General features: G+C 40.2%; 6 protein-coding genes across 21 annotated transcripts in view; 2 read left to right on the plus strand and 4 right to left on the minus strand.

The window, feature by feature from the left end:
- Positions 1–30,056: 30,056 nt before the first annotated feature.
- On the minus strand, positions 30,057–582,922 carry DPP10 (dipeptidyl peptidase like 10). 3 transcript variants are annotated; one of them, XM_068949176.1, is made up of 26 exons: positions 334,136–334,190; positions 259,172–259,286; positions 251,765–251,860; positions 180,647–180,741; positions 169,632–169,706; positions 106,400–106,452; positions 106,219–106,300; positions 83,507–83,627; positions 78,710–78,864; positions 76,146–76,243; positions 67,341–67,464; positions 65,158–65,196; positions 63,717–63,824; positions 59,386–59,477; positions 57,767–57,814; positions 56,907–57,028; positions 53,058–53,105; positions 50,828–50,926; positions 50,650–50,719; positions 42,274–42,468; positions 40,692–40,746; positions 36,342–36,441; positions 35,711–35,769; positions 35,550–35,622; positions 33,788–33,861; positions 30,057–32,325 (listed from the first exon to the last, which is right to left on the minus strand). In XM_068949176.1, exons 2-26 carry the CDS (start codon positions 259,194–259,196, stop codon positions 32,188–32,190), a joined length of 2,244 nt encoding a protein of 747 aa, XP_068805277.1. In that variant the 5' UTR covers positions 259,197–259,286; positions 334,136–334,190; the 3' UTR covers positions 30,057–32,187. The 3 variants fall into 3 exon arrangements, with proteins under 3 accessions (XP_068805277.1, XP_068805275.1, XP_068805276.1); XM_068949174.1 differs by lacking the exon at positions 334,136–334,190 and adding an exon at positions 316,015–316,340 and having other exon boundaries at positions 30,367–32,325; XM_068949175.1 differs by lacking the exon at positions 334,136–334,190 and adding an exon at positions 582,818–582,922 and having other exon boundaries at positions 30,371–32,325.
- Positions 582,923–700,345: 117,423 nt separating this feature from the next.
- Positions 700,346–736,475, minus strand: ACTR3 (actin related protein 3). The gene is made up of 12 exons (XM_068949177.1): positions 735,374–736,475; positions 717,154–717,209; positions 712,806–712,930; positions 712,124–712,234; positions 710,387–710,482; positions 708,571–708,678; positions 706,222–706,365; positions 705,404–705,577; positions 704,580–704,672; positions 703,809–703,934; positions 701,701–701,784; positions 700,346–701,266 (listed from the first exon to the last, which is right to left on the minus strand). Exons 1-12 carry the CDS (start codon positions 735,415–735,417, stop codon positions 701,171–701,173), a joined length of 1,257 nt encoding a protein of 418 aa, XP_068805278.1. The 5' UTR covers positions 735,418–736,475; the 3' UTR covers positions 700,346–701,170.
- A 10,092-nt stretch (positions 736,476–746,567) lies between these two features.
- On the plus strand, positions 746,568–778,146 carry SLC35F5 (solute carrier family 35 member F5). Of its 8 annotated transcripts, XM_068949183.1 has the most exons (19): positions 746,925–747,275; positions 748,601–748,740; positions 749,205–749,250; positions 749,422–749,492; positions 751,642–751,714; positions 755,471–755,612; positions 756,777–756,920; positions 759,252–759,314; positions 760,751–760,832; positions 762,177–762,367; positions 763,836–763,917; positions 764,687–764,774; positions 765,398–765,462; positions 765,824–765,928; positions 766,407–766,566; positions 769,970–770,060; positions 773,679–773,833; positions 774,244–774,329; positions 775,218–778,146. In XM_068949183.1, the coding sequence occupies exons 6-18, from the start codon at positions 755,478–755,480 to the stop codon at positions 774,320–774,322; spliced, it is 1,440 nt and encodes a 479-aa protein (XP_068805284.1). In that variant the 5' UTR covers positions 746,925–747,275; positions 748,601–748,740; positions 749,205–749,250; positions 749,422–749,492; positions 751,642–751,714; positions 755,471–755,477; the 3' UTR covers positions 774,323–774,329; positions 775,218–778,146. The 8 variants fall into 8 exon arrangements, with proteins under 8 accessions (XP_068805279.1, XP_068805281.1, XP_068805285.1 ...); XM_068949178.1 differs by lacking the exons at positions 746,925–747,275; positions 748,601–748,740 and adding an exon at positions 746,568–746,707 and having other exon boundaries at positions 775,218–776,180; XM_068949180.1 differs by lacking the exons at positions 746,925–747,275; positions 748,601–748,740 and adding an exon at positions 746,585–746,707 and having other exon boundaries at positions 749,419–749,492.
- A 33,687-nt stretch (positions 778,147–811,833) lies between these two features.
- On the plus strand, positions 811,834–893,187 carry GPR39 (G protein-coupled receptor 39). The gene is made up of 2 exons (XM_068949196.1): positions 811,834–813,108; positions 891,493–893,187. The coding sequence occupies exons 1-2, from the start codon at positions 812,241–812,243 to the stop codon at positions 892,014–892,016; spliced, it is 1,392 nt and encodes a 463-aa protein (XP_068805297.1). The 5' UTR covers positions 811,834–812,240; the 3' UTR covers positions 892,017–893,187.
- On the minus strand, positions 890,140–908,850 carry LYPD1 (LY6/PLAUR domain containing 1). Its single transcript, XM_068949197.1, has 6 exons — positions 908,672–908,850; positions 907,693–907,830; positions 905,324–905,351; positions 904,251–904,353; positions 903,111–903,406; positions 890,140–892,606 (listed from the first exon to the last, which is right to left on the minus strand). Exons 1-5 carry the CDS (start codon positions 908,721–908,723, stop codon positions 903,359–903,361), a joined length of 369 nt encoding a protein of 122 aa, XP_068805298.1. The 5' UTR covers positions 908,724–908,850; the 3' UTR covers positions 890,140–892,606; positions 903,111–903,358.
- A 1,694-nt stretch (positions 908,851–910,544) lies between these two features.
- NCKAP5 (NCK associated protein 5) overlaps positions 910,545–1,153,433 on the minus strand; it is a 416,795-nt gene continuing 173,906 nt past the window's right edge. For 4 of the 7 annotated variants that reach the window (XM_068949189.1, XM_068949188.1, XM_068949187.1 and 1 more), the window contains 17 exons: positions 1,126,043–1,126,106; positions 1,100,594–1,100,727; positions 1,051,339–1,051,429; positions 1,036,861–1,037,010; positions 1,012,159–1,012,227; positions 1,005,950–1,005,988; positions 999,536–999,655; positions 978,763–978,867; positions 975,427–975,618; positions 971,083–974,933; positions 970,203–970,380; positions 965,578–965,656; positions 945,107–945,403; positions 942,588–942,724; positions 940,504–940,633; positions 937,646–937,833; positions 910,545–912,195 (listed from right to left, as the gene is read on the minus strand). In XM_068949189.1, the coding sequence (XP_068805290.1) occupies positions 911,914–912,195; positions 937,646–937,833; positions 940,504–940,633; positions 942,588–942,724; positions 945,107–945,403; positions 965,578–965,656; positions 970,203–970,380; positions 971,083–974,933; positions 975,427–975,618; positions 978,763–978,867; positions 999,536–999,655; positions 1,005,950–1,005,988; positions 1,012,159–1,012,227; positions 1,036,861–1,037,010; positions 1,051,339–1,051,429; positions 1,100,594–1,100,727; positions 1,126,043–1,126,106 (6,106 nt within the window). In that variant the 3' untranslated portion in view covers positions 910,545–911,913. Of the gene's footprint in view, positions 912,196–937,645; positions 937,834–940,503; positions 940,634–942,587; positions 942,725–945,106; positions 945,404–965,577; positions 965,657–970,202; positions 970,381–971,082; positions 974,934–975,426; positions 975,619–978,762; positions 978,868–999,535; positions 999,656–1,005,949; positions 1,005,989–1,012,158; positions 1,012,228–1,036,860; positions 1,037,011–1,051,338; positions 1,051,430–1,051,856; positions 1,051,981–1,059,640; positions 1,059,794–1,100,593; positions 1,100,728–1,126,042; positions 1,126,107–1,153,433 lie in introns of those variants that run through there. The other 3 variants (XM_068949192.1, XM_068949194.1, XM_068949195.1) reach the window with 3 other exon arrangements.

Raw genomic sequence — 1,153,433 nt, forward strand, 5'->3', positions numbered from 1 at the left:
AGTGGATAGGGTGGGTGGTTAGCACAGGCATTTCACTATTTTGATCACTAACACAATGTCATGCATAGCTCAGGTTCAGTAATTAACTAGTTTCCAGCCAGCACCTTTTTGCCTTTCCCTCCTTGTAAAACAGCTTTGCAAGACGACTATAAACAACCTGCTTTGCTGCCCTTTGGCTGCTAAAACAATATTCTCTAAGTCGCAAATACAGTAATAGTTTTCTCCTTTCCTCTGTCATATCATCAATGATTGGGACTGGAGCTAGGTCATTAAATCAGGGAACTTGTTGTGTTTTGGTCTTGTCATCTGCTGACTCTAGAATTGTTTAAGTGAATGAAAGAGAAATATTTTTAATAGCTTGCTCACCTTACGTGTTGGATCTCATAGATTCACAGGAAAACTTAGGCCTACTAGCAAAACAATTCAAACAGAACAATACCTTTTAAAAGTTGCTCTGAGTTTAACTGATGGCTTACTGGTGGCAAGTGCCTTCAAAGGTTTTGTCTTAGGACCTGAGGTTCCCCTGGGGCACTGAGGATTTAGAGAGTGGTATTAAGAAAGTTGTCAGCTTTCGACCTCCACAACTTCCCTTAAAAAAGAAAGTCACGAGACTTTCTTTGTACGAGAAAGTCAGGTGAAATGAGGTAGAGAAAAATAAAAGAAAAAAAATTTTTTTTATTCAAGACAGAAAAGGAAGAAAAATGAAAAAGTGGCTGCAGGGCTTACTGTTTCCCTTTTCTAATAAATTTCTTGGGTCAGTGTTAGCAGAAAGTGATTTTCTGGGATCGTGTGCCATCGTCATGAAAGGCACAGTGGCAGAAGGCGATTCATTTTAGAGCAGCAAAAAAAAGAGGCTGATGATAAAAAAAAAAATTGCCAAAGCTCAGCCCTCAACATGACTTTCAGTTTGAGAACTGCTCACAGGGAACCGTGCAGCAGCGGTGCTTACACCGCTCCTTTCCCAAAGACAACGTAACGCGGAGAGCTGCGAGGATCAGCCCGCTTGTTAACTCAAGCGTATTTTCACCGTCGCATAAATTATTTGCATTTTGAGAGACGGAATAACAATAACCTTGTTATTTAAAAAAAAGAAAAGAAAAAAGAGAGTTTTAGTCCAAATTCAGAAAGCGTCTGTGGAGCTACGAAAGCAGAGGGGAAAGAGCTGTATATGAGTAAATTCTGAATTACTAAATTAAATCCATCTCACACCACAAGCCCCTCAGCCCACTCCCAGCTCCTGCAGCGAGCTCTTTGCCCTGTGCTCCTGCTCTCCTGCTACCGATGGCACCCTGAATCCTCTAATCACTCCCCAAATTCAGCCGCAGCTTCACACAGGACCAGTGGGAAGGCTGTGCCTTTCCAGCACATTCATATCTTTCCCATCGCATTTCTACCAGGCAGCCTTAAGAAGGATTTTTGAAGTAATATTTCTCTTTGCCTCACGAGCCTGGGTTTCTACTCCTTTTCTGCAGCGTGACTGGAGACAGGAGAGGCAATGAGCTGCGCAGCCCCAGCGCTGCTGATTGCATTCGTGCAAACAGGGTGTCTGGGGACATTTCAGGAAGAGAAGTAAAAGTGCTTTACTACGGCCTCGGTCGCAGAGAGAACATTGCGTTGGTTCTCCAAGGAATACTTTGGGATCTTATTACAGAAGCTGCTGGGTACAACCGATGGCACCAATTTTTGTCATTGCCATTCACTGTAAGTGATTGCATTGTAGGTGTTGCGAGCCTCATGGGGTGTTAAGGACAATTAAATGGCAATGGCCCTTCCCAGAAGGACAGGTGGGATCTCCACGCACAAAGAAATGCTCAGACGTATGGGCAGGAGTCCCCAGCGGGAAAGAAATGGGGAATCAATCCTGAACCGCTTCTGTCAGGGGAAATAGGATGGCACAGACTGTCCGTCGTTACTTGTCAGGAGTCAGAGAGCCACACAGGGAAATTCTAGGGTGAAAATCTGGATTTTTCATTCAAAGGAGTTTTATCTGGCACACCTCCTGCCCCTGCACTCCTCCTCTCCCCTGACAGACTAGTTTTTAATTTGCCTTATGCTTCCGGAGATTGAACCACATCCAGGCAACTGATGTGCCCACATTTTTAGCATAAATGAATTTCAATAAAGGTAATGTGAGAAGTTTTATGTCTTTAATGTATGCACAAACACTATATTTGATTTTCAGGCGACAGACCAACGCTCTGTACGACTACCACTAATCAGTCCCAGCAGACTTACCCTGCAGCTCGAGAGGGCACAAGGCGTCCCAGAAGGGCCTTCCAGTAACAGACCAAGCGCAAGCAGCACGAATCTTTATGTGGGATCTCGACCATGACCATGAAAGTTCAATCCACCTCAAAAATCTCCTAGGAGCCTCGTATATTTCAGAAAGCCCACGGAGAACCTTAGCTGCATGCATATTGTCAACTGCTACAGTCCAAGTCCACCAGCAAGCACTGGTATCTTGCTCTCAGACATACTCCACTGATCACATCCTTCACCTGATTTTCTTATGCTTGGCACATAGTAGGATGAACTTCGTTACAGGGGAGGGTATGCATTGCTTTGCCTTGAGAGAAAGAGCCCGGCTCCCTGTGACACCTCCTGCCACATCTACCACCGCTGCACCTGACCCTGGTCCCTGTAACCAGGCCGTCCTCATCTCCTTGGGTGTTCAGATGACCCCGCTGAAGCATCGTCTTGCAGTTCAGCGGGTGGAGGATGGGCACGTGCATGCTGTCTGCTATCCCAGCAGAGCGAGGCAAACGCTTCCATCCAGCACCTCACTTTTAAATATACAATACTATCATCCTTACAATTCTTTATAGTCATTGTCCTAACCAGGAATTTACCGACCGCAGTGTGATCCCACAGCTATGCAATCTGGGGTTAAATGTATAGTGAAGACACAGGGTTGAGGCAGTGCTCAGTCTGCCAAAGCACTGCCCAGGTCCTGGATAAGTGCATATCACCCTGGGTTGAAACCCACATGCCGCTCTCAAGCTTTTGCTTTTGCTCCTCATATTGCCTGAAGACTCATAAGATTTCCCAGAGAAAATGCCTAACTGCTCATACCAAGCATCCTATATTTTTAGCAAGGATAAAGTTAGTGCAGCCCTTTGAAATCACAGGTGATGCTACATAATCTAAATACGCTTTGGTCAGTGCCTCTGTCACAGCCTGCCACAGAACAGCTTTGCCAGTCCTGGAGGTCAGAGAATGTAAAACATTGTCCAATAATATGCTCTTGAATTGGTAAATCAAATCTATTCAACATATTGGTGTTCATTTAGCACAAATATCCGAGTGACCAAGTTTCACTTACAAAACGTGTGCACAGATTCACTCTTGTTGCTACATTTGTGTTTCATACACATAGGACCACGCACGTTCATCTAGTAGGTTTGCACATTCCTTCAGCCAGTGATCAAGAAGTGATCAAGAAGTGATCAAACTTAAGTAAGTGTTAGCAATGGAGCCTATATTTTCGTTTATTTCCATTAACCAACCGGGGAAGGAAAAGAAAAGCAGCCAAAAATATTGAGCACAAGTTAAAAGACTATGATCTACACTTCACTCTTCCCAAGAAACGAGAATTTCATATTCCTCTGGATCACTTATTCCTATATATTATTCCCTCGCATAGGCCCCAACCACTGACAGTCACCGACAGCTAAATTATAGGGAATGTTACAAAATATGCACAGCTATAAAACTTACAGCAAGCACAGAGAAGAAAGCAGAGATTTTATAAATTTGTACTTGCTTGTGTGAGAATTTTCTCCTCCTTTCCCTGCTCTGTGAGCTAATATGATTTGGAGAGATTTTTAAAAATAAATAGCCTGCTGCACATCAAGCTTTGAACAACATTATTCTGTAAATCTCCATTGGAATAAATTAGAGTAGAATAAGTTTTTAGAAATCTGTGACCACTTAAAAAAAGAGGTTCGTGCCTGTGTTTATACAAAATAGCCTATTCCATATCCAGATTATATTGATATGTTGCAAATCAGCTAGCTGAATTAAAATATGCCAATTCCTGAAATTTATTCTTAGGCAAATCTCAGTGCGGCAAATAAGATGGCGATTTTCCCTGGATACTGGTGAAAGAAACTTTTCAGGCCTGCAGTTACGAGCCTAGGAAACCCTGCAAGAAAACTACTCAGTAAAATCGAATGCTGAACCAAAAAATGGAGCGTGCACCCCAGGCTTTAGACTTAGCACCAGAGCCCGATGGGTCCACATCAATTTAGCCATCCCTTGGGCAGCCAGAGCCGTTCCTCTGCACTGCCCCGGCCTTGCCAGTCCCCCCGGGGCCCTGCGGGGCTGGCCAGAGGTCGGCATCAGCATGAATGAATCTCAGGCGTTGCTGCAGCAGGTACGCCAATGTGCAGAAAGTGTCTCGAGATCCAGTGGGGAAGGAGGATGAATAAGGAGTAAGAGGTTATATACATCCTGGTGAGGAGAGATCCCTCAGAAAGATGGAAATCAGCAGCTTTTTTCCGTTTCCCATGCTGCTTTCTTTCATTTATAGTGATTGTTTTAGACATTCCCATTGGCAAGTTTAGAATTCAATTCCATCAGAAAAGGAATTTGTGAGTTTCTGGTACTTCTAGGATTAATTAATCAAAACAAGTCATGGAATAAGAAAGCAACATGGAAATCAGGTATAGTGAAAGAAATCTAGGTCAACTATTTAATTTGTTCAAGTTTAGAACCGGCACGTTGCATCAGAAGCAACCTAGAAAATTAGCTGTGGTTCATACAACTTCTCTTCAATGCCTGTGCAGATTGTTTGTGAAGACCATGCAAGCACATTATGGGAAGCATGGAGACCAAAACTCAGAGAGATAGGTTTTTTGGGTTTTTTTTTTCCCTGACATAGCCATGAGCTCTGCTGACCCAGACACACGCTCCAGCAAGCTGGATGCACAGATGTCCAATGCCTCTGATTCACTGCACTACCAGAAAGCAAAAGGACTAATGCAATTTCTGAATAAAGCAGATAACAGACAATAGGATTGCTGGACTGATTATAGAACTTTGCGATCCAAGCTATCCGTCACTTACTCCTCTTCCTATTCTTGTTACCCTTCACGCTTTCCTTCAGGGAGGCTCTCTGGCAAGAAATGTTGTTAGCAGCTCAGAAGGGAGGACACGGCTCCCAGCTTCGAAGCACAAACAAAACAAAAAGTAAATGCAAAGAGCTGCAGGAAGATTGTAAAATACTTTGTGTGCCACATCCTCAACCATGTTTGACTATGTCAAATACAGATAACAACAGAACATTAAGTCAAATAAGCCAGTTGTTTAATGAAGTCATTTCGCCTTTTTCTTTCTATAAATGTTTCACACACCACAGTTTTCAACAAGGCTGTAAATATCCAGAAGCAGAAATATTGCATGGCGTGGTAAAGTTCAACTCAGTTAGACTTAGGGGAAATGGGAAGAGACATATATGTAAAGGCTCCTGGGCCTGAAAACAATTGTAAGAGTACAACCTGACACAAAACAAAAACAGAAGAGCTAGGCTTGACAGGCCAGATGATGAACCGCAATACTTTCCTGTGGAATTATTCAGGCTAGATAAAGTATTCACAAGTTCATATGAAATCAGGTAATCAACTCACTACAGCCTGACTTCACGAATCACAGCGAAAAACGACAGTAATTCTACAGACAGCTGTATACACACATACAAACCACAGCAAAGTCCAACCGTACTCCACCCCTGGACCTTTCCCTCTGACAGCACCATCTTCCACTGAAACTAATGTTGTGTACTGCAAGAGACACCTCTAATAAAGGAAAAAAGTGTTCTGTACTTGGTTTCCAAGATGGAATAAGGCATGCTAGCAACATGCAAAACGAGCTAATTCAGCCATTGCGAATGAACAGTTTCACAAAACAAAAGATAAACTTTCCACATCTCATTGAATTTATGCTATTATGTTTCCATTCTTCACTGCACTGAGAAAACAGGTTTACCCAGCCCCTAAAGTATTGAAATGTTATAAACTTTAATCATCAAAACAAAAACAAATAAACATTATTAGCTGCTTGAGAGAATATTTTAAATGAGCAAGAGGCTAAAGGAAATATTCCTAATTCACAAGTTTTCACAGCTACTGCACTAGAAGTCTCCCTAAGGATATATCTGGAAAAGCGGGCAGGAACTGGGCTCCGTAGGGGCCGGAGACACAGTGCCGAAGACAGAATTTGTCTTTCTCCACATAAAGACAAATTTTGTTCTTACAAAGGTTCCCAAGGGTATCTAAAACCTTAAAAAAGATTATATTTCTGAGTGTTTGGTTTTGCTACTAGTGATGGATACAGGCTGAGATACAGATCTCCAAAAATGATGCTAAACAGAAAACCAGAGGTTTGAACAATTTAGGTACCAACATCCTCTTCCTGAGGTTCCCTTGCATCTCTTGCTCTTGCTTTCTAGTTTTGTTTGGTAATTTCAGGTTTATCCCCTCCTCGCACCCTTGAGTTACCCTTACCACATTTAATTTAGCTGAACATTCCTCAATTTAGTACAGACCAAGCAGGCTCACAGAGCTTCTTTCTTTGCCCTTTAAGGAAGGAGAAGGCGGGAATTTTTGAAACATAGGCGTTTCACTACAGGTTGCAACCCTGCACCGTAAGAATCATCCTAAACTTCTAAATAATCAAAGACTTGATTCTGTGTCTATTAAAAAAAAAAAGCAATTTTCAATAATTTGTACAGGTCTTGAACTGGGGTGATACCCTCAGACAGTTTAATCTCAGTCATTAAACTGCTGTTAAATAGGAAGCCAACAGCAAAACATAGCAATTTTCACTATTTTCACAGCCATACATTTTGCTGAAAAGTCAAGAAGAAGGGAAAAGTCAAGGGTTTTGTAATCATGCCTTGAATTTTCCCAAGAAGTTGTAGCATTTTCTCATAGCACAGATGCAAAGAAACCAAGATCATTCTCCCATAGTTACAACATAAATAAGGTTTTTCCCCCTTGATTCTAATGTCTTAAATCCAGGCTACATTCTTCACTTTTGATCCATTCAGGAAAATTGTCTGTTTACTTTCATGCATACACTACTATTAGCACTAACTGGCACATCTCTATCTTGAAGCCTACAAAATGCCAAACTCCATTTTCCTTTAAGTACCTCTCAAGAAATGTCTTTCTCTCTTTCCTGACATGTATAAATAGCTATCTAAAGGTGGCAACTTCACAGCATCTTTTTGCTCTTATGTGGGCAGTTACCCACTTACCTAAAAAATTGTTTCTATACTTTGAGGTATGCGTCAGCCCTGGCTTGTCCTTGAGTGTAAATCAGGAGCAGGACACATACAGCGGATGCATTTTCTCTATGGCTTTAGCTAGACATCTTCCTTATTTAGACAGCCTTCTTTTTTTTTTTTTTCAGTAAAAAGGGGATCGCTTCTTTCTTGTGAAGCTTGGGAAAGGACACCAGGCTATGCACACTGTAGCTGTGAGGCCATTTTCTGTCTTCAACTGCAAAGTGCCCCAATGAAGTAATTTGGCAGCTAAGGCATGGTAGCGCAGGGCTGCTGTTGCTTCAGAGGGCATTGCATGCATCGGTCTGTCTCAGGGTGGGGGCTTTAAATCCCTGCAGAGTTGGCCTGAGCACTTCTCGGGAGTGCATTTTACCGCTGGCTTAAATGAGATCAGCATTAGCCCTGTCATCTTCTTCCTGCACAAGCCATCTCCAGCGCACAGCAGCAACAACTTTTCCTGGGTCTCAAAAACCAGGTATCGTGCCACATATTCCTGATCTCCTTCTTCTGCCAGAATTTCAGTTAGAAATCAGAGTGACTTTGGGTACATCTAGAGCGTTTTTTCACCCTGGCCAAAGCTGAGTGCTTTTGAAAAGAGGCTTTTAAATGTCTTTTGCATGATTTCTTTAGTCTCCAAGAAATGATTCAAGCCAAAAATAGGCTCTTGCTCTGTATGTCTGAAGAAACACAGGGTGAAGACAAAAAATCTGGTTTCAAGTGTAAAACCTTCAAAAGCTGGTTGGCTTTATCCATATATAAAAATAAAACCTTCTTTTTGTTCTTGAGCTTCAGTAATTTTTCAAGTTTCTTTCTTAAGACTGATGCAAAGGGTAAACTGGGCACATCTCGCTGATTTTGGCAGCAAAACAAAATAAATTCTTTCAGATGGTGCTTTTTAAGCCAAATCTTTTAAAATGAGATTGCTGTAAATTTTCGGTAGGTCAGTAATGTCCAGTCATCTAACCAACTAACTGCTTCGTTAACAGGAAACTGAATTCTCAACTAGTGCCGCGGTCCCGAGTCAGCCCCATCTCTCTAGTGTTGGGATAATATATGACAAGCTGTGTCTCAGAGAGATACCACAAGAAAGATAGACGATCATAAATTCCTGCATAATGGGCCAGTAGCTGCTAACGGGACCAATGGAAATATCCATGGTGCCTAGAAAGTTTTAGGTGCCGTCATACTTAAAGAGGCAAATATGTCCTTAAATATATTTAAGATTCTTTCTTCAGAGAGAAATATCTTTCTTAAGATATATTTCTGATTCTTGACTGCAAAATGGAAATAATAACCGCTATGTCATGAGGGTTTGCTGAAGTGTTCAGCTGCAGTAGTAATAAGCACCAAAACCTGAGCTGTCTCGCTGTAAGGTCATCTGATTTGAGATGTTTCCAGCAGGGTCTCAAGCAGCCTGGTCTCCCTCAGAAGGTGCTGAATACTTGTGTGCCAGCAAAGCTTCAGTTCAAGAGTGCTAGCAAATTAATAGCACATCACATTTCTAGATGTAGCTATTTTGTCCAAGTGCCACAGACCATGTCTATTTTCCTTTGACTTGTAGTATAAACTGACTTTTTATTGTACTGTATTTTCAAGTCTGTGCTTCTGTAACTTGTTTCCCCTAATTCATTTATCACTCCATAACAGATAGGTGCTATGTTTGAAAAATTCCTACTTTACTCTAATAATGTATTGAGACTGTATAGCAGCATGATGAAAAAGGCAGTTTAAAGCATGCTCCAGCATTTCTCCGTTCTACTTTTATGGAATGGAAAACACCCCCAATTATTTACTGTTATATTAACTTCCAGTTTGCCTCATCCAGCTGTGATTCATTGACAGAGCTTGAGATCATGATTGATTCATGATTCCATGACAGAGCTGGTGATTCCTCATAAATCATACCAGACAAATCAACAAAATGAAATAAACCAAATCATGATATTAAACAAAGCTTAATAACCTATATTTTTTCATTGTTTGATATAAATTTTGATAAAAGTTGAGTTTAATTAATTTCAGTTAGTTTACCTGCCACTGAATAGCAAAATGACTACTCTGCAGCATCTTTTCTACCACAGCTTTATTTTGCTATAAAAACCAGACTTTTGCACAGTACAGTGCTGAAAGGTCTGGAAATTACAGGAGAACATAAAACATCAGGAGAACATCCTTGGATGCCATGGAAGTAGTTTGACATTTACTGTGATGTTACACAAGAGACTCTAACAGTGACACTCCAGAGAGCAGCATCATCGTATCACTTGTCAAGTGCCTGGCGTCGCAGGAGTTCAGAGATAGCATTTGTGGAAACAAACAGCAGTGGAAACAGTGCTGGACGATTAGAAAGTAATGCAAAAAATGCCACAGCCTATAGGGTATGTCATCTGTCAAAGCTAGTCTTTCCTTCTAGCCCTAAAAATTGTCGGCTCTTCAGGTAGGGCCAGGGCTCTTCTTTCACTACATGCACGTATTATCTCTGTCTCAGCAGATCCTTTATATATGATCAGTAAGGGGTACAAACACATGAATCCTACCTGGGACAACCATCAACCTGGTTAGACCAAGTTTCTCCAATTTTCCTCTTAGTTTAGTAACAAATGCAATCCTTGACCTCACAGTGTCAGCCGGTTCTGGTGAATATACGCTCTGGAAAACATTTCTAGCAAATCTGTGTTGACTAAGATCTCAGGACTTAGATGCTGAGAACGTATGCGTTTTTTTGCTCCTCGCGCCATCTTTATAAGGTAGATATTCAAAATTTCTACCTGTCATTGTTTCTAGTTCTACTACATTTTTTTTGTGGGAGGATAGCAAAACTGCACATGGCATTTGAGATTTACGGATGGATTGCTAAAAAACTGATTTCTACAATTGCACAGTAAGATTTTCCTTCTTACTCTTTATGCCTCCTCTATAATCCCCAATGTTTTACCTGCCCTGTTGCTATTGAGCTGTGAGTGATATTCAGAGAACAACGCAGAATGGCTTCATGATCTCTCCCTTGCATAGTAATAGCTGAGTTAGAGCCCATCACGCAGAGAAATAGAATCGTTTTCCCCTTATATGCATTAATTTGCGTTATTGCCACAGAATTTCATCTGCAATTTTATTGAACAGTCATCCAGGATTGCAAGATCCGTCTGTACATGCTGGCAGTCACCTTTAGATTTGTCAGAACTAAGTAATTCTGTATCATCAGCCTCGTTGTTTTGTCGGCTTCATTTTTCATGGTTTTTTTCTGACCATTTAAGAATATCTTGAGTAGTATAGATCCCAACAGAGGTTTTTACTCGGATAAGTAAAACCTGCTAATTTGTTCCTATCTTTGTTTCCTGTCTTTTAACTAGTTTTATTACTCTTATACCACATAAAACTTCTGTTCAGTAAGAAAATTTGGTGAAAGGCTACCCTAAAAACGTTTTGGAAATCCAAGCACACGACATTAACTGTAATAGTCCTGTGCACATACTTTGATCCTTACTACAACAGGGATTTCTGCAAAATTCATGGCACCTCTTCCTCACTGTATCATCTGTACCCATGAGTCTTCCTATTCATATCTTACCATAGCTCCTATTTCCTTGTTGGGTGCAGAAGTCAGGCTTCCCGTTTTGCACCTTTAGCTCCTTATGTCCTTTTAAAGGTTAGTATTACATTTATCACTCCCCCCGCCTCTGGTACCAAGATATATTTAAGCAGTATTACATACCACCAGTAATAGCTCAGCAGTTTTATACTTAAGTTTCTTAGAGAGCTTTTGGGCAAATACCATTTAGGCCCAGCAATTTGTAACTGTAAATTCAATTAATTTGCTTTAAAACCTTTTCTATTGAGGCCTCAATGCGGGACAGTTGCTCAGACTTATCCTAACGTAGCTCTCGCTTCTCCAGTGAACTCGCATGCACAGATTTATTTAACATGTCTACGATGCTCCTTTGCACCTCGATCATGGCCTCACCCCCAGCCCCACAGACCTCCTGCAGGTTCTTTGCCTCTGCCAGGTTTTATAGAAGTTTTATGTCATTAGGCCTTTAGGAAGTTGTGCCCCAAAATCTTTTCTGATGCAACTATTGTGGAAAAAGTGGTAGTATTACAGTAAAAGTGGCTATACTGCGGGCTTTTTGTCTGCAACCTTTCATGTCTTATTTTCGTGTTGAAAAGAAAGGTAGTATTTTCACTGACAGACATGGGCTCATCTACAGTTGCATCATTTGCAAGGTTCAGCAAATCACTCATGATTAAATGAAGAGCTGATTTTCCTCCTTCAGCTTCCCTGATTACTTGAAAAATGAAAGAAGCATTAACAATTCTAAAAATGACACCTCTTCACCCTACCCTACATGGTATTTATCCTCTTTGCTTAAGAGAAACTGGAGCAGAAAGGCTTCTGTCTCCTGATCCCTTCAAATGGACTGATTTCTTTCCAGAAACATACGCTCTAGACGTTATGTTTTAAGCCACCCCAAGTTATTGGGTTAAAGGACAGGTAAATGGATGAAAGATAAGGACCAGGAATAGAAAGAAGGCCAGATTAATGGTTTCTTGTGCCTTAAACTTCAGAAATCTCAGCCACTTGCAGAAGTGCCACAGATGGTGCTGTGCTGGCCCAGACTTTTTAGGCAAAGCAAAATCTTGGGGTACAATTGACTCTGCGGCTTCTGAGTGTTGGAATGAAATGTAACTCTATACCCTATAAGATTAAAATGTTGTTCAAGAAATCTAGGGCCTCATTTGCAAAGGATAATCATTTTGTATGTATAAACCATGGGTGTGCATGTTCAAAGTGAGCTCTTTCTTCCTTTATTTTTGTTGCTTTCCCAAATGGGGATTTGCATTTCCATACATTTTGCATTGCTTTAGAGTGGGTTATTGAGTTCAGACTACTAGAAGCAAGTATGTGCAACACCCTGATCCTGTTACTAATTCACCTATTGTAATTTGTCCATTCAGTTCTGCTGTCACCCTATTTACCCTTGGAAAGACTTCTGCTTTTTAGCAACATCAGAAGATTTCCTATATGTTTCATTTGAGAGCTAATTTAGATTCCTCTGAGTTATAACATAGCACCACTAAGGTGTTTTAGACACTATGGATGAAGTAAGTAGTTTCTGCTTTCAAAAATCTTGCATTCTGCAGTACCTACAACAGATAGCAGAAAAAAAAGAGAATCCAGCTCAGAGCCATCGCTTCCATGCTATTGACTGAGAGCAACCAGGTTTATGGCACTTCCTCAATCAGCAAAACTGTGCCTAACACACGGTTACCCCTTTTTACTTAGCCAATACTGACAGGCTATCTTCAAAACTCATACCATAAGGAGATCTGCAGGTAGAAATTGAGCAATTACACCCTATGAACTAGCTCAGAAAGAATTGTTTCAGAATGGAGGACAGCTAGGAAGAAAGGACAGAAATACACACAGAAGAAGCTGGATTGTATGTGTGACTTCTTCTGCTGGTTCTAGTGTCAGCTCACATCCATGCAAAACACTGAATGAAACTTTAAAAAGATGGAAGCCAAAGGAAATCCATAGGACTGTTACTATTTTTTCATATGAGCAAGCGTGTTATCCCTCTTTCTCCCAAGTCTTCATTGGTGAGGCAGAAAAATTTGCGTAAAAAAATGAAAATTCAAAACGGCTTTGTGCACAGTAGATACAGAATGAATGAGCTATAACAAACTGATGAACGGATCATTCAAACAGAGTGGATGAAGATGCCCCCAAGTGCTCCTGTTACTGTTGTCACAACACTAAATATTGACTCATCTTTGTACTCTCTTTACTGCACCTTCTACCAAGCTGTACTTACACAGCCATGCTTGTTGCACAAAAGACCTTGCTCACATCAGTGCCTACGGGACTCTCAATAAATGCCAAAGCTATTTAACTGGTAGGCCAGACTCTAGAGGAACACACAGGCTCAAGTATCTTCAAGGATCTCTACTAAAAGTCATCACAGACAGAGTAAACTCTGTTCCTGCCCTCCCTCTGTCTCCTTTCAGAGGGCTTCTCTGTAAAGTGGCTGTAATGCCCAGGGAATTTGGCTCACAGTACCAGGTGCTGGCAGGACTGTAAACGAATACAGCAGGAGGCTACGTGTTCAAATGCCCGTCAAACACAAATGGGAGAGCACTAGCATATCTCATTTGTTTTCGTCAGGACAAAGAGCACAAAATATTGCACAAGGATATTTCCCGAAACTAATCTTTTGGCAGGAAACAAAGCTGCCCACAGCAGGAATAAAAAACATGTTCATCAAGAGATGCTTTCCAGAGAGACAGCAGGGATGTCAAAGCAAAGATAAAGGATTAACAGTTCTTGAAAACTTTACTTCATTTTTCATAACACTGATAGTTTCAGAGACCTTTAGAAGTGTTTGAGTCCCTCACAGAAGTGATATTTTCCACATAAATAGCAAGGAAAGGTTTTTTTTTTTTTTTTTTGGATCTCTAGGCTATCTAGAAAAGGTTGACCATGCACAGCAAAGAACAGGGTCCAGACCACTGAATGATCCAGTGATTTTAGTGTATCTCTGCAAGTTTACACCAGTGAGACTTTTGGCCAGTATGATGCTAGATCACTATTGACTTATTAACTTCCTAGACAAGGTAAATCACTCTTGGATCGCTCCAGGTGAAGATTAAGGAGGCAAGACACCAGGCTATCCTAATGAGCCCAGAGAAGTTTGTTCCTACTCATTCTGAAGAAGTGTCCTTTGAAATACCTGTTAAAGCCTTAGTCTGCATAGAACATGAAATTTACCTCATGTAACGGAAAATACGTGGATTAACTCTCTGGCAGAGGAACCGTTCTCTTTCTAGACCAAATCATGGCCAGATCCAATGTTTGTTTTTTAAGTAGAAAGCCTGAAGTATAATGACGTCCACGCTTCCAGTGCACTACAGACAAAGTTCAGCACAAAAGACAATTTAGAGATGAAAGCGTACATACACACTTCAGCCCATATACTAGATTTTCCACATCACTAAGATAATGGACAAATGGTCAGAAGTTGGTCTAAATATTGTGACAGTCAATCAGATATTCTCCAGCTCTCTCCTCACCCTCATCATTCACCTGCTTTAGCCTGACCAAATGTGCCCCAGTTTGACTGGAAAATACTATTCTCTGTCTTTTAAACTTTAGTTACTAGGTTGAAGAGAGGTGGACTGAGGAAAAAGGGCCTTTCTACTCCTGGTAATAGCTCATTCTCCGAGGCGCATATCTTGCTTTTGACATGCACAAAAAATGCTGCAGAAGAAGCTAAGCAGCCTGGTATTAAGCAGTCTGGGATAATTTGTCCTCCAAACCAGACAGCAAAACGAGCCTTTTAAAAATAAGCAGTCACATTTGGCCTGCAGGATCTCTAAACAGGTCCTGTTTGTATACAGGAACAATTTCAGCCTGCAGGAGAACCAAAAGTATGAGTTACGCTTTAAGGTAGCTATGTAGCACATTAGGAGAGACAGGTGGCACCAGTAGTTTTACAAGGAAGTGGTGGCTTTTCATTTTTCTATTTCATTTTTATGTAGCCAGTTTAGTAGTTATTTGTTCATATGCAATAAATACACTTCAGCATCACCTACCAAACAGAATAAATGAGGCAAGGAGATAAAGCATGACCTAGAGACATAGAAGACATGCCGGGGCACACATACAGTAAAATTATTTTTTCTAGAGCATGACATCCAGGGTACATTGTGCAGCTTCATGTAAACACTCATTTTCTTGCAGTTTGAGATCTGCCTTTGTATGGGTTCACCCGCTCCATTTTTATCTCAGTACATGCAGCAGAATCCTGTAGATTCTGCAAAAGCTCCTCTTTATTTACTATTCATTCTTTCCTTTACAGTGTGTGAGCGGTCGCATTCAGCAGGTTGCCCTTATGGAAGGTGAAGTTTGTCCTCTGCCTGAAAAGTCTCCTTCAATGTCTAAATTTCTTTTATTTACATAAAAAATGTATACTTTTCCTTTTGTAGTAGGATGCTTCTCATTTAAGTCGTAAACTAGTTTTATAAATTGTACTTCCCTTTTTGCTGATTTTTCAGCCCTGAAGTTCAGTTATAATTTGTCTGCTACCCTCTGTTGGCTACATAGAACCTGGCATTCTCCACACAGCTGTGACATTTCTCCTTCAAGCTCACTTTCCGTTTTTAAGGAAATAAAATGCACTCACCGCATTAAGGCCACTGAGGTATTAGGTAACATTCCAATGTGACTACTTTGTGCCCTGTTACCCCTTAATTCCCTCTACTCAATTATCAGTACTATCTCCTGGTAAAAATTATTGTGCTCCACCAGACTTTTAATTGCTTGAAGTAACTTGGACTGAGGATTTTCTGACTAAATCTATATCAGATTCATTCTTCCCTGTGATTCCTATTACTACTATTTATTGCTTGTTTATACATAATTAGCAATGCATAATTTCCAGAGAATATTCTGCACCTTTAGAAAGTACTGGAAAATTTGAGGCCAGCAAGCTCCCTGTTTTCTTGGCCACATTCACAAGTCCCGTAAAAGTGTTGATCAGAGACCTAACTGAGCGCCTCTGGTATGCAGCTCACTGGGAGCAGCAACCTCTGCAATTGCAGGTGATACTTTGAGTAGCCAGACAATGAGAAAATAGCCATTGCTAGATGTAACACATAAGTTATTACCAGACAGATCAGATGTGACGCTGGAGATAAAAATATTACACGCTCCCGCTCAGCACGTGAAGCCTGACAACTTGCATTCATACGACACTGTGTGAATACCAAAACTAATTTTGAGAGACAGCTTGATCTTGCCAGAGTGTTAGAAATCACACGTTGGCATCCCAGTTTTATGCATGATACTGAACAGATGGGTTAACTCACCGTGTGGAGTTCAAGAGGAGATTACGCCTCCCATCTACAGAGTCATAGGTATAGTAACAAGCTATGAGCAGAGGTTTTTCTGCAAAAGCAAGCCTTCAGACTTTTACCCAGTCCTTGCAGCTCTCCTCAGTTATTCAGGACTAAAGCGCATGATCTAGGTGATATTTTGATTTAAAGAGAAGCAGCCTGGTTCAGCTTTTGATGCATCTTAGTTCTGGTTTAGGATTGGGGGTGAATTAATCATGGCCTCTTGACAAGTAATTAGGTTTTATTGTCCACCACTTTACACCTACCGTGAGACCGCCCCATTGCTCGCAGCACTGATGGGGTGGGTGAAGCACTTCTGTAGGTCACAGATGCGCTTGGTCTGCCTAGAGGAGAAGACAGGCAAACACGTAGGTTTGCAGTCACCAGATGGTCCCCAGCTTGTTATATCTGAAGACAGGCAATAATTTAGCACTTTTGAGTGTGTTTTAAGCAGAAGTGGCCACAGCTCAGTGCTGGCGGTGTTGGAGGCGTTTGTACTAGGACACTCAGGGGTGCTTCTTCTCTGGACCATGCATGTCTTTCCATACATAGGTGCCAGCAGACCTAATACTGCCATAGTGGAGGATACTTAGGTACCATCAAGACCATTTAAAAATAGTCATGGATTGTACGTAGCAGAGGGAGCTCAAGCCTCCATTTATATCGCACTGGTGCTGCGACGGGTCTCCTGCAAAATGAAGTCCTTTAACCCGCCCTTGTGATTTGTCAAAGTCTGCAAGACCACTGGAGACATCAGCTAGGACTCATTTCTGTTTACTGACAACAAGAGGAGCACAGAGAGGTGGTTTCCGGTAGCAGTTAGGCATCTGTACTCCTGATTATTCTTCCTGTTCATCTTTCAACAGCAAGAACTTGCACATACAGTCTCACAGGAAAAAAAAGGAATTGGGGGAAACGGCCATGGAAACCCCTAGATGTTAGACTGACACCAACACCATGAGTTAGCCGTGTCCTACCGACTCCCATCTGGATGGCAAAGGGAAATATGAGGCACCCAGCTCCTCACTAGTAAATGCCTGGGATGGGTACAACAGGAAAGAGGGAGGTTCGGCAGGGCTCTGCTCCTGCTAAAAATTTGCTATTCCATGCACCACTCAACCTTGCCATCAGTGAGGATGCCTGATTACGATTAACAGTCAGGAGAAAAGCATGTCAGTGCCTTTACTTTCCATCCTGCATTTGAGTTTTAAGAGTCATCAAGGAGCAGATGGTTAGCTGGGAATAGCAAGATAATTGTAAGGTTCACCTCATTTTTATTCTTGCCTTCCCATAAAAAAATAAAACTGCAATCAGCAGTGGTAACGCACTGCACTCCCCCTAAATACAAACACTCTAAGAATCAATGAAAATAATCATTTAACCACACATACAATGCAGAGAGTTTATTTTGCTTAATGCCTTCACCCTTGCCCCCACCAAAACTCTTTTGGCCCAGCATAAATATGTCAGCACATTAGAGGTAAGTATTTAGGGTAAATATATCACTCCTTTTTGTTGCTTTTTAACAGCACTGTGTGCCTATTCTTCTGCTCCACATGTTATAGGCAAATGGAAGTCATAACAGTTAGGTGCTCCTCTTATGGTTTCAAAATGTCAAAAGCTGTAATACATTTGGAATGGTATGATGTAAACTTTTAGTTTTTCCAGGCTAATTTACCTTTATAATTTCACAAGATATAGTAGCTCGGTTTCGGGTTGGAAGAGCTGTGCTTCACTAGGGCCAGAAACATTTGGGAGACTGTTAACACAAGTCAGAAGAACTTCCTAAATACTGCATCAAATCCTAATAACTTGTACCATTCCCCTTCAGCGAGGCTGTTTACGAATGGGCAGGCAAGACCTTGATTCCCACTCTTTATTTTTCTATACCAGCAGAAAGAGCATGTGCAACATAAGGCAAAAAGATCTCCCCGAATCCAAGTGAGAATAACCTGCGTAAGAGGTTACTGTCTCACATATTCAGGTAGTTCATGAGTGAACTATACTTCATCCATCAGCTCCCAGAATCCCCATCACAGTTTGTACTGGCTTCAGCGGAGTGCAGTTCACTAAAATCCTAAACCCCTAGTCTCCTCTAACACACTCAGAAACCAGAAAAAGTACCTTGGCAAACATAATGAGTGGTTTTCTTCTCTCATGGGAAGGGATCTGCTCAGTATTTTGTAAAAGATTGGCATGGTTCCTCCTGCCGCGACGCTGTACATCCTGCACCAGCCCAGGGTAGATCCCACTGAGGCTGGAGACCAGGATGAGCCTGACCCGAAGCCCGCTGGTGGCAGTGGAAATATTCCTGCTGACTGTGCCAGGGTTTGGATCCAGCCCTCTGAAAACCACTGACATTTTGTTCCAAGATTTCTTACAAGGCCTCATACAGTAAGCACAGCTGGATTTATGCTTGCTAAAGAGTCACGTAGTGCTGTAAGTTGTAGAGCCAATGGGGGCGTGCAGCAACGCAGACTGTCCCAGCAGAAAGCAGAGCGCGATGCTAAGCAGGGTTAACGGGGAGGGAGAAGACAGTCGTTTCCATTGTCCTCCTACTAGCTGCTCTAAATACAGGTGCCTTGCTGAATGAGAGGCCCAGAAAGGAGAACTAGCTATGATTAATGTGCAGAAATCCAGCTACAAAGATGCCAAGCCAATCAGGTAGGCAGGGTAGTCTTTTACTTGAACGTGCTTTAAGTACAACTGTGCTGAGAAAATTCAGCCTTAATGTTTTGCATGTTTTTTTCACTAATTCCTACAAAAGCAAAAAAAGTTGCCAAATTGTGGTTTTCCTGAGTTATCCACCAAAGAACTGCTCTATACGTTTTGAATTATAACAGGTTAAGTAGATCATGTCAGAGTCCTCTTTTTTTTTTTAAACCACTCAAGGACAAAAGGAGTGTGCATGTACAGAGAGGGAGACGGTTTGGAGGAATACATTTGTCTGTTTTGAAAGGAGCAGGATACATGATAAGGAAAAGCAGGAACGTCAAATAATAACATTACTAAAATATGGAAAGAAATTTGTGGAGGGAGTAGTGTCAGGGAGGTGGGTGGGAAGCCACTGCAGTCACAGGTTCCTAAAGCACTGAAGGCTGGCCGCTGACTTCAGCTGACCTGCTGCTTGTCTTGCAGCGATTTCAACAGCTTGTCATTTGAAAACTCAGTGTCAGAAGCTGAAAATAGCAGGCCTATTTGTATATTATGTAGCTGGCTACTTGACCTTTTCATCCAGGTATAAGACAGAATTTGAAATCCTTCCTTTCAAAATCTAAGGCATTGCACCCCACAAAAAATTAATTGTATCACTTATCCTTGGTCCTCAAACCCATTTTCAGGACCAGCGTTTCCCCTCTGTTCACTGCAACTGTAGAATTTCTTTTTGCAAACAGAAACATCATTGGCTGCAGGCCAAAAAGAAACCCCCTTCTGAAATTCCGTATTCTGGGGCTTAGTCCTCTGGAATAAGCCTATTGCACTGGGCAAGTCTCATTCACTTCTCCTTCCTTTGCAGACAGTGACCAGCTGGTGCAGAACTGAACCTAGATGTGCCTCTGCTTCTCAGAAGGGAGGGAAAGGGGTGGTGTTTTCACAGCTATCCTCTAGAATCCTCACTTTTCCTATTTTTACCCCTTTTCCACAAGAGGAGATACATTCATTCAAAAAGAAAGATATCTTTCCTATTTCACTCCCTCTGTCTTACCGTGTCACCTAGCCCCTGGCTCCTGAGCACTTTGTGTCCCGTATCTATATACCACAGGGATATATTATGCCCAGAATTAGCTGCAAAAGCAAGATAGAGAGAAGGTGCATAGGGATACAACAGATATCATGGCGTTCTCCATATTTTTATCTAGAGAGAGACCTTAGCATAGCAGAAGAACTAGATCTTCATATCTTTTCAATCAACCTTGCTAAAAGATCATCCAACCTTTTGACTGCTACTTGACAGTTCTTATAACCGTGCCATCAAGTCAAGTACAACCTTCCTCTCTATACATAAAAACCCCACGTTGGTTTTCAATTCTCCAACGGTCCAGCACAGGTTTCTCACCCAGTAACAACCATATAAAATTGCATTCCTTTCATCCTCAGCCATGCTAATCCTTTCTGAACTGGTGGTACCAGCATCATCTGTAGATACAGTCCTGCCTTACCCAGTGGAGTTTATAATTCTGTGGAATACATTTCTTAAAATAGTCATATGTGCCAGTTCATACATTACATTGTATAGTTAGAGATATTAAATGAGACACTGAAAATCTGAATAACCAATTTACTTGGACAATGTGAGAGTCTCCCCCCCCTCCACCACCACTATTAAGTTGGATGTGTTCTTTTAATTTCATGACATTATTATAATTCCTCAAACCACTTCTGTTGGGATATTTTTCCCACCTTAATTACCTTGTCGTCTACAATTAGGGATGTTAATATGGTCATCACATATCAGAAATAGCTTTCAATTTTTGCTCTCTGCAACTCAGTGCCCAGCTATATACATATATTTATGCTTTGACATGTCTTAAACTATGTTTGATACCAAGTTTATTACAGCATTAAATTGATGAACTTGCTATAATAATCAATGTATAAATAATCAATTTAGTGCTATAATAAAGAACTCATAAAACGTGGCCCGCTCTCTGCTGAGGGTGCCGGGCTGCAGTGACATTTTCTGGTCATGCACGGTAACATTTGTACAAGCTTCATTTAGAGAAGGTGACAGGTTAATTGGGACAAAGCCCAAACGCAATACAGCATCCATAATAAGCAGCATGGGCTAGCGCTGAAAAGGAGAGAAAAGGCACTGAAAACCTGCATCTCCAAAATTCAACGGAAGCTGGAACCAGTATCTGAGGGTTAACACACAAATCACATCCGCAGGAAATATGTGTGTGTTACGCTGCGTTCTTTGGTTTTCAAATAATATATATAAATACATTCTCCCTCTTCAACCCCCCCAACAAAGTCTACCACAGAGCAAAACCTAAACCCGGAGTTGATTAAGAACCAAGGGGCTCTATGGCAACAACATCAATATTTATCCGTAGAGATTACAAGCCTCGGCTAGCACTCTAAGACAGCGCCCTTAAATCTGTCTTTCAAATTGCTTGCTATCTGTATTTTATGAAAGGTTTGTTACATCAGTGCCTCTGAGGTGCGTGCTCTCACCTTCCTAGGAGGCCATGCTCGCACCACGGCCGTCACAGCGAAACCAGGACAGATACGCTGAAAAATCCTAATTGAGAATCAGTTAGCTTTTCAGATGGATTAAACTTCAAAAGATTTTGTTTTGTCGAAAAGCAGATGCTTATCACTTGATTTATTTTGTACATCCTCAAGTTGACTGCATTATTCATCCAAAAGCATAATCCTAAATCGAGTTACCGGAAGAGGTTTGCTTTTCATTTTCCATCTGTCACAGACTGAAGGGGCTAGATATGGAAGATACCCTTAATCCATCCGTTCTTTCGAGGGAAAGCATGCGGAGGGTGGCGCGTCCGCTCCAGCACCAGGCAGCTGATGCACTCGGGCACTTGCCAGCAGGGTCTGAGGACCCTTTGCTTTGTACCACTTCAGCTAGGAAGACCCCATGCAGTGCACATGTCACGTACTTGCAGGTTACTGGCCTCACTGGTGAGGGGGGTGGGACTTTACAGTCCTCCCAAGGAGGATTTACTGTTTGCACTCTCTGGAAGGACTAAATAAAAAATTATGAAACAAATGAAGGAGAGCGCAGGGATGGGTATAACGCCGCACAGTGGGGTGGATTGTGCTCCTTTATGCATATGCTCCTTGGCAGCACGCAGTCCCGCTCAGAGCGGGACGTCGTAACACCTGGTGCTTGCGTGCAAACCCTCCCAGAAGCTCGACAAATTCAGTTAAGAAAAAAGGCAATGAGCTGCGGCGGGGACGGTAAGTGCTGTAGAGGTGGGAAGGCATCACTTTCGGCGACTAACCTGCAGGCATCACTCAAGCGTCTGCGCCTACAGTGGGAGGCAGCAACGGAGCATCGTCCTATGTGTAGCGAAGACATCGGGAGCGGGCAGCCTTGTACCCAAGTGATGATACCCACAAAAGGGGTGACATACACTGTTATGGGCCTGCCTGGGTAACCTCTGGCAGCCAGACCTCCAGAAGAGGCCATAAGCACTGTGCTGAATTTGCAAGGCCTCAGCCCTGCGGCTTGTCAGGCTGCTCTGTCTGAACTCGTCCTGGCCTGCCTGCAGCTCTGCTTTACTCCCTTTAGTGGTGACAGCAATTGCTCTAACTGACCAGGTGCCTACGGCTAATCTGCTCTACTTTTGCTTATCTTTGTGCAGTACAACCCCAGCTTTATAGAGACAGCAGGAACAAGCAGTTATTCTATGCAGAATGAGATATTCGCAACTCCAACACCATGATGTCGTGCAGAGACATACCGGCCTGGGGTGACAGCAGAGGCCGTGAGAAGTGCAGATGCAGGATGCGGCGTGGTGGAGCGCAGGCATAGGGTGATATGGGACAGGCACAGGCTGGCATTGGAGACCCCACAGCTACAAACCAGGTGCTTAACCATGGTCAGTTAAAGAAATGCAGACCTGAAGCTGGACAAAATTGGATTTAGGGGTGAAAAAGAGGACAAACAAATACTATTGAGCATATGTAGAAGACATCACGCACAGTAAATTCAGATGTAACACGGAGCTGCAACCAGCGAAGAAAAAGAATGGCCTCAAAGTGTGTTTGCAAACACATAAAAATGACCCAAGCGGATCCTAGAAGGAGGAAGGAGAAAACATCAACATCATATTCCCACGGTGACAGAGCCCAGAGGCCGACAGGTCGCTGTAATGCCCACCCCAGTGGCCTGAGGCTACCGACCTTCAGGCCCAGAGGAGCAGTGCAAGGGTGATGCAATGCTAGAAAAAAGGGCAAAAACTAAGTGTATATGTTATAGTTTTAGTTGTATTATTACTATCATTGAAATGTTTTCTGTACAAAAGTATTCTTTTTTTTCTTTAATAATTAGATCTAGACCAATAATGACTCTTGAATTACACTGTTAAGATTTCACTTACACTAACAATAAGTTCTTGCCTTATACATAAGGTGTATATCCTCTTTGCCTACAAATAAGCCTTTGAGCATAACAGCAGCAAGATTACTTTGAGAGGAGGGAGAGTCTAGCTCTAATGCTATTTACGCAGACTTTGAATGTGATAGGAAATCAATCCTGAATAGAAAAGTTACCATTTATAAACCTGAAATGCTTCTAAAGTATGCTGTATTTATGGGACTTATCCACCGGAACGTTTTATACTCAGAGCACTGTATGCCATTTAAGCACGGAAACCATTTTTCCAAAATGTGTGTTTAGCTCCGAGACAGTTCTGCTATCACAAGGATCACGGGTAAAAGATGCATTGCACTTTTCTTGGGCAAACTGCAAGAGTCAGGCACTGTCCTCCCCCCTCCCCTGTACAGACTCCCCTTTCCCGCTCGGCAGCACCTGGCAGGGAACGGGAAGCCCTGGGTGCTGCTGCGAGTTTTCACATCACACTTCAGGGCAGAGGTGAGGGGATGTGGTTGCTCTTTTGGTTGGAATTATGTACATATAATTCAGTAAGATTTGTTCTCACTGAAAGTGTTATTGAAACAGATAGTAAGCTGTCAGGTGGGTTCTTTAATGCATGTTAGATAGCAAGATCCAAAATACCTGCTACCTCTCTCCATTACCTACTTTCCTTCCATCCTAGGCTTTTTTCTGGTGTGCATAACAGTATTAACAGTTAACGTCAAAATAGCACGGACTGGGATGTATCTTCCACAAGTTCCAGGTTTTGGGTCTTCATATTTAAACAGAAATTTAGTTACTGAAGTCCCCCAGCTCAAAGCTTCCTTTTTTTTTTATTTTTTATTTATTATTTTTTAAAGGGGGGAAACAGAACAGCCATCTGTTCAGCAATGGCTCGGTTCAACTGGGGTTCTTTTTCACCACCCCTCAAATGCAGTTTTTGAGGTTTTGAGCATTTCAGGTACTCCACACGAAGGCTACTTACTGAGCACTCCCAACCACCTAGTCCATCTACTGCAGCTTGCACTTCAGGATCACGCTCCTTTCCTCATCAGAGCGTTGTTTTTTTTTTTTGATACTTTGCCAAAGAATGGTGGATTGGATTTGTGATAGATCAGCTCAACAGCAAGATTGCTGGTGTGTCTCTTTCTATTCCTGTTCTAAAAGAAGTGTCCCGGGGGGTGGGGGGGGGGTGGAGAAAAACAAAAACCTTTTCTTGCAGGAATGTCCTCATTTTACCTACATTTTTAGTCATGTAAAACCTTATTTAAATCAGGTTTGAAGATTTTTTTTTTTGTTTCTTAGGGTTTTTGTTTTTTTAAATTACACTCTATCTGGAATAAAAGGCAGAGTCGAAGTTCTTTGTATCAAGCTTGGAAGCTTCCTTCTTCCAATCAGCTCTATTTGTTCCTATACTGGGTGGTAGGTACCCTACTCTTTATTTTATACAGATTTTGTATATATTGCAGTCTGGGGTGCATTTCTATAGTTCTGTAACCCTACCGATTGCATTTTATATTGCTACAAGTTATTTTTACACACATACACACACAGACCTAGTTAAACAAATGTAAAATTAATTTCAAGGATGGCTTAAAGACTAATAGAAGATACAATTATTGAAAATATGAATTAAGTATGAGAAAAATAAGTGATCCATGCTCAGAGAAAGAGACCTCTACCCTCAGCCAGTAGACAGAGCCCATCCCAAATGGTCTACACCACTTTCTTTCACTGCTCAGCGAGTGAAGCACCAGAGGGATTGCCTTCTCCCACCATCAAGTGCTGCATAGCTAAGCACTCATCTACTTCCCAAATACTTCAGGGTCACAAACACACCCTAAGGCCCATTTCTGCCTCCTCTGCCCTGTCCTTTCCCCTTTTAAAGAGTAGCATTTCACTGCAGCCTGTTAGTCACTCTCCAGAACAACCCTGCAGGTGTCATGAGAGAAGAGCTGGAAACCAACTTTCTCCAACCTGAAATATTGCCCCCATACCCTTCCCTTGAGAGATGCCCCTTTCTCCAAGGAGCGAGAGCAGAGACACAGGCTCTCCTCCTAAACCACGGCTCCCTCCCTTCTTCTCCACTGGCTGCAGGCCCAGGCTGACCTGGCCAAGGAGGCCTCTTGGGCATCTGCTCTCCCACCTGGCTGCACCCTCTCCAACTCCTTCCTCTCTAGCTGCACAGGAAATAAACCCCCAAATTAAGAGAAGACTCCAATATTGTCTTCTAGCCAGATGTTGCATGGTGCAGCTAGAAAGCACAGGATGCGTTTGGCACTCAGCCTCACAATTTTGGTCTCTGCTATAATTAATGAATATTCACTAGTACCCTGAAGGAATTAAGCATTCTCATACTGTTCTCATTACTTGGCGTTGAGACAGGGAAGAGCCTCCTCCTAATGCTGTTTACGAGCCACATTTCAATTTCTTCACTCACAGTAAATCGCACCTCACTCTGTTTTCCCCCTGTGAGGAGGCCTCTTGGTGAAGTAATGAGCTGCTCATGGCAATTAGTTGAATCTCGCGGTCTTCTAGTTTGTTATTGCTAAGCTCTTAGCTTACATTCCAGGCTTCAGTGGTTTTGGGTGAAGAAAAGGCAATGATAGTCACATGGCCTTTCTCATCGGAGTGATCCTTCCCAAAACCTCACTAGAGTGCTGCTTCCAGCTCCAGCTCAGAAGCAAGTTCTTGAACCCAACAATGCAGGATAGAACATAGCTACAAGATTTGGTACAGTTTCACAGTACTCCTTTTCAGCCTGAAAGTTCTGTTTAAATTGATTTTCCGCATTGCTTTTTTCTTTTGTTTTGCTTAATTCTCCTGATTACACCACCAAATGATCTCACTTGTTTCCTCCGTCATGGTCCTCAGCTTCTCTAGGGTAACTTACATTTTGCATGTGATGTTCTGTAAAACCTGCCTCATTTATACTGCCATTATTCAGTGTCATTGTGCTTCCACAAGCAGTTCTTACAGAAGTAGATAAGCCTCTCTGTCCAAGCACACTATAATTTCCATGCCATTCCAATCAAAAAAAATTCAACCCATTAGCCTGAAAAACACAGCATTTAACATACGTAAAAAGAACAGTTAACTTGACAGTGTAAAAAGCATTAAATATAACGCTTTCCACTGTTTTTCAAAACAAAAGCTTTCTCCATAACTGCCTATGTCAAATGTGAAAGTATATTTACCAGTTCCTGTTTTATAATGACTGTCTGAAGTGTAGTATACAAATAAAACTTAAATACTGGACTAAAAGTCTGTAAGAAGCCATATGTAGCTTAATCTTTTTTTTAAACAAAAATAACTGGGTATTATAGCTGACTTGCTGTAGTTGAAAGTTTATTGAATCAAGTGTGGGCTACGTTTGCCTCTAAAGTTACTGGGGTTTTTTGTGGTATACATTTATACCACTTTATTTTAGAATGGAAGCTCTGAGTAAAGCAACAAACTGCAGTAACACATCTCTTTTTCACCTCTCTACACTATTCCTTCTTACCTCTCTCCTAACGGTGGCAGAAACCTTCTCAGGAATGGATCCTATGGGGTTTTCATTTGTCAAATGCCAGGATAAGGCTGGCAGGTGCTGTTGCTGAAACAACCCAATGCACTTCTTGCAGCTTGCTCTACCCTTTGCTAAGAATTTAGAGTAAGATTATCTTAGTGAAATAACTCTTCTGAGACACTGATAGAGACAAAATATTTTGTCCATGCATATATTTCATTTCCTTTTCTTCACAATTGTGTTAGGTCATTTAAAGATGGTGCCTGAGCTGTAATTCCTGCCAGCTGGTCCCTCAGCTGGGAAGTATTTGAGCTAATCATCAAGTGCCTTGTTTAAGCTTCCTACCCTCACCTTTGCCTAACTGGAGAATAGCAAGACTGTAATACTCAAATTTTTCCCCTCTCTTATTCCTTACGTAACAGTTTCCTATCTTTGCCTATCAGCTTGCGTTCTTGTTCCATTTCTCCTCTTCTATCAAACAGGACATTAAAATCAGTGCCAGGTCTGAAAGGGACTTCGGCAGACCAAATCTGCTCACTGTGTTCCTCCTTTACAGAAAACTGCCAAGGCTCTGCCTTGTGGGTAGGACAGGGCTCTCTGTGTGTCCAGGTACCTGCTCTGGAGATCAGCTGTGCATCAACGCCCAAATTCTGCCAGAAGCAACACTGACAGCTGTACTCTGAGCTCATTTAAGACACAACATATATTTTAGCAGAAAATATTTTTCTAATCACTTTCCTCAGGGGAATATTTTCCTACAAATTATAATCCCTCTGCTGGTTTTATCAACCAGAAGCATTCTTTTTTCTTTGGTCCTGAAATATAAAAATACAGGGCTGTTAGCACTTGATGGGATATTTTAATTAAAAAGAATTGTACGTATCATTTCTCTCCTCGTGGGGTATAATCATTACTAAATCAGTTTTGTTGTTGTTGAGTTAGGCTTATGTAAAAGTAGAAAATTCTATTTCTAAATCAATTATACAGGCAAGAAGTCTAGTCCCAAGTTAAATGGAAACTTTGGACCAGATACTCAGGTGGTTTAGATTTCTTCAGTTCTATCCAAACAGCTGAGCTACTTGATCTAACAGCACTGTAATTATAAGGTGTTTCCTTCCATAACATAGGCATTTATTGCAATTACCACTGTAGAATTTTGTGCTTGTTTGGTAGAAACCAGGTTGCGTTAATCCCTGGTGAACAAACTGACAACACTTGTCACCCACCTAACTCCTGAGCAGCCTCTGAACTTTCACCTAGGAAATGCAAGGCACTAGTTTAACTAAATCCTGTCTTTCTTTTTTAGAGCTACAGGCACCTTGGAAGTTGTTTCTCTCCTTAGTCACATCCCCTGAGCTCCCAGTTCCCAGAAGCACTCTTGAAAGCACTCACAGGAGAAAGAGGAGTACTCTTAACAAGACTGAAAGATATTTTGCAGGAGATGCACCAGTAATCAATACCGGTGAGGGTCTTCCTTCCCCAGAGGCGACCGACTTGACAGCAGGAGTTAGTTGAAGTAAATACAAAATGCCAGCACCACTGCACCTTGCCTACGTGTTTCTAGGCCGTGTAAAAGCAGTTGGCGTTCGGTCCCTTCAGACCAGTCTTCTCCATGTTTCAGTTTCTTCAGTAACATCTAATAAACCTGCAAGGAGGAATCCTGGTTTACACCTTGCATCCTCTGCATTGTATTAAATGAGCCCACACCCACCTCTCCCAAGTTTCCATAGAGAATTTTTGGCTACTGATCAAATATAAGCTCTTCTCTCTCGAAAGGCACCATTTCTCAGCTAAATGAACCTAACTGACTGCATACTCAAGCTAAGTGCCGGAGCTGAGAGAACAGAGGTTATCGTCTTCATTTTCAGACGTGGGTAGATCTCCATACGCTGAAAACATAGGAACAATGAGCAGCCGGGTTACAGGAAATCACAGCAAAGGGTAGCAGATGTTGATCAAACTAGGACACAAATAATTCTGTCCTTACTGCAAAAAAAGATTTAAAAACAGATTTAAAAATAATCACCCTTTTTGTACTCAAAAGTTACTCTTAATTGACATGCAGTTACTCCTGATTTTGTAATATAATTGAAATTACAATCTGACCTAGAGGTTTCATAGGTTTTTGCAAGTCCTAATGTCAGAAATAGGAGAGAGGAAATCAAGAACCTATCCTGCAGTAAACGGATATTCTGATTTCCTAGGTCTCCCCCTAAATTAGTAGGTCCAGTCTAAAAAGTGTCAATATTTTAAAGACAGTTGAATCAAAAAACAGTTTTCAGACCTAAAATATCATTATGCTGTTTAGCAAAGGATAAGCTACAGAAAAATCTATGCTTTTCATGCCATTCCTGTGCAATGTGAACTAATTTTTGACTGGCACTATAGATCACATAAACTAATTAATGACTGATAGCCATTAGTTATGCATGTAGAAGCTGACAGATAACAATATTCAGTTGGGCTGGAAGTGGAAGAAATATGTGAACTGGTTAGCCAGAGTGGGGTAGCTCTGGACTTCCCTCTGCCCCAAAATTTTAGTCTAGCTAGAAGCAGAGGCTGCATCTGTAATTACTTTTGCAATATCTGAATTTAAGTAAGTGACACATACACATTTCATTAAAACCAATTAATCTAGGACTGATGCTCACCCACATGTACATGCCTGTATGTAAAAATACATGTATTTGTAGCAGTGTGAAAAACATTAAATATATTAAAAGCATACCAAATTTCTGCACAGGATAACCCACTTTCCAAATAACACACACTTTATAAACGTTACCAGTCCTTGCAAAAGCATTCTTACAGAAGCCATGTCCTCACGTTACCTTCATATTCAGGTACATTGATCAAAACGGGAGATGAGATGCTGGGGCAGAAGGAGCAAGCTGGAGAGGCACGGGGGGAGAGAGGAGCCAGGGTGTGGGCTCAGGCATGAGAGGGATCCTGCAAAATACACTTTCTTCTGAAATAAAGTGGTTTCTGAGCACATCTGTAATCCTACTGCTGAGACGTGAACCTCTGTTTGTTTGCCTTCCCAGGTAACTAAAGGCGATATATGTGAAAGGGAGTAAACGTGAGCAGCGGCGAGCTGTCTCGCGGAGAACGAGCCAGCCCATACTGCGAAGGATTAACCGCTCCACGCAGCCTCCGCAGGCCGAGCTGGTGCCTCCAGCGTATGCTCCACACCTGCGCACCGATCGGGATTTCTTTGCGTGAGTTTGGCTCAAATCAGGAAAAACATCTCATGCAGTCCGACTGGATTAGGACCTCGCTTACTGTGCTCAGTTAGGAAAACCATCCGCATTATCAGGTGAACGTTTATTAAGTAATGGGTGTAATTTATAAAATCACAATCTAGAAGAAGTCCCAGCCAACAGAGGACTCAAAATTTTGCTCCTTTAGTAAAACGCAGGGGGTTGCAGAACCTTGTTCGAATTTTTCTCTTGCATTTTTTTTTTTGTATGATCTTATCCTAGCGCACACAGGCAGCCTCCAGGTTTCATACATACACACTATAATTGCACTATACATATGCACTACACATATGTACTATAAACACCACAAAGTCAAGTCATACTTTGTGGTGACACTGGGACCCAGACGAGATGTCATTGCACATTAAAACTGTATTAAACTAATTGAAAAATAGTTAAACATTGCTAATAAAACAAGATAAATACTAAACATTAAAAGACAGAGACTTTTCAGTGTTCCATAAAACGACATCTTTCAGACAAATTAATTATTTGCATCATAAAAAACGCTAACGGTTAAAGAAAATATTCCAGAGGAAAATAATGAATAAAAAGCTTCAGGTGATTTTCAATTACCTTAAAAACAATTTCCATTCTTCATAAAATATGCAGAACTTTGCATCTCATGTAGTATAAGTTACCTTCCAAAAATTACTTTCTTTTTAATCTTGCAAGAAAGGAGACCTTAACTGAGTAGGAAAGTATTTGGAACATATCCACAAAGAAAAAAATTACAGCTATTCTCATGTAAGTTGCACAGCATCTGTCAAGAGCTTTCACATACCTTCAGGAAAATACCTAAAATTAAGTGAGCACTGCACTTGATTTCAGTGATCAGAGTTAATATTCTGAAGACCGAAACTGGCTGCCTTGTTTATTTCCGAGTTTCAATTTCTATTGCTGTAGTTCGCCTTGGCAAATAAATGGAGGTATGAGGGGCTCCCCTTCTGAATAAATAATCAAATTTCACTTGTCAGGAGCTTCCTTTGCCTTGAATGAGAAACATTTCATCTCTTTTTAATGCAGTTGGATCTAAATCCTGTTGTAAGAGGCTTAATGAGCAGCCATGGAATACCAAATAAAAACTAATGGAGTGTCCCAGCGATGTGGCCACCTTGATGAACATCAGAATCAAATCTGAGACCAGATGGAAGAAAAGGAAGATGCACTATACAAAATATTTCTTCATTTGAAGAGTAAAGTATTACTCAATGGCATTATACATTGTTAATAAATTTTCTTTATCTGAAACTATAATTTAATATTTATGTATCTAATTTACATGTGACAAAGTAGCATATTCTAAAATTAGAGTGTAACCAGCAAACTATTAACTACTATAAACAATACCAAAGCACAACCCAAGGAAACAATAGATACATTTTGGATTGGGGAAAGATTTCAATTGCAGGTATTGTTTTAAATACAGCTGTTAATTATGTCTTGGAAAAAACTGTTCAAGCTCAGAAAGATTTTCTGCTTATGGAGTCTCGTGTATATACATTAAGACCAAGAGTACACTACCAAAAATATCCCCTTATTGGTTACGAGCAGGTACAGTAATAATAGTAAACGCTGAAATTGAAAAAAAAATCATTTTCAATATTGATGTTATATGATGCACTGGACAATATTTCCTCTTTGAGCAGAAACTACAGAAAATATCGTGCCCTTTTTTAACTCCATGGTTTCTTATGTGTAATAGACAGTGAAAGAATTGCACTTATTGTAACATTACAGTAAAGTGTTAGATTGCAGCTCACCTTTTAAAGTATTAGTGGCTGTAATACTGATGATAGGTTGTGCATTATGTAAAGATGAATAAAGATGTGCATTTAAATTAAAAAACGAGCAACCACTTACAGAACCAACAGTGAGGCTTAACATAACAAACATGCACTAACCCTACACTTATGTAAAACTAAGTTCTTCCAGGAAACTGTAACCAACTGTTGACCTTCCACAAAGGTAAAGGTTTTGTCCCTTGGTAGTATGTTTGGACTTTGTATTCGAATTTCAGTTTATTAGCTCATTGTCTCTAAATGTGCTGTTCCGCTGTGATATCCTTTAGCTGCCCTTGAGCTTCTGCAGAATCTGCAATCTTACAGTCACTTTTATTTAAGGTTTTATTGAGCCGCAAAGTAAGTCCCCTTCAGTACTACACAAATAGGCTTCCTTATTCATCCTCTTCAGGTTCCTGTGGTAAAATTGGTGTCTCCTCCTTTAAACAAGCACTAAAAAACCCAAGGATTGTGCTGTAAAGGTGATATTTGCTTTTCTCAGAAGCAATGGTATGACCTTCATCTGGGTAGATCTAGCAGAGGCAAAAGGAAAAAAGTAAACAGTTTTTTAAAGGCTTTTCAAATATTTAGGGCTCTAATTTTCTTTTTCTGCTCTTCAAAATGTTTTAGATGACAACAGGACGATAACGTTAGTTTTATGGCATCAAGGAGAGCTAACAGAACTCAAAGTAAAATTCACTCCCTCGGAATTCAAAACTTACATAAAATAACCACTGCAGTGAGATCTGGAGAAGCAAAAAAATAGATTCTCAGTCATTGTGTTTACTTAGCTGGGATTTTCAGTGGTGTCTAGGCATCCTAACTTCAATGTGGATTAATTTCCTCATGCTTTTAGGTACCTCTCAATATCCCAGCTTCCAAGTGTTAAGCAAAAAACTTTTCTATTAATATTTTTAACTACCTTCCTATCTTATCTAAAACCCATCACCTCTCTTTCCCAGGGCGGATGAGGATGTTGTTATCTGTTAACTCAAAACTCATTGGGACTTTCACCCAGTTGAGGCTGAACAGCAATTTGCAGACCACAGAGTCTGCATGACACTTGCTGTGGTTTGAGGCAAAGGGATTCAGCCCCTTCCTAAAACTAGGGCAATCACAAGATTGTATGAGAATTGTTCAACAGGGTTGTTTCTGCAAGATATCTCTCATTCCTACTTCTTCCTCTCTTTGTAGGCCAAAACATCATCTCAGCTGAAATCACAGGGACCGCTAGAACAGCTCGAACAGCTCCTATGCCATTTGGATTTCACATGTAAACTCTTTCCATTCGTAATTGATACCTACTTCCCTGTTACCACCTCCTCCCTGATGTGACCTTACACATTTCAGTGGAAACTACGGGTTTACCTATATCAGTAAAATCAAGGTTTCCAACGTGTAACATCAGAGATATTTGGAGAAGTGAGCAGAAACCATATTGTCTAAGCTATTCAAGAAACTTTAATGCAACCAGAACCCTCAACCAGTAAAATCTAGTTACTGTCCAGCTGGCCAGGGTCAAAGACACCTTTTCCCCCTCTGCCCCAGCCTGGCCCTCACCATGCTCACCCTCACTGCGACTATGGACAGAAGGGAACTGCGTTCCAACATTTTAGCTATCTTTTAATGGGCTTGAAATGTTGAAAATAAGGGGAAACTAGTCTCATGTGACCCATTACCTTTCTAGATAAAAAAAGACTACAATATTGCTATTTCTGCATTATACAGAGTGCATACAGACAATAAGGCATTTCATATAGTGTTGTAGGATAAACAGATGAAAAAAAGGAGATGTGAGCGAGAAGGAGCCCTGCAGAACAGTGACAAGATCTGGTTCATAACATCCACACTAACAGTAAGTAAAACAGGATTAAACAGTATTCTAACTGGTCATGGTGGTGCACGGTGGTAGAGAGGATCCTTTTCAGGGAAGGAATAGCAATATGAGATTAAATGCTGAACTGCCTTCATAGAAAATACCATAGCTGCACATACCTGCATAGTGTAATTAACTCCAGCTTTTATTAGATGTTTAATTAGTTCTGCTGAATGCTGGAAGTGGACTTTCACTGCAAGACAACGACATTTGACATTATCAAAAAAAGTCAACTTAATATGAAATGTTTATCTGTTAAACAACTTTGACTCACAATGTTTCTTTGTAAATATCAGATTTACCATTGACTAACTTTTTTCCCGGTCAGAAATACACAGCCCATCCAATAATAGTGGCATACTATGAAAGATCAGATTTTTTGGAAAAGTGAGATATGGGATGAAAACACCAAGCTATGCTTTCCAGGCACTCAGTACGGATTCCTCTTGCTATCCTTGATTTTCACAGACTGCAATAGTTTAGAGGTGCATAAAACCGCTGTGTTTAAACATCATGACAGTTTATAATTGTGTTAAAGGAAAGCACAGCAGATTTTCTCTTGCTTGCACGGTATTGTTACAGCCCATGCTTCTTTAGGTAATGAACTTTGTGTAATATATCAGTAACTTAATCTTTGCATGGTGAAAACAGGCAACTTCATTGCCATGTTCTATGCCTATAGAGCTAAGGCTGAAAGTGGGCTGAGCCATGTCACTAGATGTGACGTTAAGTCAGGACAGCAGGCAATAAGAGTCATAGTCTTGAACACATTATATTGCTCAGACATCTATCAGAATCCCAATTCCCTCTACCGTGGAGTTCAAAGGGGTAGAAATTGCTGCTGCCTTTTACAATCAACAAAGTCTGAGACCCTCATGCCTGCTCGGTCACCTAGTACACCTCCTGCTTCCCTCTCCCCGCTCTGGGAAGAACGGTGCACCAGATGGGATTTGTCCCCCTTGGACTGCGCTTGCTGTCCAAATCGCAGCTTTGGACAAGTTATGCCAGGGCAGCAGGTTGGCGGGTGCCAGCCTCGCTGGGCCAGCTGGGCATGTGGACACTCTTCCTGCAGCCCTCATCAGTGTGGGTTATTTATCCTGCTACGCTGAGAAGTAAGCAAACCTGCACTGCCTCACATTCATCAGGAAAGGGCTGGCGAAATAAGCAGTATGTACGTGAGCCAGTACAGAGGAGCTTGCTGCAGCCCTGTAATTATGCCTGCATCAAAGCTCTCTCTTCAGCCCTACGTTGGTTAAGAAAGTTCAAACAAAATATACTGCAGGTACACGTCAAATATCTTATTACGCATCAAATTCTCTATTGATTAAAGCATCTCATAATTGCAACTTAAGTGCCAGATCTTATTCTATTTTTCTATTTGTCTGTGTTAAACTAGTGTTAAAACTACCAGCTCGATTAAAGGGCTCCCCATAGTTCAGCTCCAAATGCTTTGGCAGTAACTTGTAATTAATTAGCTGGGAAGTTTAACTTCCCATTAGGTATTGTACTTCACCAGCTGTACCGGTAATTTTTTCTTCAACTGCAGAAGCTCTAAAAATTTAAAATACCATTAAAAATGCATGTCGTTCTATTAATAATTGATATAATACCTTTTACTAGCACGGTAGTGGTCCACGAGATTTAAACAAATTAGAACATACAGCACCTCAAAGGTACAAATATTCAGCAAAGAAAAGTGTCATCAGCTTAGAGTTAGAATTGACAATTGAAACAGACAATCAAACCTCTTTGGATAGAAAACCCTACCAGAGGGATAACAAAACTAAAAATGTTCTTGCTAGGTGTGTGCTTCATCTGCCTTTGAACATCTGTTTATTAAACCCTTTGACTACAAATGTAATTGCATCTGTAAATACTTACTATCAGCTGTCCCATGAATTATTAGCAAATTTGCTTCTTTTAAACCATGAAGATTGTGTAATACACTGGATGCCTAGTAAACAAACACACACAAAGGTGTAACTGAATTGTATTTTAAAAGTAACACTATAATTTTAAATTACTTGTTTACATTAACTTACCTGATAGGTATTTTCCTCTTTTGAAGGAATACCAAGGTATCTTTCTGAAAAGGCCGATGCTGTGTAAGGAAAAACAAAAACTTCAGAGTTAATCAAAATTAATTCTATTTAAAAAATGCTCAGGTCTGACTTACACTCAGGAGAAGCTATTTAATCTGATCTCCTGCGTACCATAGTCCATAGTATATGCCCAGTATGTCACCTAGAGAGCCAAATACCATGTGACCGAATGAGGACACAGTTGAGATCTCAGGGAATTTTACCACTAACGTTGAAAAATTCATACGTATCTCTCCTTACCATATCTATTAAAAATCTTGACTCAGGCCGATACACTAAAAGAGTCTAAGGGAATGGGACGCCTGATTGAATTTCAGTGTGAAATGGGAAACACAGCTCCTCTGACAAAAATCTGTGGTGTTAATAACAATGCATTTTTTACATGTTTGGGTGAACTGTCCCAATGTGAGCTGCCCTCACCCTCTCATTTAAAGGAGAGAATGAGATAGTAAGGTGAAAACTAGTCAATATTGCTACATTGCCTGCCCTTAGTTAAAATGAATAGTGGCTCCATGAATAAAAGATATTTTGAAATAAGCTGTCGTGCAGCTGAAGGATAGGGAGAACTCACCATACAGCTTCATGTCTGTAATTGGTGCCACCACAGCTCCACATTTGAAAAGCCGTTCACTGGATTTCAGGATCATTGATGTAAGGTAGCCGCCGTATCCCTATGAGTGGAAACGGTATCATGAGATTTGTGTTTGTTCCTTTTTTTTTAATAATAATGAAGTTAAATGGCATTGTGCTAATACAATGGTACTATTTTATAGCATGTATATATATTTTATAGTATGTATTTATATACAACTGCAACAATTGTTTGTAAAGGAAATATAAACATACAGTTAAGAGTGAATAAAGATATCATTTGGCCTGGCTGTGATCTTTAAACTATGCCATTTAACAACAATGAGCATATTTCAATTTAAGGTCCATAGCTCCATCGTGGCACACTAGCCTGTAGCTAGGAAAAGATATGAAAGTTATAGGAAAAAAAAAAAAAAAGGAAAGGCTCTTGGGAATAGAGCCTAGATGGGAGGATTTGTATTCACTTTCTGATAAATTTAACATAGATAATTTCTGGGACACTGAGCACACTGCTGACTGCAGAGAGAGAGAGAGAGAGAGAGAGAATGGGAAGGGGGGAAACCTTGTGAACTGATTGTGCAGTGTCCTCCCTCTGACACTTGGACCTTTACAGATTGAATCCTACCGCTATTTTTTGCTGCAGTGTTGTCAAATATCCCAGAGAGAGGTACAGACCCTTCAGCCTTTTGCAGAAAAAAACCCTGTATATAGACACATTGCTCAGTATCATGCTAATCTCTAGATGCAGTTTCTGACCATCAGGCCGCTGTTACAGTGCAGGAGAACGGACAGCAGGAAGGAGCCAGGAGGCACGGGGCGTAGAGGGCGAGCTCCCTCCTTGCCCCACTGCTCCTGGCTGTCCTCATGGCCGAGCGCTTCATCATCTCCCCAGCCATGTCTACAAAGCACCTCTGATTTGGGAAGGAGCGGCATGTAAGCAAGGACTTTCATTTGAGACCAGAGGTTCCTTTTGAATGACATTGACAATCCATATGTGTACACCTATTTTTTTTCCAGACTCACAGAAAATGAAATTCTGAGTTGTGGAGTCTAGGATCAATGATTTTCTCATATATTATGGGCTCTTCAAATTTCTCTATTTGCCGTCTTTGCTCTTTCTTCATCGGTGCTGGAAATTGATTGTGGCAGGCATTTTGGAGCTTTGTGTTGCTTTGTGTTTGGCATAAACACATTTCAGGAAGAAGAAATTATCCCATGACAGGGAATAGAAAAATGTAAAAAAATACAACCCACCCCCGCTAAAAGAATAAATGTTGTGTCAAATGCTCACACAGGTGTCTTGTGGACTTTTCTACATCTTGTCTTCACGTCTACATATTTATTCAACAGTTGACCTCTCTGGAAGAGCTGGAACACCTGAAAACCTTTTAACCTTACTTAAGAAGCAAACAGGAACGTTCTTTGAAACCGGCCTACAGTAAAGGTGAAGGGGCACACAAAAGCAAATACAGAACTGGATCTTCCAAGGAGTGTGAGGAACTAAGCGGTCCCTTTCCCATGGAAATTCTAGCACAGGAGGCCAAGAAGAGCACAGAATTGTCCATGCGCAGGAGTAGATTTAACCTAAGAATGGATTTCTGAGTGGGCAGCAAAAACTTGTATAATTCAAAGAGTTTAACAGAATAGCAACTTTCCTCTGCCTCTGGGTTCTCCACTTTTTCTTTTATTTAATATTCTCTTTGTGTCTTTCCAAGTATCTCCACAGCACAATTTTAATCCTAGGATAGATATTGCCAGGTTATTTATTATTTATGCCATGTATTCATTAAGAGCTTGGTTTAGCTCTCCTGGGAATTTCTTTCCTTTGTGCTTATGCCCTTGCTTCCAGCCAAGCTTTCCAGGACAAAAACATTACACAGTGAGGTCACATTTTTAGAAGCACCTCACGATGACGATGGAATAAATAGTTTATACATTTCCTGATGCAAGGATCTGGGTGCCTTGCTCATAGGTCTGATTTCTGTTGTTTCATCCTAACTGCGATATTTTCGAGAAGCGATTGGCTGTGAAGTCCTCCTTTTAATTTATTTTCAAGCTCTGTTTCTACTTCCATGACAGGGAAATACAAACTAACCGTAATTTGCTGTGTATCAGTTCAGGAAGGCCCTTGGATCGTACATCACTTGGGCATGTACCTCTCACAGAGACAAGCAAGATGGCATTGGCAGATTGCCTGGCACTAAGAAGTAGGTATTTCCCACACTGTGCCCTCTCGACATTCTTGTTAGTCTTGTCAGCAGTTTACATTACTGATTTTGGCAAGATTTTTATTTCTGAGTTGTTCGAAAACCTCTCCTAGAATTCAAGTAATCTGAAGAGCTCTATGACAGCATGCATGAGTTCAGCTCTATGAGATCAGCATTACGTAATAAAAAACCATCTTATTTTCAAGCAAAAGTATGTTTCCAACAATCAGCACAACTTAATGTATAGGAAGAAAAAAAAGACTTTTTCTATCACACTGTTGTACATAGCAAACAAGAAATGAGTCTAGAAGATGATTCTTAATTGACTAAAATAAGTACAGTGGCAGGAAATGCAATAACCCTAGGAAGCTTTCAAGTGGACTTATTTCCTAATTCTAAAATTGATGTTTACAATTTATGAATTTTTGTTTGTCACTGGAAGCTAGAACTCAGGAAAGCAATGTTGTGAGGTTAAGGGTAAACTCTGAATTCAGCACAGCACTGAAGCTTATTGAATTTCCCAGTTTTTGCTTTTTGCCTTCCCACACTTCAAATACTCATTCCTCAATCCTCTTTCATAAAATAAACGCGGGACAACAACATCAATAACATTCTGGGGAAGACAACATTTTTGCAGGTAACCTTCAGCAGTCATGTAAAAAGGCCTGTTAAAATGTAAGAGTGATGAGCACTTGTCTCATCAAGTCACAGCTAGGAAACAAGATGCTGTCTAATCTCCTATACAAACTTGTGGACATTTTTCAAGTAGCAATGAAATGAATCTCTAAAGAAAGAACTGAGTAATCTGGGAGTGTTTATTGATGGCATTTCAGAAATAACACCTTCAGCCATTTGAGGGGAGAGGGTATGGAGGAACGTACATGCTTATATGCATGTGTACTTTCCTGTATTTTGGTAACCAGCACTAAAACTGAGCAGAAATCTGTGCTGTTATCTGGCGGATGGAATCAGCCCCGTCCATTCGTCCTCAGCTGAATGCAATCCCTGCTTGGTGGCTGCCCTACAAACCAAATACTGCTCTCGATGCTACGGATATGCCTACAATGACAGTTTTTATCTTTAGCTCAAGGAACATGGCAGGCGCTCACGTGGTTTGAGAGGAAGGTCATGCTCACGTGCAACGCTTAAAAGTAGTCAGTACTTCATTTCCACTACACTTTACAAACATTAACTAATCCTCAAAACGCTACCGCGCAGGAGGTGAGCATCACTCTCCTCATTCGCGTTCAGACCGGGACACGAAGGTTAAGTGCCTTGCCTGAGGCGGCGCGGCAAGTTAGAAGCAGAGCAGGGATGGGAAGCGAGGGGCTTCCTAGCGGAAGGCACGCTGCTCCCATCGCTGGCGATCGCGGGGTTTGTCTAGGTACCCCGGTGTGGTTTGTTGTTGCTTTGAGTTGAAAGGCAGAAAATATTATCATTTGCAATGTAACTCTTAAAAAAAGAGGAGGAGGATGCAAATGCTAGTTTGTAAAAGAAGCAGTAATTATGTGCTGTTTCTAACTGCTGTTTTATAATAGAAATCAGTAAAATGCTATTTAGTTCTTTACTAAAGGTTAAACCTTTGCCTGGTTCTTTCTAACACTAGAGGCAATGACACACCACACAGTTAAGCAGCTGATGAAATAGCAAAGGAGAGATTTCTAGCAGATGGCACGAGAAGGAAGTGGTTCTACTACTACAGGCTCATAACTCAGCACATTTGGATGGTCAATAAAGCATTTGGATATAAAATGTGTATTAGAAGGACTTTATCTATTTAACTACAGCCCAAATGTGAAAGTGTAAGAACAAGCTTTTACAGAAACTAAGTCCACACTAAAAATTTCTAATAAAAGAAAAACAGATATTTCTCAGCAAACCCACTTTTTCCTGCAGATTCTCAAATGCAAATACTGCAGTACCAAAAAACTGATCTATCTCAAATATCCATTCTGAAAAAAAAAAAAAGAAAAATATGGACTATACAGTAAATTATGGCAAGCTTTCCCCCTCTTTTAATAACTGAAATTGTCTTAGGAAAGTCAATAAATATATTTGCTTATGAATTTATACGATTCCCTTAAAGAATCATAATGCTACATCCTACAGTTTCTTAACATTACCTTTCCAAATATACTCAGTCTCTTAGGATCAATGAATGGTTGTTTCAGTAAGGATCTGCAAAAAAAAAACGAAGTTTTCTTTTTATTTTGGTGAATCTAATATGTAAAGAAAATTACTCATGCAATAAGGAACTGTCATAGTTGTGAGTGAGGTAAAAGAACAAATAGTGGCAATAAAGTATTATTTCACTGGGAAATGCAACTTGCTTTCTAGTTCCTTCTCGGTACGGCAAACACTTGGTGTTGGATTCATCTCATCTGACTATAGATATCTGAAGTTGAGCAACTTGTCCAAACTGCTCATTTACACTCATTCTTCAGCTAATGGAGAGAAGAGAGGTTCCTCCCGCCCACGCTGGTCACCTCTCGGGCTGGGGAGCACCAGCCTCCCCCCAAGCGCCTGGATTTTCCACTGGCAAGGGAGGGAGCTTAAGTGACTGCCTTTGACCACTGCCGTGGTTTCAGACAGCTAGACAAATGCAACTTCTTGAGTCTAGATAATTAGCCGAATGATTAATTTTCTCATCAAGGCAATTAATCAGCAGTGGTGAATTTTATATGGAAAAGATTTAATAACCCAAGGGCAAAATCCAACTGCTTTTGAACAGACAAAAACAACTGCAGCCCCTCTTCTCAGCCAAAAGCTTTTCCCATGGAGTGTATGCAGAAAGAGGCCAGATGTAATGTAGTCTATAATCCTTTAGTATTTGAGCACAGAGCCCAAAGCACATAAAGCAGGCCATAGCTGCTTTTAACGGCCTTCCCCCAAGAGTCGCTTGGAAGGGAGCAAGAAAAATTGTAGCCCATTCCTGATTGGCCTCAGCACTAGGAGCCCTCTCGCCCACTTCTGCTATGTCAGAGACAGACCTACTCATGCAATGGTTGAAGTATCACCTCCTTTTAATAACTAAATAAATAAATAAATAAATAGATCTGCCTTACAGCCTGCCCTAGCCTTTACTGGAGGAGCCCTAGAAAAAGTCCATCCAAACCTTAACATCAGCTGATTTCAGAGGGGACCCCTTGGTAAAGAGGGCTGTCAAAGCCGCGTGTGACAAATCTACAGTGGGAGATGACTGTCTGCTGCAGCCGCTGGATTTATACCAATATGAGAATGATAATGCAAGTGAGAAATAGTCACTCGTCCAAATTTTGCTCTCATTTACACCATTATGAGCCCATTTGCTGGGTATAATTACCCCAGGAATCTGTGGTGGAAGTGAGAGCAGCATCCTATTCAACAGGCCTAAAATACTGTAACGCAAACGCAATAAAACAATAACATTTTGCACTGTAAGATATTTTTCTGAGAAATCTAAGCAAATATGAGCTAGCTTAGATGGCATATTCAGATTGCATATTTAAAGTGAAGGGCTGCTTTATCAAAGAGAAGCACCAACACAAAAAGAAAGCACCTCTTCGATCTTTAATTTGCTGTTTGCAAAGAAATATTGTTTCAAAATTTGCAACTGCATTAAAAACAAACATTAATGGCATTCACTATGCAAAGAAAACATTCTGGGCAGTGCCAGTTGGAAGGTGGAGGTGGAGTAATAGAGAAGAAAAGTTTGCACATACGTACTCTACGGCTGCTATTTGGTCCTTCACTTCCACTGATCCCAAGCACCGGTGGACTTCCTGCAGGATCTTAAGGCCTTGAAATCCACTCCCTCTGCCATCGAATCGAGCTACGATGACATTATCAGAGTTGACAAGCACTGAGTCCCAGTCAATGTGAAACTTATCTGTAACCAACTGGCTGCCTGGAGCTTCATCACTGCAAATACCAACACACCAGACACAAACGAAGACTATTGACAACGTGAAGCGCTTTGCCGTTCTCCACTATTTCATTTAACCCAGCTGGCAGAGTTCAGTCGGTTATGCCACCCTGCTGAATTATTGGCATTTTCATCGATACCGTCAGTGCTGGTAGCCCTACGGTAACAGCAGGCAAATTAATTTCTTTAACTTTATTAGCACTATGTTGCGGCGTTGCCAGTAGCCGGACTAGCTGAATAGACTTTATAGAAAGAAACAGGAAACTGAAGCCCATAGTGCTTATATGCTAATAAAGTGAACAAAAACCCAGCATTATCTCTAATGACTAGTTCAGTTCTAAGAACTCTCGTGTAGAATTCGTTAAGTCGTACTAAACAGACACAAGGGAAAATTTGTTCAGTACCCTGATTGTGACTTATATAACACTCTTAAGAAGGACGTCATCTCAGAAAACAAAAAATAACTGCATTACTGTATCCTTGAATGGATTTTCTGAAATAGGCTACAAAGAAGACTGAAGTACACACTGGAGAAAATTATATTTTCTCCATCCGAATTCATAGCAGGAAATGGATGCAGACAGCAGTGATAAGTTTATTGTGTGACAAAAAAGGTGGTTTACAGAAGAAAAGGTGGAAAAGAATGGGAATATGCAGAACAATAAGCGTTTTTCATTGAAGGCACATACACTTTTTTTATTCCAAAGAAAACAAAACGTCAATTTTAAAAGGGAAGCTTGTCATTATTTTTCCCCCAAGATAAACACAGAGTAACAGAGCAGGCTACCATGAAGTTGTACAAAATGTAAAACACTTCTATGCAGACTGCATCTGCCAGTTGAATGCAAATTAAAATGTAAAAGTGCTTGTGCTGGCTGTATGGAAATTAGATTGGACAGTGTCTGTGGGAATATCCTGTCTAAGGTGAAAGAAAGATGAAGACAGAAATTATTATTTTGCTGAAGAAGTCTTAGCTTGAGATAGTTACATAAACCTGTGGGAGGAAAAAGAGATAACACCATCTCCTAAAATAACTGCTGTCTTTTACATACAATAAGGTGCTGATTCAGTATCTTTTTTTTAGCTGGGAATAACACGTCATCTTCCCAGGTAATCGTTCTACTAATTAGCAGGCATATGATGCATGCATATGATCTCAATTCAGTAGGACCTAGCACACACAGCTGGTATATCATACACTGAAATCAGGATTACTTAGTTTTAGATTCAGTGGCAATACGTTATGCTTGATTTATCATTTTCTTGTGCATCAAGTTTACACTTGGCTTTATAAAAAGAAAGCAAGGGTATTTTTGTGTCTGCTTAACCAATTCAGTTGTGATTACGCTAACTGTGAAACAATGCAGAGCAATGAATTTGGAGGCACTTATTGTCAAGTGAGCTCGGTGGAAAACACCAGTCTCAGAAGTTTATTGCTGCTATTTTTACAATAGGAGCAGAACAACTCTTTCCATTTATGCTTATTGGACATAGCAAGGTTTTCAGAAGCCCTCTACACTGACAGAGCTATTTTCACAGAACTTTTACCACTGTTTTCAATACTAGCAGCCTCTGTCTAGTTATATATATATATTTTTAAGTTCTTCCAGCTTTCACAATCAGATAATGTCAGAAATACCCTGGCGATGTCTGGCTAGGTATCTTTCCAATAGTTTATTGTTCCCTGCACAAGCAAAAAAGTCACAAGTCAGCCTGTTCCCCTCCCACCTAGTGGAAAAACAAAACAAACACTGTGTCCTCGTTTGTATCTAGGCACTCAGGAAAAGGAGAACAAGGGTTACATTTAGAAGCTTTCCTCTGTGTTTTAAACCAAAAAGGGGTTTAAATGAAACAAAACCTCAGCAACGTTCTCCGTCTGCGGGAAGGGCAACAGCGTTCCTCCCGAGCGCCTTCCCTGGAGGGCATAGCTGGGCTGGTCTTAGGCTCAGACTTTAAACTCCATACTTCCTCCACTCCTTCATGACGGGTTGCTTGACATACTGTTTTGGAAGCAATTTTCCAGTGGCTAGTTTATTTCAAGAATGTCCATTTAAGTAGCCTGTGATAGGCATTTAAAGCCATTTCCATTGAGGTGCATGTCAAAATTCCCATTAGCATCAAAAGGTCTCTTTACTCTTCAGCCACTACTATAACTGTGGCGTTCTGGGATTCCAGCTTTCTCACAGGTCTGAAGTATCTGGATCCAAGAGTTTCTGTTTTACATTCATTGCTATTTATAGCCTACTAATAATTAAATTCTGTTCAGTGTTACCCTGTTCAAAGAAATATTTCTCGACTTCACTAATAAGCCTGCAAGAAAAGCATTTATGCTTAGGTGTAATATAAATGCAGAAATCTTCTTCCCACCTGACTACAGCTATACGTTAGGGAAAAACAGACGAGCCAAAGCACTACAGCAAAACCATAGCCAGCACCGACATGGCACTGCAAAGCTACATACTCTTTGACATCCCCCAGGGTCTCCTTAAGCAGCAGCACTCCGGGGTTGTCCATGGTCACAGAATCACAGAATCACAGAATCGTTTAGGTTGGAAGGGACCTCTGGAGATCATCTACTCCAACCTCCCTGCTCAAAATCCCAGAATCCACAGAATCCCAAACATTTTCTCCCTGTTCATACATCCTGTTTAGATACATGATCCGTTTTCAGGCGTGTGTATTTATAACTCCTCCCTGCGGGCATAGCCAAACCAATTAAAATGCACCATCAGAAAGTGGTTCCGTTACCAGGGCAGAATCCTGTGGCAGATAGGACTGAAGTAGAGATCATAAAACAAGAAATAAAACCTTTATTCTTAAAACATCCCTCCAAACTCCTCAAGGCTGAAGAATTCAAAAATATAGTTTTGAGAACAAGAGATGCAACACTGCCCTGTGTCATAAGAAAAGGAAGAGAGGCTTTCAATCTTTTCTTGGCTTTTTCTAACAAAGATTAGATGAACAATTTAGTCACACAGGGTCTCCTACCATGCCACCCTATTTAAGAGGTGTATTGCTGTGAGAGAAAGGGGAGGCTAAAAGGGGGTGGATTAGTTAGTTCAACTTAGTTCAACTATTCTCCAAGCTTTTTGAAGACTAGACTCAAGAGGAAGGCAGTGAACAGTTCCATCATTCCCCATGCACCCAGACTGCTGCCCAAAACGCAATAGCTGGAGTAATCTTCCAGTTCATCCCTCGTTTAGCCTGAGCTAAACGAATTCACCCTATGGGCCGTGGAAAATATTATGAAGTTCAAAGAACGGGGAAACAATGTAAAGTAGTAAAAAAGAAAAGAATCTCCATTGAATACTTTGATGTAACAGCAACACAAAAAGAGCAGTAAAATACTGCCACACTAGGTAGAGGAAGGAGGAATGAAGGCATTAGATGGATGACACGCAAAACAATTAATGACCCATCTGCATAACTTAGGGATCCCAATGAAATTAAACTTTGCTGTTCTTTTACAGGGGAGGAGCCAACACAGCCAAATGCAAAGGCCTTCAGGGATGTCCTCCTTGCAAGTATATTGCATTAGAAGTAGTGCAATCCACTACATCTTTTTAAACTTCACTATGCAGCTTTGTTCCTTCACTCGCAACAGCTGCCAATTCAAACGAATAAAGTCCTTTACAACAAATAAATAAGATGGCTATTAATATGTAAAGTATTATCACCGCTCAGATCTCTGATATTTCCCAATACTTGCACTACGCCTCTCTCCGTTTCCGCTACTCTATTAATGGATTATTCCTGAAGCTGTGAAAAAGTTTCACTTCCAACCCTACCGTCTTCATCTGGCTATCAGTCCTGAGAGTATATTAACTGGAGGCATAAACAGGTTTGATTGCTTGTGCAAGACCTAAACCTTTCTTCATTTCAATTATAGGTGAAGTGATTCCTGTTAATTACAAAAATCTAAGAAAATAAGTAAACAAACAGATGGACAGAAACCTCTTGGGGACATCTGCTGATTACTTTGGATGAATACCTGCTGGGTTGTTTCTTTGAGGATGAGAATAATCTCTCTACCGATTCAGTTGTACTATATCCACTTACATATCGGACAGTTTTAAATGGTGTTAAATAATAAATGCTGACATTTAAGATATATTATCTACAAATTTTGAAGGAATGAGGTTAATTATGGTCAAGGAAAAATAAAGAATGATTACCACCTTTCATTTTATTACCCAGATGAAATGCCAAAGTCTTTACTTAATCATTTCCTGTGCGTTACTAAGCAGTGTATCTTCCAACTTTTTTAATGAGTAAGGTGAAACATAATGAGAAAAATCAAGGCTCTGAAATTTAAACTTTGATCCTAATTATATAGAAAAGAGAGGATAATCACTCTTTCAGGCAATTACTGTACACCTGCCTAATCTATAGCTACACTGTACGTACTATATCTGAAGGAAACTGAGTGTGAAATGCATTAGTAGTTTAGGAGAACAAATGGAAGAAAGGAGAGTGTTATAATCTATTCAGCATTTTATGGGCTATGCATCACAATTCTAGAAAGAAAAATAGTGCTAGATGATGTAGCTAGCTCCTATTTGAGACCTATGTATCTATTTAGGTAGCCCAGTCATACAGATTAACATACATTTTGACGTAGTGATACAGTGATCTTGTATTTAAGTGTTGCAGCATGCTTTACAACTGCTAATGGAAGAGTCTTCACAAAAGCCTTATGAAGATTACAGCTCGCATTTAAGGATATTTAGGGCCTGCTCCTGAAGCCGAGCTGCAGGAAGCCTGTGTCTACACTGAGCTGTACTGAGCTAACGCCAGGGTTTTGTGCCAGGACCAGAAGCTACCAGCACAGACTATTTCAGCATTCAGAAAACTGGGTGCATTAGGAGTTTAAATTTTCATGTAGGCATCCCTACAGGAATACAGGAGCCTTATTACAGCCACGCATCTTTGATATGGCTATTAGCTTTCAGTGATTTGAAAAAAAACTTACCCAGAACTGTGTGACCATGAGAATAACATAGAACTTTCCCCCAATTATCTATTTCCAGCTTGTGTTATTGGGGTTGTAACACCATATATCCAGAAGGCATATAGACACAACACAAAAGCACTTGCTGTTACTGAAAATTTACAGTACAGATTATGTATCTCAACCATCAAAAGCACTTTAATGTGAGCCAGCGAAAGTGGCCATCAGGGCAAAATCCTGCAAACAGAGGCCAGACTACACAGGCAAAGCAGATCCTGGCAGCATCCATGAAACAGGAAACATGAACCTTCACCAGAGACTGGGAACTACTTGCAAGCAATCACTGTAGCGAATAGCTGGTCACAGGCTGTTAGATCTCATATGCCATATTTACCCTCCAGCTCAGGAGACAAAGCATCAGTAGCCTATACGCACTGATCTGGGCATTTATATTGGACTCCAGAGATAAAATGTATGAGGTGACTTTCACGGTTTAAACTCCTTTTCTCCTTCTCTCATCTTCTTTCCTTCCTGATTATTCCCTTCTTCTTAAGCCCCCGCCTAAGTGCAGTCCTACTGAACTGGAATGTAAAAGCCACTTCATATCTACTAACACTTCACTATTCCAAATATATATTTTCTCTTTTTATCGCTCTCTCTCTCTCTGTGTGTACACGTATATTTATATATATATCTAAAAGCGTATATAGTCTGCATTAAAGTGTTATAAAGAATTTGCACTCCAAAAAGCTGATGTACAATTAAGCCAACATTATTACCAGGAACACTGATAAGTGTTCTTTTTCAAAATTTCACTACTATTTTTCTTCTGCAAGTATTACTTCTGATAATGAAAAAACCCTAAGATGTCAACATGGAGTTGTGTGGGTCAACAAATTAACTGCATGCACACATGTTTCCAAACATACTTTCTCAAGATCTAGAAAGAATTTACGTCATATTACAACTTACAGGCTCAAGTAATCATACCACAAGGAAACTTCTTACAACTTCAATGACAGTTTTAGCCATATATTTCATTTTGGGACATCTGTACCTCATAAAAGGGATTACTAGCGACCTTAGCTTAAAGTTTGTAAAAAGCTGTTGAAGGAATGTAACGTCTTTCTCTTCTAACCTTGAGAATTCAGTGTTGCAAAGGTAAAGATTTGACTAAAAAGAAGCACAGTCTCTGTAATACAAATTATACAATTATAATACACAAAATTATACAAATTATAATTATATAAATTATATTTGTATATATACAAATACCACATATATGTACCACAATTTATATTTGTTAACAAAAGTATTTTTCATCCCACATGCATGTTACAGGAAAAAAAATATTGTAAAACATATCCATACAGAGTGACTTGGTGAAATTATTGGTTCATTGGTTTCTAACTTCAGCAAATTTGAAATTCAGACCCTGCCTCAATACCTTTTTTGTTTATCTGGACTCTTGGTATCTAAAACCATTTCATACCATTTCACCAAACCATTTCCTTAGCTTTTTCTTTTTTTCTTTTTGGCGTTGGCCTGCTTCAGGTTTCTGCTTCCTTTCTTCGCTAGGTTTTACCTGAGTATATAAATTTATATTCTACCAGGAGGAATAGTACCCTAGTGTATTCACTAGGATACTTAAAAGAACAGTGTTACACTGCTAAGACCTTACTGTTTCCTTACGCTCAGAGAAAAGAACAAGTGCAAGCGTTTGCAACTCCTTGTAATGCTGCTGGTGTCAATTAGCAGAGTCTGTTTGCCTTCGGCATACTTAAAAAAGCTGCTCAAAATACAAACGTGTTTCCAGATTCACGCTAGCAAACATTGTAAAGATAAAATAACACACATGTCCTCTTTCTCCACAAGAAAAGAAGAATGTGTTCATGAGCCATGTAAAGCAGAGAGCCTCCACAGCTGCACTTAAATACAAGTGAGTAGACTGAATTTTAAATATAGGTGGACTGGGCTTTGAAATAAATAGTTTTATGCCTCTTTTTCCCATTTCCTAAGAAATGATCGGAGTACAGGACTTCAGAATCACTCAGTCGCTCCAACTTGTGAGTTTGACCTCACATATAGCAAGAAGGACCTCTGATGTCCTTAGAAGGAGGTCTACTCCAGGTGACAGAGCTCATCCAAAGTTATATTTTCAAGAATTTAGCAGCGCACCCCTACATCTGTGTTAGCGAAATTTGCATCAATTCCTTCCATAAGATACTAGGAGAAGATCTATCCAGGGCCATAAGGAGTTCAGGAACACAGAAAACACTTTCTTGGAGATATTAAGCAGAACTGTGAATCCATCTATGGCATTCAGAGGGAACAACAGGAAAGCAGCGTTCTGGGGAACATCAGGATAAATTCCCCAGTTATTCATCCCTTCTGTGACCATTAGGAACCACTGATTTATTGGAGAGGAACAGACAACATTAGGGCCAGAAAGAAGACTGTAGGTAGAGGCCAACCCTTCCACCTGGGGCAGCCTTGCTCAGCTCCGGCAGAGAGTGCCAAGTGCCACCTACGAGCCGGCCACCAGCCGCGCTCTCAGGTAGGCTGCTGGGGTGCTCGTGACTGCTCCTTTCCTCTGCTACACTTTCTCCACATGGAAAAGTTAAAGGCGGACTATCTCTCAAGGAAAAACACTATTTCGTTTTACAGGAATAGCACAGGTGGTCAGGGAGTACCTCCTTCCTCCCACAGAGGTTTTCTATAAACATCAACAGACTTTGGATCATGCCTGTAATGCTTTCAGCCACTGATGCTCAAAAAACATTTTTTTTCTAGTGCTCCCAAAAGCAGTTTTGCTGTATGTGTCTTAACTGAGCCCCTCTTAGAAGCGCTACCCATTCCTATCAGAGAAAAAAAAGAAAAATAACCGCACACTCTCTGAATCAGATTCTCTGTGGGCAGAGATCCGTATGGGGCCACCGAAGGCAGCGGTATTACTCTGCAGCTACATCATCAGAAGGGCTGGTGCCTTGTGTACACGAAAGGACAGCGAACTAGAGCTAGGTTTGACAAGCCCAAAAAACCCAGGCGTGTCTACCAGACAGCACCAAAAACAAAATCTTCCTGAGAACAAGCCTTCTGATGTATCAACTCAGATCTATGAGGTTGTTTTCCTGCACAGGCATTAACTGCATTTTGTAATTACAGAATTAACTGTTTTCTACGAGGCAGTTTTTATTGTTTTTAGTGATTCTACATGGATACTTACATTATTAACAGAAGGGCGTACTGGTTTCGATCCGTGAAATCTTTTGGCAGTGACAACTGTAAAGGGAGTTCTTTTAAGAAAAGAGCAAAACATTAAAGGCTGGTAGTTACACAGATGAAAAATAGTAACATTTCAAGAAAGCTTTTGGTTTGTTAAAATAACATTTTGCTAAATTTACCGTAATCCTCAATGTGAAGCATTTTAATTTCTGTCCTGGAATTCTTCTTCTTTAAAACAGCTTCCTTCAACACAGCGTTATCTTCCAATATGTAAAACTCTGTAGAAAATAGCAAGAAAAAATAAGTTGAAAGGTATGGAGAATCATTACATCAGAGAGGAATCGAGATTCTAAAAAAATAAAAAAGAAGAGACAAATGTGCAATAATAAATCTTGTAAATGAATCCCTTCTTGAAAAAACATGTTTTTAACATAACTGTTTTGTTAGAACAAAACTGTTTTGTTATTCAAAAAGTGAGTAATCAGCTTAATTCAAAACATACCTCTATTCCATTTTCTGGCTTTAACATGCTTTGTTTTTGTTAAAACACTTGCAATGAAATTGCTGATGAACAAGACAAATACTAGTATCCTTGACAAGCACTAACAGCAGATGTGAGAGGGGAAAGGCTCATACGCTGGGCAAGAGCCTCAGCCTCAAGTGGGCACGCTCTCTCAGGCTGCAGGCATGAATACGAAAGACAGCTTGACAGGGAGAACTGATTAAAGACACCTGGAAGAGCAAAATAGGCACTCTTCCACCAGCAGATCCGACGAGCACGTTCCTTTTCACCTTTTTAGTCATATACTCCGTGTCGGGATTTAGCCAGCAAAGCCCTACTTGATCACTGCAAGTCCTTTGTCTTCCACACTTCAACAAAGAGCAAGACTTTGATTTGGTTTAATGCCTCAGACAGATTTGAAGCAGTCCTTTTGCATACGAAAATAAGATTAATTAGTTCTTTTTTTCTTTTCTTTTTTACCTAAATTACCAACCTTGCTTCCAAAATGTAAATTTTTTTTAAACAATATACCCTCCACTTAGGGCCAAAAGGGATAATCTAAGAAGAATGTTTGTTCTGGGCAGTCAACCAAAACGGTATAATAATAGTGTGAGGATGAAATAATTGAAGTAATCCTTAATCATTGTTCTATTAATTGAAGAGGATCATCTAATCTTGCACTGAAACATTATAGATAAATTATCTGTCTCATTATTTGGTTTCTTGTTTTTGTAGCAAACAACCTCCCTGTATCCCGACTTCCTTTGTTTTGCTTTACGATGCTCTACATAAATCCCTTTTTAAAAGGCTTCATTATGAATGGTATTTTAGATACAAATAATGAAGAGCCAAAGTCTACCTTCACAGAACTGAGTAGCTCTGCGGAACTCAATGACTTTACTTTGAGCAATATGTAGCCTTTATTAAGTTGGATAAAAATTCCTTCTGCTCAGTGAACTGTGGTACTGAGTTTTGCAAACACTACAAAAAGTGGGGAGAAAAAAAAACACGAAAAAGGAGTTAACACTGGACAGCATGATACTATTACCAGTAGGCTACTGTAACATGCAAGACCAGATACTTCTGTTGTGGCTGAGCAGCAACTCAGGACAAGAGGGATGTAGACAAGTATAGTTCAGAACTTCAGGATTCTGCAAACAATTCTGGGGATAATCTACTGAACTAAATTAGGACTGCCAAAGGTCAGTCTAGCGTTTTAGAACGCAAGGATGTCCCCTCTGCTCTAATCCATGCCTTCATGCTCTGCTGCTCAAGGATAGTATATGACAAAGCACTTCATGCAGCCAGGAAATAGTATCAGATTTGGCGCCCATATAGAGAAAGTAATGAGCAGAACTTGAAATGCAGAGGTATCAAAAACCCTCTTAAAAAGGCTTTATTCTTGGTTTTGTCATCATTGGAAATGTCAGCGGAGTTGCTCTGATTTGAAAAATGTAAGAGCAGGACTTAGTTCACTGTATGTAGGTCCAATGTGATCATCAGCCCTCCAAGGACTGTATCTTACTTCAAGATAATTGGATTATAACTTTAAAAACATTTCTAAAAATACAGGAGGTGTAACGTAATGGCACCATAATTTACATAGCAAGTGAAAGGGATGAAGAACAACCTGCCATCTAATTAACTCAAGTGTAAATAGAAGAGGGAAGATACACACTCATCATAAAAAGCATATCTGAAAAGCTTACGAAAGTTTTAGTAATTTGATTAACTTCTTTCCTTATCATTTACAGATGTGGATGCTGCTAAAAGGTAGTTAAGAAAACTTCATATAAATGAGCCATCTATTTGTTTTCACTTACTTGTAGCTGTCTTTCCCCTCCTCCATGCTCCCTAAAACAATCAAAGGCCAAAATGAAAAATACCTATTAATAAGAAATACTCACTTCCAGTATTACTTGTACTGTGCACACTAACAACCGGAACCCCTGGCCCTGTTTGAGAAGAGAAAAAATTACAGGAAGTGTAGGGTTGTAAATACTCAATATTTCAACGGATATCAAAGAATGAAAATGCCAGTAACCAAGTAAGGTCATATTCTGCCAGCGCTGCACACATGTTTCATTTCAAATACAGAAGTAAGTCCACTGATGTCTTTTGGGAAGGACATAGGTAAGGTTACAGGACCAAGAAGGTGTGAAACCCATACTGCATCTTGCCTGTTCAGCAGGCTATCTGGCCCCCTGTACCCAGAAGGAGGCTTGTTTATATCTCCTTTTTTAGCAACAGGTGAAAAATAAAAAAATTACAGAGGCCCTTAAAGGGCTGTCTAAAACACAGCAGTTTAACATTCCAAAACACTAACTTTAGGTTGAGTTGCAAATGAATTAACGACAAAATTCACTTATATTTTCTAAGGCAAAGCTACAGAGGTGTCGCAAAATTATCATACATTTCACTTAATTACCTACTTAAAAACTCCTCTGGTACCTCAGCTCTGTAAGAGCAGCTGTACCGTGGCCAAGTCTAAGTGTAATGTAATCCAGTCTTAACTTCATGGTAATGTTAGATACTGTGTCTTCTACTGTACTACTAAGCAACTGAAAGGACCAGAAATAATTCTCCATGTTAAAATGTACTGTGCAAATACGCAAGAGGACATAGGACAGTTACCTTACTGTCCTGCTCTGAGGACTCCCACTAGTATTAACTCGCAAAAGAAAATGCTTTTTTTCCCCCCAAACACGGAATTTATGTACAGAGAACTTAGATTTGTTTCTTGGTAAGACAGTCTGAATTACAAGGCAGGCTGCCACTACTGGGCTGGAAAGGCAGATGAAGGAAAGCTGAGGTTCCTGAGGCCCCAGGGCAGAGGAGGGCATGGACTCTCCTGTGAAATTTGAGTTTAGACTCATACAGCCAGCCAGGACGAAAAGATCCCTTTTGAGAGCAGTCCAGAGACATAGCTTAATTTAGGGTTTTGAGTCATCCCAAAGAGGCTGCCTGGTTGTCTCTCTTCATTAATTACGGCACCAGCCTAGGGAAACTGAAATACCTGAAATAAATAGCATAAATGCCATTCACAGCCTCCGCTGAAGATTTTCATCAATGTTATTCTCTGCCTCAAGAGAGAATACTGACAGAAATCTCACAGGTAGATTGCTGCCAAATCAAAGCTTTGTGCCTCAGCTCTTTAAGAACAGAATTTCTTCAGTGTTTCTTTCTGCTTTTTTTAATCTTTTTTAATTCTTTTTGCTTTTTTGTGCATTTGTCTTTTTGCTTTGAATTCCCGTTTAGGAAAGATAGTTTTTCAGAACATGACATTTTGCCGGGGGAAGCACTGGCATTTTCCAGGCCAGCTCTGCTTACACTCCTACAAGATGGAGTGATGAAGGCAGATATAAAAAGGGAGATTAAAGTAGATTAAAAAGCCAATCAAGAAGGAGGAAGACAGACTTGTGTTAAAGGCGCTGTCTTAGACCTCAGTAGAACTGAGTATGCGCCTTGGATCTGCCATTGACCTCTTGTGACTCACTAACACAAATCCACATTTTATTTCCCCCTGTATAAAATGGGGAAAACAATTACTCCCTTTCTGAAGGATCTTGTTTGAATGGAGAGGAAAAAGCCACAGGCAGTGTGGAAAGTAAAAGGGAAGCTTGCCAAGACTGAGAGGTTGTCAAAGTTGTCCTCCTTCTACCAAGCTAGGAATTAACTCCTCGCTCAAGAAAGTCTCTGGAGATGTTCTGGAGATGGATACAACTGGTATAATGAGACAGATCTCCTGTCTGAAGGTAACTATGGAGAAAAAGTTATCCTAATAAAGGTGCTCATGAGTAAACAGGAGGTGGAAGAATTGAAACTTGCATAGATTGGACTAGTCCAGCATCCCCCAAGGATTTTCTGGGAGAACTGTTTTTTGTTACAATCCAGTCAGGCTCATTTGCTGTTGGAAAACGAGTGTGTATGTACCTACGTGTGGTGTCATCTGTCTCCTCAAGGCAGTTTACCTTGTACTCTTGCAAGCATCTCCAAGCAGAAGAGCTTTAATGCTGCTCTGTGGTGATGTCTCTATCAACTTAAAGATACTGTGACAGATCCTCACCAACACAGGCATTTTGCAGGGCTGTAGTAGTACAGTGGGGCCACACTGCTGCCTTAATCGTCAACTCCAGCTGACACAAGAGAAGAGCAATGAATAAGCCCCAGCTTATTATGGTTATGACAACCATACATTTATGTCAGAGGCATTAAGAAGTTTATGATGGTGTTTTATCATCTCTGTCCACCACTCTCAACTTAGGCTAATCTGGCTGCAATTTAAAGTGTAAATTTAATCCTGGGAGGCTGCTCTACAGACTAATCAGCCTCAAACAGAGAACTGGAATCTCCAAAGTCACTGGAAGTCAGGAATTTGTGAACTATTTCATGTGCAAGCTCTTATTGATATCCACATTTTCATATCAGAGAGACAAATTAAAAATACAGATTGAATATACTTTGCTAAAACAATAAGAGGAGCTATGTTTGGGGGCCCTGGCACAGTGCTGATTCAGTACAAAAAGCTCCTCCTCACTTACCAACACTCCTTCTTGCAGCAGAGACCATGTCAGGCCCAAGGGAGAACTACTTAAATCACAAGGAGCTCATTATTGGTGCAGCCTTTGCTCGGGTAAGGGCCTCAGGATTAGCTCCATAACTTGCGCCGCAGGTTTAACCATGTATAAACCATGTAGTGGATATATTTATTTTTTCTAATCACCTAGGTATTATATGTGCACTTCCACAAAAAAAAAAAACTTATTTTAGCCAATATATATTCATAGTTTGTTTGAGTAGATTCAATTCTCAAGCAGGTAGGTATTTTATTTGTGTGCAAAAAATGTGCAGCTGCAAAAGAAATGGGAAAAATGCATGTGAACAGAATGGGCTATTCACACGTATTTCAGATGACTTTTGTTCTCTTATTTTTAATGTGATGCTGGCTGGGAAAAAAATACTGAAGGAATGTTGTCTGTAAAATATTGCTAGTTTCAAGGTCAGCAGGTCTAGCTATGCATTTTATCATTGGTTGTCTCATGCTTTTCTGAACCTGTTTTTATCATCTTATTTATTTATCAGTATTTATTTCCTGGGTGCATATTACAAAATTTTCAAGGCAGGCTGGAATATTCTGTTTCTACACACCAGCCTACTTAGGGGGCACTGAATCCAGCTGCTGCCAATTGGCTAAATGCTATTTATGGCAATTCTATTGATAAAGGGGATCTGTATATTTGAATTAAACCACACCTGATTTTTGATACATACACACATATTTATATACATGTGTAGGTGTATGTGTGTCTATGTATGCACATATATGTCTATATACACACACATAGTGTTATGGAAACAGGCCCTCATTCTTTTAACTAGATATGATTGCCCGAGATCAGTCCCAACACAAAATACATTCAAGTTGATTATTCCACTCATTATTCTTATGAACCATCACAATAAAATTTCACATTTACTTTGCAAAGGATTTTTATCCAGGATGAATTTAAAAGAGAATGTTCTTTACTAGGACTCAAGGCCCAGGATCGGAGCCGCTTTCTGATTTCACTTGTTTATTTAGCTTTCGTGCATAACCGCTTTACTTACAGTCTGGCAATAAGCTCTGAAGAGAAGTTTTGAGGAATCCACTCCTGAGCCAAACGGTAGACTCTGGCCTAATGCACTTCTCAGGGGAATACATTAATTCAGGAAACACAAATGCTACTAACATAATATAAGCTGTATATCTGACTTACCTCTACAGTGCAGTAAAAAATTCCTGTTCATGGGGCTAAACTTTGCACTGAAGTATGTGCACTGGTCTTTCAAGAAGTCGCACGAGAGACACTGGCGATTCAGTGATCCCACTGTTGATACACTGCGGAAAAAGTTCATCAGAAATACCAGGTTTGCGTTGGAATAAAATACACCACATCAGAAATTAGCTCTTCAGAGAGTGGCAGAATTTGTTCCAGTGCTTAATCTTGCCAAAATATCACTGTCCTATTTCGTGTCTGATGCAAAGTTAATTCAGATGACTCAGTGGACTACTGTGCTGTAAACTGGACAGTGAGGATAGGCACCAAACCGGCTAATGCAGGACCAGGTTCCCAGTAACTAAGAGTGCCCTAGGATAACAAATATTATTAGGGCAACATGGGCAGAAAGGATTCACTGATCTCAGATTTTAACCTCAGATTTAAGCACTAAGGATTTGGTAAGGAGGAGGTATTTTTTCTATGCATCTTAAACCTATGAGTATCCCAGAAATGAATTTTATCTAAATAATTTCACTAGTCTTAAAAATATAGCCTTACTACATGCTTGCATTTAAATGTAATTGTTTTTATACTCTCTTTAAAAGGCTAGTAAAGATATAAGTGGTAAAAGTATTTTGTGTTGAAATATTTTCCCTTTTTTTTTAAATGTCAAATATCATCAACATTTTTAGTTTGCGAAAACTGCAGTTCTTTCTTTCTTACAGCTACAGTACACTCATTTTTATACAATACAAACGATTACCCAGCACCCAAAGCAGCAATGAAGCTCAGAGAATACCTTAGCATTTGTAGCTTGGGATGAAGATGCTGTTAATACAGCCATATGTACTTCTTACCTATGTAGCTGTCTTCCTCTTGGGGATTCTTCAGTGCTTAAAAAATAACTGCACCCAAAAGACAAAGTTAAACTCAGATTGGAAAACTGTCTGATATAGGAGGCATTCTGAGCAGTGGAAAATGTCACAAATTACATTTACTGAATTAAAAATTCCCAAATATACACAAAGAGCAAATACCTGAATTTAAACCTAAACTTCAAGTCTAAAATTTAGACCTAGTGTACAGAGCAGTTATTTCAAAGGCTACATGATTTCATATTCAAACAGTGATAAACATAGTGCTTCATGGCTTCTGTTTAACTCTTGCAATGCCCAGGAGCTCTAGTCAGCAACCAGGACCCATCATGACTTGTACTCACAAATTCACATCAGAAAGCTGCTCTTTCATTCCCAGAGTTCGCAATATAAATCTAAGGGGTGGAACAAGGTCACGAAGAAATCATATTGTGAAGTGCAACAGCCTTCTGAAACCTGGAAGCCTTTTTCAGCTGCAGACCAACTTTCTCTCCTATACAGTGATAGAAGCTAGCACACAAGACAATGTTTTACTGACAAGATACGTGGGTGGAAAGTGGCTTAGTAGAGCTGCTGCGAGAATATCAAGGCAAGTCCCTGGTGGGTCCCACATGCGATCCTCACAAAGTTTCTGCTGGAGAGGTGTAAGGAGGGTGAAGAAGTCCTCTCAGGCAGCTGAGACAACCTACATGCAGTGTACAAGCGTTCTGCAAGCTGACGAACATCCAAACATTTTTTCATGTGTGGCTTCAAGAAGTATCAGGACGGTCTCTTCAGATGCATTTCAAAACCCATGGAAGGACTGATCAGAAAGGGCATCCCATCAGATCTGCTGAAAGTAACACTAAGGACAACAGGCACTGTTCCAGCCTCATAAAGGTCCTTGCTGAAATATCATTTACTTCAAATCAGAATTCAACACATATTTTTCGCTTTATGCAGACATATGTGAAGAGTAACCAAAATCCACTGAAGTCAGCTGGAGCCTTCAGATGTTTTGTGTCAGTTCCTTACTGCTCCAGGAGTCACCAGGTATGTGGCACATCTCCTTCCCATTTCGGAAGCACTGCAGCTCCAGGCTGGGCTTTGAGAAGGTTTCTCCCTCGCTGAGTGATCCGGATGAAACTCAAGGATTCTGAGATGCCGCTATATGTCATCATTGGAACTTACATGTTTGAGTCTGATCCCCAAACAAGGTCCAAGAGACCTCCTGCAGTTACCAAGCAAACTTGAAAGCTGAAGCACTTGGGGTTTTATTAAGCCTAGTAATTTAGTAGGACTTCTTATCTGGAATCCAGTAAAAGGCCACCAAAATTTTGTTGCTGCTGCATCGTGTGATTTCTTTTATTTAAAAAACAGTTGAGTCAACTGATGTCATGGTATACTCCTTTTCCCGCCACATAAAAATGCATGCAGTAATACACTGGCAGATAAATTATCTTACAAATGCATTTTATGTATTCTGAGTGTAGAATTTACGGAGATGCTCAAAAATGAAAGAAATATTGTTACTTAATTTTAGATACACTACTTCCAGTTAAATGGATTCCACATTAGTAATTCAGATATTTTCCTAAACAGACAAAGAGAATACTGCTTACATCTTTTGAGTATTTTCATCATATGCCAGGATTTTGATAACTTCCCAGTTTCCCGATGTTAGGTGTCTCACACTGATTTGTTCACTTTTAGCCTGGGGAGAAATGGAAAATATTTAACTTTCATCTTAGTTCTTATGTTTTTCTTTGCCTAATAGGATTGTCTGTGCACGTCATTACGGATTGCAGCTTTTTAATCTTTAATGTACAATGTAATATCTTTAAATTACAAAACCAATGTTTTGAAAGGCCAGGACTTCAAGTGTCCTTTCCCTCTCATACATAAACTTTTCAAAGCTATTAAATCATCTCAGTTTCCACCACAATTTTTCTTTCAGTTGCCGATACGCAAACAGACAACGGAAGTCCTATGTTTCAAGCTAACAAGCTTGTCACCACATACATTTTGCTTCCTCATAGTGCTTTTTTTCCCTTTACTTACAGCAGTGGCATAGCAAGGGAACCTGACTTGGAGCCCTGCAATCAAACCCTGAACCAGAACGTGTTTGCTGGGCTTTCACGTCTTGTGTGTTTGCACCGAGCCAAGTTTACTGCGAGGTGGCTGTGCGGACAGAGGCTGCAACAGCACCTGCAGCCGAGGAGGCCGGTAAAACTCTCCGAGGAATGCACCGCGCACCCAGGTTTGGCATTTGCTCCAAAACACACTCTGGAGGGGCCTCTCTCCCTCCAGGGGCCATAGGGAGTCTAGGACTAGCCTCTGATTTTTGGCAATTGAACCGAATGCTTACAAGCCGGGAAGTGTCAGCACCCCTTGCTCCCTCTCACAAATTGTTTCTATTCCAGTGAGAGTCTAGGAAAATAACTGCTTACAAGGGGAAGTACAAATCCCCTCCTGAAAAATGTGCTCGTACTTTTCTCAGCCATCGCACCTGGGACTAAGTATGGAAAGTGCAGGCGTTAATGTGCATCTAACCTGAGGCAACATCCGACTCTCTGGCTGCAAGCTGCAGCAGTTTTCTTATCCGATACATACAAGTTAAAAATAATGAAAGCTGAATATTGAGAAGCTCAGTTGAGTGCTTGCTCGCGCAAGAGGTAAAATTTTTGTTTGGGCTGCTGAAGATTAAAACTCCAACCCTTACTATACCACTGCATGAACAGACTCAAAGAACGGTTTGGTGTATTAGGGCTACAACGCTTGGCTTGGCTACAGAAATTCCTAGGATTTCAAATTCAGAACAGATCTTTGCAAAGAAAAGAGGTGACACTTCAGCTTATATTTCACCTTTTGTCAGCACACACTGCTGACTAGGTGAGTGAAGCCAAGCAGTCATAAAGGAAGGTCAGGTGGGGGATCTGATGGTGCCCTTCTGGCCTTTAAGCCCTGAGAATTGGGAACATCAGTTGAATCTCGCGAGAATGGCCCCAAGAGGGATGGAGCTGTGGGCCTACAAAAAGAGGTGTAAAGGCACATGCCTTTTTTTTCATTATTATTTATTTCTAAGCCATACCCTGTACGCTGAGCTCCACATCATCAGCAGCAATGACCAGAAAGCAGAAAGCGGTAACCGACACAGAGCAGATGCATCTGGTAGTGGCAAGATCCATGAGGATGGAGTGATCCAGTGGCCCTATAACAGGTCCTGCAAGTACCAGCTGAAATCAGGACACTGTGCCAGGTATTGTACGGACGTTTACTAAACTCGGCTCCCTTGTTCAGGAAGGTTCTGATATTCAGTGACATCTCAGGGAATGATTAAAATACAAATTAGTAATTTATTAGAAGTGACTGTTTCCTCTCTGGAGAGAGAGAAGAGCTGTGACTATTGAAAGGAATATTTAAATATTGAGATCACAGAATCTAACAAGAAGCAGCAATAAAAAGCCCAGCCAAGCGTTAATAAATATGGTTATTTTTCAAGGTTACGGCCATAATAAATAATTTATGAAGCTTGCAGGAAGTTCTTGCCTTGATCCATTAAAGTTACTTTATAATTCTTATTTTGTGGTTGGAAAAAAGAGACTTTCTGGAGCTGCAAAACCCGAAGTAAGAATTTTCTAGACATGTAACACAATTCAATTCCATTTTGAGATTAATTTCTTTTAAATATTTCAAAAGTTACTAAAAGCATTTGAAAACAAGACACATATCTAGCTCTTAAATTCTGACAGCAAAAAATCTATGATAGACCTTTTATCTTTTTAAACAGTAACTTTCCCCCTCACAAAAGATTTAATTAGATGCTTCTGCTAACCTGCTTCGATTGTATCATTAACACGATCTTCTAAACGATAGTCCAAGAAATGCGGTCCAAGAAAGACTACTGTTTGCCACTGGCTGCGCGGACAAGTAAACCCCCGTGATTAACCGAATCTAAAGCGAGGCATTAACGTTTACTGCCGTGCCAGTCTGCGTTCGCGTTGGGTCAAGACAACGCCTTTAACTTTCCCGCGTTTGGAGGCGCGTTTTGGTTAACGAGCAGAGAGCCACACTGCAGACCGGAGCACCGAGAAGCTCGGCCGACTTCAACTCCCAGTTCCGACGCCAGCGGCACCGGCCCCGCGAGCCGGGCACCGGCGGGCGCCCTGCCGACGGTTTTCAGCTCTGCAGGGCCGCCGCCGTGCCTCTGCGGCTCTCATGAGGTGTGACGAACAGCGGATGGGACAAACCACTTTATGAGCAACGGTTAACACCATTTTTATGCTGATGAATAATGGTTGATACGTGGGATATCATATTTCCTTCACTCCTCAGGAGCAGCTATATACTTAAAGCCAAATTGGCCATGGATGCTGCCGTTCAGACTTCTTTATCTGTGCCATCACTGTCTGGTGCTCCAAACAGTTAAAAGGCTTCGATTTTTGGACCTGTGCATCACCCAAGGTTCTAATTCTGCCGAAGAAGGGCAGAGAGTACTGAATTCTTAATCATAAACTTGACCTTAAAAATTATTCTGGTGGAATTAAAACATGTGTATATAATGAGGTACACATTTAACTGCCTTACTGAAGGAGTGGGCTTCCTCTTTTGTTAAATATTTTCCTGAACGGGAATCAAGTTTCCTGGACTCTTTAACACTGAAAAATGACAGAGCTTGCAGGTTTAAGGTAAATTTTTATCATATATGTATGTATTATCTTTGCTACAGGTCAATTTTTAGATCTACATTTTTATTATTTCATCTATTTTAATGATTTTAATTCATTCTGGGGAAGAAGCCAAACTCAAACTTGATAGACTAAATGGTTTTGTTTTGCTGTGGATTTTTGGGTGGTTATTATATTAATACACCTTTATCAGATTCTCTTCTGAGTTACTGTTCTTTTAGAAAACAGAATTTAATATGCCTTTGTTCCCTTTTTTCTTCTCTGATCCTTTCTTGATATATTTACTTCAGTGACTGAGTATCTTGTTCTTGCTTCTTCAGGTTAAAATTTCATTAAGGTTCTTTTGCTCTTGTGCTGTCTGCAGTACACTCTGAACATATTTCAGACCTAATAATGTTCATACGAGAACACTGCCATAAAGGAGGATAATAGAGTTGCTTGGTACCAAGGCTGTTATTCTGATGTTTTAGGTACCTTGATAATCCCTCCTATGTCACATGGTACCGTTAAAGAACCTGGATTAATGCTCTGCTCATTTAAATAGATGCCTTGGAAGTATTCAATTCTAGGGCATAATTTCCTTTATTAGTTCATCTCAACTTCATACTGGCGACCTTCAAAGTCATAGGGCAAATTCATCTTCTTTCAAATTCTTCTTTGGAAAAAGCAATGACCCTGAGAAGCAGAAGCCACTGGAAAACATTGCACAGGTAATATGAGAGCCCTAGTTTTCACAAAATTTTAATTTTAGGGTATTGCCTCCCCTTGTTCTTGTGTGCAAGCTCAGAATTCTGAATATTCTGAATTGACATCTAAAATTCGACATACACATACATAGTATATATAAAGGATGTAAAATGAGCATTCCATCAGGTCTCTTGAATTTCCGTGGCTATAAAACACTCGTTCATTCACATAGACTGTTATTATTGACAGAAGGGTTTAACAAGAAAACATCTCTGTTTGGCTAGAGAGGCACAAAGTAAACAGGAAATCTTCCAGAGAGCGTACTTCAGACATGTAATTAACAGATTTTATGTGCCACCATAGCACGGGTCTATGGTGAGAGAGACCTCTGTTTACACTGCAAGAGGTTAGAAATATGTCCCTCTGCAGACAGCGACAGTTTGGATATGACGAATAAGCACCTCCCAACACGGGTGCAGAGACTATTTATGTGTCAGCCTTTGCTTGGGTCAGGTATCCTCAGCAAGCATCCTAGATGACTCCTGGGGTACTACAAATACCCTGACCCAAAAACTTACCTGAACAATAAACATGGCTATGTGGTGAAATTCGCCTCGGCCTCCCTGCTTCACGGGGACAGTCATGAAGAACTTACTGCCGTCCTTGGAGAAAATGGGTTCTTCATTCTATAAACAGAAGATTGCGTTAGCCTGTCACATCTTCCAATACACTTTTAAAGGAACATCTGCCTGGGGTTTTGGCCTGTTTGGTTTTGGCACTTCCCGGCCTCATAAGACAAACAGAGAAAAACCCGTAGACTTGAAATATATTCTGCTAAGATTAATAAAAATGTGGTTCCTGTCATTATTCAACGCTGTGGAACCTTGTCCTAAACCAAAGGTGCAGCCTTTGCAAAGGCAACCTTTCCCTGGAAGGGCCGGTGGCCTCACTCCTAACGCAGCTGGGACGTTCCAGGTTACATTCCTTTACAAGTGTACAATTAATGAGAGAAATAAGTCATACTACTGATGGTCAGAGTGCCCTTTTTCTGAGGACAGAAAAAGCTTCCATAGCCTTGACTCAGCAAAATAATTATTAAGTAAATGCTTAAGACTCATTAATTTTGATAAAGCTGTATGCACAACAAATAACAAGCACATTTATGCACTTTTCTGAACCATAGTCTTACCATAAATTGTCGCCTGACGTGATATCACCTTTCCAAGTCCAACTTTACACAGAAATATTATAGGAAAATTGCTTGCTATAAAAGCATAGATTTTTAAAAATGATTTCTCATTTGCTCATTGCAAAATGAAGCCTGAAATGTATTTTAAATAGAACATGTTTCATCCATTTACTGGATAGCTCTTCTGAAGCTATGAAAACGGAACCATTTGCTGACATATTAGTTCAACGTATCATTCTGGGTATGAACATAGTAATATTATTCCCTTGCATTCCAATTATAGCCTGTGTGACCTCTGATCTTTGCACTCCTTTGGGTTTAATTCAGTGAAGTTATTTTTTAATCAGAAAAAATCAGCAGAGTATATAGGACATGCTTGGAATGGGATTTGTCTGACCTGTCTTTAACCATCTAAGAGTAAGGTCGTTAATAAGCTAGTCATCTAAGGTGCCTGCTTTACTTAATGCAGAGAGATTGGAAACAAAAGGGAACATTGCCTCTGAAACCCAGATAGGAGTCTCACATCCCTGGGCTGGACTGTCCTCTGGAAGTGCGTATCTCTTTCCACCAGCTATACAGAGAGCTGGATAAGAGAACACCATATGCGTGAAGTTAAGCAACAGCATTCCCCCTACTAGAGAAATGAGCTGCCATCTGAATGCTCACATAGTCACTTTTACAACCCTCAGATATTAAATGAATTTAGGATCCTAAAAAGCAGTCAATTTTAAAAGTAACAAATTTTTACTGGCTTATAAAATACCATATAATTAAATAAAGATGATAATGAAGTAGCGCATTATATACTGGAAATAGCATTTATACCATACCTGTTTAGGAAGCCACACATCTGACTGCATCTCGTATTTCTAAAAGAGAAGAATTTACTTTTATGGAATAAATGTAGACCAAAAGTATTTCCCGCATTCAGCAAAGGGTCTCTTGCTATTTTGTGTTTTTTCCTACTCTGCTATACTCTTTGCATGTCTTCACTGACATTTACACTGAAACAAATGATAATTTAATTACAAAGTCGGCTGCTTTATTCTGAGTTTTTGGTAGAAAACCACAGGGGATCTGAGAATGCCTTTTTCAGTCCTTTCTGATTAGCAATCAGGAAGCTCTGCACAGGCAGTACTATTTGGGTTTTACCTCTAGGCATCATCTGACAACTGGGCATTTTAGGTCCTTCATCAACACTGGGCAAACAGCCAGCATCAAGCTCATAGTGTGAGACCTTTTCAAATCACAATCCCTTATTTTAATGGGTAGTAATGTGGTATTAGTGAAGAGAAGAAAATAAATGCAAACGACATACTGTTTTGTATTGGCCACAACTATATTCCCCATCATGCTATCTAAAACAAACCCCAGAACCATGCGCGTTGTTGAAAAAAAAATGTAGAGCACATGTCAATTGTTGTAAATTCTCACAATCGCACTGAAGTCATGACATTTATTAGCTATAGAAACACTTGTACAAATATCATCTAAAAACTGAAAAATCAGTATCTATTATAATAGTCATTCTTACCTAGTACTTTTTAGAACTGAAAACACATGTGATAAGGATAAAAAAATCAGGCATTCAGTTGAAATCAAATAACATGATTTATCGTTAAATTCTCACAGTCTGGTCTTTCCTCATCAATTCTTGAATTCAGAGCATCACCTCAGTCCGTTGGATGTGGCGCAGGAACCCCCCGGGGCACAGACAGGGACCAGCGGCGCGCCTAGGATGGCGGCACTGCATTGCTATCCTTTCTCACGTACTTACAAGGTCCTTCTCTGCCCTTTATTTCTGTTGGAGTGGAATTTCACAGTCCCTCTCTCTTACACGATGTCCTGGTTATAGCTCCCTGGACACCTACTTCAGGTAAGTCCAACTGACCTTGGAGCACATAAGGGTCTCCTTTCAGAAGCGACTACTCACAGTAATTCCTGACTGACTGCTTTAAAAAAAAAAGGCTTAAGGCTTGCAGGAACTAGGTACAAAGTGACCGAACCAACATATTTCCACATTTACAGTCTTAATCCATAGTTTGGGGTTTATTCTCTTATTTCTGAGTCAGGAAAACCTGATACTGTCTGCAGCGTATCTTCTCTGTTTAGGTATACCTCAATCATTAAGCAGACAGGACTGGAAAAGGTCTCCAACATTTTAAAATTACTGACTTCAACAGCAGACGCTGATAGGAGCCTTTTGACTCAAAGATCAAACATAGCCCTGAATTCATCACTTATCACTACTTTGACTTCCAAATTATACCTGCTATTGTGGAGTATTTGTTGGTATTGATAATAACATGTATAGATAATATTTACATTTTAGCTAGTTCTAGGAAGACACCATGACTCAGAATGGGAAGGTGGCCAACTGCATTCAGTATGCAAGACTAACTGTGAAAATGGGGAGATGTAACGCAGGAGCGTGAGAAGCAAAGTCTGGGACAAAAGATGAGATGTGGCAGGATTCAGTTGGAAAAATGTATTTAAGCTTGGCTTACTCCTAAAACTGAAAGATCCCTGTTGCCTGTACATTCTAACTTTTTTTTTAAATAGTATTTTCTTATGTTGTCGAATTTGCTCAGATTACCAGAATTTTACACCCCTGCCGTAAATGCATGTAAGCTGTGAAAGACAGAAAGATATGAAATGTATCTGTGTAGGGGGAAGGAAGGCTAGACAGCTGCAAAAATCCGAGGGAACACAAGCTTGTCCCTGCCCTAGCTATATCCGAAGTGCATGATGTTCAGCAACTGCAGTTTCCACTGAAGTTAATGAGTGAACAAAGCTAAGTAATTCTCAAAATGTCACTCAAAGTTACTAATGGCATAAAATCACTTCACGAGAGTTGGAATTTTCTCACTTCAATTTCCTCCCTGTTGACTAATTATATTTAGCTTGCAACTATGAAATCTGCAAACTGATTTCCTAAAATCTTTTTATGAATATGAAAATAAGATGCAGGAAGAAACCTTGAAAACAGTGCTTAGGACGCAATCTGACTTACCCTGCTGCAAGCCCCAGTCGTGGCTTCACAAACCGTGAGGATGGAGATATTCTGAGGTCTGTTCAGCCATCTCACCACAGCCTTGGTGTTGCTTATCCATTTCACCATGGTGATATAATATTCCCTGAGGTAAACGTTTGCAAATAACAGCAGTCAGATCATTCCTTTTTCACATTAGATCATTAAAAAAGATATATACAGTTGATCAAACGCTGAAGAAAAAAGTATAGATGCATTTGCATATTGTATATTGCACCACAGGAAAATATCATTACTGAGGGATGGAGACAAAAACCCAAATGCCCAGCATCTGTGTCCTGGATGCTACCATTAGGAAGGCTGAATCCTAGTGTGCTGTTTTGCTGGGAAATAAGCACTCTGTTAGCAACTCTTCCTCAGCCATTTGTAATAGTAAACTTTTCAAAGTGCAAAACATGTATGACACATGAGTCACGCTCAGTACCAGCGTGTGTCAGCCTCCACAGAGCACCAGACAAATCGTCTGTCCCTCAGCGTCGCTGGCCAAGCAAGGGGCTCTCCTTATGCATGGCCTCTGGTGATGTGGAGCATCCATCTCCTCCTCTCAAAACGCTGCCAGACTGTCCAACTGCGGCGCTGCAGAGGGAGACCTGTTGTGGCTTGTCATCCCATCTAGGCTATTTGCTTCATGCCTCTACCCCTGGCAGCTGGCAGCAGCTTTCACAGTCCAGCTGAGCTACGTGCAACAGTGGAGCGAACTTGTCTGGCAGCTCAGCTCCATTTTAAAGCAAGGATCTTAGCTTGCATTTAATCAGGCTTTTAACATAATACTGATGGAGACTCATTATTCGTTGACAACAGATATTTAATTATACATTCAAAAGACATCTTACTAGATCGAAGATGCTAAGCAGTGCCAACCTCAAAGTTGTGTACAGCTCTGATGCGGCACATGAAGAGACAAGGAGACAGCAGTTCACTGCGGCTTCACCCAGTCTCAGTCTGGGGCCACATTTGAAGCCCATGGCAGAATAACCCAATATGCACAACCTTCACTTTAGCTCTGATGGTTGACTTTTAGCTAGATAAATACTTTCTATACGTGGATACCAGAATAACGACTAGCACAGTGGCTTCAGGTATATTTTAGGTCTAATACGTACATTTTTTATTTAACAAGCTTTTTAACATATCAAGAAGCAAAAATAGGTGCCAAAATAACACAAGATCCAACACAAGATCTGGTGACACAGCAAGGATCCACCAAACACCAACTTGCACAACACCAAATTTCAGGTAATTGGTCCCTCATATCAGAATTCAAGAAACAAGGGATGGAGAACAACTTCCTTTGCTGTTGTGCGTCAGTCTGAAAACACTGCCACGGTGCATGCAGAAGCCTGAAGGTAGCCAAAAGGAAGCAAAACATGTACATCAGAGCTGCCCCCTCTGCCAGTACTTAGGTACCCAGGTCAGTCAGCAGCCAGACTCCAGAGCCCAAATTCTGAGCATTTGCTAGAAGTCTTTATAGAATCAAATTCCATAAAATATAGACTGAGCTGTTCCATTCGAAAAGGTCTGTAATGAGGGATGGAAATGGGAGATTTAATCATTCAGACTCCAGCTGACATAGTAATTAATAGTCCAAATCAAGCCATAACATCATCTTCCATCACTGACATAAACCGCCAGATCATTGAAGTGAAAACAAAAGATCATTTAAAAATCCCTTTTTGGCCCTTCCATCCACTGTGCAAAAAATTTGTTCAAATTTCACTGCATTATGACTTATCAAGAATGAAGTACAGTATACCTATGCATTTTTGAAATCAAATACTGCCTCCAAGTAATGTTCCTTTGTAATTCACAGTTTTGTAGTTAATCAGTTTTACGCATATACCATACAGTGTATGTACACACCCACAGAGTAGTAGTGTTGTTGTAGGTCAACAGACACAACCTAGTCAAAGTCTGTAGGAAAAAAAAATATGTTCTCTTAGATTGCCTGATACAGTTAGATAAAAATAGACAAGCTTTCAGGGCAAAAACTCTGCTAAATCTGATGAAGGTGCTTTCAGTTTGTGTCTCCAATTTTTATTTTTTATTTTTTGCAACTAATCTACTGTTCTAATAAAGAGAATGAACTCTTTCTCTCTCTCCTTCCAGACCCAAACACACAAACGTACAGGAATTACTAAAGTCTCTGCATCTGTACAAACACGAGGTTTTCTCTTAACATCACTGCAAAGAGGAAAGAGTACGATTAATTTCTGGATGCAAGGGCTAATGCAAGATACTGAATAAAAGTTTACACTCATTTTAGATCCCTAATGTGAGGCCTATTTACTAGGTGCTCTACAGCATTTGACTTGTTCAGAGCACAGCTTTCATCTTTGCTCAGGGATATTTCTTCAATCAGCTGTGCATTAACATACATCACACACAAAGAATAAGGAACATACAGTTAGTGATCACCTGTGAAATGTTTAGTTCAAACTCACTATATTACATACGGGCTCTGTGGGAGACACACAATCCATTTTTAGTATTCAGCTGACTTAATTATGAGATGAGTTTTCCCTCTTCCTGTGGCCAGTCTTATATAAGTTATGGCTCCTGACCCCACTCCTAACGTCCTTCTTCCTAGTTTTTGTGTAGCTGGTTCCAGGTTTCTCCTTACTGATCGCGTTTCTCATGAGGGTCACTATAAAACATCTCAGAGGAACCCTAAAACCTGCTCGTTGTTACCAGTCTTCTCTACCCTCACCACCTCTCTGAGGGTTCCCACCAAACCCTTGACTCTCAAGAAAACCTCACTGCATTCATTGCCTCATAAACCTGTCCCATTGTTTTCAGCCAGTCCCAGTTTCATTTCTCCATCCTATTATGGTCTGATTAGACTTTTCATCTCAGTCTTTTAAGGATCTCTTATACATCTCACTTGCTCTAGGTTTTGTTCTTTCCAAATTCAAAAGTTAGCTTTCTTCTTCACTCTGTATAAATGTATATGGAAAATTCTGAAAAGACAGAAAAGATATTCTCCTTCCACAGAACCTGGCGACCAGTCAATACTGAGGGAGCTTGCAAGTGATTCACTTTATTCTAAGCTAGATTAAACCAGGCAATGAAAAAAAACAAGTTTCACAGCTTCTTCACAAGACAGAGACATACCTCTAATTCCAAATTTGATTTTAAAATGGGTTGCTTGGCTTCAAATTGGCCTAAGGCAATTACATAAAGCAATCAGTATAAAGCAGGTGCTGCTTTCCCTTAGACCTGTGAACCAGTAACACGAACTGTGTGCAGCCAGCTCCATAGGAGGAGCTGGAGCATCTCACACATGCTGGGGAGGTGCTGCACACGGAACTATCACATCTTGGGACCTTAAGGGGATAGAAGATATTCAATGCGAAAAAAATCTCCTGCTATAGCTGCTGAGAAAGCAAATATATCTCTCCTGAGTTTATGGCAATGATTTTTTTTTTTTCAAAGACCTGTAACTTGGTGAAAACGTGCTGTTTTTACGGTGCTGTTAAGAGGCACGTGTTTGACATTAAAGGTGTTTATCACCCTTTGTCAAACTTGAAGCCCCAATTTTTACATGGACCTTTCTCATAGAAAGTTTTCCTTTATTTTGATTATCTCAATTGATATACAATTCTCTGGAGGCGTTTTAACGGGTTGCCAACTGCTGACTTATCATCATTTAAGACTGTCCAGCATATCTTTTTTCACTTGTGAGTTTTGGGATGCTTGTGAATGGAAAGATAAATGCATACCTCACTGGGCATTATTTTAAGTGCTTAACAAGGTCAAGAGAGACAAAAATCTGAACAATGAAAAAAGATTTGAATTTTGAATTGCAATGTACTGGAAGCACAGTTACATTCACAATCTAAATTCTTCTTAGGAGTAAATACTTAGATTCGAAATAGACTAGCAATAGGGTAAAAGAACAGTTTTAAACTTTAAAACAAGAAACTGCTCAAGAAAAAAGAAGTCAAATTGTGTAACTTTATACCATTTCCTATAATGGAGATATTCTGCTCTAATTTAAAGCTAATGAACTGACTGTGAAACAAATCTGCTTTTGAGACCAGGAACACATTTGGAAGACATTTAACATTTAAGGTAGTAGAACAAGGAACCTTACTTTTATCAGTGGTATTAATAGATACGGATCTGGATGAATAAATACAAAAGGGGTTGTATTTGGTTGGTTAAGAAAACCAAGCTACTATGCTCTACTAGTTTGCCAGCAGGTTGCCAATCGTGAAGGTAAACACCAGAAACTCGCCCCACGCACAATGCTCCGGAATATTTATTATATTCTTCAACTATTTACATTGTTGCATATCAAAAAGTATAAGACAATTTACAGCTACTAATAGGAAGTTTCATTAACAGAGAGATACATGCAGAACTTAATACAAATAAAGACACGACCTGCAAGGTAACTAAGGTGACTGCAGTTTGTTGGTATTTTTGCACAGTAACCTTATCCTATACAATACTGTATAGTCTCCTGCATTCACACTGATGGATCCCCTGCACACTTGCTCCATGACTTGGAAGCAGAGGCACTTTGGTCAGGAGGGTCATGGGGAGCACATGAGCACAGGCTCTGGCTCGAAGGGGGATGATTGCTAACAGGAGATCGGGGCAGGATGGCTGGGTCCAGCTAAGCTTGGAAAAGCTCCCCAGGCACAGATTTCTCCAGCTCCCTGGTGAGCTCATTCCAGCGGTCCACTTCCCTCCCAGTGAAAAATGCTTTCCTGTCCTGTCTGAACTTCTCAGGTTGTAACTTGTGGCCATTGTCCCTTGTGACATCCCCTGCCACCGCTACAGAAAAGCCCTCATCTCACAAGTTGCGGTCCCTGGCCACAACCACCTCAGCAGCCCCCTGATGGACTCTCATCTTCCCCCTTGAACAGAAGTCCCCAAACTGGGGACCTCAAGGGTGCCACGGAAAGGGGCATAGCAACCTCCCTCACATTGGTGGCCACGCTCCTCATGTGCAGCCCAGCGTGTCGTCCCCCTCGGGCGTGATGAGAGTGCGCTGGTGTGTCGTGTCCTACCACAGCCACATTGTCTGGGAAGGTTTCAATAAAATAAATTCGGGGAAGACCCTGCACTGCTTTGGCTGAATATATTATAACCATTTGCTATAAGGTATGATAGTGAATTAATCCTTCACGTTAACCTTGAGAGGTAAGTACTGTCACCGCAAATTTACAGCAAATGGGAACAACAGAAGCTTAAAAGAATAGATTAGACACACCATATCTAAGAAAAGCTGGGAATGAAACCCTGTTTCCTTAATACCAAATTCTTTGCTTCAGGGTCCCCCTAATCTTTCCCATCTCCAGTTAGAACCAAATAAGTTTTCTATTCCAAAGCAAGCTCAAACAGACTGGCTGCCATAAGTATAAAAGCAACCTTTCTAAATTCAAAAGCTGGTTTAAAACTAGAAGTACATAAATATCTAAATGATTTCAGTGATGCAGAAATACATGCATAATGAAAACATTAGTGGTTTCTAAAAGTGTTATTTGAATTATGCAAACTCAATTTCTTAAGTGTTTCCAGGTCCATTACAAAAATTAATTAAAATCAAGAGAGTCTGTTTCCTTAATACCAAATTCCTCACCAGTTACAAAGATTCCTCAATGGTTCTTCGTTACAGTAGTTTGAACTGACCACCCGCACACTGTATCTGTTTTTTCAAGATTCGCATCAGTAAGCGAGTATTAGCTTTCCAACGGGAACTGGGGCTTGTCCTCCCTTTAAAATCAAAAGCCAAACACTCATGCCATGACAGGAATGATTATGTATATGAATGAACACACATTTCATCTCATACGTACACTGGCTTTTTAGGACTAATGAGAAAGAAACTGTAGTTCAAAATTATGTTTGTCCCTGAAGAAAAAAATGTTCTAACTGTACACATGGAATAGAAACACAGAAGAGAAAAGCAATAGTTTCACAAAATATAACTAAACGCTTAAAGGAAGACCGTCAGTCTTCTTGTGGCATTAATAGTGAACAGTAGCTGGTGAGTTTATCCAAGGAATAAAACCTTCAGGGGTAACTCTGCAAATGTTACTGCTACCTTTACATCCGAATAACCCGAGCAGAACAGGGGGAGTATTTGCAAGCACCCTTGCAGAACCGCTGCAGCCAGGGAGCGGAGGTGGAGCACTGAACTGACTCAAGTCTTGCATCAAGCTCCCAGACGCCCTGAGAATCAGAGGAGCAGCTTTCCACCTTCAGAGGTCCTGCACCGCACACAATTTGGGCAGAGACGAGAATCTGAATATTTGTTCACAGGGTTGTAAATAAAGCTTGGCAGAAGCTCCGTTCCCTACCCCGTTGCATGGTTTCTCTGCATAGGAGGGGATCTCTCCCATAACACTTGTTGGCTATGACTTGTGCAACAGGTATTTCCAAAACGTTTCTACCCCAAAATAGCCATAGAACTATACTTGAGAGTGGCCTGTTCCCGTTCATTCTGAAAGACTCCCATCAGCTATTTACCAGTAACTCCACGATGAATTAATTATAATGGAACTGAAAAAAACCTGACTGCTGAAAGTAGCTACTACCACTTCTTTTGTTTACAAAAAGCTAATACTTTTAAAAAGTCTCACAATCATTATAAGCCCCTCCAAAGATTCCCACTCTAGATCATTCCTCTTACCTGTCTATATTTTACATGCGATTACACGGACTGGTGACCAGTGTGATGATGGTGTGATACCTATGCAAACCCAGAGTTCAAACACAAAATTCGCAGTATACTTGGCTCACATCTATATAAGGTTTATAAATTTTATAACAAGGACATTATTTCTTAATATGTAAAATTAAAATTAAACTAGATTTTTTCTAGGGTTAAACAGTTTTACTCAGGCTCCAGATCCAGCAGCAAAACGGAATTTTTAAGATACGTGTCTGCAAAACAAAGGGAGCAGAGAAAAAAAGTATTTTTTCAATTAAACTGCAGACTTTATCAAAGACTCAAAAATCTGGGGAAAGCACCCCTGTAGGCTCACACAAGAAATTCAATGAATTCAACAACTGCTAGCCTTCGGGTTCAAGACGGAAAAAAGATTATAAGGTATCAATATTCATTCATCTGATGCTACTCCTATTTGCAATCTGTTAGGGAGTAAGACTGAATCTGAAAAATCTACGGTGAAATCATCACGTTTCCAAGATTAGTTTTTTCTTCTTGGGAAACTGCACATTGATTTTTCATTTCACTTTTTCACATATTCTGACAGTCAAAGGACAATTTTCATGCTGTTTGTTTAAGAGAGTGAAGATGCTAATTTTGGTGGTAGGGAATCTCTGCTGGGGCTTACGCTAGCAGTTTAATTAATGAAGGGTTAGCAAACAGCAGGAAGTTTCATTATGTTTTTCAATACAGGCCCATCAACAGAAAGAAAATATTTCAAAAAGCACAATTCATTCAAAATCATTCCTTTTCCTTTCACCAGCACAATCAGTAGTATTCCTGCTGGTATCAATAATTACAAGGCATGATTCACTACTAAATTATTCTTGCACTAAATTAGCGTACCTCAACTTATGTAGAAGGGAGCTAGGCCAGCTAAAAATTGGTAGCAATAGTTCCCAATCACTGCCCTCTGGTAACATCATGACTGTTTTGAGTACAACTACTGTAAAATCTTTTGGATTGTGTAGGAACTGCAAAAATAAAAACCTATACTCAGATTTTTTTTTAGCTGGAGGTAGCTTAATAGTTGCCAATCTTATCAATCTTATTTTCTTTTTTTCCCCCATCTAAAAATGCCTGGAAAAAAAGAGATGAAGCGGAACTTCCCCGGCCCTTACAATGCAGCCAGATCTGGACTGTAGCAACTGTTTTATAATGTTAACTTATATTACGTAACAACTTAAGACTAGAACTGAAGATCATTAGCACAAACTGAAACCACAAAGGGAATTTAACCAAGATGACTATAAAATATAGAGTGCAATATGCGAAAGAGAACGGAACCAAAATTTTCTTGCCCTTAAAAAAAACTTTCAGGGCATCGCAAAGGGGACAGGCAATCGGGACAATCGGGAGCTCAGCTCAGCTTTAGCAGGGGAGTCACTGTTTGTACCCAGACACCCTCACATAAGCCCTGAAGTTGAAGGGTCCGTTAAATCAGCTCCTCAGCTATGAAACACAGGGTTTCTCCTGAAGATTTCACTATCAAGCACAGAGGCAGCGCAGCACTTCTCAGTCTACTTGACCTGGTGGCATCACATCTCACCCTCTGCAACCTTCATGCTGTGGCTGTTAGCTGTGGGCAGAAACTAAACTTTCCGTAATCTACTTGCTTCAAAAAGTTCATAATATTCCTGTCTAAATTACAGGATTGAAATGTTTTCTGTATTTGTAATACACTTCTCCTATCTTCTATAATTTCATTACAGAAACCGAAAGCAACAAGTCGGCACATAGCAAAAAAATGCTATCACTGAATGTCCTATCACCCTTAAAATAAGGGCGGTGTTCAGACCCCTTTACCGTAGCTGGAGATACTTTGTTTAATATATTGCAGGTAAATCTGAGCTCCACAGGACATCAGAAATAGGCAAATTCCAGATCCCTGAGATTTCTACTAGGAGCATCAATCCCTTACAGTTGTATCTTATTTTACCAACAGTATGTTCAGCCACAGGGACTGAGATCAAGTGTGTTCTAGTCAAATATAAGCGTCATGTTGATGTATAAATGCAAAGATTAGCCTCAGAGACTATCAAGTTAATTAAACATGAGTTTCACAAAACAGTGAAATTATATACCTTGATTTAAAGCTGTCAGGCGGCATCAGTTCCAGTGTATGTGCTGGTCCATACAGATTAACTACAAACAGCTTTATTGTTGGGTTTGTTTGACCTGCCTTTGAAAAAAAGAAAACAGGAGCTTTAGAGACACTGAAACAGTGACAGCTAAATAGATTCACTCATTAATATAATTTACTATGCTTATAATAACGAGAAAGCTCTTATAGATTTTTTAAAAATGAATTTCATAGACATATGAATTACACCTATAAGAATATGAATCACTAATGCAGCGATTCTCCCACATTGCCCTTTACTGATGACAGATATCCCCGTGCAGAGCAAGGGACCAACGCCAGAAGGGCTTTGGACCCACCCAGTAAAGTCGGCTGCAAAACCAGGCAGGCCAGCTGCAAGAGAAACAAAATGCCTCCTGTTGCTAGAAGGGGAGGAAAATAGGTGTTTGATACAAATCCACTGGAAAGAGTCTGATACACCCTGAGGATCTCTAGGAAGCTAGGACTCCTGCTTTCCTGGTAACACGGCTCAAACTGGGGGCCTTTCTCGAGATGAAGGAGCAAGGACTGGTAGTAGAAAGCTAAGGCTCTGCAGGGTGGCCCATACCCCTGTCCCAGCCATATCCCAGCTTGTTTCCAGCACAAATCACAGCAACGCTCCCTACACAGAGTCTTTGGGATACCGGGGATAAGGGGTATGTCTTTAAATGGGGTTGACTTCTTAGTACTGGACAATTGGAAGGACAAGATATAATCGCTGGTTCTATGGATTTAATTATAACAAACTACACAGTTGTATATCTGACTTTTTGCATGGACATTCAGAAATGGAAAATGGCTCGGTTAACCTACTGTCACAACTTGCCACTGGAAATCGGACTTACCTGAAAATATAGATAGTGCAAATGCTGCATCCACCTACTTCTGAGTGGTATGGGGGAAAAGACAGCATTATTTGCCTTTTTTCACTAGTGCTAAGCAAAGTTTGAAAACGGATTTGACTAGACGCCTGCAATTTTTTTTTTGTTTATAAACATTGTTGAATTCGCCCTTGCTCTTTCAAATGCATCCTCTGGATGAAAACAGCTTACACAAACGCAAAAAGGAGGAAGAAAATCACTGAAAGATCAAGTCCTTAGGACACGAATGCAATCTCCTCATATCCTTTGAACCTTACGCTGCAGAGTGGTTACTTCATTATTTCACAGATTTCATAGCACCTTATACATTACATTTACATTTATTATTCTTTCATAGTATTTATTACGGTCTAACTTTGCTCCCATTCAAAATAAAGGCTAATCTCCAAAAAGTGGCAGTAACAATATGGTAAGAGTAGTATTTTCTAAAGCCCCTAATGAATTTCCCTTGAAACCTCAAAGGAGTACCCACATATCCCTCCAGGAAGGAACTCAGGCACTTTTGAAATTTATATTCAAATATCTCATTTATATATCCTGAAACACCTTTCAGGGTTTTAACCTTGAACTTGGGTTCAGTTATACACATCATACTTAGATGTACTTATATATATTCATATTTAGTTATATATATTCATACTCAAGTTCACTGTGGCATTTCAGTACCTACCACATCTTTTGCATCAAACAGCCCTCTTGTCACATTTCTGCATATGTGCATGTTACATTGTGTCATATCCTTCCATACTAAAAGGATGCTTTTGATGTACCTCTATGAGCGAGAGAGCCTGGCTAGCTGCTCGCTAACACAGATGTGGCACGGTTTCTTTGAAGCTGAGGTTACACTGGCGGAGAACAAAAGGACTTACTTATTTATTTTGTATAGCATTCTGCTCTTCAACTAGCTTATATTTGGAGGTTACACAATGCATGCAACGTCTGGATGAACTGGGAAGTTGGAAGATAATACCAGCTGTGCAGCTCAGCACATGAATGATGCTTCGGGAAGAAGCTAATCAGAAAATCCCCAGAAAATGACAGACGATTTCAGACATTACCCCTGTCTGGTCTGGTCTGTCGCTTTCCAACATAAATCTAAAAATCCTTATCCAAATGCTCTGAAGCTCAGTGATGGTTTGATTATATATATTTTTTTCATTTTCATGACCAGGAAAAGGTTTTGCTGTGGCTTTTTTTGATCTGAGCCATGTCTTTCAAGTTTATTAATAATGGCATAATTTACTGAGCTGTGATTGCAGTCCACTCGCCTGTATAACTTCAACTGCACACGCCCTGCAGTCTGCGCACAGTGCGCGACTCCAGTGCAGCTGCGACCTTATCTCTTTTCTCCGTGCACTTCTCCAAACATTTCACTCTTCTTTCAGAAGTGGCAGGGTTTTTTTAATCACATCATACACTAATGATGAAATTACTATGAATCTGTCTGCCTGCTGCTCCCTAATCTGAGCAAAAGGTTTTAAAGTCTACTGAAAAAAAGCCATAATAAAACATAATTAATATTTACTGAAAAGCAACATGAACACGATCACGTCCTGTTACTCTCTGGAAATTCTTCTCCCATATGGTTGAATATTATCACTGAACGACACACAGGAGATGCAGACTGCACTCGCACTCATCTTACCTTAGGGTATGGATACTGCTTTCCTTTTGGATACAGACCTCCAGTAAACCGCGGAATAACCATGTTTGGTACCAGAGTGTCATTTATTGTCAGGAATGCCAGCCTTTCACCGTCTGGAGACCACCAGTGGGCAATGTGAGAATGAAGAAGTTCCTCTGCAAAATTAGATAAATTTAGGGGCCATAAAAATATTATCACTTAGTTTCCAGTTCATTCAGTTGGCACCGATTTGTTCTTTCGGTGCCTACTTGAAATGCGCCTGTTGTAATTTTACTATAATTTCATATTAGCCTGGGTTGAATGTCTGAATAACAAGGCATATCAAAAGACCAAACTTTAAAGCATCTTACTCATACAATACTTTCACTGACGTCAATAAACCATCTAAATGCAAAGGATGATTGTAACTGCCATATGCTTAGTTGTACTGCAGGCTATTAAATGCATTTAATTAATTTTTAAATGATTTGTACCATTTTAATAGAAAAGAAATTTTTTTAGGATTACCAGGCCATTTTTTTCATATGAAATTTTTGTACATTGGATTTCTCTGAGCTGTGGCAGCTGGTAATGCGCAGAAACTGACACAGTGATTATTCAGGTAAACGAGAAATTCAGATGATGATTACAATAGGGTTTTCTTACGGTGCGAATGTAGAAGAGAACAATAAAAATAATAATGTCCTGCACAGATTTCTAATAGAAATTGCAGACGTATTTCTATCAAGAGGCAAAAGAAAAAATGAAAGTATGGAATGAAATTAGTTGAAATATTCATTGTGAATAAATGGTCTGAACAGAGCTGCAAGAAGTATTCCAAGGAAACATGTAATTATTTTTGGAGTGAAATATTTTGGCTTCCTTTTCTCAGCCTGATGTTCAGCTTTAATTCTCAGAAAGGTTAATGTTTCTGTAAACTCACTTTTCTAGACTCAAAACAAAACATTTGATTTTTATCTGAACTTTATTTCATTTCCAAATGGAAGTCTTTATCCAAGATGTCACATGATGATTGCTTTCTTGCACTGATTCATTGTATTTCCTAATAGAAAGAAATAAAACAGAAACAAGCACAGAAGCAGCCTCCAGACTCTGGGAACTGCAAAAAAAGTAGCTGCTGACCAATTCTAAATACCACCTGTGAAAGGACTTTGATTTTTCTGTTATGTTTGATATATTTACTTGTTTGGTGAACATTTTGTATTCAAATTTGAAGAATTTGTCTGGAAAGCTAATTGAGAAGGATATACTAACTGGAGCTAAGGGCTAACTTTGCATACCTAACATAAGAGCTTACCTACAAAAACTACTTAAATTGTCAATGGAGAGAGATATGAGTCTCTCCAGGACGCAAATCAGAGTTTGAAAGGTTTGAAGAGGCTGAATGGGTTGAAGTGTGTGAGGTTAGGCGTAACAAAGCTGGGGCCTATATTCAAAGCCATATATTCTGAGTCATGCTTCTGCTCCCTGACTAGGTAACTAAAACCTTTTACACAGGAGAACAGCAGAGAACAAACAGTGAACACCAGATAGCAAAAATCACAGAAAGAAAAGCTATTCCCAAATTCTTGTGTAAGGTAAAATGCTAATAAAAAGCTTACGCAAATCAAAAAAGAAAACAAATGAGGTCAAAACGAGGAACAGTTCTGTTAACTTAATTTGGACAATATGTAACCTGCTCCTCTTCTGATGGTACTAAAAATGGTTCAGTTTTATCTACTGAATGTAGAGGACTGCTCTGAATTAAACAATGGTTAACCAGAAAATAGCAGTACAGACACAGACTGTGGTCCTAAAATTGTGTACAGACAAAATTCCAAATTCTCTTTTACCCTGACTTTAAATATATATATATATATAAAATATATATATAGAGAGAGAGTGGAAATTTACATTTATATATTTACATTTATATATTTAAATATATACATATATATATGTATATATATGTAGTGGAACGGAGCCCGTGGATTGCCCTTCTGAGCAATAATGTCACCCCGGCACCCTGGGCGAGTTCTCTGGAAGAAGGAAAGGCAACAGCTCTTTCGGCCAGAGATTAAGGGGCAAAATCACTTAAGGAAGGCTTTAGGACACATATTACCAGGAATGCAGCGACAAGGAGCAGGGGGCACAAACCGAGGTAATAACTGGTGCGGAGGCATAAGACGTGGATGAACGTGTCTGGCTTTCTTCTCAAAAAGCAGAGGGCTGTGGCCTCGCTGGAAATTGGTCAAGTATGAGACCTACATATCCATATGTTCACAGGCAACAATCACTCGCACACATATGAATACAGCTTTGGGTTTTGCTGTTAACTAAATAAGTTTTGTGAAACTGTAAAGCATTTCAGCCCACAAATATTAATTAAGTGTGTTTGTAGAGAAAGTGAGCACAAACAAAAAAGCAGAAGCAGTGTAACCTCATACAAGTATCGTTGCCACTATTGGGCTAGCTACTGTTGTTCTTCCCAGTTCCTCTTTTTTCTTTTTCTGTTCATTAGGAGATGTTTGCAGGTTAAAGGAAAAGTCATTTGCTTTATCAGCAGCCTCATTTATCTTTAAAACAAAGGAAGTTACAAAAACCCACACTGATCTCTTTCAGATACTATTTCTGAGACTGAAATGGAAATACCATATTGGCATGATTCAAATAACAGAGATTAGTTTCGTTGCTCTTCAGTTCCTAAATACAGATTGTATGAACACAGAGGTCAAAAAGGTAGAGAGAGACTATATTTTTTCGCAGGAATACGTCTTTAACTTGTATCTGCATACTACTTACATGAGATCTGCTCCATCTCTTCCCTACTGCTCAAATAAACGGTGGCAAATACCAGAAGGGACTAGTTGCATTAGATGACCTTCTGTGGTCTCTTCCAACCTGAATTATCCTACGATATCCTTATGATCATTCGAAGACTAGGAAGGAATATATTATGGTCTCTAAATCTAGTACTGCATTTTCTTCTGTGCACTAGAGCTTCTGTGCACTAGGACAGTGATCATTCACTATCCATGGTTCAGTGTCACTCCATATTGCACCCAAAAGAGAATAAAAAACCCATACTACTCTCTTTTCATCAGGGGTCCTCAAAATGCTTGCAGAATTGGGCCCAGAGATGCCTTGTCAAATGTTTAACATCCATGAACGTGACTCATACTAATTCTGCTTTGTTCTAGCAAAAAGTTGATACATGGTGTCAATATTAATTAACTAGATATGCTTAAATAGTTCAATTTATTTGCAGTCATGTTAGACTTGAAGAATATGAAATGCATATAAAATATTATTCCATTGCAGAGACTCCTTTCGTCCTTAAGTTTTGAAATGTGCTGACACATTGAAGTACTTCAAAATATGAACAGAAAGCACCAAAACCTTGGAATTCGGTAATTATCAAATATAGGCACTTACGTGGCTAAGAAATGTAAACCATCATTCTAATTTCAGAGTTTATTTGAGGTGAGATTTTCAAAGGTGCCAAAGTGAGCTATCTTGAAAAGCAATGAGCTCCAGCTAGATCATTTCTAAAGGCCCCACTGAACTTTCTTGCCATGTTGTGTAAAACTCCTAAAAGCACTCTGCTCTGGAAAACTCTACATACAAGGAGTTATATACCTGAGGTAGTTGAATATTTTACACTGGGCTATTTGTCTGTACTACAAAAGAGTACAAATATAGGAAGAATAACTGAAATGTTATGCGTTAACGTAAAGCTCTTGCATTGAATTTGATAATCCGCTCCCTTCTTTTGATTACTATTCTGCTAAATTACTGTGAACTTCATTATTACGCTAAAAGCATTTCAGGTGTGGGGAGCAACATCTTGTGCAAAAGAAAGCTTCAGAAGCCAGGGGACGTCGCAGAAGGAGCTGCGCTCCTCTGCGTTTTGGCATTGCTTGCCAACTACAGCAAGTTTTAAGGGAGTCCAGCCTAGGTAGATCTAATCAAAGGCAGCAGCCATGGCTGAGGTAACCATAGGACACTTTCAGATCTTGGGCTCTCAGCTGGATTCAAGCACGCCCTTAAAGCTGAGCACAATCCTACTGCCTGCCTTGAAGGGCTGGAGTCTCTTGCGAGTCACGTTAATGCACAGCAGAGCAAACACCATCGAGGGTGGAGGAGAGACATGGCTAAAAGAGAGTAAGGCTCCAGGTCATCTTTGATTACCTTTTGATACGTAGCCAGCAGTAAAGAAAGAAAACGTAGCCAATTCTTCTATGCTGTGATTCTTCAATGCATTCTTCTATTAGCGTGTTTTAACTGTAAATGGTTTTATATCTGCACTGTTTTTCATACAAGCAATAAACTGAATTCTTCCTCTCTTTATGTGTGCTGTAAATACTGAATAGTTGCAAAGGTATGAGTGGAGTTATTCTAGATAAGCAAAACATACAGGGCATTTAGCTGTATTTGAACAGCCCTATTTGACAACTCTATTTGAAGTGTTAGCCCCACTGAGGTGGGTGGCAAAATCCTGCTGAACTCAATATACCAAGATTTCACTACTACACAATTTTTGACGTATTACCTAGTGCTCATAATACAGTCGATTCAGTCTGGTTGAAAATACATTCCTCCTTCTCAGAAAACATCGTGATATGCAAACCAGCAGTCAATATAAACGATGAATAGATACTAATGAAAGACTGCAAGACAATCTTGCAAGACAATGGGAAGACAAAAAGCAAAACCAACCTTAGATAGCATTTTTTTTAAATGAACAGATTGCTGCTGCTGGGTCTGTACAAGAACCTCTTATCCGTTTTAACGAACGGATACATTTGTCCGGCTTACCTTCATATAACCAGTCTGCAATTCCATTAAAAATAATTCCTTCTTTTCCTGAAGATGTCAGGCGCAATGAGCTACTCTTTACATCAGGCTGATAGTAGATGTTATTTTCAAAAATATAAATCTGGATAAGGTAAGGTGGGAGAGAGAAAAAAAGAACATTTTGGTAGACAAAAATGCATGTTCAGCAACAAATACTCAATTTCCCCAGGTTCAGAACAGCCCACAGAACAATTCCGCAGGAGTTTCCACTGACATTGTCTTCATATTTTCTTTTATTATCAGTTTGGATAAACTAAGCAAACTTTTACTCTTTGTGCCAGCCCAAATTCTGCCTTCGAAGTTGCTTTCTCAGTTAAATACTTCTATTTCTATTCACTTTAGGAAACATTCTCAATTCCTCAGAATCATATAGGAGCCAAGTTTTAAAACATTTAAATAAATCATGAAATTTTCCATTAACCTTATTTTATTTAATAAAACTATCTGCTTTTCTAGCTATGAAATTAGACACAGCGCTGCAAGTACATACAGCTAAACCGACCACAAATGTAAGTTACTGTTTTATATCATCGTACGGGAACTTACTGAAAACGTGAAAATAAATAACAGACTGCTGTTCACTTCTCAGTTTTCTGACACTATTTCTGACTGTGACATACAAGTGCTTTACCTCAAGGGTTAAAAAAAGGCCGTTTATTTTCAAGTCTAGTCTCCTCCTCCTTTTCCTGCCGGTAACAGAAAGGATAGTCCTTTTCTCCTTCATTGCCATTTCTCAGCTTTGTCTGTTTTTATTCTTCCTACACATTTTTGCCTCAAAGGGTTTCAAGTTCACTCACTTTATGAGGCTAAGCTCCACGCTCCGTGAGAAAGGAAGATAAAGGGAAAAAGAAAAAATGAATGAAAGACTAAGGAGGGGTATGGGGGTGGCGAAAGGGGCAGGAGACAAACACAGTGATGATGAGGCAGCTTTACTGGATGAAAATTCAAATATACCTATTCTAATATATAGAAGTATACTCCAACAGGCTACATGACCGCCTTTCTCCCAGCAGCCAGGGGACCTCCCAGTCCCTCCTGGCGGTGGGACCCGCGTGGTGGGAACGCCCTGGCACGCAGCTCTCCCGCTCGAGGTTAACAGGAAACATACATCAGAGATACTAATCAACTAAATACAGACAGGTATAAAAAGCAGTCCCACAGCTTAATATGGTTCCCTGTAATAACGTTCTTCTTAATCCTTTTTGTGTGTAGTCCTGCACGCCTCAGTTTCGTGAGGTGTCAGAGCTGGTGGCTGGGCTCTTATTTCAGCTATAGTCATTGCAGAGTTGTAGCCTTTTTGTAGTTTAACAATAAAACAAAACAGTGTCTATAAATGTGCTTGCCCAGCTTAACAATGCAATCAACCTAATATCAACACTGCACACCAAACCTGATTCACACTGAGGAAAGTATAGATAACACCTAGTGAAGCAAGGCACAATCGAAATTTCTGTAGCGCAACCTCATCAGTGTACACTGAGATACACACTCTCTGTGGCTGCTAACACGAAGCAAATGTATTTCCACCAAAGAGCATTTTAAAAGCCAGGTCATTTATCATTCTCTCATACTCCTATGATAAACGACTTACGGGAAAATACTTACCAGAGAGCTAAGTATTATTATCAGTATTACTGCTGTTCTCTCTTCTTCTAAATTACCATCTGAAATAGATTTCCCTATGAGCCCCCAAACTAATGGGATTTCTTGATATTTAACAGTAGCCACTTCATGACTTCTACTGAATAAAACGATAAAGCTGAGATTTTTCATCCGATGAGCAACGCAAGGATTTTAACTGTTACTGTGAATGAAGGGTGACTTGGGACAAAGTTATTTTTTGATTGGTTATTCAAAATTCTACACTGAGTTCAAAACCAAAGTAAAACTAATTGATCCAGGTTCAGGAATCCAGAAAGTACTGACGTTACATTTACATATTGATAAATGATGTTTGATATAGTTGATAATTTATGTGAAACTGCCATATGACCCAGAATCAACACTAAGAGAAAAGAGGGATCCAAGAACTCGGACGATATCAACCTTTTGAAAAAAATATCGACAGACACTTTTGGTCAATATATGTTTCCAGAGTAAAAAAGTACTTTTTCTCTAAGACAGAATGAACAAACATAAGTAATAAGGCATAGCTGATTGCTTAACCAAGCAAAATAAAATAATTTTGTCAAGTCCTTGCTATTTAAGTGAACAAAAAAAATTAATATCAGACTAAAGCAGAGACAGAGTAAGTAGTGGAAACCGCTGTACTGACTGTTGCTTACTAAGGAGCCATTTCATACAGCTGGCAATCTCTCATATAAATAAATGTTTTCAGGAGGTTATTAAAAAAGCCAGCTTGATGAAATATTCTATTTTATTTAAGCTTCTTCAAGTAACAAGTTCAATCCAATCCATTTTGGAAGATCAAATGTATCATTTTTGCTTCTCTCCCCTCTTTTTAGGCAGTTTGTATTTTTCATGGTGAAGATACACACAGCGTCTAGACTCTGCAATGAAAAACTGTCATTTAAAGCCATCATTGTCAGTCAAAATACAGGATTAGGAGCTACTTGTTTTACGACTGAACCATGAAAAGATCTTTAATCCTGTTATTACTAGTTAGCAGGCATTGCTAATTCCATTTGACACATTTCAGATAAGTAAATATCTTAGAAGAAATACCCACTGTTGTTCTGCTGAGTGCCGGCTTCCTCGGCTTTATTCACATTCATTTTACAAAGTGTCTCTGTCTCCATCCTCACTTACTGCTCAGCCACCCTCTGAACATCCCCATAATCCTCTTACTCTACTCTGTCATCAAAACTTTCCCATTTCTTTCAGCCTTGAAAGCTACCCAACGAACAAGTTTTGTCTCGAACGCATAGGTTGGAACGCTTGCAAGTTCTTCAAAAACTTTCTGCCCTATGGCTCTCTCCCGCTCACGGCTTGCTGGAAGTCTGCATTAAAAATGATGAATTTACGTTCCCTCACAAAACATTTTGTGAAATACAACCATTCATGTTTCCCCACGTAACTAAAGAGAATGTAAATCCACGTCAACGATTTCGGGTTGGCACGCCAGCAAGCATCATTCTGCACTGCCTGCAGCGCTTCAAAAGATCAATAACCCCATGCTCGAGGCTGTAAAAACATCTTAGAAAGATTCACCACTACAGTTAGTCATTTAATCACATCTGTAACTTTGAATATTTGTTATATTTCTGGAAGTGCCATTTTCCACGTGAAGCCCATAAGCTGCTATTTGTATTGATGAAAACGGCATGCGTTATTGCCTACAGGCGCATTTCCTACCAAAGTGCCATCTGACCCCTGCAGTCAAGGACCGCATTCCCTTCCCTTCTTGATCATGTGGAAGTGCTCATCTGTGATTATTTAGCTCCTTCGCCTCTTGGAATTAAAGATTTGAAGTTAAGCTGGTGAGTTCTGCTAGGGCACTGAAGCAGAGAGCAGAACCGCACCAGAAATGACAATACCATCGTGAAGGTAGGAGCGCTGCCCTGAGAGGCTCTCTACCTCGCTCCCTGTAAATCCAAGCTGCAGATTCAATTAAACACAAGAATTTCAACTGACTTTGCATAGCCACAAACACCCATCTCCCATGAATACCAGAGCTGCATTAGGGTACGTTTTCAAGCTCTCCTTTCAAAGCACAAAGACCAGATGAACAATTCTGTTTTTCAGGCAGCTGCTGCTGCTTACTTCAGCATCGCAATACATAGAGGTTGAACCAGTCAACCATTTTCTTACAGTTTGGTCTTTAAAACTGAAAGAGAGAGCGAGCGACTGGGAGAGCACTCGGCCTCTCACCTTCCCAAGCACAGACACTTGAGCTCTTGAATACTGCAAGGCAGACAGTAAAACCACAGCACTGAGATAAGACTTATTAATCAAAACAAGAAATAATCCTTGGGCCACAATCTTGCAAACACATGTGCCTAAAGCCCTGACTCACATAAGCAAACCTTTAAACACGTGTTTAAAGGTTTTCAGGGTGCAGCTTTCGCATACTTCATCACTTTGTATATCATGTTTTGGCAAATGTCACATAAACCAAAATCTTCTCCTGCTGATCTATCAGCAGTCAGATATCCGGGAAGAGGTAAAAGTGCTTTCCTTAGTATACACTTTTGTCTAATTATTACATCAGGAGTGCTAAAATGTTGACTCTAACTACTGCATCTTCCAAAACTGCTAAAGGAGGGGCTGCTAACCGTGCATCAGACAGGTATTCTCAGGAATACATCAGTGGCTTTGTGCTCAAAATGCTTTCACAGCTTTTAGGTATGACGATAAGAAAATAAATTGAAAAAGGCACGAAGTGGAACCAGGCTATGCTATCTCACATGAAAATTATATTACACTTTTTTTAACCTCTTCTCTTCACCACCTACTTTCCAAGTATTTTGAAAAATATTTTAAATTCTTTTTTAAGCTAAGATCCTTAGTTAATAATGCTGTAACTGGGGATAAATTTTCTATGCCCTCAAAATCATGTGACTTTTTCTTTTCTTACACATTTGGCACAGCTACACCCATCAAGCTTAAAAACAAATAAAAAACCCCAAAGCGTTTCACCATTTATTTTTAAATGATTTTCCAATTAACGAAAAACATCTGTAAGAATGTTTTGGATTAGTGAGAGATTAATTCTCGAAAATGATCACATTTATTGCAACTGGCTGTGAAGAAGTGGAAGCTCTGCTGATCGGCATGTTCTATCTCTGGCACTAATCCCCCTTCCCCTTCTTCCACATCCGACAGCCTCTAAATATTTTTTTAACGAATCTTCGTCTAAATTAATTTCTTCCAAAACACTTATTTATTGCTTGCAACATGCTTCACGATCTCAGACTTTTCTTTCGGGCTGAGACGCTCAGCACAGCATGCAGGCCAAGCAGTTGGCTCCAGAGGGCAGGCAGCTGTGAGCACAGAGACCCCTCCCTGAGCCACAGCGGGAAAGGCTCACCCCATGCCAAGAGCTGCAGTACTCCCCTGTGCGTCTTCCACCATTTCAACTGCTATAGGTGGAGAAAAGCCATTAAATGACAGGAGAAAAAAAAAAAATCCACCAATCCCCTGTTTCCCCTTAGGTGCTCCACGTGAAGCCGCCTGCTTGGGGCATCCACGTGCAGCCTCCCCCTCTGATTGCAGGGCTGCGTGAAGACCGCAGGAGTAGCTTTTCACTTCCCGCGAGGAGCAGTTTGCTCGAAGCCGCACGGAGGACCCGCGCGATCGCTTACCCTGCTCAGCAGCAGCGAGCGCGCGCAGCTCTGCGCTCTGCAAAGGGGGTGCAGCTTCTCTATCAGAAGCTGCCGACGGCCGGTTAGCTCTGGCAGGCAGGACAAATCTACTCTTGGATATTTGCATGTGTCCTAGAAATATGTCCATACAGCAAGGTTCAGGCTTGTAGCTGAAAGCAAAAGCCCAATTTTCCTCAGGTGGAAGAGAAACATATCTCAGAGCTGCAGCCCTTGCTGACAGGACTTCTTTCTTTCCCAGGAACGAGAGACATCAATCTTGCTTGCAGAGTAAAGCTGCAAAACTGAGAGAGGCAAAATTCCCCTCAAAACTGACAACCTAGTTTTAGTTCTTTCTCTAATAAATGCGAGGATAAACTTATTACATATGAATACGACAAGGGAACTTGCCATGCAGTAAGTTCTTAAAACAGATTACAAAATGGATTGCCATTGTTGTTCCTCAACACAAAGGGGGACCCATCTTGGGTCTGGAAGCAGCATAACTCATTTAGGACATCCTTTGTCCAAGCAATATCGACTGAAGCTGATGGTACAGCCCCAGGGCGCTGCTCTGTACTACATCCATGTGCTTCTTTGTGCTTCTTTGTGTGGCAAGCTCCGCATGATCTAAAAGTCGTAAGAAGGCACAACTGTCCTACAAGGCATATGTTTGCACATCCTGATATATTATGTCCACCTTGCCCGATTTGTAACAACAGCAGAAGTCACTAACAACTAACAAATGAAACAAGACAATTAGGTAGCCTAGCCTTTAAAATTGTCTTCATATTTATCATAGTGGGAACTTGGGCACCTATCCCATAATAGTGAATATATCAGGGACTTATTTCCCTGATTTAATGAGCGAGTCTTTCTAGTTAATCCCCCAGAGTCGGAGTATGATCAATGTGTTTGACTTCCTGATTTATCCCAATACTGCAAATATAGCGTGTCATCCAAAACAATAGCAATATGCAATGCAAGCTGCAATGGGGTTTGCAGCCACAACTTAGCCTTATGTAAGTTTTAACCGATCCTGAAATTAACTTTTCGAGATAAAAAGATAATACCAAAAATCCAGTATCTTCTCTTGAAGGACAGGAATAAGACTTTGTGCTTAAAAAAAAGTTGGATCTCTCATATACTCCTGGATAGGAAGTCTGTAAGAGCGTCTTGATTAGCTAGACTGCTAGACTGCAGTCTAGCATCTTGATGAGCTAGACTGCTCAAAAGTGGTGAATCTCCCCAAACTGGAATGTGCTTGGGCTCACTTATGGATTCCTGAGAAACTGTTTTTCAACTACAGCTTTTCATGGAGTGCCAACAGCCATATTCCGATAATTACTGCTATTTCAGGCTTTGGCTGGCAGTATCTTCTCTCAATCTCTGTGCTACAAGATGTATCAAAAGAAGATAAATACAATTGCCCCTCTCACTGACATGTTCTTAGTCCTAACGGCTGTTCAGCACGGTCACAGAGAGGATCTCTGAAGAGCACCATTCTCCAGGTGTTTCAGCGTAGATTTCTGAAGTAAGGGCTGAGAGCATGATATCAGGACTGGGCCTATGCTTGCAAAATATGTGCTTGTATCTTTTGTACCTGAAGACATGTGAACTCCACAGGTAATAAAGCCGGTACATCTGTCTGCTGGCAAGACAGAGCGGCATGGCACAGGGACCCAGTGGAGAGAGCAGACAGAACAAGAATGGTAGAGGGAAAACACAGAATTTGTGACCAGTGGCATGACCAACAGATTTGTAATTATATGGATTCATTCGGACAAACACTCACTTCAAGGAAGGTGGCAACTAAAATCTAAAGCTATTGAGTATATACAGCTGGAGAAATAAAAAAAAAAGATGGTATCTATATCAATATATATGTTTAGTAAAAAAAAAAAAAGTACTGTAAAATCAGCACTGGTGTATTGCTGTTCAGGTGGGTGCCCAAACCACAGACCGAGGAAATGTTCATATTCTTCCACGTTCTCTTCAAGTAACAAAAGTAGTCCAAACTGGAACAATTTCTGTGTTGCCACTTAACACCCGCCAGTACATCCCAGTTTTCCCTATCATTCACATAGGGAATGTGAGATAAAGCAAGACGAAGGAGTTTCTAACTGTGCCCATAGGCAGAAACTGAGGCATCTGGGAAATGTCTCTGCTTGCAGAACAGGCAGTTGCTGATGAGCGCTCTAAAGACTTTGACCTACAGCATCTTTCTGCAGCTCATCTGTGGCTTTACGGCTGTGTGACCTTGCCAAGGACAGACAGTTCATCACCGCTCAGACAAGCACAGGTGTCTTCGGAGTCCAATACATTATTTAACAGATCTCTCAACTTTACTTTTTGCTCTTTGCAGAGGAGTAATTATTTTTAGTGATGTAGAAACGAATGCGGCCCCGTGCATTCCCACAGACCGTCCGGCTAACCAGCTGACTCCCCTATTACCGCTGCTGATAGCTACATCAAGGCACATGATCCATCCGGCTTCGTCATTTCCAAAGCATAAGGCAGAGTCCCATCCCTTCTTCTTGTGAGACTGCCAGCTCATTAGTTGGATAATTAATTCTTCAAAAGCTTCAAGATGTTTTTCCATCTGGGCTTGCCTCTTACCACCATTTGTTCTGTTTCCTGTCTTACCATACATTAACCAGGGCCAAATCCAATTGCCCTGAGTTAGATCAGTCAGCAAAATCTCCAGATGAAATATGTTATCTTGCTAACAACTGTTAATACAAATAGCTATTCACTAGACAGAAAAAAAGTCAGATAAAAAATCACATTCTTAGGCTCTCAGCAAATTTTGTACTTTTGTCTTGCTCTTCAGAGATCAAAGCATGACTTTGCCAACTCCTGGCACAACGTGAAGTCACTGTTGGCACAGCATTGGCTGCTTTGCAGCTCCCGCTCATCCTGGGAAGGGAGAGAAGAACCCGCAGCACAGACAGCAGCTGTATTCCTCCCATTCCTGAGCTCATGTTGGAAGAGGCAGGAAAAAGGCAGAGCTGCGCTCTCCTTTTCTACGCCGCAGCGAAACAAAGCATGCAGCAATGGGTGAATGAGAATATTCGTTATACTATCTATGCCACAGCTGAAGGAGTAGGCTGTGTAAGCACGGTTTAAATAGCTTTGATACAGCCAGCTGAACTACCAGTTAACTAGCAGCTAAAACAAGGATTCAGAGATGCTGCTGCAGGCTGGCCTCACACGTTACTGCTACAGGGAAAAAAAAGCTTGAAGCTAAACGGATCAATCCAAACTTGCTTGGTAGTGCTTATACTGCATACCATATACACATATGTATGTAAATATATACACATACAAAATAAAATACACGTGGGTATATGTATGTGCATGTGTGTACATATACACACATACCTATACGTATATATAATACATATCCAAAAAGCCAGTGTTTCTCAAACTGTGCCTGGAGCTGACAAAAACTTCCTGTTCCATATGCAAAGTTTGGAGTAAACAAGGGACCTAAAATAAAAAAGTAAAAAATAGTATGTGCTATCTTAAATGAAATAATTCATTTTAAAATAATTTTAAGCTATTTTTAGAAGAAAAAGTGGCTTCAATTTCCACATAATTGATCAAGACGAAAAAATGCACATAGGAAATTTCTTTTGATGGGAGGCCGGTTGATCACTATTGAGGTTTCTGAACTAGATTTGCCCATTCCTAACGGCAGTTTTGGCCAAAATTACGGAAAATACACACATACGTACATTTCCTTGGATTTGTAAATAATATTTGAACTAACTGTTGATGCAATTACAGGTAGGAATTAAAATCACACCCTTGCACTGGCACAAAAACCATTTGGTTGTGGTTTTTCAACACTTGCTGTCGAGGTAGCAAGGTTGGTTTTCATTTAAGTAGTTAACATATTCACCACCATTTTCTGGTTCAAAGATCTGAAAAATCATACAAATTGCTCTACTTGAGAAACTTGCAGTTAGTTTTCACCAATTAAAAAAATACTGCAAAGCAGCCACAGTAACCAGACATTACCATTGGAACTAAAGACCTAGCCCCGCATCTTCTGCGCCACTGTGCAACACCCTCCAGAGCCCTGATAGACACATTTATTCTAATAAAGCCTCTGATTATGTTATTTGTAGTCACAGTGCATTGTCTGTTCTCCGCTTCATGTCCAGATTGAACAGACAAATGTTTTCTTACCGTCTATGATTTCACTTACTATACCCAAGGGACTTAATAGACTTAAATTGGGATCACCCGATGATTTTTATACCCACTGCACTACAGATGATGAGTACTTCTTTCTGCCCTTTTCTCCTGGCAAAATCTCATTTAGCTCAAGCACGCTTCCACTGAAGAACAAGGTGTACTTAAGATTACGTGTTTTGTGTGTTGATGCAACTGCACTGTAACTGCTATTTTCTTTTTCCCCTCATATGAAAAAAGAAAGCTCATTTGGGGAAGAAAACACTTTCCGAAGTCATTCAGAACCGGACACAGAGTGCCATATAGGAACAGCTGTTTCTTTTACCCAGTGAGAAGCTCTGTACTGGCTATCCAGACTTCCCAGTCCACAGTAGAGCTTTTCTATGGCCCAGATCCACAGAGCACATGCTGCCAGGAGCCACAGAAAGGGGACCTGCAGGAGCAGACCGCCAGCAGGAGGCCAGGGTCCCTCAGGTCCCTGTTTCATTGCAGGTGGGAGCTGGCTGTCCTGTGATCTGTGATGGACTGGTGTTATGATGCCATTTGGCTTGTTTCTTCCTACAGCTAGAGACCCAAATAATGCCGATTTTCAACAAAACTGGGCTGCATGTAGTGTTGGTGCAGGGGTCACTCGAGCCGCTGCTGGGCTGCGTGTGTTAAGGATGATGGGTAGGAGACCAGGCTGTGTGGGACAATACTGGGTGCTTCCAAGCTATGAGTCAACTTACCCTGCTGTACATGTGAAAGTGTGAACTGTTATATAAAATTACATTGAGGAAACTCATTTCTAGGTAATATTTTGCATGTGTTGAAATTTGTTTCATTAGTAGCAAGATAAAAGGCCACTAGCTACCTTTCTCGTCAGTGGTAACAAGCTGTACCAGAAGCTCCATGGAAACAGCCTGGGACACTGGCACAGTGAGATGCAAGTGAAATGAAAGGTGGCAAACTATTACCCAAAACAGTGATAATGCATTTCACTGGTGTGCCTGATTATTCCGTTAATGCGTTTTTTATAGATCCTGCAGAGATCTCCAGAACCAGAGAGAATTACTGTATTTTGGCTAATATAAAACACAAGGAAGTGGCGTATAAAGATGTAGCAGTGCGAATTTTGAACTACTGGAGTATTCATTAATGATTTTGTCAGTTACGATTACGCAGGCTTTTTCCAAAATCCTGTTCATACGTCTTACCTATTTTCTGTCCAGATCACATATGTTACAGGAGGATAATTTCACAAAAGGTTTTATGGAATTGTATTGCAAAGCAGCTTTCTGTTATAGCCCTTTCCCCCACGTTGTATCTGCTGAGTCTATTTAGACTGTGCGCTCCCGTGGACAGGGACTGCAGGCCACAACATCTGATACACCTTGCAATATAGCTGCTTTGCAAGTCTCCAGTAGTGCAGAAGGGCTCTGATCTCCTCCATGCAGATTTTGTTGTGCAGGCAAAACTATATTTGTAGCAAATTTTCAGGGCAGTTCCGCTCTAACTTGCTCCGGCTCTTACTCCACAGTTGCATGTCTACCACAAACCACTAAATTATGTGCGTACTAGGCACAGCAGGTGCAATCCCAAGGAAACCTAAGGAAACCATGGCTGTAGGCAATAATCTACCCTCATATGATCTTTTATGTTTGAAAACTGCAAATGAGGCAGAAAACACACAACAGTTAATAACAAAATGATAATAATTGTAAGCAATAATAACTACATTGACTCTCACAGATACCAATTTTCTAAAGATTGTGATTGACCTAGACAGGAATTTTCTCAGGGGAAGCTTTCAAACCTTTTGATTATGTTGTAATTAAGGCAGAGGGGAAGTAGCTGTTGATCAGTTTGAAACATGCAGACCTCAAAACACACATATCCTAATGCTATATACCATCATTTTTTCTGTCAGTTACAATAAGTTAATTTTATTTTTGAGGTAATCACCTGACATACATGTTATGAACAACAGAACAAAACACTGAGGCACAGCTACTCTGCTCACTAGATTAAAGCCATCGCATCATGGTAATATGTTAGCACAAATCACATACAAGGCTATTATATTTAATTGCTATTTAGATCATTTATAAATCCACTGTAAACAACAGAGAGGATACATTCATAATGCAGCTACAAGATTAGCTTCTCACGTCATAGAATAAACCAGGGCATAAACTGACAGAGTATCAGCGCTCTGTGATAACTCTGACGTTTATGTTCTTGCTCTCCAGTAAAAGTGAGGAATTATTGCCCTCTTTTTTTTTCTGATACACATTAATTTTTTTGCCTTTCCAGAGATACTGGGGTATGACGTTCACTAAATCCACACCCTGCCTAATCTCATGGCAACTCACTCGTGAGTGCATTTACTCTACAATGTATAACATAAACAAAACCACACATAATATCTGGTTTTGGACTTATGCAAAAAGCTACTTCGTAAATCTCTTTGATTGCAGTGAAGATTGCAGCAGCGCTGCCAGAACCTTGCCCCCAAGTTGACAGTTTGGATCTATTCCTCCCTCCCCGTGGAGCTGTCTGAAGAGCCCTGCTTAAACTGGGCGGCTGCAGGACTGCGCTAAATGTCTTTGAGGGACTGAACTGACCAGCCCTTTGGTCTTTGTCTAAGTGATGTGCTATAACACACTTATTTATAAGCAGGGTATACTCACGCGCCTTTTTCCTCACATTTACTGATAGCTTGTGACTAATGAACCAGCGTGGAGGAGCGAGGACAGAAACGTCACTCTTACATGCCTGGGTTGCTCCAACAGACTTAAAACCTACCCTCGTCATGAAGTCTTTTAAAAATGATCTCCGGTACTTCAAAAGCTCATCTCACAGTGATATCGGCCTTCAGTTTTGCCCAGACTGATCAATCCGTAACTGAACCTAAAATGAAAGGTTCTCAGCCTAGTTACTCCAGAAGAAAAAAGGGAAGGTTAAGGGAAGAAATAACGTCTGAGAAAAGGGTTATAATATCAGTTTGGTGCCAGATGAGGCATTTCTGCTATTTTCTTTGATAAAATGTAAGAATGTAGCACCCTAAAAGCAAGGGCCAGAAAAAAGTCAGAATTGAGAACACTGTGTTAGAGGTGGGGGCGGGGGAATTGTACTTATATTTTCTACTATTCCTACTATGGCAGACAGTTCCTGAAATCCTAGGACATTATTCAAATGCTGAAGCAGATCAAGATGCCTCTGGGAGGCTTTGTCCTTCCACATACCATTACTGAAGCCACCTGTTTTGTTCTGTGGCACGTGCGCCTCGGTGACCTTGCTGAGCGCTGCTCAAGTTGCTAGCTGTCTTCACGACGGGCCGACATTTCAGCAGACAACACCTACCTATAGATCCCACTGCCATGTCCCACTTTATGCAGACAGGGCACTCAGTGAAAGAATGCCAGTTTTTCTAAAAAGCCTCATTATCTGAAGAGACTGACAGGAAGAGAAAATTCTGACTAATTCGTATAATGACAGTCCTGTTTGGGACAGTTCATAGACTGGGGAGCAACTCTTAAAAATAACTGCGTTTGCTTTTTTTCCCACACAAAATTTTTCTCTTCAGTGTCTGCAACCCACTGGCACCTGCCATGAACTGTGAACTGAAAGTATATATGTAGTGTTCTGCCATATTATCTATATGGCCAAATATTACCTATCATTCAACACTGCTCAAGTCCTGCTCATACATATAACATATGTTTGTATGAGCATGTGAATACTATCAGTTCACCCCCGGCCCCCCAAATAACAAACACTTTGATATGCACAGGTTTCTGGTTCCCTCCTTAATGCTGCTTCCATCAGCTTCGATCAGATCTTTCCAACTTCAGTTTGTTCCTGCAAGAATCAGAGCTTTAAGTACTGGCTGACTCCTGGGTCCTTCAGCCTTCTTTCCTCCCCACCAATCAATGCTTCATTTTCTCTTACAGATGAGCAGTGTACGTGACTGACAGTTTAACTGCTTATTCTGCAGGACTGTCCTGGCTTTGAAGCTGTCAGTGAATATACGCTTCCCACAGCTACACATCCATGAGCAATCCACCTTCTGTCTCACGCTGAGTCAGCAGAAAAGCGTAAGCCACGTTTACGCAGCACAGCAGGAGTTTCATCTGCTCTAATCTTTCAGCGCAAACACAGTGGGTAAGGCACAAACCCATTGCAGGGGATAAAACCATGCAAGGACATTTGTGGGTTGGAGATAATGGAGTTAAATGCTTCCTTTGCAAGGGAGTTCTGGCTAAAACCGAGAGAAAGAACCAACAAGAGTTGTGGACACGTCCAAAGCGTGCAGTCATAATCTGTTTTTTCTCCTTACAGCTGCCTTCCTGATAGAGATTCAACAGGGAGTCATGATATCACTATCCATGGTTGAAAAACTGCAGATTTTTAACAAGGACCATCTACTCCATCTTGACTCATATGCAATGGGTAAAATCCTGCTTGACTGAAAGAGTGAAGAGCTCACTGGTCGAAACTGGGCCAAGATTTCATGTCCTGCTCACTGGAACCACAGAGGCACGTGTCACGGGGGGAAAGGAGGCTTAACCCCACTGAAGAGGGAAGTCGCTGTCACTTTCCCCAACAGCAACCTGTCTACATTTTTGTGGGACGATACATGCCAGATGAGAAAATAAATGTCATCATACAGCAAAGAGAATCTCTGCATAGCCAGAAGCCAAGGAACCTTGTCATGCAGGATTCAATTTTTTTTTTTCTACCAAGTTTTCTGCTTTACCCTTTTGACTTACTCCGATCTGAACTCAGTAGGCACTACTACCATCAGAGAGACTCAGCGATGGAACAGGAAAATATCTGCAAGTCTTTTACAGAAATTCTACAAAAGGTTAATAAATACAATTTGTTTACTGTTGGCTAAAATAATCTCTGGTTTAAAGTTTGAATCACAGAGGCAATAGAAATGTTAGTTCTTCACATTCCTCTGTTTTGAGATTTTGGCACCTTACTATATTGAATTTTTCCCTTTCTTTTCACTAGGTAGAAAGGAGGAAATAGAGAATAGAGTAGCACAGAATATCACAGATAAAATCACAGATAAAACTGACATTTGAATGAGTCCTAAAAATACTCATGTGCTGTATCACTTGGGTCTATTTTAATCTAGGAATTGAAGTGAGAAACTTTAAAATGAGATTTTAAGAGGAATACAGGCAAATTTTGCACTCCATGCTGAGGTTCATCATGCCTATTCTTTTGATAGTGAGTATCAGGTAGCTAAATGATTACACAATCTGCAGACATGGTTAAGCCTGCAATGTTTTGGGGTAAGATTTCAGAGTTAAGTAAAAATATGGTCCATAAAAAAATTCTGTTACTTAATCTTTCCCAACTTTGATTTAGCAAAAGGCTAAATCAGATTTTGATTTCTCTTCTCATTGATTGTCTATTTGATTTTCAGGGGTGGCTGCTTCTACAGAATCACAGACTTTTACAGTATAATCTTGTTTCTGCATTACAGAAAGCAGTTCAATTTTCATGCAAGAAGCACAGCAGTCCCATGAGCCACTGGACTTGCAGTTAATATTAGCTAACAGAAGGAAATATGAATATTCAGATATGCTTTGTTACATAGACACATGTTGAACAGCATGATATTCTAGATGAGAGGGGCATATTTCTATTTTCATCACTCCCTGTAGGCTGCTACCAGGAGAAGTCCTGTCTGCTCCCATCAAACCTGTACCTATGCTTGTTGGCATGTGTCCTCACGTGAGCATGTGTATATACATGCACATATACCTATATGAAAAAAGTAACAAACTTAGCACAATGCTATAGCAAATTTTCAACAGCTATTGATACAGAAGTGCACTACCTGTGTGCGTGGTCTACATACCAACTCAAATATTAGCCGCGTGCAAGACTAGCGACAACAGAATAAGAATTAGGGAAACTGGAGAGGAAACATCTTTTATGTTCCCTCTCAATTTACTCACAGTAAAAGTGCTGGGCCTGTCTTTTACTGTTCCACACGGAAAACAGTAGTGGAAGAATAATGCTTTGCTCCTATAAAACATACGATTTTCTCATTATTTCCTGACATCATCTTTCAGATGCAGCAATGTAGATAGTCTCACAAAGGGCTAGCAATAGCTAACCTTTAATACTTAATATTTTTAAGTTACCTATAGGCAATAAAGATCATGTATTGTATTTTACAGTAGATACAGGACTCATCTATTGCACTTCACTAAGCTGAACAAAATGTCATGAATTGATGAAGCAACTTATTCTATGCTTAGCTCAGCCTTCCTCCCATTTGTAAATGTTCCTGCTATCATCCACAAACATTTATTGAATACTTACAATTTGATATGTAAGAATGTATTTTCCCTGTTTTCAAAAACTGCCTGCATTTTTGACAGTAAGACTCCCCATTCCCCCTTTCCAAGAAACAGAAAACGCAAATAGAGTATCATTTCTGAAATTACAGGACACACATTTAATGCTTATCTTCTCCTCCAGTTTCATCTATTTTTAAGTGAAGTGAGCATCTAAAAAATAATAATCGAAAATGGAAATTAATTCAGTGGAATACCTTCAGAGAAACTAATTATTTAACTTTTCATTTGAAGAAGAGTTTGAGTGATTTAGACAGAAAGGAAAAAAACATTTATACTATACAATGCTTGTTTGAGAATTCCAAGAGGATTCATAATAGCAGCTTAGGAGGAATCTAGTTTTACTCCAGACCTTTAGGTAGCTTTAATTCCTATGTGAAGAAAATCATTATATTGCCTGCGCTGACCACTGACCCAGACAAAACACATTTCTACTACCCCCACCCCCCGGAAAAAAAGCACCAGAAAGTTTTCCTAGTATGCTATTAAGTGGTTTCCATATCGGGATTTGACCATTTAGCACATTTTACCTTACACACACACACACACACACACACAAAAAAAATCACAATGACAAGTCTTGAAAAATAGTGCGCAATCTAACTTAAACTGCTGGTTAGAAGTTGCTATTAAAACAGTACTTTTGTGTGCCTGTTCTCTGTAGATAGTCTCACTTTTCTGCTTAGATCCTCAGGCTCTGACCCTGTGAGTTCTCAGCTGAAACGTGGATGAAAACATTTGGAAGAGAATAAAAAAAGTTCAGTGGCCTCATTCATTTCATTCATTGCCTTCAGACAGACTTGGCTGAGGATTTTCTAGAATTATGGTCAAATGCCTTAAAGGTTTAACTAGGCAATGCTGAACCATACAGGTTTCCTTTACTTTGTGGAAACACCCTATGGAAGATAAAGGACCTCCAAAGTCTACTTTGAAGAACAGAAGTTGTGTAAGGAATCCTCCATTTATTTTAACTAAGAAATTATATCTGAGGTTAGCGTCACACTAAAATGTTTTTGTTTATTTCTGCTTTTCAGAATAAATTCAAGCAGACATTTTCCTCCCAGTTTTACTGCCATTTGCCTCATTAGTATTATGATTAAAAGGAAAGATGAAATAAGGCCTTGACATTTCCATATGTAATTTTAAGTTACTCATCTAAAAATACAGCAAGTCAAAGGAGCAGAAGACTTTGAAAAATAAAAACAGCACATCAGATATATTTATTTAGGGCTTACTTCATTAGCATTAATTAAACTCCTACTTGGCTCATGAACCCTGAGAGATCTTTTCTTCTTCATTTGCAAATAGAAGTGTTTTTGCCAGGAGGGGGTGCCAAGTACCCACAGTGTTAATTATGCAAAAGTAAGACACAAGGCAAATACTTTCCAGAAAGGTAAGTTACCAATTTTTATAGGAGTTGTGCTTTGAAACTTAATAGAGAAAACAGCAAATGAAGCTTCCACCAGCTAATGGCTGTTAAAGCATCTGTTCAGCAAGGTATGTGTCTAACATAGTCCTGCTAATTTCTCAGTTACTACAATTAGTCTTGAGCTTTTCTGGGTATTCGGCGAATAATATACCATCAAAGAACTTGTTTGCTGCAGTATTTCTATTATGCGAAACAATACGTCAAAGTCACACAAAAAAAGCTAAAATTTTGAAGAGAAGGTAACTAAAGAAATTCTGTGATTCTGTGAAATATCACATTAATACAGCAATGTAACAAAGTCTGAAAGATATTTGCATTTTTGTGGGGCAGTAGGTGTTAACTGAGTGAAGAAGGAAAAATGAACCTCCAAACAAGACAACCAGGAAAAAAGATGACTGAAAACAAAGTAGAGGAGCAGAGTTTCTTAAAGTGATACATTTATTTATGGAAATAAAGGTAGGTTTTGCTCTGTTTTGTTTCCAGGTTTCTGTTTGTTTGCTTTTTTTTTTTTTTTAGGTATTTTTAATATAACTTAATATAAGTCCTTTTGTGTTGGAGTTTCTGATTCTTTTTATAAAAGCTTTAGCTTTTAAGCTCCATTAGTTCTGAGTACCCTATTCCATTTTCTTTGGAACAAGAGGGCAATTTTATTTTTTCTAACATTTAAAACAGTTTCTAAAATCGATGAAAGCAACTAGAATCCACAATTCAGCTCCAGTCAACAGTTCTTTGTGTATACAGGATAATAGGTAATTCTACATAATGTTGACCTCAATTACTTTTAAGCATAGTAAAAGCTCATCTAACAATCGTACCATTTGATAATGCTGTATTTTGTTGATGGCATCAAATTTTGACAAAGCAAGCTATCAAGCCTCCACAAAATGGTCTTTTTAGTATTCTGGATAGCTGAACCATTTTCTTTATTTCTTCTATATTAAAATATGCAGTTATTTATGCACACAGACACTCATGCATAAGTCAATCGATCATTATTTATGCTGATCCTTCCAAACATATAACTCAAGTTACCTTCAAAACCGCTTAATATATCACAAGAGTAATTCAGTGCAGTAAATAACATAAAATACCTATTATAAATACAAAGGCAAATGACTTATGTGGATATATGTTCACAGAATAAAGTGAAAGTAAAGGACATCATACAAAATAACCCACACATACAACCCAGGCACAACAAACTTAGATTTAAACTGCTTTGAACTTTTAAGAGAAAGCGATGTCAAACTGAAGAGCTTCCAAACATGCTTCAATGGGAGCTACTTGAAATAATCTATCAGATGACTGGTTGGAAGAGCTACCCCTATTGCAGGAGGAGGAACGGTCCATCTTTCATAGACAGTGGGACATACGCTGGAGACCAGAGGCCAATTTTCATATTTGGGCTTCTACTATGATCTCTTTCTGCAGACCACTACCGCCAGAGAAGTCAGCTCCCTTCTCCCTCCTGGCCCCGGTCAACACAAGCCAGGACGAGCGTGGAAACGTGGGGACCTCCATAGCATGGAGCAATCTCTGGAGACAAAGATTGCCTTTAGATCTCCCAGGAACCATAGGAATTTATGGGAGTTGAAGGACATGCCTCTAAAAGTTTCAGCTCTGTCAGCATAAACTGTTGGAGAAGATACGGCCAAAGAAGAAAGTGTTTGGGATGAGAATTGGGTATTTCAACACCAGAACCACTTTAAAATCAACATTCACCTCCTTGGTAAAGCCCTCCTACCAGCTCTGGGATAACTCTTTCTCAGACATATGAAAAGAGGTCCCTAATCAAGTAAACAAGAAGTAGAAAAACGCCCATGAAATCAACTCGGTATCTAGTCGAGCTGGCTTATTTTCCCCGGAAATACGTATTGCTGTGGTAACAGATTCTATAAAAGATATGTAAACAGATAACCAATTGCTCTCTTTCAAAATCTTGATCAAACTTCAGACTGAACAAATATGACAAATATTTAACAAACAAATAAGCAGCTCCCTAACAGATTTAGACCCAGGGAAAGGGTGTCTTTGATCTGGCATAGGTCTAACACAGTTAAACGGTAGCATTCAGAAGAATGCCACCTCGGAAACAGTTCTCAAAAATAACGCCTACGTGACATTAAAATACATTAATTCATTAGATAAAAGTTTGTTCTCCCAAATGGCAAACGTTTTCAAGTTCACCACCAAAATGTCATGACTCAAACAGCAGATGTTTCTCTGAGCTTTTCTCTTAATCTTTACAAAAATCCTCTGCTCTAGGTAAATAGCAAGAAACTGAAATAACTCACAACCACTGTGGTAACTTCAAAACAGCGGTATTACGAGCCAGTCATCTGACATCCAATATATACCTAATTCTGCTCTTCTTCACTAGCACAGGTGGTCTGCTGTCCCATTAGGCAACCCTAGAAATCATTTGTAACAGCGGACAGCTTAGTCTGATGCGTGATTTTCATAAGGACGTAAGGTATTACTGTACACTGATTTCACTGCAGCCATAGTCCTTCCTCTGTGCAATAAACAGTTCCTGGCTTCATATAAACAGTGCTGCTCAAACATTTCACTTTTATTTTTTTCCTCTTCATCTTCTTACATTACCTTTCGGTTTGAAACTTGGACACTTCCCCCTCAATGAGGAACTCAAATTAAGATTCCTGTGTAGGCCCTATATTGTTACGTAGGTCTTCTGCAGAACTAAGGATTGGAAACATCTTAATTTACCCTATGTCTAAGTTATGTAAAGTAGCTGATCCGAGTCCATGTGTTACAGACACTTCATTTTGACTTAATCTAGAACTTTCTGAACAGTTATAGAGTGAAGTTAGGCTCTCTGGGGCAGTCAGACAGGCCTTTTTTCTCACACTTCCTATGACAATTTTGCTGACCAGTCATGGCTGGATATTGCTATTCTGCTCTGCTCTGCACCTGGAAGGGTGCTGTTCATCTTCATTTTACAGATCTACATATGCTTTCTGTACGTGATGGCTGTTGGGTGTGTAGGTCATGAGCCTTTCCAGGTGAAATTTTGGTGCGTATGTACAGTTCTTAGTTTGCTCTCCATCATTTGATATTTTGGGTTTTCAGTTGTAATGAATGACTCTAGGAAGTTACTCAAGTTAACACACCACAATCATTTTATTTACAGTATGTGTAATTATTATTTCCATTATTATATGGAAAAGATGCATAAGTATTGTTTAGGGAGATGATAATAGCTTAGCTTATCTGGCAACATGGAGCTGTAAGACGAAACTTTATTTGAACCCATACATGCACTACAGATAGCTAACCACTGACGGATTACCATGGCTTTACATCTACGAGTTTATGATTGGATCCTCCTTATCCAGGTTGACTGCTGACTGCTTCCGATACTACCTTTAACTCAAAAATTACTGATAAAGTGTCTGTTCTAATGACAAATTGTATAACTGAGAACCATTATGGTGATAAGTCCCCAATTACGCCTGCTTTCTACCTACCCTCTTCTGCTGGAATTATCTATACTATTTTGCTTTGGCTAAAGAGGCAGCTGTTCCTTTGGTCAGCAGCAAAAGCCATTACTCACTACAGTCTTTATTCATTCATGCTCCTTCTACTTTTCTTGGCTGCTGCTGAAGCGGGACGGTAACGTGGCAATGCATTTCTGTCGCTTTAGAAACCTCCTTTTAGCATATAAAAGCTTCACGAGGACATTCTTCTTACTGGTTCTCTAAGACTCTTAGGGAAGTGACTCTTAAGCGTATTCTCACTGCAGGTCTACATCTATGTGATAACACCTGGTACTATTCAGAGCGCACAAAAGATTTTGTGTTTTAATGGAAGTTATTATTTCCTAATTCTGCAGACCATATGGCACCATAAAGCCCTCAGTGGAGAAGATATTTTTAAAGCATGACATTAACTGTGCTACGGACATTAACAAAGATGAGTAATGTTATCCTCATTGAAGTATAAATTATGCTAACATTTTCAAATTTGGATGAGTAAGGTTGCACCTAAAAACAGTGACACAGGAGTCAGCCTGTGCCTGCGTTTGAAAGTATTCATACATATTTCCAGAACGACAATCCAGGTAAGACAGATACAGAGTTGATCTGATTTGTTATTTTTCTGAACCTGGTAATAGTTAGGTTTATCTCTGTCCTTAAGATACATCTCAGGAAAACAAAAAGTTCATTTCTCAGTAATCATAGCATGTAATTTTTGGTTATACTTTAAATTACTAATCAGAGGTACAACACAGACAATCTTTCTATGAACTGCAATTTAATTTAAAATACGTTTAGTTCCGCTCAGTTTTGCAGAGGCATCATCTTTCTGTTACAGCCTAAACAGGTTGTAGCATTTCATAATACTGCCTGGTAAATAACCTATATATTTGTTATCATCAGTTCTATCACTATATTCTTGCTATGGATAAGTTAATGTGGTTAATCATTAAAGTATATCATGCATGTTCCAATTACTTTTTTCTTCCTGCTTCTACTTGCTTAATGCACTACATCCCACACAGGAACATTTTTTACGTTCCCACCATCTTGACGAATGATTTAAGCAACAGGGTATCTTCATCCAACTTATAACCTCTCTGCATGAACAAGTCACATCTGCAAAGATGGGATCACGCCTGCGCGCAGTAATGAGCTTATTAGAACATTGTAACTAGGATTACCAGGATTCCTTACTTAGAGACTTGAAGTTTTTGTTAAGTTTTTTCTTGTATTCATCTACCACCAACACCGGTCTGTTGAAAATTAGCGCTGTTCCTAGAACGAAGATTTTCTTCTTCTCATATTGAGGTTGGTCATAAAGGATGGTAAATGTTCATAAAACATTGCAAGGATGACACATGTTCATAAAACATTGTAAGACTTTTGGTAAAAAAGAACAGATGAAACATAGCTTTGCTGTTTTTATTATTATGAATTTAATGCAGCACAACTGACCTTGGCAGTAATTTTTATACTGAAATGAAAACAACACATTTCATTGAATGTGAATTCATCACATCCACTTTTAGTTGTTAAGCTTCTTGCCTGTGCTCAAGGTTTTCACTGATCTTGCAAATGAAAACTTCGCCTCATCTTCAACCTTCCTTCTCTCACACTAGCTTCCATAGAGATGGTTATTTTGAGAATTACTTGAGTGCATATTGAGATGAATATGTCATTCTTTCCATAATTGTGCAATTAAAGACTTTGCTTATCAGAATTATATTTTAAAATATCTATACCCGCTTTTTCTTAAAGAAAAACCCCTAAAGCCTGTAACAGGACTGTACCATTACACACTTCCCAATGGAAATATACAACAAAACTTAAGGCTTTTGATTTTTATTTCAGACAGACTGAAGCAAATATATTATTAAACTACTTTCACCATAGCACTTTCAACGACTGCACTTACCAGTTGCTGGCCTTGGATGCCCCATGCTGCATACTGTAAAACTGAATCCTCTACTTCTGGAGGGTTTAACTCCCAAACTTCCCTTGAAAAAATGTAAAAATTTTTACTTGAACACACGGGCATCATCTTGTTTCTAGAAACACTGACAATCATATCGTAGTGAAAGAACAATGTGACTTACCTTGTGTGTATGTTATAAATCACATATGAAGCTGTATAAGAATAATGAAAAACCTATGACAAAAAAAGAAAGCATGAGAATTATAAATACTGGCATCAAAGAACATCATTATTACAGTCCCAGTCTTTTAGTATATGTGAACACTGATATCCTTATTATTGAAATATTTCCTGTATTAATTATAAACAATAGGCTTGGACCAGCGTTTGAATGCTGTATGAAGGACATGCACGCTCCTCTAGTAATCTAGCCAGCCACTGAACCTGTGCGATACCTTTGCAGGAAAGGTCTCAACCAGACAAGTCTGCGATCTGGTTTAACAACAGGATTTTTAATAGAATACAGAACTGTATACATTAGGTGAATAAATTATTTTCTTTTGTATTTCTACATCAAGGTATAGTCAAAATCAAAATGCAGGTTAACACAGTTATTTCACTTGCAATGTTGATAGGTGCAGGGTCTGACCACCCTGCTACATACAACCCAACCAAGCGTTTGGACTGCTGCCTCAAGACCAAGAGTACAAAAGCTGGCTGGTTACTGGGGCTCCGTTCGGTGTGGTTTTCCTGAAATGTGTTTTCAGTCTGATTTTGCCTGGACTTCTTTGAAATTCAGGGCAAGTTCGTTACTCTGAGATTTTTCAGATGAAGTAATTTGGGTAAAACAAAGCCATTTGTCAATAAACCTTCCTAATTTGTCAGGAAGTTACCAGCAACCTCTGATCTCAGAAAGCCCAGAAGAGAAAAGCAAATCGGGTGTGGAGTCTTATGTTGCTCTCGTTACTGGTTGAAAATTTCTGTTGAAGTCAACTGAAATCAAAAGAGCTATCATTAAAACACAAAATACCAAGGCCTGACATATGAGGAGCCAAAAGATCAGCGCTGTGGAAGAGTATGAGACAGTATATAACGCGATGTACCAATAACCTGAAGGGCTAAAATCTTTTAAATCTAAGTATCTATTGCACATGTTTTCCCTGAAGTCAAATAGTTTGCGATATACACAGACTTACGGGCGTGTGTGTGTATATATATAGCCATAGTTATACATATATAAAAAGAGCTAATAACAGCCATTTTGCTAGCTTCCAGACTTGGGTGATTTATTTTAACCTAGTTCATTTCTTTAACACTACGGCTCATGTTGTGAAAACAGCATAATCTCACAGTAGTAATTAATTTTATTATAATGTATTGAAATCACTTTATGTTCTTACAATATAAAATATAACTGTGACCAAGTATTACTGTACTAAGAGAAATTCTTCTTTTTAATGAAAAACTACTGTCAGAAAGAAACATTAGGTGACATCCACCAGACTTACAGTAGCTTTACACGTATGGAGTTACAGTATCTCTGCTTGGCACACAGAAGATGCATTTCTGGACAGCATCAGGCTAGTTCCAGTTAGATCAAAACAGATTCTTCTGCAAAGCTAAAACCCTAACGTAGAGTATTTGTTGCAAACTCTTTAGTTTATGTTATCTGTACCATGAATCTTTCAGTATCCTCTCTAAAGAGAAGAGACCAAAGAGACCACACTGTTGTGACTTTGCTTACAAACGTCCATTCAATCATCTAAATCTGCAACCATCACACCCCTGGAGAGGAGCTTCAGAGGCTGTTATTTTGCCTGGAGGTTATTCAGTAACAGTGATCGGAAACATCCCTCCACTGACTCAGTTTCCATTACAACACACACCAAGAAATTTAGCATGCCCCAAATCTTTGCTGGCTGACACTGCAAGTCCACAGAAGCCCGTGAGATTAGGAACTCTGTTATGCTACAGCCAAATTTCCCTTCTATAAAATTTCCCTTTTAGACAAGAATCACTTCCATTCTCCAAGCCTATGGTGATTAACATTGAAAGTGTTGCTTCACTGAAAAGAATCACATACATACTAATAATTATGTCCAAAATTGATTTTTTTTTATTACAGCTTACGATAGAGTGTTTGATCATGCAAGGTACCAGCCTCTTCTGAGAAGTGCTAAGCGTGACAGAAATAGAGCTGAACTGTAATAATGTTATGATTATCGTAGCAGGTACAAAGACACTAAGAAGAATATTCTAAGAACGTTGATAACTGCTTATTTTCTCTAAAAAAAGTGATGATATACCTATCTACTAGAAATATCTTTATACTATATACATATCTACTTATACAGAGAGTAGAGTATTTGCTTAGATATCATAATGTTTAAATTTCAGTAGGATTTGTGGGAAAAATTAATCCGGTAACAAAACAACGACTATCAAGACAGAGTTATTCAAGTACGCACTGGCAAGACAATGAGACAAACTGCTGGCTTCAAAGTTCCTGCTTTCTTTTATAGATCTTATTTTGCTAGAGGCAAGAAAGGGCAGATTAAAGGGCCATAAACAGTTAAATCCTGGTGATTTTTGCGGAGGGCACACATTGCCCAAGGGGCTTTTTGCCAGCAGCTGTGAAAGGGGACAGCCCTGTACAGCCAGTGCCAACGCGGACCTTGGACGAACTGGTCTGCCACCCTTCCAGAAACATGGAAAAGTGTAGCACATATAATTGTTGGAGGGCTGATAGGTATTTAGAAGAGAAACATTTAAAAAGTAAATTGCTAGACAGAGTACGTTTTAACAAGAAATGCTAAAGTAATAAGTCATTTTGATAGCTTTAAAAGAAAATACACCATAACAACAGGAAGGGCACTTTATATCCCATTTAAAATTCTCCTCTTTTCTTGCAATAAAAAATCTATCTAAATGTTTATGTAAAAGTATTAACATCTTTGTGTTAAAAGTATTAACTTTGCAAATGGCTCTTTGCAAGAGCTCCATAACCAGAGGAAACCAACGTTACAGGAGGTTGCTTTCAGACAGAATGCTGACGGTTTTCTCAAATTTATTCAGTTTTATTTTCTAAAAGGAACACTACGAATATATAACAAATAAGAGGTTTCCTAATTCATCCTGCTTACAACAGCCACATAGTGAAACATAATCATTATCTAAATTAAAAAATGTTAGGGTGTACGATCTCTTACTTCCTCAACTCTCAAGTGCAGCCTTGTTAAGGTGCTCTAGCAGTTTTGTATAAAAGCTTACCTGCAGCTTAATTACCCTTTTATGGATATCCACCATTCTGGTGAACCTTCATCTCACACAGAGCCACATCAGTGGCTGGGACCACAAGTCTACCCCTAACGCACTGCACCCGGCAGCACCCAGGCAGGAGCCCAGTTGATGCTAACAGTAAGGAATATCAGTGACCCCCCACATACCCCTCAAAAATACCAGGAGCAAACCTTACCCCATGCCACCAGGGAAGCCCTCTCTGGGAGAGACATACGTAGGCTCTGCCCTACAATTATCTTTTTGAGGAACTTGCACTGATCAGAACAAATCTCGTAATTCATGCTGGAGGTCTGCAAAGAGACTGGGAGCTCAGATGGTCACCGATCCAGATGCATTGTCCCCTCTCGCTGCATTTCTACAGAGAAAGCTCTTTATCTTCTTCAAGACTCAACTCTTAAGTGCTATCATTTCTTTTCTGAAATATTTTCAAACATTTCTTATATTCCATGCCTTTTAACGACTGCTGTACTCAAAGACTAAGCTAAGGTTAGTCTTCTAAGCATGGACAGAAAATTACTTTAGCTGTCAAAGAAGTGTCATATATTTAAGTAGCGTGAAACTGAGGAAAAAGGAGGGAAGTTGTAGCGGAAAAAAGACTAAGTTTTCCAGGTATAAAGAGAATCAATTAAAGAATAAAGAAACAGGGAAAGTCTCTAGGAAGTAGAACAGACCAGGTGAGCTATGCCCTCACTCTTTTTCTCTTTTAAAATATTACATACATTAGAGTAGGAAGAAAGGAATATACCCTGGTATCATTCAATAATATAATACATTTTAAAGTGGGACACTGAAAGGATCCTTACCTCCGTGATTGGCACGGATGCTTGCCAGGGTTCAAGCCTTTCTGACAACTAAATAACTTGCATGTTTCTGCTGTGACAATTTAGAAATTGTTCCACATGCTGTTGATTTAAGAACTGTGAAAATGGCTTTTTAGGTAAGATAGATAGCACACACCCCCCCTCAATATAACTTATTTAATTTTTCTTTTGCCACATATTATAGGTAAGGTAACAACTATTCCATATCACACATTTCTTCTGCATTCAGAGTCTTTCATCAGTTTATAAACTGAAGACAGGCTTTCATGTGACGCTGCTCAACACTGAAAAAAGTTACCTGCATTTGTATATGAAAAAAATCAAATTACAGAACTATATTATAAAGGATCTAAAAGAAAAAAGGTGAAAAAAGTAGCTTCAAGACAAATTGCTCCCATCAAAACACACAGAAATAACAATCTATTATTCAGCTAACAGTCAACAATAAAAAGCCCACACTTATCAATCATGATCTGAACTTTTAGATGACATATTGTTCTGGATTTTATATGTCCTTTATCTTCTGTCTTTCAAGGAATGTCTTTGCCTTTCTGAGGTGTCTAAAAATGAAATATTGTCATGGAACTCAATGCGCAGCCCAGTAAGACGTATGAAAACTAAGTGCACTATATGCTTAGCCAAATATACTCCACTAATCCTGTAATCCACTCCAGGAAATATTCCATTTGCTGTCCTTGGGTGATTTGGAAAACATTCCTCAGCAGAACACCGTTTGTGCTAAAAAGCTGCCAAGAAAACCTTACTAGCAATATTCCACAAGATGATGAGGCCCTCAACACCAGGGACATTGAGACGAGCAGAGGACATTAGAGCCCCATGGCACGACCAATGCCAAATGTTCAGGGATGCCAAACACCTCGATGCATCCTAAATTCATTCCCTGCATTATAAAACAGTTATATTCTTTCATGTGCAATTTATTTAGAGTGATAATGATTGCTCCTTGCTCGCCTGGCTTTTTGCAAGGTTGTAAGCAGTGTGTTCTCTATTTTCATTTTTAGTCACACAGACACCCACGCAAAGTGTGCAGTCACACTCTGAACGAGTCTCTGCAGTTCTCAGTGCTGCTATACTCTAAATTCTCCCTTCAGATTCAAGTGAGACTTCTCGCAGGGCGTGACATCACTCAGTCTGAGCACAGGTGATAAAAACTGTGTATGATACAGATGTTTGCACACGCATCACATTCTCCATTAACAGTTCCAGTCATCCCAAAGCTTACCCGCCATATGGGATATACTTATGATACTCAATATTCCTGCTGTAGACATGTGTTTATTTTTGTACCTAGTAAATAGTAAGAAGACTACTTATCATTCCCTTCCAACGAACTAAAAAAATGCAGTGGTATGTCATTAAATAACTGGAACCGCATACTATACCATAATATAGAATTGCACATTATACTATCATGTCCATCCCACTTACCTCAAAACACACATGTTGACCCGGGAAGAGAGAGGCAGCTTCTCAGATAAGAAGGTTTGAAACCATACTGATCTTTACGATACCTCAGCGAGATACTAGATCTTTTACGGATGACACTTCTGATCACATCAAACATAAATTCTAGGGTTTGAAGAGATAACTAGTCTGAATAAAAATTGATTACGTAATTATTCTAAGAATTAAAAAAGAATGATTGGGTTTAGCTGCAGGGAGTTTTAACCGTTGCAGTATATGCATGCCTCACAAATAGTATTATTCATAAAAACAGACAGATCAAGAAACTGCTTATACCGCTGCACAGGCACAACAGCCAGTTATTAGGCAGTTCAACACTAAGGGAACCTGACCTAAAAAAGGTTTTTGTGTGCCTAAAAGCTTTTCTACTTTTTCCAGCAACATCAGTGGGTCCAATAAAAGATATAACCGCTTCCCACACATCTTGTCTCATTTATCTCCTCAGGCCATCAGTCTGTAACAACAGTGTTTCGTTACTGAGCTCTCTCAGTAAGGCATTCCTTAGCCCAGCTGAAAAAAGAACAATCTAAAACTCGAAATGTTATTTCCTAATTAGCAATCTGTGTTATAGTATTTTACAAAATCAGTGTGAACCGAGAAATCAAGGGAGAGGACACACTGAAGCACGGGAAAATACAGGGCGCTTACTTCATCATTCATCCATGGCCTTTCTCACTTTCAAGATCATCCGTAACATATTAGTGAAAAGCTTGTGCATGTTTTCAAATGGCCTTGGTTACTGCCAGACACCAGAAATATCGGATCCTGTACACAGTTGGCAGAATAGCAACACGTGTAGGATTCTCCCTTCATCTTCTTTTCTATGATTGAACTAAGCATTTGAAGAATTACTGAAAAATTGACTTAGGCTCAAAATCAAGCCAAAGATTTTTCCACGGTAAAATGATTATAAGGCCAAGATAAAAGTTAATCAATCACTCATCATTCAGGCAAGGAACTACTCCCACAGAACTACACACGGAACTTCATCTGCAATTCCAAAATCAAGCCTCTAATAATCCTTCACTAAAACCTCAAAAATTCACTTTTAGAAGAGAAATGCAAAAACTCGTTTCCTCTTTTGCCTTTGGGACAAAAACCCCTTGGAAGAAAAGAGGGAGCCTGCAGAACATGCCACAAACTACAAACATCAAGTGAGGAGCAGAAGCTGAGTGGAGAGAAGATAAGCGGAGCGTCGTGAAACATTGGGCATAGAAGACTTGTATAGAGATACTCGGAAGGAATTACTGAAACGCGTGAACTCCAGCAAAACCCTGGTGACACAGTTGCACCGAGAGCACGTGGTGCAGCAGACACAGCAGACACAGCGAGACTGTGGTAGTAACTTTGGGTAAATCTATACCATGGATGCACACAAGCCATCTAGCGCCACGTGATTTAACCTGTTAAAAGGATGTGCCACAAAGCGCAGCGCTGAACTTGGCTCTGCGCAAGCTATCGGTGCCCTGGCAAAGGCTTCCCAAGCGTGCCCCTGCCCCAGTTCAGACTGCAACTGGTATCTGCACACTGCGCAGCACCATACAAACTTAGGCTGACATGAGGCTGGATGCCTCTACGACATATTCGATTGCACAGTACAGACCTGACTTTTGTTACCTGATTTTCAACTAGCACAAAATGAGTTAGGCAAAAGGAGTAACTGTATTATGTATTATTCACAGTAAGTCGATTCACTATAGATTCAAATACATATTCACTACATATTCAAATTCACTCTCTATACAAATTCAATCTATACAAATTATTACAAATTATCCCAAACTACACAGAATCTATGCATCTTATCTATATAAATTATGCAAGTTACTATCTAAATTATTTCTCTTCTGCCTAGTCATATTTACTCTCAGTTTTGCTCTACATACGCATGAGGACTTCAGATCTGCAGCAATGAAAATACGAACAGACTTTGTGCAGGTAATTAGTGTTATACATCAACTCTATATTTTGACACACACACACAGGGGATGAACCGGAGAGCATCAAATCACATGCGACCAGATTTCGTGCACTGCAATAGCCTCCTCAAAGCAAATGAGTTACAGAGGGGCGAGAGACAGTTTTTGCTTTCTCCAATCACGATTCCAAGCGGCAACTTCCATGTATTCTTGCACTTGCAAAGAATGGATCAGCAAACTCCTGTTCCTTATCTCCGTTTTTACAAGCTTTTACATGTGACTCTGCTGGGACTGCAGGGCAGAGTGGACTCAGTAGCTAACGTGCTGAGACAGAACTTGCGCAAAACAATGAAAACGATATAGTTTTGATTTTCCTTTCCTTTTCTTTCCTTAATATTACAAGATATGTGACTCCTCTGTTAGTCAATACTTGTGATGTAGTTAATAAGCTGAAATTAGTAGCAGCATGACTACTGCCAAAGGCAAAATACGGCTGATGGATGAATCCTCCATCCCTTTTGCAGTTTATTTGCTAAATAAATTAATAATGTAATCGGTATCAGCACTAAAGTTGAAATTCACCTTCCTTCAAACCCGCATTCTCAGTCCTTTACATTTGTGCCACATTTGCTTGTCCAGTCTGACTCCATGTGTTTTCCAGCATAGGAACTGCTTTTAAAGCAGCTTAAACAATTACATTTGGCATGACTGAGTTTGGAGTTTAATAAAATTGGTCTTTTGGGCATGTAACAAGTGAGGAGAGCGCTTTGCAGTATCAACTTCAGAGCCACAGATACATGAAATCAATATGGTTTAACTCTTACACTGCAAATGGAAAGCTCCAAGAAAACACACACTTCATCAGTAAGGGACTAACTGCACATTTATGAAAATAATATTGGTTAAAGATTGGAATTCTGCTGATTTCAGGGGATGCAATCAAATACAGTGAAACTCAGATTGTGTGAATATCCTAAGGCTCAGCTCCCTCCGTGCTGGACTCCAGAAAGGGTCTGCACTGTGCTTCAATAAAGTGGCGCATTTTGCTCTTGTGAGGTGCAGTGTTTGGCTGTTATTTGCCTGGTCCTAGATTCAGCAAAAATATACATACAAGTGTAATCAGATGAACTGATGACTGATTTCATACAGATTGTACCTGGGGTAGACAGAGGCAGGGAATTTAATTCCTTCATCAATTGTGAATTCGCACCACAACCCGTAAATCATACTTTAAGCATACTTTAATTTTAAACTGCAGTAAATGATACATTAATGCATAGCTTATGCAGCTAGAAAGGATTGCTGTGATCATTATGCCTCGCCTCCTACATCTGTACCACGGTTTACAGGATTTCTCATTGCAAGTAGTGGGGGACGCAACTACAGAGATTCCTGATGGATTCTTCAATGAGTTTTAGAGCAAATCCCAGTAAACAAAGAACCAAAGACTCTGTAATAATGAGACAAAAAATGTCTACACATCTTTGAATCCTATTGTTCCTATTCAAATTTTGGAAAACAAAAAAAAAGAGGTAGATTTTGCCAATATTGATGTCTAAATCTCTGTATATTGCTACACAACTTCTGGCCTTGTTTCTCAAAGCTCTGTATCTAATTGCAAAGAGCTAATCTAAACTGGCTTGATGCATTTACGGCACTGAAGTTAAATGACAAGGTTATAACTTTGCAAAGCATCATATTTATTTGTTTCAATCAAAATCAATTACTTGTCATGATTGATAACGACTACTGCATATCATTGGCCATAATTTATGGTTAGTATTAACACTTTTGGATATGAAATATTGCCAGCCATAACAACGACATGCTGCCAAGCTAAAATAAATATGAAGGCGAGACGTTTCTAGACATGTAATTTATCTATAAGAAGAAAGGCTGTCAAGGAAGCCTAAACAAAAAAGCACCTCTAGAAAATCTGCTGGAACTTCAACTGTTCCACATGTAATTTTTCAATAAGATTAATTATCTCAAGAAAAAGACATCTACTGTAGAATGTTAATTAATTCACAATCAATTAAACTCAGTTCATCTAACCAACAGTAATGTGTTACAAACCGTAGTTGAGAATAACTGCAGAAACTTTTTTTTCTTCTGCTACTTCAAGAACTGAGATAGACCATCCTATATTTGGATATGCAACTCAATCATTTTTGAATATATAATCATTTCAGATGAGTGAATTATTCAAAAAAGAAGGTACTGCATTACTACTTCTGAAACTCTCATATATCACTGTCATTTGAAATTCTATTAGTTACACTATCGTGCAAAATATGTTTCTTGAGTATAGTATGAGATGACTTACTACAAAAATTATATGGAATTTTTTTCTGGCTCATTTACCTTCAACATTAAAAAGCAGGTATAGCTTCACTGAAATCATTGTTACCTGACTGCGGAACTGGTAAGCCTCAAGCCTCGTAACGTTACCTGATTATTTTTTATACTGATACACATGTACACACACATAATTCTCACGTGAATATACAGTATGATTAAAATTTTGACTTTATGAATACTTCAGTATTTATAGAAACTTTTCTTTTCCTGAATTGTTTTGCAGTGAGCCTCACAAGATGCATGCACATTTTGATCTGGAAGAGGATAAGGACAAATGGAAGGTATCACTTCTGATGACAAAATCAGAACTTTCTCTCCGAAGAAATATGAGGCTGTTGCTGTTACCTGCTTCTGGTCAGTGCAGCTGGAGATTTTCTGGCTTGGAAAAACACATCTCTAAATATTTCCATACTGTCCGATACTTTAAACATCTGATCTTTTCAAGGGGTCCTTCCAATGCAATTTAACAGAGTCCCATAGATGAGAGGCATCCCTTATGATTTAGTTTGAATATCTCCACACATACCGAAAACTGTTAACTGAGACCAAAACACATTTTAAATTACTGACTTGAAAGCAGAGCTGCATCAGGGCTCCTTAGAGTGTTTTGTGAAGGTTTAATTTAGTTTACTCTTTGGGATACTGCAGAAGAAGAACAGAGCCAAAACTGGGTTATCTTCTCTGCTTTTCTGAGGCAATGTTCTTCACATATTGTATTTATTCAAACAGCTTGCTAAAGAGGAAATTGGCAAACGCAGGAAAAAATACCACCTTGTTTTGAAGAGAAACACATCTACATGTGGTGATGTTTACAGAAAAGTGTCTAAGCAGATCCAAGTGAAACAATATGGGCAAAGAAATAGGTAAAGAAATTTGTGAGAAAATATTTTCTGGGTTAAAATCCCATTCCATATAAAATGGAGCTGAAAATGCCCTGAAATGATGATGAAACAAAAGAAAATCAAAGCATATGCCAGGACAATTTCTGAAAAAAGGCTACAGCTTCAATTTTTTTTCCTTCTCCAGATGACCTAACTCCTTTGGGCAGCAGCGACAAGCAGGTATCAGACGCTCCTCAGCTGCTCACTTGCAAACGACACAGGGAGATGAAAAGACCCTACAGAGCTGGAGAAGGGAGAAGCAATAGGATAGATGGCCTGTAGGGATGAAGAAATGCAATAGGCAAATGGAAAGGACAACAGGGCTGAGGGAAGCAGACAGGGAAACCAGCAAAGAAAGCAAGATGGAATAAGGAAATTGCTACTTATCTGCCTTGACAAAAGTTTGAGTATTCACCAAGAGTTTGAGCTGTGAGCAGGTTTCCAAACTGCTTTCGAAAACCATAAAGTGAACTGCTCTTGTACCACAAGCAAACTGTTGTGAACCACTCATCCAGCACACCTAGGACCCATAGTCACTTCAAAGCACTCCCTAGGATCCCTGATTATACTCTTCAAATGATTTGAACACTGAAAGCCAGATTTCCTTCCTTAGATCAGTTCTGCACTGGAGCGTGAACTCCTGTATCTTCAACGAACCACATCTATGTTAAAACAGCAGGAAAATAGAATTTTGTCCATAGGAATAAGTTTCACAAGTATCATTAAGGCTAAATGTCATCTCTAGTTTTAAACATCCTTTTTGGTCATGCCCTGTTCATCTCCCTATCTCTATGATTTCTTTGGTGCTACTCATCCTGCTAACTGGCTTACAGTGTTCCCCTTCTGTTCCACTTTCTTGCCACAAAACTGAGCAAAATATCACCTCTCTCTGCACTTTGCAACAATTGAGCTCACAGCTAGTTACCTGCTCCAGCACTTCCTATTAACAATCCATGATGCTTCTTGCAGTCTACTAGGCCTACCTTCACTAATTTTCTCGTATTGTACCGTATTTTTGTATTAGTCTCTGTTATGGCTGCTTTATGATATTATAGTTCCTTTGAAGGGGGTAACATGAAGTAGACTCTTCTAGCAAATAAAAGACCTCTTCATGATGAAGTGATTAAAAGGTCACGATAAGAGAGCTATTCATTTAGTACAAGGGACTACTTCACGGTGATCTCAAAGAAGCTGTAACAAAGTGATGAATACCTCACACCAAACTCGGCTCTCCAGGAAACATCTAATCTGGTCCTATATTTGCAGACAATAAATAGAATTAAAAAGGTTAAATTTGTGCAGGTGGTTAACTGCCTTCACTGAAACGTTAATTTATTGCCTAAGACCCCAGGCTAACTACCTTTCACGCTCAAATACCCCAAAAGACTTGTTCTTACTTAAAAAGAACACAAAAAATGGATAATAAAGGGCTACATCTTAATATTTCTCTGAAAAGCAGACCCAACCATTTGATCTGGTAGGTCTGTCACACTACCAAGTGTTCCTCGGGACATGAGACTGAAGCTCGGTTTAAAGCATGATGTGCAACAAAGACAACTCTGCAAAGATGTGCTTAAAACATGTCTCTGGGACAGTTATATAAAGGTCTAGTCTTTGCAATCTACTTCAAGGTATTTCAGCTCTGTCTGTGTACGTATTTTAAAAGATCTTTCACTCTATCTGTACCAAAGTAACTGCTCACTCTCCTTTTGCAGGAATTCACTTATTCAATGCTCATCCTTTCAACACTGTTGAGAGATGCAAATGCGACTAGATTTATCTGCTTTCCTGACTGACCTGTTGGCCTAGTCAAAGAGACAGTCAGCCAATTTTCTTTGATTGAGGAGCCACGAAAGCAGCAAATGCCTCTTCTGAGAAAGGTGGGATCAGTTTCCCATGCATAACATAGACTGGAGATGGCCATGCCATACAACGAGCTACAATAGGAGAACCACGAGACAGGATGATTAAAGCATTTGAAAAATACATAGACCTTTTTGTCATTGGGCATTTGCCCTGGGATAAAGTTTTCAATGACAGGGTTATGTAGAAATTCTCAAAAACTAAAGCAGTGCCAGCCATCCCCATGTATATCCACTTGCACAGCAGCTTCAATTATACCTTTCGATGAAGGCTACCTGCTTCAGTGAGGGAGCAGCAAATCACAGATTCTAACTGAAAAGCAGTGAGCTAGATACTTCACTGCTTTATTTCACTAACTTTTTCTTCTTTGGAGAGGTGACTAGTAAAGATTTTTGCATTCATTTTCTTACTTTCTCTTTGTATCCTCTTCTTACCACATCTTTTTTCTATTTTTAAAGTAATTTACTTCTTTTTTTGTTCTTGATGTTAAATTTCAGAGAACCATTTTCTGCTCTACTTGTACAGTCACAGAATGTGACAAACCACTTGTTAAGTTGCATCAGATATTAGCTCTTTTTAAGCAATGGCAAAACAGCTTTTTTGTCTCTTTAGCGCTCTCACCATTAACGGTATACACAGCCAGGGCTACAGGCAAGTCTGCTTCTTCCAGAATCTCTGAAGCAGAATTTCTTCATTACTGCCACACATCTTCCTTCCATTACCTCCAGGTAACACAGCTTTGGTTCCCCTTGTGTTAACACAGCTTATAAAATGCAGTAGATTGCTTCCTATTTGACACTGTGCTTTTCTAAGACATTTAAAAGGGCACTGGCAAGCGTGCCATTCATCATCTTCACCTACTGCCTTGTCAAAGCAGAGAAAGGCAACTTCAAGAATAAATTCAGCAGAATAGAAAAACTGTCTATATTTTATTCATCTATGTTGGATAGCATTGAATATATCAAGAGTAGGGGTCACAGACATTTCAGCACAACTGATGGTACAGATGGTGTTCCTTGTATTAATATAGCTCCCCTGAGAATGAATTTTGTTGTGCTCGCAGACCTTTGTTCCCTTGTCTTTCAACAGTTTATAATTTTGTTGATGGTATTTATAGAATTCTCCATCTGTCAACTCACTGGTTTCCCTATTTCCATCAAGAGACATCGGTCCAAGTCCTTCATTAAAGTCCTGTTCTAATAATCTGTGGAAACAAGATTTACAAAGTATTGCATGATGCTTCTGAACCGACTAAATTTTGTGGTGGTTGGTAGGCTTGTCATTCCCCACTACAGTGAACAACACGGGTTTCAGGCTGCTTTGGGCACTTGTTTCCGAGATGCATTCTGTCTTGATGCTTCTGTCTTGAGTACAAAGCTGCTTCAGTGATTACATTTCAAAAGTGTTCTTCGAATCATCTCTAAGGTGCAGTAAGTGTACACATCATCTTTCACCTCAGTCATCAGCTAAGTAAGTATCAATAGTGCTAAATATTTTTTTTCTTATGTAGGTTAAATGTTTTTATGAGCCAGTTTCACTACACCGAGTTGGACACTCGGTTTCAGTTGTTCCTTCAGCACTGCTGCATCAGAAGTGAATTCTCAAAACCTTCCAACATCTCATTGTGTATTTTCTGAGATTCTATTCTGATCCCAAAATCTTTATGACAAAAGCTAGTCATTTCAGCTAAACAAAATAATACACTTTGACAAACAAGATAGGTCTTGGCTTTCTGTGTTTTACTAGTGACAAAGACATAAAGGTATTCCAACAACATTTTTTGCTGTGTTTTTTCTGGCAAGCACACTTCACTGAAAAGGCATTCACCATTGCATATACTGAATTTAACGTGACTGTGGAGACTATATATGGAGAGGTCGTCTTCTTTTGTGAGCTTGTATACCTAATGACGAAAACTTGCTTTGTTTTTTTTACCTACCAACTTCATGCAAAAACTGGTGATTTTTCTGATGAAATTTAAATAAAAAGACATGCTTAAATTGTTTTTCAATTAAACCACTTCCTATATAACTTTATTTACAGTCCAGATGCTTTAAAATTTCAGCTGCTCTGCCAGGGACTCCAGTGCCATTGAAAAGAACAGAGGGCTTGGGGCGGGGGGCGGCTTCTTTTTTCTCTTATACACTGTTTTTGGTGGAAACCTGGTTCAAATTCAGAATAAGTATATGAAAGGGAAGATTAACCATAGCCCGATCCTGAATTGACTGATAGGAAAAAAAAATCTGTTGATTTCAGCTCATTTGGCTATATAAATGTGTGAATTATAAAAATTATGCCATTATAGGTACATAACCTGCACAAAACAGTAAGAAAAGCAATACAGTTCAACAATTAAGATTCTGATGGGTTTTGCTAGGGAGAGATTAACAAGCTGAACAACCTCTCTAACTGCAATCAAATTTGTGAAATTCAACATAAATATATCAGATTGTATTTTGAAGCAAGTATTTTAGATTTAGATTTTGGTCATTCATCTAACAAAGCGAAACTGAAAGGAAAAGATTCTTGGCAGAGGAAATCCTATTAAGGAAGCCAAACCTTATCTCAGGTCTTTCAAATCTAAGTTTTGATAAAAATAGTTTACTGCCTGACCCTTTTACTAATTCCACCCGTGAGGTAAAGGTATGTGAAAAGAGTTCACTACCGAAAACATATCTCTGATGAAACTCTTTTTATTAACCTCAGTAAACTTTAAGTGGTCCACTAATGTTTGATTTGCATCCACAAAGAGGAAGTAAATTTAAATATGCACTACTAACGAGTGGAACACATATGCTTATAGTGATTCACTCTGTATAAGAAATAGCAACTAGAGATTTGGGGTTATTTGCTCCTCCGTGAAACCATAAAGAGTGATTCAATCGTGGAAATGAACTAAGTAGTCAGCAGTCCATGGGGATGGGTCATAACTTGGACAGCTGGGGCTCTCTCACTGGGACAACAGTAGTACAGGGGTTTGCTCTGGCCATTTTGGAGGTATTACTCTGTATATTTCTTCTGCGAAAAATATATACAGGGAATAGGCTTCTCAATTTGCTACAGATGGACGGATTGAGGAGTCTAACAATGTCAATGAGGACGTCAATAAGCAAAGAGATGCTTACCTCTAACGTGAACTTCACGTTCTACGGGGCGCTTATCCGCACCTTCAGGAATTCAAATAGCTTTGTGAACCTGACACTTCAGCCCTTGGAAATTGCTACCCCTTGCCATTTCTGCATACTCTAAAGCCTTCATAATCGAAACATAAAGAAATCCAAGAGATTTTGCATCAAATACCGGAAGTAACATGCTTATATTCCTCTCGCATACTCAAGGGGAGCAAATTTCATAATATAATCACTTATTTGACATTTAATTCATCTTCCTTGTAATTCAATGGGCAGAATTAAATGATTAAACCTAAAGTGATTATGTACATAATGAGTAAAAACAGACCGAGTCTTTTTTTTAATTTCAGTAGTGGGGGTTATAAAAACGTTTAAGCACCTTTAATATGAGAAACTACTTAGTGAAATTCACATTTGTGTCCTTTTAAAAATAATAATGGGACTTTAATCAAATTAAGCTTCTTAAGACTTTCAAGTAAGCAATGGCTATTTTACAATCTACTGGTCAGATTCTCAGTTGCTGTACTGATTTCTAACTCTGCCTACTCTACTGAGTTATGTCCATTTTGAACATCTGTATCCTCTTTTAAAATATTTAGTAGTCTTTTTTTAAACAAATGGTTTGTTTGTCAAAAGAGAGGCACAATAGGCTATGTACTCAAGGTTTAGTTTGTGTCTCAATTATCAAGTCCCCTGAAAGCTTCTCAGACAATCCATTTCTTGTCAATTTAACAGGGTCGTTACAGAATCTTTATTACTAATAATGATGCAGCAGTTAGAAGGATCTTCCTCAGATCTCTTAAATTAACTTACAAGATCCTTAAGTTCAACATGGAATTTGAGATAAAAAAAGAAATGGGAACATATATGAGCCAGGCTTTCTGCAAAGATAAACAACCTATGCCAGGTTGACACCAGCAGCAGAGCTTTGCGCACAGCAAGGAGAAGGGATGGGATTCAGAGTAATCTGCACTCTCGGAAAAGCTGAATTTTATTCTAGGTCTGGCTCTGCGGCCTGACACTGAGTAGCTTAATCGTTTTGACCATGCACTCAAAGTCTGGATCTTCTCTGATCGAAATCAACAGCAACATTTCAGTGCCCTCGGTGGTGCAGAGCACGGCTACTCTCACAAACATGAAAAACAGCCATTTCACACCCCTATTTCAAGTGTGTCCCTCAGCTTGCAATTAAACAAAACTGTTTTGTTAGCACCTGTGGAGTGACCTGCCTACGCGCCATCCCCCTTCCAGCTATCGTTAAATGAGCATACAAATACCTGGTTTACACGCAAACACTCTGGCAGTGAGGTTAGCTGTGACCCTCAGAATTACTGCTGGTTAAAAAGAAGTTCATTGCTGCTTCTCTCTTCTAATATTAAGAATGATAATCAGCAAGAGCAGCGCACTTTACAAGCACAGCCCTGCCAATGTAATAAATAGGATACATACAGTTCTCTGTAGACCAATATAATATATAGGATACATACAGCTTTACACAAGGGTGTGAGCTGCATGATTAAGTGCATGTTAACGTTATGGGTTAGGAATTTATAAAGGTCTATTAAGAACTTGCTTCCTTATTAGGTATGACTTCTCCTTTTTTCTTTTGTTCAAGTTAGGTCAGGGGTATCAGTGACAGCTAAGATATCTATAACTAAATGATCCTGACTCCTTTCTGGTAGCAGATACTTCTCTAAGTATTCAGGAAGCAGGTAGAGTTAGGCTGCTAACGACCTGCTTTGGCAGAAGAAGTTTTAACTCTCTCATCATCCATTCCAATTACGAAGTGATAGGGCTTTCTACCGAAGCAGGACCGCTTTCCTTACACACGTATTCTTCTAACAGAGCTGATCTAACAGAATTGCCACCCATGCGCCTATTACTATTTTTATCCCCAAGTACCTGTATTTTTCAGTATTCCCAGGCAGAGCCTTCTAAATCTCCATTTGCATTTGTGGCGTAGCTCCTGATCCTATCTGAACGAATCTCTGTTAGCACACCATTAGCTGTAAAACGTAACCCTGAGATCCTCCAGTCTTCCCGTTGCTGCCAATGCGGCTAGGCTGAGCAGTGCACCTTGAGCGATTACACTTCTGCTGACTGTAACTCTGAACTACTAAGATGAGATAAAGATACTGTAATGCTTTGTCCAGTAAGACTAAAACTAGTGAGGCTAGCCATTTTACTGCATACTGATAATAACATATTTATCTCTTTTAGATCTTCTTGAAGATTTTTATCACACAGCCGTGTTTCGTTACATTCTATAAACACATTTAAAAAACATCAAGGTTTGAACATAGAGTGCTCTGCTTGTAGTGTTTTAAGAGCAAGTTATAAGTTATCATTAACTTCCCCACACTGACAGATGATTTCCTAACGAAATTAGTACACAATTAATTCTGAGTATTAAATTGTTGTGTGCAAACAGACAAAACACCATTTTTGAAACATCAATAAAAATTATCCTGGGATTTGACATTCTTTGAGAGATCGTTTCACATTTAACTTCATTTTCCTTCAGCTAAACATTTGCTAGTAATAAAAAATGAGAATCAATTAAAATAATTTATCTTAATTCACAAATACAAATACTGCATCAATATAGCAAATTACATTACTTTTCAGTAGGACAGACACCACTAAATTTAAAAACTGTCAATAGTTACAGAATACTATTTAAATACAGTTCTCTATTTATATATGAGGGCAAATAGTGCTTGCTTTACAATCTTTTAAATTACTTCTTTTGGCAAAAAGATTAATTTTTCCATTTTTCTTATTTACATTTTTCCAGTCACAAAGTAGTTTTCTACATGCTGTATCAGATTTGGCCTAATATGCATTTCTCTGACTTGCTATTGTAAGCAGAGAGCCCTGTACAGTAAAGAAATAGGAATCTCAGAACCTTCCCTGCTAATGCAGACTTGCTGATCAACAGTCGGATCATACTGAAATTTAAACATCTTTAGCAATCTATAGGGAAGAGGGAATTTGCTAGTCTCAAAGACTGCATAAATAGATTCTCCCTGCTATTGGATGATCCTCTGCGTTAAAACAGTGCGTAGGTGACCGTGTTGCTGGAGAGAACAAGATTAAGTTTTCATCGATGCTTGATGAAAAAATCATAGAAAAATCAGGTGGGAACAGGCACAGTCCCACCTCAGGACAGAGTCAGCCAGTCCGAAAGCATTCAGAAGATACTTGTTTAACCTAGTCAAAAAAATCCCCAAGGGTGGAGACTCTACAATCTTTCAAAGAAATTGATTTCAGTGTTTAATGATCTTTAGAGTTAGAAAGCTTTCTCTTCATTCCAAACCTCAATCTTCTTGGCTACAATTTAATCCTATTACTCCTTCTCCTAGCATAATAGAATATAAAGAAAAAAGTCCATTACCTTACTACGTGCAGGAACATCTTACTTATTTGAAGCTTAGATCTCCTCACTTTTCTCTTATTTCCCACAGAAAACACGTGCTTAAACACTGAAGTGTGATATTTTCCTTTGTTTTTTTTTCTAATTAGCGGGACGTTGTGCATGTGCGTCCTCGTATCTTTTCCTATGATACCGCTGTTTACGGTAGTCACTGCCTATCACATATTTGCTTACTAGATCTATTCCCACCTAATATGGGAGCTTGCCTTTGCAGCTACTGAATTGCATCCTGCATATTCAAACCATCTCTCCAAAACGATTTATAAAGTTTTGAAATCCAACCTTGTTCTCCAGAATGCTGGTAACCCAGCTGGCAAAATCTGTAAATTTAAATAATCTACTCTCTGTTCTATTATCCAAATCATTACGGAAAATTACTGAATTACCACTGGACTCTGGCCAGAGCCCCGTGAACCATAACTCCATCTCTTTTGATAACAAAATTTATTTTGCATCCCTTTATTTGCAAGCTTTTGCTCTAAGCACAGAGTCTCAGTCTGCTTCTACTTACAGCAGTCCTGTTTAGATGGCACCTCCTTAGCTTCCTGGTGCAGGTGCCATCTAAAACAGCAGAGAAAACTCTGCTGGAACAAAGACACCACACCTACCACTTCTCATCTACTCCCCAGGATTTTTATACAATTATAGAAAGAAATTAGATTGATTTGATGATTTGATTGTCACAAATAGGTGTCAGCAGTTACCCAGCAACTTGTTATCTTCTAAGAATTTTGTAGCTGTTAACTGAACTACCAGAAAAATCAAACTTTCTCCCTTCTTCCACCACAATTCTCCAGAGCCTCCTGTTTGGTCTCATTTTGGAGACGACCACTGCTTGCCCTTTTCAGTTTTACGGAATCTTATCTGTCTTCCATATGTCTTCACAGATAACAAATAACCACAATTACATTACCTCAGCTAGTTCCCCATAGCAATTTTTATCAGGGCCAGGACATCAACTCTAACCTTTTTTTCCCTTATCTAAACCAAAGTCCTTACCAGTCTGACGCTGAAGTTAAATGTGTTAACCATCAGATCACAACTAACCTTGTTAACTGAAGACTGGAGCAAAAAAAGGCAATAAAAACTTCAGTCTTCACTGCAGCATCTGTGATCTGCTCCTCCCTTGCTCTGAGAAACAGATTGACTTTTTCCTCCTTTTTCCTCTCATCAGTGCTGAACCGTTTCCTAATAACTCTTCACCTACACCCAGACATCACAGGGGTCCTGTACGCCCAGCCACACCGTAATAAAATCCAAGTGAACTTCTCCCTCCTCTCTGATGCCGTCCCTTCTGCTGTGGGAAACCAGTCACGCGGAGGGGGCTCGCCGTTGTGTCCTCTGGGCTGGCCAGGGGACCGTCTTTTGTGGGGCAATTAAGACACAGCTTCTGCATCCCTGCCTATCTCATTTATTGCTGTGATCTTTCTGATTTCCTCTACTTGTTCCCTTTATTCTATTAAACTTATCCCTGGTAAAGATTACCCCCACATAAAGATCACTGACCTCTTCTATACAAAGCTAGGCATAAGGCATTTGCTTCTTCCTTCGGTTCATATATTTTCTCCAGTCTTTCAGAGGGCCACACAAGAACGAACAAAGCAGATGATACATGAAAACAGGAAACGGAGCAGAGCGGCAACTGCTGGAGTGGAGCTCTGTAAAAGAGCACTGGGAGAAGACAGGAAACCTTAACAGCTATGCATAATTTTGATTTCTAGCTACTGCTCTGACAAACTGTAGAGAAAAGAACCTGGAGAGAAAGAGAATCAGCTATTGGTCTTTACCTACAAATCAATCAGGCAACTTGTGCACAAAGCAATCGTGCCACCTGCGCTGCGGCTCAGCTAAGCACTCCTGCATCAAGATTCAGATTCAATACTTAACTCCATCACCTGGTCAAATTTTTCATTAGTTTCAGCTGGAATCTTATCTGAGTACAGGATGCATTTTTCCGCAGCATTGAAGAGGTGATATCCTTTGGCATGAACCTCTGGTGTAGGATCCAACCTGCCAGGCCCCCAGGCTGCCGCAAGCACCAAGGTGTCCAGGCAGGGCATCTTCTCCCTGCCCTAGAGAGCAGAAGACGCGCTATAGCAGAGAAAGCATGGAGTTAGGGTTGCTAACCTAGCGATGAATGCACTTGCACAAGGACTCAGGGACTCATACACGCGTAAACGTTGTAAAACGCTGTGTTTTACAATATAGCAGGATCCTCGGCCAGAGACGGCAGGCAGAAGCAGCTCATGCAATGATTAGTCCAGACCTAGGAGTTGTGGTTCAGGTATGACACCTCCAGTTCATTTTGAATATACCTCTCCCCAATTTTGGAGCCTAAGAAAAGCTTCTTGAGTCACTTAGGGGACATCTCAAAAATGCAAGTAATTCTAAACTCATAATGACATTTTTTCCATGTGAATTTGCCAGACAATTTACAAAACTGAATGGGAACCCTTTCCTAATAATAAATAACTAAAATCTTGTTTCGTCAGTCCTTACCTGAGAAGAAATTAGCCTGTTCCTGAAGAAGTACTGCTGACACAATGAATATGTTGTATCTTACAGTTAAACAAACATATATGCCCTCAATATGTCAATGCTTCGTGCAGCTCTGGCCCTCATGGCTCTGTTTTGGGTTTTTTTCCAGTGACTTTAAAGTATGGCAACTAATGGGAGGAAAAAAAAATCAGAGGCCTTTTTTATACAAAGATATTCTATATTCTATCTTGTACAGAATATAATGAAGTTAGATTTAAATACATATAACCTTGGGGTTACACACTCTCGAGTTCTTCTAAATGTGCTGTGCTCTGATAATACCTGACATTTAGTGAAACATCTCCCACAGTTACGCAATAAAGTTGACAACATTCCAGAATTAAATCTGCTCAAAGTACAAAGTTTTATATAAAAGAATAGAAAGGGATGTGGGGAAAATAGACTAAGAACAGGATAAAAGAAAAGTCTAAGGGCTTGCCTATAATTGTTTATTTTACATTGTGACTAGAACAATTTGCATGTGATTTCAAATTAAAAGACCTCTCAATTTTAAAAAAGTAAAATAAAGCAAGTATGTTGATCTCCTTATTCTGCACTATGAGGAACAGCTTCATTTCAAATGTAGTTAAATGTTTTATAAAGGCATAGAATTTGTTTTACATAGTAGTTGCCTGCAGCTACGGTTTGCTGGAACCTCCTCAAACATTGCTTTACATGCTTAGGATTGACAAATGTTGAATATTATTGAAATAAGTTAAATGAAAATATCACTATAGGGGCCTTCAATCAACACGCACTGGATTTGCTTTTCCTTATTATTGAAGGCTTGAAGAAAAACACTTGTGCCATTTCTGAGAACAAATCTAGGAAGCTCTTGCTGAAGAGGAGGAGGAGGAAGACAGCTGATGTGTGTGGCCTGGCAGCAAACGCCTTCTCAAAAGCACCAGCAGCAGCATTCATCCTTCAGGCTTAGCTGAACTCGCATTAGAAACCTGCACAGCACTGTGAGCCTGTGCCTCCGAGCTGAACAAAATGAGATTTCAGATTCGCCTGGGCTGGGGCAAGAAACCCATCCTATTTTCCACAGAGGACAGCAGGAACTGCATTTCTGAAGATTCTTATTAAAGCAAGGACAAAGTGGAGAGAGGAGGACTCCCTACACAAACATATGCACACACTCCCCCACCCTATATCTTCTGCAGTCCTTCCCTGGATCTGACTCAAAATGGTTGGCATAATTTTTCTAAGATGATTTAATTTCTGCTTACAAGCCTTCATTTTATTTTGGGCACACCTGAAAATTATGATATAAACAGTTATAAAAAACAAAAGAAAATTGAGAATTTGAACATATATATGTGTATATATAGATTTATACATATATATAGATCCGCATAAATGTTTCATCTTCTAAGAGTAAAGTACTACCAGCTGCAGAGAAACTGAAACTGAAGCTTCATCTTTGATGATATCATACTCATTAAACCAATAATTATATAAAACAGTCTCTGAATATTCTTATGATCTCAGGAAGTCAAAGAGAAAAGTGTGGAGCTGCCATAGGTTACGCACAAGAACCCAGAACGCACCCCACTTTGCAGAAGACGAAAGGAGCATGTAAAAAAATGCAAATGCCATTTTGGGTTTTAAAATATTGTTGTGATAAGCGTGCCTAGCATGCTTGTTTTGATTTGCTTGGTTTCTTTCCACTGTGAACCGGAACATCTTAAATGAAATAATGAACTCTTGGAAAAAGAGAATTACAGAATTTTACTATGAATTTAGGCTCAGGTATGGCCTGACTCTTCCCTGCAGCAGCTACGGGAAAAAACAATAGCATATACGTGAGACACTTTATGTGTATATATCAACTGCACATAACTTTCTGTGCAAGCCTTTCCAATGGCGCAGCAGGGACTAAAACGGAAACTGGGTTAAGACCGTTTTGAGAAAAGTCTGCCTCCTGTATCTTCCATCATCTGCCCAAACATCCTCTTCCTATTCAAGTGCATACCAACAGAGTATACATAATTGCCAGTGCCAGCAAGTTCATGGTAATGATTTCAGTAATCTGAGCTAATTTTATAATTAGGAAAATGTTAGGGAATGCTATTTTAAAACATTAGCAGTTTTTCCTCCCGTACTAGCACTGCAGAGCACTGTGCTCACGTGCGTGACAAAAGCCCTGGCTGATTTACTTCCGTTCTCCTGTTCTGTCAGAGCGTGCAAAGATTTTAAAACCACTCATTTAATATTGAAAAAAAATAAGCTTGTCATATTTAAAATATTTTTAAAAAGCATTGCCATGTTTCTATAATTCCATATTCCACTGTTAAATTCTTACTTTATATATCTGTTATACTGGTTTACAGTTCCTACGAAAGATAGTATGGGATTCTGGCATTGATTGGTTATTTAAAATAAATCTGAAGTCGACTGAGGCGTGTAGAAACGAAAGTTGTATCCATAAAACGTTCTGATTTCATTGCAAGTTAGCGCTGCATTACTATAAGCTCTTCATCTGACAGAAAACGAGTATAAAATGCTGCTATTCAAATACGGTACCACTGTTTGTTTACACTATGATAAAAGACAGCACAAGGTGTTGAACAGTGAAGTATTAGCCCTACGAGTTTTAAAACGTCCCATTTTCAGCCATCGTTTTCTGGCTTTCATTTAATCAACTGTAAGTTCAGGTTACAGTAACCTTGTTCGTACTAAACAGCACCTTAATTAACAAGTAATGCTACTGATTTAGCTGGCTTTACCAGAGAACAAATATACCGCCCAGCGCGAGCACAGACCGCGTATAACCCTCGGCCATCTACAGTATACGTTTGTCCTCCTACGGGCTTTCTTTTTAAATTGCAAAAACGGCCGTGCCGTTTTGCAGAGCTGTGCCCTCCTGCGGTCCCCGGGAGCCGTCCCCAGCGTTTGCGGTACAGCGTGACCGCAACTTAAGGATTAGAAATAAAGGGTACAAACTGTACAAACTGGTTATTTCTGATCTCTAGACGCACTGCTAAGGAGTCCGAAAACGCGCTTTTCCATATGCAGCAAAAGCAACTGAGGAAGGCATCCAGTTCCTGGTACCTTCAAGGCCTAAAAAGAGCTGAGCAATTAGTTACTACACCAAACACGAACGCTGAGCATCGTATTACACTTCCACTTCGGCAGGCCAAAAGCGACCATTATAATCATACGGTCCGAGCGCCTGCCAAACTCGTGCCAGCGGCAGACGTCGGACTCGGAGCTCAATGCAGCGCAGCCACCAGCTCTGCGTGACTTAGCCCGTCTGCTCAGGAAAGGCGGCCAGGCCCCCCCGTGCCGCGGCCAGCCGCCTCCTTCCTACAGCCGGAGCTACAGCGTCACCCAGCGCGCCGCCCCCGCCGAGCCGCTCACGCACCCGCATGCCTGCTTTGAAAAAACCCTCCCCGTTCCTCCCCTATTTGATTAAGCTTTACGAACACCTGAACGCTCGCCGCAGGGTGTTAAGAGCCAGCAGAACTTCTTAAGATCCAAATCATACCTGTTCTTCATCGCTCATTAACACGCTTTCTGGTAACGCTCAAGCACCTGTATCGGTGGAGGAAGAAAACGGCACTTGTAAATGTCTTAACAGCTTCACGCTTAGCTCTCTGGAGAGAGAAAACTACTGTTTTGGTGGGACGTGTACCTAATGACACGTACCTGCTGCTCTCCAGCGGCGGGGAGGAAGGACCGAATCCCTTTCTCCTCACTCTCCGAAGGCAGATGCCCCAAACTTGGCTCCCGGGAGCACGCCTGCCCTCTGCGCCCTCCCTCGCCTCCCCGCCGAGCCCCAGCAGCCTCCCGGGCTTCAACCGAAGCCACAGGGCTACTGGAAAAAGCAGCCCGAGCCCCACGACCAAGAGGCCTCAGGACCGAGGTGTCCGTCGCGCTGCAGGCTGGAGCCATCACGTGGTGCTTTCGTTCGGCTCATTCTCCCATTTTCTTGAAAACGCCTTACGAAGCCTTCAGAAGAAAAACCATGGGGAGCGCCACCGAAGGCAGCCTTCCCTATCGCCTTTTCCACTCACGTTAATACTGCGCTTAAAACACAAAAGCAAACCGCCTCTAGCCAGACCTTTTCTTTTTTTGGAATACCTTGTGAGGGGAAGGTCAGGGCGCCGGCAGCCCCACAGCCCTTCGCTCCACTACGTTGGAAGTTAAGCTCACTGGTCAGATTTTTGAGATTCTTATATCTATTCTCAGCACCAGATGCTTTTACTTCTATCCCCTATCCTGCTATCTTTTCATTTTTTGTACTTATCTTGGTTCCTCACATGTCTAGGTTCAATTTTTTTTCTTTCCTTCAGTTTTTATCTTTCTCGTTTCTCTTAGTCATTGTCCGCACTCTCACAGACCCATCAGTGTGCCTGGTGCTCCCTTCCCTTTCTCTGTTTCTCCTTCTCCTTCCTCACTCCTTCCTTCCCCTCTCCCTTCTTTAGAAATCCCTGGAGAAGGTGGGACTGCTCCCGAACTGACGCCACAGGCCTGCTGAGAGGGGGAAAAATAAATGACAAGAAATTTCTGAGCTCAAGCCAGCTTCTTTTTTGAACAAGCCTTTAGATAAGGCACTTCGGATTCAGGTAGTCTGTTTTGCTCGATTAAAGACCAATCATAGCTCTATACAGTTTTCACGTTTGGTTTAGGCCTGTCAGTGAGACCAAATCATAGCAATATGAGTGGGTTTAGCAAGTACAACAAGGAGCAAAATAACATTTGGATTAGCTGATTATTCAGAATTTCCTGTTTGTTTCTTATTTTACAAATCCTAAAACTGATAGCGTTTCCAAGCCATAACTATTTTTATACTGAAAAAAAAACCTTCTTCTCACTATACCTTCTTGGCTCACTATAATTTGCTAGCTGGATTTTAGGGGAAAGAAGTGAGGATCACTGCTTTTCCTTAAATTTCCAATTATTATTTCCCTGATTTTCGTTTTGCTTGGATTACAAGAATGTTCTGAGTCACTGAGGTGTTCAGAGTTAACTGCAAGTTTCTCAGTAGTTCCCATAATCTTACTTTGACAAGGTCTGCTATCCCACTTCATTTTTTAACCTCATTTTTACTCCAGCTCTTATTCTAGTAATTTCAGAAGAGTTTCTTAGGAACTGTAGGGCTCCTACAGACTACAGAATCAAGATCTCCGATGGAAGAAGAACAGAAAATCAAAGTTACTGTTTTAAATCAGAACGTCAATGTGGTCCAATAGCATCCATTCAATAGATTTAAATTTGTTTCATAAACTTATGTAGGCCTCTTGGGCTAGTTATTAACTTGGAAATTTGAATTAAACTGATTTTTTTTTAATTTACAGTAGCAACTATTACCCCTTTATTATATATGCGCTATTACTGAGGAAAATATAATTACACTGAATTATGTATCTCACTTGTGCCAAAAGAGATAGCACAAGTTTTTATTATTTTTTTTTTTTAACCAAAGTAGCAGTAAATATGCAGGTATATCATCTCCAGTTTATTGTAAGGAAAGCAAAGAAATAAAACAGCTGTCCTAGAAAATTTTTTCTAGTTTTATCTCATTCATAGTTCAAAGCCCGTATTTTCTAGGGTCCTTTTTCTGTAGTTGCTCCACAAACATCAACGCCACTCTCAAAATCAGGGTTCTTTTACACGGGAACTTCTGAGAGCTGGCCCTGACACATGCAGGAGGCAATCGCCAGCTAAAGCGGGCTGCAAAGCTCAGTACAAAGCAGCTGCTTTCTGTCAGAAATTGGTGGGAAAGCAGGTAAAAGACGCTGATGTTTGGCGTTAGGTTACAAAAACGTGAAACAAGAAGCATTCACCAGAAGATCAGGCACTTGCTGGAAACAGAAACATATCTTATGGCTTGCTGGGCAGTGGGCCACCCTCTGTAGCTGGGGGATGGTGGCCTGGAGTGGTTCCTGCGCCAAGACCTCGTGCAGGCACAGCAGCGCGCAGGCAGCAGGTTGGGAGCGGCGGGGAGGCCCTCTGCACTCTTTGCTCCACCACGGCCACCCCCAGAAAGTGCCACGGCCGCGACCTCAGTGAGTGATGCTGTCCACAAGAAAAGATCTCTCTCAAAAATATGCTAGGCACGACTGTTCCATAGTTAAAATACTGAAAGTCTCATTTAAAAAGAAAAGGCAGCATCCCTGGGAATCTCACGCCTTCTTGCGTGTGACCTTCTGCAAGAGAAAAGTCAAGCCTGCCTGTTCAGTGCATTAAGCGGGGCAAAGACCTCAGGCTCGGACTTTGTCTGCCAAGTTGCAGGCTGCACTAAATGTTATTACGAAATAGGTTTTTCCCCAAACCCTCCAAAATGGAGTTTTCATTGAAATACTGACAAAGCCATAATTATAGCGGCAACAGTAGGTACTTCTATAATAAACCGTATTTCTTCCTCTTGAAGATATTAATTTATTTTTTTGAAATGTTCATTGCTAAGATTAAGATTGGGTTTTTGAAATGTGTTCAGAGGCAATTTATGCAGAAGTAAAAATATACTCTATCCTAAATGTACAGAATACTAATTTAAAATGATCTATTTGCCATAATATACGCTCAATCCCCTACTGAAAAGTTCAGAAGCTTCTCCCCCTTCACGTGCCATATCATCAGGCTATTCTTATGCGCTGGGAGTCCAGGCATACATTTCAGATAAATTATGAGGCTTCTATTTCAATTTCTACAGCAAAGAAGTATGAGCTACACGGCTTAGATATAGTGTAGCTATGTAAGTTAGAGCACAAGTTTCCTAAGGTGCAGATTCAAAGCATCATCATTTATCAAAGCACCAAGCAGTGCCAATGCTCCGCTAAATATGTTTATTTCCAGAAATGCTGAGGCTTTGAAGGAAGACCAGTGTTCATTCACAGGCACCAGTCTATGAAGCTGAATAATGCTGCTGAAAATCAAACCCCATTATTTCAAAGTTATCCCTTCTGTGCCTCTTATTCCTTTAATAGTAGAAATTGGATCCCACTCATTTTTTCACCTAATGAGCCAAAAAAACAGGTAACACAGAGCAGCGTGGGATGTAACACATGATCCTACCGCACCACGCTCACGTCTGTAACTGTGGGAGATGCTCGCCCATAGTACTCAGTTAGGTCCATTTCTGGAAGGGAGACTTCCAAGAAAACCTACTTAAGAATTAATTTGGCTATTCAGGAGGATTTCATCTTAGTATTTACATCAATATCTCCTAACAGTTTTGTGAAACCCTCTGCTTTTGGAGAACCATCTTTTATGTGATGCATAAAGCCTAACGCTGACTGCTTCTCATTAAAAGTTACGTACCACATCTGTTTTGCTGGAAGAAGTAGGTTAATTTCACGTTCCTCGCTCAGTGAAGAAGCTATAACATATCTTTTGTCAATGAATGCCCATCTGAACTTTCAGTAATGTTTCAGAGTTTAACTCCTGAACACCAAAATACTAACTAAAGTATCTCTGTCTGTTAAAAACACCCTACACACGCTGAATGTGTCTGTGCAGACATATGAGTTGGCTGGGTGATGTGATGACCACCCGGGTATGGTACGAACCCTGTGCCATAAACGCTTTGCCCATGTATCAGAGAAAAGTACATGTCATTTGGAAGGGGATCATTCGACCCCGTAAGTTGCTAGTTTGTTGGTTCAAAAGCCTGACAAGGAGACACTGGGGATGCCCCAGAGGCTGAAAGGACGCAGCTGACAGCTTTTAGTAATTCCTAATGATGAACTGGATGGTCAAATGGGCAAAAATAATACTTTAAATACCTTTAATCTGAAATAAATTAAGAAAGTTGAGCATACCTTACATATTAAAATCAATTTTGTGCATCATCTGTTCCTCCTTGGTGCATCCCCCAGGGGGATTTACCGAGCTCTCAGTGGTTATTTCTGATTCACGTTATTTTACATAAGCTGTGAATTGGGCCCATTGAGTTTGAAAGCGTTGTGCTTTTATTCCTCAGATAGTTTGAGGAAGGCACAGTGCAAGGGACAAGACTCAGCCTTACAGACAGCAGCATTCAACATTTCAACACGTTTCAACACATTTTAGTTAGTTAAATAAAGCTGTTCTATTGCTCATTTTGGCAGCAGTGTTGTATTCACTAAACTGAAGACAGTATATTGCCAACAAACAGAGTTTGGAGTAAAAGCCTTATGACCTATATCTTGCCTGTCTTAGACTATGCTCTTAAAATCGCATACAGCAGAAATCAAAGCAGCAGGGTCACAGCCCATACTAAGTCACTAGAAATACAGCAAAAGGAAGCACAATTCAGCATCCTACCACATTTTATTAACTGACAGCAGTATTTCCCCATCTTTAACATGGCTGATGTCTAAATTCAAATGTGATATTACCTGCTTCTTTATTATTAATCAAACAGAAATATTCAGTTAAGTTTCCCCTTATAATTAAACTTTCACTTTGCATAATGTGCCATTTATGCAGAATTTGTAATTGCAATCATTGCTAGAGAAAAGAAATGTCAACTTCAAAGTTAATATCGCCTACAAATTAGAAATTCTGTCTTTGTACATGATGGTTATGTGTCATAGAATCTTAAAATAATCTAAATTTGGCTGAACTCTATTTCAAATTCCATCAAGTGCAAATTTTTTTCCTGTAACAGGTGGTGATAAAACAGATCATTTGAAACATTTAAACCAAAAGACTTTAAAAATACATAAACATATAGAAACACAAAAAGTCAGGTAGAAATTCAATTCCTAAGTATAGAGAGTTCATAAAGAATAATGAGAACAGAAGTCATACAGAATTACTATTAAAATTCACACAGTTTTATCTTTAATTCACTTTGAGTATTTTGGGGAAGTCAATTCATCTAGGTGAATTCTAACCTGCATTAGGAAAAAAAAAGTGTATCTATAACCAAGGTATGATTTTTACTGTAGCAGAACGTAATTTGCTTTGTGATTCTTCCTGGATGCCTAATTTCAGCCCAAAGGCCTTTGCTCCTGGGACACAGTACGTGCTTTGTAAAGTATCTTTGATCTTAATAGAACCTTACAAATTAACCTGGCTTTGTCACTAATGAATTGTTGATGCATTTGTTGTTAATAACAGCAATGAACTATTCACATCAAACAGCTTATAGTTGCAAGTACAGGTTATAATCTCTAACTCATATCAAAGCCAATACTGACTGCTTAACATGCACAGGATCAGTCAGAGACCACCGTAGTGGCATCAACTATGATGAACTTGTAGAACTACTTTAATGAAATATAAAATGCGTGCGTAAAAAATGCTGCATGACTTCAGGATCCTGCAGACAGCCAGGTACAACCCCCATAAGCTAGGAAAAGTAAATAAATCAACTGCCCGGCTTAGAAGGATACAGTCAAGGCTATTAGGCCAAATAAATGACTTTTCCTAACAGTGATCTAATCAGGGAGATTTTGTCTTTTTTACGTTCTGCTAAAGCAGTTATGCAGGTTTCTGAGACCAATTCATGCTCAGCTAGATAAAAATTCAGCTAACTAAAGAAGCAATGAAGAAATTAACCCTTTCCACCCACTGCGGAATAACATGACATTCTGTAACTTCTCAATGCTGCAATTTCTTTCAGGGATGTGAGAGCAAATAAACTGGTCAAATAAAAGTCATCTCCTTGGTCTGACGGGGAGACAATTCTACATTACTAAGTAACATCTGCCTTCAGGGCAGAGAGGTTCCTAAAAATACCAAAGTTCAGCAGTAGTATGTTGATTATGCTAACAGATGGCCACAACACAGGTAAGATGCTAAAGTAAATGAAAGAATAGATAGTATAGATACCCTAGGAAGAAACAGTAAAATTGATTTGGCAACAGCTGGAGAAATATTTGACAACAATCAATATAAAACAGTATTTTAAGAGACCCTACGTGGAAAAAGGTAAGAACACGAAAGGCTGAATTGGCATGTGTGCTGAATGTATAACCTATAACTATTTAACAGTTTCTCATCATATCTGATGGTAGCATTCATGAACTCATTACACTTAGTAACAGTACTTGCTAACACCATAAATGAGAAATTGAGGTGCACCCTGACAAGGGGAGGAGAAGGTGAGAGGTTGGAGAGGAAATCAAAGCGCAGACAACAGGAATGATAGGGAGCCCACAGGGGAAGATCTGGCAAACTCTTGAGGCTTAGAAATGCAAAAAAAAAAAAAATTAAATAGAGAAAAGGGGATAGCTTGTGAGCCCCCATAATTAAAAGAGACTAAGCCTTTTTGAATTTTGATGTAACTTCTCATGAATAGCTTTTCCTAGATTTTTTAGGGACTGACTGAAATCTATATAAGAATGCATTTCACAGTATCTGCTCTAGAACTGCTTAATATTTAAATTGTCTGAAGGTGGTAGCGTAGTGATACTACTGCGACCCTACAGTTTTGTGTCCTATGGTCCTTCGAGCCCTTCTGGGCTACAGTCGCTCAGCCTTTCCTCCCGCAGCCGTTCTCAGTGCTGGCCAGGTGGGACGGACATGCGCTGGGGGCTGCCTTGTTCAGGCAGATGCTGACAGCCTGCGTTTTTAGCAGGTACCAATTTACTCAGCTGCTCCAAAGATGGGAAGGGTGTGTGTTCAGATTTCTCAGCAAGGAAAAAGCTGCAAGCTTCGGGACAGGCAAATCCCCACCTTCCTGCTCAGAACAGCCCCACGGCAAGGACTACCTGCCCACGTTGCAACGCAGGATTCAGTACCCGTACAAGGACTAAGCCTTCACTAAGGCCAATTTATCTGAACTGCTTGAGCATACTTAATAAAGGCAAGGGCAGACTCCAGCCCGACAGGATTTACAATCATTTACCCTTTACCCACTTTACACATTTTGATTTTGCTCAGTTATAAACTACACTATTTTAAAGTAAGTCATCCTCGCAATTTATTTATGTCAAAGACCACTGTTAATCAAAATGTAGAGTAACACTCTAGTAATATTGATTAATCTTATTTATTTCTTCCACTCTGCCAACATCTGCCTTTGGGAGTCAAGACAGCTCCCTCAAGGAACCTGATGAATCACACTAACAGAAGCTTTTCCACTTAAAAACTTAGCATGCTTTAAACTTCCTACATATTGAGCGCTACACACTGTTTCTGTGCATAGTTAACTTAAAAGAAGCGTATGTAGTACCATTTTCTTAGTTTCCAGTTCTAGCAAAGCATCTCTGAAATTTTAACTCTGGGGACCTGCACTTCTTATTAGTTGATAAGCCACAACTTTCAAATTAGGATTTAAGATTCTCAGCTCTACAATAAGAGTGCAGTACCTTGGAAACGAAAGCAACGGCTGCCCTGTCAACAAACTTCCGATTAAAAACATCTGATGGAAATTTCCCCTGCCTCCCCAATCATCCAAGTTCTTTTAGTACTCAGGCTCTTCTACACGAAACTGTTCTACAACTCACTGTAACATGACCCAGCTCTACAACGTGGGGGAAACACGGATTCCCAAGCTTGCGCCACTAGCAGCTCCTGCACTTGTCAGGACGTCCACGTGACAGAAGACCACAGAGGGCGTTTGGCTAGAGTTTAGAAAGCCAACAGCTCTTCAGCATCACCACCTCACTGTGCAGAAGCTGATTTTAAACACTGACGTTGCCTTTCGAAAAATAATTTCAGAAAATGTGAGGTACGGGACCTGCTGCTCTGTTGACTTCCACTTTATACAGTCATTTATAACCGGCCAGCTGGCTTTAAAATGCTTTCACAGGAGATTGAAGGATTGCAGGCATACTCAATCAAACCTGCTATATTAGCAGGTTTGTTAGCTCTTCCTATTTGATACTCTTCAATTTCTCACTTGTCCCTCAGTCTTCCCCTCAAGAAAATTTAGACTCAGAACGATCCCAATTAACTGAGAAGATATAACGGTTTTAAAGTGTCTAGTTCACTGTTGTATGCTATACGTACATGAAAGGCTTGATCTATCACAACTGAAGTCAAGTCAATGAAGACAACAAGATCATGAGCTCTTAATCATATTATTTCTTAAGAGCTTAGAAGCTAAGAAGTCAAGCACTGAAACAATCCCAGATTTCAAGGACAAAGTATGACACTGGATGGAGTACTAAAAAGAATAATATTTGCTCAAGTCAAAGATATTTATGCCATCCTTTAGCCTGAAAGTCAGTGTCCAGTATCCACAGCAGATTATGCAGACACTAATTTAAAAAAGAAGCATCAGATGAATAGAGATCTTTGATGCCAAAACATAAAAGCTGCCTAGAGGACCATTAGAAGAAATATGAAAATCTGACTCACTGAAACACAGAATTGATTCTCCTTGCATCATCTTCAAGTTCACTTCCCATCACACACTGGTTTCCTTCAACTGAGAGCTTAGAAGCAAGTTATAACTTTAAAAGACTATGTAGTACACTGATTGCGTGGTACAATATATATAATACATTGTGTAAGAATTTTCCCCAGTTCCGTAGTCTAGGCTCTGTCTCCTCTCTCCAAAAGTACTCAGGAAGCAAAAGTTTGGCAATATGAAATAGTTCTTTCATGTTATTATGCACTCATGAAACCCGAGGATACTATACATCAGAAGAGACAGAATGTACAAATAGCCTATAAGTGTCCAGGGGTTAGTCCAGAGAGGAAATATGGAAAGCTTTCCTGTGTTGCTGTATTGGCGCTGAGGAGGATAATTGGGGCTAACGGTGAAAGGACCAAAAGCTCTGCCAGCTTGAAATCTTTCCCAAGTGCAAGCCATATTCACAAACACAGCTGAAACAAATTGTACCCATCCTTTCATACACACATATTTCTTCTTTCACCCTTCATTTATTTGGGCACGTCTGTGCATTCAACGTCTTTGACTTCACTGCTAAAAGCTCATCTGCTAACCTCTCCTGTATGACATTTGAAATTCTGCCAGTTACAGTAAATGCCAAACCTGCAATGTTGCTGCGAAACAAAAACAAAACAACAAGATTTGAGAATAACAACCCCCCAAGTGAACGTATTCATGCTATGTTGGTTTAAATGTAAGAGGGAGAGGGGAAAAAAAAATAGCCTCTGTCATTCTCTTGTATCTGCTGTCTACAGGATGAGGCAGAGAAAACTCATGCTGTTGCACTCACATCGCTGCTGAAGGTCTAGATTAAATACAGGTTATGTGCCATCAGTCCATTTCCCCCATGTATCACAGCACAGACGGACATAAATGGGCTGGATGAAAATACTCACTGAAAAATTGTGTAAAAACTATTTTCCACTACTGAAAACAAATTTATCATAAATGCTTGATGTTTCAGCAAGAAATACACTGTAAAGTCACATTTCCCAATGAGCCTGTTTTTCCAAGTCTTGCCTAGCTTGCATATACCAGTGCCTCTGAAGGGACTCCGAAGTTTTTGCTCAAAGGAAAAAAAAAGAATAAAGCTACATTTAAAGTGTGAGCTAATCAGAAGCAATTCCAGTTCAGCATTTTAGGTAATTAAACTTGAAAGTCACTCCAATATTTTCTAGATTGGCTGAAGGCAGGGGTTGGCCTGGACGGAGGGAGCCAGTATTTCTCTTTGAAGTTCAGCCACCGCATTCGCTCAGAGCCCGCAGGCAGAAGGAGCGCTTTGAAGGGAAAGGAGGACGGATCTTTTAAGTCTAATTACACTGAGGTCCTGATTTTTTATTTTATTTTTTTTAATGAAACCTAGGAATAACATGCTGCACTAAACATGCACCAAAATCATAGCTATCTAATAAGTAAGAAACATAGTAAAGGAAAAAGTAATACTATTATATTTATGTGAAGTGACATTGAAACTATGAAAACTTCCTTATACTGTCTTTAAAAAAACTGGGGGGGGGGGGGCATTTCAGGTGTGGCTTACCAAGTCTTCATGCTCCCAGACTAAAATGATACAAAGTCAATGGCACATTAGCGAAACAGGGAAATATCACAGTTAAGTCTTTGATGTTAAAATATTGTATGGTTTTCCTAACAGAACTTCTTGGAATAAGGGTGGAGAGGGTAAAAGGGACTGTGAAGGGCAACAGCCTTTAAACTGCAACAGACAAAGGGATTTGACCTGCAAACTGGAAACGTCTGCCGTTCCCCCGGGCAATACGGCTGATCTGAGCAGCAGGAACCAAGTTCCTCTGTCCTCATTTCATTGCCTCTTGTCTGCAAAGCCCAGAAGCTGAGGGTTATTGCTACTGATTCCCTTGATGTGTCATCCCTAAAAGTGAAAAGAAATCTACAACCATTATCTTATGCAATGGTGATTAATCCCTGTGAGCTATAAAAAGGGATACTACTGGAGCACGTGGTCCTTTGGCATCTGCTATCCACAGGTTTCTGAAGTGTATGGATTCGAGGGGAAGAGACAACACTTTTATCTGCTTAAATTTTATATTATTCTTGCTTTCCACTGGATTGGCAAGTGTAATATGACCACATTGAGTGTCTCAAAACGACAACTGTCTGACCAGCAACTAAATGACAGCAGTGAGGGGGGAAAAAAGTCCAGGCATCGGAAATGTCTAAAAATTAAAGGACATAGTGTAGAGAAACATAACTTTTAACATATAAATAAAAAATCCATTCTGGTAAAAATATAAAGGTCTCTTCAGTGCCCTGCCCTGCCTAATGTTATCCAAACCTTTAATCTTCCTTGATTTGGTGCGAAACAAATCTTTTCATTAATCTTAGCAAAGTCTAATTCAGGACCTTTAACAACAGCGGTACACAAATGCTCTTCTACTGTCCTGAGCAACAACCAACCAAGCAACTGCCTCTTCCCTCTCAAACGCAAACACGTCCAGTCAAAGTTGACTACAGAAATGAGCTATAACCCTGTGGGACCAGGAACGTTAGGTAACAATCACAGCTGAACAGCATGGTTTCCTTGGTAAAATGCACTAGAATGAGGGTCTGACACCTGGGTTGTTTTTTTAACATTACCTCCCATCCAACTGTAGGCACATGTTAGACCAGTCTCACGTTCAAAGTTTTAAGGGTGCAATGTTCACCCCGCTGAAATCTATGGCATTTTGCTTGAGTAAGATCAAGATTTCAGTATGCACAGGCCACAGCCTAGCTACGCCTAGCTAAGTAAAGCTCTCACTTATTTCTTTGTCTCTTTGGCTGGCAGAGAATACCAAGATTAATAGAGATTATATGGCTGACAGTCTGATAGTACTCAGCCTATCTTAATTCTAAGGAGTTTCCATTCCCAACCAAACTTTCTGCATTTCTTTTTTAGAGCACAATGTAAAAAGTACATTTTTAAATTTAGCTTCCTGAGCAGTATAAGCAAGGGAAAATTCAGGAAAATAGAGTTCATTTATGCTTCTCGCATATATTATATAAATGCATTTACTTTTTTTTGTTTGTTTGATCGCCACACCAATTAAGCTTCCTTCTACCAAGGAGGCCCAATGAGCAACCTTTGTTATCATCAGGTATCTTCCTCTCAAAATGACTAAAGCTTAAAGCAATCCTTAAAATATGCCTAAACTTCACGGTATCCGAAATTTGGGTTCATATTCTTGCCCATACAACTCTCTCACCCACACAGAAAATATATATCGTTTCATTCAAAGCTGCCAGGTCTGTTCATGTCCTGGGTTTGTGCCCACCTCTGTCACTATTCATCTCCCTCCATAAACCAGTAGGGTTACGACACAAAGGAGAGCTACAGAGGTCAAACAGTTTTCCACTTTTCTTCTTGTTCCTATTTTCCTATGTTTCTGTCCACCTCATCCTTAATTTTCTCGCAGTTCAGGAGGAGAACATCTGTCTTCCCCTTCATTTTCCTTCCTATGAGCACAGCCCCTTTTGACTTCTGGCTGCACTCTCGGGGTTGGTAGGAAGCCAGAGGAAGGTGGTACTTCATGGGGAGGCAATATCCAGACCCCCATCCACTCTCTGCACAGCTTTCCTGCCCTCCCCCCCCACCAAATTCAGGTAGATCAGACCAAGGACTGCAATCCTCAAGAGGTGAGAGAGGTAGGAGTGTAAGTCACGCCTAAATAAGACTTTGCAACTCGTCTTCTTGCAGTGAGGCCACTTCTCAGCATTTCTTCAGGGCACTTCTTTCCTCTGTGTGAAATGACGGCTTTTGTCTCCCAAAGCATCCAGAACCAAGAAGTGAATTCCTGGGCATGCTCACGGAGGGAGCAGCGTCAAAAATGGTGCTTCAACCTAGAAAGTGCTGTCTGCCACGTTTGCTATTATCTTAAAGGAAGTGAAAGCATTGAAGTGTTTTCCTGGTAGTCATTCAATTAAGGAGGATGATGGGTATGATCCAATAAGGGTAGAAACCATGTAAGGGATTTATGCTGCAACTTGGTACCTTTTCCTTCTTAAAATACTCCCGCATGCTCACACGGCTCCAAACGGCTGCCAGGCAGAGGAAAACAGTGATTGCGTGCACGCAAGCCAAACCGCAAAGACACAACTAATTTGCCTTTTTGAATTTTCCTGTGCTGTCGTTGTTACGGGCCTACCAGAAGCTGTTATGAACACTGAGAGAGTGTCCTTTTTCTCAGCGCATTGTCACAGAGAACACACAAAAACGGAGCTGTAACATTATCTTTAAGCAAGCACGTCCCATCTATGGACAACATTTGCCAAGTCTGACCTTGCAAACCGCTGCCCTGGGGAGAAGGATGGGGTGCTGTTTGGGGCAAAAGGCTACTGTCCGCACTTTCTGAGACAAGTTTCTGGCCAAGTCCAAAGCGTTAGCTTTCCCCCTTTCCCGCTGCGGTGGCTCTTTGGGGAGCGATGCTGGCAGCAACGGCTACGAGCCAGCAGCACGCGCAGCTCCTACCAGCGTCTCCCCGCTCCGGGAAGGTGACGCAGCGATGCCTCACTCAGCCCAAAAACACGAATAGCTGGGCCAGGCAATAAGGAGCTTCTCCAAAGAAACTACAGCTTCCTTCCCAGACTATACACTCAGAAAACAGGACTTTTTCTGTAGTATATGACGATAGGCTGCAGCACCCTTTTGTACTGGGGCCATAAGGAAAACTGCATTATCCCAAGGGGCTGCTAAAGGTCAAAGAAAAAAGAAAATAAAAAAAAAAAAGACAGCACCTAGGAAGGCAGGTTATGCCCTCGGAAACCTGGCAGGCAAAGACGAGGAAGCGGCACCTGGCGCCCAGCAGCCAGCGAGGCTGGAGGAAGGCTCGTGGTCTGCTCCGCACCTGCAGACAAGCGCGCAGACGCCCCACAGCGCCAGGGGCACCGCTGACAGCAGCGATGCTGCCTCCTCTTTTTGACTCCGAATCCTATACGCTAGGAGAACATTAGCTATTTTGGAGCAGCTCTGTGGGGGCTGGAGACACTAGTCACAACAGAAAAAAATATTTCAAGGCTTCTTCCTCTTTTTTTTTTTTTTTGAAGTTTACTTAACGTTTGACAAATAAAATGATTGCCATAGCAACATGCATATTCTGTTGAATAAATATCTGTGTAAATACCACAGGCATAAGGGTATAATTAGCCTACATTGGTTTACATTACTTCAAAAAATAAATCAATGCATTTTATCGGATACCCTTTTCGCATACGCATTTTTGCCTGTACCAAATAGGTTTTTTTGGCCTTGCTTCTTTATTCATTAACTGTTCTGTGCACTAAATGTTTCCCTGCCGTTGCAGGGAGAGGAGCAGGGCACTCAAGACAACTCTGTGCTGTGCTCGGGGGAAGCCACGACCGAAAAAAGCTCAGCTGTACACCTTTAGAGATGCACTACACGGCTGCAGCTCCTTTCTGAAGTTTGTATACCATACAAGAAATTAGTGTTTCCAATTTTTTTAATCTGCAGTGAAGGAATCAGAGATCTGAAACACGTAAGTCTCAAAACCACCGAACACTCCCAGCTCTAAGGGTGCCTGTTTCCACCTCGGTGCAGCTTAATTCTTCCCCCTCTTCAGCACCTCTAGTTCCCGTCTGCTTGCCACCCTTACAGCTCCTTTTGTGGTGAGCACAAGGCTACTACAGAACGATTTCTAAATACATTATTTTGATAAACAAAGAAAAGCACCACCTCCTCGCTCCTGAAAACTCCAGCATTTTGTGAAGCCTGGAAGTTCTTCTCATTATTTTGGAAATAAAGATACAATAGGTAAAACAGTGAAGAATATTTAAACAACAACTAAATGAACCTTGGTCACCTGAGAGCTCCTACCTATTGCAAAGGTTAAGGAGGGTTCATACGTACTTTGGAACTAACCTCTGAATCTTCCCGAGGTTCACTTGCACTTAAAATCGTTTTCTTGCACAGCTATGTGGAGGTGCACTCCAAAAATGAATGTGCAACCACAGAGAACAGCCACATGCAAAAGCAAAATACTTTCTGCATTAAAGTCTGATAACGTTCTGAATTTACAGAGAGGAGGGAAACGGAGCAGCTTTCTTGGCATGTTCATAAATTGGAAAATGAGAGTGACAGCTCCTGAAAGCTCTGCAGCCAGCAGAGATAGCGTGATTTCAGTTGTAATTAAAGCAAACGAAAAGGCTTTCTGGCAGGGCAGATAACCTGAAAAACAAGTGCTAGATGAGAAATATATAAGCCTTTACTTTCTGGAGTGGGTAAAGACTTGAGAACTCCAGCACTTTCTTCCTAAAAACACTGTCCAGATTTCTGAAATACAATGTCATGTGAATGCATAATAACGTTACATGTCTCTGTATTAGTATTTTCTGCGTAGTATTTCAGTATTCTTTCTATCTTCGTATTTCTGCAGTCCAGAATTTGGATGTTTCTGACAATTCTCTTACATTCAGTGAAACAATTAAAAATTTACTGGCATGTTTGTGTGTCCTCACAATTGCTTTCTGTTTTAAGCTAGCACAATTTAATCTTTTGCAATTGCTAATAAAATGGTTATATCTATCTACCACAGATATTTATTTGCCTGCAGATAGTTTATCTAATTTTTAGTTTTAAAAAATAAGAAGAATAAAAAAAAAGTGTTTCACTTCAGTTATCTGACTTTGGTTATATAAGCACAGTTAGTCAGTTTTAATAGTTCAACCAGATCCATTTGCTTCATGCAATAAACTTGAGAAGTGTTTTTAGACTCCTCCTTCCTGTTCTAATCTCACTTTCGAAGGGGTTAGTAAGACAAGGGTACAAGTCTCAACATACCTTCTTTGGCTAAAGAGTAAGGTATCAAGAGCTTAACACATATTATTTAAGTGAAAACTGAAAGAGAACAGCTGTAATAGGATGTAAGGCTAATACCAGTTCTGGGAGGCTCCATAAGAGGGGAAAAACATTATGCAAATCTGGGCTTATTACAAATGCTGCCACATATTCCCATTCAGGAATAACCAAAGGGTTTAAGTTTGAGGCACCACTGGGAATCTTATGTTTTATTTCGTAACTGCAGTCTTCAATCAACAACTAATTTACAGACTAGTATATTCTAAAAACTCCAAATAAAGAAGATTTTCAGCCGTTATGCTCAATCTGACCATCTCAATCTGCAGATCACAGGTCAGATTTCAGAGGATAATGCCATTTGTTAATATTCCAGAGCAGGCTTTGATTTAGGGTTTTAGGTTCTTTTCTTTTTCATTTAGAGAACAGGAAAAATAAGATTCATCATATTAAACCCAAGTTACATTTTATTTAGCGGTTCCTTTTAAAAATGCTCTTGCTCTCGTTAGGCATACATTTAAGCTGTTAGGACAAGAATATTCCTAATTTAAAGGTTCTAACATTGGGAACCTTCATTCTCTCTTGCCATTGTTTTTTTATTTGTAACTTTTGGCATTTCTCTTCACATTCTGCATTATTTTCTGTCTGAATAAGCATTAGCAACGCGTATCTGAGTTGTCTGACAGCTTTATGCGTTTAGTATAGCCATAGTTAAGATCTCTGTGGATCTAATTATTGTGTCTGATATGTAGGGTATGCAGTACTGTGCCTGATAGCTTTGCAAAAAGTATAATGCTGAATCATTTAATGGTTCTTTATGTCTTAATCCCACATTCCCCTTTTCTTGCATCCCTGCCTCGCTCTTGCTCTTTTGACTCAGACAATAAAACACTTTGTATAACTGGAGGTTTTGATCCAATGATGAAAGCCGCAATATTCCTGTTTTAGAGATATATATATTCCCCCCCCCCCTTCCCTATTTCTTTTCAAAATGGCTGGATTCCCAAAGGAGAGATTATTATGTGCAAGGACACGACAAATTATACCCCAATCAGCACCATACAAGAAGACTAAAGCCTACATAAAACTTTTTCTTTAAGGATGCATCAGTCTAATAACTTCAATAAGGAGGGAGAAAGGGAAAAAATGCCCTCCTGCTGCAATTGATGAGCATGCTTCAAATATCATGGTTCAGATATATAGTAGAGGTAAAGCACGGATAAATAAAGCCATTTTAATCTACTGAAAGGCACTTGGTAGCTTCTACTGCTTTGTAGTAAAAGAATGGCTACGAGCCCAAAAGCTGTGCTTACACGTTTGTCATTTTTTCACTCCCTGATTCTCTGTGCTGGCCCTACGTAGTAGTGGGTAAAGAGCCGTCCAGAGCAGACAAAGCCACGCACCCTCAAACCTCACTCAAAACCCAGTTTTCCAGTTTGAAAGGTTTTTATATTAGCCCTGTTCATAATGAGTGATTCTTTACCTTCAGTAAAACCTGAAATAAATCAAGTCAATGAAAACCCAGGGCTACCCATATAAACTCCTTTGGTTGTAACTACAGAATAATATTTCTTTTTAAGTATAAAGGAGTTCTCAGGAAGCCTGACACGGCAAAATTGTAATGATCTTCAGCTGTGAACTTCAGTATACCATATAATCTTCAATCAAATGCAAATTCTTGATTTACCTAGTGTATTAACTGACTTAACCTTTTTATAGAATCATAAATATGTGTCATGCAGCTTCAGTCTTACAGAAACAATTTAGCGAATATGCTCCACAGACTGGCAGAGGAGATCCTAACTCTTATATTCTGTTGTCCTTAAATTCTTCCAACCCTTACGCACGTTTATAGATGCTCCACGCTTTCAGGGACAGCAGAACATTCAAAAGTAACAGGAGCATTTTGCTTCCTCTCTAATACGGAACCAAGGAGTGTTTTGCTCTTTATGTAGGATGCTATCATAATATCCAGTGAGTAAGAGGTCACGTGTGAAGTGAAAAAAAGATGCAGAAATGGACAAAAATTATGACTGTGGTTTCCCAATCATCAGCCAAATACGTTGGCCACAAAGAGCTCCAAAATGGCTTTAAAGTGGATCACTGGCTCCAGCTATAGTCTTCTTTACCTAATCCTGCCTTCAGTTATGCTAGTCTAGATTTCAGACACCTTAAGGTTTACCAGTGTATTATGCAAACAGCTATTTTAACTGGTTTAGTATCTGCTTCACTCCACCCAAGTACCACAAAGCAGCTTTAGTAAAGCCCAGTGCCAGTTAATTTAGTAGCCTTTATTGCAGCCACTGAATCAATGAGAGCTGGGAAGTATGAGAAGAAGACTAGACTCATGAAAAGCAGAACAGATATGAAGAATATGTTTTAGGATTTCCTTGAAAGATTCTGCTTCCTATCTGACACCTCTCTAAATCATATAGATCACTTTTATGGGCTATGCCCATGAGAATAGGAAGAGTCCCACAATAAAGATAGAACTTCAGTACTAAGAAAGTTCTCCATATCATAAGTTTGTCATTCATAATGATGTAGTCAACACTGCTTGATTACTTACATATATTGCTGTATTTAAGGTTTTATTATTTCTCCCAATAACATCCATGAAGATGGTAATATAATCCCCTCTTGTGCCAACTTATTGTTATTTATTGATTTAGTGAGTAAAATCAATACAAAATATTGTCTTTTACAATATTATATTTGCCACTCCAGAGCAAGTGAATGAAAGGCAAAGCAGATATGGTGCATCAGTGCATTAAGAAGCCCTTACCTTGTTAAAATTGCTGTGCTGCTACAAGTTTTAATTACCATATACAGAACCAGTGATGCCACATTTAATCAATAAGCAGGAAATGAAGAGGGGGAAAAAATACCCTGAACAATCCAAAGATCTACAGCACTCTGTAATAACACTTAATGGAGCCTGCGATAATACCGAATAATACAAGTGAGGGGTGTGGGGGAATTAGCCAGGAGCGCAGCGAAGGTGTGCATGGAGCAGGGTTTCTGGACAGCCCCCCTGCGCAAGAGGCACACGTTAACCCGAGGGGCTAATCCCTGCCCCTTCGCTGGGCGATAGCGCCTGGCTGTTAACACTTGCACTGCCCTGTGCCCAGGACCACACCTGCCCAGCTAGGGAATTTTTTACTTTACCCTAAAGCAGAGGCTGAGCGCTAAGGAGAGAAAGTAGGATCTCAGGGAGAAACTGAGAGTATGCCAAAACAACAACGTAATATGCTTCAGTCACTCTAATAAGGATTATGAGAGTAAATAACTATGCATCCCAATGATTTCTCATTATATTCTTACAACACTGTGAAATCTCTCATTAGAAGATACTACAGAAATGCAACATTTATTACTGATTAAGTATTTAGAATGAGAGATGGCTTCTAATGCCACTCGCTTCTGTGGATGAATGTCTTTTCTTATTTAAACACAAGATCTAGATGACAGTTTTCAGTATATTCTTAGGATACGACACTTCACTGTCTACGCTAAAGTTTGTTACCGATTCAGCTTTGATTTCAGACTTATTTAATCTGCTTCGGTATCTTTGTGCATTTTGAATCTATTCACTGGATTCAACTCTCCATCATATGGCCTCTTTTATCAAATGCCAAAACAACGAGCTGGAGGAAAAAAATCTTTAGCACAGACTTCACACTACTATTTGTTACTTTTGTCTCATTTAAGCTATTAAATCTTTTCCTTTAGCTAACATGGTGAAGTTGAAAAGAACTGGAGGATGCTTCTTCCTCTGAAATCCCCCCCGAAGCGAGAGCTTCCAGTCTGTGACGCTGGCAACAGCAGGATAGGGCAGGAATTCACTAAACAGAGATGCCCGTTTCTTCAGAAAATGTATTCCACTCCCAGATGACTTTACTCCCAAACGTTTCTTTGTTAATTCTCTTAGCTGGTAAATGCTTCTGGGTGAAAAATATTTTGCAGATGACGATTGGAAAAAAAAAAAAAAGGTAAGAGAAGACAGTTGAATGGTGCAGAGGTGGTCAAGAATATACTGTGTAGGCCTAGAAGCAAATGAAGGCAAGCTGGATGGAAGCAGGAAATCATCAGGGAGAAATATATCAGAGAGTTTGAGGATCAAAGGGATCAAATGCAACTACATATGGCAATCTCCTCATATTTCACCCAGTCCACCTACTTCATAGTATAGGATTGTTCAACTTCCATTATTGCTATTTTTCTTTCAATTATGTTCAATTTAGTTCCAAAAGTACTTGCAGATCAGCTTCTCCTACTTTTTAAAATTCTACATAATAAATTTTCTTCCACTGGAACTGTTTGCTGTAAGCTACACCCCAGATACTGAGCAATAAGATTAAAAAAGGACCTTCTTTCCCTCAAATATATCCCAGTGCTATCATAAGCAAAACTGTCACAGAAACTCATGCATAACTGCCCCCCTCAAATTGAGTAGGTTATTGCCCCTGCTCTACTATTGGAAGACTAGCCCAAGACCCTGCTCCTCTGGAGGTTCAAACTTTTCCATTATTCTCTGAATTGGTAGTCTACATTTACTTATTTTCCCCATGGCAACACTTTCCTTTAGCTTACAAAGTACTTTCCCTCATGTGGCCAACCCTATCCTTTCCTCCTCCTTTTGCCATCATTTGAATTTGTAAAACCAATCAAGCCTTTATAGCTTTTCTGATGAGCTTGTCTGTCAACCTCCCTGGTCCTTTTCATGGTCTTCCTCTGCGCTTCTTGAGTCGAGGTGACTAGTATTGCTGAGAGCATTCCAGAGAAGTCAGGAAGAGTGCTATGTATCGAATGCAAACTAATAGTCAGGAGAGAGACAGATTGACACAGCTGCTGCTGCCTCTCCCTCAGGATCTCTGTTACCACTTCTGCACGCTGCTGTGCAAGGCCATGCCAACGTACTGGCAGACCGCTAGCCTATATTGATTTATATAGTGCAGGCGAGCAAAGGCTTTAGGGTTATCACTCTTTTTCATCCTTTCTCAGGATACTTTCATTTAATTTTCCACTAAGTCTGGACAAAGAGTGATTTCTTCTTTTTCTATCCTTTTTATTAAAGCAAAACCCCTCCGATATAACACTGGCATTTAATATGCTATTCGAAACAACGCAAGGGGAGTGTCATTCATGTCAACTGAGTTGTTCTTAAGTATGCAGAAAGCTAGCTGGTAGAACATTGTATTCCAAAAAGGGAAGTCGATTAAGCTGAAAATACTACTTTCACACATGCTATGACACTTTCTAAATAAAGGCTTCCCAGTGAATTAATTTTTTGTCATATTTGAATTTACACCTTACAGGGGTAGCACAGAAAGAAAATGCATTGTGTAAATAAATGAGAAACATGTCAGAAACACAAGTCTCAGCGAATCTGTTCACATACAGCATGTTCATTCTGTTTTCCTTGGATGACAACAACAAAATCATTGTTTGCAAAAAATTTAGAAACATATGAGATCAGTGTACCACTTCCAAGAGGTTTCCTTTATTTCATCCCCATTTGGGTGGGAATATCTAACACCAAATAGGTAAGCTTAATCACTTCTTTTGCATACCGTATGAATAGGCCATTTACATAGGACTGGCTACTTGCAACTCTCCACGATCCTCTGCAACTTAAAGAAGTGACAGCAAAAGATCTGTTTTCACTAAAATCATCCATGGATAAGTCTTTTGGAGATGTTAAAATATCGCTTCAATGATCTCTCTGACCAAAGGATTTTTTCCATAGTTTGACTGCATAGTTATATGAAGTGTTTAATATAAACACTAAGTGCTATATACATCAGCCATACTTTCATAAAATGTTTTCACTTTAGACTAATAAAGTGGCAAGTACACAGAGATGAAATTTGATATGCCATTTATGTAGTAAACTACATTTCCAAATTACTCAATAGCTCCTTAATCAATGTCCTGAACCGATTACCGCTCATTATTCTTGACGCAATGTAAAGGAGCACATGCCCATATATCACTCTCAATGACCATAATGTTTTATGCTAATTTAATATACTATCACACATATCATCTCAAGGTTAAAAAGAAAAAAAAAAAGGTTTCAAACATTTCTGAAAGAGATATAGCTCATCAATTGACTTTCATGTCCATTATTTAACATAAGTAGATGTATAGATTGATAGATATGTTAGCTATTATTGGCAATAATTATCCATTCGGAGTACTTTATCAGATATAGAAGAGTGGAAATGAGCATCAAATTTAGCTGACTGCATTTGTCACCTATTGTATTCGTTTTTTACTCTGCATATTATTTAAAACTCATTTCCATCCATGGGAATTTTTTGTAGTCCCAGGATTTTTGATCAAACATCACAACGACAAGCACAGTATGGGAATCTGAACGGACTGGGCAACTCTTCCAGTTTACACTCTCCAGCTGGACTGGGCACGAACAACAGCATCTGCCCAGTTCATGAGAAGATATACCCAATTTGGGTCATCCTAACACCTTGGAGCCTGAGACACAGCCAGCAAAACGAGCACCTAAGTTCTGGAATCGCAGCTCTTTCCATGTGTTTAGTCACTTCCTAAGCATCCTCATGGGGTAGCCAAATTATAAGAAATTCCAGGGAGTGTGGCTGCTCTGAATCCCCCTCCTCCTTTTTTTTTTTTTTGCTGGAAAATACTTACCTGTCATTTCCTAAGATTGCTATGATGGATTTTATCCACAAAACTGTCAAATATGAGACGAGGAATAAGGAAATTGGACACTATTAACTGTGAGAAGAGGGAAAATAATAAAGTAGATAGATTTTGGATTAAATGCAGATTTTTTGAAATCAAGAAATACAAATTACATTTGAAAAGGGAATTTAAATTAGTGAGTGACAGAAAGTAAAGGAAAATGAAGGGACTAAGAGTGAATACCTGTTATCTGGGAGGGGATGGAATTAAGAGAGAAAAAAGAAAGTCTCATGCACAGTAAAGGAGGTGGAAGAAAGAGAGGCAAAAAGAGAATGGCCAGAGAAGGGGAGCAGAAAGAAAAGAAAGAGGAACTAAATTTGTCAGGCAATTTGGTTTTAAAAGGTGCTCATTATGGAAGCATTCACAGAAAACAGCAAGAATTTGGAATGCTCCCTGGCAATATGTAACAACAAATTATTACGATAAATACAAATGCCTAGAAGCTTAAGACTGTCAAAGTCTATAACGAAAAAAAGAGTTAACAAGGGGATTGCTGCATGCTAGGGAAGTGAGTAGGACAGAAAACCAATGTGTTCCTCATTATGACTCTTTGGCTGATTTTATGTTTCTCCTCATACATTTGCCTGTGAAATCTACAATAAGTTTTAAAATTGTATTTCTCTGGAAGGTTGCAAAAGTTACCAGAATGCTAATATGGGCAAGATCACCCAAACAGACAGCCTCTTCCTGAATATTCAAAAACGTTGGATGTTTGTCTTCTATTTTTAAGATACTATATAAATAGAACATATATTGCAATGAGCTACAATAACTTTAATGGCAAGCTCATATTTAGGTTTTTAACTTTCTTAGCAGTGTTCGCTCTACGATAATTTTAATTTCATCTGAGATACTGAAAGGGAAATTATGCCACTTCCAAAGCAGATGGCTACTGAAAAGAATACCACAGCTGAGAATCACAGTGAAATTCTGCTGATGACAAATAATATCAATATTAAAGTTTCCTTTCTGAACCATCAAAACTTACTCAACAGTCTGTCCTTTAGTTTTTCGCATCTCCCAAGGCGCTACAAATCAAATTTTCAATGTAATCCTGATATATATATATATATATATATATGAATATATGCTTAATTGTATATATACTTACAACATGTATGTCTTACCAACAATCCACTCCAAATCCTCTTGATTTTTTTTTAATAAATTAAATAATTAGACCTAATAATTACATTGTAAAGTAGCCCAAGAGGAGTGTTTTTCATGAAAGGATCCAACTGGGCTGACATTTTTTTTGCTTTCAAAAAAATTTAATATGAAATAGATACACTACCAATAGAAAAAAGCCTATTTTATATTTTAAATGATACAAAAAGTTAAGTATATGCATATGTTCAAATATGAAAACTTCTTTGTAGGACTCTCGAGAGGAATAACTTATGAATACTTTTACGTCACTTGGCGATGCCTGGATGAAAAAAGCTACCATACAAAGTATCTCTACGAACAGAGTAACATCTCGTTTTTTACATCACTAAGACTCCTGAATCCTAAGCACGGCTCATCGCAGAAGAACACGTGGTTTGAGACCGAAGCACGTGGAAAAATTAATGACTGCCTCAATGTTAAAACTGATCTAAGTGCCCTACTATTCATACAAAAGCCTTATTTTAAAAGATGTGAGATCAGGTCATAGAAAATGTGACAAAGAAACAGCCGTACGTTCCCTACTAAAATGATTACTGTGAGATTATTATACACTTGCTAATTTAAATATGACTACAGCTTATCTATACTATTTCAGTAAGTTTTGCAACCATTATGCTAAGCTGAGCCTACCTGGTACGATGCCACGTTAGGATAGAGGAGATAGTATTTTTCCAAAAACCAAAAAAAAAATTTTTTTTGTTTTTCAGGTTTATGTGTATTCACATAAACACATACACATAATATACACATAAACGTCATTACCTGAAAAACAAAAATTGCATTAAAATGTATAACAGCCTGTACAATAAATTAAATTATTAACATGATACAATATGTGAAAGAAGCCTCTATTACATTAGTAGCGTTGACCTGCCTTTAACCTTAAGGACATTTTGATGAGCTAAAAAGCCATTTAACACCATGTTTTGGGGGATCTTCATTACATCGCCATACCAAAACTTCCATTACTAAAAGCGTTGCCGAGTCAAAAAGACATCTGAGCCAAAAATAAAATAGCGCAGACATCACGTGCTAGAGAGGGAGAGACTCACAAATTCCCTTCTGTAAACTTGATCTTCTATGTCTTCCTAAGGACAGAAAATCAAAGGGTTAAAGGAAACTGAAAAAGAAAGATGCACCTTCAGAGCACGCAAGGACTACACGATAGCGGTAAGGACTAGTCAGCAGTAAGGTCGCTGCAGTTATGTGTTACCAAAGTGCCTCAGCAAATCAGGTTGTACAACTTGTATTACTGATACAGGTAGAAAATGAGATTTTGTGCAAGCAAACCTTTCTTCAGTTGATCTAGTGAAAGGCACAACTTTCCCCTACTAACCCTTCTTCGACAGGTTTAGGAAAAAGTGAGTTTTAGCAAGAACGAACAACACGTAAGTCATAAACCCTCCACCAGAACTGGGTTGGTTGTTGTTTGCATTTCTCTCCAGTCACTAACTCCCAGGAGAGCGAAGACCTGATGTCGGTGAGCACTGGCACCAGCCCAACCCCAGGTTGCCAGGAGGGCAAACAAGAAGCAAGAACAAACTCGCTTTCGCTCCCTTAGGCAGACAGTTCGTCTAAAACGCATCACATTCATGTATGTGTCAGCAAGAAGAACGGAAAGAAGAGGCTCAAAAGAAACTAAGGAGAGATGAAGTTGACAGTGACAGTAACTTGAATATATTCTTGCCTCAGCATCCACAAGCAGCAGCTGAAGGTCACATTCAAAAAGCTTTCCACTAGAGGAAAACGCACTTTTAAAAAACCCTCCCGATAATGACACTGCAGACAGCAATTATAACCACTACAAGCGGACGATGCGCCAGGGCCACGGGAACCGCACCCAAAATGCTACTGAAAGTATATATAGCGAGCCGTCAAAAAGTCACAGCTGTCCCTAAAGAGAGCACGCCACGGAAAGCAAGATGACTAATGTTCACCAAGGTGCAAGAAACTACAGACCTAAAGGCTAACTCACAGCACAGATTAGCCACTGAAAACATTGATAAATTTATCCTCTATGAGATAACTACAGAAAATCCCCTCGGCCCACTGTGCTTTATTCATTACCCACCCGGCAGTAGTCGCTGTCGCACTACAGCCACAACTTTACTACATCTATGTGACAGACGGACAAGACCTGATCCAAAAGTCCATTTTAAAGTCAATGGAAAAAGTTCCACTGCCTTTAATGGCCTTTTCATCAAGTTTAGAAGAGATAAGTACTTAGGTGCCCGCTAGATAAAGGTTGCTACTTAAATACAAAGTTTATGATATTGCCTGTGCAGCGAAAGTCAAAGATCGTGGAAGAAAATTAAAATTCTGATGTTTGCATTGTTTCTCTGAAATGCAACAAGCAGTTTTCCCCCCGCCCACCCCCCCCCCCCCCCCCCCCCAGTACCAAATACCTTCCAGCTCCCAGATCATTTCTGTATGGGCATTTGAGAAGGACACTTATTCCTTAGGGGACAGAATTTAAACATGCGTCTTCTTCATTGGCCCATTTGCTGTTGCTGCACGCTGTCCTTACCACATGTATTGATGCTGCTTTTGTCTCTGAAGTAAGCTATGTTTTTCAAAATGCTTATGGAGGGTGCCAGAATATTAAGATTTCACCCTACTTTTTGTTGTTGTATCTTCTCCTCATCCCAGGCAATTTAAGTGAGCGCAAGATATGAAAGGGCTTGCTCTCTTTACAAACTAAAAACAATAAATTGGAGTGTATAAAAACAGAACTGTCTAGGGGATTTATTTAGCTCATTGTGAAAGAACTCAGGTCTGGCACCACCACAGGTGGTGGAAATTATGCGCTAACGAGAGCCAAGCTCTATGAGAGACAAGCCCACTGAAGACAACAGCCAAAGTCATGAACATTGAGGTGGAATAGAACCACATCTGTGAATTAGAACAACCAGGGCTGAGGACCTGATTTCCCAACCATACACACTGCAGGAATTTTTTTGGACTTGTTCTGATCCAGCCTAAACCCCGATGGGGGACTGGACACCCACTAGAGGCTGAGGCACGAGGAGCCTCCTGGAACGCACCCTCTGCCGTGGTTGCCTTTCTCTCAGTCCTGCCTCCCGTATTGCAGTTTTTGGGCTCTGAGCCTGCGCTGGCGGTGACCCACCTCTCCCCATTTCTTACCGTCTCAGTAAGTGGAGACAATCATGACAGTTGCTTCAAAAACACACTGCTCATCTGAAATAAAATGCTGGTGTAGATGCATCCACCCTTTTCCAACTTTGATGAGGAGCCCAAGACGACCCGGGAAACAATGCATCTTCCAGGCTTCTCCAAGGACAGCTTTACAATACTTATAATACTCTGTTCTTCTACCACAGATTTATGTATATCTGTCTTCAGATACTCACTACAGTGTCATATATGAAAAACTGTGGTGTAATAGCATAACAACCTTGCATATTTGTAAACCTTTCAAGAAAAAGTAATTTTGACAGTTACATGCATAAGACAGGCTATGCAACAAAAATGTGATTAGATCACATTCAACTTTATTCATAAAAAATAAGATACAGATGAGTATTCTGTGAAGTGTTAACTTGGAAGTTGCAATGAAAGAAAGCACTTTGGAGAAAAAGGGAATTGTATTTCTTATCTTCTTATCATTGGGTGATGGGACATATACTGCAACTGTTGTCAAACAAACGGTCTCAATTTTCTTTTCTACCTTCATGGCCTTGATCTGATGATCAGTTTCAGGCAAGTACAACTGAGGAAAAAAACTGTGGTCACACCAGATGCAAGCAGGCTTTATATATCCTAAATACTTAGTTAAGACGACTGAGGTTGCTACTGAGAAGAACATCTGCATATTAAAGCCAGTATCAGAGGAATACAGTTTGGAAATTTCTGTTTCCACTCCTGGTATTATATATGGAGTCAGCTCTGAGAGAGCAAAACGCAAGCTGCCACAAAAGATAGAGAAGCACAAACAACAAATTATGTGGTGCCGTTGCTGTGCAAAATACTTCACTAAACGATGGATGGGGAAGTTCACTACAGCCTTGAACAACTGCTCTGACAGAAACCACCAATTTCTGCTACTATTTCCATATAAACGTTCTTTAAAAGCATCTGAGTTTAGATAGAGTATAATGCCTTCCATGTATAAAAGACTTTGCATTTAAACAGAAAGCAAGATAGATTCTTTTAATTCAAAAAATGTTGACTCTGATCATTGGCTTTATTCGTACAGCTTATTCCATTCACATACAAATAATCAACAAATAGTACTTGCCCAGCTTCAGAAAAACAAATAATTGCCAAAGTAGCAAATCAGCATTATTATTGAAGATAATGTTTCTCAATACCCGAAAACTGATTTATTAGAAAATTTACAATGCAACAGTTGTGCTTGTAGTCTGTGAATTAGATTTCTAATCTAGGAATAGGACCAGTAAATTACAATTTGGAATTAAAAAGCAGTTGTAATTCCTCCCCACTCTTGAAATTTTTTTGTTTTAAGTCACTCTTAATCTTTTCCTACTTGTCTATTTTAAGCACAATTTAATTACTATTCAACGTGCATTGCTGATACAGACAGAATTATGCAGAAAAACTGAACAAGCAGATATATTCTAAAATGTGAGAGGAAAAAAGTAATTGGTTTCCAAATCTGGCCAGACTGTTTGACTATTTAATCATAATAGGAAGTAATTGTGAATCGTCATTCAGAACTTAGGTTTTTTCCTAATCTTACTTTCCTCATTTTGCAGAGTACGAACATTTCAGAACTTCTTCTAGTCAAATCCGATTGTTGAAATGAAAGTTTTATCTGTTCGTGTATCTGGAGAGGCAGAAGATGAGATCTCTCATATACACTAAAGTATAGAAATATTTGAGGATTAAGAATCTAAGTGAACATAAAAGAAAATGATGAATCATACTCATGAAAATGATTTAAAGAATATTTATGTATGTTTTGGCATTTTCTGAATATAAAACTGTGCAATCTGGGCACCGTACTCCAATGTTTAATTACTCATGACTGTATTTAACCAATCAAATAATATATGCATGCAAAGTCTGGAGTTTTAATTTCAAGTTAGCATCAGCCAAAAGATGTATGACAACACTGACAACAATAGAGAATTATTGGGGTTTTTTTTTGCATATGATTCTACTTTGTCTGTATTGCTATTTAAACTATAGGTATTAGATGCATAAACATTTCAATCTATATTGATTTAAATGTGTATACATTTAAATATATGTGTATTTAAATACACATACATACATTTAAAACATGAAAAATAGCAGTGCTCTGCTATGCAGAGATTTGGTTTTGTTTCTTCAGATATTCAGAAAACTAGTACCTGTTTGCTTTTAATGTGAGTTAAACACACACTAGAACATAGCACAATCAATATCCTGAAAAAACACCACCTCTTAAAAATAATTTGTAAAAGACAAATTAACAGTCAAAGACAAAATATTTCAAAAGTTGAAAAACTCTGCGATTTTAGGTTGTGCTTAGGCATTCCATTTCACATATCAGATGGATTTGAAAAGACCTGTTAGCAAACATTTCTGCATTTAGAAAAAAAGTAAACTCACTAAGTCATCACTAGTTTGTGCATCTAATTCATACCACTGCAGACAAAAGAGATGTTAATTCCCTCTGGTATAAGATTCATGACTACTAACAACATATACTAGTTTGGCTGCAAAACTAAAACCCTGAATGTGTGTTCAATGGCTATTTTAAGATTAAGTGACCATTTGGGATTATATTGATCAATAATAATGACATCTTATTTAAAAGTTTAATGAGAAAATTATAATGCATTTCACATTTCTCAGTAAGATATATTATTGAATTTCAGATAGATGGCATTACAAGAAATGAAATAAATGCAAAAGAAAAGAATACTCTTTACAACAGATTTTTTAAGTGTGTTGAACAAAAAAAACCACCTACAAACCGGATTGTAACAGAGCTATTATTTAAATAATTCAACTATGCTTATATTCATTACACACGGAAAAGAGTAGGTCTTCAAAGTTAAGTTAAATGAGTGATTATGGAACTTGCTAATATCTACATCATAAAGAACATATATAGCATTTTCAGCAAAATGTTTTAACATAATGGGTCAGATCCATGAAGTGATTTGGCTGCTCAGAAGTCATTCATTCCCTATAGTTGAAGATTTGAGCCAGCACTTGTATTTGAGAAATCAATAAGCGTAGAAGTTGAACTAGCAATGATTCACGCTCAGGGTAAAAACCTGTCAAAATTGAGAGATGTGCAAAATATTCTTTTAGCCAGTATTCTTTTGGAAGCAAGAAAGAGAATTTTTTTTTTCTCTTGGGAGCACGGAGGAAAGAATTTTTAAAACCAGATAGGGACGCCTGTTTGACTACAGTTGCTTGCGGTGAACTTCGGCAGATGTTAATGAAGTCAAATTAAAGCTTTCAAGCTACTAACATCGTACAGTAACAGACAAATGTATGACACTGCACTGCAGTACATAATTACAGAACATGCAGAACACAGCCCAGTTATAACACTTCATGCTTAATTTTTACAACGTATGCATTTGCAATAGAAATTAATTCAAGCAGGGAGTCACCCGGCAACTTTTCTCCCCAGAAAATGAGACTGCAGCTGCACATGTCTATAGGGTAGTCAGCGATGAAAAAGCACTGTAACGCATACCCATACACAACAGTCCTTAAGGTATCTCCCTGTTCTGCTTTAAAGACAGAGACGCTACAAACCATCCTGTATTATCTGCTCTGCCTAAATTTAGCTTAGTACGATGAACAAGTCCATAACACATACACTACCTCAGACAAACACAAAACGTTGAAGGTCACTTCGGGCTCAGTAAGAATAGCAATACGCTACCACTCTGGAATTCGGGCACCAGTAAAGGCAAGAGCAAAAGTGAGTAAAATTATTTGATGCAGTGAACATGGGAAAATTCATCGTGGGAAAATTTACTGTATATACAATCATTTAATAGTCTCCAAATTAGGACTCCTAATAGTACATGTCTTGTTATTTATTCAGGCTGTCCCTTTTTTTTTTTTTTCTTCCGTCTCCTCCAAATAACCTTATTTCTCTAGTCAGCCTTGCTGAGGAAGAGTTACTCTCACAGGTATCTATTTGGTAAAAACATCAGTAGCACCTCATCTTCTAAGAAATATGCAATTACAATGTAATTGTAAAATTAGGTTTATATAGAATCCTATTTCTGGTGAAATCATTAGTATGTACACTAGATTGTAGCAGGAGATAAGTGGAATTAATTTTAAAAAATCCCTCAAACTCTGCTTTTTTTTTGTCTACGGGCTCTGATGGACAGACTCTTCACTTGCAGTGGGCATTTCTGGACATTACCTATGCACCGAAAAGAGACAGGGAGGACACGACAGGGTTGGCAGCTCCACATCAGAAGCTACGACACACGTTGTATAAAATAAATTGTTCACAGCTGAAGGGAGCTGCTGAATTAAACAGTGTAATGTTGCCTATTTATATAGCATTAGCGCCCAGGGACTCCAGCCACCGCCGAGCATTACGAGCTGCAGCAGTGTGACCACAAGACGATCACAGCTGGGTTAAGACTGAGTTTTTACATTGTTAGTTCTCAGAAACTCAGCTGGACACTACCGGAGTACTCCTGAAATAACAGTATTCTTGCCTGGTAGCAATGACAGTATTACTGAAAACAAACACTTTTTCTGTCAATAAACATTTTGCTTGGGAAGCCAAATGTCCTAGAATTCATTTTTTCCTGAACAATAGCAAAGGGCAAGGCTCTTCTTTCAAGGTGGTCTGTGAACAACAAGTTAAAGACATGAACTCTCATTTTTCAACTCTGATGATTCCAAATGAGAAAAAAGAGCCATCTTATGCTCAGAGTAGAACTATCTTTGTTTACTTACAGAACTTGAGGCTGAACTGCACTCCTGGAAATAAAAATGCAACAGAACCCCGGTAGGTTATTGGAATGACAGCAAAATCTTGCCTCATGTGGTTTCCTACAAAAAGTAGAATCTGATCTATTTTTCAGCTGTTAGATAGGGCTGAACCTGCATATACGGATACATATCAGCTAACGAAAGTAAGCACTTTTTGGAATAAGTTAAAAAACCTGCATCTCCAATGATATCATTTATCCTTTGTTCAGACAACAAAAACAGGTAGGTGGACGCGTATGCGCAGACGCGTCACGTGACGGCTTACACACGAGATCCAAAAAATTAACGGAAGCATCCAAATAATAGCTGAGTTTCCCTACCTTTTTAATTCAAACGTTTGTAAAGGAGCAACTGTGACACCGTGCCCCCGTTCTGCAGGGGCTCATGGACAGAGCAAGTCCCATTACCCCATCACCAAAAAAGTCAAGCTGGCTTCGTTTACAGTTTAAACAATGCAAGAGATCTGCAGGTACTCAAGGTATAACTCTGCTATTTTTAATGAGCAGTAAGGTGTCTAATGAATTGAACGCAAGTACTTCCAATGCAACGTGGATGAAACGAGAAAAGGCTGTACATAAGCTAAACGCTAAGCAAAGAATTGCCCATGATACGCTCTGTGTATAAAATGTTCCCTCATGTTTCCCCATCTTCTGTGTAGCAGGACCTGTGGCTGTTACACTTTGCCATGTAATTCAGATGCAACCCTGGATATATAATACGTATTTGCATGAATATTCCAATGGGAAAAATTCATGACAGCAGATACTGTGACAAATTAATTTTGCTAGATTTTCTACAAGGCATGCTACCTCCTTAGGCAAAGCTTTGTCTTTTTAGATCTATAAAATGCCACACATATCTGTCAATCCATTTAAATTAAAGAAAGAAAAAAGTATAAATAACAGGTAAGCACCGTGCCAAGATTACCTACAGCCTAGCGATTCTGCTGTAAGAAATTCTGCTCTGTCCATTTAAAACTTTAACCCAAAGCAGAACAATAGCCTTTAAAGGGGTTAAATTTGAAGTTGTCTTCTTCCATGGGTTGCTTAATACCTGACCTTTTAAAAACCTGTTGCTGTTGTATCTAGTAGAGGAATAAAATATATCACAAAACTATTTACAAGAAATAATTTAGAATTTTGGGAGTGGAGCTAACTAAAAATTCCCTTCTTGATTTTTTCCTCACTGCCCTAAAGTTGATAAAAACTGGTCTTTTCATGTTCTTGAAATAAAGATGAATGGGAAAAGTCATGTCTGGATCCGACTTAAGATCTCCTAAGTTCAGGATTGTGCGCATGCATGATTTTCTTTAGGACTCATTTCAAAATTAAGAAATGAGTAGATAAAGAATGACTCTAAGGACCAACAAAAATTCACAAGAAAAACCTGAAGATTAGCACATTTCTAGAGGAAAAAAAATTAACAATGTGAATTTCACAGTGGATCTTTACTTCATACATAGCGCTACATAAAATGAAGTTGTGCTGGGGTAAGAAGCCTTTCTTATTATCTTGTAGAGAGAGATCTTGCTGAGCAAATTTGTATTGTTTCCATGTGGTAACAGGCAGATTTCATTTCTTCGTTGTTGTAGGTGTTATTGTCCAGAAAAGTACTCCAGAAAATGCTCTTCAAGGTCAGGTATTCACAAGCACTGTTTGAACCACCTTGTTCCACACACCTGCGCATGTTTTGATATTTCACTTTAATGCTGAACGGTCTCTTGATTAAAAATAAGAAATAATGCAAGGCCATTTCTTTGCTCTTCAATTTTTTTGCAGAAACAAATCCAATAATTAATTTCACTGACCAAGAAGATTACTGACAACTGAACATTTCGTTTCAACGTAATTGGTAGGAAGACAATCTCCCAACGCAGCACAGATAATCATGATTTAAGACTTCAGTGAATTTTTCCCCCTCGTGGATTCTTTTAATCTGCAGACAAACTCCTGTAGATCCCGTCAGCGCACTCGCGTAAGCCACTATCAGAGGCGATCTCAGAAAGCTCGAGGAGGGCAGCACCTCTGCGGTCAGCATTCCCTGTCGTGAGCCTCTAAAAATAGACGGTAGAGCAGCAAAGCGACGACCGGCATCAGCACACAGCAGACAAGCAACTTCCTTCTCTTTGGGCTTCTTGACTTCAGGTATCGTGTTGGGCCCTCACCTTTCCTTTGATAATGTTGAGCTACTAACATTCAGAAACGCTGCCGAAATATTTGTCATTCGCTACTCATTGATGAATTCCAAAAACGTTAAGCTCCGTAACTCAGCTTCTCTCCCACCTTTCTGAAGGGGCTTACTCTTCACCCTAATCTTCCCCACAAGGATTATTAGAAGTTGCTCTCACAGTGCTATAAGCTAAATACACGGTTCCATTAAAATCCTTTCGCCAGCAGGAATTACAGTTTGAAGTCCGAATTCAGGAAAACATCTGTGATTTTACAGGGTGCAAATACACCTTCTGTTGCTTATGCTTCTAGACTAGAGATGAACCTTAATTTGCCTTTTTAAGTACGTTTCTGAACAAAGAGGTAAAAATACACACATAATGCAGCTTGTATTGAAAGAGGAAAATCATGCCTTACTAATGGCAAAAAGAGGAAAGTAGGAAAGACTGCTATAAGTTGGTATTCAAAAGGGATCTGAAAGAAGGGAGAAAGAAAGGGCAGTTGGCAGGGAAAGACTGGAATCACAAGCAAGGGATTACTATGTCAAGTAAAAAAAAAAGGGGGGGGGGAAGTTGCAAAGAAAAAGAGGAATTGCTCTTATTTACTTTTTCACATGCTCTTTGGGGTATATCTGGCAAGAACATGGGGAGAACATGCCTGTAATGCCTCAGCAAAAAGCCTACCGATATCCTTTTTCTAATCAAAGCTATAAATCACTGTTTTTGGCAGTTGTGAACGTCACCACTAGCAGAGCGAGAAAAACTTTAAACGGCGTTTTAACACAGCCCTTATTAAAAGCAATAGCAGAACAGCCTTTCCTCTGGAAACCTCAACTGCTCGAGCGGCTCTGCCCTTTGGAGCATCACCTTCTCCGCTCGTACCTTGACAAACGTCAGAGCAAAAGCACAACCAGAGCAGCACCATTGCAGAACGGCAGGCAGGGCGCACGGCGGCTTCCCGGCTGCTGCGATCGCGCTGTCCCGGGAGCGCGCGGACAGCGGCGCGCGCGCCGTTCTCCAATTAGCTCCTGCTCATCGATTTGTTGCCTTGCAAAAGCGAGAGGCTTCCAGCAACGCTGATCAAATTAGGGTGAGTGACAGCGAAGAAAGTCGGAACGGCATAAAATTGATCCAGGCAAGTTTTGGCAAAGTCAAGCAAACTCGGAGAACTGCTGAAAGTATTTCAGAAGTGTGGAGCGCTGTGGCAGATAACACTCAGAAAGCACCTCTACCATTGCCACAGCCTTCGATTGCTTATGCCACCGACGCTGGCTGCTCTCTCTAACCTGCTACAATAAAGACGGAGGGAATTCAAGGTCCAGAAAAAAATAAATTTACAACACTTTCACTTCTTTAGCAAAGGAATTTTCTTCCGCATGAAGTTTATAGAGCTATACTAAAACAGCTGCTATGCCACACAAAATGGTTTTGTTCCTTCTATTAAGCATGATTTAAATGATTCATTTAATTATTACTTTTGTATCCAAAGATGGCTTATTTTCATGCAGATTTATGTCCCGTTATGCATAGAGGACATTCTTAATTGTGCTGAAACAACTGCAAATTTAATTAAAGTTTGCCATTCCAAGCATAAAATAGATTAAAGAAAATGCTGACAACACTAAAATAAATATTCAACTATTTAATTTAACTCAACATTTATTTTTAATCCAAACATCAAAATAACCTTGTTTCTAATTACAATTTCATGACAAAATGTCTTAAAGAAACATTTGTCTCTATTTTTCCTCAATCTGTTCAGCTGAACCACACTAGCTTATTTATAAAACTGTTGATTAATAAATCTGTTCCAGCTGTATTACTGTATGCTACAAAGAACACAGATTAATATATGTAAACATCCATTATCATTTTAAAAACCCCAAAGCCTTATTATTCCGCAAGAGCAGAAATCCAGTCAAATATCTTACAGTGCAACACAGCACCTAAACCCATAACAAATTAGGGAAAACAAGGACAGACACAGCTAGTAAAGTCCAGAGATCTGTGCCAATTTACATGAGGTGGTAAGACCAGCTAAAAGTTTGCAAAAGGTTATTTGCAGTTCCTTGCACCGGTTATTATTAAAAACTCCACCTACATCTGCTGTGTTGTAATACACGACAAAAGCAAAATCTCACTTTGGGGAATGGATACGTTTAAGCAGGATGGCCTTCTGGAGATAGAACCCGGCCCAATTCTACTGCAACCAATTTGAAAATCTCTAATTAATTTGTGGAGGTGGAGTTTATACCTGATGGTTAACAGCTGGGAGGAGGAAGAAGCTGGACAGGAGGCTTCCCCCTTCTGCAGACCTAGCAAGTCAAGCTCTGACTGAGAAAAAAAATGGTAAGAGAAGGCTCAAGAAGAACAAACATTACTTAACCATTGACAACATGAAGAAGTATTAGTTCGCAGAAAGAAAAGGGCGCTCCGCGGCACTGCGTGTCTGTGCCTGCAAACCTGCTGAGCAAACATCAAAGCACCCTGGCAGCCTAACAAGTATGTCAAAAATCATACAATTGGGAGAAAAACTGGCTTTTTACCACATGTGCACCATAATAACTTTTTTTAAGTTATGAAAGAATTATGTCACACACGTTGCCTCCCCACCCTGCGAGATTTTCACTTCTACCCTAAAGAACAGATTCTTACGGCACCACTCCATACTTATATAAACGGCACTGTTATGACTTGCATCAACTGAAGATCTAGCTGACAGCAGCCAGCTATTAATATTAGCACCATCACTGTCACTTCTAGAGGATGCCGCAAGTGTAGTATTTTTCTAATTTGACAGCTGTGAGCACAGCCGGAGCGCTCGCGAGGTGGTGGTGCAAGCCTCACCCAAAGCCAACCAGCACTACCACCACAAACTGCTTGCCAAACCGTCTCTCTTCCTCATTTCAGTTACTTCGTGTCAACATACTTGAGCACGAGGCATGGCTAGATGCAGAAGGTACCCTCGGAGGATCTAGCGGTACGTGGACTGTACAATAGCGTACTGTACGCACCAACTCCATGAAACGGAATTGGAAAGGCAGTTCTCCTGCAAAGCGATATATTCAGTAGGGATGGAGAGAGCTCTTGGCACTTTGGTGGCTCTCTCTTTACTGAGGGGTAAGGATTCATCCCGGATGTTACCTCATTTAGATTCTCTGTATAAGAAACAATAATAGATACTTTCTTTCTCCCATTTTTCTATATCAGCTATATACGCAATCACAAAAAAAAAATTCCAAGCAATCCATTCAAAACAAAAATTGCAGCATTTCAAGCAAGGAAATTAAATCTATATAAGGATAATTAAACTTTTTCACAGAATAAGAAAAAACAAAGAAGGCGAACCGCAAGGAGCAAGTATTTTCCAGCCAGGAATCAAACTGGAATCCTCCATATCAAAAACAGGGAATTGAGTGTTGATTTAGCAGCATTGTTTCCTTTTTATTTGTCAATACATATTGTAAAAAGAGATCCAAAATCCACTGGAATCAGTAGGAAAAATGCTAGTGATTTGGATTAAGCCTCAAAGAAATGAATCATTTTACATCAACATCTTTAGAATATTTCAGATTAGCTTCCAGCATATTTTCCAGATATTTGCAGATACTACCATTAAAATTACATGTATGCAATGTTACCAGAAGTCCTGAAAGGCTCCTGTACTCACCTGCAAATATATATTTCATTTTCTGAGAAATTCAGCACACAACACATAGGTATTATATCATCAGTTACCAATATGAAACATTAATTATTCTACACTATGGTAGTTTACTTAAAGTAATAGTGTTAATCTCTTCTCATATCTGAGCACTGATTTATGATATTAAGGCAACTAATACATATTTTTACAGTTCCAAAATTTTTAAAAAAATACTGTTTCAATATTCACTTAGTCTATCAGTCTAGAACTATTCTGTAACACTGTGTTGTAATATTACACACAATCACTGAGTTCACAGAGGGAGTTTTTAAAATCTTTTTCAGTTTTGTGTTCAAAGATTTATGATTTTAGAAAACTGTATTATGGCATCATTGACTGAAACTCTTTTTGACAAAATAATAACCTACAAAATCTCTGTTACCTACATGCTGTGAGAAACAACGAACACACTGGATTATACAGTCCAAGAGACTTTCAGACTACCAAGTTTCAGACTATTCAAGTAAACGATAAAACTTCTGTGACTTGAATCAGCCTAGATTTTCATGCAAGACAGTTCATGAACGAGAGATCCAGCTGCTTAAGACAGGAAGGCTTACTGAAAGATAGGCTTGCACCTAACCCAGACAGAGTCGTGTAAGAGTTAGGGAAGCTCTGCTATGGAAGCGGCACGACGTTTCCACGGAGCCACGTCGATTCTCACCCACGGAGAGTCTCGCGATATTTCCCCACACAATTAAACACCATCATTTCATCACAAAGTTTTGTCCAGAGAAATTAAGTACCTGAATCAAAGTATACTATGCGGAATCACAGACAAAACACACCAAACAGCAAGTGCTTCTGAGTTTTCATTAAGCGGCTCTGCTGACTGTATGAGTAGTTGGCTTACCTGTTTAACGTCGTATGCAAGAAGAACAAATCTTAAGTCTGGTGAAACTGAGTATCTTGACGCTTTGAAAGTTACCTAAAAGGAATTAACAATACAAGTGAGTTTAGAATAGGGAAGGATTTTGTTTTCCCAATTTTCTTACAGTTAATTTAAGAATTTCCCATTCATAAGGTCGTTCTGATTAAGAACACCTATACAGTTTTCCCAAAAGAAGGATGAAAATAATTCTTAGTGATATCAGCCAATTGGACTACAAGGAGAGCAACTATAACCAATTCACTTACAGAGGATGACGGAGGACACTTCGGTTGGTGTGTACTTCATGAATAATTATGAGGGAGATTCATCACTAGGTTAAGCTTAAAGATAATGTACAAGAAAAAGAATAGCTGTGCACTATGTCTCTATTGCTTTTCTATTAAGGCCATGTATATAAATATTTTGTAAGACAACTTGCACTATAGAAAATCTCTTTCTTATACGTAAAACACTTAGTGGAAAGAAAAGTGAAACATAAGGTAGCATTATAAAAATAATATTGCTTTATATCTAGCTAAGACTACATGACACCCAATTGAATTCAGGGCTGTAATTTAATCAAGGGGTAATGTTGATGTCGGAAAGAATTTAATGCATCTAATGTAAGAGGAAGATAAGAGCACGTTCTAAAGGGCATTGAAGGAAATAATTTTAAATGAATCTGGAGGCATCTATTTGCAGAATGAAAGGGAAAGGGAGAAGTAGTGAAAAACATAGATAAGAGCACAAGAAACAGGTTGGGAAAACTAACAGAATCACAAAACTACAGGATGAAAGAAAAGAAATGAATAGCTATGCAGCAATACATTTATCCAGTACTCAAAGGCTTTCCCCGATTTTGTTTCTTATGCATTCTGTTCGGTTTAGTCTAATCCCACTGCTAAACTAATGAATTCAATAGAGGTTTAAGGTACACAAACCAGAAATCACAAGCCAATATCTTCAGAGTAGCTAAGGAGTCATTCCTCCAAATAAGGAAGCTGATATTCCAAGAAACTGAGAATACGCTATATTTTGACATACAGGTTAAACTCAAGTCCCTAGATAATATAATCAGAATCAAGTTATCCAAAGAAATCAAAGGGGGGGGGGGGGGGAGTTTCGATGAGAAGTTGTATTGTAAGAGCATGACACTACCCCAAGTTCAGAAAAAAAAATTGCAGTCTTAAGGAAAGAAGACAATAGAAAAAGGATGGTTTTAGAATTATTTTTTTGTTTTAACTACAAAGTATGCAGCTTAGATTTCTGCTGTGTGATAACTAGCTTTTATGAGATAACCACCTTTCAGCAGAGACCAACCACATGAACCACACTCCCTTTGCTTGGCAAATCACTGAAACATTTTTAGAAGTGATATTCCTCTGCTTTTCGACAATTTGTTCATTATCGCCCCACTACCTCAGTCTTCAGCAACGTATAACCCAGGCAGCCTTCCAAATTCATTTTCAGGGAGTAAAGTACTTACCATTTCCTGTATTTAGTAAGAAACTTCAGGCCCTAGTTGTGCCACTACAAAAATAATGAGGCACTTAATGCAAAACACCTAAGTAGCTCAGCTGCAAAGTATTGGCAGTGTTAGGCATCACCAGCAAGAGCTAGCCTCATGTTCTGTATCCAAGTAGAGTGTTGTGGATTTGGGATTTAAAATTATTTGAATCCTACTGAAGATGACCTTGTTCATTCAGTTTATGCTCACCTGCAAAATTTTGCCTGGTTCCAGCAATGTCTCAGACACATGGTGCAAGTGGAATGCCAATGAGCTATAAACTCTTGATTGCAGGTAATGGTTTTGGCAAAATACTTTTCTCTTTGCTGGTATGATAGGATTATTCTTGCTAAAAGGAGTATAAACTTATGCTATACTTTTTAATGTTCTGCTTAAGAAACAATAAATATGAGATCAACAGAAACCATGTGTTCATTGCCAGTGTTGACAGCTATGCTGATTTCTTCAAAACATCCTAAAAATATTATTAGCCTGTTTCTTGAGGTTGGGTTTATAATCAAGGCTGTAAGAAAACAAATTCTAATTGAATTTCAAAGGGATTTAAGTAACTAAAATTTTCTTAGATTTTTTTTTTTTTTGATACAAGCCAAGTTTTGGCGATAAATTCAGAAACTCTGCACTTGCACGTGCAAAACAAAGCCTTCTAGATTAAAACCAGGAAAAACAAAAAAAATCACCTGACTCGTTCCTCCTGTCTAACACAGGAAGTAAGCTCAGAATCTGCTAATTCAGTAAAATAAAAGACAGACAGACTTCATTTTTCCCCATAAACACTTCTAAGGTGTTTCCTCAAGCAACAAACCCCTGACTCCATGCCTGAGGGGAGAAGATCAGCTGGTGATGGGTTTAAAAGAAGGTAGGCTGGATGTATGCCACTGAAGCCTCTGGGACACTGTACAGCTATTGATGATTCTAATTTCCATATGAAATTTATCTCTCTTCTTTTTGTTTGTTTTGTTTTGTTTAAGCTGAAGCCAAGACAAAAATACATGATATTCACTGCAGGGATAAGATATATTTATTTATCACAAAGAAATTCATGAAGGCTTTAACCTGAGGGATATGTTCCCTTCTCAGGAGAACTCATTTTCAAGTTTAAAAGAGAATGCTGGAAAAATATCATATTGCAAACAGTGGGAATTAAAAAACCTCAAAATATCTCATGATGAAAAATCTGGAAAAGTCCTGCTTGTTCCCCTATCAACTCTGCATATCTGCAACTTTTCAAGCTTTGTTGGGAGCTGTCGAGCCTTTTTCAGCAAGACAGACTTTAATGCTGCCCTTATGGATATGCCTCTAGGGTTAATCTCTTCTTGACCTGTAAGACATGCAGCTCTGGACAAATAAGCTCTGAAACAGGGAGAAATCCAGCTCGCTAATTAGGCACGGTCCCTTGATACAGAAGTTTCCTTCTGCATCACTGCAGAGGACCAGCTGGTTAGGAGGCTCAGGGTAATCCTGAGCGGCGCTGCCCTGTGCGCTCTGTACATGCCCGTGTCCCCTTTCAAACAGACACAGAGAAAAGGCAGAAGGGAAGGAAGAAGATACAGAAACTTCCTTATATCCCTCAGCTTTGTCAGTTCTATGTAGCCACATCAAGACTTCAAATCCCTTTGAAAAACCATCAGCTACATTCAAGCAGAAAACACTTTTGACTAGATAAACTGTTCTTGTCCTTAAAATAGTTGCATTTCACACTGTTGCATAATTAGGAGCCAAAACACGGCCTTTTAAATACTGGTACACTGTCTTCCCTTCTTAATTCACAAATCTGTCATCAGTTTTAGCTACAGTGCTGAATTTGACACCACTTCAACTGTTCAGTCATAAAAGCAAGCTCCTAGATCTGATTTTGCGTTTCTCACCCAAACAAAACCCCCACCGACTATATAATTAGATCTAACCATATTAAACATTGTATTTCTAGGCTCCTTTGAAAGAAAAGCCTCACGTGATAAGGGTTTGGGTTCTTTTCCTGACAGTGATCCAGGACGTGAGGATGCACGGATAAGCAATGACTGCCAGTATCATGGCTAGAGACAAAAGTAAAAGTCGAACAGAGGCAAAACGAGACAGTGTATTTGAACAACCTTTCGCCCTTTAGCTTTCTAGCTTCCTTCTCTTCTCCAAATTCCTGGTATTTTTTGCTAAACACAGTTTTGCACGGAAAGAAAAAAAGATGAGAATAGTTTGAAAGAGTGTGAGAGAAAGCAAAAGAATGAGATTCTGCAATACAAGGGGAACCCACCCTCCCAGCAATCAGCTTTTTCTTCCACCTTTCCTTATGGATTATTAAAATGGATACCAAAAAAATTGGATGAACAGCATTTTCTCAAGTTTGATTTCCGAGGTCACTGTTTTGCATGGGCGAATCCTGTCATTTCGCATCTTATGTATTTTTGCGGTCAACCGAAACACCTGTTGCAATTGTGCCTATGAGAATTTAAGACAATATTACGCTTAACGTTGCCAAGTGTCATAGGTGTCAAAAGAATAACTACCTATGGGAATCAGACAGGAGATGCTCATTCTGCCTCAGCCTTAATCTGATTTCCATTGCCAGTGAGGGCCCCGCAGCACCAGCTCCCCTTTATTTCTTCCATTTTCTTACACCTTGGTCCTGACGTTCTAGCTCAATATTTTCCATCCACTAGAAAATGTTGTCTTCATAATTTGGGTGAATTTTCATTGCTGTTGCATTTAAATTGGTGTCTTATTTGTAGTCTTTCAAAACTATACCATAGAGTAAACAGATGGAAACGCACTGTAAGACAGTCTAGCCTACAGCTATAGGAATGCATCCCTATCCTGTCAAACTAATTTTAGTGCTTTTTTATAGTTTCAATGGGATAGTTTAAAGTGAAATAATAAATTACAGTTCAAGTCAATTAACTAGAGGAAATTTCCTCTTCTGAGGAGTTTACTCAACCTATTTGTTTGGTATTTTTCTCCTTTAGTTTTACCCCTTCTTCTATTTCAGTTTCTTAACCTTTACTTTTCTTACATACTTACATCATCCACACTCTTGTTATTATCCTTCTCTAATTATTGTTTAGTAGCCACTTTATACATATTTAGGCTTTTAGTACTTCTGTCACTCATCAAGGATAAAATACTTCCAAGACTTGAATCCATTTCTAGACTGTCACTTTAAACCTGTTAGGAATACTACTAACTATAGCAAATTATACTGCTCTCTGCATCACATACCTACATCTATATCAGAATTTTAACTAACTGGTACAACCAAACATCCACGCTCATTAGCATTCACAGGTATTCAGCTCAACTTAGCAGACAGGCCCCGGCCAAATGGCAAGGCGTAAGAGGAATTGGATGGGACAGAATTACACCAGTTGAAAAATGACAAGGTATTTGGTGTTCAGTTTTTTTCCCGTGATGCCAGCTATCAGTGGGATCGGTTTTTGATCACCGCTGCCGTGACTGGAAGCAGAATACCTGGGAGGACCGCTGGGAGGTCAGAAGCGAGAACAGTTCCGTGTGCAAGAGCAGAAGAGCAAATACTGTAGCCATAAAAACATGGGACCTCTGAGAAGAGAGTCAGGTTGTAATTAGGAAAATGCATGGTAATTAGTAGGCTGAAGAACGTGGGTTTCCTAGGTTACGTTCCTTACTGTGCGATTGCCCGTGCCACCCGGAGCGCTTAGTCTAGATCCAAAAATGCTGCAGTGCTATGTGCCATAACACCTAACTCTTAACCCCTGGGTTCCCTATCCAGTGTAAAAGAAGTTATGCGCTTAACAACATCATCCAAACTAAACCGTACATGATGGTGGGGGGTGTCCTGGACTGGCAGCTCTCAGAAACACAAACCAGTCCTCCTGCTACAGCCCTCCTACAGGTCCTCACGGAGCCCCACGATACAGTCCACGCACGGGAGGAGGCGATGGTGGGATACAAAGCATGAACCGCCCTGTGAATCTCAGTGGAGTCTGGCACTATCGCTCTTCTGGCAGAAAATAACCTCTAACCAACAAACCACAGAATTTTCTCCCTCCCATTTGCCATCTTCAGCAGAGCTAGCCCTAACTGTACTCTGCACCAAGAAATGATTTCATCAGTAGTAATAACTGGAGAGACGCAGAACGGCCCCTAACCTGACAGTTCAGCGTGCTCTCCGCTGCGTTTTGTAGGCGGAAACCTCCTCCACTTGGTCAAAAACCAATGGCCACCACCAAACCACAGCAGCTGCAGCCCCTCCATCTGTCAGGCTGTGCTGTCTCTACTCGCGCTGTCACACTGCAACAATAAACCTTCACTCATAAAAACCCCTCTGCCGGAAAGGTTTTGCTGAGGGGGTTATTCAACCTTTAGAGGAGCATGGGAGAGGAGATAACGTTACAATGATCATAACAACCTATTTGCAACATGTGCAGGTCATTACAATGTCCGCTATTGCAAAAATTACTAATATTTATGTGGGTATATAATGTTGTTTAATGTATTTACCATTATTCACCCTTTCATTAAATCTCTTGTGCAAGACTCTTGAAGTATAAGCACATAAACTACTCTTGCAATTAAAGCCCCATTAACCAACAAAGGAACCATAATTGCATTAAGATGCCTGCACTGAGTTTCCTGTCGGAAGAGGAAGGGGGTGTGGTATGGAAAAAAAATAGAGCAAAACAAAAAAATCAGGAAAAGAGAATTATCAGCAAGAAGGGCTGTTTATGAACAATGCTCTGTGAAACAGCAGAAAAAAAGCTGCCTGCCAAAGCTCTGTTCAGACAAAAACTCTAATTCTCCACTTTTGGCTGGAGGCCGCTATAGGGTTTTCACAGCTGGGCTGCCACAGCCTAATCATGATTCATGAGCCAAGACTACTTCTGCTCTGCTCACCCTTCTGATGCCATCCCCTAATTAGCAAGCAGCAAAAAGTAATCCTCCTCTCTCCATCCTTGTGTAAAAGACGGCCCACAGTAATGCAGTAACGCAACGTACTCGACGGTATATTCCAGGCAAGCCCCGGGAAACAGGTTTGCAACTTAACAAGATTTGTTTGCTGTGGGCCAGGATGAACTTTCCCCTGAGCTTGAAATGCAAGCCTTCTTGGAAAGGCACAGAAATGAAGGGGGAGAGCAGGTCAGCGATTGCTGGAGTTGAGAAGAGTCCAAAGCGTACGGCTAGGGGGAAGCTGTTGTAAATACCTTATTCTAAAATCTAAATTTCCAAACTGAAAACAATTATACGTGTATTGCCTGGCATCACATTCAAATCAAAAGCCCCTCATTCTAGGACTCGAAGTACATCCTATCATCTAGGATGGAAGGAAGGTTTAAGCAGGCATGCTGGATTCGCTTCTGACCTAGGATTTTGGATCAAGTGTTTGCTAGGGTATACGCATGACATCTGTGAATTTTTATATACGTCTACCCTAAAAGCAATGGAATTGATGGCTAACAAATAACAGCTTTTACCTTTTTCATAGCTATTGTTTTTTTTAAAGGAGGAAATCAAGGCAAAATTTCTAATAGCCTCTTTCAGAGATTCTAGTTTGGATAGCGTTACAACAGAACACACAGTCCCTATGCATGCTTTGCCTCCTCTCTCATTTTCCTTTTTTATTTTGTTTTGGGCTTAAACAAAGCAGGGAGCCAGAGCTGGTAGGCTGATAAGGGATCCGACGGACAGCCTCCCATACGCAAAACAGACCTCCAGACTTCCTCTCCACATCGTGTGGCTGGGCTGTGCATGAGCTGGTAACCTGCTTTTAGTCACTGCCTATTTATGTAGTAAGTGATAAGCAAAAGGCATTTAAAAAAGCTTTTTAAATGCTAGAAGCGCTTATATGAGCACGGTATAACATCATTTTATTTTGGAACTGTGGTGTGCAATAAAGCACTGCTAAATGCCGAATACCTGGTAGGCATGTCACTGCCAATCGTGGTGATAGGCACCTCAGCTGTGATAGAGGACATATTGTAATCGCGTATCGAGGCAGCATCACAAACATCAGGATGCCACACAGTGATTAATGTCTGGGGCTTTTTTGGCTCCATTTGATAAAGAAGTCGCCCAGCCTCCAGCTGTTAACATTTATGTGCCACTGGCTTAGGATATTAACTGTTTACTAGGCAGCTTAGACAGGATGCACTACATGAATAAATTCAGAGGGCGGGTATAGCTTGGAAACCTGACTTTAAACTATGCCCTCCGGAGATGCTAACAGATATTCCTGGTGCTTTAGAAGCCACTGTTTTCTCTTATATCATTCTATTTGGTTATCCATTGAACTGCTTTGCTGATAGCTTTATTTTATAAGGCTAGATTGTTTTACTAATAGGGTATTTACAGAAAAGGATTTCATTTGAAGAGGACAAACGGCTTAATTAGACTGAAGTGCAGTAATTTACTCCACTGTCTGAATAAATCCTAGTGAAACCGGGAAAAGATATTTTAATTCAGGAACTTCGGGCAGACATTTCTCTATGGAAGAGAAAAAGTCACCTTAAAATAACAAAACACTAGCTTTTTGTCTTTCCAGGTCAACTTCATGGCTTAAAACCCAGCTATTCTTAGAAAATCTTTTATATATAACACATATGTTTTTAATAAAACTGCAGGCTGCTTTTTGTGCTGATACACATATTGAAAAGGGAACACAGCAGAAAAAGACAGAAGAAACGCAGATAGAAGAAACATACTTTGTACAAGCATGGCACGCTCTGAGATGCAAAACAAGACCCAGTGATCTGTACCCAGCAGAAGACTGCTTCAGGGGATTAGCATCGAGGAAAAAAGAAAATCACTTCTAAGCCACTGGTTCAAATACAGCCAGTAGTGACAGAGCCATTACCAGCCGCTTGTCTCTGTGCAAAAAGTTTATCATGGTAGTTCAATTTTCAATAGACAATTATCAACATTACAAAGAAAAACTCCTCCACTTCTGCTGGTTACTTGAGCAGAGAAGCAAACAGGAGAGGGGATGCATATTCAAAGGGACTAATAACGCCCATCTAAAGGTGACTCTTCCATGAGAGGGAGAACGCGGGAACTTGCACTGCCATGGCATATCTTGGATCCCTGCTATATTTTTTATTAATATAAGACAGCTCTGCAGAGTCATTAAACCAGCACCGTTCTAATTATACACTAGTGATTAAGCAGATGTGACATTGAGCGGGGAAAATGTTTGATTAACGATCCAGGTGTCTAACTTTGGACAAGTACATTTAGCAGTGTGAAGCTGGGGACAACGGTGCTTAGAGGAATAGGACAGCTTTTGCTTTCAGCCGTAGAGCTTGCCTCCATAATGTTATGATCTCCTGTTAGGACTGCTGGCCCCCTTTCAACGGAGACAGACACTCGGGCACAGCAACATTTCCATTGCTCTCTCTGCCAAATACGTGCCAACAATCTTACTGAGACTTCTGCTCTGTTTGCAGCTTTTTATTCTAATTCTACGCAAATAGTTGTGGCTGGAATTCACTTTGCTTCTAGCACTCTTAGCTTTTGTCTGTGTCACATGTGGTACAGAGAGGAGCCCCTCAGGAGAACAGCACAGAATCACAGAATCGTTTAGGTTGGAAGGGACCTCTGGAGATCATCTAGTCCAACCTCCCTGCTCAAGCAGGGTCACCTAGAGCATATTGCCCAGGATCACATCCAGACAGGTTTTGAATATCTCCAGCGAAGGAGACTCCACACCTGTATCTCTGTTTTCCTCTGTTCCATACATAATTATTAAATGGTTGCTCGAATATTATCCGTCTTGGATCAGTTTCCCATGCCTAATAAAGAGTAGATATCTAGTGTCTCTGTCAATCTGCATGACTTATGGATGCATCGGTCACTTTTTAAGAAAGCCCAAAGAGGAGCAACTTTCTTTACAGAGGATACACTTACAGCGTGAAGCAGCCTGTCCACACTGATCCATCATTACTTGGCACGAGTGGTTTAGTGTAACGGCCTGAAAAACTTGTCATGCTGCCGTTACACTTGACATCACATGGGCCTAATACTGGCAGCCAAAGGGGTATGAATTTATCTATGAGGAAGCTCAAGCCTTGTCATTAAAGTCAAGTTTTATAGCCAGGAACGTCCAAATAGCTGCTCGCACTCAAGTTATACACAAAAGGTAACACACATGGGTCTGACACAGTTCATCCTCTGCTTACCGCACACACATGTGCACACCTACACACACCCAGAGAAGAGGTAAAATGCTTCTGCAATACTCTGTGGTTGGCACTTCACAGAAATTCAGCTTTTCACCCGCTCTTAACTGGGTCTGCGTCTTTTTTGGGTTGGAGGTACAGCGAGGCGCATCCCTGCAGACGGGAGGGCGCAGCTGAGAGAAAGGGAACCTCACAGAAACTCCCTTAAAACACAACTCTGTTCTCCCTTCTCCTTCACTTCCTCTTTACACTGGATTGGGAAGTCAGCCTCAGGTTCACTCCTCTGACCTTCTGCTCCCCTCTTTCTAGTTTCTAGGAGTTAGAAGAAAAGATCACCAGGGGCTTAATGCTTTGAAATGAGGGATCTGTATCAGCAAAGGCCAGGAACAGACCAGGAGCAAAATCAGCCTTTGCCAAAGACCCCTGCTGAAAATGAATCCTCATTTTGGGTCTGCCGGTGCAAAAGATGTTAATAAATTGAAAATACAGGGATTAACAAAAACAGCCAGCAGTCTGTATGGTGTACTTATGAGGAAAGACTGATGAGCAACATTTATGCTACAAAACCCTGATAAATGAGAATTACAGGATACGATATAAGAAGGTTCACTGAGAATAACAGCACTAAGCCAAACAAGGGAAAACGCAGAGTAAGTATTAAAACATTTCTTAGCAATTACCGCTAGTCAGTAACATATGAAAGCCACTCACGTACGTACCATTTACTGGTCAACAGGAATAATCCCCAACCAATTAGATGGCCATTAAAGTACAGAAGAACAGGTAAGCAGGAAATTAGTAGGACTAGAAGACATACTTTTCTTCATATACTTAACTGCTTTGCTTCTTAAAGGAAAATCTTAATATGACTTTGAACATTTGCCCCTGCTTCCTCAATTACTTCTCCTTTGCTTTGTTGAAATGCTACAATTTTGACTAAAATAAGGAAAAGTTCTCATCGTTTTGAGTAGTATTCCCCCATTTTATGAAATCTCTTACTATAACAGACATCCTCTAGATTCTCTAGCACATATGCCAGGAGGGAGCCTTCAAACGGCCTGAACAAAGCATGGACTACTGCCAACAATAGGGCCTCCAACATCTTGTTTTTTTACAGGTAGGTTGAATAAAATGACAAACAACTTCAGCTGGATATATTGCACTGACAGAGGAATGGATTATACTTTCCATTTATATATAATCTATTCCGGGTTATAAACATTTTTTCTGTATTATACTCTGCCTCTGCTGTTACAGGAAAAAAACGTTTGCAGACTTCCACTGAGAAGTGAAATATTTTAAATGAGTAAATAATGTATATTACTTACAAAAGTTGTATTTTCCAATAACAATGTAGTTGTATTTGTTTCTACATTCAGTTCAATAACATGTCCATTCCTATTTTTATACACCACTTCTGTATCTGCAACAACAAAGGCATTGACAGTTAGCAAATGCACTGAGTATTTAATACATCACCTGTAGAAAGAAACCAGCATATTAAAGTAGCTTTATTAAAATTAGCAAAAAGGACTGAGAGAAAAATTGCACCTGTAATATGCAGTTTTGTTGATTTATCTCATGACCTTCAAAAATATCAGTTTATGCCCTAGAGGATGTTCACCTCCCTCAAAAAGAGGATCGCATTTAAAAGGGAACACTTTACGTGGCAACAGCGTATGCAATGGGACCACTGCGAACTAAATGAACCTCAAAACTCTCTCCTGGAGTATCACTCTGCCACTCTGACACCTTAAGATCCAAGTATATCTACTACAAGAAAGTGCTGTTCGCTGGAGTAAAGGTTTGCCAAGCAGAAGGACATCCATTTTGCGAGACATCTCCTTAGGAATACTTCTAACAAAACATCAGTACTATTCTGTAGCTCTGGTAACCGTATGGATAAAGGCATGCACTAACTATATCTTAAGACAGTCTGTGCACTGTGTGGTTAGTGCTGCACCACAGAATGCCAGACAGTTTGACAAACTGCATTATGTTATTAAAGGATTAAAGCTAAATAGGTCTATTTGGGAAACATTTACAACACTGCAGGATGAATTCTGTCCTATTTTTTTCTTTCTACCACTTAACTGATTCATAAGTTTTCAAAACAAAAAAGAACAAAGGAAATACATGGGAACTAAAGAAAAAATCCAAATTATAAAATTAACTGCGGTTCCTATGAAAAAGGCTTTATACCTGTTTGTAGTAATAGCTTTACCAAGAAATATACAACAAATACGTAAGCCTCAATTCAGTGAAAGATTTTGTTTCCAATGTCCCACTATTTCTAGTAAGAGATTGAGCACTGATTCCTTGGTTTTACTTAAAATCAGGTTAGAGAGTTGTGTTTAATCAAGAGAAACTATTTTGTTATAAAAAGCCGGAAAGTATAAGGAAAGTTCTGAATTAAGCCTAAAGGAAACACGGAAGAACTTTACTAATCCCCAGTAATGTCTGAGAAATTCATTGCAGTTCCCTGAATTTTATGAAGTAGTAAGCAAACAGAGAAAGGAGAAAAAGGTTATGCTACTATAAAACATGCTTCACTTATTCAGAAAAATGTAGCTAAATTTTAACTGACTACATAGAAATTCTGGATATATAGCACTAGTGAATGTCCTCTGGTATATTCTGTACAACTAATGAAGCCTCGTTTCAACATTACCAAGCTACGTTAGGTCTTGGCTAGGAAGGGGGGTGGGGATTGATGAGTTTGGGACAGGATTATCAGACCTGTTGTTTAGGAAGAAAAATTAGTAAGATTGTGAAGTGTGGAATTAACAACTTACTTTTTTTTTTCAAAAAAAAAAAGATGTCAACTATTCATTTTGAATAAAAAGCAAAAACTTTTTCTAGAAAGTTGTTTTGCTTTCAGGTTATTTACTACTACAGGACATTAAAGATTTTGCAACTTCTTTGGGGTTTTTTTTTGGTATATATTTTCATGTACTTTTTGTATGTATTTTTATGCACTGAAAATCCCCAAGGATGCTGTAATACAGTGTTAAGCAGTATTACGCAAAAACCAAAGTTTTCTGGCCAAAGAACTGTCTCCATTTATTAATAAACCAGCACGTGAGAAATGATGTGTCAGTACAAGTCCTGTATTCCAGAGACGTTAACAACCATCAACAACTATTTATGTTCATGCTCTCGGCTTGTACAGATCCCTGCACATTATATTTTTGGACTACAGATGAGATTAATATGCTACCCAACTCTAAACAACAATATTAGGATGTAAATCCTTCTCAATGATCTACTTTTCTGGTTGTCCAACATGCCACGTGCATTCGGTCAAGAGGACGTGGAGCTTCGGCAAACCCTACCAAGGCAGTTTCACCTGCACGAAGACCTTTCTCTTAAAATTACTTGTAGGATCAACAGCAAAATGCCCAGTCCTAGGGCTCTTTTTGCATGATGCGAAACAACTTTTAGTATAGCGAGTACTGTGAAATGACATAAACTAAAGTCTTTGTTCTCAAATTGGAAGAATACTTTAGCCTAATGACTAGAACAGAAAACTGAAAGTCTGACCTCTTCAAAAGGCAGATTTTACTGGACAGTAATTACACCTTTCAATGAACCCAGGCTTTCACCTGTATATTAGGTGCAGCAGTTAACTCCTGAAGTGCATAAATTAAATGACTGCTTGCAAAATGCATGGAGATTCTCAGACAAAGTTTACATCAAAATACGATGCAAGTTCTGAATATATATACATCTTCAAAAGTAATCACACTAACTTATACAGAAGTCTCATTCCAGCTTGCTGTGTGACGAAGAGCTCTTCTCAGGCTGGATAATCGGTAGTTAGTCGATGGCCCCTGAACATAATGATGATTTTTTTATTGATAGCTCAGATGTAAATAAGTGCCATAAACACACTTTTTTTTTTCAATTTTTGTTATGTAGAGTGAATAAGTCCTTAACATCATCCACTCGTGCAACTGATCGATTTATTTTATTATCTTGGCACCTTTCTCCCAAGGACGCTCAGGGATCCCTGACACTTCACAAACCCATTCACCAAAGCAAAGTTCCTGCTCCAAAGAAAGTCTGGTCTAATTTGAAACAAGGATAACACATGAATAAGATGGAAAGTAAAAGTAGTGTCACTTTAAAAAATCTAGGATGGTCACAAATCTCAGCACTAAACGTAGGTGGTTAATTTCTAAAGAATGCTTTGGAAAAGGTAGAGATCTTTAATAACCGTGTGTTTCTGGAATTTGGATTGAAGAGCCATGTTATCCATCCTTTCTGAGGATGTCACTAAAACAGAAAGCATACAATAAAGCAGAATGTGAGGAAGCCTCTATTAAGACTGCATACTTTCAAGTCTGCTGCCCTGGATGACTTACACAAAATAGTCTTTAAAACAATTCACTGAAAATTTCTTACGTGTAATAGTTCTCAAGTTTCTGAAAACTTGGGAAACTCCAGAGCGTGGGAGGTCTGTTAATATCATCCCATGCTTCTAACAGGTGAAAGACGACAGCTGACAATCTATGAAGAAGTTATCCTGACATCTCTCCCAAATAAAATAGTGTTACAGTAAATCTGGGATTCTACCTACAAAATACTGGCTAGCAATATAATTAATACCTGTCAGCAATTTATGGAACATAGCTCTTGTCAAACAAAGTTTGACAGAGTTATGTTTGATAGAGGCAACTATGCTGAAATGTATATTGGGATTTCTTGTAGACATCAGATTTATTACCCCAGGACACTGTGATTCCAGAGCTTACACTATAGAGAATTAGCAGGAAACACATTACGTGGATTAAAAATGGTATTGCTAAGAAAAATAACGAGGAAGACAAGGTACTCAGTAACTACTAAGTGATCTGTTTCACCTGGCTAACTCATCGTAACTGTAGATGAAAGATTGTAATTGGAAAGCAGAATGGAGAGAAAAGTTTATGGGCTTATATAAACAAACACTGTACTATGAGCTCTCAGTGCAATACGGTAGAAAGGGTTGATGCAATTCATCAGCACAAAAGGATCACCAGTAAAAGAAGCAGGGTGATCTTGCCTCTGCTCACACCAGTGGTAAGACTGCCACTATTATGAAATGAGCAGTTCTTGGAAGGCACACCATGAAATGAGTAAATTAGAGTGCTAAGAAAGCCTCAGTATTACTTGGAATCAGAAGGCAAACATTACAATGCAAGGTTAGAATAGCCAAAGTTATTCAGGTTAACAAAGAGAAAGTTCAAAGACACCTACGCCATATAGAAAGAGAGAGTTAAGGAGAGGTTGATGCCAGGTATGGTGGTTGGGGTGCGTGGAAGAGCTCAGCGAAGGAGATGACAGAACCGCCAGCCCCGAGAGTCTTCTCTTTAAAGGTATGCCTTAGATCTTTGTGATGAGAATTAATTTAGGCTGAACAGGAGTAAAGATATAGGAGGTTCAGCTGAGATGGCTGCTGTGATCTCTCCTGGCCTGGAATCTGTGGATTTAACTCCCTCTGTTCATTCCCTCATACCCTTCTGTGATGCATCTTTGGGAACATCGGATTGCCTGCACTATTCCCAATACAACTCATGTCTGTAGCTGTATGAAGGCAATTTTAATAAAAATCTCAAACTTTGGGTTTTTTTTCTTTAGTTGACTGCCTGTGGGATCAAGGGATATTTATTTTTCCTTCTGATTCATAATTCATCTCCTGCTTGTGCCTTCTACTCCACTACAAATTATCAAATATTGATCTCAGCTGCGGATGGGATACTGGGGTTGGGTAGTGCTACAAACTCAAAGAATCCTCTTGGATGTATGCCTAGTAGGATGCTCAAAGGTACAGCATGCAAATTCCATGAGTTTCTGAATAATAATTTTTCCCCAGACACACACATGGACTAACGCTCTTCCATCCTCCCACTGCCTTCCTCTGCAGCGTGTGGTTTAGTTTACCCACTGGGATGGTGCGGGGATGGCTTACCAAATCTATTCGTTCCATTGCAGGCGTTTCAACAAGCAGTGCTGTACGTCATTCCTGTTCTCTGCCTATACTGCGTAGTTAAGGTTTTTCACCAGGGCTGCAATATCTAGTTTAACTACATTCACTAGGTTTGTTAGGAAAAGAACTTATGAACTTAATGATTGTGCATATAAGGTAACAAACTAAATAATTTAACAGTCATTCTGGTGACAGACAGACAGATAGATAGATGAAGATATGGTAGGTTCAGAGCTGTTATTATGGATAATTATGTTCAGGAAGAATTTATTCCATCTTATTTTCAGCTTATTTCTAAGGTTGACTCTGAGGGAGACCGCCTAGGGGACGTACAGCTCCATTAGCCGAATCAGCTGCTGAAGAGGATCTCTGCAACTTCTTTGGCTTTCACAAAGAACGCAACAATTAAATGAAGATGCACTTAAAAAAAAAAAAAAACCTCTTTTGTGATCATCCCAGTATAATAATGTCATCTGAGTTAGCAGAGTAAATATTACATCTGCTCACAGAGTTCTGTCAGCTGTAGAACAACTGATCAATTTGCTTTATCAACATGAGGCTAAAATGTCTATATTCATACTCGCATTACTATCTGTTTTTAAAAGATAACACTTTTCCTCACTTGGCCTATCTCTGAGTGAAGAATCTGGAACACAAATGTTCTCCCTCTTTCTACATTTGCACCAATAATATCTAGATAAATAGAAAATTTCACATATAGAACACTTTGTAAAAACTACTTAGTAATCTCTCGCATTCCTGATAAATGGAGTAAATCTTCTCTTATGTAAGCAAGAGCACTTTACTATGCCCAACAAGAAGTGATATTTTTAAAAGTCATGAAACTACAAATAGGGTAAGTTTAAAAAGTGATACGAAAAATAGGCAATAGTAATGGTAAAGTTAGTATTATATGATGGTCAATTAAACTCTTGCATTCACAATTCATAATCTATTCATCCCGTTGCAGTTTTGATACTTTTTCAAGTTTTCCCTCCTTAAATAACTACCTGTTCTCTGTTTTCCTATATTTTTAATATCATTTTTCCCTTTTCTTTCGCAGAATCTGCCCAGTTTTCCCATTACCTAGTACCACTTCATTTATACATGTAAAATAAAAAAAATACACAAATACACATACATATACACCCGGTTCTTTCAGGAGATAATCCACAGTCTTTCTTTATCAGCTCTGGAATTTCTTTCCTAATTCAGCCTAAAAGACCCCGAAACTTCTCAATCTTTCTCTCAGGTGCTTCCAGGAGCGTGGAGAAGTCTCTCAGAGTATCTCCAGCAAGAAATCTGGAAATGTATCTGTTGGTTTTGCAGTTCAGCTGCCCTGAATTATGAAGGAGCTGTCAAGGCTTACACAGTGCCTAATTCCCTCTTTCCTAACCCGCCCCCACTGCACACACCATTCCCACTCCGCAAGGAGCACGGAGGGTCCAGGCCTCCCAGCAGCATCCCCAAGGCTCCTGCGCTCCACCGACATGATGAGCAGCATCCCTTTCCCTGAAGCACTCTTAGGAAAGAGAAGAGCCCAAGGGAAATAAACTGGAGAGAGATTCTTATTTCTGCTGGTCCTCGAGTATCACTTAGAGGATGATTTAAAATTACTTGTCTGACGATCAGTGACATGCTGCAGCCATCCTACCAGCAAAAGAAATCAGTTCCCAACCAGTTTTGGGAATCTCCTGCTTCCGATCTCAGCACAGCTCACGTTCATCATCGCAAAAGAACCCACGGCCTAAACATTTCTGGAGAATTTCCAGCCTCTCCTCTCTGGTGTTACCCTAACAAGAAAGTGCGATATAGTCTCCTAGTACCACTGAAACAAGTTACCTAAAACACGGGTATAATGAAGACGACGGTATATGACCGTGAAGGCTCATTCCACAAAAGCTGGAGTGAAAAAGCTCTGAGAGGGAGAAGCGGTGACCGTAAAAGCCTGCCAGGACCTGGTGGCTCAGTGTATATATGCAGAGTATACTGTGCTACCGACCCCGAATGGTAATAGGACGGTAGCAGCCTCAGTCCAGATGCAGTTTGAAATCACACCACAAAATTTCCATTAATGTCACTGATCCAGGAGATAACCTGGAATATTTGCTTTGTGCCAATTTTAGGCTCTTAGTTTCAATTCATTTCAGTGTAAGAGAAGGGGAGAGACATCAATAAAATCACTGTCCCCATGGCAAGACGGACAGCTCAGTTGCTGGTGTCAATACCGCATTTAAGAGAAGGTAATAGAAGATGTTCACACAAGATGTGTTTGGTAACTGTGCATTCATTTGAAAACGAAGGTCTTTGATGATATATAATGCTGTGGACAGACAGAAGAATTTAAACTAATATGAATGATGTGTAGTGAAAACTGACACTCACTGATTCCAGTCCTTATGTTAGAAGAATAGGTTGCACAATGGGATAGGGAACAGAGATAAGAAAGGCTTAAATGATTAAATTCATATAATTTAAATATTTTGGATGCATATAGCAATTACATAAATATATCCCTTAGTGACACAACTATTATATAAGTCTAGCATCGTCATAGTTCCAGGTGCTTTTACTACAATATAAGTATTATATATTAATAGTTTTACTAAGGCTATTGCTCACATTTTAGGTTCACCAATTCTAAAAGTTCTGTTCAGAAAATGTGTTGCTGGCAGAGAGGCAGCTCTGCACTGTGCCTGGTCTAGCGTATATTCTTCCGGAAAACATCAAAGTTACAGGCAAAACATCACAAAATGCAATGAAAACAATGTAAAAACTTTCCATGTTTGACCAACAGCTTAACCCCCATCCTTGACAACTCTACAGTAACTTCTTTACTCTCATTTATTGAACAGACAGTACTCTGCCACATTCTAAATGATACAGAATTTATTTGCGTCACTCATTGCTCTGACGAACCTCACCTGAAATCACATATGGTCACATTACCTAAAAAAATTCAAATCCTTTTCATTAAAACAATGTGCTATTTGTGAAAAAAATGGACCAAATCCCACTCTGAATTGCAATGCCATCGTTAAAAATGAAGTCTTGAATTGCACTAGTGCAAGAATTTGGCCTAGTAACTATGCTGCCTTTAAGGCTTTAGCATTCTGAAAGCAGGATACTGAACGGTGGTAGGTTTTTTGATGAGTATTATCTGTGATTTCACACGTCACTGAACTTAAGCAACTCTTCCTGTAATTTAAACCACACAGTCTAGGTTAAAAGGGCAAGTTCTTATATGCTCCAAAGCAAACCTACTGAACTACGGCTAAACTTCCATATTCCAAACACTGAATAACTTACTAACATTTGGAATCAGCCTCTATAATCTTTAATCACAATGACTATGTCTGTAAGGAAGGCTATGAGAATCAGTATTTAGATTGTAATTGTTTTGCCAAATAAATCATGTAATTATTTGAAACAGGAGTTGTGTGACGTTAGTCCATTGTGTTCTTTTTTTTTTTTTTTTTGTCTTTTTACCAGTGTTTCCCAAATTAACATTAATTGCAATTTCAACAACTTGGAAAAAAAAAAGATTTACGTACAGGTAGCAATTGCACGTTATTTCACAAGGACGCAATTAATTAAGGCAACTACTTCCTCAGAGCCCAACCTTTTCCTTGTTTCATTTTAAAGATGTATGCCTTTGATGTGTTAGAAACTGTATGATGCATCATCAGAGTTTCCTGGTCTGAGGAATTCAAAACAAAAAAGCAATACAGAAGGTAATAGATAAAGAAGATATACAAAGAGCTGCAGTGATTTGCCTCAGGTCACGCAGGACATCAATAGCATGATGAGGAACTCTAGTCTCTCGAGTTTTAGTCCAGTGCCCTATTCACTTGCATCTCAATATTGATCTAACTTTTTACTACTTAGAAGTTTTCTTCTTTTATTGGTTGTATCTGTGTATTTTGACCTGTGGCTGACACAAAAAGCTTCAGGCTAATGAACAAATAAATGTAACAATTTTTCAAAGAACTTGGAGATTCCTCATGTGTCATAAACTGTTAGGAGAGAGTTACTAACTCCAGATTTCAGCTAGTCATGTCTGAAATGTGAACGAACAAAGGTGATGGGAAATGTTTTGACATTTCTGTAGGACTCTAAGTCTGGGCTACGTAACAAGAGATCCCAGACCAGTGGGGATATGAGATATGACCGGTCAACTAAGTATTAAGCTTTGAGGCAGAGTCCTCAGTGTTGTACTGTAAAGATGCAACAGCTTCAGTAACAAGTGGAGAGTCGCAGATAAAGCATAAAATCATGCTGCCCTGCATGGACTCTGAGAATTTACAAAAACTTAAGAGACAGTTTTAACACGCTAAAACCGCAGGACTTAGGAGACTGCTGAATCTGAGCCTCCAAATCTTCTGCTCATGCTGAATTTGAGTCAGGCTAACGTTGCGTTGCTTCCAGTAGGTTTACTCTATTGAATGCTATTATTCTTCTGAATATTATTCTATTATTCTATTCCCCTTGGAGGGTTTTTAACCTAATGCATACCTTTCACATTGTACTTTTCCTCTAGCCTTTCATAGTCATCAGAGCAACCCAAGCTTATCAGAAAACCAAAATCTCTCTAGTTTGTTAATCTACATTTCTACCGCATGTACTGAGATTGCCTTGAATAACCTTTCCAGATGCTAATGGTGAGAAGGAATAATGGAGTCAATAGTACTCCTTCAGGGAAAAAGAAATATTTCCTAGTAAATCCACATTACTGTTGATGTAAATTTTCTTTACAAAAGTATGTTGATATAATATGTGCTAAATTTGGATTATTTCTTGGCAACAAGGTTTATTTCAGCATAACTCCTGATGTAAACTTGTGTGGATCCATTGACTCCAATGGCAACGTGACAGTTTCCTACTTGTTAGGACTTGGCTCAATAGTGTATTAGAATTTACTAATATTGCAATAGAATAGCTGGAAGAAAGAACTGATTTGTAAACCCAGAGCGTAGACAGCTAATTCCTGGCTTTGTTTACTAGTTTGAACATAGTACCGAAAACCTTTGCCTAAGATAGTTGCCTAAAAGAGCATAAAAAGCACTAGCCCCTGACATTTTTTAAGCAATCACGTTCCAACCTCTCCTCACTTACAACAGTTGGATATTGCAGAAACCTGGTGTGCTTTTTGTCCCTGTTGTTTTGGTTATGACAGGGAGCACCAGCCCAGGGCTTCCCCAGACCCAGTGAGTGGAGAGGCAGGAGGAGCAGACACATCTCTCCCACGGTTCGCCACCCGCAGCAGCCTCCGCTGTCTCCCACCGAGGACCCAGGAGTTCGCTGGCAAAACAGCAGCGTCAGCACTGGGGCAATTTTGGGCAAGGCCACCGCCAGAAACCAAGGCGCCTCTCCAGCAGTTTTGAGAGCGGAGGTAGCACCTACACAGAGAAGCAGAGGGATGGAGAGACACCCAAGCAATGCTGAAAACCCAGCCCACAATATCCAAAGCAAGGAGGCCTCAGGGCAGTCTTTGGAAATTACAGATAGTTTTAACCTGAAGACTGTAAATGGTTATATTCCCCTTAGGAAATTTCCTGCTTACTGAGGTTTTGTTTGTTTAAATAAAATTCTGCTTTGCAGCACACACAAGCAGTGTCAGGGTCCTTTTTTCCCTTATATTTTACATTTTTTTAAAAATAAGAACATAAGAGAAGGTTGATACCTTGCTGTCAACACATATGTCAATCAACCTTTGCTGTATACAATATTATTAGAACTGCAGATGGCATTTCATTAAATTGATTATAGAAAATGTCACGCTAATTAAAATAGAGAATGCTTTCTGATTTAATGAACAGGAGGTGCTAGACAAATCTTTGTCTAATTAAGTGTTTTCTAATTAAATAAAATAGTCATTTACAAAGATATTACAGATACAGACAAAATTTCAATACGCCACAGATGTCATATTTCAGCTGAGCTACACTTCCACTGCTTCTCTAAAAGCTTAGGTTCTTGTTGGCACTTTCACGAAAACGTTTATTCTGCACTAGTTTTAAAATGCAACTGTGGCATTTTTAGAGGAGAATGAATCTTTCATCGGCTGGAAGATTCCCTATTTGGAAATCTTGTTGTAAGCACAGCTATTGCTATACATGGTAGCTGTCTCACTGGTGTCAAGCCCCATCCTAACTTTGCCCAAGAAAGAAGGCTAACATACACCCCAAAAAATCTTTTACTTCCCTTTCCTTCGTCCTCCCCAACATGAACAGAAACTAACCCAAACCAGTCTGGGCTCTTGCACCTTGCCCTCATGGGACATTAGCTACAGAAGCGGCAGCAGCAGAGCCCCACTAGCATCCCACTCGACATAAGCCAAGTAGCTCAGCTCAGCAGTTCCACTTCTTAGTTATTACAGAGCTGCAATAACGGGAAGGAACAACCTGAGCCAGCAGGTCTGGAGTGTGAAGTTGTAATTAATTCACCTATTCAGAAACAACCTGGAGTATTTTCAGTCACGCTCTATTGTATGTTGTATATTTGTGAAGCAAGGGGCAACTACCACAAGCTGAAAGTGCAGGTGTTTGCACAAAGTCTCTCCTCCCACCTTCTTGAATGCCAGCACAGAGTGACCAGGCACCCTGGCTTGGTCTGAAAAGCTAAAATCTCCTTTCTTTATTGTGCTCTCCTCCTTTTTTTCCAATCTTGTCGCCAGACGTCATTCTAAGTCACGCTCAACTCATGCTGGACTTTCAGTGGTCCCACTTACTCCTGTATCTCAATACATGAAAGTCTCTAACTCTCCCAACAGTCACTATTAATTTCAAAAATAATAGTTTTCTTTTCTATCATGCAATTGCACAGGCTTCTGCACCATTATTAGAACCACTGACATGCCCAGAGGACAGAGGAAGCGACAGCTCCAAAACCTGAACAAACCTGTTGTGGGACTGATTTATAAGAAAAAATGCAATTGTGAAATACACAGCGCAGTTAAACTAAGCCTTCCACAAGACCTTACTATGTAGACAGCTATGTCCTGGCACAGCCACTACTGGCCGAAGCGCTTGTTACCAGCTCTTTACTGGAGGTTAATCCAGGAGGCAAAATAGTTAGTGGGAGCTTTGCTTAACCACTTCAGGCAAAATCAGTGAGTCTAGGCAGACGGTCTTAACAGCAGTCTGAGCTGAAGGAGATCAGGAAATACTCACTGCAGAGCTGTGGGAGGCAGTAAGGTGGAGAGTGACCACCAGCTGCAGGTGGTGAAATGGGTGACCAGTTCAGCTGGAGCTAGAAGAGCCTGACGGCATGTCTACAGCCTAAGCAAGTAATTTCGTCTGTACGTGTTGGGGAGACGTAAACACACGGAAAGGAGCTGAGTCACTTCACAAAGATATCAAAGATATAGCTAGACAGTATGAAATGCACATAGTCACAGAAAACATAACTGAACACCACTCCCAGTGACTTTACTGGGCTCAGACCAGTCACGCTGAGGAATCGAGATGCTCCGTCATCCTTGCTGTCACAGCAAAACTGAACCATCACAACCATTTTTTTCACAGATACATTTCTGCTCTATGTGCTGCTATCACAACACAAGCAGTTCAATTTAGAAATTCCCAAACTCTTCCTACAGGCTTACCAATCTGCGATAACCCTCCGGGCCCAGCAACTCACCTCAATCCCCTTGAAGGCTTTGGGCCTGCCACCCACAGCAGATAGCTCCAGCAAAGTATTTCTTCCCTGGTCTTTCTGGATGGGGAAAGTCCTCTCTTTCTCCTCAGGTAAGGAGTAAGCAGGGCATCTCTACACAGATCCGCTTGCTCAGAAGACCTCCTGAATCCAGGCTGCCCTAGCAGAGTCTGCCTCATTTTCTCCTTTTCAAGAGCACACGCAGGCTCATAGATGTAGAGCTGAGCTCCAACTTTCTTAAATCGTCAGTTCACCACGTGAAAGCAAAACATTAACTTACACCATTTGAAGAGGTGTCTAATAAGAAGAGTTAAAGAAAAACAGTAGTTAGGCTATAATTAATCTTCTACCAGAAGTATAAGAAGTCTCCTTCACTTTCAGAACACAGCCGGACAAAGTACTACAAAAGCAAATGAATAAATAAAAATGAAAATACAAAGATCTAATTGTGCACTAGCATAAATGGGAAGCAGTTATCTAACCCAATCAGCAATCAGCTGATGGATTAAAGCACAAGGTTCGATTATTTCTGCCATCCTTCCTCACCCTTTACCCACTCCACTTTTTTTAATGCACAAATCTTCATCTGTATTTGTCATTACTGGGAAGAAAACGTTAGTGATATTCATTTCCCACTACGGAGGAAAGCACTGAACATGATTTCATGGTGTTAAAAGCTAGGATAATAGACTTGAATCTATTAGTTCATTCCAGTTCGTCTGAAACCTAATAAACAGTAAATGAGCACCATGAAAAAGAATACTGCCCCTTCCCCTCCTCTTTTTCCTGTATGTTTTTACCTGTTTGTGCCCAGGCAGAAGGATAAAAGGGGGCAGATGCTGTTTGGAGGACTCTGGGGAAATGGATGGAGGAAGTTTGCTACACCTAGCCTACTGGTCTGCCTGGAAACATTTTTGGGGAGGAATAGGGTCTTTGATTGTCCTCTTGAAAAGCACTAAGGAACATTCCCAAGTCCGCCTGGCAGTGGAGCCGGCCGGCTCTCGCCCAAATAACGTGCGTGTCCCTGGCCTACGGAGAAAATCAGAGAACAAATTCTGTTCTCAGTCGCACAACCTCTCCCACCCTCTTCCCTGGAGAAATAACGAGCTATCTCAGTACAAGAGCACTCCTCTGACATCCTTGGCGGTTGACCTTTCTACAAGACCATCAGGAGGATGGCCAAGCAGGACGCAGACGCACTCTGTGGGAGTACGCGGCATGGCCCAGGCCGGACTTCATACAGATTACAGAATAAGTAAGGCTGCATTATGCATAAGAAATAATTATTTAAAAGTAGTTAGATTTATATGCTTCTCTACTCCTATATAGTTACAATTCTCAAATAAAACTGAGTACTCCACCCTGCAATACGAGTGCGCACTTCCCTTGCCTCAAGCGCTCCTCAGAGCTCCGCGTTGCTCCCACCTCTGCAGAGCTCCAGGTGCAGTCGGCATTGCACAGATAAGCAAGTGAGAAAATTCAGATTCGAAGGCAATGTACGTACAACTGTAAAAGAGGAGCTCCTGGAGCAGCTGTAGGTCTGCAGCTCATCCACCACTCTCCTTTTGTCCACACTGATGAGTCTGAGATAGCTGATTCAGCTGCAGTTGGTGGCCCAGTGCCTCTCGATGGTGCTTAGCCTGCAGGCTCCTAGCCCAAAGGATCAGCGAACACAGGGTCCTAAGTGGCCTCAGGGCTGTCCTTAACAAGCTATAATGCAGCCCTCGATAGTCTGGTAATAACAGCAGAGCATGTGAAAGGAAAATGAAGTTACAGGATTTTTGGATTTAAACTCACAGGGAGGATGGTTATTATTTACCACTCTAGCTAATTTGTACAGATTTCAGAGCACATGGAAATTGTGCTAGGTGCAGTATGGCCAGTAGCGAACTTCATCTTGCAGGCTTTATAATCAAAATAAAGGATACAGAGTATGTGATTGTACAATGGGACACCTATGCATGAAGTGAGAGCAAGGACAGCCCAAGAGCCAGACTATCTGCTACAGAAAAAGCTTGCAGATGGTTTTCTGAAAAATAAGTATACATAGGCACTTGAAAGGGGAAATAAATATTGTACACAATCAAAGTAGCTTTGTCCAGATCTCATCATATGTCTTATCCAAGGCTGGACTATCTGTTACCAATGTATCATAACTCTCCAAATTCACTCAATGAAACTAGAAGACAATACATTATGCCCCAGAATGAAAATTTATATCAATCCAATTAAATATCAATTTTCAGAGTAAGATGGTGGCAAATAACATTCCAGTTAGTGCTCCAATTTCCTTAATCTTTAATGATTATTCACTTCCTCAGAACAAGCTCTCTACTGTAATGAAAACAGCAATCACCAAATTTACCACACCTGGTCTTCCTATTATAAAACTGCAACATTAAAAAAAAAAAAAAAAGATATCATTAGCAAAGCACAAGTAAACATTAGCAAATCGTTAGCAGAACGCAAACAAACCCTCCCCTGACCCAACAGGTTTATGTCTTGAACCTTGGCCCACGGTCAATACAGGGAGAGAATAATGAAGGAAAGAAAGATCTCTTGAGCCTCCGTTGGAGTGCATTATCAGCAATTATTATCTCCTGGCACGAATCACCAGGAGACTATTTAATTCTGTCAAGGCTAATTTGAATGGCTCTCTACTGTTTTTCCCATTAGTGAGACAGCGCAGATTTCAATCTCCTTTGCAAATGGTCCAGACTCTCCTGTCATCGTCAGAACCAGATGATTCAGAAGACAAAACAGCTTTGGGTATATTTATTAGTATCAAAAATATTCCCTCACCCTTGTTATCCAACTGTCACAGAGAAGTTTCACAAACGTACGCATAGTCCCCTCCTCAATATTCTGGTCCTGGAGCCTCGTGGACACGAGCCTGCTCCAATGCACCAAATACATTGCCACTTGCTGTAAATTTTTGCCAGCGTAACTGCTATTTTGGCTAGGAATGAATCAGGAATCTTCACAGCTCAAAGTCTGAGCCTCTGCCTCAAGAAATAGCACTCCATTAGTGGATTAATATCACATAACTCACCGCATAGTAAATGACTCCTTATTGTAAGGAAATTCAGCATTGATCACTTGACTAGGGCAAGAGGATACAGAATGAAACATGCAATTAAAACTGTGAGGTATCTGCAGAGTAACCTATTTAATATTACCTTTACACTTACGTATCAACCGCATGGTGATAATACTTTTTGAGATGGAGCCTGAGGTGGAAAAGACTGCTAACTCTTTGCAAAAAATAATCCTCTCAGTTTTTAACTACATTACGTGCAGTTTTGGTAGCAAATATCTGCTAGCTGTTAGGTAGTAATAGGAAAATGCTTGAAATCTTGGGCATTTACTGGAAACATACTCTGAAATTTTTACTTGTAGATAACAGTAAGACTTAAATTTTGCTGCCATTAATTCTCTGTCACTGACAATGAAATTTAAAAAATCCAATTTTCAATCAGTTAAAATATTGCTGTGCAATATAAATGCTTCTTTCTTTAAAACATTTTCTTCACTATGGCACTAGGTGAAAAAGATTCAATAAGCTGTTACTGCATTTCCTCTCAGGCCTTTTGGCAAGATATTTACCATGCACTTCCATTTCACTGCACTGAATCCAACAGCTTTGCTAGAGTTCAGACATTTCTAAAAACCTGACGCTACTGAGTTAATAAAAGCTTTGCTTCACAGTGCAGCGGACCCAGAATTTTGCAGGTGCAGCTAAATGTCACAGAATTATGTGATTGACAGGACTCGCTTTTTTATTGTATGCTACCAAAGGATAAACAAAATACTCTAAGTTATTATTAAAACAAACAAAGGTAGGCAATTTTCTGCTCACACTTAATTATATAACCTGCAAAATAGCAGGTGTCTCATTCTGATTTAGGAGAAAAACATGTTGATTAAATGAAGATCATTAGTTCTTGAAAAATATCATGCAAGCAGAAATATATAAATCACATCAAGGCACTGTTTAGTGGAATAGTTTGTATCTTTTTCTGAACCTAAAATATTTGTCTCCATTACATTATTGCTACTGAACGTTCACCTAGGCTTTGAATAAAAATCAAGACAGCTAAAAGTCACACATGCCATTAAAAATTTTGCCCAGGAGTACTCAATTCTGTGCATCTAAGTTTAGCTTACAAAACAGAAGCACTTAACAGAGTGCTTGCTTTCAGATGTAGTCATTATTTTCCAACACTACTGGAGTCCTCGGGAAATACCCATGCTCAGTAATTTGAAAATTAAATGGTGAGCGTTTAGGTCTCTAATCAACACGGATATGGAAACACAGATTTGGCGCTGACATCTGTGAGCGCTGGCAGATCTGCCGTTGGCCTTCACGCCGCATGAGTGTCGTTTTCCAGACTGGACACGTCCAGGTCTGCTGGAGCAGGGGGACTGGAAAGAGGCAGGCGGTAACCGCCTAGCAGCAAAGCCCCCGTCCCCAGGACAGCGCGTGTCTTGGCGCTGCAGGTCCCATCCTGTCCTGTCCTGTCCTGCCCGCCACGCTCGGCGCAAGCTCCACAGAAATGGGAAGCAGGTCTGGAGGGGCAAATGGCATCCAAAAAAGCAGTCCTATCTTCAGGACACAAAGAGAAAACTCCGTCCTGTACCTCAAACTCATACGCAGGACCCTTCGACACAAGCAGCCTCCCCACGCAGTTTGGAGAGCTTTCTGTTTGTATTTTGGAGCACGCACTCACCCATTTTACATAGCTCAGTCATGAAGTCTTAACTCCAAAGGGTAAGAAAAGTAAGCAATTAAGTTTCTATCCTAACATTATCTTGATGTACTTTATTTTACTTCCCTCAAAATTGCAAAGGTGACACTTCAGTTAGGGACATCTTGTGCAGCTAATTTACGCAATTAATTTAATTTAAAATCAAACGTAGCTGAACTGCAATATTGCAACAAGAAAAAAAAACAAGGAAAGGTTGAACAATGGCACTCTTTTTGCAAGCTAACAACTGTTCTTTAATAGTAGGAACATCTGGTGGCAACTTGATTGCCCGTTCCCCACAAGGGAGGAGCAGGGACCTGCTCCAGGTGCAACGTGTAAGCCAAACAACAGAACTTTTCTCCACACTGTAGTCACACATTAGCTTCAAAGAACAAATATTCAAATTATGACTCCAAATTTATCCTACTGATTATTCCTGGGAATTACACGACCTAGAAAATTCAGAGGAGATCATTCAGGCAATTCACCTTTTATCTTGCATTTGAGTTACTTGCCCCTTTCAGATTAACATTACTATTGACTTTATTACAGACTTCATCAAATAGTTTCTGGTTTTCCCTAAGTCAAAGCGTAGGCACACTGCCATAAGATCATTTAAAAACTAACTCCATTAGAAAACATATACTCCTTCAATAACACTTTTAGACACTCAGAAATTACTAATTTAAAAATTTCACACACCTTTTTGGGGTATCTCTTAATTTTGCACTCAAAAGTAGAGATGGCAGGAACACTATATAGAGACAGAGCGAGACAGAGGTGGCAGTAATAGACTGGGGAGGGGAGAGAGACAGACAGATAAAAACGGAAGAATAGATGGAAAGATTTAATGAAGTAGAGAATGAAAGGTGAAAATTATTTATTATATAACTAGTGCTCCCAATCTATAATAATCAAAATAAATAGATCCAGAATAAGCATTATTATGTCAAGCAGACACCCTCAACAGAAACACCCTTGTTCTTCCTCCTCTAACTCCATCACCAAAGACATACTACTGTGCATATCAGAAGGGCTGATCCAGAAAGATTAAGTGAAATTAAATGAAATTTGTTTTGGTGTAACTGCTATTTTGGCAGAATTTCTGTATAATACTTCCAGTACCTTCCAATCTAGATATTTTGCTTTAGAAGAACATTAAGTAGTTTACGAAATGAAAGATGTTAAAATTGTTTGTTTACTTCATTTTCAGTATTTATTAAACATTTGTTCCGACGTTGAATTTTTCAAACAGATTTTGTCCTATTATTTTTATTTCATTTGCAATTAAAAAAAAGTTCTTGTACTACTGAACTGAAACACGGTTAGAAAACACTGCAATTTTCCACAAACGCAAATCACTTTTAGTAGTTCTGAACATGAACTTTATTTTAGCTTACAAGTTGAAATTGAAGTCACTGCAGGGAAGCTACTTAGCAGTTCCATGTACTAGTCCTCAGTCCACAAAGTGGATTTTGTCTTCCAAATTGTTCGGTATTCAAACTACATAAATGCTGGACACTCAGGACGGATGTAAATAGAATAAATTGCATTCATTATACACAGTAGATTCAGAGATTTTGAGGCCAGAAGGGCCCATAATGGTCTTCTATCCTGAATTCCTTGAGAGCCCATATGATATGATTTTAACCTGCAATTCCTACATGAAGCCTGTAATTTCCTGTTGGGCTATCTTTTATAAAAGACACGTAGGCTTGATTTAAACACTTTAACGTAGAATCCGCTGTACCTCTTGATACTATAATATGAGCTGACAAAGGAGAAAAGCAAATCCTATCATGACATAGTTAACGTTTTACCGAAAGACAGATCTTCCTCTATTACAATATGTTGAGGAACCATCAGTAAAAGAAAACCAAATAATTTATACAGCGTAATGTGAGATGCAATGAGTAAATACAGGGACTTTGGATCCATTCTCATCTGCTCTGCTCAAGCACACCGCTTTGTACCACTTCACCCGTCCAAACCCAGTTGGTGTCACGGAAGCAATTTGCTATTAAGGTAACAATCCAAAAATATGTCCAAACTTCTCCAGGAGACTGTGAACAGATACGTGGGGACCAGCCCTACAGTGCGAGTTAAATTGCTGTTTGCTTCAACACCACCTGACAAGAACTCAGCAAAGAGCTTCAAGCATCTCCTCCGCACCCACTATAGGAAACAGCCTCAAGTATCACCCCTTCACGCGCGGATCCACCCGTTCAGGTCCCTGCCCTGTACACAGCCCGCACACGTTTGGGATTCACAAGCTACAGCGAACGCGGGTTCAGCTGAGGGCTGTAACCAACCACCGGCAGCACCCAGCTCTGCATCCAGCTGCCAGCCCATGGCCAGCCACCATGAGCACTAGCTGTGTGAAACGGATGCTAAGAAGTAAAAAGTGCCCTGTACTACCTTATAGCCTTCTGTCTCCCATCAAAACACCCTACAGGAACCCACCATTGTAGGTCAGACTTAAAGGATTCGTCATATTTTGTAGTGAAACAATTACACTGTACTTATTAAGATGTACTGGTGCCAGAGGTACATATTTCTGCACAATGAAGAAAATAGGGTTTTTTTAATGCACTGGAATTGTTTTTCTATGCCGAGAGATAGAAAGGGCAGCACATCTTGTAAGCTTGCATCCATTTTCCCAACATCCTTTTTGAGTTCCAAAATTTTCAGTAGCAATGATGTACTTTTTAGCAAGGCCCATTTAGTGACGCTACTGAAGTTGTCAGGGCTAAATCTGAGCGTTGGAGACAGTTTGTTATGACTTTGAAAATACATTTTGGACTTAGGCTGCTGGAAAAAGGAAGGAAGGGAGAGAGACAAGGACGGAGGGAGGGAGGGAGGGAGGGAAAGCAACTAGCTCTCGCCAAGAGCAAGAGCAGGTTACTTGCTCCGTGCAGCAAGGAGAGTAGCTGGGAGAAAACTGCGACTTTCAAAATATTTAAAGCTCATCATTGACAAAGTTTGGCACAGCTGGGCTCTGGCTCTTACTGCAAGACTTGCAATGGTTCTTCCTACCTCTGTGAATAGTACTGAGCATATCCACCAAATAATTCAAAGAAAAATAAATTCAGTAGTTTTCATAAATATACAATGATTATAGGCCTATGTATGGGAGATAAGTTTATCTGTAGACTAAAAAAATTACCAATCATGTTTCTGCAGCCTATAGTGGATTAAACCCTCCTCTTCTGAAATACCATAAAGTAATGGAAAAATTACAATGCAATAAATAGTCTGCGCTTCGGTTCTTTACTATGTTAGCTTTTTAAGACGAAACGTCTTCAGAGTCTTTCAGCATAGGGATATTTCTAAGTATTGGGTTTCTAAATAATACCTCTAATTAGTATCTGAGATTCTATTACATATATTTTTCACTTGCAAAACAGAGGGCTAATTATACACATACCTGAGGGTGGGGTAAGCAGCATACTAATAGCATATCCTAACATAGCTAAATGTTAAAGTGATTTGGCATCGCATATTATACAATATTTTCTTAGAATGCTGCATTTTACCAGATAATCTGCACGCATAATTTTAAGCTCAATAAAAAGAGAAAGTCCTATGGATGATTAACAAAATGGTAAATATTAGTTACCTTGTGTAGACTACACATCAGGACTCCCCATGTCCTTTTAGAAGAGGCAATATTTCAAAACATTCATCCTCTTTAAACTACTGCAGCTCAGAAATGGAATTCAATAAAGACATTTGGGGAAATAACCACTTTTTGGGGAAAAAAAAAAACATATTACAAGCAATAGAGACAAGGAGAAGCCCTGGGCAAGGCACAAGCCTCTGGGAAGGGGCAGATCCTGAACCCTTACTTCCTCGGCAGAGCACCTGTCACTTAATTCATGATTTCACCTGGACTGACGCATGAGTTGGAGATCATGGACAAACTATATATGTAGTTCATGAATAACAGGTTTCCAAAAGAGCAAGAACAGTGATTTTTTTTCTTTTAGCTATGTTTTTCTTTTACAATTATACTTTAATGATTCTCTGTTCAAGTTCAGTGAATCATTTCAATAATACGTGGCTTTAGAGGAAACGTTAAAATATTTAAAAGATTAATATATCAAGAGGCCTTTTCTGGTAAGCCACAGCAGCAAAACACGGAGCAAACCCCCACACAGAGAAGCGCTGTACTTTCTGCCTCACTTATACTATCATCCTCCCATTCAGAATAATTTGCCTCTCACAGAGGGCAACTTCAGCTATAAGAGCACCCTGCCTAGCTTTCATCTGTTGAGTCAGAAAAAAACTCCATCACCAGCTTGGGCACAGAAGTAGATCTCTCTGCATCGTCCTTCACCCTGCGATGGCTCGCGGTGCCGTTAGCAGTGATGGAAGTGCACTCTGAGGACACCTTTGTCAGATGGCAGTAAAAATTCTGGTGGCCAGGAAGATTAAAACAAGACATAATTTTCAGCTGGACAGCAAATAAGATGACCAATATTTCTAATCCAGTTATTATGATAGGTTTATTCATGCCTCTGTGCTATTACATTGGTAATATACTGTAATAAAGCTTGACATATGCAAAATATTTGAGCTCAGATACTCAGCTGAAGGAGGAACAAGTCATTCCGTCCCAGGAAAGGGGCAACAGGGAAGGCTTCTTGGGTTCTGCATTGCTTTTTATTGGAGAAACTGCTGTCACGTCTTAGAAGAAAGCAGACACGCTGCAGTATTAAGGATCACGTTTTTCAAGTTTTATCCCCACAGACGTTCTTGCTGTAAGAGATGCTCTTCTTTCCAATAGCCTGAAGTTTCATCAGTCAGATAATAAAAAGGGAGGAGTCCAAGGGTGGCTAATAGCAGACCTTTTAATTATTTGTTTGTTCTTTTTCCATTAGGTTTGGTTCGATTTATATCAAACTTTTTCCAGCTAAACTGAAGGTTGACCAACAATAGCTTTTTGAATTCAGTTACCCGAAGATTTTCAAGAGCAATTCAGGCAGTCAGACACCAGACTCATTGACATTGATGCCAAAAGAGACTGCTAAAGACATCTAGCAGGCCTGATCTCTTATACATTGTAATATTAATAAAATATTATCAAAAAGCCAGAAGGTCTTCTAAGAAGGCAGTAACAAGTTTAAAGATATACATACGCAAATGCTGGCAGTACTTAGAGTAGAATATGCCAAACAGCAGTAAAAGATGGGCATGTTTCTATACCTCAATATCTTATTAATACTGTATGAAGATGCTCATAGATTGGACTTTGTTTGGAGAGGAACATACAAGTTCATTAAAGATGACAGAAGAACTGACATAGGAAAATTTAAATCAGTGTTTTTTAGACATTGCAATAAAGAATTTGTACAAATTTTCAATTTCTCTCTAAAGGTTATAGTTTAAAGGAAATGAATTACAATGACACACAAAATAAAAAAGCCTACAGATACCCAAATACAAAGTAGGAGAACTGGCAGTTGCATCATGTTATACAACCACAAAAGAAAAGATGAAAAGAAGGAGGTGCCGATATACTGAAGGACATTAAGTACACAGAATACATTTCCAAGTGTACTTCATCTTGATGGAAATCATCTTCTAGAGGGAGCAATAGATGCAATCTGTTATTTATGTGCAAAGTAGGAAAGATTTAGGGACTATGCTGAAGAAGATAATTAGCGTTACCAGGGAGAGAACGAGAACGGACTGAATCATTTACAATCCATATTAAAAAAACACCGCTTGGATATTTTCACTTGCTCATACGCACAGAATTGCAAAACTCTTAATTAAATTTGGCTGTAAAGCTCACCAGTGAATTTCTTCAACAAATATTTCCCCCTCACAGGAAACGATTGTAGAGTAACACTGAGACAGAGTTTTCCTCTCATTACAGGAGACATAAGAAACTGTTTCAGTTCACCAACTGGTGACTTCTGTAATTAAGCAACATAGCGAGACATATGAATTAAAAATGTTTCAGCAGAATGTAATGTTCAAAATCCGCATTCAGGCAACACTTAAGTGTTACTGCTGCTTAGGGAAGATCCACCCAGGTAGTATGTTTGAGGCACTAAAGCAAAAAGTCAGTTCACTCTATTTCAAAATCAAATACATATTTACAGGCAAACATTTCACAGCCTCTTCATATCTAGAGGAAATAAAGTGAGCTGACAAACCTTTCCTTTCTCCTACTGCCATTTTTCAACAGCTGGAAAGGGTATCAGAGAAAGGTGGGCTTCTTCTACATATTCACAGGGACTGATCCTGCAACAGATCCCAGCAAACCTTCAGGAAGGATGAAGGTGTTGGAGTCTGCATGCAAAACCAAGGACTTAGCCATAAATGCGCTTCGGTGGGTGGCTGCACAAGGACAGCATTTGTATGGGGAGTACAAATAAATGGGAGGGGAGCAAAGCGCTCTCCTGAACCACGCAACGGTGGCTCTGACGGAATGACGTTGGCAGATGACGGGAAGGAAAGCATAGGGGAAGCTGTGCTGCTAAAGGCTAGAAAATGAAAACATGTGCTTCCTGAAGAAGTAACAACATATCAGTTGTGTGACTTTTATTACTGGCTTTTTGTAATCTTGCAATGACTTGAGCCTCATTATTTTCTATATGCAGCATTTTGTATAGTGCTACATGTAATGTTTTTGTTGTATTTTTTATCTTTTAAAGATACATACTCATCAACTTAATATGGTACACGATATCGCCAGGGAGACTTCCCATTAAATAAGCCCATTTGGAGGGTTTTAAAACGTGCCTTTATCGCTTGGTGTCTAGTTCTTAACTGCACGTTGTATTTCTTAGCATAGATTACCCAAGTACTGATGTAAGCTTGCAGCACAGGCTATAATAATTAAATTAAAAGGATCAGGACACTAAGATTAAACTTGCCTTGAGACAGAATACTACACCTAGCTTAACAAAGTACCCTCGTTCCAAGACGAGGCACTTCCTGAGGCACAGTCAACAAGCTCTTGGGTAGTGGTGGTAGCCCAAGACAGGCAAATAAGAGCTTTAGCCTTGCAATTCAGCTTGGGCACTCTGAAATGCTAAGGACTTTATCTGACACCTTCTGGTATCCCCAGTATTTAGTTTTATTCTCCGTATACTGTAATTTGCATGATATTATTCATTATGCTAGCCTATAATTTTTCTTTTTAATGGGATGAAATACCTGTTATGATACATACAGCAGATATACTGGTATCACTTCCTTCCCAGATCTGAAAAAGAGAGCGCTTAGCATTGACTATAACAGGAGCAGTACCGTTATAAGGTACTCTTTAAACTCCTGCCTTTATTTTTAATGATGCCCTAAAAACACAGATAAAGGAACAGATACCTGACCTTTACCCTAGACATACACTGATGACTGTAGATTCTTATACCTTCAAATTCCATTAATATTGACTCCAAGCGTGAAGAGAGAAGTCTGAAAAAGCTACACAAATGCTACAACAGTAACAAACTCCAAGGTGGAAAGAAAAAAAGAAATGTGGTATGTCACAGTTGCGCACAGTAAAGAATCTTCATAGGTTTCCCATAGGATTACTCCATCGTAAAGGTCAACAAAATTTGCCTGAATGGTAGAAGCTAGAGGTACCTTGGAATCGGGTGAACCACACTAAGAGTTTGAGCATTACCAGAGTAAGTATTTTGCATACAAGAAAAGGGGGGGAAAAAACTTTTTAAATTAGCTTTTTAAAAATAAAGACTTCTAACAGTTTGTTTCAACTGGAGATGAGAATGTTTTAACACCCAGCTACACCTTCGAACGTAGCAGGTAGGACAGACACTCGGTGAGCATGAAATTCAGGTTCAAATATCCTTGCTGTCATCTTCAGTGCTTAGCTTTAATTCATGTTGTCCTACTTCTTACAAGACTGACAGATAATCTGTCTCTCTCCCAAGCTTTGGGTGGGTTGGTCCTAACTTTTCAGACTGATTAACTGATCTGAAAAGATTTAAGTGATATTAACCACATCTCCAACAAATATCCCAAACACTAGATTACAAGATAAAAAGCAACGGCATCTCCTTTGCTGCTTCATGATTTGTTCCTAAAACCATTTCTGAATCAGACCTTTACAGCTGGTGGAAATAACTAAAAGCCTCATTTACCTCAAGTAAATTTTCCACTTTGTTGAAAATTCTTAAGCACCTTGATCTTTCAGCTGATCCACAGTCGTCCTCTTTCATATAAATGCACACACACATCCCTCTGTCCTTCTTTAATGCAGCCACTGCAGCAAAATATCCACTGGTTGCACAACCAGTTTGTCAGTGAAAAAAGAGGAACTTCCATACCAGTATCAGAGAAGACAGAATAGTCACTCCTGCATCCACAACGGCCAAACCAGGCTTTAATCACACAAATCCCTTGAAAAAGAACGATGAGCACTGCTAGTACTTCTCAAATCAATTAATCCCCTCTGGAAGGAGAAGTAGAAAGGACTCCAGATGTGCTCCAGACATATTGGTGCTGGAGCAACAGTACTTTTCACCATAGCTTTCTCAATTTCATCCAAGAGGAACAATTAATTCATGCAGATGGCAACATCTTATATACAGTGAATGGGAAAATGTAATATACCTGCTTCTCTGAAGATACACTAAAAGAAAACCTAAGATGAAGAAGCTTAATATTAGCTTAAGATAAAAAAAAAAAGTATATTTCCCTAGGCACCATAAATACATATGGTACTGTAAATAGAGTTGGTATTAATATCCTTCTATTAGAGGGAGTTCTATATGCGACTCTATTTCCTTGTTAAACTGGATGATTAAAAAAACCTTGCACCAGTGACATTTTCCTTAATAAGCCTGAGAAAGGCTAACTGTGGAAGTAAGAGAATGAAGATCAACTCTTTTCTCAAAAATGTCAAGGGTTCTCGCGGGAGTAGAAAAAATTAAGGCAATCATCAAAAATTAAATGCTGTTTAGATTTTTTCCATTCTCTCCCTGGGACATAGGGACTACTTCTTCCACTCCCCTATTCTTTTCCCTCATAAACCAGCTTGACTGACTGACTTGTCCTGACGTGAAGGAATCTTGGCCACAAAGCAGAGAAAACCTACCTGGCAGAAAACTCCACCTACTTCGTTAGCTAAAAATATAGTTTTTTAAAGTGTAATTTCCAGCACCACAAGTCAGATGAATTTGTTTATCAAATGCTATCAAATCTAGTGTCAGATCTGTGCTACAAATAGATGTATTTATCTGCCATCCACAAACAGATTTTGCCTGTTGTATACCTTTTATTAAATCTATATTTGAAAAGAGCAATCTTCCTGAGAAATCTATCTTACCACTAGAGCTTTTACAAGACGACGCAATGTGAACGAAACACCCTGTAATCATACCTGCTGGATTATATATCTTTCACAGAATGAGCTGTTCTGAAATTAGACTGCCTTCAAATAGATTCAAGTGTTTTCTCGGTGTGCTTCCTTTCCATAACTACCATAGGTCTACGAGCTGGTCTCACGATGTCATTGTGATCTATCCTACCTCTGCCGCTCATGGCAAATAGTAGTTATAACTCTTCTTTGATCGGGGAGAGAAGAACTCTTACTGAAAATGGAGAGGTTTTGATATTTCTAGGGCTTATCTTCTACTCCTCAAATCCAGCTCTGATTCCTTTATTTTTGCCTTATATTTCCATGTTTCCCTTAAAAGAGTATTACAAAAGGGATGTTATTCATGTAAATGAAACAGCATCTGACTTTGATTCATAACGGCAGTCAAACGCTATGAGATAGAGCCACATGATAGGCCACGTGAGCTCACATATATATATAAACAGACATTGGCAGTAACTCTGCAAGACGGGGGCACAGCCATCAAAAGGGCTTACAGAGAGCTCAGTGGGCGCTGATTCACTACCTCAGGCCCTCGTTACCATTTGCTTAGAAAGGAAAAGCCAAAGTCTTAATACTTGTTGGCACATTTCTGTACAAACAGCACTCCAGAAGGCAGCACTGACTTAGGAGGAAAAGCCCTATCGCCCCCAGCAACACCACAGCACGTAACAAGCGTTTGCAGTGAAGTTCCAAAGCAACTCATTATTTTTCCGTTTTTTCTTACGTCAGTATTACTTTCTGACTTCAAAACTGTTAAATATTTAAAAGATCCAAGTAGGTTATTAGAAGCTCACTTCTGAACTTTATCAAATCAGCAGTAGCTGATGCATCTCCAAATTTTAACTGTGTAAATATGCATACATATGATAACATTTTTCAGCAATATTTTTTATAAGATCTTCTGAGTAAGAACTAAAGCAAGTATATGAAAGCACTTTTTCTTTTTAAATCATAATAAAATATCAGCAACAGTTAAGAACCAGCCTGACGCATTTTTTCTAGTGCCTGTTATAAATAACACTTGTGATGTGACTGTGGCTCTAAAAGCCTAATCTGGATCCTATATAAATGAACGGAAAGACTCCAGCATGGATTAAGCCTTATTACTAAAATAGCACGTTGCAACGCATTTTCTAAGCAAGTACGCGTGTAGCCATGACAGTTAATTTAGAAGAAAACAGAGTATCCGGAGCTCTGAGGCCTGATTATCCTGCGTGTGCTTCGGTCCTCACACCGGCATGGAATAACCTCTGGAACTGCTGGCAAAAGACGGTTGACACAAACAGCTTTGCACTACCAAGGAAAGAGATGAGATACGTTTCAAGTGGCTCTTTAATAAAATCCCTATATATGAACAGCAACATTATTTTAAAGGTTGTGCAAAGCAAGCAGAGAAGATAATGACCTACTTGTGGGAGCTGCTGAGCAAACCTTAAAAGGAGCTAAAGACCACACTATCCTGGGGTTAAGGTATTCAGGTACCACCTCTTCCAGAATCTGCCAAAATGAGGCGAAGTACACGATCAGACAGGAACTGTAACATACCTCCTTTTCCCTCCCCAAACCCCGTGCCTCTTTCTGTACCTTCTTACTTGTGGTAAAAGCAAACAGGTACTCAGGAGCGAGCATAACATTATAACTTTACTCATTAGACTCTCCTTAGAAAAATATATATTTTTTAAAATCACCTATTTATGAGTAGAATGAAAACATACAGCAACACCTTGAAAGTTATAAAATAGCATTCACTAATCTGCGAAGACGGAACGAAGGCTGCGTTAAACGAAGCTTCGTGAACGGTTCACAAGGCCGAGCGTTCCCTCTATTTGCAGCAGCGTTCTCAAGCCAGGTTGGTATTTCTAGGTAAATAATTTATGCTACTTTTGTCTCTAGGCGTAACGCGATCTCTCCCCTCAAAGACAGAAGCGCAGGCCGCACAGTATGCCGGGTTGTTTCCCGGACTTGGGAGGCTGCACTGTCTGAAAGGCCACCACGCGCTCGACGCCGCTTCCAGGAGTGATCTGTTTTTTAAGCCTGAACAAAGAAGAATGAATAAACAAGCGTTAAGATGAAGAGATGAATACACAAAACAGACCAACCTTTTCAGATCTAGCTTCAAATCCAGTGTGCGACAAGAACCGCAAACACGGAAAAGAAAAGCTGGTGTCTGTGTACCCGACGCACAGTTTCCACAAACGCAGAATACCTCTCCGGGTCGACGGCGAGTGAGAACCGAGCGGTCAGTACTGCCACAGGCAGTCCTGCTGCCTCGAGCAAGGGTACAGCCAGACTGGAACTGATGTTTGTGCTAAGGCACGGTCTGCCACACACATACTGCTCTGTTAGCCATTGCAAGACTGAGATTTGCAGCCACTGATACGCTTTCCTTCTCAAAAAAAAAAAAAATGTCACTGTATGCCACGTTCAGACTTGCTATGAGGAAAACATTTATTTTATAAAGATTGTTATTTAGCGGGTTTTACTTTCATGCTGGAAATCTACCTATATAACATACTGTAGTTGTATCCTACAGCAGAGTAGCTGTGATAGAGCTGTAAAGAAAAAAAAAAAAAAGAGCTACCAGCTTATAGCTATTAAAACAGACAATTTCAGGACATGAAAAAGGTAACAGTTTTATGCATGGATTCTTAAGTATAATTAGCCTGTGCAAGTTCAACTACCAGAACAACCAAGGAAGAATCCTTTTTCTGAGTTACCTACACGATTATCTTTAACTTCTACTGAAACGGTGGGAGACTCGAAATCTAAGGGTCGTATAGTGGGAGGAGGTTTTGGGCCATCATGCATACCAGTGATTATCCCAATCACTGCAGCGATTTATACCAGCCTCACAAATGTGCTGGAACACGGGAGAGAAAGGAATCATGCTGTTTCTTGCTATTTGTTTCCAGAAGAGCACAGCAGTTGCTCCCAATGACTACTATAGTTATGTTTCTCCCTACTAGTTTTATGTCACAAAACAAAGATGCAAACCCATTATGCGGTATCCAGGATTACGCTCTCCGAACAACAGTGTGCTTGCATAATGCAGACGTCTTGTCATTCAAACGTGCACAAAATCACAAACCGGGAGGGAATACAACTATTCTGAAGACAATTTAAATCTTGTTCATTATGATCAATACGGATAAGTGTGCTGAGATCAATTAAAAAAAGTCGGTATTGAGCAACAACATTAGGACTGCAGCAATCTAGCGCACACACGGAAACAAGAAAACTTGTGATGGGAGCTCAGGCTGAGGGTTAGTTTCAGTATATTTGAGAGACAATCAAAGCACAGACAAAGAAAAAAAGTGTATTTGGATAATACTACCCTAAATGTTATTTATTTCTACTGGTAATCTTCTTAAAGCGTACTCTATTAATCACATATTTTATTGCTGTCAGCTTTGTTAGCAGAATTGTTATGTTATTGTTACACTTTATCATCACTAATGGTGGCATTTTCCAGTTCAGACAGAAACCATTTGTGACGGACCTGTCTCAGCAACAAATAGAATAGAAAAATAGAGTTTTCAGCATTTGGAACTGGGCTGAATCCTATGGTAAATTCAGTCAATGAGCAAAGACTGATTCAAGGCTCAATGCAGTTATTGATTTTGCTTTGCATTACAAAAAAATAAAAGTGTAAAGTTTTCTGCTTCCAAACATTTCTGTAACTGGCATGTTTAAAGCTTTAGACTTTGTCATATTTACGTATTTATGATGGTCTAAGATGATGATCTCATGTTATTAGGTGCTTTGTTATTTAAGAACCTCTCCAATCACACTGAAAAAATCTCTCTCTTTACCAACTTAAAAATACAAAAGTAATACAAAATATAAAAACAAAGTAAGAAATAAAATACAGAGTTAGATCTCCAGTGGCACAATTCACTATAATTCTATCATTAACTTCACTGGCACTATGCTCTGGATATGCGCTCACCTCTGCTCTTTTTATTTTAAAGATACAACCAGTAACAACTTCAGAAGTAATGCTGCAGTTTGACTGTTTTTAATTAATGACTTTAAAGTACAAGATGTACTTTAAAGTAAGAACCTGGTGAAAAACTGCCAGGACTTTCCTTTGAAAGACAGGTGACGCTTACCTACATGCTAGTAGCTGGCAGAAGTGCTATGCAGCATTTATACGCAGCTGTTCAACTCTAGTTTAAGCAGAGTTTTTGTACAGCTATCTACCTAGAAGTGAATTTTGCTCTTCAGAATAGAAGATTTTCTAAGCACCAGTATTAAATTCTCATGCATGTTCTCAACCTAGTCATATTTACGGGTATTTCTCTTTGACAATTGTTACGCTAGTTCCCCACAAGAGGTTGTAAGCCCATACAGCTCCATCTCTCCAGTGCCTGCTCAGCACCTCAAAGGAGGCAGAAGAACTTTGCAACAGGGAAATTTCCAATATGCAGATTTCAGCCTGGTCTCTCTAAATTCACGAGTGGCACCACAGTTGAATTATAACATTGTGTATTTCTTTCAATTTTAAATAACTTATTTTATCCACTGTGGGAGCCTTTGATCTCTACAAAAATGTCCAGTCTGCTCCTCAATCCAGTTACACATTCATGTTAATCTGAAAAAATTTCCATACAGAGTACAAAAATAAAGTTTATCACAGACGGAAGTGATACTTTTCTTTTTTTCTTCGCAACTGCTTTAGACACCTACTGTCTTCAAGAGAGCCCCACTAACCCATGTGGGGTTCCTGGCTCGCAAACAGTGACTTTGACATCTGGGTTAGCAGACCAGCCCAAGAGAACCAAGCCGACAGGGCAGCCTCCGCAAACGATGAAACAGTACTTTCCCCAGCAGCGTTAGGAGCACTGACGTTATCTTGCAACCAAGCAGACAGTAAAAGTTCCTGTGCGCTCACTGACACTTGATGTCCTTTTTGTTTTCTAGTTTGGCTGGTGAACAAAACCAGCTCTACACTGGCTGTTTGCTACCACAGCAGGGCTTTAACACTCCAGGATGCAGAGACTGGGCCTAAAGAGAAAAAACACTTCCCCAGCTATGGGGAAGACGGGGAGGGGGGAGGTCATCCTGTGAAGATGGAAGAAAAAGAGCAGCATTTCAGTGGGAAAGTTTTAGTTACTTACTCTATAAAAGTCAAACTGCACCTTCAACTCCCTTCAACACTCCCAAGTGTTCCTTGTCTTAAAAAAGAAAAAAAAAAACGTTCACAGATATAGAAAACTATTCAGGTTACAAGCTTCTCCTTATTCTCCTTCATCCAGTCATGTGAACTCTTCAGATCAGACACATACAGTGTATGAGCCTTTACTTAAGTGTACGCATAGAAAACATGCAAAAAGAACATGAAGTACTCTGGCATCAGCAAAACACACCTTAGTACTAGACATTCTGCATTAACCTACAGTTTCGTTAATGAACCTGGGGATTTATGATACAAATATTAAATTATCATTCCTTTAATCCATGTGGAATATATTTAAAGATATAGTTAAAATCCTTGGTCCTCATTTATTCTCGAGAGGAAGCAGGGACCCACTGTCTATCTTTAGAGTTCGTATTAGCAAAAGGGAGCTCAGTGTACTTCAGAGTTCAGTCATTAACAATTAGTCTGCCCAGTCTTCAGGAACTGTCAAGAAAATAAAGTCAATGGCAGATCACATAAGCAAGGTTACACAGCTGGTCAAGCTATTCAGAAGCTAAGTACATTTAAGGCCTTCCACCACGCTGAATCATCTGAACCACTGGCCTCATTCTCTGAATGAATCTTCTACTTTCCATAGCTTGTTGAAAAGTTATCTCCCGTTTTAATGTGTTCTACATTTAATAGATAGCAAGCTGTCAATCATTCTGAGATAGTTCCTCTTCTATTTTGGGAGAATGGTGTTCAGAATTATTTAGTTGTCAAAATGTGACACAATAATGGGGGGGAAAAAAAGGTTTCACTTTTGGATGATATGGATGAATAATAAGGAAAGTATAATCAACTTCTTTTGGGCCATCAGAACAAAACACTGAGCCACCATTCTTCTAAATAAATACTCTCAAGTCCCCAGTGCACGAAGCCAAAATTTTAGTCTTGAAAGCCCCAATTTAATTACTGCCTGAACGTGGGGACTCCTAAATGCCACAGCACTTTATTTGATAAAGTCACATTCCTGCAGGTGCTTTCAGTTCGGTGTCTGTGCACCCCTCACATTAGCAGGGCTTAGCATCCCAATGCCTACCTGCACGCAAGCCCCAGTCTGCATCAATGAACTAGTTGTCCTGCTGCCAGTGTCCTCTGCAGGTCTCAATCCAGGCACTCGCAAACACACAGCAACAGGATAGAGATCCTGCCGAATTCAGTAGCAGGAGCTTCTTTTCACAGTCATTTTCAGAGAAACACTGTTGATCCAATAGCTGAGTAACATTCAGCCAGGATATGGAAAACCCTGGAAGCATGCAATTCCTTGAAGGAGAGACCGGAGCAAAGGTTTACTGATCTATTTTAACCAAAAGCTGTTCAACTCAAACACATCATCTTCTATATCTGTAACTAGCCTGAGGCATTTTCTCAAGCTCTCAAATCCACATGTGGCTCTTCCCTTGTCTAAAATTTTGCAATATGATTTGAAAACTAGGGACTTTTCAAAAGAAAAAGAGTACTCCTATACTGATTTTGCCAATTCCACATCCTGAGATGAGAGTCATCTCCCTACTTTTGCTCCCGGTTCAAGAGTTGTAGGAGCTGTCCGACAATCACCTTTCCCCCTTCCCCACCCCCCCCTTTTTTTTTTTTTTTTTAAAAACAGAACATCACATCAGGAACTCAAGTTACCTTGTTTATTGTAACAACCAAACCTTTCTCAGGTTCACAACTTCCTAGAATACAATTGTGTCACAACAGTGATGCTCTGCAATTTTTTCTTTCCTAGGCATATATCTTTTTCAGCTTGCTGTCCCAAAAGAAATACAAAATCATCTTGTCTGTGCGCACGCAGTTCCATATTGCTGCTGTATATGATACAGACAGATGTAGAGAACATTTTTACTAGTGTGAAGAGCTCTGCATCATTTGCAAATGTTAGCAGTGGCATTTTACTTTGAGTTCACTAATGAACATACCAAGTAGCGCGGGACCTAAAACTCACCCATGTGGAACCTCATTAGAACCATCTTCATGACATTATAACTTCCCCCTGACAACCACGTTTTAAGGTCTGTCAATCAGCCAATCCTTTTAAAAAAGGATTAAGCCTTTTAAAAGGCACTCTACTAGCATTCTCTACTGCTGTTTTAAATGTGATAAGTGATATTAAGTGAAATAACGCACGATTCTCAGCTACAGTATTTTATTGAAAAATAGCCATGGCCTCAGGCCTCCAATTTGCCTCTACCTTCTCTACTACAGAATACATTAACAGCCCAAAATTAGATGGAATTTAAACTTTTGAGAATAAGCCTTGGGATAGCACAAGCCTTTAATGCTAATGAAGGTTTGTGTCCCATTCTCTCAGAACTAAGGACTAAGAACTGTAGGCAAAATCCTCCATCTCAAGTAAGGGAAACAAAAATGCGCGAAACAAAGACGGGATGGTTGGAAAAGCTCTTCGAAAAGAAAAACAACAGCATGCGGCTAAATGGCTGTCCAGAACCAGACACACTTGTCAGAGAGGCTGGGAAGAAATTGTGTTCCTGGAGGCTACCATAGCCCTGAACTTCACACACCAGCCACTCAAAAACCCTCGCCATGGAAGAGGGAGATCCACTTCCTTCTGACCTCCAAGAAATGGATCTGGACTATCCTCATCAATGATTTTATGCTGGGATGGAAATTAATGCTTGGAATTTTGAACATTTTTATATGCTTACAAACAAATTAACCATAAAATATGCCTCCAAATACATAAAGAGACAATTGGCATCCCTGTTCTCAATTAAATATACATTACAGCAAACATTCCGACTGTGTGAAGATTTGATTTCCGTTCTTTTCACAATGCAAAACAAACGCTCACATAACCACAGACAACTGCAACTGCATTTCTCTATGAAATGCTATACAACACTCCTGACGGAAAAAGCTGATTTCATTCCACAGAATTCATAACTAATTTAAATTTCAACAAAACTAGTGCACACCTGTCCACACATTTTATTCCTCTAAACCTATCACATCTAAAGTCTTCAGTGCCAAACTAGCTAAACTTCCAAGACAAAAAAAAAAAAACCATTGTGCATTTTAGGAGTTATAGATCACATTTTAATTTAACAGCCATTGTTGAATTCTGTATTAGCATCTGGTTTATACATTATGTTCTGTAATAGTTTTATTGACATTAAGGAACATAGTACAGTAAAATTTGTAAGAGCCAATTTCATATGATGAACATTTTTAAAATCACAACAGCCTATCATTCACTGTGTTCTGTTCTGCCATTAATATGGCACTGACAAACATATGCCCAAGGAAGGAGAAGAGACCTCACTTTTGAAAAACTTTAATCTATTGTTCATTAAACACAGATCAAAATATTTTTTTTTACTGCACATCCCAAGATCAAGGCGTTGACTTTGGCCAATAATGGTATTTCATCAAGTAACAGACACAACTTGGCTTTGTATGGCTTTGTGAGGAGATGAAGCAGAGACACTTATGTATTGTTTTTAACCCAACACTACTTCAGATATTAGGTGGCCGTGGTAATAGCAGTCAGTTATTTTGATTAATTCCCTGGGCAAGCTTTGCTATGCCTGTCCCCATCTAAAATATATATATTATAATCAGATGTAGCATAGTGGCTTATATAAAGTTTTTCTTTAGAAGTAAATTTTTAATATTGGATAAAGGGAGATCTCTTGAAACTATGTAAGCTGAGTCAAGTGCATTGCTAAAAAAACTGCTGAGCTGCAGAAGCTATGTTCATCTGGCAGGAAGACGTCAAATTGACCATAATCACAAGGTCCAAGATCTTCATGATTTCTGCAAAGGGACAGAATGAACAAATGTGCTCATGACCATAAAACACAAAACAGAGAGGAAGGAAGAAAAAGACATGGAAGTCTTTCAAGTCAATCTTTAGACCTAGAGGATGTAGAGAAGATATCTAAAAATGTAATCTTCCTACAAATCTGTTTCTTTTTTTTTTTTTTTTAAACAAGTTGTTGTTAACCCTGTTAGCCCTGATCCAAAGCCAGCTGAAGTCAATAGTACTCTCTTCAAAGTAATTCAAAGGAACTCCCTGGGGAGTTTGGATCAGGTGGCTCCAAGTAACTTAAGACTCTTAAAATGAGGGCACAAAGTAATCAAAAGATTTTGATTGTACAAATCTCTTTTCATGAGCAGAACACTATTGAATGCAATGTTTCTTTAAAAGATTATTTGTATGACATTTACTCAAAATTAAGGTCTAATTCTTCACATATTGCTAAGGTCCTGAGTTATAAGATGAATGCAGTTCATGAAGTTTATAATCAAAAGATTATAATTCCAGGGGTATAAGAGCTTTCAAACTAAGCCTGAACTTGCCATAAAGCCATGCTCCTCAATATGCAAAAAATGCAAATCTCCCTTTCTTACTAGCTTATTACTCCTCTACAGGAAAAAAAACAATCAAAAGCTATTTATATATTAGCAAGTACTGCAGCGAGTAGGAGCTGATCTGTAGAGAGAAGCAGTGCTGAAGATCTGACATCCATCAACAACAACTGTATCTTAGCGGTTTTAGTAGAGATCTGCTCTAGACTGGTTCCATGTACTGAACCTCCACTAGTGACTGGAGCACATTTGGGGTAACTCCTGGATCGCACCTATCAAGCGAGCTTCATCTGAAAGAAACCCCTTTCATATGCTTTGCAACCAAACCACAATGCAAACCAAAGTATAATAAATGGGAACAATGGGGCCGTGCATTTCTTTGAAAGCACAAACTTGATCCAAACAAAAACCCTGTGGAGATGCACCCAAAAAGATACTACCATCCCAAAAAACTCCCACAGATCCACACAACCAACCAGTAGGCTGAAGATTGTCCCTGTGCCTTCACAAAGCAAAACTAATTTAGTACATGCTGCACCACGTCCCCTAGGAACATTCCACAAGTGATCCTTGTTGGGGAAACATCTGGAGTCTTTCGGCCCAATGGAAAGGCCCCTTCCAACAGCAGCTGTACTATGATCCTCAGTGTTGCAAAAGGGCTGCAATGTTTCATCTAAATCGGCTCACAAATATCAACATGGTGATTCATATGAAAAGTTATGCCTCTGCTTAAAGGGTCTGCAAGCCTGAGCCTTTAGTCCAAATGTTTGCAGAGTGCTGTATTAGAAAATGTCCACAAATCTGTTCACAGGTGTTTTGTAATGTACAATATACATTATTATTCATCAAGAATAACTCTACTAAAATCAAAGCTAGACAGGGCTAGAACTGGTAGAATTGAATACAAATCAAGCTGTAGAAGTCTTGCTTTGCTGAATCTTTTTCTTATGCCCTACTGGTAGGCAGAAATAATAATAATTATGCATAAGCAAAAGATTTTACTGTGACTTTGGAATCACATAATTAATAACAAATGAACTTCTGACATCTAGCAATAATGCTTTAACTGCTATCGTATTATACATCTCTGGTCACAAAGAGGTTACTAATCAGCTTTGTTATGTGGGCAACCACTTGACTCCTAAATAACGGCCTTTCAGTTAACAATAAGGAAAGTAAATTATTGGAGTTTTGAGACTGCCCTTTAACCTTGTCACGTAAAGGAGAAAAAGCTATCATTAAATTAAAAAGCTTCCAGATTTCAGACTCATCTTTTACTGTGGTGTTCACAACTCACGCTTCATGTAAAGGTGAATGCAAATCTGACTGTGGGATGATGATGAAAGGAAACCGGTGTTGCTCTGACCTCTGTGGTCACAACCAACGATAATGGTTCTGGGAACTGAAATTTTTATTGCTTTCTTTAAACACTCTGAAATCTATCACAAAACAGTTCTCAGTGTTAACTTTTGTATCACCAGTACTATATTTATGCAGCGCTTTTTCATAAGCGGCTTGGCAATAAATGCAATCCGCATAAAGAGTCAAGTAATGTGTGAATACTCAGTTCTCCGTAGCTGTATCATTCCTGCAATGTGCCAGTGAGACAAAATTTGGATGAAAAATAGTGAAGCCAAGCTGTCTGTGCATGCAGACTAGGAATGTTATCCGAATCTAGCTGGAAATTTTTTCCCCATTCAGACAGGGAACACAAATGCCATATAGTCTATCTGGCATTTCTAAAGTATTGTTCCTGGTGGGGGAGGAGGCAGTAGTAAATAAGTAGAGTATGTGCTGTTTCTGCTGTAGGAGAGTATATACGCACATAGGCTTAACTCTATTTAAGTGTCACGGTAAGCCTGTGTGCTTACAAGCTTTCCTGAACTGTAGCAGGAGAGTCGTAAGTTGTGCCCTTCCAAAGGCCAAAGAGCCAATTCAAGATGAGCAGTCCTCCAGGGCAAAGGCATAAGTTTGGGATATAAGAAACAATTGTTTAATTTTCTACTTTACTGTACAGATCCTGCCTGATACATCATAGACTATTCTGTCTCGCTTCCTCATCTACCAGATGGGGAAAAAAAAGCATTTTCACATCCCTCCAAGGGTAAATATATGGCAATGGAGCACACATCATAACATAAAGCCAAACAAATCGTAAAGCTGGTATCCAGCTTGATCCTTGATTGCAGAGGTGGTGAAGGAACTCCTGTATGATGGGACTGGATCATGACCACCCCAAATTGCTCTGAGTAGTGTCTTCTGTGCTTCTTCCAGGTCAAACAACAATGAGGATCCAATTTCTGGACTAGGCAGGAGGGTGACCCTTCTCCATCCAATAATTCAAAACCATCAGCAGATCCATCATCTTGTAACCAATGCCTCATGCTTCTAAACCAACTCTACAGAGTAGTTTTACTCATTCAGTTTGGTTACATTGATTTTCTATTACGGTTTTTTGGTTCTTCTATTAAAATAATCAATGAGAGGAGGTTTTACAGGAGTTATTTGTTGAGAAAGGATTATCAAAGTAGCTGAATGTTTTCTTGTCAGTATTTTTTTTTTTTTTATAATTTAACCTGTTTGTAAGGGTTTAAAAGCCAGCAGTAAAAGAAAATCATTCCTTCGAGTCACTGAAATTTGCTCTCTAGGGTCTCTCAGTTGGTAAGCAAATTATTATCAAATGAGTTAAAATGAGTTCTGGTCAAAATGTGAAATGTTTTGCGTGCCTAATGCAAACTCATGCCATCTATTTTTTTTTATAAGGGTTTTTGTTAGTAAGCAGCTTACAATGCATGCAATCATTTACAGTTCACACAAAATAATGTTATTTAAAAAAAGATACAGGCAGGCAGGCAGACAGATTGCAGTCATTCCAAATCACTTCCCACAGGAGATCACTCCAATAACCTCATAACAAATGGCCCTCCCAGTGTACAGCTGGGATCCCTGCTCTGGAGCTGCCATTTTCCAGAGTTGAAGTGGAACAGCTATGAGGCTGAACAACGTTCAACGCCGCTTTCAGCGATTTAAGAACTAAGAAAAACAGGAACGGCCATAAAAAATAAAGATCAATATCCTTGTTTTCCGATTGCTCTATTAAAATAATCTATTTTCATTTGGTTTTGCATAGTTACGAATTCTCTTGGCCTATTTTTACTGTCAGAAAAAAAAAATACACCTATAAACATAGGATATTGTTTGCGCTAGTGATTTTTTCCAGGGCAGACCGTAGCCAACGATTCCAATAACAGAAGGTGCACAGCGTCCTCATGCACCTTGGCCAAATCGCAGCACAAGGCCAGTGGGACGCGTGAAGCAGCCCAACGATGCGTCGGTGCTACGGCCCTCAGCTGCAGGGAGCAGCTCTGGGGGGTGACCCACACATCCCCCTGCCAGACACGGTCACATTTTCCAAGCCCAAGTGTAACAGGAGGCAGGTGAGGAAGAGAGGAGGACCGTACTTCCTCTCTGGTGAGACCTTGCTGCTCAGATACTGCTGCAGACAAAAATCCTGGCTGCCTATAGCTGTGATATCCAACAGGGCAATTTCTGTGTGTGTGTGTGAGAGAACTGACTACCCTGACTACTTGTTGCATTGTTTCAGCAGATGCAGGATATAGGGACAGGAAATTCCATATTTGCTGTTTATCTACCCGGAGGGAAAAAAAAACACTACACTTCCATTCCACTATTTTTCTTACCTCTGAGTCTTTCTAGAAGACTCAGTCTGTCAGCTCTCTAGGGACATCCCAAAAAGCTGATGTGTGTATTGTAGCTGAACCAGGCAGGACTCCCCTGATATGAAATTGTGCCAGACTTGTCAGAAGCTGACTGGCACATTCATTCATCACTTTCAGAAACGGCACTTGGTTAAAGGCTTTTCCCCCCCTCAGAAACCTTGAATGCTTGTGCTTTCAATACGACATAAACAGCTGATGTACCACAGCATTAATAGCCTGATGATGCAACTAAAAACATTAGAAGAATCTCATGTAAAGCATTTTAATAATCACAGCTCTACAAAATCAATTGAGAAAAATAATAATAAAGGAAGTGTTTCATCCAAGGGATCATTTCAACAAATTACTTAATTCGTTAAATTCAAAATGGCTAGTAGGAGAAATGCAAGTTTACTAAGTTTTAACTATTTGACATTCCTACCTGGATTCTAGAAACACTTTATTTGCTATTAGTGTTTAGAACTTTACATATACAAATCACTTCACCCTTTCCTGTCTTTTATCTCCCACTGTCCTTTCTTCTATATGTAATGAGCTTCTAAATTTCAAGCCACTTAATCATACCTAATCTTTACAGCATTTTTTGATGGATGTATTCTTACAAAATGGAAGTTGTTCTATAATATTAGGAGATTTTTCAATAAAGTACTACTTGTTACGCAACAAGAAAATACTAATCCCATGAACAGTTTTTCCATTGCATTTATTAGTATAATATTTAATAATTTGGGTTCATGAATCACAACATTTCACTAAATGATATAAAATTCACTAATGTAATATAGAACTCACTCATCTAGTTATTTAAAGTTATTGTCTTTCATCAGTCTTGCATTTTAACTTTTAAATTACAGCAATAGGAAATGTTCTTAAATATAACCTAGAGGGCTGCTTTGTATGGGTTTTAAGTTTCTTATCGTTAGTAAAGGGTTGGGAAGCGTGGCTGTCCAATTTTTTCTTTTCCTTATTTATCTGGGAGTTACTTTTGAGGGTTTTAATTAGTTTAAATCTCCTGTGCTCTGGAAGAGGAACAGGCAAAGAAAATAACATATTCATTGGTGGTGTTGTACTTCCCTGGATCAACAAACACAAAAATCTCTAATAATTCAACTCTCTAAAAATCTCTAACTGGCATTCTCTCACAGAAATGAAATCAAAAGCAACACCACCTTAGGTGACTTTCCCAACCTCTCAGCCAGAAGTTGCACGTTTTCACCTCAATTTTCATAGCAGCCCAGAGGTGCCATCACAGTGGCAGGCCAAGCACCCGCTTCTCTTAAACCCCACCATTCCCGCACCAGACTGGCGCAACTCAGATGACACAGCAGACAGGCGGTAACAGGCACTAAATTAAATACAGGAAACTCCATTTAAGCAGAACAAAACACCTCTGCACTGCGAGGGTGACTGAGCACGGAAACAGGTTGCCCAGAGAGGTTGCAAAGTCTCCATCCTTGGAGATATTCAAAACCCAATGGGACATGGTCCTAGGCAACTCACTCGAGCTGACCCTGCTTGAGTAAAACCACGAACAAAGATACAGCAGCATAAAATGTTACTGAATCACAAATGTCTGCACTCAGAAAATAATTACTGCTAGGCTGAAGAAGAATCCAAGACCAAACATTTCATCAGAGTCTTCTAAAACTTTACAAATTCATGCACCCTTCCACTGTTTTCTCACTGCCATTAGGACATCGGGACTTTGACACTAATAATCAAGACGTTGCAAAAGTATCAAAAAATTTCTCCCCCCTCCCATACACCATAGGACTGAGTTGCCAGTATTTACGTAGCCAACAGTATTTACAAGTCAGTGGTATCCATGGCGGTGACCACACGCTGTCTGTCAAAGAGGAGCACTGTTAGCATCATACACTCTAATAATTCAACTCTCCAAAACGTTCCTCCTTCAAATGAAGGGGTTATTTATTCTAGAACCACTCTGGCCAGAGCAGCACACAACTTCTAAGAGCTATTGCACACGGTATTAAACAACAGAAAGGGAGTCACATCGGCATAGTGCTAGTTCAGCTAAGACTGCACTTCTTTAAACCTCCTTCTGCAGAGCAGAGGGAAGAAAGTTTATATTACAGAATACCGAATATGGAAAACTGTGCACCAAATGAATTCTGCCATATTCTTTTGGATTTATGAATAGATCAGCAGTAAAATTTCCCCTCTGAACCTGAACACTGTTCATCCACTTTCAGTGCTACAGTGAATACTAGAAGAGTCAGAAAAGCTGACAGCATGATGCTAGATTCCTTTTCCCCTCTATACGCTGGATGGCATCACCACTGACTTCCAGAGGGAAAGCGAGCCCTCAAGGAACTAACGTGGACACAGCACAGCAACGGATCCCAAAGACGACTAAGAACACTCCTGTTTTGGATATCCTTTTTTCCCCACAGACAATGCTAGAAATTACATTTAGTCAGAAAAAAATTTTCTGTCAAAAGCTTCCTCCTCACTCAGGCAATGCTGAATAAACTTGAGAACTAGAGAATACCCTGAAAAGATCTTAAGTTCTAAATAAGTTTTCACTGGAATAATAAGCACATGCTTATTAATGAAGCAATCAGTAAAACAAAGCTAAAAAATAATTCTTCCCGCAGCAGATCAAGAGTCACTGAATCCAGTGGTCTACCTACAGCAGTGGCTGTGCTGGAGAAGGGGAGAAGGTAAAGGAAAAACAAAGCTCAGGCCAATTGTCTGCTGTCCTATGTGCTGAAAAAACTTCCTTACTCATACACGAAAGATATTTGATGATCCTTTTCCCTGTGTTAAAATGGAAATGCTACTGGGGTCACACAAGAGCCTAGTCACTTAAAATCCAGTTTTGCTATTTGATTTTGGGAGCTCTTGCAGTAGCAAATCCTACAAACCCACCGCTCCAAAGAACGTACATCCTTTAGGCCAGGGGAGCCTGACAAAAAAGCGCCCTCAGCAGCACTGTCCATCCCAAGGCATCGTGCCCTTGTCTCTACCCTGCTAACGTTGAGCAACACACTGCTTCAGTCCCTCTCAAGCGCATCCAGAGGTATCCTTTCCCTGACAATCTTGGCATCTTACGCACCAGGCAAGTTAAACACTGGGACACTCGCTCTGCCCCACAACTATACCACACTCCTCAAGCACTGCAACAGACCCAAAGTTGCGTGGTACTTGTTGCCTCTTTCAGTTGGACAACCTGTGAGTCAAAAGATCAGTAAAACCACTTCAAAATATCCTTCCAAAACAAATTGCTAGGTATTGATTCACCTAGAAATATAAGCCATGTACAACAGCAACAGGAAAAATAAATGTATATCTGTCTGCCTCTTAGGTGGAATGCCACCACCTAAACCAGACATGCAGACTCATTCAAGAGAGCTGGTAGAAAGAGCTGCTAGCCGGGGAGTTCATTCTCCCTCCCTCCCTCAAATTGACAGCTCCCATCCCAGTTTTCCTCGAGTGTCAACTGAAACATTTCAGCCACCCCAGTTATTTCCATCTGCAGGTCTGAATAACTTGAATCCTTCTACTGTACTTTTTGCCTCTTTCTCCATCTCCTGCTAGTCCTTATGCACCCTGGTCACAAAAGGAAAATCTACAGAAAGCCTCTGAGTGCAGCAGTGCCCAATTTTCAGAAATTTCACCCCCTACTGCAATTTAAATCCCTGGTCCACTTAAACAGTCCCATCTTGTCTGAGGCTGATGGTTTCCTTCTGCTTAATATCTTCCTCAATATCCTAGCTTTAGTTTTGGGAGGAGGATGCTAGTAGTCTGACTGAAGCCATCCAGGAGTTATTCAGTAATCAGTTTAAACGGATTATTTCCTCACAGATTTATCTGGTTGTAACCTTCTTGTGCTTCCTTCAGCAACTCCCTTTAATAATCAAGTAAACCACTAAAAGAGTACAAAGTTTTATTCAAAGAGCTACTTTTCCCTGCCATTACATATAAACAAGCTATAAGGCTATTAGCAAGGACAGCGAAGAAACGAACATTACTCTAATTTGTGCAATTATTCATGAATCCCTGTGGCTGTTCTGATCCTGTGGCTGCTCAGATTCCTTGCACATACGTCTTTCCCAATCCCTGGTCCTTGCCAAAAATGTCACTGATGCAAAGCTACATTGCATGAGATTTCCTGTAGGATGAGGAACTTAACTGGATCCCAGCACCATCAGAGAAGTAGAAAGAGATCCTGATATGAAATTTACTAATATTTATTAATAATTCTCTAGTGATTGTTGTCAGAATCAGAAAAACATTTGTGACTATTTTTGCCAAAATAATGTATATGGATGTAAAATTCAGGCTAGAAGGATAACAGGACAAAAAAGAAAATTTGAAATATTTTGTCTTAAAATCATTGTCAAGATTACAATTAATAAAATTAAAAACTTCACTTGACTAAAATAATTTATCTTTTATACTTTTGTTCTGATAGAAAGAACTAGATTTAAAAGTCAACACTGTTTCCACTTCTGTGGTAAGCATGTACAAATGTATTAATTTTTACTCAAGACAAAAGTTAATAAAAAGTGATGTTATGTTTAAAAAGCTATGTTTAAAATTGAAAAAACTGAGTGTTTTCAATGACTTTCACTTTCTGTGATAAGGAAGAATTAAAAAAAAATTAAAAAGTCAGGACAGAGAAATAATACTTCATGAGTATCTTTCTAAGTGGTAATTGGTGGAAATCCAATTTCCAATGGAGCTAAAAGGAAACAACCACACAAAAGCACTCCACAACCATTTTTTCAGAAGGGCAAATGGAATGTTATTTCAACATAAAACTGAATTTGTATTTTTGGTATAACTTTTCTGCTACAGTTAAAGCTTTTCTTCATCTTTGACATTTAATTTCTGTATACTTCTCTGCTACAGACAAACATTACTGTATGAATCTTCATCGTATCTTTACCCATATATGGATCTTTATCCATTTTCTCAATAACAGTGTAATTTTCTGTAGAAGGAGGGGAAAAAAAAAAAGGAAGAGGACAGGAAAACACAAATGGGCCGGCCTATAAGTGGATGAAGCTTTGATTCCAAAGAAGTCCATGGTAAAACTTTAGATGACTTCTGCAGGCTCAGTGATCATTACGTGACATAAAATCTTTACTGATTATTAGTTGTGACATACCTATCACTCACTGGAAGCATGTCAAAAATTGATGCTGAATATGTCCCAGTGTTTAGTCACCAAGTACAAGAACTTATACAACAGATCAAAGAAAAACAGTTCAGGGTTTTAACCAGGTCATCAGAAGTTCTGCTCTTCTTGAAAGAGATATAACCTCGTATTATAAATATCATTAAAAAAATTCATAAGTTAGAAACAAAACAAAAAAAAATATCAAGCACTACTATCAATAACTGTAAACTCAACCAGGAATAAGACAACATAGCAATCCAATCAAGGTCAAACCAAAGAGCTAACTTCAATATTGTATTTGAATTAAATAACCAAGTTACTCAAATTGTGGGATTAATATGAAGATAATCAATCCTTTTAAACCCTAAGATCAATCTAAGGAGGCTTTTGTCCGTTTGACTATAGGCTACAACTAAAGGCTTAAAATTCAGCCTAATCAAGTCTTTAATTTAGAGGCCAATAAGTATTTTAACACCAAAATTCTTATCTCAAATCTGAGCAGATGCCTTAGGACCACCACTTTTTTGGTCACATAGATCTCCTATATTATAGGTGTTTCCTCATCCAGCTATTGAGAAATTGCTGTGCAGCCTTGAAGAAGAAAATCTGATAATCTAAAGCCATAAAGTATCTGTATAAGAAAATGTACAAATGATAATTAACATTTGAGCATGTCAGATTTTTCAGGGCTCCAACCCAAACAGCACAGCGCACACTGAGGAGCATGTTCCTCAAGCTAAGCTTCAGAGCTGTTTCAAGCTGAAGAATTTTCTTCCTCCCTAATATTTTTTGGGGATTTCACGGGTACTCATATGCATACATACAGCAAGTATGATCCCACTTTTTACCCACATCCATTAAAAGAATGTTGCTGATAAAGGATTAAAATAGAAATAAAACAATTGATATGAAAAAGCATACAAACTGCTGCAAATCAGTACGTTGCCCTGGGGAACGAGCCTGAAGCTGGGATGAGTGGGACGCACAGCTCCGCTCGTCAGAGAGCCTGTGGCTGTAGGGACCTGCCAAAGGCTACCGGACATTAATCTTCCCTGTTGTGGCTTCCCGTCGTAGTTCGCCTTGGGATTAATGTTCTTGTAAGTGCTCTGCTCACCAGGAGAAAGCACATATCTGCCTTTTCCTTGTCTCTTATAAGCTTTCTCAGCTTTGCTCACACAGCCTGCCAGTGCCTCCTTCACACCAATCAGGCACGAAGCCCCTCTCCAGCACATCCAAACCCATCCACTTGGATTTGTGAGCTCTTCTCTTCCTAGCATCAAACTGGAAAAGTAAAAAGCTTAAAAATTCTGATTAGGTACCACAGATACACCAAAGAATTTAGGAGGATATCTAAAAATATGCATGCAGTATGGGAGGGTCTCCTCACCTCTGGAGACGCCTGCTGAAGTCAAGTCCAGAGCAACGTGTCCCTTCCAGAGCCGGCCTGCAGCACCCCCAGATCATCAGCTGGAGGAGCCTCTTTCATTCGAGGAGAAAGAACAAAACCAAGGCAATTTATCTCAACGCTTTAACATCAGCCTCCGAGAAGATCCCTTTCTTCTCCCATCTACACCTCCCTGACACCTCACAGTCCGTGAATCCTAGAAACTGAAAACAAACAAAAAAAAACCGCACGCTTGTTTTGGAGGAATCTGGCACAACCTCGTCTAGGTGAAGAAATCCTGCACCAACACACTTGTCACCGATTTCCACAACACTCGCCCCACAAATTTATAGGAATAGCTGACTGAAAGGAACTGACAACCGCAGCTACTCAGCATTCATCCACTGCAACATTGAAAATAAATGTGAACTCCTTATGACTAGATGTCACCATTCCTCTCGCAAACAATTTTAGTGGGAACTAGGCCATAAGTCAGAGAGCCAACCTTTGAAAGTTTTAGTCTGAAAACGGAACAGGTATTTAAGAGCTTTACAAAACAGGATCCGTTTTAGAACAGAAATCAAACTACGTGAAAGGACTGCGTTACCACGCACACTGTATTTCATGTATATGTAATTACAGAACAATAATACCGGGAGATAGTGCTGTAATCAAAACATTCCAGCACACAAAAACCCTGGAAGCTTTCTCTGCTTCAGCGTCCTATTGCTCTTTTTTATTAAATTGCATAAAAGCTTCTTACTAACCACCTCCTATTCAAGCATGCAAGCACTTAAGCTCCCAGAACTTAGGGGAACTAGACAAGAAAGAAGAGCATTTCTCAAAAGCTGCAGTCATGGAGACTCTTCTGCTTTCAGTAATTTTTGTTTGAATTGTTTTCCTCTTGTTCCTCTTTCAACTCAAGAGCATTTTGTTCTGCTACTTGTCTGAAACGTGGAAACAAACAAGGCTCTCTGGATCACCACAGATAATCACTCTCAATATACTAAAAACCCCTCAAAGATCCCATCTTATCCATGTTTACTTGTTATTTCAGATGATTAAATAACTGTTATTAGGATCCCTGCCCAAATTATGCGAATTTTGAACTATAAAGCGGCAGGCTGCATAAAACATAAAGCAGACTGACATCCAGCATGGAGGTCAACCTCCTTATTCCTAGTCAAGTGCTCTGCCTAGCATTACCTGTGCAGCATTCAGGATCAATGAATAATTACTTAGTCGGGGCAAAATTAAACCACTTCAACACGAAGCACTGAAAAACGCCCACTCCAGAACACCACAGAGGGTGGTACCTCTGTTATTTGTCTGGGAAACAGAAGATTCGGGATCAAATCCCCTACAGGCAGAGCAGTTCCCTGTGTCATTTCAAGCACGTGCCCTACCACCTCCATGCTACCACAGACACGTCAGAGCCTGGAGAAGGAGAAACTCTGCAGAAAGACGTGGAGGATACATTATAACGTCCTACCTAGCAAGCTTGCTACTCCCCGGACATAACCTCATTGGACACAACTTTGAGCCAAATTGATTTTGCAGTTTCCAAGGAGGGGCAAAATACTGGACCTACACAAAAGTGACGAGGGGGAATGACTGTAGAAACTATCAATAAAACAAAAGAGGAGACATCTGAGTGTTAATCAAAAGATCCTGCTATTTCCTCCTGACAAATGGCTAGAGTAAAGATAGAGAAACCTTGGAAGAAATTCAGAAGTTAATGACAATGAATGGATATTACTTGCATCATCTTGGACAGAGGATGCTCAAAGATTCAGGACTGCCTGATCTTTTCTTGAATTCTGCAACACAATAATTATTTATCCAAATTATATGGTGAAAGTTATAGATCTTGGCATTGCCAAAGTGAAATAACAAAGCAGATGTAGTAGCAAATAGAAGCATATAAAAGTTAATATAATTAAAAAGAGGAGATTGACCTTCACAAGCATACTGAATGACCTTCCCATATTTAGTAATTCAGATCTTTTAGGACTACAACCTTTAGCAAACTATATTTATGTAATCTTAATCACTGACAACATTTCACTTTTAAAAGTCAAACTCCAAGAACTAATGATGGATGAAACAAGGTGATAGTCCATCATCGCCAATATTACAGCACTTGCTCTTTTGCAATAAAGTGGTTATTTTAATAATTTAAAAAAAAAAACAGCATTAAACTCCTGAACAGAGCCTAGATTTCCTGAATCTCATTATTTTAAGTCAGAGATATAATTTGTGAAAATTCTTCTAAATACTTGTTATAGCTGTTTGAGGGTTTTGCATCCCCGCACTTCACTGCAATATTCAAGTAATATAATAAATTTGTTTGACAACAGAGAAAACCCTAGCAGACTTTCAGAATTCCCCTGCTCTTTGTTCATTTGGGAGTTCGACTTTTAGCAGTGTCCACAGGACAGGCTGCATTTAGTTTGTGGGTTTTTTTTTTTTTTTCAAAAAGAATAAAGGAAAAGACTTAGGTTCCAGAAGTTTTTTCCCTATTAGGGCCAGCGCATATATATGTCACTGCACAGGGGAGCTGGTAGCCCACAGATGAACCTATCAGAACTTGCCTCCTTTTCCTCTGTTTCCTACCTGTATATTGATTCCCATTTCTCAACGATGTCTTCTCTTTTACTCTCTACACAATTAGAGCAAGGCAGCTTGCTCGCCATCTCTAGTGGGATTCCTTCTCACACAATCCAGAGCACAAGCTTTGGCAATGACTAGTCTCTGTGATGCCACTAGGGAAGTTCAGGTGCATTGATAAAAAAAAACATGTGTTTGCCAGATGCATCTGTGGCAGTGTCAAAGAGGCAGCATTGTCTGCTTATCTCCCCAAGGGCAGTAAGAGGGCCAGCAGGGAAACGCTACCCAAAAGGGGAATAAGAGTATTTTGCACGAAATTAGTTCATCATTTCATTAACTAAGTCCAAATAAGCTTCTTCTCCCAAGGTGATTGGAGGAAGAGTTCAACAGCTCAGGCAGCAAAATGAAAACGTCCAGAAACAAGTGCAAGGTTATTGGAGTCACTGAAAGATTTGTGGGACTAGTCTGTTACTTAAGAGAACAGACACCAGAAAGAAGGCGGTCCGGGCTATAATGAAGGCAAAAACCCATGCTATCACTGCCTTTGCCCCTCATTCTCACAGTGGCTTTTCAAAGTCACTACTTCCTTCTAATTTAAATGGGGACCACTCCAGAAGCTTTGCACTGTTGTCATGGAGCCGACCAAGCCCACATCCATGAAACTGGCCTTGGAGTTTTTCTTCAGGTGAAACCACAAATTTGCATCCAAACTTGATATCCTAACACCTGAGAGTTCTGTCCAGACAATAGATTATATTAAGATACCAACAATGCATTTCAACTCTCCCCTCTAACTCCTAGTAGAGGGCTAAAACACTTCCACAAACCCAGGAACAAAACACTGCCAGCACAGAGAAACCCAAGCGGGTGCACAGACCTTTTGGGTTGTCTGTGTATGTGGGGCATCCTGAGCTAATTATACCAGTTGAGCAAAAGGAAAATGAATGGGATAAATGGTGTTTTCAGGGCAATACCAGATCCAGCTATGACAGTCAAAATAGATAAGGGGAAGAGATGTATTAAAAAAAAAATGTATGTTAAAAAGCCACTTCATAGAGGCAAATTTTCAACTCATTTTCTATACCTAGGACACAAAAGATCCACAGAAAGCAGCAGAATACAGTTAGAAACATTTTCCAGTTACAAAAAATTACAGACAAACTAATTCAGAAGACAGACGACAGAATAATACCCCAGGTACAGTAACAAACAATGGAGACAGCAATTCATACTGCTTTCCATCCGTAAGACAAGTGCTTCCTTGATTACATTAAAATGGAGACAGAATAGGGACGGAATAAAGATTTTCACAGAGCATGTAATGAACCTGTTGGTCTTGCTGCCACAGGAAATCTTGAGGTAAGTAGTCATTAGACTCAGCAAAGATTTGACAGTACAAAGTTTGATTTATGGTGAAAGCATAACCTTGCATAAAATGGCAAAAGTCCTCCCAGCTTTAATAAGGCTAGCGTATAAATAATAATAGCATCAGGATCAAAGTGAAACAGCATTTCCCAGAAACAAAGGGGTTTGCCTAATTATAGTACTCTAGTAGATCAGAACAGACCACCCATCTTTGTTTTTGATAAATTTAAAAAATTAACCGTCACAAGTCTAAAGATTTTTTTTTTTAATTTGATATGTTTTGCATAAACTTTTTAAAGATCTACCTTAGACAAAGGCCCCTAATTCCCCAGATGACACCTTGACCCTCTTGAGCTATATACATTTTATATTATTTTTATATTACATACTACACATGTATTATACATTTTATCATGCTACACATATATTTCTTTTTAATCTAAGAAAATGTATTTTTTCTTCAACAGCTTTTGTAGTACTAATTGCTCATGCAAGACAGAATCACCATGCTTCAAGTGTCTAGAATTAAGCTGCGTTTAGGTTTCACTAGATGTTTCAGTCTGGACTGAAACCCACTACTTTCAAGTTTGACATATCCTGACGAAAGCTAGAAACACTTCTGTAGGGCTCTGATTTATAAGTGACTTCTAGCAAGTGACTTATTAGGTAATCATCAAACTTGCAGAAGAAAGAAAAATGCTTGCCCAAAAGTCTGTCCAGGGAGAGCTGAAATGTTCATTAAAAAAATCTGCAGAGTAAGTCCCCGTCAGACACCTGTTACACCTTATGTCATGGAAGACCTGTTCTTAGTACGAGAAATTGCACTTCTCAAACAGAAAACTCTCTAAGCACCTTCAGGAGATCTGACTGTGCAGCCTGTCACTCTTCTCATTTGTTACGCACAGACTGAGGAAAATCACAGAAGTAGAGATATTTACTGGCATTTTTCTTTGCCTAGTCAAGTATTCTTCCTCCTAACCCCAACAGTAACCATTTATCTTACTCATTAGTGCTCGTGGGTGAAACCACTTCTGACTTTCATCCAAATTTAGGTTGCAAAGCTTTTAAGACAAGGATCATTTTTGCAGGTGTCTCTACAAGCTGCAGACTGCTATAGGGGGTTGTGACAATAAAAACTGAACTGAATTTTCTTCTACTCCCCATGCTTCTTAGTGTTATATGCTATGCCTAAAATCATCCTGCAGGAAAGAAAGAAAAAGACTGTTTTTCTTGCCTTTCTCTGGAAACCCTTGGTTGTGCAAGTGCCTTCGAGTTTTGATGTACCCATACAACTGGTGTTACTAGAGCTAACTTCAATAGGCAAAATAGTCTCCCAAAGTCTAATAAATTTAATAAGTTCATCCTTTTTTGTTCTCAGATCATTAGAAAACAGATTATATTCCCCCCTTGTGGGTTGGGAAAGAGACAAAAATAAGTTTTAGTTTTTTTGATTTACAGACATCTCTTGAACTCCAGCCATGACTGACATCCTGCTGTCCCACCACGAAAATCACATCTGGCTGATGGACTGCAGCCTCTCAATCTCTGCTGTGCAAGACCACACACAACACACACAGATTTCTGAATTAAGAATTTACCGCAACACTAACAGTTTCACCTTAGCCATTTTATCAACTGGTTTCCTTCTGTCAGGAAACACTATTACCTCCCCAGCAAAATAATACTTAACGATTCCCACTGTAAAGAGTAAGGCTAAAAAAACAAATAACCTCTGGGAGAATCACCTACCATGAAACACCTCACTAATCCTGTATCTCGACAGGATACTCACCTAAGGGGTTTCCACACTTCTCCCCGCCACATTAAATATGATGGAGCGAGGCTGTCGGCGCAGTAGTTCTCAACAGTCAGGCGTGCAGCACGCCTTAGTAGGCTTCGAGGAAGAGATTGGAGCTCCTCACAAGCAGCTATAGGCACAAGCTCTACAGCTGACCCCGCTCACCTCCTTGCCCTGCTCGCACTAGCACGGCTCTGATCCTGCGGCTGCACGCAACTAAGCAGGATTTCTACCCGCGGCGTTTCGGATACGTGCACTCGAACACATCCGAACAGAGACTTTCCTGCAGAGAAAAGCCTCACAAAAGGCAAAGCTACGGCAGGAGGTTCATGCTCAGGTCTGAGTTGCCTGTGACACCAGCCTCCAGGAAGGAAGGAGCTGCCTCTCTCTCGACTTTTTCACTTCACCACGTAGCTTCGTAATTAAGAATTGCCCAGCTGACCTGGCCAGGCTCACTGTCGTGCCGCTTGGCAGGTAAGAATGAGATCATGCACAGGGAAGATTTTAGTCTAAGTAAATTTATTGCTACAGGGGGAAAAAAAGGTTGCTTTTTGAGCAACAAGAAAAAAAATCAAGACAATGCCAACGACCGTGATTCTGCAGGTAAAACCAGAGTAACATTTAAAATCCCTGGAGGTGCGCTGCTATGAAACCAATGCAAGTGAGACAACGTAGGTATCTATCCTCCAAACTATTAACAGAGCTGAGTAATAAAAGGCAGCCCAGTTCCAAACACCTCATCCTTTGGTTTTACATTTGTGCGTGTTCCCACGTGGATACACGTGCATCAGACTGCTCTGAACTTGTGATCCTTCCCGCCGACGGGGTGAGGTGTTTGCCTGGTACTACCTCCCCCGGGGCAAGCGACGTTTTCTGCAAAACAGCTCTCTGGGATTACACGTCACGTTCATTGAAAGACTTAACGCGTTTCCTGGAAGTACTGCTTACCCCGGCAGATAGGGCAGGGAGCAGGGCACAGGCAGCGAGCGTTTCGGCACTGCTCTGCTAACGTCGTGTTGTGTTTGAGCAGCTCTGCCTCACTGGGTGCTTTAATGCGTGTAAAAACTTCTGGCTTTTCAGGAAGAAAGCCCTTTCCTTGAATAACACAGAAGGATCCCAAGCTCCGGTGGCTTTTATTGATTTCTACAGCTTTGGCACATTTCTTCTTTTTTTTTTTTAATGCCTGACTTAAGGCAGCGCGCTGGGGCAGGGCAACGTACAGAGGTGCAGCACAGTCCCTGAAACTCGTTTGCTAGAGCAACGTACTTCAGTCTTTGTCACTTCACTTCCCTCAACCTTTTGGCCATTAGTTGGCACAATCACTTTTTTCGGGGCGGGGGAAGAGCACGGTGGCAATAAGGGGCTAAACATTGGCATTTAGACACTGAACCCCAGCTATACGTGAAAATAAAGTGCTAGGTCACTTTAGAGATACTTTGGTACGAAAACAGAATTGCAGGTATAAATAGATGAACTTCAAATTTTTTTGCCTTGGACTTTTCGGAGAATTCCCTATTTAAAAGTGCCATACAACAGAAAAACTACTATGCATCAATGCTAGATTAAGAAGCAGCTCTCATCCAGCAACATATATTTAATCCTTAAAAATCTCCATTCAATAGAAATGTGTGTGTGAGTGCATCCTTTGTAAAAATACCATAATAATCCACACTTTCCAAGCAATTCAAGTTAAAAATATCTGTCAATTACTGTGTATACTTCATGAAATAACTTTCTACTTATATGTTAATTTAAAGAAAATTAATCAAATAAAAATAAACTTTCATGCAGAGTTATGAGCATATGCAAAAATAAAGTGCGGTACCTAAGAAGCAAAACCTAGCAACTTATAACAAAAAGTCTTTCTCCATTAGGCAGTTGAGTATACCTCCTCTTTTGCATTCAATCCTGAAAAAGCAAAGACAGAAAAATATGCTTTGCAACCTGTCCCGTAAATCAGAATATTCAAGCTTTATCACGCAAGGTTACGCAGGCCAAATCTTTCATCCCGCTTCATGAAAACCATCTAGCTCAAGTGTCCGCGTGATTAACGGCGTGGCTTCAGATTAAACACCTTGACACCTCAGTGCTATCAGGAGAGCAAGTGGGAAAAGACCATTCGGCACAAGCTCCCATTTTAACTCAAATTAATTAAATAGTCATTACACTGAGTTACACACACAACTGTAAATGTTTGTCTAGACATATCACAAACAGTTGTGGATTACTCTTGGTAATCCATTAAGACCAATTAAAACAGAATAGCAGTCTAGGCATGTCCTTAGGATTTAATATGTATATTATGTAAATTACATCATGAGATTTCAAAAAAAAATTTAAGTGCTACCCTTAATTGCTACCCAAGAGCTTTGGGTAAAGTCACTATTGTCTTGCTGAAAAATTTTTCAACCTTGGAATACATTTTTTTGAAGGTCTGATATTGCAAGGTACTCATCACCATAACACACAAGAAGTGTGCAGATAAATCACCATAACAAGGTTCCTGACGGGCTTCATAGGATACTCAATGCTCCTGAGGAGGAGAACCCTCCTGAGATAATAAAATCATAGGAAAGCGAGCAAAGGATCCGAGTTCACTTCCCAGAAACACTCATTTCTTCTGTGATATTAGGAAAAGTCTCTGAACATTAAAAAAAAAAAAAAAAAAAAAATCAGAGAAGAGAGACTGGAAGAGGTCTCAAGAAAGAGTTTATTCCGCTCCCTCAAATCACTTCTCCTGTCACTCTCCTCCTTCAACTTCTCATGACCTGGTTAGAAACAACTACACTTACACAAGCCCTTGCAGATGCTTGTCTAATATGATTTTAAAAGTTCCCAGGAAGACAGCCCACAACATGCCTGGGTGACCCATTTTAGCACTTAACTCTCCTTTGCCTTTTTAGAAAATGTGTTTCCTAATATTTAGCCATGCAGAAATACAAAGATGCTTCTAAAAAAATCAGTATTCTAGCTCAGATCAGAAAGCACTTTTGAAATGAAAGTCCCCATTACCCTCTTCTGTGGCATTTTTTTTTTTTCCCCCAGTATCTCACAGCAATGTCGGAGCGTGCAGACGTGATTCCTGTGGGTGAAACTAAACACAGGATGCTCTCTCTCCAGGGCGCACCCAATGCTCTTCAGCTGCAGACACCGGCACCCATGGGGCCAGGCTGCAGTGGATCTGAAATCCCTCAACCCGGGCAGTGCAGGGCGGCAGGACAGGTCCCAGCACCAGCTCTGCGAGCCCCATCCTATTGGCCACACTGCTCACTAGCCCCGACAGAGCCAAAAACTGAGAATCTCTTGCCATCTGGATCGAAAATTTTATAGTTTTCTTCTCTTCAACTACCATTTTCAGCTCTTCAGTGCTCTGCCTTAATTTCCTTGCATCAGACTAGGGATAGTGATTCTGCTTCACATTGATAAAGCACCTGAACATCTGTGGAGGAAAATGTGCTATCTAGATGATGCATATCTTTATTGAGGTCATTATTTCTAAGCTTCCAGAAATAAGAGACTCCTGCTCAAAGGAAGGAGGTCTGTTTGCATTGCAGGAAAGGGCGGTACAGCAACCTGCTACTAGGTAATGACTTACTAGTTCGCATAAACTTCATTCCACCGAATAATTTTTTTTAATGAAAATATCCATTGTAACACCCAAGTGCTCTTTAAGGAGTAGAGATGATAGCAGCATAAGGCACGCAATGAAGAACCAAACAGAGATTTACATCGTGCTCATTTCTTCATTTAAAATAAAAGTTTCAGTGTACATGCACAGAAAAAAGGCTGGCTTAGCTCAGGATTGCCAGTCAGATTTGCAGAAGAAAAGGGACTTTAACTATGTCACAGGTCTGAGAAAAGCACCTATCAGAAGCAGAGGTTGCTTCACAAAGTGTCAAAAACTGTTTCACTTAAATATAGTACCTGTAAGCAAAACCAAGTATATTTGAAATTAATATATGCAATATGTATACTTAATAAATCAGCCACATCACAGGTTAGTGTATAAGCTTAGCCAATCTGTTCCCATTTAAAATAAAACCACTTTAATCCACTCTCTAGTTTCATTAAAGTACAATAAAAGCAAGAAAAATCACAAAATAAATGGCGTCCTAACAGTCCAATTGATATATCGTAGCCAAATGCAAAACCAGAAATTCGCAGTTAGGGCCGACAGCCCATCCTTTTCAACCAAACTCATGCCACTGAGACAGTCTTTTTCCTTCTCACAGCTGTGTTAAGGATGGCATTTTGTCTTATTTTAAATTACACAGTTTCTTCCCTTTGTCAGCTCATCACAGCTTTAATTTTATTTAAACATCCTCCTCTGTTGCGATTTTATCTCTCAATTTGTTACAATACAAATTACAAAGATACGTGCCAGCTTTTACCCTTATCAGCCTAGTTTTCTCACTGTGTCTTGATTAATTGCCCATTGTAATAGATAAAACAAGAAAACTTACATTTTGAGAGTGTCTTTTGTTTGCATTATGGAAGGAAATCTAAATCCCCACAGAGACGTGCTCTCTTGCCATTGCGATAATTACATGTTTTCGAACTGAAGCCTCGTATCGGCACGTTCACAGCGCTGCGGCGAAGGATCCGGCAGCGTTTTCACCATCTACTCTGCAGCCAAGCAATCGCCCGACTTCAGCCACTGCAAGAGAACGATCCCCTCGCGTGAAAGCGGAGATACACACCCAGGTAGACAAACAAAACTCTCGGCACGCAGAAAGCACGTGCTCTGGGGAGCCAGAGCGAGCGGACAGAAGGAATCGACGACACCCACCAACGGGGCTCAAGGCGTCAGCCACAACGAGCACGCAGCAGGGAAAGGCAATCCCTGCTCAACACGCAAGAACGCATCCGAAAGCGGCATCAACAAGGACGACGGACGTAACGATCCTTCCGATCCGAGAGCCACGACCGAAGCTTGAACGGCGTTTTTGTCCCTCCACCCCCAAAAGAGGCCCTGCGGTCGGCAGGATTTGGATTTGTCCGATGCCTCCAAGGCGGACTCGCCCAGTCAGACTCTGGGGAGAAGTGACGGAGACTAATATTAATATGCTACTACTTCTGAGGGGGGGGGAAAAAAATAATCAGGTCTCTCTGGTCTACCTGATTCACATACCTAGAGCTGCTCTCACGTTTTCTTTCACCATGTGCTGATCTTCTACCATTTAGATACCTGTTCAGACAGTAGGACGGCCAACCCGCGTTCAGCTTGCCCCCATCAGACGGTTCAGTACCCGTCGGCCCTGCGGCGAAGGAGGGCCGGCGCCAGCCCAGCCGCCCCGTCCTCAACGCCAGCCTGCCTCCTCGGCCGCCCCGGCCTCCCTGCCGCCCCACGCTCGCCCGTTCCCAAGCGGAAAATTAAGGGAAGGCGCCGGGACCGCAGCTCACCCGCCTGTCGCGGCGTCAAGTCAGATAAGACCTGATGCGAGGTTAACCTTGAACCGATAACTTGAATGGAGCAGTTATTCAGCTGTCAGGTAAACGGCAGGGGAGGAGGGAAAAAATAAAATAAAACAAAACCCAGACAGACAGGAGGCAGGCTCGATATCTCAGGGAGAACTAGACGCGAGATGACTTTAACTATCGATATGTCACAATGTAATTCCGACTAAACACCATACTAGTATTTACAAGATTTCATGACAATGTGTCAGTCAACGTCATTCACAGGAGAACAGGACAGAAATTCAAGGGAAAAAAAAAAACACATTTAAACACCATGGAATCTCTACCTTTAATAACATCTCACATTTTCTTTAAAGTGTTATAATTAATTGGAGTGCAGACTCTTCAAAGCACAAATGCATAACTCCCATTAGCACTAATGGAAGTTAGACACACTCAAAGGGAGAATATACTTCTATCTTTATGAAAGTAATCAGTGTGTCACAAAGCTGTATTTTGCTTAAGTTATCACCCTCACGCTATGCAAGCTGAGTACAAAGGTTTGCATTCATTTAAATTCAAATTACGCACTCAGAAAAGATTTTTCCTTCACTGGAAAGACTGAATGCAAGAAGCCAGTTTGCTATTATGTTAGAAAAATACATCGTAAAATGCAATAAAAATAATTACCCTTATAATTAAAGGTTATCATTTCAAAGTGCTTTTAAAATTCCCATTACTGAAGTAACTTTTCACTGCTGTTCTGATGAAGATGTGATCAGATGATTTTTGTCTATGGTCCTTCATTTAATACTCTCCTAGGTAAGAATCAAGATTTTGTACCAAAAGCAGTTTGCTGGCAGACATCTAGATTACCTAAACTGAACCTGCAGTTACTCATGTTATTTATTAAGATGGTGAACTGATGGCATTTCTGAAACAAAAACAAATTCATATTTTCTTTCTTCATTTCAGCAGATACTTTGACACAGCAGTAGTAACATCCCTTCTCCCCTGAGGGTGCGCGCGGGCCACGACCGACTCCTTGGCTGTGACCAACACAAACACGTTTATCCCCTTTTCCTGGCACAAGTGTTTCAGGAAGGCTAACCACCCTCAAAATGAAAAAAGAAAGAGACATTTTTCCTAAGTAAAGGATCTGGGGAAGGGCAACCTCACGGATCAGATCCCGTTTCTTATTCTGGCCTAATTCGTATTTTTCGACAAAGTGACTCATTGTCTTCCACGTGGCGTCCAGAAACTCTCACAAAGCGGCCAGGGGAAGTCAGGCTACTTACAACGCTGTTTTCCTGAGAACACCTCTGGAAAGTCTTCTCCTCAAGTGAAAACAAACCAGATGGAGCCTTTAGTAAATTATAATATGGTTTAGCACCTCCTTCTCTAACTTGCATAGAGAGGATCAGAAAATACAATAATGGTCATTGCATGCCTTTCTATTCCAAATTAGGATAAACTGAAAAACTTCCATTTATTTTCCTCAGAATTTCAAAAAGTATGTATTGAAATACTTGCTTTACAATATTGAGGCATATTTTGGCATACTCTCTTAATGCCAAAACAGGGCATTTTGGTATTTATAAAACACCGCTCACAAGTAATATAAACTTTACTATAACAAGAGGGAAATGTCAAAATGAAGTCACTGTACTAAAGAGAGGATTTCAGCATTTAAAAAAAAGAAACCATTATCCAAAACATGAGAAAGCTGAAGCGAACCATTTAAAACTTTTCCACGAAGCTTCCATAGAAATCATCTTTCTTACAAAAGTAAAACTGTAAGAAAAAAATTAGAAAAGTTTTCCAATGAAAATACCTTCAGCCAACCATATTTGCCACTCGGACTCTCACGCATGCCACTAGTACCTGGAAAGTCAGCAACATCTGACAGCTGCCCAGCGACCCTTAGAGAGGAGCTGTCTCACTCCAGATCTCCACAATAAATACCTATATATAATTCTGTAATGATAATTCATATATAACAGACACATTTCAGCAGACAAGTCTTAGCTGTCTTCTCGATGGCTGCTCCAGGATAGGGCCAACAACTATTACTTTTGAAGCTGTTATTACTAATTCCCATATAATACCTCACCCTGCGATAAAACAAACTAACTTATCTGCTTGATGTTCACTTTACTATGACTTACAGTGAGGCGCCTGGCTGACTCCTGGCTTTTCACAACCATATTTTTACGCTTTCAAGTACTTTCAATTTTTACTTTTGAATTCCAATTCACAGATCTACAGTAAATTTTACGTTTCCAAGTAGCTCTGGCTACAGCATTTAAAAAAAAAAAAATCAGTATTCCAAATGCAGGAGAAAGCTGGTCAGCCATATGCTTGAAGTAGGCTGTAAGCACAGAAAATGCACTCTACGTTTCCCTTTAAAGCACTTGTAAAATAAGATGGTCTTCATCCATCAACGAGTAGGTTGTCAACTATGGATAAAAACCATCTCAAAACTAAAGATTTCCTTTTTTTCCTGGAGGGTTGTACACGAAAAAAATACCATGGAAAATATAAGCAAAAAAATGGATAAAACTGAAGCTCCCTCAACATGGAAAGCTAATATTTAAATTCAGGCAAAAATCTGATTGTTTTTCTCAGTTCCATGTTTTAGTGATTTTATTTTAATAAAGTGCCTAGAATTTAATTATCTCACTAGAGAGGCTATGGGTTTGTATAGCCTTATTAATGGATCAAAATCAATCTATGTTTACTGATTTGGCAAAGAGATACACGGTTGCTATAATGATTACTAGTTGGCAAATATCTCACACAAATTGCCTGGAAACTTTGTCATATTAGATAAACAAACAAACATCAGTTGCCTCTGGTTCATCAGAACTACACTGCCTTGTACAAACAGTATGTGGGCCACATTCGATTTCTGCAACAATAAATTAAAAATGTAATTAAGTCAGATCGTCAGAAATGTAGCCATCTAAAGTTCATGGCAATTTTGTTCTCATTGCACTTAGCACATGCCTAGATAAAGACATAATCGCGGCTGCAAGGCACAACTCCCAGCTTCAAAGTGGGCCACGCACCCGTGCCTTGCCCAAACACTTTCTCAAACGTACCAACAAAAACAGTCTTTTTGCATCACACAGAAAGAGACAACTAGCAAAACTCTTCAAGTACCAACTGCGTTTTCACATGAAAAACAACCTCAGGCTGGTAGTCACCTCTGGGCATCTGACTCTCCTCGGTAGGAGATGAGTTCATACATTCAAGGAGGAGAACGCACCGCACAGAAAGCAAAGCGGACTAGGGAAACAGCTGAAGGATCAGCAAATATAATTCAACGTCACTGAAATCTGGCATTTGAACAGAAAAAAAGAAATCAAATACACAACACAATGAAGTAAAAGAGAGTAAAGAAAAAAGGACTAAAGGTGTAATAAATGCATGTGTGTGTGTGTATAGATATGAATGTAATTTTTACGGGGCCAAGCAATAAGCATTTGAGCAATACAGAACAGTATACAAAGCACTGATTTTACCGTGTCTCAATATAAGAAAAATGGAACAGATGACAAAACGTAAGGACTAGAAATTTAATTTTTTTTTTTAAAGGTACCTTTTTTAAATAACGTACAGTTTACTGAAAAAGAAGTCAGCCAACAGCGTTGCTGCGTGCACCCGCGGCTGGCTGCGTATCGCCCTCCCACATGGCGCCCCTTCGCGCACAATCCAGTTGTCGAGGAGCAGATTAGAGCTGCCGTCAACCAGCCTGGAAGGAGGACCATAAAACTAAGTGCACGTATAAAGCAGCAGCTTCCAAAACAGCAGTTAACAGGACACTACGAGCCCAACTCTCACAGGGGTAAGGATTTCCACTCCAGCAGGGGCGCAGGTCCCCTTCTGCTCAGGATCCGTCATGATAAGCGAGGGAAAACACAGCAAGGGGCCACAAAAAAGGAAGGATACAATGCCTGCCTTGCATGCCTGTTTAGCGTGGTGATAGGCACACAGGTGTGCACAAACATGCACAGCGAACAGCCAGTTTAGATGCTTGAGTTTTCAGTTATATTTTAACTACAGGCATAAGGTAACGGGGATGAACAAGATCTGACATCAATACGTGTTGCTTTTCCCGTTAAGAGTGAAGAGGAGTGGCGCGAGAGTCCTGGAGAAAATGTTCACGTAGAAGCTACACAGTAATTTCAGTTGCACTATTTAGCTTATTGAACTAGCTAAAACTTCATGTCTATATAAACCTGTATGAACACATTTACCTCTGAAGTCAATGCATAGAGAAAAATGGGGCATTCTGGAAGGAATTTGCAGACCTGTTCAGCAGCCCCCATTCATCTCTGTTATTGCCCCAATACTCTCAGTCCTCCAGTCAGATTTTCCCATATAACAAATATATTTGCCTAAAGGAAAGCATCCTAAGGGTAGTATCCTGAAGAGTAGTATCCTAAGAGTAATGATGTAGTATATCCAGTTTATATTTGTTTACATTAAAGGCTACTTTCTTAGTCAAAAATTTAGTTCTAAGAAAAAGAAAGTCTCCCTCTTTCATGGACAATGCTATGGTAACTGGAGTTGTAACACTAATATGCGTACTACGCTCGGGAGACTTTTGCTTCAACCAAAAGGATGAACTAGAGAACTAAGATTTATTAAGTGTATGGTCCACTTTCCTAGGGGTTCACGTACAGAACTACTGTACTTACCCCTTGAACATTAGGTTGTTCTCTATAAAGATTGCTTGGAAAATGTAAACCACTCTGCTAACCTCTTCTGAAATACAATACATAAGACAGATACACTGCTGCCTGTGTAAACCATTTGTAAGTAAGTATATTGATCTCTTTGTTAAATTCTTAATGCTTTGGGCTGCGGAATAAGTCTAAAATCAATATGGTCATAAATTTTAAGAAGGATTGCAATGATTAGTTGTATCTTTGGCTAAAGGTAGCAAGAGGTAGTTTGATCTTCCACAAGTTGGAATAGCTGATTTCATATTTCCTAAATTACGTGCCAGGTTGTGGATTCTACCCCATCCCCACAGATTTCGCTGAGCATGGAATCAGTCTATGTCGCAGTGAATACAAATAGAAATAAGTTGTGACAAGAAATACAGACTCTTTAGAAAAATAAATTTCAAGTACTCTGTGGAGGAAGCATAACGTGTCTAGCAGAAAACTTGTTAGAAAACAAATGCCCAGGGAAAACTTTTGCAGTCAATAATGGTAATGATCAAGTGAAGAAGAGAGGTACAAGACAGCGTGGAGGTCACCTCTAATATGATGCTGCATTCGTGTAGAAGAACATGAGTGAAGGAAGGGAGATTTCTGAAGAGGTGGACTAAGAAGTCATTTACAAAAATGCAATGGTGACACAAGTTAATGGACCTGAATACACAGCACTGTTTAATGCTTGTTAACAATCATTAACACTGGCACCAGTATCGATGCAGCAGTGGGGCCCTACACCGTTGATATGAGCAGAAATTACCCAAGATCTACTTTTAAGCAAGTCATGAGGCCCCTTAGAGACATCAATAACACGGGAGCAGAAAAAAGAACTGTGCATGCAGCAGATGGTAATAGTGTGGTCAGAGAGGAAGCTCAGTAAAAATAGCCACTAAGGAATACTATCTAAAGACTAGACTGCATACCGTCTAGAGTAAAAAAAAAAAAAACAACTAGGAAAAAGTGTATTTCACCAGCTGCAACACAATAAAGAATTATAATGAGGAACACTGAGTGCCTTTGTGAGCAATAGGCTCTACAATTGCTTGTCTTCAGGGTGGAGAACTAGAGGATGGCAGGAACCATAACCCACAGCCTCTTGCCCCAAAGGGGAACTTTCTTCCGCCAACTTTGCCAGCGTCTCATGGCCGCAGAGACCACAGCCTCAGAACTGGCAGGGTTCACTCCCAAGGACGAGTCTGAACGTGAAGCATAAAAGCGTCTCTGCATCATGAAAGAAAACATTTGTTTTATGATAAGAGTTACTGATGAGAGACCATTTGTTCTATGATAAATCACTACAGAAATGAGGTGAAAACCCCAAATCTAAGCAAAAAAAGGATCTTCTCCATCCCTTTAAGGTGGGAGATCAGTTCACACACAGCTGCAAACCAAGTAATCTCATGCCATCTCATTCGCAATCCTCCTTAGAATATAAAACCATGCCTTTCAGTTTCTATTTTCTGTTCACATTAATATTTTTGTAGCTTTATACACCTCCTACTCTATCTTCTGCTTTATATGCTTTCTGCATCTAGAGTATTTAGGAATAAACTCTTTTTGCAACTAGAGACATGCAGAGAAAACTAAATCAAGAAACTGCTGCACATAAACTTCAGTCTAATACAAAAACGTTAAAAAGATCAGCATTCTCCTTAAATCTAAATGGCCCATTGTTGGAGATGCCACAATTGCTGCCTCAAGGCACACAGAAAGGAACAAAGTGCCTAAGGCCAGCTGTGGGTACCTCCCCATCCCTTGCCTGACTGACCAGTTACACATCTACAACTGACTTGTAGCCAAGTTTTCAGCATGAGTGCAAATAAGCACCCAACTGCTACAGTTAACTTCCTAATGAGATAACTGAATCATTCTGCTATCTCATGCCAGTTTACTATAATCTAGTTCTAATTTTTAGTAAGTTAGATTAACAAATCAGTGCAACAATACCAAATAAAACTTGTATTCTCCTATTCAGGAGATGCTGACAGAGGCTTCAGTCACTCTGTAGACACTCTGCCTGGCTTTTCAGATTTTCTGGGGATTTTCCACAGCTTTAAGAGTTGGCAAAAATTCTTGCAGTAACTCGTGACTGCTGGAGTTTTACGAAAGATGAGTTTTAGTTAAAAGCTTCCGAAGACTGGAGACCTATCTTGGATCTTTTACTTGCTCCTCTATGCACAGCTTTTCCCCACCTAGGGGATCAAGGTTCAAGCACCTCCACGGCCTTCAGAAATGAACTTCACACTGAACCACAGACACGACAACCATCCCTCAGCCGGGCTCCCAGTGCCAGACTCCGCACATACGTTCAGAGAAATAACAAAAGCTGTATCTAGAACAGGCAACCATCTCTCTCCATTTCTGTCTAGGCCCTTGCCAGAACATTAATGCATCATATCGAAGCCTAAATATCTGAATGCCAAACTCAGCTCCTACGATACTGAGAAGGCACTTGTACACAATGGCTACATTCCAGCCTGGCCACTTCTGACTCATTTCATTTAGGAAAGAAAGGGACTTCACTTTCAATAACATCCATTATCAATTACAAGAGTAATACCTACATATATAGATATATAATTCAAATAGAGAGATTTGTCTGTTTATTGATTCCAGCTCAGCAGCAAGTTTCTGGAGCAGAGTCCGTGCTGCTCAGTGATCGACTGACTTCTTGCCCTTGACCCGTATCCATTGGCAAAGAACGGTGCAGGCTCATCTCTGGTACAGGCCACATCTCCTTCATGGGCATGGGAAAAAGCTTCCTTTAAAAAGTGCTAACTGGCTTAAATCTGCTTCCTGCACAGAACTGGCATGTTGTACCGTGCAATCTATGTGCCATGCTTCCCAAGCCACTTTCATTTCTATGCGTCGCAGTTTAAAAAGCAAATCCAACAATCTTCTTGCATGGCTCACTTTCTATTTAACTTTTCAGGGTAGACCACAGCCAACAGACTCAAGCACAGCATCAGCTCAAGCAAAGGCCAGCATCTACATGTTTGACTCCCTGGGTGATAAGGACAGTAGTTTATAGCCAGAGTGGGGTGCTAGGGACAAGTCACAAATAAAGGTATGGGAAGCCACTGTCTCACTCTCTCTTTAAGGAGACTAAAGAGGTAATGAGAACCAGTACTATTTTTTCAGCCAGGTAATATCCGACTGTGCCGATACAGTCTACAAAACACTGCTGTGAAGTGCCTGTTCATCTGTAAAGCACAAGCGTTTAATCTTTAAATAGAAAAGAGACTACACTGTTCAACACAGTAAGTGTGCAAAATAAAGTGTGAAGGGGGGAAGGTGAAGACTGCAGAAACCAGTCCTTTCATTTCACTGTTTCCAAGGGTAAGCATCACCCATTCTTCTTTCCCCATGGTGATAAGATTGACCTGTGAAACTAAGCAAGGATCTTCATGTCAGAACTAGTAAAGATTACCTGGAAAATATCATGCCTCTGCTGAGGCTACTACAGGAAATTCAAAAACAACGTAAAAACAAAGTCAAGGCAAGAAAACACATGAGTGAGGTGGAACACACCCAAACACACCAAAACCTTGATCCTGCTCGCAAAGCAAAGGGAAAGTATTTCTGACTTGGAATGGAATGGCCTATCATTAAAGAAACATTAAAAAACCTAAAGGAAAGTACTGGAGCGCCTCTGCCGTGAAAACGTGTATGGAAAATGATTTGCTTTAGAAATTAATTCTGAACAGGTTTTCTATTCCCAACACCTTTTTTTATTCCTGCTGAGACTGCAGGCATAACCTGGGTATTTACACTGGGTAAGCAGCTGAGAAGCTGCATTTCAAACACTAGGCTTTGCAGTAAAAGAGGTATGAGGAGATGTTTTCTCCAGAAATCTCATATCCAAATGGCACATTTTAATTCCTCTCGGTTAGTCAGAGAAGAGCGTTTGCAAAGCTAACATGGAAGGACAAACCTGTCCATCTCTTATAGCTTTCTGCACCACCTACGAGCAGCGGATGGGAACGCCGGCTGCCCAGCTGCCTCCTGCCCCACTTCTGCTGGGGCGCAGGGCCCTGCCACAGCCCCAGCAGGCCACCAAGATTAACAGGGCTAATGGCAGGGAGGGATAAGAAAAGCATCATGACCACGCTGACCCATGCAACCAGAAGGAACACAAACAAGGAGCCAGTGCTTTCTATCCCATACCTATATACCACCCAATTAATAGCCAAGGTCCCTAATGACAATAAGAGATGTAAGGACACCAGCAAAGATCTAGAGATTAGACTATAAACCCTTTGGACCCATAAACCCATTGCTCACAGACCAGCGTATGTATTTTTAAGTAACTTCTTAACAGAAATGAAGAAAATATACTGAAAACATTCTTACGTATGGTTCCAAGATCCTGCTGCAGACTGCTGATGGTGGCAGATAAGCGACGTTACAGACATCACTATGAATCTTTATGAACAACTAATATAGTGATTATATAGTAGTTGACATTGATACAGCTAGTTTAAAAACATGCAGAAATATATCACATACCAGCTCCTTCCTTTAAACGTACTCTGCTAGCACCTAGGAGAAACCTGCAATCACGAGACAAGATGCAATGCCAGACCTGAAGCAGAGAATGGCGCCTGTTTCAAAATACTTAAAATCTAAGGCAAAAAGTAGTATGATGGTAAATAAGCCTTTTAACTTTTCTGGGGGGTGGAGGGGAGGGCAGCAATGGAAAGTATAGGGAAAGTTTAACTACAGTGCTTTCTTAAATTTAATTATGTATTTTAAACTACATCACAGTGCTGGTGTTAGACCTTAGTAAACCAAGCTGGTTTTGTTATCTAATGTGAAGTCCTTTTCAGTAGCAGCGTGTTTTTATTAGTCACTCACAGCATTTTAAATTTTCACTTCTTAAAAAAAAAAAAAAATGATCAATAACGCTAAGGGAAGATGTACTCTCATTTAAAATCTTCAAAACTATGCCAAGCAACTGGAATGCTTTCATGTATTCTGTCAGATAACACTGACTGAACTGATGGTTGTGTATGCTTTCCATGGTGCCTTTTCAAATATAGTTGAAGTGATCAGATTTATAATTGGGAAAAAAAAAAGCTTAGTCAACTATTGAGTGGTTATTTTCAGGCAAAACACCAGCCATCATCTGCAGAGCAGGAAAGAACCAGGAGGATGTACAAATATGCAGGCATTCCTAGTGCTAAAAATGTCATGGGTAGTAAGAATTAGGGAAATAAGATGGTAGGGAAGGCATTTCTTTTCTTTGTAAGTTCTTAACAGAAGGACAGAAATCCATAAAGGATATTTGCATATGTACATCTTAAAATTACAATCAATGTGAAAACATTTCCTCACTTTCAGATCTATGGTTCTTTTTTTCATTTTTTGTAACAGCTGATTATCTCATGAGAAACAAACAGGGTAAAGAACAGTGCTCCCTATGCAGCTTTAAATGTTTGCACAATTAACTTTAGCGGCAAGAAAAAATTGCAGACTCAGTTTCAAGCAGAAGAGGAAATGGAATGTAAATACTTGGGGTTTTTTAAGACCTTTTCTTATCTAAGACTAAAACCTATGAAAGCACTCTGAGTATCTACATCAGGACAATTTCTGCAGTGGAGAGCTCCGATTTCCAAACAAGCGCTAGACAAATTTTTCATACATCAACATGGAAAGCATTTTTAAATAGGCGCAATTAAACATTAGACCTTAGCTAAGAACACAGTAATTCATCCAGCATTTGAAATCCTTGAATCAAGATTGGACATTTTTCTATGAAATCTAACCTAGCCACTGCAGATACTGCTTACAGCAGGAACCACTTTTTCAATTTCTATGCCTGTTCTTCCCTAGGAGGTCAAGATGATAAAACTTTCAGATGGATACAAATTATTCTGTCCCAAGAGGAATAAAGAGCAGCAGTAAGTACCTACTCGTTTTCCACAAAAATCTTCCTGTGCAAAGTCCAGGAGGAACTTACCCCTGCCAATATCCAAAGAAAGTGCCAAATGCCCCCCTACAGCTCCACAATGACGAATGCTGAATATTAAGTTATGTATTTCACTCTCCATGCATATAAAGCCACCATGGCAATGTTACCATACCAGGAAATAAAATATAATCTTACCCTAAGTCTTAAGACTAAGACTAGAAGCAGAAGACAGATATGCTACTTGGTAAGACTCCTCTTGTTTTGGTTTATTTATTTAAGATACTGATCTCATTGATTACATTGGGGATTTTTAAAGAAAATACAGAAAACACCTCTATGCAAAATTCTTCATTCATCAGAAATGCTAAACAATCAGTAAAATCTAGAAGTAGTCCCAAATTTTTTCTTCAATTCCCCCCCCCAAAATATTCTAATGAGGAAAAAAAAATCCATTCTTTCCTTCTTGCTTATCACTTAGCTAGACTTAGTCACTACTTTGGCAAACAAATGCAGGAAACACCTGCTTACTGGTATTCACACTGGCTGAGAAAAACAGCACTGAAGAAACACAGAATATTAGCACAACCATAGTGATGGCAAAACAGAGCACCTATCTTTATCATATAATATTTCTAATATTATTTCCAATAGATAGAAGAGTTAAGAACCGTATGATGTCACAGCTTTAAAGAAGATTGCCCACAAACTGTTTTCCAAATGATACTAGTAAAATTATCTTCCATTGTGGAAGGTAATTATCTTCCATCATGGAGCTTCTTAAGATGGATTTTGAGAGTCACAAAAAAACCCACCAAAAGCAGGTGTTTATCAGTAAATTCTATGTTTCTTTTTAACACAACTGCAAAATTAGTAGAAATAATTTATCTTTATCTTATCACAGACCATAAGAGAGAGTTCAAAAATACAATAAAGTGCATGTTTTATACGACACTATATTTAACAGAACTTGAAGTCAATCCATAGCCCGTTAGGAAGTTAGGTCATCCTGGTTTTTAAAATTTTAAATATTTCTACACATAGAATATTCTACCCATTCTATTAATGCCCACCAGGGTTCCTAGAGGAGCAATCTAACCTAATTTTTGAGTAGGGTGTATATTATATACAACTTCCATAAGGATCTTCTTCCAGTACGTACCTGCCTGCCTCTAGTGAACGCTTTTATTGACAATACTGGGTCCACTGTAACTTTACTGAACAATTAGGATCTGTATTTTTCATGTGGGGCAGAGACAAAGGCAATTGCTGAACTGTGCATTTAGCAGATAACAACAAATTCATTAAAAACTACTTTAGAATTTAATTAGCCAAATAGTCTTAAATGGAAAAGTAGTTTCTGCTGAGCACAGAAAAGTGTTATTCTTGGCAGTTGCATTGTTCTGATTTTAACCAGAAACTCAGAGTTTTTGCACTGATTCCAAAGGGAACCCAGTCCAAAGACGAAGCCAACAGCACCGCAGGGACTGCACGGCCACTGCGGGAAAGGCAGTGGTAGGAAATTGAATTGAGCTTTCCCCTCCCTAACCATTACACGGTTGGATAACAGACAAGTTAGCACTTTTGCTATTCTTATTTTTGTTACTAGGGCTCTTCATTCTTCTTTTACAGCCATTAAAACCAAAACGGTTTGCTTCAGGGCTCACAGAATGTTGTGTGTCAAATAAAAAACAAATTTTCACATTTGCCTCTTTCTTTCCTTTTTGCCCCCCAAAGCAAACAAAGAATCATATTTTTAGCTGACCAAAACTTGTTTTATTTAACTGCCAACCTAGAAAATTTATTATTTACTGTGGATTTACTTCCAGGTTCAAATAAAGGAGTAGGAGTAAAGGAGTAGATAGAACTACTAGCGTGCATTTGTTTTTCTGGCCTTCAAAACCCTGGTTTCTTTTGTTTTGTGAGCTTGCCATCGCCTGTCCAATAGCTGGGCAGTTTGGGAATCCTTGCACCGTTATGAACACAGATGCTCTAGAAGAGTGACAGTACTGTACTTATTCTAGCCAACCCATAAATGAAGATGCAACAAACTAGGACCCACCAACAAATAAAATATAACGAAAATTTTACTGGAAAAAAAAAAAAAGAGACTGCTATGTTTCACCCTTTTTATTCTCATTTGAAATGCTCATACCCTGGTTATGCCCCTTTCATTCTGTAGAGTGTATCATAAAGCAACAATCTAATTAAAACATATAGCTTCCTACAAATGAAAACCATTTCCAATGATCACTGAATGCCAAAGTTGATTAGTATAATTGAATCATTATTCCCCCTGCAAAGTTATTCTGAATTTACATACACAGTCAGAGTCCCAGACTCCTGCCTTCCACAGAACATTCCTTAACAATACACGATTTTGCACAAAGCCTGTTGTTATTCCTCTGATCATGCCACCTGGAATAACACACAAAAACACGCATCCAACTGTAATGACATGAAACTGATGGTCACTACTGTGCTATCTGTACACTTCTTGCTCAGAAAAAGAATGTGAATAACCCATTTCATCAAGAGAAAAGGAGTTGAAAAAACCTTTTTTTAAACATTAAAAGTGAGCATTATTCATTAGGAATTTGCATATCACTTATAAATCATTTAATAAAACAGAGCCTTAGATACAATTTGTAGGCTTCAGGAAATGACTGAGAGCTGTACAAGTATACTGAAATAGCTTGAAATATTTAAGAATCCATTCCAGATGTGAAGCATCAGAACCACCTTGCAAATCCTGAAGTGCAGATATTAAAAGAATAACTTCATTTAATTTTCTGAACTGATCTTTTTGCAAACTTAAAAACAACATCCAGATTTTTCATCACTGCCTCCAACTCAGTCAGCAGCATAAACAGAAAATTTTAGTGGGTTTCTACTAGACAAGGCTTTAAAATTAGAAAATCAGTTAAAAAATTAATGAAACAGACATGATTCAGAACTACAAATAAAACCAGGACGCTGGCCAATTTCAAGAGAGTCTGAGGTTTTAACTGATTCCTTCTCAATGCCTGCATAGTGACACTCAAAATTCAACGTGCGAGACTCAAAATGACAACCGACTTTCAAACTCTGTGAGATATTATACACTTACCATTAATCCATTTAGCTTCCGGGTTATGAACTATAAACTCTTTCCTGAAGAGATCTTCCAAGGACAATCTGGTTTCTGATGAATTTGCAAGCTCATCTAAAATAAAAGGGGACCATTTCAGATAGTTACTAAAACAATATATTCAGCGTAGTTTGCAAAACATCGCGATTACAGAATCGGATTAAATAGTTGAAAGGTCCTGCTGAAATCAGTAATAATAGCCTACTCTTATTTTTTCACTAGAAGAAAAATTCTCACTTTTCTTCAGTAAAGCCTTAAAAAAAAAAGAGAGCGCTGGTAGCCCACGGACAGGACAGCCAAAGCACAAAGCGCTTGGCTATTTCCCATGCTGGTAGCAGAGCGGCAGCAGCTCCCCACTCCCAGAGCTCTTGTCCACGAACAGAAAGTTGTACTTCAAACCAATACAACTATTTCCTGACAGCCACAGGAAGAAGGCCAGACTGATCACCTCAGACAGATAGAAAACAGGTAAAATACTCCTTCAAGTAATCAATTTACAACAAATCTTACCTTCTGCACATTAGAAGTTAAATATATATGTATATTCCATATACATATTTTATAGTCTATGCTTGCTCTGTAGTGATAAGCACAGTGTAGCATTTGGCTTAATAATTTGGATCATTGTGCTTCTAAATGTTAGCCAATATGGAGCTTCAAATTCTGCTTCTCTTGTGCTACAAGGTTAAATAAATAATAAGTAGTGGAGATCTCAGTAGGTGAACTGCCACACCAATGCGTGAAAGGAGAGGCACTATTAAAGCAAAGCCACAATTTGCTGTCAAAAATACACATTTTCTGATGAATATTCATATACCGCCCCTACGCACCTAACCTAACTGCTTTAGGCTATTTAGCAGAACAGCAGTTGCTAAAAGATGTCTTATATGTTGCTTGTGCTCTAGTAAAAGTGGGCATCTATTTGCCCAGTCAGCTCTTTTCATCATTTTATTGACCTTAGGCCAGGATTTCGGGAGGTTACAGCAGTATTTCCCTGTTCTGGGGTTCTTCCCTTCCCACCTAACAGGCGCTCAAGAAGGATCTTCTGAGTCGGGCCTTTTTGTTAGTGTCAAATTTTGTCTTTTCCAATTGCTAATATTAAATAGCTCCGTTGATGATAGGCACACAAAAAAGAGCATCTTGAATCCCAGCAGCCAAGGACCACTCTTGTCACCTTTATGTTTACCCAATACGTTACCAGTACGTTTTTAAACAGAACTTAAAATTTTAAGTGCTTTGTAAAGGTCATATCCTGCAATGTATTTTAGATGAAAACGTGACCTCTTCACAGTGAGTAAAGTCAATCATAGTTTAGCTACTCGTCTTTATTCAGCCAGGTTTCAAAAGTAGAGGCTGAAAGTCTCTGAAAGCATACAGGCATCAACACCAACACGGGTTTTTTTGTCCTTTTAAATGTCAGCACTCCCTGCTCCAGCCACTTCTTTTAGTATTAAAAAAAGGTGCATTCTTGCCGCGTTGAAGAGCAACTTCAACGCACTTCACAAATGAAGGCTTAACCTGAGGCCAACACAGCAGCTTCCCACATGGCGTTTCGCTGTCACAATTTGCTCGGCCGCCACAGCCCTGGGAAGCATCTACTCACGCTCCTCAACTTCTCTTACACCTCACCTTCCCATGCCTATGCATGCAGATGGGTTCAAATCTGGTCTCATAAAACAAATGTCCTAATCCTTAAGTTTTTTTTTTTTTTTAAACCAGTTTCCTACCTTCCGGGGATCAAAATTGCCAGTTTGGGGTTTTCTTTCAGTCTCCTAGTCCAGCATAGGACACAATATCCCACTTGCAGTCGTATCAGCGCTTTATAAAGAGTAATATTTCCTCTCTTGATTTATACCTAATCCCTCTGCTTACACGTCATGGGACCTCGTTAGCTCTTGCTCCCGCCAAACACCAAGTTTTTACCTTCAAGGTAAGCGTTGTTACACAGACTCTGCTCAGCTCCACAAATACATTTCCTGTCTTCAAAACACTCCTTGACTTCACGGCATCATCTGCCTGTTTTCCCCCATCCTCCACAAACTTGCTCTACCCTGCTTCCTGTCCCCTATTTTGATACAACACACCATGGTCCTGATGCTGTTCGCAATCCCGAAAGGACTCCCCTTCTCACCTCTCCTGAGGCTCTGCTTCCATTTATTACGACCCTTCATATCCTGCCAGTTTGCCAACTATCAATCAAGCTCACACAAGCTGTTATTTTGCAAAAAATTGTCCTCCTGAAGACATTTTAGTTTTTCTTTTTGTATTAACTATTTCAGTAAAATTCCCTAGAACTGTGCATTGGAGGGATATCAGAAAAGAAAGGCACATCTGCTTTGTTCTTCTGTCTTACAAGTCACAGCCTGCCGGGTAGTCTTGAAATAAACTGGATTTTAAAATAACTTTTTAATTTGTAGTTAGCATCTGCAAGCTGAAAAAAGGGCATCTCCAAGCAACTTTGCTATACATTTGAAGAGTAATTTTTTTCTAACGCTAATCCATTACCAGAGTAGAATCGTGTTTGTGATCTTTGACACCAGCTTTCTACTCTGTCAATATCACATATTGTATTATTTTTGAGCAAAACATTGATTTGACAGCAAAAGAATCTAAAATAGTACTTTTAGTTTGCATATAGCAAGACGAATTTCCTAACATGTTAGCTCTCAAAGCACTGTAATGGGTGAATCTTTCTTGAGCATAAGAACAAATTGGTAAGCACTCTACTTTTAAACACTGCCTTTTTCTGCTTTATGTTTATTATCACATTACAAAATAGTCTCTCTTTCATTTCCATTTAAAAATTTATTGCATTATTCCTTGAAGGAATCATACTTCAAATGTCCTCACACTATTTCATGGGTTTCTATATTTCAATCTGAAGTTATATAAATTATGCATAGAAAAGGAACAGAGACTACAAGAGAGAAACAAAATCAGATGTTAAAAACTAATGGCTATACTTCCTAATTGTACTTTAAATGAACAGCTTAACAGTTCAACAACTGATGCACGTTTATTCAAAACAACAAATGAGTTTGTATTAAGCAAACTAGAAGACTACAAAAGCAGAAATTAATAGTCTCATTACTTTTCATGAGTTTATAGGATATTATTTTTGGATATGAGTAGTTAAATATATTCCAAACCCCTCAAAATTTACTTTCCAACTTTGCAAATAAAACTAATAATTATGTGGTACAGCATATGATTAACTCAGACTCCTTACTGGACTTTCTTAGGGGGCAGGAGGAGAGGCTAACAGTAGAAACTGGGATAAAAGCTTGATGTTTAATGTCTGAAAAGTGGAAAAACATCAGTAGTTAACTGAGTGTAAGCTACTGGGAATTATTATAATCTTTATCATGTTTGTATGAGAAAGGAAAAACAAGTTTTGATAGTCTACTGCGTTCTATCAAGTTGTTTGCTAATTTCCAGTGATTACACAGAGCCTAAGCAGTTTTAAACAAAAACTTCAAATCTTGTCGATAATAAATATCTACTTCAGTAAAAATCATCACTGGTTCCCTTTCTATTAATTTAAAAAGGGACATGAGACACACTGTGAGGGGGTGAGTCCCAACCCTGTTCTGAACAAAACATTCATCCATTGGACACAATCCAAATGGATCCTCTTCCTGGAGCTCCATTTTATTCAAAGCAATTTCACAAAAAGCATTTTCTGTCAGTTTGGCCGACCTAAAAGTTCCCTAAGGAATTTTTCTGCAAAGCTGTCCATTTTCTTTGCATCAAGAGAGAGCAAAATTGACTATGTTTTGCTGCATAGTTCACATGCCGCCCTGCTCAACAGTAATTACCATACATCAGCATGCACGGCTTAAATGCTGACAGCAATACATATATATATATATATATATATATATATATCAGTAAAGGAGTCCCATGTATAGAGTTAGAATCTGCTGGGCCTCTCCAAAGTGTAAGTTAACCTGAAGTGAGAACTACTGTCACCCCCAAAGAGAGCAGTCCTAAACGCTGAGGCAAAATAGCTGCACCAAAATGGCAACTCTTAAGCTCTTCTTAGGTCGTTTTTAACATAGATGCTTTTGCTTTCAGTTTTACTGCCAAGGTATTTTCTGCTTTTATTCTTTCTTCTTGAACACTCTTCCCATAATCATCTCCAGATCTTACACACACACACAAAAAAAAAAAAAAATCACTGGATTCGTAATTTATATCCTGGAAGGATAGACAGGCTCCTTCGCTGAAACCCCAAGCTCTTCCACACTCCACTCCTTTACTGCCTCCAGCAAGAGGTAATCTCATTTGTTGCTGTCCTCCTGCCCTTCACTTTATCAATACATTCACCTAATTGTGTAGAAAAGTGGTGGGGACACTTGTCCGCAAGCCTCCTACAACACAGAGTATCCAATTGGATTTGGTGGATGCAAATTTTTTTTTTTTTTTTTTTAAGACCTCCCTCAACCCACACAGAGAGCTGCTGAGCCCCAGCAAGAGGGACTGGGTTGAGAGGACATTCAAACTCTCCCACTGATCCATCATTCGACTGAAATGGTCTTTTCCATTTCTCCATCGCTATGTTGACAATAGTAATTCCTCTGCAAAGCTCCTGAATATTAGCACAGATGATAAGCAATATATAGGGGACCAAAATACTACTGCTGTTGCTACTGCTTACTAGGATCACAACCATAATCGTGACACAAATATTTTATTTCATATCAATAAAGCTACATCCCCTACTTCAAAATAGTTCTTAAGTAGTGTTGTATATTCAAGATACAATTCATGTGATAATGAGAAAAAAAACAGTAAAAATAGACATCAAGAATTTCTATTTAGCTTTAACATTGCTTGTATCTTTAACAGAAGCAACTGAAAAGAAAGCCTCTTTGAAGACTTTTGCATATAACTTGCACAGAAGTTTTTTGTTGTAAAAGCTTCTCATACAAAAGCGTTGATGCCTTATTAGAACAGCCAAGAAAGTTGTTGCTCAAAGTTGAAGAAGTCCAATGGCACTGTTAAAGTGTACATGGACCCCAGTTTTATATACCCTGTTGTCTAAAATGGAATAAAATAATTGTAAGCAAAAGTGATTATTTCTGTTGGACTTAGCATTAATAAATACATTTTTGCCTTCATATAACTTCCATTAAAATGCTTTATAAAGACTGATTAAGCTCCGGCCACCACCTGTAAGTGTCAAAATTCCCACTAAAAAATAAAAGCAGCATGATGCACAGTGCTTAAGGGAATTGATGTGAAGTCTAAAAAGCACCCGTCAGCAGAGACGGAACTAAACGGGGAAACAAACTCCCGATGCTCAAAACAGTAATATTGGAAATGAAAAGTAATGCACTCTGAACTACCCCAAGGAGACATACGACATAACTCTCACTACTGCATTGACCATCTTAATTCATATCTGCCATGTTTTGAGAAGAATCTGCAAAAACAAAAATGTTTTAAACAATTGATTTGGAGCACCCTAGCACCAATAGCCAGTTTCCAAACCTATGAGACTGTCTCTGACTTTTCTTCTCTCCTTGAAGACTAGACATCATAACTTCAGCTGCAGTGCTTCGCACCCACCAAAAAACCAGCAGAGCATTAGAATATTTTCTTTCAAAAGTCTATTAATCAATCATGAAAGCGAAGGGGAAAGAGCACTGACTAGGATCACAGATAGGTGAAGTAGATATCCTACAGTATACCCCCCAAAACCTTACTGCTCAACCTGCAAAAAGCCCTAGTTTTACAGATGTAGATCACTTTTGAAAAAAGTGCTCTTAATTATACCAAACTCTTCATTCTCTTTTGGATACCTTAGAGCATCTGAGCTGACAGAACTAGTTTTCACTTGCAGGACTTGAACTCAAATGTAGGTCCCAGCTTACATAAGAGTTTCAAAGCAAGCTCTCTGGATTTTGCAGCAGCCCCAGAGATATTTTAATTAACCGAGCTTTTTTAGCATATTAAAAAAAAAATTAACATTTCTCTGGGTTGTTTATTCTTTTTTACACAAGTGCCTTCAAGGACTTCAATTTCCGTTTTTCCATCATTAATAATGGTATCTAGATACAAGAGCCAGAACTGATGTTCATTATTGTCAATTCCAGCATAATGCTTCTGAGATTTTACAAGCCTTAAAACCAAAGGAATCTCTCCTTGAAAAGAACAATAGCCTTCTGTCTCAAAGTGCACGGTGCATGCCACCATTTGCCCTCACATTTGTCTTTTATAACCCCCTGGAGAAACTCCTGTACACTGAGACTGGAGCAGCACAATTTTATTTTTATCAAAATCTTCTAAGTGGAAATAAGCAAATAATCATTTCTTTATCATTCCCTGGGTAGCACCATGCATATGTAGCAGATATTTCTGCAAAACAGGGGAAGCAGAGAAGTCTGTAGTATGCCTACAGACTCTCTACTCCGACAGTAAACTTTCTGGTCCTTTTCCATTCATTCCCAGCACCTTCCTTCCAGGGCACTGGTAAGCCATTACTGCACTTTCTCACGCACAGACCCACCCAGCTTCCCTTGGTGATTCTGTCTGGTGGCCAGATAATTTGGAACTGTTGTTTGCCTAAAAAACACTTCAGTTGCCCTTTTGGTTTATATAGACTAGGCATTTGCGTGGCAGAACATTTGCAGACCAGTACTTATTACCTAGATATACCATTCCAATCAGGTACTTTTCATTACAACTTTAAATCTGACAAGAAGAAATCAAATAAATATTCATTTTACAGCTTGTGCAGCGTTTCCTTCTCTCAGGTTTCTAGATGTAGTTAAATGGTTGCTGCCCCAGCAATAAAATCTTTGGAAAAATCATGCAGATCAAATTTATTAGAATAAAGAAAGCATTAGGCATAATTAATTTTCTATGTGCAATTGCTTTTTTTCCATTAACTGCCCACTTTTTTTTGGGGGGGAGGGGGATTGAACTGTTAAAAAGTTTCCTCTCTCTTTGCTTTTGAGAGAAAGAAAAGAAAAGAAGCTTGCACATGTATGTATGGAAGATATATGCTTCCAGTTCACCAAGAAGTTTCATTCTCCATATTAGATTTATATGACACATGGCCTTCTCTTAGCTCAACACCGAATCTGAAATTACGCTGGGAGACAAAAATCTTAAACTCAACTCTCACGTGCTGAGGCTAACAAGGACTGCTTGCAGCCATCTCAAGGACGGCACAAGCCTTGGGACCTACTGCTAAAGCCAAATACTTGTGCTCCACGAGGCCTCCGGTAACTCTGAGTCACTACGGGCACCAAATTTATAGTAGCCAGAAGTTAAAAATGCTTAAGGGCAAGAGATATTTTCACATTTATATGTCATTTTAATGACTGCATCATGAATCATATACCCTCAGTAAGATAAAATAAAGAAGTAGGTTACCTGGGGTTAAAAGAATGACAGACATAGTGATGAGTGAACAAACAACTAGAATCACCAGCAGCGCAATAGCAATTCCCTTCCAGTTCCTCTGCGGAGGGCTGTTACTTCCAAGTTCCTACAGGAATGGAAAAGAATAAAATAAAAGGAAAAGACCATGTTTCACAATCATATATTTCTAGAAGTATTATCGACAGAAAAAGTGCTCTGTGCATACTTATAATCACAGCATGGGAGCCGAGCACCATCCCACCCCTCACAGTAGCTCACGTTGTCATCCAAAGGTGCATGATTCTTACACCTTTTAATACAGATGCCTTTTTTTTTTTTTAAAGTATACATGAAATTTGATTGTCTTTTAGGGAAATGAAAAGGAGCTTATACAAGCTGTCCAAAATATGACTAGTGTTAAAATGTGCTGAACATAAACTTCAGGACAACATCAACTAGCAATTTACATGATAATTATAGAAATGAAACATAGCAATTTACTGTAATTCCACCTAAAGTGGTATGGACCATAAAGGTTTAAATACACATCCTTTTTAATGTACGCTATTAAACTTATTTGTAATAGAAAACATTTACAAAACTGCCTGAGGCTCAAAATACTCCACACTAAACCAAACAGCTCTTCTTTCTCCATACAGCAGTTCAACTGTAAACTGCTCCCCTACTACTCATAAAAAATAAACCGTAGCTTATAACAAATGCTAACCAAGTGCTTCTGCAGCTACTAATATACTTAAACGGATACTCTCTGTACGTACATGTTTAACTCCTATTAACACTAGTCAGATGAGATTTAGGTTTGTCAACAGTAGCGATGCATTGCTTCTATTCTTAGCATAATGTTAGACCAAAGCACCACCCAAGCATCTAACAACTTAACAGAATTAGAAAAGCAGTAAGAGAGCTGTTTCAGAAGAACTTAACTTTCTCTCACAGGAAAACAAATTTTTTCTATCTCCATCTGGCACGCGTGAGTGCTTCTCTGCCACAATTATCCACACCTTTATCATCCCAAAATTAAATTGCTGTGACATTACGAGAAAAAAGCGTGGGTCTTTACCGAAGATGCAGTTGTAGCCTACTTACAAAGTTGAGTTATGCTATACAAGCGCTACACGGTCTGCAGAAGCTTCCCCTAAGCGCCAGGTAAACACGGGATGTGGTTCCCCCATACATGCCCTGTCTTGAAGATACGGCTGCAGAAGAGCCAGTCTCCCCTGCTGCAGGACCTACTGCCATGGTGCATCAGCACAGCCAGGTACAGGAGGGACTCGCCAAGAAAGACGAGAGATTATTTAGACTCACTCCTATTTGCTCCAGGGATCCCGGGTTGGTTAATCTTGTAAGTACACAGCAAAGACGCTCTTTGATCACTCGCCTTTCTGAAGGCCGAGCGGATGGAGGCCGGGGCAGCTCTGCGACGGGCAGCCCTTTCAAGCCTCAGGTGCTTTATCCCATGGTGAGGGCTAAGATACAGGAAGGCACCTCCAGCTATGCTGTGTAAGCTTTCAAAGACATACCTTTCCACATACAGATTATTTCGTTTGGGTTTTCTGAACAGTAAATGGGTGAGAAATGAAGCTGCTCTGACTGCTGAGCTTCTTTGGCAATGACAAACAGGAGAGAAAGGCAGCTGAGAGCAGCCAACAGCACCCACCCGAGACAGCCCCCGAGCTCACACCTTCTCCCACCTCACACACAGAAGGGCAGGCTATTCTACACTCTTCCAGGTCAAACAAGCTCCTACCATGCATTTAAAGTCTGTAAGAGGAAATAACCACATTTGCATGTTTTCTGAACTGACAGACATCACTGCTCCAGGATACGTACCCAGAACAGCACACAGACCAGGCAGCAAGTGAGGGAAACACCTTTCTCCTGGCCTTATGAGAAAGCCTGCACTGCCTGTCTGCTGAGTCTGCAGAGCCAACTAAAAGCCCTCACATCCTTTTTTTCCCCCCCCCTCCTTTTTTTGCTTGCCCTTATCCAGTTATTTCTGCCTGTAGAGGATGTTCCCTTTCCTTGGCTCTGTTTTTCACAACCTCATCCTCTCACCCTCCCTAGCCCTGGCTGCACTTCCTCCCAGGCTTTTAGCCTCACCAGGGACACACAGCAGCAGCAGCAGTCTGTCCATCCACTTAAACCCTAGGCCACAGCTGGTCTGGGTAGAGTCACCTCTTTCACCTGACTGGCATTAACCTTCCCCTCCCCACAGCTGAAGGGCAACTGGGGCTTAACGGCAAGTGGCTCCCGGTCAGCCTGGCAGCTTCTCAGCCCCTTCCCGCCTTGAGGATGTAGCAAACAGCAATTGTACTTCTTTTTTACTATTATACAAATCTCCCCTTTGATACTGATGGAATTGTAGGTACTAAATGCTGTTCAATTACAACCTATAAAAAGAAAATGTTGAGGACAGCGCAATACTAGCGGACAGCCTGTTTAGGACTAAATTCCAGCACGCCCAGCATTCCTGGGCATTAGGATACAGCTGTACAGAAGAAGCCTGATTAGCCTTAACTAGTATTGCTGTAGCACCAATCAAAGCAATCCTCCACACCCCCACAGATCAGTCTAACCCAAGTAGACATCCCAGCCCGGCACCTCTGATGCCTTTATTTTGTTTCTAAAGTTCAGGACTCCCATTCTCCATAGGCAAGAGAAAAAGTAAAACAGGCTAAGAAGCAACTCCTGGCACCCTGTGTCCTTTCTCTACCCACTCACCCCCTGCTTCCAAAAGCTCCTGCAGTCCTGTCTGCCTCCCTGATTGTCTCCAGCTCTTTCTGATTCCCTCTCACCTTGTTAAATACTACTCAGCACCCTAATTTCCTGACTAGCCATAAAGACCTGGGTCAGCTCCCCCTTTTTGTGTTCCTTAGGATATGAGGATTGCATGGGTTAATTCTTTCTGGACAGTCCTGGCCCTACTGACCAAGCCCGGGTCATCTTTTCATAACAATACAAAACTTCCATGTCCTGCATACAAACTGGGATCTACTCACTTATTTTTACATGAGTAAGAATTCTTTTGATGTTAAATAACACAGTCTAAGAAAATAAGGACTTAATCTGAACATAATGGCATAAGCTTCATTCAAATGACATTTAACAGAGTGCAATTGTAACAGAGGGACCAGTGGTTCATATAAGCGAGTTATGGCAAGAAAACAGTAGCCATGCTCAGCGAATCATGAAATCCCATTCCAAAGGACTGGCTTAAAGGCAAGACAACTTGATGAATGTTCTCTGCACCGAAGCCTCTAAAAATTGTACCAGGTTCCCATTATTCAGAAGGTTCTCCTCTACAGAAATGAATATTGTTCTGTTGCTAAAAATAAAACCCTTATTCTAAACACTACCACAAATTTTTACAAGGGAAAGGCCAAACAGACGTATCTAACGTAGAACGCACACGGCTTACTGGTACCCCTGGTGAGAAAGAAGGGGGCTTCTAGCTAGCTGAAAACTTTGAAGACTGGCATAAAAAGGACTGCTCTCTGACTAAGCAGAAAGTACTTGGTTTTAATAATTAGATGGAATTCATGAGGTGTTCCAATTTATTAGAAGTTATTTAGAAGGTCATGAAGAAGTTTTGATATCGGGTGACAACATTTTGGTAAGACATTGGTGAGATCAATATACACTAACACAAAAGATTTGCTAAAACAGTAGAAAAAATACTATAACGTGAATTATTAATATGATCAATATCAAGGATATCTTCAATGAGTTTTCTCGACATCAACCAATACAACTCTGGGAGTACATCCCACTAAGTTTTAAAATAGACTAAGTTGCTATGCTTCAAAAATAAAGTATTTTCAGCCTAGCACTGCTTTACAACATGGTCATAAACAAAAGGCAGTTAAATGGATTTTTAGACCGTGTATCATCGCCAAAGCAGAAGTCATCATTTTGAGTATGACAAGGCTAGAGATATTCAAGAGGAAGCATCACAAAAAGCTGTATGATGCAAAGCTCCTGACATCAGAAAGTTTTCCCATAACTAACTGCTAACTGGCACATAATAGCAGTGAACATGCAGATGGAGATTTAAGGATGCAATCTTCTAAACAGGCTGTTATTTTAAAGTGGTTTGAAAAAATATCAACTTTTGAAGAGGGTGTTTTATATATAATACTACTATAATGCTATTATAGATTTTACAATCTAACTCAAATGAATCAGAAAATGGCTGCTCACACCGTAATACAATTGCAAGTATTCTCATTATTTAAAGTACCTTTTTCTACGAACCATTTAATTGCATTGTTGCCAAACACAATCCTTAAGCAATATATATTTCTGAATGTAATTTGTGATCGAGTCGCACGCTACTAAAACCCAGCCACAAAGACAAAAATCCATTACAGTGAATGAAAAAAAAAAAAAAACAGTGCCCAGGAAAAAAAAAATACTATGCCAACATTATAGGACCTAGTGCTTTTGGCCACCAATCCCTCCCAAATGCTAAAGACCACATTTTACTATTAGTTTTAAATCACTGTCATCAGTGAACTTAATGTATGTAACCAAAGGGAGGTTTTAGCCTAAGAGCCCAAGGATTACGTAACACGGCTGAACTTACATCAGTAAGAAAGCTGAATTAACCTTACAGAACCGCTAAATATTTTAACTTCAGCTGCTGAGCTGTGGTGTAAGAGACAGAGCCGAGCGCAGCAGGGGACACGGGGCGGTGAGGCGGCCTTCGGGGAGGCTGCTGAGAAGAAAAGGGACCGTCGCGTGCCTGTGAGACCGGCTGACTGCAGCCAGCCCGCCGTGCATAAGATCAAGTCAGAAGAAAAGTCACTTTAAACGTTACATCACACTAACCCAGGAGAGAGAAATCTGCTCTCTCTGCAGCACCAAAGAGGTGGAACGTTTTTAAAAATTTACCCTCCGCGCAAGGTTTAGGCCTTGGGCTGCTGAACTGCAGACGTTGCCTAGACAGAAGCTAATCACGGAAGTTTTTCTGGGCGGATTTGTGACAGGCAGAGCCGACACTCGTGCAGGACTTCAGCGTAACGCCGTGGACGAGACTGGGTGAAGGCAGAGCGGGGCCGGCAGCAGGCAGGCCGCCGCGGGGCCCGCGGCCGAGGGGCGCCGCCGGAGCCAAGGCATCTGGCTTTGCAAGAGAAGCGGGGATCGCCCCTCTCGAGCGGATTCCCCAAAGGGAAACGGCACAGCTTGCTGTCAGCCTGGTTTTATGGAAAGAGGTAGGTATTGCATGGCATTACAGAAGTTTCGCAGCAAGCGTTTCAGCAAGGCCAAGAAAGAGCAGCGCGTTTCTGGCGCGCGCGGTCCCAGCCGGCGTGCAGACTCAGGATGCCAATAATCCCCCTTGGCAAATTCCGGCGGACTGATGTAACCACACCAAACCTTTACAACGGTGACCTAAAGAAGAGCTAAGACTAAAATCCCCAGAGCCTGGACAGGACACAGATGACAGGCTGAGGCTGTCACAGGAGAACGTGAGTCATTTCAACCCTTCAGTATCCCTCCAGGCTAAATCCCACTTGCCACGGCGAAACAGGATAGCCCAGAGGACAACGCTGGATAACATAATCCTGAAAATAGACACAGCAAATATAAATCAAATATGCTGAGGCTCTTTCTCTCCCCTTTACTTGACTGCTTTCTATATATACAGATATACCCCCTCCCAAACACAATTTACGGACTGATGAACTGATTCACTATAAGAATGAAGATCCTTTAAGCCCCAGCAGGTTGCGGCTTTGAATTTCGGAAACCACGGCATGAAACCTCATCCAACAGTGACAAGGGGTTGTTCTCTGTTTTGGAATGAAATACGGAGTCTGACATGGATGTTTCATTTTGCAAATGAAAAGCTACACAGTTACCACCACCATGTACTACGCTTCAGACCACTTCAATCTAACAAGAAGATATAACCCAGGGTCCTATTGCAATAGAAATAGTAACAGGCAACTAATTTCCATTAAATTCAATTCATATAGAGATATTTTGTTACCATTGGACACACAAATGTAAATGCTTATAATTTAAGAGAGCTGTTTTCTTTTGAGTAGCATTGAGAATAGAGATTTGGGGAAAAGAATCCTTTAAAATTAACAGATATATTGCCCTATGCAGGGAAAAAAAAAAAAAAAAAAGCTCAAATATTTTCACCTCAATAAACTTACACTTCTTCTTGTGAGCACCATAACCAGAAAAAAAATCACCCGTTCCTTCCCAAAGCTTATCAAGCTGCACAGCTTTACTGTTAATCAATGAGGATAAAATGCCTTTAAGATATAATTTTTCTAACAAGCGCGCGTGCAACTGAGGCAACAAATGACAGAAAATATTGCCTTAACATGCTGAATTAATAAGTCACTCTTTTGAATCATTTTAATAGTATTTTCCTGATTTCTTGGAAAACTTTTTTATGTAAACCACAACATAGCGTATCTTCCTCTAGGACGGTAATAACGACGGCAGCAGGGAACTGCCGGGTGGAAGCAAGTCGTGCTGAAGGGCACTGGCAGGAGACTGGGGCCTGAAGAGTGCCTCTCCCAGGCTTTTCCAGATGAGGTTAAGTTAGATAAAACCTAGCAATCCCTTTCGGAGAAGGAATGAAAAATAATCTTTTGCAGATACGCTAACCCTTCCCGAGCGCTGGAGTTTAACTAAACCACTTTTTCTCACAGAACTACCTACTCATGCGATCACAGACCTAAACTCTATGAACCTAACAGCAATGCTGAACAGCTAGTTGCTAAATGGCGAGATGATCTAAATATAGAAAATATGCTTATATCTACAAAATTACAAATCAGAATGTCACCAAGTTTAACTATGTCTGCTGTGTTTATGGGTGCAGATCAAAACTAAAGCTGAGACTCTGCCATTAGTTCTTCAGTCCTGAGCGAGCTCTCCCAGGGTTACATGCTCAGTGGTACAAAGATGCTGATGGGCATTGTGTTTACCCCTAGACTGCAGGTATTTGAAGCAAAAAACGCACCAGCACAGAACTGCAGCAGTACTTGCTGGCTGCTTGGCTGTATGCTGTGAGACGCTAAGGGCAGACACAGGCTCTGGGTTAGAGCAGACGGGGTTACGGTGATGTAAGATTTCTCACTGTAGTTTCTGCCAGCATAGCATCTTTGGAAGCCTTGAATGAATTGTCTTTTTCGTGGGTGCTTTGCTTTTTTTTTTTTTTTTTTAAACTGTTTCTATGCTGTCACCAGGACAAAACCTTCAAAGGAAAGCTCTGAGAAGAATCACAGCCTTCTCCGATTTGGGGAAGAACTTCTGGGGCAAAGCGCAGCAGGCGAGGAAAAGCAAACGTGATCTGCTTTGCCAGCAGGAATGAGTCTCACTCTGTAGCTTAGACGCAATCATGACAATAACACTTAATGACTCCTCCAGCACCCACTTCATTAAATACTACCATTTGCATTCCTTAAACATGAAGAAAAGGTGATAAACATAAAAAGACAAACATGTTCTTGCTGTATCTCAGGTGTTTTAAAACACCCGAGACCCTGGATACTTATAATAAAGAGTTCAGTCTTTCTAGAGTTTTTTCTAGAGTTCTTTATTTAGCTGCTCCTGCAACCAGCACTAAATACTACCTGCCTTGATTTTTCAGTATACTACATGCAGGAAAATTACCATAGCCAGCATTTCAAATTTGTGATTAAATGATTGCATCTATTCCTTCCCAGCTGTTTTTGAGTAATCCCGTAGCCTAGATTTCAAGAGAGACTGAAAAACAGATCCACAAAGTGGCACACGATAGTTACAATCCATTTGCCTAAGTACTATCATTTTCAAACCCCATGCCCCCTTTACAATTCACCATGTTATAAGATCCTATTGCTGCAGTTCTTCTCTGAATGCTGATGGTCATACAATTATTTCCCCAGTCAATATCTTTATTCATCCAAACAGCGGCGCTTTCTTCCAGAGTCATTGTGAAATGCCACCTTCACAAGAATCCATCATTCTCTGTCAGCTTTTGGACAACTGAGAAAGAGAGCAGCTTGTTAGCAATTACCTGCTTAGAACAGGTGTGGGATTTGGACATGGGAACAATTTGTCTTCATATCATTGTTTCTCTAAGTTTGTCCTGGCAAGAGAAACCTCTCTTTGCTGAGCCAAACTTAAAAAAAAAAAAAAACCTCAAAAATCAAAAGAAAAATAATACTCTTCCCTGCCTCAGTAGAAATAAACTAAAAGAACAAATGTGCACATGTAAGTCATTTTGAGTATTAATCAATTGCCCACACTGCTTATGTATTTTCTAAACCTGGCAAAACATTTTGTGCTTTTTCCAGCATGGATTCTTTTTGTTCTAACCTGCTATGTTTTCCTCCCAGAACCGCAAGCAACCATTCAGGAGCTCCATGATATTTCAGAAGAGCTATGTCAACACCTTTAGTTCTGATTACTCACAAAAATGACCAGAGAAATTTCTGGACGCTAATGCAGAATGGCCAACATTAAGAATGCATTTCACATTTTCAACTCTCTTTGCAGTCAACCTTGTAACATTTATTCAAACACAGTGAACTAGCTATAGTACTAGACAAACAAAGTAAAGCAAAACTTTTAAACCCTCTTATCAAAATCACTGTTCAAGATCTAGTCACAGTAGGCGAGTTGAAAGTTTTGGTTATTACTTTTATATATATGAGAAATGCAAAAATAGGGACAAAATGGGGAACTGTATCAGCACAATGAATCAAAGCAGTATGGTACATGCACAAGTCAGAATCACTAAGACACTACAACTTGTGACTATCCGCTTTTTTTGGGGGGGGAGGGGGTGGAGGGGAGAGAACACAAGAATATTCACATTCCCAGAGCAGAAAAGCATATGGAAAAAAAAATATCAAGCTTCATATTGCACAATATCACAAAATGTGTAAAACAGGTTCCACAGGTCACAGAAGATAGTGCCATTAGGAGTGTTGAGTAGTTGGAGCAGGGGGAAGTTGGATAAAATAACAACGGATGACAAAACTCATTTAAATTTAAAATAAAATCATGTCAAGAGGGGGAGAAAAGCTACATCAGGCAAGAGAAATTGTTTGTCTTTTGGGAGCTGAGTTGAATATAACACATTTCTGTGAACAGGTATAATCCCACATTGAGTTATTGCTGCATCAAGGTCAACTCTGTTGAGGCTCACTACTTTGAAGAAGTGCTCCTTTTTCATCCTGGGTTCACAGTTTTCTACGCTTTGTTTCTAACAAAGTTTTAGAAGGAGAAATATTACTGTATTTCCAGCCTAGCAGAAATACTTGGAGAGCTAAGGAGAATCACAATGTTCTGGCAAGATCTGAGTAAGTATCTTGAGACTATCAAAAGTACTTACAAACATGAAAGCTACTTACAGCCACAGACCAGGTTCTTCTAAAGATCCTAAGCAGAACAGCTACTAAACAAGGGGTTTATAAAATACATCCGCTTGCAACCGTACTCATGCCATTTCCTCTGAAAATCTCACCTCTGGGCAGCTGGTTGCCACGAGCAGTCACACACCCTCCTGATGGGCTGAGGCCCATTGCTAGCACGGGGGTGACACCAGCTTTTGTTCTGTCTCCTTGTCGGACCACAGCTCCTATATTCATGCTATGCTATGCTTCTCCCCTACACACACACAGACATGCGTCTCATCTTGAAGCTAATGAGATTTTTATCTAAGTAAAAAAAAAAAAAAAACACCTCTGTATCTTAAAGACAGCCTACAAGAATACAGAAGAGGAGAACAAGTGGCTCATTTCCAGCGAGCCCATGCCTCATTAGTATCTACAGGAAATCAACAATTCATTTGCCGCAATTTAAGAAAATTCTTATTGTATTAAAGAAAGTAATGCCATGAACAGAAAAGGAAGACAAAGCAGCAGGCACAAAGATGATTTTACTGCAGGTGACTATGATGTAAAGGAACACTTGCACAGTCTTTTATGGCTACAAAGGTATTTTCTCAAACTCCTATTGATCCAAACTTTAATGAAATGTCACAAGACAGCAACATATTTCTTCCATTGCTATTGATTATGTTGAAGAAAAATCAACCAATCATGTAAAATAAGGTATCATTAAAAAGAGATATATAAAAACTAATGAACACAGGCTACACGTGTTGCATACCTACAGATGTTTCAACAGGTATAACATAGTTTTTTGCTAGAATTTGCCCTTTTCATCATCCAGAAACTGAAATGTACTTTCCCTGATTTGCTGTGGAAAAAAATTGCTTTTTAATGTGTTTTTATTTCTTAGTTATATATGCAAGGTCCTATAATAGCGGGCTTTTAAATCTGACACAGTCAATTTTGGCATTAATCAGGGGATCTGTCTGACAGCATAACATTACGTTCCACTAAAGGTTAGAAAAACAGGAAAGGTTACTATACCACAGTAATGTGACATTAAGTCAAAGTCAGGTTTATGCCACATCATTTTACAATTTGAACTGAAGACAGTGCCTCTGTATATAATGGTATAACACGGAGCTATGCACTGGAGTGTAACTCCAAATTAAGACTATCACCAAACCTGAAGAACCAAAACTTCGGGAGTTTCTGCAGTTCTTATTGTTCAGGTGTTTATAATATGCTTAATTTTATGCCATTCAATAGTCCCTTGAGAATAGATGAGACAAAAACGTTTTGGAGACCAGTCATGTTAAATCAGGAGTTGTCAAAATACTGAACCAATTTGTACAAGTTATTTTGCAAATTTCCCCCAATATTTTTCTACTTGTTTTCCAATACCCCAGAGGTATTTTCAAATAAAACAAGTAATTTACATCCAAGTGTGCCTTAACAGCCCTTTGTGTGTGTGTGTGTGCATGTATATCAACATACATATACATTATTATTTACATATATGCATATGTTGTTCAAGGCAATATTACTGTAAATAGATTAAAATGTAAATAAGCCAAAGAGTGTCAGTACCAGAAAAGGGAACACGGTAATCTGTGCTGTTAAGGAGACCTAAGGTAGCAGGAAGATAGATGAGTTTCCTAAGGTCATGTGGGAATGGCAAACCAGCATCTCTTTATATAAATATTTGTGAATAAAACTGTAACAGACTAAATTCTTTGGCCAGCGTCACTAGACTCTGATTAGGAGTTTATCATTTACTTTTCCACAGTCCTCTTCATCATTAAGTTACTCGCTTTTCAGAAAAATTGAATTTTATGAGATACAGAGGAATATTATGCTTCATCAGAAATACAAGTAATGTGTTTCTCCTGTATATTGTTAGGGGAAGAAGACTAGATAGATTTGCAAATTAGATACCTACAACCATGCTGTTTAAAGGAAAAAAAAAAAGGAAAACAAAAAAGACTAATATATGTATTAACCTCGCAGAACTAAGATCACAGTTCATTTAAAAGAAACCCAAGCCCTGACAGCACTACATGACTAAATTACATTTTTCAGACACACCCCCACACACGTAGCCTACAAAGAGGCATTTGTAGACAGAGTATGGGTCACCAAATCTTCTCCTTACATATACTCTACTCATTTAAAAAGGAAAGACAGCTCTAGGAGAAAAAAGAAATTATCAGGAATTTCTTGGCTGTTTTACAGGGTTCATTGACTTCAACAGTACACTGCAGGATACTGTGAAAATCCAGCTTCACACTCTTCTACTTTCATGGCCAACACTATATAAAACCTTTTAAAGGCCTCTTTAGCCATTACATTTCACAGGGGAACGTGAGCAACCCAATAATTCAGTACAACCCGATTGATTTAAGGGTAACGGGGATGCTTCGCAGCGGGGCAGAGGCAGAGCACACCTCCTCACGGGGTTCAGAGCCAGCGCTGTCCCTCCCGAGGCGTCAGGGCAGTCCTGGCATGCCTAGAGCAAGCTTCACTAAAGGAAATGGAGAAAACGAATTCAGATGTTTAAAATATTATTTTTTGGCTCAACTAGAGTCAGTTGGACTCTCACAACGCTCTCCTGCATCTGTGCTTGCGTCCCGAACCACACGCACACGCAGTCTTCGGTTCCCCTTCCACGGGATCACACTGCAGCCACCCCGAACACAACACGCAGCTGCAGTCTCTCCTAAACAGAAAGTGGATTAAGAGTCAAGATGCCCCCGTTGCCTGTATTTTCCAGATGCTGCTTTTACTGCAAGCCATATAAATGAGTAGATACAGGAAGGTCCGCTCAAACAAATCTTAGACCTTCTGAGAAACAACTCAATGAACCTTTGGTCATGAGGATAAAGTATCGCTCGTGATCTGACTCTTGGTTAAAGCTCCTACTGCTGCAATAGCTGGGAAGTTTCAGTCCTACAAGGGGTCTCCAGAACACAACACGTTCAGACCTGGTATTTTGTGGAATCAACAGAGAGAAAGCAGGACGGAAAAGATAATTAGGGGATGGCTGAGAAATGAGCACGGTATTACTCTACATGGAGTTCCTACTTTGCACCATCGAGCTGTGCGTTGAAATGCTGTGGCATGGCAGCAAGAACAACAAACTGTATTGCTGCAGTTAGTGGAAGGGTGCCCAAAGCCTTCAGTGGCTCCGGGTTAGGTAGTATTATTTCAAGCAGTATCAAATCACAGTGGTTGAGTTATGTCTCACTGCTAATTTAACCCAAGAAGTTTATGTCTGTGCAGTACACACACACGCACGCAGAGCAATATCCCACCTGAGCCTCACCACATATTTTGGGGGAAAATAAAAACGTCAACAACAACAATGTATGTGATTAGAACTGGCAAAACTTAAAATACAAACCAGTAATTACTGTAGCAATCACAGCTTCCTTTGAAGTGTACAGTTATTTTTTAGACAATGTTACATATAATGCAACATACACATTTCTCACTGACCCTTGCAAACGCCACCGCTGGCAGGAACATAACCTTTTCTAAAAAACACCCCTGTGTAGCAATCACAGTACTCTAAAGACATATCTGTTGAAAACAATCTCTCAAATGAGAAAGACAAACAGCAAACAGAGCAGGTCTAGAAGTTTTTTTGTAAAATCCTCCTAACAGTAAGCATTGCGATTAAAAAGGAGACTGGGCAGTACTAAACGAAGAACATTTTTAGAGGCTCTGCCATTTTCTTAACAAGAATGATAGATAGTGTCGTGAAAGGCAGCGATATTGCCAGACTTCCCATGCCTGCCTTAATACTTGCACTAATAAAGGCGAGAACGTATCACTGGGCATCTTACAAGTTTTGGCAGAAATCCATCAAACTAGGAGTTTTGCCTACGGGCAAGAAGTGAATGGCATTGTTAATCTTCTGCAGACTGAAATCTTCTTCCTAGCTAATATACCTGGGCCTCACAACATATAAGACAGAGATGATTTTTTTTTTAATGTACCATAGATATTTGATTTAGGTTTCTTGCCATTTTGAGAGGTAAGAATATATAATCAGAAGTTTGTTAAACAATTCCAGAGAAAGAAGACCAACATCTTACCAATGCAGAGGTGGCTACTTGGCTGTTGGCAGAGTTGTTACACTGAATTGGATAGAAAGTGCAAAATAGTCTTGTCATTGAGTTTTCCATTAATGCACTGAAGGTAATTTGCTGTCTATGGATTCAGTACTCACAACAGATATTCAGCTCAAAATCTCTCCTTGGCTCTGAGCTTTAACATTAGAGCCAAATAATTCCTTCAGATCTACTTTAACAATTCCCACTGAAATCTCCGAAAGTTTTAGATGAGCACAGGAAAGGACAATATTTGACTCAAATAAAGGAGCTGAGCTACAAGACAGAAGTCTCTGGGTTTTTTTTATTATCATCACAAATTTTACAAGACTTTTTTTAGTATACATAAGTTATAAAGGAAATGGATTATTGGGATACTTACACTATGACATCCAGATTAATATATAAGAAATGCAAAATTTATTTCTTCTTCCTAAAGGCTGATACTTGTCAGAAGTTGCTTACTTTTTATGGACACATAATCTGAATAGTTTATTAAATAAGCTACAGAAGAAGATTGTTTCCAGATTCATGCTAAAGATTAGCAAAAATGGGTTCTCACAGGTGATCTTGAATGTTCATAACATATAGAAGACTTTTTAGAGTAGAAAAAGATAAAAACAAAACAAACAAACCACCCACAGAACTGGCTGTGGATGTTCTTCCCATGTAAGTGGCAACGATTACCAGACATCTTTTCAAGTAAGTGGAAACCTGCCAAGAATTATTTTTAAGCTAACTCACAGTGTATCACAAGTGCTGCTGTAGTGAATATCTGACTTCTGCAGAATTTTTTTCCATATTTTCTGCTTATTTTAGACCTGTGGGGTTTCTTCCTGTTTTTCACAGCTCATAATATCATCAGCTCCTTATTCCCTGCTGTGTAACTGAATAATTCTTTATAACCTTGTCTCCGTTGTGTAAAATTTTTATTAACTTTTCTGGGGGCAGCTATACTACAATTGATGAGGTTACAACTTTAGATGTTCCTAGAGGGTCAACTTTTTGAAAAATAGCAAAATTAGCTCAAAGACATTAGATCCTTGAAGCTGACCTGACATACCAAGTGATGACGTAAACGGCTGGCAACATCATGCCGGACCAATGATTTCTGGCTGCGGCGCCCGCTCAGGGAAGCCAGTCCTCAACAGGAGCATCTAGAAGGATGCAGCCAAACCCCCTCGCCCCTCTACCGGATGCATAAGATTGAGAACAGATCTCATCTGTTCTTAAAGACTACTCGTCTACGACAGAATCATCTTGCAAAACAGCATATTTTAATCGTGTAATGTTCCAGCATGACACAGGAAAAGAAACTGAGGCAATGCACCTTGCAGGAAAAGTTTTTAATGTTTCTAATTCAGTATAATACTAACTACCGATCTCGCTTGCTGATGCTATTCTTAATTAAAATATATCAAAATGGCTGCATGTCACAATTTGTTGGAACGCAGTAAGCTGGAGCAATTTTTATAACGATCATTTTTCTGACCTAGCAAAACAGTTGTTCTTGGTAATTATTCCATTATTTCCACTAGGAGAGGAGCAGATATATATACTGTATTACAATTATATAAAGTATTAAATAAAACAATCTGAAAGCATACTGTACACAAGATTTTGCAACAAAATTAAACCAGGACCTTTTGACTTTGTATTTTTACAACCTGCATACTTTTACCCTGCCTAGTGATCAGCAGTATTAACAACTTACTCCAAGCAAAAAGCCAGATTGTTCTTTAAGAAATGAAAAAACTGAGCTTAAAAAAAAATACAGCTGAAAACATCCATGAAAATAATGAAGAGTCTTGCAAAACAGAGTGGCACCAGCAGTAACTCTACATGTCAGCTTCTGAAACAAACAGCTACTAAAAATACGTGCGTTAACTATTTTGGGTGCCTTTACCAAAGAGGCAACCAAAAACTGCAGTTCCCCCAAAAGCTGTCTGTACACAAGTCAGCATGTACCAACAGCTGTGCCTCCCTCCCGCTTACCCTCCTCTCCCTCGATGCATCTATGCCAACAGTGACTGCCCTGCAAGACACTGCAGTAAGAACGCTTTATTTGCTGTTTTCTGTGCATTCCCAGAGGTTATTAGTTGCACGTTTAGGCAATCCTGCACAGCGAAAGATGAAAGAAAACCTTGGTACTTTTGTCAAGTAATTTATTTTAAGACTGCACCTTCAGATATTTTAAGCAGAGCAAGCTAGAAAAGGGCATAAACTCTTAAAGGAGGAGACCGGGAATTTGCCATACCGTAATTACTGCATTAACGGGGAGGCTACAAAGAAAAGGAAAACATATTATTCCGATTACAAGTCAAGCTGGCGTTGCAGGACAAAGGAGAAGCAGCAAATCAATGCTTTACCAGCCGCTGCTTCACCAGGGAGGGCCCACAAACAGCACCCAGCACCTCCCTCCCCGGCCGTGCACGAAGGCTGCGAATTTGAGCCCTCCCAGCTGAGGGTGCAGTCAGTTGCGCGCTGAGGGCAGCCAAGCTCGTTTGCGGGCTCCGCCAGCTAATTAGGCATGTGAATGGAAGGAGCCACGGGTAGGGCGGATCGTGCTCGAAACGTAGGCGAGTGCCTCTGAAAACGCCCCTCGGATAGGCACACCGAGCGGCGACGAGGAACTTGCCGTCTCCGACAAGCAGCCCACGGAGCCGGGGGCACCACCGCTCTCCTAGCGTTGCCAGAGGACTTCACTTCCTCCAGTAAATATAAATGACAACAAGGCCGCTATCATCTCACAGCAGAATATCTCCCTGGCCCATAATTATCCAGATACCTTTGACTGATCCGCCCGTTAACGACAGCTAAATGAAGGGCAGACCCAGACATTGCCAGGTATCACTACCGCATACATGTATATTTAACGCAGTAGTACCCAAAACGTCAGCTACTCTCTCTTCCCTTCAGTTTGTTTTATGTTCTGCCAAACCACCCCAATTGCCAAAACTGAAGTACTCTCTCAGCTACAACAGGGGCTCTGCCCCGACCGGACTGTCATATACCACGTCCCAGAGACCATGCAAGGGCAGAGGAAAACAAAACGTTACTCAGAGACAGTATGAAAACTTTCCATTAGAGAAACTACATGCTCCTCTCAGCCTGAAGACCAAGCTTCAAATGCGACTACATAGTGCACTGCCACTATTCTTCTTCATTTACAGGTCTTCTCTTTCCTTTCAGTTGTCAGCTCTGTGCGTGTGAGTGTGTGTGTATATGCATGCATAGATAGACAAATACAGATATTCAAACAGGAATCATGGGTTTGTTATACCAAAACAAAAAGTCTTGTAAGATAAAACAGGGAAGTTCAGAAATTCAAAGTTTTCTATCTGGATGCCTAAAGTTTCATATAAACATATTAGTTAGCATAGTTATCTTACGGCAATCAGAAAACCTCAGTAGGCTTAGTTGCCTTAATAGGTAACTTAGAAACAAGAATAAGGCAAGATGATACAAATATCTTAATATTGGGGATAGACAGAAGTCTTCAGTAGATTGAGAACAGCAGCATTCTTGCAGTGTAATTCAGAGTATTACAAGATTTTTGTTTGAATAACGAGTCCTCGTCCATTTAAGAATAAAACGAATGGAGTAAAATTCATCAGACAGTATTCCGAGCACTTCATTTCCTAAAAAGTCCTTACGATATTTTTCTCTTTTTTTATTGCACTCTGGAAGAAATCACCAGGTTTGAAGGACTGAGGAAAACCAAAACCCTCGTCTACTCAGCCATTCACAAATGAGATGTTAAAAATGACCACCTGAGGCTGCAATTACTTCCAGCACTTCTTTAAAAAATCTTGGATTTATACTATCTGCCTTGCTGCTCTACAACATATTAGCCAAATTCAGTCTTCAGGTATAGCTACTCGAACCTTTTGAACTTAGTCACTACTTTTTGAAGCTTTTGCTTCAAATTGCTGATATCCTCATTAGCATTCAGCTGAACAGGAAAATCATCTTCCTTAATCTGTTTTTGAAAACTTCAAGTACAATTAGAGAATTGTTGCTGTAATAACTGCTTGAATTTTGATTCCTCTTCCCATTTAGCCCATTATTCTGCACTCTTACTCTCATTTTTGTTACCCCTAATACAGACAGAGCTTAAATTACCTCCACTTCCTTGAAAGCTCTCCACTCCCTCATTTTCATCTTTGCACATTTTGCAGACACTATATAACTCTTATCATTTCCCTTCCACTATTCTCATTTTCTCTACATTACAGTTTTACTATCTACAAGTAGTCCTGTTATCTCTAGTGACCATTAAAAATAGGAAACATAAAACCAAATCATACTGCTTTATCAAAAGTTTGTGGTAATAAGAATAATTTCTAACCATTTCTAACATTTTGGATCATGCATAAGCGCTTAAGGTAAGTTTTAAGTAAAAATCATATTTATGAGCAATATTGTGTTACCAAGTTAATTCATAGTCAAATGACTGTACTTTACCAAAAATCTTTAAAAGTCATATTGGAACATCATTTTGATGATCTTTAAAGTTACAATGCCTATGAGTCTGCTCAAACTGTTTCAACTGCAACAGTGGAGAGAGGCAAAGCTGACTATTATCTCTTTAATTACTGAAAATGTTACCACAACTTAAAAAAGGAGGTCCACCAGTTAAGTTCATACTGATGTGTCTGTAATGATTACTGGGTGCTAGAATCCTAGGACTAATCCGAGGAATTCATATATAAGCTTCAGTATTATCTGCATTTCTACAACAATTTTAGCATACAGCGCACAATGCAAAGAGAGTTTACATCCTCTCCAAATACCTGCTAATCTGCAGGATTTAATGCTACAGTATTTATTAGCTCACATCAAAATGGATTTGTCAAAAATAAGTAGCACTGCCAATCAAACAACATCCGCACAAGTTATTTGCTGTCCTACAACAAAATCATATCTGAACGACACTTCTTCCTTTTGAGATAAAACAGTATTTTTAAACGAAAGCAGCACGTTACCTGCATTTGCAGTATTTTCAAGAAAATGCTATATAATATTAATACTTCACTGATAGACAGTGAACATCTGAGTACCTAAAAAACAGCAGAAGAAACCTGGAAGGACAGTGATACTTCGACACCTCCATATAGCAACAAGTGGTACTTTAGAACAACAGAAAATAAAATGAATAATTACCGATTATAAAAAATTAAATAATCAACCGTCAATCAGCCATCACTCAGCTGCCGTGGGGACAAATTAAAAGTATAAAACATACCTAAATGCAAGCCACTCATTTTAAAAATGCAGTGAATTTTGATGATGCTTTTTATTGCCATTTTTCAGGTTTGGGTACGGACTCCACTCTAACCCATCACTGTAACTTGAGCTTTTATAGATTTATTTTGAATTTGATTTTTGAGAAGTATAAGAAAACAGAATTCCATTGTTATGGCAGTTATGAGTTAGAGGAGCGTGAGAAAAATTACGCTTTTCTCTAAAATAGGTTTTAAAGTTTGAGGTTTAAGAATTCAATCCTCCCCCCACCCCGCCAAAAGGTCAAAAAACTAGAGCTTTCACAGAAACTTCAGAGTTGCTTCACTTTAGAATCATCAAAGAGGAAGTAAAACAATTCATGTTTACAAACTGTCAACTCTAGTTTTGTGGTTTTTGAATGCTTTGCGTTAATAATTTTGAGTGTTTACCCTTCAATTGTATTTGGCTTGTCTATAGTTTGTAAGGGCTCATTCATTATGAATGGCTCACGTAAAAACAAGGACTTCAGACCTGATCTGAAGTCCTCAACAGTCTCTCAGGGTCAGGCTTTTAATGGCACCTATATTAAGTCGTTTCAATGCAATGGAGATGACTTAATTTACCTTAGTACAAATAGTCTCACTTAAATTCTAATCAAGTTAAAGTACTACAAAAAGCACTGCATTATAACTTCTCTGTACTTTAATATTCCCTCCTAGCAAATGCAAACCTACTCTACATCGCATGGACACTCCTTCAAAAACTAAAAAAGAAAAGTAAACGTAAGTATTAGTTAAAAATAGTTTATGAACTGACGGATTTCTGTATTCATTGTCCCAGGGCGTAACTGGAGTAAACCTTCTACTTGGCCAAATCACTCCTTCTTTCCAAAGCTCAGCTGAGAAACACATCAGGATCCGCGATTCTGCACATCCGGAAATGAGTCATTAAAATCGCAGCGCAGAAAGCCTAGCTGAGGCAGTGATGGACACAGCAACGGCACGCCACTGTTTAAGTGGAAAGCCCACAGGACCCCAAAAGCAGCCGGGGAGAGCCGTGCGGCCAAGAGAGATGAAGAAAGGGTTCATTCGTCCCAAAGACGGGCTCCTAAGAAGAACGGCAGTGTACTTCAGGACTGAAAAGTGCCTTCCCTCAGCGGGAATCCTCAGGAAAGGGGGGGGTTATCCAAATACCACATTTCTTCCATCAGAGGAAGTATGTTTTGCTGTTGCAGCGAATCTTATTTAATGGGCATATAAATACTGTTTACACATCAAAGGTAAATATCTATTGTAAGCTGCTGGGGGAAAAAAAAACCTTAGAACCACAGTGTTAAGGTATTTAAAGAAGGTATTTAAAGGTACTTGAAGAAGTTTAGAAAAGGACTTTAGAAAGGATGCCATTTTGCCGAAAGACTTGACCTCAGAGTTTCAATGTATATAGCATTTTTTGCTCAGCAAGCATTTTTTGAGGCAAAAACCCAATTGTAGAGAGTCTACTTTTTTTAGAATGATGCTTCTACCTCTTATATAAGAATTTATAGTGTACAGGGACCGTGCTTTAGGTATGATAATTATACTTTGATGGAATGGTTGGAGGCACTCTCAACCTACTTGGTTGGGATTTCTCTAACTCCATAAAGGAAAAAGTATCAGAGTTGCTTCTTTCAATACATTTACACTAGCAAGGCCATTTCAAGGATGAAATCTAATTATAATTTTGACATAGTTTTACCTTCAAAACTAAACATGAAAGTAATAATATAATACGCCTCACTTCCCTTGCCTATTTTTTCTATTTTAATTTTCTAATTTTAATGAACAAAGGCACTCCAGAAGAGGATCCATTATACATAAAAACAGACTTCAGTCTTCAAATATGACCTTTTAATTAAAATATAACAGATCATTTAAAAAAATTATTTCAGCAGTTAAGAACTCTGAAAATACAATTCTCTTAAAACTCTAGGAAGAGAAAAGTAACGGCCAAAGCTAAGGACACGCTGCAAAGCGCGTGCCGAAGCGATGCCGCAGCAGGCACGTGGAAAAGCAGCTGCAAAAGGGAGCGGCGGAGGGCAGGTCACCAGCGCCTTGTCCCGCACCCACGGACGAGGCCGTGCCAGCCTCCAGCCAGTGAGGAAATTTGTGTTCATTTCTCTCAAGGGGTGGAAAGTCACATTGCCAAACGTGCCTCCTACTCCCAGATATTCCACTGACCTCTTTTAAAAAAAACTCACACTTCAAATGCAAACACAGCAACAGGACCCCCAACAAACCCAGAATATCATCTTTAAAAGGGCCAACTGCAAGCACTGAAACTCTCTGCAATGGAAATATAATGACATACAGGTGGATCCGTAGCAAAACATCAGTCTATTCCTATTACATCACTGAAAAACGACATTACTGTGCTTTAAGTGCTGAAGGAAGTGCAATAAACTGATAATATGATTGCACTGGAACCAGGAAGAAATCTAAAGTCAATCTTCAACATAGCCTACACCAGCGTATGTAAGAGGCATGCTCCTCATTCAAGGAGCATGCCTTAAATTGCAACAAGTGTTTTGGGTTTTACACACTTCTAAATACATCATTGTTACTTGCCGGTGGTATAATGAGTAACAAATGATTTAAGTGAGAATCAAAGCTGCTATGAGAGCAAGTCAAACAGATGTTCAGCTAATACAGAGCAGCAAGGAGGCAAATCGGCTAGGGCCGTAGCCCTAGATTTTGGTTCAAAGTCAAAATTGTTAGAGTGACCTTTTCCAAAAGGCAGATCAGCCTGAGATGCTGGGAGGAGCTGTTAGGTAATAAGAAAGGGATCCTAGTGTGAATGGAAACAGTTCTGGGGAACAACCACGCGGGTTTGGGGTTTTGGGGGGAGAAGGGGTGTTTAATAAACCATCTCACACAAAGAACAACACGGCAGGATACGACAGAAAGAACAAGCGAGAAAAACGATACGTAACAGATAACCGTCTGGCTTGAGGGAGGACCCAGCTAGGACAGCGTCAGACTTTGTCCCAGTGGAAAGTCTCGAGAGCGCAACCGCAGGAGGAGAAGCGTTGAAGGTCCTCTCCGAGCACCCACGTGGGGCACCGGAGCCGGCCAGCTGCAGGACCCACGCGGCACCGACCACCCGTGAGAAAGCTGAGGCACCTGCTGCTGGCAGCTCTGGAAATGACAGTTTCCTCCGACGAGCTTCCCTGGGGCAGTTTGTTTCTGCACTCCTCCCGACATCGAGCACTATTTAACAGGAACAGACAAAATGGGGCAGCAACTGTAGAAACGAGTAATCAGCAGTGCTCCTTTTCCGCCATTAAACTCCCAGCATACGGAGCCAGGTGACTGGATGGGAAAGGGGGAAACTGTGCTTTTCTAGTAGAGGGTGAGGAGCACACCCTGTACCTCCTGAGCGCTCCTGCAGAAGTTTACACACCAGCAGCTCATGTTATTGATTTTTTTTTGAAATGAGGCCATTTGCACTGTCTGCACACAGACTACTACACCATTTTAAATCTAAACCAATGTATGTACGAATCAGTTTACCAGAAAGAATGATCCTTCATCTTCCTCAACAGCTTCTGCTGGAGGAAGATCTCTTTTTTCTTTTGCAGAAGAGGAGCCAGTTCCTAATCAGAAATGCTCTTCTACAGCTAAGCCAGTAAAATTCTCTACCTCATACCACAGGACAGCGCATATCACTGAAAAGAGCGTAATAAAATTCAGCTCTCTCAAACCTTCCTCCCCTTAAGAAAGATCCTTTTATAAACTTTTTAACTTCAGTTCTACAAAAGATACAATTACTCATTTGCCACATGTCCATCATGACTATCTTTCCTGAACAGACATTTTTTCTCCTTTAGTTCTTATCTAAAAGATATTTTTTCTCCCACTGTTGATGAGAGAGATAGATAATGCCCACCTTTTTATTAAAAATGTTACGTGAACGGGCACAAATTACTTCCCAAACAGTGTTGTGACAGATAGTTGCAAGAAAACTTTCTGGGAGCTTCCCAGGCAAACAGGCACCACATGTTTTAAAATGAAGTGTTTTCCACTGGCTGCATAGTCTCTCTTCAGCCTGCCGAAGCCAAGAGTCTTATTATTAGGCAGAAGTTAACAATTCATAGGGCATTTCAGGTTTCACTGTCGCTGCCTGGTGCCTTGCTCCATCACTCAGCGGAGCTCTGCTCTCTGCACTTCAGATGCCAACGCGGATCAGAGCCAGCCTTAAAAGCATGTACATTTGAGCTGCCAGAGAAGTAATGATTAATTAAAGACACAAGAAGTTGATTCAAAAAATTCACACTAATTTAAGAACTTAAGAATTTAAGAACTGTCCGGATTAGCATTCCACACACACGCCTAAGATTTTATATACTGCCAAATAGTAAGGAGAAACAGAGACTTTTGAGAAAGATTATGAACAGTCCAAGTTTTCACAATGGTCTCTCTCATTTTCTGACTGTAGAAAAATAGCATATACAAGGGTGGGAAGGGGGTTCCCCATTCGGAAATGTTTCTTGGAATTTCCTGGAAATAATTTGCTTCCTGCAGGTTACCATAAATCAGTCCCCTGTTTCAGAGTTAACAGCCAATTTTGATAGAAAGTAAAGACAAAAAGAGACAAAGCTGAAGATCAGGGTTTATCCTGCTTCAGGAAGCTATGTGTTATATAGTGTGCATTTTCACAAGAGTATTACCCAAGTTGTCCCTTTTACAGCTTCTTAAACAACAGAGTAGGCCAGATTCCAATTCCAGTTAAAGCCCTGGAGTATCACTGTCAAAATTAAGGGAAGTAATTCAGTAACCATCATTTACACTACCAAATGAAACCTGAACTGAGGCCATTTCTTCCTTAAGCAGGACACAGAGGCGCACTATGTATTGCCAGATTGAAGAAAGCCAGTCAAAAAGAAGTTTCCGAGACAAGGACAATTTCCCCTTTGGCAGCAACCCTCATACCCGTATCAAGATTTTGCAGATTGAAAACTTCACATTTTAAAGAAAAGAGGGAATGGGCCCTATTGATGGGATTGTTACAAAAGGCTTTCCTTCGCAACAAGGGCTTTGCTGATGGTGAGCCACGCTGATGACCTCAGGCAGAGAAGATGGGGACTGAATCTGAAGTTAGGACTCTATATAAATCATTGTTTGAAGCTGTGCCCTTGATGATCCCTCAAAGCTGCTACTGCTTTGCTTGAGTAAGCCCTGAAACCTTCTAGGACTGAAGACTTATACCTCTATAAGCTCTTTTTATACAGGACTTGAACAAAGAAAGTTTTTGAAGCAGTCAATTATTTATTGACTTCTCCAAACATTCTAAAACACTCTCTTAAGTTCTGTAGATCTCTCAAGATAAATGAACTGCCCCTCTGGAATTTAGGCAATGGAAAATCCCTTACAATGTCTTGGATCCTTCTGAAATTTAACTTCGAAATTAACGCATCCTCATTTGACCAAACAACCGTTACTGTGTGGTAAACCTAGAGAGGCATTACTAGCTGCTCATCATATTGATGAACTGAGGAAACCAAATTTTTATCCAAAATTGTAGGTTTTTTTGCAAATAAGTTTGGTTAACCTTTAGTTTTTCATCTGAATACTTGTGCATTCAAACTTTGCTTAGGGCATGAATGCAGCTCTTAAGCCCCTTGTTAAACACTTACAGAATGATGCTTTCCATTAATGTACCACTAATCTGAACTACTACTGTCAATGCTTATACTCATCACTTCCTATTGATTTTAAATGATGATCTGTCTGATATGTGACATCTAAAGAGTTGCCTTGGCAATCACCTCTGATGGTTTCTATGGCTGTTGTTTGGACCATGAATAGTTTTCCTTCCAAGCTTTTATTCAGGTAATTGTTGAAGATCAGACCTTCTTGATGACACTCAGCCTGCAGACATCATACAGAGAAAGTTCTCTGACAGCCGTACACTGCCTGTCTGCACACTTTATGTTTTCTCTTCCTTAATCTCTCCTTGCTCTTTCTCTGTCCTTTGGTTTACTATTTTTTCCCATGTCTTAATATTTCAATACTTCTTGTGGCAAACTGTTTCTGTTCTTGTCCACAGAATATCCCTAAATCTCTAAGTACTGCCTAATCAAGTCATTTTTTCCTAAGAATGTGCCACATTTGCCTGAACTATTAAATATCGTCTGGTTTCCTATTCAGGATTTACCTTTCTTACCCAAGTTTTCTTCTCTACTGGCCATACTATCAGCGTTTGTAAATCATCATCGACTTTTCTAGATCCACGTGAATTATTGGTTATATGCTGAGGACTCCATAGGGCAGAACAAACATCATTGCAGCATGGTACAAATAGAAATGCTTTATGTTCCTCTGCCTTACAGCACGAGTCAACGTGCACAACCAACCTGTGCCTGCTCCAGCACAACCTCCACACTACGTAGGGTATGGGAAACCAAACCACTGCCTTACCCTGGGCACTTCATGGGCTAAGCTAAGTGACAGAGAACTCTTCTGAACTCTTTTCTTCAGCTGTATTATCTCCTTGTAATATCTGTTAATGACTTTTTACCCTTTCCCCTCATGTGTTAGTAATGCATCACTGGCAAATGCATTTTAGATGCCATCCTCAGTCTTCAAACTAACAGAGAAGATGTGCTATTTCTAACCCCAGATACAGAGCTCTTTCCTTCATGCTTCAGTGTCTCTATTGGTCATGCTCGTTATGGAAGTCCCCAGTTCAGTCTTGAATATTCAGCTCAAATTATACTTACAGGTTTTAAGAAGAATGGCAGCAAAATAAATAAATAAATACAAATAAATACAAAACCTAAACTGCAAGTAGGTAGTATTGTCCTGATCCTTCAAAACAGATTAATACAAAACCCAGCAAAAATGAACAGCATCAGTAGAACAGAACGGTGAAGTTAACAAAAATCTTTTTATCATTATGAATAACAAACTGGAAAAAAAAGGTATAGTTTTTTTTTCCCTCTCACTTATTTAGAAGCATTTAGTATATCACATAAGTGTTTAAAATGCATATTAAATTATTGACCAAACCAAATTAATCTCTCTAGTCCATACAAATTCTGGAATTGTAGAGAATGGCTTTGCCCACACTGCTCAAAGTCAGGCTAGCTGTATCTGCACCGTCTCCTTTGGGTCCCACGAGGCACCTTTGTTGCCTTAAAACAAAGTTATTTATTTGTGTGCTTTTTCAGAAGTTCAAAATGCCTGAAATAGGCCTGTGTTGCTTTAGCAAAAGACTGCTTTAATAGCATGGCACCAAGAGTATACACAGCAAGTCCTGGAAGGCCTGGCTCCCTTGCGCGTGCAAAGCCTTCTGGAATAGCACTGGAGAAGTACACGGATGCTGGAGAAGGAACGGCAGGGAAGGAAACTTGATGCAGTCTCAGACACACTGCCTAGGACGAGCAGCTCCTGGACCAAGCCGAACCCAAAACCACACCTGAATATGCTGGGTCATGCCAGGAGAGAAGCCAGAGTGAACTAACAGAAAAGCAGTTTGGGTGACTGGAGTACCAGGACCTCAGGGTGAGGCAGGGGGTAACATAATTTTGTAGGGTGCTCTATGCCCAGCGTACTGATGGTGAAAGAACACACGCTTATCAACTATGTATCTTTGCAAGCCTTATACTTCATTTTTAAATATCTAGATTTATGTGTATTTTAAATATCAATACCTACCCTATATTTTCAGTCATATTTAATTATCTTTAAAAATCAGAATATTTAATTAGGGATGTTGTCAACATTTACAGAAAATAAAATTATATTATGCGCATATAGACAAATAGCAGCTAAAATTAGAAAATAATGAGAGATTTTTTCATAGGACTAGAACACAAGACATAATTCATATGTCAAAGATGCAAGTACCATTTCCTGGGGCAGAGGACAAGAAAGCTCATTAAAATGACTTCAATTATAAGAAAGCACTGTGTTTTTTTTTTAAATTTGGTACAGCATAGCAAATGATTTTATCAGTCCAGCATGACGACAGAATGGAAATTTTATGCTGTCCACATCTTGTCTTAGAGCTAGGAACTAATAGTAACAAGCAGATTTGTTAAGGAAAAACTGCTTAAAGTTTTTAACTGTTAATTTAAATCTGTTTTGTAACAGATACAGCGATACAAACAGCAGATACTGAATAAAGGAGTACTCAGTAGGAGATCATTATACTTCCACAGCAAATCAGCTAGACTTATCTTTGGGATGGGTTTATTTCTGTCACATGCTATAGAGCAAATAACAGAGTTCAACCTATTCCAGAACAACCTAAGGTCAGGAAAGGTGGCCTGAATAGGCTGTGCTTTTGGCAGAAATTTTCCAGTTGTGGGGGGTCATCCTCCCCGCAGTGGTTTTGGCAAGAAAATCTCTCCTAGCGCTCTGCCCCACTCCACCTGGCACAAGGAGGGACAGATGGATTCGGTGCTTGCACCAGGGTGTTGCTGCTCCCATCCCCGGCAAAATACCCTGGCAGGGCACTGAGCACCCCTTGGCCACACCACACTGGCTCCAGCAGAAGGAGCATCACCTGGTCATCCGTCAGGTCTTCTCCCCTATCTTCAGATTTTTCTCTTTCGCATATGATCTGCCAGTGAAACTTCTTCAGAGATGCCTTGCTTATTTATCAAGCAGCTCTTGCATCATACGACTGGAATAATATTCCTATTCCTTCTCCACCCTCAAGATCAAAGCTCCTTCTAAACATTCAAGCCCACATATGGAGACTGCCTGCCTTCTCTTTCTGGAAATACGCTTCTTTTTCTATAATCGTAGCAGAAAAGACAAATCAAGTCATTAAGTCATTCATAAGCCACTAGGAAAAAAAAATACATTTTCATGAGCAACATATCCAAAATGTTCAAAAATGAATGGATTCATGCTGAGTATTATACCCAGTATCTTTGTACAAAAAAAGACCATAAAGTTGGAAAAGTTGTCTAAGAATCATCTTCAGTCTGTCAAACTGAAATATTCCACTAACTCAAAACAAGCCGCAGGCACCCCAAGCAGTTCTGAACGATCACATCTGCCTAGATACGTCCCACTGGAGCTTAGCACAGAAAATGGTGCAGCAAAGGTGCTATGCATAATCACATCTCAATTATGACTTCAAAAAGTACAAAGTATGAAAGTTTGCTCAAATCATTCATTTACAATAACCATTGTTTATTATGTACAGTTATTCCTCAGTTTAAACTGAACAACATTAAGTAAATATTCTTGATAAATACTAATATTTAATTCATCAACATGTCCTGAGAAGTCCCATTAAATAATACATGTGTCAAAGTCACTGAGCAGGACCGGAACAAAAAAACCTGCCAATCTGAAACCAACAAGCTGCATTTGCCAGTTTGCAGCAAGGACAGTTTTGCCCTTCCCTACCACTGTAGAGATTACATATGCATTGATAATACCAGGAAACAGAGCAAAAACAAATACTGTAATATCATCTATCCAGTGTGATGTTGAGCTACGCTGCATTGCACTTTGCTACTTTACAAATTGTGTCTTGTGCAATGAGTCTACTACATGATCCTACAAAACGAAACAACAAAACACACCTGAGTTTTGCCTTTAAAAGAATGAGCTGGGTCACTCCAAGCAAGTAAAGTGATCCTTCAGGTAAGTGTTCAGAGTTCCCATTGTTCATAAGAAAGCATAGGCAAAATTTTTCATTTACAATTTTTTTTCCCTACTATTCTTTCACTTACTGTGATACTTAACTTTACACAACATACTTGGGAGTTCCACAGTGCAAACATAGCACTGGTTGAAGGGCCAAAATAGTTATGAAAATGATGAATCTACAGGATGTTAAGTACGTTCTTTTTTAAAAATCAAGTCAATAGTATCACATTTGCATAGATTCTCCTTCGCCTTTTAAGAAGGGGGAAAACATCCGTTTCAGTAAACCAGCATGCTACGTTATTTTTGCAAAGGGTTTTTGGGTAGTGAAGCTCTAAATCAGTATGTAGCCTTCCAGCACAGGCTGCGTACAGGTATAATAAAATACACTACTGACCTACCCTGCTTCACTCGCTGTGGGCCTACTTCTGCTCCTATCCTGACAACAAAATCCGGTATCCTGCAAGTGTTTAGGCTGATGCAATGTTCAGAATATTCACTGACTTTGCTGAGATGAAAATAAGCGCAAGCCTTCCTGGCAGCAGCTGAACAGTAAACGTCTTCCCACTGGCTGATGAAAGCGTCAAGAGGAGTGAGCTCTAGTGGGATAAACGAGGTCACTGTTTGCAATTCCCTGCCAGCTTGCTGGTTGAAGAAAACACCGTTTGTCAGTAAACCTAAAGCAAAACACACTATACCGCAAGCTAATCTTAAGTCATTACTTATCTCCTCCAGAACAAACAAAAATAATTGTTTTTAATCCTGAAACACACCCTATATACCATTATTAAAAACGTGAGATTCATTTAACCATTGAATACAATGAAAAATTTATTAGCAGCTTCCAGGTAATCAGGATCAATTCAAAAATGCACTCAGATAAACGCAAAAGCAATGGCTGTACCACTGCCTCCTAAACAGATTCTCTATAGACACGCTACCAACTCTTGGAGGTCCAGTATTTATAGGGTGTCATTAATTCCTACACATCATGTTCATCATGTTAACCAGCCTTAATAAATAGGTCTACCACAAGGCTTTGGGCAATGCTTTGATGCTCCATCTGGCTGCACTGAGGAACTGCTCCAGGAAATGCACTGAAGATTTTTAGACAGAATACATACAGAGACAGCAGCTGTGCTAAAGGGCTTGGCAGCGTCGCTCATGGAAATGCTGTGTTCGAAACCATGGTTTTTCTTAGTCGCTAGAGAAGAGAGATATTGGCATCAAAGCCTTTTACCAACTTGTGGCTTAACGTCCATGGTGTTACTGCAAGAACACCGCCACGAGATGGTTCCTGTTACGACATCTGACAACAATAAAAAAATCTTTAACTTTATCCATTTTTAAGGTTGGTCATTAAGAAACCCTGGCTGAGCTGCGCACAGGTACCCACTACTGCTGTATGTTAAGGCTGGCACTGTTTACCCTCATCCCTTCTAATCCCCGTTTGAAAAACAAAGTCTCAGCATCAGGAATTAAATGCATAAAAAATGAACGTAGGAAAGATCACACAGGGCATTTGCTCCTTTTTAAATACAGTTTATATAGAAAGAGATGAAAGAAGTCTTGCAGAGATAACTAAGGAACGATTTTCACAGGCCAGATACGTCCTGGTAGGGCACTGGATTGAATGCCAAAACAAACGGTGTTAGCGAGGTTGCACCCGCCTGCTATCGGGAAGACAATGCTCTCTACCACCAATATGCAGTATTTCCAATAAACTAAGCAACGTTATTCTTTAACATTCAGTAACGATCCTAACGCCTGTGGGGTTTTATGGAGCAAGCGTAGCGCGTGGACGCAGGACCGCGCGGCTCTGCTGCGCCGTCGTGCCCAGGCCTCGCAGGGGGCCAGCACCCGAGCGAGCTCGGCGGCAGCCCACAGCTAAGCTCGGAGGGTTTCTTCCTTCTTTTTTGTAACAGAACAACTCAAATCCAGGACACACTGAACAAAACAATATACAAGACATGATGCCTCACTTTCCAGTTGCTCATCTTTCTACCGGGAGGGAGGGAAGCAGCCGTGTTTGAATTCTTCATGTAAGAATGACAGCTTCCACAGGCTCGGAAATCACCCGTCATGATTGCCGTCGTGACGCAGAACAGGTACTTTACACCTTCCCTTCTTCCCCTTGCTCCTCCAGCACTCACAGACGCTCTCTGCTGCCTCAAAATCCCTGCCACCGCCTGCTTCATCCCCTCTGCTGCTACAGTCACCCACGACACCTGGGGCTGGGGCCTATCCCACTCTCATCTACCCCTTGATAAATTATTACAGGCATATATAAGTGGACATCCCATCTGCCTGCAGATACACATGTGAATGCATGCGCAATCATAGAAAAATACTGCAGTTTATGGAGCCAGGCACTTTCTCAGCCTCACATACTGTGCCGTAACTTCAGTTACTCCATCGCGACAAGAGAAGAGTCTGACGTGCAGCGCGGGAGGCCAGGCGATCTGCACCACATCCGACAGGCCAGAGCTTGCAGTCGACTTAACCTTCACTCCTACACCCTTCGGCTCCATAAAACGCACGGGAAGAGATGATTTCATCATCACCTTCCCTGACATAGCTGGGCTCAGTCACACACAGAGCGTCCTGCAAGACCCAGGATGAGAAGCCAGGGCCCGTGCAGGCCTGCAGTCCTCTATGCTGGTGAAAGTAAAGACTAATCAGATCCACAGAGAGAAGTCGTCATCAGCAAGCTTCCTAAACTGGCTAAAATAACTGAGAATCTTGACAGCAATTCTCTCTGCACTCAGGTTCTCTCACTTTTCTTTCCCTTCCAAAGCAAGATCACAAAGACTTCTTGGCCAAATCCTTGCTGCTTTCAAGAAACTAAGTAACTACAGAAAACCATGAGTGCCCCAAAAAAGGTTGGCAATGCAAAATTTGCTGTATGCATCTATATATGTCTATTAATTTTTGTAGATGAAAACTTTCAGGCCAAAAAAATATACAGTGATATCTAAAATAAGTTTTATCATTGCTTCCAGTATGATTTCAAATACTGTCTCTCTCTCTCACTGGGAAAACATACCACTGAGCACAAATTTTTAGCATTAAGTGTGCCTCAGTAACATGCAAATTATGAGCGTTACTAATTTTTGCAGGTCTGCAAGTGACAGCAGAATCAGGCTCAAAGTGTCTGTTCGTAACCTCTGTTCAAAGAGGCTTTAGCTACGGAGCTCAGCTGTAGTGTCAGCGGGTGCTCACTCTGACTGCAGGCCTTGTTTCTGGTTGCAAATGAAAGACAGACAATTTTACTCTGGGCAAATAACTTCATATCATGAGTATGCACAGATTTAAACATAAATCATCCACCATAGAATCGAATATTAAGAACAGACTAAAGATTCAAAGTTTAATTTATTTTAAGTAATTTCCTTATTTACTTCAGATAAATTTTCCTTGAATCTTTCCATGTTGCCCTTACTGAAATTACTCAAAATGCCATTGACAATCCAAATTCGTTCCAACCTTCGGGTACGTGCAGTAGCAGGGGTGGGCTGGTCATGTGTGGCCTTCACAGCACGTGCCGCCTTCCAGCAGTCAAAGCGCCCCTCGCGTCCATGCCTCAGTCATATGACTGCCCACGTGCTGACGTGAGCATTGCTGGACCCCCAAAATCCTATCCCTGGCAGCCAGGTAGGCAACAGGGGCCTGGAAGTCTGAATCTGCTGAGTTTCCATGCAACCCAGCTTCATGCCCAGCCACGCAGCTGTGAATTATTCTACAAATACCCTAACTTTCAGTAGGATACTATCTGCATCTTAGGGCTCCTGCCTTTTCATAAAAACAGCTACACATAGCTCAAAGGCATGCTGGCCACCCCTGTGCTTTGGGATAGCTGGTCATTAGTGAAAGAGATATTTATTTTCAAGGAAGAGGAAAAAAAATAAAAAGATACTGGGGAGATACGGGGAAGATGAAAACTTTTCCAGAGGCAAACTAAATAGAACCAAACCATAGGAAGATTTTTTTTTAAACAACAAAGCCTTTTTTCCACATTTTCTTTCCAAAACAAAGACAAGATTTACAGCATTTCACCTTCTTAACACATTAATCCAGAAGCAGGACAGGTAGGAAGCTATACAGAATTGGGACCTCTTAGAAAAGAGCGGTTGATGAAAAAAGAACAACTCAAATAACAGCTTTGGTCTGAAGCTTACTTGACATCATACTGTGTCAGCTGAGACTACCCTGCAGGCTCAACTGCTGAGAAAAAGGTTTTTTACATGTACATTTTTGCAAATATCTTCCATCAGAATTTCCTTTATCTCATATAAAGATGAAAAAAGCTGTTCTGGTAAAGTGACTTTTGGTGTGACAAGATGATATTTAGAGTTCTGTGAGACACGTTTTTCAAAAAAGCCGCAACAACAACAATATAAAAGTTCATAAAATTGGACTGCATTTGATTATTATCACTCTTTATTAGAGAACACTGTACTAAGAAAAGGGCGATACGTTTGCAAATCCTGGAAAACGATCAAGCACTTATCTAACTACAAACCTAATCTTTCTCTTCTTTTGCGAGAAGACTATTGAAAGCTTGTGCCTTGAAGATGTACTCAAACGAGGACCCAACAATGATCAAAGACCCATTACAGGAAAGAAGAAATCATTCCCTAACTTCCTCCTGGTGTTGACAGCATCTGAGCTATATTCTCTGCTAGGTTTTATCCCATGTCGTCTCTGCTCAGTTACAGACCTCCACGGAGCAGAAATAATCATTCTTCCAACTATTTCTCCAAACAAATTTTCATCACCTACTTCAAGCCGGTGCCAGCTACGCCACAACGAGGGCAAACAAGGACAAGTGCCCCTCCAGCTTGACCAAACGCAGGGAAACACAGTGTGGAAGGAAAGGAAAATTGAGAGAATTCAGTAATAGAGCTCCTTCTCTGCTCCTTCTGTAGAAAATATAGTCTTTTTGATAATACGAGCTTCAGAGAAACGTCACCTCTGCCACCTCCTTCCTTTAAGGCTGCCCTGAGTTTCACGCACAGCAACGCAAAACCGGAAGCAGCTGAGCAAAATGAAGCCTGCAAAGATTTGAATGGTCCCAAGCAGCAACAAGTGAAGCCATTCAGACAATATCAGAGTTTGGGGAAATTGGGTTGGAGATCTTCACTGATGAACGGTATTTTTGTCCTATCTCCTTCAGGTTTTGCATTATGCTTGTAAAGCTGAAAAACAGCTTAATCTCAGAGCTCTACACTGGCCTGTGCAACTTACCTGTGACACTACAGGTACTTTAGCAGACTCTCTCACCTTCCCGCTGCCAAGGTGCGGGCAGGCCCGACTCTGCACGCGGTTGCCTCACCACGGTCTGTATGCATGAGTTTTATGGACTTCAGCCAGCCTAAGAGTAGATTTGGCTTTGAGCCTCAATGAAAAGCGCACAGACATAACAGAAGAATTTTCTACTACAGGTTGATGAGAACACTGGGGAAAAAACCCTGTCCTGTAGCTAGTGCTTCAAGGAGAGCTATAATCCCTTTTTCTTTCCCTTCTAAAGCCACTGAATTGCTGCACTGATGATTACAACTCTTTTCATGTGACAGCTAAAATGTAAAACAAGATGGTTAGCATGTAATTTTTCAACAACAGCTTGGGCTACGCTGCATAAGGAACAAATTATTCCTATAAATTTCAGGAAAAAAAGATCTCAGTAGCAAAAATATGATCTTTGTACCACAAAATTTAGCTTTGGATCTCAAAGCATATCCAGGGACTTGGACTAAGCCTCAGAGGTGTTTGTGTGCTGTATGTTCTCGGCGCTCACCATAGCAAAATGTTCTCATGAACGAGGCCAGTAAAAGAATCAAAGTAAAGTGACATTTTTACTCTTTACTAAGGCTATTTTCCATAGAGAGGTAAATTTTTATGCAGATCCACGTATGCACTTTTCTGAACAGCTTGCTAGTTGTTTTTAAAATACACAGTACAAAGGTCTTTAGCTTCCTTTTCTTGCTCACAATTGCAAAACATTAATCTTTTTGTCAACTGCCTTTGTATAAAGTTTACATTTTGTGACATCAGAACACACCGATACAATTCTGCTTCCTCTCTTGGGAAACGGCAGCTTGAGTCTATTCTGAAATAACGACATAACTCTAAGAGGTCACTGCAATCACTCCAACACCATTGGGGTATAAACGAGACCTGAAGTAGATCCTAAGGTTTTTATTCAGCATTCTTACACCATCGCAGCAGTGGTTCAACGGTACCGCAGACCAGCGCCTTTTCTTCAATGGCTACGACTGTCGTGCATATTTTCTCTTTGAACTGAAGTTTCTTCCGTTTGCTCTCCATTTCAGAAGGAAATGTATGGAAACATCTGAAGAAAATCCAGCCCAGACATAGTTATTTTTTTTATGCCTAGGAAAAGTTTATAGAAGTCGACACTGAGAATGTGTTTTTAATAGCAGTCATCACCAACAATAAAATCTGTACCTGTATTTCAGATCTGACCTGCATACACTGTGGTCTGAAAATCATTTTACCATGCTAAGATCCAGATTCATTTCATCTTCATTGTAAGCATCTAATTTAAGAGAGCAGTCACCCAGGCTTTCCTCTGTAATTATCAGCGAAAACCAGATGACCTGAATTGTTCTATTGGAATACCTAAAATTTGTCTCATCTTCCCTGCTGATTCAAGAACTTCATCTAATGACTTAAAGTCAAGTAAGGGGGCAAATTTTTAAATTAAAAAAAAAATTAAGAAACAAAAATTAAAAGAAAGCAATTAAAAATTAAAATAAACTCCAAAGAACAAAAAGCAACCCAGAAACCAACAATACTGATTATTAAGTCTACTTCAAACAAACAAAAGCCAGGCAACTACTCAAGGTCCACAAAGCATTTAACACCTATGCATTAAAATATGTTAAAAAATTGAATCAATTTTACACTTTACTGAAGCAGATGGCCATAGTCTGTACCGTTTTCTATGCATAAGAGTCCCAGAACAAAATAGTATTTCTCCTGATGTGCACATTTTGGAAAACTCTAGGGATTAGTAACAATACAGTCAGCACAGTAGTGTTTTGTTTGAAAGAAATTTGTAGATGAAGATGAATTTTAACAACTTGATGCTTATCTGATAAACAGCACTAGAAATGCAGAAAATACCTGTTTCAAAGCTGTATTTTCAAGCAATTATTTGAAAAGGCTTTGTCACAGCGGCGTAAAAATTGGTTACTGTCTACTGGTTTGTAATCTCTTATGCCTCTAGAGTAGTTTTCAGGTGCTCAACTACTCCGGGCTTCAGCTGGATGTGTCGAGGCTCGGTGCTTCTGAGTATTTATCTGAGTCATACTGCACGCCAGCCAAATGAGCCTGCAAAACCCTGTGGGTCTTCCTCCTCAGAGGAGAGAAAGCCAAAAGAGGGGAAACCGCACTTGAGAATCTGCATCTCCAAACCGCTACGCTCCCGCCTGGAAACAAGGGCAGCGAGAAATCGCTGTGCCAGCCATACGCTGCCCATGCCGCAGCACGTGGACACCACACCGGTATCGCGACCGACTGCGCGCTGAGTCAGGCCAGGCCAAAATTAGCGGCGCGGATGCCGGCGTATCTGTGATGTTACGCTGCAGAGCCGCTGCTCGTGCATTTGTCTCCTTCCCCAGCCTTCCCCACCCGGGGCGCTCGAGACGCGCAGGGCCGGCGCAGCAGCACGGTTAGGGGCTGGCGGGACCCGGGCACCACCGCTGCTGCAGGCACCGCCGAGCGCGGCGCCGCGGAGCCAGGCTCCCTGGTCCCACCAGGCAGCATCTCTCTTCCAGCGCTCAAACTACCCAATACCTGGTCTGAAATCTGTGATTATAAGAGAATAAAAATACCACAGACTGTTACGGCATCTGTTTTGGTAGCAATACTGCATGGTGCCCAGTACCATACGCCGCTGCAGGAGCCCCCCATACTGGCCAGCAACAAGGAAGCAAGGGTAGATTACTTCAGGAAAATTGTGGTTCTATGATGTAACATTTCTAAACAGGAAAATACGATTTGGAGCTTTAGCTTAACGTTCAGGGATTTGCCAGCTGGATTACAGCTCACTCCTCCTTTGCTCCTCTCAAGACCAGTACTATTGCTGAAGAGACTACGTATCGCTTAGAGTAAAGGGTTATTTATTGTCAGCTATATTGCTCAGAGTAAAGGGTTACTACACACCACACCCATCTTTTCCAGTTCAATATCTTGCAAACAAGGAGAAACTTCTGCTTCCTCAAAGCCTCAGCACAATGAATTAGAATAAGACCATTCTCTGAGCAGCAGGGCTACTTGTAGCTTCATTAATTTCTAAGAAAAATATCAATAAAATCTCCAGCTGAATTTACACAGCACATATCCCAAGATGAAGACTTAAGTAAATCTCAACAGTAACAGTAACATGTTTATGAGCACTTCTAGTGGGAAGCCTTGTGTTTGGGGGAATAATAATAACATTTTGCATTTTCAAAGCACCTACCAATGTAGCATCTCAAACTGTTTCACAAATGTTAACTACCCAAAACGTACACTGTCCTGGGATGCAGGTATCATTATATCCAATTACACCTTGGTTTAATGTCACAAACGACTTGGTGGTCCAGAACATCTAAACTCAGCTGTAAGTGCCAGGATATCCCCCAGGGACATAAGTGCATTTTGAAAGAAAAAAAAAAACAAATCAGGACAAGAAGGGCAGACAATCGCTTTTATACATGTTTCAGAAATCCATGCATGAAAAAAATAGTCTTGGTCAGTGATAAAACAATAAAACTCAGAATGAACAACACTCTTTCAGAGGTCGCTGTGGGTCTCTGGAAGTATTGATGAGGGGCATAACCTAAAAGGATGAGAGAAAGGCAGTACTACAGCTGTGAAATGGGACTGATTCACTCAGTCACTGCAGAAATGATAACTGGTTTCTCTCTCAATTACCGTTTCCAAGGGCTCGCTCTCTTTGTAGCCTCTAGATTTGGCTGTTCATCCTCACGCCCCCAAAACAGGTTTCTAGGCGATAAGAGAGAGCACAGCCAGGCAGCACCTGAACACTTAGTATGGCCCAAACGGCAGGAATTTACCATGAGGTTCAAAATACCCTCTGTGAGCAGAGGTGAAATCTTCTACAGCAAGTGAGCTGAATACAGAAACCTTCCACCACTTCCCCACAGCCGATTTGTTTCGGGAGAGCTTCCCTCCCTTCCTCTGCCATCTCCGCCTGGTGCCTTGGCCTTTTCCCCATACTTTGGGGAAAGTATAGGGTTTTTTGGTTCCTCAGTCACCACGTTCTGGGCGTAGGTACAAATAGCATCTTCCTCCCTTCACAACTGACTATTCACTCTGACTACTGGCAACGTGAGCAAAGCTAGTCAGTACTTAAAAATAATTGTAACACGGATTGCAGTGGATCAAGTTCCCACCACCTGGTACGCTAAAGATATCTATTTAAGGGAATTCATTGCATGTATAACATTTTTAATATTCACCAAGTGTCCTTGAGCAAGAAAGGTCCCCATGAAAACAATTCTAAATTTTTAGTTAAAGGTTTTCAGCTAAGCCACACTGGTATCTTGTAGTTACCTCTTTTCTAATATAGAAATATACCATCTCTTTTTCCGCTCTGTTGTGATCATTTTTAAAATTCTATTTAGTGCCTTTTTTTTTAACTTTATCTGCTGATATTTTTTCAAGTGACCAAAACACTCCTCCCTCCCTACTTTTCCTCTGTAGGAAAAGACACTGTCCCATTTCAGAGAGAGCCAACTGAACTACTCGTAGGTTGGTCCTACCACAGTAAGTCCCTTCCATTCCAGGGAAACTGAAGCGGAAAAGTGGAAATGGAGATAACAGCATTACCTTTCACCCACACGCTACTTATCTTAAGTATTCAGATTTCAGAAAAGTGCTTTTGCTTCCCTTGATGTTAGTACTGTAGTCCAGTCACGGATGAGGATTGAAGCCCTGTCACAATATAAATAAACTTGCAGAAATGCTGACCAGCAATCTGTTTTCGCAGAATTAAACTGGAATTGTTGATGTACAGAATTTCAGAAATGCAGTCTGAGGTGCCAGGTATTTGAAGAACAGAGCCCTCAAAAAAAAAAAAAAAACCAACAGCTGCTTTGAAGGGAAATAATGAAAGGTCCTACAAACTTGCAGAAAACCTTTCATTCCTCACTGAGAAAGATGGAGTATTTCAGCAAGTTTGACAGATCCTGAGCTATGCACACCTGTACCAAAAGCCCTGGTTCAGAGATCCATAAAGGAATGTGCTTTTATCAGTGAGAACAACTCACCCTCACCCACATTAACCTCATGGCAGCCTCCAAATTCTGTTTTTACTTAGAAGTTTTATACTTGAGGTGAACTTCTGGAGAGTCTTAAATTTCATGCTTCACTGGCATCAGAGAATACTGCATCCAGAATGCAATGCCTTTGGGCAATATCTTAAAAGCCGACTAACTTCTGATTTTTCCCAAGTGATCTTAAATCTTCATAACAGGGAGTTACCTTCAAATACTTCAAGGTAAGGTGTAGACACCTCTGAGCCTCCGAAGAAGTTCGTAACATGATCAGAAAGTAGATATATCTTCCAGATATAAAATATGGAAAACTTAATCCCTAAGGCTTTTGACACTGTCTCCCATCACATCCGCATAGGCAAGCTCAGGAAGTGTGGGCTGGATGAGTGGATGGTGAGGTAGATTGAGAACTGGCTGGATGGCCGAGCTCAGAAGGTTGTGGTCAGTGGTGCAGTCTAGTTGGAGGCCTATAGCTAGCGGTGTCCCCCAGGGGTCAGTGCTGGGTCCAATCTTGTTCAACATACTCATCAGTGACCTGGATGAAGGGACAGAGGGCACCCTCAGCAAGGTTGCTGAGGATACAAAACTGGGAGGAGCAGCTGATACACCAGAGGGCTGTGCTGCCATTCACAGGGACCTGGACAGGCTGGAGAGATGGGCAGAGAGGAACCTCCTGAAGTTCAACAAAGGCAAGTGCAGGGTCCTGCACCTGGGGAGGAATAACCCCATGCACCAGTACAGGCTGGGGGTTGACCTGCTGGAAAGGTCCACCAGGGAGTCCAGCTGGGAGTCCTGGTGGACAACTTGAGCATGAGCCAGCAATATGCCCTTGGGGCCAAGAAGGCCAATGGTCTCCTGGGGTGCATTAGGCAGAGTGTTGCCAGCAGGTCGAGGGAGGGGATCCTGTCCCTCTTCTACTCAGCCCTGGTGAGGCCTCACCTGGAGTACTGTGTCCAGCTCTGGGCTCCCCAGCACAAGAGACATGGCACTACTGGAGAGAGTCCAGAGAAGGGGTACTAAGATGAGTAAGGGACTGGAACATCTCTCCTATGAGGAAAGGCTGCAAGAGCTGGGCCTGTTCAGCCTGGAGAAGAGAAGACTGATGGGAGATCTTATCAATATGTACAAGTATCTGAAGAGAGGGTGTCAAGAGGATGGGGCCAGACTCTTCTCTGTGGTGCCCAGTGACAGGACGAGAGCCAACAGGCACAAACTGAAACACAAGAAGGTCCATCTGAATATGAGGAAAAACTTCTTTCCTGTGAGGGTGACAGAGCACTGGAAGAGGCTGCCCAGAGAGGTAGTGGAGCCTCCTTCCCTGGACACATTCAAAACCCATCTGGATGCGATCCTGGGAAACATGCTCTAGAAGACCCTGCTTGAGCAGGGAGGTTGGACTAGATGATCTCCAGAGGTCCCTTCCAACCTAAACCATTCTGTGATTCTGTGAAATGAAGGAAGGGCTCAAATGCTAATGGGCAGGAAATTTTTTGGTAGCAAAAACAGTAACAGGGATGGCCATAAAATATAGCACACAGTAAAAAGAGAAAAAAAAAATAAAACATTTTGGGATGTTGCTGCTGGTTCATCAAGCAGGACTTGCAAGGGAATTCATATGGAAAATGCCTTCATAACATGAAAAGATTTTCCCCATCACTAACCTCACCTTCTTCAATGTACACTGACCAAAAAATCTTTCTGCAAGTGAGAGCAAAACCATTCAAAAGCCAGAGTCTTTTCCTGTGCAGAAGAATCTGTTAATATCACCTGGAATCATCCATCCTAGTGGAAAGAAAATGAGAAACATCAGCTGTTTAAGGAGTAACTATTACATTTTTTCTATAGAACTTGTTGAAATGGATGACATATTCAACATATTTCCCCTCAAGATATTTCCCAGCGCTAACTAGTTTACTCCATATAGTTTGCAAACCCATCAAGTGTCCGTGAATTTTTAAGGATTTACACTCTTCATGCGTCTTCCAACAATTAGGCCTCTTACTTCTAGCCTAGAATGATACATCCCATATTCCAGACTTTGCATAAATTCATGTGGTAACACTCTCTGGTGACTTTGCTTTTTGCAGAAATGATTAGGAGATGCATAATACCTACCTGGATGTTATTAAAAGAGATACACTGAGGAGGAACCATACCTTCTCTAAGCAATATCTGCTAAGTACACCACAGAGCATGAGGATAATTCAGCCAGTAGTTATTTCTGCCCTAATGATAGGAACAGACTTAGCTGATCCCCCTAAGGATAGATAGCTTCTATTAGATGAAAATATTTCTTTAGGAAATGGGGTACCAGGCAGTCCTGGGCAGCTGACCTGATCCCCAGAAGACGGGATCAGGCTGTTAGAATAAAAGGCCAAAAAGACCAACCCTCTCCCTCTGTTCAGCTGGGAAGGTGGACAGAGGGGGAAGTCCTGCCAGGGAAAGCACTGGGAAATCCAGAGGGCTGCAAAATCTATTGCATAATAAACATTTTAATTTACGTGACGGTTTTAATGACCATCCACATGGTCACATAATCCCACTGTGGCAAAACGCCCTCCCTCCTATTTTTAGGATACAGAATGGAAGTGTCTTCATGAAACATCTTAGGGAACAATTTTCACCAGATAATGACAAGACCTGCAGTCCTCACTGAGTCAGTGTGTAGCAGCGTGCATGCAAGTGCGCGTTTTCACACACCCCGGCACGTGCAGCAGTGAGGTTTTATTTTGTCAGAATTCAAAGATGACTATTGACTATTCTGAAAAGCAGGTATAGGTATTCAAATAATGAGATACTCAATCCAGAGAAAATAGCCAAGCAGAAATTTTAAAGGGCTAAAAGAGTTTACATGTTGAAACTCTAAAATTACTGGGGGGGGGGAACCAGCAGTAAAATAGAGCAAGTTCCTGTAGCCCAGCAAGCCACAGAAACTCATGCACAGATAATTTATGTAATGTACATTTCACATTCCTACTGTTCTGCACCACGCTGTAAAACCTGCTGTTACTACATGGTATATTGGCATGTCTATTACTTTCCAACAAGAAAATCACTACTTGACCCGCTTCTTGATACTGCTGAGTTTTGTATGCCTTACCTGGCCATTTTAAAAACACAACCTGAAAAATTGTCCACAAATCAGATACTTGACAGAAAAAGAAGCACTCTGCACCACTTAAAGCCAGAACCTTATTGCATCAAACTCTACCACCCACGTTTTAACTATGCAGGCACATAAGAAAAATTGCACTAATATAACAGATTCAATATTCCACATAATGAAGTAGGCTCAACAGTGCTCCACCGGTCACAAAAGAGACATTGCTGTCTGCTGTTTGTGAATAAACTTCCCTTTGTCGTGATTTAATCAGCCTTCATTTTTAATCTGCATACATAAAAGATTAAATGCTAGAAGCTTTAATTACTTTGAAAAACATTTGCTGAATAATTTAATCTCAAAGCACGGTTTTCTCTAGATCAAGAACCTCGAGAAAGTCCTTAAGGGCAAAATCCTCCCAGTAATCTATCAGCCAAATCTAAGAGCCTCCGTAGAAATAGTTATTTTCAATGAATAAACACTCCTTCTACAAATACTCTTAAGTACAGAATTTGTCCGCACCTTTTGCGCAGTGTCTGGAAGATAGGTACAATATGGCAAAACATTTCAGACTTGACCCAGTTTCAAAATCAAGTCCCAGTACACCAGATGTAAAACAAGATTTTCTTGTTGGGAGGAAAACACCTCCCCAGTGTAGCGCATAACTGATACACAGAACAGAAAGAGCTCCTCCACTAGACTGAGATGGACATTACTCATTTGCACGCCGAGCATGCATCTGCTAAAGCAACGAAAACAAGTGTTTCAGGCCTGCTTTAATTGAACCATCATTGTGCATATTTACAAGGAAGATACACATTCAGTCTCTTGCCTTGCAGCAGTGCATGCAAGAAAAAAAAGCAGCAATTTCCTCAGCATGCATATAGTAAGTGAGACCTGGTATAATTAAAATTCTTGAGCTGTCAGAGAGGAAAAAGAAAATAAGAGGCTTGCATAGTACTGCCAACCAGATTGGCGTTCTAGAGCCACAGTTAATAGCAGGTCATGGATGACACTAACCACCTGCAGCAAAAATACAGACTTCAAAATCCTTTTCATAGTCTCAGCTGCAGTGTTTAGATCCCAGAGTAAATACATACAAAGTTTTGCAAAAATGCCGCATGCAAACTTTCCCAAAAATACCATTTCATATTTAAAACTGTATTTTCTCAGGAGAAGTTCTTCTCTTTAGATCAGATATGAAATAGCCTATTATTCTTTTGCTATTATGAGAAAGATTTACAATAGCATATAAAAAGGAGGAAGGAACTTTCTATCATTGTCAAGCAGCAGAAGGAAAAAAAGAGAGATGACTGGTAAGGAAGGTTTTTTTTTTTCCTCCTAGGAGTTCATTTATACCAACTACCAACGATGGCAAAACCACTAACAATTCATAGATTCACCAAGGCATGAAAAGGGACCACCATCATCTGGCCTCTTGTACAATGCAAGCCATTAAATTTAATTCAGATACCTCTGTCCTGAGGCCAGTAATCTTTGCTTACGAATATTTCTGGAAACCTTTCTTAGCTCAAATACATCAAAAGGTGGAGAGTTCAAAACTTACTTTGGCAAAGGTTAAACTTTTTGTGCCCCTTATTTCACATTTATTTTTTTCTGGATGTAGCTACTGGTTGCTGTTACCATTTCTGCAAGATGAGAAATCTGAACATAACCCAGACCAGGACCTGAAAGATAAGTTTTCATCACATATCTGTCTCCTACCTCAACTGGTCCAAGTGAGGGACTGCAATTTCTTCCCTCACTCCTATTTGTATCCCTTGTCGCCACTGAGCTCTGACCAGCACAAGGTTTAGCTGGTGACTGGGCTGGACTCCTTGCTTTTAATGGAAAGCCCCTGTAGTTAAAGAGACAACTCAAGCCATGTCCGATAGCAGCCTCCAGTCATTTTCTAGTTGTCTGCACATTCATCTGAGTCTCCCAACCTGCTTTCTCCATAGGTGTAGAAATAAATAATTGAACTAAAGTTCATTGCAGTCCTATTGCCTGCATTTATCTTTTAGAGCAAAAAAAAAAGTCAATTGTAACAACACAAGCAGCAGGTTTATGCTGCTTTTTTAATCATGCAGAAACTCAGCCAGCACTGAGCAAAATGAACTTTCAACTGCTTATTACTTCTATCCAGTAATTATTATCAAGCTTGTACACCAAAGAATGTGTGATACAATTTATTTTCCATAAACTGATGTTAACTAAGCATCCCTCCACCATCAATTGAGCTCTTACATTAGCTTGCCCAGGACATTGATGCCAGACGAACTGGCTGGATTCTCCTAAATGAATTGGCTCCAGTGCTCTTCCAGTTTGCTTGAATTTCCCTGATACTCTAGAATTCACTCAGGTTAGAATAAGCTGGCTAAATATCACTCAGCCCTTTGGGTACCTGTGTGAAAGTTTTCTGGGTCTCTTTATTCTTGCTGAGGGCCAGTATGTCCCTCAGTTATTAACAAACCAAAAGTTCTCCACTGTCCTCCTACAGTGAGTCCATTATCTTATTACTATTTCAGCAACTACATTAGCACCAAGTACCAAATGCTGAATACACTGTTAAAATCTATTCCATCCGACTATAGATACGCTATATACGATATACGCCACAAACCGTGCTTCTGCTCTGCTCTGCAGGCATCTCCCTCCACAGCTATTTTCCTTGAAAGCAGTAGACCATTCGCTTCCTCTGGCACAGGGCAACTGGAAACAGCCTTCCCTAGGCCTGATATTTCCAGCGATGAAATGCCTCGTATAAGGCTATTTGCCTTGTTAAAGGTATGGGAAGAAATGTACCCTGCTGCGTTTTTTAAAAGGTGTTTTTCCACACGGGGAATCTCAGCAGAAGGCTAAGATAACCTCAGCTAAATGCTGGTCCCTCAGTAAGGGAGATGGTTTCCACATCAGTGCGACTGTTTCTGGGCACACTGTCCAAGAGCAATGTGGACAGACTGACACAAGAAAAGCTAGTTTTCATGGATATTTTACAATTTGCTGACAGGTTTGTGTGCTGCTTTCCTCACTGCTATTACCGGTCCCAATTCCTTTAAGTGACGGAAAGACTCGCTGACATAAAAGCAACCCAGTCCTAAAATTGGGTCCTCAGCAGCTACAGATGGCTGAAAAACAGGCGCGTGGTTGGGGCTCCACGCGGCTCAACGGAGTCACGCGGGATTTTGCTGACAGCAAGACCCGACCGTGAACTTACCGCCCTCCTCTGGGGGGCCAGGCAAAGAGAGATTTCTAATTCTGCTCAAAAATACAGAATTATTCACCTAAAAAACGGCCTTAAAGTTAGCCATATGAACCACTTTATAGCCAATCACTGAAAGATATGCTGGATCGTCTCTTGCTTTATATTTATATTTTGCTTTAAACCAAAAGTTAGCATTGCGCTTGCCTAGCTGACATTTCAGAAAAGGATGTTTACCCACTCAGAGATAAATTCGAAACTACTCTCATTATTTACAATTTAAGAGTATTTTCCTAGAATAATGGATGGAGAATGGACAGTACAGGAAAAACAGATCAAATTAATTTTCATTCCCATTACTGTATTTTTAATATCTTCTTCTAAGATATCAAAAGAAGATATCAGCTTCCCAAATTTTCTCATGGGAAACTTCACGCACAGAAGCAATCTTTCCCGAAATCAGTGATAATCTTGCACACGGTGTTTCCAGGATCAGCCCACATACATGGTTTTGAAAGCAGGTATTATGGCACCGTGCCGTAATCCCTTGGTGGGGAGCCCCGCTTCAGCGGCAGTGACGGGGCCTTTCCGGCAACCGCTGCGATCACCAGATTTCATACTGTCTCCATGGCCAAAAGCCCGAGCCCTGGAACAACCTGCCAATAACGCTAGCTTTCTGCAACGCTTCTGGACTGCCAGCGTACTAATATGTCCAGGTCCTCAAATGGATACATAAACGTCCATTTGGATAGTTCTCAAATGATTACATAAAGATCAACTATTTTAAACTCACATCACTTCTGGCTGTGAGATATCTGCTCCCTTTTATTGCCGGATAACAACACTTAAAAAAAAGACAATCAAGTTTTCCCAAATATTAACTAATCTTGAATTTATTAGGGGTTGGGGGGGGGCACGTCCAATATAGGCTATTCTGACATTTCAAATTTCTAGAGCAACAACACACCTCAAAATCTGCACACACATTTGAAATTGCAGCCTTCAAACCCTTACCCGAGTCGCACAGAAATTCAGCAACAACCCAAGAAGAGAACAAGTTTGTAAACTTCTAGTTTCCTAATCCTCTTCATCTCTCAAGACAGCGGTACCTTTTCAAATGCATCCCCATACATGCCCACTACGGCAAACCTTGTATGACCCCTCACCACTAGTAAATTCTCATGCCAAACAAACAAACATACAGTCAGCTACAAAATGTTATGTGATCTATAAATGTATATTCAATTTTAAAACTTCCAGCAAGATTTAGACGTGCTTTCTTATCTCTGTGTCTGTTTTCTCTCTCTTTCATTTCCAGACTCTGAGCTGCTCTTACGAGCATCTCTCTAGCACAGTTGACACTTTTCCACCACCTGCACCCCATTCAGGCCTGCCAGTGTATTTCCATCTTAATTGGGGAGGCATCAAACATTGTTATGTGTGGAAAAGCAGCGATCAAATACGTCTAAGTATGTAAGAAAAAAATATCCAGTGCTGCAATTAAAAAAAAGTCTCAGAAAGTAATTGAGTCTTGCATGAAAACCCAATGAAAAAAAATACAAAAGCATACAATGCTTTTAAATATATGCACTTATGATCGGCTTCCACACGTGTTCGAGCTACAACTATATTAGCAAAAAGTGAGGAGCAGAGCTGGGGAGAGAAACCCCTAGTGCTGAGGAGCTGGTGCCCGCAGCCCGCGTGTTTCGCGGGGTTTGGCAGGGACCAGCCCCGGGGGTCCTGGGGACCGACCCCCGTCAGCAGCCGCAGCACGTGCTCCTTGAGTGCGGCATCTTGCTCCACGACACCCGAAACTTCACCCACTCTCGAAACCGCTGTGAGATGCCAGCCACGGCTCTGTAAGTACAGTCAGGAGATTTGTGTCAGAGGCGCGCTTTTAATCCAAACTAAAATGCTACCACGGGCTTACCCAAAAATTCTTGCACTAGAAGACTGACATTTGCTTCAGACCAAAGGAACCTCTACGCACGCACTTACTTGCATGCAAACACTCAGCGTACGTTATTTCCCGGGGAGGATTTCCTCCCCTGGAGGGGAGCACACGGGCAAACACGTTCAGCATCTCCCCTGCACTGAACGCCAGTTCCCGCGGCAGGGGAGGCGAGAGGAAAAAGCCTGACACATAGAAATGCAATAGGTAATTAAGAGCTAAGAGAATTCAACCTTTTTAAACTACAGCAGCAAGTAAGCACATTTATTTACTTAACACTTGCAACACTTTATTGTGGCAGGAACTGTTCCACCTTATTACACGGAAGAGAAAGAGTCCTGTACTGAGGCCCCTAAGTCCATTTAGTCTGGCAACCCTGAGCTCAGCTGAAGTAAAGCTAGCATGGCGCGTGCCTAGCTGACAGCTGAGAGAGGCAAGTTTACCTGCTCAGCAAAGACACAAGGTTTTTGAAGACTGTAACTGATAGTTTCCTAGATATGAATAACACATTTAATAAAGCACAACCTGAATGATGGGGAGGGATAAATGAAGGATAAATGGGAAGCCCCTGTAGTTAGAGAGACAACTCTGAAAAGTTGTCTGAAAGCTCCTTCTGGAGCACTTGGTTTGCTTTGGCTTGATTTTTGGTTTTTAAGACAAAAGAAGACACAGCCTAAGCTGTATACCAGCTAGGCTAGCTACCCCAGCCCCAAGTGAAAGAAATACAAGGAGGTGGCAGGAGTGAGGGAGGGAAAAGACAGAGAAACATGAAAATATTTTCAGTTAAGAAGGTTACTTTTTCTCAATGCACGGCATATATTCCCATGTTGACATGACACACACAGCCCTGTACGCGCTTCTTTCTTCCAGCTCGTATCCATCATCTCACCGTACGTGTTGTACCATAGGAGACCGCTCTAGCAGATTCTTGGTTTTAGTGTACAAGGATGTAAACAAAGTGAGAGGATACACCCAGAGATGACACGCAAGACAGTGCTGCTCACAGAATTAGCGCGCTAAGCCTGCTCTCCTTCAGCTTCTCCTTCGCTTGAGTAAGCAGGGGAGGTTTATTCCACAGCTAGATCTACTAGCAGCAGAGGAGAAATCTCTCCCCAAATTCTTGCAGGAAGATGCCATCCCTTACCATGAAAGCCAAAACATGCTGTTAGTATCTGTTTATGTTTACAGGCATAACTATAGAGTCCAGAAAGAAGAAGAAATCAAATTTCCTCTGATATATCAATATATTTTGCCCTAGGATTATTTCATTTTCATTCGCTGACTAGTGCACATTTTAAATCGCAAGCTTAATATACGTTCAAGTTATGGGAGGGGAAACTAAAGCGCAAAGTTATTTCAATAGAAACTAATGTTTTAAACATTTGCTTCAAGTCTTTGGAATACCAACACTGTGAACCAGAAAATAAAACTGACTATAACTGAAGAGAAGAAACTAAATTATTCAACTTTCATTTTTCAGCCTCACAGAAAAAGATAAAGCAATTGTCTGATCTTACCATTAACTGCAGGCAGGGACCTGCCTTCTCAGATCACGTGTGGCAGGAAATCACTTTTTAGAACTATCCACATAAGCTTTCAATGCATTATAATGTGCATTACTGCGAATAAAACCCTGTCTTCCATTGCTTTGACTAAAGACAATTCTGGAAGCTGAGACAGAAGATCACGACGACACTGCTATTTACCACGAATATAATATTTTCTATGCCCTCAAACCCAACCACTTCTCAGTACATAATGAAGGGGCTAAATTACAATGGAAGTATCAAAACACATACATTCATTATGTATTTTACTGTCCTCTGTTCTGAGATTCCCTTTATACTGTTGATGAAAGACAGTATGACACTTAAGCAAATGAGATAATATCCTTCAAATGATTAGACATCAGGGAAGAAGAATAAGGAGACAGAGATCACAAAGATTTTGCTTAGCTTACAAGGAGGAATATGACACTGGTAAAGAAAGGCAGAAGGGCTGTTGCAAGAAAAATGTTAGGAAAACTTTATGTATAGAAGATTAAAGGCAGGAAGCTCAAAAAACAGTACATGAGAGAATCACCTGGAGATATAAGAAAACTGAAGACAGAAAGTACTGAGACAGCCTTGAGAACTGCTCATGCAGAATACATCGTTTTACTGAATAAGATAACGTCTCTAAAAAAAGAGTATAGAGGGAGAAAAGAAAATAGCTAGGGATGCGATCCAGATAGTCACCAACAAAAAGAGACTTCACGAATCCAGCCAGATCAGCTTTTACCCTCTACAATGCCGAGACTGTGTGCTCCTTCCTCCAGTCTTTGCTCGTTATGCCATTATGAAATCAGAAATGTAGGGTCTTAATACTGCTACTTAAGACTACAGCATCCAGCCTCTTTTCTACCTTCAGTGACAGGACACAAAAAGGGACACATCTGCTTTTCAGTACAGAATTGCATGTAGAGACCCTGCAAGAAACACATGAAAAAGTATAAAACTGTATATAGGTCCCTGCTCATAACGAGCGAGCAAACAACTTGCATAAATTGACAGGTGACTTTAGTTAACTTCTCAGCATCTGGCTCACAACACCAGCATTACAATCCTGCTCTTCAACATTAGAAGACATGACACAACACTGAACATTTCCTACCAAACACTGTGGAAAACACCGGTGGCAGAAGTTCAGTAACTGCCCTTCATACAGTTTGAGTACTGCAGCTTGATCCATCTTCACTGCATCCTAAAGGACTCTTCCCCCAAGATATAATGAAAATGATTACGGTGCAAATTATATAACTAGTCCTGTAGCCATCATACATGTCAGTAGTCCCACTGACGTTACTGGGAAAATTCATGTAAATAAGGGCATTAGGAATAGGCTATGATACAGAAAGTTTTTCAGCCTCCTCAGGGGCTGAAAGGTATACACATATACACAATAAAGTTTTGACCTAAAGATGAAACAGGAAGCTTTTGCAACTGATTTCCTTGCATAGCTACCCCCTCATTTCAAAGGCTTTGACTTTGTGGCTTACTGCCTTGAGCAGATTTAAATTTATATTTATGCCTGATGGCATCTAATTACCCGATACAATCATCTTTGCCCTAGAACAAGCAGGCCCTTGACTAAACAAGCCAGTAGGATTTTTATTGTGTTGCTATTCACAGCAGGGTATTACAAAATTCTTCACAAGTAGAGTAGGATTTCCTCAAAGGAGACTTCCAGCAAGAACTACCAAGAAGATATTCTTGAACTAAACATTTTATTATTAAAGGCCGGTAATTTTTATAGTTGTTTTGTATGTAGAACTTTGGGGTTTTTGTCCAGTTTACATAGCTCTTCCATAACATGCAAAATTGCAGCAAATCATTATCCTCATTAACTACACTGAAGCTCAAATGCTTTCTCTGAAAGACTTCTCTGCCATATATCAGATGCACTAGTCAGGCTCTGAATAGGGCGCACGGTCAGGAGCAGAAGGAACAAGGACCTGGACTGAACACGCACTTGCACTGGCAGCGTTCGTCCGATTTTGTTTCTTGCATCCATCCAGCATTTCAAACAAGTTGAATGGTTTTCCCACTACCATTTCCAGTTCTCTCATTATTTCCAGTAGAAGCTAATTTTTGCCCAGTTTGCTTTCTGGAAAGCTACAAAACACTTTTCTTTCTCCCCAGAAGGAATGGAAATTGCAAATACTGCCCCAGGCAGGCCAAAATAACCCCAAAAAGCCTTTCAAGAATCTTTATTTTCTTTAAATTTTCACATTGTTTAATACTTCCTAATTGATTTTCTTAGACAACATCCTCAAAGCGTCAGAGTGCTTTTTATCTTGGTTTAGAATCATTCAAAACTATTTACAGCATCTCTACACAAATAACACATCATCAGTTATGTGACTGTTCCCAGCAGTGCTGAGAACGATCAGGAAAGGTCTTTTAGCTTCAGCCTCAGATCTGTAGGTCATGCAATGTCCTTCCTAATGGATAAATACAGTAATTTATCATCATCAGTCACCATCAGCATTGTTCTTTTTACTGTCATATATTCATGAACATTATCCGATGCAGCTGAGCGGAGCATAAAACAAGTGTATGATTAAAGTGGAAAGGTACAGAGTTTGAGACAGCTTAGATTTCATGCCTAATGCATGGACTTGAGAAACAGCACAGGTCTTGTAAGTTAGGAAAACGGCACCAACAAATTATAGCGCCTGCTGGCAGAATACAGCTATTCGTGGCAGCAGGTGCGACTGCAGCTATTTGCCTATGTCTCCCGGTACAGCGTTAAAGTATAGCACTGAGCAACATGAACTGGGACCTGCTACAGCCATGCGCGCCCAAGAGATTTTTCACAGCTCTGTTAGTAAAAACAAAACAAAACGAAACACTCAGATACTCGTTCAGGGATTACATGCGTCCTTATCACCACTATAAAAAGCTTGTGTTCATGTTTGTAACACATGCATGAAAGTCTCTGAACGCTTTAAGAAAAAAATGCCAAGATGATGACTTTCAGACTCTAAAATATACCAAGTACCAATTCAGTTGGCTTAAAGAGTTCTTGCCTCTTGTTAATTATCAGAATAGCTTACCCTAAGCACTACCCGGAAAGGAATGTACAGATTCTGTTCTAAAATAACCAATGCAATATATATGTTCAAATATCTGAGGCTACCATGTAACTTACGACATGTCTGAAATTTACTTTAAGACAGAATGGACAAAAAAAAATTAGGCTGGTTCAGAGGTTTTGAATTATTGCATTTAGCTATCCCATTAATCCCAACGCAAAGAATTGCTGGACTCTAAATGCTGAAAATTAGGTGCTGCATCATGTTGCACAGGAGATTCCTGCACGTTGTTTTGAATGCAAAACACAAATAACCTGCGTAAAGGCACGGGTACCATAAGGGGAGAGTATACAGAGTAAGAGAAAGGGCTCATTATTCCCTTGTTCTATGTCCGCTGAAAGGGACTTCTTCACAGTTTTGTTCTTTTAAAAGTTGCCAGGGCAGAGGGTGGAGCGAGTACTGGAAAGTTCTTTGCAAAGTTTTTTGCATTAGGTAAATGAATTTCTCAAGTGAAATTTGTAACTTCTGATTTCCTATAAACACACATGCGTGCTATACAGACACTTGAAATAAAAATCTCACATGACTGTGCTCTCTCACGCCAAATGATGCTCCTCAACTGAAGGGAGAAATGTTTCCGTCACTAAAACGAGATCCCGCTTGCCCCTTCTCCACAGGAATCAGATCAGCAGACTAGAAACGCAATGAAACGGAAGACAAACTCAGGTTTCTCATGGTAATCACCGCAATCAGGTACGTCAACAAGCTGCCTCTAATCAGTCCCACGGGAAAGAGAAAGCGAATCAAGGTGATGCAAGCTTCCCAACACTAGATCCGTTCCACGCGCTCCCCTAGAACCCGAGTCCCGGCTGATACTCTGCACCTCCGCTGTCGCTACGTTTTCCCGCAAGCTTCTTGTGCTGCTACTTGTATACCCACAGGTATTGCAGGTCTGTAATATTTCTTTCTGGATCCAGCATGGGTATCGTACGGCACATATATAGTCTAGGAAACAGAATTTAAATGCTGAAACTTAAACGTTAACTATTCATGAAATATCCTGAGCACAAGATGACTTTCTTTCTCCACTTTTATTGGCTTTTTTACCTGATGTTTCTAACTTTGTATTGAACGCCACAAATGAACAGGTCTGATATATTGCCGCAATATCACAAGTAAAGCTAGGTAACAAGATAAAAACGTGAAATCCCTTTGGATTACATACTAGAACAGAACTGCTCATTTCATCTTGAGGCTGACTCTGAACACGATCTAGAACAGCGGGTGGAAAGAGTTTCTAAGACATGAGGTTGACTACCTAAGTCAACCTTTCAAGGTACTGGAACTGTTGTAAGAGTTCAAGCTTCTCACTGACCCGCTGAGTTCAAAATGACCTGGGCGGGGGGTGGCAGATAGCCCTTTTCCCTTGATGAAACCCCATTAAGATGAATACGGCTGTAGACAGACACAGTCATCCATCAACAATTGCAAAAACTGCAAGATCGGGTTCTACTTTTGGGAAAAGGAAGTAATGCAATGAAGGAAGACATGAAAATACATTAACAACATTTTCAGTGACGGACATTTTTAGTCACTGAAACAAAAAACAAAGATTATTCTTTTATTTAGATGTAGTTTTAGACTATGCCCCTTGCGTGGTGACTACAGAAACCGGTCCTGAGACAGCAGAAAATTCAGTTCTTCCAAAAAAGGTAGTCAAATGAACAGCAGTCAGTTCCGCTTGTATGTATACTGAATATATAATTGAAATTCTAACCAAATAATAATTTCCCCATTTAGTGCAACAGAATGCAATCTTATTTCACATTTGCTTACCTGTTTTTTTCAAGTAGAATTATTTACTTGTTTCTAAATGGCACACAGTAAAGAAAAATTCTGGGTTTGGTATTTTAAAATCAATTTTTAAAAGTCCTTAAGTTGCAAGAATGAGAGAGGCTCAGGAGAGAATGATTATAAATTTCAAAGGTCTGTCTTCTATACACACAAAGAACAGCAAGCAGCACCAGGTGCTGTAGATCATCTGTTTTTTTGTAAACAGACCGAAGCCTCACAGAGGTAATACCTAAAGGAATTATCTTAGTTTTTCATCTGCAAAGACAGCAAGATTCATCAACCTGCGAGTCATACAGGTACATTATATTTTTCAGATTTGTTGTGTCCATTGACTACTGAATGGTTGTGCCTTTTTAAAACGATCACGAAACATTATTGTCTAAGACGCTGGGACACTTCTTAAGAACTGAAAATGAAAAACATCATTTTTTTAATAAAGTCTGAGAGTAACTAAGGGAGCTACATTGACTTCTAACACAAGTTTTCAAGCAACAGAATTCTGAGCATTTCGATAGAGCATTCCAGAAATGAGGAGAAATACAAGTAATTTACAGCTATTTTCTTCTCTATACATACATCATCTGAACATAAAACTGTAATTTTAGCAATAAATATGAGTCATCATTTAGCAGGGAGTTGAGAATAAATCTAGCTAATTTATCAAACCAATCACTGAAACATCAATAGCGCTGTTAATGGAAGTTGTTATTAGATGCCTTGGCCCAGGGGAGAGCTGGTTTAAAAATACCATCAAGGGAAGTGTTGGATATGAAGTTGTATCCAATTTATTTATAAGCTGATGGCTACGGATGCTTCAGTCAGTTGATCCAAGCTTTTATTTAAGTGGAGAGTCCCAGTATTAGCCTGCTGTAATTTGAAATTACAGCTCAGGTCCCAAGCCTATAAATTTGCTGCAAATGCATTCAGCATGCCTATTCGCAAGAGTATTTGTAAAACTGGACTTGACTGAAAACAGTAAAGAGATCTGAAAATTCCTGACGTAATTCCTTGCTCCTTCTTAGACTTCCTCTGTGGCTCACCCCAACTCCGACCACTTCTGCATCACAACAGATTTGCTGCTCCTGCTATCCCAGGAAACCGTCTCAGCACGGATGCATTTTATTAAGTGATGAATTTCTTGATGTCTTCCACGTTGGCAAGCCAGTCACAGTGCTACGGGACATGCAGAACTAAAGGGAACGTGTATGATCGCCTGGTTCTTCATCTTCCCTTGCCCACGACAACATCCATCAGAGCTGCAGCCAACTCAGATGATGCAACTGCAACCACAGAAAGCCACTGAAAAGCTTCTCGCCCTTAATATCACTCTGTTAACATCATATCCACATCACGCCGCTGTGCTAATAAAAGTTTCCAGGGCAAACCTAGCCTCAGACAGCCTGGGTGCCAGTCCTCCCTTGGGCTGAGCTATGATGCGTGGATCTCGGCCACCGTGTTACCCAAGACAGGCGATCCCATACGAGTGGGCCTTTGTATTCGTAGAGGTCCGCACCGGCATCAGCCTGACCCCCTATGAAGCTCATGAAGCGTTCAGGCCTGCATCATTATTAGCACCATTTAAAGCTACTGAAAGAGCTGGCATTTGGTAAGAACAGATTTCATATGTGATGTCATTATACACTGCATCAAAATGACTTCCCCAGCATCTATATCTGTGGTAAAAGTTGGTACCAAATCAACTTTTATTGACTAAGAAAAAGAAACCTGATCTGAAAAAAACGGATGCAAATACATGGGACTGAACATTTAGACTTTATGCAAACAGGCGCAGTCGAGAGAAGAGCGGTCTTTCCATTCACAGCTTAGAGAGATGGAGAACTCTAGGGCAGCATGATAGTAATATTCCTATATTTAGGATAAATTCCTAATCTTTAGAGTATTTTAAATGCAGAAATTACTACTCTTTTTCATTATGACCTAAAAGAGCAGTCAAACCCAGTAAACGCTGGTACCTAATAATCCTACTTTGAAAAAAAATTCCAGCTCCAACCACAAGAAGCCATTCTGGCAATTCGAAATGTCTGAATCAAAAATAAAGAAATAAAGATTGGTTAAGTTCAACTACTTTTTATTATGTCTAAAAGCAATAACCCTCTAAAGTAAAACAATGTTACTGAAATTTCTGAGCGCTGCAAACCTCAGACTGTCTGAAGTGATCTTGACTGTTCCACAAATTCTACTATTTGCATGAAAAATTTAAGTACTGATGGAAGTTACCCATCTTTCTTTTTTAGGTAAGTTATGCAATTAATTTATTCAAGATATCATACGGCTCTTCAAACAAACTCAAATATAACACTTTATTCAGTGCTACATGGAAATTTGTCATAATGCATATACTTCTCAGCAAAAAGCACATCTAGTTAAATCTATCTAAATGAATAGTTTCACTGGTATCCTAAGGACTGCCCACAAGCTTAACGCGAAGCCTGGGTGTGCACGCAGGACTGGATACTTGGATGCAGACTATTTAAAACATAACTGGGCGCAGCAGCTTTTACCGTTAACGTTTTCACCCAAACATTAGTGCATCGGAGGAAAATTAAGCTCTTTAAACTAGTCTAGCGGACAAGGAAAATACGAACACAGGCATCCGTGTTCTGAGGTTTCGAAGCAGACAAACTGCGAGCCTCGACAACGCGCAGAAAAGGCAGCCTCGGAAGCGACACCGGGGTTCGCCCGCTGGGCGCTGGGGCGCGGGTGGGCTGCGGGGCGCTGCGGGGCGCGGGCCTCCACCCCACCCCACCCCACCCGCACCCCCGTTTCCAGCTCTGCAGCACCAGCAGTCACCAGCTGGTGTCACAGGTTAGCGATCAGAGATTTCAGACGGGAGGGCGCACCAGCGCCGTCCTTCCTCAGGCATCCGCGCTGTCCCCCAGCGGCAACGGAGACAGCAGCCCGCGGAGGAAAACTTCGACGTCGCGCGGCCGCAAAGGCAACTTCAGCTGCTTCCCCCTCATCCCCCCTTTACCTCCTCTGCCGCTTTCAACGCAACCCGACGCGGAGGCACACGAGTTATTTCGGACAGCCCGATTTACTAGCAGCCAGGCCTGCCGTGCCACGAGTCGGAGGAAACTACGCGCCCGCCCGCTGCGCACCGCGCCCGAGCAGCGCCCGCCCGGCGCGCAGCACCCCCCGCGGCGGCCGCCCCCGCTCCGCGCCGCCGCCTGATGCAGAGGCGGCACCTCCCGGCCGGGCTGGACTCCCTCCCGGCGGTCACTCCGGCCCGAACGAGCTCTCCTTCCCCGCGAGTTGCAAACTCCTGCGGGAGCGCCCCGCCGGCCCCCGCTGCCCGCTCCCGGCTGCGGCCGGGGGTACCGCAAAGCTGCGCCCCCGCGGAGCGACTCGCCGGGGCTCCCGTGCCCGCCTCCCCCGGGGGCGAAACCGCCCCCCGCACTTATACCCGGGCTCGGCACAACTTCGCCGGGACGGCGGCGGGGCGGGCGGCCGCCCGCGGCCCCTGCGCGCATCCCCGCCGCGGCTCCCACCTGGTCGGGCTGCGGCGGCGGCGGCGGCGGCGGCGGGTTCCCCCTGCCGCCCGGGTGCGCCGGCTGCTCCTTCATGGCTGTCATCGCACGGGGCTCGGCTCGGCTCGGCTCGGCTCGGCCGCCTCTCAGTGCCGCTGCGGCCCCGGGGACCTCTCCCTCGGCACCAGCCGCATGACACCAGCCTCCCTGGAAGTGGCGCGGCGGCGGCAGCGGCGGAGGAGGAGGAGGAGGAAGAGGAGGAGGAGGAGGAGAAAGAGGAGGACGGGCGGGGGGGGCGCGGAGCAGCCGCCGCCGCCGCGGCAGCGCCGCTACCGCAGTGCCCCGCCGTGCCGCGCCGCGCCGAGCCGCGCCGGGCGCTCAGGGGGAGCGCGGCCCCGCGGCGCCGGCCAGGGCAGCGCCTCGCATCACCGCCGGGCGCCCGGCCCTGCCCCGCGGCGCCGGCCGGCGGAGCCCCCCGCGGCGGGCTCGGTCCGCCCGCCCGGGGTCCCGCTGCCGCCGCCGCCCGCGGGCTGAGCAGCCAGCAGGTGTCACATCGGGTTTCCCTCCTCGCCCGGGAGAGACCATTCGGCGCCCGGCGCGGGGGCGGCCCCGGCTCCGGCCCCGGCTCCGGCTCCGGTCCTGGCCGCGGCTCCGGCTCCTCCGCTGCTTCCACGAGCAGGAGACGCCGAACTCGCAGAAACAGCGAGGAAATAAAGGGGAGGGAGGGAATAACGAAAAAAAAAAAGGGAGAAAGCACAGTGTTGGCGAGGGATTTTTTTTTCCCCCGTCTCCAAGCGTCTGCAGTCGGAGGGGAGCTGTGCGGCGGCTCCCCGCACGGCCCCGGCCGCTGCTGGCCCCCGGTTCGCCAAGGTGCGGCGGGTCCCCCCGAGATGCCCCTCTCTGGCATTTTTTATAAAGACCAATAAAGGAGACTTCCCAAAATTTGTTTCTAACCACTAAGAAGGAAACAGTTGGAAATGTGAAGGTAGATGGTATCTCTAGTGACTCGTGAGCCTCTATACGGAAGGAGAACCTCAAACATAAAGAAACGATGGACTTCACTTCGACTAGGGTTTGTTTGCTAGCTCAGATGTTTCCTGATCCAGTTCACAGAAGGCCCCAACGGACTAGGATTGCCCCAGTGCAGAATACGGTGTGCTAGGACAGCGACGCGTGCCTGAAGGGAGCAGCCTCAGCCTGCCTTAGCTAACCTGGCTCTCTGAGACTGGAAGGTAGGAGGAAAGCTAACAGCAAATAGCACAAGGAGCGTTTGCTTTTTTATATTATTTTTGCATGAAACTTCACAAGAAGTGAGTCCTGAGCAGACAGTGAGCATAATTAACAGCACTGACAAAGATGTAAGGTTTCAGTCTACAGTAGGGACAGGTTAGAAAGCACTTAGGCAAGTTAAATGTTTTCTTATCACTAGATTTGACGGACTTCATCTTTAAAGAACTGTCTAGAACAATGTCAGAGACACTAACAATTATCTCTGAAAACTTGATGGGTGAGTTCCCAGCTGAGCAGAAGAGGCAAGGACAACAGCACACCTTCAGAAGGAGCAGGAATTTAGGAATTACAGACCAATCAGCATCGCTGCAGCCACAAAATATATGGAAACGTTGGCTGGAGATCAGCTAGTCGAGCCTCCCCCTCAGACCAGGGCCATCGCTGACACTACATCAGGGCAGTGCAGCCAAAGCAGCCCAGTCCGAGAAACCCCCATGGATGGGGGGATTCCACCGTCCCTCGAGGCAACCGGGTCCAGCGTTGTGCTAGTCTCCTAGAGAAACATTTTTCCTTGTGTCCAGTCTGGACCCTCCAAGCTGAAATACGCGGCTGCTGCTCCTTATTTTACAATCTGCTGCTACTAGGAAGGGTTTGGTTCGCTCATCTTTGTAATTTCCCTTCAAGAAGTTGTAGCCTACCCTTAAGCCTTCTCTTCACCAGCCTGAAGACGAAACACCATGTCCCTCAACTGTTCCTCAAAGGCTGTGTGCTCTAGGCCCCTAACCATCTTGGTAGCCCTCCATTGGCTCCCCTCCAGTTTCTTAGCATGCCTCTCGAACTAGACAGCCGAAAAACTGGACATTGTTTTGACCAGCTGTGGTCAAAACATTGCCTAGTAGAGGGGAATACTAACTTTTCTCCAGCTTCTGGCTGCAGTTCTCCTAACGTGCTCCAGTTTGCCATCCTCATGATTAGTGCACTGTTGGTTTATATGCAACCTAGTGCTCACCATAACCCCCATGGCCTTTTCATTGGGACTGCTCTGCAGCCAGGCTGTGTTGACACATGGTGCAGGTACACAGCTTTGCACTTCTCATTACCGAACTTGATGAGATTTCTGTTGGTCCATTCCTCAGGTTTATCAAAGTCTCTCTGAACTGAAGCCCTACAGCATGGTGCTCCCTCTCCCCACCCATTTATTATCATCAGCAAACATGCCGACATGGCATTCTGTCTCATTAGCCTCCTTATTGAGGAAGATGCTGAACAATGTAGGCCCCAGTATCAACTCCTGGGATTCTCCGCCTGCTACTGGCCACCAACTAGATCAAGCCCGTGTCCTCCTTCACTGTGCCGTTCAAAAATCTGTGCACAATGTCAGCCTTTCTCCAGCCATCAGGAACCTCGCACCGTAAACACTGGCCTCACAATCCCATCTACCAGCTCTGATGAGGGAATCCAGTCCAGCTGCGTGAACACATCCACTTTCCCTAAGCAGCCCCTAAGCTGTTGCATACTCACATTTGACTGTCCCTCTCTTTTCCAAACCATGCTCGTACACAAGCCTGCTTTGCCTGTAAAAAAGGCATTGAATATTTCCACCTTTCTGTGTCATCCATCACTATGTTGACTCCCCCACCAATCAACAGACCCACATTTTCTCTGGACGTCCCAATAAAAGTTCTAGGAAAAATAATCAAATAAACTCTGCAAGCACCTAGAAGAAAACTAGATGACGACTAATAGACACCATTAATTTGTCAGGAACAGATCACGTCAAACAAATCTAATTTCTTTCTTTAATAGGGTAACAGGCCTTGTGGATAGGAGAGCTGTAAATGTAATCTATCTTGATTTAGAAAGGTTTCCAACACTGTCTTACTTGACAGTTTCATGAGGCAGAGAGAAACCTGATCTAAATAAAACTAAAAAATATCTATGAAACTGACTCCACTGAGTAGTTTCCAATGGTTCCCTGCCAGAACACATGGCAAGAGGGTCCCACGATGGTCAGTCTTGGTGTGGTTTGTCACCATTTCCATCAGCACTAGGAATACAGAGTATGCTCATCAAGTTTGCAGACAGTTTGAAGCAGGGGAAGATGCAAAATATGTTGGAGGAGATGATCAACGTTGAAAACGATCTTGGAGAAATGATCTTAAACGTTCATGTGCAGTTCAGTAAGGACGTGTGCAAAGCACTATACATGGCTGGAGAACAACTAGTTAGACAGTTTTCCAGAAGAGGATGTGGGCATTGTAGGGGATCTCAAACTGAACCTAAGGCAGTGTCATGCTGTTGTGGGAATGACAACGTGCTGTGATAAATGCGTAGCACTACAGCCATCGAGATGCGTACAACCATCGAGATGCGTGAAGAAATCCTGCCCTTATCAGTACTGGGAAGGCATCATACAAAGTACAAGGGCCAACGTAAGTTAACAGGCTTCAAGACAGACATCTAGCAAGGATAATCAGAGGTGTAGCAAACACACTCTCTGAAGAGAAGCTGGAAATCATTGGGTTTACTTAGCCTAAAGGAGAAAAAACTGAGGGCAGATACGGAAACAAGGTTCAAATGCTCTTAAAGGGTACCACAAAAGGGCGAAATAATCTTTTGTGTGGATGCCGGATAGGATAAATAGCGATCAGTTTAAAAAGCAGCAAGATAGATTCAAGTTAAACATCAGGAAAAAAAATTCCCAAAGTAAAGAGAGCAAAGAAGTGGACTGGATTGCTTCAGAGGTTTTGGGACCTCCATCCCTGGAGGCTAGATAAACACCTCTCAGGGGTGATATGAGTGTGGTTGGTTCTGTCTAGAATAGAAGGACAGTTTAAATTAAGTAACTGAATCCTTTTTTTGTTGACTTTATGACTCCTTTCCAATATGGCACCGAGGTCCAACCACCACTGACTGCATGAGACCCAGCTGCAAGGGCCTGCGGTGAAAACATATATTGCTCACTCCAGGTTTCAATCTGACCATTTGTTTTGTTTCAGCTCAGGAATCCGTCATTCCTGCACTTACCTTCACACTATCTCTGCCCTTATTCACCTCACCATTTCATATTACTGTTTTCTCTCTTACAATTCATTATTTCCCTGGCTTCTCTACCCTTGCTCCTGTCAACTCTGCCCCCTTACTTTCTTGCCCTTTACTGCTGTTGCTTTTAGTATAACAACTGCTATGCGAAGAAAAAGGGGAACTGAGAAGACATCTTTTGCACACCAATACCTATTGCTTTGCTTTACCTTTCATGGAGCATCCTTTGCTGCCAGTCCTTCATTTGCATTGGCTGTGTTCTGTAGGACTCAGTATCTTATTTTTCGGGGCAAAGCATAACATGCAGCCACACAGATTTTACCTGTGGCCTCTAGGTGCTACAGTAATACAAATAATAAATCTTAAAATCAGAGCTATTCTGAATCATTCTGTTTATGGCACAGTTCTATTGTGACTAGACTAATTACCGAACCCCTATCAGAACTGAAGAATTCTAATAATTTAGGCTATGAATGGGCAAGTTTCAAATAAAAATTACTTTCAGCTTGTTTTTGATGAGCTCCATTGTGTTGGAGTTCCACTGTTAATCAAGAACTAAGAAGACATTAGCAGTCAGTTTTAGCTGAAGCTTGGTGTTTCACAATATATTCATTGTGATGTTTTATCACTCTAATGGACTAAAATATGCAGCATGAGTTTTATTGAAGGTCATTCATGGTGGTCATTGGGTATGCATAAGACAATTAGAATTATGTGAATCTTGAGTATTTTTGGAGTAGGGGTTTTGGGACTGGTTCTCTATACATGCAGTCTTATCTAAAGTTCCTTAAAATCAATACCAAAACTCTTATTAATACCACTGGATCATCCCTTTTATCATTTTTGAATGCTGGTTCATTGGTTCATAGTATTGATGCTTTGGGAATATGAAATGATTTCACCAAGTTTCAGTACTGCCCACATCAACTCTTATTTGTTTGCTTCCTTTTGTAAACTGCTGTGCAAAAATCATTTGACTGGGTTGTTCAGAAGAACAGTTGTTTTATAGTCAGTAATAGGACACGTCTCTGAAACTGGAGCCTGGTACTAAAACCGATGCCATATGGGTGAAAGCCATTAAGGTGCACAATATTTATGGTAATTTCTTGTACCATTTTCACCAAAACACTTGTACCATTTCACCATGATACTTCATTAGGGAAAGCATTAATGTGCCTTCTAATAGCCTGGGTAAAATAGGTGCAGAAAAAATGGAATTTTGCTCTTGGCAAGTTCTTTACAAGTCAGTAGCCTAATTCATCTATCTTTCAACTGAAACGTTATGTTTCAGAAGGCTTGTAATTTCCTTCATGTTCCCTATCACAGACAATGTCTGGGTGCAGGAGTCAAGAAGGTACATGATTATTTTACCTTCCGCATAAAGTGAATATCAAATCCATCAGAGTACTGTTAGACAGTTGCAAATTCTATCACATTGTGACTCAACAGTGTGTAAAAGTTTTGCTGATATCGCAGCCTAATACATAGAGCCTACTCTGGAGAGCCAGCAAGTAAGCCATGAACCTGGTAAGGGAGCAAAAAGGCCGTGCGTGTGTTCAGAAATAATATAGCAGAGGGTGCTCCAATGAAGAAAATTCTCCCTTTTTTCTCTTAAGAAACCCTGTCATCTACATTGTTTGCTACTATCTCTTCTGGCCAGCTACCAGGTCAGGCTAGAGTAGAGTTACCAGCATCGCCTGTCCATGTCAAACACGGCACGGTGAGTTTGTGCCACACATTAATCACACCGGTGCCTTCGGGAGGTGGGCCGGGAGGTGTAGTATCTGAGCTGAAGCAAGTAAAGATACAAAAACTATTGTTAAATGACGTCCTGCTTATCAAGTTATTGAACTGCAGAACTGCCTTGTGTCAGATGCCCTTGTGTCATATAGATGCTGTAGCTGTACAGATCACCGTAAAAACACGCAGTCCTTATTAAAACAGCAAACACCTTGTCCTTTCCTTTGTGAGTGAGTTTATTTTGTAAGTCTGCTGCTGCTCCGATGGCAGCGTTTCCAAGGGCAAAACTGGAACAGGTAAAACAGGTAGTTTTGTTTTCTATATATTTTAGATGGCCCTCATCACTAAGTAATTAATATCTGTGCAGCTCAGGAAAGATGTAAGGACTACATGATCGCTAATTATAAGCATTCGCATGTAAATAAGAGGCCTATTAAATCTTTAACGTTTAGCTGACCCGTTCCTACCACAGCTTCTGCTTTTTTTTTGCAGTGAAGTCAATTGATTGAGATGAAAAGATTCTCAATCAGGTCTCACCAACACTTCAGCTTTATGTCCCATTTGTCAGCAATGTTACCACTCAGCATTTTACAACCTGAGAAAAAGTCTCCAGTCACAGTATACCTGCCCATATGCAGCCCAGTCCTGATGAGTTTATGACATCTGTAAGGTCATGGCTTCAGAGTTTATCTGGGGCTTTTATAAATCAGGTCTTAGGAACATACACTGACTCTGGACTTCGGAGTCCTGTAAAACTTCAGCTACTGGGCTACAAAAATCTTTGAAGTTATAAAGGTGAAATTAAAAATCCAATCGATGTGACTAAAAAAACAACAACAAAAAAAAATTGTTCTTCACTGATGTTTTAACTGTGGGCTTACAAAAGCTAAAAATACTTGTTCAGAGCAGAGCCACTGTGAGGCACATAGACAGAAAAACAGAATATGTTTTTGTACAAGGTGCTTTTTCAGTGATGATTCTAAATGACAGAATATTTGAACTTTGCTGCTTAAGAAATGCTCTGATAGAGGGAAAAATTCCAGTCACCGTCTGCACTCACAAACACATTATATTATTTTTTTTGTTTCACTGAAAGGCTGTTTTCTCTGTGAACAGATTGTACTCATGTTTTTCTCTTCTTGCCTTGTTGTAGAAAAACAATCAATGCAAAGATTGAGTTAATACAAATAAATGCAAATATATTCCAGTAGTAAAGCTGCAGGTCTTATTAAAATACATATGCAAACATTTCGGCTAAAGTAAACAGAGCAAAGCTGTATTTCCAAAAATACCTCTCGTTCACCAATAAAATGCACAGCCAGTGTTTGAAGGAACAGGCCATCACAAAAGCACACAGGAATCACAGTTTCACATCTATGACATCCACTTCTGATTATCGAAACAATGTATAGATTCATAAATCACCTTACAACAGTTTCCAAGAGAAACAGAGCTATGCAAAAACGCAATATGCCAAATACCACAGCCCGAGACTGGGGCTCAGGTAGCCAGTGCAGTCACCAAGTGTCACTGCCGGTGTCCTAAGGTATCCATGCCACCCGCGCAGCCCTGGCAGAGGGTCCTGCAGGACCTTCCCCTCCACCTCTTTGCAAACAATAGCTGGCAGCCAGCCTCTTTACTGCTGCTCAGAGAAATTTCGCACATTCACAGGAAAGGTTCTGAATTGAAATTTGTAAGTAATTCTAACGTCTTACAGCTTGCTTGATTGTATTTACGAAACATTTCTTCTTCTGAATGTAGCAAGGAGCAAATTTGCAACACATAACTATGCAGTGAAAATTGCAATAATAGGTATATGCTGACAGGTGTTTGGAGAGTTCAAAGGGAATGCATGCCCTGCTGCCTTAAAGACTGATTCAGGAGAACGATCCAGCCTGCAATTAACTCAGGGTTTGTTTTTGTTTTTGTTTTTTGGCTGTTTTACTTCCCTTTCGTAACAATTCTCATCCAAACATCTTCAGGATCTTAACAACTGTAAAATCCATTCTGGACAGCTCGTTTGAGCAGAAAAGGAGTGAAAGATACAAATATCCCTGTTGGACACAACGGGAAACGGCAAGCTAGGGCTGGGGCACCAGCAGCCGATTTCAGCCATGTATTGGAAGCAACTACTTTCAGGAGGCAACTGACTACTTTCAAAGCAACTACTTTCAGGAGGTGGTGACTGTCTGACAGCCTTTTCTCCTCTAATCCACCTCTCTCCATTTGCCCAGATGAGAACTCCCTGTTACTAACAGGAGGCAATCTTGCTTACTTCAGATGTCTCTATGAAGTAATTCTATACGAAATTTATTAGTGGATTTTAAATCCTTATTGTAGCTCACCACAAACCTTCTAATTTGTATTTCACAGACAGTTCACTAACAAGCATCACTATTTGTCATTGTCACTACAGTTATCCCTATTCAAGAAAGCAGTCAAACAAGCTATGAATTAGGCAGGGAAGAAGGAAAACTAGATCTTGTATTTTGAAACATATATTTTCTAGTTCCTAGCCGTTACACCATGTCTCTAATATGGCAACGTTACTGTAGGAACCCTTCACGCGTGAAGATCAGTTCTAACACAGTTCATGTATACTGCTTTTTGATTCGCTTTATAATGGTTAAGAAGAACACCTGAAATGGATACAACGTTTTTTAAATGCTTAGTATTTCGTTGCTGAAAAGGTATTTATCCACTCATAAGTAAAAGTAGTTTTAAAAGGCGTTATTTCTTCAACTTGACCAACAGAAATATTTGTGCATCAGCGAAGCGTCTGATCACATTTTTACACAGAAGGGAAAAAACAGCACATTCTGCATGTTCAAAAGGTTAAGAATTGCCCTTCACACTAACAACATTTTAAGATTCAGATCTTCAAAATTTGCTTGCAGCACATTTGTAGTAAAATACACAAAGCTAGAAATATAAATATACTGCATTCATATATTGACAAATCTGTCAGCTTTGTATAGATTACATCAGGTCAGCTTTGGTCAACAGAGGACTGAAACCTGTTGGCCTGGGAACTCAAGGGTCTCACACTGAAACAGTTGTAAATCAGAAGCATGTCTGGTAAAATCAAAGAGATTACTAGTGTCACCCCATGGTGCACAGCCACGATGAGCGATGAGACTGATTTCTTCTTTTTGGTGGTTGTCATACAGCAGCTCTTCAAAGAACTTCACGTGGCATGAGTGGCTCCAGAAACATGACACGCTTCACTGAGGAGCTCCTTGCAACAATCAATAATTGATAAAGAATTCAGACTAAGATTCCAACACGTTTCATGACCTGAACCACAGTTTACAAAAATGAAACTAGCATTCACGAATCTAGGATCTCCTCGTGCTACTTATGGAAGGCATGTCAGATTCGCACAGACGTTTAAGCCCAAGGGATGCAACCGAGAAGTAAATGGGATATTAAAAAGAACCTCAATAGATTAGGCACTTTATTTATTACTAAAAAACAGCCAGACTGAACACCTAACTCAATTATGCAGTTTTGAAAAGGTTGCCCTTATACATCAAGTAAATCAATAGGGCTGGACTAGGCATCCCAGATTTCATTCTGTAATATTTTTTTATGGAGAGGAAAGGAAGAGAGGAGAAGGAGAGGAGGTAAGAATCAGAACCAAATCAGAATAAAATGTCATAATCTACAATAAAACGAAATTGGGAAAGAAATCTAAATTAAATGTTTTAATTACATTGAAACACTTTCTCGCCACTGAAGCAAAATGATATATTTTGACTATTATGTTGTTTAATTCAATTTCATTTTCATATTACATAGAAATAGTATGTTAATTTTAATACAGTGCAAGTTGTAATTAATTAAACAGAATATTTCAATACCAACACAAATTATTCTCTTCCCCCTTTCTAAAATTTAGTAAAAATCAGCATAATCCCACAGAACGTTTGGTTAGACTTCATTCTTGAAGGACAATTGTGCTGTGAAATATTTTCCATCCAGCTGTAATTTAGCCAGCAACTAAACTGGCAAAAGTTGTGATGCTAACAATGAATAAAAATCAATTTTCTATTGACAATTGTATTTTCCTTTGAAACAGAGATATGATTATGTACATTTACTTTATATTGACAATTATAAAAAGCATCTAACACTGCATAATTTGTTTAAAAAGCACTAACTCTGGCCACCGTAATTTTAAGATGCCTACAGTATTGGTGAGGGAAAAGAGGTGAACACTGGGGCTCGTTCTCCATTCAATACCCTTAAGTCTGATTAGCAGTCATTGAATAGAGTAGGCCTTATACTCGTGAAAGTCTTATTCCTACATCAAAGGGAAGGAGAAAAGATTTTGTATAAAATTATACTGAGTTTTATTCCATCATGTTATTACAATGGAGCTGTCATAGAACTATACGATAAAAGCCTTTTCATCCATAACACACATTATATAATGAAAGGTATCAAACATTTGTATAATAATATATACATATATTATCCAAGATTTGTGTAATACCTTTTTTCCCAAAGGTTCTGAAAATGTTTTACAAACTGATACACAAATTATCCATGCAGAAAGCTATTCATCCACCATGCAAACACAACTACAGCCCAAGGCAAAACACAGCAACTATATAATACACATGACAAACTCTACTAAATGAAGAAAGTATTCTCTAGTCAAGACCACGAGGAAGATGTTAAGCAAACAGGATTCAGCGACATGGGATTTAGGAAGAACCTTGCTTTCAGAATCCTGATTCTTGGACAGAATACAAGGATGTCTCCTGAACACTGGTAATCATAATATTAAGCCAAATAAGTATATTCTTAAGATTATTAGGTTTAGTATTAAGAATAAGTATACATAATATTAAATGTTAAGAATTAATAAGAATGCTATCCAAACACAGCAGTGCAACGAATCCAGCCTCATACTGGAGAACTGCTTTAGAAAGAAGCATGTTAGTGCCTCCTGACAGAATAGGAAACGGACCACATTTTAGGACCAAAAGCAAGTAAAATCAAGAGGATGACTGTGAAGTCTAACACTAATTAACGGCTTGGATAAGCTATCCACGCTAATTTATTCAAGCATAATTTCACATGGTTATCCAGCATGATTTCCTAATATGTATGTCTTGCAATTCTAGGGCTAATTTACTGTCTGTCTTCATACACATTTCACAATATTGCTGTTACATTAAAAAAAGTTCCATCCAAGAAAGAGGAGTATCTACAAGATCTAGAAAGGAATAAACAAATATAGCACCTTACTCAGCAATACTATTTCTTTAGGCATTGAAATCTATGCAATCTGTGTTTGCAAAGTAAGAAACGCGGTGGCCCAGACTGAACACCCTGGCGTTTGGAATGCAAATGCCTGAACTCTCAGTTTGGTCTGAGTTGCAATTATGGTGATTAGACATTTTCTTTGAATAACATCCTGTGATTTTTCAGTGTTTTCAGCTTAGCAGTCATTGCACCACTTCTGCTCGATAAAGATGATGGCAGAGATACTTAAGAGTGCTTACAAAAGTCAGACAGAGTGTGATTTGAGGCAGAAGAGAGCTCTTTTTCAATATAATTATCAAGAATCTCTAATTAGAAGCAAACTGTTCAAGAAAAAATGCAGGCAGTGGAGAAATTAATATTGTTGGAGTTTTAAAAGGCCACATTGAGAAGAAATGTTACAGAAACTTTGGGACTATTTTTAACCTTGAGAGCTGGGCACAAACCTCAAACTTGAAAATTGTGTTGCCGCTGTCCCCTCAGGAGACTTAGAGGGGACCAAATATTGGCACAAGGGTACTTTGATTCTAAATAACTATCTAAAACTGGCCCTAGCATCATTACTCATCAGGGAGCTACATTCAGAAACCCTCATGAGGATTTCAACAGGCTATTGGGCAAGAGAAGCAGACAGATAAAGAATTGCTGATGGCTCTAACCGTGGAGATTCCCGTAGGTTTGAGAAAAAATGCTATTAAGGAGAACAGCTATCCTTCACATCCCTCCCCTAAGCTAAGCTGATACAATGAAAAAATCACACAATGAGCAAAAAAAGAGTTGGTATTATGAAAGTCTGAAACTCTCAGGATGGCTGTTTGGCTGGGAAATTGGCGCAGAAGGATAGGAGAGAAAATAATGGAGCCACCAATTAAGTATCGAAGATAGTGACATGCAAATGCCGGGAGAATGAGAAATAGCAGCAGGAAGCTGAAGTTTTAGTACTCAGTCAACAACATAAACAGCACTAGAGCATTAATGGGATGCGTCACAGGATGGGGATTTTGCTATAAAAGGGTTATAAATTGTTCAAGAAGAGCAGGAAGAGAGAAAAAAGGAAGCTTTGCCTCTATATCAATAACATGTCTCCTTGCTCTGAAGCCTGCAGCTCAACAAGTTAAAAGGAATTACTTCCTTCTTCAATGACTCCAGGTAAAGATAAAAAGAACCAAGAGTAAGGGTGGTGCAATGTAAGGCGTCATCCTTACTCATTTAACCATGAAAAATGAGCACAAACCTTAGTCTTCACCAATATCCCGAATTCATGTCTTTGTATTGAAGGGAGTAACACACAGAAACATCTTCGGGAAGGACCGGGCAGCAAGCAGAATTTTTATTACACAGATGTCTGATGGAAAAGCAATGCAGGTGGACAAAGATGATATGTTAATTTTCTGAATATGGGGGGGACATTGTTTGATTTTCAAAAAAAAAAGGAGAAGCCACAAGGTAAATTGAGGGAATGGGGAAAAACTGGTTAAGAATCTAAAACTGGAAAATTATTTGGATAATGAGGAAAAAAGGAAGAGAAAAAGGTACAAAGGATAAAAGACTTTAGCAAAAGCACACATCAAACGAAGAAGAAAGAGAAAAAGAATAAGGCTGATATTTCTAATGTCTTCTTTACACAAAAATGTTAAGACCAGATACTTAGTTAGATATGTACTAATTATGAAGGCCTGAATATGAAAATAAAAGAGGTAAATAATTAGATAAATCAATTCAAATCAACAAACCAATCTCACTCAAAAACATTCAAAGTATTAGGCATCTTTGAACCATTTAAGAGAACTCTGTGAGCTTCAAAAGGGTTGGATAATACTGGAGGACTGCAGAATAGCAAGAATTGTACTCGCCTTTAACAAGGAAGAAAAGGAAAAAAACCACACAAGTAGTTTTATTTTTAGTTCTCAGAAAACCATATAAACAAATAAGTTTACAGAAGATAAGGTGATTAAAATAACAGCCATCATTAATTTATCCAGACCAGATAATATCTAACCAATCTACTTTTCTTCTTTAATAGGGTAACTGCGGGCAATCAGGAGAAGGCACTTTTAAGACTTCAGACATAGTATCACATGATTTTCTTATAAGAAAACTATGGAAATGAGTCCTAGATGAAGTTATTTCACAGCTGGTTGACAAACTACATGAAACATTATTTCTTAGTAGTTAATTGCCAAAAGGGGAAGTGTTTTCAATTAGGACCTTTCATGGAATTGTGTGCAAGTCCATTATGATTCAGTGTTTCATTATGATTTATTAGAGAATATTCTTATAAACGATTACAAGTGCAAAACTAAGACTTTGGAACATGTAGAAAGGTGGATTATGCACAATATTGAGGATGGAAGCAGAATTCAAAACAATCTTAATAAACTGGAGAGATGCTCCAAAATCGACAATGTGAAATGCAGTCAAAACCCGTAAAGTGCTACACTTAGCAAGAACAAGTGCACAAAAGCAGTAAGACAATGATCTACAGTCCAAAAGTAACACAAAGAAAGAGCTCCACATTGCAGTGAGCCATGAGCTAAATGTGCCTCAGCCATTCAATGCTGCTCCAAAAAAAAGCATGTTTCATTCCCAAGACAGCTGCAGAGCAGGGTTTGTATACATATGGCAGCAAAGACTTGTTTGATCCGTTCAGTCTGAGTGAGAGATCTCATGGGATTCTGTGGCTCATTTTGGTCACTGCACTAAGGAAAACATGAAGAAGGGGAGGAATAAGACAAGTAGTTAAGGAAGGCTGAGATCTGAGGAGCAGTTCAGGAAATTGGATTTGTTTAATGTAAAGAAAAAAAGATGAGATTTCATTTGCCCAGATTTGGTAAGTCTTTCAGTATGTGAAAAGGTGTTATAAAGACAGTGGACACCTGTTTCGAGAAGTCAGTTATGGGAAAAGACAAGCATCCATCCATCAGGCATCAGGAATGTGTTTCCAGTGAGAAGGACCACGAGGCACTTCACAACCTAGCAAAGGAGGTTATGGAGTTTCTCTCATTACCAGTCTGATCTCAGCTAGCCAGGTATTGTCAGAGGGGGTTTACATGCACTTGAGGAATGCACAAGAGGATTTTGAGGAGTTCCTCCAGACGGTACATTTCCATGATTCCTGGTGCCCCCTTCCCTCCCGTGCTCCCCACCCTCCCTGAGACACAAGTTGCTCACTAAGAGCTAGACACGGTTTACATGGTTTCAGGACAGACATGTGGCAAGGCTTCTCTCACAGAAAACCTGCATCCAGCCATCAGCAATTTAGTCCTGCTTAGCAGAGGCCAATGCTTACTGCTGGACACGTGCATCACCCCCAGAGAGCACTGCTGCTACACTTGCACCAAGCAAACCACGAAGGAGCCCTCAGCGAGGACAGGAGCTGCTGAGGCCCAAGCGCGCTGCACCCTCACCTCGCTCCACGTTCCTCAGCTCTATGGGCTCCTGAATTAATTTTTCAGCCCTCCTTAGCTTGCAAGATAAATAAATCCAATGACACTTTACCCACATACCTGAAATTAAGCACATGCTTAAGTGCTTAGCTCAACAGCAATATACTTTAAGGACATACTTTAAAACTCTGCAGACTGTGTCTTTATAGCTTTCCAAAGTCATTATGATGGTGACATGGGTCTAAATTATTACTATATGGGAATGTAATTGCCTGCTCTAAGAAAGAAACCCAGAAAGAAGTATAAAAAGAATACTGCATTTTGTATGTTCACATTTATTTCAGGGCAAACTGAAGAAAATGATAGTCTTCCGAACAGTCCTGCTGTTAGGGAGTTACTTTCTGAAATCAATTGGCATGCAAATTTTATGTTCAATAATATTCACCTCACATACACGTGACGGCAGGCCATAGCATTCAATTCACGCATTCGCGAATTTAAGAACAAGCTCTGCAGCAGGTCAAAGTAAGCAGCTTTACCCAATAAACTGAAACACGATTTTAAAACGGAAGGGAAAGCAGGGGCTCTCTAAATACATGAGGGCTTGAAACCTAAAAAAAAAATTAGACAGTTACCTTATAGCTACCAAACATGACTGGTCTCATAATGACTTTTTGAGGAAAAAAAATCTATAAAAATCTATAAGCTTTTCATCCTTCATTTTCTGGCACTCTCTTTCACTCCTACTACACATATCCTTATTTTGACTCTTGGGTTTTAACACTGACAGTTACTTCAGTGTAGTCAATATTTATCTGTCTGATCAAAAGACCTTCAGCAAAAGTCAATATCTGTATTTTCTTATACGGCAGCGAGCAAAAGAAACTGCAGCATTGTAATTTACTGTATGACCTGTCAGCATGCACAGTCTTTTTTTTTTTTTAATTGCATATTTTATGGTACACTTAACTATACTTAATTACTTGACGTAAAATGAAATCTTTACAAGGGTATTCCATATCGCATCTTTCAGCTTGATTTTATTTAAAGAATGAGATTTAGCATCTTCCTAATCTTGGAGCACACTCTTCCACGTATTTAAACACAAAGATTTAAACACCATTTCTCAAACAATCTGTTACCGTGAGACTTTCACAGAAAAAGGGTAGGAAGAAAGGGGGACAGGAAACGCTTCTAAAAAACAGAGCAGCAGAAAATTATTAGTAATTCTCAGCGCTCATACAGTCACTGCTAAAAGCGGCACTATCAGTGACGTGTCATTGAGAGAACAACTGCAAAGCCAAGAGGAAGACAAAGTAATTTGCAAAAGTCCAGTAGGTCATCACAATGGTGCCAAGATAGGTTTAAGTGACAGAAATTCTACGTACGCTCGTGTACTAAACACGCTAAAGCAACGTTTAACCACTGAGGTCAGGTCACAATTTGACATCTTTTTTAAAATGTACTAACGACGATTAGAGATCAGAAGTAACTGTTTAATGATACATCCAAAATGTGACTTTTTCCCCACTAAGGACTTGTCTGTGTTTATTGCTTCTTGTCCTTTAATTTAAAAAAAAAAAAAAGGCTCTAATTGAAGAAAACAAAAGTAACCATCCAGTGCTTCATTAAAAAATAACAGCTTGAACGCACACTTTGTGAGGTGGTTAATGAAAGTTTCATTAGGGCTTACACTATCTTATTTAGTAGCCACAGTCAATGTTCTGTAACATTTACCCCTTAATATGAGAAAGAAAACTGTGCATATGTTGACATTCAGGAATAATTTTTTTCCTAATGTCTGCTCTAGACAAAATTCACCCAAGTTAAAGCCTTTTAGAGACTCTTGGATTTATGTAGAGTAACTCTGTGTGCTCCACTCATTTAGTGCAACTCTGGCAGCGACATGTAAATATTCAAGCGCTGGCACCTGAACAGCCTGAATCCCACCAGCAACGGGGTTTTTGCTGCAGCAGGGCTGATCTGAGCCTCCAGCTGCAGAACTGGGTACCTTATTCCAGCAGAAACTGTAAGGCTGTGAATCTTAATTGACTGAAATTATTCAGATTAAAGGGGCCTCTAGCTCTTCACAGGTTTGGTTTAGCAATGCAGTATTTCAGTGTACAAGACTGAAGTGCTAACTTTTAGCACTTAACCCGAAACCTGAAGTACACGTCAAAAGTGCAATAGATAGATTGTTTAAGTAAGAAAATAAGACTTCAGGCTCAGTCTTCAAGTGAAGCTCAGCAGTCATTGACTATGGAAGACCAAACTGGCTTCACGCCCTCTTGAAATGCTGGCATCTCTGGGACTCTAAGAGCATTTCACAGCATTAACGTACAGTTGCACATCTAAAACTATTGTACGACTGCTTTAACCAATCACCTCTTTGTGCCAGATTTTTGACTTTTCTACCTTAACAAGAACAGAACAGGTGGTGTAAAATATGATGTTTTCCCAGCATGAGGAAAAATCATTGATTACTTATTTACAGTGATAAAAGGGGACTTATTGCAGGACAAACTTGAGCTGACAGCTTGAAAAAAAGTGAAGAAGAAACTCTGAAGCTCTTTTGTCTTCCTAATCTTCACACGTGAATTTCTATCCTTCCTAACAAGAGGAGAAAAGAGAGGGGGAAAAGCATTCTGAATCCCCATCCTCTGCACCCGAGAATGACTGAAAGAGCAGTAACATTTGAAACTCTTCTTACGAGCTTGTCAACTGGAGCAGTAATCAAATTAGAAAATGCACCTGCACATTTCAGAGGCAACTGCTCAAGTTTTGTCCTGTGTCTAACTTGACAAGTTGTCTGCTAGGTTTGCCTCGGTGGCATTGCAAGTAGCCCACTTTTGCTAAAACTTAATCATTTCTCATTTCTGGAAAAAAGCTATGCTTCTCTTCAACCTGTTATTTCCAGTGTATTCATTCTATGGCATTACAAAGGCCAAATATTGAACCTACTTTGCCACTGCGGTATATTTTTTGCAATCATTTACACCTCTAAACCAAAAAACATATATGTTTTATGCTAATGCACTCATTGTGCCAGTTACAAAAGACGAAAACCAGATATAAGCAAGCCCACAAGGTATGTTCATCATTCTTTCTAAATCTGCTCTTTTAACTCCTAACTTTCTTTTATCCTTGTTATTTCCTGGCAGAGAACATCATTTCCGAATTGAAAAGGGAGAAAGAAAGAAGAGGAAGCCATTCTTTGGGCAGCATGTCCAAAAGGTCAATCCTTTTTGTATTTGCAGATACAAGACTGATTAACGCAGCTCAAGCTTTAGGAAAGCACGCCTGCCTTGGAGGAACCAGCATGAATCACCAGAAAAACAGCAATTCCTAACACAGAATGCAGCTAATAATTTGGATACACAACATATTATAAAATGTACACTGCAGAATGAGTCTTAAAGCATTAGACCGAGATAAAAGAAAAGCATAAATATTAGGAAATGCAGATTTACCCCCGGTATCAGCTGCTTGCTCTGCTTTCAACTTGCCTTTTCTGAGGCAAGCCTCAGCTCCAGAAGCTGAAACGATCTAAGCAGACAGCGCTGCTGAGGGTGGCACTGTCTTCCAGCATGGGACTACACTGAGTTTTTAGCTTGTGCTAACATTATTATCTTAACTCAGTAGCATATGGCCTTCTATACAATAAATGTCCAGAGCTGGCACAAAAAGATAGAAATGGCAGAATATATAACTTTCCTTTTTTTGCCTTTTGAAGCTCTTTGAGATATTGTTTCTCCATTTTCATTCAAGATAGATTCCTTTTCTTTCTCCCTTTTTTTCTCATCTCTTTAGACCTCCTTTCCTTCTCTACAGTCGAAACACTCTTTCTCCGTTTATGACAACAGCAGCCGTGACGACACAGTATTCCTTCTCCACAGGCTCAGGACTGACACCCCAACATACAAATACAGTAAATGAGACACCCTCTCCACCCTGGGAGTATTTCTAAATTTACTTTCCTATGTATTCTTTAACAACAACACGCCTTCCAAGTTACAACTATAGTGTTGAAAATAATGTTCACCCTCTAAAAAGAAAATCATCTGTGTATTGCAATGAGTGCTAATAACATCTTGTAATAATGGTAACCAGCACCTAGTAAATAATCACTTAAACTAGACAGAACTAAGCAGACAATGGGTTAAAAATTTTGAGGTTTTCATAATGGAAAAAAAAAAAGAAAGAAAAAGCTGCGGAGTCATAAAAGATCATGAACTTCCTGTAGATACATACAGCACCTTAGCTGTAAATACCTAATAGCTTTGGTCATTAGAGACCCTTACTTTCCAAGGAGGGAACAGGGAAACAAAGCCACACGTACCTTGACTCCCATACACCGACCTGTGTTTCACAATATAGTAAAGAATTTCGCTGCATTTTTAGAGAAATGGAAAATATTCTAGAATAAGAAGTGGATTCAGAAGCTGTTCTGAAGGACTAATGTTAAAAGCAAGTACTTATCTCTGTGATAATTCAGTGCTTGCCATGTTATTAGAGAAAACCCTCTGAAGAAAAACAGGTTGAATGCTTGCTAATACTAGCAGGCAAGACTTAAAAATTTTTATTATACTGCAATAACTCTCACATTTTACCTTTTTTGAATGAATTCAGTTAATCTTCATTTTTTCTCTTTTACATTAATAACCCAGGCTACGTTTTCACATACCAATTACACTCCTTTTACATATTTGTTCATCGCTCAAAAGCCTTCCAGAAACTCATGCACCTCTTGACTTCAGCATGGAGCTTGGCAGGCGTAGGTGTGTTTGCAGCAAGGAGCAACATTCATGCCGGCGTTTTATCCAAGGAAAAACGGGGCAGCTGCAGCAAGCTGGCCTTGTATTTACCTGCTTCACTGTTTTAACAACGCAAAGTCTCACGTTTCATGGGCTCCCAACCCCACTCGGCAGCTTTCTCTCCGGGAGAGATGCGGCCGCCCCGGCAGGGCATGCAGGGTGTTGGAGCAGAGAAAAGCTGTGGTCCGGAGCTGCCAGACAGCATGCGTGCCGTCTCACGGACCGCGGCCTGGCCCTCCTTCACTGCCCGGGCTGGTGGAGGGTTTGTAGCCGCTTGCCGTTAGGCCCCAGCACGCTGAGCCTCAGACGTGATGCCGGAAACGGCACCGCTCGGAAGCAAGGCTCCTAAACCGAGCCCAGACCAGCACCGCTCCCTGCAGGTGCTTCATCCTTCATAGCACGGTCCGTGTTTTCTTTAGGTTCCTGGCCTTGGTCTTTACCAGGCAATGTGACCAAAAATTACGTGGAATCAGTCCCTAAAATCATAGCAGCAGAGGGACTGATTCCTCCAAGAGCGCGTACGACCAAAGTGCGTACATTAACCTATAAAGACCCGGAAACTTTGCAAAGCATCAGCAGAGGTATCTTGAGTAGAAATAATGAAAAATGAGTCACTAGGAGTCACTCGTTACAACAGGCCTCTAAAGCACCGTTCAATCCTCAAAAAGAATGACAATGCCAAAATACTTAATTTGAAAGCTATTCTAACTCCTTAAGACATTGGCTTTTGACAACCAGATGAAGCGAGTGAATGTATCGCAACATTTAAGTAAACCTGCCAAACAGTCGTAAGGTTCTAATATTACTGTATGAAGAAATGCCCTTTGGGATATCTAAAGTGTGCAGTATTTTTTCCTTTTTTTTAATGGAAACAGCACTCTCTCTGTGGACTTCATTATGGACAGAGATGTGTTATACACCAGGCCCCACAAGTGTTGTTTTTAACCCTGCTTTCAACTCTGGGGAAAAAAAAAAAGATTCATTCAAGAATCTTTTGAATGAAAAAAAGATTTTCATTCAAACTTTCAAGAGACGGGGGGAAAAAAGAGAAAACACAGAAAAATTGAAAGATAGAATACTAGATCAAGCAATGAATCTGGTGGACCATTGTTTCATATCAAAATACTAACAATCATAGACTTCTGGATCAGTAAAACCTGCTGCAGGAAACCAGTCTGTAACTGCCACTGTTGTCAAAAACATTTGTCTGCAGCCAAAACTAAGAATTTTGTATTTATTGATAGTGACACTCTAAATAGCTACTGAGCGCTCAGAACATGGGAAGAAGTTGTGTTCAGTTTTCTTGCTCCAAGCCCAGAAGATATAACATGTACGATTCATGTGATATATATAATCATATAGATGTATGTATATTTTCCTTTTATGAAGAAAAATACTCTCATCCATGAGCCTAAACAAACAGGTACGCTTCAGAGTTTTATAGCAATGAGCAAAAATCATTATTAATAGAACTACTGATACCAGGAATAATTTCTGACTATTTTTTAGTCTGAGGGAAAAAAAACCAGAGAACATTACGTTTCTTCAGACACAACCAAAACTATTTGTAGCGCCTGTGGCTGCAGCAGCTTGTCAACGAACTGGCATGTTCCTGCGTAAGAACCATCCCAGACGGTAAACTCCATTTTCCTCGCGAGAAATCCCAGGTGATCCCACTGAAACCCCAAAATCGTGCAGAAAAGGCCCACACCTTATACACTGCAGATCTGTGAATGATTCAAGCAATGAAGGTGCTTTAGCTAAATACCGTGCCGTTAAGTGCATGAACACAACGTGACAACTCCACGCGCCTTTGCTTTCTCTCTTTATTTTTGGAAAGGACTCCTACCCGCCGCGATTCATGACTGAAGACATCAGAGAGCATTTACTAGAGATTAAACCGAATGCCCCATTTTCATCCACACCCAGAATCACAAATACAACTATTTCACGTTACGTTAACATCCGCTGCAGCTCTGACGCCGTATGCTAGAGGCAGGTAACAGGCCAAAGAGAAACCTGAGACACTCTATGCAAAAGGTCATTTTCAGATAGCCGTTAATGTTAAAGTAAAACCCTTACTCCTTTTCCAAGTGTAATCATCCCAATCAGCTGATTAAAATTTCTCCATTCAGAAGGTAACAGTTTACCCACAGTGGCAGAACGAACATGAAGAACTGCCTCACGCGTTTCACTTTTCAAAGAAAACATGTAGAGCAGCGGTGATTGTAACGCCGGGTACAAATGCTAGTTCCCGACCTAGCCAACAAATAGTTTTGTTAAAACCAGCTGCGGCATCAAAACAGATGTCACACCCTGAAACTACACAGAAGGGCCTTAGCCACCAAGTCTAGCTTTTCAGCTGTCCCTCTCTCTCCTTATTTTTCTCTCATATGCTCAAGCACAAGCGCTCCATTTAACATTCCTCTACATACATCTCTTTTTTGGAGGCAAGAGTTTTCCAAACCAAGGTTTTAATACGTGTTATAACATAGAAATTCTGAAGCAACACTCTAAGCAATAGGGTAACACGAGATAATAGAGATGTGCAAAAGAGCACGTTTTCTTATCTCCATCTACTGTGTCGATAAAATCTTTCAGTCATATTTGCTGTGATGAGTTTGAAAATTATCACCAAAAGTTCTTTTAGTTTGTTTAACTGAATTTAGCCCATGCATCTCTTCCTAGAAACTGGACATGATACTTGCCCAGTTTTTTTGTGTCAGACAAGAGGAAAAAAGTTACTAAATTGAGTGAAAGAGTTCTCTCAAAAATAATATAAAACAACTGAAAAAAAGCAATCTATCGTGTTTTAAAATAAGAAATATAACTAGATTCTGTAAATGTAAAGACCAAAACAGAATGAGCAAAAAAGTCAAATAAAATGTTTTGTCTTTAGCAGTATTTTTTTACTTAAGTGAAATAGATCACTAAATTTGAAATAATTTATTTACACTTTCCTTCAGAATTGTTACTGAAAGGACATATTCATACTGAAATTATTCCATTTCAAAAAAACTGCATTTTCTGATTAAAATCTGTTATTTTGGATATACTTCAATCCACTATCAATAGTTCAAAATGAAGAACAGCTTCTACTTCATCATCTTCTAAATGTTTTGTCTACTTACCGAGTCAGAGCTCTACTTCATTGAGCAAAGTTAATCCTAGGAATGTTTCATAGTAGTAACAATGAGGAATTAACTTATCACGCCTTTTCTATGTCAGTATCACATACATATTTCCAATTGTTCTAGCAGCTTAGCAATCATTAACAGACATCAAAAAGATGCTATTAATTAATCTTGGACATCTTCCATTATTTATACATTTATACATATACATTTGTCAAAAGCAAATGCCTCTTTAAATGAATTTTCAAAGTTGTTTAATATCTCTTATTATTAGGGACTCATTCAGGAAACTCTTCAACAAAGGTTAAAACTCCTTTTATGTTTAATTGCATCTTTGATCATTAATTACCTCTGCCGACAAACATAATTTTTTAAATCTTATTTTTCCCATTTAAGTTTGAAATGGAGTTTGTTGCCCAATACATTTTATTTTAATGCAAATGCAAGGCCCATGTATTGCTGAACCTTTTAACAGAAACCTCCAGCTCAAGCAAATAAAATTGCATTTATCTACCACATCATCATACGAGGACGAGAAAGTCCACTTTGCAGCTGAAATTTAGAGTTCCATGGAAACACGTTTAATTAAAACTTATTATTTATCACTTTCATAACATAAGCTAAAAGATGAAGAGTTTTTTATTTATAAATTCCCTACTATAAAGTAAGGTCCCATATCTTTCACAACGCACCTGACATCCCTTCTAAAAAAAGGATTTCCCATATGCCTAAAAGATCTCAGAGCCAATCAGGCTGATCAATGCATTGCATTTCTTTTCTGTCTTACATTTAGGATTGTATATTCTCGGCGTAGGAAATTTGTTGTTGTTTCTCTGCAACCCTCAGCACAAGGGGGTCCTGCTCCATGACTGAATCTCCTGTTTGCTGTGGGATTACCGTATCATGATGCTGATAAGAGCTTTTTTTTGGAATACTACGTTAAACATCCAGCAAACTTCACACGAAGCTGCAAAGATATTTTATTTTAGAGTAACCACTGAACTTGCTAGTGAAATAAGAAAAGAAGTTATTGTTTTATTTGTCTAATCAGAAAAAAAAAGTCTGTCTAAATATGTAAGGATTTATTTAAGTCGATAGCACCTCATTTTATACATCTTAGCTTCTATGAGACAATTGTTCCTTTTCAGTTTCAGCATGCATGAAGATTTATACAACGCACTATCTAAAGGTAAAAACATTGGCATTCTGTGTCTCCTACATTGAAATAAACACATTTCTCTTCTGGCTTAAATTATATCTGCCGTGTCCTCGTAGACACATTGCTACTGAAGAAAAATGATCCTCAAGTTATTAGGTCTTGGAAGGGTGAAAAAGTGACTGATCTGACTGAGTGGCAGAACAAGCTCGTGAACTCTTTGTTTATGAATATATAACTCATTCGGGAATGGATCTTTTAAATTGCATTGTGGGGCTCTTTCTGAGACATCTAACAATATTTTGTTCAAGCCAGTGACTCAAGGAACAAACAAAAATTAAGATTTTTTACCAAAGGCATTTACCGTGGAAATTTTTTTTACTAGTACCACTCACAAGAACCTATCGCATTTCACTCTTTCCTTCCTTTCTTACCTCTATCTTTTCAACTTGATATAATTTAAATAGACTTATCTGCTACTTGAGTATTTTCTGTTTCTTTACTTCCAGAACTATGATATTTTTCTAATATCATTTATTTAGGAAGTTCAGGGAGGCTTACAAAAAACAGATATGAAAGTATTAGAAGTCAGGTGATTATGGAGCTTCATTTTCTTTAAGGGAGAAGGCAAATCTTGTTTATGATAGAGATCATCCTGTCTATTAAAGTTAGCTGAAAAGGTAAGACGTATGATGTTTTGCTCAAACCAACCATGAGATGGAGAAGGAGGAGACAGAGCTGCCTATGTTATTTCTGGAGAAGGAGAGAAACGGGCAGCCAATTGTATATATTCCACTTTCTAGTCTTTGAAATTTCTGGCTATGGTTTGGGTGAAAGACTTAACTATTTGCATTATGCATCGCCAGGGAAGGAAAATTACATATCACATTTCTGCTAATCTTGGGCAATGCAGAGTACTAGGCAGGCCCTGCTCTGCATGCGTGGTTTTCACATGCCTACTTAGGTGGCATAAAGTGACGTAACGTTCAAGGCTGCACATTTGCACTTTGGGGATTTTTTTATTATTCCTATTCCTAACAAATTCTAGCAATATTTTCAGTGTTCCTACTAGAGTTTAACCTGAGAAGGCAGCAGGATGAATCTGGAATAATAAAGATATCCTTCACTAAATATTCCTCTGCCTGTTGCTTTATTTTTATTTTTAATAATGAAGCTGCACATGAGCCCTCCTATCCCTTTTCATTTATGGATACAATAATCTCCTGCCCAGTTGTTAACAAAACATTTTTGGAAAGACATCTTCTTCTAGTCAGACAGTCATACAGCTAACACTTCAGGTTTGACAGGAATTAGTCTGAAGACAGACACAAAAATTTTCTTTAGATAGTAACCTTAAAAAACTGTTCAGAGTTAGATAAAAATATGGTAAACATTGCAAACCCTTCCAGATTATTTCTGAAACAGATTTATTCCTTATTCTCTGTGCAAAAGGCTCCATGGGTGACAAGAAAAATGGAGGAGACCATGGATATCTCTGCTCAATCATAAATCTTCTCCTCCTGCTAGCAGTACCTGTAAGGATTTTTTCTGCTATTACTTTATCCAAAAGTACCTTGGAAAATTTCATATATTTTTGGCAAATCTGCTATTTCCAGATTTTTTTTTGTAACTTCAGAGCTCAGATATCTCAAGATTTTAACAGAAATAGTAAATAGTTCATTGAGAAATATAAAAATCTTTGATTTTTTTAAATTGCTAAATCCTCATTTTTCTTGAAGACCTTGTAGCTCTTGAACCAAACCCTATCACTCCCTGTTCTTTTATTTACACTGTGTACCTCGGGACGCACGGAAAGGACTCTCTCATCTATGCCCTCCTTCCTCCTCCAGTACTCTGATTTTAGAGGCCTCTTTAAGTGAGCGGTTTTATGATTCTCATGTGTTGTTTCTTCCTTGACTTCGCTTTTCAAATGAGGAAGACCAATTAAAAGCTTCCAAACTGCTGATTTACCTAATAGACAGCCTTACCTATACCACTTGTATCACTTATCTGCAGGCATTAAACCATAGAGTTTCCAGCTGCTGCAGTAGTGCTTTGTCCTGGAGAAGGAGACAGTCTCTTTTCAAAACTAGCAGTGAGTGGGACCTGCCCTGACTAACAAATGGCATTTCCTTTGAGGTGGCATCTCACAATTAAACCGTGCTAATTTCTTAAGATCTGCCTTGCTTCATTAAGGATTATTAAGAGATTAACATTTAATCCATTCTAGTATATAAATGATGTGGGCGTGGATAAAATGTTGAATCTTGTTCCTCTGGGTACAATTCACTTCAGCACTTGGGGAGAATAAATTGCTGGCAAAAGAAAAAGGTTAACATTGCACCTGCTTGCTTATCTATCTTTTCTTTTTGTCTCAGACTTGTCCCAGTAAGGAGTCTGTGTACAACTACAATCTTCTCACAGGTTCCTGATCTTTTTCACACAACAGCGTTTATGATGATCTTGGATTTTCAGACCTTTTTGCTTTTACATGGGAACATATCCTGCACTCAGTATAACTAATAATTTGACAATTTAAAGCCATCTTTCTTTATCTTTAAATTGAGTTTTAACACGATATGTTAGGCATTTGGAAATGTTGTGTCTGATACTCTTTGCTTTATGAAAGTAAAATGAAGCACTGAAGTAATGCTCATACCCTTGATTCCCCTTCCTTTTCAAAATAAGATTGTAAGGGAAGAATAATATGAGTTTGAATTCTTTCTGATGGTCTTGTTCAGCCTTGGGCACACAGAGATTATACTTTAAAGAGAAGAGACAATGGTAATGATTTAGTTTGCTGAGGAATCTTAATGTTATTCGAAAGCATGAATATTTCTAAATACACTCTAATCATGATTCTGTGCTCACATTCAACATTTCCATAGTTGTGCTCTGCTTTAAAACTCCCTTCCGTCAGAAATTTTCTCCATCCTTTCCTTCCTACCTATTCTCCTTATTTAAATAGCCCACAGTGATAGATGAATCAAACCCCAGATGGCTACGGTAAGACTAAACCCCAGCAGACACTAAACAAACATCTACTCTATTTACATAGAAAGGGACGTGCGCTTGGAGCCCTTACAGGCATTCAAACACTAGCTTTGGGATAGGTAGCACAAGAACCAGTAGCTGTGAAGACCCGCTGGCATAGCTTACTAGGCTATCATGAAGCCTAAAGACAAACCTAGGAGCTCCAGCTGCCTGCACAAATACCATTTAAGGATGTACCAGCATGTCCTCATTACTGATATCCTGCTGAACAGGCTGAAAAATCAGCAGCAGCACGCCTACTAGCAATGCTGCAGCCACATCATCATTTGCTGTGTGCGTATGCTCTTGCGCTCACGGGAAGCACACTCAGCACTTAGAGAATCTCAGCTCTTACCATCAGGAATAAACTAGCACTGGATTCCCTTTGCTGTGTAAGAATACTTCACTTAGCATCCCCAAGGACCCTTCAGCATCTCCTTTCTTTTCTCCGGTATCTTCTGTCACCAAGATCTTCTATCTGCTCACCTTGCACTCACTATTCTTCACTCTCTATTTTAAAAAATATGTAAAAGCATGCATTTGAATTTCACCATCTTCTAATGAAAACAGCTTGAAGTACGTTTCAGTTGTTTCACGTTGCCATTGTCCTACAGCTCATTTTTGCCAACTTCCTATTTAGGGTAATTAGTTGATCTCCAGATTACTTTTTTGGTATCTGCATTCTTTTTAAGATACATTTTTGTTATCCCCCAGTACACTTTCTAAAGTCTTTTGTACATATTTGGTTTACCTTCATTTTCTTGGTATTTCTCTTTTATGTCTTTCCTCCCTCAGCCAAGATTTTTGAGCTCCTTATCTTTCTTTTCTGTCTCTAGAGTATTCTCGTATTTACCTGGAGTCTGGCCATTAATTTCAAATATATCTGGAGTGCATTTTCCCCTTGTTCAAAATCTTACTTGCACAATACAGATATCAGAAGCTGAAGGAGCATCCAGCGGGAGTCTCTGTTCAGTAGCTGCTTCCTGCCCTCCTGCATGTATCTGTCATTTCTCGTGGCTTGCTTCTCCTTTGGACAGGAAGGCCTTGGAAAAAAATCAGCTTGTTCTTTGAGTATAAGCTCTAAATATTGCCCGAAAAATTTCTGCTGATAATGATAAAATTTTACAGTTCGATCTCTAGGTCTAGCATGAGACCCGGGGGGAAGAATGGGAGAGTATTCCGTACAATTTCACCTCTTCCAGAAAACTCACATTTGACAACCCTTCAATTACAGCTTCCAGCCTTCTTTTCAAGCAACTCGGGCACAGTATTTTTCTACTGTACTTTCCTTCACTCAGTTTTCTGTAAAATGGATTTTCCTCTTTCCACATTAGCAGTGCCACATTGTTCTGCACCTTTCTCTCTGCTTTTTCTAGGTTAGTTTCTAACCTATGGGCTCTTTCCTCCAATTCGATAACTTTAGTAAACAATAACTTAGTATATTTATTCTAATTATTAAAAATAATTTATAGTTGTAAGAAGTTCCAAATATTTGATCTTCCCTCAGGAAACAAAAAGACTAGTGAAACTTTTTTTTTTTAATAAATTCAATAATGACTGTGTTTTTAATTCACCCAAAATAGTTGGGCTTGAGAGAGTTCAACTAAGTATTGAAATATATTTCCAAGAAATGATCAGATGGTTAAACCATACCTGGAGTTAGCTGTTCTATCAAGAATTACTTGTTTTGTGTCCTTACCTACTTAGGAGAATGTCACTTGAAAATTACAGTAAGACATTTATTTCCTGTGTTATTAGAATTAAAACTAAAAAAAAAAGTAAATCTATATTCCATGATTTCATTACTCAGGATGTACATTTCTCTGCATTTCTCTCATCTCAATGTCATTAACAGTAGACACACCTTTAATTAAGTGTAACATTTGTCAGCCACGTTACTTTATACTGCCATGCGCATTTGGGAAATTGCTTAGGTATGCATATATTTTGTAAAATGTACGCATATCTCAGCATGGATTCACCAAACACGAGTAACTAACACGAGACTGGAGCATCTCTCCTATGAGGAAAGGCTGCGAGAGCTGGGCCTGTTTAGCCTGGAGAAGAGAAGTCTGAGAGGCAAGCTCATCAATGTGTACGAGCATCTGAAGAGAGGGTGCCAAGAGGATGGGGCCAGACTCTTCTCCATGGTGCCCAGGGACAGGACGAGAGGCAACGGGCACAAACTGAAACACAGGCAGTTCCATCTGAACATGAAGAAAAACTTCTTTCCTGGGAGGGTGACAGAGCACTGGCACGGGTTGCCCAGAGAGGCTGTGGAGCCTCCTTCCCTGGAGATACTCAAAACCCACCTGGACGCGATCCTGAGCGGCATGTTCTAGAGGACCCTGCTTGAGCAGGGAGGTTGGACTAGATGATCTCCAGAGGTCCCTGCCAACCTCAACCACTCTGTGATTCTGTGAAAACAGCATTCTGCTGGGCACTCACAAAAGCTCCAGAATATTCTGGGATATGGTGGAGAAGAGGGGGGTTTGTTGTTGTTGTTTGTTTTAATAAAGATAAAGGTAGATATCTTGGAAAATTTTTATACAGCTTCAGTGTTTGAAATGTGGTTGTGCAGCCAAAGGCTCTTAAATGTAGAAGCACATATACCCTATCAGGAAGGATCTTTAAGCTGTGAATAAGAATATTCACAATTCAATTTCTTGTTGTGTAGGGTTCTCTTTTTCTAGGTCATAGCCACCGGCAGGTATTACTGCTCCATTTCTCACCAGATATGGATTTCAACCACAAACTTTCCTTATGTGCTCATTTCCTGAAAATTGGTAACCCGTTCAGACCTCAAAGTCAAAGGCAGGCATGCAGCTAGCAGGGGATTACCATCAACTGATAACAAAATACTTTGGATGCTAACACTTCAGATACAAAGTTTACTCACTTACTTAGTCTAGCACTCACATTTAGGAAGATTTTTAGCATCCTTTAATGCTGTTGTAATATATACACTGGTTATCTGGATCAGGAAACTCAGCAGAAAGGAGAGGAGATCAGCAGCAACCTAAGCACAGAAAGGAAGGAAGCTCCCTTTTTATTTTAGGAGCAGAGCAGCTATGCCTGCTCCTCTCCTTTACTGTAACCCCTAATAGCACCCTCCCAAATTCCTGGCACCTGCCAGGAACCACACCTCTCTCTCCACTTTGCAGGTCTAATTCTTACACACGAACGTACTGAAAAATAATGGAAAAAGAATTTAGGCCTTAAACCTAGTGCTAGATCCCTTTCTTCTGTATAATTTGCTCACTGAGTAAAGCAATTGCATAATTTCCATTATCTGATATAAATACCATCCAGTAATTAAAATGACGAGTTTCTCAATTTTGGACAAAAATATGAGGGGGCATTTGAGAGGTAGAGTCAAAAGAATTCTGAACAGAACATCTTCATACAAATATGCCATTTCAGCTGCTGCATTTCAAAGGAGAAGGAATATTTTCCCTGTTCAAGTATTAGACAAGGTGTAGGAGTAGAAGGAAGGAGACCTTTCAAATGAGAACAATCTCAGTGAGTCACCGCTATCATAGGAGGTACAGTAAATCTTACTCCTTTTCAAAGACTTTAGGAAAGAATTTGGGTGTTCTGATTGCATTTATCTGCTGGCAGGATCCAGAGAAAGATGAGCAATGGTGGGAAAAGAAAGATCGATGGACTTTCAGGATATTTTCAAACCACCCACTCTTGTACAGCTCACAACACTTAAAATATTCTTTACTAGATGCTCTTATTTATTTTGCCAGTGCTAGCTAATAAACTTCAGTCCTTTTCTCAAATGACTGTCTAGCAAGATGGAGAACAGTAAAAGCCTACAGAGACACTGACAGACTCTGACTGAATAGGTGGAAAAATGGTAATGTTTTTAACAGAGTTGAATTCAAGCTTCTAGTAAATCTGAAATTTCAGGTGAAATGTTGGGATCATTTTCTGAAGTCCTTTTTCTCCTACACCAACAGACCAATCAGCTGTGCTGACAGGCAATAAATCCCACATCAGGAAGCACCCAGCCCTGGTACCACTGTAGTGTTTTTGTCTAGCCAGGTATAACCCTCTCATACAAGACAAGCCAGGAAAATCATCTGATTACCCCACACTTTTTTAGGCCTGTTAATTACCTGATTTATCTCCTGTTTGCTCTCCTCAGCTGAGAATGGCATCTTCAAATAACTTACCTGGCATTTTTAAGGATTTTAAGTGACCAAATCAGGTTTGGGGGAAACAAATCAGGTATCAGAAAATACACAGTGTAACTCCAAAGAGTCAAAACAGATTTTATTTTGAATTGATCTCATTGGAGATCTCAGACCCTGACCTGGTCTAAATTCATCCTCTACCTTGGAATTTCTTATGCTTGTTGCTAACATATAAACATACTAGTACTTTGTTACTGACATACTATTATATAAACTGCATATAGGAGGTAATTCAACTTTGGATAGTGCCTTAAGTTTTTCTCTGAGATTTTCTGAAGTTCTTTCTAGCCCAAAGACACCAACATCCCTTATATTTTAGACATATATATTAAGTATCCTAAATTCTCTCACATGAAATGGCAGTTTGCCACAAAAATAATAATGGGTGGTGCAAAGGCCAAGTTGCACGAATCATGCAAACTCACTAGTGGATCATAAAAGCAGGCAAAGAACAAATTCTCACACATGGGCAGTATATAAGAAAAATAATATGATTCAAGAGATAAATTATTTTAAATAATGAAATGCTGAAATATAAGGTAAACCATGAACATGCTTGTGCCTAAGGTGCTCTATTAAGATATATAATTATAACTCCATTTTTACTGTCCTTTGTAGTGTAGTATTTGCAACACAGATTACGGCAAGGTGTTAGCAAAGAAAAGTTTCTACCTTGCAATGATATACAAACAGCATATTACCATTTTAAAATGCTTCTTGAACAAAACAGTGTATTAATTGAACATTAAATTTCTGGATTTGGCACTTGGAGGTTTTGACAGGACTGGAATGAATGGTAGCCCACTGGGAAGCAGGAAAATAATAGCTATCATAATACTGCTAAGTGTACTGCAGACTGCTGATTCAAGGACATATGCAGCAGTCAGGTGAATTTAAAGCCACTATATTCACATCTGTACGCAGCAGGAATCACACAAGGCAATGGAGTAGGGAATGTCTCTATGAATAAAATATAGGTTGTTTCTTAAAGAAAGGGATCTGCCTGTGCTACAATCTGAAAAACCTGATGAACGGCCACAGCTAAAGTTCTGTACTGCTTTATAGATTTGCTTTTCTTTAAATGATTTGGCTATTGCTCAATTTATATATCATGCAGATAAGGGACATTGCTTTAAAGTACGTTGCCTGGGTTAGCTGTAACTAGAACTGCAGGATCACTGAATTTAGAGAAACCTAATTCCAAGCAAGAACACCCCTCTTGGAAACGTGCTGGCAAAAGATGTCTTAACAACATGCTCCAGACCAAACTCACATGCAGATTTCCAGTGCTCTGTAACTTTACTGAATCCAGTCACATTATTCCATATTACACTATCCCAGTAATTCGCCTTAAGCATATGCAGTCGTGTTTGTACAGCGGTGCTCCTCTGTTTTCTGTGTGAGGAGCAGACTGACAGCAGTCCCTTGATCCGGAGTCTCTGTGCGCTCAGGGACAAACGCAAGGCAACGCACGTGTTTAGGCTGACTTTTGAAAGCGCAGTTGAGTTGCTGAAGGCGGCTGTGTATGGCAAGGCTCTGAGGATGTCTGTACGGCAAATACAGCAGTAGCAAGGTCTTGCACAGGTAGTTAGGTAGTAAGCACAGCTACAAAAGCAATGCCAGATTACCTGCTACCATGCAGAAGGTATACACGGGGCACTCGGCTATACATACTCAGCAGGGTTTTTACAGCTGCTAGCTAGATGGAGGAAGCAGGGGGAAACTATAGCACGTGCCAATATGACAGCTTTGCTCTGGGGTGTAGTCATGCCGTCAGTGCAGCATCTGTCTCCACAAGTGGTATTCCAAACCTCTTCCATGACGTTATTTTAGCAGTTTCGTTCCTTTACTAATTGAGAGATTACAGAAACTATGACAAAAAAACAGCGATACAGATGAGTTTGGACATGTTACTCTGGGATCAGTGACAAGCAAGGTTTCAAGGGAAAAAAAAAAGTAAAGCAAGATAACGATATAAAAGATATAAAAAGAGAAATGTACAAATCTAAGCTAGTCTACCAGAAGGAGACTGTTCTAGACTGGCCAGATACAAAAAGCACCTAACAAATTTTCCTAAAAAGGACAACACAGCAGATTTCACTTTTCAGAGCTTCAGTAATTCACTTGTTACGTAAAAGGTGAAAGAGATTTAAAGAAAGACTAAGAGACGGCCAAGGAACTGTCTGAAGAAGAGATCACAGGAAGACATGGCGTCAATGGGGGAAACTGGCAGCTGGGGGAAGTCACTAGGAGAATTAGGACACAGTTTTTATTTTCATGAATGACTTTGGCATCCAAAGGAGAGGTCCTAATGGAGTTTGCTGCTGATACAAATTCTGAAATGCCATTGATAGGTAAGTGAATGGGGGTATCGAATAGGATGAATAGCATGACTTTAAAAACGGGAGTAAGGGGTGCTCAACAGAATTTAAAATCATGCATTTAGGGACTAGCAAAAATATCAGTTACAAACTGGGTGTCCTAAAGTTAGAAACTGCATGGGAAGCAAAGGATAAAAATACAGTTGTCAGCTGCAGAAAAAGTAGGAAAAAGGAAAAAAAAAAAAAAAAGTAAATGCATGAGTGGGCAGAGAGATACTGCCAAGGAGATACGGCAAGTACTACACCGCATTGTACAAGGCACTAGTCCTTGTCTTGAAGGCTCTGAAAAATTCCCTTCACCTCTATTAAAATATAAAGAAGAATTAAAACCTGAAGAGAAGCAAAAAGGCATCATAATCAGGAAAAGGCTTCGATGCTAACAGAAAGGGCTAAAACAACCTGCTTTGCTTAGCTTAACTAAACAAGGGCTAGGAGAAAGTATGATTGCTCTCAGGAAATACTTCAGGGACACACCAGGAAGATAAAAGACAGTTTTAAGTTAAAGGACAATACTGGCACAAGAACAAATGGGTATAAATCACCTTGAATACATTTTGGCAGGACATTAGAGAAAGATTCTGAACAGTTAGAAGAGAGAGATGCTGTAAAAGCCTCCCAGGGGAGTAGGCTGTGCAAAAAAATAAAAAATAAAAAATTTTGCTTTGGATGACCCAGAAGCTGCTGGAATTCGGTCTCCCCTGTAACTGTGTTTGAAATCAGGACTTGCATTTCATCTTTAAGCTGGAAGCTTTTAAACAATGTCTGCTCAGCCTTAAGAAAATATATGCCTGATTCTCTTCCAGCCCACACTATAAAGCCAAAGCCATATCAATTTTCAGGCAAAGAGAACAGGACACCATGTATTTTCACTGTTGAAAAATACTGCTGCAAGATACCCTTGAACTCATTGAAACCAAACAAACGAAAGACCCCCATGCTACGCCTTCCTCATGCCAATCCACAGGTACGTTAAGTCTCAGAAATATTTGTACTATTAACATGATAAAGGTGAACAGACAACACGATTTTAGAAATGTTGAACAAATCCTACCATGCATTCTTATTTATTCTTTGAAGTACTTTATGTAGTTTAACATTGCATTAAAAAAACCTACTGCCACTTTACAGAAGAACACTGGAAATAAGGACTAATAGTTTCCTGTTAGTCTGAACATTGATCAAAGACAAGAATGTAATCTAGCTCTTTATTTTCTCTGAAAAATGCTAAACCATAGAACTGGAGCTAATGTTTCCTCATACTGATTGAACAGCAGAAAACATTTACAAAAAATGAATATTTGCATAACCAATGATCGTATAATAATAAGCAGTAAGACATGTTATGTCAAATTTATATGAGATATTGTCTTTTACAAACAGCTAATGTCTCTCTCATTATCCCCTTTATGAGTCTGTTGTTGAGGGCTTTTTTTTTTTTTAAGAGCCTCATAATTTTCATTTGATAGGTTATAAAAATGACAACCTAATTTGGATATTAGCTTAAAATGTTAATCATATGTCTACAGTTCACATTGCATATGATATAAATCCATGCTATGAGCATTTCTATACACTGCAATAAGGCACCTTCCATTTCAAAGCAACATTGTTTAGTAAGAAAAAATTTGATCTGAAACTGTTTGGATGAACTGATGCCACTAAACTTACTCAATCCATAAGGATTGTATCTGAGCTGTAGGGTGACTTTTGGATACCTACTAGCAGTCAGGAGGACGAGCAGATGTCTAACTGTGCATTGTCTTTACCTACATACCACAAAGAATCATCAAAAGCCATTGTGAAAAGGTTAACTTTTAATGAGAGCTTCTAGTATTTGTTATTTGTTACTCGCGTTTGTTTCAGATAGAATAATTTGTTTGTGATTAACGGTAATTAACTTTATACTCTGGGTTACTTTTTCCTGTACAGGAATAAGTGTCATTACTTGAATTCTCAGGCTCACGTTTACTGGAGTTTTGTAATCTCATCTGATTTTGTGAATAGAAACTGGCAGTTTTCACATCATACAGTTTTGCAGATTTACAGTGAGCAGTCCATTTTTCTTTATCTATTTGAAAACTGAGCAAGATAGTTGCTCACAGTCATAAACGATGAGTGAACAGAGAGGGCTCTATTCTGTCCACGCTCACCAGGTTCAGGCTCGTGTAACTTGGCATTAATACAGTAACTTCTAATTTACCCTTTTGTTCTGGAAGTAGGATACCGAGTTCTGAAGCTGGATGAAGTATACACAAAACAGTTTGCATAAAATGAATGGTTTCAGTAGTCAGCCTTAATTATTACCTGGAAGACTGAATTGAGATCACCCCAGTTGCTTACTATATTTCAGATATTTCCTATAGAAGTGTAGAGATGCCTTTATTCACTTAAACTTGTTATATATGGTAATCTAAGCAGCTGCTAAAAGCATGCATTAAACGTATACAAGCTGTAATAATAGACTATCCTGAAACCTATGTATTACTGCTAATGTTGAACTGACATAAAGCTAAAACAATGTCCTCTTTGCAAGAATCCCACTTCTGTTCTTCCACTAGTTCCACTGATATAATTAAAACAATTTTAGTACAGTCTTTCCTGGAATAACTATGAGACAGCAGATTTAAGGCTATGGCGCAGAAAAAGAACACGCAAAATTCTAAAAATTAAAATATTTTTAGGCTTTGCAATTAAATCGCCAGTCTCATGGACTCAACAAGCCAAGTCTGCCATTCCACCAGCAATCTGTCAGATTTGGGATATTTAGAAAGGCCACTGCTCATATGCAAATTGATTCAACACTGTGAGTTTTCCCCACACTCTTTGTGCAAACTACTATTTTGAGGTTAATGCTGATGCTTCATTTACGTTTTATCTCTGAACTGACTATAAAACTTTCCTCCTGGTTGAACATATAAATAGCCATACATGCATAATTTTAATAAGTGGTTATTTCTAATAACTATTTGAAATCAGAAATTCAGTAAATCAGTTGTATCCCTTAATTTTCAAGCTCCAGTTGAACAGTTATAAAGGAGAAACTGATACTGCTCTTTCAAGCTGATATAGTATTTTTTTTCCTTCATTTCTATTTAAGTCATTTCACCTCACTGCTGTTGCCTGAGGTGCACAGATCATTCAGGTACCAAATCATCGTAACAGAGACCAAAATATGTGTTATGAAGCTAGGAAGCCCTCAAGGAGAGAACAAGGTTTAAATGACTTCTTTTGTTACGCTGGTGGCTTTGACACCCCAGGGATTTTCCCTGTTGACTCTGACAGCGGATGATGCAAATGTTTCATGAACTAGCTTACCTACCTAGCTTGGTAGAAAGCAAGCAGCAAAATTTCATACAGCTTCAGATGATGTTTAAGTAAGAAGGATAGACAGGAACCAAATGTCAGTAACAGTAGAAGGGAAGGAGGAATAGCTCCACATACATATCAGCTGAACCTTTCTAATTCTGACCCCAGATCTGGGAGTTAGAGTAGAGCCACGCTTTGTAAGCAGCTGTGACCACTGCTCCAGGAGTAATCCTTTCTCTGTAGAAGAAAGGATTGTTTCTCTCCTAGATGGTCTCCCCTTCCCAGAGCAAGCTATGACATGGTTCAGTACACACTGAGGATAAAAAAACAAACTTTTGCAGTTTGGTAGCTAGCACAAGTACTCCTTGCACAGTGGCCAGCTAGAGTTGGAGGCAACTTAAAGGAAGACTCTACTAAAGCTGGAAGTACAGAGCCTTTTGATATCTGGTACAGCAGGAAGAGGGACAACTTTTCACCACCTAGCTGCCCCATACACCCCCCATGATCCCTTCCCTAGCTCTTACGTAGGAGATGGTGCATACATCCTTGCCTCTAATACGAAGAGAGAACACTGCAACGGAAACAGGTGAGACTGCAGAAGAACAGATGGACAACAACAATGAAAGGCAGATTGATCAGGAAGAGACTGTTGAGTCAGGCTGCGCAATTTACTGTCAAATAACATTCCTAGGTAAACTGACAAACTTGCAGCCTAACTCAACCACACCTTACACAACTCCTTTTCCTGCTCATTTGACTGGGAAATTTTGCATGAACCACAGAAAGTCTGACTGTGCATGTGTGAGTCTAAAAGGCAGCGTCCTCTTTGCTCATGGCCTTCAGAAGAAGAAGAAGTCAGGGGGATTACAGCCCCCTGTAAGAGGGCTTCGATTTTTTCAGAGGGACTAATGAACGTTAGATGCCACGTTATGGCTAGTACATTTTATAATCTTGAGGAAGAAAGGTGAGATCTGTCTGGGCAGATCCTCCAGCTGACCCACAGGGAGCTTCATGCCGCTCCTGAGACGGTATCTACAGACAACAGCAGAACTCTCCAGTTTTACCTTCTCCTCTGCATCCTCTAAGTTTTATGATGAAAGATGCTTGATTTAAGTCCCCACTTGTTAACAGCTTAAAAAACGAAACACAATAATACTTATCACACAAAGCTATGCTGCATTTTACCTTCTGCTGGAAACACCACATGGAACACTAATTCTGAGAGCTGCCTCCCTGTGACAAAAATGAGATAGGCAACAAAAGAACTGTTATTAAAACAGGTCTTAAATACACAAAACATATGGGACTGGTTTGTATTTTTTAAAGCTTTGGCAGATGTACTTTTATTCTGAGTAAATGATGGATCTGCATATATTTCAGGCAAAATGAGGATCAGAAGAGAACATCAGTATTTATTTTGACTCTGTCAGTATTCCTAGTTATTAAAGTGACTACTATGGCAGTGACTCAAAGCCTTTAAATCTTATCTGTGTAAATTTAAGTTTACAAGTCTTCTTTACCAATGATAAACTAAACCTTGAAGGCACCAATAAGGTGCAGTGATACAGAAAGAAGCAAATGAACTGCTGGAAAAGCACTGTAGAAAGCAATCTGTGCAGTGTGAGCACACTTTTTTTAATCATAGGCAGTAAAAGTGAAGGTAAAAATGGAAGCCAAAAGTCTGCAAACACTAATTAGCAATGATCAGCTCAGTCCTTCACAGGCATGCACACATGTGTAACTTCAGCTGCATAGAGGTCATTGTGACTCCCCAGCTCCCACTGTGCTTGCACACAGGCTGGAGTCAATCTGTACCATTTAGGACTTTCAGCATTCTGAACGACTTTAAAATAAAACCTCACATGAGTAAATGTGCTCTAATCTAAGTCGTAGAGAAGCCAATGGAAAGCTCCTACTGAAACTTCTCCTTCAAGCTGATGGTTTCCAGATTGAGCCAATTGCTTATTCACGTTTACATCATAGGACCACATTTTCAGGCTTTTTTTTTTCCCCTCTTATATATATAGATTTTTTTTTCTCTGTCTTCAACAGATGGCTCCTATAACTAGCTTCAGTGAAGGCAAAGTGGTTCACATGAGGTGATATAGTCACAGGACTAAGCTAATCATTTTGGTATCCTGTTTGGAATTTTATACTCTCAATTTCTATTAAGAAGTTCTTAAAGGTATTTTTTAACTATAGAGATGAAAAGAAAAAACTAAATTAGCAAGACATGCAATTACATCATTGCTGAGTTCACAATAACCTGCTGTCAATTCTTCCAGCATGTGCAAAACAGAAGAGGGTTTTTACAGCTTGTCACCATCTACTGACAGGTAGGCAAGTGACTGGTAACCATCAAAAGAAGACTCCTTCCTCGGATCTAACTTCTCTCAAGGAAACTCGGCAAGATGACAGTCTGCAGTTAATTCACGACTAGAATATGTTTTCTCTCCCAGCATGAAAGTTGTTCTCCCTTCCCAGCAACAACCAAAAGAGCTAGATTTTCTCCTTTTAATTGTTCTTTCCAAGCCTGACATGTAAGACAGGGACATCTGAGCAGTTTGACATGGCTAAGGTTTGCACATCTCATTCCATAGAGATTTTTACCCACAATTGTTACTAGGAAGTAGCCACTTCACTGCCTACTAGAAGCATCTCACTAGCAGGCTCACTTTTACGGTCAGTATTTGAGAATTGTTCCTGAAGAGGTAACAGAAAACTTGGACGTATCATCTCTCCTTACCCCTAAATTTTTACTACAGTAATAGTCAAGTGGTACCCGAAACACAGACATAGGTGTGTACATATGAGATGTTTGCCTCAGTCTGGAGCACACGTTTAAATTGCTGGGAAACAACAAATGAAAACAATGGACCACCTAGCCACAGTCCTAAGGTAGCTAAATGAGGCAGATTGAAAGTGAGGGCTTCAGACACATTTAATGAGTGAATGTTGATGCTTCCAGACCTACAGGCCAGATGGTCCTATTTCTACAAAGCCCAAGGATAGAGGAAAGCAAAAGCCTCCAGGTGTCTACTGTACATTTCAATCTGTGATAATATTCAAGAAATGACAAGTCTGATAAATTAAAATCCCAGGAGGCAAAGCCAAAACCAAAGAGAATTTACAGAGAAGATAAAATTTATGCAGTGACTTATGGAAACAAACCAGCTTCCTACAAAAGAATTGTTGTCAATTTATTTAATCCAAAGTATTTTCGTTTTTCTTTTATTGTTAAACTGGAAGAAACTGTTATTTGTTAGCCTTCGCCACTACTAAAAGTTTTCTTTCTCCTTTGGACTTACACCACCTGGCTTCTCTGTTTCAGCTGCTAATGTCTGTTAAGTTGCATGCTAATATATTATTTACACTTCACCCTAATATTATGTATAGCTTTGCTGCTACTGTAAGTTTCATGCAGATGGATCCTTTGCTTCTGCAAAGTCCTACTGAAATAGAACTGCATGCATGCCACGCTGACTTAGAAAAAACCTGTTGTGTGATGATCTTTGATCATAAAGTTGGGTGAACCATAATTTGGGCATATAACATTTTAAACACTATTTTAGACTGGTGTGATTCTCTGATTTCAGTCTAGCTGAACCGCTTTTCATCAGGAATGGTTTTACATTGGAAATTTTTTTAAATTTTCAAGGAAAAAAGGCTATTGCTTTCTTGATTGAAGAAGATGTTGCTTGAGCTATGACATATCTTATTCCAAGTAATGTAAGTAAGGTGCTCTGAAAGCAAGAAGTTTATTTTATTTTCTCAACCAGGAAGGGAAACACACTGTTGAACTTATTAAAAATAGCCGTGTGGGTAATCTGATTCCAATTTCACTGCTTTCAGTAGAACAAGGTTTTACAGCATATCACTTTTGTACCATGCAATCTTTAGTTAAAATTCCAAGTTCTTAGAGAACAGGAGGTTCTTTATTTTTCAATTTAGCTATATTTCAATATACTGAAATCCTTTATCATCAGGAAGCATAGGTATTGTCATACAAATATTCCCCAAAGGCATGAATTCTGCAATGGATAGCCATCCAGGTAAGACATCTGAAACGGAAGCTCCACTGAATTTGTGCAATGCTATTGCAAAATCAAGGTGAAGTAAAAAAAAAACTCAGTGCTCAACTCAACATGTGTGAACTCAGAAGACTTGACATAGGCAAGACATGAATCTAAAAGTTACTAGTTACCAGTACTATCAGGGAGGAAAACTAATTTTTTGACAAATGAAACAAACACTCAAAGGAACAGAAGGGGGGGGGGGTCAAATTACAGTATACAGGACCCCGTTTCAAGGAATGATCTCCAAAGGAAAACAACTAGGTTTTGTGTGCACCCAGTGGTATAAAAGCAATATGAAAAAAAGGGGAAAATAGATTTGATGGTTTCAGGAAACAACAGCCAAAGGAAACAGATTATGGGAGACATCATCTTATGTACTTCCCTAGGAAAGACTGTTCTGAATCGTGGACCTAGGATTGAGACCACACCAAAAACTACGACTGACTCTGGACACAGCAACCTGCCAGAGTAGCAGCATGAGAGGTGGGATACCTTCCCCCAGTCCTGGCTGCTCACTGCAGACAGTAATTAAAGTCTGTATCCAGAAATCAAACTGCTCCATAAGATTGGATGAGGTAACAACTTCCCCAATGCTTGGAGTTTTGTTTGAGGGGTTTTTTTTCCTCCTTTTTAGCAATACTAACTTGTACTGGATGGATTTTCCAGCCCTGCCATCACTTTGCACACACAAATAACAAACTCTATCTCGACTCTGCTGAGACCAGCCGAGGAAGGGTCCCCTGCAGTGCAAACCTGCAGGCTAAGCTAAAAGTGCTGGAAACAGTTGATAGGCACCACACAGGCAAGCATGGGACTCAGGATGGTGCAGCCCATAGAAGAGGGGTTTGCGCTGTGGTGCTCCCCAAGAGTTTAGGAACCCCAGGTGCACCATGGCCACAGCCACCACACTGTGGAATTGCTGTAGCCCTCCAGTGACCCCATAAGTGCTGAGCAAACCTAGTCAGCAAAGAAGTGACACCGCAGACTCACACCCTAAGCATCTAGGTACTGTGAAATTTCACACTGGGTTATCTCTTGAACATCTGTACTGATATCTGTTGATATGTATACTGTTATCTGTTGACCATCCTGTAGGTATCCATACTGTTATCAACTGAGGTCATTTGTTCTATTGACTAACTGTGGTCTGGCACTGATTGATTGGGTAATGAACTAAACCTGGGAAGGAAAAAAGGAAGTAAGTCACATACCTCTGGTGTGGACTCGGACTCACCATCAGCTGGCCTGCAGACCTGGCAACCCATCAGCGGGGTTGGCCCTGATGCCAACTGCCAGGGAGAACCTGAATCATCTTGGCACAGCTTGAGCATGGTGAGAACAATCCAGAGAGAACTGTACTGCAGGGATGGCCCATAAGGACAAGGAAAGGGCGACAGCAGTCATTATACTGTGTATCTGAGAACGGTCATTGTATCGTCCATCCATGGCTTAACTACAGAGCTCTGATATGTGTATTCTATTTTTAGTTCTTTACCATACTTTTCAGCTTTGTTATACTTGTAGATTGTCTGGTGTCAACTGTTTAGTGTTGTCTAGTGTCCATCATATGCGCAGAACCATTTAGCTCTAATAAATTCTTATATCTGACAAATGCTGATCTCTCAAGTTCAGTGCAACTAATCCTGGAATCCCAAAGAATCCCAGATGCCCCCCCTAGAGGCACCTTACAACAGTGAAGTGGCTTCCAGTACTTGTAACACCCGCAACAAGGAGACCTTTGCTCCAAGGTTCAAGGCAGAAGGCATGGCAAAGCATGCTCCCAGCACCCTGATTAGCCCTGACTAGCACACTCAGCTCATAGACGGCAGGCAGGCAGGGGACCACAGCACCTCCTGGGATGCTCCCCTCTCTTTCCTCTGCTTCAGGCAGGACATGGCAGCAGAGGAAGACAGAGCCATTCAAACATTTGTTTTGTATTATTTTATACCTAGTGTCATTTTCCTTTGACCTTCTTCTCATCACTGTTTGTCATCTTGCTGCACATAAAGGAAGGTCCCATAACAATTAACTGCGGTGAGGAAGACACACATACAAGGAAAGAATGACATGGAAAGGGGAAAAAAGTGCTGGATTTCCTACATTATCAGAAAAATCCAGTACCTAGAAGTTCAGCACACTCTCATAGCCTGCTCTTGGGAATTAGGATATTTACATATTCTGTCAGGAGGGAAGTTATAAAAGTAGCATCTATTTACCATATAATGAACTTCCGTGAAGGTAGCTGTCACTGCAGAGAGGTCTTACATCAATAGGAACCTTGTAAATTGAGACTCACATAGTAAAGGCACATATATATCATTTCCATAGCTGTCACTAGCAGTGAGGAGACGCTCTCCCACAGGTCTTAAGTCTTCTTTCTACTGCTGACTGGAGGCATGCATTACATTTAGCAGTTAGCCCTGATCCGTATCTGTAGGTCCACAAACACGATCGCTCTGTAGGTCTACAAATATGATTGCTCTCATTTACTTTCCCTCTAGACCTATAACGTCTCTGATCAGGGAGACAAAGGAAGAAGCTGTCCTCTCCCACAGTCTCTCTCTATAGGAGATGCAGTTCTCACACTGCTTTCACTGTTCCTGTTCTCCCACATTGATGCCCTAATGACACCAAACCCCACTTGCCTCGTTTTGGGTCTTATTCATGGCTGTTGTTGTCATTTTTTCCTTTTTATGACTCTTTTTGCTTTTATATATGGTTTTCCAGTGGCATTCCTCCCTTCCAGAGCAGAAATTTTCCCTTCTAGGTGGTGCTTTGGTGATGCCATTGAATGTGCTAGCAGCTGCTTCCACTGAAAACAGTTATCAGTGACGATGTTGATAGTCCCCTTAAAACTCCTCCAGCAGCCCATAGTGGAATGATTACAGCAAGTTCAATGTCACAGGCAGGGAGAGTTTCACTTGTTTCAAATCATCAGATAGGGAGCAGTTAAACCCAAGTCCTGCTGAAACAAAAGCATTCCTTCCTACTGTCTGGCAGTCTTCCATTTATCTTTCTTCATCAGGAAAATGAGGAGTGGCAGAAAAAGTCTCACAACAGGCAAAAGATTAGGGAACATAGCATTTTATCACTATCACTTTCTTTTCTTGTTAAAAAAATTCCATTTTTCAGAAGAACACAACAGTCACAAATGACAAAAACTACTTAAATTCATCCCACTTATTTTAGAAGAAAAAAGTTATTTAAGAATATGGATGTTTTCAATTGCAGAATAGGACTTCTGAGGTCAGGATATGACATCAGTAAAACTGAGTATTGGCACTGATTTTTAATTACCTTATTTCTGAACTTCCGAGGCTTAAAAATAAAACCAGCATCTAGTTAAATAACCAACAGAAAAAGATTTGGTTGGCTAGAGGAAATTATTAAAGGGAAATTACTATAAGAAAATTATTAGCTTCAGTTGTAAACACATGAAAGAGTTGATGGGACAAAAAAATAAAAAAAATCACAGATCGCAAGTAGAAAATGCTGATCTATGACACACAACAGATTTACAGCATGATCAACTATATGCACTTCATTCCTGCCTAATCTCTCCTTAAAGATCTCCAGTGAGGAATACACCACAGCCTCTTCAGGCAATCTCTTCCTATGCTTCACCATCTGAATCATTAGAAGGTTCTTCCCCACATCGACGACTCACAGCTTCACATAATGCTACATAATGAGACTCTCAGCCCCATAACCACATAAGCAATGTGAGAATAATTAGGAGGAACACACACAACCCCTGTGAAGTACCTAAGCTACTGAAAGATAGCAATCAGCAACTGAAAGAAAAGGCTATGCATAAGGAGAAATCCAGGACTACGACGTCATTTCCCCCACGGTAACACCGAGCTGCAAATCAGCCCACTGAAACTGGTGTTATTGGGCCTGAGTGCTGCCAGACTGTGATACCGTGTTCAAAGTCAAACCCAGTACAACAACAGGGCAACAGGAGCTACCTTTGCTGCTATCTCAGCTGAAGTAGAGGATCTGGGTCACTGTGATTTTGTAACTCATGCAGAACTAGCAAGATGATTTAGAAGATGAGAAAAAAAGATGCAGAAATGTCTCTGAGCTGCGTGAAATCTGTCCAAGGCTCTTCCCTGGAAAAACGTATAAAAGAAACAAAAAATAGCGTACTGCTGCACATCTTAACTCAGATCACAAATGATCTTTAAACTTGGTTCAGATTATCCCAGAATCCACTTATTCATTTCAGAAAATCCCAAAGCATTTTGATGCTGCCTCACAGAACATGAAAACTCTATCTAAGAAATGCCAAGAAGCTGTAAAGTACAGAAACTGCAAAGCTTCATGGGCAAACTTGCACAGTTCAATTGGATTAAGCATAATTCACATGAATGCTACTACCTCTTTGAAAAGGTACATACAGATATGGTACATACAGGGGGGTAACTCTTAAAGACATGTAAATATCTAATTATCTATGTAATAAAAATGAAAATTTAACAAAAGTCAAAGGATCAATGCATCCAGGCAAAAAATGTAACTTAACGTGACTTTGCCCCAAAACATATGGTCACCAGCACTGGGGTGTTTTCAAATTCCCCGCTTCTGTGAAATGCTGTTATTTTTATTAGTAGTGGCTTGACCTAAACCTTAATTTAACATGACTTTTTTTCCAAATACTGTCACAATCCTGAAACTGCTTGTGGAGGCAATTAACTTTCCTTTCACAGGTGGCAGCATTCTGGAAGATTTTTTTCACATGATGGACTTTGTGGGGTCCAAAAGCTGATAATTAAGTAATTCTTATGTCTTGACAGGCATATTTACTGTTAATTTAAAGTCATTAGCATATTTACAGAAAACTGGGCCTCATTTTGCTTGAAGTCAAGATAAATACAATCATAAAAGCCATTGATTTTTGAGAACCACAAGCCATTTCAAATCGTTAACAGTATCTTACATCCACATTCTTGAAAAGTTGTTCCTTTTCAAGCTAGATAAATAGCTTAAATGCATAGAATCAAATTCTTTTCCCCTTATTTATGCTGCAAAACACCTTATTTTACAGTTTAGTTCACAATTGCCAAGTTAGATGGCTCACTGCCTTCCCAAAATTAAATGCAAACAAAAAAAGTCCACAAAAGGGATATCATCTCTTTAGGCCTTCCTTGTTTCAAGGTCTCAAAAAAATGAAAACTAGAGGATGGTATACGTTGTGAAGACACTATGCAGACTACAGATTTTCCGCTGTCGTTAATGCTTCAATAATATATCTCCTTCTCCTTTATGTATCTATAATCTTTATAGACCAATAAGATACAGAGCTTTCGTTTTGGCATTCCCTAATGAGCAGAAGCATCTGCTTGAGAACCTTGTAAACAAGCCTCTCAAATGCTTTCTAAAATCTCAGTTTTCACTAAAATATTGCTACTAATAAAATTTTTAAAAGTTGGAGCTCTGCTATGTTTGTTCTGGAAACGTTCTAATCATGCGTGGTGTAATGTCCACAAATGCATCTACTTGCATTTGCTGAAAATCTGAAGCTACACCTGATGTGACCTTTCACTAGCAGCTATCCTTAATATCACTGGTGATTGTTTAAACAGCATCATTATTGGCTATTCTATTGCACATCAAAGCATAGAATAAACCTCAGCAAGTTCTTCCTTAAACCATTACTCTAACGGTCCAGTCACAGCAATATCAAATGGATACAATGCAGTACAAACAACCTGCAATCCTTATCCCAAAGCAGTATTCTCAGTCAGAAAGAAGGGGAGGCATGCAAGAGCTTTCAGCAGTTCCCCAAGGGATTCTGCATGCTGTCTACTGATTTTACATGACCATATAAACATATATACAACACTTTGACGTGGTCCCTTATTTTGGTCTGATTTTAACCAGTGAAAGGTGCAGTATAACTTTGAATATACAACACCTGTGTTCTGATTGCTCATCTTGCAATTGAGTCAGGTAAGGAAAAAGCCTTTGGGAGTCTCAAGTAGCTGCATATGCTCAGAGAACTATTGACTAGAAAAAAAGATAATGGCCACAGCTGCTCAAAGAAGTTTTCACAGATCATGGCACCTACTGAATAGCTGCAATAGATTACATAGACCCATCATGTATAAACATCAGCTAACAACTGACTGTACTGCAGAAGTTCCTTGCAGTTTTTGTGCCTAATTCTAGCCTGTTTCAAGAGAATAAGTTCGGAGGCACATGGCATAGAAGTCCTCAGCCAGGGCAACCTTCATGTTGCATATTAGCTGAAAAAACTAAATATTTAGCACATATCAACACATTTTATCAGCGAACTTCAACATGTTTAATAAAGGTATATAAGTATTATTAGGCAGTTAGAACTTAAGCTACTTGCTATGAACAGCACAAACCAGAGATAGTATTGTGAACTAAATATGTCTGCAGTCACAGTGGGAATAGAGAGGAAGGGGCTTGCAATCCCTGAACAGTGAATTATTGGGCTATATGGTAATAAACTTAGCACTTAGTTGTAAAAGCAGCTGTAAACGGAACCACAAGACCCTGATTTATATCCTTGATAGATTCTGGTTTGAGATTTAGATTAATCCTTTAATAAAGATGCTATCTATCATGGAAAAAGACCTGTCTTTGTTGTTTGTTTGCCTATCATGAACAAAGAGCGTTAATTACGTTGTTTCAAATAGACTAGTTCTTCCCTAAAGTTTACAGTCTGCCACACTGCAGTATGTCTTAGTTAGGAATACATTATATCTTCAATTGAAACCAACTTACCAAATTGAAAACATAATTTTTTGTCATTCTGTGCCATATATTGTATTCCTGTTTAAATTGAATTGCTATGAAATTGGAAATGGAAAAAAAAATCTAATGCCGTGCCCATTTTTACTATAAAAAATAAAGTTGGGTACTCTTTCAATTATCAGTAAAATGAATGTCACTGGAGATGAAATGAAGCTAAGGATTAGTTTCAAGAACACCAAAACGTCAGTAACTGTTCTAAAAACATTTCTGCATAAAAAGATGTAAACGTCATAAGATCAGGTATTCTGGCCAGCTTTCTATCACCTTGAGGAGAATTGTCATCAGGACAGCAGATCTTCCACAATCCTATCTGACATTTATTTTGGTTATGGCCCTCTTCTAGGACAAAACCAAAACTGAACAAAGTTACATTAAGAGAAAAAGATTCCTCTAATCATAGCCAAAACGATATTTGTTTGGCTCCAGCTGACATGATCTGTTGCTGCTTTTGATTTTAACCACACCACATGGCAATGCTACAAAATAAAAATTTCCCTAAAACCAATGCTTTCAAACCAAAATGAACAGTTCTAACAAAGCCTCCAGGTATTTACCTGCTCCAAATTCAGATACAACTTTAAAACAGTTTCAGTTTTCTCATTATTGCCCACTTATACAATTCGTTTCAATCTACTATCATCACGAAACTGAAACATATGAAGAGGTGTGTTGAAAATTAATGACAATTAATTCTAGCTAAGATTTTAATTTCCAACTTGTACATCCATTTGGTTTAAAAAAAACCCAAAATGCTCTGGCTAAAACATTGCCATCCAGAAATGAAAGAAAAGATTCTCATCCTAAAACCAGTTATTTCTAGCTTGAAATGTAGAATAAGTTTGCTCAAAAGCATAACCTTATTTTTTTTAATGAATACTTTATTTTAATCCTCTGTTTTGTTCCAGCAATTAAGTATCAGTACAATTTGTTCAATTAAATAGCAGTCAGGAGCCTAATTATGTAACATTACCCCAAGCTCACACTGAGCCTTACCCAAGCATCTCAGAAACAAGTGAGAGTACTACATGGATTTCAGCGAGTTTTGCATAAGATCCATAATCATTTCCTTCCAACCAATACAATTTTAGCATTTTCTCAGTATCCTTTTGCAGGCTTCTTTATTTGCTTCCCTGGTGGTGGCTACCACCTCTAAATAAAGATAATGGTTTTAATTTGCAATTGAAAACAAATAGGCAGTTATTTTTGCAATAATTCCATATCCTTTAATCCAAATTCTGACAATTACCTATATAACATGGCCATTTTATTCTTGTATTGGAGCTACAGGAACCTTAAGGGCTGCTAACTTTATCTGATGTTTCTGGATTAGAAATACTGGAAAGATGTCAAAAATGAGGATTCTTGCAATTCTTGGGTTTAGAGAGTGGGTTTAGAATTTTTGCTTCCATTCCATCTGCAATGCAAGCACTCTATCTTATTAAAAAATAAACATGAAAATCTAAACTTTCATTACTCTCAGCAGCTCAACTTGGGCTTAAAATAGTGTTTTGGACAAATGTTCAGATAAGTTGTCTTTTCATTACTCCATCTTGTAATCCTAACAGTTACATTTCTTTATCACTGCATTGCTAGTTTCATCTAAAAAGTTTTACTCCTATCCCTTCCAGGTTGTCAAGATTAGGTCCTAATTTTTTTTTTATTCTTTTGGCTTCAAATCTACAGCACATCTTTGTGCCCTCCCCCTTCCCACTTATTTTTTGGTAGAGGTTTCAGTAAATCCTTCCCAGACAGTTAATTATACTTCGGGTTTACTCTTTAAAAGCCCTAAAACCAGCATTTTTTTCTGAATATATTGGAATAACCATTATAATTTGATTGCCTACTCATATCAGAAGCGCTTCCATTCCTTTCAGAGCTTCTGTCTTCCTCTGAAGAAAATTCCAGTCTGTGGCCATGTAGTCCTGATTGAAACATGCACCAGTTTGACCTTTTAATTTCGTTTTCATTTATTTTAGAGATAACAGAAGACTAATGTTAATATTTTGTAGCTGGGACACCTGTATGTTGTCAAATCTCCTTTAATACATGGTGGTAAAAAATGCCTATCTGATGCTCAGCCTATACTCACACTACCTAAATGTTTTTTTCTCCTGATGTACATGATTAACTTATTTAATGAGGCAGAAAGAAGGTCTCATCCATTGTTATTAGTCACAAGCAATGCAGTACTGAATAAACAGTAACAGCACATTAATCTCTCTGACTTTTCATTATTATCCACTAACAGGAATACATTTGTACCTGCTTTCATGGTTAAATGCATTTGCTGTTTTCTGGCTTTAAGAGCAAAAGAAAAAAGCAACCCCAAAATTATGACATGGTATATTAAGAAATGCATTTCAAATATTGAAGTAAATGCATTAGAGCCCAAGAGGTGCAGTTTATGCCCAGCCGTCTGTTGGAGGTCACACAGACAGCTGACACCATTAGCAAAGTTTTGGGAAGGCTGATGTAGCAAATCACTCTCACAGGGGGAGGGGAAGGAGAGCATCACTGCTCTACCTATTCCCCTTGGAGTGGGGGAGGTAGTCAGAGGTGAATGAAAGACTCTGGAGGACCAGAACAGCCAAGTCCACCTGTGACACCATGGTGTTGCAGTTCACCAAAAATCTCTATAGTGTTTTCAGGCTAGTGATGATTACACACAGCTGGTGTAACATACTTGAACTGGCCCTGTCGAGCGTTCACGGCCATCCGGATAAAGCCTCCTGGAAACATATCCATGAATATCAGCATCTGACTTCTGCAAAAGCAGAAGCGCAAGCCCCACGGCATGCCAACAGCTGATCCTAACCCCATACCTCACACGGCACCCTCTGAGTGTCAAGTGTGATGGGAACCTTGACAAGAAAAGACACTTCAACGCACAAGCAAGCAGACAAAAAAGATCAGGGTATGGCCAAAAGTCAGGATTGTATAAGTCAATTGCTTTGGTGATCAGGCCTTTCACCTAAACTGGAAAATTTGGCTTCCTACCGCACAGTACGTCTGCTAGAGCACGACAGTTGTCTCAAACCCGCTCTGAACATCAGACTTCCTTGGCTGCGCTCCTCCGGCCACCGATACTCATATTCACACCTTGATAAACAGGAAGATCCCCCAAAGCATAATCAGCACTTTTCAACCCCCACAGAGGCTGCGTCTCCCTAGATCCTCGCGTGTGACCGTGTGCCCAGACCGGTTTGCAGTCAGCCCCGTTCTCCCACGACTCCATGCAGTGCGCGCGTGTTTAAAGCAGCAGACCTGCGGGTAACCTGCCAGAGCAGCAGAGAGAAGCTTCAGAAATGTGTCTGTGTGTGTCACTGATAGCGTACTTTTCCATTTGATAAAATTGTCTTTGTAAATCCTTTTCCATAACACCTCCACGCCTCTGTCATTTGGAAAAAAAGCAACAGAATCAAAGATATCAGAAATGCAAGAAACCTTTTCAAATCATCTACTATAGCCTCAGGCTAATTCAGAAGTCACCCCTCCGGAATATTTTTCGGTGTTTTATCCTATCCAATTTTAATGCACTAAGTTTCTGGGTGGTGTTTTTGTTGTTTATTTGTGTTTTTAAACACACCAGAATTCTGATTCAGAAATTATGTTAATATAGTAATACATAACATATAATTATAGTTTTATCTTTGGATTTGTAATTTTGTTCTTTCAGAAGATATGAGTATCATCAGTCATAAGTTTGTCTTACTCATTATACAAATAGCCTTGTATCCTAGGAATGCAATTTTAGCTAGATCTAACCTTGTGTGGAACAAAAAGGGAAAAAGGACTCTACTGACCAGCAACATTTTGAAGACGCTGACAACTATAGATCAGAATCTCTCAACACAACGGTATTTTTTTACACTTTTTTTTCTAATGAAACCACAGACAAACCTTGAAGGAAGGATTACAAAAATAAAGGAGGAAAATGAGCAAACACAGTTTCCTGTCCATTTTTGTCTTTGTGGAGGGATGAAAAAAATCTGGCTGGTTAGTCCAGATGTTGCACTAGCCTGCACTGCCATGGATGCTATCTGTTCAGATCCAAAGGAGCAGGATCACAATCTTCCTACTCCACTGTATTGGTGTAAAGAAAGTGATATGTTTTTGAAAAGTGGAGGAGCTGTTTTAGGCAAAAAAGAGAAGTAGTAACTCATAGGAAATAGCAATCTCTAAATGTAGAAAACTGATAACAAAAACTGAAGACCCAGGGAAAAATTCAGGCATGGCAATGCAAAGAAGGGCTGAGATTTGCTTTTGTTTTCTAAACACATTTGAATGAAAAAATACTGCAATAACCTAAGTTATTATGAGGCAGGATGATAACACTGTCAACAGTACCACAGAAAAGGAACAAGAGTTCAATAATTATTTCTCATCTATATTAGGAGACAAGATGAGCACACCTCTCACTTCACTACTAAGGAAAGTTCATAACAGACAACATCCACCTTGGATCACATGTAAGCCACTAATACTCCCGATTCCCAGCTTAATAAATCTTGGGGCTTCACATACACTCCAGAAGATGGGAAAATTGTGTAATTGTAGTAAGAGTTTTGTAAAACATTTGACCTAAGCTTATAGCAAATATCCCAGAGACAAAGAACTGCCCGGCTATTTGGTTAACACAAAAAGAAGTTAGCTGCCAGGAATTGTCCTTGAGGGGAGGGGGGACTTGAATAGGGGTTCTACAAGGGAAAGCAGTGGATGGTCCTAACCAAGATATTCTTAAATGATTTAGAAATAGAAACTAAAATCAATGCTAAAAAAATTTGCACATGACAAAAACGAATGACCAGATGATAAACACCACAGCCAGGGCAGTCATAAGAGTAAATACAGATTGCTTGATAAGGTGGGAACATTCAAGCAAGATGCATCTTAACACCAAATGCCAAATTGTGCCACATACACCGAAGACACTAACAAAATGAGAGATGATGCCCCTGAATGGGAGAAGGGTTATATTGCATTAAGAAGTCAACATGAGCTGCCATCATGATAACATGGTTTAAAAATGGTGGTTCCTAAAAGTTTGTGAATAGGGAACTATTTTTGATTCTGGTGAAACCGGAAACAACTGTCTACTATTTTTCATTATAAATACTGAGAATGCTGAAAGAACTATAAATTATCCTTATGCAAGAAAGAATGTCTTATAGTTGAAGGCAGAGCTTTAATGCTTATCAAAAAGAAGACAAAGGTGACTTGATTAGAAGGTGTATGTATGGCTGAAGAAGAAAAACATGTTGGTATTAAAAAACTGATAATCCAGCCGCAAAGTCAGAGTAATAACCAAACCTTGGAAGCTAAGCCAGGCAAACTGAAATGATGCATAAGTTTTTTTAAAGTGAGAGATGGGCCAGTTGCGCAAACTGAGAGACAGATCGATTCTCTGTCAATTCATTTGGGACTGTCTGTTATTGGGATCTTTCTTTCTCTGACCACAAATTCCATTCTGGAACTAGGAAATGATGTTGATAAATTTTTATTTTCCAGTGGAAACTGTTTATTCAAGAAGTTCCTAACCATCAGTAATCAATTCAGGGATTGTGTTATCTCTAAATTTTCCCCAAATTAAACACAAGACTGTTTATAATAAAAAATAATAGACATGTTAAAATATTCAAAAATACATAAAATATATGGCATATACCCTAGAGACTCAGAAGATAGCAACCAATCAGTATTACTAGCCTCTGTTCCTGCTCTTTTTGTTCAAGAAATACAACATATGTCACTGTCTTGAACTTCTAAATTCTTTCTCTATGGATGATGGGAGGAAAGGGTTATTCATGAAATTAACAGACAAAAAAACCATGCACACTGCACAATAAGGCTGACTATAGTAGATAATAATAAATCTAAATTAACCTTAACTTCACAGAATTCCAACAGAATCACATATTAATTTCTGGTTTGGAAGAGCTTTACCTGTCACTTTATGTATCTTACACATTCCTGCTCAACCATTCAAAACAAAACTATTTCCCAGCTCTAATATTCCATCATATTAGAACAGTGTTAGAGAGAGAAGAGATTTCATATACTGGAGTTTTTCAATATTTTTGCAGTATTCATAGAAGAGACTAGAGTCAGAAAAAGATTGAATGGAATAATTTTCCGTAAGAGAATGCATTTTCATCTTATTCAAAAATATTTTGCAGTGAAAATGTAGATAATGAATAATTTTGATCTTATCAGCTGAAGAAGGTAAAAAGGTTTCATTTCAACTAATTTCATTTAGTGTATGAATGAATAATTTCATTTCGATTCTATTTCTGTTTATACTTACATATAAACCGAATAAACACAAATGAAAGGAGTTAACACATAAAAATGAAAGGAACTTGACCCCAAAACACTTCACAATATCTCTTATTTCTAAAGAAATTTCAGGACAACATTATTTGTTAGCAAAATATTCTTCTTGTGACCTTTCTAGATGCAGAAAAAATACATAAGGTAATATTTGAAAAAAATACATACAGATCACGCTTATATCACAGATTTGAATGAAATGTGATATCCTCCTACATGTATCTTCCTTTCTGTCTATGCTAATCTGATCAGGTGATGCCACTACTCTGGTAAACAATCATAGGAGTGACATGCAAGCGTTTAAATGTAGCTGTCCTCTTTGTCACTCCCATAGTAACATTCCCCCTCACCTGGCAGGGCAGACAATCCCCTCTATCCAGATGTGCTAGCAAGGACACAGTGGGTAAAATGCAATGCACACCCACACTACCAAGTTAGACATTTCCCCCCAAATCATCCATTTCTTCAAAACCTGGACAAATTATTTATGGACAGAAATGCAATACTAGAAAGAATTTCGCAAGGCTGATGTGTGGATAGACCATGTGCAACTGTAAGGTCTAGCAGAGTTTCAGTACAGGGATCCTTATCTCGGCCTTCCTGGTATTTATGAAAAGGTAAGAACTATTATGCTGGGATTGTGGTGTCAACAATCCACTGTTAGTTCCCGGGACACAAAATTTCCCTGGGAAATTTTGGTAATTGCCTACTATTACTTTACTCTCTGACAGCTACAGGAGCAAATCAGCCTACAGAAAATAATGTAATTCAACAAACACAAACTAGTACTGTGCTAGTACCAACTATTTAATACTACAGCACACAAATTCAGTTAAAATAAAGCACTGCACATGTTCTGTGTTTTGCTCCAATAGTCCATTTGGCTCCAATACACAAGGAGAGGGAGAGTTTTTTTCAATATGGGGAGTTCTTTTGAAATAATGTAGAAACAGGACAGAAAAAGATGATGTGTAATGTAGTAAGGTGCAATCAATAGAAATAGGCATGAACAGAAAATACTCTTAAAAATTAGAGGTGAAGCTGAGAATAGAACAGTCCACAAACTCTATTTCTATAGACTGCAGTATCTACGGAGCAGGCTCACTCTTCGGTTAATAAAAGCAGCGTTATTGCAAACACTGTCTAGCTAGGAAAGAAGATTTTACCATGTTGCTCATGCTTGTGATAAACATCTTACTTGCTCCTTACATCTTGTACAAAACTGAGATATTATGGACTGAATCAGAGCTATAGCTTTGTGTTGCATAAATACATAAAAAAAAATATATATTTACTTACATATACATATACTAAATTGTAGAACTTTCCACCAGCCATGTCATTTTTATACTCAAAACTATATACATTTAGTAAAATCCAGCCAAATTTGATTTACAGTTTAAAAGATCAAACAGTATTTTAGCAGTGAAAGAATATGACTTGATGGAACAATGACTGGTGATTACAGCCTGCTTCAAGCCACCTGTGATATTCCAAAAAAATTAAACATCTCTTATTAAAAGCAAACCCGTTTCAACATACATGTTAGCTGTTAATTTCTCACCATTAGCCTACCACCTTACAGAACTATGCCGCAAAGACTGATGGCAGTAGTCCCTGGAGAAAAAGACACCTACCGAAGAGATTGCAATCCCTGCTCCACAATAAAACAGCACACCAAGTGCCTAACATCGATTCACACCCCTCTCCCAAAGCTGTTCGATTCCTCCTCTTTCTGTCAGAGGTCTCACTTTTCCTCATAAGGATGCAGATCTGCTGCATGGTCCTTTGCTTTTGATGGCTTACAGACATTACTATCAAGAGATTTGTCCTGAAAAAGGCTCACTGAATAACATAGGCATTTGAATGTATACACTAGCTAGAACAGCTTATAAATCAACCACAACTATAGCCATAAACTGACAGTTCAGCAGTACTCCATTTACTTCTCCAGCAATAAACAATAGGAACTATAATCCATACAATGAATCTTTCAGGTAATGGGTTTTTTTTTTCAGGGCTGTCAGTTAACACTGAAGTATCAAGGGGTAATCAGCTACGTTATGTTCAACAGGTATGACGTTTCCATAAGTTCTTGAAAGGCACATAGCAACATAACCATGGAAAGAATAAAGTCTGAATCGCCTCCTGGCCCCAGGCTCAGCCTGTTGAACTCAGAGGCATCTGCCAGAGCTGCAACACCCAATGGAGTGTGCTTCATGTTCATGTTTTGCTGCAGATGTCTATTTTAAAAGCAAAACCGCAAGAGGATACTCAAATTTGTTTGACACTTTGTATGACGTTTCAGCATATATAAACACAGAAACTGTACTGCTAAACAGAGCTGTCACCTCCCAAAATCCATACGTTCTCTACAGTTGGGCCTAACATACCCTAACAACTCCTGAAAGCTTACTCCAGGAAAGGAGCACTGAAAACTACAGAGCTTTGTCCAGATACTTCAAAGTACACCACAGATTAATATGTGGTCATGAAATGCCTTAATGCTAAATGGAAATCCAGCTATGAGTTCAATCTAATTCACCTTAGGCCACCTCAGGCTTATTCTTTCACTAGAATAATTGTCAAGTAACAACTGCAGTACCCATAAACCGAGCCAACAACCTGTTTAGTAACGCGGACGGTGACCAGACTTTGCTGACCCCACACTCTGTATCACATACTTCTGATCCTGAAAGTCTTTGCCCTAACCACCTTTGTTCAAGAACTATTTGCCAATATTTTTAAACCTTTTAAAAGGGCTCAGCTGACAAACTACTGATGTCTAAATGAAAAAACGAGGAAAGAGGGCTTGAAACATACGGAAATAATACTCAAAACAAAGCAGGCTGTTGTCCAAATTACTCTAGAGAATCGTTAGAGTTTTTCTGTTATTCAAACTTACCAAGCCCCTCTCCATCTCCACTGCTACAGGAAAAGGTTTTTTTCACCTTTATCTTGACAAGCACAGACTGGAGACTTTAAGTTGCTGTTGTCACTAAGAATGTGAAAAATTGCATCATTGACTGTACTGCCAAATACCGTAGAGTATTAATATAGGCCTAATGAAGTAATTTGATGTCATAATGCTGCAGTCTATAGAACAACTCCCTAAGGAGGGCAAGATTATGTTTGTATTGGAATTTGACTTCATGATTTTATTCTTTATTCCTCTGAGTGTGAACTGTTTGAGGCAAATTTTCCTGTAAATAGCTCATCTACTTGTAGGCAATGAGAAATGGTTAAGTTCCAGATTTGCATTGTTTCCCATTAATCAGGTCTTTTGGCTGAGCTGCACTCACACTTTACTTTTGTTGGTCAACAGAGTCAGTGAATGAGAGGGGCTTACTCTTTCTAAACATCTTCATTTCAGCTGAACTTTAGGAGCTATGTGAAGGAAGTCTCTTTCCTCACCACGTTCTCACGGACTATAGTCTGGGTTTCTCAGAAAGCAATAAAGCAAGCAGTCACTGCATGAGGAGACAAAACGAGGAATCCATCTTTCAGAATTACGGTGGTAATTCAGCAAATAAGGTTTGTAATTCCTTTCCTCAGGTCTTTCGAGGTCAACTTATTTATCTTGTCTACATGGCAACATATATACAGGAAGAAGAAAACTACTTAAGGTTTCTATCACTTTCCTCTGTAAAAGAAGGAGTATTTTGAAAAAGCCTCCCATGAAAATCTGTTGTCCTGATGCTCCACAGAAATAGTGTTTCTCCTGAAACACGCTCATGCTCCCAAAATTTTGGCTTTACTCCATGTGCGCTGCCAGGGAATGTTTTAGTCGCTCCTGCAGCACGACCCACTCGAAGCAGCAGCACACAGCATAAACAGGCTCCAGTAGGAGTTACTGATTTTCTTTCCTGATCCTACTGGGATACCAGAGAGATGATTATCATTGCACTGCTCCCCTATCCCTCCCATTTCTACCTCTCTTTCTCTGAAGACTGACCACACATGTGCGAAACTCCTCTTTCTCACAGGTACTTCTGCATGCCATGCCAGAGGGTCCCCTCTGCCACACAGTCTGAGACATCAGGCACAGGGCTGTCACTGATGGTATAGCCACTGCTCAGGCACTTTTACATTTCACACTTAATTACAATGTTCCATTGCCTGTTAGAGACCAAGAACTGTCCAATAAAGAAGTACTTCTGCTTATTCATAAGAGCTGCCCCAGGTCTACCTCAAGAGTATTTCACCTATCTGCTATTTTGGAATAAATTTCTCAGACTTGAAACAAAAATAAATTCCTAAAAATACCCAAAGACTACCAAGCAAGAACAAGAAAACTTTATGAGGCTTACTGGAAGTGTAACGTTCCACGTCTTTGCAATTATTGTAGCGGTCAAGTAAAGCACAATAAATTGTGTTCAGGAAAATGTACAGGAAAATCAAAATTCATGCCAGCGCTGCATTAGATGCAGACTACCCAGACATGATACAGTTATTATGCGCAACCATTTCAATTACAACGACTGCTAAACCATGTCATTTGACATCCACTTCATACAGTATCTCTTTAGTTGATCTGACAATAAGGATCAGGGTTTGCAGACTAAGTGTCAGCTCCCCCGTCACCTGTGAGTGCTAGCGTTTATTTAAAAAACTATTTTCCCATTTTAATTGCGGTTGCATTGTGCCCACACACTCAACCGGAGCTGCTTTCGATGACAAGCATCATAACCCAAAGAAAAAGAGATGAGTTGCTGAAAACATACACTATCTGCAATGTGTTTTCAGGCCTATGTTTATGTTCTCTACAATGCTTGATCATCTTTTTACTTTCCAACACGCTGTATGTTACTTAAGAATTAATGTATATTATGACAGCAAAACTGTTATCATAAGAAGTGTTTGCTCTTTGGAATTTTAAGATTATTCAGCAGCCTGGTTAGCATTAGTTTTTGTAAATTAATTTTGAACTCTGCTAGTAACAGTCAAGGGGCACAGCAGAAGAGCTCTCATGATTTGACACCTAACAATAACACAGTCTGAAATATCAAGTGTATAAAACCTGTGTCAGAAATCCCAACAAATGTGTCTAATTAAATGAGTCCAAAGGGGAAAATGGAATCACTCAGTAGCCTTAATTTATAATATTACTCAAATAAAAATAATCCATATTTTTCTTTTTTGTCATAGTTTCCCAAATATTTCTTGCTTTGAGATGCATGGAGTATCTCAGCGGACCCCTGGAAGTAATATTAGACAGTAGCAGCCTGAAATACTAGCCATATATTCTCCATGGAAATCACATTCCCAATATAAGATCACACAATGCAACATTTTATTTTCCAAAATACTTTCTTCAAGAGACTTTTATTACAGTATTTTCAGCAGAAATTTCTCATTTAATCAGGGGCTCGACACTGGGGATTTTTTTCTCCATATATTTAATGGAAAAATACAGCTGTTCATAATTGTTATAACTAAGGTCACATTTACCAAGCAATACCATATTCTTGGCATAAGTCAAATTATCGTAGCTATGAAATGCCTCGCCTCTCAACTACTAAGATACAGCATTGGTCCTTCTCCGTTGACCTCAATGGACCCCTCTGATTATGCCAGCGTAACTAAAGGGAGAACCAATGCATTTTGACTCCATTTTAATTTTGCTGATTTTACAGAATAGTAGGAAAGCACTTACCAGATGAATCATTATGTGGAGAAAACATAAAGATGCAAATTAAATAAGCTGCTATCATGTTTGTATAATTATGAGTATCAAATGCTTTCTGCATTAGTAACTGGTGAGAATTTAAACCTCAATTTGGTGAAATAAACAGTCGAATCCTAGAACAAACAACGAAGATAATGCAATAGGTTCTTCCTCTGTTCAAGTTTTGCCCAAAGAAAGCATGGGACAGGAGCAGATTTCAAGTCTGCTCCTTTTCTATCATTACTTGAAAGCTCTGTTAAGTGTCCAAAGACCCTCAATCAAGTAATTGAAGGACTTTCTATTTGTATTATGCAAGTACTGATAATTTACTGCAAGCTGTGCAATCATTCCTCATTCACTAGGAATAGCACAGGCAGTATCACGTGAACTCAGTCTAGTGACCGTAATTGCAGTAACAGGTGGTGCAAGGAAGCACTCTTCTGGGCTCACTCTTCTGCTTATCTCTAAGATTGCTCTGTGGCATGTCCTCACTGTTCCCCTTTTGCTAGGCCTGGCTTTATCCTTCCTGTCTATTCTTCCTCTCCTCTATCTCAACAAACCTTTAATGCTTTATTGCTGTCTCCCATCTTACATATGGTCTATTCTAATCTTCTTCAGAGCTCAGTTTTTGATACTTCTCCCCTCCTCATTCTCTTGGCAACTTTATTCACCCTCACTGTTTTAGTTATCCTAACAAGCATTATCCTAATGTCAAGCACTCACAAGCCAAGCAGCCTCTTTCAGCATGTCAAAACCTCAACAGTTCCTTCTCTTTCCTTAAAGTTTCTTTGCTTGCTCCTTCCTCACAACTGGAAATTACACTATTTTCCGTACTGTTCAGACTTAGAATCTCAGCTGTCTTTCCGATGTTTGGCTCCCCCCTCTCATCCCCACGTGCCTCCTCTCCCTAGGTGTGTCGCCGTGCACCACAGGCACCTGTGTACCTCCACGCTGCAGCTTCAAGGCGCAGGGTGACTGTTCATTTTTCCCAAATGAGCACTGGTGAGAAGAATTCAGCTGTTTTCATCCAATCCTAAGCTACCAACCGACTGCAGAAGCTGGAGTCCTAGCAGGCACTTCCATTTGTTTTTTGTCTTCCCCAGCTGCAAGCACCCTGCTCGAATTTCCAGCCACTTACACGTCTAAGGAACTAGAAAATCTTCTCCTTGCCACTGCCATAAAAGAGCTCAATTTAGTAACTACGCATGCTGCCTCCAAACTGTACCCTGGACACTGCCCAATTTCAAGGTGTCGAGGCGCTGGCAGCTATTATTTGACACTGAAGATTTGGCTGTTATTACCATCAGTTAAGAGACAGCTGGTACCCTTTTCTGCCTTATCCTGGAGACGGCATCAGTTATTGCTACTGCTGGGAAAACAGAGGGACTGTAATAACTGTTTTGTGTCAGCTTTCACTAGCTCTGAATACGAACCCAAATGTTTCATGGCGTTCAGAGAGCATGAAGGGCCACGTTCTTTGGCAGGCCGGTTAATAGCATCTAAGTCAAGTTAAGGATCTCTGATTCAGTGATTTTCATTTGTATTCAACTGATCTTTTCAGCAAAGGATAACAACATCACCTTTTAGCTCAAGTCTACTGTTTGGCTAAGGAAGCTACACTTAGTAGCTTGTTGCTATGCAGAATAACCATGCCAGCAATGATGTTGTGGTGGCTACAGGTTTGTTCTCCCTTTATTGAACTGAGATTCACATTTTAAATTTTCAAGCTGCAAATTGCTTACTTGGTGAATTATTTGTCCAAGGTGTCACCGTTTCAAACAAATCCCCCAAATAACCCCAATACTCACTAAAATTTGATTTGCAATTATTATTCCTATCAGTATTAACTTTTCAAATAACTTTTTAAATTAGAATATGGTCCATTATCCTCCATTGTTTCAAACCTAGCATGCTTTCCTAAAATACTACTACTTTCTTAAATGCTGACAATTTGCTCTCGAAACACATGAAGCGATCCAGTTTGGCTAATATAATATGCAACTGCTAAAACTAGCCTTTTTCAATTTAGGGAAGTCATTTGAAACTTATTCTTTCAGTGTTAGATCTATTTCTAAATCCCTTTAAGTGAAAGTTGGAAGAATATAAGCTAATATTAAGTGGTATCCTTTCTCCTTTGCTTAACATCTCAACTAATGTTGCACCTGACTACACACCTCCAAGTTTGTTTAATTTTCTTAAAGAAAGGATAGCTATAAATTTTGCTGCTCCCTCAATACATATAAAACTCTAGAAAATGATATTATAGATGAGTGATCCAGTTTCTCCAGTGTTCTCCTTATGTAACAGCTATAAGCAGATCACTAATTGGTATGTTACAGGTATTCATTTCTTACTAAATAACACAATCAAGTCACTACTTAAAACACAGAGAAAGTAAATATACGGTGGGATATTTTTTTTCAGTCTGACCCTGGCCAACTTTCTTATATGCACTGAACCTAATATAGTTTGTGCGGTGAAGAAGAGAACAGCTCCTATCAGCCTGTTTTCACCTCTGCTTGCCATAAACACCATTAGGTGTTTAATGGAGCTTGCTTTCCATGGAAGGAAAGCAGGCAGTGAGCAGTTAATGAGACTGAGCACTGCATAATTTACTTGGAAATGGTCACTTCTGTATGTTTGGGAATAAGCACGTAAAAATCTTAATGCGCAAAGGTTATATGCCAAATGCATAAATGGCTATCCATATTTAAATCCCATTCTTTACCATTTGTTGATCCCACTTGCTGCAAGATGATGTTACAACGGAGCTCTGGTGCAAGTTATCTTAGAGGTCAATAGGAATACACAAAACATCAAGAGTTTGCCTTGCGCTGGTAAGTTCTAGCTGTATGTATATACGCTGCTACTTTGAAAGGACGGTGTCACGATGCCTGTTCAAAGAGATGTTGCTTCGTTTCTACATACAGTACGTCAGCATCAGCCTTATGATACAGCAACTAGCTACTTAGCAGCTGGAGAAAAGCACCAGCTTGATGAACTCTGCGCAGTCTTCCATACAAATACAGCGCTCTGCTGGCAGTTCCCCAGGAAGGCCAAGGACTCTGTAAGAAAAGTGAAAGTTTCTTTCAACAATTACAGACGGTCCACACTAGTGCCGTGATGAGGATCACGGCAAATGAATGAAAACTCACCTTTCCGTCATTTGTGTGGACAAATACTGTGTAGAGAAGTTTCCATTTTACAAGGCATGAAAATACGTAAATATAAAAAGCCATTTTTAACATTTGCATTCCTCCTAAAGAATACCATCTTCTTTTATCCTGTATTTTGTATTTTATAACACGTAGCCCAGCGGAGCAAAATTTTTCAATATAAAAAGATTAAAGGAAACAAATATCTTCATAAAAATGTTGCTGCTGAACTATTTTCACTAGACAAAAAAAAATCCACATTGTACAGATAATAAATGCTGTATTTGCAGTCTCCCCTGTCTCAACAAAAATTTAATTTTAAACAGCATTCTGAAAATCCCAGGAAAAAACATTTTTGTGAATTAAAATATTTGAATTTTCAGATAACCTCAGTTTGTCTGGTCTAACAAAAAACTAATAAAGGTCTTCATGTATGCCTCTAATTCAAATGGTAATGGTCAATAACCTCATACAAAATGCTTGTATTTATACAAATGCCTCTTAGAAGGCATCAGTCTTCTTCCAGTGATTACTGCCTAACTGAAGTCCAGCACTGGACTGAACTGAATGTTCTCACTAATTTCAGTAAATCAAGACTTAGATGAATGATTAAGTACAGTCATCTGCACTATCACAGAGGAAAAAACAAGATACAGTCTCACAAGCTAGCTCTTTTAGTCAGATGACATTTACAATAAATTGTATCAATTCCACGGCAGGTAGACCTCCCAGTAAAGGACTAAGATCCCGTACAGCCAGTCCCATGTAATCCCAAAGCAGACAGAGCCTTCGGATTCTACCTGCAGGTATGTTCTACCTGTATTCTACCTCCATAGGCCGTATTTCTAAAGTGTACACTGCCTCTGAAGGTTATAGTAAAATCAACTTATGATATTTTACTTTCCTGAGGCAGTTAAATATATTTCCAAATCACTCCGTCACACTTGGCTACACTGAGGCAATGCAACAGCACTAATGTATATGCCCACATAGGAAGCTACAGCTGACTCCTTCATGTGAGGACACACATTGTCAATTGATCTAAAGCACAAAGACTGAAGAAACAAGAAGATAAATAGTAAACGTCAGCATAACCCGGATATGCTGTGATTTTCTAAATATGCTTATTACTTTTTTTTAGTATGCTTCAATATGCTTTTTACTTTTTTGTTTTAGTTTTAGTGTCTTTCTAATACCACCCAAAATCTTAATCTCTTCACACACTGGCTAATATTATAAAAATATTAACTGTATAGTACATCTTTTTACCTTCATGCTTGCATTTTAGATAAGCAACTAATTTAACTATCTGAAAAAACACAGAAAAAAAACAAAATAAAATAAAACCTCAAGTGGCTGCCAAACTTAGCAGGGGACTACTAGGAAAGAGGTGTTCATATTTATATTCATCTGTGCAAATGGAAGGTATAACACTGGGACACAGTGGCTGTTCATTCCAGATAATTATATTTTGGTATTGCAATGAAGCAAACAGATTCTCTACACTGCGCTGAATTTCTTACAGCTAAAGATACTTCATTTTACTGGTACTAGCAGATAGCATAGTCTAGGGGCTAGAAAACTCGTGTGCACTGAAAAACTGCCTTTGAGTGTTCCTTAGTGCTGCTTCCTACATACGAAACAATCATCTGGAAGCAATCCATAATGCTGACCTTTGGACTATCTGTAAAGAACTAGCTTTCTTTCAAGACTCACAGTTCTCATTCCTAAAAAAAGAAGAGCCCAGATGGCAGCTATATTGAAGATGGTGGGTTCAATGTTCTGGGCGGTATTTGCTTCATCTATGTGGTCTTTCACTTTTGAGATACCTCATGACAGAAGTTCTGTCTGTCTTCCCAACGTTTTTTTGTAGAAGGCTTTTGGTCTAATTTTAATGATGAAGAAAAAAAAACAAAGTATATCAAATGTAAAGACTTGAAAAACAAGCACGGGTCCTACATATGCTGTAATGATTAGAAAGCAATCACAAACAAAAGAAAATTAGATTGACATTTAACCTTCTCCAAGCCTGAAAACACAGGCTCCTGTGGATTTTTGTTTAAAAATAGAACAGAAATAAAATCATTCTCAAATGTGCTCTGAAGAATATACTAACTTTTGCCTCATTTCATTACTGGAAAACATTACTGATTTTGTTCATTACCAGAAGTCTCAGTTTTGAGTTGCATCTTGAGGGCATTTTACAAGATTTGCCTATAAATGCAGTACAGTACTTACTTTTTTGAAGTGCCCTGGAAAAAGGAAATGAAGTCAGCAGGTTTATGATCTCAGAGCTTTTTGATTTAATTAAAAATCATTAAAAGCAACCCCCACTATTCAGTTGCTGAACACACCCAAATAGAGATCTTAAACCAGAAGCTCCAAGCTCCCAGCTCTACAGCTGGCTCAGGTGGAATAAATGGCAAAATATAAGGTTGCTATAAAGTGCAGAGCACTCTGCAGAGCAAACATGAGAATAACATGAGGATCATTAGAAAAAATTAAACAGGGAGCCTAATATGATTGAAGGTTACACTTAACAGAGGTAAAGCATGTGTATTTGCACTATATTCCCTTCATGAATGTGTTGTGTATTAAATCTTTTCTTGATTTATGGCATTAGAAACTTTCTAAGTCACCCATTTTAATGCACACACTCAGACACAGCTGAATCACTCACTAATGTACTATATTCCCTGATGAGCTGGCCAATTTAATATCCAGGCTGATGCCAGAATCTGAATACAATGAGAGCCCCTTCATTGACATTCTGGCGCAATATCTAATAACAATTAGATTTCTTTTCCTTGGTATTGTATCTTGCTATTGTCATTCCAACAACAGATGCTTTTCTTATAAACCACTGAATTTACTCAAATTTAAATGTCAGGCGGACCAAGTGAATGCACAGTCCATGAACCTGCACTAGGGAAAACGAGCTCACATCTGCCTCATTATAATGTATTGTATTTCCATTTCATTTACTTTCAATTCTTAGCATAGTTTCAAGCAATTTTTCAATTTCCAAACCAGCAGCATCTTTGAAAAAGTTAGGCGATTTTTTTTCCTTGCCGTATCAGAAAATATATTGCTCATTCGTATATTTTTATGGTGTCACATGAGATCCCAGCACAACACTGCTCTCACAAAAACATTGTTTAACCAGATAGCAATATTACACAAGAAACCACTATGCAAAGGTTACTGATGCAGAAATTGTGTAGACGGTTTCCTAATGAACACCGGTGCATAATTCCAGGCATCATGTACATAAATGAGTATAAATTTTATACAATACATAATTAATGGGATTTCACAGGTGAAAGTAAGAACACAGCAGGCTCTGGAATCTACAATTATAAGCGTTGTAGTGCTGGAGTTTTACAGATATTAGTGATGCAGATAATGTCTCAAGGAGTTTCTAAAGTACTTGAGTATTTAGGGAATTAGGTCATTAGATGTTTTCTGATATATCTCATTAGTTGCACCTTTAGGTATCGCAGTACATTAAAAAAGTCTTGTTACTGAATTCAATATCTGCAAATGAAAGTAATGACTTGTAGGTGGATACCAAGCTTGCAGACCAGTCTGCAACAAATAATTTAATGTAAGCACTATTACATTTTAAGAGCATGATCAGTGATCGGTTTGTCTGATATTCTCAAAAATACACAGAAAAAAAAAGTCAAATCTGAGGAATTCTAAAATTAGGCTAATGTGGTGTGAAGAGCAACTCCATTCCTCCTGAAGCGTAAGGCAGTCTGTCAGTTGTTATGGTTTTACCATTATTTCAACGTGATGGCCATGCTTTTGCATGTTTAGAAAATACAGAATTTTCAGACTGTTCTCAGACACCTGTTTCATCAAAGGTTAATCTGTTTATTCACAGCCTTTCAATATTTTCTTTATTGTTCAGAATTTTAAACGAACATTTTATCGTCAAGTTTCTTGGCAGCAGTCCATGTGAGCTGGGAGTGTAGTTAGAATATGAATGAGAAAATTAATTAGTTGGTGACAGTTTGGAATATTAGTTTTCAGCTGCCACTTTTTATTAAGTCTCTCTCTTCCCGGATGTGTGTGAAGTGACTGACAGTCTATTTCAGAAATACGTAGGATGTTTTAAAAAATTTCACACCATAGAACAATTTATTCTATCTCACTCTTTGGGGGAAAAAAACTAAAATACTATATTGTGTGAAGTTGAATGAGTAAACTGCATTTTATACTTGAGTTTATCTGTCCTCTGGTCTGTTAGATTTCATGACAAATCCCAAGTCTCACGCACTATGGAGAATTTTTGAGATCGCAACAGAAAAGGTGTTTTGTTTTTGCCAAAAGGTCAGTTGCTATACAGCATTACTGCCCAAACGTTGGCCTACAGGTGTTTTTGTATCTCTTTGGGACTCCTAAAACCCAGTGGCTGTTGATATGAAAGGTAGCTAGAGGAAGAAACCATGATGGAAGAACAGATGGCAAAAGAAATTGATGGGAAGGAATAGACAACGTTCAAGACTGGGCAGGAAACCACGGGAAGAGAATGCAGGAGTAATTCCACATATTAGTAGGAATCCATGGATATTAGAGACCCTTAAATCATAAAAATGAAGCTTTATGTCCACAGCTAGGATGTACTGTCATGGGAGGGGGATCGAGGGGGGCTAATGTTTACATTAAAAATGAATTTTATTACCTAAGGAATAAGAGTTTTATGAAAAAAGAAAATACTAATAACTTTGAAGAACTTCTTAAATTGAAGCATGTTTTTAAAAAAAATAAACTTAATAGAATTACTAGAACTCTGGATAAGAATAACATTTTAAACTTGTGGAACTTAACACAAGTCAATACAAGGTTAATATGATACTGTAACGGCTTTCTCATCACTGTGCTTCATCTTGTTATTATTTTTTATTATTGAACCTTGGCATTTTAATTTATCTCCTTTATATTTCCCTGACATATGACAAAATCAACTTTCAGTTCTTAACAGAGCATTTGTAGCTCTACTATGTTGCTGCACAAATGTGAACACGCAGATCTTATTAAAATGTCACTGTTTCAGAGACGGCTTTAGTGGAAATGTTTTTATTTAGATGATAACTGATTGTCACAGCACTAGCAGCTCTTACGCTGTAAAATTTCTCTTTAGTCCAGCCTGTTTTAGAAGTCTACAGCTGTCAAACCTTGTCTCTTTCTCTCTGATCCCTCAAACAAATGCACTTGTTTGTTCTTATAATAAAACACGTGTCTGTCCTTTAGCTGATTAGTGCATCAGTGAGAACATAACAAGATATTCAGTGTTTCCAAAGGTCTGCACATCAAAGGGAACTTTAAGCAGCTTTGTGAAATGAACTCGATTTGTTAAAACCTCAAAACTATAAAAGCATGGAGCTGGAGGAGGTTGTCGATGCCTTGAATCTTGCATAATTAGTGTATGTAAGTGTTCCAGATACGCATCTTTGTCTACAAAATTCTTGTGTTTTATGTGTGTGGAAACGCTGCCATTCAGGCTTTTCTAAATCATTTCTATCATCTTATTTCAGAATCAATTATTAAAATAGACACAGAAATTAAAAAAAATCTTACTTGCAATTAAAGGAAACAAATCTTTGCAATAACTCTCCATAGCTATACAAAGATAAAGAACATTAAGTGAACAGGCACAGTAATGGCTCTTTACCACACCAATCTCTCCACCACGGTTGTGCGGCGTACAGCCCTTGCCATGCTCATACCATGGAGGCTTCTTGGAAAGTTTTTGCTTAGGGTAGTCACGAATGCAGTGCACTTGGCTGGACACTCCTGGTCAACGCCAGAACGCCATATGCATTTTCAAAATTACTTAAAATATTGCTCCTATAGTGCTTAAAGAGTATCTGAATTGTCATAGCTAGATTTACAGTGGAAGAGAGGTATTTCTGCTTAATCCTGGGAAACGGACTTAGCTCTCAGACTGGCACTTTGTTTTAGCTTACAGAACTATGAGACCTGATTTTGACCCTTCACGTACCGTTTAAAGTCAAGAATTCAGATTTCAGTAATAGGTATTCACCTATGATAAAACCTGAGACCACAATCAGCCTGAATGACACAGAAAAATATGATTTTAAAAAAGAGTTGCAAATGTCATTTTCATTTATTGGACATATTTCATTTGTATAAATCCCTTGATATGAAATATTAAGTGTAATAATTACTCTTTAAAATGTTATCCATTCATCTGCAGTATTGAAAAGAAAATTTCTTTCATAAAAATAGATTCAGCAGGTACTCTAAATATTCACTAATGAAACGGTGAGTTGCAGTCTATTAGGTATAAACAATATTGGGTGGAAATAACGCATATTACAGCTACAATAGCTTGTCAAGCGCACGTGGAAGGCTTGCATTCCATTTTCACAGCTGACAGAAGCTCTAAAGGAAATATTTTTCCCATTTTAAACAAATCTTACAAAATGTGCATGACAAAAATGACTTTTAATCACTAAACACTTTGGAAAATTTTTCAGCATTACGCAATTGCATGCTTTGCATAAAACATACCTATCAGCCTTTCCTTACTTGCAAAGACATATTGTACACCCAACTGAAAAGCTCAAAAGGCCAGAAAAGAGTTTCGTGCCCCAGAACCATGATCCCTTCCAGACTAAGTATTAGATCACTGAAGTGACTTAGGTGCCTGTGTTTAGATTGGCATATAGAAGGGTATATGAGAACGATGTTTAGGAACATACCTAGAGATGCCTGGGTATATTCTCCTCCTGTAGGATTGCTGTGGGATCTAGCAAAAGCCTCTGGAGAGACCCCCTCTGCTGTTCCTAGAGGCTAGAGGAGGCTGGTGCTTACAGTGCTGGTTCTTTCTGTGATCTCCAGCCATCCTGTCTGCCTTTGCAGGGATCACATCAGACAGGGGAGGGGAAAAAAAAAAGTCTTCAGAAGTCTGTCCAATAAAAGATCCAGAAGTCATTTCCAAGTGGTCTTGACACTGTCTGCTGCAAGACAGGCAGGATCTGTTAGCAAGCTGAACTCAGTGTCCAGCAGGGGAAGTACCAGGACACCAGGCGACGGGCCTCAGAGCTGCCCATTCCTTGGGAGGTCTGGTAGCCTGTGCAGACCTCACGTTGGTAAACTTCTAAATCTCCTGGTTTCTTCAGAAAATTTGCCCCATTCAATTTCAGGACTTCAAGGGAAGAAGTTAGCAGCTACATATGTTCACAAATTCCCGGTTCCAAGAAGGGTTGGGGAAGGGGAAGTGGGCAAAAGCACACCCCATCAGCAGAGCTCCCTCTGCTCTTAGCGGACAACGCTCACTCCGTGCACACGCAGACGTGTGAGATGGCTGGCAAGGTAGAAAGAAGAGAGATGTACTGATGCTTTTCCTGCTAGCTAGATTTCCTTATTCAGATGGTATATGCACATGCTCACAAGTGTAAAAATCAATTTAATATGTCTTAGGTTATCTATCTTATCCATATACTTTTGAAGCAAATATATTGGAATTGCTGCAGTCTCCTGCTAGCTTAGTCAAGAAAATATTTAGGACAGCAGGCAAGCAGTAAGAGAAAACACGTGCAGATGTCTACACACAACAACAGCATCTTCAGTGATGGCTGCTCAACCCCTAATCTCACAATATACTCAAGTATGACAGATCCTCACGGACTCTTCTATGAAATCAAGGAGAATTTTCTATTCAAAATAACCAGAAATAATAAAATGTGTATCTACATATGCACCAATATATAAGAAAAATTATTATGTAGATTAAAATTAGTAACAGTCAGACATTTTAAGTTGGTCCTCAGACAGGATCCCCTCAAATCATACTGGCAGAGTTTTATCCATGCAGCCAAATAATTCCTGAATCAAAAGACAGACATACAGCCTACCAAATCTGCACTATAGGGAACAGAGGGCTTATGTTAAAGGTCAATAGTGTTAATTCTCTGTAAGTAACTTTTGCTCAAGCATAGCTCCTTAACCAATTCACATTTCATAACAATCTCCTTTGCTTCCTAAAATTCTTGTCCCACTCTTATCGGGAAATCAAAATATTATCTCTAAAGTTTATCTAGTCCCCTTCTCCAAGCAGGTCTAGTTAGATCAGACTGTTCAGGACTTGCCAGACAAGTCACCATAACCACAGGAGGGAAACAAACAACACCTCCTGATATAAACTCAGGTTTATATATCTGGACTCTGCATTTCTAAAATCATACTTTAGACACCTACTTCTCCATGTCAAAGGACACAGTAAGGCATCCTCTATGTGACTTGTCAAAGCCTCAGCTGAACTGAACAAAGTCTTTAAATAAAAAACACCATCTGCATGGGATTTACCTTCTTTTGCCAAAAGGGTATTTTGAAACTTTAAAAGAAGGACCACGTTCCTTTCAGGTTTTTCCCCTCTCCCTTATCTATATTCTGCTGCATCACAACACTGACCTAACAGGTCAAAGGACTAACAGTATTCGCTAAAGCAGTAACTCAACTTTAAATCAACTGCTGTTGGTGTATGGAAACACTGCCTCTCTGCTCCTCCTGGAGGAAAAAGCGACCTCTGCAAATCTCTGATTTGCACTGGATTGACATGTGTCTAGCCTTTTTAGCCATTTTAGTATTGAATCTGTTACATACTCTAATTGTCCCTGTTCCTTCACAACTTCGCCATCTGATTAGAAAAATTACAAATGCAAACTCTGCATTCTGATTATTGAGTCATGAACATCACAAGAAGACGACGAGTGACCTTTTTTGTTCTTTTCTTGCAAGACTTCCTGTAATCAGCACCACAAATATTTGGGCAGAGCTTGTTTATTGAATCTGCAGGGGAACAAAATCTATTTTGGAATGCTGTTTTCTTCCTATTTTGGTTCTTCTAGAGGAAACACAGTAGTGTTATTGGAGTTTAGACCCTAATAGCTGTGTGCCATGATTCAAACTCTGTGCAGTCATCTAACGCAAGCTGGTCAACCTAATCAGATTGGGGGAAGGACTGAAAAATAAAAAATAGAATTAGAGTTCTGGAATGTAAAAATACTTGGGGAAAAAAAATAAAACTCAGAAACTAAAATCCAGAAGACAGATAATTAAAGATCTGTTACATAAAGTAAGTTAATGCAGAGCTGCAGGATTTTCCCAGATCATTTCCCAGGCCATTGCGAAGAGCTGCGATGCTGTTAAAAAAGCTAGGATGGAGATGAAAATGATGACGCAGAACAGATGAAAAGCACCACATCTCTGCTTATCCTGCTTTCCAGATGGTACTGTGGCTAATGGAGAAAGGAAGTCCTCAAAGGATCCTCTTTAGGGTTTTAAACACATGCTGCTAAGTGATATTGCTTTAGGTTTCATATAAATTTTCCGAATAGCACCAAAGCACAAAAGTTCTCTACAACTAAGGCTGAGCTGGTCTGTTCATTACTGGAGAGTTTAAGCAGCCCTGGACACAATCCCTCCGATGCTGTTACTTAGCATAGTAGGCAGCAGCCATTAGGAGTAACCCAAGGATGTCAAAGGCAAAAAGTTATGTCTTAAGACCAGAAACAAGGAACTGATTCTATAAGCTCAGATTAAATCTAGACACTGGATCTGGGATCTGCAGAGGAAAAGGGCAGTACTTCAGCAGCCAAGAGCTCTTTTTCCCCGGCAATGGGTAGTGCCAGGGAATATTATCAGTACCAAAACCACGAATGCATTCCTTAACCAGAGGAAACCATCAAGAAGGCAACAAGAAGAGGTCAGAGCCACACTTTACCAACCTCTGCTAGGGCACCCACTCCTTCACTAGCCTTCCAGATTGACCTCCCTCATGGACTTTGCAGAAGATTGCAGCAGAAGTAAACTGTCTTTGCTTAAACCATAGCATCAGTGAGAAGACAAAACCCTTCTACAGCTGATGACCTAGTACCAAGTTTTTACTAACACTGGCTCATTCCAAATACCATTTTATGACCTTACACTGTAAACAAGAAGTAATTCCATCAGACACTTAGAAACAAAGCGTTTTTCTGAATTTTTTAGTTGTGGCAGGTAGAAGAAGGAAGGACAGGATTTGCAGGAAAGTTGCTCAGCATATTAACAGAAATAAGTAACATGAAAGTTACAGCAGATGAGATTTGACTAAGAAAATACTTTAATTATGGGAAGAGGCTACAGTATATAGCAGCAAGCAGCAGAGGACTGAGAGTTGTTCTGTACAAAGTTTTTCTGATAGTCCGTGGAAGTCATCATTACAGCTGGTTTTGGGAATGAAGAAATAGTGCTGTGCTTAAATCTAGCACATATCTCCCAAGAGATGATATATGGAAATGGCTATCCTAACTGACCTCCCCAGAAACTAGAAAAATGGCCGCCTAGAAGAACTGTAATAGATTTTGATCTCAGGGAAGTCAAGATAAATCTGAGGCTATTCAGGATACAGGGCATATATACCTTTGTAAACAGAAAACAGAATGTGACCTGTGTCTTTTAAAAAACAAGTGGATCTGAATGGGAATCTCATGAAGTCTTACTTTAAGTGGTCTCTTAAGAGATTGCATGCTGCTTCTGGTGATTATGGAATTTTACAATATTTACAATAGCCATATAGCCATGACCAAACAATGATCATGTAAATCACCTGCGCACACAGAAATACCCTAATTTAAACATTTAAGAGGCAGAAGTCAGTCATGTAGCAGAATTTTTCATGGTACTTTAGAAGACTTAGAAACAAAATCTATTAGTATTCTTCTGCATACAAAAGGTTGACTTAGGGGAGACTTGAAGAATTAATAATCAAATATGGTGACGCATATTAACTACAGAAAAATCTGCTATAGCAAATACAGAGACTGGTAAGAGAGCTCAGTTAAAATAAAAACAGACCCAAGTGCTGAGGTTTTTTTAAAAGGAAAGAGGTCATCCTTGCAAAATTCTATTTGTGCATTCATCCAGAGCATGTAATCTTTATTCATTCATTTTGTATTATGAGAAGATAACATCTCAGGGTCTGTTTCCATCACTAGCAAATACATGAATGAACTAGCTTTTTGCCTCAGCTGATATTTTCTGAATGAATAAGAACATTGGCTCTAAGCAAGACACATTGCAGCAGCAGCATGCTGCACAAGACTCTTCTGTCTGCTATCCTATGCCAGCAGAAAAAATAGGTTTCCCTATTTTGCTACTCCATTTCTTTTCTCAGGGATCTATTGTGCTTATAAAAGCTTGGCAATGGTAAAGACAGTTGTGTGTTGGATGGGAACAATTGTGAGTGCCATCATCATTTGTGTGAGGAAGGTATAATGTGAAGCAGCAGCACTGCAGGGCTCCCTCTCCCTCTCTCCTTGCTGTCACAGAGCCCACTCTCAGCCTTGTTCTTAGCTAACGAATCTCTCCTCCAATGGTGGAATATGTCATTTCGTCACTGCCTAGCAGGAAATCTCTTAACAATGAATAAGATAATAATAGGTCAGGACTGCAGAAAACATCTTTGTTTCAGGAGCTGAGTGAAGAGAAGTCTAGAAAGTATGCCCAAATGTACCTCTTCTTTCTTTCAAAGACAGCAAGTTCTCAGACAAGAAGGCTCATTATCAAATGCGTTAATAGTGCTGGCACCCCTCAATAGACCTGCAGAGCTAATTGCCCTCTCCAGTTCAGTATTTGATGTCAACTCCTCAGAGCTTAGGGAAACTGGGTACAGGAATGAGGAGGCTGCATTCATGCAGTTATTACTGCCCAGACTGCACAAATACTTTGAGTAAAAAGGAACTTTAATCATCAGTCATCTTAAGATAGCTTCTCTCTCAAATGCTGGCTGCGCTAGTAATGACTACTTTTTGCGAAGACAACATAACGTACGTTTCTCGCAGAGGTTCTAAGTAAAGCCACTATGTCTCCCAACTTGAATTCTTGACCAGCTCAGCATCGCACTGTTATAAACAGCTTTTCAGAAAAACAGTACAATCCTATATCATAGTGTCGTTTCAATTGTTGATGAAAAAGAAGAGTATTTCTCTTAAAGAGGGTTTGGGGATTATCTGAGAGAGCAGATATGACAGCCTTCATTACTTGCCTCCAGGTTTTGCCCTCTCCGGTTGAGAGAAAGGACAGCTGCAAGTCAGCATTCTCCCTTGTCCACCCTGTGTCCTGACATGCAGCAACTCCCTCTGCTCTAGGATACTGGTCTCATTAGATAAGGGAGTGGGGTGAGGAAAGACAAGTAGCTACCTGGGAAATGCCGGCAGTGTAGCGAGTAATGCAAGAGACTTTGCCCAGACCAGTGGAAGGAAGGAGGTCGAAGAAGGGGACAGGACATACTATGGAGTCATAAGTCTTGAAACCTCTTGGAGGAAAACGGTGAAATTATGTCAGTTTGCAGAAACACAAATCAAAAGACCTATCAAGAACAAAAACTTGTTAATGACCATGGCAACGGATTCTGAGTCCTTAGGTTATTGGAATATCAACTTCACAAGTATCAAATGGGAGATGTTTTCAGTTACTTTCTGTACTGAATGCAAACCAAAGTCTAGAGATTAAATGTCAACAAATGAAGGCAAAGCATTAATCTATTGTGCCATATTACCTCACTCCCAAATCACTAGCAAGCCACTATCTATCTTATCTCCGTTTCACTTATTGACAACCTCCATTTGTTTCTTCAAGAAAAGGGATATTGCCAATCCATTCAGGACACTCTGCATACTGCATCCTAAGTAGAAAGAAATATTTTGCCATAAATGGGAGCAAAGGGATTGACTTTGATTGGATGCCACAGGCAGGCAGCGTCTTGCTTTAACACAGAAGTACTTAGAAAAAAAGCACAAAAAGTATTAGTATCCTGTGTACACATCTCTAATGTATATTATCTCTCAAACACACATACAATAAGCTCCTCCTCTTTAGAGAAATGCAGGAACTGTTCCTTTTTCATACCTCTAGAGAAGAGAACCAAGTCCTAAAACACTTTTTCTGTCCACACCAACACAGTGGACTGTTCACATTAGCTGTTAGGAGTAGGCTTGACTGTCAAGAGCTTTGAGTAAAATTACGCAACCTCTCAGTCAGCTCTCCTGACCACTTTGCTGCTTATTACAAGATCTTATTTAATGGTACTTGCTTTTTGTGGAGAATGGGCTTTCAAGCAGATCACAGTGTCATATAGACCTAAAGAGCTGTATTTAAGAGCTCCTCAAGACATCAAATTCTCCAGAGGAACCCAGTACCAACATCAGATTCCTCATGGGAAATCAAGAGATATTGTTCTTTAAAATCATGGCATTTTAGGGGTAGCAGAGACACCTTTCCATTTATTCATTTCACAGTTCTATCTCATGTTTTGTAAAAAGGCCTAGTAACAACTAAGACATCTGCTCTCACAGACAGAAGGTCATAAAATAAACAATCTCAATAAAACTTTTTACTTTCTCCAAATTAAGCTTTGCCTTACTGTGTAACATGTAACACAATAAGCACATACAGCAGGACGGCAGAAAAGTTTTGTCTGCAAGAGCTCGCAAGGTACCTGCACATCGATTATATGCAGGTGACCTCAACAATTTTAAATGAAGAGCTGCGAGAATTCTGCTCTCTTGGTCACTGTCACTGTGGTAGGCGTGAGGTTCTTGAATAGGAAACATTAGCTATTAAAACTCAAATAAAAGAGTTAGATGTTGTGGTCATGGTGATACTTATATCACAACCATTAGATTGTAACCTGCCTGTAGAGTAAAGGATGTTTTTGTTGCTTTACAATACCAGCAGACTCAGGCACCCAGAGCTGCGACAATACACCTTCAGTTTGTATTCAAAAGCGTTTCTCTGCAATTGAAAGGTTCAAAACCCTTTTCTAAATTGAAAGATAAGAATTCTTAATGCATTTGTGTAACGCAAGTGGATTCTTCAGCAAATATCAAGGCCAAAAACAAAAGTACACAAGACTTCAGGTACAGGTCACTGTCAGAGAAGGATAACAGACCTGATAGACCATTAGTCTGTTCCAGTATGACCGTACTCAGAGCCAGCAGGGAAGAAGTAGGTAGTAAAAGAAGCAGGCTGTAGATTAGAAAGGAAAGAGATAAAATTATTTAGGGAAATCAGTGAAAAGGAGAAGCTTCTCAGGGAGCTTCCCACTAACATTTTATCTCAACATCCATGGCAGAAGAGAAACACTTATGCCTTACCAGATTAACTACTCTGCAAACAAATATATTGCAAGTTGGGATGAAGAGAAGTAAAATCAATGTTATAAACATGTGTCAATGCTAATATTTGCCCATATTTCTACTGTTTACACCACATAACTGGCACTTCAGGGAAGTGAATAGTTGTTACACCAATAATGAACATGAAGGTCATTGTGACAACAGCAAGACAGAAGACTTTTGTAATTTCTTCATGATAAAATGTGAAAAAGCCTGAGACTAAACCAAAACTGGACAGTTTGGCCAAAATTCTCCTTCTACACTCTTATCAAGTCTAATTTTTGTATTGCATTTATTGCTGTAACTAGAACTACAGGGTTACTGAATTTAGAAAGAAGAGTCATAGACTGGGATGGCAGAAAGCTGACTAATAGTAAAGTTTAGATAAAAGCATTAGTCAAAACAAAATAATCAGATAAAATCAGAAGGTGAATAAGCTCACTGTTAAATCTGAGGAAACATAACATTCCCAATGCTGAAGAAACTACATAAATTATTGCAATTGCAAATTATTATAATGCAATACAGCATTCACTCTGTAATGCATGACTGTACCTTCTAATACAAATGCCCTATAATTACTTAAAAAAATAAAGTTGAAGTGACAAATCCTATGTGTGTATTGGAGACTATATTAAAAAAGACAGATAAAAGTGCCTTCATAGGGTAACATTTCAGAATTGTTCCAATGGGTTACAGACATCTACAACAGGTTACATTCATGGAGAAGGGATGGACTGTGTTGATAAGCACAAAATCAGAATGATATGAGCCCTGGCTTAGTCCTTACTGCTAAACTTTCTGTAAATGTGAAAGCTGGACTCTGGAGATAACAGACAAATGTCATGTTTGAACAAATGATATTGGGAAAAACTAACTGAAGGTCCTAGAAAAAGAATTACAGTGAGGGAGCAAGACTACAAGGGTAGTTACCACCCAGATAATATCTATACTTTATTCAGGACAAGATGGAGGAACACAGATTAGAGACATCTCTATATTGCTCAAATCACAGAGAGGAAACCACTTTTAATGGCTGAAGATGCAGTAGGCATATTTATGTCACCTAGGCCATCCTCCATCACTTTGGGACTTGAACTACACCATATGACAATGTCTCAGTAGCTTATAGCTTAGTTTTAACTCATTGGGAGCTGGGAGTATGCAAGAAGGCAATACTATTGCTCCTTCCACTGGCTTACATGGAATAATAATAAGTATAGCCAATAATAGCTGTATTAGCCAAGATAGCAAATGACTTCTGTAGAGCATGGCCAGTACGCTTTAATGCCTAATAGGATCTGGTAGCTCATATCACATTTAATTGTACTCAAACAGTTTGTTCTTCATATTATATTTTCCTACATTATTCCAGGCTTTATTTTCTTGTATGCAATATTTTATTACTTAACATAGTATCTTGCTAGGTAAAGGATTGATCTATTACTGAAAGCTAGTCCTGCTTTTTTTCCATTTAACCAAAGTTATTGCCATTTAAACCTTTCCCATAATTAGAAAAAGAATTGCCAAAAAAAACCAGCATAGCTTATTTCCTACTGAACCCCACCAGTGATATCCTGATCATTGCTGCTGTCATCTTGACGTGCAAACATTTCAGTTTTTCAGTTTTCTTTGCATTAAAAAGGTTCTCATTATTTCAGAATCATCAATATCTTCTCCATATTTTCTGTGCAATTTATCCACACTGCCAACTGCAAACTGTATTAATTTCATCTGTCTTCATCTGGTAAATGAGTCTGCTTCCTTTTGAGTAATGTTTGATTTTCAGTACTAGTTAAAACATACTAGAAAGTCATATATACACACATATATGCAAATATATACATAAATGTATATGCACACATATATAGTGCATATACATACATACACACATATGCATATACACACACAAATCATTCATCTGCCTTCCTGTGCAGTATATTTTTTAAAACTCTCAGTTAAATTTTAATTCACATTTTGGTATTTTGCTGTTTTTGACCTTTCCTTTTCAAGTCTTAATTCAGGTCCTGCTTAATTTTGTTTAATACTTTCTCTTCTGTTACCAACAGATGAATTTTAAGGGACCATTATAAAATGTTTTGTGGATAAAGCCTAAAAAATCACACAGGTTAAACTTAAGCAAACCTGGGCTTGCTCTGGAAACAGACAACAGCCAGAACATCTTTTGTCTACAAATGTTTTCCAGTAACTACTGGAAGTGCAAATCAGCCCTAGCAGTCATCATATCTTGACAATTCCTTAATTAACAGTTTTGGGAAGTACCATAGATTCTGCACAGTCTTGGAAAGCCCTGTTTTGAGGAAAGGAAAATAATTTGGAACGTGAAACCACACCTGCTAACGCGCAAAAAATGGCATCTATTAGAGCGATAATTAGCGCTGTTGACGAAACTTTTTGCAGACACATAGACAAGCACGCGCAGTGGTGTTTTCTCTTTCTCTCCTCCAGCCGAGTGCGGGAGCACAGCACAACTCGACCCGCCATGCAGGAAGTCCAGCAAGTGCTGCAGAGCTGCTCAGCGACATATGGCAACTCTTGAAGAGGGAATTTAAAAAGAAGCAAGAATATCTGAAGAGAAATATTCAGCAATACTCAGCACAGGTGTTCTGGAGTAAATGATGTCTCAATTTTTTTTTTTTAAGAGAAGTCACACTATGTGCAGATTCCAAGTCCTGATTCAAAACAAAGGATTTTCTGTTATCCCCTACACCTGTGAAAAGCATTTCCCTTTATAGCACATAATAACTCTTCCTGAGAGCTTAAGTAGATCTACAGCTTAATATAGCCTCATTTATTACTACACATTTATTATTACGCAGTCCCTATACAGGGTAATCTGTTTGGGGTCACTATTTGAGAAAATGGCTTGTAAAAGTTTCTTATATTTCATTGCTTTACAGAGTTCTGCAATATCTAATTTAACCTAGGACACAAGACTATTTTGCTATTGTGAACAACAGAGCAGTGAGCATACGGTATGATTTATGAAATCTCCACAATGTCAAGGCTGGGTGTTGTCGTTAACCCCACTTCCCTCACTTTCTTCCTACTCCCCCTGTTTAATTTGGCTCCCTTAAGTATTTGTAATAGAAGTGGAACAGCAGTCTTCACAAGAGATCGATTTTTAAGGACAAAAGCAGATAAATCTTTATAGCAGCTCTAAATATCGCCACGCTAAGCACCCTTAAATTTACACAGTAGAGAAACTGCAGCCATTCCTTTAGAACAAGCATGAATGTCACAAGTTCGGTTTTCCATTTGCTATAAACGTCATTAAATATTAAGCAGACTAAAATCTTGAAACCACAGCCCACGGAAGAATAAGGTCCCAGAGGGAAAAAAACAGAGAAATGGAGTGCCACGGGAAATTTGTGCGTGTTCTGATTGGAAGACCATCACGTCTTTAGGCTGCACAGTCAGCTGCTAATAACGTAACATCACATCAAAGTGTGGTGAAACTGCAAAACAAAAAGCAAGAACGCTGTAATTGCTTTTTGCTAGACAAGGTTACAGTCAGGACACGCCACGGTACTGTGTTTTAAAGCCAAATTCCAGAAATGACTGAACTTCAAAGTAAAGTATGGTCAATCTCAAAGTTAATAAATCAAAGCTGTAGTTTGCACTTGCATAGCTGATTTACAGAAATGAGTACACCTACACTAATCAAGATGATCTTTGACAGCAATAAATATGATTTAGAAAGCATTACTCCTCACATTCACGTTCCCAGTATTGTACCTCACTTTGCATTGCTTCAGAGACTGAAGTGACAGCAAAAGCCTAACTTGGAATAATACCAGGAAAAATATTGCAAATTTTTGAACTACTTTTTACAAAGGTATATTTAGTCTATATTTTTTCAGGTTTTAAAAATATAGTACTGCCAATTCCAACTCTTTCATTTAGTGATGCTAACAGAAAACAAGACAAATTCACTGATTTTCTCCCTTTCAAGCAGTTTATAGAACTCCTCCCCCATAATTTAAGCTCAAATCCTACCTTGCGAAAAAAAAAATCACTGAAATGGTGGAACGATAGACAAAAATGACACTACTCTGTAGGATGCATTATGTGTAAACGAGCTCTTGCTGTGGTACCATTCCCACCTCACTTCCCAGCTTTCCCAGCGCAGACTGTAGTAAAAGAGGGAACACAACAGCCACAGCCAAAATGCTGCAGTTTTTCAGATACTTCTTGTTTCCAAAAAAGCCTCTGTAACTATATGAAGTATCACATATACTGTTAGACCAGCATTGCAAAGCTGTTATAACTTAAGCCGGGAAGCAGGTCCAGAATGCAAACCGGGTTTAAACCAGTTTTCTGTCACTATCAGTTTCAGTATTAGATATCTCTTAACAATAACTATGCAACCTGGAGCTGGGTAGAGGACAGGATGGGGATTAACTTTACCTTCCTTCTTGTGCCTCTCTTGGATCCTTTAGGTATGAAAATTAAGAGAGTAGTACTCAGCATCTCTCATTTTCCTTCTTTCTCCTAACAACTCCACATCATTTGTAAGTTTAATACTGTATTTCTAACTTCAGTAGAATAATGCTGCTACTGGGTTAGTGAAAGAAATGGGAAAGCCGGTAAAAAAAGATGGTACTGCAGGGGGAAAAATAAAATGCTCCCTTGGCCTTTTTCCATTCTGTGAGCCAAGTCAAACCGTTCACCATCACTGTATCTCTTCAACTTCCACAGCTAAGGTTCAGGACATGCCGGGCGGTCCTCTCCTGGGACAGGCTGTGTCGCTCCTCCAGTCCCCGATAGGTGACCGCAGTCGCCTCCGTATTATGCTTCTCAACCTGAAGTGTTGTGTCATTCCGGTTCCTTGCCACAGAGCACACCACAAATGTATAATATCCTGGAGTAGCTTATTGCTTTTCCTGAACTGGCAAAACCTTGAACTCCTTTGAAGTTTTCGTTTAACATAATGAAAAGGTAGACGTTGTCACATGTTTAACCAAGTGCTCCTCAGCTAACTGCAGATCCTATCAGACCAACAGGAACGGTTGCCTTAGAACGTGTCCTTCTAGCACCTAGCTTTTTTAAAATGAGGGGAATGTGAACAAGGTTGCCTCAAATGATGCAAGAGGATCCCAAGAAGATTAAGTTATTATAAAAACACTTACTACGTTCTCAAAGTCAACAAAACTTCGTAAGGATCATGCTCTGTTGCACTCATGATGAAGCTCTTACTAAGAAAAAACAAATGAATTTTATATGTACGTAGGTTTATCTCAAAGCTGACGACTTAGCTTGCAGAAAAGAAGTCTTCAGAGCTTTTGCGCAGTGGGGTTTTCCATTTTTAAGTAATCAGGATTAATTTCAAATACAGCCAAGAACCAAGGAGATATTGTTAGTCTTAATTATTACCCTGAGTTTTTGCTTAACCATCAAGTACTCATAAACTTCCATTTCTAACTCTTCTGGGTCTGAAGAAAATTATTCCTATTCACATTTTTTGTGTTTACCATAGTTAGGAAGTAGAAATAATACTAAGGGATGTGAGTGATCAACAATACCTTACAAACAGAGCAACATGAGCCTACTGCACACCAACTATTACCATTTTACCTCAAGGACTTTTGGATAAGGATCCCAGAGAACATTAAGGCAAACATTTTGTTACCAGCCTATATTTTTTAATGTATTTAATGAAGAAGAATTAGAAATAGAAGATATATATAAAGAAAAAAAAAAGAAAACCTTGGTTAAATTCAGACAATATCCAAAATTAGCATAGATAGTTATTGCTTCTTCTCCAAGGTGAGAGCACATACTGCCAGGAAATTGCAAATGTTGTGGAGGCAGAAGTTTAGCTCAAGCTAATGGTGGGATGTGAGAAACAAGAGCATGAAGTGGTGTTGCAGTTGAGCAGCATTATAGTTATGATGTTCTCTGCACCTCTTTTGCAAGCGAATACACTACATGATACATTTTGACCTTGTGGTGTGAGGCCGCGTGTTCAGTGCCACCTGTTAATTCATACACCATTCACCCTGGGGTGGGGAAGGCTGAAGTGTCTATGCCAGTCACGCACCAAAGGACAGCAAGGAGGCAGTCCCTTACTAGCCGGGAGGCAGGCTGCTCCCAAGGGAGCTGCACCCGTGCCTTTGGCAAGTCTCCTTCCGTCTACTGGGTGCAACAGGCTACGTGGGGAAATAGAGCAAAAAAGCCTTTTACCATGGGCCTTCTACTGTAGGGAAAGATGTTTGAGGAGGTCAGCACTGACACCTAATAACAATAAAACATTCTAAAGGAATAAAAGAAAGAAAGATGAAATCTACATTTGTTTTTAAATGTATAAACTGCAGCTAAATTACTGAAAGTTGCAGTCTGCATTGCTGTTTTCTTTGTGCTGAATTTTTCTAGAGAAACCCCTCTGAGCAACAATGCATAAAAATATATATTTAAAATCCATGGGACTACGTTCCTTGAGGAAACAATTCATCAATAATAAGCAATAAAACAGCAACATTTACTGTTTTAATAATAAATTACCATTTGCTTTGTTTTGTTTTGTTTCCAAGATGCTTATTTTCTGTTAAAGGCACATTTGCATTAATCTTATCCGACATTCCATCGTTTTTATTCTGCAGTTAGCTAAACTTCTCGTGCGCTTGATAGTGTTACTGAAATTATATATGACAGTGCTGATACAGCTATTCAGTGGCATGTTCAAGCCTGCATCATTAATGAATATTTCTCAAGCTGCTTTGAGGCTTTGGTTATGAAATTACAATGAAAGCATGATTCCTGTCACAGAAATACCACTAGATTTCTTAATGAGACAATGTTCTTTATTTTGTCTCAGACAAAACGTTACAAATAATACAAAAACATGATTAACACTTAAATTAGGCTTTGCTATACTACAATATAGATCAAATTTATGCAAATGTGTCTTCTTCCTCATTTTTCACAAAAAACTCTCTTCAGATATTATCACTATATTAATCTTCGTGCTGATCCAGGAGACAAAATAAATAAAAAAATAAACAGATACTAATGAAGCACTGAGTTGACGGGGTAGATTTCTCCTCTCTCTATCCTTAATCTTCCCCTCCCTTTTCCCCCTTACCCTCCCTCCAGGAAATTAGCCAGACCTTCCTGTAGCATCTTTTCTTTAAGTAGATATTAACCCAAACTGAAACACTGGATCTGAACATTCATGAAATTTTGGCAAGTTTGGAGTAGAATTTGAATTTGTATTTAATTACATCAAATATGTTACAAAAAAAAGAGACATTAGTCTTGTGCAGAAAGACTAAGGTTGCCGTAGCAAACAGGGCACAGTTCAGGACTGAGGGGCACCACCAGAAATCCAGGTGTAGAGTAAATTGCGTCCACCTCCACCACGCCACGTTTAATATATAATCCTAGATCTATTTCATGAGTGCAAAATTCTCTCACAACCTCCTTTTAAATGATACCATGATATTCCAGAGATTCAAAGGGCTCCCTAAATCTCCCTTTTTTTAAAAAAAGGGAGAGAAAGCAGAACATACTGGCCCCCGAACCCTTATCTACCCACCCTTCCGAGTTCTATGCATCTGTTAGAAAATCCGTAGAAATACAGTGTATGTTAACACCATGACTGTCAGGTATTTTATTTTGTATCACCTATACAAAATAACAACATTTCTCAAGGGAAAAAAAGGAGACGTGGGTCCACATTTGTGTGTATATGCATGCATATATACCGAAAAGGTTAAGGATTATCTTGCAGAAAATCCCCTGACATACAATGCATGTCCAACATGTCATGTTTCTTACTGTGTTAATCAGTGCAGCTTTGTCCTCAAATCATTTGAACCGATTCATTTTCATTTAATATTTGTTTAAATTTTACTTTAATTTTCTGAGACAATAGGAAACATGAATCGCATGCCTTAATGGTTACTTCATAACACAGTAAATGCAAAATGCCTGAGAAGAGACGAAGGAGGTAAAGAAAAATAGGTTCTGGCCTAGCCAGCCACGTGACACCTCGCTGAGCTGCTCTCAAAGGACCGATGCAGCACTGGCAAAAGTATGTGGATCTGACAAAAACATGCAGGCCTTATTTTAGCTACGCTATTAACAACCACACAATTTTTATAATGAAAATTTTACTCAGTCTAGTAAAAATATTGTAATATACTGACAACTGTTTAAATGCATTTATTTCTGCATAGGGCATTTGTAGTAACAGCTATCAGTTGCCAAGTTAAGCTCTTTGACCCTACCAACAAGCCGACTACCAACATGTGCAAGTTTACCTGTCCATGTTCAGGATTCTCCAAAAAGCAGGGCTTAGACTTTGCTTAAATAAGCAGAGGTGACGACAGACTCTCCTTCGCCAGTCTCCCAGTGTTAAGCTTATTCACTGGTGCAGAAAAAACAAAGAACTCAAGTTCATGGCTCCCATTCCTCAGTAGAGTAGTATACATCAGTAACATATACTGTTTTCACTTTCTACTAGTTATCCAGATGAAGCTGGCGAGAGCCTTCATCACTAGGATAGGAGTATCTGACTTGTTACCAACAGTAATTGGTTTCAAGAACAGACTCACAGATCCTACTCCAGTGTTCAAGGCACAGTTCTAAGAGGTCATCTGAATTCTGATTAATTTTTGTGGGTACAGCTATTTTTCTGGCCAACAGGTTACTTGTCACACCGCAGTACCTTGGAATATCTATTACATTCTTTCCACTTATTTGCAATATGTTAAGTCAGAGATGTTCAGTAATAATAAATTCCACTGTCATGGTTCAGTGCTATTTGCTTGGAAGGGGTGTGGGAAGACAGCAGACAAAGGCGAGAGATGACAAAGGTGAGACAGGCCTAATAATGCAAGCTAAAGTTACAGTTTAAAAGTCAACCTGGTCTTGGGGCTGTGTCCCAGGATATGTTTTCTGGAGATGATATGTCTGAAGCTTGTAAGGGCAGGGATCTCATATGAACGCCCCAAAATATTTCCTTCTATGAATAGGAAGCTGCCTTCTTTTTTTCTTTTTAATATTTCACCCTTTAGGAGTAGCACAGTAATCACAATGCTCCTGCTTTGTTTTTCTTTCATCCGCTTGCTATACTGTGGTTTCATTCTCTTTCTTATTTGCTAAGTATTTACACATGTGGGCATCCTATAACTTATGGTTTTTCTTTTTTGGTTTTACGAATCACTGTATTGCATTTCAACAAGCATGGAGACGATTGACCTGGGTAATCTGCCTGAGTTTCAACGAAAAGTTGATCCTAATGATATGGCTCAAATTTCTGTTATTTACATTCCTCCTTAGACAATTTACAAACAAATCTCACGAAATTAAAATAAAATTATTTTCTAAAGCTATGTCAGATTTATGATAGGATATGTGAAGGATGGACATTCAAGGCTGCTAGATTTCTGTTTAAATTACTACAATTTCTTCCGTTAGCCTCAGAAATCAAATCAGAGTTCACACAGTTTTCAGGTGATGAGGTAATCATGACTATGTGGTCATTTGCAGGTACTTTTCCTTCATAATGATAATGAAAAGCAGCATTATCAGCCCTTGCATTCAACTTGAATTCACATGAATTACAGTCCAAGACTACAGTCAGTACCTGTTGGTGACTGAGGTAACATGGACATCATCTGCCCACATATCAGAATAAATCACCATCACCTTCACCTCTCTGCCTCAAAATGATACCACCATACTTTACAGTAGGTGTCCCTATGGCGGAAAAGTTCAGTTTATTACATGGCACTGAAAGAATGAGGAAAAGATCAAAACCAAAAATAACAGCCAACGTGCAGTGGTCAAAACCACGGCACCCTATAAACTCTACTAAATATTTAAAGAAAAATTCTCATCCTTTTTCTCAAAATGTTTGATATTAAGTTCTGATTATTAAACTTCTTGACAGTGACTGGAGGCAGATGGCTTATTACATTAATTGCTATCATCTCACTGTTACCTTGGGTTCCTTGCATCTGTTGGTTTTATCCACCTATTGTCTCATCCTAAACATAGACGGTAAGCCATTTGGTGAAGAACATATGTTCTTCTGATGTGTACAGACAGTAGCTAGAATAGTAAAGTCATGTTTTCTAACTGGCCTTCAGGTATCACCGCAGTGCAAATAGTAATAAAACCTAGGGAGAAAAAAAAAGGAATCTGACCAATTATGGGAACTAGCTCATCAAAGGAAGGAAGATTTTCATGGACAGAAAGGCTGCTGTTACAGCTGGTGTCAGCAGTCTTAGGAAATTGAGGGACAAAATGTTAGCTGGGACATTCCAAATGAACACTGAACTATAAACCAAGCGGTAATAAACAAAGCTATTTGTCAGCTGACCCCCCTTGGATGTTGTTAACAGGCAAGCAGCATGCCCGTAGCCTGTGGCAACCTGCAGACTCCCAGTGATAAAACCATGACAGTTAACAGATGAATCCTTTCTGAATTCTATTAAATAAATTAATAATCTTAGCAACATCATTACAGCAAAACATCCATCTTCTGCAACAGCTGTTCTCCCATTGCTTATTGCATTTATTTTCTGTGCTCTTGCCCTGCCTGGCGCAGTATAACTTACTCACAGAGACTGAACTTCAGTAAATCTATGAATGATGATAAACCTATCCAAATAGTTTATTTGCATTTTTGATGCATTTCCACCAGTTTGTGCAAAACGCAAGTTTTTGTTTTGACAGAAAAATAATTCTAGCTGTTCCATCTTTAAAGTATGCAACAATAAAAGTCGGTACTGTCCAGTGAGAAGCAAATGCAAACCCCAAAAAAATAGTTTCATCAATTCAGCAAATATGGGACAGCTGAATTTCTCAATTCAGCAACCAAGCTATAAAGCAAATCTAATCTGTTCTTGTTCTTTAACCAACTACCTAGAAGATTTGCTAGAAGTTAAAATAAGCCTTAAAATGCTATCTACTGCTATCAAGTTGCTCCTGAGTTTGTTTCAGAGTTACAAGTTCCACCTCTGTAACCAGAAAAGAAAATTGCTCATAGCGGTCTTGGGAGTGTTTCCAGGAGGAGGCACACCGAAGATAAGCTACTCACAGCTTAGCAAAGAGAAACGATGAACGAAAAATTTCATTCTGCATGTTAAGCACAATGATTATTTCTCCAAGCCGCCACTCCTGTGCGAATGCGCAGATCCATAGTTCATTACTATCTGTAATACCTGAATTCTGGCCCTGTCTTGTAAGACAGTAATATCCTTCTCAGGATTTTTTTTTTTTTTTTGCTTTATCCATTACACGCTCTTTCTAAAACTGCCTGGAGCCTTTAATTAAGCACTTATGTTCTTCCAGCTCAGATTAAATGATCATTCATACAAACTTTACTATCCTTTGAATCATTAAAAGCACACTTTATTTTCTGGTGACACCTCATCTGCTGTATACAACCCAGATAACACTCTGCAGAAAAAGTTTCTCAAAGGAAATGAAAGCACAAACACCACAGGTAATGTTTTTTCTAAGAGCTCTAGCAATCTCATTTGAGGCCTGTGGTACACAAAAATATTTAGCATTGAATAAATACACTTAGCATCAGAGAGTCCCCTCTAATTTCTCTTACATGGAAAATAATGCTTTTCTCATGTGTATTTAATCTTGCAAATTAATGAAGAAGAATGACCAGTGAGTTCACTTGCCCTGCTAATTCTTCTGCTCTCCGGTCTCCCACTGCTGTAGGAACAATACTTTTTACTTGTTCTTTTAGATCCCATTTTTTATTAAAAGTCTCTTGTAATAGCATAACTGGTGGGGCCTTTCTATCTCTGATCAGTCAAAAGCTCTTGCCTAGTTCAGCTTTCCTCTTAAACACTTGCATTGCACCAGACACTTCATTCCTATGCAATGTAGTATTTGCCCCATATTTTCCTAACAGAATTTACATGTAAACCTCATTTCCTAAACTGGCTGGAGTATCCTTCAGAACCTAGTTTTCTCCCCAAAAAAATTATTTTAAGACTAACTTCAAGTACTATATGTAGCTTACACCTACATAGCGGTAAGCAGGTCTCAAGGTTTACAGAAAGTTCCAGCTAAACAGATTTTTGCCCAATTTTTTTATTAATTTCTTCAACCTCTTTCTACTCTAACACAAAATTTGCTTAAATTACCTAAAAAGAACTATTCTCTGTATTGCAGACATCCTATCAGTGGTATGCTTACAACAGCACTAACCATTGTATAAGAAGCATCTCAGAGCTTTGCAGCTCTGTAAGAACTTCAGCAACTGTATCAAAATGAGAACCTAAATGCAGAAAACAAACATGTATTCTAGGTCTGGTTCTGCTACTGATTCGCTGTATGAGATTGAATTCAATTCCTCTCTGTCACGTGTGGGTGTAAAATGAGGATAACAGTTCTAATTCATCAGCCACAGAACGTTTTGAAGAACATGGCTGACAAAAATACTTGCCCTGTAAATCTGCAGTAAGCCTAATTTAAATTCACATTTAAAAAGTAACCCTTTACATGTCCTTGAAAATCAGACAATACAACCACTACATCATTATTTAATTTACGTTCTCCTTATGTTGTTCAAGTCCTTCTCACATAGAAGGAAAAAAGGGTGGAAATAATGTTTTGTGAAAAATGGAATTTTGTATAGGAAGACACTTCTACAAAACATATTCCAGGAAGCCAAGAAAACGTCGGGTTAGTATGCTGTGACTAGACTATCTACATCTATCTCTGTTCAGTGATGGTCACTGCTTAGGTTTTCTTCCTGTGATTAATTGTCACCAGAGGTCTTGTATCACAGTATTTGGCATGTAATGGACACTTTCGACAAACTTTTTTCTCGGAGCACCCTACAAGAATGTTTAACAAATTTTCCACTCAATGCCCATACCATAGAACTGAAGGAAGAGATAAAATTTACTGTACCTAATCATTTTTAAGTGAGATACTATGCCTACAAAGCACTTTCTCAGTAAAGAGCTTCAATGATCATATAACTGAAAAAATAAATTTTAAGTAGGGTATGATGCTGTGAAAATACAGGTAAGCCTAGTCAGTTCCTATCTGCTTTAATTTATATTTATCAGAGTATCTATTTTTATTTCTGTAAGATGATTCTTGTCATACACAAGGGGAAGGGTTCCCAAGGGCTTATTTTTCCTCCATTTGGTGATCCAATGTGACATTGGCTGTCAAGAGGACTTCCCAACAAAGCAAGTCTTATCATATTTAAATATTGAGCCCAACTCTCCTTCCATTAATTCTGAAATACTCCTTACCCACCCTTTTTGGCTTCCTACCAACATCTAAGTGAATTCCTACGCCACAGCAGAAAAATACATTACTAGTTTATTCCTCCAATTCCCCATACCTTTATTACTATGAAATCATTAGAAAAAGACATCAACTCAGTCAAATGCAAAACCTATGACAGGCCTAAGTGGAACCTAAATACACTTCATACAAACACAGATAGAGGATTTTAGTCAACTGTTGTTTAGCATTAAAGAATTCCAAGGCAACATACATGAAAAAGAGGACATTTGGCCCTCAAATCATATAAATATTTCATTATCACATCAAGGTTTCATGAAAAGGACACTCAGACCACAATCTGAAAAATAAACTTTGAAGAATTGAGACAGGCTTCTAAAAATTAAGGAATTCTTCCTGACAAAGACCATTGGCTGGAAAAATACTGCTAAGAAACCTAGCTTAGAGATGTATTTTTAGCAAAAATGTAACCATGCAATTGTTTAAGAAAGGCAGTCACACACCTAAAGTGGGACTTGGATGTAATGTAGGGACCTAAAACCAAAATTATATGACTAAAAAGTGAGTCTCCACCTCACACAAATGTCATGGTACTTTAATTTTTTAGCTAAAACATACTTACATCCCCCTTCAGGCTGTACCACCAAGTGAAAAAGATACCACGTGCCATAGTGCCCAAGCAGGAGCATAGGGGAAGAAGGTCACTCCATTGCCTGGGAAAAATCATTCCAGGTCCTGCTTCCAGAACACTTCCATATATGATGGTTCAATGTTCATTATATGCAAAATATAAAAATAGGGCTGCGAAGCTCCTTGTATGAGTAAGAGGCAGCTGCCTACACCTTGTCTTCTTTCTCCAGTCTCATTTAAAAGCAAGGACAAAGCCCTCTTTAGTTCTTTAGTGTGGGTATGTTCAGGAAGGGGTTTAGGATATTAATCACTACCAAATAGATCAGCTGGCTGCACACCAAGCCGGTGGCTTCGAGCCCTCTTCTATGTACCTGATAATGGAGTGTTCCTTCCAGAGCCATCAGACTTTCCTTCAGAGGCAGAGCAGGTTTCAGTGGCCCTTTACTCTCTGCCCCCCCCCCCATGTTTTTGCCCCCCATTACCTCACTTAGATGTATGTATATTGCTTTGTGCATAGCCACATGATGAACATGGTCAGGAGCTGATGCATTAAATGTGAGCAGGAGAGAGGCAGGATCAAACAGCATCAACAGGGCTGCTTAAATCAGGATGTTTGAGAATAATGTTCCAGCTGCAGCCTAATTCTTCCCAACTCTTTTCAAGATGGGCTTAGAGAAACAAATTGCTTAACACAGGGTCATGCAACCCACTTGAGATGCCAGGGACCTAGAAGGGAGGCATTAGTGCTCAAGTTCTTCTTGGATCTCTCCCAGAATATTTTATATTGGAAGATAAAATTTAATTAAGTTTCATAGGTTAAAAACATTTCCTCGCTGTTGTTGTCTGTCATAATGGTTTAGAAATGCATAATCAAGTCTCCTTTTCCCTTTCATCCACACATTTGTTATTAGATCATTGCCCTTGAGAGCTCAGCTGCAGACACTAATTTTTTGTATTTTTAAGTGAATATTGAAACAATTATTCTGAGTAAGAAACAGACAAATGTATGGCACCAACAAAACAAAAAATCACACAGAATATGTATCTATGGAAACAGAAGACATTGTATAGTTTGTGCAGGTGCCCAGTGAAAACCAGACTGGGGAGTAAGATGACCAGGAGCCATAAACCAGTCTTTGCCTCAGAGTGCTTGGTTATCCTCATGTCCGGTCTCACATGACAACCAGCACAGAGTAAACTTCGTTCATCCCAGTTATGCATGTCCACGTATATAGTTCTGACCGGTGTGGTATCTGTGCAGGGAATATGAGCCTTTGTGTAGGAGAAGAGTTCTATATGATCTGGGCACCTGTTCACCCCTGGGAAGGCGTATCGTACCTTATAAACGTCAGTATGTGTGACCTTTCCACTTAAGAAACTAAATTCCTGTAAAAATTTGGAGGAAAGAGAAATCAGCTAAAATTTTTGCCAGCACAAGACATCCTGAGAGCTAGTCTGAGAGCTATTCAGTTCTGTTTTCCATGTTAACCTCCCTGCTGAACTCCTGATTCCATGTCCATACAGCTGCCACGATGCCACAGCCTCACGAATGGAGCCAGGAGGGTGTACTAAGGAGATTTTTGTAAGCATGAAGCATCTCAACTATTGTTTCCATGAAACAAGGTGGCAAGATTTCAAAATACAATTTTCTAATTTTCACCTGAACCATTTTTCACTTACATGATCTTTTATTTCACTGAGTGAATATGTTTTTCAATCAAAGCTAGTAACACATAACACCAGCCAGAAAATTATCTGTTAAAGGCTGCTAATACTAAAAACAAAGGTATATTTTTTTCAAATAGTATTTGTAAGATACAGAATCATAGAAATGTTATATAAATCTGCAAATTGATCATTTAGTATTTTAAACAGAGATACAAACTCTCATTTCAGAGACACCTTCTTAGACACACAAGTAAGCAAGCGAAGTGCACAAATTATTCATTCTCTTATCAGTACTCTGAGAACATATTTGGTATAATTAAAAACCAGATACATAACAAATTATACTCAATTAAAAAACCCTCTGTAAGTAAATAAATGTCCAGTAGTTTTACAGATTTATTTCTTTCTCTTACCCTGTAGGGAAATTGGGGTCTACTAGTCTATTTTCCAAATGAAAAATATTTCACCAAATTTTGACAGTGGCGACTTCAACGAGTATAAAAAACAGAAATGTCAGGTTTCACCAAATGGATACTGAACACACTCATAATGGAAGTGATTTCTTAATCTCTTCCCTATAACCCATTTCCCACCATTACTCGCACCAGCAATATTTATACTGTAAAGTAACTGATACTAAAAGGATTTCAAAAGTGATTCTACAACTATTAAAGCATTAAGTACTGTAACATTATTATGAGCTGAAGAAGCAGTATTATTCCTGGTTTATAGACTGAGAAGCTAGCTGGGGAAAGAAGCCCATCAATCAGCATGTCTGCATGGCTGACTGCAGAGTGCTGTAGCAATCTCCAGGCTCCCGTTGACCTAAGCTGTGATGTATGCATAGCTCAGCACAACACTGCACAGGACACCAGTTTGGGATGGGAACCAGTAGAGCTCTGTACCACGATAGCGGGGCAATACTGTGATAACGGAAAGTACATCATAATTCTCACTTCCACTGCGGACTCTCATTTCATTGTAACTCTCGTTTCCATTGCACTGCAGCACTATATGAAACTGGTATTTCCAACCTATCTGAATTACCAAGAGACTGCAATTCTGGTGGCAACATTTTGTTAGGCCATTTAATCATCATCCCAACCCCGGAATGGCTTCTTAGAAGACGAGGAGATTCTTCCACAGATTTAACTCTGTTTAATAACAAAGCTAAGATGTTATCTCAAAATAACAGCCTAGTCGGAGAGCCAAAACAGCCACATATATTCCATATGTAACCCTGTATAAAAGGCAGATAGCCCATATGGAGCCCGTAGCTCCATAACAGCCTTGGGCAACAGATACAACCTACAAACCTTCACTGCAGCTCCATTTTCTGAGTCACACTACAGAACGACTGTTTGCGTGGTACACAGACAGCATGACCTACATGAGTCCATCATTCACATCTACCCTCTCTCTTGACATGCCCTTGTGACAAGGCACGTTAACAAAGAGGAGGAGGATAGGTATTGTAGTTTTCTTTAAATAGACTCCATATTATTCCTCCACTGCAAAATTCTTACCCAGCCCAGTACAGCCCCTTTACAGGATGTGCTACACAGCATCCAGAACAAGGTCACCAGGTCTCCAAGGTCTCTGTAGAAACCACTTTATTTATTCAGAAGCCAAGTTTTAAAGGGGCCCCCTAAAGTTTAAGAATGCTTCTGGAAGAGAGCATAGTTTCTCAAAGTGTGTTATGTCAGTCCTCAATTCAACTTGTTTTCACTCCCTGTGATGTTTGCCCACCCTTTTAAAAAAAAAGAAAAACGAGAGTGACACAAAGGAATTTATTTAATTCAGAATTGGTCAGTATTCACTAGAAAGAATCAAAAATCTCCATATAAAAACCCAGGAGATAACAGTTTCACTACTGAAAGCATCAGTGGAAGTAACTAGAACAGTCATTACTAAATCACAGATGCCAACTGAGGATTAAAGTAAACTTTCCATGAAATACTGTTCTCTTGCTCTTATATACACATACACAGTTTTCCTCTTTTCTTTTTCTAGTCTACTTTACCATAATCCTTGAGCTAAGCTTTTCCAATATCATTTGCATGCTAGTCTCCTCTCTAAGTCTTTTGGTATTATTTTTCTATAAAGTTTCTAGCTAGCAAGACATACTCCCTGCTGTTCAGTCTTCCTTTCCTTTGGTATTCTCTGCCACTGCTTTTTCTTCTCTTCTTTCCTTCTCTTTGTACCCAAATCATGCTTTCATCTCTCCTTTCCCGTCTCCATCTCAAACTTTCAACTCTGCTTCCACCTCACAGGCCGTCGTGCCGTTCTACCATTCCATTCTCCCTTCTCTTCACACCATTGTGTCCCCTAATATCTTGCAATCAGAGTCACCCTCCACATGCAGCAGATAGCAACACAAATGATAAGTGGATGATAGAGTGAACTGCAAGTCTTGTCCTTCAAATACCTGTGAACTGACAACCCTTCTAAAGATCCTATGCAACCTTTTATTTGGGGGCAGGAGGTCTGGCTTCCACTGTTTGAGATTTTAAAAGCAGCACTGGTTACACACCGGTTTGTTGAGCCATGACTGTAGTACGGAACAAAACAAAGATGAATCAAGAGGACCTTAACTAACCTGGGAGCGTGTCATTCCTTTTGGTCCATTGCTCTGCTCCCTACTGGATAGCCTCTGCTGTACATAGAACAGAGAACAGAAGCTGACCTTATTCATCAAGAGATCTGGGAACAAAAGTTAAGAAATGGTGCACGCCAGTAATCCTGCCCTCTGCTTTAGAGAGTTTGCTCTCACCTGGTGCGTAACTGCTCAAAAGGTAGTTTCTGCCAACCCTCCCCCCATTGTTATTGTAATACGCTACAAAGTTTCCTGAAGTCCTTTCAATTCACTGGTCTTTGGACCCAGCTTCTCATTCTGAAGAGATGAAAGTGGAAGAGTAAACCATTCAGCTCAGAAAGTGAGGTCTAAGTGGCCTAAACAGCAGGAGTTAATTAAATTCAAGATACATCCAACCCAATTTGAAGTTCTATGCTGAATGACCTGTCCTGGTGATCAGGTCATACCATGCAAGAGCTAGCCATTCAGACTAGACTGGGAAACAGAAAAGAAATCTGACTGCAATCTAACGTAGCATCCAAAGCATTTACTCAAGAGACACTTTATAATCCATAAGGTAGAGTGCTAAATGAAAGAGATTGGAGGTAATTGATGATTGCTACGTTATTTATATCAATGAGGCTCACTGTTAGCACACTTAAGCATGGTAACGCTTAGGAAGAAGATTACTATTCAGTATTGTACGAAGGTGAAGTATTCAACTCACTTTCACGTACCAGGCAAAGCATGTCCCCAGCTGTGCTACTGTCGCACACCAGCTAGCGCTCAGATGTCTGAACCAGGCATGAGAAGGATGGTTGAACCAGACTGAACTGTAGTGGCCCTCGAGCAGCTAGAAGCCCAAGGACACTCTCATGACCTGTTTCCATGTATCCACTTTGCTGATTTAGGCAGTCTAAACTCAGAAGGAGCTTCACGCTTATCATAAACCTCATCTTTCCTTGTGGCGGGTGATTTGGGGGCTCTTATGGATCCAAATGGGAAGGCCTTGTAGCCTCTTCTGCCCAGTATCATCCATGTGCCATCACCACAAGGCTGAAATGGGTTATACCAGAGGTTGCCCCCACTGCAGATAAATGTGCCCTTGGGCAAGCTTTGCAGTACTGGCTCGCTTGCCGTGGAGCTCTGAGGCCTCTATTAAGCAGAAAGAGTAGGAGAATAGCAAAGTTGGCTTTGGGTCTGACTTCAGAACAATTCCTGCACTATAGGTTAGATACAACCCCTGCTTCCAAGGTTTCATTCCTTCTGCATCAAATAAATCTAGGGTGGAAGTGCCTTATGCAATATTTCCAACTACATATTTTTAAAACCCCTGATTTTTGGTGTCAGCTGCTCAAGAATCCCAGAATTTAAAAAATCCATTAGAAGTTTCACACTGTCGTGGTCTTCAAGAAGTTTGAAATGTAATACCTAAAGTCCTTATCAGAAAATGTTCTTGTTATTCCAAGCTCAAAGACATTATAGTTCAATGTTTAGAGTTACCAGGACTCTGTACACTGCAGTGTACAAAGGTAAACATGCTGAGGTCCTCCCTTCTTGAGAGCCCTTGTCAATTTGCCTCCTGACTTCACAGCTGCTCTTTTCTAGACACACACCAATGCTTCCAAGGACATACATGAGAGAATCTACTTCCTAACAAGGGTAGCTGTTCCTCTGAAGAATATAATACGGAGTGTGCAGTTGCGTTGTCTCCCATGCAGAAATCAGGTTCCTCAAAAATTTGGTATCCACCACTCCAAACTGTGCAGAGAGATGCACCAATATTTTCTTTATTCTTGTAGTAAGAAAACACAGAAAATAAAGGAGAGAGACTAAGCCACTGCCTATACCCATTTGGAAATAAGTGATGTTACCCACTTCTATTGAACACATCTTTGAAACCTTCTGCACTGCCAATACAGCCTATTGGACTCTCTAAAATTAGATCAAAGGGACATTCTGCTCCCACCATTTCACTTGCTGCCCAGTAACTCCAGAATACTTGTCAGTGGAACTGTACTTAAAAGTTTTTGGAACAGACTCCCTGAAAAAGATGAGATTGCTACAAGCAGCAGATTATCCCTAACCTCTTGCAGTTGCCCAGTGCCACATTCTAAAGGGTAAGAGTAAAACATACTAATGGCGTTTCCAAACCCCTACGCAGCACTAATTCTTTGCAGAGGCAACATGACTGCCCATGAACATCGATTCCTTTTCCACTGTGAAACCTCTGTTTAGGACCACATTTTCAACAATCTTCAGCCTAATTTTCTCTTTAGTACCTGCAATATTGCACAGGCATTCAACCATAGGTGTACATTCTGTTGCCCTTTGTGCCTGCAGATCTAACCTCTGTTTCGTGTACCTCCAATTTATTGCATCCACAAAGTTTTGGGCATGATATTAGAAGCAAGGTTGAGGCCCTTGAGGTAAACTCTGTTCAGTCAGGCTTTTATAAACTTCAGTAATTTAACATCTTTTGTGCAAGTCATGTAATAAATTAGTAATTTCTGTCATGGTTTAATCCACAGCAGATAGGATGCACCTATTAACATTACAGTTATAGCCCTTATAATTTTTTTTCCTTCAAATATTTTAGAAGCTTGTCCAATTGTGATGCAAAATACAGGTATTTCAGAGTTAGTGTCACACGCATCCCCCACTACTACAGAACTCTGTCAGAAGCTACATGCCTCTCAGCTACTGCTTAAATTTTAGTGCTATTAATTCTGGAAATGTCCAAATTCATAATAATTCTGCAGCTTAAATATTTTTCCTCACTACACTTCAGTAAGGAGCAAATTTCTTACACTTTTTTTGAAAACAGTGAGAAAATGTACAGCTCTGACGGAAAGATTAGTATGCTTTCTTCAAAACCATTGCATTCTCCTGACTATCACTGGACAGAAAAGACATGGAATTAAAATACTCAGATAGAGTATGAGGAATACATACGCATTTTCTGATTAGAAACAGAAAAGCTTACTGGTCCTTATGATCACAGCTGACAAAAACTAAGTCGCACACAAAACAGTAATTCTAAAATAGATGATACCACAGAATAATTTAGGATCCTATATTATTTCTAATTTGCATGCAACAAAAAATGTTTCCCTAAATAATCACAAAACAACATGATAGACTTTAAAAAAAAGATGTTTAAGAATTTAACAAAGTTTACAGATCAGGAAAAAAATTTCTCTCAGGAAAAAGGCTACTAGATTCTTTCCAGTTGTGTTGGACAGGCGTCCAACCCATAAAGGCTACTTATAAGCCAAGTATAAAAAGAGCTCAGGCTATTTTGGGGGGGAAATATTGAAGAGTCACCCTTTACATAATTCACTACATCTTTAAGTCAAAGATACAATTTCTTTCTTCTCCAATTCCTTGTTCTTATGTTTATTCTCGTCGTTTTAATCCCCAAGGGAAAAAAAAAAAGCATATATTTCACTGACACACCACTATGCAGTTATCAAAAAAGTTTTAAGGCAAAACTCAGACTTTTCTCTAAATCTTGTTTATGTTACTTGTTACCTCATGGCTGCTGATAAATACACTTTTGTGCTTATTTTGATCAGACTTACATAGCAATCTGCTTCTTTTTTTCACTCGGATGGAAAAGTAATAAATGCCATGAACGTGATATACAATTTATCCCTCAGGCAATTCCAGCAGTTCTGCTGGGTAATTACACAGAGCAATCTACATCTTTTCAGCTACAGTCAATAAAGAACCATTGAGTAAAGTCTTGGAAACACAAAGGTGTTACATCGGGTCTCTGTGGTGCTGACCCTCTATGCAGAATAGAATACAAATGTGCCTGAACGTACGTATTGGAGTCAGGTACCACACTCTCATAAACGTGAAAAGGTTTGAATTCCTCTCCAAACCATTTAAAACATTTGGAGCTCCAAAAATAACCTTCCGACATCATCTATACCTACAAAGTCTTACTGCTTTCAGCGTGCCTCGCTCCATCATAAAGACCTCGGCCCAAAAATGGGGCAAGTCTGAAGTAAAAAACCCTGAAATGAATATAGTGTAGACAAGTGCTGCACTACTTGCTCACGTGCACATAGCCATAGTTCAACACTCAATTTTAAAATAAGACTTCAATGTTTTTCAGGTGAACGTATTAAATAAATTAGCAGAAGGAAGGCAAAGGAAAGGAGAGCAACAAAATGTAATAAACCTTTTCCGAAATTCAAAAATGGATTACGCTTAACTGTAGAGTAAAGGTATATGTAGAACTGAACTTCATACTACTTGATCTGCTTCTACTGCAGAGGAAAATGTCACAGTGTCTGAGATGTAACCACTTTTTGGGGAGGGTTAAATTTGCTTCACAGATTCTGTACAAGTTGCCCTGTAACACTAGGTCTGTACTGGGTAATCTATTGTTCATGTCAGAGATTAAAAAACGTCAAGATTGCAAAGGAAAATGATTGAAAACAAAGTATGGCAGTCACTGCACCTTTCAGAATGCCTTTTAAAAATGTTTCTTTATAGTATCTGATCCCTTTTTCAGACCCAATAATTTGTAATAAATTACTTTAATCACAGCAACATTAACAACATGCCTAGGGCAGACAGGTAGATACACGTATCTAATGGCCTAATTCTTGTGGCAACTGATTGCAAAGAGGAGGAGGAATTTCATCGGCTCAGATTCTAATCAAAGAAAAGGTCAAGTTTCCTGCAGCTGGGAGTCAATTGCAGGAATGATTAAGGGTGCATACACCTGTTTGGCAGCCTCTTCTAACCTGGCCCATCACAGCCCTCCCCAGCCTGGCTTCTCTCCTTCTCATCTAAGGGAATCAGGTGCCTGCCAGCAATTAGCCTTAATGAGCCAGTAGTACTTTCCTGAGAGAGATGTTGACAAGCTTAATTGCAGAAAGCAACTGTAGGGGCTCTTTCTTTCTGAGACGGAGTGGTAACCCCTGATTTGCCAGGTAGTCTGCAAGGCTCATGCAAGTGTACAAGTCTGTCTCCGGAAAGTAAAAATAGGTGAGGATCCCAAATTTAAACAAGCTTCCTGGAAACTCAGGAGCAGATTTTTTAGCACCTGCAAAATGGTATATATCCTTCATGCATCTTTGTTCACAGTTTGAGCACTGAAGGCTGTTCCAAGTTTTGACTCGCTAGCTCTCCAGTCAAAACAGCAAAGTTTACAGTGAAACAAACACCTTACATTTCATTTTTGTCAATGAAATATTTAGATACTCAGAGGTAGGTACATTAATTACACTGTAGTTACTCTGATTACAATATGGTTCTAATTTCAATGCCTGTAATTACCACCACTTCATATAGCTAGAAGCTTAATTTAACGCCTGAATTACTTTTAATTACCTCTTAAGTTCCTTACTTCCATATCTAATACATTCACTTACTGCAAAATTCCACTATCAAGATTAACTTAATTACCTTATTTTCAAGTGAACCTTTTATTCTTAGGCAATTCCTAGTGATCTGTGTGTTTACGTCTTTAATTAGTGTCTAGTACGTTATATATTTCTATGTTGGGAGTGCACTACTTCAATTGCCTTCTCCATTCTGTGTCCAGGAATTGCATAAAATTTTCAAGCTTCCTGGAGTTAACACATGTAAATAAATAGTTCCAGCTTTGCTGCTGTCCATCTTGGGACCTCCCAGCTCCCCAACTCTTGGGCTGCCTAACTTCTTAGATTCTGACAAATCTACAAAGCTGACATAATCCTGAGTTCGTTCTTTTGATTTAGTATGCCTCTTGGCTCACCAGTCCACTTGCTAGTCTGCTGAAGAGCTGGTTTGCTCACCGAAAACAAATGGATTACAAAATTAACTTCACTTTCTCCAGTGTTTTCATTTATGATTCATAAAAATATTTGTATGGAAATGCAAAATTTCTCACAGGACAGTCCTATCTTTGATCGAGTCTTCTCTCAGGCTAGCAAGATGGCAGTGATTCAGTTTTACACATGGTACATTGCATAATACAACCTGACCAAAGATCATCGGTAAAATGCATCCAGAGATTACATCAATCTCTTATTTCACCGAAGTTCTGTAAAGGATACAGTTAAGAAACAATAGTCTTACAAAAATAGTTCCACCAGGAGATGCTTAGTGACGCTGTATGGTTTTCTTGTAACTTTATAAACACCATTCATATTCATTGGTTTCCATTATACCAGTGTGAAGCTTTTATGTCCCATAATCGCTCCAGTAAATCACAGAAAAAACAGATTTACTCCCGTCTCTAAACATTTATCAGAGATCAGGGGCCAAATCCATGTCTAACACATTTCATTTCATTTGAGCGGACCTGAATGCACTCACTCCAGAGCTGAATTAGTTTAAAAACTAACAGGGTCACTAATGAGTACTAAATGAAAGTCCTTGCTATGCCTCCAATACAATAGACAGTAATCTTTCATTGCTTCAGTGATGGCTCTCCCAATACTTATTGTACAAACTTGCGTGATAATCATGTTATCCAGTCATTAGAAATTTTGAGCAGATAACAGAATAATTAGATGTGAAACTCGCCCATTGTTATCTTTCTGAATAGGAAAGGGAATATTATATCATTTTGGACATGACACAAAATAATTTGCAAAAGTTAATGTGCTACAGGTGAAAATACTCAGGCACCTTTGAGTAATTAGAAGCATTAGCTTATATTCAGTTCAATGAAATGCTTTTCGTTCATGGGGTTTGGATTTACCTTGCAGTTTCTGAAAGTGGAACCTGACACCAAATGACTAAACTAGATTTTAAAACGTTCCAAGTCCTCCATGATGAGGGCTAGTGAGTACAATGCATTTTTACTGTCCATATAGTATGAAGGCTCCTGTTTCTGACCAGACCCTAGAATCAACCATAAAATACATAATTATTTTTAATATAGTGATTAAAATAGCAATTAAAACAGCCAGGAAAAAACAAAAGTAATGCATTTTTTCTAGGAGTTTTCTGGGATGTACACATCTAAAAATGTCGAAATTCTGAAGAGTAATCGGTGCATCTAATCTCTTCTTGTCAGTTAACTGCTAGAAAACAGATTATACTCATTAGCCACTTTCTCTGCATGTCTGGGTAACAGCTTCTACTCCCCAGCGATGAAGCAACTCAATACAAATGTAAGCTTTCTATATGAGTAGTTCCATTGACTATAACAACACTGTTCAAGCGTGTGAAGTTAAGCACTGTTTTAGAACCGTATTTTAATGATAACTACTGATAACAGGTATGATAATGTGTAATATAAAGAAGAAATCACATGTTACAAACTATTACTAAACCAAATGAGATGGGCTTCTTTAGGTAGAGATCACCAGAAATTCTGAATGAAGTCAGGCACAGAAAGTAACTTTCCCTTAACAAAAATCTCCTAAATCCTGTGAGACAATAACATGCAGATAATAATGCAAAATCTCAGAGAAAAGCAACGTTCTCAATCCTTTTGTTTCCTTTTCCATTTGATACCCAGCATTATGTGAGCACAGTGAAGAAATGCGTCTGATGACAAGTTTTGCTCTGTTATTCAAATCCCTTGCATACAGCTTTCCTGGTAAGTTAAGGATCTAAAATTGTTGTACAAATGTTAATGTACAAGTTAATTGAAGGTCCTATATGAATCCATATACACTACTAAAGATTGATTAAAATAGCCGTATGAAAAGTACTCTAAGCCAATGCTCTTTTACTCCGTCAATTAGTTTCTTGATGAGATTCCACAGTGAAAGAAAGAAATTATGCACAGGGGCAAATGGCCTTGGAAAAAAAAATCAAATGATGTAATTTAACAACGCACAAATGCTCCTCTGCACAGTGCGTATTTTCTCTTTCTATCTACATATTATATATATATTTATATCTGTGCGTATACGGACAAACCAACGCATCCCTTGTGACCCTTCACCCAGCCTCCGCGTTTCATTCATCTCGCATTCAACACCTCTCGCATTGCATTCTGCAGCGGCTGCCAAAGCAAACACAGAAGGACGACACCACCGGACGCCAAGGGCTATAACTGTGTGTTCTGTTGATTTTTTTGATTATCGATATGTAGATTTTTAGACTGTCGATATTGAGAGTTACTTAGTGCTACTAATCTATTGTATACAAACAATGCATTTTCCACATGCTGGATGTGTTCTGTGGCATCAGAAACTTGGGCTTCTTATAGGATTTGTTTTTTAAACAGTATTCTGTTTCTTTGGTGGGGGGTGGGGGAGAGCCAAGTGTTTTCTTTTTGTGGAAACTTTATTGGAGTATCAACAAACGATGGGAGGATGTTTGGGAGCGAAGGGGTGTCAAACAACAAATGCGCTGACTGCCTTTTTTTGGTTTAAGCTTAACCGCCTAACCAGCACCTTGCATAGCTCGTAATCACACGCACCAAAGGCACACTCTCCATTTAAGGTGAGAAATAGTTACAGAATTCACCAGGCAGAATTTGCCTGGTGTTTATTTGAAATGTTTAGGAATGTCAGTTTGCTCAGTTGTAAAAATAACAGTTTATGTATTTGTTCAAGTGTAGTTTAAATGACTCTAATTTCACGTGGGATAGCTGAAACGTTAGTGGACTGTCTTTACTGCAGAGCACCTCCTCACGGGAAAAACAGCTATATGACTATGAGTGGTCAAAGCTGTATGCTGGGTTCAGCCCTTAAGAGCTTGAACCACCGAACGGATTTTTCTTTAGAAAACGATGAAGGTGAGAGATGGATGTGCCCCCAGACATAAGTCTGCTTTATTACAAATCCAGCCTGTGCCAGTCTAAAAGACATACTGATCTTTGCTCAAAGCTCCTGGGCCCCATTGTAAATAAACGATAATAGCAGGAATAGAAAAGGGACAGATCTGTAAAGGTGTCTGATCGTCCAGGTATTCGTGGAACCCAGTTTCAAGCGTCAGCCTTTCCAGGGCGCCGCTCCTTCCTGTTCTTATTGGCGGCGCCCTGGGAGGTGAGAGAAACACCAGGGCAAGGCCAACATGCTTTTACGCACCCCCTCCCTTCCATACACAAACACTCAGACGTACTGATCCGATAATTTCTTCTTCTGTTTGTTCATTTCCAAATAAATACAGGCAAATAAATATCAACAATCCTTGCTGGCACCTATATCAATTTTTAACTGTGAGCTACGTTTCAAATATATTTACATAGCTGTTTGAGATTATTTTCCGTGGGGCTTTTTTCTGGATATAAGCTTCAGAGCCTACTGAAAAATAATCAGTGGGAGACTTTAAAACACACATAGGATTAGGCAAAAAAAAAAAAAATTATCACCAGGCATTTCATTAACTTAACAGAGAGCATTAAACAAACAGTATTAATGGAAAAGCTACTATTTGCAGGAGTACAGTTATCATGAAAACATTTCCCTCATTTTTAATGTGGTATGGTGCTTTTAATTAAGTCTGAATCCTTAACTATACTCTGCAAATCCTTTTACTTAGGCAGTCTATGAATCTTTAAATTAGATTTGATTTTTTTTAGTTAACTACTTTCTGTAAATCCCATTTATATCCAAATTTAAACTCAGTAAATGAATAATGAACCAAGATGATGTATTTTGTTTGATGCTACCTTGCCATCTAAAATTTTCTGAGAATTCATGCAAATTTTTAAATCTCCAGACAAGACAAGCAAATATTTGAGATATTCTTGTACACGCAAATAGATGGTTTTCCAATCCACCTAATAAAAACAAATTGAAAAAGGAAATCTTGTACTGTGATTACATATAACACACCACTGCATGAATTTATTGCAAAAATTTGTAATGTAAAATTCAGGAATCATTGCTTTGCAAAGGCCAATTTTGTCATCCATTCACATGGTGAGTAGTAGTTCATTGACTACTGATCCTCCAAATAATTATTCACATGCTTAATAAGCATTTTGAAGCATCTCTGAGGCATGTGTTAGTTTTCAGAATGAAATCTTCCCTTTGCAAGTAAATCCATGTTGTTTGTAGGTGAGCCCCCCATTGAAATGAACTGTATTTAAGTCTCCAAGATCACACTGCTGTTTCTTATAATGTTTGGACAAACATTCATGTGAAAAACACAATTCAATGGGAAAATGAGGGTGTTTCACCTGTGAAAAATGACATTTTTTCCAAAGCATATTTTTAAAGGGAAAAAATACTTTGCTTCATAAATTAAGTCATCACATTTCTTTAAACACAAGACCAAACGTACTTGATTGTCCCTCTCTCTAGTCTGCTGTTGGCAACTATTTCAATTTGCCAGTTCTTAAACTACTACTACCTAAGATTTTCTTAACTCAGTGACAGATGGAGTTATGTTTTTGATGCTCATAGTGTCAGAACTCATGATACCAATTTAAAATACAGCATTATTTATGGACGTTGCACATAGCTTATTTTCAATAACCTTCAGATAGTATTTGAAGTGTGGGACTTTGACACTTTCAGCTACCATAGACAATCTGGGAGGGAAGTATACATTACATCCTCATTTAATGTAAATGACTGAATATCCCTTTTCCCCGTTACTAAAAATGTCAACTGTTTTCTTGCAACTACAAGAGCCTGTATATCCATGGGGTCAACCCCTCTTAATGATCGTATCTATATAGAGAAATACATTTTCAGATATGCATTTTCAGTTACTATTCCACATTTCTTATTTGATAGACTCAACACGATAATGCTAAGCTCAAAAGGTAATTACAGAATGGCAAATTTCATGTTTTTGTGATTGAAAGAGTATGTTCAAGTGCTGGTTTATCCAATTATTTCTACAGCCATCTTAGGCATACATTTTATATCTAAAACACATCAGATTGTGTGGTTTGCTCTCCTAGTACGCTCAGATATATGCTAAGACACTAATCTTTTCCATCTCTCAGTTGATGAGATGGCTTACATGATATATTTATCAAGCTAAAGAATCTTGTATTAGATAATTTAACATAATGAAGCCTGGTTGCATGCTAGTTTATCATTAGGGTTACACCATGCCAATGATGTATTACACTGCAAAAAATTCAGATAGTTCAAGGTAATGATGCATTTCGCTGATACATCAGACAATTCAGAGTAATGATGTATTTCATTGATGTATGATCAGAAGAACATTATATCGGTGATATATTACACTTAATACATTATTGCAATGATATGTCCTTAATGATATTCTAAACATTAATGTCAGCACATCATCAATTGAGGGGGTTAGAATGTAAAAATCTACATTTGAAATCAAGCCAGAGAAAGCAATTTTAAAGATGCAGCTATCTCCTTAAATATCTCGGTATGCTCAAACAGAAAACACAGTAAAGAAATTTTGCATTTAATAACCTATAGCCTGCTGCATATTGCAAGGAATGAATAAGTCCCATACCTAACAATTAGACCGTGTGGTGCCAACATGGATTAGCTAAAAGAAATTTTTTTTTTTTGCCAGTTCCCTTTTTTAAAGTGCGTCCTTTAACCATCCGGTAATACACTCGTTACTGTGCTATTCCACCTTTAGAGGTCTAATAGCATACTTTCACCAATCTTTAGGCTGCTTATCTGCTGATGAACTCCATTTTGCAATGCCTTCATCCCAAGAGCAGGGCAGACAATCACACTGTACAACCAAAAGTTATGGGAGACAACAACTAGAATATAAATGAAGACCTACTTGGAACTGGGAGACAAGTTCTCCTTGCTTGAGGGAACAGTAGATTCCCAGAGCAGGAAAATGGCTTAAGGTAGGAATGATGGGAAGAAATTCATATTCAAATAATCATATTCAAACTCAAACTTATTCCTTCATCAGAAGGATGACTGCTAAGAGCCTTAACAGTGCCTCAGCAAGTCTACAGCAGCAGCAGACTTGGAAACGTTCACGCACGAAATGCTGTCTTAAGGCATGGACACAGGAGGGTCAGTGTCTTGCACACTGAGTACAAAATGGGTCTGTAACCAGCGTTCAGAAGGTCCAACATCAGATGCAACACATCTATGGCACCTGCCCTTAAGAGCCTCCACTATAGGCACAGTGAGGCTGTCTCCTTGGGTACAGGCTACAAAATCCTGTGTGTTATGCTCTGACAGCTGAGTATGGAGCTCCACACACAGAGTGGTCTGCTGCAAAGAGACTGCCCAGACCTCAAAGCAGAGGAAAGGGTCACCAGGGCAAAAAGAGGCAGAAATAAAGATCATATGAAAATTAAGGGATGATTAGTCTGATTATATGGCAGAGTAAGCAAAAAAAAAAAAGTTTTCAGAAGTGGCAGTAAAATGATGTTGTGTGAAATGCATCTGAATTTCAGGTGAGTTTCAGCCTTAACTAATACAGCGTGGGATGGGGAAAAATCAATTGCTTATATAGTGTAAATTAAAAATCTGAGTAATATCAGAACAGAATTGAATATTCTCACTGATTAAAAGAAATTTGATATAAATGGTCTTATTGAAACCTGCTGGGATAATTTATTGCTTCAAGTGGTAACTTGTTTACATAAGCAGGAGGAGGGAGGAAGGAAAACACTCTCCACTGAAGATCCCCTGCTTTATTGACAATTCAGAATCACGGGACAATGAATACATGTGAACTAGACCACTAGCCCTTAAATCTCATGTTGGGCTCGCTCTAGTGCTTAAATCTAAACAGCGATCATTTCTAACTTTTGCAAAAAACATTTTGTTATGGACAACTTCATTTTGCAATATGCACGGGAATTCTCACACGTCCAGTAATAAAATGATATTTTTTTTCTGAAAAATTATATAGGGTAAAATTTTAAAACCAAAGATACTGCAGTTAATGCAGTGTAACATCATTTTGGCCTTCTGTGCTGTTTGAATTTCTGGAAATAATGAATACAGGAAATAAATACTTTACTGAGGAATAAGTGATCTTAGATTAAATCCAATGTAAGCAACCAGTGGACATCCTAGACAGAATAAGCATCTGAACAGAAGAAAATTACAAGCAAACTGAAGTGAAAGAAGAACAGTAGACAGTGAAATATTCACCAAAATTGGGAGATAGAAAGAGATTATTGGATGGTCCCAAAAAACAATTTCATGAAAAGGCAAAGTGAGAATATCATGAAGAATTTTCCTGAAGCAATTCATAAGAAATGAGGGGAAATACATTTAGAAAATACAGGAAAGACAACAGCAGAAGGATTCACCGCAAGAGGTAATAATAATAAAGTCCGTTGTCGACAATTCTAGGCAGAAGAGAAATCTTAATATTTAAACAAATTATTCTATGAAAATAATATATTCTTAATAATGATTCAGAGAAGATAAATTTATTCCATAATTACTTCCCGTCCATCTTTGGTAAGAAGTGGGACAATGCACAAATAACATAAATATTATACCGTATCAAGTAGGGTAAATATTTTAAAATAAGCTGATCTAAATAACTTGAATACAAGATTCCTCAAATTCTTCCTTACTGATTTCTTTCTTTCCCCCTCTCTTCCTCCCCCCCCTTTTCTTTTAGATAACCTGGACTAAAACATTAAGAAGATTACAGATTGCAGAATTTCAAGTAAATATTCAAAAAGTCAAAAGGAATGACTTAATAACTAGAACCACGTGAAGTTTACTGCAGTTCTACTCGAAATTATGGAAAACTTGATATTAGATTGACTTTTATAAAAATTACAGAATGATGAACAAAGTACAAGCAAACACGGTTTTTAAAGAAAACAAATCTTACAGAACAAAGCTTATAGCCTGACAGATAATAAAACTTACTAGTTGAAAAGGGTAATCTCATAGATGTAATCTTCTTAGGCTTTCTAACTCCACACAGTAGCTCCACATAGTAAAAACACACATCTGCTAATCTTATCAAAGAGATGAAGAGATGATTAGTACATATTTACCAGCAGAGAAGAAAGTACATTGCAGGACTGAAGCCTTCCCACTCAGCTTTAGTTTTTCTCAAAGAGCACACAGTGACATCGCTAACAGTATATCCCAGTATCTGCTTAAAACTGGTTGTTTTATCTGGGACAACCCACAGATTTATCACTCTGGACCTGTAGCCAAAGGCCTCAACTGCTAGGTCAACAAACTGCAACAGCTACTAAAGAGATTCGGGGCTACTTCTTTATTAGCAAAATGGAACAGCGCATTAAAGAGAACCAGTAAGAGCAAGGTATAGTCAGATAAATTCATCTTGGAAACGGAACACACTTTTTTAAAAGCAAAACAGCAAGCAAAAAGGAAAAACGTCCTTGCTGTCTCTGAATCTAAACTGGATGTCTTTTGAGAAAATATGCTTTAGGAGGGGGGAAAAAAAGCAAGATATTCACTTAAAACAGGGTGAGATGTTAACAGTATGTGACATACTGGCAATCGGGTGAGATGATCTGATAAGACCTTTTGGACTCAATCACTACAAATCTGTAAGTGCTCACCTCTTACTGTGGTCAATATGAGTTTCGAAATCATCTGAAAGGCAGCGTTAAGCTTCTTTGTTCCAAGTTAGTTCCAAACAGTGTCCCAAGACTAGCTGTAGAAAGAAAAGATCTGGAGGAGAACAAGAGCAATAAATGGAGTTGGAGGGGCTGTTTGGGAAAATACTGGAAAATTGATACTAAATTTAAAAGAGAATATAAAAATAAGAGAATTGGAGCAACTGAAATCTTCAAGATGCATAGAGAAAAAGCAAGGATCGAACAAACAAGCTTTCTGAACTGATAGCAAATGCCAGGATTGAAAATTCCCGTGCCGGGGCAGCAGGCGAGAAGGCAGCATGCCTTTATATTCTCTTCATGATCTAATGGAACTTGTACACACCTTTTATCTTTGTGAAGTTAGGTAGCCATTCCTAATTAGCGTCAAGAAAAAAAACAATCCTCAAGAAAGCTCTATTAAATTTCATTTTTGAAGATATTGTTTAATTTAAAGGTAACCGCATAGTTAATGAAAATGAAATGCCAGCTTTCATAATTACTGTACAAAAATCTCCTCCCGTCCAACCCAGGACATGATCTGGTGTGAAGTAAGGTCTGGGCCAACTCTCCCTGAAGTCCTTCACTGACAAACACAGAGCAAGAGGGACCCACAGTTACTAGGATTCTGTTCAAATTTATCTCTATTTGTTGCAGTATATGCTTTTTCAGTTTTTCTCGACGCCTTTCCTCCTTAATTTCTTCATCTCTTCTCCATTATTCCTCCTGTTTCACATTCCATTATCTCCATAATTTTCATATATAACCAGATCCAAATGCCCCATTTAAGTCAATAAAACCTCCAGCACTTACAAAGTCAGATACATGACCATGTTCCTCTTCATTCATTATATCATCTGTATCAGCTTTCTTTCTCTCAATTGTTGAGGAAAACTATTTATAAACTTTTCAAACTCTGACCATTTTGTTTATCTGAAAGACATTTCATTTTCTAAGTCATGAAATGACTTTCTCATAGGAAATTAAAACTGCAATGCCTCATATATCTGCAGAACTAAGTAAATTCAGGGGGAGAGAGTCTGCATTTGTGTAAGCAGGTGCATCGAAGGAATTCCTGCCAGGTTACTCCTCTGGAAGTACCAGCGAATGGTGCAAATCGTGCCTGGCAAACGCTCTGCTTCCTTACAGCTGATCAGCATATCAGATAACCCCATCTTTCAAAAGGGCCTACAGGACTGGCGGGGTTGGACTACATGATCTCCAGAGGTCCCTTCCAACCTCGGCCGTTTTGTGACTCAGTGATTAAGGAGCATTTGAAAACTTGTGCGATTGTGGGCCAGGTAACAGAGAAGCTGAAGAACGTATTTTAAAACTCAAGTATAATTTTACTATAGTAAGGAGAGCATTTTCAAAAAGGACATAAGAGTTCTTTAGGAAACAAGTAAAAGCCACTAAGCTCAGCAAAGTTCAATTCCTTCTTAGTATTACCCTGCACTATGAACATTTATAATTATTTCCTAAATGGTCCCACTGTTTTTACCTGCAATCCACCTGGCTAGAGTAGCACATCTGTAACTTTTTTAAAATACAGTCTCCATGAACGTCTTATTATCCTATTATCTGTTTTAGGCTGAAAGCACTAATTTGTAAAGCCATTACCTGTAACATTTAAGATTTCATACAATTAACTGAACTCTCTTAAAGTAACTACATTTTTCCAGATGAATACACACTTTTTATTTTTCATCTTTAAAATCTGGAATCAATGTAATTACTACTCTTTCCATTTTTCAATTACCATAAGATATTTTTATAATCTGCTGATATACTCTAAAGTGGAACACTACCAAAGACAGCTAATCTCAAAATCAAACCTATGTTCTTCCCTTTCAATTGCATATTCTAGAATAATGCTTGCTCTAAGTAGCTCTCCTTTTGTGAACTTTTAAAAGAAATTTCCTGTCCTGTTTTCTAGTGAATTTGATTTCTTTTTCCAAATTGCTTGTTTTCCAAAGAATGGTCTGAGATAATAAGAGCTTTACAAGGATTTCACATGGTTTACAGAACGCTTGCAACATTTAGAATAAGATAGAAGTCCTGTATATCACTTATTATAGAAATAATATATAGAAATAGAGTCTAGTACTGAAAAAAGTATATGCGTGCTTTGTTTTACACGCTACTGGAGGTGGTTGGAAAAGTTAGACTGCGACATCCTCTGAAACATTGATATACATCAGTTTTTGCTAAAACTGCTTGTTTTGTAGCTTTAACAAGATGACAATAGCGATAAGGCCAGAACGCAAAATCAGTGTCTACGTAATACTATTTCTGACCTACGAAATTGCTTTACTGCTTGAGGGCAGCTTCTGAATAAACAAAATGTCTTTTTCTCTGATTCACTTAGCAGGTATAGATATTTAAATATAAATAAATAGTAGCAAATACTTAAATATATATACATGGTTTATATATTTATTAATTTTCAGTATATACACACACATATATATATAAAAAAAATATTTTATATGTAAGCATCCACCATTACTTATTTACTACCAAGGAAGTAATTCCACTGACTCCTGATTCCAGTGCCTACTTAAGTCTACATTGGACCAATGATAGCATATGGAAGGGCACAGCTGAATTTGTGAGAAACCTTACTAATTTCAATTACTCTGCAAATTTCAGGACACAGCTCTAGATTGCAACCTAATTAACGCAAGAAGCTCCTCTTTCTAGAGTAGTTTTAAACCCAGAAAGGCAGAGAAAGTAAAAGGTAACCAGGATAAAACTTATATTGTCTTCATGGCCTCCGATACTCTTTTATTTTCTTACACTGAGGTACTGTCCACATTCAACCGATCCCATGGTACATGAATAATTTTTCTACACTAAACAACACCAGACAGTCTATATAAAACTACAGTGAGTATTAATTTATGGCAGTTAACCATAAAATGCTAGCTGTGGCTGGATTTACTCTTTTTCCCCCGTGAGTTTGCGGAAGCAATGCATGCAATCTATGCAACCATGTAGAACTTATTTAATCAGACTTACTTAGGCACAATTGCTACGTCTTTGCCAGTCTCTGCGCACTCCACAATTCCTAAGCACACTAAGCTCTTAGGATACGCATTCAGCATTATATAGGGCAACAGCCACGGACACCCAAGATTCCACGGTTGTCACACCATAGCCGCTTGGATTTTCAAAGACACATCAAGGACTGCAGATAAATCCTCTTCTAAAAATGCCAGTTTCAACCACTTGAAATAACAAGAATATCCGTGAGAAAAGCTGGCAACTGTCACCAAATCAAGCAGTCCGGTTCACTGCAGGAAAAGCAACAAAGTAAACATCCATGGAGGGCTTGCATTAAAACTCCTGCCCTTGAGTGCATCTTCCAGTCTCATGTGGCTGGTCATAAACCTGCACTAGGTAATTAAAAAATGTTTAATAGGGATATAAAGATGTGATATTTTGGATGAAAATGGCTACATATTCCTCCATCTTCTAAATCACTTCTATTCTTCCCTTCACTTTATTCTGAACAAAGTAACAGTAAAGGCTTCTAGAAAGTGGAATAGGAGGATACTTTTCAATCACCCTCCAAATCCAGCAGCTGCTGCAGCAACTGGGAGCGAGTGTAACCCGTCCAGGTTAAGAGCATAGGTGTCATTCAAGTGACTTTGGGACCTTTCTGGTCCATTTTGCTGTTCCTTTAGGCTGTCAAAGAGACCTAAAGGTAGCGCAGTGTTATGTAACTACAGTGACGGCCTTTAGGGGACCATGGGCTCCAGCTCCTAAAAGGTCTAAGTGATGGGCTTCCTATCTCCCGGATCTTTCTGCTTCCTAAGAACTAACAGAACGTTTCTGCAACAATCGAAATTATCGTATCACTACAAATATACAAAAACATGTTTAACCACAGCTCTTTTTCAAGGAACAGTATCACCAGACCCTCAAGGACTGACATTCAAGCTACTATTTAAGTACAAACGAGGGCTTGATTGTATTACTCCCACCCAAGCATGCATATCTCTCTACTTCAGCAAAATTTAGGGGAAGTCCATAAATTAGTTCTTTGATGTTTATATTCCCATGATTTATCACCAACAGGGTTAGAAACAGCAGCACTGTGAAAACCTGTATCAAAGCAAACTTCTTTCTTAACTAACATTTTCAAGCAACATATTAAATGCTTTGAAACTTATGAGAATATCTGGTCACAGAAACGACAGAAATAGGTTTCTGGTTTTTCAAGGTTTGGTGCTTTGGATTTCTACTATTGGAAAAAAAGGACCTAAGAATTTAAATTTAAAAACTTGCCCTTTAAACAGATAAAAATAATAGATTTAAATGAACCATCAGATTGCTCTTGGAGCCTCTGCCTTCTCCTAGATTTCTCTGTTTTAACCTGAGCCACAGAACTCCAAGAATGTACCAGGCGGAAACGAGGCTTTGCCCATGCTTCAGCAAATCCCTCAAGTCTTACAACAGTACATGAAAGACTAAGACCACAAAGAAAGAAGCTAGTATAACTCAGGACACTTCACAAATCGAAGTCTGATGCAATTAAGAAGTGATGTGTTTGTGCATACTGCATAATTACGCTCCTTATATACAGTTGTTTTCTATACTGCTTCTTCATGTAGCAAATATTTTGTGTGAGGGAGCATGCAGGGTATTTCTGAGTAAGGGCTTTTAACTTGAGAAAATAATGCAAAAAAAGTAAATCCTTGGGTATTTGGCTTGTGCAAAGTAGGCACAAAAAAACCAGGAGACCTAGAATCTCTTTTGAGAAATGGTGACTATTATGCCAACAGAGTGCCATTAGCTGAGAAGTTTGAGGGGGAATGGGAAGGAAGGATTTGAAATAGGAAGAGGCTCTATCTTCTCTTAATGTCCTCTCATCTTCATTTGAAAGGCAACAGTCACTCAGTTTCTAATGATGTGGCCTACAGGAGCATCCAGATTTATACTCTTGAAGAGAGAAAACAAACAAAAACACTGACAAGTGTGTGAGGATTATGGTCAGTGGAAAGAGGAAAGTTCATACAATCTCATTAAAATTATGAAAAAAATATAAAATTGATCTGTTTAAACTTTTTAAACTTTCATACATTACCAAATCCAGACATTCTAAGTGCAAATAGAAAATAGATTACCATCAACAATTCTTAAAGCATAAGAAAGCAATGATTTTGAACAAGAGAGGCTTCTAAAATGAGTTTCTCACATCTCTGCGTTCTTAAAAAGTTGAAGGATTCTAGAGATGAGACAGACAATGAGAAGTAAAGCAATCAAAACAGCACAGGCAAAAAAGGCCTAGTACCCTTCTCTTATTAAAGTTTTTTTAATATGATATGAATTAAACAACATTCTGAAAGCCTTATCAAGATATATTGCCAGCTCAGTTTTAGAGTTTTCTCTGATAAATTATTTGAAGCGTTATTTAGTATTAGTATTTTAGTGACTTTGTATTCCTCTGTAACTTAATTTCCTCCTCTACTAAACAGCATTCTGATTTTGTTCTTTGATGAAATCTTGTGCCTTCGCATTGTTGGAAAAAGCATATAAGTAAAATAACTAATACTCTATTTCTTGTATCTTCCAGAGTTTTATCCCTTAACTTTCGAAATTATAAAATGCACTCAAACAACAACACTCCTTTTTGTCAGAAACATGGTGCCTACAATTAAAACTAAGTATGAAAGGAATTTCATGAAAACGTGAACAACTCTATAAAAGAATAGAGTTTCTTCACACTAGGTGCCTACAACACAAGTCTCAACAGAATTATAAATTAGAGCATGTTGTAAGTATGAATAAGCAAAAAATAGCTTTGAAACTGATTTCATAAATTGAAATACTGGAATGCTGTATATATGACCAATGTGTCTGCATTTGGGTTTTTCCACCTATCATATAGCTAATAAATGCACTGTAAATGTCTCCTTTTGAGGAAAGTTAAGAAAACATTATGGAAAAGAAAGACTGAAAAATCAGTATTGGAAATCTTTGCAATAAATGAGGATGGTTACTTTCAGCAGCAAATACCTTGTACTCAGTGCAGGTCAAAATATCAGTAACAATGATTTACAATAATATAGTTTTCTAATTGACTATTATCTGTTTCTCTCCTCTCAATCTAATAGTGTAATTAAAGAGCTTATTATTACTCATTAAGAGAACACTAGAAAAACACGAGTTCCCTGTTTGTGAAGACTGAATAATCAGGAGAGGAACAAGAAACTCAGGAAAAACAAAACCTATAGTATTATAGTATAGTATTATAGTAAAGCATTAGTATTATAGTATAGTATAGTATAGTATTATAGTAAATAATCATTAAATAGGCTTCAAAGGATCATGAGAATGACTTAAAAATTCTTAAGATTTAAAAACACCAACTTGTAATTCTTTACTTTGACTTCTAAATTATATAAACCTGAGATTCATTCATTTTGAAGCCTCCATGTACAATCAGAGTACTTTCAGAAAAGCACAAAATACTGTAAAACTCATGATAACATCCCCAAAGTGGTCACCACAAATTTCAGCTAAGACAACGCCCCGAAAGAACTCTTTTGTCTGCTAGTGCTATTTTTGTGTCATCACTATTAAGGCATGTATAGCATCTTCATGTTTCTCTCCAACATATTTCTGCCATTGCATCAACCCACTTTACAGACGTTCCTATCGGACACTGTAGCCCCGATCTATCAGTCTGAGACAACCCTTAAATCAAGGAAATCTTTTATATCTGTTTGTTAGGAGAACACTATTCGTAGCAAAATGAAATCACTGTGCATATTCAAGACCTTAAACACTTACTACTAAAAAGTATTTGCACCAAAATTAGTTAAGTAGTTTAAAAAAAATGAAACAACAACAAAAGGGGTTGCATTGCAAATGTTTTGAGTTGGCTCTCAAAAACAAGCACCAAAAGCCCAATACACATGCACACAAAGAAAAATTGTTTAAATGTTCCTTTAGCCTTCACAGTAAATCAGAAATATTCGTTCTGCCATGACTTGTGCAATTTGACTGGCACAATAAAATGATTTTGCAAGTGAAAACAGCTTTCTGTTTTACAAAACGGAAAGTTGCCTCATCAAAATGAGGAGAGAGAGAACTGAAGGTCAGAACTGTGATTCATCTTCCTAAGGCAGAGTCACATCGAAGAGACCTTGAAAAAGTCAAGTAGTTACTTACGGGCATTTGAAAGAAAGAAAAAAAAGAAAAATCATATAAATGAAAATTGTCTGAAAATAAGCACCAATTGTCTGTCTGTTCTTGGAGCTATTGTGCCTTCTGCAATGTATCAGTAAGATGGGGTGATTATAGCAAATTATTGTAAAAGACAGTCTTCTAGGGAAGTTCTGAGACATTGATTAGTTAGTAAGTGTACAAAAGATGAGGAAAAGACAGAAAATGAATAGCAATAAAGAGAAGGAACACATAAAAAAAAGAAAAGAATAAACTGAAGACAAAGAAAGAAGTTCCTAAAGTTTTTGTTTAACGTTAATCCTAAGTGAATGAAGCTGTAACACACCCTTCTTACCCCAGGGGGAAAAAAAATATATTATATATATATATGTACACACACTTTTTTTTTTTCTTCTAGTTATAGGGCAAAAAATAATCTCTCCCCTCCTCTGATTCAGCCCCTGCAAATAGTAGTGCTGAGTATAACTTTCAGTCAAATCTATGAGGAGAGTCCCACTGATTGCAGGAAAAATGCTTGTGCATCAATCAAGTAGGTCATCTCTTTTTCAAACCTTCTGTGTCCATAACATCCATAAAAACAAAAGAAGCTGACACATAACAGGAATTATTATCCACATGCAGAGTGCAGAGACACCAAAGAGTAACTGGAGGATTATTAATTCTCACAAGGCTGCAGCAGCGTCCATCCTGTACGGTACATTTGGAGTGGACTTGGGGCTTTCCTGCTCTGCAGGCAAACCCTCCACCCATGTTTATGGTGACAATACAGCAAATTCCTGGGGAGGGCTGAGAATGCAGTAGATAGTAGTAAGGTTTGGGGGTGGTTGGCCTGGAGGGGCAGTGAGCTGTAGTTGGGGAATCGAGGTGGTAAGGGCAGTGGAGTTTCAGAGGCTAACCCTGGGTTCTCTCTAGCAGATTCCTCCCATCTCTTGTCCCAGCATGTCCCTTCTTTTTTCTCCCTAACACTTCTGGGGGTAAGGAAATTTCTCCCTCGCTATTTCCATTTGAACCAGACCAAAACCCTCTTCTGTAAGCAATAAGGTTTAATTTAAAAATAACTGTCTAGATAAAAATTATTTTTCAATATGAAAACTTCCTTCTTTCTCTATCTTTTAAGGATAGATATATGCTTCCACAGAAAGACTACACTCCAGGATTGTCCTTAACACTAAACTGAGCAGAAAAATAAACAGCATTTATGCTTCTCATTGTTCTCCCTTCTCAGCAGGGAATTTCATTGTTAGGGTTTGGTGGTGTTTGATTACCTGTATTTGGGATTGTATGTAATCAGGCTCACCAGGGATCCTCCACAAGGCATTGATTGGTACACACACAGGCTTCACAAAACCCTCTGAAAGAGCTGGGGTTTTTTTCCTTGAAATTTGACTGGGACAGGGACTGGGGCAAGCACATTTGCTGAATTTTAGGAACAAAGGGGCTTCTATTTGTGCACAGACACCCCCTGAGAAGTAGGGGGAAGGCTTTTTGGTTGTTTTGTTCCTCCACCAGTTGGGGATATAGCTTGAAAAATAGAGTTCTCCCAAAGTCAAGCATATCATAGCCAGTGGCATACCTGAGTTCAGCTGACAGCAGATCTCCTTTATCACTAAGTACTGGGGAATGTCAAAAGGACCCTCTGGCAAGGACCTTGCCTGCACTGTCTAACACACATCAGTAGGTAGTGTGCTTGCAGTGGTACGTGCTGTAAATGGAGGATGCAGCCCATGGATAGAGTGCTAGGGGCCATTCCTAAAGCATGTCATTCAAATTTAAAATACTATCTGAAGCAAGGTTGCACATGGGCTTTTCAATCAATTTCAGTGATGAAGCAGCTCCCCCGAGCCAACCCCGAAGGCTGTCCTACATGTACTGTGTGTTCTCCTACTTTCCACCGCATGGGATGGAAAGGGCCATGCCACAGGGCTGGCTCCTACACCACCAATCAACTTCCTCTGCATATTATTCAACAGCAAGGTTTTATAGATGCTCTGGTCCAGAGGCATGACTGTTAGCCTAAGAGCCAAGAACATGTCAATTCTTTTTCAGTGCTAACATATGTGGACAATAGCAACTCACTAACTTTCATTATTATTTCCTGTCTGCAAAAGGAGTACCAACAAAATACTTGTTGCAAAGCAGCTGAAAATCTTTTATTTTTTTTGCTAGGAAGATTAAGGATGGATGGGTATTTAATTGTAAGCATTCTCCTGCATTTATTTCCATTTACAGAACTTACTCTTTCCTTTTTACCGGCTTCATCTTTTCCTCTCAAATCCCTCTGCATCACCACATATCATGTTCTGATTTCTTAATGCTTACCACAGGATCTTCACTGAAACTGGAGATTGGTCTACTGGCTCACATGCAGCACATGCAAGTTTCATTACTGCTAGAAGACTATGGTTGGTAGGGATTGATCCCTTAAAACAGAATGAATTAGAAACCAGAGAGATACTTTCCAACTCCCATTAAAGTGAAAAGTGCATTTCTTGGAATTTTTGTTTTTTATTTCTCACTGCTTAAAAACTAACCTCAGTAAGCTAACCAGGTTAATGTTATTTAAATTTTAAGTGTATTTAGTTTGCAAAATTTTCAAAGCAGCAATTGCCTTTTCACAAAAATACGTATAGCATAATAAGGCCAGCATCACCTGGTAAACCTTTAATAGAGTCGATGATATCTATTTTATAATATAGCACAGGCATCAAATTTCGTAGAATTAGCTACAGAAAGTTTGTGTAATGCACATGACAGGACAGACCACTATATGCACAGTATATTTTAACTCGATTGTGTCCCAAATGTATTGTAATAGATCCGCTCTCCAGCAAAGGTTTCCAAAGTTTTTTTGCACACAAATCTAAATTTTCACTAGATTAATTGTATGTCTTACATCTCAAAGACCCACCATCAAGAAAGCTTTTATGGCCTCTGTTGCACAAAAGAGCATACTGTACTCAAGGGCTTCCAAGATAAGATCAGAAAGATGGAAAGCACAAGGAAAAGAAAAAGCATAGAGGTGAAGAGACTTCTCTAAAGTCACTCAACAGCGGAACTGAAAGGCAAATGTTTCCCTCTACTGTAATCATTTTTGTTGTTGACACTTTAAAATATTTGCTGTTCCAAAGTTGGGTGAAAAGTCAGAAATACTTTCCTGAATTTTGAAATATTTTGACTTAATTTCCATAGTACACACATATGTAAGTTTTTATTATGAGTTAATTTAAAATTAAAAGTCATTTCAAACTTTTTATGTGATGAAAGCACAGTATGGTTTGACAACTTTGATTCTGAGAGTCAACTGCATTAATAAGATAAGTATGTGCAGCAATACTGGCTGACTTCTAGAGAAATAGACTTTTTGAAAAATGCTGACATGCATATAACTGGAGATACTACACATATAATCACACAGGATTAAAAGCTTTATTTTATTATTGTGTCTGCCTGTCAACCCACATAACCTTCTGCCAATAGCAATGTCTTTAGACTTCTGCAATCTCCTTCTCATTCTCTTATCAGTGATAGAAGAGAAACTGGCTCTTTCTTCATAGAGTATCGTCTAAAATGCAACTCCCTAAAATTAGGTGTCAATTAGCTGTAGCTGGTGAGCACATGGGCAAAGACACAGCCATATCCCTTTGCCTTCTTCACAATTGCTGTCTCTCCTGGTTATCTGTCTGTTTTTATAACGATGGCCCTAGTTGTAAACTCCAGCTTATGTCCCATTAATCACCATCTAAAATCCAGTAGTTCCTTATTCTAAATTCTACTTCAGAATATCTCCCAGTTAGAAATCTTTTCCCTTATTTACCTATACCTTATTTCTTTAATTCATTCATTGCACAAAGTCTTAATATGACCATTGTCTATAATTTATACCATATTCCATGCTGTAATGCTTAACCCTTCAGAACACTTGCATCCAATTTCCACTCCTTACTCAGAAAAGCATTCTTACTCAGAATGGCTTATCAAAACACGATTAAGAGTTAAGCACATTTACTGAATCAGAGATTACCAGAAAAAAAAAAAATCAAATACAACTTTGTGATCATTCCACTGACCACAGATTTTACAAGCTGATGCAGTGATACAACTGCATATTATCAAATGCAGAATAGCAGAACAGACATCTAGTCCACTTGATAACGTATACCTTAAGATAAAATGCAACAGCTCGGCAACTGTTAACAAGAGTATTATCAACAGTCTGAACTTAATATTTTTATTTGGTCTCTTGGATAACTGACAGTGATATACTTGCCTAAGTAATCTGAAACAAGGAATGCGATCAACTTAGTAATAGTGTACAGGTGCATGCCAATGGACACCGATACAGTTAATGAACTAGGGGGATAGTAACGTAAACTGAAGAAAAAAGATCCAAGAAGAAACTTTCCATCACTACAAACGTTTTCTTGGAGTATTATGTACTACTGAAAAGAGCTCAGTAAACATGACATAATAAATATTCTAAGCTACCATAGCTTAACCACAGTGTTGGCCAAAACAAATCATCCTCACAGATATGAGAATTACAGCTACCATCATGGATGTAATCTTTCTGATTCTTCCTGCTTGGGGCAGCGTAAATTTAGGTTCATAAAAATTTTAGCCGTAAGTTTCTTGGGCTCATTCAATAAATAAATAGTTTTCATCTGGTCACACTTTAGCATACGTTGTATTGCACTGCTATCTCCACTTTTCAAAACGAGTTTCTCCTTAGCAGTAACTAATTCTTGTTTCCGAACCCCATTTCACAGAATCACAGAATTCCACCATTCTAACGGTTTTCATTCAAAGTCTGCAGTAAGAGCGCAGTAACTTTTGTACAGTAAAACTTGAGGAAGTTGAATATGAGGACAAAGGACACCTAAAGTACCTTGCAGAACTGCTGCAACTCATAACATGTGCCAGAGAATAAGCTTTTGTGAAGCAGAATGACATAAAAGTCCACAATGACAAGAGAAATAAAATCACTTCACTCTCACGATGAGCCTTCAAATGAAAAAGGTGTAAAATAGTGTAAAATGAAATCAGTCTTCTTATAGTTTTAATACTTGCATCTCATATTCAGCCACAGATGCAGTTTTGATAACAATGCAATATTATTTCTGTGTCCCTTTGAAATGTAATGTCTGGTACTATCTCCCATTTATCATCACTTCATTCCTTCAAAGGTCTCTTTTTGTAAGAAATTCCTCGATAAGACTGCTTCCCTTTTAGATACCAATTAATGAATATGAAGCTTGAGTAACAACCCTGTAAAGGAATGAAAAGGCTGACAGTTGATGTCAAAATGAGGGCGGAGTGTATTCTGAATGTCTGCCTAGTCCACACGTTCCCTGCAGGATAATAAAGCAGTTAAAAAAGACAGCAACGGAATGGCTATTCAATCAAATTACAGCATGTAGAAAAGGTCAAAGCAGTAGAGCACAATGATATAATTCACAGATTATACAAGACATTAAAATTCTGATATGACATTATTCGGGAAAAAAAATTATAACAAGGGCAGAAAATGGCAGGACATTAATCCATTCCCATAGCAACATTTGTACCCAAACTGGAAAACATACAACTGCAACCACTGTTCAGTCTTTGCCAAGACGCGTCACATGGCTTAATTTTGGATACGACCTATTGAATCCTTGTCAACAAGTTCTGCTTATGCTTCCCAGTTCTTACTGGAACTGGGAGAGGGGATAAAACCGAATCACACAAGTTATATTTATAAGAATATGCCTAATTTCTTCATATTAGAGGCTCCTGTTTTGACAAGCAATTGTGTGTCTAGTATAACTGTGAACAGAGATATAGATTCAAAATATATGTAGTACACATGTGAACAAGCATACTAAAATATATTAAAAATACGTTAATTAAATTACTGTTATTTGTATTGCAGTAGGACCCACATTTTCCAATCAAATTTAAGCATCGTTTTTACTATCTACAGAACCATAAAGGAAGACAAGGTCACCTTCACCCCAAGAGTTTACAGATCTAATGTAAACATGACATGACAAGTGAGTGGAGCAGATGGTAGCAACAACAGTAAAGACAATATAAATACCAGGTCCCAACCACTAGTGAGGAACCTGATCGATAGTAGACACAAATCAGCAGGACAATTCCCACTACTTCAATGGGCTTCATATCAAGCCTTTGACAACACCAATTATTTTCATTTCATTTACATATTTTTATTTTTATAACTCAGTAAATGAATAGTATCAACTACACCAAACTGTGGCTCACTCTAGCCATTCAACACGTTTCTCATGTGTGACAACAGAAAAACGTTTTGAGAAATAACCAGAGAGAAAAGTACTGGCTGCAGTCCAACGTGAAACAAGGCTTGAGAAGACATTTGCAAGAGCAGCATATATTGAAAGCTCACTCTACCAGAGGCAAACAGGGGAATCATTTTGCTAAGATCGGTTGTTAAAACAGAAGAGAGCAGTGAGTTTTAATAGCAAAATTTACCTAAAGCTACTTTGATTTTTAATGCAGCTGTAATTCTCACAATAGTTACATGGAAATTCCTAAAGTCCAACTTTTCATTAACATTAAACCACGTACCTTCATCTTTGACAAAGCAGCAGCATTAAAGCTGGTTATAAAATTTTAAGTTAGAAAGGACATCAGCTACAGAGGAGCTCCTTTTTTCTACTGGTATGACATTCTTAATACAAATGTAATTTTATATTCCATTACCTTTGGTGATAAAAGGTCATTTTTGTACATATAGAAAGTACACTTTTCAAGTGCTTTGAGTTCATGCCTTTACATCCTGAAAACTTCACTTTGGGGGGAGAAAAAAGGCAAGAATATAACCATAAAAAGTGTTGCCTTTCATGAGGTAACATGCTAGCTTTATCATTTCTTTCATATTTTTAGAGCCACAGCAGGAGAAATGGTTAACAGTGTTTTGCAGTCAAATCTCATGGAGGCCGGATTTCTTGTGCTAAACTTTCCACTTAATTCACAGCTGAGGTTTATTTGCCTTTACTTCTTGCTTTCTTCTTGTAGTTTAGAGTCAAATGAGTTTGCACCATAACTCAAATTTTTAGGCTGCTAGCTTCAAAGATACACTCTGCTAAACACTGAACTGTGGCTTAGCCTTTACAAGGATGTACTGTTGTAATATCAGTAAAATTATATTTCCAGGTTAAATATTTAAATTTTTTTTCCTACAATTTTTAAACATTTAAAACCTGCTTGCTCATATTAAACATTCAAGAGAGACCGGGAACCTTAGAACAACCTTTATCGTAAAAGCATCTAATCAGAGTAATTTGTTCTACTCTTCCAGCTTGTGTCCCTACTTATTAACAGTGTTAGGTGGTGGAGTTGCCCTTTATGTGAGGGAGCAACTAGAATGTATGGAGCTCTGCCTCGGGGTGGATGAAGAGCAAGTTGAGAGCCTATGGGTAAGGATTAAAGGGCAGGCTAACATGGGTGACACGGTTGTGGGGGTCTACTACAGGCCACCTGACCAGGAGGAAGTCATCGATGAGGCCTTCTACAGACAGCTGGAAGTAGCCTCACGATCACAGGCCCTGGTTCTCATGGGAGACTTCAACCACCCTGACATCTGTTGGGAAGACAGCACAGCTAGGCACAAACAGTCAAAGAGGTTCCTGCAAAGCATTGATGATAATTTCTTGACCCAGGTGGTGGAGACGCCGACGAGGAGAGGTGCAATGCTAGACCTTGTACTAACGAACAAAGAAGGTCTAGTTGGAGAGGTGAAGGTTGGGGGCAGCCTTGGCTGCAGTGACCATGAGATGGAGGAGTTCAGGATCCTACGAGGAGGGAGCAGGGCAATGAGTAGGATTGCAACCCTGAACTTCAGGAGAGCTGACTTTGGCCTCTTCAGGGACCTACTTAGGGGAATCTCAAGGGGTAGGGCCCTAGAAGGAAGAGGGGTCCAAGAAAGCTGGTTAATATTCAAGCGTCACTTCCTCCAGGCTCAAGAGCAGTGCATCCCTCTGAGGAAGAAGTCGAGCAAAGCGGGCAGGAGACCTGCCTGGATGAGCAAGGAACTCCTGGCCAAACTCCAGCAGAAGAAGGAAGTGTACAGAATGTGGAAAAGGGGACAGGCCACCTGGGAGGAATACAGGGACGTTGTCAGAGCGTGCAGGGATGTGACAAGGAAGGCTAAGGCCCAGTTGGAATTCAATCTGGCAAGGGATGTCAAGGACAACAAGAAGGCCTTCTTCAAATACATCAATAGCAAAAGGAAGACTAGGGAAAACGTGGGCCCGCTGCTGAATGGGGCGGGTGCCCTGGTAACAAAGGATACAGAGAAGGCAGAGTTATTGAATGCCGCCTTTGCTTCCGTCTTCACTGCTAAGGCCAGTCCTCAGGAATTCCAGACCTTGGAGACAAGAGAGGAAGGCTGGAGAAAGGAAGACTCTCCCTTGGTGGAGGAGGATCGGGTTAGAGATCTTTTGTCCAGACTCGGCATCCATAAATCCACGGGCCCCAATGGGATGCACCCACGAGTGCTGAGGGAGCTGGCGGATGTTATCGCTAGGCCACTCTCCATCATCTTGGAAAGGTCCTGGAGATCAGGAGAGGTGCCTGAGGACTGGAAGCAAGCCAATGTCACGCCAGTCTTCCAAAAGGGCAAGAAGGAGGAGCCAGGAAACTCCAGGCTTGTCAGCCTCACCTCCATCCTGGGAAAGGTGATGGAACAGCTCCTCCTGGAGGTCATCACTAAGCATCTGGAGGACAAGAAGGTGATCAGGAGTAGTCAGCATGGATTCACCAAAGGGAAATCATGCTTGACCAATCTGATAGCCTTCTATGATGGGATGACTGGCTGGGTAGATGAGGGCAGAGCAGTGGATGTTGTCTTTCTGGACTTCAGCAAGGCTTTTGACACTGTCTCCCACCACATCCTCCTAGGTAAGCTCAGGAAGTGTGGGCTAGACGAGGGGACGGTGAGGTGGATGGAGAACTGGCTGGATGGCCGAGCTCAGAGGGTTGTGGTGAATGGCGCAGAGCCTAGTTGGAGGCCTGTGGCTAGTGGTGTCCCCCAGGGGTCAGTCCTGGGTCCAGTCTTGTTCAATATATTCATCAATGACCCGGAAGAAGGGACAGCAAGTTTGCTGATGGTACTAAACTGGGGGGAGAGGCTAACACACCAGAAGGCTGTGCTGCCATTCCGAGGGACCTGGACAGGCTGGAGAGCTGGGCGGAGAGGAACCTCATGAAGTTCAACAAAGGCAAGTGCAAGGTCCTGCACCTAGGCAGGAATAACCCCATGCACCAGGACAGGCTGGGGGTTGACCTGCTGGAAAGTAGCTCTACAGAGAAGGACCTGGGAGTGCTGGTGGACAACAAGTTAAACATGAGCCAGCAGTGTGCCCTTGTGGCCAAGAAGGCCAATGGGATCCTAGGGTGCATTAGGCAGAGTGTTGCCAGCAGGTCGAGGGAGGTGATCCTGCCCCTCTCCTCAGCCCTGGTGAGGCCTCCCCTGGAGTACTGTGTCCAGTTCTGGGCTCCCCAGTACAAGAGAGACATGGCACTCCTGGAGAGAGTCCAGCGGAGGGCTACCAAGATGATTAGAGGGCTGGAGCACCTCTCCTGTGAAGAAAGACTGCAAGAGCTGGGCCTGTTCAGCCTGGAGAAGAGAAGATTGAGAGGGGATCTCATCAACGTGTACAAGTATCTGAAGGGGGAGTGTCAAGAGGATGAGGCCAGCCTCTTCTCCGTGGTGCCCAGCAACAGGACGAGAGGCAATGGGCACAAACTGAACCACAGGAAGTTCCACCTGAACCTGAGAAAAAACTTCTTCCCTGTGAGGGTGACAGAGCATTGGAACAGGTTGCCCAGAGAGGTGGTGGAGTCTCCTTCCCTGGAGATATCCAAAACCCATCTGGATGTGATCCTGGGCAATATGCTCTAGGTGACCCTGCTTGAGCAGGGAGGTTGGACTAGATGATCTCCAGAGGTCCCTTCCAACCTAAACGATTCTGTGATAGCATACTCCAGTAACTCTGGTTACAGTACTGAAGAACTGAATTAGTGAATAGTCTGATCTAACCACTAACTATTTAAAAACAAAATCACAGAATCATGGGCAAATTTAGGTTAGAAGAGATCTGCGGAGGTTACTTAGCCCAACCTCCCGCTCAAAGCAGGGCTAACTTCAGAGCTACAGATGCGGTTACCCAGGATGTGAATGAAATATAAATAGTACCCTAGACTTCATTTTCAGGTAAATATTAGGCTAGAGTCTTACATCCCCTGTTACATTCATCTCTGGCCCTATGGTTTTTTTAGATGGTAAATCAACCTCAAAAACTGCCTTAGCTGGTTAAACATGCTGGTCAGATCTGCTTCCCGTTTAGCAAAATAGGGGCTGGAAGCTGATTAGCATTTCTACTGGCAATCATAGTACACTTTGTTAATATTGATAAAACAATGTTGTAACATCATCAAAATACTCATTCTAAAATCAGCCCACCAAATTTAAAAGCCAACAGATTCATCAAATCATCCATGTACATTCATGCAGGCAGCAGTACAAATACTATCTGGAAAAGCAGTCAGAGTTTTTACTTCAAAACAGCTATATTTCTCCAGATGATCATCATACACTCAGCAATAAACATAAGTCTCTGTGAAATATTTTCCCAAATCCTCATCAGAAAGTAAGAATGCTAGTTAAAATCTCACACTTATGACACAATGCCCCACAAAACAAGAATTCTGGGGTATATTTACATAGGAAAAAAAATCCTTATTGCGCTATTAAGCTTTAATCCAACAGACATTCCAATGAATGAGCATCAGTTTACACCAGGTGTTTATATTCTTTTTATTTCTGCAGCTCTCCAGAGTCTTGTTCCATGCCTCACAAGATATGAAAACGTGGGCTCTTGCTCACTCAAGACCTCTGCTTGTAAAACATTAACACAAACTCTTCTCAGTGCTGAAGTACCACTGAAATGGACGTGCAGAGATCACATACCTTTGTACACTTGTTATTTAAAGTACCTAATAAAGTTATAAATGTTCTTACTGGCTAAATCTTGTAGTTAGAATTATAGTGTTCACACACTGTTGGTTGTTTACTCTTAGTCTGTTATTTGCAATGAAAAATACCAAAGCTTCTTTTTCATACCTGCCTTTATTCCTTACATTTTGAAGCCAGCATTCTTCTGGAATAACCTGTCATAATATATACTTCCTTCCTTCCAGCAAGTAAGGAGGAAAGGATAGTAATTTGAGCTTTCATGTAAAATACATAAAGCTATTAAAGTCAAAAGATTTACGCCGGGGATAAATTATTCTGGTGATATTTTACAATTTGATGTCATTACAACACAAGGTTTTGGCTCATCTCTCTGTCACACAGTGCAATGTTCTTTAGAGAGGTAAACTGCTCATTGCAAAATGTTTCAGATGGGACTCTCTTTCCTGTCTTTTCCCATTCCATTTTAAATCTGTTTGATACACATGTCTTCAGGGAAAGACCTCTGGCTTTGCAGTGTCTTTGATTCAAAGATTTTGCCACCTTCTTCATTTAAGAAGTATTGAAAACATGTATTTTATTACCAGGAAATTTGTGAGCTGGGATGTGTTGTACCTCCTAACCAATATGCTAGGCAAAAAGCAGCACATAGCATTTAGTGCCTTACTAATAAAAGAAGAGTTCTCAACGACCTTGCACAGTAGAATAGAAAATACACTTCTAGCATTAACTAAGCCAAAGCTTCTGGGACATGTGAGATGGCATCATCATTTCTTTTCTACCACTGGTATTGATAAGGGCACTGCTGCAGTGAAGAGTAGGAAGAATAGAAAGGCTAAGATTTAATAATAAAAAGAATAAACAATGAGGAAAATTACAAGCACACTGCATTATTTAAAATTATATCACAAAACAGCATTCCATTCAAATGGTTGATCATGATCAACTAATTCTTGAGAAGCCACAGTACAACGAAGAACCATAATACTAAATTTATTTACCTCTAAAGAGATGAAACAGAAAAGACTGTCAGAAAGAAATAAGCACAGGATATACTGTGGATTTTATTTTCTTTTAGCATTTCATATGTAAGAAAGCACAATATAGAGAAAAGTTAGCTCTTAGATGACCACATGACAATAAAACTACTGTAAAATGTTTTCTACAGAAACAAATACTACATCTTTTGCTCAAGTCTACTATTCCTATCATATATAAAAACATAGTCTAATTTAGGGTGGCCAACACAAAGCAACATCCAAGGTACTTTACATTTTACAAAGCTTCTAAGTATCAGTTCGTATCACGCAGCATCCTAACATCCTTTAAATAGATCAGTTCCTTACCAATGAGATCCACCTCCTTCTGGGATGAAACATAGCAGTTGTACGAGGATATATCAGTATCATGCCACAGTGCCGTAGCCACAGGCCCAGTGATATTCCGTTTCAAACAAACTGGGAATCCCAGCTCTGTTGATGAGTGACAGACACCTGGTATTGACTGAGCATTAGCTGCCACAGCTGATACCGAGATCAGGAACACAGAAAGGGGGCACTACTCAAGACCTCTCCTCCTCCCCTTCCATTCCTGGCTTAAAGGATCCTTCACATTGGATGTCACTCAAGGGTGACACCAGAGATGACATTTCAGGGCTCAGACCAGGAGGCGATCCGGCCTTCGTTTTAACAGATTGAGTAGGAAGCAAACACGTACATTGGAAGAGGGAGAGCACTTGAATTCACTATTGAGACCCGGGTTTTAACACAATGCACCTCCATGCCGGGAATCGGTTAGGAATGGCATTGAAGGACACTAGACCAAATAAACACTTGTGGAAAGCCACGGGGTGATCCTTGATGAAAATAAGCACCAAAAACCAAGTGTTATGCCTGTACCAAGAAAGAGCATCACTGAAATAGAAGCTAATTCTAGGAGAATTCTCAAAATGGCATCTCTCAAAGGGGAATGCCATTTACTTGATCTGCAACAATTCAAACACACACACTGTATGTTATCTCAGTATGCCCAGTGTCACATTAAGACTATGCTTGCCCTGGAAAAGCTATCAAGATACCAGCTCCGAGAAATATACCTTTTAAATTGGAAACTTACAGAGACTGACAACGATGGCACAGTACAACCAAAACTAGTATTAGACACTAGCTTCAAAAGAAGAAATTTCATGACTTTCATTTAGAGTGAAAGAAAATCTAATACTAAAACACATGTTAATTCTACCTACTCGGTCATTTAACAGAGCTGAAGGAAACATCGCTGTCCTGAATGGGATCTGGCTGGACCACACTCTGCCCAACACAGATGATGTTAACGTTGTCTGAGCACTAAGACAGACGAAAGTTTCACCAAGTGTCCTCTGTTATCACCCTCTGTAATTTGGTCTATAAGCAAGTTTTGTGTAGAAAATGGGATGATCAGTAAGCCTTAGGTCTATTTGGAATGTTTCACGTTTTTGAATATCTAGTTTATCTTTATCCCTACTTTTGTTACCTAGAAGTTTCATTTTTTTATTAAATTAGTTTATTTTTAAATTTTAGATTGTGACCGATTTCAAAAAAAGGGGGGGGGGGGGACATATTCACGTATTCCAGCTCCCAGGGGACACCCCTGTTCTCATTATTATATCTGTTGTTAAAATAATAACAGATTACAGTCAGGTGACCTCATTCTACCAAATGATAATAATAGTAATTAATAAAGTAAACTTGAAATAGCCTGTACTTATCTGGATGAAACAATACTTGGTTGCACAGATTTCCATCGAAAAATCATGGCATTCATTCATATGATGCCAGGTATAGGAATGTGTACTTGAATATTATGCCACGCACACCCAAAAACTCAATCTTTTTGACTCTGGCTTAGCCACATCCGTAGAAAGACTCAACACTGTATCAGGCACTGAATCTTAAAAATGAATGACAGCATGGTCTCTTTATTATTTCTAGAGTTTTATCATCACTTAGTTCCCTATGTTTAATATATCTTGCTACAAAGTGCCTCAGCGCTGACACTCGGAGCCAGTCATGCTCCACCTGTTCTGCATAGCCCTTTCCCATTTGGCCATGTAATGACTCTTTCTAATTTACTTCAAGACATACAGAGTTCTAAAGAAAGTCATTTAATTATCACATGTAAAATAATAATTATTGACAATAGAACTGAAGGGAGGAACATAATCACATTTATAGCTTATTTTTCCTGATGAACATGTTAATAAAAATGCATTACCTAACTAAGCAAATGTGAGAGGAAAATTCAGTTATATATGCTGTTATATATATACATTAGAAGTAACAATTTTTTTTTCTATACTACTTATTGTGCCTTCAATTTGCAAAAGCTGAGCAACCAAAAAATCCTTGCATCAGCCTTAATTCCTCAGACATCCAGTATATAAGTGCTTACGTAGTAATTCTTTTGCTACACATTTTAAAACTGTCAGTTTCCTCATTTTTTAAAGTAGTTAACATAGACCTCACATAATCTTCTTAAGTCATTATCAACACAGCATTGTTCTTTTTTTAAAATACGTAAGCGTTATTTTATGGCATATGTCTATGTACTTGTAAAAGAGATCTGCTTTTATAGCATTAAATCGTCTTTTTTTCTTTAACTTGTATCAGTCAGACCTGTTAGGAACAGGGATAGGTTCTGTGAAAACAGAAAATACAGTCTAGAAAAGTTGAATACATTCTCTAATGCATAAAAGATATTGTGTGTCTTTTCTATTTCAAAGCTCACAATGTCAAAAAGTAAACTTTTCAACTTTTCGCAACTTTGACCTTCTGTATACAACATTAAAGTCTTTGTCACAGAAGGTTAAATGGTGACAATACAAATACAATATTTTTATAACCGTATCAGCTAAATTGATTTTAAGTTATAGAATCTTCTTTTTGGTGCATCAGTGATTTTTATGAGGATGATGATGATATGATAACCTGAGTTATTAGAAAAAGTAATTTCCCAGTTATTGTATTGAAAGACAGTAATTACTTTTTCAATAAAGAAAGTGAAAATAATAGAATGGCTAAAGAGATATAAATTAGCTTTATACCCTGCACTCAATTAAACTAAGCAAGAAGGCAATGAATTAAGGTAATTTGAGGGAAAGTTTGGGTTTTTACATAAAAGAGTCCTTAAACTATTCCGTTAAAATCCAACATAAAAGCAGCAAAACTATACTAACAGCTCCTAAGACCCAATGTAAAAACACACTTATAAATTACAACTAAACTATGTGTATTTTTAAACCTAAACGTTTACTACTCTGCCTGCAAAGAAAGTTCACGGCATGTGGCTGTGGCATTGGGAATACACAAAGATGCTCTGCAGGGATGTTCTGCTGAGCTATTCTCATCCACTGTAAACTCAAGTAAATAGGGGCAGCACAAATAAAGTTACATTTCCAACATTTAAAGACCTAGAATGAACAAACATGACACTAAAATTTTCCAAAATCTTTTATGAACTTCTTGTAACAGGGCTAAACCACTATTTACATGATTGAATTTCACTCATTTCGAATGTACAAAACACTGTTTCCAAGATGATTTTTTTAACTTAAATAAGTTCAGAGTCAGAACTGTTTATGAAATTTCTTTGCACATTTTGAAACATTTCAATTACTCAGTGTTCACCTCTTTTTAACGATTTTTCTTTGATCTTTGTGTGATTTAATCATTTTGAATCAAGCATGTTTCTACTCCATAGCAAATACTTCCATAGTTGTTCATGGAAAATATTTGTCCGTCTCAAATTTTACTTCTCCAATCTCAAAAAACAATGCAAGTGAGAAATCTGAAACCTCAGCTATGGAATTGTTCTATTAATAACACCACAACACAATAATTAAAAATTTAGGCTAACTGTAAGCTCTGGAAGAGCTTTCCAGGTCTGCATCTGATCTTCTCTTGCATCCCAGCTCCATATCAGAACATCTGGGTGAACACTGTTGCCCTTTTACCCACGTGCCCCAATTTCCAACAGCATGGGAAAGCTGAATACACAGATCGCAAAGCTGTGACTGTAACCCTTACACAGGCATTACTGGGGGGCAGCAATGGCAGGGAATACTGTGCAGTTCATCCAACAGTCCAAACACTCTTAAGTCACCTTTGGTTCCCTTCCTGTTCTGTGAAGAATGACAGGAAAATAGAGAGATCTTATTCTTGTTCAAGTCTTTAAGTTGAACAAGTGCTCATCCCTCTGTTGATTATAGACAGGCTAGGGTGCCTAGACTCTTAACTTCAGTATCTCAGGTGCCTGCAGTAAGCCAAAACAAAAACAGGTCTTGAAAGTGCTTTATAAATGAGAGAAAATTTAACTCCTTCACCATCCCTCCCCCATAAAGTCCTATTAAAGCTCCTGTTTATGATTCACATCAGTTCTATGCTAAAGAAGTTTTATTTGTAATTTTTACTTTCCAAATTATTATGTTGCTCTACAGCATGTTGCTATGAACAAGATTTAAAGAAAATGAAATACTCTTTCAAGTCACAACATGCAGCAACATGAATTTAGCCAACACCTGCCAAATATAAGAGCACTGGAAGAAAACTGATTAGTGGTGATCCTCAAACAAGAGGTCAAGATAACAAAGATGGCTGTTAGGGTATAAACTGTGATCTTCATAAATTTAAACCAGAGAATTCTGTCTTTTCTGAGTCACAAAACATTGTATCTTCTAACCTGACAACCACCACAAGAAGGAAGTCACATCCTAACTATGTTTAGCTATTAATATTTAACACACTACCAAACAGTTCTGCAAAATATGCACTGGGATTTTAGTATTTGAACTTCTGCATGTAGCAACTTTATTGTACTCAAGCATGCGAGTTCACAGTTTGGGTGCACCTTATTTCTTTTTAAGATTCGGCCTCATCTGGCATAGCGCCACATTAAAGTTACTGAGTTAGTAATTCTGACTGCATTTTCTCCTCAGGAGCGATAGGTAACAGAACATTTCACATACCGGTACAGTATGGATAGAATGCCATTTAAAAAATTAAATACAATTTCTTTTAGTGAAACTGACATAAGAACTTGTCATCTCCACTCCCCCAGGGGATGTGGGAAAAATTAATTCTATGTTTCCGAATATCTGAGGTTAGTGTAATTCAAGTAATTAAACCAATCTTTGAGCTTCTTAGCAGAAGAGCAAGGCAGTATGACTTTTCAGGCTAAAATTCTGGAACTTATTACACACTCTTCGCTTCAGACACAAATCTCAAGTATGTACAAGGCAAATACAAAGTCGATCTTTATTTTAAGTGGGGGGATGATGATGAAAATAGAGAATATTTCCGCTGTGAAGTTGGTTTAATTTCCTTTTTCCATTGGTTATCAAGTAGTGTTTTCTTTTAGCTTCTGGCCTCTAATGCAGTTTCATATCATGAAATGTCCACCTATTAACGCATGAAGTTAGGAAAAACAATACATCTCCCAGACCAGATTTGCAGGATTTTACCCTGTAAACTTCATAGTTGTTAAATTCTGGGGATTTTTCCTTCAAATTTTAATAAAACAAAACATAACCCAGGTAGGTTTAATACAGATATGGATAATAGCGACTTATCTCAGTACCTCATCTTTAATAACGTGTGTCATTACTGCATACATATATGGAACATTTCAGGTTGAAAACATGCAAAATGAAGACTTTACAGTCCTAGGAAGTATAGAAGTTGCACCTCTTTGATGTTACAATCAGAATTTCTTTAATTATCCCGCTTACAGCATACACAAGCAGTTGAGCCAGCCCTTCTTGAGTCACTGTGTATTTTGCTAAAGTGTTAATACTGTATCTACTAAAGTAGATCTTAAAAATTCAGTGTTGAAGCTTCTCAGAAATGCAACATGAACTCCTATTAAAAAGAAAATTCAAGAACAACTCTGAAATATTATACTATACAGCAAAATCTCTGCATTTAGTTGATATAGATAAGCCAATTAAATATTTACTGTTCTTGGCTTCCTGTTTATTACTTAAACCTAATACGATAAAATAAAGCTGTGGTTTATTCACTGTAATAAAATGGCTTTACCCAGAAAATATCAAATACATATTAAGTTGTAAATCAGCCGATTTCTTTTTTTTCCTGAATATCTTTTTTTTTTCTAAACTAGTAATTTTATTGATTGCAATTATAATTGTGCTGAACTACCCTGGCAGAAAAGAAATAGCTGAAGATCTCTAATGCCATTATAGGAAGGGTGATAAGCTCACTGATTTCCCACAATATGAACGGAAACGTTGCTATTATATCTTAAAAACCCTGTGATATTGAGAATGCTAACACAGATCCCTGCTCTGTACCATTTGACATGGTGCATGCCAGGGCTATTATAGTCCAGATTTAATCATGACTACAGGTTTTTTGTTTTTTTTTTTTTACCTGGACCTGCTTAAGACTATCTTCCTTCAGCTTCTTCCCCTTGCACGTGCAAAGAAACTGAAAAGTGGATGAGTAGAAAATAAATATCTTTAGTGATGGTAAATGACTGTACAAGATAGGATAGAATTAGTTACGTTAGTGCCTACTAGTTGTTTGCTGTTTACCTACCGAACATCCAGATGTTTTCAGGTCTCATTCTAACACTAACTCTTCTTCTTTGCAAGTGCTGCAACTCTGAACAAATCTCCTTGGGGATCTAGCCTTGCAACCTACTGCCTACTGAAGTAGCAAATAAATAATCTATTTTTAAATCTAAAAATAGCTAAATTTGTTCAATAATTTGTTTTAAGAATTGTAAGTATTTCATGAGACCAATGAAAGACTGAGGGTTAACTCCTTTACAACACACACACCACTGAAAAGACAACAATCGAAAATACATTCAGCGTTAGCGTTGCTGTAACATTCTGCTGAAGCAAGAGGGGGCTCGTTACTTTTCAGGGATCAAATTGAAATGAACTCAGATTTTTTCATTTATTTCATATGCATAGAGGTATAGGTGAAATCACAGCGTAATATAATGCTATTTAATTTATTGAATCAGCATTTAAATTTTAAAGCTTGTCTTGTGATACAGAATGAAGCTACAAATTTGTCTGTCTTCTTTATCAAGTCACTTGTTATTATGATGATGGGTTATCCTGAGAGGATTCTTGCAAGTGAATTTGAAAGCAATGCAGAGAACCTGATGAGCAAAACAATGAGCTGTAGTTAGACATCCTTCTCCGCCATGGAAATCCCCACAGACAAGCCTCCATCTACATGCCTAAAGTGTCTGATGTACCCCTCAATATAGCATAAATCAAACAGGTCACCCTATCATAAATGTTCATATTTATTTCATGTTATTATCATCTTAACTGACAAGACAACCAAAGGTATTACAAATTCCCAGTGATCAGCTGGTTTACATTCATTTCATATACAGTTGATCTTTTTATGAAAGTTTAATAGTTCAGTAATCCTCATTGCCTTTCTAATAATAATACTTCCAAATTTTTCTAGGCAGAGAGAGCTGGAGAGTGACATTTGCTAACCACAATCATTGTATATTTAGGAAGCATTTGGGCAAAAATGCACATTATACTCTTATCTGGGCAACCTGGTATATCTGAAATGCTATTAAAAAAGCCTTTCCTCTGCAACCATATATTTTCATTTTATATTGTAACTGTGGGTATAGTGCTACAGGCAATCATGACATAAGGCTGAGGAATAGGAAAGGTTTTGTGCTCTTTCATGCAGTGGCGCGATATAGTAGTACAACAAAATGCTGATTGATGTTTTGAGGATAATGCCTCTAAAGTACAACAGAAACACTGAAAAATAAATTTTCCCTGGGGTAATCTGCACAAAGTCTATATACAATCCTGGAAGGAATTAAAGGAATTTTTGGAGGAAGTATTCATGAAAACACACATTTTATACAGTCTTCTGCAATAAAAGACAGAAGAGATATGTAGATGATGTGTGTTAAAAATCCACATTCTGTTTCAGAACATAATAATCTTCCCAAGTTCCCATGTCTGTCTTTTTCTGCTGATGGTGTCATTGAATCACCAGCTAAACGCATGGCCTGCTTCATAAATATTCACAATAGCCTTTTCTGAACTGCAGTAGGTGACCAGAGCCATAACTGTTCAATCACCAAAGCTAACATTAATAAATTTAAATTTTAATATAATACTTACACATTAGCTATTACAGATATATTACTTATTTGTAGTTAAATCACAGGGTCACCTGCTCTGTAGCACATCTGCTTATATAGACTCAAAGTAATAGTATGTGCTAATGCCCAAATTATATCTTGCTTCATGTGGTCCTACATGTACACTAGCTATACTAGGTATTATAAAATAGACCCAACTTAAACCAGCACATTCTTTTCATATAACTCTCCGGAGCCTGGAAAAAAAATTATGTAGGTTTTCAGAGAATTTAAGAGCTAGATATAAAAAGGAAATATATCATAGTAGAAGAGGTGCTGTACAGTCTGTTAATGCATTTGTATTGCACTGTACTTTCTATCTGCACATGTATTTGAAAATTTTCAAAAATGTCAGGAAACTGAACTCACATATATTACATATATACACATATATATCACAGTAGCCAAGACTGCACAAAGAAAATGTAATTCTTCCATGTATAAGCTAAATTCCAAGACTATGCAGAATTGATATTAAAGTGTGCCACAAATTTAAGCACAAAAATTAAATTTTGTTCTCTCAGGACTATCACTTCCACCCTACTGACTTTGGATGAATTATGCAGTTGTCGCTGAGAATATTTCCGACCTCTGCCTTAAGAGATTCCTTTATAGAGAAAGGCAAAACACTTGGTTCATCCAGAACTAAGGAAAAAGTAACAATACTTTGATTCCTTCTATGTTACTCCAGTTTTTCCAAAACACTAGAAGTTATAAACCGTGTAGAAGCTAATGAGATCAGCTGACTTTGTGAAGTTCTTCTACCCAGACACTAGCACACGTCACTCCTGCCCTCAGAAGTACAAGGAAGATCCAGGGAACTACAGACCAGTCAGCCTCACCTCAGTGCCTGGGAAAGTGATGGAGCAACAAACCTGGATGCTAGTTCCAAGCATATAAAGGACAAGAAGGTGACTGGGAGCAGTCAGCATGGATTTCTGGAGAAGGAAGAGTGGGCTTCTGTAGGTGTTTATATTTTATTTTTAAGATATGCATATACACATGTATATATAAAATATATACATATATATAAAAAATAGAAAAATACATTTACTTACGGGTTCTAAGCAGCATTACAGAGCTAAGGTTACTTAAACTGGCATTCTCCCCCTCCCCCTTTTACTTATCAAATATTTATTTTAAAAATATTTTGTCTAGCAAGAAAAACAGGGTAGGCAATAATCCTTAGTTAATTACTACCAGTATTTCCTCCTGCAGTAAGCTGTTTATAAGCAACATGAGTTGTATGATTGATGTAAAATGAGCTCTGTGGAGTATTGTCATTTGCAACAAATGGCTAGGTTTTAGCAGTTAGCAACATCACATGTAATAAAAACATGCATTCAAGGACATAGCACCAGGTTTAACTGCAAACAAAACAAACAGTTTCTTTGGCATCAACTCCTTTGGGACTCACCATTCCAAATAAGTTCCAAAACGCGCAACTGGATTTTATCCCATTCAACCTAAATACGTTGTAGTGGAACACTAAATAGCTCACCTTCTTTCTCCTCATGCATCTTTGGGTGAAATGTGGTGAATGAGTTCATAATTAATTCATAAAATCATTTCAAAATTCATAAAATAAGTATCTTACTGCCCAAGACCAAAGGGTCATCAGGTAGCTGGACTCTGATACACGTACCAGGGTTGCTCAGAAATCAGTGTTAAAACTTGCTGCTTCACAACAGGCTAACACAATAGGAAAAAAGACACTGCACTCGCATACAGCAATGCTTTCTTAATTGGAATTTAGCAAGTTCTCTTAATGAGAGATGAGTTACCTGGCAAGTCAGGGAAGAAGAAAGGGGTATTAATTAGACCTGAATTATTGGTGAAAATGACTAATGTGATTTTCCTCCATCTTTATCTCCAGCAATTATTCACACACCTCGGATTAAGACTGAGCACTTGCAGCCCAGCTAGTCTTCTCTATGAAACCCACAATTTTATACCACTGCCCATTACCACAGAGGCCAAACATCTTCCATTAAGTTCAACAGCACTAGTAAAGTCCTGTCCGTGAATTGCAAGGAGTCTTCTTTTCAGGATGACATGATTTGAATATAGTAACTTACAAAAGAACTGTCATTCTAATTTCAGAAGCAGAGAGAAACACCACAACACCTAATCTGGAATACAGTTACTGTTATGCAACTGCATCAAACTGAGCACAATTACTTTAGTTTATGCCATTCCAGTAGAGCAGAATCCGGTTAATTTATTACAGGTGATGTTAGAAGCATCTGGAGGTGCTGTGGCTTTGTGTGACGCTAAGATGAAAAGGGAAACACACATGTACTATCTAAAACAATTTCAAATGGAATTTACCATACAATGGCAGATATCTACTATTTCAAACAATTTAAGACACTTGCCGTTCATTCTGCCTCAAGACCTAGACTCAAGCCCTCCACTAAGTGAGTCTGCACTGTGAGCAAATACGACTAATCAACGTCAAGGCCATATAACACCACAAAAGTGCACAAAACAGCTTGAAATTCTCTTTCTTACCCTGGAAATAAACATACAAATATTCTAGAGTTGTTTATTATTTCCTAGTCAACACATACAATTTAAATACATTACCAACAGAATGTGGATAATGATTTAAGTTTAAAAATAGATATTCACTTTATTTTTTGTGATTAAGGTAGCGAAGTTAGAAGTCTCTCTATACATAAGATGCAGAGGCAGAGAAATACAGAGAGAGACCTCAGAAAGACAATTCAGATTCGAGGCTCACTCATTCCTCCTCTGGTGATACCTACTATCCAAATTACCCTGCAGAGAGTATAATATGTCCTGAGAGTTACAAGATTCCTAAATTGAGATTGCTGGTAAAGAGATGCAAGTAGGTTGATTTGGGGCCAGAGTAACCAACTAAGCTGTTTCCTAGGCACATATACTGGACAAATCAGCCCTTTTGTATTTCTAAGGCAGAAAAACTAGCTGCTGTGTAATTCACTATTTTTGCCTGTTACGATTAATTACTGAATTGGGGCATCAAAAGTCAAGTGTTGAGCATGTGTTTCAGTCCCTATTATTTCAAAGCTAAATAAAAGACATAACATTGAGTCCACAGATGCATGTGCAGTTGTGCAGACACCTGTAAGTTGATACGGGCTATATGATTCTCAGTAGTGAAACTAGATCAAAGATTTTGCATTATTTGTGCAGCATTCACATAGCCACAAAAGCATACCACGTAGTACATGAAGAAACTCAACCTGTTACAAATGGCAATACTGTAAGCTCATTGTTTGTGTTTTGGGATTTCCCTCCCCCCTTTTCTTTTAAGTAGTAAAAATAAGGATCTGTACTTTTCAACAGAAAAGCACACACAACTGCAAAGTGAACAGGCTAAGCAAACTGAACAGTAAGCTTAAAGTCTGAAAAATAACATAATTAACAACTTGGAAGAGAGTGAAAACCAAAAATCAAATAGTAAGATATTTGAAGCACTACAGTGACAATAATGTGGAAATATGAATCTTTAAGTTAAATGAAGTGTCATTCAAAATTTATGTTTTCACTCTGAAAGCACTTAATGAGGTAGCTTCGCTTTGAGAAACTAAATAGCATTCAGGAAAGCAGCCTGCACAAACTGCAGGCCTTTGCCTCTCACATAAAGAAAGCAGGAGCAGGCTTAGTAAACAGTCGAAATGCTTCTTTCCTTCAATTATACAGCAAAGCTTGTTTTGCAGGGCCAGTTTTAAAATGAAACATCAAGTATGTAAGTGTTGCAATGATTACTGCAAACACTACTTTGTTCTGGTAAATACCTAAATTATACATACTCTTCCTAAATCAAGGTAGTGTTACCAGTATTAAAACTCCTGGTATTTCACTAAGAAAAAAAGACCAAATCCTCATATACAAGGAATACTCAACAGGTAGCCTTTCAAAGTGTGTAATTACCTTATACTAGTTAAAAAATTACTTGCAATAAGAGAGTTTGCTGTTCATTGTTAATATATATTGTAAGACTTCCTGATTTCTTCTTCCCTCCCCTTTTTTCTTAAACTAATTCCACTTTTTTGTGTTTTATTTGTATCCAATTATAATGGTAAATATATACAAAAACTCTAAAATTTACTTATTTCTTAGGCACAGTGCTAATGCAGTACTGATTCTTTCAATACTAAATCACTTTTTTTTTTAATATAGTGTTAACTGTATTGAGGTGTTTGGGTAATTACACAGGGAGTCAATTATTCTTATGCGAGGATACTATTTGTTTGAGACAAACAATTTTATTTACCCTAGGATTATCTCTGTTAACATATAAGTATATTCTTGAGTAAGAGACCATATGGCAATCTATCGTCAGTCCCAAGCTCATAGATGACAGTATTAAGTATAGCTACCTAAGCAGTGTTACTTTGCTCTTGGTCTCAGAGTAGACAGTCATCTTTTGTCTTGGAGGAACGTCTCAAATCAACGACGTGTTTTGCTCTGTGGCAAAAGCTGGGATACTCAGGGCAGTTTTCAACCTGGTCAGTATTGACCTGCACTTCACCTTGATACAGCTTTTTGCAAATACAACTGGATTTCATAAGCTGTGCACAGTACGCTTGATAGATTTCTGGCAGGGCTTTGCTTTAGGGTATTGAACAAGACATCCGATCAGGTGTCCTTGAAACAATAACATTCTTGACAGAAGAGCTTTAAAATGGGCTAAAGAGCTCCATTTGAGTCAGTAACATGGTAGGCTACTTCTACAGTCCTCTCTCTTCCATTTACACACACACGAGCAGACAAATAGAAAGGTTCATTAACATTTCAGACACAATTAAGACCAAAGTAAGCCCTTCTCTATAAAGGACTGCTCCATAAATCTACTGCTTCAGAGCATAACCAGTCCCCAAATCTAGATTATGAAAATTTCAGTATGATTACTGGATGTAACACAGGCATGTAGTAATTGCTCGACCCAGGTATCACCATAAGCTACGTCTACACTGATAAAGGTTCTTGTCAGAAAATTTAAACACGGGATCTCTGATCAGCCAACACTGCTCAATTCTTAGCTTGCTCCCTCATTCTGTTCCAACAGATTCATCTTTCTCTGTCCAAGACAAACTTGCTATAAAAGGGCCTAGTCCTAAGCAGTACGGATAAGCCCAGTCCATGCCACTTAACTTCAGGGATCCGTCCTCTTTCACTTACCAGTATAAATATAGCAAAAGAGAGAATTGTTAAAAGGAGCAGACCCTTTCATAAAAACTGTCAACATTATGTTTGAGCCCCATCAGTGTCTGTTCGGGATGATATGACACCAAACCAAGCACAGGCTGCAGCTCTACCTATCATTTATGCCACATTACTGAAAGGGGGCTATTCAGGAGGAATGAAGAACTGAACAGAGATATTTTTGTTTCTGACTGTATCTGTCAATTCAGTTCCGGTGAAATTAAGGTAAGTAGTGAAGCTATTGATTAATTCATCAAGTAATGGCAGCCCACACTGGCTCTTGTTCAGTTTTGGTGACCTAGTTTCAGAAATATTCAGCTAAATACATTTTCAACTCAGTAGCAACTGAGTAGCAACTTCAATAGCAACTCAGTGTCCAACTGCAGCCTACTGCGTTGTTGCTAGAAGGTTTGGTGAAAAATTAATTTTGTTACTGATGACATGGAGTCAGCTCATTCTAAGGCAGTTGTAATGAAAGTTCAGCTCTGCTGCATCCAATTTTTAAGAAACTGCCTTTTTACTATGATTTTTACATTGTTATGGGCTGCTGTAGGTTAGTTTCAGAGCTAAATCTAAAATCTCTTATTTATGATGAGATTAAAAGATGTTGGTAATTAAATTGAAAATTAATGAGTTTTGTAGATGTTAGACAATTCTACTCCCTGCTGGATTTGCTCAACTAATCACATAGATACAGGCAGCTAACATAATATTCACCCTGAGACCAAATATTTGGAGTAATGCCAACAATTTTGAGACTATTATAGAGTTTTGTTAAAAAAAAGAAAAACTTATGTTTCTTGGGTTTTCAAATCAGGGCAGTCTATAAGCGCTAAAAATCACTGCTTCTTCTTCCAGGATAAGTTATAGCATTGCTGTCATATTACTGTTCACCATCATCATATTACTTCTGTCCTTAACTAGACATTTACCTCAAAGCACTTCAGAAGCGTGGTGCTTGGCTGGACATTCTACTTTCTGTTCGAGAGTTCCCGTTACTCTCTCCTTCCTGTTCGCTTTGTTATTTTCAAATTAGTTGTCTTGCATTAAGTGTAAATTTCCCGAATTTCTGAAGCTCTTTTGAGAAGGCCTGTCCTCTATGTTTACAGAAATTAAACTACACGAACTGGGATAGGAAGAAAGCTCCTCTAATGGATTAATTGGTTAGAAGTCACGTACAAAGTGTTAGAACAACATATATAAATTATTAGAACTGCAAAAAAATATAGAGAATATCATGATAATGAGCAACAAAATGGGAGGAGCAAATGACAGAAGAAATTCAATGTTGGACTTTGCAAAACTGTTCACATAAAAATATTCCTAACAATGCAGTCATGATGATTCCTAATCCATTACTGCTCAGAAGTACTAAAGTCATTTTGGATTCTTCTTAAAATATCAGCTTGATCCTTAGTTGCAGTCAAGTCCCTTCCAATCACCTCAGTTGGTCTAGTAAAATGTATCGCATCTCACTATAAGCCTCATCAGAGATGTTTAAGAAAAAAAACCAAGAACAAAACCACCCCCCCATCACTATGCCATTAAAAAAAATCCATTGTGTTCTAACCGCCTGAACATGACAGTTAAAGTAATCACTTCCCCAAAACAGTAATAGTGAACAAGACAGACAAAGATGATCACATCTACAGAATGACTTTCATGCAACTTAAAATAAAGTCTTAAAATAAAGACTTTGGCTTGAAGATGACACAATGCAATGGGGGGAGACCAGGAATTAATTCTCATAGCACAAAAATAAAAGTCACTAAATGAAACAAATCAGATAAAAAGTTTAAGTAAAAGGAAGCTTTTGTTCTTTTAAGCACAATGCACAATTAAATATTTTGTGGCAAAAATGAAAAATATTTTTAAAAAACAATTGGACAAATTCATTCACACAGGCAAGATATGAATTTCAGGCATAGAGTCCAAGTCCTTGCAAAACACAGTTAACAGGCTACATACTTTCTTTGCTCAAAGTCGACTTGTGAACAAGCATCACAGGGTCACAGTAATTCAAACTCTGGACTAACCTTTACAGCCAACTTCTTGCCCACCAAAGTGAAAAAAAAAAACACACAACTTCTCAGTCAGAGAATCTTTGCATTTTCTACTAAGCAGGAACATGTTCATGGCAGAGGAGAGGGAGAGGAGAGCCTAAAGAACTATGCTCTGTTGCAGGTTAAGGAATAGGCATTTTTAAGCTCTTGGAAGGAAAAGAATATTGCTAAGTTATTGAAATATCTTTTGTTTTACCTTAAGATGAGCAATTATATTTCAGAGACTAAGCTATGATGCTTGTGGTATGGCAACAAAAAGCCTGAAAGCCCGTATTTATGAGCTTGGAGCAGTCTGCTACCCTAAAGGGAGCTGACCAAGCCAGCTGCCAAGTCAGGAGAAGAAAGCAGAGGGGTAAAGCAGGCCAGAGTTGTAGTTCACAAAAGAGGACAGGACGATCACTCAACCGTTTACCAGTCTGCCTTTGGTAGCCTACAGAGTTTAGAAGACATTTTAAAGGAATGAGCAACTTAAGACAAGAAATAGACAGTGAAATAAAAACCAATGTGAATTTGGCAAATGTAGATTTGCCAGATTAACTTACCTTCTCTGAAAGATAACTGACTTGCTTGATAAAACGTATACAGTAGATACAATCTCTCTGGATTTCAGGAAAGTATTTTATAAGGCATTACCTAGGAGATACTGGTTGAAGTAGAGAATTTATAGTGGTATACATACAAGGACAGATAGAAAACTCCTCTGACTGAACTCCAAGCTGCTGAGCAGCAAGCCAGCTCTGGAATAGGAACTTCATTCTGGCACCGTACAGGTCGATGTTCTGAAAATGCAACCACTAAGCTATTTTTCACTAGTTTTATTATGAGTTGTGCTGGACTTACTGAGATAGCTATATATATTTATATATAGTATATATGAATAGATCTAGATACCCACAGTATCCGTGTAGCTAAGTAACAACATTATTTCAACTGGAAAACAGGAGAAAGAAAACGAACTAGTTTCAAGGTGATACGTTTGTTTCTAACAGCTGAAGATAAAATCTAAATCTAAGGTTCCCAGTTCCAAGTCTTCTAGCCCTGTGAAGTTATGGAACAAAGTTAAGTAATATTATTTATCCTAGCACTTGATGTAGATTTTTGTGAGGAAGACATTGGAGGCTTTTCATACCTCCATTGTTCCTGCAGAGCTGCCACCCACCAGTCTGCAATGAAACTTCGTTTGCAGGCAAACAGTGAAGTAGAATTTCTCAGCTTTAGCTAGCAAAAAGTGAGGGATGATACAAAGAGACAAGAGGAAAAATATTTCAAGGAAGTTACCTTACAGCAAGAAGAAATAATGTGCCTTAGAGGGAAGATTGGTATGGACTCTTTAAAAAAGTTAAGCAAGCTAATGATATGTGGAGATGAAAAAGAGATAGTATAAAAATGTAGAGAGGCAACACAGAGGGTAGAGAAACTAGGAAAGAGACGCACAGGATTAATACAGAGTTCAGGTACAAGCGAAATAGTAAAAGACAGAAAAACAAAAAAGAGAAAGCTCATATTCTTAGTAAAGGGGCAAAAGCAGTACAAGAATTTTGAATTCTAAAACACAGTGCAAAGTATAGCTAGAAATGAGCAAAGGATTGGCTAGGAAATAGGCTGTTTGTGTTGTACAGATATTTAACAAGGCTTTGCACAGTTTCCTGTGTATGGCATCACTATAAGTACATCTCTTTAAAATGATGGATTGACAGTGGTTCTCTCTAAGATTATTAGTCATTATGTAGATAGATGCTCCTTAATAAAGTCATGTTAGTTCCTGGGGCAGCAAAAATTCCACATTTAACAGATGATTACAAGGGTAAGAAGAGAAAGAAGGGAAAAGTTCTTACACTAGTGTTAAGTCAGAGGAAACTTGAACTGAAATTCAGTGACAAAATGCACGTGTGAAAGAGGTGAATGAAGCCCTACTGATAAATAATAGTAGAAATGAAGACAGACTAAATATAATTAGAAAAAACATTATATATTTCCAATCACAGGAAGGATTATTAGCAACAACCACTCATAACTGCAGCAGACTGGAAATATAGTTTATATTGTTCCTCTAAAGCAAGCCTTAAAAGCCAGGGGCATAGATTTGACAGAGAAGGGCATGCATTATACCTTGAAATGTTATATAGCCTTGCATGTGTAGAGGGGAAAAAGAGAAAGAAAGAAAAAATCCTCAGTAGTCCCTCCCCAATTTTCAAGCCTAAGTCATATAAAATGTGTTGAAGTCTACTGCAGAGTAACAAGTAGCTAGCGAAACATTACTGCCTAAAGTAACATTTAAAAAAGCTAGGCTCCTAAACATCTCTAATTGGTTTGAGATAGCAGCGTTACCTCTTTTTAAAATGGATGGGAGCACGCAGGAAAATAAATCTGAAACCTGTAAAGCTTTATTGGCTTGATTTTTTATTTTTATGGAGCTAAACCTTCTTTCAAGGTTTGCATTCTGAGTGCAGGAAGCAAGTATTTTTGGCGGTAAGCGTATTGCAACAAGACACAGTCTAGTGCTCTTATAGTTGCACATAACATGCATAAAATGAACCATGGAAAACTGGGGCTTGATAAAGCATGAAAAAGAAGAGACGGCCATGAAGTCTTAAGAGATAACATGCTTTGTAGCACCACAGTAAAGAGAGAACACACACCTGTGACTGCAGCAGAAGAAAGCTGACAAAGAAGAATAAGCAAGTGGGACTGGCATCTACAGAAAGGAATGAGTGAGAAGCATGTAGAAGAGAGATAGTAACAGAGGAATATAAAAAAAGAATATGACCCAATTAAGAAAAGCTTGAAACCTAGTCAGAAAAAGACGACTAAAAACCAAGAAAAATTGCAACCATGGAGAACCTGTAATAGAGAAAAGATTCCTACAAAGGTATTGATTACTGCAGACTGCATTATCTTATACACCTGGAAACACCGGGCATAAAAGTAGATGAGGGATTTAGTGTCAGTTCCCTAGTTCTCAATTTATCAGAGTCTCAAATCAAACTGTTAGATACAACTGCCCAGAAATGACGCAAAAAATGGAGCTTTCTCCTTCCATCACATCCAAACTCTATACAGCCTGCATGAGAAAGAGTACAAGTACATAAATATTATACAGCCTTCAAGGAAAAGAGTGCAAGTACACAAGCAAGCTGCCAGATTTGGCAATTCCTCTCTCTTTGGGGCTGCTCCAGGAATTCTAGTAGTCCGAGGAGGCCCAAGCTATCTAATAAATGTGATGACCACACACTAGGACTTGAACTGAAGATGCTTTAAAGTAAGGTCTCAGCCTTTGTGCTACACAGCCATGCCAGAGAAAAGCATTAGCAGCCATTTATAGACCATGAATCTTTCATGTAGGAAATATGAAGTAAAAAGGGATGCAGGAAATAGAGAAATGTGAGGAGCTCCTAAAACAACTCAACTGCAAAGTATTAGTAAGCAGTATTGTGATAAGTAAGCTTCTGGTGTTCCACAGGTACAATAATCCAACTGAGGTGTCAAGCAGAAGCAATGTTATTAAAGGTGGAACTAAGCTACACAATCAGTGTTTAGTCATCTACCTTCATACTGAGCTCCTCACCCATCAGAAGAGTTTGGAGCTCAGAGATCAGCTGAAATATACAGTATTGGTATTTATGGCCATATTTGAGACAATCAGATATTAGCCATTGTCTTTCCCTGATTGCAGTCTTTCCCTTCAGCACAGTCTTTTTTCCTGTCATTTGCCGCTGTGAGATCTGCTTCTTCATCCCTACAGTTGCACATACTTAGAAATATATGCATCTTACTCTTACGTATGCATGATGCTTAGCAGAATAAAAGGAAGGAAAATATTTCCCTTCACATTTAAAAGCTGGTTTTTCATTACATAACTCTACCAACTTCTGTGAAACACTTTGAAAAGCATTCACCATATATACAACTGTGTACGGCTTTTTGATTGAAGACATTCTGAAATGTTTGACCTGAAGAAGTGAGTTTGATTTAGGATTCATATGCAACAGTGTAAACACAGTTAAAGTCCTTAAATATACTTCTGCCTTTTTAAATTCACCACTAATTTACATCAGCATGAGCTTAACACAATTTCTTACATGAATGGGTTAAAATCTCTTCCAATTCAAACTACCAAGATACAGGGCTATGGAGACACTGAACAGGGAAATGTAACTGTTATTCAGACTGCCAAAAGCTTCCCAGTAGTTCTTCCTGAATTGGGCATTACACCATTGTCTGATGAATAAAGGCAAAAATTCTTATTTCAGCTCAGCCAGTATATTTTTAGAAGAGTAGTCCTGGCTCTTATCTTAGAACAACACTATTCTCTGTCCTACTTCTAAGGGACTTCCTGAAACATGTTTTGCAAGCAAATGTCCTCTTATATATATAGTAATGGAAAAGACATGGTATTGACCTAAGCAGCAAGGTGAAGTTGGTACTGTCAACTACATACTGATTTTAATGGGGCTAATATCTTAGAATTTAACATAATTTATACTGTTACACTACTGAAACACTTTATGCATCTGCATCCATCAAGCCAGCAGCTTTCATTTAGAGAGTCCAAAGCTAACACTGTTTTATGTCTTTGCTTGATAAAAAAATAAAGAGAAGCGAGTTTGCTACCAACTTTTTTTTTGTTTTTTAAGAAATCTTTCTTTAAAAGTTAAATATTTCAGTGGATTGAGAATAAGGAGCTTAAGAAATTAAAACAAGGTCAGGTAGCAACTATGAGCTCTGTAACTAGCACGAGTGCAAGTACATATTTGCCATTTCACTGAACCTTCAGGCTTAGTTTGATTAGTTATTAAAATTATGGTTAGCCTACAGGGAGAATCGCAATAATTGGCATAGGTCATAGATAATCAAAAGTTTCTCTCCCAGGGGGATGAAACCCTATTAAAATCAGATATTTAAATCTCTTCACACTCAAATATTCCACTCACGTGCAAAATTACTTGTCCCAAATCTTAGTCTCCAAGGAAGACTGCAGACATTTTTCATTGTTCTTTATTTGGTGCTAATTAACATTTTCAAGAGGTTTGAGACAGACTAAACTCAGTACACCCCAAAGAAATAATCCTTTCTAGATGCCACATCTTCGCTTTATCTTGTTGAAAGAATTAACTTTAAAGCTCTGAATGTTTAGATTACTTTAACTGACATCTCAAAGGCTAGTATCTAAAAAAGAATATTAAATACAGCCCATTATTTCTATTGTGAAGATCTGAATGTAAAATGAATGTTAATCAGACCAGTTTTAATTACTGAAAAGAATAGCTTTGCCATTGAGACTGCTATTGCAGTTTTCCCAGATTAATATTTGTTATGACATAATTATGACATAAAAAACCAAATGAAATCAAGAGTTATTTTGGCTAGTAAAGTTAAACGAGAACACAAATAGACAAGCATTAAGCAGCAGCACATGAAAAGTAACTGGTTAATATATATTATGTCATAATCTCTATCAGTGCAAATTTGAAACATTACTGTAAGTGCCTGGTAAAATCTTTTCAAAATCAATGCATGTTTATCACAGATTTCAGAAGAGACAGGACTGAATGCTCAGAATTGTGCATACTTTAGAGTTTCTTAGAGGTACGATATTTGAGGGTAGATTTTACTTTTACTCTCATCTAAAATTAGAAGTAATCAGATCTTTGGCTATACTTCATACATTTAAAAAAAAATCAGCAACTGGCAACACACAACTTTACAAAATTCTTTGTTTTTAGCCCTAATGCAAAATGGACCCTTAACATGCAATTTAAAAAAAGTACAGATTTATCACTCAGAGCACTGTATTTGCTGGTGCCTAATTTAGAAATAAAAAGTTAAACTTCTCTTTTCCACTAGCCAAAATTCAACAAGACAACAGAAAGGAGTACTGAATAACAGCTACATACTTACAGCCTTTGCTAGCTTGCATAAAGTTCAAGTCCTAGCTTTAATGCTTTAGCTTTCTGGCATCATTTTAAGTTCCAGATGTCAGCGTGCCTGCCTTCTTGCCCCTAGTAATGTCACTCCAATCCTAGATGGGATAAAAACTCCTGAGAGTAATTATACAGTCTTTTTGCAACTCATTCACAATTCATGTTGCCATTCAGTCATTGGGAATGCTTTGCTTTGATTCTCTTTCCTCATATTGTAAAAACAATTTCTTTCCTGCAGTCCACAGTATTTATCCACTAAATGAAAGTGTGTGAAGGTGGAGGGGCAGGAAGAAAGGTGGAAACCATGGTTACTTGCCAAAAAAGTCAATGTGTTAAAACAGGTCTTACTCACCTTGACAGCATTCCTGCACATACAACGCAGTTGTACTATTATTCCTAATAGTCGCACTATTATTCATTGATTGAAATCCATTCCTCATTTTCATATTCATGAAAACGCAATGAGAAGGGTGTTAGATCTTTAAAGACTGTTCTCAATCAAAACTAAACGTGAATTCAGTGCACGTACAAGGAGGACATGTGAGAAAGTATTCAGAAATATTTATGAGCTATTACTAGTGATATAATTTTTATCTACCTTTAGTGGGATATTGTAGAATTAAACATTTCAGTTATCACCCAGAGAGCGTTCTTTTGTGTATCAATATAAGCTTCGTTATAGACTGTACAACAACCGAATTCATCTCTACCACAAGAAAGATAAAATCTCCGCATCAGGTCAGGTCAGCAAAATGACTGTTCCAAAGGCACTTGCAATAATATAAATTAAGCAGGGCCTGATTTGGCCAACCGTATAAACGCAGCCCTCACTCCCCACCATGGCACCTATTAAGAAAATGTGTTGCCATGACTATCTGTATTGGTTTTTAAAGAAATCAATGCTGATGTAAGCAAAGTCCGGGGTGAGAGCATAGCCCTGCTACTGTGTTGTTAAAGCATCAGCTAGCGTATAGAACAATCATTTGACATTTTTACTTTATGACTCAAAAAGTGAAGATCGAAGGTAAAAGAATGAGCAGTGGGAATGAAAGCGTGCAGTCAGACCTGTTTGAACGTGTGGGAGCTCAGGACCACAAGCTGGAGAGCAGGAAACTTGAGAGTGTTTCTTTTTTTTTGGGGGGGGGGTACACATTTAAAAACTTTTTTTGTGTGATAAAAAAATAAAATGGAAAAGGAAATATAAGCCTCATCTTCATTTTGTCATGCTCTCCTTTAGGGGGAGGGGGGCATCTTCACTCATTTCCTATGTCACTTCTTACCTCTGACTTTTACCCTGTCTTCCACTCTTTGATTGACCACAGTTTTCCATTCTTTCTCACAGTCATGTTCATTTATTGATCCTCTCTGCTGACAGCTTGCTCTCATGCAAGGCTCAATCTTGACAAAGAAGAACAAACCAAATCAATTCACTTAGCTTTCTGTACCAAAATTCACTTCAGATACATACTGAACTGTGGACTGAAAGAACATGAGGAACTCTCCAAGAAGATCTCCTCAGAACGGTGAACAGTTGTGAAATCAAATCAGGAAAGAAAAAACAGAAGCCCACTTAGGATATACCTTCTACTCAGGCAAGCTCTTTCATTTTAATCAGGTGTTAAGAGTGTCCCAGTACTTCAGTGAAAATATTTTTTCAGTATTTTGCCTACCGGTTTGTAACTTAGTTAGAGAATCATTAGTTAATGATTGTGTTAGAAGTCCTCACATTAAGTTTGCATTATGATTAGTTTAGTAGCAAAGTAATTTTAGTGGTAGGAAAAGATGCCCGATATTATCACTCAGCAGGAATATCTGACATTGTCTGCCATCGCCCTGAGGAGATTATTGAGCAATGCAATGCTTAAACAGAACTACGTTTGTCACGATCAAAAATGAGATTGAAATTGAAGAGCTTCCAGGAAACCAGACTTCTGTGTAACATTTGCCATGATTTTCTCAACAACGTTCTCTAAAAGAAAATCACAGACAAGGTGATTTGACATTACTGTCAGTATGAAGCAGTATTTTTTATGCTAGGAACTAACAGCTGTTAATTCCAAGGAATCTGCAACTCTTAATTTCTACAAAAAGCCATTACAAATCTTACCCATCAATAGCTTGGTAACACTATCACATACTTTAACAACCTATAAAGGTGAAGGGTTTATTATTACCAGAGATCCTCTAATAGCACTACACTCTTGTAGCTGAAATTCAGTGGAAAATATTCCTTGCTGCTGTCAGACAAAGTCTGTTTTCATTCAGCAGTCAACCTCTCCCAAATCCAAGCAGGCCTTCCTGTGAAGTACACAGGAAATTCCTCATTTCCTGAAAACTCTGACACAAGTTTTGTGGCAAGATACGATTTTGTGGATGCTTAGGGCGCAAAAGGATAAAAAATTCTATTCACCTCCTTAGCAGAGGGCATTATATATGGATGAATCACAGAATCACAAAATAATTGCTGTCAGAAGGCACGTCTGGAGGTCATCTAGTCGAATGCCCCTGCTCAAGTAAGGTCAGCTAGAGCAGGCTGCCCAGGGCCATGTCCAGTCAAGCTTTGAACACCTGCAAGGTTGGAGACTCCACAATCTCTCTGGGTAACCTGTTCTAGCGTTCAACCATCCTCGCAGTAAAAAAAAGTTTTCTCTTAGGTTTAAATGGAATTTCCTGTATTTCAGCTTACACCCATTGCCTCTTCTCTGTTCACCGGATACCACCAAGAAGAGTCTGGCTCTGTCTCCTTTACTTCTCCCTTCAGATACTTATAAGCATAAAATCCTTCTGAGCAATCTCTTCTTCAGGATAAACAGTCTCAGTTCTCTCAAGCTCTCCTCTTTGCTCCAGCTCCTTAACAATCTTTGTGGCCCTTCACCAGACTTGTTCCAGTACATCCATGTCCTTCTAGTACTGGGGTGCCCAGAATTGGACCCAGCACTCCAGATGCGGCCTCATCAGTACTGAGCAGAGGGGAAGGATCACCTTCCCTTGACCTGCTAGCAGCGCTCTTCCTAATGCAGCCGATGGTGCCGTTGACCTTTTTTGCCATCAGGGTGCATTGCTGACCCATGTTCAATTTCTTGTCCACAGGATCCCCAGGTCCTTCTCTGCAAAGCCGCTCTCCAGTTGGTTCATCCTCTGCCTGCACTGGTGCTTGGGGTTATTTCTCCCCTGAAGGGATGGGCCATTCTTGAGCTTGGAGGAGCTGATCCTTGAAAATCAAATAGCTCTCCTAGACCCCTCTTTTCTCCAGAATTGTATCCCATGGGATGCTCCCAAGCAGATTCCTGAACAGGCCAAAGTCTGTTCTCCTGAAGACTAGGATTGTGAACATCCTCTTTGCCTTGTTGTCTCCTCTCAGAATCCTGAACCCCACTATCTCTCTGTAACTACAGCCAGGGCTGACCCCAACATTCACACCTCTGACCAGTTCTTCCTTGTTTGTAAGTATCAGATGCAGCAGAGCACCTCTCTTGTTGGTTCCTATAGCACCTATGCCAGAAGTTGTCATCAATACACTCCAGAAAACTCCTAGATTGCTTGTACCCTGCCAAGTTGCCCCTGCAGCAGATAGAAGAGTAGTTAAAATCCTCACGGGCCTGTGAACAGAAGGCTTCTTCCAGTTGTCTGAAGAAGGCCTCATCTACTTTTTGTTCCTGATCAGGGGTTCTGCAGCAGACACCTACAGATGTTCTGCAGATGTTATAACATCACCTACGTTGTTCTGACACCTCAGCTGGCTCATCACCTGTCCCAAGGCAGAGCTTCATGCATTGCCACTGCTCTCTCACATAAAAGGAAACTCCCCCTCCTCACCTTCTTGCCTGTCCTTCCTAAACAGCTTGTACCCATTCATTGCAGTAATTTTCATGAAAGCAAGCCTACAGCCAAATAAAACAAATTAAGTGTAACAAGTACTACAGAACTCCCATGGATTTTAATTGCCTACACAAAGGAAAAAAAAAGGATAGTGCAAGTGAAATACAACTAACCAGCACGTAGAGATGGTGAAATGTTAAGGGAGACTACAGAAGAAGCATCTTTAAACACACAAATAATGATTCTTTTGAAGCAACTTGTCAAAGAATCTCAAGAATTGGAGCAAGTCTTGATTTAGACATAAGCATTGTGCAAAACACTGTTCCAAATCTAATCACCAAAATACCACTCTGATACTGACCTCATAGTATTCAAACTCAACATCCTTGAAATGAAAAGCCTGAAAAAAATCTAGTAGAGAAAGGTTTCATTTCAAAAGGATGAAATATGTAATAGTGTCAAAATTCATTAATAGCAAATTACAAGTAGCCAAGGGACTAAAATATTGTGAGCCGCACAGAACACCCTTTCAGAGATACACAGTAAACGAACTACTTTTACAGCTATAACTTTAAAAGCCTTTTTCCTACTTTATGTCCACCTGCCCCGAGCTGGAAAGAACGAACAGCAGAGTAGTAGAGAACAGCAGAAGTAACAGACATGCTTCAAAACGTGGAGGTCATGTTCACACCTTTGCAGAGGAACCTAGGCTATTCAACACATCCATAAGTACTCAGGAAAGAGGACGAACTGAGAGGTGATAGTATCTGCTGGTAATACAAAGTTATTCAGAGTAGTAGGACCGACAACGACAACGAATTGCAAAAGGATTTCATAATATTGAGAGACTAGGTAATAAGGGGCCAAATGAAATTCAGCATTGGCAAATACAAAACATTAAGTGGAGAAAGGAGTAACCATATTATACCCACTCAGGACTGGGCTTTAGGCTAACTCATACAGCTCAGGAAGGTATCTTGAGTTTACTGCAGATCATTCTCTGAAACATCAGTACATCATTCAGAAGTCATCAAGATAACTAGAATGCAAGGAATTCTTAGTAAAGGAACAGAGAACAGAACAAAAATAATATCATTATTCAACCACATAAAATCCATGTTGTTCATGCATCCTGAATAGTACATGTAGTTCCGATTGTCCCTCTCAGAAGTGACATGATAAAAGGGAAAAGCAACAAGAATCATTAGAGGTAATAAACTCTCATTTTGAAGTCGTTATAAGTAGAATGAGACTCCTGAGCTGGGAAAAAAACGATGACTGAGAAAAGATGAATAGCACAGATAAAGTGAATAGGGAATGATTAGTAACTACTTCTCATAAAACAAGAACTAATGGACACCAAAAGAATTTTTCAGGTAGCATGTTTGGAAAAAAAAGGACGATCATTTTCACACATATGTAAATACATTATTGGACTGATTGCCACAGCCAAAAAATGAAGATGGATTCAAAAACTGATTACACAAATTCAAAGGTTATTAACAGAATGAGCCAGATACAACCTCCAGTTTAGGAAGCTCTGGAACAGCAGCCTACCAGAAGCTGTGGGATATCTGGGGTTTTGACTGCTATTTTTTCTGATGTTCATTTTTAACCTTTGAACCAGCCTTCATTGAGTTCCATGATACAGTTTCAGTTATGGTCCCAATCATAGCTGAATCAGCACAACTGGAGGAGCAGTTTCACTACTGGAATGGATGTAAGTGTAAAGGGCTTAATTCATGTTTTAGGACTTGCCATAGCAATGTGAACCTTGCCCGCTGACTTAAAGAGACCCAAGCCTGCCTCCAAAAAGGAAGGTCTCACCCTTGTCTCCATTTCCTACCCTGAAGGCCGGGGGTGGGGGGGCGGGGAGAAAAGATCAATTTTCATCTAGATCCACTCCCTGATCTGCATCACTATGTAGTCATGCAAGAGCCAGTAGCGAATGCACAACAGAGGTGACTGAGTGCAAAGAGGCCTGGTGCAGGGGAAATTAGAATGACTTTGTCTGCTGGTTGCTGTATGTTTGACTGGTGCACACTGCTCATTAAATTGCTTCTTCAGTGTGCTATCCTCCTGCTCAGTGACAGAAAGATGTCACAGACTATTATTCAATAATGTCAGTTTTTAATGGGATAACGTGTGTTTTTCTTTGGAAAGGCAAAGTTGTTCATGATCTTAAGGACAGTTAATATTCTTAGAATTATGGGTAATTAGACATAAACATATTTTGTCCTTACACAGAGTCTCAATAACTTTGAACTTTCGCATGTCAGTAGTTTCTTTTCCACAGAGGCAAAAAAAACCAGCACAGCTTCATTTATTCATTAGTTCTACTTTATATGCTACTGTATAATATTTATTGTTAAATTATATTTTCACTACTAAAACATAACTCCACTTTCTCAGAAATTTACTTCCTTTGACTTCATAAAAAGAGTGAATTTTTTCCCCCTTTGGGACACTTCAAAGCATTTAAATTGTGATTTGCCTTCAAAATAAATTTCAGGTATCAGATGCACAGTGAAGGAAGTCAAAGATAATTCCCAATGCACAGAACACACGTGGATACTTTGAACACAGAAGAAGAGCTTCCCTTTTCATTATCTTATAGAATGAGTTCAAGCACTTATTTCTGACATAGGAAAAAAGAAAAGTCACACACTCCATAAAATTAAATGGCTATACATAAAGGAGTATAGTTTTGCTTCTAAGACGAAGAGATTATTGTTTCATGTAGTACCTGTTAAAAGCTAGTACCCTAATGTTTTAACCTTTCAAGAGACATGAATGATAAATTTGGATAAGGACAAAATCTAGTACTCCTTCTATAAAGTTTTTCAAAGTCTTGGTATTGATACAATCAATAAACAAACACTGCAGCTTTCAATGCTTTTGAATAGAAAATTATAAATTATTTATTAGGCATACCAAATAGTCAATAAAATTCACAATTAAAATAGGATGATTGTATATAGTTCTAAAAAACTAAAATACTGTTATCTGCTTTAGCAAACTTACAAAATGGCTTTTTTTAATTTCTGGGGTTTTCTCCCCAATTTCCAGTTCAGCAAGCACTACTGCCATCTCCTGATGTTCAGCTGTATATATCAGAATGCACCTTCAGATTTTGCAGTGAGTGTTGTTAAAGCTCTCTGGAACTCAGCATTCAATGACTCAGCCATTTACTGTGTCAGCTTTTGAAATCAATTTTTCTAGCAGGTCCACTTTATGAAATATTTTTACTGTTACAGAAATAAAGTATTTTCTTATCATATCTTATTTCTTGTATCGTTGACACTGATGTTATCTGAATGACATAATAGGTTTTATCTTCACATGAAGTTGTTTTAGTGCTAAAATGACTCCTTGTCCAGCAGGGTCAACTTGAAACATAATACATTTGGTACTGAAAAAAACAGTGAAGTTTCTCATCTAGAAGAGGATGAGATCAAGAGCTCCCCCAAGCAGTGTCCTGATCACAGATTTGAAGTCCCATGGCACTGTGTCTATTTTTCAGTTTCTCCTCCAGCTTGCCATGTAAGTTATATACAGGAAGGTAGAGAGTGGAAAGAGAAACAGAAGAGACCCTTCAGTGATTAGGAATGTGGCAAACGGGCGTAACCAGGATTCAGGTCACAGCTTCAACAAAAATAGAGCTTCACTAAGTAGGACAGCTCCTGCAGGAGAGATTTATTAGGCTCTATATATTCTACACAGATGACCTATCAGCTTATTGGCTAATACAGGTGAATCTCACATTTTAATCAGAAATGCCAGCCAAGACCCAAAAACCTTTCTTGACAAAGGTTCACTAGGACTTGCAAACATAAAGTTTCTTTTAACAAACTGATATATTCCAAGAAACATCTAATTACACTATTTCCAACCAGTCCCCATAATACAGACGTAAGCCAGAAGAGGGAAGAAGTAAAGATGAATACTGAGCTACTGAGACACAGCCCAAAGTACCAGTTGTGGACAAAATCACACCACTGAGCCACAGCTCTGCACCCTCACTGACAAACAGCCATTAAGTACATTAAAGGATGGACCCTGTCCCATGACTCTTCACTTTGGGGAAGAGCAGAGGGTAAGAGAAATCTAATGAAGGGAAGAGGTCAATGGAAGACAATCTTATATACCGTTCTCTTGCCTTGCACAGATCTCATTGCCCTCTTCTAAAGAATTCAATCACATAACTAGTCCTGCAGCTCTCACCACAACTCCTCATCTGATTTAAGAATACAGTTAAATATTTACCAGATCAGATCACAGTTCTCAGTCGTCTTCAGCATCACATCTCTATGGACTGCTATGTACTAGCCAAGCACCACCACTTCATATAGTTACCAAACAAAACATCATTTTAATAAACAAATCATGAGACTTGTTTCTGTTATAGCAATTTTACAATAGCATAAATTCACTGAAATTTGCAGTTACTCTGATACGCAAACGTGAATCAGACTTGCAAAACTCTGTTTTATCATTTAGCTCATTACATTGTCAGTATGGCACACTTACCACAACACTAGTTGCATCTATTTTCAAGGTTTTTCAGTGCAGTCACTGTTGCTGATCTTTTTTTTCCAAATTACTATTATTTTAAAAGAAACAGACACTTCAGAATAGCCACACTGTTTCTGCGATGTAGGACAGGATGGTATTACACTGCTCTGATATCACTACTTAACCATTTTATTCTGCTTTGGATGTCACCCCCAAAAATTCTTATTTATCTATATTAACTCTAAACTAAGTGAGGAGCCTGGAGTTTTAACCAAAAGTGATACCCAGAGTATTACTTGAGTACTGGCTTGATGTGATTGCAAGGCTTTTTAAAAGTCTCTCTCTTTGGAGTAAGATCTTACTCGTGCAATGTAAACATGCCATTTACCCAGATAAATTGTATTACATAGCAATACATATACATGCATATTATGTAATAATACATATGTAGATATATAATACATATATAATAATCTGGCCTCTAATTGTATAATACCTTTTCTCAGACTATCTCAGACTTTTTTTTTAGATTCCCTACCTACACCACAGTTACTTCACAAGATACTATACTTTTAATAAATTAAATAGCAAGTAACATCAATCACAGCATATATGTAAATTAGTGACAAAAAGTCTATTTAGATACACGATGCATCACAGTTCATGAACTGGAGAAGTACAACACTGAAATTGCATTTTTGCTCAGTATCTGCAGCCTGATTTTTGGCACAAAATCATATTTTTCTACTTTAGTGCTGGCTGATATCCATGTTGAGGTTTTTCTATTAGCACAGCCTATTTCCCCTAGCATTTCAGAGGGCTGCATTCAATTTCCTTTCAGGGAGTTTGAGCAGAAAGGGGGATTGGCTCTGCGTTCTTCTTAAATTTTGAAGCTAGTTTCAGCTAGCTATTTCATCATTATCTTTTTTTCTTCCTTGAATTGCATTGCTGCACTTTTCCTATCCTCCTCTATGACTAAATTGTTTCATTTCCTTCCATACCCTTTTAATTGGCAACCATATTCATCATCTTGAAGGATTCCAATCTAAGACATGTCACCCTGATAATAAAAAAGTCCTTGGCCTCATGTGTTAGAAATCACCTTGGTTTTGTGTAGTTTGAAAACAAATACAATCAAAAAAAATGTATTTAGCCCAAGTTTCTACTCAACACTGAAAGTTCAAATATAATTTTTTTCCCTAAGGTGTAAATTTAGTTATAGTTAACCAAGCAGAAGAATAAACACCAGCATGTGATTTCCTTGGCTGTTGCAATGTTCCCTAGTACCTAATGCTGAATAGTTTCATCCCAAACAAGGAAGCCCGTTCCCCTTGTGCCCTGGCTGGAACTGACAAATATTTACTAGTCAAAACAGAGCAGCAGTGCTTAGTCTTACACAAGCAAAAACGATCCACACAGGTGATCAAAAGTAGGCTCAGCTCATCACTTCACAGCCTGAGTACGATACAGCAGCACTGTCTCCTAGACAGGTGAAGCATAACTATCCCTTGTCACCCTGCAGTTCATTTAAAAAAAAAAACCTGCAGAAGCAGCTAGGGTTAGCTGTAACAGATGGAGGACTGTTAAAGTGTGAAATTTTTGGAGCTGGCAAAAGTGTCAGAAAGACATTGTAGGGACTTCAGATATGGAAAATTAGTGCTGATAGTGGTGCAATTTCATTGCCATCTCCTGAATGCAATGTATGATTAGATTGTGAATATATGCAGGTAAACACAAGCTAGCTGTCTTTCAAAAAGGTTGCAGGACGCATATTAAATAGCTATGGCCTCAATATTGTATGTATTTCTGTGGTGTTAAAAGGTGTTAATATAGGACAAGTCCCTGTCTAAAGCACATGCAATCTTGAAAGAGAACACAAACAAAGAAATGTGGACATGATGCATGCATAAGTTTTTTTAATTTAACTTTTTGTCCAACCCAAGACAACTATTTAATTCCTTTTAAAATACAAAGTTATCAATGTCTATTAACATATCTATCACTTTTGAGGTACAGTTTTCACATAAGCATATAAGAAGGACTTGTCTTTCTCAGCCAGTTGGTTATTAAAGCTGCTACTTCCAGCGCTAGGTCAAAATCCTGTTTGCCTACAACTAGCAAAATCAATGTTTCCACCATGATTATGGAACCATCAAGATCTAAACTACAGTAAGAAACACATTTATCTGGATGATAGCAACCAGAAGCTTTAATGAAAAAAGAGCAAAGTACAAATATATAGCAAGATACAGTGCCTGGGTCTGTTACTCTTCAAATCTCAAGTTTCCTACCTCCACTCAATGTGATGTGAGGGATGGAGAAGAGAAACTCTTACATCTATATGCACCACACAGATTTCTTCGAGAAACAGAAATTATGATGTTGCAGGATTTATTTATTGTTTCTGTTTAAAAAGAATTAAGAACTCCTAGTGAGTTAAGCCATTTCCCACTGTATTCACCCAGCATCTGGGTGTTATCAGTAATAAGACCGATTGTGAACAGAACAGCAAAACTGTTATATATGCACACTTGCTTAAACATATGCTTCTTCCCTAAATGAACCAGTTTTCCCTATTAAGGTAAGTTTGAATTAAGGTAAGGTTGAATTTCAACTCATTAATATTGAATTCCTCCTTCTTAACCTGATTTGATGCTAATCCTCTTAGAAACACAATTATTAAAAGCATTTACTTTGTTAAATGGCAACTTCCTAGTTTATATCCTTTCATTCTCTACAAAAAAATGCTATCAAGTGTTACTTATAGCAGAGTGAATTCAATTATTTGCTGTTATCCATAAGAGTACTTATTTTCTTTCCAGCCGTTGGATTTATTCTTGTGGTTAATTAGTCAACCAACAGTTTTTCATAATTTTAAATGGGCTCTTATGATCACTGCTACAAAATGCAACAGATATCTTCCTTCTAACCAGGAATACAAGACTTACAGTTCTGCAGCTTTCTTCACTGTCAAGCATCTATTATGTGATTCTCAGGGGCCTGAATATTTAGTGGATTGTAGAAATGTTGTAACTTTAAACATACAATTTCAAAATCCAGTAAGACTTTTGCAATAAGTTTTCTCTCTCTTTGGAGGCATTACTGTTATCAGAAGTAAAAGATTACTGATAATGACAGCCGTGTTCATTTTTAGTGGTATTTCCACCTAATTGCTTTGTTCTCTCTGTAATCTGTAAATGACATTTACATGATAGGAATTTAATTCCTATGTTTGACAAACAGGCAGAAAGGCATTGAGCCCATGCATAGTAAATTCTTTGCTCAGTAATTTTTTTTTCTTTTATATATAAACTGGACTGATAACTGCACATTCAGGAAATCATTCACATCCACATTTGACTTTTCCAGGACATATTACATGGTCAAATGTGTGCACCATGTGTTTGCAAACAAAATCAGATAGAAGTACAATACATGCATTTGATCTTTTCAAATACAAAGAGGCAAACATGCAAACGTATCTAACTGCTTGACACAAAGCTCACTACAAACAGTGAAAGGAATCCCACAGGTTTCATTGTGCTTTTGACCAGGGTCTTGAAACAGAGGCTGTCTATTCCTTGATAAATAAAACCCCAGACCCACGTCGCCATTTCCCCTTCCCCTGCCCAGAGTAAAGAGATTTCATAACTCCAACCTATTTTCTAGATAATATCTAGAAATGATCTGAACACACTCCCTTGCTGCTCCTCCTATACATAGGTATGATCTTGCTCTAGTAAGCCTTGCAGACCACAAATACTAGCAATCCCACCTTCAGTGGTGTCACTACTATTCTAGCACATTTGTCAAATTATTTCATTGCCACTAACCCCATCCCCTGCCAGGCTTGGTTTTTTTTTTCCTTCTGTGACAAAACCACAACGTTGCCCTAAAACACCATGAAATGAAAAATTTTTTAAAATTTTTTAAGAGCATTTGCGAATCTTGTGTTTTCATCATCTTTGCCCGAGAACTGCTACAAACTGTTGCAAGAGCTCCAACACAGGTTTGACAGTCGGAAAATTAGTCCATCCATTTTAAGACGGCACTGGGTTGGGGTGGGGGCGGTTAAGGTTGCCCTATCCTGCTTCTGTCTTTACAACTTCATAGCTGCAAACCAACAGTGCCATCCACTGTTTCTCAGAATAATCTTTCTCAAGGGATTTTCCCCATTGTTAGCTTAAATAAAAGAAGATAAGGTATTTTAGAATCTCAGTGCTTGCACACAGTGTAATCCTAGTATAGGCAAGAATTTAACACTTTTAAAGAAAAAAAGTCAAACTAATTGCGGCGGTTTGCATGAAGGATAATCAAAAATCCTGACCGAGTTCTACAGAAAATATTATAGGCAATTCAGATTTCCTCCTATGACTGTAGTCTTTTATTTAAATATGCTGGATATGATTGATTAAACAAAGAAAGGGCTCTTTCACATCCAAATCACAAATGGGGCAAATTCTCTTTGCACGAAATTGCTGTTAGCACAACGAACTCTGGAACTGATGGTTCCCTCAGAGCAGTGAAGCTGCCTGCTCTAAGCAGGGAAGCTGGGTACAACATTTACAGACTATGCTCAAAAAAGGTACTACAATTGTACAACATTGTGCTGTTTTTCAATCATTTCCTTTTCTCTATGAAACTAAATGGAGATATATTGCTAGATGTACAGTTCTAAAGATAATTCCTACTGATCAATGAGGGAATCAGGTTTACAGTGAAATCTGAACATGAGGCTAGCAGAAAATATTCCTAACATAGGCAGAAAAAGTAACAAGTAACAAGCCAGTCAGTAATAGATAGGATGTGAGAAAGAAGCGTAACATTTTCAGTATAGAATCAGCACATTTTCAATTTGTTTGAGGGATTCTGGCACATAGAACATTTCAAGTTGATTTCTGGAAGTAAGGATGCAGGCAAATGCATCTTTTAAGTTTCCTTTCCCCAAATGAACACAGTTATTTGAACTGTGATGATATAAAAGCCATAATTATAGACTTAGCAACTAATGTAATGCAGCCTACACACTCCAGACCAAAACATACAGGTGTACACAGTCTCAGCATAAATGAAGAGACTACAAACAGATATGTACAAATAGATGTGAACGTAATAAGCATTTCATTATTACCTTTTCTACAAGTTATATCTTTAGAGGACAGTGGAAGAAAAGTGTTATATAAAAGTAGAAATTATGATCTGTATAGCTCTAATTCATGCAAAAAACTTAAGTTCATGTGCATTTTTAGTCTGTAAATAATGTTACAGATTTCAAAAGCCCTACTTAAGGGCTTAAAATACCTAAGTAGTTTGCTATATCACTGTGTTGCAACAACATAACATGGGTTCACATCACGTTCAACCTTCCTTTCCTACAATTAAGTCTGTTACTGGTATTGTGATATTTCTTAGTTATTTCTTCCAGCATAAAACACCAAAAAAAAATTTTTCAGTATAAATTGCTATGTCTCTAAAATTTGGTATCTATCTGGGCACCCAAAAGGTAATACAGGACAGTGCATTTCTATAATTGTATTGAAGTATTTTCCCTTCTTACCACATATGGAAGTGGACTTACTTTTAAAGGCAAAGAAAAGATGTTACCTATATAGTTTTTGTTTTTCTCATATTCTTCCTAAAATGAAGCATCTCTTCCTGAAACAGAAGTAAAACATGCAGGATTCTCTGCTGAGGAATAGGAATATTTCTGTGGAATGTACATAGTTTACTCCTTATGCAAAGATTTAATCTTTTATACTCTATCAGCTATACAAGTATTTTTTGTTAAGTAAAATAAAATGTTCCATACTTTTGTTATAATACCTCATAACAAGCTTGTGAAGAATAATTGCTTGACCTTCTGTAGTTTTCCAGTGATTACTCCTTTTTCACTGAAACATAACTCTAATCAGTAAACTACCACTTGCAGTATCTATTGACTGTTTATTGTTAAACAATGTTTTCTAGTGTAGATGTAAACTGATGTGTTCTCGAAGAACACTGAAGCACCATCTTTCAACATAAATTCAGATCTTATTTTTAAATAGGAAAGATATTATACTAACCTTTTAAATGTACGTTTAAATTAAAGTAATAGTCAAATCACTTGTAGCGTATCTGGATGCTCCTTTCTTGAAAAGTGCCTAGTTGTAAGTTTGGGGGATAATTTTGCCGTGATCTCCTTGGCCAGAGAGCAGCCCAAGTTTTCCAAACTGAAAACTACTATATACTATAGTATATAGACTATATACTATAGCCTGTCTTGTAATCTCTGCTTCACTCCTTAAGAATAAAAAGATTTTTGATGCCATTCCAGGATGCAGGACCATATGCTCATAGCATGTATGATAAAATAAGCAGTGAATGAACATGCGTTTTTTAAGCACCATAAGTAATCTTCAGTTTTAAGGCAAAGGATGCAGGAAAAAAAAAAAGTACTTGGATTGACCTACACAAGTTTTTCCTGATATGACAAAAAAACAACAGTATTTGCATACTTCCAGGAGGAATAAAGATGACCAATAGCATTTGTAAAGCAACTACATAGGTAAATTGATTGAATACAAAGGAGCCCTGTCTGTGAGGAAAATCAAGAGTAGATTGCATCAGTTAAGGCTCCCGAAAAGAACGTATCACATACTCTTTTCAGGAAATTCAAGCAAGACAAATACACTGTAGTAGGTTCTGTTCTCTTAAAAACTCCAAAAAGCATACACGGACATAATCAGCTATCAAGTTTTCATGATGAGCTGTTCAGGAGAAGCAAGGTAACTTTAACGAACCACGCCTTATTGCAAAGTCATACTCAGTTCAACATGAGGTTCACAAAAACATTGCATAGACAATCCAATTGTACATACAAAGCTAAACAGCAGTAAACATAAGCTAGAAAATATGCATATAAATACCATAAAAAACCATTGCTAAAGCAGCATCACCCGTATCAAACTAAATAGCATGCAACAAACATCATAATTCAGTTCACAAAATTAAGATTAAGGAAGTTACTGTGGTGCTAGCCTAATAATTTCTCAAAAACACTCTGATGAGGAGTCCAAAAAATCACATACAATAAAAATAGTTAAATTAAGGCTTGTTGCACTTCTCATAGACATTTAAATTAAGCAGGAATTTTAAAAATACTCTAAACGTTTTCTCGAGATACATTACCACACAACACTAGTTGAAAATAAAAATCAGTCTTGGACAAAATACTTTTTTTTTCTTTTAAAAAAAGATTTCAATTCTCTGGTGCAATTATGGAACTTGAAGCATAATTCTCTTTAGAACTGCAAAGTAATTAGACTAGAGAAGTCCTGTTAAGAATAAAGCATAATATAAAGAAACAGCTTCAAAGACCATTCATATATTGCTGTTGCCTCATGTCATGTTATATTCTAAGCCTAATCTGAGTTGTGTTAATGTCTGTGAAGGAACAATGAGAAAAATCAGAAAGGAAAGAAATTTGTGTCGCTTAGCATTTCAAATACTCTCAGCTACACAAAAACATTTGCTGTTGTCCTTATTACAATTTAAAATTCTATGTAGGGCTGTATCTTTGAAATGCAATAGTTACTTTCTAGGATGCTGACAGAATCATCATTAATTATCATTTAACCAAACGCTAGAAGAAGGCAGAGAGAAAACTTAAAGCCTCTACTCTGATGTCACACAGTGAGTAATTGAAATTGTCATTTACAGAACTGCTGTGAAAGTTGTATCTTATCTCGAGCATTTCACGTGAACCAAAACGCTGAGAGCAGGTCCTGAGAAGCCACAGAAGAGGGAAAAAAAATTAAACTCTACACATCTATAATATATAAACGGTCTAGAGAGACCTGCTTCTGCAACAGAGCAGCTCACATCACAGCCCGCAAGAGGCCAGGACAGAGATAGCTCTGTCCTGCCCTTCCTAGCCAGCTCAGAAAGTACGTCTCCAATTCCATTTGAACCATAAAATGAAACAAAAAGCAAGCAAGTCTGTAAGCTGAACAAACATCCAGTGACCTGGATGAAGGGACAGAGGGCACCCTCAGCAAGGTTGCTGATGATACTAAACTGGGAGGAGCAGCTGATACACCAGAAGACTGTGCTGCCATTCAGAGGCAGGCTGTACAGGCTGGAGAGCTCTCCAGGCTGGACAGGCTAGAGAGCTGGGAAGAGAGGAACCTCCTGAAGTTCAACAAAGGCAAGTGCAAGGTCCTGCACCTAGGCAGGAATAACCCCATGCACCAGGACAGGCTGGGGGTTGACCTGCTGGAAAGCAGCTCTGCCGAGAAGGACCTGGGAGTCCTGGTGGACAACAAGTTAAACATGAGCCAGCAGTGTGCCCTTGTGGCCAAGAAGGCCAATGGTCTCCTGGGGTGCATTAGGCAGAGTGTTGCCAGCAGGACGAGGGAGGTGATCCTGCCCCTCTCCTCAGCCCTGGTGAGGCCTCACCTGGAGTACTGTGTCCAGCTCTGGGCTCCCCAGTACAAGAGAGACATGGCACTCCTGGAGAGAGTCCAGCAGAGGGCTACCAAGATGATTAGAGGGCTGGAGCACCTCTCCTATGAGGAAAGACTGCAAGAGCTGGGCCTGTTCAGCCTGGAGAAGAGAAGATTGAGAGGGGATCTCATCAACATGTACAAGTATCTGAAGGGGGAGTGTCAAGAGGATGAGGCCAGCCTCTTCTCCACGGTGCCCAGCAACAGGACAAGAGGCAATGGGCAGAAACTGAACCACAGGAAGTTCCATCTGAACCTGAGAAAAAACTTCTTCACTGTGAGGGTGACAGAGCACTGGAACAGGTTGCCCAGAGAGGTGGTGGAGTCTCCTTCGCTGGAGATATCCAAAACCCATCTGGATGTGATCCTGGGCAATATGCTCTAGGTGACCCTGCTTGAGCAGGGAGGTTGGACTAGATGATCTCCAGAGGTCCCTTCCAACCTCAACCATTCTGTGATTACCTCAAATTAACCACCCAAAAAAAGCCTTGTTATACAGGGAAAAATATATGTACTTCCTTTTCACTCATTAGGCACCTGCCCAGTCATTGTGTGACCAGCCCAGTGAAACAAAGGTTGTGGCTCAGGACCTTTCCTGTTTGTGAGCTGCAGTGCGGGTCCGGTCCGGGAGGCTACGGCTTGAACCTAACAGGGCTGAAACCGGGAAGGAAGGTCTCAAATTTGAAATTCTTGTTTGGGCCACAAAGTTAAGGTGGCATTCATCTGATTTGTCACCTTGTTATCACTGCCTCGATTGGCAGAAGCATCAGACTTCACACAGCTGCCCCTCCCCGGAGGGGCTGCGCTGCGACCAGCCGGAACCGGCCGTGACCAGCCCAGGGCAGTTCGCGCCCCCCTCACACGCAGGGCGGCCGCGCAGCCCTCGGCACCCACGTCAGGCCATTTGGACGCTCCTGCTCCTTGGGGCCATTAGGCATTTTTAGCCAAGAAGTTGCAAAATCCCTCAGCCACTGTATCTATGAGTGGACCAGATTTAATGTGAGCAGTGATAATACTCAATGCGTTTCCTGCCCTTCACGAATGTTCAGTCGATCCAGTTTATAAAGACAGATACAATACTTTATGGCAGGCCTTATTTATCTTTTCAGCAGGGACCGAATAGAATATTTGAGTTCATTTTTATCAGCTTCATATAAATTACTTTTAAAATAGTTAAATAAAAGAAGAAACTACAGGTGATAGGCAGCTGCTGCATAAAATATTCTAGAGTTCTCTTCGAAATTTATTGTTTTAAGGTTTTCATATAGGTCATCTTTTTTACTAGGCTGCATATAGACCCTTCCCCCCCAATTACTGCAAACTACAAGATTCATCCTGCTTCTAAAAATGTAACCACATCTATTTTTAAAAAAGTTAGATTGCTAATGATTAGTAGAAGGAAAAATATTTTAACTGGCACAACCATCCTTTGACCTTTCAAAAGTGTCTTAATCCTACTTCCACAGAGAGCACCATGTCTGTGTTGCAGGTTTCCTTCACACGCTGCAAACCTCGCTGAAGGGAAGGGTCAGTCTTTCCCTCTCCCTCCAAAGGGCTGCACCTGGTGCTGTCATCTCTTAAAGCAATACAAAGTATAAACTAAGAACAAATAAATAAAACACTCTCCCTCATTTAAGGCTATAAAAGGCACTATGGGATGCCTAAGGTTTCAGGTCCTTCCGCTCCATCCCAATGTCTCCAACTACCTGCACTCCAAGAAAGAAGTGGAAGCAAGCAAAAATGTAAATAACAGAATCCATCTCAAAAGACTTATTAAATGGGTGAATAGCTCTCATTTGTCACTAGGAAGGCACCTGCATATTCCTATATTAGTTTAGCAGGAAAGGATGGTGGGACAGCAAGGACCAAAGAGCACTTCTCAAATTAGGATCTGCTTGGGGTACCAAATCCAAGGAATAATAGTCAAAATGTGAAAACGTTACTATAAATCTAGGCCTACATAATTATATTCTACATAACACATTCACTTATATTCTACATAACACATTCACTTTCTTAAATAAGGTAACAGCAGCATGATGTTTTTAGTTTAACCAGATTAGGCTTTAATTAGAAAAAGGCATAATTAACTTTTGTGACTTCTAGAAATAAAATCTCTCTGTAACATTACTTTAATTGCCTGATTAAGAAAAAAAAAGATTCAGGGTATGCATAAAGTTTAATCTCATCAATATATTAGTCAGACTTTACATACATAATCCTAATTTACCTGAATAACTATATGATCAAGGAAAAAACAGTAGATTGATAGTTGGATTAATATGGGATAAATTAACATAATTAGGTAGAAAGTTCAGACGAAGGTGTAAGACTATCTTCACTTTAATGAAAACCTCTCACTGAGATTCAGGTGCTAATTCTTGCAACTTATACACCTTACCAAAGATATAGCAAACTTGAAAGCTATCTAGATAGATTAAGGAAAACGCTAACATTGGCCTCTAGAGCCTGGTGGCCATTTCACAAATTTCCGCATCAAAATTGAGGACTCAATACTAGTTTACATTTAGTTGGTTGATAAAATTAGATAAATCCTTAGAAACTGAAGCTAGGACTTAAACAATGATATGATTTATTATTAATACGCAGATGATACACAGATAGAAAAAAATTCCAAAGGTAGTCTGTATGTTTTAGAAATTAGAAAAACTTCCAATGCTGATTCAGTTCATTTAACATGGAACAATCTTGCTTGCCCTTAGAAGTCTTTTCCATTTAGCAGAAATATACATGCGTGGATTTTCTTCTAGCATTACATAGAATATTTTGTCTTTAAAGTTCTGTTGTATGTACCATAAGGCGAAGCAAACTAAGCCTAGAGTAGTAAATCTATCTTTCTTGATTGAGTATTTCCAAATTTAGGGAATGAAGGATGTCCCTGGCTGCATGTGTTTGCTGACATCCTAAGATGTTCCTATATAGGAGCAATTAATATCAGCTTTGTTCTGTCCTCCTACATCTTGTTTATTACTCTCTGAATCAGCAAAAAGGGAGGAAAAACATCAAGCACATCCCAATCCCTCTTCATCAGTAAAGCTTTAAAAATTAACTTCTTCTGTACTTGAAGAAAAAGCATGTTGCAGTTGGAAGCAAGTCAGTTTATGTCTGGCCATCACCTAAAAACTGAAATTTGTCTCCATGACTAAAGAATTCAGTAACCACTGATACCTCTCAGACAGAAGTCTTATGTTTGATTGTATTTTTAAAAGTCTATCCTGTGCCAGTTAGTGGAATTAGATCTACGTGAAAGAAGTCATCTTAAAACCCCATACTGCCTTATTCAAAATTAGGAAGTACTCAAGTAAAATCTATTTTTGAGCCTCTCCTGTCTCTTAGTTTTAGGTGGCTCAGCTCCAATTTTAACAGTTGTTCCTGAGAAAGGATCTTGAAAACAACGGTATAAATGGACCCTCAGATAGTCTCTGTCAGAATACGATAACTCTTCCAACTAATTTCAGAAGTTCATCTATCTGAAGTTAAAGACTTCCAGTTCTGGTAAAAGAGAGAGAGAGTTCTAGAAAACAAGAAAAAGGAACTCGAAAGATTATATTGACACAGATACAAATGCTGTCACGTTGCATGTGAAGATGGATATTTGCTTTCTCTTACATCCTTCCTCCATTGATGTTATTTTTCTTCCTCCATTTAAGTTATGTTTCAGAAGGATTTTACTTCTTATAGGAGCCATAATATATTGAAAATTACTGGAAAAAGAGAATGGCAGTGTTTGCCTGATTGCCTGATGGAGTGGGTCTGTGGTCATTCTGTGTTATACACAGACGTGTGATAAAAGCACGAAGGATCATGAGACACTCATGGGAGTGAGAGAGAATGATGCAGAGAAGATGCCAGTACCATATCAAAAACATGGAAAGGAAATAGATTACAATGGTTTGCTTTACTGCGCTATGATATCTCAATAATTCAGAATTTCACTATCTCAAGGTAGTATCTAAAAATACACCAAAGGAAGGAATTGCCTCAACCACAAGACATAGAACTTAAACAGCCAGAGTGGCACATATGCTCTTACAGGACTTTGTGCTTCCTTTTCATCTTTAGCCTCTTTGAACTGAGGGAAAGCTAGGGATTGGTAGGGGTTGGTCCAATATTGTCAGTGCAATTCTATGCGTGGGAGAAAAGCAGAAAATATCTGGAGAATATTATATTATTCACTAGAGTTTACCATACAAAGCAGGAAATTCCAAATAAGACAAACTTCAAATAGGCTAACATTTTGTACAAAAAGTCACAGATTTTTGATTTATTAAATGCATTCTGTGGAATCAGAAAAATGAATAAGTAAGATGTGACAGAAGCCTATGGGATATGTAAGAGAATTAAAATATTTATCTTTAATAATCATACTCTGTAGATTATGTAAAACATCCTGCCATGTGGCTAGGATGGACCTCCAGAGATCATCTAGTCCAATACCCACACTCAAAGCAGGGCCAACTAGATTAGGTGGCTCTGGGCTTTATCCAGCTGAGTTCTGAATATCCACAAGAGGTTTCACAACCTCCCTCTGACTTCCTTTTTCAATGTTTGACCGTCTTCACTGTGAAAAGTAGAATTTCCTATCTTGCAATCTGGGTCCATTGTTTCTAGTTCTACCCTCTCTGCAGATTAGTTAGAGAGGAAAAAACTTATTTCTAACAATTTCTTGTTCAGTTTTGCATTGTTACTACTTAAGCTTGCTTCTCATGACTGCACTTCCAATTTTATAAACAACATAATTCCTTGAAGTATTGTAGTAATTAAGTTTAGCCAAAGTGCAGCTGTGCAAGTCCTGAAATGTCTCTACCTTGGGATAATCCCACAGCTATTTTTAAATAGCTTCATTTTAGTCCTTTACTATCCAGATCACTTCCCTTAATCATGCTCCAGTACCATTGCCATCCTTTTTTTCAAACAGAAAAATCCTGAAGTGGGAAAAATTGCATTTAAATTCTCAGCATTTTGGAATTGCAAGAGCAACAGGTATACAAGTAAAGTGAAATCAGGCAAAAATGGGAATTATGAACAACATAGCAGTGCCCTAAGTACCAAATGAAACATCATTTCAAGCGTGAACATGCTCCTGCTGGAAAGCAACGTTCATCACTCACTTCAGGTTATTTAGGGTTAAGCGTAGGAGAGACAGAACACCACCAAGGATGATAAGGATTTCCTACTGCATCTGAATCTAAATGTGAAGATGTTGCAAATGATTAGCTGTATAATGTGTTATCACCCACATTCTCTGTCATCCAAGCTACTACAGATAGTCCAAGTCGGTCTACAAATGGGCTTTCCAGCTTGTCCCAAACGTCAGTTAAGGACCTTCACTGTAACCAAAGAAATGAATGGGCTAAGCCCCAACTACATGAAAAAAGACTGATTTGTTCTATGAAGTGCTGAGGCAATTGCACTTTCTTATAATAAAAGTAGGATCTGGGAGCCAAAGGGATAGGAAGAAAAGAAAAAATCTTCCTGTCAGAGTTAGTTACAAAGGGCAATTTTGCTATGGAGTGTATTTCTAAGGGAGATTATGCGAATCTAGAGTCTGAGTATCCATGTAAAATCTTCCTCTTTGAAAAATGCATCCTACTATAACAAAGACAACAGTTATCAAGTTATTTTATCTCTGTTTACCTAAGCACATCATCTCTCTTTAATAAATCAACCAGTAACAACCAACTCTGGTGCTGTTTTCAACTACAAAAGGAGAAGAGCCAGAAACTTCATAGACTTCACTAGGAACTTGCCATTGATAATGATTTTTTTTTTTTTTTTTTTTAACACAAAGATTGTCTTCAAATACAACAGTGAAAACTTAGCAACAAATAGTTTACTCTCTGTGATTAGATGTTGAACAATTATTTAGTTGCATGTCAAAGAAACAGCCCATATTCTGACTCCAAGTGTTCTTTGGAAACACAAAAATTTGCTTGCTAAAACAGTCATTCCTTCCCTAGTTTGTGAAGGTTGCAATATGCATTCCACTGCAAAGCTTATGCTTCTGTGATCTACACGTAACTAACTTTGTCTTCTTCATACACTGCCATAATCAAGTATGTGACCTGGGCCCATATGCCCTTCTAACATGGAACTTAGACATCCTGATGACTACAGTCATATAAATACTATAAACGGGGAAAGAACGATTAATAAAAAAAAGTAAGCAAACAAAAAGACTTTTCCAATACAAGTTCTCATCTGGTACACAAAAAGGCTCAGACTAATTCAGTCATGACATATTGGCCATACAAAGCTAATTTAATAAGATCAAAGGTACCTGCAGAGTTTTTTTTTTTATTGTTGATAAATGGCAATTTCCTCAAAACGTCTTCCGAGTCTGAATTCCAAAGCAGTAACTTAACATGAATCTCAGTTGTAGAGGAAAAGTCATAGGCATGGTTACATATCCCACACGGGGACTGCAATAGTGGAGTTGAAGGGATAGAGAAGGTGCAATGCACAAAGCTCAGACACCTACGGGAGTCTTCAGCTCAGCCGGAAGGGCTTCTGCTGGGCCCTATGACGGTGCTGCGGCTCTCTGCAACGTGCTATTTTTTCCACAGTGAAATGTCTCACGTGAGTTGGCATTTTTGCAGAGATAAGGTTTGAAAGGGACGAGTAATGCTTAGTGCACTAACTAAGTGCAACACCTTTCAGATGTTGCCTTTTCCCAGTACTGGGATTACCCATGGCCATAAACCTGGACAAGATGTTGTTCTAGCACTATGCTCTGGATAAAACACTGCCAGCTCTCTTCAGCGTATGTTTCAACAGGACTCGCACAACGTAACAAGAGGTGAAATACAGTTAGATCCTGTAGCTCAGTTCTTATATATGTAACACACTAGTTCTGACTTCTTGTAAGCCCTTTAGAATTACTATAATCATCTCTAACAACTATTTGTTCAGATTCTATAAGAATTAATCTCTTCCTACTAAGAAAGGAAAAAATGAAAAAGAAATTAATTATTCTTGTATGAGATGCCTAAAATGTGTCATCTAAAACATATATAATGCTTGACATGCCAAAAGTTGGAACTTCAGTTACATATCTTTGTATGAGAAAGCGTGGCAAAATATTAGCTCCCACAAAGTCAACATTCAGCTATACAGATGGTAACAACATTACAGTTTGTTGATGTAATTTATAGCAGTAGTTTAAATTTAAATATGCAGCTATTAGTACATCATATTCTTGTTATTCTTTCATTTTCAGTCCAGTATTCAGTCAATCTTTGTTTTCATATAACAGAAGCTACCATTAGTAAATGCCTGCTCACTTAATAGATGTGAGAAAACTATAATGAGGTTTGAACAATAATTTCAAAATAAAAGTACGCAAGCAAAGAAAAAACCCAAGTGAAATCATTTAACTGTCAGCTTCTTAATTTTCATCAGAACATTGAAAAGAACAGTAGCTCACAAACCAACAGTTTTAATGACTACCTAATAGTAACAGGCTACCTAAACATACTGCCACATACTACCGATAGCTCATTAGGCTATAAATTTGCAGCTGATGCAGTTAGATTAGTATGGGGATGCTGGGTGAGATTTTTAAACATTAAGTGGTGTTTAACAACATCTTATTTCACTTTCATATAAATATATACGTAAATATTTAACTTTCTTATATAAAAACCCCTTATGCTGGGATAAGGGTTTGAATCAGAAGAGAAGGATCAGAGACATGATGCATATAACAAAGTAATAATGGATGTGAACAAATATGGCCAAAAGGAAGACAATAATACAAAAAGCACACAATCAAAACATAAAGCCAAGTCACCACTGAACGCAACAACACTCAAAAATGGCTAACCCAAAGGTCATTAAAAGCAACAGTGAAATTAGCTCTAAACCCAAATGTGACACACTAGCTGTAGCACAACATCCAACGTCCCTGTCATTGAAAGGGACATCGACTGATGATCAGACATCCTGTCTGATGCTGCTGTGCTGACGAGTTCTATACAATTTTTAAAATTATGGCGATGCTTTTAGGAAACTCATACCAGTAGCAGTAGTATTCCCTTATATGTAGATAACAGAAAATCTCTAAATGATTTAACCATCATAAGGTTGGTAAGCAACAGAAATCATCTGAAAGAAAATCTACTTTGGGAAAATTGAGCAAACGCCAAATAACAATGTTATAAAAAAGTTTCTATTTAGCCACTGCAAAAGTCCAATTTAGTTGTCCTCCAATATGCCTTAAAAATAATCACATATCCACAAGCACCCTGACAAATACATTGATCGCTAAGCAGACCAGGTAGCATCCTGTGCTGATTTAAGAGCAACTTGTCTTTATTTAGGGTTACGATACTCTTAATAGCCTGATCTGTTATCCTCTACTGCCCTCTAAACACCCTCTGTGTTTCCTGCAGGTTCACAGAATCTCACTTAGTATCTTTTTAAACGATAATACCTAAAAGGAGTTTAGATCTCAGAAAATAGTACTGTTGTCCAGTCATTTAACTGACAGTACGGAATTAAAGTACTTCAGATGCTTCAGAATAGCTGAGGAACTAACCGGAGCAGCAGCAGTTGTTAACTGCAGAAACAACTCCTGCTAGGAGGCTGACCTACAATATATAGATAACATACTCTGTACTTTTAATTTGTAGCAAAAAATCCTGATCTGCAAGAGCTTCACATGTGGAGAACATTAGTAAATGATTAATTGATATCACATGCACATTACATGTTACAGAAACGCATACTAGAGAAATGCAGGAAGAGTGTTATAGCTGGTGATAAGGCACACCAGTCACAGGTATAAGCAACCTACTAATTATTTAGCCCCAACAACAGTTATGCTAGTATAAGTAGGAACATCATCTCAGCAACAATTTTTTCCCCTTTACAATTTAATTAGAACCTCCATAAAGAAATCACACTGCAAGTAACAACAAACCTTTCCAATATTTTCTTTGTAGAAATTCAGCTTCCACACTCTGTGCATTAGAGTGGCAGAAAAGACAGTTAGCAAAGAGTTAATCACCTTTCAGTAGTTGCTAAGTAACATACTCTGCCATCAGCATGTTCCTATCCCAGAGCCTTCAACTAGTGAAAGTCTACCCAGAACCACTATTGCTTCATCTCATATTTCGTTACTTGAACATTCGTCCCTCTCCTCTCTACTCATCCCACTAGCATCCAGAGTTAATGCTGAACAAGTGCCATTCTAGAATAAAACAGACCTCATCTTCTTGATTTAATCTACATTAAAAACCCTGCTGTTTTTTTCCTTTCCTTGTATCCTGAGCTTCAGCCCTGACTGATTAGCCTCCCTGCGGTGCCAGTGGTGCTGATAGCTCACGGGAGTAAGAGCAACAGGAGGTGGTTCCCAAAAAGTGCAACAGAAAAACACCTCTGGCTGCAACTAGCAGAACCTCTTTTCTCCCTGTGCACTGCCAGAGTCTTAATTCCCACCTATTGTCCTCAGCTAGCTTATACCCTGGAGAAAACCACATTTCAGTCATATACTTCTGAACTCACTATTTTTTGTGAAATCGCTTTCAATCCAATTTAAGAGGAGAGAGTTTTTAATCAAGGAAAAACACCAGCGTTATCACAGACCAGAATGAACTCAAAGCACAGAAAGCCAATGTCATTTCAACAAAAGCTGAATGGGTGTATTAAATAGCTATTTCTGAATTCTATTACAGAGAAAAGTGAACAACCTGCTACTCATTTTTATCACTAGTTGAGTTTTCCACACCAAAAATTCAGCTGCTACATTTCATAGCTCTTCTCCTGTTAGAGTGACTTTCAGCTCTTTAACAAAGAGCCTGTAAAAGAGATGTGAAGCTATGGAAGACCTTAATGTGAGGTCTCCTGTGGTAGACTAAATGTCACCCTTGGTATTTTCGTCTGTTCCAAGCTAATGTATTTTAAAATATGCTGATTCCAAAATCAAAAGCTTTCAATCTCTCTTGGATTTGAATTGCAGGTGCTGCAGAGATAATCACGTATAGAACAAATTCGGTGTTCTGACATATGCAGTATGTTAACGTATGCTGTAGAAGGCATTACCAGAAGATAGAAAATCTGTGCACCATGCAAAAGGAAACTCACCAAATTATTACTGTGCTAAACAAACACTCTGTTGGAATTAAGTTCTATAACATGTTTTTGTTATTAGATAGCTTTATAGAAAATCCAGCTGTAAGAATAAAATACTAGAAAGGATGTGGGCCTACCGCTATGGACATCCCATTAACTTCTAAAGGATTCAGCTGGTTTTTAACTTGTTTTTAAAAAAAAGATTAGATACAGGCTGGTCATGGAGGCTATCAGTAAAAGGAAAGTCCTTCTAGAAAGTCCATCTAGATTAGTATTATAAATAAAATCACAAACTATGCAGTTTTAGTTTTGGGTAAACCTCCTTAATTCCCTATAACTAGATGTTTCCAATAATTTTGTTACAATTAAACTGTCAGTGTTTCATTTAAAGTCTTCACAAAATGTCCAATTCTTTAAAAGTCATAGTAAACTGGTTAAATAGATGGTATTTTAGTTAACTGAGGAAAAATTAAAAATCTTAGCAAAACAGATTAATGTTATTTTTTAGAGACTGGTTAAGAAACAAACATCACCATCTTTCATCACTTCACATTTCCAATGACAAGCCATTGGACCTTACCACTTTAAACCCTCTATCTTTATTGTTAGTAGATACTGATTGAAGGGGATATTTCCCCATGTTCTAATTAAACCATTTTTAAATTCCTACTCTAAGGACATAAAAGCTTAAGAAACAAAATGATTACTGACTGGTGCAGCCGTTCGATCGATACAGCACTATTCATTCATTCATCATGTTGTCTTGTAATCCAAATAGAATGCTCATTACATATTACAGAGCAAATAAAACAACCAGTATGTTACTGTCAGGCTACAAGCGCAGCAACACTAATTACTGCTACTCTTGTCCGTACCAATCTTTGTATATAATAAACTTCACATGTTCCAAACATGAGCTATTGTTTCCTCACTTAAGATTACCTTGAAAGTGCTTAGGGTGCTTGATAATGCTTAGCATCAAGATTTTTTTTTTTTTAAATATTAACCTAATGATGGCTTTAGGCATAAGCAAAGTAGGCATTTGCCTAGGACTGCAGATTGCTGAGGACAGCAAAATGAGCACAGCACAGCTGCCTGCTTTCTCTGTGCCAGAGCCCAGGAGCCAAGCTGAAGGCTGCTCTTTCTGGGTGCTTGGGATAGCATGGAAACACTCAGAGTGCTTGTCAACATGTAGGGCACAGGAGAGGCAGGTCTGAATTTTCTGTTCTCTCCATCCTTCCCCTCTTCATTACTGTTCTCTTCTCCTTCCCATAGCAACCTCTTTCTCAGCTCTCTGGCTCAGAGCAGCAAAATCCAGCACCTCCAGCACCGCTGAAGAGCCAGGAGTGAGTTCTAGCTAAGCCTACCCTCCCCCCTAGATTGTTGAAAACTGTATATAAACCTTAATGAAGGTTTATCTGCTGAAGCTAAAACCAGATCTAACCATCTTAAGGGTAGCTCAGATACACCTAAAATTCCACAGTAATGCAGACTGTTTATATGTTGAGAAACATTATCCCAGGGACTGTTTTGCTAAATTTAAGAGAAGATGGCAAAGTGCTGTAAGATCTTCAGAGGAGAGATTAGAAAATAAAACTTTATTTTTTTAAGCAAGGGCCTGTTTTGAAGTAAGGAGACATGTCTCCTGCATGCCTACTTTGTCCTAGCTGCTGCACGCTGGGGGAAAGAGGGGAGCAGGCACCTTGCCTGACCAAACTGCAGCTGTCTTAGAGTAAGGCTGGAGCAGGCAGGCTGAAAAAGATAGAGCCAGCAGGGAACCTAATTAACTTTATGTCCTTATAAGATATTGCAAGTCAAGAGCAAACCCCCTAACATGTACTGTGCCTTAGGAGAATGTCTTTTTATTTCATCTGCTGCTCTACAATGATTTCCTCAATGATTGTCATTTTGACTGGTATCAGTATTTCTGCTGTGCTAGTCCTAATGCCAAAACATGAAAATGATGAAGAGCAATTAGATGCAGCTTTGAGATGACAAACCTGTAAAAAGAGGTATAGTTTTGAGTTAGGGTGGTAGTTTTATCTATAATTTTTTTCAGAATTGTGCTGTATTCTTTTAGACATTATAGAAAGAGATAACGATAGTCATCGTCCTAAAACGTTTGCAACCTATTTAGAAACAATAAACAGGACAATGGATAGCAGGACACTGCACATAAGCAAAGTAGCTTAGTTCAGTTATTTTTTCCTGTTAATATTGTCATTATATTAGAAAAGAACATTCCAGTCAAGTTGGAAAATCTCACTTTAATGAGTTCTGCAGAAATAAGTAAAACTGACAAAGGCACATATCTTGTTAACACTACAACTCTTACAGTTATTTTCCCCAAAGGAAAAGAGAAATAATGACATTCAGTTCAGTTTTTACAGAGCGTTGCTATATGCAGGTTTTACATATGTTTTAAAACATGTATATATGTATCCACACACATAAGTTCTAGTAACTACTTGCCAGCCTGATCATTATTAGTTACCTAATTTCTTACAGCTGTCAAACAAAGGTCCTAGGGAACCCAGACTGGTTAAATAATCTCTTTCCAAGCCTGAAGTGCAACATTACCTCTAACATGCCATTCTGTTTTAGAGATCATATTCAGAAAGGTATTGATGAACTGAAAGTGCAGTGAATACCAACAAAAATTCTACAGCAGTCAACTTAAGAGGCAGATTAACTAATCAAATTATCATCCATAGTTTCATGAATCATGCTTTACTCTCCAAGTAGTTGCAGTGCCTTAGTTGCTCGGAGACAGGTATTGTTTCTCAGGACATGCTGATCACTCCCCTTTGAAAATTATACTCTGGGGGATTCTCAGTTTAGCCTTTCAGAAACTGAAGTATTCCTATTTTGAACATTCTAGACAGGCATAGTAGTTTTTGAAGCTTATGTTTGTTTGCATTTTTAGAATATTTTTGTCTTCATAGACTTTATCCCCTTATAGACTTTAGATCTTTATTGTCAAATTTCAGTGTGTGCAAAATTTCCATACTAGAACTACACAATTCTAAACCAGCTATCTGAAATGGAAAACAGAGCCAGACCGTCATTTATATTTTTGTTCTCCAGCACAGATATGAGTATGATAGGCCAATAAATCATTGGCAAGAGAAGAAACACCACGATCACTAGACAACTTAGGGGTCAGGGTAGCAAAAGAGGTACTAACAGGCTGAGAGAAGAGGACAGGTATTTAAACCACATACACATCATTAACCAATTGTAAAAAGGAGAGAAAATAAGCCCTCAGAGTTACAAGGTCAGCTGACAGGCTGCAATATCTCAACCAAATTACTGAGGCACAACAAAATGGATAAAACAAAGCAATTTTTTGGCTATACACCCATTCCTATTGCATCACAATCTTGCAACCAGATGACAAAATACTCATGGAACAGGATGGCATTAAGAGAAGAGATGTTGCTATAGATGTCAAGGGAGTTTCTAAATACAGGAATCCATGTGAGACTAGATGAGTTTTTTTTGTCATCATTTCTTGATTTATCAGTTGAGAAAGCACTAATTACTGCTCAGTCTATCCACAGACATTCACACATCTGCTGTGTGTTTAGATTCCCTGAACCAGTCCCACCACAAGCAGGTGCCCAGGGAATAGGTTGCCCACAGAGGTTGTGGAGTCTCCTTCCCCAGAAATAGTCAAAAACCATCCGGACACAATCCTGCGTAACACGCTCTAGGTGACCCTGCTTGAGCCCCAGTGCGCGGGAAGCGGAATAGACGATCTCCAGAAGTTCCTGCCAACCCCAACTATTCTGTCACAGCAGCAGTAGGGTTGGGCAAAGAACAAGAACTCCATTTCACACAAAAGACAGCTTTTGACATTCATTTTCATTCAGATTTGGAACAGAGATTTATATATTTTTACCAAATTCCAGAAAAAGGAGACTGACTAGAGAGTGTTATTTCCAGACTATCCAACACGGAGTGTAGAAAGGAAGTCCCTATGCTGCTGAGAAAGAAAACCTCAAGAAAAGTCTTGACCTCCCTCATAGTGTAGTCTGCCTACTTAAGTGTATTAAGTAGCTCTGTTTCTCTCATGTGTTTTAAACATTAATAGGAGGAAAAAAGACAGACACTGGAATTGACATACCCCTCAAAGTTTCAAGTTTTAAAAATACTATTCCTTTCTCTTTGTTGACAAGCTATAATCAGCTAGCACTTAGTTATTCTGTGCAAACATTATGGGTAGTTAACAGGAAAGACGGGTCAAATTCAACGCAGAAGTTATTTATTAATATAAATTAAGTTTATCATATAGGGCACATACTTAATCAGCTCATTTCTGTTGGGAGTTATTCTTCCAATAATGTTCTTAATATAACTCCTTTCTTTAAAGAAGAAATAAGAATATAAACATGCAGCTGATAAGAATGTATTCTTGTATTGATTCATATATGTAACTTAAAGCAAATCTTGATTTTTAGGTACTACAGTTTCTACTGAAAGATAAATTTTCAGGTAGTGATCAGCTGTATGCTACTACTATTGTAAAAAGATACTTAAACACAACTCTGAGCAGATGAAAATAACTTACTTCCATGCAAAGCCAATTACTATCTTCTTGGGATATGCTTAGAGATTAGCCAAAAGATTCCATAGGAGTCTAGGCAATTCCTAAATACATAATACCCAATACAGTTCATTTAAAAACAAATCCAGAAACCTCTCAACTCTGATGTTTGCTTAATTCTGAACATAAACTTAAGTTACAGTTTTGGGAGCAGAAAGCAAAAAAATGAAAAGGCCAGATTGTTCTCATAGTATATCAGGTGAAGGAGTCACCAAAACTGTGATATTCCTTGCAGTGGTGACATCCTTCAAAACCTCCATGAGCCTCTTCCAAATCTAAACGAAGCCATGAGCATAGGATACTGCAAAGCTGAAGGTTATTTGGACTTGTCTAGATTCTCCCCACTAAAAAAAAAACACCCAATAAAAAACTCAGTATGTGAAGCTAGGATAAGTTATTGAAGAGGGAATGTGCTCTATTTATGCTATTTCTACCTTCAGTTTCCAAACACTCCCTGGAGGAGAGTTCCAAGGGCAGCTATTCATCACAGAGACCCTGGCAGCATGGCTCTTTCACGAAGAATATTTACAGCTGCAGTAATCCATAGACTACATTAAGAAACTCTAATCCAATAATGATTAGCTTCCTTTTTTCTCTGGATCTCTATGGCTAGATGCCACTTCCACACCTATTTTAATCATTGTTTGTCTGCAAAAGGCCCTGCACTGTGTTGCTTGTGTTTCACTATGCCATTCTACTCAGCACAGCTAAACTGCACAGCACAAGGTCACTACTAAATCAACATAAATTTCTTGTTTCATAAAGGTTTTCTTGATGTCAGCCAAGGGCCAGCCCTTGAATTCAGGATTTCGCATGATAATCAGCATTGTTCTCCAAAGTTTAGAATAATACATTTGGTACAGTGGCATATTCGTTCTTTGCAAAACTGGTCAAAAAAATCTCTGCTTTTACTCGGTGTTTGCTTTAGATCCTTTTCTAGGTTTAAGTTACAAGATTGGTTGCTAATGTAAACTACCTATAGAAGTATATGATTTTAAAGCAATTAAAAATTCCAGCTCTACACTACTTAACTAATTTCATTTTATCCTAAGAAAGGCTAAGTAGAACAGCTGAGAAATAAGAATGCTTCTTTTTACTGATAATCCTGATTAAAAATCTATTTTATTCTTAATGTAATGGTGCAACTTTCTCAGAAAAGTGCACACAATTTGTTTACACATTTATTTTCTTCAGTCTTATCACCTCAACTCCAGCATTTACTTAACACCCACTGGGTTCCGTTTAGAGAATAATAGTGCATAGACTGGTATTTACTGAGCATGAACGTTCTGTAAGGTGCTTAGGGATGACTTTCCTGTCATTGAAATAGCATTTCTTCATTTATTTTTAATATTCATACATATATTCACCCAGGTCTTCCTTTTTCTCTGCAACTACTATCAACATTTTGGGGGAGATAACATATGCCACAAAGAGAAGGAAAAACTGAAGGCAACATTTCCAACAAGAGCACAATAGCATCCTAGACTTAAAAGGCCATGCTCTTCAAATTGTCAACATATGCAGGAGAAACTACGTAACTAGGCCAGTCCCAAGGACAACCTGTTGTTCCAAGCAAGAAACCTACTGGGTTGCCAAAAGGAATTCTAATGAGTTTCTGAAGCTTGACAGGGATCAGAATTACATGGGGTGTAAAAGAGACAGAATTTCTAATAAAATGGCTTCAAAGAAAAAGTTTCTGGGGACTTTTAAATTTAGGGGGCTGGCATTGCAGTGATTCAGAGTTGTCTAAGGCATATTTGTCAGTGCAGATCAGCCTGCTTTTGCAGGGATTGTCAGTTCAAGGGATTCTTTAGGGGTTCCCAGTCCCTCTGAAGAACCTAAAACTTAATGGACATGGCAGGAGAAGAATTGAGCCACCAGTCTCTTCTTGCAGTGCACTTGGACATGATTAGTGGATTTGCTATTGTTAAACAACAGGATCATGTTTGCATACAGTAGATTAGAAAAAGGCAAAATTCAGACTAAAAGGTTAATCATTAATAATATTATTTCCACTAGATTTAATACACTTCTGATTCCTGTGAAGACATTTAAAGGAATTACTCTGGAAGAGGAGTACACTAGCACACGTAATGTGATTGAAAGCCAGTTTGAAAAATTGGAGGTGTCCGGAGAAATGTTACATACATACAATGAGAACTTGGCATTTTAAATTAGGATGCATTGTCTTTTTCAATAACATTATGAAATAAAATCTCTGTAATATGAATTAGTATCAGTCACATTACTCATAAGTAATAACCACTTTATACATTTCAGACAATAAATGCATGGAAAAATCAGCTTCATGCACAGATTTAGGAACATCATTTCTGACTTTCTCAAGCAAATTTTAAGAATAGATCAAGTGTATTATGTACTATAACGCTGTCACTGAGGTTTGCTACTGCATCTCCTTTAGGTACCTGCACTTAACAGAAGTTGTTCATTTCAAGAGTCATGGCTGTATAGTTCTGATATTTGCATATAGCCCCTGTTTAAAAAGTGTTACAGGTTGGTTATTAGCACTAAATTAGAAGAGAGGAACCTCCCGTTACCATTCAACAAGAACCAATTTGATTAAACAGACCCCATCATTTCAACTCTACTTGAACTCTGAAAAATCCAACTGAGCATTCCAATCTTCATTTTATTATGATGCTTTGATTTAAACACTCATGAAGGAAAAATACAGAGGAATGTCATTCAAAACAAAGTAACAGCATACACAGACTGTACAGATAACATCATTTGTCATACAGCAATTTGTTTGTATTTTTCCTTTATGATTGTGCTGAATCAACCTCTTTCCACCACTACACTTAAAACTAACATCTATTCATACTATGATCACGATTAAGTGTCCACTTATATCTGAAAACAAACGGTAAAATTTATGTTGTCATGCACAAAAAACACACTGCCGGTTAAATATTTGAAGTGCTATGCATCTGTCATGCAACTGTCAACAAGCAGCTAGGTACAAATGTTGATTTTTGATATTCTTGCACAAGCATTTATGGATGCAGTATGTATTTATAGAGTATACTAAACATGAACCATCACCTATCTAGATTAGTATTATAAATAAAATCACAAGCTGTGCAGTTTTAATACACAATATACACAAGCCCTTTCCGACTCCAGGAGAATGAATACTACCATAGAACTGCAAGAGACAAAGACAGACATGTTGCTTTGACAGGATGTCATTAAGTTACATAAATTACAGATTATCCAGATCCTATTAATATTTTCTGTAAGAACTTTCCCATTGAATCCTAGGAATTAAATTAGGCTATACTTTAAAAAAAGTTTTGTAAAGACGTTGATTCTTTTCCCGAGTCCACCTTCAGCAGCCTGGTCTCACAGCTCTTAAATTTAAGAGCTCATTGAAAAGAACAGGAACAGTACACAGACAGGAAGTGCAGAATTGGTCTTTTAAGATTTGTTACAGTAATTGCATCTGCTTTTCTATATTCCTTGCTGTATATCAGGTATTACATTAAAATAAAAACAAAAAAAGAACTGTGAAATGTTAAGTCTAAGTATGGACATCTACTAATGATTTCCATTTCAATTAAGCAAGCAAACAACAAGCACCCCCCTCCCCCCAAGAAATCTATAAGTTAACTATAGAGATCTTCCTTCTAGAATTTTGGTAAAAGACAAAGATTGTGCCCATATTTGCTAAACTAATTCTTCCTTTCTCATAACTTTCCTTAAATTAAATCCATTGGGAAATTTGTAAGTTTTTGATATATTTCTCATTTCTAAAAAATGGTTCCCTCAGAATCACAAGGGAATGACAGCAGAACTATGGAAGGGGACACATGGTGCAGTTTCCTTCGTCCCATTTTGCTACAAATTCAAATACATCCACTATTTTTCTGATGATTGCTTTGTAAGTGTTTCAAAGCAGAAACAAAATGTAGAATGCCAGTATGATTTAATATTTCTTATGCAGATTAGTCATTAAACATAATTAGGAACAATACAATTATGGTTTTTGCCAGATTTAAAATACAGTTGATAACTGTACTTAAGCTACACACATCACCTAATACTTGTTAATGGGTAGCAGAATTGTTTCACTCTGACTTTCTAGATGTCAGACCCCCTTGGTTTGCTGAACCCCCAATGTTTGCTGAAAACTGGAGTGTTGCTTGTCCGAATGAGGCTGAAAAATACTTCCCCGCCAATTTTCATTAAATTACTGAAAAGGCAAGTAAATGTAGTCTCAGTTATTTCATTGCCACTCTAATAGAAGTACAGAATGCTATATTTTATGAGAACATTAATTAGAGCCAACTATAGCTTGACTGACCTACCTTTAAATGAGTTAAAAGGCAATCATTCTTCCTCAATAAATTGTATATTTTCTTGTATGCAACTCTCTTAAAGAAATTCATTTTCATACATATCTACATCTAGTTATGGCTCCTAGGCTACATCAGATGAAACAGCCTTTCTGTTTTGGTCTTTAACAGACTCATTCCACAAAAATCACTGTACAAACACCCTCTCAAATATGTAACTCCCCTAGTTTCAGAACTAGGATCTTCTCTTTCCTATGGTATATCTATGCAGGCAATTAAAGGCTTGTGGGGAGATACTAGTACCAACTAAGCATTGTTAATAGCACAGTTTTACTATCTTGGAGTACACAGGCTTATTTACTCTATTTCTTGATATAAATCTGAAAAGGAATTCAGAAATATGTTACCTTACAAGCAATTTTAATTGTTACTACTACAAAATAATGTACTATTACATTAACACTGGAAATGGGTATTTTCAGTGACAATGACAGAGTGACAACTTTATTATTACACTCATGTAATTGAGCATCCGTAAATTCTAAAGTAATACAGTTGAATAAACCTCATATTCCTCCCTCTTTTGCCTAGAATCTATGAAAAACAGCATTTTACGCCTCATAAAAGGGGAAAAGGTTGAAAGTGAAGACAAGCAAGAACTTTTCCTTTCTCACGCAGGAACTCCTGAAGGCTTTTTTTATCATAAATACATTAAGACTTTAGAATTAAGGTGTAACTTATTATTTGATTATGCATCAAAAAGTTATATTTGATTTGTCCGTTGCCATGAATAAGGATTTTTGATGACTGAAGAGTAAAACTGAGAAGTAAAACAAATATGTTGTAGGATTTGCACATATACAAAAGTTTTGGAGCATGACTGTTTCCTTGTTAAAACAATCATAACAAGGTATCAATAACAGTCTGCGATGCCCATCTGTTCTGACAAGAAGAGCAGAATGGTGACTCTTAAGTCAATGTCTACATTTCCATAGAGAAAACAGTTGGTACTGAGAATCCAGCATCCACAAAAAGGCTTAATTTGGGCTACACTCTGTTGCTGTGAATGAGTGTCCTGTAGAGGCTGGAACTGTAGCTCCACTCCCGGAGAACATCTTTCAATTTAACTTTATCTGAAAGGAAGCCAGTTCATGAGCTCCAAGGTCACATCATAAGTGGGGACAACTGGGTGCCATGCTTCAAAACTAAAGTTCAAAACACCGATGTAGACACCCCAGGACAGATCAAGAAGCAGGTCAAGGCTGAATAGGGAGCTTGTACTACCTCTCTGAAAAACACAGCTGTGAACTAGTTTCCTCTGAGTATTCCCAAATTATTTGCCAACTCTTGTTACATTATGATGTTTTATAGCATCACTCCTGAGATACATGCAACTTCTATTACCATACAGAATTAAACAGACATAACTAAAAGCAAACAGAAAGAACTAACTTTGATTAGGTCTAATTTTGCCTTTTTTGTAACATTTATCAGTTATTGAGAAGCATCTGTATTCTACAGACTTATGTACTGATTTCAGGTCTTTTCAAGAGCCTCCCTTTTCAAGGTTAGGGGTTAACTTAAAAGGAATGAATCCAAAACCAGAAGAGTTTTCAGGATCAGAATGTTACATTACCAGGTGTTATTACAAAGCCAGTACGAGTATTCACTGTACCTTACAGCATATCAAAATAGTGTAAGAGATACCACTTTTAGAAACAACATTTTTGACCATCACCTGCCTGTGCTCCACAGATACTGTTGTGGGTTGATTCTACCAATAATTGCTTCTGACTTGGACAGAAAGCATCATTTCTGATAAGTTCTAGTCCTGACGTGTTCCAATTTAGAAACAAATATGAAAGACAATTTCTGACAAAATGACAATTATGTTCAGTCTGCTTTAGGTTGAGAAGGAATTAAAGATAGATGTGTTGTCTCTACATACTCTGCTATATATTAGAAGAGGAATTAGTAAGCAGAAGAATAGATACAGGGAAAGGAAATTTTTATCATGAGCTTAGAAGATTACAGATTTGCTTGAAGTTGAAAGAATAGAACACCTGTGTCCTGGGAAATAAAACTGCTTTTTTATCTAAAAATATACTGCTATAGTTTTGCTTTTGGTCTTTACCTACTTCGAGGTATTTGCATGAAAACCATCATGTATGCCAAATAAAAACATAGCGTTACAGGTAATCAGCTATATTAATTGTCATCACAGAAACAAATTACAAAACTGACTTTTTTGAGATAGGCAGTGCTGCCAATTTAATTACAGTTTGATTCTACTGTTAAAAACCAATGAGATCCCAAAGTACTTCAGTATCTTAACTGATGTCTAAAGCTACAGATAGGAAGAGATAATAATAATGATAATATCAGCTTCAGTGACTATGCTAGATTAAGTAGGACTTGAGCTCGATGCTTAAGCAGCACTTGAGATTCCACACAAGTGTTATACAGCCCTTGGTATAAGCTCTAATACTGAGGTTTGTGTTGCAGTTATCTGTACCTGAAAGATTAACTCCAACTGTGGTATACCTGTATATGCTGCAATAATGCCTCTGATTGCAACAGAAAGTACCCCTAAACAAGAAAAAAATAGAATAGTAAATGCATCCCACTTGAAACGCTTTGTACTTTACCTTAGCATCTGCTTAAGTAGCATGATGAGTCAGATGTTTTAGAGACAGTCTACTCAAAACAGAAAGGGAAGTCACTTTCTATATTTTCATTTCAGTCACAGAGCATCATCTGTAACACAAATCTTCGCGCATATTTCACTGAAAAGTGCATGAATCAAGGACCTTAATCTATTTCTACCAAAACATAGAGAAGCTTTGCTATATATTTTAAGAGCTCAATCAGCATCAGACCTCACTTTTCTTGAATTGTCATTAAACTGTTGACCTACATTTAGTTTGTTTTCTGCTATACTCAAATTTCTGCTGTATTGCTGCCTAGCAAGTTCTCCCCATCTTTTTGGCCATTTAATTTCACCTTTCCAGATACAATGTTATACAATTGCACTTACTGTGTTTTTCATCTTTCCGATTTTGGGCTCTTTCTCTACTCTATCAAGAGTATTTTATATTCTGCCTGGTTTCTCAGGAGATTCTCCCAACTAAGTGAATTCAGTTCAAATATTGCCTACAAATGTAATAACTACATTTGCTATTCCACTACCCAACTTACTATAAAAATATTGAATAGGGCTGGATCCAGAAATCCCTGGAGGACCAAACCTTCTCAGTTGACAGCAAATACTGTTAGAGTGTTTCTTCATCCTCTTGTGAGCTCACCACCTTACAGTGATTTCATCTAGATTAGATCTGCCTAGTCAACTAATGAAATTGCCATATAGGACAGTGTCAAAGCTTTACTAAAGTCAATATATATTATTACATTACTGCTTGCACCTTAACCACAAAACACAAAGGAAATTACATTGATTTGATGCACTTTCTTCTTGAAAGATCTCTAACTTTTTTACTGTCTTACCACTCCCTGTTTACAGCTTGATAGTTTCATAATTACTCCAGCAACTCTCTAGAGATTGAATTTAGGGGTAACACGGATAGTTTCCCAAGGTCTTTTTGTTCTCCATTTCAGATGGATATTGTTTGCTTTTTTTGAATCCTCAGAGACTTCCCCTACCTTCCAGCTGTTTTTAAATATGTTCTCTAGACAGTAAGATGGTGATTACAAAATTCATGCTTCTAAAATACTCTATGGAGAATTTAATCAAGAAATGTTGATTTGAAAGCTTTTTTTTTTAAATCTAAGTGTAGTTTAACTTCTTTTCCTGTTCACACCTATGTTTTCTTACCCTTTTCAGAACTATATAATTATCTCCTCAAAATTACCCTTCTTTCTGTGTAAAGGCAGCTGTTTCAGTCTTACCCAGCCCTTTTTGCATCATCTCTTACTGCAGTTCTCCCAGTTCCTGAGGTAAGGTTTGTTATTTTAAGGCTGGACTGAAAGTTATAAATCAGATACCCATCTGAGTGTGTAATGATCTAGCTATCTTCTCTGTACAATCTGAATCATTAAAAAGATATTACAGACAGGGCTGATGGAGTGCCTGCTTCGGCACTTATTATAAAGCTGTGTTTTCAGTTGATTGTAACTTTTCCAAAGCAACTGTCTACACTGAAACATAGGCATTAATTCTGCTTCAAGGTGTTTATAGTCTCAGTCACAAATAATTCAGCTGTTTCCCAGAGCAAGGGGAAAAAATTGTGGTGTTTGTTGCTTTGCTTCAAAAACTTTAATATCCTTATGCTGGGTGAGGGAACTTGACATTTAGCAGAAAGCAGTTGTCTGTCAAGGATTTACCTATTGCTGCTCCTAGGAAATGCCATCAAATCAGAGCATGATGGTGCGAGGGGAGGGAGAAGGGCAGCCACATGGGGCAGAGGTGGCCACATGTCATGCTGAAGGAGCCATCCGTCCTTCTTGCACCGCACAGGACACGGGAGACAACTCAGAGCAGGACATGTGCCCAGCCACAGCCCTTGGCTGCTGCAGCTCCTCTCCTGAGCCCACATGTGAGCCATGAGTGCCCATCAGCAGCACAAACTCCTGCAGAAATGTTATAAATCAGCAGGGAAGCTACAGAGTTTAAAGAGAAAAGGGCACCTGCTTTAACTTCCTCTATTTAGCCAGAGTTTATACTGGCCCCAAATTAAAAACCTCTGACAAAAATTCAGTTTGCAGAATTGGCTCTTATTTGAGTTGGGTCCCCACACACTTCTCCAAGAGCAGGTCTGACCAGTGCAGAGGCCAGCCAGTTCACCCACTGTCAGTGGATCTGGGCTGATCCTGGCTCCCCACAGTCTGGACAGAAAACTGGTGCTGAGCTCTCACAACCACCGTAACCAGAGGGCTAGTGCATAAAAGCCAGAGGCACCACATCATCAATTCTATTACCCTAGACACTAACAAATAAACTAGAAATCTCTAATAAATGTGGCTTAAGTTTCAGCAAATACCTTGTGTGTCCAAAAAGACAAAGCCAAAAAGGTTGATCAGATTCACAGGTATGTCCATTTTATAGCCATATCCTTACTCTAATAAGGCATTGTAAAGGAGGAACAGGTGTTATAAGAAATAAAGAAGCAGATCTGCAAGGAACTGAAGTCTCCCTTCCCCTCAGGGCAGAAGCTAAGGCTCAGTGCTTATTTGCAATGGTGCAATTGCATTGGATCCCCGATAGATTCAGTACAGCACAACAACGTGCTACTCCCTGCTATGAAGCAGGCAAGTACTTGCAGGATCTAGACATGATGCTGTGTTAATGGTAAATTTACCTGCGGTATCTTGGTATTTTGCATCCTGCCCAAGATAGCCGTCACATGATTTTACACATTTATAAGCTAATTCAGAAACTGAACACAAAAATGCAGCATTAGGGAACATTATGCATATTGTAACACTCCCAAGAGGTATTCAGATTGGCAGAAAGATGATGATGTTACCATTTTATTTAGTGTAAAGCTTTCCTGGAAATTATGTTTTATTATTGTGAATTTTCCATGCAATTTCTTCTCTAAAACAGACCACTTAGAAAGTGATATACAAATATTCTGGTCTAACAAAGTTAATGCTAAAGAAAAAAGAAATAGAAAATTATTTTTCAGACCTTGACTCTTAGATATCACCTGTGGGGATAGACTAGAACCCTATGAGGCAATTTCTTTAACCCTACTAATCTTTGTTACCAAATTCAGGCCGTTAGTCATATGCCTCTGGCTACTGAAGTTTAACAAGCTTCTCCGCATCAACAGAATTATGTCTTGTTCTCTGCAGAATCAGATATAATGAAGTTGCTCATTAAAAATAATGAGCTGCTTTAGTAATGAGCCCTGATCTACAGCTTCAGTCTGTGGAATATCTTCTTTTCAATTGAAGCATAATTAGATTCAATTGAGGTCCCCAAGTTGGGATATTAAAGGTAACTGCAAAAGTCATACTTAATTGTGAAAGCTTTCAAAGACTCCCATCTAGTATATATAGTATTGAAATATTGGTAAATATTAGTTAAACTAATAATGCCAGAACTATTGAGTAATAATAGTCCTTGATTGGTTATGAAACTAGTGTTACAAAATTCAAGCCATTATGTTTACATTCAATTGCCCAAGGACAATTGTTTACATATTTAAAGCTAATGGCTTGAAATTCAGTGGTGGTAAGCTCAAGTGATTTCAACTGACATCAGTTGGAACTGAGGAAGTCTGACACTGAAAATCCAGACCATTAATTTATGCATATAGTTAAAAATTACTTTGGTGCCAAGTACACAAAGTTAAAAATATTCCAGCTACAGCATGAAAACAAAAGATCTATATACATATACACGCATATCAAAGCAAGGAGGTTTTATCAAAAGCTGATGTAAACCAAGCTTATATCAGTATCTGGAGTAGCAGTCAATAAAAGATACTAATACAGCTCAGAGGCTCTAAACTGCTGCTCATCACAGTGCACACTGTGAAGATCAAAATGAGTTTTCTGTGAATAACAAATTTATTTAAGAGCAGTTAGCTCTTAAAAGAAATAGTCTGGCCCACCAAGTTACTGCTCCAGCTGACTTTGGGGTGTCTCTCCACTGCTGCCCCATCTGGCAGAGTCTAACCAAGAGTCCCTTTCCATGCTGTTCTATTCACTCCCGCAACAAATCATTGTAGCATTGTTTTGATATCATGCAGAGAGTTCTGGGGGGGGGGGGGGGGGTCGTCCCTCCCTTCCATTCTTCAAATATCTTCTCTGCAAAACATCAGGGCTAAACATGGCTATAAAATGCCTTACTGTGGCCTGTGAACCTAACTGTAGATGTTTGTTTCAGTGCACATGTAAGATAACGAATTAGCACTCCCACAGATAAAAAGTTCCTATTAAAGAAAACTGATCAGAATAGATTACCTCTAAAGTCCAAGCTCCTCTGCTGGGATAGCCAACAAAGCTGCAAATTAGTGCCAAGTATATTGATAAGTTTGCTATGAAGACATCCTATCCACTTTGGAAGAAACAGACTGAGGCTATTTTCACACTCACAAATGCTCAGGAGAACTCAAAATGGATGCAGCTATGACAAAAATGGGAAAACTGTTGTTAAACCATGTTGCACAAAGTGCATTCTACATCAGAAAGTGCTAATGAGCAGATACAAAAGCACCTCCCAGTATATTGGGAAGAACACATCAGATGTAAGAGGTATATTTATTATTAAAACATACAAAAATTTTATTCTACAGTTCTTAGCATCTAGCATCTGTGACTTAAGTTCTGCTCTGCTAAGATGTTAAATGAGAGGTCCATGTCCACCAGAAAGCTCTCAGCACATCTAGGGGTTGGCTGCAAAAACATTAGTCCTGGCTAAGGTTAACACACCCCTGCAAGCACAAAACGTGCTGTGCACTTCTTTGTAAGACCTTGCAAGATCAAAAGATTCTCTGATTACTTACTAATCTTATGGATTACCCAATTATGAAGACCCAGCTTTCAAGAGAAACCAGAGGGATTCTTTCATCCCTATGTGGCTTTGCAGAAGTTGTTCAGGAGCTGTCTCAACCATGGGACCCAGAAGCTCTCCTCAGATCCCAGGTACAGGCACATGCCCTGAGCACATTCTGGCTCAATCTCTCTGTTCCAGGACAATAAAAAAGACAGCAACCTTGAGTTTACCAGCCACAAGGTAGCCACTACATGCTCCCAAGATGTCCCTGAGCTATATGATCCAAAAATTAGACGTAATCTCGGTTACACTATACTAGAGTCCCCTCATTTTAAGATAATCCTGTCCTATTGCACAATGTTATGAAACTTCCCCAAACTAGAAAGTAGTTTTACAATGATGATTTTTAGGCTGGAACAGCTGCTTAAGTCCACTTCTATCATTTATTTTCCCTGGTTTGCAGATTGTCTTGCACACTTTCTAAACCTTGTAATCCTCTTCGCATGTGAGCATGAAAAGTGAGCAGGTGTTCTAGCTAATGTACTTTTATTTTAAATTAAGTATACAAATTGTCCAAACTCAAAGTGCTCATCAGAAATAAGAGATTAAAGCCACTGACAAACACAGGTGCATATCTATTTTGTAGCAATGGAAGCAGAGATGAATTATTAATTCTTGTTATATATGCTGCATAAAGATAGCAAAACACCTACATAATTTGATGCTGTTGACAAAAATATAAGCACCTCTACATACTTTTGCACATTTTGAAAGGGTGCTTTTACTTTTTGTGCAGGGGTTTTAATTATGACCTACAAAATCTTCAGTAATGGAAAATGCAATTTTATCCCTTTTTAATCTTCATTTTTCATTCCTCTGCTTTTTAATCATTTGCTTCATTGACCACTTACTTGGTTAATTTCACTGAATTATTATACTGAGCCACAGAATATTATACTTTTATCTGTGAGCTTAGAAAGGTAGCTCATTACAGAACTTTAATAACTTTAAAATAGACTTTTGCTTTAGCCAGGAAGCCTTATAAAAATGTTCTACAACATTTACCATGGATTTGGTGGCAGAGCTTACTTTTGGAGGGGAGACTGAAATGCTCAAATTTTTTAAAAAGTGTATTCTTACGGTCACATACCTATTCATTATAGCATAGAAAGAAAAGATCCCTCAGACTGTGACCCTCAGACATCTAAAAGTTTTAAACGTGCTCAGAGATTTTAATGTTTTGGGGCGTCTCCTTTACCCTTATATCTGGCTGTGCCTGGCCTCAGCTACAGCCCCGAGTACTCAGTTACATGTACTCATGCAACTCAAAGAAAAAGCAGTTGCAAAGAGAGATTACAAGGTGAACATTGACACTGGACAGCAAGAATGTCAGCAGGAACCAGGGAAATAGCTGCACAGAGCAGGCAGGCAAAGTAGAGGTGCAGTAAGAAGCAGAGAAAGACAGTTTGGGGGGCAAAAAGGGAAGAGCACAGATTAAAAGGACCTACAAACACTGCAACAAGGGAAAAAGACAAAAGCTTTGGGCAGCTGAGGGAAAACAGATCTATCAAGACAACAACAGATCAAGTGAAAAACACCGGAAGAAGATAAAAGCCGACAACACATTAGAAAGACGGACAACTTTTGTGCATTGCAAAGAAATGATCAGAGCTTAGGGCTGATTTACCAACACAATTTTGAAAGTTTAAACTCCTCCTTTGCAAGAAATAATCTGCCACCTCAGATTTGTTTGGTTTTCACAAGGGTTAAATAGCCCTTTACAAGGGGACCTAGAGGAATTTCTAATTTACCACAATTTCCAAATTTACCACTATTGAGTATTACCAGTTATCCTCAATTCATAAACTGAGATATGTTATCCATTGAGGTGGTCAGGGCTTTACACGTCCAAAACTATTTTATACAGCTATAAGATTTTGCTGTTACAAGTATGTGAAAATAACAATAAGTAAACACAGAGGCCCCAGAATAATCATAACTTGAAACACGTGTGTATATTTTAACATTTATGTCATGATATACATATCCTGCATGGTAGTTGGCTGAAATTAAAAATTCCACAAGACATGAGACAAATCACTGTTACAGTATTAAATATTCCAAACATTATTGTTAATTATATAAGCTAGTTCTCAGATAAATCATATACTTTAAAGGCCACTAGTTGTTTTGGAGTGTTGCATGCATTGTCATTGTTTCCTTATCTAGAGAGAAGTGAGGGAGCGATAATTCATGGCAGGGTTGGTTTGCTTGTTTTTAAATGGAGCTTCTCCTTTGGGCAAACAACTTCCCCATGTTTTGGAAAATAGAAAGTACTAAAACTTCAGACTATCTTTAAAGAGAAAAGAATAAAAGGGGAATTCACTTCAGTGAAAGCTGCTTTAAAGGCAATGCAGAATACTGCTAGACTTCTGACCCCAAACTTCAGGCCAGAGAAACAAGTGACCACGACCAAGAAATAAAGTCTGCACTTTATGGGAGCTAAAACTTGTTCACAGATAAAAGTACAAATTCAGAGTTTTATCAATACTGTACCACGACACCACCTTTTATATGTAACTGCAGCTTTTCTTAAAAAACTGAAAACACCCTGACAGTCTTTGAAAAGTTCATACATTTATACAATTATGAAAACCTCAGCATTGATCTGAAAAATTAGTGCAAAAACACTAGTTTTCTGGTAACTTGGTAATAGAATAACCAACCCAATCCTCAGGATGCAGGAGTATTAGAATTTAGTTAGTGACCAATCCTTGAGGATGGGAAAAGTCTCCTTTTCTGTGTTCAAACACTGAAAACACAAGTCCCCACTCACGCGGTACTAATTTAACAGCCTTGTTAATAAATAGCTATCTGAGGAAGGGTCACATGGGATTATCACTGAAGCAAATTCAGATTTGTCTGTGTCAGTTCTGTAAAGATTTTTTTATTGTATGCAGTATCTTTACCTAAAGCACTACGCTAGCAGCAGGATCCTCTTATCCATCCAGATTTAGCGCTATTAGAGCGGTGACAAAGTAGGTTTTCAAGGTGTCACTAGCACAAGAGCACAGGAGATAAGAGCACTCAAAATCCTGAAGGTTCAAATATATGTCCTGACATTAGCTATTGACACCAGCTATTTCAGAGGATGGCTATGTGACTGTGAGAAGCAAAATAGAAACCAAAGAAAAAAAATATTTGGGTCTTTTGAGCAGGTTAAGCAACTCACTCTTTTAAATAGCCCCACTTATTTGTCCAGGGGTTTATTGCTAAACCATACAGATCACTGCAGCTGTTCTTTAAATATATACTGTTATTCAATTGCTTAGCAAACATGAAAGCATTTTCAGCAGGGTTACAGTCTAACAGTGAAATTCTACCTTCCCTGCAGTTTCCTCACTAAATACAGCCAGAGCAGCTTTGCACTGAACAACAGAGACAGAATTTGGAAATCCAAAGGACGCAGATATGCTGAAGAGCAACAAAATCCAGTGGCCCCATTTACCAGCGAAGAGAACGCCGTGCTGTACGCTGGGAGCATACTCCAGCCCAAAGGCATTCCCATAGCAATATATCAGTTTTCAGTTATTTGAAAATAGTAGAAAATAGAAGCTACTTAGTCCATCCTCTGCTATTACATCTGTGTCACTTCTAACAGTCCCTAACAACAGAGGCTCTGCAACCTACTTAGTCTACCTGAGTGCTTACCTAGCCTCACTGTTGATGGAAAGTTGTTCAGAGCATCACATCTAGTTCTCCCTTGTTTAAATTTAATCCCATGGGATTTCTGTCCCATCCAGGTTATATGGCTTGGTTCTCTCCTCCTGGCAGCTACATTTTAAGTTTGAGGACTGGAAACATGGCTTGCTTCACTTTTTTCCCTCCTTTTTGTGGAGGGGAGGAGAAAAAAAAAGAATTCTTTCATGGCTTCAAAACTTCTGGTCTTCACATTGGCCTCACCTGAATTCTCTCAATTTCCTCATGCCTTTCAGGGAACAACACTCAAATGAATGCAGCCTCTTACCACGGCTGAGTATAACAGAACTCTTCACGCATCTCCGGCAGCGCATGCCAACTCACACATTGTATTAGGTAACATGCCGCAGGGAATTTGGAATTGAATAATAATATAAAAGCTTCCAAGACAAAAGTTCAAATATTTTCTCAACCAATAATAACGACAAGATGTTATCAACTGCAGAGATGCTGGTTTCTGTCCCATGAGTTAACAGAGATTCATATCACAAAGGCTAGTTGTCAAGACCTTCCTCTCCCTCCCCCCACCACATAAAAAGAGAGATTCAGCATTTTAAAATATGGTATGTTTGGGGAAGCATACAGAGATGTTTATCTGCCCAAGCACTTCACCATAGGACTTCAGAGGAACTGCTCATATGCTTAAAGTTAGGCATGTGTATAAATATTTTGTCAGAAGGATGCCAGAAGTACCACCAAGGAGCACAATGCACTTCCAACATCTGTTACATCATTCTGTGCCTCAGTCAGAAGTCTCAATTCTGGGAAAGTATCAATTTGTTAATAGTCATTTTAAATAACACACTGACATAGCATCTCTGTTGTGTGAATAGGTTACTAGACGGCTTAAAAATACCACCAACTAAATTACAATACTTCTTGTGATAGACTACAACAGACATGGTGTGACCAGTTACAGGCACTGATAACTGCACAGTACTAATTTATCCAGGTACTATTATAGGTGTTTCTAGTCTCAGGAAAAAAAATTTGTGGAATCTTACCTATAAAATATGATTCTTCACACTTACTCAATTATAGGACTATTAACATATATTAACATAACAATATTCATATATAAATAGTATGTCTCACTCACCATGCATCAAAATTGATAATCCCTTCGATAAAATTAGACCTAATTTTCATTCATGTAATATTCTAAGCAATATCTATTTAGGATATCTCTTATGTTGACCAGAAGTGCTATACTAGACTTTCTATTCAATTAAATTAGCATTATATGAATGTAATAGCTATATTATCAGGCAATGCTATTGAAAGCATTTTAAACCAATTAAAAAACAAACAAAAGCAACCCACAAACCCTGCATATTCTGACTTTGTGTCTATGCCTGAAGGGGGAGCTTTGTAATACACAATTCACCTAGTACAGTCCTACCAGTATAATCCTACTATTGATGAAAAAGTTGGAAATGTAGAAGTAGAGAAAAGCACTGTTTGCAAAGGTACAATGATCAAGAATAACTTTAACAAAACTACAACTCACGCAAATTGGTACGTACGAGTAGGACCATCTCTTGGCTGTTCCTCCCACTACCTTCATGTGGGCATGGGGCCTTAGAAACTACCAGGCTTTTCACATTCCCATCATTTATGTAACCCATTTAAATCTGATCTCTCTTTTCAAGTAATAATGGCAAGATAATAGGTGTTTTTTGCTGTCTAGTTGCAAAGCTTAATTTTCCAGTGCTATATTTCCAGATTAACTCATCCAATGCATTTTTCTAATTGAGCAAATTCAATTAGATTCTGATCACTGCCAGTTTATTAAGCCTTTTCACTGCTGAATTAAAGAACATATTCCTTTGAGATACCGATATAAAAGTAGACCTGCACTTCAACAGCTGTTCTTTGAAGTAAGACCACAAGCTAATAAGATCAGGATAAAGCACTTATCATAACACGTAAATAAATCCACAGTGCCATCCAGTTGGCACTGAGAGTGGTGATATGGTGAAGCTAAGAGGCATTTTTCAGTAAATTTTACTACAATTAGAGCAACACAGTCAGTGGCCATTCTCAGAACAGAAGGATGCAACACAGTCACCATTACAGAGCACATATTCCCTTCTTAGGGAAACTGCTTCTGGAAGAAAGCACGTTCCAGCCGTACGGTGAAGCTGTAGCTCCCAAGACTAGCTGAGACAGGCAGCAGGTCAGGGCTGGCCAGGCTAAGGGGAAACATTTTGGACAGAAACAAGGAGCAGCAAGGAACCTCTAGACCCCTGTCTGTCACTACAGCAGGGTCTCTTCTGGGACCAGACAACGCACAGCAGCTGCTTGAAGCCCTAAGCATCAAGGGCTTCCCCACCACACTGCTGGAAAGTGCCTGGTGTGGAAGCAGATTTTACTGATGACCCATTACAGCTAGAGGGCAGCAAGGTCCAGGCATCCTTACCTATCTCTAAAGCTACTGAATTAGGAAGCTAATTGCCTACGGTTTCTTCCCATTGTCACTGGAGAGAGACAGGCACTTTTAGAGGAGGACTTGGCACGCATGTGTCTATATACAGCAGAGTGCCTAGGTTCCCAATTTAGGCACCCCAGCTAACTTCTCGAAGTTAGGGGAGACAAATCCAGGCTGCAACATGCCTGTGGATATGCCCTAGTCAAATGCTTAAAAAATAAAAATAACCCACTTTTTCCAGGAATTTTAATTCCCTCCCAGTCTCATATTGCATTCACAATCTGTAAATTATTCTCAAAGGCTTTGCACACCTCTGCAATACCTTAGCCTGTCCTCGAACCTGAAAATACTTTGTCTATATGAAAGAGTCTCTACCTCTCTTAAAAGTTCGGTCATTTGGTTGAGCTCTGTTCTTCTGAGACAAGTGGGTGAATATTAGCAATTGCTCGTGCCCAGCAATGACTTTTAGACAAAAAAACACTACACCCCACCACCCACACTACAGCCCTGGTCCAGGATCTCTCAAAAAACAGTTTACCCAGCTGAATTTCACATGAATAAACAGACATACTGCCTCATTTCCTACCCCTGAATTTAGGGACTAATAAGATAAGCAAGCAAAACTTCCTGAAACACTGCAAACTTCACATCAAATTAATCCCTAGTTCCCAATTACAGTGCAAACTATTTTTCATTTAAAAACATTTGTACTAATTTCTTTGCATCTTAAACCATCTCTTGCTGGATCTGGACTTGGATCAGGGCTGCGACTGTGGAGCTTTTCTGTGGGTTGGGGCAGAGGACTCTGAGCCTGGCCAGTGCACCAGGCAGGACCCTTGCCTCACAACGCCCAGCTCTGCACCAAGGCAGGAGAAAACCCCTCCCTTATCTTACCTCTTTAGGCTAAAGCATGTTGAGCATCTTGTTATTATAGCGCTCAGCAATGAAATGACTCCTGATTCAAAACTTAAACTCTAACCAAAAATAAACAAGTCAAAATATTTCTTGCTAGATCTTGTTGGCAAGAAAAATAAAGCTGAAGCAATGTTTTTTTTCCCCTCTTGTCAGAGAATAGGATTAATAATGTGATATCTTCCTGATCTGGCCCCTGGGACTTTAAATTGCATATCGCACAAGGGGAACAGGAAAAGATGGGTTTCTGAGACATAGAATGAATTATGCATTTGCAATGGGTACATTTTACTAGTCTAACAAAACCTAGAGATCTCAGAAATCACCTAGTGTATTAACTACTCCATATCTGCTAGCTGTTTATGGTTGGACAGACATCTTTTAGTCCGAGATCACCTATTATGCTTTCCCCTTATCCCTACTTTATCACTTTCCAGTTTGACATGCTGTAGAAAGTTGTCCAAAGTCAATAACATTATCCACAGAACCTGGCCTTGTTAACCAGTACTAACCCTTGCAACTATTTCTGATCTCCTGTCAGAAGGTTAAAGACATTTCCCCAGTAATGAATGCCATGATCTTAGTGTAGGCCCTCCACATCTTTGCTCATGTTACAGTAAAAATACAAGTTTGGGTATAGCTGTAGCCTGAAGAAAACCAAAGAATTTATGTAAAAAGGTAACATTAATATCAAGATTATGATGTTTCTAATAACTATGATATACCTGTTTATTATTTTAATGAATCATTGTAGTGTAAAGTGAATTTTAAAGACACTAAAAGTCATGTGTGACCTATTCAACATCCTTAGAACAAGAACACACATTGAGTGTGATTAAAGAGAAGCAATTGGGAAGCCACACCTGGAAAGCACACTCAGGAAACTATATCTTGGGGGCAATTAAAGAAAAACATTAGGAAGCTGCATCTGGAAAGCATTATTAGGAAACTGTATCTTAATTAAGAAAAAACAGGAGCCTCCTATTAGGAAATGAATCAACCATTCAAACAAGGTCACCTAACCCAACTGCACAGAGAATAGTGCAAAGCTCTTGGTGCCCTCCGTAGCAACAGCTTCAGCAAAGGCAGATTTAGGCTGTGAGCAAAAACCCTCCTTGTCACATGGACACCACTGCTTCAGACTCAAAAATGGAGTACTGATCTCTCTGGCATCCCATAATGCTAGATATTTTAGTATTATCTTGTTAGCACTGAAGGGAAATAAAATGCCACTGCCTGGTTGTAATCTGCTATCTCACCCTTATAGCTTGGTGGCAATTTGGATGCAACAGTATTTGCATCGGAAGGGGGAATGAGGGAGTCTATTCTGTAATGAACACGCTTACAGCACTCACTAAAGGATAAGGTCCACTAGCCTTTAGTTCTTTCTGAGAAAGCTTGCTTACATAATTTTCCCAACCTATTTATACCTCTTCTGTTAGATAATTTATTATGTTCCATTCAATTGTCATTTGCAACTTCATTTTTTCTTCCTCTAAACACAGCTATTACACTAAAACCATGACTTTTGATGTCAGAAAGATTTCTGCCCTTGTTTTAGTCACATGAAGAAAGGGGCTTTGAATTTAGATTTGATATGCCATATTGAAGACACATCTACTTCATGCTTTTCACATATGCTAGATGCAGCTATGGCCTCCTAGAGCGGAAACACAGACCAGACAAACTGACCTTTCAGTGTCACTCAGGGTAGAGGACTGAACCCAGATTGCCAGGCATTATTTTAACCTTTAGACCATACTTCATCTCCTACCTGTTATAGTTACTAGAAGTGACTAATGAGAGAGGGGAACAAAAACATACACACACACCCCACACACACACACTTTCCTCCCTCTGCTGCCACATTAATTCTGAGCATGCAGCACCCTCATTGCGCTTACTGTTATAAAACCCTGTGGCCTGCAATGCGGATTATCAGACACCCACAAATACCAGGACTTGTGTTAAACCCTATCACTTCAAAGATCCTTCTCATGATCCACCTACCAGCATGGCCTGAAATATTTAAGATGTGAATTTTTAAAGTTCTCTAGTATTTCATTTCCAGCTTGTGCACTGCCCAAGTAGCAGCTCACATTTGAAACAGAAGCAAGCTGTCTTCAGGTCCCAGAGGTGGTCCCCAGTGCTGCAACCAGAGACACACGCCCAAACATTAGTCCTCAGGTTCATCTCTGCCTGTCTAACATAGCACTCCCATACAGCTGACTGAACCGCAGCATGCAAGCAAGGGTGATGAAAAAGCCGAGGAGGGAAGAGGTATCTGTTATTTACCCCGAGGCCCTGTTGCATTAAGTGCTTGCTAAACACAGAAGAGGCAGATGGTCTTTTACCTTAGATGTTCTAAGCCCTGGGTGAGGCAAAGCATGACTGGAGAAGGTATCACGGTGCAGAACAAGTCAGGAAAGGATCTGTACCCGCAGTCAATCAGAAATGCTCCTTTCCTGTTCTTGCTCCCATTAATTTTCACCACTGTCACAGCATTAGCCCAACACTGAGCTCTTTGCACCACGTAACACCATGCAAGGAAGAGCGCTTCCACAATACGTTTTTTCTGGCATAAAAGCTATTGAAAGCTATGAAGTTTATCAGGTAAAAACAGGCCAATGGATTCATGTGAATGGGCTTAAAAGCTAAGTGCATCCCATGTGTCTCAAGTTTATAGTCCAAGGTATAAATAAAAGGGCAAGTTATTGGTAGAAAAGTATACAGAAGCTGTGAACATATTACTTACCAATGTAATAGTTTCAGGAAAAAAATCTTTGTATTGCTTTTTGATCTATTACTTATGTGTTTTAGCAGAAACTATTTCAAAAAACAATCTTTATGTTGTAAGAGATTAATACTTCCACTGTGCACTGGTATTCATTTACTTTCAGAAGTACCATATATACTTAAATATACATAAATACTACAAACACTACATGCATGTTTAAGTGTGTCAATATATTAAGTAGTTTGTCTGTAACATGAAAATATATTGCTGCCTAAAAACCACAATTAAGAGGAGAGTTCTGGTTAAAACAGTGTGTTCTAACCAAAGGACTGGTTTGGCTGTAATCCGAAATTATATCATTGTTGCAAATGAGTTGAGACCAACCCTTCAAACAATTTTAATTTGAATTTTTGGGAAACACTTATAAATTCATCCAGACTGGTCCTATCTAACCAGGAACTGATAGCAGTTCTCTTTCTCTCTCTGAAAAGGCATTACAATAGGAGAAATAATGGAAAACACGTTCCATGAGAAGAAATTGATGGCATAAACTTTTTTCGGTTGAGGTCAATTAGCTAACTTAATTCCTCCAAGAAAGATTCTTACTATTTTAATCCACTGTTTTCTACTTTTAAGGACATAGAGCTACTTATACAGTGTAGTGTAAAAGTACCTACAATTAAAATTTACAATTATTTGTTTTACTGTAAAAAATGCTTGGTAAAATAAATTCCAAAGTCTGTAGCTTAATTTTTTAATACAGGTTAATTTTAAGAAATGGGTTTCTTTTTCACCCTGCCATGGTGTTGACTATGCTGATACTGTGAAGTACAGCAGGTAAACTGCCCTGAGAAAGGAGCAGAAGGAGCAATATCAGCAACGGGTTGGACTGGACCAGTCCACAACAGAAAGCAGAAATACCAAGAATTTCAGAAGATCAGGAGAGAGAGAGAAAATAACAATCAGACTTTAAGTGGATACCCTCACTTTGCCATCAAAGCATACCTGCCTTGTCAGTCACTTTGACATTAAAAACCTCAAACCAGACTAATATACAAGAGAGAACAATGATTCACTCTTGACAAAGAGATGGACTGGATAGCACAATAAGTCTTCCTCAGCTCCAATTTCTATTTATGATACTGGAAAGTTTCTTACAATAGATATTGTTAGGTATGCATCAGCCACCAGAAAAAATCATCCTCCAAAAAGAATGAATCCTCCACATGTCTCTTGCAGAAAATCCAGGTGTTTGTAAGCAAAACTAATTTTATTATGTTCCACTATCAGAAGCAATACAATGAGGGAAGACAATAGCATCTGTTTGGGCAGTGCAGCCACAACTGCCAGTTTCTGGAAGCATCAGCACATAAAGCAGCAACGTCATTTGCTCCAATTTTGGAGTGTTTGAATTCCCAGGTACCTGCTCCCATCTAACTCCAAGGAAAGGGCTTTTGACTTGAATCTGGACTGTCTCAAGCTCCCTCCTCTCGAATTTTGGCAGCAGGACACCACCATTCTTCTGCCACATCCTTGTGATGAGCTAGACTCAGACTACTCCAAGAGAACACTCTTCAAGGAGCTGATGTTTTCTTACCAATTTCAACAGTAGTAAAGGCACAGATGAAGAGTTTGATCAAAATACATTATTCTTCCACATTAAAGATTGCTCATGAACATAGTTTACAAATGGAAAACATGGTCTTCAAGAGAACCCTAGCTGACTTGCCATGTCTCTCACACTCATTCATCCACAGTACAGAGACTTCTACAGCCTTCCCCAGCTGTAATTTAATATTCTTTGTTACTTACATTTTGGAAATAATAATCTAGCAAAATAAGTGCATTAGAGTAGTTTTGATATCAATATTTTAATATGAATCTATTTCTCTTTTTATATTTTCATTGAAGAGACTTCAGTCTACTTTTTGCTAAATTACACTTAAGAATAGGAGTCTTACTGAAAAGACAGAGCCTTTGATCTTTCCTCAAATTTACTCAGATTTGTCTTTTGGGTTTCATTTTCTTATAACATACTGCAAAAGAACAGAACTGCCTGAAGTCATGAAGGTGGATTATAAAGGGGGTGAGAAAACAGTCTTGGTATCTCAGGTCTTTTATTTCCTCTTACCATTGCTAACAGACACACACAAGCAAAAAATTTTCTCCAAAATCCCTTCAAGTCTTCCACAAAGCTGTGTAAAACAATTTGCTCTGCTAAATATTAGAAATTAGACTATTCTATACTTCAGAACAAAGAAGAATTCAAGATTTGCTTTTGACACAATCCCTAATTTTATTACATTTGAACTTTTAGATGTGGAGTTAAATTAAGAACATTAAGGCTCAGAGCATCCATAATTAAATTAACAGCTAATTGGATACATCTCTTTCCTTTTCCCTTGGAAAAAAAATATGCTGTTTAAATTGGCTGTACAGAAGTGTAGTGTGCATCTCTCCCCTTCAGAGTCTCCTTTCCTCCCTGGGCCACCTCTGTCACAAGTGTTTCTTTCCAGCTCTGCCTCTGCTTCCCCTTCCAGCTGGCGTCCAACAGCTGCTCCCCTTTCCTTCTTCCCTACACCACCCTCCAGTTTAAGAGCTTATTTTGGAAGAGACTGTAAAAGACTTGAGGCAGTTGCAATAGACACCTACAGACAGCACCAAAATAAATGCCAACTGCTTGTAATTTGGTGATGAAATCTAGAACTGGCTTTATAAGGTTGGAAGACAGTGGAACAGTTTTAGCAGCTCAGTAGAATCAGACATTCCACTACTCCAGGAAAAAATAATAAGAAACAAAACTCATTCCAAAACTGCTTTCCCATTGCAGATGCTGAAAAACCAAACAGAAACAGAACACTAATGTTTGCTGTATATTGTGCAATACTCTGCTACGGACAATGCTCCTACATTCACTTGATAGGTTGCTTTTTCTGCAACTCTTGAAGACCTTAAAGCATCCTTGTGGAGCAACAGACAATGCTTCTCTCACTTTCCACAGCACGGACCCAACATGCAACCACAGCATGGTTCAGCTTCCTGTTTTTCCCTCCGGGCTCCCAAGCATGATATGCTCCATCTAGCAGAATGTGGCTGCAAGCCTCCCTCCCCGAGCCTGCATACTGCAATGCTGCACAGTGAGGCAGCACATGCATGAGATCATACACATACAGGAAGCACCTCCACAGCCAGTTATCATTTGTGCACCAGAAGAACAGCTCAGAAAAGTGAACTTAAAGTCATAAAAGCAGAGCCAGGCCCACACAGGCCTGGCTGACATTTGACAGCCCATTCAGCCTCATGTGCAGACACTCCTTCCCCAGGGAAAGGGCTGCAAAAGCAGCTCCATAACATAGGTGGGAGAGTGCCAGGCTGGAGGCATGTTTGAGGCTGCACATAGGAAGTTTAAGTGACCAAGCGTCTAATAACACTGCCCGATACTGAGCACAGCCCGCTGAGTGGCATCCAGTGTTTAGAGGTTGAATTTTGTCATTCCTCACTGCAGGAGGAATGCTGTCTCCAGGGCCCTCTGACATTGCGCGGAGTCAGGAGAGGAAAAAAGTTCTCATGCTAAAGTTCAGAAAGGTAACAAAAAGAGCTGAAAAAGATACAAGAACCATATTTCAATAATACATAGAAACCTGCACCATCTCAGCTATGCAGCTGGAGGCTGGAAGAGACACTGATAGCTCACCAGCACTCCTCCCATTTCCAGTTCATCTCAGACCAGTCAGTCTACCTGCTGTGCAAGCTTTGTCATAGCCTCAGCCATATGTGTAATGAAAGTAAACCTGCAGTGAAAAAAATATCTGCATTCAAATAAAATGTGAAACTACATATTTTACTCTCTCCAAGCACTTTGGCCCAGATGTCTCCCACATAAGATGAAAAGAAACCTTAAAATTAGAACTTGACTATTATAGGCTCTTTCACTTTTTTCTGGCTCCTCCTCCATCACATTTAACTAATTCTTCCTTGCGCAAGTTGTGTACAACACCGCTCAAAAGCGAGCAATTTCAGCTGGCAAATAAAACAGTATAAACAGGCATATCCCTGTTTTGCTTATACCTGTTGGATCCCCGACTTCATTTTTCAGCCAACACACTGGTTACCAGCTTAAAATAACAAGTGGATAATGAATTGCAAGTCTGTGCAACCAGCACTGTAACACTGCACTCTGAACTCCCATCCCTCCCCTTACTTGCAGGCTGGCCTTGATGTTCAGGTACCTCAGTGTGACTAATTAAATTACAAAATTGCTGGTGGAAAAGCAGGTGTATTATGTTTCAGTATTCTCATTTCTAAACAGCTTTGAAGTGTTTGGGCCACACACCAGTGCAGACTCTGAATGTGCTAAGTTAGGTCACGCAACAAGGGATAGGTATTTTCAGTTCACTGAAGTTGGCATTCAAGGTATTTAGGCTGAGAAATCAGAAGAGAAAAGCCCAGTAGGTCTGGCCATAGGGCACAGAAAACAGCCTTCCATGCACAAGGATTTTCTCAAACAAGCAAGTAGACTGTAAAGCTGAACTTTTAAAGTTAAGCTTGTACTCTTTCCTCCTCTCCCAATTCTGTTCTAACACTCCATTTTCCCCATCAGCTTCGGTCTTATTTTTCTGACCCATATCCTCACCATCTCAGGGCTCAGGTGTTCTGCATATCACCACATGCAGCCACAAAGGTGACAAAACATTCATGCTCCTGATGCCATGCACCAGCATACAAGGGCCAAGACAGTCTGGGTGCTAAATGGGAGCAATAATTCAACTTACCCTGTAACAGCAGCCTGCCTACGGGCTTCCCAATAAAGGTACTGAGAGCAAGTACATGGGAAAGACAGCCAGAAGACCTGGCCTCCCCCTTCATGAAGGATGAATTCCTCCTAGAGCACAGCATGCAGTGACATACAAGATCACAGCTATATTCCTAAGGGGCTAGTGGTTCAAGTCAGAAAATGAAAAATAAGGAACCTCCAGAAAAAATAAGCTTTTAAAGATGCCTTAAGCTGGAAAAGTAAAAATGCAAATTATCAAATCAGTGGGCACCTGTGAGAACTTCACTTAATCTAAGCCTGCACAGTCTAGCTTATGTTTCTTATCCTGCATCATTAAAGTACTACAGTTGACTCCAGTACAAGAGTAGAGATTGGCATTCTTTCATATATATAGACATATGTGTATGCATACACATATTTCAAAGTATCCTACTTAACATGTTCAAGGGACCCAGTCAAAATAGATTTGAGATTCTCTGATGTTCTTGCTCCTTTAATTTTGCCATAATAGATGGTAGCTCTCCAGAGATCTGAAACACATGGTAACATTTACAATACATCAAGTTTCCAAGGGTTGCAGACTGAAAAGCATACTTTAATTTACTCTGAAATACAATGTTTTCTACATTTTGAGCAATTCCTGCTTCAGAAACCAACATCTTTCCACCTGCTTGCTTTTTTTTTTTTTAAATAGAATAATGATTAATTTGGTCCAGCTTGTTACTATAGAAATTTATGCAGCACTGAGATCATGTTTAGCTCATCCCTTGGAGTTGCATAGGTGGTTTGTACACCCTAGTGGAGAAAGGTGGCCAGTGCAGTCTTCTGCACAAAGCCTACCAAATAAGCAGCTGTTTTATTAATAAGCAAATATAAAAAGTATAGTACAGACCACAGAATGGAGTGAAATATCCCCTGAGGCAGACCTGCAAGATCAGGCCATTAACTCCCAAACTGTAGTGGGCTGGTTTAGATGAAGTGAGGCCCAAAGACTGTAGAGATCCAAGAATGCTCAACTTCAGAAAGCAGCATCTAAGGCTACAGAGACAGTGATTATTTTGCATTTGAAAATGCACACAATTGTCATCCTTTAACACTTTCTTGCATCTCTGACAATGCCTGCAGAAAATTTGATCCTAAGTAGGCAGCAGCACAGTATGATTTCTGATCTTATTGCCAGTATAGTCATTTGTTCATCATCTCAGTCTGTTGCTCTATTTCCTCAAAACCTGCTGAACTTGAAAACAACATATACTTATGTGAGCATAATAATCTACCATTATGTTCCCTGCAAACAAAGAGAAGTTGTACATAGTTGGATACCTGTAGAAGCATAAATTAACATTAACTGGAATTCCAGTTAATATTTAGTCACTCCATTTTCATTCAAATCAAGTTACAGAACAGTTAATTACAGAAAAACTACTAAAATAACTTCAAATTGAAAGTTTGCTTTTCTATACTTCGCCATCAAAACACAGGTCACAATAACAAGCTTTGACATGGCAATTTTCCTCTTCAACTCTTACACCATTCTAACAAAAAAAGGACATGTTTCTCATTTTCATGTAATAAATTTTAAAATTTAAGAACCCATTCCACCCTAATATAGGTTTTAAACTTATGATAGTACTAACACACACAAGACATGCCTCATTTAGTTTACTCAAATTGAAGTTTAATCAAATCTTTGTATTAACAGACACTTATTCCATCATAATTGCAGTTTTTAATAATCTCATGTTAATATTATATTCTTATACATTATCTGTAGTATTAGATCTGATATCCAAGACACTCCTCCCATTTTTTCCCCCCATATGTACTACTTTCTTTTGCACCTGAATATTTTTGACTAGTGTTTTGTTTACTGCGTAACCTGAACAGTCATTGGACAAAGCAGCATATGAGTTCATATTTTGCCATGCAGAAGATATTGGAAGTTTGTCTTTTTGAAACGCATTTCAAAAGTAATTAAAAAGCCCAAGAACTAGAATTTCTGAATGCCTGCAACTTCCTCTGGAAGATGGAACTACAGGCTGATAGTGCCTGGGATGTCAGTCATTTTGTCCTTTGTCCATTCCTCCCACAACCTTGGCACCTACATAAACCTCAACGAAATTTGACAGATTTCCCCCCCTCTTTTGTGGGAACACTCCTGCTGGGTGAAAGGCTGTAGCTTAGGTTTACTCTGCAAAGATCAGGAAATCTGCACACACACTCATTCCTTTACATATATAACTTCCACTGAGGTCAACAGAACTTCTGTGCATATGTAGAAGTCAGATTTTTCTGATGTTTCTAAATATCAGTCAAGACAACATTTTAAAAATAACTTTTGCTTTCAAACCAAAAATAAGTACTTGTCACCAACTCATCTTTCTCTGTTTATGCACATACAAGCTCCACAGAATGGGTGCTCCTCTAAAGGAGTAGAGCATTATCAAGGATTGATGATCTGCTAGAATTTTTCTATATTCAAGCCTTAGAAGAACAAAAAGACAAATAGGAAAGAAAATTTTCCATGTGACCCATAACAAGGCTCAAAAGAAAAGTTAAGAAAAAATTTTTATTCTACTGGGTTTTACTTTAGCTATGCTGTAAAAGAGCAAGGAGACAAATTGAGAAGGCTTAAATGATCTTTTATTCCAGCTGAAATAAAATCTGGAGGTGGCTTAAATGAAGATTTATGGAAAAATGATTAGATAATGCAGAAAATCTGAGAACCCATTCCCCTTCCCTGTAACTCAATCAGTGGGGCTCAACACAGAACTTATCTCAATCATCAAACTGATACATGGACACACTTTCCTAAAGTGATTTTTGAAGTACAGAATGTTGCCATATTTTGTCATATAAGATAGCATTTCAAAGGAAACATTTTTTGTGCAAACTGAATCTTTAATCTGTCCTTTGTAATGGTTCCTAACATAGGAAATGTGAACATCAGCTCTCAAGCTTTTGTCCAATTCCACAAAAGAAAAGCACTCTTGCAATGTTTTAGGCAAAAGAAACTCAGATCTAACTACAGTTTTAAGTAAACTAGTAGAATTGCTATCTGGTCTGCTATTTCTCTTGCTTTCCATGCAATATAATAATCAATTGATCTTACAACTCAAATCAATTTAGAAAGGAACTAAATTAGAATCATGAAGCTGAAGACTGAAAGCATAGATGACTTTTCTGTTTTGAAACTACCTTTAGACAAAATATGATTTTTTGATGCCTCATGAAGATTTCCTGAAGTATTTAGTACTTAGGAATTTTCTCTGTTGAAGATGACTGAAATTTTGCTTGTTGATAGCAGAGGAAACTGTTCAGGACTTGAATTCATTGGAAATAAACATCTTAAAGCTGTTTTAGGCTTTATCTGAATATAACTTTCTCTTATCCAATTTCTGTTCACAGTCAATTCAGTGTATGTGCTATTATTATTAGACTTGCTAATTGCATACAGCTAACTATACTAATAAGATTAAAATTTCTCTTAAAAACAGTCACTTACTCAAAAATGCTTTTTTGTTACTGAAACATTTGAACATCTGATAAACATCAAACATTTAACAGCTGAGCTCCATTTCTGGATTGCAGACTAAGTCCAAGTGTTTCTACTTGCTCCATTTGCAGCAAGTTTCCCCCCCACAAGAGTCTCTTGAAATCCAGAAAAGAAATACGCATGTCCTTTTCCAAACACACCATCTGCCCATTCTGGATCAAACAACCCCAAAAGTCACATCAGAGCTACTTCTCTAAGCACTGGGTACACGGTGCATCTCCAAACTTTGGGTCCCTTTCTGCAACAGTGCAGCCCTGGAAGCCAATATTTTTCCAGAGCTGGGTACCTTTTCCAAAGGGATAATCCTTTCCTGTCAGATAGGAACTAAACCCAGCTTTTTTTTTTTTTAAATAATTAGGCTTTCTTAATGTTTCATGTAGTGTTTTATTTGCCATCACGATTTCTCTCACAACTTCATTTAGACAGGCGCTTTTTCAAATCTACCCTATCCTTCAAAGCTCAAACAGTTGCCCTCCCTCCATTGGCCTTGCTGCACAGTAATATGTCGAAAATAGAGATCCATTTTTCTTGCTAGACAGGGTGGATGGTTATCTGAAGTGAAAAGTTTCATTTCCCAGCATCTTTCATTGAAACTATCGCCTGATAATTATACTGAATAGAAAGTAACCATTCATCAAATCTATAATATATCAATTTATCACAGTGGTTCTCTCCTTCGATTGAAGCAGGAGAACCAAAATGAATCAGTCAAACCAAGCTCCATCACATCAGAAAGTTTAAAAAAATTAAATGGACAAAATGCCTTTTCCTCACATAGCAGAATGATTGAGGCCCTATAAATGTTAAACTGCCTTCTGTCACTATAGGAGATTAAAATAATCTCATATCCTGACAATTCAAGTCAGGGTAAATTTACTGGCAATTTAAAATTATTAAATGTTATCTGACTCAAGCATGGGTAACAAATAAAATTTTCATTCCCATACTACCATAAGCAATTGTGTTAAAGTAACATTTAAAAAGGAAAACACACACATTTCACAAATTTACCTAAATGGCCGCTGTTAGCTGCAAATATACATGAATACGTTTGCTTTAGTAATATCTGTAACCTTCAGCATCTCCTCAACATAAAAGTTATTAAAAAATGAATTACTGGGATTTGTCACTTCTGGTTGGCCTAACATAACTTGACTCATACAATCATACATTAAAGCAGCTAAAAAAATTGAAATGCATTTCCCATTTCTTGATTTGCCACTGGTCCCTGTTGGAATGATGTCTGCAGAGCATTTACCACTGCATGCAACAGGTGCCTACACAGGGTGTGCATAACCACCACCATGTCATCTCTGTCCAGGACACAGGTTTTTCCCTAACCTACGCCTTTCCCACAGCTTGTTTTTTATCACAGGACCAAGCAAAATGCAACTACAAAAGCTCAAGGTACACAACTATGAGATCTTATAACCATTTGGATTATATAGAGGTCCATAACCCCCAAATACTGCCCCCACTGGGAATTTACAGCAAATTGAGGAAACAATAGCAAGATTTTCTTAGGCATGAATTGCATTTAGTAAGCACACAGAACTGTTTTGATTATTTAGTCAAATGTTGAGCACTCATGCTGGCCCCCTTCCTCCGGCTCTGAACAGAGAGGCAGCTTTCTTGTACGGAGGATGCTGACATCTGAACCTACCTGAAACACTGGGTGAGAAGTTCTTGATTTTCTGACCTTAACCCGTTCTATAAAAACATGCAGCTTCCCAAAGCTTCCTCCCATTCCTTCAGACAAGACTTCTGATCTGTTATGACCTGGAAGACCATACGCACACAGAGACAATGATACAGTATGCATGATTTCTGCCCAAACCCCTACTACTGAGGTATAGGAGAGTTTAAGAAAGCGGAAGTAACTTTAAGAACTGCATTAACAGTACTTACGTTAGAACACAATCCAAAACTCTCATGTCAAATTCCTTCGCTTCCAGTGCTTTGTTGTTTGGCTCTAATCCCTCAGAGTAATAGGGCAAATGCTCAGAGATACTAATTTTTTGGAGAATTAAAAGTTAATGACAAGAATTCAACAATCATAATTTTTGCCCAAGGCTTTTTAAGTCAATTTATATGCTAAGTATTCAATAACTTATTAGAAAAAATATATTTTTAGTGGCACATCTTGTAAAAGCAATTATTATATGGATAAATAATATAGTTAATGATATCAATCCTTTTTCTAATAAAGGAGAGATTGTAGCACAGTAAATATTTGCTGCAAAAATTTTAAATTAAATTTCCAAATACATCTATATGGAATAAAGATACCCACACTTAAGCACATACCAGTCTTGATTGTATACATCAGCAAGCAATTACTCAATTGGGTAGATCCACTGATTGCTTACAGATATAAGTATAGACATTGACCATGTAGTGAAACTAACACAAGAGGGGTATTTCTCCATACCCCCTTTCTTTTTAACCCAAGTCCTCCTCTGTGGTCTTTCAGCCTCCACATTTGCTATGCTTTAAACAATTTCCACCCCCATGGGCCTTCACCCTGGGGTCCCTTCAAACACAAGGCAGATGTTTCCTGCTGCTTGTACGTCAATATTTTTGGCATCTTCGTGGCATGCGCTGTTTTACCAGGCGCTGCAGCCCTGCGCCGCTGATGCCCTAAACAGAGCTCTGGGTTCACGAGGCAGGAGAGTGCAGTGATTTATTTCAGCTCCCTTAGTTATAGGAGCTCTTTGCGTTCTTTTTAAAAGAGCTCCTGCTTCAATGTTTTAAGACCACGTCAAAGTTCCATTTGTCTGTTCAACACAGATGAAAGTCCTGCTCTCAGAAAGCCTTGTTTGGGATCTGTGCGAAGGGAGGACAGCAGACAGATTACTCCGACACGCTCTTGACATCCCAGAAACGTAACCAGAACAGTCTTTGAACAACGCCGGGGCCTTGGAAGGCTCAGCTTAGGGCATTGTTAAACAACTCAAGAACTCCTCACTAACGGACATTTTAAGTAGCAGCTTCTTATGAAAAAGTAAAGTACATTTTTGCTTGTCAGAATCACTTTGAAAAACTGAAATAAGGTTTTTTACCATGAAGGGAAATGCAGCTGCAAAATCAGTGCAGAAATGTCTTTGCCAGTTGAGGAATTGGGAATGCAACAAAAAGTAGATAGTAACACCCAAAGACTTTTCCAGCCATTTTTAAAGCAAAATAATCAGTCTTCATCGCATGCTTAATTTCATCTGATGACCTAAGCCAAAAGTCAATGTATAAGCAAGACAGCAGCTGGACAAGTCTCCCTCTACTGCAAAACATACATGTAACAGTGGTTCCCCCTACCCCATACTCCATGAACAAGCATATGCTTTTAATCCAAAATGGCTTATTTTAAGCTAAGCAAGATGCCTAGAAGGAATAGTCTTCAAAAAAGCAAAGTCTTCAAAGTTAATTGTGAATGAGTAGCTTGCATCTCACTGACTGCTTGCATCTACAAGATGAAAAATGATCTTTAACTCTTCACTGGCACAAATTTATTTTGAAATCTTTCAAAATATAAAAGTAGAAAACATAGGCACATCAGTTTTACAGCTGCAGACAGCACATGGAAAAAAAACACAGTTGAGCTTTTTGGATGCATTATTTCGTGCCAGTAATGCCACAAGGAACAAAGATACACAGCTCCTCTCTTCACCTCTTAGCTGTATGAACACAGCATGAAGCAAACACTAAAAAATGCCAATCTCTTGAGCCCAAATGCAAGTCTCTTTTGGGCCCAGAGCACAAAACTATTAGCATCTATCCAGCAATATACTACTGTCCAGGACAGAAAAGTGGTACACACAGAGAAGAACATACAGATACATAATGTAGACATGCTATAGAGTGAGACATGTATTACCAAATAAAAATTACTGCTGCTCATTACACAGGCTGTTTTTACAGCCCTGCGAAAACAAAGCTGCATTACACAGGGGCAGGTCATGAGGTCAGAGCCAAAGCCCTGCTGAAGACACAGCAGGGTCCCACCATCCTAAAGGAGTTCCAATACATCTTCAGGACTGCAAGGAACAGCATGCAGGCCCCCAAATTAACAGCAACCCATGCTGGCTCTGAAGATACAACTTACATTGCAGCTTATCGAGCCAATAAAGAGTTATTTGCATGAAAGAACATGTCATTTCTATAGGAGTTTTTATTGGCCAGCTAGAGACAGTACTTTTATATGCCTTTTTAGTTTGCATTTGTGATTAGGGACAGTTAAAACTGAAGTTACTGGTGCTTTGGCACTCTAGAATAACCATCAGATCAAAAAATAAGCTTGAGTGAAAAATATACTTTTACAGCTTATGGAGTCTTAAATTCAAAGGATTTTGCTCTAGGTACAGTTTTCATTTGCCAGGACCAGGGAAGTCTGGGAGGCTATTGCATGGGTTAGATACTTTTACTTGGAAATTGATGCTCTGAGCACTCAACCGCCAATCTGTGCTGCCTTTAAATGAAAAAAAGTCTTAACTTATGGCAATTTGAAGTCAAGCAAACGACACATTGACTTCAAGGGACATTTGAGCAGATATTCTGCCTAGCCTCAAAGCATTTATTCAAATAAGTCCTCTTAAAGCTGAATGAAGTACAGGTTCAAGTGATTTACTGACCTGGAGCTTAGTCACAAAACTCAGAATAGCATGTCTTTAAGGCCTTAGGCATTCAAGTCATGGGAATCCTTACAACTTTTTAGGACACTTACTGGCTCCTAAACATTACTATACTGAAAACCCATGGTAACCTTCTTAGTAAAGCACTGGGCTACTTCAAACTTTTTTCTGAGATACAGAGCACTAATATAGCAAAATCTCATTGATTCTGTTCGTCAGAATGTTCTGTATCTAATCTTCTAAAAATTGTTTTGACAGCTTATTTCTTTTATCCTTCAGCAATTTGATTTATAGCTCTTTCCCCTTTGGCAGTATTCTTCATATCTATTTATACATGTAAAAACAAAAACTCTGTAGCTGCATATATGTTTAATTTACAAATACTTAAAGATAGACTTTAATCTGATGAAGTCTCAGTCATTTCCTTATTATTTTAATATTCTATCCAAAGTATTGCCATCTTCAGTCCATGTGAATAGCCATGTTTGAAATTGATATTAGATCTCACATCTTAATTTCTTCTCTCCTCAATGTGTAAAGGTAATTGAACAATCTATGTAGGTTTTCTTTCTTCTTGAGGTGAGGTGCTTGTTTTTATTTTGTTTAAAAATAGCAGCATCTGCCTTACTGAAACTTCCAGAACTACAACTGTAAAGATTTAATAAAAATTGGAAAATTTGCAGACACTAATGACTCATAATTTAAAGTAGGCTCTGGGGGATGGGAATTGTTGTCCCTAGACAAGGTTACATTTCCTATGACAAGATTCCTCACATCGTTCTCTAAAAGAGATAAATGTAACTCAGCCACAGGCAGAATTAGTGATTACAGCTACTATAGCTACAGTTACTATACGTCAGATACAACTCCTATACAAAACATTTTCCAAAGCAGGTATTTAGTTTTCAAAAACACTGCATTGCATCATTTCCAAACTTTGACACTGTGACCTAACCATAGCAATTCAATGATATATTAGCCTTTTTTAGTATTGTGACAGCAACCATTGCAGAAACCTTTCTCCTGGATCGCTATAACAGCATTAGGCAAACTTGCTATGTTCTCCTTAAACAGAACTGAATTGAAAGGGTTTTGTGCTGCTGTTAACACCAGCCCAAGCCAATGCTACCCCAGAGGTGAAAGGTTACACCTGGAAGTGACACACTGTTAGAAGCTGATTTTGTCAGGGACCAAACAAACTGTTCTACTCTAGGAAGCAACAACGTAATTGCAGCCAAAGTTTACTTTTCATTTGGGAACTATACAGACACAAAAATATTCCATACAAACTATAATTAGGTGATATTGTGCAAGTCAAGCTATTCAGGGAATAACTTAGCAAAAACACACAGATTTTGTTAGCCTTATTACATTGTTTAATAAGCCGTGAGGTATCAAGTCTAATATTGGTTCAGTTTTCCACCTGTTCTACACAGCTAGAAAAATACTTGCCAATGCATTTTCATTTAATGCAAAAAAATAAACTTCAAATACTGTAACTGTAATCTGGCTGTTCAATACTAGCTAATAAGACTACCAGTCTACTAAAACATTGTTTTGCGGAATAGAAGGATGCAGTCTAGATTTTAATAAGTTTTCAAAAGTTTCATACAACTTTACCCTTGTAAATATTTATATCATATTAAATGAAAACAGAAATAGAGTTTCAGTAATATGGACTTAATTTCCTTGATAAAGATGCAGAGTGTACCTGAATCATTCACTTACAAATTGAGTAGTTATTAGCAGACAGCACAGAAATTTCATAAATTCAATGAAAGATGCAAACATATTCCAAACAGACAATGAATCAAATTCATTGTTGATTAAATTAAGACAGTTTGTCCTATTGTTGGAGATCGTACACAAGTAATATAGATTTCAGTATATTTGCAGCAACTAATTTCATATGCCTTTTACATATGAGTAAGGTTTACTGTATTTCTAATAGAATAGGCATGCCATAATTGATCAGAATACAGATAGATGTAGGGAAATCAGAATAATTTCTATGTAGGGAAGTTGTGAGATTTAATTCTCCTTCCATTATGCTGAAAAAGAATTTCCATTTGAATTTAAGCTCCAATTCACAATGCATCAACTATAGCTATTTATTACAGTGTTGTGTCATTTGTCACGTTGATAGAATTCACCATTTCCTAGGCTATAAAATGACTTAAAATTATGCAGCAGTGATGTATGTTATCGTTATTTCTCATCGCCAATGTCTGGATTATATTCAGCAGCACAAAACAGGGCTGATTTATAAAACTGAATAAAGAACAACATCCTTCAACTGCATGCATCTATTGAAGCTTCATTTACTTCATGATTTTAAATATTACATTCAAAACAAATATTTGATCAAATTAAATTTGCAACATCTCACTGCACTGGATTGGTACAAGCAACTGCAGAGAACACTGAAAGTACAAAACCTCCCAGACAACATTGAAATGGGAACACCGCTGTCAGGACAGGCAACCAAATCCACCTACAAACACTTTCTCATTCAGAAGGTAGCACTAGCCAACATTTAAAAAATAAAATTAAAAATCTGTTTAATTTCATAGGTTCAGAACCTATGAGTTTCTAAAGAAAAGTAACAAAGTTCTTAGGAAAAAACTTTCCTTTAGTAGTAAATCTACAATTCAGTCACTTTAAGGAAAGCCTGGATATTTCTTCAGACTTGCCTTGATGGCTTTAGTAGGCTCAAATTTGTGAACCTGGTTTCACTTCATTAACCTGGAGGGTCACCTTTATGGTGAAAATCTTTTGGATTGTCATAAGGATGACATCAATGAGGCTCTAGAGAAATAATCTTACAGCCAATGGAAAAAAGTTCTTAGGAGAAAAATGCATGTTACCAGAAAGAGTTCAACAGAGACTTGTAGGCCTATTATAAATTTCTATACGATGCAATTACAATCCCACAGAAGGGTTATCATAATCTATTTAATAGCCCTGTTTTTCCTTCAGGAATGAAGTAACAGAAACCAACTTAAATTCCTACTTATATTCATTGGCCTCAGGGCACGTTGATATCACTGGATTTAAGAGTTTGGGGGTTTTTTTGGTGGCAATGAAGCAAATTTCTTCTACAAACTCCAAATTACACCTCAATGCCTAGAAAGCACTTGGTGGTGCTCAAAATTGGGATTCATCTACCTCCAGGCATCCACAAATGAGAGCACAGCTCAATGTGACCATTTTATACTCCATTTTCCTTGAGAACCAGCTGCTGTTTTTTATTTGAAATAGCACCATGCACATCAGATAGCAGGACAAAAGTAAATAAAATAATCTCTAAAAATAATTGAGACTGATTTTAAATGCCACTAAACTCCTTTACAGAACTACCAAACTGAGAAAGGAAGAAAGTAGACCTACAGAGGGAAGGGATAAGCCCCACAATAAAACATGGTCAGGGTGGTGTGCACTGTCTCACAGAGAGACGACCAAATTCCCCTGGGGTGAGGGGGCAAAAATCAGGCATTAGTCAGGCTTTCCAGCCCAGTTTTCTTGGAACAAAAGTGTTGAGGCAAGTTCAGAAAGAAAAGAGTGATGCAATTCATATTACCTATCTCTTCATACAGGTGCTTGCTAAATTCATTCTTGTACATCAAGGTAAAAGGCAATTCAAATTAATTCCAGCACATTAAAGCCCGTTTCTCAACCTCACTGTTCAACATTTCCATTTAATGACCATGCCCTTGCTTTGCCTTCTGCTTTCTTGCTTACATGCTGGTTTTCAACTACTAGGGTGTCTGAAGGGGGTTTCCAAAGTGCCACCCACTTGTTCCCAATAGTGCCAGAGGGGAAGAGGGCCGAAAGACAAAGATGGGAAAAAGGCAAGTGTGGGCCACATGGAGGAGACCCACACATAGGGACATTGTCCCTGAGGGACACCACTGGCACGGTGACAAGGGGGTATGGGGACATTAGGGAGGAACTATGAGAATAACGTGGGGAGAAATAAGTAGGAAGATTAAAATGAAGGAATTTAGACAGAAGTGGGGAAAAAAGAAGTACCACCACCACCAGGGGTCTCTGCAAGATTCTAAGAAAGGGGGGAGCCAAAAGACCAAGCCAAAACAACCAGCAGCACCCTCAGCCCACCTAGGAGGATCACACAGGGCCATGTCAGCACAAAACCAGCAACCAGCACCTTCACATTTCAGGGCAGCTGTACTGCAGTTGGCTCCAGGATGCAGTACAGTTATCCCAGCATCTCCTTATTTTGCTTAAGCTCCCTTCAGACCTCATTAAAAATTGAGGGGGGAACCTAAGCCCTCTATCCCACTGAAAAAAGAAAGTGTCTAGAAGTGGGTCAAAGTAAAAGATGCTGCTCTGAAAAAACAACGAGGGCTGTGCAGTAATTCAAACTTGTGAAGAATTTAAGCAGCAGATGAATATAGCAGAGAAAATACTTCAAATGATAGCAAGAGGACAAGTTCAGTTTACAACTGGAAGCCAAATTTAAAGGATTTAATGAGATATAGTGAACACTGTATATGAGGACAGCTGACAGAGTTGGCAAGATTCAACCAGTAGGAGCAAGCAGTATGTAGAAAGTGACAAGACTAAACAAAAACACAAACTGAAAAACCATGAAAATGCTAAGAAACTTTGAGGTTTGCTTCATAGATTTTGGTGATGGATACAGAGCCTGATTTGCTGCCACTGAAATTTAGAGTTAGATTTGTACTTAACATTAAAGGAAGAGGATCCAACACGCAACCAAAGGCTACTGTCATAGTCTGCCTTCCTGTTAAATAATCCCAGCCTTCCTGGTGTGTCTGTAATCATCCCCAGCCAAAAGTAGTCTTTTAATTAGTAAAGGTTCTGCCTCCCCAACCCAGAGCCTGACCCAAAGTCCAATAACCCAAGTGGAAAGCCTCCACGTGACAGCAGCCGCCATTGTATTAAGTGGCGAAAGCAATACTAATTTTCATTTCTGCAATTACACAGCCCATTGCTGTTATACCTTAAAATATTTTTTACTCTAATTGTCTGATGTAGTCACAGTTAGAGACACCTGCAAGTATTCAGATTGATCCTCATCATTTATCTGTGCCCACAAAAGAGAAGGTAAATCTTTGGGAATTTGCCCCTTAGTACCTCACCTTCAGTTAGATCAAGAACTATTTTCCTGTCCAAACCGAGACATCTACAACACCTTCTAAACCTATGTTACCTTCCATGTCAGCCTTCTGAAATTACTCTAAGCCCTGGAAAAGCTAATCTTTACTCTTGAAAAAAGATTGTGCAAGGTAAGTGACAGAATAGCCATTTTCACATCAAATAACAAATCCCGTAAAGTATATACCAAAATTGTTTAGAGCATTTTGTGATGCAGCACAATGAATCTGTTAAAGAAAGGCAAACAGCTGGATGTTTGTTTTGCATCAGTAATACTAACAAGACAGCCATTCTTTCCAAAAATAGTGATTTTGGATTTTCCCTCTTGCAAGGTTTCTTTTGCTATGTAGCCTGACAAGAACTACTCAAATGGGTCCTGGAAATCCCAAAAGCTGTGAAAGGAAGATGTGACAGCAACTACCCCTTCAATTCCCTTTTTCCCACTGGGTAATTCAGTCAGTTTATGACCAAACTGCTATCACAAAATAGAAAATGTATATGCATTTTTTCCACCTTAAAATTAACTTCTGGATGCTTTTTTGCCTGCACTGACAGTTACTTTCTTCATAATTTAACTGATGTAAACCAGAGAACAAAATAAAAGATAGCTGTCCAGAAGCTGAAATAAAGGATTTGACCTGCAGAATACACGAGAGGCAAACTAAGACGGATGAACACTCCTAAGAAGAAAGTGGACATGAGCTTCTCTTCCCCGACAGACACAAGAGGAGCCCCAAGGCCAAGGGGTTTCTAGAGCTGTAGGGCCCCCATGCAGAAGTTAAGGGACCCGGTCTACCACCCCTCACCAAAACACAGGCAGCTATTTCTGCATAAGACAACTAGCTTATTGCCTGTATTAGCTGTCGCAGTGAGAAATTCAGCAGCACATTCAAGAGGAAATGTCTTCCATCCTTTTTAAGACAAGCAGAGAAGAAACTTGTAATTCTGGGAACACACAATAATAAAAATGTCAATTAGTCAAGAAGTAGCAAGTATTTCCCATGCCCAGAGTCTGATATTCTTTAGATACAAAAGGCCTTACTTTTCAGATAGGGACTTTTTACACATAATTGAGTGCACACTCTGGGGGGGGGGGGGGAAGTCACTATAGATCTGGTGACCACTATTTCAACTACCCATAGCAACTGAAATCACAACTACAGAAGTCAACAACAAACTTCCACCACACCAGCTGTCCCTTATAAATAACTGCAGTTTCACAAAGCAGGCCTCTCAGCTGAAGACCACACTTCATTATGGCAGGAAAGAGACTCATTTCTTTCCCTTATGTACATATTCTGCTTTAGGCAACTTGGAAGACAAAACGTAACTCAAATCACAGCCTTCATCTGAACAGCAGGCAAAAGTAGATGATGTCACATGCCATAATTTTGTGATAAAACCCGGCTTGAATTTCAAAACATGAAGACTGATGAAGTTCTGTATTTATACTCATGGAAACCGCATGTGGTTTTTGTACCTAACGCTAAGTGGAAGAGATGCTGATTTGTTATCTAGAGGTATTTGTGTTGGATTTTTCTCTACTCTAAAAGCAACCAAGTTTCACACAGCAAAATATACTCTCCATAACCTATTACTCCCACCTGAGCTGCAGTCAGGACTCAAGACCTTCAACAGACAGGAAAATTGAATTACACCTTAATACCACCAGGAGGTGCAGTGAGTTCTACAGTATTTTCTTACTCTGTTTCTTCATTTCAGAAGTAGCCTGTCTTAGTAAGACTATGACCAGAAAATATGTTGCTTTGGAACAAAATATATTGTTCCAGCAGCTGATTTCATGCAAAGAAATTACAATGTTTAATCATTTACCAAATTCCTAATTTCTATTAGCATAAAACTATGGCAGTGATCCTCTGTGGGAGTGCAATTTTTAAAGCTTACAGTCAGTTAACTATTTGCAAGGAAAGAGGAAGAAGTTTTCCTATTAAGGAGGAATACAAGGATATTCTATTAATTTGAGAATGGAAGGTGAATAACTAATTGAATAAAAGAAAGTAGTGGGTTTTTTAATTGCAATTCTATTACTGTAGGCCATAAGTAGATCTGAATTCAATGGCAGCAATTAGTTGCTTGCTGCCATGAATTGACTTCAGTCATGTTTTATCCACTCAGAAGCCAAATCATTACTTGATAAAAATAAAGTGACTTGGTGCTTCTTTTTGCAAGTTGCAGCCCCTTCAATATTAATCCTTTCACATGATTAAGTCCTTTCCTTTCCACAGTATGATATTGAGAAGGAAAAAGATTTTAATAACAAAAATATTTGCATACAGAATAATTTTAATAAAAAATTAATAAAATTAATAACAATTAAGAGTGCCCTCAGGAACTGATCTCATTTTGAGGAAGCTCCATTTTTACAAGTGGGAGTTACAGATATTAAAGAAACACAGAATTTTAATTGCATTATCTTTGCGTTAGATCAGTAAGCCCAACAAGCCATGCCGGGTATACGAAGGCTGGCACACACAGCCAAGGGGACAGACCCAGCCACCTCCTGCCCAATTACCAGGTGCTACAGCTTTGCCTGCAGTAAAACCACCATTAACCAGCCTGAAGGCAATATCCATAACTGCTTTTTAGCCCTTACCCACTAGAAGACGCAGCCCCAGACTCACCCCAGTCCAAAGCAAAGGCCACATCCTAGGAAGAGGCTTACAAAGGTCCAAAACCTTGCAACATGGGGGTAAAAATAGTAACCCAAACCTTAAGTGATCTAATTTATGAGTTACAATACAGCTGTTATATTTTATCAACTATTATTAGCATCTAAAAACACAGAAAATGAACCTTGCTTTTATCCATAAACCTAAGTATCAGTGCACATTCCCATCCCTATCTATTCTATTATCTAGTGAATAAGTACACCAGGCATTTAAATGTAATGGCTCCAAAAATGCTTTGATGCCGTTAAGGAAAATAGATGGCTTAGCATTTAAATACCCTAAACATGATTCCATTTAAGTGTACAGTAGCTAAATTTAAGCAACTTGATAGTTGAAGTATTACATTTATAATATTTCAGGATAAGACATTACAAATGATCTTAGAAACAGAAAGATCAAACCACCAACACAAAATTGAAAAGCCTAAGAAGTCAATAGAAAAAGCGGACAATGGTTAACAGGGTATCAGTTGGGAATCTCCCTGTGCAGTGTAGTGTAAGTCATCTAGGAGTCTTCTAGGCTTGTGTTTTCAAATATTTATCCGCCTAAGTATAGAGAGAGATAGATTGGCATCCATCTTTTTCAGCAATGTCCAGATGAGTTAGGTACTTAACTTCCATTGCAGTCTGCAGGAATTAGACACTTAACGTACTCAGATGCTTTAGAAAAATCACATTAGGTGCTTTACACATTTAGGTGCCTAAATTTCTTTCAGAATATGGCCTTCAGTTTATAAGTGCCTCAGTCCACTATTTGTGGAGCGAGGATAATTGTGTTTGCCTAATTCATTGGGGAACTGGAAACAGCAGTAAAGATGGTGAGCTGCTTGGATATTATGACCATGATATATAAATGCCATGGAGTATGAGTAGAGCGAGGGCAAAAGAAGAAGAGTAGATGTTGGGATGCTATCAATAACAACACACTGGTTGTGCAAGCATCAGTGAGACAGAAGAGTCTGGGACGTAAATACACAAGCATTAGGCAGCTTATTCAGAACAGAAAGCTATTTATTCATAGAAAATCAGCAAGTGGAGGGGAAAAATCCACCACAAAAAGGTAGAATATCTCACCTAGGCTGTCACCTCCTATCCCATTTCATGAAAATATGTGGAAGATACAGCTACTTCAACATTCTTCATTGTGTCAAATCTGTGAAACCCTCTTCATGCTCCCCCTTGTCTTTTCTATGGATTCAAGTTTCTTGTCTTTTGCTTCAAGACCTGTATAACTTTTCCATTTTAATAGCACTCTCACAATGATGGTCATTAGACTCCCACACCCCCTTTCTCATAAAAACTAGGAGAAAACAAAAGTATAACCAAGACTCTTTAAGTACCAGAAAAATTATCCTGGCTAAAGGCTAAGTTGAGTCCCAAGGGAAGCAGATATTACTCCACTGGAAGTTTCATGTTAAGTACTGAACTTAGTCCATTTACTGGTACCTTAGGGGCATGTGCGCACACACACACAACCTATTGAGAGAAGTTGAAAGAGTCACATCCCTGGGAAAGTTCAGTCTGGGACTGTGGAGGAAATTGGAGGAAGCTAGTAATAAATATTTAATAGCAAAATGCCTATCCAGTCAGGAGAAAGACTAGAGGAGTTAAGAGGTCTTTTACATTTCTAGATTCTGTAATTGTCATGATAAATAAGCCCAAAGGTTTAGCTCACCACAGTAGATCAAGTAAAATACCTGGGAGATCACAGTAACTTATACACTTAATTGTCCAATACTATCTTAAGTGCAAAATCAATCCAATCAGTAATTTGCAAAAAATCAATTTTGCATACCTTCAATAAAGCAGATAGCCATTATTCAATAATTGTTGCACAGCTGCTGTAAATGTACAATAAAGAAAAATGACCTTGAAAGCCATCAGATATGCTCTCCACACTTGCCAAAGCATATCTATTGCACAGCAGTGAAGCCTCACTTTTTTTTTTTTTTTTTTTTTTGAAGTGGAAGATGCATAAAGGCTATAACACTATTTCAGGGTACTCCCTAGGTAGCACATATCATGGATGCCAGCCTGGCTCTGCAGACCCCAAGAGCAGCCAAGCAGAAGATACGCTGCTCACAAGCTCAGGGGAACATAGAGCCATCAGCAAGCATCAATCCCAACTTGACTTCTCACACCATGCCTGAAACCACAGTCCCACACACTTCTAGGAACCAGGTGAGACATCTCAGCATAAATATGACCTGCCAGATGTTACTCCTGCTGCTCTGTCCATTCCCTCAGGGATGTCACCACTGTCATGCGTGCCCAGCATCGGTGCTATGTGCACCTGATGCCCTACCAGGCCACACTGCCATCCTAGGTCATATATATGCTTCTGCCTAAAACTGTCCCTTCTCCATACTTCCAGGATGTGAGGAGTCTGCAGCATTTCTGCCAGCTGGTAGTCCTCTTGGTAGGCCTGACATGGCCTCACTAGTAAAGAAAGATTCACACATGGTGCCTTGCCTACTGAAGAACAGCTCTGAATATGGAGAGGACAACATGTCTCAGCTTTGTCTAAACTTGTGCAGACATCTACTGGAGGAAACAGGGTGGTCCAGGTATCAATAGTGGCAACCTCACTGATAAGCTATCCATAACATTCATTGTACTGCTCCAGAGGGTGCTTCCTAGGAACAGAGGCTGGACCTAGGCAATACAAACAGTCCTATCACATGTCACTTCAGAAAACTTAGCTTGTGTATGAATAGCCACGATGCCAACCTCAACAGCAAAGAGGTGCCATTCTGAGTCAGAGGAAGCTGAACAGAGGGAATGTCGCTGTACTGCTTGCCTCTTTAATTCCAGTTGTGTCCATCTTTGTTCAAGATACTGCATCTACGCATTCAGTGAACTCCTCTGAGGAAATAGCGAGGACAGACTACATATGGTATAGTTTTGGCTTTAATCCCCTCCTGCTGGCCACAATGGCCAAGCTGAAGCAGAGTTTACCACTGGTATTAAATTGAACCCACACCACCCAGTTTTGCACTTGAATAATTTCAAAGTTTCCACTTGACATCTGAAATTATTACAGTAAAATCCACATCTACATGTGGTCTAGACTTTTTTCTTCTGTGTCTATAAAGATCTTGTTAGAAGTTTAAGAAAGCTGACCTCCCCCCCCACACAGGTAATTCTCCACTGTGACAAATCAATATGGGGATGCTTTAGTGAAGCACACAATGTTTTCCCCCATGGTGTTCACTCTTCACTAGCTGGAACATACCATTTCTTTTGCTCCCATGATTTCTTCCCAGAAATAGACAAACATCTGTGCTGATCTTTCCTCTCTTCTAACACCACTATAGGAAAGGACATCACAAATGAATGCTATTACTGGAACTGTGCGAAAAACAGTTTCGGCTCAATGATTAAAAAGAGACAGAGAAAGAGAGATAAAATTAATTTCAGGTCATCCCAGACTGAACAAGGCCTCCTGGGCCAGCAGGTTTATTTCTCTAAAGCTTCTTAGTTTTGCATCTTCAGCAAGTTTCATAAGTATGCTCATAATATTTATGTAAAGGCCATTAACGAACACATTAAACAAGTCTGAAGCATAACCATTTGGGTTTTTCTAACATCTTAGTCACCAGCTGGATTAGTTAAGCACACTGGCTCACCACATAGTTGGAAGAACATCAGTGGTGGTACAAGAGGACAATGGGTGGCTTTCCAGACTTATGCCATAGAAATAGCACTATACATATAACTGCAACTTTAGTTGCATACCTATTTTGTTATTTTTTTCCCATTAAGCATGAGCTAGAACAAGCCCTGTTGTCAGTGGTACTACACAAAATGTAATCGCTTTTGTAACAAGCTCTGGCTAAAAGTAGCTTGAGTAGTAGAGGAAAAATATCTAACCAACTTCTAACACGTTCTTTGTTAATACAACATTTTATTTCTAGCCTAAATTTATTCAAGATCAGTTTATACCCATTTGTTCTTTTGCAACAGCATCTTTCAGGTTAAAGTATTTGCTCTGATGTTTACTGGCCTACTTTAAAGATACAAATTAATATCTCTTCAGACTAAATATGCCACACATTCTTGCCCCTTCCATATAGATATTCTGTCACACTTCATATCTTTCCTAGCTGGAGTTCATCTTTTTTCAAAATGAATGACCAATAATATTGGTAAAAATTGTGAAGATGGCTCATTGTTGCTCAAAAACAGCACTTATCTCTACTAGGAGAGTCTTACCCAAGTGATATTTGCCTTTTTCCCCCCCACAGTAACATCACAACAGTGACCAGATATCCTGTGACTAAGTAAAAATCTATGCATGCCTCATTAATCACTTCCAGTTGATAAATTTGAGAGGATTGTATTTTGAGTCACAAATCACTTTTTATCCCCCTGTGATTTGCCAGAAGTGTTTTGGCCTTTGACATTCTTGTCTACAGCTATATATCACCATCCCTTGCATAGCTAGATAACGCTATAACAACTGGCTCTTGAAGGATGACGTAAGGCATATCCATCAGTCCCAGGGACTTCCCAAGCTCCTGACATCTGCTAGCATGTCAGAAGATGACCATGGCTCTGGTAGGTGCCTCAGTGTCTTCACAGGAGCAGCAGGCCCAAAGCACAGGGCAGGTTTTCACACAGATAGCATCCATTACCAGATAAGACTAAAGAATGAATAATTAATCTACTTTATTCTAAGTTAAGGATAAAGCATATATTGCTGGGTAGGGGGGGAAAAAAAGAGCTTAGGTAAACCATAGCTATGGTCTGGCTTTGATTTTTCAACAGTACATCCTTGTTTATGCACATGAAGTGTTTGGGGACTGCAACATTAAAGTGAAACTTCAAAGCTTTCCTCAGGATTCCTTTACTTTCTTGAGCTCTTATAGGAACCCTCTGATCATGCAGGAAAAAACACTAATTCAGCTAATACGCAAACGAGCTGCTGAGCAAGGTTGAGCATACACCATGGAGAACACTGCTTCTTCTCCCTTTCTTCCCCCTCCCCATCTCATATGTAAACACAAGGGGGAAGCTTCTTTGTGTTGATCACCCCATCAGATAGAAATAGATACCTTAGTTACAACAGCTCACAAATCAGAAAAGCCAGGCAACTAAAAGCTGTCATTAGAAAAATTTAGAACAAAAACCATCAATGATTCATAATCACAAATCCTGCTTTACAAACTTAATAGAAAACTGGAAGAATAAAAAGGCTCAGTTGTACCTACTATACATTAAAAGCCTGATCCCACAGCAAAACTAGCTCCCAACCTATAGGAAAAATTTTTCCTATTTCCTAAGGCCCTCAGAGTAGGGCCTTCCATTTTGTACTATTGAATTTCACTTCAACTACTATAATCAAGGTCATCCAATTTTCTTTCTGTTGGGTATCTCAGTCCTTATTGATGATGCCTTTTAGCTTTGCATCCTCAGCAAATGTTATAGGCACGCACATCATATCAGTGCTAAGGTCATTAATGACTATATTAAATAGGATTGATCTCAAGACTAATATATGGAAGCTCCATTAAGAAAACAAAAAAACCACAAAGCAAACACACTGTCACCTGTTGCTAGGTCTCCATAACCAGCTGCCACCAGCCATCAATGGTTCCTGAGATCTCCTGCACTGCTCAGCATTGGGGTTTTTCAGTCCCGCTAGTTTTTGACGGCTCAGCTCTCACTGACCTGCCTCACTCTGCACCTACACAAGTGTCAGTGCCAGCTACAATACAAGTTACACTCTAGCTTCAGTTAGCCCTTCCTTGTGAATTCAGTTCATATAGGAATTAAACTTATTTTCTGTCAAAACAAAAAAAAGTTATTCTAGAACAAACCTCTTATTTTCCTGAAAGCATTTAACTCAATTTTTCAACTTTTATAAAACTGCGTTAAATCTTTTCTCCAAAGTCATTAGTCATTTTCAACTTAAAGTAATACTTCAGCAACCAAAAAAATCCATTAAATCATTTTTAAATACATTCACCAAACTCATTCTTTATAATTGTTGCAATTCTGAATAAGATATATACATATAAGGTATATCAGCATAGATCTTACTACAGAACTATACTGATTCCTACTGCAGAACAGAGCTTTGGCCCTCCTTGGCTCCTAGTAACATGACCCAGAGGAAACTTGTTCTCTTTAACCTCAGGCAGGAAGAGCTGCAGAGAGCTTTATCCATTAGCTGGATTTGCAGAGACCAGGTCACAAGCTGCACCTGCTCCAGGAGTAGAAAGCACTGACATCTGTGCCTGCTCAACAGGAGCCTCCTCAGCATTGGGGTCTGTTTTCCCATGCTTTAGGTTAAGGGCCAAAATGATACACTGAAAGTGGATGGCACATATACCCTGAAACTTGCAAATAGAGCATATTTAAGCAAATTGGTAAAAGAAAGGTCCCAGCCTTAAGAAATAAGACATCTTGATGTGACTTTAATGGAATTTTGAACTAAAAAGTATTTTATGTTTAGAAGATACCCCAGACCACAAAAAGAATATTAAAAAGTCTGTTGAAAAGGAATATTGAAACAGAAGCTCTCAGCTTCTGAACTAGAACGCATTTTAGAGTTTTCAGTAGATAACATTCATTTCCATTGTTAGATGTTAGCTGACCTAAAGAACATCTGCAGCCAAAAGCCATGCATCCCATCCATTCAGCAACAAGATAACCTTACTTAATTTCCCATAGTTTTTTTTCTGAGCTAAAAGCAGCAAATTCTTAATTGTCTTTATTATCTTCCTTACCAAAGGCCTTTCTAACATGCAATAGGAAAAATCCAGTTACCCACTATATCTTAATTACACCAGTATCAGAGACAGAAATTTGGCTTATCTACCAGAGCCCACATACCCCTATCATTGCACTTCTTAAATTGCATCCATCCTCCACAAGCTACAGTCACAGAGTTCTAACCATATATATATATATATATGTCATTTGCCTAACTGCATTTTTAACTAGTTATTTTTAATCCCTCTGTTAGTACAGTACCAATGGATAAAACCAACCAAACAAGCCTCAAGAAACATGATTACTATCTCTTTCATGCATGTCCTGTGTTACAGCAGCACATATCTCAAGCAGGTCCACACTAACAATACCATACAAGCAGCCAGAGAAGAAAATCAGAGCAAGAAACACTGGATTCTCCAGGCCACAGTTTGTGGAGTATTTTACTTGAACATGACCAAATAATAAACACAAGCTCCACTTTCCCAAAGTTGGTCTGCAAGTGCAAAAAAAAGTCAGAATCTGGTCCTACCTGCAGCACTGTGACTCAGGTACCTTCACTCATACCAGCTAAATTATATCAGAAAACAGCCTAACACAAGAACCAACCCAGGTCCTATGTATCTTTGTTCTGTACCTTAGATGATCTTGAGTGAACAGGTCCAACCCAGCCAGCAGCAAGTACCAACAGATCACCAAGGAGGCTTCTGCTTCACAAGCAGTGATCATATAACCTGCTTCTTGAGCCAATTTGTGTAATTACTACCAGCTGCATAGTTGTAACTCACGGAAGCGAAGACAATATTAGCAAAACTGCCTTTGGAGGGAAGCACTGCCCTCAGTGCTTGGAGAGGGACAGCGAGCGGGGGAGCCCCACCTGGGAGCAACACGTATAGGTCCCAGGAGGGACTGCTCGTTAGCAACAGAAACTAATTAAACTGATAATGGGGAACAAGGCTGTGAGCAATTTTCAGATGGGCTTTCCCTGATTAGGCAAAGACACCAGAAGGAGATAACAACTAGTAAATTATGGTGCAAACATCTGAATACTGCAGATGATATGCAGTCAGGATGTTAGCTGTTATTTTTATGGATAGTCTAACGGAAGAGAAGACAAATGTTTGTTGTGAGTGGAGAGAGCACGCAGGTATTCTCTGTGGATCAAAAGTATCTTTCAGTACCTTCTTAGCCTGCCATCTGGCAAATTAAAATATTTTTCAAAACACAATCAAGTCCCCTAAATGTTGAGTAATAACTTAGTCTGTCCATGCACCTGGATGAAAGATTTAAATAAAATATTAGAAGTGGGCCAAATGTTATAGTGACACCACTGACTCTTCAGCCACTGGTTTTGTTTTCATCATTTGGCCATGCATGGATCTGAATGAAAAGTTGTGGTTGTCAGATTCTTTTTAACTATTTAAAGCAAAGCATGTGCTCTGCTTTCAAAATTAACCTGAGTAAACTGAGCAAATTCAGCACGCTGTTTTTGGCAGTCTTAGGCTAATGGTTTTGACCTTACCTTGTCATATTTATTCTCAGTATAGCATAAAAGGGTGATGTTATTTTTTCACCTTTTAGAGCATTCTTGCGCAAGTTTATCAGGGCATCACTCTAACTTTCCAGGTACAAATTACTTAGAATCTTACAAAGTAATTTAGTGAAAAGAAACTATTTAATATTCAGTTACACAGTACAAAGAAAAAGGTTTTAAATTTAGACTAACACTAAATTCTTCTATAAAATTCCAGAACTAAATAATTGTATTTATTTATTGAGAAAGCATTACATGGAGGTACTAGCTCCAATGTGATATGATGCATTAAAATATTTTTAACAGCTCTAAATCTATTTGTACAATTTCCATAATTTTGTCAATAGAAAAAACATGTTTTTTATTAGAAAAAAAGCAATTTGCCTTTTTCAATCTACATGAAAGCAAACAGCAAACGTATTCCCTTGTTGCCATAGTCACCAGACTACTAACTTGCCCTTACAAACTTATTCTGCAGAAATAAAATAGTTATTCTCTCCCCCTTGAACTGCTTTGATGTGTGTTCAAAGGCGGGTGAGCAAGTGGTAAGACTATTAAGTGGTCTTCCCTGCTCATTTTTTTTTCCAGTGGATGGAACTACAGAGGCATCCACAGCAAAGCAGACGCTGTCCTGCATGGTGATAAAGAGATGCTCCAGCTATCAGAGCAAGAGCTCATCTTCCCACGTGCGATTCCCCAAACTAACACAGGTAAATCATTTCACAGAATCAAAAAACGCACCCAAATACATGAAAAATAACGGGGCAGCAAAGGCAAAGCATCATAGCTGCCTTTACAGATTTACAGACTTTCACACAAAGGTAAAAACTGCCTGCAGAGAAGCCTACTTAAGCAAACGCCGTCCTGCTGAGACTCAAGCAGGCTCTCTTGCTCTTCTCAAAAAATAGCAAGCATATTAATTTCCCGGCTAGTGTTTCCCCTGAAGCTGTTGGGCCAGTAACTCCTGTGCATCTCCTATCTCCCGACGCTCGTGTGACACCAGCCACGTCAACCAGGAGACCACTGCCAGGTACCCAGCCAGCCTTGGCATAGACAATGTTGGCGTCTCTAAAAAGTAAATTCCTGTGTCAGTTTTGGGAAAAAAAATCTATTTATTTTTTTCTAAATACAACAGAGTTGTCAGTGACATGCAAAACCGAAGGATGCCAGCATTAGGGAAGGGACAGGGAAGTACCTCGGCACCACCGGAAAGCAGAGAGCCGGCAGTCCCCCAAACCCTGCCGCCACGCGCTCTCCTGCCCCAACGGCGAGCACCTCTTTGTTGCACTGTTCTTTGCCTTCAGTCATGGCTAGGGGAGAAACATAATAATTACAGCGAGCTATAATCAACTCTTCTTGCTTTTTAAAAGGATATGCTTTTCTACCTAATAGATAATAACTCTTTATGTCACATAATGATAAAATAGGTCAGGGAGTTATCATAAGGTAGTACGGGAAGTGAATTACACAATACTTCATTTTTTTGTCTCCCTCTCTCATTTAAAGTCTTTCATAATATTTCCTCACTTAAGTCTCTTTCTATTGATTACAAATATCTATTTGTCTTTTACCAATATCTCACTAAATCAAAATCCATACATTTGCGAGCAGGAAACGGTCATTTACCAACTTAAGGCTAGTGGATGTTCTAAACATGAACAGATCAGATAAATTATACTAAAATATCTATGACTGATCGCAGAATCTGTCTCGACCTGAGAGTGGTAAGATAACCTGCTGGCATGTTCAACTTCTTCTATCAAACACTTGCCATTAGACCTTCCAATACTGTGACCAGCTTGAAAGAGCTGCCATGAAAAATGGGCCAAAATTAGCATTTGCAATCTCTGTAGGGAGGAAAAAATGAAATATATTAAGAGAGGGAGAAAAGCAAATCCACAACTCTGCCTTTTCGCATTATGATGGCTTTAAATCAAGTTAAAACCCAGAAAGGAACGTTCTAACGTAATTTTGCTAGAAGAGGTGAATTCATGAGAATTTTATCCTGGAAACTGTAATTCAACCCAGACTCATTGACTTTTACTTGACTCATTAACCTGATTCCTCAAACAAAATTCAGAGAGGCTGAGACTATGTCTACCCTCATCTCTTCCACTGCATGACTTATCCTTTCATTCTGTACTGAGAACTGCACTCTTTAATGTAAATTCAGTTTGAATCCCCTGCCACCAGCCATCAATGGTTCCTGAGATCTCCTGCACTGCTCAGCATTGGGGTTTTTCAGTCCCGCTAGTTTTTGACGGCTCAGCTCTCACTGACCTGCCTCACTCTGCACCTACACAAGTGTCAGTGCCAGCTACAATACTAGTTACACTCTAATGTGCATTGCAAAATGCAGTGGAAGATTTGATACTACAGTATCTAGTATCACTAAATGTGTTTAAAATATTGGAAAATAGGGCTGGTAGTCTTATACATAAAGGCTATTGTCATTATTTTGGTCTCCTTTGCCTTGCCAAAATGACCTTCACAAGCAAGTACAAATTGGTTTTCTGGAGGCCTATTTAACTGCAGTCTTGCCCTTATTTTGCCCATCCTGCTTTTGCCCTGATTTACACCGAGTAGGGGTAGTACCATCTTTTAGCTTTTTTCTCCCACTTGCTGAATCCTATTTCTATTTCAGGAGGAGTAAAAAATTAATTATCTGCATGAAGGGAAGCTGGTAATGATACACAAAGACCTTTGTGATTTACTAGGATGACTAAATTCTAGGCACAAAAAAAGAAGGATTGTGACCAATGAATACTTCTAACAACACTGGAAGGTTTTGTTTGCCTGATTTTTAAATAATCAAGCTGCATCAGAGTGAAGAGGTAAGGATAATTGTAGTTCAATAACTTGTAGACAAAGGCAGAATTGCTGGGTTACTAATCATATCTTTTAAATGTTATGCATATTTAAAAAACTTTGCAACCAGTTTACTGTTAAATTTGGTAAACGTGATGTGTGGTGCATTTGGAAAACAAGTAAATTGCTTTTTTTTTTTACTTTATTTCTTACTTGTATGACTTTCCTTCCAAATGAAAATTCGTTTGCCTAAAAAGGGACAGTACCGTCTCCGCAATTTCTCTTCCAGAGTCTGTAAACCATCCATCACGCAGCACTTTTCAGCTGCTGCTTTTCAGAAGGGAAATACAGCATTTTTTCAGTCAAGTGCAGTAAATATCACAGGCTTGTCTTCTGGATATTTCCATTATGGAAGAGAAAAAGGGCATTTAAACTACAGGCAGTGCTTACTAGGAAACCTGGGGAAACGAAATCCTTGCAAGGTCATCGCTAAAAGCTCACAACGCACCAGTGATTTAACAAGGCAGGAGACCTGAGAGGGACTCTTGGGCAGACGGAGAACGGTGGCCTTTTTTTAGCTCAACAGCATTTCAAGGAAATCCATATTCCAGCCTTGTTTCGTGGTGAGGCTTTATGCTTCTGTGTATAGTAAGGTGGCAAATTCAAGTGCTTTTGGATATTATCTGTGTACTGAATTGCTGTAATTTTAAGAGGTCTAGGAAGAGCTAAAGGCGACAAATTTTTCCTATCCTGAACCTGGATGGAAAGTTTTTAAAATAGCAAAAAAGATGCAAGGTATGCAAGTATTCTTCTTCAATATTTTGTAAATGTTTTGACTTCAATCTATTTTTGAAATATATTAATCTCTAAACTGAATTATGAAAGGATGCTAATCTTCATTTTTTTCTCCAAAATTGTTGAAATAAAATGTTCTCACAATTTCAAAGCTTTTTTTTTTTTTCCATATTCTATGAGCAAGGCAACACACAGAAATTGAACCTTCCCCGTTTTGGCAAATAAGTATTTTTCAATGAAAAAAGTTTGCAACAAATGTTTTCCCTGACTCTCAGAAGCATCCAATGCATGAATTTTAGTGAGATATTCAGGCACTTAAAAGCGGGTAAAATTATGTTATCAGCTGTTCAATTATATTTCTGGAAAGAATCTGCCACTTAAGAAAAAAATGGTTTCAGTAGACACAAAAAACTCTCCAAGTTTTATCTTACTCTCTCCCGCGGCCTTGGTCATATCACCTAGGATAAAACTATGCTCTGACAGAAGAGGTAAAACAGGCACTGCCTCCATTTGAATCCCGGATGGACAAACGTGTAAACAGCAGTGTCCTTCACGTCTTTAGATCAGCAGTGCGAAGTGTCAAAGACTGATTAATGCATTTACCCACACATCTTCTCCCACCAAATGCTGGGTCACTAAAACCTCCTGTCAGATATGGAAAGCTAACTAATAAACTAAATTTTCTCATCCATTTAGCAAGCAAGATATTCATCTAAAAAAGATGTTATAATTCAAAGTAACTGAAATACTACCTTAGCATCCGTGGAAGCCTGCATCCTTGGTGGGATTTTCAAAAGCACATCAGTGATTTAAACACATCCCACTGATATTCAGTAGAGTGTAAATCACATTCATGATTTTTAAAACTCCACACAAGTAATTGTTTTAAGAACTGTCTCTCTGCATTATGGAAGAGCCATTTTTAAAAAACATATCGTTAGGCTTAATGCATCATTTTAAACCAGAATTGTAGAATTTCACACTTGCTAGCAATAAACACTTACACTCAATTACTCTCCCAGAATTTCATCCTTTTCATTTCCTTTTATTTGAAATGGCAGACAGAAGAAATCTAAAAATATGGTGGGAATAAATTGTCTGATCTACTCCTTTTATCTTGTTAAGAGAGAAAATAAATGTTAGTACAGAGCAGATTAAGCTACTGTAAAGACAGCTCCGCGACAGAAACTTGAGCAGACCCTCACGCCAAGGCAGCACCACAGTAGGTAAGGCAGTCTGCCATTACGCCAACAAATACTGCTGCCGTTTGACTCCAACACACTGTGGGATGACCGCTCAGGATCGCCTTGACGTGGTGTTTAATTAACAACCTTTCAAGCTTGATTGCCACATCCCAGAGGAAGCGTAGCGTGGCCAGGCCAAACAACCAGAGAGGAGAAAAAATGAAGGTTTAATTTCACATTTTTGAGAAGGATTGTTTCCAATTATCCTGTAGGGAGGCCGGTGGGAAGAAGGGGCTGTCCACCCCACGAGGCTGAGCTAGGGCCTAGTGACATGACTTCTACCCAACTCTGTTACGCTGCCTTTCCCATTGCTCTCAGAAGACGTGGAGGGATGATATGTGTACCTGCACATCCGTTTAGGCATGGACACCAACCCTTACTTAGTCCATCCTACCAAGAAAAAGGATCTGTGGCCAATTGCACAGCTCTGCCCCGCTTTGAGGACCAGGCAAGGTCTCTGCGTGGATCAAAGCTGAGCAGTGTGATTGCAGTGGTTACCAAGGCCTGGGGATTTTGAAGGCAAAACTGTTTTCAAAATTAAAATAAATGTCTCCATCCTATCACAATGTCTAAAGAAACATACCATACACAGACAGTGCCAGCCCATTTAAGCTATAGTTAAGTTATCTGCACTTCCTTTCTCAAAAGTATCTCCCAAGTAGTTAAGTCTTTCATCTCATCCTGTTCATGAGATCACTCTGTGCTGACAGGACTGTTTTGGAGTGATCTTAAACTGCTTTTAAAGGATAACATGTGGAAATAAATAATTCAACATTTTCTTGAGTGTTTCTTTAGTGTCTCATCTTATGTAGAGTGAGTGCTTTTACGGAGTGCTCACCTGTAGAATGAGTTGTGCTCTCTGCTAAGTGTTTTGCCCAAATGTCTTTTGAACGGTGGTCCTCTAACACAAAGATATTAGGCTTTTATATCCTGCATGTGCTCACATTCCTGTTAGACAAGGGATATTTGTACAAAATACCACACACGCTTACTGGCGTTGTTTCTAGCAAAACCACGCATGCTTCACAACGTACCATGTAATATTTTACGGGGTTTTAATAAACTGTATAAAAACAGGAATAGTATGAATATGAGAATAACATATTTTGGAGAATTTTTGAAACAATCAGACAAAAATTATTAATGACAAAACAGAGGATAATAGAACTAACTTTAAGAAGAACATAACAGTTGGAATCATATCCCATAGCAGCAACAAGTAATGACAACAATGTGCTTAACTGGTCATAAATGATGAAAATTATTTATAAAAAAATACGATATGATAGTGAGTGAATACATTTTCTGATTTTCCCTCATTGCTAACAGATGATTGACATCAAAAGAAATGTACATTTCTTCCTGAAAGTGCTAAATTTTCTGCTGCCAATTTTTTGTTAAAATATTCATTTAACAACTGCATGTACGCTCATGATCATACAGTAAGAGAAAGCCACAGTTGGCACATTCTGTGATGTTTTTCTGACATTTTCTCCAAAAAATGCTTGTGGCTAAAGATTTCAGTAGCTACTGATATGGTTTATAATCCCTTAAAGTTTCATAGGCCTGCAATCTTAAAAAAAAGTTTTAAATCTCTTTTTCTCTTTTTTCTTTATAGCATGGTCTAGGATCCCAGCCCTTAGGAGGGAACTCTGGCTCTTGGCTTGAAATTAAAGCTTTCCCGATGCGTTAACGCGTCTTGGAGGGCACGGGGTACTGTACAGCTGAGATAAAATTAAACCTCTTGACTCAGGGATGGTGAGCGGTTTCATTGGAGTTGAAACAAAGCACAGGTTTTATCAAGTATTATTTTTATCTCTCAGCTAGCACCCCGCTCCAGTACGTTACCCCAGCCACCGCCTCCAGCCCGGGCTCCTTCTCCGCACCAGGCGTAAGAAGCTTTTCCACCTCCCAGCACGTCCCCGCTCTTGCCTAACCCAGCTCACCAGGCTCAATGCAAAAGCAATTAAATGAAATGTAAAAGTCAGCTACATGCAGGAGATCAGGCTAGATGAGCCTCCCGGCATAAACTTTATGACACTATAAAAGGACAATTCCGAATAAAGCAAATATTTAGTTTTGAAAAGGTGGACAGGAGATATAAAATAATGAATATTGTAGCAAAGCTATGTCAGGTGGTTTTATTCTCAGAATACAAAATGGATCAGAAAGGCAGCAAATTAGTCTCTCGGCATCATTAACGCCAATCTGTCCAGGCCAGGGCAGGACAGGTTGCTTGGAAAAAGCCTTGTAACACCCAGAGATTGGCTTTCCTGCAGGGGAAACCTGACATCTTTTCTCCAAAGGTTTCAAGTGATTTTAGTTGAATATGCTAAGGCTATCTTCTCGCTGCCTTGTAAGCTGCAGTCGGTTACAACCTGCATCGCCTCCTTTTCTGTGCAGCGCTGCTCCTGTCAACCTAAGGCACATTCCCCCTATTCAGCCTTCTTGAATTTCACTGATACATGTGGCAAGTGCAACCCAGTGATAAGATGAGCAGTCGGAGTCTATTAAATGTATCTTGAAAACAACTTTTAACCGAGCTAATGAACTTCCACTTCCACCTAGTTTTACAATTTACATACTCAAAAATCCTATTTAACCATATGTTAGAGCACAGGAGATTCTGGCATAATATCAGAGCAAAGTAAAAGACTGAAAATGGAGAATTATGTTGTACCACATTGTTCCTCCACTGTAGCACCAAAGCAATGAAAATGTCAATTCCTGCAGAAAAAGTTATTTCATATATGCAGGATGTATTTGCAGGTGGTGGGGTAACTCTCTACCTTATTGATAATATGTTGTACTTTTTGCTTCCACCAAAAGCGGCTGAAAACACTAGCTAACTTCAAGGCAGAACTGATTTATAGTATGTTGCAGTGCCAGATTGTCAGCTGACCCTTGCTGAAATACCTGATCTACGCCACCAATTCTCGATCACCGATCTTGGCACCGATTCTCCCACTTCAGCTCTCTCCCTGAGGCTCACAGACTGCATTTTTCATGCTCTCCTGCTTCTTCTGCTGTTGCTGCTGACAGTAACCAAAAGGTGTGGTGCAAGCCAGCTTTTTCAGGTTCTGGTTTTGGAAAACGTGGGACTAATTTCTATACTGGACCAATCTATTTATACAGAGAGTAACCACGCTGTATGCAGGTAACTGTGGTTAGCTCCCATGAGAGAATATTTTCTGGTGATACACAATTATTACAGGATTCCCCATAGGTGTTACGTGTAGGACTGCTTGTCCTAGCGCTTCGCCCTTGCCCACCCTGGGAGAGTGGAGAAGGTGAGGAAATGGCTCAGCTGGGGTAAACTGGAAGCCCAGAGAGACACATCAGTTTGGGAGCCGTCACTCACCTGCTGTTCAGTCCCTGGGGCACTGGGCTCACAGGGCAAGCAGCCCACGCTGCTCTCCTGGGCCAGCCCAGAGCTGCCAAATGCCCACCTCAAACCTGTGGGGTCTCTCACGGGGACCTGCGAAGCACACTCAGATAGGCACATCATGCACAAAAAACGTTTTGAGCCCCTAGGAAAGGAAGCTGCAGACGGTTCTTCTTCAGAACTCGTTTGCTGAGGTAAAACAGGTGGCAACGGTCTGGCTTGTCCTCAGGAGATCAAAGTCTCTGGGTGACAAATGAGTGGGTCCTCCCACAAGCTCTAAAAGGATGGCGAAAGTTCACATAAAATCTGTTTTTTTCTAGTATACCTCATTAGCTAGCTGTAGGTCACCCCTCACTCCAGGCATAATTTTGATTTCTCAGTCTTCTGAAGTACCTCAGGAAGCTTAGATTTCCCTCTTGAAGCAAGTCCTTCGAATGACCTGAATCCGCAAATACCCTTCATATTTTATATATCAGTTTCTTGGAGTTTTCCAGCAAGCCCATCCATCATTGTTTCTCCATTTTGCCTGAAAGGTGCAACAGGGATGCAGAGTATAGCATCACTGTTAAGCAGAATAAAGAATATCTGGGTATTTAATTGGCTTATTCTGTAATTATGTTAAGTTTCTTTGCATTTCAAAGCTAAGCCCCTATACTTTAAGGAAAAGTAAATATACGTTCCTAAGGGTTCCGTCAAGGATATTTCTTTAAGCAATTTACAGACTCCAGATAAGCACCTCTTTCTTTCTCAAAATGCTTAACTAATAGGAAGAGTTATACTAGTCACTTAACTCAGTGCTGTTCTTTATCTGGCTCCTACTACTGTGTTAGATCAATACTGAATGCTGCAAGGCAAAAGGAAGATAATCTGATTGTTATTTTGCATTAGTTGCCCTACATGATAATGTCATTCAACTGTGTTCAGGGAAATCCTTTTTTGCTTATATGCATTAAGACGGCACACTTAAATTGGTACTGTCTCCCTAGCCAGACAGCCATCTATCAACATTTAGAAAGCTAAGTTTGAAGGACAAATCGTTCTTTAAAACTTTACCCTGTGGTAATGTCTACTAGAAACTTGACAATAGTTAATTTACTTATATTCAGGGACATCTTTGCTTCCTTGCAAACACCTCCCTCTGACTGTATCCCTATGATATGCCTGCAGTAAACCAGGTGCTTAAACATACATCTCTAGGATCATTTTAGACACTCCGCAGTCTCATGCTTGACCTCCAGCTGATGCTCCAGAAGGACATGGGTCTTATCAGGTACGGTGTCGTATGTGCCATCCTACACGGATATTTCGGATACCTAAGGCTATCCTAAATGACACTAGATACCTATGTTTAGGCAGCTCAGTCCTACCCCTCTGGTCTTTGATTGCAAGCTCTTTCGGAGCAGGGACCATCTTTTCTTTCCTTTTTTAATGTGCAGTGCCTGTACAGTGGAGTCCTATACCTACATACCTGTATGTGCTGCTACAACAAGGCAGGATAATAGTGAGTCCTACTTCTATTGGACTGCTCTCAATATAACAGTACTCTTATGTTACAAACATATTTATACACTGCACATCAGCAGTGCTTAAACTCATGTGAATCAAGAGACAGGCAGGCAGGCTGAGTGAGGGCTTTGGACTGGAAGGGGCAGAGGAGGAAATCATGAAATGCTCAGTAGTATTTTTGGTCTTACCATCAACCCACTTCATAAATCACTCACCTCTCTGGGTTTCTACTGCCTGTGCTGTTTTTCACTGTCTAGAAGGTGGATACAGTTGGAGGGCTCTTATGGACAGAATCAAATATTGTCTTGGGCCTCCTAACGCTCCTATAGTAGAAAAAAATAATAGTAACCCAAAAAGATGAATATCCCAGGGGCTTTCCCTTCTAACTCAAAATAACTGAGTATGAGGAAACTCCTGAAAAACCTAAAATGTTCTTGTGATTTCCCAGAAAGTCATAAATCGGCTTGTTCAAAACTGCGCCCAAACTCATTGACAGTTAAAAAAACTTCTAGAAATTTCACAGTGAACTAAATTTCAGGCTCCATTATGAAACTGTGTTTTAAAAAAAGCTTGAGTCAGAATCCACAGAGCCTTGAGTTCATTTTAAATCAGATTGAATTAAAGTATCTCAGTAATTAAAGATATGAAAGTTGTAATCACTAATGACAGCCTTCCACTGAGCAGTGTGGGGGGAGCGAACGAGCAAGTCTCCTCGATTCTCTGTGAGCAGACCGTTTTGGGACAAAAGACACAGTTTGGTGACCTGGATGCTAATCCCTCATGGAAAGCTAATGTACTATTTGCATGTATTCCAACGTTAGGGGGATTTGTGAGGCTGCGGTTTCTGTCTGCCTCCGGCTCATCCTCTTTGGCTGTCCGTGCTACTCATGCATAAGCAGATAGTCCAGAACATGGTTTTGCCTTTTTTGTTAAGGCTGTAAATGCAGTCACATTTCTAATTAATAGCCTGTTAAAGACTATGCATATGTCATTATTAATCAGCTCGAGAAATGTGCCTCCAGTTCTGCCACCTTGGACACCTATGCAATAGCAACACAGGACAGCCCCGAAATGTGTCCGGTACAGCCACGGCTGTATTAACTGCTGCTTTACAAATCCTACTGCTTCTGTAAATTTTTGCTACTTCCAATGGACTACTCCAACCATGTGCATTTCACTGCACTAACACAGTGCTAGGTAGCTTAGGTAATTCTTTTTTTTCTAAAACTAACTTAGATCTACAGGTGAATTTTCTTATCACAGAAGAGCAAATTCAAGATCAAAACATGTGATTTTTTTTCCTAATTTTTCTTAGACTTTACATATTTCTCCAAAAAACCCAATTAATTTACTGTACATTACTTCAACCAGGGCTCTTAAATTGGCACCCGATAAGCCACATTCAGCCCACAAAATAAGTGCTTGCTGACAGCCTTGGTGGCACATTCTCTGCATCCTATTCTGTGTGCACCACAGAGGAGGTACCAAACGAATTTTGGGATGAATGGGCTGACACCACCTGAGAGCAGCACACGGACAGGCTGTCACCCCTGAATATAAGAAATGCGATGGACAAGACACGCAGGGATAAATCACGGCTGCATCGTGGGACACGGAGGTTGGCCGGAGCTGGTACAGCTGGAGTGAGACCTGGCATCGGCTCCTAGCATAAATCCAGTTTGGCCATCTCGAGTAGCCAGCTGAAGGGGAAAAACTTCGACTCAAGCCATCCCACAGTGATTTCAGTTCCTCCGTGGAAGCTGGAAATAATGACAGTTTAATAAGAGGAAGAGTAATTGCTGTTTCCAGTTTTTAGTCTCCAGTCTCTAATGAGAAACCAACCAAATATATCTTCAGGGCTGCCATGGATGAACCAAAAGAAAACATCATTTTTATCTCCGTGAAAAATCCTCAGAGAGGCTCCCAGGAGGTCACAGTGCCTGTGAACGGTGCCGTAAGGCAGCAACACGTGTTTCAGAAGTTAGATTCATAAAACTCTGATCATCCCAGCTGTGGAAGGAAACAGGCAGACCTTTAACACTTTGCAGTGCCCTACAATTTCCTGGTATTTTGATTTACGTGTATTCCTTAATGTCAAAACTAGCTGCTTTGCACACTGTGTACTAGCTGTTTTACCACCATTTTCAGTAAAATAAACTTTAATAAGGCTGCTTGTCTTCTTTTTAGAAGGTACTTGGCATTTCCAAAGCTTCAAAGAGGTTTTTGCCTGCAGTACCCTTCTGGTCCTCATCCGCAAAGGCTTTTAAGCCTTCTGCTGCTCACCTGTTTAATCCTACAAACTGTAACAAATGAGCGAATAGCAAGAGAATGAATATTTATTTGTTTACTCATAAAATGTCTCAACATCCCCCACTGCTGTAGGTGGGGGGAACAGGCTGTCAGGTTTGGTTCTGTAACCTCTTGAGGTTCCTTATTCCTTATAGATGAAAAAGTGTAAAATTTACAGCACTTTCATCTCTAAGTCTTAAAAAATGGAAAGTTTACAGAATAACCTTATTTTGAAGTCTTAGTAGGATAATCCACACTCAAAACAATTGCTGTTTTTTCTCCCCTAGGATTTTCTTTGCATACCTCTATTTAGATTGCATTTTATACTTCTTCCAGGTCTGCAGATAAGCACAAGTTTCGGAAGTCCCGTGACTCTGAACCTTAGCAGCGAGCTGTAAGGAGAGGGAAGCCGAAGTGGCATCACTGCTGCAGAGAAAGCTGATGAGCTGACGGCAGTGCAAACACTAACATTTGAGAAGGTTATGCAGACCCCATCAGCTGCATTGCGCAATGTGCTTTACACTCAAGGTGAATTATATCGCACCTAATTCCCATTTGCAGGCATGCCTATTAGCAATTGATTTGCAGAAATTACTCTTCTTTGTTGCTTTTTCCCAAGAATAAGTTAAATTATTCTTAAATGTGAGCTAGACAAATGTGGCTTTGTGACTGACTTTATGTAGGATACTTTAATCCTATGGACCAATAGTTTAACATCTAAAAGAGCATATAACGAAGAAGAATCATTCCTGCTTCTTGTACTGTTCTGAAATAATAACACAGTTCTAATGCCTTCACTTGGTTAACCAAGATCAGCAGTTACTTATCGTCTTCTTCACCCCACAGTCTGAATATGCAATCTTACATTCATCACCTGCATGTGAAAGTTGACCTCAGTATATTGTTGTGCAAAATACGAGTGCCTCTACTTAAAGATCTATTTCCATATTAGAGAAAAAGAAAGTCTTACGGTTCAATACAAAAGAGACTAGTATGCTAAAATACCTTTCATTAACATCTATCGTAAACACTTTAAATACCTTTAAATATCTTTAAATCTAGACAAGCTGGGAAATACTGCTTAGTCTTTGAACTCTCAGGCCCAAGATGAGTCAAAGTAACATTGTTTTCCGTTAAATGCTTCAGAAGGACATGTATGACAGAACCCAGTGGGACGGGACTTGCTCATACAGAGTGTAACTCGCTCATACAGAGTGTAAAAGCTTGCATCATTTTTTAAATTTTTTATGTTTTTTGGCATATGCCCTGTCAGGAGAAGGAAGGCATGCCGCAAGCTGGCTCGCTGACTGGTTGAGCGTGTTAGCTATGCTGTTTCATACTGCAGCCAACAACCCAGAATCTAAAAACCACAGAGAAGACGGTCTTGCTGTAAAAAGCTAAAGCTCCTTTTAAAAATGAAGCAATGTGCATCACTTAAGTATATTTTTATATTGTTAAATTATAGGGAATGATACATCGTAACATCTAGGGGGGAAAAATAAAAAAGGAAGGCAAAAGAAAGAAAGGAAGCCTATTACCACGTAATAGAGAATTCTCATAGCAATTTCTACTGTATGAATTCCTGAGCTGAACGAGGAGTTTTCATTTCTGAAGATTTTTATCTAGCAACAACAAAACGCCCAAACAGCGAGCCACAGCTCTACACCAGCTTTGATATGACCTCAGTTTTTCAAGCTAATTTAGCCTTCTGTAAGACTATGCCTAGAATTTGCATTGCATAAAATTTAAATAACCCGAAACATCAAGGAAATGTCTTCTGTGTCTCAAAAAAACATCTGATATAGAAACTTTATTTTGCTTATGAACTGGCAAACCTAATTAAAGGATTTAGGATGTTATAGTGACAGATTTGGACACTAACACACATCTAAGAAACAGTCTGGCTTCAAAGTACAACACAGAAGCTTCTATTTATAAATATTTAACTGAAGTATTAATACAAAAAAAGGAAAACACTCCTTCATTTTGTTCCCAAAGGAACTTCTTCAGAACAAAACAACCACAGATTGCTTAATTCTCACAGATAAGGGGGGGAGCTTTAATATAAATTTAATAGGAATATCTGTTTTACAAAAGTTTCTGGAAATTTCTGGTTAAGCAACAGAGAAATGACATTGGAGTCCAGTGGTCTCTTTTCCCCCAAGAGCCTGTGGCTGCCCCTTCAGCCCTGATGCACGGCTGCCCCACCTACAAGCTAGCCGTCTCCAGCCGGGCAGGAGACGTCCTCCAGCCAGGAGGAGGTTGGGGCTCCAGGGGCCGGGGTCCCAGAGGGACGTCTGCACGACCTGCTTTGGCTGGAGTTTGTAGCCACAAGGAGCAGAGCCACTTCATTGCATTGGCTCCACCCCAATTTCCTTTGCTCCCAACACTGGTCAAGGTTAACAGTGAAACCAACACACGCCTGTTGTGTTGGTTTCTAAGGCAAGTTTCTAAGTACACAACTGAAAGCAAAAGACTGCCATTAGAACAGATACAGATATTGTTTTAGTACCCAGTGAACTCTTGGACACTTCTGTATTTGGCTTCTCTAATCCCAAGACATGTGACCAGGACCATCACAAGCACTGGGTCCAGTCTCCCTGCCTGCGGTGGGATGCGCTCCAAAAGCCAGCTCTGGAGCAGCCCCTCAAGGCACATGCCAGCTCTCCCCGCCCACACGGATAACTACTTTTCGCTTTCATTGGCGGTGTAAATGCCCTTGATGGCTCTCCAAGGACCTGTCTTGGGTACCTTCCCATGATCCCAGCCCTAGGAGACCTCCACTCAGCCAGGGGATAGGTAAATCTCATCAGTTACTCTTTAAGGGGCTGAAGCTCTTGCATGCTCAGGGGCAACTGCCCTGTCTCTTTAGCTAGCTTGCAACCTGTCCCTCTAGAAGACCAACCTGGCTGCCCTACCTGCACGTGTCTACAGAGGCAAAAATCTTCTCTCTTCCACCGCCTCTACCAGTCCTCCATTTTTATAGTCACACATAACTACAGCAAAAGGGCCTGGCATGGTTTTAACCAACAAAACTAGTAATAAAAATGACTGCTACAGTACTACATGTCTGTTAGGCAACTAATTACTCAAATGTTATTGGATTGGAAAGCTGACGTGAATCTCACAGTAATTTAAAAAATTTATAAGCTGGGATTCAAACTGATGCAAGTATTGGCAGGCTACTAGTCTTAACGGTCCAACGGCCACCTACTCAAATGTGAGTTAAGAGTAGAAGATCAGTGGGAGCTGCCTATCATCACACTCTGTCATAAAGTCACCCATTATTTTGTATTGCTTTAAAGCGGTGAAACACTCCAGATATTTTCTCCCATACAGGAGACCACCTCAAACTTGATTTCAGTGTAATCATTATTGTGCAACGACAATCTGCAAATACAGATTTAAAATCAAATACTGTAGGGTACAAACCCAGAAGCAGAAGTGACCAAGCTCCAGGAGCCGACGGAGCTGCCAGGCATTGGCCAAGCCATGGGAGCTCTGTGTGCGTTCCCACCCCGTCCCGAACAGCCCAGCTCACCAGAGCACAAAGCAGCTGCACACCGTCTCCCCTTTCCAGCTTCACCTCATCAGGCTGCTGCAGAAGCAAAAGGCACTGCAAAGCAGCTGCAGTGCAACTCAGACTTTGAAACTTGAGTAACGTTCAGACATACTTGAACTTCTCTTCAAAACACAAGCTTCGTCTGCACATATGCCTAGCAAAACTCTTATTACTCTAATTACTAGTACTTATTTATCAATTATACACAGCATCTGCAGCAGATTTCAACAATTACTCTCGCTTTACTATTTGATTCCATCCATATTTCATCAATGTGCTACTAAGGCATACATACATTATACACGCTGTATATTCCTCCAGCATATTCGCTATTCTGCAGAGAATTGATGTATCCAATAAGCCCTAGAGTCAGTCTCAAGAAAGTTGTGAGTATTATCAAATTTCCTAATAATATCATTTGATATAGTTACATTCAACAACACTGGCTTTCATTTGATCAGGCAACTTCGATCATATCTTGCCTTCAGGGAAAGATGGGCAAAATCTTTGTAAGTCACCACTAAATATAAAGCTACGTTATTAAGAAACATAACTCAAACTCTTCCAGCAGAGACCTAGCTAGACAGATTTTTCAAACTTGGTAGCATTTCTCACTGAAAGACAAACAAGTCAATCAAATACAGTTGCACAGGGAAGATTTTTCATTAGATGTCTTGATTATTTTTTTAATCCTCTGTTCTTCACACAGCAATGAAGACCATAACTAAAACAACAGCTCATTATTTTGACAACGCAAAGATAATTAAAAAATATTCATACTCATAATATTTTATACTCAGTATATTTCCTCCAAGTTTAAGAACATTTTATATATTCAGGAAAGATGAATGTAAATAGTATAAATTCTGGCTGAAACGTAAAAAAAAACCAGTTATTTGAATATAGAACTGCCACAGTGATTTTTCTGCTCATCTCTCAGGAAGGTAGGCAAAAAATGCTAAACATTATTCAATGGAATATAACTTTTTAAAAATGCAAGTCATAAAAAGTAGCGAGGGAAATAAAGTGTAATAGTCTGATCTACAAAATCTTTTAGAATTCCACATAGCACCATTATTAAGGAAGATCAGAAATAAATTCAAAAAGGAAATTAGAAGAAAGTGGTAATTTTAAAGTGGACTGTAGTAAGCAAATCTCAATAAAGTGGTAAATAAAAAGTATGTGATCTCAAAGGGAATTTAGTCTGGCTTCTCCTATCCTCAAATATGGGGCTTCCCTTGCACCCTTGGCAGAACCAAGCGCTCTTGCAAAGAATGAGATGGGGAGGAAATTCAGCTGGGAGCGATCCTGCTCCTCGCCGGGGCTGTTGCACTGGAACAAAGGACGGATATCTTTGGCAACAGAAATAGGGAGAAATGCACTAGTTGCATTATTCTGCACCTCGTCTGAGATGCTCATGGCAGACCAATAGCTCTTCGGAGACCTGAAAACTGTGGCAGCAAATATATATATAGGAAGCTTTAGAGGCCATTCGGGTTTGAACTTTGGAGTGTTTTGATACATTCTGCCCACCAGTGGCTATTCTCTGGTCAGCTATAATTTATCGTCAATGCAGCTGCATTACTTAAAAAACATAACTGTATTTTAATATGAAAACGCAAAACCTACCTATCCAATCAATCTATCCTCTTAAAACCAATGGAATTTTTGCCACCGGATTTAAAAATGAACACGACTGTGGCCCCTGAGACTGATTGTGCAAAGATATGTAGCGCAACTTTGCTGGGTCACTTTGTTCAGGCACCTTTTGCTCTGAGCAAAGAGACTCCATAAGCCAGACATGCAGTGTAAGAGGACAAAGCGGTATTTTATCAGCTAACGCATACAACCAATAGCTAGTGCCAATCAGCAATTATGCTAAGATTAAAACGCTCCTGACCCTGATGAGACACCCAGTAGGTCTCTGCTGACCAGGGAATTGTCACTCGGTGAGGAAGGATGGGTCTCTGCTGCTCCCTGAAACGGGGTGATCCGTCATTTCGCTGTTTCCACCCTCTGAATCTCTTTTTTTTTTTTCTTAGAGTTTTATAAACTTTTCTGTCTGTACTTTTCCTTTTACCTTTTTCCCTTCCTATTACCAGCTCTACAACTACACTTTGGTGTTTTCACTTAATTTGTATGAGCGTAGCTTGCATATTGTCTCTAAACATCAATTTTTGCAGAAAAAAGGCGACCAGGTCAAAGAGCCGTGCTGCGCCAAATTGTATCACAGAGGACCAAACCCCCAGGCTGAGGGTTACTGGTGCATTTCAGTAACCTGATTCTGCTGTTTTCCTTTTGATTTAATTACAAAGCTAAGCTGTGCTTGCACACAGCCACAAATGTATTTTCAAGTTTAGCAACCAACTTTTAATTCCACTATGTTTTATTCTGTTACTTCTTTTGTCTTCTCTGTTTTCTCTTGAATGACAAAGTATAAATTATGACAATCCATTAATGAGCAAAAAACTGTGACGTATTATTGTATTTCAGTTGGGCATTGAAATGAGACAAGAATCCTCAAAGTCTAGCAATTTTTAGCGCTATTTCCTTGCAGCCCCGTGCAAACCATTTAAGTTTCTTTTGCCTCGATGCCCCACTGTAAAAGGGAATTAATAGTTTTAAATTGTTCATCATGTTGACATGTGGCAAGAATTTGTTGATTTATTAATGCATTTTTTTGAAATGCAAATTGTCACCTATTCAAGATTCTAATATCACAGATCTGACTCAGGAAACTACGTGCAAGAAAACCCTTGAAAAGAAGCTTTGATTAAATAATGATTGTGGGGTTAGGTCTGTTACTAAAAAGATAAAACCAGGCTGTTCTCTAGCTTTCATAGCCATCAATATTCCCCATAAATCGTAATGAATAAATTAGTTACATAAAATAGTATTGAAATTAGAAAAGTTGTTACTATCTTCATTCTCTTGGAAGCTTTGTGGGTTTTTAAACATCATTTTGAGAAAACGCTAGCAAACAGAAATTTTGTATTTACAAGTAGGCCCCCTGACTGTGCATAGTTACATCATTATAGATGCTTTCCTCCCCTTTTCTTTTGAAAGTTTCATCACCTCAGCTCGTTACCGCTACTTCTTCATCTAGACGACAGCTCTCCCCTGGAAATAGGATGAAAAATACAATAGGAAGAGAAAAAGTTAGCACAAAGTAACACATGATCCCACAGGACATAAAGCTTCTTCAATCCCTTCCAGGCCACCTTGGTTAGCGAGGAGGAGAAATTATTGAGGACACTGCTGCCGCCACTAGTGCTTCTAACGATCACCTTTTTCTGTCCTACAAAGTAAATAAGCCTTTATTTTACAATGTTGAAATCTCAGCTCTCTCTTGCTGATGGCACTTAGCCCCTGGTTGGCAGCCGATGTTGGCTGCCTGGTTGTCTGCTTCCACAAACACCTTTTGGCATAAAACCATATATTTGACATCTTCAGCCTTGGAGGTGCAGGGAAATTCGTCTCAGTCTTGGAAACACAAAATATTCAAAATAACGAAAAAGAAATGCCATTTGGGCAGTATTCAGAACCTGCCGGTGAATCAACCCTATGCTGCCTTGGGCTCACGAATAAAACAGAAACATCTAGGAGCTCTGATTTCTTTCTCTGTTATGCATTAACAGAGCTTATAACTGATTAATCAGGTATACAGTCTCAACATTTTGCTTTTACTGAACATTTTCATATTGCAACGCACAGAAATCTTTCCATTACAACTCTTCAAAGGCAGAAATACATTGTATCCATGTTATATTGACTGTCATCTGCTATGATTTACTCCACATCACCGGGAATATTCATTACTGTTCAACAACATCAACTTTATTAGACAGATGGCCAAGAAAACCTACACATCACAGAAGAATTTGCCATCCAGCCTTTTTCCTTTATGTATTTACATTCTGCATGTATCTTTTTACTCTTCAAACAGGCAACTTTTCTGAGATATTTCCTCCAAGACATCTTATCGTTTGTTTACAGTAATCTGGCTACTTTATCAACCACTTAGATGATCTATTTACTCAGCTACTTCATCTGTAACATGTTTTCTTCTATGTCTAATAATCTGTGTTGGACTTGCTACAGCAGAATTGCAGCTATTTAATAATTTAAGTCTTGACATTCCAAGACTTTGTCAGCCTGCATTCCACGCAGTAATATTCTGGAGAACTCTGCCAACATCACATGTGGCTCCACATACTCTATACCTGTAGGTAATCACCTTCTTATTTTAAAAAGTTAAAATATAAATGCAAATTGTGTCGGTGTGCATGATCACACAGGTCATCATTAGAAGCGGTTTTAAATAAAAGGCAAAATTTGTGCAAATCTGTAATACTAGTAATTGCACTCCTACTCTCTAAATTTAGGCATTATCAAAGACGGACCTGCAAGGTTTCAGATACACAGTCTGCTTTTTCCACAGTAACAATATAGAAGAAACAGTGGGAAACCATGAGCACACCACACTGCTCTTCAAAAAATAATTCAGCTGATCAAGACGAACGCTTGAGAATTATTAGTGTTTTTAAAAATATTGTGCCATAAAAAAATAAGATTCTGTCCAAAAACTACTGTATCAGTTGCAGGCACATTTCCAAAGTCTTGCAATGCATTTTTTCTGCAGTGTGTGCAACATTCATCACAGGAGAGTATATAGTGCCTTTTAGATTATAGTTTAACAATGAAACATACAAATCTTGAGTCTGAAACGCTTTTTCATTCAAACTCTTTCTTTTTTGTTTTTACGACATGTAATCCATGCCAGCCTTATTTTGCAGGGCTTTGTACATGCAGTACTTAGAGAATGACACATGCAGAAGAAAACATAAATTTTGATAAGTCTTACTCAACCTGAGAAATAAGTTTTTGAAAATCCTAAGTGATGATTTTTTCCTGTAACAGAATTGGGTGTGAAATGATTTTAAACTTTAGATCTGGAGATATTTTTATTTGTACTCATATAAAAATGTGTTTCAGAGGGAAAGGGAATGGATCAGTTGAAACTTAAAAGCTGTTTCAAATATTCCATGCAAAAAAAATGCAGATATGCTCTACAAAAATAGTCTGAAGTACAGAAATCTTCTTAGGCGTGGTGACCCAAATTCTCTCTTGGCCTAGCTCTTCTGCAGTATCAGCAGAGTTGCTGCAGCAAACTATTTGAGGCATAACACTCATTCTGCGTATTTTTCTCAGGGTTGTAAACACGTCTACTTTGTACAGCTCCAGCCTTGGTGTAGAAGGCGAGGTGGAGAACTGGAGATCTCACTTGCAAAGCTACCACATAAAACAGAGAAGTGCTCTAATGATCTTCACCGCATCCCTCTGCTGCGCCATCGCAATCGTCGCTTCCTTGGGGCTCCACTCGGCTCGGCACTTTAAGTGTACAGAGAGCTCGAGTCTGTGTCACTGAAGCTCACTCGAAATTTGACTTTTGTGGCTCAGGATCAGTACACTGACCCTTGATAATTTTTGGTCAGCTAGTATGACAACAAACAATGGACAAATCAAAAATTCTCACAGAAAGTCAGGAAAAAAACAATTCAGTTATAATTCATGAAATACATATCTTTCACATCATAACCACCAAATCACTGACTATGAATTTAGTACTGGGTGTTGAAAATCACAGGCCCAGGCTGTCCACTAATAACCAACGGACTTAAAATCAATGTCTTTAGAACTAAACTGTGCTCAGTGTCATAATTCTATTTATGCTAATAATGTTATTCAGAACTACAAAATATTGCAAAATAGCTTATATCCTAAAATGGCATCAGCCGCTTGATGGGAGTTCTTCAATAAATACGATCTCACTTGGGATGCAACCAGTCTCTCCAGAAACTTCTATAAATCACTGAGGAGAAATAAACATCCAGAGAGTTTGGGAAATGTTTAGAGAGAAGCAAATACTGCAAAAACAGAAAAACACCAATATTTTCTTAATTATTCTATGGATTTGCTTTCACTGAGCTTTTGTTTGCCCTCTGCAAACATTTGCATAATCAAGTTTCAGAGACACTAGCGTTCCCAGAAAACACATTACAGCTGCTGAATTTTAAAGCTGAGATTTTTCAAACTCCAGACGAAATCTATTAAAAAAAAACAGTACTCACGGATGTAAACTGAAGACAACTGTAGGAAATTCACACAGTACAAAACTATCACAGGAAAAGAAAGTCAAGGGGAGGATGCGCCAACAACAGCCAAATCTTTGGTTATGTTGACTTCCAAAAGCCAGATACCTTCTTCTGAAAAATCAAAGCTGAAAATATTTCTCCTATGGGCACAGTCCTATCATCTGCAGACTGGAAGCAAAAACCAACCTTAGTTTAACAGTGCACTTTCAAAACAAATCATTTGGAGAAGAGTACGATATTCCATTAACAAACATGCCTCTTCTCAGGTCCCAGGAGTAACTTTGAGGGTTTCGCTTATTTTCCTCTTCTCCTTATAACTGACTTGGTGTTTTCCTGCCACTTGTCGTCCTTTCTCCTCTTTCTCCCTTTCTCCTTAACACTAAGGCTACACCAGCCAGCCAGCCCGCTGGGGCCAGTCTCCTCTCCAGCTGGACACCCAAGGAAACCCTTGCACTTCAAAAAAATTGAAGCACAGCACCAGGTCTTAAATACACCTGGTGTCGAATCAGGAGCATCCGCAAGCAGGGGGGAGGGCGTCTCACCTCCTGCATCCTCTTCCCATCCAGGGAATGAGTACAGCAAAGACCCAAGAGCATTAAAGTGATGCTGCACATGAGACAGTCCCCTCTACTGCCAAACAGGTCAGACTGCCGAATTTCATAGGCACCTGGCTACTGGCACAGAGTGTAAAGCCATAGAGGGATGCTCACTGTCACCCTCCGTGGCCAGGAAAACTTTATATAGTCAAGAAACACACAATCCATGTAAGCAAGAAATTGCATTCAGTCTTCTGAGAAAAAAACTTCTTCAAAAAACCTGAGAAAAAACTTCTTCACTGTGAGGGTGACAGAGCATTGGAACAGGTTGCCCAGAGAGGTGGTGGAGTCTCCTTCGCTGGAGATATTCAAAACCCGTCTGGATGTGATCCTGGGCAATATGCTCTAGGTGACCCTGCTTGAGCAGGGAGGTTGGACTAGATGATCTCCAGAGGTCCCTTCCAACCTAAACGATTCTGTGATTCTGTGATTCTGTGATTCTCTTCCTAAAAAAAATACAGCTTCTACCATTAGGATTTAATGACTGATGTGGCCACAAGCCTCTAGAAATGCCACCGCCATCCCGGAGCACATCGACAGGAACGGTAGCATCCAGGATGCTTGTAAGCCGTCTGTACACTGCTATTTTATTTTCCCTTCCCAGGTACCATCCATTATAAGATATAAACACTGCTGGTCATAAAGGTAAACCACGTGATCTGAACTAACTGGGGACCCACTGGAAAAGTCTACAAAAATTAACTCGGGGCAAATAAATCCTGGCTCTGAAAGCGAGGCCTGAGCAGCAACAGAGCGTATCTGGCCGACCTCGGGTGGTCTGGTTCAGTTTGGAAAGTCAGCAGGAAGTTTTCTCCCACCTCCAGAAGAGAAAGAGCCAGCAGAAAGGGGCTGTCTTAATTCCACAGAAAAGCTCGGCAAAAATAAGCAGAAAGAGAATCTCTCTCTGGATGAATGTTGTTGCCATCAGATGTAATCGAGCTTGTGATCCTACCTCGATTTCCAATTTTCCAGTTTTGAGTTCCCACCATTAGGCTTTGTGCCTTGTACAAAAAAGGGGCAGCTAAGTAATTATTGACATGTGTATAAATTACAGCAGAAAAACCTTCCTTCAATCTCTTCAGAGCTGCTAACATGCTTTAATGGGTTTGGATTAGCAGGAGAAGGGAAGAAAGGAGCCTTACAAGTACCAGAAACTAATACTTCCCCCGAGGGGCAAACACAGAAGTAGCAGGCTCCCTCCGACCTCGGAGGGGAGCAAGGTTAAGATACAGATTCAATAAACAGCGTATTCTGCCTCCCAGAGAGTCACACGCGCTGGAATCGTGGTTTGCTCGTGTGGGGAAAACGTGAGTGACGGGCAAAGCTCCTGAGCCTGGCGGATTGAGTCCTCCCGGCGTTCAGGAGCTGAGCTGGTAATCGCAAAACGTGCTCCAACTTAGTCATACTGACAATAGGCAAGCAGGCTAAAGAAAACAAAAACCCAAAAAGCACATTTTCCCCCCCTCCCTTGAGTCATCCCCAAACCTAAAGTAAGGCCAAAGTCTTCCTTCCCGCAGCTTCAACATCAGGACCAGCCTCGGCACAGATTTCCGGGCTCGAGGTTTTGGGGGCTGGTAAGTGACGAACGCAGAGTAACAGCATTTCGCAGGGAGGGAGCCCAAACCTGCTGCTGTTCTCTAAAGACCAGCGGTTGGACTGATTTTATTAATCCCTTTTTATTTATTTCTTACTTTTATTAATTGGGAAACTGAGGCACGTATCAGCAAAGCAAGGTGTGCTGAAAAGGAACTAGATCCCAACCCTTATTCTAATCATCAGATATCACTGTCTCTGCACGGAAGAAACAGAGGAAAACAGAGGCAGGTTTTGGCTACCAGTTATCACACGCAAGGAATTATAAAAGCTATTTTTTAAAATGATGCTCATGTCTGCAGGTCATCACTGCAGCAAATATGAAGAAAAATGTTTGTGGCATTAATCCCACACTGGCAGACAGATGCAGCTTTCAAGTTGAGTAAGTGTTTAATGCTCTAAAAGGAAGGAAAAAAGATTTCTTTTAGATAAATTGCTTAATTGGGAAGTCAGGAATTTTCCTGCCTAAGCAATTGATTTTACAAAAGAAAAAAAAAGTTTATTTCAAAACATAAACCTGCTATTTATCTCCAATGCCCAGGGAGAACTAGGCAGAGACGCTTGCCTTTATATTGCTGAAACCTCAACTTTTAAAACTTAAATAAGGCTGATAAATCAATAGTATTTAAGCAAAGTTTTTCACGCCTAGGTTGTCATTGTACTGCAGAGTAAAGCCAGTGTGGGACACCTCGAGCTGCCAGACTGCCGGCAGGTCATTGCTCCTGAATGAAGGTTGCTTCTCTGCACGGGCAGGTAGCACCCAGCACCGGGAGCTAAGTGTTTCGGAAGCCAGTTTGCCTTAAGCTTAATACATTTGGTGTATCAAGTCCCATAGCTTGGAAAATCCCAAACCAAAGCTTAAGGGAAATTCCCCAGCCAGGGCAATGCCCGGCAAGTTAAGCAGGATATCGTATGGAGCATCTACCACCTCAGTACTGTCATCACAAAATGTTTACATCTCACTTATAAAAGGGGCAAGAAAACGCTTTCCCTGCCCACCGCACCTGCAGATGAGAACCGGGACTCCACAGCCACCGACCCCTGTCACCAGCTGGGCTTTTCCCCCTATGGGATCAAACACTGCGACTGATCAGGAGTCACCAACAGGAGTCCAGTCTAGCCTGTGAAGCCAAAGTCCATCTTTTTAAATTATACAAATTTTGAAGCAAATTTGATACTAAGTGCTGCCATGTGGTGGCTCTTTAATTCTCAAGCTACAGGAAAATAAAACAACTTAAATGCTGCCCTTTGGTATAACAGCATCAATTTGCCCATGCTTAGAAACCGATTAAGCACCCCTGAAGTTAACTACTGTAAATCACAGGAGCCTGCACATTTGTTAAGCAAATAGCTTTAAACTGGCTTTCTCCACAATTGTGTTAAAGTAAGAATTCTTAGAAATTGGTTAGCAGAAATGTCACTGAATGACTATATCTGACATCTTTTACAGGCAAATGTTTCTCAGGCTTTACAAGAGATAATAGGTTTACTGCTATTATTGGAATACTAACTTTCATAAGCTACATCAATATACAAGTTTTAATAAGTTATAATTTTGAGGAGATTAAGAATTTAGCACCTACATACTGTCCTTGCCTTCAACTACTGCACAAGTAGCCAAACTTCAGTGAAGACTGCCAAAACAATCTTTGTAGGCTGACGAAACATTTTTAAAGGGGGGGGGGGGGGAAAGCTGTGCAATTATTGCCATAACTCTTCTAACAAACATATGGTTTTGACTCTTTTTTTGTTACTACTGCTGTTCCTGTGTTAGTGCACAAATCAAGGGACCTAGTTGTGACTAGTACTGTGTTTTTCTAGATTTCCTCCCCTTATTGATTGGTCCAGAAACTTCATCTTCCGATATTTGGAAACTTCCTTCTCATCTGCAGCCTAAACGTACTTAGAGCCAGAAGACATGTTTGTTCTAATACAAATCTTATAAATCAGAAGGCAATCTGCCCCCTTTCCTCCCAGAGGAGATGGAGGAAGCCACTCATGTGATGAGACATTTTCTCTTCCACCTACTCACAGACCGGCCCGGATGCCACTGCAGCCGGGTGAGAGCCATTTGCTCACATCAAGTACATGAGGATGGTGAAACAACGTGGCTGTCAGGGCCAACCTGCTCTAAGCAGCTCTTCATGTGCTCCAGTATTTAACCTTCCTCCCTATATGACATAGGAAGCAAGCTCCTCCTCGCTCAGATTTTGCATTGCTACAATAAGGCAAATTCCAGCAGATTCATCCCAGGAGAGTCACGTCTTTCCTTTCCATCAACACTTCTATCTGTTCCTTACAATCTCTCTCCACCTCAACCTCTGTTACCCTGCTACCAGCACAAATTTAGGACTCACATAGGGCTCGCTCTCTTTGTCTTTCCGATTTTAAGCCCCAGCTTGCCCTCCTCCTCTCTTTGCAGTCTCCTGTATGCCCATGATGCCTGCAGCATGTATCGCTGCACAACTGACACTTCAACCTCACGTCTTCTGCAGCAATCCCACCCAGCTACACTCCCCACTCTGCTCTTCCCCTCACCAAAGACACCAATCACTCGACGTTCACGCACTATGTTCCTGAGATGCTCTTCTCTGACCATCCTTCTCAGCTGTGCCGTTAAGCATCTTTCACACTATTATTCATCATTTCTGTGATTGCCAGCAATGAAAATGTTACGTTTATCCTCAGCTTTCTCCTCCTTGCTGCCTTCCTATGTACAATTATTCATTCTCCCCTTTCTCCTCATCTCCAAGTCTGATTCTTGCCAACCAGTGTGGTTTTACCGCTTCCTTGCCACTGCTCTCGAACACAGGAACGTCTGTGGTGGATCCCCATCGATCAGACAGATCAGTTCTGCTGTGCTGTCTTAAATGGATACCTCTACTTCAGCTTGCTGGACTCCATCATTACAATCTTGACCACCTTTGCTTCACTCAGATCTTTCCTTCCTTCAGTTTTCACCTCCTTTCTTGAGATCTTGCCGATTTCTTTCCAAAGAGAAAATAGTAAAATATATCATAAAGTCTGTGGTCACCTTTCTACAACATTGTCTTCTGTTTCAAAGGTAGATGTACTCCTCTAAACCTAACCCATCCTGTCTCTTCATCTTCCTTGTTCCTACTGCCATATTCTCCCTTTTTCATTCCTTAACATCTTAGAGACATTCGTAACATAAGCATACTCTCTTTAAAATAATCCGCCTTTGATACTCCTTCGGCTACTTCTCCATCTGCCTTTTGCCATGCACCTCGCAGAACACATTGCTCAGGGTCACTGTCTGACTCCCTCCTCCCTCTTCCCGTAGGCCCTTGCAACAGTACTGTTTCCAAAGTCTCCACTGACCTTCCTGAGGCTTTTTTGCTTTGTTAGAGTGCAATCAAGAAAGAAATACTGTCCTGAAAATTTGGCTTGATGTAAGTCAACTGCATTCCAGTTATGTAGATAGATGAAACCTACTCTATGATTCAGAAAACTTACAGAAACCTTGCTGTTGGTTAACTAGAAAGTTTGGGCCATGTTGAGATAACTCCGAGTATCACCTCCACCATCTAGTAATGGAAGAAAGTTACTCTGCCTCGCAGCTTCTCTTTAAGGCTGAGACTTTGTACAGCGATTTTAGTGTGACTGGCCAGAAACAAATCTAACAATGTAATTTAATCTAACAGCCAATATCTCTAGTAATATTTCCTTAGCTGAAGCTAAGATACAATACTCCATCCTCATCTTTTTTGACTTGCCAATTGCCTCTGACAGTAAGTCACATTCTTTGAAATCCCTTTTTCCCTTGAGTCCAATGCCTCTGCTCTCTCCTACCATCCTGTCAAGCTGCTAATCGCCTCCGCGGCGTGTCCTTCAGATGATCGTCTCTATTCCTTCTCCACTTTCTGTAAAATTGTCATGGGGCTCACCCTCCCGTTCCTCTTCCCTCTGTACCTTCGCCCTGGGTAATGCCATTCACACACTCAAATTCAACAGCCGTCTCTGTGCTGTGGATGCACAGATTTATTCAGTTCCAGTCTCCCTCTTTCCAAACTAAAATTTCAGCCAGTTTCTCTGACGTGTCCTCTGGGAAGAGGTCAACAGCTGCACACCAGCATCGCTGACTTTAAACCTCCTGCAGCTCTAGTCCACTTCCCTTAAGGACCTGCAATTATGCCAGCACCTTCTCTGCTCTGGCATTCCTAAAAGAGGGGCAAGGTGCCTTTTTCATAGCGTTAGATGTTCACAACATGAGCTTGTGCTCCTTTTGTGAACAGAGAAAAAACAATTTACTCAGACTATTTTATACATCAGCGTGAAGATGAGCTGGCTCATGCTCTGGTCTGCTGCACTTGCATTAACTTCATCTCTTAGATGAAGAGAGCCCTGGTAATAGTCAAGCAGATGAACTGGATTCTAGGTGCTGCCTTTTGTTACGCACCTTGGGTCGGGGCATATCGTGAATCATTCTTAACTCTCCTCATTCGCCGTGTAACAAATGTGTATGTCTAACTCTCTCTCTTTGAAATAAAAAGCCCTGGAGGCATTCTGCTAGTATCAGGTACCTCATTCATAGGCATTATAAAGGATAATCTGTAAGTACATAAGATGCCTCTTTGATCCTGGCGCGTAGTGCCAGTAACACTGAGTGCTGTCAACATCCATGAGGAGTCAAAGCCACTGATCCAAAAAACTATGAAACAATTAACACAGCAGAATCACTAACCCGGAGGCTGCGTAATTTAACAATTATAAAACTCTTGAAGAGAGTTTTAAAGAAGAAAGATAAAAATCTTTAAACAGGAATGTTTCTAATTAATTTCTGGAACAATTTTTAGTTGGTGGATCATATGCAAGTCTTTCCATAGTATGTTTCAGTATGAACTAAGAAACAAAATAAGCGCAAAACTCTCTTTAAATGTGTTTAATAAAACAGTTTTGGATTAAAGGCTGAGAAAGATTAAATTCCTCATGATGAGGTATCCTTTCAGGAAAGTGTTATCTAACATTCACAGACCCATATCTTTAGTTCAAAGAGAAACAAAGTTAACGTCATATTTCTTAAAGTAATGATTTGCAGTAGGAAAACTCTTATATGATTACAACCCAGGAAAGTACTAACCTATTACTAAATATAATTTATCATAATGTTCATGCATATTTGTGTATATTAGCTTTAAAGTAACTGGCTTGTCTAAACTTAGCACTATCATTAAAAGGAAAGTTATAAACTGCAAATGTATCAGAATATGCTGGTGTGAGTGTGTGTTTGTGTCTATATCTAGATACATAAAATCTATAGCACAGAAGCAGTATATACACTTAAATATATGGAGGTATCAAACATTTTAGGTTTTTTTGCTGATTGCTTTGTAAGCTTTTATGAAAAGAGCATGATATTAGGAATGGAAGGTTTTGAAAGTATATTAACAATTTGTATGCGCAGGGAACAGCCAACAAATGTAACCCATCGGCAAGTTAAGGGCAGGCAGTGAAACCACATTCCCCTAGTCAGGAACGACTCCGCTCACGTCTGTGTTGGCTGAAGAGTTTGCTGGGCAATTGCAGCTGGAACATGCTGTGGACTACAGGTCACAACCGTGCTGACACGGTACTATTCCTTACCAACATTTAATAGCATATCTTCCTCTTTTTGCCCCTATTTTCCATTTTCCACTAGTATTACATTTTAATGATTTGTTTTTCTTCCAACAGGTACCAATCAAAAGTGATCTAAAATAGAACTGATCCTGATGTTACCTTTGACATAGAGCAATTGCTTTTTAATAGATTGGGAGGGGAAAATGTAAGTATTTCAAATGTTTGTTTCATTCCTTCAGCTTTTTATTTGAAACTGTGCTTCTTCCCATTATGTTGAAAGGGGCTTTTTAAAAGGAGACAGCACTGGTTCTTCTCTGCTAGCACAGCTTGTTGACAGGGAGACTAAAACAATACAGGGAAGTAAAATGTGTGGAAATATGTGAAAGATTTAAAGGTTGCAGTTAATTCTTCAAATTTCCAGAGGTCTGCAGTACGTGACTATACTGGAAAGCCTGCTCGCCGCATACATATGTGCGCATGGCTGTATTTTTGTTCCACAAAATACAAATGAAACACACCAGCAACTCTGTTCAACCCAAACTTGACAAAAAATAATTTACCAGAATGGTAGAAAAGCAATTGCACATGATAAGGATGCAAAAGAGCCCAAAATGCTTTCAGGGAAGACAATTCGAGGCATCTCTAGCATGCTCCAGGCTCTTTGACTACTCCTATAATCACTTAGTGTCCCCTAATTGCTCACTATGCTCCTTCAGATCCCTTCTGAGGAATAAGATAACACAGTGGCACTGTACATCTGCTTAGCATTTACAAAAATAAAAGTATTATCTTTCTTCTTGACCTCTATTTGGAGATGGACGTTTCCTCGCCAGTGCCCTGCCGCCCACGTGAGCCACTTGCCTCCTCCACCCGACCGGCACCGCTGCGCGGTGCTCCAGCAGGAACCGCGGCTCCTCGCGGCGCGGTACAAATATGTGTCCACCTGGCATGGAAATGCTCCAACCACCTAAAGCCTTAAACATGGAGAGAAAAATAGCATGCAGACCTATGAGTTTTAAACGCATTAAATTTTTCTTTTTGCGCCGTTATGCCGCCACAGGCTGCATTCCCAATAACGACCTAATCCTGTATTACTTGTGACTCTTGTTGGATATTATCCTGGATACTTCATAATTGAACGTTCACTCAGATTATCTGTCAGCAACCTGGTTTTGATGGAGTTCAGAAATGCTGTTCTCATGTTAAGGGATTTTTTTTTCCCAAATAGCTGATAGATTTGAATTATTCCCATATATGCACAAAGTCTGTTCTGTGCACATTCTCTAAGCGTTGAAACATACAATATACCTGTAGTGTAAACTTGCAAAATATTACCAAGCGGCCTTTATTAGTAGGAACAGCTACATGTTAGTACCTCTCTTTCTCTGGCAGGAGGTGCATGTATAGCATTTTGCAGGAGCAGGCACATGTTTGCTGCTAAGGTGCAGTTTTGGTATAAAAGTCTTAGTTGCTGCATACACACAGGTAAGTCCATTAGGAATACAGAGAAACTCCTTTAAATATGTGCTCCTCAACCTAACTGTAGGTAAGAAGACTACTAGTAAACCACCATTCATCAATGAGTGTGTGTTAAAAGACTGCTAAAATAAGTGTCAAATGTCATAATTCCTAATACTTGTTAGTAACATTTGTTGCAGAATTTTTGTTAAAAGACATATCTGCACTCGCCCTTTACAGTTCACAATCTAAAAGCTAATAAATAAATAAAAACGAAAGGACGACAGGGAAGAAGGACGAGTAGAGTAAAAGGGTATAACATACATATTGTATTACACAGTAATTATGTGCTTCTGAAATGCCAATTAGTAACCCTGTCCATGATCCAGCTCATAGTCAGATCAATATTGGGTTGATAAAGACAAAGAGTAATGATCTGGCAGAGAATGCTTTATTATTAAACAATGTGGAAAAGCACAGAAACATTAGCTTAACTCCTTCCTTTTTTAAGTGCAAGTTGTAGTCCTGACTCTGTAAACAGCAAGACGTTAGCGTATTTCTGTTTTGGAGTACCTGTAATTTCTGCACAAATTTTTGGTTTCAAAGAATTTATAAAGGTAGACCTTGGCCTGCCAAGATAATTCTTTTCTTTGTCTTTTTTTTTTTCTCCAGAAAGGCAAACAATTCCTTAACAGACCTTTTCTCTGTGGCAAAAAAAAAAAATCGTTTGGCTATTAGTACAACATAAAAGTGCACAACAGCAGAAGGATTCTCCTAGAAGATCTAATTTACTTGCAGCGTTGACAAGATGAGTCAAGAGGGTAAAGAATGAAAACAGGTTCATTGCCCGGGGGGGGGGGGGGGGGGGGGGCTTCTGAAGTCAAGGTTGTAATGATACGGAAACAAGGTAAGTATTTAGCATTCACAGATAGACCGTAAAAGTTTTTGTTACAGATCTCACAGTGAAAGATCATTATTCACAGTACTGCTAGCAAGGTGGTAAGATCTGCAGTCCCTTCAGAAACGCTGTAAAAAGGCTTAGAGCTAAAAGACAGCTTTATAAGAAGATTTTGCATTTTATTCAAGGGGTTTGGTATCTTTGGGCTTTTTTTTTTCCCTGCAAAATTAGACTTCCTATGGCAACATGTTTCTGCCTCACTGAAACTGTTTAGGGTAACGCAAGCAAATCTCCAGGCGCTGTATGTAGATGCAGCACCTTCTTCCCAACAAGGGAGGATCCGGGGAGGGGTGAGATGCCCCCAAGTACAAGCATCAGACTCCCTAAAGTAGCAAAGTGACTTCAGATAGGAATCAGAGCCGCTAGGCTCATATTTAGAGCAAGTTTTCATCTGACGAAGTCCTACTGGTCATTTGTCCGGCACCTCCTCTTTGGCCTGCAACGTCACCGGTGACTACCTCTCGAACGTCCCACAGATTTCAGTCCAACTCCATGGCTTCCTTGGCCTGGGGACTGCTTTGCTCATTATTCCCATGTGTACTCGTCCTTCTGTCAAACACTTTCCCTCCATTATTCCTTTTATTCATTTCTGTTACGAGACTGTTAAAGAACAAGTAAATCAGTTTTTCAGGGAGCGTCCGTGGTCCGTTGCAAGAGCGAGGACACAAAGGCGCCTCGCAACATCTCATCAGAGCAGGAACAGTGTCAGTGGTAAAGTTTCAAGATACAATTTACCAGACAAGTGGACTGCTCCACTTGTTGCTACATGGTTTATACTATGTTTCAGAGCAAACACAAAACTTACACAAAAATACTTCACCTAAGCACTGTGAAGTAACATTATATTAAGCGTAAGACAGAGGAGCTGAGATGTAATGGGTCTACGTATTGGAGAGAAATGTACAGAATAATTAAAAAAAAGAAGAAAGACTGGCTTACATAGATATCCTTACAGCAGGTGTAAAGCTTTTCTGTAACTTTGATTTTTGGCACTTTCATAATTGTTGGAATTAACAATGCTTCTTGGCAAGATAGGGTTAATATGCAACTTATATTTAACTGGTCACTAATGGTGCATTTTAGAAATAGTTTTCAATATTTGTTCCTCATTACCACAGGGCAATTACTACCTGTCTAATGTCATAGATACTTTATGATGGATCCATCTGCGTAGCGTGGAAGCACTTGAAACTATTTATAAAGTACGTTTTACACCTGACACATAAAATTAAGATTAGAAAAATGAGACAGTTTTCTAATGGCATCAGTATTACTATGTTGGATGTATAATGGACCCATGTCTAGAAGGCTCTGAATCATATTCTCTCTTCTTGAAGACTATTGACTTGTCTGGGCCTCTTTTTTTAATGGCATATTGACGTTTGTTGTTGTTGTTGTTTTGGCTTAGAAGTCCAGTCAAATTTAATAAACGTCGCTGTCAGTGAAAAATTAGCATCAGCTGTACTAGCTGTAACAGAGGAATACTTCCCTGAGCAAGCACCACACTGCCTCTGCTTCCCAGTATTTTCTGAGATAGAGCTGCGAAGGATGAAATGGTTTTATGTGGTTTAATATTATATATGCTGACTCGTTGAAGTGGGCCAGGGCAATTGCAATTCATCACTTCCTATGACCTTGCACATCTGAGCATGAAATAACTGGCTGTTTATGGTCGGATGGATATCGTTATCCACGGCACGACCGGTCGTTAAGAGCCGCAGGTCAGTCCCCACCTCATCCCCAAGCATAGCGACGCTGTGCATTACGGACGGTACGCTGGGAATTGCAATGCAGCCTATAAAAAATGACAGCTTTAACAGAAGATTTATACCTTTTATCCCCTCCTGTCTCAGCTCTAAGTCATGATTTTTATTTCCAGCAGTTAATTGTATAAATCCTAATTGACAATTTGCTAACACGGTGTGCAGTCCACCTATTTCTTTTGAAAATAAAAACATGCAGAAAACAACCCCTCCAACTTTTTCTTTTAACGGAGAGAAGTCCCAGGAGCTCAGCACTGCGTGTCTCTGCATCACGTACCACAGCAAAACACCAAAGTGAACTTTTCGGCTTTCATGTTATTTTGTGAAACAAAATACCCAGTGTAAAATCTCTTTCCGTTGTATTTTCAGAACTAAGAATGGAAAATCAAATAGAGGGACACTGACTGCATTATTATGTTATTTCAGGAAAAAGTGCTTACTTCTACAGAGATACTTCCTAGTGAATACAAATCTGTTTAGGGATTACATTTGATCATTACAGGGACCGGTACCTCAGCTAGAGCTGAGGCAGCTGTTGCTCGATGAAACGGCAGGGTTTTGTCAGAGGCCGGGGGACAAGGCAATGAAGGAGCGAGCGGACAAGTTCCCACAGCATCACACGAGCTGCCCCGCGGCACCACGCGCATCTCCCGCGCGTGGGAACAACACAGCCCCCGACGCGACCTCCTCATGTTTTCAGCCGTTCCGGCTGGACAACCACCGTGAGGGCTAAATCGCAAAAGGCAAACCAGCGCCGGGCCACCACGAGCTTGCAACCCCCCGCCCCGGCAGCGCGCTGCCCTGCGCGGCGCGCGGCGCCCCCGGCCCCGCCGCCCGCCTTCTCCGCGCAGCGCCGAGCACCTTGCGCCGGCGGAGCGCGGGCGGCCCCGGCAGCAGCGCCCTACCTTGGTGGCCGCGGGCGGCTGGCACGGGACGTGGTGGGACACGGTCGCCGTCTGGTTCATGTTTCCGCCGCCCGCGGGGCGCTCCCGGGCCGGCGCGGTGCGGCCGCGGCTCCGGGCGCCTCCGCGCGGCTCCGCACCCCGCGGCGCTGCCGCCCGCCGCTCCGCCCGCCCCGTCCCGTCCCGTCCCTCCCCGCCGGCCCCGCGCAGCGCGGGCGGCTCCGCCTCGCAGCGCGCTGCGGCGGCACCCCCCCCCCCCCGCCTTTTCTTTCTTTTTAACCCTCTTTTGGTTTGTTTTCGGCGTCCCCCTCCCCCCTCCCGCGCACCCCGCTGCCTTATCGGCCGCTTTGCCGCATGGCGTGCCGCGGGCGGGACACGCACACGCGTGCGGCGAGCGCGCGCAGCCCTAACCCGCCCCGCGCCACCCGCGACCCGCGTGGGTCTGCAAGGACCGGGCGCGACGCAGCCTGGGCTGCGTTTCCAGCTAATAACTTGTGTGCGTGGGTTTTGTTGGTGGCACGGTCCGAAAGGGGGGCTTGCCAGAAACACGTAAAAGGCTGCGGCCGCGGGGCTGCCCCGGAGCGGGTGTCGGTACGGCCGGTTTGGGGATAACACTTGGCAAGTTCTGTGAGCTGAATGCCATCAGCCCAGGCCGATATGAACAAGCAAGACGTAATTTTATATATATATATATATATATATATATATATATATATATATATATATATATATATCCTGGCAATAGATAGATAGATAGATAGATAGATAGATAGATATCCTGGCAATCCTGGGCAATACGCTCTAGGTGACCCTGCTTGAGCAGGGAGGTTGGACTAGATGATCTCCAGAGGTCCCTTCCAACCTAAACGATTCTGTGATTCTGTGATATATATATATATTTGTGTATATATATATACACACACACCCACGCACACCCACACGTATATATATGTATACACATACATATACATATATTACAAACACATAATGATATCTTAAATATTATCTTAGAGACACCTCCCAGCAAGGCATTCCTGGGATATCTTGGGGCGGAGGGAGGGAAATCACTGCGTGGGCAAGTGCACTAGGTTCAGGATGGAGCGAAGAAGGAAAAAGGACAGACGACAGCCAGCAACCATGGCACAAATCTTGCAGAGAAATTGCTGATTAGGTGTCTCTTAGTGCACGAGACTGCAGCTTCAGATATCTTCAAAGCATCTGCTTTTTCCAGAGGGAGGCTGCTGAGCACTACTGGATGCCATACCAAAAGCTACACTCCCAGCACAGGAAGTTATTGCTTGAAAATAAAATAGCTTTTAAAAATTCAGGCCCTAGGTTCTCATTCTCTGGTTCTCTCCCTCTCTCCCTCTCTCTCTCTCTCTCTCGTTTTTTTAAAGGAAGTTCAGCAGACTGTACAAAGCACATGTCCAAAATATAGGGATGCAACTCTGCAAAGAAAACAAGAAAGTTTTGTAAAAGACTTCAGATAGTGATTTCAACAGCACAAGGAGACACATGGTAGACATCCATCTCTTCCAAGCACCTGCCAGAAAGCGCTTGCATCGGGGTGTAACAGCCAGGCCTGGTAGCAGGAATTTAGGGTAAGCTTCACATTGCAAGGAAAGACAAATAGAAGAGAAAAGGCTACGAATTCGCTCTACTGTGCAAAGCAGTACAGTCAAATAGCCATCAATACCTCAAAGTCAAAATCCACGTTACACATCTTAACTGAAACTCAAAGTCAAACACTGCTGCAAGAAGGCAAAAGAGATTTAACTGGGTAGGAAAAGGCTCAGCTAGACCGAGGACCGTGCAAAAAAATGCTGAGGAGCCCCGACATAGGAATAAGCCCTCGGTACAAACTGCCCACAAGCCTAGCATCCTCCGCAATACAGCTAAACGCTGCCAGACTCCTAAAGAGAAAGCAGGAAAATGTGCAGAAAAGCATCGTCTCGAATGGGATCCCCACCTGGATGACCTGGGTGCCTCCCGTGGGGTGCTCGGCCCCCGCACAGAGCAGCACCGGGGCTGGCCGCCCGCCCGCGGGGCTCGCTCGCGTTAGCCTCCTTCACCTCATCGGATTTATTGGATTTTGAGCAATAAAAAAAGCATTTAGCAAGCATATCAGGGGCTCAGCAGTGCTCTTTCACCTCCCTTCCTCACACCCAGGCAGGATGGAAACCTAATGGATCCAGATGGAAAAAAAAACCTCACAGAAAAATGAGACTTACGATTTGGCTCAAAGGTTCTCAATTTGCTATTGAGGGGGTGGAAGAGAGAGGAATGGACTAAACTGCTATTTGGAAAAAAAGTTAAGAATTTGACTTTCCCCATGCTAGCACTCGTACCCAAACGTTCATTCTGAACAGAAAATGCCAGTTCATGGGTGCTTTGGAGTTATCAGGCACCAAGAGCTGAAGTAAGCAGACACGCCCTGGAGGATTCAAAGACACACATTTTCTTCTTTATCTTGAAATATATTTATGTTGAACAACTTCACATAGGAACTACTTTAAGCCAAAAGAATGAACTACCGATATTTTCAGTTGAACTAGGTATCCGTGGATTTTTACAAGCTCCTGTGAGAACTTTGTGTAAAGTTTCTATGCTTGATTTTATGCTTTGCAGTGGCTGACCTTCTATGCAAGCCATCAAAAACACCTTTAAGCTAACACATAAAACTCTTCCTTATAATAATAAAAAGAAAGCAGCTTGGGCAAAAAGCTGCCAAAGACAGAGAGAAGATCAATAATTTCCTGGTGTTGTTTTTAAATGAACTTCCACAATTTTTAATTTATCTGTTCCTAGAAAGTACACATTTTGCTGATTAACATCCTGCTCTTACTAGAGGTAACCTAATTACAGTATGAAGCTAACAAGGGTGCTTAGGGGTGCTAATGACACTATAAGTGCATCGTTGATCATTATAAAAAATATCAGGAACAATTAGGATCAATAGAGGGGGATTCCACACAAGGCTGATGGAAACCCCCTAGAGAGGGCTCCGTCGATTCCTTCCCAGGGACATCATTCCCCGCCATCCCTCGGTTTCCCCTCTGCGGCCGGCAATCCCCTGTCGTGTGTAACGCTCTTTGGTGACCGGCTGCTCATCAAAACGCAGCTCTTGGATGCGCCTTGGATGCCGGCTGCTCATGCAAGTATCCGCGTCAGCCCAGCGAGGAGGTTTTCAAACGTTTCACTGCCTTTAGGGTGCAATTAAATAGCAGCGAGATTACCAAAAGATGTTGGAGAATATTAAATCCGTGAGCAGATGCCTCTGTTGCATATTGCAGGAGCGCAGGTGGTACCTGCTCGAGTCGGAGCCGCCCGTCGGCACGCCGGACGAGCCTCCTTCCTGAAATATTTAAAACGATTAAGAAATCAATATGATTAGCCAGGCAAAGTGATATAACTCTCCAGCAAGCTTAAAGGAAAAGCAACTCCCTGCTCACGCTAGGCAGCTCTGACAGCACCAGCCCTGCTGTCAGAGGTGGCGTTCCCGGCAGCCCCTGATCACTATTCAGGTCCTGCAGTAACCTACTGTTAGTAACTCCTGCTACAGTTCCCTGGCCAGACATTTCCCTGCCTCTCGCTTTTTGTTTTTTCCCCTCAAGTCTTATGTGCTTTCTTAACAAAAAGACCACCAAAATGCTTTATTTTTCAAGTTAGACCTCCTGAATTAAATTGTGTAATTGCTGTCCTAAGAAATAAAAAAATAAAATGTCTACTGGTGCTTGCACGTACTTCATGAAAAGATGTTTTCTGTAGCTACTTGCTGTCTTGTGTTTGTATGCAAGCACATACTATTTTACTTCTACTGCTGTTCTGCACAGCCAGGGCCTGATTTTGCGCTCGCACGCGCTGGCAACTATCGGCACGAGCGGGTTCACTTTCTGCCTCGCGCTGCTTCCTAAGCGGCTTACAGCCCTTTCCGTTTATGGACCAAGACGTTTTTCACGCCACAAGGGAGACTAGTGCTGGACCACTGCGAGCTTGCCATCTTCTTAAGAGTTTTTTGTGCAGAACAGGCTGGTTTTGCATCAACATCAGGCTTAAGTGAGACGACGTGGCACGTCCTCTCTTGCAGCAGGCTCCACAAGACTCTCCCTTTCTTTCCTGCTGCCCTAAACGGCTGTCGACAAAAAGGCCAGCAGTACCCATAGACGTCCCAATTTGTCCAGAAGGCAACATCTATAGAGGTATGCAGATGAACCTGTTATGATTACTTTCTATTGTTATTCATTTATTTTAACAAGAAATATTTAGGTGAAATGTTTGTACCTCTTTTTAGGAATGACAGGTGTGCTAAAATACTGATACATGTACAATGATTCCTTTAGTCAATTCTCTGTAAAGATGAAGGTGGACAGTATTAAGTTACAGCCAGAAGAGGAAGACATCCTCCACGTCACAGTAACAGTGAAGTGTCCTGACTGGGTTTTGCCTGTGAACATGTGATGTCATGAAAATGTGATTGGCAACACCTACGGATCCGTGACTCAGTACAGGGCACGCGTCGCCAGAACTGATGGAAAGGAAAAACAGACTGGGAACAACTGTGCTGTTACTGGGGAAGAAGCAGCAAGCAGTTTTTGAGGCAGAAAACCATGAACAGATGCAAGAGAAAAAGCTCTGTGTATGAACGAACTAACCGGCGATGCGCATTGCCTGCAAAAACCGAAGCAGAAAGTGGGTGACTTTATGAACACCACGTAGCAGCACGGCACTTAGCAGGTCTCTTAAGGGTCGCTGAATGAATTTGGATGAATTGCCAAGCAGCGGTGGAAGCAGAGAGCATCTGGAGGATCCCGTTAAGTCCGCTTTGTGCAAGTCTATTCCCAGACTTGAGCAGGGAATGAGAAAAGCTTTTGGTCCTTCTCATCTTCGAACAAGGCTTCAGAGTAATAGGCAATACTATTTAAGAATACGGAAAAAAAAATGATGGCCAAACTATATTAATTTGCCCTAGCATGCTGATGCACAAAAAAAACCACAAGAGTGTTACGTTTTGATGGCATATCGACATTGTGGTTGTTCCTTAAAGGCAGAGGCCAAAACTGCACCCTGCTCAGTGTGGATGTACCAGCCACACACCATGCACAAACTAGCTGGAAAATACTGAAAAAGGGTAAGAGAAAGAAAAAAAATTAGACAGATGCATATATTAGACGGACAGATACATGAGGAACTTCAGCAAAGAAGAACAAATTCTTTTGCTTTGATCTCACACGAAGCCCACTGAAAACCCCAGGGGCACTAAGCTCCATCTTACTGTTTTAGCAAAGAATTTTCTCATTCATTTAGCCTTCTATCTGTGGGAGCCGTTGCATTATAAAAAGAAAAAGATAAACCTGAATGATCTGAGAAGTTGATTTAATTTCATGCATAACTATTACTCACACTGCTAACAGGATTCAATATATCTACCACTGGAGAATTATAAAGTGAGTAACATTTTTGCACACCTGAAGACATACAGGAATGCCTAGCTAGCAGTCTCCTTAATTTTGAGCACAGCAATATTCCTGTTCTCGTTGCACAGCACTCAGGAGCTATCACAAAATACCGGAGACATAGCAGGCGTCACGTAAGGGTCTTTCTGTACAAATTTATGCTTCTTTAAGCATGAAAAACTTGCTTGTCGTGGAGAACACTGAAACCCATGCAGCATACTTAGTCTGGAAGAACATTATTTCTGCATCTTGTCCACCTCTAATCTTCCAGGGACGTTCTCGCTGGCTGAAGGTAGGCCTGAGCCTCAGATTTCTGAGTCGAGTCTATATCCAAAATCCACAGTCTAGAGGTGCTGGATTGCAGATTAGGACACCTGTTTGAATGAAATGTCAAGCAAGACCAGATATATTGTCTAAGCAGCACGTACTCCCTTATTTTCAGTATATGTAACAAACCACTCCGAGGCAGCCTCCCCTTTAAAGATCAGGCCCCAGCCAGCAGTTAAACTTCAGAAACATTATAACCAAGCACAATTTGCCCCCTGAGGATCAGTCCAGCTTCCCAAGCCTTAACACCCCGTGTAGACAGCCATGCAAACTTGCCAAGGCTTTGCCAAGCTTCTTGCAACGGGAAACCACGATCTGATCAAATTGTTAGTCCCCTCAACGGGAAGTTACCCCACAAGTCTTTTTGCACCTGGCTTGAACAAGCAGGTTAGCTCCGAGTCATTGGATCTGGTTGAGAAGTTTTACCCTGAGCTGTTCGTATCTCAAGGGAGCATCCTAAAATCAGCTGGCAGTAAAGTTAGGGGGGGAAAAAAAAAAAAAAAGCACACATCTATAAAGGATTTGGAGTTTTAATTAATCATTTGTAGCTATGGAGACTGAAGTGGAGGAGGAATATTTTTTATGTTAGCTCTCAGAGGCTGCAAGAAATAAAGATGTTTTTCAAATTAAACAAAAACAGAAAAATGCAGTGACAACAGCAGAAAAAAAAAAAGCAAATTGGCTACTACAGACGCTCTTCCTTCATCTGTGTGGGTTAATATACGCTTAAGAGAAATTTTAGAGTCATGCTATCACCTGTGGGCATGAGAAAGAAAACTTTAGAAGAACAATACTGACACTATAATTATTCCCAACATTATACTGGAGCGTTACCGCATAGTGGAGCAAGAGTCTCCCTTCCTTCACTCAGGGTAAATCTTGCAACATCTAGCATGAGGGGCTTTGTACAGATGCAAGATACGGGTACGTTCCCTGAAACATCGCTTGGGAAAGGAGCTACAGGGAGTGGTTACCATCGGAAGTGAAAAGATGCTTTTCTCACCCTTTAAGCCAAGTCAAAGTCTCTTCCACCTATGAGACAGGTATTCCTGTCACCTCACTTTTAAAGTGTTTTTACAAGACTCTGAGTGCTAGAGAAGGCTTTAATTCATCACCACATGTACAAAACAGCAGATGCGTGATTCATCTTCTGTCTCACTCTTCTCCAGCCTCACAGTATTAACGTATTGGTTGGGCATACTTTGTATACGTGTTTCCCCGTCGGGACAGAAGCCCGCATTTTAATTAAAAGGGCTGAAAGATGGGGTAGCAAACAACACTTCTCGCAGGAATGGGGCTCAGCTTTCCCAGCCGGGGGAACAAAGCTGCCCTGAGGGTTTATTGCTTTGTGTCCCCAGCTCTGGGGCAAGGCAAAGCGACCTGAAAACAGCACGAGCCTCGTGCAAGCTGCCGGCAGTCCTTCTGGCAGTGCTGATATCTGAGAGGGAACCTACCTGGTAAAATAAGGGTTCTGTATGGTTTAAATCTCTAATCATTGCTCCAGTAAAGGAAAAAGAGACATGGTGCAAGGAAAGCACTAATGAGGAAAAATCATAAACAGCTGCAATGACAAAGCTGGCAATAGACAAAGAATAGAAATTAGGAGGAAGAGCTTACTCAAAGCGCAATAATTAGGTAGGTAATAAAACCTACATCTTAGAAGTAATCCTTGCCATCAGGTTATGAAGATTAGGGTGGAGCTGGGATCCAGGACTGGACTTTTCCATGCTATGCCCTTTGCAGCTTGTGCTTGCAGCTGTAAATGCTGCTGTTGGGCTGGTTCTTGGAAGAGACTCTTCTTCTTCACTACGTGCAATGTTTCTCAGTCTCTTCAGACTGGTAATGCCTTGTCAATAGGAAAACATTTGACATCTCCGTATCTTTCTTTTTAATCACGAGTGTGTCAGTCACAAGCTCACGTGATCCAGCCACCACGGTAGCAGCTGTGCTTCAGCTGACAAGCTGTGAAAGTTTCAGCTGCCCAAAATCACTGAGAGCATTTTTATTTCCTATTGTTAGAATTACAATGAGATGTTCACAACTCATGGCCGTACACCAAGATACCTTCACACACGCACCACAGTGCATTTCAGTGACCTCAACTATCACGCTTGACTAGTTAGAAAATGCTACCTTGCTAATAAGACCCAGCATTGCTGCCAGATGCTCATTCAAATATCACTTAAAGATGCATATAAATCATTTCTTTATACTTTAGCATTCTTTCTGTAGCCCAGTTTAAAAAAAAAAAGTAAAGCACTGCAGGGAAAACCAGTGCGGGTTCCCCACTCCTGTGCATTGCAATGAACTGTGGCCTATTGCAGTGGAAATTACAGTCAGTGTTGCAATGCCTAAAATAACCAAGGAGCTAGGTGTGAGATTAGAGCTGTCTCTTCTCTCCTCTGGGCCGAGAAGCTTTTAGTGAATTCTAGAGAGATACCGAGAACCTGGGGCACTCAGATGGTGCGGAGGGATTTGTCTGGGAACGACCAAGTCCTACACGCCATTATGTGTTCTCCAGCAACCGTGCAATCTTTTAATAGCTAAGCCCAGAAAATATAGCAGCCTGTTCTCAGCTTTGGTGATATAGTAAAGTATGTGCTTATTGTGATGCTGACGGCTTCAAATGCAAGTTCATTGTACTCACTTATAACTTCCGTGATAAATGTGAAATAGTTGTCCTGTATTCACAAATAAAGGACACTAGCTCCTCTAAATACCTAAAAATCTAGCCATTATTTTGATGGCAGCATCTTTTCTAAACCATTCCACAAGTACGTTTTTATTTAAGTGCGTGATTTGTCAGAAGTGATTCCAACAGCTGTAAGAACAGAGAAATTGGAGCTTGCTTAACCAGTCTATAAACCTGCTGTTTCAGTCTCAAAGATAAGTTACACCACATGAGCACATTCACTAAACATTCATGTTCTTCTTCTTGACCTCCTATTTATCTTCAAAGAGGAGAAAAGAAAAACATAAATCAAAGTCTCAGAACATATTTCTTCTCCAATTCCAAAGCTGCCATATCTCTATGATAAAATCACAGTCCCCCACCACAGAAATAAAAACTGTGGCCTAGTAATCAGCGCTTCAAAAATAGTTACACTACACAATAGCTTATACTTACCTAAAGCCTTTCACCCCAAGGATCCCAAAGCAATTTATACATAATATAGATTTGGCTGATACCAAAACACTAGTGGTGAAGACTTATTTGGGAGTCAAGGGGTTCTATAAACCATGCAGTTCTTCGCAATCCCAAATTTGGCATACACCAGCTATCTGCTTAGCAGTGTAAACCAAATCTATTACAATTTTCTGTCCCAAATTTAGGAATATTCCAAGTCCATATTGGAACGTGGGTTCTAAACCTCTCTTTAATTTCAGTCAATGATTTTGGTGCATTAACAAAGGAAAGGACTTGATATAACAGTGCCCATCAGTCATACCCAAGCTTCACTAGATGCTTATCCAAAATACTACCAGTTTTAACACATCCTTCCAAAGAGAAGGAACACCTTGGGTTCTCTGCTTACTTTTCCTTTCCTTTATCAAATTTATTTCCAAGCCATCCTGACCCTGGGTAGATACCTGTCTGCAGGCTGAGCCTTGGCTCCTTTGCATGCTAGCTCTGAAATACTATCATTTCCCTACCAGCTGCTCAGCAAAGCCAAGCGGAGGGTCTAAGGGTGCTTGCCGGACTCCCAGCACCATCAGGACATAATGGTATGAACTGATATCTAAACACGGTTCTGAAACTGCTGCCAGTTTCCTACAGCCCAAACTACACCTCTGGGGCACTGTGTGAAAGGAAACTTGGGGAACTCTATGAATATGTATTTCCTAAAAATTAACTGGTAACTCATTTGTATTTCCAAGGCAATTTTCACATGGAAAAGGGCTGTTTTCTCTCTCTACATTATAAAGCATGAGTTTTTGCTTTGGCTTTCCTCAGTCTTCAAAGCATTGGCATGCACACTTTGCAAGCATTAGCTATTTGCTTTATAAGATCCCCAAAAGGCAAATTTAGGTGTGTGGGGGAATGACTCTGTTGTAGCACGTGTTACAGACGCTAGCTACAGCACAGTGCCCTGGCGTTCTGCAGAAAGAGCAAATCCCTGCAATACTCAACATTTCAAGCTTTAGCTAAAAACTGGCACATTTTAAAACTGGGAAACTGGATCAGAACACCTTAACACCACACAGACCTCTTCAGTCTCAAGAGCAGGATTAGAAATCTTACTCAGGTCCCATGCTTAGCCCTCTGCAGCATATTTTCCCCACCAAAACTCATGCACACAGGCCTGCCAGGGAAACACTGGGCTTTTATACCGGCTTGCAAGACAGCAGCACCTGCCGCCGAACTGATCTGCACCCCATCGGCACCTGCAGCCAGCCTCATCCACAGAAAGCACCAGCTGCTCATCAGGAAGGAGGAAAAGTTACCTGTGGCTTCTGGAGGCAGGTGTTTGGTGAGTGGTTTTTTGGTTTTTGGTTTTTAGTGGTTTTTAAGTAAAATAGCATTGCCTGAGGAGAAATCTTACAGTTTGTGCTACCTGCGTGGCACATCTGAGCTTCACTTCTGGGTGGCAACTGCAGCATCTGTTAGCTAAGAGACAGGAATGCCCGTTTGCTAGGAAAGAAGAGAAAAAGAAGTGATTGGGTGGGAGTTTTCTGTCCTTCCTCACAATTCCTGGTGCACTGACAGCTGATCTGCTAGCAACACTCAAGTCTACTGAATTATTCAAGCAGTTTTCACACTGACATGCTGGAGAGGGTTGATTGCACTGCCTCACACTGGATTTCTTTTTTTTTTTAATATTACTTTTGGGGGGGAATGGCAACAAAATAGTCATTTCTCTTTAATTAAAGCAGCTTCAGAAATGCAAGCATTCAATTTTGTCTGTTAAGAGATAGCTGCCAAAGAAAAACATAAGAATAAAAGGCTGACCTCCTAATGAGACTGGTTTGAGTTAAACTCTGAAACTAAACCAGTGATTATATGGGGGTTATTTATTTCACAGTCTTTATACTGCTTCAGTCCTTGGCTCAAATCTTCAAGAGGTGAAAAACAATTTATTTTCCTAGAAAGGCTACCCAAAGAAGCTACACTGAGTGGTACCACCTGGGAATCTCACCCAGTGCTGATCTGTTTCATGCATCCCCACTTCTTGGCACATAACCACCAAGGGACTAGCCTGCATCTGTCTGCTAGTGTGTTACCCGGAGATGGCCAGGAACACTCTCTCTTTCTCACCCACCCTCCTCAAAGCATCCAAACCCAAACAGACTTCAAAGCTTATTTTGTGAAAGTAAATGGGGGCATGGACGAAAAAAAAGAGAAGTCGGACTGAAAGACCACGATTCTGCAGTAAATTCTGGATGCAGCTGGTTCTGTGGTCATCTTTACTGCATATAGGAATTAATTCTACAGTCCAGTTTTGTCTTCTGTGGCCATATATTAATGAAAAGGATTTATAACATGGCACTTGTAACTGCAAAGAAGTGCATTTGGCGACCCTAGATGTCCTACAAAGTTTCATCTGCTGTTTCCCTGCTCTGGTGGACTGCAGCTGTTGCAAGATGTTGTTCTGGAAATAGCCAAGCTTTTGATTATTGGGACAATAGGTCTTGCACCGACTTTTGAGTTCAATAAAGAATCATTGCAGAAACTCGATTACAGAAACTGTATATTTGCAGTTTCCTGTGTTTCTAATCATAGCATATAGGACTGGAAAGTCTTTTGGGGGCATTCAGTCCCGTCCCTTGCTACTGCAGGTGATCATAAAATAAAATCCATCTTATAAACTGATGGATTGCTTTGTTCTGTCATAAGGCATTTCATGTCATGCCGCTTCATTTCTAGTTACAGAAGCTTTCAGTTGGTGAATGGAAAGTGCCAGGCATACTGTTGATGGAAGTGTCTTTTACATTCCCAGGGTATAAAAGCATTAGGAAGGCGAGAAAAAAGAGAGAGGTCCAGGGAGGATCCTGAAGGTAAGAGACAACTTTACTACATTGGATTCCCTTGAGAGAGGGGTGTTTAAAGATGAATTCTGATCAAATCGAATTCTTCAAAATATTTCTACCGTTTCCAGGAGCATCATTTTCTCCTTGCCCAATTTCAGAACCAGCAAATCTTTGAAAAACGTCTGATCTCAGTTAAACGCAGGAAAAAATATATTCTTCATATATATCTAACTTGGATCTGAGCCTTCTGTGTACTGATGTAATCACAGTGTTTTGCCTCATCAGTTCCCCCAGTGGCTTTGTATACTTACTAAGGTGAGACCAGGGCAGAGCCCGTGGGATGCTGCAGGTGCTTTGGGAAAAAGCTAACAATGCAGTATCAAAAAATAGGATATGATCAGTAAAGAATTAGGAGCATGCTTATTCCCAGGGTACATGGCTGTATGGAAATCAGGCTCTTCTCAAACAAACTTGACATTGTCTTACCAGGAAAGAACAACTCTGTTTGTAAAATCAGCTGTGCTAACGTACGAAAATATGGTATCATTTGATTTCCTTCCATAAAATGCTCTAACTGAAAAGAACCCAACAGAGCTCATAGTAAATGGATTAAAATTAGATAACTGATAGATCTTAAAGCATAAAGTTAAATGTCAGTATCGTTTGTTAGTTCAGTGCTACTGTACAGCTAGCACTTAGAAGAAGATGAAAGTGGTCATTAATAACATTTGTACTAATATAAAAAAAAGTGATGTAGTCAATAACATTGGGAAGCGCTCACTTATCAATCAGTAGTGTAACATGGACTTTAAAACTGCAAAATCTCAAGTGCAGAAGATTCTTTAAAAAAAATGGAGATGGAAAATGGAAATGGATGCTGGCCACCGTGGCAGTGCAGGAGACGTGTAACGGAAAATACCCAGCGCAACACGACCTCCACAACGGAGAAGCTGCGACGAGAGGGCAAGCCAAATATCTGGCTGCATGAAAAGCCAAACCCCAAGCTGCCAGAGGGGCTTTTTGTTCACATTTCTAAAAGGAACTGTTGAAAACGCTGGAGAAGGGTAAGAGGAGAGCTACAACAATGGCGGAAGGAGCAGAAAATGCAGCTGGTAGTGAGGTACTCAGGAAAGTTAACCTCTTTAGCTGAAGTACCTACATAAGAAAAGTATGTTCAATAACAAAAAAAACTGTAATTTAGTGAGGTTCTGTGTCTCATCTCAGGAAGATCAGTCTAAATAATAGACTCATAAATGTCCTTTTGACCTGAAGAGCCACTGCTAAGCGGGTCCAGCTGGTCTCTTTGTTCACCCTGTGCCACGGAGGGGCTGGAGCATAGGAAGGAGGGGGGTGAGGATGAGGAGCAGATGAAGGCAGAATGGGACAGGATGCAAGTAGCTGTGTAACAGACATGGAAATAATAACAGCATTTAATAACTCTGAGATCACCTGCTATCACAGACATTTGCAATCGGGACATGAGCGTGACAGGTATAATTCCCATCACAACCCCTGCTGGAGAGAGACTTTTTCACCTCCTTTTGTGTTCAGAGGCCTATAAGAATGTGAATGTCTTAGGGCTTCTGCATTGCTTGACAAAGGGCTTTCTAGTTTATTGTATAGTGCTTCCCTAAAGTAATACTCTTTCATTCCCTGTTAACTTTGCATCTAGCTTTACACAATTAATTAGGGAAGTTGTTCAAAGGCCTAGATTTTAAACCACTTAATTAATAAGGAATGAGTGTTTAATGGCTATTCCTCTCAGACTGTTTAGTTTAATGAGAGAATTTGCAAGAAAAAGAAGCAAGAAAAATCAATTTAGTACACAACAAATTGCAACAGAAAACAGAAGTGTCTGGGATGGGCATATGTATCTATTTATTATGCAAATGTATAAACGCATCCCTATGCGGAGCTCAGGGTGTTGCATTTTTTTCCAATAATGATTACACAGCTCATCACATCAAAGAAACCCCCCCACTCAGGCAAAGAAACACCTCTTCTTCCACCATATTATAGAGCATTACTATTTCCGTCCCACCTCCTAAAAGCAAAAGCCAGAAAACACATAATAGACAAGCCTTATGGTTTATCCCAGATGCAAGTGGGGGCAGGAGAGGAGAGCAAGGAGCTCTGGAGGTGCAGGACGCCCTCTCCGCGTACGTCGCACCACCGATCGTGCTAAGCTCAGCCTCATACTGTTATATTTTGGATGCTGAAAACACCCGCTGCCATATAGCGGGAGGAGGGAGATAGCGTTCAAAAGAAGACAGGACACGTAAAGCTCAGTAAGCACCCAAGCAGGAAAATCGTCGCTGAGTCCTCATCCTGACAAGCACACCGAGCAACGTGAACGCATGTAGGACGCAGGTATTTCAATTAAATCTTTCTATCGCTGAGGAAAAATCATGCAGCAGCAGCATATCACAGTTTTATGTTGTCAGAGCTGTCACACTGACCTCTCTCCAAAAGCAAAATTTCTTTTTGTGTCAACAGAGGGTCTGAATGCCAACTGATGGGAACGTGCCCTTCGAAGTCACTTAAATGCGTTTAGCTCAGCTTCGTTCCCTGAGCTATCTGCCACAAACAAGAGGAACCAAGACTGAAGACAGGCTGACTTGGTCAGGGATACTGAAGCACTTCTAACAATATAAGTCACACCTGGAGAAAACATCAGTGCTGCTGTTACTTTGAGCTTTGTAAAAACCATAAAGGATACTGCCTCTCTACAAAGACATTTCAAGTCTAAGCTCTGCTTCAAAAAAAAAAAAACTACTTCAGTATATACAAAACAAGGCTTTGAGTTGGGGATAGATATTGCATTGTTCCTTTGTTTTAAGAACTTGGAATTTGGTCAGATCTACATATAAATGTTGGAAAAAAACCAATGAAATTTGAAAAAAGGTCTTATTCATCAGTACTAGCAAGACTGAATGATTTATGTTAAGATGAGACTCCGACATGCATAACATTTGAAAATAAATAGTGGCACATAGCTTTGCTATGATTTTGCCAAACATTTGCATGACTCATCCTCTTATGTTGGTTTAGCTGCCTATCTGTTTTTGCCAAGGCATTTGGAGTATAGGCTTGATGATACAAAGCACAACATATTTTTCCCCTCAAATATGGCTAATTAACACTACTACTGTAATTTTAATCAATCTAATCAATCTATTCAGAAATCACTAAGGATCTAGGTGGTCAGAGCTGGTTTTCTGCAGAATCGGGCCTCTCTTCTAAAGTTCACACAGAAAAGGCATATAAACTAATCAGTACTGGGAATTGCTTTCCTAAAAAATAAGGGGCCCTCAATCAAAAAGAAAAGGAGAGGGGGAAAAAAATAGGGAAAGCTTTTTGACCTTCAAAGTCCAATTCCCTAAACAGATACAAGAAATCCAAGGAGTAAGGAATAATTATCACGTTAGTCAAAAAGGGGCAAAACCGAACACTTAAGCGAGCGTACGGCAAAGAGAAGAACAAAACACGTTCCTCGGCAACCCCCCAGCCCACCCCACGAAACGTCGGTCTGGCCAGCTGGAGCCTCCGTGCCGAAGATGCAGTTTGGCTTTTTGTTCTCTGCTCTAGCCAGGAAAGGATTTAGCTCTAAACGCATTTGAAAAATCATTCAAACCTCAAAATTTACGCAATCACTTATGACTAATTACTCATAATAACATAAGTTATAGTATCTGCAATTATCTCTTTCATTTGGGTTTTAAATTAATATGAGTCACTCGCCTTCCATTTAAAACCTCATTTTCCGTATGTACAACACTTCCAAGCAGCTTTGGAAGAGAAATATGGAAGGGGCTAATTCATCCCTGGTTTAATTTAACTGCAGAGAATAGAGTTCCATAAAGGACATATCTGAACCGTTATAGTGTGTCTGGGTTTTCCCAAGGAAAAGAGAAAGCAATGGCCAAACTATGTGCATGCACACACACACACACACAATAATCCGTTTCTTTTGCTGAGTTTTAACGATGGTTGGTTGTTTTTTACTGAGGGCAGGGCAGGGCAAGAGGAAGAGGAAAGCATATTTGCAGTACTATACCAAACAGCACGGCCCAAGGCTTGTCCTCTTCGCTGACCCCTATTATGCTCCTGAAGTTGCTTACAAAACCAAACGTAACCAATATGGTTGTCAAATCCCCTTTCTCCAAACTCCATAATAACTTCCCGCACCCCAAATACCACTGCCCTTTGGGTGGAACAGAAGAACGCTCTCAACTTTCTCCAGGAAGTGACACTTTCCTAGTACAGCCGTTCGTTTTCAGCAACGTAATCTAATCTATACGCTAAATTATTCCCGCAGTTACAGCCCCACAGCTGCCACGCAGCCGCTCCTGGGCTGCCCCGGCAGCTATTGCTCTGCACTTTGGGACGTTTTGCAAGGCGGCGTGCACGAAGCCTGAAGGCGCGCGCTGTGCCCGCAGCGCGTGGAGCGTGGGAACGGGCTCCCGGCCACCGCCTGTTCCCCTGAGTCGCATCTGAAACATGCGCCTTGGAACAGGGATCGATTATTTTTTCCAAAGATCTCAATTCATCCCAGCCTAGAGACATCTTGGGAGCTTACTAAGGACAAATTTCTCTCTTCTCGTAAGTCCAGGCCATGTTTGACCATAGAAAATAGCTGGCATTTAATAAGTAGTTGCCTTAAAGATATACTACTAGCTCTGATTTTGAGTGGCAAATGGATATAGACAGGTAAAATAATTCAGTTTGGTGTAGTGAACCTGAGAAAAATCAACTCTTCCCCTCCCATATATGTCCAGTTTGCTTATATATTTTGCCAAATTCATTGCAGGTTCTAGGCCAGCTTCTGTAGTATGAATTCCCCTCAATAATAAGAAATTTATAATTGGGTGGAATTGGGCCTCCTTTCTGTTCCCGTCTTAGACAAGCACAAGGATTTACAGTAATAATATCTGCGTACACAAATATAAAATCTTGTTTCTTAGAGTCGTCACTTTAAAATTCACTTTCAGTATAAAGTTTGTGTGCTCTTAAATAAGCCAGGGGAATGGCCAAAGAAAACTGGGAAGACTTACTTCACAATATTTGAGAATATTAGCAAGCAGGTTTTTGCTGTATTGGTTTGGCTCCATCTTTCCATGGGAGTGATTCAAGCAAACTAAGAGGGCTATTAAAATGCATCCTTCCTTTGCATGAAAAATGGAAATTCTCTGGCAAATTTCTTGAAAAGGAGCATATTCAAGTCCATTCCAGGAGATAACATTTTGTGTTGAGAAAAGACAGATCCGCAAATGTTTGTGATCCGTATGCGCCGAAGTATATAAATTGGTAACATCAGAACTTAAATTTGTGCAGTGCATAATTTAGAAAACGTCTCCTGAAAAACGGAGTTGCTACTTTTCGTCCAGCTGGAAGACGACAGTTCGGCAGAGAGAGCGGAGTGCACAGCTCGTCCTTCTCGCGTCCGAAAAGGAAGGAATCCTTCAGCAAACCCCCGTCCCAGGAAGGCAGCCCGGCAGCGGGCGGCCCAGCGCGCACGCAGGCGGTGCCAGCCCGAGGAGCAGCTGCAGCCGCTGAATAAAAACTTGTGCTAAAATAACAGCAACCAGTAGCAGAGAGTCCTAAACTCGTGGTACCGTTGCTCCAAATGGAAGCGTTTCCAGACAAAAGCATTCAGTTTTGGACTGAAAGTTTTCATTTTCAAAATGAAAAAAATCAAAAAAATCCACTTAGTTTTGGCAGAAAGCAGGTGATTCTCACAAAAAAAGGGTTCATTTAACTAGCAAACTAATTTGCCGGTAAAAGACAATTCTGACAGAAAACACTGACCTACTCCACCCTGCTCCGAGCAGTGTGAAAATGGATTTCTGAAATCCTGCAACACCTGCAGGGTGATACAAATTCGCCTTTGCCCATGCTGAGTGTGGTACCGGCACGTGAATCCCAAATCTCTAGAAAATTCATCGGGTTTGGGCGATGCCATGTACAAGAGAGCCATTACGTTTGAAAATACAGTGATCGTGTAAGCGCATTAGATGAATGACTAACACTTTACAGAGACGACAGAGAGGAAAGTCACGGGAGAAGCAAACGTCTACAAATGCTACATTAGGATCTGGCTGTGATTTCTAGTGGCTCAGTACACATTTTCTGTGAAATCATTTTTGTCAGCATTCTTAAAATATTACTGCTAACTGGTAAGAAATACTCCTCATTAATTTAGACAAGATTATATGTGAATCTTATCCAGAGATGACATCGAAGGGGCTAATCTCAAACTTTCCCGTGCCGATGTTAATTTGTTTGCAGTCGGTGAAGTAAGCTCTGTGTGCTGACTTAAATTTCACAGTAGCTTAAATGACTTTATACTGTTGAGGTCTCTTTCTTAAGGAATATTCACAATTTTAACGCCAAGAATGGGAGCTAAGTAATCTGTAATCGACATTTATACACATACGATCATACGCAATGTATTAACCCCGTGTTTATGACTCCGCATGCAACTACCAGCCCTGCAATTTAGTTCTGGCAAACACCGCGTTTCAGGTGGCGAGCAAAAGGATGGGAATAGAGCGAAGCAGCAGAAACAAGTCCTTTATCGTTGTGTTTTCCCTTGGGTGGGCTGCGTCCTTAAAAGAGGACTCGCAAGCACCGGGGCTGTGCTGGGCGTTTGCGATATTCAGTAATGAGGTAGTTTATCACAGGAGCGCTGGGAAGGCTCCGGCTCGGGCTTTCCGCTCTGGAAAAGCAAGAAGCAAGGCGTGAGTCACTCGCCCCGCTATCCAATCATACACCCAGACTAGATAACAGAAAAAAACAGTGGTTTGCTAAGTGACCAGCCGGTTAACGCTGCAGTTTTACTCCTGGTGAGGAATCCGGTTGCAAACGCTGTTGTTCACAGAAACATCTGTAGTTATGAAGATACCCGAATAGCGCCGCAGCATGGGTCTCCTCGCCTTGGAGGGGTGCTGCGGGGTCCGCCCGTGCGCTGCTCGCCGCCCAGGCCGAGGGACGCCGCGTGTTTGGCGACTGCTCCCCTTCGAACCTGCCTGCTGGTCCCAGCCCTCACGTCAAAGGCATTTCTGTTACAGCTGGGCACGAAGTTTCCAACAAAACAGCTTTCTGTAAGAAAATGCCGGTCTGCAGAAAATCTCTCCTGTCTTGCAACGTGTTGTTTCTCACTTACCAGCAGTGATTTCTGGCTTTGCAGTGGGATTCCTGGTGAGGAGGCAGCGGCACATTTCCCCCGCGCAGCCCAGGGCGCACTGCCCTCGGCCCAGCTCGGACCCCAGGCTTTCTCACATCTCCGATAGGCTCTTGAAGCATCTCCAGGTTGCCTCAGGAAAAAAAAAAAAAACCACACCATCTTTATGAGCTGCTTCAGTTTCCATGTACTTGCAAAATGTTTAATTCTGTTCCATGGTTTATGACATTTTCTGACAAATTTGCTATAGAGAACAGGGAGGAATATTATGTGCGGTTCACGTGTCACCACCACAAGGCAACAACTGCACAGGGATTTTCAGGAAGGCAGGTCTGGATTTAGAGACCGTGTATGGCACGCTGTGACACTAGAGTCTTTATTATTTTGACCCTAGAAACAGTCCTGATCCTTCGCTCATGCACTTGGTGTAAACTGCAAAGGGCATGAACCAGATACCGAGCTAAATAATGCTACTGTTCTCTCAAACCTTTGTCGTATGACATGTTTTCTCACACTAGTTCATGGACATAATGCAGATAATGCATATATATATATTGGGAAGGTCCCACATTATTAACAATCATACTACTCTATTGCCTGGAGAGATTAGAAATACTGCTAAACGTGGCTGTACAGAACGCTCTTCGTTTGGGAGACACAGAACACGTAGAAGCTGATTTGTTTTTCTACTGCTACTTCTCAAGTTGGCAAGAGTTTCCTAAATTGAATCCTATTTTATTTATAAACATTATACAGCACTTTCAATAAAACGGTTGGTAGCTACCAGTCATTCTATTTTTCAAAGCTGAAGAACTAATTCAGTCTATTTGGTCATCCAATTAGTGCTTGTTGCTGTCCCTTGGTAAAGCATTAAATCAGGTTAATGAATGGAAATTGCTCATAGTGTAATATCGCTCTGGCTGCTTTGACACTAAGCAGATTTAGCACTGATTGCCAACACAAGTTTGTTTTTTCATACAGTTTGTCTGGTCTCTTTTTAATGGTCTGTGAAGTGAGTTAGTTGTCCACGGTCAGTTGTTGAGAAGTGTCCCTTATGATCTTTAAGGAGCAGAAAATGGTTGGGTAAAAAAAGTTAAAACTCAGTGTTTGCAGCACTGTCAGACAAGGCAACCCAAGGCACACGTTGGAAATCACGAGCAGGCTATAGTGGCCCAAAAGCTTCATCGGTGCCGCGCAATAGAGCACCGACTAATACAGCCACGCTCTCCTTCCGGCTATCCTCGTAAGCTCCCTGGAGATATAGAAGTAATTTATATTACCTCGAGTAGAGCTTATTTCCAAACTGTACTTCTAGCTGTAGTATTTTTATCCCATCTCTCCTGTATTCTAAGATTTCTTTAATAGAATCAGGCGCATTTTTGAAATGAAGACTGCAGAGTCTGGCAGAAGCCAAACCAAGAGGTCTGGAGCACAGCATTTCTCATTTTAGTCCTTATCTAACAGTGAGCCTCGTCATAAATTTGGCAAAAAAACCCAAAATCTATTCGACAGTATTTATTAAAAATACTGCATATAGCTGCTCCAGTCACACCTCTCAGTAACCCAGAAGATATAAACACTCCACAGGATACATAAAACAGGCTAGTCCAAAGCCAATACAGAACTAAAAGTTATTTTGGAGCATTTCTTGAGAAAAAAAGTGTTCTTTCTTTCTTTTGCCATTTTGGTGTTTTAACTTAAAAAGCCAAGACTAAGTGAATATACCTTTTAAAAGTCCTTTTGGAGATAAGCATTTGAGAAAGTTTTTGGAGCTATAGGGATTTTTATAAAGCTAAATAATCTCCATACTATACTTTATATGCTTTTGAGTTTGAAGTTCCAGCAGTGATGAACTTACTGTGCAGATTATGATGAGAAAAGACTGCTTTGCAAGGGCTAAAAATATAAACTCAGATGTCAAATCCTCCTTTTTACTATTTTATTTGATCCAGTCAATACAGGCAGCATTTACTTTCTTCCTTGAGGCATAGGTGAGCTCAACTTGAGCAAAACTTATATTGTGGAAAAGTTGTCATTGACAGTCATTACATTCTTCTATTTCTACTGATAAAAACAGGTTATGATAATATTTTCCTGCGTTATCTTTGTAGAGTCATAGGATTTATTTCATTTAGACATGTTGCGTAACTTATTGCTTTGATAGTTACCTGAATTCTTCCTGCGTCCATTAAACTCCCAAAACCAAACTAAACTTACTTTTTACAGGTTATAATGATGAAAAAAATATGTCTATTGAACAGCACCTATCAACCTATCAGAAACTTCAAAGAAACAGAGTTTTAAAAGTCTTTCACTATCTCTAACTTGTTGAATATCTGACTAGGACTGAAATATTAAAATATGAGAAAATCAATTATTGAACCACTTCCTTTATTCACTGACACTTTTTGTCAATTTAGCCGGGCTTCGCTTTCTCGGGCTCCCTACAGCGTATTTTATCATAGCAGTTCTTCTTTTTGCGTTTTTCCTCCAAGTTTGGCAGTTTTGTTTTAACTCCTGGTTCCCCGAGGTAGACTGCTTCACAAGGCTCTGTTACACCATCATGTTATAAAAACTCTGTAAGAGGGAGTTTTCTTAATGGCCTTCTATTTCAGTGATGTACGCGGTTTTCCTCAGGTAGACCTTCCTTTAGTTTCCCTTCCCAAAACAACTCCCTTCCCAATTTTTCGTCTAGCGCCCCAAGGAAACGATGCCCATTCCCCGCTCTCGCTCCCAGGAGGCCCCTCACGCCGGCCCGACCGTGCGGCCCGCTTCAACCACAAGCCTGTGCCAACGGGACAAGGGACGGATGTCCTCGTGGTGCCTCGTCCTTACGTAGCTCTCAGCTCCAACCAGTCAGCAATAGTTTTCTACTTTCCCGTTATTTTCTAAGCTGCAGCATTGGCACAGTCACCCCGTTAAACTCTCTTTTCAGCAGTGACGCAGCATCACCAGCTCTCTCCGGTGTACCGCAGTGCCCGTTTTGGGGGTGTTCTGCCTGTTTTATGGAGTTGCAAAGCAAGGCTAGCTCTCAGCACCACCCCCTTGCTCCACATAGCCTCTAACTCTGCATACGCCTCCCCTACAGCTACAGGGTAGTTAAGAAAGAAAATAAAACTGCAAGACGTTTGTTATTCCAGAGCACTTCTCGATTTTTCGAGCCAGTTTCACTACTTCTCGTAATGACGTGGGGCTGGCCATACAGCAGACGTCCTGCAGATGCAGCAGGGAGGGCGCCCCTGGGCTGCCCTCCTGAGATATTTCGGTAGGAAGCACAAATGGAGGAAACGAGGCAAGCCCAAAGCCCTGGGGGACGGGACATCCCTCTCCCTCCAGGCTGCGCTTTGAAAATCCCTTCCCTTAGATAACACCCAGCAGCACACTCAAAAGTAAATCAGCTATTGACTCAGGATTAACAGGCTCCTCTCACAGTTGTCTATAATTCATTGATAGCACTTGAAATGCCGGAGAGAGGCACTTGAGCACGTGAGGAGGTTGAAGCAGATGCAGCCCCTGATTGTGCACCCGCTCGTTCAGCAAACGCAAAGCGCCGCTCGGCAGCCACTTGCGGGGAGCTGGGCTGATCTAGCTCAATACCACTGCTAGCTTCTCAGCCCTAAGTGCGTTATAATTATTAGTGGATTTTAATCCTACAAGACATAGGAGAAAGGAGAAGCCTTTTTGTCCCTTGCTTGTAGACAGGAAAACAAAAGAGAAAATAATTTGATTTCCCCCCAGAGATCAGGATTCATAGCCCTGCCTACTGGCCCATGCTTCTGACTCCTGCAATTCCTATGAACAGAAATTTTTAAGAATTAAGATGTTTTTTGTTTCCTAAACCCAGAAGAGTTTTACATTCAAACTTACCTGGGTTCACTGATGTACAGGGCCTCCAGAATAACTCAAAACATATGAATCTGCTAGTGAGAAATGAATAAGCAGTTAGCAATAACGAAGATGAAATGCTGAACCGGTATACAGTCATTCCTGTTATGTCGCGTACAGCTTTTTCATCAAAAAACAAAAAGGCAGAAGGACACATCAGCTTTAACTTCCTCACTTGTGAAGTTCATTCTCCAAATCACAACACTTACGGTAGCAATATTTAGCATTTGCGCAGTTACAGGTTCTGCCTTCTGACTTCTTTGTTAATCCTTACCTAAATTAGGGCAGTAATCCAAAAATATCTACCTGACTGCCACTTCTGACAATTGCTAGCAGCCAGTGATGATCGGGACACACAAAGAATAATTTTCTGGTATACGGCCCCAGGAGAAAGGCTTCCAGAGTCCGTGTCTTCACAAAGACCACTGTGTTTAATGGCATATTTAATAAAACTTTGGCTACCAGTAGCATCCTGAGGAAACAAGTTCAACAGTGTAATTGTGAGCTATGTGAGAAGTAACTTTTTTTTTTTTTTTTTAAATTAAAATATGCTATTTGCTAGCCTGATTTACAGGGGTGGGCAACTCTTGCCTTGACAAGAACGGCTCTTGCCAGCGCAGGCACGTGGCGGTCGCTCTCACAGGGGGAAATCCGGGGAACAGACCCTGCGGAGAGCAAACGAGAAGTAGGATCAGCATCGTCCTACATGCAAGAGGGTAATGGGTTGGCAGGCACTGACAAACATCGAGAAAAAAAAATCATTAACAAATGGAAACTTTCTGACAAGAATTAGCATAGATTATTTCTGCTGCTTCTCCAACACCATCCGCATCAGTAAAACTGTGTTTGCCTTAATGCTTATGGAGCCTGCTGCAGAGATTTGTCTGCATTTCAGTAAATACAAATCCACTTCACCAAGCTGGAGAACACACAAACAAATGCACAAAGGCTCCTGTCACCTCAGTTAACCCGACTTAAAGGCTGCAGTGCCAGTTCTCAAACTCATTTAGTCACCTGCCTCCCAGTCTAATCATAGTTTCCAATCTGGGCTCAAATGAAAAATAGATCATCCAAGCAGGCTGGTTGTTTGCAGAAACCGTTCCAGCGATTTCACCTGCAGAATTTCTTAGAAGCTGTCAGCAACGGACTGATCATAACTCCTGGAATATAGTGTTTGTAAGCTGTTCATTGAGCTCCTAGAGAGAAACTATTTTTCTTCCTTTTTTGTTTGCAAAGTTGCTCGCTAACTTATAACTCAACAAGGAACTGCCAGCCAGGTCATTCAATAACTAGCAGCAGGTACTTGCCCTCTGGTGTCTCTCTTCCAGACTGAATGATCACCCAGTCCTGCCACACGTTTCAGGGGCATATTTATTTTCTCTTCTACAGAGCTTCTTTCATCTGCCTTTTCACCACAATGTCTGAACGCTTCCCTGAAACACACTAAGCGGAAGGAGTATTATACGTCGTCTGTATGGCTCTCTTTCTCATGTTCATGCAGGCAGTGAGAGAAATATATTCGTGTTAATGGTAGTGTTATGCCTTTTTTTTTTTTTTTTTTTTTTTTTTTAAATACTTAGGCTGCTTCCAGCTTTTCAGGGCAGGAGCTCTTTCCAGCTGCCCAGACCTGCTCAGCTGTAGCTGTTTCTCAGCACTTGAGAGCAACCCCTTCCAAAGCTTCATCTCATTTCTGAAAGTTGTTCTCTCCGATTCCGCGAGTGCCTGAGCCAATATTTCATCCTCCGTTGCTGTTTACGCTTAGTGTTTCCACATATGCGATAACCGTCAGCGAAATGGTCTGTAGCGTTTTTATCTGCAGGATGTGACGTCCAGGTGCGTACAAGCACGCCAGCAGATCAGGTGCCGAGTGGGGCACGAGACTCCCGGCACCACCTCCGTTCATCGGCTCAATCTCTGCTCAGTGTCTCTCTGCAGCCAGCTGCTCCTCTAAGCGGCCATGCCTCCTCCAGAAATAATTTCTGAAAAACTCTATCACGATGTTTAAAAAACAAATCTCCTATTAGTACTTATCTTTCTGCTAACGTGATTCCCAGTTGTTTGTAGGCTGTGTTTAATAGCATCTTTTCAATTTAAACGTTCTTATTCCAAGATAAGAAAAACAATTCACTGGCTTGCATTTCTTTTATCCATTCCAATTAGTTTTCTAATTAATTCATAACTCCAAATCCCTTAGTTTATTTCATGTTTCAATTTAACTTCCGAGCTGCCGTAATCAGATTAGCAATCAAACCAATTCTGAAAATATTTCTTCTCGCAGGAAGCTGGGAAAACGTGTACAAAATTGCCTCTTTGAATCCAATAAGCTTACAGTTTCTGCTTTGGTCTCCCCTAGTCTGATTCTCAAGTCTGCAGGCATCGCACTCAATCTGATGCAGACTTACCCCTGCAAGGACGGTCCTTCCCCCAGCAGCAGCGCTGTTGTTATTAGTTATTTGCATCAGAGCACTTGGAGAGGAAACACAGGGAGGGAGAAGTGGATTACATGAAGCCGCACGAGGCATCGCAGGCACAGCTACTCAGGAGCACCCAGGCCCTGTTTCCCGAGCTATTGCTCTGGCAGCAACGACAAGTGAAATTTCATTGACCCATTCGGGAAGAAGGCAGACCACTAAAGAAATAAGGACAGTTGCAAATCAAAAAAAGATTTGCTCTAGCAGAAGCAATTGGCAGAGAATTGTAACCGTCTCCAAAACAATTTCACTACGTGCCGCTCTGATGCAGTAAAGCATCACTCTTCGGAAAAGCGCTTGCACTTCAAATATACGCTCAGCCCTGCGGAGGGCTCTGAAAGATAAGCATCCTGAGTAACATCCTGAATAAAGATGGACTTAGCATGTGATTACACTCTTTAGCTGATTTGGGATCTGGAAAATGTAACCCAAAAGCACAAAGTCATTGTCACAGCAGATTTACAGAGCGTCATTACCCTGTCGGGGACTATCGCTCAGCATGCGAGGCAGCGGTACCAAGGCTTCTTGTTCAACCACTGCTGTCATTCTTGCCAGTTTTCCCTTGGAAACAGAGAAACTGTACAACATTTCCCACAGCATTCGCTCTTATCTTACTGTTATCAAACTTTGGAGGTATTCAGACCCTTCTCCCTCGTGCCAATATTTATAACCGTTTTCTAATAATTCTAATAAATCGAGCCTCAATTTTGTGCTCTCCTTCAAACATCACTCGACGCAACAGAGGACTGATTCAAAAGAACCCAAACCAACCACACGTTCACAGGACAAGTCATACTCTCGATACTTTCAAAAATCAAAATAAGAAATAAAGAGCATGCTATTCTCTTTCATATACAGGTGAAGATCCAGAGAAGTGTTAAGAAATGACATAAATAAAGAACTTCTCAGTTCACATGAGCTCACATGAAGAATCAACTGAGAGAATCGCGTTACAATAACGTTAGCTCGGTCACTGCAAATGGAAATTTAAAACTCTTTTGACACATCAAAACCAAAAAGATTTTAAAAATCAAACTAAACATTTACCCTCTGCCCCAAAACAAACAAACAAAAAAACCCTGTAGTATCTGAGCACGCTTAATGCACATTCGTGTGATTAAAATATGGACACGTATAGAAAGAGAGAAATAATGCTCAGAAGAGGTGTGCTGTAAGAAAGAGAGAAACAGTGCTTGTAACAGTGTGCTCTACTGTGTTACACTAAGGACAAGTTTAGTTGGATAAAAGCTATTACGTGAGAGTTTTACCAAGGATAACAGGTTCATGCATACAGATGAAGAAAGCATTGAAGACGACAGTTATAAGAAAGAATTTAAAGTACATATAAATGGCCATATATTTGTGCAATATTGATGTTTCTCTGGCTTTTAAAATTATTCAGAAGAAATCTAAATGACGTGACAATTCAAATTAAGTCACCCATATTAATCAATATTTATTTCTTCTTATTGCAAGCAAGATAGCAGTGTTGTCAACATTTCATCTGTAAAAAAAGGATTAACTACATTAGAAACAGCTCTCAGGATGAGTGAAAACTAGATGTACGTTCATTCTAGCTGACAAACACAACTCCTGCTCCCTCTTACGTTTTGATATTAGCTTTCAGGGGATTCACAGTATTTGCACGTTTGCACATTAAACATTTGTGCTCCTGGACTGCAGATTCAGTGCAGAAATGGCTAATTGTGCAACTGCGTTGAAGTTTAAAAAAAAAAAAAAAGCCAGAAAGACTTTTTCTGCTCTTAAAACTACTCTGTACACGCTCCCGTGTGAACCCTTGCCAGCTCCCCAGCAGCTGACAGCACACAGATTAGGATGCCTGTGTGGGCTGAGGTGGAAATAATCTTCCGCTAATTTTCATACAACTTCTGGGTGTCATGAGTGGCATGAAGTTCAGTGTCGTGTTTTTCTTGTTTTTCTTTGACAGCTGAAGCCCATTCAGCATTTATTTGCTTATAAAAGGCTCCTGAAGAGCCGCGAGGACGAGGAGGCAAGGAGACGGAGCTGTACCTGGCAGGCGCTCCGGGCTCACTCGTCTCACGTTACCTCTCTGCCACCCCCTCGAGAAGCTGCTGCTCTAAAGAGCAACAAAGCACTTTTTAAAATGGATATTGCAAAGGCGAAGGATCAGTGAACGCAGTGTGACGGCAGCCGAGTTCCCCCCTAGCACGCCCCACCACCAGGCGCGGTATACCAGGGTGAGATTCGGGGGGCTTTTAGCCTCCGCCACTGCTCTCATGCTGCAAACAGGTGATCAGCCAGATTTGGACCCGTTCCCAGCCGCCCAGGTAGCCGTTCAGAAGACCCCATATGAAGCTATTCAATACTCATGTAAAGTGCTGGAGCCGTACACCATCACCTACTGACCCATCCCATCGCACGTGTCCCCTGCCCGGGAGCGTGAAAGCTTGCCAAGGGAGAAATCAGAGTTGGCAGCAGAGCAGCTGAGGGCTTTAACCTTTTTGCAGTTGTCGACTACTGTGCAGTTCATGCGTTACAGACGCACAGGGTCAGTCAGGTCCGGCAGCTCTCAGGGACGTTAAAACGCAAGGCAGAGGTGCAACGGCTGCAGACAGCTCCCGTCAGCTTTTCCCACAAGGGCCGTTATGCAGCTCCTAAATAGTCACAGGCAGGGTAAACGATGCAGCATTAAAAGATTATTATCTGTAAAAGCCACAATTGGAAAAGTAACCCCAATTAGTGGGTATTGCTGGAAGTGAGCCCATACAGGGAAATCAGGGGGGCAGCAGAGCATCACGGCCCGGCCTTGGGCACACGGGTAATGCAGCGCGATACCACACTTGGTGAAACGCTCCTCTATATATAATCCATTAAGGGAGGAAGGACACGACAGTTGACAGGATGTGACACTTTTTAACACTTTCCCAGAGCGTGCATTAGGCGTACTTAAAACGCCCCGACTGCAGCGAAAGTGCCGTGGGTGCTCCTGGAGCTCTCGCACTACGGCGTAGCGCTCCAGCCGCTGTTAGCCCTTCCTTCATGCTTTCCTGAGCATCTTCCTCAAAGGGTTTAATACTTCCCATCGCTTCCTTTTGCTACACATCCCTCTGCCTGACAAGTAAATAACGGAAGTGCAGTGTACTTATTTTGGTACCTGACACCAACAGTTGCTGAGAAAAGCGAGTCAGTCAGGATTTGAACTGAACGAAGGAAAAAGCATGCTGAATTTGACTGATGCAATGAGTTTCAAAGGCAATCCCATCAGCTCCCTTCGGAAAGTCTAGAGTCCAGCAGTAACAGCTCTCAGAGACGCTCGCCCCGTTTCAAAAATCCCTGGATCAGACAGCAATAGCTGCAGCCTCAATCATATCTTTCTGTGCACGTAACAGCTCTGAAAAGCATGTGACTCTTCACACGGCTCCTGTGCGAAGAAGGCTTGTGAACTTCGCTAGGACACGTTGAACACGCACCTGAATACCCGGAGGCTTGAGATCCCAAGAGATGTTTGCCGTGGGTTTCTCCAGTTCACATTCAGGAGGGAGAAGCGTTGGCAGCCTGGATCACGCACAGTGGAAACGTCCCTCTGCCAAACCTGTCAAGACGTGACGAGCATTTCACTCTTTTAATATTTCTGAAGCTGAAATTAATCTGATGGCAAGACCAGGTTTTCTGAGCTGTGAAGCTGGTTTTAATATTGATCTTTTTTTGTATTCTCTTACATCAACTGCTACTTGCAACTGCATGGAAATCTTCCAGGAATATCCTAGAGAATAAATGGTTTGATAAAAGCAGAAATATTTTATCCACACAGATGCCCCTTATATTGGAAGAAATAATCACCCTTCACTAAGCACCTGGGAAATATTTATTATTTATACAACCAAAACCCATTCTCAGTTCTCTATTTATGTACTTTGTCAAAAGCTTTTATGTTACTCTCATAAGCACCAGAGCTTTGCTTTTTTGATACTAAAATTTCATATCCTTATTGAATGCTGAGGCTTCCCACCCCACCGTGCTGGAGTCTATCCACTACTGCCACGTCTCCTGCTCAGCATTAAACCTACACTCATGTCAGGCAGTCAAACTCTGGTGTATCTGAACCTTTCCCAGGGCCTCTGCACAGTCATTCTCGTAACTCATTAAAGAGGAAAGCTCCGTACTTTATTTTCAAACTGTGTATTTCACCCAGGACATTTCCTCCCCCCGTAAGATTTTTAACCCAGGGAAAATTTTTATTATGGAATTCCTGAAATTGGGCATTCATACCTGAGCCTTCAACTGCTTCAGTTAAGTAGTACATAATACTATTTGTAAATAACACTACTGAGCACCAAGACTTTTATCTATCTTTGGGCACTTTGAGTACTTAGGTAGAAATATGGTGGCTGATGACCCCATATAATCCATGGAAAAACATCATTCCTGGCACGGAGCCTCTCTGTCTTCCCACTGACCGTGCAGAGGTCCTGAGGCAATTATGGTCCTAATCCGGATGCCTCAGGTGAGGGAAATCCAGGTCCCTTAATGTAAATAATAAAATTTTTGCACTAAAACGCCCTGAATTGCTACTCTCTTGCCTTCATGCTTATCATCTTCCTTTACATTGCAACAGATGCCCAAAAAGCAGCTGGTCCTTCCCATTCAGTCCCCTAAAAAAATCATAAGCACTATCACTGTGTCTTGTCCCTGACATCCCAGGTTCAGGAAGGAGTGTCTGTACCCAAGCGACACAGGTATCAAAATCACAATGGAGTGAATAAGTAGATACAAATATTTTGCTTTAGCTCTAAGAAATAATGACAGCAGAGAACACCAAAATAAGTCTTTGAGACATTTCCTTACTGGAGGGAGAATAAATTAAAATATGCAATAAAAGTTTTATAGCAGTTAGTGATTTCACTTTGGGAAACCTGCTACGAACAAAGTTAATGGCATAATAAATTCTTTTTTTTTTTTTTTTTTTGGTGAGGAATGATTATTTAGGGGTTTAAGGTTTGACAACTTCTTGTAAATCTAATCAGTCAGCTAGCAGTTAATAAGGTTAAATTGCTTCACATTGTTCTGCACGAACGCCATCATGCCGTGTCAACGCACACACCTTCAAACGTTGGAATTCCTTTACAGGCAAGTTCATGTAAGCTCGGTACACACAAAAGAAAGCATTTCTAAAATTATTAAATACCTATCAGCACAGCCTCAGTGGGAAGTGGCCAGAAGGACCAAGATTTCTACCAGCATAGTTGAAAGACCTTTTCTTCCACTTTCCATTCTGCCTGACCCATCTTTTGTGCTTCATTTTAACTAGAAGAAAGAAGCAGGCAATTTGAGCCTGACACATCTCAAATCATCATTCAAAACCTCTAACTTATTGTGTTTTCATCTATTACGTTTTTGATCTGTGAAGGGAACCAGATCTGTTTGAACAAATTATTTTCCCCATTGTGGATGACACAACAATTATTAGCTGTGGGCTAAGTTCAGAAGAGGAATAAGGCAGTGCCAGTATGTCAAGGTGAGGGAGCTAAAGATTTCTTGGGTAATTTGGTTAATTTGGGTCCAAGAGGATATACTGAACCACAGGGTACAAAAGGAGTTTAGGCTTGCAATAAACATTAAAAAGATATGCGAGATGACCAGAGTTCAAACACAAAATTCAAGAGGTCCACCCCCATTATAACCCCTCCTTCAGAGGGCTGCTTTAAAACTGAACTCACGTGGAGTTTAATGGCGAAAGATGATGTAAAGATGAATCAGTGGTTAGCAGCCTAAAGGGACAGAAAATTCATAGTATCATTGCACAGGAAAGGAGATAGCACAGAGCTGAGTAAGACTTAAAACCTGTATTTGTCCATTATAATACTTTATCTAAATTACATATTCCTAAGAAAAATGAATGTGCTGAAGTGGTTTTATTTAAATCTCAGTGGAGTTTGAAGTGATTTAGATTTTGTCTTTGCACATTTTCATCTACCGCTCTTATGGTTTCCCACCAGCAGCCACAGCAGCCAAAATCCTGTTACAAAATCAAGTAGCTCTTCATCTTCAAACATTAATTACCACAAACTCTCTGTGAAGCTGCCGAATATCACTGCTCTCCATTTTTCAAATAAGGAGACAGACAGCAGCAAAGCAGCTTCCCTGAAGCCCCAGAGAAATCCTATCAGAACCCAAAACACAATTAACTTCTGCCCATGCGTTTATAAACGAAGCAGTGGGAGCACCCGTGCCCCATGTTGAGCTTCATTGTGCATTAAGTCAGCTAAAGTTTTAAATCACCCTTTAGGAGGTCTACAGAAGACTGAGCCTCATCATGACAGACCTGTCCTAGGGAACGTATTAAGCTCAGGTGAAAATTTTCCTAGGCTGGTATCTAGGCATCTATTAGACAGGCATAATTAGCACAGACCAGCTGATCCATCCAAAGTAGGAACTGTAGGCAAATATTAGCAATATTATAACTCCAAGAAGTTTGCAATAGTTGGGTCTCCACTCCAGAGGTGAGCACTGTCCATGAAAGCTCACCCCGAGGCACGTGTGCAAGGCAACGCTCATGGCACAGGCCGGGCGAAAACACACAGAAAGGGGTTAAAACAGGCTGAGCGACGTGGCGTGTTACCCAAAGTGCCTATGGCAGAACACACAACCTGTTCTTCACCAAGTTTCACATCCTGCCACACAGGAGAGCATGAATATATGCAAGCTTATGGGTTTTTTTGCTTTACATTTCCCAACCTTTTAACCCACAGACACATGCATTTGCCATTTTGAAAAGACACATCCTTTCCAGTGCGGTTTTGATCGCCAACCAGCCACAGATGAGAGAAAAACATAGCAGCAGAGGCTCAAGTTAACAGCAGCGCTTTTGAGACCCGTCCCCTGAAGCTGAAATGGCAGCAGGTGACGCGGTGACCCCCGGGCAGCAGCGCCCCCAAACACCTGGCTTTCCCAAGGCACGCAAGCTCAGTGCCTCTGCAAGAAGGTCCCTGCAGTCCAGGGGCACCTCAAAAACCTTTTCAGGGCAAAAATCTGTTTAAAGGCAATAGTCACCTCCCATGCACATGCCTACGGTGGCAGGTGAGCCAGCCGGTGGCCGTCCCCACAGGGAACGCTCCCCTGCAGTGCTCCGCTGTGCAGCTGCAAACCACCTTTTTCTCTTCAGAGCGTCCAACCGACTACTGCGAGCCCTGCTCCTGCCACTGCTGCCTTCCCATTTCCTTTCCCCAGCTGCCTGGTATGGTTGCTGGGATCCCTGCTAGGCCACAGAGGAAAGGCATCAGAACAGATAAACTCGACACATTAAGAGCTCTTTGAAAGTGCAGTGGCCCTTAAGCGCAAGGTGTGTTTTCTGTTTGAGCAAGGGGTTATTGCAATTGGCACAGCTTGGAGGTCCCTCGGGACAGAGTCCGTACCGCTCTGTCTGCGGGGACTTGGGCAACAAGCTCTGTATCCTTGGCTGAGACATATCGCATCTTACCACAGCATAAATCCTGCTCCAAGCATAAGGGGCGTCACTTTTTTCAAAACTCTCCCACTTCAAAGGCAAACCGCAACGGAGCGCAGCATCCGGCAGATTAAAACCCTCATGGTTCATCTTTGCAGGTAAAAAAAGATGCAGTTAAACTTTTTTTTTTTTCCAGATGCTGAAACACACTGCAATGTTAGCGAGCTATCCAAAGCACACAACAGAGCTAACTCAGGCATCTTGGACATTCACAGGTGCAGACTCCAGCGCTGAAGACCATCCAAACCTGCTCCCTCAGCACCTCGCCGACACTGCTGAGCAGCCCTGAGAGCAGGTGACAGGCAGCTGGGCAATTTGACTGATTACTGTGGGCTCCTTGCAAATGCTTATTATTGGATAATTAATCATGAGTGCTAATTCACCCTCAGCCTCCCCTGCGAAATGCAACGTGACAGCTCCCATGCAAGGAGGTAGCACATGGAAATTGCAAAAAGCTGGTGCCTCTAGGCAAAACCAGGCCTCCAAGGCAGCAGTTTACTAGGGCCAAACACAAATGAAACGCACAGACCTGCGCGACAGGACCCTGGGTGCACCACTGCATAGCCTCTTATCAGCTATTCCCTGCTTTTTGGTCTTTTCTTTATGAAAATGAGTAAAATTAGACTTACAAAAAATCCTATTGCACGTGAAGAATTTGATAGCAAAGAATGTGGTTGGCATGGAAAATTTAGGATACCTTTTCCTATAAAAATAATGTTTGAAAGCTGCTATTCAATTAGTGCTGCCAGTGCAAATTGTTTTCACTGGTAATGACACGACAGAACGTTAAGCAGCAGGTGGGAGCTCCATTACTAAATGCCCAGGAGGAAGCCAGATGAAGGATCTTTTTTTTTAATTTGCTGAGATTTGACCATTATTATAATTGAGTAACCTTTTTTAAAATGAGATACTAAGCTACGTTTTCATGACCTTAATTGCTTCACATAACTTCACACATCGTACGTTATTGCTGTTCATATCGTGTCACCTGGTATTCACGACAATCCATAAAGTCCATAGTATATCTCCATAACTGATGTCACTAATATATGTTCTTTGAAGGCCTTTCTGTAATCGTTAGCTAACCACATGGGATGTAAAATCAATGATCTGAACTATGTCATTAATAATAAGTTAGGTGTGAATGAGTTTTTCTCAAAATATGAATTCTGCAGGTTATTTACATTATTGCTATAATGAAGCAATAATCTTGACACATACGAAAATTTCCACATGGCACAACGCTGTTATTTAGTGCTTGCTCCTGTTTTTAAGTAAAAAAAAAAAAAAAAAGTTATTTTCTACACTCCATGTAAAACATTAGTAGCAGATAAATGAAAAATTTCCAGCAGAAACACTGCGAATCAAATCTCTTCTAATGTAATTATTATTTAAATAAAGTGTCTGAACACTGAAAACAGTCCTTTGGTCGGAAAGAGGAAGGAAATAGTGAAATTCTGCCACGTTATAACACAAGTGCATGGACATTGCAGTATTTTCTTTATTTTCTCTTCTCCATAAAAATTTGGGGAACTTTGTGCACTGTAGAATTTTTCTGCACAGGGCAGAAGCTTCAAGTTACAGGGAAAAAAGTGATAAAAAAAATACTTGAGTGAAATCTTCCAGGATGACAGTTTTATAAGACCAATGTTCCTGACTGACCGACAACATCTTTACAAACGAGGCGCTGTCAAGAGGAATGCCCTTTGATTTGTGGATTTTCAAGGAGAACAGTTTAAAACGTTTACTCAAACTAAGCAAATTTGCTGCAAGAAATAAAAGCCTAATTTGCTAAAAGAAATAAAAGCCTAGAGGAGTTTAGTACCATTTTGTGGGAATTACTTTGCCACTGCACTACCTGGATAACACTTTGCTGTTTAAAACTGAGTAATTCTCAACGGAGAAAATATCAGTCTGGCCGTGAATGCTTGAAAAATCACCAGTTTTGACACCATAGATAAATGGGCTGTGTCTGCTCTTACCCTGCAGGAATATACTTGTGAAGCCCATTTCTGCGTTATTCGTCTCAGAGCGGTTAAACGTGCCCAGTGACACCTCTGCAGAAACGCTCGCTTGCAGCAGAAAGTTTCTGTTTCAGAAAACTTCCCAGTGGAAGAAGTCCACTTGTGGTCACACAAGTCCCAGCCGTCCCCAGCCCCTGCCATGTGTTTACTCAATCAGCCAGAGTCTCTCCTCTCACCAGAGATCGAGATAGCTCCTATTCGGCTATTTTTCTTTTGTATTACCTTTTTTTTTTTTTTTGCAGCTTGATCCCCTCTTCTTGCCTTAAACCAGACCGCAGTGAGTTATCTTCCCATTTTCAATCACCCATTCTTTGGGAAAAAGAAAACAAGGCAATCGCACCGCAGCGACAGCAGCGTCTTTTTTTATAAAGATCTTCTGGGTGTTTTGTCAGGGAGGCTGGGTTTTATTTTCGTCCCGAGGTCAGAAGGGGAACATCCTCGAGGGGCTAAACTGGCATTTGGGCGACTGTCAGATCCGGCTTCCACTACAGCTCATTTTCTTGCAGTCTCCTCAAATTAATCCTGGTGGCTGACACATGCCTGTCCTGGCTGGCTGTAAAATTCAGGTCAGATCTCATAGAAACAGTATTCCTGGAGCCGTCTTTGAAAGGTATTTGTTCTCATTCTAAATTTAATTATTTTAATTGCCAGCCGTAAGAACTGGCTTTCGTTATGTTAACGTAAAGCATGTAATTTCCCCGCTCCTACAATCACTAACCCACATAAAAGAAAATACATTAAATTGATTTTCTTCCATAGGAAATACATCAGGGAAAGGAAGGGATTGATTTCCCTCCATAAGAAACAAGATAAGAATGTTTTTAATCCAGCTGCTGCGTTTAGTTATCATGTACTGTATGAAAAACAGTGCCATAAAAATGGAATTAAATGCATAATAGCACAGACCACTGTTCTCTCAAATTATCTTAAAGTAGCCAATATTTTGGCTGGTCACAACATAAACCTTTAAACATTACCAGCACCCATCTATTTTCCTAGGAGGATCCAGTACCTATTTATTCACCTTTCTAATATGCTCTTTACAAGAGACTATATTTCACCATCTGTCTCCGATTTCAGCAGACAGACCCTGAACGCAATGTTACTCACTAAATTTGAGTAAGAGTTGCAAATTTCACCCTGTGCTACTGCAGACCACGCTCTTGTATCTTATATCAGGCCCACAAAGATTTATAACTCAGAATATAATTCACTGGCAGCTAAAAAGATTTTATTTCAGGGGCTGCACCATCCTTGACTTCAGAATCATCTGTGCAGATTTCCACAGGCCAAGGGCATGATTACATCAAATTTAAATAAATTTTGTGCCTAGTATAAAACAGAAAAAAGCTACAGCTAAAAATACCAGATCTAGGCACTGCAAAAGCTTGTAGGTGGATTGCAACGTTGAAGCTTGGTCTTATCTCTGGGGAAAACTGGGACTAGATCATTAGTCAGCATGTCCCTCTGAGGTCAGTATGGACAACCCGCTGCTGTGCAGGCTTCCTCTGTATTTTACATTTCAAAAAATGCTTCCAAACATCACTTCTTTTCTGTTACGTATGCCTAAGTACGAAAAACATTTTTCGGTGCTCTGAATGCCCATGGGAGGCACTGACCGCTACACACGGGATGTTGTCTGCTGCTCCTGCAAAAAGCATCCACGTCCCACCACGTTGCTGCCTCGGTGCGGCAGCAGGACCCAGGCACTGACGTGGCTAGACCACCCAAGACGTGGCAGTGACCCGCACCACCAGAAAAGAGGGGATATTTGCTTGCTGACTCGCTTCTGAGCACGCTGCTCCTCAAATACATTCACGTTTCTTTTCAAGCCAGCTTTCCCTCCTTGACAAATGCTAGGCCTGCTTTGATCAGTATTCGGAAAAAGCCGGGCAGATGTAATCCTTTCGGATGGCATTTTCTGTATCTGTAAACAAAATATCAGCAAAAGGTTGATTCTGTTCTGTCTTCCAAACTGAGAGAGACACGGTTATTGACCTGGACATGAGGCTGCCATTTTATTGAAAGAAAGACGGATTATCTTTGTATCTAAGCTGGCAGAAGATATCAATAAGAAAGTTCCTACACTTAGCCAATGCACGCAGCTCCTGTTTTAAGGATAGTATGTTGGCCATTAGCAGAGACATGACTGCCCTCGTTGTTCTTTAATTATCTCGTATTAAAAAAAGATAAACAGTTTTAGCTCAATATATCTGAAATTTGAGCAAATACCTGCAGTGTCATAAACAACACTGAAGATTAAATGCAGCTTTTAGGGTCTCCTTAAATGTTTAATGAAATAAGCAACCCGATTTCTTCTAATTGCCCTGTGCCATCCATTTACCAGAAGTGCCCCAAAGTCTAATAACTATCTCTAGTTTGGATTCGCATATGAAGTTCCTTTTAACTCCATGAGAATTGTACACGCTAAGGTTAAAAATAACTAGAAAAATAAAAACAGTATACTAGCTTTGGTTGTGCATTCATCACATCCGAGTTGTGCCAGTGATATGACCAAAAAAAAAAAAAACTACAAAGGGTAGAAAATGTAGGCTTAAAGCCACTCTGCAAAGGCAACCAGAAATACCAGTGATCATTTGCTATGTGTAGGAGGCAGCCGTGGTATAGCTGTTAGGAACGGGTTCGTAGTAACTAGGTGAAGACACTGGTCCCAGAGATGCAGGTACCAGCCTGGGATCTGCCTAAGGCTTTTCCTCAGTCCTATATCCATAGTAATTCGCTACACTACGTTTTCTACCTAGCTCAGACAGAATTTTATTCACTTGCCTTTCTAATATTTTTCTCAAAGGATTTGAACTCCTTTGTGTCTTTAACCAAAGCTCAAATAGGGTTCCTTGACAGGCTTTAATAATAGCTACTCAAGTGATGTGGAGTGTCTCTTACAAGAGCACCACGCTTGTTTGATGTTCATTTATAGACCAAAGAGTGAATAAATCCACAAAAGGCATTCAGGGATACACTATCAGCCATGCTGGGAAAATACCCCAGACTCGTCATCCTGAGAGATTTCAACAGTAACTTTGGCAAGTTCCCACATGAAAGAAAAGAAAAACTTTGAAAATGAGAAAACTTCCTTTTCCTAAGATTTTTTGAAGTCCTTAAGGCTATGGGGAGACTACTCTACAGCCCTGAACGCTTCGCCCTCATAGTAAGTGAACAGTTTAAGTTTCCGCAGGTGACAGGCCAGGCCCACAGTATTCATCAGACATTCACTGCATTGAGGCTCTTCTTCTGCCTATCCATGCTGCTGGCCAGGAGATACTGCAGCCCCTCCTGAGAACAGCTCAGCTCCAAGGGAATGGGCTAATTTCTTCAATGATTCCTAATTTTAAAGATGCCTTCCTAGGAATAGTGAAGGGAAACTGCACTTATGCTGCAATCACTTGGTTTTTGGAGACCTAGTCAGCATCTTCACAGAAAGCAAATCCAATACCTGAATTCTTCTGTCAGCAAGATGTGGATGATACGCTCTCCAGTCCCACGAGGAGCTGCCAAAGATCAATCCACCAATACAGATTACGTGATTAAGGCTGGATCCACACCAGGACAGAATCTGGCAAGAGAAGGAATTGTGAAACATTGCAGACATCGATCCGTTTCTCCTGTGGTTAAAGGTACCTGCCCATCGCTGGTCACCTAGTCCAACAAGAGAGGCAGGACCAGGTGAGTAACTGTCCCTGTAATTCCCAATAGATTAGAAAGGTTTAGTTTGTCAGCAGACACGGTCTTAGCAAGAATAGACATATATTATTCTCTGTACAACAGTACAGCAATGTATGTGGACTTGCAGCCGTCAATGTTTAGAAGGTGAAGAGTACAGGATACAACCACGTGGGCTGTGTCAAGCCATGCTGGATGTCCTCCATCCTCCAGTGGTTCCCAAAAAGCGTGCTGGCTGCTCTGAGGGCCCTGTCCTAATCTTCAAGTTATCAATGGTTTTGGCCTGGGATGTCTCAGAGATTTCCCATTGCTTCAGGAGAAAGGCCAGTGTCAAAATCTGTTTCTCAGGTAACTTGGCACCTTTGGGGGCAAGAGCTATCTGTGCAAGAGGTGATACTTCCTCGCTGGTGTGGGCAAGATGTTCAAACTTGTCCTCGCTGCAGTTAAAAGCCTTGTTCCAAATAGGGGGCAAGAATGATGTTTTGTCATTCTTTTAGTGCACATATTCGGATATCCATTATCAGATACTTAGAGATTATACCATAATAATGTATGCAAAACTTAGCAATAAGAAAGCTGTTTAATAGCGAAATGTCGCCTCATATTTGAGAACAATTCATTGCAAAGGTGTCATAAGCAGCTGCCAGCTTATTTGATTCTATTAAGTCATTTCTGTGGCAAATGTCACCTTTAGTTCCTTGCTTGTCCACATATGGCATCTGGTAATAAACCCTGACCAGACTTCCAGAAAAGCAGTGATTATTGTCAATTATTCATTCTGGATCCTGATCCCCGGCTGAGGTTCTCTAGCCACTGCTGACTTATAAATAAATACAACTTCAGATAAATTAAAGGAGAAAGATAAAGTTCTCTTATTCTGCCCCGGTGCCTCTGCTGCCTCTGTTCATTTCAAGAAATAACATTCCTACTCCATAGTTCAGCAGAGGCTGAAAATTAACCAGCACTGAACTAGATATATTCACAGTTTCCATTTGCCATTGCCATGCGCCTATAGATTTCCAATAAACAGGTCTCATTCATTGTGAAAATTAGATAATTGAAACAATCTATTTGCTCCAAGGCTGTGGTCTCGGAGGTGATGCTTGCCTGTTGCCATGACAAGTAGGAGCTAGCTGCTGTAATTCACCTCCACACTACCCTGTTGCCCATTTTGTTTGTCCATAATGGGAGCATTTTGTGAAATATTAGAGATTATTAGTCAGCTCCTACCAATTGCTATTCTGCCTGCAAAATGCCTTTTTCCCCTATTACCATCATTATCTCCGCAGAGATATTTTAAAATGATAGAAGGAAGTTATCCCGTCAAAAACAGCAATCTCGAATAATTCTTGTTATCTTTTCCATGATTCTGATTGCTAACTATTGATTATTATGCAGGCTCTGAAGCGATTACATTGGAGCAAGTGGGAAATGCAAACCCTGCCTAATAAATCTGCATGCAACAGTTTCCATTTCCAGTAACATGCCTGCTGAAGGATTAATTGAAATTTCCTTGCCTTTCTGATTAAAATCTTAGGGGTAGAAATGAAGGCAATTCAAGGGGAATATTTTGTATTAATCTGGGTGGTGAGTAGGGGAATATAGGAAGACCCTCCTGGTTAAAAAAAACACATCTATGAGCAGGAAGTACAATCCAGTGAGCTGTACATTTATAACTCCATGTCCAAAAAGAAAAAAACTCAAAATTGAGGGGCTTCGCACTCACAAAATCCCCCTTTATAATTTTCACACTATTTTCTTCAGCCAGCGCTGCAACATTTTAGCTGACACTCTTCTCTCCAGTGCGAGTCCACTTCATTACTGATTGTTCAAACCCCGTATTCAGCTGTGACATGTCTCACTAGGGTGGATCTTTCTCACTGCTCTATGTTATGCTATTTTTTTTTCCCAGAACAATTATGAGCATCAGATTAGATGCTCCCTACACTGAAAAATCACTTAAAAACATATAGTAGCAGATAACTTGGTAGTTCGGGGCACTGGTGATTGGATGATCCATCACCTATTTGCCAGACACAGAGCTAGTCACAAGCCACCGCACCTTGTCATCTGACAGACTGCTGCTTGGATCCCTGCGAGGCAACTTACACACTCTTCATTCATTACTGTTTGCATATGAAGTCACTTTTCTTTTTATGAAATAATGTGGCGATATGCGACATTACTTTAAATCCTGAATCGTGAACTCACAAACTTATGTTTAAGAGGGTTTAATAAAAAGGTGGCTCGGTGGAGTGGTGGACTTGATTCGCATTTGTACAAAAGCAGAAGAAACATCAATACCGAGTTACTATAACTTATTCATCATTTTATTACTCTTAGCAAGAGAAATGTAAAAGTATGTCCAATTTTAGCACAAGAACCTAAATCAAAGCTGGTTGGGATTTTTTAAAGGAAACTTTTTATTTTGTTTTGATTCATGAGCTGCTGATGGCTGGACCAGAAAGGGCTGGTGAGTGAGAATATTTTCTGCTCAAAGAGAGACCCTGAGTGCCAGCAGCAGCAGTGTCACGGCTCTCACGCGGAAGCCGGGAGATGCAGAAGAAGCAGGTTTGTGAACCTGCGCAGCCCAGCTCCGCAGATATTTCTTCTTGCCCTCCCCAGAATCACAGGCGAACAAACTCGTCTGCAGAGCACATAGCAGCCCAGATTTAAGTGTTGTACATGGGTGAAGCGTGCTGAGCGAAAAGCCTGCAGCAAAGGCGTACCCGGAGCAGAGGAGGAGGGAGGCAGCAGCAGCCCCCGCGGGACACAGCGAGCGTTGTCCCTCCTGACACGGGACTCGCTGCAGAGGCATGTGGTGGCATGTGTTCGTAAACAGGACTGCACTAAAGGAGTACTTAACCCATATTATTAATTCTTCTCCCAGTGGAGGAGAATAAACAGGAGTAAGGCTGGCATCTGCCCAGGCTGGAAAGTCAATATTGCTCAGGAGATGCTGTCATAAACCGCAATGGAAACACTTGCCTGAGTAACTCAGCAGCATCAAGGCCTCTGCCTTTAAAATTACACTGTATTTCACACACAACTTCAAGCTACGGTCTGTATCATTCATTTCATAATCAAGAAATTACATTTTTACTCTTATTCACAATATTTTAACTATGATATACCTGCAGGAAAATATATGCTTGCTCTACAAGATAGCGCTTCAAAAATTGAAATTAGCAAGTCCTTTACCCTTGCTTTCCCTTGACATACTATATAAGCCAAGAGATTTGTTGTGCTTGCTAAAATAGAAATACGCAATACTGAGGAAGGATATAATTCTAATTTATGGAGAGACAGTATTCAGTCAACAGTTTGATTCAAGTTATTTGCATGTGCTGCTTTAAATAACCATCCTCTGCGTAAAGGAAACTATGAGTTCAAACAGAACAAATAAAGGACTGGAATTCAAGTTGGTGCTTTATGCCATACAATGACCATTCAAATAGAAAAATCTCTACTGATTACATTCATTTATGGGCCTTGGTAAGGATAAAAACTATCTTAGCAAATCTATGGAGATGACAATAGTCATGACTTATAGGAAACAATTTATATAAGCATTTCCAAAATATACGTTTAGATCATGAAAGAGCTAAAATTCTGGCAGTGGCTGCATTAGCAAAGAGAAGATACACAATAGTATTGATTAAAATTTGCATAATATCTGCCTAATTAAACATGTAGCGTTATATATTACAGCCAATAGATTAATCCACTTTTCAACCACTTTTAAGAGAGAAACATAATTCTAGTTCGGAAATATTTTTTCCTCCAAGCCATTTGCCAAATAAGGGGCTAAAATGTAAAATATTTTTTCCATTAGTTTTAGGTAATTGAAATGCAAAGTGCTGAGCACTTAATCTTTCCAGGCAGGAAAAGCTGCCTGCTGTCAGATTTTATTAAGTCTTTTTGCTGCTCTTTGTATAGTCAATAACAAGTATCTAAACCCAGGAAATGATGTAGAGGTAGTGTTCAAAGGTAAGGATATGATAAGGTGGTGTTTGCATTCAGGATAATATGAAAAAGTCCAGCATGTACCCAGGAAGATTTTTCTGCATGTCAACTAATTAGCATGTTTATTGGAAGCATTAATTATTCTGACAGCCTCAGAGATTTTTAAGCGAGTTAACTCCTTATGCGCTCCCTTCCTCCACGCCTTTCCAAGCAGACTCTTTATATGCCAGCTACCACAGGTAGATTTACGTATCTTAGTAAAGCTACATGAAATGATTGTTCCCAGTTTTAGCATATGTTAGGAAAAATAAATTTTACCAGAACTAAATGACCCTGACCTCATTTTCAAAACAAACCCAAGATACAAATACAGTTTTGACAAAAAATTGAAAAAACTTGAACGATTTTCCCAGAGGTAGCCTTGCGTTTGATCGCACGGTGCTATCTGAGCCTCAGAAAGATAAATCAGAGCTAAACCTATAGGTGGAAAAGAAAGTAGCAGTTTACATGAGCCTGAAAGCAGAGCAGCCACCAAAGAGGGGCACAGGTTGGACATCTGGAGCGCTGAATGGAGCATTGTCGCTCCAAAGAGAGCTGAAGTAGTTCAACGTGTTTACAAAATACCTAGATAGTAACGAATTTGCACACTGGAGGGGAATTTGGCCCACGGTGCTTCAATTGCTCAGTATGTTTGTACCCTGATTGCTGTTGATGGGCAATTACTGTACAAACCCTGCATCTCCCAAAATGCAGTCCTTGGAGGCCCAAAATGCAATCCCTGGAAGCACTGGGGTGAGGGTTTCCCGTTGAAAGCCTGCACCTCCCCATCGCACTGCTGGGACAGCCAAAAGTGCTTAAGAACAGGTGCCTCGCCCCAAAAGATCCCTAAATAGATGAACTGAGGCAGTGGCAGGTTTGATTGTTCAGTCCCATATGCAGCACTAAATAAGGGTTTAGTGCTTCGTCTCTTCACACATGAAATGTGTTTAAAGGCAACGTTGCTATGTAGAGCAGCAGCTTGCATTACTAGGATCACGCTCTTCCACTAGCCTTTTCCACTGTGTCACTTCTACTCACATCTATGTTTTTAGGGCCAAATAATCATTTTGCCCAGACCTGAAGTCACTGTTCAAAACAGTGTTTTCCAGCCTCAGTCTCACAAAGCCGTTTCCTGATGAAGAGAAAAAAGATTTGTTTTTAATCTTTGTAGTGTACAAGGGTACAGCTTTTTTTTGGCAGCAACACAAATATGTCCTATTTTCTCCTCTCTCTCTTCTTTCTTTTTTTTTTCCATTTTTCTTTACAATTTTTCTTTCGTTCATCTCCTCTACTGCTATTTTCCTTGTCTGCCTTTCCTCAACTCTAAACTTCCTGTTTCCAGTTCTGTCTCTTCACACCTGTATCCAGCTTGATCTTTCTTTTCTCTGACTTCTCTTTGCTTCTCTTCTGCTTCTCTCATCTCCAACTTTTCATCTTCAGCTCTGAATCCAGAGGCCTTTCAGCATTCACTTGTTTCACACATTATCCTTCTGCCAAATACGTGCATGAAAGTTGCTCTTATTAGAATGAATGTATATGAAATGAGAATTGAGTGCTGATTAATAGGTTGCACTTGCTGAGCCCTTGAGACTGTTGTATCCCAGTAAATATTTTTCTAACTATTTTCTATTACTCTCCTGTCTGCATTATAGACCAGCAAGATAGGACCTGTGTCTACATCTGCTTTGCTATATCTCAAATCTAAGGACATCGTGTAGATTTTTTTCCCCCCGGATCAGCTTTCCTCTTCCTCTGAAAAACTAAATTGACACAGATCTAATTATTAATATCTCCGACCCTCATTAGCAAAGGAGACACAGCGTGAATTTAACATCACTTCAGGGAGATCGTTACTTTTACAATCCTGCAAAGCTTTTTAATGCACCTTTCATTAAAACTGCACCCCCAAGCACTTTGAAAAACTCAGTAATACGCTTTTGAGTGATGAATAATTTGGGGTAAGAAGGGAAAATTTAAGAATCTCCATAAAAAGTAAAAGTATTAAGTCAGGATAAAATCCAAAGAACAGCAAAGTCGCTGTGGTGTGTTTGTAGTGGTGGTTGCAGGCAGATCTGAGCTCAGTCTGCTGATATTAACCCAATATTAGCTGATATGGCAGAAACGTGTTTGTCACGGACAGATGTAATGGCCTGTAGACAGGTATATAGAGAGAGAGATTCTTGAAAATTCAGAGTTTGCTTTACAGCTGTGGTATTTCAAGAAGCAAATAAAAAGCAATGTTGCTTTCACGCCTCAGATGATGAACAATTGCACTACTCTTATGGGAAAGGACAAAAACAAGTAGGAAAATAGAGCAAGAGAAAATTTGGGGCGCTCAGTGCTTGTCTAGAGGAAAACAACAGCCAGTCTGTTCCTACCACTACTGAGGCTAAAACAGAAAAGTTTCTATCAAGAAACAAAATCTCAGAACTTTTAACTGTCTGCGCACACCCCCACACGTTAAGACCTCTCCTAACCTGGAGCAGGGCAGGAGCACGGGCAGGACCTCAGGACTTGGGTCATTTTTTGTAAAAGGTTACAACTCAAGGGTCAGATTTTTACAATCATTTAGGAGCACAGAGGTGTAGATAACCATGCTTCAGTAACGAACTAGAGACTCTTCTGTCTTTTTAGGTGCAACTCTGATCTTAAATACTTACATTTTTTAAATATTTTCTACAGTTACTCAGACAAATTCAGTTAATCACCTTCATATATTAAGAGGAGAAACCTTGTCATTTAGAAAGCCGGAGCATCATAAAAGTGAAAGGTACATGAACTCTCACTTGCCTCTCCAAAATACTATTTTGCCGTAGCCATCCTTTCCTTCCTTTCCGTATGTTCCTAGAAAGGAGCATATGCTGTATCACAAACATTGCCCCTCTAAAATTTCAGATACATGTTCAGTTGATATATGAAAAACCTTCAGTATTTTGTTGCACCAAAGGTGTTCTGGAACAATTCTCGCTGCAGCCACAAATGCTGCCACACATGACATACAGTAACCCAGGCATCTTCCAACCATATTTATATGTCACAGCACAAATAAGTAAAAAGGAAAAAATAACTGAAAATTGTGATTAAAAAAGAGGAACAAAGATAAAGAGACAAGGAGCAATACCTGTGGAATAATGCATCCAAGTGTAGCTGACAGAATTCTTACATATTATGGTGATTAAGATAATTTATTCTAGAGCATTAAAACACACCTTTCAGATGAGATACCGAAGTCGGCTAGAAAGTTCTTTCCCATGGGAAGAAAAGGGGATCTAAGCCAATGATGAATATGTAAAGCCAAAATACTGTTTCATAAAAGACTAGAAAAATCCAAGGATAAAATAAACTTGCTGAAAAACTTATTGGTTTGATATTTAAAATTGCTGAGCATTGTCATGTCCCATCTAAGTCATGAGGAGCTGGAGGCATTGACAGCCTTTGTAAATCAGGCTGGGCAAGTGGAAGGACCGATAACTGGGTAGGCTCACCAAAGAGATTTCGGAAGGCTAACGATGTGAAATCAAGAGTTTTCGCTAGTGTTGTTGTAAAAAAAAAAAAAAAAGCTTAAGAAGAAAGCTCTCAGAATTTATGAAACAAACATTTACCAATTTACTTTTTTGTGTTTTCTTTTAAACAAGACTCATTTGCTCTATAGTGTTTCTGGTAAGCAAAGCATTTCAGTGACAAGTACAGGATTATAAGTAAGCCTATACTAACAAATCAGCATTCAAGACACAGAAATTTTGGTGAGAATATACATATGTCAAAACGTACCGCAGTGATCTTTTAGCTTTGTTTTTCAAGAATATACTGAAAATGAAGGGGAAAAAATCATCAAAATGCTTTGACATTGACACATTTAGGCTTATAAACAGTACATAGATAGCAGAACATTCCTTTATTTTAATCTATTTCAAACTAGAAAACAATATCAAAGATTTTCAGTTGTCACAGGAATAAAGGACCAGAGCGTACCATTTCATATTATTTTTAAGTTTAGGATACATCGGTTGCAGCCTTCACGAGAAGTTTTTAAAACCTGCATACTAGAGGCCACACTGGCTTTTTAACAGGTACTTACAGTTCTTTTCGGGAGCTAATGGGGAAATTTGTATCATTATTTAAGTAATTCTTCCCTTTGGTAAGTAGATGGGAGATATTTCCTAGATTAAGTCCTCAGCTGGCAAGAGTCACCTCCAAGAGTGATGCTGGTTAGCCTGCAAATGCACATATTCCAAAAACAAGTCATAGTTTTACCCTCAAGACACTCCATAAGCTGCTCTCCTGAAACCAGCAATCTCCTTTCTGACAAGTCTGTTCATTTTTAAATTAATCTAATTTGATGCTTCTCAGTTTCCTTCAGAAGAATCACAAAGCTGTTACACGTGCTTTCCTCTTCTCAGAAAAAATAAATGGACCCATCCGCATCTCAGTTCTTTCAGAGCTTAGACTAGAGGAAGGTGCCTTCACCTTGGATGCAATCACCATGCATTGGCTCAGTTAGTTAGCGAAGGGCTTAACAGTTCACCTGAGTGTCACTATTTTCCACAGAAATACTTCTCTTTTGCTCTCGTTTCTGCTGCCGGTATTGACAACAGCCAGACAACATCCCCATCCCCTGCCTCACGCGCTCCTGGCTGGAGGAGAGGTGTCAGCACAGGGATGTTGGTGCCTCCAGGAGAGGCTCTGTTGTCCACCCTGATCAAAGGTGGGTCTCAACAGGGGCAGCAGCATCCCCAAGTGCTGGCCGTGAGCATAACAGATGAAAATAGCATTTCTAACACCACCCACAAAATCCCACTTGCCAAGTTTCAGCTGAGCGCATGAGCAAAGTCACCTGGGAAGCATAGGGTGGGAACGGGCCACCCTGTCCACTGACGTGCAGAAGTCTGGAGAAACACAAACTGTTTTGGAAGAATACTGTAAGCTCTTGAAACATCTGGTCACACTGAAATAAGAATTTTAGTGTTTTCTGAAATAAAATCCAAGGTAACTGCTCTGAAAATTGTTGCAGTCTTAGTGAAGAATGATTTTAGGAGCATTAATCAGGAAGACTAAATATGTTCAATTTCTTTAATGACAGAAAGGCCACTGCAAATGGTTGCGTGCTGTGTCATAGGATACACTTTAAAAAGATCTGACTACTGAGATGCCATTAAATTAGAACTAATCTTGGTGAAAAGTGTCTCAAATTGCCCTATTTTTAGTAAGAAAAAAATGTTTTTATTCCTTGCTGTAATTTGTCCTAGCCACACAAATCTATTACATGGCTTGACACTTTTTTGGAGAGTAATTTCTAAGAGAACTCATCAGAGAAAGATGAATCCACATTTCAAGATTCAAAAAGACATCTCAGTGAAATAATATACAGATCAGCAGCAGAAGCACCCTTTTCCCCTGTTCTGTAAAAAGGATTTGTACCACCTCTGCACCGCTCCATTTCCTGAGCCCTCAGGACCCCTTAGAAGAACCAACAGGGGAGTAGGAGGATTTACTGCCAGCAGTAGTTTGTCTTCCAAAATGCCTGCCCTGCCCCACATGATTCGACCTACCGCCCCGTGCTATGGGGAACCAGCTTGGGTAGGAATAGCTGAGGCAGACTTTGGTGCAAGATGCCACCAGTTTTCAGAAATGACTCCCTGGCTGCAGAAAACCCCAGAAAAATGAAGACTGAATAAGTTACTAACAGACCAGAAATCTTCACCTCCAGTGAAGTGATGCAGGGCACCTAAATTGACACTTTCACCCATTTCAGAGGCGAGTAGTTCAGCTAAGCATTCCCCTATTCTCAAGTTCAATATTTTTCAAGTGATCAGTAAAGGAGAAATCTAACCCAGCAAATGATCACACTTGATAATCAGGATGTAGAAGTGAGGACTCCATGCAAATCACAACTGGAAGATACATCTGTAAGACCATTTGAAAGTGTTGCATCACCAATACATACATACTGCAGTGTGCAACACTTGTCAATAGAGAAAAGATGAGTTCATCCAGAAATCAATGACCTTTGGACCCCTGTTAGTATGGATTCACCAGCTGAAAGAGATACTACCTGGAAATACTGTGGAGTTATACCACTCAGAGAGATCCAAGTCTGACCCTTCCGTGCTAAAGAGAACTTACATCCTCCTCTACTTTTTGGGTAGCTAAATAGTTTCATCCAATCTTCTTAAAGACAATCCGACAAAGATTACTACTCTGAAATTCATTGAAGAGAATGATTCGTAGAGTAATATGTCTAAAAATATTCTGTTGTTTTTCTCTATACAGCTCCCTGAAGCCCCCCCCTTCATAGATGCATTGAAAAATTGCCTTTGTTTTCCTAAATCCTTTTAAAATGTAAAAATTACACTAAGGTCCTTCATAGATTAACATATATTTAATGGTGCCGTTTTCTTTTATCTTAGGATCTTAATCTTAGCTGAATGCGGGAGGGAAAATAACAATGATGCATTAAAATATGAATGCAGTTAATATTTTTTTTCTTCTGAGGAAAAAGAAACACAGTGTATTTTCTAGGATTTCTCTGCTAAAAACCACTTTTATGGATTTCCTCCCTTTTTTCCCTATAGACCCATTTACCAGAGAGGAACCACGATTAGGCATTTGTAACTGGATTCTGCATTCAGCCTCTCATTCTGCCCTTTCTTGTATTTACGTAGCAAATCCATATTATACTCAATGCCTCAGTTTCCCTTTTTCAGAAGACAGCAATATTTCCCACCTGAGCCCTTGCATCTGTCCAGATTTGGATTTAGCCCCAGGAGGATATGCTGCACCAGACCTCCAAAACAGAACTTCGCTGCATGATTCTTACATCTTGCCCTTAAAATCTGACTGAAGGAGGAAGTGCGCTTTAGAGGAAAAGACATACAAATCTGCCTATGGGAGAAAGGGATGTCTGTAATTTTGCTTATAGACAGCTTAGTGCAATGGGGCTCTGATCTCAGGTGCTTTGCCATGCGAATTATAAAGAATAACATTTTCCCTGTAAAGTTAACCCGTCTTCTAAGACGCTAGGCCTTTTTCCAGTCGTGTTACCATTTCAGATTAAGATACAAACACTTTCATGGATCTATATGTGTGTACAAGAGCATTGCTTTAGCTTAAACACTGCACTGGTGAAAGTCGCTTGAGTGCACACAGAAGCCAACTGACTCATGAGATTTTACATATCCTTGAGTATTAGCTGTATATTCTTTGCAGCTTGGAGAACACCTGAGTGGATAATGAGAAGCAGTCCCTTTTTTCATTCTTATGTAGTGTGTCTCTTGTCTCATTTATTCATATATCAGCCGCCATCGCTATGCAGTATAGACAGGTTGCTAAGCCCCAGAAACAGACTGTAATAAGCTGTTCAAGCACCTGATGTGGAAATAAGAAGTTATTTATGTATTCTAGGTTTCGCAAATACGGGTTAAATATATGAGTATATAGCATAGTATATAGATTGTGAGCATTTTATTTTATAACATCAGCAGGAGACCTATATTTTATAGGTCTTTATAACAGTGCAAGAATTTTTGCTTTATTTTGTATCATAGCAACTAACGAAGCCATTACTCATTTCTGAATTCAGCTCAGTAATAATTTCAGTGCAAAACTTATTCAAAACACTTCACTAGAGGCACCCTGATGTTCCACCAGTAAATAGCATATTTCGTTTATAAACCCTTTTTCTGTCCTACTTGGCTAGTCCTTTAGAAGTCTGTCAATAGAATAAGGAAATCCGGCTTTTTAATTCAGCTAAATCTCATTTTCAAAAGTGGCTTAGGTGCTCAGACCACGTCTTCAGTCTGAAGATGTGAGTGCAATCCAGGTAGGCATCTCTGAGCTGGACAGCTATGCAAGGTGCTGGCAGCCAGGCTCCTGCTGCCCTGCAGGTTTCAGCTGCAAAGCACTCACCCAAAATCCCAAGGGGTTTTCTGACCCCTGCCTGGACTGCCGTGGTGAAAACTCTGCTGGATGCTCAATGCAAGCTTTAGTTTTACCATGCAAGCTGCAGTCTCAGCTTTGCATTTGGTGGACAAAGGCTTGGGCAATGGATCCTGCCCTGCGAGCATCCTCAGCCTGCAGCAAGCACAAGGTTTAATGCAGCAGTGGGAGCCTGCTGTGGAAATACAGTTAACTTTTTATGCTGATGCGTTTTTTCTCCTCATGCTTACAAAGGGCTAAAAATGATTACATTAGCCAGGATCTTATGGCAAGTCAAGCAGACCTACGTCCAGAAGGCCAGGCCCACTTTAAAAACGTTAAATAAAGACCCTTTCTGCAATCATAATCTTTAATCCCTTTTTTTTAAGTATGCAAAATAAACCTTAAGGAGCTAATAACACCATCATTAAAAAGGGAGGAGGAATCCAGCTATTCAGTCGAAATTGGTTAGACCAAACACGCCTCTAGCATATATTTAGGATGTTTTGCTTTTCAGTATGGGCATCAAGCAAGGAGCTGAGATTGGTGCTAAGCAAGGTGCATGTTGCTAGAGCAGCTACAGTAAAGCGTAGCCCCGGCACCGCTGGCCGCCTTAGTCAGCCAGAGTAGCACTCGCTCTGGCTCACCGAGGGCTGAGTACGAGTAGGTGCTTATACTTACAGCAATAGCTAGAACTGAAAAAACACACATATAATACAAATCTACCCCTCATTTTGGTCAGGAAAACATGTAAGCATGTGAGGTTCGGCGCACTGAAACACACAGCTAACTGAAAAACTTTTAGACCAACAATCGAAGAAGCAACAAGCTCTCCACAACCTGCCTCATCCTATTAGTTAGTGACTCCTCATTCTCCGCTCACCCCCTTCTCAGCAGCACACAGGGACAAGAGTGCAAAAAATCTTTGTATAACAACATTTCTCTTCGAAAAAGAAAGATCCTGTCTTCTCCAGCTACAGGAAGAGGCAGCAGGGTTAAATCTGGCTCACTGAAGTCTTTGTGGGCACAGACAAACCAGCAGAGTCCAGGGGGCCAGTAGACCTTAACTGATAACGCAGGTAAAGTGGCTTTAGAAATTCCTTAAAGAAGCACTTTCTCTTATTTAGCAACTGAAAAATTTTCAGAAAAGCAAGTATGATATGAACAGCAATAATAAGTCATGAAGAAATCTGTAACCAAAGACAGAGTTTATTTGGAGGTGACAGCTGCTGAAGATTGTTATGAGCATGTGGGTGATGTCCGCGTTTCAGGAAGAGCCCATCGTAGAAGCAAGACACCAAAAAGCAGCAAATGCAATTCCCCAGCAGAATCTTATTAACAGATGCCACAAAAAGCTATCTAACCCCACTTGCCGTTTTCTGTACTTTGCAGTGAACATTCAGCCAATCAAACTTTTGAAATCGATTTCCAATTTAATCACTTGAATTTCTGATTCTCAGAACACTCCTACATACAGTGAAATGAAAAGCAAAGAGCCTCATGGCTGGGTATTAGAACACGAATGTACGAAAAAAAACTGTAGCACTTGAACTTGCTGGATACTGCCTACTGAACTAAGAAAACCAGTAAATTTACTGAATTGTTTTGGAAGTACTCACTGATAGCACATTTAGCTAGCTTTTCTACTATAAACTTTTAAGTGATACTGCCAAGGTACCATATACTTCCTAAATTTCAGAGCTATGTTTCCTCCCAGTCTTAATTTCTAAAACTCTCTGGAAGTATGAGGCTAAAGAATGCTTCCTTAACCTAACAGAAAAAAAAAATATATATATATATATATACACACACTTTTTTTTTTTTTTTTTGCTTTTTAATACATGTGCATGGTGATTTATTATTGTAGGTGTACTAAGTAGCAAAGTTATAAAAGAGAAGGACAGGTTGACAGCAGTTTCCCCAGTTTTATGAAATAATTTAATTTCAGAATTTCCAAGGTAGTACCAGCTTTAAAACTCATTTTTCCATATATCTAGGCAGTATTTTCAACAATTATTTCTAAGTGATTCTTTCCTTATTGCATAAAGCAGTAAGTTATGGTCAAGCTGATGGGTATCATAGCTGCTACTCTTATTATTTTAACTAATCTCATGCTACAAAAAATGATGTTATTAGATATTAGTTATCGTACAGGACAGAACCATCTTTCAGTAAATCACTGCTTTCCCTCTAATCAGAAAAAATACATTATTAAAAAAAGAAAAAGAAGGGAAAAATAAACCTCCTCATGAGCTTAGTGATAAAAAAAGTTCATCTGCTCCAATCTTTCCAGCAGGGAGGCATTAAGACAAGGTCCCTTCCACTCCCTTCTGCCTGACTGCTTGGGCTTTAGCAGAAGCTGGTGCATTTGCTTTGGAACCATCTCAAGAAGCTGAAAACCTGTCTCTATGAAGGAAATTTCATCGCCCTCTTTCAAGAACAACTATGTCAACATGCAGCATAGTGAGGAACTAAAAAGAAGCAAGAGAAGGCAGCTGAAGGTTTGACATGTATTTTAATGTTGCTGCTCAGCGCAGTATCGAGCCAGAAAAAGATAGACTTTTCTCATTCTTAGTGCCTTAGACTGTCAAAGCTAAATATCAGCTCTTTACAAAGAATATAAGAACCCGCCAGCACCTTACAGCTTGGCTAGAGACTTTTGACATGATAAATTTGAGTGATGCACGTTGTTTTTAGATTGCCGAATCTTTGGGGGGTCCCAGGCCCCTGTTGATAAGCGGTGCTTGTTTTGATTTTTAAGATCAGAGGAGATATGTTTATTTACACCCTTTCAACTGCCTTAGAAATACCATCAGAAGTGCTAAGAGAATCAGGGCAGGCTTCTTTTAGAAAATTCAATGCCTGTTGTAAGAATGAAAGGAGACAGACAAGTCTCCAGTGAACCACATTTAATGTAAATTGAGAGAACTGCTGGCTGAAGTGGTATACAGCCTTGTCTCTGAGCTTGATGGCATAGGATTTATAAAACAGTCAGCTGCTCCCTGTGCACTTGCCTTTGATGTTCCGGTGCCTCAGTTATGGTGATGGAGCTCAACAAAGATAAAGGCAATGGTCAGTCCCCTGCCAGATCCACGAGACAGGGATGCCAACCAACAGCTTTCTCAAAGGGCAGTTTTCTCTAAAGCCTTGCTAGACAGCCTCTGCCACCTTCAGCATATACCCTCCAATATCAACAGCATTAAAACTTGCCTGAATTTCAGTCATGAACATGACCGGCTCATAAGTTCTGCCAAACCTACACACGAAGTAGGCTGTGCAGACCATCTGCAGTCCCTGTCCCCTTGGGACAAGCTGAAACACCACTGCGGTGTTCATACAGCAAAGCCCTGTGAACACAAAATTCCTTTACAGATATTGAATTATTCTGGTAGTACTTTAGATAATTCAGATGTCTGGCTTGTGAGAACATGTTGCACCATGCTCCTCAATATACCAAGAACAGCCTGTGCACATTCATGTTTACCAGTGTTGGACATTTTTGTTATTAGGGGAGACTGAAAGAGAAGCCAGAAAGTGTCACGTAGTAACAGGACTGGCTCTTGAAAAGAACCGATTTAAAGATTTTATGCTCTTGCCCTTTCAGGAAGATGATCCTTTTTGTTTCACTGAATAATCAATCTGCTTGTTTTCTATCGTTATTTATGTGTTAATGTTTCAGACTGATGCAAGGAGAATGGGAGTTGAGAGTTTTCTTTTTAGTGATAACCAGCAAATTGTTTTAGCTGCTGGGAAAGCTGCAGACATACCGCGGTGTCAAATACCTCCAAATCTGACAGTATTTTTTTCAGTTTGTTTCTAAAAGGTACAGAAATTGAGAAGGTTCTTCCACTGAGCTGACTTGCACTGACTTCAATGATCCAAGTGACATTAAACTGGGAAAAACATCTACTGCCACTTAAGATATTTACAATAAGTGTGCAAATTTTCTGATGTCTGAGCGTTTTCCCTCACTCAAGGGGAACAGAAGTTGGATGTCCTCCACTGACAACCAAGAAAAGTTAGCAGACTTTCTAATGAAACAAAACAAAACAGAGGTAAAGCTATCAGCAGGACCAATTAATTTCTGCTTTATATGTTTTCTGCTTTGCCAAAAGAGACAGAATGGTTGATACAGAAAGCCCAAAAGATTACTTAAAACTTATTTTGAAGGTATTTGTATCCGAAGAAACTTTTGTCAAGCTTGTAAGTTGCCAAGTCCAACTCTCCTTGCAAGATCATCCAAGAAAACTTACCCTTGGCAAGCAAGAAAAAGCCTTCATAAATTTCTTCTAGCTAAAAACTGTAATGTCAGCCTCTCCCTCACATTTAATTTAAATAATTATGGAAAACATCAGGTGAGAGTTGTCATTTATGAAATACGTGCAGACTAGCATAACAAAAGGCTTTATGCTTCCTATTAATTGTATGACATACAGTGCCACATGTCTGATCTTCCCTCAAAATTTACATCAGTGCAGGCACTTGGATATTGCAAACTGCCAGTAGGTCAATAAGCACCACAAGGAGTCAAATGATTTGTCTTACAGAAAGGCTTACAGAAAGGGATTTTTTTTTTTTTTTTTTTAAATGAACGCTCTTCTGTAGAGAGGTCACTCAGCAGGCTTTCCCCTTCCTTTCTTCTCATCGACAGGATCTGCGTCTGCCAGTGCTCTACCAAAATACTCACGTTTGTGATGCTTGTTGGAAAGCATGCATGTTTGGGGGGGATTTGGAGGGTTCTTTTCAGTTTTAGAGAGGCGCCCAAGAGCGTTCTAAGATTTCCGACGATCAGTTTGGTTTGCGACAAACCTTTGTGAAGCATTGCTGGAGGCATGTGAATTTTAGAACTGCATATTTTCACTCGTTTTAAGATCAGATGCAGAAGTCCTTACTGAGTTCCAGCCTGTGAGTAATATCTGGACACACAAGAGCAACCTGACAATGAGAAATCAGTCAGTTTCTGTCTACCCAAACTCTCACTCTTAACCTTGCCAGATATGGCTGGTTTCTCACAAAACCTAATGCAAGGCCTTCCTTAGAGTATATTCCCACATCTCTCTTATTCGTATGCTGCTCTTCAGTATTGAACAGTAGGTATTATTTTCCACACTCTCCAGTTTGGACAGTATTCCTGAACCCAAACTACCTGATGAACCAATACAATAAATAAATGTGCAGACCATGCTTGATTAACATCGAAAGGGTAGGCTGTGTGAAGGTGCCTGGGCTGCCCTTCCTTTGCATTTGCAGCAGCCTGCAGATGCTGATCTTCATAGCTTGTGGCAAGAGTAGCCTATTTCACAGGGCTGCTGCTGAGGGCAAAGGTAGAGGCCTGTAAGGGGCATGGGCTAGGCTTTCTTCTAGAATATTTATCTTCACCAGATGGTAGGCTAATGGTACCCAGCGGAGCTAAATTTTGTAATTGTTAATTAGATAGCGTAAACATGCCTGGAGTCTGTTATTTGGGCAATCTTTTTTAAAGAAGAGGAACCTAAAGTTAATAGTATTCTATATATTTGAAATACTTATAATAGTACCGAGTTAATGAGTTTAAATTAAACATATTTTAAAGCTAGAAAAGTGTGCATTTTGATATTTAGAAAACAAAAAATCTAGTTAGTTAGAAGTACAGACTCTTGAGTTTGAACAGAATATTCACCTTCTTCAAATCACTGCCAATGCCTCATATTCTGTTATGATGATGAAATCATCATGAACAATTTTTGCATTGTTTTATTCTACTATATCTCAGTCTCAAATAACTTTAGCCTTTTATTAACTGCACAACTGAGTCCTATTCATCAGCTAGGCAGGTGTATTGCCTGATAATACAATAAGCTTTCCTGAATGTATGAGTTGCTTTATTTCTTTTACACCAGTAATCAGTTCTGAAAGCATAATAAAAACAAAAGGTTTATTTCTTTTTTACTGGTAGCAAAGTTGTAAATTATCATCCATCAGCAATAACTGTTGCCATTTAATAAAAAAAAAAAAAAAACTGTCCTTAATCTTGCCTGGGACATAATAGATAAAAAATATAAACAATAATATTAAAGTTGGTGCTAAAATGAAGGATTGCTGCTACTGAGGATGTGCAGTGAAGTTATTTAAGTAGATAACAGTTTAGTAACAAAAAGGAACTAATTTAGTTGTAGTGAAATAGACAATTCAAACTTTTCTGAAATATAAATAGCTGCTATAGTCCATACTTACTTTCCAAGTACTTCAAAGCCTCCCCCTGCAAAAAAGTCATTAAGAAAAGGTAACTACATACAAAACGCAATAAAATCAAGGCTGAATATTTTCAATGCTTCAACTGAAAAATAGTCACAAGCTGTTCACCCGAATAACGACAAGGATCTCCAAAGAAGCATTGCTCTAAGTTCAGCTCAGACCAGACTATTGTCAGAGCTCTCTTCTTCTGGCTTTCCCCTACCCGCTTTAAACTACTGCGGAGCTAAATGTTGACTTTAAACAACTAACAAGACGACTGCTACTTCAAAGCCTGCAGGCCTTGTGACCACAACCAGACATGCACCATGTCCGTAAAAACACGTACAAGGTGAAAAGTCAGTCTTGAATGGCAGGGGGGAAAAAAAAATCTGAAGAGCAAGGTTTTCAGGTAAGGTTCACAAGAACTGTTGGATATAAGCCTCTCCAAGACACAGCTTGTATTTAGATTGAATGATAAAGCATTTACGCAGATAAATGCACACATACAGTCTTTAGGAATAACCAGGACCAACGGAAAAGAAATGAAAAGTCTTAACCAAAATCACTACCTTTCCCCCTGCTCAAGGTAGGTTACACCTTTTGGCTCTCTACCCTGGGTAGACCACTCCTGAGTTTCACCTGGCTTAGGGAACTTCATGCATTATTTAATCACTTTCCAACTTCAACATTTCAAAGTGATAAACACCATATTTCTGTATTTGTAATATAGCAGGGCTCTGTAAGCATTTTGTAATTTCTCATAGCATATCTTTTTGCAAAAAAAGGCTGAGGGGCACAATCTGCAGAACTGTCCCTGAAGCCCTTCCTACACCAGGCTGTGGGAAAGACTGCCCCTGGGTACTCACCCTGCTCCTCAGACATCAGGGGTAGCAAAAGTAACAGACAAGCAGCTCAATAAGCTGCCAATATGGAGGCAAGCAAGAAATCAGATTCCCAGTAGGATTTTGACTGGCAGGTGGATGTATTTCAGCTGCTAACCTGGGAAGACAGTAATTAGCCCTTTATCTTCCAGCCCTTTTCCATCAGCACACAGGTGAGGTGATAGTTAGATGGTCACCTCTGTTCTTCAGAGTGGAGAAGACCATTACTTCACTTGCATGGGGGACAGGGAGGGTAACTCAAGCCCATGGGAGCTCTTTCACCTTAACTAGTTACGGAGCTAGGGGAAGCTGAGCGCAGGATCGGACTGTGCTTACGAGCCAGTCACTGAACGAACGCTGACCATCCCAGAGATGCCATCCCAGTATGCGGCTGCAAGCTGAGGTGGTTAGCAGAGTGTCCACAGCTTTCCATAAATTCTGGAATTCAGTACTGGCTTCTCTAAATATAGAAATATGTTAATAACTACAAAAAATTCATTATGACCCTGCAATGAAACTCATGTGGATGCCTCTAAGATTTAAAAATTGAAAGTATCTTCCCTTTATCTGTTTTCTTAATGTATGAGTTTTATAAATCACTGGCACTCCGTTAGTCTACCATGGGAAACTAATTTATGCTGTGAGCAAATAATGCGGTTTCACTACTTCTTATTTCCTCAGAGAGCAGACCAACTTGAGGCCAGGGAAGGTGCAGATGCAGGGCTCCAAGGAGAGATAAATAAAGACAATAAAGATACATGGGCCAGAGGATTCAAAGGATGTCTGAGTGCAAGTGAGGATGTGTGGGACAGTGAATACAAAATGGGATGCTCTCAGGCAGCAGCTGAATCTCCACTCTCGTTCAAAGACCAGAACAGAGCATTACAACCTCCCTAGGTGTCACAGCTTTACATTTCATACATCTACACCTATAAGCAGCTCAACTAGCAGCTTGACTTTCTGTGAAAACAAAAAAGGAACAACAACAAAAAAAATCAAGGGATAGCAATGAATAAAAAAGTCAGTCTGCATAAGCAACTGGGTCACTATCTAATTCATGCATTGGATAAAGCCTAATATAGAGCTTGCATGTCAACTTCCACCTTTGCCTTTATGGGAACTTTGCTTTCAGGTTGTTTCTCATCCTCCCCGCTTCCCCTTAGAGCAGCGTCCCACTGCAGCCAGCCAAGTGAAGAGCGTGCAGATACCTCAAACAGCTGCTAAAGCTCGGCCTTTGGGCAGCTGCCCTTGGGCAGCCTTCACAAAAGGAGCCCCATGAGCAGCAAACCTGCTTCTTTTCCCCCAAACCAGCCCTTGCAGACAAGGGCAGGGAGCAGGTGGTGGGGACAGGGCTTCGGTGAAGGTCAGGTTTGCCATGCAATGAGACAGCTATACAATTCAAACTTCCCAAGGTACCCACCCACGTCACAGTGAGGAAATGATTCACAAAATGTTGATGGAGTCTCTGGCCTGGTTTGTGAATCACAGCTAGGGCCTAGGCACAGTAGTCTAAAACTCAACTCTGAAAGTGCACACAGACTTTGCAGCCACCCTCTTGGCTGCTGGCAGGGAATTATATTTGACTTTCCTGCCACCAGGACCAAGCAAGCTGCATGTGAGAAAGGGTTGCTTGAAGAATTGTTAATAAAAAAAAAAAAAAATCTTCTTTTCCTATCCCTAGCCACTTGACATGGATTAGGGTTAAATTTCAAGCAGTTACATTTCACTTCACTGGCAAAAGTATTACACTTAGTAATGAGTAATAATTTTTTTTTCTTAATAAAGAAAACAGTAGCACTGTTTTCTCTTCTATCCCATTCTGTAATAAATTTTCTCTCATTCCTCCAGTCTTTTGTGTTCTCCTTTGTTGCCACACTTTCCAGCAAAAAATTCAAAGAAAAAAATTTGTAGTTATTGTAAACACATTAAGGGCTGAGTGTGTCATTTGGCCTCTGCAAAGAGAGAAAGGCTCCAAACCGCTCTTCTAACGGGCAGGTTATTCAGACTTCATATAACTAGTGCAATGTACAAAGGCATCAATTCGTACGAAGAGGAAGAGAAATTAACTGCACACATTTGCTACTACAGTGAGTTCAGCAACACAGCCAGTGTAACATTATAGGTTTCAGTATTTAGGCATAAAATGTCATACTTCAACTCACTTATTACACACCTTAGGAAAATCACAACTTTCTTACTGAAGATTAAAAGAGAATTTTTTAAGTAGTTTCCAAAAATGATACTATATGATTCAAAGATTAGCAACATAAAACTTCCTTCACTTAGCTCTAGTAATTCTGCTATGCTGTAATAGCTTAACAAATACACTTGGGATTTTTTTACAATAAAAAGAAAGGGATAAGGCAATCAGCTACCCTCCACAAAGAGCTTTGAGAGAATTTATTCAACATACCACCAAAATTACACATTAGATTAGCAGGTTGTGAATTATAATCTAGCACAAGCCTCAAATGATGGCTTTTGCATCCCAGAGTGATAATATTATTCCCATCTAGATGGGAATAAAAATACAAATTTTTTTCCATTTTGACACTGAAAACTTTGCAGTTACAATTCACATGCAATTCAGTATTTTATGCACAAGTGAAGGCAACAAGAAACATTTAAATGACAGAGTTATCAGTCTTTTTTGTATATTGCAGCTGTTTGGAAAGCCACAGGGCAAAGGCATTTATATATGAGATAAGCTCTGTCTGTAGAACAAATTAATGCTCGATTGTGAATTAAATGGCATGTCTTCGGACAGCTAATTAGCTCGGTGCTGCTCAATTAAGCTTTGAAAGGCCACGTTGTGTTTCTTGATGGAAGAGAAATCATTTCCAGGCTTTTTCATGTTCTCAGTGTTTTCTGTTTCTCTGACTGAGAAGTCCAGGAAGAAATAAAGAAAAATCCAGCAGAATTACCAAAAGGTATCAGAGTCTAATCCACAAAGACTACAAAGTTATTTTCAATGCTCCCAGAAGTCTTTGATTTGATGTCAAATGGCTTAAAAATAAGCTAGCTTGGGATAGCAAGGAACTATAAATCCATGTCTGCAATGTTTTTTTAAACTCGAAAAGCAGCAAGACCAATCCAAGGAGAGGATAAGGAGGCTGTAGAAGAGCTTCCAATGATTAGTTAACACTGCCTCTTTCTTCAGTTAATCTAAAATTTTCTACCTCTCCTTTTCTTACCTGACAGCATCCTAAGCATGTGTATCTACCAATAAGCACTAAAATGTCATGGGGTTCCTCATCAAGACTATGAAAGAGATGCTAAAAAGGTTTAAGTCTTAACTCATTAAGAATCATGTTTCTCTTATCATTATGAAAAGCCTTTGGGACTTAGACCCTGAGCAAAGACCTATGGATCAGATTTCTCAGAACTTAAGCACCGTTCTCTCTGCTGGTGTCATCCTAACAGAGATCGATTTCTTGCTTCTCTTGTTCTACTTGCCAGCCTTAGAGTACAAAAGCCTGGTAACACTGGCATGGAGAGGGCATAAAACTAAATGAGATTCCTGGCAAGGAGTTAGATTTCTGGATCCAAGAAGTGATTCAGGCTGAGCTCAGTTCTAGTCATGCGATCTCAAGTAGGATGAGAGATCAAACTCTTTTTCACAGCTAATTTTTCACTGCTCTGCACATTAATCCACGGCTGAGCTGCGGACTGGACAAGAAGTATTTATTCAATGTGAGACAATAATCACCAAAAAGTAAAAGCCCATGATCAAATGCTGGCCTTCAGCAGAGCAGGCATAATGGCTCAGCAATCTCTCATCAGATTTCTTCCCTTAGGTATCTTCTTCAGCCTGAATCTTAAAGTTATGAACATTTAATAATTAAGCATTGTGAGTTATGAAGTGAACAGACATTTGACATTTCTACCATAAATCATTGAAGGTCACACTAACAAACAAGGCTCAAAATCTGAGAAATTTTTATACGAGTACATAAATATATATTCTAGATACAAAATATTTCATGTACACTCATCTGTAAGACCATAGCAAGGAACCTCCTTTATATATAACATACTTTTTTTACTTTATTTTCTTGCTTGAATTTGTTTCATCTGAAGAAAATACCAAACCTTGCTGGTCTTGCAACTCTTGTTCAGGGAGGAAAAAAGATTCCTCAGGGTTAAGTAGGAAAATCTTTGAAACCAAATGTTAAATCCACAGGCAGCAATATCAAAAAGGAGAGGTTGTATACTCAAACGAAAACCTATCCAGAAGCCACCAGGAAATATCAGCATAGTCTCAACAAGCGGGTTGGACCTTACCAAAGGGTTGGTTGATTTGCTTTTCATAGATGTTCCAGGATAACACACCTTGAAAATTTAAGCTATACATGCTGTTAACGGCTTCATCATGGCTTTTCTCATCAACATTAACACAAATTACCTCTTGATGCTTCCCTCCTCGCCTTGGAAGAGGAAAGCCAGAAAAAATAACTGAGGCAACATGACTGCAAACATACAACTGTCATTTCATTATAATCTGGGAAACAACACATTACACCTACATCTGACAGGCACAGATCACCACACTGATGGACAAAAGCGATACCAGAAACAGTGCAAAGACCTTTCTGAAGCTAATTTTATATGGAGAGTGGAGCCTGTTTTCACCTAGTGTGGACAGTAGTTCTCCCTAAAATACATGATTTCCCCAAACAGTATTTTCATTACAAAATCTAATTAATAAGGGATATCTATCACGTATCAGTAGCAAAAAAAAAAGTTTTCTTACATAAATAACAAAAAGAGGACAAAATAAATGACTTTTTTCTTAAAGTCACTTCTCTTTATGTGAACCAGACCTCAGTAACAAGCAAAGGTTTGAGATTTTCAAAGTGAAATAGAGGAGTTAGATCTGCAGTTCTGACTACCTGCAGAACGGTTAAAATGCTTACATTGCACAAAGGCCTTGAAAATTTTACAAGTTATTGCTATTATGCAAATATTTTCAGTACTTCAGTTACTTCAAAATTATATCTGCTTTTTTGAAGGCGCCACTAGTTTTATTTCAGCCTGGATTCTCTCTCAACTTTCATACCACCATCTTTAATTACGCAAACTCCGAACACACTTCAAATATGCCAGGCATCATAAGCCTGTATATAAGACAGAAGTGCTTCATATAGAAAGCTGTCAGAATTGAAAAATCGCATTTGTTTGAATCATATTTAGCATTCTCCAAGCGAACCTGACATTGTGTCAGGAGTGGAGCATCAGTGAGAGCCGACCATGGAAGGAAGGGAGCTCGCTTTGTTCTGAGGCCAAGAAAACATTCGGCATCACTACTTTCCAAAATATGTATGAACCCTGCCCCACTTCTTTATTCAAAACTCTAAATATGCTGAGTGGAAAGCAGTAATACTTCAAACTGCACCAGCAATAGATCTGCAACTCTTGAGCACTGTGTTATATTACCTCCACAAATTCTGTATTGCTGGTTTTCAAACTAACATTACTAAGCCAGCACAGGCTGCTGCAGCAGCAGGTCCTTGAACGCTGGTTTCTAAGGCTATGTATAAGCTAAGGTCACATGGCAGCACACCAAGACTCACGCAAAGGGAAAGCGTGGAAGAACTAGACAAAAAACCCACACTAACCAAAACCCAATAGCTGGACAAAAATTTTCAGTAATGCAAAAATTAATTTGGGATGAAGTGCTTCTCCTGCAGGAATCTATCAGTCTTGCAGGATGCAGTCCCCAAGGTCTTAGCCTTGTGGGGCAGCCCTGGGATGGGGTGGGCTCCCCTGTGCCAGCGGGGCTCTGCACAGCGAAGGTGCCCGCAGCTGGCCGGCGTGGGGGCTCATCCATCCCAGGGAGCCCACTTACACGCCCCAGAGGCTGCTGAGCAGCGCCCTGACCAGCTTGCTTCCACCAGCTGCCTCTCCCTTTGCATTCCCAGCAGAGCACCTTAGGGCTGGAAAACCTCCCTCTATGGGAAATGCAGGGCTGCAAGAAAGTCCCAATAGAAATTTCAACCTTAGCACCTCTCACTCAAAGATTAATGCCAGCAGAAACCTAGATAAAAGCTTGACTGCGTCTAATGCCAGAAACACTCCTTATTTCCTCTTTTATTACGAAAAATGATTTTACCTTGACTTTTCAGAAGGCAGTGCAATTGCTCTTTCAATTAACTTAGTGTGCTAAGTTTTCATTAGCACCGCAGAGAATAGCCATAACCCATTGTGCCATCCTGTGGCTCTTTTCAAAGACGCTGATTTACAACAGAAGAGGGATTTTGTGTTTCTTGCCGGCTTTGGCATTGCTAAGGTAAAGCAGGGAAGCAGACACGTTAGCATTCATTTCATCTGCAGCACTTTCTATTTCCCCAAGAAAGCTGCAGCAAGCAGGTCAACATAAAAGAGTTATTAAGAATTCCACATCCTTGAAGCAATCTTCATAAAATTGATAATAAATTCAATTTTCAAGTTGCTTAATACAGTCTTCTCTCAACTAACACAGTTCTCCTAACTTAAGGACCTTTTAAACTAATGACCTGGAAGAAATAGGGAATATTTCATGTGAATCTACACAAAATTTGAAGAACGGCTAAGCACTCTGATTTTCTGCATCTCTGAGTACTATTAGTAGTCCTTGTGCATCCTTCTCTGCCATGGAAACTTACAGGAAAGAATAGCGTGATTCATAATGCAACACAAGTGATTAGGTGCATTTGAAGTCAGAAATATTAATAAGCTGGTTGTCATATATTTAAAACAGTCGTGCATAAGCAATGCCTTAACAACCCCCATTCATATAATGCAAAAGGTTAAATAATTAAAGTTCACTTAACACCTAGGACCAGGACATGCAATAGATGAATTTTAAACTTGGTTTCTGAATTGGAGTTATGATCATTTACATCTTACAGCTCTTTCTCAAACACAGTACTTGGTTAAAATAAGATATACCTTTATAGCAGATAAAGGGCCTGAGCTTACATTAAAGACTAGATTTTCAAATATGTCCAGCTTAGTGAATTTGAGATACATTGCTGAGAAGAGTTTCTAAAAAAGGTTTTCCACTGTAAGAAAACACTTGTAAATCAATCTACAGCAAGTCCGAACACGAAATGGAAGCTAAACATTTATCTCCATCAGTTCCACTTGAAGATAGTGGCCTACCTTTCACAAAATTTTTTAGAAAAATCATCGTGCATAGGAAAGAAGAGACCAGTCATACTTGGTCCGAGGCACTGCAAACCAGCCTTTTGGTCATCTTTAGCCCTCTGCAGTCCCAAGGACTTGTGCCCTTGGAGAGCAGCACTTTACCATGCAGATGTTTGTTTTCTGAGCTAAATGAGCATCTCTATCAGCTGCTGGCATATTTACACAGGCTTTACTACCCCAAAGGGTCCACAAAAATAATTCACTTGGTCAAGACTTGTACATAGAGGCCCACGTGCACAGGAAATGACACTCAGGAAAGCACAATTTACAGTCCAAGTTCAACTTCCTCCTTGAAGACCTCAGATTGCTCGGTTTTGTCAAATGTTTGGATTCCCCTCTACCGCTTGGTGACCGCAGTTAGAGCACCTGCTCCTTGACACGTGGCCAGCCGGCTTTGGGAAGGAACATGGGTGGTTTAAAAACAAACATGAAGTTAGTATTTTGCAGCATAGCGTTTCCACAGTCTCCAAAGCCTTTCACAGGGATGAACCCTTCTTTATCTAATGCACCTAAACTATTCCTTTTGAACTGCTGAGGTTTTATTTCTTATGTATGGCGCACAAGCTGGTGCACTGATTAACAAAAGAAAGCGGAAAAAAATAGCTTTGAAATTGTTATTTTGCAGATATTATCTTCTAGCTTCGTGTAAATACCCAATGAATTTAGAAAATATTTTCAACTTCATTAAAGCAGCTGGAAATGATCTTTAAAAGACATGCAGATGTTTCTGATCAGATGCTACTGACTATCATAGAGATTCAGATGAGTGAGTATCCCACTTGGACTCCCATTCTCTCTCTAAGAGTTACTTTTTTTAGAACAAATTGGCAGATCAAAACTAGCCCATTTTTAAAACAACTTCAAAATGAGTTCCCTTCAAGTACTCCCTTTTAGAAATCGTGATTGTAACTTCTGTTTAAGTACAGTGCCTGTTACCAAATTCAGAAAGCAATACATTCCTACATTAACTGAGAATGTTTTTATGAACAGGTTTTGTGACTGTTGAAATTCTCAACATACAGGATTGGGACATTACGTAGTATCTGGGTAGCTTTTGCTCTAGCAGTTTCTGAAATCCAATTAATCAAAACATCTTAAAAGCAAAATTTGTTACTACCAAGCCTCCTTTAACCCCGGGAAAAAAGATCAAGCACCTTACCTAGACGTAATAACAGATCGTAAACTCTTCTCTCAGAAAGGGAGACTTTCTCACTTTCCAAAGCCACCCGTGTCACACCGGAGGCCACTTTGGGGGAGTATTTATTGTTGACCTCTCTCTGCTCCCACAAAATCAATGGCAAAGCTCCTACAGACTTTAATGACAGCGCAGACAAGCCAACGGGAAGAGACTTTTAAGATCTGCCCCATAATGCACACAGTGAGGAAGCAATTTTACTTGCATCATTAGTCTGAACAAAGCATTATCGGGCTTTGAGCACACCTATTTTCTAGCAAGCTACAGTAGTTGTTGAAGCATAAGCACAATCTGCCATCACGTAATAAAGTCAACACATTAGAGTTTAATTGGATGGAGTCATTTACACAGTAATAACAAGGATTAAGGCACAACAACCCATTTTCTTAGGACTGTAACCAGCTGGTTTCACTGCAGGAGTAGGAGGTACGTGCCTCACTCACCTCTTATTAGTCTGCATGTTTTGCCAGGTAGTTTAAGAAATGTCTATGAAACAAGTCCACCTTTTTCAAACCGAGATATTCAACCACCTAGATGCTCGTAGGGGAGTCGTTCAGCACAAGAGTAAGGATGGTCCCCTTCAACTCTTACAAAGCTGAGCTACTCCAAGATACAGAAAGCAACAATCCCAAAGGCAAACGGGCTCCTTTGGCAGAAGGAATAGACCCTAGTGATAAGTGAAAGCAAACACTTTTGAGAGCAGCTGTGTTGCGCTCAGCTGAATGCTCCTGGAAAAACCCCGGGCAGTGGCTAGAGGCCCTTGCTAGGACCCTGACCTGTGTTTTCTCCAGGATGCAACTGCCAGCCACAGGCAAAGATGAATTTGTTTGGAGACCGTTTTCTCCATCATAAGCTTCATCCACCCAAGAGAGCAATGGCAGCTACGCCCAGCACCAATGCGTACTGCCGTCATCCTCCCCGGTGAGGGGAAGCGGGATAACGCAGCTCCACGGATAAGCCAAGCTAACAGCTTGCTTTTGGGGTAAAGTGTCATTCTTAGAGCGGCTTTTTGCATTGTTTGATATTCGTGTGAGCTGACTGACGGGAAGCGATGTGAGGCTCTCAGTGTCACCAGCTGACGTAGAGCGACTACAGGAGATGACAGCCCTACACTGCAACGTGCAAAGCTTCCCCAGCGTGCCTGCGAGCAGCTACCAAGTAGACAGCAGTAATGACATGGTGCTTATTGCAGAAATACAGCTTAATTCAATAAGCTGACAGAGACAAGGATTGTACAGTGACATTTGAGGAGATGCTGTTATGGAAAGAGAAATATGAAAGTAACTATAAGAGATTAACTAATTGTTTCTTTGAAGTTATTTGCCAAATTACATCTCGACATTTCTTTTAATATATTTACAGCTCATACTTTGTTCTAAATTGAAAGTAACTTAAAACTACACCTTGCTAACTCACCCTTGCTGGCTCGATTAGCACAGTGCAGATGAATTATTTGGTTGGATAAACACACTAGTGTTTTCTCTTCAGCTGCAAACCTTGTACTGTTGGTGTCACTTATGCCAAAGAGTGGAGCAGTCAGCTTTGGAAACCACTTTCCGGTAATATCTTGCCAGGAAACTGTTGTGAATCATCTTAGAAAATAAATTCTGAAGTTATGCTGCCATTGACAAACCTAACTCATTTTCACATCAAACGAGTTATTTCGATAAGTTCTACGGCATAATTCATCTGAATCTGGCAGTTATGTCATTTTCGCTCCCAGTGTTTGTTTGAAGAGCTTAATTTCCAGCAATAGTCAATAGTAAATGCTGCTCAATAGCAAAGTCGGTATAAAACAGATAATCCAATATGAGAACTGTCTGTATCCAGGGTCTGCGTCTCTGGTCATCTGCTGCACGAATCAGGACAAACAAGTCAGACTTTTCCCAAAAATCTGTTTTCTCCGAGGAGTTTTATATTAGAATTGTCTGGAAACCAAAACGGAGATGAAAAGCCAAAAAGCTCAAAATTCTGAGAGATTTTGACACTTGCACAAATAAAGCAACATATCTAGAAGAAAGAAAATATCCTCCCAAGCAAATTTCTTTCCAGATAAAAGATATCCCCTACTCCCGCGAGCAGCGGCCACGGGGGCTCCCCAGTGCAGCCCCACACACCCACCTGCCCCGGCACCCTGGCACTCCTGGGCCGTGGCCGAAGCAGCCCCTCAGACAGGCTGGCAAGAAACCAGGCAGGTTTCCAATAACATCTGCTTCTGCTCTGCTCAAAGATTAATCAAATCCAACGTATTTCCAGAAAACATTTTGCTTATGACAAATTGTCATATTCTGAGAAACATACCTTCAAAAAAACGTCCAAGTGGCTTCCCTTGGTGTGATTTTGCTACGCAAACAGATCTTGACAGTGTTTATTGCCATCCACCAGGTCTCTGTTAGAAGAATGAAAATTTATCACAAGCTGCTTCTTGCAAAAAGTTGTCATCTTTTAAAGTTTCATCTTCAGGCATGATTTTATATCTTTGCTCCTGTTTCTCTCCTCAAGACTTATTTTACACATTTTTCTATTGTATTATATTTCCCTGAGTAATCTCTTCAGCTGGAATTTTTTTGGTAAGAATTCAGTATGCAGACCAAGCTAAATATAGACTTTTCACATGTTTAATGCTATCTGCTTAAACAAATACACTTAAATGCATTTTTGGGAGTAAAGGTAATTACCCAGGGGGATCCTTCCCCACTGCACCGCAGGCCGGAGCAGCTCCCTCATCTGTAACACCAGGACAGGGACAGAGCGAGGCACCAAGCGAGACAACCTGCCGCCACTGCCGTTCCCCACGAGGGCCTCTAGCAGCCCTTCATCCTCTCTCACTACATAGGCCAGATCTGGTCTTGTGTTAAACCTATCCGTCAAATTCGGGCAAAGAAAAGTGTGAAAATAACACACAAAACTTTCTTTTAATGGGGGATCGGAAACAGCTGTAGTATACATAGTAGGTCAGTATTTCTAAAAAGTGAGGGATGTGTAACATGGGGTGTCCCAACTAAAGGTGCTCATGACCTGGTTTTAACTGGGAGCGGCTAACATGCCTAACGTTAAGTGCTCCAATAGCAAAGTATGAAAACTGGGACACATTCTGTCTTGTTTTTGCTCTAATACATAATACAAGAACTGAAATTTACTTAATACATAACGAAACAGTCCCTTTTCTCTCTGCATTTGTTATGTATGGAAATCCATGAAGATGCATTTATAGTAAGAGCAAATACCACAGTCTGTTGTTAAGAAGCTAAACTGCCTCCAGCTAACTTGAAAGTTTCCTCGGAACAAAAATTAGAAAAACTAAGTCACATATGGGATTAATTCTCTTAATTTAAATCCATATATGAAAATTACTCCGGTTCTGAGGAAAAAAATGGAAGTTTGAAGCACTTCTCTCCAAATCATTGAGAAAAAAAAAAAAAGAAAAAATCCATCAATGCTCAGTATTAGCAATTACAACACATCCGTTTAGGTTTCCCAGAGGCTGTGGCAAAGTAGTATTACCTTCCAGGCTTACCAGAATAAAGCACATACTTTTGATGCCGGTTATTGCCTTGCCACACTGCATGGGAGAAACCTACTTGTAGCAGGGAGGGCTGCAGTGCTGAGGCACCAGGCAGGACTCCCGAAATGCAGGTGCAGCCTCTCACCCCTCTGGTCTGTACTGGGAGAGGGCCGTCTCCCACAGGCATCGCAGATTTGCAGCATTTCCCTTAGATGCCGGACGAGTGAGGCCTTACAGTCAGGGAGCAGAAGGCGAGAACCTCGCTTCCCTAGCGCACCCCGGTGCGCTGCTCGGATGGCAGCCTCTCTCAGTCAGCTGCTGTCCCCCGCTGGTGCCGCTGCCATTATAATGTCAGTCACTTCTCTTTGCAAACAAAATATCCCTACACATGGCTCTCCTTATCTCTGTAAATGAAAGTACCCAAGCAAACATGAGTTAAGGTTAGGCTGAGTATACTCTGGGTTTGACTACGAATCTTGTAAAGGTTGTAGTGACATCTGCTGCTCCCCTCACCCTAGCTTACCCGCTTAATAGGCTTGCTGCGGCTCAGAAACAGTCTGTTAGATGACCTTATCCTGGTAATAATGGAAAATCAGACACTTCCTATTTCTAAGGGCCTAATTAAAGACACACATCCTGGGCTTCTGGTGTGCTCTCAGGGACTGCTGAAAAGTCAAGCAACTACTACAGTCAAGTCAAGTCAAGCTGTTCCCAGCCACGGTCAGAAAAAGATCTTGGCACTTCAACTTGCAAAGGACAGTCCGAACAATAAACACTCGTGCCTTTAGCATCTTAAAATAGTTATTAAACACATCTAGGAGCGATTCTGAAGAACCAACCTGGTAGCCCATGCGGTATAACCCTGCTTTCTACATGTTTCCAAATAGTTTAGAGATGTTGATGAGCTGAGCACCACCAGTATTTAAAAAAAAAAAAAAAAAGTCAAGCTGTCTCCTTTAGGAAAGGAGACCAACACACCTTCAAGGCACACTTGCCAAACTTAACTTTATACACCTTCCCTGAAAGGGGGTTGCTGGGGCACTGGACAGTAAGCAGTTCTGGGAATTATTTTGGTGTATACATTTGCAGAGTGCTATTTGATTTGGGGCAGAGGTGACAAGAATTAATAATGGTCTGATTTGATAATTGATAAAGACTTCAGAGATTTTTCAAACACATGCGTGGTGCTGGATCTTTCAAAAAAATCCAGAGAGGTAAACAAAACGTAGGTCTTGTCTGACAAGACTAAAACAATCCAGAAGTTAAGGTTCTCTACCCTCAGTGAGAGGGTAAGATATCAAAATAAACAAAAAAGTAAAACTGTAGAGTTGTTTGTTCCTGTCTTTTCCGCCGGTATGTCCTTTAGCTCCTGATACCCTGCAAATATTTTTTACTGGCTGCTACTGTAGAGGGACATACATTATTTATGCACTGCGCATACTTACAGAAGGCCAGATCTTTGCCACGCTCACATCTCTTAACAACGTAAGAAGTGCTGGGTTGCACAGAGGACCCCTGACACAAGCCCTGTGGAGACTCTTCCAAGGCCATTTGCTTGCAGACTAGAGCACGGGGATGTGCCAGGAACAAGACCAGCAGAGAGGCTGCAGCAGAAGCAGAAGCATCATTGCCCAGTGGCCAGACTCACATGGCCCCCAGAGCAGCGGGTAACCAGAGGGCAGCAGAGTGGTCAAAGCCATTTTAATCCCTCTTTCCCTGGGCTGCATGTGCTATACGTTGCCTCCTATATACCTCTGAATCCTACTGTGCTGTGTTAAATACCTTGAAGTAATGCGAGATAAGTGCTGCAGACTGCAGAGTATTATAATTCCCTTAATACCTTGTGCAGAAGAGATGCAATCCCTATTAGGGACTTAACATAGCCAAAGCTGCCATGAAAACTGATTATCTCCATTTACCTTCATAAGCAAAAGGCTGCTTAGACTAGCCCTTGGAGGAACTGTGAATGTTTTAACACACCGAGCTCCAAACCAGAGCCCTGCAGGGCTTAGTGCTGCCTAAAAAGCAAATGGAGAGTATATACACAGACCTTGGCCTTGAGATGATTTTGGTGCCCCTGGTTATGGCTGGAAGGCAGCGGGGGAGCGCGAGGGAGATACCAACTACGACAAGATTCTACATGAAGTCAAACACAACACAAGTTTGAAAGCCTAGCTATGCAGCCATAGTTTCCTTGGTTTTCATTAAGCCTGTAGCAATTTCACCTAAAACTTAAGCCAATAAAGTTGTCCAGTACTCGCCTTTTGCAAAGTGAAATACTAAACCATCTTTCCAGAGAGCTGATGGGAATATATTAAAGACGCAAGCTGTAGTGCCTTCAGGATACGCTATACGTTTCTCCAAAGGCCTTTGCTCAATTAATCAGCGTTTAGCAGTATCGCCATCTGCATATTGGCAGCGAGGACATCACCCATGTGTCACTGCTGTAATCAACCCACTTTGCTAACCTCCTTACCACAGCCTCCAGTCTCCAGAAGATGAGACTGAAGCCCACTTGTTAATCATGAGGATAATGAGTTTTGCTGTAATCGACAGCGACAGAAGTAAAAATAAATTGCCTTGGGTAAACAAGGAACAAAAGCCTGAGCAGCAGCCAACTATGAGCTACGTTTCTGAAAGAGCAAAAACTGCACAGGTGATGCTAAAAGACAAACAGACATGCGCACTTTTAAGTCATCTGTTTCCATAGGTAATAATTTTATGCAGAACAGTAGGGGCCTGAGGTATCTCGGGGAATGGAAAACCTCAGGAGGTATAGGTAGAGTGGGATGCCCTGGGAAACAGGAGACATGCACTCCCATGAGCTGACCCAAACTCTGCACCCCGTCCCCAGTATTTGAGGAATTCACCAACTTAGAGCTCAACCCAGGGTGACAGCAGCAGATGAATCCTACCAGCAGCTACCCCAGCATGCACCCATCCAGCAGCGAGGTAAGCCGAGCTGCAGAAACCCCAGTGGGTGCAAGGTGCCAGGTGGGATCAGCACAGCCCTCCCCAGGGCTCCTGCCCGGGGCGATGCAGCAGGAACCACTGCATGCGATGGGGCCACCAGGCAACGCAGCCAGGTTTGCACAGGGAAGGCCCAAAATAATAATACATCATGCTTGGCCCAAGGTACCCCCACACAGGTGTGTGTTTGGATATATGGCATGGTTTGATATACAATCAGTCCAGCTAGCCTGGATAAGCCACTTGGAGATCATCAGGAGCTGCCCTTGCGTTATAGTCCACACAACTGAAGAGCGCAAAACATCACCCGCACACCCGCCTTAAACAAGATAGGATGTTTTATTGTTTCTGTCTCAACAGTACTAACGTGCCACGGTCAATGCCAAGAGACGCGCTGCGCCAGATGCAGTGTGTACGCGTAGCACGGGGCTGCTCCTCTCTCGGTAAGAGTTTAGTCTGGACACATAGAAAAGGCAAAGTGTGAGAGCATAGTACTGCTAGCCTGGTACTACCGATAGGACCAGGGTGAAGAGCAGGTAAACCTGAATACTAGACTGCCAGGTTACCTTTTCCGAGCGTCTTTTATTTGGAGTATTCAGCAACACAAGCCGCTACTGGTCTATCATAACTTAAGGTATTTAAACACCTCTGTAAAAGTGAGGAAGGAAAAGCTATTTCTGTTACAGTTGTATCACTCAAAGCCACAGCAATAATTGAAATCAGTGCTCCTATTTCATTTGTAAATACTGAAGAGTGCAAAACCTCTAGCCCATCCCACACGATGCAGAAATAAACCATTCAAAAGCAGTGAAGGCCAGGATTTACGAGCAAAACTTTTCCAAAAAAAAGCTTAATAATGGTCGTTTTTATTTACATCCTGCTGTCACTCCAGTGGGTGCAGTCCAACAACAGATGTCCGTTTTGACAGCACTCTCTACTTTAGGATTATTAAAAAGCTACCAATTCATCATAGCATTTCAGAAAAACATATCAATTCTAGAGCTATCAGCTCCCTGGTTGCAGATCACAGATTTAAAGAGCTACCAGGAGAGCGAGATGGGAAATTGTTACTTTGAAAAGGCAGTAGATTCAGACGTAGCAGGGCAATACAATAATCAAAAAGCAGGATGTGCCTTGATAAAGCCTGTTTGTTTCCAGCCTTATAGCCGGCCTGGGAGCTGGGGAGAGCGCTCGCTGTTTGCAGACATAACTTTTCACTCTGTAAACTTGCCATATAGCCTGGTTGCTTTGTACAAATAAGACAACATATAGGCACAGTAGTTATCTGAAAACTTCATTTCACCTAATTTAGCTTCTTTTGGCCCCAGGAGGCAAAAGATTTTGTAGCCATTTTACAGAAGAAACTGAATAATAGTGAAATCAAGCAACTGGGCAAAGGATACTTAGTGACTTAAGGAAACAAGTGACGCTACCAAAAATAGGATTGAGTCTCAAGATACTTACTCCTCCCACCATGAGCCGTTACTGCTTCACTAACAGCGAAGGACATGGGAATAAACACGTGTGGATTGATACTGCTCACCTCTTGTGAAAATCTCTTCCCTTCCTTGTTCCCTCAAAGTCTCCCGTAGCAGACACCTGCAATCCTGGCCACGCTTTAACGGAGGGTGACGGCTGCAGCTATATCTTTTAACAGCCAGGCTGGACAGGCGGTGGCCAGGCTGCAGCCTGGGCTGCCAGGTTTTTAGGTATTTCCCGTTCACGGGCGAGCGCTGAGCTCCTGCAGCGCTATTCCCAGGAGCGCCGCCCTCAGCTCAGCCCCATGGGGCATCCCGGCCATGCCACGCTGCCAAAAATCAAACAGCGCAGGCAGTCTCTTTGCAAGTAATAAAGTTTTTCATTTACTGTACCCTCAGTATCTGAAGGAGCTCTTACTAGGCGTATGACAAATAAGACTGGTTCTTTTGCAGTATCACACAGGCTATGTATTTCTGTAAAGCTCTACACAAAGGAGTCCAACACGTACAAAGCAGTATTGACATGCTGACAGGTCATCAATACTCCATATTCCTACTGGTCTGTTACTTCACATTTCTGAATCTCTCAAATTTAAGAGGTTCTTTGCAACAAATATACAAAGTTCCAGACTTTGTAACCTCTCCTGGTTTTGTTTTTGCTTTAGCTCTTTCCATCTCAAGCGTTGCAGACACCACATTTGCAGCCCTGACATACCACATCACACTTACACGTGCCTTATAGCGCTCAGCACATACCGTCAAACAGATCCAACAACTCACAGGCTGTTCTTATATGTATCATAGGTACAATATGAATGCAGAGAACCTGAAAGAGCAGTAACTGTCAAACAGCAGTATAAAAATCCTTTAGAGCCAAGTTCTTTAAACATTTATGGCCAACTGCTATGCAAGTCAATTGCACTGTTTATATTACCAAATGTCATATCTAATTCCCTGTTATAAACCCTTGAAATAAAATTATGTGATAATTACACAATCTGTTTGAAACCTGACAAATATATTCCCAGTACAAAAGATTTATGAAGATAATGTGTTGCTATAGCATAATGGTACTTCTTAATGGAAGCAGTAAAGCCGTTTCCTATGCTCCGATAACCACAGTGATTTCTTACACAGCTACTGATTAAGCAATAGATAATGTAGGCATGTCGGAAACTATAAATGCTACAGATTTGTTCCAGGCTGCTCAAAAGTTATGGTCTGTCTATCTCACCAGCCTGTTAACAAGGTAGGAACTTAATTTAGACTTTCTCTAGTTCCTACCAAATTTAGTGCCACTGCAAAAGATTTATGTTTGGAGTAATGCAGAGTTTAGTCTTTTTTGTAAGCATTGCTCTTAATCAGAAAATTAATGACTTGGCTGGTCTGGTGTGAGACATCAGTGATTTAGTTACCCTTAAATACCTTCTTCAAGGACCTCTGAGAAACTTTTCTGTATATGCTCAGTGCTCCTGCTTTTCCTCCCAGCCCTCGCTCAGTAGAGCTGTACAGGGAGACCGAGGGATCCTTTGACCACTAGTATTAAAAAAAATAATAAATTAAATTAATAATTAAATTATTTATTGCTCCTTATTCCACATTTGGTCTTCCCTAGTCTTAATTTCACTTTCCTGCACTTGTCCCCCCTTCCGCCTTTTCAATGTCGAAAAACATCTTTGAAACAGAGATACCAATGTGAGCGCTGAGCCCATTGGATCAAGAGGCAATAGGTCTTGGTCTGTACCTTAATTTCATTATCTAAAGCATTACTGAAGTAGAAATGACTCGTACAAGTTAGGCATGTTTAGACAAACCCCTGAAAGGTTTGTCCAAGCAAAACATTGCACTGAACATACCTGGGCAAAGCATCCCTGCTTTGTCTTCCAGGAGAAAATGTCTGTAGGATATTGACAGCTGCTACTGCAGAGCAATAGATAAAATAGAAAAGAGACTTTGATAGAGAGCAGGATAAATAGCTTATATTAGCAACTTATAAGATAAACCAGAATGAAAAGGCAGGAAGTTGCTCAAAGGAGGAAAAAAGTGATTCAATACCTTTTTCCAAGTTTCAGAGCAGCCTTACCAGCTTTACATGGCATTATTTTCCTACCTCTTTCCTTCTGTTTATGCACCCTTGAAACAGAAGCATCTTCTCATTTGTTTCAGCACCAGTATAATTAATATGTATAGCAAATGATCAAATTAATTGTTTCTAGGTTGAAATCTAATACTGGTGAAATGTTAACGATTTAAATGAGGCCCTCAATTTTCTACACATTTCTGCAGAGACTTTAGTAATTGCTTTAGCTTTATTCATTCTGCCAATCTGCTTCATAGCACTGATTTCATTAATGCGCAGCTAAACATGACTGCCCTGCTGATGATTTGTCCCTGCACTACCTGTGAAATGTCATTTTAAATGGCCTAAGCTCAGCAAAAGGGCACTGAAAACACTTTACGTGACAGTATTTTTTTTAATTCCAAAATTGTCATGTGAAGCAGAAAAGTTACATCTGTATACCGCCACATTCAAAAAGACAATCACAAATGATTGACACACATTTTAAAAATACATCTCTGGAGTGAAAAAAGAGAGCTTTCACTATGACAATTTTCCCTTCAGTTAAATAATTAGCATAAATGTATATTCTTTGAGTGCATCCCTGCTGTAATGATGATCTACTTAAGGAGGGGCTCTTCGTGGTTTTTTCTTCCCTTAACTATCATCTTGCAAGTAATGCTAGATCTGTAAAGCTTGAGCATTCAATACTTAAGTCCATCTGACTTTAGTTCTTAAAGTGGTGGAAGAGGAAGCGATTTGAGACCTAGCGCTCAGAAGCACAAAGGCTGTGCATGAAATCATCATCTTTGGAAGAAACAGATGACTGGAAACAGATTCAAAAAAAGTGAAGCCTTATAGGTTGATACACTTGGGCTGACCTATTGAAAAGCAATAGCACAGACATCAACACAGAAGAATTTCCCACTAAAATGAAAAGCAAATTTGTAGAGTTAAATACTGCTTCTGGGAGGTCTCACCAAGATCTTTTTCTATATTGTACTTTCCTCTGTAAGATCTTTTATGTATTTACTTGCTTAAAGGATGCACAGCTCGTCTGTTTTTACTGACATTTTTACTGTGATACTTTCCAGTTACTTAAGGAGACTCTTTTTTTGATGCCTAGTTCTCCTGGCTTCTTCTGCAACATCTCCTGGGCGCTTCCCACGTTCAGAGCCTGTGAGCAACAGTCACGGGGCCAGGGACTGAAATCAGGGATCCCATTGACTCTGAAATTGTGCATTCATCCCAGAATAGTCACAATCTCACCCTTGATCCGTCTTCAGCTATAATTACATAATCTCTATTATGCTTGCTTTTTCCATCTAACTGGTTTAAAAAAAAAAAAAAAAAAAAAAAGTCTGTGAAGGCTGGTGTATGGAGAGAACAGCTTCATTACAAGGAATCCTGCCTGAAATGAAGTAGAAAAACATTACCAAAACCCAGAGGGTAGGGGGAAGAACTTTCCTCCATACTCCTTGCATTGGCTTCCTTATGTGTGGGGTGGGTTGTTGTTGTTGTTGTTAATTTTTCTGTGCCTTCACTGGTAGCATACAGCAGATATTTACAAGTCTACAGTCATGCGAAAGATTATATCAAGGTAAAATACTGCTGGGAATTGAATTATTCATATTAAAATTCACTATAGGCTTTTTAACAACAAAAGAGGATTGAAAGTTTCTTATGCATGTGATCTTTGACTCCTCAGGATAGGTCTTTTGGTATACATCACAGATTAATCATCACTTTTTCAAAGATGTCAGGAGACCAATCCTGAAAATTCAACATAGACAAGGCTGAAAAATGGGCTGTAATTATTAGTTCTGTCACATTATTCCCAGTGACAGCATCAGGGGAAAAAAAACTTATTTCAGGCAGAAACAGTCAACATCCAGCTTTTCCATTTCAATGAGCAAGTATTTCACTGAATCTTTGGGGTGAAGTAGACAGCGTCACCGTTCCCAGTTCCCTGCGTGGTTTCACTGCTCATCTCCCAAGGAGGAGATGGTAACTAGAGCCCAAGCAACTCTTACACACAGCTGAAAGCCTCCCTTTTGGAGTACCATTCAGGTCACCGTCAGATAAACTAATGGAGAAAAAACACCAGTTACCAGCATCCAAAGCTGAGCTCACCAACACGAGCGCCAGCATGCCATGGGCCTGGGCACCGTTTGCACCAGTCTTGGAGCATCGTGCCTGGTTCCCCTTCAGGAAAACGTATCCACGCAGATGAAACTGAACAGTGTTACTCATTTTTATATTGACTGGTAGAAGACGGGGGCAACTCCGCTGAAAGACACCGCTTAGTGCCAGCATAAAAATAGAAAACTAAACTGCTGACTGAAGCAATAAGTAGCTTTGTGGGGAAAGTTCTGGGAAAAGTGAAGAATTATCTCCACACTCCTAAATAAGCTGTCTGGTAAATATTTAATTCATTAAACAGAATTTCTAGTCAGTATATTGTATTCCGCATCCTTACTTTATACTGAGCAGATTAGCATAAAAGCCACTGCGACAGCTTAAATTTAGCACATCTTTCTGATTACATCACAAGTGTTATTTGGAATAATGCTCTGACTGTTAATTAAAGCATTTCTACTCTATGTGTTGGTATAAATGACATGTTAAAGGCACATCTTATTGGTTAAGACACTTTTGGGGGGCAAGAATTAGAAATTTTGCAGCTTCAGTATATCAAGTTTCAACTCAGTGCAGATGACAAACTTGAAGGTAACTCTGCAATAAAATTTGGAAAGGATCCTTAACAGGAGGCGAAAAAAATAATATTTCAGTAGACTTAAACTTCAGACACTTGTTTATAAATTGCTTTTGTTGTAAGCAAATGTTAGCAAAAGATTGCTTTTTATTTCTCCTTTGTCTGCCAGGGGTGACTGGGAAGAATATCCACACAGGTTTGAAAAGAGGTAATGCATAAAACTCTGAAAGTCATTTTTCCACTGAAGCCTCATCTCTTATGGGACAGACACCTGTTAACTCTGATAATTAGAAAAGAAGCACTCATGAACCCCCAAAATTTTCTCCTCCTTTACAATACCATTGCTAAACAAATTCTGCAAGCAGCCGTGGGGTGAAGAGCTCCGCTTCAGCGCCCTGGAAACCATCAGAGCCTCCCCCAGGAGCAAGGCCACCACCTTGCTATCCATCCAAACAAGTTAAATGCCTTTAAAGGAGTCTCTATATAAAGGGACATATATAAAGGGGGACTCAGTGTTCCCCCTTTCTGACTGGATTTGGCATTTTTAATTCCCATACGCTTGGCTGCGGTTAATACGAACTTTTCCCTTGCTCCTCCACTGTATTCAGGACCCCAATAGGGCTGCAGCGAGCAGCATGAGAGGCACGAGGAGGCAGGAAGAGCACAACTAGGAGCCCTGTTCCCCCTTCCTGGGGGTACGGAGGCTTTACTCCACCTCACCCCGTGCCCTTTCCCTCCGGCAGCCGGCCCTCATCCCCTCACGTCGCCAAGGTGCAGAACATTTCAGGTCAGCGCTCCATCGAGATCTTTTGCATCTATGAAACCCAAATCAGTGAAAGATTAGTTTTATATCCTTCTCCCTGCACACAGGGCTCAAAACACTATTTCACCTCTTTCACTTCCCATCTGAGACTGCATCAGCCCACCTAAAGGTTCTCAGTGCATTCAGAAATACACATTTTCTGTTCTATCTTTGCTGGATATTTATTTCCCTTCCAATCTTTTCCTTTCTCCAGCTGCAATTCAGCTAAGATTGCATTCGGTCTAAGTTGCTATTTATTGCTCAGCAATAACTCACTTCCTATTGACTGACAACAAATACAGTCTTATCCTCTTGTGTAAGCCATGCAACATACATAAACAATTTCAAGAATAATATAGGCGCATAGGAAGGATGTTGTTGCATAGCAGAGGAGCTTGACTCATTTACTTCATGTCTGGAAATGAAACAATTGTCAAACTAAGTCACAACGCATAGATCCTCATAAAAAAGAGCTTGTAGCTAGAAGAATCAGCATTACAGGTTTGTTTTCAGGTTGCCTGAAAAGCAGTGTTGAGGGATCTTTCAAAAAAACTTCTGCTCCAGGCACTCAACACCACACCACTATACATTAAGATTTAAAATCTGCTTCCGGGAAAAAACATTGTGTGCAAAGTTTCATGAAGCCAGCCCCTTTTTTCTGCAATGGATAGATCAATCAATTGTTAGACAAGGCTTTTATAAAGCAGTAAGGACACCAAAAAGTGTCTACAGTGTTGACATGAGTTAAATTTAAGTAGCTTGTATGAAATATCATCTTTCCTTATTGCTAGCATACCCCAAAAAAAGAATGTAAGCACATTCACTATTAGGAATCTAGGTTTCAAGTTTTTAGCTGCCCTCTCTATTCCTATGGAGCAGAAAAATATCAATGCTGAGTAATACCAGCTGATTCAGCTTGCAGGAATTACCCATGCACATTGCGAGGTCGAAATTCCCAAAGCATCTTCACAAGTAGCTCAATGAAATCTCTGCTGAAGGCACAGCGATGGTCAAAAAATCTAATCAAACAATTAGATGCCTAGCAAACGAGACAGAAAATACTGAAATTAGAATAACGTGCTCAGATCAATATTACGCTTTTGGAATGTAAAGAGAGACTGAACAGCCTAACTGCAAAGAAAGGCAAAGCTCTGAGCTTCAATTTTTGCCAAGCCTGCAGAAAGACACGTAGCTTACAGAAAAAAAAAAAAGTGCAAATCGACAGTGCCCTAATTTTAAAATTGCTTAGTCCCCTTATTCCAGCAATCAGCGTGAACCTACACAGGGAACAAACAACCTGGGATTTGTCAGCATCTGCAAGGTCTGCCCAAGCCCTAAATCTTACAGGCAGAGAGCATACTATAGCTCAAAACGTCTGAAAGGGATGCTGCGGACAGCAGCACGAACGCTGGATTTGTCAGGAGAGCTGACAGCGCGCTCGGCGCATCTGTAATTGCAATCTGGCCCCTGCTCGAACTAATTTCGAGCCACCACTTAGGAACAACATTTCCCCCCACCCCATCTATTGTTAAAGAAACTCTGAGGAAGCTTCTTCAGTCGACTCAGCACTCCCCGGTACCGCATCCCAGCTGGGAAGCCGCACAACCACGCACACCTGGAGGAGGCAACAGCTGCTTCTCCATCACCCGGCCGGGCCAAGGAGCTGCCCATGGACCTCCACGAGGCACCTGGGGAGCAACTTCACAAAGAAAATATTTCAGCCCACCAGAGCTGCAGGGCTCGTCGGGCTGTACAGATACTCAGGTCATCACTTTCACTTAAATCAAGAAATAAAAGCGTTTACAGCTGCGTTTATCACCAGTCTCTGAAAGCGCAGGGAGAAGCTGTCAGAAGCTTTTCTTTCCAGAGCTGCATCTGCATGAATACGCCACTCTCATTTAAGGAAGAGAGGTCTCACAGGAAAGAGTACTTTTCCTGTCACACCCTGCTGGCACACAATATGCATTTATCTTTTAAGATACAGAATTTTAGTATGGGTAACTTAACCCCGGGTTATTGAAAGACAGACAAGCCCAGGCTGTTGTGCCTCAAACTGCCAGAGACCCGCTAGCTATAAGTATGTGCTTAAATCCTACATTTCTCAGTGGGAGGTAGAGGCAAGTATCTGCTGCACTGAGGTCCTCGGTGTAATAGCATCAAATGATACAAAACACCGAACACTTCTATTCATTTTAGGATAGCAAAGAATTTTGTAACACCTAAACTTAAAATCCTTGCTTTCCTTTGACCACTGAAATTCTAATTTCTAGCATGCATACGTCTAGATTCATGCATTCTGCAGCTTGATTTTAGTATTTTACTTCTCCATAGTGGTTTCCCTCTGCCCCCCCCCCCTTTTTTTTTTTTTGCTGTGTTTTTCTTCCACCTCACTGCATAAGATCACAACTGGAGCTAAAACAGAAGCTTGAAAAAGCTACAGTTATTTTGTAGGCAATGACAGGAATTTTCACAGATTTAAAGCATTTAAAGAGGAATAAATTTACCCAATAAAACAAAACAAAAAAGTATAAGCTAGAAATTTGTTACTGTTTGATAACCTTTTATATTTGAATTGCATCCCACTTGTTATTTTCAGCTTTATGAAACAAATTACTGCACCAGCCTATGCAAAGCTATGGCCACACTACAGACACTTAAACCCAAGAACTGCTTGTACTGCAACTGCCACCTTATTATAGAGGTGTTTTTTTTTTAATCTAAATTGTTTCCAGGTAAATTGTTTTGTCAATGTTTTTATTTTTTAAACAAATACTACAAGTTCTATACAGAAAGAAATCAATGCCTACTATAGTGAGTTTCAGTGTAGCAAATCCAATACCAAGAAGTAATTATGATTTATTAGATTTGCTATTTTACTGGAAATGCCCACTGATGATAAATTGTTAGACTACTCAGTTTGGATGCTAGACCACATCTTACATTAGAAGAAATGATGAGTTCAGCTATACTAGTTGTGACATGATGCCGACTCCTCACGCTCAACAGTACTGTCTTTCTCATGATAAGAGAGGAAATATCTGGAAGTTTTGATTCCACACAACTAATGAAATAAATCAAGGTCTAAATTTGGCCATAGAGAATCTTATTAATACTGGTTGAAAGTTAAAGACTTAAACCATACTTCCTCCATAACCATTTTAACTGTGTAACTCTTGTAGTTATGGACAAAGGTATTTGCCTAGCAAAGATACTCTTTAATCACTTCATGGGTTATTTTTTTTCTGATTGGGGTATTTGCCTCAGTGAGAAGCACTGCAGCACACAAGGTCCATGAGCTATTTATTTTGAGACAAATTGAACAAAACTGACATGGCCACCTCTTCCATGACTTGCAAGCTTTTTCTTCTTATTATAATGTAGAGATCTATTTGAACAGCAGAATAGGAAAGGAAAAGAGTAACTGAGCTTCCTCAAGCACTATTTTTCTAGTAAACTAAGATCTGAAGTCTTTTTCAGATGTGTTCAGATTTATCAAGTTGATAGGTTATCTAGGCTCCACAACAGTATGCACATTTAAAGAAAGGAGAGACATATGGAGAAGGAACATGGAATAGCAGCTAATAATTTACTTTGCAATGCCACAAAAGCACCAACAGGAGCAACCCTCATCCCAGGGCAGAGCCAATGTAGTGATTTCTCTATAGCACATTGGGCACCAGAAGGGTGCGAGCCCTGCAGTCATCCTGCATCGCTTGACTTTCAGAAGCGTGGAGATGGGTATTTGCCAAGTTACTACCTGCAGTTACACCTCTTTCTCCCAGAAGAGGTGCAGTTTTTAGCTATGTCAGAACGCCACTGGAGCAGCTCAGTTCAACATTTCCTCAGAGGTTTTATATAATAGAAAAACAATTTTTTTTCTCTTTCTCTTACCCCCTGCTGAGTCTGGCTCTGCACAACCAGCACACAATGCATGGCACTTTCCTCCATGGTAGATAAAGATTCACCTAATGCACACAAACTCACACCTCCATTTCTCCAAACTCCCACTTTCCCAACCTCCACCCCTGCACATAGGGCTGGCTTTCCACACTGAGCAGTCACCTGGCTCAGCCTCAGCTGCTAATTCCTCAAGGGGCTCACAGCAAAAAACCAATTGTGGGCTGAGACAGACTTATAACACCCTCCAGCCCTCCCCACTGCTGCCGTTGCCTGCAGCTGCCCTACAATCTCCAGGGTTGTAGGAGGGGAACTACTGACCCAATTGGGAACAGCCCCAAGGGCAATCATCCCAGCAGGTCATTAAAGGACAGCAGGCTCAATAGGGACAACCCAGGAATAAGAATCCTAAACCATTCACACCTTCAGGCACAGCCAGGAAATAAAGGTTGGTTTCTTAAACTCCATTCCCAAAGGTCTGAGAGTCATTGAAGAAACAAAAGAAATAAAATAAAAAGAAAGGAAGGCCAGAAGAAAGAAAAGAAAAAAAGCACTTTAAGTCAAAGGACAGGGGAACAAGGGGAAGTGGTTACCTACAGCCAGGCTGCTTGCTCTCTGGCAAGGTTACTCCAGGAGAACCATGGCTGCTGGCTCTCTAAGCTGACATATATCACCAAGATAAGAGCGAGTGATATCAGAGCTTACTTCCCAGAGTGAAGTGACCCAGTAGAGGTTAACAGCTTTCCAGGCTGGATTTAGATTCAAATGGAGATCTGTATCCGGAAGACAAAGCGTTGAGCTATTCCGTGAATCTTCACTCCACTGGCAGGGACATGATTTAGGGACCACAGGCTAAGCAACTAGAAACTTATCAGCTTGTTAAATCTCAGCTGAGATTGCACTTCTATTTGTTTGCCTATAACCCTTTGTTTTTAAACTTACAACTAAAAACTTGATCTTAAGTCTTTTTTAGTAAATCTTCTCCGCGTTAGATCATTCAGCCTGTGTATGGGGCAAAGCAGAATAAATGAGTCTGACAAAGGTAGAGCTCACCAATCTTCTCTAGAAACAGTCAATCCAAATGAAGCGATTCATGGGTGTTGCGCAGACACTTCCGGACAGACTGTTTGCTAAAAAAGAAAAGTTTATTGGGACCTTTGCCTGGGGTCTTGCTCACGTGGGGAGCTGCATCTCCTGAGCAGGACAGCTGGCTGCTGTGCCAGCAGCAGTCTCCGTTGCAAGGGTCAGTGCCACAGTATTGCCAGCTGGATCAGGTGAGACCCATGGAACCACCATTCTGCTCAGTTTTTATATCCCAGGTGATCCTGCGTGACCACCCCAGCCTGCTTATCATTTATTGCTGTTGGGTATCTTCAGCCACCCACAGAACATGGCTAACTATCTCAGCTACCTACAGAAGGCTACCAGGAACAGCTTTTCCTGACCATTGACATGGTGTCTACGCACTGCTTGGCCAGTTCTGCCACAGGAGCTGCTGAGGGAGTCTGGGACAGGCAGGGTCTCTGCCCAGGGTGTTGATTAATGTAATGAAATGCGCAAACTGGCCCAGCCGTGGCGGGAGCTGCCTGGGGGAATCTGTAGGGCACTGGCAGAGCTCCTGCACCAAAACATTGAATGCTTTGTTGTGGCTGGGGGGGTTCAGGTAATCTCCTGGTCTCCAGCTCACCTATTGTCTCCTGTCAGTCCATTGTCTCGTCTATGCAGAACAGTCTAGACAGGGGAGTTCCTGGACCACCTAGGGAGGTAATGACTGAAGTGCATTGGGTATGCATGCCAGCACAGCCCTGAGACCCCTCTACTCCATGTTTATAACTGTAGGACCAACCTGATGCCACTTATCCAAGGAAAAAGAAGTGAACCACAGGCCAGCACAAGAGGGATCATGGAGATTTTATGTTTGGACCCCCACAACCAGGAGCACATTGTCGAATCTTCTGTGTTCCCACCCACTGCGGAGACACAACCCACCCAGCAGTCATGACCACCTCATGCACAATCAGCCTGACACACTGCAATGCAAACACCTTCCAACTCCACCACTGCTAGTGTAGGCAAGCCCTAAGTAGGCAAAGTACGTTTTTAAGATGCTGAAATGGTAGATATCCTACTGCAATTCATTTGCTGAATTATTTACAGCATGATTTGCTTCATACTTCCACCTTCCCTGCCATTAGAGACACACTGTTTAGGTTTATCAGCCCTTCTGTCTTTACAATATGTCCTTATTGATAACACCTCAGGCTGCCATTCTGGCATAATTCACAATGCATAGAAGCTGTGTAAAGAGTGTTTGCATGGGAAACCTCTGAGGAATACACAAGTTTTAGTGCTTCAGGGAGCAGGAGTCTTTCCTCCTATCAAAAACCCCAGTCAATTCCTAGGGAATTCAATGCTATTAAATAATGCATTTCTGAGATCAGAGGCAAGAAACAGCTACTGCCATAAACTGGTCAAATTTAATCAGAAACATTCATCAGAAGATAGCTATGGCCAGGGAGACTGAAATATTTCTCTCTAAATAGCCTGAGCTCAACAAACTTTTACTGAATCTTCGGCACGGTTCCCGGAGCAGAGCTGAACTCCAGGCAGACGCTGCTGGGATCCTTAGATCTCAGACAGATCTAGCACAAGGCAGATTTCCTCTGAAAAGGGACATTATCTCCAAGTTCTGGCGGCCATTCCAGAACTTCCACATTTCTGCCATATACTCAGGAAAATTTGCTTCCAGCCTTGCAAGTTAGAAAGCCCCACAAGCGCTGTCTGGAGCTTGCGCTCTTACAGTTTCCAAATTCTTGCTGCAGAGGTAGGACAGAACGGAATTGGAGCTTTCTTTGGTTTTGTTTTTTTTTTTCCCTGAATTTCCACTTGGTAGGTAATTTTGAATATTTGCAATTTTACTTCACTTAGGATTGAAATCACATATTAGACCCACAAAGTTTTAAGCAAACTGAAAATCTGAATTTTTTAGCAAGCTTTTTACCTGAATTTAAGCATTAGAAACATCATGTGACTACTTTTTTCTTCTTTAAAGCAGCACACGCACATGTGCAATCATTAATCCTGCTTTTGAGGCAGAATAATTCCTGGAAAATGTCTGCCTAACCTGTTCTTCAAATCCTAGAGGTGGAAGTCCTATAGCCTCCCCGGTTCAAACAGAAAAGAGATATGGAGAAAGAAGAAAACCCTTGCGTGCAACCCCTTTGCCCACTATACAGACCCAAGGGCAAGTGACAGACTAACCAGCTGACAATCCAAGAAGTGCTAGCATGGCCTATATTTTAACACTTTGTGACATATTTTGAGCGTTCCTCTAGAATTAGAGCATTTCCATGCTTAGCTGGTCCAGAAGTACTGATGTCTTCCTAGTGCCTAAGTCCAGCTTGCTAAAATTTAAGTCTAGCACTTCTTGCTTTACCTGCAGTAGTCATGGAAACAGTTTTTTTCTCTTTGCAATGCCTTTCTCAACTACCTTTGAGGCCTGAGATCTTCCCTTGGTCTTCTAGCCTCTAGAAGACACAAGTGCAGCACTTCAGGCTTTGCTCATACCTCTCACTTTCAATAAAGCTGAAGGTGTCCACATCTTTTCCTAAGTACAGCACCAACTACACCAGCTGAGAGCAGTGTGTAAAGACTACTTCAAACATTTTAAATACCACAATCCTCCTTATTTATCGCGGTACAGCATTTTCTATTATTATTTTGGTGGGGAAGGAGAGGAGCTGAAGTATGATGTTCATGATTTCCTTGACATAGGAGAGCTGCTGCTGAAGGTGGCTCAAAGATCTTTTTACAAGCATCTTCTGTAGCCTGCACTACACTTTCTATAACAATTCCTTTTTAAATTTCAGGTCACCAAAAAGCTCACAATTTAACCAAAAATGTCTTTTAACATACTCCCTACCCCCTTTCCACAGCAGGATACTTTGCTCTCACATTGCTTAAGAAACGGCCAACTCTCCTTTTTCCCTGCGGATCTGTTTCCCATGAGGAAATCCTACCAGTTATCAGAGGGAAGCGAAGCATGCTATCCTGAATTCTTCCTCTTTACTCTGTTCTTCCTCTTTGCCTTCTCAAGGGTCCCAGCCGCTGTCATTTCATGATCGCCAACTCACCTTTCCCCATCGTATTCTCAGGAATTCCCTCTCTGCTGACCAGATTCAAAGCTGGATGAGCCCTTCTGCTCCCTGCTTTCCCTGCTTCTCTACCAGAAATTGTCTCCAGACACCTGTGGGTCCTTCTGTGTCCTGCAGTATCTTGATTGACCCATAGTTAGTTAAATTCTCCATCAATCCCAGCTCTACCTTTTGGATGCTGCTGTTCAGTGACACATGAAGCCTTCTCCACTTGATCTGCTTCCCTTGGCCCCTATCACTATCATCCTTATTCTTTGTCCTTTTACATTTAACCAGAGACTTTCAACGGCTTTATTACCTCCTACGTTCTGGGCCTCAGAGCAATTACACATTTCCTTCCTCGGTAAATATCCTCCTTATTCCAGCCTTTCTACCCTAAACCACTGCATGCATCTACATATATATTCCACCAATGAATTACCTGAGTTAAACCATACATCTGACTATGCATGAAAATGTCAATAGCTTCCTGTTTATCCCCCACATTAACATTTACGCAGCTGAGATGCTTATAAAAATAAACCTTGGTTTTTCTTCTTGTCCTTCCCAAGGCCAAGACCTCAACTGCGTAAATTCCCGCCAGCATTGCTCTTCCTGTCATGTCTTTGTCCAAGGATTGGTGATGTATATCAGCTTCTCAGTCCCAAACTTCCTTTACTCGTTAGCCACTGTACAACCCAAGATACCCTTTCCAGCATTCAGATTTTAGAAAATATTTTGATTTTCACACCACTTTCTTTCCACAGGCTGAATCACTCTACTGCAAATATTTGATGTAAGACGTAGGGTTGTCACAAAATTATTGGTAATAATTATTATTACTACAATATTCTGAGACCAGGATAACATACAGTAATAAATCACTATTTTTCTTGAACATTGACAGAGGAAAAATGAAAAACATCTATCTATATCTGTACCTATAGATGTTGGTGTGTATATATAGACAGAGAGAATGAGAGCAAACAGAAAAACTCATTAGATCTTGTGCTGCTGCTGAAATCTTGCAAAAACTGAATGCGTGCTTACATAAACTAGATAGATAAAAAACAGCCTGAAAGCGAATGCTCAGTGACACCAAAGGCCCTCGTGTGACAAGGGGGAAGGTGACACGCTCTGCACACTTTGCAGGACCGAGACTCGCGCTGCAACTGCTGCCAGCCCTGGAAAGTAGCTGGGAACATCAGAAATTTTTTCTCTGCTCTTTCAGTAAGAAATACCTATGTCTGTCTGTGTGACAGGCGCAGGCATTTCTCCGAGGGTCGGCAAAGCACCTCCACTCTTGGCCCGGACCAGCGAGCAGCAAGGTCCAGGTTACATCCTCTTAAAGAAACGAATAACACCAAATTAATGAGATTTTTCATTTCATTAGGAAGCAAATACTCTTCCTTTTTATTCTGCATCGTTGAAACTATACAGACAGCCCCCGCGGAAGGGGAAGAGTCATCTGGAAACCTGATTTCAGCTTGATCCATTATCTTCCTAAAAGCAGCGTCTCAGCGCTCGGTGCCTCAAGTGCTCTCTGGAGAGCCGGCGGCATTTCATAACGGACTCCAAGCTGGGCTGTGGGAGGATCATGCTGGGATTTATTTCCTCGCATAGCTTCACCTAATATTATAAATGTAGCACTGCAGCTGAGGAGAGATGGAAGCTGTCAGTTATTGCCCAGTACGTGGGAATTTCTCTCTTCAGGGCATTCGGGTGAGTTTTGTGCCAGAGCAAGCCCCAGTGCACATTTCTGTATAATATTTAAATCATAAATGTGTTTAACAAAACCAATAAAAAGTGGAAAGCAGGGCAACAGAGATATAAAGCGCCGACTTGTTTCCATGGATAAGTCCTCCACTTAGGCACTTCTGTGGAAAATTAGTCATGCTTAAAACTTGGGCTTAGGAGGTTTGAATGCATTTTTTAGGAAGTTTTTGTCGGGGAGGCCAGCTGCGACGCCTTGTCCCTTCCTGCAGGGAAACATCATGTCTGTGTTACCTCTCTATTAAACCCAGTAATTTTTGCGCAACTAGAGACATCCGCTTGTGACTTAAGACAACTAGCTCTGATTTGAAGGCATTAGGGCGCTGTGAATCAACTGCTTCACTTGGTAACTTGTTCCAGTGATTAATCATCCCCACCTCTCAAAACTGTGCTGGATTTCTCGTGTGAATTTATTTGGCTTCAGCTTTCAGCTATTCGTTCTTTTTAATGCCTTTTTTCCGGGAGCCACTTAACTCTATAGTAACCATTACTTTTTCCCTATGGATTTATGTAAATGCCATAATCAAGTCACCTCTCTGTCTCCTTTTTGGCAATCTAAACAATTTAAACTCTTCACGGCTGTCACTTCTAGATTTTTTTTGCAGCCCAAAATTCTTCTTCATTCTCTACCCCCACTAGTGCTCCTAGTCATCCTTTTTAAAACAGATCAGCCTCATTAGAGTCATATTAAAAGGCATTTTGCCGAAATAAGCCCCACTTCCCAAGCCATCTACATAGTTTTAATAGACTTCTCCTTCTTCATAACAACTTCTCGCTTTGCCTCCATGCACAGCTCCATAACCCATGTCTTCATATTCACCCTGGAGAAATGTAGCTGTATCGGGGCTGCCCAGGGCTGGTGGTGGCTCTGCAAGGGGCTCTGCGGGGCTGCTCCCTCTCTGCCCCTGTAAAATTTGGTCAAATTTGGAGCAGCAGGCTGGGCGAGGCGCAGGGGGGCCATCTCGGCGCTTCTCGTCCTGCTCCGCAGGGGCGCTTGCACCTTCCCGCGCGGCACGCAAGAGCCTCTCGGGAAACGTATTGCAATGGCACCTGCACCTTTTCTCAACCGACAGATGTAGCGCATCTTCTCATTATGGGGCTTCCACAGGTGGCCTCATCCTTTTTTTCTTTCGAGCACTATTAGTGTGTCCGTCTTGTTAAAGATGAAAAGATCAAAAATAATACATTGATTAATTTTAATAGCTTCGCTAAACTTGCCATTGACTATAGGCGAGCAGCCCCACGGGAGAGGGGAGGGCGAGCCTGGCCGAGGGGTGCTGTCGGCTGCCTGCGCCTGCCTGACTCTGCCGAAATCTCCGCTGCGTCGCCGCTGCGATCCCGCCCAGCCCACCTGGGCGCAGCGTTGGCAGAGCCTGCCATGGCCGTGGCTGCAAGCTCTGTATTTTGGGCTTCAAATACTGAAAAAAGGAACCATGGATTTGGCGCTTGGCTGCCTCTGGGCCTCTGACCCTATCGCAGGGGGATTCGTACTCTTAATTCAGTGAAATTCTGGTCACTTCTACGGGAATTAGGGAAAATAGGATTACAATGAAAGATCTGTTTGCATTTTTGGGGTGCCTGGGAAAGCCCCCCTCCTTCTCCGGGACACTTGCAGGATGCACCTTCCTGCATTCCCCGAGACAGGAACGAGTAACGTGCTTTAGCGCTCACGTGTTATGGGACCCGCCGTTGCAAAAAGCCTCCGGGATTAGAAAGCAGAGCCAAAATAAACAAGAAAAACAGAACAAATGCCAGAAGGACACCGTTCCCATTCTGAGCAGGAGGTGGGTGCCGTCGGCGGGACTGCCCGGCCGAGCGTGCTGGGCTTCCTCGGGGAATAAGGGGACAGGCGCTTCCCACCACCGCAGGCGTCGGGAGACGGGCTCCGCAGCAGGCTCTCCGCTTCTGCTGGCTTCTCCCCTGGGCTTAAGCTAAGGCAGCCGCTAGTTAGGGGGCTGGTATGGCTTATAATGACGGCAAATAAAGGATTGGCACCCCGGGGTCCACGCTAGGCAAAGCGTGAGTCAGTATCTAGATAACTTCAGTCATGTTTCCTTTTTTTCCTTATAAGCACAGGTAACAGAAGCAGCGCTTCAGCTGACCTTTCAAGCTCTGGAAGGAAGGTAGCTAATACTTTAAGAGGGTTTTTTTTTTTTTGGAGGCTAGCTTAATTTTGGGAAAACAGTGGCCAAACAAAGGGTTTGCTTCACGGCCTCTTTGGCAGCTGGTGCCGGAGTGGTGCCGGTGACCCCCAGCACCGACGTGGTGCCCGGGCAGTACCCGATACGGCCACCTCAGCCTGCAATTTTACACCCTGAAAACCTGTACCATATTAATGCATTTTAACTCGCTTTCCCTCCCTCCCCCACCACCCACACGTCTGTAATAACTGCACTGTTTTTTATTTTCCTTTTTTATTTTCCTCTTCCCTATCACTTCACACTAACAGCCTGAGCAGTTTTATTCTTTCAAATACCGATGAGACACATTTTTGAGCAGTTCAGAAACTTCTAAAGCTCTTCCTGGTTTTATTCTTTTTCCTGGACGAGGACTCTTCCTCCGCCTGGTACTTACTGGAATTGATTTTTAATTCAAACTGCTCCACTTCGAGGTCACGCTGTCAGCTCGCGAGGGGCAGCCGCTCCGTTTCTGCCTTCTCAAGTTTGGAGCGTATTTTTTCATTTTGCAGCTACAGAGATCATCCCTCTGTTGCTCCTATAAGCAACAGTGACAAGAAACACATCTCCGGAGCAGCAGCAAAGCAACCTGTGGCCCTGGTTGCCTTGCGCGTTTTGGGGCATCTAGGTTGTTCGTAGCTAATCAAGACGAAACTCAGGGGGTTCCTTGGGCTGGAGAGAGGGATGCAGAAGGCACCGGGCTCCTTGCCATTTCGCTGCTGTTGGGGCTTTTAAAACCTCTGCTACTCCTGCTATTATTATTAAATGGTACAATGGAGTCCCGACTCCGGACGGGCAGATTTGGGCATTGCCGTGATGTGGTGAATAGTGCAGGGACGCTTATTAATTGCAGTACTTGCGGCCTGTTTCCTTAGCTGAGGAGAAGGCCCTCGGAGGGGAACGGCACTGTTTGCGGAGGGATCCAGAGTTTCCCCTTGATTTTAATGGCAGGAAACAGATATATGCAGGAAGTGAGCATACACAGTCTAAAACGGGCTTTCAGGATCTCCCAAAACTGCATGTGTTCCCAAGCCCGGTCTGCTTCAGAAAAGGCACCATTAGCAATGAACCCTTTTATGTTTTAAATTAAGTCATATATTTTTCCATTAGCCATGAATTATTTATGCGGGAACAGCAAAGGGATGAGCTTCATGCACATTTTTAAAGGAAAAATCGTAACTTACCTGTGTCTTCACAAAAAAAGAATTAAAAAAAAAAAAGCACGTGGCTCTATGTTAGGGCCCCCCGGGGACCCAAAACGGCCAACCTGTGTGACCCTGCTTGGTTTCAGCCTGTAAATTCAGTGGGTTACCTATTCCCTGAACGTGCCAAGGGGTCGACTCCAAAAACCCTGGCACTTCAAACGGGACTTCAGTGGGTTTTAGACGTTTATAATTAGTTCTGTGACTTAGTAGAATTTTTATTTTTGTATTTACCCAGCCCAGTTCAGATTCTTCATGACTTTCACAGCTTAACTGATGAACCTGGTGTTTCCTTTTTGTTGGTTAAAACGTGGCCAGGATGCTGTCTCTCTGCAGTACAGGCTGTATTTTCCTGTCTAGCTTCCATTTGCTCTTTTATCTCTGTGCCCGCTGGCCACCTTTCACACTTCGGAAATTGCTTTGGACACAAATACATCCATTTGTGGTTCTGCACCCAGGATTTTAAAAGTTACTAGAAAATTAGAAGTAACATATAAGAGATCTGCGCCTCTGCTGCTGATTCACAGAATTGTTTTTAAGGGGGTTGTTTTTCTCATTTTCTTCTTCTGTTAACTGACGTTCTCTTCCATTTTAAAGGGCCTCAAAATGTTAATTGTTTAAAATACCAAGCCCTGATCATTCTTTATCTTCTCTATGTTTTCCTGCTTTTTCTTTCAGCAAGAATGCCAGCCTACACACGGCATATTTAATTCACCCTGTAGACTTCAGTTATAAATTAGTAGACCGATGCCTCTCACGCAGCATGCTGAGATTTAGAGAAACACAAGTAAGCACAAAATATTGGACTTGAGCTAGGGCTTCAGGCACAAAAACAAGTTACCGCAGCTCAGAAAGGGTACGAGGAGCAGCTGCGCTGCAGTAACTGTCTCCAGTCACGCTTGTCGCATCAGCCAAACAGGAGGGTATTTGATTTAGTTTTATCTGCGAGAGGGAAGGATAAGCAAAGCCCAACTCCTTTATGTTTAAGATGGAATAAGATCATGCCCGTAAGCAACAAATACAGCTCTGCTTGAGCATAGTAACTTCTTAAATTACTGTCCCCTGTTCCTGCACTTGACCCCTACATGGTCTTTTGCTCAAAGGGAACGTTTTGGACAGGCTATGTGGGATATTGCTTTATTTGTATTTTGTAATTAAATGCATAATAGACTTTCATTCTTGAGGTTTCTCTGAACATCCAGAAGTTACACCAAGGAGAAAGGCTCAAAGGCCAGCGCCTGGCACTGACGCTTTGCTCCTGCTGGCTCCCCCCCGTCTGGGCCGGCCTGCTCACCGCTCTGCCCTCCAAAGCATCTGAAGATGAAGATGTTTTCTCCTACTCCACAGGAGTGGAGTGTTTCGGATGCTTAAATAAAGATTTTTGCAATGGGAAGTACCAGAGAAATGCAGCATGTTGTCACTGCGGAGATGACGTACAGCCACGGGCTCCCGCCGGGAAGCGTTTCCTTGCACCTGCTTGCTCCAGCGTCTCTTTACCAATGCAGCAGCACTGGTGATGAGCCCCAGGATAGGCAGGACTCAGGTCTTTTATGACCCAGCTTATGGCTGGCTGGCGAAAAAAGGAATCTTCTGCAGGTTTTCCATTTCCAGCGGTGTTTTTCCTCTGTTTTTCCACGAAAGTGAGGAGCAGAAGCAGGGCGGATGTCTCCATGGGGGACAGCAGGGCGGTTCTGGTGGTGGCAAGAGGCTCAGTCAAAGCACCAGGAAACCCAATGCTACATTGGACAGCGAGTGGCAAGGAGGCAGCAGTGGGGCTTGGGCCTCTTTTAGGATTTCAGCAACGGGGCTAACCGCCAACATTTCTTGACACGTTTTTCTAAGCTGAGACATTCTCGGGTAAGCTAAGTCTCCTTGCAAAGACATGAGCTGTAACCTAATCAGAGACACAGCCCTCCTTTTCTTCTGAAATGGTGGCAGTTTGCTTATTTCTGAAGGAAAAACAGCGAGAACTATAACATGATATATTTTTAATTGCTATTTATTTTAGACATATTATTTAAACAGATTCCTGAACTTATTCTATCTATTGGAGTTTTTTTATTAGCTGGAATCATTTTCACTATTTAAGAAAAATTGCGAGTTGAACTGTTATTATTTCCTAGTTATTTAAACTCCAGGTGAACTTTACTGTTAACTTTCATGATACCCATTTGCTTAGTATGAATAAATGACGCAGATGTCTTGTGGAACTGTTCCCTACTGCTATAAAAATACATGCAACTTCTTTATAACCTGTACCAACTCTCTGCCTTGAGGATAAAGAGACACCCACAAGAGGATATGTCTAAGGGAGTGAAAGTCAAAAGTAATTGCATTGGAATTGTTCAGTGCAGAGCTGGAAAAGTCAGATAATAAGGAAAAGGGGACTCACGCTGAGACGCCTGGTTTCAGGTCTAGGCTTTCCTTGAGCGCGGACTTCTCTCCATGCTTGACTTTTCAACAAAATTGCATAGAGCAAAACCTGGAGGCAGAATAGGAATTACTAAAAATGCCGCCATAAAACATCCTGTCCGTTGCTTACACTAGCAAGTGAGTCAGCCCACTTCATGAGAAGCAGCATCAAAAGCTATAGCCTCTCCCTGGGGTTTTTAGAATATTATTTCAGCTGGTTGTAGAGAGAGGAGCTCAGAAATAGCTTTTCCAAAGTCTAGAGATGATCAGATGTGAAGTTTGTTTCACATCTGGAAGAGGGCAGAATAACATACCACTTTTCATGTAATTCTTCATAATGTCATTTTTCTATTTCATTTTGCCAGGCACAGCACCACTCTTAATTATCACTAGAGTCTGAGAGTAACTCTTTAAATCCTCCCCCTGCCACTCTTCTCTATCTTGTCTACACCACCGTACACGTTATTGTCTCTTTAAGTTTGCTAGGTATGACTTCCTCCCACCTTATACTCTCCTACACACCCTCACTCACGTTATCCTATCATTCTCTTTCACAGCATTTATTTTGTATTTCCAGGCAGTTAATATTTCTGTTAGTTCCTTTGTTTTACCTTATCGATGATCATCTCATCAATTACGTTTCACCTTGCACTTTCTTCAAGTTATGCTTGTCGCCGTTTTAACTTATTTTGCACACAAGGTTTTAGTGTCAAAATGCTAAATAATTCTACAGCTACCGCTGTTGACCTGGGTGAGGTGCCTAGAGACCTTTGAGAACTTGGGCCCTCCTTTCCACTGATTTCAAGGGGAGGCTCCATGCCCCTCAGCCAGCTGGGGAACCCCGATGTCTCTCAAAGGCAGCTATACCTGATGGGGCAATAGAAATCTGCGGTATCATGAATAAGGAGAAGAATGGAAAGAGCAAACACATCACATTTATTACAACAGTAACGATATCACAGCCAGCATGTGTTGCTTTATTCCAGATTTATAGCTCGGATCGGCGAACACGCCGGGGCTCAGCATACAATCCCAAAGACACTATATTTGCATGTACTTCACATTCTATAAATAAAAAAATGGAAGTGTCAGAGAAGCACTTAAAAACACTCTGTTATTAAGCAGTTACCAGCAGATCTTGTGCGCTACGGCCATTCGTCTTCTACAAGCTCCCTCTGTACGTTGTGACAAGCCGTAGGTGTTCTAGCTTTGGTGCCGGACTGAAAACCAAAGCAAAAGAAAAAGAGGTGGGGTGGAAAAGTTATCTTTAAATCTTTGTGTCTTAAGATAATTTCTTGCCTGGAGACAGGCCCAGCCTGGCAGGCAGAGTGACTGCAAAACCCCATTTCCTCCTGCAAACAGCCAGTTCACCGACAGCCCTCCACACACAGACCTACGCACCGAGGGACACTGATGATCCATGAAATTTGGGTTTCTAGCAATGGCACATTTAATTTCCCATACTTCAGTCCAAAGCAGTGAGTTCTAGACAGATGTAATTCCTAAAGGACAGATCTTGCAGTTTGCAAGTAGAGACAAAGCTGCAACATTCAGGTGACCAGTCGCTTGCTGTGGAGGTAAAGCACACGTATCAACGGCTCAGAGGAATAAGGAAACTATCTGCAAAAACTTTGTATAAAACATATGGCCCCACATTTTTGTGTACATGAACAATTTAGTCTAAAAACATTTATTAAGGAAGAAATGAGAAAATTCTCATTTCATTTATAAAGAAAGATGGCAAAGTCAACTATAAAATTACTCCTTTCAGTTTTCCATCCATTTATTTTGGTAAGTGCAAGGGAACAAAGAGACTGTCTTGCCATAAGGCATAATATCATTTTACTTAGTTGCCACTCAAAAGACAATACTTAACATATTCGAAGCTAACCGGGTCTCTCACTTCACAAACAGCTCGTTTCCCATAGCGAGTTCTGGCCATAACTGCTTACCAGGTGACTCTGACAGCTGCTATATTTTTGAAGGACTATGCGTTTCGCTCAGATTTAGTCATATTTTGAACTAGGTTGTCCCATGGTGTGTGCATATGTCTTAAAAGTGATTTCAGGCCTACAAGCCTATGACCTCTATAAAAAGTCACATACCAAAGCAAAGATACTAGACATAGAAATCTAGAGTTTCTCAAGGAATAAAAAGTCTCCAAGCCCAAACATCCCAAGAGGAGATCCCTGCCACCGTGGACGGCAGCGCCTGTAGCACACCTGAGACGTTCCCCTCAAACGATCTGGGGTGAGGACTGGACTCCTTGGCTTTAAATTTGAGCCAGGTTCAGAGAGTCCTTTCCTTTTCAAGGATCCAGCATGCCAAATACATCACTTAAGAAAGGTTAACAGGTTTTCACTTGTGAACTATTGATTTTGTACATGATCTTGAACTGGAAATCAACATTACTGAGGTAAGCGCAAAAGCAATCCTTGCCCTGACCTCAACATAGCCTGGTGAATCCTGGCACGCTTCCCTTGTAGTTTTGCTCTGTTTTGTGTGTACTTTGGGCAGAGTTCAGCAGGTCCAACGTAGTGGGCACTTTCCAAGACCCACTGTGTTGTGTCTCCTGTCCTGAAAGCATGGCTTAGGCAAAGACTTTAATTGGGATGCATCAGCCTGTGTACAGCGTTAACAAAAATGGCTAAAGTTGAGCTTTTACCCACCCATGTTTTTCCTACAGAAATTGAGACCCCCGAGAGATGATTAGAGCAAAGCAGGAATAATACTCAGGACCAAAGCAGGGGGTATTCATTTGTCCAAGGTCTAAAGCATGCAGAGGGCAGGGTTCATCAACATCAAGGGCTGGTGAAGATCAGATGAACATCAAGCCTGGCTGGATGCTACCGCTGGCCAGGAGAAACACAGTCATCAGTCTGGCAGTACGTCGCCCTCTCCCCAAAAGCCAGAGCAGACAACCCCTTTACCTTCCCTCTTCCCTGTCACCAAGGATATTAAAGTTTAACATCCCCTTTCATCCCTGGCTGTCAGCCCAAAGGAGGAAATCAGCCAGCCTGGAGGGAGCCAGCAGATCACCACTTTCCACTGATGTTTTGCACGTGGTTATCTGAGCTCCCTTGAAGCTGCTCACCCCACATGCCCTGTCCTCTACTTTATGGGCTCTTTTTCTATTGATTTCACCCTTATCAGGATCTTCGGATTTCAGTGCTGCCACTGCAGGTTAATGTCAACTGGATAACCCAAGGACGTGTGATGTGCTTCATTACTACAATCAGCTCCCTCGCTCTCCAGTCTCTAGGATATTTTATTTGTCTTTAAAACAGAAGAAAGAGCATTCTCAGTTAGAGATGAGTAAGTTTCTAGCTCTCGTCCCTGCAAAGGCAAAAGCAAAAATTTAATTTGCCTTAGTAAAGCAGCACTCTCCCCGCTCCATCATGTTATCACTTAACCATTGGCAGGTCTATTCTGCACTGCATGAAAGAAAGAAAAGCAATTTCAGAGTCAAAAGCAAATAAAATAATTTGCATGGCAAGGTACTTCAGTCATTAAGTAATTAATCTGAGTTATTTTTGGGTTTGGTTAGAGTGGAAGGATGAACGAAAAAAGAATATTTTTATATCCCAGCTTTATTACCCTTTCCTGCTTGCGAATCACCACCAAGGGTCACGCATGACACCTGCTAAGGTAACAACAACCACAAGCCCATACCTCTCCTTGGCCAACCTGGTGCTGCCGGACTTCACCGCTCTCCCCGAGATCTTGTTCGTGACACGTTCCTTGAAGCCGCTGCTCCCAAAGTCAAGCTGCCAACAGGGAAACCAAAGACAGGAAGAAAACCATTGCTATTAAGCTTATGCTGGAAATCTATCCTCAGCCAATTCCTGTCTCGGAGCGTTTCCATGACCCAAAGCCTTCACAGGTTGTTCCTCTGCTCTCACCAAGGGACAGGAAACTGCAGCTTATAAGCTCAGTCCTTGCTGGGCAAGAAGGAGGCTGAGGGCCAACTCCCCCATTCCCCAAAATAAGAAAGCAAGGGTTCTCTTCACAGAAGCAATTTCAGGATCCGATTCACAAAGCAACCCTGAAAAAGACTGCACGAACAGGGCCAAGGGATCACAGAATGGTTTAGGTTGGAAGGGACCTCTGGAGATCATCTAGTCCAACCCCCCCTGCTCAAGCAGGGTCACCTAGAGCATATTGCCCAGGATCACATCCAGACGGGTTTTGAATATCTCCAGCGAAGGAGACTCCACCACCTCTCTGGGCAACCTGTTCCAATGCTCTGTCACCCTCACAGTGAAGAAGTTTTTTCTCAGGTTCAGGTGGAACTTCCTGTGGTTCAGTTCCTGCCCGTTGTCTCTTGTCCTGTTGCTGGGCACCACGGAGAAGAGGCTGGCCTCATCCTCTTGACACTCCCCCTTCAGATACTTACACACGTTGATGAGATCGTCTCTCATTCTTCTCTTCTCCAGGCTGAACATCGTGCTCTGCAGCGAGGAGGCCAGGAAGGGGATCCAGGGGGGTTCTGCAAACTGCCTTTGCCTCTCACACAAGTCTTTGCACAGTTTTTTCACTTGTCAGTAGAGGGTCCCATTGCAAGTGAAATTATCTGCACCTTCACTATCATTTTGCTAATTAGTATTGGGTCATCCCAGAAAAAGCACTATCGCAGATGCAGCTGTGAGTTTGAAAATCGCTGACCTAGACTTTTTTATTATTATTCTGTTCTCTCTTTGAGAGATGAGGTGCACTGCCAGCTCTGTGTTCTTTATTTGCAGGTGATTTTTGTTTAACTGCACTATTGATCCCAAGATGGAGAGGAAGCCCTGCAGCTTAAGCCCTGTCTCTAAAGGCATGAAAGCTTCGTTAGATTTATGGAATTCTCCGGGATACGCCAAGGCTCTACAGTCCATCTAGCAAAAGGCTTTATGCTTTACTCACGTTCCCAAGATTTGTATTCCCTGTTGAAAGATTATTTTATTATTATTGTTTAGACTCAAGGTTTCTCTTGCAGCTCAACTGCACATGAAATTCAGTTAATAGATTCATGCAGACAACAGCAACCCACCTCCCCATGAGTCTTTCAGATACCCCAGCTCTTAACCTTATCTTAATGCTATACCCTTCACAGCCTTTTTCTCTAGGCAGGTGTGGGAGCGCTTGGTCACCTCGCAAGGACACCAACCCCTTCCACCAATTTAGGCAGGAAGTAGGACTTGTGCCGGCTCTGCTGCCTCCTCTCCCTAGCCCCAAAAAGCAGGAACTGATGCTCTTATCCAGCCTCCAAAACCTACTGAGTTCCCACAGAGGGCAAGAACTCCCCAGGTTGTTTCATTGCTTCTTATTTAATGCCATAAAACTAGATAAAGCATTAGGGGGTACTGAAGGGAGCTTTTTAGAACCAGGATAATCTAATACTTTCCTTAGCAATGGGGCTAGGGGAGTAAATGACAAGTTCATAACATCTGTAGAAGAGACGGTATCAGGAGATGACAGCTCCAGAGAGGATAATGAAGTTAGATGAATATAAGCTAAATGAGAGTGGACAAATGTAGGTTTGTAAGTCTAGGAAATATAATCCAAAATGTGGGATCTTTATGCAGAAAAAAAGATGACGCTTGGAAAACCATAATGCAGAAAAAGCCCAAGAACAAGAATGAATAACAAATAAGTCCTGAGTAAGAGCTGATAGATGTCACCAAAAAGTGATGAGAACTTGGGCTTGGGTCTATTCCCTGGAAAAGCTGCGGGTGCCGCCACACCAGGAGGATTGTGATGAGAAGGTCCCAAAAGCACATGGACAAACTGGCTGGACTGTGGAGAAGGATGACAATAACTGTGAAGGGCAGGAGAGAATGTGGAGAATGAAAGAACGTGCCCCTCCGAGGGGAGGAGCACGAGACAACAGCTGCATGTTCAAACTTTGCAGAACGTGGACTATCTAGAGAAGAATAGCCAGCAGGGTTCAAAATAGCTGCACGCGGAAAGAATTTAAAATAGATAGTTTGAAGGGCATGAAAAGCTCCCAACAGCAAGATCGATTCGCCTGTGAGACCTCGCAGCCTCAGAGAGCTGGGAGCGTCAGCTTTGGGTCTGGAAAAACCATCGCCCGCCGTGTCGGTCGCCACCCGCGGACTTGGCCGCCCCGTCCCACTGGTTCCCCCAGGATAACACCCAGCCGCCAAAGGTGACAGACCCTTCTGCAGCCTCACGTTTATCTCACCAGCTGTGGAAGGGTGCTGCGAGAGGCCAATTAAGCAGGTGGAAAGTTCATCAAGCTCCTCAGATAAAAAGCATGATTAAATGGGCAAAATGTTATTGTAATTAAAACTGCAGCTGCAAAACCATTGCAGGAGGCAACCCTGAGCTGAACGACTGCTTTTGAATGCAAGCCCCCAAGTAAAATTTCGTCTGACCTTTAAAGAGCCTTTCTGGCGTGCTGCTAATTTTCACTGGTCCCTTAGGTGGACTCCTTGGAGAGTTTTCGCTCTTTTCACTCCATCCTTACAGGGTTATTCCATTCCCAAACATTGCAGCCAAAGACGAGCATGTTTGCTTCAGTGCCTACTTTTATACATCCTTTTAATCAAATATTTCATTTTGATTAATGAATGTGAGCAGGATCCCTCCATGCTCAATGATGGGGTCTTTCTCTTCATTTCACACCCACATCACACCGGTCCCCTTTTATTACAGGGACCAAAGTACCTGGCAGCCTGTCACATTCTAATTTATTATTTCCAAGAAAACCTCCTAGAATTTATTATTTTCTTGAACTAGAATCTGAGGTAGTGAATTATTTTGCTTTAAAGTAGGCTACCTAAATATGGGACAACGTTGTTTATTTAAACATACTATTTTTAGAAGCTATTGAAAAAGTCCACCTCTCCAAGACTACTAACTGATTTTTCAGTCCTGCTTTATATAAAGTATAACCCTTAAAAAACTACAAAGAAAAAAGTGAAACGTATTTCAAAGCTGTCCAAGAGTTATTTGGACTGATTTAACAATGTCAATGTATTATACTTAATCAACAAGTGTGTTAGAGGGACAAAGACAGGCCAGACAGATTAAGGTCCTGCTTTGTAAAGTGACCTAGCAAATACCAGTCACGGTCCCCAGAAGAGCTCACGGTAGCTGCAGCCTCACAAGACACATAACGGGACTTAGTCCGGAGCAGTTTGCAAAGTTCAAAGTACCTCTTTGGTACATTACAATTCTAAAAACATGTATGATAAACATGGTATAGCTTTTATTTGGGAACTAGGTCAAATTATACACGTGGGGACTGGAAATCTATTAAAGTATTCAGCAGGTAATAATTCCTGCCAAATTAGGCAGTTACGGTAAATGCTTATAAGCTGTATTAGATACCCCCAGAGAGAAGGCGTCTGTCAAGTCTGCAGCCCAGAATTATCCTTTGATTTGTTTCAGGCCACCTGTATTTGTCAGTCCCTCCTCAGGAAGCCAGCAGCTGAAATGGGTTAGTTATAGGCTCCTACTCTATAAATTGATCTTTTTTGAATTATGGCAGTACAAGCTGTGGGCTGAATTACACCCTGCTCTTTATGAGTGAGTTTGTTTTAAGAGAAAGTTGTACTTGAAACTCAGGTGAGCTGAGGAAAAGCATTACGGAAGTCTTGCTCCTGTAGCTCATCATATCCTTAAAATTTCGTGGACCTACCCAAAACGGTGCTGCAGGACGAACGCAGAGAAACAAGTGATCTGAGCAATAGCAAGCCACCAACCCAAAAATACATATTAGGATGCACATCCAACAGATAAAACAGTCCATGCTGTTGCAAGGTAAGAGCAAAGATGTAGCAAGAGATGTTTCATAGAAACAGAGGATGAAAGTTAGGTTTCCGTAAGGTATGTGGCTTCTGCACCAAATACTGGGTACTGACCTTGGCTAGCAGCTAAACCTCAATTTTTATCTTTTCTCTCATTTTATAGCCACTAAGAACAAGAGCAGCCGTTGCTGCCGACTGCCACCCTGATTTTACTGTGTAGTCGCTTCCCGAGAGCTGCTCATCCCCTTCACGCCAGCAAGCGGCACCTCACTCTGGCAGGAGAGAGAGGACGTGCAAGCAAGGAGGACCCGCGTTGGCTCTCCCCTAGCACCAGCGCACACTGCTAGCAACGTACTCTGCTTTTTTTGTTAAAAACGTCCTAATCCAAAGTGATAATGTGAAACTATATGAAGCGCTGGCACCGATAACACGTTCTAGTTGGACAGATCTTCCTCAGGGTTTCTTGGCCAAAAAAATCTAAAATCTGGTTGTGTTGCAGCATAAGATGTATTACAGAAGCTACCATCAACGTTGCTGCGACGCGGGAAAAGTGTGTTATTTTTGCAGAAACAGACATCGCTTGGAAGCCCTGAAGAAACGCAACATCACTGCCTAACCTTTATATCAAACAACCAAAAAGTAAAAATAGACCCAAAAAAGCCAGCTAAAAATCCTATTGAAAAATCCTAAACAGAAATAAGCAGTGACTTTATTTTCACCTTTTTTTTTTGTTCTGCTTTTTAAGCATACGGCCAAACAGAGCAACTGCTATAACAACACAGCCAAAAATAAATAAATAAATAGATACACCTAATAACACTTTATGCTTTATTCTTCAGTAATCAGTACAACCTTTTCACACACAGCAGCTCCTCCAAAAAGACCTCGAGGTGCTGTTTGCTCCCAGGGATGGGACACGCTCCAAGCCCTGCCGATCTGCACCTTTTTAAATCGTTGGACCAAGTCCCCTCTCGGTCCCTAGACATTTCCCCCCGATGCAGGCACCTACGCTGGGCAGCGAAGCCTCAGGCTTCCCCGCGGACACCAGCTTTCGCCCCCGAAATGCAGCCTTGCCACCGCGGACCCGACCCACGGCTGCACCCAGCCCCGCCGGGATGGAGGGCAGTGAGGGTGCAGCCACGGAGGCTGCGCCCGGACACGAGGGTTTGAATTACCGGTCTCATGACTTACTCAAAAACTGCACCTGATTTTAATTATCGCTTTATTTATGTAACACCTGAAAAAACACAGTAGAGAGGCAGCACGTAAATAAACATATTACGCAGCAAGGCAAAAGACTTACGATCGTCATATAAAGAGCCGGCTGTTTAACAGCCTTTGCCGCTCCATCTTCAGGTTTTTTAACTTAAAAAGGATGGGTAGACAGTTGTTAGAATCACTGCTATCTATTCTCTGATATATATGATCTATTTTCAGGATGTGTGATCCAGCCATGAACAAGTCAAGCGTCCTTTCACTTCAATACCACCTGTACACAGTTTTGTTCTCTTATCAATACAGAAATATTAAAAAGCCAATTTTGTTTATCTAGTTAACAAGAGCATTTTATATGCCCGCTTAAGTCAGCATGCCATTTCACTGGCAATCCAAAGCTGCTATTAAGATAAATACAACTACTATAAAAAACTTAATTTAGTTTTTATGTCTTTGCCTGTTTTTGGTATTCCCTTGCTCCTTTTTATTCACTGTGTGAAGCTTCAAGCACCTATTCCTCTGCTGAAATACAGAGGCTTTTGGTTATAATCTTACCGCAGCAAAGGCAAAAACCCCACAACACGTGCTGTGGATGCAGATATTAAAGAACTGTCGCTGATAGAGATGACAGAAGGCCACGGCATCCGTTACAGGTTGATGGACACCATCCTAGTGTCCTGTCCAATACCTTGGTTTGGGCACTTAGGACGGAAAAGTCTCTCTAGGCTGTGTACCTTTCGCCTCGTGTTTCCTTCAGTGGCCGCTGATGGATTTCCAGGTACTGGAAACGGCCTCTCTTGATCCTCCATCCCAGTCGGGATAAGCAGGAGCTGCCCTGCTGTTGGGATCTTCCTCTTCACATTTGTTTGCTCCTTCAGGACAGTTGGTGGGAAATTCTGGTCTCCCTTTCTTCTCCTCTGCTGCTCAAAGGCAGCCAAGAAAAAATATGTTAAGTCACCCCTTGGGCGAACAGCAGAAACCAAAATAACCAAAACCGATTTCTCTGTTGGCTTCTTTAAAGCCCTGGCATGTTAAACTCCCTTTTCTTGGATCTCATTTTGCAAAGCCCTTTCTGGAAGACCTGCCAGACATACGCACGCGGGTTCAAGTGTTGCCCTGGCAACTGCTTATGCCACCGACCCGCTACTATCATTTCTTGCAACTTCTCAACTTCGCTAAAGCCGCTGCGCAAATACCACTGGGGCTAAACGGATTTGTCATTTAAACGATAATTAACCTTTGGGGTGAAATCCAAGCTGCCCGTCTGTCTCCGAGCCCAGCTGCACGTCCGGTTTGCTGACGGGAGGCTGGGCTGGGAGCTGCTCCCTGCAGCCGGGTTTGGAGGCCGAAACGTGGACCGGGAGGACACCCACAGCACCGGCACGGGCTACGCTGCAGGAAACCGACCTGCTCCGGCACCACATACCCGCATTTCCCACCCGTCCGCTCCATAATTCCCTGTTTTTCTTAGCGCTGTGCAGCCCCCGTGGCTCTGCGCTGCTGGATGGATACCCCAACCCGAGCTCACCTCCATCTTCAAAACCAGCCTCTCCTGATTTGGGTAGATTTCAGCCGCTGCCACCGTGGCGTAGTGAGCTTCACTCCTGCAAAAATTAACAGATGGAAGATGTGGCCACTAATGCAATTTATGCATTAGCGGCCATGGCCACGCTCAAAATGAGTTGAAAACAAGATTCCGGCACCAAACTTTACAGGCAGAGTGCAGGGCGAGCGGGGGAAAAGGGAGCAGGAAGGCTGTCGGTTAGATGCGGTTACACAGAGGCAACTAGATCACAGTTGCTGCTAGGTGCTTTATAGCTGAGGGCACACGTATTTTATGGTTTTGGATGTTGCTGGTAGCTTACACAGTTTGGTAAATAAACCACGTTTGACGTTGTGTAAGTCTGATGAGGTAACGGAGGTAGGAGAGGAGCTGAAGATTGTAAGGTCACAGCAGTGATAAAAATCAAAGTGCATTAGGCAGCAATTACAGAAATTCTTCTAAAAATTCTCCTAAATCCATTAAAGCAAAGGGAAGCACATGTTACTGCAGCCCGGCCCCAGCGTAGGCTCCGCAGCACTACCTCCCATCCAGGTTTTGCGTAGTTTTAAAAATCACTTCAAAACCAAGTCTCCTAAACTGCGAAATTTCTTGACTGCTTTCTGCTCTGGAACTGAAGTATAATATGCAAATAAAACACTTGGACTTTCCAAGTAGAAAACAAATGACTTTTTCTCTCCTCCCCATTTACACTACATGACTTTATGATTTTCATTAATAGAAGCACAAAGAGAGAATGACCAGTTTATGCCTAGTGATTGCCCAGCATAACTAAATCATCCTTGCATATATTTTACTTATTGTTTTGGTGTTGGATTTTTCTCTGCAGCACACTGATGCATGTTATTAGAAATTCTGGAGGCCTGCCCTGCCCAAAATCTTGCTTAAAAGGAGTTGCTTGGCCATATTTCTTCCTCAGGACAGTCAGTACCTGCTGTCCATATACCTAATCCAGCTACTTCAAAAGCATTTTCCTCGCTCTCCCAAATGGTCTTGAATGCACCACAGGCAGAGAGCGGTTGCTGAGGGAAAACTCAAGGCAAGTTCTACTGGCAAAGCTTCAGAGGCGAGAGAAACCTTCCCGACAAAAATAACACAGTAAAGGTAAATTTCTGCAAAAATGTTCTACTTTTCCAAATCAACAGTCAGGTGAAAACATGCTTTGTTCAGAAAAGCCTGAGTAGCAAAATTGCCGTGACATCAATGCAGTAAGTATCATCGCATTAGGATAACGTTGTCATTATCTACACTTTGTGGCCGACAGAAGTAAAACGCACTAATGGCACCTTGCTACAGGAAACCCCTATCAAACCTCCCTTCGCATGGCTCAGCCTAGCTTTCTGCTTCCTTTCAAGGGCTCAGGCGCTCTCACCCGCTCCTCGGTGCAGCTTGCATGGGCGCTGAGCCCTAGGACACGTCGGCATTGCTCACGCTGTCCGCAAGGCCCTTTCACGCCCTAAGACCAGATGCAACAGAAAGGTCAATTTAATTCAAAAAAGTGAATCACAGTTAGAGGAAAACAACCTCCTCGTGGTTATCTCCTGCAGCGACTTCGCATACTGTAAGTGACATCTTCTTCTGCATTAATTCACTTCCAAACACCTGCGTCTGAGGTTCAGCTCTCCAGCGCCCGCTGCGTTAAACCAAAGCATATCACAGAGGCACTTGGTCCAGCTGGAGATTTCTAGGTAATTTCACACTGCTTCTGCCACCTGTAGCATCTCGCAAGCACCTGAGTGCCCCCACCTGCAAGGGGGCTCTTACGTATTGGCTCCAAATGGGACGTTGAGGCTACGACCCCCTCCCAGGTGCGCACGATTAAAGGGGCAGTGGGCTTTCCGAGCGGGTTTTCCATGGGTGCTCCGTCAACGAGCTGCTTCCTCCGGAGGGGTGATGCTGAAGGGCGCCTGGCTGCCGTGGGACTCCCCCGCTCCGCCGCCTTTCCAAACGGGGTGGCACCTAATTTCTTGTCAGAAAGTGCCACCCGGTGGTGACGGGTGAAACTGTTCCTGCCTCGTATCTGAAAACTAACGTCAAGCAAAGCCGCCTCGAGCACTTATAATCCATCCGTCCCCAGGAGTGCTGTGGGGAGGGTGCGTCCAAGCCTGAAGAGGCCTCGGGTTGCTCCTACCTGCCCGGCGTAGCGCGGCAGTGGGGCACCCGAGAGCAGGTCGTCTGCTCTTCAGAGCTGCCGCTTCCTGGGCTTTCACCCAGTGCTTCTCAGCCACGGTGGGATTTTACCCCGGGCAGCAAACATTGGGAACCCCCCTGGCGCTGGCTCCGGGCTGCAGGCCGGGCTCTGGAGGGAAGGACGTCTCTGGGGCGCCAGCCCAGGGCAGGAGGGACGGCGAGGAGTTGTGCCCGCTCTGCATTACGGTCTCGTCCTCAGGTAATACTTTAATGCACAAAGTGCCCATGCTGTGAGGGAGCTGTTAAATCTGTTTAGTTTATGGGTGGTTTTTTTTTTGTTTTTTTTTTTTAATGCACTGAGATCCATGTTTTGTCTGTCAGTAAGTAAATGCACTGTGTTTTGGGCTTTTTCTTTGCTTTTACCTTACTATTATTAAGGCCCCTCTGGTGAACCTGGTTCTGTTAGACCAGACAACTACTAAATTCTAGACATCAGTATATCATTAAAAAAAAAATTCATAAAACAGGATAGCTTTACACTGCTGCAGAGTATTAATCCACTCTCTATGGGATTTCCATCAAAAAGTAGCCGAGAGGAGATCAAGAGAATACCTCAGATTAATCTGACCTCCGAGTTTATTTAAATCTCACAGCTACCTGTGCGTGAAACATTTCAACAAGTAAAACGTACCAAACTGAACCAACAATGAACAGCACAGGCAAAACAAGCGTCTGGCAAGGTCTGTATCAGAGGCTGGCGGGACTTGCTGAAACCCTGGGTTTCCAGCAGCGCGCGGCAGCGGAGGGAGACAGCAATATGCTGAGAGAAGGTCCCAAGCTCAGGCGCAGGGCCGGGGGCGGCTGGGACGGCGGCTCGACACAAGGAGAGGGCGCAGCGCAGGAACGGTACAGCTGCGAAAGCAGGAAAGGTTTCTGTGGTGGAAAAGGGCCGGTTGCGCAGGGGAGGAGGGTACGGGGTAGCTCCATTCGTCTCCACGTTTCAAGCAAGCGAGCGACTGCAGCGGCAGCGGCGATCGCTCCGTACGTGCACGCACGCACCTGTGATGGGACTCACCACGAGGGAGTGCCCAGACATCTCTCCTCCGCTCTTCAAGCGGCCGGAGCAAACTACAGCAACAGCCTTTGCCTGCCCGTCCGACGCAGCAGGTTCACACAGCAAACAGCATTTGCTTTTTTCAAAGTGCAAAAGGGGCCTAACGGAACCCTATTTCCGTCAATTACTTCTGTTGCAGCTTCGCTGGTAACGACCACGTGCACGAGTCCTTCTCGGCGCTTATTACCCATTACGACAAACACAAATACGTGTAACCATTGACCTTTAGGAGGCTCTGCATACGTGCACACATAAAATATTTAAATTGCCTAGCTGCTCCATCTGGAGACCGCTTTGCCAAGGAGAGAGAGTGAATAGTTTCAGAACAGAGCTAGGCAAAGCAGCCCAGAAATTATCCTGCTCGAAGCTCCGTTCTCCAGGAAGGGAAAACTTGGGAAGTAAAACACACTCACAACATGCCCCAGAAAGTTTTGTGCCAGTGTTTTTGCCTCCTTTGTTTCAGAGGTAAACCTATTTGGTTTTGCTTAAAATGTTTTTTTGTTTAGGGTTTTTTTTTCCTCCCCAGCATCCTCAGACCTGCCCCTGCAGCAGTCTAGCTATGCCACTGCCACCTCCTTCCGTTAAGTCCATTTCCACATGTATCTGAGGAGGGTATCAAAAAGACTGAGTGTGGCTAATTGGAAAACAAAGAGCGTTTCTTCCTACTACTGTTACCGAGGGTTAGCATACATCCCAGAAACAGGACAGCAGTTTTGCCTCATCTAAAGATGAGAGTTACTCACATTAGCTGATGAGCGCTTTAAACGGCTCCTCAGCCAGGAACAACTGTGCATTTTGCACGACTTGAGTTTTTAGACGCTGCTGCTGCTCAGCGCAGATCGGACCTCCACGTACCTGCCTGGGTCCATCGCGTATTGGGCTCCAAGCTGGGGCCTAGAGAGCAGAGCCCGAGAGGCCAGCGAGCCCAGCAGGGAGCTGCCGCCACCAGCCCGCTGGAAAGTGCCCAAGGAGCAGCGAGTCCTCCACTCTGGCAGGGAAAAGAGGTTAAACACCTACCTTGAAACAGGGGGAGGATGCAAGCCTGGGCTCTCAATCCTGAGGTGTAAACTTTCTCCCAGCATCACTCACCCAAACCCAAAGAACAAAGACCTGGGCGGGAATGCTAAGCACATAGCTTAGTAGTTAGGACGTTTAGCTGGGAGGAAGGAAAAATGCGTTTAAGCCCCTGCTCCAGTCAATGTTTATTTACCAAAACTGGCACAACTTCAACAAGAGATGTTAAAAAAAGCTTTGTCCTGGATGCCCATGAAACAGGGCGTCTCCCAGGCCTTGGAGAACTGAAAATTGCTTCTTCTATACTGGTCTTTCAAATGATACACCTTTACCTTTCTAGTTATTTATTTCAGTTCCTGAAACCAAGAGAAGTTTAATTACTTGACTCTTTCTTTTCTGAACAACGTCAGTGTTACTTGTTTCGTACTAAGCACTACTCATGCCAGGTTCTTAGCAAATAGTTACTGCTCCACCCTTTGCGTCTCTCTCCAGTACTAAATGCATTTACACTAATAACCTTGTAAGGTTGGGGAAATTACTGTAGCTGCTCTGTATGTGACCATGAATCAGAGCAGATGACGCGGCTTTCCCAAACTACAGGGAAATGCTGCAGTAATACAGAAAACCCAAGAAACATCTTTAATCCTAATCCAAAGCATTGCTCACAGTTCCTCTAGTCCAGCTTCAGAAAAGACGCAGATGTTTGCCAATTTGAGTAACACAGCACAGGAAACATTTCGGAATAGTTCACACCAACGTTACCAGAGAACCTATGCAACCAGTTCCTCTCTCTACTATGGGGAAAAGAAGCTGCGGTGCCGAGAGCAAAAAAATCTAGAAACCGCAATCTAGATGAGAGTATGGGAATTCATTACAGAGCAAGATGCCGATACATACAACGCGCTGCACGCTATGCGAGCGCACTCACAGCAGTCAAAGGTCAGCCCGCCCCTTCCCTTTGGTGAAGGGATTTTTAATAAAATTTTAAGATTGAAGAAACAGCTGCAAGACACACAGAGTACAGAGCTATTTTGGATTGCCCAGCTTCTGTTAGAAACGTGAAACTCAGAGGCATATATTGCAACAGGGAGGGTTACTGGCACTCAGAGTCACTTATTCCATCTTTTCTCCATCGTTAAATCAGAAGTAAAATCTGGCCTGCAGAACCACTACTCTACATCATTTGCTTCTTCAGGAAGAAGAAAAAAAGTGACTGGTTGATGATAACACCTGACATTTTTCCCTTAATTTTACCACCAAAAAAAATTTTGCAAAGGATTTTTTTTCAATCACGCCCAAATAACAAAACGGCTATCAGAAAGTAAGCTCAAAGTATACTTTCCCGTCAGCTGGCAGCAACATACTCAGCTCAGTAAGCCCAGCAGCGGCCTGTGGCCAGTCTAGCTTCCTTCCATTAAGAAAAGGTTCTATTTCAAGGGGACCCTTCAGGCATTCAGACCTCCAGAGAATTATCACACTTTTGACATGGTTTGTATACTGGTGCTTTCGGTAAGAGAGTGATAGACACATTTAATTGCCAGACTTATTTTTTTATTCCCTAAATAATTATATTGGGTCATGTCAAAACTAAGTCATTAGAATAAAATTGTTACATCAAAATGATTTTTAAAACCAACTTTTCTGCGGATTACATCGATTATTTGCTGTCAGCTCTTCAAGTAATAAATTATTCATCTTAACAATACTTTAATGTTTGGATCACAGACGTTCAAAGGAAGAATGTTTCAGTCTAAACACCCGGGTTTTCATGAAGATGCCTTCAGATACAATTTTAATGAAAACCTTTCAAACAGCCAAGGATTTCAGAAGGAAAGCAAAAGTTTTCACAGAAGGTAAAACGAGCTAGAGTGACTTGGCAGTGACCTGTCATTTCCTCTAAATTCAACTGCATGTAAATAAAAGCTTTTAATCACAGTGTCAATTACACCTGGATTTCTGCTTCTTCCAGCAGAATAAATCAGAGTCTCAGAAATTAGCAGTAGTTCAGGTAGCCCAGTCCTAAAACTTTCCATGAAATATTCTGTGTGTAAAGTAACCGCTCCAGATTATTGATCAGTCACTAAAATAATAAAGGCATGATTCTCCTTCCTCACACGTCGGTCCAGTTAAATCCTTGATGATACAATAAGCACAGTATCTTTGTGATATACTTGGTGGTCATGGAGAAACACCGACTTAGAGTTTTTGCTGTCTCATACTTCTCAGATCTATTTGTTCGGGAGGAAGCCGCCTTGAATGCTCGCTGCCAGAGGCCACCGCCGTGCCTGCTTGGGGCGGAAGAGCAGCCAGCCGGCTGCGTGCCACGGCCATGCCTCTCCCCCGCAGTCTGCACGTGAAGCTCTCGTTAGGTAGTGAAAAGATTTAAGTTAAAACTGTGCGCTGCATCCACGCACAGTGAAGTTACCCGTTGTTACTTTACCTGAGAAATGTGAAGTGGAGGGATTACGTCAAGAAGTTTGTCTGTTCTTGGGATGTTAATTACCAACGCAACAGGATTTTGAGACCAGGAATCAAAGCTAAAATTCATACAAAGGTGCAAATTATAATTGACTTCTCTATGTAGTCTCCCCTGACAGCAAATCGTAGAACAAAGTATGTTATTTCATTATAACTTTTTAAAACAGTTGCCTTTGCAACTAACCTGTTGGATGCTTTAAGCACAGAACAAGAGAAGGTACAAGTTTAAAAAGAGCAGAGCTTTTTTCAAAATTGCCTTTTATCCCACTTGTACAGTATCTGTATAACACGATCTTAGGGATTACTTACAGGCTACTGAACCCTTCAATTATCCTGCTAGCAGCGATAAGCCAGTTTCTGATTCAGTGTTACAGTGGCAGGACACTGATGTAAACTGCTTTCAAGGAGTCATGCCCAATTTAGAATACTGTAATCAAGTGTTATGCCTACAACATTAAGTATTGATAACTCTTCATGTTCAGTCCAAGTCGTTAATGAAAGCTGTCTAAAGATTTTTAGTTCACCAGGGCAGCAAAAAATCAGAGATGCCTGCTGGCCTTCTCCGGGTTATCATCCATGGCATAAAAATTAGAAATACATGCTTCAAAACCTCACGCTTACTCCATTCTATGAGAGGCTTAATGTTCTTTCCAGTTACAACCACAAGAAAATGACTGTTGCATAGGAGATAAGAGTACTTTCCCCTCCTTCCTTCTCTTCCACACAAATGACTAATAAAAGTTTAAAGCACCTTTCTCGGACCCATGCAAAGACGTATACATGTTGGACTAAACCAGTATAGCGAAAGACTAAACTTCTGTGTGTCCGATTTTGTAATTAATGTGCGTGCAGCTAGGTGAAATTGTACGCTTTTGCCACCACCAAGTCAGGCAATGCTGGCGTTGCTAAGCAATGCTGAGGGCACATGCGTCACCTTCGTTTCTCAGAGCTGAACTCCATCATCGGCAGTGAAATAACGTAGCTTCCCCCGGGACATGAGAATTCTAGGTCTGTACACAGGAGTAAGAGTTTGGTGCAGGAATTGCCTAAAACCACATTGTCCTTGACCTTACTGTTGCACGAATCAAAGTCACGATTAAAACTCAACAGTGCCTGCACTCCCCCACCCCCGAAAATACTACCAAAATGCAAAATATATTCCATTTTTACATATCGCAGGAATGCCCATTCTCAGCCTGAAAGCTTTCAGGCTCAAGTGTAAACCCGTTCTCCTGCCAAAAAAGCTCATAAAATTTAACAAGCCAAGTCATTTATCTGATATGAAAGTTATTTCTTAATCTAGTTATTATTGTGCCAGATACATAATCCAGCTCTAGAGGGCTCCCTACTACTTCAGAGCGTGTATTTGATAAAATACCAACCTAAGAGAACTGCTTGAAGCAAAGAATCTATCTGTGCCTGCAGAGACAATATCACCTCTCAGTGCAGCCTATTCTTTCTTATCCTCCCCTCCCCATCTCCTGTGAAATCGTCGTTGATGTAACATGTAAGAATTTCCCTCTTCCCTTGTTACCCATCATAGCCAAGAGCAGCCGAATTCCGAGCATTTGGATGCCACTGCTTTCTAATCCAGGCAGCTGCTTATGGATCAGATCCATGTAACACCTACCTATCAGCTCAGCCAGTATCCAACGCCAACCCGTTGTGTGATGCTTCACTTGACGCAATCATCTGTCCCAGAACTTGCTCAGGTGCACACCACAGGGTTCAAGAGGCTCAGCAAGAACCCACCTGACTCCAGGGATAAGAGCAGGAGCCAAACCTAGTAAACCCTCTTCCTAAGGACATCAGGCAGAAGCCAGCCCAGATCTGGGCCCATCAGAAGTGCTCCAAGCCTGCAGGATCCTGTTGCCTGTTTTTGGTTCTGCAGCTAATGCTGCCTTTAAACACTCCAATGAAGTGCTCAAATCACTTTTTCCACCAGCAGGAAATACTTGCATCAACCAGCAGAGCTGTTTGCAAAATGAACAACTGGCCTAAAGGCTTTGCTGTCTGGCTGAGGGATGGTTTAACTTTCCAAAGTAGGACAAGTAGCATCTCTTCTCTTTTGACACTTAAACTAGCTAGTATTGTAGCATACAGGGGTCTTTCATTTGCACTTTAGAGTCCGCGTGTGTGTGTGTATGCATGTGTGACATAAGTAAGCAGCAGCAGGACATAACAAATCCTATTAAGATTTAAATATAGCACCTGTTGGTTCTGCTTTAAAATACAGGTTGAGCTCATCTATTATACAACTCCCAAGATCTATTTAACTCCCAAGATCAAGTCAAAAACCCTCACGATTATGGATGTTTTCTCCCATTTACTACTATTTCAAAAAAATCTGTAAAATGCAGCAGCAACTAAGGCTGTCTGCATATTACTTCCAAGCCACTCACCATTTACAGTACAACTTATTGGCCTGTAAAGGATCCATATAAAATCAAATTTAAGAGTCTCACTTCCACTGCCTTTCAAATTTTCCTCAAATCATCCATGACCTCTTCCTCAACTCTTGCCCTGCAACTCCCGTCCCTCAAATTCCTTGCACATCACCAACTTAATTCTGCTGCTGCCATTCACAGACTCAGCCCCTCAGAGGGGCAACCGTGGAGGCCTAAATGTAACAGTGGAGAAAAGAGGAGAAAACAGAGCAACCGAGGAAGAAATAGCAGCAAACAGGGAATTGCCAAGTCAAGCCCAAAGGCTTATGCCACACCTCATTTTTAATTAACATCAGGATGCTACTTTAGTGAGGCACCCACGTGCTAGGAAGTGAGGTAACTTTTATCAGTAAAACATAAAAGATCTGTACGCTGAATGATCCACAAATTACATCTACATACAAGACTAACTGCAATACAACTATCAGCCAATTTACAGACAAGTCTGTTTTTCATCTACGAGGATACATTCATATCCATACATTGTTTGTTTCTCTGTACATAGGACTAAAGATGTACATATAACTGTGTGACAGGAATCAGCATTTCTTCACATTTTTTCATTACTAAATCAAAGTGCTAATTCAGTTCACTTAAGTTGCACTTTTAGGCAGACAAATATTTTACACTGTAGTGCTTTCAGGAGCTCATGTGTTTGAACTGAGGTTTAAGTACAGAATACTTTTGAAACTATTCATCACCAAATATCCTTGTGCCTCTGTACTAGAAGGACTGTACTAAAGGTTAATAAAAATATCTCCAAACCAGGATTATAAAGTGCTCCTAGAAAAGGCAGAGGAAGTTTTATCTACAATGAAAATGTATTCTCTTGTCAATTGATTGCAAGTTAATATCTAGCAATGCAGTAAGTCATATCTACAGGTTACGAAGGCAGCAGCTACAACACATTTAAGTTAATTCAGAACACTTCAGCAATAAACAGTGTCTTTTAAAGAGGTCTTTTTTCTTCATTTAGAAAAAACTAAATAATAATCAATAAACTAGCTCCTTTCAAATAGCTTATTTTAACAGCTGAATATGGAACAGATTCCACAATTACTAAAAGGACAGAGTAGAAGGCTGGTATTTTTGCTTCAATCCATGCACTCAGTAATAGCAGAGGAGAAAAGACAATACAGAAAACTTCTGAAGAAGTTTCTCATCTGCTTTTTAATGGGGAAAAAAAAATGATAGCCTAGAAAATATAAATATAATAAACGCTAATCCTCGGCTTAAGGGAAATTAAACACATTACCAGAACAGCATCTTACACATATTGCAAAAGTTATCATACAGGTCAATTACAAACCATTCCGTATTTACTTCACTTCCAAGAGACCAGGAAAGACAGGTAGGGTTTATATTAAAAAATGTATGTTCACGCACCACTCCTTAGACACCTAATCGCAGTCCCACTCTCCCAACTCCAAAGAGATGCCGCCAGATGGCAAGTGAAGTGGCTCATTTGCCAGTCATGTCATTTTCTCAAAGTTCTGTCACAAAATGCAAGGCACCTAGGAGCACCCAAAAGTATTTTCCACGTTTGTGCAGCTAATGGAAAAGATACACCCTAACCTGCTGTTTGAGGCATAAGATTACCAGAGGAGGTAGATGATGCCCTGCAGGAGCACCTCAAACTGTCCTTGCGTGGGATTCTCCTGCAATACTACCCAAAGAATTTGCCACATGCTCTATTTAAACTATGAGCTTATGCACCAGGAATGAATTTTTTCAATGGCACTTTTAAGACCCTAATTTCTGGGGAAAAAAAATAATAATAATAATAAAAAAAATCCTTGCCCTACATACAGGCCTTTGCAGTATAGCAGGAAATCCAGTCACTAGATCATGATACAGCTGCAGAACTAGAGGGTTCTTGGAAAAACTATAGCGCAAATTAACCTCTATTTTACACCTATTTTGCCTATACATCTCATCATATGGATCTGTCAGCTTTACTCATGACTCAGAAAGTCACTATTTGGAAAACCTCTCAAAGCTAGGCACACAAAAACATATATACATACCATTAGTCAGGAGAGATTAATAACATAATTCAGTAATAAAATTATTTAACATTTTCTTGTTTGCACCAAGGTTTTATTCAATTCCAGCATGTGAAGTTTTATAATGCTTGCTGTAAAAATAACCTTCCATATTTATCCTTGTTTTGGAGTCTCATTTATCATGCTTTGAAGTAACTGAAAGCTCTGGCAATTAATAAGCTTCTCTCTTCGTTAAAAAAAAAAAAAAAAAAAACCTGAGGAATCTGTTTTCAATTCAGGAGAAGAAACCAAGAAATCTCCCTCTTGTAGTCTTCTGTGTAAACAAATTTAACTACATTTGTGAGCTCAGAAGAAAAGTCTGAAGAAGAGATTGCTATCATCAAATATTAACAGAAATTGCAAATAATTCCATTCAATAAATGAAGCTTTCTTCCTAGAAAGAATGAAAGGGCACATTCTCACTTTACTTTTTATCTACATGGTATTTTCTTGCAGAAGAAACCAAAGATTTAAAAATTCAATGCTGTCTCCTCTATACCACCACTTGAAAAGAAAGTGGGAAAAAAAAACCCAAAGTTACAGAAGGAAGTAGGAGATGAACAAACCTAACAATTGAGAGGTGGTCAGGTTTATGCTGATAAGTGCGATAGTGCTATCTAGATGAACATATAAACTGCAGTTCCAAAACATATCACACTTCAGTTTATACAATGCACATAATATCTTACAAACCAATCTTACTGTTCAAAAACCATAGTAGGTATGTAGGAAATTTCCATGTAATGAGATTAACAAGTCTGACACAAATATAAAAAGAAATTTTGTGCCTTTATTGGAATGGTGTTAGGCTTTAGATACACCAATTTTGATAATCTGATTATCTGGTTTTAATTAGAAATGACACTACAGAACTGCAATACTGGTCCAACAGTCTTGTCTTTACTGTTTTTTGTTGGGTTTTTTTGTTTTTTTAAAGCAAGAGATAGAATGAAAATGCACCGAGTAATCAGAAAGCACTAGCAGGCATTGGTTAATCCAAGATACTAGCTTCTCAGTTCCAAAAGCACTCGCGTTGTATGGAACCCAGGATTTAGATTGGTCTTAATTTGCAAGAACTAGTTGTATGAGTTATATGACTTGTTTTTAAATTTACTTTTAAGTTGGTGACTGGTAATTTTTTCTTCCTCAAATATTACAGTTTCTTTAATTCATATTTTTCCTCAAAGTATAAAAAAGTATGAAATATAAACAAGCTCCTAATTGCACCCATGAAAGGATACAACTGAAGCGTTAGAGAACTGACTATCTACACACCGCCAAATCCCATCAAATCTTGGATAATTCATTAATATACAAAATATCAGGGCACAGAAAGAACTAAAATCCACTTTTTTGTTTTGTTACGCACAGGCTCAAATAATCAATCTAAAGAAAAAACATAATCATTTTGGCTTTCCACTACATCCGCATGTTGAGACACTTATTAATATAATCCTGTTTAATTGCGTTTGGTCTTTTTCTTATTGTCAAGTCATGTTTGTTATCTTAATACCGGCCATCAGACAAACAAGTAATCAGAAAGACTCCTCCTTCTCCTCCCCACCTCCCTAGCCCTGACCCCTCCAAGGTCAGCTTTAAGACATGACTCCAAACACAGGGTTGTGACGACAGATGCTAGGACCAATTTCTTCATAATCTTTTTTGGTATGGCATACTTGGTAGAACTCAGGCTGTAAAAGGAAAGAGAAAATAAATTAGTCAGTGCTGTGCTTCCAATATTCCCATTTTTCAATATTCCCATTTGCTTATTTTAACAATATAAATGTTTACGCTGCAAATGGAAAAAAAAGACAAAGGTAAACAGATAATTAGAAAACCCTGAAAGTAGTATTATATCACAGCTAAACACCAATGCAAACAATGTATATTGCTACAAAACTAAAATGCTACATTTAAGAATTCTCACACAGGAAAACGCAGTTCTGCTTTCATTTGCTTATTCAAGTTTTTTAAATCCATTAGAAAAACTTCAAGGGGGAGGGCTATATTTGATATCTGAAGACTGTCAGAGATTCTCCAATTGCATTTAAAGCAAAAGAGAGATGAAAACTCCAAAAGCATACTCAGAAGGACTAACACACATTCAGCTTTATAGCCAACTTACTGTGGAAGCCAGCATTGATCCTCCAAACCAAACTGCATATCTCTGCATATGGTGTGTAATGACCTGAACATCAATGGGCTTAGGCTATTTAAAAAAAGAAAAAAGAAAAAAGAAAAACGAAAAAAGAGCGAGAGAGACAGGAAAAAAAGAAATATATTAAAATTCACTTTTGCTGGTAACGTTTACTAAATTAGGTATATATTCCAAGCCTTATTTTCACAATTTAATATTGTCTTAAATGTCAGATATGTAAATACAGAATCACAGAATCGTTTAGGTTGGAAGGGACCTCTGGAGATCATCTAGAGATCATCTGTATGATGATCATCATCATACACACTTTTACTACCAAAATTTCACTTGTCCAACGCAGACTGAGAATTAAGTGATTTATCAGCAAGTAAGAGCTACCTGCTTGAGCAGGTATTAAAAGGGTAAACCTGCATTCATGCTACTTTTCTCTCAAGAGCTCCCCTGCCCTGTTCTCTAATTATTCACCTTCATTTTTCTGCTGAGTTTCTTGAGGAACTGTTTATATAGCCTTAAGAATAGACGCACACTCACCCCTTTCCAAACTTAATACGCTTTTAAATTTCACAATAAAGCATTAGTTGCAGATTGATTGAGAATTTAGCTAGATTCAACACAGCCACAGTTTTGCTTTTCCAAACTACAACGCTCATTCTAGTTAGCCCCTTTCCTTCCATATCCACACAAACTCTCATTCCTACCAACCGGAATGGTTACAAAAGGCTATATCCTAACTTGTGCTTATCGAAAAAATGGGACCGTATGCAACAGTTTCAGCAAAAAATAATTCATCTGTTTCAGTACAACCTGCTCAAACATATTAAATAATTTGAATCAATAACTAAAAATCACTTGCAATACATCTACAAAATTCAAGACAGTGATTACTTACAATATCTAGTACTCTTAAGAGGGAAGAGCCACATCAGAGTTCCTTATTCATACCCTATTTTCTTACTAAACGGTAAGGGACTATCTGCTAAGGAGAACTGAGACTAAATAATGTTATTTGAACCAGGGAATTGTATACAACTTTGAAATTTCAGAGTTATCAATATGACATACGAGAACTGTTGGAGCTTGTCCTAGCTAGACTACTATGTAAAAATAAATGAGGAAATCGATTCAGTCTTGCCTTAAAAAAAAACTACAACATGAAAGATAGCAGAGATACCTATGCAGTCCCCCCCCCAAAAAAAAAAAAACCCACACTCCACAAAAATTAAATCAGAGGTCAAAAGTAGAAAGAATATAACAATCATGCAGCTCAGTGAAAGTCTGAAATCATTTCACAGGATAATTCACATTTATGCAGAGTTTTATCCAGTTAGGTCTTTAAAACCTCCAAGGATGGAGGCTGCACGACTTCTCTGGGCAACCTGTTTCAATGCTTAACAATGCCCACGGTGAAGTGTTTTTCCCTATATCCAGGGTGAACCTCTCTTATTTCAATTTATATCCATTGATTCTCATGCTCCACCATGCACCCTGTGAAGGGCCTGGTTCCATCTTCTCAAAATTCTCCCCCCAGGTGGTAGGGCTGTTATTAGATCCCCCCCAAAGTCCTCTCTTCTCTAAACAAGTCCAGTGCCCTCAGCCTCTCCTCACAGGGCAAGGGCTCCTATCCCCTGACTATCCTGGTGGCTCAGACACTGAACTTGCTCTGGCTTACCCACGTCTTTTTGAAGTAATAAAAAAAAACCTGAAATCAAAGATTTGCAACTAGTGCTTTTTTCTTTTTTGAAAAAAAAAAATTGGAAATTCACCAACTGTTTTTACATCGTAAGTCCTATCCTTTTATTAGGTAAGATTTTTGCAGTTCATATCAATAATAGTGGGTCAGCAGCACAAGAGCACATTTTGGTAAAGAGTATGGTAGCTTCCTACAATGAAAGAATCATATTTTAGTGAAATGAACACTAGCAGACATTTATACATGAATTCTGTAAAGCTTCGAGAACTTTGAATGAAAATGAAGTTTCACGCAAATAAGAATGTCACTGCAATATGTTATTTTTATGTTTTCCAATTAAGGCAGAGAATGATGCTTATTAAATGCACCGGCTGCAAGAACTCACCTTCAGTCTGCCACCACTAAGTTCTTCACTAAGTTTCAGTCTGGCATCAACAGTCCTTTTTAAGTCTCGCTGTAAACGGCGACCAAAGTCCCTGAACATGGTTGAGCCTCCAGAGAGGACAATATTCTGTTTTAAATAAATACATAAATTTTTAAAAAAAGGTTAAAATTAATTACCAGTTAATTTTGTCAAAGGCAATAGCTATTCATATCAGTAGCACATTCAACTTTAAAATAGTCCAGGACACATGTTTATCGCTCCCAAATACCATACCTCTCTAAAAGAGATCAAGGCAGTTACAAAAACTATTGATCACTTCTGAAAATGTAGGTTTCCAACCTTATCCAGTTCTTAAATTCTAAATATAGATCTTAAAATTACAGTTAACAGGAATGTTTCTACTCTAAGTTTTAAATTATCCAACACTTAAAAGTGACAGAATATGAATTCACAAAGAAGTTGACATTAAAATTGACTGCGCTTTAAAATCCATTTACATCGTACCACATCCCCCTCACTTCACTTAGATTTTATTTAAAAGAAATAAAGGAAAAAGGATAAATCTGAGTAATGAAACACCACATTCTGAAAAGAGAGTACATGGACAACATAAAGCCTTTTGCATATTGGAATCATTTCCAGAAAAAGTTAGTGAAGACTTCTGTTTTTAGAAGTTCTTTTGTTTTCTGAATTTCCAGTATCTATTTCAATATAAAGCAGAATCCTTCTAAAACAAGCGTTAAAACAATTTATGTCGTTGTAACTACTGACCTTATACAGAGGACGTCTAACATCAATGGGACAATTCTGAATAACTTCATCTACTACTTCTGAGATTGGTTGCGTAAAGTCAGGATTAGCAAACTAAGATAAAGAACAAAAACAGAAAAGTCAAAATGTTAGGATTAAAAAGAGAAGGGGGAAGAGCAGGAACTTTCCTATTATGCTAGAGATTTAGCAAAAACTAATAGGTTAGATATTTTTGCTACCATTTAGAAAAGGTTTTAAAGGATAATACACTTAAAGTACCTATTTTGCCAGCTAGTCTTACAGGTTTTCTTAACTGCAACCGATCAAAGAATGCACATCCTTCTCAGACAGTGAGTACTAGCACAAAACAGTCCAACATAATATGAAGGAAAAGGTGTGACAGCAGAATGTACAGAGATTCAAAAAAGACAGCATTATTCCCATTTACTTGAGTTTCTCAACATTGGAGACAAGAGCAAGACCAACCGTACAAAGAGGTAAGAGGACAGCATATTTAGAAACTTGAACTTAAACAGACAAGCAGAAACAGGAAATAATGTGGCGAGATCTAAAAATTTGTTTTAAAAAAGCAAGAAGAAAATATACTCTAAGTAATCCATTTAAGAGTTCCAAACACAGCACTGTGTTTCGTTATAAATTTGTATAAAGATTTATTAACAATCAAGAACCGAAAACACACTGACTTATAACAATAGCTGGCATCTATTTATAACCAAAGATGAATTTAAATTGTAACTTTCTGAAGAAGTAGCTATCCCAAATACAATTTGTATGTTACCATCTAAAATGTAAAACAAAAAGTGAAAACACTCAAATCAACTTACCTCAGGATGAAAGAAAATCTCTGGCCCCAGGAATCTCTCGTAGCCAACATCAATGGTAAATTCTTTCTTTGAGATAGCATTAATTCCGGTATACTGTTTAATCCACTTTGTACCATCTGTGTCATACTTGTTAAATTCTTTTACTAAGTCAGGGCACACATAACTAAAGCGTTCCTGAAATTAAATATGTGCAGTTACAAGTATCTTCTTAAGTACAGCCAAAAACATCGTATGAACTTTAAATACGTGTAGTAACTTGAATCTTTAAGAATAAAAGTTTGAAATTGGCAGATACAGAATAGGCCTCAAAAATGGCTGAACTCACATTTACTATATACAGTTAGATAATGGCTCTGCTACTATATCTCATTTCTTTGCAACACTGAAAGCAGCACATCTTGCTGAGCTAAATTGCTTCTATTTTTCCTCTAAAGTTCTGTGGTAATGAGTTTTAAAGTATATTGAAGAATTGCCATAGAAACAGGGATTAAGCATACTTTAAGCTGAATACCTTTCAGAATAGCTTTGTACTACAAAAAAAAGAAAGTATAAAAGAGTAATCATAGCTCTTTACATTACACATCCCACCAAATAGCACAAAAATCATAATAATGGGAGGAAAACAAGGGAAGGTTGAAATTCTAGGCTAATATGAGCATAACTCAACAGCATGACCAGAAATTTAAATGTCAACATTTTTATATTATTTAGAAACACAACAACGTTACTTTAAAAGGTAACGATTTTAAGAGATCACTGCATTTTAGAAACAAAGCTCTACTCTGAGACAACCTAAACACTTGCAACATTCATGTTACCTTCACTGCTTTAGCTGTTTCCAAGGATTGTTCAGGAGGAATTCCTACTTCTCGCTCTCTCAACAACTGCTGAATGAAGTATGTTATATCTCGCCCTGCAATTGGAATGTGTTTGATACAGCTGCCAATCACATATCCTTCAGCCTGTAAATAAAATTAATTGGGAGAAAGACATTGACAGGAATTCCATTCAATAAAACTCAGAAGGAACAAAGACGAAGAGACAGAGCCTGTAAACTCTTATTCGCTACCTAGGACTATGAGGTTGAAGCCTTTTAGCACTGGCTCACTTAACCGCCACAACTCCAATTCATCAGTAGCCTTATTTTACTTGTTTCTTTTACTTATCTTGTTTATTTGTTTACTTATTTTAAGTGTGTCTCAGTAGTACGTCTGCTAATAGAACTATAAGGATGTTCCTGTTGTTACTTTCTTCCACCCTTCTTTTTTGAAGCTTTGCATTCGGTTCACAACTGTTACAAGGTTAGAAGGACGAGAAAGGTCACTCGTACATAATAAAGACAAACAGCCATACTCACTAGTGTTTGGCCCTAATTTTCTTTTTTAAATGAGGTTACTTCTAACCAAAAGGCCGAGGAACTTTGTATCATGCAATATGATTTTAGAATAAATGATGTACAGTAACAGCCACTTAGGACATTACAATCCATATGAACCTAAATGAAACTTCTGAAAGCAAGGAGAAAATGCACTACTTCAGCACACAAACTGAGATGGCTTAGAACATCAGACTGGCCCATACACATTTGGCAGTCTTGCAAGTCATACTCATCTCAGAGGCTAGTATCTGGGCATTAAAAGTATCTGGTCTAAATGCAGAAACCAGGAGTATTCAAGACTGGCATCCAACCTCAACCTCACCAGATCAGCTACAGGAACATCCAAACAGATGAATCCAGATACTGCACTAATATTAAATGCTTAAATTCCCTATGTACCTTACATGCACAAAGTCCTTTGTTTCCTAACTTAGAAAATAGTTCACAAAATCATAAAGAATTACTATTGTTAGCCTCATTACACAGATATGCGTTTGTTAATTCCTCTTTAGTTGCTTTATAACTACTAAAGTGGTATACTACCGTGGTTAATTTGTTCAACACGCTGAAAAATAAAAACAAAGAAGACTGTTACTCTAACAGAGGAGCTTAATGCTTCAACTGATATAAAATAAACGCTCATTAATCAATTTTTAAAAATTACACATTCAGGAAAAGTTCAACTGTTTTAAATAGCAATTTGAACCACTATGTGCAACTAAAAACAACCCCACAGTTTAATTTTACAAGGTTTGAAATTTCATCCGTTTACTAAGCCTTAATTAAAAGAAAACAGCCATCTCAGACGAACAGCCACTATGTTTCACCGACATTAACAGGAAATTGCTACACTATAACATAGTTTCCATCATCACCAACACTACTGTTTGGTATAATAAATCACTGAGAAATTGAGGTCATTATGGCATAATAAAGCTTTACAAAGTTTTTGATCTGTAAAAACTGCAGTCTAACTTGTGTCTTTGAGGAGAAAGATACGTCTGGTCCCTAGCCATGCATTCTCGTCCTCAAGGAAGGATGGGCAGAAACACGTATTTCCAACTACTTAGAGTAAGAACACTATTAAATGTTCCATTTGTAAAATTTTAACTGTACAGCTTTGTAAATGGGAACTCTTAAATACAAGGAAAAAAAGTAATTTTACAGTTAAGAAAGTACAAATATAAATGTTAATTATTTAATAACGTACTGTTTGCTTTATGATCTTGTTGTACTGGAACAGACATTCAACATTAACAACCTCATTTTTCCGAGTCAGGTAAAAAAATTTTTTTTTGCTTGCATCACTGATGCATGATAGTATACTACTAAACTGAGCAAAGACGGAAGAAAACCCTAAACTTAAGGCAGGTATCTGAGGGCAGATGCATTATTATTTTATTTTACATATGAATTAAACAGTAATTCCTAAACTTTTTGGACTGCCCGTTATGAAGAGCTTATCCACTCCTATCAATAAAACGATCCAAAAACACTACAAGGCAATATAATTTCCTGAACTACTTAGCATGGCCTTGCAAATCATCTCTTTTAAGAATCACTGGAAGACAACGTGCCAACCTCAGAAGGCAGACGAGTTCATCAAAAGTCTCGGTACTAGGAAACAAACAAATAGCTACCACACCCCCAGCCCCAGATATTTTTGATGATTCCTAGCCATAATTTAGTCACAAAATACCTTCCTTCTATATAAATGTAAACTTCAGAAAAATTACAGGACAAACCGTCCTACAGGTAAGCTGTTTCTATAATTTTGATGTATACTTACCACAGGAATAACATGAGTGACACCATCACCACTGTCTATAACTGTGCCGGTCAGCGTTCGTTCTCCTACCTGTCTTGACGTCCAAGAGGCAGCTAAGGCAAGGACAGCCTTGCGAAAGAACACACACAACAAAGAATCTTAACAGCAGCATTGGATTGCACATCCCATCATCACTCTCAACAGTATCTGAACGGACAATATTTTAAGTTCAATGAAATTCAAATGTAATCCCAACATTTGGATTTTTTTTAATTGTATATATATGCAGAAATTAATACACCAAGAACAGAATGTGCTTTCCTTAATCAGGAAAAAAGCAAAGATCAGGGTAAAAAGAAAAAAAAAAAATACTACCACGCACAACAGATTACACTCACTATCTAAATGTCCTGACAACAGAATTATTTGATTGAAATTGGTATTATATTGATAACAGAATTATTAATTAATTACAACAGATTATTATGTTTTAAGCAAAGATACCAAAACCATTGGAGCTTACTAGCAGTCTCCTTTCACAGATAAAATCCAGTCATAAAAACTGAGCAGAACATCCTGTAACCTGATAGTGCTGTAAAAGCAATCGCTAAGTACGTTAGCTGAGGATACAAGCGCTACCCAATCCAAAACCCAGTTGCCATCCAAGCTTTCTTCCAACATTGGAAATAACACTGAATTTCAAGCTGGTAGATACTTTGATAGCATCAAATTACAGAGGAAAGACCAACATGACAGTTCTATGAAGGATTAGGATTAAATCTGTTTTTATACTGAGGGGAAACAAAAACAAGAAAAAATACACTCTGGCACTTCCCATGTAACGGGGGGGGGGGGGGGAGGGGGGAAGACATTATGACAAATATGACCTTTTTGATAGCCCACCTTTTTTTTATTAAAGCTTGGTAAACAGACTGGAAAAAAAAACCACACACACAAGTCACCTTGAAGAGTAATCAGAGGTCTTTCCCTGTAGAAAGGATGCACGCAAGGATGAAGGGGCTATGCGTGCGGGGGGGGGCGGGGGGGGGGCGGAGAAGAACACACTCCTCCTAGGTATTTGCTAGTATTTTATTTTGCACTAATTAATACTTTCACCTTTTCTCCAAATCACACAAAGTTTCCAGTGAAAATCTGATTCTAGGCCATTCTGGAAATTATGAATAAATATAATTGTGAAGTATATTATACTCTCAAAACTGGAGTTCCACGAAAACAAATGTTTTCTTAAACTAAAATGATTTAAGTATATCCCAAGAAATATCTTTTTCTTCAGTGCTGTTTACAAAAAAGTTTACAGTTTGCTTCCAATTTTGTTACCTGTTGACAAACACCTGTTGTCAGAATTATCCTCTTAAAAGGTGCTTATAAAAAGTATTTAATTCACTCATGCGGTAATTTATGGCATGGCAACCGATTTAATAATTTTACATGAACGCACACAACAGTTTACAAAAAAACGCTACATAAATGTAGTTTTTGGTTCCTGATGCTTTCTAGCCCTGTTCAACCAACCACTTCTTGACTTACTTCATAGCGAGAGGAATTCAATTCTTGTCCTAGCACCGTTATTGCAGTGCCCTGTATTTATAATGCAAAGGATTTTATGTACTACTGTTTAGAGTGTTCTTTTATATACCCAGCTGAGGAACAAACCCTAAATAACACACTATTGAGTTAACACATATCAATCATCTAGTGGTGAAACTGCTGACAGACGTTTCATGAAAGTATTCCAAACATCACTCATACTGAAATTTTTCTCCCTTGAGCTTTCTAGTTCAACACGTAGCCCTTCTTTCTATAGTCCTGCTCTTACCTGAACAGCAATATACAGCCCTGGAACATTGAAAGACTCAAACATGATTTCAGCAGTATATTCCCTATTTTCTGGAGTATTTAATGGAGGTTCAGTCTGTGGGACAAAGAACAAAACTTTGCTTACATTCAAACCAAACGTTTGACATTTCTCAAAAACTACCAAGATTCGAAATTACTAAATTTTGAAAGATGAGTCATTGAATGACTATACTGTGTAAAAATAGTAATGTGCAAAGGGTGCTTTTAAAAGCAGATAGCAAATGATGTAATTCAGAAAATCTAGCAACTCCTATGACAATAGCAGAATTTATGCAGACTACACTGCAGAAGTATGATGATTTACATGAAAACAAGAAAATAGAAGTGAGATAAAACGTAAGTTATTACTGTTTAAGAATATATCCCGATCGTCTCCTTTGTGCCTCAGCTCATTACAACTTTTGCTTTCACTGAAAAAAATCAAGCCCTATCAACCTAAAATGTCAAAAGTTGCAGTTCACCATATTTGAGGAATATCAATTATTTAAAAATAATTCTCAGTCATTCTTTAAAAATTAAGAACAAAACAAAACAAAAAAAACAGGCTTTTTTTCAGAAGGCAATCACTACAAAACAAGAGCGTATGACCAGCTGCAGAAATTTACTTAACTGAGAAGAGCTAGCCACAGCATGTAACGTGTAATAATAGTTTGTTGTCGTTTTCGTAAGAATACCAAGCATACTATTAACCCTCCTCCGAAGGAGCATTTTGAATAGCGTTACAGAACATTTGAGAAAATTTATCAGTCTTTCATTGCATCAACTGTGTAACAGAAGGGTACAGAGAAGACAGAGCCAGACTCTTTATTCAGGTGACAGGACAAGAGGCCACGGATACACATTACAATGTGTGAAGTCCTAATTAGATATTAAGGGAAAAAGTTACCATGAGATGGTCAAATACTGGAAAAGGGGCCAGGGACATTATGGAACCTGCATCCTTGGAGACACTAAAAACTCATCTAAACAAGACCCCAAGCAACCTGATCTAATTAGACCTGCTTTGAGCAGTGGGTTACGTTAGATGACCTCCAGAGATCCCTTCCAACCTATTTTGGGATTCTATTTGCGTGCTTTAATAAGAACAGTCAAGACATCCAATTCCAAATTTCCTCTATAAACTTCACATTAAAAAACATCACCTATTGCAACATCTTAGATAAAATACTGAGGAACAGCAGTGGCTTCAGAATAACATTGGCCTTGATTCAATCTAAGCTGCCCAAATATGACACTCAAACCCTTTGAATTTCATGAAAAACGGGAAATAAAATTCATTCTTTAGACACATCATGCAGGTGGCAGCACTGTTAAACAAAGTAACTGCAATTATATAAAGTCAAAAAGCACAGGTACCTGTTCATTCAGGAATACTGACTTTTAAGTTTTAATAATGATGTATAACATCAGTATTAAATTCAGTGGTTAACTAAAAAAGGGAGAGGTACATAGGCATTTGGTGGGGAAATAAGAAAAAAGGGAAAAGTTTGCAGTTCAGATACTCTGGCTGTTGGCATCTTTAGATAATTAAACAAACAATCTGGAAGGGATAAGCCAGGCCAGGAAAGTTTCTGAGAATTTATATTTACTTCAGTTTTCAAAATAAGCATGTTTATATTTAAGAATTATTACATACACAACACAACATTCTTACTAGTCTTCAGCAATTTCAAAAGCAAGCCACGCTTTTACCTACCAAAAGAAAATAATGATCCTCGGGTTCCGCCCTTAGATATTTAAAGATTACTTGTTCCATAAACCTCTCCATCAAGTCCCAGTCTTCAACTATACCATGGCGGATGGGCCACTGTTGCAGGAAAATATCAAAACACAAATTGAAATAACTTAAAAAGAAAAATCCACTTTTTTAACTGCAGTAAAAGCATCTGATCTACATCTAAAAACCCTGTGTTATTTTTTCCTTACTCTTATGTGATACCTACTTGAAATTCAGATTCTCTTGCTGACCCTGAATAGCAGGTACTGGGTAGAGTGCAATGCTGCTGTCCAAAAAAACAACGTTGGTACTAGGCAAGCCAAAGTTTCCCCCAGCCCAGTATCCTGACTCAGACATGGCTGATAGGGGATGCTTAGGAACAAGAACGAACCCAATTACCTTCCCATTACACTCTTCCACCTTCCAGCTCTTCTGACTTCACCTTTAAAGAAATGTATATTCACATACTTTTTTGCAAATTCCCACGGGCTCCTGGAGGTTGACAAAACTGATATAATACCAAACTCCGTTCCAATAAGATACAGTTAATAATAAAAGAAGATTAAAGTTAGCTTCTGAAGGATACTTTTTGGATATTTACTGCACAGCTCATGTTTTCTAAAGAGTATTAGAAAATTATTTAAAATATTTCTCTTAATACCTTGGTTGCATAAGTTGGTTTTTCTATTGCTTCATCCCCAATAAAGAAGTCTAAATCATCAACACCTTTCAAAACCCTCCTTTGTGCTTGATCAACCACTTTTGCTGATTCTTTGATAGCAATGCCTTTAATAGAGAACAGAAACAATATTGTAGATTATATATCCGCCACTAAAGAAAAACTATTTATTCTGAATTAAAATAGGTAAACACTGCAATTGTACTCATCCTTTGTTCCAGGCATAAACACAACAAAGCTAAATAAAACACAAATAATTTGAATTCCAATAATAAATAAACAAAGTAACATAATACAGCCTTAACTACAGATTTACTTGTTAGATGCCCAACACGCAACCAGGGAGATAAAAACATAAAAAGAATCGCTAAGGTAGCATATCCCTATAGCTCTCAATTTATTTGGCAACTGGGCTAGTTTTCTGCACACTCGGCAAATACCTGAAGAAGGAGGAATTTGGTGGTAGAAGCTGTATAAAGAGCAAGAAACAAAACATGTTGCCATCATATAAACGGATGTTCCGCTCCACTTACACCAACCTGGTTTCTGGACACTTTAAAGTGAGATATGGCACACAGAGAAGGGATCGAAAAGCAATCAAATAAGAAAAAAAAACCACAGACAAGAAGGAAGAAGTACGAAAGAACATGAGACATACGTTACTATTTCAGAAAGGAAATAAAGGGATTTTTTTAAAGGATAGAAATCAATATGGCTACCTGACGCATCTTTGGATGCTTTAATTCACATTTTCCACAAAGTCTTACAGATGTTTAATTTCCTCCTTTTAACCCTATTTGTAGCTTATTTTTGGGAACAGATTGGAGGATTTTGTTTAAGAAAGCTTATAAATCTCTCCTTCGCTTTAAGAAATAACTGGCAAAAATCAAGAGCTTGTATCTCGATAGTTTACTCCATCCAGGACAATTATCCATCATAAATAAAGAAAAAAGTTTATCAGAAAAATACCGGCTAAGGCTAAACATAGGATCTTGGAAACATAACTCAATGATTAGGTATCACAGAAACACAGATATTCCCTTCCCTCATTGCTTGCATCTGCCCCAACTCCAGGCCATCAGAAAGACAGTGCCAGCAATACCTCCCATATATTTTTTCAAACTTTACTAATTACCTTTAAATACTATCTGTTACACAAATAATAAAATTCACATATGTAAGAACTATAAGCATTAATATTAGGTTTAAATATTCAAAGGTCATGATCTGAAAGATTCCTCAAAGGCAGAATTCTTTTGCTAATTCTTACCTTAAGTGAGAAGTTGTATTCACTTAGTTCTAAGATAAACATTATTAAAATGGCTTTTGCAGCCTCAAGTTGACTGGGTAGGGGACTGCACAGCTACCTGATTTGGATATTTATAGCATTCTAGCTCAAAGTACCATTATTTCACTCAGAATCACCATCCTTCTCTCCCCACAAAGAACAACAAGAGATGAGCTGCACAGCCAGAAAAATTATATATAAATAGTCAAATGATGTGAAAGAGTGAGCAGAATAAAACAGAAAAAGTTATTTTGCGCTCTTCAGGAGGAAAACCGAATCACACTGTAACTTCTGCAGCAGCTTACATATTACGAGAGAGGAAGCAAAAGGGCTGGAAGCTGAAAGTGGGGGGAGAAGTAGAAGCCAAAGAGAAGCTAATCTTGCCAAGTATTTTTCCAGTCATCATTATAGAACTTCTACGTTTCTAGGAAATTTGTCTGCCCAGATGTGTGTTACCTTCAAGAAATTTTAAGTAAGATACCATCACTTGTGACATTATTCCACAGACTTTCAAGTCAAAGTGATTATGTGCTGTTACAAGCTCAAAATAAGGTGATGGCTCTAAATGTATTGCTGAATTGGAAGTGAGCCTCTTTGGTGCTGTTTCTGAAAGTCAGAGATGAAGAAAAGAAAACAACCTGAATCAAGAACCATATTGTGAAGATACAAACAGGAAAATAAATCTTGCTAAAACAAGAACTAGGTTACCAAGAGGTCTGAAGATGGGACGCATTCCAGCAGTATCACATAATGTTTGGCTTTGGTTTGCTCAACACAAGAATAAAAGGTTTTAGAAGAAAGAGGACATGCTCGTATCAAACCAATTTTTGTTCTTAACCACTAGTCAGGTCATTTTTTTAAATGCAGAGAAAAGGCCATCTAATATTTAAACTATTACAGATAATCTGAAATAGATGACTGATCAGGAGAGCTCCTGTGTAATAGAAATAAATTGATTCCTGTTTTAACATAAGCCAGGAAAGGATCTAAAATAAGTGAATAACAATCTCAGAAGATGAATGGTGCACTAGATCTAAAAAGCAGCCAGGAAAGAAAGCAGTGAACACGACAGTGGAAGTGAACCTGTCTCTGGAGAGAATTGGCTGTATATATTCTCATCTACTCCATTCTCCAAGCAAGCACTTGCTATTTCTGTAGAAGCGTGTTCAGAATTAAAACAAGAATACACTATTAGAGGAGTGTTAAGAGTAGGAGTGAATAAGGTAAGAAACAAGTGAACAAGAGAGAAGGAATGCTGCTTGAACCTGTTCAACAGCAAACATTTCTTTTAGAGAATCAGAATGATAAAAATTCAACCACCATTGCTGATAATAAAAGGAGAAATGAAAACATTAATTTGAAGTGTGGATAATACTAAGAAAAATTAAACATACAGAACTTGTTTTAAAGAGAACTCCATTTCTTTGTCCTATTTGACTTTGAAACTAACTACTGCTGTGCTCTATTCTTAATTTCTCTAATGTGGGTTACAACAGTGCTTTTTATTTCATTTGAGGCAGAGGATTAATGTAAATTCATGCAGTTAGTGTAATTATCTAAGCCGGATTACAGTATACATGGGAAAAATGCCTCCTTTCATCAGGTAAGAGAGTTGCAGGCATGAACCCACTTCAGCTGCCGTAGCATTTAGACTAGGACGTTGTGTGGTTAGTTTTTCTGATTTTGTTTTTTTCTTAAACTATACCACACTATATCAAATAGCTAACAAAAATTTATTTCCTTCTCTTCTCTACTATTTTAATAGCACACCTCCTACATAAATATCTCTGCTTAATGATCTGATAGGTCATTTCCCAAATGTGTTCAAATTGTCCTTATCTCTTTTTTATTATAAAAAGGAGAAAAAGTGTTTTAAAACTAAAGTAAACCAAATCTGAATACGTGGAAAGTACAAAAATTAGTTATCTGAAATTGAATAAACCATTTACCTACTTTAGAACTAAATTTGGCTCTAAGTATAAAGAGCAATGTAAAATTTTTTTCAGCTATTCAGTTAACTTTTTTAAATCTAACACATTAAAGCTAGAGTTTTTAATGTGAAAAACAAGACTGTAAAGTATATATATAAAATAAGCAAAAGGGAGAGGCAAATCAAATGATATTCATTCGGAAAACAAAATGAAGAACTACATGTTAAAAGCCAATACAGAAGACAGTAACAGGATTTGCAGTTGTACAAAAATAGGGGAATGTATTAACTGAGCTAACCCCAGCTTTCCAGGCAAATTGTTTTTGAAATAAGTTTTAAGAAATTAACACAGAGCCTGATCTATCAAATTTTACTTTGCAGCAACTATGCTTAATTACCACTATGTATAGCTTGCTTTTCATGTTGTATTTACAAGGAAAATTGGGTGTATTAATTATTCCTTTTTACCAGGACATAACACTTACTTACTTTGGCCCAGCTGAACAACGATAAAATGCTAAGTTATGCATAAGGTCAAAAAATGAGGTATTTCTAAAGGAAGTTGATTGAATTCTACTCCCTTGTCTGCAGCTGTATTGCTTCAAGCAGCAGGAACATTTCAGAAAACAGCAAATGAATATATATACAATTTTACATGGGGAAAAAAATAAATAGAAAAGTTCCATTTGCAAAACTTAGTAAAGTAAGTAACATAGCTGTAATACTGAAAGTATCTGATAAGTGTAAGATTTTAAGCCCTAAAGATATCAAAACATCCATTTTATTATTTTTATAATTAGAGTGAAACAAAGTTTTATCTGATGAATCACTTACAGGGAAGGAAATCTTCTAAAAAGTAAATATATCCATGCTACTGTATATTAACATGGTCTCAACTTCAAGAAATAAACTTCAAAGACTCCTTTTTACTTTAGTGAATCTACATTTCTAAAGTTATTACTTAAAACAAAATAGAATAGAGCTATGCTACCGCTCTGTCACAACTCAAAGGACTTTTGAAGTCACTCATTTTTAACTGCTTCTTTTACATAGCAAATTACAGAAACACTAAGCGTAATCTCAGTGCTCATATACAAATAACAAGTACTTACATGAAGGAATGATGAACTGTGGTTCAGTATTACCAGCATATCCGAGCTTTGTATACCTATTAAAACAAAAAATGCTAGGTTATAATACATAATACCACAAATAACAAATATCTATTTATTTTTTTTTAATGAACACAGAACATACCCCTCTTCCACACATGAAAAAAATTCCTCTGTTTTTAATTTTTCTCTTTTTAAAAAAGTAACAGCAATGCTTCCTACTACAAAACAGATATCAGTGCTAATTTGTACTCAAGCGAAATATTCCTACAGAACATAGGAAACATAATTCAATTTATCAGTGTTTAGGAGTAAAGTTTAGAGTTAGAGCAGATGTTCTTCCCTGCTCAGCAGTTAGCAGTTCTGTAGAAACTTTTCTACACAATAAGAGTCAGTGGTAGAAGTGTTTCCTTAACTGCTATTTATAGGAAAAAATTCCCTTGCCTATGGGCTGTCAGCTTGACTTAAGCAAGGACTGATAATGATAATTTCAGAAATATACTTCCCAAGATGTGCTGTCACAGGTGGAAACTATAGATGGCTCTTAATGACAGTAGTAGCAACAGAAATTCCATTTAATAAATGGAAAAAGAGTTTAGAAAATGTTTAATAAGGCTAAGGAGAGTAAAAGAACTACACACCTCCACCCATCAAATTTCCAGAATTTAGTATGGATACATATATCACTTTTATTGGGATGAAGTTAAAAAAGAAAAAAAAAAAAGAACGAACGAACCAATGTATTCATGAAAAATTACTACAGAAACTGCAGTACTGAAACAATTGTTGTAGCTCAAACATACAAAATATGTTCTCAGTAAAAGAATTAATTGGAATATTTTCTCTTTTTCTGCAGAGGGTGGAATAGTAAAAGTGAGGGTAAGGTTAAGAGTTAACAATAACACAGACAAATTTTAAAATACGTAAACCGAAATGCATACTACATTTAAAGAGTTACGTCCACGTACAGGTTTTTAACAAACATGAATGTGGCAGCGTTCTCGTTTTCTTTATGTAGCCAGACAGTTGTAGTGACTGCATTAACACCATCAACAAAAACATGAAACACTGTAGTTGCGCTTCTATGATTTTCAGCACTCAAATATTTAAATCTGGAAAGCTATAAACAATATAATGTAGCACTAACTTCAGTAAAAGCCAGAATCTGTATCAGTAGCACAGCAACATGCCTGGCAACTCATACAGTAACAGGTTGGTTTGTTACAGGCTAGAACAGGGGTGCTGCTGCAGTAGGCTTTGCTGCGATGCTAATGATGCAGCAGTTCACAATTCACATACATACATGCTCACTAATGTCTACACAACTTCTGTTGCTGACACTAATTGCACACAATAATTCTGGGCCAGGAGAAATGCTATCTTCAATGAAAAGGAAGACAAATTTCTCTTTAAATAACAAAGCAATTAGCACAGAACCTCATCTAACACCAAATATACTTTGCAAGAGAAGCCTTAAAAAAAAAAACTATAAAACCCATCTTGCCTATAGCACGCTGTAACAGTTGAGAGGAACCGTGCAAAAAACTTTCTTTATGTTGATCATCATTAATGTTTGCTGAAAAAGAAAACTTCACAGGCAAAATACGATACATGCTGAGAAAGGAGAAAAATTCAATACAAGAAAGAAATTAATACCTGGCGAGGAGATCAGCATCATGTACTACATGTGCCTAAATCCAGGACAGTCAGACTTTGCAGACTCAAGCCAATGAGGAACACAATTTTACAATTTTGTTCTTAAATACCTAGTTCCTAAAATAAATCTCAAATATGAATTTGACATTTGAAATATGAAGTATTGCATACTTCCATAACCTGTTGCTGCAGAATAAAGCTGTTTAGCACAACTCTATTGTTCTTAGAGGTTTATAATTCCACAAGAAAAGTCATTGGAAAAACAGTAACTATAGACTCACTCTGTCTACCTTCCCATACAAATCAGGAACTGTGGCATGTATGATTTTAAGAGCTGGCTCTACAGAGGGACTTTGGAACCAGAAGGCTAGCTACGTATACCTACAATCATGAATCTCTGAACCCTTTCATTAGGTTTGCTGTTCAGGGTAGTTCTGATATGTATAGTTAATCCACATGATATTTATTACAGAGCCTACTTACATCTTTTATATGACACACCCACTGGAGAGGCTCCAAAAAACAGTCCCTGGGATTATTGATGCAAATCTAGATCTCCTTCTTACAGATGAAGGAGAGGATCTAACCTGTTGGACTCTACCATACATAAAAGTTCAGTTAATCATTTCTGAAAATTAAGCATCTGCATTCCTTATAATCCATTCCACCATATTCCGCCTCTGGTAACAACAATGCACTTCCATTTACTTCCCTCTCCCCTCCCTACCACCAAATACAGTCTTGATTCCCCGAATCAAGCTTCTGACTTCAGTTTAAAAAATACAATTGTCTGCAGGGCTAACACCTGTTCTGTATTTTGCCTATGTAAAATGAAGTCACACATGTAACACTAAGCTAAGCAACAAGTCTCAAGAGAAGCAGTAAGTTTCACTCTCCTTTAGGTTGCAAAAAATGGACTTGTGCTTAATGTAACAACTTAAGCCTCACAACTTGTTCCTGTAAATCTCAGGTCCTGTAAATCTTCAGATAGCACTGCACCTCAGTTCTAACATCAGAAAATTAAGAAAACATCTATTTGAATAGTTAGGACTATGCACACCGTAAGACATTCTGAAAGTATTATCAAATAAATCAGAAGTGCCTAACAAGCAAAAAAGTTAAAATCATTTGGCTAGTCAACTCAGTATTTCAAAGAAAACAAAAGCTAAACTGTTGCAGGTAACATGCTGCTGAGCTGCTTGCGGTGTGGGAAGTGGTCCAGCATACACACAGGAAACCAGCAGACTGAAGAAAAAAAAAAACACAGCCAAATGAAAGATGCATTTTAAATAAAAAGGCTGTATTCAGACATAAAATCAGCATATCTAAAAATACTATGGCTTACTCGGGGGAAAAAAACCAAAAAACACTCTTCAGAAAGGAATTAAAAGTATCATTTTTAGAAGGTAAAGAACATGATTTCGGTCAAGATCATGAAGGCACATGATTTCGGTCTCTGAATATTAAAGGATTATAGCAGCAACTCCAATCTACTCTCCAAAGCAAGGATTCGCATTTCTACTACGTCAAAATTTCCTTACCACATTCTTTCTTCCACATTAGGAATGACAACACCATTTGCCCATCAGGCAGGAAAATAATCTGGTATTACCTCCTCCTCAGACCCTTCCTTACAACTCTAAGTTTCTGCAGCACAGACAATCTTTTTCTAGTATTCATACAGTGACACGCACTACAGGATTCTGAACAATATCTAGGGCTGCTAAGGACTATGATAATATACATAATAAACAGTAAACTAAGCATATATTCAGCAACTCTGGAGTTAAAATGAAGTGTTTTTTTTTTTTAAAAAAGAGTAAGATTAAAAAAAACAGTTTAATACATTAATAAAAAATTGATACAAATCTTCAGCTCTCCAGAGGCACCACCCAAAAGAAATTTGTTTTAAAACCAGTAACTTTTGGAAAGGTAAGGCTTATTCAGATTGATCGGTCTACCCAACTACTGCCACATAAAACAAACAATATTTAAATCACTAGGAAAAAAAAAAGTGATACCTTGGGCAAGCTGGATTTTACAAGCGTAGGACTTCCACAAAGCAGTTCACATGAAGCAAAATGTGTCTGACTAATGCGTGATTCATAGGGGGAATAAGACACACCCAGTCTTTTCAGAGTAGCAATTAAGTCTCTTCTGTCACTACAGAAAATAATTCTGATATTAAAGATATCATATATCATATTGGCGGTACCAATGCAGAATCACATTTTACCAGTAAATCACATCTTCTGCTTGCTACATTGAAAAGTCAAAGGAGTGACTTAAATAGAGAAAGGCAGGCACACATTACTTAACGAGACATAAACTTAACTTTCTCCACGCAGAACTTAGGGCACTTGGCAAGAGCAAGGCAGTGTACAGATGGGCGTAAAATTTAGCTAAGCATAAGATTTCTATTAAGATTTGTAACAGAGTATTGATTTACAAAATCCCAAAAGACAAAAAACAGCATTCAACCCTGATCATTCTGATTCTGGTTTTCCATTTTGGTTATTTCTCCACACCCAGCTACTCTAAGGTGTTTCTGTAGCCCCAATTGCTTATTAAAGTAAAAAAGGCGGGGGGAAAGCCCTATGGGAAAAACTGTCTTCTGTTCAGTAATCTATCTTTGAATTTATTTTGCAAGGTGAATTACAAAGTATCCAAAAGCAGTCCACAATATCTTGATAGATTTGAGACCGAATGAGAGAGAATACATACACACACATGTGGGCACACACACAAACGTATGTATGTGTAAACTAAGCGCTGATTTTCCCAGGGACTTCCCTGCAACTTCTCCAAAAGGCAGATTAGTTCTCAAAACTGGTCCCTCCACTGGCTTGTGCAGATGTAGTGAGGCGACAAACACAAACAGGATTTTGTCTGAGACATTCATACCACAAACCAAGGGGGCAAAGAAGGTTCCTACTATCTAAGTTAACTCTACCAAACCACATCTTAACTATCAATGAAGCAGCATCTCCACAAAGTCACATCTATCTCAAATCCACACCGTGAAATTAAAAAGTAGTTCTGTACTAACATGCATGAGAAGAGATTTCTGGAAGGACATCCAAAAGGCTCTGCTTTCAACTGCACTAATGTGATTTCTTATATATGCTCTCTTACCTAGAATAGATGTTTCTAAAGCAATGACATGAGAGCAATAATAAATTCCCTTGAAGGTCACTTACCAGGCAGGCATACAATTTTAAAGCCAAAAGGAAATAGCGTTTATAGCAAGAACTTTTAATGACAATGTCATTAAAGAACTCAGTCTGCAAACCACGAGCCATGAACACTGTTCCTTTTCTCCTTTTCTTTCCTGTCCAAAATAAACGTCATTCTGTACACATTCTCCCAAATTATGCCTCCTAATTCTAGCAAACTACTATTTTAACAAAAGGCTAAGGAATAGGGGTAAAACTGTTTCTTGGATACTCTGTCTGTTGAGCTGCTCTAAAAGGTACAACAGAAATGAGGGGGCCTACTGAGCAGTAACCTATCCATTCTGCTGATGATCCCATGCAAAGTCACAATGAGTTAGCCACCCACAAGCAGAGAAGCACACCATATGGCAAATATCATCTGATCTTCATTAACTTCTGCAAAGCAAATCCCCTCAGCTACACCTGATGACCTAACTAAGAGCAATTTCATTCACAAGAGACATTTTTGAATGCACCAAGACAGGAATAAGATGCAACTCCAAGGCTGGCCACATAGTAAGGATGCAAAGCAGCTCCAAAAGAAGAAGGGACTTTTCTGGGTTTGGAAAAAGGAGGTATAAACAACCTGAAACCCTGGAAAGAAAGTCAGGACTAGACTGAAATTTAAACAGCCTCTTTCTTGATTAATTTTAAGTTGTATGAAGTTAGAAAAAGAACAGATATATATATAGGAGGGTTTTTTTCCTAGGGTTTTTGGTGTTTTTGTTCAGAGCCATCATCAGAAGACAACAACTTGATGAACAAAGTCCACCAGCTGAGCCACAACAATCCTTCTGTGCATGTTCTCAATCAGTCTCAAAATACAAGACAGATTCATTAGCTTGCACATACAATGGGCTTCCTGATGTACGGTAAACCTTAGAGCACACACTTTAGCTTGTGTGTATGAGTCCTAAAATTCTGCTTCTGTGTGTACAAGAGGCAGGGTTGGACAACTTAGCGCTTGTTCACCATGCTCACATCAAGGATTTTCAAACTAAACACACCACTGCAAAGTCCTATACAAAACCCATTCAAGTAGTCATGCTCCAAGCACGTCTAACATTCACTGAGTAGGCTTAGGCTTTACACAAACTTCACCTATAGTTATTCTTAAAAATAAGCCGATATTGCCTTTTTGCAATAGGTAAGTACATGAAGCACTTCCTCAGGAGGTACTCCACATCCTCTTCCATTCAAACGGGATCAGAGCCACATGTCCCATTTCCCACAAGTGTCTCATGCCATTTGCTTATTAACTCTTCTTAGGCAAGAGCATTCTGCGTTTCTTTCCTGAAACTGCAAAAAGACTTCAAGACTCACAGGGCCAGAGACAGGAAGTCCAGTAATCAGAATGCTCAGCTAGAAGAGGGAAGAAGGGAGTTTTGATCCCTACTCCAAAGACTGCTCACTCACTTTATTCCATGACCTAAACATACAGATACTTTACAAGTGCATGGTATCTATTTGCTTCCTGGAAGAGATTTTGAATTTTTCCAAGAAATACAGTGCCAATGAGAGTCAAAATGATCACAAGTTGACAATTGCACACAACAGTATATCGGCTATTTAAAATAAATAAGCCCTGCTATTTTCTGAAATGCAACACAGACACCCAAGTCCAGCAGTTTGAGGCCTGTGAATCGTTATTCGATTAAACTGTTTCCCTGTGGTTTAAAGTCAGATGCTCAAGACCAGGAAACTTTAAATGCATCTTAGCATTTCTGTTGTCCTGCTTAGTCAATTCCTACTTACTATGCTAGCCTCTCTGAATCCTGCGCTGAGCAGACTAACCTACTGTACTGTCCTGCGTTCCACTCCACAGATAAGGTGCATCAAGGTCACAGCACTGAAGTTCCTCTATGGGTCTAATCCAGAGAATATAATTGAAAAAACGGCTGCATGCGGCCATTTCTTTGGTTCAACAAAGAGAAACGGAAAAAAAGTCTCAATTATGCAAAACAGAACAGTGAGTAACGTGAAGTTTGTTGCCTTTACACTTGAATTGTCTTCGTTAGCATGGTCTACAAACCATTTCTGTATTTAAAGCCAATCTAACAACCTCACTTCTCTGAGCACACCATAGACTTAATTAATTTTCTGCACATGCTACATAAACACCAGCGAGGACCATTATAATATCTGCACACAAATCTGACAGCAAAAATAAACTTTATTTATGTAGATCTTTGCCATCACAAACACACTTTGCTGCTTAACTAACTTTACAGAGAAATTTACAAACTTTGTAATAAGATCTTGATTAAAGTTCGTATGCCATACAGAATATCACGATCAGGCAAAAAAGGCACTGTTAGTAAGGTACTCTGTATGTAACTGGATAAAGCATGCCAGATAGTGTAGATGCTACTTAAGTTAGTTGAAGTCTGTAAATTCTTTGATGCAGGAGTGCAAACAACAGCAAAATTCAGTTCTGGCTAAGTTAACCTAATTCTAGAAAATCTGTAATTAAATAAGCCTGTTGAATAAGGCACTATAGAAAATTTCAGAAGGGGAGAAGATTCTAAGGGGGACACACACACATATACTAACATATTCAAAATCATATGACATAATCCAAATTGTATTATTTTTTTTTTTTTAAACAGAATGGAAAAGGATTCTGCTCTTCAGTCCTCACCTACTGAAGGATAGTCTGTTCATTCAACCAAACAAGCTGCTATCACTTGGGTAACTGTTAGATGAATAAACAGATCTCATGCTTGTGTATTCTGTCAGAAATAAAAAAAAACAAAACCCACATTCTGCTTAAGCAGAAGAGAGAAGAGACAACTTCAAAAAACTAATGAGGGTAACAGCTTCAGCAAAGAGGAGTTAATATCTTTTCCTGTATTAACATGATAAATTCTAGGTAGACAGAACGTATAAGATAGGTATGGTGGTTTTACTGTCTCAGGTCTTTTCATAGCGTAACTGCTTTAAAAAGAAGTGAAAACTTGTCAAATCTGGATTAGCCCTCAGTGTTTACACATGTATTCTCATGTGACCAGAAAAGCTTGCATAAAAATGTGAAGGTTTGTTGCTTTTCTTCTATTATCCTTCTTGAAAACCAGGTAAGACTGGAAAGCCCAGGGAACATTCACTTTCCAATTCCCCATGAAGAGAAATAATGGGAAAATTATGATGAAAAGGAGTAAAGACATCCTGCCCCTTTAAGAAAGGTTCTAGGCTCTAATACCAGGTGAAAACTGGTTAAGTAGCAGCAGATCATCAAAAGTCCCTGAAGTAAAGGAAGTGATTATATGAGGAAAGTGGAACTTGCATAATAAATTAGTTTACTATCTCTTCTCAAGTGTCCTTGAAAAACCACACCATAGCAAGAGACTTTTAAGTGGGTCGCATCTTTCACATTATTTTATACCTTCAGTAAACATATTTATCTTCTATACATAACTAGCTTGCATTTTTTTTAAATAGCAACTGCTTATATCAATTTTTAAAACATTTTTCATCAACAACTGTTTTGCACAACCAACAGTAAAAATCAAAGACACAGCTCTACAAATGGAAAAAGCACACAAGACTAGAGTTTCCCATAAGACAAAGAACCTTGCTAAGGTGTAGACAAGACACGTTAGGGGATGATGAGAAGGGATGTTTCAAAGACACATGGGACGCCTAGACACGAGAGAGTTTACAAATCTTGCAGTCTACAACCTTGGCCATGGAATCTACTCCATTACCATATACCTGAAACTATTTCCTTAAAACACTTCACCTGAAGAATATCACTTGAACAAAAATGTTCACCTTGACAAGTACTTTGTCATATGCTATAACTGTCAGGGTAAAGCAAAATATAAGCAGAATGAAGTATTGCTTTCCTAAAAAGGAAAAACTTGGAAAAAAAGAAAAAAGAAAAAGGTTAACTTACCTTTAAAAGTATCTATATTTGATCAAAGATTACTTATCCAGCTCTGTTTTTTATGAGCAAACACCTCTGCAACTCAAAGCACAGACATGACTGTAATGTTTGCTAGCAAATTTTAGCTAAAACGGGTAATGAAAGCAGATACATCATGGCTGCAAATAACAGAGTAAAACTCTCCAGGTATGTGACTAACGAGAATACATAGGCAATAGTGGCACATACTACAGAGTACTACAGAAAATTCAGTAAAATGAATTGAAATAAAGTTTTCTAGGTGACAGTTTTTACACCAGTCTGGAGAACATAGGAAGCTATGAACTTTAATAGCATATAGGTGGACTCTAGAGGAGCATCTACCTTCAAATGTGCTCTGATTTATGTTCACTTACACCAAAGATTTAAAGTAGTAATTGCATCGATAACTCGACCCTGGAAAAGTTCTCCTCTCCCAAAAGTAAACCAGAATATAGTATGCTATTTCTTGTCAGAAGAACTTGGTACCACTGAGTCATTATGAAAAATCCACCTGGAAAAGTCCCATTTGTAAATGTTTATAGTAAGCAGACTAACAATATCCAAGTTAAGGTATTAGTATCATCACAACGCATTAAATTGTAATCTGTCAATTTTACTTGTATTTGTGAAGTCCATTTCAAATATTTAATGCTGGACTGCTGAACACAGAAAATAAAGATGCCTCGCTTTGAACATATCTTTCTCAAAGTAACAGAAGCAAACGATTTGGACATTATCTTTGTATAATGAAAGCAGTTTGTGTTGGCAAAAGCAGAATGCTTTTTACTTACTACTTCCTTTGAGACTTTTACACTAATTCATTTCAACAAGTGTCTTAGCAGCGCCTCTGTGTTACACCATACCCACGCAATACTAAGCTATACTTCTATTACTTAAAATAAATTCACATTTTATTTCTACGCAAGTTTTTTGAGCATTTTGGCAGTCTAACTACTCCACGTGATAATATTTCCAAATAAGGAAACTATGCTCCACAAGTTTGAAGTCATCCCAACTAATTCTATATGGTATAAGTTGTAATAAGGAAGAGATTAATTTGGCTACTTTCTGTATGCATTTGCCCAAAATAAGCTGAACACTGTTCAGACATTTATCAAAAAGAAAGAAAAAAAAAATCTCAAGAGACTAGATTAGCCATACATAATTTTCCATAGCTGAAACAAGGAGGGTTCAGTTGAATCAAAAAATACAAAACATCCAAGTAAACACAATCTCGCACTTCAAAATCCTTATTACCAACTCCTCACAAAAGTGGGCCTATGAGTATAAAATAGGTAAACGCTTTGAGTCATATGATGCAGAAAGAGGCATAGCTTATTTAACTTGAGGTTAAAGTTAATTAACTTGACTTTAGCCTGATTTAACTTGAGGTTTTTCCGTAACAAATGCAACATAGTAAAGAGATACTCCACACTAAAAAACGCACACACAGATGATCGTTTGTGCTTGCCATTTGTACTATTTTCATCCTTGAGAGCTCCAGCCATCAATCAGTGGCTACTCTGCTATGGCAGCCGCACCCCCTTGCCCACATCACCCCATTGCAAGCTAAGCAGAAGGCAAGATGAAACCAAATAGACAGACAATGGATCAGGAGACAAGGAACCAACAGCAAGTACAACAGGAAACTATCTTGGCATACTTCCAGTCTACCCAGTACACTGACTGACAGTTTAGCATTTCAGCAGGTAACCAAATGTTTTCTATCAAAAACGGGCTTGCATTAAAATACCAGTTTACACATGTACCATGTTTCACCATACTTCTAATAAATTTTAAAAAAGCTTCAAATTAGAATCAGTTGTCATGTAGAAAAAAAGCGTACTATTAAACTGTGGACAGAAACATATCACTGAATTTTGTTCCTTAAAAAAAAGCAGGTTTCATTTAATAAAATCACATAGGTTCCGAAGCTTGACTATAAATATGCAAGGAGTCAGACTGGGAAAGTTCTTGCAGATGATAAACAGCACGATAAATCTAAGGCAAACCATGACAAATAAAACGCTAATATTCCCTGAAAAAAAAGGATAAATAAGATTTACTGCATTAACTAGAGAATTAAAATTTGGATTCATTCATTGAAATTCTATTTTGATTATACTCTGCTATCAACAGACATCCTCCTGTCCGCAGCTTGCTCTCTACAGACTGATCATGCCAAAATACATCATGCACACAGCTGCAAATATTTGCAATGACCACAAGAGAATAATAAAGAGAAAAAGGAAGCCTCAGGAAAAAAAGGATATTTAAATTAAACTAGAGTTTTTCAGGGTCTAGTCTTAAAAATATAAACTCATGTTCAGATCAGAAAGATGAATGATTGAATGATGTTCTACCATACAGAAAGTCGGTGGCTGGAATGACGACTATTTTCAATTTTGGATCTAATCCTCCTTGACGACTGATTTTTTTTTTTCCAATTTTCAAAAAAAAAAAAAAAAAGAAGGCAATATATAAGTGCTAACACTCTGAAAGGACAGGGGCTTAATCTGAGAGGTAAAACAATCCTGATGTGGACACTTACAAGTTTGCACTCAAAATTATGTTTTTAAGCATTTACCTATGGATGATTTTGTTAAGAGCTATACAACAAAATGTACTTATTTTAGTTCAGTGATTAAAGCACACCAAAAAATGAAAATATTTAAGCAAATTGAGAAGTTATTTTCCCAATGAGAAGAGAACTCAAGAATTTCATTGGGGAGAAAGCAAAAATATATTTTTAGCTCCTCTACCTTTGAATTTAACATTTTCTCTTTAAAGTCTTTATTTAAAGAATGTTTTCTAAAAAATGAAGCAGAAAAAAAATTGTTTGAAACTGTCAAAACAAAGCCTTTGGGATTTCCTAAAGAAAGTCTAAAAAGACGAAACTAAATGTTCAAACATTTCTCATGGGGGCCCTTCCTCTCAAAATTCAGTTTGAATTCATAAATTATTATAGTATTAGCTTCACTCCTCCTTCTTGAGTAACAACAAACTCACCATCACTTTTTTTGCCTACTTCCAATTCTCAGATACCCTGACTTTGTTTTAATATACAGACTTGGCAAAAGGACATATCACATCCTGATGGTAGGTTCTAAAGAACACGATCTTTGGTTAAGAATTCCAAGATCTTTTCACAGTTCTGATGGAAGGGGGGAAATGTGTAAGTTATAGAATTATTTTAAGAATATACATCCACTTGACACTTCCAATACTCGTCTCATGGGCACTTAAATTGCATGAATTAAACGATCAATCATGAAGTTTCTCATGTGTGCCTGTAAAATAATACACTGCATGGATCCTCAGCACTTCTGTATTTCTGAATTCCTAGAAGCTATATTTTCAGCTAACGTAGGTGGTCAAACGTGCATTACGGTCGTGCATTCAACATACTTCCTGTGTAGAACGTTCATGTCAAGTAATAAGTGACCAAGAAACAAGAAGAAAATATGCATTATATCACCCCCCACACACAACCAAACCTTCCCCTCAAACATTTAATCGCTCCCAGGGCCATATTCTATTCTCAATTATTGTTCAAGTTTCCCACGCATACCTGAGTAGGGGCTCTACTGTACATAAAAGGTGGTTCCTTTATCATTAACTTTACAGATTTTGCCCGTGGATGGAAGTGTTTTTGTCCTCCACTCAGAAGTGTCTTTTTTTAAAGAGAAAAAAAAAAAAAGAAAATAATCATAAGTGGGAAACGGAGGAAAAGAAAAGCAGAAACAGAAGGACAGGAACGTGGCATGCATCCTGGATGGCTTCTGACATGCATTTGAATAAGATGTTAACCGACTCCGATAATATCATGCTGTAGGCTGCGTGCATTTACAGCATTACAATCTGGGTTATGATGTATTAGAGCCATTTAAGAGATGTCTATAGGTCATCATGGGTCCTCAGAATTTATTTTCTATTATTAAATTATTTTTTTTTTCTTTTTAGTCAAACTCAAAATCTAGCAAAACTCCTTTTTCATTTTAAGAACAAAGCCAATAACTGAAATGATTGGAGAGGGATGGGGAAATGCAAGCAAAAAATATTTTTAAAATCCTGGAACAATACTTTTTCCATATTCCATTAAGGAATGAGCTAGGAGATTTTTGTTCATGTTTTTCTTAACGCAAAATTACTTCTGGGATGACATAAATACAGAAAACTCAACCCAAAAGAGAATGTTTTCATGAAGACTAGAATGCATGAATGGAAGTCATAACAAAAAGTCTGATTGACATATTAACTGTTAAAACATCACAGGGCTGAAATAGCTAATATTAAACAGGAGTTATGGTTTGAATAATCCCATGTTTGGAAAGTTAGTGAAAAAAAAACATTTCAGATGCAATGCAAGATAAATTTAAAAAATTATGTTGAACAGGTAAGACTAGGACTACTGAAATGGCAGAGCATACAAAATGCAGGCTGTTACTTCCCCTTACTATGTTTTTATAACACTGGATTTCTTATCTCATGTATCTTTACTGCCTAATGAAGATTATTAGCTTTTCAAGGATCTTGTACTCATTTACACTGCCAGGTTAAAACCCGAAAGAGAAACAGAACAATATAATCCTGTAATAATTTTTCACATCAAAAGGCCTATAAATACTGTGCTCTACTTAAAAGCATGAAGACATTCAGGTGTTGCAAAGATCAAGTAGATAGTAAGATCAGTTGAGGAGTTCCCAAATGCAATGTTTGCCCTGTTGCACACACAACGTCAGCACTCAGAATGAAGAGCTGGACAGAATTTCAGTTTTCCTGAAGTTTAGCATTTTGACATTTATCTTTACAACATTTACAGCAAATCTGGTTACAGAAACTAAACAGCCAGGAAATTCTCAATGATATGATTAGTTGCAAAGGATATTTTGCAACTTCACGTCAAGAAAGCTTGGAAATCCTGAGCAGCCTTAATTTTCCAGGCTCTCAGCTCAGAGGAAATCTAGACATCTTCAAAGCCTTGGACTGCCGTTAGGTTCCTAGGGGCCGTTAGGCTCCCACCATGACCAGGGAGGGCTTTCTCAAGTCAATTCCGAAACCTTGAATTCCTCCCTATTATTCAGGGAGAGAAAACAAAAAACAAAACAAACAAACTTATCCAGGTTACAAAAAGGAAATGGAAAAGGAACATAACTTGACAGGTAAGGGGAGATACTAGAAAAAGCAACAAGAGAGACCAAAGACTTTTCGATATAACCAATTTACTCAACAGAAGGCTAATCAACATATTTGACCCTACTAACAAAAAAAAAAAAATCTAGTGTACATTACAGAAGTCACTGACAACATTCAAGTATCAACAGGTAATGAACCCAGCTGATAACCACAGAAAAGCAGCACACAAGCCTACAGAAATTGCAAAGCTCAAGTACAAAAAACACAAATACATTGCTTTGAAATATTTTTATTATTAAAATTAAGTTCTTATTTTGGAGCTGAAGTAGGTTAGGAACACACAGCCACTTATTTCGGCTCAACTGAAGAGCCATTAATTTGAACACTGATTACCTGTCATCCCAAGTGAGCTAATTCCATGTTATACAAGTTTCTCCCAAGGAAAAAAAGCATTCACAACCATTCCCGAAAGACACAGCTAAGGTGTAGCTGTCAAGCTAATCAAGCTACGTTTTGAAGTGGCGTAGGAAGAGGGTTTAATTGTGACTTTTAGGCTGTCCTACATTCACCTGTAGGAGAGACAGAAAGAACTATTCCATTACCTAAAAGGGTACAGAGTAAAAGATTGCAGCCTATTGAGATTAAAAAATGAGTAAGAGGCTTTTTCTTTCTTTTGTGTGCTATACATACACTTAGCGTGGAATTATTTCCATTATTTTTCTTTTTCTGTATTTTTGTTTTGAAGTACACGCAATCCTTAAATACTCCATGGTTTGAAGTAAGTATCTCTCATGGTATACGTACTTAGTTAGTGAGCATCATAAAAAGTAGCATAAAGTTACTATTGTAGATTTCTTTTTTGAGGGGACACAGCATCTGAATTTTGTGGGAAGAAGGGAAAGAAAAGAGAGGAGAGCACAACAGCAGAGTGAAAGCAAATTAAGTATTAACACTGATGAAGACTTCCTGACAAGAGAGTCTACTACATTGTTTAACAAATTCCTCAAAGCAGCAGCAGGACACCTAAAAATAATTGGACAACACTATTAATTATAAAACCGAATAATCCTGCTGTCAACAAGAGCATTCCACTAACTTCAGATTTTTTTCATTTCTACATCTGTACCTTTATTATGTAATTAAGAGGAAGTTACTTCAAAAACAAATAGTTCTTTTTTTAAAAATTTCAATTAAAGATTTAAGTCCCTTTTAGAGTACCCACTAGCTTACGTTCTAGATAAGCAAAGAACACACAAGAATTTTTCAAGAACGCAGATTTCAGAATAACAAAGGTCACACTGGAGGAATCCTTGCCATACCCATAATCTGACTGCCATGTCACTGACTCTGCCCATTTTACACTGGGGGATTGTCCAGGTATTACACATACCTGGACAACCCCTAAAACGTTGTACTAACCTGTTGTTAAAGCTTTAACTGGGAAGGCATTACCCAGTTGCCCTAACCTTTTCCAGTGCTTTGTTACCCTTATACTTTGAAAGTTCTTAAAATAAGTCTCATCTGATTAAGGGCAGACTGATGCTGAAAAGTGTAACTTGGCCATCCGCCGTTTTTCTCATTCATCTCCTTCCCCTTTAAAAAAAAAAAAGGTCAAATCAACAAACTGAATCAACTCAACCTGTGGTTATGTGTGCAAGACACATAGGAAGACACCCTTCTTATCTCTTCTACTTGTCCCCTTTCACTGATTAAGATAATTAATTTATGCTCCACAGATAATATACCTAAAATCCTCCCTCTAAAAAATTTTACTTATTGGAAAACTTGTGCACTTTTATAGTCTTGCCTAAACAACCTTTCTTTACTGGCTTTATTTTCTAAACCTCTAACTTTCCTTTGCTGCTTTCAGAGGCTACCTCCAATTTGTCTGCTTTCTTAAATTTTGGTACACAGAACAGTATTCAGTAACTGAAGCCTCAACAGATCTGCTCAGAGCACAGGAGTTACAGAAACTATATGTAGTGTTCTTGCTCATACACACAAAATCAGATTTAAGGGATGAAGGGGGAAGAAGCTGCTCTGGGGGAAAAAAAAAAAAAAAAAAGAAAGAAAAAGCAGCTATGAATACAATTGCGCTATCACCTTCCACCACACTGCACCCTAGCTGTTTCCTAGTTATCCATGATTATTAGATTTTTCCTTTGTAAATTCACCACTTTATGCCTTCATAAACTGGAAAAAAAAAAAAAAGAAAAAAAGAATAGCAACAACCCCAACTCTCTACTGTACTGCCAACACTAAAAATTCTGTCCACAATTTTGTGAACTGGAACTTAAGGAAAGAACTTCAGACTGTCAAGTGCATCAGAAAGGAAAACCTAGAGAACAGAAGAGTTGGGATTATTTTCAAAAGAAACACAGATTCACAACAAAACAATCTCTTAGAGAGATCTTTGAAGACTGAAGAAAACAGAAGCAAGAAGAGTTGGTCAGCATCACAGGAAAGAGCATTACAGCATATGCCCTTGGGCACCGAAATTGATTACTGGAATACTTATAAGCCCATCTTCTTCAGGAAGATTTATTTTAATACAAAGGTCCCTTGGTATACCTCTCACATTAAAACGACAAAATGGTTTCATATTCAGCTATATTCTACGATGCTGTTTCTGCCTGGCATCACTGAAAGCTCTGAGTGAGCTACACCTGTGGTCAGAAGCTATAGTTTGCAAACCTATAAAGACACAATCACTGACTTTAATGGGACTACCTACAACGCACAAACTTCTAGGATGGGAGAAAGCTGCTTATGCGTGTGGCAGAGCGCACTCAAAATTTCAAGTAATCTTTTTTTAAAAGGAAAGTAAATAGCATGTATAGACATCACGTTACTTCTGTTACACTCAGTTACACACACACATTCCTACTGGGCTAACTTCCCCTTCACTCCACAAAATTCAAAGTTTTAGTTCTTGCTGTAACTGCAGGCAGGACATTTTCATAGAACTATTAAGCATACAGCCATTATAGACACATATATACCTGCTCATTTAAAAAAAGACCAATTTATTAACGCCCTAGACCAAGTGGATACTTTTGGAGGGAAGACAAGCATAGCAAATCCCTGGGTTCCAAAAGAACATGCCCTCCCCAAAGTCATCTATGAATACTGTAAATACCCATATCTGTTCTGCACCTACTGAGAAATTTCTTCAACTATTTTTAGCAAATGATGAGAAGTACAACAAAAAAGAGAAGTTTAAGAATTAGTACATTAACTGTGCTAGCTCAAGACACAGAACTTTGAAATATAACAGTCCTTTCTTTCCAACGAAAACCCGATACATAATATTCAAAAAAATACATTCCATCTGTAAAACCATACTGCAGACAGGAGCTCAGGGAGAGGTTTTCACTTCCTCGGTGTGTTGTTGTAAGCGGTACAGTGTAACCCTGCCAGGTTGGCTTCCCACGGGCACCTACGGGTTTGCTACCTAAGTCTCCTAAGGGCTATGAAAGCCATGCAACAACAACAAAAAAGGATTCTGAATCCCAAAAGCCTTCTACCGAAGCACATTTCATGTTATACATCACTAGGACTTCATTCTCTTCATCATCTGGTAGCCGCCAAACACAAAAAACGGTTTCTAAAAAGGATTTGGTTCAGGTTTGACACTGAAAACTGCCTTATAAGGTATAAAAGCCTGAAAGCAGGAAGAGGCTTTGACAAAACTAAGGAAGTTACTCTGCGCTTGCTCACTAGAGGGGGAGGGGTTTTTTTCCCCCTTTCTCCTTTCCCAGACAGAGAAATAATACTGAATAAATGACATTATGCACATCTGACAAAAACACCCAAAGCGGCACGCTCTTTAGGCGAGGACTCCCTTGAGGACGGAGCGCTGCTGACAAGCCGGCGCCTAGTTACCCGCGGGAACGACACCAGGGTGTCTGGCACGCTTGCTAGCCCGCCCGGCTCCGGCGTTAGCCCACCGGCCGCCCCTCACCCTGGGCAGGCGGCGGAGCGGCAGGGCGAGCCTGCGGCTCCCAACGCCCCTGGCGGGGGGGGGGGCGGGGGGGGGGAGCCCGGCCGGCAGCAAGGCTCCGCGGGAGGCGAGAAGCACCGACCGGCTCGCGGGGGGGGGCGGGGGGGATACAGGACACCCCTCCGCACCCCGGCGCGGCCCGCGGATGCGGCGCGGGGAGGGGAGAGGAAGGAAAGGTACCGGGTTGCCGCCGCGACCCCCGCCGCCATCTGCGGCAGCCGGCGGGGAACACGCCCAGCCCCTCCCCCCCCACGCCGCCGCCGCCGTGCCGGTACCCAACTGTCAACGGCCGCCCCAGCTCACCCCGTGCCGCAGTCCACCACGCAGGCTGGGAGCCGGCCTGCCATGCTGCTCGGCTAGCGGCGGTGCTGGGGAAAGGCGGGCGGCCCCTGGGCTCGCTGCTGCGGCGGCTGGCTCCGCTCCGGGGGAGTGAAGGCACTTCCGCAAGCCGGCCGCTCCTTCCCTCCCCCGCCCGGCCGCTCGCTCACTCGCACGCACGGCCCAAGATGGCTGACCCGTCCCCTCCCTGCGCGCGGCGGCGGAGGGCGGGCGCGCCAACCCGAGCGTTCCGTGACGCCCGATCTCGCGGCCTCGCCCATGCGAGGGGGTGCGAAGCGGAGCGGGCGGGAGGGTTTTTTTTCCCCTCCGCCTTGGCTGCATCCCCGGCGGAAATAAGGTTTTAACGCTGAAAATCTGAGAGAAGACGCGGGGACGAGCGTGAGGAAGTGTGCTGGCCACGAAGAAGGCAAGGGAACTTCCCGCAGGGCGATGGTGGGCCCGAGGAGGCCGCGCGGGCCCCGAAAGCCCTCTCCAGGAAAAGCGCGACCACGAGGCAAAGGCAGAAGTAGATACTTCTCGTTCTGGTTTTTTGAACGTTTTTTCAGACGTGCCTGGGCCTGGCCGCGGACCCTGCTGGTGCACGGGCCCATGTCCAGCCTGCCCTCAGAGCTGCCCGGCAGCTGCGGGGTCTGTCGGACCCGGGTCGCCCTGACCCTCATCCGCAGGCGGACGTTGAGCCGGTCGCGTCGCCGTGAACGTGCCCGACGGTCTGGGCTGGTCCAACCTGGCCGCCGAGGTCCTGCCTCGCCGGTCGGGCGGCGTGCCCTCGGCGGCTCGCCGACCCCTTCGCCTCGCTCGCTTCTCAGGCGCCGTCATAAAGCATAACTGACTAGAAAATATTCAACCGGCAAGCTCTGGTCTAATGTACTCTACAGAAAGCATCCCACAGCTGGATTCCTTACAGATATTTTTTTCCCCCTTGTGAGTCCAAGCGTCTTCTCTGAGCTGGTAGGACACGGAGTTGGAGAAGATATGGAAAGTGAAACAAATCTAGTAAACAACTCTATTGTGATCTCTTCTATCAGGTTGTGTTCTTCCTGAGACCGGAGTCTATTAATAAAGACTGATACTGAAAAAGAGCAATAATGATGCATTTTGTTTTATTAAATTACAGCAGAATTTGCGAGAAAGCATAGGATTTCTCCCAATACAGAGATGCCAAGTCAATTAAGGTTTTGCGAGGAAGAAATTGAAAGTCTAAACTCACTAGCCATGAGGTCTCATGTTTCATTTTTAATAGGCCTGCCAGATGCAGTTCTCCAAGGTGCTGCGGACCCAGGCTCCGATCCAAAAAAGTAAAGGTGCAAGATTCCTCTTTAAGTGATATTGTCCCCCGTGGTTGTACCATAAATGCACGTTTGGGGTTGTATCATAAATGCACGTTGGGGTTTCCTCATCAAAATTCAAATAGCTCAAACACTTTACCAACTGATTATGCAATAGATCCGTTGTAGCTTCGTGCAGTGGCATACAGATTGTCTTGGTGGATATTATCGGCATACAAGTCTTGCACTTAAATTACAAAATGGAGCCTATAAAGTTAAAACGCAGCCAGATCCAGAGGGACTGCAGTGCCAAATAATATATTTTAAGGCTTCTTGGTATTCAAATGTTTTCCAACTCATTTATTTCTTCAGTACAGCAGTTAAAGAAAAAGCCATTTTTCTTGTTTTTCATGGTTAATTTTCTGACAATTTTTCTGAAGGGCCTAATTTAGCCAGATATCAGTCCCGAACTCCTGCGATGCTTTTCAGTGTTTTGAGGGTATACCTGAATTGAGTCTTTAAAGCGTAAAGGCAATTGCTTAGTAGTCTTCCTATCTCTGCAGTGGAGCTGGAATGAATAAAACTCCAAACTGCCTATATCTGGTACCATCCTGTGGCAATAATCCAGCAATATCAGTCTGTGATGCCTCACAGTCCAGTTTTTATTAGCAAACTTGGGTTGCAGGTGATCTTTTTCTGAACAGCCATGATAATAATTACCGTGGTGGATTACCTTTATGTTGTTGTTTCCTGGTTCATATTTACATTGCAAACTGCCTGAAGGCCAACAATGCAGATGGATGCGGATGTGAGGAGTGAAAGGATAAATAAAATTCAAGAGGAAAGTATTAGTATTGGTCAACAAGTAAACACAGGAGCAGTCTCCTGGTTTGGGATGGAGGTAGTTTTCTGACACCTTTCTGCCATTTTGTAGAAAAAAGCCTTGGGGCCCCAAGCTTTTCCATGATGCAGGTATGATTTACTAGCTCTAGGCAACATTACACATAGGAGATTCTCTAGTCCTTTGACCTTCTCTAGCGCGTACATAGAGAAAAAGTGCTCCAGATCACTTGCTAAGATACACAGAAAGGTTTTCATAATCCTGCTCATTCTGGATTGTTTGCATGCAGGTAGTGGCCTGCTGTTGAGCACACAAAGAACAACTTTGTGACTCCGTTTATAGCTCAAGGCCCAGGAAGCACAGTAAAGTGCAACAACCAAGAAAAATAAAAGGCAGTAAAAATTGCAAGGGTGCAGAGATGTTGGAAATGCCCAGGAGAGAAAGAGTAAAACAGGCTGAGAACCTGATCTTGCCTGAGTCAATGTATTGCAGTTTAGACTGGTATAAGCTATCTTTAAAAGACGGGTAAACTTCCACTGTATCGCATTGGTCACCCCTTATGCACAGGTATAAACAACAGTAAAAGCCAGAGGAACAATGGCCAAGGAAAACTGGGTCTAGATCATTTTCTTTATTACAAGTGTTTATAAAGTACCTAGATTTATCCATCATTTACCAAGATTTATCCATCATTTTCTGAATGTTTGTTATAAAAGGAACTTGTTTGAATACTGCACACAACAGAGCTAAACAAGAAGAGATTATATCTACCCCGGTATTTGACATATGTAGATTTTTCCAAGAAGGACAAGAAGACGATTATAATGTTACTGGTTGATTTTGGCATAGCTATAGCCACAGCCATATGGGAGGCATGTAATTTCCTGGACTTGCACACGGTGAAATCACGGCAAATTACCAGGATCTCATTTGGTGTGGCATCTCTCCAAGAGCTCTGATTTAGATCAACAAAAAACATTAACTCTCTAAATATAATTGGTCCAACCCCATTTCTCAAAATAATGAACAAGGAAACAAGGAAAAAATAACAACTGTCATCCCTTGTATGCTGAAGCAAGGTTTGTAAGGGGAGAGAAATTTATAAATGAGGGCTTCTTTATATTCTTAGACTGTTATCATCCATTATATTTGTTAGGAACAATAGAACGGCAAGAAAAAAAATATATAAAGCAAGAATTTGACTGAAAACTTCATAGCTTTAAAAAGAATTTGATGCTGTTCTGGACAGGGGCAAAATTTAGAACAGGTATGTCATGCTGCCCAGAGAAACACTGAATCCTGCGTAAAGCTCACTGAACGACATGTTGTTTCTTTACAAAGTTTTTGTGAGTAAATTAATAGAATGATGGCAGCAGTATTCCTAGAACAGCAAAATGGCCTGCTATTCTTTGCCTTGGCCTTGTGTGTGCCATTTGATACTGTCGCAACTGGGAGCCAAGTCACAGTAATAACAATTTGGTCATGATCAGAAAATCCATGCTTTCTTGTGTGTCATATATCCTTAAATGTTCTGAGATGTATCTGTTTACTTCCTTGGCTGGAACAAATTTGTATTACCTTTTTCATAAATCTTCTAGATACTATACAGCTACAGTCGATTTAGGTTCTCAGGTAAGTTCAAGTGTAAGTAAAAATCTAACTTGCTTAGTGCTTGTACTTCGGGTTTCAACTTTCATGTTCACCATGTCACGAACCTTGCATAGGACTAAGCCCCACGATATCCTGCAAGCATATGTAAAAACACCTTTTAATTTAGTGGATCTTTTCCTATTATTTAAAAATGCATGCTATTCGATGTGCTACATCAAATCAGTAGGCCTCTACCTTATGGTTTAGCAGCTGTTGCATGTATCCGTAACCATGGGATATCTAGCTGAGCAGGGAAACTCACAGAGGTAAAACAAAGTCTTAAAAAATGGCAAATACAAATGCAAGAAAAGTGGCAGATCACAGATGCTTAGAACAGAGAATAAAAGTATCAAAGTGGGTCATTTCACAAAAGTAATAGCATGATGCACAGAGCATGAAATGATGACATGGATTTTTGAGCAAAAACCATGCTGCAACAGTTTGAACTCTTCAAATATTTAAAGCTGAAATAAATTGAATCTGTGATAGGTAAACAAGTGAAAAAAAAAGTCTAAAGTCAGAACAAGTGTCTCAGAAGACATATTTATCAACTTTTGAAGGGGGTTTGCTGCTCATGTTCCACTTGCCATTCTGGATAATCTTCCTATGAAAAGTCATTTAGAAACACTTGCATTGCACCTTTTTTGGATGAACTGAGAAGAATATACTTTTTCAAAAGTCCAAAAGAAAAATGCAAACTGTTGACTCCTCAGACTAGTTTTTAGCAGACAAGACAACAATGTTAAGTGCTAAGAAATCCCAAATACTGTCATACTGCCACATTATTCTTTTGGCATATATTTCATGATGACATGGGAAGGTGAAATTGGAACTTAATCTTAGACGAATGTCTCTTCTGCATCAAGCGGAGTGGTGGTTGAAGATGGTACTAGCCTTAACGATCAGCTGGATATTACAGCATCCCCACTTCTATTGGCAGAAGCATGAATAAGCACTCCGTAATTTGCTCCAGACAAAATGACACAGATAACTAAAAATATCCTCTTTCATGGTTTAGAAAACATGGTTGCCTTCCCTCTAGCAGAATAAGGAATGTTCCCTAGCAGAGCTGTAGCACAGCAATGAACAGCTGGTGCAGGTTCTTTCTCAATTACCACAGCTATCTGGAGCCCAAGTTTCTTCTAAGATGCATGATTTGTTTAGAAATCATGAACTTTAGTAGGTCAAACTAGTCAACAGTGGAAATATTTAAAAATATTGCTCTCCTTAAGAATTCTATTTCTAGTGACAATGCTTTCTGCGTGACAAAAATGGAAACAATCTCAAAGCACTATTTCTGTTGGGCACATGACGTCTGCACTGGGTTTATTCAGTTCCTTTGGCAATATATAGAGAAAAAAATGATTTAACTAATTTCTCTGTCAAGCTGGGGGTTCTTCCTTGCCCTGCTGGAAAACTACAAGAAAATTTCCTGAAATAATACCTTCATTCTTCATCAAGAAGTATAAAAGCACACTGGAATCTCCAGCATGTCCTGTCACCTGTTAAGTTGATGTAAGTAAGGAGTATGTGGCAGTTTTAGAAGAGCACAACGTTCTGAGAATACGCTATCCTCATGTGTAGTACCAGAAATACATGCATAAGCAGCAAAACACTTTATTCATAAAGTGTTTCACTCAACTCCTATTGCTTTCAAAAAAGTAATAAAAGCAACTACTCTGGCAAGTGATCCTGATGTATACGTAAGTTGGGCCAAATCTTGACTTTTATGAGTAAATATTTCAAAGCCTTAATATTTGAAGACAATGCACTAGCAAAAGCCAAAATCGATAACTTTGTCAGTGCAATTTCCAATTTGATAAACCTTGATTTTTCTGGTGTGACTTAAAAGAGATCATATTGAAAAGACTATAGGTACTTTTATAGGATGAGAAAAACAGTATTATCTTAAAGAAACTTTCCCTCTGCATTTCCCTGCAGAAGAGCTTAACTTCAATCCATTTCCATGTTCTATATATAGAAACCTATATAGAGAGTATGTCTCTCCTGCTAATACTGTAAGAATCAATCTGGGAACATTTATTTCTTTGCTTTAGGCCTTTCTTACGAGGTTAGCTGACTTATCTTGAATATTATTTGCAGCTAGGGCTAGGGATCAGTTAACTATTACCATATTGGGCAATACTGCAATTCAGTTTGAATAGCACCTTATGTTGCAATTAGCCTCAGTGAATCATTGTGATTATTCATACAGTAATGTACCCAAGCACAAATAGCTGTTCCATGTTCTCCTGGCTATACAGGATCAGACTACATCCATTACTAATTTAGGCCTGTACTGAGCAAACTCCCTGACCTGACCTTTAGGAAGTTGCTTTTACAGGACTATTCAGTATAAGTAAAAATTATGTCGCACACTGCATTGAGGCCTAATTTTTTGACTGAATCTCAAGACAGAGAGCAGTTACTCACACAAGCAATTCTGCTAGCTACAGTATTCAAATGATTACTGCTTTGGCAACATGCATGAAGATTACAAGTGCAGTCCCCTCTTAGGCTTATGATTGTTCTCAGTAGCATGGTAAATCTGGGATTCAGAATGCTTTTGAAGGTTTTTTATCTACTTTTAGTTTTGCGTAGATTGGCTTCCATTTTTTTAAAATTCTTTTTAAGAAATTGTGATCATTATTTATCTACTGAAAATAATTTAGTGATAGCAATTCAGTCATATCTTCAGCCTGGGAAATCCCACTGCCAGTTGAGATTCCTGTTTTCTTGAGTATGGTAAATCAGCAGAGTCTACGTCTGATACATCTGCAGCATAACGTTTTTTCCTATAAGTACTGGCTGTTTTCATACTACTGAGCATGAATTTCATTCATAATAATATAAAGTGCTGAAGTTTCCCAGAACCATTTCATGTAAGGTAAAACAGGTAACAACACCCATTTATCGAGCTCAGCTTGAGTCAGAAAGTGGAGACTTGATTCTGAGGTGGACGGACTTCTGGTCTAACTCAATACAATAGAGAAACTTTTGCCATCATGCATGCTACAACAAATGTAGTCCTGAACATTTAGATTAGATCCTTCCCCTAGGGAGTAAAGATGCTGATCAAAGCTGACTCTTTTGTCAGTTTAACTTTCAATACATTCTCTTCGGCTTTGCTGTTTACTTCTCGCTCGTTAAAGATCTGATCCACGTCCTTCTGAAGGAAGCATTTCTCTAAGCAGATTCAGTTCCTCTGTAGAGATCTACTATGAGGCCTGTAGAGTATTAAATTTCTTGCTTGAGATCTCATCTATTTCATCCAAAACAGCTATTTTATTATCATAAATGAAATATAGGTGAGCAGAAACCAAATTCTCATTTTATTAATACAAATTCATAATAACATTTGTGAAATACAACTAAGGAGGTTTTCTTTCATGAAAATATTACCAGTGGTGTTGGGAACTGGATATAGTTTTGCCTTGCCTAGAAATTTAGCATCCAAAATTACTCTATTATTTGCAGCAACAAAAGTAAAATACGCAATATGTATATACTTGCAATATACATAGATAGTAATTTTATTTCAACATGCGATACACTCAAACCCTAATTCTGAAAAAAGTAACAGTACAAAAAGGGGAAAAAAGAACTCCTACAGCAGTTTCTTTCAGAGAAGACAAAAGATAATCACGTGAACTTTTACAACAGGAAGCAAACTAGTTAGTCAAGAGCTAAAAATACAAGATATTTTTAAGTTTAAAAAGCACAAGCTTGTGGTCTTTTTACAATGTTGACCCATTTTCTTCAAATGCCTCAAGAACCACAGCATAAGTGCCTCATCCTGTGAAGAAGAAAAGTTTGGCACTCCACCTTAAGAACAGCAGTTTTCTGTTTGCCTGCCTCTGAGTGAAAATGTTTTAAATCAAAACTTTAACACGTTGGATATAGCTGTGCTGCTGCATCGAGATGCAAACTGCCTCATAAAATACAGAGAAGAAAGTTCACGTAAAGGAGAGGACATATGGAACTACCCTTAGAAAGACAATTTTAATTCATGTTTGGATTTCATATGCTTTCCAGGGTGAAAGGAGACTGAGAGAAAATATGAAAAAATCTGTGCACCTTCAGCTGCTTTGCCATCCCACACGCTAGGCAGTGCCACTCATTTTTGGGTGGCACTTGCTGAATGCAGTAAACCTAAGCTGAGCTCTATTATGCTAGGCTCTGAAAGGTGAATTCACCTTTTCCAGAGTTTTTCTACCTCTGCGTGATGAGTTACAGCAGCTTAAGACAGTTTTAGAAGAGGCTGAGGATCTGCACCTTCCTTCTTGCCTTATTTCTTCTCCCTGTTCACACAAATATATGCAGCTTGATTTTAATATAGGTTGAACAATCATCCTATTTTCATATAAATAATGGATATGAATTTTCAAAATATTTATTGTTCTGTAAAAGCACCATTAGCTATCACTATAAACAGGTGTTATGTGTACTTTCTAGACCAGAGTACTGTAGTAATAACTCTTTGGCTTTGCTACTTATTAACTGACTGACCTTGGATAAGCCATGAAAGTTTGCCAAGTCCTAGTATAAATACTTAAAGGAAGGATGTGCAAGACCAGAGAAAACTCGATGCTGTAAGGTGCATACATATTTTTGTAGTTTCATTTTCTTTAACTTTCAGCGCCTTCAAATCAACGCAAAGTACCATTTCAAGAGCAGTGCTATTTTCCTGCAGTTTTGTCTGACAAACTCATTTAACCTAGAACCTCTTTACAAAGCTGCAAGGTCAAAATTTTATACAAAAGCATCGTATTGCATATTTTGACTTGAAGGCAGAAGACAGTGAGGACAGAGGCACCCTAAACCAATATAAAATAATGTATAATATAGGCTCAGATTACATCAAAAAAGAGCACAATTCACTGCATTTCCTTGTATTGTTTAGACTATAAACACTCAAGGCCTGGGATTGCGTTTTACTACTTCTCATAACCAGTTTATGAGGAAGTTTATGAGTTTATATAGGAAATAATTCAAGTCAAAGAGTAACACTCACCTCAGAGACTTAAAATAGGTTATGTCTGATTATTTTATGCAACAGATCATAGATCTCTTTAATCACTAACTTGCAGGCAGCACAAAATATCGTGCTTTATTTCAACAGTTCATAGGGGTGAATAGCACATATATATAACCTAATTGCAATTAAATGTTATTGATCATTCCACTCAGCTGTATACATGGCTTACTCTCATTTCCTAGCAGCTTTCACTCTCAGATTCCCCAGACATGTAACAGTTGAATTTTGCAATAAGTTTTATTTATGTTAGTTTTTTTTTTTTAACTGAATCATTGCCAAAGTGTTAGTTGTTATAACCAGTTATAATTGTGTTGCTATTACAAGCTCAATTCTTAAATACTAATCCATAGCAACTACGAGGAGTTAACATGGACTACAAAACCAAAATAAACAATAACCTCACTTTACAAACCCATCTAAGCCTAGGCTAGTTTACCTTAAAATGCAGGATGGTTAGACAACAATTCATGCCTCTCAAAATTAAGCTTAAGGTAACTGTGCTTTAATGAAGTTCATATGCTTAAAAATTAAAAAAAATGCAATTCTAAAAAGTGTGTTGATAAAGTAGTTGTCTATTTTGAGAATTAATTGCTACTACTTCCTGAATCTGTGAGATTTTGCATCACAGACTGCAAAGATTACTGCAATTATGAAACAAAAATTCCACCATCTCAGTGTATTTTAGGACATTTCTTAAGGTTCTTCATCACTTCTTTTTTTCCTTTGTTCCCTCTTTATGACATGCTAGTTTTGAGCTCCATCTCACTTCTCCATTCTCTAGTTCCTTAGTGTGTATGCCGTTCCTCTGTTTTCTTTTTTCCCTTTCTTTTTTGACCAGCTTATCTCCCTCACCTCACACTGCTTTGAAAGAGACTGTATACACGGTCAGTAATGACTCTGCTGTCCAAGGAAATTCCCTTCCATCAAAGCTATTCTATGCCTTCTCTTGTTAAAAGATGGACAATTTAGATCTTAAAGACTGCTTCTGCTGAGGACCATAATTAGTCTTATTCTGCCTGGGGTAACAAAGAACTACCCAGCCACAGGGAGATGACCATTAGATCTGACAAAACAAAACAAAACAAAAAGCTGTTTTACTACCACTTGTTTTTCCAAAGGCAAGAGGTTCTTGATACACTGAATTCAGCCATCCTAACCACGAGGGTTCACAGAAAGAGTTTGGATTCTTTTTATTTTTTCCAAAATCTGGCCTGCTGAGGTCTTTTGTCCCATGTGTTATAAACTGCCTTTAAAGAGCTGACCCAAACAAATAAATGGAAGTTCCCCCTGCCCTTTATAGGGGAATTACGCCAGCAGAACTTGAGAGAGGCACCTGCACTGTCTCTGGTATCAAGCTACCATCCATAACTGGCCCACGTCATTTAACGCTACTGCAGTTAGCAAAAGCAGAAAGGCAAAGCTCTGCTGAACCTTCCTTACCCAAACACTAGCATCATACAACTAATATTTGTCGAGATTAGATGTCCGCACATCAGGAAGCCACCTGCCTCCTCGTCAGCCTCCCTCCGCCAGGCTTCGAGCAAGGCCCCGAGACTCGTGCTGTGCCAGGTGGGATCCTCCTGGGCTCTCCCCGGACTCCCCACAACTCGGGCCCGACACCGACTTTACACTACGACTTTGCAGGCCTGCGAGTCATTCCTCGCCCAGCTCAGCTTCACCTTCCCTACTCGCAGATCACAGCCTGGAAGAAAACGACTCTACAATTTTTAAAAGCTTTTTATGGTGAATGAAAGTCGCAAGAAATGTTAAAAGCTACTTTTTTGTTGTTTGTTTTGGCCTCCAAGGGTCTACCACACATTTTGCCTGCTTGAGCTGAAAACTCCAACGTAGCTGCTGAAACATCACTGAAATGGAAAAAAGAAAAGAGAGCAGATACATCAGCGTTGTAGGAAGCGCTACACCGCTGCGCGTAGACGGATCCCGCTATTTACGCTCTTTCCCTCCGGCTAGGGCTCCGCGCACCGCTCCTCCCCCCGCTACGGGAGACACCCACTTCCCGGGGGGAAACGGTAATTCCTGAGGTGAGGCGTCCCCCCCGCCCCGGTATTTTAAACCCCCAAGGGGGCTCCCCGCGCCCGCAGGGGGAAGGCGCCGAGGGGGCGTTTGGCCCCGTCAGCCCCTCAGGAAACGCGGCCGTTACTGGCTCCGCGCAACTGCCGCCTGGCCGTGACGTCACGCGGCGCCCGCCCCCCCGCGGCGGCCGCGGGACCCCGCCCCCCCCGCCACGGCCGCAGCCGCCAGGGGTGGCGAGCGGCTCCCCGAAAGGCTCGATGGCGAGCCGGCCCGCCGGCGGCGCCGAGCCGCGGGGCGGGGGGAAGGGAGGGAAGGAGGGAGGAAGGGGGCGGTGCCGGCTCCCGCTCGCAGCCTCGGGGATGGATTCTCCGCGCGCGGCGCACGCCTCCATCTTAGAGGGCGGGGCGGGGCGGGTAGCGGGCGGCGCCACCGCCGCCGGACGGAGCTGCGGGCCCCAGCGCGGCGCTCAGGTACCTCCGCCGCGGCGGGGCCGGCGCCGCTGCCCCCGTGGCGCCTGTCAGCCCTGGCCCGGGGTGTGGCGGCAGGGGGGCTGCGGCGGCGGCCCCGGGTCCGGTCCCGCCCTACCCCGCCTGGGCGGTGCGCGGCCTGCCCCGGGGCGCTGCGGCCCTGCGCCGTGAGGGGGAGCTGCGCCGCGGGCGGTGTCGGCGCCTGGAGAGGGCTGTGGGCGGGGGGGGGGCAGCTTGTGCCGCTCCTTGTCCTCTCCTTCCCCCGCCAGGCCTCGGTCCCCTCCCCGCGCGCGTCTGTGTCCGGCGCGGGGGCTCCTGCCCGCGGCCGGGGCGGAGGGAGGGGGCCCCGAGGCGCCGCTCTCCTGCGGCGCCCTCGCGGGTGGCGGACTCGCCGCTGCCCCGTGTCGGTCCCCCACGCGTTCGTGTCGTCCCCTCCGCCGTCTGCAGCGCTTAGCGTGTGTTTTTACCTAGAGTTTACGTTTTCCGTGTGGCTGCGGGGAGGGGACCCGTTCTTCCTCCCTCGGGCTGAAGAGTCACGTTGCTTTTTCCTCAGGCATCCACTTCTCCCGAGGTTTGTCGACTTCCTGTTCTTGCACTGTTCCTGCTGCTCTGCCCCGAGTGTATATGCTCTAAATATAGTATATTCCCCTTTTCTCCTGTCTGTAGGCAGGCAGGAAGGAGAAGATCCCGTTTAGGCTCTGAAAGCGTGTTTGTGAATGCAGGTCTCTTGTGTATTTCTGGCGTGCCTGGAAGGCTCAGTTTTCAGATGCGAGTGTGACGCGCAGCTATAAAGGCTGTTGTGTCTGCTCTTATCAGAGATCAGTGGCTGCTTATCCTGTGACAAAGTGCAATCGGTTTAGATGTTGCATTAGGTGGATGACATCTGTAAATAGGTGGTGCCTGTAATTCTTAGCCAACGTTAAATGTGTCAGCTATGCATGTCTGTGAGGTGTCTGTTGCTCTGTACGTGATGGCGTGTAAAGAGATTTTTTGGAAGCTTATCAATAGAAATTTTCTTCTAATGTTGTTGGAGGAACATGGGAAGGAGGGCAAGGTCAAGCTCAGTTGTCAACTTTCACTCTGCCAGCTTGAAGCTACTGTGTTTCTAATTTGTTGTGGTATTAGGTGTTGATGTCGAAAAGGGTTGCAGTTGTACTGGGATACTGTATGAATGAACCTGAGAAGTCTGTGGTTAGGTTCTGTACTGCCTGGTAAATGTTAACAAGTTTGTAACAGATTAATGTTAAACATTTCTATTTCTGCATAAGAAAACTATATTTTTAAAGAAAACCTTCTGAGCCACTGCTGAATGGGAACTTCTCAAGTGTTCCTATTATTCCTTAGATACCAGAATTCAGTTGTGCCATGGCAGTTTGATGTTATGACTGTAATGTTTTCAAGTAAGTATTGTATATTAGTGGATTACTAGAGCATCTCTTTATGTGAAGCTAAAGTTTCTTATTTTGTTGCTAAAATAAGTGTTTTGTATGCATATTTTGGTCTTGCATAACTTTTTATTTACTTAGGAATGGTGATCTCTGCCGGCAGTACTCAGTACTGGCGTGAAAAATTTGTCTTCAGTTTCCTTCCTTGCATCCTTTGCTGCGTTATGTAGGATTCTACAGGAAACTTTCTGTGAATAAAGATTACAGGGCTTTAGCGACTATGATTGTCGTGTTGCGTAAGGCTCACCTTTCCATCTGTTTCAAAGATTTTCGTGTTTATACTCATCTAGCGATACTTCTTGAAAGTTGAGTGGAAATCGGAGTTGTGTTAAACTAGCATTGCTTGAATGTACGTTTCTAGATTTGGAAGGATGGCTCTAAAAATGATCCGTCAGTTTACTTTCGGTCTTTTTCCAATTAGAGTTGAGACAACCTCTGTTTATCTTATCAGTAATCACATATGAAATGCAAATCACCTGCTGACAATATATGTTAAAGGAGGGGGTTTGTGCTCTAGAACTTGTCTTATTGGAGCAGCTGGTATAACTGGAAGAAGTAAAGCTATTTCTTCTACGTACAAACCTTGTCTTGGTATGTTTCTTTCAAATCGTATGTGAAATAGTCTAGAGTAAACATAAGGAAGGATTTCAAGTTGATTAACTTGCACCACAGTGGGTTTTCACTGAGCTGCTGTTCAGGGCCTCTTGTTATGAGGTAGATTTTTTTATTATTGTTTTGTTTTGTTTTTTTCTCCTTCCTTCGCATGAAGGAGCTAGAGGCAATGACCCTATGTTGCAATGATTTGGTAGTTCCTTTACTCATAGCGATAGTTCCCTAATCATCAATGCAGCAAAAGTTATTTCATATTTTTTGAACTTATTATAATTTTCCCTTTTAGTGTTAAACTTTTAAAATGAAAAGGTGATAATCTGTAAAGAAACATTTGCTACAGAAATAGGATTGTACATTAAGTATCAACTGTGGAATTGTACATCCTGTCCTCAGAAGTAACTTCTTGCATGCTCGTTATACTAAAATAAAGTTTTATCTTTCAGAGTTGGAGAATCAACTCAGCCTGTTGACTACACTGTCATCAGCTAGGTGAGCACACGTTCTAGACAACTAGTGAGACTTTTTAATTTATGCTACTCCAAAAAGATAAAAATGGTGACTCAAAATGATCTAGAATATGGTAATTTTTTTAAAAAAAAATACAATGTCATGAAAAGGAATGTTAAGAGTTTTTCTTGTTTGTTTGTTTATTTTCAGCAGAAGATCTTCACGTAACTGGCTGAAAAATGGTTCTACAAGATGACAGCCCCAACTCTAACACAGTTAAAATGGTAAAACAAAAAAAAGGCAAAAAAAAAAACCACTCCATGCTATTTATTGACAATTTTAATGGTGCTGAGAAACACCTTTTAAATTAATATTCCTCCAAATGTCTAATTTCAACCTATATGTTAAAAGTTTCAATATGTGGAAAGCATGTTTCCAAATAATGGAAACAAAAGGCAAACATAGGTAAACTTTCTACTATGTTTAGTAGAAGGTTGTATTGACTTGAAAATCGACATTTTTATTTTGGCATGCGTGTCTTCTCATAGCTTAAATTTACCATAGATCTGTGTGTACTTGATGAATTACATGTCTGTAATTATAAAGCCATGTTCTTTGAGGGAAATGTCTTGCGTAATTGGAATTTCTTATCCTGAAATTGGTTTATTATTGACAATAAGGATTGAGCAGAGTTCTGTCTGGGCAGCTCCACTGAGGGCTATAGGCCACAGTAAGTCCATACCCTGATAGATGGTAACATCATGTTTTGCCTAATAACTGAATTTAGATGCAAATTCTACACCTAGTTACGTGAATATAGCTAATGTGAATTAAGTAGGGCTGAAAATTGAGTATCTTAGTGATACTCAGTTTAGTATGGACAGTGAGAAGAATTTTAACGAACTTTTTGCCTTTTATTTATTAACATATTATGGTTTCATCTTCTGGGTGTCTACATTAGGCATGCACAAACTGATCAAGCTATGCATGGTCTTGATTTTCTGAAGTACGGATCTTAATCTCCAATTATGTTGTTAATGTGAGGAAAATATAACAGCAGCTACTATATATATATAAGGACACTGAGCTGAATAAACTGAAGCAGAATGTGCAGTGAGCATAGGGTATGTGATGTACAAAACGGATAAGCACATCTGTGTTTTCAAACTGAGTTTTCAAAATCTTCATACCTACCTTTAGTTGTTCACTAAACTCTGCGTGGCAAAGGGCTGGAACTAAGCAATGCATAAACTTTGACAAGTTCAGTCGGGGGTGAATTTGTTATAACTTTAGGTCTGAATCATAGGCTTACATGATCCATCTTTATAATCCACCTCTTAAACCGATACTTTTCACTTATTTTAAATTAGATTAACTTTCACCTCCTATTCACAGTGTATAAACTTTTAACCATGATTGACAGGTAATCAGAGGCAAAATTTAGGAAAAACATTTATTTTTTGTCCTTGCTGCTACCTCTGTACAATTAATTTGTGACTTATTAATATAGCATATGACTCCTGTTGATACAGCATAGCCTTAAAACAACACGCTTAGCAGAGTTCAAAAGGATTAGAGACTTTCATGAGTAAGAAAGAAGAGAGAGAACTTCTAGCCCTTCTGAGCAATAAACTTATGGCTTTATTACTCTTGGTCATCAGTTGCAGGGTTTTTGTACCTCTTTTTAGAGCCTTATATATTTACCAGTATCTGAACTGACAAATAGTGGCTGATTAGATGGATGCCTGATTGGTCTAATGTAATGATTTTTCTCATTTCCTCATGTGTAGTGTTTATTCCCCTGTATAACAATTAAGAAATGGAGGTGGGGGTGTTGAGTGTCTTTACAGCATCTGAGTCTTTAAAAAACAGTTTTATATAAGTCGTTGGGTTTTTTTGTTTGTTTTTTGATACTGCATCAAATTAAGGAAAGGTATTGGACTTGCACCAGGAATAATATAGAAGTATTTCATCTTTCTAGGTTATTCTAAGGGCAAAGAGCCTAAATGCTCTATCCTCTATTCTTATTAACATTTACATTGTTTACTTAGGAATGCAGGCTTAAGAAAACGGTTATTTCTGTTTTATTAGGAAGGCTGCATACCTTTTCTTCCTTCCTATAGCTTTAAAAAAATAAGTATGTAACTTCATCAGCTTCTGCATTTCCATGTGAGCCTCTTCTATTTAATTAATGAGAAAAGGACTGTGTTCTTTGACATAGCAAGGAGATAGATAAATGATCCTGTTCCCTTGGACTTCAGTGTTGTCCTGCTAGCATTTTTGACGTGGACCACTTTGTTAAGGTTCTATATCTGTATGTCTTTAACATCTAGGACTTGAGCTGTAGAAGATGCTCTTTGCTTTTGAAATTTAAAAAAACGTTTTGCAAAGATAAATGTGATATGTTTATATATCACTTTTTTTTTTTTTTAGGAGATTGTCTTCACTTTGACATGAGGTGTGAAGTTTGCTAGATTTTTTTTTTGTTTTGAAATTATTGTGGAAGGTATGTATAAGAAAAATAAGTCCTGTTCCTTCTATGTTCATTTTTATCAGAGCATATTGCTATCAATGTGCAGGAGCCATATATAAAGAACTGTGGGGTTTATTTTGTTACAAGTTAATTATACTGGCATTTTATCAGTAAGTGGGATGGCATGGCTGTTTAAAACTTCCCAAAATATAGTTTCTGTCGGTCTCTACGTTCTGCACGAACTTTTACAAGCTTTAGTTTTGTCTTAAAACTTACTATATTACTACATAAGCTTCAATAGGGTTCTGTTGCTTTGCATTGCTTTATTTTGGTAAATTGTGAGTTAGATGTGAAAGATCAGATATTTAAAAAAAGACTTTCTTATGAAAGAACACCAATTCAAAGTAACATTATAGGCATTTAGTATTACTACTTTAGTAATTTTTTTTTTTTTGAGTCAACTAATAACTTGAAGGTACTTCTTGCCGCCTGTACAAGTCCCCCTTTTGTTGTAAGCTTTTTTCCCTTGTTGTGGAAAAAACAAGAAATAGGCTATATTAGGCACGTAGAAACATTAACCGGACGCTTTGCAGTCAGATGAGCAAATAATAGCAGATGTTACTGTAATGCTTTTTTTAAGTTCTGAGGCATGAGTATGGCCTTTTTAATTGTTTTTTTTAATCTGCTGATCATAGATAAAAAAGAAACAGTGCAACATGTACATTGTACGCTGAACAACTTCATATATAAACTCTTATCTGTGAAGTACTTGAGATTCTGTCGTCCTTTACTTCCCTCCCACTGAGGGATCCTAATGCAAGGAATTTGTAGGAGTCTAACGTAGACAGGTTGAATACAGTCTTAAGTAACTACAAAATGTACAAAATCTTCATGAACAGTCTGTATGTGCTGTATGCTTTGAAGCAGTATATGGTGTGAAAAGAGGAGTTGGGCATGTAATGCAGAAAAGTCAAACAGATCAGGCCGCTATGATTCCTTCCCTGTCTCTATCTACCGCTACCCTCTCTTACCTCACAACGCATCAGTGATGAAAGGCTAGAGCAGTTTCCATTTCTAGTGTACCTTACATCTGTTCGTATATCACACTGCAGTCTGAGAAGGAAGGAGATTTCTTCCTTCTCGTTCCTTTGGAACTTTCCCGTGTACAAATTCTGTTTGGGCTGTGCATCACGCAAATGTGTGATTGGCTTGTAGGGTGTATAGGTAACATAACTTAGTAGTCTGTAGTAACATAATAAATCATAGTATTAGTAATCATAATAAAATGGAGGCAAAGTTTGTACAGAGAAATGTGTGGTATCTGTTAGACCAACTTACAAAAACTGGAAAAAAACCCACACAAGCTTTCAAGTACTACAACCTTTTGCTAGCTTATTCAAGCTCAAGATAATATCCGTAATTATTCTTTGAGAGCAAGTGTTTTCTTCTTTCCTCCATATCAAATAAAAATTACTATTCCTTGCCAAATCTTTCATAACCTTGTTCCTACCTACTTACAAGCCTTTCTTTTGTCAAGCGCCCCATTTTATAAGCAAAGTGGATTAATTATCCAGAACTGAGGCCCACACATGGAAAAAATCAGCATAGCTCTAGTGATACCATTATACTTCAATAGCTCTGTCTGTTGATCTTTGGAAAGAAGCTGTTTGAAATGCAGAGAAGGAAAAGGTGGCAAGATTTGTATATGAAAGAGACTGTACAGCAAAGGAGAGGAATGAGTCAAAGGTAGAAAACAGTGTGGTGATCTCTAAAGCACTTGTGCATATCTAAAAATTTGAATCGTTAGTCTAAAGAGCGAGCTGGTCTGTACTGAAAAAAATCATGCAACGACTTCCTCTCCGAAGACATTGCAGGACAGTCTCCTTCATAAATAGTTTGTAAATAATGACAGGATAATAAATGATTGCATATTGGTGTGTGCAGCAGAAATTATAAGTGTAATTTAAATTGACCTAACTGTATTAGCAAAGCAAGTCTCTCACCTGTCTAAATTTATAAATATAAATGAATTTATAAATATAAATTTCAAATGAAACTTTTTTAATCATAAAACTGAAGGTCTTCCTGAATTTAGGTTTTCTAAAGAGCAGCCTTAAAGACATGAGACTATAGATTCTAGCTGTATCATGAATTTGAATCCCCTTCTAGTAGCCATAGTGAATGTGAGCATGCCAGACCTACATGCATTCTTATGATTAGCAGTTGTTTGGAATAGAACTAATTAGTCTTTGAAAAAATCTTGCTAGTGTTTTAAGTCCTGCCCCTCCATTTAAAAAAAAAAAAAAACGAAAACAAAAAAAATAAGATAGTTTGCCTTTCCTTTCTTGTTTTTTTGGAAAGTCCTTTAATGATCTCGTAGCATAACTTCAGTGCTTTCAGTAAATGTTAATACCTGTTTTTAGTACAGGTGTTGCTGTTGCCTCTAAAGTCAAGATGTGCCTTTTTTTTAGGCCGACACAAACAATATCAAGTCTATTCTCTTTTATTTACTGTGTTCATTGAATAAAGCAGAGGTACTGTGCCTACTGAAAGAGAGGGAAGGAAAATTGGTCATGATCTTTTTGCACGCTGCTATAATGCACATCTCCTTTGTACATTTTTACTAGTAACTGTAGATAGTCTTCTACCTCATTTGCATTTTTGCAGTATAAGTCATATTTTCAGATTTTTTTTTGAACAGTGTACTCTTTCAGTATGTAAGATCAGAGTTTGCTCTAAGCCTTTAAATCTAGCCATGCTTTTCTGATAATTCGCCAGAATTGCTTAAATTGAGACCTTTCTAGTACTGCCTTGAACAAGGACTTCTAAAGGCTGTGAGGTGCATATATGAAAATGGTGATGGGGGGTGTGCATGTCAGAATCTGAGTTTGTTTATGCTGTAATTTCTGGCGAGTGTGCATGACTTCTGTAAGACTGCTATAAGATACTCTTGTACAAAGATACCCTAGGTACAAACCTACTTTTCTGTTTTAGTTTCTCAGAATGTGAAGTGTTCTTAACTGATTATGCCTATGTAACATACCAGGTGCACAGTCACATTTATGATCGGATTGTTTGGGATTTTTTTAATAGGCAAAGCTTTCTGTTGCATATATTGTGTCTTACTGTTAGCTTAAAAGACTTTTCATTAGAATCGATGCATGCCGGTGCTTCATAAATTACCAGATAGATATATAAATCTTGTGGTATAAGTTCAAGGGCACATGCAGTGTAATTTCGTAAGGTTACAGTTAAATATTCTTTGCTGTTGAGAGGGAAAGGGGTGTTTTGCCCAACGCTTGTAGTGATAGTAAATTACCCAAATGCGTTGCTATGTCTTCAGAAATATTTGACTAATGCTGAAGTTTAAACATGTAAGTTTCTGATTGCCTTTAGTGGAGTTGTGTTCAACACAACACATCAGACTAATTCCTGCTGTAGGCTCAGAGTATCTGAATTTACTGAAATGCAGTAATCTCAAAATTTACCAAACTTACAGTATGGAATTTCCAAAAAGGCATTGCATGCTTTACCTAGTTTTGCTTATTTCAATGGCAATCTTGCTTCGAAGTTGATATACTTCTGAAAAGTCTAGATTTACTTTTTAGTCATCGCTAATGTCTCTGAAAATCTCATGCCGGCTCAATTAAAGATCTGCTTTTAACAAACGTAAGTGTATGTTTCTTGGCATGTTGGGTCCATTTTTAATATGTGAAACACTTGATCCTTCCTACCCTCACTGTTTCTCTTTTAATCTTTTGTTTTTATTCCTTTTTTAATATTGAATAGGTCACAAATGGTGTGGGTTTTTATCATGAATCGAATGAGCTCCCAGAGCAATTCATCCACTCAACGTAGGCGAATGGCTCTTGGAATTGTCATTCTTCTTCTTGTTGATGTGATATGGGTTGCCTCTTCAGAACTCACTTCTGTAAGTATTGTTCTATGCATCTTGAAAGAAAATAAAAGCCTGTATAAGAGAAAATCCGGGAGGATTATAGTATTTCAAAAACTCAGTAAGTATTTAGGGTAGCGTTCAGCGTTCTTTTCAGTATGGGAGGGGAGGAGGAGGAAAACAACATCCTTCAGATTACGGAAGTAACCTGTGTACGCTAGAAGTTACGGACAAGCACAACCCAGTGACTGTTGCTTCAAGATGGAAGGAGTCACTGGTTTATTAGCTTCAAGTATTTATTAGCTTTCAAGTGTTTACTATAGTTAGCGAGGTCCCTTGCTTATTGCCATATTGATTAAAATAACGCACAGGCTTTTCCCAAGAAGTAGTAAATGAGTGGTAGCATTAAAGCTAGGTAGTATGGTAGATTGTAGTTCAGAACACTTGCAAATCCAGGACCAGAGGACTAAGGAGTCATTGGGTTAATCCATGTAATTGCAGACAAGTTTATGTTATAATCTGATTTGTATATTTACCATCATAAAACTAATCTAGTATTTACTTCATGTTAAATTTTAGGTCTTAAAGCAGAGCTTTGGCAAGGAAAATTGAGGGGTTTTGATACATTTTTGTCAAGTTCAGATTTCTGAACTGTCATTAAGTAGCTATGTTCTATATCAGTCAGCGTGTAAAAATGTTTGTGTAACATGCTACCATTACATTAGCTTTTTTCTCAGTGAGTTAGTGGAAATACTACCTATCCTGAAATGCTATTTAATCAAGAACTAAACCCCTTTTTTACTTTCAGTTATGACTACTATGCTATTGCTTACAAAAGTGGTCTTTTATGTGTAATATTTGTATGTAAATGTAGTCTGCATGTAAGTGAACGCTTTTAGTTCTATAGCGTATCAATATGTTGCCTGTTTAAATAGAAGTGAAAAATAGTTTTTCCCTGGTGGCAGAATATCTTAAAAAATGGTTCAGTGCCTTCTTGTTGGTGTTGAAGATGGCTTGGGAGAGGGCACCAGCAGAATAGGTGGGGCCGCTTGTCTCTTTTGGTCATACATGCCAATAATTGTGGCGTCCTGATTTTAGGAACCAGGCTATTCTGGACTGTGTACTTAAATAAAACTGTTCATTTTTTGAATTCTCACCTAATTGGTAATTTTGGATACTGTAATTATTTTCTTTCCGCAGTATGTTTTTACAAAGTACAACAAACCTTTTTTCAGTACTTTTGCAAAAACATCCATGTTTGTTCTATATCTCTTGGGATTTATTGTTTGGAAACCATGGAGGCAACAGTGTACACGTGGGTTTCGTGGAAGGCATGCAGCTTTTGTAAGTATTTTAACTTCATAAATGTTATGATCTTTGTGGAAGCACGTATAGAATAATTTAAAATGAAGTAGGAGGGAATAGAGACAGATGAACTTCAGATACTTGTGAAATAATGGTTTCATAAAGGCTGAATCACAACACAGGCAAAGGTGATTGTTGTAGTAGTCTTGTGAGGGAGAGAAAATGGAAAAGCAATATGAAATACAGCAGGAATCATAATAAATGCTCTACTGGGCCAGGCCTTGACCCATCTAGACCTATAGTTTATCTTGGACAGTTGCCGAAGAAGCCTCTGAGCCTTACTGCTGCCTGTGGTCTGTTTTCTTTTACCTCACCAACACCTGTAAGCAGTGGAATTGGCATGCAAACATTTTAGTTGGTGACTTTTTTTGTCTGTGGAAGAACTCTGCATTGCGTGCTGAGAGGTTTTGATCTTTTTTAAAATCATATTTAGGAAAGGGTGATAGAATTATATTTTTGCTGTTCATATTGTATTTTTGATGGACTTCATGCGCATGAATGGCTTTAAATTGTCCATCCTAGACCTAGGCATGTTTTGTGCTGGTGCCTGGAATTATTGCCATGTCACAGAAGTAGATACTTTTTCCAAGTAACTTAGAGATGTCCGGAAGAGTACTTGTTCTGTGCCAGTGTTTTGGAATGCTAAACAGCAGGGCTCAGGAAGCAGTAAGGCATTTAGTCTGATACTAATCCCACATTAAAATAACTAAAGAGATGATCCAAGAGCATGCTGTTAATCAGCATGTCTTTATAGAAAATAGCTTATATGGAAGGAACTGGCTTTACTCCTTCTGTATCTCGTGTTTCATTGATAGTGACAGTCGTAGGTATAACATGCTCAAAAATCATTTGGCTTAATGTCGTGTAACATTGCAGTTATAAAGTAGCACGCAGCCTTCTGTATTAAAAACAAAAGAGTCTTATATCACACACAAAATGTTATTTCAAATTTACTGACATCTCAGAATAATTTTTAGTCATTCAGTCTTTGATATCAAATGTCTGTGGGTGGCATGGCCCGTGTGTTAGGCTTGACACTCTTTAGGAGTTGGATAGGTAATCTGGAAATAAACGGAATTTACAGATTCTTTATCGGCAATAATGACAAACGGTAGCTAAAGGGAAGTGCTAAAGGATGATGAGTTATACAGAGCAGTTAAATTGATCAGCTTTACTAAACTAATGCCATGTAAGCCAAATACATGCAGATGTAGCTGTCAGTGAACTAGGGAGAATCAATCTGAGCAGACTGGTAGAATGAGGGGCTATTGCTGAGAGCAGAGGTAGGGATTACATTGACCAGCTGAATCCAGTACAGTGCTGTCGCAAAGAGGTAATGTGATCCTCTGTATTAACTGGCCAGCTGTGAATAAGAGTGCTGTATCTGTCACGTGCGTGTGTGGCGCTTATGAGGCTAATATTGGAATCCTATTTCTTTCTAATGCTGTAAAAAAATATATATATATATTTTTTTCAATAATTTTTCTAATTCCATGGGAAATAGCCATTAATTCTGATGCCAGCATATTTTGAAAGAACGATGCAAGAAAGGGCTGTTGTGTGCATTTTGAAATAAGGCAGAGATTTTCTTTTTTAAAGAGCTTAGTTAAATACTCAGCTGTATAATTATTATATCTGCTTTTAAAATGCATTATGTTTGTTAGCCTAGAGCAAAGATGATATGTTTATAATTTTTTTGTTGCTGTTTCGATAATGGTTGTGTATTTGAATTCTCTTACCTTAGTTTAATCCCCTTTAATTAAGCTTTATTTAATAGCTTTCCTACAAGCATGGCAGAACAGCAAGCTGCCGGTCAGGGAATAGGGCTGGCCGTGCTTGTTAGGATGCAGAAAGTAAGAAGAAAAGTACGGTACTTGAACTCACCCTAATTTAAGCCTTGTTAAAACTAAGGCAGAGTTCCAGGTTTTTGTATGAAGGAACCTTTCCTCAATTAAATGAACAATCAAGAGTGCTGTTGTAATACGTGCACAATAGTTTAGTGAAGTGTATTTCTAGCATGTATTGCTAAGGCTGCATTTTACATTTTTTGGCATTCCAGCAGCCTGATCCTGCACTGAGACATGGATAGGCAGTTGAAGCCACTGGGATTCTTCAAGAGGGACAGGGAATTACTTAATTGAAGTTATTTACTGAACTTCTAAGCCTTCTTGTTTTTTGAGGATATGTTGGGGGGCAGATGGCGACAGAATTATGGCAAAAGGTATTAAAGAAGGCATGTTCTCGAAAATGTTTCAGTTACTAATAACTGTTTGTCTTAATAGATCATTACATTTAAGGTTCTATAATTAGTTTGCAGATGCTGAAGGTTATTTTGCTGCCTGTGCAACAGACAACGCTGTAAACAGTTCTCTGGTAAGTTCCGTAGTTTGCAAATGTTAATGCTTTGTAGTGATATAACACACCGTTATACCTACCACCTTCTTGTTTTAAAAATATTGTCCACTTAAATGTAACAGCTTTCAGCAAATGGGATTAGTTTAGCTTTGCTTTCAACACAATGACTGAAAATAATTAACTTCTATAGTAGTAATAAGCGTTGTGAATAATGTCATTACTTAATATTAGAAATAGAAGTTCTCAGCTCAATAACATATTTACTTGAATGTTTCTGTCATGGTTTGACTGTGGGAGGGAAAAAAAAATTATGTCATACAAAGGAAGCCTTTACATGTTCAGCTGCCAAGGCAAAATGTGGGGAGCTAGTGGTAAAGCCAGGCATCTTTCAAGACTAAGGCATACAGCAGAATCATTCAGTTAGCTGACTATCTTGTATACTGTGATCCTGTGTTGTAATTTGAATGAGAAATGAACTGCCTTCTTCCTTCCAGTGGATGGGGAGGGATTGTAGTTTACTGAATCAAGTGTCAGTGCTGGCATTTTGCTGATAAGATGGATTGCCGGATTGCATTTTTGCCATGCTTCTCATTATCCATGAATCACAGCTTGTTATGCCCTTGTCAGTCAGACTGCTGCTCAGTCTGGATAACCTAAACCAGAGGCTACACTCAGAAATGGATCCAAAATAGAGAACTTCTGTTGAAGTTTGCATTACCTGCAGCTGTGGAAACACAATTCACTGTCAACCTTGGACAACATTGCATTAATTTAAACATCAAAAAAATATATTATCTTACCAAAAAAGTCTCTAATTCCTAATAAAAATGTAGCTAACAGAACTCTCCTATTATTTCAGTCTCCTACAGCTTATTTTAATTTAAATAAGCAGCTTAGCACTTGTCTTGTTGGAAGTATTTAAGCTATTAAAACTTCTGCCAAGAATCTCTGTATGCTGGAGTTCCTTTCCCAAAGTTTGTATGACATTTAGCTGTAGTCGATCAGCTTCTTGGGGTCATGGGAGGAAAATTAATGTTTGTTTTTTTCTTTTGTATGCATACTCTGTATTGTATGTTTTTAATTTAGTTTTTGAACAAAAGCTATGCATCTACTGAATTTTCTGTGATTTTTTGTATGTTTTTCTTTTTTAATTCACATTTTGAATCTTGGGGCGTTGAGCTTTGTGTTCCTGAGGATAGGCGTGCAAGCACACAGTTAATTATGTCTGAGTGCTCCATGTCACCAATATATTTAACATGAAATATAGATAATGTATGAGCATTTGTGACAAGCCTATCCACAGTGTGCTGAAACACTCCTTAGTTTTTTGATTCTGTTAATATTTCACTAAACTTTTCTTTTGTTTTTAGTTTTATAATATGCTAAATTAATTTTACTGCTTATAATTTAAATATCCTGCTTAACTGTATTTTACTTATACTGATTCATTTCAGAGTGAACCTTTGTATGTTCCTGTAAAGTTTCATGATTTGCCAGCTGAAAAAAGTAGCAGTAATAATAGTGATGCAGAGAAAAGTGAGTAAACGTTTTTGGAATGCTGAAATGCCAGTTCTTTGAAAGGGTTGTTCTCCTGTTTTTTCGTATAGCCCCTATCATGTTGCAGGACTCGTTTTGTGTCTCTTTCTTCTCCCCCTACCCCTCCACCCTCAACCCCTTAAATCTCTTATCAGAAGCATTGTGGTTATGTGTAGAGAAAACATAGGCCTCTTGTTCAGTTTACCTTTCTTGGTCACTACAGATCCAGCCTATGTTTATCTCAAGGGACCAACTGGGTTCAGTACTTGTGATTCTTTCCTTCTGGGCTTGTATGACCAGCAGCAGTGAGTCAGCCTCTGGAAAAACAAACTATTGTCCCTTTTAGAGCAGGAGCAAAGCAGTCAAAGTAAGAATTTTAACAGTCTATGTGCATTCCGATTTTATTTAAGCCTCCCTATCTTGTGATAGTAGCTGAAATGGGCCTAACTGTCCGAGATGACTAACGATAAGTTGGCTATCCAAAAGACCCGTTACCTAATTGTCTGCAAAAAAAGTCCCTGCTTATGGAGGGGAAGGTCTTTGTGTTTATGTTAATGTCTAGGTGACAGCTTGCTTGTTCAAAGCCATTCTGAAAGGCTCTGCTATCCTCCTGTGAGATAACATGCACCAAACACTTGAGGGTTATTTGAGCTAGAACTTTTCCTCTTTTCCTTTTTAGGAAATGAGGTATTGTTTCATATTAAATTAGGCTAATATTTGTAAGTGACATGTAACTTTCTTCACATAGGATACTAATAACACTACGATACCCCAATAAATAAAATCTGAAGCAGTTCAATCCTGATATGCAGATTAATTGTACACAGAGGTTGGATTCCAATTAGGGAAGTGACCTCATAGTCTCTGCTAAGCTTCGAGGTCTGTTGGGCACTCTGATCCTCTGAATCAAACACAGTCCTTGCAGTTAACTTTAGCTGTGTGCAGTTTTTGGTTGCTTGTCTTTAACTGGTCGATAGTCAATCTTATATGCAGAATTTATCAATACAGAATAATTCCTGCCTAAAAGTTTGTTGTTGCCTTGCAGGGATTTTTTTTGTTGTTGTTTGGCAGGGGGCTAGGGGAGATGGCACTTTTCAGTGAGGTTTTTGTGGATGGACAGCAGTACTGATTTAAAACAATAATTGTGCTCCATCTTATTAGCAGCCTATAAAATAGCAAAATACTGCCTTAATAAAGGCAGTATTTTATTTTTATAAAAACTTGTTACGGTTTCTGAAGTATTGTAATCAGTGCAATATTAAAACATCATAGTTTTATTTTTTGTTGTTTTGGCTTAAAAAGTTTAAAGATCATGTGTGACTTTGTTTTGTTTTGTTTTTTAAGCTCCCAAAAAGCCTCGTGTACGGTTCAGTAATATTATGGAGATTCGACAACTCCCATCAAGCCATGCGTTGGAAGCAAAGCTGTCTCGCATGTCATATCCAACTGTTAAGGAGCAGGAATCAATATTAAAAACTGTAGGGAAACTCACTGCAACTCAAGTAGCAAAAATCAGCTTTTTCTTTTGCTTTGTGGTATGTGCTCTGTTGTCTCAGAAAACTAAGTAATTTAGTTGAAGCTTGTATAATAATAGTGAAAACTATCTTGTTTGTACAATATTGAGATGTCTTGTATTCTTTATGCCTCATTTTGTAAACGTAGTATAAGACGTAAACTCAAGAATAAGAAGTAAAATAAAAAGATCTTGGATGTGTAAGTTAACTGTAAGTTCAGTTTTAAGTTATGCCATGCTTTCGTGCCATGCTGTCCAATATAGGTATGTTTGGTGCAGCAAAATTTAGGGTTACATGAATGAGAGCTCTTACATCACTATGCTTGAATGTCACTGTGGGCTATCATAGAGTGACATCTTATGCCTCGCTCTATGGCGTTGTGCCCTCAAATGCTATGAAGGGAAAATACTTACCTGTCCTTACCAGTCCACTGAGGGCTGCACAATTTAGGAATCTGTTGGTGGTTTGTGTTTCTACATTATGGCTTAATTCTAAGGGGAGAAAGACAATGATGGCAGGATTTTTAAGAGACAGTAAAAATGTAGGAAGCAGAACAGTGATAACCTTTCTAATGGTAGTGTCACTGATATTGCTGAACAGGCTACGTGCTATGTGGATGTACTGCAGCTTTTCACCAGCAAGAGGTGCTCCATAAAAATAAAATAATTAGTGCTCTTGATGGGTTGACCAGAAAAAGATGATCTGATTTGTTATGTATACACACAGAAAAAAATGTATTCACAGCATCAAGAGAAAAATAGTCACTTATTAGCGATTTGGGATGGATCAAATGGCATTTTAAAAATAACCTAAAATTCTGTGTGTCTGAATATCTTCTCTCTCCCCCCCCCCCCCCCAAGTGCACACTCAATTTCTAGGGTAGAATCATTATTTTGTGTTCAAAACAGATCCTCTTCATGCTTTTCATGGATGCTCCTGTTACTAGCGTGTATGTGTGTTTTTTGGGCATCATAATCCTGTTTTAAGACTACAGAGAGTGGTAGCTTCCCTTAGAATATACCTGAGATCTTCATAATGAGATCTTTACCAAGACATGATTTAAAAAAAAAACAGTTGCTGCTTTTTATATTTTTAAAGGAATTCACAGGCATGAATCTTTCCAAAACGTCTTGGGAAATATATAATGGAAGTTTTTTTTTTTTAGAGTGGAGAACAGAGCCTGTTTTAAGTACAAACTCATTAGATTGATTTAATATCCCATGTTTCTCTAGACATTTCTTTATAACCCCAGTGTAGTAATCATCTCAAAGCACTTCCAAAACAAGTTGTACCTTTAGTTACTACTGAATAGCTATTATCATTTCATTTGAATTATTTAATTATGTTTCAGTTCTGAAATGTGTTATTTCATTGCTGTGTTTTGGTTTTGGAGAGACAGTTTCTCCTTTAAATAAGATTTTAAAGCGCTGACAAACGTGAATTATATTGCTGTCCATATAGTCATTAAATTATTTTTCTTATCCTCCAGTGGTTCTTGGCAAATTTCTCTTACCAAGAAGCTCTATCAGATACCCAGGTTGCCATAGTTAATATCTTGTCTTCGACCTCTGGTGAGTCTTATTTACTCCATCAGATGTGCGTTATAAGGCTGTTTATGTTAGCTTCTAGCTTATGATGGACTTATATAATGTCTTACCTGAGTTTTGAAGGGATGGCAAGGCTTAGAACTATTGAATATGTGTGTTTTAAAATTTCACTATATTGTTGGAATCTGTGCCATCCTTTTTGCTGCTCAGATTCTTTTGGTATACTTCTGTGATTATGTCTGAATATTAAAGAGCTGTACCAGGAGCGTAATAGGATTGAAATAAACGTGGTATTATGGATATAATTTAGAGTAAAAGTCTTCTTGCTAGCTATTCGTAAAAATAAGTTTATGTTTAGAGGTAAAGAACTTAGACCACCTAAATATTATGCGTTACAGCCCTTGCTTTGCAGGTTTCGTTAAAGTCCCAAATACTGGCTTTAAAGTCTGTAATTATGAAGCAGTCCATGTTTGGAGGAGAAATTTCTGTTGTTTAAAAAAAAAAAAACAGTTTTAAAAGTACACTTATGTGATTTGGACTGACTTTTCAGGCTTCTTGCAGTTTATTTGGTTAGTAAGTAAATGATGGCCTTTCTTGGAGTTGAGTTTGTATTTGCTCATTTAAACCTTCAAATCCTAAGGTGTTAGTTTCATGATAGTTCAGATTAAAATTATGAATGCTGAGATGAAATAGTTAAATATGTAAAACATGAATAACAAAATGTCAGTGCAGTTTACTAAACAAAATAGTAGCCAAGTTTGATTGTATAAACTCTTCTTATTTTCTCTCGCAGGACTTTTTACTTTAATCCTAGCTGCAGTCTTTCCCAGTAACAGTGGAGATAGGTTTACCCTTTCCAAATTGTTAGCTGTTATTTTAAGGTAAGAATATGGAATGGAACATTTGATTAAAATCTTGCTGATGTAGTGAGGGGACAAATTTGCCTACAAATTTACCTACAAATTTACCTACGTGGCAATATGCGGTATGCTTCAGTGATTTTTTATTTTTATTTTTATTTTTTTAATCCTTGCTCCATAAATAAGTTGAGCAAGCGCATTAAGTCTTTTTAAACGCTTCGTGTAGTGAACAATTGCCAAATCTCACACTGCTGTAGTAAATAAGAGTAATAAAGTTTCTGTAGGAAGTACTTGGACTTATTTTCTTGTTGTTTAATTATGGTTTCTTTTTTCTATACAAATGGAAAGAAAGAGGGTTGACGTTTAGTGACTTGTCGGCCTGTTTCATTAAAAGCCTGATGTATTCATTGTTCAGAGAAGTCAATAAAGACTTTTCTTTTCTTTTTTCTCCCCCTCTTTTGTAAGCTTTGGATCAGGCCTTAAAAATAGAGAACTCCCTTTGGCATTGCCAAAAGTGAGTTTAGGGTAATTAAAAATATCAGAAGATTTAACTCTTTTTGTGAGGTTTTCTCCCTCCCCCCCCTTTTATTTCATCTTCGTAAAATTTTATATTTAAGTAGTGTTTTGTGTTTCTTTTTTGCTAGCATTGGTGGTGTAGTACTTGTTAACCTTTCTGGATCTGAGAGGTCTTCTGGAAGAGACACAATAGGTATTTTGTTTGTTTATTTTTTACCCTGGAATATGCTGTGATGAGTACCACTATAAACTCTTGACAATAATCAGAAGGTCATATAGCAAGATATATATTTCTTACCCACTGGCCTCATAGTTTCAGCTCCTGAAACCGGACACTTATGATGATGGATTTTTATGCATACAGCTTACTTAAGACTATTTACGTAGTCAAGCTTTGTGCCTTTTTTTAACACTTTTCATATAGTAAAGGATTCTGTAATAAGCAATTATGAACTTGTCAAGTGGAGATTTAAAGAGTTATGTTTAAAAGAATGTGATCTTAATATGTATGATGTATTTGGCATGTCTTAAGTCAGTATTTCTCGTCTTTACAGGTTCCCTTTGGTCTCTTATAGGAGCAATGCTGTATGCTGTGTACATAGTAATGATAAAAAGGAAAGTGGACAGAGAAGATAAGCTTGATATACCAATGTTCTTTGGTAAGACTAAAAATAAGGCTAATGAAGAAAGTTTTAGTTCAGTGCGTGATTAAAGTGCTTGCTTGCAGGTGGTTAGCTGTATGCAAGGGTTTAAGGGGCCCGGAAAAGGCATGGAAGTAGAGAAAAAGTATTTGTTCCCATGATTGTCACTGTTTTGGAGACTGGCTGTATGAATTGTTTCTCATTTATAGTTTTGAAAATGAAAAATAACATTATCTGTTGGAATTTAGACAGTCCTTCTAGACTCAAAGGACCTTTTAAATCTCAAAACTGTAAATATCTGACCTAAGTGTTGCTTATCAGTTTCAGGTACAGTTTCTTATATTTCTTTCCTCTAAAAGACTTAAAAGCAGCAACAGAACAACATTTTATGTATATATGTTGTCAGAATAGCAGAGTTTAGCAAAGATTTTAGTTTTGAAGAAGCTGAAAGGTCTTTGTTGAGATTTACTTCTGTTAATATTGTTTTCACGTTCAGGTTTTGTAGGGCTGTTTAATCTGTTGCTGCTATGGCCAGGATTTTTCCTGCTTCACTATACTGGATTTGAAGCGTTTGAGTTTCCCAACAAACTCATATGGATGTGCATTGTCATTAATGGCCTTATCGGAACAGTTCTATCAGAGTTCCTCTGGTTGTGGTACGTGCCTTTTGCTTTGCATATATGTCACATCAATTGTCTTACCTATATTTTCAGATGTTGAGATGACAGAATATCTAGGTAGTCTTTTTGCAGCCTAGCTCTCTGTAAGTGCAGTTTAAGTCGGAGGATGTTATCCATCACGTCCCAATAGTACTGTTTAAGAGTAACAGATAATTTTAAAGAACGGGTGATGCGGTCTTACAGGATTAGGTTATATATTTATTAAGATACTATGCACTTAGCTTATTACAGAATTAACATTTGAGATGAAAAGACTTTGTGGTGTGGAGTTGTAGTGGTAACAGGAGAGCATAAGCTTATGTTGTAACAGTTCTCTAGTTTCTAAGGTTTTCTGTATACTGGATATACTTGAGTCAGAATCCAGCAAATAAAGTGTTCTGTAGTTGATATCTTCAAATTTTAAAAGACTTTAAGACTTCTAAGACTTCATAGACTTGCAGTAAATTTCATTGGAGATTGTCACTGCATCACTAAGATAGGGGAATTCAAACATTATCCTAGCTTTTGTTTATTAATTTAATAATACTCTGGATAGGTCAGCAGCAGAGAGGACTGAATATGCGAATCCTAGATGAACAGTTTAAAAATAGCAGACTTCAGCATTTGTGTGTAGGTCTTAGAAGGACTGAGCATTATTAGAGAACTTGTCAATAAGGCAGGGTTCCCAGCTTGAGAGAATTTTGAGAGTCTAAATTTGTTTGGGACAAGAATTACATTAAAATAAGGGTAGAACAGAAAATTGTACAAGTTGGAAAGTCTGTTTTATTCCAGAAACCCTAAGGAAGAGTTTCCAAAGAGAAATGTGCTTACTATGCTGTACAGCTCTCAGTGAACTAGATCCCAATTTGAACGCTACATTCTGAATAAGTGTGGCAGTTCATGAGCTTTTGTGTGGGAACCCTTGGCTTTCAGCCTCCGAATTTCATGGTAGAGAGTCTGGAAAACCTAATGGAGTAGCTAGTCTGAAACTGAGACATCCGTGATCCTAAGTTCTGGCACAATGCTACAACAAAAAATCCAGGTGGAGTTCCATGAAAACATTTCTTCTGTGTGTTCAGCAGAAGTTTAAAACTATAGAGGAAACTTTATCAGGACATTTTGTGTTTATTGACAAATTTTTAACCAGTCTTAGTTATAAATGCATTGCAGAATATGTTTCTTTGTAATTAGTTTAGTTTAATAATTTGTTGGTGGAAAATGTTTGCACTGTTCCCGGAAATTGTACATTTCTTACCCGGATAGGGTTAAGTAGCGTGCACACACACTTCTTTTATACACATACTGCTTAAGTAACTATTCAAAAATGATAATCTAGTCAATTAAAGAGTTATTTTTATTTCCAGTTTCTTTTTCCCTAGAATTTTTGGCTTAGACTAATTTCAGGGCTCATGTGGAGTTCATCTTTCTCCCTCTCCAGTTTGTGCCTAGTATGGTTCTCTATTCTTTGTTGGAATGCTAATATTATCATTTAACCCATTTGTTTACCTTACCCACCCGAAGGCTACCAACTCAATAATGTAGTGGCAGACTAAACTCCTAATTCATCATTTTTCCTTCCTCATAAGTTTGCGTTAAATTCTGTACTGTTTAATCATTGGCAATGTTCTGATAGTCAGATTGATTCTGATTCAGAAATCGTTTAATGCTGAGGTTCAAAGAAGTTCCTAGTGATATAAAAGGGGATTTAGAATGGAGGAAAGGTTTACAAAAATTAAAAGTTTCTAAATCTAAAATGTGTTGTTTCCTTTCTGTTCCTTTCTCATCTGCATACAATTGCCTTTATTTTAAAGGCGCAAACAAACCTCAGGCGATTATGAATATCTAAACTGGTCATTATTGTCTGGCTGAAAGTTAAGTCTTACAGGAGGACCTAATGGCTTGGTTTGGGAATACTCTTCTAGTTTAATTGGAGAAATAAGTGCCTGAAATCATGGTTTAGAAAATGTTTTCCGAATGTTTCCTCAAATATTTGTGTTTAAAAGATGTTAAACAAACTCAAACAATTTTATAAAATGAATGGAAATAGCTTCTTCAGTAAATCATGTTTCATGAGCATAGTTTCTGTGGTGGTTTACCTGCTAATTTTACCATCTCCAGAATAAAGATCTGGTATGGGAAAAAACAAGTTTTAGAATTTTAACAAATTTTTGAATTCCAAAAAAAATTGCAACTTAAGATTTTCCTCCTTCAAAATTAATTGTTGGTAGAAATAATGGCTATCCTGCAAAAAAAATGCAGCTAACATTGGTTTCAGTCCTTGCTAAGAATGAAAATAATTGCCTTTAAAAAAAAAAAACTAGCTGAATACTTTTGAAAATAAGAGGTTGACTCAATAGTGACCGTTATTAATTTGAGTTGGGTCGATAAACACTACAAAATTATCAAGTAGGTATTTTCTTCATATGGTAGAATAGACTATTTCGTAGAGACAAACTTGCTAACAGACTTTACTTGATGCTGAGGAGCTTTTGACTTGGTTGATCGTAATGTGGGAGTTGCAGCTTTTTGGTTTGGATTTTATGCTATTCACCTCACAATGAAATGGCTTAGGCTAGTCAAGTTTTACTTGTAGATCCTTGGTTCATTTTTTTTTTGAAGTGCAAAAGGTCTCCGGTGCTCAGATATTCACTTAGATGTATACTGCATATACTTCTAGGTTCTCTCTTGGCCACTTGCAAATTAAGTGTGACTTGCAAAGCAATTTGGAAAAGTTCAGTTCTCATTTGCCATTAATAAGTTCTACTTCGAAAGATATGTGCTTTTTTTTTTTTTATTTTTTAGATGCCACAGAAATAAATTTGAATGTATTCATGTTTCAGTGGTTTAGAAAGGTCTTGTAACTTTATTCCTGCTTAGATATCCATTTAATAGGATGACTAAAACACTTCCAGAATGCAGGGGCGTCTTACTGAGACTCTGAAGAATGATTTCACAGATGTATTTTAGAGTGAGACCTAAGAAGCACAGTCTGTTTAAATTAAAACTTCCTCTATTTATCAAAAATATTTCTTTTCTTGTGTAGGGAATTCTAGACATAAGTAACCTTTTATTTTTAATTAACCAGACTATGGCAAGCCAGACTTAATTGCTGAAAGCTATCATTAAACTACTTTAAACTATAAACAAATGCTAGTTTTTTCTAAGTGAGGTCACTACGCAGTAGTAAATTCTCAGTCATCTTGAAAGGTTTGCATAGGAATTAAAGCTCACTTCAGGAGACTTCAGCAGTCTGAGAACTATAGGCAGTTTTAAAATTTTTTGTCCAAATGTGGATATCACAATTTTTGATTCATGAAATGTATTCTGCAGTTTGATGTATTATTTCAGCTGTCTTTTAACCTTTAAATAAGACTACTGCTATTTCTTTTTCTCCTCCCAGGGGCTGCTTTCTTACCTCATCGTTGATAGGCACACTTGCGCTAAGCCTTACAATACCTCTGTCCATAATAGCTGACATGTGCATGCAGAAGGTAACGTACTAAATTTGAGCATTAATAACAGGCTAGAGCTGGCGTTTCTTTTAGTTCAATGACAATGTTAATTTTAACAGTGTATACAATGAACTGTACTTTGCCACCACTGTTACTTGTTAATAATTATTGAACATTGTAATTCATCCTCTCTTAATATTTGCAGGTATGATGGTTTTTAAGTGCACACTTAACTATATTTGATTGAGATGCAGCTTGGATGACAAGTACTTAAGTCATCAAAAATTCCTGGTCATATGCTTTATCTTGACCATGCACTCTTCAGAATTACAGAACAGTTCTAAGTACAGCACATCTTAATTTAAGACTCTTAGAAGGATAGAATTGCTGCTTACTGCATTTCTTGAACGTAGTCAGTGATAAGGAAAAACCTAAAAATCTGTAGGCTTATGACAAAGGAAAGTAGAAACTGCAAGGCTTAGTTGCACGTTATTAGGTTAGTGTGGACGCTAGGCTTCCACTTAGAACTGTTCTCCTTTAAGTTATTCTAATTTCATTGTTATTGAGTTAATAGCTGTGGAAAAACCCTGTGTGTGGAGAAGGCCAAGAATCAGACAACGTGAGTTTAGAACAGAAACTGTATGTTGTTAGTTTATATTACTCTTCAAGCTAAATAGATAGTTTTCTTTTTATGCTGGTGATTTCAGTTTTGGGTATTTAATGATATGTGAACTGCAGCTCTGGCTCTGAGTATTTGAGTTTCATACTTAAGCAGTGGCAAGGAACATCAAATCTTTAATTTCATATGGATGATGTTAATTTATAATGTAATACATATATTCAATTAGAGGTTTTTTTCTCTGTTTTTTCTTTAAATAGAGGTCACACAACTTTCAATTTCTGTTTTCTGAAATCAGGACTACTTTCTTGTTTCTGCTTTCGCCTGTGTGTGTGTGTGGTTTTTTTGTTTTTTGTTTTTTTTTTTAAATGCATCTATTAAGGCAAGTTTATTCTTTCCTACAGTGCCCCTCTTCCCTCTGCTCTTTTTTTCCCTCCCCCCGGTTTAGCAGGGCATTCCCACATAACCCATTATGGATAAACCTTCTTCTGAAAGTATCTAAAAACCTTGATGTGTCTCGGTGGAGACAGAAGTATATCTGTCATGCGGCTAAAGTATAAGGAGTTCCTGTCACATGGCTGTTTGCGTTTCCAGCATTGGTGACACCTGTATTTTGCAGATGTAAATATAGTCACATGATATGGAGAGGCTGCAGAAGTGTTAGAAAGCAGGGAGTAAAATTATGAGCCAGTTAGTATTTTCTGGGCTGAAAATGGTGCATTAGTCAGTATTTGAGCACCTTGACCTGAGTACAGTTTGTTACTGAAATACTGAAGGTTCTCTACTGAGATGTCAGTCTTTATGTGACTTAGGAAGCAGTGCAGTCATTTAATAGTTTATGTGAAGAGGGTAGAAATAAAAATGGGCAAAACTGTCTGAGCTGAGAACCAACTACACCTTCAAAGTCTATTTACTATACAAAATAGCTTCTGATATTTTGAACAGAATGATGGCCTTGCTCTGCCTATTAGTGCTTGCTTAGGCTGCATTGATGCTTTTTGGGGTCGTTTAGCAAATACAGTTTTGCTTAATTTGTAAGCTCTGTGCAAAGAGAAATGCAAAAACATATGAGGGGGAGAAATCTTACTATAGCTGGAAAATAGCTTAAACTGAGCATTCTCTGAGTAATTTCTTCACCAAAGCGAACAGTTGATCTCTGTTCAATTTATGACTCCTTTTCAATCATTATATCTGAGTTTCCTTTTGTTTCTCTTGAGGTTTGTGCTTGTTATACAGAACTTGACTAATTTCTTGTACGTAAGTCTTACGTTGAGAATATTTTCTGCCAAAAAGGAGCTTTACATGGAGAAAGGTTTTCACAGCAAAACGTAAATTCTAATGAAAGCCTCTGAATTCTGAAATTTTCCCACAGACATGTAATGAAAAAAGAGAACAGAAGTGCATAACTTCCCTTCCCCCCTCCAATTTGGACTTCATGTCAGTGTGAATTTTGGAAGACAAAATTAGGGGGGAAAATACTTACAATAAAAGGAAAGTTAAATTGGAAAATACAAGGAGATTCAAACACTGAATAAATACTCGTGTAACAAATAACATACGTTTCATACTTAGTATTAATTGATATTCCAGCACTGAAATACAGCAAGACTTTGGAGTGATTCCACCTATAATAAAGCATTGGTTAGGTAACTATTTATGTTGCTCTTAAAGTAAATGCAGTGTATACATGGGACAAATTATAGCAAGAGTGTAAACACCTACTGAGAGCTTTTAAGAAAATAAGGAAAAGATCACTAGTCTTCTCCCAAAAAGTTCACTTCAGTGATAAACGTTTGTGTAATGTTTTATTTATATAGATATAAGTGTATATATATGCATGTGTATATTCTCTTCTGAAGTGATTCATCTAAACTTTCTACTGGACAATGCTGAAAAATTGAATATGCTTTTCTTATTCTCTGAAAGCAATTCCTTCTCTAAACTGTTTAGTCTGAGTCGACAGAGAGCCCCTATCTTTTAACGGAATTTATTCTTCATGTAATCGTGCAATAGTGAGGCATTTGAAGTAGCAGAGCTTTGTTGGATGACTGTCAGTCCATGTTGAAAACACCAGTGCAGCTTAGGTTTTTAACGCGCGTTTACAGTTTATTGCTGTGATTCAGTTATTCACTTTGATTTGTATTTGATATTTACAAAAGTACAAATGAATGTAACTATTAATCTGACTTCTTGTATGCTTTGTATTACATTTGCTCTTTTCCTATTCCTGATCTTAAATTTTCACCTTCTTTGCTGTCTCAGCTTATGTGCTGGCAACATCTTTCATAATCTTCTTCATGCCTTTTCCTTTTCACCTACCATTCTTCAACCTTGGGTGTTTTTCTTCCACAAGGGGGGAACCTTGCTTGTGGTTAATTGATCTGTTAGCCTTAGAGAAGTTGCAAAGGGAGAGTAGGTTTTGCAACCTTGATTTCTCTGACCTTTTATAGTTTTGTTTTAAACTAGCTTGGATGATCAGTTCTGAATACTGTTAGTGTAGATACAGGAAGAATTTCATTCATTTAAATTGGGCAAATAACATTTTTTAATGCAGAAAAGAAAATTACTGTATGTTTTGAGTAGCATTTTTTTTCCTATGTGCATTAATTTCTGCAGTTACCATTCAGTGACACAATGTTCATAGTACATATAAACAGGTGCACAAATATTTCAGGTTGGACTTTTATCTGTACTTAACTCTTTGGAGTGTTTCTTATTTGTATCAGTCACAGGGCAAAACCCTAAAAATGAAATTTAGAATTTGAAAAGAGCTGTCTTTATCTATACTACAGCAGAAACAGTATGTTGTGAAGGAAATATTAGTAAAGAACAGGTTGTTTGTTTTAGCAGCAGCAGTGGCTATAGAAGTTGTGCCAGATACTTTGCAAAAAATAATTGTGCTAATATTTCACTCAATTCAAAAGAACTGCATCTCAAACTTACAGATTATTTTTATAATAATTATTTCGAGTATACAGTGTATCATTATTTTTTTTTTTTTTGCTAGTGAATGAATGATAATTGTGTTTTAATTCCAGGTGCAGTTTTCCTGGTTATTTTTTGCAGGGGCAATCCCTGTATTTTTTTCTTTTTTCATTGCAACTCTCTTGTGTCATTATAACAACTGGGATCCAGTAATGGTGGGAATCAGAAGAATTTTTGCCTTTATCTGTAGAAAACATCGCATTCAGAGGTAGGGCAGTCACAAAGTATAATTCCATCTCTCCTTTTGCCTTCTTTTGCCTAAACATCTAATTTGAATAAAGATGACCTCTGGCTAACTTCTTAATAATAATAGTTGTCAGTCCATTCTTGAACCTATAGAATGCTCAAAAAATGCAAAGATTTGAAGTTTGTTCATCTCTTGGAAGCAATTCCCTAGTGGCTGTCATTTTTTTCCTCAGTACTTATATGGTAGTTACTATACTCGGACCATGCACTGGAAGCTCTGCAAACTTGAGTATCCCTTATGAAGTTAAGTTGTTTTTGTTTGAACTGTAGCAATTTAAAAAACAGAATTAGCATCCTTAATACTTATGTACTTCATAACAACCAATTTACTATTACTGTGTAGTTTTAAAAAAAATATCTGTTTCTTTTAAGAATGCCAGAAGAAAGCGAGCAGTGTGAAAGTCTCATTCCTATGCATAATGTTTCTCAAGATGGAGAAAGTTGCTCATAGGCAAAAGGTATGTTTAACAAACAAACTTGAAACAATATGATGAAAGGTCAGCGGTAGTTTTCATGCTGATATTTAAGTACATTTTAACAGAGCCTGCAGTTCATCTTGTTCTGCATGGATGGATATAATTTTGAAGAGTATTTTCAAAATTATTTAAATTAACACCACATAGAAAGCATTATTCTTACCTTGATATAGTTCTTCCCTTGTCTTCCCAAGTCTGCAAGACTTGTGAAGTTCACTCTGTTTAACGCTATTGAGGTTTCAGTTCAAGGTACTGCAGTTCATAGAAAATGTGGGCCACATAATAAAGTTTAGAGGAGATCAATAGACTCCATCATTATAGATCTCAAAAACATGATTTATCAAGAAGGTGTCCTCGTGTTTGTGGTTGACAGACCAATAATTAAGGTGTTTAAATTCTATTAGACATTAGGGAAAGTATTTCCCATGATAAGGACAAGGAAACTAGAGTAGAATACCTGGAGAGTTTGCAGCATCTCCTTTTCTAAGAGGAGGTTACCCAAACTTCTAATAGGAACATTACACATAGTTTGTTGATGCTATCTTGAAGCATGGAGATGGACTTAGTTTCGGTCCCCCTCAGCCCTGTGCTTTATGGGGACTTTAGTTGTCAAGTAATGTATGCAAAATTTTTAAGAATTACCTAATCAGAAGTGGGTGTTTATGTTCCAATGCTGCCTAAATCTAATAAGGAAATTTAAAATATCCTAACCAAATAGTAATTATGGTATATTTTTAAACTTTGGCATGTAAGCAATTTCCTTTACATTTATTAATAAGATGGTAACAAATAGTAAAACTGTTTCTATAGTCTTTAGTTTTTTAGCACCAGTAATTCTTTTTTCTCTCCCTCCTTTTTTTTCCCTCTTAGTTTAAAAATGGAATGATGCCCAGCGAAGAGACAATCTCCTGGAAAGTCCCTAAGGAATCATGTTTGAGTGCCTATTTTGAATTTGTAGTAAAAATGAGAAGTTTCAGTTCTTTTGAAACTCTACACTTTTTCTCTTTTCATCTGGTTTTATAAATGAACAACTCTACTACATGCATATTGCCATAGGGAATCTTAGTCCATCTGAGCAACCAACCTGCCTTATAACACTGAGCTGGTGAAGTTACTTGACAAAATCAAAAAATGAATGCTGTTAGGTGATTTCTTTTTTTAACTCACAATTTTGTTAAATGCTGGACAATATTATTTTTAAAAATACTTTCAAATGGGTTATGTAAATAAGTTTGCAGGTCATCATTTCTTACAGGCTTTCAGATGAAAAGCGAAATAGATATGTTACCTGTAGTAGGTACAAATTAACTTTTTTATGTTGTATAAACTCTATTTGCATATTAATAGAAGAAAATAGAAAAATAATTTATTAAGTACATTCTTGTAATTATTGAGGCAGGATCTTTGTTCATTTCTGGAACACTACATATATACACTGTCTTACTCCATTTTGAGAAGACTTGTAATTACAGTGGGTGCCCATGTTTAAAAATCTTTTGTTACCTAACAATCTGGAATGTTTAAAATTTTAGTGACTAGTAAAATGTTTCTAATTACAGTACATCTGGTGTAGATTCTCCAAATCAACGCTTACTTTAAACAGACTCATTATGTGACTCATCATTCATCCAAATTATCTAATATGGAAAACTAGATTAAAAAATGAAAGCTTTCATGGACATATTTGTCTACTTAAGAGAGAGAATAAATTAATTGCTAAAGTTTTCAGTTAGTAGATTGCCCCACAGTGTAATCTGCTAAACAATATGAAAGGTAAAGATGTTTGCATTGATTTTTTTTCCAATTGCATTAATAAATATATTCTAAAACTTATTCATGTCTTTATAAAACTTATCTTTCTTCCACTGCAGTACTTCTGTCCTATTTGAGTCTGAAAAGCTATGAATAATTAAATTCAAGAATATTTGTTGTTAGTCAGTGCCATTTTTCAACTTCTGGCCTATAAGACACTTTAAAAAAAAAAAAAAAAAAAAAGTTGATTTTTGGATTTGGATGAATTTGAATTTTTTTATAGTAAATGTAAGATGGGTTTTCAGCTAACAGCATTATCTTCCACATAACAAGACTATTAATTATGTAGAGTACTTCTGCTGTCCTTCCACCCAAACATGAAAAGGTGACATACTGCAAATGCGTTTTCAAGTTTTGACCCTCAGTAATGATCTTAAGAAGAACAACAGTATGTTTGGTGATACAACTACTAGTCTAGAGGGAATGCAGGAAAGCAACATGCTTAGCTATACCTTTAGAAGGATTGGTTAAGCAATAGCTAGAATTTAATGTAAAATTCTGTAGGGAGAGAAGGAAAAATGCTGGAAAAATGAACATGGGGATGATTCTGGTTAGAGGGAAACACTACAACTTCATGATTTTTTTCCACAATTTTTAATACTGGAGTACACTACAAATCTCAGTTGTTACTGAGATGAACAGGAGGCTTTAAGGTGAGATAGTAAATCCCTCCTTGAACACCTGAAATAGGGATTAAAAAAACCCAAAACCCAAAAGTCATAATCTCATTAAAGTTACCTAGACATCTTGAAAAAATCTCAGATTTTAATTCCCTAAACCCACAAGTAGAGGGGTTTCAATGGTGCTATGTAGAATGAATTGTATATTTGGAATTTTCAGGATTTTTCTGGTAAGAGGAGTTTCTAATATGATTTTTTTTTCTAAATTATGACAAATTGGAGGATGTTAGCTTTGCTTTTTTGTTTGTTTTTGTTAAGAAACACTATTAAGACATCCTGGCAAGTGTCAATGTCTTGTTTTCTTTTACAGTTCTGTTTGAATGAGATCTATCCTGAATATACGATACCAGGCATTAAGTAAGCAAACCTGAATGTATTCCCTTATAGCAACCAAGCAGTAAGGATTTGTGGCATCTGCAAGCTAAGGCTGTCAAAGCTTTCGGTTTGCTTTCAGACAGGCAATCACAGTATTTTTAGGGGAATGTCACCATACAGTTTTTTGAAATCAGTCATACTGATCAATAGAATTGGAGCTGTAATATATAAGGGCAGTTGCTATCCATATTTGTCCTTATGTCCATGTTACAAAGTTAAAGATTGTCGTAGTATTCTCTCTATATAATTCTTGTTTAGTGGCATTATTGCATTAGGTAGAGTTTTAGAAGTGAAACATTAGAAAATATTCTCCTATCTCAGACTCCAGGAATGTTGAATCCTCTCAGTGTTCAGTTTAACTCAAAAAGTTAGGGCTTGCCCACTGTATTTTAAGTTTTTGTTTTTGTTTTTGTTTTTTTTTGATAAAACATGTTGAAGTCTTTAAGAAATTTAATGGCACTAAGTGATTTTGCCAGTCTTTTTGCATTAAACTACAGTGTTTTAAAGAATAAAAACCAAATCAAATTGTCCTTCCTGAGAGGCCATGGATTTTTGAACAGTGGTGCCCCTGTGGTTACAAGAAATGTGTGACAGTTTTAATTACTGAAGTTATGACATGTAACATTGTTCCTGCATTTAATAGAATGTGATGAGATTTTTCTATTAAATCTTGTGATTTTTTTAGTACAATAATATTTTATAAATATATTGTCTTATTGGAAATGTAATTTGTGTAGCTCTCTAATGGGTGCTTGATAAATGCACAAGAGATTTAGCTTTGATTCTCAGGTACTGGTGATGTAGTGGTGAACCCCTTCCCCTTGCCCCTACACCCCCACCCCAAGACACAACTGGAATGTGAAGGAGCTCTCTCTTGTGAAAACTTTCATTACCCCTGTGTGCTAGCATAAAATGTCATTGCTTTTATTTCACTTTGGGAATGTCTTGATTCTGACTTATTTCTTGTCAAAAGTGCATACATCTACAAAACAAAACAGGCATTTCTTTGAATGTTATTAGATGCTTAAAGAGCAGTGATTTCCCATGCCTACAAAATAAGAGAATCAATGCTACATGTGGTGTTCTGTCCAACAGTTTAACTAATTCCTGCAATCCTATGAGACAACCAAGATTTTTTTTTTTCCTGTGTTTGGGCAGTATGGATTTTTTTCAAGTTTTGGAGTTGTTTGGTTTTTATATATGGAGGAAATGATAGTAACTTGCTGAATGCCATGTAGCAAGCCTTAGCTTTCAGGGTACTGATGCATCTCACATAGTTCAATGTACTGTATTCTGCAGTCCAGAAAAAAGGAAAACAAGGACTTCAGTTTTTCTAGCTACCTTGTACTAGGTTTTAGTCATAGCAAAAATGTGTTCACTACTAGGGGCTGCTGTAGACTTAATACTGAGTGAGCAAAGGGGTTAAGTACATGTGATATTCAGTACTCAAGAACTACCTGTAAAATATGGGGCCCCTGCATGCCACTGCAGACCCTGAGGGCCCGGTCTGGTGTTGCCCAGGGTGCACTGCATGGCTCTTGCATGCTCGCGTTCCGCCCTTGAGAATCGGCGTGGAGAGCAGAGGGTGTTGTACCTATCAGACCTGGTGTCGTGTGGGATATAGTGGACTGCATGCTTAAATTCAGAACCTGGGAGGCTGATCTCGCTGCGTTGCCCACGCTGAGGTACTTTGCTGAAGTAGGGTGTTCAGCAGTGGCGATCTTCAAATGACAAATTGTGGTGCTGCATGTGATACTTGACACTGTACGCTGCTACATGCGTTGCATACCTCCGTGTAACATACTGGCAACAACAGAAGAGCCTGTGAATTACTTTTCCTGGTGTGTGCTATTGTAATTGCCACTCTCACCTTTGTTATGCCCATTGTGCCTAGGTACTGCTATTTAGTGTTCTGATTGCTTTTAAATAAGGTGGTAAAGTGATTTCTTTAATTCTTGGTTCTATCTGTCTTCATCCTGAACACTATCATTCCTACTCCCTACTAAAAAGATCCTATTATCTTGGGAAAATTAAGTTATTGAACTTAATTTAAGGCTATGAGGAGAGGAAAAACGAGTTAAAGCTCAGATGTACAGTGAGTTCATGGACACGCTTTCCAATTTCACATGGAAATGTGCCGCAGTAAGGCAGAGTATTTGTGTGTGTGCGTGTGTGTTAATAAAGTGGTAAGAAATAGCATAATCAAAAATTAAGAAACATGAACTAATACTAATATCGTGGTGTGGAGTGATAAGGTTAACTACAGGATGGTACTTCTAATCCATTTTCTTTATTCGTTAGAAATTTCTAATTAGTTACCATTTCTGTTACAGCTGTATGTCATAACATACTTAGTGTCTGCAATTTAATAGCTAGAACTGCATTTAAATGTTGATGGTTCTTAAACAGTTTGTGCATGATTTTTTTTTCTTATTTTAATCCAGGATTGCATTAATGCTTTTTTTCTGTTTTATAGTTATCTCATGGCATGATTTCTCAGGGAATATGGATGATACTATGTGATGTATGAGTTGATAACTAATTTGTGACTTTAAAATCAAGTTAAAACAATCTTCAAGTTTCACTCAAACATTTTTGCGCCACATGACTTACACGTTGAATTTCCTCTGATTTATTCAGTGAATCATGACGAGGGTGCTGGAGCATTTAAAGGTGGCAATAAAATACACATTGCCCAATACTTCATTACTTTTCAGACAAACCTCCATTTACAATTGACGTTGCAATTTGTGCATTTTTTTTTCCTGCTTTATTGTACCATGCACCATATAAATTCATAGTTGCCCTGCAGATTTCAAAGCTGCACTCATATGTCATGACATTAACTTTCATGGTTAGACAATGCTGTAGTAAAAGATAATCTGATTCTGGGGTAGAGTGCCGATATAAACCTGCCAACATAAATATATTCATTTATATCATTAAATTTTTATGAAGCCTGTTAACTTAGGGGGTTTTAGTTTGTTTTTCCAGTGAAGTTACTTTATTGGCTAGATGAGGATTTGATTGAAAGCCCACCAGAGTCATAAACAGCATTAATAAAGTAAAATTATTGAAATGAAGATCTGCAGTCAGTTTGATCTCTATGCCTTGACAGTGTTTCCATCTGCAGTATATGTTTGCTTTGTTAAGACTTTCAGTAATACAAATTTGGGGATTTAGTGCTGTAAAACAAGTTAAGCTGTAACTGGTCACAAAAGGTATTTCCCTATAGCCAACATGCAGCTTAGTTATTTAGATGGCAAATTTGTCTTGCTGCATAATTCCTTCAGAATCAGCAGTATGAGGAATGTTAATGACTTCACTTAGTTGTAATACTTCTAGGGGAATTTATTTATCAGTAGTGACATTGATGCATGCGATTGTAGCCTTGAGGATCAACTTCCTCTTCACAATTTCTTATTTGACATTTCCATTTACTTTCATTTAGCCAAGAATGCAGCAGGGCATGTCCTCTCTAGCTAAAGCTACTGTGATTGTATTTTGACTGCTCTGATTCTCTGAGTTGTTGTTATAAATCTGGCTTAAAAAAAAGTCTGTGGCCGTACTGTCTGTTAAAAATTACAGGCGTGATGTTCCACGTTGCCATGTTTAGACCTGTCCAGTTAGGTGTTCTCATACTACCCTCAGTTAAGGTATTGCACCATTACATTTAGTGTTAGTAGGTGGCCAGACTCCTTCTGGAACGCCTGCCATGATGTGGCCAGCCATATCCAGAATTTAATCTAGTTTTCATTTCCTACTTCTTGAAAGCACTAGATTAAATTCTTAAACTTTTCTCTTACAAAAAAAAAAAATCTGTAGAAAGCAGCTGTTTCCTTCTGCAAGTGCTACGTTCTTTAATTGTTATTGCAACTTAACTTCTGAAGTTGAATACAATTCTCTTCTCCTTTTTTAATGAACTTCAGAGTGTTTTGTCTGGGAACGTGCACATATCTTGTATATGTTCCACAGAAGAAATACAACTAGATATTGGATGGCCTGTATCATAGTGCAGGGATTTTTTTTTTTTTGTTATGGTTCTTGAGATATATTCCTAAAGGTGTTCCACAGTTTTTAAAAGCACTTTTTATCAAGCTGAGGGGCAGTAGCCATTTAGTATAGATCTAACTTTATAATATGCAAATTACTGTGTTGCCGGTAGAGATACCCTTCAATGTTTTACTGATGTTGCCTGCCTACAAGTCTCTTCTTCCTTGGCCCTGCTATTATAGGTGCTGCCTCTCTCTATCCAAATCTGACCCTTTGCATGTCAGTTAAACTACATCCTCCACTGCAATGAGAAATTAATAAAATATTTTTAGAACCTCCTCCTTTTTCCTTTAGTTATGAGAGCAGCAGGGGCTATCCGGACAGGCAGTATCCTTTTCCTATGGGACAAGGTGGGGGGGGGGGGGGAACTATTAAAAAATTCTTAATTGGAAATGAAGAGTCTTACTGGATAGCATTGTAGGATCAGCTGAAAAATCATAAGGGTAATTCTTATAGCACAATTACATATAGGAAATGCTTGCTTTTAACTTGGCAATAATTGTATATTGGATTGATCTCTGTAGCTGATCTTGATTTAATACAGAATGTAGATATTTTAAATGTCATTTCATATTGAAGCTGAATCAAGCTCTGTGATGGGTAAAAATTAAGGGAAAAATTGTGTTTGGAGAAGTAGTGTACACGCTAAGTAGTTTTTTGTTTAAATTTTTGACTTTTTTGTGAAGTCTTAAAATCCATACAATCCAGTTGCAAATAAATGGTCTTCCTATTAATTGAATATCATGAGTCCATTTACACAAAGCTATATTGAAAGTTTAGCCACTTACTCAGATTGACGTTATCTGGGTAGAATTAGAAAAGTGTATGGAGTATGTGATATGGACATTAGCATTGTACAGCTAAGTGAATCTATATTGTAATGATTTTAAAATTTGTTTCTCACGTTCTCTTTGGGATGGATATTAGTAAAGCAAAACTGTTCCTGAAACATCTTTATTTAGATGTTTATACTGATTGTTTTGTTCAACTTTTAAATCTTTTTGTGCACTAGAAGATGCCCCAAAACAAGTTAACTGTTGTAACGGTCTTTGTGGTATTAACGTTTTCTACTAAACTTACAGCTCTGCAATTTGAAATGAATTGTGAATAACATCTGTAAAGCAGAAGCTACTCTTGAGATTGTATTTTAATAATTAAGAGAAAACTGAAGAAAATCTTTGTGTGCATGAAGTGCTTAGGGTTTCCTGATAATTCAGCTATTTTAAGAGCACAGCACAGCACGTTCCAGGTATACATCCTCTATGACATGTTTATGCATAATCTTTTAACCATTTTCCTTAGTGAGACCAGAACCTGAATTACTGATGCGTATTGCATTTGCACTTAAATTCCTCATTTCAGAGTGTTTTGAATCTTGATCTATTACTGATTAAAAAAGAAGCATTTTTATCTGATTTCCATTTAATGATAAATATATTCAGGGAGAGAAAAACATATAATCATGGCTTGACGCAATGATTTAAACCAAGAAAACAGCAGGATGGCAGTAGTAACTCTGAAATGAAGGTGTGTGTCTATTCAGAAACTGTGGCTTCTGATTCCTTCCTTTCTTCATACTAAATTGGCGTCTCTGTTATTCCAGATTTATACTGGTGAAGTGAAGACCAGAGCTTCTATGCTTTGTTTTTAATAGTAAACCTTCTTTTTTTGCATGGAGTTTCTTTGTCCTGTCACTTCATTTTCTGAGGGGTTTCAGTTAAATGAAAAGTATAGAATAAGTATTTTTAATTAAAATCAGATTTAAGCTATCAATTATTTTGAAATTGACACTATGAATAGAGGTCTAAAGAATAGAAAATAGAGGCATATATTGCAGATATCAAACATTGCTTATATATTTTTAACAAAATCAGTATGTGTGTGATTATTTGAAACATGTATAAAGATGAAAGTATGAAGATTGTTCTTGTGTTGATAGATTTAAATTCTCTTAATATCCAATACCAAAACCCTATAAAAGGGCTAATGGGGGGGAAAAAAAAAAAGTAATGTATTCTGATGAACAGCTTGTGTAATTCAATCAATGGGCGTGATGTGATGGTTTTTGTTCTGTATCATATTTATTACATGTCAGTGAAACAATAAAGATTACAAATCTTGCTTTCATAACAGGAATAAGTATTTGGTTGGGCTTAATGTTTAATGTATTTTTATATCATTGATAAAGAAAAATATAATGGTCGCTAAGGGCAGGCTACCTTGGGAGACTAGCATAGTGGTGAAAAGAATTTGCCTGCCTAATTCCCTCCTTCCACCCTCAAAAACGGGTCTAAGGATGTCTCATTTTACCTCAAGTCAGCTAGGATGCCAGATGTATATAATCTGGTCTCATACTGGTCTTCTCATTCAAGTAATTGGTAAAAAGTAAGTTTTTAAACTGTTTTCTGACTGCAGATGATTTTACTTGCTAACGTACAAAACAGGAAATACACAAGAGAAATGTTACGTTTTTTTCAGCAGGGGGAGCTACTGTAGTAGCTATCTATCCATTGCATTCCTGAACTCCAGTTTAAGAAATTATATAAGCAGTGAAAAGACCTTAACTCATCTGTTCATCATCCTTGATTCTTAGAATAAACCCAGGACCAGGTACTGACCTTTTTTGCAGTTGAACTTTGTGTTTTAAAGTATTTATTGAAAATCTCATGGGGATCGTAAGCATTCACCTAAATATTTAAGAGAAAAATTAGAAAAGTATTTTGCTTCCACAAGCCTTTCTGAATTTTTTAAATTACCTACAGCTGATCTATGTACTGATATAATTGTTTTAACAATTTTGATAAGCACTGTTGCTGCACTGAGTAGTAAGAAGCAGGTTTTTTACATCAAAACATGGATACTTGCTGTGACATATCTAAAACATGCAAAATGTGACAATTTACTGACACTGCAGGTAACAATCCATTAATCTAAAGTTTTAGACAAGAATTTGTTACAAAGAATTATAAGCATAGGCATAAAAACTTCATGCCAAATGTCAATCACAATGTGCAGAAGCATATAAAAGAAATGGTAGTTTGGCTGAAGGCTTGGGACTGCATCATACAAAGGAGGGTTTCAGTTTGAGCCATCTTCACCTTCCCAAATCCACTTGCAAGAGCCATAGGTTTACCTGCCACTGCCATATCCTAATGCCTAAAAGGAAAACTTAAAAATGAGCAAGCGTGACATAATCAAAGCAAGTATTTCATGGAAGCTGCTGTTACTGTAACTGCATTATCCTGTGTATGTTTCATGGCTTGGTAGAACTATGAAATTGGAAATAGTAGGCTTGTATGTGTGCGGTGGGTTTGGAGGATTTTTCTGCCTTCTTGGGGGTTTTTTTGTTTGCTTTTTTGGAGGGTGTTTTTAACAATAGGCTAATAATTTAGTTGAGAAACTTGCTTTCTTGGCTGCCTTTGGTAACATTTCTGCTCGAAGAAGGTTTGTAAGATTCCACTGAAATTGTCGCTTTCATGCAACAGTTTATACTTCCTGCCAAAGAGGCAAGTATGATATGTTCCATTTTTGCAGTATGGGAAGGTCTTTGTGCTATCTGTCAGCATTTGGGGAAGAACCTTGAAAGATACCTAATATAGCAAAAATTCTTAGTCAAGATTGTAGTGTATTTCATTATATGTATTTTTGAGGAGACCTTTTTTAGCTAATTAAGACATAGTTCATCTCTTGTTGCCTGACAAACAATAGGAGTTCTGGAACTCAAATTAAGGAACTGAAGCAAGCTTACTCTAAAAATTTCTATATACTTGCAAAAGGAACTTGGCAACAATCTATCTGTTCAGCTTTCTGGAGGCCTAATTAATGGTTGTGAACCCTACATTTTAAGTCATGCAGATATAAATACTTAGATTTCCTCTTCTATTGTTTGTTGGTTCTCTCCCAAAAACATAAACTGTTAACTACCTAAAATTTAACACATTTTTAGGCTATATCAGTGGTTCATGAATTGTGTTGGGTGGACAGCTGGCTGCCTAAATGGCCAGGGCAACTGGTCACAGAATCGCATTAAAAAGCCTTCTGAACGGAAGTTTTGATGAAGATGTGCAGAGGTCTGTAAGGAATGCTTGGGGGTTTGTTGTTGTCCACTAGTCCAGAGTGTGTGGGAGCTACTGGGCTAAATGACGGAGGTGAATCAGTGTATCAGAAAAAAATGTTCCAAGTCTGGGATTTGTATTCCATGAGACTAATAAGATCTAAACTTTTTTCCATGATATCTTGACATTCAGTACTTTTCTGTATATGATGAGAATATCTTTAAAGGTAACAGACTGAATAAAAACCAAGATTCGCTCAAAAGCTAGTACAGGCTATCTAAACTGCTTTTAATTCTCTAGGACGTATTTCAGTGACGTAGTAACATATTCTATTCTATATCCCCTTATTTTTAGGAGACACGTTCCATACATGAAACTGCCTCTTGTCAGAAGCTCAGTGTCACTTCTTGCTAGGTGAGGCTTAAAGCTTCTGAGAAAGAAGACACAAACTCCCTTTTCAAACATAGTACTGATCTTTGGAGAAAGAAAGAATGTGGAAGACATTATGCTTGGTTTCAGTTTACCTCTGCAACCTAAGAATATACCATTTATATTGGTTAGAAGAACTTGACAAAGCTTAAGGTTGCCAAGAAACCATCATTGTTTACCTCAAAGTGGACTCTTCTTTTTTCCCCAACCCCCTACTACAAGCTTAGGTAAAAGAAAAGCCCGTTCTAGTTTGTGAGGATTGCAGGCTTTAGGGTTTTTTTTGACAGTGTTATTTACTGTGCTACAAATCACTGTGACATGAAGATGTTCATACCATAAAGATTCCTTAATTACCTAAATTGGCTATTTTTTGTGGGGAACCTTCCAATGCTTTGTCTTTTACTAGGCTTCTTTGATTTAATTAACTAGAATCATACTGTTGATGATGATGAAAAACCCACGTTTACATTGCAAGTATATGTGTTTACACAATGCAAAGGAAGCTTCATAAACATTTAAAGGAGTATTCTGGCTCTCTGTAACAGCGCTCCAATCAAAGTATGTCTAAAAACTCCTCTGCCAGTAGATTTTGTTTGTTTGTTTTGTTTTTTGTTAAATACGCAGTTTGCTTGGGGAGGGGGAAAGACTCCACGCTATGTGCAGATGGCTTCTGGGGCTTTTTTTTGGAGCGTTAAAATTCATGGTGTTGCAGGCAACATTGGATTATTGTAGCAAAAGCTGTCGTGAATCCCACAAGATAGGTTTCCCAGGTTTCTGGCTATCGGGTATGCTATGACTTGAGAGGACTGAAAGAGGAGGAGGAAGTTTTATGGAAGGAACCACTAATATATGAAGTTTTGTCTTACACATACACACAGCTTTCCTCAAGCCCTTTCTTGCCTTTTTAATTTCCCTACTCCCAGTGGAACGTACAGAAAACTCCTTTCACTAATTGAGGGGACATCATTAGTTCATAGTGTAAATACTCAAAAGTATTCTGTAAGTGTATTAGTAATTAAACAAATGTATTCTGTTAAACATTTTAACAGAAGTGCCGGCATTCACTTCTACCACACCTGTTCATTGGTGGGTAAAAGCTGATGTGTCTCCATCTGTCTCGGCTTCTTTTGTGACTGTCTTTCCGATAGAAAATTAGCAGCCACCAATGAATGGAAATAAGTCTTGACTTACATAGCCAGTCCTATTTAATTGCAAGTGGCTCGCTCTTGTAAGCAAGATGTGCTTACAAATGAAGTTGGATTGATTCCCATATTCATACAGGAGTATGTCAACCACAGTGGCTTTCAACTGTAGGAAAATAACGATCCGGAATAATCTGTTTCTAGGATAGGGGGAAAGAAAGAGATTCCCCTCAAAGTAATTTTCTCAAGGCAATGGTCACCACTCCTAAGCCAGTCTTCATTCTCATGGATGCTGCAAAGAAAAGCTGCAAAACACCCAAAAACTTAAATGGTAAAAATGTTTCATTATTTGAAAAAATTACTCACTTGGTTTGGTGATGCATGCATTCTACTCTAAAACAATACTAACGTTGCCTTGGCTCTCTGCCAGAGTAATTCCTCAAAAACAACAAATTAATGCTTCTAATGATATGTCTGTTGGCTGGTACCGGACTGCCATTATACCTGCTGATCTACCTCCTCCCTTTGCATATCCTTCCTAAAATATCTGCACCTTATGTCTCCTTTTATGAACTTTTCTGTTCTCTGCCCCCCCCCCCCCCTTTTTTTCCTCTCAGGTTTGAGGAAAGATTGTTCAGTGTCTAATTGTGTGCAAAGCTGGTAATGGAGGCATCCTAGCAGTAATATACAGGCACAAGTACAGAGGATTTGGGGATACTAGCTTTGACTATTTCTCTTGATGTATCAGACTTAAAATCTAAACGTGTACATTAGTCTGGAGGAAGTATATCTTCAGCAAAGCTCCTAATAAAGCTTCTTGTTTTCACATAACAGTATTTGGGAGCTTGTTATTCTGTTTTTACAGAATATTGTACTTTTTACCTAGTTTTGCTTTCAGTAAAGGATAATAGGTTCAGTTTAAAGGTTGTGCTGGTATGTAAACTCAGCACAAAAAGTACTCTAAGGAAACTCTGTAATCTTAACAATAAATTCCATATTATTCCTTTTGTGCTGGGCACAGACCAAGAACCAGATCTTTTGTACGGATGTTTGGAATGCACAGGGTGGACACAGTACTACCTTCTCCCCTTTAATCATACAATATGTGCACAAAAAACTCTCTGTATTTTTCTTCTCCTCACCTTTATATGCACCAACACAAGCCCTGGAGATAGCTTAGCCTCTGAAAGTTGGAAGTCTGAAGTGTCTTTCAAAGAAATGATAATTACTGGTAGGTAAGTTGTGGCTCCCTGAATATACATCTCAAAAACCACCCCTTGCCCACGCACCTCCCCACCGAGCTAAGATTTCTCTGCTGTTTATGGACCTTAAAAATAGGGTGTCCCACTCTCTCCCCCACACCCTACCCCCACCTTTTTTTAATTTGCTGCTGTGTTGGAAGGGTTTTTTTACTTTCTTTTGCAGACAGTGGGGACTTTTGGAGAATTCAGGAGAGTTGAAACATCTCAGCAGGTGTGTCACAAAACTCTACTTACTGTGAACGATGACCTACAACTTTGAGCTCAGAGGTATCCCACTGAGTCTCTGTTCAGATGAACAAAATCCCCCTATAACTTTCCAAGAGTGTTATAGAATGGATCATCAACTAGTACAAAAAGACACGGCCTCATTTATTTGAATGGTGCTGTGATATTTTTACATCAATTAAAAATCTGATTTCAAGGGATAATCCTTAGTTAAGCCCTACAGTGGGTAAGTAACTATCTCTAGTACTGCGTTTATGCCTATTTTCTGTAAGATTGATTTCTCAACTTTTCTGTAGACTTTTGTCTTAGCAAATAAAAATTTATCTGATTGGAAGGGAGAAATGTAAACTGGGCTCAGTGTTACAGTGAAAATGAGAGAGTATCAGCAACAGAGATTATTTTGTCCTTCTCCTTGCTGATTGCCTCATTGCATGAGGCAATGTAGATCATAGGAATTCGTTCTTTACATTCAGTTTGACTTCTTTGTCCACCCACCAAAAGTAACACAAGGTTTTAATTTTTATCCTTGAATTTCTATATGTCTTAATTACGGCCTCAGTTATCTGCACTGTATTTGAAGTGGTGTCTTTTAATATCTATTTCCAAAAATGTTGTTTTGTCAGTGACACTTGTATTAACAGTAATGGTATCATTGCTAATAATTTAGTAACTAAAGTATACAACTTCTTTTTTTTTTTTTAGCAGTTTTATGGCCTACCTGCTTGTTCTTAACAAAACACACCAGGAGAACAGAAGGGCAGAGTACACTTCACCTGTAATAATATTATGTCACTTTTCCTGTAGGGGCTTGTTCTTAAGTCATTGGTCTCAATCTTTTTGCAAAGTAGGTAGATATTTGCTACTATTTTAATTCTTCTATCTGCAGAACTTCTATTTAAGAATCAGTTACATACACTGGAATAATTATTTACTCTTAATTAATGTGCTACTACAACAAAGTAAGGCCACAGAAGCAATACCTATATAGGTATTCCTTACAGCCATTGAGATTTCTAGCACCTAAGCTTGTGCCTATGTCATCGAGTTTATCACGTACTAATAACTCGATATTCTTGTTGACCGTTGTGATGTTAGTCTAAGTAGCACCAATGAATGCTATCTTTGCCAAGAAACAAGGGAAAAAAACCTTAGCTTTTAGACTCTATCACCTTTTCTAATCACTTTGAGCAACTAGTTCAGAAGGCTTTTTCACTAAATTTGCATTAATATGTCCTTCTGTCTTAGTCCCAGTTTCGTGTCCTGGCTGTCTTTTCTTAAAGATGGCAGGCAACATGCAGATAACAGCAAGCAAGCTGTGCCTCATACCGGCACTCAAGAAAATTGAGGAAGGAACAAGATTCTGTGCTCTAGCTTCATTAAGCCTCTTTATGAAACCATGGATGGAGAGCTTCTGGGAACTGATAATCCTTGTATATTAGGTTCTGCTTTGAATAAGTAAATGAAGAGAAAATTACTTCTGTATGCATCACAGAATGATTGAGGTTGGCAGGGACCTCTGGAGATCATCTTGTCCAACCCCCCTGCTCAAGCGCGGTCATCTAGAGTACGTTGCGCAGGATCGTGTCCACATGGCTTTTGAATATCTCCAAGGAAGGAGAGTCCACAACCTCTCTGCACAATCTGTTCCAGTGCTCAGTCTCCCTCCCAGGAAAGAAGTGTTTCCTCATGTTCAGATGGACCTTCCTGTGTTTCAGTTTGTGCCTGTTGCCTCTTGTCCTGTCCCTGGGCACCGCTGAGAAGAGTCTGGCCCCATCCTCTTGACACTCTCTCTTTAGATATTTGTATCCATTGATGAGATGCCCTCTCAGTCTTCTCTTCTCCAGGCTGAACAGGCCCAGCTCTCTCAGCCTTTCTCCATAGGAGAGATGCTCCAGTCCCCTCGTCATCTTCGTAGCCCTCCACTGGACTCTCTCCAGTAGTGCCATGTCTCTCTTGTACTGGGGAGCCCAGAACTGGACACAGTACCCCAGGTGAGGCCTCACCAGGGCTGGGTAGAGGGGGAGGATCACCTCCGTTGACCTGCTGGCAATAGTCTTTCTAATACAACCCAAGATACCATTGGTCTCCTTGACCACAAGGACACATTGCTGACTCATGGTCAACTTATTGTCCCCCAGGACTTCCAGGTCCTTCTCTGCAGAGCTGCTTTCCAGCAGGGGAGCCCCCAGCCTGTCCTGGTGCATGGGGTTATTCTCCCCAGGTGCAGGACCCTGCACTTGCCTTTGTTGAACTTCAGGAGGTTCCTCTCCACCAATCTCTCCCGCCTGTCCAGGTCCCTGTGAATGGCAGCACAGTCTTCTGGTGTATCAGCTGCTCCTCCCAGTTTTGTATCCTCAGCAACCTTGCTGAGGGTGCCCTCTGTCCCTTCATCCAGGTCACTGATGAATAGGTTAAACACTACTGGACCCAGGACTGAGCCCTGGGGGACACCACTAGCTACGTATAAAGCCAGAGATGAATTGTTTTGTTGTTATTTTTTGGTTTTAGTATGACAGCTGTCTCTTCATTATGATTTGAGCGATATGCGTATTTTGCCTTCATGCAGTACAATGTAGTATTTCAGGAATCTAGTCTTGAGTCACCGCTAAGCCTAACTTCTGGAACTGAGTTTGGCATCGTGCTCAGGGGATATTAATACTTGGAGTCAGCCTGATCTGTGGAGATGAGATTCAGCGCCTGAGAATGTTTGACCCTCATATTCCCGGAGGGTCAGGTTAATTTTTGAGACTCCTGTTACAGACTTAAGTGTGTAGATACAAGGTGGTTTATAGTACAGTTTGGAGTTAAGAAGCTGGCTAAGCCATTGAATAGATACCGGTTTTGTTAGTATGTTTTTCCTCATGAGGTAGGTATTACTCTTTCTGTAACCTTGTTCTATGACCCTGTAGTCACAACTGCGTATCTACAGATTCTTATGGGCAATGTATTTTACTTGCTGCCTTAATGACATAAAGGAGTTCTCAAGGACCTGCCAAAATATTGCCTTGAAATCATTATCTTATTAACATAAGCTCATATTGATGCTGCCTCATTTTGATCTACTTATGTGCTCCCTACAGGCTTGCTTTGACAGTGTCTTTATTTCATCTGGACATTATAACGTGGCTGATGTAAATGCCTACTAAATTCATTTTACCACTGACTTTAGTGTAATACCGTCCCATACAGCTGACATGCTGCAATTGTTTTGACAATCAACATAAGCATGTAAATAAGCAGACTTAATTGACAAAACATAAAAATTACTAGCTTGCTTTATATGTGTGCTTTTACAGACCAGGAACTATATTCCTTCCTTAAGTCCTGTGGTGTATGGCTTGGCTTTAGTTTCATGACATAGGGGAGTTTGCAAGCATGTACCTCCTTTGAGAAGTCTAAGAACCCACCTTCAGGGTATTCTCCAGAACCTATTATTGTAGCATTGGTAGCATGTCTTTGCTTGGCTTGTTTAAATGTTTAGCAAGCAATGGGTTGTTGACAGGATTGAGTTTGGCCCTGCGCTTGAAAGCTTTCGAGACTCAGACTGGAAGCTGCAGGTAGATATTCCAACAACTGAGGTTGCCTGTGTCCCAAAATGCATGAGTCTGAATCTGAGTCAATCAATGGTACCTTACTAAATTAAGCTTCAGTATAGGGATATCAAAAGAAGGGCATTCCTTGGGGTAGACATGCTGCAGCCCACTACCTTGCTAGTAATCCGTCCAACTCTAGGTTCAAAGAAGTACACAGACAAATGCATGGCAGATCTCTGTTTTGTATAGTTGCTCCTGCTTGTTTATTCATGTTCTCTGACTGCCTGGATAGAACTCAGCGTCCCAAAGCAAGCATTTTTGTAACAACAAACAGTTAATCTCTTTTCTGTTGATGCTCTCTGATTTGAAATTTAATTTATAAAAATGTAAACTCAAAATCTCTTCCTTGTCCTTTCTGCAGGACACTTTGTTGTCTTGCAGGCCAGGCCTGAGGTGATTGAATCTGTGAGCGTTTTGTAAATTTTGACTGAAGAAGTAGATTCAAAGTGAAAGAAACCTAATGACTCCAGTTAAAGGTGGATCATGATTTCCTGAGCAAGAGAACTTGGCTTATTTGTCCAAAAGCAACAATGGCTAGTTTAGTAAAAGGTTTTGAAGGTATAAAAAAGGAGGATATTTAAAGGATCTGAAATACAAAGTATTAAATACAAACATAGTACAAAGTATTAAATACAAAGCTGAGGCCCCCCTTAGACCTCAGTTATGAAAGTGTACAAACAGTGAAATCATAACCATACTGAAGCCAACAGGGAAACACTTTCCTCAAAGGCAGGGATAAAAGACCACCACTCTGGAAAATGTTGGGCATCCATAAATATAAGTGCATATATTATATCTCTTTTTCTACATCACCTTGAGAACTAAGAAGCTATCTATTAAGAGAGGCTATAGTACCTGTTAATGTCCTCATGGGTTTTCTCCCTTTCCACCCTCCCAGTCTGGTGCCTATGAACAAGTTCTGTAATGCGGATGAGTTCCTTACTCTTTAGAAACTCCATAATGTATTCCAAAAGCTGCTATATTCAGCTTGCCTCTGTAGTATAATTACTCCAAGTTAATGTGTAGGCTATCCTTGTGAATGGATCATCAGGCATTAAATAACAAACATAAGCACGCACTTAAAGGCTGTGGATTTCATACAGATAAATGAATATGCACTACTCACTGTCAGACAGTGTGAACACAGCAGATAGATAACTATACACTAGTTGTTGTCCTACAGCGTGAACATGGCTTTTCTGTATTTTTAAGTTTTTTTTTTTTATTAAGCATCCTGCTTGTCTTAATTATTCAGTACCTATTATGAGCCTCCAAGAGTGAAACTAGAAGTGTATTTCCTAGAAATGAAACATGGAAGTGTTCCCAAGGCTATTTTAATGCTAATTCTTGTTCCTTTTTTCAGAGCTTGAGCTTTAAACACCGCAACTGTGAAAAGACCGGACCCAATTGAGAAATGTATCAGGGCTACAGAGATGAAATTGTGAATTGCCATTTAATCATGGAAAGTGATTCTGTAACAGATCGTTTTAGTTTTTTAAATTGGTGTGAGTCAGTGAGCTTTTATGGTAACAAAATTGCACAGTAGGTTTTAATTGTGCATAATTATTGCACTGCATGGTGCAGAGTACTATATTCTAGGCATTCAGTTGCATTCTGTTAATTTTTTTTATTGAATTTTGTGAAGAAGTGTACCTGGTGGCATTTGAAATATGATTGTTTAATCTGCTCGTGCTTTGTTGCATTAGGAAAATGAAAATTATTATAATAGAGTATTCCCCTCCCCACTTTTTTTCCTTCAATTTCTATATGATTCATGTATTGTATGGGCTACCTATGGGCTTCTGCTAAAATTAACTGGGGTCTTATTTTTCATTTTAGCTGCACAAATGTTATTAGAAGCCTTTGGGGTTTAGGTATGCAACCTTAATTAAGATAGGGTTGAGGCTTTTTACATTCATCTGTGTATTCTTAAGGCTGAATGACATTTGATGGCCTTTCAACTTGTTATTTCAGTAATCTGTAGCCATTTCCAAATTGATTACCTCCCTTTCCTCTCTAGTTTGTCTGGATCTGACCAGTGTATCCAGCTAAAACACAGCCCGTGATTCAGGACTAGGAAAACAATTTCCTCCCCTATAGTTAAGTAAAACTTTTTCATCACTGTAGCCCTAGTGATTGTACAATAGAGCACTAGGATTTTACTTTTTTCCTTCTACAGACAAAGCCTCCTGCTAAGCTTTCAAGTCTTCAAGAGTGATCTGATTGTTTCTCATCTTTTCACCAGTAATGGAGCCCAGGCCAGTACTGTATTGATCTCATGAATTCAGCATCACAGCTCTCATTCATCATGAAGCGTAATTATTATGTTTGTGGGATGTGACATTTCTGTGGAAAAACAGCTTTGGGTTTGGGGTTTTGGGGGTTTGGGGATGAGTAAAGAGAGTCTGACATTATTGTAATTACTCTCCCACAAGATTCTGTAGTCCTCTTTCCCTGACAGAGATGAAAGTACTGTACAATAAACAGCAGCTCCAGCAAATCTTTCTCCTATCTGTATTGATGAACTTGCCATTGTTATAATATAGATAATAAACCTTACAATAGTCCTCTTTCTTGTCAGCATCTTCCAGCATGGGAACGTCTGTAGCTAGCCTCAAAGAACAAACTACAGGAAGAATGAATTTTGATTGCACTGCTGCAAAGCCTTTGTTCTTGTTGTTCATATAGTAAAAATGAAGTAGCAGGATGAGGCTTTGTTTTCTTGAATCATCTATTTGGTATTATTCCAAGAAGAATATTATTCAGAAGATTATTGTTACAGGTGAGCTTAAGCAAGGGAAGGCTTTTTCCCCTTCCAGCCTATCTGCCTACACTTATACCCACTGATTCCTGTAATTCAAAGGGAACACATGTACAAAATTTTCCAATTACTTTCAGTCCTTCCCCTAAGGATATGAGCATTAAGGAGCGGTACAGGTATCCCACCCTGCTCTGAATTGTTGAATTTCACTAGGAAGTTGAGCAGTCTCTCTAGCTTTTATCATTTCTGCCTCACTACTTGTATCAATGGGAAGCAATTGTATGAAGTCCTGTCTGACACCTTCCTTCCTGCAGTGGTGGGTGAACAGTGCAGAGAACAGACATGTTGGCGGGAGGGTGAGAGACAGATGTTGATAGGAATTGTGAAAGGAAACATTCAAACTCTTTAAAGACCCTTCTTTTCTTTATAAACACTAGTCATTAACTGGGGTCTGATCCTTAGTTAACTAAGCAACATGGCTAGTGTAAGTCAGTTTATTTACGTGTACTTCAAAAGCCTTTGCGCCTCAGAGGCAATCAAGTCTTTGACTATGTGCCATAGAACTGAATCAACTGCGATGCCTCAGTCTGTTTGTTGTTGTTGTTTGGGTTTTTTAAGCTTCTTGTTGTATTTCTTTATTCTTGCTTTAGTTTTTTAACGGGCAGGAGGAGCAATGAGCAACTACAGAAAGGAAGAAAATGTTACTGATTAGCTTGTTGTCTTGGAAGAGAATATGGAAATTCCCAGATTGTACATCTGCTCCTCTAATGTACATCTGAAACAATATTAACCCTAATAGAAGACAGCCTGAGCTTGCTCATATACTTAGCAAGGAATGCCAGTACAAAAGAGCAGGCTTCGTGCCTGTGCTCACCCACCCAGTTCAGAAAGGTCTGTTTGTTCCATCACTATTAAGTTTTCATCTTGCTTACTCTAATAGCCATAACATCCTCCAGCTCACATCCAGAGTCAGAGTTATGCTTCAGAATTATAAAAGCAATTTTAAAAAGTGTTTTCTCAATATACTGTTAACTGGACAGAAGTTAGCAGCAAGGTCCTTCCTGATGGATCCTTCTCCAATGTGAGGTAAAGACAAACTGGCAGTTTCCTATGATGTCTTCCTAGGCTGGGGTTAATGCTTGAAATGGAGAAAATTGCAATGGCCCTACCTGCTTCAAGGTCTCAGGCTTACTCCTCTAACTGTTCTTAGCCAGTACTGTTACATTAAATAAGTTTACTTAAATATTTCCAGCCTTTGAAAGAGAACTGAAGCTTCTCTCAAATTAGTGCAGTGTGACAGCCTAGGACAGGATAGTGAAAAACGTTTACCGTCTTTATTCACATAAACATATTTATATTTCTATTTTTTACTAGTACCTCTGACTAAAATAGTCTCCGAGTGGAAAGACCCATTTATATTCAACGTGATTTGTGAAATATGTTCATTTACAATGTAGAAAGAACACTGATACTCAATAGGTCCCTCCTTTCTGGTTCCTTTTCCAAAAGACTTCATTTATAGGTTGCCAGGTAACCAGAAGTCTTTGACTTTTAAATAATACCTCATACAGGTACAAAAAGTGAGATTTCTCCAGAGCTGAAATGGCAAGAACTGTCTCAAATGAACAGTAGTCTTAGCTAATGCCTACAGAGCTGACCACGGGTATTACGCCTGTACAAAATGTGAAAGAAGCAATTTGCTGAACTCTTTAGTGGCTGTATAGATCTAATTTCAAATACAGATAGCATGAATTTTCCTACCTGATTATTAAATTGAATCTGCATATTCTTACTTAAAGTCAAATTGCTGTTCAATAGGTAAATCATATTCTTCATCTCTTTCAGAAAATCGGGTGTGTGCTGTTTCCCAGTCCACTTTTGATGCTCTGCTGAGTTGACTGGGGTTTCTGCAGTCAGGAGGAGAAGGGTGGCAGGGAAATAAGGGTAATTAAAATTGACAGCATCGACATGACCAGCCAAATATCCTTAGAGGACGGAGACAGCTGTTCCTTCATCCTTCTTTTATCTTCATGTTAGAAGAAGGAGCCTCGTGCTGTGGCTTACCCAGATTCACCCACTGAGCTGGAAGAAACGTGGAGCGTCCCAGAAATAGCTTAGTCAGGGATCTGCCAGTTTTTCAGCCGTTCACTAGGCTATGGTTCAATTAATGCTTAAGTAGCTGCGTTATTCTACGGATCTAATCCAATGTAAGTCAGAGTTAAACGTGTGCTTAATTACTGTCCTATGCTAACGGGCATCAGTGAGCAGATACAGCTTTAGTTATCTCGTGTAACTAAAGCCCCCAAGCCCTGACTCCAGGCGGAGGCAGGAGAGGACAAGCCTGGGCCTGGTGGACTGGGGAACAGTCACTAGGGCAGCGAGTGTCACTGTCCCAGCCGGCATCTGTTGAGTTCATCCTGTTCTCTCTAACCAGCATAGGTTCGGCAGCAGGCTTCAGCAGGGGTTTGCAGGCAGAGGCTGAAAGCTAGGAGGAGACAGTTAAGGTTGGAGGGCACGCAGGAAATGTCTGTTTGAGCAGCGCGTGTTGCTTCCCCCGAAACTCTGCTAAAGCTATCAGTGTCAGCTGCAGGACTGCCACTTTTATAAGCAGAGAAAGTTCGTGGCAGAAAGAAGAGGATGCTACCCTCTTCCATTCCTGCCAGAGAGGGCACTGGTAGCTCACAGCAGTAGGCTTTTGCCTCTGAGCAGATACAAAAAGCAACAGGGCAGCATGAAGCCCTGAAATCCCTTTTCCTATCTCCCTAGTAGACCAAATACAGCAAGGTTGTGAGACATGCTGCTTGAGAGGTGGGCAGTCTGTTGGCGCATGGTTAGGTGCTAAGAAATACATGAGCGTAGTTCAGTGGTAAGGAGATGTCTGTAAATATATTATTGAATTCTGATAATTGAGATTTATAACCACCCATGACGTATCTGTATTAAATGGAGTAATCTTTGACAATGCGTACATCGAATTTCAGATTACAAAAGAAGCCAGCTTCACAATGACCCACAAGGATGCTTGGCCAGCTTCAGGAGGGGAGCTGGTGAGGGTACCTGAATGAGGTAGTTTCACTATCTTACCATACCTTTATGGATCTCAGAGTTCTTGGTGCTGCCAAAGACAGAACCAGCTTTTACAGCAGTTTGAGCTAGGCCCGTGCTGTTACAACTTGCTTTAACAGGGAGCAGCTCAAGCAACTCAGGACTGCATGAAAATTCCTCCTGCCCAAGCCAGGTTCACGATGAATCTTGCGTGAAGGCAGGGTCTACATTTTGCTGCTGTGAGTCTGAGGGGCTGTTGGCATGATTCAGGGTGGTCACATCTAATTCTTGACTGTCTCTGATGTTCACCAACAGGGTGCCAGTTGTGATGCAGTCCTGTCAGCAGGGAGCTGGACTGACACCAGTACCTTATTTCATATAGTTTCCAGAGGGTCCTAGTGCAGCAACAAGTTGCAGTCCTTACTTGACCAGCTTTGATTTTAAGCTCTCGCCCCACAACAACATGTTTCCTTTCCCTTTAAAGTCTGGTTTTGAAAGTAAAGTTGTCTTAATTTACCAATATTTTTGCTGCTAAGATATTTCTAAGATCATTATCAGATATTTCTTACTTAAACATTCAAGCCAAAGCACTTTTTTTTCCCCGAGCTTTGTCATGGCAGCAGTGTATTAGAACAATTTAATGAAATGATTATACCAATGTCTGAAGTTCAGCGAATCACAAAATGGCCAAGGTTGGCAGGGACCTCTGGAGATCATCTAGTCCAACCTAGTTCTTTGCATTCCTCCCACAAAAAACCCCAAACTACCAAAATGCCCACAAGAACAAGAAAACCTAGCTCAATCCTAATATGTCAATTTGCTAAAATTGCAAATGGAAGTGATTCATCTCCTGTAGATACTGGCTTCCTACTATTAATTTAGAAAAGTAAAATGGTAAGGAGGTGTGGGGGAGCTGGGAAAGCTCATTTCAACAGCTGTTTTCATTCATAATTCATTTGGGGTTGGACTTAAACCTGTCAAAGAATTATTGCAGTTGATTGCAAGAGGATTGTACTGTTCAGCCCTTTACTACACAGGCAGAGAAACAAAGGAACTTAAAGTGAAATGCAGCCACTTGATGCAATGGAATATGCCAATCAGATCATAGCCACATCCTTCAGATCCTCTTCAAGCACTAGGCTGATTCCAGATTTAGACAGTAAAGTTGTTTGAAATGATTCAGAAACGTTCAATAAAGGTCATTGATCGATACCACCTAAGGATAACTAACACATTTAAATCAGCTGACTTGGATATCTTACACTCCACAAAACTAAAAAGGGCTTTCTTTAAAAACACATCTCTGCCCTTATGATGAGTGTACACACACGCACATATATATGTGTGTGTGTGTATATATATATATATATGTGTATGTGTGTTTGTATATGTATGTTTGTATGTACGTATTTGTTTTAAATCTTGAAATGTGAGGTAGAATAGCTAGTGTAATAACATATTCCAAAAGCTTAAAAAACCTGACATGAGTAACAACAGGGCTCTTAGCCTGATGTCAGTCCTTGGCAAAATAATGGGAAAGTTAATAAGGGATTTAAATGATAGAGATTTAAAGGACAGAAATATAATAAATGCTAATCAGCACCTTTTTTTCCTGAAAACTATAGCTTAACCAGCAAACCTGATTTTAAATGAGATTGTAAATGTGGTTGATGATGGTGGCTATGTAGATTTTGCAAAACTGTATTCCTTACAGTTTGATGAAAATTTTGCTTTCTACAACTTCAGTAAAACATGCATTAAAAATGAGCTAATGGATAGATCTTAAAAATGAGGTATCAATGGCAATTATTACAGTATTCTTAAAGTGCTCTAGCAAGGTTGGTTCAGAGAATCTTAAACAAAATGTGGCAGATAGATAGATCTAACAGCTACAGCTAATCAAGGGTTTGCAGCCTGGCATCCCAGCTGGCAAACAGAAAAGCTTGGATGGATATTAAACCAAGGAGATGGGAGAGAAACGTTCACAGGTTTAGCTTCAGGTCAAAGTGAGAGTGGGGCCAGAGGCCAAAAATAAATGTCCAAAAGCCATGGAATGTCTCCTGCAAGAGAATGCTTGCAGCAAGGGCAGTGTCAGGAACGGAAAGCAGCAGAGGAACAGCTGGGAGCAGGCAGCAGTGTTAAGCAGAGCAGAGGTAGGAGCAGTAAACAGGATTAAGAATCAAGCACTATGGCTGAGGAGATATGATCAGGAGCCAGGACTAGACATCAGAAGACAGATCAGGTACTGGGACTGGAAAGCCAGAAGCGGACAGGACACAGGATCAAGAAGCACTACACAGAGAAAAGCAAATCATGTGGTTTGACTGCCTTAGTTGCTCAGAAAGCCACCTCTCAGCCTCTGGAAAGCTGACTGTGGCTAAGAGGCGAGCAGCAGAGTGACTGTTCAAGCAGGCTAACATCTGACTCAGCTGAACACTTTCATCAGTAATCCAAGCATAAATCAACTCCGATGAATCAAAGCTGGGGCAGTGATGTCGGATGAGGGTAGGATCTTCTGGTTTGCTGTCTAGGTCACTGGATAAGCTGAGCCCACTCACAACATGCAATCAATGCAAAAGGAAGAGGGGTAAAGGCCACATCTACAGAATGGGAGACTACCTCCTGGAGAGCAGCATTTCTAAAGATGTTTTAGGAGTTTTGGTGAAATTCAATGCAAGTTGTCAAGGCAGTACTGTGGCAGAAAGGGACATACAAGCTACGGAACAGCTGATAGGACTAAGAAGGTACCACCTGTATGTACAACATTGGTGAGACTCATCATGTAATGATGCTTTTTGATGTGAGACCCATGACTTAAAAGATGTAAAGAGTTGGAGTCCATGTGGAAAAAAGACAAACATGAATAGAGGGCTGGAAGTAACACCTTGATGTAAGAAGTCTAGTGAGCTCAAACTGAAGAAATAATCAGAAAGACCACACAGAGGCGACAATATGTAGGTGACTAGACTATAAGTAGTTTTTCAAGTGCTGTTTAACTTAAGAGTCACATCAAGAACTAGAGTCGGGAGGCAAAAGAAAAAAAAAAACAAGTGCAAAAAGTAAGCTGTACTCATGTTTTCAAGAAACTACAAAAAGAGATGTTGATGTCTCCACTCTTGAGGTCTTCAGCTCAAGACTGGAATAGGTGTTTTAGCTAAACACGAGTTAATTCACTCAGTGCAGAGGGACTTGGTGATTGTCACGGGATCCAGCCTGTTCACTACTGACCTTAAATTTAATGAACCTATGAATGAAAAAGCAGAGCTTTCACTGAAGACAGTTAAATTTTGCCTAGAGAAGTTCTACAGCATAATTCCAGTGTTTTGAAAACTGAACAAAGATCGTGGTTCTGGATGCAAATTCTGCCTTACGGTGTTGCTGTGCACACACCTCATAGAATTCCTGAGCTAGCTCATCCTCATTAGCACAGCATTTCACTTCATTATTAATCTGCAACACAGAAGGACAGAAGGTATATTTAGAGAAATCCTTATGGGAAGAGTGTTGTAGCAGATGAAATGGAATTAGTCTTTCTATAGATTAAGACAAATCATAGCATTCTTATGCAGTTATTTTTTAATGCTGTAAATTTAGAAATCACGGAAAAAAATTTGGTTTCAGATTGATGCTATAGAGTTAAGGAGTAATTTTCATTTTTCACCTGTGTTATAGCTAACCTTGGTCTATTGAATTTGCATCTTTTGTGTTCTGTAAGGCTTTCTGGTACCGGAAGGTGTTAGAGAATCACTGAACTGTTCACTGTTTTGGGATTGTTTTATTTTATACTTACCAGTAGTTTAACCCATCAAAAACAATTGTTAAGCAGTTTATAACACAGTAGAGACATAAATGGTCTCAAAAAATTTATGACTGAAAGAAGAGGGAAGACTTGCAAGAGCTCCCACATCTGTAAAAATCCACAACAGTTTGCTTCCTGAAGGTTAGAACGTTTGGAAATTACCCACTTAGGTTTTTAAGAGCATTTATCCTCTACTGGGATAAATGTTGCCATCTTGTGAAACGGACGCTTTGCTGTAGAGAAGGTGCAGTTTTGCCTAGACTAACGTCCTTGGCAAAGACACTATTGACTTCAGTTGTGAGAACTGGTATCGAACGGAGTTGTCAGTCCTGGTCGGCGTATTCAGGGCACAGCCGTATTAGATAAAAGTGATCTTAACTCAAGGTTGTACTAACAGCCAGATGCACACTGAAAAACAGTACAGCCTTATCAGTGTGGCACTGCAGAGAGGCAGTTTTTTTTGTTTTTTGTTTTGTTTTTTGCTAGTGAGCAGCTCCCAGTTAATGCTGCTCTCAGGGTCTGAGTTTTGTGGGTGCTGTGCTGCAGCATGTAAATCCAGGAGCTGAGCTAGTGGGAAGATGTCCGTGGAAGGTGTCCCCGTGAGCACCTTGGAACAACTGCTCTCAGCTTCTTCTAGCTCCAGGTACATCTTCCTGTCTCTCCGCATCTGAAAACTGAGTTGACGCATCCCATCGCACATCCCAGCAGAAAGGCAGAAGAGCTTCATGGCCACCTGCTCAGAAAGAGAGAAATCCCTCTGTCCATAGGAGTCTCGTAGGAGATCAAGAGTTACTTCCCAGGTTTCTAGTGGGCAATGTGGAGAGGGCCATTTCTCAGGGATACATCCCCAGTCCACTGGGAAGGACATGCCTCCCCTCAGTTTGAGGTGCGCTTGGGCTGGATGTGTCATTTTTCACAGCACAAGAGATGCAATGCCTTGGAAACAGCAGTCTCCATGAGCGATGCTGCAATCACAGTGGAAATGAAACAATGGTGCTTTACACAGCACAGTAAGGAAAAGAGTATAGGCGTGATACTATACTCCAAAATGTTTCAGTGTGGGAGGCAAATTATCTCAGTCAATAACAGCAAAGTGAGCAAATAAAAGAGCTTGTATTTTCACTTAACAAAAAGAAATGGCTGTTTTGACCACATTTCGTGTTTCTTCAACTCCTTCTCACTTGGTTCTTCCCACAGTGGTGTTAAAGACATAAAGTACTTACATTAAATACTGACATTTATTTTCACTGCAGCACTACATAACTTCCAGAACAGCAACCTTCTGTCTGGTGCTTCCTACAGCTCCTGCAGTCAGGCTTGACCTCGGTGTTGGTAATGTGAGACTTCACAGTTCCAGGACTCTAAATGCCAGGCAGAACCCAAAGCAGGAGAGAAACCACAGCACCGCCTGGCACCCTTGGCAATTTACGAGAGATGAAGGCCAAATGCCTGAGTCCCTTACTAGTAAGTCTGCTGAGCATGGTCTAAAATAGAAGATAAAAATCTCTGCCACTCACCCAGCTCCATTTCTGTGTCTCTCTCATTTTGCTCATTTCTTATATCCTTTCCTTCACCAAATTACGTGAGTACTGCCTTTTACATATGTCTCGCTTAGGAGATGATGCTCATGAAACTGCAGTATCCTACCTATGTTATGTTTTCTGTTTAAAAAAACAAAAAGTCTTAGGGACTATCTCTCTGAGAATAGTCTTGCATACAGATCACCTACCTAGCACTTCTCCTTGACACAGATCCTGAAAACTGGAAAGCAGTTTGCTGGAAGTCCTACAGGCTCTCAAGAACTGCACTGTGGCTGTAGGGTCCCTGAGTCTATCATTCATTTGGAGAGTTCAAGTTTCAGGCAGATTTTGCAAATGCATTTTTTACTTACATGTAGACAAAACCCAGGAGTGACTCTACCTAACCCCCTGTACACAAACCACTTCCTACGATATCTTCCCGATTCTTAGACCTTTTAAGGATTTTGATTGAGGTTTTATGGCCCCAGGTTTCTTTCTTCCTAGACAGTCTTTTCTTCTTCTTCTAGGTAGTATACAAGTCTGAGTTAAAGCTTTTTATTTTTATGAATTCCAGTCCCTGCTTGCCCAGTACTATCTGGAGATACTGTCTGGAGATACTGCCTTTCTGGGATGGTATCTCTGGACAACTTCTATTCCTGAACCACAGATTATTTAGGACCAATCCAGGCAAAGTGCATCCTGGAAGAATTATTGCCTTTAGCCTAGAGCCAAGTCTTTTATCTATTTGAATGATTGTCCTGTAAGGCTAATGACTCTTGAGTAGTCTGTATTGCTAGCTCTTTTCTAGGTGCAATGATTCTTCCTGGTAGCTCTTAGGTCAAAGTGAAGTTAAGAATGGAAGCCACAGTAACAAAGAAAAGCCACCCAACAGTTTGGCAATCAAAATAACCTTCACAAAACATGTGGGATTTGTCAACTGATATATACACAAAGACTGGATTTATCTCATTTACCTTTTCCTGCTGTCTCTACAGTGTAGATATCTACAGCTGTTGTTTATGCTAGGGGCCCTTTTTGTCAACAGAGAAAAATAGGTACTCCTAGGGCTTCAGGCATATTTTACACATCTTCTTTAGGTATCAGTCAGGCCTTGGTTCCCCTGAGCAAGATCTTCCCTGACATCAGGCAATCCTAGCGTGATTATGTCAGATGCCAAACCAGTCCTTGTGGCAGGAAGTTTGCATCTACAACTGTTTAAAGCACGTATTTCCTTAGTAGGAATAGTACACCAAGGAACAAAGATAGAAACTTGGGAAGAGGGGAGGGAATGAGGGGGAGAGACTTAGGAATTCAGAGAGCAAAAAGCGGTAACTAAAAATATTTCCACATTGATTTTATATAATTTATACTTCAAAAATTGTATAATAGCAGTTGCTGTGCTCCAGAGTTGCTGTATTTTTCCTAAATAAAGTTAGGAGAACTCTACTTTCCTGGTACAGGAAGTCACTACAATTTGTTGATTGCATATTTGTACTAAAAGGTAGTTCTGTTTGTACATTAACAACCACTGGGTCAGAATATGGCACGAAAGAAATATAGATGAAAACATTATTGAAAAAACAATTTGCGATCCCATTTGCTATTTATTTATGCATTCAGCTTCAGGATTCTAGTTTGTAGGATAGTGAGCAACCTGCTTCCTATATCAACATTTAGTAGAAGAATTTCCAAAGTAAAGGAAATTGCACAAGAAAGAACACCTACCTACATGCCCAGAGCAGATGACGAAACCCTCCACACACACTTTGCAGGGACATAGGAAATAAGCATCGCAAACAACATAAATGTCAGCTCCTAGATAAAGACTGTGCTCTAAATTGAGACCAACTCACTTCCATGTTTGCTTACTGTGTATTTTCTTTGCTTGACTTGCAGTTACCAAGATACTGCTAAACTGCCAAATAGTCTCGTTACTCTGTTTATATTTGCCTCTGCATTTCAATGACAGCTTAAACGTTGTAAAGAAAAAATGCCTTCTTCCGGTGAGTCAAATACGGAGCCAGTGGAGGCACGTCACCACCCCAGAGTTCATTCAGGACGTCGCTCCCTTCAGCGGAGGCTGAACCAGCGCATGGCAAGGAGCATTTAGCTCTGAACCAAGCCCAGGCGCCTTGCTGAGCGCCAGCCTGTTGCTTTGCGTGCCGTCCTGGGCTCATGCTGCTTTGCTGCTTGTCGCTCCCGAGCCAGCACCTCCTTCCAGAGCAGGGCTGCACGCACCACGTGGAGGTACCCAACCAGGTCAACACGGCTCAGGAGCCCTACACCGTCTCCCATGTCCCACTGCAGATGTCCTCAGGCTTTAATTCGACTGCCCTCCTGGCTCACTTCCCAGTACACCTACACAGGGATGCTTTTGCTGTGACTGACTGGTGCACGTGGGGCTTTGCAGTAGACCCAACGTGCTGCTTCTACGCAAGCTGGCAGTCCACTGAGCTGCAGTGAGGATGCAGTCTAAACTGTTCAAGTATAGGTTTGTCATCTAATGCTTTCGCAGATTTCCCCAGCTACTGTGTGCCCAGACGGAGAACACAGCTCAGCATAGAGCAGCACAAGAAAACCTGCCTGAAGAAGTCCAACCAGACACACCAGCATGAGAACAGCAGGAATGACAGTACCTCAGGTCAGTAATTGGAGTCTGGCATTTCAGCAGGGCTGCAACTACTGGACAAATGAGCTGGGGGTTCAATGCTTAAGAAACCCTATGGTGATGACATCCTGGAGCTAAAACTCCTGAAGTTCTTAGTGTTTTCCTTGAGCGCAAGAAGTGAAGCCTTCCGTTTTGGTCAAATTTAAATTCTGATGTGTTCTGTGTCTTTTACTTAGAAATCAGATGTGGTATCCTGTACATCTATAAATTGCTATGTAATGTTAATTGGCCCACTCCCCCTAGAAGTAGCTGCATCATTTCAGCAGTAGGTGAAGCATTCGTTACTTTTTTTTTTACAAACTGTTCTTGTTAAAGCTTCTGCAAGGAAAGGAGCTATGTAATGGTAAAATACAATTTTCTTTAAGTGAGAACTTGAATATTTTAAGACTTGGCATTATGTATATATCATAAATGAGAATGAACAAGGTGATAGAAGGGCCCTTGCTGAGGCGACATGCTGCTAGGACTCCTTAGAAGCAGGTCAAAAAGCCTTCTCATTAGCTTGCTTAAGGTTAAAACCCATCAGGTGAGTTCTGAAGAGAGGCAAAATGATGCTGTAATTGCTCAGCTGGGCACACGAGTGCAAGTCCTGATGGTGCTGAGATGGCAAACACAAGAAGGAAGCGAAGGGAGCAAGGAGTAATTTTTTTGCTTCGCCTGGCAATAGTAGAGCTTAATACTGCAATAAATATCATTTTCAGCATACCAGCAGTGAAGCACCAACAGTTCTGAGAACATCCCTAGTTGGTTTGTTAGCAAACAAAGAAGAGCATGTACTCTGAATTGCAGTGTTTTGGTGCCTGGGTATAATAGCCATTTCCATAGATTATTAGCCTTAGACATTCATAACAAAAATTATGGAGGATTCCCACTGTGAGATGATGTATTTTCATGGAGTTTCTTCAAATGTTGCATGTTTAAGTAAGTAGCTACCTTCAGAGAAAGAAATCTGAAGTTTTTCCTAGAGCACTAGCATGACAACATGCAGAAGGAACCTCTGTTAAAAGATGGGTTGGAAAAGTAAACTGCGTATAAGAGCTTAACCTGACAGCTTAAAAATACAGCATAAGAAACTAAGCACGACCTTAAACAGGAGTTTTGACATCTCTTTTAAAGCCATTAACATCTATTTGGACAGAACAGTTCAAAAGCTACACCGAGAAAAATGAGATTTGTTTCAACATGCTAGAGGTTGTGCCCCCAGGCTAAAGGTGGTAATTTCTTAAGCCAGATGTTGTGCTCTGATGCCAGTGTTGCAGGCAAAGGGGATTCGGAATGGATTATTTCACGAAGAAAACATTCAGTGCAGTCAGTTCATGATCATAGACACATGGACTTACAGTATGTGTTAATTTTGTTTTTAAGTTACAGCTCCTTTTGTTAAGCCAGGGATAGAAATAAAATCGGTTCCTTCGGTTCCTCATTCCACAAGGATGCAAAAAGGACCAGCTCATTTCAGAAGAGACTTGCTTTTCTCAGTGAGTGACCAAACCCAGCCTTTCTAATGAGATTCTCTCAGTTTGGGGCCGCAGCTGCCTACTGTTTTTGGCCTTCTAGCAGCTACTGCAGTATCAGGGGAAAGTGCATCTCTTTCCTTGCTCCAGAAGTGGGGAATTAACCCTTTCACTTTCTTGCCAGGCAAAGTGCACTCCCAACTAATCACAGCAATCCACACGCGTTGCAGTGTGTTTGGTTTGCTTCAGACAACATTGTATTGGAGTGAAGGCTTCGGATGGATTTAATGTCTTTAATTCTACAAAGATAAAAAAACAGATGGCGTATTGTTCAGAAATTCCAGCTAGTCTTAGTACAATTTTTCTCTGTTTTGCTGTTGTGAATGTATTTTATTTATGAATTAACATCAGATAAAACCACCAGGGCAACTAATGAAGAGCTGTGTAAACACACTTCTTTCACTGTAGTTTTTTCTGCTGTGGGTTATGCGAGGAAGTTAGCTGAAATCCAGGATATCAGTGGGAAGGCTCAGGTGTTCACAGCTTTGCTGAATCTTGGATAAATCATTCTGCCAATGTTCCTTGTTTCTTCTCTCGTTGCATCTAAGGCTTGCCAATTTGTAAAATACATTGGAAGAAGTGAAGTACTTGATCAATTTATTTGGACCGAATGATTTGGAACAGAGATCGCCTTATACATCTTACTGTGTATCCTAGAAGTGCATGTGAAAACCCCATCGCTACGCTCCAGACCAGCAAATACAATATGATTTTCCAAGAGGATGACATTGCAGCAGGTAACACTACACCCAAAAGACAGCAGCTTTCCATACGTGAGCCTACTAGAGGTAATCTAAATAGATCAGAATTAATTACGGATATGCAGGCTACATGGCACATCCCTGTCGAGATTGCCTAGCCCAGTATCTCCTGCCTCCAGAAGAAAAAGAACCTAGCAGGTTACAGCATGCTAGTTGTGATATCATATTGCTCAAGCCCCAACTCTCAGGGAAATTAAGAAGAAAAACATTTACAAATGACTTATACTCATTTATTTTAGTAACTATAATAATAATCTTCTTAAGAAAAACAACACTCAAGAATAACTCACTAGAAAAATACAAAGGGATCTTAAATCTAGCAAGCCTATTCTTTTCTATAGAGAAGACAGAACGAAACCTTCAGTTAGTTGAATGCAGTCTTTAATTATTTAAATTTTTAATGAAAAATAATTTTAAAAGCCAACATGAACTGTCTCAGGCAAATTGATTTTTCAAAAAGTTTTAAAGCGTTTGGGCTCTTCGCTGTTATCTATACTACTTTTTCCCTTTTATTCCTGTGCAGATCACAGTAGCTGCCTTCCGCAGAACAGCAATCTCATTTTGTTTACCTTGTGTTTCAAAGAGAATTGAACGAGCCCAGGATTCTCCCTCTCTAAACAAATACCAGCAAGACAAAGGTGTGACAGCTATTCTAGGGGACAAGAGGTTTGTTGGGATGGAGAATGGCAAGGACTGGCATCTGAAAAAAAAGTTAATCCTTTTTACAGCCCTATTTTCTTTGCTTTTGACATGGCTCTCCTTTTTCATTTAAGTTTTAGAATTTTTCAGCCAAAGGAAGCAAGAAACCAACGTATTTTCTTTGTTGCTGTCAAGTAGCTTGCACAGTTTGAGAAAAGAAACCCATCAGAACAGCGTGATTAGCGTAGCCAATTAGAGTGGATTTGCATATTCACAACATGGCTATCGAGACACAATTCTGCAGAGATAGGCACGTGTAGTAATGCCTGTCTGCCAATCAGAGCACACCAGCTTGTGTGCTATAAGGTATTCGAGAAATATCCATATAATGGTTATGCACATTGGGCACCCTGAACCAATCAGTGTGAGTGGAATTACCCAGCTGGGGAAAAAAGGGTATTTGCAAGGCAGGAACTAGATGATGTCCCTGTACACTGAAAAAGGTTAATCTACAGCCGATTTACACAAAACACAATGGCATCTGTCAAATGAGTTTGTTGTTCTGAGATTAGTTCCAGCTACAGCGTGGGCTGTCTGCTGCTTTTGCAGGCTTAGCCTGGTCACAGTTTCTGGGGACGTGGTTTTGGTTAGCCAGCGGGCAGCCCATGCTGTCCTCTCCCCACCAGCTGCGGTCCCTCTGGGCTACAGGGGGTGCTCACCGGTGGCACCGTGCAAGGCTAGGTGCAGAAGGCACACTTTTTGCAATAGCCTAAGGGATGGGAGGTACAACTATGTTTTCTTCGGCCATCACAGGCCTTTCACCAGAGTGTTAAGCAAGGATTAGACCAGAAAGCTAAGTGAACCACTCAGGAAACTGCAGCTTCTGTTGCCTAACGACCAGAGCAGGTAATCACAGCAACTTTATTATCTCTGAAAGTGAAAAATCACCTTATGAGCTATAGCAACAATAATCTGTGTCACATATCTCTGTTTCTCTGGCTCCCACCACTTGCAGCGTCTCACCAACGATCGCACCATGGCAGTTCAGGTTAATCGGGCTGCGGGTGGCTGCTGGAGCCCGCTGCCATCCTCTGCCCCTGTAACCTGCATCTTCAGGGACTCCGTATTTTCTTATTGAGCGTCTGACAAGTCACTGACTGCAGAATACAGCATCCATGTGTGCTCATTTTAGAAAGAAATACTGTAACCTCTACACTTAATGCTCTGACTGCTCTTAAGTGCTGGGAGCTGAAAGGTCGTGATGACCAGATGCAACAAACTGGGTCAGAAGGGGCTCCCAGAAGCGTCCTTCCAGCTGCAACCACATAGGCCAAATTAACTTCAAAAAACTGCTAAGAGAGCAACATAAAAATTAGCCTTTGGTACTCACTGCTACGAGATATCAAGCAAAATGTAATGAAATCCTAAAGTTAGACAGTTATACAAATCATAAGATTATAAAATGCTGTCATAACACTAGGATAACTATGAGCTCCCAACCTTCATGCCACAACAAGTCATTATGCACATTTAGTTGGGGAGAAATGTCTCCCTCCAGAAAAATACATTTTTATAATCATCCATGATAGGGATTTTATACCTACCTCTGGAATACTTGCTGCTGGTTTATCTAGCCCAGTAACCTAAGTAAGATATTTTTTTAAAATGGCCTCAGTTCATTAGTATCCAAAATTGTCCCTTTCCTCCCTATCCCCTCCATGGCACCAGCTCTTTATTAGAAACTTAATAAACTTTGTGTACGTTCTAAAGATAATACCGAAAACTCCAAAATTGTGTTCTGCATTTTATAATTGGTGTGGAAAAAAGGGAGAGATCTAATCCTATTGGGCCTTCTTCTTTCTCTTTTGCTCTCTCTCTCTCCCTTTTTCCCCTTTGATGGTAAGCAGCAAATTTTAATTAGCTTCATTTCCACAATTCAGTCATGCATATGTAATCTTTGTTCACACTTTTATAAAGTAAAATTAAGTGAAAGAAATTGGGTAATAATAGAAAGCTTGTCTGAGCAGAACAAATGTGAATTATCAAACATAGGGAATGATGACTGGGACTACAGGACTTGAAGTCGTGCAAGATTTGAGGTGATTTTTCTGAAACCGGACTGCATAAATAATGCATTGAAACAGGTGCTGATTATCCTGTTTTGGGCATCTTTTGTTCCTTATGTACTCGGGCTGCTGAGATACAGTGATAACCACTGAATGTGAGGAGACTGCTTAATAACAGCTCTCTAATGTTTCTATTTTATCATGAGCTGAAAGTGTCACGCGAGCTTGTCTACTTAATAAAAATCACTTTGTGAACCCACTGTTCTTAGATTTGGTATTGGAGCAGATCACGGCACTGGGCCCCTCTCTGATTATCACTCCAAAAGCTGCTCTGCCATTTTGCATTGTAATTTAAAGGTTTCCTAATCTAGATACACACCCTCTAATTAAATGTTTCCAGGGGTTACCTTGGGAGCCTTCAGTGCTATGGTTTGAAACTAAAACTAAAGAGTGTATTAAATTCAGTCCCCCGGGGGGTGAGACGCAGGAGGGGGAAGTACATTTTCATCCCCTGCTAGTCCTGATTATTAGAAAGGATCAGCATGATTAGGATTACTAACCTCATTATTTTTGTTATCTAACATAAGGAGATGGAAATTTAAAGGGAGACTACCAATGTGTCTAAATCTAGAGTTCAGCTTGTTCTGTAACGCCTGGTAAGATTCTTTACGGTCTAAGCAGGTGTTTTAAGAAGCCACCAGTTCATCACCAGCAACTGAAAACCAGAACCTCCCACTGATGTAACGGCCAGTACAGGGCCACAGAAGCTGCTGAACCGTCACCACTGCAGCAGATGTGGAGGTGTTGGTGAAGGGAAACATAAAGTAACAAAGCACCTTGGCCTGAGCGCATGTAGAACTAAAGCCTGACGCCGGGTTAACCTTAAACACATGAACAGATACTTCCCTTCAGCCTCCGCTCAGCTCACTTAATCGGCCTCACCCTAACCTAAGTGCTCTAGGAGAAACACCTTCTTTTGTCCCTGGAAAGGAGATCTTATTACAGGAAGTGAGGTTCAGACTCGGGCTTCCCCCCCCCCCCCCCCCAAACCTGCTCTGCTGTCAGTGACTAGGGATAGCAAAGATTTAGGTTAATGGTTAACAGAGCAGCTATAACCACACAGAAACGCTTACTTCCTCCTGGCAAGGCTAGGACTGAAAGCCGTCTTTGCTCAGAGAGGAAGTAGCAAAGAGTGAAAGAAGACCAGTTCGCAGCACAACATGTTTGAAACCAGCACCTTGACTTAGTACAGAAAAAAGAAGGAAAACAGTAAAGGAGCGAGGCTCACTCGTCATAAAAACAGGTAGGAGCTGGAACGCGTTCTCTCGTCCTCAGCGTATTGACTCAGCCGCCGTAACTAATGAAACCTTCAGGTGTGGCTAGTTGAGAGATTTTCCTCGTACCTGCCTGCATTCAGCCTCTGTGAGAGGGGCAAAGAAAGAAAGGATCCCTTTGCTGTGAACCCGAGTGTCAGAGACCGTAGGGGGCTTGCTCATGGCAGAACAAACATCCCCTTCAGACTGTTCTCACGTCATTGATCACAGCCACATCCCCGAGTTCGAGGTTTCTCCTTGGATCAAGATCACTCTGGCCTCCCTCTACGTCCTTGTCTTTGTGGCGGGGATCTTGGGCAACAGCATCACTATCAAGACCACCAGAATCCTGCAGAGGAAAGGCTACCTGCAGAAGGAGGTCACAGATCATATGGTGAGCCTGGCCTGCTCCGACCTGCTGGTCATCCTGCTCGGCATGCCTGGCGAGTTCCTCAGCGCCATATGGAGCCCCTTCTCTATGCCCAACGGCAACGTGGTTTGCAAGCTCTACTGGTTCCTTTTTGAAGCCTGCAGCTATGCCACTGTGCTGCACGTGGCCACTCTCAGTTTTGAGAGGTACGTTGCTATCTGCCACCCCTTCAAGTTCAAGGCAGTCTCCGGACCTCGCAAGGTGAAACTGCTCATCGCCTTTGTCTGGGTGACGTCTGTCATCGTGGCTCTGCCCCTGCTCTTTGCTATGGGCACAGAATATCCCCTGGAAATCATTGAGGGCTACCGAGGTGTGACTGCCTGCATCAAGCCTACACCCAGGCACCACCTCCCTGAGCTGAGGCACAATATGACCGTCTGTACCAGCCTCTCCTCCAAATGGCGTGTCTTTCAGGCCAGTATCTTCAGCGCATTCGTTGTGTACATCATCGTGCTGGGGTCTGTGGCCTTCATGTGCCGCAGTATGATGAAAACCCTGATGATCCACAAGAAAGGGACTATTGCAGTGAAGGGGGAGTTAGGATACCAGGAGCAGCATTTAAGGAAAAGTGAAAGTTCGGACAGCAAGAGCTCCAGGAGACAGATCATTTTATTCCTTGGTAAGACCTATGTCCTTCTCTGCTTCCCTTTCCCCTCCCCCTGTTCCCCTTCCCAGAATGGAAGGAAACCCAGAGTCTGCCATCTTACCTTATCAAGCCCCCCAAATAGGGGCTGCAGGGTTCGAAACTGAGCCAAAATGAGCATGAGGGATGCTTTTGTTTGCAACAATATATTTTAAGCAACCTGATTTCCCTGCATGTGTTTGGCTAACTCTTTCTGTCATTAGAACAGGTGGGAGGGAAAGCAGGAGGAAAAATGCAGTTTGCTTTCTGCTATTTACGTTGTCCGATCATCCTCCTGCACGTCTGTTCCTCCAAACAAATGAAAATGGGTAATAGGGTATTGCTGCTTGACCTCTGGGATATCAGTAGGCACAGTAGCCTGATTATAAAGTAGCTCTATTGGCATTTTTTCCCATTAAATTACAAATACGTGCATATTGGGTAAGGCTTTTGCTGGGAAAGAAAATACCGAGCAAGATCTCAAGCTTGTCCCATTCTGAAGGCATGTCCCTGTTAATTCCCTGGAGGGTACTTACTCAGCTTCAGTTGTGGCTGCGTTGCATTCAAGTATTAAGAAAGCTGGGCTGGAGAGTTGATTCAGTCTGGCAGATTGCTGCTGCCCTGTGATTTTTTTTTTTCCTTCCTGTTTTTATTTGGAGGCCTATAACCTTGGAATTATGTTTGATTCTGATCTCTCTCACCACATTTGTCAGACAAAAACCAATCAAGTTGTCATTTCACCAACTTGGAATCTTTCCGGGCTGTGATCCATGTAGTCTCTGCATTTGTTGATGCTCTTAGAGGTACCCTTAATCATGTCTTGGCTGAATTACAGCTAGTTCGTGTTTTGTTGGGTTGCTTAACATGATACTGGATATAACAAATGAACCAGCTTGTGTGTGAATGCACAGTAGACCTAGGATTTCTGTGTAGCTTTTAGGTGCTCTGCTTCATATTCCAGAGGGTGAGTTGAAACTTGTGGGTCTGTCCACTTGTAGGACTTTCCACAGACTGATTTGAGCATCCTGCGCTTCCTCAGCTAGCCCTGCTTTAGCCATGGTCTGTGGCTGGGACGTGAAGCTGCCGGGTAAGGAGTCCCGGTGCATCTGGCCCCTTTTCCACTGTACGTGTATCCAAGCAGGGAACACAGTGAAAACCAGTCAGACTGACATGGTTTATGACGGAAAAGTTCAGGGAAAAAGGTAGGGCTGCATGCTGTACCGGCAGAGAGGGCAACAAGGGATTCACATGGGAGATGAGACGCTTCAGGCTGCATGGAGCTCTTCCTTGTGTCCTGGCTGTGCTGCTGAAGAAGAAACCTGCTCCTTGTGCAAGCCGTCTGCTGGTAATGCAGATCACATGGGGATGGTTTGGAACAGGAGACTCGTGTCAGTGTGATTAAAAGGGCTCTTGATAGTATTACTCCACTGAAATGTACTGACTTCTGGGGTAGAAGCTTAATAAATGCTAAATAAAGCATGTTGCGCAGAGCAGAGAAAGAGATAAGGCTCTGCTCTTTTAAGTTAAGAGCTACTGTGGGATCCTTAAATGTCTGTGGAACTCGCTACCCTTGTAAATGATCACCCCCAACGACATTAAAGCACAGTCTAAGATCCCAAACCTGTAGCAAGTTCTAGGTGGGTTGAGAGGGGATGGTAAAATACTGTGGTGTTTCTTTCTTTCCTTCATTATTGTTCTTATTTGGTGGTGGTCTAGTGTGCAATAAGTCAGACCAGACTGCTTGCAGAAGTGTTAACAAGCTAAATGAAAGCCACTGGTTCATCCTTTACCTTAAGGGAATTAAACACCAATATCTGATGCTTTCTGTGTGCTCTCAGCTTTCTGGAGCCGGTAGATACTTTTGTGAATTCCCCAAAATGATTTCTGTGGCATATTTCAAATGGCACTTAATATAAGCCTTGCTAATTAACTTGGATTGGGAAATAAATTAATAAACTGAAGAGTAGGAAACTGTGGCCTATATCCAGGAGAACAGTGTAAAGCAATTTAATTTGTAGATTTCATAAGAGTGATGCTTTAGGGCAGTTTTAACCTAGAAGAAATGAACATATAAATTGTTTACAAATCGCTGAATTTAAATATAGTGATTTAGAAATCCTCTTTGTTTCTCATTTAACAGATGGGTCAAATTAAAACAAATATTTGCTCATTTCCAACATATTTTACATTTAATGTGAAATGTAAATGACAGCACATAGCAAGATGTCTTTGAACATCTAACAGCAATAAAAACAGTTTAGCATTTTCTTCTTCTAGTTGTTGAAAGTGGTAAGTTCTATAAAACAGAGATTAAATTCATAAATCTCCTGACGATGAGAAAAAGCTAAATAGAAAGAGACACAAGTAGGAACTGGTGCTTTTTTAGTGTCATGTTGTTTTGCAGCACTGGAGAAAATTTATGAAAATGAATTGTGAATGTTGACAATGGTAGACTACTTACGGAATTGCTGTGGAAGGTAGTATGAAACTTGGGGGACGGACTCGAGGCGAGGGTGACACCACAGCCGTGAAGGAGGGAGCGAGGCGAAGAGGGACCAAGCGAGGGGGAGCACCACTGCGCTGGGGCAGCCTGAGGTCGCCCAGGGAAGGGCTTTCATCTGAGGAAGGTAGCTGGGAGGGTCAAATCCTTCTCTGTTATTCTCTGTGCCCCCAGATTTGCTCTGTTTTCCGTGCAAGTATCGGACACCCAGCAGCGTGTCCGTTCAACTTGGGGCCATGACTGAGGAACATGGTTGGGATTGCCTGGGAACTGATTGCATGGTTGGGATGGTTGTTGGATGTTTTTGCTCTTGCCCGGTAAAGTGAGCTTGTGCTCACTTTATTCCTAGGCCTTATCATTATCCTGTTTGCATAAAGCCCAGAGAGACTGGTTGGGGATTGGAAATCCTTGGTGTGGACATGTCTGTTCCTCCTGTCTCTGGATACCTCACTGTGCTCATGGTGGAGAAGAGGGACTGGTCTAGCGGCTGCATCAGCACTTCTGCACTTTGGGGAGAAGGGACTTCCAGGTGCTGTTCAGCTCAAATTTTGGCAGATTTGCCCCAGTGCAGCAATGCTGATTTGTCCCAGTATTTTGGAGAAAATCAGTTCTGCTTTTATATACTAGGCTGCCCAGTGTTATGCCTTCATATAGAATGGCTGTTGGCTTCAAGAAAGATGTAATAGCACGTGTAAGTCTCTGCTTAATGCTCCTGCTCCTGAAATTGGGCATTTTGTGGTTTTGAATAGGCTGTGGCATTCTTCCTGCTATCTCTGTCCGTGTGATTTACTTAAACCTCTTCTGAGACATGTGGAGAAACTCAACTACCTCCAGCAGGTCAGTCCATATGAATGGAGCAGATCCGACTCTGACTGATACCATGTGGATTATCTTCGTCATTGATAAGGCTGTTTTGCTCATGCTGGGACAGCAGACCTCTTTCTCTACTGAGGCGCTACATGGGTCTGGATGAGTGTGTGCTGTCATGAATAGCAAGGGAAATATAGCTAGACATAATCTTGTTGTGTGGTTTATGTCAGTCAGCATTTGTTAATAAGTTTCTTCATCTCCAGCAGCAGAACCTAGGTAGCTTACAGGGCTTATGAAAATATTGGGCTGATGGCCCTTTGATTAAGTGCAAGGTTTTAACCTTGATCAGAGAGCTAGCCAAATGGTTATGAGGTGGCACTGGTGGCTTCTTGCTGCTCCAGTACCTGCCCTGAGCAACAAGAGCTGAAGGACCCTGTCATCCCAATAGTTATAAACATTAATAAAAGAAGGCACTTTCACAGCTGAAACTGTGTAAATTAAAAATCTTAAGGAAGCTTTAAGAGGTGGCCAGCTTTTGGGGGGGGGGAAAGCTGCATGGGGCACACCTTCTTGCAGTCTGTGGCAGGGGTACGCCTTGGTGCGGACAGCTCTGTGCCAGGAGCTTGGGCTCTCCAGCCAAGGCTTCCTTCTTAATCTAGTCACTAGCGTAAAGCCACGTTTATACAAAAGCAACTGTATGGCTTGTCATTAAACTCGATCTGAGTGACCTAAACTTACACTCTGTGATGAAGCAAGTTATGACTAACCCACATGAAAAATTCATTGCTTCTAAAGCTTCTGTGGTATTTCCCTTGGCAGCTTCAGTTTTGTGCTTCTGCTAAAAGCCTTAATTATTCTGTATACAGCAGCCTCAGGCCTACTATAGTAAATAAGTTGAAATAAAAATGTCCTTTAGCATTGCTACATCACCTCAGCTTTTCTTTGTATACACTTCCAAATTGCCCTTTGGAGCAATGATTTTCTTCTGTTTGTACAGCAGAAGGAGCCCTGCTAAGAGGGGCTGCTAGGTACCGTTGCGTGATTTATGGTGTGCCTGCTGGCATACAGGCTGTGTTTTTTCTGTCTCCTGAACATGATGAGGCTTCTGCCCATCCTGCTCTCTTGTTTCCAGAAGAAAGAACAAAGTATTCCAGCTGCTAAGAAAGCTGCGCATCATGGTAGGTGCATGAAAGCGCTGCTGGAGCAGCAGCAGCCAGCAAGAACTGGAGTTGGAGCTGGAGCTACCTAACTGGGACCCTGCTGGTCCTATCCCATCCTAACCTGGCAGAGCCAGCTCCCCTGTACCAAGCGATGCAGATCTCCGCTATCTCCCTCCAGTCACAAATGAACTGGAGCTGTTCTCCTGCTTTTGGGACCTTCTGCTGTAAGATGACTTTTACCTACGTGCCTGGACAGCAAATAGCCTTCAGCTTCTTGAGCAGGAAGCTCAAGAAAGCTGAAATGAGCAGGAAAGGGAATTGCCCATCATAATCTGTGTGCAGTGCCTTCATCTTTCTTGAAAAGTACTGTGTGGTGGTTTTTCACTTTTGGTTTGATATAACATTTAAGCATGTTTGTCAAACATGCAGGGTGAGTCTCAGCCTGAAGACAGCAGCGGTGTTCATTGCATGTGATTTGATATGGTACGGGTAGCTTCTTCTCTGGTCTTATTAGGAAGACAGTAGCAGCTGGAGACTTTGCTGAGACTGTAGAAAGTGCAACAGAAGAGAAGACAGTCCCTGTCTCTAAATTCAAATAAAATAGGCAAAGAGAAGAGCTGGAAAGGCAGAAAGAGGTGCAGTAACCTGACCAAAGCCACAAAGGCCATGAATGAAATGCCATGAAAGCCGTGAATGCATCTGCAGAATCTTGTGCTCGTGCCCTTCTACTGGGCTGCCTGGCCCCTTTTGTGCCACTGTTTGGCAGTGACTGTTAAAATGGTGCCAAGCTATTCTTTGATAATACCAAATGCCACTGTAAACACCATGAACACAGCTAAACCTGGCTATACGTTAAAGTTAGATAAAACTTTGAGTGGACCATGCAAGAATCTTTCTTTAAATCAGAAATTACAAAGACTTCATAGAACAAGCTAGAACACCTTTTTTTTTTTTTTTTTTTAAATGCACTAGTGCTGGCAGATTAATGTTTTGCTCAGAATAAATGTGTAGAAATAGCTTTTCCAAAGATCACTAAGGAAATGTATTTCGTAAGGCACTTGGCAAATAGATTATCAAGAGGACAGATTACTTCAAGTAGTCTGCTAAAAATATGTGGTTGTCATCTGGAGATGACTCAGGCACAGTGTAATTTGACAATGGTAGGATTTCTGTTACAGGAAAATTAGATGCTTCTTCATAGGCTGGAAATTGGCTGTGGTTTTCTGTTGTGGTTGTTGTTACTGAAAAAGGTAAAGCTTGAGGATAGAACAAAAATCGAAAGAGCAACCTAACTGATTAGATTCCCGAAGTATACAACTCCAACCCATGTACTTTAAACTGGGCTTCATTGACTCCTTTTGGTTCATTTCTTTAATCATTCCACTCAGCTGCATTTCTTCAGAGGCTTTGCTGGAAGGGTGCCTGAAGATACATCTCTCGTAGTCTGGCTGTTACGTTCATCTCTGCGTTTTATATGGTGTCTCCATCCACATGTTTCCTTGAGTAGGGTTTCTAATTACACAAGGCAATCAGTAGTCTGAATGCACTGAAACAGATAGCAGAGACTGAGTCGGGAACTTAAAACACTTAGGCAGGCAGACAGGTAGGTCTGGGCATGCAGTTGATAGCATCCACCCCAAGCCTCCCTGCGTAAGATTTTTCCTTTCGGTGTCGCTTTCTGGAAAAGCGACAAAAGCAAAGGATGTTCCTGCTGGTGTTCAGTAAAATTTGCCTTCCCCTTCTTCACAGAAGTATTAACCTGGTGTCAATGACAAAACCGATCAATGCTACTGAATGCTGGTAGCACAAAACTTAAGCTCAGCAATTCAACAGAAGACAACGCCAAAACTGCAGTTAGGGATACACAGCTTCTGAGGATGATTGTGTACAAACAACCTCTGCTGAAGAGCTCCAGGACTTATGTTGATTAACAAAACTCAAAACATAGTCGCAGTAAATTAGACTCAAGGCAAACTTCCAAAGTTCAGATATCTGTATGGTCAGTTTTCCCACCCTGTCATTTAAAAATGAACATAACCAGAAACCAGCATAATTTTCCTTCCTATTGTACAGAAAGCAATTTATCTACAGCTGCTTTTGCCTGGACTCATGTAATAGAAGATTGTACTTTTTTGCCTAAACAGACAGTCTGCATTTCCTCTTACACTGAGGGATGGCAAAATGGTAGAGAGAAAAAGAATGGACAAACAGGGACTAATTGAAGCCAGCACCCCTAGGGTATGTAAGACTTTTGTAGTTTTAATGGAAAAATCAATGTGTGATTACACTTTGCATTAGAATACTTAAAAATTGCTTCGAAATGAGAAGTCTGCAGCATTAGAAACAACCTAACCCTGCAAATACTGTAGTCAGAAAACCAAATGCACCACTGGCATAGTCCACATAATTCTCCATTTATGATATCCTGGCAGATTCTGCATGTTCTCTGTAGACATATGACCACTGTCTTTCACTTTGCCACACACGAAGCCTGATGCGTAGTGAAAATCTCAGCCATGCTTTTATCTTTCGGTTGATGCATAGAAGGAAATTAGTATTTCACCTGGGCTGATGGTTGAGCTATAGGTGTTGGTGCACTGCTTCATCCTAGCTCATCCTGCAGCATGTGCCACATGAGCATCTTTCCAGCTCTTTGTGTTCTGTTATCTGCAATTTGTCCAGAGGCTGAGTGGACAGCTGGGATATCTTAAGTACTTCTGCTGTATACTCACCTCTACCCAAAGTCTCTAAGAGCACTACCCCATCAAGAGCTGTTATTAGTGTTGGCCTTAAACTTTCTATTTTTAATCTCTCTCTCCCTCTTTCAAGCTGTAAATAATGCAATCCTCCTTCTATTCACTTATCTTCTCCCCACATCTTTTGGCCCTTGAGTCTGCTGGCAGCCCTGGATGTACATCAAGAGAAGGAAGGAGGGAGAGCGCAGCAGTTTCCCTGGCCGTGGCAGCGTGATCCAAAGCCTGACGAAGGAAACTGGCAGGGGGCTGCTGCGTTTGAGGAGCTGAGGTCTGGCTGTGTAAACTCAACTTCGAAAAAACACATCGGCTCACAGCAAACCCCTCCTAAGACATGTTTTCCCTCAAACAGAAACCTTGGAAGCTGTCTGTTTCTCTAAAGAGGGGATAAGAAAGCAAGAAGATTTATTTCCATTGAAGCGGAGAACTACAGGTGTTGTTCCAAGTATGAAATGAGTTGACAGAGACAGTCCCCAGCTAAAATTCAGCCCACCTCCATTTGATAACTGCATCCCCTCAATTTTGGAGTGCCGCCTTCATCCTTTGGTCAAGAGACATTAATCTTAAGCATTAATCTTCCACTTTATCTATGTTTTCTTGACATCTGTTCTGAGTTGTGCACCACCTGAAATGCAGACTGCTCTTACAGCTCCCCGGTCTCAGTAAACAGGACTCGTTTGTGGCAGGTTCACAGGTGATTTATTAAAGTCTTCACCTGTGGAAAATTAAATGCATTATCTATTCCTGTATTGTTTCATATTCCAATTATACCACATTTCACAAAATTAAATCTTTTGTTTTTCTAGCTGATGTTAAGACTATTATCTTTAAACAATGATTGCTATCTGTGAATTTTAATGGAAGAGAGCTTTAATAGCTGAGTATTTATTAGTAATGTGAAGCTTTCAATTTTATTCTATGTAATAACGTAGAAACATCTTCTCGGTTTCCTGCAGGCAAAATTTGTCTTAGAAACTGAGTACCAACTACCCTGCCAACTAACAGCCTAAGATTATTTTCTTCTCTTTCTTTTTCACAAGTGAATTCCTAAACTTGCAGTTTTACAGGATAGGTAACACAGTTGAAAAACTAGTAAGCAGGAATTTTAAAAATGATACTGTCCATACCAGATAAACAGTTATGATTTTAGCTTTTATTTGGCACAGCTAGCTTCTCCTAGACACAACAAGCTGTAGCACCTTCTTAGCCTTCTTTGAGGGCATCCTAAGTATGTTTGTGCTGCTAGACATCAGCCCTGTACTCAAATGGTGAAGAGGTTATCTTTCTGATCTCTTATGGAGGCATGAGTGATAACAACATCAAATCATTATGGACTGACTGAGTCTGCTGATAATCTCTTAATCCTATAAATAGTAATCTACAAAGAAAGTTGAAACTGAGAAGAAGGTCTAGTATTGCTATGAGCTAACTTTGTCTTGCTTTCCTCAAATTATTTTCAGGTCTGTGGTTGTTGAATTTAATCCTCTCTTAAAACCACTTACCATCTTTATTTCTTTGAATTTTTAGGGGAAGGTGTTTAAGTTTAAAGGGTAGTTTAAGGGGTTAGAGTTGGAGGTCTCTCTGCAAGCAGATGTTTGCTTATTAGGCAAATATATACAGAGTTAATTCTATTGCCCCTCAAAAAACACTTGACATCCAAATGCAGACAGGTGCACATACATAATACTTACTGTGGAACTAAACTATACTCACGAGTAGAAAGAAACCCAGACACAGGGATGCGTTAGATCACATAGTTTGGATGTCCCTCCTGGTACCCCCCAGCCTAAATTTTTTTTATTTTCTTGAGTTTTATTAAGTAGCATCTGCATGGATATTTCAGGAAGTGTTACTGCTCCAACCTCTAGCGGAAACCTGGAAAACAGCTTCTCGGATACAGCCCCTGCTGTGAGATGACGCTCTCAGTTTCTCCCCAAAGCACCGGTAGGCTTCTAAATGTTTTGGCCCTGTTAATATATCATTGCTGTAAATCTACATTGCTTTTCTCTTCCATGTAGTATTTCCAGCTTGCTATTTGTTGAACATAATGGTTTTCTTACGTAACTAAAGGAGTTATAAAAGGAGTAACACAAAGTTTGATTGGACGAGAACAAATTGTTTAAAATTCTCTGTCCCAGACTTTGGTTATTGAAAGGTCATTTTTCCTTCCCTTCCTTAACCTCCTCTAAACCGTAAACTTTTCAAAAATAAAATATATTTATTGCTGAATGTATTTTTTATCCAGGGGAGGAGTGAAGATGTGTGTTTTCTGATTGGCTCTAGTTTTTCTTCTGGTGCCTCACTTTCTGCATGTCCAGTCATGACATCTTTTGACCTCCCCAATTCTGAAAAGAAAACTGAACTAAGATTTGTCCCCTAAGCATGCATAATGAAGGTGCTCAAGAATTGAGTCTCACGAGAATGGTTAAGGATATTTATAGAAGAAAAATGACTTACTCTGACTGGGCCAATGATCAGAATTAGACTTCTAAGGTGTCTAAAGATTGCAGTACCTCAGCAATAACGTACACAGCAATTCAAACAGTCTTTATCGTAGGTACAGCTTTAATGTCTCGGGTTTTTAACTGTCAGATAAGAAATAAAGTGGTGTCGTGAAGGACAAGCAGAAGTCAAAAGCAGGCACTGTGGTCAAGTGGAAGTGTTTACCCTTGTGCTTTAGATACTGAAGTATTGCTAAAAGAATCTTCTGACTTTTTGTTTTTCTTTCCTCATCTGCTTGAAACAAACACAGGTCTAACATGGTTGAGATGGGTTGTGTCAGAGGTCTTCAAAGGAAGAGAGGGTATTTAAGTAGTCTTTTTGTCTTGAAGGCTAGTCAGATACCTAAATTCTAGCGGTAGTGATGATAATGTCATTACTGACTCCTGCCAAAGTTTGGAAAAGCATCTGTTGGTACTTGCAGGCATACACGTACCTTTGAAAATCTTGGACATGAATTCTAGAGGGGCAACTTGGCTACCAAGGTATAATGGGTTAAAATATATCCTTGTTTAAACTTGAGCTTTTGATAAAATGCAATGACTAACGACCCATATTCATGTTGGAGAAAAGGTCTACTACTAAGATGACGGGGGAATGGGGAGCTGCACCTTTAACAGAAGCTAACATGAGCCTGGCTTGTATAATGTAGCAAAGTGAAGAATGCAGCTGGTTATGAGTTGTCCATAAGCAGGCTGGGGCAGTAAAGAGAAAAGAAAGAATGAAGAAAGAGAAAGTCTAGTTTGTGCCCTGGTTTAAAAATGTTGCTGAACTGATTCCGTAACAGGCATCTGCAGAGTGACTCCAAGTACAGTAAATCTGATCTCACTGTGCATGTGCAACAAGTTAAACCTAGCAGTCTTGCTGTACATCTTTAGAAACTGCCCAGGGCCCCAGACCTATTTAAGTTAGGCCTTATATCAAGGAATTTGCAGCCGACCTTGTTTCGGTTGTAGAGCCAAGGATGTTCTCTCTGCCATGCATAAGGTCTGCTCTTCAGCCTGAAAGAGTCATAGGTAGCCTCGGTTAGCTCTGAAGGTATAGAGGTTTAAATTCATGCTAAATGTGTTTTTGCTGATTTGGTCTATAAGAAAAATAACCAACAGTAGAACAGCTAAAAAAGGTAGTTCATTTGAAGCCACCCCTCAGTCAGAGCGGCCTTTGAGCAAAGCCAGAGCAGGTCTGATCGGTCTGTCCCTGTTGAGGTTTACAAATGTGTACTCCATGTCCCGCTGAGTGTTTCTCTTTTGCCCTTTCTTAAAAGATTTTCCCTACCTTGTTTACTCTGAGCCAGCCTTGGGAGCTCATTGTTAAAAATTAATGTCTGGAGATTGAAACTTTCCATTGTCTGGATTCTCTTGCATGGTCCTATTCCTTCACGTATACGCTTTTACTGAATTCTGAAAGACCTTCTAATAGTGACTTGAAATTCAAATGTCGAATTTCTGTTTGTCTTCTGGTCCAAGCCAACATTTAAATGCAATCTTCTCCTTTATAAGGAGCATATTGACAATTTGGGAAACATTGTCCTGCAGTGCAAATGCTCTGATATCACAAAATATTGCCATGTTCTCCACATTGATCTCGATGATGGCGTTGGCACAAGAACTAATAGGTCTATGGGGACCATGAATGAGTACAGTCAGAAATTAGAGACTTTCTAATCGTGGGAAGGACATGTTCAAGGACAACCTTCAAAGTGGAGAGTTGCACCAAACTCATTCGGTTCCTGGGGTACTTGATCATTTCTGCAAGCCTGTGACGTGGTTGCCTGTGACAGCTGTGGAGGGTACATCTCTGGTCACAAAGCCCAGGTCTCCACTGGCTTGCGAGGACGTGGTTACGTTTCTCGCTTTGTGGTTTGGCACTGTGTCCTGTAGGAGGGTGCTGATCTTGCAGAGAAGGTGCAGCCAGTTTACCCGAGCTGAACATTTTCTTGGCAAATAACCTGCTGCTGAAAAGAAACCTTCAGAAGGCTGGAATAGGGCTGCACAACCTGTGCACGCACCATTTCCCTGCCTGTTAAGGAAGGATCAGTTTCCTGCGGGTTGTGATCTGTGAACCAAAGGGAGGGCAAGGTGTCCCCTGTGCTGTTTTTGTTCTTTGCTCGCACGGAGCTAGCTCCCCGCAGCAGAGCTGAGACCCAGCTCTACCGAGCCTGCCTCGGATACCCTCGCTGGCGACCTACGCGGCTGTCAGCCTCCTCGTGCCCAGTGACTAGAATTCAAAAGTCTGCCTTCTGAGTGCCTTTCTGCAAGAGAGAATTGCTTTAACCTTATCAAATGGAAGTGAAATTTAAAATGACTTAATGTTTATTTGCTGACAGGCAGAAATGTCCTCTAAATTGACTGTCAGAGTGCGAAAGCAGCGCTGTAAGACCACATCATAACCTCTTGTTGGCCTTCAATCAAACGATGTTAAGTCTGGGGAGTGGGGATTTTATTTTGGCCTCCCTGGATGCATGGACAGCATTCTCATTTTGAAGTTTTATACAATGAAGTTATATTTGATATTTGCATAATTCAAATAGATGAAATCCTCAAACAGGCACAGGAGACCGGATTTCATTAACTTGGGATGCAGCCATTCCCATCTCTCATGCAAATGGCAAATACCTTTCCTGTAAGTATACTTTAAAGATTCATTTCTTTCTCTAATCAAGTGGTGAAATCCTACCCCAGGGAACCAGAATTGATTTCTTTTCCCTTCAGACTGAATAGCATAGACCTTATTTGGGTTAATTCTGTCATGAAATGTAGGTTAACCCTTCAGTGTGCTGCAAATCAGCTGAAAAGAGTTCATGTTTTCTGCTCTAACACACTGAAAACGTACATGTTGTTGTCATCCTGCAAACGTAGCCGTCGGCTCCACGAAGCGCAGGGAAGCTCTGCCTATTGGCAGGAAGGATCTATTTCTGCTGAAACCCTGGCCCTGAAAGCGAGTTTTTAAATTTCCTCCTGAGCCTTGAATGCTGTAATTGATTGTCCTCGTTGTGCTTTTAGTCTTTAACAATCAAGGTGAAGAATTGCTCAAAAACAGTTAAGATGTTAGAGCTGTCTGAGAAGGAAGGCCGGATTCTCACCCCGGCTGCAGCTTCCCTTCCACAAAGCGGTGGATTTTTCTAGTTGTAAATCCCATCTTGGAGCCAGGGCCCGTGCCTCCCTCTCTGTGGGGGACCTGTTGGGGAATGGGAGAGCTCCGCCACGTTTAAGCAGTTTAATAGGAGATCAGCAGAGAATTAAAACAATTTCACCTTCGGTCTTTATTCTCGCTCGAAGTGGTCTTGGGGAATGCTCCCTCAGGCTGTGCAGCCCTAGCCGCAGGGCTGGGACTCCTATGCATAGCGGCGCCGAGTGAATTTCTCCCTCTCCTTCCTGCTGAATTGTTCACATATCTTTGTTTGCTATTTTCTGGTTCACCCTCTTGGTAATAGAGCTGTACATTTTATTTTCTCTCTTTCAAATATATCATTTTTCACTTCAATTTTCTTATATTAGCTTAAACTGATAGCCTGACCCCTTGGCCATTCTGCCGCTCTGAAACATTTCCCAGTGCTTTCATCAACAGGATGGTCTGCTACATTCTAATGGAGGACGGCTTTAAAGAAAACGGGAGGGGAAAAAAAGAAGAAAAATACATTTTTCTTGGTAATTTGGGATGCGTAGTTTTCTGCTTCTCTTTGTCTTGGAACACAAAGTATTCATTGGGGAGGGTTTTCTTCTCTGCATTACTGGTGAATTTATGAGGTGCGCTCTGCCTCTCCTGCCAGCCAGCCCCCCTGTTAAAGAAAGCAGTACAAAGTAAGCTGCACTGAAAAGCTCAAGAATAGCCAGGAAGTCCGAGGTTTTCCTCTTGTAATAAAGGAAGATTTTCTCCGTATTTAGTAGTAATTAGTAAACCTTCATGTACGTGTATACACATTTTGTTATTTGACCTCTAAAATTCCTGGTGTGAGGGTGCACACTGGGTAGCAAGCACTAAGCTTGTGTTCCTACATCAAATGTCAGTTGCCTTTCTCTAATGAGTTTAAAGTTCAGCCCTGTGGTCCTCAGGAGCTTTTGATAAGTCTAATTTTACCGGTTCGTTTGGTCAAACCTTGCACTGCCCCTTCAGACCTCCGAGTTGTTTGTGTTGCGAGGGCATGTGAGGTCCAATATCCTGAGGATGTTTTCAGGTCCTGCTGAAGAAGCCGTAGGCTGAGAGATACCCTGGCTCTGCTTTTCTGTGGCGCTGAGAGGTGTAGCTCTGAAATTAGGAAATGCTGAGATGGTCTATAGGTATATACACCTACACATATGTGCGTGTGCGTGTGTGTGTGTGTATATATACATACATATATCTATATATACACACACATACATACACAGGGTCCAGTCCCTGTAGTATGGGAAGGTCATCAGAAAATCAGTTGCACTGATGGTTTTCCTTGTGCAGGGACAGAGAAGTTGGTCTTCCTTTCAGTCTGCAGGCAAAGAAACCTTCATCTGGGGTGACTGGAGTCCTGAGCAGCCTTATATGGGCTGTAATTTGGGAAAGTTCTTCATACCACCTCTCTCTCTGTCTTCCTCCTCTCCCTCCTTCCCAGTCTCCCTTCTTGAGTATCAAATCCATCAACCATCAATCTAGGAGGAATAAATGACATTCTATCAGTTATAATGGCTAATTAAGAGAAACCATTGTTACTAAACCATTCATCAACTGTCGCAAAGTAGTAATGCTGTGCTCTTTATGCTGAGCAGGTTCCTCACGCTTAGGAATTACAGCAGCCCAGAGCCCTCTTGGTTGACAGCCAAGCAGCCCAAAGTAATTGGGCCTGAAATAATTGCCTTTTCTTCATGTATCTGGAACTTTTTGAGGTTTGTTTTGAGTATATGGCATTTTATTATTATTATTACTTTATTTAAGGAGGCTCAGCTCAGGGGCTCTAGCTCCAATCCTGAGTTGCCACCTTTTGGAAAGGCAGCCTCTTTCAACAAAAGCCCCAACAGCCTAGAAAGTGAGGCATACGCAGTGCTTGGCAGTGTGCAGTGGAGGTCTTAACACAGAATTCACTAGGAGCCAAAAGCATTTCATCTTTTTGATGTCAAAAATCTTGTGTACAAGTCCCTGGATTTTGACTTTCAAGTCGTTTCAGGTCAGGAATAATAGCCATCTTTACACCACCATTTTCAAATTCTTTATCCTTTGAAGCAACACTGAGAAAGTTAGTGTCCCCAAGGTGCAAATCTTCTTTAATTTATGTAACATTTTAATATATCAACAATTCTGATCATGCTTGCTCAATATGGTTTTGAGGGAAAAATTCAGAGCTGGGAAAAGGTCTGTTTGAAGTGAGACATGATGCATTTGATCCAAGGACTGACGTTCTGCAGGAGGAATAGAAACAATAATCTCGTGATAACCCTTCAGCTTTCCTAAAACGGAAAAGCTGCCTAGTTAATGAATATAAATGAACATACATTCACTTCCTTTTTTTGAGGTTACTAAAGCTGATTAACATTAGGTACCACAATTTATTTAAAGAGGTTGAATAATTATTCTGCTTCCTATCCCATGAACATGCAACTTATTTATTACTGAGAATTGTGGGGTTTTGGGTTTTTTTTTGTTTTTTTTTAAAAGTATATCCTTGAAATCACATTGGGGCCACAGTTTTCTCATCATCAGAGTTTTAAAGTGAGTACGGTAGGTAACTTTGGTATACAAACAGAGAAGAAAAATTGCGCAATGCTATAGAAATTCAATAAACTCTGATGCATTGTCTTACAGGAAAGGACCTGAAATGCTTAGGAGTGAAATAATGTATTGACAATTTGGGGTTACACAAGTAGAATTCAATATTCAGCATAATTGCATTAGAAATTGATAGCTTCAGGAAAACAAAAAGGTTTTTTATACAGACTTTAAAATGGGTGAACCTGCTTTGCTTTGTTGTGACGCTGTGTGGATCAGGGTGCTTTGGCTGAGAGTTATTTTCCAGCAGTTCATCATAAAGCGTGACTTGTATGCGTAGGCCTTTCCTGTTATGTTAGTCTAATGAGAATTTATTCTCTGCTTGCTTCTCTCCTATTGTTAGTTATGCCAGCCAGATTAAGTTACTCTGCCTAAGCCTGTCTGCTAAAATTGCATCTTCCCTTCGCTCTATCCATCCATTCATCCATCCTTGGGACGGAGAAAGGCAGAGAAGCGAGCAAACATCGGCTGCAGTTGCAGGTTGCCAGGACCTATGCAGTTGTGAAGATTTTGAGGGCTTGTTCCTTGCTGCCCCCTTAGTTAATTTTTACAAAATAGCTGTTGAACAGAAATCCCTTTAACTTGGCTAAGAGTTGTTCTCCGGGTTTGTTTAGCTGTTTAGATAGTTTAAGATATTATCAGTAGCAGTCTGCATTGTGCTGGGAGCACTTTAATTCCCCATGCGTGGTAATCGGCTGTCAGGTCGTGTAAAATTGTGCATGAGGGAAAGTAACACTGAGATTCTTAAACACGATGTTATTATTTTAAACTCAATAACACCACTTTATATTAATTATCACTTCAGTATGAAAACTATATTTGAGGATTAATAACTAGATTATAGGCACCTCTGGCCAAAATAAATGAAACTGTCAACGTGAGCAACGTAACAGAGCAGAGAGTTTCAGTTTTAAGTCTGTCTTCCCATAGGAAGACATGCATAGCTCTCATTAATATTTGCAAGCCCTGTGTATGCTCCGATGGAGGAACATACGCTGCTTAAAGACAAGCTGGGGGAAAATAAAAAAAAAAATCTTGAAGTTTTCCCACCAAGGCACTTGAACCTCATCTAAGGAGTATTATGGGACGGAAAAGAGTTCTGCAGCTGGTGAACTTTATGGTAAAGCGGCATTTCATCCCAGACCAGTTGTAAAAAAAACAAGTTAAAATGAATCTACGCTCTGCAGACAATTCATGAATAAAATGTAACTCTGCAAGCAGCCTATTATAGCTATACTAGCGACTTAAAAAATCCAAAGCAGCTGGATGCTGCTCATTTAAAATCACTACCTTCTAGTAAAGGCTTTGATATTGAGTAGCCTATCCTGACTTGACACGGTAAGTACTGATTTATACAAATATGCCAAAGCATATACAATCTACATAGTTAGAACTAGAAAGAATGATGGAAAGGAAATTTTCTGATGAAGCTGATCCCCCTTGGTTTTTATTAACACAATTGTTGTATATTAAGCGCATATATCAAATATTTTGAAACTAGTTAAGAAATATCTCTATTTACAGAAGAAAAATGGCCTAGCTCCTTCTGAGAAGTACAGACTGTTTGCAACAACTGTGTAGCATGTTTTCGGTCATCCAGGTTTTTTTTAAGTCGTTCATGCAAGAATCTTTGTTTCAAGAACAATTATTTTTCTTCGGAGAGTTCACCATTATCTGTTTCCTCTCGGGAGCTGCAACACGTGTTTAATTTTTCAAGTTGTTCGTTGTGGTTTAGTAAATGAAAATGAACTGCAGTCAGCTGTCAAGGGCAGAGGGCTTTGAGGAGCAAGAATTGGTGCTAGTAGGCATTAACTGTCGGCCCCCTGCAACGCTGATGTTGGAAGATGAGGTGGGTTATTTACGCTGGTTAGTAGCTGCTCACAGGGAAAGCAACTTCGGCATGTTTGCAGATCAGGCTAAACACAGGCCTTGCCTCTCTGACAGCCGGTAGTGGCTTGCTTGTTCGTAGTCCTAAGCATTCACTTTGCTGGTGCATTAAATATCCACACTTCATGCATTTAACATGGCAGGTTTCCCGTGATGCGTAGGGTGTAGACTTATAATTTCTAATAAATCTGCAATGTCACGTGCAAAAGAATTATATGGAGTGTAGAAAAAATTAAGAGAGCAATGAAACTGTACAGTTTAATTCAGGCACGCATCACTCCACAGGAACAGTCATTTGCATGAGTGATGTGGGTGTCACTTTAATGCTTGCGGCACAAGCGAATATTTTGGACTTCTGAAAAGACCGTATCTGATGCTAATAGCACAGGTTTTCTGAGTACATGGTATGAAGACGTGAAGAAATGATGCTGAAACCTCTCCTTCCCTTCCTCCTCTTCTCACCTCACAATTATGGTGCACAAGTTAGAAGCTTTGCAATTTGAGTCATCCCAAACGTTTCCTATACCCTGAGCGAGGAAAGCTTTGCTATTCAGTAACCTTAAAATCATTTTCAATACAGCTCAAATTAAAATGCACGCAAGCAGGACGCTGTCAAGTCATCTTTCTGGGTGGAGTTTGGTGGCTTAAATTGGCAAACTGCAGCCTTCCTGGAGCCCAGACAGGTACAAATGCAATGCTGAAACTCATCCTATTTCCTCCTCATCGAGGAAGGTCCACGGCGTGACCTTCCTAGTGAAATTTTTCTCGGAGATTCAGGTGCCTCTGCTAGCCATCTGCCCGGCAGTTGAGCACAGGGAAAAATCCCGTACCTCTGGAAAGGGGAAATTCTTTTTCCCCTTTGGTGACTCACGGGCACACTTCACCTCAATAATACCTTTACATATTACATACAGTCAGCACTGAACAAACATGCGGGATCTCTAAATGGGATAAATGTGTGCAGCTTGCTGCTGGTACTTGATTTGAGACCAAACGTGGCTAATTAACTAGCCTGTGGGGCCCGCTTTTCCTTTTTGCCTTACCTGCAATCCCTTTCTCCGCAGCCTGCTGAAACAGCAGGCTGTGAGGATGTACCTGCAGATAATATAAGAAACTCACTTTGGAGCCTTCTGTCCCTGAGTGTCTCCCGTGCCTTCAATTTAGTGGTTTATATATGTGGAAAACAGGATTATATAGGTTGTGATTTCAGAGAGGGTGTTTTCCCCTTGAATTCCTTAAGACCTTGCTTAGCTTGACCACAAGCAATTGTGATGTGCCCAGCACTTTACTCTTCAAGACAACTTCCTCTTTATAGCTCCAATAATCCTATAGGCCCCGAAATGTCTCATGCTCATAAAACCTATATCCCCCTCTCAAGACCTAAGCATACCTAATAGGCTTTTTACAGCTTCCCTCATCTTTGTGCTCTTCCTCACGTGGGCAGGAGAATCGCTTGAAGGCAAGTGCCAGTCTGCTGACCAGAGGTGTATGCACCGTCTGATGGAGGAGAGCTAATCCTGCCTCCTGTCCTCTTTTCGAGCCTGATCTAGTAAGACTTTTCAATACTCTGGTTGGAGAAAAAGGTGGCAGCTTCATTATGCCGTATTACTTGTTAACTATTACGGATGAAGATAATCTGAAACACAGGAACTGTTACTGACAGAAGGCACTGGGCAGGAGAAGATTTTCTGCGTAGGAAATCGCCCGTCCACAGCGTACTAAAGGTTTTATTCCTTTCGTAAGTCAAGATTCTGACTTCACCCAAAAGCTTTTATGATTTTAAAATTTCATCCTACTGTCTAGCTGGCTTTTCTTTTCTTTGGAGAACCAGTGAAGGCTTTTCTTTTTAAAATACTGTTTCCTTGCCCCAGTACCTGCTGTGCATACACTTTGCTAACAGTCTGGCCAGGGTTCATTATTTAAACTGCTTGCAATTAGGTTTCTAAAACTGATAGTAGTTTTAGCCTTCTGCAATTACTGAGCAAACAGCAACTTTCTCAGTGCTCAGTGGTAGCCATCTCTCTCCCTCTTTCTCTCTCTTTCTTCCCCCAAATCAAAAGTAAAAAGACCTTTAACTACATCTCCCCCTCCGCCATCTACAGTTGTCCTGGCTCAATGGCACCGTCACAGTGGTTTTGTTTAATAAGCGCAGTTCTTTATGCCGTTTGAAATAAACGGTGTTTACTAGCAAAAACCACTGAGTTTGTAACCCTTACACTCAGGGACTTTCCCTGTGCCCTCAGGTCCTCTCTTTGCAGTAGGAAAAAACTGGACAAGGACTTCAGAGGGTGTAGTTAGAAGCAGGGGAATCTCTCTTACAACCTTATCTTCTTTTCTTTTAAAAAGCAGCAGAAGAGAAACTATTTAAATGGCGCACACAAATTTGTGTCGCAGGATAGCTGGAAAGAGCATTCCCCCCCATTGGTATTCGTTACAGCTTCTGCAAACCTAACTATTAAGACCTATTATGAAGATCTCTATTGCAGTGCAGGTAGATTCATATGCTTGTCATAATACAGATGCATTGGTGAATCCAGTACTGATACATCCACTGTCAAATTGCTGTGTTTGGTACAGGAAATATTTTTAATGATAACTGCCAAGTTAGATATCCTAAGCGCATAGGTCTGAGTTAATTTTATTGCTTAGTTGTATGAAAAATGGGTTAAGCTAACATTTTTTTTCAGTTTGGAGCAAATTAGGAAATACAACATTTAAACCAAAAGTAATTTGCTGGGCTAGTTACTTTCTATATCCAATTTTTAATAAGGCGTGCATGGTCCAGCAAGCTTCTTTCTGTGACTTGCAGTGCCGGATTATTCCTTCTCCTCATTTACAAGTGACTTGTCCAGCCCGTGTTAGCATCTCGTTCTGGAATGAGATTTGGCAAGCTGATGAAAAATCAGCCCTCCTTGACTCCAGTTTTGAAGTGAGGAGTTGTTTGAGCTCTAGAGTTGCATTTTCTAGATTAAAAAAAGAAAATCCTGTGTGTGTGTGCTTTTGTTAGAATTCCCAATGAAAGCATAATCTCCTTTTCTTCAGTTGTTTAGTGCTTTTTCTTGCCCTCCCTCCCTCATTTCTCCATTCCCTTTTATTAGCAGCAGTGAGGGTGAGGATGGGGTGGCCATGAGGGAGGGAGGAGTGAGGGGGAAGACAACAGTATGGGGGGAAAAAGGCCACCCACCGTGTTTCAGAACTGAAGCCCAGTTAAAATATGTTAACTTATCAAGAGTGCATTTGGGGAGCCACCCAGAAAGTGCCTTTGCTTGAGGTATGAGACGAAACAGGACAGCTGCTCTCCCATTCACCCTGTGATTTTCTGGAGCCTGGGAGCCGAATGGGGTAACCTTTTTCTGCAGTGATTTACAAGGCCTGGTTTTCAAAGCGAGGGGTATTTGCTTGAAGTTTATGCATGGGCACTACATTTTGCACATACAAAGAGCCAGCGAGGTACCTCCTCACAGTGTTTTGGCAGTAGTGTCTTGGATCTGCCCATGAGGACGGGCATGCTGAACATGAAGTTCCTGCACTTGTTTCTGGGCTCATTTTTTTCCCCCTGACCGCTCCCTGTCGTTGCAGGTGCTGTCTTTGCTTCTGGTTTAGGTTGTGAGCACATGCAAAAGTTTGCAAATTAGCTAATTTCTGAAAGAGGACGTGTGGTTTCCCTGCTGAGGAACTCCTGCTCCAAAGAAACAAGTATATATATCTAGCGAGAGGAACTTTTCTGGTTTGATTTTACTGTGATTCTTATGTATTTTTTTCAAATTTCCCTGTAGGTTAAACTATTAGTCCATATTCCCTGTTGTTCGTCCCCCAGATATGGTACGTACCATGGCAATAGCATTCAGGCTTTTAAAGGAGAATAACGATGAACCCAAATTAGGTCTGTGTCTGCTTGGGGAACAAAATAAAAGACCAAAGTAGCCTAATTACTCTCCATTCAGACGTAATTCGGTCGCATTGCACTAAGAAAAATAAATGCTGCTGGGATGTTATGAGACAATCAGTAAGATAACGGAAAATAGTTAATACCTCTCATGTCTGTAAAAGAGTGCTTTCCCTGCTGGTTCAAAGCAGTCTTGAAAGGGGTTTCTGAATTGTATTTCTAAGCAAGAAAATCTTTTTCCTTTGGAAGTATAACAAAATCCCGTCACAGTCCAAAATGGTTATTTAAAGTTTGGAAATCATGCCGTTCAAAGAAATCACCTTGGTCTTGAGCCAACCACATGGCACGGTTCCAGTCACTTTCTGAGTATGTGTCCTTTGTGAATTGGGAGTGACAGATATAGTTTCCTTACCCTGCAGTTTTTATTGCACCCTGTGTTTCCTAGCAGATTCATCTAAATGCATCATTGGGCCTTTCATATAGCTATTCAAAACATTTCACAAATACCTTGCTTTATTATATTCAAGCTGGAGACTTCTTCCTCTTTCACTATGACAGCAAAGTTACAACAGCAAATCTGACAATTTCTTGTCAGCTTATTTTTCCCAGTGTCCATCAGCCTTAAGTGAGGTTGCCCGTAGGCTACTGGGTCTAAGCCCTGGGCTCTGATCCCAGCTCCTCCATGGTCCTGCTGAGTGACCTTGTTCAAACCATATGGCTTCACTGTGCCTCTGACACATCGGTACAGTAGGGATAATGATTTCTGACTCCTTTGTAAATGTGTTTTATTTGCCAGTGTAGAGGGTCTGATTATGCTGGCTTCTGCCACTGCCTGAATTACCAGCTACCAGCACCAATGGGCACAGCAGGGTGAGCCTGAGCACATGTGTAGGCATTAATGCAGATTTCCTCCCTTCTCTTGTCTTGAAGTTGTTCTCTTGGGGTAAAGAGTTTGGGGATTTTTTTCTGTGTGTTAGTCTCCGAGCTGTGCAGCTCCCATTAGAAGTCAACCTCCCTGTGCATCCTGATGGAAAAAAAAATACTATTTAATGTGAGATTAGTTTAGGCTTTCGTACTTTGTTTCCTTGGGACTCTAATGGTAGTCTGAAAGAGCAAATCACTCCAGAGAATGTCTAGCACTTGGGTTTCACATAAATGTAATCCAGTTACCCCGGTCTAGGCCATACAGAACTATTTGGTCTGAGGTATACATCAATCTAGGAAAAGTACAATATACTGAACTGAAAAGAAGGCAGATTGGGCATATTTCTTAACAGCATAACACAATGCAATTGCCAAAGGAAAGGCATATGCTTCTGTCCTGCATTACTCAGTGTCTGAACGGAGTAATTTGCAGGGGGATAAGGAGTGAAGTCCTTGCAGGGAGGGATTTTAGAGGTATCTTCCCTGGAGGCCTGTTTTGTAAAGGCATACCATCTGGTGCATTGAAAATGCAAAAAGATTTGTTCTTCAGAAGTCTGAGCCAGGGATAAAAGTCCATCCCTGGCAGGGATGGCTTAACGGTATCCAGAGAGAAGGATGAGTTTTATCACAAGCAGTGAAATTCTCCTTTTCCTCCGCCCTTAACCTCTAATTCGAACATCAAATAGAGTGATCTTACTGTAGCTGGTAGCTTCTGTGATGAAAGTTTCTGATGTCCTTGCTTACTGTGAGTCAAGCAATGAGCTGTTTCCATTTCTATTTCTGCTGCGCTTCCAGGCCCCTTTATTCTGCAGAGGTCAGAAGGGTGTTAAACAGAAACACTGGCTTTATCCAAAGCAGGGCCTCTGGTGGGACTAAACTGGAGGCTCTGGGCTGTGTGTGTCATGCTCCACCCGGGCATGCTTTGAGCAGCAGTCAGACAACTACTGTTGTGCGTCAGCTTGTAGTTGCTTTAAGTTCCAGCCTGAATACTGGCGTCTCTCTCAGGCCTCAGCTAATGATTCAGGCTCTGCAGAACTGAGCATTTTCTGTCTCCAGCCGTCAAGGGTAGGTTCCAAATTACCTTTTAAAGGAACAGCTGGATGTTTAGCCTACCTTGGAGACACTATTTTTGGTGCTGGAAACTCTAAATGCATCATTGTCACAAATGAAACTCTTTGCAGGGGCCTGGAGGATGTAGCTGCTGGTTTATGCCATCTCTAAGCACAGGCTATTAGGGGCTATAGTGTGCTCAACGCTCCTATCTGATGAGCTCAAATTATTCACAGGATGACAACAGAATATGTCGTTTAAGTAGAAGTGAAGATTTTACAATCAAAGATGACATAACCACTACTTAAAAAGACATTGCATGGTGCCTGAAAACCGAGGAATGCCACCGTTGCTCCTCAGCTCGTGACACAGTTAATTGCTGCGGGGGTGAGTTTCCCTCTGGGTGCTGGGTCTGGGGGCTGCGAGGCAAGAGTCTTGAAATGATGCTAACCCCTATCTATTAGCGTGGCGTGCTTCTGTGCCTATACTAAACCTGCTAGGGAGGTGTTGTGATTTGTGCCTGCTTGAAACTGAAGCAAACTTGAGCGGTGGAGACTCGCAGTGATGCATTGCATTAATACAGGACACCACCGATGGTCAAACTAGGGGGTGAGTGAGTAAGGCCAGGCCAACAAGCAAATGTAATCAGAGGCCTGAAGAAGTCCTCTGCCAGGACAGCTCTTAAGGCTGGTGATGGTTGCTGTGGCCATGCCTTGGCTGTTGCTGTTGCTTCAGAGCCAGCCCATAGCTCCGACGGAGCACAATGTCCACACTGCTCTCCAGTGCTCAGGACTGCTGCTTGCGCACTGGAGAGAGATCCCCATTGATTTCTCTCCTAGAGGTGAGGTCTGTGTCCTGGAAGCTCTGCTCCTCTCTGTCCAAATGCTGAGAACAGCCAAGTGTCAGTCTTGTCTTTTGTTAACTTTAAACTTCTCCTTAACATGCAACAGCTGACATGCTAGTGGTGTCTGAGTGCTGTAGAACCTCTTTTGGATGTGGCTTTTCTGGTCTAAGCAGGTATAGAAGAAAAGCTAAAGCACGTCTTACACTGGCTGCTCTCACACTACAAAAAAACTACAATCTCTCGAACAGAAGCCGCCTACGCAATCTCATCTTTCAACACAAAGTTTCCACAGATACTTCTGCAAGTGAGAAACTAGTAGAAAATAACTTCTGGTCTATTCCTTTTAATTACTTCTGCTCTTCCTCCAGATTTGTGGATAGACTTCCCTGTGTCTCTGAAGCGTAATAACCTTAATCTAATTCCAGCTCCCCTTCAATCTGGGCATCTACTGTATGATAATGTGGGACTCGCAGGGTTGATTACAACAAAAGGAATCAGGCGTCTTCCTGGTGGCCTATCACTAATGAGTGCTTCCGTGTCAAGCAAGCAAGCTGAGTATTTGCAGTGACATTTACTTTGCTTTCTGATCCTCTGTTTGTTCCTTATTGATCTCTGAAATCTATTGGGTAATATATTATTGAGGTCTAACAACTTCCATGTGAAACCTGGTTATATTAACCAAAGGGAATTTGTGTCTCTGATTTCGTGAAGTTTGCTTGGTTAAGCAGTTACTGGGGTATAACTAAACCTTTTAACATCAACCACAGCTTCTGCTGTGCCTATTTAATCTTGTCAATTGAAGGAGAAGAGGCAGCACAAGGGCAAAACCTGTTTTCTTATTATCATTACTTATGTGATCAGGCAAATTCATGCAAAATAAATGTGTTGTGGAGAAGCAGTGATAACAGAGCCCTTTCATTATCCTTTTTGTGGTCCATCTAGGGCTGGCTATTATGAATAAATTAAATTCTTTAATCTGGGGCTTTTTTTCTGTGGAGTTATCATTTCCTACCTACTCTGTCTGTCTTTTCTCTTCCTTGGAGGATCTTCATGAACTTGACAGCTCAGGAGAGCTGGGGAAAGCTTATTCAAATGTAATTTGTATGCTAGGGTTAAACATTGCTCTTTGAAAGCATACCCCATGGGTATGTTCCCCTTAACACCTAGCTCAAGTGACGGAGCATTGTGTCAGTGAGGCCAAAGGAGTGTAGTTGCTATCCAACCTGGGAGAATATATTAAAGCCCTCTGAAAGCCAATTAAAGGTCAAGTAAGAAGCGGCGTTACTCTTCACTTGCCTATTCCTTTTAGGCTCTTTTCTAAGCATTCAAGCTGGAAATGATGCAGAAAAGTGTTGCAGGTGGAAGCCAGCGCAAAACAAAAAACGTGGTTTAATTTAAACCTTAAGCAATAATGTGTTGACCATTAGCGCAAAATGCCAAAGCATCATTGACTGCTGTAAAAATCCTATTTGTAAAACATGATTTAGAGTAGTTAGTAGTAATTTACCGTGCTGCACAAGGGATGCCTGGTTTAAAAAGATTCTTTTTCTGTATCATCTGGAGCAAGAAGGATGTTTAACAGTGAGATGGTGAAAGGAAGAACAGGTGAGAGAAGATGTTGCTAGGATGAATTATCCTGAGTTTCTCACTTCAAAAGTCAGTAAGTACTTCCTGTTACGGCACCCTTTGCTCCTTAGCACTAAGAAGCTGTCTCTAGAGGCTTGTGAGTATTGGTACAGAAGGGGAAGCTGGTTTTGTTCTTTACGTGCATGGCATCCTTTTTGCACGCTACGTGGGGCCTTGAGGCACTCCAGTCGTGAGGGTCAAATTTCCCTTCTGTCAAACAGTGAGTAGCGCTACTAAAAGTCACTGAGCCGCTGTTGGCAACGAGCGCGAAAGGTGCTTGATGTGGACTGGAGCGAACACCGAGGGTGTAATGATACTGCTTTCCTTCTGTCTCATTCCTCCCTGAAAATGCTCGAGACAGGCAGGACGATTCACAGGGCGCTGTAATTGGAGGTATTAAGGTTTTACTCAGCTCTGCTTGAATTGGCGGTCTCAAGCATATAGGCTGCTGCAATTATATATTGCTCCATGCCTGATTTTATGGTTCTGCACGCATAAACTTCTGCTGGAGCTTATTCAGGCGTAAGTAAACCTTAAATGTACAGATCATTAGAGGAGGTATTGAACCATTTGCTTGTAGAACAGACATAGAGTAACTTGGAACGGATCAGCGTGCTTTTATCACATAGCATCAATAGTAAGACTGAAAATTTCTTTGGGATAAAAAAAAAGATTGTTTGCAGTTACGGGGAGGTGGAGGACAGCCCGAGAGAGCTTGGTGGGAGGTGCGTTACAGCTTGTGTCCTCTAAGCGGAAGTAAATATTTGTAAGCAGGCTTCAGTACTAACTTAACTGAAATTAAGGAAATTTAAAAAAAAAAAAAAACTGAGGGGAAGCATAGGGGAAAGCAATTGGTACTGAGCAGCGCCTGGGGGCCACCTCGTGCCTCCTTCTCCAAGCAGATGGGCTCCAGGCCGCAGGGAGGCAAACGATGTCAGCGAGAGAGAAGCGTCTCCGCTTGCCGTCATATGGTGCCACGCTCTGAAAGTGGCTTTTCTCTTCCTTTCCTCACCTGCCTTGTTGCTGATAATTTGCTTACCGTTCCCCGAATCTCCTAACCGCTGCTGTGGCGAAGGGAAGGTATTGCTGCTCTCTCGTGCTGTAATTCAAGCAGCAGTCAATTCATCAGGAAAGTCCTGTGGCTTGTGTGGATCGAGCAGGTCAGACTAGGAGATTGTAGTGGCCTCTATAATCTAATAATATGCTCTTACCCTGTTACCCTCTGGACCTTAATTGGAACAACTATTCGATCAGAGTACAAGTGAGTGATAGAAACCCTCAGTGACAGCATGCCAGAGGAAATGCTACAAAAATAGAATTAATTGAAAATACATATTCCAAGAGTGAGATATGGACCCTTTTTCTAATAGACTTAGACTTGGATATTATTACTGAAATACTGGCAAATTCACGCATTAGTGTAAATTGTCTTGCTGCATCTGTCAACAGGCACCTAAAGCAATAATAAAGGCAGAATAGCTCCTCATAAATATCCAATATCCTAATTATCAGAGCTTGACTTAACCAATGGCAGGGTAATAAAAAATGAGATTTTTTTGATCTTTTGCCATGAAAAATGCATACTTTATTCTTTGAAGACTGACTGCAGTGTCACAACTTTTGTGGCAAATAGAGCATGAAGCACATTGTCAGAAATATGGTTAGGGAATATGAAGCCACTAAATATTTTATCTTCCTGGCAATGTACTAGAAGAAAAGTATAAACCTTAAATCTATCAGGTTCCTCCTCCCACCTTCCAAACTGTTTTAATGAGATAGAAATTCAGGTTCCTGAGAGAAACGCAACACATCCATTTTCCAATGTGCTTAGATATAGTGAGTATCATGAATTATGTAGTGTTTGCATTGGGGTTTAAAATGTCATCAGCGTATATCTCTTAAGAATTGTTTAGCCGTCATGCGCTGTGAAGTTCCCTTTTTTTTTTCTTTTCTTTTTAACAATGAATCATGATACATTGGCTAGATGTGAACCTCCTCTGAATCGGGAGGGATTTAGAATTAGAAGTTGCCTTAAACCTGCAGCTCCGGCTCTTTTACCGAGCTGGATTTGCACTGCCTCGGCTCACGTGAGCCAAAGCATGAAGCGCGCTGTGGGCCTCAGCAGCAGTATCTCACTCCGTCCTCATGACACAAACGCTGCTCCACCCCACTATTTGCAGAGTAGAAGGTGTCCTGGAACGCGCGGCCGTTGTGTGCTTTGTGGGCACGGGCAGCTCCTGTCGTTCCTCCTTCTGGCATCGTGGTGTGCCCAGATGTAGCAAATGGTCTCATCTACCCCTCAGGACTTCATAACACTGTTAGAGAAAAAGGATGTGGGGGAAGAAATATGGGTTCCCATTTTTCCAGGTAGGGAATTAAGATGTCAGGTAAGCATCTAGACGTGCGGTTCCTTTGGGAACTGAATCCGCATCCCTCTCCAGTGCTTTGGTCACCACCACGTTTCTTCTCCGTGATTAATCAGGTTTGCATGTTTATATGGTACAATAAGCGTGTGAAGGGCATGCTGTAGAAAAAAGTAGTGAGCGAGCTTGCAGGATGGAGAGGCACATTAAGATGAGAGGATTGGAGCAACAGGGAGCGGATGAATGACAGGATGACGTGTGCTGCTCAGTGAAGGGCATGGTTTTGCACTGATAGATTCCAGTTGGATGTTCCTCCTGCTCCCCTTGCACTGGATCTGGCTCCAGGATGGGTCCCTTCGCCTCACTGCTCCAGGAGGAAGGTGCTCCACCAAAGCCAGAAGGAATGATTTTCTCAGAAAAAAAAACTCTGAGTGACTCATGCAGCAGGAAGGGGCAGCAGGACTGCTCCTTCAGGCATATTGCTAAACTGCTTCTTTAATGACTAGGCATCCTCGGGGGCTGTGGGAGATGGTAGGACAGGGTGGGGGGTGGACAAGAGGTCACATCTGCTGTCAGAAAGTCTCCTTCCTTCTGGCAGGGTGAGGCTTCAGCAGGCCGTCCTTTTCACACAGTGGTTTCCAACCATTTTGTCACTGAATGTCATTCTTAAAACATTGGCAAAGTGTCCTGCCTCCTGGGGTCCTGAGGAGCCAGCACAGGCCCAGCTCTTCATCACGGGCTTTGACGCTCCACCTGAGTTTTTAAAGGGTGCTGATCTTGTGCTTGAGAATTTCAGCCATGAAGTTCACTCTCTAGCAAGGATCGAGCCACACTCTTCTCTGTAACTTGCATGCCACGAACAGTAAGCTTGGCTAAATTAGTCTTCCCCCTCCTCAGTACTCTGTTATGTGAATAGAAGTCCTAGAACCTGTTATTCTGGTGGGGTTTGTGGCGTGGTGCTAGACTTTAAGTGTAGAGACCCTGTGTTCAATTGCCAGCTTGGCCTTCGACTTCATGTGAGCAAGCAGATGATCTGCTCTGCCTCCGTTCCTCATTAGTAACCCTGTCTTATCTTGTGCTGACACGACTTTGTCATTAGTGAGAATTTGTCTTTAGGTGCTGTTAGGGAGAAGGTAGGAACCGTGACACAGAGTAGGAGAAATAGTCCTGCAGCTGTCGGCTCAAAGGTCCCTGCAGCATAACAGCTGAATAGATAAAGTTGCAATTTAAAGGGAGATGGATGGATAAGCGCCAAGAGGTAAGGGGCCTTCTGAAGTTCTGCCTTGGTCCTACCTTTGGTCACGTGAACGGTAGCCCTGTAGCTTCTGCTGCCTTCTGTGAGGCAGCCGTCAACTCCGGCTCTGGCTGATGTTTTATTCTCTTTGCACATATAAGAGGGGACCAGTAAAGATTTTTGTTGTGCACGCAAGGGCAGTGGGGGAGGTTTCTTGCAGGGAGGTGTGAGACGTGGACAGAGACTAGGGGGACTCTTTCTCAGGGCAAACTGGCACGCGGAGAACAAACCAAATGAAGATACATGCAATATTTTTCCTCCTTTGGCCCCGGTTATGGTTGGGAACACTTGACTTGCTCAGTGAATTGGTGAAAATCAATAGTAAAAACATGAAATCATCTATACTGAGCAACTGGATAGAGGCTGTAGTTCACAATGTATTAAAACGAAGCAGTTTTTCACAGTCTAATGATGATGTTATTAGCTGTGTGACAGAGATACTTAGGGCCCTTGACTGACCGCTGATGTTCACCTGGGCCTTGTGAAAAGGGTGTGGTGACTGAGGAAGCTGATGGGTCGTAAAATAGTTTTCAGTTGTTCTTCACTATGTAAAGTAAAGATAAAAAAGGCATGCAGTGCGCAGAGTCAAATGTCCTGAGGACTCGAGTTACACAGCTAAATAACCCACGCTCTCTTTAGTCCAGGAGATTGGATTTTTCATTATACTGCCGATGCAGGTTGAGATGATTTCAGGGAGAGAAATCAATTCCTGCTTTATAAGTTGGGAACTCTAGGCTTAATGGCTGCTTTTTCTCGCCTTGGTTTCCTTGAAAGTGCTAAATGGGAGTTGCACAGACTTTCCCCAGCGGTGGGTAAGCCTGCAGCATTCATCAGCGATACGGGGTGAGACACGGGCCTTGCTTCCAGGGAGTGCAAAGGGAGGCAGTTGTCCACCTCTTGTCCGGGTTACAGCCTCGGTGAAAGCTCTGGTGATCACTCTAAGTGCCGTCGTCCTCAGTATCAGGCTATTTCTTGAAGAGACCTGGAAATGGAAATACATTATATACTTACCTTTTTGGTGAACTCTGCTCCTCTGGTGTAAGAATTTAAGTGCTCTATACTACGGTGCTGGCATAAAAATTTTGCATTCACTAAATTCCATATAGTTTGAAGGAAAAAAGACTTTGAGTATGAAGTATGGCAGGAAAAATTCTCCTTTGTAACACATCACTCATGTTACAAGTATGTTCACCTCTCTATTTTGAAGGCTGAGAATGGGTAACAGGCGGGACATAACACTGAGAGTACATCCTTTGGAAAGGATAGTCCATCATCTTATCTCCAGCTTTATGCTCCCCGTTGAACAAATCTGCCAACATGACGCTGGATACTGATTAGCAATTTGTATGGTTATAAAAATATTGGCAGAACTCCATTGTTTTGCTATTTAATTCTTAATTTACATTTTTAATGTGCTGTGTCCTCATTCATATTACAGGTTTTACTCTTCTGTGTACATCCGTAATAGAATGATTTTTTCTAAAAAATAATTATGAATACTAAAGAACTGTTACAACTTGTACTGTGTTTAATTTATGGACTATGCCTGCCTTTTACGATATACTTCCTCAGGACGGGAGTACATTTGGAAAGGAGAGGGGAAAGTAGAGAAGGTAGGTGGTTTAGGTTAATTTTTTTTTCAGTGTTCTGCTTGAGCTACCGTTTGCCTTTCAATAATCAGACTGGCAAAATGTAATAAACAATGGGAACTGGAGACCCATCCTCTGGAAGGCTTGTCTCAATGTATTTTTTTCCCCCCTCCTCCCTCCCTCCCTCCCTCCTCCTTAACTCTTGTTTTTTAAATGAAAAGGATGACATGTTTTTTGCCAACCCAAGAAAATAAGAGCTTAGCAGTAATACCTTCACTCTCTGTATCCAGGCTGTGTTTTTAAAAAGCTGTTTCCAGTAAAAATTTTTTACTGGACTATTCTTTGTGCCAGAACTAAACTGCTGGTAATTGGATTGATTTTTCACCTCCCGAACGACTCGCCCACAGAAGGCCTCCTAGTACGAGTGTGTTTTTGTGCTGCATTCACACAACACTTGAACCTAGATGTTATGGGAGGCAGAGAAATATTATATCTATTTGCTGACACAGAGAGCACCTGCTGAATAACCGTTGCCTCTGGGGCAATAGGACTGGTCTCCGAAAGCGGGCGTTCACCCTTCCCAAGGATGCTTTCGGCTGGTGTTCAAGACACGGGGCCGTCGATGCTCGTCAGGAGGAGAGCGCGAGAAGAGGCCGAGCAGGCAGGAATCGCCTGCAGCACCCAGGTCCTTCTCTCTTCCTTCTCTCCGAGACTGGGAGCTTAGCACGAGCCGCTGCCTTTGGGCTCTTGTTAGCTGGCACCGGGGGCTCTTCCAGAGGTCTGCTGTGGGCAGGACAGATGTGACCCCCCGCGTGGAGAAATCAGAGGTGTATGCTGCCGTGGAGAGAACCATGTACAGCGTTTTATTCCATTAAACAGACTGTTATCCCCGGTAATTAATGATTTAAGGAACAGCAACACAGTCATAACATTGATGGCAATTTTAAAGTGTGGTTTAAAGACTGAATACAGAGAAAGACAGCAAATCAACTTTAAGTGGCACAGGCTTAGAAACTTGCTGCTGTAAGAAACTAGTGCAAACCGTAGGAAAAGAGAATGCACGTTACTGAGTGCCGTATGGGTCCTGCACACTTCAGCCCTCAGACCATTGGCGTGGTTCCTGCACCCTGCAAAAGCAGTGGAGAGGACGCGTTATTTACAATGCTTTGCTCCAGCAAAGAGCTATACAGTTGCCGTGAAGTCTGGCAACTTTGGGGCACTTATTGCATCGTTGTGCTTCTTGGCCCCTTTCCTTAGTGCACGCTTTCCCCCAGAAGGGAACGGGTGCTGTGCCCGTGCTGGGAGCGGGCTGCAGCCAGTGAGAGTACAAGAGAAGCAATTTTTGCTGCGTAGTCACAGATGGACTGCAGGAAGACTTAGGGCAATTTGACAAGATCAAGAATTAGACTGGAAACAAGTTTTTACATATGTATGGGAACCCATGCATTTTTACGAGGACTCATTAAGTTATGGTCAAGATAAAAGGGCTACGGGGAATGGGAACCAAGCTGCTCAATGGAAGAAATAGGATATTGATTTATCTAGGGCATATAATGAACGCTGCTGGAGCAGACTGGCTCCTCTTTGAGAGGAGCTCCTGGGAGAGCTTTCATGAGGTGCAAGGCATGAATTTGTTAGGGGAACCTGGAAAATACAGAAGTACATTTAGAGAAGCTCTTCACTGGGCTGCTCAGGAGCTGGAGACACACAGGGGTCAAGCAGGGGAAACGGAAATGGGGGAGCAGGGTGGGATCGTTAGAGAAGTTACGTTTCTGCTATGCCTGGCCAACAGCCTGTTCGTCTGGCTTAGCTCTTGCTGAGTCCCAGGGTTACGTATTTATACATAGCCCTCTTTCCTTCATGATCTCTTCACTTTGGACTGGGCATGTCGGCCTGTGGGAAGGGTAGGAGCTGGGCAGAAGAAGCACCTCCAGCACGGGCTGGGGAGCAGAGCCAAACCTGGCCTGGCGGGTCCCTTGCTTGCGACCACAGAGCAAGAAATCTCACAGGGTGAAACGAAGAGGTGTTTCGGGGCAGATGATCAAAAGGGCATGCACCCCTTGGGGCTTTTGTTCCTGTTGCTCTCCGTGTGCTGCTCTGAGGGCAGGTTGACCGTGTTCGAGTGCTGACGTACTGGAGCGAGGAAATGCTCAATTAGGAGTGGTCACCTTGCCAAATAAGAGAGTCCTGAGTGCTCAGTGCTCTCCCCTGTTTGGCACTTACATGCCAAAAGTTAGATGAAGCCTTAGGGGGTAGGGGGGGGATGCACAGATGCATGTTTAAAATGAAATAAAATCATTAAGGAAAGCTCTATGTTGAATGCAATGACTAATTTGTGCCATCAATAAAATGCATCTGCACCCTGTGCATTAAGGTATCACTCTCTGAGCTTTCAAGGCAGAAGAATGTTGGCAGAGACTTTTTGTTTGACCCCTGGCTTATTCCATACCTGTAATATTTTATGGCCCAAAGGTCTGTGGTGAGTGTCTGTGGTGAGTGAGTGTACTGTGTGGGTTTATTTCATTAGCCTTGTTCTCAGAAAAGCTACAGTTTGGAAAAAATGCTACTGTGCCATTCAGTGGCTTTTCCTGTTAAACATTGTGTATGTGAGACTTATTATTTTAAGAGCTTTACTTTACAAGTCTCTTGTTCTGAACAAATACTAAAAGCTGATGTATGATTTAGGAGCCCAGGCAACCGGTTTCTATTATTGGAAAATATTGAGGCTGGATGCAAAATTTGCAAGCTAGAATAAAGTTTGCTCTTGGGAGTAGTCTCACTGGTAGGAAGCTTTCTGCATGGCACTAAACGTTTTCTAGAGCTTACTGAACAGCTCCTTTGAAAAGAGACGACTGTCTTTAGATCTGCCTCAAAGGTACCTGCGCAGTTTTTAAGGTGATGTGTTTACTTAAGAGACATGCAAAAATTTAATTAATCTATTCAGTCTTGAATGGATAAGACTAGACAACTTTACTTGGATCACTGGAGATCTGTGATGTATACCTTGGACCCTAACTTCTCATTTTATAAATCTATATTTTTAACTAATCATTTGATAATTTATTTTCCTTTGCAACAAACAACACTGAAAATATATCCATATATCTTCTCGGACTTGGTATTCTCTTGGGTCTACCAGCCTTCCAAAGGCATTGATGGGGAAGGACTAGGGCATCCTCTTACTTGCAAGTGAGAGGAGTTTGCCATCTCAGTGGCGCTTTAGTTTTATTTTATCAGTAAACACATGTGAATGAAATGTTCATAAAAGAAAAGCTATTATCGAAGAGGAATTATACAAGCCCCAGTGCATGTCTGTTCTCTCTTGTGTAATTTCATATGGTGGTACTGGATTGCTTAGATTCCTAAGCAATCGATTAGTGTCAGAAACACTAATAGATTGCTTAGGAATTTTTTTAAAGATTGTCTCCTGCAATAGTTTTCCTCTTAAAAGTGGAGCAAGAGAGCAAGTCAGCGCACGTGAGAATGTTTGGTAAGATATTTGAAAACAACTCCCTGAAGACACCGTATTTTGCAACATCCCCTGGTTTATTAACCACGGTCTTCCTGTGTAATTTTACACTTTCACCTAATGGCTGTGGCTCAATTTTGTTAATGCAGCTACTTCCAGTGTGCTACATCTTGCTAAATTTACCAGCCTGAGATTTTCTGATACGTCAGGTAGAGAAGGAAGTACAGTCAGTGCAAGGAACGCTTGCTTGCTTCGGCTCTATTAGGTGAGACATGGGGAAGGGCAAAATTTAGAGTAGCAGGGACTGAAATTTGCTCCTAGACGCGTTGAAGGCTATCGATCCTCGCCGGCAGAAGGGGGCAGCAGTATACAGAGGGAGCCAGGAGCTGTCACGCCAAATACAAATTTAGAAGGTACCCGAGGCGAGGAGGTAGGATAAACTGGGAAGGGGTTATACCTGCTGTGCATGCCTTCTCCAAGGAAATATATTGCAAATGCCACCCTCTGTTCCCTGGACAAACACTCTTTTGCTTCTTCCAAGCTGCATAGGGTGTAATAAACTGTTACTGCAGGGAGTCTGCCGAGTTCTTTAGTTTTAATTCAAAAGGTGTCTTTAATCTTTCTGTTGCTTTGTGTAAGTTGTAAATTACACAACCCTGCAGAAAATTATATGTAAAGTAGGATTATGGTCCTCATTTTTATTATGCGACTGGCTCTGCATGGTGAAAACCGATTCTCCTGATCACTTAATATTTCATTTAGTCTTTGATTTACATTTCGTGTATTGAATTCCCTGAAACCTGGGTGCAGTATTGTAACTTGGACGACGTTCCAAATTTATTTATGAGTGAACTTGCAGAGCACATGTTGTAGAGATGAAATACGTCCTATAGATGACCATAATAGTCGGAGCGGATGTGTACGTTCAGTAGCGCGGCCGCGGTGCGGGACCTGCCCAGCCTCGGCGGGCCGTGCCCATGGGGCTGCCTGGGGCAAGAGCCGGAGGAGCAGAGCACGGCGGCGGATGCGCAGGGCAGCGGGTACCAGCCATCGGACCACCGCGAGCGGCAGCTTGCCAGGCTTTTGGGGAGCCCGGTGAGTGGCGAGGGAGGTTTTCAGGGAAGGTCAGGAGTCCGATTTTGAAGCAGCTCTGCAGACTGGTTTGGGAAGGTTTCCCAGTGAGTAAAGGGGGAGCAACAGCAGGGGAACATCTCAGAAGCGCGTTAGTTCGCGGGAACAGCTGCTGCTGGTGGCACTTCTGGAGGAGGGGCGGTGGCTTGACAGCATGTAGACTTTCTTTGAGATCTGTGCCAAAACCCTCCTTTTCATGTGGTTTAGGCTTAAATGAATCATGAAACTAAGCTTAATCCTGTGTCCAGCACCTAGTTTTAAAATTCTCCCTTTCTCATCCATCTGCTACCTCTTCCCATAGATGCTGCCCTCCACTTGAGCTAGCGGGCCGGTGTCTGCGTGTCTCTGGACGACACTGTTTCCTTGCCCGGCGCTGGGGTTTGCTGTGGCTGCAGCGCGCAAGAGAGGGTGCACAGGGTGGGCCGAACCCTACAGGTGCTTCCCGAGGGTGAGCTTGAGCTGGAAGCTGAAACATGGCATCAACAGCCCAAAGGGAGAAGAGGCAGGTGGTCAGCTATGGCAGGGCACCTGGAAGAGGGGAAGGAGAACTGAAAGTCCTCATTGGACTTTCTCTCCTTGAGGATCCCCCTGGGGATCGCCCAGCAGGGGGGAGGAGGGATCTTCCATGGAGAGCAAGTGGTCCCAGGTGAGACCTGGCAGATGCTGCGTTTAACAGTACCGTAGCCGTACTCTCAGCTCTCTGTGCCATGTGCCATACCCACCGCTGCCTTTGAGCCGCGTCGCGTTGCCTGATACCCAGCACAGGCAGGTGGCCAGGATGGGACAGGGTCCCCCTCACTTCTGCATTGCCTAGCACCTCCCTGTCCCTCTGTGCTCCCTGTCTTATCCCGTGCTACCCTCTCCACATGCCTAATAGTCACGGACATCCCCTCTGTTGTCTGGTTTGCAGCTGTGGACCCCATGGGTGGTCCTGGAGCGCTTTCCCTCCCTTAGGGGTGAGGAGCAGTGTGATCGGGTAGGATATGCCTCTCTGCAGCATGCTGGGAGCGCTGCACCCGGAGACTTGGAGCAGTTGTGAGCAAAGGTGAAGTCCGTAGAGGTCTCTTGAGTCGGAGGTTCCCCAACAGTGCTCACAGCCTCTGCCAGGGGCTGTTCCTGCAGAGGCTCCCGGGCTGAGCCCCAGCCCAGCCCGAAGTGCTGCTCAAGCCGGGGAGAGGAGGGCAGTGGCTCACAGCATCACGGCAGGACAATGAGACAGAGCTGCTGCCACGGGGAGCTGGAGAGGGGAGGAATCACCACGTGTCCCAGCTGGGGCAAGCCAGGGCTGCGGCCAGAGCAGCACCTCCGGCCACTGCAGGAGTGAGTCCCGGTGCCGTCTTCCAGCAGGAGTGAGGAACTAACAAGGCTAATGAGGTCCTTCCGTACGCTTATACATGATAGGGATACATGGGACTGGATCTGCCTGGACTGGCAGGGATAGAGTGGGCTTTTGTATCTGAGTCATGGGTATAAAGCGTCATAATGAAAGGGAAGGAAGAGTGGAAGAGCTGGAGAGAGGCAAGGAGGCTCAGTAGGAACAGGGAATAAATGGGGGAAATGAGGAGGAAATAACTAAATGCAATAGGAGAAGATTTAGTATAGCACATTAGGCAATAGCTCATGTAATGTGAAGAAAGCCTGAAGATTCTCAATGACTTTCTGAAATGTTAACCCTATAATAAAACAATAAAAAGCAGTGCATTATTTCACTGTTGCTATTAAGCGCTCCTTGAATGTTTCCTGACTGTTACATATTTCTTTTTTTCACAGGTTGCAGTTTTTGTACTTAGCCTTTTCCTTGCTCTTCCTCCCTCTTCCTTGCTCTTCCTCTTTCTCTTTGCTTAATTTAAGCAAAATTGGTTCAGCTGTTTTTGATTTATGCAAGCGTGGGGAAAATATGTTTTTCCCATATCTTCAGAATAAAAAATGTGCACACTCATAAGTCTAAGCTGGCTGGAACTAGCAATGTCAAATTAGCTTGTTTATAGCCCTCACTGGGGAGTTCCAAGTTTTGGAGAAAATTGGTTCCATGTTTTTAAGTTCTGAATGCTTTGGAAGTCAGTATTTTCATGTGTGTGCATTAGGTGGTTTATGTTTGTTTGCTTTTTTTCCCCTTCCCCTAATGCTTTTAACCTGAATCAGCTTTGAGTATTTAAGGATGCATTGCTAGGAGACTCTTACATTCAGTTACAGTTGTCTTGCTAAAGCACTTTGGTTACACATGGGTGAAGAAAGTAGCATACTTTCCTTCCTTTTAAATAAATGTATATGAGAAGCAAGATGCAGTGGGGAATCTTGAATGATGCAAGCCTAGCGTTATTAATGCGGAGTTAACTATGGGAAATATTTAGTTTTCAGAATCATTTGATTTGTTTTAAAGGCTTCTGCCACAAGGTCTAGGGCAGCTGCTGAACGCTACATTGTGCAACAGAGGGTATCAAAAAGGTGTGCAGTGATCTGTAATGGCTTTGAACGCACCCATGCGTGCTGCCCCGTTAGGCCAGCGCGTTGCTCTGGGTAAAGCCCGGTAGGCACCAGGCCTCCTTACTCTCTCAGGGGTGCAATTTGTCCCCCCGTCCCAGCCATGCCCTCAGCAGCCCTGCTGGCGTTTGCACCCTCCTGCAAACCCCGCACCGTTAACACAGCTCCTTCGTTAGATGAGCGTTGGCTAACGTTTGCACTGGGAATAGAGCGTTCAGAGGCAACAGCTAAAAATAACCAGCAAATTAACCTAACCATAAAGTTCTTGCCCAGCCTTTGAGCAGTTCCTGGCCTAGATGCTTAGGAAGAGCTTTGCCGCTGGAAACCTCGTCTCCTTTTGGAGGCTGCGTGTCCCTGAGAGCGTGCAAGCGCCGCCTGCCCCTTCCCAGCGGGGAGGCCTCTCCCCGGTCGGGGCTGTTGTCTCTAGGACCGTAACCTTGCGAGTGTGAGCGTTTCCCCATGATTCCCCCCGAGCTTTGAATGCGGGCATCTGTCTTCGTTGTACTCCTTAGTCTAGTTTGTACGGGCTACTTTTTTTCCTTCTGCTTTCTAAGCTGATCCCTGTCTGCCTTCAAGTGCAAGCAGGTGGCAGTATGAAATTTAGCAGGGAACCCCATTTGCCCAAAATAATTCACTCCCCAGAGCTGTCCTCATTGGAGAGAGGAGGAAAGAAAGGGCGTGAGAGGCTGGCGATCCCTACTTCGCTACCCTTCTGCAGCTGACGGGTTTGGCTCCTCGTGCCTCCGCTTTCCCCTTTCGCTCCCAGCAGGCAGCCAGGGGAGGAAGGAGGAGACCGAGGGAGCAGGGCAGCGGGAAGGAAACGTTAGTCCGTGGTGCAAATCTCCGTAAAAGCAAAGGTGAAGCCCGGGAGGGACAGCGGGACGTCACTACCACTACCGGGGCAGGGCAGCCCACCCGCTGTCCCCGAGCTCCCGTCAAGTGGCTTCGTGCTGCAGCTTTGATCCAAGAAGCAGCTGCGTTTGCACGGCTGGAAAAAAGTGATCCACGTCTCTCGCGTAAAATGCGAGAGTTAAACTTCGGTTCGCAAAGACAGTTCCTTAACTCCTAGTGGACGTGTTCGACTCATACACACGGGGGGTTATTGGTAGCCCTTCAGCTTAACCCGCCTCAGCGTAAATGCACCTGAAATCCCTCTCTGTCATTGTTAACATTTATCATCGTTAATAAAATTACTTAGGCATCTTAACCTTGATGTTACCCTAGATAAAAGACCTATGATATATCTGTAAAGGAATAACTACACATTTGATACAGTTGAAAAGATAGCACTAATTTATTTTAGTCTGATTTATGATTAGTACTGCACAGCATGAGGCACTGCATTTGTGCGGCTGTGTACATCGCTGATGGTCCATGGGTAAATAATTACTGTACTCGGCATCCCGTCAGTTGTGCGTGTGGCATGCTTTTACAGGAAGGTTGGTGAGATATGATCCTGCTCCTGCTGACAGGTATCAGTGGTAGCGTTCCTGGGTTATTAGCTCCAGAAGGCTTCGTGATTTTGTTTTCATAAAAATACAAGTGTTTGAGCAATAAAAAGGCAGCTACGTTCACAGCAACAGCTGTTTGAGTTCTCGTCCCTGTTGCATGTGCATGTATAAGCAGTACCTGCTGCGGGATATGGCGGATATCGTTATTAAAGCCTCTGAGAGTCCCCGCTCGCGAGTCTGCCTTGGGAAGGTGCTGAGGTGAGATCGTACTATGTTCAACCTGAGGGTGTGAGTTATGGGGCGGGAGAAGAAGACCAAGGGGTTTCTGGAGTGCCAGATAGCAACCCCATCAGTATCACACAGGAGGCTGATTCAGAATTTTATGCGCTTCTCTTTTAACAGAAGTCACCTCTGAAGTCTTTCCCCTTTGGCCAACAGAGTGACTATTCAGTGCTCGGATTTTCGAGACAAAGAGACTCGGGAGTTGAAAGCTGCCTTTGCAATTATGCGGGCTAGCCTCACGGTGAAGCAAGCTACAGCATGTTATTTTTTGGTTCTTAATTTTAATTTAAGATGGCTTTTTCAGCCATACCTTGATCATGTAGTGCATCTCCAGTCTACAGAGAGAACTGGATCATTAGGATAATTAGAAACCATTAAGAGGATAGGATAGCACCACTTACAAAGCTGTACAGATGTTCTGTAGTCTTTAGGTCTCCATCAGAGGAGGAAATTTAACATATGTCAAGTCCTTTCCGTGATGTCTGTTTTATTCCTGTGCCATAGAGGAAGCTTAGGGGGATTCATCATGCTAGGCTCGGGATATTTTTTCCTTCCTTGTTTTCTGGTAAAAATATTTTTTTCTTAAAATCAGCAAAGATACTGTTCTCTCCCTTGAGATACTTACCTTCCCTCCCCCTAATATATACCCAGAGGTATAAAAGAGACAGCTGAGACAGCTCGTGCTGCTTGTTATGCTTCTCTCTGAGTTTAGGCTTGCCTTTTCATCTCTTGCATTTATTCATTCTGTGATCATCAGTTCTGCATTATATGAACCTGTTGAACCTGTCATATTTTACTACAGTAAACTAAGGGATGGCTATATCTAACCATTCTTTTCTGTGATCGACATTGGGAGTGGACCTCCTACCTCCACGTGTGAGGACTGGGACAACTGTCCCCACAATATGGTCATGCTTTGAATTAGACTTGCACTCGGGGGGCCATGATATTTCTGTGGGTGAGTCCAGGTCTTGGTGATTTTATTAACTGTTTTTGATTTTTGTTTATTGTTAGTTTTTTTTAGGAAATGTAGTTGCTTTTTCATGAGCAAATACATAATTTTAGTCTAATTTAGGCTTTGCCTCCCATTCTGAAAATTATGTTTTAAGGCTGCTTTTATTTTAGATAGGCATTTCTGAAATAGATTTCCAGATAATTTGAATGGATACCAAAAGGTATTTTAAGTCTTTGTGTTAGATTTGGGTCATATCCTTCACTCACTCTTCTCTGCTTGAAAGATGTTTTCAAAAGGCAGAGCTCTGGTCCTGTATCTGAATGATTGGCACAAAGATTTAATAATCTCCCTTGTCTTTGTGGCAGTTCCATTTGTAGCAATTTAAGTATCAGTCTCCAGTGAGCCTGAGTCAAAAACTTTATTTAATATGAGCCAGCTAAATATCATTTCCCATTTCTTTGATCTCCACTTTTTTAATTTGCTTCTTATCAGATACCTGTAGGGCTAATAGATAGAGCTGATGGTTTGCTACTTACTGAAAGATGTAGTTTAAGCTGCATGGATTGTTGGTGGTGAGATATTGCAGTTTTCTTCTTATTAATGATGTAATAGAATAGATTATAGATGTTGTTGCTAACAAACGCCCTGCAGCTGTGGGTAAGGGCTTTGCTTTCTGACTCTCCTTCCAGAAACTTGAATATAGGGTGGGGAATTTGATGATCAACATCTGAAGCAAGCACCTCTTGGTTAGCACTGTGGCTCCCTACCTAAATCACCCAACGTGGCTTAGATGTGTCCTGGGTAATGAGAGGCAAGTCAAGCTGTCTGGATCATTAGGAAGACGTGGACGTGAATACAGGTTTCCCCTTTCCCCAACGGCAGCAACTGCGTTAGGACTGGTTTTATCAGGCTCTCAAGCGCCTTGTGTGCAGCGCACGGGCCGAGCTGTCTGAGCACAGCTCTGTGGTGCAGTCTCCTCTCACGTTATGCCCTAGGGGTTTTTGTGGTACCTAGTTGTCATTGCTGTTGGAGAAGATGCGAGGAGAGCGCCCCTTCTCAAATAGTGTCAAATTCAGGTGTGAGCAAAACAAGGATGAAAGAAACGCAAACAAGAACTGAGTGGAAGTCAGGTATCGGGACTCCTAAACGCTCAGTCTGGGGGTATCCTCAGCCAGGGCCCCTTCAGCCAGCAGGTTGTGTGCCCAAACACCTTTTTTGGAGGCAGCTGGGGAAGACCAGAACATCTGAACCCTCGATATTTCTTTTGCTGCATCACTCATTACTCTGAGCAGCAAGATGAGAATAGCTCTCCAAAATCCCTGGAGAAACATGTCTGAGGAACAAGCGCGAAATACAGGAAGGAAGACCTGGGCTCCATTGATGTTTCATGCTATTGAGTTCGCTCCATTGAAGATTCAACCTGCTGTTCATATTTCTCTTTGTTGGAAGATGTGTATTGAGAATTGGTGAGGGTGAGTAACTCACTCTCTGTGTCCTCTTTTTTCCTCTTTGCCTCACCTGTGGAGACCACCTGAGCATGTATTTATAGAAGAAAAAAGCAGCCAGTCTTTCATGTTCTGGATTTTGGCACTTCTGTTCAATAATCTGATAGAGACCTCGGTGCTTGTGAAGTAGAGATCAGGTGCGCGCATGCACACACAAGTACATTATACTAATTAGAGGCAATTTAAAAACCAAACTCTTCTGCACTATTTAAAACACAATAAACAGCTTTGCTCCCTAAGTGTTAATCATCTCCTGCTGTTCGCCCTCTGAAGCTAAAACCCTCTACTCACTTCAAAACACTCTCTCAGTAACCAAGTGTGACATTGCAAAAAGGATTTTGAGGACTTCAGTCTGGAAATAAGCAGATGTGTTTAGGAGAATAAAATCACCAAGGTCTTTGGATCTACAAAGAAACTCCAGGCAAGAGGAGGATAAGAGAAGAAAAAAAAAGGAAAAAGAAATAAATAGTCAGCATAAATGGAACTACTCTATAAATAAGTTTCTCGGGTCTTTCTGGAGGATGGAGTGAAAGGACTGACTGCTCTGTGGGTGCATGAAGCGAGGAGCGGAGAAGACGAGGGACGAAGAAGGAGAGTTGGTTGGTGTGTGTGGTTGAGGAGCCCCATCTCTGTGCCAGGAGTGCTTCGGGGAAGGACTCAGCGAGGGGTGGCTGTTAAAGCCCACCTTGCTCTGCTGGGGGCTTCCAAGAGCACTGCAGTTAATGGGGAAGTTAAACCAAGATGTATCTTCCACCTCTGCTTTTCCTCCAACTCCCGACTCAAGAGCAAGAAAATCACGCTTTAGATCAATTTTGTGCAAGGTGCACAGTCCAGATACGTTCCATCGTTGGAAGGCAATGAGTTATCTGGCTGACAAACGCCCGTAATCCTTTCTCCCAGCAGAGATGAAGGATGCGGCAGGAGCGGGTGTGGAGCACTTCAAGTAGGAGACCTTAGGCTCACTTCGGGGCGAAGCGTGCCAGATGGGCATGGCTCCCACTGGGCAGAGGGAGCTGGTCCCCCCCACTTGGCTCTGTTTCCTCCTTCTTTCTGAACCGCTTGGAAAATCCAATTCTGCCGTACTAACGCTAATGTAGATGGAGTGTGTTATTAAGTTGCACCTAGAAAGAAAAAGGATTGAGAAATCACTACAGTCACTGACCCATGCATTTATTATAATTGAGTCCATTAGCCTTAATTTTATAATATCTAAATTAACTTTGCACATTTACAAATGGCCTTAATTGCTTGATGGAGGGAGTTAGACTTTAACAAAGCTAAGTACATAAAAACTGTATCAGTTACATCAGTATCAGTGGGTTGATTTGTAATATAATGCTGCCAATTTAGATCAATTTAGAAATTGTTTAGAAAACAAACTGTTGAAGCATCAACGTTACTTTAAGTCATTGTAGATAGTCAAAAAAGAAAAAAACCCAAAACTGATGTTTCTCCCTATGCTAAAGCCTTTGTGCATGTGCAGTGCTTAAAATAGTGCTTTCAAAACGTGTTAGCATGAAAACATGAAATTTGAAATTGCCTCTTTGACTAACTGTAGCCTCACTATATCAAAACCCTCATGCAGAATTTGGGTCAGTTATCTGGATAGTGACACAAGTTTGTGAAGGAAGTTCAGCTTTTATATTATGATCATAAATGTGGCTTTCCTGTGGACCCTGGAAGGAAATTCCCATTTCTAATCCCAAAGCCTGGTGAGAGAAGGACATCTAGGCAGGAGCTGTTTAATCTGTGCATGCATATTACAGGCTATGGAGACAAAGTTCTTAGGGGACAGTGCTGGAGAGTAACCCAATCTCTAATCTTTATTTGTAGCAAATCTGGTGAACAGAAGAAGGTTCCTCCAGTCCATTAAGAGATGTAACGTTGTAAGCGGTGTCAGAGGGCTTACAAGTTATGCTTAATCAACACAGCTGTAAGGAAGTAGATGATAAAACAGCTGTTGCCTTTCAACTTTTTTTTAAATTAATATAAATGCTAAAGAGTGTAAAACTTTTAAAAACTTTGCTTTACTTTTGAGTATATTGCTAGGACTTGAATTCAGATTTAGCTGAAACCTAATTGGCCTATTACCCCAAATGCCAGTTCCTGGTGTCCTTCTCCTGACATGAAGCTTTTCAGGTTGTTATCCTGATTATTGAGAAATGTTGGACTCTGATGCTGAAGTGCCTCTGTTTTCAATGACTGCAATGTGAATATTTTAATGTTTTCTCTGAAACGATGTTTAGCCTTCCTCACAGGCAGCGTTTCCTGAAGGCACTGTGAAGCGTAACCAACTGTATGAAGGATCAGTCTGTCCTACTGCAGCCACGAAACTGCTGCTGTACGAAGCTCTTGAGAGCAAGGTGCTAAAAATGAAATTTTACTTTAGCTTACTTTTATTCAAAGTAAGAAGGGGTAAGAGTTAGAAGTTGTAGTTCTGTCCTCTTTGTCTAAAGGAAGTGAAATAGGGGGAGTAAAAAAACAAGGGCTGGAAAGTAATTCATTCAAAAGAAAAGAGAATCTTATATATTTGGGGTTATTAATATGCAGAAGTGACATCTGTGCTCCAGAAGAAAGTGAAGATAGAGACTCAGGCAGACAGATCTGGTACAATGCACGGCGTAGCAGTATGATTGATTGTCAGTAGTACTCAGTGACTAACATCAAGTTGGGACAGGCAAGACAAACGTACACATGTTTTTATTTGAAGATGGCACATGTTTCCTTGTAGATGGGGATGCTTTGACTGAAGCTTAGAAACCAAAGACTCTTATGAAGTAGCAGCAACAAGAGGTATAGCTAAATGAAATTTTTTTTCTTCCATCTTCCATTTCAAAATATCAGTGCTTTTCTCCTATTCTGCGCTAGAATGAACTCCCTCCACCTTTCCTCCCCCTGCTCCCTCAAAAGAAATCCCTTATTTTGATAGTAATGGTGAAGACAAACAGCCGAGCCAGGACTACAGTCTAGTCTGAACTGCCAGATTGTTGCCTGTTTTGAGGCTGAGTCTCTCTGGTTGTATCAGAAATTTCCCCTGTGACTGGATGATTTTTTCCTGTGGAAAGTTTTGTTTAAAGCTATATATATTTATATATTCCTATAAGCCTTAGGTTTAATAAATTTTTTTTTGGGAGCGGGGCGGGGGGGGGGGGGCATGGAAGGAAGATCCTGACAAGTTCTAAGACTTTTTCAGCAGAAAAGATGTCTTTTCCCCATAAAATAATCCCTGCTATAAAATCTTCTGGTGTTCTGGTTCCAAAGGGACCGATCTAAGTTATTTTCTGAAAATATGGACAACAGACTTTGCCTGTTCAGTGCTATTTTTATTATAATATTTTAAGCCACTTGCTTTGTTGCTTGCTAACTTGGTTATCAATCTGTAATAGCACTGAGAAAAGGGGAAAAATTAAAAACAAATTCAAGAGTGTATGGGGAACAGCTATTATTTCAGATGGCGATGATTTTAAAGATGCCACTCATGAATTGTAGCATTCAGGTCTAGGTGAGTTCGGGTGCTCTTCACATTTATAGTGCTACGTTACCAGTAACAGGAAGCGGAGAAGAATTGAGGAAATCTTCACAGAAGCAGCTTGCTCTGCTGTCACTCTACCAATCCTCCTGTATAATCTTCTACCTCCAAGGCCTCTATCAGATGCTACAATCCTCTTATATGGAGAATAGCATATGTTTCCCAGCATGTAAGGATGCATCCCAAACCCATTCAGTTTTTCAGCTTGATTCTTTCGTTGGAGTACCTGGCCTGGAGGTTACGGTTGGAGTTTTTTCTAAGGCCACAAAAGGCCTCTTCAGTTGCCAGTACTGGAAGGAGTCTGAGAGTGAATTTAAATCAAGTGTTTTGTCTTGATCACTGTCTGACTTCATTGGGCCTGAGTTTTCCTCTCTGTTTTTGTTAAAAGTTGTAATGCTAAAGACTACAAATGTTAGAAGTTTAGAGAAGAGGGAAAGGGACAAACTGCCAAGGGTCTCTTTGAGGATCTGCGAAGTTCAGAGAGGCAGTTTCCTCCTAATGTATCTCTGCTCAGAAGCAAATGAGCAATAAGAGATAAACGAGCAAAAGGGGATAAATAAGAGATAAATAAGCAATAAGAGACTTCTTAAAGTCTTAAGGCTGCATGTGCAGTTACAGGAATCTGAGCTTTCTGAATAAGACCGATGGAGAGCATTGTTTTTTCCTCGCAAAACGCCTTTCTCGGTGATGACCTTATCTGTTTCTCAGGGATCTTAATTTTGATGGGGGGAAGGAAGGTAGGTTCAAACTAAGACGTGGGTGAAAGATGGGAAGTTGGGGGAGAGAAGTGTATATTCTTCATGCCTCATTTTAATATGTTAAATGAGGACCTAAGGAGAGAATGAATCAGTAGGAACATGGGCGGAAAGAAGATTTGTAAATATTGCCTTTACTTGCAAAGAAGATGGATGATTTGTTTTGCCAGTCTAGCAAGGCTCACTGCCAAACCCAGTCCTCTTATTCCTCAGGACAGGCCTTTGGGAGGATAACCCAAGCGCGTTTGCTGTGTCCACTCCTGGGTGCTCCTTCCCGCAGCGCCGGTACTCAGGGCCTTCGCCATGTCCCTCCCTTTCTCCGAAACAAGCTCAGTTAAAAAGTGAATATATGGTGTTCACCAGCTCGTCACATCATGGAACAAGACAGTCAAGCTTCCAGATGTTTATCCTTTTAAACTAACCTGGTTTTGATGGGACTAGTATACTGTGTCTGTAGAACACAAATGACTTTGATCGTGTGAACAGCACATCAAAATGCTCTGAGAAACTGTGGCAACTAGTTCATTCAGCTTGGGGCTTGGACTCTTAAATGCAGACGTGGTAAAAAGCCATTTGGGACCTCTTTCACTAAACAAGAAAGATAAATTTGTCAGGGACCTCAGAAAGGTATAAGAGAACAAATCCTACAAGGACCAGAAGGAGAGTCTACTCAACAGAGAGGTATGTTTCAGAAACGAAAGTGTAACAGCTCTGCAGATGTTAAGTGGGAATAAGTCTGTTGATTTGCAAAGGAAACTGAAGGATGTAGGGGGAGAAGTTAGTCATACCAAAAAAAAAAAAAAAAAAACCCGAGAGAGAAAAATGCAGGAAGGAGTTGCTATTGTGTGAAGATGAGGTAGAAATTATTATAGGTGCAGTCATGACTTAAGTGAAAACTACCTTTTTGATGTGGAGGGGGAAGGGTTCAGTAAGGATGAAAATATTGAGATTGGAGGCAATAATGGGGTGATTTGTACTGCATCCTTTGATGTTTGACAATAGTAAACATCCTTTAATGTTTAATAATACAGAAATAGCAGTCAGGAGCTGTGGTTGAACCCCAGGTTAGTCCTGAGCCATAGGGCTGGGCTCATCCTCCTCTCTACAGCCTTCATTGCCTGCTGAATCTCACTGCAAGACGCCTCGTTCGTTAAGAGGCTTGTTCATTAAGTAGCCCAGAACAGCTCATAGGTGCGTAAGTTCAGTCTCTCCATGAGTCATTGATGTGAGCCAGAAACCCCACAATTAAATGAGGCAATTTTGTACCCAATCTGGCGCTATAGCCGTAAGAAGAGACAAAATGCCTTTCTCTTCAGTGGGGCTTGGCAAGGAAGAGGCTAGCACTGTCTTTCTTGAGGCCCAGGAGGGGAGATGCTCTCTGAGAATCCCTCGCTGGGCGTCTGTGAGATTAAGCTCCCCGGAGGATTGTTTGGGTGGAGGGAAGGTCGCTTCCTCGCTCCCCAAGGGGTCCAGTCCAGGGCTATGACCCCAGTTCATTTCAGATCGGGGAATCAGAAGTAGCCACATGATGCTCCCATGCCCATGAGGTTCCACATGACCCTCTGTGCTATGCTTGGGCACTCATGCTTGGAGGGGCTTTGTGGCTCCTGAGTGACACCGGCATCGAGCATCCCAGGCCTGAGAGGCCTTCATAAGCTGAATGTGTCCTAGGTCCTTTTGGATAAGCGTCAGCCAGCCTCTTTGAGACTAAAAATTTTGGATTTACATGGGATTTAGGCACATAGTGCTCATATCCACAAAAGAGAGATGTCCACAACAAATACATCTACGGTAAGCTGGAGACTCCTGGCTGGCAAATGGCAGAGGTGTAGATGAGCAACCTACATCTACGGGAGGTTCCTTCAGGCTTCTTAGCAATGAGGAAAATGTGATCCAAGGTAAAAGTTCCAATAAAGTCAGGGAAAATTGACACATTTTTGGCAGTAAGATCTCCTCTGGAAAAGTGTGGGGACTTTAGAGGTCCCTGGTGATCAAGAAGGGGACTCCAGCAGAAAGGATGTTGGGATGAACAGCAGGATGGAGCAGTTCTGCTGCAAGAAGATATCAGAATAGCCTGCTTATTTATCCCAGCATAATGAAAGTTGAGAGGGGATGTGAATTGCTGTCTATAAATACATCAGAGTAGTAAACACCAGGGAGAGGAAGGAGCTAGTTCAGCTAAAGGACAGCACTGGCACAAGAACAAATTGGTAATAAACTGGCCATGAATAAATTTCAGATGGAAATTAGAAGAAGCTTTTTAATCAGTAAAGAGGTGAGGTTCTGGAACAGCCTTTCACTGGGATTGTGGGGGAAAAAACCTAACTAGTTTGCGGATGGATCTTCATCAGTTTATTAAAGGGATTATGTGATGTGGTTGTCTCCAATATCAAGGGACTGGGCTCCTTGACCTATATGTCCCTTTAGTGCCATGTTCCTACGTATTATATTTAGTAATTCTCTCTGAATTGCCACAGTACACTGAGGACAGAGAAATGCTTATTCTTCTGATGCAATGTTATTTTTCAAATAGCATATTAAACTGTAAGTGTGCAGGGATAAGGATAGTGCTGGGGACCTTTTTATTTAACTACTTTAAAATGAAACCTGTGAACTATATGGCTGTAGTCACTAATAGGACATCGGCCGTATCTCTCCCCACTCCATAACTTTTCATTTCTGAAATTTGCGCTTCCAAAAATTATTGGCTTCTTGGAACTGGAAGTGTTGGAGGATATATAATATTCAAGGTTACTGTATGATTAAGGACAGCAAGCTGCCATCACATACACTAGGTGTTAGCGTAGCCTTGTCCACAAAAAGACCAGAAACTAATCATTACTGCTTGCCACTTTCCATAGTGGTAGACACTTCAAGCAGCAGAGAAAGCAATTTCTTACTTACAAATTGTTTTACCCTTTTTCCTTTGAACATCTAGAGCCATCACTCGAAGGTCCCTCCCTTCTTATTGATTGAGTGACAGTTTCAATGGAAAAAGCAGTTGGCTGCTAAAAAACAAAAACAAAAACAAAAACCAACCACCTTTAGTTTTAGACTTGGGAATGTGAGCCTTAAAATCAGTCCTATGAGACTAATTGAATGTGATTGGCATCTGCCACTGATATAGTGATGAAAGACCTCCATGCCAAACCGGGGGATATCAGATGCCTACAGAAAGCTGATACCTTGTAAAGCAGCTTTTTTTTTCCCTTCATTCGTCATCTCTTAGAGTTGACAGCACTAGCTAGATAACAGAAGACAAGTTTTTGATTCTGTCTGCTATTTGAAATGCAAAAAATCATATCAACAGCCTAGTTCTTTCTAGAGGTCTCAGAAATTAAGTCAAGCTATCATGAATGTACTATAGTGCTGAAATTCCAAAAATAATTACTGTATAAATATTGTAAAACAAGCTATTCTTTCGAACTAGTTGCATATTTTACACTGAATAGAGTGCTGTGGTAGCCACTGTCAGGAGAACCCAGCACTGGTCCCAAAACTCATTTTTATTTTAGAAAAGGTGCAATAAGCAGATCAAAGAATGTGTGAGAAGAAAGAAATCTAAATACAACAGCCACAGATGAGCTTAGAAAATATCCTCTACACAAAGGATGTGCCTTTATAAAATGCTGCATGTTTCTGGAGGTTTTAGAAGATTTTGTGTATCTTATTGTCTGTTGTGTAACAAAGCTTTTTGCATTTGAGCACAATGTCGGGCAGAGCTACTCGTGTCGGCAGGGGTAAAGTGAAGGCTTTCATTCACGTGCCTCAGATCTACTTTATGACCACAGCTGATAATTGCATCAAATTTGACACAAGTCTGATATGCCAAATTTGCTGCATGTGTGCAGGTTGCCTCTACAACACATACAGGGGAGCTGCACTGCACGTGCAAAATGGATGCTAGTTTTGGATGGCATCTGCCGACACGGTCGATCGTTGCTCAGAGCACTATGGAATTAGTGATTCAGTTACTGGGAAGAAAATGGTAATCTGCTATCAAAAGGCATTGAATTGGCAGGTCTGGTGATAAGACTGGAGAAGAGCCCTCAGATTTCCCAAATGTTCTAGTCCCCTTAACCAAGTTACTACTTATTGATTTTGGAGACTGTTTTCCTTCTAGCCAAAGAGGAAGCGTGAGGAGGGAAAACCTGAATTAAGTGATGTTTTGCAGGACTCGACATTCTGAGTACTTTCCCATCCAATCTCTTATTCTTATTTTCTCTCTTACTCTTTGAACTGGATGGCCAAATTCTTCTTCATATTTAGTTTGTTGGGAATTATATGCAAATGAAGATTAAAAATAAGTATTTTGTTCCTTATGTTTCCAGGGGAAGAAAGGAAATATGGTCCAGTGCAGTCCTTAGGACTCAAGCTGGAAAGCAGTCTCTCAAAACATACATTTTTTTTTTAATAGAGGTACATCTCTTCAGCATTTTCATCACTGACTAGAGCAAAAGAGTGTGGTTTGAGCATTTTAGTTTGAAGCTGGTAGCACCCCAGGGTGCTTTAGTATCTACTTTGTGCCCTTTGATGCCTGAGCATGCAGTGACAGTAAACTGGGCTTGTAGAAGAGAGGTGGAGGGATGGCAGCTCCTGCCACACCAAGAGCTCTGCCCCTTGTGTGCCCATTCCTGGGACAGGAATTCATCCTGGAAAACTGCGAGGAATGACTGAGGCTTTGCTGGCCCTTTTGGTGTTCAGAGTGAGGAGGAGCAGTGAGGGGCTGAGATTTCCCCCCGTCACAGGCCGCTGGAAATGAACACTTTTGCAAGTGCAGCAAACTCTGTGAAGCTCACAGCGTTGGAGGCACCGTCTTGGGGTTCCCATGGCTCTGTACAAGCCTCAGGTTCTTGAAGTATGTTTATTCTGGTTTCCACATAGGTCTCATTTCAATCAGAAAGAGTGGCGGTATTACTAACGTGCATTGCTGAAGTTTGTAGCCGCCCTGGCCATGTAACCAGCTGCCACATCGCGGGTACAGCGATGGATTTTAAAGATACATAAACAAGTGAACGCTAAAAATTTCTGCAGGGATTTGAAAGGAATCTAGTGGAGGCTGAGCTCAGTTTTGCAGATGTTTACAGTGTGAAGTGTAGCCTGGGACACAGCACAAACTGCTGCTGATTAAAGTCCAGAGTTGGATAAAGAAGCCTGATGCCATGGACAGAGGAGAAATGGAAGCCAATATCTCATTAGCTAGTGAGGAGTCGATGCTGAGTAAGGAGAGGCTGCAGAATATGTCGCAGCTTGCCATGACTTCTTTTATTTGGCGTGACAGAGAAGCAGGAACGTGAGGGGTGAGGCGTTCACGTCAGCAGCCTGGGAAAAAATCTGTCAAGTGCTCTAACGGATGCAGAACAGAAGGGCGTTTGTTAAGGCCGAAGATGAAAACAGCACAGTATGTGCAATATGCTGAGAGTTCAGGTCTGCAGGTGAAAAGAAGACCATGTTCCAGATTTTCTGCAAGAAGTAGGCCTGGGCGGGTGGACCTAGCAGGAGGGCAGGACGGGCACGGGGGCTGCGGGCTGGAGTGACGGGCGGCAAGATGACAGTGGCGGTGGTGATCAAGGGAAAGAGGTGGTGGCAAGAGGGTGACTTCAGTCTTTGCTCTAGCCAAGCTGATCCTGAGCTGACAACTAGACGTCCAGGGGTGCGTCAGAGAGATGGGCTGGCTCTCGTTTGGACACATCGAGACAGGTCTGCAATGGAGAGGCAGATCTGAGTTGTCACCATGGAAATAGTAGCTGAATTTGAGCTGGCAGCAGAGAGAGGGGACCCAGGGCTGATGTGTGGGATCCTACAGGAAGGAGAAAGAGGAATTGATGTTTCCTGTGATTAGAAGAAACAAAGATAAAATCAGAGTCTGAGCTGCTTTGGGGTATGGACTATTTTCCATCTCCAGCAAAACTCTGTAAGATTGAAAATATTCGTTTTGCTTTCTTAGATTTTTAGAATTTTAGGGGGAAACAGATATCCCAGAAAACCAACAGCCTCACGCTTGCTAGGGTGCAGCACCCAGAGGGTGTGCCCTGACCTGAAACGCCACCCTGCACCTGAAGACCTCTTGCCTGTCATATTTTCACCAAAACCAGTAAGGCACAGCTAGGAGCACCACTGACAAAACTTTTTTTTTTTTTTCAACAACCGTATTTACTGGAAAATTCCCCACCTGCTCTAACGATCGCTTGTCTTCATTTCTCTTGGGTGAGGGGGCCCCAAGCAAGCTTGGCGGCCACCCTCCGGGACTGTTTATGCCCTTGCAGTAGGAGAGATTTTCTTTTCATTTAACAGGAGATAGAAAAGTGGAGGAGAGAAAACTAGCGTGAGAGCCGCGATGGGTAAAACACCTAGCCTGCACCGGGCCGCCAGTTCGGTAGTCAGACGTCAAAGCCCGTGGCCGTATTAATGGAGAGGCAAAGACCAAGGAGAACTGGCAGAGCAAACAGCGCTGCAGCAGCCGTACGCAAGCAAGCGGGCTGCTCTGCTGAAAGCAGTCATCTAAAAACCTGAGAGGCATGCCCCTGCCTTGGCAGGAGGTGTGTTTGTCACCGTGCAGCAGCGTGAGGCCACTTACATCAGCGGCACCTTGTGCTTGCGGCTCTTCAAGATGCACTGGCTTGTCTTGCCACCAGCTACGTCCTTCTGCGTCTGCGCCCTCAGATCCCGCTCGCTTTGGCAAGCGGAGCAATTGCCCAGCGCCAGCACACGCTTGAATTGTCTGCACGCGTGGGCTGAGCGCTAAACCCCGCGTCTGCCTTTCGGAGGGCTGCCACGTTCCTCTGCCGTATCCACGCAGGACGGCCCAGCACGCGATGCGGTGGCCACACGCAGGTCCGGTAGCGCATCCCAAGTCCCCAGGTGCCAACTTTGAGGCGTGAACAGGGCGAACCAGTGGCCAGATGTCCAAGACGACGGGGGGCCACGTGCAGGATCCCTTGCTTAACAGCAGTTTCCCAAAGCAAGGGAAAAGCTGCCTTGCATGGAGTCTTCTTCTGCCACTTCACTTTAGTGTTTTTTTAACTTTTGGGGTAACTTATGATAGCTGTGTGAACAATTACAGGCAATTAATCCAGAGGGCCTGCTGGCAGTGACATGGAAAGGGACAGAATAGGTGCTGCCGCCTCCCTCTTTGCTCAGCGATAAGAGCTGCCTTTGGCTTCAACGTCTTGGTGCAAAGCAAACCACGGAGGAAGAAGTAGCCAAGCCGAGCGGGATTTCCCCCTTAAACCTTCCAGCTGGGAAACTTTGCTCGCATCAAAAGGGAGGTAAGGGAGATCGATAGCAGGCAGAGACTGCAAATGAGTTTGGAGACCAAATCCTATGGCTCGGGGAGCTTTGTCATCTTTGCAAAGCTGCTTCGTAGAAGAAGGAATTTGCAGGACGTGTCCCGTGCTTCAGCAGCGGGAAGAGCTGCGCCTACAGAAGAGGGGCGAAGCTGTGCTTATTAACCTAGCGGTTGCATTGCTCGACGGTTACAGGGTTTTCCTGTCGTGACGCCAACTGCTGCTTTTATTTACGCTCTCACATATGAGGCTCCCGGTGGCGGTATGTCTCATATGTGGACAGTCTTTTTTATATTTCCAGTCTGCAGTTGCAGACTGCCATGGAAACAATTCCTGCTCCAACTGGAGGACGTTTTTTTTTTTTAAATAACTTTTTCCTAAGTCCGCGGTTATTTTTATTTTGAAATGTTTCGATGCGTGGGAGACATTTTTGTAAAAAGAGGCAGCAATTGATTTATGAAATGTAGTTTTAATTAAATTGCAGAAACAATATCTGCTACAGTACTAACAAAACTATGCTATTAAAGTAATAAAAGTGAAAGAAACAACTTACTGAGGACAAAACAGAGGAACGGGCGAGCAGAAAGACACTTAATGAAAGGCAAGTAAGGGTTTGGCAGCCCTCTACAGGGCAGAGTGGAGCCGGCAGAAGTCCAGCTGGAATATGGTTCCTGATTAACTTGAATTCGCTGCTTTTGAATTCAAAACGGATTGCAATATTGTCATTTCTCCGTCACGTGCATTTCTCCTGGTGAATGTTTCTCCCGAGCAGGAACGTTGCACTGAACAGCAAGCAAGAAAATAAATAAATAAAATCAAGCGCCGGGTACTGTTCTAGCTTTCCAGGCTATGGGAGATGCTTTTAACACCCCTCTCTCAGCTCCCCGTTCCACTGTGGGAACTTCATTAACACGCTCATTAGTGTTATCTGATTCACTGCTGCAGCCGCTCATTGGGAGCTGGGAACGGCAGCTGGGAGAGCGGATCAGCTTGAGCTAATGCATATGTTAATAACACTAATGTGGTAGCATTTGGTGTTGCTAAAAGAGAGAGACAGTAAAATATCTGTGCTGTCTTCTGCAACACTTAAAAAGTAAAAAAAAAGAAAGAAAGAAAGAAAAAGACCAATGCAACATAAAATAAAGCTATCTGCTCGCAACATTTATAGTCAGTATTTATGGATTAGTGCAGCGCGTTAGAGACTCGAACAGCGCCGTACTCGCGTGCAGACCCGTGCAATGAATTATTCAGGAGGGTTGCGAAGTGCTGCACCGCCGAGGGGAGCAAAGCGCAAGCTGAACTGAACCTGCTGCCTCTGCCCCCAGCCTGGCGGGCTGCCGCGGCCGGCCCAAGCGCCGTCCTGCCCGGACCGCCGTGCCGGGCAGCGATCGAGGAGGCGGGCAGGTTGGGGAGACAAGGCGGCCAGCAGCCCGGGCCAGTGAGCGGGATAGAGGGCCTGCCCGTGTCTCAGCAGCGCCCGCGGCGTTGGCAGGTGCGTGGTCCGCGCCGCCTTGTGCCCCGCTTCGCTCCGGGTTTCGGGGTCTGCGGCGCGAAGGGGAGAGCTCGCTCCGTAGTACACGCTGGTGAAGGGCGCCCGGTTAACCAGGCTGGATGGTTTGTGATGGCAGGTTGCCTTCTGCACAAGACGCTGCCCGCTAAGCGTCAACGCCGGGGCGAAAGGCGCGCTGGGTGCCGCCGGACAGCCGCCACGGCCCAGGGGCGGCGGATGCCGGAGCTCTCGGCTCAGGGATACGCCAAACCGTAGTTTCTCGTGGACTAAAGGTTCCTCATGGCTTAACGTTAAAATAGGTTTGTACCCCTCGCAGCCAGGCTGCAGGACAGGCAGCTGGTTCCTCTTATTCACGGCGGGGAGAAGCCTTCCGGTCTGGCCCTGAGTGCGCGCTCCAGCTGGAGCATTTTGTCTCGCCACTCGCTGCGGTTTTGTTTTCCTGTATATGGTCCCTGTGAGATGCTGATACGATTTCAGTTATTTTTGAATCCGCTAAAGCTTGCGGCTAGTTTCATTTGAGCTAATAAGCGGTTCACCCTGCTAAACGGTTGTTTTCGGATGTTTTATGTGGAACTGGGAGCTCCGCTGCGGTCGGATCACCCGCCGGGGCTTCGCGCGCCGGCCGGACGTGCAGCGCGCTGCAGTGCTTGGTCCAGCGCTGTGCGTCGTTTCCCCCCCCCCCCCGTTTATCTTCCATATCTGAACGTACCTGAGTGCTGCGTTGCTACCGCCGCGATATCATCCTGGTATGCACCAAGTCTTTTATTGCTGCGGATGAAGGGCGCCTTCCAAGCTGCGGCGACAAGATCCCAGATGAACTGTAGAGCTGCAGCGCGGGAGGAGGACTGGGGTGAGAGCCTCAGCTCCTTCCTCTGGTAAGCTGATGCCCGGTCTGGGCATCGTTTGGGTCCTAACCTTTCAGGAGAAGGCTTAGCCGGAGACGGCTCTGACCGAGGCAACAGCAAAACCCCCAGGGACCTGGCTATACTTTTATGGGTGTTGGGTGAACGACCATTGTGCTCAAGGGCAATTAAGCGTGGGAAAATTTTGCCCTCCGTCTTACAAACTGTGGATGCTTTCCGTTTCCTTCCTGCGCTCTTTCTTTTAATTACCAAGCTGAGACACGCGCCACGTGCTCCCACTCGGCCCTGGGAGGAGCGAGAGTATTTACGATATGACGGTTGACATCGTGCCCGCTGGCCTCCAGGAAGGGGCGGGTGGCAACGCCGGGCTGCGTCGTCCCGATCCGTCGGAGCCGGCGCGAACCTGCCGCCCTCCTGCCTGCCGCCGCCTGCTCCGCAGTTGGTTTTATCGCGCCCCGTCCTGCACGCGTAGCGCTGCTGCTCCAACCGGCAGGACCGCAGCGTGTCATGAGTTGCCCACTGGTTTTGACCCGTGCGGAGAGACCTTGCATACCAAGTATCATCACGGAGCCAGTTTCTACTGTTGAATCCAATCCCTCAGAAGCTACTTTCTAATGGAAATGATAATGAAACTTTAATTATAACTGTGCTAGTTCGTTCCCCGAGCGTACACATCCCATTAGATGGTTTCTGCTAAGATAGTGACATCTTTCAAGCTCATTTCCAGGCATGCTGGAAAGAAAAGGAAGATATTTTACCTGTGACATGTTACAACTGTTGGTATTTTTCTGGGTTCATCAGAATCTCATTAGCATTAATCAGAGATGTGACCAGAGAATAATGTAGCCCCTCGAATTGCAGAGCGAGCAGAAATACCTGCATGAACCAGAAACAGTGGTTTTGGTGACGTTTTAAATTAAAAAAAAATTTCTTTTTTAATTTCCGTACAGCACGAAGGCTTGTAGATATAGTTGTGCAATAGAGGTTTTATTAATGTGATTATGCGCGATGTTCCCACCTGACTAGCGGAAGAAAAACATGCCGCCGCCTTGCCTTCCCTCGCTTGCCTCCCGGTCGTCGTCACAGGCGCTAGCGCTGCGTCGAGCGATGCGCAGCAGCTCACTTCGTAGAAGTGAGTGGTCAACCCATTAGCTTGAGCTGCGGGTAGGGCCAGCCGCTGGCGCAGCTCAGAAACGCGCCGCCGCAACTCGCCTCCGTTGCCCTGTTTGTTCCTGGAGGAGCAGCTAGCAAAACCCCAGGCCCTTTCCTTCGCGAGATGCGGCGGGCAGGGGAGCGCTCGGTGGCTGGAATGGGGGCCGCCGGCTGCTGCCAGGGCGGTGGGCAGGGGCCAGCGAGGACGCCCGCCCCCCGCGCTGGATTTCGGGTTTTAGACGGCAAGTCTTTGTACTCGCCTATGTGGACTTCAAAAAAAAAAAAAAGAAAGAAAAGAAAGGCCGTGCAATCTTTCTGATATTGCTGGCTAATGGGGGCGGGAGAGGCCTTTGCAGTATTACAATGCCGAAAAGTTAGGAGAGATTTTTTTCACGGTTGATTTTTTTAAAAAGGGGAAGGAAAAAAAGGCGGCCACTGCAGCGCAGGAAACGTAAGAAAGGCCAACGTTCGTAGTTTAAAATAGCCCCAAAAAGCAATTACTCTTCTTGAGCGAAGTGCAGGAGCCTGTCCTGCAGGTACCAATGTGCCTTTCAAGGTTTAACCTGCTCTGTGAGTCCTGCTGGGAGCTCTGTTTGCTCTGCCCGGCTTTGCTGCTCTGTCCCCAGTCTGCCGGCGCGAGCGATGCCGGACTGCAGCGAAGAAAAGTGGACGGTGCAGCTCGGAATAAAGCCGCCTTCCCTTTGCGGCCCGGGGGGGTTTTAGAGATAAGGTTAGCGCCCTGGGCTCCGGCAGTACCCTCAAGGTAACCATTACCATATCCCAAACGCGGGACTCGGGGGACGAGGGCGGCGCCGGCAGAGGACAGATGCTGGAGGGAGGGCTGCAGCGCCTTTGACACAACCACGTATACTAGCGGCGAGCTGGGGGCTTACCCACCCTTTAGTGCCTACGGTGTCACCCTGACCGCTTCCTTCTGCTTCCAGTTCAGAGCTGTATACCAGCTATTGATTTTTTAAAGCTGCGGGGATCAGGGACAGCAAGGGGAGCCCAACAACGGAGGAGTTCATGAACGAGCGGTGGGAGGAGGTAGATCCAGCGCTTCCAGATGTGCATTGCCTTTCTGCACCTACCAAAACCCCCCAGCCAGCGCATAAGCCTACCTCTCTGCATTTAAAAAAATGGAAGGGGGAAAAAAAAAAAAAGAAATCTGTGCATGCTGTTCAGCAGAGGATTTTAACATCTGGAATAACCAACCTATTCAGTTCCGGTTCATCATCTTCCTAATAAGAAGTCCTTTCCTTAATGAGCTAACGGATTGTAACAAAAAGAGTGGCTGCATGAAAAACGGCATAGCAGGCTGCTGCCGCGGCGCCCAGGCGAACGTTACGCTCGCAGCTGCTTAAATCACCGTTAAGGCGGCGTGGTGCGTTGCCTCGAGGTGTCGGAGCCCGTGGGGGGGCCCTGCGGAGCCCCTCGCCCCTCTGCCCGCGGCGGGGGCTGCGTTTAGGGCAGCCCTTTCCTAATTTTGTCCTCAGCATGCTACTGTTCCTGTCTACTTTGCGATGTCCTGGTTTGGCGCGAACGCGCCGTACGGAGCACCGATTCCCACGGGAATCTTTACGGGAAATCTGGAAACCGATAGCTGCGTTTTGACTTTCTACTCCAGAAACTTTCTTCAAGCACAAGTGTGTGTCCTTTCAGGAAAAGGAAAGGGAAAAAAAGAAAAAATCTCTGGCACATGGATTTTTGTTTTAAATTAGACCCTGGGGGGTCCAACCCTTAGAACGGAGTCCGACCAGGGTCTTTCAGGTCTCGGTGCTGGATGCTATGGGCCTGCCTGGATGGTTAGTGTGATAGTGTGGGAATAACAGAGAAGAACATCTGCCTGTGAGGGAGGAACGTGGGCAAAGCTGCCTAGCTTTCCTGGGAGGCTCTGCGGAGGGCTACAGGAGCTCGTTTGGGAAGTGCTGGGAAAGTGGAAGCCTTTTAACTGGAAGGGGAAGGAGATTACAAGTCAGACAGGTCCAAGACTTTGAATTAGAAGAAAAGTGTGTATGGGTACGCGAGCACAGATACGAATAACCTAAACCTTTTCATCTGAGGACTTGCAGAGGTATACTTTTCTGAGGCGCGCTGTTATAAGCATTAAACGCAGGTTTTGGCATGCAGGATATTCACGAGGTCCAAAAAAACCAAGATAGAAAATTGCCTTTTTCTGAGAAAGAGCGCTGTTAATACTGAAATCATTAAAGCAGCCAAACTGTGTGAACGGCATCTTTATTTCCCTTTTGGCACATCGTGACTACACCTCGATCAATGCAAGACGCCTCTCCATGGCTTTCTTGTCTAAACCAGCTTTAATCAACTCAATTGCACAAATTTCCTCAGGCCGCCTCCTTGGTAGATACATGTGCGTTAGACCGGTCCTGCATGAGCTATCCTTACAAGTGTGACCTGTCTGATGAAGGAATAACATTTTTGGACGTCGGTGGGTCCAGCGGAAGAGCGCGACTCCGAATTGTGGCCTCTAACGGGAGCTGCTGGTGTTTATTTCAGCCACTGATATTGGGTACTGCTCCCTTACGTTAGCCATTGGCAAAATATTAAAACTTTTGAAAAGGAGAAGAGAAGGAGGTTCGGGGGGGCAGTAGTTACGGCAGCTCTTTTGCTCGTGGCCGAGCTTCCTCCGACTCTCTGCCCGGCTGGCGAAGAAGCGAAGAAAGGGGGAAGGACGCAGAAGCCGGGCAAAACCAGCACGCACGGAGCGTAAATGGGGCTGCGAAACAAGCCGCCCGCCCTCGGCTGGCTAGGGTTTCAAAGGGAGGAAGCGCTGCCAACGCGAGCGGGCTCGTGCAGTTAGCCGGTGATGCAATTACACGGCTGCGAGCTGTAGAAACTCTTTCAGTGCGGCACATGTTAAACCTTTCAGAGGTACTGCTTTGATTTTTAATTTTACGCTGTTGGCAGGCAATCAGGGTCTTTAATAGTATGGGGGCCAGAGGGAAAATGTTTCAAAACAGCAAGGATCTTATCATAGTGTGCAATTAATGAATAATTATTAAAACCCAGAAATAGCTGGAAGAGCAAGCACGAGCTCGTAATGCGTTTCTCTGGTTTCAGGCCTCTAATGAAATCTCAAGAGAGGGAAATATGATACGCAGCTTTGTGCAATTAAAGCTGGGATTTTTTTTCCCCCCTAGTTGAAAGATCAGTGATCTTGAAAAAATATACCTGTCACTTAGTTTTGTTTTCAAGTCATTTAATTGTCGTGGTAAGGCATTTAACATAAAATCCAGCTGCATAAAGACATTCTTCTGAAAATTATGGAAGAGGTTTTTATTATTATTATTATTATCAAAAGGCAAGATTTTGCTTTTGCTTTTTTAAAGATGTTTGAAAGGAAGTCTGTCAGCATAGTCTGCAAGGCTGAACCAGAGCACAGGGCGGCAGCAACGCGTTCCCGTCGCTCACAGGTGAGTACGTCAAGGCAGACACCTAAGTTGAGAGGGCAGGGACGGTGAGCTCGGCGCGCCCCGACCGCGCGTGCGGTCGAGGAGCCGGCGGCGCCTGAAGCGCTGCCGCGCTCGGCCAAGCAACGCAGCGCTGCCGTGGAGCGTGCTTAGCTCTGTCCCTTTGACCAAACCTAACTCACAGCCTAGCAAAGTAACCAGAAATAGCTAACACCTCCACGGAGCAGTCCTCTGGCCGGAGTAGCGGTGACTGTCAGGTGCAAGGCTCGCTCCCCCCCCCACCCTGCTAAAATGCAGCTAGATAAAACATGGCTTTGTGTTACTGCTGGTCTCGTTTTCCTAATGAAAGGTGAAGTTTTATTTTGCATTTCCACTTGGTGAGAACAGCGACTTTCTGCTCGGACTCGGGAGCAACGCTTGTTTTGCTTTTAGAGCTGTATAGCAAGTGTCGTAGTTAAGGACGTAACGCCGCGGTTGGTCACTGAAACCCGCTCGGCTGCGGCGCGCCGAGAACGCCTGCCGTGGAAACTTGGAGATGCGTTTGCTTGAGCATCCTCTTCTTTCGAGTACTGAATCGCGTTTGCTCACCGCTGTTTCGTTATGTATGAACTGAACGCAGGAAAAAAGTTATTTGCAACTGTCAGGCATTCCCGTGTGCAATATTAAGAGCGATTTCCCATTAGCTTCGGGATAGAACAGTTTAGATTGCGTCTGTGTGTGTGCGTATATATACATACATATATATATTGCTGGCCACCGATGTCTTGCATTGTTTCCTTGGCGTGCAGCAAGAGCGCGAAAGCTTGCCCCCTTCCGCACCAGTGTGCGTCTCCTGGGTCCTGACTGGTGTGCACAGAACCAGATTGTGCACCGCTTGGGTCCGCCCTGGATGGGAAAACAGCCTGCTGGTTTCTCTGGAAAGCTTTCTGGCTTGAGCACACTTCTCCGTATCTATTTAGACACTTTGGTTGCCACAGAGCATGGAGGACTGCACCCGCGAGGAGGCGCTTCAAGAAACAATTAGATTTCCCAGCCACGTCACTCGGAAGGACGAGGCCACCCAGGCACGAAGGGAGGCCGGGTCGCCGGCGGGGGTGAAGAAGCCCAGGTTGGATCAGCGGCAACTAGACATGGCGTTTTGGCCAAGCTGTTACTAGGAGACGGAGCTCGCTCCTCCTGCCTGCGTCTCATTCCTCTGTGGCCGTGTTTTGTTTTCTGCCCTCGGGGTTTCTTCCTGCTTCTCCTTTCTCCCAGCTTTCTTTCCTCCGGCGGGATCTCCGCCGCCTCCCACCGAGCGTCTTCGGTCCTTTCCCTCCCGTCGGCCTCCTTCCCCTCCCGCCCGTGCGCGCGCCGCTGGCGAGTCGGGGAGCTTAACGTTTCTCCCCAGCAGCCGTGGGCGGTTTTCACTAAGAAAGATGGGTTTTGGACAAACCTCGCAGCCTCTCCGGCGGGTGGGGAGGCTCCACCGTCCCCCTCGGCACCGGTAACCCGCTCAGGAGCGCGGTTGTTTCAAGAGACCGGGTTATTTCTCCTTTAATGGGCTTTAATATCCGTCCTGTCTTAAGTGAACGATACAAGACGTTTCGGGCCTTTCTCTCCGCGGTCAGGAGACGCCAAGGCCAGGCGCCCCTAAACTGTCACTGTAAATCACTCATTCAAACAGAGCAAGAAGACCAGCGCGCCAGTTGCGTATTTCGATACCTCTTAATTGGGGGGAGAGGAAAAAAAATCCCTTGTTCTGTACAAATGTACAATGCAAATTCTTTCTCTTAACGCTTTGGATGGGGAAAATGCCCTTTTGAGTCCCACATGTCTGACGCTGCTGCTCGTCTTGTTACAACAGACTCTTAATTTTGCCCTCGGGACCAGACAGCGGAGTAGCTTTTTTTTCAAAGCCCAAAACCAGCGTGTGTCTCAATCTGTGAAACAGTCCGTGTCTGCTTCTCGAACATAAAACAGCACGAATGCCTCTTAACCCAAGGCTGATTCTGCTGACCCCTTTTCTTAAAAAATAAAAAAAAAAAGGGGTGGGGGGGGGGAGGGAGGAGAAGCCTTTTGCACTTGCTAATTGCGGCTGCCATCTTCTGTCCTAGCAGTCCTAGGGGAAGTTGAACGACACGTCTTCCCCAAAGGTGTTCCCATCTGCCGCCTGTTCAAAACCACCTTCTGACTGCACGTTGTTCTTTTCTGCGTCTAGCCGTTCTTCTCCACAAGCCCCTTATTTTCTTGAAGCCACCTCCACGGAAAACAGAGTCATTTGCTCAAACAAGCGGAATAAAATTTAGGAAAAGAAGCGATTCTTGATGCGATCATTGCCTCCGACCCTCCTATCATGTCGTCGCCCTCTCTCCTTGCATTATCTTTTAAAGCCCCGTTGTGCTCCTGGATGACTGCACCTCCAGCGTTTACATCTTGTCCTTCCCTCTGCTCTTCGCCTCGGCGTTTTAAATTGCTCTGGCAGCCTCCTAATTGTGAGCTGAAATCATCTTGCTGCGCTCGCTTACGTCAGTGCCCAAACCACCCGCTTTTTAGACCAGGGTAACTCAAATCCTGGTCCTGGAGTGTCTTTGGAGCTTAGAGATTCTTCAAGTGCTCCAAAATGTGGACAAAAACGTAAAAATCAGAGGATGAGAAGGAGATAACATCCCTTTCAAAAAAACTTCCAACATTTCTGTTCCTGTCTTTTTTTTTTCTAGGTCTGGCCTTTTCAGTTGCTGCTTAAACACAAACCTATAAACACCTTATCCCATTATAAAATGAAATATCCTGCTTTAGAAGAATGAGCAAACAAACAGTAACATCATCTTCTGATTTATTGGTGTGATTTTTTTTTTCCCAAAGGTAGTATCTAACAGGCTTTTCTTTTGTGGCTATGAACATTGCATTGTACATAAGATTTCCCTGTTCAGATCAATTTGCTAAATTCTCATTTAGTTTCAAAGTGGTTCATTTTGTTGAGGCTTCATTTTGTTCAGACTGGCAACTCAAGAGGTTTCCTGTAGCTTAGAGAGATTGCTTTTGAATTGGTACATTATTCAGTCATGAATTGTTTCTTTAGTGTATGAGCAGCTGAGTGGGGTTTTTATGACAAACATGAGTTTGAGGGCAGAACAAATACTATTTTGGCCAAATAAAAAATGTAAAATTAAGCATGAGTCTTCATAATATGCTGTGATGCTTTTCTATACTGCATGCATGGGAGTTTTTTGTAAGTACTTAGTGAGAACCTCCTATAGGGCATAGTAATATGATTGACTGCGTGCTAAATTTTAAGAATAGTACAGTACATGGTAGAAATACGGGTGCGCCAGTCAGAAACGAAACCACTTCCTACGAGCAGAAGATACAAGCAAATAATTTTTGTCTTCTTGATCAGCTACTAATTAAATACATCTTCAGTTGCATTCAGGCTCTGATCCCATTGCAGTGCTCCGAGTGGATGTAACGAGGTTACAGCAATAACTGGGGTGACGAGGTAGCAGCGAGGAGCCAGGGAAGGGCAGCGCCGGTGCCCTGCACCAGCCTTTCGAAATGGTTCTCCTCCGTGTTGTCCCTTGCGGTTTATCAGCCTACACTGATTGCTTGTGCCTAACTTGGATTAGTTTCCATCTCTGCAGGGTTTTTTTTTTTTTTGTCCAATAAAGTTAACTTGGGTAAATGGAAAGCAGTGGGAGAGAAACGTCTGTTTTTCACAGATGTCGTCTCTGAACGTCAGATTCTGCAGATGGGAGATGCCTGTAGCAAATCAGATGAAAATGTGTGCTTAGCATGCGGCAGAAAATTGGAGGACCTTGTGTATTCCAGTGTATTAATACAGAGATTTTAGAGCCTGTCTGTACCCAAAAGCAGATCACCTGCCTTGTTTTGCTGCAGTAGCCTTTGCCAGTGCAGCCACTGCAAGAGGCTTCCCTGATTTTAGTGGTGGGAGGCTTGGTTTGTACGGGCAGCGCAACTGCCCAGGGTTCACCGTAGCGTCACACCAAGGTCATTAGCTCCCTTTTATCAAGGAGATACGGTGTCTCTTCTTGTTCTGATACCCTCAAAGAGAAAAGTCTCTCTTAATCTTGAATATTTTAAGAAAATTTCCTTCCATTAGCTGTTGGCAGTTAAGAGTTTTGCTCTCCAGTAGGTGAAAACCTTACAACCCTAAAGAAAAAGGAACCTAAAGCACCTCTCGCCCCAGCAGAGCGGACAAATTTATTTCAAAGTAAGAGCGAATTCTGGAAAGGGGGTGAGAAATGAAGGTCCAGTGGATATAGCTGTGTGAATCAGGTGGGGCAGAGCAGCTACTTGATTCTGTAGCAACGTCAAACACAGTTGGATTATTTATTGCCATCATGGTACAGGTCCAACTGAAAACCAGCAATTAAATGTAAAGTGCTATTTAAATACATAGGTAAGCCCTCAAACATTTGTAATTGTAGAATAGATTAAACGAAAAAAGGAACCAAAAGAGGGGATTCTGAACAAAGCAACAGCATTACTCCTTTTTTAATTTTAGTTGCTTTTTTATGAACGTTAATCCATAATGTAATCTAAAACGCACCTACTGGCCTTTCAGTTGCTGTAGATAATGACATTTAGGCATTTTTTCCCTCTTGTTCATAGTCACATATTTATTATATGTGAAAGAGTTATTGTAAAAGTCTCTTCTCCATCCCTGTAGTCTAGTGTGCCCAAAGCTGGAGCAGCTGCATGAGGCTGGAAGAGGAAATGTGTTTTGTGACTTAACGTAGTGTACATTCAGCACAGGGAATATTTAAGAGTGTCGTGTTCTTGCTAAAATCTTGCACTTCACTGTGCTCTGGAAATCATCGTAATTATCACAAGGTTCCGGAATTTCCATTAAAAAATGGCATAATTGAATCAAATGCCCGGTTACATCTTGACATGTCTTCCCCATTAATAGGATTTACTCTAAAACACACTGTCTTGCTCCTGTATTTTCTAGGATGGCAGGGAGAGCGAGCTGCTGGATAGCTGGAGCTCTGGTTTAATTAGTTTTCTCAAGTCTTCGGTAATATCTAACAGTTCTTAGCCTTTCTTGGAAAGGTGCTGCAAAAGATAGGGAAAGCAACATGCTCCAGCTCCACCTGGAGTACTCTAGTTCACTGTGGATCCACACTCAGGAAACAAGAGAGAGTTAAAAGGCGAGCAAAAATGTACCCTGTAAGGCTCGGATAAAGAAAGGAACAGCGACTGCTTTTTCTAAAGTTGCAAATTATTATAAGGGGGTTTGCCTTAAATAAATTAGTTAAAAATTATTAAGCAAATCAGCAAACTGAACTGATGTCTTCGAATACTGAGATGCAAGACCTCCTTGAGTACAAGAGTCAGAAGTGCTGTCTCACATCTGCTGCGAGATGTTGCTGCAGTGGGGACAGCTGAGACATTTAGAAAGTTCCCAACCGCTATCTCAAAGCAAAGTGCAAATATCAGAGCATAGACACAAGGCTCCCAAGCGAACGATGCCCGCGCGCTCGCTCAGGTGTTCATTTGAATGCCATTTCATCGAGCCCTCCTTACCTGACGCGGGGAGCGTCGACTTTGAATTAGGCTCCTGCCGCGGTTGTGGCGAGGGGGAGGAATACTCTTTGTCTTGCATCTATTCCTGGAAAAGGTTTGAGAAAGGAGGTTTTTGACATATTTGCGCTCGTTACGATTCTCTGGATAGCTCTGAAATGTAAATAAAAGGAGATACAGGTGTTAGCGGAGGAGAGACTTTGCTGAAATGGAAATAGGGCTGCTTCCTGAATGAGCTTCTACTTGGGAAGCTGGAAGCCAAGCAAGGTTTGGTCTGGGCATTTTTCTGAGCATGAGTTTGGGTAGCTTCACTGCTCGAAGATCTTTGTCTGTTTTATCAAAGGATAAATCTAATTTAAAGAATAAAACTGTCTTCTTTTTTAATAGTTACTTTATGTTTCCTCCATTAATATGCTTGCTGGTACCACTTCAGGGGATCAGACTGGGATTTAGACTTCATTCACCTGCAGCTTTGAAATTGCCAGCGTAACTATATTGGAGATGCCTGAATCAGCTTCCCCTGTTTCCCTTCTCTTTGTGAAAGATAGCTATCTTCTGCTGTGAAATATTTCATTTCTCGTGGCAGCGTTTCCAGGCAAGAACGGCTTCATAACTCTCCTACAGATTATGATCTTCCTTAAATCTTAAAACAAATTGGTTCTGAAGATGTGTGAAACTTCACATTTTATTTTTACCACATTTGTTTGCTTATTTCCCTCTGAAAAGATGAAGAATCTATTCAGATCAGGAAAATACTCACTGTTGTCAGGAAAAGAAGTTTATCTGTGTGGTTAGAAGAACGTAAGAGTCCTTCGTGCCCTGTTTGCCAGACGGCTCCATCCACCCCTGCTGCCTTCTGGCCGCAACACTGCCGTCGCCTCCCTTACCTTCAGGATAAACACAACTTCTTAATAATGTAGATAGCCGTACCAACAGGAATAAATATATAAAATGTATATACCTTATCTTATAACGGTTGTAAAAGCAAGCCATTTGAGTGTGGGGTTAGCTCCAGAACCTCTTTTGGTTGTGCACGTGAGTGTTGGGGCCAGGCTGCAAACCGAGGGTGGACGAAGAACAGGGAGGGCTGGTGGGACTGACGCTGTGGACGCAGTATGGGAACTCTTCATTTTCCTCTCACTAAGGGAAACTGAGGTATCACTGTCTTACAGGACTGCCGTAGTCGCCCTTCATCAGTGACAGAGGAGAAGAGTAAATTGCACGTTAGTTCCAAAGTGCAACCACCCAACTGCCAGCCTTTGCATCTCTCGTGCCGCAGCTGCCTTTGCATGTTTCTGCTCTCCGCTCTCGGGGCGTTGTTTCCTGGTTGAGGCTTTTGTTGTAGGATTTCAATAGCTGCACATAATTTTTATGGCAATTTGCTTTGGTTTCTCTTCTCACTTAGTTAGACTGCTGAACACAAACGCCAATTGCTTTTGCTTTCTAAAGCAGCTGGCGATCATGATCTTGCTACCACTTATGCATCAGTAATTCCATTTTCAACTTGCTAGCTATGGAGCAGCAAGTTTTCTTCAGCTGATGGTTTTCAGTACAGAAATCTGACTTGGAGATTGATAATGTCTCTGCAGTCTAGGAGGAGCTTTGCCGATTCCCACTATAACAATTGGTTCCACATAACACATAGCTCAAGCTTGTCTTCCTGGCAGAGCCCTCAAGTATCCTGTGTATCTGCTGATCTAATATTTTGGCTCCCTGTATTTGTATTCTGCTGCTGATTGTTCAATGATTTCTCCTGCTGAATTGCAATAGATGAGCTGTTTAATGTTGCAACGGCTGATTTTGTAATTTAGAAACAAAAAAACCCTTAATTCCAAATTGTGTTTGCTAGTTAGAACTCTGAATTTAAATGAGATTTTATATAGAAAATGTATTTTTTCCATTTTTTTTTCTCCAATGCAGAAAGAAAACAAGTCTTCATTCTTTTTAAAAGGAAAGGAAAGCAACCAGTGCAAGAAGTTATTTAGCAGGGAAGAAGCATCAATAAAAACTACACCTATTCCCTTGTACCCATTTGTGTCCATATTAGTGCTTTTAAAGATACTTTCTCAATGCAGAAATAACCATTTCTGATAAACGTGTGTTTTCTGACAGTTGCAACATTAACATTTATAAAGAAGACCAATTTAAAATGTACTGATTATACCACAGTATGCCTTCAGGTGATGATTATATATGTATTTCTGCAATATATTTGATCTTCTTTTCCCTCAAAGCAGCCTTGAATTAAATCTTTTTTTGTGTGTATATTTACTGGAGTATTTGCTATAGCGAATGGAGATGGGTGACTCAAAAGCTGATGATGTATTTTGTAGCTTTTATTGACAAACCACCGGGGACGGGCACCTGAATGAAACAGAGCCGATCTTTGCTTCAAATACCAGGCTGATATTTACTGTCAGGCATTACGATTTCATGACTGTTTACCTACCTATGTGAAGGAAAGCATCAAATTGGACAAGGGAATATATCAAGTTCGCAGCACGAACGGCTTCGTTTCCCCTCGAGCTGCGGTCGCTGCAGAGCAGGGCTCGAGGCACGTCCGCAGCATCACCCGAAAGGCAGCCCGCTGCGCCCTGGGCTCGCCGCCTCTGCGGCGAGGCTTAATCTGGCACTCCACGTCAAAAATGAATTATCCGGTTAAAATATCATGTATGAAACCATCAATTGTTTAAAGTTGTGCCCATTTAAAATTGAATTACAGCTGATGATGAGCGTGAAGAGGAGGTTTGCAATTAGAACGGTGAAGCCGAGTTGCAAGATAAACTCGTATTTGAAGTATAAATTCTGACTTAATGAGCAGAAGAGAGAACTGGCCATTAAAAGGTCAGTCTTACTCTTTTCAGAAGGAACGTGTGTGGGGGAGATTTTCAAAGGTGCTGGTGTGGCTGTGCAATGGTGGCAGTAAATGGGTTATCTTGCCCATAATTATTTTTAAGTATTATGTTTTCCACTAGTAATGTATGATCATGTATGTCTTTCAAAAGCGTATCAGGACTTTAATAAGTCTTTCTACAAGGCTGCTTATGTTCAGTAACAATACTTCTGTCCTGAAACTTCCTTGAGTGTTTTTAGCTGTTCTATTAGTGCTTGCACTGTGAAATGGCAGTATTTAAAAATATTTGAGAAGTAAAACTTGATCCTGTTAAGAACTGAAGATAATTGTCAGGTATTTTAACTTGCTGAGAAGTAAAACTGTAAACACTTGTGTCCTGATTAATTATATTCTGCCTATCTACATTCCCCTGACAACTTCAGGTGCATCCGATATCACTCTACCTAAGGGCTGAGGGCTTTTGAGTGACAGAGCAAAGCAAAAATAGCGTCCTCCTCTGAAGAGCTCTGTTTGTCATTGGTTAGGGAAGTGTGTGAAGGGATCCCTAGAAGCTGTTATATTTTAACGCTGCAGTCAGAAAAGATTTTACTGCATGCGGAGTGTCCTGTGAGCCCCAGCTGGAAAGATGGGTTTGTGGTACATGTTCTTGAAACATGACTTGAAACTTTGGCTTGGCTCCATGGAAGTCTCTCATGATGTTCTCCTTGTTTAGTGGCAGTGTTTGTATTTCTCAGCCCAGTATGCAATCTATCAGAAATGTTTACAGAAATTAGAATCTAGAAGTTTTTATAACGCCTAGAGCAAGAATTGTAGATGACTAAAGCACGATGGAGAGTGAAGAATCCTCCCTCTGCAAGGCAGCTCACAGGCTTCTGGGCAAGTATTAGAGAGGGGGGTTGCTGGCAACGCAAATGAGTCTCGCCTTTGCCCTTGAGCAGCTGATTCGATATTGCTATGCTGCTTCCAGCCTCGAGCTGCTCCTTCTTGCCAGTCAAGGAGAAGGAAGATGCGCAACCAAGCAGGGAGGACAGCGGCTGAGCAAGCGGTAGGTGATACAGGGATTGCTGGCAGAGAGGCGTTGTCTGCACTCTGTTGCTTAGGTGTGTCATTGATTTGACCAAAGATTGGTCCAAACCTCTGACAAGCCAATTTGGATCTCCTAGTAGCATCCTCCAGGGTACTTGGGGGGGAGCAGAGTCTAATCCAAGTGAGCAAGTAAACTTCAGGCTGTGCTAACATCTCCTGGGCTTAGCGATGACTTATATTGGCATCTAGATACCTCTGTGAAATGAAGAATCAAAAGCAGCTGCGGGTGATTTTCAGATTGCCAAGGGTGGCAAATGCTTCCGCGATATTCTTCTCAATACCCCTGATGACTCCACTTATCTGTGGAAGCTTTGAATAGGGATAAAAATAAATTCCCTGTGTTTTCACTTCTGCACACTTGAACACATTGCTGCTTTGAGAAAAGAGCTGCTGTTTACAGGAAGAATGCAATGCGTCTCCTTAACATTTATGATTTAGCCAGACCCTTAATGGTGTCTTCAGCTGGGAGAAAGACAACTTTATGTGCAACAGAACAGCAGCATATTTATTAAAACCTAGCAGTGTTGTTTCATTTATTGCACCAAGAGGCAATTCGGTGCCTCTCAGTGCCTTTCACTTATTGCATCGCTTTGCAGGACAGCGCTGTCCTCACCGCCAAACTGTGCGCTCTAATGAGATGTATCGTTGCTGTAGAGCTACCACAGAGCCCAGGATGAGCTAATCGCCACCAAATGTACCCAGATCCCTCTGAAGGCTGTGGGAATTGCTGGTCCATTGATTTTTTTGCTGGAAGCTGTTGACAGGATCAGATGTACTTGGAGCTGGTTTTCAACTGTTTGTCCCAGGCCATATGGTTAATTCTTCCAGCAGTATTTATAAAGATAACTAGTTCGTTACTGGCTTCTGTTCAGCTTTAACCCATTCTGAGAAGGTCAACGTCTTATTTGCTAGAGCTGCTCCTGGAGCGCTTGGAGATTCATCTGCTTGCGCTGGTGACAAGAATGTCTTGTGACCTTGTTATTCTGGCAATATCAGCACAGATGGGAGAAGGAGCTGGCTTTTTATCTAAGTTTTACGTTGCTACCTGAACCCCATGGCACATGGTCTATAGGCACGGCGGCATGCACAGCAAGGGCAACAGGTAACGGCTGTGCAGAGATGGGGAAGCTCCCATTTGCTGTGGAGGGTGGACATGTAGCAGCCAGTCCAGATCCAGTTTCAGATCCCAAACTGAGCCAGCAGATCTGTTTGGTGGTTAGAACAGGTCCAATATGGAAACGACGGGGAGACATGCACTGACCAGCTTCTGCTCAGTGCTGCCTCTGTAGTTACTGCTGGGAGAGTTTACTTATTGCCTCCTTCCCTTCTAGAGTAGTATTTTTGAAAAGCAAATCTGTAATTCTGAAAGCTGAGGGTTCAAGGAGCAGAGTTGCCAAATAACTTGAGCTCATACAAAATGTATGTAGCAATGCACATAGCGACTAGTTTCAGGGAACATCAAAATTTACTGTCCTTTGAACTGAATATTGACACAGACAAAGCAGCGTCAATATTTATCTCTCAGGTTAATACATTTTTATAGTCGCCTCAACATACATCAATATGTGCTTATTATTATTATTATGTTCGTCCTTCAGCAGAGGAAACTTGCATTGTGGGTGAAAGAGGGAAAAGGGAGACTTACATTAGTATTCTTTTCCCGTTTTAAACTTCATCAGATACTTTATCCTGTACTTGGAGCGCATTGCAGTCCTCATTCAAGCAAAACTCTTATTGATGGCTGTGACACTCTACGCACTAAGGAGTACAGGATTGAGTAATTGGTTTTTGGGAAATGTAAAGTTAACTGTCACCAGTACAAGGAGCAGTGTACCTATCACTTCTGTTTTTATAGACTAGTTATTTGGTGGCGCTTTCTGCAGTAACCGTGTAACTAAAAAGGATGTACTTAACTGCTTATAGAAACTGAGACATACAGCAGAGTACAAGACATAAATTGACAAATCTTTGATTCGCAGATCTATCTGTGACTCACTACTACGAAATGATGCTGTTAAAGTTTAACAGAGTGACATCGCAAATTTGTTAGGCGCTTTGTGTTAAGTTTGTCTCTTTGCCTGTGCTTTCTGAGGCGCTCTGCGTCTGATTTCCATCTGAAATTTTATTTATGGGCATTCTTTAATACCACAGCGACTACAGTGGCATATGTGGTCTACCTGCAGTTGGTCCAGGAAGCAAGTGTGGGTGGGCAAGAAAAGGGAGTGTGGCCATTCCTTCATGTCATATCCTTCCTGTCCTCTCTCCATCATGGTCCTGGTTCTAGGGCTTGGAGAACAAGACAACAGAGATTTCCTAGATAAATGAAGGCAGGATACCCAAAAAGGACATAGGCATGGTGGCACTGAATGTCATTAGACTTACTAGGGCCCTACAAAGGCCTTTTAGCACGTACTTTGTCCTAGAGGAGCCTGTTTAGGTGGAGATATCAGCTGTGAGATCATCCCAGGAGTTAGGCAGAATCATTGTTAAATTCCACAGAAACACTGAAGAAATGCTTCTGCTCCACTGTGCTTTTAAGCCTCCTGGCCTCAAACAGAGGAGAGGTGAAGGGTTAGGAAATAAAGAGATCAGGAGTATTAGGAAAAGGTACGTTCCTCTCTCCCAACCCCTTCCACGCACTCCTTCCTGCTCATCAAGACATTTGTTTGCTGTTTGTCAGAGATGAAGAGAGGGCTTTGATTCACACGTTGATCTGGATAGTGGCCGAACATCAGGTATTCCCCAGAGGCTGTTAAAGGCTGAAAGTTTGAATCTGAAGTTGTACCCAGTTGCTGGTGGAGCAGAGAAACTTCTCCAAACTCTTCCCTATGAGAATAAATGTCAGGAAATCACAGAGCACAGAGAAGATAAGTCCCCTCCTTGAGGTGCTGCAGCCTTGCTAGCCCCTGAAGAAGTGTGGGCTCCATCGCTCCTGCTCACTATAGCATGGCCAAGCAGAGTCAACATCCCTTCGGTGTTACTCTGGTTGGTTTCCTTGCTGCACTTAGGAATCAGAATCACAGCAGTGAAAGCAACATCTGTGCGTGAGCTGACATTTAAATGACAGTTGTTGGTAGAAAATAGGCGCGTGGTAGCTGAGGTGTCACATGCAGATGCGGGCAGCAGCAGAGGCACGCCAAACAGCTGCGGAGGCTGCGGGCAGCGCAGCAGTCGCAGCAGGCATAGTGCCTGTTGCGGCTGGGCTTGGCTAGGAGCCTGCCCTGACAAAACAATAAACCAATGACTTAGGTCCCTACTTACAGTGAAAGGCAAGTTTACTTTTTTGAGTGCTGGTTAAAACAGTAACTAACCCATCTCCTGAGAATAACATTCTTAGTACTAGCTTCAGTGCTTTTTTTCCTTCTCCTGGGTTAGTTAGTAGTGATTGCGTTTTATGACCATCAGGAACCTGATGAGAGAGAAGTTGCATTTGCTTGTGTTTCTGCAGTTATTTTTAGCAGAGCCAAAGAGGGACCTAGTGCCGCCTTTGGCACTGGTTTGGTATTGGTTTATGATGGCAAAGTTAATAATGAGGGATAGTCTCGGTACTTTCCTCATCTGGGAGCTGATAAAGCGAGTGTGTGGCGGGAGACTTGGTGAGGCACAGGGCATTAGTGTCATGGTGTAACATTGAGTACAAAGTCAGGCCAAGGATGCGAATGTGTAATGAGAGGTTTAAAAAAAAATAAAAGGCAGCTCCTCCTGAACTAACTGCATTGCTGCCTGCACTTGACTCATAACTCGGCTAACCATATGCTTGTATTCCACTGACAATTGCCATTTAAATGTCAGTTTACAAGCAGATGTTGAGAACCCTCTTTTGTGCCATTAATTTAATCACAGAAAAACAAAGTTTGAGATTTAACCCTGCTTAAGCTAACTGTGATTAGTGCCGCAGCAGAAGCCGTGCGAGGGGCACGGACAAGGAGCGGGGCAGCGGGTCCTCGACGGCACCACCGCACACTCGGTTAATAGGCTGTGGCATCCAAATAAAGCGCGTTGTTGGCGCTTCCTAGTGACAATTATAGTTTTGGAGATGATTCCAAGTTTTCTGGGTTGGCTCTTGGTAGCCAGGATAGAGTGTGAAAATGTTAAGACTATAAAAGGAGACAGATGTAAATGCTCAGATGCAGGGAAGAAAGAAAGAAAAAAAAAAAAAAGAGATTCAACATCTATTTGATAGAACTAGCAAAATCTGAAAGGGTGAATGAAGCCTTCTGTACTCAACAAGACATTAGCATGTATTTAAAATCCTTCCCAATAAAGTTCGTAATGAATTTAATTCAGTCCCCTATGGCCCAGAAGAATGAGCTGAGTAATAAAAAAGTATTGTTAAGGGAGAGATGACTGCCAAACTCCTATTCTGTGCCAGTGATGCATATTCATACTATTGGCATTTAAACACTAGGTTTACTTCACTACCTAAATGATCCTTTGTTGCATATTAAGAATTAATACTGTAAGACCCACTTTCAAGAAGTTGCAATAACAATTCCCAGTTTAAATTGCTGTTAAATTTGTATGGCTTTTTCTTTTTAAAGAGCTGTGTGGTTTTGGTTTGGGGTTTTTTGTTGGTTTTGGGGTGGGTTTTTTTTGCAGATTAAATAATAACTGAATGTGCCATTTCCCATTTGGGGTGAACTACTTTTGTTGCTGGCTTATGGCTTACCTCTTTGAAGTGATTTTAATCAATCTATCTCATAACACTCTTCATGTCTTTTTTTTTTTTTTAAATTGTCTTGAACTATCTGCATCAATGTATCAATGTTAAGTGCATTATAAGCTCAAATGCTTACTTAAAGGTTGGGATGTATTCACTTACACGTAATCAGCTAGGTAAAATAAGGTCTCCTGGCTTTGGCTTGCATAGTCTAATGCACTTTTGAAGCTTAAACCAAGCATGGTGACTCAAAAGTGTGCTGGAGCTTTCAAGCACCAGTGATGGGGTTGCTGGACCTCAGTGTTTGTTACTGTGTTTATAAACATCATTATTACGAGGCGGATAAATCTGGGCTCTCATCTAATAGCTTGTGTCACTTCAGTGCATTAGTCAGGCAAACTGAAAAAAACAGCGCTATTTTTTTCAGTTTTAGAAGAAGTGGAAGGGAAAGTTGGATATGGGACAAAATGTGTAGGAGTTTAATTCCTAGCAGACAGCAAGGTCTAGGGGAAAATGCTGATAGAAGATGCAGTCTGGTTTCGCATTCAAGTGGATACAAAGTTGTTTAAGCATCTTCTGCATATTACATTACAAAAACTAAGATTTCAAGAACCTGTGTACAAGTTCAAATTGATTGCAGGAATAATTCAGTCAAAATATTGAATATGTTACAGTCTGAATAAGAATATAAAAAGATCTTTCTTTGCTATGCTTAGACTTATGTCATACTACCGTGTCAAGAGTGAGGTTAGAAAAAAAAAATCTGAACTTTTTTTTTTGGTCCGCATGTTTATTTACATGGTGCAGCTCCTTTAAAATAATGAGCATTTTTCCAAGTGTGAAAATTAACAATTATTCGTCTCTGGGAAAAAAAAAATGACAAAGTTCATGAAGACAACTACTCCCCTCCCTCCCGCCCCAAAGACTAACCGCCACCATACTATGCAAGGGCACAAGCAGCTCATTTTTTTCCACTTGCTGTACACAGCAAAATAGCAAATTCTCCAGAACAAAAATGCCTCAAGAATATAAGGAGAAATCTTAAACATTTGGTAGCTTGAACTGAAAAGAAGGGTCAGTGGCACAGAATTAAGCTACAAGAGAAAAAAAATTAGACATCTCAGAGCACTATATTGGGCTTAAAATGAATGCATGCACTGTTTACTCACAATTTTTCACCACAGCATTTGTAATTTAGGAAGCTATGTTAATCAGCACGATGGAATTATCTTTTTTCTAATTAAGACTGAAAAATTATTGTTAAAATAGAGCTTATTATTTTCCCTGAAAGAGATCAGAGGGTAAAAATTTGACAAGAATTTTGCAGGCCTGGTTTTGTATTTAAATTGCTCAGGGGGAAAGGGCCCAACAAAACCGCACCGCACCTTGGCTGTCTTTTCTCAGGTGGATCACGCTGTTCAGGGCTCCTTATTTTCTGTTGTTCTTTGCCAGGACTACTATCCCTACATTTATTTTACTGGCAGCAGAAAAAAAGAACAAACACTGGAGGCTGGAAAATTTGCAGGACTCAGCACTCAGATCAGCTTATGACAGAAAGAGGCATACACAGCCCAGGAGCTGGAAAAAAAAAAAGAGGCAAGAAGGCAGCAAAAGAGGAGTGCAGCTAAAGCAAAGGGGCGCAGCATTGGCTTGGGGGCAGACTACAAAGACTGTGGCTTAGGAGGCTTATGGGAGGTAAAGAGCAGAAAATGGCCAAGATAACTGCATTTATCACTTTCCCTGCTAAAACAGGCTTCCGAATCTTTTTTTTTCCCCCCTCCAAGTCTGACGCTCTAGTGTTGTATGTTTGTATGCTACTTTCCCAGCCTTAAAGAGCATGCTGTCAAAATTCAATGGGATTCAAAAGTAAATGTGATATTAAGTGATGAGGGAGGCAAGGGATCAAAAAGAAGTCTTCGATTTGGTATTATGACAGTGACATCATAAATTTGTTAAAAAAATCAATTATGACTTTCATGAAGAAAATTAATTTCTTAAAAAAACATAACTGAGGTTTCACATCTTTTTCCTTGATTTTTGGGGGGGACTGGAGGGAACTTCAGCTTATCCTGTTTAAGCCCTGGTAGTTTCAAAGTTATATTTTTGTGTCTGTTTTCTCCCCCACACCCTTCTTTACACTCATTACTATACCATTTTCTGGCTTGGAAAAACAGGAAACACACCATGTCAGAATTGCATTGCTACAATGATCTGTTTAATGGGGTTGTAGATATGAAATCTGACTTATTCTAGACCAGGAAGTATTACTATGTTTTTGTGCTTCTGTTAAGACAGCTAGACTTTGGAGGAGATTAACAAGGTAACAAAAGTCTGCTGAAATTGTAAACCGTGCACAGTGAAGACACGCTCTACTGTTCTGTAGATCTGCTGCAGGGAAGCCAACCTGCAACTGCTGTTCCCCCTATGTGTTCATATAAGGCACACTTGCTGCAAGAGAGAAAAATAAAGTGGAAAGAGTAAACTCTTGAATGTGTTTTTGTTTTAGAAGTAATGCTTTTTGGCGGGCACTGAGGAGGACTTATTTGTACACCTTGTAGTTTTTGTAAGAGGTCAGAATTTCCAGCACTTACTCTAGACGCATTGGAGGCAGCAGCTGCCAGTGAGCATTTGCTTGCCTTTCCCCCGCTCTGTTTTCTGCCTCGGACTAGAGCCTCCTGAAGTCCACCGCCACGCTTCTGCAGTGCTGCAGTCCCGACGGTGGCGTCACTGCTGCGACCTCCCTGCATGCCTGTTCAGAGAGGCAGAATTTTTCAGCCAACACTTAAGTCACCCTCTTTTCAATGCAGTTAGCGATGCAGCAACATGTATTTATATTGCATATATAAATACAAAATGGTCAGATATCACATTTTTAAGCCGACTTTATAATCTGAAACTGCTTACACTTCCATGGCTAGGCTTGGCTTTTTCTCATTTACATTCATTATTTAATTCCACTGGAATTTGATTTTTAAGAAAGCCCAACATCTCTTAATTACCTTAAAAAGATCCATACATGTTTTACTTAAAAATATTTTCTGTAAGAGGAAAGTTACCAAAAATAACAGCAAATATATTATTATGCATACATTTTTTTTTGTAAAGTACAAACAAGAATCTGATCTCTTCTGGGTATTGCCAGATCTAATATGGCTATAGGTTGCTATTTATTTTGTTTGTTTTTTTAAATAAAGGGAAAAATATAAGAAATGCAAGAACACAGAACAAAATAAAAATCCATTCTTTCCAAAGATACAAGTATCGATGAAGGAACACTGTGAAAATTAACAAATGATGGTAGGTACAAACAAACACTATCCAAGCACTATGTAGTCTGTATCAGAGCAAATGCTGCACTGACCTTGAAACAGGTATTAAAAAAACAAACAAAAAAATGCTACTGGCAGAAAAAGCTGTCAAGCAAAACACTGAAAAATCGGTACTATCTCCTAACAAGTAAGTGCAGAACTGATGCTAAATATTTTATGATTTTTTTTTTCCCCACACGTGCACACTCTTTCTTCCTCTTTTTGTACCCAGGACTGATTGTTGCAACTCTAGCAATATGCTGGCTGCCAAACCAGGTTAGAAGGATCATGGCTGCTGTTAAACCGAAGCAGGACTGGACTGTCCCCTACTTCCGAGCATACATCACTCTTCTTCCCATTGCTGACACTTTCTTCTACCTGAGCTCGGTGGTGAACCCCCTCCTGTACAACGTCTCGTCGCAGCAGTTCCGCAGCGTGTTTCTGCAGGTCCTTCGCTGCCACCTGACAATAGAGCACGCCAACAAAGAGAAGTTTCGGAGAGCCAATCTCAACTCCAGAGCAAGCAGCGGCCGGTCTCTACGCCCGTTGATCTTCAGAGCATCGAAGCGTGCTTCTTCTACAAAGAGCACTAGCAAAGTTTTCTTAAGTACTTTTCAGAATGAAACCAAGCCTGACTGCAGTCTACAGAAACCACGTCTTGAATTCCTGGAGCCCAGTGTGGAAGCAGTGCCACTAGAGACTAGCTTAGAGCCCAGTTCAGATGCACAAAATGGCCTTTGTGAACATGAAATATGACTTTATAAAGCTAAGTTAATGATTAGCAATGAACTTAAAAACACAGAAAATGACCGAGGAACTGACTACATCTTAAAAGTAATATCACAGATAGATTTGTTTCCAAATATGCAAAAAGAGCAAGCGTTCTGTATGCTACTGTTGGGTTTTTTTTATTTTTAAGTGCACACTGGAAATTCAGTCTGCTAACTGCATTCATTAGCTGCCAAAAATATCAGCCCCTCTCTTCCTACAACCACTGAACTTCCCTCTCTTTTGATAGGGATTTGGAAGCAAATAGAAAATAATTGCAGTGTCTTTGAAGAAAGGAGGAGATAGAACAAACTCTGTCAGAGCAAACACTTTGCTCAAAGTTTAGCAATACAAAGATATAAGAGCCAATTTAAGGAGCAGAATGGTGGTGATCACATGCGCCCTCGGCGCCACGCCAGAATTCCCTCTCTTCTTAGGCCGGGGCCCGTTGCAGAGTGGAGTGTTGCAGCAGCTGATACAAACAGAGTTCACTTTCCCTGGAGAACAAAAAGACTGGTATCCAGCAGAGGCTATCAGACATGCCGCTGAAGACGCGCAGGATTTGCGATACATGATTCCTGTGACACAGAACAAAGGTTCCTTAGCTTGATAAAAACCAGTTTTTCATTACAATAGGTTTCATGTTTGAAAACGACTGGGTATTTCAGAAGATCGGTTTCTACTTTCATAGCAGTCCTGGTGATTTAGCCATACACCTTAGTTACAATCTGACTAAAAGCTCTGCGCTGCTAGGAGAACCACTCTTGTTTTGGATTTTCCTTTTTCTGAGTTTGGTTGCGACCAAAACAAATTATAAACCTGATTCACACACCCTATATCCCACCAAGCATTTTATAAAGAGAAATTCTTATCTTTGGAATAACCTGAATAGCTAAAACTTAAATGGAATTAGTCTGAAAAGGAGTTTGGTTTCTGTTGCTGAACATGTCTGAGCTATCTAAGGTATGTCCACGCAATTACAGTTTTCTGTGCTGTTAATTTATATTTTGATGGGTTTTTTCTTCCCCCTTTTCTTGTTCCTTTGCCACAAAGACAAGTAACCAAGAGTAAAAGGAGAATGACTATCAGCAAAACTTAAAAAAACTTGAAGGAAAAGCACTTTTCCAGGAAATGTCAGTTCTTGCTACCTTTAGAGTTTAAAAAAAAAAAAAAAAAAAAACACCCTCAATTACAAAAATTTCCATTTAGACAGAAACAGCTTTTTAAAGTTGAATGTATCCCTTTAAAATCTAATTTCTCAAACGGTTCTTATCTGAAGAAACTGAGTACTTTCTGATGCACAAAGCTATTGTTTCAAAATGTTTCATAAAGGCTGTAAAATACACTGTTGCATTTTTCCCCCTTCTCAGTGGGAACTAGCTGTGGCAGTTCCACCTCTCGTTACTCTAAAATTTTCCTGCAAGTGATACGCTAGAAATTGGGTGTTGGAAAACAGTACATAATACATACATACATAGTGGAGCTTCGCCCATATTACCTTGGGGGTACAAAAAGAGGTAAATATTTCTGTGCATGATAAAATCACTATTGCTTTAGAACATGGATTCTCAAAAGTTTTATTCCTTCTAAAGGGCACGGCACTAGGATTCCCGTGAAGAATAACGCCTCTATATCCTGAAGCATAGTTCCGCCGCGTTTTTAAATACACAGTTATCAACACTTTTTTAGAGGGAATGAGGCAGGAATACGACCTGTCAGTACTGAACTTACAGCACACGCATATACTTGTCAAATCCCCAGGGACTTCAGGAAGTAAGCATTATAGCACCCACAGAGTCTAGTAGATATCCTGCAGCAGCAACTGCACTACAAATGGCTGGGTACAGCCACAGAGCACTGTTTATTTGGGTTACACTCAGAAAAAAGGATTTCCTGTCTTCATGTGATTTTAATTAAAGCAGTTCTTTTATACCGTCACAACGTTGCTGCCATACCAGCAATGCCAGGGTTTCCAAATCTGAACTCTGAAAACGTATTTTAAGACTACTTGTCTAGTTAAACTTAAGAAAAGAAGCCCTAAAGTCAGTTTTAAATCTTCCTCTGGCTCCAGGGAGCTTCAATCACCACAGCAGGTAGAGCCTTTTCTCAAGGAGGAGGAGGAGCAGGAGCTACAGACTGTTCTAACCCTAACAGCAAAGGCATGCAGATCAAGAGGCCCAATCTTTAGTTTGCAAAAAGGGGAGAGCCCTGTCGCTCCTGTCCAACCACTGCTGTCAAGAGGCCGCAACTGTGTTGCCACCAATAGGTTTATGACACTGAAATCCCAGCTTGTTTCCTACAAAGATCTAGGCCTTTGTCCATGTTTCTTCTCCAGTCTTCCAAGGGCAGAAGCAAACGTGACCCTTCCCATGGGCTGGATTAACTTTTTGCCTTCCCTTTCTTTCTTGAGAAAGACCTCTTGTATTTAGTGAAACTAAGTGCAGTGATTGGTTCTCCATCTCTAATCTGGCACACCTCCTCATCATACAGAGTCCTCTCTCTGCAGGTGCAGACAACTAGCTCAGCCCTTCCTCAGTCTTCCATACGAACAGCAGAGAATCTGGCTGTTCCCCTCAAACACCAAGCCTCTGAAATGCTTTTGACATTGGTGGACTTTCTTAGAGGACTTTCTTCCTAAAATTTCTTCTTAACAGGATTCTTGCAAGCTCCCGTTCACAATTTGTACTAGTAAGTGATTTGTTAGTTTAGATTCCTTAAGTATCATATACTTTGTAATACTCCTTTAGAAAAAGGGGCTGGAATTGTTCACAGTGCTGTGAGCAATTAGATACTGCCCTCCGAGGCACGCTTAACCAAAGAGCTCCAGGACGCTCTTACGCAGATCAGAGTCCTGCAGCTTAACTCCACCTGCCTACAATGGCTTTCTGCTCTCCAGGATAAATTCCACAGAATAATCCTGAGCTCCTTTAGAAATCAAAACGCAATATTCCTGCACAGCCTGGAATTTTATAACTTCAGCATTGTAGTTTCATGCACAGATGGACCATGTTCATGCCTAAATAGAAAGAATAATCTGACAAGTAATAAAATCCTATTGTAATGCTTCTCCCGTGGCTTTTCTGTAAATATTTTTTCCAATAGGAAATTCCACTCCCAAATGATTTTTTATTCCCATTCCCAGCTGCAGTAATCTGAATTGTAATAAGATTCTTCACATAATTAAAAAAAAAAGTCAGCACTTTTACCAGGTTTGTGATAGCTACTTGGCTAAGGACATGTTCTCTGCATCCAAGGGGCTTTTTTTCTTTAAGTACTGATGCATCCTTTTGAGCTTGCAAATCAGCTGCTATTATACACTAATTACATTTCCAAGATTATAAGAACCATCACATATGAACTAAATTTGATCAGGATAAAAAGGCTGTGCTTTTTTCCTATACCTGCCATTTCTTTATGGCAAGATCTAATGAAGAAGGGCATAGAAGATGAATGGAAAAACCAGAATGTTATCACCAGAGGAGCATCTTACTGATTTTTTAAACATATCGGCCATGTTTTCACATGTCTTTACTGTGAGTGTCAAAAAGGCAAAACTCCAGCTAATGTGAATTAAATAGTCAGGAGAAGGCTCAAACCTTCTTCCCACCATCCTATGATTCTAGTGTAATTGTGGTAGGAAATAAATTAGTACAAGTGACATCCATGGTTTGATGCCAGGGACAGTACTCATCTTGCTCCACTAAACAGAATAATATACCCTAGCTACTGCAGTTCACTTGCTGAGTTTGCTAGGGCACTAGGCAAGCGGCATCCTTTCTTGGATTTTCTGTGTCTAGAAGATTAATTTCCTGGACGTCTCAAGGATGTCTTTCCTCAGACTCCTTGCTTAAGTGATAGAGATGGAAGTGGTTTATTGTACTGCGGAGCTAGTTCTGAAATTATTTCTGAGATCTTCCTGGACTATTTGCCACTAGCAGACCAAACCGCAGGCAATGCTTTGAAGTTGCTATCTGCCTCATAAGACATATACCAGAGATGTAACTGCTAATTACTGGATGTTCTTGCTTGTGCAATCAACTTGATATATTCATTAATGCATCACCTAGAAATATAGTTGCCAAACTTTCTCGGGAGCTTTTCTTCTACCTCAGCTTGTTCCAAGCTGCTTGCTAGATAAGGAGACTATATACTTTCACACTATGATTTTATTGGGACAGAACTAGTCCCACCTCCCTATCCTCAACAGTGCTCAGCTGGTATTTTTATTGCCCAATCTCTTGATGGATGAGTACCAAGTAAATAATTCAGCCCTTTTCACTGATTCAGCAGAGCCCCGACAGCACTGTGGGTTATGCCTATGTGTAAGGTACTATAAAGAAGTTTTACTATGAAGTTCTTCCTACTGACCACTTGCTTTTTCTTCATTTTGACTCCAGATTTGTGGGGTTGGCTGAGGATTTAGTTCAAATACTAGTACTTTTAACAAAGAAAGAGGATTAGACAAAGGTAGGACATCTGTGTGAAAATACAGTAGTATTCTACCTCTTCCCCATGCACCTAGCATATTATTAAAAAAAGCCTGGGGCTTAAAGTAAGCATTGAAAATCTACGCTTAGACTGAGCAACTCGACCATCCTTACACCTCTCTCTGCCCCATATGTGATCTTACAGTTAGAGAGCACCAAGGCCTGAAGACTACTATTTCTGCAGGACTTCTGCCTCATTCCATGCAATGAAATGCTGAAGGTAGAAATCTTAAGGCTTTTCTATTAAAAGGGGGAAAAAAAGTGTCACCTAGAGCCATTCCACACATAGAACCCAGAACTGCCAAACTCCAAATCTCTGCTTAGCTACTGTCTACTCTTGTGCATCCGTACTCTGACACTCAGCTTTAGGCACATGCAGATGCATTCACTCTTGACAGCAATGAGCAATTCATGCCATGATTTATTCAAACCCAAAACCTAAGACTTCTTCCAGCCTACCCTGTCTTCAGAGCCCAGTACATGTTCTCCACACATTTAGTAACAGCTTGTTACTGGAACAACCAAAAAAAGGTGACATCACAGATGCTTCTTACACTGTATGCGAACAGAAAGCACCAGCAGATCCAGCCTGTTTTTCCTATTGCTTGAAAAGGGCCCTATTAAGCACCTCAAATTCCTCTGGTTGTAGCAGGTACAGAGAGAAAAGAGCAAGTTTAGGCATGACTCCAACCTAAGAGCCAACTGTAATGCTAAGCAGTGGGTAACTTTAGTTCACACCTGTACTCTCAAGACTCCTTCAGTAAAATACATGAAGAGTATTTGAAGCTGAAGTAGGCAACTAAGATACCAGCTCCTAAGTTAGTGAGCTGATTACCAAAATATATGGTCTTCTGGGTTGACTTTATGACCCAATTATTCTTGAACTGTTTGCTGCAACGGTACACCTCAACGGGAGACTGCAGCTCTCTGCTTCACCCTAAAATAGTCTGTGACCTCATGGCTGCAAAACTCTTAGCTGTAAGTTTGACTCCCTTCAAGAAGAGGATGGAGCTTAGCCCAACACTAACTTTCAGGCCAAATGCTCTGTCTAGTGGGCTATGACTGATACCGCCATTTACATTAAAACAAACAAAAAAAACCCTCTACATATTTGTATTTCATACATTTCCAAATTTGCAGGCAGACATTGAATCAGATTTGCTTTCTGTAACTCACTGCACAAAAAAGAACTGCTTCTGCAAAGTCTTCTGCATGCACTCCGAGTATGCCTGTTCCATCAAACCTTTCAAGAGCATTAGAAGAAAGTCTCATGTCTAACTGGAGTCCAGAATCTAGGCATCCCTGAGCAGTTACAAAATAGCCTTGTCAAAATTGGAACACAAGTTGTGGATACGCGCAGGGGCATAGCTTTGGGCTTGTAGCAAACTTTTATTTTTTAAAGTAAGAAAGTTAGCTGGCAGACCATTGCAAGTTTTGAGGATCACAGTTATTGATTTTGGCAGAATTTCTACATTAAAGCCTTTCAGATTTAGTGCTTATTCAAGAAGAGCATTACACACTTCAGTGTGTGCCTTCCTTCAAGAAGTACTGTGGCCTTCTTGTCTTCACCTACAGATGAAGGTTTTTGTTCAGAAAAGGACATTTTACTGCCCACAAATCACTGTCACTTAGGGAATTCCAGTGAGCAAAGACCGGGACTTATTTTCATAACTTTACTGAATGTGACCCAGTGCCGTGCTTTTAGGAAAAAGCCCTGTTTTGGAGGCCTGAGCTGTAGGACGAGCTGCTGCAGTTGCTGCTATTGTACAGGCTCTTCGGGGCTTCTCAGTCAGAAACAGTAACAGCTCCTAGATCTAGCCATACTCTCGTTATTTAGTGTTTGCTACAGAAACACTTCTTGCTCCTCTTCTCCAAGCAAAAGGCAGAAAACTCACCAACAGGTGACAGTTTTAGCCCACAGAGGATGAAGGGTGAAAGCATAGGTCATGGAAAGACTTATTTTGCTAAATATCCTCCTATATGGCTTATTTTGCTAGATCTACAAATATCTTGCAGGGAATTCCACAAGGCACCTACAGGTGAGACAATGGAACAGAGCCCAAGTTTCTATGGATTCAGTTCTCAGTCCATTTGTGGCTTTTCCATCCCCTTCCTCCCTGCTTAAATTTCCTCAGAAAATCTGTTATGTATCTGTTGCAATTCAATGTGGAACACACAACTCACGTGAAGCATGTAATAGCTTTCCTAGCTTTAGTATGCTTTCATGATTTGTATGTTGCTTGTCCTGGATGTTATTTTAATGTTGTTCATAAAAACAAGACTGAACGCCACGGGTATGAAGTGATACTCCATCTTTGTTACAATACCCTGAATAGTTCCATTTATCTTGTTTCACTGAACCCTTCAATTTTCAAGTCTTCACAAGTCTGCAAGTTTTCCTTTTTGATGTGCTCAGACTTGATGGCTTGTCTGTCTATCCATATTTCCTTTGCAGTTTCAATAATGTGTGTCATTCTTTATTTCTTGTCCTAAACTGTGTCACTTGCTAACCCTCCACTTCAGTGAAATACAGCACCCATTAGGGGTTAAGCAAAGCTTTTTGCGATGTCTGCTGAAATATAAAATGAGAACTTATTCCAAGGCTGGAACACTAGATAAACATTCAGTATCCCCTTCTGAGGTATATAAAATATACCATGTGATTATGTTCAGATTTTACTGTATCAGTAATGTTAAAAATTGGGCTGCAAGCCACACATGAAGAGGATTTTAAGTTCTGTTTTCTAGTTTTCTTATTAGGTTCTAGAGTATGGCTTTGACCAACTAGGTGGACTTCTGTAACACATCTTTTTATGCCTTTACTGGTTTGGCTCTGATAACTGTCTATTCCTTAGCTAGTACCTGTTTACATACGTCATTATGTGGTGAGAGCATGCAACAGGTCCTATTGGGATTTGCTCTCTGTCTTCTGGAGAAAAAAGTGATTATAAACATTTTATCCAATAAGATCCTAACTATCTTATAAAGTGATTGAATGTTGAAAAGGAATGATTCCTCTTACACAATGCTTCCAGAAATGGCCATGTTTGTAGTCAGATCTTGTTTATATTGGTTTAAAATATAATTAGGCTTTCTCAGCACAAATCCTTTGATATAGATTGTAAATGCACCGTTTAAAAAAAAAAGTTTAAGCCAATGTAAAGTATAACCACATCCAACTAGATCCTCTATATTTTGTTTTACACTAATTCTTCCCATCCTTATTTCTTCAACATTATCTCTGGAGCTGTCATTTAAAGAATTTGTACTCTGCTAGAAATGCTTGTGAGATTTACTAATTGCTTTCTAAACAGCTAATTAACAAATAAGCAACAATGAACAGTGTTTTCTACATGAAGAAACTGAGGCACACAAGTTAAGTGTACTGAAATCTATTGCTAAGCTAGGTGACAGACTTCCTGATTTTGAATCCTGTGTTTTAGGACCGCAGCTATTTCATCCCTATCTGCTCCCTTTGATGCATTCAGTAGATCAGATAAAAGCATATCCATGCAATTAGGCTCTAACGGAGTATATAATTCTAGGGGAAAAAACAAACAAAAAACCTACCTTGTCATATTAGCATATTTTCTTCATAAATCTCTATGAAAATCTAATCAACATGATCACAACAACCCCATATATTTGTCACTTTTTTAAAATTGCATTTTGCAGAAACTAATAAGACAGCTTTTGTCAATGCAAGACTGGCTTCAGCATTCTCCTTCTGACCCTAACTGCTATGACATCTTGCGGAAATTAAATTATCTTAGAAAACTGGACAATTGCTGTACAATAGCATGTACAGCACCCTGTTGTTAACGACAAGGGTTTGGATTACTTCATGATGTTGAAGAATGAGGCATCAAGTCATTCCTTCTAGTTCTTGTACTGGAAATCAGAAGGAAAACTGCATTGTTAATGATGTAAACAGCACAGGGAAGTCTATGTTGCTGCTTGCAGCATCACAAAACACAAGCAAGGTGTTAAACTGCTTAAAAATGCACAGGTTAAGAAAATTAAGTACACCTGCTAATGCTTGTATTATCAGACAATTTTCTTTAAGGCCACAGGAAGCTACAAACTAAAAGCCAAACTCAACTTTCACCTGCATGTCTAATTGTCTTATTTTCTACTATCCTCACCCATACCTGCTCACTAACCTCACCCATACCTGCTCACTAACCTCACCCATACCTGCTCACTAACCTCACCCATACCTGCTCACTAACCTCACCCATACCTGCTCACTAACCTGGACTGACAGCCAAGCAGTAAAACATACAACCTTTCAAGCAAAGCTGGTTCACAGGCTTCCGTCCTCTGTGCTTTCCTGCTACGAAGGTAGGTGAATGCCTTGGATATCAAGATCAAAACACTTTATATTCTAGCAAGAGAGGTGAACTTAGACTTAACATTCAGTACCAGATATTAGTGTTTTTCTTGACATAATCTTATCTGCTGAAATGATTTGGGAAGCCACAGTCCTTATGCCTCTAGAAATGATAAAATGCCATACCCTTGTAGCAAGTCCCATAAATAATTTTATGCATGATAGTCTCATTGCAGCCTACTAATTAATATGCTTACCAAGTTCAGTGGAATGGCTCACATGTTTAAACCTGCATGCCAGTATCTTTGAAGCTCATCCAGCTTTTATAATATTAAAACAAAAAATCTTAACCTGTTTTCATGCTTACCATTTTATAGCCTGATCAACTTCAGAACAGGATTACTTTTTTTTTTTTTTTAAATATTATTACATTTTTTTCATGTTGAAAAAAACATTGGTAATTTGGCAAAAAAGGTTCTCTCAAATTTTCCAACAAATGTCCAGACCACAGAGGAAAAATGGAGATGAAAACAATTTTGATTTAATTAAAATATACTTGCCAATGTTTTGATAACGTCCCTAGGAGCTAAGACGAGGTACGATCAGGTCACAGAGAACAGTTTTTGGAAATGCAGATTCATTTGTGTGTGAAACAAAGGACAACAGACAGTCTTAAAGGAGGTTTAAGAGACAACTGGCTGCGGGCACTATCCCTGCAAAATACATTTGTATACCTTTCATACAAGTCCAAGAAATGGAAAAACATAAAAAGCTATTGTCCATGTCCTGTGAGAAATGAAATTCACTGGACCAGATATCACAACTTCCTTAAAATAATACAACCCTTCATCACTTCTGCATTTGGATCTTTGTCATGACTTTCAAGTTGTAAACTGCATGAAGTCAGCTGTTAACTCCACTGTTGCTTTTCTGTATTTAAAGGTGCTCAAACTAGCAATCTATTACATACTGTCCCTAATTTCACTTTAGCTAATGCATTTAACTCAGTTCATCCCCTATTTGACAGAAGTTTTGTGAGCAATGCAAAGATTGGAAGCAATTTATTAGTAATAAAATATGCCCTACAGCTTGGCACCTGAAAATAGTTTATAAATTCTAATATATCCACAGCTCCAAGTTTTCAGTATACAGTGCAAATTAATGACATATATCATAAGTCTTTTATTCACACTAGCATCAAAAATGAACTGCATGTTTGGGTATTGGTTACTACGTCTTCATTTCAATGGACACCTAACAGCGCAAAATACAATGCTGTTTGTAACCATCACAGGCTTTTTTTTTTTTTTTAATTTGGCAATAAATATCTATTGCGTTATGCTTTACTTTGATTTAAAGACAAACGAACAAAACAACCCCACTCTGACGTTCTTCCGAATTATTTTAATAGGCTTTGACCAAAAGAGGCAGTGTCAAGGGGCAGGGGAACCCAGACACAGCAGGCTTGGAGGATGTTTCTTACTGTTTCTAAATGGATACTGAGGATACAGCTACTATCTATAAAACTTTAATGCCTACAGTAATTCTAAAGACATTAAACTTTGTTTGCCGCTTTAATCATTTTGTCAAGAAACGTACACCGGAGTATAGTTTCCCCTTGATGCAAGTGTGCAATTAGTAGTAGTACTAATGGAAGCTCTACATGTAAACGGAGAAGAATATGTGGTCCTGTAATCCTTAACTATCATGTATGAAGCAACCTGAGCTTCAAAACATCAGAGGTAAAGGATTTAATATAGAGCAAATCACGGCACAACTTAGACGCTGCTTTCCTCTGCCTGATAAAACAAATAACTAGGAAATCAATACTGAAAAGTCTTAAAATTTTAAGGCCAAAAGACACTATTAAAATTCACCATTGAGACAGTCATCCAGTTCCTGATGTTCCTATGCACTGCTTTTAAGTGTGCCATTACAGTAATTGCTTTAATTACATTGCAGGATTTTATACAATGTGAATACATGAGAAAGGCCATTGTAAACCAAACAAGTAAGAGAAGTTTCTTATTGCAGATTAATAGAAATGAGATTGCTTTCCAATTGAATTGCAAAGGAAAATTCATAAACAATCATGGTTTTATATAGGCAGACATTTTAAAATGTCTTGCTATGATGGACACCCACCCCCCCCCCTCAAAGATAAAAATACTTTATAAAAGTAAGTTCACAACTACATTAGAGGGAGATAACCAGAGAATTAAGTGTACTGTTTAAAGTGTTTACATGGACAGGTATACTTACAGTGAGGTCTCTGAAATTTGTGTTTGCTACCTTTCTGCTTTGATCCTCTCACCCTTCATGGTTGACATCTTTGTGAGCTACTCATACTGCAAGTTTCATTTTGTCTTCAGTGGGTTTTAGATCAGCCTTAAGGCTCAGGTTGCTCTTGTCCTCAGTAAAAGGTAGGCTTCATTATCAGTATGGTTTCTATGATATATGTATAAAACCATATATACAATATATATTCATATATGCATCATCAAGATGTTTCATTTGATTCCAATACACAGTGGGATTTCTTTGTTCCTACGTTCACTCTGAAAAGCAGAAGTGGAGTTTCAGAGTTGAAAGTTCATAGAGGGGAAGGACAGAGGCAAGTGGGACAAGGGAATCTGCCATTTGTATTTCCACAAGGTATTTTCAAGTGGCTTTCTTATAAGACAGAATTCTGGTCCTTCATTAAACATTTCATGTATTCAAACAGTTTTCAAACACCTGATTATTCAGCTGTAGCATGAACTAAAAATATATCCCTTGTGCTAGTTTCTATGGGACCAAAATTATTTGGTGCAGTCTTCAGTGCCACGTCCCATGCCAGCCATTCTTCCATATAAAGGAAGAAAGCACTCATGTTTTTTTAAAGATTAAATGAACAAATTACAATGCAAGATGTTGCACTGCAGACAAAATACTGTCCTCCTGTACCTCTCACTGGTACAGAACGTTAATATAACTGCATAAAACTTATTTCACAAAATTGTTAAGCTCTACTTGAAGTGAGAAAAGGAATATTTTGTCATTGATCTGACAAAGTCTCCAATTCTGTGTACTGATAGATCCCCAAAGTGCAACTGAAATATAAATTGCCATAACAAAGTGCACACATGCAAGGGAGGCAGAATTGTACTAGTTCCACATAATCATTTAGTCAGATACATGCCTAAGTACTTCTCATTTCTCAGTTCATTTTCTTTTAAGTTGTGCAATGGAGCTAGTTTCTATCTGATATTACAAACAGCTGGGATAACATACCTGCTGATCTAATTCAAAACATTAATGACTAATACCTGCATTCTTGGCTACTCACATCAGGGGCTGTCACAATAACAGCTGCTTTCTAACTTAGGTTAGTAACATTTCTGCTCTGCTGGAATTTCTCACCTGAAGCTGATATGTGCTTCTTAAGACTGACTCTCCATAAACTGTGATAATGTTCTGAGACAGCACAGTGATGTTTGGAGCACTAATTCTAATTCTGTAGTAACTGCAAAGAAGTAAAAAGAAGTGGTTTGCTTAGCTATGGTCAGGCATAAGAAACTATTTACAACCTAAGTGAAAAAAGCTGCTTATAGTTCACCACCGTACCATTTACAGAAGATCTAATACAGAAATGAAGCTGAATTTAGAGCCGTCCTTGCACAGCCAAATAAACGCTGACAAATAGATAAGAAAAAAGTCACTGGCTACACACTGCTGACTATACTGTAGGCACACCACAGAATGTGAATCGGTGACCCCCTTCATTGCAAAACAGACAAATAGATTAATGTATATTGCAAAGGATGGGAGACTAGATCAATGAGGTTACTGACTCAGATCATGAACTTTATCTCAATATACTGCATTTAACTTTTAAATGAGGTTTAGGAGAACTTGTAACATTTTGCTCACTGACACAGCTATATTTTATTAAGGGCAAAAATGGGTTAGTCTATAAAAATTAAATTATATTCCTTTGACTGTATCTAGTCAAGAGGAAAAAACTCTAATTATGAGATTGCACTGTCAAATAAATGCAAATTCACATCTTTCATATTCTGAGTTAAAAATTCAAACTCAAGTCTATTATAAATTAAAATCAATATTTGAAACACTTAGCTTTCAGTGATAAGCAACAACCAGAAGAACCAAGTTATGAAATGTTCTGGTAGAAGCAGAATGAATTATTAAATAAAGTTTGTGAGAGTAAGGCATTTATATTACACACATTTAAATATCAATTAGGAAAAAAACCAATAAAGGATAATGAACTGAATTGTCTATGTTTTACAACCGATCCTCTCTAGAATTGACTGAGGGTAGGAGAGAAACTAAGCTTGCAATGTAAATTTCACTCAATTTGAAATAGTTAAGTTAAAAATTTTAATTTATTCTCTAGCTGGATTTTACAATCTCTCAGCTTAAAAGGAATAAGAACTGCATTTATAGAATTAAATTAAATAAAATAGTAGTACCTGCTATGCACGGCAAGATAATTATCTCCTAAAGGGAAAAATCCAAATATCAGTCCAGAGCCAATACAAAAGTTGCACAGGTCAAAAAAAAAAAAAAAAAGAGATAAAAAATTTCTTTTAAAAGAAGCTCCTCATTTACTATATTGCAAATCAATTTCTTCATAGGAGTAAGCACACATTACACAGCCCTGTATGTCTCACATCTATTAGAATGGCTCCAATTAGAATTTTCAGTGCGTCATGGTCACATTGGCCAGTCTGCAATCTTGTTTTCTTAGACTAGCAAACATGCCTGACTGACTAAACCCATGGTACATATCTAGGCTGTTTCTTAATATATTCACAGGTGTATATGTGCACACGTACATACATACTTATTCAGAAGACTGGCACTTCTTTATGAGTGGTTTAATTGACTGAAAACACTCTTCTAACAGTCACCTGAAGGGAAGATTACAGGTATGTTGCTGGAAGGCGGATGCAGTCTGAGTTGTATTGAAATAAAAATGTTAAGGTATGAGGGAAGAGGTTAAAACAAAAACTGTTAAGACTGAAGAGAACAATCAAATTTAAAAAAAAAAACAGGGAAATATTTACATTTGTCTATATATCATTTTGAGAACACTTCAAACTGCCACATCATCCATCCAAACCTATTAAAATTACTGCAGAAGATCTGGTGTGCAGGTGGCAAAGCCCTTACACTTGCCTTCAAACATTCATTTAGAAGCACTCAAGAGTTTGAAAGTACTTTACAAGGTATAACTATCTCACATCACCCCTACCTTCTCTGAGTAAACTTGAAATAAAATACTCAAGTAATATACAGCTCAAAGGAGACTGATCTTCCCTTTAAAGAAAAAAAAATATATATATATATATATATCTTTCTCCACCCTGGAGAGCTTCTAAGTATTTTACAGAAGAAGCATAGTCAGGCTAGATAACACCATGCACAGTGAGGCAAAGTGCCAGCAGTTCAGCTGCTGTTGATAGGTACCTAACAACAATTGTTAGGATTTGTCCATGATTTGCAACCTAGTGATCTGTAACTACCAACACAAGTGGAACCAGCTGGTTGATAAGCAACTTGAAGATACTAATGAATGGCTTTTCTAACACAAAAAACAATGTTACAGTTCAAGACCCACGGGCACACACATTTCCTACCAACAGGGGAAATCTGCTGTTACTGAAGGACTGAGTGAAGGACAGGCTACAGCTTGATTTATATAAACATCATAACAGTCCTATACATCTGCAAATGCTATGCTCTAAAGCATTATCCTCAGTTGCGAGTTACCCTGTAACAGAGAGCAGTTTCACCTCAATTCAGGGTTCTGAAGTCCAAAGCTTCTGCCTTTGGCTCCTGAAGTCTACCACTTGGTAGACTCCTGGTCTACCACATCTAAATTGAGGTATACCACTGAGTTACTATCTTACCCTTTTTACATTTAAAAACATCTTAAGAGCCATCTCCAGTAAGAGCTGGAAGCCAAATCAACTAGAAACCGCACAAACATGGTTTCTTCTTACTTCATCCAGCCCAGAAGTCTCTAATATACAGTTGTACTCTTCACTTAGATGCTTACAGAGCAACTTGGTGTTTAAAAACCCAAGACAATTCTCTCAAAATCCCAAATGCCTTCCATCGCGTGATGGATAAAAATAATAATAAGAAAATCAATGTATAGCACAGCTCAAAAGACAATAGGGGAGAGAAGCAGAATCATCACTTGCTTCCTCTTAAAAACATTGATCTCTAGATATGCTAACTTAAAATTAATTACAGTAAAGGAAAAGCCCTTAGACTTAAGAAGACTTAGAAAATCAATATAGCCCAGCTGTGCCCCCTGAACTCCAAAAAGTGTTCTTTACAGCCCTCTCCCCCTTGATGTTTCTTTCATAGCTGAAAGCATAGACTACACTTTCCTTCCCTTATGATGAACCTTTAGAGTATGCGAATTGCTAGAGTAAATAACAGAAAGGAGGGAATTACTAATTTAATGCTCTTGCCTTCCATCCCTTGGGGAAAAAGCCCATGTAATTAACTGTAATGAGATTAAACTAACTTGTTGTTATTAATTTCCCAGTGCTGGGAAACTAAATCTGAGACCCATAAGACTGTGTATTAACAGCTTTATCAACATTTGCTTTGGATACTTCATTTTTTTAATCAGTTTTAAAGGGAAACGATTAACCTTATTGGGTTGCAAAGTTGCTCCAAGTTTGAGAAACTGAACTGGAAGTCCCTTTCAGTGGGACTACACTGACATACCTTCCTAGGTAGAAACCACAAAAACATAGAGCCAAAAGCAGCAAACATTACCCAGTACAAGTCAACAGGAGTATAATCATTAAATTCTTACCAAAACTTTTTTCCATTACTTCTTTCTGACACATGTCTTGAACATTGACTGTACAATTCACAATGAACTCTGGAGCAGAGCAGTCGTTATTTAGCTGGAACTCTTCACACTGGTAGCACTGTATTTGCAGACCAAAGCCTGGAACAGACAGTTTTGCACAGGAAAACAAAAATAACAAAAAAGATGATCTTGCAGAATCAACACGTGCCCGAAACGCTGCTTATCCTTTCCTCTTCTCGTTTTTGCTGGTGCTAAATATTTAGCAGCTCAGCAATGATGGGGGAGGAGGGGGGAAAGGTGTGTGCGTGCGTTGGGGGGAGCGTGGCTACCGCAGCCCGCTCGGCTGCGGCTGTGCCTGAGGTACTGAGCACCTCGGAGGACGCTGCCTCGCTCGGGGCAGCCGGGCCGCCGGCGGGGGCGGCGCCGCCAGCAGGCGGCGGGGCAGCAGCGGCAGCAGCGGGGTCCCCCGCCCCCCGCCCGCCCCGCTCCGGCCACGGCGGTGCCCTCGGCGCCGCGGGCTGCGACCGATCCGTCCTCGGGCGAGAGCGCAACCCGCCTAATAGCCGCGCTTCGCCTCTTATCCGTGCCGACGGGTTTACTTAGCTGCTAATTAATGACAAACGATTTAATTACTGTTTTGCCATGCGCAATTACAGCTGCGGAGCATCCTTCACCTCCTTCTTTTATCGCGCAAACGAGGCGCTTCGCCGTCCTCGGGAAGCCGCTGGGCGCCGGCGGCGGGGCCGTGCCGAGCCCTGAGCACTGCTGGGCTCCGCGCCGCCCGTCGGGGAGGCTCCCCGCGCCCCCGCCGTCCCCCTGCGACGGCGGCAGCCGGAGCGAGCCCGCAGCCCCCTGCCCGCTGCCCGCAGCCCCCGGCGCGGCGCCGACCGCCCGGCGCCCGAAGCCGCCCGGCGGGGCGCTGCCCACAGCGCCGGGCTCGCCGGCGGCGCGTCCGCAGGAGCGGAGCGGAGCCTCTTACCTGGCCCCAGGCACAATCCGCAGAAAGTTGCGGCGAGGAGGAAGAGCCGCATCCTCCCGCAGCAGCCGCCGCCGCCGCCGCCGCCGCCGGGCTGGCGTGCGGTCGCGAAGGGGCATGGGCAGGAGGGAGGCAGCGGAGGCGCCGCGCGCGGCTGCCGCTTCCCCGCGCCGCAGAGCGGCGCCCCGGGAGCGGGCTCCGCCGCCCGCCCGGCGCCCGCCCTGCCCAGCCCCGCGCCGCGCTCCAGCCTCGCCGGAGTTGGGCGCCGAGACTGAGAGAAACTGTGCGAGATGCAAGAGCGTGGGGTGGGGAGGGGGGGGGGGGTTGGCGGCGGCGGCTCCCCCTCCTCCTTTAGCACCATGTGATGGCGGCGGAGCGGGGCGGGGGGGAGCGCCGGCAGCCGCCCGCACCTTTCCTGGCCAGGCACGCGCCGAAGAAGGGGAAGGAGAAAGTTTTAGAGATGGAGGAGGAAACCTCGTGTCCCCCCCGCCGCCGTCACTCACCCACGGCCCGGCACTGCGCTCCAGGCACCACATCGCGCCTCTCAGCTGCGCGGCCAGGGGGGGCGCTGCCCGCCTGCCCCGCACCGGCCCCATCGCCGCCTTCCTCCCCCCCCGCCCCAGCGTGGTGGCTGGCGGAGCGTGCGTGTGCGACGGCGGGCAGAGCTACGCGTCTGGTCCCACACAGCACAGACGGCCGCGGGGTGCGCGTGTGTGCACACACACACACACGCACACTCGTCCAGCGCCGGGCACGGCGAGGAGCACCGCACACGCCCGACCCGCCTGTGGCAGCGCCTCAAGCCCCTCACGCTCGCCGCTTTCCACCGCCCTCCTGACAGGCGGCGTCCTCCCCTCCCTCCCCCCCGGCCCCCGCCCCGCGAAAAAAAGGGAATTAAAGCTTAAAAACATGCGGGGGAGGCGAGGAGATTTAAGTGCTGAGCGAGCGGCATGTACGAGTGCGAGACGGGGCAACCCCAGTCCCCTCAGAGGAGGGCACAGGGCTCGGGGCGGTGGAGCGGGGGGGGTGCCCGCCCCTCGATGCCGGCAGCTTGCCGGGGTGCCGCGGCTGCCGCTTCAGGAGCCGGCCGCGCTGTGGCAGGCCTCGCGGGGACGGCTGGCGGCAGCGGGGCGGGGCGGGCTGAGGCGGCGGGAGCCGTTAGCGGGGCGAGGCGGGGCGGGGCGGGCTGAGGCGGCGGGAGCCGTTAGCGGGGCGGGGCGGGCTGAGGCGGCGGGAGCCGTTAGCGGAGGGAGCCGTTAGCGGGGTGGGGCGGGCTGAGGCGGCGGGAGGCGTTAGGCGGTGGGGGGCGGGGCGGGCTGAGGAGGCGGGAGCCGTTAGCGGGGCACGCTGAGGCGGCGAGGAGCCGTTAGCGGCGGGAGCCGTTAGCGGAGCGGGTGAAGGCGGCGGGAGCAGTGAGGAGCCATCAGCGAGGGGGGGCAAACGGGCAACGCCCGCCCGGGCTGAGGCGAGGGGAGAGGCCGCGCGGGCTGCCGCGGCCAGCGCTCTAGCCCTCTGTGAGACGGCGCTTTCCAGTCTGTTTGGGTGACTAGTCCCTGCCTCGGAAACCCACATATTTCTCTTTATTTCGGGACCCTGTCTGCAAATAAAGAGTCCGAATTAAGCGTAGATTACGTCTCAGTGGCCTCAGTGGATTATTTTGGAAGCAAGGGAGGCTATTCGATTTGAAGGGGAAATAGTTTGCTCATGGTCTTAGGTGCATAGGGCATCATACCGCTGATACCCGTCCTCTGCAAAATGTACCTAGGCTCTTGCTTGGCAAACGTACTACAAGAACCAGTTCAAAAGTTCCAGTAAAATTTACTACACTGTGCAATACCAGTCCCTTTTTTTAAAAAAAAAAATCTCTCTTTAAACGTATTTTTAAGAGGAATTTTATTTAAGAAAGATGTTCCGATGGAAATTTCTTAAGTCAAAAAAGACAATGCAAGTTTATGGCAGAAATTACTTTAAAAGTAACAAATTGCACAAAATATTAACACTGATCATACAATATCATTTCAAAGATTAACAGGCATGTGCTAAAGAAACTGTAGAGTCTAGAAATATCCCAAATATATCTAGTTTACAGATTGCTGTACAAAAAGCAGTTATAAATACTTCACAACTAGAAAAAATACACAGAACCTTTGAAATAGACTTTCCCTTACATATAAACAGTTTTTGTAGAAAAACAAAAAAAAAACCCCAATACACACCAATCCCCCTGCTCCTAGATATGTTTGAGCTAGTACTGGTTAGCACCAACATCCTTTAAAAGTATCTCACAAGTAGGAGTTGAGTTTCAATTTTTTTTTAACAGTAATTAAGACCAAATTGGGGACTACAAAAGGTAACACAATATGCTACATTCAGAAATTCATATGAAATGTTTACAGAAGAGGTGGAAGTAGAGAAACTGTGCTGCACTCAAAATTAAAGGCCAGTTTGTGTAGTTCTCATTCATACATGACTCTCATTTGCTTGAGCAGTGAATTACTTTGACCCTGATCTTTCAAATAGTTACGCACATGATTTATGAAGTCTATTCAAATGTACATGTACTAGCAGGACCAGGCCTTCTAACCTGTTCATTTTCTGACTGTGCCAAAAGTTAAAAACGTTTTGAAATAAGACACCTGTTGTGAAATTGTAAAAACTAAAATGCACACCTCCCTAGAGAACATACATGAAATTGCACTAAAAATGAAAAATAAAAGACGTTTTGTAAAAGGGAGACCAAGAAAGTTTATTACGGACAATTTGGCAGGCTCAGGTTTATAGTAACGCAGTGTTTCTACATACAGTTTTAAGACTAGAACAATTATAAATCTTTTTTTTTTATCCACTAACTTTTCTTGTTAATATTAACATCAATGCCTTTAAGTTAGTAATCTGCCATTACAGGAGCATAGCACCGATTTAAAATTTATTGCTGTCATTTATCCCTACAAATATATTTTTCCAAAATATTTACATCTATACAAATATTCATAAAAGTGCAAAATTAAGACCTTTTTTTTTTGAGGAACAGCTAGTTCTGTTCAATTTTCAGTCTCACGCATCATGATGAATGCATTCTTGCCTTTCTTATTGCTGTGTCATGACAAAAAAAGTCAGGAATACCCTGCTGTGAATACAAAGATTTAGAGTGAGAATTTTCAACAATTGTCTCTTCTCCCCCCTTTCACTTCCCACTTTCTTTCAGCTCCTTAAGTGCTCCATTCACAGCCCACTGGAAGGTGTCTTTATACATCATTAGAGCCTTGGCTGGCACAAGAGGAGAAGCTATCGTATAAAGAATCACTCAAGGATTCTAAATTGTCTACCTCGTGCCTATCTGAGCTATTTAAGGAAGCCTCTTCTTTCTTTCCATTTTCTTCCTTTTGTCCTTCAACCTCGTTCAGGCAGTTCTTCTCTTTTTCTAATAAAAGTACGTTATTGCTGTTAAATTTATTGAGAGACTCCAGGGAAATTTGAGATAATCTGTTCTGAGAATCTTCTTTTGTTTCTTCAGTTTGCTTCGATTTCTGTAATAAGTGAAGAAAGTATTAGAAATATATTTCTTACAAAAATAAAGTTATCCTACTGAACATCATTAATTGCTATCTTTCAAAGTTCACAGAGTGCAAGGAAATAGACTGTTAGATGCTTAAACCTCTATTACAATTCAGTGGAACAGTAACGTCCATTTTAGGACAAATCATATCTTTAATGATTCTGCTGAGACAAATAAGACTCCATTTGCAAAACAGTTAAGTGCCATCAACACTTTAAGTAGCAGATCCTGGAATCTGCATGTGTAAAGAATCTTTGTATCTTCGCCAGCTTCACAGTAATTTACATCTTCTCCTTTAGGAAATACTTTTTTGGGTGTATTCAAATGAGTATTCATCTATGATTAGATTTTGGAGTCTGCCAAAAAAAAAAAAAGTGCAATAGACATGTTCGGAGGAGAACATAGCATTTTCCGTAAGCTGCAGACACAAATGAAACTTGCTAAAAACAAAAAAAAAAAAAACCTCACATTTTGCCTGTGTAAGCCTATTGATTTCCATGAACCCAAAACCCTCTCTCGTAGAAAAGAAAGCAGCAAGACAGGAAATTACACTGAACTGGTCTGATCCCCACAGACCAGAATCAATCAGATATTGGCGAGGTCTACTTTGGGAAGTGTTGTAATTCTGTTTTAACACCGGACAATGTATTAGCACATTATATTAAAAACGCACAGTAGGATTATACAAGAGTAATTTTATCCCTTTGTTAGCTACTGATCTTTTCAATCAGAGATCTGACCAAGGAATAGTTGCTCAGGGAGAGGTTCAGGAAAAAAAAAACAGCCTTTCATATACAGGGTTTTCTTAAATCTGTGTGACTCCTGTTACAGATAATATTATCACAGAAATATAACATTCAGCACTCTATAGGACTCTCAGAGAGGCAAGACACAGGAATTTTGAAACAGGTTCTCAGAGTGCAAGCCATTCCTTATTTTTGGTATTACTGTTAGGTAGCAAAGACTGAATCAGTCAATTACTGTTAATCCAGTATATTATTATTATGGTTTAGATAGGAAATGAAATATTTTTTTAAGCTCATTAAAGATATAGCATGACCAGATACACTGATGGTGTGGGTCATTAAATATACAGTTGCAAAGGGTCATTAGAAATGCCTATTTAAAAATTAGAAATTGAAATGCCTATCTAATGATTGTTTATGATGTGATCTTGTCATATTTAATAAGCTAACAGTGTCTGGATTAGGCTAGTATTTGTATCAAATGTTTCAGATAAACTTAAGTGAAGCAGTTAAGAGATATTAGCCTTAGTAAATGGGACTTTTCTGTTTGGTTCATTAGTTAATGTTCAGTGCAAAACAGTTCCAGGGGATATTATGTTAGATGCTGATTTCAGATGAGAGTTAAAACTAAGGCCTTTAATATCTGTAATAACAGTATTTTCTGAAGTAAAGGAATATAACCCTTGGTAATGGGGGCAAATACGAGTTTCGGACACTTCAACAGCAATTTCCTACATTTTCAGCTTTAAAAGTTCTTTTCTTTGCCCTCATTTAAAATAGCTATTATTACTGAAACAGAAAGTTGCTTCACTTCTATGTAGGCCAGATGAGAAAATTCTCAGACATACCGTCAATAAAATACATACTAGCACTTATTGCTCTTCGGAATACTAAATCCAAAATACTCTATCCTATGAACGATTTTTCTTTGTATACATTTTTCCCACTTCACGGGGGTTTTTTGGATAAATTGAATTTGGCTGCTTAGCACAGACTTGGGTCTGCAAGAAGTCAATACTGTTGTTAGTAAAGTCTATGATAAAACTCTTATTGATTCAAATGGAGGCCAATTTCAACTCTTTGGTACAAGGAGCTAAAGAGACCTATGATGTTTGCTGTGCAGAGCAGCAAGTGAAGTATCAGGTGATGATATGAGAGCAGATGAGAGCAGAATCTCTGGCTGGCTGAAGGTTAGATTTAAGTCACAGGATAGATTGGCATGAACTCATTAGTGTACTCTAGATAAATTCAGTATCAGCAGTTTATAATATCCTACCAAACACAGTCGGGACTAAAATCTTATTTTAATCATACCCTGGTTTGTCATTTAATATAAGGCTAACGGCTAATAAAATCTACTAGAGCAAATGCAGGGAACAAAATTATTTACTAAAAGTTTTAAGTAAAATCACTGAACCAACTGAAGTTGAAGTGCAGCCCATCAGTGAAACCCACTGGCAAAAGATATACCGAGTAGTGAACGGTATGATGCAGACTCATAAGTTTTAATGCATGTAAGTGTTACTAGCGTGTAACACCTACTATTATGCATGAAGAATCAAAAGAAAAAGTAATTTCAAAAGCTATTGTAGCAATGTTTATTATTAAAATAGAGATGATATTTGTTTTCAGAAATATGTTATGGATATTTTAGAACATACAGTTGCCCTTGTTAGATACGTCTTAATGCCCACTTAAATAATTTTGTCAAAACTATTCTATTTTTTCCTTTCTTTAACACGTTACTGAAACAGTATGTAAGACAAATGTATCATGCACGTAATAATAACGCTCATACGGTCTGACAACTAACACTTGGGGTTTTTTCCACTGGATGTTGGTGTCATCTATGTGGCTGTGACATGCTGTTTCCTATACAGTCATATTCTAGGAGGCAGGGCCAAATACTGCTGATTTTATAATCAAATAAGAAAGCCGGTCATCTAGACTGGACTTCTGGGTAGGGAATATTAACATGCTAGAACTGTATTAAGATACCAGGCATGTGCAGTAAGAATTATCTTTTCTCGCAATTTCATTAGCAGTACAGTTGCACTTAAGTAATCTGTTAAATTACATCATATTTGGAATAAAAAGTCATATAGTGCCACTTGTAAATAGAAAGTTAGCACAATATTCCAGTTCTTGAAATACAGAAGTCAAGTCATTCACATCCTGAATCCCATGGGCAAAAATAAATAAAAGTTTAAGCATAATATTAATATGAGAAGATCCATAATCAACAAATCATTCTTTTTCCACTGTAACAAAATAATATACATTCCTGGAGGTGAAAGGCCATTGATAATATTTATAAACTTGGTGTCTCAGAAAGAAAGTTACCCCCCCAGTTCTTTAAATAATCTTTTATCTAGTTATTAAAGATACAATTTGGAAAAAATTACCAATGAGTATTTAGATCCATCCTTACCAAGTTTCTTAGTTTTCGTGACAGTCACAACAGTTGTCACACGAATAAAAAGGCAAAACCAAACTAACTATTATTAGAACTTGTTGATAACTTGCGTGTGTGGTTAAATTCTGTGTTTAGTTTTATTCATTTTCATCTGTTACTGACTGTAGAAAGAGAGAGACAGATGTAACAGAGAGCAGGGGTTAGGGCAAAGACGTTAGTTCTGTGCATTTCAAAGGAATTAGTTTGCTAATGCACGTTAGTGTCACACTAATGTAAATAAGTGGCTTTTCCTGCAGACGACGAACATTTGGCAGCAGGTACTGTATCCAAGAGAACTGGGTGAGATTTGGTAATAGTGTACAGAGCACCTCACCTCCAGGTCGCTGGTTCCAACCACATCTTTTCCTTGTTAGTAGTGACCAAAAAGACCAAAAAAACCCCTGTACTCTCAGGAGCCTCTCTGACTGACTGTTGCATAACACTGCTCAGTGGCTACACTTTCTGTGCAATGAACAGGTCATCTTATCACCAAACAAAAAGTACTTAGTGATTGTGTTCAGCGTGCCTAGAAGAACTAAGATGGGAAGAACAGTATGTTCTTGCTCTCAGACATGATTCTTCTGAGAAATAATGCTTAAAGCCATTTCAGCCTGAAGATGTTGACTTTGCTGCTGACTAGTCTGCACCTCTTCTATGAATAACTAGGCTGTCTGTTGCATTAAGTGTGGTTACTTACATGTCTTCATAACGATCAGCTTCGCAGAAAAGATAAAAGGATGTAGTCCCAGATTTTGGAATAAACCCAGATCAGCTCAGTGCAGGAAAGGACTGTGCCTTCACAGTGCCTTTGTAAAAGCACTGGGCCATCATCCTAGACCAGCTCAGTTTATAGCTTATTTTACCTATGCTAACCGTGTTTTCCATACAGAAAATCCCTAAGCTACTTATGCTCTAACAAGTGTTACTCGTGTATACTACACCATATTTACAGCCTCTGGGGAGGGGGAGCATTAGTTCTAGTCTCTGTGAGCAGAGGGCTTCCCACCACTGTGGAGTTTCTTAGCTAGTCAGCGTGGGATGCTGTACGCTACCTGAGAGCAGTGACTAGTTGCCAGACGAGGAGAGCCTCTATCTGACATAATACAGACGTTCATTAGGAGTCACATCGCTTCGATGTAAACTGATGAGTCATGAATCAGAATACTGTTTCCTTGTTGGCATCATCGTGAAGGGAATAACCAAAACCCAGCAGTGATAAAATAAAATCTGGCATGTCACTTCAAGCACAGCAAATGAGGAAAACAAAACTAGCCTGCAGTTACACTGCTACATTATAAATAGGTGCTATTTCTACATTTACATCAAATTAGGTCTTTTTTAAAACTTTAAAAATGACAGGCTATGTGTGGGTAGAACGCATTCCTGTGCTGTGTGATCAAGGACTAATCGCAGTTTTAACCCTTCTGAACGGCACAAAGACTTTGCAGGTCTAATGGAAAGGAACAGGGAAGGGTGGGGTAGTTAGAGGTACAAAGGACTCATGGCTGGCATGCTGAAGGAATGCAACAGCAAGTCCATTTCTTCTATACAGTAACATGCAGAAGCTCTGATTGCCTGGGAGCCAGGCTATGCTCACAGGGCATGCCAGAGCCAAGAATTAGCAATGAACCTTCCTGCAGGATAAATATATTTTCCAGTTGTCTAAGTTTAGTTACCCAGCAGTTTAAGGGGCTCAGAATCAGTTACACACAAGAATAAAATGAACTTTATTTATGTCTCTCATGCACAGGGCAATTTAGTTTTTAGATTAACACACAAGCAAAAAGGGCTTTGCTTCAAGTGAAGTATAACTGTGAAACACTGTTGGGTAAAAACAACTAAATTGCTATGAGAATTAAATATAGATCAACAAAATCAATACTTAATTGTATAACTCAAGGTCTTTCATTTCAGATCTGATCTCTAATAGGTACATAGTATGCTCCCTATTTTCTGGTTATTATTTAAAACTTTATTGTGAAGGAAAACAATTTTCTAGATTTTCACCTTTTCAAAAATTCTCTTATTACTTTGCCTGTGTATGTTCAAGGTAATCTTGATCCCACAGAGCTGCCGTTTACCAATTTAGTTCAGGCTTTTACCAATGTAGACATCCTATAGTCCTATAACTGCTTTGGATTTATGACACAATGGGTCTAACCGGGAAATGGCAGTTGCAGCCATTGCATAGGTTACTCATGTGATGTTTAGAAGGATGTTTTTAATATGCTCACAGCCTCTTCTTGTAAAACAGGTGTACTGAGATACAGAGCAGTACTCTAATCAGGGAAATACTGGTGTAATGAGAAATAACTTCCCACTGAATTCAGTAGTGTTACATTACTCGTTCCCAGATGTGTGTCTTGCGTAGAAAGGTATAAGGTGGAAATGTTTAATTTAGCTTTGAGCTCTACGGTAGTAGCTTTCTTCAGATAGCCATGGCAGAATGCAATGGTAGTCTCTCAACAGGAAGTGAACAATCTCCAGATCTCACTTAACCACACTGATGAGAACATTAGGTGGACAAGTAACGCTCTACAGTGAAAATAGTTGTACAGTCACATCCAGGAAACTACAAAGGTGAAAGCTGTAACTGCATGACCTCTGCTGTATGACAGCCGAGCTAAAAATGTAATGTTTGAACTTCTTTCACTTTAGAGTATAACCTTAAATAATAAGTTAAACTTTGCTCTCCCTCGTATGTTGTCAGAAACTTTCATCTATTTTCTAGACTGACAGTAAAATAATTTTTGAAATAATGATTCGTTTTTCTTTTTCTTGCTTGAGCAGAAATCCCATGATTATTTTGCTGTAGCAGACAATGACCTTCTCAAAGAAGCATGACCAGATTTTCAAGATAAACAATAAGTCCTAATTTCTTTTCTCGGGAAAAAAATGCATTCATATGAAGTATTTATAAGTTCATTAGTCTGTTCAGCAGTTTATGAGAAAACAATGCATACACAGGTAAATATCCACATAGGACATTATGGGTAAATATAACAATGAAAACAAAACCGAAGCTTGCCGACTGTATTTAGGAGTATAACAATCTACAAATGTATTTAATTTTTAGTGCCACAAGGAGAACGGATTTGATGGTCCTGAACTGTAAGTAAATTATCGTAAAGGAAATAAAGCTTATTAGCACAAACCGTGTATGATTCATAACTGCAGATGTGGACAAAATAGCTACTACTTAATGAATAGCTGACTGAGGAGTTGAGACTTACATTGTCTGTGGCTTGAATCCTTGTGTGGTTTGGAAGATAAAGGATATTTTTGGTGAATTGAGCCTTATGCTTTTAAAAGTGCAATTTTCATAAAAGGATATGACTATGTGCATGCACTTGACTAATGCTAAGCATACCATCTTCGCAATTCAGCAGAGTACACGATTGTTTTGTTGATATGACAGACTTTGACCTGATTAGGTATATATCAACCCTGTTTGAACTTTTGCATAATTTAATGAACCAGGAATTTCAGGTCCCAGTTTCCAAGTCCGGTAAAACTAACTTTTTACTCTGCTCAGTTACGAACCGAATGTCACAAGTAGGGCCATCTTCTCATAGTGCCCTGGAATGGCCACTGAGTGCATCCACTATGCCTAGACAAAAGTTTATTTAAAACTAAAGAAGATAATATACTTCTAAGTGGAATTACCCTGGAAAATGGTCACAATGTAATATACAGGTACTCAGTCAAGTGTGTTGAGGGGAGTTATTAAAAAGAAAAGCAATTAAACACTGCTACTTTCTCCAGAGGGTAATCAGGGCCTCATGCTGTTCGCACTGGTGGAATCACCAATTTTGCTTCTCACAGAGGGAATCTACCCACTAAAAGCAATGCTTACTGCAATCACACACTCATCACAAGGCAATAAGGAAAAAATATCCATGGTGAGAAAGGAGGCTGAAATTCAGTTTTTAGAATCTGAGGGACTGAAAATGAACAAGACATATATAGGATACACTTTACATTTCAGAGATTCTTTTAGCTTTACTCTTGGAGGGAGTTAAGTAACAAAATGGTTCTGATTTTCTAGTGATGGGGAAAAATCACAGTAAAAGAAAAATTCAGCCTGAAAGATAAGATTACTGACAAAGTTATTGAACTTGACTTAACCATTTAAAGTTCAGTACTATTCCTTGACAGGATTATGTTGAGGGCTATGTTGCCAGTGATAATCCGCTGAATGCTAGTGGAAACTATGCATTCCTAAGTAACTTTACTGTTTATTCTTCATCAGATTTTATTTTACCACACAGCATTTAAGTATACACAGGTTTGCCCTATTGTGGTGTTACTGTTATAAAAGTATGGCTGCTTGTTTCAGTAAAATCAGACTTTGTAAAAAGGGTCTACAATTTTATCATAGATTAGAAGTTTGGAGTTTTTTTTTTTTTTTAAACCAGGATGTTTACTTAGAATCGAATCAAGAAAAGGGGAAAAAAGCATAGTTCAAGATTTCTGAAATTCCACAGTGGCTCTTAAAGCAACAAATTCTATCCCACATTAGACATTAGCAAAAAAAAAAAAAAACCCTCTCAAATCCACTAAATGCAGGATCATGTTCATACAACATATAATCTCACTGACATTTGCAGTAATCGAGGTCATTTTTCTATATGGCTGAACTACTCTCAAGACTACTGTTCCTGAGTATTAACTGTGTTCTCACCTGTCTTCATCTTCCACCTTTGGCTTTTTTGAACAAGTCTATTTATTTTGGTAATTACAAAGACATTTATCCTCTCACTCGCTAGTGGTGTCTGAGTTCCTGGCCTGTAATGTCTATGTGTCAGTCACCCAGCATACTGATGGAAAATGGAATTGCACTTGGGGACTGTACTGTAAATGGTAATTGATATGTGTAATGATTTTTCACACTAGTAGTGCTTTCTTTTGAGTACTGAGCTACATTCTCTTCAGGTTAGCCTGTGAACACCCAAAGTACATCAGCTGACCTGATGGGAGAGAGATAGAAACAGCAGATAGAGAAGGAGCAACGTTAAGCAGCAGCATCAACAGCAAGTCAGCATTATAAAGACTTGTGTAGACACAATTCTCCCAGCTATGAAAATCAGCTTGTTGTATGCACTAAGGTGGATGCACTGTCTTCATGGGAGTTCAGAGAGCATCAGTGGCGGCTGGAAGATTTGCAGAGGCAGGAAAGTCCCTTCTTACAGGTTTTAAAGATGATTCATAGGAGCCATTTAAACAACAGGAGTGAGCTCTGCAGGAAATAGTTTTCTCATTTTTACCCTTTGAAGAGACAGCTGGGAAGAGACAAACAATCTTCCCAGACCTATCAGTCCACCCCTGTGTGGCTGCACATTTGGCCACTCTGGAGAGAGCCTCCATGTTGTACATGGTGCATAGGTATCACAATGAGCTCTCTTGCAAGCTCTCTCAAAGCAGAGCTACAGAGGTGATAATTTTCCACACTTGGAAGCAGATTTACAACTAGATTTTCTTCATTCTTGACAAAGTCTGAATTAACAGGCTTAAACCGCCCCCCCCCCCACATCCCTACCCCAGCAAAAGAGTTTCTTTTAGGAGCCCAAAATTCTCATTTTCCTTTCCATTCCAGCTTTTAAACAGCTCTCTACACATCAGGTTTTTTTTTTTCCTTCCTAATGAAACACAGCAAAAAACAGCACTGCCATTTCTTTCCCCTTCCGTGACCCATGGCCTCTGGAAATGGTTAATGAAGCCCACCGGCTGCGCACTCCTCTATCAAGAAGGGGATACAGCCTTCCCTGCGTGAGGGATGCGGGGCAGGGGATGCAGCTGGGCAGCTTGGGCAAGTGCAGAGGAAGAGCCTACAGCCTATGTTGCCTTGTTGCCTTCCCAGTAAATCTGCTTGAGCCTGAACTATTTGCATACTGTTTTCTGATCCTGTGCAATGGGACTGTGAAAGCTCCTTTGCAATCAGAGAAAACTGGGATAGGATAGATGCAAATAATGATGCCGGTTCTGTGACTCTACCTGCCACCTCTTCAGCTGACGTAACGATCCGCACAATTTTCAGTACTGACTCAAAGCATGATTTGCAGCATTGAAACATATGTTTAAGTTCATCCACCATCAAATCCTACATAAGAGTACATTTATTTACATGCACTTTCTAAATCCATGCAAACTATTTATCTTTGCTATAGGGCGAAATATTTTGAGGGACAGAAGCACAAAAATCAGAGCAAGAGTTTCAGATAAAGGCTGCTGAACCAAATTAAAGTAAAAGGAGAAGTCCTCTCTTGCAATTTTGAGTTTGTTTCATTATACTTAGTGGTATCAATAAAGACCCCATCGTATAAGTCAGCTAGAAAATAAATGCTATGAAGGATGTTCCATTTTATGTGGTTTGACTTTGATTAGTGATTAGTCTTGGCGGTTTAAACCGCATGGGAACAGTAATCAAGGTTTCTCTACTGCAGTTCTGTAACAACTGCAAAACACTGTTGGCTCATGTCCCATAGTATGATGGGATATTAACCTAAAATCTAATTAATCTATGAATGAATTATGGTTCTAGAAATATACAGTATTATAATCAATTTTAAGTGAGTTCCTAACAGAAGATAAGATGAAGAAAAAGCTGTAAAATTACCAGAGGTTGATAAATATTGTTTACTATGACTGATGATTTTTAGGGGGGGATAATTTTACAATCCATCAAACTTTTGTCAGTTCAAGAATCATGCTGCCAAACCTATGCAGTAAATTAATTTTTAAATTTACATATTTATTAAAAATCTTATTGAAAACAGCAGGAAGTAAGCCCTGTTTGAATAATAAAATAACTTGTTATTCCACTGGAAAGAAAACAAAAACCAAACAACCTTCTATTAAGACGATTTTATAGTAAGGCAGTAATTATAAACTGCTGCATGAATTAGTTAACCAGACAATGCATTAAATAGCCAACCAAAAATTAGTCAAGAACTAAAAAAACTGCTGGAAAATTATCAAGTAAAAAGATGCAGTTTAAAAGCTGAGAAATTCATGGCTGGTTTTCAGATTTGCTTGAGGACATTTTTTCTTAACTCACAGGCCCGTTAGGATAAAAGCCAGATTCCCTGAGAAAGCATGGAGACCTGCAGGTGTCTGTCTACAGGGATTCCCCACTCAAGGTGCTGAAGAGAAAAGGAGCTTTAGCAACGCGTTAGTGCGCTCTGCCACAGAAATGTGCTCAATGCATTGTGCTCCTGGCTCAGAAAATCATTTTGTGACTCAAGTCTACGTTTGTTCTCAGAGAATAGAAGACAGCTGCAAGAACGTGTTAATGCTGCACCCTGAACGCCTCCTACTAAAAGCCAAACAAGAACCACAGAAACATCTGTTGAAGAAGGGAATAAAAAGAGGCAACAGAAGAAGTGTGCGCTAAGATGTGGCATAACTGGTGAGGAGAGCAAGAACTACTTCCCCAGCATTTATACAAAGGAGGAAAATGAGCGCCAAAACCAGTGGCAATGGGAAGCCCAACGGTGTGACCTCAGAGACCAGCTGAGCAGAGTTCCTGGCTGTGCCTATTTGCAAGACCTCGTTTCAATGTTACTTGTAGGTTATGTTGTGACAACACTTTTCTGATACAGCTTTGACATATTAGCTCCACTGCCTTGATTCCTGTGCTGTCCGTATCCCACCGTCATGCTACTGGAACCAAAAGAGCCCTGGGGCCAGGGCTGATGTCCTCTTTGTTTCTTTCCCTGAGTCTGACCTCCATACTTCTTCCAGTTTTGCTTGATCACTACCACTGCAGGTTCTACCCATTCCATACTCTCTTCAAATGCCTACTTTTTCCAAAATGTTGTTTGACAGAAACATATAAGCCATCAAGCCTGCATCCATCAGACCTGAGAACTGTGTAATTATAACAATTGCGCTTCCTTGCTCAGCCCTCTCGCTTGTCTCATGTTAGCGTGGTGTCAGGGAGCAGGCCTTTTCATTTGATCTGTGCACCACCTAGTATATGTTTGAATATTAACGTTTGCCTGACACCGGAGAGAATCTGTGTCTTTTGGAGCATCTGACAAAGCTGTCAGTTACTAGCAGAAAGCAGTATGCCTGTGTCAGTGGTGACAATACAGAGGATAGAAACAGGCTAAGATTAGATTTAATAATTTAGTCGATGGACTAAAATGTATCTCGATGGGCAAAAATATAGATCTCAACTAATCTCATATTTACCAGACAACTCAAGGGCACGGTCCTGGGCAGTGACCCATCTGGATTAAGCTACAAGGAAATGAGAGAGACAAGACTACACAAAGGGAATAGGCAATTCATGTCATAAACAAATCCAGATTGTAGATGATATTCTTTTATCCCAGCTCTAAAGGATGATCCAAAAGAAAAATCATTGAGAACAAGCAGAGTAATGCAGGTACTAGGAAAACCACTGCTGGAGATGCCAATGAAGTTCCCACAGCCAGATTTATGAAACGTTCAGTTTGTCTCCTCATAAAATTCAAGCACTGATATATATATTCATTAATAAACATATCAAAAATGGTGTGATCTGAGGGAAATTTTAGTTTATTTATGTTTTTAGTTTTGTTTGCTTTGTCCTTTAGATACATCTGTTTCAGGTCAAGAGACCCTCTAACCTACTTAGAAGTTCAGCCAGGCCTAGAAAACGCCCCTCATCTGGGTCTGGTAGGAAGCGTTAGCGGTTGCAGACTCTTTGTGACGAACACAGTCTTGAAACAGAAATGAGTGAAAGATGAGTGTGCTGGACAGACTCTGGCCTTTCCACCTTGCCCTTCCCTAGGTACCAGCAAGGTTCAAGCTAAGCAGCTAACAGGACCTAAAAGGCTGGTTAACATTTGTGCTGAGTCCATCCAGGCTATTAAAATCCCCCTCTTAGAATATAAGGCATGTTATTTTGAACAAAGAAAGGAAGCATAGAGAAAATATATTGAGAACCACAATTGTGGGGGTCTCATCCCCCCCCCCCCCCCCCATTTTGTCTGTGAGAAATTTTATCTTTAGAGGGAATGATTGAAGCAGGAACTCAGTGTGCGGAACCAGGTGCAGTCTCCCGTTCCCACTGTAGGCTTCCCTACAGTGACAGAATAATGTGGTATTTTATGTATTGGTTTTGCTACAATTTGTGTATAAATACAGAAGTGTAAGTGATGGATAGCCAGCCACATGAGTGGATTTGCTGGACATATGTTTTAAAAGATTTATTGACCTTAGCAATAAATAAATGTTACTGCAGTATTAACCCCGCAAACTGTAGCAGATCCTAGTAATATGGAACAGGTTCCCATGCCTAAAATAAAGATTATAATACTGTTAATATAACAGGCCACTAGGAGGACTAAAATACAACTGGAATTTATGCACACACACTGTAGAGGTAATAAGCACTCATTTTTTCAATGACCAAATGTGAAATAAACAGCAAACTTGGATAAAAATACAAAATTAAACAGTGCTTAAGTTATATTAGCAAACTAATAATTTGAAAAGTTCTGTTGGAGAATGAAGAGGCATTGGATGTTCATTGGAATACAAAAAAAAAAATCTTTAAAATGTCATATTCTTCAAAGCATTAAATCATTCAGGATTCAAATAGTTGTGAAAATTAAATAAAAACTGTCCCCATGTGGGGGACACTGTAATGAGGTCTGTATGGACAGCAGCAGTCCTAAAGTCGGCATAGTTCTGCTTATGCAAAACTCACTGTAGGGTACAAATTTGCTTCTGACATTCTGAAAATGCCTTAGTGAAGGGGCTATGTGTTTGTGGTTAGCTCTTGCAGTGCAAGATCCTATCCTACGCTTGATGAGAATATTAAGTGATAATGATTATTTGCTTAGCCCTGCTATAGGGCCTTCAAAGACCTCAAAGCAGACTGCCAGCAATACTGGATTAAATCCTAAATGTAACTGGAAGCATTACTTATATTCTTTATTTTAAAATGGGGAATTTAATAGCAAGAGAGGTTTAGCAGTTTGGACAGTCAGCCAGAACATTATCCTGCTCTTCACCATCCTGCACTCTAACTACTAAGCTCTTTGTCACTATTTGAATATTTATTTTTTTCTTTGCAGCCAGAAAATTCTCCATGGAGAGACAGAGGCCTGTGTTGTTCTCCTCACTAGAGAGCATCTGAAATGTAGTTCAACATACAGGACCTGGCATCCGAACCAGTACACGTGCTAGTTAATCAAATGTTTTGCACTGACTTCAGTAGACTTTGGATCAGACTCTTAATGCATTAGAGAGATAAATTATTTAACTTACTGAGTTCCCCTAGAAACAAAATATTGAGCTGCAAACAAAGCTAACAAACACCAAATGGGATACCATCTGCTGCAACGAACAGAACATGACCAGTTCCCCCCCATGCTTGATATTCTTCCAAAATACAATCTGAAATAGGTTTGTTAAACTCCCAACTGCCTCACAAAATTGGCTTAGCACAGGTTAGCAAATGCTGATGCCATCAGCAACAGCAGGCCAGACTCTGATATATCAATTGAAGTTGTCTATGATTTTATTTCTACTGGACTGCCTTGAATAAAGGCTCTGCATACCTGTCTGCGTATCTTTAGCTATCCAGAGCCTATGGAGAAGTTTCATGGCCTATATCCTGGGGCTTATGGACACTGACTAGTTTCTGTTCCTGTACATATAGATAGTAGTTATCTATATAATGGTGCATTCATAAATCCAGATCCTTCTAGCTTTTGACTTCCAGACTCCATGCCATACATCTCTCCAGAGAACCAGGATATGGAAACAAAAGAAACCCTGCCTCCCACAGGAATGGCAGGAGCTACTTGAAACCCCGAGTCTGGAGCATTCCCTTCTTGGTATCGAAAGTTTTAGGCTGTGGTAGAGAATGAGTTTGCTCCCCAACACTTTCACAGGGACAGAAGAACATTGCTAAGCTAAATGCAGTGCATGTATCACTAGCGGGTTCCATCAACATTAGCTCCCTTTGCACTTAGAAAACGTACAAACTGAGCAACCAAGTAATCTTTATGTAATGGGAGAAAAAAAACAACAGTATTTGTCCAGTAGAACAAATCAAGAAGACAAATGCCTTCATACTTAAATTTCCTCTACAGCCGGACAGCTCATGTTCTAGTATCAGCTCTACAACTTATGAAACTACCATGAGCTAACAGGACTTCCAAACACGAGTCACTCTTTATCAGATAACAAGGCCAGCCTAGCGCTCTCCACATTACTCAGCTGGTTTAGATGGTGACGGCTGTTCTTCTGCTGCCTCTGTTTTCATTGCTGTGCTACTAATGATGGCACAGTACGGATCCCTTTTTTTTTTGCAGTCCAACTTATTTAAAGAAAAGCTGTATTACTAACAAACTCTTTAGTACTACAGCTTGTTAAAGTGGTTCTCAGCAACATGAAAAGAAAGGATGATGTTCAAATAAAAATAATAAAAACGTCTTTTAAATTATATAGATGATACGGTTTTGGCATTTTCCAGTTGTCCATCCTCTAATGATATGGAAAAAGCAATACAGAAACAGGCTTAAAAGCAGGAAGAGTCTCATTATGATATGACATTAAGTGTAAGTTTGTAGGACCACATTAAAAAATACACAGTATCTGGCCTTTCCTTTAAGTAATACAAAAATGCTTGTTGAGGTTCCACGATACCGCTCACAGAGCCAAAATACAAAAGTTGGATGCTACAGATCAAAGTCTCCCACATAAAGGGAGAATATCTAAATCAATTTTTGAACACCTACACAAACACCATGATTTTCACGGGATCCAAATATGTGAATCCGCCAGAGACATCAGCAAAAGCTGCAAATTTTTAGCACCTTTGAAAACCAGGCAGCTGAAGTGCCTAGATATGAATTTAGGTACTGCCATTAGGAAATGAAGCTTGAAAAAAACGGCCTACATTTTTCCTGATTAGGGCCTACGAGTGGGACAGTAGTTAGGCTATGCAGGGTAAGATAATTCTTGCCACAGCGATGATGAACGCTATGCCTTATGCTTACCCAGTTCTATTAATCGCTTTCGGGCACTGTCTGCAGAGCTCTTGCATTTCAAGTCTGCTTTGTGTTTTAGTATATGTTACCTGTAAGTTAGCCAACCCGGAACCTTTGCTGTGGATGCAGTGTCTTGGTGAAGTTTAGACACTTCTGTTATAAGAAATACTGTGCACCATGACTGCATGGTAAACATTTTAATTTTAAAATACTCAGCAACGTAATTTATTCATATTTAATTTCTTCATTCACGCCCATTTCTGATTTATTCCTCATCCACCTAAATCCATCCGAGGCCTTGTTTTACAGTATACTTGGCAGCGTATTCAGTTTTACAGACAGGATGTGTGCCTATGTAATAGGATGTCAGATAAATCACTTTTAAATGTTTGACTGGCAATTATTTAGATAATTCTTCAAATAATCACTTGGGGTTTTATTTACTGATAATAGCACAAGAGTAGTTAAGGGAAATTCTAAAGGCTGCAGCTCTTTAGCGTATCTAGAAGTTTCAGTGACCTCTATCAATGATCACGCAAAGAATGGAGTAATCCGGAGAAGAAGGCAATAACGGGAGCTGAGCTGTCAGGATGCGTCTCAGTGATGAATGGAGGGGAGCGCAGGCTGGGAGGACGCTGATATGTGCCACAAAAACTTGCATCACGCTTCTTAGCTTTTGTGAAAGGTTATTAAAGACATTTAAATTACACAGCTACATCTCATAAACTTCCCAAGTAATCTGTGTCACTTACTGCTGTTAAGTCTGCTAAACGCCATGTTTGCTTCTCTTACCAAATATAAATGTTGCTTTCCATTCAAATAATATGGATGTCGCACAGGGACTGGAATTCAGGTACCAAGGTCTAAAAATATGGTAAGAAATAAAATTGTTTCACTTTGGGACTTGCTATAAATTAGAGTGTTTGGGTTCACAAAAAATACTTAACCAATATTTTTCATCAGGATGTAGACAATCTGGCTGTCCTGTTGCATAAAATCCAATATCACTTTTCATTTAAATAAAAGGTGAATTACTTTGGGGAGATGAAAATAGCTAGTGGAACAAACCATAAACAATTTCAAATTATTTTAATATGATTTTTGCAGATATTTGACATAAACTTTGCTTTTTTTATGTTGATCAGGGTAGCGTTTCCTGCCTACATATAAAAAGAAAAAGCATGCTCTTAAAAAAAAGGAGCCGTTTACTAGTACATTTTCAATGTACTGCCACAGTTCCCGCTAGCATCGACTGTGTAACTTATTCCTCATGTATTCTGCTGAGAACATAACTCTCATATTAAAAGATCAGTCATTTCCTACCCCTCCCTTCGTGATGTCTGAGTGTGTTATGCAACAACATATCACTATTATAGATGAAGAAGGCAAGTTTCAGCTGGAAAAACAATTTACAAAAATATTACAGCATTATTCATCTCATTTAACTCTGCTAATCAGATGCTCCTCTTGGAGTCAAAATATTTTCCAGCTTCAGAAAAAAAAGAGCTACTGAATACCCCTCTGCCCTACTGCTCTTATCTTGATTGAGTCAATCCAATGTTTATTGTATTCAATTTATTTTTTATCTTTTTCTTTTATTACTAATGTCATTTCCACTATTCCAACAATTACATTATCTCACAAGCTCACGAATATTTTTCATTTGTTGCTGTTAATGTGCCCTGACTTCCATTTTGGCCTACAGTATTATTATAATATCCCAATTCAACACAGAGGGAAATGAAAGCCAAAGCTTCATTTCCAAAGACGGAGGACCCAAGAGTGTCTGGTTACAAATGGCAGAAACATTAGTGCACTTTGGGCCGTGCTGCAAATCACAGCAGCTCCAGCTGTCAAACCTGTGAAAAACAGCTCAGAACATTTTTCACTCAGGGAAATCAGCTCGCAAACGCTACTTTTTTATTCCGTTCTGTACTTTTGGTTCTTATTAGCCTGAAGGATCTACCTACTTATGCCTAACAGCCAGAGCAGCTCTTAAATCCTTACATGATCTTCAGTTATTTAGGCAAATGACGGAAGGCAGACGTCGAGAGCTCGGGGTGCACCTGCAGGGCGCAAGGCAGCGTGGTGCAAGGAGCCGGGCGAGCAAGCCGCGGCCGGGGCACCAACAGCAGCCCTGCCGAGAACCGGCCCGGGGCGACCACGAGGCCACCAGGAGCTACGCTGATGCCGCGGCCACGCGGGCTCTCTGTCACCTACCGGCGAACAGCTCTGCTTCGCGCAAGGCGTTGGCGCGCCAGCAGCCTTGGCCTCGTCCCCCGGGGACTCGAGCAAATGAGCCGCAGGACCTCGCGTGCCCCCCGGGCCGGGATGCGGCGGGGTTGGCCAACTGCCGCGCTCCGAAAGGACAAGGCTCTCTGGGCAATTTTAAGATATTTGCCCAGATGATCCAGTCACCTAGTTTCTCCATGCACAAAGGGCAAAGCTCTTCTGTCCTTACAGGGGAGCCTTACAAACCCTGGCAAAGGGGTTGCGCGCAGCCGTGCCGGCACCCAAGCTGCGGTCGCAGGACAGCTTCGGCCCACGCCTCGGCCTCTGGCACCTGGCAAAACACATGGGCACGCTTCATGCGGCGCCGCGAGTCACTTGGGGATTCAGCATTACATGACACTGCGCCACAGGCACCAGCATCGCACCTACACGCTCCAGCTGCTTCTTCAAGTCCGTAACTTTCCTGCTGTAGCTACGGCTTCGCACTTCCTCCGCGTCTTCTCTCCGACTCACATCCAAGCCATTCACTTGCTAGCCTTGCAGGACTGTTTCACACCATGTGTTTTAAATGCCACGCAGCCTACTGCGCTACGCCAAACTCTTCACGTCCCTCACCAGTATCCAAATACTCTTTTAAAACCCTGTGATAAAAGACATTTGAGTTAAAGTGTTGCCACCTACCCATTCCCATAAATACAGCGAACAAATATAAAACAGAGACAACCTTCACACCAGCTGGGGGGCTAGCCAAAATGGGAACCGGTGGCACAGCACCACAACTGCAGAGTCCTTCAGTGTTAGAAACGCAGCCCCATCAGCAGAAAATTAAAACTCCAGGTTTTTCTAAGGTATCTTTTTCCTACGAAGACCCCTAGCAAAACATTTTAACCTTTTTTTTTTTTTTAATTGGTCGACTCTGTCTTACAAACGGCCTTTCGACTTGTCAGAAGGCTTTGAAAAGCTTAATAAAGTTATGGCAAACGTTATCGTCCTTGTTGCCGGACCGCTCTCCATTGCATGTTTTTTTTCCTAAAACTCTCAGCAGCGTAAGAAACCGCAGTTGCTTCACTTGGAAGGGATGGGGAGAGAAATGAGCCTCTCTATAACTGCAGCTTTTTACTGTTGCCGAGCCGGTTCCTCAGGCTAACTGTAGGAATGTTCTTCCACACTATACAACATTTCTTTTAAACGATACACGTCGAGTGGGACTTTGGTCCCAGAAGACTGCCTGGCAGTCTTCAAATTGCTTGTTTTGCCCTCTCTTCACTTTCCTTTTTGGAGGCAACTTTCAGGGCAAGGTACTAGAAGAAATAAGGTCTGATTAGGACTATAAGACTGTAGCAGATCTCGGGATGGGAACTTGCCCTGTGGATAGGAAAAAACATGCAGAGACATGGGATTTGTTGATGTCTGGAGACATCCTAGCCTATTTCTAATTCACTCTTTCCCCACACTCAGTTGAATCAGACTTGAGGCTAGAAAATATTTTTTTAATTCTGTGACGCTCCCACGGGTGGTATGGCAAAATCTGTTTTCTTATCAGATCATGCTCCTGTGGTTTTTGTCACTTAAGTTGTCAAATACTCCTATGAGAGTCCCCTGACAATAGCTCTTACATCAACTTGGGTAATTACTCAGACGGTCTTTGCTTTGACGGAACAAGCACTGCACCATTCGTCTGAGGATCAGAAACCTTTGATTAAACATAAAGGAAGTCTCAGATCCCCAAGCCTGTCAGTGGGTAAATACTATTGAGACAGTTTAAATAAATGGAAACATATGTAGCTTAAAGACCCCCATACACGCTACGCTTTCAGGGGGACTATGGTGCAGCCGCTGCCCAGTAACACCTCCTGTGAGCGCTCTCCGCGACGTCCCCACGGAGGCCCACCTAGACGCTCGCTCGCCGGGGCAGCCCCAGCTCTGGAGCCAGAAGCGCAGGGGAGCTCAGCGAGCTCGGGGGCAGCCGAGCGCTCGCCGTGCCGCTTCAGCGCTGGCCCGACTAGACCCTACCCAGGCCCGAGCGCTAAGCCTGCGAGGCTTTACGCTGCAGCCTACCGGACTTCTGACTTGGGTCAAAATGTGAGCCAATTGGAGCGCCGCGCTCAGAATCATGCTGCTTTTTTTTTCAGGCCAGGTAGTTCACTCCGCTTCCAGAGGAGAGACGCTGAGCCCGAAGTGGGCACACAAGTCTGTTGTGTAGTTTACTTCCCCTCTGTAAAGCTGCCCTTCTCAAAACTGCTCTTGGATCTTCTGTATCCACCCTGAGCTAACTGATTTCAAATTCGAAGATCAAATACAAAAGCATAAATACAGTAAACGTCATTCTCACTGACAGGGACGATGAAAAGCTATCGGATGCTGACTGAACTAGAATCTGTGTTTCTGCTTATGCCTCACCTAATGTTTACGTTAGTAAACCATCTCCCTAAACCTATGCAATGATTTGCTACACCAATTCCTTACAAGAAAGAAAAATATTTATCTTAAAACACAATAGCCGGGTGGATGACTGCAGACTTATTCCCTACATATAAGTGCACAATGGCAGCACCTTTCTCAACCTCTTAGCCTCATCGGGTCTAGGAAAGAGCACAGAACTGATTCCCCCCTCACCCGATCATCTTCCTCTGCCCTAAGCCTGGCAAGGCAAATAGCGAGAAGAAGCCGAGGTTTCTGTGTTGGATACCTAGTATCTGAATTATACAACCAGTGCACAGAGATCCATATTACTGGATTTGATCCAGCACATCTACATGCTTTCTCTTACCGGCAAGGTATCCCCTTTACCTTCTATTTATTTCTAGTAAAATAATTTGTAAAACTTACTTCAAATTCTACATTTGCAGGAGCACACGCATTGCACAAAACAAGGGTAAGACCTAGGTTTTCTAGGGCGTTTGCTGTTTTGTTTTTTTGTCATCAGCACAGAACTTAAATGAGATAGGTATTGTTGTCCCCCATTTACAGACAGAGAAACTGAGGTCCTGAGGTGCAGCGGCTAGCCGACGTCACCCAGTGCTGCCCCAGCTGCAGGACGGGCTAACTAGACTCTTAATACAGTAGTATAATCATGGTAATGTTCACTTCTCACCCGCAAGCATACAGAAATGCGGTTTCACTCTCTGGAGCGTTGCATTAGCTACTGTTCACCAGCTCCCTACACAGGCAAGCCTGGAGCAAGGTTTGTCTTGCTAACCTCGCGTTACAGTTTCGTACTCAGCCTACGCTGGCTGTGTAGGCTCCTCTGCGGCCACGGCCGGGGAGCAAGCAGTTCCACAGGTCAACACCTCCTTCTTCCTGCTTTCAATTCTTAGGATGCAGCTTATTCCCAACTGATAATAGGACCCACATCATTACCTTAGGCCTCTTCGTCTGAGATGAGCAGAATCCCTCCCCAAGCATATCTGATACGTGGAAAAGCTCAGTTCTCTATGAAAGCGCAGTGTACACGGTCTCCCCGAAACAAATTCAGACATTTAACGATGGCAAGTCTCTTCTAAGAGCCCCGTTTAAGAGCACAAATAGTTAACGCAGAACTAGGCACCTTCAGAAGGAGATTCAGAGAACCCAAGTCAAGCACCCAAACTTTGCTAGCATGTTCTCCAAGGGCTGCCTAAGTCGGTGAACAGCGAGAAGTGCCCAGTATACAGCTGACCCATACCCTAGCTCACCATTTACTGATCTCTGCAGGAGACAAGGCTCATGCCCTTCTGTGTCTGCCCTCCACTCGTGCTTAGGGCAGCCTGCTGAGGTGCCGAGGCTACACGCTCACCTGTGCGCTAACCGCTGCTGCAATTCTGCAGCGCTGGCACACCCTGTTTAATCGTGGTCTAACGCTCTGCGATATTCCAGGACGACAAGCGTTGCACAAGGACCAGTCATTCTTATCCCTGTCAGCAGCCCTTTTGTGGATATTCCGCCGCGTTAATATGATACATTAGAAGGCTTGTGAGCACAATGAGACGTGCATAAAGCATTAACTCCCAATCAGCTCGCTCGGCTGTAAAAAAATCTGCGTTTATCTGGGAATCTCGCCATATCAGTCCCATTTGTAAGTGCAGCCAAAACAGCAGCAACTTCTCTAATTTTTCCCTTTCCTGTATTTGCCAGCAGGCTCTAAAATCTACTTGAATTGCAAGACATGGTGCTTTGAGCATGGTCTCACCTTTGCGAATCATCTGTACAACACACACAAACTCTGCTGCGTTGAATAAGACGTGCACATTGCACATGTAAACCTCTTCAGTTAATTGAGCCCTATAGTCAAATTGCTGATGTAGCTGACATGGTAATCGTGAGAGAAAGGTCAGATTTCTCATGTATATCATCGTAACTGAGGGAAAGCAACAGGATTTAGAAACTTGTGGTGGGTACCAGCCCCTTCCGTGAAGGACCTTTTCTTTAAAGTGTTCATCAAGTCGTGCCTTGAAATAAGAAAGTCTGGATGATGATTCCAATGGAATAATAGATAGGGATAAAAGGAAGGAAGAAGGGCTGTATTACCCCCCCCCCCCAAAAAAAAAAAGTGCTGGTTGGATAAGGTTAGAGAAGAAAATACATTTTTCAGGAGGCTTTGGGATCATAAAGATGATTAAGTAATAAAATCTTTGACTGATTCACTTGCTGCTCCGTGAGAATAAAAGAAGACAATAAAAACTCTCGCATCAGTTCTCATTTCATCATAAAATATACATAAATAATGTGCTCGGGTGATGGAAATTTATCTTGTTTTCTGACTTCTTATAAGAAAAAAATAAATCACCGGGCTTTTAAAGTCTAAATAGCAAATTAATTAAAATGTGAAATTATTTTTCACTGTGAAAATCCAGGAGCGACCATGATGTCCACCAAACCGCTCAGGGCACTACCAGTTATTGCTACAAGCAAGAGAAGCAGCTGTTTACCGCTGGCCTCACCGAAACCCCACTGAACAGGTGGCTTGCCCATGGGGGAACTGCGGTGGGCTTTGGATCAGGTGCTGCATATGTTTTATTGAAACAGAGAAGTTACTGTTTAATCAGAATTAATTAATACATATAAAAAGAATTGTGTTTCTAGTTTTGGAAATCCTCTATGAGAAAAATACACCGTGGCTGTTAATGTAAATGACAATTTTGTATCCATGATTCAATGCGCTTTATCCCTTTCTTTGAAACTGTGATTGGTTTTTCTTGTCCAAAACACTGCAGTTTACAGAAGTATAGCATTATTTCAGAATATATTTCCCAGGTCAACATAAATGTATCATCAAATTTGTTCTTAGCGCCAAGAAAGTTTAACCAGGACGCTGGTCAAGACTTGGTAGATAAAAAACTGGGAACAACAAACATTTTACCTTTCAAAGCCTAGAAGCCTTTTCTGATTCCCCAGCCTGTCCATGCCGTGCGCCTTTATACCAGTAATTGCCCACTGATTGTTTTCTCCTCCGAAGCTCCTTCGGTGCAGTACTTTTTTGCCGATCAAACCTGTTGCGTGCCTACTTTGGGGGTAACACTGGGGAACGTGTTCAGGGAGAGTGAGACAACTCACATGACGGCAAGTCTGGGTTAACCGAGCTTCCTGCCACGTCTCATTAGAGCACCCAGTCTGAAACCGCTCTCTCACTGGTGCCGGACAGCCCAGTTTAATTGGGCGAGAGCACTGATACAGCACGCTGCTCCTTCGACAAGCAGAGTAAACTCATTCTGTCCATCCTGACACTTGCTTTTTTTTTTTTTAAAGGCTTCACACACGCCATTTGGGAATTAAATTCTAAGCATGTAGCATTTTCTTTTTCAAAATGCCGACTGTTACGGATGAAAACTGCTTTTTTGCCCCCTTCAAAATGTGTCTGTTTCTTCAGAGCTGCTGGCCCTGATTTTCTGTCGTCCCTCCTTTTTTTGTGTGTAATGTTCCAGATCACACAGCTCTAATTTAAACAGGCCGTGGATCTTCTTGGGTTGGACAAATTACCGCTGAGAAAAATTTGCTGTGCTGGTTCAAACAAGGAGTTCGTGGCAACCTGCTTTTCATGGTCACTGCTCCTCATTTGTCATTCTGAAAAAGTTGAATACCAATAGGCAAATCTCTAGTGCTCTACCGAGCTTTCACTGTGCACCGAGAGGCAATACTCTTTTCAGGGCTATTTCAAATCCTCAAAAAGTAATCTCCAAAGCCCCCCAACCTAATGCATGACAAATGCTAGTGCTGAGTTATACCTGTTACCTTCTAGTTTAATGATGGATTTTTACACAGACCCTAAGGCTATTTTAATAGGTTTTGTGTAAGTTTTGGTGCTGATTGGGCACATTGCAAAGATCTGTCGTGTATAAGAAATGCACTAGAAGAATGCATTAAAAATAAACGCAGGTCTGAGCCTCTTCTCTATAGTGGAATCAAATCGAATTGCTTTGTTAATAGCAAAAGACCTTGGCCTTGAGAAGGCAGAACTACTAGATATATATATATGTATATGTATGTATGTATGTATGTATATGTATACATTGCTCTGTGTGCGCGCGCGCGCGCGCGTGTGTGTATACACATAACATTTATCTTGTCAGCTTAATTTAGCTGTGGATCTCTAAATGCACAAGATGAGGAATTCAGTGGATGCTCAGATTGTTTTCTCTCGTCTGTCCTTTTTAATACTGTTCCGCTACCTTTTTTCCCCTGTTCTTCTCCACTATGAGGCCAGATTCTTTCCATTTTGTTCTTTCTAATACAACTCAAACATATTCAAATTGAAACACAGTCTGGGTACTAGTAAAATCTGGTTGATTGGGAAATGAGGCAGGTGCATTTCGGGCTTTTTCTTTTGAAGTTTGTGAGTCATTTTAATATGCAGTTAAGCAGGGCTTTCATGCCAGTGGAGTTGGAATAAACAGGGGCATTGCCAGCTTGCTGCACACACTCCTTCTGCACATTTGGCCCAGATTCCTGAAAGCTGTAAGGCTCTAACTCTGGTGAAGTGTTTAGTCACCTCTGAAGTTACACTGCATAGGGATTTTCAGAAGTTGAAAACCGGGGTCTGGGAAGAGATAAAAATTCTTTTTCCCTTGTGAACTATAGCAGGGTGCTACAAACAGCAGCTCACTCATTATTTTCTGCTGCCACCCTTGTCTATGCTGTAACAGACCCCAAAAGTGCTCAGTGCTATGCAGTGAAGTAAAAGAGCTTATATTCAAAAAGAAGAAAAAGAGATTTAACATACAGACAAAATGATTACCGTGGATCGTGGCTGGATGGCTCTATTCTCAAGCTAATAGGCTTGTTAGAGGAAAGGAGAGAAAAAGTGAGAAAGAACAGTGAGAATGAGAGGAGAAGGCACGAGAAAAGAGGAGGAAAGGAAAAGAGCAAGTTGAGGGGCTGCTTTTCGGCAGTGCTGGGATTGCATGATGCCAGGTTCAACCTTTAAAAGGACAGAAATAGCACATGGATTCGCATGAAATAGGAGGAGAAAAATTTGTTTCTGTGTAGCATCAAGATCCACAGATGAGATCAGGACTGATCTTGACCACAATTATGTTTGAAATCCCTAAGTCAGCAGCTCCAGAACTAACAGCATATTTCAGCAGAGCCCAGAAAACAGCTGACTTCCACAGCACAATTTCATTTGAATTTTCAGAAATACCACTTCAGGTTCTTTAGTCTCTTACTACATGTTACGCTATACATCTTAGCTGTCTGTATGTGAAAGACCAGGCACACAGTTAAATTCTGTGTTTTCTTGCTAGCCTTAAATTTCAACTCCTCTGTTACGGTAAGAGTGCTAGCGCTAGCCTGTCTTCACTTGTTAATTTTGGAATTCTTATTCCACGACAGATGAGTATCAGAATGTGATTTTCTGTTCCAAAAATATTTAGTTCTTTACTCTTCTGCAGGTCATAACTGTTTTTTTCAGGTCTTCCTGGTCTCAGTAATCAGTCAACACACTGAGTTAAAAAAAAGAGGTAAATAAAAATAATCATGAAGTAAAGGAGAAGCAATGTCATAAAAACAGCAGTAACTCACATGCGGGCTCTCTTTGCCCTTGCTGTCTTTACTGGAAGCTCCACTCAGCTGCTCAATTAGACTGTAGTGTGCTAACTGTTCAGGGCCATCCTCTCCAAAATGGCCATAGAGACTGTGCTGGTATAAATCCAAGATTGACATTGGGTTCCCCAGAAAAGACTTCCTCTGATTTTCTTTTTCTTGATCCCCTGTAAGAGATATTAAATCTCTGAAATCTTAAATCTTGATATTAAAAATAATATCATCGTGTAATTTTACAGTTTTTAAATGTATGGCAAGTATTTTAAGGTATCTGGAATTTAACAGTAATTAGAGGCATTAAAATACTAGTTCCTAACTCTCCAGTCAATACGAGTACAGGTTCATACTTCACATTCAAGGTGATGGAGATGGCATGAGACAGAGAGAATTAATTTACTTTCTTTTGGAATTACAGATGAGATAGTTGATTTGGGAGGATCTTTCTACTTATTTATTTATTTGCTGTAAGTTTTTGTTCTTCTCTCTTAATAGCCTTACATGGCAGATGTGCTAAGATCTGCCTTTAGCACATCTTTTGGTTTGTCTCTTTTTGAAAATTCTTTCCTTTTCACTACATTTTCAGATAATGAAAACAACAGCGTAAAATATACATGAGCAAGATAAGAAACAGGCAATATGCATTTGTTACAGATCCTACAGGAATTCAAAAAAATTAGGAGTAAAAACTCAATTTCTAAATGCCAAGGCTCAAAACTCATCCTGAAGAGCAAAACAAAACCAAAGAAATGTTCTGCAGCTTCATGAGCGAGCACAGGAAAGAGATGCTTAGATGATCATTTGCTTCTTTCCTCATTCTTCATGTTATACAAACTTCAGCTCGACCTCCTAGCCCACAGCACTAGAAGGGCTCCTGCCTCCAGTGCCTCCAACAGAATTGCATTGAGATAAAAGCCTAATGAAATCGGAATCAAAATGTTCTCGTGGTTGAACCAGATAAACCTGGAATATTTGGGTAATTCCCCACTATTCTACTGACTTTCTTTGTAACATTGGGCAATGGACTGGGATTCTCTTCCAAAGCCCACTACATCAATGAAGGTCTTTATCATTCACTTGACTTTCAATAGCCTTAGCATCAGGCAGGCAGCCTCTCAGTCTTTCAGTTCCCTGCTCATAAATGGAAAATGAAAAGCACTCCAACTTCATAGGAGTGCCACAACAGAAAGTTCATTAATGTTTTGGAGACTCATCTAACATAATGATCTATGCATATAAAAATACTCTCTGCGCCTGGCTTTGCTGCAGCTCCTGCCTCAGCCTCATGTGGATGTTTTGAGGTTATACTGCTTGTGTGCATAAGAAGCTGAGATCTTTGAACAAAGAATGGAGTAAAGTATGGTTATTCATATGACGTGGGAATTGCATTTATAGGGCAAAGAGCAGAAACCCTGATCCTAAGGAGTTACCATGGCAGAAGTACTTTCGCAATAATGCTTTATAATTTTCTATTTGTCTTAAACACGAATTTTAGTTCTGTTACTAGTCCAGTGGTTGGGTATATATACTAAACAATGGTGTGCTAAATAAAGTGATGACTTCACATCATGGTCAGGTATCACTAAACTTGGAATCTACTTTCATTTAATGCAACTATGCTTAAACACGATACAATCCTTTTCTGCAAATTGTGATCAATAAAGAAAGAATTGTTTATCTATCTCTAAGACAAAGCACACTTCTCTTGTATTAGAGCACGATTTGCAAAAAGTATCAGAAGTGTTCATGAGCTAAATTAAATTACTTGCAACATTTCATGCAGATTAAAAATACAAAGTTACGGGAGTATTGTAAAAAAATGGTCCTAACTTCTTACCCTGTTCTCTCTGTGGTGGAATTACATAAAATGGATTATCTCTGAAAATGCCAAATGTTTAAGTTAAACTCCCAGCAGACACTAAAGAGCACAGTATGGCTGTCTACAATATCTAACTGTCCGTGGCATTTTGAATGCATTCATCACTGCAGTATCTAAGTATCTACTGTAGGTGCTAATCTCTGCAAGGTCAAGCTCACTGCGGTGCAGAGGGGCAGCACAAATCCTACGGATTGCTGAAATACTGCTTAAGCTTTCAGGGCTTCAGTGGTGCCGAGACCTTGCACTGGCCTTTGCACTCGCCAGAATTTATCACCTGCGGGGAAGCCAACAGCTGCTTAGCAAGGATACGAGCCTCGCTCTCCTCCCCTCCGGGGGACATGCAACTGCACTGAAAGGCGGCTGGCAGCATCGCAAGCTGGTGGCCAAGGGAAGACAGCAATTTCTTGGGTTATTAAACACATAGAAAACTATTATGTCAAGAACTTCACTTACGTTCTTTCCTCTACTGGAATTCGGTAAATTCCAAATTGCCACCAATTCTTGCAAAAAAGTGTGATACTTGAAAATGGCAATATATACAGAGGACACTGACAGAGTCTTCGCTATAGCATCATAACCAACATTACTTTGATGCAGAGGTTAGAAAATTGTGCTCTTGATCATTGGGTTATTTTAATTTGCTAATACAATTGAAAAGGAAAAAAGGACTTATGTTTATAGCCACCTTTTAAATTTTGCAATAATGTAACAAAAGGTTTTAATTACACTGCAAGGATTTATGCATAAAGCCCTAGAAGTTAGGCTAGCAAAAGCAGTGAAAGAGAGGAAAAACGGTGTAACACACAGAGAATAAAAGGCACATAATGGAAAAGTAGACTGAAGAAAGATCTGAGGTTAAAAAGTGGAAATTAAGCAGACACAGCCCAGTGAAGGACACTATCTGCTGCAGTCAGAGTGGAGATGAGAGTTACACATTTCTCATGTACAAATTTTCAATTACCTTGTTTGTTGTTCTTTGTTAACTCTACTAACTTCTCTCCTGCAGCTCTAAAATAATTTGTTTCATAGTCTGGCTCCGTCGCAGTGTCACTGCTGCTGGCAGAGTAAGTACATACTCTCAGCGCTCTGTCCTGTACAAATAACGGTATTGCAGTCATTCAGACGATGCATATATATCAAAATAGCGCAGACCATGATATTAGGAGTAGAACATTTTATATTCATCACGTAGTGTAAACAGACTGGAGGAAAGTCTACGTTTACCAGTTTAACTAATCACTTATCCTTCAGTAAATAATCATCAGTCTGACATGGGGGAAATAAGCACGTTCTCGTCCTGGTAAATCCTCTGAGTTACTCTGGCAGACACAGTCCAGCTTTTACCACCTTTTTTCACTGTTAGCAGAGCTTTCAGATCTACCTACTTTTTCAGATCCTTTCATCCACCAAGTTCAAATTTAAAACCTCTCAAGTATTAGTAATGCAGTGTGTTTGCGAGCTGCAAGATCATCACACAACACACAACGGTTTGACGCAACGCCAGCAATGCTACAGGCAACTGGTGAGGATGGTCAGCAGACAGGACTCATGCTTTCTATACCAATGAGCACTAAATCCTAAATTCATCCTAAATTCATGCCCTTTGTCCTGGCATTTACATTACAGGAATGGAAAGCCCTCAATGCCCAGCTGATTCCTCATCCCATTTTTCTTCAGGAGGTAACACTAAGGATTTTGTTCTCAGAGCAAAGAGGATGGCTGGTCCTGACAGGTTCCAACCAGGGAAGGATCTGAACATCTCCGGAGCAGCAACTCAGTAGAATAAAACCCAGAAAATGGGGATGAGGAAGCTAAGAACGATACTGCTCAATAAGTGGGACCTACAGGTACAAAAGCCACCTAATATCTAACGCAAATTGACTATCAATAGCTCAGAACAGTGCTTAATTCTATTTTTAAAAGAGTACTTTTAATTTCTGCACCTTCCCATGCTTGCCTCAGTTCTTAAGTGATGGAAAGCAGCAACTACCATTTGATAGGGAGCAGACACTTGTGCCATACAGACATTCACACGCCAACTACGCCCTCACTCTACTCCTAACTCTTAGGCAGACTAGTTAACGTGGCTTTGGGACTGGAGGTGGTCAGTCAGTCATGACTGCCTCAAGGTGAAGACCATAATCGTGACTCAGAAGTTGACACTACTGCACTCTACTGAGGATGCGCAGCCCGTTTGCCAAGGACAAATCATACAGGACAAATCATTTTCTCTCTCTATTTCTGTCCGAAGCTTCCAGAACGTGGGCGATATAAAAAAGTGACATGCCCCAAGTCAATAAATACATGAATAAAGCAGACATGCAAAAAAGTTAAGCAACTTAAGGTTTTTGGCCTCTTGTAATGTCAGGCGTATTAGCTTGCAGTCTGACAGTTTCCTTGCCTTAATGCCCACTTTCCTGAGAAGGTTTTTCTTTCTATTTGAGAACCTGCTGACCCCGTACTTCTCACAGGGCTTGACAGCCTGGCACTCCTGGCTATTAATAGCTTGACAACTACCAGCGGTAGCTTTTACACAGGTATATGCATTTGCCTATTGGTTCTTTCTGCATTTTTCAGGAAAAGACTGAAGGACAGATCAACCAAAAACACCCCGAAAAATGCAAGAATATCTTCCCTTTCACACTACTTCATAGCACATCTGCTCAAACACTCCTACCACGCAACCGTGCAGACAAGGAAACCTAGACCTGGGGAAAAAAACAGATCTCAGTCTCTAATGGCAAGCAGACAAACAAAATCAAGTTTCCTAAAGAAAAAAACTGACTGAAGTTCCTCCATTTCCCTGCCTATAAAACGCCTATGAGAATATTAATTAAAACGTGTTTGTAAAGCATGAGGACAAAGGAACTTTGGGTACTGTATTATTATTAATAAATAATGAGATTGCTAATGAAAGGTGATAAAGCAAATGTAGTTATTAGATTGTTAATTATTCTTTTCACTGTATTAGAAACATTCACCATTTCTGATTCTTTACACTACAATACATATCTCCTTTAATAGATTACACCCCTTAATTCATACCTTTGCTTTAGTAGTTTTCTTGCAAGTCCAATCTGGAAGTACCTTTCTAGTTTCTACAGTTTCTTCATAATGCTCGAAAGAGGCAGCGGTGTCAGAACTTGGTCCTTGTCCATTTTGCTTTCCAAAGTTAACGATTCCTGAATTGAGAGAGATATTTAAATTGTGGGTCTCATCAGCATCTCAGTGACAGTATTTCAATCATAATTCAGTAAAAACTGGGGGCAAGTTGTGATACTTTTATTATGTCAAAAAATATCTGATTGCTCAAAGGAACTACTTGCTTATTAGGGTAATTCCAGCAACTTAAGTGGCAGAATTTGATCCAAAGTCCTTTCCATTTAACAAGTGAAGAGGAAGGCATGGTTTTAAATCCCTCTATTAGTTTTTAAAAATATCTGCTTTCAAATGAACAACACTCAATTACTATTTCTAGGCATTGCAGAATCTGCTCAGCGATTTTATACTCTCAGAGAGAGAACACTCTGTTAAATATAAATATAATTAGAAGCACCTTTCCAGCAGAAATTCTCAATCAGCTAGTCTTTCTACTTGCTATATTTGCACTACGCAAAATCAAAACATCAAAGAAGATGTATGGTGCCTGTGAAATAAAATGATAATTGTAATTTGGATGAAAAAGTGAGGGAGAGGCGAAGAAATGAAAATCAAATGAAAATATTCTAGTAAAGAATGAGTTGACCCCACGATCTGATGTACACAGCTTTTTTTTAACGTCTCTTCATGACAATTTAATTAAGATACAAACCTTACAAGGTTGGTGCAGTGAATATTAGCATTAAGATCAGAACAATCTTACTGCTACTGACTTCTTATGAAGCAATTCAATGCTTGCAGTTTCTATTCAATTTGTTATAATGACAGTGTTTAATCACGGAGTCTACTCTATAGCGCACTGCTGAATTGAGGTCACACATGTGGCTATTCAAGCATACAGCATATAATCTATAAGCAAGATTTCTCTTCTGAATCCTTCTTAGCTGTACCATTAATTAACAGTACATTTATTTTAAAAAATTGTAAGTACTAAAATATCTTTTATTTAGCTTTGATTTGAACTGCGCAAGGAGTCTCAGTGAAGCATACAATGTATGTTTGCAGTCCATTATACCGTTACAATACTGCACTGGGAATTTTGCTAAATCAACTAAGTTCTAAGATGTTTAATTAGGATTCTTCTCCCAACGCATCTTATGAATGTATAAAATAGGTTTCTTCCCTCCCAGGCTCAATTTACACATCAGCTTATTAGCAGAACACATATTTGATGCCTTAAACTAAGCTTAAGCTTGATATTTAACCTCACATGTTAATTACATGGACTCTCCCTTTGAGCTCAAGTGATAGGGATTTATGCAAGTTAAATACTCTCCAGTTTTACAGAAGCAACAAATGCTTATGTTGACAAAGGGCTAACAACTTTTACCTTAAAGCTAAATCCTGCCAGAAAGCACCGTTGAGAGGAGGCTTTCTTCACAGTTGCTTCTCCTTTTGGAATATAAGCTGTGTGGGGGTAGAGATTATGTGCCTGTATTTATTCAGCTACTCATAACCTGGATCAGCAACCTTGATAGCAGCTGTTGCGTTAATATAACACCAATGGTAAAGTTTACTTTATATGGTAAAGTAAAAAGTACTTTTCCCTATTAAGTAAGTCAATTACTTTCACTGAGGTTTGGACCATATTTACCATTTGGAAACGAAAAATAGTGTGTTACAAAGATAAACGCCATATGTGATGATTTCTGTTGTTATTGACGTACATATGAGGGTCTCTAAAGCCTTAAAAAATCCATGCAAGTGCACAGTGTGCATTTATAACAAATTGCACAGAGTTCAGTGGAACTATTTACCACTGTAAAGTTATTGGCTGGTCTTTTGCTGGATTAGTCCTTTTACTCCTTTGTCAGCTTTTGTTTTATAGTTTATAGTAAATGCACACTCTGCTGATAAATGACAATAAGTTGTTTTACATTTGTATACATAAATAGTTTGCATAATGTAGTAAAGCAGCAAGAGCCTTCTTTGAGGTCAAGGCCATATATTCAGTGGGGTAGAATTTATGCGTTGAGACCAAATGAGTGCATAGTCTGAGTTTAATTTCAAAAGCAGGTCCTCAGGAATGTGCCTTTTTTAAGATCACAACACAGCTATGCTTTGTACTTTGCGGCAAAGTCTGATCCTGAATATTGCTGAACATCTGCATTCTTATTCAAGTCAAATTCCAAGGCTTGCATGGGTTTTCTTCAAGTACTGTTTCTTGACAAAAGGACTTAAGTACTTAACACATTTTTCTTCCTCAGTTACAGATAAGCATTATGCGTAACAAAATTTCCATATGGCTCAGGTCACAAACTTGTTAACCTTATGCTTTCATATCAAGAATATTTTCTGCTCTGCATTTAACACTCCTGTTATCAATTGTCGTTATTACAAGACTGCTAATCAGAACAGATGTCAGGACAGCAATAATCTGCATTTCAGTGTAATTAGCATTTTACCTGAGGAAGCTGGTTTTGGAAGGCGACTTTGAAACGGTCGTACACCCTTGGCGGTCATGGCTGGGTCCGATGTGGAGTGACTAATTACGCTTTCGGCAGCTTCCTGGCTCTTGGCGGCTGAAGGCACTTCTCGCTCAAGGGTTTTGGCTTTTACCGAAGGAGCTGAAAGAGGAACTTGCTCCGGCAGCGCAAGGACGTCGTGCTTGGAAACATGCCGCCCGGCCGCCCGGGCTCCCGCGTCGGGGAGGGGGAAGGTGCCGATCCCGCTGTCCAGTGTCCTCATCTGGCAGCAAGACTCTGCGGCACAGGAAAACCGTGTGACGCCGAGCGGCTAAGGGGCTCCCTGCCATTTAAGGACTGTGAAAGGGGCTACGGGAAAAATGGGCACCTTCCGGGGAAGGTTTTACGGAAAGGAAAACATGTCGCACTTCGTAAGCATGCTGCTGACTGCCATTCACATGCTTTTGGCACAAGACAGCCAAGCTGAAAACAACAAGAAACCATGTTCAGATGCAATTAAACTAACTAACAAATGCCAAGACATTGAAACTGGTTTGCTTTTGACATTGAATTGCCTCAGTCTTCTGATGTGATAACGGTTAAGAAGGGCACGTACTAGACAGTAATCACGGCTGGAATTTTTAAATGACTTATCTTAAAGGCCCACAGAAAGCCTGGAGAAAACCTGCATGAGGGTACTCTCCAGAGCAGCGGGAGAAATGAGGGACTGAGTAGCATAACCTAGACCCTCCTAAATAAAACCAGGCTGCACAAAGCTCCTCTTCTCCATACCTCTCTTTTGTATTTTGTTTCTCTTACAAGACCCTCCTCACAAATGAGGCCAGCAGCAGCTGTGTCCCTCGTTCACCTTGTCACGCTTTGCGTCAGCCCACCCCGTTTTGGGTGAGTGTGCACTTTGCAAAGCGGGGCCAGGCAGAGGCACCTGAAGTCCTCGGTTTTGGAAGCAGTAGGGTCACACTCAGCGCTCCAGCTAACTCATCCTGCCGCAGAGGTACTCTGCTAGCCAGGGGCAAGCGTGGATACATGCGAGTTGGTTGTAACAGCAGGATGTTGCCCCGTCATCTTCTCTCCAGTCCCACACACTTGCCTTTTCTTTGTCTAATGAGCCAACAATATTGAAAGAACCACGATGGCAGCGTCCTTTCGAAAAGTGTAACCAGCAAGGAGGGAACTTCAGCCCTAATGGTTGGAAAATGAGCATAATTTAGGTTAAACGTCTGGAAACGTCCCCTGTCAGTGAGATCCGTCGGTCTGTGGCAGAGCCTCCCAAGAGAAGGAGAGGAGGCTCCCTTGCTTGAACAACGTCAGGCTAGACGGAGTAAAGGACGTGAAAATCTACTGCAGTGAACAACTGCGCTCTAGCCGGAGAGGCAGAATATGACCCAATATATCTTTTCCATTTCTATCTCCTATGTTCTTGAGGACTGATTTTGTTATGATATCCCCATTTGTTATTTAAGTCTGTTGTAGTTAGCAGTGCTCTGTCAAGTAATTTTCATGATATTTTTCCTCTGCAGCATTTCTGCTAGTCTCAGAAATTTGGAAATATTTCTCTTTGCCTGTCCTTTTTGGAAATAACATTAACATGTTCATTTTCTGTTTATAACTTAGCCTCCATGGTCCTTATTCGACAGCAAGTAAGAAATTACTCACAGATGCGTTAAATGCCTATTTATCTTTCCTGCTTCTCGTCAAAAGAGCAGCAGTTTATACTTACATGGCCCTCGTTGTCTGACTCACTCTTAGTCTCTTAAATGCCATTTTCCTGATAACATCCTTGAGAGGAAGGGAAGTATCTTCCACCCAGTTTTAGAAACGAAGGGCTTAGGATCACAGAAAGACTGAAAGTCATACTGAGCACATTTACCTTAAGGGTCTAGCCAAGTTGCAAAAACATATAGGCATTTTCTTCTAAAAGGGCAACCAGTGACCCTGCAGTAGGTGATTTCGCTCACCCAATTACTGTATCCCAATTACTTCTTTCCACTGCTAGTAAAAGGAGACCAGGTCTGGGAGCTCTGGCTAGCTGGTGACTCAATCCTCCATCACATTTTTGAGCTCATGTGCCACAATGATTATAGCAGTTGCAGAAGGTTATACAGGAAATGTGTGAAAAAGAAAATTAAATTTGGATAGGCTAAGTCAAAGGGAATTACCCCAGCCACTGAACTCCCTCTTTTGCTGTACTTATCCTCTCCCTAAGATATTTTTTGTTTTGTTTTCTAATAGTAAAATACCTAGCTACAGCCAGCTGGACTTCTCCTCTGAGGACGTAGCAGAGTACAGGAAAGTTAAAGTGCTAGGGGTCAGTCCTTGCCATTCACTCCGTAATCAAGGTCAGAAAACACTTCAGCTCATGGACAGGAACTGCTGCAACTAATAACAACCAGAGACAGAGTTTGCAAGCAAAGAAAACTGCAGAGTAAGAAAGGACTTCCACTAGTTTCTGCTGCACCAGAGGAAGGACAACCGTGCTACACGGCTTACGTTGGAGGGGCATAGCTCTGCCGCAGAGCCACGGCACACGCTGGAAGCACCATGATAAGGAACGGCCTGTAACAAAAAATCCTACGAGCCACTCGCCTAGTGTCTGCGTGGTTAAAGCAGCACCCGATTCTGCAACCCGTTTTCACAGGGATTCTGTGAATGAGTTTGCAAAGTTTTTTTTTCATTTAGAGCATTCTTCAAGAAAAAAAAGAAAAGTCGGTCCTTCCTAATTATAGCAAGAAAATTGAGTAGACTCAAATTGTATACCAAACACCAAAGCAAAGTCCTTTGCTCAAGGCAAATGGGACGATGAGCACTATTTTATCTTCTAAGGTGCTGTTTCTTAAAATGATATAATCTATGTCCAAAGGATCTATCTTGCCCACAGTTAGCCTTTGTACCTCTAGCGATGCACCATGAAAGCATCAGCATAAAACCAAGAGAAACAAACACTGAGAGCCATATTGCCAAGAAATGATTCTTGAAAATAATCTCCTGCTGCTCCTAAAATAATTGAGAGAGTGATGGAGGAGCACACCAAAAGTGTCACATTTAATTAACAGGAAAAATAGTTTTAATCAATTACAGCCTTGCTTCACAGAGATTTTATCCACAATAAAGGAAATACATGCCATGTGGTAAAACAGATTTTTGAACCAGCTAATTTTTAATTCCGAACAACTGCAAAAAGGGCCTGGCTTGCAAAGTGCTCAGCGCTCAGCAGCTCCCATTGTGACCGTTAAAGGCAAATTTCCGAAAAATCCTGTGACTCAAACACGTTCAGCAATTTGGAAAAATCTAGCCCAAATCTACAGTCTACAACATTCTATACTGGATGCTAAATTTTCACCAGTAAAAGCGAGTGACTCGTTCACCCTCTAAAGCTCATTTTATATAATGTAAACAAGAAAGTATCTCTGAGAACAATCTGCAATATTGAATGAATGAACATACAGCATTATCTTGTGTTGTTTTTAAACTTCTACGAAGCAACTACATAATCAAAAAATATGCTGTACATCGCTGACAGCTTTCAAACCAAACAGTTCACGGCCCATCTGATTTCTTAGGTTGCGCTGACACTTCAAATGACTGTTATCAACAAGAGCTGCACAAGATTACATAATGACAATTTGTAAATGGTAAATCTCTGATGCTGCAACAGTAATACTCAGTAGATGAAAAATGATTCTGCAAAACAGTAAAGCCTGGGAAGAGTTATATTTGAGCTTAATTGCTTGTGCTTGGGATTTTTTCCCGGCAAACAAGCCAAATTCTTTGCCTGATTCAGTTTTGTTTTTCCTTTTTCCCCGCCGGGAAGCAAGCAGCTCATGCAGCGGCATTTCTTTCTGCAGTGGACGCAGACAGACTCGCCAGCTGCCATTTCACTGAACCAGCCGACTAGAGACAACGGTCTGAAACAGCTCCTTCCTTCCCTCGTCCCCCACTGCGGATTTGACTCTGGGCAGAAAAGAGCCCCTGTAAACCTTGTAGTAGGGCTACTTTTCTCAAAACTAAAGACAGAAACAAGGAAAGGTTTGAGAGACGTTTCTTGGAGATCGTAAAACTCCTTACTGCATGGGAATCTTTTGATGGCAGGATGTTGTAAAAGCTTCCAAAACCCACCCTATCCATCTGTGTTGCACAACGTGGTAAATACCTTTGAATACCTTTAAAGCTGAGAATTCAAAAATTCCTTAGAGAAAACGTCAGCCACGGAGCAGAAGGAATTAACACTCAACTGAAAGTTTGACTGAACTCCCTACTCCTGAATAGTTTTCATGCTTAATATTTTCACAGGCAAGACGATCACCAGTCCATGTCCTACCTCCACCTGGCACCACGGTAATTTGTGCAGCTGGACAGGCTTGGTGTATACCAGCATCACTGGTGTCTTACCAGTGTCTTCTGGCATCAGTAGACCACCAACAGCAAGAGTAGATCACCGTGAAGTCAGAAGAAAAAGCTTCTTCGAAAGTTTTGCACTCTTTGGAGGGTATGGGCAAGGAGAGGGAAGAAAAGGCCCACACACTCAGGCTGGCAGGTGTTAGGAATTCAAAAAAAGAGATCACCACTGGGGCAGACTGCAACAGCAATTCCTTTTGTGGGCTTTTTATGTCTTCCTCTGAAACATAAAACTTAAAAGTTGGAAATAAACATAGCCCATTGACAGGAACTGACAACCTAGTATACGTTACAGTCTTTCAGTGCATTCTCCTGAGCATAGATCATTTATATATACACCTTAAAATAACAGCAATAGATCAATAAACCTAATTATTTGTCAACCTTTTTGATTGCTTCTGAAACATTTGTATGTAAGATACCACCTCTGGCTCAGAAACTGCTTTTGTTACAAATCATTGGCGACTGGGAGAGAACACCCAGGGAAGCCTAACGCTTACTGCGTTTTTGTGTTCTCTGCCTGGCACCTGTACTGGACGCTACAAGGAGAGTGACCAAAAGGAACTTTAGTCTGACACGGTACTGCACACTTTTATATTGCTACACAACAACTTTCTCTGTTTCTCTTTTTATATGACACATGGGAAAGGAAAATCAATTTTTGGTAAAAAAAACAAAATAAAAGGTAGAGCAGCTACCATGAAGGGAATTGCTTCCAGCACAACACAAAAAACACGGGCCCAGCCTTCCTCAGGCTAATTTCAACACTGATGCTTGCAAAATAGGGTACTGCTCAAAATGAACAACGGAGCAAAATCTCTCACTTTCAGATTAGGCACATAAAAGTTTTTATAGTGTTGGACTTCAGCAAAGCAATGTTGAGTCCTAGCACATTTCTAAGAGATTTCATGGCTTTCATATAATAGAAGTCACAAAGTGGTGGTACAGCTTTTAAATGCAGCTTCTTAGACATGCTTCTTCAATAATGTGAAAGGGTACTTTTACCAAGGGAGATGTAATGGCACATATTATTAAAAAAAAAAACCTTTAACTGAATAACTGGAGAGTATTTCCAAGTTTTTATTCAGGTAAAGGAAAGAGTAAAGACTTACAGTCTATTAAAGTCTCTTTGTGCTCTGCCTTAAAAGGAGTCCCACGGATGCACAGTCTCTTCATAAATATCATACATATCATTCTTTACATAAGGACCCCGTTATACTTTTTAAAGTCCATACGTCCACCTACCATTATTTTGACCATCTAGTTAAAACAATTTGTTAGTTTTATTATGATACTTAAATCATCCATAAAGATCTTTACAGAAATGACAGGATCCAAAATTTTACCCATAGAACTAAAACAACAAGGCCTTGATCTGTACTTCTATGAGGCAAGTATTCTGTCTTAAGCAATAATCTCACTCAAAATGACCGGACAATTCCCCCACTTCACTTATTAAACATAATAAAGGGAGACTATCCTGGACCTCAGCATACAGGGAAGGAGTTACAGTTCCGGAAGGGAAATAACTGTAGGTCCTAACATGTTATAAGGAAATTTTGCCTCTCTGCCATCCTGCACTACGGCTGACCGAAGGCAACCAGCTGTCGGCGGTGCCATCGAGGGGGTGAAGATGTCTAGCTGCAGCTCAACAACCTCAGCAGGTCCCAGATGGGCGGACCAGCAAGGCTGCTCACACAAACCTGGTGATGGAGACTTGACACAATCACTGCAAGCAGACATTGTCTCTGACACAGACTAACAGTTTCTACTTAAAGGCACTAAAGCTACAGAAGCCCGTGCATTTACTTAGCTTTGATGGCCAATCCATCTTAACATTTAAAATAAACAGCAACAAAGATGCCAATTGTATTTTAGCTCAAAAAGATCACAGGTAGCTCTGCTTCAGAAACTTACTTTCTGCTTAATCATAATAAAGCATAGGGAGGTATTTTCTTCCACAGAAGCATCCCACTTGACGAAAAACAAGGAATTCTCCTCTGTGCTCACCACTACAGCTGGTTTGATATCTTCCTCACATAAATTTTCAAGTTTTGGCCTAAAATACTCCACATGATTGACACAAATTTCAGCTGAAACTTTTGAATAACCACCAGAATTTTCTACAGAAAGCAGACATTTTCAAGAAAAAAATACCAGTCAAAAATAGTTCTGCATCACGAACAGTTTCACTGGGAAATTTCCAACAAGCTCTTTTCAGAACTGCAGACTCACTAAAGCCTTCAAAGAAGGTTTTGAAAGTTATATAACATTAAATGGGCTCTCTGCAAGGAGTATCACTGGTAAGACGGTAAAAATGAAAGGGCATTATTCCAGTCAGCAGCAGAATAAACAAAAACACTCTAACGGATGATCTTTCTTTGCATTAGAAAGTTTAAGAGTTTCTCTCTTGGAGATTAAACTGACACGTAATTGCATCTTCTGCCACACAAAGGGAGTACTATTTTTACAGTATTTTGAAACATGCCAAATTATTAATTAATGCTTTTTCTTTTTTTCATAATAACATATCAAACGTAAATAGGTCTCTGAAAAATTGTTCTATCAATTAATAAACATCTTTAAGCTACATGTGGCACTGGCAGGAAGAGTTTAAACTACAGATGGCAGAACAGATCTCTTTATTTGCACATCCTTCTCTTCATCTGCAAGGCTAAAGCAACCACAAAAAAAGTGAATGTATTTCTGCCAAATCAATGTCAATTTTGAAGAAGATTATTCCTTCTGGGTTTACACCATCATTTGATCCAATTAGTCAAAGATGAACGCATTGGTTGTTTTCTATCTGGGTTTGAAGTGTAATCAGTACGCACAATTGAAAAACCCCTAAGACTGTCTTAGGTAAAACTACAAAAGACAGAAGTTTTCACAGCTCTGATTCTCCCATGGGTATTGCATTAATGAAATCAAGTTATTTCTAATGAATACTAGAGAAGGGTAAATGGGAGGAGGACTATGTAGCATATTTTCAAATGACGAATCTAAATGTGAGCTTGACCCAAATTCATGACCACTTAAATATGGGACTAGAGTTGAGGCCTCTTTATAATAACAACAATAACAATAAAACACTAACAATTTAGACTTTACCTACCGATTCATTGTTCTGTCTACTGCTTCTTTCTAGTCAAGCTTTTTTGGCAAACACCACTAACTTCAACAGGTCATTTGTCCCAGACCCTGACAGTTGTCTTCATGCTGTTTTCCATGACCACAATCTTATCTTTGACATGTATCTCCTGAGTTGAAACACATAACCACTGCACATTTTAATTCAGAACCCCCCCTTAAAATACAATTCTACTACTACGTTAAAAAAGATTCATTTTCATTATTTGTGAATACTAATAATCCTGTACTCCACTTTGACAGCTTATTGATTTTTTTTGCAATAAGTACTTCCCATGTCCCTCCAGGCTTTAAATCCCTTCCTTGCATGCTTGGTAAGACTGCTGGCAAGCTACTCGGAAAACGAGACGTTACGGAGAACAAAAGTATAAATGAGTTGGAAAAAGAATAATTCTTGAAATTTTCTATTCCATTTCTATCAGTGTCTATTAAATACAAAGGTCTACAGGCAGTCTCCAGCTAGGGAAGCCCTGTAACCCATGAATGCCGTAATGATCTCTCTGGATTAGAGTTACACTCTCTTCTTAAAAATCTACTCACCACTGTCAGGAAATGGAATATTAGAAATACATGCATTTTTAGTCCTACTAAAAAAGAAATACCGAGACTGCTAACTGATGCGAACAGCAAATTCAAGCTTTGTGTAAAAGGTAATTAAATGCAGTCCAGCTGCAGTCTGGGTGCCAATGAAGCCAGCCTAGAAATACTTCTGGGAAGCATCCCTCTTCTTTTTTGGCTGTACGTCTCTTTGGTTTTCCCTCTTTACCGGCCAATCCAAGCAACAGGTCTCTACAGCAATGCAGAAATGCGGCTATGCCAGACAGTTTCCTTGTCCAGAGGTGTAATAGCAAAGCCTGAGAAAGAATAGCCTCCTATTTCCCTTAGCGCCCTGAAATGAAAAGATTGGGAGCCATGACTACGTGCTCTCTAGGGAACACGGTACCAAGGATTGCTCATTCAAGACAGGCAGGGATGCTTCCCTTCATTTCCTGCTCACTAATAGGGAAGACCCATCCCAGCACGAAGAAACTGTACCTCTGAAACAGCACAGCTCATTACTTGCCTAGGTGCTAGCTGAGGGCTGCCTCAGCCTTGCCTTTGCTGGGTAACCATGGCCCCATCTCTTTCTTTATGCCTCAGGTCTGCATACTAAAACACAGAGCTAATCACCCCTCTCCACTAGGAAGCAACTCCATAAGGATGAAGAACCCAGGAGTTTGGCAGCCGGGATATAACCACCCTGCCATCAGGTTAATGAGTGATGCTAGCGTAGAAGTACCTGAACTCACTTTAATCTAGCTACTTTTGAGGCTGTTCAGGAACCAAGAGCAGGCTGCAAAATACTTCCAAGAAGCATTCAGGTGGTTATTTCTGCTAATACTGTCAGAAGTAGCTGGCTAAATTTAGTCTGGGAATATCTCCGTTAGACTGCAGTTACAAAAGAGATGGGGTCACACTTAGCATCCCAGATACACGGGCTGCAGACAGTGCCCAAGGGAGTATTTGCTGCCAGAATTATGTGCCACTTTTATTCAGGGTTTGTGTTCGCTGCTGGTGCATTTGAAGTGTTTAAGGATAAAGGAATGCAAGCACTGATTTACCTGCTCTTAAGCAAATCTCTCATAAATTGGAGTGCAGTTTCACTCACATTGTGATACCTGCTTTGATTTTCTATTCTCAGCAGACAGGACTAGTGATAGTGCTTCAGCATAAATGCTATCGCCAGTAAACACGGACCAATTTATATGCGCATAGGAAGCTCTGGGTTTTGCAAATGCACAAGAGAATATACTATGTTTATTTTACTAATGTCACTGCTTTTTGTTTATTAGTACAAAACAAGACTGAAATTAAAGCCACATGAATATTAAATAATGCTTTAAATAATTTATTTTCAGTTCTCCCCTGCAGATGGCTTTACTTAACAGTACTAGTAATAAACAGTTACATATATACATGCGCACCTGAAATAGAGTGATTTTATTTCTTAATTAATGAAGTGAAAGCTCATTAACACAATGAGCACAGAGAGCTTTCAGTGACTTTTAGCTGAACTATAATCTGTGCATTTCAGTACCCAAGCTCCTCCAGAGCAGCTGAATCACTCTGAAACTACCTGCGGAGAAGCACTTGGTAAGAAACAATGATGATTTAAAACCACAACAATGAACAGTGATTTTTTTTCAGAAAAAATCTTTTGCAATTAAAAATGCATACAGTGCCACTTGGTTTTTCAAAACCACCATTAGAATGAGCATTTTGAAACATCATGCTGGACCTCTTTGCCTGTTAAAGATAGGAAGTGGGTAAATTATTCACTGTAAATATAGTTGTTGGGTTTTTTTTTTCTTTTCCTCGCGGCGGATTGTCCAAACACTGAGAAATTCTTAGGCTCACCTAGTATTAAAAACAATGCATTAATTGTATAGTTCGTATTTCTTCATCATAGTGATTTTTTTAAAGAGCGTATTATTCTATGATAGGCTATGAGGGGTAACTGCATAATTAAATGACAACAGCTCAGGACTCTGACTGAAGACATGAAACAGAGCTCTTCAAACAATTAAAAGTGGTGAGGACAGCAACAGAATTAAGAATAGGCATGTCATCCTCACAGTATGGATTTAGTAAGGCATAGGTCAATAAAAAATTTGAATATTATTTCTATACAGCTCAAATATCATTCATAATTCAAGTGAAAATGTGTTTTACATCAAAATTCTCCTAAACATCAATGTAGAAAAGGAGCACAAAGTCAACGTGAACACAACTGAAACAGCTGAACACATACTCATTCAAAATGCCTCACACAGTTCGCTCAGCTCTACTTCGGGTATACGAATTATAGTTAATAGGAAATGCATGACTGAAGCTCCACACAGGGATGTCTACAGATGGTCCTAGCTCAAAGCAAAAAACACGTAAAGCAGAAAAGTTGCAAATATAAGAAATCATACTGCTGTAGAGGAATCTGGGATACACTGTCCTATAGTAAGTATGATAATCAGGTATTTGAGAGATAAAAATAGATGAGGCCAGGCTGTAAAGTAGTGTAAATCAACGTAGCAGCATTAAGAGTTGAAGAATCCGGCCATCTTGTTTAGTTATTTTAAGCCTGAATGAGACCTGCAGATTCTATCTTGAATACTAATTAGACTATAACCTATATGCAATGTATAAAGAGCCATGCTGCTTCTCATTCCAGTTATACCATTCGGTATTTCTGTGTGAATAAATGTAATGACAAAGAATGAAATTAATGCAAATCATTGTGGCTAATAAGGAAGTGTTGATCCAAAACATTAATACTCTCCACAGAAAGAAGACAGCTAGACAGTAGGCTTCAACAGTGCTGCAGAAGAATGGACAATTAGACAAGTGCTATGCACACTATCTGTTAAAATACAAAGAAATGATTTGTCTTTGCCAGACTGTGAAGAAGGTAGACTGACATAAATTAGGAGACACTAATGTATGTTAGTTTCTTATTATTCACATTGGCAAGGTTCTCCATCATCTTCAAGCTACGCAAGTTAACAATTACAAAAATACACAGAAAGTTTCACTCTATTATCACAGACTCCTTCAGACTATCATTCCAAAACTAATCCCTGCAGAAATACCCAAATGCCAAACAAGAGCGAAGAGCACAGTACAGCGATGGGATTTATCTAGTGGCCCAAACCCACATAATGCTGCTCCTCCTGCAGATCTCTCCAGGCTGCAGAGTAGCCTGTTCCCCTTCTCCAATCCCCTCTTACAAACACATGATAATAAAATTCTACCAAAAAGACGCAGAGCTACTTAGTAAAAGGAGAGAATATTCCAACAGCTTTACGTACTGGTGTAACAGTGATGGGTTCTTTCTGATGGGCAAGCCCTGCGATGGTTTGGGCTCTATCAGTAACCGAGGCATTGCAGACCACTGCCCCACACCACGCTGGCAGGCCACTCAACAGCAGGACCACGCCATGTCTACAGTGATGGGAATATTGCAGCAGAAGAATACAGTTGTGTAAAGCACAAACACAAAGTTGTGTTCCGTTGCGTAACGCATCTCAAAGCACAGGCACATAAGTCTTGGACAGATTTAGAACAATAGCCTTGGAAATATTCAAAACTTGACTGATGAAGCCCTCAAACAGGAGGAGTCTGGACTACAGACCTCCAGAGGTGCCTTCCAACCTGCATGATTCTGGGACCATGTTTCTGCCTACAAGACTGCCCATTGCTCTTGCAATGCCTACTGGTTAGTAAACAACATTTGCCTTTAGTTTCTTATTTTTGCTAGTCTCATTCAGAATGTAAGTAAACCCACAGACACCAGTTATTTCAATTTCTATGTTGCAGAAGGAGCAGACATGGAAGGTTTCTGAAGCACAACAGGAAGGGGGAAAAACAGTGCTTGACAATTGCATTAACGTGTAAAAGCTTTGGGCAAATTCGACGAGGGCATGAAGTGCCACACAATTTGAACCTCGGGAATAAAATAACCAAGTCTGCACCAAAGTAGATGAGGGAAGGAAAGGGAAAAGTTTAAGGCTACTGGAGGTACCGTCGCTTGATATTTATGATTTCTATGTAGATGCACGGCTGGACATATAATTAACATATATACATAGCTCACGTGCATACAACAGCATAGCAGTGCCTCTGCTATGCGCATGGCCAGTTTCCTGTGCCCTGGGCACGCTCCGAGCAAGAGGCATTGGCAGAGACATTTGGAGTGCGTTAGTGAGTGAAAGTACAAATCCAGCTGTTTTTACCCAGCCTGGCTCTGTCCTGCTGGCACAATTTCCCACTGTTTGTAGGACCCACCCCAAGCACAGTGAGACCACAATGGATGAGGAGGTTGCGAGAGCCTCTCCCTTATCTTCCAGTCCACCTATGGCACTGGAAGTCAAAGCATTTTTTCTGATGAACGGTACCAAGTTTGGACCCTGATGTTACCGGAAGCAAGCAGCTTATTTTTAACATTTATTAATTCATCATTGCTTTAGCAATCGGGAACCTAGTCCTTTGGGTTTACAGCCAAGCTGGTTAGACATAGAGTGAACAAGTCATTAAGTTGCTTGCTATGGTGAAGCCCCATTTCAAAATTGCAGCCCAGGAAGCACACTTCCTAAAGCAACCCAGTCATTACCTACAGATTTAAGCTCTAACTCTGCGTCCACATGCACACAGAGCTTTAGAAAATACCTTTGTTGCAGATGTACAAATAAACACACATGTACTTGTACCATTGCTCATATATACGGGATTCATAAAAAATCTGATACCTTATCGCAACTTGTATCAAAACATAACATTTTCCAGCACGTAGATTCCAGGTAGCAACACACCCAGGATGGAAATGGATTCGGTGCTAATGGGTTTTGGTTGACTGTTTTCACAGACAGCAACCTCACACTCACTTGCAGAGGTGTCTAGGTATTGCATAGCTTTACTGGGTGATGCTGGGGAAGATAAAACAAACATTTTTCCTTATCTGATCATGTGTAAATGAAAGAATCAACTGTTACATCAGTGATAAGATGATTATTAAATGGTTCTTCCCCACTTCTATCAATAGCCTGATGAAAGGAATTAACACTGACAGTGATAAGTTGTTTTCTCAGGCATTGAGATTTCATGACAAGAGAAGATTTCTTTAGCAGTCAAAAGACGTTTTATCAGTTGAATATTGCTCTTCATTAAATGCATTAGAGGCGTCCAAGGATTTGCCTGACATTTAAGCAACTTCTGGATTACCCTTTTGCCTCTCCACAGTGATGCTGATCACCTCTCTTTACCAAATGCACAGGCTGTAATGCAGATCAATTTGTTCACCATCTTTCCTCTGTCACTTTTCTGTTACATTTCTCTCAGTAATTCATTACAGACCTCACCTACTCTGTCTCCAGGTTTTCAGGGCTCTTTAATGTGAAAGTGTTTGCTCAAATATGTCAGGCTTAATGGACATGTTTTAGGATGACACATGTCAGACTTAATGTATTTACCACATTAATCAGGCTTGCTTCCTTCACATCTATTCCCATTCCCTGAGAAAGAGAAAACCTGAACTAAGTAATTATTTACTTAGTACTCCAGTAAAAACCCAAATAGTTTTGCTAGTTACAAAATGGTGAATGAAACTAAGTCTGCTGTTTGGGGGAGAGGGATGTCCAGTATTTGTTCTCTTACTGGAAGGCTGATGCAAGCTTATTAAATGAGCAGATGAACTGCTATTGCTTTCAACAAGCTTTGCAATAGGCTTTTGGATAAGTCATTCAAGCACTAAGCAGTAAGAGTATCCATATTAAATGGTACATTCAAAAATAACATTTGGAATATACTTTTTCAGCTCCAGTGTACTTCAGATATCGATTTCAGAAAGAAACTTAAGCCTATCCAAGAGAAAAAAGGCAGATGACATGGAAGCAACAATCCTTTGATTAGAAATGGTGTCAGTATGGAAGCAAAAAGGCAGCCCCCACATTTTGGTCAAGATTTAGGGGAATCAGATAATTCTGATCAGCAGTGCTGGCATACCACGCATTGAGTAAAAATTAGAGTGACCACCAGTTTTAAATGATGCAGCTGAATAACCACGAAGGAAAAGAGGGCTAGAGGTCATCGCAGTCATTTTGTCTAGTGTCTCTGTCCCACAGTGAAAATTAAGGCTGCTAGATGCAACCTTTGCACAAAGACGATAGCTAAATCACGTTTGGTCCATCCGTGTCCTTCACCTCTCCCGTAACTCCGGGCTCAATGGTGAGTTCAATTCAGTTTAATAGCACACGCATACACTCAAACCATACCCTGCAGCATGTGTTGCCTCTTGCGCATACGGCAAGAAAAAGGTACGCATACCAGTTGGTACCGCACCTAATTCCCACATAGTGGAACTACGGTTGTAACAGTAGAAGGCCTTGGCAGCAAATCCAGATATCTGTGGGGAAACCATATGGAAGAACCATAAAGATGAAAAGAGTCAGACACAAATGAGTTTAGTTGAGATACTACGGAGAATGTAGATTCTTCTCCTCATTGAAATATCTGCTTATAAAGTGGTTTTTTATTATTATATATGTAGTTTTATAGCAAAGCTACTGGGTGCTGAGTGGAACAGTATCAGAATATATAGATAAGGCTATCATCTTTAGCATTTTGATACCTCGATACAAATAATTATAATATTGACATTTCATTTTAAGTCAAACCCACTTACATCTACAGCATTTTATAGGTCGTACGTTTGCCATTAGTATATCTGCAAAATTGCTATCAAGTTGCAAGCAACTTATCTATAGAACTTGAGGTCAAGGACATTCCTGTTTTCTACTGAAAATATAGCTTGATCGCTTGTCTTCTTTCCTGCATATAAAGTTACAAGGGGTGGACTCTAAAACCCACTGCAACACACAAAATACCAAGACCGCTTCCTCTCTGGAACATTAAGAATCCACAGAATTCAACCCAATGTTTGCTTCAGAAGAGAAACCGATAAAAAGTTGCTTGAAAGGCAGACCTTCCTTCTTCTGACCCCATTGCCATTAAATTAAACTCCAAAAGCCTTCTGCAAAGTTGTTCTTGGAAAGCAGAAAAAAATGATGATAAAGCCTGCTATAAGGCAGATGACTATCAGGAACTTTAATGGAATTGAACACTGGGCTACAGCAGAACTACAAAAGAATCCCTTGACCCCACTCTGTATTTTTGTTCACCACAAAGAGCTAAGTCTACAAGGTACTTTTAATGTTGCTTTTATAGTGTGGACGACCAACCCTCCATCTGCTTTGAGACTTTTCAAAACCCTTTAAGTATCTGCAGGCTTTTCCTCCGTATTATAGAAATACCAGTATCTACCAGATTCCCATTTAATGCTGGATGAAATCAATTTCGAGCAGCTGACCTGAACCTCTAGCCAAAACCTGACAAAAATTAGACTCCAGTCTTTCTTCAAAAGTTTCAAAAATTCTGACTATTCACCTGGCTCTGAATTTCATCTGAAATACTCCGCACAAACAATATGAGTCAGTGCCACAGTTAACTCTTTCCCAAGAACTGTGAATCCTTTTACTAACCCTGCTTGCCTCAGGGAATTAACTCCCCATACAAGTTCAATATGTAGTGTCTTGTGCTTCCGGTGCACCAGTTAACACCAATAACACCCAGAAATATTCTAGACTGCCAATGCCAACTCTTTCATTATCAAGATTTGCTCTGTATAATACTCTCAGTGCTAAAGCAAACTATTTTTTTTAAATTCCTTTTTATCGTAATGTAATCCTGAGTACCCAGAGGACAAAACCTACCTGTAGTGCTCTCCCTGAAGTTAAAGATCAGCATGATTTTATTGAAGAATGAAATTGGCTCTTTAGTTCAATTAGTGGCATATTAAAGATAACATTTTGAAAGCAAAGAAGTTGCCAGTTCAATAACAGAATTATTTTGGATGAATTGTCCATGCTTGCACGTATTCCTTGACCTTCAGTGCTCTTGGCCACAGGCGCTTGTTTGATTCATCCAGGAATTGCTGAGGACAGAACGACCACTGGAAATCCTGTATGCTGAATAAAGATATTCACACACAGAAATATCGAGAACAAAAAAAAATCTTTTTCCTTGATGTTGAAACCTGAGTATAAATTTAAGAGTAGACTTGAAACCTTCCTAGAAACCTCTCATCAGCCTATTCAGGCTGGTGAAGATGTGCTGAGATTGTGTTTTATGAGGCTTGAGTAAATCATTAGCAAAACGCACTTTCAGTGTTGATTTACTCCTCTAGCATCACCTATTTGGGCAAACAAGGAGAAAAGGAAAGTGGATCCAAAGAAATGATTATCATACAGCTTTTGAACAAGCGCTTGGTAAATCACAGTGTTGATGACTGAAAAAGTCAGACTCAGTCTTTTCTTCTTCTGTCTCTGATGACTCAGCACTGGTTTATAAGAACACTGAAGAATTATATGATTAATCACTACTAACTTTCCCCTTCGTTACAAATATATATATTCCTAACACAGAAAATAAGGACTAGAATCCTGTCATTTGTGCAGGGACCTGTCTAGCTGAAAATACTTTTGCTTCTTGATGTCACCTGTGTTTTAGCCATAGTAGATTAATATTTTAATCAGGGAAACTCTGTCTTTGGTACGACTGTCACTGTAGATTATAGTATTCTTATGTGAAGTTGTTTGTGAGAATGAATTCTCCAATATTAGCATTTGTTTGCTTGTGCCATGGATTTTTGGCTTTTCCCTTTAGGCTATTTATCAATGAAATTTCTTAATACCTTAAAATTAACACAATCACATTTTTCCAGGAGTGGCTGCTCATTCAAAACACTACGTGTCCAATTATTTACCTCTTTACGAAAAGGTGTCATTTGTAACTGTAATTGTAACGGTAACGGGGAAATTCAAGACGACGCAACAAACACTGGCAATTCCACTGTCTTGGGGAGAATGGAATACGTTTCCCTTTTGAAAATGTAGGCTTTTTAAAGCTTACATGGGAATAATATTGTTAGAAGCTTGACAGCTCTGACTCTGGCGTGGGTTTCACATCCTATTTTTACTGACGTTTGTATTATGTTCACTATTCCTTTCACCAGGCTTCAAAAATCATCAGAAAATGATGGTAGGACATGGCCACAGCCACTCAGATTAGCTCCCAGAAATTCAGCCTGCCAGCACTATCAAGGTAGCATCACAACTGGGGATGTTGCAGCCAGGTCGTTTTATATTACATTCTGTAGGAAGACATGGTGCTGCATGACTGCTCTGTCATGCATCTGGGTTGCCAAGGCCTGATCTGGCATTCCCACTGACAGTCCAGCAAAAGCATTCGGGGTATATCTTATTTTTCTTTAGAAAAGCTTAAAAATGTATCAAATATGTGCTTAAGCACAAAATAGCACAATATAAGCAAGTACTGAATGCGTAAACGATTCCGTGTTCCTGAGATACAGGTGCATGAGAAGGGAAATTTTGTATTACTGTGTATTCTGCAATCTTTCAATTTAGCAAATCCAAAGAGCCAGCAAAGTATTTAAATTTGCTTAGATCACCAAATGACAGTAAATTAAAAAACTAGCAACTGGACGTTTACCCATGTTTTTGCTTAACAGACCCAGGAGTATCTCATCATTAGAAAGAGAGGAACCAGCACTGTTGTACATGGTACCTGCTTTGAAGGCTGTTCAGCATTAAGTATCTTGTTTATCAGCTAACTGGGCAGACTGATATCAATTTAGGTCTTTTATGCTGACAGCTACACCAACAATTGTCTTTTCTATGCACTCTTTACCATAGTACAGAAAATCTTCCCTGCCTGGTCATAGTTTTTCTACATCTTCCAGCCATTCACTCTACTGTTAACATTTTAGAACAAAAACAGTAGAATAAGCTCATTGAAATACAGCTAAGAAATCATAACGAGCTTTGTTTTTTTAAAAAAACTGTTATGACGAAGAAGAAGGTAGATACGTAAGAAATGGATATGCTGTCCCGTGAAATTTCCAAGATTTCAGAGGTGCTCCTCTTCTGCAAGAACCATCAACACTGGGAAATAGTTCCACGAAACCAACAGACCAGAAGCCCACACCAGAAATGACTTGATCAGAGGACAGAGAAACTGCCCTCCTTGATCAGCCTCAGGACTCGTCTCCCTGTCATGTGTTTGAGAGCAGTGAAGCAATAGCATTTGCAGAGTCATCTGTTATCCCTGTTATCCTCTGTTATCCCCTTTCTGTTCCTGACAACCAGCAGCTTAGGAGCTTGCAAGAACAAAAGCTGAATTTGGCTCTCGCATCTTGGTGAATGCTCCTTACCAACAGACTCTTCGCAAGCTTCTCAAGGTCTTCCTTGTGCATGGCTTTGACTAAAAATTCCAGGCTGATGTGGGAAATATTCCAAATTAAAGTTTCTCAAAGCTGCACAGAGTTTCAGTCTTGGGAAAAAAAAATCAGTATTTCCCTGTGAAAATCTTTGTAACAGAAAAATCCCAGAACCTCTGAAAAGCAAGTTGGGAGGCAAATCCGAATCAGTCCGAGCAAAGTTGCTGTCCACAAAGGAAAAAGGTTGAGGTCCAGCAGCAAAAATACAAATGTAAGAAAAAACATAGCCTGACATATAAAACACAGCAAGATACTGATTTAGGAGTGTTTGGGAAGTGCACTCAGAACCATGCTTCTCATTTCTCGGACTTGTGCATGTCCTGCTGGTGTAAGTAACGGCTGGCGCGCTCTGCATTAGGAATCAGTTCGCTAACACTAACAAGTTTCTTCAGACCTCTATTATTTTTAGTGTGCCACTACTACCTCTAGTACCTAATGCCTCCCATCATCAGAGAGTTTCCTGGCATTAACCAAGAGATCCTCACAGCAAAATCCGTGAGTTAATTCCAGACGCTTAATCAAGGCAGAACAGGGATAGCTGGGAACCTGCGTTGAGCCTTTAAGAGTTGATATTGTTTAGGGAAAAGAAGTTCGACTCCGGGAAATGCCAGCCACCCTGCTTCAGTGCCACTGTGTCCTGTCAGAGACTCAGATTGGGTGCATGTGGGAGGACTAAAAGATTAACGCCCTCAAAACCCAGCAGCACAACATATTGCAGGACCCGCTGACAAAGTAATATATCAAAATATACAGTGATTAGATTTCAGCCACGAGCATCAATTACACCAAGGAACACCAAGGAAGCACTGGAGTCTTTTCAGGACAAGGCTCTGCAAATAGCTGCTTTTTCTGCTTCAGTAGTTGGATTGAAAAATTAAACCCAAACATCTCACACCAACTCAAAGTAAAACTGTTCAGGATCTGGGGAGGGACAGGGGGAAGTGAGGAAAGGAAAGTAATTCTTTCAGGCTGAGGAAAAATCACCTTAAACAGTGTTAAGTGAGTTGTTTCATTTTGTTCTGAGCAATTTCTAATAACATAAAGAAGGGCCTTTACACCGAGTGAGGAGCCAGCATTTCATTTTTCTAGTGCCTGCCCGGTCACAGAATTCCCTTTTTTACAGCCTTGCACTGCAGTATTGAAAGTTCTTGTTGTTTAGTTACTGCAGTGAAGCCAAATTATAGTTGGGGTGCTACAGAGGGAAGAGTTAAGGAATACCTTTTGCTCATTCTAGCAGAGCTGTAAGGACAACAGCCAGAGTTTATTTGGTGGAATTTGGGACCGGAAAGGATGCGCAAGTCAATAAAGCACTGCCAACATTTTCCTACCCCAAAGAGAAGTGTGTTTCAAAACAATACTTTTGCTCAGCCCCACTTGCTACGCTTATAGACTTTGCTTTGTCCTCCATTGCCTAGTAGATATTTTAGCAAGTACTGAAAATTTATCTGTGGTTAAAAATGAGTACATGTCAATCCAGAAGCAGGACTGATGGTGCTGCCCTCCTGAAAAGCATATGCCAAAGGCACCTTTATTTATTTGCAGGAATACTTTTAAGGTCTACCTCTTCTCCAAAGAGACACCTGGTTTGCTACTCATTCGGGGTTAGATTGCCGCAGGAATTATTCTGCTGTTCAGAATGTTACGCCGGCATTTGGCTGCAGACAGAGCTAATTCAAGGCCAGACTGCAGCGCTACAGTATACCAGCATTACTCTCACTGAAAGCATCATGCAAAACAGCCCTAGAGTCAGGGCACTGTATGCAACCCGCTAGCTCTGGAGACTGAGACGGTCTTTCACAGCCAACTTCCAAAGTCCGTCCATTAAGTATCGCTTTGCTCCGTGACAGACAGCAGCAGTATGTACTCATCTGTTATATAGCTGGCGAAACCTGGCTATCCCTGAACAGCGCTAAACGACTGCTGAAAGACATTAGGTGGGCAAACGAATAAAGTAATGAGGGTTAAACATGTTTTTTTCCAAGAACTGAGACAGCAATAAAATCCAGCGTAAAACATAATTTTGTACCTATTACATGACTCTGACATGTAGTCCTTGCCATGGTGTCCTCCTCTTCTTCTTGCAGGTTTTCTGTGACTACTTTAGCCTGTACATAGCACAACAACAAAAGTGAAGAACATCTGAGACGTTGTTTACGCCATTTCATCAGAACTACAGAATATTTTTTCAGAAAGAAAGCAGAGTATTGTTACAGAGCTACTAAGAGTGCAAGTGTACAGCCCGTCTCATTCTGTCACTGACATGTGAGGGTAATAACTTTAACTTCATTAAAAGTTACAGTATGCAGCAGTCAAAAAAATATCCTTGGAAGATACAGTTCCTGAAGAGGAAAAGGGTTCTCCTACAATTTCTTTTCAAATAAGAATAGGGAATTACACTGAGGTCTCATGAGCTCGTATTTGTTACTCTCTAGAAATGTCATGTTTCACATCCTATGCTAAAAAAAGGTGAATTTAATATGTGACACAGTATCTCTTCGATTCAGTTTGCAATCACTTAACTTTAGTGTCTCTGTTTCCACTCCTATTAAATAGCATTTTATTAGCTAAACAGAGAGCAAAGCTTAATATACGAATGCAGCACATACTAAGAGAGAGCCCTTATTTCAAGCTTTTTACTTGTTTCTAGTACGTGTTATTCTAACCCAGTAGATTTTCTGTTTTCCAGATGAATGCGTGTTTTTGCTCTGTTCTTCCGCATTCCTATTTTCCAAAGAGCATATGTAAGGTGAGCATCTCCCTAACATACAGTGAACTCCTTCCGTTACATACCACCAGTGGCCATAATTCAAACACAAGGACGTGTGTTTGTGCCAAGTCAATATATATAAATCAAAGAGGAATGAAGATACTTTCAGGGTCCTGAGGGCAGGATAGCCATTCCTGCAGGAAACATTACTTCAATCTCCCAGATCTCTTAAGTTATTTGTTAATCACTCTCTGCTGTTTTAAACCACTTACAGCAACTGGTTGATTTTGTTTATATTCACAGTAACATTAAATTCATTTTGTACTATAAAACAGAAGGATTCATCATCATTTGCATGACTTTAATATCTTTGATCATAGTATATATTGCGCTTGTCTAGCTTACACAAGTAGTCCTATCGACCTCCTGTGACTAGCTTCAGTAAGACATGAAAGATTTGCTCCCCATATTTTTAAAAGGTTATTTATAATCTCTTAATCCAGAGATTTGATTACATCTTTTTTCTTCTGAAATGAGGCTCCTCAGGCTATGGAAAATGAAGAGGAGAGTATGTGATCATTTGGCATCAAATTACGGGTAAAACAATTCTTCACGTTTGCAGACTGCATGGCAGTCTGTGCCTTGCTACTGATGTGACATTTCACAATATTAGGATAGATTTCCGGGTATTCCCCAAATACACAGACTGCAGACAGAGCAGGCTATACCCAACTCCTGGTGTCTTGATTTTGGTGCCGCTCTTCCACCTCACAAAGTACAGCCCATGGCTTTTCTAAATTACACTGGGCTGTAATAAAATCGCAAAGATGAAATGAAGCAGTGCAGCACAAAAATGATTGCGTCCCACCTTAAGCTCCAGCCAAGGACATGAAAAAGTACTGGAAAATGTGGAATATCCTTGGTGTGGGCTAAAGGATTATGCCTTTTATGTTTGGCTGGCCTTTAGAGCAAAGTGCTTTTTTGATGAACACTAGCAGGAAGCATATCCCTTTGAAGGTGAATGCACAAGGCCGCCACCGGTGGAACATTGCTTTTTCCATAAATCCAATAGCAGTCAAACAATAATGATCTTTGCATGAACAAAAACCAGAGGTAATTGGTGCATATGTTATAGCATGAGAGTGCTCCAAGTCTTTACCTGGTAAATCAGGAGAAAAGAGATCTAATTGTCAAAAAGTAAACAGGTTTTAACAGAAAAACCTTTTAGAAAATTAATGTTAAAAATGTTATAGCCAGGACTGAAAGAAGCAGGATATGTATGATTTGCAGTTTTGAAATATACTGGCTTCCACACTGACCCTTATCACTGCATACATTTACATTGTTCTCAGAAGAAAAGGAATCCTCTTAGGCCAGGGTTTTTCAAAAGATTTATGCTGTTTTCTCCAAAAGCATTCATTTTGTCTTTTTACAAGGAAAAAAAAATGCACAATGGGCCATGATACCACATGCTACTGTTTTCAGACACAGATATCTCCCTATCCTTTGCAATGTGCTTCAGAGTAAGCAGACACAAAGACTAACTGAAAACGACAGTAATAAGATGCATGAACTTTGAATTTAAAGACTTTCCATTGTTCTTCTTGTACAACTTTGGAAGACAAGGCAAAATCTCACATACTGTGGAATCTTACAGTAGCTCTCTTCCGTAAATTAGCGTTAAGAACTGTAAGCATATGCTTGCATTGTCTTTGTTCTAAATGTCCTTAGCCTTTTGGCACTAGATATTTCTTTAGGAATCAAATGCAACAAAAACATAATATGAAACTCGCAAAGACAAAGCATATAATGCAATTCAATCTTCAAAATATAGAAAATATATATAGAATATAGAAAATATAGAAAATACTTTGATATATAGAAAATATATCATATTATATAAAATATAAATATATTTATATTTATAAATATAAAAATATATAAATATAAATATAAATATTTATATAAAACCTTTTTCTATATAGAAAATACTTTGATTTCCAGCTTAACAACGGAGTGCATGGTATAGGATAGGTAACGCCTTTTCGCCATGTCTAACTTGTCCCTAAAAGCTAAACTGAATAATTAGTGCTCCTCCATTCTTTATGTATATTAGGGACAATCTTTGTACTTCCCTGATAACACAAAGTGCGTTTCTTGAAGATATACTTAAAGTCCTAAACGACTATTATCGTTGCCTTTAGAAAGACTTTGCAAAATGACAGACAGAAAGCACAGCAAATTATTGCAGCATTAGAAAATAATAAGTTAAAAAGAAATTGTAGGAGCAACGGGCAGAGGTTTTTTTTGTACTTCTGTACAGCGAAGATATACCCTAAGCTGTCAGGACCATATTAAATGGGGCATGGTTAAACTGAGTGGCTCTGATAAGGGGCTGTGCTTTGCTATCAAAGTTCTAGATCAGCTGGATTGAATTTCCTGCATATTGCACATTTCCAGACTTTCATTCTCTCTCTTTCCTTTCAGTGACACTACAAGGACAGCCTTAGATACGCTTATAATTTGTGGTTTTATAATGCAGGGGACATCTACATTTTCAAAGAAGAGATGATACCACGGGAGTCAGAAGGAAAAAGTTTTCCAACGCGTTCATTCTGCATATGCTCCCCATAAGTTTTGCAAAAATGACCTTGTGGATGTTCTTGGTAAAGATATTATTTCCATGAAAGTAAAAAAAAAAAAAAAAGGCTGGAGGTTGCAATCATGTATGATACTGTAGCTTTAAGCACCCTAAACATCAATACCAAGCTACTAGTTTTTCAAATTCCCACTATAAAGCCTTTTGAAAGATGTTTTACCCTTGAAACACCTCCCAAATAAATTACTTTGTATTTCAAATTCTCTCAAGTAAAATTGTCGCATGTGCAGTACTTCAATGACTCACTTTTATCAGAACAACAAAAGTAATAGCCTCAATTTAATGTTCAGTATATAAACTTGGCACAAGTTTTCAAACTATTTTGTGAAAATTATGATTATGTTAATAATAATCATAACATGGTCAAGACCGCTATCAGGCATGAGGACAGAACGTTGATGAAGTTTAATCACAAAAGATCAAGTTAAAGCATCTCTGTTCTCCTGGCGCTTGCACTTTAAAACATCACTGGAAAGGCCCTCTACTAGGCAAGAAATTGCTCACTAAATTCTAAGGTTAATTATTAAAAGCTTCACAAGGAAGGGCACCGGTTCAGTGTGACTTTAGGTGACAATCCCAAACTCCGTGCGTACATTTTTCAAGAAGCACAAAAGTTAACCGCCCACACAACCCCTGAAGAACCAGAATCTAGCAGCTAATCGAAAAAACTATTTCTCTTCTGAATTACAACATTCCTACTGGCTAGGCAAATTAAAGTATCAGGTACAGTTAGTACCGCACTGAAGCTCAGAACTAACTACAAGGCATTAACAAGGAGACTTTCCATGGTACAGAGAGAGCCAGGGACCAATGTGTGCTTTTGCCTTTCAAAGCTTCCCTCTTACATGACAAATATTCCCAAATGTGGTCAAATACTTTGCCTTTTCCCCACCAGCACTGCATTTCTTAGGTTTAATGATGTCAGTAATGTTCAGAGGAATGTTCAACAGCGGCATGCAATTTTCAGGGAAAGAGGAAAAAAGGGAAAAAAAGAAAATGGTCCTATTATTTCACTGTACTGCAGTATGATTATGGCCTCATTGTGCATACATTTCCCCTGAAATTGAACCGCCAGCAGAAGCAGTAGGATCTTCACGAGCAGCTGCATAATCTGGCCTGTAGCGGAGCTGCCAACTTTTGTATTAATTCATCGTTCTCTAGCTACACAAAATCTTTCTGTCATATATAAACAGTTATTATCCTGTTCGTCTGTACCAGCAATACGGAACACATCCAGAAGTTAAAAAAAAAAGGTAATATTGTTTTCAGGTACTAAAGCACTTACCAGGGTCTGGTTCTGGATTTCCATATCAGCTTTTGTTTTGCTGTTTTTCTTGTGGTTTCCTTGAGAGCTGATAGAGTTGTCGTGAAGAGAGGAGCCCTGGGAGCTGCCCTTCGACACACTCCTGTAGGAAACATTATTTGATCCACTTTCTGTCTGCTGAGCTGCTTTCTTATCAACTCTGCAGGTAAGAGAGTGATTCCTCTGATAAATTACATTGCCCTTCTTCAATCACTCCACTTTCCCATTCCTCTAATGTTTAAAGTAACCCCTCTGTATCTTTCTGTCTCTAGACCTTTGAGTGATAAATGTTTCTAACTAGCCTTGATCAAACCTGTCACTTGCAATTTCAGGCAGTGTATCAATTTACTCTTTCACAGGTTATGATTTATTTTATATTTGGGACTGCCGGGGGGGGGGGGGCAAACATGAAAACACTGTACAGTAATTGTTAAGTTTTTCTATGACCTAAGGTTATGGTAGCTGTAAATGTAATTAATTCTGACTAGTTACCAAATACGTGTTTGCTGGTTGTAACAAATGAAATGGAATACTCTAAAACATGTACCTAATTATCCTCTACTTTTTCACACCATCTGCCTGGATTCTTGATTTCTAAAATCATTTGAATTTCTATCAACTTGGATGTAACTTGCCATTCTTTAATTTCAAAGACCATTGGTTTGGTTAACAAAGTAACAGAAAACTATCATCTCATTCTTAGTCTTTTTTCCTTTAGAGATTAAAGTCCTGACAGAATACCAAATGTTTGCTACCACGCAGTCTTAGTCTAAAAGCAACACACATTGAACTTAGCAGCTGAGGATGCCAGTAGAGCTACTGTGTACAATGTCACAACCCAAATTGTGTCCCAGAGTTTTACCTGTTTAAAAGCTCTTTCATAAAACTGTCTTTTGGGGAGTATGCAGCTGTGGTGGAGCCCTTGGCTTGTTCACACCCAGCTTGGCCAGGCATGTCTTGGGAAGCTTTCATACCTCTGCTTTTCAAAACATCATCTAATCTGTCACCATTGTCTGCTTTCCTGTTAACTTCATTTTCCATTTCACAGTGGTGTTCGGTTTTCTTCTTCTCCTTTTTTTTCTCTAATCTTGCCTGCTTAATTCCAAACCCAGAGACTTTCGCTTCTTTTTTTTCTACCTTTGTTTTAGGAACATCAGTTTTCCTGCTACTCAGTGCTGGCAGTTTACTCTTCCGAAAGCCAAACCAACTCGCTAGAGAGGGCCCAGTCCTTTGCTTAGTCTCTGCAGGGGGAGATTTGTTCTGTCCCTGACCCTTTTGCACATTTTCTTGGATGCATAACATGACCTTCTCTTCTATTGTAGGTTGTAGAGCAGGTGAACTCAAAACACCGGTAACCTTCTCAGAGGCTTCTGCTAACTGTAAAGACATTTGCTGTCTTTGCGACTTCACTGCTTCAAGCTTCTGAGGACACTGTATCCCATCCATGTTCTTCAAGGGCGGAATTTGCTCACAAGAAACAGTAGCTGACGCCTCAAATTCCAGCTCTGCTTGGAGAACGCTTTTTTTATTTAGAGGTTCGTGTTCAAAATTGTCACTGCTTTTCTCACCCAGGACAGATATGTGCGCATCTTTCTGAGCAAGTGGTTTGTTTCCCTCGCATTTTGAAACGCTGTGAAACAAGTCTAGTCTTGGAGGTGATCTGAACGGCAGTTTGCTTGGGCTTCCACGCTGGCTGCTGCAATTGCTCGTATTTCCCAGAGAACCCTGTCTAGGATAAGAATTTTCTGCGGGTTTAGGAACAGTTGAAAGAGTCTCTGATGCCCCTGCCGAGCCGGGAACGGCCTTGATTTGAAGTCCTTCCATGGCCGAGTTCTGCCTTGTTAGAGAATTTCCTCTGTCGGAGGTGTTTGTAATAATCTGAGTCCGTACCTTCCCAAGACCTTCTGTCACAAGGGCAGGTGGCTTTTCCCCTATGTGAACGCTAAAACTCTGGCTACGTGCTTTTGCTCCATTCATGCCCAGAGCTGGTTTCAAGTGTGACTTGTTGCTAGAAGAAACAGATTTCTTAACTGATTTGTTTTCTAATCCATCTACTCTGTCTACCACCAAGCTGCAGTTTTCATGTGAATGAGGTGATGCTGTACCCATACTAAGTCCCATGGTAAAATTATCTTTTATTTCAGTATCAGACTTAGAGTCTTTTAATTCAGTGTCCATTGTGCCTCTGGTGCTTATACACATAGATTCATCCTGCTTGTACTTACTTGGACACACATTGCTTTTGGAAGCTGCGTTTATACTGTCTTTCTCCTGCTTCCCCGGTACGGTAGAGCTCTTTCGGAGAAGCTGGGGAGATCTGACAAATAATTTCAGTCCTACAGGGCGACGGGTTTTCATCCCTTTCTCATTAGAGTGTTGGGTAGCATTTGCAGCGTCGTTACCGTGAAACAGCGTTGACAACGGGGAACTGTTTACCTGAGATAGTAAAGGCTCGCTTGTGCTCGGTGCGTGACGCTGAGAGGATGCGGGGAGAACGTTTGGCATCTTTTGTGGCTGATCTACCCCACTGTCACTGGAAGTATCCTTTTTGCTAGCGTGTGTGTCTGGTGAAGAAGTTGTTTCCAGTGATGGACAACCTAGAGAAAAAGACCTGGCTGTTCGAAAATCTGTGTTGGAAAATTCACGATTCCTGCAGAGAGCCAGCTGATTAGGGTTTTTTGGGCAAACCTGCTTTGTGGGAACTTTGGAAAGCCCTTGGCATGTGCTATGGGGTTGCTGAGATATGCATTTATTTTGCATAATTGCTTCTGCATTTTCTTGAAGGTAAGATGATTCGATTTTGGCCCCAGAGGATACATTTTTTGCTTGCATTTCATGACTAGATTGATTATGAAAGCCAGAGTTCACAGTTCCTGTTAACGGTGATGATTTAAGTAAATTTTTTGCTTTTTCACTGGAACCCGCTGTTCCTAACTTTACACATACAGGTGGTGAATGAGCATAATTAGGCCTAATTAGCAGCGAAGTTGACCTGCCTGGAGGAAGGGGTGGTGAAGGTGATTGGGTGTCTACAGTTGCTGGACTGCAGTGAATATCTCTAGTGGGAGGTTCTCCGTAGTCGCTGGGCTCTATAAGGTGCTGAGGCAATAGCGGTGATCCTGGGTTCTGACTCTTTGGGTTTTTTGTCCCATCACCTCTGCCCAGAGGCTTTGGGCCAGGCAGAGGGTGGGCAAGGGGCTTTGGGAGCTGGAAGGTGACTTTTGAGTCAAAATTACGAGGTGGACTTTGTGCCTTTTTCAATCTTGAAAGCTTTACAGGTGGCAGAGCAGGTGATTTTTCAAGGGTTGCAGGGCCCACTGATGCGGTTACAGGTGTCTCCTCACTGTCTGTCATCGTGTTTTTCTGAGGAGAAAATTTCCCTCTGCTGGGTATTTTAGTCAAGTTTGGCTTTTGACTGATTCCTGCATGCCCAGTGGAGCTGGGATTGGCCTTGTATGCTATATCATACACTGGCTTCACTAGTTTTTGTTGTGGAGCATTTTGCAATATCGCTCTCCCACAGCGTGAAGATTCGCTGCAGGTCATGGGGACAACTGCATTTTTATTCCCTATGTTTTCTTCAGGAGACCTTTTCTCAGCTTCATCTTCAGGTCTTTCTAAAGCAGTGTACTTTCTAACACTGGTTCCTGTCTGCAAATCAGTTATTCCCTGAGGTATAAGTTCAGTATATTCTGCACTGGACCTAGTTTGTGGCTGGTTGATTGAAATTTCATTTCTTGTTACAGTGACAACTCCAGTTTGATGTGACCTGAATTCAATAGGCTCACCATCCTCAGCATCAAATACTACAGTAATGCACTCTTCAGAAGAGGTCTTCTTTATGACCTTTTGTTGTTTAACAAAATTACATGTCTTTGGCCTAATATCTGAGTGAGCAGATAACTGTTTTTCCTCTTTGTCGGTAGATACAAACCGAGAACTCTCTGTCACTGCAAGCGTGTCAGCTTTCTTCGTGTACTTCTCAGGAAAAGGAGTTGCTAACAAATCTGATGGACTTCTCTCATCACTGCTCTCTATATGCAATTCATCCAAGACTTCATTGTCATCAGTATCTGAAAGCTGAAAATTAAGGTCCTTCCAGCCTATATTAACAAGGCTTTGATCTAACTGTAACTCAGGCAGCTCTGCTCTACTGCATGATTTTACCTCTGCCTGAAATCCATTGACAAAACTCGTCAATTTTTCAGGTCTTTCTTTTGAATTAAAATATGAGCTTCTTTCAGGCAAATGTTTCCTATTAGGGTCCCAATCAAATAGACTGTCAGAAACACTGTGAGTTAATTTGTTACAACAGATCCTGCAGTCTTCGCTTGGTGCTTCTTGCAGCAGCAGTAAAGATGAAGAGTCGTCATCTATGTCGTCATGTGAATCTGAATCATAAGAGAAAGTTTTGTTATGTTCAATGCAAATATTTCCCATTTCCATTGGCTTACAACGAGTCTGTTCTTTATGGCTGCCACACTTAACTCCAGGGGAATATATTCCTTCGTTGGAGTTCATGCAATCTTTGTAACCCCATTTTGACATTACTGAAGGTGACTCAAGTAATATTTTTTGTTTCTGTAATTTCTTCAGCCCTCGTAAGATATGGTTTTCCTTGATACGAGTTGGAGGTAGATCATCTGCAGGACTTGAGAGGTTGCTTGGCAGAGAAGAACCAATGCTTATTCTTTTATCCCAGCTTATGGATGACTGTTAAGACAGAATAAAACTCATATATTACTCAAAACTGCTGGTTACCATTTCAGTAAAGAGATTTCGGACTTGCACAGTGCATTACATTTCATCCATTGCTATTAACAGCAATGTTCTTCCTCAATAAAGGATTGCACAGAAGTGTGAAGGGTGCAGTGCACCTAAAAGCTGCAAGATGAACAATCTGAATGGAAGGATTAAGATAAATAGGAGAAGAACAATTTGGACAGAAGAAATGTCAGAATAAATGAGGAAACTGTGAGCAAATCAAAGCGATAAAGGAATGGTATTTAAAAAAAAAAAAAAAAAAAAGGAAGGGGAGTGAGATGCAGGGAGACCGCGAGAGAGAACTCTTCTTAGTGAGTGCAGTGACAACTGTTTTAAATATAGAGGAGAGGAGAAAAAAATATTTCAGAAAACAGTCAGCCATCAATTAATCTTATTTTAGATGAACTTAAGCTAATGAATGAAGGAAATTCATTTGATTTACCCTTTTGCTGCATGTTTTCCCATCGTTCCAAGTGTAGGAGGAACCACTGGAATATTCACTGCAAGCACTTGAGAGGGAGAGTTCACTGCTGCTGCAGCTGCTCCGGGGATACAGGCGGCTAGGACCTGTCATATTTAATTGACTCTGGCACTTCAAGACAGGTATACTGGATTTCACACTCTGCTGGCATTCCTAGAACATAAGAAGAAAGAGACATGTCTTATGGCTGGAAAAAGAGCATTTCCCTTCCCCCTGATTAAGCAGGACAAAACCCAGCAAGTAAGCTATCTGCACCTTCGTATCGTGCCATTAGCATCTGGGGAAACTAATATAAAGAACAAAAGTAAAAATTGCTAAATATGTCATCTGTTGGGGACAAAATCCACAATCCTCCCTGTTTCTTTCTCTATTCTTGAACGAGTAGTCTGCTTTTGCTAAAGATTATTTTGAGTCTGTTTGAATTATGCTTTGTACGTAAGCAGCGTGCTTCAGTAAGATACAGAAAACAAAGTTATAAGAGTACAAGTACATCTTGACAACTGCATTATAGCCCTACAATGTAACAGATGAGGCTCTACACACTGGTCAAGGTAAATTAATTTAGTGTCCCAACCAGAATGTCCACTGAGAATGGAATCTCTCCGTTACAGTCTAATTTTGGTTTCCTATCTAGTTCAAAGCTTTGTCTAAGAAACCCTCTGACGTAGGACAATCCATCTTGGTGTCACTCCCCGACAGCTGAAGCCTCTTGCTTATGCAATTTATTGACACTTTATGGCTGCCTTTAGTACTTGTGTAGTTATCGCCCCTCTCCAAATGCAATTTCAGCTGACTGTGACTAAGTGCCAGCTTTGAGGAAGAGAGTAATGAAGAGCAGATAGCACTTTAGGTAAAATATTAAACCTCTGTAGGAGTATCTAGGATGCCTTTAATTTGTTTGCAAACTGATACTCTTGTGCCTAACAATGCTTGAGCTTTTTTAATGTTAAGTGCCTGCACTCTTCTGCTGTTAGGCTATTCTCTAGTTTCCTTACAGAATCAGACATCTTTTTAATCACCAGGAATGCCAGGCAGAGCGACAGGACTGCATTTCTATAAAACTTTGCTTTGAAGTTCATTAAGGGAGAAAAAAATCTTGCAACTCCAAAGAATATTTACGGATTTTTGTACGTATCACAGGCTCAACTAGTTTTGCTTAGATGAAAACTACCTTTATATTCAGGGAGAGACAAAGACATCCAGAGTTATAGAATCCACAAAACAATTACCACAACTGCATATGCAGTAGTCACACAGCTTCTTCGTGCAAATCTCGGGGAAAAATACTCAGTTTGTTGGCACTTTTCATGCAGTAACATGTTTGTTGGACATCTGCTAACTTCTCCCATTCACTCACCTATTTCCTCCCATTTGTTAGCACTAGCTGAGCCTTTTTTCAGTTAAATGGCAGGGAGCAGAATTTTCCCTGCTGAGGAGTTCCTCAGTGCAGCTGTTCATTGCTCAGCTGACATCATAATGTTCTGGTTTTGACAAACGTAACTACAGGGCAAATCATTTTTCCCTGTCACAGGCGAAAATCTACGAACGGGAACATCATTTAGAAGTCGCAACAGCAACTTTCACCTCTGGGAGTTACTGGCACACCTTCTCCCCGGAAGTCAAACCCCTGCAGGAGCAATAGCCTTGAAATCCTCTGCATCTGGGAGGAACACATGCTCCTGCATCAGAGGCACGATGATACCTGTGTTTCTGGCTCAGAGACAGACTTTCTTGCTTTGTTGATACATATTACTCTACTGCTGGCATCCTGGCTCCCATGGGAGGCCTTCCTTCATCAGCTGCCCCAGCTAAGCCTGCCTCCGTCCCTGCGAGGCTGGCTGCCGAGAGGCCAGCGGCAGCGCATGCTCGTGCTGGCTGTTTCACTGCACTGGCACTGCAAAAACATGTCACCTTGAATTTCTACCCCTTACACTAGGCTACGTCCCAGGCATCACAGTGCTAAGGGAAGGATGCCTGTAAAATCCTTTCCTATAACAATCTCCTGTAAGAGAAAAAAGGAGATCACAGCGTGCTGCAAAGCACTGCCTTCTCTTCCTATCACCTTCAGCCAGGCCGGGGGGTCTCACCATCCCCACACTTTCCTTCCTTTGCACCAAAAAGAAAGAAGAAAGGCATTTGGTCCTACAGTATCAGCAGTGGGAAAAACAGACAGATATTGCTAGGGAAAGCAAAAGAGCAGTATATTACACTAATCGTTTTTATTGTTTAAGCAGATGAGAAAACCTGTTAAAAAAAAAACAAACCCATGTAATTAGAGTCTCTGAAGTAGGATATCTACCCAATTTCTAGATTGCATTAAGATCACTAGGGACTGGAATTTTCTCCTGCAATTTGCCTTTATTCTCTGAGAAAGAACTTTAAATAGTATGTTTATGAGGCATCAATTAAATCTATTTAACTTGCATGTGGGTTAATTAACTGACATTATGAAATTTGAATTTTTTGTAATCATGAGTTTTAAATCATTACCTTTAATGAAATCAGCGTACAAAAGCTTGACTGCAATATTGCAATTTAAACACATAATTGTTACTAAAATGACAGAAAATTGAAAGAATCAAACAATTATAGAGACAAAACTATCTGCTCAGAAAAACCTAACCTGAAGCTAAATTACATATTGTGGAAAGGGTCGTTAGCATCTCTGCGAACCTTTGAAACAATGCCTTTCCATTAAAATACGTATTACAAAGCAGATTATATTTCTGTTGACACTACTGTACTTCAAGATCAAAGGCACAGACAGGTTCAATGTTCTGTTCTTGTTCTCTTTATTTCCCTCTATCTTTATGTGACTTTTGTTTTTTAAGCTACTTTTCTCTTTGACAATGAAACATGAAAGCCACACTGGCTAAAGTTCTGCCAAATAAGCACAAAGCTAACGCCATCTGAAAAAAAATGCGGAGTCCATGAATTTTTAAAAGTTCATACATTATATATCATAAAAGTGGGATGAATAATACGGTACATGGGCTTTAATAAAAAGCTCCTTGACCATTTCTCAGAGATTCTGAAATGTAATCAATACCCAAAGAGGTATCTTGGGGACATTGCTAAGATTTATGCTTTTTTGCACAGAGTGACACTATCTGCTTACTATATCAACTGAGGACACAATATCGAATTTCAGAGAACAGAAGGAAGAAGAAGTATTGTTATCTGCCTCAACAGTGTTTCGATTCACAGATCGGCTTTACGGCTCACCCATGACATCATACTTCAGCGGCAAAAGGGAAGGTTCCCGATGCGGGATACGAGGACAGCACAAAAACTCACATGAATCTGAGCATCAGCAGTTCGTGATTGCACCAAGCTTCTGCTTCTTTCTACTTCTGAAAGCAAATCCCCAGATGAGAGATCTAAGATGCGTGAATGGAGTTTCTGGGGGGGTAGAAGGGAACGACCAAAGCATAAACGTTTGTCAAATATGCAACAGATCAGCATTTCTAAAATTCCAAGCTCTGTGGTTAAATTTCAAGGGAAATGAATACTCTGGGGTAAAGGAAGATCTGTTCTAATTTGAAAGGCTGCTGTTGATGCTTACTTTGTCCAGGACTTCCGCTATGAAGAACAGATGCTAAAACAGCTAAAACAAACTGCTTTTTCTCCCAGTCATTGTTTTGCAACTTATCACTATTCTACACGCAACAATGACAAATGAACATGAATCCCACCATTATCTCTAGCGTCTGACAGGTTTCTGGAAAAAAAGTAAAAAAATGAACTACAAAATTCACATTTATAAATCAATCAACATATTAATGTTGTCTTTTTTAGGCGCTGTTACATCTTGAGTGAACGATTGTAAAAGTGACCCTATTTTTAAACAGAATTGATCTAGTGACGGCCTCCCTTGCACACATTTTAACTCAAAGTCATTAATGTCATCTGTTAGGAACAATTAATGTGAATAGAAAATAATTGCATCAGGGAACGAGGGACTCAGAGGATTTTGTGCATTAATATTCAAACGTTGTTTGATTACATACACAGTTCTTTATTTCCCTTTTCCTTGGGAGGACAGCTAAACCGGTGCCATTTCCCTCACATTCACCTGTATACTAATTACCAAGGCTTTCAATGTGCATTAAGCCTCAGTTGTTTTAATTGCAGTTTCAATAAGATCCATGATTTATGTAAACACCTTGGCTGATGACTTCAAAAAAAAAAAAATCTGCTGTCTTGTCAGTCTTGGGACCAACACATCATGTTACAGATGTTATGGATCTGACTCATAGCCCACTAAAATCAATGAAAAAGGGCACCGAAAAAGCAAAAGGGACGTCTGCTCCAGACAATTTAGTAATTTTTTTATAACCACTGATTTTTAATTTGGGAGTCATTTCTCAAGAGTTGCATATTCATCTAGGTTTTATACAGGGATTCTTTAGCATGTACTAGCCTGTTGCAGGCAGCTTACGGGAAAGAGTTTCAACGATCAATGTTCTGTATAATCACATTCTGTCCAGGACATTGTTGTATAGATTAAAACGCTACAAGCACTCAGCATCCAATGCACTTTTCGTTAGAAATATTAACTGCATCCAGGGTGTGTGTTTTTTAACATCAGTGATGTCTGTCTCCTAGCTATTCAGCGTGCACCCTTTAAGATATTAATATTAGAGTTGCTGTCAGGTGTTTACTCAAGATTTGCTCTGGGTAAAAGGCCTTCCCAAACTCACAGGTTTACTAACTTAGTACACTGAGTTAATTCTTGACAAGAATCCCAACTGCACAGTTGGGACTACCAGAAAATTCCACTTTTTTCAGAAACAGGAGTCACCGATGTTACGAACAGCTGTTGTACTTGCCCTTTGCAGAGGAATTCCTTTCCCCAGTGAAGCCAATCACCTGATTTCGGCTTTCACAGATGTTCTAGTGCAAATTCCTATAGCTGGATCCATGCATTAGAGCTGGTGATTGGGGACATCTGAGGTGGATGAATACTTGAACATTTATTTTCTCGAAAAAACTATTCTAGAAATATTGCTATAGGAGTTTTGCATTTGTAAAACTTGCTTCACGTTTTTCCAAGCAAAGCATTTTAAATATTTCATTACTTAACCAGCAACACGCATATATCTCAGTAAGGAAAAAAAAAAAACAAATATCCTGATGATGCCATCCAACGGAGCTCAGCGTGCTGGCTCTCATTGTCCAGATCAGGCCTAAGACCAGAGACCAGCCCACTTAGATCTAACACTTCAGAATCAGCACAAAATAGCAACAGTTCTCCAAGAAAATTCACCAATGATAAAACATACCCCAGCACCGCACACTGCAAAAACCTTGGAGTTATGGGCTCCTGCCACGACAGCTTGGTGTAGGGAAGGGGAAGGCTGTGCTACCCTCAGGTCATGCTGCACTCCAACGATCTGGGCTAGCATTAGACTCTATGGCTCTACAGAACTGCAGTAACAAAAGTGAATCGGCAGGCTAAAATAATTAACAAAGAAGGAAAATGTCTTCCCAAGATGTACAATGTCATTGTATTTCTGCATCAAACAAAGTAGCATCACACTGCAAATATTCCTCCCCACACACGCAAATAAACTGGGACAGACAGCCAGCACAATGCCTTGCATTAACAAACCGCGTAACCAAGTCTGAGCTAGATCATTAATTAAATATAGTCACACAGCACAGAAGCAAGTCATGCAATTACAGAAGAAAAATGATACAAAAATTGTTTCTCTTTTTCGTCCTTTTCCGTTCGCTAGTTCAAAAATGGGGGGGAAAAGTACTACTTCTTAAAAATTTCATTAATGATGCATTTACAATGAAGGAACAGATTGTGCTACCGACGTATCTTGATTTCTTCTCAGATAAGCAAAACGTACGGCGCGCTTTACACATCGTGGTTATTTCCAGATGACGCGGTCTAGAGCAAGGAGTTACTGCTGCCTCACAAATAATACAGTACTAAAATCACTGCTGAACGCTATGTTCCAAGGCAACAAAAGGCAGACCACAATGCAGAATGGCTTTCAGAAAAAAGATCAGTTTATATGAATACTTAAATACGAAACTAAAAAGTTACAGCCACACATCCACATTATGTGCTCCTTTTCTACTGCACTGAAGTAGTTGGTGGCCCGTGGACAGCGGGAGCCAGGAGGAAGGCACGCTGGGGCAGAGGCGGGGGCCTCTCTGCTGCCAGCCGGGACCACCGGGAGCCCAGCTCCTCCGGGATCTGCGCAAGCGCCGCAGCAAAGGCAATTTTCCAGCCTCTATGAACCTGGGCTCTCTCTTGCTTTGTTTTTAGCAGAGATGCAGCAACATGCCTCAAAGTCAGGATTAACTCCTGTAAGCCCCGTAAAAAATAAAAACAAAGTAATTGATAATTTAGGTGCAAATCTATTATACCAGGTGCAATAGGAAATATAATTATCTGGCAGGCGGATGGCCAATGCATCAACTAGCAAGGCATCTGCCCCCTCTTCCCCCCCAGCAATCTCTTCACTGAGGTTTTCTAGGAGGACAAAAGAAGGCTACTACCTCTTGGCATGAGGCAGGATTAGAGGGAGACTCCCCGAACCAGTGTGCATCTCGACTGTATCCCAACAGAATATCTGTCAGTTCCCATCTCTTTTTTTGAAATGTCTAATGGCCTGCAGCATTGCCAGAACAGTTTTCAATGAATTATGCCAAACTGTACGTGACTCTCCAATATTGGATGAGTTAATTGCTCTTAAATCAATTGGCTTTGCTTTTTTCACATGAGCCAAAGCCTATCATTCACGGGAAAGAAATTGTGGGGATGTTTTCAGAGAGGACTTTTTCCTCCTCGGTGCTCTGCGCTGCAGTTGTAACCGTTTGCAGTCTTCACACCCCACAATTTTAATAATTTTCTGCCCAAAGCAGATTCCTCTCAAAGGCACAGGCAGCAACATCACCGTTCCCATTATGTCCCCGCCGTCCTAAAGTCAGCAACTCTACCAAAAACATGTGAAAAAATGCACAGCCCAAGAAGAGTGCTGATACGGTGGTCTCTTTATAGGTGTGAAAGAGGCTCGTAAAGGAGAGCGCTGTTTCTAGGTGATTTGGTTTACGGTCTCACCTGTCTCACTATTCCTCATTCCCTTGTTCACCTTTAACTTATATCTATCGGACGCAGAGCGCAGCTATGGATTAATGACATGTAGGATGAGCTTTAGTTTCAAGGGTCGTACAGAAAAAACACTCTGCCACATTCCCTTTATACCAGAGAAGACAGCAGAACCAAAAAAGAAAAATTATGATTAGGAATGCAGTTTACCTAATTTTAGTTCATGCAGGAATATCACCTGCCACAAAACTGAATCCTGCTTTTTTTCTAGCCCTTAGATACATTGCAGAGGGATGTTCAGATGGAGAAGAGAGAACATCTTTCACCTGTTCTATCAGATATTAGCGTAATTCAGATTGCTCGATAATCAAAGTATTAAGTGTAAACTTTTCATACACTAAATCCTCTGAAATTAAAGGGAAAGTTAAGTATAAGGAAAACCTAAAAATAATAATAAAATGCAGTTCAACCTCAGTACACAAAAATAGATTTCACATTTAGACATACTAGAGTTTGTAATACATACGCATTCGGCATATGGTAAATCTCCTTTCCAAAGAGAGTAAAACAAGTGGTTATCAATAAAAAGTAGATAAATATGAAACAAAAGTATAGTGAAATACAGGAAATGCACTTGACATTGTATACTGTGCATATAGAGCAATGCCTGGTGTTTTATTATATATAATCAATGTAATGAAAACATAATACTACTTATTTCAGCTCTTGGAAATTACATATTCAACAGACTTTCAGAATAATGCCCCGCTCTCCTACTCTTCACTTCAGATAAAGAGAACTTCATAGCCATCACAATATACTCTTTAACTTTGCAGTAAAAACAAAAAAAATTATTTTTTCCATTTTCACAGTTTATAGTAGCAATAGCAAGTCACATACTGAGCACCTTCCACCCGTTAACTAGCTTAGTTAGGAATTTGCGTTCATCTTTCCAGCAGTTCATTGAATGTGAAGAAAGACAGTTTCCCAGTAGGGTTATTGTGCGTGGCATCTGCCACCTCAAATTCACTTTTATACCTATACCCTTTGGGGCAATTTCGAGGACATTTCATGGTGGAAATACCATGTTCTTTTCCTCCTAATTCCCTAATAATCCACTTTGCAACCATTATTTATTCTAACAATGTAAAGTCACCTCAAACTTCTGCTACCCCTTTTTGGGGGTGCCTTTAACGGAGGTGAGGTCCCCTATGCACAGTAATGAAGCACTCTTGTTCTTCATGTATTTCTGCCCAAAAGCAGACAGTTAAATAATGTGACTTTTTGCACCGGTTCCGGAAATAAAATGTGGCCTTATGCTATAGGCTACACAGAAATGTCCATACAGGCGTATGTTCCTCTGGATTCTCACTAGTGTGTTAAAAAGAGAACAAGCGTTAGATGATGAAGAAATAACAGAACAACTGTTACTCGTAGAAAAGGAAAAAAATAGTGCAGCGTTTTGAAGGGAAGAAATGCTAGGATCAGATACTGATTTGTCTTGCTGTTAGCATACGGGTCGCACTCTGAGTACGCAGTCGCGTTCGCTGCGAGCAAGGGAACAGCTCCACCTTCCACCCTTTTGGATTTACGTCTTTTCCTTACAAACTTGTTACACGTTTTCCAGGTAAAGCAAACAGCTTTGGCTACATGAGGATATTTTGCAGCAAATAATCAGACTCCTATTTTCCCTTGTACATACAGCAAAAGGGACCAATCAATCTGTACCCGCGAACTTCCTTAAGCACCAACATTTTGCATCAACGAGCAGCCAGGGAAAAGGAACGGGCAAGGTATTAGTGGAGCACGGGAGCAACCAGAGGGTCGCCGCAGCTCCCCGCGGCCCCGGTCCGCGGCTGCAGAGCATCCCCTGGAGAAAGGGAATAAACCTCTGCGTACGGGTGAGGGGAGTGAGGCCCAGGAGACGTCGGGGAGAACGTGCGCCATGCAGTCAACACGTCGAGCAGTTCCTCTCTCCTACCGCTGGGCTGTGTTTAAGTGCAGAATTAGGGCTAAAATTGAAGTAGGAAACTAACAGCCTCGGACTGTTTAAATTACTCCTCCCTTCCCCAAGGTGGGGTGGGTTAATCCACCGTAAGCAAACCCCAGAATAACCCCCACAAGCAGTTGGAGACTGTTATTTATTGGTCTTACCAACAGCTGTGGGAAACAGCGAACAGAACCACACGCTTACAGCATTGCTCAGTGTTAACAGCAGAAAGTTATACGTAAAATGAGTATTACAGGATTAACCGTAAAATACATTTCAGTAAGCTAAACCATTTCTTCGCATAAAAAAGGCAGCTTCCAGCTATTCCAGAAATTTTGTCAAGTCAAGTGGATTTGATTTTCTATTAATCTAATAAAAACACTTCCACGCAAGTTCTAATTTAATTTTTTTTCCATTCGTTTTTGATGTTTTTCCCTCCTGTTAAGGGGAAGCTGCCAAAAAACTAGAAGTCTGCTGATACAGAAGATGCTAGATTTTTACATTCAAACACAGTATTAACAGTGGTTTGTCGGTTTTGCTCGCAAATCCTCCAGGCAAGTTTACTGAGACTTAACAGACAACATCCAAGACAAAGTGCAAGGGTATGATATTACAAACATTTGCATGGAAGATTAGGGTGCTAGAGCTACATCAGAAAATCCTGTTAGCATGACAAATCCAGCACAAAGAATAAAACAAAGGTTTCGCTCGCCTCTGCTTCAGATGCTACAGGCTGGCTACCCTCCGCAATAACCAAGCCATTCAGAGATAGGCAGTAACAGTGACTTCGATTCCAGAGTAATTGAGAAGGCTGAAAACTGATGTCCTAGGGTATAAACTGGGAGGTATTAGTCAGCCATTCGAAGCATAAACATAAATAACATAATCTCTCTGTATTCTTCAGAGAGTTGACAACATTACTGTAAGCCTAAAATCACTCCTCTTGCAAATGCCCCGGTTTTATTAATTTTTATAAACTGCTTTAAACAAAAGTTGCATTGAAAACCGCAAAGTAATCCTCTCTGATCCCAGTTTTCATTTTATAACTCTATCAGTGTTTTCAAGCTCTGAGACTCCCAAGTTTTAGTTCTCATTTTAAGAGAAGTATGGTAGGAGCCTGTAAATGCTGCAGTAACAATGAAATGAGCTAATTTGTTTTCTTAGGAAAGTACACGTATAAAGTTCCCTGTGGTTTGTAATTACCGTAAAGTCAACAGTTTACACCAATGACCTGGTAAGCAGCTAGTCAGAATGTAAATAATTAATGAAATAAATGTTTTCAATGAGCTTGTTCATAAAAAGACTCCTTGAGTATAGTACAACAGCAGTTTTGTGGAAAAAGTATTGTTGAACAGTCAACCCTCTTACTAAGTAACTCTTTGTATTTTTTTTCTCCTTCATTTAGTACAAAAAGCAATAAATGCTTTTCATAAATACCTTTCTATTAATCTAATATTAATTAATACGTTAATTCCACTTTGAGGAACGAGCGCCAGCATCACGTAGGAACTGTGAACTACGTGACCATCAGAGAGTTTTGCACACTCTGACACCTTATCTTGTTACCTTACTCACACACAAAACCAGCTTGCTTTAATGTTCTAGGATGGCCAGAATCAGTCTAGAAAACAATTTTATACTTGAAACTTTTTTGACAAGGAAGAACTATGCCATTAATCTTTTATGACGTGCCTTGCACACAGTGTCTATGCTTTAACACTAAAAAGGTAAGCTGTCTCTTATTATTTGACTGTACCCAAGAAATGCTTTAACACAGAAACACAGATGAAAAGTACTCCACTATTGTTTAAGTCCCATTTACACAACATGCATTGCCTTATCAATCCTTATCCGATTAAATGCTACCCACTACTTTCAGCACACTGCTGAAGTGCTGATACCACGACAGCCAGTGATATTCCTGGTAGCACAACGTAAATTCGGTCTTTGTCTCTTTGATTCCTGCAGTTTAAAATTCATTTTCACATTCACTTTCTGACTTTGCCTCAAAATCATCTAAAGGAATTAGGCAGACCTCAATACGATCTTGTTATTGACATTTATGTTGATCGATGTCGGCTCTTACAGAATTGGAATCTACAGATCAATTCCCTTATTAGATTCTTTCTCAGCGCTGCCATGATCATTTTATCACAGAAGCTGCTGCTATCAAATGCTGCTTTATCACTTTATAATGGGATAAGCTGAAGCTTTCCTTTAGCATATAGCTGGAAGTGAAAACTGTCTGAGCTCTAGATATTGCTTTCACAGATTTTCAGAAGTATCCTTATTAGCTGCATATGTCTATTTTAAAAGCTATTTTAAACTTAATTTACTTAACAGTAGTAACTTTGGCCCACACGAAAATTCCAGTTCTCAGGGTGGTACAAAAATATCTTAGCACTGGAGACTGCCCTGGGTCTATAAATCATAATTTTTCCTGATGAGTCTAAGAACAAAGAGATGATTAAAAAAAAAATAGCATGGTCTCAGGAATGATAAGTACTACAAGCACAAACACACATGCACAAAGCACACAGAACTAACATATACACAAGGCTTGTTGCAGTCTTATATCTGGTTTTCAAAATATATATGGCCACGGTACTTCTGCAACAGCGGTGTTACAGCTCCTGTTGAGAGAGGAGTTCATCACATTAATTTAAATCTCCGATAAAATAAATTAGCTTTTTTATTGCCAGATTGAACTACAAGGCTATGATTGTTATGTATTGCAACGGGCTAGGTCTTAATGGTATTTTAGCCCTGTGGTGGTCAACAGAAACCATTTCAAACCTTCTGAAGGCTATTAAAACATGTGCAGATGTCTGGAAAATTAATACTATTATCTAACTCTAACCTTTTGCCTGTAGGAGGAAAAGAAGAGACAAGGCTTAGGGAATGTATTTTAGATCAATACATGGCAACAGAAGAGGGTAAGTGCTGTTTTGCATGGAAGTTCATTGGCTGTGAACCGGTGATTCAAGTGAGCAAGATTCATCCTCATTTGCTTTTCACTCAAATCATTCATTTACTCAGAAAAATAATTCAAGGGAGATGAGCACCATTTTTACAATCCCTCCTCATTGCTGTTTCTCAAGGTCCAGCAAGCTAGACACTGGAAAGGTTCATTCATTTAAATGACAAGAGCACGAATTTGTCAAGGTTAATGTTGAACAAGCCATATTTTCCTTGCCTCAATGTTATGCATTTGAAAGGTTTCTCCATCCCTCCACACTATTTTTTAATATTGTTGAAATGTCAGATGGTCTAAAGAGAGTGGAAAAGTAGGAGGAGGATTTCAAAAAAATACTCCTATTGCTAGTTTAAAGGCTTTTAAGATACATATTTGCTCTCCAACACTAATGTATTGGTTTTGGCTCTGACAGAATAATTTCCGTAAGGAGAACCTTTGTATAGTTTTGTTGAACGCCTGGACACAAGGTACTTTATTCCATCCTTTTTCTTCAAAGCACTCATTTGAGGGATGGTTTAGAAAGAAGAAGTGGGCAGATTCCCATCTCATACAAATTATTGGCTCTGCTTCCCGGACTGAAATTAAAAGAATTTCTGCTAGGTCAGAAATTGCTCCATAGATTTCCCAGACTTTCACTTCCTTTCAGAAATGAAATTTCTGCAGCTTCACAGTGAATATACATCTTCCTTTGTGTGTGTGTGTTGCCCTATGTCGTTCTTCAAAGTCCTAAATCCGATCACAGGATTTCCAAACGGCAGTTCAACTTCTGCAACATTTATGCGGACATACAAAATTTATAGGGCACATGTGCAGGACAGAGTACAAGTCCACAGAGTTGAAGGTGTGAATAAGCATCTCAAATTCTGGCTTTGGACCTCTGTGGTCCCCCTGCACCATTCAGGAGCAGTGAGAAAACGTACGGGGTCTTGTGCCATGGGCACAGCCACGTGGGCCAGGAAGGCCAGGACGGGCCCTGCCCTCACCTCTCTGCTGGTGCTGACAAGGGGTGAGCACCGTTTTGGGCATCCCAGGAACGCGGCCCTCCAGGGCTCTGCCTGACCTGCACCTCCCTTATATTGCTGGAGCCAGGAGGAGTCCCAGGCAGCGGGAGAGGGGAAATGTCAGTCATCGCTCCTGGGGAAGGAGCGCTCGCAAGGGAAGGCATGGCGATGTCTAAGCACCGTTGAGAACCTGGACCAGTCTGGTGAGTACCAAGCCCTGGCACGTGATGACATGAAAGCCCTCGCAAGCAGCCTCACAGAAGCTTTGCTCCCTCCACCTGGCCGTGTGGGGCCTTTTCATTTCTGAAAAAGCTCCAGGACCAGCTCCGAGAATGGACAACCCTGCTAGAGAGAGAAGGCATGGATTCAAAGAAGCAGGGAGAGCTGTATTTTTGTTCCTACCAACGAATCGTGCCTCATGCAGGTGTGCGGAGGGCGGCCCACCTCCAGCTCCCTGGACCAGTCAGCTCCCAACTCTCCGGCGGGCACCCAGCAGCACGCCTGCCTGGGGCTCAAAGCAGCGTGAACGTTATGTACCTCCCGCCTGGAGCCTTTCGGAAGCTGCCTGTGCTTGGAAGAAGCAGTGCCAGCATTTGATTAGGAATCTGTGCCCTTGCGAATTGATCGGTTTTTCCTCACACATAAAAGCAGGGCTTAAGAGGTATTATATAGGAATTGCAAAAGGGGTCAGCTCCCAAATCGGCACCAAACAAGCAGCCAGATTTTTAGAGGAGCTCAGCACAATGCCTCCATACGTGAGAGGCTGGCTCTATGCGCATAAAAGACGTAAAGACCTAAATTAAAGGTTAATTCCATTTGTTATTCCCCCATGAACTGGTAACAGTGCTGAGGCAATCCTCTGTGTCTTGAGAGAGCCCACACGTCAAACTATTGTCAAGTATCTCCTAAGGACCATTTTAAGGAATAAATTTAAGTGAACCTTGAAAATACAATGCAAATCCCTGATTCATGTTCACACACTTACAGTGGCCATAACCCACAGTAACTGCGTCTAAACATATAGGTATCTATGATACAGCAAGAGGCACACAACGCTTATTTAGAGAAAAAATTGGGGCATGAGTAAAAGCAAACTTTAAAAAAAAAGCAGATGGAAGGTTTTCTCTTTTAAAACAGGACTGAACGTAAAAATTTTCAAAAATCAAAACACCACAAGAGGAAGCGGTTCATGTCAGAAGCTGTATACCAGAACAATGAACTGAAGAGTAGGCATCTCTTGGAGACTGTTAAAGCACCGATACCAATTCAAGATGCCATTACATTGACACTCCAGTTTCCATACTTTTAATGCCGTAAGCTGGAGTTTAATTCATAATGCTCAAGATGCCCTTGTAACGCATACAGGGGACAGACAAATCGCTGCTCCTCCCTGCACCCAGGTGCTGGGAAGTGACCAGTGAAACATGGCTTCCTCACACCCAGAAGCAGAAAGGAGCCTGAATGCCATCTAAAAATGCTAAAAATACAGTAAGAATCAAGTCCGTCAATACCACATTGGAAAAGATTTAATGACAGGTAACTTTTTGACAGGTAAAAGATTAATGAAGGTAACTTTTCCATTTAGCTTGTCCTTCTCAAGAGAGGAACCCAGATGGTAATTTAAGAGTTAAAGCATTAATGGACTCTTTAGTTTCACTGAGCATCCACGTGCTGATTTTATCTTGCAATACAGTATTTCACATTCTCAGCGGAGTCAACAGAGATTTAGTCAATAGTGTCAATAGCCTTTGGATGAGGATCTGAATCCTACCAGTATCCAAATCATCAGTAAAGAAGATAGGTCATTTGGGGAACAAAGGAGAGCATTAGTAAAATTCAGTACTAAAAAATGGGGTTGGTTCACTAGGTGTTTTATGATTCATTAGGAGCAACATTTCACTCTAACTACCACCCCTTTCTTCTAGGTGCAGCATATGTAACAGTATACAAAACATACAGAGTATATGCCAGTATATGCCAAAAAATGATTTTTTTTCATAACAGATGGCAACAGAAGATCTTACTGAGTAATCTTCTGTGCTAAAAACCACTTAGCATAACTTTAGATGGATTCATCTAAGGGAATGTGTAAGAGATTTAAATTAAAATTACTAGCAAATTACACTGACTTGATAAAATCTGAATAGCCTAAATGACAACAAGTAGAGTACTTACTGGTACACCTATTTTTAAGTAAAAGAGACACAGTTCCATATTGCTTCAGATGCTAAAATTGTGCCACTGCACTTAAATAAAGAGTAAAAAAGGCAGTTACAAGTAAAATATAGATGAAGATTTACATGTATTGAATGTAGTAACAATACAGATGAAATTAATCATACACCTATTAGTATCTTTTTCATATAGACACACTTTTGAGTAGCTATCCTTCATTTAAATTTCAAAGTTTTTTAAGATAGCCAAAAAGAACTACATATTTAGCTCCATTAGTGCAATAAGACAAAAATGACAGACCCACACCATAATGATTATATTCCTACACTGCTTTAGAATTTCAATAGATTTTCTCTCTACTGCAATGAGGAGAAGCCCTCTAAATCTTTGAATCATTTAATTTTATGCATTCTTTTGGTATTTCATTTGGGAGTTATGGAGTGTGAAATATGCACCATGATGAGAAAACAATTATCCAGCACACCTGTTGTTTATGCATATTGTATTTAAGAGAGGACCTGCATTGGCTACTACTTTATTCCACTGCGTAATTCGAAATGGGGAGGTTTTAAAAGTTGACCTCATAACACAAAATTGCTCTTTTAAATGTAACACATGGCTAGTATTCCACAAACTATGATATCATTAAAACAAATCCATGCTAATTTTTGCTACCAGAATTTCAGTGAGAAAGATTTTTCTGTTTAAAAAAGGAAAACCAGAATGACTCTTGGCTTTAATACGTCGGATATATAACAAAAATAAATTATAAACTGCATCAAAATCAGAAATGCATCAGCTACAAATAGACACCAAAAAAAAAAAAAAGAAAAAGAAAAAAGGCATTGGAGTTGATCCTGCAAAAACATAAAACCTCGAACAACTCATAGACTTTTCACAAAGTTCACAATCTAGAATAAAGGCTGTCTCTAACGAACCTCTGTGTGTACGGTTTGACAATTTATGCAGGGATTCACATGACAAGTTCCTAATACATCTTGCTAATACATTTAGCAAACAGAGCAGGCTGAAATAGCATCCAGCAGTTTATTCTCTTTGAGTCAAGCTTGATTATAGGTAAAATATAACTGCATGAAATAGAAAAAAGTGTATCTTTTCAATTCTTACTAGAAGCTTGAAGCACAGGGCAAGTTTGAAAAGGAATATGCAATGGTAATTCCTTGCTTATTTTCTTGGATTTTTTCCCTATTGAATGCACACAATGCAAAAAACCACAAACAACGTTGTTCTGCTTAATGACTCTGCCCACATACTTGCCCAGGGTTTCCAATGCCGTATCGGATTCCTGCCATCATGCGTATCATCACTGATAATAAAAATCCGTGCATAAAATAAAAAGAAATCTACGGTTCACTCAGTGTCAGCTGTATGTTTTTCTTTGTCTAAACTAAAATAATAGGCAGTAAAATCTTACTTTTGTTGCTCAGGCCTGTCACATCAGTCCAGCCCCACTGCTTTCTTGCCCCATGCTGAAAGACTGTTGCCGCTCCTCAGAACAATGCCTACATGTTTCTTTCAAAACTTACAAAGTATTGCTTTCCTCAACAAAATCATTCATAAATATTTCACCACCGATCATTTATGTCTTTCCTAAGATTACTTACTCATTTGATTTACTATTGCTGGTATTTCTCTAGCAATTTATTATCATTAGGGTGAATGAAAAAGCTCATTTTTAGACTTGGTATCTGAAAATTGCATCTTCAAAATTGTATCACAAAATGTCAGGTTGTGCAGATACGGAAAAGCCCTTTTAGTGCTTTTATTCAGAATCTCTCAAGGCCAGTTATAGTACATGGACATAAGAAATTCTGGCTTTCAGGAGTAATTTTCTCTTACAAGCATTATGCGCATCAGAACTACATGCCTGGTAAGCTTCCCTTAATGTTTTCTTTTTGTTTTGGGACAAACTGGTAAGAATTTAGGTGCTGAAATAAGAGAGAACAGACTGACAAGAAGGGAGATCACCCAAGCACAAATTACAGATGGAACAAACCTATCAGGTCAGTTGATTTAACTCCCTCATAACAAAATATTGTTTTCCACTGAACATCAACTGTCCTTTATTTGCTTTAGCTTGAAATGTTGTGAGGGATAGTGCCCTGGCTCTCCTTTCACAGAATATGCCACGGTCTACGGGAAAAACTTGGGACGTTCCTTTATCAGCCTGAATTAGATTTAGATGTAGCAAAGCATTTCAGCAAATGTTTTGTTTTAAGAATGAGACTTTTATAGTTTCCTGTCAGAAAAGAAAATGTCAGGACTCTCCTGTATGTTATAGACCAGTGCTCTGGAGTGACAAGAAAAGCCTCCTCAGCTATGTCACTCAAGGGATCTCACAAAGCTTCTTGGAGGTCTATATATCCGAGTCCATCATTTATGTACTGACGAGCATCAGTCTTTGTGGCCAGTGACGGCCCGTAGAGAGCCACTGCTGCAGATGACGTTCAGTGAGTCTTGGCGGTCTCAGAAAATCTGCTTACCACAGCGCTTCCTTCCAGAGCTGGCTGGATAGCAGATATCTGGCCTAATTATTTCGGGTCTTCTGCTGCTGCTTTTCTTTAGTTGCATTCAAAACTAGAGGTGATACAGCTTAACTTAGGGAGTTTTGATGGGGTTGTTTCTGAGTGGGATATTTCCTTTCCTTCTCTCATCACTAAATTTGGTCACCATTCATCCAATCAGTAGGCTCTCAGGCATACTTCATATGATTCTTCTGTAATGCTTCTTCAGCATAGATTTGGGCCTCTAAATAGGGCGAGTAAGAAATACGGTTTTTAATGCATTATTCCATGTTGATGACTTAAGCCGAGATAAAATATAAAGATTCAAAGCTTTGTATTTCTGTCTTCTCAGATGCTGTTGGTGAATAGAGGCATGACAGAAATAGAAAGTAGACACAGACCGGATTACTGAGATAATGCAAGGCTGGAAATAATGATACCAGCACTCTGAAGGAAGAACCATTCCCTTAATTTGTTCTGAAAGTCTGAAAAAGTCTTTGAGTGTTCCTTACTAGATTGCTATCTTGAATCCTGATACACAGAAGCATTCGTATCATTTGTAGGTTGCAACAAGACTGTATTCTCTTTCTTGGGACAGGATCCTCGTGACAGTAATCCCACACCTTTGCTACCCTTGACCTGACAAAGCACGCAAGTAGGCTGCAGTTCATGTTCACTTGAGAGCTGCAACTGGGGCAAAACCCACCACCCCACTTACTGGTAGGCGGCTCTCCTGGCAACATAATTCTTAGATGAAATTTAAGCACCAGTTTAAACTTAATATATATCCAGCTCGCTTTACACTTAAGTGATTATCTTAGTAAGTGAATACGGCGCAAATAAGCATACTCTGACGGAGACAAAAGAACAAATGTGAAATAAGAAAATAAGCAGGCCAACTGTAGGAATTTCAAAGCTCCAGGCATTATTTGCTGATCTTGGTCTCAAGACTGCCTTTAGACAGCCAGGAGGCACCGGGCAGGACTGGGTAGCCGGTATCCTGTCAGATGTGAATTACGCTGCTGCTCAGCATATAAAGATCCCCTTATTTAAATACACACTTCAATGCTGACAAACTTGTCTAATAATATCTGACGATCTTTAGTTTAGTTTCAAACCCTCAAATACTTTCTTCCTGAAATACTTAAATATTCTGTATATCTAATTGCTATAAAGCAATGCAACTTCATTTTCACCCTTCTGCATTCAGACACCATCATGTCTAACGATGTCTGAACGGGAGGTCAGCCTCTGAGGCCAGACTTTCCATCTCCTGCTGTCAGGTGCTAGGGCAATTAATTGCCCTCTTTTTCTTCCCATATATTATAATGTCGTTGGTGCAATTTACCCCTTCCTGCTAAGTTGTACAACTGTTTCCATCTAAGTATGTGCACTCACTCTCTAACTCATATGTCAGGGCATAGTTGTCAGGTTATTACAAGAGCTAATGTCAATGCAGCTATGACAAAGTAGTTATTATTTAAATTAACCTTCTGAGAATTTAGCAGACTGGGCCATAGCATCCTAGACAAAATTTGAGACATGAAATTAAACAGTGCGGATGGTCCATGAGTAATGAATGAAACTAATGTAGCTAGAGAAACACAGGGAGAAAAGAGAGTCCTCCCTGCTTTGTTCTGGAGCTGGTAAAGTGGAATTTTTACGATGGAAATAAAATGGCAATGAAAATATAGCTTGGGATCAGAGATGCTGTAAATCTTATGATTAGTAATATTATTTTATGCTTTCCCAACTATGAAAATTGTATTACTTATTTAATCAAATAAATCAACTCAATAAATGTTGCTACCTGCCACTTTTTAACACCTTTCATTGAAGGTTCTTTGCATGCTTTATAAACACCTGTGACAGCAATCTCTCGGGTGAAAAGTGAAACCAAGTCTTTATCCATGGGAAGATTTCAGCTAAAAAAGCAGGTTACATTTATGTAAACAGAGATACGTAATACAAAGAAATGATCACGATATCTGTTAGAGGTTAAATCCTGACCCCTGTTACCAGCTCCAGTCACTCTACGCAGGTCATCATTGCTGTAATAGCAGAATACGTAATTTCAGAATCAGGTTCAATGCCATTAGTTATGTTTTCAGCTGGAAGTGGAAAAAGAACAAAGATCTGTGAAAAGACCTATGTCTCAAGATCAAGCAGTTCAAGCCCAAACAAGTCAAATAATAGGTTTGGGACAAACCACAGCTGAAAAGTGGGAAAAGTCTGTAATGTGGTGATTTTAGCAGTTAAAAGCTTCTATAAACATTGCTTCATTTAGAATTAAATAAGGCAAAGACAGAAATACAGTGATATTGATGTCTACTTTTAAGAATATTTCATAGATGCTAAACATGGCAAAGGAGTAGTCATAAGTTTCACATGAGGCTTCTTCTTCCTACTCTTCTATCCTTTCTTTGAATTTATCTTATCCCTCTAGGATTTATCAGATCCCTTCTGTGCATCACATTCACTAATTTGCCTCCATCCAATTTTAAATCTCAGTCCGTTTATTATCCCAACTATTTCTCCCATTGCCAGATGAATACAAGGCAGCTAACTAAAATGCAGTTCTGAGTTTTCTTTTTCAAACCTCTCTTGCTATGACAGGCAGCATTTCGTTTCTTTTTAGCAACCACATTAACCGAGGAAAATGAAGGCTGCCAGGGCAGAAGCTACTCTTCAGTGCTAGACCTTAAATAACACCACTGCTCTTCTTCAGACGGTGCCGAGCCAGAAACACCCTTCCAAGGCTTCTTCTCTGTAAGAACGCTGTTTCAGAGAGAAGATTGACCGAATAGAATTAAAAAAAAAAAAAAAGATGATCAGGCATCTCCTTATTTATCTACCCTAATATTGGCTGTGTAAATCACATCCTTAAGCTAGAAAGAAAGTCCCCAGAAGGATGTGGTAGCTCTTAAAATCATCTACAATACGGAAGAGCTGATGCAAAAAAGCCTGAGTTCTCTCTCGCTCCTCTTTGGCATTTTGCATCAGAGCCTGAGTTACTTACTCTCTCAGGACAGGAATGAGATATCCTCTGCGTCACGAGCAGGTAAGCACACCAAAACCCCTCGTGCCAAAGAACTTACATGGCAATCTACATAAGCAAATGCCTCAAGAAAACATCCTTATTTCTTTTAAAATATTATCAGGCCCTACAATTGCATTAATACTTACATTTCTTGTAAATGCATGAAAGCGTAATACTAAATAATAGTTTTACAGTGAAGGATTCCTGAAGCAATCATGAAAACCTTCACGACATGAATTTTTTTAAATCGGTAGTAATCAGTGTCTCTTTTGATCTGTGTGAGAAGAATGAGGAAAAGCAGCACAGTGCAATCAGTACCATACACAGGACATTATTCTACAGTCAAATTTAAAGCACTCATAAATCTTTTTATCAATAAAACTGTGAATTATAACTTATTTCAAAGAAGAAGAGACACAAATACTGGATACTTTGCCTGAAATCAAATATACAAAAAAAATTTAGGGTAATGGTGAGTCACTACTTTGAAAAGCACCTATGTCCATTATTAGGAGACTGCGCTAGTATGCTATTAAAATAAATCTTTAAAAGTTCGTATTTCTGTTGAGATCTGAGACATCAAGAATGTTTACGGTTTAAAAATAATCTTAGTCTGTATTACAAAAGTTTTCTAATGCCAATCACAGAATAATTTGATGGTGACATGCAACCAAGTTACGAAAGATGACATGCAGAGGAAAGTAACTAACACTATTCATTTTTAGCTTATACCCAGTTCTGCGGCATTATTCAAAATTTGTAATAGTGCTGCATGTGAATACTCCTAGGATGAGATCAGCATGTAAGTAAAATTGAACTGTATTGTATCAGACAGCATATGAAAGGCAAAAAAAAAAAAAAAAGGGCAAATTAGCAGCATTTGTCCTTTCACTTCAAATGGGAACATGAATTATTGACTGGAATGTCCTTAACCACATATGTAGTACTCTTCTGTACAGCAAGTTTTAAACAAATATTTGGCTACTGCTCTAAACCTGGGATTTATGTATTTCCAAAAAGATATAATCCTAGCCGTTCATCAATTTTATGCAGGCGCAGAACATTATTTGCTTAATTTCAGTCCTAAGGAAACACCCTTCTTCAGATTTTACATCTCAGACTACAAGATCACAGATTACGTACCATTTATTCAAGTCTAGGGTAAAGTTAGAAGATAAATTAACTTCTAGAAACTCACAAATCTACTGTTTTCTTTTTCTGTAAAAATGACATATGAAGTGCTTTAACAGAAGTTCTTCATTTTCTGACATACACTGCAACTTCTTTGCTTTTTTCCCCGAGGGGCTTAAAATCTGCTGATAGCAAGTGCAGGGACATAACAGCACATTTTGCTGCCATCTGGGAGACCTGGACTTGGTTCTCTTTTTACCTCAGCCTCATAAAGACAAAGTACGTGAAAAGGGAAAAAAATTCTGTATGTATTAGATAGGCCTTTCTGCTGAACTGTGGAGGGGCAATGATGAAAAAGTTTGAATCCATCAGGAAAACCTACTGAATTATTCAGTTCTTTCTTCTACTTGAGGCAGGTTCACCTCTTCCTTTTACAGCAGTGACATGATACAGTTTCAAGGAACTCAAGTCAAAGCCTTGATCCCACTTGCTTTGCAGATGCTACCTAACGCTTCTGTAACACTCCCAGAATAACCTGGCTTTATTGTTGCCATACAAGGAATTGGGAAGCAGAGCCAACTCTGTAGTAAAGAATGTGAAATGTGCAACTTGGTGCAATCTAACCCAATACTAACACAGACTAGAGTCAGGCAGTTTGGAGATGGAAAAAAGGAAGAAGAAAAAAAGGCAATAGGGAGAAGGAGCAGGTGCTGTGACAGTCAAAACCAGACACGAGCAATAAAGGTCCATGCTGGGGTAGATACGTCAGAGACCGTGAGCGGATAAAGAGAAATTAGCTCTACATAGCAGCTAGGAGTCCATGAAGGACGAACAAATAGGAAAGGAAGCGGGGGGGGGGGGAGAAGAAATCAGAATAACCAAGGTCTTGACCTAGCAACACCTAGAAGAAATCAGAATAACCAAGGTCTTGACCTAGCAACACCTAAAACAACAGGGCATCCAGAGCGAGAACAAGGACCCAAGAACACCATCAGAACCTAGACCCCCGTGGTGGCCTGCACGGACTGCTCGCCTCTGCTCCACTGCGGCTTTGCTCACTTGGAGTAGATTCTAAGTAAATGTATGCCATCCTCTAGTCTCTGCTACTGAAGGCACACACCTTGAGCGACTGGTGACCTGGTGTCCCTCTGTTTGCACCTTCAAGTTTCGCAGGAAGCCGGTACGCCTCTTTGCCCTCACGGTAGGAATTCCCTTGCCTTTAAGCACCCATTGGTGAGTGGACCACGATACCTCCACAAATGGCCCAAGCTGTTGGGAGCTCGTGAGCAGCCCTCAGCTTAGAGCAACGCTGCAAGGGCCAAATTTTACCTTGTTTGCATGTGCAACATCAGAGGATTTACATAAGCTATACGTGTGATCTCACTTACCTCCCTGACATTATCCAGTCAACTCCTACCACATATACATGATTTTTTCTCTGAAGTCAGCATCAATAACTTACATAACACTAAAGCCAGAATTTGCCTCATTGTTAGAAGCCTGTTTAGTTTCTACTAGTCTTCATTTACTATCCTCCTGGCTCAGGGTCAGATTTCCTGGAAGAGAACTGCAAGTCAGTTCCACTTCCACAAAAGTGTAACAAGAAGATAGATTAATTCATAATATAATGGACCTTGCCAAATCAAAAGGGAAACTGAAACATCTCTGATTATTCCAGAATGGCAAAGGAGTGGGAAATGGGTCAGTCGGTTCCTGAGCTATATTCTCCCACTAAAGGTTAAATCGCTCTAAGCCTATGAAGATATACTTGTAACAAACATGGCAAAAGTTAAATAAATAAGCTGTCTCTTCACAGGAAATTACACTGCTCACCACCAAGCAGAATGTTAAGAAATCCAAGTTTCTCCCCTGCAGAGGGATAATGAACCTACATCATTCCATTTATCACAATGAAGAAGCACCTAAAAAGTAAGCTGCTCTCCAGGTGGGCTCCTCTCTCCACATCTGCATATAATATGTAGTCACAGTTTGTTGGTGTACACTCTCAGTTTCAATGTATCACACATGACTGATATCCTTCTAATGTATTAAATCTGTTAACTGTCATTTCCTGCTTATTGACATAAGCTTAAGAAGAAGAAAAATATAACTGTGGGAAATATAAAGCTCATAGCTTTCCTTCTCCAAAGGCTATTTCCTACCTGAAGGAGGAGGTCAGAGGCTGGTTTGACTCTCTGCTGGAAAAGCACACTTAACGTTCGGTTCTGTTGTTCCAAATCAAAAACTCTCGTTTTCAGCTTTATGCATTCTTCCCTCAGATCCTACAGCACAAGGGAAAATAGGAAGATTAGAAAGAAGGTAACAGTAGCACTTAAAAAAAACTTTAGGTAATGCCAGACACCAAGAAGAAATAAATATACAACTTTTAAAATAGCATAAATCAGAAAAATGCGCTACTTTATTTTCTCTGGTTTTTTGATCATCACAGGATAACATTAAAAAACTTGGAAATGAGAAGTGTAAGTTACAGGAGATATCCTTTTGCAATGTTCTATTAAAAAGTGACTTTACTAGCAATGTGTTTCCTTTTGTAGCCACACTGTCACAAATAATAAAACGGCAATTAAGATATGAATATTATAAAGAGCATAAGGTACAGAAAAAGCATAAGCTACGCCATACCAGGAAGAAGTTCAAAGAAGTACTGTGCCTTCAAGGTACTCTTCTAAAGACTGATCCTCTCCTTACTTTTCCTGGAATAGCAATGCTGCCCGGTACGTAGTAGACAGTTTGCGTCTTCTCTGCTGCAAGTAGTCACTGCAGAGGTGGCCAGGCCATGGTAAAATGTCCATGCACCTCCAAATTCACTTACAAATATGATCCTGGCTGCCATTTCCAATATGAGGTACCAAAAGGCCTTAAGATAGTCCATTAGAAGCAGAGAGAGTAGGTAAAACCTCTACACTTGAAGGCACGTGACCTTACTGCCTAAATCGAAAGACGCACGTCTTTTCGCCAAAGCTAAGCCAGGCTCATCGTAAGCAACCCCCTAATGGCCTTAGATACAGCAAAAGAAAAAATTTTATTTCTGACTTCAACATAAGACCTGCTTTTCCTGGCCACTTGAGGGAATACAGGATTCTCTCAGAAGAGGATTTTGGAGACACAAAGCAAAATTTGACCCTTAGCTTTGCTACATAATAAGTGCAGTTGTCCACTCTGGGGTATGAGAGCTTCATAAATCAGGAAGAGTGGTTTTCTAATAAAGCTTACATACAAAACAAACAGCTGCAGCCATGTATATTCTTAGAAAAAAAAAACAAAACAAAACTCCAAAACACTTTTCCACATTCCTTTAAAATTAGGCCAGTTGCTACCCTGTGGTATTGCCTAGCTCATTTTACTTTCTACCAGATGAAGGTGGGGAAACAGGCCTCTGGATTCCCATATGCTGTCCTGTCAATACCATTACCAATGTAATAACCTAACCATATGAGAAAACAACTCAGAGGCGGAAATTATAGTCAGATGTAGCCTAAATTCTTACCTACAGTAGCTCTGGTCTCCCCTGTAACTAGCTCCGAGGTTATAAGAGGTAAAGACACGATAAAATAAGCTCATCTTGCAACTTTCCGAAAACTTTAAATATTTTCTTATGCACGTAGTAGGTATCAAACTTTAAGATACTACTGAATTAATACAGTTATTTTCTCCAGATACTTTCTCACCTTAATATTTAAGTGGCTGTCAGGCTGTCCAAATTAAATGGCTACAGCATTCCACCATGACCAAAAAAAAAAATCTTGAATTTGATGTTTTGTGAAAACCTAAAGCTTTAATTCTGTCAGTGAGACCTCTCTCATCTCTGGCCTTACATGAGGTGATCTTTATTAGGAAACTACAAGCATCAGGACCCATCATTATCTGCCCTCTATTAGGAAACTACAAGCATCAAGACCCATCATTATCTGCCTTTCGCAAATAATCAGAGAATTAAAAACAGAGCCCTAGCTGTTACAACGATGTTTAACGGTTCAACCCCGCTGAGTGCACTGAAAGCGAAAAATGATTAACAGAAACTGACAGCGTAGAAAAAAAATTGCAATTTTAGTAATGCCTCTGCACAAAACTTTCCTATCTTACAGTTTTACAACCATAAGATTTACGTTTCTCAAACTTTAGACTTTCTGCTAAAAAATGAAATATAAGTAAGTAAATTACCAGCCCAAATGCTATAAACCGTGCCAATAGTAACAGCACTCATAGTACAGAGGAGAAAAGCAGAACGTGAAGGTAGGAGTATTCTGCTAAAATAGTCTCAGCTTAGAATGTTAAAAACCTAAACATAGCAATTAATGCAACTAGCAAATGTCTGAAGCGTCTAATTCCACTCCTGTGGGCAAAATGACCAGATATTAAGAAAATAATCTCATAAATATCTAAGGTATTTCTATGGTCTCACTACAGTAGTAACTGAGCATCTCTCTATTCTTACTTTTTCTATGCAATATCAGACTTTTCTCCAAAATGGGTTCCAGTGCCCTTACTAGAGGTTCCAGAAGTATGCTGCTTTTCCTCTGAATATGCTTCCTCTGTTTTAAAACTTGTTTTCATTTGAAATGAAAATGAAAAATGAAAATGAAAATGAAATGAAAATGAAATGAAAATGAAAACTTAGTTCATTTTTTTAATTGATGAGAAAGACGAAGACATAACTTTCCCACAGAACCCAGAGCGAAAGAGATCCAATATTCTCCTGAAAACCCTCGTGTGCAGGAGGGTAGCACGCAAAGTGCAGATCCATAGATCATAAAACAATTTCATTAAGTGCTGTAACTCAAATTTCAAACTGCTGATCCAGATCTTATATGCAAGAAAAAGAGAAAAAGAAAAAAGCAGTGTCCAGCAGTCCTACCATCTTATCTTGGTATGAGACGTCTTTGGGTGAAGGGGGAAAGAATGGACGCTTCCAGTAAGTATTACAGCACATGGGTTTGCCTCAAATAATTTTGTGGGTCTTTTTCTGAATTCTTAATTTCCCAGAGGAAAAATTTTCTATTAGTAAGTGGTAGAAAATCCATACAATTTTGCTACATAAAAAGGCAAAATTTTGCTGTGTGGCTAATTCAGTACAAATCACTATTTAATACAGTTCCTCCATAATCCCAGTTTTAAAAAAAAAAAAAAACACTCTCACATTAGAGAAATTTTATATGCAGTGTAACAAACGATAAACTTGAAAACTGCACATTTAGGCCTGTAATTCCATTGCAAGGTTTCCGTGACATTGATAAATCACTCAAGCTTTGCTCATTCAATTTGTGTCACCAGAATCCCTCCGTGGAATCACAGCCTTTCCACATGCTGGTGAGTACACAGTGCTTTCCTCGTCACGTCACACTACGTATTTAATTTAAACAATAATTAGCCCTTGAGGGACAATTTCAAATTCACGGTAAAGCCCACGCAGCGTGCGTTACTGTACAGCATCACTCTTCTCGATGTTCTGAAAGCTCCCTGCTTTTCTTCACGTCTCGCTATGCCCCAGAGGTGTGTTATCTCACTGTGGCATGACTGGCTCTGTCTTAATGCTTAGCTGCGCTACGGTAGATTTATCTGTTTACTAGTTACTATTTGGATTCAGATATCTGCCTATTTGGGACTGGTGTGAGGGGTCCAATTTCCTCTTTATTGTATGCTATTGTCTTCCTGTCCTTTCATATAAAAGAACTTGTATCAGTGGTGTCAGGAGTACTGTAACGGCTAATATTCATCAGCATTTAGAAGACTACCCTCTTTTTTCTTTTTACAGATATTAAATTAGCTGCTATTACTCAGTAATAGGTAAGCAGCTGTTAAATCCCATCAATACTTAGTAAATCACTTTATTAAATGCATTCAAATCTGTTTTATTGCATCCATATGAACTCCTTGGTTCCTATGGGTTTGGGAGGATTCATTACCGAGGAGTTAAGCAGCCATCAAAATGCCTGATGCCCTTGCACAGGGATTCGGGAAGCTCCTCCCTTCATTTGGAAAGCAACCATAATGTTCCTGAACCAGAGATTAATAAATTGAGACTAACCCTCTAGCAAATCACATATGGTTTTGTATTACAAAATGTGGATCAGGTTTATGTGTGTATTTATAGAGGAAGAAATGCCTTCCTTTCTAGTTAAGCTACATTAAAACAGAGATTTGGGGTAGGGGTTGTTTTTTCACAAGCTGAAGTTATGTCTCGGGAAGGTGTTGCAGCAATCGCTCTGGAGACGGCAGCCCTCCGATGATGCACAGCCCATACAGCACGTGTGCATCCAGGCAGGGTCTGCGCAGAGCAACACAGCCCAGACAGCAGCACTGCCAGTTTCCCCATTTGTTGGGGTTTGCACAAATCACTTCCACGCCATAATACTTCCAGTTGCTGTAGGGTACGGAGTAAAAGCTCAGTTGTGCAGTCAAAAACCACGGGATTGAATGATGATAACGTTCATCCCTAGTCGGTGGTGGCAGCTCTGGAACTACTCTGTGGCCAGATGTCTTGGGTGAAGGGATTTGGGGAACTTTATTAATTCTGGATTCCAGGTGCTCATTTGGGCTACATGTGCGCGACAGCTATATCACTGGCAACTGCACCGGTGGGAGTCCCATGACCCACGAGTCACGCCTGCACCTCTCTGCCTCTACCCAAGGAAGATACCCAAGGGCAGACTTGCTAAGAACAGGGTCAGAAAGGCCACCTGCACATCTTTAACCTACCCAGACTGGTATAAAGCAGAAGCACAAAAAAATGGCCTAGTAAGGACCAGAGAAGGGTATCCGGCCCTCTTACTGGCATCCAAATGGCCAGATGCAGTCATGAGAACCTATTTGCTATTTCCTTAGGTGCAGATGTTTATAGATGTTTACAGACAGCAAGCCAGAGGCAGCGCCTTGGCAAGGACCTGTCCCCCTTCCTGCAGGAGCCGTTCTGCAGCAGAGACGCTCGCCCTCGGCCCCTGCCTGAGCCACGCTATGGCTGTCTTGCCGCTATGGCTGCACCCAGCCACCTGCCTCCTCCACCCCAGTTCTTGTCCCCCCGCACCGGCCCCAGACCTGCCTCCTCCCTGCAGACTCCACCAGGTGATCTCTGGACCGCGTCCAACCCTCAGCACTGGCTCAGGACCCCATGTGGACCCAGACTTGCCGCTCTGCACCCTGGCTCCTCATCGGAGCGCCACTGCTCCGGCCAGCCCTCAGGAAAAGCTGCCCCTGGTACCCATCTCAAAGGTGTCCTTAAAGGTTTTAGAGATCTTCTCCCAAAAATCTACTCCAAGTACTTTATTCGCCTTTAGAAAACTTCTGGGCTTGGGGAAGTTGTTTTTGATTATCTCAATGCAGTGTTTCTAGCTGCATATTAAGAACGTTATTTGTTGTCCTATCATTCAATGTAGTCAAAGCTGTTTATATTCTTCCTTGCAGTACCCACACTAGACGACTGTATTTATGTCCCTTTCAGCCTTGTCTTCTCAAAGCTTAGTGATCCAAAACATTTTAATAATTCCACATTCATCAAGTGTTCTAGATCTCATGAAAGATCATTCCACGAATACTGCAGGCTTCACAGCTTTTTATAAATCTTTATTTACTTATTTATTTTTGCAACAAAATGACATCACCGAATCACGTTCAACTTCAAGACCATTTTTTTGTAGAATTGCTGCCCTACAGGTTTTTTTGTAGAATTGTTGCCCTACCCTCTATCTGGGCAGCTGATTATTTCTGCTTATGTGAGGTACTTTCCTTTTGTCTCTGTTAAATTCCATCCTACTTTTTTTCCAGATAGCTTCTGCATTTTGCCATGATCATTTTAAATTTTACTCCTCCCATTAGGTTCTATCTAAAAATGCAGTAACCATACTATGTTCAATCATTTGGAGTGTGAATGAACACTTCAGAGATAACAGACCTTTACAGAAGCCTTAGTGAATCTTCTCATTTTGACAGATTTGCAACCACCCTGCACGAATTTCATCTACACAATATTTCCCTTGCTTGCCTATGAGAATGGGGCATGAGACCATCGCAAGTTTTTTTAAAGACAAAATATATGATGTCTATCGCTGCCTCTCAGCCCTCAAGTAGAATAGTTACATCTCTAGTCTAGATACAGTGACTTCTGTTTTACTCAGGGAAACACAGGCCCACACTAAGAAGTCTTCCCTTTCATTGAATGTGGTGAGTGAAAATGCCAACTACTGACTTAGTTGGTTTTTTTTTTTTTTTGGATATGTCACAGGAATGGACAGGGGGAGAAAAATAACTCGCTATGTATACGGAATGGAAAAATCGCCATCTAGGAAGGACTTCCAGACACTGTTTCTCAGTATAGACAAATAATAAGAATTGGAATATGGATTCTCTGTGATCAACCCTTAAAGAAGTACAGTCTCATAGAATTTTATTGACTAGGATTATGAAAAAAAATTGAATTTGGGCCTGACATGTTGCAGCTTTGGTAAGTAAATGTATAAACACCATCTGAAAAATATATCCTAAATTAGAATATGCATCTTGTAAGTGAACAATAAACATCTGTAAGCTTTAAGTCATATCAAAATGCTCAAACCACAACTTACCTTTTGAGTAAGTAGAGCCTGGACAACCTGATTAGCTACCTGAAATAAATAAATAAATAATATAGTTTAAGTATGTTGTCATGTATGCTTATGCATGACAGTACCTCCTTCTGTGGCTTTACAATCCACTTTCCATCTACAATCACCATTAATTCTAATATTTTCCTGAGATAACACTAGTGAGAGTATATAGAATCCAAGTAATTACTTCTGTGCTAGCCCTCATTTTAAAACAAACTTCTGTGTCTTATCAATTGCAGAATGACATGATGGACATTTGCTGAACTTCTGTCATCTCTTCTTTGGATTAGATTAAAATGTCATGGTTCTAGATGCAGCTGGTGTGCATCAGCATGGATTGACTGCATTCACTACAGCTGACTTGTACCAGCTGAGGATGTAGTCCTGAATGCTTTCATGAAGTTTAATTGTTTCTTGATGCAATATTGACAAAACAGTACATCTATCATGACAAGCAGAAACCATAAAGTGCCACAGAAAATTAAAGTACCTACTGTCATCAAAATGTGGTTGGAAGGCATTCACACCACACAGCATAATTGACTTGAATTAGATTATACAGCATTCATTAGTAGAACTATATATTCAACAGGGAATTTTTGAAGTTATTTATTTTATATATCCTTTCTATCTCTCTTTCTATCTCTTCCGCCAAGAGAAGACAGAGGAACAGAAAGAGGGGCCGAGATTGTTGTTGATGTCTAAATTGAATATTTCATTTTAGTGCTGCCATAATCTAATGTAATTTGAAACTATACGTGCACATATTATCACACAATGTGTTTGCCTACAACTTTGCTCTTGTATTTAAGCAGAGCAATCAGAAATCTCACTCTATGCACAAAGAGATAGCAGTTTTAGGCTTTCAGGGATTACAGTAAAGCACCTAAGGACGTCGTTTGGAAGTTCAAAACTACGTTGATTCTCCTTAATCTGAGGGAATTTAAAACAAAAACAAAAAAGACCATTCATGTGAACTGAGTCATAAGCAAAGAGCTGAAGGTAATTCATTTCTGTAAATAATTCAGTTCTTTCAGATCCAAAAGTTACATTTGATTCATATGCTCATAATATCAATTTTTTTTCTCCAAACTAGTCCCTAACTTTGCTTTTGCCTGTGGAACAATGGCCACATAAAATAGCTCTGTGTATGATTTACAGAAGACACAGACTAATACCACAACGATAATAACCAACAGAAATAAATGTGTTACAGCTTTGGAAAACCATGTGCATTGCCCTATAGGCTTTCAGAATCTCCATCCGAAAGTGTTCCTTCTGGCACGTACTTTTAACGTCTGTTTGCTCTACCTGAAAATTGAACAAACCACATCTAATACATTATTTCTTTGCTTTCCGACATGGAGTTACTTTACCAAGAAGATCTAAAGAGTTTTTTGAAGTGTGTACAAGTCACTTGCAGCAGAATTGCCGAGAAAATTATTCCTGTAGCTTTATGTACTGCACAGAGGAGTGCAAATGGCATAATCTACCAAATGGAAAAAACTGAACTTGCTGATGCAGACGGGACAAATTTTCCAACTTAGGGCGTATGAAGTTAGGTATCTAAATTAAAGTACTTGCCAGTGACCCTAGCTGCCATAAATCTCAATAAGAAAGATATGCAACTAGTTTCTTAACAAAATCAGGTTATTTCATTCTAGTTAATCTAGTGATGCACAATTTGGCAAATTGAGTGTCGCCATCACCATTCAAAGATTTTCAGGTCTGTGCTCCTGGTTTGCTGCAGGAATAGTGGTGGCAAGCCTCCAATGAAATGCTGTGTAGTAACTACAGTTAGCTTAGTAGTCCATTAGCGGAACTATATCCAAACCTCTGCAGTTCAAATACGGTTGCCGTTCCGCTCCTACAGCCATGTTAGCGTGCAGAAAGAAATAAGCTGCTAAGCTAGCACACCTATACCATTTTTATTTATGGCTATCAAGAGACACTACCGGTGTGAACAACATAAGCCAGCCCTACAAAGCTGATAGTCAAGGCAAAACAAGAAAGAGAAGAGAGATGGCCTGTCCCTTAGACTGCTGGTATGGAGTAGATGTCACTGCTTGCCTTCACTTTGTCTGCCTTCCTTTCGAACTTCCTATCTGAGATTTTTAGGTGAGGTTTCTTTTTGTCGATTGCAATAAAAGAGATAAAAGATCAAGCTTCACTGTTTCCTAACACGATTATGTTTACATATACATGTTATGAAGTGGTCCTAATAGAAAAGATACAAAAGAATGAATCAGAGAAAAGAGACCCTCGTGTAACATCTATTATACCTTGTACAAGAACTGAGATTTCACATAACTGTGTCTTTAAGTATGGTTTCATATGCACAAAGGCATTTCGAGTGTACTAAAATGAAAGCTTCTATATTTTTCTTCACTCCTAAAGACAGAATGCATTTTTAAGATGACTTTATGTTTTTCATTAGTCAATTTGATATGTATTTAATACCACTGTAGTTTAATTCTTAAAACATCAACAAAAATACCATCTACCCTACGTTGCACAATTTCCTGTATATAAGTAAAGCGAAGCTTGACAGAAATCTTGGTTGGCACAGGAATGTGAATAAACACAACATTACTACTTGCCAATAGACTGACAGCTGAATTCCAGGACAGGAAACTAGGATGAAGCATGTTAACCCCAAACCCCAAAGGCACAATAAGACAATCCTATTTCCTGCATTAAATTTTCTAGAGACAGAAAGATATGGGGTGTTTTTGAAATTAAATGAGCTCTTTTCCTGTTTGTGTAGTACTGGAACATTTCAATGACGCTTTCTTCCAACTATTACTGCAAAGATGTGTATATATACACTTCAGAGATGGACAACTACTTTAAAAATCAGTGAATATTTATTAAAATTCATAAAGGACTCAATTCAGCTAGACCCACACTCTTTTTAGATGTCATCTCTACGAATACTTGAGTTTCACTGAATTTTACCATGAAAATGACCACAGAACATGCATTTCTTAAGTCACAGGTGCAAGCATTCACATTACAATATTACATGTAGGGAATGAATGAGCAAAGAACTATAAAAACGATTGGCTAAAAAAAGACAAAGGAGGGAAATAATGGCAGTCAGGGCTTTCAAAAATCAGCGCTAATATCTTTCTGTTATGCACAGCCAGATGAATCATGGTGGTTATTTTCTCTTCCTTCGGATGTCAATGGCTATTAATGGCTGTCAACACGTCACTCTGTGCATAGGTGGGAGTCCTTATCATACTGCTGAAGAGGCCTCAGGGACCAAGTATGGAGGCTACGGGCAGGGTTGCCAGTTTATGTGATGCTTGCATGCCGTGAGCAGAATCTTCCTGGGCCCCAAAGACAGAAGCAGTGATCTGAGGATGCCCACCGACAGGCGAGGGATGGCAGCCTTCTCCCACTAGTTCACCAAGCGGCATTCTCAACCTTCATTACCTCAAGGGTCTGTCAAGTATCCCAAATACCTATGCACCTATGTAAGTGTTTTTCTCAGAACCCTTCTATGATTAGAAAGAAAGGCTGGGCATTAGCTTTGGAGGGAAGCATTCCTTGTGCATCAGCCCAGAAGTTCAATATTCTCATAACCAACCGGACTGCAAAGACAAAATTAAAGTAACGGCTGCAGCAAGCACTTAAATTCCTTGGTGGCAGGGCTAGCTATCTCAGGTCTGGACATGACCACAGCCTCATGTTCTGAGGAACATCCTTTAAACCCATCAGGTCTCCTTGGGGCAAAATGGAGCTGTAGCCCAGAAGGATACACAGTTATATGGGATACCTCTTCTGAAAACTCCTGAAGAAGTCCTTAGGTATAGCCTAAACTAGGGAAGTCCTGAAGAAATGTTCACCTTGGAGAAGCGAGATTTGTGTAGGGTCAGTTCTGAAGAGAGCAAGCATCAGACTTAGAGTCTTAAAGGAAAGAAATTTTCCAGTGGAAGAAGAATTTTTTTCCTCATAGAAATATTTATGAAAAAGATTTTAGTTTCGCAAGATCTCCAGGGAGAATCCCTGCTTGGAGAGGGCTCTGTCACATATGCTACAACCTGAGAAGTTTCTGCTTGGAACTGAAGGTTCTCACCATCATTGCCAGGGTTACTCACTAATTATATATATGTCTCATCTCCAGTTCTCTTTATTTTTACAGTAATGAAGTAGGGAAGATCCTTGTTTAACCTTCAAACATGTGCTCTTCTGTGAAGCCAACTGAATGTGCTCAGGTGGATGTTAAGCTGGGACTCCTACAGAACCTGTGAATATGAAATGCAGTTTTGTTGCCTAAGTCACTGGCAACAGCTTCTTCCCCTCAGTGCTCAGAAAGGATTAAGTCCAAGTCAGTGTCAGCTAAGACAATACTGGTTACAGTGTCACTGCCAAAGCATTGCTGGGATGAAAGAGGAAGGAGAAGAAAAAGACTGACAACTAGTAATGGGGAAGGACAAGAAAGGGCATTGCACACCACCAAACAGAAGACAAAAAAAAAAAAGGAAAAATAAAACAAACAACAAGTAAAGCAGGAACGCACAAAACTGCATGCCTTTGTCAGTTCTAAGCATGAAGCACTCCCTCCTGGAAAAGCTGTGGTAGTGGGAGAAGGTGGATACAGCTGTGATAATGTGCAAGAACTGAAAACAGCCAACCTAATGCTGAAGACAATAAAGCTCAGAGGGTAGTTTGAAATAATTATTCATCCTTTGAACTGCAACAGCATGTAAGAAACACAGTCTTGGATGAGAAATCCATTATGTTCCTGCAAACACACACACACACACAAATATCTTCTGTCCTTGTAATCAGTATGGAGGCTGTTTTTTCGGGACTGACAGTTGTAGTGCTTTACCCATTTTCAAAATGAATTATGCAGGCAGATTTTTATCCAAGACAATCAGCAAATAGTTTTAAGTCACATTCTGTAATTTAAACTAAAATGAATAATTACTTAATTACATTATAGTTTCATCCTTATATCCAAATATATTCAAGGATATCCAAACATCATTCAAGAGTGCATTGAAGGGAGTGACTCAGGCCAACACCGACCAAGACTTTGTCAGTATCCCAGCACCAGAGAACAGATATGGCATAACCCAGTGGGAAAATATATCTGGTTTATTCCAGTCCTCTGAGAAAAATACACTACCCTGATAGAAGCGCAGATTGCCTGACGAAAACTTGCTCAAACTAGAGGCTTCTAGTACCAGAGAGGTATTGATCATTCCAGTAACGGGTGAGCAAATACTGATCAAAAATGTAAAAGCTGGTAATGAAGACATGAACTGCCCTCTGCTACGCAGTTTACACACTCACGTACTCTTTTCTCAGAGGCAGAGCTGGGAATCCAGTGCAGTGGGTTTTGGTTTGTTTCCTTGTCTTAGTTAATTATTTATGCTACTATTATTATGGAAGGGGTTGATGATTTCTACCAAGCAGCTCCTGGATCTGCTAAAAGTCTTAAACCTATTTCAAGCTCTTGGGCATACTGAAAAGCCTTATTTCAGGATAAATGGGAGGAATGACCAAGCATCACCAAGTACACTGAGAAACCTGCAGACAATAGCAGACTCTGCCCAAAGTCTTGCAAGTCCAGCGCTAGACATTTCTGGAAGTTGTAAGTACTGCTGGAGGGCTCATACAATAAATGATGGGTGAATTAAACGGCAGCCGTAACTGGGAGGCCTGATCAGAAGCTGAGCTGTGTAGGAGAATAAGTGAGTTGACAGCTAGGAAAAAACCAACACAAAAACCTGGGTATGTAACCCTAAGGGGGAACAGAGGGACTAAATTCCCTGGATAGGGACTATAGTACAAAGGAAAGCTGGGGGATGTCTGGCAGCAGGAGCCACTGCCATCTGTGTTCCACTCTACAGAACAGCAGGAGTGCACAAAAAAGAACAGGTAAATTATCACTTCCTCCTCCTAACGAAAAAAAAATCCATAAAGTTCCAAATATTGGTCACAGGGATACAGACTTTTCAATAAAGAGGTGCGGCCCACAGCATTTACAGTGGAGATCATGGAAAACAATATGTATAACTAACAGACATATATTCTTGGATTTAACTAGAATGAGGTAACAGTAGAAAACTGCAGAATAATGTTAACCTTGTAAGAGACAGAGAGAGATTCCTATCAATTCATCATTTCATTGTGGTGCCAGGCAAGAACCCCTTTTTTATTCACCTTACCTCATCAAGACATCTTTCATATTGTTCTCTTTGACTTTCATTTTCCAGAGCCAGTGCTGAATTCTCTGCCTACAGTAAAATACAATAAATAAATACATATGTAAATTAATCAATGTGTATGTTGTGCTACATGACAGCTAACTTAGGGTGCATACTTTATGTACCTCTTCGAGATCCAAAATTAAAAAACAAAATTTAAAATTTATTTTTGCTGCAAGCTGCTATTTTGAGTAAAAACAGAAGTGACATTAGTTTATGAGATTATTCGTAGCATGCATTACAGTTTAGAACAATATAGGAGCAGCCATTCTAAGTAGGTCCACGAGCTGATCTTGTCAGGCGCAAGAGAAACTGCAAAGAAACCTGATAAAAGATACTGGTAAATCTTTTCTTCCTCCCCCTTTTCTGTTTAGAGTGGACTTACTGTTTGGAAAAAGCCACCTGGAAGCAAACAGAAGCAGCTACTAACAAAAGTAAATTAAAAAACAATCTCATGCAGATATTTAATTGTGGCCGCTTTTTACAAGCCCCGTTTCTCCAGATACACTGGTCATGCAAGAGCTAATTGGTGAATTGCACTCTCTAATTGCACCAGACACGTGTATTAATCTTTACTTTAAAAACAAACATCACCAATTCAAGAGTGAGAGCAATATTTTACTACATCTAAACGCAACCTTGAGGTCAGAAAATTTTAGTATAACATATGTCAGTTTAAATATGATAAAGTCTCCTGTACAGTAGTGCCTTTAATCTGTCCTTAAATTTTCACGGTACTCAGATTTTTTGCATAGTGCAAACTTCAAAAATGGCACAACCTGATACTTAAACTACACTAAATCAATGCATTTTTGTATATATTATGGCTTTACTTTAGGAATACTTTCAGCAGTGGAAAAGGAAATTCTCTGAAATATGCTCTATACAAATGCATGAGCTACATACAAGAGCAAATCTCAACCAGTTTTCTCTTAAAGACTGAGAAACTGAAACAATATATAAAAATCTATGAGTTAAAACTGGCTCTAGAAACCTGCCTGCTCCAGCTCAGACCTTCACATCACATAACCATAAAACCACAACCAATACATTAGCATAATTACAGCTATTGCACAATTTACATGATTTTCCTCACTTTTACTGTTCTGTCAATCTGTAAAAGTTTAACAAACGAGGTTCCAAAAGAACTGCAGTTAAGATAAAGGAGTCATAAAAATGGTCAACATTTGTAATTTTATAGGAAAATTTAATATAGTATATTGTACGGAAAGATTTTGTGAAGAGATCAACAACCACCTCTTCCTGTTAAGCAATTTCAGTGACGCAACAAAGCAAAAATCCCAAAGTCCAATAAATCAAGTTATTGACACTGATTTCAAATTCAAGATAAATCCTAAAAATTAGATATTAGAGGGAAATATAAACATATGTAAATAGCCAGTTTTTTGAAAAAGAGGAAACAATGAAACGGAGTTAAGCAGGAAGGGCATACAGAGCTTACTTATTTACAAGTCTAAATAAACAGTTGCACAGAAACCGTGCTGCGTCTTAAGGGTACAACCAAAGCCAACAAAGGTGGTAAAACGCTCTGCATCGTAGTCTCACAATACCGCCCACCAATGGATTCTGCAGGTGCCGAATCACTAGCAAAGCAGAAGCCACAAGAGCAAAAGCAGCAGTAAGACATCAGAAGCTGGAGGGCAGACGGTCCTCCACGCCAAAACGGCCATCGTACGCGGTGCCCAAAGTGCTTTGCCAGACGCATTCCAGCAGGTTCCTCGATAAAAATAAAGGCATGGTTGCTACATAAAAAAAAGTATTTCTGAGAGTTAAAATTGTTCTGACCTCTTCTCTATGACTATCACCCTAAAATGCCATCCAAGATAAATTGTTCTCGCTGTTTCAAAGAAGTCATTAAAGGACTGGTGTGCACAACCCTTCAACTCACCCATGCGGTGCATCTATGGGTTTAGTTTTTTTAGTTTTAATATTCACAAATGTGAAAAACTGTTGTATGAGCTTATCCCAAAATAGTGAGAGCAGACTGCTTCCACGTCGATTTGTAAAAAAGAACTACAACATAAAGCTGTATTAGATGAAATACCTGGAGACGTCCCTGTAGTTCTCTTGTTCCTGTTCTTCTGGCACGCTGAGAGGAGCTAAGTCTCCTTGGATCTTTTAGCTGAATCTCTGATTTCAGTGAGTTATTCCTCTATGAATAGGTTACCAAAACTAGGAAATTCGAATTTGACAGCATTATAAATAAATGGTACATTTTTCTTCTTATCAAGTCACGGTGGGGACATCTGTACAATAAAAGCCTTTTTCACATCAGTAGCTTCGAAAGTGTACTGAAGCGATGTAATAAAAGTCAATGCCAGCTTGACTCCTGCGCTTCTTGATTGCTGAGCAGATCATGACTATTTATTTGGCATTTTTGTGATGAGGACTGGACAAGAAGGGAACACCTGACTAACTTCATGTAAGATCCTGTGCCTCTTCCCAAAAGATGGGAAAACGAGTACTTGGTATACTAAATCATTCTGGATTGCAACTGAATACTTGATAAATAACCCACGCGCCCCCCAAAGCATTCATTTGCAAAATCTGAAATAGCATTTGTGGTCTCAAAACCCTACCTCCTCCTAACCCAACACTTCATCTCTTTAACAGAAACTTCTGGGTTTCGTTATTACAAGTCTGCCCCTTCTTTCTCCAAGGAATCTCCCTACCTCCAGTACTGCATGTTCTAAGCATCTTCTGCCAGTGAAGCAAAGTAGGTCTATGTGGAAGAAACTCTCATTTACCGCTACTATTTTCTATTGTGGTGTCTGACATTTCAGGCCAGGCCTAACGCCAGACTGAGTCTCCGTAACAAGCCAACGCTTCTCGCAGCATGAAAGCTATTGCACGCTTGCAGACACCCAGAGGCAGCAGTAGGAAAGTTGTGGCCAGTTTCAGTTGCTTCTCCCATAAGTAACCTAGGAGAGGATGCCACCAGGAAAAAAAAAAAAAAAAGATTACTGAGAATGGTATTTTCTTAAATTTCTAGTTTTAGGTATAGCTATCCTGCAGCAATTTATGCACATTTTACGTATCACGTGGTACACATAGAAATAAATAAAAACATCCCCGTCCTTCAGCCCCACAAACACTAAAAGCGATGCAGCCTAGCAAACTGCTGCAAACAGACGATGTGCATCACCAACCACTGGTGTCCACAAACAAGCATATCTTTTCCTGGGTGCAGCCCCCAAAGCACAGCATCATTCAGTCAGCTAAAAAATAACTGTGACATAACTTGCCACTAAATGAAACATTACACATTTCTTTTGGATCATTATAGATTCAAGGATCCTACAAAAGTCAAAATAGAGGTATCTTACAGTTCTGATTTGGAAGAAATTATTTTGCAGAAGCGTCTCTGCAAACACTGGAAAATTTAAAGATTTAAATCATGACATGCATAATGCTAAGCAGCTTTCAACTGCCTTAATTAGAGACAACTTTCTTCTAAACTGTGAGACTGTTTATGGAAAATCAATTTTAAAGTGAAAATTTAAGATTTCTCTGTATAAAATAGAGGCTGCTTTGTATCGACACCATTGCCAAGACACAGTCATCATTATAGACTCTGTCAACTCTAATTTTGATTCTTTTCTCCGGATGGAAAACATAGCCCTCGTAATGATGATGATGATGATCTCTAGGCCAGCTAAGAGCTTTCTCTCTCCTTTACACTTGTTTAAGAATATTCTGTATTTCCTTTTATGCGGCAACCATTTGGGCAACCATCGTTTCATTTAATATTAGCAAAATGGACTACACACTAGATGCACCGAGCGTGGTCCTCTTCCTGCTGAAAGGGATATGAGGCTGCCATTTATTTGCCATGAATGCAAATGCAGGAAAAAACAAGAAACAAATCGTACAGGTTTTCACTTCACACAGTGTTTCCTTAAAATTGGTTAATTATTACTTGGGGTCAGAGGAAGTTCACTGGTTCTGTTTGCTGTTCATGACGTTAGAAGAAACAAGGAGACCTGCTACCGAAGGCAGCCTTAGCATTCTTCATGTGTTTTATAATGTGTTAATGTACTGCATCAGTAAAGCTAGGACAATTCATCACAACTTTCTTTTTTAATCTGTAAAATGGTGATGATGGCTAGCATTACGATATCCTTGACTGAAGGCAAAAATCAAAAAACCAAGAACTGTCTATTCAGTCAGTACAATCAGCTCAACTTCAGGGCCTCTGAAGAGTTTTCCACAAGAATGTGAATGCAAAGATGCATCTCAAATATATACTTAATGTGGTCATGTTTGCTTTTTGTTTTTTAATTAAGCAACAAAAGAAACTGGAGCTTTTTGCCTCATAGGAACCAAGCAAACAAATAAACGGAGGGAAGCGTTTTCTCCCCAAAAGTACTCCTTACCGGTAGGCTCTGACCTAAAAAGTGCTCTGCTCCTTTCCAGCTAACAATCCTCTTTCTGGGTTCACATGTTCAAAGTGCAAGAGCCCCTCACTCTCCCACGTCTGAGACAGTCTTTGGGGTTCAGTCCTCTCCTAACACTGATGGAACGTGGCAACTTTCAGCTAAATATTAACATCAGACTATAAATAGCTGCAATCAATTGGAATATGCTCTTACATTGATACACACATTTAGGATGATTTCTTCATTCTCTCCTTCCCTTTTTACTATTCTGGAGGGGATTATTACTGCAGGTGAAGGATCATCTCTGAACCATAATTTCGTCAATATTGACCTATGTGTTTGGTACAAGAGGCAGACACATTCGTGAGAATGCCAAAGGACGTGCACAGCTCCTTCAGATCTGCTTGTTTCCTTCAACTCTGTAAATGGCACTTAAGAGGATAACTTTCATTTAACATCCTGCAAAAGCCAATTTTATTGTGCTCCTTGAAAGAGAAGCAAACTGAAGTGCTTAAATCATGACTGAATACAAGAATTGGACTAACGTCCCTGAAGTGTTTTGAAAAAGTTTAAACTTCACCTTTTTGTGCCTTGATTGTAAAAGTCAGGAAAACAGGACTAACAATACTTTGCTATCTAGCCAGGGTGTTAAAATGCATAATGAATTAGGATACCCTGGGTGCACTCGGGTCTTGAAGTATTACTAAGTGTACCTATTAGGAAGTCTTCAACAGAGAGTCTTCTACACTTAGAACCACAATGAAATGAATTAAAACACTTAATTTTCTACTAGAAGGCAGGAATAGTAGAGAAGCATGTAAAAAAGTTTTCCTTATTCAACCACTGTAGTGTTGAGGCAAAACAAAATGATGGAGGGCGAGAGAAGAAAGGGAAGGAGAACAGACATTTACTTTGCACTAAGGGAAAAGGAGATGAAGGTCTAAAGGTTGTACGTCAAGTTAGCAACTCAACATGCTTTGAAGGCATCATCAATAAAGGTCAAGGGGAAGAAAGTTATGACAGTGAACTTTAAAATCCCTGACAGAACGCTACAACACTGGTTACCATGTGCACGTCTTTGCTATTCATACTAACCCATTAGTGCCTTTCTAGAAAGGTTTATTGATTTACACAGACACTCATTTGTCATGACCTGTGCAAGTATATTAACAGTTGTCCAAGTACTTCAAATGTGCTCAGCAACTTTTTCACGTTTTCAGCCTCTGATTTTGTATATTTTTGTGGTCACAGCTGCACAGAGCATCTTATTAGAGAGGTCAAAACGTAGGTCAAAGTCTGTGGTTGGTACAGTAAGGAGTATCGTTGCTCTCCTCTTTCCCTAGGTCCTTTGGCATTTTTTTGGTCAGCAGTTGTTCTAGGAAAGGTTTACCACTTGAACCATCTCCGTATCTTTGGTTGTGGGAAACAGCCTCTCTACTTTTCTGCTCATACCGCACAGAAAATCTGCCCTTTGCAAAAATAACCATGTAATCACACTTCTCTTCAAGTTAGATAAACTGTCAGACAAAAGTTTACTGGCAAGGTTACGGGGTTAGAAGTACAGAAAATTCCATTTGCGTTTTTAAACCAATGTAATTACACCAACGAAAGCCTTCACTGCATTCTCGCATGAGAAAGCATCCCTGCTGGCACAGATTATGCCAGTTTCCAGGCATAATCTTTTCTATCGATGCAGATACCGTCCGGCTCCTAGCAAGGACGTAACTGCATCCCATGAGCAGTTTGTTCAAGGGCCTCACGGTGGACCTGTCCATCCACGTTGGCTGCTTTCACCTTTCGCTTTTAAGCTTTCCGTGGGCAACAGAGCAACTCCAGTGCGAACGGAGAGCAGGTCCCTGCTGAACTGCACGTCACACGCTGCAGCTCTGCTCCCTGCCCCTCTGGCCCCAGGACGGTAACTGGTGAATTTAGCAGAGCAACACTCAACAAAATATTCCCACACGCTTTTCCAAAGGTTCTAGTCTTGGCTATTTTTGCACTTCACAGAGGTGAGAAGAAAAAAAAAAAAAGACGAACCATCAATACCATGACAGCCAAACTTCTTGCCTTTGCTCCAAAACATATCAGCCCTAAACTTCCTAGATTGCATCATTTTCAGACTACTTTTTTAGCATGATAAAATAGCCTATCTTCTTCAGCCTACTCTTGAAAACAACTGACTTTTTTTTGCCTGAAACTTTAAAATATTTAGTCAATGTTCAATTCACTTTCAAGAACGACATGGGATGAAAGCAATGCATATGCAATTCTAAATAATAAAATATGGAACCACATAAGCGTTAATTATAATTCTGTCTATCAATAGGCCGTGTTAAACTTTACTGGGTGATACTAGAAAAGACCATCTTGCAGTTCAAAATTTCAATAATATATATTTTTGATTCTCCATCGACACAAAAACATAGCAAGAATAAACCACCAAATGTTCTCATGAGCAGTCTCTTTCACAGGCTACGCTAAGCTATTGCTGCGCTACCAATAAAACAGGCTGTTAGCCTCACAGAGAGCAGTATAACCTCCTTCTCGTGATGCATGCTAAAAATGAGAAGATATTTATTCAATATAAGAAAGCCAATCACTTAAGATTACCTAAAAATGAGTGTTTAAATATTCCCAATAAAAAGCAGCCCAAGGTCTTTGCAGCTACATATGATGTTTTGCAAATGATTAATTAGCTGATTCATGTATTCAGACATGAATTTACACTGGGAATTATTATCTAGCAGCTCACTCATGGTCCTGGCCAGGGCTCACATATGACCACACAGCTCTTTTTCTGCCCGTTCAGCATTTCCTGGTTGCCTCCAGAAGAAACTATGGGTGTTCAATGCAAGTGATGAAGCTTTCTTTTTGAAGGAAAGGGATAAGTAGAATTTAATCCTTCAAATCTACTTATATGGGACAGACATCTGAACTTCAGAAGCTGAACCAAAGCCAAACCAAACAAGATTCATACATCACTACTGATGAACAATTATTAAAAATAAACACCGTATTCCCGGGAATTCCTCTGTGAAAGACATTTACCGGGGATTTTTTTCGTTTTTCAGAAGTTGTGGCTGGAAAATTTTAACTGGTTCAAGAATGATAATATTTGTGTTTTTTATTTCTGTTGACTCTAAAGTAGTCAGAAATAACGAGCCTTTAAACCTTCAACATTTTCCCTTCTGACAGCACAGAAATGTCTGGAGCTGACATTTTAAAGAGCAGGTTAGGAACAGATCTAGCAAAACAGACTATGTTATAAGCCCAGGCTTATCTTCCAGTAAATAAATATCTGGGCTACCAACAGATATATCAATAATAGCTTTTTTTAATGTGTACCTGCATGTGAATTGCAGCTAACACAAAATTCTAGCATTGGTTATAGAAAATATAATAGATTTACAGGTTAAAAACACTGTCAGTACAGTCCTCTGAAAACATAGGTTAAAATTAGGAAGGATGCCATTTTTACAAATTTCTTCTAACTAGTCACATACGCCTTTGAGGAAGAGGAGTAAAACAGATCTAAATAAGCAGAAGCAGGCAGCATAAAGCTGTGTGCCTTTCTTGAGGTTAAAGATACAAAACACATACAAAATGGTATACACCATCCATATACACCTGATAAAGCATAGAAATACAAGCACGGAACACCAGCCGTCTCAGCAGGACTTCTATTTTTATCGCTCATCTTCCAAATAAAGTGCTGAAGCCTGTGGCTTGGTATGATGCATTGCCCTGCAAAGGGACCAAGTCAACCAGCTCCTGCAAGCAATACTCTTAGGTTGCCTAAAGAGAAGCAGCTGCTGTTAATGAAGGGTAAAATTAGAGACCAGGCACTGATCTTTCATTAACAGTTTGGCAGACCTCACCCAATTTTAATGGGACCCATGAAGCTATAGGGTCCGTGCCAGTCACGCCACACAGTAGCCAATGCCATGTAGGTCAATGTAGACTTGGGCAGTCAAGAAGGTGGACCGCTTTAACTCATTCATCCTTCCCAAAATTGGCACAGTGTTAGCGGTGTGAGGCATCTTGCTGGAGGTTTGCACAAGGAGCATGGCATTACAGGCCATGATGCTATCAGACAAACCTCACATTGAATTTTCAGGCAAGGAACGGTGTGTCCATGTCACATGATAAAGGTATCTCTACGGCTTTTATTTATTTCCTTATTTTCAAATATTTACCTCCCCCTTGCAAACTGTGAACCAGATGCAGCTGTTGTATCTTATTCCTTTTCCTCTTGTTTTTAAAGTTATTTCTTGCTGTATGAAATCTCCTCTCCCTTAAGAACTGAGGGCATTTCACCCTGACAGAGTTACTGGGCTCCTCCATGTAGTATTAACAGGTAGTTACTTCCTCTACCAAAGAACTAAAAATGAAATATCCAGTCTATGAGAAAAAGTACGTAGGTTTCAAATTCAAGTAAAAAGTTTCAGTTTTTCCTGCAAAAAACAAAACTCTTCTGGGAAAATTAATTCTTCAGAATTAGTCAGGACTGGCTGAAAACTTGACTGTCCATACATCCATCACTGAAGCTGGATTAAAAAATTTTCATGCAATCCCTTTCGATAAAAGTATTTGCTTTTGTTTAAAAAGATATATTTTGTGCAAGACTTAGATAAAATTTAAAAATGACACTGAAACTAGTACAAATATCTCCAGGACTTTGGGTCTTTCTGTGTGGCAACCACTTTTTAAAATAGGTTTGACTAATCACCAAGCAGATGTTTCTGGCTGGCTGGTCGGTTTGTCTGTTTTGAAGTTAGAGCTTTAGTAAAACTCATAGACTTTCAGGGCAATTTTTCAAGCTATGAGAAAGGTAACTTTAGAATTATCTTTCAAACCTTTGCAATTTTGACTATAAAATTATATGTCACGGTTAAAGTTTTTTAAGGAAGAAGAAACCTAAAAGACAACTAGTTCATCCTCACAGGACCCACATCCATATCCAAGTATGCAAAAACAAACAAACAAACAAAAAAAAACCACCCAAGGCCTTATGCCTTTTTTTTTCCAGAATGTGAAATTTAAAAATTTTAATATAGCTTTCCAATTTTGGCAGGTCACACTGAACTACTCAGTTCAGGAATATAATACAATTTTAAAATCTAAATAATTTTAAACAAAATGGTGACATGTATTTTCCTTTTAAAAGTATGATTAAATTAAAAACAATGGTCACTGGCAGCAAATAGAAAACCTTGAAATTAAGTAGAAGAAAGCCAAGGAATATACACACTAATATACAGGAATATTTTTAGATTATAGAAATCTATTAAGAGTAGCTCTTCCCTTCTCAAGGGGCTTTTATCTATTTTTTCCTCCTAATATTACTGGAATGAACATTACTTTAAATAGCAGTGCAAACGATGGCCCTAATCCCGACCTGGTACTTCCAAGCTGCTCCATGCACCTGAGCAGAAAAATGTTGTTAAATTTTAGTAAACTGTGCAAATCTGAGCCTAATATTGGCATTATCTACCAGGAATACCCCCTTCAAAAACAAAACCAAATAAATTAGGCAGTTTATTGTGCCTTGGGTCGATGACAGAAAGAGAAGAATCACAATTTTAGTGCACACCTGCCTTTTCCCGCCGCGTGTCTTTTGAAATATGACCACCACCACCGCCGCCAAGTGTCCTCTTTAAGCAGTCATTTTGGCTCTCCCTGGGAGATGAAGTAACAGATGTTTTGCCCCATCTTCAGAGAAAGAGGATGCTGAATTTTTAATCAAGAGATTATTTTTTTCCTGTCTATTTAGCCTAAATTTCCTCATTTAGTTGAAACAAAAATAATTACCAAATAATGTAATATAAAGAGACAGCCTAACAAACACTGTCGCCCAAACTCAAATGCTTAAATGTCACCGGCGCTGTCTGCGAGCTGGAATGCGCTCATTAGTTCCCTGATATCCAGATTCTTTAAGAGGGGAAAAAATTGTTTTCTTCTCCAAGAAAGTCTTTTTTCCCCTCTTTTTTTTTTTTTTCCCCACAAACACCCTTTGAGCTTATTTTTACATGAATTCTGCGGGAGAAGAAGGATTATTTGCTTTGCTGTATCGTGTAACACTGAGATTTAAAGCATTGCATGATGCTACAATTCATACTAATTGTTACAAAATATTTTTCAAAATAATAAAGCATAAAACATTTTATTTTTTCCCCCCTCCTATGACGAATCATTTCATTGTACCCCTTCAACGGCTTGGAGTTGAAGGGCTTCCATCACGCTGAGCTACTAACGCCAACCGTTCCACAACTCCCAACACAAATTCCGAGCGTTTTCCTCTGTTTTTTGGGTTTTTTTTTTTTAACACCGCAGAGCACTGCGTTCTTCCTGAAGGCTTCCCGCAACCGCGCTTTCCCCGTAAGACGTCACCCGTAAGCCGGCTGCCCCCAGGCAGCTCAAAACGAACTTCTGTGGACGGCGTCCGCTGTTGCCCCGGCGGGCAGGGAAGGAGCGGAGACGCAAAGCGAGGCGAAGCGGGTCGCTGCGCTGCCAGCCGCGCCAGACGCCACGTCACGTGCAGCAACCGTTTTCGCAGCCGAGAGCTAACGTGCAGTCGCTGCATCACGGAATTACTGTTCCTCTCCCGCTAGCTGAAATAAAACTCTCTCTGTGAGCATCAGCTCGCTTCTCTTGAAAGCTTGGAAAATATATATATATATATATATATATATATATATATATATTCCTTCACGGACGCGGTAAGCAGCAAACAGTGCCACTCGCTTCTGCGCTGACATCTGTCGCATGAAAATTTCCGATTCCTTTTATTTCTAATCTTTTAGCCTGGAATAGTCATCTTCAGAGTAGCTGCCTTTAAGTCAACGGGAAGCCCACCTCCCCGCCTCGCCAATGCTGCCCGTCCCTAGGAGCCTCAGCAGCGCGCGGCTGTTTCTCTGGTGGGTCCTTCGGGCAGCTCCAGCCCCGGCTCCTCTTCCGCCGCCGCGCCGCTGGCCGAGGCAGACGCGCGCCTGGAGCGGGCGCCCGCCAGGTCCCACCTCGCCAGGCGACCGACCTGAAGACGTCTTCTAGCAGGTTCTCAGCACAGCAAAACGAGGGGCAGGACGGTGGGGCGGGAAGCGTCTTCCGAAGGGCCGGACAGGCTTTTCCCTGCACACAAGGGACGTGCCACAGGCGGGCTCAGGGCAGTTACCGTCAAATTTTAAATGCTTTCCCTCGGATAATTTTGCAGCTTTGTATTTCATGAAAAAGGAAATCATGCAGCAGTAGAGAAGCACAGACATAAAGCCAGCCACACATAGCCAGCCAGCTACATGAAGAGTAAATTGTAATTATACCTCTCCATATGTAATTAAGTGACACAGTGCAATACCAAATATTTTCTAACTCTTTACTCAACCTTGTTCTTAAGAACGCAACATTTATTTCAGAAGTTTTCGTAAAGCTGGCCTTTGGTCCTTGTATTAGTTGGTTAACCACAACCTAACAGGTCCGAGAAAAGCCTTGGACAGTACCTAGACGCTATGGGAGCACGTAGCGTACTGGAAAAAGCTCCTAGAAAAACAAACTTTGGATGACAATCACAGATGTCATGTGGGATGTTTAAGAGAGGAAACATTCATTTATTTATTGAAAGCTGTGCTCTTTAGAGAAAGGACACTCCTTAATATATCGCTTTGAAATATGTTTTTTTTTTTTTTTTAAGAAAAAAGAATGAAACATAAAATTCAGCTAAACTCTGTGGGGATTCAGGGGTGCTCCTCCCCTTGCTTCAGCAAGAAGCACAGGCTTATTAACAAAGCCAGCAGCAGGCCCCCAGCCCGGCTCTGATTTACGCAGGGAGCCAAACTCAGATCACGCGTAAGTGAGCACAACTCGAGTGCAGCCACTGGAACTGCAGCCACTTACACGCGTCCCAGCTTGACACGAGATAGCCACGTATACTAACGCTGGTACCGAACACAGGAAATGGTGCTGTTATCTTATTCCCAGCTGCTGTTCAAGAGCAATATGTGATTAACTGATTGGCCTAAAGGGAAAACGTGGAGAAGAGAACAAAAATAAACCAATGTGTGAAATACTATGCAATGTAATATATATCTAGGATCAATCATATTACTGCTCTCTCTGTTCGGTCGGAGACTGGGAAATGTCTCTGCCTGGCAGAGGTCACACGCAGGGCAATTCAGCTGCCTAAAAACATCAGAATTTCTCTTCACTTATTTCTATTCAATTGCTCTGCAAAAAATACATTTTCCCCCTAATATTAGCAATTCCTTTGTGACTATAAACTACGAATGTCTGTTTTGCCCATCTAATTGGGTAAAATGTTGAATAGTTCCCCTTGGGTCACGGTGAAGGAGAAACAGTAGGATAAAAAAAGAACAAAGTACATCATCACTGGAATGAAAAAAAAGAAATGTTCTGCCATGCAAAGAGGAAGCAAGAGGAAGACACAAGCTGCTTCCTTAGCAATAACGTGATTTCAGCGGTACACCACGCACTTCCGCAAAGACCTGCTATAGCAGGTAACTATAACCTGCTGCTCTACTGGGGCTAATATTCAGATTTTCAAAAAGAGCTAATTAGTCCAAACGCAAACTGCAGGAGCAACGCTGCTTCTGCCAACTGAGCTACCTTGCCCCCAGGGCACTGTATAAAAGGACTACATTGGTAATAAAGCTTGTAACGTGGCCTCTTTTTCCATTTCCCTCCTCCTGCATTAATTTAATCAAATTAATGTACTTAGTAGATCAGCTGTCACTGCATGGCCCTGGGTAAACACCATGAGATCTAACAAAACTGCCTTTAAGATAGCATAGATCAGATTTAAGGTAACAGAAAGAAGATTCGCTGAGAGTATTACAGCTATCAGTACTGGTACATGAGGTTAAAGTACACTGGCATCAAATGCAATGCAGGCCTGCATTTGATGATTGCATATCAATGGGCATGCGCTGCATTTTTATCTGACACGTGTCTGAGGTCCAAAAACAGCAAAGTCCCCACACACTTCATAAGAAGAAAAAGGAATACTTATTTCAGGATGGACAAAGGGAAACTTTGGCTATTTCAGCCATATGACTTTTTCGTTGAAAAATCTGTTTTAGCTCGTTTCCGGGCTACCACAAACTATCAAGAGAAACGCTAACCAAGCATCTCCATGGAAGCAACATGGGAGAGCAAGATTTTGTCTGCTCACGTAACGCACAGCATTCTCACAAAAGGCACAACCCTCACTCATTTCTTCAGCTGACCCGAAACTGTTGTTGCAGGAACTTCACAGACGACTTTGTCTAGCAAAATAACCCGTTTTTCATACTTCTTTTCCTGTGTCAATTTTCTGAAAAGCTGACTGAAAAAGACTGTATCTTACTTGCTTCCTCTTTTTACAAGAACTTTTTTCTTAATAACTGAAATGTTTAGACCCCGAGCGCTGAAACCAGTCAGATTATTTTAGAAGAACAGGTAATTTGTTTGCTTGGAGACAATAAGAAAACCTGCAAGTGTATTAAAAGAGAAGAACTGTAATTAATAATTGAATATTTTTCTTTCCTGAAATCGTTTCCTAATTTTGGCCTTGTACACGTACGTATTCACGAGAAGAGGACTCGGAAAAGGCACGCGCGGCCGGGACGGGCGAGCACTGCCACCACCGGCGATGGAGCGCTAGCAGGCACCTCGGGACGCGCGCGGGAAGGGAAGAGGCTCTGCCCTCTAGATGGCACGATGCTCCTGCGTATCCCCGCTGCCGATGGAGCGGCACCCGCGCCAGGCCATTTAATCATTTCTCCACCTGCGTAGGAAACGTGGGCACATAAGTCAAAAGGATCAGGCGGCAGGTCCGGCTCTCCGTGGGGAGGTGACAGCTGCACGCTGCTAAAACGCCGAAGGGAGGCTGCGCGGCGGCGCAGACCCTTCTCGCGCTCCGCGGCGCGGGAAAGGAGCTCGGCCTGGGCAGCCGAGGGCTGGAGGATCGCCCCGAGGCCCCGCGGGGAAAGGCGCCTGCCACGGATCGGGCAGGGCAACATGGGAAAACAAACGACTCAGAAACATCTGGAAAAAAAAAATTCTCCTTGTGATAAGAAACGAAGCTCTCCTACCTGGCATTTAATAGTAGCGCAGATCTTAATCAGGCAAACAGCTATGAACGCGTGTATGTATTTGTATCAGTGCATGCAAGGTTAAGCATACACCGTGCGTACACATGCAGTTATTTTGACTATAAACTGAAATTAAAAATTTAGTTAGTGAGCAATCAGTTAGCTATGGAGCCGTCAGCAAAAATCACAGCCCAGTGTAATGGGCCCACGTCAGATTATTAGACATTTGATGTATCTGTTCTCTTTACATATTTATAACTAATCTTAAAAGCATGACAGATTAAGCAGACTTAAAAATAATCGTTGGAGTGTTTTCTGCTATAGATTACTAAAGTGACTACATAATAGAGGGAGTATTGAATTTCACGAGTATGTTAACTGTATAGCTCTCATATGCGTAGCTAAATATACTAGCACGGCCAACGCAGGAGCCAAGACTCTCATATGATGCGAGTCAGCACAGCTCCCGGAGTCCAATAATTTGGGTGTAACTACACTTGCCCACAATCTCAGCTACCATCTCCATTTTTGTATATCTGCATGACGAACAAAAAAGAAATCACTATCAAACTGAGAAGCAGTGCATCACTGTGCAGACCTCATCATTGCTTCATCACTTCCCAAGGCCGGTAAAGAGAAATGATCAGAGAGAAATTGTTTTTCCTAGGTGAGAGTTGTAAGGGGCCCAGTTCTAACAGCTGAGCTAAAGCAATGGGGATTTCCTAGGCAGCCCGTGAAGAACACCCACGGCAAACAGGCGTTCTCCTAACAACGTTAGTGTGACATGAACTTCAGCTTAAGTTTACGAACGATATGGCTTCCACGGTTGTCAATGAAATCGCACGCATTAGTACGTAAATTAAAAATATAAGGCACGACTCGAAAACCATTCTCACACGCAATCCTTCCTCCGAAACAGGAGCAGCTGCGCGCACTGAGACGGCTCACCAAAAGGGCTTCTGGAGAATCATTCCCAGGGTGCACACCTGATGATAGAAACTATTTTAAACAACTACTGAGTCTCACTCTTTGAAATGATAGATGTGTTGGGATAAACACAGTCACCTAGATCTATAGCATACAGCCGGAAAATCTCATTTCGTTCAGTAAGGAGAGTGCATTTTCAATTGTGTCACCTGCCTGATTGCTAAAAACGGTAAGTTACATTATCTGCTGATTACGTGCAGGAAGGCACTATACATGGAGAGATGGGCACAGAAAAACTACCATTATTTAAATTATACAAGTCAGTCTGAAATATCAGATTCACCGCAACTTCGCAAGGGCTCTTTGCAGAACATGGTTAACATTTATTTCAATAGAGAATATCTGACAGGTCTAATAAAACCAAGATAATTTTCCTTGACTTCTGTAGCTTGCCTTTTCTCCACAGGCTACACCTATTTCTCAGACCTTCTGGCATCAAATCATTATTCTTATAGCCATATTCAATACTTCGAACTATTTAAGGAATTTTTTTTATGTCAGCCAAGGAAGTAACACAGAGAAAGAACTGTAAGAAAAAAGCCATTGTACTGGAATTTGAAATATCATAGAAAAATCTTAATGTATATTCTTACAAAAAATATAACCAATTGTTCAGCTGTGCTAAAACTGACATTTAAACGTTTCTCTCTCTTCTCCTTAGTCTTCTGTAAAAAATCTAGAGGTCAATACAGTATCTTGAAGATCCTAACGTTTACCTATAATTCTCACGAGTGCATGCACCACAACTTAGACAACAGGTGAAAACTGGAGCTAACCTAAAGGATCTTCTAAACAGTATCTCAACTGAAATATTAATGTGAATTAAAAATTAATTGTAAGAAAGAAGTTTACTTCACATGGAAAAAGTTGAATTCCCTGATGCCAGAAAATGATGTCTTCTGTCAATCTACCTTGAGCAGGTACAAACCAGGAACAGCGTAAGTTACCCACTCTGCCTTTCCAGAGCGCTTTGTACCTCACCCAGATGGTCTGATGTGTGTGACAAAAGTGCTGAAATATCTGACTCAAGGTTAGAAAGCTAATAACCTTTATTAAAACCTAAATTAACTGCTTGAGCAAGCTGATGAAAAAAATTCTCACATGCACCAAAAGTCCCCTTAGACAAATGACCGATGGAATATGAAATGATGTTACACTTAAAGAAATTAAATATAGTTTTAAAACTATTAAATAGGAACACTTTGGTGAACGGTCTGTTGTGCAGCTGACTGAATTAGCAATTTCATAACAGAAAGCAGAGAGCTGACCTGAAAGTTTTTACCTTTTTCACCACGTGCCAAAACCTCAGTATTTCTGCGTGTTGTGACCAAACCCAAACCACTGCTGTGGTTCTTCATGGGGGCATACCATATGCCACTTGGCTAAAATTCCCAGCAGGCACTACGGTTGATTTTGCAAACTAAGTATTTTAAGCAATCATTGAACTAAATAGTCAGAAAATACTGGTATGCATGGCCAGGGCTAAAACATGAGTGCGCTCTCCTCCTCCATCAGCGATGGAGGCAATAGCTGAACGTATAGATGTATTTCCGTTAAACCTCTACCCCACTGCAGAAGATGGAGCTGACAGGGGATCACCAGTCTCTCTCTAACAAAAGTAACAAGAGGAGCAGTGAAAAAGAGAGCAAATCTGAACAGTTCTTCCTACATACAGTGGGCAGAGCTATTTTCAACATCCCTGTAAAAATTCATATCCATACTAATCGCCTTGATTTTTGCATGGTGGAAAAAAAAAAACCTGCCAAGAATTTTGTCTGGCTTAGATAAGAGTGTAAAAGGGAGAGAAGAAATAAAAATGTTCCTTTAGGTTCTCAGCATTTTAAATACCTGTGAGAATTACATTCTCTTCTCTCCAGTACTCATGCCAACTTTGAATTTATCCAGCCTGCCCAAAAGATGCTTTCATTCTATATGAAGATCTCATTTTCTATTAACATCCCAAAGTTGAGGTGCACCAACTTTGAAAACAATTCAGCATCTCTGCCAAGCATCTGTGACAGAGAAACTCAGGTTAACGCATTCTTCTGCAGCACGCAGGAAGGATGAGGTAGCAAGGGAGGAAGAGCAGTAGGAAGGCATGAGCTGGCAAGAAGGAGGGTACAAGCATCTGGGAAGAAGGTGCATCCAAAGACACAGCTGCAGGCGTGGGTGAGGACAGATGGCAAAGGGAAAGGCATCTTACAGCACAAAGGTAAGGAGAAAAAGGCAGCAGCCATGAGACTTGCTTCTAAAAGACTAGGAGCAACTGAGCTACAGAAGACCTACAATAGGAGAGGTTAAAGCATCAACAGGTTAATATATTCAGCATGACATTACTTGTTTGCTTTTAATTTAAAAGTTTACTCGGTTCCTGGAAAGCGAAAATAGTTTGCCAATACCGTTATCAGCAAGGAGCTCTGAAAGGACTGGAATAAACTGGGCTGATTTTGAAATCAGTGATGTGAGTCAATGCTGATTCATCATCAGCCACTGGACAACTCTGGAAATAAGGCTTTCCTACCCCATCTTCCTATCCCTGGCTATATATTAAAAAAAAAAAAAAAAAAGAAGTTCTTAGGCACTGTTCAGAAAACCAATTATATAAGCCTTCTACAGAAAAGAAGATTTAAAAGAATCCAATAATTAAGATTAATTAGGCTGGCCTTTGGTGACTGATCAGCATAATGAATCTAGTTATGTGAATGGCCAAGGTATTGGGCCAAGAAAAGGCTTCTGGCTGAATTAGATTAAAGGCGCTGGCTGGAAGAAGATTAGCTGCCACAAAATATTTAAACATTGCCCAAAAATACTTAAAACAATTTCATGATTTTTCTATACATCTACCTAAAGCAGTTCAAATTTCCCATAAACCAAAATGAAGTAGCTGACTTCAAATGAACAAAATGTTTTTCCTCCTAAGCATTTTCAGAAACTCAGATTCCTTGCCCATGGATGCTGTACATTTCTTTCCTTGAAAAATAATTTAATTAGCAATTTTCTTATTCATTTACAGTGCAGTAAATGGAAAACGTAAAAAAAAATAAAGTACCCTTCCAATATCTCTTTTTTATCTTATAGTTCATTGAAATCGTGTCTCTCTTTATCTCTCTATAGGGTAATAAAAACATAATATGGGAAATATCTGACATACTTCCTCATCTGTTTAATGGTGATGGTACAAGGGAAATTACCCCTCTAATATATTTGAACATTTAACTTCTTATTATCCTAAGTGAGTTTTCTCCCAAAAGCTTAATTTATTTAAACAAAACACATCTTTCTATGATGAATTGCAAAGGGCAAGAAGGCAAAGTTCTGTAATTAGAAAGAGAGCAGTTTTGTGACTTTTTCCTAGCAGCTATTGCTTCTGCTGTCGCTCAGTTTACTGCAGCTTTCACTGAGTCTCACTCACCCACAAGCAATGAGATTTTCACACATGAATTAGGCTTTTCATTCGATAACTTCAAGGTTACAATTTAATGCTACTCCACTGGCTTGCTATCTGGTGCAAAAACGCAAGGTTGTGAGCAGCCTTTAATCCTCAGTTTTCCAGGCGGCTGGAGCCCACGTGCGTTGCAGAGCTTCAGGGAAGGAAGGAGGGCTCTGCAGCAAGCTGGGGAACTGCTTCCTTCTCCACAACGCTCGTCTTCTTCAAAATGTAAATGCTGCACTTTTAGGACAGTGTTAGCAGCACTCCATCATTGGCGAAGGTAGGCAAATAATCTCTTCTGAAGAGTGGGACTGCCCCCACTGAGCTAAAATTCATGAATTCCCTATAATGAGGTGATGTCGCATTGCTCCCGTGCCGGGGCATGACGGGACGTCGGTGCCACGAGACAGATACCGGCAGTCGGGAAATAGCACGGGCGCTTGCAAAAAGATGGACTATTCAAAAAGCAGGCACCCTCTCATCACACAGCAGATGAGCACCTTGCCCGAAGCCAGGTATGCGCTAGCTCCTGCCACACGCTCCACGGGCAAGCACCGTGAGAGGAGGAGGCTGCATACTGCGCTCCTGGGCGAAAGCTTGCTGGGAGAAAGGGCCTCGGGTTCCTCAAAAGCGTCCGTACGGCGTCAGTCCTCTGCCTCCGTTTGTAGGGGAGCCACCACAGAAAGAGGGCTGGAGTAAACAGGCAATTCAGATGCATTTTTCCTGCAGAAGGGAGCTAGAAGTTCCTCATAATCTAGATGTTCCTCATATGTGGTAGCTTGGCACCTAAGAGCTGGACAGACTCATCTACAATCAAAACCTTAATTCTGCCTCTCTTCCCCAATCTGTTTTCCTCTTCACTTCATGTGAAAAATATGTTAACCTAACAGACTTATCCAGGGCACTGTGGCCCTCTCCTCTCCGTTGTTTCCAGCCCCAGGTCTCCCAGCTGAAGTACACGAGTGCCTCCGGACAGCAGGGGTCGGAGGAAGGCCGCCAGCCCAAGGTACTTGACTCCATGCCACGTTCTAGCTCTTCACCAGGCTGCAGATGTCCAACTGGGGCACAACAAATTTGAAATGATTTGTAGAGGATGCAGGCCATCTGCAGCGAAGACCGGAACCGAACTGAGACTTCTTGAGTCTTCATCCGATCTCTACTCAGAATGCCATTAATTTTGGGGGAAGAGAGGACACACGCTGCGGCACGTGGAAGGAGGTAACACCACACATGCACATTTGTACATCTTACAGAATCCATTTTGACTGACAAAGCCGAGTATCTTCCCAAAGAGCCCTCATTAAGCCCGCGGGTTATTTTCTGCAGAGCAACCCTAGGCAGCTTACTTTCTTTGCAATCAACCAAAAGTGCTTTCTAAGAAAGTTGCAAAATGTTGCAACTGCAAAGGATAAAGCCTGGCAGAGCCAGAACTTTTAATACGGCCAGATATACTTAGTTCATGATGAATTATCCTCATTGCATAAATGTCTGTGCAAATGACAGACCTTAATAAGCCTTCAGAGCTGACACAGTATTTATCATTGATTAAAATTTTCAAATCAAAGTAACTATGGCTTTTACAAACATGTTTAGATGAAAACTGACACTAACTCAGTGGATCAGTTTAAGTCACTTGCAATTATGCAGGTGTTTGGGCAGCATGTATTCCAGTCATTTAAGGTTAAATTGGGGCAGGCAGTCCATAGCTCCGTTTTGGATACAGTCTGGGACAGTCTAAAAGCCCTTTGCAGACATTGTACTTCAAACGTAAAGTATTCCTAAAGTTCTCCTCTGTGCATTGTGACCGGCTAAGCTGTTCTGGCTGCAAAAAAGTCTGTGTCACAATGAAAGAAACAGTACACAATCTTGCAATGAGAGTCCCTGTAATACCTCACATACCCAGGAGGGCAAATTAAGTTTTTATGAAAAACTTTCAACTTATAAATGTTTGACTTCAGAAATATAACATTGCTTTAATGTAGTTGTATACGCACCTCTATATACCTGAAATAGCTGTACAGGGGTTGACGGATGTCCAGAATAAATTAATTTTTTTGTACATTCCTGGCTACCACTTTAAAACAAAAAACAGGAACTCTTTTCGTGAGGAAAGCATGTAAGAAAACAAAACTCTAACAAATAGCTGATACTGACAATAAGAGTTTATATTCACTGTACTACATTAGTATTTCCTTTACTTCTCCAAATACAGAGAAGTTATCACAGATTTTTTTTTTGGTTTGTAAGAGCTAAGACATCTGATCATAACTGCTGAAGTAAATTCAAGTAGCCGTTCATGAGCAGCCAACTAAAAATGTTGAAGGCACAAAGGGGTTTTGCTATCCAAGAAATCACAATTAATTTCAACTACATATAACGGGCTATAAGATGGGATGAACCATTTGCTATTTGTCATCTGTTTCATTTGATTAGAAATGTATGGTATTTATCAGTCAGTAGAGCAGAAACAGAATTTGCTCTAAGTGATAAAGAATGTTAAAAGATTATGGAAAAAGGAGCAAATGAGAGAAAGTATATATATTTCTCATCAAAGCACACGATAGCTTTCAGCTAGGCTCACTGCAAAGATGCTTTATTACATTGATTTGCACTGTTTAGTGAGAAAATTTCCAGGTTAAATAGAAGTTAATAAAACCTAAATAGTATTACAGACATTTACTTGGCAACACATTTGACAGCACCCAAAAATAAGAAAAGAAAAGAAATGTGAAGTACAACTCCACTGATGTGGAAACCATTTAAATAAAGTTTTCTCAAAAATGAAGCCTTTTTGCTTAGAGTTGATAATTTGCCAGACCATATCAGAGAGTGTAAGATGACTACAGTTTTCCTTGCTTTGCCAAAAATTCCTGAAGAAAACTACCACTCATGCTAACGCCATGTACTACCATGGTAGTACCCGAGGAAGGGCAGAAACAACTTATGTACTGTATAAAACAGGAACTTTTCCATATACATTTAATAGAAAACAAATTAAATAATCCATTATATTGACTACCCTATCCAATTATCCCTGTGCTGGTGGATAGCTTTTTCCCTTTGCTACTTCATCCCCTTGAAACTCAGTTCATACTTAGCCAATCTATTTTTTGGATGTGACCAGCTGAGAGAAAGTACTAACCGGAAAAAAAACCTTAATTGCTTCATCTGAATGGTTGTATAACGAAAACTTTATGCCACTTGGTCAAATTGTTCCCTATATGAACACTCCCTCTATATAGAGACACACCTATACATATACCTATATATCTATACCTATATATACATATAGGCGTATGTGGGTGTGTATGGACTTATTTATTTATTTACATATACATTTTCTCATTTCAGGAGGAGCACATCACAGGAATAGGACAATAAGGGTAGGAAGGAAGGATGGAATAATTTTACAATGCTCTGAACTGATCCAGCTAAATCCTAGCATGAGCTACACTTACCAGATGCACAGCAAAACCAAAACGAATAAAAAAACAAAGTGACATGAAGAGATATTCAAAGGTTTCTAAAGGGTTCTGATACAGATTTAATTGCATTAGAAAGCATTAACAGATTAGGTCTCACATTTTGAAAGCAGGAATATTACTTTTAGTAGGTTCCCTTTATAGGCAGTCTTAAGATTCCAGAGTGCACAGATGGAGGACCAACTTTACTAAGTACTTTATTAGCCTTGCTTATTTTATTAACTGTGTGTGAGACAATAAAATCTAATCATGTAAATAAGATTACAGACTCTGACACCCACAGCAGAGGAATTAACAAATAGCCATTTTTGTTTCTTTTTATACAGACTAATGAAATATTTAGAGCAATTGCTCCGCAAATACTGAAGGATTAGAACTGCTAATTGCATATAATTTTTTTTAAAACTATGTCTCTTAATTAATAAACCATAGAGCTTTTGGCATCATAATTTATATCCTTCAGGAGAAAAAACAAGGGCAAGAATATATATCATAAAAAAACACATAGTTAACAACACTTTGTTTTAACCGTCCTAGACCGCAATTAATTTTGGTCCTGCAATTCGTTTTTCTTCTTTGATAGCCCCTTAGACTATTTATGTAGATCAATTCTTCAGGCCTTGGCATTCATTAATATGTGTTTTTAATAAGCTACAGCACAACGCTGACATCAGTGAGGGGACCTATTCACTGACCTTCCAGAACTAGATTCTGCCTGTCCATAATGTTACATTATATATCTAGGCAATTGGCCCATAACTGATAAAAGGTTGTGACTTCATTGAACTGCTTCTTATCAACTGTGAGGACATAAAGAACCGAAACTGTCATGTAAACTGATTAAGAACAAGGCCAAGGAAACACAGATCATGCATATCAAGAAACAAAAGACCGTAAGAAACCTCAAGTCATCCTCCACTGTCAGATAAAGCAAGACTATAGTAAGCTGCAGGGCTTACTAGTTGTATGCACCTTGATAATTTCATATCATGTGGATATTTTATTTCTTCCACGCAGAACTAACGTTAATTAATATTTAAGATGTTTATTTGCCCAAGGCTTTAAAGGAAAAAATTTACAAAGACTGCCTACATCCTTTAGACTCTGTATTTAGATTAGAACACGGTTATAACCAACCGTTCATGCTCTCCTTTTAACAAAGTCCTCAAGAACACAAATCCAGAGTTTTAACGTGACCAGAGTACAACTCAAGCTAAAAATTATGACGCAAAAGAAATTAACAACCTTGTTACCGTTAACCAAAAATCTCTAGGCCCAGCGATGAAGTCTTTGTTCACTCAGACTCCACTTAGGCAAAATGCCACTAAGGTCATTCTCAGGCATTCACTTACCCACACGGGCAACACAACATACGGACTTGAACAAAAGAGAATGGAGCAAACACTTGATAAGAAGTTCAAATTGTGTCCTTGTACTAGTTCAAAGCTATATGAAAATCTGCACAGGCTTAATTTTTTTATACATATTGAAATCCACGCTAAAAGGAGCACAAAATAAGTGTGCTTGTATATATATAAACATATATTAAATATATTAAAACATTTTTATATATGTATAAATACATATGTAAATATGTGTATTAAAATATATACACACATATATATATTTGTAGCAGTTACAATCCTACCTGCACCTTGGCCATGGTTACCTATGAAAATCTTAACACCTTTTCTCCAGGAATATTTACAATCCTGGATTCTAGAAGCCGGGAACTATCGTAAGATGGAGTATTTTGTAAATCCTAATTTTCCACAAACAAATTCAAAATGTAGCATGTGTGCAGCTCTGCATGTGGTCTACAAAGAAACAGATTTTCCACAATCTAGCAGTGGAAAGACCTGTAGAAGAACTGAGTCTTCAGGCAAGCCGTCCAGCGACTACAAGTTCAGCAATAAACTACAATGAGGCAACACTGGTTTTATGACAGTTGTTAAACCACCTGTGCTATTAGTCTTACACTGTTAATAACGGAAACAAAGGCAGTAAAAACAAGTTTCTTTTTAAATAGTCTCAGTTGAATTAAAATTATGTATGAAGTTCTTTTTAAAGATAGATATATGACACAACATTAGAGACGGCTCTTGCTGTGGTTCTGAGACTAAGCTTCTTGCTCAGTGAATCGTAATAACTGAAAAAACCTCTCTAATATGGAGTATAGGTGAACTGTGAAAGATAAGATTTATACTGCACGGTGATTCAACGCCAATAACAGGATAAGGTGGTGGGGAGGGCTTTCTGTATAACACTGCTTTATTTCTTACCTCCAGAGCCTTCAAACGCTCTAATAGCAATTTTGTCTTTTCTTTTTCCTCTTCGGTACTGCTGCTTTCACTTCTTGAATCTTCATCTACTGCCACGTGATTTTTTTCCATAGCTTCTTTACATTTCCCACTGTCTTCTGACAGCTTTTCCTGAAATGATTTTTTTTAAATGTCATTACTCACAGGTGAAAATGAAGTTAACCATGCCAAAGTCTTCAAGTTTCCCTTACATATGAATGAGAAAAAGACAAAGCAAGTTGCTACGTACATCATTAGAGTACTAAATAAATGGAGCAATGAAGGGTCTGTTACACGTGCTGCCATGCCAATTCTGCAAAAGCGTATGCACAACTGAACTGCTACGTCTACTTAAGGTTTGAAAAATGAGGAACTCCTCATTTTTGTTAATAAAGTAACTTGCATTTTCTTCTTTAAAAGTAGCAATGAGAATTCAACTTACCAGCTTTCAGTGGAAATGTTCTGCCACTGAGATATAAAGCAACTTATCCAGGAAAAGCTAACATATGTTTATATCTAATGTATGTCACCCTTCTTCCTCTAGAGCTAATATCTGAATTACTAAAGAACAGGCTGAAAACCAAGCTGCTACCCGAGGAAGTATACCACTTACTGATTTAAGATCCACGCTAATATATAACTAGAGACATTCAAACTGACAGTGAAATTTTCAGAAGTGCCCCAGTTTATTTATTACAAGTCAGTCAGATTAGGTTGTTATGAAGTGTTGCCAAGTGGACGATACGGCTGCTGCATTTTACAAGAGGCCTATAAAAATCGTAGGTTTGAACAGTGAGTCCTACCAACTGCATTAGTTACAAGTCCAAGCCCTATGTCGAGAGAGATGGTGAGACAGAGCGAGCAAAACATCAAGAGTACAAACAGGCAGAGTAAAATGTTGCACTGAAGGACAAGTAATATGGGAAAAAAAGGGAACAACTGAACAGAAAGACAGCGTGAACTATCGCTTGAGTGCAACACAGAGCAGACAGTCTCTATCCTGCACACCATGGTCTCTGACTCTATAGGCAGATGCAGTGAGACGATTAATGAGAGGTTTAAGATTGGAAAACAGAAGGAAAATCAGTATTAAATAAAGGGCGTCCTCACAGATCTAGAGAGGTCTGTAATAAGCATATAGTTGTTGTGTGTGCCTTCTTGATAGTTCCTATATACACACACAAAGACATTGACTTCTATATGATCTTTGGGTTAATCTATACCCTGAGAAGTACTTCCCATATGTAATACACTGCGCAAACTCTGTCTAAGCATAAAAATATATATCTTTGTGAAGAACTGATCCAGCTTGAGTAATTCTGCAAACATCTGATAACTCTTTGAGAGTGAACAGCGGAACGCTTCCTTAATTAAAACCCAGAAATACAACTGAATTAAAAAGCAACACTGTGAATCACATTCCTAACAATGTCTTTTTAAAAAATTAATAGTCACTTAGAAAGTGACTATTACCATGTTAAAACCTTAATCAAGGATCAGTTTTATCCGCTGTGCCCTTAAGCACTGAATACTCTTACATGAGGCACAAATCTCATTCTGAGCCTCAAAACTCGGACTCCAAAGGGCCGATCCATCAGGTTCCAGCATTACTGTTATCCTGATTATAAAGGAACCATAAATATATTAGGCTTTCTTTTGCTTGCTTCTTGCTGGCACAATGATTTAAGTGTTTAAGAAAGAGCCGTTAAACTACTTTCCCTTCAACTATTTGTCCTGACGAGTACATTCATGTAAAACATATCGATCACCTCATAAAAAACACTGTTTTTCTTTTTTTATTAAACCCAGGCACCTCTCTGATGTAATTCAAGCACAAATAGCTGTTTTCAGGAGACGGAGAGACATGAATTAGATGAGGCTAACAGGGGAAGAATATCTACACGCCCACACAGGGACACCTTTCCTGCTGGAAAGGCTCACCTACATCTCTAACACCTTGCGTCAACAGGGAGAAAATACAACAGCTAAATATTCAAATCTCATTAGAAGGAAACTATGATTGTGCTGCTCACTGTAGCCCTGTTCCCGCTGAAATTAATGAGAAACTTGTCATCAAGTCCCACAGTGGGTAAGCTTTTCAAGCTGGTTTAAACTGTCGTTGCTTTTCCGAAAGAAATAGTATTTTGTAAACCTGAAGCGACATCCTATCCTGCCCGTTGTTTCTACATATTCAGTTTGTTCTACGATGCACAGAAACAGCACACTGCTGACGAACCCTTTGATCAAACACAGGAGGTCCTAGAGCCGATAGAAAGCAGATGAAGGCAGCCCCGCAACGTGGCAACGGCAAGCTTGCTGCAGTCACTGGGAGGGTATGAATCACTGACGACACCCATCTACGAAGCCATGCAACGCAGAGACCTGACTGCGACCCACCAGAAGGCGGGTTTTTGGCTAGATGAAGGAGGGGGCAGCATGATACTCCCTCTTCCCACTAATAAATATAAATAAGAACTATTAAATTAAGAGCGCAGGTAATTCCCTTGAAAATCCAAATGATAATTTACCCTGAATACGTACGAAAATAGATAGACACATAAAAGCCAGTCTCCCCCCTCCCCAGCCCACCTTTGAGAATACTGAACAAGAAAGTGTTTCCAAACTTAGAGCATAAATAAAGGGAGTAACTACAGCCAGCGGAAAGATCATATGGAAGTTTTCAAGAAGATGAAAGATACCAAACCGCTTATTTCCAGAATTACCTCCTCCATCATCCCAGGAAAGGCAAAAGGCTGACCCTCCGACACAGCTTTAGGAACTGTGCGCCAAGGTCGCTGCCTGCCCTCCGAGACCGCTCACCTTGCCGAGAAACACACAGGCGTGAAAGAGGCCTTTAGCCAGCTATTTCTTAACCACTGTTATTTCACAAATGAATGCACTTTATAAAGTTTTACTGGTAATACCACAGCTTGCCTGTCCTCTGCCCTTCTTTCTTTCTTTCTTTCTTTAGAAGCTTTCTAGGAATTAAACACACTCACAAAAAATATTTGGAAAGAATGAACTTGTTTTAAAATGTTTCACTTTGTAACTAAACAATTTCAAACTAAGCAGAGTAAGTGTCAGGAAAAAAATAAGGTAGCTTGCAAGAGTATCCTAGATTTTCATTTCTAATCATGATCACAACGGACGTTAATTTCAACAAGGGCTCTTCTCTGGTAGAAACCGTACAAATAAACGATATGAAACGATCATATATTTCCCTAGGGAACTCAAGTTCCAATTGTACCTAATTTGAGATCTTACAGTCCAGGAACTACCCACACAAGCCAGAATCCTTCAAAAAAACAGAGACCATTAACACAGTCAAGCAGCAGACAGATGTCCATGGGAGTAGCTCACACTAAACACGAACCAGATGATAGATTCTTGAATCTGTGGAACCTTGGTGATGTTCAAAATTTCACTTGACAAGTGGCTGTAATAACATAACATAATATAATCCTGATATAGCTGGGTCAGCTTTGAGTAGGAGTTTGGATTAGACCTCCAGAGGTCCTTTTCAACCTAAATTACTCTGCAATTGTACAGCACTGACTATAAACTGCATGCTCTCATAAGGTAACGTGACAAAATTCTGCTTGAACCAAAGACAAATTAAAAAAAAAGAATGTGAGGGTGACCGAGCACTGGAACAGGTTGCCCAGAGAGGTAGTGGAGTCTTCTTCGCTGGAGGTATTCAAAACCTGCCTGGAAGCGATCCTGGGAAATGTGCTCTAGAGGACGCTGCTTGAGCAGGGGGGTTGGACTAGATGACCTCTAGAGGTGCCTTCCAACCTCAACCATTCTGTGATTCTGTGAAAGAACAAGATCTTTCAGATGCTGACTTTCACCATGAGTGTTTGATGACATGAGTTGCTAGTCTGGAAACTGATAAGTAAGAATTACAACTGACATCTTTACTCATAGAAGCTAAAGATCATTTTCATGTGATTAACACAAATCCTCTAGAGAGGTGAACTGTTTCAGACGCAATGCAGTAAAGATCCCTCAGCTACAAACTACTGTCTTTTCAGTTTTGGGTGCCATATTACAGTGCTTCAGTTTAATTTTTTCTGAATTTCCTTTAATTTTTCAACCTCTGAAATTAACTAGAGACAATGATACTGGAGTGATTAAAAATTCGAATTCTTCTGAGACTCATGCCTGCGTTTTTTCCAAATAGCACACTTCAAACATGCGTTTAACCCTGGAATAACATAGGGACATATAGGGCATATAATGAAGTATTGCTTACGATTGCTCATAACCACTGACTTGAGGAAAAATACTCAAAATCCTTCAAAATGTAGTTACTAACACATAGTATCTGCAGGCAGTGGTAACAGTGGTCCATGATTCCCATCAATATTCAACCCATCCTAACTGAGCTAACAAAACTCAGAACATTTAGCACTTTCCATGAAAATGCCTCAGAGGCTTCCACAGGACTTTCTGAATCAGTCGTCCAGTGCACAGTCAGTTATCTTAGGTTTCAGCGACTGGATTTGGGGATCCAGGTTTATTCTTTCACTTCCATCATTCTTTTCTACTATTTTGAAGGCATTCTCTTAAGCACCATACTCAAACTGCAATTTACAAAAACATATATAGAATTGTTTATGGAATAATAAATCCTGAATGCTGTTTCTTGCAAGGCCATTCTGTAGTCTTGATGTATTCTTAGACGATGTACTTTCAATGCTATTTCCTCTGCAGACCTCCCGGTGTTCAGCATTATTCTTCACCGTGAGTGAGCTATATGAAATGAGCATTTTCAGATTGTTGATGTAGATGAAAACTGTGTATGAGGGTTTCTTTGCACTTTCATGAAAAACAGCCCCAAGCTCTACGCAACAAGCTTAACAAGCTCAGCTTTGAGCTGAGAAAAGGCAGCAATTGCTCCGAGTACCACTTACTTAATATTCCAGTAGGATGAAAATTGTTTTCCAGTGGCACCTGCCTCCCTTTCTCCCCTCATCATGATCTTTTTTCTTTAATCATAATTAACACCTGTTTACTGTGCCTTAATCCCTCTTTAATATGCCCTTGGAAATTCTGTAATATCTTCTGATATGCTCTGCAACTTACTTCACATGGCAAAACCTGAAGTGTATGAGATGCTTGTAGGCTAAGTCAGAGCAATGCCAGGTAAGACTGATGAATTCAGGAATGGTTTCCAGCAAGATGCTTTGTACAGCGGTAGTCAGTGATGTCACTGTGACATCAATTTGCCTCAGTTTTTTTTCTTTTTCTCTTTATTTGGTAATGGGAACCCTTTCAATTTATTAAACTCTGTGACCCAGGTCTGGAAAAAAAAGTAACTGAGCAACCAAATTAGAATCCAAAAAAGGTTATATAAGACTTAATAGTGCAATCTAAATGATCTCTCAGTAGAAGGCCAAAATAAAACTTCTGTTTTTACCTTGATTTGAAATCTATGTATTCAGCTGTGTCCTCATTTTACTTTTTCCCAATAGAATAGACTAAAATATAGCTTTGCTCTAGATAGCACACCAGCAAATACAATAATAATATATTTTTTGTGTAGCTAACGGCTTTTGTTCAGAACAAGCTGACCAAAGCTGAAGGAAGAGAAAGGGATGCACATATATCACAAGATTTTACAGAAACAGCCCAAACTGTTCACAGTGTAACATTACTGTTTTAAGTCAAAATATATAAATTTCTTCTTTTTCATCTCTGGATTTGACTTACGAAGTGAACAGACCGAGCAGTAAAATTCCCTAGATTAAATATGTGTGACGGTTAAAAGAACAAAGTGCTTTCTTTATATCTCTAATATGAACCTACAACCACTCGCATATCAATCTAAATCTTCTACGTATTGCTCTTCACTCAACACGCTCCTCAGTATTACAGACTATCACCCCTATTGAACAGTTTTGCAGATATGTTAATAAATTTTCTGATGATGCTTTTAATGCCCGTTTCATGTATCAGGAAAATATATTTCCTTTGAAAACGTTCAAATCTGAAGGGACTGTAAAAGAAGAAAACCTTCACAGTGAAGTGAAATACAAAAAAAAAAAAAAAAAAAGAGCCAGTAAGACTAATCAATATTAAATGTCTTACCGGATGTGATGAGCTTATTAGAACACTAAGAGTAGATTGAGTTTCTTGTCTTCAGGTCATCAGCTGAAACTTAGACCTCGGTGTCCAAGTGGAATACCCTAACCTGGTGCCCAAATCTAGCTGCTGACATTGTCCTGTCTAGAGTGAAGGGATATTCATGTTATAAACTGCTTCCTCATCGCTGGCACTTCAGCTGCCAGAAGCTAAATCAAAGACTGTCAATTCTGGAGGTGAATCTTTCAAGTCACATGTCAGGCTTGATGGCAGGGCAGCGTGGCAGTAGCTCATCATGCTATTTTGCCTTTATAAAATGGAATACCAGCCATGCTCAATAGCAATGATATCCAGGGAAAAAGGTTATTCTAGCAGCTAAACTGTGTCTTCACACGAGTATATATGATGCTATGGGAAGAATAATGCAGTGTGATTTTTCATGAAGATACTCTATTACAAATTGGCTCATTATAGTACTATACCTAAAGTAATTATCTTTCCTCCCAGGAAATCTATGTACAGCATTTAAACTTTCCTGAAGGGGTTTGCAAGTATTAGAGTAACTACACTTGACTCAAGTGACAGTATTAAAATATCTACTTTTGACTGAAGTACAAACAAGCCAAATTCTTCGTAAATTAAATAGGGTAAATTTCATGTAATGGCAATTAAGGCATTGCTCCAGATTCAAATTGCTACAAAGCCATTTTTTCTTCCCTTTGCAACTCTATCGCTTTTCTTTTTTTTAGTAATGTATTTTCACTAGTTGGATGAAGGCCAAATTTCTATTTCGTGAAATGAAAAACTTTGAGTGGATTTTTTTTATGCCAGAGTAAAGTCTCCTAAGCGCTTATACTTGTTGACTTACTTTTCTACACCTTTTTATTTTAGGGAATACCACAAAGAAGCTCTGAAGAACCTACCCGAAGACAAGCATTAACTAGTATTCTGGTATGATGGCAACACATTAACTGACTTGTTCTCACTGTAAGCACAAGTATACAGGATGGCCTAAAAAGTTACCTGTGGGATCTGGACAAAAACAGGTTTTATTACATAACCATGTAATTTTTTGCTGATACCAGGAAACAGGTGGTTTGTCCCACAATCGTCTCAGGACGACCTACGAGACAAGCTTGGAATGTATCTTTACACAAAAACATAACCATTCTGGATTAGATCAAAAAGTCCAGCTTCTCAAATGTCACTCTAGTTTATGCTAAATATGTTAAACCGAAATGAAAAGAGTTACTTTTCTTGATCAGTAATGCAAATTCTTTCCAGAATAAAGAGAGTGGTATACTGACAAGTGGGTTCTTCCTTTAAAGTAACCATCAAACAGAAAATGTTAGTGAATACATCATAATCTCCTCTTTTGCTGAGAATATAAGCAAAAAGCTGAACAGATTAATTTGTTAATTTTAAAATTTTAAAATCAATATTTCTTACTGCTGGATTGCAAACATAAATGAATCACAGTCTGAAGTACAGAGTGAGCAGTATCTTTTATGGAGATGTGAAAACAGAGAGAGTGACTTGGCCTTATGCAAGATCCAACCTATACCAAGGAATAAAAATTGTTCAGCTTTTCTGTCTGAACTCCATCACTAAATAACTGATTGCAGCAAATGGATTCTATTATTTGTTATTTATTGCACTCACTTAGATAACAGAAAGGGTTAAAGAGAGGAGGTCTCAATAAAAATGTTTGTTTATTTGCTAGACCCTCTTGCCCAGTGGGATCCCTCTTCCACACCTGCCCAGGGTGGGCAATGTAGTGTTAGGTCAACAAAGTGCCTCCAGATCCTGAAAGGCATCCAGACAGGCTAGCCATAGGCAAGATCCTCGCATTAAAAACTTTCAAGAACCAGGAGATACCCTATACACCTGCGAGCTCTGAAAGCAGCTGCCAGATGGGAGATGACAACATCTCCATGGGGATCTCACTGCTCTGCTGAGGAACGGAGCTGGGCTGGAAGCGACACTGGTCCCATCACGAGCATGCCTCAGCAGCCCTGCAGGCTCATTTGCTCATGCAGCCAAAGCAGGGACTGCCCTCGGCCTCCATGCCGGCACAGCCTGGCTGCCAGCAGCCCTAATTCGATCTGCCTAAGGAACCCAGGCAGATAAAGAGCCACAAGCTGGCCTTCATACACATAGATCCTGGCTTTGCTCCAAGCAGCAGATAGATTATCTTAAAACTGACAGTTGCTATAAATTCCAGGAGCTTATTTTGGTCTCTTCGGACTCCCAAGCATAGGCATGTTAGTGCCATACTCTTTTCGCTCACATACATCCCCTGATTTAGAAACAAGGCAACCACGAGAACACCATTAAGGTCGAGATTAAGGCTGTAGACAACCTGCTGTGCATAAATGGGAAGTTCCTGTATGCATTAGGATGACATGTATCAGTCAGGTTGTGAACCACATCGCCTTTCAGAAGAATGTCTCTGCGTTTCTGCTGGGCCTGTTTCATATGTATAGGGTTCAAGAAACGTATATGGGCTGATTTCAAGGATTCATTCCAAAAGAAAGATCTAGAAGAAAGATATAGCAAGAGATAGATATAATATATTTCAGAGGAAAATCTAAAGGTAGAAGTCAAATCAGTATAATACAGAACAGTGTAGCAAATCATTCTTAATCTTCATCTCTTGTTACTATAGATAGAAGATTCTAGGAATGAAAGAATAGCTTGTTTTCTGAGAAACAGGCACACAATTGCAAATTTTAGTTGAGAGACTTTGTTGCATTAAATATAACCCCATCGCTTTGTTACAAGCGAACAACAAAGTGGGAAATTATTTGCATATATGTTCCTTGCAACAAAACTGTAATTTTGAACAGTGTCTGAGGAGCACCATCACTCTCCTCTGGGCGGGAAGAATGCAACCTCAATACAGTTAAATATTGGAACAAATTTTTAACAGAATCTTTACATATGGGTGGAAAGCTACCAGAAGAAAATCTATAAGCCATGCTAGCCATGGACTTCTCTCTATGGAAGAACTGTCCAGGAACTGGCGTGGCTCGTCTTTTGTCTTTCTCTGGGAGACATGAAACTACCAGACATTGCATAGCAAGGTCCCCCTTGCAGCCCAGGAGGCCAGCTTCATACAGTCCCCTGTGTGCACCTCCAATCCAGAGATGTAAGTTTAATTTTAAGGATATCTTTCCTATTTCTACATTAGAAGTTAGCATTTAAAAATTCTAAGTGGATACCAGCTAGGACAGTTCAACTAATGCCTGTTTTTTCCCAATTGAGCTATCCAGTCCCACAGCCACTTCTGCCTAATCCATTTTCCAGATACCTTTACGTCATCCACCTGTGGAGTCTAAACCTGAAAAAAATGGATTTTTTTCTATCAAGACTTCTGACAGTGTCCTATCTATAAACCAGAATTGCTACATATCAGTGGCCTGAATATTAAGCCTGTATAGTTATGTGTTAAGATAAAATTATGCTACCAACAGACACAGTTTTTATTTTCAAGAAACAGCTATTAAACACCGACGGCTGTGCAAATTAGAAGTGACAGTCACAACAACTGTTCCACATTTGAGTCTCATAAAGTAAGCACACAAAAAGCTGTGTTGCTCTGGCCAGCAACGTTACCTGAAACGCACACACTGACTGGTGAAAACTGATCAGTCAGAGAGGCGCTCTGTATGAGCATGGAAGTAGAGCAATGACTGGGCCTGCTCCCTAAGACGGTGGTAGGTTTCCGCCTCTGTAAAACCCAGGATTTTGGTTCCAATACACGCTACTGAGCAACCAACGGCACGTGGTCACCAAAGCAGAGTCCATTTGAAGAGCAAGTCTCCAAGAAGTGCAGTGGGGGTTCTGGAAAGCTTGCATCCCCAGGCATCATGTTTTCTCATTTCCGTAAGTTTTTCATATAGATCCATGTATCAAACTCCCAACAGCAAAAACTCACTTCCACATTTTTTAGTATTACTTAAAGACTGTCCAAGTTCCACTCTAAAATTGATTCCTCGTCTACTAAAAATGTTCATGTGCTAAGTAAACTCTTTGGGGGAAAGAAGCCTATTTCCAAGTTTAAAGGAAAGTACAAAATGGCTTTTTAAAATCTATTTATTATCTGTTTCAATATTTAGAAATGTCCCTGTTACCACAGGATGTGCAGCCCATACACATTGATGACACTGTAAATACGCCCAAGATGAAATGATATGCGGTTACCTTCCGTTTAGAGGCAAAGGTGAGAGATGGATAGTTTAAGTGAATTTCTCCAAGAAAATGAAGAAGTTTGTGGCAAATGAAGGAATCAAAATCTAGTCTCCCAAACGCAGTGCTTTACATAGCAGATCATCCTTCCTTTCTGATGTAACTAGAATACGTCTGTCTGGAGCTTTGGTGCATTAATGGCAATTTCAGAATTACAACAAATTGTGAACTTACAGCAAACTCTCTTTCTCTTCTATTTTGATAAATGCACAAATAAATTCACAGATAAATTCAAAAGGAGTTCAGAGTTAAAAGAAAACTTGAAAGACTGTGATCTCTAATAAGGTAAGACTCTGTGCAATTATCCAGTAATGCGATCAAGCATGGAAGACAGACTCGAGTTGCAGACATTCAGGTCACAAGAACAAACCTAGGAAGAAAAGATCTTGCAGAGTCCTTGTTTTAACATTTTGGGTTCAAGCATTGCTCACAATTACTTCTGGGGATCTCCTTCCCTCTTGGATAAAGTATTTGTATCTTTAATGACAATAAAATTAATGTATAAGGTCTTGGTTTAGCCTCTCATGGTCATAACTTTAAGTGCATAACGCCTCTTTGAGACGCTGTAAAAGCTCTGATAGAGCCTCTTAGTCAAGTAACCTCTTAAGTAACAAGTATGATGATTCAAAGTAATTTAAATCACACATGTTCTTGTCTGCATTTATGCGAGCGTTCACTATAAATCTTCCCTCAGTTATTATTATGTACAATGCAAGTATTATAACTTAGGAGAATTGTATTTGCAATCCTGCTTCTAAATTCATTTACTCTAAAGAAATTACTTCATCCATCTGTAAACCCAGCAAATTAAATTCCCATAAGGCAGTTAGCTCTCTGGAAATGGTTAGGTTGATTTGCTTCAGGTAAAAATCTTGACAAGACCTAGAACAATGCTGTAATAACACCACTTGCTCTGGGCTCTGTCTTACTACTATTCTTCTGACATGATCACTATGCAATATCTAATGTTCATTAGCAATAATATTTATCCTGGAGTCAGGCATACGATGTTATAATAAGAAATCAATTTCATATAGAAATAACAATTAGATTTGCAAAAAAACAATGCATAGACAATGTTCAATAAATCAAGAGTGTTTATTGCACAGAAGTACCTCTCACGACTATTCCGATATTAATCTGAACAAGATTCACACACCAAAACTAATTTACCATGGTGCCAGAGAATATAGGGCTCATGTCCACACTGGAGATCTCTTAATACATTTCCTCATTTGTTCTAAAATATGTGGTTGTGAAATTCAGCAGTGAATTCTGATACTCTATTGCACTGAGTACTGTCCATATATTAACGGGTATGGTTCAGAGTACAGCGTGCAAGGTAACTGCTTGATTGTAGAGAATGGCTTTTATCGGTAGTATTTATACGTTCAGTAAGTTTTTACCTACCTATCACTCAGAATTCATATCATAAAACCTTTTTTCATAGTTCAGCTCACATCTACACTTTACTTCCAAATACAGGATGATAATATGGTTATCATGTTCCTGAAAAGTTGAATATATCAGGGCATAAAGAACCTAGGTTACCTAGGCTGTACCTTCAAGCGCTCTTCCCTTTTGTGAATTAGCCTGATACATGTCAAAACGCTGTCTGAACCCATTCAGAACGTTACAAATGAAACGCTTCTCCTGCGATATCGGTGCCTCTTGCCAATGTTCAGATGATATGTTTGTCCATTATTTCTGCACAGTTGGCTTCATTAACATATTCATTATTCAGACATTAATGCTTTATTAACGTTTCTCAATCTTCAAATACTTTGTGAACGTTTCACAACACAGATTCTTTGCCAACTATTTGCTTTGATGAGGCCTTGAGGTACCAGCTTTTGTCATTACATGGGGCTGGTGCCTGAATCACCCTCCACGGTTTGTACTGCCTGACTAAATATCAAACATACATGATGCGAACCCATCTCTGGCCTGCACACCAGATACCCATATGAAGGCAGGAATGCCCTGCTTGCACGTGAATAGAGCCATTCCTTAAAGTTCCCCGGAAACAAAAAACTATTTGTTCAAAAGCTTGTCAAAAAGTGAACAGAAGGGGTGTGAGGATGAATGAATCAAAGAGACATTCAGAATAAACGCAAGGTTCATGGAAACGCTCTGTATTTTTGACCTATTTTACCCATCACAGACTGGTACATGATGCAGGAGAGCAGCTATTCCTTCAGGAAAGGAAAAACATTACTTCTGAGTCATGAATTAGGAATGGAAAAAAATAAACTGATAAGCAAACAAAATTGCATCTTGGCAGTAAGGATTTTCCAGGAGGAAATGAAAATTGCTAAAAAAAAAAAAAACCCAAACAAGCGGACCTTGATCTTACGAGAGAAATTAAAACAAACAGTAAAACTTTCCTCAGTACAAGAAGAGAACAGGAAGAGAAGGAAGCTGTTATGCAATGTGGAGTACAGGACTTAAAATAACCCTGGAGTAACAGGTACACAGGCTCTTTAAGGTCCTGGGAGAGAGGTGGCTTCACTCTGTCCGAAAACCAGGCTCAGGTTCTGGGAATGAGCCCAGAGCCCTGCGTACCAGCAAGTAGATGTGAACTGAACCCCATGTCCAGAAAGAAAAAGAAAAAAAAGAAATGTTAAAGAGCAGCTTGCTAGGTGGAGAGAGCTGTTTTCTAGAGCCAAAGGGAAACAAAAGCATCGCGGTGGTTGTTATCATTAACTGGGTAGAACTACCTTGTGCTTCTGTTGGACAGAACTAAGACCTAAGCACACCAAGGTACCCGTTCTCCTGGCTGGCAGGAGACAACAAATGCCTATGTCAGATATGGCCTCAAAACAAAACAAGAAATTCTCTGGGTTTTCAAAAATCCTGATGCAAACAGAACATGGAGGGAAAAATAAGTAAGCACTCACAAGCAGCCCATGGAACTGCAGATTTCAGGATCAGATAACTGGCCTTTTGTTGCTGTTGTTTTAGTGGACAAAAGGAGGCACCCCCCCCCCACCCCCCAAACAAACAAACCCTAGTTTGACTGAAACTAAAATACTCCTTTTGACTTCCTCACTGGAAAATGCATCAGCAAAAACCAAACAAGCTAAAACCTAACTGTGGTACAACCGAACTGGTTTCCAAGGTAAGCCAGGATGCAGAAAACTAGGTAACAAAATCATTCTGGCTGTCTCTTGATCAACAGAGAAGTGGAAGACTCAAAGTAGACACTGAAGCCAAGCCTACTTCAAAACACCCACTGCACGGCGGCTAGGGTGAATAGGAAGTATGGATTTAAACTCTGAACCAAGAAGAGTGAACTGACTCTCGTATTTGCATTCCAAATGAGTGGTGAATAAAATATAGATGCTTTTATTACAAGTTTCTGAAAGCATAATATTTCATTATGAGTTCAACAAAAAGTTTAATTTGACCTGAAATTAAATTTTCCAGGCTATCATTTTAACAAGAAAAAATGATTATTTGGGAAGGTTAATCTGAAAGACTCTTCTCCCTTCAATCCAAGCTTAAAATGAAAACTCAATTACAGTGGCAAATACTCTTTAATATACATTTTTGTTTAGCTACATGGCTTTATTTTTGGTTCATCAGCTGCAGGAACGCTTTATACACTAACATACCCACACTTTTTGAAAAGTGTGTTATAACCTAGTACAGATTTCAATATTTTATTTCAGCATTTTATATCTGTACAAGAAATCCTTGATTCTGTTCAAAAACCTACAGTGTAAGGCTGACCTCATTAAGCTTTTTTTTTTATTATTATTAATTTGCAGAATATGTGATTAAGTGGGATGTACCTCACTCCTGCTTCCAGAAACTGAAAAGGGTTTTCCACCACCTTGGGCTCACTGCTTCCAGAAAAGAGTGGTATGGTAGGAATACGTAAACCGCGGTACCACCCTCCTTTCCCATACATAACATAAACAACCCTGGCTTGCTTCCAAAACCTCTAAAAACTTTGTTCTCCGCAATTCTGCTCTTAGACGCTCTCCCTCTACCCCAAGAAGGACTGATAACGGACACCTGCCACAAGTAGAGAGAAGAAACTACGCAGTTGACATGGAAATCCCACGCCTAGTAAGTATGTGACTAATAAAAAAAGAGGTAAGAAGTCACTGATACCTGATACACCTTCATGATACTGACAGTTCCTTCTCCGTTCTGACCCGGGGATCCTTGGTGCTGCAGTAGATTTCTCACTGTCTCCTCCATTCTAGAGAAGGAAAATGTTATAAAAGAAGTCAACTGTATGGAAATTTTTTTTAAGACTTGCATTCTGTGTTTTTGTTCTTCACAAGAGCCTAATGCACCATTTTACTGGCTATCATGAAATTAATATTTAAAGGAAATCCTGGCCTTGTAATGTTCTCATACTTCATGTTATGAATAACACATTAAGGGCACTCTTTTATCTTTTGAATATGCACAGTAATTAGGTGTAATTGTTAAAATCCTACTGTAGCTCGGTTACAAAAATTAAAAAGAAGTGCCAGCAAAAACCAGCACCTTGTCAACACTGTAACCAAACAGCACGAGAAAATTACTGTCATTTAGGAACAAAATCAGTCAGATTTCCCAAAAAGCTGCTGTATTTATAGTCAATTGTCAATTTTGTGCAATTTAGACAGACTGTCACATACATTACGCGTATTTACTCCCTCTGTTACAGGTGCAGACGTGTGTGCCAGGACATTTGCTTACGGAGGCACAGCTGCTGAATGCGTTCACCCTCTCTTTGCCCTTTCAAAGGGATGCAAAAAGCAAGCGTAGACCAGAGCCTGGTGCCAGCAGCTCAGGAAAACATCACCAGCTTCAGCGAAAGAAGGCAGGTTGGTACTCTCGTTTCAAAAAGTGCTAATGGATACCATCAAAAGCGTCTTTGATCTACGGGCATTCATCAGCCACGTTAAAACAGGCAATAACGCCAACCCTCCTGAGCGGAGGTGATGTTGAACAAGGGGCTGCGCCCTGGCACACCGCAGGGGGACGACGGGGGCCGCCACGCACAACACAGGTCCCATTCAACTCCACAAGAAGGTCAATCGCATGGGCTTCGGGGATGCCACTGAGACTGACGCCAAATAAACGGTCCCAGACTATGGCTGGCTTTAGCTCTGCGAGCACAGGCAGGAGGAGGAACGGGAGCAGAAAGCAGAGAAGCAACGCGGGATACAGCAGCAGCGAAGCTGGGCTTCACGCACAAATTGCTGAGGGCCAACTCCAGCAAAGGTCCTCCCACTTCTCCCCAGGCCGCCAACCTTCACCCCTTTTTCCTCACTCATTTGCAGCTGCTTCCCGCTGAGGCAACGCTTTCGGGAGTTTGACTTGAGGAACGGAGTCCAACTGATTCCAGTTTTAACATCTGCCCCCACCACTGAAATTTCTCTCCCGCACTGTAGTTTTTTATATTCTTTTCCTTTCGGACTGTCTCGATTCCTTGATACAGAACAGCCCGGCTGGAGTAGGGGTGGGAGAAAGGAAAAAATGATATGGCACAGGTGTGCGGGTTACACGAAGGCAGGGGAGAAAGAGGAAGGCCTTAGGGCAGGAGCGCCCGATACGCTGCGTGTTAAACCGGCAGCGTGGGAAGAGAGCCCGAGTTCCTGGGCAGAGCACGCCGGGCGCTGCCTGCTGCTGTTCGCTCTGCTGTGCTTAGGTACGCAGCACTTCTGCGTGCTATTCTTTGCAAACGCAATTGGGCGGAAGAATTATTCACATCATACCAACATTTTTTATTTCGGAGGGAACAAGCCAGCAAGACAGCAAATATTAGCTAACTGCTCGGGCCAGCGGCCAGCCATACTATCTTTTATATCAGTTACAAATGCCTCGCTGTCTTTCTCTTCTTTCAGTCTTATCAGAAGGCACGGTAGTGGCTCATTTAGAAATAATACGATGTTTTACTAGGTTTTCTCCTTTCAAGTCAGCCAGCTACGCTACTTTTCGAGAAGCTGACATTGTGAGGCATTCATTTTATTCAGATGCCCACTGACATTTTACTTATTCACATATATATTTTTTTGTCATTGATGTGCAGACTTCTACATTGCCAGAATGCTCACAGAATAGTTGGACCATCTGTTGACCAAATGTGAATAAAAATAAGCCGGCACTAATCTCTAGTGCAGGCAGTAGTGCACAGTTTTTCAGTTGCAGACTGAAACCATTTCCGCTCAAGGACTGACCTTAATCAGATCCCTTTACACAAAAGAACAAACCATTTTGGTTCATAATATAAATTCCTGTATAGTCCTCACTGAAAGATTTCCTTTCATAACATGTTCATCATTTAATTTGTTAAGTTAATAATGTAGCAGGGTTGTTATTTTAAATCACTGTGTTTTATATATGCACACGCAATTCTAATTCTAGTCCTACATAAAGTTCTTCCACATGAATAAATAAGTGGAAATTAGAGAAAGGATAGATTCAACTTTCGCTGCAATCAATGAGAGTTTTCCAATTTAGGTCTAATACTTTAATGAAAATATAGTCTAGTTGCATATTAGAATCATCAATCAAACCACCTGTGAATAATTATGAAGAATTCTTAAACTCAATAGGTCATTTCATCTTGAGTCAGTGCAGATAACTAGATTGTCTATTCTCGACAGAATTCCTGTTAAACAGGCCTATCTGATCTAACAACTTTATAGGGACTGACTAGGATACTGTTTCACGCGGCAATTGGAAACACCTTCTGGCAACACTCAGATTTCCATTGACAAGGATATTTGCAGCATGAGAAAGAGATAAGTTAAACACTGTTGAGGCTTTTGTTGTTTCTCTTGCAGCTATTATAAAAATTGGTAAATAAGAGTCCGACAGTCAAAGCTGAACCACTAGATATAACACACACTGGCTATGCTGGCATGTCGCTATCACTGAAAGAATCTTACAAACTTTAGGTGTCCATGGGATAGCCAGATAAGAAAAGAGAAAACTAGTTCCTGTCAAACAAGTAGGGGAAACATCCTCAGACTCAAATTAATTGCAAAGCTTTGATGGCCAGTGCTGTTGCAGTTTACAAGCTGTTTCTTTTTTACTAGCATCCCAATCTTCCGTTTTTTAGGAAGGATTACTTAACCAAACATGCCATATGATAATAATTGAGACTCGTTCCACATAAATTAGACTCTTTGAAGCCTGAATTAATGACAGATTAATTAAAAGGCAATTGTTATATTATGATCTATAACAGTCTACACAGTGACCATATATGCTGGTAAGATTTAGTATAAAATCTTTTTAATAAAAACAGAAGAACAACTGAACCTCTACAAATTTAACTTGAACTATCATGTTTTGCTTCCTCCAGAGGACATGTAGATTTTGGAAGTGAAGCAGAAAAATTAAAAGCTCTATGAAAGACTATTTCTACACATCAGCTATATATTTCTCACTTCTAATAACCATTAAAGGTTATCTTCTCTTGGTTGTGATTCCAATACCCAGATGGACCCAGTCCAACAGCAAACACATGGTGATCACGTCTATAATAGCTATGCCCCACACGTGTAGTCTGCCTGCTTTCTGGCCTATGCTAAAAAGCCCATCTTGCCAAGGATTCAGTGCATCTTATATAACTATCAAGATGTTACATTTTGCAAAGACAGTTCCTAGTATCTCACCATTCCCAAGCCTATGCTTTTCATTTACTATTTAGGAACATTAATTTCCCACTTTGTCTAGTGTTCTGTTTACTGTCTATTCATCTCAGTTAGTGTCCCTAAAATTCTGTTATATCTATTATTTGGATAGAAAACAGAAGTTTTCTTAAAACTGTAGTGTTGCTTTCAATTAAAAAAGAAAAAAAAGTGATCCCCTTCAGGGAAAAAAAATACAACCCATGCCTGGTAGAAGCTTCTTAAGTTTCTTGACAAAATGTCAATTTAGAGTAGGGAGACAGTTCTCCACCAGCCCTAACCTAGGGATAAATTTCTCAAAGCATTAAACAGAAGAAGAAACGAGGCACTCTGAGACCAGAATGCATTCACGGAGCGTAAGAGCTTAAGGAATGCAAAATATTAATGCTACTGTGGAAAGCACTGCTGAGATTTCATATGGAACATTATCTGAAACTATGACCACCAATGCTCCTTCACAGAGGGCAGATCTCAGATGCTCAGGCCTCCAAGGTGGCACAACAACTTCCACGGGGTATTTTGCTGCAACTCAGAAAACTGGTCCAGAAGCCAGGACCAGCCCACAAGGACACATAGAGCTGTAGGAGACTTGTTTTTACAGCTTCTTGACTTTACATTTCAGACAGGAGGGAAGAGCTCTGCTGCATCCATCCCTGGCCCGGCTGTCCTGTTGCAGCAGCACCTGGTCGGAGCACAATTTCGTCAAGGCCAAGGAACATTATATAGGCCCTTTTGGGGTTTACTCCCCACTGGTAAGCAGTCACATCCCCCGGATCCCCCGCTCCGTTTCTCAGGACCTTTATAAATGAGCACCTCCTTTGTGCCGTCCCCCAGCATTACTGGGACATGGTCAGAAAACCTGCCCACTTTGTGTGACTTCAAATAGACCAAACTCTTGGGGCAATTCTCTTGGGGCCCTCCCAAAGAACAGACTTTAAGACCATATAAGAATTCATGTGGCTTCAAATGCACTAATTCAAGGATGCCCAACTGTTTTCTCAGTCCTCCAGCTCTGTAAGCCTCTCCCATATATTTCCACATTCCCCAAAACGGCCTTCCAGCTCCCTTTCCGTCATGTTTATTGGTGACGTCTCCTTGAGAGAGAGGTGTCTCTCTCACCGCCTGCCCCAGTAATTTCACATATTGAGGGCTTTTTCACTATCAATCAACCTCTCCACTGCGTATGATATGTCTTTATGTCCTGTCTCACTGCAGAACCACCCCCTTTTTTTCTCCAGTTCTCACATCCTTTATAGAGGTTTGATCTCCCCAGACCTAAAACTTAATCCCTTATAGATAGAGCAGGCTTCCCGAGGAAAGAAAACAAAACAAAACAAAAAAAACCCTTCCCATAAATCCCGATCTTTGATTCCCCTTCTAGCACAAGGACTACACATTTTTGATGGCCGTCATCCTATTCAGCTGCTTCCCACAGAGCCCTTAATCCCACTCTCCCTCCGAGGGACAGGTAGCATGTGGCTGTTCCAACTCTAGAAGGTGCGTGACAGTTTCAACTCCTTCTCCCTCGACCTATTTCCTGCAGTATCTCCCCAGGCTGGCAGCTACCTTTTGCTGGGTGCTATGCCCTTCCTTTTTCATCAGCTTCAAGCTGAGGCCACAGTACTCTGCGGTTATTTCAAATGCATGTCACAAGAATTCCTTCAGCTTAGTAGTAACTTCACTGTCTCCCAGGGACACATCCAAAGGTTTCTACAGAGTCTTCCAGCAGCAGCTGGAGGTTTGTATTTCAGTTTTTCCTTCTCCTCATGTCATGCAGCAGGCACAGAACTGTGTAAAGGCTTTGAGAAAAACATCAGTAACAGAACTTTCTCCATCTTTAGTTTAACTTACCTCGGTGGATTCAAAACGCCCACACGGCTGTATATTCTCAAACAGTTCAAATTCTCCTCTTCCAATCCTAACTATGAGACAACGTAGCTTCCTGCCTCTCTCCTAGGCCGTCTCCAGATCAAATCTCTTGAGATCTATTTCTAGTTGTAGCCTTCCTAGAGCTGCGACCTAGGTTTTAGGTCCTTGAGCTGCCTGATCCTTCCCACCTGCCTGACCACGGACCAAGGCGCAGGTTAAACTGCCCAGGGGACTCTCAGCCCTTTCAGCCCCTGACAGGTTCTCCTCTGAAGCGCCGAGATGGCCGGGCAGCTCGGAGCCAGCCAGCACTGCTGCCAGCTGGACTGTGGGCGTCTGGCTCTGGCAGCAGACTTCTGTGGCCCTGTCCAAGCCTCTCATCCCTGTTGCCAAATTAACACTCCAACACATCAAAAACCTGCTGTCTGACTCAGCACTCATAAATTTGTTAGCACATTCCTACAGAGTTTCCAGCCTCTGAGGTGGGGTTACACCAGCATCTTACTTCTCCGACTGCTCTAACAAGACCCTGAGATGGTTCAACCTCTGCAGTGGATCTGCTTAGACTTTCTCCTTATAGTCAGTTGCTCAAATTACCAAAATGCTTCCAAAGAAACAAAATCCCCCAAGCAAAAAAAAAATTGGGATTCTAGACCAATTTTTTTTTTTTAACAGGGAAAATATCAAAGTGGTTTTGCAAGGCATAGCCGAAACAAAAAGAGCTCATGAAACAAAGCCTCCTCTTCACTGCATCTTTATAAGAGCATGTTCCTGTCCCATCTGGGTTTCAGTTACATGAGTAGCTCTCGGAGTGCCCTCTGGCCCCTGGGATTTCCGCTGCCTCTAGACAGGGCTACCAGGTCTCCTCAGTGATCTGCGGCACATGTCCCCTCTGCGCAGGCACCTGCCAATCGAACCTGCGGCCTCAGGACCACCACTTTCCTCTGCGAGCCCTGGTGGTCCCCAAGAAGGAGCAGTGTCCCAAGGAAGGCTTGCCACACACTCCTACGGGCCACAGGACATGAGGTGGCCTGGAGCAGGACACAAGCTTCTCCAAAGAATGTAGATATTGAAAATGGATGAAAAAAGCACAGATAGGAATGAAAACCAATACATGAAAAACAGAAAGGAGACTTGACAGACAGTAAGCACTGAGGCTCCAATGTCCGAGGGTTTTACCCTGTGTTTTCAGTCTTGTTTAGGAGGCAATATTACTCCTGGCCGCACAGCAGCACACTGGGCAAAGCCTACAGAATGCACAATACCCATCCCTAAAATTTCAATTTGATAATAAAGTAATACTATCCTCTATAATATCAACAGAAAGACACAGGCACAACATATAATTTACATTTATTCATTCCATTCATCAGTACTTGTGCTTATCGATCCAGAAATACCAAGACCATTTCTACTCCTGCACCACCATCACGGCCCTTTTCCCGCCGTGGGCTCCGAGTGGCCAATTCAATCCTGTGCTGTTGTCCACGCGGCAAACCCAAACTACACAATCCATGCTCTTCTCACGCACAGATGCTAAACCACTCTTCTAAAAACATGCCTAAAGCATATACAGACCTTCTCCTGGGTGCAAACTATCTCAAGAAGAGTGGCACGTAAAAATAGTAAAGTATCTAGCGCGTGGCGAGGGTAACTATTGCAAGGCAGTGCTGAAATGAAACAGGTCTCGAGCTGAAACCTGGAAATCCACACTGCAGCCAAGGACAAAGCTCTGCTCACATGAGTGGCAAAGGATCCTTCCCTTGAGTCAAGAGTCTAATCAAGTGCTCTGTCTGCCAGACCACACCACCGCTTGGAAAAAGTTACAGAGAGTTGAGGAACGAGCATAGTATGTATGTAGCTGAACCACTGACCAATGTATCCGCTGGCGACTTTGAAGGTAACCTTAAAATAATGTAAGTATGCGCCTTGAGCCGCAGATAAGTAGGGCAGGATTTTGAAAGACCTCAGCATTAGCATCGCTGCTCCCACACAAGTCTAAATTCTGTTACCATGCAATAGCAGACCTGGCATTTGAGCCAGCCCTGCTGCAAACGTTTCCACTGCCTCTCTCCGCCATGCAGCCTTCACTCCTGAAACCTATGCCCACAGCAAAAAGCTTCTGAAGCACAACAGAAACCAGTGGTAATGTTTATTTCTGTGTTGACACGTAAACGCTATATAGACTTTAGGGATGTCTTCCATCGCCAGTCCCCTATAGAATTTTTAAGCCACAGGCAAGGAGGATTAAATAAAAAACAGTCCAAGACTAAGCTTCACAGAAAAGCTTCTCATAGGCAATGGAAAAGATTTCAAATGGAAGGACTGTCTCCCTCCTACAGCCCCCCGTTAACACATTTGGGACTTTAGGAAAGGAGATACTTTCATTAGCTATAAACAGACAGAACCGGAGGTGCACAGAAAGCTTATTCTCATGTCAGCTAAAATGTACGCTCATAACTTCAAATGTTATTCATGCTGGAGGCACCAGAAATAGTCACACAGTGTTTCAGCTTATCTAAAAGCATCAGAAAAATTACAGACAGCTACATAACCGGACTGTAAATATTTCCAATTTTAAACAATGATTTGGTATTTAATTCTTTTCTTATTTTCCACAATTTAAATAAATGTTTTCTCCATATTTGCAAATATACAGATGGACAGATATATCTTCGAACCGATCCAAATATATATATTTAATTTGCTATACATAGCACCGCGCCACAGATCAACCACTATGGCCTCAATTGACTTTACTTGGGAATGTTATGCATTTTAAAATCAACCAAAGCTCTCGTTCCCTTTTGAGTCACAGCTTCAGAGCTGCACCAAGGCCACCTGCATGTGCTGACACAACCACACAAACTGCCACGAGTTTCTAACGAAAGCTGCCTCCCTCCGCACAGCACCTTTGTAGGGTCGAGGCAGATACCGAGAAGCGCAAGACGAAAGCTAGGTCTGCCGTCGGCGAGCGTCTGCAGAACTCCCCAGCAGGCTAACACGCGTCTCCACACTACAGAGCCCCTCGTGAAACTGCCAGGCTCAGACCGCCACGTGTGGTGGTACACACACAACGGTGCTGTCCACGCCACTGAGAGCAGCTGGTGGAAGAACGCCAAGCAGAGGAGGGATTTTTTTTCTTTTTTCTTTTTTTCTTCTGCCAAAATCACCGTGATTTGTTTTCAGTCCCTCTGACTCACCAGGCCGGGCTTTCTGAGGGCCTCAGGCTCCACAGTCTTAATCTCTGTACAACAGAGAGAGACGGCTCCACCTCCCCGCACATCTTACAGGAGTTTTAAGGCAGTTTCAGGGTTATGAAAAATGTGTGCAAAGGACCTGTGAAGATGGGTGGGTAGGGCTTTTCATGAAAAAAAACAGTTTCATACACCCAATATGTAACCGTGTTTTCCTTACTATTAACATTTTACATCTAAAAATGTTCATTCTCCCTTCATCATACGCACATCACTGAAAGCGACTGAAGATGCATTTTATATATGGTGACAGACTCACTGTTGATTACTCTTCACAGCAGATTTGTGAGTACTCTTATACTAGCAGTACCCTTTTAATTCACACAAATGGCTGGGAAATCCATTGCGAAGTACTGGCATTTTCAAATTAGTGAACAACTGCAGTAAAAGTCCAAGGATGACACATCACAAAATGGACTTTGTTCTTCTAGCTGACAAATCTGATTAGCTTTAATTATCATAACTCACCATGTGCTAGTAAACATGATTATTCTATTAAAAGGATCAGTGATGTGAGGCCTCATCCCAGGATATACTAAATCACTGCTCCTAAGAGGTCAGAGCGCCATAGATTTTATGCTGTGAGTATGCAGGTCAACGTAATATACTATATCACCATCTTACAGGTGAATAAATTGAGGCATAGCAAGGTTAAATAACATGTCCAATGCCAGTGGCTGCTAGAAGCCAGGATTTTAACTGTTCACAGTTCTTGGTCTAAACAGTAGATCATATGTCCTCTCCATTTTACAACATTTTGTTGATAGGACTGTACAGATCTTCATCTCCTTCCATCAGTGATCTCAGGTCTGTAGCTTAAAAATATTTGACTAACTTTAAAAAAAATTGCAGCTTTGCTGTCTCTTTACAGATAGGTTAATGTTTCACACATTTCACATGAATAGCTTATGTTCGTGCTCACATAACTTAAAAAAAGCCAGTCGATCTGGAGGGAAGCATGATATCAAAAGCTTAGTTCTATCTTTTTTTATCATTTAGTCACTTCTACTCTTCTGTGTTGAATTCAGGGTTTAAAAAGAAACCTGGCAGACTTCTGGAAGAATATAAAGAGATATTTTTATTTCAATATTTTCCAATTTTTTCGCAATAAAAAAATAACAAAACATTTTAAGATGTATAATTCTTTTGATCCAGTGACTACTGAGCATGCCTCCTATTGATGCACAAAATATTGATTCACTCAATTCTTTGGAGTGATTACTAAATATGCATATTATTAAAGTTGTTCAGACAGTTTTATTATATTGAAGTCCGTACAACATGCCCTGATGCCTTCAGAGCCAAAGACTGGAAAGTTTCACTGAATCCTTTTCGTCTTTTTCCCTTAAAACTTTATTTGTGAATTTAATGCCTATAAAAACTAATTACTGCTGTAGCTATTGGGAGTCTAGCTAAATAATCATTCAATAAACAACTCATGAATTGGTTCAATAAACCAAGTCTTTCATTAAAAATAAAATTCACAAGAGAGCGCTCGTCTTTCTTGACACTGCAGAGCTAACTGCAGCAGGCACAGGCAAAGGCCAAACTCCAGTAGAAACAACTGCATAGGACTCAAGTATGTCAGTAAAGTTTCCCACTCTGAATCCAGATCCCCCCAAAACAGGTCACCTCAGACATTCTGAAATACAAACAATAGCAAGAATCGACAGCAGGAAACAATGAGTCAGGTTCCTAACCATGAGAAAAATACTTTTAGTTTTGCTTAAAAATACTTTTAAAAACAACATGGAACCTTAACAAATATAATTTTTTTTGACCTTCTGGACTTCAGCCTTTCCAAATTTTAGCTGATAAAGGCTAGAATAATACCAAAAAAAAAAAATAAAAAGAAAAAAAAATGAGATTTTCGATTCATCTGTGGTTTCCTAAAATCTTCCACATACAAGACCAGTGAAGGTGGAATATTCCCACACCTTTCCTCCAAGTGATGGCTGTGCTACAGAGAATTTAGGCTATAGTAACAATATGCTAATATTCAAATTCCTAAGGAGGATAGTGTGTTGTTATAGGTGTAGCTAGAATTTGTCTTTCATTTTTTCCTTCTCAGTAGAGCGCCTGCTTTGAATTTTCAAACAGACCTTTATAAACAGATGGTATGAGACAGTTCTTGGCCGATCAACAACGATCAAGTGTTTTGCCTGTGCTCTTCAGGAACTGCGGATGTCCTCTCACTCTCTGTGCGACTAGGTCCTTCTTAAGTAGGAAGCCCTCCATATCTCCCCCAGCCAGGGAAGCTGCACAGGCACTAAGACAAGGGGTACAACTGTGTGAGCCATGCCCTCATTAGTCTTTTTAACATGGAAGACATTCACAGGAAATAATTTCCCAAGATTCAAGTTTTCCTGGAAGAATAGCAGCATCCTAACACTTTTCCAATATTCTATCTATACTTTGAAATAACCAACTTAGGATACGAAAAATATTTAAATACAGTGTCTTGATGTACGTTTCCATAAAATCAGGAACTGCCAGGATAACAAATGCCAACTGCTGCCTCCTGAGCCTGAAGCATGCCTCCTTCAGTGCAGGTTTAACTCACCAAAGCCAGAAAGAGTAACGCTGCCCCAGAACAACACAATTTCCTATTCTAATGGTGCATAGCTCAAAAGGGGTTTACTTTTATGGGTGACAGATTCAGCAAACAGCAATACACATCTACCAGCAAAGAAATCTAAGATGTAGAAGCAACTACTCCTCCGGTCTTACATTTCAGGTGGTTAGAAAACAAGCAAGAAAACAAGTCATGTTGGAGACATCAGAACAGAAGTTTAATGACTGTAGATTCCCAAATTCTAGCAGTAGAGCAAAATGGCCTAAACAAGTAATATATGGTTAGAATAATGGTCTCCAAGGGCTTAATTATCTGAATCATTAGGCAGTGGTAGTCTCTCTAAAATGATATTGACAGCTCTTCTACAACCAAGCAGTTGATAATGAGGCAATAAAAATACATGACAATGCACACTGAAGAGGGCTGGAATAGCCTCATATAGAGCATCATCAGCTTTGACACCGATGAACAATACGGGCTAAATTAAACTGTTTGTGAACTGGTCACAAAGGAATCAGAAGGATTTAGAAATATTTTGCCATTAATCATGTTTAATGTTCTCCCTTTTCATTTATGCAAGCCTAACAAAAGGGGGAAAAAAAGAAGAAGGGAAGAGAAAAAATATCAAGGTGCAAATGAGATGCATGAAGAAAGCAATAACACAGCTGCATTAAAAAAAAAAAAAGAGATAAGAAAAAGGTAGCACACCTTCATGCCTCTGTGCTAAGTGTCATAAAGCACTGCCTGTATCCTTCCAGTCACATTACTTTATCACAGCCATTATCCATTTTATCAAGTAACAACAGGAAAAAAAAAAGCCAGAACTCATTTCTTTAAACTGCATTATCCTGGAGACGGATTACAGAAAAAGAAGCCTGTGTTTTTCTCTGCAGGATTTCAGCTGCAATACACAGAAAGACAACTGGCTCTCGTGGTGTGCGTGCGCTTCTGCCACCCCACGCGCCCAGTTTTCCTTCCCTTACTGAAGGCCAGCAAACTGCTCCCCCACATCAGTAGGTTCAAGAGGTGAGTTGGAGGAGGCCCATCATTCAGTGAGAAGAAGAAAGGGCACTTTGAAGGAATTGTTAGCTGTCATCTTGGAAAATAAAAGGAAAAAAGGGGAGAGGAAAGGGGTCTGGAAAGTCATATTCCATGACTTCAGCCCACAGAGTACAGCACCAGGACAAACTAAGACGTGGGTTAGGAGAAGAGAGGTGAAGGAAGTACTTAGAAACAGAGAAGGAAAAAATTTTGCGAAAAAGTCTTAAGAAGAGAATGGAGAGGAAGAAAACAGTGAAGAGAACAGCACAAGACGGGAGGACTACAAATAAAGACAAGAGTAGCAGAAAAGACATATAGAACTTTGAGAAGAAGAAAAAAAGATTGTTAAAATGCAAGTGAGATGCAACAACACAGAAAAAAATAGAGTGGAACAAATAAAAAAAAAAGATAAACATATAAAGAGAAAAGAAGTGGTGAGAGGACATTCAGACATCTCTAAGTTGCAAATGTTTTTTTGTAATGGACTGCTGTTTCATTTGCAGAAACAGGAGCGCTATTAGCTAGGATTTCCAGAAGATCATTTAAGAAGGGCTTAGAGAAGGATTTTCAGTCTGACCATAGCCCTAAATGGAGAATCACAACATCACTCCCTCCTCCCTGTTCAAGCGCTCATTCTTTAATTCATCTATCTTCAGCACAGCATGGTATACATTTTCAAACTGCTCTGCAGGGTTTTAGCCACATGGCTCCCATTGTGCTTAATGGGAATCCTGCGGACAGAGCCCCATACGACGCTTTCAAAACGTACTTCGAAAAATCTCTAAATAATGCATTAGCTGAACATTATCCTGTTTACTTTTCATAAGACATGCCTAAAATGAAACAAAGGCTAGGTAATTTTTAAAGCTAGCAGTTACTGGGAAGCTCATTAGTGTTTCATATATGGATATCTTTCCCCTGTACTAATATTTGACATGAATATTTAGGATTTGTTTTTTCCATAATAGTCGAAAATGAGGGAAAGAATCGGCCCAAACCGTATTTCCTCCAGAAAGGAAGATCCAAGAGTTACCGCATCAGCCAAAGATTTGGGAAGTCCCTCTTCCAGACTTTGCACTGTCATAAGATGCCTCTGTGGTTTTGTTTCAGCCTTTCCTCTGCAAAGTTGATGTAACAGCTTCTAGTTCATAATGGCTTTATGATAAGAAGATAAGAAATACCAATGAAGTATTAATCAAAGACTCAGATACAGAGTGTCTCAATATTCATTCCCCTTTTCCCCTCGAGAGGAGGGCTGTCTTCATGATCAGACCTGAGATAACATGAGTCTTGAAATATGTAAATTCCTGCCACCCATGCTCTATCAAGAGAGAAGGCCTTAGTTTCCAGGCTTTCACTTTTCGGAAGCAGCATTCAAAATAAATCCACGCAGATACGAATGCAATTAGCTGTCATGCGCACAAACGGTTGATGGTAATCCATCGTGCTTTGGAAGAGCAACCAGAAAGCCTCGGTTACATGAAAGCATCTCAGGGCTTTCAGCAGCAGGAGACGGATCCTCAGCCTCCGCACAGCACAACGGCACTGCTGCAGAGGAGAAACGTCTCGCACGTTCACCAGACAAAAATTTAGCCAAGGAACAGCAAAGAGAGCATACAGAGGCTCAATTTCTGGCGTCAGAAGTGAGCATTAGATGTAGCGCTAATATCAACAGTTCACTTACGCGGTTACCTTACCCACACCGTTTGTGCTATCGTGAAAGGTCAGCTGCAGAATACTTATTTATGTTAAAATATGTCAAGAAATAGGACTCAGCAAATAAAATTCTTCAGTTGTGAACTGGTTAAGCACTTCTTTTCCTAGATATACAGAACAGATACTAGACATACTGCTCTGCTACGAAAACCCAGGGAAACACTACACCATACTTGTAACACAGGAAATTCAGCACTTTGAAGACTGAGTTTATGTCAGTGGAACACAGAAAAACTGGACAACTCTGTAAAGCAGTATGCTTACTGGCTCTGAACTGCACTGCCATAAACTGCAGCAAGATTGAATAACTTTGGGCAGAAGTCATTCTATTGAACTTAATAGATTATTTCACAGAATCAGAGCCTTTGTTACTTAAGCGAACAGCCAGCATGTATTTTAGCTAATCTGGTGGAAACAAAACCTCATAAGCCTGCTATACTAAGAAATAATTTAGTAGTTCTCCTGAGGGACTTTTTTCCCCCTGCAAGCAAGAATCAACACAAAGAAAAAAGATCCTTTTGAATCCTTAATTAAATATTATAAAAAGTTGAAAGAAAACAATCATTATCTTCTAATACACCATTACAATGCAGAAGACTGACTTCTGGAAAACCAATTTAGATATCAGTGTCCGGGAGGGGAAAAGGGCAATAACAACAACAACAAAAGCCTGGATGATACAGGAAAGCGAAGCCGGGTGTGACAGGCTGGGAACGCAGGGCTAACTGCTGAACAGCAGCAGCTCCCAGTGCCAACGCTTAAAAAAATTCCATTTGTTCTTCAGAAAGGACAGATGCTTTACCTCCACCATGAGCAAAAAACGCTACGTACAGCAGGAAATCTTGTGCCTGACAAGGGAGTGCATTAACGTGAGAAGTCATGCCAGGTCCTTCTATGTTTTTCAGCTGGGCTGCGGGAAGGGCAGGACTCGCAACCATTTAAACAAACGCAACATCACCTGTGGGTATAGCAGACTTCTAAGACTGCTGCCCACTAGGTTACAAAGCTAAGCTCAGCTTTATGACATGATTATAATGCTTTAACCGGGTTTTAGTGTTGGAAAACAAGACCCCGCTATTGCAGAGAGGGAGAGGCCAGGTCAGCATCGTGCCCCAGGAAGGGGTGCCCAGAGCACACGTCGGCTTCTCCCGGAGCGACGGGAGGAGAGGGCAGAGGGAAGAACAAAGAACGAGGGCAAAAGCTGTAACTCTGCAAAGAAGTTGCCCCCAGACCGGGTACACTAGTGCTTTGCCGGCACAGTGCAAGGGAAGTGCTTACAGCCGAGAGCTGCCTGCTGCCATCCCAGCCGAGACAATCCTGCTGGACGCAAATGCAAGCCATGCCGTCCTGCAGAAAATCTAACGCTGAGACTGACTGTAAAATGAAAGTATGAATCAAAAACAACTCAATTTCATTTTAGCCATCTATGTTCACTTTACCTTTAAAATGACTGCTGTAATAACAATTTGCAAGTTTTCCATATTCACCTGTTTTATTAGTGTCTTCTCAACAGCATACATTTTTATTTTGAGATGATTATAAAATAAAGATGCTGACAGTGTTTTCATTAGCACAATGATAGCACAGTAGTTTTATACCTTTTTTAAGCCCGCCGCTAATGATTCATTTCAAAAGTAATTTCAGATTACTAAAAGAAATTGTGATATATTTCTTTAATCTTCATTATCCTAAATCCTCACTCTCCATGCTGCTAGCACACTGTGGGTTTTGAGAAATCCCTTGGCCTGCTGACTACATAGCTAAACCTGCTAAGAAATAAACTTACTGTTGGGAAATGTAAAAATTGAAAATCCTGCAATATTTGGAATTGCTGGAGGACTACGGTAACTCATTTTGTGACAACGGCCGCGTTCTTCTGCAAAGCACACTTTGGCTGTTTTGATATTTACACTGATGCATCTCCAAATGGAAAATAGTCTAGTCAGAGGAAGAGAGATGAATCTATACTTGGTGGGATGATCGCTTCCAGCGTCTGACTCTAACCCTGTTTGTTGAAGATAAAGTCTTTTAAATTTGAGGAAATACATGTTTTGATCATGTAGACTATATCCACGCCTCTTTGAGTAAGGTGGAAGCTCCTGGTATTAAACTTGTTTGGGAGTAAATCTTTCAAGCTATAGCTGATGAAAAATTACAGAGGATATGAAGAGGGAAAAAAAAGCTATTGTTAACTGAAAATATAGGCAATCATCTATTCATTTTATTACTAATATCAGAGGCTGCAGTTGTTGATAAAAAAGTTGTTTTAAGGACCTGCTTACAAATAATATAAAGATGAATATAAACTGGAGAAGCATGAGTGTTAACAAGCGTGTAAGATCTGAAGAATGGTTTACATGCTTAGAAGACCGTACTTTTATTAGTAGAGCTAAAAAAAATTTCTATTATAAATTTGCCGTGTGTAATAAGCAAAGATACAGTCAATCTTCAATTGTGTATTCAAAATGACACTTCCCTAAGTTCTGGACGATATCTGATTATATAAAGTATCTGATATTCCTTTACTCACATAATTTAATTCACAATTATAATCATGCAGTTAAAAAGTCAAGCATAATTTGCAGTTGTTCTAGGAGCCAAGAGCTAACGATGAGAATCTGCACTTGAACAGTATCTTACACTTACATGAACATCCACACATTAGAAAAGGGTTTCAAAACCGACAAGAGACTATGTATGTTGTCATTTTTGAGTCCACCTTAGCCAAGGACAGGTTTCACAGCAATAAACTGCCACCTTGGGAGACCAAAGACACTTTAACATGCCTCACGCTGGGCATCCAGGAACCAAGGCATCCAAAATCATGGGCCACTTTGTCAACGCTTTGCTTTACCCTCAAAGCTTTCCCATTTTGATAAAAACAAAAGGCACAGGAAAAATTAGGTAACTTGCCTGGAGTCAGTCAGTCAGAAGGGTTCAAACTTCCCTGCAGACCTCAGCGACGGCAGCATCTCACTGGGTTAATAATTTAGGTCAAGAACAAAACCCAGCCGCCCAACTAGTCCCTTATTACTAAACCACACCAACTATATTTAGCCTCCTATGTTCTTTAGTCATTTAAAAGCATTCTTTTACATCTTAGTCCTTTATGTAGACACAATTTGAGCTCTTTGGTTTAGTCTGATCTTTGCTCTGTAATCTCAATATTTAAAGCCAAACTATTAGGTATTTTTGTCTAAGCATTGAAGGTTTTTCTGCAACGTTTCCTGGCATACAAACAGCACAGAGTACATTATTCTTGTTCTCCAGCAAAGAAACACAAATAATAATCAAATAATAATTAATTATTTGCATTGTCTTGGTATGGCTAAAGGTACAATCACAGTACGAGGGAAGTGCAAGGTCAGAAGTAAAGGGGAGCTAAATAAAAAACTCATTTTTTCTGAAGTTTGGGTTTCTTTCCCCAATTACACTTGCAAGCAAGTGGGATAACCCCAGTGCAGTGAGATGCATGCATGACTGGCTGCTTACCACCCTGACTAAGACTTACCGTGGGCAGAGCAACCAGCCCTTCATTATATAGAGGGAGGAAAAGCTATGGATTAATAAAAACTGCATCCACAGATTTAACTGCTAGAATATTTACAGAACTATTGTATTTGTCATACTCAGCATTGAAAAATATGTCCTGAATGTTACTCCTGAGGGCTTGTTTTTAGGTCAAAAATCACACAGATACCCTGAAGAACAGCTACATAAAACCAAGATGGGAAGACAGTATCTACCAAAATAACCTGTAAGGCTGCCTAGTCTTGTATGCTAAGTCTGGCTCATTTCTTACCTGGAGCTACTCAAGGTGTCTATCTTAGATACAAATTCATAGCACCTAAAACAAGCATATGTCTCTGCACTGCTGGTGGACACTGCCAGACTACAGCAAAGCACAGCCCGATTGTTGGGATGGGGCATGTGGCCTCGGGTGGTACAAGCACCTTCCCTCTCCTTCCCACCAGCCCCAACACGGTCATTGCCAGCAGCACCAGGCCTTTATGCCTTGCACACATCTGGTGCCGGCCCTACAATGCACAGGTAGATTCAGACAGCAGCTGGCATCATGAGTGCAGACCCCTTTCCAAACACGGATTTTGGAAAAACAAAACAAAACAACAAAATTTGACAGGGTCACCACATACAAATAGAGCATGCTGAAACCAGAGCTATATAATAGACTTGGAGCCATCTCCACCAGCTGCTTGTGGAAGGAGGAGGAGAAAACCTGACGTGAAACTTGCTTTGATACTGGCAGCCTGCTTGGGTAGGATTTTCATATGAATTCCAGAGGAATAGCAGGTATTCGGCCCCTTTACCGACACAGTCAATTTATGCAAGCGATGCAAACTTACTCAGATTAATCATACTTAGATAGGATTTGGGGGAAATTTCAGAAGTGATGGAAAAATGAGACAGCTCATATAATATATAGAACGTCAGAATAGACACTAGGAATCTGTACATAAAACTCTTCCTTTTTTAAATAAACTTATCTGTGCTATATGAATGTGTACTGATACACGCACGTGAGAGTACTGGCATTCTACAATTTTTCTCCTTGGGAATATGTAACAAAAATCTGAACTGAAAAGCTGAATTTGAAGAAATATTTCAAAAAAATACAATCTATTCAAGCTCTGGAAGTTGAACTTAAACTTTGCTAAAGAACAGCCAGTTCCAACTGTTCATTATTTTTAAAATAGTATTGGGGAAAAAAATGTAGATAATCTATTTTTTCACTCATGTTTACCTTTGGATGTAAATTTTTGCTTGAGATTTTCAAACCATGCAGACTGCACAGATTATACTGAATTACAACACTAATGCTTTATTAAAACTAATAAGTACGTATACTAATGAAAGGTCACCTCATGGAAAGTTTATATATTTGTGCCCACACATTGATTGCATAAAATTAAGATGAAATATCGTGTGTACAAACAAATAACAGCAAAAGCTTTATGAACTATAAACATAAGGACAGTAGTGCTTTACTTTGGCAAGATGAACTTAAATTTTGGACACTGTTGTGAGTTGTAACCAGAAATGCAATGATCAGGGAACGTGAGCTGTCTGTTTAAAAAAATAAAAAAATACAGTAAATCATTTTCACCTGGACTTCTCAAAAAATTATACCATCAAAAGCCAACGCTTCTCTCAGCTACTGCTGAAACTGTAGTATCCTCCAACAGTCATCATCCTCTGAGCCAACGTCTTTTAATACAATTTTCAATACCTCTTGTAAACAGACTTGTTAAATGAGCTGGTAGTACAAATAAGACCTCAGGTAACCTAATGGTGGCCATCTCTGTTGCTTTTTTGTTTTTTTGAGAAAGTATCTGCAGCCAAAACCTAAGAAGGCATGCTTTCTTGTGTTAGTAAACAACGCCGGCAAAACACTGTAGGTATAGATGTTAGATAGCAAGACACACAGAGAAAAATATTTAAATTAATGTATTTTAAGTAAAAAGACATGCACATTAAAAGTGCATTTAGTTACATTTAAGAGACTACCTTTAATCTCTTGTTTGAGCTTTCTTGGGTGTGTGTGCCTGCATTTAGGTCTTTGCACCGCACGACATACAGGAAGGGCAGACAGAGGAAGCCACTCATGTCTGTTTTTACAATAACTGCGTAATTCAGCTCACGTCCTGGAACATAAGCCTTAGAAAAGTTCAAAGAACAGGTCCCCAACTTCCCTGAGTGGAAAAAGTTCGACGTTAGACTTTGGATAATTGAACAGATAGATAGATAACGCACAGCGCTTGTTGGAAAAAAGACCACATTCAGCAATACATAGCATCTGCAGCGTTACAGATCCACCATTCTCCATGCCGGTGAAAGGGCAAAGGAGAAAGCAAGATACTACAGTGTTCAAGTTATGTGGCACCTGATCAGTGTCAGGAAATGCTCAGGGTTTGGTGTGGGTTTTTTTTTTTTTCTTAATCCTTTCACCATCTCTTTGTTACTTTAGAGTTTCATTGTCACTTTGACTGAACGTTATTTATACCATTACAGGTGCACTTTATCAGTTTGGCTCCCGGGGTTCTTTCTTGGTGCCCTAGTTTTGAATTTCTGTAGATGCTCAGTGCCAGCAGTAGATGACTACGCCTAGCGCTGATACTGTCACAGGCATGACAGGCAGATTTAATTTACTCAAAATCTGAACTATCCTGAATTTTAAGATGAACTTAACATTTAATTGAAAGAAAAAATGACAAAGAAGAAAGAATTCTCATATCATTTTAAAAATTCTGCTGGGCACTTTTCCTTCAATATTTTGACTGCTTCTATTTCTACAGTTAAGAAAAGGTATCTGAGAGAATTAGTGCTACTTTTACAGGAACTCATGATTGTACTTGCCTTTTATCTAAGGGCTACTGACTAAGTATATCCTCCACCGTAAAAAGCAAGCTTGGGGATCTTAATGCAACCTTCTTCTCACTTCTGCACTAGATAATACATACTTAAAAACACTCATTAAAAATCTCTTCATAAGTTTCACTAACACAGTTCTCCAGGAGATGCCCAGTCAGCTTATTCTGTGCAAACCTAAAGATTTGCCTTGATTGATTATCGCTTTGTTGAGTATTGCGTTATTATGGGTCCAGTCCAGCAAAGAGTGGAAGCGACAATTTTCAAAGTTTACACGTTCACACCAATTTACCCAATCGTTCACACCAGTTTAACAATAATTTACAACTTCTTTTTTTTTTATTAACAGAGAACCTTTCTTCTTATATTGCCGACTTGCTGAGTTCTGTGTGTTCTGTTATGAACAGAAACACTCAGATATTACTGTAAGGAACACCACAGAAGTGATCACCGATAAATAAAGACTCTCTCTAGGAGATTGCTACCTTCTGTTCTATAGTTAGCTTTCACTTCTGTCAGCTCATATTGATTTGCAGAACGTTAAGGAAAAAATTACTAAAAAACGCTTTAGGAACTTGAATGCAAGAGGAAGCAACTCGCCCACTTTTGGTCCATCCCCAGTCTATGGTTGCATGTCCCCAGTCTTCCCAAGCCAAGTTCACACAGCTATCCTTCGAAAAGGAAAAAGGTGAGCTGGAACTAAGTGGGTATTGGTGAAAACAATGATAAAAGACGACATGAGCACTCGAGAAATACTTCCAATGTCATTAACTCTTCAAAATTGACAGTTAACAGCAAAATAAGATCTACAAACTACACCAAGCTGCCCTTTGTATCTACCCTCCTTGTGGGGAATATAATCAAATAACATCAGTTGTAATTACACGGGACTCAGATTCAATTCCATTTTAATTACTGAAAATGTGTACACACTCCAGGAACACCTCATTAAGATGGCTCAGCTAGTCTGTGTTCAGATGGGACCTGTAAGTCAACATTCACCATTATCCATCACAACAACCATCCACGCACTGCAATCGTTTAGATTAAGCAGTTCTTACAGTCAATTCGAATCGGTGAGTAATAATGAACACAATACAATTGTTTCCCAAGTTGCGTAAGGAAGATGTGATCACACAAGCAAAGGAAAGAAACTTTACTGCTGGAAATTTTTGTTTCCTCTGCTGCATGCTACTTTTCATGTAGGATAGTACTTTGCTCTGTGGGGACGCTTGTTGCCACTGGTTTCCTCAAACAAAACGGCCCGTATGTCCTTTGGATTCCTACTAGAAGCAGAGCATTAGGCCAATAAAGAGAAAAAGGAAAAAAAAAAAAGAGCTTTGGCCTCAACCTCAATGGCAATAGGTTGAGTTTAGCGTACTGCATGTCCGCAATGCATTATAGAGGAATGTCTTCCTATTTTGCTCTAAGCAAGAGTGCAATCGAATGTCGTTCAAAAAAAAAAAATCCTTCATGCAGGGCTGTTGTTACATTTTCCCTTTTCTCCTTTTCCCCATCTTAAACATTCGACTCCTTTATTTCTCCAAGTAATTCTTGTCACACAAGGCTAAACTGCTGCAGAAATGAACAGCAAGCATTTGTGACTTTCTACCGCGGTTAAGGAAAAGTTTTGAGCAACGCAATGCTTTTTTTTTTTTCCTGCTCTTGGCATCTGAAGAGGCAGAACATGCTTCTTTTCCCACTACCTGGAAATTTTCTGCAAGACTAAAGAAAGTCATTAGCATATTAAATCTGCTGGTTTGAAGACAAAAAATGTAACGAGACCTCAGGCATGAACAGGAGCCCATTGTACAAAAGCACTTCGGTGAAGTCAGCCAGAGCTAAACCCGGCGGTTCAGTGGCAGGTCAGGACATAGCTCTTTCCAGTCCAAGTAAACAATCGGAAAAGAAATGAGCAATATCTGAAATACTTATTTAAAACATACCGTTAGCAAACCCAAGCCTTTTCATCACAGGATCCCCCTCTCAGAAATAAGTATCACTAATTGCACAGTCCATGCATTACACTTTACTGTATTACTAGCAGTAGCCACTTCCAAAATAGTATTCATGTATATTCATTTCTTTAATTAGAATGAAGTCTCGTTGCAAAAAAAAAAAAAAAAAGGGTTATCTTATCCTCAAAACTGAAAGTCATAGAGCATTACAGTGAAATAGTTACAAAAGATCTCACTCTTAAGAGTAGGCAATTAGCATCCCCAAATCATCAGCTGAATGCAGACACAAAAATGTCAAAATCCAGGTTCTGTATCAGCCAGTTCTAGATCTCAGTTTGGCCAGTTCCTGCCTGGAAGCTCTCCGGTTCCTTTTCCTATTCTCAATATTCATATTTCATTAATAGAGCCATTGACTGGGACTCGTTACAGAAGCCCTTTTTGCCGCCCCCTGCAAAGCACCAGGGAGGTTATTGAGCTCTGCCCAGAGCCGCACAGGGATATTGCTGGTAACAGGTGAAGAAACTGCAGAGGGACTGACGGAGAGCAGTGCAACGCCCTGAGATTTGGGTCGATGCTCTGGGTAATGCAACTTTACTATTAAGGCAAGTATCTTGCAATAGCAGATATTTCTATTTAAAAAAAGAGAAAAACAATATGAGGTTTCTTCTTCCAATGAAGCATTACAAGATTGCAAAAAAGTCCTTCAGAAAGGTTTACTGCAAATTTTCCACTGACCATATTTATTAGTTCAAACTTTGCATCTTCCCAAGGTACAGACTGTGACCAACAATAACTGACCATACACTCAAACAAAACAAAATATTCACACATCTGCATTACCGCTACACATGAAGTTTTTGTAGTACTTTTAGGAAGGAATATACTACAAAGAAGGAACACAATAGCTTTCATTTTGTTCAGTAACGGAGCGTGCCCAACAAACGTGCTTATGAAGCACTAACATTCCTCCAAAGTACGGAATCGCTAGAAAATAAATAGATGTTAACCAAATAACTTGAACTAAATATACTGTAACATATACAGTTCGTAAGGTTCAGTGGTTAAGCAAGAGCACTTATCACTTCACTGCACCTATCATCTCCTGTTACTATTCGTGTCATTACTTAGCTGTAGGTCACTCGAATTCATTTTCACAGGGTAATATTATAACCTTGCAGGTATCTGAAGCAGGCATAATAAAACAAAAAGGTTAATTGTGCATTCTGTCAGGACCATGTGGCATCAGGCCATGACCATCATTTGTCTGGTAAACCTTATCTCAGTTTTCTTTGCTGTTTAAACTCTCCTTGGCTGAATGATATTTTATTTTTCACTGTCTGAGCTGCCTTAAGGCTAGGTTTCAAAACGAAGTTCCAATTTCAAGGTTTTTTGCTTACACCTTGGCTTTACATACTAAAAAAGTCCAAATTTTTGCAATGCTTAGTATAATCTCTCACCTCCTAATTACTGAATATTATTTTCTTTTGTAGTTTAAATATACTATGAGACTTGTCCCCTCAGTACATGCCTACAAGTGAATGTATAAAACATCCGGATAACATAAACTTAGTAAGGTGTATTCCTTGCTATCAGAAATCAAGATACATTGAGTTCTATGCACAACAGAAAGAAAGCTGAAATATTTAGCATTATAATAAATTCTGAATTTTTGGCCTAATTCAACCTGTACGGGAAAAAGCCCAGCCCTGCCAAGGATGATTTAGGACTTTATCACTAATAGGCAGCTCACAACGACAAGTACGAGCTCGATCCCTATGTAAGCTTGTGTGTCTAAGCCAGAGCGTTCTCGAGAAACCAGAAACGGGGCAGAGCAGCGCTGGCGTTGCCCAAGGGCACTGGATTCGGTAAGGGCACTCAGAGCATATTTATCACCTTATGCCAAGGACTGGGACCTTCATAAAATGTAGTCACAGTAACCATATTCTTAGGAGAGAGATAGGTGACGTTGACCTTTTATATCATAGCCCCGGAAGTGGAGCACCCATTCAACAAGGGACTCTCATGGCCAGCGTGAAAAAAAGCATGACAGATTTATGAGATTGCTAAATTAGTAGCTGGGACAGCTGGGACCTTAGGTGAGAGGTGGGTAAGTTTTATCCAGCAGCTGTGCAGTTATGTGAATCTCTGCTAAGTGAACAAGCTCTGGAAGGAACTGGAATATAGGCATCCCTCTTTCGAGAAGGAGCCCAACTTCACAGGGAAGAGAGGAGACTGTTTCCCAGAGAAGGCCAGTTTGGGGACACCCTTGTGAAAGAGGGGGTCAAGCAGCCAGGACTCCCTTGGTCAAAGTGGTGTGTAAAATGCTCAGTCTCCCGAGTCTTGGTTAAGCGCTACCGTCATTAAGCAGTCAGAAAAGAGGACCCCCTCCACCATCACATCACATCTTCTTCCAGCCTCAGTTGAGCAAAAAATTCGGAGCAGTTTGCCTGTGGCACTGATTTATGTGCGTAAGCTCTCTGAAGGGATAGATGCGTTTCCCTCTGCTCCTGCTGGCTTCTCACTCAGCATGAAGGTTTTGTGAATCACCCTTCAGAGGCACCTTTCTCTGTGCATTATAAATGGAACCAGGGGACCTAATTTTGGCTTTTTTATTCCCTCTGCAGGTATGCTTTTAATTTACTTGAAAGTCTCCTATTTTTCCATACTCTATTCCAGCTATAAAAGAGATAGACACGGCCCAAAAAGTGCAACTAAAAGGGACTTTTAGTCCCTTTCTTACTCCCTTCAACATGATACCATGTGCTCACAGGAGCAGCCGGGCAAGGATATTATCACTTGGTCCCAGTAATTAATAGCAACTCCCCTCATCACTCTGATAAGCCAGGAGCCACGTTTCATTCCTCGTCCTTTCCTGCTTGTGAAATACTAATAGAAGTGAAACAAGTACAAGACTTGCGCAGTCACCTTGCAGTAAGACTGCAGCTCCTTTAAACTAACCCAAAATGCATCCAGAGCTGTATGAGCTCCTAGCACCAACGGTGCAGGACACCGAGTAAAACTTCAGAGAGCACACAGCTCCATGAGGCATTTCAATTCCATCGCAACACATTATTAATGCCAATTACAGTGTGAAAGATGCTCATGCAAGATACTTCAGAGACTGAGCAAAAACATTGTTGAGTTTTGAAGATAAAAGTTCAACTTAGCTGCCAGTTTCCCTTCCCCAGCACCGATCTACTGGCTGAAATTTTACAGCTTCCTTCTTTCCCTCTCACTTTCACAGGTAGTTAGAGATGCTGAAATGGAAAGTCAAGGACAAGTTTACCCCTTCGGAAGATAAAATGAATAACAAATAGGATAATTGCATTAATAGTCTAATAATATTTTTTGGAGGTAATTCCCATAAAGTTTCTCCTCCTCCTCCTATTCTACATAAAGAGTAGTGAAACACATGTGTCGATATGTATCTTACAGAGGGGGAAAAAACAGACAAGATTATATTTCTTCTGTAAGACATACTTAAGACATCCTTATAGAACAGAAAGGTCCAATGCTAGATCTTCAGACCCTCAGTCGATGAGAGGGAGTAAATGGAACTTGTGTGAGGTACTTTAGGAAGACCTGTCATTCGCCCAGAACACACAAAAATCCTATAATAAAGCAACAAGCATGTTCAGTAGCAAAAAAATTAATAAAGGAGTAGAATCTTGTTTTATGCTTCCAGTGGGCTATTACTAAACAATACCAAGCGAAACAACGAGTTTTAAATTGGAGATCTCCCAGCAGTGTCTTTTTAAGCTCTTTAAAAAAATTTTATAATTAAAAATAAAGGTATAGAGATGCTGATCACAGGCATTGAGCTCAAAGGAGATGAATTTTTCCAAGTCCTTGGAAAAATTGAACGTTTTAAAAGAAAAAGCTAAATAACCCTTTTAAGAAACAAATGAGGATATTACCAAAGAAAATATCGACAAAACCCACATTTCACTGCCAGTTGTTCTCTGATATTTATTTTCCTTATTACTAGTGATTTCTCCTGTACAAGTGCCATCGAAAGGATTTCTAAAGGGAATAAAGTGGCCTCTACCAATAAAAGCAAATAGAAATTATCATTTAAAAAAAAGCAATACAAAACAAAATTTGGCTTTCTCACATATAACTCTCCCACCCAGTGCCTTATTCCACCATCAAAAGCAAGTTTAAGAGCACGACATTGGGCTGGGGCATCACCGAGCAAATCCAGGTGACTCAGCTGCCGTAAATACCTTGGCAATCGTAAGGGACATGAGACAAACGAGCTGCTGAAGAATGTTTACATGGCCAATAAGGTCTGAGTAAACTAATTTTTAAGTAGTTTTTACTGTGAAAGCATCCATGTTATAATTGTAACTGGCCCCAGGGCAAAACCTGCATAGAGAATTATAGAGCTCTGCTGGAATCAGCAGGCGGTTTTCCTCAATGGAATAAAATTTAGTAAGGATATCGGAAACTTAGTAAGGATATCTAGCTCTTGCCGCTGCAAAATCACAAGAAGTACTCCAGAGGAAATAGGTGACAGCCATAATTCACAGATTTTGGCTTCTGACTGCTGTTAAGTAGCTTCACCTCTTTCTGCATCCACATGCCTGCTGGCACAAGTCATCTGTAATCCCCAGCAGTGCGATTTTCAATCTAAACTAATTAACAGCAAATTCTCAACATACACATACACCCCCCAAAAAGAAAGCTCCTAACCAAGACAGCAGCATTTGTTCTTTTTGGTTACGTATTTGGCTTATTGTTCTCCAGATGTCCCAAGTGGTGCTCAACCTCATTACTTTCCCTGCCTTTTCCTGCCTCTACTGAGAGAGCCTCTCTGAAGCTATAAATGAAACAAACTCCATTTTTAACTCCCACATACATTTAGTAACAGATGCAGGTCTGTATCTGTCTTTGGACAAGGTGATAGTCCTTCACAAAATCTGAAATATGTTAGAACTTTGCTCATTTATACTGTGCTAAGCTCCAAATTCACAGATTAGAAACACTGCTACGTGTATTAACACCGATAGATATATTTAGATATGTTTAGCAGAATGTTGCAGAAAAGTCTTTTATTGCTCTTTGTTATATTTAAAAGGAAGACATTTCACAATCAATAAACTTCATAGTATTTACACAAAATGCTTTGATTTAGCACTGGCAAGTGAAGCTTCTGAATTACATAAACAAAAGCTATTCTGTCACGCTTTTGCCTTTTTTCTCATTTGTATGTTCCAGCAATTACTGAAAGTCACCGGTGTGAATTAACTAGACAATCCCTCATATACCCAGCCAGGGATAAAATAGGAGAGGTTTTCTTTGTGTTTTTTGCCCGCTCAATTCAAATAGTTCTCAACTTGCTATGCCTGTTAGGGACATAAGAGCAGATTTCCTGAACAACTGGCAAAGAATTTGTATAACTGGATAAATTTGGGTTCTCCCCATAAAGTCTCTTCATTTTTGGAGTTGAAAACCACCAATTTTGCTTTGAGTTAGGTTTATGGACAACAAAGCATCTCCTGTAGGCTTAGAGACTAATTTTTAGACTAGGTAACTTCCCTTCAAGAACAAAATGTATTTGTGGTATTTTAAATACATGAGAATTAACCCTTGAGAGAATTCGGTTTAACAAATGAGTACCTTTGACTAAGGCTTGAATTGTGATTCAAAAGGTAGTTGAAAACGGAAACGTAAATTTAAACCACTCAAGAACAGGAAATTCATATAATAATCTTGGAGCAGTGACATCAGAGAGCTGTCCTATTTGCAATTCTTTGAGTTGTAAATCCAGACAAGTTCTTTTCTTTCAGACCTTGCAAGTCCGACATGTGACAGCTTAACACATGACAGCTCAAACTGAAGAAAACAAGCCTACATAGTAATTCCTGTCAGAAATCATTAACTTCACATAGCAAAAAACACTGTCGGAGCTGCAACAGTCCCCAGAATACAGTTCACCAGTTGGAAAGAAAGGCTACACCCTAACCACTGAATTCCTCCCTTAGGATTTTAGGCAACGCTGAGATATATAGAAATGCTTATACATTAATTTTCCTGTTTTACTGCTGCATTACGCTGAGCGGGAGGAACGTGCCCACGTAAGCAGCACCACTAGAGCTGCTCTGTGCCCAAAACTGCTGTTTGCGTGAATGGAATCGCAGGAGTCGGACTTATTCAGAGCAGTGGGAAGGACTATCACTCCTGGAATGAGAATACCACATTATATATTTGTTCCTCAACAGAGACTAACAGAAGGAAAGAGTATCCTGGCTCTAAAGAGCCTATAGTCTAAACAAACCTTTTACCACCTCACCTAAACTCCACACACAGGACAACACTGTAGATAAGAGACCTAGACTACTCCCCATATTTCTTGTTATACATGGCTTTTTTTTTTTTTTTAACTACTAGTATCTTCTCAGAAAGGTGGCTATACTAGCTAGATGAAAAAGAGAAATACCCCAAACCAAAACCCCTACACTAACCCCAGAGTACTGGTAGTGCAGTGAAAGGAGGTCAAAGAAACTGTGTTTTCCCACAGAAGTGCAGAAAAACAACACCTGGTGCCATCACTAGGAATCACATCACATATACATCTGCTGAAAGGCTGATGTGTGCCTTGCTGGCTGACCTAACCAAAAAGAAATTTCATCTTAGTGCAAGGGCCACTGTAATCAAGCTAATCTATACAAAAGAAGCAGTCTACAAGTATTAGATTGGCCCCAAAATTAATTACGCTCAGCAGGAACAACTTGATCCATCCAGATTAGTTGCTAAAACGCCTGCAGGGGGTAGACATAATCTTTCCTTAGAAATGAAATGAAGATATGACTCCAAATGTCATGCTTTGAACATATAATCAATACCCCCGTTACGCAAATTTCAACAGTAAACTTCCTTAAATGTATATCAGCCAGCATAATTTTGTGACATATCTGAAAGAACAGTGGACAAGAGGAAAACCTGCCTTCATTCATGACAGAGTTGTTCAGTTAACCTCCATGGGTATGGCTCATTTCATTACAGTATGAACATCATCTTCAGTGACTCATTAGAAGTTACATGCTGTGAAAGTACACTAAAACGTCAACAGACCTAGCCGGTAAATGAGGGTATTTGTATCTGATGGACACAATGATGTACAATGAAAATTACCCAGAAGTCTTCAAAGACGTTGAAGCAACTAGTTTTACAATAACAGCATGAATGTACTACTAGTTAGATTACCCAGCTGAGAAAATACGCCACTTCTGACTACTATGCTTTTTTGAAATCCAGCCACTCTTGCCTGTTTCAGGAGGCATCCATCCAAAAGACACGAGGAAAGCCAGACAGGGAGAATGGGAACGACAATTTTGTTATCTGATCCTGATTATGGTTTCAACTTTGCTTGAAATGTAAAGAGCTCCAGTATAAATGGGTTGGAAAGTTATGGAAGTTGCTGCTGCTTGAAAAATAGACGAAGAAAATTGCAGTCGGACAGATCTTCTGCTTCCTGCGAAGACTACACAGTAATGTATCAAGAACTTTATCATTCTCCAGGAATTCCTTCCACACATTACACACCTGCGTAATGTCTCTTCCTGGACACCAAGAAAAGAGCCTTGATGTCAAAGCTTAAAATCTCAGGGACTTAAGAGCAAAGAAACAATCCTCCATTTTTATTCTACACTTCTGATGACTGAACAAGGCAACTTCAGACTGTGGAAACAAGAAACTGAAGAAAAAGATGAATAATATTTTTTGTCTTTTAAATAGAAATTGTTTATACATTTTTTTTGATCATAGTTCTAACTACTAGCCCCAAACAGAGCAACATGTTATTGAGGAGCAAAATCCACAGAAAGTAAACATTAACTGCAAGAGGGACAAAAAACCTGAAGTATTAGAAATAGGTTTGATGCTTAATGACAACTTCAAATTTGTCTACAAAAAAGGGCAATATTTGTAAAGATCTACAGTCAGAGATGCAGATAAGACTGAGCTGGTTTATGTGCAGTCAGTCCTCAGAAGTCACATTCATGAGAGTTATGATAAGAATTAAATAAGAAGAATTTTAAAAAGTCAGTCTACAGTGAAACTGAAAAACGGAGAGGAGAGAGAAGACAGAAGGAAAGACGACTGAACTTCCAAAATTCATCCCTAAGTCACCAATATCATCACCACAATTTGCAAATTAGATTAAGAAAGCCTTTTAAACCTTTTTGCTGCGATGGAGCTAGCCCACGACAAACGCACGAAACTACTGCAAGTAAAATAAAAGTCTCTGAACCACAGGTAAATAGCACTTAAATGTGTGGTGTGCACAAATCACACAGGGCTATACATCAGCGTAACGGGCTTTCTGTGGCGCTGAGAAACAGATTTCACAGAAAACGCTGCAAGCAGCAGCGGTTCTTCACATCAACATTTAACCTGCTGCAAAAGGGCCACTGCTCCACTCCTTCAGACCTCTTCGGATGGACTGCACACAAGCGCGAAGGCTCGCTGCTAGCGTAGAATCAATTTTACGAATCTCACTGCATCGCTCAGCTTAAATTCTTTCAGCCTCAACAGGCAAAGTCTCTCCGGCGAGACGCGGTACCTGCAAAGGGCCTCTCTTAGCAGGCAGTCGAGGCCAGGCTGGGCCGCGCAGGCTGCCCCGGGGCGGCTCCGCCGGCGCCGGGACATGGGCAGCTCCTTCCTCCCAGACGGACACGCGGCTTCTCACACACGGCTGCTCAGGAAGCGGGCTGCTTTCCACAAAAGCATGCAGCCGGCCCCACGCTGTGCAGTCGCAGACTCTTCGGCCTGAAGCCTTCGTTACTCATACGTTACAAATCCGCTGCGCGCGCGTGGCACACGGGACATCCCAACTCATCGCGCCCTCCGGCCCTCTCCGTCAAAGGCTGCTCTTTCCGCTCGCTACCGGGGAAAGCGGGCTCTGCCCTCGCCACGTCGTTCGCTCGCATCTGACCTACACGGCGAAGAAGAATGAGTCTTCCCCTAATCCACGTCCTAACAGCCGGGCTTCCTTGGAGCCCGAGCAGGAAAGACAGGCATGTGACAGGCAGCGGCGCTCCTGCCCCCTCCTCCTGCTGCACGTCCCTGCTCCTCGGCTTGCATTTCACAGGCTGCTCTTCTCTTTGCCAAGTTATTTCAGAGCGCGTTCACGACATCTGTGATCATCTAATACGGTCGCAGATTACAGCAGACACGCTCTGCCGGTACGCAGTTCCCAGAAAGCTAGGTACCTCCGCCCAACTTTTTAGTGCACTAAACCTTTCAAATCGGCTTTAATACCCTTACGGCAAGTAACATTCGGGACTGAACCTGCAACTTGTTTATTGAAATATACTGAGCTATGCCACACCTAATTGCGTATTAAAACATCAGGCAGTGGATTTTTTCTTTCTTTCAGAGATTTTATTCTTAAGCTGCTGTGGGAGTCTCCAGGCGCAGAGTAACAGGTGACCGGAGCAGCAAGAACTGACGCAAAACCTGATCCCTGTTGGAGAGGCATCTTTAGAAACGCACATCAAGTATTTTTCAGTTAAGGGTATTTTTCCCCTCTAGAGAAAAAGGATTTTTTAAAGAGTATTACCAGCAGCACGCTGCTGGTTAGTCCAGGCAGCGTGGCAATTTAGAGAGAAAGACTTTCCTGGCATCCAGCAACACTGTTCTCTTCCACTTTCCCCATCCTTCATGTGTCGTTTTCACCTTTTTACTACAATTTTAATTAATTCAATGCTGTTTCATAGTCTTCATCAACTACTTTCTCGTTAAATTTCTCAGGTAGGATTTCAATGCCCAAAGGAGGACTCAGTCCTATTATGCCCCCTGTGAAGTTCATCACAGGGCTGGGAGTCGAGCAGGCCTGGACTGTTAGTCTCAGGCATGAGAATAAATGAAGATTTACTTTGAAATTCTGTAAATGAGACTTTTCAAGGCCATAACAAATTCAAGAATTTTCCTTCTCCACCCCTTACTCCACCCCTTGAAAAAGCCCTAGAAAATAAAGCCTTCCTCCAGAAAACCATGACGGAGATTTATCAGATGGTAAGGGTAGCCTGCTTATGAGATTATTTCCTTAAAGGAGGGAGATCCAGCTTTAAGACCCTTTGCTGCCCACATCCCACTGGGGAATTTGGTGTTCTGCATCCCCAGGAGAATCTCCTGCTTCCCAGTTCTAAACACTTTAAGACTTTGAAAAAAAACAACCTAAAAGTTTGTGAGGAGACTTCGCCTTTTTTTATTACTGAATAATTTTTTTTTTCTAAAAAAGTACAGGCTGAATTATTAGGAAGAGATAATATTATTCATTAGACTGGTATCAGCTTCTGTAACAAAAGACAATACCACCCTACAAATCTTCCCTATTGCCATAGACTAGGAAGGCAATGACACTATAACTACCACCAGACGATCCATCTTCCAATTTTTAAATTAATGTGTTTTTCAAATGTAGACTTTAAATTTCTGAAAGCACAATTATTTCTCTTCTAAAGCACTGCTTATCTTCCTAACATAATTTTCTGAATGTTATTGCCTCAAGAGATGCGTGCTCTTCATCAAAACCATTGCTGCAGTTTGCATAACCAAGCTAAATTTAAACAAGCGGGCTCAGACCCTGACCAACAGCCCTGTATCAAGGCTTGGAGAGTATACTGAGTAACTACACTAGTTCTAGGTCTATGTTAGTCATCGAAAACTAGCTCAGATACCTACATATGAGCTACAATAACAATATGGACTTATCCCTGAATATTCTGTAGGGAGAAAAAGTGCTATTTTTGCTTTTTAATATATCTGTCTAGCTCTACGGGTTATTAGTGAACTGAAAAAGAACAACTTTTTTTTTTTTGGTCATATCACAGAAGAGCAGGTAAATCAAATACGCTCTCGGAAAGCCTAGAATGGTTCTTGCGCCTGCTTAGCAGCTTGAGCAAAACGTACACACAATTCAGCAAGGGGCAGATGCCTTTGGAGGGTTTACTAAGGCCTGGTAACATAAACTGTTAAGAAACAGAAGAAAATTTGATACTTATCTTTCTATTTAATCCCTATATAGTTATGAAATTGATACAATTTGAAGAAAAATCTGGAATATTCTGCATCTGTCTATATAGCAGAAGTAAACACAATCAGTACAGCTAGTGGCTAGCACTTTTTAAATGTTTAATGAATCCCAACACTGCAGACACACTTATGTTAACATGAGTTTTAGTAAATCAGTAAATGGCAACTAGACAAACCGCATAAAATAAGATGTATTCTTATCGCCTACATTTATGGGATCACAAAAATCACTGTCCCACTTCAATTTAAGCAAGATGCAATGAAATCACATCCTCAAAAGAATTAGTTAAATAGTCCTAATCCTTCATCTTCTAAATCCAGCCCTACCTCTGAGCCTTCATATTGTTTAATCTGGAGAATGAACAGGACTGTCATCTAGTCCGCTCAATTCCACGGCGATTAACCCTTCAAAATGAGAAAGTAAGACGCAGACTGAAGATTCAAAGCGATTAAGATTCCTCGTCCGACTCAGCGCAGTATTTTTAACTAACAACGTGCCAGACTGTTTTAGCTACCCTGAACAACATCAACTAGAAACCAAATATCAAAGTATGGCCCCATAAGAGCACCGTGACTGCAAAGGCCTGCTGGAACCGCAGCAGAGGTGCTCAGAAGACACAGATGCAGAAACACGGTATTTTATGTAGACATATATACATATTTTATGTGTGGGTATAATTTTGATACACACACACTTGAGCTCAAAACTTTTTCACATCTAATTTCCTCTGGACATGAGCTGGTAAGTGATTTAGGGTTACATCACAAATCTAATTTGCGATACAGCTACATTTGTTTCTCCTAGATTCAAGAACTGTAATACTGCTGCATCCAGAAACTCAGCTGGGTGCTTCTGACAGGGTCCCAGCTACACTTCCTGGCAATATTCTTCTCCCATCAATAGTGAGCAACTAAGTTAGATAGGAGGAAAATCACCTGCTCTAGGCAGATGGCAGTAACAGATACACTCTACCTGTGAAATCCCTTAAACGAGCAGTGGGGCTTAAAGACCTCCTTTCTTTCATGCCATCTAATCCAGCTATCCCTTGCCTGTAGTGTAGAAAGAAAGGTGGAAAAGAGGCACAACACTTAAGGGTGAGGAGCAACTGAAACAGAAACGCAGGCACACGGAGAAAAACGTTCTAAAAGCCACACAGGGATGTGATGCCTCCCCCTCCGAAATCATATCCTCTTCGTCCCTTCTGCTAACGTCTCAGCTAGTGGGACCTTTCCCTCTGCCACCAGATCTGGGTACATGTAATATAAATAACGAGTTCAGGAACAGCACCACGTATCGACGCTCAAAAGAGAAAGGAGGGAGCAGGCTGAGATGTAAGCAGGCACTTGGGTCAAACTGTCAATGAAAGCAATGCACTGAAAGGAAGTTTTTGCAAACACTGCAAGTTTAAGATCAGAGGAAAAAAAAATCCAAAAAAAAAAGAAAAAGTAAACCCGATCCTAGGATTCAACAGCCCCTGTATTTCCAACAGGGACTGGGCAGTATTCATGCCACTGTGCAAGGCAATAATGGTAAGATCCACCTAGAAAATACGTTCAGGCCAAAGGTTCAGCGGGGACAGGATCAGTCAATATATACTTATAAAATGAAAACAAATAAACAAATAAACACAAATAAATAACAATAATAAATAAATAAATAAACAAATAAATAACAAATAGCATAAACTAGACACTGTTGTATGTCCCACAGATAAAAGCAGTTCAGTGTAGAACAGTCTTGCAGTAGTGATGATGTTTGGGTAAAACAACTGCTCTACAGCAGGCGTGAGCAGATTATGGCAGGATTATGTGCCACGATTGCTCCTCACAAGGCGGGGGAAGCCTGTCGTGCCAGTTTCAGACCTTAAAATTTAAGGGCATGAAATACCTGTCAAATAAGTGCAGCAAGTCAAGAACACAAAGAATGAGCAAAACTACCTGATTATATTATGAATTACAAATTATTCTCAACACATGCGTGCTGTTTTGTATTGAAACTAGATTAATATCCATATTAAAATGCTAGATTATTTTAAACAAAGATCCCATGTCTTTTAGGTTTAAGATGCTATTAACTACGCAATAACCTTCATAAATCGGGGGGCTGGGGGAGGGTTCTGAAGAACCTAGAAAAAATAATGAAATAGCAAGGTTTTCCTTATTGCATAGTGTTTCCTTTCAGTAGAATTTCACCAATGCCAGTACTGCTCCAGTAACATGTGCCAACCTAATGATAAAAGGTTATTTCACATTTTTATATACTCCAGATGGCAATGATTCAAAAAGAATTTCACTCCTTAGTTTAGCAGGATTAGGAAACCTCTCACAACAGCCGCAACTGACATTTCTCATCCTGCCAGCAAGGCAATGGCTCATGATGCATGCGTTTCACAGTGCCGTCGCCACCATAATTGTCCCATTACAAACACGCTGATTGAGAAAATACATACAGCAGTGCAATAAACACTAAGTATGTCACAAAATATGCAACAGAGGGTCTGCAGTGATATGCAGGCAAATCTGGAATGGGAAAATACTGCTCATTATTTTGCAAGACTCTAAGTTTCAGCAATTCGTACAAGGCTACAAGAGCCACACAGAACGCAGAATATTTCAAATACTTTTAGAATAAGAAAACTCACTGAAGTATGAAACTAGTGACCCAATTTTTCTTCCCTGTATACACTGACATTGTCTTAAAACAAATATTTCAGAAACAAATCCAAATAGGCCCAGAGAAACTCAAATATTTGTGGAAAATGTTAGTATCCATCGTTCTTCCTCTAAGAGGTTCTACAGTACATTCACACCCAGGTAACATACTCTACTTTCCCACAGTCCAGTAGCGCACAGTTTTTGACAAAATGAGCTCTTTCCTCTATGAAGCATTGAGATTAAGACATAAGACCTGAATTTAAGAGGTTTTTTTGTTTGTTTCTTCCCACCAATTTGAGAATACAAGTATAGTAGCAGCACAAACCTACAGCACTTGAGAAGGTTGAGAAATGCTTTGTCTGGAGCAAAATGCATATTATTTTGAGATATGCTTGCATTTGACAAGCCAAAGGAAGGCTTGCCACCGTAGACCACTGTTTAACGCAGATCCACGTTGACATACCATAATCACAGGCTTAATTTTGAAGTCCATCGATTCCTTGCCTTTGTAATCTACAGGCTGCCTTACCGTGCTTTATCTGTCCATCAGAAAGCAGTACACGTGGTCAGAATTTTCCAGTTTCATCCTTATTTTTAGTTCTTCCAGTAAAAAGAAATGTACACAGAGGCTTATTGTTATTTCTTTATCATTCTACATCTGATTAGCTTTCTTACATTTAGCAGGTTTAAGCTGAAAGAATGTCGAAAGAGTCTGCCAAGTGAAGACAAAAAGGAGCACAGCGATCAACTCAGGGTTTCCACAAAAGTTTCAGGATTGAGGATGAAACCGTAAAGACAGAAAAAGGTTGCCTTCTGATCAGGTGAGACGCTACAACAACTTATGTCACATTCATTCAATTAATAGACTCTGCAGCATGCAAACACCGATAAGGGCACTACAACTTAACGATCTAATCTATACTCTCAGAGGATGAAAACCTAGTTCAAAACAGACACTTTGATTATTTCCAATGCAGACACACTGTATGGCAAGATGTACTTTCTCTGCTAAGCCTAAAGTGCACTGGCAGGAAAAACTGCACAATTAAACCTCACAAATACACAAGAGCAATAACAATAAAAGGGAGCATTAACAATGCTTGCAGAAAAAGGTATGTTAAGTTCTAAAATGTAGCCCAGCCTCTGGCGCCCGAACAAGAGACTACAGAAATCTGGGGGACACCCTTCAGCTAGGTCTCGATCAAAACTGAGCAAGCATCTTGAGACTTTCCCTCAGATAAAACAGAGTAAGAATCTCAGAGCTGTCCTTCCTGCTGCTGCTGGACTAAAAACAACTATCTTTTTTTTTTTAATCCCATTTTTCCTCCAAGCAACATCCATGACAGGAAAATGAACAACCAGCATCCATGGAGCTGGAAGAAACTTCTTACTGAGGATACACCTACAGAGTATCTAGCCAAATGGAGCATCAGCTTAAGAGATGAATAATTAGAAGAATTTGGTCTATAATCAATAATGCCTGTACAAGAAAAGCAAATTCAATCCTTTTCTCCTAACGTTTCTCATATGCTTTAAGAAGCCAAAGTCCAAAAAGACAGTTTCCTCCTAATGGGTTTTCAACTTTGAATATACCTGCTGCAACTCTGAATAATCATATTTGAAACGTGCTCACAGGGGAAAACACACAGGCAAAACATTCTGATAGGAGAAAAAGATTAAAACTAAATTTTTAAGTTGCGCTGTCCAATTTTGAGCAGTGACAACAAATGAGCGGCTGCACGGCCTGTTACATTGGAACAATACTGTGGAATAATTACAAGTTCTAAGATAAAATTAAAATTACCATAATAATTCTCCTGTGAAACAATCCAATCTATGCAGGCTACAAATTGCTAGTAGGTTGAAAAATATATATTACCACCTCAAGTCAGGCAGATAAATTATTCTATTTCCTTTAGTTATCATAGCAACTTAAGAGGTTACGCAGAGCAAGATAGTAAACTGATTATATTCACAAATTACGTGTTGGTCACATTTATAGATCAGCTCTTTACTTGCACACTAGCATTGCAAAGCCAGCTACACAAAACGTGAGCAAAGATACAATTCTACAGTGGTTTGCAGCAGACTTTGAGAGCAAAAATCCCAACTGATAGTACCCACCTTTGGACGGAAGAGGCAACATCAATTCGGGCACATTCTTGGGCATGTTTCCCTGCTGTTCTGTTGTCTGTGCCCTTCCTTTTTTTGGAGTTTGTTAGAGAACGCTGTTTGCTCATCCCTGTCTAATGCATGCACGAGTAACAACCTCGTTTTAAGATCTAGATAAGACCAAGGATTCGCCAATTATTCTACTCAGAGTGAGAACATTCAGGATTTCACACTCTTTATCCCCTGGACCACAAATCTGCCTATCTGTACTGCTTATGGCACCAACCTCCCTTAGTTCTTAGAGCACTCCTTTCTTTTTGACTTTAATGGGAGCTGAAGGCATATCAGTATCTTTAAAAGGTTCAGCACTTTTCTGGATCAGATTTTTACCTGCTCGCAATTAGAAGGGTAGCGTAGGCTTCCCTTTTTTAATTTGTTGTAAAATCGTCAATGTAAAACTTAGGCTGAGCCGAGCAACGTCTTTGAAGATTCCAATCGTGCTCACGAAAGAAGTATCACTATCAAGTTCATTTAGTTTTATATCAGCTTTTTAATCATAACATTCCCTCATGATTTAATTTGCTCTGCACCTACAACCATCAATCTGAATACACACTACTGACCATTAATGATGCATTTACAATTTATAACACAAGTTTTACAGGACAGGAAAGTTATTAATTCAAGCCACCTCTAGCCCCCTCTCTCAAAAAAACAAAAATAACAAAAAATCTGATCATAAACTTACATGTTTCCATCCATCTGCCCCATCAGAAAGAGACACAGTGTATAACCTGCAAATTGCACATCAGTTACAGCAGTTAGGTAGAGGTTTATAATCACCTGACACAAGGGACCACAAGCGTGATACAATCAATATATTAAAATAGGATAAAACCATGTTATCTGTGTAGTGAACTTCAATTTCACCACACAATTAGAAGGTCAGTCTTAACTAGCATTATACTTATTGATTTTTAAGACACGTGTCTTTTTACCACCCAAGGGAACGGTTCTCGGAGCGTGGACAGCACAAGGACTGGCTGGCACGAGGGCAAGTCCAATCTCCAGCCGTGAAAGGCACGTGCCAGGGAGGTTTCCAAACATGCCTGTCATCCCCATTTCCTACGCTCTGCCCTTCTAGGAGGGAGGCAAACTAATGAGAGCTACCACTGTAGAAGACTGTTGGGAAAAATGAAGACTTTAAAGGAAGACCGAGTCTTTGTGTTTCTGCAGAAAACATCCCTGGGAGACAAGCTGGTAGCTTAAAGCAGATTGATACTTTGGAAAAGATGCCCTTTAAACTTATCACAAATCGCTTGTGACAGCCCCTGAAGTAACATCTATTCTCCGCCAGCTTTCTCCTCCTCTGTTCTCCTTATCCGAGTTTAATTTCTCTAATCATTTCACTGGACAAAATTTCTATTTGGGCAGATCTCTTTGTATTACTGGATTCAAAAGTGTAAGTGACAACGCTGTTTCAAAGGTGACTCTCGGTAATAAGTTCCACTGCAAGGATTCAAGATCTTTATCATCACATTGTCTTTCTCTCAGCGGTATTCCTCCCATTTAATATTCTTTTGTTATACAGATGTCATGAAATGAAGATAATATTTTAAAAGGACAGAGAAACACATTTAAATCTGAAGCAGGAAATGCTTCCATGTTCAGCTTTGACAGAAGGATGGATCTGGCTCTTCCATGCTGAATAAAGTAAATGGTGGAAGATTTTTATCCTGTTGTAGGTTCCCCAAAATTAAAAAGAAAACTCACTCTTATTTACCTGAGTAGGAAACATGGTAGAAAGAATTACTGATATTTTGCAAAAGCACTTAGTTATATGAGAGGTCGTCTTCTCTTGAAACTTAAGAATTTTCAGATTATTTAGAGCCATTACTGTATCAAAGACTCCTTCAAAGCAGTCAATAGTAAAGTCCATTAACAAGGAGACAGACAGTACACAGAACTGACAGAATGTGGTGATCTCATAATGAAGGCAATCTTCCATTTTAATATTTCTAAAGTGATTGTGAACTTTTAAAACATATACAAAAGTGATTTCCAGTTTTATGACTGCAATCTAGACAGAAGCTGGTCACCTTTCAATATATTGCCTATTACTATCTTTTCTGCAAAACACTGTTGTAGAATTATTTAAATATACTGGGTTGGAAGGAGTTCCTAACGGGTCCAGAAAGGTATCCGTTACTATATCCCTCACAACTCAGGACATAAGAATATCACTGATTTTTCATCAAGAAAAACCTTTCCCAAAAGCAGATCACCTGCAGTTGCCACTAAGGATGCAGCAGCTGATTCTAGCCATGTCCTAAGTTCAGGAGTACTCCGTGAGACACACCACGGAGCGCTGTTAAACATGGCAATTCTTCTCAGAAGACATTATACTTAATAAAAAAGTCTTCTTAGAAGAGTTTCTCGGAATCCACTTACTCAAACATTGGCAACCAAAGACGATTTCCCTTGCATTATTTTCCCAATATATGCCTATTGTTTGATATTTACACTCAAGTCACTCCCATAGCTGTTTATTCTTTCTGCTAATATAATTAACAGTTAATTGAAGCTAAGATTAATCCCACTAGCTACGATGTTTTATTCTTTTAGTATTGATAATTCCTATTTATAACCTTCTTTAATACGCATGTTTATGCATGACTGTGGCTCTGTCATCTTCAGCTTCACACTCACTCCTCCTAGCTGTCCTTCGAGGTCTTACTTTCCATATGCAGGTAATTTTCTCTGTTATTTCATAAAAAGTTTTTCTCAAGCACGCTTAAAAAACTGAGTTGCTTCTAAAACATTCTCAGTAAAGAATAATAAAAGTCTAGACAGCACTATAAATTTTTTAGCTATGACAACTTGTCTTTATGCCTCAACAAGACCTGTTCCCAGAAGTTTCATGAAACGCACAGAAGTAAGCCCAATCCAGTAAATAACCAAAATTACCCAGTAGCACACTGTGATCTGAGCTGGCCTTAGCCCACAAGTGGTAGTTTCATGCCACTGAGCTTAAAATGGCCTTTCCCACTTCCACACCACTGAGTGGGAATCCTACAGAGAGAGAAAACACAGCCTGGGAGAACGATGGGTGTGTTTTCTGTCGAAACTATAGCGACATATTATGATACCTAGCCAGGGCTAAACAGATCAAAATACTGTCTCCAACAAGAATCACTTGTTTGGCTTTTAATACACAGCCCATTTTAAAAAGAATTCATCATTTCTTACCTTTCAGAAAATGTAGGGAACTCTTTTTCAGATGTTCATATATAGATTTCTTAAGGTTATCTTCCAGCCTCCTTCCAAATGACATTTAGGACATAAATTTAAGGTTTTAAATCCCTACTGAATTACTCTGCAGAAATCATGCAAAAAATTCCAGTTTAGTCTGAGTCGTTCCGCTGCATGACAAGAGATGTCTATGATATCATCAGTCAGCCCAGTAGTTACTTTGGGATTGTACTTGTTTAATTTTCTTTGTGAAGAACATTGTGGAATTTTATCTACTTTTCCAAAATGATAAATTGGTCTGTAATCTTCTGTGCCCAATTTCTTAGTTACATGCAAGTAAATAACACTCCTTTGGGATGACAGTCATTCTCCAGACTGCCTGTACACATAATGGTCAGTGCTGGCTTGACTCTTCCAGCTGGTGCCTTTGAGGACTATCATGAAATCCTGACTCAACTCAATCTACTTAAGTTATCTTAATTCTTTAACCTGCTTGCTTCCACTTTTCTTTCTTGTGACCTCAAATCATTCTTGCCAGCTTTTATTGGAATATGTACGCTACTATTTTCCTTCAGGGAAGACTCAGACAGAACAACTGTTAAGCATTCCTGCTTTCTCATCCATTATAAGCCCCTCTAGCCTAGTAAGGAGTAGGCCTTTGCCTTCTACATTTCTCTGTTTAAAATGATTTTTCACCCTTTTATAATCTTTGCAAAAATGCCTTAGTTATATGCGTGTATATAGATGGAGATACATATCATGCTTGCAAATGAAAAATCGACGTAAGCATTAAGCATTAAGTTTGCTCTTTCACATGGGGGTCCCAAGGCATGGGGGCAGCAAGGCAAACGACAAATAAAAAGAAAAGTGATGATGATCTTCCAATGCAATCATGGACAGGTTCTTTCCTGACTAATGGCCCAGAATTTAGAATGCAATGTTAAAAGAAAACATTTTTTAAAAAGTTATTCTCTTAGACCACATCTAATTAATACCAAATGACTTGACCTAAGGGAAAAAGTAAACCTAAGGAAAACAAATCATTTTGTGCTCAGCTCACTGAAGTCCTTGGGATTAAGGTATCTATCGTGTCTAGCAAACGGATCTTTTTATTAAAGATGTAAAGGAATGCGTTGGGTTTGAATAGGCTCTTTACTTTCTATGGCATCAAGGAACTGCAGAACTACGCATCTGTAACACACATGACTTCCCTGCTCTCACAAGTTCAAAAGAAACCAAACTATGACGAGTGCCACGAGAAAGAAACAGTCAGTACTTGTACTTTGCACGTTACAATAAAATTTTAAAAATACATCAATAAGAACAGTAAACCAGTGAGAAGTAACAGAAGTTCTCATGACAAATGCTAGTCCTATTTACCTTGAAAACATCTTACCATACATAACTGCACAGCATTTAGGTAGGAAGCAACAGCACACAGTAATAGGACTTAGCTCCTGTATCTGCACTTTTCTTTCATAAATTTAAACATGTTTTACAATGGAGAACGATCTGGAGCTAGAAATCCCTGCACCAATATACCTGTTATTGTGCAAAATAAAAACGCAGAGCCTTGAACTTTGATAGGCACAGGATTTCGCAGTATGTGAACACCAGGCAAAAACCTCAATCTCTTTAAAAGGGAGTAACAAGGAATCCTTTAAATGTCAGCAAAATCAGTTTTTCGCTGTCCTCCGATACAGAACAGCCTGCCAACCCAACCACTGCTTCTGCACAGCCGTCTCTGCCCTGAGTCTTGAGCACCAGTTATTACCGAAACATGCTTCCATGAGCTTCCTTCGGACCATCTTGCCACCACAAAAGAGTAACATATGGAAGAGTTTATATGCTGTGTGGGGACCACTCTACGGGCACTGGTAACCTACTGTGTAATCGCGCTACAAGTTCTGACATACTGTTTTTACCTTCGGCATTGGCTTGTATGGGCTAAAGGAAAGGTAAACCAAAGAATTACATTGTAACCTAGTACTTCTTTGGTGCTAACCTATCACGCTGTACAAAGTGAAACAAACAAACAAACAAACAAACAAAAACAAATAAAAAACTCACAACCACCACTATACCCTACTGCACTTTAGTGCTAGCTAGGAGATAAGGGGGAGCGCAGTACCATTTCATGCTCTGATAAATCAGTAATAGGCAATAGGTGCAGCCTCCCAAAAACACAAGTATGATGCATATTGCCAGTTTGTATGCACATAAAAACCCAACCTGGAATTTTCCGAGTAGGCAGAAAATTATACTTTTGTCTGTGGAAGATAGAAATTACGTATTTCCCAGTTTAAAAAAAAAAAAAAAAGCTTTCAGAGCAACTAAGAGATGCCATGCAATGCTGCCACGTGATTTACTAGTATGTCCAGGTACTGAAACAGGGCTGGCTCGTATGGTAGCTTCAGGTGCCTAAAGAGTCCAGAGGAGTTCAGGAACCATATGGTCCTTTCTGGGTGTCTTAAAAATAGCGCTCGAAGCGAAGTAAAGCAATCCTCTGCTCGTTAGAAGTGCTAGAGAAGTCAATATACGTCACGCATACTAGCCTGTTATGACTTCTGTCCCTCGCATGACTTCAGTGCTTTGAGTTTACACTCGTTCTTCACTCTCTGCAGTCCCTTTGACCTCACTGCTTTTGTTCCTTCTCAACTTTGACATGAAAATACCTACACTTCAACTAGTTGGTTCTCTAACAGCAGAATCAGAATGCTAGTTTTTGAAGGAAATCGAGGGTACATACACGAGAACTATCTTCAAACAATGTGTTATTTAAAAACTACAGTATTCATGCCTAAAACAGGTATGAAGCTTCATCCTTTTACTCTTTCAAATTCTAATCCATAGTGAAGAACAACATCCCGACCATCAGGTTAAAGCCCTAGTAAAATGGTACCCACACCACTTCCCGAGGCTCACCAAGTCAGGCCAGGGTTAAGGAGCGCTCCAGTGAAGGCGCTCTGCCCCGTGTACTGAAAAAAAATGACTTTGGGACGAGTGCCTGTGAACCCAGACATCAGTCCCTCCTCGTGCTGTACGAGGCCTCCAAGGACCCTCACACCAGGTCACCGACATGTTTCAACAACCATTTCTTACAGCCGGAAGCAGAGCAGGAAGGCAGTGTACAAGGGAGATGTGCACATAACGCAGCCACATGTAGTAAGATCTGGAGGTATCTAAAACACAGGGCAGCTTGACAAGGTCAGCCTTCAACGTAAACTCTGTCGTTGTGGCAATCTGCTTCCCCCAATAACCCTACATTCAGGCCACGCAGGAGGGTTAAGAGACTTCTGCAGTGCTACACGGAAGAGTAGAAGAAAGCTGTAGACAGCTCCCTCCGCAATCTTTCTACACACAGGGAGTGAGTTCCTACATCGTATTATACCCACTCCCGACAAACTATAAGACAGAATCAAAGGTATGCCATCACCGGCTGCCAAGAGAGCATTTTAATCTCCCCAGAGACCAGAATAAAATGCTATTAATGGTTTAAATTGGCATTTAATGATGTTAGACAAACCAACCCACCACCGGGTGTCCTCCAGGTTTATACTCTTGTCTACGGAGCTGCAGTCTCTGCTGCGCATGGGCTGTCGGCCACAACAGTAAGGCCTCTGAAGACCAAGCAGGAGAAGGCCTCCAGGTCAGGCAGAAGTGATCATGTTAGAAATCACGATGTGTCGATGTGGAAAATGTGACAGATCTCTTCATCACAGCTGCTAAGAAAACAGTTCTCAATTCCACTCATCGGCAGATAAGCCAGAAAGAATTAACGGTACTTGGAGAAAACCAAGGAGGGTGTGCTTTAACCAAGGGAGGCACAGTCGTTGAATGCAAGGCGTCATCCAATTTGTGGGAGTCATGTTTCCCTTTGTTGGAAGTGACAGGCTACACTCTATGGTCAATATGGATGAGATGCTGAAATACCATCTAACCAGGATTACACATTGCTCATCTGCAGGACTCTGACGGACCAAACGAGGACCATTTCCTGCTTTTCTGGTAACATGCATTCTTGAAAGCCCAAGACAGTTTTCCAGTCATAGACACCTATACACAAAGTTGTCTTAACTGAAGAATTTTTGAAATCTACACAAAGGGAATTTTAAAGAGTTGAGACTAGCATTTTCAATTACTGCTTATAGACATACTTCACAATAGTGTGTTTCGCTGAGCTTGTTTCATTTCGACCAAAACAGTAATCAAAACAGCTTAAGCCAAAGCGACTTCCACTACTGCTTTAACATTTAATGCCAGTTTGGAGTCACGTGCACTGTATGCACTCAACGAGCAACAATTTGTATTGTTTACTGATGCACAGAAGAGAAATGTAATCAATTTATATTGCGTATATTAGTGTGCTTTCTGCAGTGATAGTATAAATCATGCCTACTGCTTCAGGGGGTGTTGTTGCACTTCTGTACATAGTGTTGTAGAAAGATGCTGAAATTGCTAGACAAAGCACAGCTGAAACCAAGAACAAGGGGATACACGAGATACAGAGATTGCATATTCTTCTCTAACGCCCAAGAAGAAGTCGTCTAAGGACAAGCTAACGTTAAAAAATGAACAATCAGAAAAAAGACAACTGATTAAAAAGAGAGGAAAACAAAACAAAACACAGCATGGGTTAGCCCATTTCTTTTTCCACAGCTAGCAGAAGAGGCAGCAAGCGCAATACTGAACTAAATGGCCAGAACAGACATGAGCTGCCAACAGTCAAAAAAGGGAAGACAAACTGCATGCAGGTATTTACAGGGTTAGTCTTTACGCACTTCAACAACATTCATCTATACAATGTCATGCCAAAAGAGCCTTGCAGAACCGAACAGAACAGCTGCAAAAAAGCAACAGATCTCAGCAGTTTTGAGAGGGAGAACATGAAGGATTTCACCCCACGGTGAGATTACATTAAGGCAATGCAAACATAACTGCATCTGACTACAATGCAAAAATCCAGCTTTAGCATTAAATCGTTTCCCTGAAGGATGCTCCACACCTTAAGCACAATTATCCCCAATAAAAATAAAAAACAAACTTGCATCTACATGGATAAAGCACGATACAATTCAGGAAAAGAAGGTTTGGTTTTAAAAGCTCCTTCTCCTTCTACAGCAACTGTCATGTATTTATCAAACTAGCCACTGTGTCATTTTAAGGCTCTGACAGATTTATACAGCTGTTAAGAAAGAGGACTTTGATTTATTTCAGAGTCTTAGCCTGGAATATTGCTTACTTGGTAAGAACAGAAACATCAATCAATAAAAATAAATATTAAAAAAGCTTGCTTCTGAAGTCTTCAAACACAAACTATATGCTTATATGACAGATTAAAGTTTTCGCACAACTTCAGATACGAATAGACAGCTTTCCTCCGCGATTAGAAAAGGTCAGCCTAGAGCTTTCCACTATTATGTTTCCTTCTTTTAAAGATGTGGAGAAAATAGTTTGAGATAGAAAGAAACATGCTCCAAATTACTGTTTAATCTACTGCACTGCATGCATAGGAATGACTGCATGTAAATCAACTCAGGTCAGGAATTACACAGATTTAAAAGATTTATGCTATAATGTATGTTCTTGCTTTAGCCTTCTATCTGCTTCTCAAAGCCAGAATATTTGGGCCCTGAGAACTATTTCCAAGCCATCTTCTTCCAAAACACTTTGAATTCGTTTTATTTTAACATCTCCTCCCATCATCACCTGTCTTGTCCCATTTAATTGTTCTTCAAATTGGAATAAAAAAAAAGGCTCAAGCCCTTCAAGCGACACAATCTCTCAGCAGCACAGGATTTCCATTTGCCAGTTTCATTATTTGCTGTTTCACACAGTGAGAAAAATACACTTGTTTGGGGAAAATGTCTGGTTCTGTATGCTAATGCTGTAATATTCTACTAAGTGTAAGAAAAAAGAATCTCTAATATTCATCATGACAAAGCTAATACTTCAATTGCTTTTATAACATGTAAGTGATGCATTCTCCTCCTAGCATCTGGTCTGCACACTAATGAAGCCAATGGGAGTTTGTGTCATTGGCAATAATGGGGCCAAACTCAGGTGCCATTAGTGAAAAGTGGTATTTGTCTTTCATCTCTGTAGCTAATGCGCAGACAGTCTTAAAAAGCACATAACACTGATTTAGATTGCTTCACCTTTATATAAATCACAGGCACAAAAGTAAGGAGACAAACAGCTTTAAATCAAAGAACTTGCATCCCTCTGCCTCTTGGTAGAATTATTTTTGAGGAACCTAGACTGCAAATAATAATGGAAGAAAAAAATGGATTAATTTGTAGAGAGTGGACTTCTGGGATACTACCTAACAACATAGTCATTCTTTTTGGAAATATTGTTGAACTGAATCAGACTACCACAATTTTACAGGAATAACAAAAGTTTATGCTGAAAAGATCTGAATGTGCAGCCCTTAAAATTTTACCGAGTTACTGGATATATTACTGTGGAGACTACTGGTTTTCCCTGCACACTCTCTTTTCTTCAAACCAGGGCTGCACCAACACAAACATTGCAAAGGCTTTCAGTTATTGCAACAAGAACTATTGTTCTGAAACAAGGACCTCAAGAAATTCTTCCATAAGATTAATATACAATAGAGTAAAATATTTCAGCAGAATACTCATCGGGTAGTTTTGTGTATGTGTATCATTCAGGGAGCCTCATCAGAATAAGTAAAAGTTATATGAAAGATGATAAAACAAGTACGAAAAACAAAAAGGAAGAAAATTAAGCAGAAATATCTTTAGAGGAAAGAATTTCAGAGTGCTTTGAAAAACCTGGTTTAAAAAAAATCTTAAAAGCATTAATGGAAATTTTTCAAAAACAAAACAACAAGTCAGATCAAATTTTGTTATTACTACTAAATGCTTTTTCAATGCTGCCTAGAAACCCAGTTATAGATCAGAGATGCATCATGGCAGACACTGAGCAAAAAAAACCCACAGAAAACCCTAATCCTCCCCTGACACACACACACACACACACACACAGAGACACACACATATACACACAAAAACAATCAAAGCAAAAACTTGCCCCACAGCCTGTTTTCATCATTCTAAAACTGAACTTGAGCTTTCCAAACATTTAGGGGCCTAAAGGAATGAATTAATACCTAATCTTGATGGAAAATATCAACATAAAATTCCATCATCTCTTTTGATTCCGTTTTGATTGTTTTATTTTCTGTTCACTAGATAAAACAATAAAAAATTCTATTTGATGTACAAGATCTCATTGTGCATCATAAAAAGAACAAATAACTCCAATCTTTATTGTGGCCATATGTATATAGTTTGTCTTAAATCCCCAGTTTTAAGATGGTTTTCTTGTAAGTGGAGCTATGTTCCAGCACAAAGCTCTGCTCAAGTCAACGCAGAAAGAGATTCTAAACACATCCAAGCTGGATGGTGACTTAGCAAGCAAAAGGCATTGGGTTTTTTTCCAATTATTTAGACTGATCAAACCCATTCTTAACAGTTAATAGAGACATTACTCTCAGTTGTAAAGACAACAGCTTTTTTTTCCAGCACTTCAAATAATTAAAAACAAGCAAAGAGTGATTCCTCAATGACATGCACTTCTCGAGAAACACGAAGCCCTGTACTTCTGTGGGAAATTTCTGGGGATTCTAATAAATATAAGAGTCTCTAGAAATGAAATTTTTACCCCGTTCTATAGAATAACGGTATAAGCCTTTTATGTTTTACAGGATGGTATCAGCCACTTAGCCAAACGCTTATTGCGTTTATAGAATTTCAGAGGGATCATTTTTTGCCTTAGATTCCATCCATCCAGGTTATCAAGAAGCTCGATCAATCTTGAACATGATTTACTCATGCAACATACCTGGAAAACTGTTCTTGCAGCCCACGCATCTGAGCTCTGCTACGCTCTGACTCCAGCGTTACCTCCCGCAATCTTTTTTCACTCTCAAGTCTTAAATGTCTTTCTTCCTCCAACTCATGTATCAGCTTCTCACGCTGAAAGATCATAAAAAATATTCATTAATTGCAGATGTAAAATATCCTTTTAGGAAAAATTTTATATTAAGTTTGGGAAAAATCATCAAGCAATCAAAATAATTACCCCAGCTACTCAGTCCCATCATTTTTATATGGCAATACTACATAGAATAATACACTCGAGACGGAAAGTCTTTCATTCTTCTCACCTGATAATGCAGAATTATTCCCTACAAGTAAACATGTTTACTCCAAGCCAAAGAACCTCTCCTTTTTCTACAGCTTAATAATCCATGCAAACATAATACAGTGAAAAAATTCTAGTTTTCTCCCTCTCGTTTTTCCTCTTCAGCTTATTAACACTATTGCAGATTACTGCAAAAAAACCCAGCAGATTTTGATTTGGTGGGGTCTCAACCTGTAGCGTGACAGATTGCTATAAAATATCCTCATTACCCTGAGCGTCTCTGATTTGGCTCAGACTCACTGAAATCAGCCTAACAGCTATTTAGAAACAAACAACAGTCCTCTTCTTCATAAACTCTCTTTTTACCTTCACCTCTACTCAAAATAACTTCCAGAAGTCATATTTGAGGCGCAAGCAATTTTAATGTTTCTTGATACACTAGGAGCCTGTAACAGGTCAATTTTTATTATTCAGGAGGACAACTTATCACATATCTCTTAATGGCTCAGTCTCACGGCCAGACAAGGCCATGACTCCGCAGCCGCCGGTTTTCTGCTTTTGGCTGGAGGGCAGGATTCCCCTCAGCAGGGCAGAGTCCGTTCACTGGAATACTATGACGAAGAATATGGGTCTAAAAATGGGGTACTTGCAAGTACATGCAAGAGAAATTAAAATTATCGAATATGGCTTTCATTAATTCAGGAAACATAGGACTAAAACACCCCACCCACAACATACTTGTGCTACCTAGGTAAATCAACACGTGTCATGGGCTAAACTTTAGCGGTTCTTTTACCTTAGTTCCAAATACTAAAACATCATATGAAAGTGTAAATAGTGATAGCAAAACCCTATTTTAAAGTAGTTACATGTGATTTAGGAGGAGTAAGAGGAAGAACTGAAAACTTACAAAATATGCTACTGGAGTAAAATAATATGGCCTTTTCCATGCGGCTTTTACACAGAAATTAAATGATATTTTTCCTTGTGCATTTACATGAGCTAACAAAAAAAAAAAACAATTAAAGAAAAGGCAATTAATTTAGTACTACATTATATCCCCCCCAGTGAAGGGTGTTCCAGTGTCAGTTGACTAAAAAAAAGGCTAAATCATTGTAAAATTACACCAGGTACAGCATCTATACACTTTGAAAAATCTCTGCGCACATGCGATTTGTAGGCTGTCGGATGTAGTTCTGTTGCTGACCTAAATTTTTATGACATATCAGCAAAAATGCATCTAGAAATTATATATATATATAGTTTCATTAGAAAATAACAACGCTTTCTTAGTGTTAAGCCATTCAATGGGGGAGACAGATTATTTGTACATGTCCCACAGCTATAAATCTTACTGGATAATAATTTATAATAGCAGTAACAACGGGACCAAAAATATGAACATTACCAAGTAGAAAAGGGACCTTAAAGACAGTGATAAATAAGCAGATGTCAGAAAGGGAGGCTGCAAAGGATTAAATGAAATATCTATTCACTTGTGGAAAGATATGAAGACTACTCAGAGAATGGAGGGCTTCTGTCTGGCTGGTCATGCAAAATATCTGGAAAAGAGAAAATTTCAAAACAAGAAATCACAGACTCACAGAACGGCTGAGGTTGGAAGGCACCTCTGGAGACCATCTAGTCCAACCCCCCTGCTCAAGCGCGGTCATCTGGAGCACATTGCCCAGGATTGTGTCCACATGGCTTTTGAATATCTCCAAGCAAGGAGACTCCACAACCTCTCTGGGCAACCTGTTCCAGAACTCAGTCTCCCCCACAGGAAAGAAGCTTTTTCTCATGTTCAGTTGGACCTTCCTGTGTTTCAGTTTGTGGCCGTTGCCTCTCGTCCTGTCGCTGGGCACCACGGCGAAGAGTCTGGCCCCATCCTCTTGACACCTTCCCTTCAGATACCTGTCTGAAGGTTTGCTTTCCCTGATATGGCCTTACAGAACGACTGTGCTCTAGCCGTGCGTGTGGCCGTGCTGCCAGTAATCACCAAACCGGGCTTTCTGGTAGGGCACGGAATATATAGAAGAGATTCAGGGATCCAAACGTTCCCCTGAGGTTAACAAGGAGCTGTATAAGCTACTTCTAGTTTCATATAAGCTACTTCTAGTTTCATTCACCTCTTGCAGGTGGGTCACAGAGTGCTGTTGCTGCCATTTATTCCTTACACGTACGTGTGGAAGTCCGTATTACTGCCCTACACAGGAAGATCAGCACATCCACACGGTTTATTTAGATGTTTATTTTAAGTGAGAAGAGGAGAGGATCTAAGAGTTACCTTAAAAAAACCAAACAAATAAAACAAAAAAAAACGCACAACCAATTCGCATTACAAGAGCAGTAAGCTTAGAGAAATCAAGTGCTTAAACATTACGAACTTCTGGAATGAGGTATGCAGCCAGCCGACATTCAGCCATCTCACGGGCAAGCAGCACGACAGAGTACTAGCTTATGCTTCTTTCAGGGTATGGGATGACCAAAGAACAAGTCACAAGGCTGCAAGAACAGAAACAAAAGCACCAACCTATGGCCCAGAAATTCTGGTTCGCTTCCCAGCGAGCAGAAATTTCCCACACAAACGGGGAGACTGCCCACAAGTACTGTTTGAAATGCATCAAAATGTTTTAACACCAGAAAAATCACTGCTATTTTCTAATGAAGTTATATGAATTCACTCTTGTATATTCTTCTTCAATTGCAATTTCTTCTCTCCATGGACTCTGCTCAGGCCCACGCAGCCACAGCCTTCGCCTCGTAGCCTCTCCTTTTGCCTCGAGAGATCAATCCATTTTCAACCCTCCTAACACCGGAAGGCCTCTCCAGACAGAGACCCCAACACATTCCCCTGCCAAACCTCTGCTGACTTTCCACATAGGCAAAAATTTCGCATGAACAAACTAGAGTGAAAGGTGGAGTGAACAAACTCCACCAGTACTTCCCTGGGCTTACTGGAATGTTTTCAACCCTTGAACAAATACTGTTTGCAATTACTTTTTCATGAACATTTCACAATCGAGTTTCACTGGCTACGCAATATGCTCACAAGCAAGTGTTTGCACCTCAGCGACTTCCCGTTTTGGTAGATATATAAATATTCACAGCCAAGTGTTTCATTTCTCCCTCAGCCAGGATAGATGCCACGCATTAACTTATCTTCTCAAAGTTGAGCAAGAGACCCAATTTGAGATATTCACGATCAAAGCAAAACGCATGAAAACTCTCTCTGGCTACACTGAAAACAGTGAATGCATTTGAGAGAAGATTCAGAACTGCTCTTCAGCATCCCATGAAGAGACCGAGAAACAAAATTTATTCTCAGAGTAAGCGGTTCACAGTTATGCCCTTAGTCTGATTAAGGGCTGATCCAACACAGCAATGCGATGAGTGTCTCCTAAGAGGTGCTAAACTTCTTCTGTCTCCTTTAACTCACCGGGGGTGACTGGTAAATGACAGAGCCCGGGTCTTTCACGTTACACTGAATCGCAAATGTCTCCTCGACCGAGTTCTTAAATGACCCCCAACTTTAGGATACCCAGTAGAAAATTCAGAAGCAATGAAAAAAAGTACAGACCACGTGGGTGGCAGGCAAAAAAGGCATATATCAAATAAAGGAAATGGAAGCGCACAATGCTACGGGGGTAGAGTGCTACACCATGTTCTTCAGTTCTTCATCTCTTGCGAGAGATCTGTACCTACCATGCAATGGGAAAATGTCGCGCTTTAAGGAACAGCGACCTTCTCTACCTATTTTTCCTTTCTGGACTACCTCACTGTCAATTTTAAATACAGACACACTATCTACCTGGACGACACTCAAATCTTCATATCCCGAGACTTGCAGTTTAACTCTTTTAGCTGTCATTACAACACACATTAAAATTGGTTTGTTGACAGGTCATTCCTCCTTGCTTCTCCATCTAATAAGATTTTCCCTTCCCCCACACTAATGAGCCACCTTAATAGTCTTATTAAAAAAAAAAAAGTCAGTAGGCCAAAGTATTTTATTCTTAACTTGTCAATCGATCTTTCACATAAAAATCATACTACTCCACTGATCAAGAATATCATATGTTAAACAAAAATGTGGCTCTGTGTCAAGATTTAAATCTACAGGCAATTGCAAGTGAAAAATCCAAGGGATTCACTACCCACGCTATACAGGTTGTTGCTATCCAAAAGGCAGCCAGCCTGACAACTACAGGAAAACTGGTCCATCCCTCTTCTGTTTAGCTTATGCCTGAGCCTTGTGAAAAAGCAAGTCTTTATATATAGTTAGGTGTAATAGAGATGCTTAGTTCAAGTAAAATGTCCTAAAAGGGACACAGATGTAATTTCCTTCCATATTTAAAGTTACTTTATAAGTGTTGAAAAGGGCTACTGTTTAAACATAGACAAGATTCTTCTTTATTGTGAAATGTGTTTGTCCCATTGGGGACAACGCGTTTACTATGGTACTACTAATTAGACCGATATGGGAGAGCTATTTTGTCAGCAAAAGTCTACATAAGAATATTTAACACAGGTTTAATGTTGTTCAAAATCAGGCTGTTAACCTTCACATTCATTTTTTAACAGGTGGTTTTAAGCATTTGCCAAAGAGGGTCACAATTTCTGTGCACTTAATACTGATTTCCAACAGATACTTTGTATTGGTTTTAAATGAGGGGAAGAAAATAATACAAAACTTTCTGTCTACAGTGGGAAGCACTGTTAAGTCATTGCTAACCTAAATTGAGTATTTATGTAAGATCTCACTCAATTTCTGTTGCTATACATCTGACAACTCTCCACAAAAATCATTCTGTAATAGAAACTTTACTGATCTAGACCACCGTATCCTCCTGGGAACAAAAACTGGCACAATAACAACAAAATCAAGCAAACAAATAACAACTAACACATTACAATTCTACAAATAAGGTTTTCTAGCAAGCCTATTTCTGAATAAATATGTATATTCAAAAAACTCAACAACATTATTTCAGAACTATTTGTAAATTACTGGGATTTACCTGTACCAGAGCACCAACACTGCAGGTGTCCAGAGCGTGCAGCATATTGCAAACACTGTTCTATTAGTATTCAGTAATTTCTAGAGTCTCTTAGCAAATTAGGGGTTCCAGTTCACTGGACAGGCCCCAAACACATGAACATTCATCCTCGTAATGGTTGCACTGCTTGGAAAATTACTGTCGGGAAGCAACGCATAGGAGAACAGGGTGCCGGCCCAAGATGATGCACGAAGCCTGCGACAGGTTCCCTGGGTCTAATTCACAATTTTGCGATTTGTCACCTCAGTACAGCGTGGAGGTACACAGGCGAATGGACTGCAAAGCATGAGAAGATGGTGGCAGCCTGTTATCAGGTCACAATCCAGTACTTAACGTTTATGAATGCGAGAGATACAGCTTTATGTTTTTCTTCTGCCTGAGAGGCTGCAGCCAGGAGCTGCAAAAGAGCCTGGGATGAGGCCAGTGGGACGAGGAAGGACATGTCCCATCCTCTTGCTGTTCCATTGCTCTAGGTCTGGCTGGTTAAAGTCATTGGTTAAAGGAAAGAAAGGTGCTAAATTACACAAATTTTGCAAGACCCTCCTCTTGGGTCCCGCGATAAAATAGGTTGGGAATCCTCAGTGGTTCGTCCTCAACGTCTTGCACGTCCGGCCGGGGAGAGTGCTTTGGCTGGCAAGCGCTGAGGAGTGCACTCCCCTCCAGAGGCACTGGGCCAGCTGGCTTGTCACCTCCCCGCCAAGACCACGGTAGCCGCTGCCATCTGAGACCTCTCCGCGTGCCCCAAGGAACTTGCTCCCAACCCGGCAGGTGGGAGGCCAAGACCCTCACCCCATCTAAACGTATTTCAGATGAAAGGAAAGAAATGTGATTACAAGGAGAGCGAGCAGATACCATTTTTTATTTGCTCATAAATTGCACCGGGTTCTGCATTTTAGTTCAAATTAAAATGAGTCAAACTTCAGAGTGTCCTTTGTCTGCTCCTCATCGATCGCTGTTAAACTAAATGTTTCTCCTTCTGTAATCAATACTTTTCTGCAAAAATAAACCCAGGCACTGACAAACAACTTTGCAGCACATTGCAGCTTTCCTGGTAGTGGACTTTGACAGCATGAAAAACCACTACCTTCAACGAATGGAAAAAAAGCAGCGCATTTCTTATTGTGCTTATTACAATTTTTACAGTCTGCTTACAGTTTAATCATTTCACTGTAACAAGACTTTATTAAATTAGCCAGCTGTTGAAACCAGAGCTTTCCGACAGTGGCAGTTAATATGCCTTCGTCCCTCATTACTGTTGCCACCTATACTGGGAATACCGTTAAATACTCTCAGATATTCTCAAAGCTTTCCCATGGATGAAGTTATAGGTGTTTCTAGAGCGCTGTGAAGCATTAAGATGTAAACAGTAATAACTTAAGTACGTGGAAAGTTCACGGAAGGAGAGGTAGCTTTATATTTATTGTTATTTCTCTCTCTTAAAAATAAGAATGTTTAGGCTGAAATTGCATGGTAGCTTTGTAATCAAACTGAATTACCCTTTCACCTGAAAAAGTTCCTTGATTTTATTAGTCCTCTAATTTTTCCTATCCAGTTATTTCAGGATATAATCATTTCTCATGAATTTATTCCCACTAAAGCTCTACAGCATCAAGATACAAATAGCAACGCAAGGAGCCTCTTAATTTGAGGCTACCTTCTAGCTCTTTCATGCCAAAGCCAAAAGAGGAAGGCTGTTCTCAACAGCTCCGCTCCCAAAACGACAGGCAGCCAGAACAAACTGGGAAAATCTAATTGCTGACACTGAAACGGCCTTGAAAATAGTTAATTCGAATAATTTGAAACAAATAATTTATTTTCTAGTATTAAATTTTAATATGCTAATGCATCTCTCTCACATAGGCTAGCACATATATTCAGTGACTACCAGATGTAAACTTCAAGCTTTGCTCAGCTCCAGGATGAACAGAAAGAGAGGAAACATTTATTGCTGCTATTGATATTTTAGTGACAACACGACAGTGGTTTACACACTTTATATTCGTTGGTGATAACACTGCTCTGGACTAATTCAAGTAAATTAAAAATATTTTCTTGGTATAGTCACTACTCCTGAATAAAATATGACACTAGCTTTCACTATGCACTAGGTCAAAATTGCCACCATGTGGCAGGACAGCAACTTAATTTAGCTATATTTATACTGCACTGATATGGTTTTAATTGCCTCTGTACAACAGAGTAACTGCTGTGCCAAAGCTCCTTTATCATTGCGCGCGCGCAATTAATCTGAATTAGGCAGGCTATTACGTGAGCGCTACGGAATATACAGTCGGAGTTGTGACAGCGTTTGTTTTACAGAGAAAAAGTCAAATAATTTACAAAGCCTTCGGAGACGGAGCTAGATGGCTAGCCCTGCTGCCGCCCGTCGGTACAGGGCCAGCGCTTCGGAAGGGAGCTCTCACCGCCCAGCAGCTCTCCTCTTGTGTGAAGCATGCAGCACAGGAGAAGACACCACAGTCACCCATAACATAAAATAAAATCAACTCATAAAAAAAAAACAAACCAACACTAAACCCACTCATAGTCTTGCAGAGACTAATAAAACCTTTCTTGGGGAGAAATCCATAGACATGTCAGCGGTTACACCCAATCCACCGCCACAGCAGTGCAAGCTGCCGCCAGGAGGCCTTCAGGCAGATGAACATCGGCATCTCCAGCAGCCATCGTTGTATCGCTGTAAGAAGCTCCAGCTTCTTACCGGGGCCTCTCCCTATCGTATTTGCAGCACTGAATGAAGGCAAGCAATAAATATTTTGACAATCCCGTCTCTCTAATAAAACAATGGCTCTTCATTCAAATTCACAACTCATAGCCCGATTTCAATGACTTGAATTGATCTTCCGTTCTTAGCATAATTAATTTTTCCATTTTAAACATAATATTTCCTGATAGGAGACGGGGTGGGGGGAGAACATTCCTTAGCGTACTAGAAAGTCCCACAAAGTCAGATCAGGGATTTTTTTATTATTATTCATCTTAAAACGATAAAGCTTTTCAAAAATGAATTCGCAAATGTAATTGAGCTCCTAATAGCTTTTACAGGCAGTAATTAAAGAAATCTCATTTCCCTAAATTAAACATAATGAAATGTTTTTCAAGATCAAATAAAATCTTGGAAACAATATTAAGACAGATAATTTGTATGAATATCTAGTATTCAAAACTGTGCAGAATAAACCTCTGTCAAAATGAAAATGTGAAACAGTGGAAATAATAAGTAATGCAATATAAAAATGTTTCTTCCCTGAAACATGTTAGCTTTTATGGCTGATTACAATTCCAAGCCTTTTGGTACAGAGTTTTTTTTGTAAGGTGACTTGCATTATATTAAGATGTCTAAGCTAGCATAAAGGTGTTTGTTATTTTTATACTAGGTGTATAAAGTTCTTCCCTTTTAGGAAATAAGGTCTACAACCAATGTATCTTGTTTACAATGAGGCTTTATTAATCCATTTGCAAGCAAAAAACTATCCATGCCAGCTTGCATGTCCTACATTTGATTTCAGACAATGCATAATCCCAATGTTTGAACCATAATACGTCACAAAAACAACGTGCGTAGACAACAACTTGCAAAAGAAAATTGCCAAATCATCTGGGCCAGCAAAGTGACAAAAGCTACACTATTCAAATTTACTTTTTTTTTTTTTTTTTAACTGTAGCAGTTCACCAACAATTTCATGTCAGATCTGCAATTTCCAAACTCTTCCTAAAGGGGTATAAAGGTGGCGATATATGAAACACGGAACGTTAGGTGGTCTGGCAAAACAAAAGCTCCTGTTCACAGAAATACAACTGGGGTTTCGCAGTTCACTTTTCACAGAACTCATCTTTCAATAAAAAAGCCACATCAAAACATTGTGCACGCTGTAACTGTGTTACTACTTAAAGTTACTACTTCAGCAGCTAAAGACTTCACAGGCTGGTAAAGCTTCTCTTCCCATCAGTTGAATGCTCTCCTGGACTGAGTGCAATCTCAGTCGCTCTCTGTTAGATTTGCTTCACTTTAAATGAATAAGCCGTGGGACTGAATTCCCCCCGGCACAACGATTAGGGATACACAAACTCAGATTCAATCTCAGGTGATTTAGAGAAAGACCCAGCTGAAGCAAACAGCTTACCCTGTGGGATACTGTCTATATTTAGTCCTTTCCCACTTTTCAGTCTCATGTTTAATCAGAAACTGTACCCTGGATCAGAAGAACATTCTCAAGAATGTTTCTTTCTACATAAAGGAGGTAGATCTGCAGAAAATCATCCTGAACAAGCAAAAATAAAAGTATAAATGAAAAAAACCCGCACAATTCAAAACAAATTGACTAATACGTGCATAGAAAATGGCAGACTGACAATATGGTATTCCACAGAAGAAATCTGCTATAGTTAAACTTTTCTCCATATTGGTGGTAACACAGCAAAATATTAGGACATCTTTCACGATCCTCCCTGCCTAAACATCTCTGTCTTGTTTAACACCACAGCTAAGACCTAAGAACTAACCATCTATTTTTGACTTGCAGTGAGGCGCCAAGAGATGTGCCTGAAGTTCTTGCAAGGGCCTCACGTTTTTGTGACCTACACCAACACTTTCAACAAAATCATCTGAAAAAAAATTGTGAAAAGCTGCTAAATAAAGAAAGTAGAAAAGTGTTTTGACCAGAAAGCCAATAAGCCAGCAAAACAGTGAATTAAAATTATAACGTTTTTTACTGCTATCCTCCTCCAACCAGAGGCAAAAATCTATCGTCCCTGAGAAGGCCAGCAAAATCTGAAGAAAGACTCACTTTGGTGTTATTAGTTGGGGCAGGAGCTGCCAGCAGTGGGGTAGGTCTCTGCTTTTACGCTTGCCTCCTACTGCTAATGGACAAAGAGTAAATGAAGCAGAGGAGTAAAAAGAGGACGACAGTAAACAAAAACAAGAGTGGCACGGCCTTCTGCCTCTCTTTTTCCAGGTGGAAGGCAGGATAAGGAGGAGCTTCCCTTACAGGAACTCACAGCGGTCAGAGCTAGCACTCATTACTGTGTAGGTGCACGACATGAGGTCTAGGTCATGGAATTTAGGATTTTTTCCACATTTGCATGTCTAGATTACATTTCTTTTTTAATATGGCATGGGTTTTATAAGTAAGAGATCGGCTGCCAGCTTGCATGAAACTCCAGTCTGGGCATAGATTTGGCTGCATATAAAGAGAAAATGGACCCAGTCATATAAAGAACCAAGGAAAATCTTAATATTAAACTATGTTCTTTTGTTCGTTCTTGCTATTTTCATGAACTTATGTTTTGTACCGTGTCTTACTGGCCAAGAGAAATGCGTGAACTTGGAGAAGTTCCACATCGACAACAGCAACATCTATATTATCATCTTTGATTTCTTCCTCTTTATCAGTAACAAACACTGCTTGATTTACACTTAACATCTCTAGGCACAAACCAAGAGCAGCACCCCACCGAGCTAGGTATAACCACAGATAATACTCTTCCATCCCTGGCAGCCATGAATGTAATCTCAAATATAAGAGTCCCTGTGGTTACAGATCATTCTTGAAACTATTAATACAGGTATCCAAGTTTAGTGCTCAGAATGTAAACCGTGCCTGTGATTGACATCCACTATTATTTAAAATACACTGCATGAATATTAAATTCCTTGCTGTTTATATCCATGCTGCTAGAATAAATCAAACCCAAAAGACAACACAGGGAGTCCCAGCTGATGTTGAAGTGTTATCAGAAGGTGAGGGGAAAGAGGAGGGAAGAGAGTCCTTGAGTGCTGTACAGTGGGTCAGTACCACAGCTGGAGTTTTCTTCTGGCATCCAAGAAAGATTTTCAAAGGAGGCTGTAAGAGGCAGACAGTTCCCAGATCTTGTCTTTTAAATCCCATGAACTGTGGGAGCCAGCAGTCAATTCAGGAGCAGAAGGTTTATTCAAGTTAATTTTAACCAGGTAAAAAACATTCTGATAAGGCACTATGTAAACCTTACAGCAAAACAATATTTTAGCACAGCTGGGAAGCCTGCACAGTGGGGAGAACGAACTCGTGATTTTGTAGTCATGTTGGATTCTGATTTCTGATATACTGATGCCTATCCATTAAGGTGGCCTTGCTGCACTGCAATAGTGCTCCACCACGAAAGCAGTGTAGGCTGTAAAAAGGTTAGAAAATGAGGAACAGGTAAAAAGACAATGAGAGATGACATTTCACTCAAGCTAAACTATTTATACCCGGTATCAATTTTAAGCTATGAAACGTCTCATCTGAAAACAGCCAAGCTCTGGTCCCCCATCAAAATTCATATGAAGCAACACAGTATCGTCAATATTTATTCCTATACTTTCCAAAGCATCCAATGAAAGGATATCGTCCCAGAGCACAAGCGACAGGAAGGGCACAGACACATGGTTTCTTCTCGATCTCGCTGCACTACCCCAATCTGATTAGTCCTGACCACTAGCAGGAGGTCACAGGCAGTTCAGGTCAGCAGAGAATTGCTTGAAGCTCAGGCTGGGCTACAAGTCACTCCGCTGGACCAACCCCGTTGTTGGACGTGCTCTGAACTCACCTGCTGTCTGTGCAGCGAAGCAGAGGATGGAGCACCAGCATCGTCCCCACCAATGCCACTACGGTGACATTAACCCCCAGCAGGGAGACCACGACATCTTAAATCACTATTGCTTATCTGCAATGACTGTGTGTCTACACCCAAAGTGATTTTTTTTTCTGTAATCGGTCAGCATGTTCTTTAGATGATATAAATGTTTTCTTTTTGAAATGACTGAATGCTTACAGCGTAAATAGGCATACAGCTGAATCCAGCATTTCCCTCTTGGATCTGTATTAGTGAGATAGGAGTTAGGCAGTAGGACACATATAGGATAAACATAAGAGAAACACTTGTAAGAGCTGCATTTGGCTTAAAAGGAACTGGCCACTGGAACTTTGTTTTATCGCCCCAGGGAAAGCTAGCTTAGGAGTAGCATATGTTTGCTACCCTGATGCTAGAGAAAGTTTGGCCTGCTTCACTTTTTGGACTTTTCATGAGCAGCATACCCTGCCAATAGATAGGATTATCAAGAAGTGAAGTGAAATAGATGCAAGGCTGAACAACAATTGGGAGAACGGGACCTTTACCATGCCAATCTCGAGAAGCAGCTCACAGCGGTCTGCAGTGCCACCAAACCCCCACAGATCTGGGAAACTCTGATTATTTTAGGGTTCATATACATGCTCCTATTCGCCTTTCTCATCTAACATACTCACCACTTCCAGCCTCCCTAGTTTGCTGCTAGCCACCTTCCCATAGAGCATTTCTTTTGCTCAGACATTGCCTATGAACATGTCACATCTCACTACAATTTCTTCTGCGTTCACTTGTAGAGTACATTTATAATCAAAAAAGTAACTGTAAGAAAAAGATACCTTGTTTACTCAGCTGTCCCTAGCATGTATTTCAGAGTCCTAGTGCTTAGTTTTCTGACAAATATACCTCTCAGTCTTTTTTGCTCCTTGAGCACTGCAGGCACGGCTACAGGCAACAGGGAAGTGTGGCGGGTTACTTGCTAGCTGGCACATCTTCAATGCTATATTTAAACAGAGTAAAATCCTTACTAGTGCTGACGGTGCACATATCCAGAAGAACAGGCCTGACTTTCAGATGCCAGACTGTTTGCAAGCCTGGGAGTTTGGCTGAAAAAAAACAACAAATTTGTGTTGTTTTTCATTTGTTCACTAATCAAACTGGTTTAACTGAAAGACGGTATCAAAACCTGGTATCATTTTGCAGATCCGCTTTTCAGTAACAGGTGCACTCGAATGTCTCTTCAAGTTTTCAGAGACCAAACTCAGCTCAACTCTAGCAGCTAGCTCTGATACTTAGTTCTCCCACCTTCTTTTCCAAGTTTATCTGTTTGCATAAGATGGAACTGTTTTATTGTATCTAGCCTTATTTCTAACCTATTACTCTAATTTATTAATTGCACGCTGTCATGTAAACTTACCTCTTGTAGGACGACTCAAAAAATCTGGTGTTTTTTCCAGCCTAAGAGCAAGCGATGACAATTACAAGTGTTGGTTTGATTTTCTCAAGAGGAAAAAAAGAGGTATTCCTTCTCTAACGAAAGTCTCAACTACTTAAATCAAAGAGGGTGCAGAAAAGAGGTGCCCTCTTTTCTGCCTCTTCCACTTCTAACACAGATTGAAAAAAACACATAGCAGTCATTGCAGCTATCAGGCTGATGAGAAGTTCTGCTACGGGGCAATAGCTCACATAATCCTGTGATTAACACACCTTGTCCTTTCCCAGCAGTATGGTCTGTGCAAGTTTTCAACAGCATAGAGCACCAGAACAGCCAAGTTAGGGGAGCTGATTGAAATTCTCGGCACATTTTGGCCAACGCACCAAGGCTTCATCTCGCTCCCGTGCGAGGCTCCTTCGTCTTTCACCACGGCAGGTGCTCAGAGAAGGCACTGGCCTCCTGTAAGTGCGAGCGACCCCTCTCCATCAGCGCTGCTCAGCAACGCTCAAGAGACGCCTTGAGCTGGATCGCAGCCCAGCCAGTCTCGCCTGCCCAGCGGGCGCGGGAGGTATGAAGAATGGGAAAGCACACCCTCTGTGATCATATCATTTTCAAGCTTTGGCAAGAAAGCAGTTTTGCTGTGCATCCGCAAAGCAGGAAATTTGCTCTTCACTACTGCTTCTGTGAGCTACTATAGTATTTTGTAAAAATGAACAGCTTCCTATCAGTCACTCCAGACATCAAGTTTGGTATCAAATTCAACACAGGTGAAATATGAGCAATCTTTAAATGGGTCAGAAAAGAAATAACACAGCTGCACTGACCGTATAAGCCAAGTCAAGCAAAGCTGGCTTCATGAGAACGAAGACAGAGAAGCGTTTAGTGTGATCATTCAGCCATTGCCGGGTAGAGGGGATAGTCCACCAAGGACCAGGGATCTTGCTCCTTCCCTGGGTGCTCAGTGTAGGTCAGTAGCTACATAAAAAGAACAAGGCCAAAAAAAACTTTTCTCCTTCCCGTCTCACCAAGTTTCACTCACCTCCTCCTACCTATTTCTCAATTTGCAAACAGGTTTCCCGTATCAACTAATGTACCATATACCACAGTTGAAAAACTGACTTCAGAACACCACAGCCGACACCTCTTAAAAATTTAGTTTTAGTATGAAAATCATCTTCAGCTTCTGACTTAAGGCATTTATTTCCCTATGATATCCCCCACACCACAAATTTCCCTTTCTGAGGCGGTTTGCTATCAACATCACAGGGCAACCTCCCATAATACAAAGTTTCCAAGAACAATCAGGGAATTACGACCTACTCCTCTAGAGACAGACATGGAAAAAGTTTCTTAAATGGGAAACTCTGCCAGTCACTGCCTCAGGGCACTTGTTAATAGATGTTACTAGAAACAAGATGTTCCCAAGAGATAATATTTTTTTTCTGGCACTTAGAAATTGTTTCTAGAGAAGCAGTATCACCATGGATGCTGATCACAAATCAGCAATGTAAAGATGTAATTACAAAACGCCTGTCATATGGACCTTGCATACTGAGCCAAATTCCCTCTCAGTATTCATCCCAAGTAGCTGGGCTGTGATTATTTATAGCACATCAGCACTTCCAGGCTCCACATCACTCTAGGCACTATTTAGAAGCCTAATAAGACCCTGCCTCTTCCCCAAAGATTTACAGTCTACGGAGACAATCATACAAAAGGCCGAACAGTCATAACAAAGCCTGTTTTAAAAACAAGCAATTTGGGCACAGAAGTTAAATATTTTTTCAAGATTAGACAGGAATTAGGTGGCAAAGGTAGCGATAGAACCCAGAATGAAGCATCAAACAACAAAAACGAACAATGAATGATCTGCAACTGCTACACTTCTTAGGAAAAAGAAGAGGCCCCTCCAAATTGTTTTGTAGAAGCTTACTAGCACGAACATCTCAAGTATGCCAGGTTTCTCTCAAAATCGGGACATCAAGAGGGTCTGGCATTCTGCTTTTACATCATGTGCTTGCCTGCGTTTGTTCTCTGTGTGTGGACACGCATACGCGGTCTTAGGGAGTAAACCCAAACCCTCTTAATTTCCCCAAACAAGCAAATAAAGGTCGTTTGGCATGTAGAGGGCTTGTAGGACACCAAAGCTGAAGCGTAGGACCCCTAATGAATATAAGGAATAGAGGTTTTAACCACGTTGTTATTTAAAGTCACACAACAGAGTATTACATTAGAAGAACATGTATTTGGGAGAATGAGTGAAAGGCATTTCACAGCCAGGTGAAGCTTCTGTATCAGGCATGGTACTTTTATTTTCATTAGTTTCCAGAATAACTGCAGACTGCATCATGCCAAGTGGTATGGAAATAACACAATCCAAACATCACAGTCATTCCCACAGTCTAGACAGTCTCCTCTCGCAGGACATTGAAGCAAGTCTGGTCACCAGTTCCAGACTTGGAAAACTATGTCATGAGATCTTCATTATGAAAGATCCCGTAGAATACCAAATGATGCCTTATCACAACGCAATGAACAGAGCCGAAACAAATAGAAAGTACGTAAAAGCAAACTCCCGACAAAGCAAAAAATCAAATTAAAAGTTACGAGACAGAAGTAGGGAGGAAAAGAAAGGAAGACTCTCAGTCGCTAACTCAAGCTATATAAAGCTATACAAGGATAAGTGTAAGAGGACAAAATTTCCTTGTTATGTTTTAGTATTTCTTTTAAATCTTGAACATAAGTTGCAGAGAGCAAGCTGATTATGCTGCCAAAGGAGGCAGTAACCAAAGCACATTCAGGTTAACGGCATAGTGAATATTCTTAAGTTCAAATCTGGCTCAGATGAGCTGCCATTAGTTTTCACACCTACCTACATCTGCTCTCCCTCTTTTATTAGTCGCTGGTAGACTATCTTCTGTGTATAGAGGTACATACTGTCTCTGTCCAGAGGGAACTGGACAAGACAGCGGTACATTACCACGCTATCTCAGTGCTATGGAGCTTCAGCCACGGATCGGGACTCCGTTGTGCTGGACCCTGCGTAAAGAGCTGTTGCAGTAAAGAGTTTTTACTCAAATACGTCGCAGTCTAAAGCACTGCTGGAGCTCGATCAGTCCAGGGGTCAGCACAGAGCTGCCAATACAAGCTCCAACAGCACCACGTTCATTTAAATAAATGGGCATTTAAAGGAATTGGCACAACTGCGCAATACTCTTCGTGCATAAACTTTGTCCTTCCTCATACATAAACTTTTTCTCTCTCTCCCGATATCCTTTCTGTCACATTGGGAGGGTGGAGGGGGTCATCCTTCTGGATCCTGAACAAAAATAAAAACAAAACCCCCAAAAAACTTCACTCCTTGGTTTGTACATGGACTAGTGCCACACGTTTCACAAAAAAACAAAGAAATACTAGAGTGGCATTTAAGTTCACCTTTATATGACCGCAACAACAAAGAAATTAAAGACTGTAGTCCTCCCCCGGTGGCAAAAATACTCTCCTAACTTGATTGGCTTGAGTAGACTAAGGCAAATTCAGGAAATTGGTATTGCTGTGGTCTTGTCCTCTGCCTTGGCTTAGCCATACTTTACAAAATAAATTAGCAACTGGCTCAAACAGCACGCCAAACTTTGAGATGAGTTGATAAAAATATTGTAGTAATTTAGAAAAGTTTGATTTGTTAAGACAGACATTGTGACTGGATTTGAATCCACAGACTTGAACTGACAAGTTCAGGTTTCAATTTGGTCTTGCAAGTGGGCCTACATGATTTAAGAACAAAAACTGAAAACATCATCAAAAAGGTATTTAACAAGATTAATTAAATTCAATCCTCTGTGCTCGCACAACTTAAGGCAGTAAACAGACTTTTTAGGTAGAAGTTACACTGCTGGTAAGTATTACAAATTCCACAGTAACAGTTTAACTAGTGGCCACAAAAAAAAAACAACCCAAAATCTAGTGATTTCTTTTACTTTTAATATGCTAATTTGCCTAGATACTTCAAAAAAGTTGCACCACCAAGTATATCACAGTAGTCTCATCACCGTTACTCCGTATAAATTTACCTTCCTAGTTTGCACACAATTGTTAGTCCAGTTTATACTTCCATCTTTTCTCTTTGAACGCGCAAATACTGTGACTAATTCTGTGCCAGCTGAGATTGCTCTCTTGCGTTAGATCAAACCTGACTGTAAATGTTCCATCTCTCCAGACTTCCAAATGGCAGCTCTGTTCAGGTCACCCTTGCAAAAATATTAATCCAGTGAGCGTACAGCTTCCTACAGTCAACTCATCCCGATCCGTGGAAGTGCTCCGGACTGCAGGGCTTAACCTTTTGATATTAAAATGCCTACAATTCACTGCCATTAGTGCATGTGTGCATCACTTCTATCTGGCAGTGAGGAATTGCCTTGGGCGGGATGCATCTGTTTCTAGTCATAAAGTGGGGCTGGCTTCACATTGAACACAACTGCTACTCTGATCTAAAATATACCCAACGGATACTAGGAGAGTGCATGCACCTCCTCTCCTACTGCCTTGAACATCTCCTGCCTTTGTTATCTAATGTATAAATGGCAATTTCTACCTGAGGGCAGTTTAGATCATACGGCATACTTTCTGCGGTGGCCTCTATTTTATTTTCAGGCTTTACATAAATGTGTTTTCAATACAATTTGTGTTCATCGTACAGTGAAACTTACATAATTCTATTAGACTCTTCATGTTGACCAAATACTTGCAGAAACTTTTTGAAGAGACAGACCACGCAGGTGAACTCCAGCACTAGGGACACAACTGACTTCTGCTCCTCTGGATTTATTAATGGTTTTCTTTACAATGGTGATACCTATAATAAATTTCTAGGCAAACGGAGCAAGAAAATACCGAAACGGAGGACAGAGTATACTGCCTTTACAATGGCAAGTACCAAGAGCCCCTCAAAGTTTAGGATATTCTAAAATACGGCAGCTAGCATCTTCCAGTGCCATAAGGTAAGAATCCAAATTCCAGTGAAGCCGAACAGGACTCCAATTTTTCTCAATGTTTATATTAGGTCCCCTATTCTGCACTTTAAATATCTTGCAGAATGTGTGTTTTTTAACTGAGCTTTAGACATGGGTGTTATTTTAAATGAATGTGGCTCCCTCTCCTGGTAGAAAGCCAGATTCAGAAAGGCCACTGATGGCATTGGGGGGTGAACTAACTGTCAAGGAACTTTTTATTCCCCTATGTGCTCACATAATTTCTACTACACCTTAAACAACAATGGAATAGAAGAAAATTGATTTTTATGAACATTTTCCTTATATTTGATTGAGGAATTTGGTGAATAAATCAGATTCTCAATTAATTAGCCAGGAGACATTAGCACTGATTTTGAAAAGCAGAACAATTCTGAGCAGACATAAATCAGGATTTCAGTATTTCACTTTCAGGAAAAGCGAGCAAATGTGTTTATGATTTTCATTGTAAAATGACTGTTTAAAGGTCTCAAGTATTTTGCTTTAAAGGACGACTAATCCCTACATTTCCAGTCCTAAACATAAAAAAAACATGAAAATAGCTACATAATTGCAAATTTGAAGTATATAAAAGGAGGCATACTTACGACATGAGAGAAACTAAAAAGTCAAATCATTTCCTGAATTACAAATTTAAAAAGCACTGAAGATAAAATGTGAATGAGAACATTTGGCCTAATGAGGTACGAACAGCTAATGAGGTCCAGGAGCATTAAACTAGACTTGTAAAGAATTTCAGTAATCATTATTGATGGTAACTACTGCTAATGTCACTGAGTTTCTGCAACGACCATATGATAAAGCTCCTAGGAAAAAGGAGCTAGACAGCATGGCTAGCTGTGTAAATATACAGCTTCACAGAGGAGAAGGAACAAGGGTCAGATTGCTTCTTTCCGGTTAGGATGTTTAATATTCAAAGAGACATTTTAAAACAGTGACTTTGGCTCTCTGTCTGCTACTTTCTAATTAAAGCGCAGACAGATGATTTCATAGATGCAAGGACACATAAGCTGGGAAAGATAATTTAGCCTTTTGTATCTCATCTTTAACACTTCATTTATTACTAAATATCATCTATTTTTGAATGACCCTGGTGCTTCTGCAACAACAGCTTTCCCAGCTGCTCAAGGCTATTGCACCGATTTATCACGGCTCCGACAGCAAGTGCTTCCACGCTAGTGGCGGGACATTGCGCTGCCATCTGCAAGGCTCCAGCTCAAGAACAACCTCAGGATTCCCTCTCTGCGGTAAAAACAAAGTGCGCGCTGCAGATGTTATGAGCCGGGCCTCCGAAAACGCTGACTGTACACATTTTAGGAGCGCTCCCTGCTAGCTGATTAATGAGGCAGCATTAATACCAGCTTTGGCGCTGACCACACAGTCAGAAAGGTAGCACGAGACAGAGCACTGAAAGCCAGGGAGAGGTAAACGCGGCAGGGGAGCGGACAGAAGTTGAAAAAAGTGCAGCTTTTCCGACTTCCTACAAAAAGGAGGAGATTTGGCTTTCCACTTTCAGCTCCGTTCCATCCGAGCTCAACAAGGCACCATCAAGCAGAGGTCTCCTACCTCCTCTTTCTTCTCATCACAAACCAGCACCTAAATTAAGGGTCTAGATTTGAGTGAAAGAGGAAACAACTAGAATTACATTCAAAACACCCTGGAGTTTGAAGAAGCAGAAAATACAGTTTAGACTTTCTACTGATTTTAATATGCTTTCCATCAAGACCTTTTCTGCACTTTGGTATGCCTATCTCCATGTGAATGTTTCCGATCAGAAGCACAAGATGATGAGAAGAGGGAGCAAAAGGCAGCTCTTTTCAAAGCTGATTACATTAGAGGTTCAGTGTCACTCTGGGAAAAAGACTGGTTTGCATTTCAATCTCAGTGGTTTTGTAAGAGGCTGTTATGCGTATCTAAAACCATTACATTTAAGAAAGTTGTAATAAGCAAAGGTGACTCCATTTTTAGTAGAAATGGCATATCTTCCTGCCAGTGTGATTTTTTTTTTCCTGCCTTTTCTTGCTACCTTTCCCACTCTTTATTTAGAAACTTGCAATCTCTACTATTTTACACCAGAAACTGTGTGTAAAGCAAGAATTGTGCTGATCGCATCAAAACTCATTAATATAACTTGTTTTTCCATTATTAGCACCATCTGAGCCTGTTGAAAGCCTTAACCAGGGCTTTAATTTTTCCACAGAGAGCTTTAAATTAATTAGTGGTTTACATGCTAACAAAGAATCTGATACTTTCATAAATCAATCTAATGCAGAAGGATTACCAGAGGGTGGAAACTATTCAGCAGGGACCTCACATTCAGTTAACATGGTGTGTTTTTAACAAAAGGGTGCAGGTGTGAAATAGATGGATACAGGGAAGAGCCCATGATAATCACTTTGCATCACTTAAATACGCAGCAGGACACATGGTAAATCAGAGCCTAGGGCCCACCCTAAGTGAAACCCATGTAGGCATAAAAGGCAGTTATCATACCACTTTAACCTCCACAACTAAATTGCCAGAGTGCTATAATTTCTTTTGTGTAGGTTACAGGCCAAAGAACTAATGGAAAATAGAGGAGAATTAAAGTACCTGGATGCAGAAGTACAAACTAATGAAACAACTGTTTAACGTATACACACATATATAGGTATTGAATAAATAAAAACTTGAATATTTTTCTGGGAAATTATTAATTGAATCCAAGTTATTAAAACATGATGCAATGTGTACACTTTTGGTTCACTCGAGGTTTCTAATCTAGGTTTCTGATAACACAACACTTGCTTTATCATGAGAAGCCTGCTATGGAAGTACAGTAGCATTTTTCTCATTTTTCCTAATCAGGCACTGTTCACCATTAATGAAACTTCACAGAAAATGAGCCCATTTCGGGGCCCATTCTGTGTCTTAAAGGTCCAAAGTCTGGGACTTAAAGTTTTATACAAAATTTTTGGATTAAATGAGTGTAAAAAACAAAGAGTTTGATAACAAAAACAGTTTCTAGCTTTTACCAGGTTCTGAAATAAACTCTTCATCTAGTTTGAAAGCTGTTAATTTTAATAGTGGAATCTCTGTCAACACAGACACCTGCACAGTCTTCAACAGGAACAGTACGTATTCAAAGCGATCGTTTGCTTTTCCTTTACAAAAAGGTAAAATACCTCTGACGAGTCAGAAGAATCATGATTAAGAGAGTTTAACCTGCACATTAAAAGGCCATACAGCTACAGAAGGAGCCATACCACAGTGTAGGCTCAATGCTGTTAAATGCTTTTAGTAGACTTGGTAAACCAGCAGCGTGTTTTGATAATGAAGAATTATCAACGTTTGCTAATGGCGGCTCATAAAATACAGAGACCTGAGCAAGTCATCAGCAATTCACAGTCTAAATTTATCCATATCTCCCAATTCGAGCAATTTATATTCCCTATATTCACTCAATCCTAGGTATGAGGTATCCCGTTTTCAACGCAGCCACACGGAATAACCAGGCTATTATAGCTCATTCATATATTTCTGTTGGTAAACATTCATCTTTTAAAAAAAGAAAAAGTCTTTATTTAATCTCTTTTTTATAGTACCTTCCAGTAAATATCTACTTCCAATAATAAAACAGTTACGTAAAATGTAACTCTGGGACATATTAAAAAAAAATGCATTTCCTATGAGGACTGAAGTAGGGCAGACACATTGGTGCCATATATTATACATAATGCTTTAAAAAGAGGTCTCATAAAAATGCATTTCATCATACTCGATACATGTTATTTATACAGATGTGCAAATCCATTTTTGAGCAAAGATATCACAGCTTAAACAGCATCAACAACACATGCTTAATATTTATTTTTCTTTATTGTTTTAATGCACGATTAAGCCTAATTGCAGCAATTCCTGTAATGGTGGGTGAACAAGAGCGCAACCAGTCTTCGCTGTCTATAACTTCGATGGACTACACACAAAAAGGCAATAGCTGGTTGTAAATTATGGTTGAGACTAACCAGTAACCCCCTGTGCAGGGAAGCAGAGCTTAAAATGCCTATTCTCCACGCGATTCGTGCTGGGAAGGCAATAGTGAGAAGCAGCCATAGCTTTCTCACCCTGTGATTAAACAGGCCAAACGGAAAGTAAGACAGGACAGGCCAGAACCGCTAGCACCATACACAGGTGGCACAGGTGGCAGGGTCACACACGTGGGAAAGGACATGCATCTTCAGCTCACTGGCACTGTGCATCGGCAAAGCAGGTGTGGGTTTCAAAGAATGAGGTCACTTCTTACACTCACAATCTATCTGTGATCTCAAAAGCCCTCCAAAAACCTTTTTTCCTTTCTGTGAAAATAAGCAAGAAACACCGGCACAGCATCAAATGATAAGTCATCCTGCAAAGGCCTGCAGGACTATTTGCTTGCTCCTCAAGATGCTGGGGAAAAATCTCAGCAGCAGGTGTCTTTGGCTTTGTTTGTCCCATCCTAAATCACGCCACAGATAATGCTCTCCAAGAGATTGAGCAAAGCATTAAAGGTGACATTCGCTTTCACCTGTGCTCTTCCCAAAAAATGACATTAGTCCCCTGAAGTCTTCATACCCACCTAACTGATTATTCCATCTCCTGGGCCCTTACTGCTTCCGCTCTGCTCAACGCCAAGCAAATTCATTAATGTTAACTAATCACTGCTGCGTTTCATATTAAAATCACTGATTCTGAGCTCCGAAACACAAATAAGTTTCCACGTAACAACCGCTGCAGTTGTCGCTGTGGACGCACGCTTCCTCTGCAGTAGCCACAAGACAGTTGTTGAAATTACCTCTCGGGAAAGAAGGGAAAAACTACCTACCACTTACCTTGGGGAATGGCTACAGCCCTGGAGGGCTACCTATCAGTTCCTAATGGCTTAAAACACTCTGCCTCACAACAAATTAGATGAAACGACATTCTGTTTAGTAGTGACTATGTGATTAATTTCACAAGTCCATGGAAAAGGGATAAAACGTATCTGACCTTCACTAAATGGAATCAGACGGTGGATGGAACATGACTTCTAAGCCCAGGGACCTGAAGCAGAAATCTTTTTTTCTCTTGCAGGCCGTGCTATGGTATCAAAACTCTTGAGAACTAATGGAATAGAGGAAAAGTGATTCCCATCAGGCCATGCAGTTCCTCAGGTCCAAAAAATACATATGCAAAGGTTCTTGAACACAGTACCTAAAAGGAATCATGTATTTTTTTTAACTTAACGTGCCATTTCTGAGAGAGTAAGGCCTTTTAGCAGTTCATTTGTTATGACTGCTTCTCTTCCACTACAGATTGTTTCAGGACAATGACAACACACAAATTTATACGATTTCTACCTAAAACAGAGGTTATGTGGAATCGCACATACCAAAAAGAATATCAGGTCTAGAAGGTTAATCAATATTGCTTATTTCATTAAGTCCTGAATTATCCCACTAAGTATATTTTACATTCAATATATGATATTAGTTCTATGCCTCCTTTCCCTCCCATAGAAAGGGAGGCATTTTTAAAAAAAAAAAATTAAAGGAAACATTTCAAATACAGTAAACAACTCTTCTCAGATTCTGAAAAACTATTTACACTTAAAACTAAAATTGCAATTGCAAATCCAATACCTGGTCTTTGCCATTCTTCCTCAGGCAAAATTCTCTCTGAAGTCAGCAGGAGTTTTATCTCAGTTCCAGACTCCTGGATTACAGCTCGACATGATAAAGTTTGTTTCTTGGTTCCTGCAGAACTTCTGCCCCAATACACACAACATTACCAAGCATCCAATCTTCCTGACTCTTTAAGCCACATATCGAAATCTTCTTATGGCCAAATCGGCCCCTTTGCAGAGCCAAGGGCAGGGGAGCTCAGGGGTTGCCTCGGGGTCGGGAGAGGAGAGCGGATCCCACAGCGGAGCTGGGCATGCACCAGGGACTCAAGACAAGTCAGCAACACCTGCCTGAGCAAATCCCACGCATTTCCTTCCCTTCACAACGAGGGATTCGCATCCCCAGAAGCCCCTATCCCAGCCCAGCTAGAGCTGCCGGTGGCCACGGTGTTAGAGCAACAGACCCAGAGCAGGTTTTTCCTACCTGCTGTCACCTAGGTTCCCCCATAGCTTTGTTTCATCGCATTCATCTCTAGTAATGGTTAATAAAATGCATTCGCTGGAGCCTGTTTTGATTTTAAGGCCTCGGCACTGCGCGGCTAGTGGAGCACGCGCTCCCCAGACAGAGTCTCTCCAGCAAGTTAAACTTCAGACCAAATCCTTTCATAGCCCACTATGTGACTCACTCCAATCAACAGCAGCTTCACAAGGACGTTTAAGGGAACTGGTCTGGGTTTTAAGCTTTTTGAACTCGTCTGCTTTATCCTGTGGAACCCACGGACATTTAGCTGAAGATAGGGACAAACAGACTTCTGAAGAGATGGGAAAAGTTCTTTAGATGATAGTAAGTAATTAGGTACCCTCAGCATAAGTCAGCTCAGAAATAAAGTCATTTTGGAGTGATAAGGGGCTCTATAAATTGAGAGTTGTGGTTAGCCAAAAATCAGCCATTTCAGCTTTTGCTCACAAGCCTAATCTCATAAACTGCAACAGGGAAAACGAAGATATAAAGAGCATTACACGATTTACAAAATTATCAGATTGACTTTTTCTTAAGCTTCCATACTTCCATTCTTCCATTTTTCCACAGTTGGCTAAGATTTATCAGGCAATGAAGTTTACTGCATTTTCATCTGAAATTGCCTTGCCGTGCCCGTGGTCTTGCACGCCCGGCTCTCGCTCCTAGCGAACATCGGCAGCAGGGAAAAGGAAACGAGCTTTTTTCCTATGGCAGTTTTTCCAAGGAAGCCAAGTTTCTCACAGAGCCTTGAGTTCCCGCTGCGTTTACGAACGCACAGCGGGCAGCCCGCCGTTACGCCCAGCCTCAGCACGACCGAGCGTACGTAAGGCCCGCGCTGGAGGAGGAAAACGCGCGTCGGGCAGCGGACCGCTGCAGCAGCTTACCATGGCTCCTTCCCGCTTGCTCTGCGCGACCTCCCGCTGCAGCCGCGCCACGGACAGCTTCTCCCTGCGGAGAGAAAAGCGCGTGAGCCGCCGTCCGCTTCTCGCTCCCCGGGCGCAGGCGCCGCGGCCGCGTTCGGGCAGCGCGCTGGCGCATCGCTCCGGTGACCCTCTCGGCAGGCCGCCCTTGCTTCGCCCGGCTTCTTTTAAACACTTAGCGGGGCGTTTTATTGTTTGGTTTGGGGACGGTTTGACAGAAGTACCAATAAACCAGCTGAAGCTAAACATCGTTTGCTCGGCGCAGAGGACAAAGCGGCTCCTCGCTCTGGCCGCGCGCACCACGCTGCGTCAGCCGTTCGCCTCGGGCCTCCGCGCGGCGCTGTATCAACGCAAGCTGGCTCGTTACCTCACCAATAAACGTATGCATAAAAACGAAATTTAAATAAACTTTTCTATTTGTGAACATACTGTGCTGCACTTTGTAACTACTCAAGTTAGACTTTTCTTTTCTTTTTTTTTTTTTTAAATCAGTCTCTTTCACATAGCACCCTTGCCCAAATCGTTGGCTTTACTCACATAGCGACTAACTGCCCTAATTTGGCGATTCAGCGATCACAACACACTTTCTCCTGAAAAGCTGTAAGACAGGAATGAAAAATATGGTTTTTGTGGACGTGGAAAAGGACAGAGAGAGCTCCTGGGAAAGCGTAGCACGTACCAACTACGTGTCCAGCGAACAAGAAAGCCCTGACCCAGCTTGTGCCCAGTGGTACAGAAACCTGCCGCTGCAGGAGAGGGAAAGGAAGAGAGGCGTTTACTCCGGAGGCTGAGCAGAACAGAAAATAATAGACCAGAGGACACCTGGGACTTAAGCAACTGAGCATCATTTGAAATGGAGTTAACAAAATTAAAGACATTTTTTCATGCAGGTTTTTCTTTTTTTTTTTTTTTTTAAAAAAGAAGACTACCTACTCTTAAAAGAAAAGCCGCCTGCAGAACTGTCACAAGAACTCATCCGTACACGACGAAATACAAACTTTGCAGGTGAACAAATATCTTTACAGAAGTCGATCTGTTTTGGAAAATACTGGCCAAAAAAGGGTTTTTAAACAGAAGACACCCATTTTTCATGTTCGAAATTTTCCCCTTACTCACGTTTTGCCCAGAACTTATGATTGCTCTAACTGGCAAGAAAGACTTGAACCACCTGAGACTAGCGTGGTGTTATGGCACCTACCCAGGGTAGCATACTAAGAAGAAACCGGAGCAGAGCTTTTTAATTTACGCGTAAGAGCTCCGGTAGTTCAAGCCCTTCGAGACAAAGCTCCGAGCAGTCAGTAACTGGCTACTCATTTCACTCACCCTACGCAGGCTGAGGGCCACGAAACAGCCACCAGCCAGGCAGAAAGGCGTTCGAACCGCAGCTTCCCCCTGCCTGTTAAATGCCCTGGCCACTACCCCACCAGCCACTCTGCCCAGCTTTCCTAAGAAGTTCTGAGCAAGGGGAAATAAAAAACAAAAAAAACCAAAAGACCTTCCTGTTGTGCGTGGCAATGAACTCCCAAGTCTTGAAAAGGCAGAGGGAACGTTTTCCAACTTCTTTAGTTCTTCTGCAGCAGCGAGGAACAGGATTAACTCCCATCCCACAGAAAAACTCCAGTGAGGCTGAGCCCTGGGGAGGTTAAGTCCTCTGGGACACACAGCGCCTCTTCTGCTAACGATGCCTGCCATCAATTAGCTCACTTCCACTCATCAAAAAACCCTAAGCACCATACTATATTTTATTTCTGATCGCCCAGTAAAAGCGGCATTTAATCTAATCCCAGGAACAGAAGTGTCAGGCACCACCTCTGCCAGGGAAGCAATAGCTTTTAGCACCTTCCTAAAGGAAGCGATAGCACTTGTGTCATTTGGCCATAACTCAGCACATACTCTGGGAAATTAAAACAGATCTCTCTCTCTCTTTCCATTTAAGCAGAAAACTCAGCGTTTCAGGTGAGTTTTCCTAGCAGTCACTTGCCATGACGTGCTTGCTGCGCCCCCAGAGGTTTGCCAGCACGCCCAGCTTTTGCAGCTGCTGAGAGCAGGATGCCAGACTGGAGGCCTTGGCTCTGCCGCTCCACTCGGGTCATCGTCACGTTCTTGTTGGCTTCTCATCGCTCACATCCTTCACTGCACGGGTACAAAGAAGAATACTAAACCGCCTGGCCGAAGCCATGAAAACAAAAGCCATTTTATGCTTACAGGATGCGAAGCGGTGCTGGGAGACATGGCATGCACACACGAGTACGCTCCTTCTGTTCGAAAGGAGCGCGCACCTGGAAGATGCGTTTCCAAACTGAACTACAGGGGAGCGCTACACTTCGGCGCTCGTTTTGCAGATCACTAGTACTGGGAAGAAAGAAAAAGAATAGAAAAGAGGCTCACTGACTAGCAGCAGAATAGAGATGTAAATAGGGACTTCAGCTCCACTCTGACTCTCCGCTTCCCTCAAACAAACAGATGCAGAGCTAGGGGGAAAATGCAAGGCAGCAAGCAAGCAAGCAAATAACAGGAAGGTTTTGAGTAAAGCCACCTAGCACAATTTCAGCAGAACCATTTTTAATTGAAACTTGCAGTTCCACTGAAATGAAAACACTTGACAGTAGACATGAGCTTTATTTAAGAAATCAGGGTACCAGAAGCACAAAGCAAAGGTCTTTCGTCAAAGAATTTGCTCTCTGCGAAGTTTAAAAATGTTCAGTTTTGGACTAGAACAAAAACAACTCCTTAGAACAAAGTTTCCATTTCCCACAGAGCTCTAGAGTTTAAGGAACTCTAAAGCCAGAGTTAAAAATTAAGCCTAGTGGAAGAAGTCACATGAGTATTTCTGCCTTCCTGAGACCCAGCCTCAGCCCAGGCACTGCAAAACCTGGGGGCGAGAGGCTCTTGCTGCCCTTGCCCCCTTTCTAAAAATCATTCTCCGTTTTCCTGTTAAAATTCCCAAGCCTCACCTGAGGTGGGAATCTGAGGTGGCTGGAACAATTTCCATTCATGTTTGCATTATTATCAGATTAACACTAGGCACTGCTACCGTTCTCATTCCTAAATGTGTACAGTGTTGAAACACCTGCATATTGGTGAAACTCCCATATGATACAGCCAAAACCCTATTTGAAGGCATGTTTGTGTTACTCAACATGATATCAAGATCTTCTTTTGGGCATCTGAAAAGTTACTGAAAATTGAGAAATTGCATCAGTACAATATTAATAGGCCTTGATTAAAATATCCTAAAACCCAGTTTCTAAAACACACATACAGCCCTCCCTCTCCCTTGCTTGGGTACGAACATGGCAAATTACAAACTCGTTTAATCCTATTTTAAGGATTTAGTTCATCTGCTGGAAATAGCCAGTTGCATTTTTGCGTTGCTTCACTGCCCTGATATGTTTTAGTAGAAAAAGCTAGTATACCCTTTGAGGGGGGTTTGACTTTTTAATTGCAAAACAAATGCCTGAAGATATTTTATAAGAACAGATGCAGCAGGGGGGGGAGACACAAGCCACTCTTCCAGATACCTCCTGCAAGCAGTCTGCATACATATATTTATTCCTTCTATATGAGGGGAAAAAGAACTACTCTCTCCATTTACTCTCCACGGAATTAGTTAAATATTTCCAGAATTCTGTAACTTTTACGAAACTGAATTCCATTCAAGCTCTATCAGTGAAGAGAGCTCTTCCTAGTAAAAACAATCTTTTCCTCATTCTGAGCAAGAATACTAAACGAGAGCCCAAAAGAACTTCTTTAACACTTTTCCTTGTGAAACAGGGCAAAAAAGGCATTCTGATACTGCTCTGCCAGTATTTATGACCTTCCTTGGTAGCAAGAACAGAACTACTTTTCAATAGTATAAAGCAAAAAAGAAACCGGATTATCATGTATGAGAAAAACCTTTTAAAAGGGGATACAGAAAAGCCATCTGTTGCAACAGTGTTCTAAAAATACCTTAACTTTGAGGCAAACAAATTCTGTGCTCCCATTTCAGATAGATCCCAGTGCATTTTCTCCCTCCCTCCTCCGTTCTGCAAATGGAGAAACTGCGTACTTAAGGCCGGACCTGAGCAGATGGTTACCTTCATTTGAGTAGGACACATTGTAGGGGCTCAGTGCGCCTCTGGACCAAATTAATCCTTAAGATAATTCCATCGAGTTTCATCCGTGGTGCATTTGGCCCACTGCCCGCAGCAAGCCATTTCCCCTAACTCTGTATAAATACGTGCCAATATAATCAGTGAGAAATGCGGTCAAAATCCTGTTAGGAGCCAATAGCATTTAACACCAATTTGCAGTGTTGGAAACTTTCAAATAAGATATTTGACAAGAGAGAACCAGGACCTTCATGTCTAAGTATGACTAAATAATCTTATTCGCTATTAACTGCCATCTCAGGCGGTTATGATTAAGACACAACCTTCAGCAACTATTCTTAGCCCCAATCTTTCTTTAAACACAGTGTTACAATTGAATAAGCACTTCCACTATGACTGAGCTGCAAAAATAATAAGCTTTTCGCTGCTTTAGCCGTTCAGATGTTTCAAATGCAAAGAACGTTTGACACGCAGCTTCAAAGTTAATCTCGTTTTTTTAATCTTTGCTTTTAAATAGGAGAAACCAGTAGCATTACTTTGTTGCTATATGGTTTCGTTTGTTTTTAATCAAGCATGTTTCATCCCTGTAGCATGATTAATTAAGGGTAATTAGCCACTACAGCCAACCCACAAGAAAACAAAATCTTCTCTGAGGATTCGGGGAAAAACAAAAAAACAAACCAGAAAGCCCACAAACGTGTTCATTGAGAAGTTCTCATGTTTACTTTCAAAAAACTAGCAAATGATAAGAAGTTTACAAAAACGTTCTTTGAAAGCATAGTTTATACTCTTAAGTTTGAATATCTGCATCGTAAGCAGCAAAATTCCCAGCCAAGGACTCTGCAAAGAGAAAATTAAAGGACTCAAACAAGGATTCAGTGATATCCTTTCCAGGCCGAACCCAGCACACAGGCATCCACGGTGTGAATGTAAGAAAGAGGGTTTCAAGCCTTCAGGTCGCCAGTCAATTAATTGTACAGTAGCTTGTTCTAAGACAGGCAACGGTTTGAGGCAAGCCCATTTCATCCAGAAAAAAATATGAATGTTCAAAAGTAATCCCGCAGTATCCCAAACTCTCCTTAAAATAACATTTCTCCCTCAGTCTTCTGTCACGTCAGTTAGACTCATTCAACTGCCAGACAAAACCGGTATCGTATGACCTGGCACTGCTAACTAACACAGCTCAAATGGTCACTACAAATTATCAGTTACTTGAACTTTTCACAATCCGTAGGGATAAAGCAGAACAAGCAGATGCAGATCACAAACCTCCAGCTATCACCGAATTTTGAACAAGCAATGACGTAGTTCCTCATCCGGGAACAGACAGTCTCAAGTCACGCAATACAGCTAAAGCGATATTAGATGAATGAAGGAGTCCCTAAACAGGTTTTTCCTTAGTTTTACTTCTTTGATACTTTACATTCCTACAACAAGCAGAGAAAACTTGCAGTGAATTTCATCTGCCCAAATTTTAAATTAGGATTTTCATTTTTATTTTGAAACTGCAGATTCACAATCTCTTACATGCAGGCTTTTGCTTCTCCATTCAACACAGAAAGATATTATTTGAGATAGCTTTTTAATAGAGTCATGAAACAGATTCCATTATTATGAGCTGAATTATATCTATTTGCTGAGACATCAACCATAGAGAATCAGAATCTACTTTCAGTGATAAATAATAATTTTATAGCTTCAATGAAGAACAATATTATAGTTTTAATGAAAAATTTTATTACGGTTTTAATGAAGAAAAAGGACATAATCAAAAGTCAAAAAGAACATATCCTTTCTTAGTTACACCACCTGATGTTACTAAGCTAATGCTTCCACGAATCTTAATTCCCGTGATTCACTGATAACACAATAGTTGTATCAAACGCTGACAACGTCCTTTCTTCACGCACCAGTAGTACAGTATCGCTGCGTGCCAACATGCAATATCTCTTGCATTCTTAACATCTCAACAGGAAGATTTTTAACTTTTCCTACATGCTGTAGATCACTACTTTCCTACTCAGGGAATAAATGAAGACAAAACCTAACAGTTACGACACTTCCCAAGTTACTAATTTAATTGCTTCTCTACTCTCCATTTTTTCTTCCGTGAGCAGAAGAGATTTCTTCACATCTCATCCTTCCTTGGGAAGTTTCATTCTGAAGCGACTCCCTTAGAAGCAGCCAGGTCTGCACCATGATATACAGTCTAGCTCTTCCCTTCCTCGTTTTGAAATATTTATAGCTTTCACCATTTTAAAAGAAGCAAAAAGACTGAAAAAAAAATCGAGTTTAGCAAATATGTTTTTAACATTTGGTCTATTTTTAGTGATTGTATCAAGCCATAACGGCCAAACTACATGTTAGTATTTTTGAGCCTTACGCACACTGCTCTGAAGTAGAGAAACTCAAACCGAGTTTTCCGCTTTACGCGATTGCTATGAGACTCAGAAACCGCAAAGAAAATTTTTGTTTGTGTACTGGTGGGGAAAAAAAAAAAAAATCAGGAAAACGATGCAGAAACTCAGAATCTGAATTTGCAGAGTCACTACGGCATGGAACTACCCCCTTTTTATCACCTACCTAATTTTGTCTGTATAAATTCTCCCCCCCCCCCCCAAATGATTGTTTGTAGCCACGACGCTGTTTTTCAAACGAACCAGAAAAACCACCACTAAAATCCATTAAATCCATGTTCCAGCCCAGCGCCAATACTGACCTGGGGCAGGGAGGCGTCACGCGTCAGGAATCCCAAGCCCCGCTTCCTTCGGCTCCTCCTCTTCCAGGGAGCTTTCCCAGCCGCAGGCTGACCAGGCTCGACCCCACTTAGCTTATGAGACGCGACAGAGCGCGGCCTGCGGTGGTACGGCTGCAGCCGACTAACGTGCCCGCTCCCGCTCGCACGGGGAGCGCCGGGCTTCGCAGTGCCGCAGACTCCTTTTCCGCGGACCACTGTGTACAACGAATGTATCTGCTGCTCTATAAAATTTCAGCATCACGTTCATTTTGAAACCGTTATTCTAGAGGGACAACAGTTTAACTAGCTCTGGCAATGAAAAAAAAAAAAATCTTGCAAAGAAATATTAATTGAAAAATTAACGCTGAGTAAAGTACAAAGTTTTATTGAATTGTTTTACAATAATTGCGAAGACCGCAGTTACAACAGCAGAAGTATTACTGCTGCCAAGCAGCAGCGGAATAGATAGGATGAGCCATCAGCAAGGCACAGGGTCCTGCTTATTACCAATGTGTTTGTATTCATTTCTGAATAAAAGATAAGTATACAGCTAACATCATTTACTTTAAACCTGTCTTCTACAAGATACAACACTCCCAATCCAGACATGCAAAACAAGTAGTAACTTATTCAAACTGCATTTTTGAGGGGACAAGGCTAACGGGGCGGGGGGGGGGGGGAGAAGTGGGAATTATAACTATAACCTAAAACGTGTGTCAGCGATCCTCAGTGGCATCTCACCAAGCAATTTCCAGTAGATTTTCATGTATGTGAAATCTGCATCCAAATTTCAAAGACGACCATCTAGTTACTTCCCCGAAGCAGCCAAACAAGACACCAAAGAGCTAAGAAACACCAGGGCAGGTCCCTGGGGTAACACACGTGGCTGAATCACGTACCCTTGTCAGAAAGGGGAGGCGAAGAGCATCATAAAAAATAGATAAAGGCAGCAGAGGCGGACCCTGAATGGTAAGAAAAAAAAGGTAGCGCTGGGCTAGGAAAGAGGGTCAAAGCCGAGCCAGACACGGAGAAAGGAAGGGTTATCAGGAGGTCACGTCAGATTACCTCAGCGTTATTTTCATGACAAATTGCTCTCTTCGCGCCGGTACGGCAGCGGAGGTCAGCTGGGCACCCGAACATCATCGCATCTCTTGCTCATGTCGGGGGGACCGACAGCGATGTATTTTCAACGGGAGCATCTCTCCCTAAAATCGACAGTCGTCTCCACCGCTCCCTTGGCGCCTGCTGTTCTCAGCCCCGGAGCTCCGGGTGCAGGACCGGGGGCCAAAACGATTCACCAATATTTTAGACAACATCGAGGTTGGGCTTTTTTTTTTTTTTTAAGGTTTAAAAAAAAAGAAAATCTCTTTCCATTATTAATGCCGATTCCACAACACAACCCACCTCCAAACCCTGCAAACACCTGGGTGAACAAATTGTATTAGACACAGTCAGCGAGGTCCAAATCCAAACTTTAAAGCGCTGGTAATTTTTCTTCTCTCAAGCTCTGAGACAGTTTTTAACCTCGGTCGTATAGAAAAGGCAGCTGGTAGCGAGCAAAAGCTTTTTAAACAGAGCCCTCTCAAGCACGTCCATGAGTAGGCTGCTATTGGAAAGACAAGAACTAGGGCCCCCACCTCGCCGCTCCCCTCCCCGACAAGGACCGGCAGCGGCACCAACCACCGCAACCGCTGCGGTCTCTTGGCTAAGGGGGAGCACCGAAAAAAAAGGGTTGGGGGGGGCAAAAAAAAGGGCTTCTCCCTTCGCGGACGCACGCGTTCAGCAGTGGAATGAAGTGGATTAACGGCTACATGGCGCAACGCCACCTTATCTGGGTAATTAGGAGCTACACTGAGCAATCGTTGCACAGCTCTGCCCGCGGTCACCGCTCCGCCGCCGTTTCGCCAGATACGCCCCTCCGAGGGCTTGGTTTGCGGCTCAGGTTCCAGGTGGAAAACAGCGGGAAAAGCAGCAGATTTCATTTACAAAACACAAAAATGCAATGTGGGGGGAAAAAAAAAAATCAGTTATTTCTGAAGCGCGGGGACAGTAGCGAGAGTTATTTAAAAGTTTGTTTTCAAAATCAGCCCGGACACCGAACAGCACGCTGCAAACCGCGCACAGAAGAAGTTGCGCCTAGCGGTGCACATTAATGCACTGTCCAGCCTCAAACTGCACATAGCCCAATGTCAGGAAACAGCAAGTAAACCGCGCTGCAGTCCTGAACTCTGAAATACATCTGAAGCACGCTTCACAGTATAAATGAAAAACCGCAAGCGTTATGCAAATCCTTTATTTATCAAATAGCAGAGTTAATATTTTAATAGGGCCAAGTTCAGCCCTATTTCAGATTGTTCAGATTTGTTCCCTGTTTAAACTCATTAATTTAATACATCCCGTATACTACTAAAGCACACTAAGAATAAAAAAGCAGATAATCTGTCCTACAATTTTTTTTTATATTAAAGGATATATAGTATTTTTCATTCTTGCACCACAAAATACGTAGCCAAAGCAATTTGTCAAAATTCAATAATGTGGCCGAAGCTTTAGATTTCTTGACAGAAAGGATTAATTTATCAATTTTAATGTTGCATTAACAGTAATATTTGCATTTAATGCTGTATTATTTCTGCCAATAAGCTGCAATCCCAGCAGCATACAGAGGGAATTTGTGCGATTAGGCAAGCTGCCAAGTTCTGAAAGACATCAGGGAAAACCACAGTTTCAAACAGGGGGAAAAAAAAGGACTACTGGAAGTCATTTTGGAATATTAATTTATCAAAAGAAACTTGAAATTACAATACAGGCAGCTGTGGCACATAGATTCACATCCTCTACCACTGAGGAGCAAGAACATCTGCTTGCTCCTCTTCTCAGGTGCTTGTTTAAAGTATTGCGTACAAGTGAAAGCATCTGTTTAACGACAGCCCTAAAATGCTCCGGTATCGTACCAAATTCCTTCCGGGGAATCCTTCCGCAGCGTAGGAAAGCAGTAACTGTAGGCCTTAATTCAAGCGACATAGCAGCGATCACCTCTGCGCTTTCTGACGGCGTGCTCGGGGTCACTGCGCCGTTCTGACGACCTTCTCCAACACGTGCGTGCCTCTGTGGGAAACGCATTTCACCCTACCACCTTGCCCTTCTCGTACGCCAGCAACCCAGCTGGCCTTCCTGCAGTAGTACGTGCTCTAGGAAGTCCATCTCTTGGAGCTAGATGACCTGGGTTGCTAAAAATCTCCCAGTTGAGCTTTACAGGGGAGGTGGGTTCAAAGCAGCGCAAAGAGGCACAGGGCCACTGCTAAGCGAGTTTGGCCCACGGGAGAAAGAGAGCAGTTCAAGCTCTCACAATTGGCCTTTTCCCCTTATTTGACAGCATACGCAATTGCCGCTCCTCGCTGCACACATGCTCACAAGATCCTTTTTAGGTCCCGATCCCCAAACACGCTCGCTCTCCTTACCGGAAGCGCCGAGCACAACAGCATTTGCGTGTCCAGCTGAACCGATCAGGGCCTGGCGATGCACCAGGCACTCGCTACAACTAAGGTGCTGCTAAGGCCAATAACACTTGAAGTCAGGGGTTGATTTCTGCGACTCAGGGAAATGAAAGGTAAGAGCAGCGACGTGAATACAGCCAGCTTGGGTATAAACCCATCTTGAGATTTTTTTTTTTCTTTTTAAATGCATATTCAAGAAAGGGGAGACAGAACAGTAACTAGACAGAAACTATTATTTGCAGAAGACCTCTTTCCAGCCTGCCTGCTTTTCCTTGGCATGTCACTCAGCACTTCTGCTCTGCTCCAGATTTAAAAATAAGCCATTGTAGCAGGTTGGGCACTACATCACCAGTAGGGAAACTGCAGCTGTTTCTCCTCCGTTTAATGGCTCCTAACAGTATCTTTCCTCTTTTGAGCGTATACCCTTCTTTAGTGTTTTGCTGTTTATTCTTAAGCTGGATCAAGTAGTTCTCCGTATGAGATGGATTGTCAGTTCTTGCATCTCTGATGATCTCAGCGTTTTGCTTGGGTTTTTTGTGTGTGGTTTGAAGTATTAGATCATTATGGTATACAGGTTTATACTAAACTTTCTATTTATTTACTTTTTTCTTTTTTTAATTAAACATTTGGAAGCCAGAAGATTGCTCCAGGCTTGTGACCTATACAGAATTAGCCGTAAATCTGGGACGGTTCAGCCATTATCCAGTGAAAGAGAAGTCTTTCTATTCTAAGTCTGGTCTCAGGAAGACCTTGGGAAAGGAAAAATATATATATATATATAAAGAGGGGAGGGGGGATAAAAAGAGTAAGAATTTCTCTTTGCAAAATGCCTGGAAGTTGAGCTAACAAATTCCCCAATCAGCGATTGCTCATCTATGCTTTTTCTCTGGACAGTTGTCACATGGACACTACGTGCTATGGAAATTCCTTTGAAAGGATACGGGCTCCCCTGAAGGCTCTCTAACGAGAATTATATTGCTCATGAAAGATTCACGATTGGCAGCACTTCAGTCTTCGGTTAACGACCTTTGTTTCTTAACGTAAAACGCATCGTGGTTAACAGGAGTACAACGTCTCTGAGCAGCGCTTCAAAGCATGCAAGAATCCCTCATTCCATCACTCCTGTCTACGAGGGCGCCGACTGAAAGTCATACCGCTGTCCACCTCGACAATCAAGCCAGAGCCCTTGTTTCACATAAAGCTGAAGCTCATGGAAACGCTTCATCATAACCCATGTTACTCGGACATAACTAAGAGCGCACGGCGGCAGACTGTCATCGTTCCTTCGAGCGTCCGCTCCTCCCACGTAAACCTCTGATCAACATCAGGAGATCATTGCTTAGTCCTAATCCTAGATCGCTCTTAAATCCCGTGGTTAAAATTCAGGCAAAACGCTGCTTCCAGATGCTGTTAATAAGTTATCAGCTTCTGAAACTTGTGTTCTCACTGAATTTGCAAAAGACTGGCAAGATCTATGGGTCTCCAAATCAGAGGTGCTAGAAACACGCAAGTAGCTATCTCTTGCACTTCTACGGAAAAAAAGTGCCTAAGTTTCCCTAGAAAAAGGGCCAAAAGCATAGCTGAAGAAAACCGGGCTGTAAGACACAAAATCCAAACACATTGTTTTGGACAGTAAACCCTACATTCAGCCAAACTCTTAGATCCTTTTTTCTTTGCATCTTGTTTTCCTTCTGCTTTCTAGCCCCCGAGTGATACACTCATCTCCGTTTGTTTGTGAGAGTGTTTAGAAAGATCTTCCTCCCAGCTCTCTATAAACTTTATCTGCTTTGCCCTTACAACTCAAAGAAAATATCTGATCCTGCTTCATTACTGGTTGACCTCTTATCTCTGCTTCAAACTCTTTTGTTCCTAAATCATCACAACACATTCCTGATAGTCTTTGTAATCTCTTTTTTCAGGACATTACATAGTGTGATGCGTTTTTATCCATCCAGAAGGAGCACAGCACAGGACTTTTGTTTTTCTCATAAGGCCACACTTAAAATTCCCATTTTTTCCTCTCTCTGAATTTCATTTATTGCAAACTCTGTAACCTTCCTGTTGGCATTCATGTGCTCTTTTGACTGAGCACTAAAATGCCTTGGAAAAAAAAAAAAATCCTTCAATTTTTTTTTTTTTTAAATGGACAGGGAACAAAATAAAAGTGATTTTACTTTGTTTCACTCACTGGACTTCTCTCTCTCTCTCTCTCTACTTTTTTTCTTTTTTACAAGCGTTCAATATTTTTACGTACTATGCTGCAAAACGACAGCAAATCCACAATATCCCTTCACTCAACAAAGAGAAAACACGGAAGAGAGTCAAAACTGTTCAGCAAGATTTCCTTTCTTCGGTATTTCATCCGCCATCCACTGTTTCTTGTCCTTTCGTTTTGCACCCTCAAGAATATTAGCATTCTTTTATTAAGGCAGCCACAATGCTCAGGCACGCGGGCACGTCTCTGCTGGGGAATGCCCTCGTTTAAGGCCAGAGTCAGCTGGAACTCGCATTAGGCTCCTGGAGCAGTTTTGACCCATCTTTGCTTTCCTCTCCAAGTTCAACTCGGAGATGAGAGAATTTTTTTTTTCTCCATATCCTTTTATAGGAACTCAAATAAACTATGTCAAATACCTCACGTACAGTAGAGTAACAGCAAAACTCATTCTCGTGGGTATTGCCTGCTTATATCAAGACTGAGCACTGGGCATTAGGATGAGGCAGCAGTAATACAGAGTACTTTCTACTCAGGAAATGGCCAAAATGGGTCAAAATATAGTGGTATACCAAACCAGCCTGCCAGAAATATATACTGATGCTTTCTATAAGGGGCAAAACTTGAAAATGTAAATCACAGAGTTCTCATAGTGGCACTTCCAAATTTCCAGTCCGTGACACAGTACAAAAAAACACCACACACGGAAGTCTGCAGGTGCCTAATAAAAGAAAACCGCAAAGGGAGGGAAGTTAAGAACTAAACGAACGCATACCAGGCAAGTAACAAAATCTTTGAAACACACTTTGAAAGAGTGACTAACAGGAGAGAAAAAGAGCTTGCTAAAATGATAGAAATATGGTCTGCAGCACAGAATTAATTTAGCGAATTCAATAGTTGAACAATATTGAGCATGTATGCTGAAAGATACACAGTGTTCACAGTACCTGCAACACTGCTGGGAAATCAGCCCTGCAGTTTTGTACGTGTACATCCAAGATCTGTATTATGAGAAGCTTCAGTGCATCTAGTCAATCTTTTTTACTTAGATTGCAATAGTAGGGGGGGAAAAAATGGTCTTTTGTAAAACTATTTGCTTTCGGTAAAACTTAAAATAGATAATTTGCACTTTAAGAGCAACAGGTCACCTAGTCACGGGCAAATGTTGTCCTTGGACCACTTGCAATGGGCCACCAGCTTGAACGCCCCAGGCAGGGCACACGCTTACAGTCAGCGCAAACCCCCAGGGGCCCTTTAGCAAGGACTCCCAGCCAGCACCAGATAAAATAAATGAAACAGTTCTTGTCTAAAGGCATTTCTCAACTGTATGGATATAATATTTCGGATGTTCTGATAGATAATAGTCGCCACTTAGATACAATTTTAGATTTCAGCAATCTGGTCCCATTTACTGACTTCAAAGAGTTTTTTAGAGATTTATAGAAAACTCTGAATTAATTCTCTCTCCAAAAAAAAAAAAAACCAACAAATTTCTTTTGGAAAAAATTCAGACTGCAGGAATTCCCTCAGCCTCCCCCCAGATTTAAGACTGTGCTTCAGCATGCCTTAAACAAGATAAGACTGTCTAAATCACAGCACATGATTTCAGAAGGTAAAAACAGCACGTTTAAAATCACTTTGAAGTACCCTTCAGAAACCCAACTCATGAATTCACATTCATGCGGCCTTACAGCAATAAAGCCACTCACATACTAATGATATAATTGTTTCTTCTATCACTCTATCTGTAAAAGAAAACTAGATTAAGTCAAAGCCTGGGGCCTCTGGCTGATTACATGTTTTGACAAATTAAATGATTAACTTGAACTTCAAACTCAACTTGCTTTGTCTTTGCACACCTAAAAGAAGAGAAAAGACTCTGTTTTAAAGGACACGTATCTAGAGAGACCCCAGCCCAGACTAAGGAGAGCTACTCAAAGAGCATTATTCGTATTGAATCAAACACCGGCTGGCATGCACGCGGATTAATTTTAATATAAAGATTATAGTTCTCACTTTAAATAATGGACACAGCATATGGTATTATATGCAAAACCCTTCCAAAGATGTCCAAGCAAAACTGAGAAACCTAAATTATCAACGACAGCTTTACCACCTAACGCACCAGTATCACACATACAGACAGCACAAATTCAATCCAGACGACTTCTGAAATATTAGTGGAGAAACAGAAGTATTTTTGTGTGTATTTATGAAGCTATTTAAATTCACACATAAGTCAAATCCTCAGTGATTGGCTATGGATGAAGCAAAGAAGAGCAAACAGCAACTGGCACAAGCTCCACTCGTTTTACTCAAGAGTTGTTTTACTGAGCTCAATCTGAAAAAAACCCATAAAAACACACAATTTCGTAATTGCTCATGTATGCTCACCAGAACTAGCTTCAGTACAGAATCTTTAAAAAGTGCTTTCTTACCATCAAATGCAATTAAAACAACAACCACTACCACCCACAGCATCAGAAGAAATATGGGTATAGTCTGACCTTGCAGTTAATAAAGCCCCAAAAACTTGAGGCAGAAGTGTAGTTTATAACTTTTCTAATTATTCATGATGTGACTGAAAATTCTAGCAGAACTATGAACAAGTGGACTCTTATCAGTCTGAAGTAAAACAGAAAGCTATTGTTTTTCAAACTGTGTTAAAACCTGGATCAGGAAAGCATATCAATGAGGAAACCCAGATCAATTAAACCCTGTTCAGGGCATTTTAAACGATTCCCTCCAAAGAGATGGGCAAGAGCTGCTCTGCGAATGAAGCCAGCTTCTCACAAAATAGCATCAACTTTCAACGGAAATTTAAGATTAGCGCACAGAATAAATAATTTAAAAGATATGGGTGAATCGTGATTAGAGTGTGCTAGCATTCAGGCATTTCCAAACAAACATTAAATGCATATTAAAATGGCTTAAAATATTAACTGCCTGAAGTATTAAAACGGAAAGATTTTCAGAAGCTCAGCTGTCAACCAGACACTTCAACAAATCTGCATTTCTCCAGATTCCACCTCAAATGACATGCTTTGATGCCTATTAGGCATTAAAATAAAGCTCCTTGTCATTTTTCACAGCAGAAAGATCTCTGTATTTTCAGCTGTGAAGCTGGGTAATAAATTGTGTTTGGAAGTAACTTATTGTAGTCACCACCACCAGCCAGATGCATCGCTTTTAGGGGGGAAGCAAAGCGAACATCACACACAGCACTCGCGCAGCGTCACTGCAAGTATTACCTCAATTACCGTAACGAAGCACGTTCAGGTCCGTCTGAAACAAAGGTACTGACTGGGGAATTAGGTTTTGAAATTGTCTAAAGCCAGTACCGTCACCACCGTGAGCTACGAGAGCCTAGCCTTGATGTTATTTCTATACTAGAGACCATAAAACTAGGACCACACTTAAAGTATTCACATTAGTAAAGTAAGAAGAAAACTGGCCATATTTGAAATTGGTGATCAAGTCTGTGGATAAATCCCCTGTGACATTACATGGCCGTGCCTTCCAGTGAGATCAAAACAGCTCACAGAAAATATATACGCATTATATACATTTTGAATATTTGCAGCTTCACCTAAACGCACACATTTACCTTGGATTCAAAGGATCAGAACGAGCCTGTAATAAGCCCTTACTTTAACTCCACCAACAATAAGCAATTTTCTTAGAGAAAACCAGCAGAAACAATCTGCTTTATATCCAGAGTTCACTACCACCAAAAATTGTACAAGAATGTAAAAAGAATTAAAAGTACTTTCAGATACAGAATGCACATTAGTAATGTCCTAAGTCCCTATATACGGTTTTGGAGCTTTTCCAGACCTGGCAGATCGCTATCCAAGAGGTCTCAGCATCTGCTTTCCTTCCTTGAAGCCCACAGAGCAGACTGGAATAGCTTCTCCTTTTTTAATCAAGCTGCAAAAACGCTCGTATTTCGATACTCTAAAGTATTGCCACGCTGATACATTCTCCTTAACAAGATAATGTCTTAATGAGGTTTGTCTATCATTAGGAAGTTATCTGAAAGACATGTTAAGGATTGTTCCTATTGAAGCAGAAAAAACACATATGTTTTGAGATTGGTTTTGTAGGGAGGAATAATACGCAGTGCTCATTACTGCACATCCCACAAAACCAGTTTTCACAGTTCACCCCGAAAGCTGATACAATCTAATTTCATATGGAAATGAAATGTTAGCACTTTATTCTGCACAAAACATATCCATATATTTATCCCTTCATAAATACGGTCCGTGAGACCGCGCGACCAAGAGGCAAGAGCTCTTGCTCTGCCCTGCAGGTTCTGTTAATTAAATTAAGGCTGCACATGAGTATCTCTGTTGCTATCCTCCTAAAGCTCTCACCCTATATCTACATAATGTCCCGGTGCCTCCCAGTACTGTACGAGTTGATTACACAGATGTCAGATGCAGCTACTTGCTTGATTTAAAGTTATTTTAGTTAGTACACTCGTGCTTTTTCCAATCTCAGATGTAGGAAAAGGGAAGATAAACTCTTACAATACATGAGGTCGCATTTTAACTATCTGTAGGTACTTCCCTCTCCCTCTGTACTACCTTGCAAGAGCAGCATGAAAAACCTTAGTTATGCTATAGACAGTGCATCTTTCTGTACTCATCTGTAAGAACTACAGCTTTAACTAAAGATTCAAAGCTTCCAACCGCTCATAACTGCCAATGACAGGCAGAGAAAACTGTACTTATTTCCTATATGGATATTATCCAGTACCTATTTTCCCCCCATACACAGATCACGCTCTACAAAAAGTTTCCCAAAGCCACATTTTAAAAAAAAGTGATATCTTTTAGAACACTGCCTGCAAAATATTTAATAAAATATCAATTAATTTTCCTTTTATGAGGAATGTGTTCCTAAGAAAATGCACAAGTACCTCACAGTATCACAGGTATTAATGAAGAGAAATACATATATATATATATAAAACCTAGAAAATCACGCCCACCATAGCCAGCCGCAATGTAATACTTTAAAGGGGTGGCCAGATGGCTGGTTTAAGTCAGTCCACTTGCACCGACATCAGTTTAATCAGTTGATTTACCCTAGACAAATAACTAGCCCATATTTTTAAGAGAAAGATCATCATAGAGCTGGACAGAGAGATCTGGAGACGAGCAGGGTTTAGGAATTACTTAACATTGCGATGTGCACTTGGCAGGCCCAGGACAGCAGGACCCAGCTCTGCTCCACGGGGAAGAGGTACAATTTGGGCTCCCGCCAGCAGGGCGCCCGAGGCGAAATTCCCGGAGACCCCACTGCCGCCCTCCGGCTGGACCCACAATTACCGTCGCAACCGCCCACCAGCTCCACAGAGTCTGCGATCCCCTCAGCTGGAGCTCCGTTAGCTTCGGGAACATAAAGGATCCTTAGCTACTGCCAGCCGAAATCGGCTAAAAATTTTGCTAGAGAGAAAGCGACGGAAGGAGGATGCTCTCGCTGCTGCGAAGCAAAGCCGGCTTCCAGCGTACCGCACGCGTGCTGCGAGACTGGCCTCTAGCCACCACTACATCCCGGCGGGAGCTTTTCAGGTTTAAGTTATAAATCTGTTCCTACCTACACGGTCAAAACTGGACAACCATCACTCTGCTGGAAATGGGCACACCGAATCACAAAGCCACGCTTTCCCTTAGCTATACTCCCTAACTCCTGTCCTCTCTACGTCTGCATTTTACTTCCTCTGTATCCTCTCTTTTTCTGTTTCTCCAAAACCCACTGCTTTTTCACTAGTTTTTCTTCACAGCTAAAGCTAACGAGTCTTTCCAAGTTTCGATATATGTGCTTCAGGGACGGTTCTCCTACGCCAGTGCAGCTTGACCCTTAAGTCACGGTTACGGTCAACGCAATTCATTAATTTTGCGTACCGTCCACGGACAGAACACAAGAGAGGGGAAAAACGGGGAGCAAAAGCTGATGCCGAAACCTCTGAACAGGCTGAAGCGTGGAGGCTGTTTGGGAACGCGACAACGGCAGCTGGATCCATAACCACAGCAGGAAAACAGACCCCTTCCACTACTTTATGCGGAGAGAATGAGAAAAGGGGTCAAACTTACACAATTTGCTCAAATATTATGATCTGAGTACTGAAATACTTGTTTCTGCCTCAGAAACCTATGGGAAACGTGGAGTCTGATAATATAATGGCATGTTAATGACTCCCAGAAACAGCACCAACGAGGAAACGGCATGCCCTGCAGCCTCGCTGCAGAGGGAAGCGATGACGTTACCCACCCTACCTCCAGAAATAGTCTCATATCCCACACTTATTTGTACACGACATACTGCTGTAGTGTTTACTGCTCTCTTTCTACGCTCTTATAAGCTTAAGAAGCACAAAAAATATATATATTTTTTAATTTAAGCCAGTGAAAGTTAGGGAGCTTTTCCAACAGCTAGCTTTTTTTCATTTCAGTTTTAAAACCTAAACCACAAAATCCAACACGAAGTAAGAGTGCAAGTCACTGACAGCTTTGCTTATTCTCAGAAATCAAGTTGAGCAATTTCAGGACCTTGTCTTTGGAGCATAGATTGCATTCTAGCATATCAGATGCTGCAGTAATGGGATTTTGTAAATCTGGAACATTCATATTGTGTACCTAAATAAATCTCTTGATGTTTTACTTTAAAATTAGTTTAAGGCTTTTTTCATCATATGAACCCATCCATGCCCCCCCTGCTTTCAACAGCCTAATAACCAATACATCTGATGAAAATTAATTGTCTTGACAGCTTGCATAAAAACTATAAAGGTACAAAGGAAAAATGCTGCGGCAGCATTTTCTGTCTGTGTAGGACAGTAGCTATGGAAACTATCTTCAGAGGCCAACTGGCCATCATCCCAGTACAACATTTAAAAAAAAAGAAAAAAAAAAAGCTACTTTCACTTGGGTAGTGGTGGAACCAGTCTTCATCTGCAGCCTTTACAACTTTAGTGCATGTTCGCTAAAGCAAAAAATTAATTGATTTTATTGGAAACAAATCTGATACGGCATTACAGTACTATTCCAGTTTCAAACAACACCAAGCCTTATGAACTGTACTCATATTGACAATTTTTATGCTAACCTGATACAAAGAATCTATAAAACTAGATGGGTATCATCTAAAACATCAATGTGCAGAATATTCAGTTTCTTAACAGAAAATATTTGGGTTAATTATTATGATAGAAATAGTATAGTCTTGTCCCCAAGAAGATACTTGCAACCAAAGAGGATAGCTGTAATCTCATTTAATTCTCTGTCACTTTTTATAAACTAAAACACCTTCCCTTTTGAAGGAGTTTTATCTCATGTAACCAGCCTGAATATAAAGGCTGTCTGACTGTATCAGAATTACAAAGTCATCATTTTTTTTTTTTTATGAACACTGATAGATGACGAAAGGTCTTTGTCTCCCTCAAAAGCTGAGGCACCCGGGAGCCAGAGCTCTGCTGCTGCAGATGCACATGGCATTTCCACCGCCCACCGCAGAAAAGCTCCTGTAAAACAGTACTCATAACGGTTAGGGAGGCTCTTACACTTTTGAGGAAATACGTTTTCCTTCCAGAATGACGTCCAGGGAAAGACTTTACTGACTAGGAAGCCCGGCTATACGGAAGGAAGCAGGAGAGGAGCACCCCGCGTGCCCACAGGCCAGTGCTTCACCGAACCCTACCATCCTACCATCCTACCGTCGTACTCTAACGCCAGCTTTCAGACCCTCTGGAAAACACCCGCTAAACCTTGTTTTAAATGTTGTGCCCACACCAGCAAGTCTTATTTAAATGGCTTGTGGGGACTACCCAGGCGGGAGAGAACCACACAAGGCAGGTTCACGTTTAACCAAGGCCCAAACCCTCCCAGCTGTCAAGTGACCCAAACTGGATGTGGGTATACGGGGGGCTGAGGAAACGCAACACCTTGAAGGATCCGGCCAGAATCATTAGCATTTCAAAGCGCATTAGTTCAAGAAGCAAACAAGAATACGTGATTCGTACGAGCAGCTTCACGTGCCAAGAGAGGCCCTGGGCCAACACCTGTTGGCTGCTTAATCCGATCATCACCAAGCACCCACAAATAATTTACGATTGCATCCAAGAAATCTATGCCTATTGGCAGAGGGTAACTACAAAGCAAGGAGTATGTCTAAATGCAGGATACCTACGAAACTTGAAAACTGAATTTAGCCCACATATAATGATCTCTGTATTCCTGGATGCCTAGATCCCAGTCCCGCAGCTCCCTGAGAAGTTCGGTATCATCTCCTCCTCTCTTGCAAAGGGCTTGTCAGAGGCAAGGCAGACGCAGACTGGGTCCACAGCACGACTACGCTGGCGTAGCTCCATTTTGCCCAACTTAATAAACCGGCCAACTCAACCTAAACTGAAACCAAGCGTGCCATGTTCGAGCCGTTAAACTGACAGGGACTACGGCATAAGGAGAAAAGCTGCGTTTTCCCTTGCCTCAGAAGGGGTGATCGAGTGGCGAAGGGACGGACACTGCCTGGGCAGAGCCTCCACCCGGCTTCCCACCGCAGCCTGGCCACCGCCAGGCCAGCCCGTAATCCTGTCCGCGACCTTCACCAGACTGCCAGCCAGACTTCCTAGGCTGCACCATCTTCCACAGTTAAAAGCTTCTTTCTCTTACAAAAGAAAAAAAGATCTTAGAGCAGTATTTAGTAAAGGTTCAGTAATGAACGTTCTTTCTCTGAGAAATTAAGACTGAGGTGAGCAGCTTTGTCTATAAAGCAGCTGATGCGGTTTCTCAGAAAAGTGCACTCAGTTGCATTGCATATTAGAAATTCAAAGCAATAAATTAAGACCTTAAACGTACTTTTAATCCCAACTGTTGCACTACACCAGAAAGGCGCTTTGAAATGCCCATCACTGATAGGATACTTTCTATATAATTTTAAAAGAAGGAAAAGGGGCAAGTTTTCTGAAGGCAGGGAAGAGCAAAACTACTGACGAGAACGGCCAGAGGGAGAAGCCGCAGAGCGGCGACTCTGCCCTGTGACGCAGGAGCTCCGCGCGGGCTCTGCTGTGGCGGAGAGGAGGGAATGAGGGCAATGCCATGCTCAGGTCCTCTTGGCACCATCAGTAAACCCACGCCTGACTGGACTACCGGTTATATTTTAGATCGGACAATGGCGATTGTTAACTTTTCGGTTACCGTGAAATATCTTGACATTTACTGGCGTCATCTCTCAGCAAAACATGTAAGAGCTATTTATTCCATGCTTCACACGGAGGTTTGATCCAACTACTACTGGACAAATCAGGAGCGTTTCAACTGACTTGGATTTGACTCAAAAAAAAAAAACAAAAAAAAAAAAACCACAGTCCAGGTTGCCATCTTGAAAAGAGAGGATATTAATTAAATTGAAAGAACAGACAAGCTTCTGGGCACAATAGGGCTTACGTGCCAAAAGCTCGACTTCTTTTTCTCTTTTAATCTAGTAAGAGACACCCATGACTGCAAAACCTTGTCTGCTTACTGCCCTTAAGCCTACCACAGCTATACTACTGCTGAGTGATGATGTAAAGGAGATAAATATTATCAGAGCCTGGATTAATCTAAGTATCGCTAAAAATATCTCTCTTAGAAAAGCCCTTCCACGACAAGGGAGAGAAGCTCACACATTGATACATCCCAACCTACCCAACACCTCCCTCTCAGCACAAAACCCAAAATCAGCCAACAAGAAGCACAATAAATATCCACGTATTTTCATTATTCCGAAAAAGTAAGTGCAGCAGGGACTACTGCCATTATTCATTTTATGTTAAGTGCATTCACTATATAGGGATGACTGACATTAGCTTTTATCAAAAATATTTTTAAGTAGCTATGGAAAGCCTGACCCTTTCTTGATGTAAACATCCCCCTCACGAAAACAAGTCCCAGCCAGATAAAAGATTTCTAACATTTGTTAATACCACATTTGCTCACCTCTATTTTTACATCTTGTTTTTCTTTCCCACCAAAACATCTGCTGTTGCAGATCCCAACATCTTTCTCCACTCCTGCTTTTACAGTTCATAACATCTGTATCAGGAACAACAGGCTTCTGACAGACTGCTTCACTGCAATTTTTTTATTCCTTTAGCTCTGACACTTCCCTAATATTGCTTTTCAAACTTGACAGAATATGCCTCTGCAGCAGTGCTGGAGGGGTCCTGTTTAGCTGCCAATTTGTCTTGCATCTACATTTGAAGGCTTGAGCACACCCCTGACGAGCTTCCAGCTGCTTCCCTTCTGGAGGGACCAAGGCTGAAGTTGTGCTCTGGGACGACAACCAGAGCACCTCACGTGCAAATCAGATGCAGCGTCCCTCAGCAGTTGATCCTTTGGTGCACGCCCAGGGCCAACAACTGGCGCAGCCTCTACGGCCAATAGGGTGGGAAAGCGGACTCGCAGCCCCAGAACCCCAAAGGATCGCAGCACATCGAGCACTCGTGTTTTGCGCCACACCGGTCAATAATACACATGCACCTACTGAGTCCTTGCATGGTCCCTACTTAAATGCCAATGCAAATGTAAACGTACTTGCTTTTCACAAGAGTGTTAAAAATCAAGCCATAACAGCATACTACAGTACTGTAAATATTCCTTTTCTATAGGTGACTCTGATAATGGTAACTGGATACTGATACCCACTTTCTCATCTACAAAAGACAAGCTACAGCAGCAGTAGTAAAGCCGACGTTACATGGAAGAGAATTGCGTAGAAAACCGTACGGCACGTTGTTCCCACTTTATGAACTACACACACTCACTTGAGGAACAGAGCTCAGAGGCATTCCCAGCATGCCCCTGTACTATTACGTGTGCTATTTACATGTAAAAATATTTTTCTATATAGCAAATTATTTGAAAGTTGGCACGCAAGATTCCCGTTACCACGGGTAGGAATGATTCTGATTCAATCCCATTTTCGGTAGGCACCAGCAACCACTTTGTTACAGATGTAAAAAAGGCCAGGACGTGCCACACGTTGAGTATGGCTCAGCTGGTAGCTTTGGACTCCACCAAAGTCAACAGAATTGTAAGTTTATTGCACCGGGTCTGGCCTAGATTCCAGGCTTAACCAAGTTGTACGCTGTTCTGTATTTATGAAGGACGTACCTGCCCTTCAGGTTGCAGTAAGTCAGTGGAGGTCATCATTTTACAAAACACAACTTGGCTTTTACGTCTAGCCAGCAGACCAGCCAATGCATGCTGGAAGGCAGACGTACACAGCGCGCACCAATAAGAGGCACACGCAGGCCAGCCACAGAAGCACAAAGGGAGAGAAATAGCAGAAAAGCTCTGTAAAGGCCAATTTCCACCAAAGTGATGGAGCATATGGTAATGATGTGACAAAAGATTAGAATTATAAAGCAGATAGCTCATCTTCAGGGGAAAAAAAAATCCTCTCAGAGTAAGGAAGTTGTGTACTCTGTCACAAGCAACTTTCTTATTAATAAATATACAGATGGCTGAAGAATTTATTTGCCTGTAGTGGCTCAGAGGAGCAACATGGCTGAAATCTTGGCACGGATTTTACTGAACTGTCTTAAGGATTCAAGTGTATATAACGAGAGAACAGCTGCATTGTCTATTTAGAACAACACAGGCCACCAGGAGCCAAGAGTCTATTTAAAGGGGTTTTATACACAGTGCAAGGATAGTTATTAGAAGATGAAACAAGGATGTATATGGAGAGCAACTGGTAAGTGTTTGGCTTGCATACTCGGAACTGCACAGACTAAGAAAAATCTCGAGACGAGAGAAGGGAGACTTCTCTTTCACAACACAGAGCAGGGTTGGAAAATCTATTTCTGCGAGTTTAACAGAATTTCCTTCTTTCGTTCTTTCTTTCCATGCCTTGGTTTTCTCTTCCTGATCTTACTTGCACGCTGATTATTCTGAGGAATAATTTATGTTTCAAATGTGAACCGTCAGTGCACACTCCACAGCTAAAGAGGTAGAATTACTTGACTCTCCTTTATGAGCCGTTAATTTCTGTATTTTAAAGCTTCTCTGTGTTTAAAAAAAAAAAAGGAGGCGCTTCTCAATTCCATTTTAAGGGAAAAGTATAGAAGAAAAAGCAATTCTCAAAGAACTAGAAAACGCCAGGGTCTCTGACTTTTAGAAGAATTTTGCATATCATGAATATTGCTAGCAGAACACCTAGTCTTTCTATAAATTCCTTGGTCATTTCTCGGAGTTTCTATTAAACAGTGTGCAACACCAAAGAGTTAAAAGTAATAAACAGAATTTTGCTTCAGCAGTCCCTCCAGACCTTCTTCATAAAGGAAACATAAATGAGAAAACTACCAGGCTTCTGGTTGATGTTTTTATTGCAGTATTATTAAAATTGCCTCTTCATCACACGATTCCTGCACGACGGCAACTCCGCATTAGTGCTCGGACAGTCTGAACTTCACCACAGTGCAGTTTCAGGTGGAAAAAGTGGCCTCAAACCTCCACGGAAACATAAGGCAGAAGCAGAAACACAAGCCCCACTGCCTGAATACCAGTCCTGAGCCAGCTCCATCACACCGTACAATCACGTTTTAACTAAAGAACTCAAAACTATTAGCAGCTATTTACCCTAATTCTTGAGAACCGGAGCAAAGCACAAGGGGTTAGGGCTTTTGTTTGTTTTTGTCTTCCACCCTTCTTCAGCAGCGCACCTTTACAAACTTTAATCCTGCAAACAAACCACACACGTGCTCAACTTCACACTCAGGGAAGCCTATCTATTTCAACGCCATAGCGCTAAGGTTAAGCGGGTGTCTAACTGGTTGCAAAATCAGGGTCTTAAACTTGAAAGTTAATCAGTGTAGAAACAGATTTATACACAACACCTGGTACATCTGGCTTCTCTCAATGAGCTTATCTGTGCAGGGATTTATTCATTCGAGTCAATCAGCGGTAGAGTAGTAAGGCTCTACAAAAGTTGTAATATGCCTTATGTGGCACAGAAGTAGAGAAGTTAACCATGAAATAATTATTACAGAGATAATTATTTTAAGAAAGGTGATGCCACACGCCAAAGGCACATGCGTTTGTACTTCACGCTGCCAATAAATCAGCGCTACCTGAAATTAACAGCAAAGAGGCAGATGAGAAAAAGCTCAAGGGGCACTAACTTTCTCAGGAAACTATTAAAACATCTAAGTACAAAGACAGTAGATTGAAAAGGTCAAGTAAAACTGGTAATACATCCAAGCCGAAGGACACAGCGTTCCTATCACAAGACTTCAGCAGTGTTTAGAGAAAGAGGGAATTACGTGAGAGATGCTGAAATTACTCTAAAGTTTTGACTTTTTCCAGTTTTCTGTCAGAGCATCAGCCTTCTGCAGTGAACATCCAACTTGTCCTCAGTTACCAGCACACCACTGCGCTGGGGGCGAGGGGACCATATGGTTCACTTTAACTGCATAAATTGTGCTATATGACGTGAATGCAACTGCTCCATGTATACAGTTAATCATAAGGTTCAAGTATTTGGCAGAATGGGGATTATACCACACACTGCACTTACTCAAGGCTTAAGCAGGTCTTCAAACAGAGGTAGCGAAAGTCAAACTCAGCCAAGCTCTGTAAAGCACCTCTGAAACCTGCTGGTTCACAAACCAGTTCCAGAAGTGCTTTAAATCGGGAGATGCAAACTTTTATTAGCACATTTTTAAAACAACAGCAATCTAGCACTGTTTTTTTTCACATCGTTTTTCTGTGCAGCATGGTAATTTCCAAGTTTTAAAAGGAGCACATAAATTCACAGTAGCAGAGACCAGATGACATTCTGATTCTTGCTACTGGCAAGCCACGCTAATGCCAATGGCCTTATTCCCAGCGCTCGCTGGCAAACGGCACCAAGTCCTGGTAAATGCAACTAGGGGCACTGTTCCCTTTATCCTGAAAAAGAACACGGTAATTGGTTTATTCAATTTGTTTTCTCTTTTAACAAGAAACGGAAAGACATCCTCAGCATTGGAGACAAAAGAAGTATCTTTGTTTCATCACCTGCGTCGAAACGCATAGGATAAAATCCTCAGAGCTGTGACTATTGCGCAGTTATTTCCCTCCCACATTTAAAAGCCCAGCTTGTCAGATCCAGCGTTTCAGTGCAATTTTTATCGACCTACTAACCTGTAACTCCGGGAAGCCTGGAGCTAAGAATGCAATAATGGCTAGCAAATACAAGTCTCCAAACAGAGTGTAATAACCTTAAGTAAACCACTGCCAAGCAAAAGTCCTGCAGATCAAACAGTTCCCACGAAGCCTTATGCTATTAACTGGCAAAGAAGTCCCATGATATCTCCATAGCCATGCACAATAACAGAGCGCTGCACTTCTGTTTACTTACATAGCTTATCTGCAATCCAGTAATGTACACAGTCAATCTCGCAGATGTAAATCACTGGTCTACGAAACGCTGCCTCCCTTGTTAAAAACTCAGCCAGCTTTCTAACGATAAACACGGGCTTTAACTGCAATACCAGTTTTTAAGAAGTACAAATTCACAGGGGTAGTTTCTAAACCGTCTCGTTTAGGGAGCCGGCTTTATTCCTCGTTACGCGGAGGACGAGCCGAGCTACAGAAAATAAAAGTGAGCGACAACGTGTTACTCGCGCGTCCCTCCGATTTATTTATTCGCCTTCAAGGAAACAGCAAGGCCGCGCCACGGTCAACCTTATCTCCATCGCTTTCTGGGCAAGGCCACCTCAGAGGCGGGAGAGCGGCCCTAAGGCCGAAGGCCAGGGAGGCGAGCGGCCGACAGCCCGCCAGCG

The sequence above is a fragment of the Struthio camelus genome, chromosome 6, assembly GCF_040807025.1.
Source record: "Struthio camelus isolate bStrCam1 chromosome 6, bStrCam1.hap1, whole genome shotgun sequence".
NCBI lineage: Eukaryota > Metazoa > Chordata > Aves > Struthioniformes > Struthionidae > Struthio > Struthio camelus.

Bases quoted from the DNA above. Each gene is read 5' to 3' on its own strand.
- DPP10 (XM_068949174.1), bottom strand. From the start codon at position 316,098: ATGACAGCCATGAAGGAGCAGCCGGCGCACCCGGGCGGCAGGGGGAAC. The intron at 53,106-56,906 runs GTAAGTCAGATA...CTTCTCAAACAG, and splicing joins TTTTTTACTGCACTGTAGAG to GGCCAGGGGTTCCGGTTGTT. The intron at 36,442-40,691 runs GTAATGTTAAGA...TTCCACTCATAG, and splicing joins GACTGAGTATATTTGGAAAG to GGATACGGCGGCTACCTTAC.
- ACTR3 (XM_068949177.1), bottom strand. From the start codon at position 735,417: ATGGCAGGCCGGCTCCCAGCCTGCGTGGTGGACTGCGGCACGGG. The intron at 705,578-706,221 runs GTAACATGAATG...ATTTAATTTCAG, and splicing joins AAACAGCTAAAGCAGTGAAG to GAACGCTTTAGTTATGTGTG. The intron at 701,785-703,808 runs GTGAGTTCTTGC...TTTTTTAAATAG, and splicing joins TTAGTGGTGGCAGACTGAAG to CCTAAGCCCATTGATGTTCA.
- SLC35F5 (XM_068949178.1), top strand. From the start codon at position 755,478: ATGGTGTGGGTTTTTATCATGAATCGAATGAGCTCCCAGAGCAATTCA. The intron at 763,918-764,686 runs GTGAGTCTTATT...TTTCTCTCGCAG, and splicing joins TATCTTGTCTTCGACCTCTG to GACTTTTTACTTTAATCCTA. The intron at 773,834-774,243 runs GTAGGGCAGTCA...GTTTCTTTTAAG, and splicing joins AGAAAACATCGCATTCAGAG to AATGCCAGAAGAAAGCGAGC.
- GPR39 (XM_068949196.1), top strand. From the start codon at position 812,241: ATGGCAGAACAAACATCCCCTTCAGACTGTTCTCACGTCATTGATCAC. The intron at 813,109-891,492 runs GTAAGACCTATG...TTTTGTACCCAG, and splicing joins ACAGATCATTTTATTCCTTG to GACTGATTGTTGCAACTCTA.
- LYPD1 (XM_068949197.1), bottom strand. From the start codon at position 908,723: ATGCGGCTCTTCCTCCTCGCCGCAACTTTCTGCGGATTGTGCCTGGGG. The intron at 905,352-907,692 runs GTAAGAATTTAA...TTTTCCCTTTAG, and splicing joins AGTAATGGAAAAAAGTTTTG to GAGATAATTATCTTGCCGTG. The intron at 903,407-904,250 runs GTGAGAAATTCC...TCTGCTTTTCAG, and splicing joins GAAGCACATATCAGCTTCAG to AGTGAACGTAGGAACAAAGA.